The 1,153,433-nt window shown below is 41.4% G+C and overlaps 1 protein-coding gene and 1 long non-coding RNA gene across 8 annotated transcripts; one reads left to right on the top strand and one right to left on the bottom strand.

Annotated features, from left to right (window-relative positions):
- The first annotated feature begins 29,353 nt into the window (after window positions 1-29,353).
- Window positions 29,354-44,367, top strand: LOC123372145. 4 transcript variants are annotated; one of them, XR_006580136.1, is made up of 5 exons: window positions 29,354-29,448; window positions 32,229-33,525; window positions 34,031-34,091; window positions 37,071-37,153; window positions 41,104-44,367. It is a non-coding gene; the product is annotated as an uncharacterized LOC123372145 (long non-coding RNA). The 4 variants fall into 4 exon arrangements; XR_006580135.1 differs by lacking the exon at window positions 29,354-29,448 and having other exon boundaries at window positions 31,603-32,864; window positions 32,983-33,525; XR_006580133.1 differs by lacking the exon at window positions 29,354-29,448 and having other exon boundaries at window positions 31,603-33,525; window positions 41,104-43,105; window positions 43,823-44,367.
- Window positions 44,368-198,004: 153,637 nt separating this feature from the next.
- On the bottom strand, window positions 198,005-980,060 carry DCC (DCC netrin 1 receptor). Of its 4 annotated transcripts, none has more exons than XM_045020222.1 (29): window positions 979,940-980,060; window positions 801,841-802,161; window positions 701,179-701,463; window positions 675,493-675,643; window positions 674,937-675,073; window positions 570,500-570,654; window positions 567,975-568,095; window positions 482,904-483,060; window positions 465,718-465,872; window positions 439,063-439,211; window positions 437,328-437,466; window positions 426,868-426,917; window positions 345,882-346,023; window positions 342,513-342,623; window positions 335,182-335,376; window positions 310,610-310,705; window positions 306,566-306,804; window positions 300,791-300,929; window positions 294,417-294,524; window positions 287,451-287,645; window positions 280,112-280,144; window positions 257,722-257,787; window positions 252,467-252,629; window positions 245,706-245,932; window positions 241,265-241,381; window positions 236,589-236,744; window positions 224,310-224,522; window positions 200,934-201,076; window positions 198,005-198,335 (listed from the first exon to the last, which is right to left on the bottom strand). In XM_045020222.1, exons 1-29 carry the CDS (start codon window positions 980,001-980,003, stop codon window positions 198,246-198,248), a joined length of 4,317 nt encoding a protein of 1,438 aa, XP_044876157.1. In that variant the 5' UTR covers window positions 980,004-980,060; the 3' UTR covers window positions 198,005-198,245. The 4 variants fall into 4 exon arrangements, with proteins under 4 accessions (XP_044876157.1, XP_044876159.1, XP_044876160.1 ...); XM_045020224.1 differs by having other exon boundaries at window positions 306,566-306,744; XM_045020225.1 differs by having other exon boundaries at window positions 306,566-306,708.
- Window positions 980,061-1,153,433: the final 173,373 nt, after the last annotated feature.

Here is a 1,153,433-nt window from a genome sequence, read left to right as displayed (position 1 = left end):
CACTTGCAAGTTAAGCAATCAGAGGAGCTATATATGCAAAGCCCTTACAGCATCAGTTTATTGGGATAAAATAAAAATATATGAAAGACAATAATCATGAACCTTCCACCAAGCCTAGAATCACTTTTTAAAGTGGAGCTATATTTTAGGATTTCCAATATATTTTGCTTGAGCATCATCAACAGCTACCCTGAGTTAGCAGAGGAGTATTATTGATACAATCAAAGACTATGCATGAGGATTTAGTTAACAATTCTCTAGATGTGTGAACCAGAAAAAAGCATGTGAATAACCAGTTAGTTATAATAAAAAGAAGTGTAAAAGTTAAATTGTCCAAGCTCCCATCCCCAGAACGTGCCTGTTTCCTTTTTGCCTGGCATGAATTAGGCCAAACAAGCATTTGCTTTAAGAAATCCCTCGACCTTAAGACTTCCTTTACTGACAATGAAAATGAACACAAGTAAATCTTATGTTTAGAAACAGCTTCTAGTCCACTCTTTTCATACTCTCACCGTTAATTCCTTTGAAGGGGTCACAAACACCCTTTGCCTCCTGGGCCCAGCTCTTGTCCCCCATCTGAGATGAAGTAACCACTCTCTTCTTCAGAGTCATTAGTCAATCAGCTGCTCCCCCAGGAGCATACTCTTTCTCAGTGTGTCTTTCAAATTCCTTGGGAGCTTATTTTATGCTGTTTGAGTAGCCTTTGATTCCCTGCCCAGGGACTACGTTTTCCATAACAGACTTCTTACTCTAGAGCAGGGGTGGGCAAACTTTTTGGGGCGAGGGCCACATCTGGGTGAGGAAATTGTATGCAGGGCCGGGGCAGGGGGAGTGGAGTGCGGGATGTGGAGGAAGGGGCTCAGGACAAGGGATTGGGGCAGAGAAGGGGTGCAGAGTGTAAGAGGGGGCTCAGGGAAGGGGGTTGGGGTACAGGAGGGGTACGGAGTGCAGGATGGGGCTCAGGGCAGGGAGTTGGGGTGCAGGGTGCAGCAGGGAGCTCAGGGCAGGTGGTTGGAATGCACAGGAGTGCAGAAAGGGGCTCAGGGCAGGGAGTTGGGTGCAGGAGGGGTGCGAGGTACAGGCAGAGGGCTTAGGGCAGGAAGTTGGGGGGCGGGGGGCAGGAGGGGTTTGAGCTCCAGCCCGGTGCCGCTTACCTAAAGTGGCTCCGGGGTGGCAGTGGCGCACACCAGGGCCAGGGCAGGCTCCCTGCATGCCTGCCCTGTCCCCACGCCACTCCAGGAAGTGCTGCGGCCCCTGGGTGGGGAGGGGGGCAGAGGGCTCTGCGTGCGCACATGGAGCCCTTTGCCTCCCGGCCCGGGGGCTGCTTCTGAGAGCAGCGCCGGGCCCGCAGCACCACCAGGGGTAATCCCGCGGGCCGGATCCAAAGCCCTGAAGGGCCGAATCCGGCCCGCGGGCCATAGTTTGCCCATCCCTGCTCTAGAGGCATAAACTCATTTCCTTCCTTCCTGGGGAAAAATCCTTTAGTTGGTTCAGAATGCCTTCCTTAGAAGGATCAGATGCTTCACCCCTAATGGCCAACAAACTACCACCTGGAGTTCCCAGTTACACCTTGGGGTAGCTCAGAGAATTTGACTAGCAAGCATGGCCTTTATGCCCATTGGGGAGCCTCTTGCCCCCTGACATAAACCTATTAGTTATCATCCAGCCAAGATAACCGAGCTAAATTGGGATTTTTGTGGAGTCCCTCGGTCCCAGGTTACAAGGCCCATCATGCCTACTTACTTATAATTATTGCACATGCAAACACTAAGTGCATATGCATAGGCCAGTTGTATGCACAACTGACCAGTTGAGCACACACTGTTGCAAAAGACTGTGTCTACAGTACAAGCTGCGTGTGTGTGTACAATCCTTAGCATTCACTAATTTTAAAAGGCTTTGGCAGAGCTTCTGTATTCCTGTGCAAACAAAACCTACAATAAAACAGACCTTTCATGGTTTTTAAAAGTCTCCAAGACCTCCCAACGTCCCACGTCACTTAGTCACATCTAAATACATTTTTGATATTTAAATCTTTTATTTTTTAATTATTATTTTTATCTGACCCAGAAGGCTTAAGAGTGATGGTGTGCAGTGCAATTCATCACAGAAGAGACAAGCTCTGATGATGTATAGTTCTAGGTGCCATCACTCCGGTGATGTATTTTAGTGTAGGAATATAAGAATGAAGCTGAAAAATGAAGGACATATATTATGTATTGTTGAAGGATGCTGATGAAATCCTAGGTAGAATCATTAGTTATCCTCAACATGTGCCAGACTCAGGGAACCGGCCTACTCATAAGAGCCATTTTGTAAATCAAGTGTTGAACTAATGAGAATTTCTGTATGTACTTTATATGGTGAAATTATGCTTATCCTTGTTCACACTCACTTACTTTTATATATTTATTTATAATGTGCCCCTCTTTCCACTTCTAAGCAAGTCTGTGTCATCTTTTAAACATCAAATAGTCAAATTTTTACATCAAAACATCTCAAATTATGAGACTTCCAAAGAAAGGACCTCTGAGCGAAAAAAAAAAGCAAACAAATTATTCAAATCCCTCTTCAAAAATATCCCCCCAGGAAAAAGCCTGAGAAACTAGCAAGGCTTTATAGCATGCCTGACAGGGCAACAAGCTTTGGCTATGAAAGCCCCTTCCTTCAGGAAGCGAGTTCCAGAATTGAGGGCCTTCTGCTGAGAAGCTGCTGTGTCCAAAAAACTAAGACATATAAATGTAGGGCAAATTTTCAAGAGATCCGCACCCATAATTAGTGCTAGATTTTCAAAACAGTTCGGCAAGTTCTTTAAGGCGTCTAGAAAGGCATCGTTGAGCTGTTGAGAGATTTTCAGAAAAAGAAACAGTATAAGTACACCAACTGCTTGGTTGTTTTTTTTAAATTTACACAAACCCCATTCCTAGCCTCATTACCCCCTCTTCTACTGTCGTTTCTTAATCATTCATTTACCTGAGCGCCGTCTTTTCCGTTTGCCTTGTCCACCGGTAACTCCTCCGAGCGACGATCTGGCTAATTCCTACATAGGACACAAATTGACCATTAATCTATTAATATCAACTTGTATTTATTATTCCAAAAATGCTTTATTTCATCATAGTTAATGCACTACAGCACTTAAGACATTTAATTTTGTTATCAATTTTCTTTTTTTAATTGGATGCATCTAAAGCACCTTAACTACTGTTAAATAAAAAACTTACTAAAAATTGCAAATGCCCATGTAAACAATATTTTAAGAAGAGATTCACGGAGAATTTCTTTCCTACAAATATTAACCCAAAATATAGTTTGACATAAAAATGTTGCTTATTTATAGATCGATCATATAAGGATACAATGGATTATCTATCCATCTATCTATCATGCTTCTAATGAGCCTCTTGCTGTAGCATCTAGGTATATTACATTGTTAGCATGTGTGATCAATAAGTCAATAATAAAATAACTGTTTCAAACTGATCTAATGCAGCCTGGAACTGAAAATGTACTGGGAAGATCCAAAAACTGTTAATTTGTACCCATTAAAATATTAGTTTCAAATATTTCTTCTGAGTCTTTCTGATAACATCTTCTGTTACTTAAATGCTATTGCAATCTTATTACATCAAGAGAATACAGTTGTTAGACAACAGAGAAGGCTCTGGGCTATAGTCTCAAAACAGAGATTAAACGGATCCATTCTTGCCTCACAAATGAACCAACCAAATTAGTTTGTCTAAAAGCTCTTGGTCCTGGAAAACTTCCAGAAGATTTTGGAGAGGAAATGCACCACTCCAAAAAAAACAGTTCATTAATGAACTAGTAGCTGAGATATGTGACCAGTTCAAACAAGTTAGTTTGAAAATGATGCCCATCTAACAGCAGCCACAACTCAATCTAGGAAGAACAGAAGTGAGGGGAAACCCCCTTTTCTGCTAACATTAACTTCACTCATCAGTGAAAGCATCAGACTTCAAATCACTAAGGTGGTACCAGCCTCTAGGTCATGCTGGACTGGTCCTGAAGATGAAGATTGGCACAGCAGTGAGGAATATCTTATTCCATCTTTTATTAATCAGCAAATGAACCCTCTCCTCTCAGAAGAAGTCTTAAAGTCCTTAATGACTGAGGCCACTTCCAATCTACAGCATTTAGTATACACCTGATGACCATATGACAAGTCAAACTGATGAAGATATGTCTTTACAACCCCATAAATATGGACCTTGACTTATGTAATTCACATATAGGAGAATGTGGGTCTTTCTGCTCCTCTGGTCTGATTAACGAAGAGATTTATTAGTATAATTGGTATAAGCTTTAATGAGTGTGTGTGTATATATACACACACACACACACTTTCAGAACCAGGAGTTTTGGTAACCATATCGCTATCTAACTATGCATTTAAAATGCATAATTTCAAAATTCATTTTTTAAAAAAAAGTATATTGCATGCATTGATTCTGTTTCATAGTGTATCTTACTAGAATTTGGCATTTGCTGCTCCCTGTTATTAATCTTTAAACATTTTGCAGGGGTAAGATAATTTTCCTTTTATGTATGCTTGAAGAATCTGAAGCACTGAGATGGTAATAGCCAGTATAACTTAATTTCAAAGGTAATTAATGAGGCTGTATTTTAATTAGCTTTTTTATATAGTATTGTGAACTGGGCTGTTTCATGATGCCATTGTTCTCTCACTGCTAGAGGGGAAAAAAGCAGAACTTGGTGAAATTAATCTAAAACAGACGTATTCCCCCCCGTCCCCAAAACAATCCTATGCATCAGTTTGCATTTATTTTTCTTTACAGGTGATTTTTGTAGCAAATTGGCAATTATTTCAAAGTTCTGATGGGAGAGTTGTAGATTCCTGTCATACTCTTATTGTTTATGACCTTTCATTCATTATTTTGTGATTTAATATTCCATTTCCCCCCAGTTTGCAAAGGAATCAAGTCTAAACAGAATCAGTGGTGTCTAAAGGAAGTAAGCAAACCATTTTTTATGGCATAATTTATTTTCTTCATCAAATAATTTCCAAATCGTAGTGTCCTTTAACTCTTGGTTAATAGTTTATGCAGAATTACCAGTATAGTGACAAGGTGTGTGTGGGGGATAGGTTATGCATTCTAACGTTGAAATTTAATGAATACCATTATGAACTGTATCTGTTAATGACTTATACGTGGGTGTAAGCATAACAGAAATATATGCAGAATAATTTAGAGTTGGGAAAATCCAGAACTATTTTGTTTCTAATGTGGGATCTGTTGTTGGCCAGAATGCTCTGCAGCAATCTAGATATGATCCAAAATCAGAACCTCGGCTTCAAACTGGTTTGTATTACAAAAGATTCAGATTCAAAACTCTGGATCCGTACCTGTCTCTATTGCTATGGATGGAACTTAAGACAGAAGGGGCTTATTTTCCAGTTTGGATGCAGCTGGAATGTCATAATGAAGGCCAATCTTGTGACACTTCCATGATCTAGTCTGGTGGAAATCTCCCAACAGCTGCTGAGCTCATAAGATTTCTGCATTTTGGGCCAAAAATATGCAAGAATAACTTGAGAAATTTTGGTGCAGTCAAATCTCATTTTAAACACAACCCCTAGCCCTTGTTTGGCCTTTTATATTAATATATTGGCCTAAACAGTCAAAGGTGCTAATAGGACCTTGTCACGGTCTGATATTAAATTGGTTTAAACAAGGTTTGGGGGTTTGTATAGAGAGACCTCAGCACACTTAATACCATGACAAACACACCATTAAAATTATTTCAAACCTTTTAGTAAAGATTCAGAAAAGAAGGGAAAATGGTTAAAGCATTTTAAATATAAAGCTCTACAACATGTGTGGCAAAGCATCTTCTCAGTCTCCTCAGCTTCCGCGGCTTTTAGCCCTGGCGAGACAGGCTTGGGTAATATGGTCCCCCTTGGGTTACCGGGGGAGTCCATTCCTTCTCTTTACCAGTCCTTTTTAGCTTATTTTTCTGTCTTGTGGGAGGGAATACAGCCTCTCCACCTCAGGAGGCGCTCTCTGTCTTGCTGCTCCTAACCGCCTTGCAGCAGGACAACTTCTCTCCCACTTTCCTTCCTCCCAGGTGAGGGTTTAAAAAGGTCTCAGGCAACCCTTAGTTGGAATCAACTGATTCTAATTAACCTCAGGTAGCTCCCTCTCAGCTGATTCTAATTGATACTTTGGTAACCCCTTCTCAGCAGAACCTGATTGACCTGTAGTTACTCCCCAGTTGATAGGGAAGAGGGCCTTTTAACCCTCTGAGACTGATTTCTACCTGCACCCCCCTTGCAGCTGTCTGTCCTGAGTTTATCAGGCATGTTTTCATTTGAGCAACATCCCTTGTTCCCTTTCCCTTTAGCTGGAGAGAGTTTTTAAGAAGGAAAATTTCCTTTTGTTTGACAGTCTCCATGGTATCAAAAATGATAAATATCCTTTTGTGGGAAAAGAGGAGTTGAGGCAGGCTGGAGCTTTTGTTAGTACCGTTGTTTAATTCTGATCCTGTTTCCTAAGAAGACAAAACAAGACAAACACACAGAAAAGGGGAGCAAAAAGAAAGCAAAGATAAAAATGCAGCTTCCAGCTCTGTTGCTTTCCCTTGCGGCTTCACTGCTGGAGAAACAAAAGTGCAGCACGCGGTCTTATCAGCCACTCCAAGACTTGGCAAACTTGTACCAGCACTGAGCTGTTTAGGGCACTGCCTCTCTGGTCACAGGCTTAAAGCAGTGTTGCAAAGTATGCCGTCTTGGCAGGGGCGGCTCTAGGATTTGCGCTGCTCCAAGCACGGCGGCACGCCGCAGGGGGCGCTCTGGCGGTCGCCGGTCCCGCGGCTCCGGTGGACCTACCGCAGGCATGCCTGCGGATGCTCCACCGGAGCCGCGGGGCCAGCGGACCCTCCACAGGCATACCTGCGGGAGGTCCACCGCAGCCGCCTGCCGCCCTCCCGCGGGACGCCGCCCCAAGCGCGCGCTTGGCGTGCTGGGGTCTGTAGCCGGCCCTGCGTCTTGGCTGGTAAAGCCAGAGTCTTATCAGATAGAAGACAAAAGGGGAGGGATAAGAAAGAGAAGAAATAAAATAGGGAAGGAAAAGGACAACTGGGAGTATAGGGTGAGGTGACCAAGTCTCACATCTCAGGTGATACTTGGGATTTAGCTGAAGCCAAGAGAGTTGATAGTATCATCTGAGGCTCTTTCTCTGGCCCCATCTGGCCAGGACATCTCTCAGGATCAGGATGACGAAGGCCTGGGTCCAAAGAGATGATGGGAGTGGCAGCCATTATGGTGAAGCTCACTCCAGTAACCAATTTTTCCCCCCAAGTGTTTTTCTTTAGGCCCCAAAGGGAGTAATGGGTGGAATAGCCCATCCCCTCATTTTGTCCACCAATTAGACCTAATATCTGACGTATTGATTTTGGTTTATTCATTTTCAGTCCTCCCCTCCTTTTGTTTACCAGGGATGAACTAAGCACAGTCCTTGAGTTATAACGCTGCAGCGGCTGCTGTAGTGCTCCAGTGAAGATGCTGGTACATTGGAGGGAGAGCTTCTCCCGTCAGCGTAGTTAATCCATCTCAGCCAGAGGCAGTAGCTATATTGGTAGTAGAAGCCCTCCCGTTGACATAGCACAGTCTACACAGGGGATTAGGTGGGTATAACTCAGGGTTTTTTCACAACCCTGAGCGACGTAGTTTTACCCATATACGTTTATAGTGTAGACCTGGCCTAGGGCTAGCATCCCTGCTCTCATGTGAGGTAACACATTTTCAGCCCTCATGGATTGATATGGGCAGTTTGGAAGTGCACCTCCAATTTTAAATTGAACAAAACATACAATATGACAACATTTAAAATGTGCTACTAGGATGCAAAAATAAACACTATTATCAAAAATGTGGCTTGATTCTAACACGGCCTCACACATGCATGTACCCAGATGAATGTGCACAAGTAGGCACGTTTAGTATGAGTGCAAAGGCATACCTCTTTGGGCCCTAAAAGTCAAGCACAGAATTTTAAATGATCATGAATAGACATGACCTCAGTTCTACATCTCACAGAGAGCAAAAACCTCCGGCAGCTGTGTATCTGCCAGCACCTGGCTTCAGACAGTTAACAGCTCGTTTGATAAATGCTTCACACTTCTACTAATTTTATTTTTAGCATCTGTGTTTTGTGATTGTCAGAGGCAGAGCTAAATTGTGTGAGATCAAAATTACCATTCTAGCAACATATTAGTGTGTTTAAACAGATTCCTGAATGGAAAATATAGCTTTATAAGAGATATTTTAAAAGAACTTCTTCACAAGACAATTTTTGCCAAATAGTTTTAAAGGTTTTTGAAAAAATAAAGATTTTAAAATACTAATACTGTGTCAATGAAAATTGAGCACAGGTCCTTGTAATATGGAGATTATAGAATCCAATCTGCTACTAATGGGGAAAGCTACTTAAATTCAAACCTAGCAAAGTGACTTTATCTTTGTTCATTACCAGGAATGGGCTCAAACCACATAATTCACATCTGGAGTTTGAACACACCAAGGTGTGAAAGTGTTTGGATGTTCGGATTTGTTTCAACCCATGGGAGGTGGAGAGCAGAGGCTTAGGAAAATTCATATCCACATCTGCCTTCAGATTTCAAACCTGCACAGAGATGGGGATATTGTTTGAGTTAATCTCTAGTAATTACCAGAAATCTGAGATTTTAGGAGCTTTCTTAACTCAATTCAACAAACAAAATGAAACCTTGGTTTGTAAATACATGGAAATGTCTTTTAAAATGACGAAATCCTCCTTTATCACTCATTGCAGGGCTAGCAGACCCTCTCCCAATCTCCTTAGTTATTACTTTCTGTGCTCTGTAGGGAACAAGGCTTCTAGAGCATGTACAATTTGCACACAATATGCAATCATCACATCACAACCCTGGGTAAATGCAGCTGTGGAAGTTAAGAGGGGGTGGAAATTACTCTGGGGTACTTTCCACTCTGTTTCAATATTGTAGCGTTCCAGTTCACTCAATCACATATGTGGCACTCCTTAATTCTAAAAGTAATAGTGATAAATGATATAGGGGTAATGTCTATCCCCCCTATGTAGGTAAAGGGGGGAAGGATTTGCAGAGGTAACACAAGGGAGGTGAGTACACCTCAGATCTTTGGAAGCACTCTGCATGCTGTTCCTCCGAGGGGATGTGGTATGTAGCTATACAACTGTAGGATTTTTTTTCTTGTATATTGCACCTTTACATTTTTACAAATCTTTCTACCTGCTGGAAGTAGCTGCCCTTTTGTACTCTGTTCAGATGCGATCTGTTGCAGAAGAGAGGTACATACTGTGCCATCTCAAGACTGGACGTAGGTTAATTTGTGTGGCCCTGATTATATTAATTTGTGTGGCCCTGATTATATTAATGTGTGGCCCTGATTATATTAAACATTCATTTGGGGTCTTAAATAGTGATCGTAATTATTATTCACAGAAAAAGTAATGCCATGCGATGCTTGAGCCCCAGTCCTACAATTTCTACACACACACACACACACACACACACACACACACACACACACACACACACACCCCACTCTCATAAAAGTCTACGCATTTTCTCAGAACCATTCGTTTTGCATATGCAGCTCCGGGGTACCTTTTTGGAAAATTTTCCTTACTCCTTAAAGAACTCGGTTGGTTAAGGGAGGCATAGATCAAAAAGAGCATTAAGTCAAAATGAGTTTTTGAAGAAAAAAATGCTCCTTGTAAGAGCTCTAGGCGATCTTTGAAAAGGGAGAAAATAACAACCACAACAAAAAATTGCATTTATTTAGCACCCATCACAGCATAGCTATCCCTGGGCACTTGACAAAACTTGCTTGTTTGTATTAAAGAAAAGCTGAGAGATCACTGAATATGAATTTATGTAAATCACAATATAAACTTCCAAACAACTGCTTAGAACAACTGTTTTATTAAGTCACTCTCTCTTTGAGTTTTCTTGAGTTAAGGGGAAGAGGCAGGTCATATTTCAGAGTTTTCTCTCCGCTTTCAAATGTATTTGAGCTCTGTGCCACGAAGTGTATGAGCTTGAAGAATCCAGAGTTGGGAAGGTATTTGGAGAGATCATCTGATTTATAAGAGTGCCTCTGCAAGTCGTCCATAACAGGAACGAGCATGAAGGTTTGTTTATTTTAAGAAGACACAAGTTGCTACTCCTTGTCTTTTTTTAGCTGTATTCTTCAACAAAATATGATCATCATAGTTTTACGGAGATTCATGAAGTTTCCATCTGTACTGCAGCCAGTCAGAACCTGTCAACACAATTTTTGGAAACTGTATGAAAAATATTAGTGGAATTGAATGCAGTCTAAATATATAGTTGGGGAGCATGTGGATATAACAGGATGGCAAACACCTTATTTTTTTTTTAAACAAAGAAAAGGATTTGATATTGTATAGATTTGAATGGCTAGGCAGTGTTGGAGAACATTCTGTGTTGATCACAACATGTAAAAACTACAGCAAACAAAATGAATTAACTCTCCAGTTCTGCCAATATATTCAGAAGTAGCCAAGTCACTCTTGCTATCAGTCTTTCACATTGTTGTGAATTACCGTGCGAATAAAGGGCCAAATTCCTGGTACATAGGGGATTTTGGCCAGTTGACCTGCACTCTTGCAAATCCTCTGACTTCACCCCACAGCTTCCAACTGCCCATTCATTTACCATAGAGGGAACGGCTGCAGAGTGCTGGTCCTTAGCATGCCAAATAGGGGGTACAGGTCAGATTCATCCGTGCTCCAGTGCAGAGCCCGGCACAGATGTAGCAATCTGGTGAGAATGTTACATCATCTCCTTGTGCCCAATTTGCAGAAGACATGAGTCTGTTAGAACCCCTGTGTCTAGAGTGTGGCTCTTAAGCTGAAGCAGCAGAGACTTATCTGTTCAGCTTATGGTTCAGTCCCCTTCTGCCAGTCATCACCTAAGTGAGGCTTGTTCAGTAGTTGAACTGCTGTGGGCCTCAGATGCTTGGAGTTCATAACCCCCAGGTGAGTGTGTGTTAATGTCTGTCTCTGGCCCAATCCACAGAGGCTGTGGGTCTGCTTCAGCTTGAGAGGCTGAATCTCCAGCTCAAGCTGCAGTGATTCATGCCTTTAGCTGAAGAGGTCCCCACTTTAATCCCCAGTGTTGGCCAAGATGGTGGTCATCAAATGGACCAAAGGGATGCAGCTTGCACCTTTCCTATCCTAGGGCTGCCCAAGGGCTGATCCAATTCCCAGTGCAATTAGGGCAGTCTTGAGGGATCCTGTAACTTGAGCCCTGGCTGTCATGGCCTCTATGGGCTTTGTTACAGTCTGATAATCACTGGCTACCACTTCTGTTGCCTGGAATTCATCCTTTCCTGAACCCAACATGTTCCATGGGCTGCTGTGGGGAAGACAGTACAGAGCAGGCTATGTTGGCTCTGTGCATAGTGGAACAGGCCTATTGCACTGGGCCTATTCCCCTGTGGGGAAACAGTTTATAGCTGCTATGGTACTATATGGACCAGCTTATTGGGCATAAAGGGCCCGTAGGACAATGAAGAATTCTGCCCACAGCCACGATTCACACATCCCGGCTCCACCCAGTAGCTTTTTGCTGAATTTAGGATCATGCTCTGATATGGCAGGGAGGCAGCCTTGGGTCCCAAAGTATTTGCTGAATAACCCAAGACCCATTTTGTTCTATGTGCACTAAGTGGAGTGACAGGGATTGTTGATGTATTATGTATGTATTTTGTGCTCATTACAAATAAAATGTCATGACAGGGAAGTGTCACCTGCTAACATCTTCCAGTATAAGACTAGTGATTGAAAGGAAGGGGAATAAATTCCTGTGAGTGATTGTCAGACGAAGGTGAAAGAATTTAACAAGAGGGGGAAGAGGAAGGAGAACATTTAGCATGTGATGGATTTTTGGTGTTTTGATAATAAATATTTAATAAATTCCAGACCCTGCAAGTTATATTTCCCGGCTCAAGGATGTGCAGCTATGGCAGCGTGACTGGTGGGAGGGGCTAAGTGCCCCAAGTATAATCCTGTCCAATACCATAGGTACGTAATCAGGGTGTCCAGCCCTGCCCACCACTTGCACTGCCACAGATACACTGCAGTTTTTAGTGTTGTAGCTCAACCAGAACTAGCGAGGGTATGTCTCCTCAAGCTGGCATTTACACCTTCCAGCTCCCATGTAGACAGCTCCAGTGTAAGAGAAAAATCAGTATGCTTTTGGTGGCGATGGGGTTTCCCAGACATGGCGAGTACAATTTGCACTACAATTACTGCACAACACGGGGTATGGTAGACACTATGTAGCATGCCCTGCACATAAAAATCCATGAAGGGGAAAGGAGATGCTAGAATCACCCTGTGCTTGTGGACTTTCCATCAAATTGTTCCATCAGAGGTTACATTTGCTGTCAAATTGTCAGAATGTTCAGTCCCTGACCCACAGATTTCCCCCAAGCTCTGTGGGAAACTTGGAAGGATCCACACAGAACTTAGGAGAACCACCGAGCTCAAGAGCAGCCACCTGAAGGCTCTTTTCCTTAGTACCATTCTCCTGGCCTCCATGGAAGTACAGTGACAACGTCCCACTGAGCAGCCTTCACCTCTCCTACCCCACCCCTGATGACATGACTACATGAATGAAAAGAAATGAGATTAAGTGGTCCTAGGCACTTAGATACCATGGGGGACAATGCCACAGAGTCAGCATTCCACCCCTTTCCTTTTCTTCTTCCCTCAGCCAGATAGGTCTGTCTGTCTAGGATTTTATACCAGGTTTCTCACTATGATGTCCGAGTGTTTAGCTCCACATGATTTGGTTCCCTTTCACTCAGGAAAGTAGCTGGGACCATCTGGCCTGATATTAGAGTCCAGTTACCATGCAAAAATAACTGAAGTAGTGCCAGTGTAGCTGATAGAAGATTTTGGGATGTACAATAAGCAAATAATAGCTTATTGTTAGAGCTGAAAATGGCATTACAGTGTATAGGGGCTCTGATACTACCATGATGGGCACTAATACCAACCCCAAAGATAGATACTACAGTAAAGGAACAATTTCTACAACTTCTCTATCTTTAGCTGTTTCTACTGGGAAAAAATAAAACCAACAATTTAAGCGTGAGGCTAAAAAAATAACACAAACACCAATCTCTCTCTCTTTCATTTACAGAAATGAAAAGGAAGTCATGCCACGCTGCACAGTGGACCAAATTACAGGGTTATTGAATCAGCAAAGTACAACACTATTTGTAAACAATGCCACACTGGGCTCTGGAGAAATACAGAGGGAGATTTTTTGGCACTATTTGATGGCCTACAAAAAATATTAAATCATTAGTTCAAGCAATCAGACAGGGAAAATAAGTGAACAGACTTTCTGCTAACTGACAGTGATGTTATGTGCTCAGTGTTGATTAGTGTCTTAATTTTAATCAGCTGAGAAATACTGCAGGGGAAATATAAATACAACAATAATTTGTTGTTTTGGAAAGAGTTTTTCTTTGTGGTGTTTCAACAGATGGTTATTTTTGTTTGCTGGAGACAGCACATGTGCAAGCCATTTATGCTTTGATTTAAAGTGGAAGGTTGGTGCTGCATTTCGGAAATTTGCTCCCCACCTCCACCCCTCCAGTATAATTTCTTTGCATTCTGATTTGGGTTCACATCACTGATGCCACAAAGAGAGGAGTAAAATGAATGCAAGCATCTGTGCAGATGCACAGTGCACTTGTGTGCTACGTGTCAATTCTATAAAGAGCTCCATAAACCAAAACAGACTGAATATTACTCGGGCTTATTCTGTAATGTTTGCTGTGCCAAAAATTGATAAATTCACTTGTTATGCACTCATAAATTTCAGCAAATTAGGCTGAGAAACATGCCAAGCGTAATGCCACATGTTCCTACTTCCTACCTCCTCCACTGTCCTCAGACAGGAATAGATAACTCAAGAGAACCTTATCTAAAAACTCTTTTATATTTTGAACAAAGCCTGAGGGTCCTTACTTTTTTTTTATGCAGTTCTCAGGCAAACTTGCACTGAAGTAAAAGTCGAGTGGGGACTTTAGGCCACTGTCAGGGGTCAGCACCACCATGTTGCATGACGGACACTTGACAAAATTACCATACTTAGTGACAGACATTGCAGGGGTTATGTCATTCAGTCATTCAATGTTTCTTGAAAAATTACCATGGACCTCAACTTTTTTACCACAGGCACTTTTGTCTGTGTACAGACACGTTGCTGACCCCTGACCACTGTATCTATACTTTACTGCTGGTAACATTAAGCTAAGCTGGCTGTTCTATGTTGTTTTAATCTGCATACCACATCCAGTGAGAAACAAATGCCCAAGATTTTCAGAAGTCATAAATCGCTTTGAGTGCTCAGTTTAAGATACCTTAAAGAAGCCTGATTTTCAGGAAGTGCTGAGAACCTGCCCTCTGAAAATCTTGATCCTTTGGGGCATCTCAATTTCCTCCCGCTCAACACTCAGAATCAAGACACTGAAACCACTATTTACTTTTGAAAATCATGAACAATAATTGCATTTGGAAAGTGCCCCTATTACTTTATCCTACCCAGGGGTCTGGACCAAAAATGTAAAATAACTTCATCTCATAAAATGAAATATTCCCAATTTCTGGTCCAACTGTGCTCTGTGCAAGACTAGGGGAAGGGTGTGGGAGAGAAAGATCCCATTATGTCACATTTATATTCCCCCAATCCTGGGGCCAGCTGCAGACCATTTCTACTACTGCTGCAAGTGAAGATACATCTTCCCTGCAAAAAAAGGGTGTGTTTTTAATTCGGGTTAAAAATAGCAGTGAAGACTTAGTGGGGAATGTCACAAAAGGAGTTTTAGAATTTTTATCTCTGCAGAACAGTAGAGTTTATCACTATATCCCGAAAGAGATGGAATAAATCCAGGGAAGAATGACAGATATAACTGAAGAGAGGTCCACGGTAGTAGTAGTCTTCTGCCTAATCTCCTTTCTTATCTCTCTCTGTTTTTCTCTGATTTGAGCTTTTTATTGTGACTCTTGACCTGCTCATACAAAATCATAATTCCTCCTGTATTGGGACTTATTCTTTTGGCCTTAAAAAACGTTGTTCATTTCTTAAGAGAGATTTTCTGGGCGTCTATATCTGTAGTTAAGACATACATCATTAGTTTTAGCTTCCTTTCCCTTTGTTAACCTCCTGTTTTGAATGTACATTAGCCAGAAGGGGAATTTCTTTGATTCATTTTGTTAGCCTTTGTAAATAAATCCTTATTGCTTGCCTTGTTGTCTATTTTTCTGTATTAAACAGCTCTACATGTCCTGCAAGACTTTCTAGGGAAAGCTCTGTATCTTTTAGTCTTTATATTGCATATTAAGCTTGTCAGAAGTCCCTTCGTGTTCCAAGGTTCACCAAGTGCTGTTACGTATTGGAATTAAACCACTGTAGTATTTTATCCTTCTTTGTATGGTTGCTTTTGAACTTTTTAATTGTGTCTCTTTATACACATAGGTCAGTGTATGATACCTCCTTTGCATAATAATAATAGTGACATTTCTGTAGTATATTTGTGCTTTGTTCTTACCCTTGTGGGAAAGGTCTATAGCTCCACTGAAGTCAAGGAAGATATGCTGATTTAGCACAACAGAGGATCTGGTCTTGTGGGTTTTAAGAATATTTTCTATGGGAGCTTATTTGATTTCTGAAACATCCTATTGCTCTATCCCTCATTAAAGGGTTTACTCCCCAACTACATTTACAATATTAATGACAGTCCAAGGCAAACTATATAATAATTCTGGGTTTTCACTTGGTGGGGATGGATCCTATCAGCTGTGGGAGATCACCCTCTTTACAGGTGTCAGATTCCACTTCCTTTCAAACAGGATACAGCTTCTATGGCAGAGGACTGCAGACACTAGGTGGGGCCACCTAGCAGACAAAGAAAGGGAAATGTGTAAAAAATAGTGTTTTACTTTTTTCTTCCCAAGTGAAATCTAACAAACTGATTACTTTTCCCAATTTTCTGTTCCTTTAGAAAAAATGATTGAAATGTGATATGACCCAGAAGTTACTTACACACACACACACAGACACACACTTTTTTAGGAAATAAGGGGTCTTCATTAACCAACAAGTTTGGGAAAGTTTGGACCTGTCTGTTGTTCCTTTGTTTAACCTAGCGAACAGTGACCCTAGAGACTTAATGAAATAGGCCCCACCCAGGCAAAATTTCCTTTGTAACTAATGGAAGTTTTGTCAGAATTGGGACTGCAGAGTTGGGCCCTTGGTTATCAGACATATACCAGAAATATTCATTTGAATATCATGAATGATTTAGCTTCCTATGTTTATGACACTGCAGTAATTGGAAAGCCTACTCCTCATAATACAGAATTATTAATTACTATTTTCTTTCCCATCTTACCATAAGTCATTATTCATATCATGCACATTATCACAGCTTTCTTGGTTTTTCTTTTGCTTTCATGGGATTCTCCTTAAGGAATTTAGCTATAATGCAAACTTTGTACATTTTTTAAGTAGCAAAGTATTCTTTAAACATGACTTACAACAAGATACTTGATGCAGAAATCACTGTAATAGGTTTTAAAGGTGGCTACTGGATTTTAATTGCACATTCTATGATAAATCTGTAATCACAACACATCAGCTAAATCACGTGCAATAGATATGGAATAGAATTCAGGGCTATAGTTGGGTGAGGGGTTTAAGATTTGGTGAAATTGTTGATCTACATTTTGGGTTCACATAACTTATTTGAGTTCACAACTCCTTGTAATTTAAACACGAGGCCAGACCCTTAGTTGATTTAAATCAGAGAATGAGCTCAGTGGGGCTATGTCAGATTATACCAGCTGAGGATCTGGCCCATTTTTGTTTTTCAATAGACACTGAGTTTTAAAACAAACCAGCATATTTTTCTAGCTGAGGATAAGCCTGTGCTCTGTATGGTTGTTATTACCTATGCGGTACCAAAGATGTGCCCATTGCTTTACATACTGCAATTTATTCTGTACATTAAAGAGCTTGCAGTTAAGACCCAGATAGTAAAATGGGAATCTGCACATGTGGAAGAGATTGCAAGATCTGCGCCTAAATGAAAACAATACCAATAAGAGTAGACGACACAGCAAGGGATTATGAAAGGAGGAGGCAGCTAGAGTGAATCAATACGTCAAGCAGTATGAGGGCTAGAATGGCCCTCTTCACCCATACACCCTTTAGGCTGTACTGGGTGGGTACTTTGTGTGGCCAACCTTTTGAAAAAGCGACTAGTGATTTTGGATGCCTCAATTTTTAGATGCTCCTTTTGAAACAGCTTACTTGGCCCCGAACATCAGGGGATGGGTGCTGAGCACCTTTTGAAAATCAGGCTCCTATAAGGTGCCTCAGGTTGGACACCCAAAATCATAAGTGACTTTTTGAAAACCTTAAACATTGACATACTCTGTTTAATTATTCTCCTCTTCTCTCTTATATCCACACTTCTTGTATTCGTCGTTTTCCACTCTGCATCCTTTCCTCTATGTTCACAGTCTTTACTTAGCAGAATGTGAATCCAATAATGTGTGAGTCTGAGGCCAGTATTTAAAGCTATGGTGTTTGTAGGGGGTTTGAAATAGGCAGTACAATTTTCCCCACCCCTGCTTGCATTATAGAAATATGATGTTACTCTTACTCTGATGTACAGTGGTCACCATTAAGAAATCATTTGCAATGGTACCTAAGACATCACAGTACTCCCTAGCAGCAAAAATCACTGCAACATCTCAGCTGCTGTGGTGTGGTAGCATTTGCTAAATGTTGACATTTTAATGGCAGGCACCATAAATTCAGGCAGAACAATAATGAAAATAGGAAGGAACTTTGGCCCTGATCATGCACTTTCTTTCATCTATAATGTTTACTTGCTTATAATTTAATTAAAGTACTTTAAAGAAAGTTTAGATTTTATACATCTGACCTTGTGCTCCATACACTCAGTCCTCTATCATGGAACTAAAAGGCAAACTTTATTAGTGGTTGCAAGTCATTATTATTATTAATAGTTTGTTCCACACAAAAGAAATATACAAGGCCTCCTGCCCTGAAGATCTTCCAGTCTCATCTAAAGATTGATTTAATCCACATTTCTAGTTTAAAGATGACACAATGAGGGAAAGAACAAACAAGAGAGGATAAGGGATGGGAAAAAACAGAGGTACATAAAGAGATTTGGTCAGTTTGTGTACATCTAATGACCATAAGCTTTTTTTAAAAAAATCCTCTTGTTTAATTAGTTTACTGTGGCTTTGCAGCAGAAATATTTTTTTAGGAAAGATATGAATTAGCAAAGTATGGATTGGTTTTGGGATGGCAGTCCAAATATAACAGACCGCATGTAAATAGGCAAGGTTTATTGTAAACCCTTTGCAGACTGGCCACTAGAGGGCAGTAATTCACGTACACACATTCATTATAATCAAAGCCGTGAAATTATCATTAACTATTTTCTATTTCCTTAAAGGTATCCTTATCTATACTATACCCTCTTACAGCAAGTATTACATAAGTTCACTTATTATTTGAAAAGGAAATGCAACAATTTAGGTACTTAGCTAATTAGACATTTCTGTCTTTTGCTTTTGACATTTACATCAACTTGAAATTTAGCAGAGTAGATTACTGAAAGAATTTAAATTGAACGTTCTAGTGATTATGCATTTAAAACTGAATACTAATGCATTTCAAAATGGGTTAGAGCCATAATGAATATAACATATTTAGTGTTAAAGTGGACCAATTAACTACTAAGTTTCAAGTGGAACTTATTTACATGTGCATTAAAAAAAATCCCCAATTACAGACCTAAATGTCGCAATACTCCAACAAAAAAACTTCAGAAACAGACCCCAATGAGAAACTGCAGAATTGGAATTAGTTTGCAAACTGGACACCATTAAATTAGGCTTGAATAAAGACTGGGAGTGGATGAGACATTACATAAAGGAGAAACTATTTCCTTCTGCTAATTTTTCCCCTAATGTTACTCACACCTTCTTGTCAACTGTTGGAAATGGGCCATCCTGATTATCACTAAGAACATAACATAAGAATGGCCGTACCGGGTCAGACCAAAGGTCCATCTAGCCCAGTATCGTGTCTACCGACAGTGGCCAATGCCAGGTGCCCCAGAGGGAGTGAACCTAACAGGCAATGATCAAGTGATCTCTCTCCTGCCATCCATCTCCATCCTCTGACGAACAGAGGCTAGGGACACCATTCTTACCCATCCTGGCTAATAGCCATTTATGGACTTAACCACCATGAATTTATCCAGTTCCCTTTTAAACATTGTTATAGTCCTAGCCTTCACAACCTCCTCAGGTCAGGAGTTCCACAAGTTGACTGTGCGCTGCGTGAAGAAGAATTTCCTTTTATTTGTTTTAAACCTGCTGCCTATTAATTTCATTTGGTGACCCCTAGTTCTTGTATTATGGGAATAAGTAAATAACTTTTCCTTATCCACTTTCTCAACAAAAGTTTTTTTTTCTCCTGCTGATAATAGTCCACCTTAATTGATTAGTCTCATTAAAGTTGGTATGGCAACACCCATTTTTTCATGTTGTCTGTGTATATATATCTTCCTACTGTGTTTTCCACTTCATGCATCTGATGAAGTGGGTTTTAGCCCACGAAAGCTTATGCCCAAATAAATGTGTTAGTCTCTAAGGTGCCACAAGTACTCCTGTTCTTTTTGCTGATATAGACTAACACGGCTACCACTCTGGAACCCAATTTTTGAGTGGCTAAAGTTGAAGTTATCAATTTGGCACGTCTATGCTGTTGATGGGAATTTGCTGCTCCTATAATTTCTCCAGATGCCCTGCCACTATCTCTCATCCTTCTGAGGGGTCTTCTCCATCCCCCTGGAGATTCTTTCCAGCTCTCCTGCCCTAAATCAGAAGCTGCTCTAGGAATAGAAGATAGGGAGGTCCATCCAAACATTTCATTAACAGGAAGGCCATAAGGATGGACATTAAGAATACTTACAGATCTCTGTGTGTGTTGGATGAGTTTGAATGACTTGGCTTCCATTAATGATTATGGGGCAGAGGTTGCTGCTGTTCCTTGCATTGAGATTACTACACATGTAGTCCCATGGATTTCAGTGTAGATACTCACGGAGTAAGGGAACCATACAGAGTAAGAAAGGGTGTCAGTTTTTGGCTCTAAGTGAATAGCTTGGATAATCCCCATTTATTGTTTTGAAGATGTGGACATTTTAAACTTATCTACCAATGGAGACTCACTGAAAGCCCACCTGGCCAAAGATCATCTCTTCTCCTGCAAAGCCTTTCTTTGGCCTAGCCTTTACTCTGCACAATTCCTGGAGGCACTGGAAACTTTTGACAAAAGACAGGTGTCTTTTGACAGCAGTATATTCACTCTCAGTAGAGTGCAACTGTGTTAAAACTGGCCTAGTTATTTTTGACCCAGCTGCAGGAAGCCTCATGTTATGTTTCACAGCATATACACGGAGAAGTTATATAAAAACATAAAGTACTATTGCTGGAAGACTGCAACATAGCACGACTTTATTTCTTAGAATTCAGAATTACACGTAAGAACCCAAAAACAGAGAGAGCAAAAGTAAGGTGCTCCCTAAAAACATCAAGGAAACTCCCTGAGAATGTAATGTGATAGATCACAATTTTAAGAGTTTTCAATAAACCATACCTAGGAGAAAGGCATACCTCTTCACCTCTCCCCTCATGGGATAGTGGTAACCTTTATTTTCCTTCTTCTCTGTCTGTACTCAGCTAACACAGAAGAGGAGTAAGAGGTGATATTCCCTTTGGAATACATTTGACACCTATGTGGCATTTTATAATTGTTGAATTCCAAGGGGATTATCACAGTGTTGACCCACTTATCAAGTAAAAATATCAGGTTTAGTTTGCCCCTGGACTAATGCTCTGGATGTAAAAACTTTTACACTAATATCACTAGACAGGTTTCCACAAACATACTTTAATTCCAAGGGAAACAGGGTTTAAAAAAAATAAAATAAACATTCCTCCTGCAGCTTCCATTCATAGAATTTTAGGATGCCAGGAACCACTGTGATCATGCAATCTGACCTGCAAAATACACGCCCAAGGATTTCATCCAGTAATTTCTGCATCTAGCTCAGAACTTGTGTGATCCACACACTGCAGGGTAAACAAGGAGCAGAAACTAACGATGAGTAAGATAGACTTTTACATTTTTTTTGTATTGATAACTAAAGTATGCTTTGTAACACAGCTAAGGAAATGTGGTTAAAAAATACAGAGTGTGATTTTTTAACCTAAAGTCTCTGATTCCAATAGAAGATAATTGAAGCCCCCTGATATGTACTGAAACAATTTAGCATTGGGCATGACTTGGTCCCCCAGTTCCATGCTCCAGCCTTGTTGATTGGCAGGAGATCTCCCTCATTTATTCTCTTGTCTCATCTAGCAGGGCCTCCATCTGCCTCAGCCTTCTCTCTTTTAGTTCATGGCCAATTTGCAGCCCTGACATCTCTCTCCAGCTCTTGCCAGCTGTAACCATGCAATTGCTCAACAGACCTTGGGTTCTGTTCAACTCCAGCCTTCATGTCTGTCGTCACTAGAGCATCTGCCCCTCCCAAACAAATCAGGCATGACAGCTCAAGGTGGGGGCTACAGCATACTTAACAAACGGGCTAGACTAATGAGATGATCTGGAGCACGCAACCCCTGCTGCTGTGGGGTGCAGGTAGCTATGTGAATCTAGGGGAGATGTTGTGATTCTGTATTCTGGGCACTGTCCTGCTAAATGGAAGGAGATTCTTTGCCCCTCTGCTGGGACGATGGAAGAAAGGGATAGTGCCGTGAATCCTGCACTGAGAGAATATCACCCGGTGCACATAATCTCTCACTAGGCTTTTTTCCTAAAATAGGCAACATATTATTATTTGTATTATTGCAGGCCCAGATTCACAAAAGGGCTTAGGTACCTAACTCCTACTTTAGGCACCTACACTGAAAATAGGGGTGTCACTGAGATCCTCCAAACCCCTGCGCCTCTGCTGCTTAATCCTGGATGTGCCTAAACTCACATCGTCGCCATCAAAATCCCCTAGACGTTTACATGTCTGCCCCTGGGCATGTGAGAATGCCTCGCTCTAGGCATCTGGATGCCTGTCCTAAGCCCCAGAGGCTATGTCTCCTTAGTGATAATGAAACCTGTGGTTGGCCTGGGTTAGTTGACTCTGGCTCATGAGACTCAGGCTGCAGAGCTGAAATATTGCTGTGTAAACGCTCGGGTTTGGGCTGGAGCCCAAGCTCTGCAATCTTGCGAGGGTGGGGGTCCCAGACCTCAGGCTCCAGTCCCAGACCAATCATCTACCCGTTACAGTGATGTTTAGTCCCGTTGTGACATTCCCCAGGGTACAATCCGGATTGGTGAACAGCTGTGTCTCCTACATTCTCCAGCCTGGGGTGCCTTTTACACTGCTTTGCTCTGGGAGCAGCCACTCCTCGTCTGCTCATGCCCAGCTTCCAGCATGTAAATTACCCCCAGCTATACAGTCTGAGTGCCAGCTACTCTTCAATGACAAGAGAAATGGGTTTTCTACGAATGAGGAAAGCTGGAGCTTTACTTTAAAGGCTATTGTGTTTTCATGTCCTTACAGATAAAAACTTGACTTTGAAGAGTCAGCTCATAGAAACAAAAGGGGCCTGATTCTTCGGAATGACACTGGTTTTACACTGCCATCACTGCACTATGATAGGGAGACAGCGTGGTCGAGTAGATCTGAGTTTCAGGAAACCTGGGATTTAATCCTGACTCTACCACTGACCTGCTAGGTCATCTTGGACAGTCACAAAATGTCTCTGTAGCTCTGTTTCCCCTCCCCCACTTTGTCTGTCTTGTCTATTTAGAGGGTCACCGATTCAGCGTGCATTGTCTCTTACTGACCACGGTGGAGCCCTGCTCTCAGCTGAGACTTCCAACAGCTTCTGTAATACAAAGGAATAGTAATCAATGGAGCTATTCCTGCTTTAAGCAGAATGGCTGAAGGAAAAATCAAGCCATCTGAGTTGTTTAGATTGATAACTTTTCAAAAGACAAAAAAAACCATGTTAATGCCTTATTCTTCCTTTGGCACGTCACGCATTCTAGAGTGTTGTGAGCACCCGCAGCACTGTATAAACAGTACATCATTTGTATCTTTGATAGAGGAGTATAAGCGTACACACAGTCAGACTGCATTGATCTCTGCCAAATACCAGGCACCTGGCCCAAAGAAATCTAAAGACAAACACAAACACTACTAACCAGAATAGAAGGCACATATTGTGAGACATGACGACTCTAGCTATCACATCTTAATGGAGAGGTGGGGATTGTTTTGAGTAGGGGGGGGGGGAGAGAGGTCTCTTGGTGTATAATAGATAGGAAGCCATTTCTCATGTATGAGAGAAAGCATGGACTAAGGACCTGAAGCAAGGAAACATGCACAGATCATAGGAAGCAGAAGGAAATGCAGGAGGAGATAAAGGCAGAAATATAAGCAGGGTGAAGTAACAGAGAGCTTTGAACATAAAAAGCTTGAACTTCATAAAGAAGGAAAGTGGAAGTTAGTATAGTTTTAGGGCCAATCTAGCAAAACAGACAGGAGTAACTTTATCATCTGAGTAGTTATTTTACCACCAAAGGGTTTGCATAATGGAGGCTTTAGAAAAAAAAGTACAAGAACTGATTTTTCCCCTTCTCTGTCCTATCCTGTTGACATTCCCCTGTATGTGATTCTTATGTCATTTATTTTGACTTGGTGTTATATATACTTTTTCTGGAATTGCTGTATCTCTATATTCTTTTCCATACTCCCTTTTCTATTCCTTTCCCCTCTCTGTTGATTATAAAAAAGCACTGAAAGTTCTAAAGGTGATAAAAATCACAACTTGTTTCTGCCAACTTTATGAGCTTATAATAAGTCTTAATAAAAGTAAACAGAGAAGTTCAAAATACCAGGGAAAGAAAAAAGAAGGTATCAAGAAGGAAAATTTGATTTTAGTTGTGTGGTGAATATTTTCTTAGGGATGCTTTCAGCTCATTCCAAGTAAAGGAACTGGCATTGGAGTGTTCTGCAGATGGATGGCTCTCTGTTGGCTGGCATACACACAGCTGGGCATGTCTAACAAACAGGTGCTTCAGTTTGTAGTTGTTAGCAGGCAGAGTGGTGCCAAAAGTTTTGCGTGCACCCTCACTGTGTTTGCAAAGCGGGTGGTGGGGGGTGGAATTACTGAAGAGACAGCTGGCAGTGTTATTGTTTGGTTGGTTTGTGAAGTTAACTATGAGTGAGTGAGGTGAGAGGTTGGGTAAGTCAGTCATGAGTTGACGGGTTTACAACTGAGGTTCTGGTTTGGGTCATCACTAGTGGAAGGCAGAGACAATGTATTGTTGCTTAGGGTAGGTCTACACTCACAATGCTGCATTGGCTCAGGTGCAAGGCTTAAGTGAAGATGCTCCTATGCCAGCAGGAGAGCTTCTCCCTTCGGCATAGTTAATCCACCTCTGTGAGAGGCAGGAGCTATGTCAATAAGGGTATGTCCAGACTACCCGCCGAATCGGCGGGTAGCGATCGATTTTGCGGGGATCGATATCATCTAGACGCGATATATCGATCCCCGAACGCGCTCCCGTCGACTCCGGAACTCCACCGGAGCGAGTGGCGGTAACGGAGTTGACGGGGGAGCCGTGGACGTCGATCCCGAGTGATGAGGACGGGAGGTAAGTCGGGATAAGATACTTCGACTTCAGCTACGGTATTCCCGTAGCTGAAGTTGCGTATCTTACCTCGACACTGCCCCCCAGTGTGGACCAGGCCTAAGAGAAGCTCTCCTGCCGACAGCACTGTCTACACGGGGACGGGGGGAAAAGTGAGGTTGGTATAGCTACATCACTCAAGAGTGTGTATTTTTCACACCCCTGAGTGACGTGGTTATACTGATATAAGTGTGTTGTTTAGACCTGGCCTCATTAATTTAGGCTTCAGAGACCCCAAGAGTAGCGCTGGCTGGGAATTATTTTTTCCATGGAAAATTTTTGATTTTTTTGTCGAAAGCCCCCAAATCAAAAGCCTTCAGCCAAAACTTAAAAAATCCATTGGGAAAATTGAAATGGAATATTTTGTGTCAGGTTGACCTAAACAGAAATATTTTCATTTATTGACCTGAATTGAATTACTTACTTTTTGGAGTTAGTTTGACATGCTCCCAATTTCTCCTGTATGCCAGGCACCCTGGCCAGATTTTATCTTCCATTGTGCACCACAATCTCAACTCATTGTGACCTGTTGTGGTGTATCATAGGACTCATACGGCTGTGATTCATCACGGAAGATGTAGTCTGGCCAGGGAGCCTGGCCCACAGAACAGAAGGGGGACCTAAGAATCCCAAACTACAGCTCCCATCAGGGACCAGGATTGTTCAGGAGGACACAGTTTAATGTTGAACTGAACTGGAACTAAACATTTCGATTCAGGAACACTGAAATATTTCATTTAGATCAAAATATTTAAACCAAATGCACAGACATTTCTGAACAGAAATTTTGCTTTTTGTTTGAAACACTAAATACATTCTTATAAGACTAATACCTATTTTGAGCAACACTAACACATAAGTAAACTGGTCTGGTCTCCAGCGATGCATCTATCAATTCTTAGCTAATGCCTACAGCCTTGGCAAGAGCTGGCATATGGCCCACCACACTCCTGCAAGAAGAATCACATGATCCTCTACTTAGCTGGGATTGGGAAGCTAATAATGGATGACATCAAGCAGGCTGAGGTATTTAAGGACTATTTTGCTTCAATCTTCACTAAAAAGGTATATTGTGACCAGATACTTAACACAATTAATATTAACAACAAGGAGGAAGGAACACAAGCCAAAACATGGAAAAAGCAGGTTAAAGAATATTTAGATAAATGAGATGTATTCAAATTGGCAGGATCTGATGAAATTCATCCTAGGGAACTTAGGGAACTAGCTGAAACAATCTTGGAACCGTTAGTGGTTATCTTTGAGAACTCATGGAGGACTGGTGAGGTCCCAGAGGACTGGAGAAGGGCAAATATAGTACTGATATTTAAAAAGGGGGGAAAGGAAGACCTGGGAAATTACAGACCAGTCAGCCTAACTTTGATACCTGGAAAGTTACTGGAACAAAATTTTAAACAATGAATTTGTATGCACCTGGAAAATAATAGGGTGATAAGTAATTTGCCAAGAACAAATCATGCCAAACCAACCTAATTTCCTTGCCTGAGAAGGTAACTGGCCTACTAGATAGGGGAGAGCTGTAGGTGTGATATATCTTGATTTTAGTAAGGCATTTGAAAGTCCCATATGGCATTCTCATAAGCAAATTAGGGAAATGCATCTAGAGGAAATTACTATAAGGTGGTGTCAAGGCTGATTCCCCACTCTGGCACTCCGAGTGAAGGAGGTGGGGGCCACAAGGGCTCTAAGAATTAATACTGGCCACTCCAGGCTTGTATTAAACTCCCAAAGTTTCAGCTTTTTCTGACCTTGGATTGGTTAATGCTGCCACCACTCAAGTGCAAAACCGCTCTGAGAACCCAGGAAGGTGAGCTTGGGAATTCCTTCCTGAGGGGTACCCTCAAGCCTTCCCCACTCTCCTCCGGGGAAGAGCTGAGAAAGAAAAACAAAGGAAATCAGCTGTTGCCACCAGCTAATTAAATAACATGCACAAACTTCTTAGGACACAAAAAACCAATCCTGTTCTTAAAAAAGGCAAATTTTATTAAAAGAAAGAAACTACATCTGGAAACTCAGGCTATTGCTAAATTAAAAAAAAAAACCCAATTACAAGGATTAATCATCAAGAATAACTTTCTTGAGGTCCATCTTAAAGGTCACCAGCAAAACAAAAGCATTTGGGGTTAGCACAGAAGAGTCAACAAGCCATAAAGGAATAAAAGGAGATAAACCTGATTGCGTCTTCCTAGACATTTCCTGATCTACTTACATATATAGGGTTTCAAATGAGTAGTTTCTAGGTATGATATTGATGATTTTTCATACCTGGCCCCAAGTTTCTTACAGCATAGTTGCTCTGTGTCTGCTTCTCCCCCAAGAACAACAACAGACAGACAAAAGGGGAGTCTTGTTTCAATTTTTAAAAGTTCTAGCCTTCCCATTGGCTCTTTTGGCCAGGTGCCCAATCACTTCCTTTTACCTAAGTATCTCAGTGACTTTTAACCCTTTACAAGTAAAGCAAGTAGAGAACAGCTATTAAGAGGGATTTTATAGCTAAGTGGCTGGTTGGATCCTTTAAGAGAGCTGCCCCCCCTTCCTTTATCCCAGGTGGTATCATGGTTCAGTTGAAAGACTGTACTCAAAGAGTAGTTATCAATGTTTCACTGTCAAACTGGGGGCACATATGTAGAAGAAATGCTCAGGTCCTGGATCTGGTACTGTTCAATATTCTCATTAATTACTAGGATAATGGAGTGGAGAGTATGCTAATAAAATTGGCAGATGACACCATGCTAGGAGGGGTTATTAGCACTTTGGAAGACAGGAATAGAGTTCAAAACAACCTGGTCTGAAATCAACAAGATTAAATTTAACAAAAACAAGTGCAAAGTAATATACTCAGGAAGAAAAAAAAGTCGAATACACAACTACAAAATGGAGAATAACTGGTTAGGTGGTAGTACTGCTGAAAAGGATCTGGGGGTTATAAAGGATCACAAATAGAACATGAGTCATGAATGTGACACAGTTACAAAAAAGGCTAATATAATTCTGGGGTGTTTTATCAGGAGTGTAATTGACCTGCGCTACATAGCACTGGTGAGGTCTCAGCAGGAATATTGTGTTCGGTTCTTTCAGAAAGATATGGACAAATTGGAAAAAGTCCAGAGGAGGGGGACAAAAATGATAAAATATTTAGACAAACTGACTTATAAGGAAAGGTTAAAAACAACTGGGTATGTTTAGTACTGGGTATTGCAAAAAGAAGATGGGGGGAGGGAGAGGGCTGATAACTGTCTTCAAATATGCTAAGAGCCATTATAAAGAGAACTATGATAAATTTTTCTCCATGTCCACTGAAGGTAGGACAAGAAGTAATCAGCTTAATCTGCAGCAAGAGAGATTTAGGTTAAATATTAAGAAAATCTTACCGACTATGAAGATAGTTAAACACTGGACTAGGCTTCCAATGGAGGTTGTGGGATTTCCATCTGGTGGTAGATATTAAAACACCTACATTTCTTTTATATGTTAACAAAATTCCTATTTATGTTGTGTATCCATAAATTTACTGCCTATACCTATTAAAACTGTGAAGTTCTCCATCCTTCAGCTGAGCCCCTTAGTATGTGAAACATGACTCAGAAATGGAATGTGTGTAATCTTTTACCCTGCTCTTACTTATAGCCCAGATGTTCAGGAAAGGAACCCTTAGTGTTAACGAAGAATGTCTGTCACTGTTATAATAATTGATAAAGGGGTACTTATAATCTAGTTATGTTGTGTGATTTATAAGAGATATTTGTTATCTTCGAAGTTTGCTTCATTTTATGAAATAATGACCCAGTGAAAAATGTTTTTAACTCATTAGGATGTGCTTCTTGCAAGAGGTGTTCTGAATAGTAATAACTGAATTAGAAATCCTATTAGCTTATCAATCATGTAAACTGAGATATCATAAATAAAAACCTCCATAAGTAATGAGGTAAACAGATCTTAAGAACAGAACACATGGTGGGATCAATTGTGGGAAAGTAACTTTTCCCTCCCCAAAAAGGAATTTCTTTGTCTCACACCTTATGAAGGAAAGAGTTTTTGGGGAGATAATTTGGTACTGAATAAGCTGCCATCATTCCACCAGTTACAAATGAAGGGATCAAACTGCCGTCTCATCACAATTTACACAGAGTGGTAAATATACTTTTTTTCTGTATTCTGTGAAGTGCGGTGTTAATCTTTGACTAATCTCTGATTAAACAATTCCAACTGAGCTGATTATTTTGACATCTTTAATTGTTCTTATTAATTATTATTATTATTATTTATTCAGTTCAGTCATTCAACATATCATTGGACGTTTTTATGAACAGGTTGGACAAACGCCAATCAGGGATGGTCTAGGTTTACTTGGTCCTGCCTCAGCACAGGGGCTGACTTATCAAGGTCCCTTCCAGTCTAACATTTCTATGATTCTACGGACAGACTTCTGGGGCTGTGCAGAATTCTGCTAACTTTACCGGGGATCCATGTGAATGCAGGGAACTGCCCAGGAAGTTTTCTTTGCAGGATCAGGTTTTCAGAAATTTGTGTGGTTACCATAGACTGGTAACAAAGCTAAAGAAGGGGGAGGTGTGTGTGGAGGGGGGGAAGGCGTGGGGAACGGGTTTTCAAAAGATTCACTTTCTTGTCATGGGTTCCTCTTGGGAGCAAAATAGTTTTATCTCCATTTTTACTCTAGCAATACAATTTATAAACAATAATAATTTGTCATGATCTAGCTTATTTGAATGTATTATGTCTGATTTAACAATATTGTAGCAGGTCTCACATTTATGAGAGCTCAGTGAATAGATAGAAGAACTTTAAGTGCCCAAATGTCAAAAGCATATATGCATTTGTAGATTAATAAGAACCTCAAAGGTTTTCATGCTAACTAGTTCTTTATGAGCCATTATTAGAGCAGGTCAGTCATTTTTTCATAATGGAGCTAGCTAAATATTATTGCATATGTGATGTATTCACTTAATTTTGCTATTTATTCAATAATTATTTTGCATTATTTGGCCTTCCATTAGCTGATCAAATACTATTCATTAAGTAATTCAGTAAATATTATTAGATTATCTCTAATTATGAATCGTGTTTATTCATATTCATTCACTCTTCTTTTTGGTTAGCAAACTATTTGCAAACTAATCCTTGTTTACTTTGAACACGTTCACTGTTTTAAAGGGTGTATTTAATAGCTTCAACAATTGATTTTTCCATGTATGGGCTATTTGCAAACTGCTCACTTTGACTGTTTTCTATTGGTTATTCTTGTTGTGTGGTTGGTCACTTAAATCACATTATCATTTTTGTTCCCTCTTTGAATGATTGAAACTTTTTAAACATGAAAGCAAGTAACAAATAGCAAATAAGGCACTTCCAGTATGCATTCATGGATGAATATTATTTTGTGCTAAGAATCCAGAGAACCAGGAGTTGTCCAAGTTCTTGTGAATAAGAAATAATGTGACACTATGAATCACAAAAGATTGATTTTTTTTGCTTTTATTTGTGAAAATATTTGCAAATGATTTTTTATTTATTTAGTACTATTTGATCAATTCTAGCTGTTACCAGCTAATAACAGATGGGTTCCATCTTGCACTGGGACCCTTCAGTGGATCATAATGAAAAGCTGTACATATGAGTGCAGATTCAATAGAAAATGGTTGGTTATGGCAGTTCAATTAACACTTTCCCTCAGGGCCACAGGGTACATTTCCTGGTTGGCATGACTGAAGCATGGGAACTAAATCACATTCTCATAATTGAACAAGACAGATCTGTGGATTTACAGCTTTTTCCTATAATTGTAAGGAAACAAAGGTTTAGTTTCAATGCAATGCTCACCATTTCATTTTTAAGACTAGGATTTTTAAAGGAACCTAGAAGAATTAGGCACCCAAAGCACGCTGACTTTCAACAGGAGTTGGGAGTTCAACTCCTTTGAAAATCCCAATCTAAATAATTGTTTCTAAACATACCCCAGTAAAGAGCCTGCACAGTTCCTAAATAATTAGAATAAAAAACCTGGTCAGAGTTTCAGAACCATGGCTGTGATATGGGTTTAAGGAAATAAGGACTTTAGTGAAATTGGTGCTTCAGTTTTTTCTCTCCGATTGTCTTTAGCACATGTCATTTATTGGGATATTGTGTTTCCTAATGATGCATGCCATCTGCTTTACTGTCCTAGACTTTAATTCAGAGGCAGTGATAACTTTTTCAACCTATTCAGCAGAAAAGTGGTCTTACTGCAGGGTCTTCTTAGCCAGTTCTGCCTGAAGGTCACCCTGAATATCATTAAAATATTTCTCCCTCCTCCTTTGTCAAGTTCTTAGGCTATGTCTACACTGGTGCACACACCTGAATACTGGATTGTGTTCATGCTCACAGGTGCTCCCCTTACTTATGCCTTTAATAGGCAGCAGGTTTAAAACAAATAAAAGGAAGTTCTTCTTCATGCAGCGCACAGTCAACTTGTGGAACTCCTTACCTGAGGAGGTTGTGAAGGCTAGGACTATAACAGTGTTTAAAAGGGGACTGGACAAATTCATGGTGGTTAAGTCCATAAATGGCTATTAGCCAGGATGGGTAAAGAATGGTGTCCCTAGCCTCTGTTCGTCAGAGGATGGAGATGGATGGCAGGAGAGAGATCACTTGATCATTGCCTGTTAGGTTCACTCCCTCTGGGGCACCTGGCATTGGCCACTGTCGATAGACAGATACTGGGCTAGATGGACCTTTGGTCTGACCCGGTACTGCTGTTCTTATGTTCCTATGTTCTTATGCCCGAGAACCCACATATGCCATGCTAGACACGGGTACAAAGCCATGTACATGTGTATACCCGCATCCGTGCTGCCTCTGTTGGTACTCAATGTTAGTGCTACCATTTCAGGCCTGGTATCCCAGGATTCTCTGCATCACAGTGAGACACTGAAGGAACAAATCTCTTTGTTGTGCTTTGTTGGTACTATTCCCTGCTTTCACACATTTGCCAATGCTAGTTCCTGATCATGCCTCACGGTTATCCCTGCAAAACTGGATGGAAAACATGGAGCAAATGGGCAAATGATCTGGTTCCAGTTCTGCTCCTGCTCCTTTATACGGGAGAAATGGTTATGCAGTGGTGTAGATGCTTGTCAAGATGTTGGATGAAATTTGGGCAGCATTTTCTGACATGTCAAAGATGGCTGACCTTGAAGTACTTAACAATTCATTCAGCTTACACTGTACAGGTATAGTGAATGCTGGTATTTTCACGGTATTTCATGCCCTTTGGTTGACTGTCACTTCTGGTGTAGGAGAGCCAGCACTGTGGTGGGATCACATTGTTTTGAACACCTGAGATGACCAGCAGTGGCTTCAGAACTTCTGAATGAGGAAACAGACCTTCGTGGAGCATGAACCAATCCTTCAACACCAGAACACTCAGTACAGGGAAGCCATACTGGTGCAGAAGAAAGTGTCTAATGCTCTGTGGAAACTGGCAACACCGGACCGCTATTGATCCATTGCAAACCACTTTGGGGCTAGAAACCCATTGTCTCTGGGGTGCTGCTTCTGACTCTTGGTGGCATGGTTTTGCTCTCAGGAGCCGAAGTTCCTGCCAATGCAAAGAGAAGGAGATCATTATATTTCTGGCCTTTTGAAGAAGCCAAGATATCCTCCAAACAGGGGTGCTGGAACAATTTGTATAGTGGGGGTGCTGAGAGCCATCGAACCAAACTGTAAACCCTGTATATGATGGAAACCACTTAAAGCCAAGGGGTGCACCAGCAGCCCTAGCATCCCTAGTTCCAGCATCTATGCCTCTGTAAGTTGGTTGTGAAAGGCCATAATTCTGATACTTTTCAGCATTCCAGGAATGTAACTGTCCTACTATCCTTGGTTCAAGATAATTTTTGCAACCCATGAGGCATGAGCAGAGGCTGGCAATGGTAAGAAAATTGTATTAGTGTTTTTAGTAATGTAAAATGTTCATACTTACTCAACAGGGATAGGGGGAGATGGGGCAATTCTTTCAAATGTTACCAATTTACAATTTCTTCTCTGAAGGTGGGCCAAAACTTGAAGAACATAGCGGTTTTCAAAGTACCAGAATGGAAAAGAGAAATGGCTGACCATGCCTGCGGAGGAGACCCAGTAATCTGTGCCAGAAAGATGTTTCTGCTAATGGTCACTCCACTGCATGTGGCTGAATGGATTGGTTTGGTCAGCTGTGAAGGTGGACAAGGCAGATTTGCACTGTGGGCAAACCTGAAGAACCAGGTGGAGTTTGCTGCAACAGAAATTTGCTGAAATATGCTTGCATGATTGGAAATTGACTACATTGTCAGCTACCATATGGAAATTTCATGCAGAAGGAGATCTGAACCACCAACCACTACCACCTCTGGGTTTACCAGAAATTCTTGTGCCTGAATATGGACAGGAAAAGAGAGATGCGCTGCAGCTTCATTTGGTTTCCTGAAGATTCAGCTCAGCTTCACAACCCTCACCTTAGACAACTGGAAAGTGACACTGTTTTTATCCTAATGCCAGACTGGATCTTTCTCCCACCCCTGCTACAGCTGGCTTGCATAGCATGGCTCTGTGAAGGTAAAGAGACAGAGAAAGACTTTGTAATCTTCCAAAGGAGAAAAGACTGCTGTAGTTAACTTTCCTTTCAACAATCAATTTGTAGGTTTTCTACAACTGTATTCTGTTCCCTTCCTCATCTGGGACCTTCCCTCTCCCACCCCATCCCCTGTTCTACATGGGTCTTGTTTGGAAGGAGACAGGTAGATCAGGGGTGTGGGAGAAGCCCTGAAACTGTGATCTTTAAAGGGAGAAAAAAGACTGCTGTAGCTAACTTTTCTTTAAAACAACCCACTAAGTTTTCTACAACTATTTTCCCTACCCACACTGGGATCATTCAAAACCCCTACCATCTGTGCGGCCTCAGAATCAACACTACCTGACTGCAAGCCAAAAAATGCACAGACGTGGGCACACTGTTTGTTTTTCTTTTATAAAGTGTTTGGAAAAAATAGCTTTAGTTATGTAATGCTGTGGTTCATCAGAAATAAATAAAGTAATTGATTTATAACTGTTTCCCTTGAAGGACCATTTTGGGGTGGAGCAGTATGGGGGCCAGATGAAGGAAGAAAACCTGCGTGAGTTTGGTAAGAAGATGGAGCTTGACAAAGTACTGGCTTCAGCACTTCATGGCACATTATCCAGGGAGGAAAAGTCAGAATACAGTACTTCAAATACCCTGCATCTTAAGATCAGGAATTTAGCACCAGCTCAAGAGGAGATATTGGTGTGAGGGGAGGTTGGGACATCATTGTAACATACCAGCCTTGAGTTCCTTCTGCAGTGTAGGGTTCTCCTCGGGGGGCTTCTTCAACTTGCTACTCTGGATAAAGGAGTAGAATGACATGCTTCTCCTCCTCCAGGTCTGGGGCACCCTCCATGGTCCCTGCTCCCTCCTTGCCCATGTGCCCTGATCAGTGTCCTGTCGGCCAATGAGGGAGGTGGGGCTGAGGAAGGGGTCATAAGACACTCCAAGTTGTGTATTGGGACCTTGATAGCACCGGTCAAGCTCCTTGAAGAAGGGGCATGCATGATGAGCCCTTCTGGACCAACTGTTGGAATCTTTGACCTTCCTACATAGGTTCAGTGCATTGTGGTGATGGGGATGGAGGACTATTGAAACTTGACAGCTGGTACACTCCTGTTACCCCCATTCACACTGCAGACTGGCATGGGGATGCCATCATGCCACAGCTAAGGCATGGACTTACCCACACCTCTCAGGCATGCTAGCTTACTTGCCCTCTATTCTCCTTGAGACCTGTTTTAGTGGTTTAAGTGTGGATCACAGGAGGGTTCTGGCAGAAGCCCACTCAGGGACATGTGTACAGTTGATAGTGTAGACATACCCTTAGTTTGACTAACTAAAAGGCTCAGTTGCCTGCTCCTGCAATACAACCCAAGGGAGGGGGCTGAAGCAGACAACATCTCTATGTGGGTCTCCTTGTGGAGTTTTCTGCCCACTCGTTCTGGTGCAAGAAGCAGAGTTTACCTCCCTTGGTGCCCTATTGAAATGGTCCTGAGGCCATTCTCCAAACCCCACAATTGGACTATAGGAGATCAGTTGGAGTCTAGGGCCACTCACACTGAGGCCCTGTACTTCCACACTGGCTCCAAGTCTCTGGAAGAGACTTAAGCAGAAACAAAATGTAGCTGTGCTGACATTCCATATAGCCATGCTGACTGTAGCGATCCTGCAGCCAGAGGTTGCCGCAGGCATGCCTTTTAAGGGGACTTGCCAACATGGAAGGGCAGCACAGACTTCTTATTCAACCTATGGCTGTATTTTTTTTTGTCAACAAGGCTGATGAGTGGGAAACAACATGCATTTTTCTCTGTGGTCACCTAGGCTACTCCTGATGCTCCGCGTCCCATCACATGACCCTTAGAACCTACAGAATGGATCCCTCTGGCAAGTCTTAATGGAAAACACTGACATCTCCCTACTCCTCCCCTCCCAAAAGCCAGACACCATCCTTTCTGAATGGGAGCAGTACTGCTAGACAGTATGATCAGGCCCTGAGTAAAGAACAGGTTTTAAGTTGGCAAAACGATGCCCTTTCTAGCTATCTTGAAATTATTGCACTCAGCATTCATAGCTAGTCATATACGTATGATGTCCTGGTCCCCAATATCTATGAATATGAATTGCACCAGTTTCACCAGGACAGTGACTAAAAGCTAACACTGTTTCAGTTCCCTTACTGGTGACCGTGCTATCACATTCATACACCATGTCTCTTTACACTTTATCATGCTGGCTGTCATTTTATGCTAAATCAGAATATTCAAGCAATGGAAGAGGAGGAGAAAAGGGGTTCACAAGTACTTGAGGATATCAAGCAGCCGTTATCACAGAGAGTGGAGAAAGTGTCAGGGATAGGTCCTGTGTTGGACACGTTTGTCAGCAAAAGTTGCAGCATCACAGAAAAGACACAGCATCTGGCTCTCTGTATAAGAATACCAAACTTATACAAGGACATTCCTGAACATGGCTCTAGGGGATAAACTCAAACACTTAGGAATCTAGGTGACAGAAACTGTAATGTGCAATGACATTTTGCTTAACATGTATCTAAAACAGTACGGTTGGGAGAAAGATTAAAAAATATAGTGGAGCATTCTCATCAGGTAAATAGCTTGCGGCAAATAAACCGAACAAGAGTTTGCACCAGTTGTGTTCATTTCCTTTGAATATAGGACACATGAATAAAAGAGAGATTGCCTATGCGGATTCCACTTGTGCTTACCACTTTCCCCAGTGCCCTGACTGAGTGGGGGCATAGTTACAAACAAGAGCCCAGAAGACAGATTGCCTTGCTGCAATCAGGCAATGGGCAAGTGACAAGCTTGTTGAAACTACCGGGCTCCAGAGCTGAAATTGCCGGCAACAACTAGGAGGCTTATGTAGTTATGCTGAACTTCAAGTTGCTCAGTTCACTCTGGACAAGCACCCCAAAATACAGATTCTTATTCAAAACTCTTTGTTCTGGAAATCAGGCTGGAAAGCTTGTGAGAATAGGGTTTCTAGGGAATTGCTAAGCACTTGCTGAATTCATCTGGGCTAATAAAATAGGCTCTGTGACATTATTTTAGTATTTCCTGTCCTGAAAAAGAGGGCACGCAGAGATACATAGAGAGTTGAAAAAAGGATGTGATTTTTTTAAAAGAAAATTTAACCCAGAATCCTTCCTCCACAGCAATTTTGCATATGCAAATATTTGCAAGTGCAAATGAGGGCATCAACTGTAGATCTCTAAGTACCTGATCTGCATGCACAATCAGGTTGTTAGAAGTCTTTTGTGCCTTCATTTGTCTTGGCAAATAGTTGCACTTATCAGATTGATCTGGCCATTTAGGATAAAAATTCTGGGTCTAAAAAGGAAATCCAGTTTTTGAAAACAGAGTCCAAAAATTTGCTAACCTCTTTTTACCTAAAAAAAGGGTGCTTGTTTCACATTAAGGCATAAACTGAGGTTCAGACTTCATTCTTATTTTATTCTAGCAGATTCACACTTCCTTCAACCTGACCAGCATTCCAAACAAAATTATGTTTTCTCTTTAAGGCATAAGGTCTTTCCCCAAAGTGAGGCTGTCACAACTCTTTTGACATGAATTTGGTTCATTCTTCAGAACATCATCCTGGAAGGTTTGTATTGTAATGGGACAGACTGTATGTATTCAAAGGAAGACTGGGATTAGAGGAAAGCACCATAAGTGAAGAGAGATTATTTTATATCTCCTGAATAAGGATTAAGCAGTGAAGTTACAGAAGGTTTTGGTGACTTTGCAGTCAGGGTACTGTAGCTGAATGCAATACCTCTGTATTTAAACATTATTATTGGAATGGAACCAAACTGTTTGACTTTCAACAACAACCATCATCAAAAAATCCATCCTGATTTAAAGTACCTCTTCAATATTTAATCTTTTTCTGGTGCTTTTATTGCACCAGAAAAAGATGATTTCAGTTCCTATTAATTCATTAGCATTAATGGAAATAATCTCTTTAATTTTTAATTATTAATTTTTCATTGGCCAAATTCTGTTTGGGGTTGCAGCAGTGTAAATTGAGAGTAACTGTAAATAATCTAGAATAATCTAGATTTTACCTCAGTGGAGTTATACTAGATTTACACTGGCGTAACTGAGAACAGGATTTGGTCCCATATTTCCAGATCCTTACCAACTACATGATTTTTATTTTTCAGATCTGCCGACCGTATATTTCAAATATAAACCTGGATTATATTAGCACTGCAGACCTAGGCTCAAAGCATATTTCAGTATTTAGTAATACTGGAGCCTTCCATGTAGTTCATTCTTTTTTAGTTCACGTGAGAATTTAGTGCTGAGAAGGAACGAGTATCACTGAACTATCCTCACATGTCTGCCTTTTCATTTCAATTCTGCCCCGCCACACCAATGCTCTTTTAGACCTGGGCTATTCTTGAATTTTTTGACGTCAGATGTTATAAATTCTCTCATCTTTTAAATCTATAAGGGATCCTATACATTTTCATCCTTTTCTTTCTTAGGCTGCTTTTCTACATATGGGTCTCCAAGTCTATTTTGTTTCTTTGTAAGTCACGTACAGTGTGATATTAACAAATAAATATACTCAAAAGTGTTAAAGGTTTTCTCAGGTCAGTCTTGGTAGTTAGATGAGTTACATTTAGAAGGAAAATGATATAGTCTTAACTTATTATTTTTTAATGTGATTACGTAGCACCTAGAGACCTAAATGCGACCACCCCCACTGTACTAGGTGCTGTGCAGACACAAGTAAAAGACAGTCTCTTTCCTGAAAAGATTACAGTCTAACAAGACAAAGGGTGGGAGCGGAAAACAAAGGCACAGAGAAGTTAAATCACTTGCTAAAATACTCATTGTGACCCTTCACCCCATATTCTTCATAGAGTTATTGTTATGATATGAATATGGCATAACTAAGATGTATTGTATGCAAAATGGGTCATGTGAGATATCATTGGAAAGGTTATAATTTACTGAATATCATTATCCTATTTGTATGCATGTATCATTTATGTATCAGAAGTTAGGAATATGGACTATGTATCAATTACAAGAGAATTTGCACCTGGGGAATTCCCATCAGACAAAATGCAATCAGTCTGGCTGGTTAGTCAATACACCACTAGAGAGAACAATAGGATTTTGAAGTTGTGAATCTCCCTCCTTGCTGAGAAGTTTCCTGGGATGCTGCTTTGACACTGCAGGGTCAGGCGATCATGTCACCGGGTACTGGACACCATCTTGGACTTCTAGTGTTTTTCAATTAAGAGTGGGTGAGATCAAACTGGGATTCCCGCCATATGCAAATCCTATTTCAGGCTGGGATGTGAGTTAATCTTGGTTCATTTTTCACTGAATCCCCACCCCGGATGACTGCAGGAAACATCTAAGAAACAAAGATAAAAGAGGTGGGGGGAAGTACTGAACCCAGGCTGGGAATTTTAAACTGTAAGCAAGAGCAGTTTGTGCACAAGAAATTCTACAACCTGCCTAAAACAACAATTAGGGTGATAAATTACTAATTGTAGCCAATTTATTTAGTGTATTAAGCCTAGTTTGTGTGTTTGTTTTATTTGCTCAGTAACTGCTTTAATCTGTTTGCTATCCCTTATAATCGCTTAAAATCTACCTTTTGTAGATGTTAAACTTGTTTTTTGTTAATTCTAAAACCAGTTTGTGTAATTCATAATGGCAGGGGAGGGGGGGAGCTGTGCAAATCTTCCTCTCCATTGATAGAGGGGGTGGATTTCATGAGCTTACGCTGTACAGATCTCTGTGCAGCGCAAGGCAATACAATTTTGGGTTTACACTCCAGAGGGAGTGTGCACTTGAGTGCTGGGCAATCCATGAGCTGAGACATCCCACACAGAGCTGATCTCAGTGTCTGTGTCCTTTTGCAGCTGGGTGTGGCCCTACCTGTGTGTGTGCTGCTTGAGAAGGCTGGTGAGCCTGGCACAGCAGGACAGGGTGAGGGAGCCCAAGCTGGTGGAACGGGCGGGCTCAGTGGGACCCAGTACATCAGGTGGCACCCCAGAATGAGGGAGTAGCGCATCACACCCACCACTAATACCCACACCTTCGTCTTGGTGTGCACTAAGTCTTTATTACACATTTATCTGTCTAAGGTACTTATATGGCTCCCATCACCACAGTATATGAACATCTCACAATCTTAAATGTAATGTTATCACATTACAGATGGGGAACTGAGGCACAGGTAGACTAAGTGATTGGCCAAATGTCTGTCGTGGATCAGGGAATCCAACTCAAGTGTCTCAGGTCCCAAGAAAACACTCTAACCATTGGCTCATCCTTCTTCCCCCTCACTATTTGGTTATTTATATATAAATTGTCCTCTGGGTGCCTGATAATAGATAGCTTTCCTGGTACATGTCCCCTCCCGCTCTCTGGCATACTTTCAAATGGCCTATTTGCAGCCAGCCAATAGGATAACTGAACTGAAAAAAAAATAATTAGCCTGAGCAGACCTACAACTCCTTATATTACTGTGTGCCTCAAGACATGGTAGCCTGGGAAGAAACATTCTTACTGTAACATCATTTGTATGGGAAACTTTAGGCTAAAAAACAGTTGCTAAAAATTGATGGGGTTTAACCGGCTTTACAAAAATGGCCGTGCTTGTTGCATGAAACGGGATCATTTCTTCTACTACTTAATGAGAAAGGTACAATGGGACCTTTTGAAATTATGGGATACTTGTGGAACTGTTACCCTTCCCTATTACACCCATGCAACAACTAAAGTTGATCAACTTTTGTCATGCAGAATAAAGACGACAGTGGGCATATTTTTAGGCTTGTGAGGAGATATTTTTCAAAGCAATCCAGGGGACTTCGAAACATGTAATCCATTAAAACTAATGAGAAGGATGCATCTAAATTCCCTGGACTATTTTGAAAATCTCAGCTGATAGCTGCACAAAAGTTTTCTACAAGAAATAGCCTTGTCAATAGCCCCTGAAAGTTGTTTTTTGTTTTTTTTTAATTTTGAGCTGAGCTGTCAGAGTTCAGAGATCAACTGAATTAAGTCTAAAATAACTCAAAATTTTGAAAATTATCAGCGAGAGCCCAATTTTCCCAATGGTCTGTATTCCTGAAAATCTAAGAATAGCTGTGTAAGACAATTTTCTGCATTGGAAACAGGATTTTAAATAACTCTGCTAATGAACTATCTTTTGTTGCTGCAATAATGAAGCAAATCTTTTGTAGTGTGGTAAAAAAATACCACAAAAACAGTTTGGTTCAATTGCAAAGTAAAATATTTAACTTTGTTGAGCTGGAGTTTGACTCTATAATTCTAATGAAAAATAATTAAATTTGGATATGTAAAAGGCCATTTTCATCAGCATTGTCTTGATAAAATGAAGTGACAGCTGGTAACACTTAGCTATACCTTCAAAATTAATATGCAGCTTTGACAGAAAGTTTGGTTTTGTGATTATAATGTGATCATTAACAACCCTGTCTGCTGTTAACAAAGGACTGAGATTAAAAGAATTCTGGAACAATATTCACTACAGACTGGACTTTTCTTTAATTATAGGACAAGGATCACAGCCAAGATCTTCGTTCAACTCTCCCTAGTTCCCATTAGCTTCAGCCACGTTGACCTGCATCTGCCATTTCAATGGAATACCAGAAATCATTGGGTTAAACAATGTGATCCTATGAAAAGAACAGTTGGAGTAATGGTTGTGACTTTGGTTCAAAGTGTATGGCAGACATTTCTGAGTGAAGGTCATGGTGTTAGCAAAATATAATTGGAACAGGAGAATGGAAAAAGGTCTATCCACTTTAATCATTCACTATTATTCTCCACATTCAGTCTGTATATACAACCCAGGGGCGGCTCTAGACATTTTGCCGCCCCAAGCACGGAGGGTCCACTGGTCCCGGGACCTGCGGACCCTCGGCAGGCAAGCCGCCGAAGGCAGCCTGCCTGCCGCCCTCCCAGCGCCGGCAGAGCACCCCCCGCGGCTTGCCGCCCCAGGCAAGAGACCAAGAGACCCTTGGAGCGCTGGTGCCTGGAGCCGCCCCTGATGCAACCCACCTTTCAGCATTTGTTACACATCCCTATCTGTGCCTGACCCACAGCAGATCTTAGGCTGCTATGCTCTCAGCTAGAGGAATTCGTCCTTTACCTCAAGCTGAAGAAGCTCTATCTCAGGATCAATTCCTAGTGACAACATGGATAAACAGTTAAGGGGTGGACAGGGAGGTATTTTCTCCTCTCCTCTTCATCACAGGCTAACCATGTGTACATATGCACACCATTGCTTTAAACTAGATGGAATAATGATGCAAGGAAGAAAAGGACTGGTGCCTAAATGTAACACACTGACTTCATTGGGATAAAAAGGCTGAAAACCAAGATACCGCAAACTCAGTTTCATCAGAAATTCAGTCAAAATGAATCCTTGTTCAACTATACATAAAATAAATAATGCAGATTTTCTGATTCCCCCCATGCTGCTGACTGTATTTGGACACTCATATGTAGGAATTCTATTGAAGCCTGACAAAAATCTAATTTGTGGTTCAGTTCAATGCCTGTATTTAGCACATGAGTAATACATAGTGTTCCTCTGACCACAAAGCTGAAGAGAAAGAAAGTGTAGCTATATAGTATAGATAGAAAAATATAAGAGTTGAGACTGAGGCCTGGCCTACATTGCAAAGATAGGTTGACATAAGCCTCCTTGAATCAACCTAGTTGTTCATGTGTTGACACTTAGATTTGTCTCCCATTGATGTAAGATCTCCATTACACCAACATGTTAACACCACCTCCCAGAGTGGTGTTGAGCTATGGTTGATGTATTAAGGTCAATGCAGTGCAAATGTGGACATTGCACTACCTATGTCAATCCTAACAGTCCTCCCCCAGCAGCTATCCCATAATTCTTGACACTGACCGCACTGGTCACAATTGTGAATTTTGCAAGTTTTAGAAATGCCTTTTCCTGATTGTCCAGCATGGTGAGCACACCTAACAGTTCTCCATTGCCGTGTGCAACTGCCCAGCTGACCAGGCCAGCTACATGCTCCAGATGTGTTCCAACTTGGAGTTGACAGGAGATATTGGATCTCAGGGGTGTGTGGGGAGAAGATCCTGTGCAAACACTGCTCTGGACTAGCCATGGAAATGTGGACATCTACAAGCAGATTGCATGGGGGATGCATGAGCAGGGGTACAACAGGAATCAGTAGCAGCACCACATGAAGGTGATGGAACTGCAACAGGCATATCACAAGGCCAGGGAGGCCAACAGTTGATATGGGCTTGAACAACAGAACTTTTACAAAGAGCTGCATGCCATACTTGGCAAAGACCCTATCCCATCCCCACAGCACTATGGATATATCTCGAGTCACAGGCCCTAGATGTGAACAGTGAGGAGAAGGAGGAGGTGGAGGAGAATGGGGGACATATGACCAAGAGGTCCAACCATGCTCTGAGCCAGGACCTGTTTGAGACTCCACTACAATATAGTGCGTTCCAGACATCAACCACGAATGAGCCTGATGCATAGAAAGGAACTTGGGTAAGTGTGTAAATTTATTTCCCATTATAGAGATGGCACCCCAAGCTTAGCAGGACACAACTATTGACTTTCCATTAATTTACTCATACTAGAAGAAGTGTCAGTACATTCCCCTGTAGAGTTAGGCAGTGGGGGCATGTGAAGCAGTTTGTTCTTGTACACAGGGATGTCCCTTGAATCCTCCTGAGAGATCTCAGTGAAACTTTCATGGAGATACTGTGCAATCCTCTCCTGATGGTTTCTAGGAATGGCAGCCTTATTTCTTTCACTTATTTCTTCCTTTCACCCTCCCATGCCAGTTGGTGATAATTGCAGCAGTCAGCATTGCAGGAAACAGGCTAGCAGCATACGGGCCAGGGCAATTCAGGACGTCACCAGCAGCTGTGCTCGTTGTACCTTTGTTACCCTCAGGTGTGAGCGGGTAGCTAAAATCACCACCACCTGCATAAAATTATGCCAGTATTCAGTTCCATCACTCAGTACTCATAGTTGCATGCAACCGAGCAATTCCCTCCTCATTTCTTCCTCCCTGGTGGGCCATACTCACTATGATTGAAGCTGTGAGTGATGCTGTAGTGTGCACAAGCACTCCAAAGTGTCAGTAAGCCTGTCTTGTTTAAAACTTTAGGGGAGCACAAGAAGGGAGTTCTGAATCTTAACTTTTGCTTTCCATTGTGAATATACTGACAATGGCACCTCTGTGTGTTTTATCTGTAGCTGCTGCTGTTAAGGCCTCGAGGGATTCCCCATCGACACTCGTGGAATACCTGAGCCAGTTAAGGAGAGTAAAGAAGAGGACTTGGGATGACATGTTCAATGAGATCCTGCAAGCCAGTGCTGCATCAGATGGTGAACAGTGGACTGGAAGGATGACTATTGTATACTGAATGGAGAAGGAAAGAGTGGACAGGAGAAAGGCCCAGGAGTCGGAGTGGGAGATGCACTAGGACATTATGGAGCTTCTCTGGCCTCAAACACAGATACTCCAGACTCTTGCAGACCTCCAGGTACAACAATCCTGGCCTTGCCTCCCTTTGTGGTCCATGGAGAACTTAAATAAGCACTTTCCTGCACCCCGTCAACAATCCATGTGGCATCAAGGGCCACATCCCTACCCCATCACTCCACACCAGGGGACATTAAGGACAGCCACAGCTTCACATACACTGACCTGTGAGCACCACGGTTGATGTATGTATAGCTAAAATGGACATGAATACTCCTTCCCCTTCTTTAAGCTCTGTTCCTTACATTTGTCAAGGATTTAATGTATTTGCTTTTAACTTGCACAGATTTTATTTGAAGTGTTTTTGTTACTCAGTAAAAGTCTATTGTTTGGAAAATAATTTGTCTTTGTTAGTTTTTAACATATGCTACAGAATGCCTAGCAGTAGTGAAAGCACCCACTTAGTTGTTATTGTACATTGTGACACAACTCATAGAATCAGTGACAAACGCAGTGTAATAATCATTAATGTACAGCAAGCACCACAAAATTAATAGTTGCATTGTCAGTGTTATATTCATAGATGTGCACCAAGCACCACACAGTTCCTAACAGGGCTCCAAACTGCAGGGCCAGGTAGAGAATAGTACAACACATTACCATGGCTTATTGTTAAAGTGCTCTTTCAAAGCCTCCCGGAGCCATACAGCTCCACATTGAGCTCTTTTGATAGCCCTTGTGTCTGGCTGTTCAAACTCAGCAGACAGATGCTCCATCTTTGCCCCTCCACCGCGGTGGCAACTTTTCCCTTTGCTTCACAGATATTATGTGGGACACAGCAGGCACCTATAACCATTGGAATATTTTTCTCACTGAGATCCAATCTTGTAAGTAAACAATGTCACCATCCCTTCAATCTACCACAAGCACATTCAAGTGTCATTGTGCACCTGCTGACCCAGTACTTGAATCTTTCCTTGGTGCTGTTGAGGTGGCCGGTGTATGGCTTCATAAGCCAGGGGAGTAAGGGATAGGCTGGTTCCTCAGGTTCACGATTGACACCTCAACAGCGCCAATGGTAATCCACTGGTCAGGTAAGAGAGTCCTGCTTGTAGTTCTCTGAACTGTTCGGTATTCTTAAACATGTGCGCGTCATGCACCTTCCCTAACCAGCCAACACTGATGGTGGTGAAGTGTCCCAGGTGATCCACACCCTCTTGCCTAACCATAGAAAAGTAGCCCTTTCTATTGATGTACTCTGGGGTAAGGTGCTCTGGCACCAAACTATAGATATGTGTGCTCTCCATTGCTCCACCACAGTTCAGGAGCTCCATTGCTGCAAATCCATCCACTATGTCCTGTATGTTGCTGAGAGTCACAAGCCCTGTGTAGCAGGAGACAATTAATGGCCCTGCACACTTGCATGACAACAGCTCCCACAGTGGATTTTCTGATTGCAAAGTGATTTCCCACTGACCAGTAGCAATCTGGCACTGCAAGTTTCCACAGTGTGGTCTCTACTTGCTTCTTCACTGTCAGTGCAGCTCTCATACTGGTGCCCTGCAAGCTCAACACACAGATCCAGGAGTGTGGCCTTTCTTATCCAAAAGTTTTGCAGCCACTGCTCATCATCCCAATCTTGCGTTACAATGCAATCCCAGCAGTCAGTGCTCATTTCTCGGGCCCAGAAACAGCATACCACCATTTGCAACTGCTCTGTGAACAATCCTGAATTCTTCCTTGCTATGGCCACAGCACTCTGACCTCCAGGAAATCATCATGTTGCCCACAGCTTTTCTCGTGGCTTTGAAGATAGCGGAGGATTGTGTGTCCTGTGCATGTGATGCTCCTGACAATAGTGCTGTGCATGCTACATGCTTCTGTCAGAGACGACGGACAGCAAGTGCCTCATGGGTTTGTGGGATTTTCAAAATAGGCACAAACATTATGGGATAGAGATGGCGTTATGCGGTGGAGAATGTCGCATGATGGGAACTTGACCCTGCAGCACCAGTCACCCCTGCACAATTCATTTCTGCACCACCATGCATTGCCAAAACTTCCCAAAAGACAGTGCACTGGACAGTGGTATGTTGCACAGTGGGACACCTACCCATGGTACACTGCATTGTGCATCAAAGCAACCACTCCTGGGGATTGCGTACAGTACTGACGCAAGGAGCTAAGTATGCCCGCGCACAAACTGCAGCAGCTTTATGCCAATGTAATTGTGTCAGCAAAAGTTAGTAGTGTAGACATGCCCAGCGGCAGAATTCAGTAGCATCAAGGTAAGGCATGCATTTTCAATACAGAAAGAGATAAAGACTTAGTTACAGTGCTGTAAAGAGATTCATACAAATTACCAAGGCCTTAAAGAAAGTGTGGTGACAAGTAATAAATGTGTGCTGTGAGGGTGAGCAAACAGCATACAAAACAAGCTTAAGGATATAATTGGATGAAAGATGAGTGTCTGTGATGTGTCATTAAATATAGTGAGATAAAGATCAGAAATGCTGTCTGAAAATAGTATATTGACATGATTTAGTGTGCAGTGTTCTCCACAGAAAGAAGGTGCTACCAGACATATGGAATGAAGCATCTAAAAGGCACTGAGTATAGCCACTGCCACCCATTTAAAAGCTAATACCGGAGTTTTCCCAACAATCAGAAAAGTGTGTTGATAGCAGTGTTGCCAACTCTAGCAATTTGATTGTGAGTCTCGCAAAAGGCTGAAATATTCAGGAATAAGTTAGCTCTCCTGAGACTTTCAGCCCAGCACTTTACAGAGGTTTGCATAAGGTTCAGATGAACATCTGAAATTGTGAGCACTGAACTTCACACCCTATTATGGTTTGCCTTGACCAGAGAGGAAGGGACGAGATTTACCCATCAGTACCTGGGAGAAAGCATAATCTACTAATCAGAGCATGGGGGGATTTGGTTTCAAGAGTTCTAGGTTTAATTCTTGGCTCTGCCATTGATTTGCCAGTGTTGTTGAGTTAATCCATCTGTAAAATGGTTGAAATAGTAATCTCCTACCATATGCTGGATTTGTGAGACCTAGTCAATCAGTGGTTGTTAGAAAGCTTTGAGATCCTTGGATGAAAATTATTATAATTGGGGTTTTCATAATAGATTAGTTATAACCATGAAGAATAGTATTTAATTTAGTGGCAACTAGCCAAAGAACCTTTCAAGAACATTACTAACTTTATTCCACGCTTTTTGGTACATGTTTTCAATGCAAACAATGCAGAGACTGGTTATGGTGATCATAATGGTCCCTTCTGACCTTAAAGTCTATGAGTCTATGTCAGAAAGCCAATAGGTAAAAAGGTTACAAATACGGAGAATCAGTTTTAGCAGTGGGTTAAGATAATGGATTAAATGAAAATGGAGTGCCTAAAATTAGGCACTTAAATCTACATTTAGGCATTTAAATAAGTGACCCGAGTGCCTGCAGCTCCCAATTAATGTCAGCTGTGGTGGTATTTTTGTTATATAGATATGTATCCCCTAGGAGCTAGATTAAGATATCCCAGTTTATTTCCCATTGTCTATGAAAGACCCAAGGTTTGGTCAATGTCAATCCAGTTTAATTTGAACGGGATAGGTAGATGTTATGTCCTATGCCTTATGGACTGAGACCGTTAGATCAAACATCTTATTTCTTCTGAGATGACATTAGCTTTCTGTCTCCAGGTTCCAATTCTTGTGTTGCATCAGTTAGGCCAAGGACATGGACCTTGCAGAGCAGTAAGAATTTGATTGTTTAAACTGAATAGGTTTTACAATATACTTACAGAGGAAAATTATTCCACAAGTTTGATTTTTGTAATGGATTAAATTCTTGGTAGTGATGGGTGAATCTCAAAAATTTTAGAAGTTCGATTCACTTTGGATACACATTCAAACTTCGAAATCTGGAACTAGATTCTCAAATCTAAGAACTACAGAAATATGTCAAAATTAAAAATAAAATAAAGTCTTTACTAATTTTTTTGAACATCTAAAAATTCTGGTTCACTTAAAGTTTTTGGCAAAGTTTGGGCTGATTTTCCATCATTAACTTTAATCTCAAGTGTATTCATATGGTGGTTGAAGAGGTAACTTCAGGGGTATTTCATCTGAAACTCTCTTTAAGTATACAGAGAAGAATTCATAGCTTTACTCTATCCTTGTGTTTAATCAATTCTTTTCAAAACAGAAACATATTAGCAAATCCCTGGAGTAATGGTTCATGTTTGTGTTGGAAGGCAAAATAAACTTGTACATTCAGTGATAATGGTTTAGTTACACGCCAGGTTTTATGAAGGCCGTAATCTCTAATGTATGTCATTCCAAACAAACTAGAATATTCATTTATTTTGAGGGTGATAAATGAGTTCTAGAAGGTGACAAAGATTTGTGTCTTGCTCTGTTGATCTAACAACTCTCTGCATTCTCTGAGCTAAGAAAAAAAAACGGAGTCTTGCCAGTTTGATGGGGGAATAAAAATGCCATGGACTGATGAGTACCAAAATGAACTGAACTGAACTGAATCCAAAGCAGCTCAAATGTCAGGCAGTTTAGACGCAGAGCAGACACTTAAAATTTGCAGTGTGTCATTTGCCAATGTGCCACATTTGGGGCCACACGGGACAATATGATTTTTTGTCACAGAGAAATGTTTACTAATGAAAAAGAGAATTAGTTCTTAGGAAACCATTCCCATACCATTTGGGATTAGCTGGCAAGGAGGATGAAGGTAAAAAGTTCCTGGGGTGGTTCTGTTTAAAATTAATTGATTTTGCTGGACTGTATAGGCTAGTAAAGGCATATGATACAGAATTGAAAATGTGCGATATAGTCACATATGGACAGACGTTTATTAGCTATTGCCAAACATTGTTCTTATATTTTTCTAGATTTGCAAATGCAACTCGATTTGAGAGACACAGATACAAAGAAGGAGATTACTATAAATAGATTATTTTTTTCCACACAGTGGGAAAAAAAAGACCATTGAGGCTGAAATATTCAAAGCCTAATCTTTGTACAAAGATTTTTTCCCCCTTTTTTCAAAAGTCTGAAATCCTTTCAGCTAGTCTTGACTTTATTGGGGGGTAAAAATATACATGTTTCCCATTCCCATATGATCATTTCTTTCCATACAGTGTGAACTCAAAAACAGCTCAACATCAAAATTTGGGGGCAGACTGTGAAATCCTTCCTCACATAGACTAGTATCTTATTCCATGAACAGTCACATTGATATCAGTGAAAATACTCAGTAAAGGGTTCAAAACCTGACCCTTGGAGGGTAAGTAATCCTCTTAAGAAAACATATCCACAGTTTAAGTTTGGAATAATTGGTTGGAGAATAGGGTTGCCAGGTGTCCAGTTTTCGACTGGAAGACCCAAGCAAAAAGGGACCCTGGCGGCTCTGGCAGCACCACTGACCAGGCCATTAAAAGTCTGGTCGGCGGTGCAGTGGGGCTAAGGCAGGCTCCCTGCCTGCCCTGGCTTTGTGCAGGTCCTGGAAGCAGCCGCCAGGTTCCTGTTGCCCCTAGGCGCATGGGTGGCCAGGGAGGCTACGTGCACTGCCTCCATCCTGAGCGCCAGCTCCACAGCTCCCATTGGCCAGGAACCGTGGCCAATGGGAGCTGTAGGAGAGGTGCCTGTAGGCACGGGCAATGCGCACCACGCAGAGTCACCTGGCAACTCCTGTGCCTAGGAGCCAGACATGACAGCTGCTTCCGGGAGTCGAGTGGAGCCAGGGCAGGCAGGGAGCGTGCCTTAGCCCCGCTGTGCAGCCAACCGAGAGCACCTGAGGTAAGTGCCGTCTGGCTGGAGCCCATACTCGAACCCCCTCCCACACCCCAATTCCCCATGCCAGGTCGGAACTCCCTCCCACACTCTAACTTCCTCCCAGACCCTGCACCCCAACCCTTTCCCTAAGCCTTGAGCCCCCTCCTGCACCCCAAACTCCTCATCCCTGGCCCTACCCCAGAGGCCAGACCCCCTCCTGCAGCCCAACCCCCTTCACCAGCCCTGAGCCTGCTCCTGCACTCCAAACCCTTCGACCCGAGCTCAGAGCCCCCTCCTGCACCTCACACCCGTTATGCCCAGGCCACATCCCAGAGCCTGCAATCCGAGCCAGAGCCCTCACCTCCTCCTGCACCCCAACCCCCTGCCCCAGCCTGCAGCCCCCTCCTGCCCCCTGAACCCATCATTTCTGGCCCCACCCTGGAGCCTGCACCCCTGCTAAAGTCTTTACCAAGCCACAACCCTCTGCCCCAGCCCAATGAAAGTGAGTGAGGTTGGGGGAGAACAAGCAATGGAGAGAGGGGGAATGGAGTGACTGGGGGTCGGGGTCTCAGAGAAGGGCTGAGGCAGGGGTGGGGCCTGAGGGAAGGGACATGGCAGGGTGCGGGACAAAGATATTCAGTTTTGTGAGATTAGAAAGTTGGCAACCTTAGAATAAGCAAATGCTAAATAATTGAAAAATCCCTGAGTAGAGCTGAACAAATAAAGGCCACATTTACAGTAGGCCAGGTAGGGGCATTGGGTCCTGGCTTTTAAGGCCCAAATACCGTTGTGGAGGGGCTGCGTCTGCTATTCTAATCTATAGGCTGGGACAACAGCTGTCTGGAAATTGCACAGCAGCTTCACACCCTGGATTTCACCTCTACAAGCATCCAACACTCCACCTACATACAGCTGGATTACTCTAATCCTATGCGTGTGGAGTGAATCTTCTCTCTATGATCCTCCTGCCTATGTCTCATCTGGGAACATTCGCGGATGGGTTTGTTCCACAGTATGAATAGAGAAGCTGAACAAGATATGGTAGACTCTGTTCGCCCTGGGAGGTTGGTAAGATGGAGAATTCAGAAGAGACTTGATCCAGTCTTCCATCTTTGTGTGTGTGTGTGTGTGTGTGTGTGTGTGTGTATATATATATATATATATATATATATGTCCACCCTGCAAAGCTGGAAATCAGAGGGGTTTCTACAGAGTTGGAGGAAAGCAGGTGCATCTCATAAAAACAGCAATGCCCTTTACCTTAATACCATACACACCTGCCAGGATCTGTAGGCACAGGAGCTCTGCTGCTTGTGGATGGGAGTGGAACATGGGGACTTCACCTTTCAGTGCATACTCCAATCATTCAGAGGCAGATTGTTCTTGTGCAAAATTAAATGCTAACTCTAGATGCACGCTTTCCCCTTCCACCAGCATACTATGAGGTGCCTGTGCTGAAACTTTATTATACTAATTCATTTGTGTCAAGCAATATATTACTTAACCTGATTCAAAGACAAGTGGGTGAGGATTCCTAATAACTAACAAAATGCCGTTCCTTTAAAAACGTCATCTTCTTTATTAAACTGAAGGTGGCATTCGCAGACACTGATCCATCTGCAGAGTGCAAATGTCTTTAGTTATTACTGGAATGTGACCAGAGAAGAGAGGGTGTGTGTGTGTGTGTGTGTGTGTGGGAACAATGAGTGATAAATGCTGAATGTTCAGTGAAAGAATAAGCAGCATCTTGGCAAAAGTCAATTATTTATCCAGCCAACAGGAGTGAGATAAGGGGAATCAAATCCTCTTGGTGTAGGCACATAATGCATAAATGGGCCCAGGCCCTTTATTCCTTGCACACAGCACAACTAAAACTCCTTGATCTCTATGGGAGTTTGGGACATGATTAGAATGTACATGGCCTATAGAAGGGAAGCACTTGCTAGCAGGGCTACCCTGTCATATAGTGTCAGACCCCCCTTTTTCATTTCTCCACTCCTAGCACAGTAACAGAATAATTCAGACTCAGGCCCATAAGATCCATGAAGTTCAAAGTTATGAAGACTGTTACCTGTTTGCCAAGGGATTTTCAGGGCCTATGTTTTTTTCCTGCTGGAAGGGAAATCAGTGACACAGTCCAGGTAATTTCTACTGTTATTTGTCTATTTACATTCATCCTTATTCTAGGAACAGAGATGGTTACAAACTGCATATAGGCCAGTCCCTCTTGTAGAAACCTCAGCAACGACACTGCTTTCCTTTAATCGAGAAGCAGTTGTCTTGGGCCTCTATCTCTTTTGGGCCCTGTCTACACTTTGAAAAAAGGTGAGTTTTTACACTGTGAAGCCAACACATTGTAAAATCCTAGTGTAGACAGCAAAGTTGTCATTTTACCTCCACTTTGCTAGGGTGCCCATGGAGGGTCACCTCAACCAGCTAAATTCAAGTAAAATTACAACTTTCCCAGTCTACACTAGGGTTTTACAATATGTTACCTATCATGATATAAAACCAAACCTTTTTCCTTGTGTCTCCATACACCTGGAATCTCACTACTTAACACACACTTTCTTTTTGCCTTCCTCAACCCCTGTGTTTTACAACCTGGAAACAACCCTAACATAAAACCTGCTCATCTGGGATCACGTAATGTCCCAAAGTAGCCAAACTATTTATCTTCCTTTTGTGAAGCTTCTCTGCAACACACAGGGACTTAAGCATGGTTAAATTGCCCCTCAAGAGATGTCTTTTACCACACACTCTTCTTAACACATTTCTGAGTGTGGCTACTGCATGATGACTTTAACTTTTTCTGTGGAAATGTTTCATCCCGAGGGCTTGCACATCAGTGACTCATAACTTGTGTGACCTGTTGTCATGACAATATATTATCAGTGACTATATTAATGAAACTCCATAGTGAGGTTGAATTTAACCATAACCCATACTAGGCTGCAGAGGTGATGTGTGTGTGGAGAGGGCATGTGGGGTCACATGCCCCTCTCTCCCTCCGATTTGCTGCTTGGCTTATACTGAGCATGCTCACACTCTGCCCTCCCCTCCGCCTCCCCATCTGCAGGCAGGGGTTGTCTCCACTGGACTGTCTGTAGAATTACACTGGGATGTGCCCAATTCCCTGCTAATGGTCAGTTCAGATCCTAACTTAACTACACAGAGAAATCTTGAATTCATTTGGACACCTTCATTGATTTCAAAGGAGCTGAACCTTTCATTGGTTAAACTGTAATGAACCAGCAATTACTCTGCAAATACACAAGTCTTACCTGTAAGGTGTTTTTTTTTTTTTTAATAGCAAACGATGCCAAAATAGATCAAGGGCTAAGTACCTGCCAAGATCTGCATCTAAACATCAGCCCATATTAAAATACTAAATATATGAAATTACCACGGAAATTATTTCAAAATATTTTCCTGCTTTCGGACTAAATAAACAAACCTCGCTCATCTTTTTTGTTATTGGAAAGGGGGATGAAATGCTCTCAGAGGATGAAGATTTTTATGGCAAGGGCCAGCCTGAAAGGAACGTTTTACAGCATTATGAACCTTCTGAAAATACATTACTTTCAAACCACTTTGTATTTAATTAGCTGGCCAGGCCACATTTTCCTCTATCACTTTTTCCTTTAAAAGAGGATATTGAGGTTGTAAAAGAGCAGAACATGTATAGTCATCAGATTAAATTGCAGAACACCGAAAAGGTCAAAATCATTGCAGTATAGTATTATCTTTCAGAAACTGTCACCAAAATGGAACGGCCGCATTTGAATGCTTACTCATGCAGAGATTTCAACCAAAAGTTGAAAGGGAATTATGAATCACTTCTCAAGTCTGGACTTGATCGAAGGACTTTACAAGTTGATTGCAAAGAGAATCAGAAATAACAGCAAATGAAGTCCCTTCTCATTCTAGAGTGTAGCCACTCCACATCGGTTATCTTTTCTTTAAGATATGGGCAGATCTCTTCCATTGACTACATAGGAATTATGTTTGTTTACATGAACTGGAGCTCTGCCTCTCTGTTTCTGTGTCCGAATTTAAGAGATCAACCTTATCCCCAGTCATTCACTGAAACAATTTCAATAGCACCCTATGGAATTTACTTGTATCATTTAGTTTCCTCAGTACAGACATAACTCTCAGAATCTTTCTTGTGTGGCAGTTGCACATGTGGCTGGGGAATGATCATTTGCCACAATGGACAGAATCAAAGAACTATAGTTTGTGCATTTGTGAGTTAATATTTTCTCCCTGGCATTCACTTGGATCTGTCTCAGTTGTTGAAAGCTTGAGTTTGTTTATTAGGCCAGCTTCCCTATTTAAATACAATCTGTCACATCTCATCTGCTTCTATCTTGGCTGCTAGTTAGTCATTTGGTCACTTGATTATCAAGGAATGGAAGGGGAAAAGAAACAGATTGGCAAACAAATTGAACTGCTCAACATTTGAAGAAGATCCAAGGGTGAAAAAGACTCAAAATATTCTAAAATCTACTGGCTTCCACAATATCAACAATCTAAACTATGTTAAAGGAAAACCAATGTGTTTTTAAGCATAAAGGGAGAGATGATTAACTGATTTATATGTCTAGATGAAGCAATGACTTATACTGGCATGTTTCAGAACAACTTGATTAATTACACCTAAGAGTATGTCCACACTGCAGCTGGAAACATGCCTCCTATCCCGGATAGACAAACAGATGCTAGCTCCATTTGAACTAGCATGCTAAAAATAGCAGTGTGGATTATACAGCCACGTACACCTAAGATGGGGTCAGGCAGACATGTACTCAGGCAGCTGGCCTGAGCTGCCGCCCATTCCATAACATCCACACTGTTATTTTTAGCGCGCTAGCTCAAGGAGAACTAACATGTGTCTACCTACCCAGGAGAGGAGCCACAATCCTAGCTGCAGTATAAATCTACCCTAAGACAGTTGAGCAACTTCTTTAGTTTAAAAAGAGTTGAATTTCATTGGTTGTTGATTATATTGTGTGTATAAACAGATTATTTCAGAGCTACTGAAAGCTTTATCTTAACAACCAAAGAACCATAGGAGGCAGGGAGGGGAAAAAGCTATTAGCACAGTCAATCCTTCTCTCAGTCTGTCATAAACAGTTAGTTAAGGGTTAAGGTTTTTGTCTACCTGTAAAGGGTTAACAAGCAGTACCTGTGGACACCTGACCAGAGGACCAATGAGGGACAAGATATATTCAAATCCGTGTGGAGGGAAGTTTTTTTTCCCTGTTCTTTGTTTTCTTAGAGAGTCTCTCTTGGGAATTAAGAGAGTCCAGACATCTTAATCAAGTCCTCCCAGGTTTCTGCAATAAATTCTTCTATTCAAGCTAGTGAGTATTAGCAAGGAACTAGTATTCTTATACTTTTATTTCTGTATTTGCAATTCTGTGTTTTGCTATAGAATTTCTTTAAGTCTGTACTGCTATTGCTTTTACTGAGAAAGAAAGGAGGGGGAATTCTCTCCAGAGATTGATAAGTTTAGACCCTGTAGATTGTTCCATCTTGGGGACAGAGACAGTGACTTTCTTTTTTATTCTTTAATAAATTCTTTTCTTTTCTTTGGACTTGGTTAATTTCTTCTCTTGTGGAGATTCAAGGGAAGGGGAGGGGGAGGTGAGTCCCTCTTTGTGTTGGGTCAAGGATTTGACTCGGTGTAATCTCTCCAGAGCAGGCTGGAGAGAGGGAAGGGGGGAGGGGAACTGGCTGTTTCTCTCTCTCTGGTGAGATTCAAGGTGTTTGGATCTGTGTTCCCCAGGGGAAGTTTTTGGGGGAACAGGGAGTGTGTCAGACACTTAAAAACTGACTGGTGGCAGCTTTACCAGATCTAATCTAGGATTTTTAGTTTAGAGGGAAACCAGTGCAGGTCCCCATTTTAGAACCCAACAGCTCTAAGTGGGGGTGAGACCTATGACACAGTCAACGCAGGTTTGTTACATACAGTACATTTTCCAGGGTTTTGTCCAGTGTAGTTTTAAATATCCCAACACAATGAACTTCCGTCACTTTCTTTGCTAGACTATTCTGTAGCCTAATAACTGTTGAAGTAAGGAAGTTTTTCCTGATATTCACCCACAGTTCTCCCTTTCTTAATTTCATCCTGTTACTTTTAGATCCTTGTGTTCTAAATGATCCTTCTCCACCCTTTTATTAACATTCTTCTGGTATTTATAGACTGCTGTTCTCCTTTCTGTGTTGTTCAGAGAAGCTAGACATAGTGAACTCTTATGGTCTTTTCTCATATGTCGCTTCTTCCTCTACAACCTTGATCATCTTGCTGCTCTTCTCTGAACTTTTGCTAGTTTGTCAATAACTTTTTGTTAATGTGGTTAAACTATGGTCCATGGATAATGAATTTGTGTGTATATACAATAGGTATACCAGTGACTTCCTCTGGAAATTCATAAATTCATATATTATAAGGCCAGAATGGACCATTGTGATTATCTAGTCTGACCTCCTGTATAACATAGGCCATAGAACTTCCCCAAAATAATACCTTTTGAATTTGAAAAACATCCTTTCTTGATTTAAAAATGGCCAGTGATAGAGAATCCACCACGACTCCTGGTAACTTCATTTAATGGTCAGTTACCCTCACTGTTAAAAATGTATACCTTATTTCCAGTCTCAATTTGTCGAGCATTATACCTCTCTTCTCGACTGAAAAGCTCATTATCAAATATTTGTTCCCCGCATAGGTACTTATAGACTGCAATCAAGTCACCCCTTAATCTTCTCTTTGTTAAACTAAAGACAGAGGCTCAAGGAGCTCAATCACTATAACGCATTTTTATAATCTTGTAATCATTCTTGTGGCGCTTTTTTGAAACCTCTCCAATTTGTCAACATCCTTCTTGACCTGTGGTCACTAGAACTGGACACAGCATTTCAGCAATGGCTGCACCACTGTGAAGTACAGAAGTAAAATAACCTCTCTACTCTTACTCAAAATCCCCCTGTTTATGCATCCAAGGTTTGCATTAGCCCTTTTGGCCACAGTGTCACACTAGGAGTTCATATTCAACCGATTATCCATTGGGTTTGAGCACCTGTGGTTCTTCCCTTCAGAAGTTTATGACCAGTGGTGTTCAGTAACCAGATTGCCTTCTTAAAATGAAAATGCTGTTTATTTTACAGTAAGAGCAAAGTATTTAGAGAAAAAGCATATTAAAACAACAGTCTACATGCATTTCTGTTTTACCTAAAGACTTACTATCCCATGATGGTAACCTAGACAGGCCTAACTTCTTCAAACACTCCAGTTGGTGACTATGTTCCAGTCTTCTTCCCCTGAGCACCTACCTGCCTCTTGATAGACAGTCCCTTTTAGGCTGATATAGTTCTTTTGTTCTTTTACATCCCCAGGGCTTTGACCGTTCTCATCAAAAGCAGTTTTGTAGGTTGACTGGAGCCAGAGGTAAAATTATCAAAAGCAAACTGATCTGGTGTTTGTCTCTTAACAACTCTTAATGTTTGCTGAGACATGGCTTGTCATGAGCCATTCTTTTTATTTCCTGCTTATTTTTCCTGACAGCCTTCTCTTAAACTAAACCAATATATTCACACCGTAAACATCCCAGCAACCAGGTCGACAAATAATATTAATAAATTCTTACAGAGCAACTCCAAATCCATCACAACAATCGTTTTTTAAATCTAAAGATTTGGTAGGAAAGGAAACTGAAGTTCTCTGGCTCCAGTGGGTACTGGATGGGGCCCTTAAACAGCTTCAGTGTAAATTTCCCAGTGCTTGCTTCTTTCTCTATTGCCTTCATTAGCTTGAACTTTTAGAGATAGTGGTGACAGTTTATTCTCTATATCGTCTTTGTCCTGGGCCTTCCCTGATACTAGTTCTGAATCACACTAGATTATGGTAGTTGTGTTATATGGAATACTTTCTGTTATGAGTCCATGAGACATTGGTCTGAGCCCGATAAAACTCATTTTACATTAGAACTTAGATCACTGTGAAATGCCAGAAGCTCCAGCCTTCCAACGGGAACAATGGGGACAAAAATGTAAATGGCGTCCAGATGGAGCTTGATAAGTTTATGGAGGGGATGGTATTATGAGAGTGCCTACAATGGCTTGTAGCCAATCAGCAGCTGCTAGTAGCAAATATCCCCAATGGCCAGGGATGGGGCACTGGATGGGGAGGGCTATGAGTTACTAAAGAAAATTATTTCCCAGGTGTCTGGCTGTTGGGTCTTGCCGAAATACTCAGGGTTCAACTGACCACTATATTTGGAAAGGAGTTTCCCCTCAGATCAGCATGGCAGAGACACTGTTTGTTTGTTTGTTTTTGTTTTGCCTTTCTCTGAATCCCGGGGTATGAATCATTTGCAGGTTTAAACTACAGTAAATGGTGGATTCTCTGTAACTTGAAATCTGTAAATCAAGATTTGAGGATTTCAGTAAATCAGCATGAGGTTATGGGTCTATTACAGGCGTGGGTGGGTGAGGTTTTGTGGCCTGCAGTGTGCAGGAGGCCAGACTAGATGATCAGGATGGTCTCTCCTGTTCCTGTCTTGCTAGGTTAGACACTCCAGTCAGCTTCAGCACAGACACAGAGGTTGGGCCACACCCGTCTGCAGTTCACTGAAACTGAGATGCACTCAGCTCAGGGGCTTCTTGACTTTCCTAGAGCCCAGTGTTCAGCCTTTCTGGGCAATTGGCAACTTGTATAGTTTAACTTCTTATGATCTTCTTTCTTACTTACTTATTTTGCTTCCTTTTCTGTCCCTACTTCCCTTACCCTAAATAAGCAAACAGAAAATAACAAACCAGTAACCACTTTGTCTGTTCTCCAGCCACCACACTTAAAACTCACTTGAAATTGCTACCAGTACCTCAAAACAATCAGCTGTGCACAGATCCTGCCAACTACACCACTGTGATGGGTTGGATTACAGAAACCCCCTGTGAGCTTTCACCTGATGTGCCAAGACTACCTCTGCTCCTGTTTTCCCTGCCAGCTTAGGACTCCAGCACCCTGTCTTGATGAGCCAGACACTTCCGTTTGCTCTAACAAAGACCCAGGGTCTGAATTACTTGCCCAAAGCTGCAAGTTTACCTGAAAACAGCTCACAGAAGTGTGCTTGTCTTTAGCACTCAGATGCCCAACTCCCAATGGGGTCTAAACCCACATAAATCCATTTTATCCTGTATAAAGCTTATGCAGGGTAAATTCATAAATTGTTCGCCCTCTATAACACTGATAGAGAGATATGCACAGTTGTTTGCTCCCCCAGGTATTAATACATACTCTGAGTTAATTAATAAGTAAAAAGCGATTGTATTAAATACAGAAAGTAGGATTTAAGTGGTTCCAAGTAGTAACAGACCGAACAAAGTAAGTTACCAAGCAAAATAAAATAAAACTCGCACATCTATGTCTAATCAAACTGAATACAGATAATTTCACCCTTAGAGATGCTTCAGTAAGTTTTTTCCTCAGACTGGACACCTTCCAGGCCTGGGCACAATTCTTTCCCCTGGTACAGCTTTTTATCCAGCTTAGATTGTAGCTGGGGGATTCTTCATGATGGTTCCTTTCTCTCTTTGTTCTCTTCCACCCCTTTATATATCTTTTGCATAAGGCGGGAATCCTTTTGTCCCTCTCTGAGTTCCCATCCCCTCCTCAATGAAAAGACACCAGGTTAAAGATGGATTCCAGTTCAGATGACATGATCACATGTCACTGCAAGACTTCATTACCTACTTGCCAGCACACAGGTATACAGGAAGACTTACAGGTAAAACAGCCATTTGCAGACAATGGTCCTAGTTAATGGGAGTCATCACGATTCCAAACCACCATTAATGGCCCACACTTTGTATAATTACAATAGGCCCTCAGATTTATATTTCATATTTCTAGTTTCAGATACAAGAGTGGTACATTTATATAACTAGGATGGTTACACTCAGTAGATTATAAGCTTTGTAATGATACCTTACAAGAGACCTTTTGCATGAAGCATATCTCAGTTACATTATATTCACTTATTATTACATTTTTATAAAACCATATAGACTGCACAACGCCACAGGTCTATCAACTGCTTGCAAAAGGTGAGCACACTGGATCTGATCCTCAGCAGGTGTAAATCAGCATAGTTCCCTTAACTTCAAGGGATTTACATTAGTTTATGACAGCTGAGGAAATGAACCACTATCTTTGAGTCCAAGACTGCAGAAGTAATTATCACTATAGGAATTGGAAAATACATTTCATGTACAGGGAATACATTTCCTATACATTTAAAATCTACTTTGCTATTTTTCATTGCACAGAAACAGACGTAAACAACTATTGTTATTATGAAAGCAATTATAAGATAATAATTGTAGGGGGAAAAATTCCAGCTGTAAATATGTAGTAGACAATGGTACATCATTCTTACCTAAGAAAATTGATCTGTAACTCACCCAGTGAAAAATTACTTCAGCAGTAGTTTACAGACATTGCTTGTGAAAAGTTTTGTAAAGAGCAATGACTTTGGAGTTCTGTTCATATATAAAAAATGAATGGTAAGTATATTTATTTAGTGGAAAATGTTTTGTACATTTTACAAAAAAGTGAAGAAAATGTTAAATTTTTCCTCATTTTTGTTCAATAAAAATGAAAAACAGTGTGAGCCATTTTTTTTGTTTTTTACATTTTTCCCTCCTTGTTCTGTTCCCCTTGTTTTCTCACTGGCAAAATTAAAAAGAAGGCCTAAAAAGGAATAAAAAGGAAAGTGAAAGAGGTAAGGAAAATGGAAAGGGGTGGGGGCGTTGGTTGCTGGCATTTTTGCTGAAAATTCAGAAAACTTTCAAAAGAAAAATCCAAAACTTTGTTACTAAATTTTTAATTTTTAAAAAAAGGCCATTTTTCATTAAAAAAAATTGGAATTGATAAATGTTGTCCAGCTCAATATAACAGTTTTCTCAAATAATAGGGCTACTTCTACATTTAACTGAAGAGAGGCCTGTGCTTCTGAACATGTCCTGGTTCTTCTTTCTGGGAGAACACATCTGCACCACTCTATTTCCTCAGGCTTGGAGCACAGTGGAGGATTTGGGCAAAAGTCAACATCATATACAGGGTGTGCATAAATATGCGGCAGTACATTGCATTCTGGGTAATGTAGTCTTCACTTTTGTTCTCCAAACTGCTCATTTAAATAATGCTTGCTGTCCTCTTTATTCTTCCAACCATTTTCCACCAGCCAGAAAGGGAGGAAAACAGCTGCCTCCACAACTAATGCCAGCATCACTCTCCTGATGCCTGGCAGGTGTTACTTATGCATAAATGGCTGCATTCCCTCCCTCCAGTGAACTGGGTGCCTCACCACTGAATTGCACCTGGCATATATTGGCCCACAGTTGTTCCATCATTAAACCAGTTTGTGTGTAGTTGGTAAGCTTTAGTCTCTGGAGTCCAGTTGCAAGATCATGCCACAGGCATAAGTCTTAAAGCACAGAGATGGAGCTCAGAGTTCTTGCCATCAGAAATCTGATCTCATCTGGAAACATTCTTGATCATTATGTAGTGGTTGCACATAAAGAAAGTTATGCAAGAAAAGATTCTCATGTTGGTACCGCTGGAATAATTTGCTCTGAACTATAACATTAATGACTTTGAAAGAGGCTTATTTGTAACATTGGATGTTTCATAATACTGCGGAACTTAGATCTACTTCGGCTTGTGTCAGCCACTTAACAACCAGCTGGAGTGCTCACTGGCTCCAGTTTTGACTCAGAGATCTTAACTCCTTCAGCCAGCTATGTGCTACTAGATGAAGGACAAGTATCTCAGAAATGTAAAAGAATAAATAAATCATGCAACATGGAATGCACTTCCTTGTAGCTATGAATCAAAATATTTTCAACATTTTAATGTGTACTTATATATTAATAATTTTCCTCTTTGCGAGGATTACCATGATGAAACAAATTCTATCCCTTTGGGCCTGATTTCCTAGACTTCAGAGCCTGAGCTCCAGCCCGAGCCACAACTTCAAAGATTTTTTATATAGATATACCGATATTTTTAGAGCTGTAGTGTGAGATTCTCTGACCTAAGTTTGTTGAAAGAACGAGGAGTACTTGTGGCACCTTAGAGACTAACAAATTAATTTGAGCATAAGCTTTCGTGTGCTACAGCCCACTTCTTCGGATGCATGGAATGGAACATGTATTGAGGATACATTCTTTTTGCGGATACAGACTAACACGGCTGCTACACTGAAACCTAGGTTTGTTGACCGGGGCTTGGAGGCTCACTCTCACAGGCTTCAAAATGCAGTGGTAGACCTATGCTCCATGAACTTAATGGTCTGTCCTGGGCCTTAAAATATATGAGTCCATGTAATCACGTGTTCCTCTCACTATTACCTTTATCTTCCAACCTCACCGACTTGTTGCACCATTCAATTACTACCGGTGGGTCGACTCCTGCATCTATGCAGAACCCCCTTGAAGCCAATGGGACCTGCAAGTACAGCATCTGCCAGTATGCATCTGATTGTAGCATCAGAGCCCTAAACTGTGAGCCAAACCCTGCTGCAATCAAAGGAAAGACTCACTTTGATTTCATTGGGCTTTTGAGTAGGTCCTTAAGAGTATAAGATTTATGAAGTGTAGAATCTCTCTTTCATGGGTTTGCATAGCACCAGACTCAATGGGGCCCTCCTGATTGGGCTCTCTATGTGCCACTGTAATACAAATAATAATAATAGCCACTTGATTAAATGCAAAATGATAACAATCTCTGTTTCAATGTAATAAAGTGCAGTATATTAGGTTCCATTCTCCATAACAGCTATGCGAGTATATGACAATTCCATTGAACTCAGTATGGTTACTTTGAGTCTGCACCAGTGTAACTGACAGCAGAATTTGGCCTAGAATTATTCCTCATCTTATTATTTTGCATCCTCTGGGAAGACTGGAGTGACTTTATTGACATAAATTGTAACCATATAGATCGTTGTTGCAACTGCTGTTACATAGTTGCAGCAAATATTGTACAAAGGTTGTCGTGTGAGGTGTCTATAAAAAGGTTATGAGTTGCTGGTTATAATTATGCTATCTAAATGCATGTATCATTTTGTATTTAAAGTTATAAGTATTGGCTCTATACTGTCAGTATTTCAAACTTGTGCTATGCTTCTGGGTGACACTCCAGACAATTTGACGTCAACACTACCTAGCATGCTTGATGGCCCATTAAGGACCATCAGCTATACAATTGACCCATTGAGAGAAGACAGATACACCTTGTGACTCAGCAAGGCATGCAGGGACATGCCTATGGACAGAACTCTAAGGTTTTTCCAAGCCATGTGCTGAGTAGCTTGTGGTTGGAACAAAGAAAGCAGAAGCCACATGGCAAAAGGACTATAAAAGGCATCATCATCATCTCAATTTTGTCTTCAGTCCTGCTTCTTACTTCCGGAGGAACCTTGTTACAAACTGAAGCTCTGAACAAAGGCCTGAATGACCCATCCCAGCTGTGGATGTGCTCCAGAGACTTGATTTGAACCTGCAGTTTATTCCATAACTGCTACAAGCCTAAACCAAGAACTTTGCCATTACTGTATGTAATTGATTCAATTTAACCAATTTTAGCTCTCATCTACATTTCTTTCTTTTATGAATAAATCTTTAGATTTTAGATTCTAAAGGATTGGCAACAACATGATTTGTAGGTAAGATCTGACTTGTATATTGACGTGGGTCTGGGGTTTGGTTCTTTGGGATCGGGAGAACCTTTTATCTTTTACTGGAGTATTGGTTTTCATAACCATTTGTCCCCATAACAAATGGCACTGGTGTTGATACTGGGAAACTGGAATGTCTAAGGGAATTGCTTGTGTGACTTATGGATAGCCAGTGGGGTAAAACCAAAGTCCTCTCTGTTTGTCTGGTTTGGTTTGCCTTAATAGTAAAGGAACTCCAGCTTTGGGCTGTAACTGCCCTGGTCTAAGCAATTTGTCCTGAATTGATACTCTCAGTTGTGTTCCACCAGAGGCAACATCGTTACAACTGGAGACAGCCACCCCGTTTTTAAATAAAACCCAACACAGTTATTTTTTGTCGACAGGCAGCCTCCTCACTTCATGTGTTGATGTCAGTAGGAAGCAAGGTCACCTCTATGCAGCAAGATTTCTGTAATCACAGAAACTTGAGACTTACAAAAGAGGAGAAAGGTAGCAAAACTATCGTCATCGGAACACAGGACTATAGTAATTGCCATACTGGATTAGATCAATGACCCTTCTAATCCAGTATTCCGTCTGCGACTGTGGTCAGTACCAGCTGCTTCACAGAACAGTGCAAGAAACTCTGCAGCAGGAAGTAATTGGATAGCTTTGCCCTAGGGAAAATTTCCAGCTAACCCTTTGAAATGAAAGATTGTCTATGACAGCGGCTCATTCAACTGCCTTGTAATTTTTGTTTTCTGAAAAACTTTTCCACTCCACATCAATTGCTAAATTTTAGAGGTGAAGACATTTGGAATGACTTGCTCAAAAATGTGTCATTTCAATCTGGGATTTAAGACCCCAAATGTCCATGTTTACCAGGGTTTGTTTTTTGTTTGGTGGGTGTCTGGACTAAGAATAAAAAGTTTGCATATGTATTTTATGTCTTAATTGCCTTGAGAAATTAAGTCATGTTATTAGTGATAGAAAGTCAATTTTCCTTTAATTAATTGTGCTTTATTAGTTCCATGATGTCCTGCTGATTGAATTAAACTTTACATCACAGGAAGAGTTATTATTTTTCACATTATATGCATTCCCACAACCCTCCTCCTCCTGGGAAGCCTGAGGATTTAGGTCCTGTACCTACACAAGTGATCTTGTTAGAGAGAAATGTAATTATTTTTGGCACATAAGTTGGACTTTTTGGGACACTCAATTACAATATATATTAAACACAAATGTTATACTACTGATAATTTACATTTCAATTAGAAACAGCATGACTGTGCTTATTTAAAAAAAAAGCTAATTAAACTCACAAAAAAAGCTAGTCAAGTCAAGTTAAAGGTTGACATTGATGCACAAAAGTCAGGAAATGTGTTACCAGTTTCTTGAACTAAACTGTTGATCCAGTGCCTAGCTTGGTCCAATGGAGGACCCAATTTTTAAAAGTGCACCTAGATGCATCTGCCAAACATGTTAGGTCTGATTCTCCATTGCGCTGTACCTTGTGGAGTCTTTGAAACCTGTGCAAAGTGAGTGTAAAATGCTACCAGATGAGAATATCAACCTTTTAGACCAAATTGGTGGTGGTGTTAGAGTCTACTCAAGGACCAGGGCAATGAATGACAAGAGGCACATGTAGCCCACACAAGCCTAATAGGGAGATAGCTTTTGAAGTCATCTAAAGAGAAGAAGTGTGTGTGTGGGGAGGGGGAGGAATGAGATGTGTCTGAGTCATTGTTGCTCCACAGAGGCAAAATTAGCATTCATGCCCAGAGTTTCTGGGCAGGCTCAATAGATTCCCGGTAGCTGGACTAGTAGACTGTGTTGAGCAAAAGTAGTCAGGGCAGCTGCTTTACGAAAGGACATGATTGTCATGGGTTGGGAGAAGTTCAGCCATAAGAGCACAAAGTGGTCTGTTTTCCCTTAACTTTGAAGCATTCTGCAGCAGATTGGTAATATTGTTAACTTTCCCAAAGGGAAACCTTGTTAGTTATAGAAGGGGAAAATTAGTTGTTTTCATTTTAATTGTATACCTTGGATGTTGTTCGATTTTAGCCAAACTATTTTTATCACTATGGTTCACCAACTATTTTCTTATTTAAATGTGAGATAGGGAAAGAGTCCTTTCTATTTTCCTTTTCTCAGTTCATTATTTTTCTTGTATCAAGGATATTCATTTACACATTTTAATTAATACTGATTATATAATTAGTTAATTAGTTATCTGATTAGCTAATTGAGTGATTCCACAGTCCAGCAAAGGAGGTAAAAGAGTCTGCATGGGTTACAACTGGAAATTTCGGTAAGCAAAAGGAGGGAAGATACCGCTACACTGCTTTTGACTCAGCAGACTGTATCACATTGATGAATAAGGACTCTGAGGCTCAGATGAACTCAACCTGAGCTTTTGGAACCCTGAGCTACTTCTTACTGTATTTCTGCAGGGACTGACCTGTTTAGAGGGTTTCTTTATATATATGTATGTATAACTGTGAATACAATGTATGTGGATTATAAAATAGCCTTGTTTTGTAGTAGAAATTAAGCTGTTTCTTTTTCTCTATAAAATGTTATAAAGTTTACTTAAAAATTAAGTGCATTCACCTTGTTTTTCAGACTTGATTGTGGGCAGGGTGACCCTCTGCAATCCTTGCTGAGAATCCTCAGTGTCTGAATTCTGGGTCTCCATGTGCTTTTCTATCGGAGTTGTGTTGAAACATTAGAAGAGAAGTGGTAAAGTTAACTTAGACCACCCAAAGATTACTCACACAGTCATATAAATGTAACTTGTCATAGGCCCTGCACAGGCTTCCCCTTGGCGATTGGTCTAGATTCTCAGAAAGGCCAGCCCATCATAAACTCATAGGCATGCACAACATTTATAAAAATTTAGATATTTCTCAGTTTTCCACACAAACCACCTGATTTGTTCATGCACATCGGGCATTTGGGGGCTGGTTCTGCTCCCACTGAAATGAATAGGCTGTTTGTGCACCCAGCTGAAGGGTACAGAAAAGAGTGCCCACATTTTTTTGCTGTATATGGGACCAAACACCCTGCATTCTAAATGGAATAGTAAAAGGGAAATAGTAGCTAATCAAAACAGCCAGAACTCAGACTCCCCTGATGTTTCCCAATTATTAGTTAGAAATATTTGGAAACCACAAGTGTTAGATCTACAAGAGGTGAGAATGAAGGGATATTAAATGGGAAGGCTGAGAAAAGATTTATTAGCTAAGGAAAATCAGTATGAGGTAAACAGTATGTGGTAATGAGCTAGAAGAAAGAAGGGGGAGTTTACAAAATTTCCCTGAGAGGGGGCTCTGTTTTCCAATGTGAAGAGAGGAAAAAAACATATTGAGCAGATTGTAGCAGAGAGACTGTGAGCAATATTAAGTGATACAATGTTTCATTGTGAATAATTAGCTACATTGAAAACTTTCTCCATCAGCAGTTCTTCAACTGAACGGTGACTTGGAATTGGGAGCAATGGGCCCCCAACTGCAAGAGTGTTCATAGAATCGGAGAATATCAGGGTTGGAAGGGACCTCAGGAGGTCATCTAGTCCAACCCCCTGCTTAAAGCAGGACCAATCCTCAACTAAATCATCTCAGCCAGGGCTCTGTCAAGCCTGATCTTAAAAACCTCTAAGGAAGGAGATTCCACCACTTCCCTAGGTAACCCATTCCAGTACTTCACCACCCTCCTAGTGAAAACGTTTTTTTTCCTAATATCCAACCTAAACCACCCCCACTGCAACTAGAGACCATTACTCCTTGTTCTGTCATCTGATACCACTGAGAACAGTCTAGATTCATCTTGTTTGGAACCCCCTTTCAGGTAGTTGAAAGCAGCTATCAAATCCCCCCTCATTCTTCTCTTCTGCAGGCTAAACAATCCCAGTTCCCTCACCCTCTCCTCATTAGTCATGTGCTCCAGCCCCCTAATAATTTTTGTTGCCCTCTGCTGGACTCTCCAACTTTTCCACATCCTTCTTGTAGCGTGTGCTCCAGAATTGGACACAGTACTCCAGATGAGGCCTCACCAATGTTAAATAGAGGGGAATGATCACGTCCCTTGATCTGCTGGCAATGCCCCTACTTGTACAGCCCAAAATGCTGTTAGTCTTCTTGGCAACAAGGGCACACTGTTGACTCATATCCAGCTTCTCAGCCACTGTAACCCCTAGGTCCTTTTCTGCAGAACTGCTGCCTAGCCATTCAGTCCCTAGTCTGTAGCAGTGCATGGGATTCTTCCGCCATAAGTGCAGGACTCTGCACTTGTCCTTGTTGAACCTCATCAGATTTCTTTTGGCCCAATCCTCTAATTTGTCTAAGTCCCTCTGTATTCTATCCCTACCCTCCAGCGTATCTACCACTCCTCCCAGTTTAGTGTTATCTGTAAACTTGCTGAGGGTGCAGACCACTCCATCCTCCAGATCATTAATGAAGATATTGAACAAAATCGGCCCCAAGACTGACGTTTGGGGCACTCTGCTTGATACCGGCTGCCAACTAGACATGGAGCCATTGATCACTACCCATTGAGCCTGACAATCTAGCCAGCTTTCTATAGACCTTATAGTCCATTCCTCGAGCCCATACTTCTTTAACTTGCTGGCAAGAATGCTGTGGGAGACAGTATCAAAAGCTTTGCTAAAGTCAAGGAATAACACATCCACTGCTTTCCCCTCATCCACAGACCCAGTTATCTCCTCATAGAAGGCAACTAGGTTAGTCAGGCATGACTTGCCCTTGGTGAATCCATGCTGATTGTTCCTGATCACTTTCCTCTCCTCTAAGTGCTTCAGAATTGATTCCTTGAGGACCTGCTTCATGATTTTTCCAGGGACTGAGGTGAGGCTGACTGGCCTGTAGTTCCCAGATCCTCCTTCTTCCCCTTTTTAAAGATGGGCACTACATTAGCCTTTTTCCAGTCATCCAGGACCTCCCCAATCGCCATGAGTTTTCAAAGATAATGTCCAATGGCTCTGTCCAATCACATCTGCCAACTCCTTTAGCACCCTCGGATGCAGCACATCCGGCCCCATGGACTTGTGCTCATCCAGTTTTTCTAAATAGTCCTGAACCAGCTCTTTCTCCACAGAGGGCTGGTCACTTCCTCCCCATGCTGTGCTGCCCAGTGCAGTAGTCTGGGAACTGACCTTGTTTGTTGAAGACAAAGGCAAAAAAAGCATTGAGTACATTAGCTTTTTCCACATCCTCTGTCACTAGATTGCCTTCCTCATTCAGTAAGGGGCCCACACTTTCCTTGACCTTCTTCTTGTTGCTAACATACCTGAATAAACACTTTTTGTTACTCTTAACATCTCTTGCTAGCTGCAACTCTAAGTGTGATTTGCAATATTTTTATACTCCTCCCTGGTCATTTGTCCAATTTTTCCATTTCTTGTAAGCTTCTTTTTTGCATTTAAGATCAGCAAGGATTTCACTGTTAAGCCAAGCTGGTCATCTGCCATATTTACTATTCTTTCGACACATTGGGATGGTTTTTTTCCTGCAACCTCAATAATGATTCTTTAAAATATAGCCAGCTCTCCTGGACTCCTTTTCCCCTTATGTTATTCTCCCAGCGGATCCTGCCCATCAGTTCCCTGAGGGAGTCAAAGTCTGCTTTTCTGAAGTCCAGGGTCCGTATTCTGCTGCTCTCCTTTCTTCCTTGTGGCAGGATCCTGAACTCAACCATCTCATGGTCACTGCCTCCCAGGTTCCCATTGACTTTTGGTTCCCCTAGTAATTCTTCCCTGTTTGTGAGCAGCAAGTCAAGAAGAGCTCTGCCCCTAGTTGGTTCCTCCAGCACTTGCATCAGGAAATTGTCCCCCACACTTTCCAAAAATGTCCTGGATTGTCTATGCACCACTGTATTGCTCTCCCAGCAGATGTCAGGGTGATTGAAGTCTCCCATGAGAACCAGGTCCTGTGATCTAGTAACTTCTGTTAGTTGCCGGAAGAAAGCCTCGTCAACCTCATCTCCCTGGTCTGGTGGTCTATAGCAGACTCCCACCACAACATCAGGCTTGTTGCTCACACTTCTAAACTTAATCTGGAGACTCTCAGGTTTTTCTGCAGTTTCATACTAGAGCTCTGAGCAGTCATACTGCTCTCTTACATACAATGCAACTCCCCTACCTTTTCTGGCCTGCCTGTCCTTCCTGTCCTTCCATCCATGACAGTACTCCAGTCATGTAAGTTATCCCACCAAGTCTCTGTTATTCCAGTCACATCATAGTTCCTTGACTGTGCCAGGACTTCCAGTTCTCCCTGCTTGTTTCCCAGGCCTCTTGCATTTGTGTATAGGCACTTAAGATAACTCGCTGATCATCCTGCTTTCTCAGTATGAGGCAGGAATCCTCCCCTCTTGCGCTCTCCTGCTCGTGCTTCCTCCTGGCATCCCAAAAGCGAACAATTGTCCCAAAGTATACCTCGTCCCACTGACATGAGACAGAGACCAGGAAAAGGTTTGTGTTACTGCGCCTATCAGTACTGTCTTCACGCTATGGACCCCGAGCTTGAGTGTCTCAATAACTTCCTTCACCTCGGGTAGCTAGGTGCAGCTGCTGCCCTGCATTGTTGCCACCTGTGTTAGACATAATTTTCAGGGTTCTTGTTGGACTTGTCCACCTTTCATAATGCCCAAGGTGATATTTCATACAATGCAACTCCTTCATCATTGATGGCATAGCTCCAATGAGCAATCCCCTACTTCAGATGTTACACCCCTCCACCACAATGAGGTACAGGTCAGACTCGGAGTGGCAGGGGAATCATGAGGCATATTATAACCAAGTGGCAGATTATGTTGAATTTGGCTTAGCCAGGAGAGACTTAAAGCCAGTATTCCGCACGATCCGCAACCTCAGTGGTCAAGACGTAGTCATTATGAACAGCATTCTGAACGACAGACAGGACTGTCCATATAAATCAGATGATAACGTCCTCTCACATTGGGTGGAACATTATCACAGTGTCCTGAACCAACCTCCAGCTGCTGCTTGTTCAGAGCTGGACAATTTGGCAGCCACTATGGTTTCAGACCCTGGCACTTGTACTGATGCACCAATGTTGGATGAAGTGAAGAGTGACATTTGCAAACTGAAAAATGGACATGCACCTGGCGCTGGTGGCATCCCCCCAGAGCTGCTACAATGTGCTATTGACCCTGTAACAAAATCACTTCTGGCCATCTTTCATCTGGTATGGAGAACTGGAACCTTGCCAACCTCCTGGAAGGACAGTTTTGTGATTTCACTTTATAAGGGCAAGTGGTGAATGTAACAGCCACAGGCCAATCACCTTGTTGTCTGTGCCATGGAGGTGTTTGCGCATGTTCTGCTGGCTCATTTGGAACACCTGCTACATTGGAAGCATTGCCCCCAGCAGTCAGGCTTTACAAGGAACAGGTCCATTTTGGCCCTCCGTTTGTTGTCGGAGATACACCGTGAGTTCAAGAAGTCCCTGTATGTAGCATATATTGATTTTAAGGCTGCTTTTGATTCAGTTGATCAAATCACACTATGGGTGGCCTTAAAGGGCATAGGTGTCCCAAACACTGCTGGTCTCGACTAGTGAGTGGCATAATGGAAATCAGATGTCTGGGAAATCAGATGTCAGCATGTTTTAAATCAGTATCTGGTGTCAGGCAGGGCTGCGTCTTGTCCCCTGCACTCTTTTGTCAGGCAATGGATTTCATAATGCATCATTCCGTCAGGTCCATAGGCATTAAGATTGGTGCTCTCTCTCTCTCTCTCTCTCTCAGACCTTGACTATGCTGATGACATTGTTCTTCTGGTACTGAGCCCCGACAGATTTTGGGAGGCACTCCAGCACATGGAGGAGTTGGCCAAGGTTGGCCTCCAAGTTTTGCAGTCAAAAACAAAGCTGCAAAATCTAGAGCCAGGTCCATCTGCGACTCCAATCTCTTTGAATAATGAAACTGTCGAAGCAGTCTCCAGCTTTTGATATTTGGGTTCTATGCTCACCAGTTCCTCCAGCTCTCACATGGAGGTTCTCAGTGGGATTGGCATCACAGCGTCTGCCACGGGTCGTATGTAATGAATATGGAATCAACATCATATCAGCACGCCAACTAAGTTCAGGATCTAGTCGAGCTATATCCTCTCCGTACTGTTGTATGGTTGTGGAACATGGACATTATGCGACTCAGCTGGAGGCTTTCTACACAAAATGCCAATGTTGTATATTGGGCATAAAGTGGAATTACTTCATTTGTAATTCAGATGTTTATGGTCACTCTGATCTACAGACCACTGGGGTCAGTGTCCACAGACGGCATCTTAGGCTTTTCAGATATGGCGCAAGAATGCCACAGGACATTCCAGGGAATGCTGTTCTCTAGGTGGCTTGTAACATCTGGGATAAAATTCCACCAACTGAGGAATGGAGGCCATGGGTTCATCGGGTCTGTTCCATTGCTGGACACTCAGGCCATCACGCTCTTGCAGCCACACAGGAACAGACCAAATGGTGAATGATCGTTACAGGCGATTGTTCGGCTAAGCGTTGAAGAAGAGAAGAACATCTTTTGTGAGGAGTAATCAGGATTAAAAATTCCTTTTCGGTAGGCAGTGTAGTCCTGCAAGAGAGCATAGGACTGGGACTCAGATATGGGTTTTATCCCCAGTTCTGCCATTGACCTGCTGTGTGACCTCAAGCCAAGTCATGTGTCGTACTGGGGACTGAGTAACAGAGAGTCTACCTGGAGCATTGGGAAGTCCTTGAGGTTATGCACATTCAGTTGGAACCAGATACTGGAACCCAATAGGATAAACCAGATCTCTTGCAAGCACCTTAAGCACTGAGACCCTGATAGTCAAAGGTATTTAGGCATATAACTCCCATGGGAGTGAGATGCCTAAATACCTTTGAGGATCTGGGCCTGAGAGATCACTGAACACTGCATCCTGTATCCCCTTTGTACTGTGGTTTACCCGTCTGTAAAATGGAGATGATTTATTTCTTTTTAAGCATTTTACTGTAATGTTACTGTATAACATATAATTCGGTATTCATCCTGAGCTGTGAGTGCTACTTTCATAGGTTAAAACACAAACAATAACATACAATGACTGTCCCCAATGAATATAACCACCCCAACTCCCTCTCTTCTCAGTAGCTTGAGAAAAGATAAGAACTCAAGGATAAAAAGTGCTGCATAAAAGCTGTCATACTGTGTTTTCCCTTTTTTCTTCTTTATTTAATAGACCTCTGATTTGTTTCTTTCACAGCTCTTTAAAACCTGTAGAGGTTTATGTTTCTTTTCAGCCAAGTTACCACAGTGAAAATACTCTGGTAAGCAGAGCCAAAAGCATAAGAAAGTATGTTGAAAGGTTACATACCCAGAGAACATACGAAAGGAAGAATGTTCTTCAAATTTTGTTATTCGGTCTCATTTTGAGGGGGAAAAAAATCCTTTTTCCAGGCTCAGAGCTTAGATTCCCTTGGGGGAACTTCTATAATTTCAAGACTAAAATGTTGGCTCAGATTTCTCAAATGACATCTCTCCTTTTACCAGATTAGCATTTTTTCTCATTACTGAAAGGCTCACAAAGAATGCTTAAATAGGCTCTTCTAAATTTGCACATCCAATAGAAATATGGTTAGAATGTTACAGCATCTTGTGTGCCTGATGATTATTCATATACTTCAGAAAGATGACTATCACATGCATCCTTACTGGTGTTTTTTAAGGAGTCTTTTGCTATTACATATGGTTGAACTCCAGCTAGAAATAGGGGATAAATTAGGAAAAAATATTGATTTCCCATCTGGGCAAAGTCAGTTTCTGAACTGGATGGGCACATACCATATCAGGCAGGAGTCCCCAGTGAAACTGCAGAATTTGGAAACTTCAATCTTGATGAACTTTAACCTTTTTCAAGGTCCCAGTCTTTGCTTTGCAAAGTGTGGACAATAGCTATTAATACCTTGGCCTGACTGAAGTTGTTGGCAAAACTCCCACTGATCTCACTGGGGCCACAATTTCACCCTAAAGGTCCTAAGCTCTGTTAGTATCTGTGGGTAAATATTAATCCTTTTAGTCCTTTTCTGCTTCCAAATCATATTCAAATTCCCTCATTTTCTCCTTCATTTTACTAACCACATTACTTAAAGCCATGCGGGTTACAACAGACATTGGATAGCCTTGCCTTTCAATTTCCTCTTTCCCTTTTTTACCATTTCCCTCTGTCTCTTCTTCAAACAACTTACACACATTTCCAAGGATCACTTTCATTAACTGCTTTTAATGCAAATAAAATGGTTCCTTGTTCAGTAACATAGTTTATTATAAAAGTGTCCAGGGTTTTCCCCTTGTCGGCCAACATTTTTCTTATTTAATCTATTTCAATTTTTTCTTATTATTATTAATCTTACTTTATTCTTTCCTCCCAAGGTACCTTACTGCCAAAGTACTGCAGTGTGCTATGCATGTAGGCTTTAAAACAGTAGAGAAAAACACTCTGTTCCTAAACTTTTCCAGAAAACATAGTTTGCCACTCCAGGTAATCTGGATCCAAATGATACTGTTATTGACATTCACGTTGGGGTCACCAATTTTGTGTGTGTCTGAGTTAATGGCGACTCCAGATAGTCGAATAACAGGGTCAGGTGGAATTATTTAATAAAAAATTATCAGCTGGAGATTAGTACAGTACTCTATAGATTACAGAAAAAAATAAATACATTACCACCCTTTTCTTGTAAAATCAAGAGCTGGGTCTGTGTCTCTTCTTCACTGTAATTGGAGAGATGAGTCAGGTTTCATTCTCCAACTACATTCCAGCACCAGTGTCATTATATAGGGTTCTCAAACAAAGAGACCCACTGTGCTAAAATAAATATATGTTCTGATGTCATTTCTATACATTCTCAGTTTACCTAATTTATGTGTGAAGAAATAATTTTCAGCTGAATCTTTCTTCCCCCGTAATTATTCTTCCCTGTTGATTCCTTAATAGGAAACATCTGCTGTAGCAATTATCCCTTATCAGTTTCCCAGGTTTATATATCCTTATGTAAGGGATGTGTGTGTGTGTGTGTACGTTTATGTGTTAAGGGGCTGGGTTCTCAGTCTATCTGGAGGTTTAGACATAGAGATGCCATAGAATATTCGATACAGTCTAATGCACAGAATTCCTGAATAGGGTTATTTATTGGTCAAGGACCAGTGATCTGGGCCCTAGAATTCAACATACTCTTTGTTAATATCCTACAGATTTTAAAGAATAGTTAATATATAAATTAATCAAATATACAAAAAGGAAAGGACTAAAAAGATTAATATTTACTAATTTACGGTTACTAGCAGATACAACTTATCACTTCCAGAAACCTCCTTTTATTTTCTTATCTCACGCCTCAGTCTTGGTGAGTCACAAAGTAGGTGTTCCCTCACTGATCCGACCTTCCTGATCTCACCGAGTAGCAGAATGCCCATTATAACTTTTAGCCCAGTGCTTAGAACACTCCTCCAGGATGAGGGAGACATAGCTTCAGATTCCCCCTCTGACTGATATGAAGAAAGGATTTGAAGTTGGATCGCCCATCTCAAGAAATTGCCCAAATGACGAGGCTATGGGTAAATCTCCGTATATCTCCTGTTGAAGCTGTTTAACTGTGTATAAATAAATAAATAAGCAGTGGAGTAGAGGATTGGAACCTGGATCTCCCACAGCCGGGATGAGTGACTTAACAATGGGCTACCGGAGTCATTCTGACTCCATCTTCCTTTGGAAGTTTTCAGAGTTTTTTTCCCATGGCCTGTCACTTCCTGGAAGGGCGGCTAGCTAGAGCTCCTTGAATAATAATGGAAGTAATTTGTGGGAATTCACTCCATTGTTAACCATAGAGATATATAATTTGTTTATGATTATTTAGATGCCACTGCTTTATTTATGAACTTATTTACGAATCCTGGAATCCCACAATTTTTAGCACAAATTCACTACATAGAGAGAAGTATTTTCTTGTTCTCCTAGTGGCAGAGATAGTAGCTGCAGGAACTGAGACAATTTAGGTGGGCAAAAAAAATAAGTGTAACCCTGGCCCCATTCAAGTCAATAGATGTTTGCAATTGACTTCAGTAGGGCCAGGATTTCACCCAATACATCTGGCAAAATGAGAGGAGACTGATTTCCCTGCTGTAATGACTTGGAAAGTGTCGCTATGTTATAATTACTGAAAAATCTATTTACTGGGAAGAAGAAACACCTACAATGTTGGGTTAACACTTGAGCATCTCGCTTGACTGCTATTAACTGCAATGCTTTTACTATGGCTGTTTATATATTTATGTACAGAGCCTAGCACTGTAGCGGTTTGATCTCCGTTTGGACTGCTAGACATTACTGTAATGCAGACAATTAATAATAATAATAATACTCAGCAGTAAAGGCCTGGAAGATCAGACCACATATGTTTAATACAAAAGCAGCCGTCCAAGGGATGAAGGGTGGCTTGGCATTGCACAACACACTGAAAAAACTAGATATTTTGATCAACAACACAGGCACTAAACGCTAAACAGATCCCTGATATATATATATATATATATATATATATATATATATATATATATATATATATATATATATATATATATATATTTACGGTCAGAGCACAGAAGACAGGGTGCAAGGGTAAAATTCACCTACATTCAGAGGGACAGCTCAAGGCCTATGTACCACTTAAGCCCTGTTTTTGGGGCTTTGTGCTGGCTGTCTGCATAGAGGTGAATTTCACTTTTCATATCTCATTCAAAACACCTCCTGTACCATGAGTGAAATCCTGGCCCCATTGAAGTCAATGGCAGTTTTGACACTGACTTCAGTGGAGCCAAGATCTTATCCTGAATGCTTCAATCAGACTTACTGAAGGGCTGTGTCAGTCCTGCCAGGACTGGAACCTGCAATTTCAGGGAGTCCTGGTTATTCTTACCTGATACTTAGAGCACTATGTTTCATTCTTCAGAGGTGTATATTATAGGCTGTATATTTTACCTGCTGCTATGTACACTTATGTAGGAAACAGTAAGAAGGGTGTGAAAAGGCAATTTGATACAATTTCCAAAGATTTGAAAAAAAAATCACACTTTAGATTTAGTTTTTATAAAAACAAGACATCGGAAATAAATATAAGATTCGAAAGTTCATTCTGCATGATTAATGCTTTTGACTATTTACATTTAACTTTGCAAGAAATGAGAATCTTTGGTTTCCTGTTAAATTGTTGTTGCACGATAAAAGATTTTGAAATTGGATGTTACAGGTCATGGATTTGTATTTATATATCCATTTCATGCTTCAAAAAATCAGCTTCTTAAAATGTAATACTTGATTACAGAAAAATGCTGCCCATAAGAATAAATAAATAAAATGCTGATAGCTGTTGTTCAGCTGTCTGATAGGAAGGGGAGGAATGTGACAATCTGGGAGATGTATGAAAAGTGTCATCAAAATATCAGCTGATTTAATTAAGTCATTACACTTACCCTTTTTAAAAACAAATAGCAAGTTCTGTTTAAAAAAGAATGAGTCCCAGATAGGTGTTGTGTCTATAATAGCCAGATACACAGGAGGGGCTGTGCATCACTAGAGGTTTTGAAGTGTGTAAGTGGGGGAATTCTGGTGGCTAACTTCATTTTCTCCTCACTTCCTGCCTGCCTCCCCACTAGAGCCAAGTAAACTGTTATGAGACACCTTTCACCTTAGGAGCAATTCTTGCTTCCACAGAAAAGATTTCTCCTCTTTCTGCTCCCTTAAGATAATCCCAGCAACCCCATCCATGACTGGCCCTCCCACCGTGAATGCTGTAAGAGACCTGCTGAAAGGCATATCCTCCCCCTGCCATGAGATGCGTTACTGTTGGGCTCTTCTCACAACAGATTTCCCACAAGATTTTCCCTCTGTAAGACATGGGACTTGCCTCATTGTACCAGAGCTCTAGCCTGCAGCCACCCCATCTTCTCACAGCTAATGAAGAGAAATGGGTGCAGCCCGCTGTGGTCGAATCCGAGCCTCCACTCAAGTAAACCAAAGTTTTCTCCGACCAGAATCATTTCTAAGGCCTCATTTACACTTAAAAAGTTAGACTTTTGTTGACTCAGCTATGTTGCTTGGGGTGTGAAAAATCCGCACCACTGAGCAAAGTAGTTAAGCTGACCTAACCCCTGGCATAGCCAGCACTAGGTCGATGGAACAGTTCTTCCACCAACCCAACCACAGCCTTTTGGCAAAGTGCATTACCTATACTGATAGGAGAACCCCCCTCTCAAGTGCTACAATGGTGCAGCTGCAGGATGTGCCACTGCAATGTTTCAACATCCTCTTCAGCTCATAAAGCTCTTTTGGCCTGCTTTCCCACTGTGCTATGTGAAGAAGCAGCAAGTGTGGATGGCCACTTGTGGGTCAGTCTTTCCCTTCTGTGTACAGAAGGAAACCAGGAAAAAAGTAGCTTTGTGCAGCCCAAGCCTTTCCCTTGGCTTCTTGTAGAAGAAATAAGATGGTGTAGGTGCTTCCCAGAGTCTGAGTCATATATTCTCGCTTGAGGACCTATGGGAAGAGGTGGCTTCATTTAGTCTGATACGCTCCACCCCAAAAGACCTTTTGTAGATGATCCAAACCATTTTGCAGCAAAATCCTAGATGGGAGCAGCCCCACTTGAATTTATCCTCTGGAGTAGGAATGAAAGAACGAAGACCTCTCATCCTAGCCATGGGGCCATCTGCTGCAAGAAAGAGACCTTTTTACTATTATCTGCCTATGTGCCTCATTGTATGCAGTGTTGTTGTAGGCATGGCTGAACCAGGACATTAGAGAGACAAGGTGGGTGAGGTCAGATCTTTTATCGGACCAACTTCTGTTGGTGAGAGAGACAAGCTTTCGAGCTTGCACAGAGCTGAAGAAGACTTTGAAAGAAGTTGATCTAAATATTACCTCACGCACTGTGTCTCTCTATATGCCTATTGTCGGTTGAGCTCTGAACAAGCAATATTTGATGTGGATAAGGACAAGTGAGCAAAAAATATTCAGAAGGTAGTTGCATTTATTTTTAAGAAGGATCTTCTTCACATACATGGCAGAGCAACAATTTAGAAAAGAGTGTTCAACATCAATAGCTTCACCATAGCTGAGTGCTACTCCAAGGGCAAGCTAACAAGAAAGCTGTCTCTCACTCATTTCATTTCCTAGTGCCAGTCACTAAAAAAGTCTTTCAATCTGAGCGTTCTGTTCCTATTAATGACACAGAGAGTAGTGAGGGAGGCTGTGAGTATAGACCTGAGTAAAATTTACCCTATTTTGTCTAGTAAAATTTTATGTTGACATTTTCACTATTGGGAATGATTTTATACCCTTGACATTTCACTTTATGCAAAAATTTCAAGCCATCTGGCTATATTTACATCAAAAGAATGTGATAAAAATGTAAATTTTCCCCTTGAAACTGAGCCTGTTTTCTCTTGAAAACAAGGTTCCATTTCACTGGGGAAAAAAATTAATATTTTTCTAAAAAATATTGTGCATACCTCAGTAAAGCTGCCTGTGGAAATGATCACATTTTGAAGACTTAGAGAGAGATGTTAAAAATAAAGATGAATTTTGCATCTCATTACAAATATTTCACACACCTCTCATGAATATGTGGATAAAGGGTACAATGTGTGAGGAACTGGGCTCATTTGCTTTCCAGGGAGAGGTTGGACCCAGAAGGATCCCTTTCATACCATCATACAGAATTGCTAATGCAATCAGTATATAGCAGCCTCACCTTTCAGCCTGATTCTGGAGGCATAATAAATTCTGAAGCTAAGTTCTACTCTTTTTCCTGTGACAGCAGTTTGAAATAGACCTTCAAAGGAATCACAGCAGCGCTTTTAGCCTCTGGAAATTACATTTTCCTGTGCTTCAAGTATGTCCCATCCTTAACCTCCTCCCGTATCCTTCCTCTGATTTCTTATGCTGGCAAGTGCTAATGCTGACATCATGTGAGTCTTTGATCCAAAGACAAATAGAGACCTTGTTAAAGTCAATGGACACTCTTTCAGACTCAATGGGAGGAGCAATTAGGCCTAGAATCATAGAATCATAGAATCATAGAATCTCAGGGTTGGAAGGGACCTCAGGAGGTCATCTAGTCCAACCCCCTGCTCAAAGCAGGACCAAACCCAACTAAATCATCCCAGCCAGGGCTTTGTCAAGCCTGACCTTAAAAACCTCTAAGGAAGGAGATTCCACTACCTCCCTAGGTAACCCATTCCAGTTCTTCACCACCCTACTAGTGAAAAAGTTTTTCCTAATATCCAACCTAAACCTCCCCCTCTGCAACTTGAGACCATTACTCCTTGTTCTGTCATCTTCTACCACTGAGAACAGTCTAGATCCATCCTCTTTGGAACCCCCTTTCAGGTAGTTGAAAGCAGCTATCAAATCCCCCCTCATTCTTCTCTTCTGCAGACTAAACAATCCCAGTTCCCTCAGCCTCTCCTCATAAGTCATGTGCTCCAGCCCCCTAATCATTTTTGTTGCCCTCCGCTGGACTCTCTCCAATTTATCCACATCCTTCTTGTAGTGTGGGGCCCAAAACTGGACACAGTACTCCAAATGAGGTCTCACCAGTGCTGAGTAGAGGGGGATGATCACATCCCTTGATCTGCTGGAAATGCCCCTACTTATACAACCCAAAATGCCATTAGCCTTCTTGGCAACAAGGGCACACTGTTGACTCATATTCAGCTTTTCGTCCACCGTAACCCCTAGGTCCTTTTCTGCAGAACTGCTACCCAGCCATTCGGTCCCTAGTCTGTAGCAGTGCATGGGATTCTTCCGTCCTAAGTGCAGGACTCTGCACTTGTCCTTGTTGAACCTCATCATATTTCTTTTGGCCCAATCCTCTAATTTGTCTAGGTCCCTCTGTATCCTATCCCTACCCTCCAGCGTATCAACCACTCCTCCCAGTTTAGTGTCATCTGCAAACTTGCTAAGGGTGCAGTCCACACCATCCTCCAGATCGTTAATGAAGATATTGAACAAAACCGGCCCCAGCACCGACCCTTGGGGCACTCCACTTGATACCGGCTGCCATCTAGACATGGAACCATTGATCACTACCCGTTGGGCCCGACCATCTAGCCAGTTTTCTATCCACCTTACCGTCCATTCATCCAGCCCAGACTTCTTTAACTTGCTGGCAAGAATACTGTGGGAGACTGTATCAAAAGCTTTGCTAAAATCCAGAAATAGTACATCCACTGCTTTCCCCTCATCCACAGAGCCGGTTATCTCGTCATAGAAGGCAATTAGGTTAGTCAGGCATGACTTGCCCTTGGTGAATCCATGCTGACTGTTCCTGATCACTTTCCCCTCCTTTAAGTGGTTCAGAATTGATTCCTTGAGGACCTGTTCCATGATTTTTCCAGGGACTGAGGTGAGACTGACTGGCCTGTAGTTCCCTGGATCTTCCTTCTTCCCTTTTTTAAAGATGGAAGAAGCCTGTTTAGGTAGTGAGATAACTGGAAACAATGGAGCTACTGCCCAAGGCCCAAGCAGAGCTAATCCATTTAAATTAACACAGAGTTCCCTGATTGAAAATGCAGGAGGCTCAGAGTTTGAATTTACAAGATATCTGTGGCAAAGGGAGAAATGTGTCTGCTAACAACTGCTTCTCCAGGCTAAAAGGATGCAGAGAGAAACCGATCTCCATGGCACAGAATTCACTGATCAGGCATCCAGGAGATTTCTGAAGAAGGAAACTACCTGCTGTTGTTTGTTTCCATTGTGTTCATGGAAACAGGACATCTTTGTAAATAAACAAGACTGCACCATAAAAATACCTGACTTGTATTATACATTTCTCCTTCTAACAAAAATAACCATTCAGGACTCCCCATAATGGCTAACCACTGAGGCCAGAGAGTTAACAGTATAATTGCAAAACAAAAAATATATTAACTAAATTATGTAACAACCAGGAGACAAATGTACAAAAGTGTTGTATAGCAGAATATATAATAAATATCTCACCAAAATGTTGCTTATTCAGTGTTTAACATTATATGAAATGGAGGTATGGAATTTCAGGCTGCTCCTGGCATCAACTCAACTTCTATTTGTATGAGGTGATGGATTTTAATAGTAATGTTTCTTTGTGGATGTTCCTTTCTCCACTCAAACTTGAAATGCCAGAAGAGGACAATGAAGTTTGTCCAACTTTGATTATATATGTACTTGTATTAGTCAATCTAAATCTCATTGTATAACTCCATAACCATCTAGCCTTTCTCCCAAATAATGACTTATCTTCCTATTTGGATAAATTTCAATGGCTTGTACTGATGAATTGGCAACTAGTTCCATACATCAAATGTCCTTGATATAGTTAATTTATGCTCTTGCTTTTTAACTAGTAACTATAATATGCAGGTGATTTGTATGAATCTGTCCTATCCTTTTAGGATCTTGCAAACCTTTGAAATATCCCCTCTTAATTTCCTTTTGAGGTTTGATCTGCCTAATCTTTCTCCCTGAATCTGTTTGATTGTCTTCCACTGTCCTTTTCAAGCTCAGCAAAGTCCTTGACCAAAACTGTAAACTACAATTCTAATCTAATTTTGGTCTTGCTAGTAGCTTAAACAGTGTCAGCAAAGCTGCTTCCAATTTATAATATGTCTCTATGCATGCATCTCAATATCTCATTTACTGTCGCTAAACATTGTGCAGATGGTTTTAGTGTATTATTGATGATCTGTCGCCAGTCTTTTTCCTGCCCTTTGTAAGTGCTGTGTAGATCTTCAGGGAGACTTTATTCACAAGGGAAAGCATTGAGAAAATGGCTGGAGTGTGGGACTAAAGGTTGCTTACACTCCAATTAAACAAAATCTTAAAGTCAAGGACTGGATTCTGTAAGTAACAAAGCAAGTTCTATTTTTACTACTACCAGCTCAACAGGTAAGAGACAAAACATAACTAATGCGTCATTCATGACCAGCTTAATTATATTTTGTAATGGTATTTTAAAGAATCCTTATTGAGGTTGCAGGAAAAAAACATCCCAATGTGTAGAAAGAATAGTAAATATGGCAGACGACCAGCTTGGCTTAACAGTGAAATCCTTGCTGATCTTAAATGCAAAAAAGAAGCTTACAAGAAGTGGAAGATTGGACAAATGACCAGGAAGGAGTATGGCATGCAGGAGTGAAATCAGGAAGACCAAATCACACTTGCAGTTGCAGCTAGCAAGAGATGTTAAGAGTAACAAGAAGGGTTTCTTCAGGTATGTTAGCAACAAGAAGAAAGTCAAGGAAAGTGTGGGGAGGCAAAGTACTGACAGAGGATGTGGAAAAAGCTCATGTACTCAATGCTTTTTTTGCCTCTGTCTTCACAAACAAGGTCAGCTCCCAGACTGCTGCACTGGGCAGCACAGTATGGGGAGAAGGTGACCAGCCCTCTGTGGAGAAAGAAGTGATTCAGGACTATTTAGAAAAACTGGACGAGTACAAGTCCATGGGGTTGGATGTGCTGCATCTGAGGGTGCTAAAGGAGTTGGCGGATATGATTGCAGAGCCATTGGACATTATCTTTGAAAACTCATGGCGATCGGGGAGGTCCTGGATGACTGGAAAAAGGCTAATGTAGTGCCCATCTTTAAAAAAGGGAAGAAGGAGGATCCGGAGAACTACAGGCCAGTCAGCCTCACCTCAGTCCCTGGAAAAATCATGAAGCAGGTCCTCAAGGAATCAATTCTGAAGCACTTAGAGGAGAGGAAAGTAATCAGGAACAGTCAGCATGGATTCACCAAGGGCAAGTCATACCTGACTAACCTAATTGCCTTCTATGAGGAGATAACTGGCTCTGTGGATGAGGGGAAAGCAGTGGATGTGTTATTCCTTGACTTTAGCAAAGCTTTTGATACCGTCTCCCACAGCATTCTTGCCAGCAAGTTAAAGAAGTATGGGCTGGATGAATGGACTATGAGGTCTATAGAAAGTTTGCTAGATTGTCAGGCTCAATGGGTAGTGATCAACAGCTCGATGTCTAGCTGGCAGCTGGTTTCAAGGGTTGGTCCTGGGGCCTGTTTTGTTCAATATCTTCATTGATGATCTGGAGGATGGCATGGACTGCACTCTCAGCAAGTTTGCAGATGACACTAAAGTGGGAGGAGTGGTAGATACGCTGGAGGGTAGGGATAGGATACAGAGGGACCTAGACAAATTAGAGGATTGGGCCAAAAGAAACCTGATGAGGTTCAACAAGGACAAGTGCAGAGTCCTGCACTTAGGACAGAAGAATCCCATTCACTGTTACAGACTAGGGACCGAATGGCTAGGAAGCAGTTCTGCAGAAAAGGACCTGGGGTTACAGTGGATGAGAATCTGGATATGAGTCGACAGTGTGCCCTGTTGCCAAGAAGGCTAACGGCATTTTGGGCTGTATAATTAGGGGCATTGCCAGCAGATCGAGGGACGTGATCACTCCCCTCTATTCGACATTGGTGAGGCCTCATCTGGAGTACTGTGTCCAGTTTTGGGCCCCACACTACAAGAAGGATGTGGAAAATTTGGAAAGAGTCCAGTGGAGGGCAACAAAAATGATTAGGGGTCTGGAGCACATGCAGGGCTAGCTCCAGGGGTTTTGCTGCCCCAAACAGCAAAAAGGAGGGAGGAAAAAAAACACAATGCGATCGCAATTGGCAGGTGGTCCTTTGCTCTGAGAGAGAGTGAGGGACCCACCGTCGAATTGCTGCTGAAGACCCGGACGTGCCACCCCTCACCGTTGGCCGCCCCAAGCACCTGCTTCCTGGGCTGGTGCCTGGAGCCGGCCCTGAGCACATGATTATGAGGAGAGGTTGAGGGAACTGGGATTGTTTAGTCTGCAAAAGAAAAGAATGAGGGGGGATTTGATAGCTGCTTTCAACTACCTGAAAGAGGGTTCCAAAGAGGATGGAGCTAGACTGTTCTAAGTGGTACCTGATGACAGAACAAGGAGTAATGGTCTCAAGTTGCAGTGGGGGAGGTTTAGGTTGGATATTAGGAAAAACTTTTTCACTAGGAGGGTGGTGAAGTACTGGAATGGGTTATCTAGGGAGGTGGTGGAATCTCCTTCCTTAGAGGTTTTTAAGGTCAGGCTTGACAAAGCCCTGACTGGGATGATTTAGTTGGGACTTGGTCCTGCTTTGAGCAGGGGGTTGGACCTTCTGAGGTCTCTTCCAACCCTGATATTCTATCTTTCTATGATTGCATGCCAAAATAATTACCTGAAGTATGTATCATAGGTTTTATCAGATGCAATAGCACCTTTCACAATAAAATCAAGTGAAGTTTGAGTGATCGATTGAAAACATGCTTGAACACAACTACGAAAATGAAAATAAGTCCGCTGATGATTTGGGGAATATGTCTATGTAGGACTTGTGAATTCCGGTGGAATTTATTAAATTGCTGGATCAATGACTGTTCTCAGCGGATGTGGAGTCAGCCATTTGCTAACAGGGGTTGTGTCATGTCCCTCCCAGATGGGGAACAATGGAGAGTCAATGGAAGATGGTTGGGCTGAAGCCTAGGGTTCAGCCTGGTTGGACTACATTTGTCTACAGTGAGCAGGTTTTGGAGCAGTCCAAACCCACCCCATAACCCCTGAAAGGGGAAACAAAGCAAGAAAGCAGAGATAGGGCTTAAAAACTCAGAGGGATCGACAGCACTAAAATGGAAGCAGGAGCGAGGAACAAAGGGGAACGTTTTTGTAGCAGAAGGTTTCTTTTGACTGTGGGATCAGCTGGGGAAGAAGGAAGCTCTCTGCAGGAGTGAGAGATTTCATAGTTCAGAGTAAAAGCCATATTCAAGAGGGGAACTGAGGTCACTGACGGAGTCCCAAAGAACACTCAGGAGTGGTGAGCAAGCTGAGGCAGGGCAGAGCATGTTGTTTTTACCTAGATCTATCTTTTGTGCAATCTAAAGTAAAGAGTAATAATTGTGTTACAAAACTTTGCAAAGCTTATGTGTTTTGTGCTTCCTCTATCACATCTCCCTGGAGAGGCTGAGTGTAAATATGTGATTGGAGCTCTCGAAAAGACTGTGCTTAAGCAACAGCGGTGGTCTTGAAGGAGAGGGGTCAGCACTGGTCCTGAGGACCTAGGGCAACTGGACTGCAAGGTCTCACTTCTGTGAAGGGATAACAGAGTCTGTTCCCAGGAAGTGGGCCAGAAAGGCCACGGTGGGAGAGAGTGCTACAGCCTACCCAGACCAAGAGAAGCTTAAGAGAGGCCTGTGTGATGGGACCCAAATTCAGCAGCCTGGTGAGTGGCCAGCAGAGGGAGCTCAACCAGGGCTGTGACAAATGCACATCAGCACATAAATTAATCTTAGGTTAAAGTTAAGCAATCTACCGTCTATAGCTATTGCAATATCTTAGTACCTCACTTTGCAGGCAGCCTATTCTTACAAAAAGAAATGGAATTACAGCGATGTCAGTGTGAATATGGTAAAGCTGGCTGAAATTTGCTGACAATCTCGGTAAATTTTGGATTTCTGGGGAAAAGTGGGAGAGAAACACTCTGGAAAAAATGTTCTCAAAATGTTTTCCCCCTTTCAACTAGCTATAATCTTAGGGTCTAGTTGAATAAAAGCTTCCAATAGGAATATCATATATATTGTAGGTATGTGTTTATGGCTCTGTGTGTATCAGAAAACATCTGTGTCCCTTATTTTGCTAGTCTTTATTCCAAGACAGGATTCCAAGGCTGGTGGTCAGCCGAGCTTGTTAGGCCGCTCATGCCTTAGCTCTGGTCACATACATTGTTATCTTCTTGCTTCTTTTTCTGGTCTGGTCAGGAGTTATGTCAGAAACCCACAAACATCCCTCCTCCCGTAATTTCCACTTTCTGGAATCATTTAAAATCCTTCAGGGAAAGGGAGACCTACTGTGGTGCCATTCATTAAAGCTGATTGCAATTGGTAAATAAGATCTGCAATTTTTTCTTAAGTTCTCCATTTCTTTTTGATTAAACTCTATGGCTTTGGTTTTTTCCAGTTTTCATTTTCTTGGTTTTTAGGGACCTTCCCCTTTTTCTCTCCCTTTTGTCCCTTTCAGTGGCAATTTATAGAAAAAAAAAAGCAGGGTGAGGGGGAAGGAAAGTAAAGGGACTAAACGACCTAAGCCAGAAAAGGCTGAGTTTTTACTTTTGTAAACCAAAACATTTTTGATTTTGTTGTTGTTGTTGTTGCTGAAAGATTTCAGTTTGGGGAAACTGGCCATTTTACAGCTAAGAAAAGTTATGACTGGGATGTTTTTAACTGTTGTGCTGTTAAACTATTCTTTAGCTTTCTCTCGAAATTGAGTTCTCAGGACTCAGACAGAGCTGCGTGGGTTAGCAAATAAAAGCTTTTTAGTTTTCTTCTTCTGTTGTAATATTTACCTGCAGCTCTTTCTTGTCTTACTGCATTAAAGTTAACTGTGGCCAATTCCCTTTTTGTTATTTCAGTCTTTACCTCTGACTGTCACACTCTTAAAAATATAAGAATACGAGTATCCAGTAGTGCTTCTGTAACCAAATGAGACATCTACTCTCAGGTTATTACTATATGGGCTGCACAGTATTAGCAAGTTAGGAAAGTGAATAAATAAATATATTTAATATTAACAAATGGAAGGGAAACTTCCTTTGTTTTCAAGCTCTTTCTATAGTGATCCTACAGACGAGTACTTATGAAAGCTGATACTCTGGTGAGGCTTTTGTGATTCACATAAAATAAAGAATAATAGAAAACACCGCAGACATGGAAGCATCAGCCTTGCCTCTCAGTACCGTGAAATATAATTAATAATATTTCTAGCATTTACCTGTCTCTCTTTTGAAAACAATTTGGTAATAATAAATGTGACTCTTTCAGTGGTTCTAAAGAAGAAAACTAAGGGTTAGGAAGTATATGAAAAGGGGGAATCAAATCAAGGAAGCTCTAGAGAACATCAGTAAGGATGAAATGAAGCCGTCACAAAAGGCCCTGAGTTTAGCGCTCAAGCCAGATCCAAATATTTCTAGTCCAAACCTGAACCTGGTGTTAAGGAGCATTACATGCCTCTAGCATCTGTAAATACTTGTAGTCTCCCAGAGAACGGTGTGAAGCATTTCATATCAGTGGGAAAAGTGAAGAAATGTGCCTTTGCTGTTTTCAGTACCTGCAAAAAATATATTTCCATCTGGGTTAGTTTCACCAAGTGTGCCATAAAACAATGTATTTTTCCATCTGAAGACTGCTTTATGCTTCCTGGAATTGTGGTGAGAAATGCACAGCCTGCTTAGAGAAGAAGTTATAAAATACAGCTGGTTGCATCACGCAATCTTGATCAGAATGTCGTTACCTACACCCTCGCTAAAGGCTACTGTTGCAACAGGAAGTCCCCAGCAAGTTAAAAAAAAATATGGATACTTGAAGTTCAGTTTGTTAAAATGGACAAAAAGACTCCTAAAAAAACAACAAAGAGTCCATTGGCACCTTAAAGACTAACAGATTTATTTGGGCATAAGCTTTTGTGGGTAAAAAACCTCACTTCTTCAGATGCATGCAGTGAAAATTACAAATGCAGGCATTATATAATGACACATGAAGAGAAGGAAGTACTTCACAAGGGGAGAACCAGGGCCAATTCAATCAGGGTGGATGTAGTCCACTCCCAATAATAGATGAGGAGGTGTCAATTCCAGGAGAGGCAAAGCTGCTTTTGTAATGAGTCAGCCACCCCCAGTCCCCATTCAAGCCCAAACTAATGGTGTTAAATTTACAAATGAATTTAAGGTCTTTAAGGTGCCACCAGACTCCTTGTTGCTTTTGTGGAGACAGACTAACATGGCTACCCCTGGTACTTAAAAAGTTTCCTAGTTTCTCTAGTGTTCTTGTTATATCCCCAATTGCCGCAGATTAGCAGTAAAAGACTTTGCTGTTGCTGCTGTGGGAAATAAAGGGGGTGCTGTGAAAATGTTAGGAGAGAAATTGGCTATAAGTCAGAAGAGCACTCCAGAAAGTGAGTAAAGAACACACAAAGAATAGAGCCAAGGATCATCAAAATCCTTCCCTCTGATGCAGCATAAATTGATTCTGGTATCTCTGCATGTGCTTCTGAGGACAACATGGGCACTTGGACAATACCAAAGCCCTTACAGGTGTGCAAACAAAATTAAATTTGTCAAAAATCCAGACATTTACAGTTTGTTTAAAATGTCCAAAAATATTCCATTTTGTGAAAACCATGCAACTCATGACTTCGGTGTGTTACTCTGCGATATGAGCCTGCACCTTCTCTAAAAGGGGCTACAAGTTATTTGGTAAATAGACATGGGTAATTCCCTAGCACAGATCTGCTGGCTAGAGTGGAGTTCTTCAGGCCCTTGAAGGTGTGGACATGAAATTTACACTTGATGTGGTGGACTGAGTGGGAGCCAATGGAGGGGTTCAGAGAGATGTTTGATTGTGGTGACGTGGAAAGAGGCTATGCGACTTCATATTGACCACTGGATCCATTTCATATTCCCAACTTACAATTTGGAGAACTATTTTGCTCTACAGCACAACAACTTGGAACTGTTGCCCAACATTTGGAATTCTACAGCTGAGCATCCCACTTAATAAGTATCTTGAATATCGGACTGCTACTCTTTCCTATTTCAGAGGGGTAGCTGTGTTAGTCTGTATCAACAAAAACAACGAGGTGTCCCTGTGGCACCTTAGAGGCTAACACATTTATTTGGGCATAAGCTTTCGTGGGCTAAAACCCACTTCATCAGATGCATGGAGTGGAACATACAGTAGGGAGGTATAAATACGCAGCATATAAAAAGATAGGAGTTGCCTTACCAAGTGGGGAGGTCCGTGCTAACGAGCCAATTCAATTAAGGTGGAAGTGGGCTATTCTCAACAGTTGGCAAGAAGGGATGGAAATTACTTTTGCAGCGCTAATGAGGCCAATGGAAACAAGGTGGTCTATTGCAAACGGTTGACAAGAAAGTGTGAGTATCAGCCGGGGAAAATTAGTTTTTGTAGTGAACCATCTTATTCCATTCGGATATTGTACATCATTGAGTCATTGATTCTTCACTTATCCTAGCGTGGTTTTTTTTCCCTTTTAGTTCAGTTTTATGTTTTTGTTCTGATAAATATAATAAATCTATTGAACAACAATGGAAGTAATGAAAAAAGGCCTAGAAAAAAAATGTGTATGGATGACATTCATCCCTTTGCAGAGAGCCAGCAAAAGGCCTATGCATCATTGAAGTTGTTTGCCTTAGCAGGCCTACAATATTTTAAGCATAGACAATAACTGTACTATCTGTTTGTACCACCTAACATATGGAGCTCTAATCAGGGCCTCTGGGTGCTACTGTAATATAAATATATAACAGTGGTGTTTAGGCTTTGCTCTGGCCCTCTGCACTGGGGTGAGTTTCACCCTGTATGTATTGGCACTGGTGGCATGAGCAAGAGCCATATTGCTGAACATGCCATGGTGGGGATCAATTTTTTCCAGGGAAAAGACACTGCATGCACGGGAAAATCTATGTTGAGAACCTACTTGCCAATGTGTCCTGGGGAAGCAGCTAACTGTGAGGAACAGGTCAGAGTGAGGAAAAATGAGTCACAGAAGCAAGACAGGAGTAAGTTAGAGAAAGGCACCTAACGGCATGTTCTAACCTCTATTATCTTTTTATTGTCATATCTATTTGTCACTGCACTAGATAATAAGGGAAGCTATGTGATCTATGGGACAGTTCCTATAAGTAAGGTGGCACATAGCCACTGTGTCTATCAGATAATACAGCCCATTGCTGAATCAATCAGAAGGATGACACACTTACCCCAAGGAACGTCCTGTCAAAGATGGCTAGATTTCTAGTTCATGACCACTGTCCATCAATAAGTGGCACTTTCTGCTGTTTTGAAAAAGCCCTTGCTGTAGTGAATCTGAAGGAAAAGCTGTTTGACAAGGTTGCCATGTGCACTGCTGGACAGCACATTTGTCATAGTGACAGAAAACTTTCACATAAAAATAAAGAATCAGAGGGGCCTATCCTTCATTGTCTATATGGCTGAAACTCACTTGCAAAGACAGTAGCCAAAGCAACTTGGAACAGCACAGAAAAATTCTTATGTTTAAGGCTTCCAACTTAATATCAGAGAATATTAGTGAGAAATGAAGATGAAGCTCCTTCACTATTAACTAGGGAGCAGATTAATGAAAAAGACCCGAATGGCTGACTACTCCCCGCTCTTATTCATAGACTTCTATACCTTCAACATGCTCTGGGAATGGGAGCTTGGTTTGCAGATGGTGGATGTATAACATGGTTCAAAACTAGATAAAGCACTTAGCAGAGGAAAATAGATCTCCCAGTTCCTTAATCACGAGACTAGGTTCAATTTCTTTTTCTGTCACAGATTCTTTGTATGACCTTGGACAAGCAACCTAGTCTCTCTCCTTCAATTTTCAGTCATCTGCTGGGATGCTGTATCCCTGTCTCCCTTGTAAACATTCCAGGCCAGGGACTGTCTCCCACTAGATTTTTGCCTAGTACAATGGGTCCCTGTGTTAGCCAAAACCTCAATCTGCTACTGTAATGCCAATAATGAATGTTGAAGTTTAGTGGTGGTAGTGGCTCTGTGAGGGCATTATTTCATCTTTCACTGTGTATATATAAAGTCTCTTAGCAAAATAATTTCTTAAAATTGGGTGGTGTATCACTGTTCTGAGAACACACATTTGTATCACTTATGTGTTGGATCCTGAAAATTTGGCTTCAGCTTTGTAAGAATGATGCCATTTATATGCAACACAGCTACCTCACCCTCAACTCTGGGAGAAAAAGAGGACTTGCAGCAGTAGAGAAGATGTCCTGCTTATTAAGAAGGTTGCTTTAGAAGCAGCAAATCAGGCTAAAAATTATGAGGTCATCTGACAGATTTCTGTCCTTCTGTTGTGGTACGGCATCTCCCTGTAAAGGTACAGTCTACCAAGGCTGTGCCTTTATTTAACTGAGGATGATCTCGCAACATCACTTGTGCCCTTGGTGCCCACGAAACTCATTTGTTGTGATTCCCCCTTTTCAGGGCTTCTCATCTTTTTCAGAATGAGCCAGTGTTTTTGTACATTTGCTTGACAGTTATGACATAGTTCTCTCACTCTGTATCCTTTGTCTTGGATGACTATAAAGTGTAATTTTTTTGTTTTTGCTTTTACATTGGCACAGTTGGTTTATAAAGCCCTTGGCTGTATTTGAGGCTGACGCCTAGTACTGATGTGTATCTGTGCTCTAGAGACAGAATTTGGAAATGATCAGCCTCCACATTTGGGGCCAGATTTTTGGAACTGAGCTGTTTAGTAAGTGTCACAGTGGGAGCTGCTGGGTGCTGATCACACATTTATGTGCCTAAATGGAAACTGAGCTCTTTTGTAAATCTGGCCTCAGACACCAAGCACCATTTTAGGTAACTCACCCATACCTTTGGGTGTGGAACTCATTCTCCCTAAATTCTGTTCCCTACTCTTAAATAAAAAAAAAGTCTTGCTTTTCTTTTGTTTGTTCATTTGAAGTTGTTTGTTTTGTTTTTATTATGACTTTTCTTGGTCTGAGAGAAGGTGGGTGAGGTAATATCTTTTACTGGAACAACTTCTGTTGGTGAGCGAGAAATGCTTTTGAGCTATGCAGAGCTCTTCTTCCGGCCCCACATTCATTACTTTTCCCCATCCTGTCTCTCTCCCCATTCTGTTTCTGTCCAAGTGCCTGCTTGATTTGTTTCCCTTTTATAATGTTAAGAGATTAGGGATTTATGTTCGTAATGTATTTTAATCTGGGATTTTGAAAGAAGCAGAGGGGAGTTAGGCATCCATTGACTTTCAATAGGAGTTTCCATAGGAGAGTCTAAAGGTGCTACAGGAGCACTCAATGCAGATAAGGCCAGCACAGAGAAGCTAAATGAATTATTTGCATCCGTCTTCACTGCAGTGGATCTGAGGGAGATTTCCATATCTGAGCCATTCCTTTTAGGTGATAAATCTGAGGAACTATCCCAGATTGAGGGGTCAGTAAAGAGGTTTTGGAACAAATTGATAAATTAAACTGTAAAAAGTCACCAGGATCAAATGATATTCACCCAAGTGTTCTGAAGGAGCTCATATGTGAAATTTGCAGAACTACTAACTGTGGTAGTAACCTGTTACTTAAATCAGCTTCTGTACCAGATAGCTAATGTGACACCAATTTTTAAAACAGGCTCCATAGGTGATGCTGGCAATTACAGGCCAGTAAGTCTAACTTCTGTATCAGGCTATTTGGTTGAAACTATAGTAGAGAACAAAATTATCAGATACATTGATAAACATGATTTGTTGAGGAAGAGTCAGAGTGACTTTTGTAAAGGGAAATCATGCCTCACCAATCTATTAGAATTCTTTGAGTGGGTCAATAAACATGTGGACAAGGGTGATCTAGTAGATATAGTGTACTTGGATTTTCAGAAAGCCTTTGACAAGGTCCCTCACCAAAGGCTCTTAAGCAAAGTAAGCTGTTATGGAAAGTTTCAGAGTAGCAGCTGTGTTAGTCTGTATCCGCAAAAAGAACAGGAGTACTTGTGGCACCTTAGAGACTAACAAATTTATTTCAGCATAAGCTTTCGTGGGCTACAGCTCACTTCTTCAGATGCATAGAATGGAACACACAGACAGGAGATAATTATACATACAGAGAACATGAAAAGGTGGAAGAATTATACCAACTGGAATAGTCCAATCAATTGAGATGAGCTATCGTCAGCAGAAGAAAAAAAACCTTTGAAGTGATAATTGAGATGACCAATAGAAGGTGTGAGGAGAACTTAACATATTAGTGTAATGACCCAGCCATTCCCAGTCTCTGTTTAAACCTAAGTTAATTGTATCTAATTTGCATATTAATTCGAGTTCAGCAGTTTCTCTTTGGAGTCTGTTTTTGAAGTTTTTTTGTTGCAAAATTGCCACCTTCAAGTCTGTCACTGAGTGGTTAGAGAGGTTGAAGTGTTCTCCCACTGGTTTTTGAATGTTATGATTCCTGATGTCAGATTTGTGTCCATTTATTCTTTTGCGTAGAGACTGTCCGGTTTGGCCAATGTGCATGGCAGAGGGGCATTGCTGGCATATGATGGCATATATCACGTTGATACCAACCAAAGGATTGGAAATAAAGGATAGGAATAAATGGTCAGTTTTCAGAATGGAGAGAGGTAAATATGGTGTTGCCCGAGTGGTATGTACTGGGACCAGTACTGTTCAACATATTCATAAATTAACTGGAAAATGGGATAAACAATGAGGTGGTAAAATTTGCAGACAATGCAAAATTACTCAGGATATTTAAGTCCAAAGCAGACTGCAAAGAGTTACAAAGGGATCTCAGAAAACTGGGTGACTGGGTTACAAAATGGCGGATGAAATTCAATGTTGATAAATGCAAAGTAATGCACAGTGGAAAACATAATTCCAACTATACATATAAAAGGATGAGAGCTGTTACCACTCATGAAAGAGATCTTGGAGTTATTGTAGATAGCTCCCTGAAAACATCCACTCAAAGTGCAGTGGGAGTCAAAAAAGCGAACATAATGTTAGGAACCATTAGGAAAGGGAAAAAATAGGACAGTAAATATCATAATACCACTTTATAAATCCATGGTATACCCACACCTTGAATATTGCGGGCAGTTCTGGTTGCCCCATCTCAAAAAAGACCTATTAGAATGGTAAAAGGTACAGAGAAAGGCAACATAAATGATTAAGGGTCTGGAAAAGTTTCCATATGAGGAAAGATTAAATAGACTGGGACTTTTCAGCTTGGAAAAGAGACGACTAAGGGGAATTATGTCGGAGGTCCATAACATTATGAACGGTGTGGAGAAAGTGAATAAGGAAGTGCTATTTATTTCCCTCATCACAGCACAAGAACTAAGGGGCACCCAATGAAATTAATAGGCATCAGGCTTAAAACAAAAGGAAATATTTCTTCATACAACACAGTCAATGTGTGGAACTCATTGACAGGGGATGTTGTGAAGCCCAAAAATATAACAAGGTTCAAAAAAATATAGATAAGTTTAGGTTTAGGAGGATAGGGCTATCAATGGCTATTAGCCAAGATGACCAGGGATTCAACGCCATGCTCTGAGTGTCCCTAAGCTCTGACTGCTGGAAGCTGGGAATGGACAACAGGGGATAGATCACTTGATAATTGCCCTGTTCTGTTCCTTCCCTCTGAATCACTTGACTTTGGCCACTGTTCATAGGTAGTTTACTACAAACTTCAAAGATTAATAAAGACAGTGATTTTACTACACCATGTTTCATCTAAATGTTAATATTCCCTTTTTATCTCTGAATCAATGGAATATAGTAATGGAACATTACAGTCAGGATCTGAAGTTTTAGCATCTACAAGCTAATTAGATCACATTGTTGAACCTCTAGTCTATTTAACATGGCTTTGCTAACTATCTACAAGGAATGGCCCTATTTACCATATCAATACTTTTCTAATATGTCCTTAAATATTGCTTTTAGTTCAACCAGCTTCCTGGTTGCTTAACCCTCACTGGCTCAGCATCACATAAGTATTTCAGACATCTTCACACAGGTGTTTATTAGAAGCATGCTTTCAGTGATTTTGGAGCCAGTGCAACTGATCAGAGGACCTGTTTGTTTACTACTGTTGTCAAACTAGTGACATTCATGAGAATGAGCACTCACCTTTCACCTTTACAAGTTATCATTAGCTAATTTAGTACACCGAGCCAAGCAAAACAGGTAATGACAATGAGGAAAATACAGAAAGGTTATTTTGTCACAAGAACTGCTAATATTGAGATGAGAAGGTTCGTAGGATGCAGAGCTGAACATTATAATCCTCAAATCTGACCTGAGTTAAACGTGGTGTGACTTGCCTTTTACACATGAATGCCCATCAACCCACAGGCAGAAGACATGCATTTGCTTTTAATGCTTCACTGTGTTGTGACTACTATGAAAATTACCATAAATATATTTCAACATCTGGTGATTAAAACACTGTCATCTAAGTGGATGTTTGTTGTCTGAAAAATGCACAGCTCTGTGAGCTTCCACAGCTGGATTGCTATGGTGACATTTCCATTATAGCTACGGTCTTTTGTGACTTTTTAGTTTCACTGTGAACATTTGGCAAAAGCAAAAGCTGCAAGTTTCACATGTCGCTGTTTCTTAGCCCTGATATCTAACACGACTTTACAATGAACTGCACAAGTCATTTCTTATACATGATGGGTCTAATCTTTCCTAATCATTTTGCATTGTTTTCTTTTGCTTCTTTAATTTTTTTGCCTTTTAATATTTGTACTGCCACATCCACCGGTGGGAAAATAGTGGGGCTATTTATCACCCTCCAAATTATATTAACTGCTTGTGGTTATTATGGTTATTCATGAATAACTATTTGTATTGTGGTAGCACCTAGAGCCCCAGTCATGGATTAGGTGCTATATCAATGCATAACAATAAGATGGTCCCTTCCCTGAAGAGCTTGCAGTATATTTGTTACCACAGGCCAAACTCCCCTTTGTGTTCGGAATTAACCCTCAACTAAAGACAGACCTTCAGGAATGCTCAGTACCCACAATCAAAATTGAAGTCAGTGGGAACAGAGGCTATTCCGATGCTATTGTGCTTTTTCTGGGCCAGATCCCAGATCCTATCCTCATGTAGGCCAAAACTCACTGCCACTGTCTGGTGCAAGTTTGCCGGAGTAAGTCAGAACTGAATAATGTCAGTTTTACCAAAAGATTTGCAGTCAGCAGAGAATTCTGAGGTTGCAGGAATGTAGATAGCTAAAGCTTGTGGTCGAGTGAGATGGTGCCTAGAATACTGGGTACAGTTCTAGGGCCTCACTTCAAGAAAGGGATGAATTGGAGTGAATTCAGAGAACAACAAAAACAATTATTAAAGGGCTGGAGGAAGTTACTGATGAGTACATATTGGAGGATAGATATGTGCATAGTACCTTGGTGAAATGGTGTCCAAGGAGGGTAAGAAAAGAAAGATATAGCTATCTATAAGGAATAGGAGGGGTATAGGAATATGCAGGTGATTTTACCTCTGCATTGGAGAGGCTGATAGTGATCCAGTTCTGTACAGTCCAGTTCTGGTGTCCACATTTTAAAAAGAATGTTGAAAAATTGGAGAGCATGCAGAAAAGAGCTACTAAAATGATTTGAGGCTGGAAAAGTTCCTTATAATGAGAGACTTAAAAACTCAGTTCATATAAAGAAGGTGACTTGATTATGGTCTCTGAGTACCTACACAGGGAGTAGTGGGTACTAATGGGCTCTTTAATGTAGTTAAGAAAAGCAAAACAAAAAACAATCATAGGAAGTTAAAGACAGATTCAAATGGGAAATAAGGTGCTTATTTAAACAGTGAAGGTGATTAACCGCTGGAACACACTACAAGAGATGGAGAATACACCATGTCCCCTGAAAGTCTTTAAAAAAATGGATGTCTTTCTAGAAGCTCTGCTTTAGTGACACACAAGTTACTGGGCTCAATAGAAGGGTTACTGGATGGCATTCTCTGGCATTTGTTATACAGGAGGTAAGATTAGATGATCTATGGTCCTTTGAACTATTTTAATCTATAACAATATGATCTGTGTTATTGTTTATGGCAGTCCAAATAGGGGCAGTATAAACTGGAATATTAGGATGAAACTGTTTTAAAGGAAATTTAGATTTAATACTAAGACAAATGGTGAGACCTATTAGATTATAGAATTCTCTTCCACAGGCAGTTATGGAAACTACATGTGATGGGTCATCCACCCCACACTGGCCTATGAGAGGTCCCGGGGGGGACTGCACATAAAGCAGCCAATAGGAGATGGGCTGTGAGGAGCAGCCAATCGGGCCCAGGCAGGCCCATATAAAAAGAGCTGCAGGGCAGAGTAAGTTTAGTTGCTCCTTGGAGCTCAAGGAGAGACGACTGGTTGCCTTGCAGGAGGAATAAAGCTAGTACCCTGGACAGAGCAGTGCTAGACAGGATCAGGGGAGTGAAAGTGAACTCCTGGCTGGCTGCTAAGACTGGCATGCTGAGGCCCCGAGGTAAGGGCAAAGAAGGTGAGGGGAAGTGACCCAGGGAAATAGACTGAAAGGTTTCATGGGATGCAGCATGTGGCTGCCATCTACAGGGTCCCTGGGTCGGGACCCGGAATAGTGGGTGGACCTGGGTCCCCTTGCCCCCATTCGCCATTAAGGAAGTGGCTAGACTGTTGCACTGCGGTACTGTCTCATGGAAGGGTAGGCTCAGAAAGTGGCACAGCTGGAGGGCTGTGTCCTGAAGAGGATTCTGTGGTCCTTGGAGTGACATGGGTCCAGGAACAGAAGTGATGGTGGGCGAGACACCACTGAGAGTCAGTGTACAAACCTGTGGGGTTGATCTGCAAGATGACCAGTAGTAGGAGGTGCTAGTGTTGTGAGTCGCACCCCGTCACATCATGTAAAAAGGACTGATCATTGTGCAGAGTTCTCTTATAGCAGTATTAATTCTGTAGCTGAACAGTTTGCAGTGAATATATTATAACGAATGCAGAAGAAATACAAGGAAAAGATGTATTAAGGAGACTACTCACATACTTAAAGTTACTAACATGTTGAATATAAAGCACATTCATAAGTATTTGTAGGATTAGGGCCAAAGCTCATTTTAACAACTGCTGAAAAGGAAGGAAAATAGAGTAATATAATTAATGGTGCTCCAAAGCATGCAGCTCCAAAGGTGATCTCAAAGCCACAGCATGAACTCAAATCACCAGTTATAATCACCAGACCATCTAAAATGATGAATAAATTTTGAGACTATTGAAATTTGGTTTTGCTATTAAACTGTTATTAACAAAACCCAAAGATCCAGCTGTAATTAGGAACACACCACTCAAAAGGCATATGAGTACTAGGGAACTCTGAGAAAGAAAACAGGTTGGCTGTAATTGTGTGTTTTAATAAGCAAGCCTTCTCTGACATGAGATTTTTCAAGATTTTTAGTTGATAGGCCAGTTTTCCACATGGTAGAAATCAGTGTAACTGAAATGAATTGTCATCAGTAGAGATCTGAGATCTGACCCATATTATAAAAATACTTATTGAACTGTACATTTCTGGAGTGCTTTTCTTTACCTGAGAAAATGTTTTAGCGGTGATAACATTTCTTGTTCACTTTAGAAAGCTGATAAAGATTGCTTTAAATTTTGCTGATGAAATAATGTTAATAGAAAATAATAATAAAATAGATACATTCTCAGTAATCTGGAACTCAATAGTTTGGAAGAAAAGTCAGGCACTCTTCGGGCTACACAGATACTGCTTAATAGTCATGGAATTCTAGAGATAGTTCTAATCATTGGAGAGCCACCGTATTTTTCCAGTCGTGCTAGAAACATAATGAATTCCTTTTAATATAACAGATATTGGTGATGTGGCCGAGGAATCTGGAATGGTCCAGATCTGTAAGCCTGACTTCCTTGTGCACTGCTGAGAGAAGCACAGGTGTGTATCCTGACACATCCTATAATGCTTTCCATTTAAGGAGTATTCATCAGAAAACTCCAATCCAGACGCATGTTCATTCTGGTAGCAGTGAGGCGGTTATGCATTAAAGAGTCATTTCTTCTCAGTCTGCAATCTGAAAGGTCAGCAACCTCTATCTTTTAGGGAGCTGCTTTCTTATCTTATTGGAGAGAGAAGCTTTTTGCTCCAGCTGGTGTTAGCCTCCAATCTGACCCCAGTGGTGTGCCAGGCTTGTAGTTTATTTCTCATACGACAATGATTGCAAGATAAGGAAATGATCTTTTTTTGTTCATTTTTATGAACACCTAATGGGCTGGGCTAAACCCCCCCCCAATAACTCTCTGAATTTTCTGGTATTGGTATACTGCTTTGGAGAATTGCAAGAACTTTCCAAAATCACTGTATTAATAAACCTCCCCTTCAGTCTCAGCTGCATTCAGAACTGTAACATATCTCAGAAATCAACTCGGCTCCCAGGCTTGTCCATGCTCCAGCCCTCCACTTAGGCTCAGGATGGCAATCGGGTGGTTTGCCCATCCACTCCTTTATATTTGCAGCAAAACAAAGGTACAGGTGAAAGTATTAGAGATAACTGAAAAATGGAAGAAAGGGGGAGATCATGAACATTTCATAAAAATCTCTCCCCATCCTTCCATGTTTTTGTCAACAATTCAGCAAAATTTTGTAAAAAAAAAAAAAAAACCCACCTCATTGCTGTCTCTCTCTTTGGGCCATACAGCAGCAGCTGTGGCCAGAAGAGGTGCTCATGCTGGATTTCCGCTTCTTCTAAAAGGGAGGGAGGTTCCTATGAGGTCTCTGGAACTTGCTCCTAGATACTGTCTGAAACAACCCAAATCTGGTGACCTGGTTATGCTGAAAAAGATACCTCTTCAATACAGTTCTTGAAGAGGGCTGAGGGTGTGTTTCTTGGAATGATGAAGGAGTGCAAAGGAACTTTTTGGAAGGAGGTTGGTTGGCAGAGGGCCTGTTTGAATGATTGTTTTAATGATGCTGTGGTTATGCGGTAATATTTACATTAGTGCAAGTAAGGTGAAATGGCCCCATTACAGTCAATGGGAGTTCTGAACCTAGAGCCACAAATAGGCATCTTTTTGATTAATTATATCAACATTTAAAAATATTGACTGTACAAGCAACAGTGTCAGTGACTCTGGATTTTGAACAAGAGGACAAGAATCCTAATGCCATTTTTTGCACCCCTTCTTTTCTCTCCTAATCAAATCTTTATTTTCTGTCCTCTCCTGATTTTATTTTTTCCCTTCTAAACCTTAGTTCTGCTGCCATGCAGTCTGTGATGGGGTGTCCACCCAAGACAAGGTAGAGCAGGTTAAATCAATGTAATAACCTGAAAGGCTGCTCCTAGGAGAGAGCCAGGGATTGAAAGGCTGAATGATGATGGAGCCCAGCTGAGAAAGAAGAAGAGGGACAGGGATGAAGCCAGGAAAGTACTCACCTGGTATGTGGGAAGTACAAGTTCAACATATTTTACAACTGGAAAGACACACGCATTTTAAAGCAAAGCAGGGCCCTTGTTCTAAAATCTGCCAAAGGTTGTATTATTTTGGGGTGTTTTGTTTCTGAAAAAAATAAGGGCAAATAAGTAAAAATTCTACCATTTGGATGATAGATAGATATAGGTAGCAACAACACTTTGCATGAATAAACTTTCATCTCAAAGCATTTGACAACTATATTACTTGTATGTTATATCTGCTTTGGGTTTTTCATGTTTTCATAGTGTTTAGCACAATGGTGCTCTGATCTTGACTGGAACTCTTGGGCCCTAATACAGAAATAAGAAATATAATAATAATAAAAATAACTAAATCTATGAAGGTTTACAACACCCTTGTGAGGTAGGTAACGTATAGGCAGTTCCCTCCACTCATCACTGAAATGCAGCTACCTCTGCAATAGAATACAGCGTCTATTTAATTGCTGCTCACCGCAATATTATACAATAGTTTAGGAGAGAAGGGGTGTGTGTGGAAATAATGTATCTAGCTGAAATTAGAGTAGGTATTTAGGCAAGCACAGTGTAATTACCCAGGGCAGAATTTGGCCCGGATATTGGTGTTAACAGCTCTGCTTTTATGAAGCATGCCGTGGACTTGTTAAAGACCATAAATAGTCAAGATCTCCTGCTTATTGCTCTCTACAATGGATGAGCTCTTTTGAGAGATGTACAAATATTGTACACATTGGATAATATCACATAGTCTAGCACACTGGAGTGGGACCTGATGGTGCAGGCCTATCAGGACTGGAGTAGACCAGCAGAGGAGAGCCAAACCCAAATGCACTTGACTACCACTGAGACTAACGTTACCTGTGAGTGGAGTATTATTTGGATGGGGTTTATGGTGAGAGACAGTTCTGGACCTCCATAGATGGACATGTAGTATTTGGGACTGGGGGATTGACCACATTCCAGATGTATTGATTCGGATTGCTTAAATGCTATTATATATATAATGAGTTTTCATGCTTCTGTTGACTATTTTCTTCTTTTCCCCCAAACAAGAAGATACAATGTTCCCAAGGACTCAGAGTATGTGTGAATGGGGAAAAATTTGCAAATGTGACCAGGTTTTATTTAATGTCCCAGTACCAAGAATAAGACTGAGGCTGTGGGTGAAGGCTTGAACCATAATTTTATTTATTTTAGAAATGGACCACAAGAGATTGTTGTTATATTGGCACCTGGCAGGTGGGTTTCACATCTATATGAGCATGGATGGTAAGAGGGGTATGCAGTGAGAGAGGCTGGCAGTGTGCAGTGAGGGTTCTGAATGCCCTACATTGAGATGGAGGTAATTTGGGCAAATTATTGGAGTGCCAGTTTCCAGAGAGATGACTGCATCTGCAAGGGTATATCTTCAGTCCTATGGCATACCTGTTATGGCACAAGTTCCTAATGTAGACTAGGCCTAGGACTGACCCTCAGGAATAAACATAGGCACTGAACAGCCAATTTTATTATCTCCCTCTCCTTGACATCCCTGTTAACTCCTGCTGCAGTCACACCCAATATCCTCTTCTGCTATTCTTGCAATGATGGCACATAGTTTATTTCACTAGGCACAAAATATTTCAGAAGTATGTTTTGTGTGCTAATGACTCAAACATTTCTTCTTTTCAAAATTCTGAATGTGCCATGGGTATAGTCCTCAATGAGGACAAGTTAATTCCTGGTATAACTAACTCCACTGCTCTTAAGGATGCATTTGTTATCGTAATAAAATGCTCCCCCATGGGGTCCCTGGACGAAAATGCCCCCAGAAGAACCGAGGGCTTAAAACCCTCCCGAGAGCTCAAGCAAGTCAGAGATTTACAGTGGACCCTAGATGACCTTTGCACAGGGCAGACCTCTTGTCTACCCTTCCCCCCTTCTTACGTTACACCCAGGCTTGGCCAGCCTTGTGTTGTGCATGTGTAAGTATGAAAGTGGGTTAGGGCTCGGGCACTAATGCTTTCTTTCTCCCCCTGAGTGATGTGGGGCGCACTCAGCACTCACCGCTGTTATTTGGTTAATAAAGTTTAAACTTATTCACTGGTGTGCTCCTTCATCTCCTCCCCTAAAGATCCTGCAGCCTCAGCCTGATCACCTGAAGCCCCAGGCAGATTGTTAACATAAATCTGTCACATTGTCCCATTTTGATCAGCAGCCACAGTGCTAAATGCACTGAAAAATAATACACTGTATTTGTACAAAAAGGCAAAGTGTCTTGTTTACAACACTCCCACTAATACATCCCAGATGTTTGCTGTTTTTGCAACAGTGTTACACTGTTGACTCATATTTAGCTTGTGATCCACAGTAGCCTGAGATTTCTTTTGGCATTATTCCTTCCTAGGCAGTCATTTCCCATTTTGTATGTGAGCAACTGATTGTTCTTTCCTAAGTGAAGTACTTTGAATTTGTCCTTATTTACTTGAGGCCATTTCTCTACTTTGTCCAGCTCATTTTACATTTTAATCCCATCCTCCAAAGCACTTGAAACCCCTCCCAGCTTGGTATCATCTGCAAACTTTATAAGTGTCCTCTCTATGCCACTGTGTAAATCATTGATGAAGATATTGAACAGAACTGGACCCAGGGCTTACAAAAGTGGCATGTGTTTGTGTGTTGCATTGTACTTGTAATTCAGAGTTGATTCCTTTTTAGATTCAAATTAGAAGATTATTCATGGAAAATATTTTGTATTTAGAGATGAAGATGAAATAAAAGTAATAACAAAATGTATGTGTGGTAAATGTCACATATCTTACAGCCAAAGTGAATTTTCATAAAATAGCCTGAATATTTTCATGAAGAGGAGTTTTCAATGATTGATATTCCCTTTTCATCACAGATGCATTTTCTGTCTAAAATTAATTTTTGATTTACTTGCAATTGATATGATTTGAAATCTGCTTTTTTAAAATAAACCTTGACTTTGTGAAATAAAAGAAAAAGGGAAAATCATCTTGGTCAAATTGGTTTAGTGTTATCTGCTGCTACCTTTGTAATACTATAACCAGTGTCAATACATTTTCACTCACTATCCTTACAGCTTTACCCTTTATCACCCTTACCATTATCCTTAAGGATCGAAACTACCATTGACATCTTTACAAGTGATTGGAAGGTCAGTGGCAATCTTACCTGGTTAAAGACTCCTGGTTGGGGCCCCAAAGTGAAATATAATAATATCCACAGTTCTACTCCCCTTCCATTTGTGCAGTGCATCTTGCTACAAATTTTCCCTGGCATTTAATAGGGGCAAGTACATCCTTAACTCTATCCAGTGACTGCCTGCAGTGTATGCTTTAGTTTTCCATATGGTATAAGGTACACATATGGTGTAGAATTCTTCTCAGTGAAAGTTTACTTCAGCTTACTGCAAGGAAGGATTTAAAATCTTGATTTAAAAGTTGTTAATGATGGAGAATCCACCATGACCCTTGACAAGTTGTTCCAATGGCTAATTACTCTCACTCTTAAAAAATGTACACCACATTTCCTGTCTGAATTCATTTAGCTTCAACATCCACATTTTGGGGCTCCCCTAGTCTCTCCTGTTGAAGCTGTTCTACTTTGGATAAATACATAAAGAGTAATTGGGACACAGAGAGTGTGAGTGGGAATGACACTAATCCAGTGGGTAGGGCACCTATCTGGGGACGGAGGTGCAGGAGCCCCTGCATCAAATCTCCTTACTTCATTCACTATTTTTATTTATCCAAAGTGGACCAGGCTCAACAGGAGAGACTGAGGAAGCTGCACAGCTCAGTGATTTGAGCCCTCCCCTGAGAAATGGGATACCCCCAGTTCAAATCCTTTCCCCTCCTCTGCTAGGGAAGGGGGAGTTGAACTTGTATTTCCCATATACCAGGTGAGTACTCTAACCACTGGACTAATTTATGAGCACTAGCACCACTACCTCCTCCAGCTGTTTGTGTGGAGCGAGGCAGGTGCCTCAGTCATGCCTGCAAGAAATGACATAGGCACCTAAGTCAGGGGAGGAGTTCCTGTTTGTGAATCTTCAGCGGAGCTAGGCACGTCCTTGCATCCTGGATTTAGGCACCTAGGTGCCCAACTCTGGTCTGTGGATTGCAAACTGCACCACAGAGTTGTTCCTTTGATTTTATAACTTTTAGGTACCATGAGAGTCAGTATTGCAATGCCTAAGTCCCTGCATGAATTCTACTCTTACTGGCTGTATTGTGACTGCTCTTATGTATAAAGAGAATTTCTGTTTCCAGGGCTACGGTGCCATCACTTTTCACCATCCCCAACTTCACTAAGAATGAGATATTATAAAATAAATTGAAATACTGCTCATTCTTGCTTTTGCAGGCTTTTTTTTAAGGTTACACCTAATTTGATGCAATTTTGACTGATGTTCGGGCTCCTAACTGCGAGGAAGCCCACTAGCAGTACATCTTTCATAACAGACAAGTTGCTGAGCAACCTAAAACAGTTTAAATAACAGTTGCTATATTTAAAAAGGTGTTTTAGGGCTCTATGCAGAATAAAATGTGTGTTACTGCAGCCTCTGGCTTGCCACAAACTTTAAAATTCAGAAGATCCTGGCTCTGTGGGAAACTAACCTCTCCAGGCAAAAGATTGGCCTAATGCAGAATCCCAGTATAAAATAAAACTAACAGTTTCATGCTGAAAAGTTGCATTGAGATATTGGAAGGTGAATGAACTACTCTCTGCAGGCTAATTTTTGCTTATTCCACTTCACTGCTGACTGGACAGTAAACAAGAATGACAACTGAATTTGATAGTGGAATCTAGTCTTGCAAGACACACAATCTTACATTAACATTTCCCTTGATTCTCCATATTATTCTGTATTAGGGATCACGAGGGACTCTTATGTATCCCCCTCCCTGGGGATGACTGACTATTCTTGAAAGTTATGTCCAGCCTAGCTTTAAATTGTTTGTGTTAATTATCATTATTGAAATGAATTAGGCAATTTTATAAATAGTGTTATCATAAAATATAGCCATAATAAGAATAATGCTAAATTCCTGAGTTTTGCAGCATACATAGCTCATAAAATCTCATATTTTTCTGGTACTTCTAAAATGTACTGGCCCCATGCATGAGTTTAGGACTGAATGACATTTTGAATTATTGGCCATAACTCTGGGAATTTCCTCAGCATTTTTGTAGATCCCACTAAACCTCAGACATTTAACTTTAATATTAGCCACATCGTCAGTTGATGCAAATCTACAGACTCTCATTCAAGTCAATGACCCTATGCTGTTTTACATCAGCTAAGGATCAGCCCCAATATATTTAGTGTTCATGTAAGCCAGATGTCAGTGTATAGAAAATGTCATGTACCCAGCTCACAAATAAAGGACTGGATATGGAAGTTAATGGAAGTTTTGTCTGCATAGTCTTGAGCATTAGTTCCAGCGTAAATTGTCACTGAAGAATTGGCATTTCCCAGCGCTGGTGAAAATGAAGGCAGCAAAACACCCAAATATATTTCTAATTGTGCCATGGCCTTTTTCTCTACAGGTTCTTTCAGCTAGTCCTAAATGAGCCAGGACAAAGCAAGAGGAGTGAAATATTGCTTCCACTGAAATCAGTGAGAATTTTGCCATTGGCTTCAATAGAGTCAAGATTTCATCCCAGATGTACAGGGCTCATCTGAAGCCAATTGGAAGACTTGGGTGGGCTTTAACAGTCTTTGAATCAGGCCCAAATTCAGCAAGCTCTCTGTATGAATGTGTATTTTCATTTTTTTTTACTTGATATTATACAAGAACTATTTTCATTGTTAATTGTGTCTGTTAAGGTTGTGTCTAAAGGCCAGTCAAGAGTGGGGCTGCATTTTGGTAGGCATTGTACAACCACAGAGTATTACAGTAGATAGTCCCTGCCTCAAAGAGCTTATAGCCTAGGTAGAGATGATGGCTACAAGGTGCAAGCAGAGGTATAACAAGCAAACAATGTGATGGCAGCGAACATCATGTTAGAATTCTTGAGATGCAGGCATGGCTTTGTGCAGAGAGAGAACAGGTTTCTCTGGGACAAGTTTGCTTTTAGCAAGCAATATACACAAGCTTCTGCTTTATGTTTCAAGGAAGACATGAGCATACTCAGATCTGATAACTGCCCCCCCGGCCCCTGCTCCATCCCCCATATTTATAGGATATGTTTAAAGTTATGTTCATTGATCAGCTTTCTATTTCTATTGGTACTCTCTCCTTAGCCAGTTTTCTCAGACTTGCTGGAAGCTTAGAATTCATCTTGCTGGATACCGTCTCCCTCACTTGATTTAAATAGAGCTGTAGCTAATTGTTCATCAGCATTGCAACTCACTTGTGGAAGTTCATGAGCTATCTGCCGTTTGTCAGAAGCTTTGGTCTTCATCATCATCATCATCATCATCATCATCATCATCCTGAGTGTGCCCATTTGGCTTAACAAAAAAACCCCAAACCTAAAATTACCATTCAAAATATCATACCACTAAGAATCAGGAAGCTAAGCAAGCTGCTCTGTTGGTTAATGAGAAACAAAAAGAAATTTCCCATAATCAAATAGGTCATCTGATGGGCAAAATAAAGCATTTTATAGATTCCTAGGTAAAAATATGGAGATGGTTCAGCAAGACATATTAAGCCAAATTACATTTTATCAAAGTTAATTGGATAGTTTACAATGAAAGCCATTGCTTGTGATATTCTAACTCCAAAGATGTTCCAAAAAAGCTTTTAAAGTGTTTCTTAACCTAGTTTCTATATATATGACAGTGGTCACAAGTGATGCTTAAGATGGAAATTGTAGGTTTTAAAAACTATAAATGTTTCTAATGGCGCAGGCATGGGATGCAGAGTGAAGACCAGGTTCTATTTGTAGGTGGATATTTCTCTGTGCCTAAGTTGATCGATCTCTAAAATTGGTATGCATCCGTAGTTTGTATTCACTTTTTAAAACTCCATGCATTCTTTGTGCTGTATGTGTTCTCATTCATTTTCATGCAACACTTTTTTCGAAATGTCACCAGTTCCTAATTATTTTGTTGCAAAGGATTATTTTTTTTATTCTAAATGTATTTTATTCATTTTCCAGATGTGCAGAAATAGGGAAAAGTCAGTACTAATGTTGGGAGTGCTGGAAGGGTCTTAGCAAGGCTCTTGCTGGAGGCATGATCCAGGAGCTTCATCTTAATCTATATATCATGGTCGTTTTGTTTTGTTTCACTGAATGATAGAATTGAAAGGTGGGATTTTCAGAAGTGCTAACTATTGGCCTAATTCAGCTCCCAGTAAAGTCCGTGGGAGTTTTTCTCCAAACCCATAATTAAAAGATGCTAAATCTGGAGAAGCAAAACATAATTATTTTTAGTTTTACTTTTAATGGACATCAGGACTTTAATCTAGGGTTTTTTTTCCAGTAAAGTGCAGTTATCTGCACTCTCAGTCAGAGGCTTTTTCTATCCTGAAATAAAACTAACTGGATTATTTCCAAGCAAGACATTCTCTGCACTACCTTCCCAGTGGAAAAGGGAATTAGTATTTCTGCAAAATTTGCTAAACTAGAAGCCAGGAGGGTGGGGGAAATGATGACCGTGCACATTTTAGGTAGTAAAATAAAATTATCTGAAAATCTCTTTGAACGACTCAGGCAATTTCAAAACTAGTGAAGTGCACTGCGGCTGGAGAGTGTCAACTGCAGTACTTAGAAAAAAGAATAAGATCTCAAAAGGTAAAAGTGGCAGGTGTCCCTCTAGGGGAAGAGGTTTGGACTTGTGTTCTTTTATGGCCAGAAGAACTTGAGCTAAAAGTTCTGGATATGGATATGAAGGATGATCTTGCAGAAAGCCTATTGGATTCCAATGTGGGAAGCCTCTAAAACACCCAGGAAGGAAGCCACATTATCATAACTTTGTCTGGTCGCAGGGCTAAAGGCATATTTCTGCATCTTGCACGTACTAATTTTGGGGTGAGTGAGTTTGTTTGGCTGCTTGTGTTTTTCATTTTCATTTCATTTTCATTTTCAGTGATTTAAAACTACAGGGTCAGCTGAGATTGTGAATTTGGGGACTATTAGAGCCTTTGTTCCCTGGATCATCTTTGATCAGCCTTAGTCAGCCTTGTGATCAGCCTCCCCCTGTGTGATTAATGAGAAAGTAGGGCTGACCTAGGAGAGAAGTCCTTAAAAACCAGAGGCTAAGAGACCAGGGGAGCTTGCGATAGGGAGTCATAATATAATCGCTATGGTTAGGAAGGGCCACATCACCATTGCCAGCGCTGCTCCTCTCCTCCACTTGTGCCTGTATGAAGACAGAGAACCTGACCGTGGATATTTCTACCCAAATCCTGGTGTGGATTTGCAGAGACTGTGGCCTGTATTTCCCACTCTTAGAAAGCTGGGGTGGGGGGGAGCGTCCAGTGTGAAAGGTGCCTGCTGGTGGAATCTCTCAGGAAGCAGATGGGAGAGCTATAGGAGGAGGTGCTAGGCTGAGGAGCATCTATGCCCACAAGGAATTCCTCAGGAGTATTCATATGGAAATGTCCAAGTCTGAGGACATAAAAACATAAGAATGGCCATACTGGGTCAGACCAAAGTTCCATCTAGCCCAGTATCCTGTCTACCGACAGTGACCAATGCCAGGTGTCCCAGAGGGAGTGAGCCTAACACATAATGATCAAGCGATCTCTCTCCTGCCATCTATCTCCACCCTCTGACAAACAGAGACTAGGGACACCATTCTTACCCATCCTGGCTAATAGCCATTAATGGACTTAACCTCCATGAATTTATCTAGTTCTCTTTTAAACCCTGTTATAGTCCTAGCCTTCACAACCTTCTCAGGCAAGGGGTTCCATAGATTGACTGGGCACTGTGTGAAGAAGAACTTCCTTTTATTTGTTTTAAACCTGATGCTCATTAATTTCATTTGGTGGCCCCTAATTCTTATATTATGAGAACAAGTAAATAACTTTTCCTTATTCACTTCCTCCACACCACTCATGATTTTATATACCTCCATCATATCCCCCCTTAGTGTCCTCTTTTCCAAGCTGAAAAGTCCTAGCCTCTTTAATCTCTCCTCATATGGGTCCTGTTCCAAACCCCTAATCATTTTAGTTGCCCTTTTCTGAACTTCTTCTAATGCCAGTATATCTTTTTTGAGATGAGGAGACCACATCTGTACATAGTATTCAAGATGTAGATAAACCATGGATTTATATAAGGGCAATAAGATAGTCTCCATCTTATTCTCTATCCCTTTTTTAATGATTCCTAACGTCCTGTTTGCTTTTTTGACTGCTGTTGCACACTGCATGGACATCTTCAGAGAACTATCCACGATGGCTCCAAAATCTTTCCTGATTAGTTGTACCTAATTAATCCCCATCATATTGTATGTATAATTGGCGTTATTTTTTCCAATGTGCATTGCTTTATATTTATCCACGTTAAATTTCCTTTGCCATTTTGTTGCCCAATCACTTAGTTTTGTGAGATCTTTTTGAAGTTCTTCACAGTCTGCTTTGGTCTTAACTATCTTGAGCAGTTTAGTATCTGCAAACTTTGCCACTTCACTGTTTACCCCTTTCTCCAGATCATTTATGAATAAGTTGAATTGGATTGTCCTAGAACTGACCCTTGGGGAACACCAGTAGTTAACCCTCTCAGTTTTGAAAATTTACCATTTCTTTTAAGCAGTTCTCAATCCAGGAAAGGATTTTCCCTCTTATCCCATGACAACAGGACGCTATCCAGCTAGAAAGGACTGCTGTCATGCCACTCGGGGAGGAGGATATGGCTCTGTCACAGGGAGGACACTGGCTGCTCGTTACTTTTGGCAGCCCAGAGCCTTTGTTAGCTAGAAAGATGGGGGGATATTTTACCCTACTTCCCATTGCCAACTCTCTTCCAACTGAAGAGTGGGGATGCCATTCAAAACCACACTACATGTGTTGCAGGAGATGGTATGTTCTGCTGCTGCTGGGACAGCAAGCCCAAGTAGGTGCTCATCTTGTGGATGAGAAGTTGGCTCAGCTTGAATGCTTGATTCCTATGAGCCAGCATGGCATGTAAGAATTGACCACTGTCCAAAGAGAAGGAGGTGCCTTAATCTGGTGATTGATACTAGGGCTGGCAGGAGAAAGGAAAGTATAGCGGAGACCCCGTGTTTTCTAAATTTTGTGTATAGTAATGAGTACTCTACTTTCAGATATTTCTGCACCAGAATTATGTGGTTTCTCCACTGTCATGTATTTATTTTGTTTTTAACTGAATAAAGCATGATTGTTCTATTCAGTAAAAAATACATAACATAAGACTGGCCATACTAGGGCAGATCAGTGATCTTTCTAGTCCAGGTCCTATCTGCCAACAGTGGCCACTGCCAGATGCCTTGAGGGAATGAACAGAACAAGGCAATTATTGAATGATCTAGTCCCTGTCGTCCAGTCCCAGCTTCTGACAGTTGGAGGTTTAGGGACACCCAAAGCATGGGGTTGCTTCCCTGACTATCTTGGCTAATAGCCCTTGATGAACCTCTCCGCCATGAACTTATCTTATTCTTTCTTTTGAACTGAGTTATACTTTTGGCCTTTGCAACATCCCCTGGAAATGACTTTCACAGGCTGCCTGTGTGTTAAGTGAAGTACTTCCTTATGTTAAATTAAAACCTGCTGCCTATCAATTTCATTGAGTGACCCCTGGTTCTTGCATTATGTGAATCAATAGATGGACAGTGGGTGCTATAGTAATACTTACTTATCTCAGTGATGTTGTAAAACTTAGTTAACTAACATTTGTAAATCACCTTACAAATTCTTGAATTGCATGTGCTATGGGAAATCAAAATATTATTGTTCAAGTATCAGTTGGATGGAGACAGTCCCACATAACTGCAGTCTGTATTTTAAGGGAACCTTTTAATAGTCATTATAAAATGGCTCATTTAGTTCTCAAATTTATAGCACCACCTAGCACAGTGTCTGAGAATATCAAGGTACCAGCCAACTCTCAGTTTTAAAAGCAGAGGCTTTCCGTCTGAAAGGAGGAAATGTGTTCTTGATAACTCCATTTTGTCAGAAAAGGGCCATAATTCTCCTAAAAGATACTTATGATACACATTTCTGCCCTCTGTGAAGAGGTACTAGCTATTAGCGAGGATGGGCCAGGATGGTGACCCTAGCCTCTCTTTGCCAGAAGGTGGGATGGATCACTTCATGATTACCTGTATCAGAGGGGTAGCCGTGTTAGTTTGGATCTGTAAAAAGCAACAAAGAGTCCTGTGGCACCTTATAGACTAACAGACATATTGAAGCATAAGCTTTTTTGGGTGAATACCCACTTTGTCAGACGCATGTGGTGGAAATTTCCAGAGGCAGGTATAAATATGGAGGCAAGAATCAGTCTAGAGATAACGAGGTTAGTTCAATCAGGGAGGATGAGGCCCTCTTCTAGCAGTTGAGGTGTGAACACCAAGGGAGGAGAAACTGCTCATCCTCCCTGATTGAACTAACCTGCCTCTGGAAATTTCCACTACATTCAGCTGACAAAGTGGGTATTCACCCATGAAAGTTTATGCTCCAATAGAACTGTTAGTCTATAAGGTGCCACAGGACTCTTAGTTGCTTGATGTTTACCTGTTCTGTTCATTCCCTTTAGGGCACTTGGCATTGGCCACTGTCAGAAGACAGGATTCAGGGCTAGATGGACCTTTGGTCTGACCCAGTATGGCCATTCCTATGTTCTTATGAGTGATTCCCCCAGAGGAAGAGGAGGAATCCAATATGATGAAGTAATATGGTACTGGTGAACAACTATCTGAACAAGTCATATTTTTAGATGGAGGAAAAACGTGAGTTGCTTGAGGAGTTGCTTGAGGGAAAAAAAATTCCAGACACTTTGACTGCCCTTGTTTTCAGTTGGTGCTGGTTGCTGTTCCAGTTCCTAAGAGGAAAATGTCTCCAAGAAGGTTAACAACATTTTGGGCTGTATAAGTAGGAGCATTGCCAGCAGATCGAGGGATGTGATCATTCCCCTGTATCTGACATTGGTGAGGCCTCATCTGGAGTATTGTGTCCAGTTTTGGGCCCCACACTACAAGAAGGATGTGGAAAAATTGGAAGGAGTCCAGCAGAGGGCAACAAAAATGATTAGGGTGCTGGAGTACATGACTTATGAGGAGAGGCTGAGGGAACTGGGATTGTTTAGTCTGTAGAAGAGAAGAATGAGGGGGGATTTGATAGTTGCTTTCAACTACCTGAAAGGGTGTTCCAAAAAGGATGGATCTCAGTGGTAGCAGATGGCAGAACAAGGAGTAATGGTCTCAAATTGCAGTGGGGGAGGTTTAGGTTAGATATTAGGAAAAACTTTTTCACTAGGAGGGTGGTGAAGCACTGAAATGGGTTACCTAGGGAGGTGGTGGAATCTCCTTCCTTAGAGGTTTTTAAGGTCAGGCTTGACAGAGCCCTGGCTGGGATGATTTAGTTGGGAGTTGTTCCTGCTTTGAGCAGGGGGTTGGACTAGATGACCTCCTGAGGTCCCTTCCAACCCTGATATTCTATGATTCTATGATTCTTGTTGGGTGTCCTTATTTGGAAGGAAATGTAGAGAGTCAATGGAGTTGTAATGAAATCAGTGGAGCTGCACCTGCTTACACTCGGGGTGCATTTGGCCTGATGACTGGTGGAGATGTGAAATACATGCCTCATAAATGATATGTCTTGAATGACCTTTTACAAATACAGCAAGATTTTTTTGAATTGAAGAAGTGGATACATTTATGCTAGTGCTTCCCTATGGAAATGATTTGGAAAAAGCATGTAGTGTAATCAGGAAAAAATGAACCAGACTTTAGATTATTTCAGCAAGTCAAGGCTACCCCAAGGTCACTGCCACAGTTAAGAAATTCAAGGAAGAAGCTAAGCACTTCTGATCAGTGAAGGAGTGTGATTAAAATTTACAGAGAACTGGAAAAATAGCTGGTGTTGATCTGATACAACAAATAATTAGGTTCCACAGTAATAATAACTTGCAACTAGTTTCAGAGCTATATAACTTTCAAATGTTGCAATAAAGTGGCTGAACCATTACAATTCACTCAAGGGCATCCTGATTCTCAGGTCGTTCTCATATGATCTGGGGGTTGCATGGTACTGGGGTGCAGATATAAAATAAATTGATTACATATAGGTTTTCTTCTATCTTGGCATTTCGTGCTTGGATGCCCTGCAACTATTATTGATCAGGCATATATGCTTCCTTACTGGTTATATCAATTACTTGGTGCTCTGCAGTTAAATTGGTGTCAGATAATGAGTTATCGATCATTAACTGGACTGAAAGTGAGGGGATGGATGGCCTGGCGGTTTAGCAGGATAACCTCTAACTGCCAAGTTCGCATAGTTATCTGTCATGCTATCATGAAAGCCAGAATTTAAAAAAAACCCTACTAGACCATGCAACTTCACTACCAGAGTTTCCTACAAGAAGAGCTGGTTAAATTTTATTTTTGGAAAGAACATTTTTGCATCAGAAATTTTCTTGTTGTTGAAATAGAAATATTTCATGGGAGCGTGTTGATGTCAATGATTCAAAATTGAAATGGAATGTTTTGTTTCATTCCTACTGCCTTCTTTTATTTCAACATTTACATATTGTATTAATTATATTTTATTATAGTTTTGAATTATTGAAAAGATTTATTTTGATAAAGTTATTGCAATATTTAAATATACCAATATTCCACAATTTCCATTCTAACACTTTTTTGTTCCAATTTGGGCCCAAAACAGATTTTGAAATGTTGTAATTTCCCACGAGACAGAAATTCCATTTTCCAACAACTACCTATATGTTCATTGTCCAGTCTGGTAAGTATCCTGAATAATGAGGCTTCCACCTCTTCTCTAGAGAGATTACTTCACCCTATAATTGTAGTGCTCTTAGAAAAGTTTTCCTAATAATCAACCTAAATTTTCCATTTCTTAATTTCATCCCAAGTGACTTCCACATGTTTTGTTTCTCCTACTGGTTGGAAAGGGCTTAGCTCTTGATTTACACTTCAATAGGATGTATGCACACACTCACCAAACTATGCACAGAACCTTCACTTTGTTGTTGTTCTGACAGTAAGACAAACACTATCTCTTTTAAAAAATTTCCTAGTGGCTGCAATGATCACTTTGAAAAAATGATCATGAGAAAGAGTCCTTCCTGATGGAACTGAAGCCAAGGAAAGGATATTTTTGTCATAGCAGTTCTAACAGTGTCTGAAAACTTAGATCTACAGTGGACCATCTCCTCATGCTCTGTCTTCTGGCCAGCTCACATTTCTAAGGCTATGTCTACACTACTGTGGTAATTCATCCTAAATTACGCAACTCCAGCTATGTGAACGTAGCTTAGGTTGACTTACTGCGGTGTCTGCACCATGCTGGGTTGATGGGAGACATTCTTGTTCCGGGTGGCGTACTGGGGTCAACCGGAGAGCGCTCTGCCATAGATTTAGCTGGTCTTTACTAGCTCCTCTAAATCGAGCCCCAGTGCATTGATCGCCGGCGCATCGATCCAGCAGTAGTGTAGACATAGCCTTAGTAGCTGCTACTCCAGGAGTCTGTGGAGCATGTAAAAATAGAAGGTACATCTTGATTCAGCTGATGAGGCAGAAGATTGCTCTTATATATAATGCAAGTTTTTAAACATTTCATGGATCTTCTACAGCAGAAAAATTCCCGAATATTTTCTCCATTAAATGAAACATGTTTTCTCTGCTCCTTTCATTCTGCAGGAATTTATGTATAGTACATGTCAGTCAACACATGAAGCTGCTCTGCTTAAGTCACACATGTGACATGCTGGCTCTGTTTAGGAGTGGATAAAGCGTGGTGTGTTTTTATTTTTATTTTAAACCTCAGAGGAAAAAGAAACCCAATTTGGAACAAAATACGAGCTGCTGTAGGCTGGTGAAAATATTATTTTAAAACTTTTTAAAAGGATTTATTTGCACTGTCTAATTAAAATACAGAGACATAAAATAGATGTTTAACAGAACTGATACCTTATCCTCATGCACGTTTTTCATTTTGTTTGAATGAAAGACTGATCAAAAGCAGCAATCCTGTGAATTCACTTCAAATCAGAATTACCTCTCAGTAAACTTTTTTCCAAATCAAGCACTGAAATAAAGGATCTTAATGTAATGGTTGTGTGCAGAAATTTCTAAAAGGAGCTGGAGAGTTTGGAAAAGGAGGAAAATGGGCTCAAACTAGCAGATTAAACTCCCTGAATGACAGAAAAACACTTTTTTAAAAAATAAGCGCTCATATTAGCCTGCCTGCAGGCAGCTTTCTCTTGGGTGACTTACTCCCGAGCCCATCTGTACATAAATATGAACTACTCTTGAACAATTTATCTAATGTAGCGCATGAGATAAAAATTTATTTGCCTGAAACCATCGGGCATGAATTTCGTTTCACCATTACTGCTCAACCAACCATATTTATTATGACAAACACTATAAAAACCTCTATACACTCCTAAACGGCTGCAAATTGGCCCTAAGTGCATAAGGTGCTATAATTTACATCAGTGTGAGGATTTGGCACTGCAAGTCTCTTTATATACTATACCGGTAAGACCACAGGTAGAGTATCATATTCTAATCTACCTAGGAAGTAGTAGACAAATTAGAAAGGAATACAGAAAATTAAAAGTAAAATGGACAAGGAGTTGATGGGGGCTGATTCACAAAAAGAATGATAGGGTAGCATTCTGTATGTATTGAACACATGTTCATCCAGTAACTCAGGAGTTAATTACCTACATCTCTTATGGATGTGTTAATTTGTATACCACAAGTTAGATTTTGATATCAATTTAATTTCCAGTGGAAATCAAGAACAATTTGATTGAACTGATTGATACTAAACTTCTCAAGATAGTTAAGACCAAAGCAGATTGTGAAGAACTTCAAAAAGATCTCACAAAACTAAGTGATTGGGAACAAAATGGCAAATGAAATTTAATGTGAATAAATGTAAAGTAATGCACATTGGAAAAAATAACTATACATACAATATGATGGGGGCTAATTTAGCTACAACGAGTCAGGAAAAAGATCTTGGAGTTATCGTGGATAGTTCTCTGAAAATGTCCACGCAGTGTGCAGAGGCGGTCAAAAAAGCAAACAGGATGTTAGAAATCATTAAAAAGGGGATAGAGAATAAGACTGAGAATATATTATTGCCCTTATATAAATCCATGGTACGCCCACATCTCGAATACTGTGTACAGATGTGGTCTCCTCACCTCAAAAAAGATATTCTAGTACTAGAAAAGGTCCAGAAAAGGGCAACTAAAATGATTAGGGGTTTGGAGAGGGTCCCATACGAGGAAAGATTAAAGAGGCTAGGACTCTTCAGCTTGGAAAAGAGAAGACTAAGGGGGGACATGATAGAGGACATGATAGTGATGTTGAGAAAGTGGATAAGAAAAAGTTATTTACTTATTCCCATAATACAAGAACTAGGGGTCACCAAATGAAATTAATAGGCAGCAGGTTTAAAACAAATAAAAGGAAGTTCTTCTTCACGCAGCGCACAGTCAACTTGTGGAACTCCTTACCTGAGGAGGTTGTGAAGGCTAGGACTATAACAATGTTTAAAAGGGAACTGGATAAATTCATGGTGGCTAAGTCCATAAATGGCTATTAGCCCGGATGGGTAAAGAATGGTGTCCCTAGCCTCTGTTCGTCAGAGGATGGAGATGGATGGCAGGAGAGAGATCACATGATCATTGCCTGTTAGGTTCACTCCCTCTGGGGCACCTGGCATTGGCCACTGTCAGTAGACAGAAACTGGGATAGATGGACCTTTGGTCTGACCCGGTACGGCCGTTCTTATATTCTTATGTTCTTATATTAATGGAATTAGGCATGATGTACACCAGTATATTTTAGACCAGCAAGCCCAGATATCTGCTGTGCTTCTGTTGTCTAGAAGTTCCGAGAGACAGTGTAAAGCTTGTGAGAACTGGTTCTTTGCCCCCTGCAGTCTAATTTCAGTCTTCGTCTGGAGAAGTGCTGTGATTTAGCAGTAGAGTGCTGACTTTTAGCAAGGGCTGAGAGGAAGGATGGCATTCTGATTAGGGTGCTGGCCTGGGAGTATCACACTGAGTTCCCTGCTCTGTCACTGTGTAATCCAGGGCAAACCACTTAGGGCTAGATTCACAAAGAAATGGGGTGGTGGTGGTGCTGCTGGCATCACTTTTAAGTGCTAAAGGCTGAGTTTGGTGCTAAGCTCCATGCATGAGGAGAGAGACATGCCTTAGAATGAGATTCACAAAAGCCAGCATGAGAGATGGCTCCCAACCTGAACTAACTAATGGGAAAGACCAACCTGAGGTGTGTGTGCTAAGCCTCACCCCTGTCTTGGAGATAGATGCCTGGGGGCAGGGAGGCACCTCCCTCTGCTTGGGATTCTTAGCTGCGAACCCTCTCATAATGTTAGGTCCTGTGCCATTTTAGCAAGAAGCCAGAGGAGGGTGGGAGGATGAGAGGACTCCCCTCATAACTTTTAGCCCAGGGGCTAGGATACTCAGCTGGGAGGAGGGAAACTGCCAGTTCACATCCCCCTCCTTCACCTGAGGGGAAAAAGGGATTTAAACTGGGCTTTGCCACTTCTCAGGTGAGGCTTTAGCCATGGGACTATGGTATATTTGGATATAGGGCTTTCTGAATCTCTCCTGTTTAAGCTGTTCCACTGTGGGTTAAATAACTTTAGAAAATCATTGGGCCAGAGAATCATTTGGCCAAGGGAAATTTAACTGCAAAAATTGAGTGAGTTTAGACATCTATGGGATTCAGGAAAAACTGATCAGGGGTTTGTGAATCCCAGTGGGGCCTGATAAGGCAGCAGTTAGGCACCTAAGTCCTTTTGGTAATCTAACCCTTAGGCTCTCTGTGCCTCTGTTCCTCAAACAGGGATAATAGCACTTCCCTGCCATGTAGGGGTGTTGTGAGCATAAATTAATTAAATAGTCTGACGTGCTCAGATACTGCAGTAGGAGACCATGTAAGTACTAGAGAGTGCTGTGTTGATTTTTTTTTTATTTAAATCAAAGTTAAGTATTTTTAAGGAGATTCAAGTGGACTCTCAGTCATTGGCTATTCTTCAATGCTAGAAATATACCCAGGTTTACCCAAATGTAGCCAAACTTGAACCACACATCAAAGAGCTTTGGTGAGTCAGAATTTGAATCCAGAACAGAAATATTTTGAAAAGCTAGATTGAGCTGACCACACTTTTCCCGTCTATGGCTTACTCTTGGTTACAGCACAGTCCCTTGAAATAGTTAATATGTTGGTAAAAATATCAAAATTTTATTACCATTTCTGTCTTTCCCCATCCCCCGCTTGCTGTAAAGGGACAAACTTATAATTAATTAGCTGGTTCAGAGCACAAAACATTCTATAAAAAATACATAAAAATCCTGAACTGTGCATGGCCCCATTCACAGGAAATAAAACAAACTTTATAGCCAAGGATTAAAAATGCAGTTTCCAGGAAACTAAGCAGTTGGAACATGTTGAAGGAACTCTGTCCATAGTAGCAAAGCAAATGGCACAACAGAATAAAGGACTCATTGCCTGGAATATTGAACGTCATGTTGTGAACAAATGCTAGAGAGTGTAAAGAATATATGGGCTTGGCTACACTGGAGAGTTGCAGCACTGGTGGTGGGTTTACAGCACTGCAACTTAGTAACTGTCCACATCTGCAAGGCACATCCAGTGCTGCATCTCCCTGGCTGCAGCGCTGGCTGTACACCTGGTCTGCTTGGGGTATAATGAGTGCAGCGCTGGTGATGCAGCGCTGGGGTGCCAGTGTAAACAGTGATTAATCTTACTACGCTGTAACTGACCTCCGGAACCTTCCCAAAATGCTTTAAGTACCAGATAACATTCTTTGTTTTGTTGTGATGCTTCTTTGTTTTGTTGTGAACTCGGGGCTCCGGGAGCTGCTTATCTAAAAAACAAACACAGCTTCTGTTTGCTGGAGCAAAGGCAGGCAGGGGGATGAATGTCTACAGCCTAGTGTTTGCTTGAGGAGAGAAACAGCACGGCAGGGAGGGGAGGGGGAGAAAGGGAGTCCGTCGGAGCAGCTGCTTATCTGGTCTGCAGGCTATTTGCATTTAAGAGTGAATGAGGGGTCGGGGTCGAGGAAATGTTCAGATTTTGCAAGGCAGGGAGCTGACACAGAATTTGCAAGGCAGGCTTTGCAAGGCAGGGAGCTGACACACAGTGTCGGCTCCAAAAATCCACTCTCTCTCTCTCCCCCGCTCCCTGTCACACTCCACCCCACCCCCCTCTTTTGAATAGCACGTTGCAGCCACTTGAACGCTGGGATAGCTGCCCATAATGCACCACTCCCAACAGTGCTGCAAATGCTGCAAATGTGGCCACACTGCAGCGCTGGTAGCTGTCAGTGTGGCCACACACCAGCGCTTTCCCTACACAGCTGTACGAACACAGCTGTAACTCCCAGCGCTGCACATCTGCAAGTGTAGCCATGGCCTATCTGTGTATATATATAACTGTGGAACTGGAACTCACTGAGCAGCGTTTCCTAAGGATAGGAACAGGCACCAGAATGATGGGGGTCTAGTGCTGGCTCTAACTTGACTTATTTTGCTTTAAGTAAATTATTTAAAGTCTGTGTGCTTCCCTTTCCTCATCTGTAAAACAGGGATGCTAACACTTCACCAGGTGTTAACTGTGGAGAAGCTATCATATCTCCATAGTTAAGGGCTAAAGTGTCTGATAAAGAGGAAGCACTTTGTTATGCTGCCCCCGTAGCAGGCTGGGAGTAGATTGCAACTCCAAAAAACCCTCTCTTTCACTATGTGTATTATTTTACCAGAATACAGCCCTGAGCTCAGCTGTAGCCTCTAATGGTATGTTTACACTGCCATGAAAGACCTGAGACACTGAGTCTCACAACCCAGTAGGGTTGCCAACCTTCCAATTGCAGAAAACCAAACGTCCTTGCCCTGCCCTTTGCCCTGCCCCTTCTCTGAGACCCCCACCCCCTTTCATTCCATTCCCCCTCCCTCTGTCGCTCACTATCCCCCATCCTCAGTCACTTTCACCAGGCTGTGACAGAGGGTTGTGGTGTAGGAGGGGCTCTAGGAGGGTCCGAGCCCTTTGTGGAAGGACTTATCCAAAAAGTAGAGATGAGGGAAATTGCTCATTCACCACTGGATCCCCTCACAGAGTCTCACAAAGATCAATTATCTCGCTGGTCCTATATAACATCTACATGCGGCCACCAGGTGAAGTAGTAAGATGATGTGGACTCAAGTGTCAGCAATCCACAGATGAGACTACTTGAGGATCAGGCTAAGACTGTGGAATGACCTCCCATAGGAGTTATCTAATCTCACATGAAAGAGTCTAAAATGCAACTGTATTCTGAGACTCATGCAATATAGAAGCAAGGAAGATTGCATGAGAATAAAGATATAATACATTTATAAGCCTAAGGTGCAATGGTGGGAACTACAAATGGTGGACTACACATGGCTACATGTTGGGAGAATTTCCTAGTTCCACTGTCCTCCCAGCAGGGAGTTTTAGCGCTGAAGCTGAGATCAGGAGGTATGCAGCGAAGCAGCGGCAGGACTGGAATCCTGTCGTGTGTTTTGTTACAGAATAAAAGTAAAACTTTGTTCCTAGTGGTGTGTCTGAGTGGGTCTGGTCTGTGGTGAATACACACTGGCACACAACACAGAGCCCAGTTCCCCAAAGTTGTGTAAAAAAAATCACAAGGCCCGATCTTGAGCAACTCCTACAGGGATGTGTGTGTGTGTGTGTGTGCATTTGTGTGTATGGAGGGGGTTTACACATTGATGATAATATTTGTACATATGTAGCACCTTACATGCAAAGATTTCAACATGCTTTACAAAAACTAAGTTTCACAACACCACTGGGACCTATGTAAGTACAATTGCCATATTACAGATGAGGGGAAATGGGGTGTAGATAGGGGGAAAAGAGGATAAGTGGTCTTCCTAAGGCCACAGACCAAGTGAGTGATAGAGCTGGAAATAGAAGCTAGGAGTCCTAATTCCCAGTCTGCTGTTCCCACCACTAAACAACAATCAAGAATAATTATATGAGGAAACCTCTTACAGCTGGGAATGCTCATACCAAACAGTTAGTTCCACTGCAGCATCGTACTGTGGGCTGACACAGCAGTGGTGCAGAGAGCACACTAGTCTTTCAGCATTAGGAAGGGGTTTGATTTAGCTCTAGCCTAAAAAACCAAAAACAACAGAAGTAAAACACGCAGTTGGCAGTTTCCACGGCAGAGGCCCAAGACTGGAATAGTAGGAGCATTGCAGATCAGGATGCAGGTGGCCAGGTAGAGTCAAGGGGATCTGTCTGTGAAACACTTGCCCCCACACTACTCTGTCTGGTGTTATGCTAGTGGAAGTGGGAAATATGTAACCCACTGGTAATTGTGTGTTATATTACATGTCCCCCTCTGCCACTGATCCACAGAGGATATGGCTCTGCATCAGTTTGATAACCCTGCCCCATGAAATGGCTATTGGTAGGTAATTGCATATTAGTCTATTATGGGGTTTCTTGGACTTTTCTCAGAGATATTTGGGGCTAGCTATTGTTGAAGATAAGATACTGCACTATAATTACCCCGGTCTGATTCCATATGATAATTCCTGTTCTCCATGGAAAAGAGATGACTAAGGGGGCATATGATAGAGGTCTATAAAATTATGGCTGGTGTGGAGAAAGTAAATAAGGAAGTGTTATTTACTCCTCATAAAACAAGATGTAGGGATCACCAAATGAAATTAATAGGCAGCAGGTTTAAAACAAACAAAAGGAAGTATTTTTTCACACAATGCACAGTCAACCTGTAGAACTCCTTGCTGGAGGATGTTGTGAAGGCCAAGACTATAACAGGGCTCAAAAAAGAACTAGATTAAATTAATGGAGAATAGGTCCATCGATGGCTATTAGCCAGGATGGGCAGGGATGGTGTCTCTAGCCTCTAATTGCTGGAGGTTGGGGGTGGGCGATGGGTGATGGATCACTTGATGACTGGCTGTTCTGTTTGTTCCCTCTGGGGCACCTGGCATTGGCCGCTGTCAGAAGACAGGGTGCTGGGCTGGACGGACCTTTGGTCTGGCCCAGTATGGCCATTCTTATGTTCTAAATAAAAGCAACTGTGTGATTTCAGAGAGAGAGAGAGAGAGAGAGAGAGAGAGAGAGAGAGAGATGTTTCTGTAACATCTTCATTCTGATATGGAGTGTGCAAACCAGTCTGTCTCTTTCCTTTTAATACTTCTTCCATCGATAGAATGCAACAGCCTTTATAAAGAATCTGGTATTGGATTCCCAGTTCTCATCTTGTCACAGGGTTTTTAGACCTAGAAACTCCGTGTACTATAATTCTGAAACTTGATTAGATTGATATTATTGGAAAGTGAATTTATGGCTTTCAAGAGTAATAGGATCAATATCCATAGAGTAATGGGTTAGGTAACCATGCCAACATAATTTACCTGCAAGACTTGAGGGCAGGTTACTTTTTAAAACACTGAACATAGAAGTAATTAAGTTTGATCCTGATAAGACATACAAACAAATGAGGATGCACTTCATCTGGAAATCCTTTAGAGGAAGAAATAAGGCTAATACTGAAAACAAAACGAATTCAGTAGGTAGTGTGCTAAACAAAGTTACCCAGCTTGAACAACCAGGAGAAGAGTTTCTTCTTCTTCTGAGCAAATATTTGTCTCATATTGCGATCTCCTTTCAATAGGTACCGGAACTTTCCAGGTGTTGTTTCCCACACAGCAGCACCCATGTGTAATAGTGTAGCTTAGGGTATCCTGTCGCAAGAATAATAGCATGTCAGAAGTGACAAAGAGTCCTGTGGTACCTTATAGACCTACAGACGTATTGGAGTATAAGCTTTTGTGGGTGAATATCCACTTCATCAGATGAATGTAGTGGACATTTCCAGAGGCAGGTATAAATATGCAGGCAAGAATCGGTCTAGAGATAATGAGGTTAGTTCAATCCTCTGGAAATGTCCACTACATTCAGCTGACAAAGTGGGTATTCACCCATGAAAGCTCATGCTCCAATACGTCTGTTAGCCTATAAGGTACCACAGGACTCTTTGTCGCTTTTTACAGATCCAGACTAACATGGCTACCCCTCTGATACTTGACAGTATGTCAGAGATTGAATGATGGGGCTATTTCTTCTTTTGTAGTTTTCTAGAGAGGGAGATCCAGTGCCTGCCAGGGGAATTATCTCAACCTCATTTTTCACCACCCACAATTTCCATTGAAAATCAGGCCACATATGTGAATGTCTTAGCAACAATGAAGCTCAAATTCAGCCTTTGTATAAGCAGAGTCAATGGAGATACACATACTTACACTGCGGCTGTACCTTTACAAAGATGCATGCTGTGATAGGCTCATGTCAGTGTATGGTATGCATCTTTTGATAGAAATGTGAAAATGTATCAGCTGAATGTTCTGTAAAATGCAAGCATCCTGTGAGGGAGTACTCTTTCTAACCAAACTAAGGTTAGTAACAAAGAATCACCTGCTTATTACATTGTTTCCACTGAGAAATGCTGATTTGAAAGGTTGGAGAGTTGCTCTGAAAAGACAGGCACAGCACATTGAGACAATTATTGTTGTTACTTACAATTCACAATACAACAAAAGTCCATATCACTTTACACGCATGGGCCAAATTCAGATGTGGTGTAAGCAGACACAATTTATCCTACTAGGAAAGGCTTTTGGCCAAAGTCCTGGCTATAAGGAACTTAGAAATTGACTCAGACTAATGCAATACTCTGGATAACAACTAGGTAGTGATGGGTGCAGCTGCTGTCAGTGAGAAAGATTATGAAAAGAGGAGCTTAAGGTAAGTGAATAATTAGTTTAGAAGAAGAAAGGTGCATGATACATAAGATGAAGCAGGCAGTTCCAAACACAGCAGACGGTGTGAAAGGAGGTACAGAGGTGAGAGTAGGTGAAGGACATAAAGGAACAGTTAGCAGCCAGGCTTGGGAGGAGGGTAGCGGAAGATAGAGACACCCTGGTGAAATGACAAAGCAGTTGCAATGAAATGATGGTGCTTCATGTAAATCCTCTCTTATTCCACCTTTGTTCCCACCCTCATCTATCCATTTGTCACCACCTTACATATTCACCTTCGGGTTTCTTCTGTTTCCCCTCCTAGCTCGCTTGCAAGGCCTCTCCACATTATTCCCCCCTTCAAGACTAATTTCTGCCATGCTGCTGGCAGTGAATCTAGCTGACTTTTATAGATACTTCCTATTTGATGTTTCCATTCCCCTAGCCTCTGTCTACTGGCTCTGTCCCTAAACTGTGAGCATCCTGTGGCGGGGATCATCCCTTCTTGAATGTCTGCATAGCACCTAGCACACTATGGGAACTATCATAAAATAATAATGGGGATACTGCACATGACACAATTACTGTATAAATTACACATAGTCCATGTGGATGCAAGATGAGCACTCTGGTCCTTCAGTTCCAAAACACAGGATACTAACACTTAAAATAAAGGAAGAACATCTGTAGCAAGTTCCTTACCCTATCTGTGGGCCACCCTCAAGAAGGAAACACGAAAGAAACCTACAAAGCTCTACAGCCAGTGATGCAGTGAGAGACATGTTAGTGAAACAAGGGATGGTATCTTGGCAGGAAAACATTTTTTTGTCAAATGCATTTTATTCTCCAGTTGTGTATAAATTATTGTGTAATGCTTTTGGCCCCAAACCCGTGCTGCAAACATAATGCTAACAGCTGGCAAATCTGTTGTGCCTTGCTTCTGGTTTGCAGTGTTGAATTTTATTTAAGAATAATATCAGCTCGAAGCTGGCAGAGTGAAACAAAGTTATCGTGTTTTATCCTCCATAAAATCACAACCTGGATTAGATCACTGGAGGAGTGCATGCTGACTAATGAAATCACATTTCTTTACAATGGCCGTATGGGCAGAGTTAGAAGATACAACTCTGTGTTAAGGAGGCAACGAGGTAAATTATGAACACATTCTACTTGTCATACTTTGAATAGACATTCCCCTCCACCCCAAAAGGGAGTGTTTTCCACATTTAAGACTCAACCTCGAAGTCCATGTAAAACAAAATTCCCATAAAAGTAAATGAGAGTTTTGCCTGAATAAGGGCTCCAGAATCAAAGTCCATTGCAAGCTGGGGAAGCCTCTTATCTGGGTGATCTCAAGTCAAGATCTAGGCAATTTTTTTTGCCAAAACTTTTTTTCTCTGAAAAATGAAAATTTTGGTTGACAAAAATATTTTGCCATAACTTGTTTTGGTCAAAATATTTTTTAAAAAGGTTTATTTTGACTTTTTAAAATGTTTTTATATTTTTCATTCAAAACCACTTTGTTTCAACTATTACTTTAATTTTATTTTAAAATGTTAAACTCAAAAACAAAATGTTTCATTTTGTGTGGAACAAAAATTATTTTTTTCCCCTGCTTTTTCAGTTCACTGAAGAATTCAACCATTTTTAGTTTTGGGTTGACCCAATTCCCCCTCCACCCATTTTTGGGTTTGGCCAGTGAACTGAATGCCGGAGTCCTTACTTTTTATCTCAGTCCTAACTCAGGGAGATATCAATCGGACTGAATGGGGTTTGGAATTAAGGGCTTGAGGCAATGTCCTTTGAAATCAATGGAAAGACTCCCACTGATTTCAGTGGGACTGGATCAAGCCCCATGACCAGTATTTTATACATGTTAAGGTTACTCCTGCTCATTTGTGACTCCCAAAGAGAAACAATACTCTCCTTTCCCCTTTTAAATGTTTTTGCTGATCTTCACAGCATGTGGAGTAGGCTTAGCCAGTCAAGGAACCTGAACACCATATAACAAGACCAGGTGATGAAAATTATGCAAAGCAGCTTGCAAATCAAAGATGCACCACAAAAGAAGAAATAGTTTCTGCCAATCAGTGAGTGAAAAGCAACATGCAAAACATTTCTCAGGACATACATAGCATTTTCACAGAAGCTCCGCTGAACTTGAAAAGCACATTTTCAAATGTAACCAATAGCTCAGCTCTGGAGCTCATTATTTCCAATCTGGAGCTTTGGAACACTGGACCGAGACCAAACACATTTAACTTGGATCACTGAATATCCACCAGAGGGGGCTTTTTAGTTCAAAGGACTTGATCCCACAATTCGTTATATGACGGCTGACAGCTGCACTCATATGGAACCCCATTGATTTGTTTTATTTTTTTTACTTCTGTGTAGTGCTGCGTGGATACAGCAGCCAGTGTGCATGCAACACATTACAGGATCAGGGCCTACGCATCCTCTGTTCTGATGTTACTGTTTCCTGATCTTTCTCTATTATCTTTACCGTTTTTTGTGGCTTTCTTAATCAACTCTAATTAATTCTCTGAGCAATTTTACCTTGTTTTGTAGTTTTTTCTCTCTGCATTTTAGGAAACTGCTGTCCTCCGAGTCCTTTGTTCTATACTCTTCACAGCTCTCTCATTTACATAACTGCTCACGCTTGGCTTTGTAATTGCCCAATCATGTACACTATCTTTTTTTTTGAGCAGGCTTGAAGTAGAATATAAATAGATGTTTCTTTAGGGTAATTTAATTTTACAAATGCAGCGTGGATATCTGTAACATTGTTTTTCTAAATCCTCAGCTGTACCCAATATAAAACAGAAGTGTGTGTTAATCCCTTCAGTTTCTAACCCACACATTTGTAAGTGGTAACTTTATATTCAGACATATTCCTGCAAACACAGGCGCTGACGTAGTGCATCAGAGTAGTGGGCCATCTAATCCAATATGTTGCCTGCACCAGTGGCCAATAGTAGATGCATCAGAAGAAGGTGCAATATACCTTGCGGTAACCAGTTTTGGAACAACCTGACCACAGGAAAAAAATTCTTCCTAACCTCTATCAGTTAGGAGTTGGTTTGTGCCCTGAAGGAAGAGAGTTCATAGTCCTTTCAAAATTCTTTTTTCCCCTTTAAAAAATAGACTTATTATTCTAGCTTTGCAGCTTCTTCTTATCCATATAAATGTCCCTGGTATCCTTACAGTAGTCTTGGTTAAAAGTAAGAACATTTTTGTTATTATTGGAACTGCTAGCAATTGTACAAGCATGCAGTATTTATGTATACACGTTTTTAACACATTATTATAAATAGTTCATGACTAATAATAATTAATAGGCATTATTAATACTCCTACACTAAAATATTTTATATCAATTTACTATTTACCATCCTAAATGCTCACAAGACATGTAGATTACAGATATTGCTAACCTACCTACATTACATATCTGGAGTAGGCAGAGCAGCCCTACTCTGGTCTCCAACGATTACTCTTCAGTAGAAACCACCAAGCTGTTATGGGTTACTGCTGCTCTTCCTCAAATATCCTCCCTTGTAGGCTCCCATGCGACTCAACACTGTTCTCTCTCCACTTTAGAATCTATATGAAGATTTAAAGATACAGTGAGACATCACGGGATTCACTACCAACAATATGCCAATGATGATACTGAATTGCAGATCTCATTCTCCACTGATGCACCCACCACCTTCACGAAAATGTCACCAGGCCTACAAGAGATTGGCTCCTGGAGGAATAGCAGCTGGCTGTAACTATACCCAAGCAAGACCGAAATGATGCTGGTTACCCAGAGGAATCAATGTTTGCAGGATTAGGGTCTAGAAGAGCAAACCATTAATTATTCTTTTCAAAATTTGCCCCCTAAGAGCTGGATTTTGACATGAACTACTTATAATGCTTGGAGTAAGAGCCCCCACCAACCCTTTAGCTTCCCTAAGCAGGCTACTAGACCTTGGCTCCAGAAGCATAGAAATAAGTAGGTCTAGATGTCCACTTACTCCTGGCTTAGAACACATGGGTTGCCTGTGGCCTGAGCAGATAATGGGTGGAGCCATCGCTCCAAGCCCCAACCTGCTACATAGAGTAGCTAAACCAGCATATTGAAGAGGGCTAGTAATTTACTGCTGGCCTGTACTTCAGAAGGCAAGTGGAAGCTGGGGGGTGCGGAATTTTGACTAAGGGGGCCATCTATGAGGCACACTGTTTCAGCGGCTATGCCTGGGATGGCACAAGCTATGTGTCACCCTTTATTCAGGACTGTGCCTAAAGTCACAATCAAATCCATTGTGCGTGTGTATGCCGGATAATGGGGAGAGATGCAGTTAGCAATGTGCTGTGGTTCTGTGTTGTTTTTTCTTCATCTGGGTAGTTTATTTAGCTGGGCATTTTATGCCTGGGGGATTTTTATTAGTTGTTAGTACCATTTGTGAGAGCTGTTGTTTTTTAAGTCTGTCTAAGAGCAGCTGGCATCTTTGTGGCGCTATCACTGTATGGATGGATTGCTGTGTATCTTACAAACTTCCAAAGCTCTGCGGTGTGATGCTGTTTTTATTTTTTTTTTAAATCACCATCCCTTTGCTGCTGTTTGTTGCAATTAATCATTGGCTGGTTGCTGGTATGTTGGTCTTCTTTGAGTTTTGGTGTCCATAGAGTTGCTGCTCTCGCCCTGGAAATATTTAACCGGTGGTTTACCTGTTGTGCTGAACTCTTTTCTATGGAACATTTGTTTTCTGTATCCTTCGCTCACTTCCCAGTTCTCAGTGGTGCTCGTTGCTAGAGGTAGTGGTGTCGAAAGAGTACAAAAGGACACTGAAGGATATATCTCCAACTAAATTTGGTGGGAGGCAGGATAGCTTGGGCACTTGGGATTGCTTTCAATTCAGAGGTGGTGAAAGTTAATAGTTCTGGACTGTTAATATTAATGGTTACATCTTTATCTGCCTTCCTGATTGACTTTCCCCTCTGCATTTCAGCTCTGGAAATTAAACTATATTAAGCTGACTTTCAAGAACAACAGAAAATGGAAGAGGCTAAAATTAATTATGGGTTCCATGATTTTTATCATATTTTATGGTTCCCTGTTTATTATTCCCCATTTATAATTTCAGCCTCTTTTTTTTCATTGTCTGAGTTATATTAGTAGCCATCGGCCATCGGCTGCTTTGGCTCACTGGTTCTGAACTGACATTCCAAGCTAAAGAAACATGGAGATAAAACTGAGGAAAGCAGAAGAAAAGAAGTGGAAGAGAAATATGAGAGTGGCATGAGAGAAATATAGGCAAAAATGAAAATATAGATGAAGAATGGGAGAAGAGGTATCTTGGTGGATATGTAGCAAACTATATGGCTCATTCTCCCTTTACAATGATGTCTGTGATGGCTTGGTGCTTGTCTCTTCACAGTTTGAACTAAGCAGAAGAGCTAATCAAAGCATTTTCCACCAAAACTTTTTATCTCTGTAAATGGCTTTTTTGATGCTATGCAATTTTTCATATAAATTTCTGGGTTTGCATTTAAAAAAAGCACCTCAAAACTGAAAACGTGGTTCTCATTTGTTAAAACTTGTTTTTCAGAGGGGATTTTTTTGCCCGACAAAAACCTGGAAAATTCAGCAATTTAAAAAAAAATTTTTTTTGGAATTTTTTTGTGGTAAATAAAATCAATTTTTCTGCCAGCTGTACTAAGCAGGAATAGGTAGAAAGAGACAGGAGTAGTTCTTTCTGAGTGAAATCCAGTTTTGGCAAAAGTAGTACATCTTACAACACCTTAGGAGTTTAATTTTAAAACGAAAGGTTTGTTCAGCCACCTAGCTTAAGCATAATGATATTGTATGGAACAAAAGTGTATGTTTCCAGAGAAACATGGACAGTGTCACACTTTTCTGGTTTTATTTCCAGCAGAAGCAGAAGAAAATTCCTGCAATTTAAGGCAAAATGTTCTGTAATTTTTCACTCCCTTGCTGCTTTCACACATTCTGTTCAACCTCCTCTGCCTCTGGATGTTAGGGATTCTATCCTCCCCCCAGTTCACCTCCTACAGCTGGGTCTTTGCTGGGCTCGTGTGAGTGATTACATTTTTTTGCTCTCATTCATCTCTTTCTCTCTGTCTTTTGGTAGTCACTATAGCTTCAAAATCAATTTCCCTGTAGGTTCATACCTACAAAGGGTTATTCACATAAGTAATATAAACAAACTGTGGTCATATGTAGTATCTATAAGCCCCCTTCTTCATCCACTAGAATTGAACCTTGGACTTTCAGCCATGGTAGCATGACCAAGCCCCTGCTCCTTTAGCTAAAGGAGAATTCCTTTAGGAATGAATCCAGAACAAGTTGTCATAGCTGCTTGGAACAGCTAGTAGAACTAAAAGATATGATTACATATGTGAGCTCAGTACAGTAGTTCAATGTACATAAGGACTACTCATGTGAGTTAGGTAGAGAATAAGAGACATCTGTTATACCAGGGCCTGAAAGAAAATGTCTCTATTCTAAAGAAGAGACTTAAGGATAATTGATTTATACAGTGCTTTGAAATTGTAAAGGATAGTGTAAGGGCCAGGAAGTAGTATTAGTGACTGTTGCAATGAATTTCGAGATTTGGATTCTGAAATTCTGAACCTTTGTACCAGACAGTTATGAGCTCCCCAGCAGTGATGAGATGTAGCACTGTGGGGTTTGTGTTAAAAAAAAAAAAGACAGAATTAAATACCACTGACACCGTTTTGTAAAAGCTTGCAAATAATGTAGTGCATATTGAGGCTATCCAACTCCATTTTTTTAGGAGAGACAATGTGACCCTACTTGGAACAGTGGGGTCAGACTCTTTCGCTATCCAGATGGATCTACTAGAGCCTTGCCACAGAAAATTACAACTTAGTGAAAAACAGCTAAACAAACATCTAATCTTTCCTCTGCTTAATAAACTCACCAAGCCAACCCCTCCACACAGAGTCTGACAACTGATTGGGGGTAGGGAAAAGATGGGGCTCCAGCTTTCATTCTGCAGGGAGGCCATGCAGCTGTAACATAGCCTGTTTAAGAGTGGGAATAGTGACTTCTACCTATCTAGCTACTTATCTGACCTCATCTCTCTAGTGTCTGAGCACTTCACCATCACTAATGGATTGTATTCTCACAATAACCATGTGAGGTAGGGAAGTACTTGTCCCAGTTTTTTAAAGATTGGGAATTGAGGCACAAGCTTCATTAAATGACTTGCCAAAGGCCTCATAAAAGGCTCTGAGTGAGCCAGCAATTATATGCAGGTACCAGTACCAGAATACGCCAGACCATCTGTCCTAGCCACAGTCCTTCTGCATCCCCTAGACAAATTGGGATCACTGGATTAACATACATGCTGATTCACTTAGACCAGCTTTGCTAGAATTCACAGTAAGAATCCTATGAAGTATTCATGTCAGTGTTTATACAGCTAATTGTATCGTCACTTTTTTCCAGTATTGCAATAGATTTCTTGTTATGAAAATGGAATAACTAAGTGATATTGTCATTGGAAATGAATGTTGGAACTGAGTAATGATTCCTGCTGCAAGATAATGCCAGGGCATTTGGAGAAAATAAACTTGTGAGAAAGCAGGGAAATGGGTTACTGCACTTTGCAAGTGGCAAAGAAACCTTCAGCTGGGCCCAGACTTCAATTCCAGGAACATTATTGCCAATCTATTGACTGAGTGAAAATAACATACAATAGAACAGTTCTAAAAGACTAACAGAAGAATGAGGTTGCAGCAGGAGTGAAAGCTGCTACCTGTCCCACTGCTTTTAGGGTCTGATCCAAAGTGTGTTTAACCCATATAACAACACAAATTGCCTTAAATGGACTTTGGGTAAAGGCTCCTAGTGGAAAACTCTATTCCAACTGGCTTAGATGGAACCTGATAGACTGGGGCAAATGTCCAGCAGTGCATGAGCACCTGTAAGGACCATAAAATTTGGCATGCAGATCAGTTGGTTAGTATCATCTGGATGCACATGAATTAGCATTATTGAGCATGCACGCATTGCACTGTCATTTGAGAGCTTAGCCTCATTGTATATTTCAGGAATAAAGAAAACAGCTTGCTCATAAAAGTGCACATTACCATGCTGATCTATATTGGCTGTATTCCTCCATTCGTACAGTGCTAGCAGCCTTTCTAATCCCATCGATGTGGCATTTGGGGAAGATAGTTACAGTGACTGAAGCCCTCTGTGTTGCTATTGCCATTACTGAGGTACAGGGTGAATGGGAGAACCTGGAAAGAGGTATTTGCTGCTTTGCATACAGAAGGGAAGATGTTTTTATGTTGGCATGTGTGGTTTTGGCTATAAAGACAATGGAGCATATAATATTGGAGTCTCCATTTCATTGAATGAGACCTCGAAGTCAGTGCACGGAGATGTCTGGAACGTGACTGTGATGCAGCGAATACTTTAACTGACTGAGCAGTACTAACAAATTTTGCATCACAGGAATGCACTGATGATCATGGTAGGGTTACTTCAAGGCTCAGCAAACTATTTAGCAAGGAAATAAACCTTGAAATGTCTTGAAATGTCAAACTTGGGCTACGTCTACACTCAGAGCTAGGGTGTGACTCCCGACTCTCATAGACAAACATGTTAACTCTCATCTGAGCTAGCAAGCAAAAAAATAGTAGTGTAGGTGTTTTAGCACAAGCTAGCTGCCTCAAACACAACCCCACCTGTGCAGGGAGACTTTGGCAAACCAGTAAAGTTCCTAAAACCACTATGGCTTATTGTTAAAAAGCAACCTAGTCAGCAAGCTGTAAATTGATCATTCAGCAATCTCGGCTTGGCCAAGGCAGGAGGAGAGAGGGTTTTGGGTGCCACGGAAAGGGCAGCTTGACCCCGCATCCTTCCTGATAAGAATTGTGTTGAAGTTGCTGATACATGCATTTTTAAAAGAGCAGGAATGTTTATTGGGGTCTCAGAGCTGCAGACTCTGGAAAACCCGCACCTGGTTAATCAATAGTCAGAAGGAACCTCTTGCTTGAAACTGCTTACTTAACAAGGTTTCTTTAAGGGACATGTCATTCTATGACTAATGTACAAATAAGAGGAAAAAGCTTGAGATAGTTGGACTCGTTTGGGGACTCTTTTGGATTCTCCCTCTGGATACATCTTGCGGTCCCCACCAGCAGACGGAAGATTTGGCCACCGGAAGTCTGTTGCTGTGTCACTCGAGAGCCACACTCAGCTTTGGTAATTATCAAGGGTTGGGAGTGTTTTACTAACTTGTTGTGGGATTGTGTAAGTGCTTGAGACTAGTAAAGTTTAGCTTTAAGTGAAAGCACTCTTGTGTTGTCCTGTTTGTGCCAGCCATCTATTGGTCAGACGGCCGTGTCTCCCCTGATTTATTTCCTGACACCTCCTCGCACAGAGTAAAAGTTACCAAGAGCATTGGGTTGAAAGAACCCCGGGTAACACACCCCCAGTCCCATGGATACATCCTCAGGGTGGTTAGCGTGTGTTGCCACTGCCCAAACTACCACAGCTACACACTCTTTATAGCATAATATTTCTAGCATTCTATTTCTAGCATACTGTTTATAGCATTCTAGATGAGAGCTAGCATGAGTATGTGTAGGCAAGCTGGGAATCACACCCCTAGCTCATACTATAGACATAGCTTTGGAGTCTTAAAAGCCCTTGAGTGCATAGGAAGAGGTGAGTCTACTTTCATTGGTTATCTCTCCTAACAATTTCCATAACTGAATCGGATACATAGTCTTAAGGCTAGAATGGACCATTATGATCATCTGCTCTGACCTACATAACACAGGCCAAAGAATCTCATCCAATAATTCCTGCATCAAGCCCCTAACTTCTGTTTGAGCTATAGCATATTTTCCAGAAAGATTCAGGAGACAGGGCTGCTTGCGGTTACTGTGACTTTTCTCATCCATTTCCGCGTCAATAGTTTCCGGAGGGCTGATAGGACTGAACAGTCTCTTCTTAAGATAGATGGAGATCTTAGCTACAATAAAGCATTATCTTCAAGGCGTTTTAGCCCTACAGGTGTCTCCATGAGCAGCGCCTCTGAGGTCACAACGGTTATCGTGTTTTCTATTTTTACAATCTCTTTATTAATTTTTAAACAACTCTACAAAACTGCAGAGCGGAATTGCTAAAAAATCACCACAAGCCCACAGCTAATAGAACCAATAAACGACATCCAAACTGCACTGAGCCAAGACAGCCTGTTCATTTTCTTTCACAGATAACTCGTCACATTGTTTGTCCCCTTTATACTTTCAAAATTTGAATTAGAGAGACTATGAAGCCCTCCCCTGCACGTGTCAGCAGTAGGGAAGTGGTAGCCCTACTCCCCATGGACATTGATGGACTTGGGGACTGTCAGGGAGCAGAGCTGACCCACTGGGGCCCCAATTCTGGATAGCTACAGAGCTAGCAGGCAATCCCACCCATGCTTTTGCTGCCAGCTCCCCTCTTGTTGGAGGCTAGAGATGCCATTTGATGAAAGGTTGCATGGGCTACAGGAGTGATACTGCTGTAAGGAGACAGCAAGCCCAGATCCTGAGCTCAGGGCTGTTGGTCAGGTCTAGGGGGGCACCCTGGGTTCATGGTTAATAGGAACCTGCATTGCACTGTATGCAAGAATCAGGCTGAGCACAAATGTGCCCTGATTGGTGACTAAGGGAGGATTTTGGAGGGACACATGGCCGGTTTGTTTGCTAGCAATGAAGACTGTTTGCTCGCTAATAAGTGTATTGCTGTAATGTCGACAGTTGCGCTAAAGTCCTTCTCCACCTGGAGGGAAAAGATAGGATTGGAACAAACTACCAGAGAGGACAGCTTCCACCACAGACACATGATATAAGCAGATACGCTATTATTAATTAATGTATTGTGAGTATCCAGGAGCTCCACCATGGACCAGAGCCTTTCTGCTAGGTGCTATATAACCCAGAGCAAAAAGACATTCCCAGCCTCTAAAGGGCTTACAATGTTCAGTTACAGTGGCATGGGGGGGGACTTAAGGACCTATACAGACATATAACTTGAAGGGCCAGATTTTCAGAGTTGTGTTCTGTGAACCTAATTTACACCTTTTTTTATCTATATTCCAGTAGTACCTACAGGCCCCATTGTGCGAGGTGTTACACATACACATGCTAAGAGGCAGTCTATGCCTTGAAGAACTTACAGTCCAAATTAACAAGACAAGACAGACAAACAGTGTCAGGGGAATCAAAAGTAGACTGAGTTGCCCAACGTCACACAGCTGGTCAATAGCAGAAGTAGGAATAGAACCCTTGAATCATGATCCATCACCCTACCCAGTGGCCTGTGCAGTCTAGGTAATAGTGTGTGAGAATGAAGAGCTGTTACTACTTATAGAGCACCAAAGATCAATTCCCTGCTCTGAAGAGTTTACAGCCTCTGGCCCCAGTCCTGCAAGGGGATCAATACAAGCAGTCCTTACTCCCACACAGAATAAGTCAACAGGTCCCTGCACAGATCAGATTGCAAGAGGGAGGCCTAAGTGAAGACAAGAGCGAAAGGAGTGATGAAGTCAGGACGGTTTTCCCATACAGTCGCTTGGGTGACCAGTGCTTGCACCTTGTTGGCTACTTTCTTTGAGGCTATAATTTACAAGCCACTATGATAATTTGCAAATGCACTTGTTGCAAACAGACATACAATAGTGGTAACGGTGCCTGGAATTTAAATACAAACACTCAGTTCTTGAAAAGTCTGGCCCTAGAAAGGATGAGTAGAGTTGAACTAGCTGCGCATGCTGATAAGAGATATGAAAGCAAGTTGGAACTGTTAGTCAAGGGGATCACTCTCCTATTTAATACTGTTATTCATCAAGGCTTAGGATCCTACAGCCTATCACAATTGCCTAGGTACATAGTGAGCGAGGCCAAAAGCAAAATGATTTCAACTACTCAAAAAATGCAGATTATTAACAGCTGCACTTTTTTTGGAGCACATTACTGGTTTTATAAGTTGTATTAACTGTTTCTTCTCTCATTTTTGGCTCTTAACCTGTGGTTATTTCAGAAGCTCAGATACCTACAGAGTTGAAATCTAGGACAATCCTTTTCTTTTTAAACACGAACAGGCAAAATACATTTTAAAAATGATTTTTAACAGTCGGAATTTATTCTGCAGGTAGGAAAGGCCTTGTCATGAATATCAGTGTGATCAATAGTGATCCATCACAGCCCAGGCTTTTCTGTTATCTGCATTTATATTGGCATAGCTGCATCTTAAGTAGCCAAAATATATCGTGGACTACATGATTGACTAGAATTGGTGCTAATGGCTATCCACAGTTATTTGGGGGAGAGAGAGACACAGTGGAAAAATTATTGAAACTGAACTCTGGTCACAGCTACTTTTTATTTGTGTTCTTTCACTAGGCTCTAGCAAAGCAGTAGATGCTGCACTAGTTAACAGTTTGCTATACATAGTGGTTTGTTGATGTTCACCTCTGGATGCACCCTGACCTATTCAAGTCTTTACCATGGGGGTAATGATTGCTTCTCGAAGAAATCAAGAAAATGCCACAACTATTACTCACTACTAAAGATTTGTTTTTGATGCAAGTGACTTAGTTCTTCTGATTTTGGAGCCCAAAGTTCTATATCTCACAACACCCATGTAGCATGTGTGAGTTTTAAATGATGTTTGCAAAACTTTTTGAGATCTCAGGTGATAGGTGCTAAAGAAGTGCAAATATCAGCATGATACAGACAGAACACAATTGCAAATAACAGCTGTCTGTTATTGTTAGAGGTGCAAATGTCTGTTATCTACAGCGTATGCTCAATACAACTGTCTATTTTATAGGAGAATTGGCAGGTGATATCCCTGTATGCAAAGCTTGTAATGGTTCTAGATTCCATTATTCTTTCCACTCAGAAACACAAGTCTTGCAAAACATAATTACCGTAAGTTGCACAACTTCCTTTGCTGTAGAAAAAGCCTGTAGCCTACTAAATGCAAAGCTACTGCTGTGAGGTATTGATTATGGCTGTGCTAATTTCAACTGGCATTTTCAGTACTTCTGTATCATCAGTACTGTGCTAATACATTCTGAGCAATTACTTCAGAGCATAACCATCAACCAGTGATGGATGACCTTTGAAAGGGTCACAAAGTCGGTACACATAAAGTAGATCCACAACTTTTTTCATTCATCTCCTTAGGCCTGGAGCAACTTCAGCTCACACTTTCTGCACTGAGGCCCCTTCTTCCAGCAGTCACCTGTACCCTGGGCTTCACTCCAGACACCGTCTCCACCTTTTAATCTGTTCAGTATCAATGAAAGCAAATTAAAAACAACAACGGCAAATAAACCCAATAAGGAACTACCAAAATAGGTATGTAACAATAAACATATCTCGTGAACTTTTAACTATAGAAAAGCTCTCCCTTTCCTTCCTGGTATACATATCGATAGCATACATTTTTTTCCTGAAAGATAAGTTAGTAAGTTATAAACCATTCTACAGTACTTTAAAATTAATTTGTTGCAGGTAATAATCATTGGAACAAATGACCAAGACTAGATGGCTTTCAGGAAATGTGCTTTAGCCACACAAGTTATTGGTCTCAATATGGGAGTAACTCGATGAAATTATGTGGCCTATGATGTACAGGAGGTTAGACCAAATGTTCTGATAGTCCCTTCTGGCCTTAAATATATATGAAAACCTCTCTCTCATGTAACTGATCTTTTATCTACCACCCCACTTCTCCCCACAGCCCAGATTCTCAAAGGTATTTTAAGCATCTAACTCTGATAGAAGTTTGGAGCCTAAGTACCTCTGAGGATCTAGGCCACAGATGCATTTTGTTTTCCCTTTAAATTAATCCGTTAGTGGTTGTGAAAAATGCTGGCCTGACTTGCCTAGAGATGGCTATCTAGACTTTGGCATGAGGGCCTGGCATCAGATTGGAGTTGAGGGTGTTCAGCACCTCGCAAATCAGGAGTAGAACAGGTACATCTTAGGTAGTGGCTACTCAAGCTTTCCTACTTCTTTCTGTCTATGGACTTGTCCTTGCAGGGAGTGCCAACAAAGGTGTCTATTAGTGGCAAGGGTGATGATAGCTTCACTCCACAATGAGCTGAACTGTGACTAATTCACTTTATACAGATCTCTGAAAATCCATTAGAAATTAATGACTTTGAGTCATTACTAACCTGGGTTACTTAGCTGGGTTAGATTTCAAGCAGTCTGCTGGAGGTGAAAGATTCTTTGGCCCGTTACCAATCCCCTGAGCAATCTAGGTCTCCCACACACAGCAGTTTGAATTAAATGAGACATGAACTCATAACACATCAAACTGTCTCAGAACAAAATTGCTTGATTAAACAAGAGTCATGACCTAGTGATCTGAACTCAGGACAGCAAGCCAGGAAGTTGTCCTGAATTTTAAACCTTCTAAACAGTGACTCTGTGGCCGGGGACAAGCAAAGTAGGCCCAGATCCTCAAATGTAATCCAGAGTGTTGGCACAAGAGTTGTGATAGAAAACATCTATGCTTCCAGATAGACTGTGGAAATAATGGATGACTTTAATTATCTAGGCAGTAAATTGTCATCAAATGAGCGCAGCCAGTCAGATATCCTAAGGAGAATTGGTTTAGCAGCGTCTGTTATGAAAGATCTGCAGAGGGTCAGGTGCCAAAAGAAGGCAAAACTATAAACAAAATTATGGATTTACTCAAACCTCTGCTCTTATATGGGTCTGAAACATGGACACTGCTTAGAGAAGACATCAGGAAGCTGGAGGCATTTCATATGCATTGCCAGTGGTGACTACAGGATATAAGCTGGTTTGACTTTATCAGTAGTAGGTATGTATCATTGAGAATGAGTCTTGAGAGGACTGAAGTCATCATTGATCACAGGCTCTTTTTGGTCATGTTGTCTGCCTCAGAGACAAGGTTCATGCACACTGAGCTCTGAAGATCAGACTTGAGGTCAGGACGGGGGGAGAGGGACACTACCTGGTGGCAGTCATGTGGTCACCCAGAATTAACCTGGCTGCATCAGATCTGTAATAATCCTGTGGGGGTAAATAATCCACTGGAATAAAGCCGTAAAGCCTGGTCATGGCCCTTCAGCACAATGGTCCTCTGCTGTCTAACTGTATAGTTGTTGCTAGGTGCCTCTATATCTTTGAGGAGCTGGCCTTTAGTCCTTGATCCTGAAATTCTTACTCATCTGAGCCATTCGTACTCATGAGAATATTCTTATTGAACTCAAACTATTTTTATGTGTAGGAACTGTTCAGGATTTGCAAAGCTGTGCCCTTAACACTCTCTGGCATCTGTAAAATGGGGACATTAATAATTACCTATATATTATACCCCACAGCAGCTTTGCTATATACTTGCTAACTATTCATGTGTTAATTAAATTTTTCTGACGATAACTAATTAAATCATATTCTGTCTTCAGATCCACTGTTTTGATGTGTTTACTCTTTTATATTAACCTTCAGAAATATGAATTGGTGCTCAAAAAGCTAGGTGATGAATCTGATGCAGTCCCTGCAAGTTAAGATGTCAATGTACAATGCTGTTGCTTGCCTAGAAGTTTTCAGGGGCTACTTTGTTTTTTTCCAGCTTCTAAAGAGGAGTTCAACATTATTGCCACTTGAGTTAGCATATGTTGGGTTGACATTTTTAAAAGAGTTCCCCACTGAACTTCCAAGAAGTGTAAAGACACCCAGTTTTCTTTTATGGAGATTTCCAGCCTGGATTCCCATTTGGCCAGAGAGAGTGCTAGCAAATGTAGGATTTGCTTTCACTTTCCTGTATTTGTCAAAAAGGGTGTGGTTTGAAGTTTGAACCTTGCTTCCATGACATCTTCTCACCACACTGAAGCTAAGCTTTTTGATTCCAGCAAAAATTATATTTGAAACTAGAAAAAAAACAGAGAGGGTGGGAGTCATGGTGTTGTTTAGTCAGTCAAAAGGCCTAGTGGTCTGGGCCTCTGATTCAGTCTTTCAGTCAATTCGGGGTGTCCTGGAACTCTGGATGAGGTCCAAGCTCGACTGACCTCTCTGCTGGTAATCCATAGATCTGTCCTCTTTGGGGCCAGGAGTCATAGCTCTAGGATGGGTTGGGGGACCCAGGTCCTCCCTCTCCACTGAGGGCTCTGAAAGTGCCAGCCCATTGCTTACCTTCCCCTAGCCACTTCCTACCACACCCTGTGTCTCGGTTTGGGGTGTGGTCAGAGCTGATTTAACATCTTTACTTCAAACCATCCCTCTCCAATCTAGGGTCGATGCCTGTGGCCCTCTTGTGCACCGTGCCCTATCCCTCCCTCTTAGGAACTGTCTGGGAGGGGAGACTGATAGCCAAATTCCCTCTGTAGAAGCGCCTGCTGTTGCTGCTGCAGAGCAGTGCTCCACAAGGAGATGGCCTCTCTCCTTCTTCCCCAGCCTTGGGCTGCTAAAACTCTCTTTGTACTTGTCTTCTCCCCAGGCACACTTGTGGCAATGCCTAAGGGGTGGGGCCTTCTCTTGCCTGAGCCTTAATGTGGGGTTTGTAAACCCCATCACAGTGGGATTCACAAAGGGAACAGGCAGCTAACTGCCGCTTTGGCACCACAGTCAAAAATTTAGATCTTCCAAACTCCTGATCAGCTGCCACTGAACCCTTTGGGTGCCTGAACTCCTAGTTTCCACAGATAGAGTTTTCCTAGTGCTGAAATTTCCACCCAAAAATCAGTTTGGCTCATGCCTAAGCCCCAGCAGGGTTCACAAACTAGGCGTTCTCCTGTGAGGTCCGATAGCGTAGGTATGTTTAGAGGCCCCCTTAGAGCACATTTGCCAGATTGAGCCCCACACACCACGCAGCCAGAGGTGGGATGGTGGTGCCCCCCACCTCGCCTCTGCCGATTGGTTAGAGAGTTAGTGGACATGGATTCAATTCATAGTTCCACGTCAGGCAGAGTGAGGCTCTAAAGTTAGATCTCACACCTTCCAGGTAAACACCCTGGCTATTGAACATAATGGGGGGAGGACAACATCAGTTCCTCCACATTGTTTTTCTTTCTGGCTTATGTACCTATCTCCAGGCAAGGCTTCATGTCTGTGAATCTTGAGCGGATGGCGGTGCCTAACTTCCTTTGAGGGCTGGGGCTTAGACCACATTCCTCAACTTGGCATTTCCTCATGGCTAACTTAGGCAGCTCACCATGCTGGCTCCTGTGAATCCCTTTTTTAGGCTCCTAACTCTCCTCACACACTGAATAGGGACAACTGGGGATTGTGAATTCTGCTTGGCAGCGGGGGCTTCTAAAGGTTAGGCTAAGAAGTCTTCTTTGTGACTCACACTTAGAGCTGCTACAGGCCACCGTAGTTGTTAGTGCAGGGCCGCCCAGAGGGGAGGCGGGCAAGTGGGGTAATTTGCCCCAGGCCCCGGGCCCCAAAGGGGCCCCACAAGAGTTTTTTGGGACCCCTGGAGCGGGGTCCTTCACTTGCTCCAGGGGCCCCGGAAAACTCTCACGGGGCCGGGGCTCCCGGAGCTTCTTCTGCTCCGGGTCTTTGGTGGTAATTCGGTGGTGGGGGTCCTTCCGCCCCAGAGCCGAAGACTGGTGATTAGAGTGATTCCTCAAATTACAGCTGTTTGAAAGAAGGACAGTCCAGTGATTAGAGTGCTGACTTGGGCTCCAGTCCTTGCTCTGGCACAGACTTCCTGTGTGATACTGAGCAAGTCGGTTAGGCCCACTTTGGAAAGGGGCTGAGGCATTGCTGTGCTAAGGGTATGTCCAGGCCACCCGCCGTATCGGCGAGTAGCGATCTATTTATCGGGGATCGATATATCGCATCTCATCTAGACGCGATATATCGATCCCCGAACGCGCTCCCCATCGACTCCGGAACTCCACCGGAGCGAGCGGCGGTAGTGGAGTCGACGGGGGAGCCACGTACGTTGATCCCGCGGCATGAGGACGGGAGGAAAGTCGGAATAAGATACGTCGACTTCAGCTAAGGTATTCCCGTAGCTGAAGTTGTGTATCTTACATCGACACCCCCCCTAGTGTAGACCAGGCCTAAGTGATGCACCACCTAATTGATTTAGGAGGGTGTTGGGGGAGGAAATACATCAAAGATTGTGAGTGGGAGCATCTAAGTACTTTATAGAAAAATTTGCCTCTAGCCTTTGAGACATCGAGAAATGACGAGCTGGGATTTTTCTAGATAATCATTAGGCACTATTGTTGTTGCACACAAATCCAGCAGATAGTATGTTCAGTGGGCAGTTAAACAGTTACAAACTGTTAAAGAAAGAAGTTTGGAATAAGCCAATAAGGGCTGCAATCTAAATCAAAGCTGAGTGAGACAAAGGTTCATGCTTTCTAGAATACTGCATCTAAACTAGATAAAAAGGTACTGACAAAAGTCTTTAAATTAATATTAAAGTGGAATTACAATCAATGCTGCTTTGATTTTTTCCCTTTTCTTTTTAATGCAAACACTAAAGAAAATAATGCTTCAAATATAGGTATAAATTTTTCTTTCCTAAGCAAATACTGTAGAAGAGTAGCAAAGTTTACAAATTTTTTAAAAAATATGAGCTTCCTAAATAAAACAAAGAATTTCCAAACACCTCCTAATATATTCAGATTTGAAAAAGATTTCAAAATTACAAAGAAGTGATAATCTGGAATGTATTGAGCCTAATTCTAATGTACACAAAGGCCCCTTTTCATCATTTTAGCAAAGTGAAGCATCCAAAATGTATGTGTAAATATAATTGACTTACAGTTTAAGGACTGTTGTATTAATTTAGATGGAATAAAGAGGCCCAAAAAGTCAAAGGAGCTAACATAATCCAGTCACTGAACAGCATTAAACAGTTTTAAATAAGGTTTCTGGTTTGGTATACAGAGACCTCAGATTGCTTAGTACCATGGCAAACACACCATTAAAAATCCTTTTAAATTTTAATTAAAGATACAGAAAAGAAAGAAAAATAGTTAAAGCATTTGAAATGCAAAGTATTAAATAAAGGCTTTCATTGTAACAACATCCCTTGTCCCCCTTCCCTTTAGCTGGAAGGAAAAAGCCTTTCTTTGACAGGCTCTTAGATTTTATTAAAGATAGCAATAACTGTCCTTTTTGGAGAAAAGAGAGGTTAGTTAAGATGGGCTGGAGCAGTTATTGTTGCAGTTGTTAAAGTCCAATCTAGTTTACTAAGAAGACAAAACATGACAAACACATACAAAAGGGAGAGGGAAAAGAAAAGCAAAGATAGAAAATGTAGCTTCTGTCTCTGGTGTTGACTTTCATCATCATGTGCAACCTCACTGCTGGAAAAACACAGACACAGCACACTGTCCTAACAATCACTCCAAGATCTGGCCAACTTATACATTGTCAAGCTGTTTAGGGTATTGCTTTTAGCTGCCTTTTTGCTCACAGGCTTGCAAAATATGCAGTCTTGCCCGGCTAAGTCAGACTTTTTTTAAACAGAAGGAAAAAGGAGAGAGAGAGAGAGAGAGAGAGAGAGAGAATCATCCCAGGTGGTGTTTGAGATTCATACAGAGCTAGTAGAGATGGTGATGTCATCTGGCTTTCTCTCTCTGTCCCAGTCTGGTCAGGACATCTCTCAGGATCAGGATGATGAAGGTCCGGGGTTGCAGCAGATGGCAGGTGGCAGACAGGATAGTGAAACTAGCTTCAGTATCCAGTTTTATTCCTCAAAGTCTCCTGAAGGACACCAAAATGGAGTGATGGGTGAAATACCGTAGCTCATTATTTCCACCAATTAGGCCTAATTTGTGACACGTCAATTTTGGTTTACTGATTTCTGGTTCCACACTTATCTTGTTTACCAAGCATGATCGTAACAGTCCTTGAGTTAAATCCTTTTTCTTTGGACTAATTCGGACTTTCTGTCTTGCTTCTGCACTTTTACTCATCACCATTTATTGTTATAGGTTATTGTGACATCTTATGAATTTACATCGACTTTTCTACAGTGGCGCTGACAATTAGGGTAAATTTGTAGGACCATTTATCACAACAGGACCCTTTGCATTGCCACAGAGAGGTGTGAAGTAGCTTAGGGCTAGATTCACAAAGGGGATATATAGGATCATAGGAGTAGAAGGAACCACAAGGGTCATCTACTCCAGTGGTTCTCAAACTTTTGTACTGATGACCCCTTTCACATAGCAAGCCTCTGAGTGCAACCCCCACCCTATAAATTAAAAAAAACTTTTGTATATATTTAACACCATTATAAATGCTGGATGCAAAGTGGTGTTTGGGGTCAAGGCTGACAGCTCGCGACCCCCCCGCATGTAATATCCCTGTGACCCCCTGAGGGCTCCCGACCCCCATCTTAAGAACCCCTAATCTAGTCTAACCCCATGCCAGGAGGCAGGATTTGTTGTGTCTAAACCATCCAAGAAAGGTGGCTGTGATTGGTTGGATCACAGAAACCCCCTTGGGGCTGCCAATTCATGTGCCAAGACTACTTTTCCCCCTGCCTCCCCTGCCAGCTTGGGACTCCAGCACCCTGCCTGGTTGTGCCAGGCATGCTTGCCGGCTACATACACAGACCCAGCTCTGAACCACGTCCCACAAACTGCAGGCTTAACTGAAAGCAGCTTAAGAAGTGTTCCTATCTCTGACACTCAGATGCCCAACTCCCAGTGAGGTCCAAACCTCAAATAAATCCATTTTACCCTGTATAAAGCTTATACAGGGTAAACTCATAAATTGTTCACCCTCTATAACACTGATAGAGAGAGATGCACAGCTGTTTTCCCCCCGGCCCCCACATATTAATTCGTACTCTGGGTTAATGAATAAGTAAAAAGTGATCGTATTAAATACAAAAAATAGGATTTAAGTGGTTCCAAGTGATGACAGACAGTACAAAGTGAATCACCAAGCAAAATAAAATAGAACACGCAAATCTATGCCTAATACAGTAAGAAAAATGAATACAGATAAAACCTCACCCTCAGAGGTGTTCCAGTAAGCTTCCTTTTACAGACTAGTCTCCTTCTAGTCTGGATCCAGCAATCACTCACTCATACCCCCTGTGGTTACTGTCCTTTGTTCCAGTTTCTTTCAGGTATCCTTTGGGGGTGGAGAGGCTATCTCTTGAGCCAGCTGAAGACAAAATGGAGGGGTCTCCCAGGGGATTAAATAGATTTTCTCTTGTGGGTAGACACCCCCCCTGCCCCTGTGTAGAATCTAGGTACAAAATGAAGCAGCAAAGAATCCTGTGGCACCTTATAGACTAACAGACGTTTTGTTAGTCTATAAGGTGCCACAGGATTCTTTGCTGCTTCTACAGAACCAGACTAACACGGCTACCCCTCTGATAGGTACAAAATGGAGTTTTAGAGTCATATGGGTAAGTCACATGTCCATGCATGACTGAGTTCTTTACCAGCCAAGCCACATTCCTAGGAAAGCTCAGATGTGGATTGGCATCTCCAAGTTCATTGTTGGCTTAAGTATTTCTTGATTGGGCACTTATTGAGAATAGTCTTTTCTCAGGAAACTGGCCAACTGCTTCACTGAAACTATTTAAAATTAAACAAGTACATAGCCAATATTCATAACTTTGAATACAAAAATGATACAGACATACAAATAGGATGAATGTATTCAGTAGATCATAACCTTTGCAGAGATATGTTACATGGCATATGTCGCATAAAACATATTCCAATCATGTCATATTTCCATTCATAAGCATATTTCCATAAAGCATTATGGGGTGCAACATCACAGTGGCTATCCAGCCTGTCCAGTGAAGGAGCTTCTACAACCCCTTAGGCAGTCTGTTCAATTGTCCTACTGTTCTTACAGTTAGGAAGTTTTTCCTGAGATTTAATCTAAATCTACTATGTTGTAGTTTGAACTCATTGCCTCTTGGCCTGCCTTTTGTGACAAAAGAGAAATTTTCTCCAACTTTTTTTATGGCAGCCTTTCAGGTATTTGAAGGCTGCCATTATGTCCCTCCTTAGTCTCCTCTTTTCCAAACTAAACATACCCAGTTTCTTCAGCCTTTACTCGTATAGCTTGCATTTCATCTCTTTGGTCATCTTTGTCACTTGTCTCTGGATCTTTTTCAGTTTCCTCCAAAGTGTCTGCAAATTTGATTACTATGCTCTCTAAAGAGAACTGGATAAATTCATGGAGGTTAAGTCCATAAATGGCTATTAGCCAGGATGGGTAAGGAATGGTGTCCCTAGCCTCTGTTTGTCAGAGGATGGAGATGGATGGCAGGAGAGAGATCACTTGATCATTGCCTGTGAGGTTCACTCTCTCTGGGGCACCTGGCATTGGCCACTGTCGGTAGATAGATACTGGGCTAGATGGACCTTTGGTCTGACCCGGTACGCCCATTCTTATGTTCTTATTCCTATATCCAGGTCATTCATAAAGATGTTAAATAACACCAGACCCAGAACAGATCCCTGTGGAACTCTATTTGAGACCTCCTTTCAATCTAACATAATTCCATTAATAAGTTACTCTTTATTTGTGATTGTTTAACCATGTATCCATTTAATGGTAGTTTCACCAAGCCTGCAATTCTCCAGCTTACTTACCAGAATGTGCCTCGCTGACACTTTAGGCACCTAAATTCAACATTTGGGTGTCACTTGCATTCACAAAACTACTGATCAGCTGCTGCCTAGTCCTATTGGCACTTAACCTTGTAGGTACCTAAGTTTCCTTATGTAAAGTCTCCTACGGGCCTAAGTCCTGACACCACTGAGCTGCGCAACACCTAACTCACACCTACGCCCTGGTAGGATTCTCAAACGAGGCATTCCTCTATCTCATTTTCATGGCCAGATCCAGCAGGCGTACTCCAACATCACCTGTCCTTCACAAAAGACAGCCAGGAGGAGGAGGTAGTGGTGATATGCCCTTTATACCCAGTGCCCCCACCGCTAACCCCGCCTCCTTTGGCAGCTAACCGAGTCCCCTACCCGGGGAGCCACCCGCAGCAGCTACCCCCTCCCTGCAGCTAACCCCGCCCGGGGAGATGACACCCCCCCGCGGCAGCTAACCCTGCCCAGAGAGACCCCCACGGCAGCTAACCCCGCCTGGGGAGCCCACCCCAGCTCACCTCAGCTCCTCCTCTTCCGCTGAGTATGCCGGCGTCACTCTAATTCTCCTCCCCTCCCAGGCTTGCAGCGCTGATTGGAGGAGACTTAGAGTGGGGGCTGTGTGCTCAGCAGAGGAAGCAGAGTGGAGGTGATCTGGGGCGGGGAGCGGTTCCCCTGTGTGCGCCCCCCCCCCGTTACTGCAGGTGGCCCTCCCCGCACCCCCCGCACCAGCTCACCTCCACTCCACCTCCTCGCCTGAGCGGGCTTTTAGGCGCCCCCAACCACTAGGCGCCCTAGGCGGCCGCCTAGTTTGCCTAAATGGTTGCACCGGCCCTGAGTGGCCCAGTGGTTTGGGCACTGAGCTGGGAAGTTAGAGATCTGGGTGTATGTATCTGCTCTAAATCAGATACAGATATTAATCCAGGTCTCCCACATTCTGGGTGAGAGCTCTAACCCCTGGGCCCATTTTCTCTAGTACTTTTGCAATGAAGCAGTATATTTCCTTACACTGTTTAACACTGAATGATGGTCCATGGCATTTGTGTGTGTGAGACAAATCCCTAAGGAACATATTTGGACCATCTGTTATCTGATTGCCTTTAATAATAATAGGCTGATTTAGCTCAGTGATAGATAATTTCAAATTGATCTATCTTCTATATAAGTTACTGGTAGAGCTTCCTTCACTGTAGTATTTGAGCACCTCACAATGCCCTGGTGAGGCAGGGAAGTGGTGTTATCACCACTTCTATATATGGGGAATTGAGATACTAAGGCCCAGCTCCTTGGCTTAAGTGACTTACCCAAAGTTGAATAAGCAATATGTGGTGGATCAGGGAAATGAACCTGTCCTGTGTCCCAGGCTGGCACTCTAATCCAATTACGATGAATGTCAAAACCCTCCTCTCCCCCCCGCCCCCCCCCAAAAAAAACCCTCATCCCACAAGATGGGCCTGACTTTTTCCACAGGTATTTCAAGTTGCATTTTTACTCATAACATTCACCCTCTGCACTAAATAAACGTCTTGTCACAGACTAGCCCCAACACTTACAATCTCTTGTCCTCCTAGCTTTAGTCCATTTTGCTTGATTAAAAATGTCTGTTGGGAGTTTTGACTTTCAATTCATGGTGTCTGTCTTATGTTCCCTCATCAAGACGGAAAAGTCACTTTCTGAAGTCTAAGTTAACTCGGAGGTCATGGTCATGGAAACTCTACTTCAAAGGAAAATAAAGCATAGCTGATATTTGACATTGTGCCCTCTCCTATCCAGCGCTTTCAAAAGATCAACCTTCAGTCTCAAAAAATCTTTTTGGTTTCCTATTGCACCCTCATTTTAGCTTTGCCTGGTTTCACTCTGTACGGCGCACACACAGATTTCACACAACCTTCTTTGTGCACCCTGTGCATGTATCTGAACTACAACAGACCCAAAGGAGGGTAGCTATTGCCAGCCAATTTCATTGCCTTGCATTTTTCATACTCTCTCTGTGTGACCTCTTTTAAATTCCCCTTTGAAGCGAGAGGATCAGATTCTCAAACCCACTAAAGCTTTGATTCTTGAAGACGTCGGCTGCATATACTTAATTTTACACATGAGTAGCTCATTGAATATGAAGTTAACATATGCATCAGTTTTTGCAGGATCAGGGCCTACATTTGATTTGACCTGCTCCATTTGCTAATGGAGGGTTCCATAAATACCACTGAATTTATGTCTCCTATTGAATACATCTGCAAGATATTTTGAATCCCATTCTCTTCCCCTTGAAGTTAATGGGAAAAGTGCCATGAATTGAAGTTCAGTCCAAGAGACTGACTGAAGCAGAAATCTCTCTTTTGGACCAATTTAATTTTCTCATCGAACTGCACATTTAGGCTATTTTATTAGCTATTTAGAGTGGAAATTCATCAACAGCATTTTCCCCCTGAAATAGTGCTTTCCTCAACTGCACTCACCTAATTTAAAAATAAAAATGATTCTGACTGTGGAGTTCTCCAAAGGACACTTTTACCTAGAAGGTTTCTCCTTTCTTTGCTTTGACAAAACACCTGCAACCAAATCATTATTTTGGCTCTTCAAGCTACAAATGCAGGGTTTTTTCCCCCTTCCATTTTTCATCCACAGTGCAATCAAGCATATAGTTCCTAAGCTTATGGAACATTTGAAAATGATGATTCATTGTTAGGAGCACCAAGCTGGTCATTAAAATTTAAAGCGAGGTTATCAGAGTTATTTTAGTTGTGGTCTTTGAGGTAGATTTGAGGAATGACTTGCAGCCAATTACTGCCCTGCCTGACTTGTGCCCCTTCAACTCTTCACCACTCTCATCCCTTTCTTTTTCTTAAATCAAGCTGCTGGGATGACTTTGCCGTCGGACCAATTCTGAAATCTCCATCTGACTATTAGCCAACACCTTTCATGAGCCTATTGTACGATGACAGCTCTTTGTTCGCATTCTAGTATGTTCATTGCTTTTTTTTTGCCCCTGGCAAAAAGCAGAGTCCTCTAGCATCATATTCCCAAATACCAGTAAGAGAGACTAATATAAAGACATTTTCAGTGATCCTTTAAAATCAACCCTAAGTAAATGAAGATTTTTATTCTTCCTAAATTTGCTGCAAATACACTATGGGTTTTTGAATATCCATAATAAAATATTTGTATCCTATGTAAAACACATAAACCTCCCTTCATTCAGAAGGATCCTAAAGTGCTTCACAAACTATGGACTCATGTTTACAATCAGACTCAGTCCATGTACCTTTTCAGCTGCAGGGAGCCACACTAAGTTTAGTGAGGCTCTGCATAGGTGCAGGGGTCCTCAGTAGCAGCTAATACAGGGTGGGGCATGGATGAGGGCAGCACCAGTGAAGATGCTTCTGCCAGCATTGGTGCTGGATAGTGGAAAACTGATTGATGCACAGAACAGTTCCCCCTGGCTGGCTGAGGAAAAATTGCTGGTCAAGCACCCGTACCCTTATTAACAGTGGCGTGGGATCGGTTATGCAGGACACACAGAACCTGTCTTTTTTTAAGGTTTCATTCAAAAATCCAGCACTAGCTTTGAAAGGGAACTAGAGCACAATGGCCACGTCATTACAAGGGAGTGAAAAGTAGTGCCCTGACACGTCTGAATTTTTAACCTTTAAGATCAAAAGCAAAAAAAAACCCACAACGGGGAAAAAAAATCTGGTGAGCGTGTGCGAGTTCCCAGCTCTGTCGTTTCTCCACAAGCCATTCGTCTGCTGAACATTCCAAAATTAAATATTTATGCAAACACCCTCGTGGGTTTCCTTTAAAGGTGATTGTGTTTGCTCGGGAAGAAGCACAGATGGCTCTGTTCACTCAGGCGACATTCTTTGCACATCACCAGTTAATTTGCTTCATTCTCATTCCTCAGCAAGCCTTTCAGCATCTGTAGTTATCTGACCTGCAAGGGTACACCTGTGGCTGGGCACAGCTTGCTTGGTGCTCCAGACTCTCAGGGGAAGGGCTCAGCACTCAGGCAATGGCTGGGGAAGTGGGTTAGTGCATTCCCTGTAACCTGAACTGCATGTCGTGAATTGAAAATGCAGAAAGACAATATTCCCTTGGAGAAAGCTCACACAGCAGGAAGGTGACAGTTTGAGCAACAGCAAATATTTCTAACACAACCCTGAAACAGAGGGGGCAGAGGACGTTGAAAGGAGTATTGGTCCAAGAATTGGGAGGCTTTATGTGTTGATTGTTAGGGGGCTACCTCTCCTGAAGAAGGTGGCCCACAGCTGCACTGCTCCAAAAGCTGAGCACAAGCTGAGACTCATGGTAAATTCCTCTCCTGTGCCCCCTTCATTTCTTTTCATGGAGCATCTTAGTTCCCTGTTGTGCCCAGCCAACCACCTAGGCTGGCCAGGAGAGGGGATGGAACCAGAGCTTCGACTCCTCATCCACTCCCGAGTCCCTACCCACTTGCTTGCAGTGTTTAAATAGCCCTTGCTCTTCCCCTCTCTGGCTGGAATCACAATCTGAGCAGGTCCAAGTAAGGGTGTCGGGGAAACTGTTGTATTCCCCCTTATTCCCCTGCAAAGCTGAGTAAGGCCTGTGACTATCTAGCCATTTCTGGTGCAGCTGCTCTCTAAATGCTGCACTAAATATTGTTTGTCCATGCTTTACCTGAGCAGATATTGGTTGCATTAACCACAAACTGTAAGTCAACTGGTAGTAAGGAGAAGCTACCTGGATTTACAGCCCCTGTTGAGTTGCCAATGTTTTAAGAAGATTTTTCTGCTAGAATGCAACCTCTACTGTTACCAGTGGATTACCTTGCAATCCTGCAGCGAGAACTCAACAAAAGGGATTATCTCCAATGACATTATCCTTGCTATGGATTTGGGAAGAGTATCCTTCCTGCGTGACAGAACAACTTGCTGTACATGAGTAATGGTTTTATGCGATTGAGTTTTTAACAGGGGCTGGAGTTATGTAAAAATAAACCTGTTGATGCACAATTCTCTGCTGGCAATCAATATCTGAACTCTATATCAGGGTAAACCATAGACAAGCAGAGCTGGCGTTGACTTTGAGTATCACTGAGCACCAGCTATTTGAGAAAGGAGCTCAGATAGATCTGAACTCTTTCTAGACCTAAGACTGACAAAGTCATATTGAAATGAATGAATGACCACCACCACATAGTGCCTTCCTCCTGAGAATCTCAATGCGTAAATGTTAGGCTGCCAGAGACTGAATCATTACTCACACTGAGTAGCACCTCACACTGTGAGTATCTATGAAAATTAATCCGCAGAGTGAGGTGCTACTTAATGTAAGGGTGTTCAGAAGGTGGTCCAAACTAAACCCTTCTGCCACTTCTGTGAGAGGTTCTTATTTCCATACAGGCAAATTGAGGCACAGTCAGGATCAAAAGCAAGTTATTATCTGTTATGTGGTAGAGTCCAAAGACCCCAATCAAGAAACAAGATGTGAGAATCAATAGGTGGGAAGAGGGGAGGAATAAGGAGGTTAATAGTAATAAGGTCACATGGTTATGTAGGTTAGCTCTGCAAAATGTAAAGGCTGAGTCAATGGAAGAGTAAGGAAAGAAACACAGGAATTCTGAGTCCCTACTCTAATCACTATATCTCTTTTGACCTACATGTCAGTGGGAGTCTTTTAATGAATACGAGAATTACTCAATACCCCTCTGATACTCAATATCCACACTGCATGTTTTTCAGAGGAATGTGCAGTGTGTCCAACACCGACTGAACGTCAGTGGGATTTGGGAACCTTACTCAGGCTCCTCTAGGTGAAAAAAAAATCACAGTTAATAGTTACTTTAATTTTCTGATCTCCCATGTGTATTCTGGTGGTACGTGTATCCGTAGGTCAGGGTGCATCAGATTATAGTCATCAGAAGTCAAGATGAGAGCCAAAAAAAATTCAGTGGTGTCGCTTCATCAGGGTTTATGGAAATGTTCTCTTTAGTTTTGATCCACATGGTTTTATACCTCCTAAGTTTCACTTTGTGTTTAAATTTGTAGAGATGGTCTAACCTGAAACCCTGGATACAAATATTCCCAAGTTTTGATGGTGATTACTAACCTAATTTAGATTTGGATCAACATTTCCTAAGTGTCCACTTTCTTTATTTTGGACAGGCCCAAAACCCAACTGTAAGAGTGTGAGTCACCAGTCAGCCTGCCCCCCTTGTGGCAGGGTATGGCACATCAGGGTCTCCTACTATTTGGTGTGGCTGTCAGCTGACAGTCACACCAGCTCTGAGGTAGTCTGCTTCTTCTTGAGATTTGGCCTTCCATCCAGGTTACATATAATCCTGCCATTCCGGGATAAACAAACAGTTCAACAATCAATAGTCCATCAACCTCCAATTCCAGGCTCTCTAGTCCTTACCCTTGTATAAGAGAGTTTCAATACCCCTTCCCTCTTGTGTCCAGAGGCTTCCATCCTATATTCCTCAGTAGGTCAGTAGGGAAACCCAGGCCTCAGTCCCTCCTCTGGGCTCCAGTCCGGGGACCCTTTAATATGCAGTCAAGGTCTGGCTACGTGAACTCCTGACTGCCTCCTGAAGCACTCCCTATGATGCCCTATTTTCCAATAGTCTCTCTCTGGGCTTACTGTGCATTTGCATCACTTTCAGTAAACCTCCTCTTCAGGCTCACTGCAGAGCTTCTTAGTGCTTTCAGCCATCCAGCTGGTTCTGTTGCAGGAAACTTTGCTCCACTCAGAGGGGCCAACATTCCACTTTCCCCTGGGGGTGCTGGACCCCTGCTCCACCTCAGGCTCCGCCCCCAGGCCCCACTCCCACTCCATCCCTTCTCACAAGGCCCTGAGGTTAATGAACTGGATGCAGGAATCACGGAGTAAAATTCAAAGGCCTGTGTTATACAGGAGGTCAGACCAGATGATTAAAATAGTCGCTTCTGGCCTTAAAAAATCTATGAAAAGCTCTCCTTGGCTGAAGAGTCCTCTCCAGAAACATGATGGATTTTCTGGCTGATTTACTTGGTAAGAAAATGATGAGTTTTGTAGAAGATCAATTTCTAAGATAAATAAACAAACAAACAAAAACAGACAGCAAATAACACACAGAGAATCAAACCCAACAGATAATACAGTGCAGCCTGATTATACACATTGGAGGCAATTTTCTCCTTTAACAGGCTCATTCCTTTGGCAGATGATATTTATATTCTGTGTATAGGAAAGTTCACAGAACATACAGCAGTGATATTAGTGCAGAGCCGCATAGTGCAGCAGCTGTTCTAATACTCATTTGTGACTCCGCCCAAGCTGCTCCATGCATCTGCAACCATAAATGAGGAATAGGGCCTATTATTAATACATTCCATTGCCAGTGCAGGGAATTCTGGCTGTACCACTGACTTAATCTCTGTGTCTTGGTATAGCTACCAAAAGAATAGGAAGCTTGTTTGCAAATTGCTGAGATCTTTGCTTGACAAGTCCTACTGTCATAAGTGCAAAATATTTGACTTCTAGACTACAGCTCATGATCAAAATGTGCCTCTAACTGGGTTGAAGGTGCAAGTTAGGTAGTTAGAGGAGACAGTGCTAGGGATTAACACCACCGTTCATTCAGTGGGCACATGTTTTAGCTGCAAATTGTTCTCACGAAAGCAAAGGCTGGGCCTCAGCCTGAAGCATTACCTGAAAACATTTGCCTTTCAGCATATCCTGGAAAAGATTCTGAGCTCAGAATTTGTACTGAACAATATTCCCTTACTCATCGCACATCAATCTCTTCTAGTTTGTGCCTTCAGTTAAAGTAGAGAGACAGTTTCCAATAGCTTCTGTTTACCCTGCATTCAAAGACAATCCGAAATCTGTCAAACTTTCAAGATAACCTTAAATCTGGGAGCATGAGGACTTCACAGAAGCTGATGTTTCACAGTTAATAGTTATTAAAATCAGTAATGGCTTATTTCTACCTTGGGAATGAGTCTATTAATATTATATTTTTCAATACCACCTCACTGTCCCTCACATGAAGGACCAGGAAAACCAGTAAGGGGATCTGACACAACTTCCTAGGAAGGGAAAAAAGAAAGGACAGTTAGCAAACCAGTTTCTGATAGCAGTGGGCTGTGGATGTAGACTCAGTGATGGTGTATTGGCTGGCAGTTTTGCTGTGTGCATGTTGAAGCAATTTTCTGGTCTGTCCTCTGCTGGTATAAAAAGCCCTGCCTGCAACTTAAGTAGGACACTAGAGGTGGGTGAAATTTTTTCACTGAAAAGTTCAGATTTGGGCCAACCAAAACATTCCACAAATTCATATTGACTATGCTGAGTTGTTTCAGTCAGAGCCACGTCCCCTCCCAAAATTTCTAACCTCCCCCCCTAAAATGTTTCATTTTGACATTTTTTGTAATGAAATGTTTCTGAATTTGAAAGTTTTTTGTTCCAAATTTTACTTCAGTTTTATTAGGGAAAAAAGGTTTAAAAAGTCTTGAAAACGAAATGTTTCGTTTCCAGTAGAATGAAACATTTTTGTTGCCTGGAAATGACATTTTTCAGTTTGCCAGCAAAACAAAAACAACACTCCTCCCCCCCCACCAAAAACAACCCTGCAACCCACACCAGTTATTCACATAGCTCTCTAGGGTATTCCTTCACTGAAGGAGGGCAGTTCTTAACTGGATGGGGGATATTCACTTCCCAGGTATCCCTTCCATTGGGGAGTGCCCCAGAACATGGCTGAACAGCTCTTACTTTGGAGTAGGGCTAGCATTTCCTGAAAGAGCAGGACCGTACAGGTTGCACTGGCCTATACCGCTAACACTCTTGCTTCTCTTTAAAGTCTTTCTTCAGAGGCTAAAATAGAGAAAGAACAAATTAAAAATTACTTAGACAAGTTAGATGTCTTCAAGATGGCCTGATGAAATATATCCTAGAATATTCAAGGAGCTGACTGAGGCGATAACTGAGCCATTAGCAATTATCTTCATGGAAGATGAGGGAGATTCCAGAGGTCTGGAAAAGGGCAAATATAGCACCAATCTATAAAAAGGGAAATAAGGACAGCCCGGGAATTCAGTCAGCTTAACAGTCAGCTTAACTTCAGTACCTGGAAAGATAATGGAACAAATAATGAAGCAGCAGTTTGCAAACATCTAGAAGATAATAAGGTGATAAGTAACAGTCAGCATGGATTTCCCAAGAACAAATTGTGTCAAACTAACCCAATAGCCTTCTTTGAAAGGATAACAAGCCTTGTGGATGGGGGGGAGCAGTAGATGTGGTACATCTTGACTTTATAAGGCTTTTGATACTGTTTCACATGACCTTCTCATAAACAAACTAGGGGAATACAACCTAGATGGAGATACAGTGGGGTGGCTGCATAACTGATTGGAAAATCATTCCCAGAGAGTACTTATCAGTAGTTCACAATCAAGATGAAAGGGCATATCAAGTGGGGGATCAGTTCTGGGTCTAGTTCAGTTCAATATTTCCATCAGTGATTTAGATAATGGCATAGAGAGTACACATAAAGTTTCTGGATGATACCAAGCTGGGAAGGGTTGCAAGTGCTTTGGAGGATTGGGTTAACATTCAAAATGCTCTGGACAAACTGGAGAAATGGTCTGAAGTAAATAGGCTGAAATTCAATAAAGACAAATGCAAAGTACTCCAATTAGGAAGGAACAACCAGTTGCACATATTCAAAATGGGAAATGACTGCCTAGGAAGGAGTACTGTGGAAAGGGATCTGGGAAGTCATAGTAGATCACAGGCTAAATACAGTAACTCCTCACTTAATGTTGTAGTTATGTTCCTGAAAAATGTGACTTTAAGTGAAATGATGTTAAGTGGATCCAATTTCCCCATAAGAATTAATGTAAATGGGGGGGTTGTTAGGTCCCAGGGAAATTTTTTTTTGCTAGACAAAAGGCATTATATACATTTTAAACAATTTTAAACAAACAATTTAATACAGGTATTAAACAGGCTGGCAGCCCCCCCTATCAATTCCCCTACATCCCCCCCACCCCAGCACCTCCCACCCACCAGTGGACCCCGTGGATCAGCACCTTCCCTCTGCTCCCCCTGCCTCCTGTCCATGGCAATCAGCTGTCTTGCAGCTTCAGGGGGCTGGAGGGAGGACGTGGTGCGCAGCCTCGCCCCTCCCCCCAGCCTCCTGAACGCTGCAAGCCAGCTGATTGTCATGGGCAGAAGGCAGGGGAGGGAGCGGGGAGGCTGCGTGCCGCATCCTTGCTTCTCCTCCCAGCCTCCTGAATGCCACAAGACAGCTGATTGCCATGGGCAGAAGGCAGGGGGTGCTGGGGGAAGGCGCTGATCCACGGGTCCACTGGCAGGTGGGAAGCGCTGGGGGGGTGTAGGGGAGTTGATGGGGGGTTGCCAGCCGTGGACAAAGCAGGCAACCAAACAATGTTATAGAGGAGCATTGCGCAACTTTAAATGAGCTTGTTCTGTAATGGAGCAGGGACGTAACATCGAAACAACGTTAAGAGAGAGGACGTTAAGTGGGGAGTTACTGTATGAGTGGATAGTGTAACACTTGCAAAAAAAGCAAACATCATTTGGGGATGAATTAGCAGGAGTGTTGTAAGCAAGACACGAGAAGTAATCCACACTTATTAGACCTCAACTGGAGTATTGTGTCCAGTTCTGAGAGCTGTTTAGTCTGGAGAAGAGAAGACTGAGTGGGGAGATAACAATTTTCAAATACATAAAAGGTTGTTACAAGGAGGAGGGCAAAAAATTATCTCCATAACCTCTGAGGATAGGAGAAGCAATGGGCTTAAATTGCAGCAAGGGCAGTTTAGGTTGGACATTAGGAAAATTTTTCGAATGATCAAGGTAGTTAAGCACTGGAATAAATTGCCTAGGGACATAGGTGCTGGAACTAGGAGTGTGGGGGGTGCTGAAGCACCCCCTGGCTGGAAGTTGTTTCCATCATATACAGGGTTTACAGTTTGGCTCAATGGCTCTCAGCACCCCCACTATCTAAGTTCCAGCACCCCTGCCTAGGGAGGTTGTGGAATCTCCATCATTGGAGACTTTTAAGATCAGGTTAGACAAACTACTGTCAGGAGTGGTCTAGATCACTGGTTCTCAAACTAGGGCCGCTGCTTGTTCAGGGAAAGCCCCTGGAGGGCTGGGCCAGTTTGTTTACCTGCAGTGTCTGCAGGTTCGGCTGATCGTGGCTCCCACTGGCCATGGTTCACCGCTCCAGGCCAATGGGGGCTGCAGGAAGCGGTGCAGGCTGAGGGATGTGCTGGCCGGCCTTCCTGCAGCCCCCATTGGTGTGGAGCGGCGAACCGCAGCCAGTGGGAGCTGCGATCGGCCGAACCTGCGGATGCGGCAGGTAAACAAACCGGCTCAGCCCACCAGGGGCTTTCCCTGAACAAGCGGTGGCACTAGTTTCAGAACCACTGATCTAGATTATACTTAGCCCTGCCATGAGTGCAGGGGACTAGACTAGAAGACTTCTCAAGGTCCCTTCCAGTCCTAGGATTCTATGGTTTTTGAATAGGCATTGTAATCACAAGACTAAGTCACCACATTGACACCTCAAAAACTCCAACCAGCCATCCCCTGAAATAAATCAAATCCTAAACCTAAACAAAAACCAAAGTAAATTCATGACAGCTCTGCCTCCACTCCCCCGCCCCCCTGCCAAAATGGTGAAGTGTCAGAGATTCTGCTAAATTCTCATGGGAGTTTGCTACAGCTATTGATTTTACATTGAAGATGCTCAGATACTACAGAGATGGGCAGCAGAATAAAAATTCCCTGTATGTTTACATCCAATAGAAATGCATAAGCCTTCTGGGGTATATTCTGTAGGCAGTTTTAGCAGCCTTTTCACATTTATTTGGATAGAGATACAATTTGAATGTGGAGCTCTCAGATCAGGGTATTCTTAATGGCTAGCACATAGTTAAGGCTGACTGTAGCTATATATGTGAAGCATGAGTCACATTATCTATAAAGCTTTATACCCTCTCCCCGCCAGCACTTTTTTGTTGTAACCATTTTGTTGCAGTTGGCTGGGTATTTGTGTGTCTGCCTTTTCAATTTACAGAAATTTAACAGAGAGTATTGCAATAAAAAACGTTTTCAAAATGAATTCATGCTCAAATCTTCCCTTGGGGAATTTGATTATTAGGAAATTGAAAACAAAACCTGACAGGTAAATAACCAGCTTTCACTTGCATATGCAAATACATTGCCTTAATTTAGGCAACAAGGTAGGTATCTGATCATTCTGAACATGCATTTGAGTGTATAAATTGATAGCCTTGTCCCCTCGTTTCATTCCTCCCAGTTAAGCAGTTAATTTTTAATTGTATCTCATTTTGATGTGCACTACTAGATTTTTTTCTCTAAAGTATCACGCTTGAAGATGTTCTAGTACAATGAAAGTAGAGTTAGGCCAAAGGAGAGGGCTTTTTAAAAATGCCACCCTCATTTGAAGTTTAAGGGCTGCAGTGTGGCATGTGTCTTTTGGAAAATGTAGCCACGCGGCATGATTTTTTAAACCTCAGCTTCCACTTTTGCATACACAAATAATCATGGGAATGCAAATGACTAAGCCCACAAATCAGCAAGACTAGAAAATGAAGGTTGTACAATGCGAAACTGCAAGTACACAAAGGGAGGGGAGGGGGTCTATTAAAAAAAAAAAACAGGACCAAAATGTTTAACTGATTAAGTAGTAGGGAGTGTGCTTGTTTTGTTAGAACTTTGAGACATCTGCATTTGCTAAACCTAAGCTACTGTAGAGCTGTTTAGTGACCTTTGTGAAATTAATTGGTTGTCTCAGTATTGCTCCTTGTGGAGAAGTATCAAAAAAATACTCTCCCACTAGGCAGCAGCTGGCACCCTTATTGGTAGTCTTATTAAAGGTAAGGCCTGAACTGACCGTAGAAACTGAACTGTAGCCTCACCAGCAGGTCAAGCTTGAGATACATTGGCAGGTGAAGGAGCTTGCATTGCTTTGCCTGTGCTACTGCCAGTGTGAATAAATAGAGGATTTTATCTCCAAGAGAGTCTTTCTGACTCCCTTCATTCACACAATATTCACTTTAAATCCCCTTATGGTACACTGTGTGGCAATGGAGATAATAGTTTAAAAGAGTACCTAGCTTATAGCGAGCCACTCTGAGTCTGACCCATCCCCTCCACCTGACACCAAGTTCATTCTCTTTGGGAAAGATGCTCAGAATGGTTGCATCTGGAGATATTTTAATTTTTGCCATCTGCTGGATTATAGATGCAACTGCAGCAGCAGGAGTCCATATTCCCCGGGGATACATTGGCAAAGTTGGAAAAAATAAAAAAAGACACAAACTCAAACCAGAACATCAGATCTGAATCCCCTCGAGCTTTGGGGAAGCCAGTTTTAGGCTGAAATTTGTGGGTTGGGTCACCCACCCCAAAAGGTTTATTTAAACCTTTTACATTTTTAACTGCGAGAGAAAGTGTGATACTCCAGCTAGTAGGACCCAAAGCAGAGACAGCTGCACTAGGAGAAAGAGGGTAAAATGGGGCCCATTTAAGGCTACCCCTTCCATTTAAGGCAAGGGAGAACCCTCATTCTGGTGATATTAGGGTCCAGTGGTGCCTCCCCTCTGCCCTACCCTGTGGCCTTCGGGGACAACTGCCGAGAGGAGCCAGCCAGAGACTCCGGCCCTATGAGCAGCAGCCAAAGGTGGAGCCTCTGGGAATTCCAGTTAAAACAGTAGAATGTTCTGAATTTCCCTGCCCTGTGCTGATTGGCTGTTTGCACCAATAATCCCAATATTCTTTTCACCTCAGCTGCACTCCACACCTGCTCCTCCTTCCCTGCCCCATTCCTCTCTTCCACCCTTGCTTCCCTTTTTTCCCCCACTTAGCTGACCCCTAGCTAAGTAAACCCCGTGCCCCACCTCCCCCCAAAAAAGAAACACTCATCCTGGAACTAACATGCTAGTCGTAGTCATCACATTGTTCACTCTGCTTGTGTGTTACAGCAGTGGTTCTCAACCTAAGTGGTCTGCAAATGACTTAGGCTGAAAACTAACTGAACAGAATTCAACTATATATACAAACAGTAGATTTCCAAAGGGATCGACACCTTCATTCAAAATTTTTTAGGAGCACGCAAATGAAAAAAAGTTGGGAACCAATGTGTTATAGCCCTTCCCCATCCTGTGTCTGTCCTGTCTAGTTAGACTGCTAAGCTCTGAGGAAGGGACCATCGTTAGTGTGTTTGTACAGTGCCTACAACAATGGGGTCTTGGTCCATGAGTAGGGCTCCTAGGTGCTGTGGCAATACAAATAATAATCACAACCATAACAACAACAACTTCTCTGCAATGCTTGCCTGCTTTGCTTTTTGTAAGCAGTTAATGCAGAACTATTTGTAATGGAATGTTAAACTGTATTATACTATTCAGCCACAAGGTGAAATAGCAGGGCTCTTATGATGAACATATCTGGTGTGTATAAGCAAGCTCCGTTTGCTAGACTATATCTGGTCCAGGAACACGACATGGTGTCAGGAGTAAACCAGAAACAGAAAGAGCAAAGGTTGCAGACGGAAGGAACAGTACCAAAGGTTGGAGGACATCATTAATACGCCACTCTTCAATGCCCTAGAGAACTTCAGCTTTGACAAACCTTCATAATAGACAGACTGGAAGCAATATTTTGCAAGAATTGGAATTCCAAGCAAACTCCATACAGAAACTGAAAGTATACAGGTATCTTCTTTAATTTATACTATGGGGAAGCAGGCAGAGAATATCTTTAAATACTTTGACTTTACTGAAGACAGTCACAAAGATGATGATGAAAGTGTCCTGGCTAAGTTTGATGCATACTTTATACCCTAGAGAAACATCGTTTACGAAAGAACATGTTTTTACCAGAGAATTCAAGAACCAGGGGGAAATGTTGAATGTTTTATAAGAAGCTCTGCATACATTGGCTGAAAACTGTGATTTTGGGAATGCAATACATGAAACATCAGAGACAGGCTGGTTATTAGGTTAACATATAAAAAATGTTCACAGCAGCCACAGCTGAAGAGAGATTTAACCCTAGCCACAGCTATTCAAATATCAAAGCAATCAGAGCTGGTGAAACAGGAAAATCTAGAACAACGTGACAAATATGAAAAATCTGAAACTAGCCTAGAAGCTATAAACAAAGACTTCTATGTTAAAAATTGTCATCATAAAACCCCTGAGGCAAGGACAGAAGACTCCCAGGGACAAATTCCAGCCTACATGCACAACGTGTGGAAAAAATCATGTCCCTAGAAGTGATGCATGGCCAGCCAGAGGCTCATGGCATAATAATCATTTTAAATATGGAGATTTGGCAGCTGTTTGCTGCACTAAAGTGGTCAGGGAGTTGACATATTACAAACAGACAATCAAGAACCATTGTTCCTGGGGCCTATCACTTGTGATGACATACAACCCGCCTGGAGAGTGAAATTGAATATTCCTAGCAAGGCTATTGACTTTAAAATAGACTCAGAAGCTGATGTCTGTCATCTCAGAAGAGATTTAAAATAATCTTCAGCACCTCCCACAGCTGAAGTAAAATGGCATAGCTCTAAACTAGCCCTGGAGGTATTTTTAACGGCATAGACCAGTTCATAAAGTGTTGATGTAGCTGTGTTGATCCCAGGATATTAGAGAGACAAGGTGAATGAAGTAGTATCTTCTGTTGGAGAGAGAGACAAACTTTTGAGCCAGTTCATCACAGAAGCAACTTAGAAAGATGCAAACTCTGCAACTCAGAGCATATATGATCAAAGGACCACAGATTAACAGTTTTCTCAGCCATGATGGACCTAGTGAGAAAGGTGAAAGAACTCAATGGAATATTTAGTGATATTGGACTTTTGAAAGGAGATCCAGTACAAATAACCTTAAGAGACAATGCTGAACCATACAGTGTATATACACCTCACATAAGAACATAAGAATGGCCCTAATGGGTCATACCAAAGGTCCATCTAGCCCAGTATCCTGTCTTCTGACAGTGGCCAATGCCAGTTGCTTCAGTGGAAATGAACAGAAGAGGTAATCCTCAAGTGATCCATCCCCTGTTGCTCATTCCCAGCTTCTGGCAGGATTCCTTTTCTTTTTGCACATGCACAGAAGCATACAAATGATGTGTGCAGATTGAAAAGAAGTGCCTGGTGAGCATATGGGTATGTGAGAAATTTTACAGCTATTTGTGTGGACTGGAATCGTTTACACAGATAACAGATCATAAACTGCCTGTAACCCTCATTGATGGAAACGACCTGGATCAGGAAGCTGAGATGCCAACATCCATTGCTATGGTTAATGAGATTTAACCTAATTTCTAAATATGTTCCTGGGAAAAATCTGGTAGTAGCAGATGCTCAGTCATGGAGCCCACCATCACACTCAACTACCCATGAGCTCAAAGATGAAGTAAAGGCATATGTGGATGCTGTGAACACAGACCTATGTCCAGCTACCAGAAAGCAACCTCGCCACACAATTCTAAGTTACATTGGGGTGGCTGGCATAAGTATCTAAAAGGTCACTAAGGAAGTAACAAGACTATGTTGTGGTGCGTGGACAATTAAGTGAGTCAAAGGGACTCGTGATTAAAATCAATTGCATCGTATTTCCAAATGAAATGAGAGGTGAAAACATAAAACTCATCCATGAAGCACATCAAGTATTAATGGGCCAGCTAGTCAGTGTGGTGGCTGGGCATCAGCAAGGACATAAAGAATAAGGTGTCTGCATGTGAACATTGCAGAACTAACAGACCAACACAACACAAAGGTGCTTTAACATCATCATCTCTCCCAGACAAACCTTGGAAGAGACTAGCTGCAGATTTATGCAGATTCAGAGGACATTATTACCTGGTGGTCATGGACTATTTTTCCAGGAATATAGAACAAGTGAGTTTGAGACATAATCCATTGCCGTGTTATCAAGAAACTGAAAAGCACTTTTGCTCATTTTGGTATTCCTGAACAACTAGTGACAGACAATGGACCACAATTCACTGCAGCAGCATTTAAGTAATTCCGAATGAAATATGATTTTGATCATATTACTAGCAGTCCACATTACCCACAAATGGAGGGAGAAGCTAAGAGAGCTTTTTGAAAGTCAAGAAAATCCTACAACAGGAAGAACCATTCCTTACTTGTCTGAGTTACAGAAAACCACCAGTAGCAGCTACTGGATATAGTCTAACATAACTCCCGATGGGAAGACAACTCAGACCTACTGTTCTAACTTTTGAAAAGAATCTGTCTCCAAAGTGGCCGCACATGAAGAGAATAGCCAAATCAGCGAAATGATCTTACAAACACTTTTAGAAGAGATGTCACCCGGACAGCTGCTAATTCTAGAACACCGAGACTATGTTCATATCAAGCTGAAGGAAGAAAAAGGATGGACAACTGCAGCTGTTGCAAAGAACTCAGTGCCCAGATCTTGTGTGTTCAAGAGCAAGAGTGGAGAATTAAAGCGAAACCATCAACATCTACAGTTTGTTCCTCAGAAAGAACAACCAACAGAGCAAACTCAAAATGATGGCAGATGCAGACCATGAAGACGACAACTCTTATTCCAAACTGAAGGGTTAAAATCCATGTGCGTTTTATGTAACAACCTGGTATATGGATTGTGCCAGCTCTTTCCCAGACCCAAAGTCCAGAATTTGGTCAAGAGACCAGAGGCCTAGCAAATAGTGATTAGCTAAGAGAAGCAGAATAAACAAAAGATAACCTTGCTTTGCCAAAATAAGCCTAGTCAGCAAATTGCCAGGTGTTGGAGCTGAGAACTAAATAACTGTGTCTTATTCAGAGTTGCAGATTGAACAAAGAAGCCCTGTTTCAGTTATTAGTTTCTTCTGTACGGAGACGTTCTTCCCACAGATCCAACCTTGAGTTTATGAAAGGTTGGCACATGTCAGTATAAGATATGGCATCCACCCACCTCCCTTTCCCAGGGACCAATGCCTGCCTTAAAACACAAAGGAGACAATCTTTATTGCCATATATTCTCACTGTTTCTTTGTTTTAACCCCTAGGAATGTATCTGCTGGACAATCAGAGGAGCTACTTCATTCCTATGGACCCCAAATCAGAATTCAACATATATATTTTATACTAACAACATTTGATCAAAGTATTAATTAAATGTTAACTTACTAACTTGAGACCATGGGTGGAGACATTATGTAACCTGTTAACCATTGGCTAATGTGCTATCTTGGCTTGCGGCTAGACCTTTCCCGGTGTGTGGAACTGTCTACCCTGTCACTTTCTCCCGCCCATGGAAAATCCATATATTCCATTGTAATCAATTGATTGACAGTGTCTCTGAGCCTAATGAGCAAGGTGACACTCCGCCAGCACTGTGTATAATAAACTCCTATGCTTGACCCCTACACAGTATGGATTTATATTCCTTCACATACCAACTGGAGACAGTCATATCTAATGGATAGCCAGATGACCAAGTTGTTATGTGTTCAGGTTGTGTAATAAGAAAAGGAGTACAACTCAGAGATACTTAACAGATTGCTACCTACTGAACTTCAAAGACAGCATGATAGTATAAATATTGTAAATGGTCGGAATGTAGAACTTAAGGGGGAGATGTAATGGAATGCTAAATGTATTATACTATTTACCTGCTAGGTGGCACTGTGTGTGTAGAATACCTTATTTAAATGAACCTCTGTCATACCTGGCAGAGTATTAAAGGATCTTGCTATGAACACATCTGGTGTGTATAAGCAAGCGCTGTAGCCAGTCCATATCTAGTACAGGGATATGACACCATTCAAAAGAAGCCTATTGTCGGAAGCAAGCCAAAAATCAGGATTATTACTGCAAGTTTCCCTTTACTGCCGGGAAGTGTGAACAAGAACAAAGCAGATGCAAACACAGCATGAACAGCAATAAATGAATGTGCAGCTGCTCCCTGTAATGTATGTGCTAGCCAGTCTCACTCCTATCTGTGTTATAGTAGCTGGAGACTGATGGCTCATTAGAACTTGGCAGGGACTTTTTGGAAGGACAATTTGCTGCGGGAATAGTTTAGTGCTAGGAATGATGCCTCATGGAGACATAGATTCAGCGTGTGTGCGCTCCAAGTGGGGCTGTCTCAGCCTCAGCAATGGGTGCCTGTGGTGAAATTCCCAGTCCTGCTGCATGCTACTTGCCTCTCTAATAATATTTATCTGGGGGCTTGGAGGGTGCACTGAAGTGTAAACTTAAAAGAAATAAAGTAACGCATCTGGTTTTTCTCTGCCACAGATACACAGGCGGACATGTGGACTAGCTGGCTGTTCTTGAAGAGAGAGTCATGTAAGACACCAGCAGCCATAATCAATGATATAAAGAAGGGAATAGAATGACATTAAGTTTCTCCCCTCCTCTATGCCCCTCCACCAAGAAGACATCTCAAGGGAGGTGGAGCCTGGCAGGGCTGGCTCCAGGCATCAGTGCAGCAAGCAGGTGCCTGGGGCGGTCAACGGGAAGGAGCAGCACGTCCGGCTCTTCAGCAGCAATTCGGAGGGAAGGACCCGCCACCGAATTGCCACCGAAGAATGAAGCAGCAGCAGTAGAGCCGATAGCGGCTTTTTCTTTTTTTTTCCTTGCTGTTTGGGGGGGCAAAAACTATGGAGCCAGCCCATGAGCCTGGGTACTGTAGTGGGAGGACAAGGGATCTTCTAGACTGAAGAAAATGAGAGGGTAAGTCATTGTTCAAACAGTGATATTTGTGTTCAGAAGTCCCAATATCATAGATTTATATTTAATTCTGGAAGGGAGCATTACATCTGACCTCTTGTATATCACATGCCTTTACATTTCTTCCAGTTACTCCTGTACTGAGCCCAATAACTTGTGTTTGGCTAAAGCTTATCTTCCAGAAAGGCATCCAGTCTTATTTGAAGGTGTTAAGAGATAAAGAATCTACTGCTTCCCTTGGTAATTTGTTCAAATGGTTAATCACCCTCACCGTTAAAATTGTGCCTTATTTCTAATTTGAATTTGCCCATTTGCTATCAGCTATTGGTTCTTGTTATGCCCTTCTCTGCTAGATTAGAACCCATTACTATCTGGTATTCTCTCTCGGTGAAGGTACTTACACACTGTAATCAAGTCACGCCTCAACCTTTTTGATAAGCCAAACAGATGGAGCTCTAAGTCTCACTGTAAGGCATTTTCTCCAGCTCTTGAATCATTTTTGTGGATGTTTTCTGTGCCCTCTCCAAATTTTCCAACATCCTTTTAAAAAACATGAGTGGATGAACCAGTATCGGTCTCACCAATGCCATATACAGAGGTGAAAGTCACCTTCCAACTCCTAGTGCCCGGTTTATACATCCAAGAATCGCATTAGCCTTTTTTGCCACAGTATTGCACTGGGAGTTCATGTTGACTTGCTTATGCACTATAATGATCCTTCAGTATATTAGTATATAGTAGTATTTAACAATCCTTCCTCTGCACTGTATTCAGTACAGCCTAAAATTGCAGTGGATCTGGCCTTCATGACAAATTCAATTGTCCCTCATTGCCTCTTATTTTTATACCCCCACCCCCGTACAACCCTTTACCACATGCAGACTTGTCTCAGACAGAGTCCTTCCTTTCCTCATTGACTCCAACAAAGCTGCCTTGGTAGAAAAACCTGCACACAACCAGCACAGGAGATTACAGATCCCTGACGGCCTTAAAGGGGGTCTCAGAACATTTTAGTAGTATTTTATTTTTACGTCTGTAGAAATTTGCTTTTTCTTCTTTGACCTATATCGGACCAGATTCCTCCACTCTTACCCATGCTGAGCAGTATTTTATTCCATCAGTGAAGTCAATAAGACTCTTTGCAGAGTAAAGTTCTCAATATTACAGCCTTAATGTAAGTGCAATATGATGGCCCTGGATTGTCAGCAGCAGGGATCAGACCCAGAAACCTCTAACTTCACCAACATGAGCTTCTGCTGCCTGAGCCGAAAGACTGCTCTATTAGCCAAGGCTATGACAGCCTCTCCAATCACTATAGCTGGCCCAGGGACAGAGCACCACAGTGAGTGGGAGTGGGTTACACACTTTGCCGGCTGGGGAAGTTCATCTTGGTCTTCAAAGCCCAAAGTCTTCTTGGTCCTGCCCAAATCCCACTGGAAGTGAGGAATCTCAGCTTCTGCTGTGGAGTGATTTCGGCCAAATAAAGCAGGGATTGGCTGCAGGCCACCAGATTGACTCTGGTCCAATCATCTGGCACAAGGGTAGACTGAGTGATGGGAGATACACAGCTAAAGCCGGAACACATTTTGTTTTGCAGCTGCTGGAGGGATCAGACCAAAGTGCAGCCTGTACCTATTGTGAGCAGGCCAGGAACAGCTTAGACCTAGCACGTGTCCTGACCAGCACAATGGCCATGAGACTGGGCACCAGCAGCACAGCAGCATTTCCAACTCTGACAATTTTATCGTGACTCTAGCAATTCTGGGGTGTTTTACCTGTGTCGTGACAACATGATGAAAGGCTGCCAACTGATGAGTTTTCCTCATTGAACATGGCCACCATCCCCTCTTACTGCCAATGGGGTTGGAGCCAGCAAGATGGCCACCATTTCCTTACAGGCTAGCTGTATGTGACTGTAAGACTGCCCTTAAAGTTGGCTGCCACCTCTTGCTGTTTTCAAGGAGATTGAAGGAAGACAACATGGCTGCCACTCTGTGGTTCAGGGGGTTAGACTGGACACAGGGCCTGAGGACCAGAGTAGTCCTTGTGAAAGGTGGCTGGGGAAAGTGAAGGGAGCAGGAGGAAAATTTAAGGGGTGCATGGGAATAGCGTGCAAGGAGGCTGATGGGGGTGCAGGGGGCTAGTGATGGGGATGGGAGACAGAGGGCTCTGATGGCTACTCCTCCAGCCTGGGGTTAGTGGTGAGTAGGGGGAGTCCACTCTGAGCACCCAGGAGAAGGCAATGTTGCAGTGTTACCAACTCTTGAAAGTTGATTGAGAGTCATGGGATTGTAGCACCTGCAGGAGGAGCTGTCATGATGACACAAGAAGCTCCTCCATTGCCACGATTTTCAGAGCTGGGCAGAGTTCTGTGAAAGAGTCTGGGAGTTAAGGACTGAGACACTGAGTCCTGCCGTCAATGTATGGTCTTAGAGCCAGAAGAGGGTTCTGAGGCAGTGGAGAGGGGAGTTAGAGAAAAACTGTATCTGGGGCCCACTTACAAGTGGGTCTACTAGTGCACTCACAAGAACGCATATTTTTATAGTGCTTTGTTGAATCGGTCCCAGAGTATGCAGTATCTTATAGGACCGAGCCCTTGCTGTATAATCTAGTCTCATTTAACAGGATTTTGATTGCTATAAATACCATCTTTGAGTTAACTTTCTACTGGTAGTTTGTAATAAAACCGAGCTCAGATGCATGTTAGTCTATAAGGTGCCACAGGACTCTTTGTCACTTTTTACAGATCCAGACTAACATGGCTACCCCTCTGATACTTGATGCCTTATAGTGAAAGACTCAAGGAGCTTAATCTGCTTTGTTTATTAAAGAGAACATTAATGAGACACTTTGTCATAGTTTGTAGGTACCCACATGGGGAACATACATTTGATAATAGAGGCTCTCTTCACTGTAGCAGACAAAGGTTTATAACCCAATCCAATGGTTAGATGTTAAATCTATACAAGTTGCGACTAGAAATAAAGTTAATATTTTTTTTACAGGGAGAGTAATTAACAATGTACCGAGGTTGTGGTGGATTGTCCAACACTGAAATTTTGAAAGCTACAAGCTGTGCTCTAATTAAAATGAGAATTAAATCCAGGAAGTCCTATGCCTTCTGTTATGCAGGAGATCAGATCAGATGATCACAATGAACCCCGCTGGCCTTATAAAGCATGCATCTATGAGTTAGATATCTATTTTGGACTCACCCCCACATATCTGAGTTCATGGAGGCAAATACCCCTGAGCACTAGTATGTATTTAGCTATTTTAGTGCTAAGCTGGAGATGGGCTAGAGTCACAAGGTTTGAATTTCCATCTGCAATTGAATCAGAATTTCATCACTGTTGGTTTTGCAGGGACTGTTGGTTTTGCAGGGCCAGATAGGAAGTTTGTTTCTATCGGATGAAGCTTGTGCTTGTTTCTAGTGTAAACAAATGAAAGAAACCTACCCTTCCTCTCTACTCCATATACATATCTTCCCTTTCTTTTGATCTTTTCCCACTCCTAATTTCTTTGCACCTACTTACGTGCTGGCCCTTCCTCTTGGGACAATCAGCTGGTCAACTTCTGTTTGCCAATAACTGAGGTTGTCATAATAATGAGGCAGTAGCTCTCCACTTTCTCCTTATGCTGTTGTGTTAGTTACTTATCCTGCTTTACTTATCCTGCTGTAATTATCCTTTTAAGCTGCCTCTAACAGCCTTGTGATTAATCTACACTGTGATTATTCTGTTTCCATCTCACACTAACTCTTCCTTGGTTACTGAAATATTCATGTCTGGACCAGGCTGTTGTGTGGCTGGATAGCACATTGTCATAATAAAGTTATATTGATTTTACATGGGTAGTGCCGTTTTCTCTTCACACATTCCAAACCCTTCCAAACAAAACCCTTCCATGCCAAACAAAATTAAAGAGGAAATGGTATTTTTCCAAATTTTAGAAGATACGTAATTTATTAATCAAAGAGTCTGCTCATTATGTAAATTATTTCCCGTTATCAAGGATAATGTATACACCAGTATGTATCATCATTTATAGGTCTGAACCACAAAGCAAAGTAGAACAGTCCTTTTACCCAACACTAAGAACAAAGCAACTCTGACCTAAATTCATAATCATACCATTACCACCAAGATGCACCAAGTGCTTGGATGAGATCTGCTCTTTAATGAAGAGCAGCAGGCTGAAGCTGAAACTGATCAAGACAGAAGTGAGGCTCATGGGCAGAGGACAATATTTTGAAGAACTTGCAGTCATGGTGTAGTCTCTGTTCATTGAAAATACAAACCCACAATTGGTGATACAGTGTGTAGTCTAGGAGTACTCTGATTCCTTATTCACACTGTGCTCTCACATAGAATTGTAGGACTGGAAGGGATCTTGAGAGGTCATCTTCTCCAGTCCCCTGCACTCATGGCAGGACTAAGTATTATCTAGACCATCCCTGACAGGTGTTTGTCTAACCTGCTCTTAAAAATCTCCAGTGATGGGGATTCCACAACCTTCTTAGGCAATTTATTCCTGTGCTTAACTACCCTGACAGGAAGTTTTTTCTAATGTCCAGCCTAAACCTCCCTTGCTGCAATTTAAGCCCATTGCTTCTTGTCCTATCCTCGGAGGTTAAGGAGAACAATTTTTCTCCCCCTTCCTTGTAACAACCTTTAATGTACTTGAAAATTGTTACCATATCCCCGCTCAGTCTTCTCAACCCCAGACTAAACAAACCCAGTTTTTCAGTCTTCCCTCAAAGATCATGTTTTTGAGACCTTTAAACATTTTTGTTGCTCTTCTCTGGACTTTCTCCCATTTGTCCGCATCTTTCATGAAATGTGGCACCCAGAACTGGACACAATACAGTTGAGGCCTAACCAGTGTGGAGCAGAGCCGAAGAATTAGTTCTTATGTCTTACTTACAACACTCCTGCTAACACATCCCAGAATGATGTTTGCTTTTTTTTGCAACAGTGTTACATTGTTCACTCATATTTAGCCGGAAATATCAGCATCTGTAACACTTTCTACCATATCCGCATGGCAAGGAAACTCCATCCTTTCCTGGTGGACAAAGTTCTGGCCTCAGTTATTCTTGCCTTCATCACCTCTCAGCTGGAGTACAGCAACATAATATTCCTGGGCATGCAGCCTTCAGCATATAAGAAACTCCAATTGGTTCAGAACACTGCACCATGTTTCCTCAGCCACACAGGCAAACCTGTTCTCTACACTGGATTCCTATAGAATTTTGAATCCATTTCAAGGTCTCAGGCCCAGACCATGATGTGCTATCTAGAAGATAATCTAAAACTCTGGGATGAAGACCATGGTGTGCTTATAGCACACTGGAACTCTCAACAATAAGAGTAAAGCTCATCTGTGCAGAGACAGAGCTTTCTCTGGAGGCAACACACAAGAAAGAGTATGTTTATATTTAAAAAAACCTCAAACCCCACATCCTGCTAACAAGACACTTCCCACTGCACATATTTATCTACCTTGGGAGAGGATGAGAAAACCATCAACACATGACACATGTGTAGTCATGTTGCTTAATGCACTACTGGAAGGTGCTCAGATACAACAGTGGTGAGTGAGGTATAAAAACCTATACAGAATAGAATAGAAGGTCTTGTGGTTAAGGCACTGGACTGGGACTGGGGAGATTTAGGCTTAAGTCCTGCCTCAGTCACAGACTTTAATTGACCTTAGGCAAGGCACTTAATGTGGGTTCCACATCTGTAAAATGGAAATAATAGTAGTAGAATTCCGAGATAGGCAAATTTGCCTTTCATGTTATAAATGTGTATGAAAGACCTGATAACACTGATCTGCAGAATAGCATTTGTCTAACTGAATGGCGTTGTCAGGCTCATTTGTATCTAGTAGAGTGGGTTCAGGCTATTTCCAGTCAAACAACTTCCCTGAAGGTTAAGGAAGAGGAAGGTATTCTGCTGGTATTCTGACCAATTTTGCCAGTCCAGAGATGCTTGGATAGAAATGCTTATAAAGCCAAGCCATTTAAGCAAAGCCAATGTATCTCATCCTGGATTAGTGACCCCTTTACCCACCCTACTACATAATATGTGGTAGGAGATCAAGTGAAGCCCACTGGAGCCAGTACACACAATTCTTGTGCTTACTTGAAAGAGAAATATGTACAAGGAGGATTCTTAGATGCTATTCACTTCTCTCTCTCTGTAATATCTTGTTTTGACTCCCCAGACACCGTCCTTTTGTCCACGTCTGTGACTCCTCTGCAAGTGTTATGACCTGCTCTGCTGAGCTGGCCATGGTGAGGATTGACAGGCAGGCACCCACAGGAATCTATGAGTTTCCATGCAGGTGCAGGAGTCTGCTAATTGCAGGACTGGGTAGAGCTGTTAGGAGACTGGAGAAGTAGATCACTTCAGTCCAGGCTTTAATGGAAAAGGTGTTTCCAGAAGCATCGATTTTTCTTCGTATTTCATAATATTGTTAACAAGGATGGAAGGGGAAAGTCATTGAATCGTAGAAGTCCAAAATGGTAAGAGACCTATGCTGACATCCACTCCATCTCCCGGCCAACATGGGATTCACTTTCTATGGTATATCTAGCACTGAGTTCTAGCTTGTTTTAAAATATTTTGAGTGATGGGGCTTCCATCACATCCATTGATATTTCACAATTTGTTCAGATTTCCCTGTTTTGAATTTTGTCCTTATTTTTCCCAGTTTAAGTTGTAATTAATTTCAATATCAACTAAGATCAGTATAGCCAAATGTATCACACTGACATAATTGCTATAGTATCTGTAATAGCCTGGGTCTTGTAAATAGAAGTATTTCTCTTAAACAATATTTCTGAGGTTATTTCACATATTCCTGACTTTCTCCTCCAAAATACGCCAACTAAACTTCTAAGTCATTATTTTAGCACACATTAATAATGAAGACCTTTTCCTCTAAAGAGGGATGGATATATGGCCAATTGAATACTCAATGTTCTGTCCTTGAACAGAGTTCATATCCATAACCATTTATCACATGCAACAACCAAACAATTTCAGTACATTAATTCTGCCCAAATCAGCAAATGATTCATTTCTCTGTTTAGTAGATAGGCTTAAGATGGAAAAATAAATAAAACTTATCGCTATAGCACATCACAGAAATGGCCTTTATCAAGCTAGATTCAGTGAATAAAAGCAGGCATATCAGAGCAAGCATTCTTAGGAGGTATATACAGTGCCATGGGGTGATTGATTTCCTCAGCGGTTGCAGATTGTTAATGTTATTTGTGTTTGAATATTTAAAACTGTTTAGGAATAGAACATTATGAGAAGGAACTGATGATCTCGTCACTCTCTGTAATTCTCCTGGTTAAAAAAAGTGAAGGAAAAACAAAGTTAGGTTTGTGCCCAATTGTACTTATTCTGGTGTCCATAAAAAGGCCATTTCCCCTCTTAAAGTTTGGTTGTTGCTGCTAGAGAGCTCCTTGGAAGACCAGAGCTTTTAGTTGCCATTTGAAGAGGTCAGAGCTCTGAATCCCTCATAAAGAGATGCCCAGTACCAACAGTGTTGCAGTTGTTAACCAAAATAAAGGAAAAGTTTTAAAGCGGGACTGTGAATTCCTTCCCCTCAGTTACTCAGCTTTCCCCTTCTTTGTCTTTGTGAGTCATTGTATGAGTTCTCCCATCATTAACAGGTGGATTAGAGCAAGCTGGCTGTGTGGTCAAAGCACTGGCCTCTGATTCAAAAAATCTATGTCTTGTCCCTGCCACAGACTCTCTCTGTGATCTTAAACTAGTGGCTCATCATAAATCAGGAACAACAACATTGCTCTTTTGTCTAGTTAGACCAGTGATGGGCAACCAGGCGGGCCACCAGACAGTTTGTTTACATTGACTGTCCACAGGCCTGGCTGCCCACAGCTCCCAGTGGCCACGGTTCTCCATTCCTGGCCAATGGGCGCTGTGGAAAGTGGCGGCCAGCACATCTCTATGGCCCACGCCGCTTCCTGCAGTGCCCATTGGCCAGGAACGGTGAACTGGGGCCACTGGGAGCTGTGGGCAGCCGTGCAAATGTAAACAGACTGTCTGGCAGCCTGCCAGTGGATTACCCTGATGGGCCACATGCGGCCTGTGGGCCGAAGGTTACCCACCACTGACTTAGACTGTAAGCTATTTGGGGCAGGAATTCTCACTTCTATACGATTGTACAGGGCTAGCACCGTGGGCATCCTTTGTACACAGCCGGCCAAAGAGGGCACCATTCCCTTTTTCTTTTGTAGGGCACCTTTAAAAAACTTTTGACCTCCCAAACTTTGTTTCTATATCAGAAACTGTTTCAAATGGAGATCCAATCATTCTGCCCTGGCTGCTGAGACGGATAAAATAGTCTGTCAATTTTAATAATCTTCATCTCTTTGTGCCGCAGGTAACTTGCACTGACAGACTTGAATCACTGAGCTTAGGACATCACTACATCTATTAAACTGGCACATGCCAAGTAGCCTCAACCCAACTCTTGTAGAGGCAAATGACTTTTTGACTGTATGTTACCAAGGAACGCTCCAGTAATGGAACAAACAAGCAATGAGAAGATCAGTGTCACTTCCTCAGCCTATCACTACCATGACCCCTTTGCTAGTGCACTTTGTAACTTGAGATTGGAATTTTCCAAAGTTTGCCTATGCCCAAGTGGTCCACTGTGCACTTGAGCTGGGGCTCAGCATATGTATGGGGACTCCAAGCCTTTTTGTAGAAACAGTCTGTTGGTGTACCCAAGTCTCCCGAGAGCACCGAGTGCCGAGTGCTCCAAGAGGCTGTGCCAAACACGGTGTGTGCTCCTGCAACATTCACCCAGTTACTCAGAGAGCCCTATGTGCCCGGTCAGGTGCTTCTGACTTAGTGGTGCCAAAGGCACAACTAAACCTGAAGGTGCATGTTTAGCCACTCAAGCACCAGTCATTTGCTGATTGGTTTCCTGGATCATCCCACCCTGGAGATTCCCAGTACAAACGGATTCAAGACATCCACTGATGTGGGTGGAGGCTGAGAGTATCAGAAAAGTGGCAGGGAACAGGGTATGTGTCAGACAGGGCAGGGGGCCCGAGAAAGGAGTCCTCATAACCACAGAACCTCCCACCACCTCCCTGCAGATACTACTAGTATAAGCTCATCTGCTCCCTCTTTCTAAAATACTTAGTATCATGGCGAGAAGGGCAACACATTATTCCTCCATGGACAGAAATACACAACTATCCAGCATGCAGCCATTCATTTTCTGTCAGTGCTAGACAGGGTGGCTCACAGATCAAATGTGCAACATACAAAAAACACCCATGGGCTCATATGTTATTTCCCATTGTTATCCATATAATTAGCAGATTATCATGCCCAGCAATGTTATTATGATTTAATATTTGTATATTGGTGAGTCTCACAAACCCATTGTGCTAGACACAGTGCAAGATGTGGCCCCAGCACTGATGATCTTCCCAAAAAGTGTTCACTTTATTTTTGTGCAATGCCCTATTCTTACAGTGAACATGTTGTGAGGCACTGTGGTTCCTTCAAACTATGTAACAAATGCAGTGGAGCAGCTCTGTGTTCCCTGTTTGTCCTGGTGGATGACTTAGATGCACACAGGGGCTCACTTGAGGTTCATTTCCTTGGGATGCCCTTAGCTCTGGGAGTTTAAAGCACCGATGCATGATTAATTGCTTAGCTCTCAGTGCACAAAGTAAAGGTTAGTTTTCTCTTGGGAATAGGGGAAAGGGCAGGGGGAGGGAGGGGAAAAAGGGTCTTAAAGGAAAACACTTAGTGTGCCCTGGAGGAATTCCTGAGCCAGCCAGCACTATTGGAATTATAAGGATGCATAGGGCAAACACGGACAGGACAGGAAGTCTGTGCTTGCACCAAGTACTGCAGTGACTCAACATGCATTAGTGACTTCAAAGGATGCAGCACAAATACATATTCAGCAAATGAACTCTGTGCATATAAATAACCTCCTCCTCCTCCTCCCAAATACTAAAGATAAAGGTTTTACATGAAAGCACATTGATGTAACAGTGTCAAGTTTGACTTTAAAAAACAAACAAACCAACACACCCCAAACCATATAGCAACATTTTCTTATTAAACCCTATTGATTTATTTCCCGTACTGTTATTTTGGAATATGAAAATCTCAAATGGATTTAATTTATTAGGCCCAACGGAGGACAGCATCCTTTTGTGCTGGAAATAAAAATATTCCCACTTGGCCAATAAAATACTGCACCATGATCAGTTTATTAGTGTGCCACTATTTTAAATTCAGAGTAAAACCTCACACATACAATTCATCATGGCTTGGTTTACCCTACACCCATATTTCTCTTCCCTTAAATGTGATATAATAGAAAAGGCTTCCATTAATCCCGACTGACAACCCCAAATAGATTTTTTCAAGGACTCTAGCACAAAAATAAAAGCAGTGGTTTAGAACATATCCTCAGGTTTGCACCTGGATCATTGTTTAGAGCTAATGGCTCACCTCTTTCATACACTAGGGCAGAGCGGGAGTAATTCATTGAAATCAAGTTATAACTGTGTGAGAGGAGACTCAGGCCCAGTATCAATGGACAGGAACATAGTCACAGGATAATGGTCTCCTGTTGCTAGGTAAGTGCTGAGGCAGGGAAGAAGAGGTTATGTTTTAGAGGGAAGCATCAAGGCAAAGTAGAGATGTTTATTTTCAAAGCCAGGCACGTTTCTTTTGCTGATAATATTCTACTCCAGGAACTTCCCTGTCTATAGAAAAGATGAGGCTTGACTTTCCCCACCCCTGTACCACATTTACACCAGTGTAACAAAATTGATTTAAATGGCATTGCCATTGTAAAAAGAACAGGAGTACTTGTGGCACCTTAGAGACTAACAAATTTATTTGAGCGTAAGCTTTCGTGGGCTAAAACCCACTTCATCGGATGCGTGGACTGCATAGAATATCTGTAGTATCTGTTGGTGTATCTTAGGTACTTATGTGTCCCCCATCAGCAGAGAATCTGAGCACCTCACAATGCATTTATCCTCACAATATTTCTGTGGGGTAAGGAAGCGCTATTATCCCCACCTTGCAGCTGGCGAACTGAGGCACAGGGAGACTTAGGGCTTGTCTTTGCAGAAACAGTTTGCACCAGTCACTACGCTCCAAGACAAGCCCTAAGTGGTTTGCCCATGATCACATAGGAAGTCTGTGGCTGAGCAGGGAAATGAGCAAGGTCTCCCAAGTACAAGGCTGGCATCCTAAGCACTGGACCAGCCTGTCTGTGAAGACTTACACCCCTGCCACCTCATTGACTTAGAAATGGGTTTAGTTAGCGAGGTCGGAAGGGACAGCTGAGATCATCTAGTCTGACCTCCTATATAATAGACCCCATAGAACCTCCCGCAAAATATTCCCTTTTGCTTTGTGTGGTCCTTTAGTCTCCTGGCTGTCTTACTACACCCAGAGCAAAAGGGAATATTTTGGGGAGGTTCTATGTAGTGTAGTAAGACAGCTCAGAGGGCACGGTCTCATACCATGCTGGAACTACTTTGCCCTGTATGTACTAGCCTCCTCCCTATTTCCCAACAGCAAAGAAGCAGAAAAATGTTAAGACACCTGTCCCTTCGGCAGGTTACACAGTTCATGCTTTCAGTGTGGCCGGGCCTAAAATGTCTGAGCCCACTCACCAACCAACATTTTAAAGAGCAGATGTGGCATGGGAGAGTATATGAAAAAGACAATTTCCCTTTCCCTTGCCTCAGAGGCGACCAGTGAGAATGACCAGAATAGTTCCTAGAGTTATAGTAGGCCAGTTTCCTCTCGTGTTGGCAGTCTCATTTGCTGTGACTCAAGAGCTTATGAGATGAGTCTTCAGTTGGATAATATCTTGGCATTTCCCACCCTTTCTGATCGTTTTTTCCCCCCTCAAGCTGGTGCATGTATGAGCTGGTTTCCAGTTTGCTGCTGGTTATATTCCTCCCTCCTTCTCTCCTGCTTCCCAAACACACAGAAAGGGCAATCCCATGCTTTCACTTGGAATGATTTAGTTTAGATTAAAAGCCAAGTTGCAAACAGGGAGGTGTTTACTGTTGTGTTAGTTTTGGTGGAATAGGTGGGCCCAGAGAGTCGAAGGGTTAAACAGGATCCTGTCACTGTACAAAACAAAACAATTTAAATGGGTTAGGGTTAGGTGGGCCCAAGATACCCCCATATTAACACACCAGTTTGATGCCTTTGTAAGATCTCCCATTTTGATTCTGTTCACATTCCAGATCCCTTGGGGAGAGGCTGAATTTTTGCTATCAAAACTGCAGAATGCTAGCAATGTACGGTGTATTCTAGGGATTATGGATTACTCTACCAGCTGGCTGTTGAACTAAGTAATACAGTACCTTCCACTGGTTAGATCCTTTCCATCCAGCTCAGCACGGGCAGAGTCAGCACGTTTGCTACACTGCGCCACAACAACTCTTTAGTTTATCAGTTAAGTAAAGGGCTAGTCATATTTTGATGGCTGGAATGGAGTTCATTTAACAGATCACCTACATTCCTGGATCCTGTTTGTCTTGTCCTGAAGGTGATTTCCTACCCTGCAGGATAAATTCTGAGTAGTTCCAGTAGAAAAATCTCTTGCAAGACAGGAGGGGCTATAAACCTCTATGGCTGCAGCCCAACCATCTTTAGTACCAGTTGATGCTTCCAGAAGGAAAGTCTAAACTATCACCTACAACCCCTGCACTGACTCCAGTACCATGTGTCCACACACGCATTCCTGGGGCAGTCAGTGGCTTTGGTGAGAGATTGGGAATGGGCAAGGAACTCAGGATCAAGCACAAGGTATATAAGCCCTCATTTTTTACAAATGAACTGCAGTCTTTTGTGCCTCAGAGGCTGTGTCTGTTGGGCTGTGTGTAGGTGGTCAGTTCCAAAAGCTCTTACTCATATAGGTAAATTCTTAATTGGCTAAGCCAGCCTCTTGGCATGTAGCGGAGTCATGGGAATGGGTCTGCTACTGTTAAATCTCAGGTTTGCCTCTCTGCTACTTGGGGATGTGGAGCCTGTTGCTCTAGCAAAAAAATGTGTCCCGGATGTGTCTCCTCTCTGCCCCCGTTTCTTCCAGTGGCTGCTGTAATGATAGGTGCCTCCTTTGTCATTCATGAAATTCTGGTGCAGGCATAAGGGGAGGGTGCAAATAGTCCCCCAACTTGGCTGATTGGTTGGGATGCTGACGTAGGTGATATTAATCTTTGAGTTGAGCTGCTTAGTTTTTCAAGTTACTCTCGCTAGTACAGGGCCCATCATTGCAGTATCTAAGAACCCCCCAAAACTGACATCCAGAATTGACTTGTCACCCAAGGTGCACTATAACTTCTTGGTATGCAAGTCACACACTAGCCAGCTCATGAAAGTTACATGACTGGATGCTGTGTGTGCCTCTTGCTGTCTCCTCTCTGCTGAGGTTGTTTTTGTTCTGTTTTAAATCCAAGGACATTAAGTTCTCCCTTCTGCAAATTCCCTGGTTTGTTGTTTCTCTATATTAACTTTGAAACTTTAAAGTCTCCTACCAATTTGATATTGTAATTTGGCACTGCTTGGTACCTGAAGCGCCTTAGAAATTCTTCTGCAATGATTGACGTGTGTGTGTGTGAGAGAGAGAGAGAGAGTAAGAAGGGCAATGGAGAATGGGCAAAATTACCAATACAACCTAGTTATGGGGTTCACTCACCACTAGGCACCTCCTCCTCACTGTGCTGGAGATTAACTCTTTCCACATATGCCATCCCCTTGCAGTTCTTCACTCCATCACTTTGTCAGGACTCAATTGCTCCCTTTTGTGCTTGGCCCTCCAGCCAGTTCACTGTAGTTTACTCCTTCTGGAGGATGGCTTAGGGGGTTGTGTATCAAAGTCTTTCTGTACCAACCAACCCAGACGGCCTTCCAACTCACTGCCTTTCAATGGTGCCACTTCCCTTGTGGGTGGCGAGGAACCCAGGCCCACTCTCTTTTGCCCAGAGATCCTACAACCAGCAGCTGAGGTCTGAACTGTTCCACACATTGTTGCTTTTCCCCTGGACTACTTCCTACAGTGCTTCTCTCAGGCTCTGTCTCCACACTGCCCAGATAGGCCTGTCCCTCTGGACCAAGCATCCTAACTTCAAAGAGAATGACTACAGAACTCCTCCCTACCACCCTTTTCTGGCTTATACCTGGCTTTACATAAACCCCAGCTGTTCCTGTCCAGGTAAGCTTCCTCCTTTAATTAGTCCTCATTGCTCCTTGACTCCTCCTCCAGGTGCAGTCTAGGCAGTTAATTGGCTCATCCAGACACCTTAGCTTTTTCAGAGGCTGGTTTGGGGTGACAACCTCCATCAAAAACCTTTAACAGGATACATGAACCCTGGGGGATAATATTGTTCCTAGTGATTCTCCATCAAATGTCAGTGAAGAGAACCACAGAGACTCTGAGATGCTTGCAGGTTTTTTTTTAATGGATTTTAATTAGAAGGGGAAATACTAAAGGTTCTACTTGCTAGACAGGAAAAGAAATGCTGACTTTAGATTTATTAGGATTAAAGGAACATGAGAAATGCATTAAAACACTAACACCACCCCAGTGGAAATGGAAAAAAGTGGCTGATGCTCAAGATTATAGAATCTGCAGGAACTGTTGGACTAGAGGAAAGGTTGGAAAGCAAGAAACTTGAGGGATTTTTTCAGGGGTGATTTATTAAATTGCTTGGGCTGGACTGTTTCTTGATAGGTCACAGTAGAAAATTGCTATTCATTGAGCAGGATCATGCCATAGAGAGAGGCTGTGCTGTTCCATATAAATGCTTAAGTATTATTTTTAGAGCAGGGATTTAAGTAAAAGTTTCCAAATATCTGGCCCTTATAGCAGACATTAAGTTTCTTAAACAAGATTTTCAGAATGCAAAAAAAAATAATTGTTTTTTGACGTGTTACACTGGATCACATGGCCTCAGAAATAAATACTTCAGGGAGAAAAAAAGAGCAAATGTTTTGTTCCATTAAAGCACTTCCCCAAATTACCTAGTGAAGACAAACTTGGTGAAAGAGAAGAAACACATTTAGGAATAAAATGCCACTTTTAAACAAGACTGAAGCTGTGCCTGTTGTGTATTTGGTTGTCATGGGTTTTGTTACTATGGCAACTGAGTTAGACTATTAAGGGATAGCTCAGCCGGTTTCAACCGGCTGAGTGAGCTCTCTGTTTCTGTAAATAAAATGGAGGTTTTGGTTAGCTGTCTGCTCTCTGACCTAAAGTGATTGCTTCCTACACCGGCTGCCCCTAGGACATAACACTGGCGACGAGGATGGGATCCTGGTGCTGCTCCAGTAACAGAAGGAAGTAGAAGTCAAAGTAAAGACCAAACAAAGAAAAAAAGCTGCTTGTTTGCACTGACTGTGAAAGTGAAACTAAAAATCATGGCTACTCTGACCAGGCCCCGGAGCCTTTTGATGAGAATACAGAGCAGTGGCATGTGTATACTGAGCGTTTTGAGCTTTTTGGTATTGCAAATGACATTACAGAAGCGAAGAAGGTGCCAATATTCTTAACTGTTGTAGGGGCTAAAACCTACTCTCTGCTACGCAGCTTACTACACCCTGTTAAGCCTGAGACTAAATCTTACAGTGACATTGTGGAAATCCTGGGGTCTCATTTCTCCCCAAAACCACTGGTAATTGTTGAAAGATATAGGTTCCACAAAAGAGACCAAAAGGAAGATGAAACAGTTGTACAATTTGTAGCCATTTTAAAAAAGCTAGCAGAACACTGTGAATTTAAAGAGATGTTAAATGATGCCCTGCGTGACAGGTTAGTGTGTGGCCTCTGCAGTGAAGCTATACAGAAGCGCCTACTGACAGAGGCTCAGCTTACATTACAGAAGGCTGTTGATATTGCTGTCTCCATGGAACTGGCTACAAGGGAGGCACAATACATCGGTGCATCCCCTAGGGTGCAAAAAGTGTCACAAGAACTGACCCACAAAACGGTGCAGAGTTAAGAATCTTACAGCTGTGGTAAGCTGGGTCACCAGGCATCAGAATGCTGGTGTAAGGACCTGGTGTGTCGACACTGTGGCAAAAAGGGACACATTGAGTATGCCTGTAAACAAAAGAAAAAGAGGCCTGTGGTCTGGCCAACAAAAAGAGGAACCTTGCATACCCTAGAGCAGACCCAGGATGATCAAGGTGACACCTCCTCACAAGAGGAAGTGCCACTGCATGTTTTGTCTTTGGCAGCGGGCTCACATGAATACTGGGTAACCCCCTTATTGGAGGGCAAACCTATACGCATGGAACTAGACACCGGTGCAGCTGTCTCGCTGGTTCCTGAGACTGTGTATAAGGAAAAGCTACAGCATCTTCCGCTTAAGGCAACAAAAACTGTTCTGAAGACGTATACAGGTGAAGCTGTGCCCATGTTGGGCACTATTGATGTTAAGGTGGAGCTCAATGGACAGGCGGCTAAATTGCCACTGTTTGTGGTGAGAGGTGACTACCCAGCCTTAATGGGTAGGTCTTGGCTTGGGAAGATTAAGGTGGAGCTCAATGGACAGGCGGCTAAATTGCCACTGTTTGTGGTGAGAGGTGACTACCCAGCCTTAATGGGTAGGTCTTGGCTTGGGAAGATTCAGCTGAACTGGGCAGAAGTGCACCGGATGACTAAAGAAGAAACCAGTCTAACCCCTATACTAAGGAAACATGCTGCTGTTTTTGGAGATGATTTGGGAAGGATGAAGGGAATCACTGTGACATTGAACATTAAACCTGGCAGTCCACCAAAATATCTGAAAGCCCGAACTGTGCCATATGCCATCAGGCCAAAAGTTGAAGCAGACCTGGAGCGCCTGGTCACCAATGGAGTCCTAATACCAGTTACCCATAGCTCATGGGCCACTCCTATCGTTCCAATAGTGAAGAAAGATGGCTCTCTCCGGATTTGCGGTGATTTTAAAGTCACTGTCAACCCAGTGTTGTGTGCAGAGCAATACCCGCTTCCCCGCATCGATGACCTCTTCGCAGGCCTGGCTGGGGGACAAAAGTTCAGTAAGATTGATCTGAGTCAAGCATATTTACAGATGCACGTCGATGAAAAGTCCCAAGAGCTGTTGACTATTGTGACTCATAAGGGGCTTTATCGATACTGTCGCCTACCCTTCGGAATCACATCGGCTCCCGCCCTGTTCCAGAGGGCTATGGACCAGATCTTGTGTGGCTTGTCAGGAATTCAGTGCTATCTGGATGATATCCTGGTCACTGGAAGAAATGAAGAGGATCACTTAAAGAATTTAGAGGCTACCCTACAAAGACTGGAAGAGTATGGCCTACGAGTTCGCAAAGACAAGTGTGAATTCTTCAAGCCCTCTGTTGAATATTTGGGACACATCATCGATTCTGCAGGTCTTCATAAGGCCCCTGCAAAAGTTAAAGCTATTGTGGAGGCACCCCCACCTCGAAATGTAAGCCAGCTACGCTCATTTCTAGTACTACTGAACTATTATGGAAAGTTCATCTCACAGTTAGCCACACTGCTAAAACCACTTCATGAGCTCCTTGGGCAGAACAAGGCCTGGAAATGGACTGAAGCCTGTGATGTTGCATTTAACAAAGCTAAGGATGCATTGTTAAATTCTGAAGTTCTAACGCACTTTGATCCATCCTTACCCCTGCAATTGGCCTGCGATGCTTCCCCTTATGGAGTGGGAGCGGTCGTGTCACACATTATGCCTTCGGGAGAAGAAAGACCTATTGCTTTTGCTTCACGCACTCTAAGCAAAGCAGAAACTAACTACGCCCAAATCGAACGTGAGGCATTAGGAATTGTTTTTGGAATTAGGAAGTTTCATCAGTACCTGTTTGGGCAAAAGTTTACTCTTCTGACAGACCATCGACCTCTGACATCAATTTTTGGACCCTACACAGGCATTCCCCCATTAGCTGCTAGTCGTATGCAACGTTGGGCATTGATACTTTCTGCACACACATATGAAATCAAATATCGGAAATCCACTCTGCATGGCAATGCAGATGGCCTCTCAAGGTTGCCTTTACCGGTCAAACATCAAGATAGTGCCCAAAAGGAAATCTTCTACTTTGAACAGGTAGAGAATACACCCATCACTGCTACTCAGATAAAGAAGGCAACTCGCGTTGACCCAGTATTATCCCAAGTTATGGACCTGGTGATGCATGGAAAAACTCGACAAACCTCTCCGGTCTCACCCGACCTTGTTCCCTACATGTCCAGGCGGACGGAGTTATCGGTCCAATCTGGTTGTTTGTTGTGGGGGAGGCGTGTCATTATTCCACCACCCCTGAGATCACAGATGTTAGAACAGCTACATTCCGGTCACTGTGGAATAGTGCGCATGAAGGAAATTGCACGAAGCTATTTTTGGTGGCCTAGATTGGACAGTGCTATTGAAGAGAAGGCAAAAGCTTGTATGTCATGTCAGAGTGTAAGAAATGCACCCCAGTGGGCACCCCTACACCCATGGGACTGGCCTGAAAACCCGTGGCAACGTATTCACATTGACTTTGCTGGCCCCCTTGAAGGAAGCATGTTCTTGGTGGCAGTAGATGCCCATTCTAAATGGCCAGAAGTCTCTATAATGCAGTCCACTACTGCAGAGAGTACTATCCAAAAACTATGAGGACTCTTTAGTCGTTTTGGTCTGCCAGAACAACTTGTGAGCGACAACGGACCGCAGTTCGTCTCTCAGGAGTTTCAAAATTTTATGAAGGCAAATGGGATACACCACATCACGTCAGCACCATATCATCCGTCCACCAACGGATTAGCTGAAAGATTTGTGCAGACAATGAAAAACGCTTTGAAATCAGCAAAGGGACAACACTCCATTCAAAAGCGTCTGGATACCTTCTTACTTTCCTAAAGAAACACACCTCATGCTACGACCCAGGCTTCCCCAGCCTTTCTAATGATGGGACGACAGCTGCACACTTGCTTTGATCTGCTGAAACCTTCTGAACCCAGACAACTGTGCAACATCAGCAGCAATATCAAGTAATCAGACGGGCACCCAGAGCAAAAGACCAAACCTTTAGCCCAGGGCAGCCAGTTTTGGCTCGGAATTATACTTCCAGAGCTAAATGGGTCCCGGCCACAGTCATCACTCAAACAGGACCTGTTTCCTATACAGTCCGGACTGCAGAGAATCTTACCTGGCGGCGACATGTAGATCAGCTGTTGCCAGGTCATGCCAGTCTTCAGGACCCATCTGCAGTTGAGGGGTCTGACTTCACCCCTCCTGGTGAGACACCGAATCATGAGTCACCTGTTCCTGACTGTTCTCCTCCATTACTGCCGGCAGCTGAGATACCCCTTTGCCCAGCACGAGCTGATACCACCTCCTCACCTATTCGTGCTGCGGACCCTGAGCCCCTAGTACTTTCGGGTGCAACAACACCAGAAGTTCGCCGTAATCCACCTAGAGACAGAAGGCCTCCTCATCGGCTGGATCTTTAGTTAGGGCGAACCCACGGTTATGGGGCAAAATAATCCCCAGGGTTTAGCCGGGAATGGAGGCAGTCTACCCTCCTTCTCTAGTTTAGTGTGTGTTTTATTTAGGGGATGTTCTTATTGGGGGGGAGGAATATGTTGTGTATTTGGTTGTCATGGGTTTTGTTACTATGGCAACTGAGTTAGACTATTAAGGGATAGCTCAGCCGGTTTCAACCGGCTGAGTGAGCTCTCTGTTTCTGTAAATAAAATGGAGGTTTTGGTTAGCTGTCTGCTCTCTGGCCTCAAGTGATTGCTTCCTACACCGGCTGCCCCTAGGACATAACAGTGCCAATGCCTCAGGAAAAAGGAAAAGGGGAAAACATAACAGGAGCTAAGGATAGCAAGTCTAAAATGGCTGCCCCTCTGGTTACTTCCTCCACTTTCTGGAACAAAAAGTTATCCCTGATACATTCCAAGAACTTATTGGCGATTTTGTGTTTTACCGTATTACTTTCTCAACAGATGTCTGGATAGTTAAAGCCCCCCCATTAGTACCAGGTCCTTTGTTTTGGAGATTTACATTGTTTGTTTGTTTATGACATCACTCCTATTTTGTAACTCTTTTAGCCCTGGTCTACACACAGCCCCGGGGTCGAACTAGGGTACGCGAATTCAGCTACGTGAATAACGTAGCTGAATTCGAACTACCCTAGTTCGAATGACTTACCCGTCCAGACGCCGCGGAAGCGAACTCCGCGGCTCCAAGGTCGACTCCGCCAACTCCTCCTGCCGCGGTGGAGTACCGGAGTCGACCGCGGCGCTTCCGGAGTTCGAACTATCGCGTCTAGATCAGACGCGATAGTTCGAACTCCGAGAAGTCGAACTCGCCGCGTCGACCCGCGCGGTAAGTATAAACGTACCCTTAGATTCACCCAGAGACACGCAACTGGTCTGCCTCCCACGGCCTTCTGGCCCTCAGAACAAGAGCATATATCCCTTATGTAGCATGCAACACCTTTTCCCTTTACTCCCTGCCTATTCTTTCTGAACAAGCTTTACCCCATACATAGGTGGTGGATATAAAAGGCCAAGGGAGGCTAAGCCTCCCCAAACAACTGGCCCACTACCTTTGGAGCGTGCCACCGCTGAAAGGTGTCCCAGCCGTGGCCCCAGCCATGCTCTGCCCTGCTCCTCCTCTTCCCCCATGGTTCTGCCTCTTCCCACCTCTAGTCTGCCAGCATGGGACCTCACGTGAAGAGGCACACAAGAGCAGCCATCAGGGGGCCCTGGGAGATGGCAGCAAAGAGGCATGAGTGGCCCCCGGGGGGGGCTTCAGGGAGGAGGCTGAGTGGCACCGGGTGTAGAACATGGGCAAGGCTTTGCGGGGGAGGAGGCTGAGCAGAGGCAGGCCTCGTGGTGGGGCCACAAACCAGGCATGCGCAGCCTCCTCAAATGGAGGAGTCACGCGCTGCCAATGCCCCTCTGTATCAATATTACAGTCATGAGCCTTAGCCTGCCAAGTCTCTGCGATGCCAATTAAATAATAATTGAGTTTATATACTAGGGAAATGTAGTCTAGCTGAAATTACTATAAGGTGGGTGCACAACTGGTTGAAAGACTGCATTCAAAGAGTAGTTATCAATGGTTTGCTGTCACACTCGGAGTCCCCTGTCAAATGGGCATAGCTAGTGGGATCCTGCAGGGTGGTTAGGCCTGGGACTAGTACGATTCAATATTTTCATTAATGACTTGGGTAATGGAGTAGCGAGCATGCTTATAAAATTTGCAGATGACACCAACCTGGGAGTGGTTTGCAAGAGGCTAGGTTTAAAATTCAAAATTCCCTTGACAAATTGGATAATTGGTTTGAATTCAACAAGATGAAATTCAATAAAGACAAGTGCAAAGTAGTACACTTAGGACGGAAAAATCAAATGCACAGCTACAAAATGGGCACTAACTGTGTAGGTGGTAGCACTACTCAAAAGGATCTGGAGATTATAATGGACCACAAACTGAATATGAGTTGTCAATATGCTGCAGGTGCAGAAAAGGCTATTATGATTCTGGGTGTATTAACAGGCATGTTGTATGTAAGACACAGAAGGTAACTGTCCAGCTGTACTTGGCACAGTTGAGACCCCAGCTGAAGTAGTGTGGCCAATTTTGGGCACCACAATTTAGGAAGGTTGTGGACAAATTGGAAAGACTCCAGAGGAGAGCAACAAAAATGATAAAAGGTTTAGAAAACCTGACCTATAAGAAAAGGTTGAAAAAAACTGGGCATGGTTAGTCTTGAGAAGACTCAGGTGATGGTGGGGAACCTGATAGTCTTCCAATCTATTATAAAGAGGATGGTAAACAACTATTCTCCATGTCCACTGAAGGTAGGACAACAAGTAATGGGTCAGAAAGTTTTTCCTATTATGTAACCTAACTATAAGGGCATTAAGCTCTGGAATAGGCTTCCAAGGAAGGGCATGAAGTCCCCATCACTGGAAGTGTTTAAAAAACAAGTTGGACAAACACCTGTCAGAATGGTCTAGGTTTACTTGGTCTTGCCACAGCAGAGGGAGTTGGACTTGATGACTTCTCGAGGGCCCTCCTAGACTGACATTTCTACGATACTTACCAGATGGAAAGGAAGGAGCCTACAGCAAAGAGACCTCCTTACAGGTTATATCTTCTGTTGTCGCTTAAAGGATCAGAACATGCCAGGAAAGTATCTAGTAAAGGCAAAGTTGAGAACTAAATGCTGCCTACAAATGTATTAGAGGGAAAGGACTAAGCTCCTAACTCTAAGGGTTGGGGAATCTGTGCAGAAGATCACCTTCTGAGGTGTTCAGAGGTAAATGGTAGGGCAGGGGTAGGCAACCTATGGCACGCATGCTGAAGGCGGCACGAAAGCTGATTTTCAGTGGCACTCACACTGCCCAGGTCCTGGCCACAGGTCCGGGAGGCTCTGCATTTTAATTTAATTTTAAATGAAGCTTCTTAAACATTTTAAAAAACTTATTTACTTTACGTACAACAATAGTTTAGTTATATATTATAGACTTATAGAAAGAGACCTTCGAAAAATGTTAAAAATGTATAACTGGCACATGAAACCTTAAATTAGAGTGAATAAATGAAGCTTCAGCACACCACATCTGAAAGGTTGCTAACCCCTGTGGTAGGGTGTTTAGAGATATTTCATGTCCTTTCAGTTTCCTATGACATGTTTAGATAATATCAACCTGGATGCCTTTTTGACATCAGTTATGGCCCATGCTTAAGTTTACAACCAGCTCATCATGACTAGTAATAGGAATGAGGCAGATACACTCATTAATTCACGTTCTTTTTAATTTGTGAACCCTTTGGCACTAACCGGGCTGTAACAGTAGTCTCTGTACTCAGTGGATAATGACTCTTCTCATGTCACAAGCCCTGTCACAATATTAGGTATAGACAAATATTATCAATGGGAGATATGTGTTAGGGCCTGATTCAGAGGTGCTGAAACCCACAGCTTCCACTGATTTCCACTTTGGGTGCTCAGCACTTTGAAGATCAGCCCCCTAGATCATTTTCTCTGCCAATACAGTAATATTCCCTATGGCTTTTTTAATAGTGCCTTGTCCATTCTAAGGCCCCCAACCATGCAAACACTTAATTGAGATTACTAATCTAAGTAAGAGTGGGCCCTAATTGTTCCAAGCAACAGGATTTCTACCGCTTCCCAGGGTGGATTCTCACACCACTCCATTGAACTTGCTCACTGTCAAGTAGTGTTCCCTTATATTCAGCATAAATCTTCACTTTTCTTAATTATATTCTATTATTCCTAGTTATACCTACTTTCCCCTAGTTACATTTATTCTTATTTCTACTCCATCCCATTTTTCCAAGTTCTACCTTAAAAGTTCCTCTCTTTCTTTAGCTCTCAATCCCGCAAACCTTTATGCACAAGCTTAATTTTAAGCATGAGTAGTTAGGTTGAGGTCAATAGGATTCTCCGTGTGCTTAAAGAATGTGCCCATGTGTTTTCTATGATCAGGGCCTTAGTGTTCATAATTTTCAAATAGGTCTTGCCTGTTATTTACCCTTTCCCACCCACCCTTTCTCCTCACCAAGCTAATTCTGATTTAGATTGGGCAAACTTTACTTATACTGGTGAACAATCGTTCAAAGGAGGAGCTCAAAGGCCTTCTTGGGTGAGTAACTGCTTGCCAGTGCATCTAGGAGTTGTATAGTCATCCTCACTCAAACTCTTTCATCTTTCTTCACAAATCAGTCTCTAGCCTCCTAATTAATTTTTGTTGCTCTCTGTGAATTCAGCTGGATAAAGCTTACAGACTTTTTACCTTTGCTGTGTTGTAACAAACGAAAATCCTCATGCACAAAGCTGGTGAATGTTTCTGTTTTCACTTAGGGTCACTCAGTGCAAATAAAAAAAGGCCTGGACTTAGTACACCACACCACACAGGAGGACTTTTGTATCAAAACTTTATTTATTAAACAAAAAAATGCACCATTGGAATAACATTTCTATAAAAATGAATATGAGACTGTTCTACAGTGCATTACAAAACCCCCTTTTTCTTCATGTAGTTAGTATACAAGATTGTGTGTAGAAACAGTCATTTATTTTTAAATCGTAAGCAAGTTTCCTTTCGCATAGAACAAGATTTACACTTAAATATTGCAGTCACTAGTCTAATTTGGTTAACAATGCTAGAATTTGACAATTTAAAGAAACTGTTCATAGGCTCAAAATGCCATTTTTAGGCCTTTTGTAACAACAAGATTTTTTTTTTAAACTAAGGCTAGTTAAAGCTGTAGTGTAACCCATTTCGACCAGATTAAGGTATCACTAGTAGGCTAACAATTTGTTTGAATTACCTTGCAAAGCCCTTTAAATGAAGAGTTAGCACTGTTTTCCTCAATGTTGTAACAATTAATTAACAGCTTATGTCAGTGTTTCACAGTCAACATCTTTTGCGTGACCTCAGTGGCAGATACTAGTGAATATTTAGCAAGACAGCTTTGCCAGTTACTCTTGAGTATTCTTATAGTTAGGTCTGAATAATATAGTTTTAAAACACAACACACGGAGACATGGGACACCGCAGCTTTAACAGCCAACTCTAGGTTTCCAACCAGATCTCCCTTTTATCATAAATTATCCAAAAGAAAACACTCTAAATAATAAATTAAATATTACTTATAAAAAGTACACCCCTTCCCCCCAACCCTCCCATCCTACACATGGTGTCAATTCACAAATATAGGAATTGCCAGGTATATTTTACAATAATAAAAACAGCAGTTTTCCCTTCTTCTACCAACACTGCTTTCTTGCACTTCAAAATACATGTACAGCATACAGTGAAAAACTCTGGCCTGTGCCACTTTATGACATATGTACTGTATTGTCATTGTTTTTCTCCAATCAACACATTTCAGAATGAAGATGCTTAAAATGCTGTCTGCTGAGCTCAAAAAAGAAGCCTGAGCAAATTCAATTTGCAATCAGACAGGACACTTGCTGGCCAACAGAGAGACAAGTCAAACAGATAAGAAAAATAATCTCTGATCACTTTCAATCGTTTGTGGCTTCGCTAATAATCGTCTTCCTTTATCCAGTTTCCAGTGCTTCCATTTTTGACAGAATACTGAATGCTTTTCATCTTATCCACCCTTTATGTTACTTATTTATACTGCACAGTGTGTATGTTTGTGACCTGAAATGTTTTTATTTTCCATATCTTTACGTCTATATAGAGATTCAATAACATTTAACACCCTGACCCTGAAAACACATATGCATGTGCTTAACTTTATTACCATGAGTAGGCTCAGCAGTAAAGTTACACATGTGCATAAGTGTTTGCATAGGATTGCCAACTCTCCAGGATTGTCCTGGAATCTCCAGGAATCGAAGATTTACCTTTAATTAAAGATTATGTTATGTGATGAAACCTCCAGGAATACAGCCAACCAAAATTGGCAACCCTACGTTTGCAAGATTGGGGCCTAGCCATTTTAAAAAAAATACAGACTTGGCACGCCTATTAAAGGATTCAGTGAACAGATTTGGCTGTCAAATACAAGGGATAAGGTGCTGCTGGAAACAGGATCAGAATGTTCTAGTGGAAAAAATCATTTCATTCTGAGGTTGAGTCTTGATGCAGTATCAGACATGATTTTCTAAGGCAGTGGTCCCCAACACAGTGCCCGTGGGCGCCATGGCGCCCGCTGGGGCAGCTATGTGCACCCGCATACTGTCCAGCGGACAAGCATCCACCAAAATGCCGCCGAGAAGCAGCGTCATCCAGAGGCGTTGCCGCTGAAATGCCACTGATTTTGGCGGCATTTTGGCGGCAATGCCTCTGGATGATGCTGCTTGTTGGCAGCATTTCGGCGGCGACGCCTGATGTTGCCACTTCTCAGTGGCATTTCAGCAGATGCTCGTCCACCAGCCACGGTCCTTGGTGGCTCGTCGTCCAGCGTTCGCCAGACGAAAAAGGTTGGGGACCACTGTTCTAAGGTATCACAACTGATGCCTTGGTTCTCAACGGTGTTACTCTAGTTTTTGTTGATTCAATTGTGTTGATTGCAGTGGGGCTGCATTAGTGTATAACTAGAGTAACACTGTGGAAAGTCAGACTTGAGAATAATATGGCATTTAAGAGAGGACATTTTTATAACGCAATATAAAACTCAACAGCTCCCACCAGACTCAATGGCAAAACTCCCATTCACTTCACTGCTGAGCAGGACCAGGCCTTTTATCAACATAACATCTCACAAAACCACTCTTACAATAAGGATGTGGGATTAGTAAATTATGATTCTACTCTTCATGTTAAAAACATTCTTAGGGCAAACTTTGAATTGTACGAGTAACTTGGCCATCATATTTCTTCCATTTAAGTCAGAGTGGTGCTATTTATGTTTGTGGTATATTTGTATATTAGTGGGGTGGTTTTCAGATTTTATTTGTTAAACAATACAAAGTTGTGAGACTAACCTGGGAATTGTATGCACAACTGGGGGGATGTGGGGGTGGTAACTGGTTTGGAGAAAATGAGTAACAACTCCTGAACTATCAGTAACATTATTTTGAAACTCCAAAATGGTAAGTTAGGCCCTTGAGCCTGCAATCTGAATCACCTCGGTGGTCCCCTGTATTCATATGGAGCCACAATGATTTCAGTTTGCAATACTTTGCAATTCATGGCTTCTTCTGGTCAGGAATCAGAAATTCCCAAACACCATGGTTTGAGGCAACTTTTGCAGTATTATCCCAACCCAAACCATGAAGTAATGGAGATCATATGGGAGTACATCAATGTTTCTGCTAGTTTACCAATGAAAAGGATAAATGGCCTTAGATAAGTGGCTACATGTTTGGATGGTTTCCTGAACTAACCCTTCGGAAAAAAAAAAACCCACCACCAAAATAACTTTAACAGCCAAGTTCTCAAGCTAGAGGACTCTCAGACAATGAAGTTCCTGGCAGAATTCCACCTGTGAGGTCTTGCTCAGAAAAATGAATATGATACAAGATATACAGCTGCAGAATTCTTGACTACAAATTCCATCTGCTACCTGTAATGGCCGCCCAGGAAACTATTCCCAGGTGTGATTAGCTAGCTACTTCCCCATGGCAACTTTACAAATTTGTTACAAGTTGATTTATCTTTCTTTACATTTACAAGGGTGTTTAGGGTAGAGAATGATTGAATATCAATAATTTTTCAATTTAAATATTCTTGAAGCTTAGGAATCAGACAAAACTGAAATAAATTTTACATCTGAATTCACTGCAAACGCAGCACTATCAAAATATGCCTTTAAAGGTTTTGTGCTGTTACACTCATGTGAGTCTCCCATGTCTGGATGTTTATTTAGAAGGTCAGTATCTTTGTTATTGGACAACTACACTGAAATATAAAGTTAAATAGCTATTTATTTAACAATCCTACTCAGAGTCTCTGGACTTCCTCAGATCAAGTTTCTGAAGGGCATTATTTGTCCAGAGATCCTTCATTTTTCCTGCACACCCAAGTTTATTTTTATTTAGCTTGATGTAAGTCACAGGGCTACAGCTTCTTTTTTAGCTATCAAGTGAAACCTTAAAGGAGTCAGCCTTATGTGCTAAACCGATACACTGAATAAACTGGATTTGCAAGAGAAACAAATGGAGGTAACCTACCAATGTTCATAGCTTAGTACTTGTCTAGAGAATTTGGACTATAGAGAAATTAACAATTAATCCAAAAACTCGGTTACTTTTTTGTACGAAATTTTAAACTCAACTTGCAGCAGAAGCATCTTACTAACTAGAATGAAAGGTGTTAGCATGTCTTGGTATTACCTAATAGAATGAGCTGTTCTTTCCCATCAGGGCCGGCTTCAGGCACCAGCATTCCAAGCAATCTGCAAGGGGCGGCAGTCTATGTGTTTTTGCCCCAAAGCAGTGTGCCGAATTGCCATCCCAGATGGCGGGGGCAGTCGTTAGGGCAGCATGAGCATTTCCGTGGTGGCGGCAGCTTCTATCTTCAGCCTCAAGACAGGAGCTGCGCTGCCGCGGACAGCTGAACACAGAAGCTGCCGCCAAATTGCTGCTGCCGCGGAAATGCGCAAGCTGCCCTGACGGCACACTGACTGCCCCTGCCATCCGGGGTGGCAATTCGGCATGCTGTTTGGGACGGCAAAAACAGTAGAGCCGGCCCTGTTTCCCATAGTTTATTTATTGAATAGAGAGCACAGGAATTTATTTTAGCTTAGATTTTGTCCCCAGTCCTGCAAAGCTGTATTGACTTAGATGACACAACTCACTACTGTAAAGTTAAACACAAGTGTTTGAAGGACTGGCACCTATATTAGGACACAGCTATGGCTGCATATGCCTGCAAACTAGTGATGACTGAATTACTATGTAAAATTTAAGAATCTCCTCTTCCGGACGACTCTCAGATATCAAAAACCAAACTTGTTCTGGATCTTCTGCAGGTTCTGAAATTTTGCATTTCTCTTTTCATTTCCAGTTTCTGGCTGAGTTTAGAGATGGAAATGCTTTAGAATTCACAAGAAAGGCTGCCCTCAAGAGAAATCCAGACTAATTTTGCAGACATTCAAGGGTCTAACATTTAAATCAATGGGAGTTGCATTCACAAAATGGATATGATAATCAATGCCACAGGACAGCCATCACAATAACCAACGTTCAAATAAGCATTTGAATATTTGGTTGCTTATCCAAACAAAATCCAGTTGTCAAAACTTTTGAGGTTTACCTATCATATATTTTAGATATTTTTGTACCATGGATATATTCAGTTTTGGGTTAATGTTCTATGATTAAAAGCCCCTCGTTAAAGTCCTATGAGTCAAATCCTGTTTTCCAGAGTAACTCAGACTTACTCCAGGATAAGAGTGCAGAATTTTGCCCTGTGGACCTATTTCAAAATAACTGACAATCTCTGCTAGCAGGAAAGAGGCTCTTTTTCAGAAAGGTGTATTTAAACCTGCTTTGCAGAAACAAGACAGTAGGCTGGGACATCATGGGATCCAATACCAGGACTATGAATTTGGTTGTCATCATGACAGATTTGCTTGCTTTGTTTTCAGTGGAAGTTCTTAGTTACAGATCTGACAGAACATAAAAACTCAACCTCTCACACAGATATGACTTCCTTAACTCTTAGGAAATATCTGACTAAAATCTTAGTCAATTGAATAAAAATACATTTTGGTAAGAAACATTTTCACAAACACACTGGAGTTCCTAACGAAGCATCTGAATTCCATCCTTCGCATCTGATTTCTTCCCCAATACATGGCTGTAGAAAATAATCTGAATTATTACCTCTGTTACAGTGCCATTTTACTCAAAATATTTTATTCAGGGATTCACATATAATTACCCACCTAATAAAAGGAACTATTAGGTTGTAAAGATCCCAGCCCTTCTGTGCTCTTTTAAAATTATGACCTACTCAAGCTTGAAATCAAAGGCAGAACTGAATGGAGTAATTCATCTGAAACTCTCTTATTGGGTTTTGCAGCCACCTAACTGATAAATATGCAAATCAGTTCCCTTTTGGTGATTCAACTGCATAAACAGGGATTAACTCTGAATGCAGCTGAAAATTCAGCAATAAAAAGTATGCTCACAAAATTTAGTCAATTCAAACAGTTATAGTTATCAATAAACACTGTAATATGAAGCTATACTACTAGAAGAGCGGGGAGAACACTGAAAGGGTTCCTCTAAGTTCACAGCAGTGTCCTGATGCTAAATTGTGGTTGGTTGGTTGTTTTTTAATTATGACTGAACAAGGAATATCCTACTGCAATCAAGCACCTGTAATTTGTTTCCCAATCATGCACCAGCTTCTTAGTTCATGTTCTTGAATTTGTTTCTTGTCTGTAAAAACTGTGCTGTGTCCATCACTGCTAACCGATACGTCTTATCTTCCACTGTGCCTGACCTAGGGTTGCTTTCCAATTTCCGCAGCCTCCACTGAGTTAAGGAGAAGTCATTGGTGACTGAATCACAGAGTTCATGGAACTGAGCAGTCTCAAACAAGAGCTGGAGTAGTAGAGAAAGGGTGGGAGGAACTTCACCCATTTTCCTCTTGCTGCTGTGAAAGGTGGCCCTGGAGGAGCTTTCAGATATCATCACAGTGCAGTATGGCACAAAGACCACCCATATTTAGAAGGTTTCAGAGTAGCAGGTGTGTTAGTCTGTATCCACAAAAAAGAACAAGGAGTACTTGTGGCACCTTAGAGATTAACACATTTATTTGAAGGTGCCACAAGTACTCCTGTTCTTTTTCCATATTTAGTGTTCTAGTCCAAGCTTAAGCACATCATCACTGTGTGTCAGAGAAGATTGCATATCATATCCTCTCTTTGTAAGTATACGGCAGCTGGCAGCATGCCACCAATGCAGATTTTTTTATGTTCCCATTCTCTGTAGCCAGATATAAAATGTTACCTATGGGAGGATTTCCAAAAACTTGCAAAAATGGGTGGACTTTACTGCAACTTGCTAATGCACACTGCTTGGGCAAGATGAGTGATTGAAATTACAAAAGAAATGGGAGTTATTTGTCTTGTTTTGTGCTGTTGGTAACACTTCCAATCCTTTGGTGCTATGTCATGATTATTTGTTACGGGTGCTTTCATATCAAACAAATATAAAAAACAAAAAAACACAAAGAGTGAACTTCCACACTGACAAATTATGGCATGGTATATGTTTAAAAATACATTTAAATGACATAAAACTAGATTTTCACCAAGAACTACACATCTCTATTAAGTAAAATGTGAGATAGTCATGACACCTCAAGTATTACAAAGGCGAGCAGATCAAAATGAGCAATCAAGTGGCATCACCTCGGGCTCTGCTGTCGTTGTTTACTTATTTGCAAGGGCCACACTTTAATTGCTTTAGATGCTTGATCTACAGTAATGTAGCATATTTTTAGTTATTTATTTTTTAGGACTCATCAAGAATCTTCCTTACGTTGAATGAATGGTACTGAAGAAAGGGCGGTTTTATGGGGTTGTGTATGTGTGGTGTATATGAAGTACTTGTATGCTGCAATGTTCCTGGATAATACAATTTATCTATTCATCAACAGCTGTTAGAAGGCTGAGCCTGTAATAGCATTAAGTTGCTTCATTAGCCCCTCCAAACTGGCCATTTGTTCACTCAGATCATCCTGTTCATATACCTGCAAAAAACCCAAATCAATAGTCAATGTGAGCTATAACCAAAAGTCTGTTTTAAAGGACACAGAAATGACAAGCAGGGGTAGAGCCTCTTGAAACAACACATTAAAACAGTTGTTCTCAGATTCATCACTTCACCCAACTGAGACCCAGTCACCTACTTGCTCCTCTTCCACTGCAGTCAGCAACCTCCTCTCCTATATATCTAGGTGAACTCAAGGACCAAACTCTGTGATGAGTCCTAGAGTTCCAGTATATGCCTTCCCACCAGCAATGTTGCTTGCAATACTCCAAATCTTGGATGATTCCAGAATGGCATGAGACTGAATGAATGAATGGGAATGCAGCCTTGGTGCACTGGGATGTACTATAGAGGTTGCTCCTGGGGTTCATAATGAAGGCCCTGATTCTGCAGGGTCTGAGCGCTCCCAACTCCCATTGTAGCCAGTGAGTCTTAACTCTTACCATTGCTGTTAATGGGATTTGAGGGCACTCAGCGCCTTGCAGGAGGTGTTCAGTATTAGGGTCTGTGACAGAAGTGTGTGTGTATGGGGTGGGGTACAGAGGACAGCCAATTGAGTATCTGTCATGAAACCTTAAATGACTGGCAAATGTACCTATCATTGGGAACCACTGACCTAAAACGTTGTGGAGACAAGAGCAAAATGAATGATTCTCTGCTTTGGATTCAAGGAGAGAGAACTCAAACACTAGTTTTTTATGTGGACTTTTCAAAGTAAATGATTTGAAAGCACTGTGGGAAATCTGCAGCCTAAAGGTCTGGACAGAGTTAAGAATCCAATAGCATAATCGTGCCTCTGCAGAAATAAACTTTAAAAACTCCCTCAATTCACCCCTCCGCCCCCAAAACTCTGACTACTTGAAGAGCCTAATAACTCCTATGCCATTATTCCTATAAGTGCTCACACACTTGCTGAGTTTGAAAAGTGTCCCTCTTGGGAAATAAATTGTGCTGCTGTTCTAAGATATTTAGAGCCGAAATAGCATTTCATGTTATCAAATGTTCTGTGCTAAATTACTCTTTATGTCAGTAATTTTACCAAAGAAGTAATTTTCATTTCTCTCCCCCAATACAAGACTCCATGTCCCTTATCTCCTCTATGTGGTAGAGCCAGTAGGACTTGGAAGAAGTTCAAAGAAATAGGCTGCAGTAATCCACAGGACTGCTCTGTGACCACATTGTTCAGTAATGGATTTTACCCACCAGTGCGCTGGCTCAGCACTACACTTCATTCCAAGCACTAGTGGTTTCAGTCCCATTGCTGTTGTAGGGTTAGACTCTAAATCATGGAATCATGTTACACTTGTTGAGTGAAGGTCCAGGTGATTGCCAGAATCAGGAAAAAAAACCCAACACAGCAAGGGGAGTAAATGCCACTTTGAAAAATAACTTCTTTAGTTAGACAAGGATATTTATCTTATCTGCTTTGGAAATAGCTTTGAGATCTGTGGATAAAAGCACCCGGGCATCAATCCTGCAACTAGATATGCATTTATAGGAGTCAGTGCAAAGCATTATCATCATTACAAAGAGCCACTAGTAGCATAAGCATCACTAGAAAAAAAGCTACTGGGTTAGGAAAGGGTCAGGTAATAAAAACCTATTTTTGGGTGATGGCTCCACACTTTGACCGCCTTTGACCGCCTAACATAGTGGGAGAAGAATTCTCTCGTAACAACGCAATAGCACATTGCTTATGATACGCCTAACAATACAAGGGAATTTAACTGTCCTATATTTATATGGGCAGCAGACCAAAAATCTCTCTGTGCACGTAAAAAACAGATTTCTTGCTTTCTCCCTTCCCCAAGGTTTCAAACATAAGAGGATTAGGTAACAAGATGCCAGATGAACCTCTCTCGTGATGCGTAGTAAGCCACTCGCACATGCAAGGAAATGAAAATATTGTACATAACTGTCTGTCTCCCTTATTTTTTTCTTCCTTTTTATTTAGTTTCTTTTGCTCTTTCTCCACCTTTTGTAAAGTACTGTGTCTAAGACTCTTAATAGGAGTTAATGGGATTGTTCTACATTTTCTGATTATTTTTCCAGGCATCTTTTCCCTCTGATCCTTTTTCATCTTACCTATCCCTTGCACATTATTTTTTACTCTCCACTGTCTGGTATTACTTTATCATCTTTAATTCCTTAACTTATTTTTTCTGACATCAGTTTTCTCATTCATTCTCTCTTCCATCAGTCCCTTTCTCCTTCTGGATCCCATGCCTGACAACTAGAATTGTTTTGATCTCTCAATCGGTACAAAAGAGATCATGTAAATAACAATTTGAATTATATATGCACACAACACAGGTTATCTGTCTATCTGTGTCAGGCACAGGCCCAGATCCAAAGGCCACTGAAGTCAGTAGAAATAATCTTACTCACGCTAGCAGGCTTTGGATGAAACCTGTTGTTCCTTAACTGCTACTCACTGGTATAACCTAATACAGCAAGTAGGCAGAGATGAAGCTGTTCAACTAAAGTGATTGGACAGAATATGATTTACAGCTATGACCCTGCACTTAAAGTTAATATGGTTTGCGATGAGACTCTTTTTTTTAAAGATTGTTCTTACGTTAGCTGGATCCTCTGTCTGTTTGTGGCCCTCTTCTGACACTTCTGGGGCTGTTGGCACCGAGACTGGAAGCAGAGGGGATCGTGCTTTTCCAGCTAATCCAAGTGATGCTGTTTTAACCTGAGCCTTGGGAAGATTAGGCCCTGAAAGAGGAAACAAATCACAATAATAATGTATGAATAATACATATAGGGGAAAATGAGGTTAAAGCCTTCTGTGCAAAATGCACTTGATTTAACTGGTTATAATTGGTTTTATATTTTCAATCCTAAATACAGATTATCTTTTCCAAATGTTCTTACATTGCTTCTTCCTGAAGGGAAGCCAGTGCCGATTGGACCACTCTTGTTGAAACTCTGTCAATTAGATTTCACTGTGAGCAAGCTCTGAATCCTCTTGCTGCCACATTCAGATGGTCAAGTATTTTGGGATGTCTTTGTAACTCAGAAGAAGCCATTTTTGCCACTAGGCCAGACCATGGTGGGCCCATCTCCCAAAATAGGACTTAAAATCTGCCCAGTACTAACACTTCAGTACTTGCGGGTGGTGGGAGAAGTAATAGTTGCTACACTTGCCACTCGTCTAATGAGTCACTGTGATGAGGTCCCCGGTGTTTTTTCTGGTGGAAATTAAAGGTCCTGTCGCATGTTTTATCTTTTAAAACAACAGGTAATAAAACCACTGTCCTGGTCAATGTGTCCTCTCAAAATACAATAGCTTCTAATGCTCATGGCTATGTGGAAACTATTGCTGGTGACATAATGGCTGGCTACTGCAAAGAGTATATGACTCTGATTTTAAAGACACTGGAATGGTTTGAAAATGAAACAAAATGTATAGTATTCATTAAAGAAATGGGCACATATCAAAGACTCATACTATTAGAGGTGAGGTTTTCAAAAGTGCTCAGCATTGGCCTAACTCTGCTCCCACTGAAGTCACTGGTAAAAGTCCCACACTACCAGTTGGGTAAAGCCAACACAATCCATTGCATCTACTTTATCCCTTTTCTTGAATATCCCTTAATCTGACTCTCTTCCGCCTTGCCTCTATGGACACTCAACCACTGCAATGCATGTTGGTTCCCTATGGTACATTTTAGGTTGATATCCCCAGGTTATCAGCACTCTCCAGATCGAAATTTGTTTGGCAGAGTACATTGCTTGCTAGGGTTGTGGACTCTCTCAAAGCATGGGTGCTATCAGTTATCAGGCGATCACTGCTAACACAGATGATCCCATTAGGGACAATGCTACATTTTCTACACTGTGCAAGACATTTTTTTATTCAGTTCATTTGTCACCCTGGGAATCGAGTCCAAAAATATATATATGAATGAATGAGCCCGGCCCTCTAGCCTCCCCTCCTTATCTCCCATAATTTTACTAGGAGCAAGGCTTTTAAGATTTCTGTGCTTTTGTCTACCCATGTGTAAAATGGGTATAATAATAATTACTTACCTCACATAGGTGAATTATATCTAGATATGGTCTCAAAACCATCACCATCTCTGCAGTATCGGAGTCATGTTAGGCTTAATTAATGAATGTTTGTAAACTGCTATAAGATCGTTGTATCAAAAATGCTAGGAGAAGGTGCAAGATGTCATTATATAATATTTTCTATGTCTATTATTACATCAGTTTGCTCTCCCTCCTTCATCTATAGACTAAATCATTGGGAGTAAGGTGCCTAAATACTTCTGAGGATCTGGGTTTACCTTACCAGATTGGATTATCGTGCCATCCAGTCTGATATCCTACCTCTAATAGTGGCCTATGTGTGATGCTTAAGAGGAACATGAACATCCCTCCTGGCCAAATAATACACCAATATCACCATCTTCCTGATGTCCTGACTCTGGTGGGAAATATCTGATGCCCTGAAGCATGAAAACTGATTATCCCATCTTAACAAGCAAATATCAGTTTTGGTCATACAAATTATCCAGCTGCTATTTAAATCCAGACTTATAGGGTTTAACTTTAATCATTCATTGCTCTTCTTCTTCCCCAAATAGGTTCCAATCTGATGAGCTCAGTCATTGTAGATCATTAATAGATCATGAAAAGTAATTCTCTGGGGCCATCAGTGGTGCTACCAAGAGGAATAACTCTACTATGGTAGGAAAGGCAGTTGCTGCCGCTGGAGAAGAGAAAGTACTCCCCTCCTCCCAATAAATGATTGCAGTCATGACCGTTTTTAGTATTTTTACAGCTCTGGTGAGTAGCCTGGGGACAAAAGCTGCAGATTAATTTTCCTGCATTTCAAATAATTGTTTTTACATTTTTAATTAGTTTAAAATGTGTATAACAGAGCTAAAACACTCAGGACCCGCAGCAGAGGAAACACAAAAGAGCAAAGAGAGAATGAAATTCCCCCCGCTTTAGAGACCCCCCTAGCACATTAGTTATAAATACAGTAACTTCCAATAAAGAATTATAAGACAAAGACTAAAAGGAAAAGAGACCCATGTATGTACACTCCCCAAGCGTCAGTCTCTTTGATAATACAAGTTTAACTGAAACAACAACAACAAAAAAGGAAAGTCAATACTGACTAAAAGAGATCACTAAAAAGATACAAACCCTTTGCTAGCTCCAGTTTAATAGCTAAAAAGGTTATTTAATAACTGGCGCACCAAACTTCCCAGTACTTGAAAGAAAGACTAGAAGACACAGCTTTCTCCAACAGATACAATCTCTTAAATGTCACAAATTCAAGTAAAAATTTTAAGAAAGAAAATGTGTTTAGCATCCAGTTCCTCAGATAAAAGTGATTTTCAAAGGGGAAGAGGCTTTTTTTTTTCTATTAAAGGATTTCTGCTGATGTGGAAGTGAATGCGTACACTCTTGTTTGCATTGGTGGAAGCATTCTTTAAAATTTGTGTTTGACCAAGCAATTTCTGGACCTGGCTGTGGCATCAGAATCTATTTGATATGATAAGAAATCAGTACATGGTGCAAGGCATGCAGAGGAAGAAAACAAAGATCCGAAGATAAAATGAGAAATCATCCAAAACCGAACTTTTAAATTCTATTTACACCAAGAAAAACATGATGAGTCAGAGGACGTACATGGGCATATCCATATTGATTTAAATGGAATTATGTCCATTTACACCAGCTGAGGATCTGCCTCTATAAATTATTAATACCCTTTTGTTTGTACAGCAGTTTCAAAATGCGCTCTGTATTTATCTGTCTGTATGATGCAGCGGGAGCAGAGACCAGAACTGGCTGAGAAGCCTGCATGACCCAAGCCCACAATACTGGGGGCCTTTCACCTATGGGTCACAGGTGGGAATTTTGCCAATGTTTGTAGTGATCAATGTTCAGTGGTCTACTATATATGAAACAGTAGAGTGGCTTCAGTCCAGTTGTGAAAGGCTGGGCCCCAACTGAGCAAAGCCCTTCCGCACATACTGAACTTTAAACATATGACTAGTGACTTCAATGTGGCATACACACATTCTGAAAGTACATGTTGAAATGCTTTGGTGAATAAGGACTTGGGCCTCCATATCACAAACCCCACAATTATAGTTACCACTCTTGGGCCTGGTCTACACTAGGAGTTTATGTCGAATTTAGCAGCGTTAATTCGATTTAACCGTGCACCCGTCCAAACCAGGAAGCTAATTAGTTCGACCTAGAGGGCTCTTTAGTTTGAATTCGGTACTCCACCCCGACGAGGGGAGTAGCGCTAAATTCGACATGCCTATGTCGAGTTAGCCTATGTGTGGACGGAAATCGACCTTAGTAGCTCCGGGAGCTATCCCACAGTGCACCACTGTGTTGACGCTCTGGACAGCAGTCCGAGCTCAGATGTTCTGATCAGCCATACAGGAAAAGCCCCGGGAAAATTTGAATTCCTTTTCCTGTCTGGCCATTTTGAATCTCAGTTCCTGGTTGGACATCGGGGCGAGCTCAGCAGCACCGGCAGCGATGCAGAGCTCTCCAGCAGAGGGGTCCATGCAATTTCAAAGTAGAAAGAGGGCCCCAGCATGGACTGACCAGGAAGTCTTGGATCTGATCGCTGTGTGGGGCGCTCATGTACCAGCAGAGCGCTCATGTACCAAACAGCTCTCATTCCCTAAAGTATGAGAATTGCTTCCCTTCCTGGCTCACCCGATCCAAAATCCCAGTTTCATCCCCCAACTGTGTAGTTGAGTATTAAAAATAGTTTGCTCTTCATTACTGTTTCCTTCATGTTTCTTTGCAGAAGACTTTGTGTGATGGGGAGATAGGGGAGTGTTAATTGCATAGGACAGCCACCATTACCAGGGTACAGACATGGGGGCAGGATCAACAGCAGGTCACACACAGAGTGCAGTCACTAGGCACCCGGGTCACTCTGCGAGGTGTCTGCTGCCCCAGGTCAGTCTGGGAGGTGTATGCTGCCCCAGGGTCCGAACGCCTGGCATCCACAAATGGCAAGGCAGGGTGCCCTTACCATGCCCTTCCACCCTAGCCATGAACCTCTCCGATGCCCTGAGCCCCAGCCAAAGCCATCATCCCCCTACACCTACTCACCCTTCCCACACACCCCTCACCCCTTCCTGCAAACCCACCCCTTCCTGCACACCCTCCGGTAACCGTCCTCCCCCCAGAGACCGCTGTAGGAGCAGGAGCCTGTCAGTCCTCGAGTGTAGAAGCGGTCTGTACATCACTGCACACCGTACCCACCACAGTCTGCGTCCCTGTTTGAACCCTTTAACGCGAATTCGTTAGTAAAGACAACTTTGTTAATTAAAAATGTTCCAATAACTTTATTTTTAAACGTCTGTTGGAAGGGGGGAAACCTGGTGAACGGGGTATGTAACCGCTGAAAAAAGTCAATAGTAACTGAAACAGGGGCAGGTTCAGCTTCTCTGTAAAGAGACTGGACAGTCATAGGTTACCCTGCTCACTGAGGAACCTAGCTTTCAAAGCCTCCCGGATGCACAGCGCTTCCCACTGGGCTCTTCTAATCGCACGGCTGTCTGGCTGAGCGTAATCAGCAGCCAGGCGATTTGCCTCAACCTCCCATCCCGCCATAAAGGTCTCCCCCTTGCTCTCACAGAGATTGTGGAGCACACAGCAAGCTGCAATAACAATGGGGATATTGGTTTCGCTGAGATCCGAGCGAGTCAGTAAGCTCCTCCATCTCCCCTTGAGACGTCCGAAAGCACACTCCACCACCATTCTGCACTTGCTCAGCCGGTAGTTGAAGAGCTCCTTGTCACTGTCCAGGGCGCCTGTATAGGGCTTCATGAGCCAGGGCATTAGCGGGTAGGCTGGGTCCCCGAGGATCACTGTAGGCATCTCCACATCCCCAACAGTTATTTTGTGTTCCGGGAAGAAACTACCTTCCTGCAGGCGTCTAAACAGACCAGAGTTCCTGAAAACACGCGTGTCATGAGCCTTGCCCGGCCACCCCACGTAGATGTTGGTAAAACGTCCCCTATGGTCCACCAGTGCTTGCAGCACCATTGAAAAGTAGCCCTTTCTGTTAATATACTGGCTGGCCTGGTGGGCTGGTCCCAGGATAGGGATGTGAGTGCCATCTATAGCCCCACCGCAGTTTGGGAATCCCATCGCGGCGAAGCCATCTATGACGACCTGGACGTTTCCCAGGGTCACTACCTTTGAGAGTAGTAGGTCAATGATTGCGTGGGCTACTTGCATCACAGCAACCCCCACGGTAGATTTGCCCACGCCAAAGTGGTTCGCTACTGACCGGTAGCTGTCTGGCGTGGCAAGTTTCCAGAGGGCTATGGCCACTCGCTTCTGCACAGTCAGGGCTGCTCGCATCCGGGTGTCCTGGCGCTTCAGGGCAGGGGCCAGCAAATCACACAGTTCAAGGAAAGTGCCCTTACGCATCCTGAAGTTTCGCAGCCACTGTGATTCATCCCAGACCTGCAGCACTATGCAGTCCCACCAGTCCGTGCTTGTTTCCTGGGCCCAGAATCGTCGTCCCATAGCATGAACGTGACCCATTGCCACCATGATCTCCGCGGCGCGGGATCCTGTGCTTTGTGAGAGGTCTGTGCCACTCTCACACTTCATGTCCTCACCGCGCTGCCGGAGCCTCCTCGCCCGATTTCTCAGCAGCTGACTGTGGAAGAGGTGGACGATAAGGTGCGAGGAGTTGACAACGGCCATAAGTGCAGCGATGATCGCAGCGGGCTCCATGCTCGCAGTGCTGTGGCATCCGCGCTGTCACTGACCAGAAAAGTGCGCAAACAGATTTCCCGCCGGCGCTTTCAGGGAGGGAGGGCGGGAGTGACGGTTGAATGACGACAGTTACCCAAAACCACCCTCGACACATTTTTCCCCCAGCAGGCATTGGTGGCTCTACCCAGCATTCCAATGGGAAGCGGGGACTGCGGGAACTGTGGGATAGCTGCCCAGAATGCACCGCTGCCAATGTCGACGTTTGCCCCGTTAGTGTGGACTCACAAAGTCGAATTAGTGTCCTTAGTGTGGATACACAAATTCGACTTCATAAGGTCGAATCCACAAATTCGACCTAAGTTAAATCGAACTACTCTTGTAGTGTAGACATACCCTTGTTGGAGGTCTCACTGGAGAGACCAATGACTGATTGCAATCACAAAAGTGGTTCCTCTGGGTCCCAGTTGAGACACAGTGAAGGGTCCTTTGCTGTATCTATTGTGGATAAAACAGGATTTCTATCTTCAGTACTATCCAGGCAGCACCTTTTGCAAGCTCTAAATTCAATCAGCATTGTTTTATTTATGCCTGGATACCCATGGCTCCTATAGGCTTTTAAAGGACTCAAGAGACCCTGGTTCAATTCCTAGCCCTGCCACTGGTTTGCTGGGTGACTTGGGTAGGGCATTTCCCTCCCTGTGCCTCAGTTTTGCCATCTGTAAAATGGGAATAATGATACTGACCTCCCTTTGTAAAGTGCTTTGACATCTAGAGATAAAAAGCACTATATAAGTGCTAGGTCCTCCTCCTCCTTCCTCTTCTTCCAACCAGTGTTCATTGGAGTGCAGACACAACTTGAATGGGAACATATGTCCTTGATTCCTCTGATGTGGTACAGAATAAAATAATGCAAGCCTGCTCTCCCAATATATTGTCTATACAATACATAACGTATTGTTGTTACAAGCACTTGCTTGGTGTTTGTGACCATAGCATCTGGGCCTTGACCCATGCATCCACATAGGTTTAGAGCTTACTTCAATTGTTTGCATGCTGATGTGCAATACGGCTGAAATAGAAAGCAGAGTAATGTAAAGTGTTCAGTAATGCCTTCTGAAATAAGACACTGCCTAGAATGTGCATCCGGCAGTCATAGATTATATAACTAATGCGCAAATTAAGCGTTTAATATTTTAAAATATTAAAGAGCAAAAAAAGTAAAAACACAGTTTAGGTGCTGGTGTGCAGAGACCACAGACTATCATGCGGACCGATATTGTCTTATTGTTCACTCATACTCCCCATCTGTCTGTATCCATGTGTTGTGTCTTATCTTATACTTAGCTCGGAAGCTCCCAGGGACAGGGACTGTTTTTTGTTTTGTGTTTGTACAGCACCCAGCACAATGGGCTTCTGGTCTAAGACTGGGGATTCTAGGTGCTACGGATCAAGAATACAATAAACTGTAAGAAGGTATGGGCAGGGACAGATCAAGAATACAATAAACTGTAAGAAGGTATGGGCATGGACCATACCTTCTTATACGTTTTTAAAGCACTAAGAGGACATCTGCATTAACCTGTGAAGAAAAAGAGTGCAACTGTGACCTCTGTAACTGTAGGATTTATTTTTATTTATATTAGCACCCAAAGGGCGCAATAAAATATATATTTATTCAGATTCCTATTGCAGTACAATTTGACTGGAACCTTTGGCTACCACTGTAACATAATGAAGAATAAAACTAAACAATTGCAAGTCAGACTTGCACCATGCTTGTTCCCTGGTTAACACAGATGTACTGTATAATGTTTCTTTCAACGAATGACTTCATCCTGTGACTTGCTTGATCTTCATGGATTTGGGGAGAAAGTAAACATTTTACATGGAGCAGAACGAGTTTATGTGAACTGCAGAAATATTCTGCTATAATATTCCTGCTGCAATGCATATTTGTACCTGTAAATCCCCTGGTAAAAATCCTGTTACTCATATGTAACTCATTATAGTAATTGGCCTTAAAGAGCTGATTTTCTGTACAAAGACAGATGTTCCCTCCTGGATATTGTTAATGAAAAGCCAAAATGACAATTAGCATTTTGTTTCCCCTTCAGCTCACAAAAACAACAGGCAATTTCTAAAGCTTGTAACTAAAATGACAACCAGAAAATGTTACTTAAGTAACCCTGCATTTAAAGTTCCCCAGTAAATGTTTACAGACGATAATCAAAACACCCACAGTATGTAATTTGATTAGTTGTACATACAAGTAAGAAACAAAGAATATTGAAAAGACCAAGCTCACCTTTCAGTAAATACACCGGACACAGAAGGTTGATGAGCTAAGTAAGCTAATGTATGCAAATGAATTACTAATTAAATTAACAACCATTTAGTTTCTAATGCTTCCGAACCCAGCAGGACCCTTAGAAGAAAAATAGGAACCGCTGGCTCATGAAGAGAAAAATGACAGTGCTCCTCAGGTGTAGTTCTAAGTAGCCACAGAATGAATTTACCGTTTTAAAGTTTTATTTCTCAGAAGGGTTATTAATTAAACACTTCATTTGCTCATTAGTTATACAGCATATGGCTGCTAAGTGAAAATTCCAGCTAGTGTCTTATTTCAGAAGGCCTTATTGAGCACATTACGTCACTCTGCATTATATATCAACAGCACTGCACATCAGTGGGCAAACAAGTGTTCTGTAACATCATTAAATGAAGATAACTGTAAATATATGTGTTTGCATGGGTGGTGGCCTAGATGCTGTGATATGGACACCAAGTAACTGTTTGTAACAGCAATATATTATGTACTGTATGGACATTGAGGTTAATAGCAAAACTCGAACTGACTTCCTGGGGCCAGAATTTCACTGGATGTGTTCAGTACTGGTCAGTCTATCTCTCAAAAGGTCTAGAAGTAACAGAATGGTTCCAGAGACAGCCACAAAATATATTAGGCTTGCTTAGTTCAGAGAGGATGTGAATAAAAGGGTGACATGTTAGAGGTATGTAAATCAGGCATGGTGAGCAGGGAGTCAATGGTCCACTTATACTTACCTTCTCTCATAAGGCAAGAAAAGGGAATATCCAATGAAATTTGGACACATCACATTGAAAACTGATTATAGGAGAGATGTTTTTACAGAATTCATAATCAACATAGAATTCACTGGCACAGGAAGTCGCCTGGATTATAAGAACACCCCTAAGTTTCAGTACAAAAGTGCTCAATACCTGAAGCTTCTATTGACATCAGCTGGAGGATGGGAATGTCCCCACACATCTGAAAATGGGTATGGGGGCCGATCCAAGGCCCAGTGAAGACCATGAGAGTCTATTGACTTTATGAGCTTTGAATCAGGTCCAGAATATATAAGAGATATAAACCTTAATGTTTAAACATGAAAGCCAGCCACCAACTACCTGCGTGTAGGATGCAATATCTCCAATGGAAAGATAATTCCATAATTGTCCACTATAGGATTTCTTGCACTTTCTTCTGAAGCATCTGGTTCTAACCACTGTAAGAAAAATGGTCCCTGACTAGATGGACCACTCGGGTGTGATTCAATATGGCAGTTCCTACATCCCTTTCTTATATTCTGTTCTTCCTACAAGTGTGCAGCCATAAACATCAATGCAGGCTGGGCAAGGTATCAGAGAGGCTATGAAAAGAGAATTTTGCTCTAAGAGGTATTGTTTGGGCACACCTTATTGGTTCCAGTTTTTAACTTACTAGTATTGAATCCACTGACTCCATAAAGAGTATTGGAGGATAATAACATGTTGCCAATTTTAATTCTGAATGAATTCCCCACCCCCTTCTCCATTCCAGCTAGTACAGATCATGGAATGTTTAGGGCTTACCCTCAGTAAGTCACGTAGCCAATTCCTCCCCACTCAGCCCCCAGGACTCTAACATGTCACGTGTATAACTAGTACTTTTAGCGTCAATCTCTTTTTTTGAAAATAACTCTTTCATCATTCACAGAGGTGCAGTTATTTAAAGAGTGGTATTTCCCCCCCTTTTACACAGAGAGTTTTTAAAACGTACTTTTAAGGTTTCATCGAACAATACTGAGAATGAGAGGAACTCCTATGTCTAATGAGGTTAACAATTTTATCTATTACTCACATATTGTATTTTCCCAGTTTCACCATAAAGTGGGAATTTGCAAACCGGGAATCATTTTAAAGTCAGAAATTGCTAGGCTCAAAGGGCAGAAGCTGACTGAATGTTTACACACTCTCCAGGGATTTAACAGCTAATTAGGCAGACATTCAAAAGACCACAAGAAAAAGACCAAGTGAGCTCAGGTAAAAGTCAAGCTGTTAACTAATTAACTAGCCTGTTACCATTGCAGGAAGGATCAACACATAGCAGCAGTGATTCATCATATAGAGAGTTTGCCTGTAAAAAGGAAACAGCTCCCAACAGACTCTGCAGAATTTAAGTTAGTCCCCAGTCGTGCAAACATTTATACATGTATTTGATTTCCAAGAGACAACTAATAGTAGTAAAGTTAAGCACATGCATAAACGTTTGTAGGATCAGGGCCTTATTTCCTATATAGGCTCCCAATTTCGCAAAACATTTACACACCTGCTTAACTTGAAGCATAAATAGTTTCAATATAGAATATAAATATATTTAATCTATACTAGATATTATATATCTTGGGGCTGAATTAAGTCTTTAGTTTTGTAAGAACTGGAGCCATTTCCTTGCAGCGTTAACAGAACTGTGAGACACTCTGTAGGATTGGACCATAAATCTCTAGGTAAGGTACTACAGACACACTGGAAGATATTTAAGCATTTCATTTAATACTTTCTTCCTATGTCTCAGATGCTTCTGACTATAAAGAAGGTGACAGACAAAACTTGAATCTTTATTTTTTTAGTTAGCAATAAAGAAATGTGAGGGTTTTATTGTTATGAATTTAATATTTGTGGAGGAGTTTCTGGGGTTATGTATATCGCAATGTGAAGAGGTCTTTTTTTCCCCCTTTCAGTTCCACACAACTACAACAGGAAATCACAAAAGGATCAAAGACGACTAACGGGTTATTTGATACTGACTGTACTAAAGTGTGTATTCTAACAGTTTAAATGTAGTTCTGAGCTTGCTTGTAACTACATGGCAGAATGTCCCCAGTAAGTGAGATGGTGCCTCTCAAGGGAACAGAATGTGAAACCATATGACAAATGTTTGAAGACTAGACTTTTTTACACTATAAGTAAAAAAAATGAAAGAAATAAAAAGATACTTACATCGTCAGTAAAAATGGAGCTTTTAAAAATGACTTTCCCAGATGATAATGAACAGCAGCTTGACTCATTCTATAAGGGAGATGCTTTTTAAAAGAGCCTAAGTTTCATTTGGGTAACTTTGATATTGTGGGGAAATAAATTCAAAAATGAAAACAGAAAAGAGAAAAAGGAAGAGGTCATTTTGTGAATTTCAAATGTACAGTACCAACTATTTCATGGAATTGCCCATTGGGAAGACTTTTGAAGGATGTTGACAAGCTTTTTTTTTGTATGTAATAAGTCTTCATGATAGGTGTAAAAAAATAGTGGATATAGAAAGGACACTTGAAGATGAAAACAATCACAGAGAATGTTAACACCTAGAATATGAAAGTCAAAGCCTTGAAACATAGGAGATGTTTGTTCTGTCCTTTCAGGGCCTCTCCATCAAAATTGCAGCTCTAAACTTTAAGAACATGAAGACATTTACAAACTTCAGTTGGGCATTATGATGTTTTCTTACAATTCCATTATATGAAGTTAATGCATATGTCAGAATTCCATGGAAAATCCGGTGACTGTTACGGTTTTACTTTACAACATCACATTGATCCTCTTTGTCTTTTACTTTTCAAAGACGAAAAAGGCTTTTCATCTCTCCTCAGGAAATATGCAATGAGATCAGTGAGCTATCAGTATAAAATGGATGTTGCTGGTCAGTGATAATGAACACAATCTCAATTGCATATTCATACATCCAAAAAAGGTTTGCTCTTCCACCTGTGTGACACTGAGGGCTTGTCTACACTTACATTTTATAGCCTCTAACTTGCTGGTTCAGGGGTGTGGAAAGCACTAGTGTAAACAGGGTCCGAGTGCTGGGAACATTGTGGAGGTGGATTATCAGGCGCTCTCTCCCAGCGCTTGCACGCGACCACACTCGCACTTCAAAGCGCTGCCTTGGGAGCGTTCCTGCAACAGCGCTTTGAAGTTTCCAGTGTAGCCATGCCCTGAACCAAGCCATATTAGATTGAATAGAGCTTTGAAATGTAGACTTGTTTTCTTAGAAGAATTGGAAGAAGGTAGTGATTGTATTGGTCTGTGTTTACCTATATCTTGTTAGAGCTTAACAACGTAACCAGATGGTTCCTGTCTGTTACTATCCTTTATCTTCAACTCAGCGAGCAGCCCCAGCGGTGCTCCCTGTGCTTATATCTACCACTCTTGGTGCAGCACCCCACACCTCAGAGGGTCTCGCAGAGCCATTAAGGCAGCACCCTGCCAGCCCACCACCTCTCCAACAACCTCGCAGCTTGTCCCCCCAAGGTGCTTTAGCATGGTGGGGGAGCCTTTGCCCACGTGTCTGCTCTGGCGACCTGCGCTCTGTACTGTGAATAGCAGGGAGCTGGCTGCAGAGGGAACCAGACTCAGTCTCCGCTCCCTCCTCAGCTGGATAAAGGTGTGACGCCCTTCAGCCTCGGCACATGGCATTATGGCCAGTGGCTGCCAGGGCAGAGGCCTCTGGGGCTGACTATGATGGTGAGGGAGGGGAGAAGAGGTAGAGAGTGGGAATGGGCCAGAATCACCAGTGGAGTCATTGCTGGAGCCTGGGCTGTGAAGCCTGTGGTCCAGAGAAGGCCAGTGCAGACCCTGAAGCGGGGAGGGTGGGATCAGAAGGTGCACAGATTCAGTGTGTTTCCCAGGGAGACTTCCCCTGCCAGCAGAACGCCTCTGGAGCCCAGAAGGAACTGAAAGCCCTTGGTGAAGGGGGCCTCAGTGCCACTGCCTGGCCTCCCCCCAGTTTGAGGGAGGGTGAGGGGGCTGCTCCAGGACAAAGCAGCAGCACTGGCCAGGGGCCAGAGGGATCAGTTTACAGAGAAAGTTCAAAAGAGACCAAATCTCTAGAGCTGAGTTCAGCAAAGGGTGGATGAGGAGTGGCCATGAGAAGTGACTGCAGGCTCCTGCGGGATGCAAATACCATGGAGCAGGGAGGATAAAAATCAATTATTCTTTTTTTTTTTAAATCAAAATCAGATTGTTTTTTAAAATGTTATATTTAAATTAAGTAGAGGTTCAATTTTTAAAAATAAACCTATTGTAAATTAGGTTTGAAATTTAAGGCCTACATTTATTATAATATATTTAAATCATTTTAATTAAATACAAAAAATAATATTCACCAGTACAGCTTTGCTGCCAAGCTTTAAAGCAAGTCAAACTGCTGAACTGGTGGAAATCACTGACTAGGCACTTGGAACCAGAGTTTGCTGAAGTGGATCACTTGAGGATTACCTGTTTTATTCATTCCCTCTGCAGCACCTGGCATTGGCCTCTGTTGGATACTGGGCTAGATGGCCCTTTGGTCTGACCCAGTATAGCCTTTCTTATGTTATTGATTCAGAGATCAAAAGGGGATATTAACATTAAGATGGAAATTGGGTATAATAATATCACTGTCTATGTTTCTCTTTGAAATCTGTAGTAAACTGTCTATGAATTGCTTAATGGATAAGTACCTTATGCTGATGAATGCAACTAATTACCTTGTATACATAGGAAATAGAACGTTTTACTTCAAAGCCACTATTCTTCACCCAATGAATATCTGCTGTCAAGAGATTATCATAGCCCACCAGAGGTCTATAAACATATTCTAGGGCCCTGATCCTGTATCTGAGATCTGCTTAAGCTTCGTCAGGGACATTTAAGTCTCCTCAAGACTAAGGGCTCCAGCTCCAGTCTGGATCACCCGGATATTGGACATGGTTTGCCTATTTTGGACTATAACCTGATGAACTGATTCTGAAGAGAACTTTTTGCAACTCAATCTCTGCTATGAAAGTGACCTAAGAACTTTACTCATAACTGTATGTGTAATGATCTTTTAACCAATACTCTCTCTCTTTTTCTTTTTTAATACATTTTAGTTCAGTTAATAAGAATCGGCTGTAAGCATGTATTTGGGTAAGATCTGAAATATCCATTGACCTGGTGGGTAATGTGTCCGATCCTTTGGGACTGGTAGAATTTTAGATACGATGAAGAAGATTTTCAGTAATCCTCATCATATTTGACTTGAGTGTCTGGGGTGGAGGCCTAAGGCTGGGCTGCTTTGAGGGAGCTGTGTTTTTGGCTTCTGAGTAACCAGCAAGGTATTGTAGAAGCTGTTTGGTTGCTGGATTGGTGAATCTAATTATTAGAAATAATCACCAGTCCTGGGGCTCACCTACCACCCCATTCTTTGCAGTTTGCTCTGATTAAGCAATCTCAGGGCTAGTCTACACTTACCTGCCGGGTCGACGCAGTGAGTTCGACTTCTCGGAGTTCGAACTATCGCGTCTAATCTGGACGCAATAGTTCGAACTCCCCGCGCGCTCCGGTCGACTCCGGAACTCCACCACCGCGAACGGCAGTGGCGGAGTCAACCTTGGAACCGTGGAATTCGACCCCGCCGCGTCTGGACGGGTAAGTCAGTCGAACTAGGGTACTTCAAGTTCAGCTACGCTATTCGCGTAGCTGAACTTGCGTACCCTAGTTCGACCCCCCCCCCCTTAGTGTAGACCAGACCTCAGTGTGCCCGCCGGACCCTGGTCACAATCTGATAACCAGGTGGTAAATAAGCCATCCATGCAGACTTTTTATGGATTTGTAGTCGACCTTTTGGAAAAACGCCCAACATTTTCAAAAGAGAGTTGTTTAGAGACGATGTAGTGATCCTCCAGAAAACCATTTTAAAAAACAAACAAACTTGACTGCTGCCTCATATTAGGCAAAATGTGTAATCAATCAATTTACTTCTATAGGGGCTTGATCCTGCAAAGCACTTAAGCACATGGTAAATTTTAAAACCTTAAGTAATCCCAGTATAGTCAATAGTGCTATTCAATTGTTAAAATTAAGCATGGCTTAAAGTGTTTTGCTGGACTGTGGCCAGACATCTCATTAACATGCATGATTAAACCCCTGTGATCCTTCATCACCGAAGTATCTGAGTTGAATGGAGGAAGCCTGATTTCATAACATGATATGGGAGCCGAAAAGTTTGAAAGGATTTTTTGGGGGAAGGGAGGGCAGGATATATGGATCTGTGGGGGTGGGAGGGTTGAGAGATATGGGACATAAATGACAACAGTCTTTGACTGCAAAAGTTGTGATTTTTTTAATCTGATGCTAATGTGATTTAATTTAGGATTCCAACACCAAAAGGCTATGAATATGCCATTAGTTTCCCAAAGAAAGATCCTAACATACCTCCTGCTCTACCAATGTTTGCTGCATTCTCAAGACATCTGTTACTCTGTACTCTAGATAATTTATCAAGAGAAGAATCTAAAACTCTCATTTCCAGCCAGCATTAAAAGATGAAGAACTGGAACCAGAAGAACCAGAAATGCTCTCATAGTTTTTATGCAAAGAAACTAATAGTTGAATTGGTGGGAGTTAGAACTATATATAAAACAACAATATGCTTTTATTTACATTTTCCATTAGCAATGGGAAATATTGACTCTGAGGGGTAAATGTCTAAAAGAGCACACACATTTATCTGTACAGTTAATCAATTAGTGTCAGTTGGATTAATGTGAATAAATGCCCCTGTTCCATCACTAGATTATACCTCTCTGCTTTGTTTTTAAGTACAGTTCTGCTCCACAGGGTGTTAGATTTATAGTCTCTCCCAATTACTTCCTGATCAAATATACTTTGCTTATAATTAAAGAGTTGCCCTTGCACTTGGAACACTATTAGGAGTTAACAGCTACTAATGATTATTATTATTAATATCATTCATATTGCAGTAGCGTGAAGGAGGCCTAGTGCTGGACCAGGAATCCCTTGCCCTCGGTGTGGTACAAACCCAGAACAAAATGATAGTCCTTGCCCTGGGAGAATCGAGCTTCCTCTCTCATAGCTTTGTTGGTTCTACAGTGCCAAGAGAAGCAAAACAATAGCAGCCTTTTGTTTGTTTGTTGCTATACTAAGCAGCTATGATTCTAAACACACAGAAGTGTAATGGAATGGTTTTAGCCCACAAAAGCTTATGCTCAAATAAATGTGTTAGTCTCTAAGGTGCCACAAGTACTCCTCCTAATTCTTTTTGCTGATACAGACTAACACGGCTGCTACTTTGAAACCTGTATGATACAGTTCAGCTACTTGGTGGCACTGTGAAAAGCAGATCTTATTGAAGGTAACCTCAGCCTATATTTGTTTTCCCTTTTAGGTGTTTATCATGGTAGGAGGCATTAAATGAATTACATCGGGTCCGTGGAATTGATGATACAGCAGAGAAACGAGGTAGTGACCGCGTGTGACATTGCACTCTATATGATTTTATGAAAGTATGCTGATGAGTATGAATATAATGTAACTTGAATATGCTTCATGCAAAAGGTCTCTTGTAAGTTATCATTACAAAGCTTATAATCTACTGAGCGTGGTCATCCTATTTGTATAAATGTATCACTCTTATATCCGAAACTAGAAATATAAAAGATAACTCTGAGGGTTTATTGTAATTATGCAAAGTGTGGGCCATTAATGGTGGTTTGGAATCTTGATGGCTCCCATTAACCAGGACAATTATCTGTAGATGGCTGTGTTTTACTTGTGAGTCTTCCTGTATACCAGTGTGCTGGCAAGTGGGTAATGAAGTCTTACAGTGACATGTGATCATGTCACCTGAACTGGAATCCATCTTTAACCTGGTGCTTTTCCATTGACAAGGGGTGGATGGGAACCCAGAGGGACAAAGGATTCTTGCCTTATGCAAAAGGTATATAAGTGGGTGGAACAGAGAAAAGGGGGCAGCCATCATGAGAAATCCTCTAGCTACCACCTGAGCTGGAACAAGAGCTGTACCAGGGGAAAGGATTGTGCCCCGGCCTGGAAGGTATCCAGTCTGTGAAAGAAACATATTGAAACATCTCTGAGGATGAGATTTTATACATAAAGAGGCCTTTATGTATGTGCGAGATTACTATGGCACAGGATTAATTAAGTTGTATTCAATCCATTGTTTCATACTGATTTTACCTCTCATTTCTGTGGGTGTGATTTTTGTATTTTTTTTTTCAGTTTTCTCTCTTGTTTTTCTGGTTCTTTCTTTCAAATCTTCATACACAGGAAAAAGTGGCGGACACAGCAACCACCAGACCGAGCTGATTTCCTTAGGCAGGTATGCTGTGGTAACCTCTAATGAAGACACTTAGTGGGAGGCTACAAGCAGGCACTGGTAGGGACTTGTACTAATGTACTGCCATAATTGATTACTTTTTTATATATATAGGCATGCATGCTAGACTACTTCTTGCAAAAAACAAACAAACAAACAAAAGTTATGCCAAGAATACATGATTTCCTGACGAGCCAGAGAACATAAACAAGTCCACATTCTGTGCAACCCTCCCCTACAACTTCCAGATCATATCCAGTTTCGATCACACCTTCCAGTGTATAAGGAAGAAAAAAAAATCAAACTCAGTTTTGCCATACAATGATGTACTGTTTAGTTCTGTCATATCCACTGGCATATTGGTCCATGGAAGATTGAAAAGATGGGAAATTTTACTTCTGTTTGTACATATTATGCAAAAAAAGTAAAGTGCCAATAGAATACAGCACTTTTACAACTGCAGAAAAATACAGGGGCTAAAGTTATAAAACTGGGATACAGTATAAAAGGCTCTTCTTAAGAGGTCACATTTTCTACCCTGCTTACAGCACACTTACAGCTACAGAAGACAAATGGCCTGCTAATCCAGGTTCATTTAAAGTGCAGCGGATCATTTCAACAGTTAAAAGGAATTTCCACTTGTCAGGAATTGAAAAAAAAACACACTCCTTTCCTGGCCATTTGTAGAATTTATGTCAGATCCATAATGCAATAAGCTCAACACTCCATCAAGCATTTTCTATTTAACCTGAAAGGAGACTAAGTCAAATCGCTTAAATGTCTATGTCCATGATTTGCAAGGAGAAATGACCGCAGCCACAGTGGAGTGTAGAAAGGAAAGATTGCGCAGTTACTCTCATGTCTTCAGATTTAGTATTAAGAATCTGAACCACTGTATCATAAAGTGGTGATGAAATGGTGTAATCTACTATAAAATATCTATGAAATGGGCCAGCTTAAAGCAGAGAGAGCAAACTCAATGGACTCAAGTAAAAAGGAGTAAATTTCAGCTTTGGGGTATGTTGAATGTATGACCTGATAAACAGGATTGTGGCCTTTTAAGTTATTTATTAGTTCCCTTATGGTAAAATACTATAGAATTGAATAAAATACGTTAACCTTTCTACAGGTTTGTATGTAGTAGCTTATAGATGTTAATAGCTAATTATAACACTTCTGTATAATTCTATTGGATGCTAAAATACTTGTAGAAAAGATCTTCTATTAGGGCTTGATCCAATGCCCATGGGGGTGCATGTGTGTCAACAAAAAGACTCCCATTGACTTAAACGACCATGACATTTGGCCCTTAAATTCTGTGGCCGCGATTTTCAAAAACAGAGGCTTAAAGTTAGTCTCCTAAATCCTCATTTACACACATGAATAAATGGTCTGATTTTCAAAAGTGCTAAACATACCCAAGCTTCCACTGAGATCAGTTAGATCTGCTGGATAGTAATAATCTTTAAGAATCAGGCTGCTTATTTAGGTGCCTGCATATATTGATATAGGCTCCTACTTTTAGGGATCCACTTTTGAAAAAATCTTTGTCCATACAATTCCTATAGAACCCTGTTATATTTCTATAGAACCCTGTTGGCTTCATCCCAGTTCAATTAAACAGGAAGTTTCCATCACAGTTATTTTTGGAGGGATAAGACACTTGCCCAACACGTGTTTGAGAAATGAGAGAGTAATGTTTTCCATGACACTCGCTTAAAGTAATAAACACTTTGCTTGGTCTAAGTAATGACAAATTTATTACTAATTACATTATTATGTTCTGCAAGTAGAAATTGCTTGAGATCTAAAAAAGCCTAGTGAAAAATTAATTCATTCCATCCATCTGTTTGAGCCAAGAAATTATTTTTCCCAAAAGAGAAATTGCTAGCATTTAAGGGCTGGCATGCCCCCACCTACAGTAAAATCAGAGTGGTTTCAAAGGGGCTATCTCTATGAAGGTGCTCGCATGGAGTTCCTCCCTAATTGTTCTGTCAATGGGGAGGAAGGAGGAATTGCCTGTTCAGAAACCCTGCTGATCCTCTGAGCTCCATGCAATTATCAGGGACTACCCACAAACAAGCCAGTGTGCCTCCACAGTGGCTCTGGTCCATGGCAGCTACCTTCTCTGGAAATGTGGGTCCAGTGGTCACAATTAATGTAACCTTTTGTCTAATTAACAATACAGACTTATACAGCGTAGGGAACACAGCAAGTTCTGAGGTAACATAATTACTCACAAATGGCAATTTTAATGGTGATCACTGAACTTTATATGGGGATGGCTAACATGTCTCTACTTACTCCCCCGCCCCCACCACCAAAGCATGAAGATCAAGTACAAAAATATGATTGCCTTACTTATTCAAGTAGTTCTACTGAAGTAAGTAGGCTTATTCACATAATAAGGTCAGTATGATTTGGCCTTCTGTAAACTTGTGGTATTATGTAAGGATGAATAGACACTATCATATATAAAAACATAATTCAGTTGTGAGAGTTGGGGGTGGAGGGGGAAGACTTTCCAACATTGTAGGGTTTCTCTGCTTCTGTCTGATGTCAAAAAATGAATTACCTAGTGATGGATAGCAGGTGTTCATAATAAAAACATGGTGCTTTTTTTGGTAGTCTTGTAATCACTTACAGTTAGGTAACATATGTTGTGTGGCAAGAACACTATGTTCAGAGAGCAACATCTGAATATAGAACAGAATTCAATAGAGCTGAAATTTCTGAACTGCAGGTAATTCTGCCAAACTGAGCAACCCACCACATTGCATAGTGTGAATTATCAATATTGGGTCCGATCTGCACACTTTATTCACACAAGTAGTCCTTATTTACCAGATAATATTATTGACTTCAAAAGCACAACTCACATAAGAATTATTAATGTAAGGATTCTAGGATTGGGCCCATATATATATATAAAATGTAAGGCTTATGTTATAAAACTTGTCTCATTTTATTGCATTTAATATAATATTGAAGAGGTGTGAAATATCATAGAATCATAGAATCTCAGGGTTGGAAGGGACCTCAGGAGGTCATCTAGTCCAACCCCCTGCTACAGACTAGGGACCAAATGGCTAGGCAGCAGTTCTACAGAATAGGACCTAGGGGTTACAGTGGACGAGAAGCTGGATATGAGTCGACAGTGTGCCCTTGTTGCCAAGAAGGCTAACGGCATTTTGGGCTGTATAAGTAGGAACATTGCCAGCAGATTGAGGGACGTGATCATTCCCCTCTATTCGACATTGGTGAGGCCTCATCTGGAGTACTGTGTCCAGTTTTGGGCCCCATACTACAAGAAGGATGTGGAAAAATTGGAAAGAGTCCAGTGGAGGGCAACAAAAATGATTAGGGGGCTGGAGTACATGACTTATGAGGAGAGGCTGAGGGAACTGGGATTGTTTAGTCTGCAGAAGAATGAGGGGGGATTTGATAGCTGCTTTCAACTACCTGAAAGAGGGTTCCAAAGAGGATGGATCTAGACTGTTCTCAGTGGTAGCAGATGACAGAACAAGGAGTAATAGTCTCAAGTTGCAGTGGGGGAGGTTTAGGTTGAATATTAGGAAAAACTTTTTCACTAGGAGGTGGTGAAGCACTGGAATGGGTTACCTAGGGAGGTAGTGGAATCTCCTTCCTTAGAGGTTTTTAAGGCCAGGCTTGACAAAGCTCTGGCTGCGATGATTTAGTTGGCGATTAGTCCTGCTTTGAGCAAGGGGTTGGACTAGAAGACCTCCTGAGGTACCTTCCAACCCAATGTATTAAGATGAGGCCCTGAAACATAATCCCTGATCAAAGGCCCGGTATGAGGCCTAAGGCCTGAACTAAAGTAATGGTCAAGACTTTGCTAACATAAAGCAAAGTTAAGCTGTGAGCCAGAGGCAGGCCCTGCTCGCAGAAGCTGGCAACGAAAGGGCTGATGTTGCAAAAATACACATACCTAAAAGGTACTGGACATTAGAGATACCAGAACACTCCGATACTTGCACATTCCACACAGATAACAAGGACAGGGGCAAAAGAGGAATATGATGGATAGAGTTGTTTTGTTCGAACCAACATGTACAAGGTGAGAAGCGGCACCTTACTGCGTAGAAAGGAGTGATGTGTAATTTGTTTGTACCTGTGTACAAGAACACACCCCTGAGTGGATATCTTTGTCTGGCCTAGGGGGCAGTGGAAAGTCCCACCACTGTCTGAGCTGGTCCATTGCCAGGGAGCACATATGTACTAGCTAGCAGCACCTTAGCAGCACCTTGGATATCTAATCCGGGGAGCTGGAGACTGTGTTTCTCTTCGACAATAAACCTGGCCCGGGTGCCTTTGTACCTCACAAGAGTCTGTGGTCATTGGGGGTTCTCTTGGGGTCTGCTGGGTCAGCTATCTGCACAGAGCCAGGGCAGCACACTGGGAGAACACAAGCACACAGCTGACTGATATCAACATTGAATAGAGCAGAGCACCACACCGGTAGCGTCTGACCACACCCTGATATTCTATGATTTTATTATTCTAAGTGAGAATTTAATGGTATTTAATGGAGCTTCCCAGTAGAGGATGAGGAATTTGAAATGTAGAGGGTTGCAACTTTTAAGAAAGTCAAAATATAGGTAAGGGTTGACCTTTTAATTCTACAATTCTCACTGGGATGTCACTTAGTTTCAGTTCTACAAACGGCCTCAGTCCGCAGGCACAACCATCACTGATGTCAATGATGTGACTGGGAGTGGTGTGCATAGATAGAAGGCGCAGTACACGGGCATTACGATTTATAGCGAGATTGTGCTTATTAGGGTCTGGCCCAGGTTGCTGGCAGAGAAGAGCTGCTTTGTCCCAGGGGGCAGCTCTGAAAGCCACAGGAGGCCTGATTTGCATTTACACTCAGGCCACTTTATGCCACTTTGGAGCACTTAAGTGGGCATTAAGGACATTTACACTCACTTCAAGGCCCCCTCCAATGGCCAGAATGCTGCAAAGAAACTTTAGTGCAAATGAGTGTGAGGCTCACCCCTTAAGAGTACAGCATGTGCTCCTCTCCACTACTGCTCCTCCCACTCTCCTTTGAGGTGCGTAGCCCTCCAAGGAGTGTTGAGAACAATCTCTGTATTTAGGAGAACACAAGGACTGCAACTGTGGCTGACTTCTATCTGAGGTTCTGCAGCAGAAGGGAAGGTCTTTGTGTCCTTCACTTTCCTTGCACATCCATGCCGGGTCCCGGCGCAATACAAATTAAATGCAAAACGTAAAATGATAGCAGTCAATGGAACATAAGCAGAACAAAAATCAAAGCCCTACTGCAGAAAGAGGAAGGATAATCCAGTGTCTAGGTCTTGGAAGATCTGGGTTCAAATCCCTAATCTGCCCAAGAATTTCCTGCATGGCCTTTGGCAAGTCACTTAGGGCTAGGTCTGTATAGGTATTTAAGCTCCTAAAGATGCAGATAAGTACCAAGTGAGATTTTTCAAAAGCACCTACCTAGGTTCCTGCAGGCTTGTGTTTCTGCATCTTTAGGCACATAAATACCTTTAAATATTTGGCCCTTAGTCTCTCCATGTCTCAGTTCCCCACCATTAAAATGGGGATAACAGCACTTCCCTGCCTCACATGGGTATTGTGAAAATAACTAACTTAAAATTATGAGGTGCTCACATACTATTCTGAGGGCAGAGGGCAGATAAGTACCTTAGACAGATAATCCCTGCATCAAGGCTCAGCTAGAATACTGCACCTTGGTGGCTAATAAATAATATCAGTCATTCTTTCCTGAATTATTACCTGTTTGAGACAAAAGTGGTGTATAAGGGACTTTCGGTTCTATTGCACTCATTGGTGGAGGTAGCAAGGGGTTGGCAAAGCTGCGGAGAGGGTGCGTAGGCCGGACACAGGCTGTGGGAATCGTTCTGCTCGGGGCGTCCTCGTTGCTGGCATGTTCAGGCTGTGTCTGTGGCAGCATGGATGGCTGTTGTGGAACTGGTCCTTCACTCACTGCTGTTAGGGAATAATAAAATGAACTATTATTGAAATATTTTTCCAAATCCTATTTCTTACTTTTGTGCTCATTTCCCAAAGAATGGGAAGTGCCAGCCTTTAACCTTTGAGGAGCTGTAAGAAATATGTAAACATTTTTTTTCAAAAAAGTGCTGCAATAAAGTGTCCTTCAAATAAAGTACAGAAAATGACATTTTTCGCTCCCTCTGTATATTTTATTTGTATACAAACTTCTTAAGTTCCCATCACTAATGGGTCTAGGTGCCTTTAAATTCTAAATATCAACCAAAATCATAAGTATATCATATGGATAGTGACAGAAATCCCAGCTGCTGAAACTCTTTACATTCTGCCCAATATTATTGTTATAGCTACAGCTAATGAGAGTTGAAGACAAAGAAGCGACTTAATTTCTATTTAACCAAATACCAACATCATTTTTTCCTTGAGACAGCAGTAATATTCACTGTGCCAAAGCAGTCAGTTGCTGTTTTATTATCCTATACCCAAAGTCAATTTTTCTGTGATTTAAACATGCCATGTCAACCTTCAAATATAAATCAAGGTTACTCTATGTTCTCGAGTGTTTCTTATAAAAGGCTCTCAAAAATTACCTCTCTCATGAACTTTCTATGCCAAAACAGAGTAACAAACTTGGCTAAAGTAATGTGAAAGAAAAATGAAAGAAAAGGAAAACATTTCAGTGGATGAAATAATTTCTTTTTTTTGTCTGCTTTGTAGCCAGACTGGTAATTTGAGTGTGATTACAACTGTTTAAAGCGACAAAGAGTCCTGTGGCACCTTATAGACTAACAGACGTATTGGAGCATAAGCTTTCGTGGGTGAATACCCACTTCGTCAGACGCATGTAGTTTAAATTTCCAGAGGCAGGTATAAATATGCAGGCAAGAATCAGTCTAGAGATAATGAGGTTAGTTCAATCAGGGAGGATGAGGCCCTCTTCTAGCAGCTGAGGTGTGAACACCAAGGGAGGAGAAACTGCTTTTGTAGTTGCAACAACATGGTCTGTTACTGAGAATATGCACATATTGCAAATGGAACTACAGAGAAGCTGCTCAGTGATATTTTCAAAGAACAGTGTCAGGATAAAAGAGATGCTATGTGACTGACAGTGCCAATGCTTCTAAACATGTTAAGGGCATTTGTATTAATGCTGTAATCCACTTTATTTGCACAGTCATGGGCCATCTGTGAAAGTGATAAATGCTCTGGGTTCTTTTTTTTTTAAACTTAAAAAAAATTCACGTGAGTTGAGTTCTTATGAAAGGTGATGGATTAAGAGTCCTGAAATCTAAAATTGTCACGGAACTTGGAGGGAAGAGCAAAGGTTGCAGGAGGGAAGAGTCAGGAGGAGGCAAAGGAAGTCAGTCCGTGTACACGTAGCTGGAAAGCTAGCTGCAGTTGCAGAACCTCTGTAAATAGTTCTATTAGTAAAGAGCCAGTTTTGTTTTTGAAACATGGAGTTCTCTTATGATTGTACCCAGCATAGGGTACATAAAATGCTATGCACAGAACAGGCATAGGACAAGCAACGGCGTGGTTTAAATTTCCCCATACTGCTCTGTCAGTAGTTTCACTGGACAGCCTGTGGGGCAAATGGTAGTTCAGTTTCCATGCCCATTCATTTCTTGGCTACAGATCTCTTTAGAGCAAGAACTATGTTAAATTATTTCCTTCTCAGATTGAGCCTGCAAGCAGGTCATGTGGTATGGAGGAAAAACATGAAGAAGGTGGGGTCCAGTTGAGCAGGGAGGATAGTGGAAGGGTTGACAGACTGGGGTGATATGGTCAAGTTAACAGACCATAAAGGGATCTTAGTGGTTATGGTTTGTTTGTTTGTTTATCCTAGGGTGACCAGATGTCCCGATTTTATAGGGACTGTCCTGATTTTTGGGTCTTTTTCTTATATAGGCTCCTATTACCTCCCAGCCCCTGTCCCAATCTTTCACACTTGCTGTCTGGTCACCCTAGTTTATCCAGAAGATTAAACCCAGGAGCTGAGCAACTTGGAGGAAGAGGTATCTCGTTGCATCTGTATATGGAGGGATCGAGGCATAGAAAGTAGGAAGGAGGGAGTAAGATCAGATGTCACTTAATCAGTGTGGAGACTGGGTATGAAATCCTGACCCCATTGAAGTCAATGGAAGTTTTGTCATTCACTTCAATGGACCCAGGATTTCACCCTGGGTATCTCACTTTACAAAGTTATCTGCATTCTGTAAAAAGTTTGAGTCCTCCATCTAGTGCTGTCTCTAAGTCACTGAGTGTACTGGTCTTTGCTATTTTATATAGAGACACAATATTGCACCATCAGAAAGCCACTATTGTACTGCAGGACATCCTTCAAGGGTACCACACTGTCCAAATGAAGTTGCTCTTCCAATAGATTCATAAAAAATCTGAGGGTGGAGGGAATAGATTATTTTGTACTTGAGAGAAGAATTTTAGTTTTGAAGTAGTAAAAGTCTCCAAGGAGTAAATCCTAGTCACCTCTATCTACCACGACAGGCCCAACTAGATTTATCCATGGGGGAATAAGACTGTGAGGAAGAAACCTTGGCTGGTTATGGGTATAGTATACTAAACAGAAAGATGGCCAGGAATCCCCTCTCCCCTGTCACAAGTGCTGGCCACTTCTGCACAATGCACAGTCAACCTATGGAACTCTTTGTCAGAGGATGTTGTGAAGTCAAGACTATAACGGTTAAAAAAACAACTACATAAATTCATGGAGGATAGGTCCATCAATGACTATTAGGCAAGATGGGTAGGGATGGTGTCACTAGCCTCTGTTTGCCAGGGTCTGGGAGAGGGCATCAGGGGATGGATCACTTGGTTATTGCCTGTTCTGTTCATTCCCTCTGGGGCATCTGGCATTGGCCACTGTCGGAAGACAGGATACTGGGCTAGATGGACCTTTGGTCTGATCCAGTATGGCCGTTCTTATGTTCTTATGCTCTGCACAGTGTCTCAACACTCCCATTCCACATCCTGCATCCTAGGCAAAGTCATGGAGGCCCTGCAGCCCTGGGCTCTACTGTGTTTCCTGAGGATTTCCAAAATCCTGACCCATAGTGTAGAGGAATCTCACTAGAGCAGGGTTTGCCCATTAGTAAGTAGGCCAAGAGCTTCCCTAAATGACTAAAAATCTTTACCTTACTTGCAAACAGAGCAGTGGAAGGGTGCAAACAAGTTAACAAAGTATAATCAGAGGAGGGACGTATTTATTTTGAGCAAACTGGATTTTACCAGTCTTGAGTCAGGTAAAAACTCCTTAATATCTGTGCCAGCCAGAATGGCTCATAGCTCAACTGTTAATCTTGTGGCTGGAGCCCAGAAAGCAAAAACAAACAATCAATCAAGACCCCAAACAGCTCATCCTTCTACTACAGAAAACAACCTTCCTGACACTTAGATATCTGGCCTACTTGTTATACTGGGAATGAAAATGCTCTAGAGGCTCTGGTTGCTTTCAAAATCCAGAACTCATTGTAGAAATAACATGTAATTACAGATCCAAGACAAAGCTCAAGGCACTTTATAATAATTAATGTCCATGTATATAAGTAATTACAACCTACTAGGTGGCAAAATAATTTTGAAAAATGGAAATGAGGATTTTTGTTCCAGAATCCTTGTATCTGTTCCTGAGGCAATATTGCAGACCTCTCCAGCAATTTGGGATTCCAGGCAGAGGAGACTAATTACAGGATGTGACCAAGGTCACAAATATTTGTAGTTTGTGAAAGTTTACTTGGTTGTAGTGAAGTTTCCTTGTCCTCACTTTCAGTGCTCTCTGCATAATGATGCCACTGACTGGCTCTCCACTCTTCTTTCCGTCCACTCCCTTGCTCTGTGTGCCCCTTCTACTCTTCTTTCTTGACTGTTCTCTTTGGACTAGGCTTTGACTTGGACCACAGGCCAGTGCAGGAGAGTAAAAGCAGCTTTAAATCTCTGACTTGGTGCACAGAGGTAAACTAGTGCTGTGGGAGCAGGTTGGCAAATAGTAGGGATGGAGAATGGTGGAATGTTGGCTCCATCCCTACTACTTGCTGGCCAAGGAGAATCTGGAGAATTGTGACTCAAAGGTGTGTGTCTTAGTGGCAAGGTCTTTGAGGGTGACTCCTTGCTCAGAGCTGTGCTTAAAGAAAAAAAATCCAGCCTTTTGTCTTTTTCTCCTGCTTTTGGCCTCACATTTTCTTTCATGATATTAGGAAGAGCCTACTTCTTCTACTGTGCCCAAGGCTATCACGTCCTTCAAATCCACTTCTTTTGGGAGTCTGCTGACCAACACGCACAGACAAGAGAGAACAGGCATGTATTGCTAACCTCCACTGACCTGCCTGCTATCTTCTGAGTTTATGGTCTCAGAGAGAAAAACTTGATCAGCTGGCACCAGCAGTGCAGAGAGTGATATTCTTAACAGTAATGGGCATTAGATATAGCTCCTGAGAAAGTTTCTGTATAAATCCAAGTGGGCTAGAAATGAAAGATGGTGATGGATATTGGAAGGGAAGCACAGTTGTAAAATCTGAAGACTACAATAACTTTTATTATACAAAAGTATAATACTATACTACTTGATGGGGTTGAGCACTCCATCTACAATTGAAGGCAAGGATTCCATAAAAATTAGAAGGTTTGACTTGGGCTGTAAATATTGAAAGTAAGTTGTCTGAGGAAGATGTCTAGTATGTGAGAAGGGAGTTTTAAAACAATAAAACGTACATGCTTGAAAACCTAATGAGAGCCATCAATTCGCAGTTAGTTCAGGTTCCTGAGCGAATGGAAGATGGAAGCTCTGAAAGTTTATTTAAATAATGGATGAAGAGGAGTCTGTTGCTGGTACCACACAATCCAGTTACCTCAATTTCCCACTTAGAAGCTAGACATTTGCCCTTACGAAACCCAGCACTGATGTCTAATCCCAGAAGAATTCTGATTACTTGAACAGATATTGTAGTTAAAAATAGGATTTTGATGGAAGCTAGGCTCTCAGAGAATCCTGAATATGAAAAACATTGTATTGGGTCCCAACTGTCCTCACTGTTGAAGTTAAGAGCTTTGACAAGGTAAAAAAAAATAATTGCTGTACCTTGGCACCTGATCCAAACCCCAATGAAACCAATAGGAGGACCTTCCACTGATTTCTACAGGCTTTGGATCAGACCCTAACTGGAGGACTTTTATGTCCGGTAAGCTCCATTTACAATGTGGAAGATTTATTTACTTCTTCAAATCCTCTGCTGCTGTCATGTTTTTCTGGATTCCAAAAGGAATGAACTGTCTACTAGAAGAACAAGAGGCAGCTGGTGGACTTAACATAGTCTCAGCATTCTACTGTATACTTTTACTTTTCTCTTGCATTTGCATATAGACTAATAGAATCATAGAAACATAGGCCTGTAAGAGATTTCAAAAGCTTATATAGTCCAGCCCCCTATGCTGAGGCAAGACCAAGTAAACGTAGACCATCCCTAACTGGTGTTTGTCTAACCTATTCTTAAAAACCTCAAATGACAGGAATTCCACAACCTCCCATGGAAGTCTATTCCATTGCTTAACTGACTATCCTTATAGCTTGAAAGTTTGTACTAATAACTAACCTAAATCTCCCTTGATGCAGATTAAGCCCATTATTTCATGTCCTACCTTCAGTGGACATGGAAAACAAATGATCACAATCCTCTTTATAAGCTTAATATATTTTAAGACTATCAGGTCTTCTTTTCTCAAGGCTAAACATGCCATGGGTTTTTTTTAACTTTTCCTTCTATGCCAGGGGTGGCCAAACTTACAGACCCTCCGAGCCACATATGACAATCTAGTGAGATTCCTCTACACAAACTAGAGCAGCTTTAAAGATATTTTTTTTCAGAAATGAATTCTTTGGTCCATCATAAATGACTTCAGAAATATTTCTATTGAATACAGTGAAGCTGGATCTGTCTTATTCTAGCAAATGCAAAAAAAATAAAACCCAAAACCCACAGCACCTTTTCCCCAAGAATATAAATATAAATACCTAAACTTCTCACCTGAGAATAAAACTGGTGTTCTAGCAAATTTATTATTCTTATTTGTATTACAATAAAGCCAGAGGCCCTAACTGAAATGAGGGCCATATTGTGTAGGTGCGATACAAATAACTAGAACCTGTCCCCAGAGAGTTTATAATCTAAATAGAAAAGACAACGCATGGGAGGGGGAACAGAAGCACAGAGAAGTGCAGCCCAGGGTCACACAGAGCTAGTAATAAAACTGACACCTCCTAAATCCCAGTCTGGTACCCTGTCCTCTGGGTCATGATTGCCATTCATGATTAAACATACGCTGATATAGCCCGGGCTTATCTCTGACTTCATGTCAGAGTGGAGCTAACAGCCACATTCAAAGTGGGAGCACTTCTCAAAGATATCACCCAGTAAAAGATATACAATGAACAGTTCATACATCTGATATCATTATACTTCTCAAATATATCAAACCAAGACCTGTGGGGGGAATAGACCAGAACATATGGAAGTACTAGTCCACAAGCTAAATTTTGACTTAATTGGCATCACAGAAACTCAATGGGCTAAATCTCATGACTAGAATATTGGTATAGATGGCATAGAACAGGGGTGGCCAAATCGTGGCTCGCAAGCCACATGTGGCTCTTTTGACAGTTAAAGTGCAGCCCATGGATCCTCCTGCCCCCAAGGCCTCTCCATTCTCTATCAGACAGGGGAGGAGGAACTCAGGGCTTCTGCCCTGCGGCAGGGTGGTGGGTTTAGGGGCTTCTGCCAGAGACAACTGGTGCCTGCTGAGAGCGGGGAGCACAATTTAAAGGTTCATGCCCCACCCAATAGCTTGAGTCATGCGTCCCCAGGCATGCCCTGGCAAAAAACTCCACGCATCGCCTCTAGCTTCTGCCTGGTGGAGAGGGGGTCTCAGGGCTGGAGGCAAAGTGGGGTTAGGGATGGAAGCTGACAGCTCATGATCCCCCACCTAATAACCTCACGACCCCCTGAGGGGTCCCGACCCCAGTTTGAGAACCCCTGTACTAGTCCTTAAAACTGCTTCTTCCTGACCAGTGCCACTTCAGTGTTTTTCCTAGTTAAGGATGAATCATCAGGTCTCATCCAGTTGTTCTTTTCTCTCATATTCTGAGACCTCAAGGGGACAGTCTGTGCTTGATGGGGAGGAGACAAACCTGAGCATCCTCTGCAAGTTTGATGACATTGCCGCCCACGGCATCTCACAATCTTTAACGTGTACCTTAGGATTCTGGGGAAACAGCTCAAAATAGAGACCGGACAGATTCCTTAGGTGAAGGCTAATGGTTAGGAGGAACTGCAGCACAGAGTGAAGCCACCTTAATATGACACAAATATATTTCCTGGCAGCAAGGATAGAAAAGCAAATCTATAATAATTGGTTTATATAAATTTCACTGATAGTGTAAAACAAACAAGCAGATGTATTATTCAAGGAGGTTCTGGTTGATTCTGACTTAGCCCTTCATTTTTTTTTTAAAGTTTTCTTCTCAGTAGAAGATGAACAGTAAAACTTGGCTTAAGGAAGATTTTCAACACTGGAAGCTTTGAGGTCAACCATGAATGGTTTCAGGAACAGAAAGAGGTGTTCAAGCATGGTCCACTTTACAGAATGCACAGCAACACTTTCCCTAATGACATTCCACATGATGTATTCAAAGATTGCTACATCCTGATCAATAGCATGTTCAGCCACGTAGTACAGTAGGTAGAATTCACCGCAAAGGAATTATTACAGTGCATGTATTTCATTTTTTTAAAACTTTACTGCAATGGGGCAAGAATCTCATGGGGTTTTCACTGTGTGGTTCAAATGGATACAAATATACCTTATGCACCTTCCCTAGTATGATTTTCAATTGCCATTCACTGTCAAGAAAACCCTACATGATCAGATTAAGACAAAGAAGTGGATATGACTGAGTCAGAATCCTAGAGTAATTTTGCTGAAACCATTTTCTGCAGGAGAGAAGCCATATGGGAGACCTGGTAAGGTGAGCCAAACATGAAGCAGATTCTCCAGCTGCTTTTTAATGTTGTCTGCTGGCTGAGTGTGTAGGAAGGAAATGTGCAACAAGGAGCGCAGCCATTCTTTCATATTATGTGCTGCTGCCAGTCCCTGTGTTCAGTGGTGGGAGCATTAGTAGAGAGAGCAGGAATGTACATACATACATACACATACATACACACAGACACACACACAAATCTATCTATCTATCTATCTATCTAGCCTCTCCTCCATTCCACTCAGGCAGAAGGCTAACCCACCATGCTGTTACAGAAAGCTAGGAAATTGCTTGGCTGGTTATTTGATAAAACAAACATATATGAAAATAGTTTCTGCCTTATGGATTTTTTTGTGTATGGAGTTTTGTGGTGCTCCTTTTTGTCATATTTTGCAGCTGAGTCTCCTGCATCTCTGATGGATGCTGCAGAAGTAACAATGTCTTCTTTGACTTCGCACCTGGTTTGCTGCATGTGTGGAAATTTATCCACAGATAATTCTCCTCATTTCTACTTTGCTGTGTAAAAGCGAAATATTTAGCCAGAAATTTTCAAGATGTCATTCTGAGAGTAGTACTTCACAATTCCTACTGGAGATCTGCAGAAATATCTACTTTGGATCAATCATGGCTGTTCAGAAATGTTCAGTTGCTCTCACCACCTGCTTCCAGTGATGATTCCAGGGTGGGTAGGTTGGTCAGACTCAGTTCAAACATGCATTTTTTTTCACAAGAAAAGGGTAAGATATTGGTCAGATGACTGAGGTGTGCTATGACATCCTCTGGGGATAAGTCTGGCAATGTAAAATAATTGTTTGTGGATGAAGGCACTTGATAGGGTGAATGCTGTGAGAGGTCACAGGAGAGGTCTGGAGGTATTAGAAAAAAGATGAGGTAATGCCACAAGGAGGACAAGATGATAGCGGCTGACCTAGCAGAGTCCAGAGAGGGGAGCAAAGGGCTTTCTCTCAAAAGGAGGCAGTCATGTTCCAATCCATCCTGTGGGAGGCCATCTACAAGATATGGGGAACAGGACACCAACCTCCTGTCCAGTGCTCTTCAGGGGAGTGGCAAGTTTGTGCATGCCTATACTTTTGACAATTTATTAAATATATAATCCCTTGTGAAATGTATCATGAAACATACTTATGAAATGTACGATCCCTGCTCCACATTGCCCCAGTGAACACTATCAAAGTGCCTATCAAGAGGTGCAATTGCCCATGCATCCACATTTTTTTTTAAAAAACTCTCCAGGATAAAGACCACACATTCCAATCTGCCAATCTTCTCTTCCATCTCCATGGGTAGGCAGAATCCAACATCTTGTAATGGGAAGTTAAAATTCTCCTCCCAAATTTGGTGTCCATACATCACAAAGCTGAAGACCCTGTGTTTCCGCATGTTAACTCTGTGATAATTTGGGGGTGAGGGAGGTCTATACTCTCACATAGAAACATCCAGCCAAGAGTCAGCTGCTCCAGCCAGGCCCTCCAGAGGCAACTACCATTTAGCTTTGTATTGGATCCAGTCATTGTAGGGGAAGAAGGTGACAATGATACTGGGTTCCTGGATAAAACATCTAGGCCCACAGTCTACCAATAAGCCTTCTACTGAAATGTCAATTGCCAGTGTCTCTGGGTCTGACCGTAATGACTGAAAGCAAAAATCAAACAGGAGAAAAACCACTCATGGAATTTATTCTCCATGAACTAGCAGCACAGACTGCCAGCAATATGAAAAATGTGTGTGATAGATTGACATAAATATGTCAGTAATTCATACTGAAGAGTAGAATAACGTTAAGAGGGAATTATAAGACAATATGAGCCCTCGAGCTAGGATAATTAACATGCAAAAGCATGGTCATAGGCTAGAACAGGGGTAGGCAACCTATGGCACACGTGCCGAAGGGGGCAAGTGAGCTGATTTTCAGTGGCACTCACAGTGCCCGGGTCCTGGCCACCAGGCCGGGGGGCTCTGCATTTTAATTTAATTTTAAATGAAGCTTCTTAAACATTTTAAAAACCTTATTTACTTTACATACAACAATAGTTTAGTTATATATTATAGACTTATAGAAAGAGACCTTCTAAAAACTTTAATGTATTACCGGCACACGAAACCTTAAATCAGAGTGAATAAATGAAGACTCGGCACACCACTTCTGAAAGGTTGCTGACCCCTGGGCTAGAACATATGGCCCATGATGTTAGGACTGCATATTTCAAAATAAGGGGTGAAGGTGAGGCTGAGGGACAACTGTTATGTGTGTATGTTTTCCAAAGAGCATTATAAACTGTAAAGTGAGTACAGGAACAAAAGTGCACCAATCTATTTCTCTAAAGAATATAAGTCTGGTAAATCTATGCCACAGCAAGCAGTGTGAGCTAGTGGAGAGTGTAATGGTCTAGAATTCAGGAAACATGGGTTCTATTCCTAGCTCTGCCGTTAGCCTCCTGGACGACTTTGCACAAGTCATTTTACCTCTCTGTGCCCCAGTTTTCCCATCTGTAAAATGGCGATAATGATACTGATCCATTTTGTAAAGTGCTTTAAGATTTACTGATGAAAAATGCTATGTAAGAGATAGGTATTATTATTTCATGCAAGACTGTTATATCCTTCCGGAAGGGTCCATATATGGTAATATCTTTGTGGAAGATGCCATAGGAAGGCAGTTTAAAGTAAACTGAGAGGATGAGGGGGCAAAGGATGATACGAGATGCCTGAGTCTAAGAAATGCTGCCCTGCCAAACTGTCATGGACAAAGGGGCAAGCCGGTAAAAGTATGCATTCTCCAGAAGCATAAACTATTTCTTCCAAGTTTAATGACATGGCTTGGACCTATCTAGATAACTTGGTGCAGAGTTTAAGGCTAGGTACATTATGCAGATTTTTTTTTTATTTTGATCCAATTCTTTCAATTCTTAATAAATCTTGTTTTGGTACAAACCAAGGGGTTTTAAAACTTGGGGGGATTTGACACAGACGACCCTGAAGAGGTGCAACAACTTTCAACCTCTAAGAAGAGGTGTGAAGCAAGGCTTTCTGGTGTCTCCCCTGATCAGTATTCTCAGTCCACCTGGTACAAACTAACGAGCTCTCTACCATAATATTTTGATCCTCCAAATGCACAAGAATGCCTAATTAAACACAGATGAACACCGAGTTTAAGGAGTATATGATGACAATGTTTTATAAGGAACAAATCTGCTGGTAAGAAAATATTAGTGCAATTTTGGCAAACCTGGGTTTAATATAGAGAATGCTGGGTGGGATTTTGAAGACCAATCAACATTGGCCTAATTCTGTTCCCACTGAAATCAATGGAATTTTTCTATTGATGTCAATGTGAATTTTGCCATTGATTTCGAGTTAGGCCAGGATGGAGTGCTTTTTTGAAAATGCAACCCACAATGTATTCTTTTTATATTGTATACTGGTTAACTTTGAGAGGAAGGAATTAACTGCAAAGACTGCATGCATTCTTACTACACTTCAAAATTATACTGTACTACACAACTGCAGATATTTTCCTTTTTATTACTGGCTCATACCAGAAAACACCCAGAGGAACCCAGTCATGAGGTGAGATGTCATTTTGTTCAAATTAATTTGTACACAAACTCTAAGCTAGTTATAAGCCTTCCTTTAAAGTATACTGTCCTCCTGATAAGAAATTAATACTGTGTTTGCTATTTCATAGATTCAGAGATTCCAAGGTCACAAAGGACCCATTGTGATCATCTAGTCTGATCTCCTGCAGGCCATAGAACTTTCACAAAATTATTCCTGTTTGCACTAGAACAGATCTTTTAGAAAAGCATCCAATCTTGATTTAAAATTTGCCAGTGAGGGAAAATCCAACACAACCCCTGTTCCAATGATTAATTACCCTCACTACTAAAAATGTATGCCTTATTTCCAGTCTAAACACCACTTCAAAGCACTTAATCAGAAAACAAACATCAAAATAAAAGGTAAGGCACTGTACTGACTTCTTCCGGTTCCAAAAGTCCGGTCAACAGAGAGTGTTGGGAATGGCACGGGCCGGAGAGTGAACTGCGGATGCGGATATCCACATGTTGGAGATGGCAGAATTCCTGGGTACTGGGCACTTTCTAGTGTTGGCACTGGGATGGCACTGACAACAGCTGAAAAGAGAGAGAAGGAGAGAGAGAATTAAAGATCTCTTAACATTCTGTGGGTATTTGTAGAAGGTTAAAAATAAATGGACGGATCTAGCAGAAGACTACCCATGGCTACATTTCCAAAGCACGGTGCCCAAACTGCAGTCACAAAATATGTATTTTGTATCATGCCTGATACAGTGGGGTCCTGATCCATGACTAGATCCTAAATGCTATGGTAATATAAATAGCAGATAAATAAATAAACAAACAAACAAACAATGCGTGTATGCTCTTTATAGACACACCAACATACATACATATACCACATCTGTATACAGAAATAGGCATGTTTCATGTGACTGAGATATTTTCACATACAAAAAGCCACTTTTATGTATGAAACTATCTGCAAACATAAATGCCTGTTTCAATAGAGCAACTCTGGATTTACACCATTGTAAGTGTAAGCAGAATTTGGCCCACGGATGCAGATTAGGCAGACAAGTTTGAATATTTTCCTGTTAAGTGACAACTATTTGAAAGGAAAATGGATGGATCAAGGCTTTAAGGGCCAGGATATAATCTTAGGTTTCAGAGTAGTGACTCTACTAAAGTTATTCCTGATTTACACCAGTGTAATTGAGACTGGCCCTACTTCCTCACTCAGTGTGTACCTTTAACTCTAATAGTTCTAATGGGAATTACAACCAACAAAGACAGGAAAGAGAAACAATGGGTTATGCACAGATTAGTCACCTGAACATGTAAGACTTCTCCAAAGCATATGAATCATTTTGGTTTGGAAACTGGCTCAAAATCTAATGAAATCAGGATTTCTTGTGCGTGATTTCCAATATGTTCTGGTTTTGAACAATCCAGGAATAAACAACCAATAACAAAAAGAATGGGCCAAATTCTGAATTCCTTTACCAGTTTTTATGCACTTCTTACTCAGGGAAACTCCCACTGACTTTAACAAAAGTTTTGCCCGAGTAAACATTGAGTAGGAACTTCAAGATCTGGCCCAATGATGATTTTTTTTTTTGGCTTATGTACCACTTTTCACACATGAATTGCAAACAATATTATAAATGTTAAAGTAGACATTATTATTACTTCTAGCCTTTATTACATCCACCACACAGAGTCGTAAACTCGGAAATTTGCCCCAGGTCACACAAAGAGTCAGTGGTTGTGCCAAAGCTTATTCCTTCTTACTTCTTTAAGCACTAAACGATACAGTCTTTGTTGGGCATTTCTGTACTTCCAGAGGATAATGGGAAGCGTAGAACCTCACAAAACTTTTATTAAGAAATGATAATCATAGTATTTTGAACATTCAAAATGTCTAGGTTCAATTTACTCATCCTTAGAATAGTAGTCTTACTATTCAAAGATTTAATTTTATCTGTGGAAATCATTTTATTCACACTTTTGAAAGGTTAAATAATAGTCTTCCTGCTTGTAACACTGTTAATGCACTGCAAAAACAATCATTCTGTATTGAGTCATAAAAACCCAACACATTTATTGAAGTCCATCCCTTCATTCTTCTCCAAGGCATAGGTAATAAGAATTTTAAAAAAAATCAAAGTATTCACTGTAATGTTATATTTATGTAGAGAAGCTAAGGGAAAAGATAGCTTCAAGCATTTTCAATAAACCTCTGTAATATGACAAGAAATTTGTTCTGACATAGCCTACCAAGAATTGAATTTGTATTTGATATGGATGCTTTAGGAGTTTGAAAGCAGAAATTCCCTTACCAAATTTTGGATCTTCCTGACCACTGCCCTTCTGCATAAAAAATTTTTCACTTCGCCCTATAAAAATGTAATCTAAGTATGGCTCATTGAGATTATGAAGTAGAAATTCCAAAGCTGTGCTCAATAGCCCAAAGTCCCCAAATATTGCCCAACACAACATCAACATGATCGCCTCCACCCCCAAAACAGGGTTGTTTTGATTTTCCACAACTTCGGAAAAAATACTTAAATAAAAAATCAGTGAAAATAAACCCCCAAAAGTGATTCATTCTATGAGCATATTTCTTCCTCATACAGATGTAAGTTTTATAAGAAATGAATAGATTGGAATTCTGTAGGTAAATCACAAGAACATAATACTAAGTAGTCAAAATTTTTCTACCTCCTTTTTAAAAAATTTGCCCTTATATAATGATACACACTTTTGTCAAGTTATTAGTTGTCAGCACCTACCCTATTATAGGGTGACCAGACAGCAAGTGTGACAAATCGGGATGGGGTGGGGGGTAATAGGAGCCTATATAAGAAAAAGACCCCAAAATTGGGACTGTCCTTATAAAATCGGGACATCTGGTCACCCTACCCTATTAATACGTTTTGAGTAAGCCAATCAGAAAATGAAAACAAATGTTGTGTTGGTGCTGAGAAGGAGCACAGGTCTTTCACCAATAGATAACACTCTGAATTCAACTGTCCTATTTTCCAAGATTTTACTCCATAACTTGTCACCATTTTGATACAACAAATTGTGATATAGCCTCCTTCACAAACAGACTTGGGATCGAAATCCAGATCTTCAATTTTAAATGCTTGGGGAGAAGGAAGGTATTTAGGACTATGTATCATCAGCTGCATTTCAGCCTCTTTTCTGGTTTTCAGCTCAGCTCTCAGCTCTTTGATCTGCGTATTTGAGATCAATTGCGATGGTTATGTGTTGGAAACAATGCTCTGAATTGTTTTTCAGTTTTGTCCTTGTGTGGGTCCAGGTCTTCATTATTAATCAGATTAAGCCAGTTTTCCACTGAGACTGACTTTAGTGTCATTGGACTGTAATCTGCCTAGACCCTATGCAACCCCCTTCAATTGCTTTATCAAGTTTAGTGACTTTTTGTGAAGGAATTTAGAGACTTAAGAGTATCGTCATGGCGACATTTCAATAACGACGATGGCCTCAAACAGTCTCACTTGTAGCATCACGAAACTCACCAACGTTTTGCCCTTTCACGTCAATACAAAACGTTTCATTAAATAGCTCATTTGATCCTGAAGAACCCAAATAAACTGATTTTCTGTGCTTTTTAAGATCAGCTGAAGTTGCATCTATGTTGCCATTTAACAGTGCCAATGTGTTTATTTTACTTCGGAATAATTACCTGTTTTCATTTCTTCAGTCCTTTCTATAGCTTATTTCCTATCACTTTCAATGCTTGGCACATTGAGTCAGAGAAATTAAAAAATATGATCAAGCCCCTTAAAAACATACCACTTTTATTTTATGGAGAAAGAAACAGGTTCATTACAACCCAGGCTAAAAAGTTCACAAATTAGACCTAAATGTGAGATCAATTTTTCCCCCATGTATCATTATATATTATAATCTCTCTATTAGACATATACTAGTGAGAGTAGGATACAGATAGAAAACAGGACCTCACCCTTCTAAAACTATTTGATTTGATCCTAAAAAACCCCAACAGCACGTTTATCCATAGACACTGACCTACTATAAAGTGGACTGATTTTACTTACAGTGGTATTGTACCATTGCAATTACAATGAGTTTGCCTCTGATCTTGCCTACAACACTTCTACATCAGTGTGATTCCACTGCCCTTATTCATCTATACCTTGTATCAGGGTAAATCAGGAGTAATGCTAGTGCAGCTAGTGCAGTTATTGCAGCATAAGTCTAGTGTGAGAGAGGATTATCAGGCCCATCAACATCAGTAATGTGACTTCTGATTTTCTCTGGAGTAAATGAGATCAAAATCAAACCCACTGAATTTTTATCCTGTGCATTCGCCAATATTTTTTATGTTTACAACTCCCCTTAGGGAACAGCATATCAGGCCAGAATGTCAAAGTGTGTATGCAATCATGTTATCTACAAGTGGATACAGCCTAAAAAGGACACAGTTCCCAAGAATGATTTTTGCCTCAGTACATTTAAGTACTTCCTTACCTTAAAGTACAAGTTGTTTCATTGACATCAATGGGACCGCTCATGTGCTTAAAGTTAAGCACCTGTGTAATGGGCTGCTGGATCAGGGCCTTATAGATTACTGGTAATGTAACAAATACCAAATAATGTCCAGATTTAATGTGTGTTCAGCAGTTCATTGAAACCAAGGGATTCTTTCCAGAGAAAAACATCTCCATCCTGTAATCCATGTTGGGAATCACACTGCACAGTAATGCATAAAAGTAAATTTGCTGGCTAAATTTTATAATGAAGAAAAGCAATTATCATAGTAAATATAACTCTTTGTAATATGTTTCCCCAAGTACTGTACACATAGGAAATGTGTGGTCTAATGGTTAGAGCAGTGGACTGGAAGTCAGGACTTTTTGATTCTATTCCCACCTACTGAATTATTGTGAAGCCTTGGGAAGCCATGGTTTACTCCCTTGTAAAATGTGGTTAATGCTACTTACCGTAGTTGTATTATGAGGCTTAATAAATTAATATTTGTAATCCTTTGAGATCCTCAAATGGAAGAGACTCTATTGTTTTCACATAAAATTGTAAGCGGGAGTAAGAGATGCACTACTCACAAGGGTTGCTTGGTTGTGAATCCATCGGAATCATGAGCTTGGCACGTGTGGCTCTGCGGGCAGCAAGCGAGCGCTCTAACGTGGACATACTACTTCCCACATCCTCCGTGTCAGGACCTAGTGAAAAGCAACACAGTGGCTATGTTAATAATGGCTATACACAAAACTGTTTCCCTCTTTACCGTATGTCTTGCAGTAAAGTGAATGGATATTTTTTCAGACATCTATCACTAAAACTGGTCACTTAAATGGCATCATCTCCTAATAGCTCTGCACAGACTACTTCAGACACCATTCCTGAATAAAATGGTTGTTTCTCATTTTCTTACAACTGTCTTTAAATGTAAATTTCTCCCTTTACAATCACATCCTGGTTTATCTCTCCTTTCTCCCTGCTGCTGAAACAAAAATCGCTTCATAAAAATGACACTAACCCTCTGCCTCAACATTACTTATTACCCACTTCCCTTAAAGTTCAAACAAAGTATCATGGCCAGATTTGGGTGCATAAAGTTGGACATCTAAATCCAGAATCTAGTACCTAAATAACTGGCCTTATCTGCAGAGATGCTTTATATGCACCCACTAAGTCCCAGCCAATTCAAATGATTGGCTCAGCAGCTACAAAAAACAGGCGTTTCATTATCATATTATTTATACTGAAATATAGATGTAGGTATCTTCAGGTAGTCAAACTAGAAGTTTTAGTCCACTTAGGGCTAGTCCACACTTACCGTCCGGGTCGACGCAGTGAGTTTGACTTCTTGGAGTTCGAACTATCGCGTCTGATCTAGACGCGATAGTTCGAACTCCGGAAGCGCCGCGGTCGACTCCGGTACTCCACCACTGCAAACGGCGGTGACGGAGTCGACCTTGGAGCCGCGGAGTTCGACCCCGCCGCGTCTGGACGGGTGAGTAGTTCGAATTAGGGTACTTCGAATTCAGCTACACTATTCACGTAGCTGAATTTGCGTACCCTAATTCGAACCCCCTTTTTAGTGTGGACCAGGCCTTACACTCATACAGAGATGTTGGTGTAACCAAAGAAGCTAGGGTAACTATCTCTGGTCATGGAGGTACCTTGTTTTCAGTGGGATGTTTGGTAAAGTAATTCCCAATGAAATAGAAGATATGTTTTCTGATTCTTAGATTGTATCATGTCTGATATGTATATTATATTAATATCACATAAGTAGTTATACCACCATGGGGAAAATGAGTTTATTATTGCCATAACAAAATAAACTGAATTTATTTGGTATCTTTGAGTAGTTCACCTCCATTTTGCCTACTCATCTCCACTGGGGCTATTCCTTTCTAAACCTCTGAGCAGCTCGTGAATTTTTTTTTTAATAAGACTCTCCACAAAACTCTTTCCTTCTTTCCTTCAAATTATCTTGATTTAGTTTTCAGGACTAAAATCTCACTCTTGCACCAGTAACTGTTTTAAGGTCAAAACCCAAGTGATTAAATAGGGCAAAGACAATATGTTTTATTCAATTGGCTATTCTAGGATTCCCAGTACTATAAAAGTATTTGTATCTGGCCTAGTTGTTTGCATGTATTTGTATCTAGCCCTTCTGGTTAGGCAACTGGTGTGCTGTGACCACTGCTTATCTTGGGTCTGATCCAAAGATCATTGAAGTCAATGGAAAAACTCCAGTTGATCTTAATTGGTTTTGGATTATGCCCCACAATCATTTTACTTATGAATAGATTATACAGTCTTTTGGGCAGGGATTATCTTTTTGTTGTATGTTTGTAAAGTGCCTAATGCAATGAAGCTGGGGCCTCTAGGTGCTAATCCAATACAAATTAAAAAAAGACAAACCACTATGTAAGATATCAAACCCTAAAATCCTGACGGCAACCTATGATTTTTAGATCATTCTAGAGGTTTTAAATCCTATTAGGTCTGCCATTTCTTTAACACTAAAGCCTGTACCTCTTATGGTAGGTAAGGAATAGAGATACAAACAATAGTAGCAGCTGAAGAAATCTAAGCATTTACCATCATATATAACACCAAAGAATCTGCATTATTTAAAACCCTATGTGATTTTCCAGACTAACTTGTCTCTGTCACTCATGAGTGATGCAGCCATGCAAACACATGCCAAATATACTTATATTTTGAATCTATATATTGCTTCTTCTTCCCCACCCCATTAAATTTTATTACTGAAAAAAATGTCTCTAATGAAAGGGAATTATGTACTATTTAAGGATAGAAAAGAAAAGCTAGGCTGCCTATATACTACACTTAAATTGCATTTTTTGCATGAGACTTTCTTTCTCTCTGGGCCAAATTCTGGTCTCACTTACGGTGGCAAAACTCTTTTTTACTGTGTTGTCTCTCTGCTCCATTTCATTTGATTTTTTTCCCACTGTGTTCCCCACCCCCACTCTGTCATTCCCATCCTCCTCACCACCACCAATAGAGTCTCCTAAAGTGGAATGCAAACTCAAGGCTTGTCTACACGGAGACTTAGTGCATGGCAAGCCAGTATGCTAGCCTGCCGTGTCCACCATGTGGAGCCTGCAACTGTACATTAAGGTACCATAGGTTTCAGAGTGGTAGCCGTGTTAGTCTGTATCAGCAAAAACAATGGGGAGTCCTTGTGGTACTTTAGAGACTAACAAATTTATTTGGGCATAAGCTTTTGTGGGCTAGAACCCACTTCATCAGATGCATGGAGTGGAAAATACAGGAAATACATGAAAGGATGGGAGTTACCTTACCAAGTGTGAGGTCAGTCTAACGAGACAATTCAATTAACAGCAGGATACCAAGGGAGGAAAAATAACTTTTGAAGTGGTAATGAGAGTGGCCCGAAACCATTTCAGACAGTTGACAAGAAGGTGTGAGTAACAGAAGGGGGAAATTAGTATTGGGGAAATTACCCATCCACTCCCAGTCTTTATTCAGGCCTAATCTGATGGTGTCCAATTTGCAAATTAATTCCAGTTCTGCAGTTTCATGTTGGAGTCTGTTATTGAAGTTTTTTTGTTGTTGAAGAATTGCCACTTTTAGGTCTGTTATTGAGTGGTTACTTTCTTTGTTGGGCCAGTCTTGTAGTAGGTGACTTCTGAGTACCCTTTTGGCTCTGTATTTTCCACTCCATGCATCTAATGAAGTGGGTTCTAGCCCATGAAAGCTTATGCCCAAATAAATTTGTTAGTCTCTAAGGTGCCATAAGGACTCCTCGTTGTTTTTGCTAAAGTACCATAGTACCCTTTGACTAGCTGGGTCATACAGTAGGGTCCACATGACCAGTTCATATGAGCAGGCTCAGACACTGAAGATTTACACCCCGGCTTGCGGTGCACTAATTGACTGTGCAGACAAGCTCTCAATAACATTTGATTTCCAGCTGAAGTTCTGAGCCAATCACAAAAGAATGGAGTAGAAATCAAACCTGATGCATACTCTTCTAATTATTAACCGATGCAAAGTAGCATGTCATTTTGGAAAAATGAAATTTACCTGTTCTGCAGACACTACCTGTTCTGTAGACACTACTGAGTTGCTTAATGTTTGAATTAAAGCAATTGGGAATATTTGATTATGATAAGCTAAAACCTTCTAATATTGTATACAATACACTTTGTTCATCAATTGTGGGTCCAGGTGATTTTTCATTCCCTCAGATCTAAATTTCAGCATATGTATTGCTCCACTTGCATTAGAAGCTACCCATGCAGCTAGTCATGCTATTACATTAGACGAGAAGTATCTGCCACCATGCCCAGTTGCAGTGTTGCCAACTCTCACAATGTTATTATAAGTCTTCTGATAATTGGTGTGTTTGCTAGAGCCCCAGTTGCTGGAATCTGGTTATTATCTTGACAGCATGACTCTAAATACTCCAACACCAGAAGGCAAATAAACAGAGCCTAAATTAATTATTTTTAAATCTTGTGATTTTTAAACCAATCTGTGGATGGCCTGACTTGTGATTTTTGAAAGCCTGGAGCTGGCAATACCACCAGAACTCTATTGGGCGTGTTAATCATGGCTGGCAATGGTGGAGGGGGCCTGCAGCAGGGGAGTCCCTCAGAGGCACATTTTAGAACAACCACTGTAGTACCCTTTACAAATGCACACTGCACATTTCCACCCTGTGTTGGCTTGATTTTGCTGGCTGCTCCCTTTGGTGGGTCTAGACTCCTCGATCCTTATGTCTAGGAGTGCAACAATGGGAGGGTGGCAGGTCCATGTACAAGGAGTATGAGCACCCTTTTCTCTCTCTGACATAACTGCATACAGCTAGGCCAAATCTGGACCATAGCACCCAGGTTTATTGATTTCAGGACTGACTGTGTTATTCTACCCCCCAAAGAGAATATTTTCATATCACTACAGATGCTTGAAGTTAAAAACAGCTCCAGGCAGGTTAGGGCTGGACCATTTCATTGAGGACAATGGCAGTGATATTACCAGACTGGGAGGCACTCTTGCTGCCCAGCTGAGTTTCAGACAGGCTGTGGCTGACTGGCGTGATGTCTTGACAGCTCTGCATCGGCGAGTCTCTTCCTGAGGGGTCAGAACCTGATGGCTTTTCAATATTCTTCATCTCCATCTCTTCATGGTGTATCCAGAGGTCAGGGGGCCTCAAGTCTTTCTGGCTGCCCTTCCTTTTACCAGCACTATGGGTAGCACGCTTTCTGTGGAAAAAGTCCAGATTGAAATCTAAGAAAACATCCCCCAACAACAACAACAACAACAAAAAGCCCGTAAAATATAAGTGATCTCAGGTTACGCAACAAATAAATCCATTTAGGTTTGTCCTACAAGGCTTAGGAACCAGTTATCTTGGCTCTGACGGCTATGCCTTTAGGCCTCTAGAGATAAAGGTATTATAGCCATGATATGTTAAATCCCCAGGGCATGGCGGGTGTGTACCAGGTGTCTCACTGTCTAGCACCAGCTGCTTGCTGATCCATGAAGTGGCACTGGTGTTAGTTCCAGATGAGGCCACTTGCCAATCCCTTAGAGCTAGACATGAAGGTGTCTCACTGACAGCATATGTTTAGGAGATGAATGAAAGGGGCAAGTGAGAGGAAATACTGCTGATTGCTCCAGAGGGTGGGCTTGGGGCTCAGCAGGGTAGGTCATCTGTGCACCAGCTGATGTGCAATTGGAGAAAAAATCCTTCCAGAAACAATAGGGGAATTGTGAAGTTCCTCTTGGGAAGACTATAATTTCTGATTTAACTACATATAGCAACAGCAATTGAATAATGCAGAATATATTCCCGCAGTGTCCTGCAGGTCTCATACGTTCCATAAACAGCTACAGCATACATTATATTTCTTAAAAGTATATTAAAACATGATTTTTATCACACAAAAGCTAAGAAATTCAGAGTGATATACCCCACAGCAACATTAACTTTCCTCCTTATGTATATTCATTACAATATGTTCTATCCTTACAAGACCATACAGTGTGTGTGTATATATACAAAACATGCACGCAAACACATTCAGCGACATATGTGCATCTGCTGTTAAAGAAAACGTATGCAACTTAAATATAAATCAAGAGCTTTCTGTTGCAGCTACCTAAAAAGTCTCATTGGCTATGCATTATTTAAACTCACTTTAAGCAGTCTAAAAATATGGAAAACATGCAGCCGCTCTGTTTTATTTTTAATGGTATTTGTAGAACAATCTGCCTGAGCATTCACATAGCATTTTTCATCTGCAGATCTCAAAGCACTTTACATAAATGGATAAGTATAATCCAGTTTATTGGTGAGGAAAGTGAGATACACCCCGGTGAGGCCAAAATTTTCAAACTTGGGTGCACATTTAGTCATCAGAAAAACAGCAGCTTGATTTTCACAGGTGCTGAGCACTCCCAACTCCTGTTCAAACTTCAAAAACAGACTTCAAAGAGAAACTTCTGAGCTACAATTCATTTGCAAACTTAACACCATCAATTTGGGCTTGAATAGGGACTGGGAGTGGCTCACTACAAAAGCAATTTTTCCTCTCTTGGAATTGACACCTCCTCATCAATTATTGGGAGTGGACCACATGCACCCTAACTAAATTGGCCTTCAACATTGGGTCTCCACTTGTAAGGTAACTCCCTTCTCTTCATTGTGTCAGTATATTTATGCCGGTTTCTGTAATTTTCACTCCATGCATCTGAAGAAGTGGGGTTTTTACCCATGAAAGCTTATGCCCAAATAAATCTCTTAGTCTTTAAAGTGCTACCGGACGCCTCGTTGTTTTTGTGGATACAGACTAACATGGCTACCTCTCTGATACCAACTCCTGATGAACCCCACAAGCTATTCACACCAAAATGCATTTTATACATCTACCAAGTCATCACAGGCCTGATTCAAAGACAATTGAGTCAGGAACTCCTGAGTTCTAATTCTGCTTTGCCATTACTTGATCAAGTTGCAATCAATAAAATGAATAACATTTACTTACTGCAGCAATCTTGCATAGGAGTCATGAACATTCGTTTGTAAAGTGCTTTGAAGATATATGGTGCTGAGTGCAACTACTGTTAAATCTTAAATGTCTTTTTGGTAACTGAATTAAAAATTAAGATGCACTACTCTTTACTCTTTAACTTTGCAATACACACACAGAGAGAGAGTATGGAATTATACAGTACACCTTGTGGAATTCACTAAGACACACTACACATTGAATCTTTTAAGAAAGCTCTTTCCACTTTGCTGAAACATTGCTTCTTGTTATGCAGACACTATCCCAAACAGCTTGGATGAGGCAAATAAGTGAAGACATAGCTGATAACTCATTAGCATCAGACCTTGGAAAGGATGTTTTGTCCCCTGCAGGAGAACAGCTTTTTGTCTCTGATTTAAACCAATTACTGTACCATATCATAAGTCTTCCAGCAGATAGGGATTCTATCTCCCTGCAGCTGTAGACAAATAAATAGAAGAGAAGCTCAACGAAGCCCTTTGTGATTCACCCCATTTGCCCTGACAGCATCATACATATAACAGTTGTCTGCACTTTTGTTTTTGTAACAGGCTGCAGTAAAGGGAACGCAGCTGATATAAAGGTGCAAGTAGGAAAAAAATCTCTTTACAAATGAGAAGTGATTTCACTTTCAGCTCAGTTCACTTTCAGCTCAGTTATTCCTGCAGGTTACTATTAAAGGAGTGGAAATGACACGTCTCCCCCACCACCATTCACACCACCAACAAATGCAACCTAATGCCTTGCAGGCAAGAGTCAAAACCATAAGCTGCAGCTAATGAGCAATGTCAAGGTGGGAGATGCAGAGTGAAACGAAAAAAGAAGACATATCCCAAGGGAAAACTGCAGTGACATACTGAGGATGTCTAGTGGTTGCTGACTTATTTGCCTGAATTTTATTTTGCTTTCCTTTAAGTCTCCACCTAGCTTCTCCTATCTCTGTACACATTTGCTACCATCAGTTATAATAGTTCCTTGCAGGCAATCTTTATTTATTTCTCATACTTTTCCTTTACCCACTTCAGATGCCTAACATCATATTCACTACTTGACAACTTCTGAAGGACAACCTCCTATCATCTAGCTGCTGTGCTCTGGAGTGGCTTAGGAACATAGGATTTACCTAACTGGATCACACTAGAGGTCCACCTATACCAGTACCTTGCTTCTTGCAGTGGCCAGTACCTGAGTTTTCAGAACTTCTCAGGTTTTCATTTACATTGCACATGTGAGATTTCATGGTTTTAGCTTGCTGCAAAGGCCATTAATAAGTGTTATATTATACAATCTAAGCACAATGTCGTTTACCATCCAGTCCTGACAAACTCCTGCAGCAGTGAAGTCCACGAGTTGGCTATATACTGCATAAAGTAGAATCACAGACACATAGGGTTGGAAGGAGCCTCAAGATATCATCATCTATTTCATCCCTCCATGCTGAGGCAGGATTAAGCATATCTAGACAATCACTGCCAAATATTTGTCTAATCTAGTCTTAAAAATATCCCGTGATGGGGATTCCACAACTGGTGCTTAACTATCCTTATTGTTAGAAAGTTTTTCTTAATATGTAACCTAAATCCCTTTAATGCAAACAAAGCTGATTATTTTTTGTCCTACCCTTGATGGACATGGAGAACAATTGATCACTGTCCTCTTTATTACAACCTTTTACATATAATAATAGGCGGTATACCTATCTCCTAGAACTGGAAGGGACCTTGAAAGATCATTGAGTCCAGCCCCCTGCCTTCACTAGCATGACCAAGTACTGATTTTTGCCCCAGCTTCCTAAGTGACCCCCTCAAGGATTGAACTCATAACCTTGGGTTTAGCAGGCCAATGCTCAAACCACTGAACTATCTCTACTCCTGAGTGAAGATTGTTACCATGTCCCCCAACAGCCTTTCCTTGTCCAGTCTAAACATGAACAATTCTTTTAATCTTTAGTCCTAGGTCATATTTTTAATATAATATTTAATTTGGTCTCTATTTACTGCCCTTTACTTTATTGAATTTTGTCTCCTTGTTTACTTGTACTCCTCCATCTGTCTCTCCACCTGTTGTCTCTTGTTTTGTACATAGTTTGTAAGGTCTTTGGGGCAGAGACCATATTTATAGTCTGTGCTTCTCCAGTGCCTAGCACAATGGGGTCATGGCCCATGACAATCAAATAAATAAATGTATACACACACATGTGGACACTAGGGAGACGTGTTACATATAGAAGTTAAATTGCCTGATCTTTTATTAATGAACAGTAAGTCTGCACATGAGGATGGGGCATAGGGCTGCCGCCGGCACTGGCCAATGAGGGCAAACAGATGCAGTTCCCACCTGAGGGAAGTACCAGTGGCCATGTTCCGAGTGCATGCCAGTAAACTTCTAGTACTACAGAGGACATGACTACTGAGATGTTTCAGAATGTGAGACAATTCAACATACTTCAAGAGCTGTAGCACCTGCTGTAGGTACCACAGAATAACATAAACCTGAACACTTAATCATCCCACTTTCCTGCTTTTTATAGACATCTAAATTACTGGAAAGCTAGTATGGCTGATACATTATTTCTCCCTAAAGTCAGAGACAGAAAATATCTATTATGTCTCCTAATCCATCCCTCCATCAGTACAGTGTTTTCCTACAGTATATTTTATAGTGCTTTGCCCACTCATATTTTAAATGCCTCAAGAAGTATAGCCTTCCCTGCTTTTGGGAGATTACTGTATACTACATTATCAAAAACTTTCACCGTTATGAAGGTTTCACTCATATTCAACATGAATCAACCTTTTTCTTGATGTCATCTCATTCACAGGTTTTGAAACTTACTGGTGATTTTAAAATCAGAGGCAAGTCCACATTGGAAGCTGGATCCCAAACCCCTTGTTTCAGCTTAGGTATCTCTTCATAATGGTCTGAACAAGAGGCTCCAACACCGTCAAATTTGAGGAAGTTTGGCTTCGGATTTTTGAATTCTGGAGCTTGAGCCTAAATTTACTTGTTTATTTATTTATTTGTTTGTTTTTATGTAATGACTTTCCCCCTTCTCCCACACTTTCAGTAGAAAAGGTTTAGTTTCGGTTAACTTAATCTCCACATCCTTCAATCTCTTCTACACAGTAGCAATCCAATAAGAGCTTTAGGCTGCATTCAAAGCCCATTGCAGTCAACAGAAAGGCTCCCATTGTCTTGCATGGGCTTCGGGGCCAGACATTTCAAGAGCTCAGAACCCACAATTAAAGCTGATATTCAAAATAGCTCAGCATTCAACACATTGAGCTCTTCTAAAAACCTGGTCACTTATTTTGGTGCCTAAACAGAGACCACATATTTTGAAAATCTAGCCATGTGTGTAGGTACTAAACTCTTTTGGAAATTTGGCTTAGGGTTACAGTTAGGGTTAGGGTTATATTATACTATAACCCTATATATTATACTATACCTGTGACTATATTATAATATAAACTTCCCTGACTCTGAGCTTGACAAGGTCAAAGCTAATTTCAGCAGACGGTGAAACAGTTTAGTCACATAAGAACATAAGAACGTCCATACTGGGTCAGATGGACACCTACCCTGCCCATGACCATCCTTTTGTTGCTCTGCACTCTTTTTCAAACATCAACAAAAATCAATGCAATAGACTTTTGTCTTGCACTTCGACTATTTATCATCCTCATATGCAAAACATGATTAAATTTTATATCAAAAAGTTCATTCTTTCACAATAGTATAATTACTGTACAATTCTGAAGCATTTAACTAGTAAAATCCAGCTCTATGGCAAATTAGGTGACTCCAGTGGAATTTCTTCTTATACCAGGGCCAGATGTCACCTTTAACTTTCTGGAACTGGAGCACCCACGGGAAAAATAGAGCAACCACCGGCAGCCTCCCCAATCAGATCCTCCTCCTCCTCCTCCCAGTGCCTCCTCTCCGTCAGTGGGCCCTGCTGATCAGCTCCTCCTCCTCCCTCCCAGTGCCTCCTGCCCACCGCAACCAGCGGTTCAGTGGCATGCAGGAGGCGCTGGCAGCAGGGATGGAGCGAGTATGGAGTGTGCTGTTTTCTGGCATTTTTTATGAATAACAAGAATAACAAATGTTGACTTTCTTTTGCAGGACAAAAGCCTCACAATAGACTGAAAACTTAGCCTGAACGTCTCAATTTTTCAGCTGTATGGAGAGAAGAAGTCAAGTCAGACAGTCAGGTACCTAGAAGGCATTATTAGCCACACAGACAGATAACATTTTTCCTTAAATCAATGGAATTGATTTTTTCCCCTCTTTGATTGAACAGCGAAAGGGTGGGCCATGAGGGGGCTGTTCTGGCTGTCTGATTCTGAGGATCAGCCCTCGGCCCCAAAAAATGTTTGAGCTACTTTTTAGCATCTCTATCTTTGCTCCACCATGCCCTCTCCCATTCTTCTTGTGCTCCCAATGTGCTCCCTCAAAGATAAGCCATGTGTGGCAAAGGCTCTGGAATAGGAGATTCCCATATGACCGGGAAATTCTCTCCACTGGCCAGTTGCATCCAGTTTCTGGAACGTTTGCACCCTTTAAGTGGCACAATATGGCTGGATCTGATCACATATTTCAGCCAGTGATGCCATATCCTCTCAATGCTCATTTGAGGACCTTGCTCATATCATCTTTGAAACCTAACAACAGAAAAGTGGCCACTTTTTTGTCTATTTGTTCAGGTATTTGCCAGCAACATACTTCCTCTGTTGCGCTGACGAACGCCTGGTGCAGATCACAGCCACGATCACCACCACCACCACCGTAATGACCCCAACGGTGACCACAATGATTACTAGAAGGTTGCTGTTCTTTTGAGGCGTTACGCTGCCGTGCGGAGGGTGCATCTGCCCTATGGGAGGTTCTGAAAAAATATAAATGATGAGATAGTTTCAGCAACAAAATTTAACAAGAGAGTGTAAAAAACAGATGTGATGTATAACAGTTGGCAGAGACTGCTAGATCTGGTATATAGACCTTTTGCCCATCAGATTGCCTGGATAAGTTTTGTCCCTAGTTGAAAGAGACAGGAAAAAAAGATATTTTATGCCACACAAATACTTCTCTGACATAACTGATGAAAGGTCATGGTTTATGAGAAATAGCCTACTTATTTCATGCCCAGGAAGACAAATTGCTTGACACAATGTGATCACAATTTACCCTCCTTCTCCTTCAGAAGCCACCCATAAAAAAAAGTCACAATTTAAAGCCTGTCTGGGGTGTGTGAGTTCTACTTAAAAACAGACAGTTGGTTCAGAATGGTGTCACAAAGCACTGAAATTTATGTTTCACTGTATTTCAGTGGTATAACAAACAGGAAAATATTGAAGCAGTAAGGACTGAAGTGCAAGGTGCTTACTGGAAATTAATGACCAGCAGCTGGGAGTTGATAGCTATCAGCTCACTATTGCTATTAGCAGCTAAAACTGAAAAAAAAAAAGGTGATATGCATTTTTATTCCTTGCATAGCCTCTATTGATATTTACCAGAAAATTAATGTCTTGTGTATTAGCCAATCTGAATGTGTGATTCATCTGTCAAGATTCCATTCAGCCCATAATCAGCCACAGATTATATTGTATTGTATTTATTGATATAGCTCCTCTGATATAAGGTGTTAATCATTCTTCACTTTGAACACAATAGCAGATAGAGAGGTCAATCCTCTGAGAATCCGTGCTGAGAATCCTCATTTTCCATTAACTTCAATGGAAAAACAAGACTGGACCCCAAATGATCAAGTTACAACATTTCTTGTTTCAGATCCCAGTACTACTGACTTCAAAGATTGGGCTCTTGCTCACTAGTTTTTATGGATGCTATTACGTGACGGATGGCACATTTTTCAACTGCGTTGACAGCTTCTTGCATAATTTACATAGAAAAATAATTACTCCCCTTGCATACCATCCAGAGAGGGCCCAATCCTGCAGTCTTTATTCAACAAAATTTCCATTTCGGTCAAAGGAAGTTTTTACCTGAGTAAGGACTGAAGGTTCAGGATCATACATTATAAACACTAGCATAGGACAATATGCAATTTAGTTATTTTGTCTGCTAATGGATCCTATAAAGACTAAGAGCTCAGGAAGAGATGATGACACTTAAGTTTGGAGAACTTGTCAATAACTTCATGAGCAGAGTCTGTCAAGAGTTTTCAAACAGTGTCATCATCCCAAAAGCCCATCTGTAACTTTAAAAAAGTGACCGTGAAGTCACTTTGCCTTCATTAGAACTGAATGAGCACATGACAAAGGTCAAAGCTTTCTAAATTGCCATTTTAGCTAGTGATAAATGTAATTTTATTGTAATTTTCTATCTTCATTCTGTAGTGTAGTGTGATTTCTTTACATAACAAATTAATTTGTTTAAATAAACTGACATTTTCTCATAGTTCTTTTTCAGGCAATAGAACATGACAAGCACTTGTGAGTTTCATGGCTTTTGTCATTAGAATGACCTAGTACAGAAATTCAGTAGTTTTTTCATTTCCATATTGTGTATAAGGAATATGACATGTATAGTAAACACCTGTAAAACAAAATTGGCCTTTCCTCCTTCCCTAGTTCATGCATCCATCCTCTGTTCTCTCCACAAAACTCAATTTTTCCATGAAGCCAACAACTATTAACCCAAATCTTTAAAACTCCTGTCAACCACTTGCTATATCAAGCAAAATAAACAAAGCTGCAAGATAGAACCTTTCTGAAGGCTTTTCAATAAATTTTATCTCAAAAGTCTACTTAGACTATAAGCGTCACAAAGCATGGACTGTGCCTTCTGTGTCTTGTACAGAGCACGTGGTTGATGCTTAAATAATAATTATTATTCCTATAAAAACAGTAAACAAATGGCAGGTCGGGTGTTCCATTCTTAACCACGTGAAGCAGGAGTAAGTCCATGGATGTAACACTAATGTGAAATTGATACAAGATGGAGGAAATTGCTAGAGGCTTATTTAAGTTTTTCTCTTGCAACCCAGGATAGTGATTCATTTAATAAAGTACTGACTGGATTTGTCTGATCATTATTAAGGTTGCAGAATCCATGTTCACACATTTTCCTCCAAACAAGATGTCCTGGACTCCAAACCCTCCTCAACCCCTTTGAAACCGGGAACAGCCAACCAACAGGAATAGACACAGGGAACTTCAAACAAATGCCATTACAACTTAAAGACATATCCAGACAGTAGTAATCATGTAAGCACACAAATTACCTTTAGCATCTGAACATATAAACCACAAATTGATATTTTCTAGAGATAATAGGAAGGGTTTTCCTTTGTTTAAAATTATAGTATCTCTCATGTCTTAATATAACACTTGCTGAAAAAGACTGGAGAAGCTTCCATTAAAAAAACCCACCAGGTTAAATAACAGCTGTCATTCTATCTTTCACACAAAATAATATCCTTTAGAAACATCTATATTTTCTATAGTTTTCTCAGGGATTTAAGACTACATAGTAAATATGAATTATTTGGAATCGAGAAGCTTCAGCTTGATTATTTGGATTGTAAACAGGATTGTTCAGCTTCACAGAAGTGGCATATAGCAGTGCAAATGTAATTAGGTATTTCTGCACTTCTTCCCAAAGGGTGTCCAATGTCCCGCAAACAAGCCATTATTTTACTGTGCAACTTCTTTCTCAATTGTGTGCTATAGAGGAGTTACAAAAGTCTTCATCAGTTCTTGATTTTCGAATGCTTTGTGCCTTTTTTTAATCTGGAGAAACAGCTTTAGAAAAGTTTGTTTATAACTGAACCTACCTCATGTGGTGAGGTTTCTGCTGATAATGTTATAGTTGGCAAAAATGATCTAAAGTCCAGGCCTACCTTGATCTGATAAAAGAAAATTCTTAAGTACAAAACAAAGTCAGGTACTAATTAGATAGCTCTGATTGTGTCTAAGATACCATTACTAAGTTGCTGGTAACAGCAGGAGCTATGTCTAAAATATGAAGCATACATCTGTCAGCTGGCAAAATAGAGCAGGGAAAGGTTACTGAGTTCAGTATTCCCTCCCTGTCTTGTCTGTGGAAAGTAATCAGTCTCACTTAATCAGTTAGGTGCCTTGCAATAATTGTGTATTTTCCAGACTGGCTTTATACAGCACCTCAGGTGCTCTGTTCTTCTCATTTATTCAATAATCTGAAAACTAAAGCTCCATTAGGTAACTGGGGAGGAAAAGGTGTTGATAGCATATCTAAAACTCAGGTGATAGTGGTCAGATTCAGTTAATCTTTAGTAATCCACATCTTTTCCTCTTGTGTCTTGCTATATCAGCTCAGGTTTAATTAAGATTGCATTTGCCAACAGGAGGTTTAACATATTGAAACAAAATACCATGACATACTTTTTATGATGTTTTCCCTTTAAGATCTTTTGGTTCTCTGTTTTATTTCTTATACTTCCTTCTTATCATTTTTCTTATGATGTGAGATATAACTAAAATATCTCCTACAAAGAAAATAGCTAACTGGTTTTACAATAAGCTTCTACTAGGGAAAGAACATATTTTCGACTGGAAATATGACAGGGGATTTATTTATTTTTTACTTTCCTGGGTCAGCTTCAAACAGCCAAAACAGATTTTTTTAAACTTGTCACACACAGAAAAAGAGGGCTACCTTTCCAACATGCTTTTTTAAAAGGAATAATTTCCGCTTTCTGTAGTTTACATTTGCTAAATCTACAATACATATAATAACTATTTAGTCATGGTTAGAAGCTGTCAAGGAATAATTAAATTTTCTCAATTATCTATTTCATTTTACTCTTTAATCTCCCTTAATCTCTTTTCTTTTACAGTCTACTTTGCCCTAGTGCTTACAGAGATACCTCAGTTCGAAATGGAATGTAATACTACTACAGGCTTCCTCACAGCAAAATCTTAACAATGTCAGCCTTGTTTAAATTTCACTTCCTCTCTCAAGTGTACTAAGATCCATTAATGTCTATCTAAACTATAATATCTGAAATATGATTTCAACTCATCAAAACTGTTATTTCTCTTCCTCTCCTGGCCTAGGGCATACAGGGGAAGCAGTAGACAGGATATATCTTGATTTTAGAAAGACTTTTGACACACTCTCATATGACATTCTCATAAGCAAACTAGGGAAACGTGGTCTAGATGAAATTCCTACAAGGTGGGTGCACAGCTGGTTGAAAGACCGTACTCGAAGAGTAGTTATCAATGGTGCGCTGTCAAACTGGGAGAGTGTATTTAGTGGGATCCCACAGAGGTCATTTCCGGGTCCGGTTCTATTCAATATTTTTATTCATACTTGGCTAAGGCAGTGGAGAGTATGCTTATAAAATTTGTGGATAACACCAAGCTGGAAGAGGTTGCAAGCACTTTAGAGGACAGGATTAGAATTCAAAATGACCTTGACAAATTATAGAATTGGTCTGAAATCAGCAAGAAGACTTAGGGGGGACATGATAACAGTCTGCCATTCTCTTAAGGTCTGTTATAATGACGATATTGATCAATTGTTCTTCATGTCCACTGAAGGTAGGACAAGAAGTAATGGGCTTAATCTGTAGCAAGAGAGATTTCAGTTAGGACACTTGTCTAACTATAAGGGTAGTTAAAAGCTCTGAAATAGGCTTCCAAGAGAGATTGTGGCATCCCCATCACTGGAGGTTTTTAAGAAAAGGTTGGACAAACACCTGTCAGTAGTGGGCTAGGTTTACTTGGTTCTGCCTCAGAGCAGGGGCTTGATGACCTCGAGGTCCCCTTTCCAACTCTATATTTCTATGATTCTGTAACACAAACTGAATGGGATTTTGAAAATCTCACCCATATATTAACTGAACAACCTTATAAGTGGTGAAGAAGGTTGTGAGGAGGGAGTAGGAGGGAGAGAGAGGATGGGGTTTACTATTGAAAAAGGGCTTAATAATGAAACTTAATTGGATGGAGTCTAATTTAGTCTATATTTACCATTAAGGCTGCTTCTGTCAATCAAGTTCGTGTCAACTGGCCAATAGGCCCCATCTCCATGACGACCTGTTAACAGAAAAGCATGTGTCAGAAACAGAATGACAGATAAACTGATCTAAGTGCGATCTGCTGCTTGAAACAGAGTCTATCTGACAATATTTAAACCATTAGACAGTGAGGGGAAAAGTAATTCTGTATGTGCATGAGAAAATCTGTCATAAAAGTCGACTTTTAAAACAAGCTGAATTTCAAGCCTTTGAGAAGCTTGCCTCTTTAAATTCTTTCTCCAATAATCCTTGTTAAAGTGACAAAATAAGGTGAGGCAGTTGTATTAGTCAGAACGTTCTTCCTCAAAAGCTGACAGATCTGATGGAAAAGTTAGTTCATAGTTCAGATGACAGACATAATATTGGGCTTCCCTCACATTTCAGTGGCTTATGTTCATTGATGGCTCCCAATTGACATTTCTTTGAGTGCAGGTAAATTGTCATTATTATTCTACAAGGTGACAGTACATCTCATCTAGTGTCTGGGTGTCTAGTATTCCTTCTGTTACTTGCCACAGAAGATAAGTTTAATATTTGATTATATTCTTGTATGGGGGGAATAACCTCTGCATAGTTCAGTTTATGAACTGGCATTCTTGGAGGGGAGTGGGGGGGGTTATACTTAATATTGAATCAAATCAGTCAGAAGAATGTAAGAACACTGTAACATTGTCAAATAGTATTCTACAAGATATGAAGCAAAAAAAATCATTTTATTCCATCCCCAGAAATATTATTTTTCATGGAATTGTCATTTTTTACATTGAAAATGCAGGAATTTCAAAATGGATATGATGTGATTATTCTTCTAAAGAAATTATAAAATCTCCTTCAAAATTAATCTTTGTTGTTGTTTTTTTAAAAGAACATTTGCCCCATTTCACAGGTTTTGCACAAAAGTGGAAAGTAAGGAAAACTTTGACCTCTGAGATGTTCATATTTTGAACTTAATTTGTTGTATGCTTATACCAATAAGCAATTTTAGGCCCAAAATCAAAATGGTGGCTATGGCCATCTTGAGCCACCCAGGTGATGAATCTGTGCTGTTGCCAAGGACTATGCTTATGCCTTCCCCATAAATGGTAGATGGGGCCTGGCAGGGTTGATAGGGGGCGGAGTAGAGCTCTGGTATACTATGCCTATCTTCCACTGGTGTAGGATCAATCAAGGACCATAAACCACTGTTAGAATGTAGTGCAGCTCTGGGGCAGGACAGAATCCGAATACTATACCAGCAACATACTGCTAATATGGATGCAGTTTATACTAGCAAATCTGTGCTCTTGGCAATATTGCTTATTCCACCCCCATCCCTCTCAGCAAAACAACCTGTATCAGTAAAAGTGCAACTTTGCATTTATTATTGTATTTGCATTAGGGTCTTCTGCTGGCACATCTGTGTTTGTCAGGGATTGCACCCTTTCACACCCCTAACCATTACAGCTATACAGCAGACATCTGTAGTGTTTGCATGGCCTGAGTAATGTACTTTCCCAATAGATAATGAGGTGACTAAGTAGATGGTATTCTTCCCTCAGTGTCCTGGCATGGAATCATGGAGCCCTGTTACTTCCATCTTTCATAAAAGACATAAAAATGAGCCGATGACCAATTTTGGACAGTAAAGAACTCATGAGTCTTTTTAGAAAAGTTGTATGGGGACATTTAACCCGAAATGTTCTAATTAAATTCCAGCTCTGGTATCTAGTGTTTAGCTACTTCAAATCCCTTAGTTGTTGCAGCTGGAACATTTTCTTCACTTCCTACCATATTCTATTATTATTGTTGTGCATTGTTAAACAGTTGCTGCATTTCATTCTAGAGGTAGCTGCGTTTTGGGGGAGTATGAAATGATTCCTATGTATAATTTTGTCTATCAATTTATAAAGTGCTTTTCAATGAAAGGAACTATATAAATGTACGATCATTATCATCATAGGTGACTTCAACATAATCATCTTTTCAATCAGCATAATTGCACAGCAAGGTTGTACAATATTTAGCTGTAACAAGTAACAGGCAAAAGTGAGATGAATGTCGGATGCACTGTAATTCTATTTACAAAGACTGCACTATATAGGAGTAATATTCCCGGGTTTGCACTAAAAGCTTTCAATATATGGGGATAAATTGTCAATAGAACTAAGTACATTGGGTTTCTCAGTGGGAGATGCTGGTGAGAACTCATATTTGTTTAAAAAATTGTCCTTACTTAGGCGTCTAAGTGGGAGTTGATCTCTTTTGAAAACCTAGCCCCTACTGTCTGCTTTAACACCTCTCTACAATTTAAGATATTAGAACTCTTCAAGGCATTACATGTCACATTAATTGATGTACAAATATTTTAGAAACTGGAGGCCAATTTAAGGTTTCATGATCCTCATGAAATCATGGATTGAGTAACTGAGCAAAGTACAAACAACATGGTGATTTCAGAGTCCTAAGGTCAGAAGGGACCTTCAGATCATCTAGTCTGACCTCCTGCACATCATAAGCAACAAAACCTACCCAGTCATCCTTGTACTGGGCCCAATAATCTGAATTAGACTACAGTATTTACAGCTCCCAGGAGACTAAACTACTCTGTCCCACAGGCACAGAATAGGAAGGACTGAGGCACCGCAATAGCTAGACCCCTGCAATGGCAGGGAATTGATTTGGTGAGACTTCTTCCATGTTCATCTTCAACTGAATCCCACCGACTGAATTGCCCTACAGGCAAAGCATGGTGAACCTGATTAGAGTAAGAGGAATACCGGGATTCCAAAGATCAAATAACGCTTACTACAGGGCTAGGTTAAAGCACAGGTAATATAGGCTTTTACCTAGAGATCCAGCTCTTGAAGTCGTATGATTATAAATAAAATGAAGTTTCTAGCTGTAATAGTTATTCTTGAAAATGTGACTCAGAGGTAATCAACACAGTGATGTCGATCTGAGTGGGCATGCATTAGGAAAAAATAGCACTGAAAGGAATAAACGGCACTATACATCTTCCTGGGATGTTACCACCAAGAATGCTGCTTTTAAGAACATAAGAATAGCCATACTGGGGGTAGACTAATGGTCCATCTAGCCCAGTATCCTATCTCTGATAGTGGCCAGTGCCAAATACTTCAGAAGGAATGAACATAACAGGGCAATTTTGAGTGACCCATCCCATCTTGTCCAGTCCCAGCTTCTGGCAGTTGGAGATGGGGGTTGTGTCCTTGATCATCTTGGCTGATAGCCATTGATGGACCTATTCCCTATGAGCTGCTTAGGATGGCCCGGAAAACACTCAGTGTATGGCAGGAGGAGAAGAGTGCAGCCATACCCACTTACTTAAGCAAATACACCCCAACTTCTGGGTAAACAATAGCTGCCACTCTTTTCTCTTTTGGGAAGGACCCTGCTTCTGTTCCTGGGAGAAAGAAGGATGCCCCTTGATGCTCTGGTAGGGGAGGGGGACCCCTGACATTGTGCAAGGGGTGGGGGAGGCACAGGCACAAGCAGTGAGGTTAGAGCCATGGGGGATCCTGTGTTGTGATGTCCCCAGATTGCCTTACTCTGCCCCAACCTACCTCTCTAATAAAAGGAAAGCTTATTAAATGCCTTTTTTTGGGGGGAAGGGGGAAATAAGCTTCCTGGTGAAGAAAAATGATCTAGTTTTATGCATGAAAGCTAATGTTTTCAAATGGTCTAACTTTTGATAACTGTTAATTAGACTGATAACAGGGCAGAGAAATAAAGAACACTTAAGCCCAGCACACAATATTTCAACAAAACTGGATGTTACCAGTAGCTAAAATTGTATTTTGGTTTATGGTATTAAGATAAACAAACAAACACAATTGTTCAATATTTTGATTATCTTGCAAACCAACACATTAGGAGGCTATAAAGCTGTAAGGTAAATCCTACATACTTAATCTCATCTACACACAAAAACACGTCCTTTGTGAATCCTTCTGCACTTCCAACATCACCACCTACCTTGCTAATGCTACCTCATATCTCTGTGATTTTTTTTCTGCCACACTTAGAACTGTTGCTATTCCCCTGTACAATCTTCCCCTGGATGAAACCCCACCTTTCTCATTTCTCCTTCTTTAGTGGAGACCTTATATTTTCCCCTCAATATCTGACCTATGCAGTTGGCACAAGGCTGGGCTCTTGATATTCTTCAGTTTTTCTCTGAGTTGTGTAACGGATGGCAGAATTCAAACTAGCAGAAATATGTTCAAGAAGTGCCAACTTTTCACTCAAATTATGCAGAAAGGATGGTTTTAACTTTGGACATCACTTCAGTGTGAATGATTTCTGACCTTTCTATTTCCCATTTGTGCTCTGTCTTCAATTAGCTCCTTCTTATGAATGCTTCTATGACTAAAGTCCTCCACTGGAAAACGTCCTTTCTCCCACAACTATAGGTCAACTAGCATTATTTTCAATACATGTTTTAACTTTGCCTCATCAAGACTACAAAACTTGAAGTTCCCCATGACTACAAATGTTCTTTTTCTTGTCAGTTCTCCAGCATTTGTAAAGCTGGTGTCACTTCTGCTGTAACTCTAGCGGACTTCTTCCTTGTTAGCTCATTTTTTCCTGATTTATGCGTCAGCATTTATATTTTAAATATTGAAAATCCCTTATCTCCAAACTTCAGGTATTCCAGAATGCCCTGGCCAGACTACTCTCACTCCAGGAAATATTGCTTCCATTCTGCTTAATGTTCACTATATTATACATGGGTACTTGCTATGAAGGGTAGTGACTTCATTATAGTATGTCTTGCTCTCCATGAAGGACTCATCATCTAATTCATCTGGCCCAGATATATCCTTTCTCTACCAATGTTTTCAGCCCTATACTCATTTAACCCTGGGAAAACTGGCTAAGAAGTACTCTTATTTCAGTTTACAGAAGCTGTAAGCAATTTTCCTTCCCTCCAGGAGCCATGTTTGAGACATGATGACAACTATAAGCCTTTCGGCGCTGTGCATGGATACCAGCCAATGCGAGGCTGTAATATGACCATCATATTTTACTTCAGCAAAAAGCCATTTTTTTATGGGGCACATGATTTCTCTCTACGGGCACCACAGCTGCCAGAACAAGCTCCAATACACAAAGGGACACTCCTCAGACATAGTATACAATGGGCAAAAGAAAATGTAAGATAGCCCAGCTCTGTCATTTTGCGCTTCATGTTATTCAAAAACATCTTCATTGCCAAGTTTAGGGATTGCCTCCTGGTTGTTCACCCTTGTATTTCCTTAGAGATACTGACAGTTTTCAATCATAAAAAAGAAAATTATATTTAGTCAAGATTGTCTCAATTAAACCACTTCATTGTGCCAACACATGAAAAGCAGTTCTTCTGCCATAGGATTAATGTTAGCACAAACAGCTTTGGGTGTAAGATGCAGCATCACCCCTTCCGGAAGACACTGAACATTCTATTGCCCGCACCCATGGCTGCTAACTTGGCCATGCACTTTGTCTGACTCTGTAGGCCTTATCACGCACAGAAAGGTCAGTCTTATGACTAAGGCACTGGATTGGGACTCAGGAGATCCAGTTTCAATTCCTGGCTCTGCCACGGTGAGTCTGGTCTAGTCACTCAAGGTATGGCTGCACTGCACTTGGGTGTGAGCCTCCCACCTTAAGTACTCACCCTATTCCCTGGGTCTGAGCTCAGGTGGCTAGCCTGAGCCTCCACTGGTGTTGCAACATCCACACAGCTATTTGCAGTGCGCTCGCGCAAGCTCCGCTAACACAAGGCAGCCTACCCAGGATGCAAGGATGACTCCCACCTGCAGCGTAGACGTACCCTTAGGGGCAGCTTTTTCAAAATTGCTCAGCATGGTGGGTGCTCATTTCTTTCGACAATCTGGTCCTTACTGTCAGAATGAGAGCTGCTGGGTGTTAAGTACTATTGACAATTTGGCCCTTATTTAGATGGTTAAATGAAGCTGAACTCTTTGGGAAAATTGGTGCCAGTTGAGGGTGCTCAGCACTTCAAAAGCTTTCCTTGAGATATAAAGCAGCTGCAAGAGAGAAGGTCTGAAACAAACTAAGGCTGGCCTTCTAGCAGCTTTGGAGAGGAAGCTCAAATTGGATTGCCAAGCTGCCACCTGGGAAACTGGCTATAAAAGTCGGCAAGGTGTATATAAAAGCAGAGTAAGAAAGGCTGATGGAGAGGAAGGAGCAACAGGAGCCTGGAATTGACAGACAGGAATTTGCAAGAGGAAGTAGGAATCTGATTACCAGGAAATCCATCCACAGGAAATCTACCCACAAGGGCCTGCAATCGTTTGTTGTAAGCATGACAGACCGAATGTGGGACTGGAAAAGTGACACACAGAAGTAAGAAGAAAGATAAGACTAACTTGCACCATAATTACTACACTGTACAGATCAAGGCTGAAACTCCACTAGCTGCTCTTTGTCAGGATTGCTGCTCCCTTTTAGACTTAGACTGGCAATAATCAGTAGATGGGGAAGATGACTCTGTACGCATCCACTCAGCCAGAAAGAAGGATGCCAGAGTCACTCAATCCAATTCTTGGGTCTGAGACAGCCCCTTTTGCACCACTCCAGTGGCTAACCAGGATTCCTCCAGTTTTGGGAAATTCCTAGCCCTCTTGATACAGTCCTGGTGTAGGGAGCATGGCCAAGATGTTACTGAATTCCATCTATCCTCAGCTGCTTGAATGGCCTCTTAGAGGTGCTGGCACCTGGGCATAAATTAGAGCGGTTCTAGTGGGCCCCAGGATTAGGCAGAGGATGCTGTAAGAGACATAAATCTATCTGTGCCCCCTACGAGGACCTGTACCAAGCAGAGTTCAACCACACCCAAGAATGAGGGTCACAAGAGTGGGAAGTGGGGGAGGAGAAAGGCCACAGGGGAGAATGTTCACAGGGTCTTAAGCTAGCTTTCCTTCAGCCTGTTAGATCCTGATATATTTCCTGGCGGGAAACTGGAGTTTTGAGTAGAGATGAAGTTATCCCTTGACTACATTAGCTATATCACCTCTGGATTTGCTCAACTTTCAGTTTCAAATATTGTATTGTCTCAGCGCAGCAAAAAATAAAACCAATATTCTGTTATATCTGTTTAGTTTCTTTTCCAAGAATGCTAGCTATGCATTGCTCATTAGCAAAGCTTTCAGTGTCTCTAACACTAAGGATGACTTTCTATTGGCTGTTTCATAATATTAGCCATATAACTGAATCCCTGCTGACTTTGGTGGTGGGGAGATGTTCCACAGACAAACATGGCATTTTAATTCTGGTTTTCCTTAATCTCATTGCTTAATATGCATACAGAAACAGAGTATTTCAACCCACAAAATTATTTGTTTAGAAATAAATCAGACATGCTGCCGAAAATGTGGTGCATGTCAAAAGTCATCGGTCTCCCAACACCTGGTAAAGACCCAAACCAGGCATCAAACTACCACCTAATATTGTTGCTTTCTATGTTTATTAAGATTTTAGAGCACCTAATTTTACAGCGAATAACATGAGTCGAGGAAGAAGACTTTCAACAAGATCAAAGCACATGCAAGTACTTGTGCTAACCACATTAATCCAAAATAGTTTTCAAAGAAACCTGAAAACAGGCACTATTTTCTTTGACCTCACTGCAGCATATGAGGTGGTATGGCACATGGGTCTACTTGTTAAAATATTAAGAATCCTTCCACCATGGGTCACTGATGTCATCAAACTGCTACTCCAAGACAGACGGTTCAAGGTGCATGTAGGTGAGAAAACAAGTGCTTGGGAAAAACAGATGAATGGGTTGCCCCAGGGGTCTGTTCTAGCCCCAACCTTATTCAATATATATATCAATGACCTGCCACCAACCCACTCACTGAAGTTCATCTATGCAGAAGACATCTGCTGAGGGCTACAGGCTCCAACTTTCTCTGAGCTGGAGAAGACCCTGGTACCAGCAAGACAATCTCTGGCACATTCCACCTCCACTACACCAATGCTAAGAGGGAACTAAACATCATAATAAGGCCAGAGGCTGAAACATGAAGCATACCCAGTTTACTTAGGTGTGACTCTCGACCAAACACTGACATACAAAAGCCACCTGAGGAAGATAGCAGTGAAGGTCAAGACACGCAACAACCTTCTCAGCAAACTGGCAGGTTCTTTACGGGGCGCGAATTCTCCAACCCTAAGGTCCTCAGCCCTTGCCATCTTGTACTCAATAGCAGAATACCAGACACCAGTATGGAGTCAGTCAGCACACATCAAACTTGCTGACGTACAACTCAACTCAACAACGTGCATCATACCAGGAACTCTCCGACTGGTATGACTCGTGCATCCTAATACTGGTGGGGCACAATCTAAAGGGGAGGGCACATGACTGTCCCATGTGTCTCCTGTGCCCGGGACACCCCAGCCTTGAGCCCAGCCCAGGGCCACTGAGCTCTCCCCACCCCACCAGAGTTACCTGTGTGGAGAGAGGCTCTGTCCTTCTCCTACTGTGTCTCCCCCCGGCACAGCCACTCTCCCTGGCAGCTGGGTCTGAGGGGGGAAGCGGAGGTGGTGGGACAGAGTCACTTCTCACGCTGGCTGAAGGAGGCTGCTCAGGGTCACTGCTCTGTGCAGTGCAGCAGCTGCCTGAGACAGACAGCCCAGTCACCACTGCCACTGCCCCAGCCAGGCTCTCGCAGGCAGCAGCAGTGCTGCACAGTGACCTGAGTGGCCGGCATGAGAAGTGGCTGGTCCCACCACCTCCACTCCCTGCCTGGACCTGGCTGACAGGGATGGGGCAAATGTGCTGGGGGCAAGGCATGGTGGAAGGAGGACAGAGCCCTTCTCCCCCTGGTTGTTTAAGCAGAAATCTTGAGGGGCATTTGACCCGGTATAACCCCCCCACACACACACGTGTTGCCTATGCTTCTGTGGCTCCCAGTGCTGAGTCACAATGCTCCCCCTTACATCAAGAGGGAGACTGCAGCTGGCAAGTTGCTCTAGAAGGTATGTGCCAACCCAAGCTTGCCCTTGTTTAATGACCTTTTTAGTCCACCCGCTATATCTCTTTCATCACAACACCTATTGTGGTTGAGGCTGCCATGCCAGGATGTGACAGCAAAGTGCCTGTGGTGGGAAGACTGGTGCTTAACTTCAAGCACCAGTCAGCTCCTAGTCACAGACCTTACTGCCCGCTCTCCCAGCTTTGACCTGCCAGGTCATCTGTTGGCCCTTCTTAACTGATTCCAGACTGGACAAGGCCTCTGTGCAGCCAACCAGCACCACTGGGGATCTTCAAGACAATGCAAGCTGCAGCTGTGGTCATCTAACAATGATACATATTGTGGAGGAGTATCTGCAAACCAAATTCAGCGGTGGGCTCCAAGAGCTCCACTTGGCCACTAGCAACATTATTGCTTGGCTCGGTGAATATGCAAACAGTAAATAAATAAATACATTTGTTTAGAAAGCAGCTGTTTGAGATGCTCATGAATTACTCATCTTTTTACTATGCTATGTTCACAGCTTCCATGAGAGACATAGGTATAATACCAAAAGCCTGGAGCAAACAGAAGCTTCAGCAAAAGGTAAAGAGGAGAACTAGCTGCCTCCTGCTGTCACAGTATGGGAGCAGGTTGCTGTCTCTAGGCTGACATCAGGCTATAGATGTACTTGCAGTTGTTTTCATACTGGCTGGGTGGAAGCAGTAAGCAGAACAATGAGACAGTTTATAGTTTTCAGATTAATGATATTGAACACTGGATGGTTTATGCTTCAAACAGCCAAACTGCTGTAAGCCAAATATGGCAAAGGTTGAATGACAGTAAGTTAAGTTCCCAGCATGACTAGCTTGCCTTACAAACCCTATTTCCCTGAAAGCTAAAACAATTAGTGCTCTGTTTATTCATGAACTCAAAACCACTGAGGTGTAAAGTGGTTAGGTGCACTGCCAAGTATAATGCATTCATTCCCCATCCAGAAAAGTCAAAATCCTTTGAATTCACAGGGATCTGTTTGGATGCCTTGCTGTATGCCTTTAGAATGACGAAGGCCACCATTTTCTCCAAGGTTTTGAGACACGAGTCTTGGTTTTCACTCTTGAGTGATCTTCCAGCAGTGCTTCTAATGCTAGACCCATCTAAGGAGAACTTCTTTACATCCTGCCAAATATGCTTGTTAAATCGGATACTCAGCAGGTGTAAATTGGCATAGTTCTTCTGATCCATTGTTTTTTAAAGGTTTATAAACTATAGATAATGCAGATGGCACTCCATTGGACCTGTACATTGTGAAATTATTCCTAATGGTAGTACATTTTATACATGCCCCTGTAAATCTATAACCCATGGGCTACCACCAAAAGGGTAATGTCATTTGAAAATCTGATTTCTCTGATTTCTCCTCAATACATAATTCTAATTTGGAATAACACAGATGTCTATTCTGGCAAATTGAACCTAACCAACTCTGGAAAGCTCAAAGGAGTCATTGCATAGATGATACATTTGAAGAAAAAATATCTACTGAACTTCCCCCAGGATAAGGAAAATATCAACTCAAAGACTCACATGTTCCCTTTGACCAAACATTACAAATCAATTATATAACTTACCTAAGTCCAAACATAAAAATCAGCTTGTCACCTGAGAAGACATGATTGCCAAATTTTGAACCAACCTTAATTATGCATGCAACTGCTACTATGTTCTTATTACCTACCTATATACTAATCTGCTCCTATCCAGAGAAAATATGGAATGAAGAACCTGATATTAGCTTATCATATGAAAACTGGGATAGGATAAAACAAAATAAACCAACCTCTTCGTCACCCACTGTCCACTTTATTAAAAAAAACACAACAATCTTAAAGAGAAACTAAAAAGAACAGGAGTACTTGTGGCACCTTAGGCCACGTCTATACTTACCCGCCGGGTCGACGCGGCGAGTTCGACTTCTCAGAGTTCGAACTATCGCGTCTGATCTAGACGCGATAGTTCGAACTCCGGAAGCGCCGCGGTCGACTCCGGTACTCCACCGCGGCAGGAGGAGTTGCCGGAGTCGACCTTGGAGCCGCGGAGTTCGCTTCCGCGGCGTCTGGACGGTAAGTCATTCGAACTAGGGTAGTTCGAATTCAGCTACGTTATTCACGTAGCTGAATTCGCGTACCCTAGTTCGAACCAGGGGGTGTGTGTAGACCAGGGCTTAGAGACTAACAAATTTATTTCAGCATAAGCTTTCATGGGCTACAGCTCACTTCTTTGGATGCACAGAATGGAACACACAGACAGGAGATATTTATACATACAGAGAACATGAAAAGGTGGAAATATGCATACCAACTAGAAGAGTCCAATCAATTGAGATGAGCTTCCAATTGGTATGCATATTTCCACCTTTTCAAGTTCTCTGTATGTATAAATATCTTCTGTCTGTGTGTTCCATTCTATGCAGCTGAAGAAGTGAGCTGTAGCCCATGAAAGCTTATGCTGAAATAAATTTGTTAGTCTCTAAGGTGCCACAAGTACTCCTGTTCTTTTTGCGGATACAGACTAACACGGCTGCTACTCTGAAAAGAGAAACTATTTAGACTTCAACAAGACTTTGCTATTCAGCAACTCTAACAAGCTGTTTGAAAGTGTCTACATACCACAGATCCTCTTTCATATGTACTTTGTGCCTCTGACAAAAATTCCTTCTCATATGACCTGCTCTATAATTTTACTTTTACCTTCATGTTGACAGTTATTACCTTGGAACTTGAGCAGTCCTATAAATCTCACACATTCAGAGTAAATAAGGGGAACCTAAATTCCATTTCCAAATGCAAATAACCCATGTTATGAAGGCTCTCAAGGGATCTGGATACATTTGGAAACTAGATTTTGGCTGCTCAGTGACTTAGGCACTTTTGAAAATTTCACACTCAGTGTACATTGCCTTACATCTCTGTGTATCTCTAACCTCTGCAGAGAGCAATGGGGGGCTCCCTATTCCTGGACATTCAGGGATGGATTTTTAAAGGTATTTAGGTACCTAAAGATACAGATTGATGTCTAATGGGATAAATGTGCCTAGGCACCTAATTCCCAATGAGAAGTCTTTTGAAAATAAGAAGGTTTTTGAAAATCTCACTAGGCACCTATCTGCAGCTTTACAAATCTGGCCCTCGGGCCCTTAGGTCCAATGTAATGGACATTTTTGCTAATAAATCAAGATTAGCTCTTAAAGATGCCAAATACAGTGCTGTAGTATTACAGTTCCACCTATCCTGAATCACATTTCCTACCCTGGAATAACATTTTGTTTTTAAAGCAATTGTCTTTCTGAAGGAAGTGGGAATTTTAAAGTTCAGTCATAAATATGGGAAGACTCTTTGTTCTGAACACAGGACTGGGGACCCAGAATCTAAGTGTTTTCTTAAAGTCATGGCTCCATCCCTGATTTGCAGCATGACCTTGGAAAAGATTCTCACTACAAATGAAAAAGGGTATTATTCTAATCTGTTAAAAAACAACTTCAAATACAAAGAGAATCAGAGGGCAAAGCTTTAGTAAATCAATTAATTACAAGTCTCAGATGCCCCCAACTCTCCCTACCATAAAAAGTGATCCTCAATGCTGAATGACATACTATACTAAGAGCATGTCTACACTACAAAGGTAAGTCGACTTAATGCAAGTCAACATCAGGTCTCCACAGTAATTAAGTTGGTCATGTGTGTCCACACCACGCTCATTGTGTTGGTGGAGTACGTCCTCACTAGTAGCACTTGCGTCAACGCACAGAGCAGTGCAATGTGAGTAGCTATCCCACTGTGCAACTAGCTAAAGGGGGTTTTGGGAAGGTCTTGCAATGCTTCATGGGACCAAAACTTTGTCGCAGGTGGGAATGGGAACATGATGCAATTTCCTCTCTGCCTCTACCTTCTGCTATCAATGGCAAACAACAACCCATGTTTTGTTTTGTTTGTTTGTTTTTGGGGGGGCTTTAACAGGGGAGAGGCTGTTTTCTGTGTACCTGGCTGCTGTGCAGTGGAGTTGAAAATGATCTCCAGAGCATTCACAGTGGAGCATTATGGGACACCTCCTGGAGGCTATTTCAGTCAAATTATACAACTATGCGTCTACACTGCCTTTCTGTCGACCCATCAATATTGAATTAAATGCTACACCTCTCATGGAGGTGAAGTTATTAAGTTGACATTACAGGTGAGTTAGGTCAGCGAAAGGGACCCGGTAGTATAGATGCATACATTATTAGGTTGACTTCGGACGGCTTCCGTCCACCTACGACGGTAGTGTAGACCAGGCCTAAGTAGTCAACAGAAATGTGCTATTTCTGAGTGGCCCAATATATGCTGTCCCCAAAGGTGAAAAAGTCTTAATATTATACATTGATTTAATTTCCATAATTTTGAGAAATTCTAGCTCATTTTGAGAATTATTCCGGCTGAGATTTTACAAGTTACATGTTGCTTCCATTTTCATTCAAACAAAACTAGGATGAACCTTTATTAAGATCAAGCACAGTATTCACTCAGTAAAACAGCTGCCACTCACAAGCGTGATAGAATTAGCTGCAAGGGCTATTATTTTTGACTTTGCAAAATTGGGAAAAATGTGATTTGTCACCAGCTTCAGCGGAAGTGCTAATTTTTGAGTACATCTGGAGATTCAGTTCAAATGAATCCAGGCTATTTTGATTGTATAGAGCAGGGGTCGGCAACCTTTCAGAAGTGGTGTGCCGAGTCTTCATTTATTCACTCTAATTTAAGGTTTCACGTGCCAGTAATACATTTTAACGTTTTTAGAAGGTCTCTTTCTATAAGTCTATAATATATAATTAAACTATTTTTTTATGTAAAGTAAAGAAGGTTTTTAAAATGTTTAAGAAGTGTCTTTTAAAATTAAAATAAAATGCAGAGCCCCCCGGACCGGTGGCCAGGACCCGGGCAGTGTGAGTGCCACTGAAAATTAGTATACTATACCTTTCACAAAAAAAGTGAGGACTGTTTTGGATGAATGGGAGCTGCATAAATATGTGACATAATTCTACTCAAAATGCCTCTCTGCCTCTTCTTCTCCTTCATATAACAGGGTGCTTTTAAGCAGTTCACTGTGCTCTGATTTGTTTTCTTCAACTACTGCGCTTCTTTTCCCTTCTCCTTTGTTGACAAGTCCCTGCCTTGTGCTCTTGGCTCTTTTCCTAGCTTGCTCTTCTGACCTTTCAGATACTGAGCAGCTGACAGCAGGAGTTAGTTGCCTATGCTGAACTAGCAGAGTGGCTTTGACACCACCAATGCTCCCACCTACTTCACTGGGTGCAGCTCTCATGTTATTAGAGCATGTTGTGGTGACATAGCTGTCACTAAGGGTCATGGTTAGGTCCTGCTGAGCCATGTGAGTTTCTCATCCTCCCTCTGTCCCCTCTGTCCCATAAATCTCTTTCTTTGCTCCATCCAAACCATAATACTTGTGGAAGGAGAGGCAGGGGGTTAATGAAACAGCTGCAGCAAAAGAAATGGGAGGGAGCACAGGCAGAAAATTGAAGGAAAAAAAATAATGCATGGGCACATTTCTCAGTAGCTGCTTCGGAACCTGGGGAGAAAATAGGTCTCATTATAGGCATGACAGTCTTTCTAGATGCCAAGGCGGAAAGCTCTGTGGGAGAATCACTGGAGATTATGTTGGCAGGAACAATCCTGCACTAACAGTAGAATGAAGCAGATGCCGTAATAGAGTTAATTTTGTTATTCTATGAGAAGGATATATGTGATGGAATAAGCCCTAAAGGCCTGATCCAACGCTCTCTTAGGTATGTCTAGGGTGATTATCACCTTATAATCTAAACTCAGCTTCAAATTGGATTTTATCTTGGTGTGTGTTTCTATTGGGCCAAATCCGAGATCTTTATTAAGGTTTTACTTGGTGCTTACTTACCTCCACTGAAGCCAATGGCAAAATTACCTTGACTTCAGTGCGGCCAGGACAAACAGTAGTTTGCATAAGAATTGTGTGAAAACTGAGTAAGAACCTCAGGATTTGGTTCATATGCTTTAGAAATTTATTAGATGACTTTAATGTACCTCTTTACTGATTTAGGACCTGATCCACTGCACATTACATACCATAGGAAGGGATCCCTAATGACATACCATACTAAGTAGTGCACAGAAATGTGCTATTTCTGGGTGGCCCAAAAGATGCAAAAGTCTTAATATTATCCCTAGGAGAGATATCATAGATGGATGGGAAATTAAAGCCTGGCTTATATAACACAATCCTAAATAACTCAAAATAGTATGTTAGAACTATTCTGAGAGCATATTTTTATATAGGTAATACTAGAATGTTTCACAACACAGAACATGAATTCAGAATATCCTAATGTCTGTTAAAGTTATAAATGTAGGATGTCGCATGGGAATAATGAGATGCAGACTCTTACATGTAGGCCTTTACAAACTACATTTATCAATAATGTGGCCCAGTCAAAAAACTTCCTAAACAAACTCCAAATCAAAACAAACTAGGATATTCGTAGACTATGTCTGAAATCTCAATATTAACTTAACCACCTGAATGTATTGGTTACACTGGAATCTCAGAATACAGTAGATATAAAAGTCTTTCTGAAACCTATACCCAACCAAATCAAATTTTATTCAAAGTTTATTTCATCATGTATATCACAAACATTCCTCAGATTCTACAGATTGTTCTGGTGACACTATTTTAGCCTTTAGTTACTTTTAAAATTTAATTTTGTATTCATAAAAGTTGCTGGATTGAGAGCATTGAAAGACCTACACAGGACAGTTCCAGTATGGGCAGAATTGGTAAAATCCCGACCAGCTCTAGGATTCAGAGTTTTTCAGTTGTCAGTCCTTGGTCTCCCTTTTGAGACTGAAAACTAGATTGCTGAAATCTGTACTCTAGTAACTGAGCTGAGACCACTAACTCATTTAACCACAGAGCAATCAAGTGATAACACTTTTGTAGCTGCTGATACTGACTTTCAATGTATGGCTTACATGTAAGAGTCTGCATCTCATTATTCCCATGAGACATCCTCAGGTTCTTTTTGTATTTATTTATTTTCTTAATTGTAACTTTTGTGTCATAATGGTGATTAACTATGGCCTGAAGGAGTTTAATTTTCATGTCTCCGTCAATCAAACCTAACTGGTACATTTAAAAGGGGTTTTGATTTTTTAAGAATAAATTTGTGCCTGCGAGTACTACTGGTAATATTCAAGGTGCCTTTCCACTCTATTTGACACAATACAGATTGCCAGGGTTCAGTTCACCAACAATGCATCCAGCAGGAGCCCTATTGCTATGGCTGGCATAGCTCTGGGGCTGTGTTTTAGACTATTTTTCATTTACGGCACACTTTGGTGGAGAGAATCCTCCACAGGAAGTGAGTGGTGATGATGTTTTGGAAGAAAGCCATGAACATGATTTCCATATGGGGTTGAAGGACTGTGCTTGAAAATGGAAGTCAGAAGAAAGATACAGTCTAGTGCAGGGATGGGCAAACTATGGCCCGCGGGCCGGATCCGGCCCTTCAGGGCTTTGGATCCGGCCCGCGGGATTACCCCTGGTGGTGCTGCGGGCCCGGCGCTGCTCTCAGAAGCAGCCCCCAGGCCGGGAGGCAAAGGGCTCCATGTGCGCACGCAGAGCCCTCTGCCCCCCCCGCCCCCCCAGGGGCCACAGCACTTCCTGGAGTGGCGTGGGGACAGGGCAGGCATGCAGGGAGCCTGCCCTGGCCCTGGTGTGCGCCACTGCCACCCCGGAGCCACTTTAGGTAAGCGGCACCGGGCTGGAGCTCAAACCCCTCCTGCCCCCCGCCCCCCAACTTCCTGCCCTAAGCCCTCTGCCTGTACCTCGCACCCCTCCTGCACCCAACTCCCTGCCCTGAGCCCCTTTCTGCACTCCTGTGCATTCCAACCACCTGCCCTGAGCTCCCTGCTGCACCCTGCACCCTAACTCCCTGCTCTGAGCCCCATCCTGCACTCTGCACCCCTCCTGTACCCCAACCCCCTTCCCTGAGCCCCCTCTTACACTCTGCACCCCTTCTCTGCCCCAATCCCTTGTCCTGAGCCCCTTCCTCCACATCCCGCACTCCACCCGCCCTGCCCCGGCCCTGCATACAATTTCCTCACCCAGATGTGGCCCTCGCCCCAAAAAGTTTTCCCACCCCTGGTCTAGTGACACGAGCATGAGAATGGGGACCAGGAGCATCTCAATTCTAAATTTGGCTCATAGAGTGGCAATAACCACCACCACCCCCTCGGCCTCAGGTAAGTCACTTTGGCCAAATCTTCAAATGTGCATGCACCTAAACACGTAGGTCAGCACCCACAACTCCCATGTCACTGTCAGTTTAAGTGCCTAACTTTAACTGCTTGACAGTGAGCCTGACAGTAGGTTAGACATAGAAGTCCCTGCATGAGGATCTCAGAGTCTCAATACGGAGAAAAGACAAAACACCCCTATCTTATTCTGCCTGAAAACTTGAGCTCCTACTACACCTATCCACAAACCTTGCTGTGCTATCTATCCATCCTGTAGTTTTTACAGTATTGTTATACTTTTCTGTATCAACTTCTATGTGTATTATATATGGCTATTAGAAACGAGTTCTCTCTATACGTTATCATGAGTTACAACTGTGTTTAGTCCTATAACAGGACAGAAAGTCCTGCATGCTCAGTTTAGTTCAAAAGGATTATGTTAGTGCTGACAAAACCTTAACTGTAACAACTACACTTGTTCTTTTATCAGTGAATAGGTACCACGTACATTCTCTGCATAAACCGATACCAAGCCTTTCTGAGCAGTAGTTCTGGGCAAATGGAGCTATTTTCCTAGCAAATGTATATAAACAAACTTGAAATAGCCTTGTTCATATCCTGGTATTATATTCACATAGTATTCAGACCTTATTTGAATCTGTAGTAAAATGCATGTTTATTACAGTGGAAAAGGAAGTGCCCTACACAGCAAACACTTTGCTGTAATTAGATCTCTTGGTGATACAAGGAATGTATATTCATATACGATACACAGGCTAGTTCCACCTTCAGCTGACATGCTTATTTAGTTCGCCACATGAATTAAACTACAGCACCGTTTTTCAAAGGGGGTGCAACCAGCCTTCCTGCTGAGGCTCTGATGTTTTTCCAAGAGGGACTCAGGCAAGTCTAGAGAAAATGAAGAGAGACTATACTCCTCCCCCGGCCCCCGCTTATTTATTTTTTAAAAGGGCATAGCCAATGCTGTATCTAGAATATTCAATAAACGTTCCTGTATTTTTGCTGGTTTCTACATGGATACAAGCCGGCAGACAAGAAACAACACCACTGACCCTGACTTCATATTTAAATTATGCACCTTTTTCATGGGCAGTAGCTGTGGGACAAATACAGAAGAATCCTGAACTAGAGGTAAGACAGGCCTGGATAACTAAGCTATAGCAATTTTGTACACCACACATTCAGAAATGTAACCCCAATGCCCTCAGAAAAACTACAGCCCTCATCCTTTAAGTAACTTTAGGTAGGCAAACACGAGCGCCAGTTTTGTTTTCAAGCCTATTTCGTGTTATATTGTTGGATTTTAAATTGTTAATCCAAATTTATCATGTGGGTAGCAAGTTAGCTGAACTGTTACCAAAATGATAACTCAAGTTTCCCTCTATTTGCATTTATTTAAAATCATTCCCAAGGTATCTGAGCAAACTGGCAACTTCTTTACGCTCCCCATTTTCTATTAAGATCAGAATTGACTTGATTACTTGATTGCCTCATTTGTAATCTGGCACCAAAGGTAGAAGGAACATTTTGTAACTGGCACTCCTGGAGTTACAACAGCTGGGGATCTTGCTAAAAATCAAGATGCCCCATTTGTTTTATCAGTTAAGGCAAGTCTAATAAAATATGCTGAGATTTTCACAGTGATCTGATGAAGTTATGTGCCCAATTTATATTGTCTTTAATTAGAAGAAGGGTGCCTAAGTGGTTTAGGCCCCACTAAAAATCATAGCCTATCTACATATTATACTTAACTGTTCATCAGTACTGATAATTGTGACTATTCTTTAATCTAGTTAATTTGTTTTGCATTAATTGCATACATTAACTGTGATTAATTGACAGCCCTAATAATAAAATTAATTACCATTTTAATCACACTGTTATACAATAATAGAATACCAATTTAAATGTATTTTATATTTCTGGATGTTTTTCTACATTTTCAAATATATTGTTTTAAATTACAACACAGAATACAAAGTGTACAGTGCTCACTTTATAGTATTATTTTTATTACAAATATTTGCATCATAAAAATATAAACAAAAGAAAAAGTATTTTTCAATTCACCTTATACAAGTCTACTCAATCCTATTTCTTGTTCAGCCAATCGCTAAGACAAACAAGTTTGTTTACATTTATGGGAGATAACGTTGTCTGCTTCTTAAATTCAATGTCACCTAAAAGTGAGAACAGGCGTTCACATGGGATTGCTGTAGCCGGCGTTGCAAGGTATTTATGAGCCAGATATGCTAAAACATTTGTATGCCTCTTTGTGCTTCAACTTGTAGGCACTAAAGTTTTACACTCTTTTGTTTTTGTGTGCAATTATTTAACCAAAAAAATCCACATTTGTAAGTTGCACTTTCATGATACAGGGATTGCCCTACAGCACTTGTACGAGTTAAATTGAAAAATACTATTTCTTTTGTTTACATTTTTTACCGTGAAAATATTTGTAATCCAAAATAATAAAGTGAGCACTTGTATACTTTGTATTCTGTGTTGTATTTGAAATCAATATATTTGAAAATGTAGAAAAACTTCCAAAAAAATTTATAATAAATGTAAATTGGTACAGGCAGTCCTTGACTTTACAACGTTCAACTTACGATGAGAGGCACTTACAACATTTCTGAATTGATACCCTGATTTGACTTATGACAACTGGTTTTGACTTTAGGACATTCAGTCCCGCAATGGACTGGATTGCGGTTCCGAGTTACGACATTTTGACTTACAACGCAATTTTCAGGAACCAAAACAGTGTTATTAAAACTGTGACCAATCACAACAATTTTTTTAAATCTCATGATTAATTGCGATTATATTTTTAATTGTTTGACAGCACTATTTATTGCTTGTTAGGCCTGTTTGGAAAGAACAATTATTTTAAAAAGGCAAATTTGGAGGAGGGGGGGAGTAATTTGAAACTATTTTGCAGCCTACAAATTTTCACATTTTCCAAAACAAAACAAAATTGGCTTTTCATGTCAAAGCATGATATTTGTGTGTGTTCTGGTGAAAAACCTGATGTTGGGTGAAATCAAATGTCAAGTTTCAAAAAGATAAATGTTGAGATCCCTGTCCCCAAAAATAAAGAACGAAATCCTGAAACCTTAAGGTGGATTTCAAAACTGTCTAAGGACGCATCTTCACTGGGGTGGGAGGTGTGTTCTTATCTTGTGGTAACTGACATGACGTAAAATCCTACTTAATATACAGTTTATGGCTTTCACAGGTACTAGCAGGTTGAGATAAAGCAGGGGCAGGCAAACTTTCTGACCCGAGGGCCGCATCGGGTTTTGTAAATTGTATGAAGGGCCGGTTAGGGGAGGGGGTCGTGGTCCGGCCCCCACCTCCTATCTGCCCTCACTCCAGGACTCCTGCCCAATCCAACCTCCCCTGTTCCCTGACGGCCTCCCCAGGATCCCTTCCCCATCCACACACCCTGCTCCCTGCCCCCTGACCGCCCCCGGACTGCTGCTGCCACCACATCCAACCTGTCCTCTCATTCCTGACACCTCCCCCCGGGACCCCGCCCCATCCAACTACCCCTTCTCCCTGTCCCCTGATTTCCCCCAGAACCCCTGCCCCTGACTGCCCTCTGCCACCCCATCCAATCCCCCCTCTCCTTCCTGACTGCCCCCCAGGACCCCTGCCCCTATTTAACCCCCATTTCCCCCCCCGACCGCCCCAACCTCTATCCACACCCTCCCCCCCTGACCACCAACCCGAACTCCCCTGCCCTCTATCCACCCCCCCTGTTCCATCCCCCCTTACCACGCTGCCTGGCGCACCAGTGGCTGGCAGCGCTACAGCCACGCCACCCAGCTGGAGCTGGGCCATGCCACTGCCACCACCATGCAGCACAGAGACCAGGTCCGGCTCTGCAGCTCCACGGTCCCAGGAGCTCATAGCCCCGCTGCCCAGAGCATTGCGCTGGCGGCGAAGCATGCGAGCTGAGGCTGCAGGGGAGGGGCCAGAGGCTAGCCTCCCGGGCCAGGAGCTCGGGGGCCGGGTAGGACGGTCCCGTGGGCCGGATGTGGCCCATGGGCCATAGTTTGCTCACCTCTGAGATAAAGACTATGGGAGTGTATAGGCTTTACTGTGACCTGCATACATAAATGAAAGCTACAAACTTCCTTGTCTTCACTAGGATTTTACGTCATGTTAGTTAACTTGAGTTAGCGAACACAAGGTAAGACTACACCTTTTCTCCAAGTGAAGAGAAACCTATGGGGTTTGGATACCCTATTTACATTTAAATTAATGTGAAATGGGAGTTCAAATCACCTAAATGTCTTCGTAGCCTTAAACCTTTCAGATATCACTGTGAATATTTCCCTCTCTCAGTGTATTGAATAACATTACTTATATGGAAGATGCTATAGATGCATTGGAAATAGGTGCTTACAATAAATCAGTTTGGAGTAAAAAGAAGATGAAAATTTCCAAGCAACAGACATCATAAATAATAAAAAAAAAACTATAGTAAGTTAACAGCAGAAGAAACATGACTAATTAGACAACATTTCATATTTGGTAAACATAGCAATGATGATGCCTTGAAAAGTTGACTAAACTTTGCTTTTATTAAACAGGGCAGCTGACTTGAGAAAGAAAATGATTCATGATTTTTCACTGCAACACTTCAGAACTTTAATCTATAACCCATGAAAGGGTGCAAGAGCAGTTTGAATATTATGCTGAGCTTAATTATACTTAATGTGAATTATTCAGAAATGCAGCAGAGAGACTAAAAATTTATTTCGTACAAAGAAGCTTGACATTTTAATTGGTCCTTCAGAAAAGAGACAAAACAATTTCCTCTCAAGAAAATTTACATCTTCCCCATCAAAGCAGCAGCCTTAGCGAAGCAGAACTTCATTAACAAGATTAATTATCATGCCAGTGGCTGCCTCATCAGGTGTGCAGCCCAGGTGAAAAACAGAATGCAAAGTGACGAGTAACATCGTTCCTAACGTTCAGCATTGATTCTAAGAGAAAATGTGACAGATTGAGGCCACTGTACCTTGGTCATTAGCCATTTTGTCAGGGTGCTCAACTGCAAGAAAAAGACAATATCATTAGACTGTGACAGCTCCTAGTAGCCAAGCTGACATATCAAATCAACAATTTTGTTAGCAGGTTTTCCTATCAAGTTGCTGCTCTCCTGCACTTTTGGTGGATTGATTGGGACAGAGAGAGATATTTTACCTTTCCCTGTTCAAAGAGATTCTGAAGAACAGAGAAGACAAGTACAAGTCACACTGTGTTTCACATCAAATGTAGTCACAAGTTCTTTAAAAAATAAAGCGGTTAAAAATGTATATTTCCTCAACTTGTTGGTCTCTGAACTTAGAAGCATCATCTGGGAAGTTTAATTAAGCTTGGAAGTAAGTGAAAGAGAGAGACTGTTCCTTGAATAATTGCATACAAATCACCTACGTATTGGAAGCTAGATCTGAATTATAATGTTATTGTTTCAGCTTTTTACAAAAGAGGTTTTAAATTATGTACATGTTTTTTTGTATAATAATTACACAAACGATGGTGTGATTTGAAGCGCACCAGACAAGGCTTCAGAATTCAATAGACACATTGAAAGCTCTTCTGAACTGTTAGCAGCTCTCAGCATTTTATTAAATGATAGATAGTATTAAGCTTCCCTTCAGATTCAGAAATAGCTGCCATTATGGAAAATTATCCAATTTTCTGGTTAATAAAATTTTAAAGGAATTTAAACTACAGGAGATTCAAAAAAAAAAAAAAGAGTTTGACACACCTGAGTTTAAGTAGCTGAGTAAGCAGCCTATAAATGTAGGGTGGTTTTTAAAGGCTGGTCTATTCTCCCTTTGAAGAATACTACATTACTTGGTTACCCACCTTCATTTTATGACCACCATGTTATCCCATGGTTTAGTTTACAAGATGCTGCCATGAACAATAAAGGCCCAAGATGGTGGAAACTTACATGTAGCACAATGACATTAGTGTGTCTATTTCTGATAACAATGTCATCAGCACCTGTTATTATTGTAACTCCCATTAGTACTTATGAAAGTTCCATGCCTGCAGCAAAGGGAAAACAGACCCCCTGAATGATCACCATGCAGTCAACTATTTTAACTATGTTAACAGAGAAAAATGTATAGAGTTGTACATATTCCCTCAAAGTTTCTAGAAATCTTTTGGGGAGAATGGGTTTCCCTGCTGAGTCATATCTGGGATTATGACCTTCCCCAGAGAACAAATTTATTTATAAAAACGTTAAACCCTTGATTGAAACTGCAGTTACCTCATTCCAACTATTTATGACATTTAAAAGCTGACCAACTTTTTCTACCTTCTTCGAGTTATTAAGGAGATGTAACCTCTGTGACATCTACAGTGTCGTGAAATACTGCTGTGGTGGTTCAGTAGGTAACATTTTTCTCTGGCAGGTCATAAAGGTTCACGTTTTGTACAGCTTAGGAGCAAGGATTTGCTTTTTAACCACCACTCCAATACAGCATTAGAGGGCACTCTAATGCTAAAAATGCTGCCCCATATCAGCTTTGACAAACAGAAATGGGACATCAGCAATATGTATTCTTGATGTCCTGCAGCAAGTCCCCAAATAAAGACTTTCCCTGCTTATCTTGGTATAATGGTATTGGTAATATCTGACAAAATTGAAAAGCCAATTCTCTCTCTCTCCTTTATATAAACAACTGACCATCTATTTCATTCAACCTTGAAATAAAGCCTATAGATGTACAGATTTGTACAAAATGTACTATGTGCATTTTCATATTGTTATCTATGCATGCTGGTTTATTTTTGTGTGTGATATTAATAAACAGTTCAAATACTATTATTTTATTTGCTTCCCTGAAAGTTCAGTAGCAAATTATGGGCTGTTTCTAAATTGAAGCTGAAATTTAGAATCAAATTATGTTTCAGTTGAAAAGAGGTTAAGTACAGTTCTGGGATTAATCAGTTTCTGCTGCAGGTGAAAAAAAAAGTTATTAATAAGTTAATTTGAAAGGGGATCTCCTACTGATCGGACACTACTACATTCAGAATTTCTTAGCTAGCCTTTTCATAAGGCAGTCAGAAGTAAATTCCGCACTGGAGTTGCTTCCCTATCTTGCTAAATGGATTCCAGTTACTTTACTTCAGAAATGTACCATTTAATGTTATTAATTTACATACAGTAAATCTTGTGGAACATTGAGATTGAAGTTCTGCTTTCCCACTTGTTACTGCATGCATCTGTAACTTCTAGAGGAATCCATGTCAATAAGCAATTTAATATTTCAACACACACAAATATAATTTACTTCTAATTTTCTTTATATTTTTTTCAGGACATCTAATGAAATCAACTGGAACTTGTTCACATAAGAACTAAATAAAATCTGAACACCTGATTCAGGTTTTGGTCCATAATATATAACAGTAAAAAAGTGACGCATTCCCTAGTAATTAATTATGGAGTAGATGATAACATCTCAGACCCTCATCTCCTCCAGGCACATAAGAACTGCCTGGTAATGCCTGTATCAGAGCAATTATGTCTTAAATTATGAATATGACTAGCCAAAGAGCACGTAGGCTGATCCTCAGCTGGAGTTATGACAATTTAAAACAGCTGAAGACCTCTCCATTGGATTACATTGTTACCAATGGATCTGAGGGGAAAAACCATGAGCACTTTTGCTTATCTGGCAGTGATATTTACAATAAAAGGTATCTGATCTCACACAGATCACTGCATTTTTCATTACTAAAGGCACGTTACTGAGAAAAAAAAATCAGCTGCAGTTTTATACCCGACTAGGGGCTTGGTTTCCTTGAAAGAGCTTTGTGTGCTATAATATCTTAAATAAGGGGTGACATTATAGATCTTTGATGCTTACTTAGTTCCTTGTGGTTTAAAATATCTTGTGATCAAAACATATATTTGCCAACAGAGCATTCATTACCATAAGTCATATGCATATCTCCTGTTAATAATCATTAAGGTCAGGAAACCAACATTTTTGCATAATTCAGAATGTACTCAAGCCTTCAGAAGCTCTTTTCACCTTATATGTAGAGACAGATTTGTCAAAAATCAGCTGAATATTATTGAACATGACATATTTAGGGTGGATAACATTAAATATTCATGTCAGGATATTAAACATAGTCCTTGTAGACTATTACAAGATGTAACAAATGTGTAAATTTATCTTTTTGGTATCTCTTGATGCTCTCTGATATAGAATTCATTTCCCAAATGAATTTTATGGTACTTTGTGTAAACACTACAAAGTAGGTGATATCTAGTCCATTAATCTTTTTGTTTAGTTAGATATCTGAGTCTCTGTATCTTTTGATGTCTCATTACTCTGTCATTATTATATTTTGATTCTTTGACTCACTTTAAATTCTTAACAGAGTTCTTTTACTTGGCACAAATTGGGAGCATGAAATTAAGTTGGCACCCATCTAGTTGATAGAGACTAAGCACTTGCAAAGTGCTTTCTATTCACATTTCATGGTAGTTGAGAATGAATAATCAGGATCCTACAAATAATTAATTCAGAGTGAAACCAGACTCGGACAAGTAAGTCCTGAAAATCTGGATAGACTGTGATAAGCTCTGAACAAATTGATACATCCCCCCCCCCCATTTTTCTGATTCATGTTAATTCACTAAAACTGTTATATGAGGGTTTTCACAGTTAGCCTGAATATTTGGTAACATGCTCTAAATACACATAGATAACGGCTAGCCCTCTGCCAATGCTGCTCAGTGCACTGGCCCATTCATTCTGATGCTTCCTTAATGGTAAATGCTAGGGATTGACTGAAAATGGAATCTCCCTTCCCTCCTTCAAAAGCAGCAGGAGTAGGAAAAATTACATTTCTGTTCCAATATTTGTTAAAGGCTGAACTTGCATAATACCTCTTTCCTACAAGGAAAACAAGGATGAGATGTATGTAGATCTACAAAGTATTGCATATGAATTGTCTTTTTGATCAGTCATTTTTCCTGGGCTTTCATATATATGTTTAAATTAAAGATAGGCCTGAAGCAGAATATTGGATCCAGACGTCCCTCTGACTCCCCACAAATGGAATTGGATCGGAAACCTCTGATCAGAGCTTTTCAGCTCTGGCCCATCTTCATTTTAAGCAGCCTTCTGTCAAGACATTATTTTTTATACTCAAAGCTTTGGAATTTTTGCTCTGGAAAAGCTACAGCTCTACTACACGTGACCCCAGTTTCCTAAAATAGGCACATAGCTTATGTCACTCTATTTGTTTCCTTAATGAATTGCCTTTTAAAAAAGAAGACTTTATACTGTCATGTAACTACATGAGTGACAGTTTTGAACATAAGGCGCACAGTAATATACTCTACCTTGTCATGGCTAATAATGTAGGGGCAGACTGTGACAGATCTTTGCGTGTGTGGATTATCTCTCCACTTCCACTTGCTATGGGGCCAAACATGGTTGCAGTCCAGAGTTCCAGTAAGCACAGGCACTGCTCCTCGTTAATGCATGCTGAGGCACAAGCCATTGAAAAGGTCCCCCTCACATGGGCGCCAACTTATATGGGCTCTTGGAGCTAATGTCCCAGGAATATTCATAATCAGGGGCTCTGCTCCACCAATATTGGAGCTAGGTTTTTCCCCCCCGAAGTTTCCCTGCCTGAATGTAAAGACAGCGCATAGCCAGCGAGTGTCTCTCTCCCTTGCTTTTGCTGCCGTAGCCAAAGGCTACAGCTGCAACATTAGCATAACAACAATGCTAACTAACTGCTGCTGTAGAGGGGGAGGGGAGTGGAGGGGGCCTCTTCTCCCCTCCCCTGCCCCTACCTGGAGGAGACGCGAACGGGACTTCCAGCCAGGAGAGGGACATCGCTCACCTTAGCAGCCTGCTGGGGCTTCCGTGAGTGTTTGACCCTATGATTCCCCCCCAGCCCCAGCCCCAGCTCCAGCCCCGACTCCTACCCCCAGTGAGGCGCAGCAGGCTGCACAGGGGAGGCAGGAAGCCACATGTGAAGGCAATGCCCCCTCCCCCAGCACCCACCAACCCACCCGCCACAGGAGGGATGGGAGAGGGAGGCTTCCTAGACCTGAGCAGCTGGGGCTTGGATGAATTTTATGACACCCTGCTCCCCTGCCCCATAGCCAGCCACCACCCTGCCTACCCCACTTCTGCCCCATGCTGGGCAAGGGGCAGCCCCATCCCCCATCCACAGTGAAGTTATGATGAGGGGCAGCATGGAAGGCCACCTGTGATGGCAACCCCCCCCCCAGTACCCATCATAGGGGAGGGGAGTGAGCTTTCTGGACCTGAGGGGCCCTAGGAGCATGTGCAGTGACTGTGGTGCAGAGTGAGTGTGCTGTGGGGGCAGGGGGGCAGAGGAGGGGTCCCTCCCCTGGAGCTTGCTGCTGCCAGTGGTGGTGATGGGGAGTCCTCTCTGGCCCTAGCCCTGGGGCAGCCTGTCTGCACCCCAAGTTCCTCATCCTCAGCCCTGCCTCACCCCAAAGCCTGCACCCCCAGCACCGAGCACGCTCCTGCACTGTGAACCCCTCATCCCCAGCCCCACCCCAGAACCCTCACCTGAGGGGGAAAACGTGCAACTTAAATTTGGTGGTCAGTTTGGAGTATCATTGTATTTAGCACAATATTTGATTATTTTACACCCTTCAAAGTATGTAACTGGTCATATACAGGTGTTTTCTCTGAATACTGTCTGTGTGCCTCAGTTTCCCCAATGCATTTCTTAAGGCTCTAGATGGTGGGATAAGGGGGTGTGATTGTTGTAAAGCCCTAGAGGGCCAGTGTGATGCTGTCTGCACAGAGAATGGCCGACACCCTGTCTCCAGGCAACTGATGGCCTGGGCCACTCTCCTGCAAGGTGCCAACTGAAGGTGTTGGAGAACAAAGAGATCAGGTGGCCTCCTAATGCCTGGAAAAGAGACAAAGGCCAGAGGAGGGAGTGTCAGTGCCTGTGCGGACTTCCGGGAAGCGCATGGTGTGGAAGGGGATGCTGGGATGCTTTGGAACAACTCCATACAAAGCCAGTCAGGACTCTGGGGGAGCCTCCTGTCTGAGCATACTGTCTCCAGGGCAAGAAGCTTACACCTTCCTGGGTCTGACCTCGGAGCATTCAGCATGCCCTTCCACACCATGCACTTTCCGCAGCGAGTGTGCCCAGGCAGGTCCTGGGGCAACCAGAGGTCCCTGCACCCCAACTCCGCAGTCAGATGTGACTCTCAGCCAGACAGTAAAACAGAAGGTTTATTAGATGACAGGGATACAGTCTAAAACAGAGCGTGTAGGTACAGAAAACAGGACCCCTCAGACAGGTCCATCTTGGGGGGTGGGGAGCCCAGACCCAAATTCTGGGCCTCTCCCGATTTCCCCAGCCAGCTCCAAACTAACACTCCCTCATCTGGCCTTTGTGTCTCTTCCGGACAAGGAGGCCACGTGATCTCTTTGTCCCCAACACCGTCAGTTGGCACTTTGCAGGGGAAACTGAGGCACCCACAGAGTATTCAGAGAAAACATTAAGAACATTCCCACTTTGTCACAACAGATGCAACAAAATTTAATACTGTATATTGAAGCAGGCAAGTGCTGCTTCTGACTTTCCACTTTTAATTGACCCTTGTAATCTTGTGGTGCTGACGCATTGTAGCTTCATTTTATATCAGCTTACAGGGTGAGAGCGGGGGGGGAGGGACCACCATTTTGGGCCCCACCAAAAATTATACGAACCTGCCGCCTATGCCCCCCATCTTGCTTTTCCTTCATGCTGGCCAGCAAGAGAGATATCTGGCACAGGCCTACAAATGGTTTGTTCCAAGTAAGAGAGAAAATTCCATATGTACCCAATTAGACTGTGCCTCCGACAGTGTTGATCTGTTCTTTAATTATTTTGTATTTGTTTGATCAATTAAAAAGAAGGAAATCATAATTTTGTATCCTTATTTTCCAGATATGTGAATGAGTCACTACTAGTTCTTTACAGCCACCAACAGAGATAAAATAAATACCAAAGTGAAACAGTGTCTCACCAGAGAAATTGCAATCATGTGCAATTAGTTTCCTTGCTCACGGGAAGAAGTGGAATGAGGTCGCAGTTTTTTTACCCAATGGTATGCATGTGAATACAGCTGCTGCATTATTGTGGTGTTCATTTTTGTCTACTGTGCTGCTAGCTACAGTCTCTCAATAACAGTTTCAGAGTGCCTTCTAGAACTTTCTTATTAGCATTAGCATAATGGACTCCTAGTGTCACTGAAGTAAACTGCAAGCATTGAAGCCTGAGTATGTTGCACATCTCATTAATATCCAGCTATCTAAGAGAAAAGTTCAAACCTTTCAGAGTCCGGAAAAGAATAGGGTCAGAGAGCGGTCCCACTCCTTTGGCATTGCGAGCTTGGATTCTAAAGTAATACACTGTATCTAGGTTGAGGTCCATGATTTGATGAGTAAGTCGGTCACCACTGATTGACTCCATAACCCAGTCATCAATTGGAGCATTCTTGTCCAAGGTGTAGAACAGAATATAAGCTGCATAAACATTGTCTTGGTTAGTACATATACTGTATTTTACAAACTATATTCAAAATTCAAATTTCAGACATGATAAATGTTTTTTTATTTCACCTACATTAATGACATTAAAATCTATTTTGATGAATGTTACAAGAATTAATGCATAATTTTCCTATTTCAAGATCAGAGTATCAATAGCAGTATTCACTGCAATATAAAATATACGATTAACAATTATGGAAATACCTAGCAAGCTTTATTGTGTTATATTGTGTCAAGTATCAGAAGGGTAGACATGTTAGTCTGGATCTGTAAAAGCAGCATCTGTATTGGAGCAGGACATGCATCTGATGAAGTGGGTATTCACCCATGAAAGCTCATGCTCCAATACATCTGTTAGTCTATAAGGTGCCACAGGACTCTTTGCTGTGTTATATTGGTTACTCGTACATTGCACTTGTCAAATTCAGACTCATTATGCAGTATGATATCAGTCATAAATCATATGAGATAAGTCTTTAGTGTTTCAGGGCTGGAATAAAAGTAAACTAAATAACTAAATAACATGGATGATGAACATCATTTAGTGGGTGCTCATAAGAAACCATGCAATATTTCCTGGTAACTATACGGTAAGTCCATTTGAAAAACCCACGGTAACTCACTGTAATGCTATCACTGTATCTCAAAATCCCCAGGAAAATAAACTGAACCGCCACTGTAGGTAATTTGATTTAGTCCTAAGTGATGCACAGGAGCCTGTCCAAAAGTGAATACAGCTGACCCGCTAAGTAATGATGACCATAATGTAATTAAATTTAACTTCCTGGTAAGGAGGGAAATACCAAAGAAACCCACCACAGTAGCATTTAACTTCAAAAAGAGGAGCTAAACAAAAATGAGAAATTAAAAGGAACAGTTACAAAAGTAAAATGCCTGCAAGCTGCATGGAAACTTTATTAAAAAAAACATAATAGAGGCTCAAACTAAATGTATATCCCAAATAAATGAATAAAAAAACAGTACAAGGACCAAAAATGTCACCATGGCTAAACAACAGAGTAAAAGAGGCAGTAAGAGGTAATATTTAAAAATTAGAAGTGAAATCCTAGTGAGAAAAATAGAAAAGAGCATAAACTCTAGCAAGTTAAGTGTAAATAATTAGGCAGGCCAAAAAAATTTTGACGAACAACCTGCAAAAGATACATACACTAAGAGCAATTTTTTTAAGTACATCAGACACAGGAATCTTCCAAAACAATCAGAGGGGCACTGGAAGACAACGCTGTTGTGGAGAAACTAATTTTTTTTTGCATCAGTCTTCACTTCCAAAGATATGAGGGAGATTCCCATACCCGGGCCATTCTTTTTAGGTGACAAATCTGAGGAACTGTCCCAGACTGAAGTGTCAATAGAGGAGATTTTGGAACAGATTGATAAATTAAACAGTAATAAGTCACCAAAACCAGATGAAAGAACAGGAGTACTTGTGGCACCTTAGAGACTATGGAGTGGAAATCCATCAACTTCATGAAAAAACTCGTATGAAAGCTCATGCTGAAATAAATTTGTTAGTCTCTAAGGTGCCACAAGTACTCCTGTTCTTTTTGCGGATACAGACTAACACGGCTGCTACTCTGAAACCTCTCAAAACCAGATGGTATTCACCCAAGGGTTCTGAAGGAAAATGCAGAAATTGCAAATGTGAAATTGCAGAACAACTAACTGTGGTATGTAATCTACCACTTAAATTAGTCTCTATATCAGATGACTGAAGGATAGCTAATGTAATTCTGATTTTAAAAAAGGATCCAGGTGCAATACCAGCAATTACAGGCCAGTAAACTTAACTTATTATCTAATTTCTTGCCTAACTTACCAGGCTAATTGAATGCAACTATAGTAAAGAACAGAATTATCAGACACATAGATGAATACAACATGTTGGGGAAGAATCAGCACAGCTTATATAAAGGGAAATCAAGCAGTTTATTAGAATTCTTTGAATGTGTCAACAAACATGTGGATAAGTAAAAACAATGAGAAGTCCTTGTGGCACCTTAGAGACTAACAAATTTATTTGGGCATAAGCTTTCATGGGCTATAACGACTTCATCTGATGCATGGAGTGGAAAATACAGTAGGCAGTATATATATGACAGCACATGGAAATATGGGAGTTGCCTTACTGAGTGGGGGGGTCAGCGTTAATGAGGCCAATTCAATTATGGTGGATGTGGCCCATTTCCAACAGTTGACAAGAAGGGGTGAATATCAACTGAGGGTAAATTATTTTTTGTAGTGACCCAGCCACTCACACCTAATTTCATGGTGTCAAGTTTGCAAATTAGTTCCTGTTCTGCAGTTTCTCATTGAAGTGTGTTTTTGAAGTTTTTTGTTGAAGAATGACCACTTTTAAGTCTGTTATTGAGTGTCCAAGGAGACTGAAGTGCTCTCCTACTGGTTTTTGACTGTTACAATTCTTGATGTCTAATTTGTGTCTATTTATTCTTTTGCAAGAGACTGTCCAGTTTGTCCAATGTATATAGCAGAGGGGCATTGCTGGCACATGGAGACATATATCACATTGGTAGATGTGCAGGTGAATGAGCCCCTGATGATGTTGTTGATGTGGTTAGGTACTACGATGATATCCCTTGAATAGATATGCGGACAGCGTTGGCAATGCAGTTTGTTGCAGGGATTGGTTCCTGAGTTAGTGTATCTGTTATGTGGTGTGTAGTTGCTGGTGAGTGTTTGGTTTAGGTTGGGGGGCTGAATGTAAATGAGGACTGGCCTGTCTCCCAAGGTCTGTGAGAGTGAGGGATCATCCTTCAGGATAGGTTGTAGATCCTTGATGATGTGCTGGAGAGGTTTTAGTTGGGGGCTGTAGGTGATGGCTTTCTTTGTTGGGCCTGTCCTGTAGTAGGTGACTTCTGGGTCTATCTGTTTCTTGACTTCCCCAGGTGGGTATTAAGAACCCCAGGTAGTTTTAAGAACGCTTGATTGACAGAGCCAGAAGGGTACCCAGAAGTCACCTACTACAGGAAAGGGAGTGAGAGTGATTGCTGGACCCAGACTAGGAAGGAGTTTAGTCTGTGAAAGAAGTTTATTGGAACATTCTCAGGGTGAGATTTACCTGCATTTAGTTTCCTACTGTATTAGGCTTAGACTTGCAAGGTTTTTGTTTTATTTTGCTTGGTAATTTAATTTATTCTGTCTGTTATTACTTGGAACCACTTAAGACCTACTTTTTATATTTAATAAAATCACTTTGTGCTGATTAATTAACCCAGAGCAAGTAATTAGTTCCTGGGGGAGCAAACAGCTGTGCATATCTATCAGTGTTATAGAAGGTGGACAATTTATAAGTTTACCCTGTATAAGGTTTATACAGAGTAAAACAGATTTATTTGGGGTTTGGATCCCATCTGGATGCTAGAGACAGGAGCACTTCTTGAGCTGTTTTCAGTTAAGTCTGCAGCTTTTGGGGGATGTGGTTCAAACCTGGGTCTGTGTTTGCAGCAGGCTAGTGTGTCTGGCTCAACAAGAGAGGGTACTGAAGTTCCAAGCTGCCATGGAAAACGGGCTCAGAGGTAGTCTCAGCACATCGGGTGGCAGTTCACAAGAGGGTTTCTGTGACCTAACCTGTCACAGAGTCATTTTGGATATTTTTCTGAAACCACCTGCTTAATGTGCAATGGCAGTCAAAAAGGCTAACAGAATGTTAGGAGCCATTAGGAAAGGGATAGATAATAAGACAGAAAATATCATAATGCCACTACATAAATCAATGCTACACTCACATCTTGAATACTGCGTGCAGTTCTGTTTGCCCCATCTCAAAAAAAGATATATTAGAATTGGAAAAAGTTCAGAGAAGGGCAACAAATACAAGTAGGAACGATGGCGTTTTTATAGTGGAGGTGCTGAAAGCCACTGAACAAAACTGCAAACCCCCATATATGATGGAAACCACTTCATTCCAGGGGTTGCTGGAGACAGATTAAAAAGACTGGGGCTATTCATCTTGGAAAAGAGGCAACTAAGGTAGGAATTGATACAGGTCTATAAAATTATGGATGGTGTGGAGAAAAGTGAATAAGGAAGTGTTATTTACCCTTTCACATAACACAAGAAACAGGGATCACCCCATTAAATGAATAGGCAGCAAATTTAAAACAAACATAAGGAAGTACTTTTTCACACAAGACATTGTCAACCTGTTGAACTCATTGTGGGGTATCTGTGAAGGCCAAAAGTATTACTGGATTAAAAAAAAGAATCAGAAAAGTTTATGGAGGATAGGTTCATCAATGACTGTTAGCCAAGATGGTCAGGGATGTAACCCCATGCTCTGGGTGTCCCTAAAGTGGACAACGGAAGCTGAGAGTGGACAACAGGGAGATGGATCAATTGATAATTGCCCTATTCTGTTCATTCCCTCTGAAGAATCTCGCACTGGCCATTGTCAGAAGACAGGATACTGGGCTAGATGGACCACTGGTCTGACCCAGTATGGCCGTTGTTATGTAATTTATAAAATTCCACCATATAAAACAACAGTAATTGTAAAACAAACACACAAAAAATAGAAATTAAGTATTTATATATAAAACCAAAGTGACTAAAACCACAAGAATTGTACTATGAGCAAATTAAGTCCCTGATCCAACAACCAGACCTATGACTGGACCTTCATGCTTTTGTGGACCCTTACATGAGACTCCACATGGGTAAAGATGGGTTTGGTTAGGATTGCAGGATTAAGCCTTATGGTATTATTTTACAACATAAGATGAAAGCCCACAGAAATAGAAATTATAGTAGCCCTTAGAATAACAGAACTAACGTGAAATAATAATTGCCTATAGAAATAATTTCCTTGGCTACTCTAATTCTTGGGCAACTTCTTGTGTCTAAATCTTCAGCTGGTGCAAATCAACGTAAATATCATCATCAATATCCCTCTATTCACTTTAAAATAAAATAATCTTTGCAAGCCCCTGTTTCCAAATGAATTGGTGTATTAATGCATAGAAAAATAATGTCAGAATGAAAGGCCATGATTGTACTTTTAAGATTTTTGGCATTGTATGATAGGGTTATGTTTACAGGATTGTATGCAGTTATTTAGAGGTTGTTCTAACTATGAAAGTTCTTTGTAGTCATGTATCAGTCAGCCCATTTAGGTTAGTCTTTGTGATGATGATATGAGTGTCATGTGTCAGATATTACCTCAACTATGTAACATATTACAAATCATTCAATGGGATTAGTCACATTAATAAAGTTACACACTTGCTTAAGTATTTGCAGATATGGAGTTTTGGTCGTTTTGCCTTTGCTTGACATTTCTAAATAACATTTGGCCACTCCTGGCTGCATTAAAGATTTTCTGTAAGTCTCATTTTTCAAACAATTCCACAATGAAGAATAGTAGTCCATGGATATTTTCAAGCAAAGTCAGCTCTCACTTACAACACTGTAAATAAGAAACTCCATTAAAGTTACTGCCTTTGATTCTTCTCTCACTTACACTTATGGAAATCAGGAGTAATTCTGTTTAAGTCAATGCAGTTATACAGCAGAACATTGGGTTAATATCAGAAAAAACATTTTCTATGAAAATGCTTATCTTTAACATGCCTTTCTTTTGGATGTGGTCATTGAGTGTAAAGTACTGAATATAATGTACAGGGAAATAATGAATGGAGCGTTTCCAATCTGAGGTGTATTATCCCTGGGAAACTTCCTGACAGATCCAAATATACCTTATTTTACTGGTAATACTGGACCAGATTCTCCACTGGTGTAAACCACCCTAGTTCTACCAAAGCCAATGGAAATATGTTGATTTACACAGGTTGAGAATCTGATACAATAGGCTTTGAATTACTCACACAGAATGTATATTTAGAAGTATTCTTGTGCCAACATTTATAGTTCAGGATGCTTGAGCGATATGTGTCAGGAATTATTAGTAGTATGGTGACATACTACAGACTATCTCTGACATACAGAAAATATGCTGCATGACTTCCAAGTGTCTAACCCAATAGTTTGTGTTAATTAAACCATTATGTGCACATTTTTAAGTTGAATGCTATTTGTCATAATAATTATATGTCTCTTAGATGTCTATTAAAATCCTAAAGTGATCATTTAGATGCAAAATCTCTGATAGAGCCTATTATATTTTTCATACTAAATTAACACTATGGGCTTGTAATGAATGTCTTAATTATGCATTGATGTTATCTGCAATATTTTGAACAATAAAATTTGTCTTTGTGAAGCATCCATTAAGTTCAGTCCTTGTCAGTCAATATTAGAGTTTTTCTGATCATCAGTGCTTTAAATTGTTATTATAAAGTTAAACATCTACAACAAATCCTACCATTTATGTGTTGTACTAAGCAACCTATCATTATATACCTTATGTATTACATTATTACCAAACAAGCTACTTCTTATTAGTCATTTCTAATTGCCACCAGAAGACCTTTGCTTGGAATGACTACATTTAGAAAGTATATTAATGCCTTCAGCAATTAAAACTAAAGGATTTATATTCTCTCAATTCTCCATCTCACTGTAACTCTGGCACTGAATTAACAACTAACACAACTCAGTTAGTTGTAACTCTATGCAAAAAAGAAGAAAGTTCAGATGAAATATTATAGTGGAAACAAACAAAGATGTAAGAATAACTGAGGAATGAAACCAGAAAGTGAAGAGAGCTGTAAAATAAAAAGATAGACATGGGATAATAAAAGCATTTACCAGTAATTTTTCCATTGGCTTCTAATGGAGGCTGCCAGCTGACAATGACAGCTCGAGGCTTCCCTTCCCGAGTAATGACTGTCAAATCCTTGGGTGCAGAAGTTGGTGCTTAAAAGAATGGAAATAATAGAACACAAACAATCAGATTCTCAGATATATACTTGTTTTCCTTAAAATGCTGTATCAGTATAAAGTACTCATTTTGCATTTACCTCTTTTCTTAGATCCGCTGATGCATTACAGATGCATTCTCAGGTAATATATGTTGAGAACTAAAATCTAGATTTTTAAGGGAAACTATTGTATGACCCCATTGGTTATGGGTATTTCTGGAAATGTGGATCCTTATTATCCCATTCCATTCCACTTTGGTGCTCCTCTCTCATGCATCAGTGTGGTATTAGGGGTCTCAAGGCATCACCATATTTAATATTAATACCACTGCTACTACCATATTACACAGATGCTTTAGGTGCCTGTCACCATTTATGAAATGAAATGAAAATACACCTAACATGAGACATGGATATAGTACCAATACACGTAACATGGATATGGTAGCAAAGTCCTGGGAGTATTGTGTCCTAAATAGAGTAATATATCCCTTTAAATATAGCAGGCTGGGTCTGTGAGTGTATTGTGCTTTCTTTTTGCTGCATTTCCATTGCATGTTTGCCACAAAATCTTGCAGAGTGGCTTTGGGATGATCATTTTAGGCTTAAGGATGATCATGGGATCTTCTGGTGGTGTACAGACTATCAGCAGAGTGGAGAAAGAGGGGAGTGGTTATTGTTAAAGAACATTATCAGGACTGTACTGAGCTATACTGTTCCCGAGCTTGCTGTTCAGTGTTTGGGGTATAATATAGTAGGTGTTAATTTAGGGCTTGTCTTCACTACCGGGGTAAATTGACCTAAATTACGCTAATCCAGCAACATGAATAACGTGGCTGGAGTCGACGTAGCTTAGGTCAATTTACCCCAGTGTTTTCACTGAGCTGGGTCAATGGGAGATGCTCTCTGGTTGACTTTCCTTACTCCTCTTCAAGAGCTGGAGTACCGGGGTCAACTAGAAAGTGCTGTGCCGTTGATTTAGTGGGTCTTCACTAGACTCGCTAAATCAACCCCTGCTGCACCGATTGCAGCAGCGTTGATCTCTTCATGGTGAAGAGAAGCCCTTAGAGAATGTCTATACTGCAATCTAAGGTGTGATTTCAGCACAGGTAGCTATAACCATGCTAGCTTTACCCATGCAAGCATAACTAAAAATAGCTGTGTAGATGCAGTGACAGGGGCTTTAATGTGGGCTAGCAATGCAAGTAGGTATCCAGGATCCCTGTGTGCTTGTACAGCCATGCTGAAGACTATGCCTCTTTCCTAGATTCATTCATAGATTCATGGATTCTAAGGCCAGAAGGGACCATTGTGATCATGTAGTCTGACTTCCTGTTTAACACAGGCAACAGAACTTCCCCAAAATAACTCCTAAACCATATCATTTGGAAAAAATAAACAATTTTGATTTAAAAACTGTCAGTAATGGAGAATCTACCACCAGTCTTTGGTAAATTGTTCCAATAGTTAATTACCCTCACTGTTAAAAATTATGCCTTATTTCCAGTCTGAATTTGTCTAGTTTCAACTTCCAGCCACTGAACTGGGTAATACCTTTCTCTGCTAGATTGAAGAGCCCATTATAAAATAGTGGGTTCCCTATGTTGACCTTTACAGATTGTAATCACATCACCACTTAACTGCCTCTTTATTGAGTTAAACAGATTGAGCTCTTTGAGTTTATCACTCTAAGGCAAATTTTCTAATCCTTTGATCATTCTGGTAGCTCTTACTTGAACTTTCTTCAATTTATCAACATTCCCCTTGTGTTGTGGGCACAGTATTCCAGCAGCAGAAAAACCAGTGCCAAATATAGAGGTAAAAATACCTGTCTACTCTTTCTCAAGATTCCCCTATATATGCATCCAAGGATCACACTAGCTCTTTTGGCAACACTGTCACACTGGGACCTCATGTACAGGTGATTATCCACCACGAGCATAAAATGTTTTTCAAGGTCACTGTGTCCCCCATCCTGTAAGTATTGCCTATATTCTCTGTTCCTAGATGTATATATTTACCTTTAGACTATTAAAATACATATTGTTTCCGTGCACCCAGTTTACCAAGTGATCCAGATCACTCAGACCCATCCTCTTCCTTGTTTAACATTTGCCCAATTTTTGTGTCATCTGCAAACTTGGTCAGTGATGATTTTATGTTTCCTTATGTTAAACAGTGTTAAGTCTAAGGGTACGTCTTCACTACCCGCCGGATCGGCGGGTAGCAATCGAATTCTCGGAGTTCGATATATCGCGTCTCATCTAGACGTGATATATCGAACTCCGAACGCGCTCCCGTCGACTCCGGAACTCCACCACAGTGAACGGTGGTGGCGGAGTCGACGGGGGAGCCGCGGACGTCGATCCCGCGCCGTGAGGACGGGTAAGTAACTCGAACTAAGGTAGTTTGACTTCAGCTACACTATTCGCGTAGCTGAAGTTGCGTACCTTAGTTCGACCCCCTCCCGAGTGTAGACCAGGCCCAAGAACTGCTACCTGAGGGACCTCACTGGAAATAGACCAACTTAATTATGATTCCCCATCTACAGTTACATTTTCAGACCTACAGTGCTATTTTCAGCTGTGCTATTGCAGGTAAATCTAATACGTGTATGCCTACACATGCTGCAATCATATCTTGGCTTGCAGTACAGACACACCCTTAGAGCAGTCACACAGCTCATTGTGAAAGGCATGTGCAGAATAGAAAAAGAACAGGGCAATGCAGTGTGAGCTCCACAGCTCTAGTCACCATCTCCTACCTGACTTCCACTATGTGAAGTTTTTGAATATTTGAAAATCTGCCTCAAAGTCATTCTTTTTTAAAATATTGTTTCTGAAAATTTGGTAGGGTTGATGTTACATTAGAAAAGAATCTATATTAAACAAAGAGGTTCTAACTGAATGTCTGACCCAAAATGAAAAATATATAATGGTGCTAAACACTAAAACAAATGAACAACCACACACTTAACAAAGAATGGATTATTAGAATACCGAATAGAGGATTCAACAGAGTACTGATCAGCTAATCTTATAATTAATGTGTCAAATGACCATATTAAAAAAAAAGGTCTGAAACAATCAAGAAAGATGTAAAAAGGAAGCCCACATTATAATTAATATTGATACATTGATAAATAGGTGAGACAATCATTCACTGATGTTTTGGTTGAGGCCTAATGGCTATTGGATGCTTACTTTAACTATTCTATTGGGTTTCCTTATAGATGAGCCTGGTCATGTTAAGATTTTTCATTACTCTATTTAGTAGGGCCAAAATATTCAAACAAGGATTTCCAAAATTAGGCACACAATGCACAGTCTTAGTTCTTCAATCTCTTAACCTAGATATATTTACAGTATGACATGCCTGCGCTCTTAACTAGGAAAATTAGTGTAATAACGATAGCCTCTAGTGGGTTGTGCTTCATAAAAAACATTCAACCAATAACCTGTTTATGACATTGGCTCATCAATTTCTGTGGAAGAACTGAAGTTTGGGGTCTGGGATTCAACAGATTGTGAACATAAGGAATTGTGAGTAAAATTAAAAGACCAAATCTTGCTCTCAGCTTTCATTAACTCCCACATGCAGAATGGGTACAAAATAGGCAATAAAGATCAGAAATACAGGATCCCTTTAGTTAATGCAGCTGCATCTCCGGTTTAATTAATTGTATGTCAACCATAAAGGAAAATCTAAAGATACATATATTTCCACTGAGTTTCCCCCTGAGAAAAAACTGATGTGTTCAGCAGTTGCCATTAAAAGGTCAATATTTACCAGCGGACATCTCCACATTTTACATCTGTTGGTAAATGTTGATTTTTAGTTGTAACTATTGTACTTTTGCTGTTTTTGTCAGGCATAGAAAATAATCACACATATTACACAGCCATTCAAGTTTATATATTAGAATCAATAGTCAGTTAAAAAGGAAAATATACACTTTTACTCATACACTTTTTGTTGAGCATGGGAAATACAATAAGGTAACTGAACAGCACAGTATATCTGTAGTCTTATGAGCCACTCAGTTTGTGGAAAATCTACCAGCTCTACAGAAGGCCTACCTACTCAAAAGAAAGACTGGCCTACTCTGGAGGGCAAAACACAAAATGAAACAAAAACAGTGAACAAGAGAGGTCAAGTTTTGTAAGTGTATTTAAGAAACTCCCTGTCTGCTCTTCTCCCTGTTTAGATTATGTGGTTCTCCCTATGCTGAGGCGAGGCAGCTCATTGGCTTGACTCAAAAGCAATTCTTCTGAAGAGCCTCAAGGAGGAAGATGAATAATTTATTCTAAACACATATAGAATTTAATAGAAAATACTAATCATTCTGTAGAGCAGTGATACTCAGACCTCAGTGGTTCAGGAGCCAAATTAGTGATCAACTTTATGCAAAAGAGCTACAATAGTGTGCATTCATTGTTTCATTTATATATTTTATACATATTATTCTCACAGCAAATAAGTGAATAACTGAGTGCAATTTGATACTTAATTGGTTAATAACATAGTAAAAGCATCCTGACTGGTTAATAACTTAAATTGGTTAATAATTAAATCACACAGTGTTTTAATATCATGTACTGCAAAGAACCTCAGGAGACACTTTAAAGAGCCACTTGTGTTTCACAAGCCTCAGTGTGAGTTTCACTGCTGTAGAGCATTGCTTTTATCCATGCAATAGAATTCTATACTTTGGGATACACTTCACCATTGATACCTATATGATAGTTAAAAAACAAAACCCAGAGAAAAGGTATCATTCTCTATTTTTTTAAGGGAGAACAGAGTGGAAGGAAACTAGAGAGGTTGGGACCTGACAAGCTCCTTAGCTTCCTTTTCCTTGCAGACAGAGACCTCCTAACTCTACAGCCCTATTAATAGATGTTCATTCAGCTTCCTGGAGGTGTTATCTTACAATAAATATTACATGACTGCTACCCAAGCAATACTTTTCCTCAGAGTCTGAAGTAGCCATCATAGTTGTATTCCTGAGAGACCCCCACTGAGCATCTGAGGCCAGCAGCTACATAAAATCCTTAATGCCTAATATCTATTCAATGATATAATAATAATTCTAATAAAAGGGGAAGAATAATGGTGACTAGTAGGGGCCTGAATACAGAAGGAGGTATGAAAATAATGAAAGTGTCATCCAGGGCTTAAATTCTCATTCTCATTCTAGGCTCGGGACTGTAGGCTTTTGTCCTTCAGGGGATAAGCGGGGCACTGGGGCTTCAGTACCCATGGTGCATGCTGGGGCTTAAGCCTCCAGCCCCGGTGCTTCCCATGGGACTGAAGCCCTAAGCTCTGGGGCTCCCACATGTTTGAAAATATTTAATAGAGCTCCACTATGGTGGGTTCTGGCTGAATTTAAACCCTGGTGTCATCCAAGGAGCCTCATCCATCCAGGCAGTGAGCCTCTTACATGAGACAAGACGTTCTACAGGTAGAGAGGTTGTATCTGTAAATAACATGTAATTTGAAGAGCCTGCTCAACTTCATTGTACATTTTTTGTTTAATTTTGTAGCTGTACCAGCTGCTGTAACTCCAGTTCAGGATCTTTAATCCATCTATGTAATGTCCACTTACAAACACCTCCAGAGCCCACAGAACTGCACATATACAATATAGTGACTAGAACCGTGGGCCTTTGGCTTCAAAAGCATCTTCACCTCTTCAGCCAAAAAGAACCTCTATTAGCTGGCATCAGTACTTGATCCATTCCCAGAGGCACTAGAGGGGTAGGACAGAATCACACACACTTGAGCCAGTACAAGTAGCCTTTTATAAATTAATAAATGAGAGAGACTAACAAAGCTGCCATCCTAGTCATAGAAGACTATTTCCATCATTGTTCTCATCTGATTTCAGTTTTCTTTGAAAACTGAATACCAACTAGGTCACATCATTAGTGAAAAGGATTTTTGAAGCTCACTATATTTATGATCCATTTACTAAATTCCAACCTCTTGGCTTTGAGTAACTTTAAAGGAGAATTAAATGTCTGCTGTTTTGTTGCCTGTAGAAAAAAGTGAAGAAAAGAAATTTAGCTTTTAATATATACTGATGATTTGTTTCGCTGGCATGAAAGTTGACAATGCTACCAACTATATCAGCAGTAGTTCAGGAATTTCAATATATTTAGTCAGTTCCAGATTTTGAAAATTCCTAAATATTTTTTACTAATATGGGCATCTTGAAACAAAATCACTTTTTAAAGGTATCAAAATATCTAGACATACCTGCTTCATATGTTGTGGCATGTGCAGTCATGCTCCATGTGCTTGACCTTCGACCTTTTGTTACCATGACAGAGAATTCATACATAGTGTTTGGCTTAAGGCCTGTTACACTATGGCTCAAAGCTGTTGTATCTGATGACTACAAAAGGGGGGAAAAGAGGAAAACAAATATACGTTTAAGCAAATAAGACTTGAAAAATGCAATCCTAGAAAACTAACTTTCACACACTTTCTCCATATAACAGAGAAAATGGAGGAGCATAATACAGTAACACTAAATTCCTTTTGTAAGCATACTTTTCTGAGGACAGAAATAGCCTTGACACTGTAGCATGTATTTGAGTGGAACTATTATTAGTACTATAAATAAGATACTAAACTTGCTTTCTATAATTTAGACAGTTAACTAAGGTAGGGAGATGCTCCTCCTCACAACCTGTTTTTCTCACTAGAATGGTTCTAACTAAGGCGCTCTGGTCTTTCTAAGTTTCTTAGATAAATATGCATTTAATTTCTTATAAAAACTAGAACTGTTCAGTCTTGTATTTTTGTTTGTTTAAATATGCATTTTCTTTGTGTTTTATATTTTAAATATGTATTATTTATCTGGTTCACTACAGTATGTTAAGCACAGGTATATAAACTAAAATTGATCTGTATATTACATTTTTATAATGTAGATTTACCTGATCTCAGCCTGTTCTAAGAAATGACTTAAGAGACACAACACATTTTTATCACATGAGTAGAGCCAGAAGAAAATTGCAGGATAAAATGGGTGAAAATTGAATGAAACCCAATCTGTGTTTTCAGAGCATTATGAGCCCCATCATACTGGGCCCAATTTCTGAAGAGTTAGGCACTTCCAGTGAGGTGCTGAGCATCTTCCGTGCCTACTCACAGCAATGAGACTTGAGGGCATGCCACAGCTAGTATAACATGCAATCTCAGCTCATTTAACTGAGCTGTAAATCTTTAACTTGTGCGATATAGCTGATGGCCTAAAATCTACCAAACGATGCCTGAACCACTGGAGTGGGTGAGTGAAATTTATGCCCAATCATGCAAAACTTCTGAATTTCATCATCAGAATGGATCCTTTTTCACTGTTTGGTAGTATGTATTTGGAACTATGCAGCTCTCTGGTATTCACCAATAATGTCACCCTCGTGTTGACATTAATCATCAGCCCTAAAGATGCAAGTTAAATCTTTTAAAATGTTACAATTAGCTTACAAGACAGTGTAGAATACTACTTTGCTTTGCTACTCCACAAGCATTCACACTGAGGCTTTGCACAGCAGTTAAACAAAGAAGCTTCTGTATTCAGAGCCAAATTCCGTCATCTTTATACTCACTGGGAGAAATCCTAGCCTTATACAAGATAATGAGAGATTTGCAGTTGACTTCTTTGAGACTAGGATTTCACCCATTGAGTAGTCTCCCACTCTGTGAGTAATCCTAGTGAAATCAAGATGTCAACTCGTGGAGTAAAAGTGGCAAAATTTGACCATTAGCATGAGGTTTTAAACTATGGGGCAGATTTCACTGTGGTGGGAAGTACTGTTCACCATAAGTAGGCCACTGACTGAAGTGGGACTATTTGTGGAATAAGGTACTATACAGCATGACTGAAGGAAGCTAAATCTTATAGACAGCACTGTAGAAATCAGAGTTATATTGGTAGGATGGCCCTTGCAATGATCGTTGATGGAAGATGACCAAAGGGGAGGCCAAAGACTCAGTATTTGGACTAGATATAAGCTGACCTTATGAAGACCAATTTGCATGACAGCCAGGCATACTATCATGAGTTCTGGAAAAAGGCTATAAAAGCTGCCAACCCCAAATAGGAAAGAAGAAGAGGAAGAGGAAGAAGAGCACTACAGAAATTAAACTTTCTTTTTTTCAAACTTGCTCAGATATTTCACATGCTCAGGATGAAAGGACAGGAACAAAACAAAGGTCAGGTCTCCACTACAGAACTACACTTGCAGAGCTGCGCTCCAGTGGTGCATCTGGTGAAGACACGCTATGCTGATGGGAGAGTGCTCTCCCACTGGCATAATTACTCCACCTTGGCGAGAAGTGGAAGTTATGTCAGCAGTAGAGCATCTCCCGCTGACATGGCGCCAGTGTGGACAGTACAAACCTTGTGTCACTCGGGGTGGGGAAGGGAGAGTCTTTTTCACATCCCCGAGTAACATAAGTTATATTGACTTAGGCTGTAGTGTAGACCTGCCCAAAATGTTTGTAAAACAGGCTGGGGTTGAACATATTCTGGGCAAAATAGGCTTTGAGTGAACATACATTCGTTGTGACTTTTTTATTAAAAGTAATGTTGCGAGATTGCTGCTTCTGGCTGACCTCGGAATAACAAAGGAATAGACTAGTGTGACAGATATTGCAACTGTATGCAACATCTTTGGGGGAAACATTGTATTAACACTGTATACTGGGGGTAGGCAACCTATGGCAGGCGTGCCAAAGGCGGCACGCAAGCTGATTTTCAGTGGCACTCACGCTGCGCAGGTCCTGGCCACCAGTCTGGGGGGCTCTGCATTTTAATTTAATTTTAAATGTAGCTTCTTAAACATTTTAAAAACCTTATTTACTTTACATACAACAATAGTTTAGTTATATATTATAGACCTTATGGAAAGAGACCTTCTAAAAACGTTAAAATGTATTACTGGCACGTGAAACCTTAACTTAGAGTGAATAAATGAAGACTTGGCACACCACTTCTGAAAGGTTGCCGACCCCTGCTGTATACATACAATCCCTGTGGGCCAGGGATTGTATGTCTGACCGTGTTCTGCTCCACAGGGGAGTGTTACCAGAGCTGCTTCAAGTACTACAATAGCGGGGGGTTGGAAGGAGGGGGAACTATTAAGGTGAATCACTCACAAAGTAAACTCCTCCAGAGAGGTACCACTCCCTGGGGAGATTCAGTCTGGATTTTCCAGAGACAAAGAGACAAATACATGGCTTTTCGCATTAAAAAATCTGTGTTTAAATTGACTCAGGGCCTTCATTCTGATCCAGCTAATGGACAGGACTTTCTGTCCAAGGGCCCCAACCTTTGTGGATTGGAAAGACTTTGGCTGTGCTAGGGCCTCAGAAGATTGATGGGAGACTTTTGGTAAGCTTTTTGCATGCGGATAGGAACTTATTGTTTTTTGTATGTTTTCTCTTAATGCTTTTACTGTAAGAATAAATGTGCTTGCCTAGAGAGAGCTGTGTGGTAACTGTAACTGTTAGCAATACACTGTTCATAGCCCTCAGAGAAAAAGCAACACACAGGGGCAGCCTTTAGGCAGAGTGGCTTTCGGGGGTATCAGAGTGTAAGGCAGGGAGCTGTACAGCCTTAAAACCTCCAGGCAGAAGGGAATGGGACAAAGGTCTCTGCCCAGAGACAGGTGAACGCTGGAGACCTTAGGCCTGACTGGTCACTCTAAAGTGGACCATGGAGGAGGGGATACAGATGCAGTTACTTGGAAACTGTGACAACCAGTTCATGACATTTCAGCTACAGATTGGCTAAACTAAAAAAAATAAAGCAGATTTGGAGACTGTCTTGAGTTCTGGATCAACTCTAATTTCCATACTTCTCCTTCCAGCTGGAATCAACATGAGTCAGCTCTTTTGTAGTCCGGTTCATTCAAAATAACCTTATCTGATCACCCCACCTTAAGTTTTTTCATCAGGCTTGGTTGCCCATATAGTTACTTTATCTCAGCCTAAGCCTTTGTTTCCAGACTTGACCATTCCTAGGGTTCCTTCCTATATCAATGTGCTGTAATAACTTAGTTTCTTCAACGAGTTCCAGTCATCCATTTTAACAGTTTCCCAGCAAAAAACAGGGTACTGACAGGGTGGGGTGTCTCAGGCAAACATAGTTAACCTATTAAATTCGTTATACATAAGTATGGTCACCTGGATCTACTGAGATGACACTAACAAAGCTATCTTTATATTTTTTGCTTGGCACCTGCAATTTTCCATTGGGCTGGCACGTGATGAACATTAAGTGACAACGTGGGCAATTTCATAATTGTCTAAAGGTCACAATAAATAATGTTGTGCTCTTTGGATCCTTGCTCTTACTATAGAAACTAAATTAATAAAACTATGGCTCATTCTACTGTATTCCACATTTTACTGGGAATGGGAATAAATCTCACAATGGGTATAATTACATCAAAATACAAAACAACACTATTTCAGAAGCCTTATTTCTTCTACACTGGAGCTTACTACACTGCCAGCAAGTCCCTGGTGTATGCTACATGAGCATATGAGAATTTGGTGATCTTAGGGTTTAACACTGTGGCCCAGAACAGTGCTATCTGAGGTTGAGATAGCTATGATAGTAATTGTGATACCACTCATTCCATGATGCACTTGAAAAGATGTTCAAGATGTACTGTTATATAGTTAAGCATGTTTAACTAGTAACTCTTAAGACATTTAAGATCATCAGCATCTACAGCTAAAAGACAACTGGCCTGATTCTCCGCTCACTTACACTAGTGTAAATCAAAAGCATTGGTTACACCAGTGCAAAACTAGTGTAAGCAACAGGAAAATTAGGACCACTGAATGAAATTCTGGCAGATATGTTATGGTCACTACTAGAAAATCATGTTCAGTAGTTGGAGTGAGAAAAAAGAAGTTTCCATCATTATTTTGTCTTCTTTCAAAATCCACTGACACAGTGATATAGCTCAATCTAAGAACAAGAGCCAGATTTTTAAAGGTATTTAGGCGCCGAAAGATGGAGATAATTCTCTAGTGGGATTTTCAAATGCACCTAGGTCCCTAATTCCATAAATATTTTTAAAAATCCATCCCTAAATCCATGTTTCTAATCACAATTTCATTTACTCACTAATGGCCCTGTGATCATAATAGGAAAATCTGTACTAGAGAGTTATGTCTGGGGTAGTGACCAGTCACTTATTGGTGAACATATTTGCAGTGTATATGTGCAACTATTGGGAACAATTGCATGTTGATCAAGAATATAGCCCTATATGGCAAGAAAAGTTAACCAGTAATTATGACATGGCCCGACAGGAATGGTGAAGTATGTTCACCAGGAGTGATTTGGATATTATAAGATGCAGTATATGAATTGACCATAGTATGTAAATTGATAGAGTTAATTTTTTTCAGTGATTGTCACTTTCTGTGCTGTACAAGTGCCAAGCATTATTAAGTATTAATTATTATTATTATCTCTCCTATCCTATCCCAGATATATATTTTATATTGTTTGGTTGGCATTAGTGTTTGAAAACATCTTTCATTTACAGACAGTAGGATATTCATGCTATTACAGGGTACTTCCAAATTGAGAAGTTTTCTGTTCTTTTCTGTGCTTTTTGAGTGTTTGTTGTTAATATAATAAAGCAGGGATTTCCAGTGGCGTGGTTGATTTGAAATTGGCAACCCAGTTTCATTCTTGGGCATTATGCTGTCCAATCAATGACTTTCTAACTTATATATGATATCTAAAATTAAAGATCAGAATCTTCAACAATTAGATTTTTAGTGTGTCATTTTCAGACCAATAAATACTCTTAAAAAAACTCCAAACTATATATATTTGTGACCCTATTAGATGCTTGCTATTCAGGACAAATCTCCCATTGACTATACTGGGAGTTTTTCCTGAGTGAAGTACAGAATTGGTAGATTCAGGTTATTATCAAATAAAATACGAACGCAAGACATTGCAGATCAATTCATATCCCTTTATAACTTCACCTTGTATTTTGCACTTGTAGAATAGCTGGTTCTCCAACGGACAGTGTAAAAGCGAACCTCAGTAGTCTTTTGATTCTTTGGGACAGAGTTGTCTGCCCAGCTGACTCTCACTGCATCATGGGTAAGTGCAACAGCCTGGACACCTACTGGTGGGAGCATGGGGGTGGAGATATCTGGGACTGAGGTAGGGAAATCATCAAGCAAAGGATAAAAATCAACTTCTAATGGATCAATGGGATCTGGGTCAGAAACCACCAAATGAGCATTAAAAAAATGAATAGCAGTTAAAACAAAAACAAAACAAAACAATCACCAGTGGATACACATCACAATGGGTTAAATGATGAGAGGGGAACAGGAGAAGAACAGAAAGAGAGGCATTAATTGAAAAAGATTATATATATATATATATATACATATAATATTTCACTTACAGTACTGTAAATAAAGCTAACTAGTAATTAATATTATTTTGCATGGCTTGTTCAAATACTTCCAGGTGTGCTTTCTTTTCTTGGCTCCAAAATGAAGTTGAAATGCATTGTTTCTCCTTAAAATGATTTACTTTGCAGTAATAAAATTTAAATACATAAATGATACATTATTAAAAACACGTACAAAATAGTGTCATTTTAAAAGACACTCTGATGTGTGTAGGAGTTACCTATGCTTTTCTCTCTCTCTCTCTCTGCAGCTTCGTTTGTTCTTTTAATGCTATTCAAAGGAGCACTTCTACATCTGCTTAAATATTTGTCAGGCAAAAGAGAACATAATTTTAATGCTAAGATGGAGGGCCACATTTGTTGATTTAATAATGCCAACATGATAAATGTGTGCATCCAGGTATGGATATGCGGATTGTTGTTTTAATCTCTGAGCGTGTTTCCTCGAGACATAAGCACACTTCTTTTATGCATTTTGTGATCATGCTGCCTTCAGACAGATCAATAGACTGAACATAATGGTATGCAATGGTAGGTGAAGTTAGCACAACACACAGAGGCAATCTGTGGTAGGTTTTATTACACAGAAAAGTTTGCTTCCATTTCCAAAAATGCAGTTCCATATCGGAAAGCCATACTTGGCAGTTAGCCAATGCTATCTAGAACATCAAGGGCCTGATTCTCCTCTCACTTCATTATAATTGAATTCACTTCAACAGAATTAACCCTGATTTACAACAGTGTGATAGAAGAATTGGATTGCATGTCTTTTTTTAACCTCTGAGTTTTAGGTAATAACTACTGCCTCTTAATGCAGAAAATGTTGGTCAGAGCAGAGTCATTATGTTAAAATGTTACCTTTTATATAGATATAGATATATGGTAACATTTTAATGTTTGCAATTTAAAAACAAGATTATGATTTTACCAACCAAAAATTTCAGGCTGCAGTAATTATGACACAGTACACACAACCATATTTTTTGAAAAATAACAGACTATGTAATTAATCAAAGCACAAATTAATCTGACATTTTCCAATTGATAATTACTTCAGTTTGTTAGCTCTATATGTATTTCAAACTGCTGACACTCTTTGATCACTTTTTTTTTTGTAATTTTGTAATTAATTATTTAGGACTTCAGGAGGCCACAGACTTTGGAATTAAAAATACAGGAGAAAAGCATGTTTAAAATTTTTGATGAGCAACTAGATGAACCTTTTAATGCTGTTGTTGTTGCTGCTTCATTCATCATCAGCTTCTTTAGAATCTTGAACATAGATGCTTGGGGAAATAGAGAAATCTGGGTGTTCACCTACAGATCCAAAATTAATTTGGACATTCTGCATAGTAGGATGGGTTGAAACTTCTTTGCCTATTCACAAAGAATATTGCTACTCTTAAGATTTCAATTCCAAGTTCTAAACTGAAATTTTCAAGATTTGTCTATAAGATGTGACATAATGAACACTTTTCATTTTTGTTTCTTTTTTGCTTACATAGTTAATGCTGTAAGGTAATATGCATTCGGTATTTTGGCAAATAAAACACTGCATCTTTCTTCTTTCCCCATAGTGACAAACTGAATTCTGAAGGTCTGTTATACAGAGGATTATGAAGAAAGACTAGGTCTAGCAAAATAAATGATTAGATTCAATCAGTCAAGATAATTCAGTTCTTGAAACATGCCATCACTTAGCTGAGAAACAGTAGAATTTCTATAATCCTTTGGTGTCTGAAAATAGGTCCCTGAACACTTCCTCCACTTCTCAAAACAGAGTTATTTGCTGCTGTTCATGTTCGGACATCTGTCATTTAGATATTGCATACCTTTGATAAAAAAGTTTCTGCTTCCTTTAATTCTTATTTTGCTTGTCACATCATTTGAGATTATATGTTATACACACACACAAATTTCTATATCTGTCTCTATATATACAATTCTTATGCACTGAAATAAATACAATAGTTAAATTTTCTTTTTCACTCAGGGCAAGTCAGTTCAACAACCACTCAGGGAGTTCAACTAAAATGTTTCTCACTTTGCTGAACGTAGTTTTTGAAATGCTCTTCCATGAATAACTCAATGGTATTGACTCGCTTCAGAAGCCGCATCCAGAGGGGTAAGAGATTAGATAGGAAGCTCCTTGTTAGAGCTGCTCTTAGAAGTAAAAGAGAAGCTGCAATAGTACTTGTATAGAGTCCTTGGGTCAAGTCACCAAAGTAGAACCCAAGCTTGACATACCTTTTTCACATCAGGATAACATTTCATTTCTGAGAGGTCACATATATACATACATAAAAAAAATTCCCCACAGGCTACACATAGATAATTCTTGATCTAGCATCAACATGGAACAAAAGATAAAAAAACAACAACAAACAAACAACAAACAACATGGATTTTGAACCAAGTTAATCAAATAAAGATTTCAAGACATATACGTAATCTCACGTGCCTAGCAGGAAGAACTGACCCTTGTAGATACCACACCAGAAGTGATATTAACAATGTTGAAGCCACATGCTCACGGCTATGTATTACATCTGGATATGGTTTCTCACAGTTGCCTTTGCTTTTACATTGAATGTTTCTCCCCATCTTTGGGACTTTCCAAGATTTCTTAGAGGAATACTTCACAAACGCATATGGACAATGGATGGTTTTCCATTTGGAGCCAGAGTGCTGCCATTTGATTTAATTATCCTTAATGGTTCACCCTAGTCAATCTGTCTGTCAATGGTCCTTTTGCTCTCAGTGACATAAGCTTCCTCCCTTTGAGGAAGTTCTTAACATAGTGGGTGAAACACAAGGAAACACTACCAAATGATGCTGTTACTCCAGAGGAAAATCATTTTTGTTTTTGTATTTATTCTTTTTGTTATCAGCTCTCTGCAGTTTCAGCCACTCATCCCAAAAACCCATACATGCACAAAGGTCCGATTGGACCAAAGGATCCCTAAACTTAGTGGCACTCTGTTTTTTGTACCAAGAATACATCTATGAAGAAAAATGTTGCATGGTAAATGAGTAGCCTGATTAATACTGGGTATTCTGTTTTGTGTGAGTTTATATCATCATTAATTGTTTGCAATACTTTCCTTCATCTTATCTGAGACCTGGCTACCTGACCCTATCTATGTCTGTGACTGTTCTTGGCTTTAATTAATTACTTTCAACTTAGCAAAAATTATAAGAGATACAGAAAATAATTAAATTCTGTGTTTGATTTGTGACAGCAGCCACAATTTTAACCTGATCTTCAGATATTCAAATTGCTCTGGGATTCATGCTGCTCCCAAGCCAACTCAATCAAACTACTAACGGATGTGCAAGCATTACATTATTTTATATCAGCTAATGAAAATTTACTGCTGTAAAATATATTTCAGGAAAGTGTAATTAATTCATTATCTTACAGCCATGGAGTTCAACCATTTAAAATGGGGTGGAAAAAATAATCTGATTTATTTTAGCAGAAACTTGGATGTTGAAGAGCTCTTTCTTTATTGGCTTCCCAAAACAGTTTGGCTAATATGTACGTAAGGCTAATGATAACTGATATGGAACAAAATCAGAATCAACATTTCCAACTCACCTGTCAATGATCTAGTGGTGGCGCTTTCATAGAGAGGGACTCCTTCACCCACGTTGTTAAAGGCTTTTAAAGAAATTACATAATGGGAACTTGGTTCTGCAGGCAAAAACAAAAAAGGCAAAACACACATTGTTAAAATCAATGTTCTGAATCAGACTGGATTAGCATTTGCATGAAAAATAAATAAAATATGTTAAGTGAACGCCTGTTCAAACTAAACCAACGGCTAGTAGAGCTGCTTAGAAAGCGGTCACGTTTTTGCTTTCATTCCATTCCAGTTTCTAATTTAGGGCCAACCTTATAGTCCTTTCTCAGTCTTTAATCAACGTTCCCATTTAAGTCAATGAATGTTTTGCCTGAGTAAGGACTGCAAGTTCAGCCTTTTCTTCTATAAGAAGTAACTACCGGTGCACAACTCTGCATGGAGATTCATTCAGGAGTTCACACTCCCCCTGCATGTTGTATGGGGTCTTGCTTCATGTCACTGTGCAGCATGGATTTAGCGGTACATCAGGAATTGGCTCCACTGGCCCCTGTATGGAAGGAAAGTTGTCAGTACAGATGCTGTGGTTGCTATTCCATTTCAATAATTGATGAGGTTCCCAGCTCACCACCCAGGTACTCAGGCCGGCTATTTGGGGAAGGATTTGAGGCCAAGATTTTAAGATCACTAACTATATATCTGATTTGTTTTTTGAATGTCAGTGCATTTTAAATGCCTCTCCCCCACTCCACATACACCATTTTGCTGGAGATTTTGTTGTGAACCAAAATTCCAACTCACATACCATTACAATTGCTAGCTTGCTGTTGAGGAGTATATCTCACTCCTTAACTTCTTTGTGACAGAAAATACATTGGTAATAGCTATTTTACTACTGTTGATCTTACTAATATTGAGAATTTATCAAACCTTGAGATATATATGAATAATGCTGGCATCCTGACTTGAAACTCAGCCATTGTATATCACTCTGGTGTGCAGTTAGAGATTTATAATTTACTAACTGTTGTACTAATGAAGACCACTAATCATTCAGGGATATACACCCAAAGCTATTCAGCTATTCTGGCTATGCTGTAAATGTGTGAGATGTGGAGGACAGAAATACGACATACAAGAATTAACTTTTGGCAACATGAATATTCTTGGATACCTTTATGTGTCAAAGATTGTAATAGGAATATTCTAAATATATCCCAGAAAGAAAAGAAAGTAAACAGAGTAGGTCAGTTTCATAATGCTTTTTGCTACTGTTTTCAGAAGAAAATAAAACACTCCATTCTCCTGCATGTTCCCATGTGATATCTTGAGGGCCACATTTGCTTCAGTAGGGAAGTTGGTTGTTATTGTATTGATGTAAATTTTAACCAAGAATGCTGCATGCTCACATAAGGACCAAACACAGGGAACCACTTTCTTGAGATTCTTTATTTCACAGAAACAAATGCTTTAAGTGAGAAGACATTAATTAATGTTACGTTACAAAGGAATTGCTGTGGAATTACATACTTTATCCACATTAATATTAAATGAGTTAGGAATGATAAATGTTATTATACTAAATACTGAATGAAATAATAATAATTATCAATGTATTGTATAGTGTTGCTAGTACCCCTGAATTTTGTAATTAATATTATGTTGAGCAGAAACTGTGACTATTTGTTTAATATTCAGGTAGATGCCCTGTTCGTTTCCAAAAAGAGCTAAATTTTTAAAACTGGCTAATGAATGACTGGAGCATTATCCATTAATAATGCTCTACACTAAGTGTTCCACAGTTATTACTTCAATTGGTATTCACTGTAATATCATTCGTCATGATGAAATTATTTAATATTCATGGAGCCATAATACAGATATTCATGTTATTTCCACGATGCACTTATTATCTTAGATTTCTAATCTTTAGGGGTACCTGACTTTGTTAATCTTTAGGTTCCATATGAAGATATAGTAGTTGTTATAATAAAAAAAAATTGCCTAGTATTCTGCAACTTTTACAGTATGATTCTACAAGTTATTCTCTGAAAAGAAACATGCTATGTGATCTACATGTCTAATCAAAACACATCTTGAACTTCCAATATTGACTACTTGAAATTAACTCCTCACAAATAATCTACTGACCAAAAATTATTCCTAAGAATTATTTGGCAAACAATTTCAAACAAATTCTTTGTAGAAAAATGTGATCTGTTCACAGAAAATCCACAAACAGAGGCTATATTCATCAAACACATTCTTCCTTACAACTCTCTATCGAGCTCTAAATTATTATCCACCATCCCTTCACACACACACACACCATACTTTCCTGCTTTCAGGTTTATAACTAATTTGGGCGAGGATCTCATTAGCAAACACGTTTCAAGAGAACTTGGTTTGAAATGTGGGTGTGAGGAAAAGAATTATGGCTTTGAGTAACAAACAAGAAAAGTTCAGGGGTTTCAATGAACTCTGTTGCTAACTAGGGCAATAAGTAATAGGCTAGGTCTCATTTAAATATATATAAAAAATAAAAAATAACATTCACCATACTTTAAAACAGGTCTTCATCCTCTCTTTTGAGTTTACGCCCAGATGCATTCATAGAGATCAATCATATCCCTTCTTAGCCTTCATTTTGCTATGCTAAACAAGCCAACCTCGTTTAATCTCCTCTCATAAAATAGGATCTACATTCCTCTATTCAACCTAGTAACTCTTCTCTGCAACTATTCCAGTTTGAATGTATTCTTCTTGGTCCCTGGGTGACCAGAAATGTCTTCCAAATGAAGTCTTATCAGTGCCTCTTTTGATGTTTTAATTTATCTCTACTGGAAATAACTTGCATGATAAATCCTAGGATGACAAGGTGGGTGAGGTAATTTCTTTTATTGGACCAACTTCTGTTGGTGAAAGAGGCAAGCTTTTAAGCTACTCAGAGCTCTTTAGTTCTGACCTGCAATGAAAATTAATATATTATGCAAGGTCTGACCTAAAGAAGGTAGCTCAAAAGTTCTGTGTAACTCAAAAACTTGTCTCTTTCACCCACAGAAGTTGGTCCAATAAAAGATATTACCTCACTCACCTTGTCTCTCTAATACCCTGGGACCAACACATCTACTAAACATGGCAAACATCCTAGGATCACATTTGATGTTTTTCAAAGTTGCAGCTGTGTTAGCCTGTATCAGCAAAAAGAACAGGAGTACTTGTGGCACCTTAGAGACTAACAAATTTATCTGCGCATAAGCTTTCATGGGCTACAGCCCACTTCATCGGATGCATGTAGTGGAAAATACAGTAGGAAGATATATATATACACAGAGAACATGAAACAATGGATGTTACCATACACACTATAAGGAGAGTGATCACTTAAGGTGAGCTATTACCAGGAGAAGAGAAAAAGAACTATTTGTAGTGATAATGAAAATGGCCCATTTCCAGCAATTGTCAAGAAGATGTGAGGAACTGGGGGGGCTGAGAGGGGGAGAATGGGGAAATAGTTAAAAGTCATTATGAAATTTACACATCAAACCCACAACCTTGAACTCTGCCTCAGGAGCAAAGCAGATTTCAGAGTATTGGTGTAATGTGCTCTTGACAAGATAGCCTGCTTAACAAGTAGGCTGCCACCTCCTGCTCTAGCTCCTTGTACCAAGTTGGTTTAAGATGTAGTCCTGCGTAGCACTTGTTACAATGTTCTACTCTTGGGAAGACAACGGCCTGGAGGATTGTGGTGAGGTCTGAAGAAAAGGTGGGTAATCTCCAGACCAGATGCAGCTAAAACAAAGCCATCTTGGTTGTGGCTTCCATATGACTATCTAACAAGAAATAGGATTCTAACAAGGCATCCGAACTGCAAATATGATGAGTTGAGAGGGGCTGGCCTGGATGATACTTAGGAGCTGCTTGAGGTAAATTTGAAGCTGTGTCCCTGACATCATGTCCTTAGACCCTCTCACTCTTGAAGGTTTGCTGTAGTGAGCTCTGCTTCACCACAACCACTTACAACTCCCCTCACATCTTCCACCTCTTCTATACTGAGAGTTGGGGTGGAGGTGCAAGGCTCAGCTGCACAGGATGGAGTTCCCCTCCAGAAGAAGAAAGCTATAATGGACAGTCACAGCAGAATTACGGCTCCTTTGAATCATTTGAATGCACAAAGGGGACATAATCTGAGAATCTGGCCCAATCTGTTGTCCATATCTTCCAGTTACCTATCTCAGCCTGCCAACATCACTTCTGTCTTCTCTGGATTGAACCTTATCTGCACCCTTTGGGTCCCATGAAATGGAGAAAGAGCTAAGTGTTGTCAGCACACTGAAAACACTTCAACCCAGGCCTCAGCCTTACTAACAACCCCATATATATTGAACGGGGGGGGGGGGGGGTGATAAAGTGGAATCCTACATGAGTGAGCCTTCAGGGCAGAAAACCAATCACCAAAAATTATTTAAGAGAGAAATGAAAAAGTCATCAAAAAGCAGTCCAATCTGATCTCATTTGGATCTGTGAATCAACCACATGCAATGACTAATAGTATCAATATATGTTGACTAATCTACTGACATCAGCATTACACATTGCCAGAAAGAGATCATTAAGCAATACAAGAAGTGCCAAATGCAGGTTGAAAACCAGATTGACAAAAGCCATGGACGTCTGAGGCATTAAGAGATGTTCAGAGCCCAGGTTAGGAACAAAGTTTCCCAGCACATGCAGCAACTCAGTAAGCTACACCATTGTAATTTGAGCAAAGACGTCTGAGTCACTGCCTACTTCAAGATTTTGCTCTGTGAGATAACTCTGTGTGTATCTGAAGAATGCTCTCTGTAAAATAAGGAGGAATTTCTTCATAATGGGAGGCACTCAGATCTGGCCCTGGAGAAAACTGCTAAGATATATTTCAGAGTAGCAGCCGTGTTAGTCTGTATCCGCAAAAAGAACAGGAATACTTGTGGCACCTTAGAGACATACAAATTTATTTGAGCATAAGCTTTCGTGGGCTACAGCCCACTTCTTCGGATGCATAGAATGGAACATATATTCAGGAGATATATATACACATACAGAGAGCATGACAACTCCCACCTTTTCATGCTCTCTGTATGTGTATATATATCTCCTCAATATATGTTCCATTCTATGCATCTGAAGAAGTGGGCAGTAGCCCACGAAAGCTTATGCTCAAATAAATTTGTTAGTCTCTAAGATGCCACAAGTACTCCTGTTCTTTTTGCTAAGATATAATAAGTTTCCCTATGCACAATACATCTGCTCTTTGAGATTGATATGGTGAAGGCCATGCAGAGCGGGTCAAGCATGCCAAGGGAATTCACTGCACTACCTGTAGAAATATTGTAGCAGATGTGATTCTCTTGAGGGCTGGAAAGCCCAGGGAGGGATTCTGCCTTCTTGAAGTTCCCTCTGAGGCAGCATGGGTCACCACCAACACAAACATGTTGAACTTGACAAATTGGAGATATCAATTAAATGAAATTCAAGAAAGACAACTGAAAGTACTACACTTAGGAGGGAAATATCAAATGCACAAATAGAAAATGGGGAATAACTGGCGAGACAATGGGACAGCTGAAAAGGATCTGGGGATTATAGTGGATCACAGAATGAAAATGAGTCAACAGTGTGATACAGTTGTGAAAAAGGGTAATATAATTCTTGCATATATTATCAAGAGTGTCGTATGTGGCTACGAGAGGTAACTGTCCCACTCTATTCCGCACTGGTGAGGCCTCAGTTGGGGTACTCTGTCCAGGTCTGGGCACTTTAGAAAAAACGCAGACAAACTGGAGAGACCAGAGGAAAGCCGTAAAGAATGATAAAACGTTTAGACAACCTAATCTATGAGAAAAGGTTAAAAAAACCTGGGTATTTTAGTCTTGAGAAAAGACGGGGGGGGGGGAAATAACAGTCTTCAAATATGTTAAGCGATGTAAAGCATACTGTGATCAATTCTTCTCCATGTCTACTGAACGCAAGACAAAAAGTAATCAGCTTATTCTGCAGCAATGGAGAATTAGGTAAGATCAGGCTCTAGACATTTCGCCGCCCCAAGCACGGTGGCATGCCGCAGGGGGCGCTCTGCCGGTCACCGGTCCCGCGGTTTCGGTGGACCTCCCGCAGGCGTGCCTGCAGAGGGTCCGCTGGTCCCACGGCTCCATCGAAGCTGCGGGACCAGCAGACCCTCCGCAGGCACGCCTGCGGGAGATCCACCAGAGCCCTGCCTGCCGCCCTCCCGGCGACCGGCAGAGCGCCCCCTATGGCATGCCGCCCCAAGCAAGCGCTTGGCGTGCTGGGGCCTGGAGCCGCCCCGGGTAAGATACTAGGCAAAACTTTGTAACAATAAGGAGAGTTAAGCACTGGAATAGGCTTCCAAGGGAGGTTATGAAATCCCTGTCACTGGAGGTTTTTAAGAACAGGTTGGACACACACCTATAAGGGATTGTCCAGGCATACTTGATCCTGTCTCAGCACAGGGGGTGGGAGTAGATGACCTTCCAGCCCTACATGTCTATGATTCTATGTGCCTTAATGTCACAATGAAGCCCCGATTCAGCATATTTTCACTGCCATTAGGTGCAGTGAAATTACAAAGAAACAGCAGGATTGATAGGTTCTCCATCTTGGACAATCTTATCCTTTCCCCTGTGAAAAAGACTGAAAAGTAGACCTGAACCCAGTATAAGAAAATTATATCCTATTTAGAAACAATCTTTTAATCCTATTAGCAGTCTTTAATCATATTAGCTGTTCTCTTTATAAAATATTGTATTAGCATAGCATTAACAACGTGTCATGGTAATATTCAAAGAAGTTAATTTCTTCTTACCAAACTTCCCCTGTAGTTACAGCTAGATAAAAGATTTTTTACTTGTTACCTTTAACTTCTGCTATGCATTGTATAAAAACCACCATTCAGAAATGGTTGCATTTCAGGGATGGATAAGATCAACACTATAATATCGGTGGATAAAGTAGGCCAGGTGATTTGGAATTTTTGCTTGGTTGGTAAGGAACACTTAAGTGATAATTGTTATTATTAAGAATGAAATGGAAATACATGCCTTTTGAACATATTTTCAGTAAATTAAAAGAACTACCAATATATTGGCCATTCTGGAATATACTAGAACTTGCATTTGTTTTTTATCTTTCTGTTAAATTGTATGTTGCATTATAGCAGGGAGGAAATTACTGTATTTAAAAAACAGGTTAGTACAATGCAATTTAAACTAGCCTTATAGAGTGCACTTCAAACATCTCTTCTGTATGTCTATAAAATATCGGTCTAGCTCTCCTATTTGTGTAAATGAAAAACCAAGGATTTGTGCACACAACTGTAAGCAATGAGAGCATTTATAAATAGTGAAGGTTGAAGTTCGGCTGCAGATGTAAAAATTCAGCCAATAATATTTTCCTAGGCCAAAAGGTTTAAACTTGGTGCCCAGATTCAACCAGCTAAATACATATTTAGACACCTAAATAAATGGCCTGATTTTCGAGATACTGAAGATATGAGAGTGTGAACCTCCTAAAAAAATCAGGTGGCTTTTGTTTAGGTTCCTAAATATAAACTTAGGCTCCTGAATTAGGCACCCAAGTTTGAATGTTTTGGCCTATCAAAATATGATGGGCTGAACTTTCCAACCTGCTGTAGAAAATAAAGACTGGTCTTACGGGCTCCTGTCCTGACTTTGTCAGACTTCCTGAGAGATTTCATCTTTCCATGCCTTAGTTCCCTGTTTGTAAAATGGTATTAATCATTCTGCCACCTTTTGTCTCCTATCTATTTAGCCTCTCTGCTGCTCAGCTCTTTGTGTAGGGGCTGTCTCTCACTATGTTTGTACAGGGCCCGGTTGTGCTAGGCACTGGTCTCAGCTGGATCGTCCAGACACTATGGTAATACAAATAATAACAACATAATAATATTAAACTCTTGGTTATATTTAAAAAATAGTGTTTACATTTAATTTATAATGGTGTCCAAGGTCTGCAGTGTTACCATGCTGCTGCTGACCAGGAATGCAGGGGGTGGAGAGAGGTCCTGGCTCACCTGGGTTGCAGAAAGGCACAATCCTGCCCTCCATTTTTCATCCAACGCCAGTTATTAACCTAACCCACTCAAATTTGAATGGGGAGTGTTATAGGAGCAAATTCTGCAGTCTTTGCTCAGGCAGGCCTCCTACTAACTTTCCTGGAAATTTGACTGGAGTCAGTACCACAGGATTTGGCCTCTTCTGTGACCAGTATAGTAACATTTCATTTGGATGACTCCTTCAGTACGCTGCTTCCCTGACTTCCAAAGACAGTCAATGAATCATTACAAGAATTAGATGCATGCATATCCATAGGGCCAATGTGTCTCTTCAGGCAACAAACAGTTCTAAGGCACTGAGGTAGTAACACTACTTTCAACTGGCGAGTTTCAGGATATTCAAATGTTTCATTGTGATTGACTGTTAATTGTGTCACAATATACTGGAGACAATTGTGTATCTATATAGATACGTGTACTGCCTCTAGAAATATATTGTTTCTAAAAAATTAGGGAGTTTAATTCTCATTATAAATTCTCTCTTCTCTGTTAAACAATCATCTGCATTATTTTAATGCAGTTCAGGAGATCCCATCAGGAGTAAATCCCATCTATACAGTAGCTTTTAAGATGTCATCTCATCATGCATTATACCTGCTCACTGATTTCTCTTGAGTCATGTCCAATGTGCATCATAACAAAGCGTACAGGCTTTCAAAGAATGACTGTAACTTGAACATGCTTAGAAATAGGTCTCCTCCCCTGTGGAGACATGAACCTTTACAACTCCCACAGTGCATTACAAGCTCAGTGCATACTGTATAAGTTATAAAGCTAAACCAAGTTAAAAAAAAAATAAATGGCATATGTGTTTGGAATTTATGTTACAAACACAGCTGAAATCAGTAAAAGTTAAATAGTGTAGCAGAAACTAAAGCAAAAGACATATGGACAAATTAATTAAAAATGAATAACCATCATCTTACAAGGCATTCTGGCTTCCTAATAAAATGCATTCACTGTGTGAGTAGTGTAAACTCATTTTTGTGCAGGATTTCTTTGGGTACCTTCACAGAAAGTAATATTGAGACTTTTGGAGCAGGAAAAGGCTGTTTGGCTTCACAGAAATGGTACTTCCACTCAGGGAAATGTAAATGTATGTACTTAGCATCTGTTTCACGGTGTTACTCTGCTCTGCATCGGTCTGCTGAGGCAAGGTGAGGCAGATGAAAGCCTGTCTAAGGCAGGGCACACCACTGAATCTGTGCCCTTGTAGAGATAACAAATCTTTGACAAAATTCTCTGTCACTGGATTATTACCATTTGGTAACAACCCTGTCATTTTGCCAATATTTATGAGTAAATATATGTAACAAATTATTCCTTTGTGATATTTGTATCATTTATGAAGGAAGCTGGGCCTAAGGGGTTTATTCTTGGGCATTCTGTGCTGTAGCAAGGAATACTACTACTAAAATCTAGCTCTTATATAAACCTTTTCACCAATAGATATCAAAGTGCTTTACAAAGGAGGTAAATGCCATTCTTTCCATTTTACAGATGGGGAAATGAAGGCAAAGAGAGACGAGTGACTTTCTCAAGGTCACCTAGCAGCCTAATAGCAAAGGCAGGAATAGAACGCAGGTCTTCTGAGTGTCTATCCAGTACACTTGCCACTAGGCTACATTGCAGCATTGTCCTGGTCTCTTGTTGTCCTGCTCAATTTTCATTGTCTTTCTCTTCTCTCACTCTCACTAGGACTCAAACCTTGCACTCCATGAGTGAGGAGGCAGACACAGCAACTGCTGCAGTATTGCGGTGCATGGGGGAGAGCGGCAAACTCTAGTAGCTCATGTGAGAAATATGGGTTTGAGGGAAAGCCTGTGTGTGCTGCAATTTCCATCGTTGGTCTAGAGTCTGCCCATCCATTCAGAAAAAGGACTAATAATACTTGCTTTCTCCCACCTTTGTCTTTCTTGTCCATTTAGACTGCAAATTCTTCAAAGTGGGGCATACCCATTACTATGTGTGTGAACAATGCCCAGCACAATGGGGCCCTGATTTCTATTGAGCCATTATTTCTGTAAAGACACTATTGTAATCATAACAACAATAACAAGCGTGGTAGCAGCTTGAGAGGTGCTTTCTGTGAACTGATATTTGGGCAGGCAGGGAGCAAGGCAGAACTAATGGATCTGCAACAGTGAGGATTCATTGTCTTTTGACCAAGCCATGGAGCAAGCGTGCCAGATTTCCAAAGCCCACTCCTGCCCTGAGACTGTGGCAGTAGAGAGGCTCTGCGGCTATGCTGTGATCTGGTGTGGGAAGATTCCTCTTCTGTGGAATATCCAGCCCCAAGCCTCGTTACACAGGTTGGCTGAAATTCACCCTGCCTGAGGACCAAGACAAAGCCTCTACACCACTCAAGACCAGGACTAAAGCAGCACATAGATCTTGTGTTGACCTTCTGCCCCAGGGTGAGGCCTGGTCTATATCTAAAACAGGATGACCTAGCTACATCACCCAGGGGTGTGAAAAAGTCACACCCCTGAGAGATGTAGTTAAGCCCACCTAAGCCCGAGTGTAGATGCTGCTAGGTCTCTGCACTGAAACCAGGATCTGTAGCCACAATACAGGGAGAAGGAAGGAAAAATCAGTCAGTGTAATGTGTGGCGCGATGAACCATTTTGCAGACATTTCTCAAAGGAAGGAAATAGAATGAACAGTCCCTGGAGTTTTGAAATGCTTTTTCTTGTTGGTGCTGTGGTTTAATTTGATCTTTGAGGGAGGCAGGGGAGTTGCATAAAACATAACATGTTTTTGTTTGATTTCTACTGTTCCATTTTGTTTTTAAAAAATGTAAAGGGAAGAGAAAACCCGAAACCTATAATAAAAAAAGCACTTTCGTTTCCTTTCATGTCTTTGTTGGAATCCACAACTGTCATCTGCAGAGATTAAACAAAATGAAGAGCTCTCTCTCTCTTTGCAGCAAACCAAAATAATTATTTGCTTCATTTATGTATGAGGGTCAAATTTAATCTAATCTGTAGTTAAAAGGAAGGTGAATTCAATGAAGTCCTTGATGCTCCTTATGCTATGTTCATTAAAATATAACTTCAGATCTGAAGTGCTTCATCTGCATTTCTCCTTGTTTGTATTTGTCGATAGTCTCTTTGCTCTCATTCTGTGAGCAATGAAGCAATCTCCAATGTTTGATAGAGTCAGAACTATAGTGCACTACCATAACGGTGCAGAGATAGCTAGGCATCCCATGTGCCTCAGAAAGGGTCTCTGAACTGGCTCCACATAGGCCAGCACTGAGGCATGTGATGGGGAGAATGCTACGGGCTCTAGGTTTACTTTGAACCAGTGGCTTCAACATGCTCTGTGAGCAGGTTGGCATGGGTACAACTGCTCTTGCTACCATGCACCTTAGGCTGGTTGGGAAGTGGATTTTACCTCACCAACTTACCTGCATTTATCTTGCCCAGAACCTGACTGCTCAAGTTCTATTGGTGAGAAGCAAGATTTCAGACAAAATTAATACAATGTAAAATATAATGTAGTGTTGCAACACACTGAAAAGCCACTAAATCAAATTTAACACATCCCAAAATTTTCTTTTACTGTTCTACTCACATATGAGAGATGATTAATGTGAAGAAATTTGAAATAATTCTAATTCACTTTTCACCATTTATTTTTTATACTCTTGTTGCTCTCTCTACTTCATTCAGTGTAGGAAACAAAAACTATCTAGTAAGGTTCACTTTGTTTTTTCTAGTCAATTTCACCTTCCTGCTCCTCACAGTTATTGCAAGGCTGCAACATTTGGTTTGCAAGCATTGTAAGAGAACTAATTCCATTTAACATTCATTTAAGGAGTGATGCTCTGGTTATATATAACCACTAGTTGGTAGTCTTAACAGGGTATATTACCCCTCGGGAAATTTTGCGCCACTACACATGCACAGAATTCATGTCCCCCAGCAGATTTTATTTCCTCTGCAAAAAATACATTCTGCCAGAGAGGCACTAGAGTTCTGCGTTTCACCCACCAGGGGCTGCTGTGGTGCCAGAACAAAGGACAGCCACTCACCAACTGGAACAGCTGATAGAGAGAGAGCAGAGGCTGCATTCCTCAAAGTGTCCTGTCTGCAGGGCCAGAAGAAGAGGCACATATGGGGCGGGGCAGACAGAGTGGGGCACATGGGGCTGCTGCGAGATCACAGACTGGGGTTCAGTGAAGGGGGACAGACTGGTTCAGAGGCTGAATGGGAGTGGGGTGCAGGGCCATATGGGGATGGGGGGAGTGGGTGCATGGGGACAGGAGTACAGGGACACATGGAGGCAGGGGAAGGGAGGGTGCATGGACACCTAGGAGTGGGGCAGAGGTGCCTGACTGAATGAGAGAGGCTAGGGGTCATCCAGGCTCTGTATGGGGGAGGCTTCCCAACTCGCTATCTCTCCCACCCAAAAATGTTCCATACTTCTCCCACCCACACCCAAAAAGCCTCCAGCTTCACTCTCAGTCTCCTTCCCAGAAATTATTTCCCTTTCCCTCAGATCCTCCATTACCCCTGACTCCCCCAAGCCTTTGCACTGCTTCTAAGAAGTGCGGAAAGTATTTCTGTATTGTACTTTAAATGAATTATTACTCTGTATTAATATGCCTAGTAAGGAATCTATTTGTTGGGGAGGGGGTGAGAACATTTCCTGAATCTTTTTCATTGTCTGTATTGCTATAGACATATTGTTGACAGGTATTTTTAAATAAATTACCAAAATAATTGAAACTGGCATGATTATATTGTGTTAGTTTGACAAATAAAATATGCCCAGAATTCTGCAGAATTTAAAAATATTGTGTGCAGAATTTTTTATTTTTTTGGTACAGAATTCCTTCAGGAGTGGTATGTGAAGAGCATAGAACTACAGTGTGTAAGTGCGGTTAAAATGTTTCTCTCTGTGAGCTTTATTTGTAGTACTGATGCTTATTATTTATAGTTTAACCCTTATTTTCCAAACTATTGGTTAACAAAAGGTTGGTTACATTCCCTAGGCTTACACTGTGGAGTTCATTATTTCCATATATGGGCAGCTTCAGCCCCACAGTGCCGTTAAGCTCTATAGGACTTAAGCGAACCAAAAACTTCCATATAGCTGCTCTACTCCACAGCAATGGAGTGCCTCTTCCATCTATCCTCCTAAAAGCAGCACAGGAGCTTAGTTTTCACCCTGCAAAGTTTAGCAGCTCCACATAACTGAAACTCTCACTTTAAGAAGTGTTCACATAGCCCTGAGAAAATTTTAAAATCAGGATTTATCTGTAGATCATGCCAACAATGTACAAGGTATTTTATATGGAAGAATGAAGTCAAAAATAGAAGTCCTTATATGAGGAGTTAAATCAGAAAAAAACAAATACTTTAAGAAGTCCTTATCTAGATTATGTACAATGGCTGTGTTTTAGGAGATTCAGTTCCAGGGGTGGTGAAAAAGCATCAAAGGTCTATATTAAAAGAAGAAGAAGATTTCAAGATGTGTACTCCTGTTACACAAAGAAACCCTTTCATGTGCTTGTAGATCAACTGCTACATTGCCGTCACATTCAAGGAGATTAATTTGATTTCTTTCTTAGGTCAGATGAAGATGCTTAGACATAAAGGTCCATATTTTTAAAAGGTATTTAGCCGTTGCTGCACTCAGAGTTGCAGCACCTAAGTCTCATTTTCAAAAGTGATTTAGGTACTTAAGAGCCTTTGAGATTTTGGCTCCTAAATTATGTTTTCTTCTTCTGTTCATAAACAGGTAAAAAGGGAAAGGCGTACTTTAAACAATGAAATTCCCCTTCCTTTAATTTACTGAAATTCAATACTGTGTTCATCTGATATTTGACTAGTAAGGGTTTTTTTCAACAGTTAAATAGTAGCAGGTAGTTTTTTATAGTACTCTACACACATAGATCTCAGGGTATTTTACAAAGAAAAGGAAACATTATCAGGAAAACTGAGGCAGAGAAAGTTGAAGTATCTTGCTCAAAAGTCACACAGCAGGTCAGCTGCAGAACTGAGACTAGAACCCATATCACTTGGCTCCCAATCTAGTACCCTATCCTTTGGCACACACTGCCTGCCCTTTCATATGCTCACCAAAGTATCGCTTAATATTATTTGCTCTCTCACATATGTTATTAACACAGAAATGAAGCTTTAAAGATCAGAAAATATTTCATTCAGATTATCATAGCAAATCAGTTGTTCCAGTGCCAGTCTTATTCATTTTTCACTTACTCAAAGTTTTTGTTGATAGTTGCACATTTAGTAAACTCTCGTATGCTTCTTTCCTGTTCTTTTTCACTTTTGATTTCATGTGTACGTTTTAACACAAAGCTCCATGGATGTGAACCCAGTCATCTCATTACAAGGTTTAATGCCTTTTGAGTTGGATCAGTACAGAAATCATTATAACTTATGCGTAAATTATTAGAATGGGCATGTGTGAAAGTTCCAGTATTGAGCATTTGTTAAAACATCCATTAATCAGGCAATAACCTTGCTATTTATAATCATAAGAGGGAAAAAGAGCACATTGCAAATGGGCCTTCTTGTTAGAATTATTCATTTGGGAATCAGTCAACCACTGATTCCTTTGACACAGAAGAGGTTGAATGAGAGCAGTGGATGATTGCACCTGAAATTTATGAGACTGACACACATATCTTTCAAACACTGCAAAAGAAAACATAACAAATTCTTCACTGACAAAGCTGAAGTCATTGCAGATTTTTATATACTGACATGCCCTAGAAGAGTATCTCCCAGGCAGTATGACCACTTTCTCATGAGATTAATCACTCTGTTTAATATATTCTGACTTTCAGGTGTTAGTACCATCCAATCATATTCAAAATAATCACTACAAGAAAGAGAGCCCCAAACAGTTATTAAGACAAAGTGAGTGCTGGCCTTTAAGCTTTTGAAGTGATTTATTCAATATTCAAGCTCTACTACTTGGGCAACTTCTGGAGCAGCAGCAGTTGAAGGCTGATTAGGTAATTATGAAGGCTTCTGGGATACTAAAAGTCCATGAAAACCTGAGATGAGGTGCAGGTAGACAGATTAAGATGAGAGAAAAAGAAGAATTTAAGGTATGATGTTTTGTTTGGGAGATCGCATATTATGAAGGAACCACTTATTTTGGTGTGATATTGCCAGTCATTGAGAGAAATAAAGTAATGTATTTATTGGACCTGCTACAATAACCTATTCCAGGAGATTGTGGGTCTTTGGCTCCATCTATGGATAGCCCTTTAAGAGGTTGATGAGTCTGCTACTGCTTCCAGCTGGTGGATTTAGGGCCAGATTTATAAAAGTATTCAGGCACCGAATGCTGCTGATAGAAACCTAGCGGGATTTTGAAAAGCATGGAGGCACCTAACTCCTGTTGAAATTGGCATCTATCTGCATCGTGAACAGAAAGAGGAGGAGAACACTTACTGAGGAGATGCAGGATCCCCCTGCTTTAAAAGTTTCTAGCTACTTATTGGCTAGCTTAGGGAAGAAGGAAGCTGATTGGTTCCTCACCCTCCCTTTTTAAACCCTAGCCGGGGCCATATGGAGCCTCTTTTTGCTCTGTTCCAGCAGCCCCATCCTCTCTGTCCTGAACTGCTACTTCAAAGCTGTGATTTGCAGATGTTGTGGATCTGACCACAAATCTGACTGGTTTTGGAGTCAGGAAGGAATTTTTGATTCCCAGAAGGACCAGACTGGCAGAGGCCTGGACAATTTTTATGCCCTTCTCAGAGCATCCTGGAGACACAGTTATGTTAAATAGGAACAGGATTTAATTATTGATAGTACTCGGTAAGGATGTTAGTTCATTGCAACTTGTGGCCAGATGTAAAAAACCTGAGATTTTACTGATGGGACTTGTGCTCACAGGATACGGATGGTCTTGTGGCCTTCGAGGGCCGAGGTCCCCCCTCCCCCCGCTCTAGTACTCTCTGCCCTGTCATGGAGTGAGTGGGTGGTAGAACTCCGAAAAGCAAGCTAGGTCCTAGAGGTAGACTGAGGAGAGTCTACGCCAAGTTATGGGTTAAATGGTAGAAGCCTTGTAATCCCAGCACTTAAAATGTGTGCTATGTGACAGGGTGGGTGATCCTCTCCCCTGTGTTTAAGTGTAATAAAGTTGTAGCCTGCCTCTTAAAATCCATCCCTGTAGCATCTACATCAATTTCTTCTGCTTACATTTCTAATACTAAGGTCCAGCTCAGATACTTGCTGATTGCCACTCCCCTACCTGACCATCATTAGATTTAGGGTTACAAGATATTGGCCCTTAAGCCTTTAGCTAGTGCACTACTGAATATATTGCCCATTCTGCATCTTGGACCAGGCTAATTGGTGGAAACTTCACACTAGAGGTGAAAAATGCTCAGGAACAAATTCTGACAGGCTGGTTCCTTTTTATTTTTTTTAAATACAAGTAATGGAGCTGCCTAAAAATTTAACATGTCAGAATTAGTGAGCAGAGTGTAGGTGAGGCATTCAAAGGTACATGACAAATCTAATGACAAACCTGGCTCAACCATGCATGACAAATATTATGTTATCACATATTTGTACACCCGGTCCATATCTATGTATTGATTGCAACTGTCTGTCACTCTGAAGTTTAACTTCATGTTTGGACCTAGAGCAGACTGAGGTTCATGGGGCAAGAAGTAAGGAAGTGGGGAGCTGGGGAAGTGGTACTGCTGGGTCCAGACAACTGGGAGGGAAGGTTAATATGTTGTGGTTAAGTGATATGAGCCAAAGCTTTAACACGTAATGGGTCCAGTCCTGTTCAACATATTCATAAATCATCTAAAAAAAGGGGCAAACAGTGAAGTGGCAAAATTTGCAGATGATATAAAACTACTCAAGATAGTTAAGACCCAGGCAGACTGCAAAGAGCTACAAAAGGAGCTCTCAAAACTGGGTGACTGGGCAACAAAATGGCAGGTGAAATTCAATGTTGACAAATGCAAAGTAATGCACACTGGAAAATATAATCCCAACTATACATATAAAATGATGGGGTCTAAATTAGCTGTTACCACTCAAGAAAGAGATCTTGGAGTCATTGTGGGTAGTTCTTTGAAAACATCCACTCAACGTGCAGCGGCAGACAAAAAAGCGAACAGAATGCTCAGAATCATTAAAAAGGGGATAGATAATAAGATTATATAAATCCATGGTACACCCACATCTTGAAAGATAAGCCAAAGGATGGAAAAAGGAAGTGTTATTATTCCTATTTTACAGATGTAAGTGCCTCATGAAAGTAATTCACATGTACTAGGGGAATATGCAGTGCCTAGCTTAATAATAGCAAATTATAACATGCCCACAGCTTTATAGGTAAAAAACAACAGTAAGTTATCCTCATGTTTACGTTTTCATGTGCATCTCATTTTTCATGTCTATCTTTTGACGGTAAGATCTTTGGGGCAAGAACTCTTTCTTGTTGTGTATTGTAGAGTGCCAAACAATAGATATGTTCTTGGAAAGAGGTTTATGTATGCACATATATACTTGTACTTATGCACACATGACTGGTGTGCACAGAAGTGGTAGCAAAATTGCAAAGTCATGTGATAAACTACATTTATTTGACAGCCTCACTTGTACAAGAATATTAATGCATTCCACACACCATTTCTTCTACTCTTTGGTAGCCCTGCTTTATCTTATACCTTGTTATTCTAGCCTAATCTATTCCACTCTGTTCTACTCAGGTTCTTATGTTCCCCTCATTAAAACAGTATCTAAGCAGCTTCCAACAGTACGTTAATGTGTTGGTTACTTTTTCTGCTACAACGCCACTCATCTACCAATTGATACTCATGCCAATTTGCATCAACTCTCAAATGTTTCACTTATGCTTCTATGTTGCCTCTGTAGTGGATCCTACTGGCCTGATTTTCAGACTGGCTGAGCACCTACAATTCCCATGGATTTTAATTGGAATTGCTGATGCTCAACCCCTCTGAAATCAGGCCCCACATGTCTTCCTGCTCCACTCAGAATCCTTCTCTCACTCCCATTTCCAAGCTGTCTGCCATTCTCCCCTAAGATGTCCCTGCTGTCCCAGTTCATGAAGGCAATACATTTTTCTTCATTTAAGAAGTTCATAAAAGCCACTTCCCTGAGGCCCTCAAAAGTGAGTTTATAATGTTATTTCTATTAATTAAATGATCTCCAACCATGGATTTAGGTTGCTAGCTTTAGGTATCCAAGTTTCAAAGCATTTACCACAGATGTGAGTCAGCATGGATTTGCGCAAGGTAAATCATGGCAGGCAAATCTGATTGCTCATTAATGAACTAACCTATTGCTCTGGAATCCTAATTATACTTAATTCAATATTTAGCATATTTCAAAACAACACCCAGAGCATAAGCAAACCAAACACACACTACAGTGCATTTCAATCATAGGGAGGTCAGATAAATATTAAGTTTGAGCCCTTAAACAATGGCTTAGAGTCTCAGTTGCACCTGTTGCCCATTGGGTACAGCTGAAATGGGAGGCCTGAAAGGAGATGGTTGAAACTCCGCTATTCTGGGGCTGGATTTACAGTGGTCCCATCATAGATTAGAGCAGCTTTTGGGCTGCTCTAATCCCACAGTGGCTGGCAATGGCCTATACTAGCTGGGGGCTCCTACACACCTAACAGGAGGAATCCTCTGTTGGGAAGATCCCTGGGCTTCCAGCTTATTTGCATCACACAGAATGGTACAAAAGAGTCAAAATAAATAACAGGATCTGGCCTAAAGAATTAAAAAGAGGATGACAGATGAAATATGTTAATAAATTACCCCTTTAAAAGTCTAATTGAAGTGCTGATATTCATAATTGGGGCCTTGGGAAACAACACTTAAATTAAGCTCATATACATACATACAAATATACACTTGGTCATTAAGATTCTCTGTCCGATATGAATGTGTAAATATGGGTTCTGAACTGACAGCCATTGTGATGCTTTACTAGGTCCTAGACTTATAGAAAATGATTACTAGGTCACCATTGCCATATGCACAATCCTCCAGTGCAGGATCATTCTCTGTTGCACACAAGACAGTATAGGATAGTTTGAAATGTGCCAAGAGATTGGGCTTTCCAACGCTTCCACTGGGAGACATCTCTAATAGTTCTCATATTCAGGAAGCTTTTTCCTGATATTCACCTATTTTCCCCTTTCTGAATTATATTCTATTACCCCAAGTTATGGGATAATTTCCTTTCATTATGCAAAATAATTCCTTTTCCTCCACAAGTAGGGTGACCAGACATCCCAATATTATTGGGACAGTCCCGATTTTAGGGGACTTGTCCTACATCCCGACCTTACATTGGTCGGGACACCCTTTGTCCCGATATTGAGGACTGTCTGGACCACAGCCGCGGCGCCACCGCTCATCGCTTCCTGGGGCAGCTCCCGGCGCCTGCCTGCCGGCAGGAGTGCCATGTGCTGCAGGGGCAGGGCTTGCAGGCACCAGGAGTGGGCAGAGAGCCCTCCACTCCTCCCCTTCCACCCAACCTGACCCAACCCGTGACCCTAGGAGCCAGAGGGACCAGCCTACCGGATGCTTCCCGGGACGGGAGCCGCCCCAAGTGAACACAGCCAGGACTCCCCACCTCCAGCGGTGGCTCTAGGTATTTTGCCACCCCAAGCACGGCAGGCAGGCTGCCTTCAGCGGCTTGCCTGCGGGAGGTCCCCAGTCCCGTGAATTCGGCAGCAGCCTGCGGGAGGTCTGCCGAAGCCGCGGGACCAGCAGACTCTCAGCAGGCGTGCTGCCGAAGGGAACCTGCCTGATGCCCTCGCGGCGACCGCAGAGCCCCCCCGTGGCTTGCCGCCCCAGGCACGTGCTTGGCGTGCTGGTGCCTGGAGCCTCCCCTGCCCACCTCACCCCCTGGCAGGTCCCTCTGGCTCTTAGGGTTGGGAGGCTCTGCATGCTGCCGGTGCCTGCAAGCCCCACTCCATGGCTCTGGCAGCTCCCATTGGCGCTTTTCCCAGCCAATGGGAGCCACAGAGCTCGTGCTTGTAGCGGGCGCAGCATGTGGAAAGTCTGGAGACTCCCCTCGCCGCTCTCACCCTAGGAGCCAGAGACCTCCCAGCAGGCCCAGTGAGTGCGGCCAGGGAAGGGGGGCAGGTTGTGATGGAGTGAGTGTCTGGGAGGTGTGTGTGGGGTGCTGGGCTGTGAGGCTGTGGGCAGGGGGGCGCTGGGCGGGATGTGTGTGCACAGCACTGTGCATGTTGTAGGGGAGCTCTGGGCATAGTGGATCCAGGGGGCACTTGGCAGGGGAGCTGTGTGGCACAGCATGGGCCCACCCCCAACAGGAAGGGGCACGCTGATAGCACAGGGCCAGGCAGGTCAGTGGGCCTCTGGCTCCGGTCGGGGCTGTGCACCTGTGTCTGTCTGTCTGTCTGTGTCTCCCCACACACAGAGACCCTCCTCCCCGCCGCTTGCCCAATGTGTCCTGATCTTTCACTCTTGCGATCTGATCACCCTATCCACAAGGTTTCAACATTTAAGATACCTGTAGACTGTTACTGGTATCATGTTGCCCATTTATTTACTGCTTCGCTAAAATACATAATTATCTCCTTCACTCTTGTCTTGTAAATCCTTCAACACATCTGGGCTACATGATCATTTTTGTTGTCTTTCTCCAATTTATCAGTATCTCTTTGGTAACAAGGTGCCCAGAACTGAATGTGGTATTCCAGGTCCAGAGCTGAATTATCAGGGTCCCTTTCCCTCTCCAGTGATGTACATCTATGTAGATGGAGCTGAAAATAACCTGTAATTGCAACTACCATATTACACTGCAAAATTACGTCTAATGTTGTGCTTGCTAGCACCCTTTGCCAGTATTACTAATTCAATAGGAGTCACACCCTTGAGAATGTCTGGAGGACAGGATGAGCATTTGTGGAACTGGGCAGGAGATGAGGGATGGGAGCAGGAGTCAGAACTGGGCAGTGAGTGGGTGAGAGGTGATGTACCAGCAGAGTGGGAATGCAACAGGTGCTGTGTTTGCAGAATGAGGGGTTGGAGACATCATTTGGGGAAAAGGAGGGATGAAAGACAGTGGAGTACAGGGGAGATGGTCTGTGAACACCAGGGTTGTTGAACGGGGTAGTAGAAATTTGTTCTTTGGAGCATAGAGGGAAGTCTGAAGTTTCACCATTTATTTAGGAATCAGATTTTTATTATCATATTATGTATTGACAATAACAGAGTACCTAGGAACTTAATATGTATGGGTTGTAGAACTTTTTCCAACAGTTGGGATGAGTCCATATAATGTCTCTCTTTTTTCCTTTCTGTCAGTGAGTTTATTTTGATCCATATCTTCTTGAAAACAATATTTGCATTAGAAAAAGAATCCTGTCTAATCATTTTGTAGTAATTTTCTTGTAATGTCTCTAATAGAGTTAGGTGAATAACGTAAGAAATTTTGGCAGACATTTGTTCTAATTTTTAAAAGCATTCTCTGGGCTCTTGGTTGCATTCCTTCAGGGTTCATTTTTTGTGAACATTTGAGCAACTGAATTTAATTAGCACAACTGTTCACCAAAAATGATTTTCAAAGTTATACACGAGAGTATTCATAGAAATTAAGTATAAAAAGTACACATGACAAAATTCACACAATTTTGTCCCTCAACCAATTAGGGAACAAATGGAAAATCACAACTAACTAGCACTGCTTACATTTTGAATATTTGTGATCAACCAGAGTATGAACATCCAAAAAAGCATTTGTCCATTACATTTGAATACTGATGAAATCTTGAGCTGCTGGAGAATGTTCGGAAAGTAAAAAAAAAAAAAAAAGGCTACATTCAGTGACTATGTTATTTATAACTAAATATTTGCTCAGCTTTAAATAGTTTCCTCATATTTTGGTAGAAGTTGTAGAGTTATTTCTGGAACTAAAATAAAGTCCTGTTATGAGGCATTTCTTCAGTTGCTAGTTAGAATATCTCTAGTGAAAGGTGTTCATTAAAACCTTTAAAGAATTTGGTTGTATAACCATCTTCTCCTGGGGCCTTGCCAGAGTCCAGAGAACATACTGACCTATGTAACTCTGTTAATATAATTTCTGTTTCTAATACCTTCAGGTCAGTGGAGGTGAGACACTTCAATTCAATCTCATTAAAGTTATGAAACAATTTAAAGTAGGATGATTAAATTTGGAAGAATATAAATCTATTTTGAAATCTAGAAAAATGTGTATAACTTCACCTGAATCATTAATTGTTAGACCTATACAGTCGTTAGTAATCACTTTTACCCTTATGTTCCACTCACCTTCTTTGATGGCCCATTCAGACCTCTTTCCATTTTGCATAATAACTTTAATCTCCATCAAAACACTTTCAAGTCAGCCTTTATCTACATAACACTTTGAGTCTTTGGACTTTGGTGGAGAAGCTTACATGTAGCTCCCTGCAAGTACCTTCACTGGCACAATTTCGAGAAATTCTGAATATTATAAATTTGAGGGACATGGAATATATTAAATGGATTCAGTGCTGTTCATATGAGTTACTGGGTTGTCCAGAAAAAAATAGCTCTTTTATCATAATGGTGCTGAGAATGGGAAAACTACACCAATATCTAGCACTGCGTATTTTGTGGTTAATTACTTAAGAATTAACCATAGATGAGAATTGCGACAATGTTGTCATCTTCATCAGTCATGTACTACCAACATTTAAGGATTTAAAACATTCTGGAGAGATTTTTGATATATGTTACCTTTTTGCATTACGGCTGGGTTTTTTTTCTAATTTTGCAAATGACTTTGTCAAGCCAATTTAATTAAAAATACAAATGCCCTAATAGCCACACAGAAGCTTGGTGAAGTCACAGTAAGCAATTTCTTCACAGTGCCCTTTATTGTAACTCCTCCCCCCATAAAGTTTTCCTATGTATGAAGAAAGATTTTATCTGTATGAGACTTCTCTTGAGAACAGGGTGACCATCGAGTTGAATCATACCTGGTTTCTTGTGCTACGGAATGCTATTACCAAAACGGTGTATCTACTGATCAGAGAAGATGACTGGAAGACAAGAAGTTCTGTGTTCCATTCCCTGCTGTTACAACAAATATCTGTACAAATTCTAGTGAGTCATTTAACTTTTGTGCCCAGCCCTAACATACAGGTGCATTATGAGACTTAATATTTGTAAAGCATTTGAGCACGCCTAGAGGATCACATACAAATGTTAAATAACAATAATAATAAAGAAAAATAATATCCTTGAAAGAAAAATGCTATAGAAGAAAAACAAAGAAAATTGATTATTACTCATGACTTCATTCAAACTTTGAACCATTTTCCCAATTCTTGAATACCAGTATTTCATCACCAAAGTACCCAGGTCCCTGCGTACCATGCCCAGCATCAAGATGAATCAGAGACACTGTGTAATTAATAATGGGATAAGAATATCTCCTTAAACCTCTTTGACAGATACAAAATATGAGTATTATGAGTGCCATTAAATTCAAACACTTGGGCCAGCTCAGGGAATAGCCTTTCCAGCTCCTGCTCTCTTCAAAATAGGAGGCCACATAGTGAAGTGCTTATTTAGTATTTAGATTTGCTCTGAAGTGTAGGAGCCAAGCTGATATGCCACCAAAGTTCCAACCCAGAAATATAAAATGCTGATTATATTTTGGAGTCTATCTTCAGCTCAATGAGCTTTCCATTGGTTCATCAGTTAAAGGTCAACTACATGACATGCCCACTTGATTAAGAAATCTTGATCTTTCCTGATCTGGCTATTATAGTTTTCGGCATATGATCAAGGACAGAGAATAATTTCAACCAATCGGTTACGAACAAATAAATTCATGATCTCAGTTTAGTAGATTCATTATTTGTTCTAAACTCCCTGGTGACAAACGATTTCCTCTTTTCCCAACACGATCCTTGATGTATCTCATTGTTTTGTAAAGGCCAAGCAAAAGATGAATTAGCAATAATTTCAAGTACATTAAGAGAGTGTATGTGCTGATTAGAATCAAACATTGTAATGCTGTAAGATCTATTATTGATTATTGTTTCCAAAGTTATAAATGTAATGAAACTAAGGTTCCATCTAGACTCTCTAAATACAACTTTATTCTGGTAACCTGGTTATAACACCTTCATTGACATCCATGCTGCAGAATTATAGTGTTACCACCTGGTAACAGGAAGGTAACCAAGTGCCAGTTTTGGTCAACTGCAGGAATGAAACCTCATTAGCCAATGACGTTAGCAGCTGAATAGTAACCATTGTGTGTGTTGGCACAAACCATACTATGGCAAACTCGACCGTTAAGTGGCTACAAATTTGGTTTGTACACAAGATCTTAGTGATAGCCTAGGAAAAGTCTCCAAAATTAATAAACTCCAGAAAAAAAACGTTTTTATTTTAAAATCCCTAAAGAATAAAGAGCTACTTACCCAAGTTTTCAATGGAATAGTAGCGCTGTTTGCTGTCTACTCGCACTGTCTCAGCATATGGACTGCCCACTCCATAGCCAATGATGTAGCCACGTACAACAATGTTTGGATTCAGTGGTGGAGTCCAGCTCATGACGATACTGGTTGTCAATGGCCTGACATGAAGAGAGCTTGGCTGATCAGGAACCTGAGATTCTGGGATACAAAGAAAGGATCCATTAATATCCTGCTCATTGAGTTTTACCATTTACAAAGGCAGAGTTTAGATTAAGAAATATGTTATAAGAAAGCAACCAGGAATCTCACAGCTACATGCATAGTCTACATGCAATTTCCCTTTTGAACATTCAGCCTTGTTTTGAACTACATTCTTCAGCAACAAGCATATTAAGCAGCTTCTTCAACATATAAGGTCCCCTTTCCTCTTAAAAAAAAATAGAATATTCCTCTATTCGTCCCATTTTTAGTGTATGAATACAAGGCAGATCTATAATTATGCAGGAAAGTGGAAAATGGAAATGTTTGGAATTGATAAAAAATTCCCCATAACAAATTTTGAAGTCTTCCTGGTTTATTTGCAAGTCAAATAAGATGCTGAAATCAACTAGATGACTTATCATGGGCCAGTAGTTTAACTACAGTATTTAATGAACTGGTTGACTTTGTGAGTGATATAATAGCATTTATAACAGCAATGACCTATCTCATGCCTGTGAAAACTGTAACGTTAATTACGAGCAAGCAAGCTTGAACTTTCTTGGACATGCCTCTCTTGGCTTGGAGGCTGTTCTGAATAATACAACAGCACTCGGATAATAAAATGAAATAATACAATGATATTTTTATACAGGTTCTCTCAAGGCATATTCATTTCTTATTTAGTACTTAATGACTTGATGAGTAACTAGCACACTTTGTCTTCAGTGAACCCATTTTTACTTTAAAGAATAGATAATAAATGTCTTTTGTTGGAATGTATAGTAGCTACTATATCACAAGTCTCTTTAGAAGAGCAGCACAGTAGCTTGTCTTTTTGAGAGCAGAAAGAGACAAGCTACTATTTTTCCCCAGTGAAGAGGCCTGTAATATAATAGGCAAATGCATGGGGGGAGTAGGGAGTGGTACAAAATGCAGGTGTAAAACTCCAACAAAAGATATTTTGAGATTGTGAAGCATTCCCACTATAAACCTTGGAAAAGACCATAAAAAGATGGAAGTAATACTGTTCAGTCCTATTGTCATATATGGTACAATGATGTCTTTGGTATTTTATGTGCTTTGAAATGAATTCTATTTAACACATTTGAAGAACTACTGAATCTGGTTAGTATAATACCAGTCTGATATACAAGTTTTAAAAGTTTTTTGCACTCAGTTTTCTTAAAGCTGCTATCCATGGTCATACACTTTAAGAATGAAGGAAATGCATTGAAGAATAGCTAATGACAAAACAAAAACCAGATGACACCAGCAGTGCCACCACAAATCATACACAATTGTCATTCATCTCCTTTTGACCTCCAAACTTTGCTTCAATGCAGAATCTAAAGTTACTTGAATCACTGTCTTTGAATACTGATGATTTTCAAAATTACAAAAATGGTTCTTACATGAATCAGACATATAGTAGCAGTTTAGCACCTTGTAATAGGAAGTCGTAGAATGAGGCGATACTGGATTCCTTGCACACGGTAGAAGCAGTAAATCTTAAGCAGTTCATGAAGTCAGAACATTCAAAAAGCTATTGGCATCAAGCAATAATCTTTACATCTCACTTGTATAATACATAGAGATTTTAACACCAGCATAGACATCCTGTTGGGGTCAAACAATTTTATTCTGATATGCTGAACTGTTCATATGAAGGAATTCAAACATATGTATCATACAATTTTAAACATCAGTGCCACTGTTGTCTCATTAGCAAAAACCAAACTATAAAGAATTTACCCTTCTTGTGAAACACAGAGATAAAAATGAACCTAGGGTGAACTCAACCATTTTGGACTATTTGCCCACATAAAAGTTTTATGAACATGGGAACAGAGGGCATTTCAGGGGCAGAATTCATTTGGAGACAGAAGAATTCTATATATAATTCTATCTTAAATCTAGCACCTGTCCTACTCCTTTTACATTGTTACTTAGATGATGTCAGGTCTTGGCATAAAGGTTTAGGAGAACTGCAATGTGGTTAACGGTAATCTTTCTGAATATTGCTAAGTTTTTAGAGTAAACAATCCACTCTTGGAAGAGCTTATTTCCATGAGTCCATGGCAGACTCATGGAAACTAAATGAATTGGTTCCCATTTGAAGGTTTTGTTCACAACCAGAAGGAACAGAATTGTAACATCACTCAGATTCTGCAAAAAACACTGTAAATGCTAAGACTCCATCAAGAAATCTTAATTATATGCCAGACTGTGGAATTTCCATGCACAGGTGCTGGAACTAGGAGTGCTGGGGGTGCTATTGCACCCTGGGCTTGAAGTGGTTTCCATTATATATAGGGTTTACAGTTTGGTTCAATGGCTCTCAGCACCCCCACTATGCAAATTGTTCTACCACCTCTGTTTCCATGGCTGGCACTGGTCTAATTATTATTAGAAATGATACAGAACATAGTCCTTTTGCTTAACCTTATTATCTGATATTTTTCTACCCTCAAGTAAATGAAGCAATCTATCCATACTCCTCATCTATCCAAGTAATTCTGAAATGTATTGCCTTTGTACCATTTCTTTTTGTGATTAGACAATTTCACCACATTGCTAGCCAGTATTTCTTTGGGTCACATATCTAAAATGATCCAAAATATTTCCCCTTACACGATTACAATCTGCTTTGGATATCCAGTAAATTCTTTATCTGCTCAAGAAGCTCATCCCAATACCACACCCATGTCAATTCTGAGTATAAGCTTATTGGATGATAATGCACTGTAAACTTTCTTAAATAAAAACTATATTACTTTAGGTCAGACCCCAAGGTGGTGTAAATTGATGTAGCTCCATTGACTTCCATGGAGCTACGGTGATTTGTGCCAGCTAAGCATCTGGCCCGCTGTGTCCACAGCCACATTCATTCATCAATGAATACTTCCTAGTTTACCACTTTATCTCTTCTACTTTATTTAATGTCTATACCTGTTTACTGAAGCTGGTCAGAAAAATTAAGATGGAACTATTTTCCATAGGAAAATGCAGTTGTTAAAACCAAATGTTTTGTAAAACTGTGTCAATGTTGTAAAAATTTCATTCCAGACAAAAACTGAAAAAAAGGCCCAATGTCTTCATCGTGCATTAAGCGGTGGGGCCCTTTCTCCAGCGGGATGTAGGAGGTAAATTGTCCCCTTCAACTTCAGTAATGGGGCTTGTACAGAGGCTGGTGGAAAGGGGGAATTTTCCCTCATCACCGAATTGGCCTAGGTGAGATGGGTTTATTGCCTTCCCCACAGTGAGTTGCGGACTTAATGGGGTAGAATGTCACAATTCATTGTGTAACAATGTGGCAGATGTCCAGTGCAGGTATTCCATTGGGAATGGATATGGATCAGATAAAAAATGGATGGGTAAAGTTGCTACAGAAGACACACTTTAAATAAGCAGAAAAAGGGGAAGGGATGATAGCTGCCCCAAGAAATGATCATGGAATTACCTGCACTGTACAATTTTATCAGCCAGGTACTCCCAGGTATTTTAAAAATAAATTTGTGGCCTAAATAATACCACATTCAGGATCTCCTCCTCCTAGCATAGATGGGCAATGTTGTAGTGGTACATTTCAGCATCATTTCCAGAATGAAACATTTCAATTTTTTTCATTGTGAAGTGACTTTTCATTTTGATATTTTCTTTTTTATAATATATAATATGAACTTTTTTAAAAAATTCAAAAATGAAGCCACAGTATTTGTGGTGCTTGATTTGAAACGATTTTTTAAATCATTCCTTGAAAAAATGTTAAATGTTGGTTTTGTTCTGATTCAAAACAATGGCAAATTTCAAAATCTGAAATACTTTGTGAAGCAGAATTTACATCCTTCACACAGTTCTACTCTTTACATACCTTTTACATTTAGCCCCTGGTAACTCTCACCTCCCCATCATCTTCCAGCTAAATGCATGTAAACATCTACTTAGACTCAGCATATAGATATACCTCTTACTCTCTTCTTTACTGCACTTTTTGCACTTTTATATTCAATATCCAGTTATGCCTTTGTTTCTAACCTTTTTTCTGTCTACCTGATATTAGACATGGTGCTAGAAACATTTCCAAAAGAAGGAATCTTGAAATTCTGTTTCTATACATAAATCCTCAATCCTGCTTTGAAAGATCTACATTCTACTTTTGTCAACGCTTCTAACATGAATAAAGATTCCACTCTCCTGGCACTCTGCAATTGTGCATGGAGTTTCTCTGACTGTAATTTCCTTCTATGAACGAGTCTCCTGTCCTCGTTCATAGAAGGAAAAATTCGATGTGTACACCAGCTGCTGAAGTCAACCAGAATTGCACACAAGTATCTGAAGGCTGAATCTGGCCCATAGAACTAGTGAGAAACTCTTACTTTTTCTTATGTCTGAGGTTAGGAAACACTCCATGTTACTTTGATTCTGCATTCTTTACCTTCTGCACTATGCACATTTTGAGAATCTTAGGGCTTGTCTACACGGTACCATGTGGTCAAGCTAGATTCTGTAAGAAATGAAACCCTATACCATGCTGTCTTCTTTATTTCATCCTTAATCAATGACTCTTATGTAATGGTCCAAGCACACGTCTTTCATTCAGGGAATGTCGTATGTTTATTGGTCCTTAATTCCTCAGGCTAACTGACAACACTAAGGAAGTTATTTATATTTGGGTCACTTTAGCAATTGTTGTAGAGGGTTCTCTGGAGTTCGTAGTTGTATATTTTACAGATTAAACTAAGGCTATCTGATATTTTCATTTTCTTCCTGTATTCCCACAATTCATTTTCAGAAGAAACTACACTGTAATACAGGTTTAGTTTGTCATGCTCTTAAACACTAATTTAGGGCTGAAGTTAAACTATATCACTAATATGTATAATAGCTTCCATCTGTTCAAGGCAGTAAGCAGAAACTGAAAATCCTAAACCCGTTTTCCTGGAGGATACCTTTGCAAACTTGAGTCTCTTGCATCCTTGCTCAAGCTATTTAAATCAGACCCTATGGGGAAAACTAAATTTCCATTTTTAAAGCACAAAATTTGAGGCTCAAAAATAAATATTTAAAAGCTTCCCAGCTGTCAGTAAGGGCACACAAGCTTTCCAGGGAACCTTGAATAAGCAGTGATGTTTGGCTTTCTAATCACTTTAACAAAACACACTAATTAAAAGGAATATCCATAGGGAGTTAGTGTAGTTCTCCTAGAAACTGTTCATCTTTGTGTTGCTTATGCCAAGCAGACATGCAGTGAAGGCAAGAGAAACTGCATAAACCATAAGAGCAGAAAGGGAATTGCAGTTAACAATCTGTGCAACAGCATTTCAACTATTTAGCTGACAGTTGCAGGACTTTGCATAACTACAGTAATAAGTCGATCCCTCCCCAGAGTTTATCAAAGTATCTCAGTGGTATATATATTATGCAACACAGTGCATGCAGAGTGTCAGATTGCTGCAGCTTCACTACAGATTTTTCATTGGTACTGTAAATGCAAATATGTGTAGACACAATATATGAAAAAAGTCTTTGGTTTAATTTCATTATCAGTGTGTTTTCATTTTCATTGCATGTCCCCTATGATTACGCTGCTAGCATCTTTGCATGCATATACATATATATTGTTGGAGGAAAACAAATATCATAATATTTTGCTGTGGATTAAATGCAAATGAAAACAAATGTGTTCCAAGAAATGCATTGTATTTCATTTTGCAACATAAATAAATAAAGCCAAGGGATGTATTTGCTTTTTTTTAAAAAAAACACGATACTGTATTAAATATTGAGACGTGTTTAGAATATATGTAATTTTACTTACTAAGATCTACCTCCAAATGAGTGGCCAGCTGCTCTCATCTTGAGTAATGTGTCATTTCTGAAAGCGCTATCCACCCAAAATAGTAGTTAGTAGAATGATAGCATACATCACCAGATATCATAGCATATTGTGACCAGTCAGTATGGTCACATCACTTCCAAAAGTGTCATCACCTCTTTAAAATGTTTACTGGAACCCAGTTGCATTGAATACAATATTTTAGGTGCAGCAGTGGCTCCAGGCACCATGTGCCTGGGGCGGCAAGCTGCGGGGGGTGCCCTGCTGGTCCCTGTGAGGGCGGCAGTCAGGCAGCCTTCGGCGGTTTGCCTGCGGGAGGTCCGCCGGTCCCACGGATTCGGCGGTAATTCGGCGGCGGGACAATTCTTGACTATTCTCCTTAGTTTTTTCCCTCAATTTCCATCTGCATCTTTTTTATTCCATTTTACTTGCACTTTTTTTACTTTTGAAAGTAGGCGGCTGTTTCCATTACTTTTCCTTTCTTCTTTTAGTTCTTCAAATGTCTCAGTCAGTGTATCTGTCCCTTTGCTTTCAGTCACATTTTCTTTTATATCAACATCTGTACTCATTTTTACATTCAATATTTTTCAGGTTCCTGTATCCTATCATCTTTCACTTATTATGTGGCTTCATTGCCAACAATTTGAAAATAGATACGTCAAAGACAATAATCCTCAAGACATTTGTAGGCTCATTTTGTTGAGTTACAGGCATCACTATTATTTTAAGTGTTTCTCTGATTGATTATGTTTATTGTTCATGGTGTTATTGATTCACTTCACACTAATTTTCTTTCAAATAGTCATGACACACAGGCATGAAATTCTAATACCTGATAATTACAACAGACTTTTGACTCTTTATTGGTGATCAGACCAGAGCCGTAGCTTAAGAAATATTAGTAGTGAAATCTATGTACACATTATTTGGTTGGTTATTATCCAAGATGGTTATTGTATATTTTTGCAAGTGCAGCAAAAACTGCACACAAAAAAAAGACTGAAAATGAGAGTTCTTAGAGTGCCAGTGTAAATGAGAGAATCAAACTAAGTTGTCTTGTCTTGTCCCTTCCACTTCACTTGTTCAGAAAGCAGCAGACAATCTTAATAATGGGTAATCACTGAGTTCTTCTGCTCAAAAACACGCAGACAACAGCTCCTGCGACTATAATCATTGGAATCTAACGCAAGACCTGCACAGCATCTGGGTAAAGCTCTAGGTAACAATTAGAATGACACCCGACAGATAAAAACCTAGAAGGAATGTGGTGATAATGTCTGAAAAGAAATGTAATTACCATCAAGATCATTCTCTGGAGTTTCTGCTGTATACCAATCTGAGGAGGGTCCTGTCCCATTGACTGTCATGGCAGCTACCTGGAAACTGTACTGACTTCCTTTGTCAAGTCCTGTTAAAAACATAATATAAACCAAACAGAAGGGAAAAAATAGTTTTATCAAGATTCTAAAGTTTGCAACAGAACTAGAGCAAAATTAATACTCTCCAGTAAAATTCCAACTTCCTTGCCACATTTAGTTGTGTAAGTAAACAGGCCTGCACTAATATATTCATTTACACAAACAGCAATAGTGAGTATGTTCCTACAGATATATTTATTTACAACAGAACCACTGGTCACTATAAATTTCTATTACTGTTGCTACTTAGTACCAATTCAGTTTAGCTCATAGACTCAATTCTGGACCCTGTCTAGCTATGGTGAAACAATCTGGCCACCAAACCTCCTGTAAGTGTTTTATCATTTTATTTAGTCCATCCAGACCATGAAGTACAAGAAAAACTGTTATGTTCAATTGCAAACATTCTCTGGGGAAGAATGATCAAAATTAAAAAGAGCAATTTAAATTGATCAGACATTGGAACTTACAATAAAACAGATAGCAGCCTTTTAAAAATCTTTAAAATCTTTGTTTAAGTTACTTTACTATTAGAGGTTTCTATATTATCCTGCAAAAACACCTGCCTAAGAAATAGAGGATTGTAACAAGTATTTACAACTGAATATTTAAGTCATCTATTTAAAACAACTGTACAGTTCAGCTTCTCTAGCAACCATTTTATTAGTAGCAGCAAAGAATCCTGTGGCACCTTATAGACTAACAGACGTTTTGCAGCATGAGCTTTTGTGGGTGAATACCCACTTCTTCGGATGCAAGCTTGCATCCGAAGAAGTGGGTATTCACCCACGAAAGCTCATGCTGCAAAACGTCTGTTAGTCTATAAGGTGCCACAGGATTCTTTGCTGCTTCTACAGAACCAGACTAACACGGCTACCCCTCTGATATATTTTATTAGTTTATTTTTGAATATTTTATTATATTAGAACCTATAATGATGAGATCTGAAGGAAGTTTTGTTTTTAAACCTGCAAATTTAAATATGTATTTCCACTACTTTCCCAAAACAAATACCTAACTTAATATTTTGAAATGCAGAAAATCTTCCATACACTGAGCGTCCCCACAGAGACAACCAGCACCCAGTCTTCTATCCCAGGTGCATGCCAAGATTTGAGTCTCACTTTACAGTTAGAGTCAAAACTTCAAGGACAGTCTTTCTTCCTAAGCAATGTTGAATTTTCCAAGATCAAGGTCGCTCTATTATATTTATTTATTATTACAGTACAGTATGCATGCATGTGTATATTTTGCAGAGGGATATATCATAGACTGTGATGATATCAGTGGAACAAATTATGGAGTCATGTGATAAACTCCCTTCATTATGTACCTTTGACCATATCACCTGCATTATTCCCACTAATCCATCACCACCCAGAACACTTTTAACACTCCAAGTCTCTGAACAGCCACCACTTTTTATTTTGAAATCACCTATCATAGAAATGTTTCATTCTTTCCCAACGAACCTGAAATTTTTATCTCCCCAAAACTACCCTGCTCTGAATCCAATAATCACTAGTCCTACAACCTTTACTCAAGTAGTCCCATTATCTTGGAGACTCATTACATGAGTAAGAACTACTCATGGTTGCATCATTAGATCTTAATTATGTAAAAATTATCTTCTGCTTTTGATTTTCTGTGACTCTAAACAAAGCTGGTGTTTTTTTCAAAATAAATACAATTTTTGTCCCTTAGATATGTACTTTCATGAGACAGAAATATTTTCAACTCTCAAACAATACTATTTTATTGTAAAGTAAATGGAGTGGGGATATTTCAGGGGAAGAGTCAGGGTTTCACCTATGGAACTTAACTTCCTTCACAATAAATACATATTGCAGGTACAATATAAAAATATATGTCATAGTCTGATGATATCCTGGACAAACTTTATGGAATTAAGATAAACTTTACTGAAAACAAGTTAAACGTTACTCATAGACTCAGACTAAGTCTAGAAGGGACCATTAGGATTAATACTTTTGGGGGCCTATTGCTATTAAAAATGAAATGGTGTATGTGTTATTGTGGAACTGATGTCTCTTCTCAAGCAGGGAGGGGGATGCTAATGTATTTCCTCCATTATCAACCCTTTGAAGGCACCTTCCAGGAAAGTTATGCATATACTAGTTCAACCTGGATTCTTCAGGATTTTTGGATAAATAGCCTGGTTTTAAACAGACTCAGGGCCTTCTTTCTGAACCACAAAATAGACAGGATCCTGGTCCCTGGAGGGCCCCAGTCCTTAGGGGAGGGTTGGAAACACTGGGCCTCCTGAGTGCTTGTTCTGAGCTGAAAGAGTGAGGAACTTGTAAGCACAAGGAATCCCCTTGGATGGGGATTTGAAGGACTGCTTCTGCCAGAATCTATGTTAGGGTTGGGGTGAACCCTGGTAAGCTTATTAGCATGTGTGTAGGTTCTTTATTGTTTTAGTATGTTTTCTCTGTAGCGCTTTTACCTTAAGAAAAAAATAGTTTTGTACAGAAAAAAAAAAACTGTGATGTATAACTGTAGCAATTACACCTGTTAACTATCTCTGAAGAGAAAGCGAGCAGGTGTGCTTGGGGAACCTGTCTATGCTGGAAATAACACAGTAAAGGCAGGGAACTGTGCAGCCTGAAAATACCCTAGTCAGAAGGGCATGAGATTCAGGTCTCCACTGAAGAAAGGCAATGGCTAGAGAGCTGGAAGCCTGACAGTGGGTGCCCTGGCTGAGGAGAAATACAGATACATCTGCTCTGTGACAACATCTTGCTCCAGAAATGAAGTTATTCTTTGTTTAATTTAATGTTACCTTTAAAGTATTGATCTGGCTGATTACACTTAGCATGGCAATTATATTTTTAAAATAGTGTCGTGTTGGACCTTTCACACTGCGAAGAGAGATTCCCCCCCATAAAATACAAGACGACGGATGGAGAAAAAAATCCATGTGGTAGATGCCATTGTACTAAGAGAAAGGATGTGTGGTTGACTCAGTGGTCCGAGAAACCAAGCTAGGTTTAAGATGAACAGAGGGAATTTGCTTTCATTAAGGTGATGAAATCCAGGGGACAAAATGTATGAAAAAAAGCATTAAGGAGAAAAAATAAAAAAAATATATAAAGGTTGTTTCTGTACAGCCCAATAAATGTCACTTGCCAGAAAAGAAATCAATGTTTCCTTGAAGTGAAAATATATTTTATTCCCAAAGCATTTAATTCATCAAAACCTTGCAAGGCTACACCATGAACACTAACCTGTGAACAAGTACCAGAGGTTGTTTGGCTCCAGTGTTTCTATCTCACCCCTGCGGGTAGTCTTTCTGTGTCGGATTTTATAGCCGGTAATAAATCCATTTTGTGTGCCTGATGGTGGAGGTAGCCAACTAACTTTGATGCTCTGTAAAAACAGGAGATGTTAATGTTGAAATTTTTGCAAAAGAAGACGAGAAACGGAGTCACAATAAATGGAATCACAAGTAAACAGAAGTGTGTTGGGGGGGTGGCGAGGGAGAAGGGATAGGTGTCAAGGCTGCTTTTTTATAACAACATAGTAGCAATAATTAAAATTAATCAAACTTTAGAACAAACAAATGTAATTTAAACCAGGCATCAAATAGGTTTGAAAAGATTAAAACAATGATATCACTAAAACTACCTATTAATTGGCAAAATTAACTATGTGGAAGGTTGAAGCTTGGGAAATAAATAGCATGGTCCCTTGCTGGAAAACTGTCTCAGTTTCAGGAACATTTCATTTCAACAGGCCAAAGGGATGTCTCAGTTCCTTCATGCACTTCTGTGATATTACAGCCGTCATCTTTATATGTGAACATATACTGTGGCTCATCTCCACTTTCTAGTGAACCTCGAAGTTACAAAACCACCCATGCTTGCTGTACAAATATTTAGAGACAGGTTCTCATCAAGAGCTCTCTACTTCCAGTGACTTCAGTGGATTAATTTCTTACTTATACTAGTCCCCATGAAAAATCAGTCCTTGCCTTTAACCTTATTGCTGATTCTAACACTTTAGAGCATTTTAGCAGAATTGTTCGATGAAGTCAACAGCAATCAGCTTGATCAAAATTTGTGTAAATACCTTGGCTTGCCTTTTCCAAAAAATGACTTTAGTTGTCTCATTTTTGGAGCACCTTAAAAGGAGCCTGATTTTCATAAGTACTGACCACCACACCCTCTGAAAAACAGGTGTCTCAAACTGGGCATTCCCAATACTGAAGTGCACCCAAATCACTGGTCACTTTTGAAATCTGAGGTAGTTGCTTTTGGGATTCTTTATGATAATTCACTTTACTCATGTTATCAACAGATACAATAAAATCCCCAAAGACATGATTCTTATCTGAAAAGTGAAATCTGAGCTACCATTTATCAGGGAGCTTTTGTTGTTCATCAATATCTCTTCCCCGGGGCCACTGTCTGGGAATTAACTCTGTAAGATTCTGGTCATGTGAGTACTGAGTGCCTAACTCCCATTGACATCACTGGACAGTTAGAATGTTCAAAACCTCACAGGATCAGAGCCCTATAAAAGTAACATACCCAGTCTTTAATGGAACCTATGTAACCAGCTTTTGGACAAAAGGAAGAGTAATCTACAGGGCAGTGGATAGGTTTGACCATATACAATCAATTATCATCATTGAATTGCTTAGTCCACGCACAAATAAAAGTTATGGCACATATCAAATTAATTACTGCAATATAAAAATCAATTTTGCACATCTACTGCATAGTGATTTATTGGTCCAAATCAATTAGACATTTCAAAATCAATAGGTGGGGTTTTCAATGCTAAATGATGTAATGTAGCAATATAGTAGAACAAGCTGCATTTTTCAATTTAGGAATGATTGTTTTTTAAAAAATGGAGTTAGCAGCTGTAGCTATAAAAATTGCATTCATGTAATATGTTTATGGGAAAATGCAACTGCTCAGAAAAGAGATGCTATAAACATGGACATAATGGAGAACATAAAAAAAAAGGCTTCTGAATTCTTTTGGGAGGTTAACAGCAATTCTGTTAACATTTGCTTAAATGAGGGATTTTAGCTCGTATAAATCTGAACACTCTGTGGGCCCTAAAAACTGCATGGTACTGTGCCCCTTTGTATGATCCTGTGCATCTTTATCTCCCTTTGAAGTTAATAGTGACGGTAGACCCTTGAATGATTGGCCCCATAGGAGCAATGGGTTTGATCTCACATTCAAGGTGTAATGCATAAAACTACTTTATAGCTAGACAAGTCCCAGTCCCTTACAGCTCTACCCAAAGCTGTCACCGTTATGGCAACAGTTCACTTTCACCTCAACTCAGTCTCCATGGACACTGCAGCAATGCTTTTTATCAATAGTACTTAACATGTGACCCTTGCTTCTCAAAAATCAATGGCTACGGCTCTGAAGTGCCTCTTGTCCTTTACTCAGTTTGAGAGAGAATAGTAATTACTCGTACTTTAATCCTTTATGTTTTATAGAAGGGACAAATTACTGAAGGAAAATATTTCACTTCTATTGTACCAGGATTCCTAAGGAAACCATAAAAAGATTCGGCAATCGTGCTTGTTTTATGAGCCTTCTAGGCATGGCTGCAATGAAATTTTAATAATGCATTGAAAGGATTTTTCACCACCTATGTATTATTGCAATAATTCCACTGTAATCAGACTGTGTCCACCGGCCTGCACTTCTGTAAGGTCATCACCAGCAGCACCGTATGGGTCTCAGCAGCCAAAGATATTGGCTTCATTCAGAGCTGCACTTTTGACAGTCAGACCCTATGCTTATTGTGGCACAGCAATGGACATGGCACTACTCCACTCATAACATGTGGCACAGCTTGCAACTCTCCACCATAACGTTTAGACACATCTTCAAATGTTTTCAAAGGGCCTATTATTTTAGTGATTGCAAACTGCATTGCATGATACACATTAGTGTTAGAAGAAAACGAGCAGGAGGACCCAGAGGCGGATTTAAGTATTGGCTTCTTTATTGCGATACTTGTTCCCCTCGACCCAATTGTCGAGTAAGCACCGGATTAGTTACAGCACACTCTTTTTGTCTAAGTTAGTATGTGTACGCCTACATCCGGTACAACACCTCAAAAACACTTACTGAGTAATAAAAAACACTCATTCTGTTAGTAAACCCACCCTATCTATTGTGCACAGCATTACGCATATCACACAGCACGTCATATCATACAATTGGGTCGAGGGGAACAAGTATCGCAATAAAGAAGCCTGTACTCAAATCCACCTCAGGATCAACCTGCTCTTTTTCTGCTAACAATTAGTTTGACTGAGGTCCAGAAATACATAAATCTGTTCAGAAAGATAGGTATTGGCCGGAACTTTCATCCAACATTCATTGTCCTGTTTTATAAACAATGTATACATGGTGTGTGTATGCTGCAGCTGCTGCTTTTCTTCTTCTTCCTTTTATTTATTTATTTATTTATTTTTGCCATGCTAATGGATAATGAGGACACAATTTTCAAAGAAAAGGTCAACTATACTTTTGCATGCTCATTTACAATTACACCATGTAGATCCACAAATCAGGTAACTGCACCCAGGAAAGGTCAGTTATCCATGTATTTGGGCATTTTTGAGTTCACATATGTACCTGATTTGCACATGCCCTCGTTAGAAAACCTGGCCTTGAAAACTGTCAAAAATGCGGGGAGGGGAAATAGAATTAAAACACGAGGACTCTAGAGTGAATTTGTATAACTGTTCTGTACAATACACAGACACATACAGTTTGTATAAAGTTGAAAAAAAAATAAAAGGAAGAAGATGATAAATTCAAATCATCTACTGTGGCCACATCTGATGACTTCATACAACTAAGAGATGGACTATAGCTCTCTGAACACTCTAGGAGCCAGAAACAACTCAGTTCTAATCCCAAATCTAACTCTGACTTCCTACATGACCTTGGACAATCACTTAACCTATTCTTTGAACAGGGCAGGAAACTTGGGCATCAGGAGACCTAGGTTGTATCTTTGAACCTGGACTCCTAGGCAAGCACTTAACTTTTCTTTGTTTCCCTGGGGATAACATTTACTAATTTTTGTAAAATGACCTGAGATTGTTGCATAAAAGGCTCTATTTTAAGTATTATTTCTGCCTCAGACTAACCATATCTGCCTTTTACCAATATCAAAGGCAATGCTGTGAAGATTATTTAAAGTGTGTAAGGTGTTGTGTATTGTATGCATTAAATATTAATAATAATTTCTGTTCAAATTTTATTCTTTCAAATTGTGTACTGCACATACTTACTGTGCATTGAAAATTCATAGGAATGTTATGTATTGCACTTTGGTACATATTCAATTTAAACAAAACTCCACTCTCCCTCAAAATGAACTCAATTTAGTGAGAGATTTATATTAAATAAGAAAGTAAACCATCATTATGAAAAGTAGAATTTTCTGGAATAGACTTTGAAGCACCAGTCATTCTGGAATTTCTAGCTTAGCGATGATAGTTCCTTCAAAACCAGCATATTCCAAAATTCCAGCAGAGTAATTGCATCCTGTCTACACTGCACAGTACCAGTGGTTCCAGTACTTCTAGGGAATGACATCTAAATGCAGAATACCATTCACAGCAGACACCAGTTACAAGTGGCTCCAGGCACCAGCGCACCAAGCGTGTGCCTGGGGCAGCAAGCCGCGGGGCGGCAGCCTGTTGGTTGCAGTGAGGGCCGCAGGCAGGCGGCTTTCAGCGGCGCGCCTGCGGGAGGTCCGCTGGTCCTGTGGTTTTGGTGGCAATTCGGTGGCGGGTACCCTGAAGGCGCGGGACTGGCGGACCTCTTGCAGGCATGCCACCAAAAGCTGCTTGACTGCCATGCTTGGGGCGGCAAAATGCATAGAACCGCCCCTGCAAATAACTACAACCTCTTAAACACATTTGATGGTTTTAAGATTAGTTTGACCCATCTTCAGTACTTAAGAAGGAACAAAGAAATTGTCTCATAGGATCAGACTAGTAATAGTAGCCCAGCTAGTCCAGTATCCTCTCTCCAACAGCGGCCAATGCCAGCTGCTCTAGAGAAAGGTACAAGATATTTTTCATTAGGCTTCAGGAAAAGTCTGTCTTCAGGAAAAATGTCCTAACCAACTCCCAATATTCAGATGCTGCCTTATGCTGTCAAGCATGAGGGTTCCAATTTCTCTGAAACCCTTTTTTAAAAAAATTGGGCATCAGGAGAATTTTAGAACTCGTGATAGATTTATTACCCATATAAATGTCCAATTGCTTTTTGAATTCTGCTGAGTCCTTGGCTTCCATGATATCCTGTGCCAATGACTTCCACGGGCCAACTGTGCATTGTGTGAAAAAGTGTTTCCTAGTATTTTGAATTTTCCACCATTCCATTTAATAGAATGTCCCCTTGTTTTTGTAATATCAGAAAGGGTGGACAGACTGTACCAATCTACCTTTTTAATTACAATTAATTAATTACAATTAAGTCCAAGTCTCTTGAATAACCCTATTGTTGTTGAGCCAATCAGAGGAGAAAATGTAGACCATTTCCTGAATCTAGTATCTTTTGAAAAACATGTGGAACTTGAGAAGAAACGTAAAGATTATACATGAGAAACAAGTATAGTCTTCAGGTGTATTTTAAGGCAAGTTATTGCTTCAGCTTTCTCAAGTAAATGTTTCCTTTTTGCCTGAGAACATGAAAATCAATATATTATCTGAGCAGTAAGATGTGCTAACGTTGGCATAACTGTAAAGTAATTGATTTTACCAGTAAGTTAACCATCCTGAAGTGAAATGAAGGCAGCTTAATGTACTGACACTTTGCTACATGTGAACTCTCTCACTTATGGGATAAGATCAATTTCCAAGAAATGCCCATTAGGTTTTATGTATGTGTAATTGGCTTCCATGGGACACAGATTAAGATTATATGCAAAATCCAAACTCTCTATTTAGAAACCAAACTATGGTAGTCTCTGGAATTGCTGTATGATGCTTAGTATGAAATAAGTGTGTCTCACTTTGAAAGAGGCCACATGTGCCTCAGTTCTGTGAGAAAACAAATGAAGCCCAAGCATTACAAATGATATCAAGACCCTCAGACTAAATACAGTACTTCAATTGTGCACCCCTGTTATTGGGACCAAAAATCAGCTACTTGTCCACCTACATTTCAGTCCTTATCTATATATATATGCACATAAAAGAGTAACCAAACTACAGAACTCTCAGGTAGGGCCAAATCCTGAATTATTGGCCTGATCAACCAGGCTAGGTCATTGTGAAGGTCCGGGTGGAGGAAGCTTTTCCTGAGGCTGCAAAGCAGCTAAAGAGTTACCCCATGGCCAGTAGTGTAGTCTTCAGATTGAAATAACTCTCATTTCTCTTTCCCTGATCACTCCCCTACCTGTGTCTGTGCACAGAAATTCCCCTGTAGAACTACCTTCTGCACAGCACATTGGGGGTTCATCTCCCCAAACCCATCTCTCTCTCTCTCTCTCTCTCACACACACACACACACACACACACACACAGAGCAGAAGCATGATAGTTTTGCTGCATATGGGAACCACTGACAGCATAAGAGGTGAGGGAGGGCAGAATTCACTCCTTATCCAGTTGCTTTCCATTAAAGCTGGTCAGACAACTTCAGAAGCTGATGGAAAATAGGGATGACATTTTTGTAAACACTGAATCATTTTTCAACCAGTTCTAGCAATCCTGCCTATATATGGAAAGCGATGCAATGGATATAAAAGACCTGAGTTCCATCTGTGCTGCTAAGACATCAGGAAAAAACAATTTAATTCATGATGTTTGATCTCCATAATAAAAATATTTAACCCACAATGACTGTCTTGCATCCTGCATCCCACGACATTCACTTCCTCTTTTGTAGAAGAGGTCTAGCAGTACGGGTTAAAAAAAAAAAAAGGAACAGACCCAAAACTTCACTCTAATCTAAACCCAAACAGAACATTTTTTTAAAGTTCCTAAATTCAGATAACTTGCGTTTTCTTCTCACCCCTGAAATAAGTGCATGTCTTGACTTTGGCTGGGACTGGAAGTGTTAAGCTATCTTGTAAATAGACTGTTCTCATGGTAAGCCTGGAATATAATATACATTCCTTCTCACAGGAGAGCCTGTTTGCTCAAGCTTACAAACCCAATATTTAAGACAATTTTTGGGAGGCAGGTCAGCTAAGCCTTCCTACTTAGAGGGCAGATCAGAATTGAACCTCTGAACGTTCAGAGATTCAATTAGAAATTCAATCACTAGCTAGATGACTCATGTCCCAGGAACACCACTATACATACAGTGCAAGACACTACAAGGGGATGGGGCACAGTTACAGGGGTACCTTACTCCATGATACATTATTGCAAATGCCCTACCTACCTTAACACATTCTTTTGTCCCATTAGTATGTGTATGCACAAGAGGCAGCGGAGGTTTTATGTTTAATGTTAAAGCTGCAATTCCTCAAATATACTTGCTGCTGTCAGATCTATCTCAATCCTCAATCCTCTTCAGCATCATCACCACTCCACACCTGACTTACTCTGCACCGTTAGGGAAGTCTCTATTATACAACTACATGGAAGCTGTAAATTGATTTACAAAACAGGCCTCATGTCAGTGAACAGTTGCTTTGGATTCCAGCAGTTTTGAAATCCCCAATCATGTTGTTTTTATTAAACCACTTTTGCTCCACTGTTCATCATAACAAAAAAAATTATACTAGGGTTTTTACAGCATTCAGACCCTTCCAGTGTGTTTAGGGTATTTCTCTTCTGCAAATATTTCCTCAAAGAGCTCTCCTGTTAAAATTATACTGTCAGATATTCAATACCATCTCAAAACCACAACCTTAAAAAAAAATCAGGAAAAGAGACTGCTATAACACCTATGAATCTCTTCATGGTTCTCCTGAGTGGCCCAGCCTGGAAAGCTGATGGGATTTTCCAAAGTGCAACATTGGCTTAACTTTAATTGTATCTTGATTATGCAGTTACTAAGGGGGGGGACAGGAGACATAACCATATACGTCTGTCTAAAGAGTTTAAACAACAAGTAAAGAGAAGAATTATTTAGGGTGGCACAAGACAGTTTAACTAAGAGTAATGGGATGAAATTAAGTATGGGAAAAAATCATTTCTAATATCCACCCCCTATTTTCTATGCTTCTGTGATACAATTGCAGTTACTGCATTTGCTGTGATATATTGGTCATTCAACTAACTAAATAAAAAAATGACAAATATTGCTCTCATTCTTTATAAACTAGCCTACTTTACTATTGCATTTAAATATGATGTGGATAATAAATATGTACAACTCAGTGAAGTACCCCTTGGAGGTAAAAAACATAGCATTAGAAATACTATCTAGCTGGTTGGGAATTTTTCAACATTTTTCCAATTAAAAAAATGCTGATTTGTTGAAAGCAAAACTTTTAATGGGAAAGGGCCAGTTTTGATTAATTTCCTGTTTAAAAAAAATGAAAAAAAAAGTTTTGAAGTTGTGAAAATGGAATGTTGACATTTTCTAAATGAAAAGTTCCAGGTATTTTTTGGTTCAAAACAACTTTTCATTTAGAAATTTAAGTAAATTTAGTTAAATAAATAATAACAAAGGTCAAAACTGAAGTGAAACATTTCCAAACTGTTGAAGCAAAATGTTTCAATTGACCCAAACCGATTTCCAATTTGCAAAAATTTTCAAGATTTTGACTTTTTGTTCCAATTTGGGATAGGAACATTTTTTGAAAACTCAAAATTTTCCAAAAAGAAAAACCATTTCCTACCCAGTTCTAATACTATATTACAACAGAGGTAAAATATTACTTTTCACTATGAACACCTTCCCTTCTGACTCAGGTCCATTTATTCCAGTGATATTTGCTTTTTCCCCCTCTTGTCAGTATTCTAGCTTCCAAATGGCTATAAACATGCAGACTAATTAACCCCCCATAAAGGCCAATCAGCAAATTGACATTGATACTGACTGCAGTCTCCTGGCAAAATAGGAATTCTATCATTGTTTATTGACTGTCACATTGCATATGTAATGGCCCTGGCATTTGCCAACTCCAGACGTACAGGGACAGCAAAACCATCTGCAGAAAGCTGCTTTTTCTCATGCAAATAAACCTATTAAAATTCAAACACCCATTCAACAGCCAGTCTGATCTACAGTACCCATTTTATTCATATGAACTGGAGTGGGCATGGCCATTGATGCTGATTTTCAGAGCCAATTTTATTCTCCTAAAACTCTAATATTCCACACCTGCAAAATGCTCACGTCAACTTTCAGAATACCAAGAGGCATTTCACTGCTCCAAGGTCCACAGGCAAGTATCAATACTTCAATTACAGATGCAATAATTATGCATTTGATAGATTAACAATTAGCAGCACCTGTAGTTGGCTATCATTTAATTACTGATTACACCAGTGCTGATTACTTAAATGATATCTGCATGAGAGCCCTATAATTAACAGTTTATAAAGCAAAGGGCACAACAACTCCAAAATAATTAGGCTATTAAGATTCAGATTAAAACCAAATCTCTAAATATTTCAAAGAGATTTCCACTTTAAATAATAGTAATGTTCTTTTCCTTAATTATGCAGCACAGATCTGAGGAGCTTCTAGCAATTGCTCTAAGGGAGCTAGTTTCCTGCTTCTCCCTGGCATATGGAAGTTGTCCATCGGAGCAAAAGACAGAACAAAAATAAACAAAAACAATGGACCCCACCCCTTCTAATTTTGTTTATTAAATATTCATACTTCAGCAATGAGAAGTTTGATTTTTTTAAATAATGCATTCGGTCACGCTGGCTGACCAGATGCAAGCTCATGCCAATGTCTCCAAGTCTTAATGGAACACTGAAATCAGTCACACCTGTGTGTGAGTATTGATAAAATAGATTAGAATTATAAAAATGTGTTTAGTGTTTACACTGTACGGAGTGTTTTTAAGTTGCTGCCTGCATTCATCTCACTCGTAACATCTGTATCCCACATTATAAAATAATATCTGAGTGTTTGCATTGTGACCCTCTGTCACTAGACAGGAAAGAGACATTAACTAGCATGAAATGCCAATCTCCAACAGAAGGAAGGCCCATCAACACCAGGCAGACTAGAGTGGAACATTAAAGAGGACAAAAGACTTCGTTGTTTACCCCCATGAAGATGTGTCTTGCAAGTGAATTCCTCCCAGCAGATGAATTTGCAGCTCAGAAGCAGAATGAGGAAGGGAATAAAAAACTCTAACAAGGAGGAACTGTGTCTTATTGCTGTTTGGACTTTTGGGGGGCAAGATTTCTGGGCATAAGGACATATAGAGCTACTAATAGAAGCTTCTATTACCTTCTGAAACTTAAGATTCAAACTCATTTTTGTACGCAGGTTTACCTGCTTTAGCCTTGGAAATAACTCATTTCCATTTCCTATTAATACATCTGTATAGAATTTATTATAAGGTGGCAACAAGCATCTTTTTGGGAGTGAGATCTAAGGTGCAATTGACCTGGGGAAAATGACGGTCTTTTGGGACTAGAAGTAACTTGAATATGGCTGTGATTCACAGTGTAAAGGACCAGCTATCAAAAAGTTGGGCTTACCTCAGTGGCAGATCGGAGAACACATTCACACAGTGCAAACTCTCTGTGACTCCATGTTAAAGTTGTTACAGTGCTTGAGGAGTTTACAGTTGATAATTGTTTGGTGAAATCTAAGTGTAGAACTCACAACCAATCTGGGGTTTGTGCCCTGGTTCTTAACAGTATGCCCTGAGGTTGGGTCTACCTAGGGTGACCAGATGTCCCGAATGTATAGGGACAGTCCCAATTGTGGAGTCTTTTTCTTATATAGGCTCCTATTACCCGCCACCCCCTGTCCTGATTTTTCACATTTGTTGTCTGGTCACCCTAGTTCTACCACTGTTAAGCCACTGCAAAACAGCTTGACATATTCAGTCAGTCATTCCTTTTCCAAAATGCTCTTGAATTCTCTGTCATCACAACAAAAACCAGGTCACTGTGACCACATTAAATGGATGAGAGAGTTCTGCAGAAGTCTACAATTTACTACTTATCTAAGGCCTGATTCTGCACTCTTGCCTTATTCATACTAAGTAGTACCTCTCTGCACAAATAATCCCTGATGAGCGCTACTCAGTGTGAATAAAAGTGCCAGAACTGGCCTCTAAAGGTTATGGCACCAGTCCTGTTCCCACTGAAGTTGAAGTTAAAACTTCCACTGACTACAGCAGTGCAGGACTGAACTTTAAAACTCACAGTTGTACTCTCTCTTTTCACTGCTTTCATTGCTGCTTTGACACTGACTGTGTGTGACTATAGAAAGTCACTTAACCTCTCCTTGTCCCAGTGTAGCTGTGTGCAAAATGGGTATAGTAAGTAATTACATACCCCCATAGGTTGTTGGGAAGCTTATTTAGTGAAGGTTTGTCAAACATGTTGAGAATCTCAGATGTAACATGATACAGAAGTGCAAAGTATGACTATCATTACTATTTACTTATTAAGGCTACGAGTCTGTCATGGGGGTCACAGATTCCATGAGTTTCCGGGATCTCTGTGACTTCTGCAGCGGCCAGTGTGTCTGGCCTAGGGGGCAGCCAAGCATCTCAGGCAGCGCCTGGGTCAACCGCACTGGCTGATGCTAGGGCAGTCTTGGGCCACCACACTCTCCTGCCCCAGCAGCAGCAGGGGTCCCGGGCCACATGCCATCATCCGCGCCCCCTAAGCACCAGCTTGGGGACCCAGGCTGTGTGCCTCTGCCCACCCCCCCACCCAGGGCTGCCAGGGGTGGGCAAGTGGGGCAATCTGCCCCAGGCCCCACAGGGTCCCCCACAAGAATATAGTATTCTATAGTATTGCAACTTTTTTTATGGAAGGGGCCTCTGAAATTGCTTTGCCCCAGGCCCAAGAAATCCTCTGGGCAGCCCTGCCCCCATCCCCGCCCAGCACCAGCACCCCCTGGCAGCTTGACTAGGCCCTTCACTCCTGCCGACACCGGGTGCTGAACCATCCTGGCCCCACACTGAGCTGCCTCAGGAGCTACTTGGAGATGGCCTCCTACACAGGCTGCTTAGTAAAAAAGGCTGGCCACAGGCCACCACTGCCCCCTCCCAAGAACCAGAATCCCAAGAATCTGCATCCCACCTTCCCCCATAGCCCCTTCCCCGCAACCCCGCTCTGCGTTCTCAGCATCCTCCCTCCCCCATGGGCAATATGCAGGGAGTCCTGGAGAGTCAGAGCCTTCTTCACCAGTTGGCAGCAGTAGCAGCCCGAGCTCCTATGCCACTGCCATTCTCTACAGGCAGGGGTAGGAGACCCAGCAGCACGGCACCACACTGCCTCTGAGGCCGCAGCTGTAACAGCACTACCAGCCAAGGGACAAAAGTTTACCAAATGTGTCAGGTGGAAAGCCGAGGGGGTGGGGAGGGGGAAACTTTGCTCATCTCCCTCCCCTCCCCCTGTCTCCGCCTTGTGGTGCCCCTGGAGGTACAGGATTATCCCAATAACAAAATAAAATATGTCTACACCTGGAGCTGTGTGTGTATGTGTGTGTGTGTGATTCCCAGCTCATGCAAACATACTTGTACTGGCTCTCGTTAAGCTAGAGCACTAAAAAAGTAGTGTAGTTGGGATGGCAGGGCAGCAGCAAGAAGGTTAGCTGTGCCGAGAATGTACCCACAGGGCTCAGGCGGCTTTGGACTCAGCCTGGCTCGCCCGTGCTGCTGCTGTTGCCGCTGGTCATGCTACCCCGGCTACACTTCTATTTTTCGGGTGCTGGCTCAATGTGAGCTATCACATGTAAGTCTGTGCAAGCTGGGAATCATACAGATTAATACAGAGTATTTGTAGCCTAAAAAAAAGCAGAATGAGACGCAGCAGTCTGCATGCATGGCAGCTTTGAGCTCTCGAAGGAAAAAAGAAGCCACGTAACTTGCATCAGAGCAGCTGACTGAGGACAATCTATAGTGGCAAGAGAGATGGATGAGGAAGACACTCTGCAGGAGGCTGAACAAGCAGCTAATCAATGAAGAGGAAAAGTTACAGGTGGTGTGTACAACTGCTGCTGAAGTGCTCAAAGATATAAGAACATGAGGCCTAGGAGAAGGTGACCGCATCATCAAGCCTGAGGCAACCAGAAAACATCTTTTGACTGGAAACGGGCAGGAATAATTCCAAACTATTGCAGTTTAACAGCTATTATGAATGTGTGGTTTTGAGAATGCATGTGCAATTACACATTCACACTGTGCAAACGCATAACAAAGTCGGAAATGGATTTCCTACCCAAGAAGACACTTCACATTTCTTTTAAAATTCTCTTAAGAGGTATGCCAGGGTCCAAGAATACCATTAATTCCTACTGCCCTCCATAAGAACTACTGATATCCTCTGGAGAAACAAAGATGGGAAATGACAGGGCCCCAGAAGATAATAATTAAACCTTACAGACACAGGCGCCGACTTTCTCTGGGCCCTGGAGGTGCTCAACCCCCATCCAGTTCTGCCCCCTCCCCCGAGCACTCTCTGTCCCCACTCCTCCCCCTCCACCCAGCGTCTCTTGCACACCGCAGACCAGCTGATCGTGGCAGACAAGAGGCGGCGGGAGGGAGGGAGGAAGGGGGAGGAGTTGACCGGCAGGGCTGCTGGCAGGCAAGAGGCGCTGGAGGAGGTGATGGGGGGAGCTGGCTGCCAATGGGTGCTAAGCACCCACTAATTTTTTTCCGTGGGTGCTCCAGCCCTGAAGCACCCAAGGAGTTGGCACCTATAATTACAGATATTCTTGGGTTAGCATATGAACCAGTTTATTTATTTCTGCTCCAGTCCCTTCCCCTCACAAATAATAACTGACTCCTGTCCACTCTTAACATACCATTGTGCACAAGTTTGGTCTTGAACTTTTTGGGAGGGGCATGGGGGATGAAAGGGTCTGACTGTAGGACAAGTGGAACCTAGGTGTGTGTGCTGGGATCTGCATATCATTTCTGAAATTTAGAAAAGTGTTTCAATGGACAATCCTCAAAACAAGCTGGGTGGTTTGTGTACTAAAATGCACCTGAATGCGCACTTATTAGCACGGTTTTACAAATATTAACTAAACAAACACACAACACCCTTGGGATCGGTATACGAGAACATCCTCCTCTTGTAGAAGGAAAAACTAAGGCAGGAAGTTTTAGTGACTTGACAAAGACACAGATGGAGTCAGTGTCAGAGATGGAATTAGATAGTACTTTCAGAAGACAATGGTTAGTATTTCCATGGAATCATGGATTTTAAGGCCAGTAATAGGTAATAATTGGAGATATACCAATCTCCTAGAACTGGAAGGGACCTTGAAAGGTCATTGAGTCCAGCCCCCTACCTTCACTAGCAGGACCAATTTTTGCCCCAGATCCCTAAGTGGTCTTCTCAAGGATTGAACTCACAACTGTGGGTTTAGCAGGCCAATGCTCAAACCACTGAGCTATCCCTCCCCCAGTAAGCATAATTATAAACCTGTAGTCTGACTTCCTACACAACACTGGCCATAGAATTTCACCAAGTGTTTCCTACATCAAGCCCATAACTTCTGAGCTGCACATGGGTCAAATTCACCCTGCCCAGAATGCTAACACAAGGCATCTGCAAGACTTTTAGACCTCAAAGTAGTGCTTAAGTTGGACTTAAGCTGTGCATAGGCCTTTTGTAGACCCCCTGCTTGAGGGTGAATTCTATCCTATGTGAATAGTTCAAGTGAGCTTAATTTTGAGGTTCTTCAGCTTTTATGAAGTTCTTACTCAAGACTTAAATGTCAAGGGGAATTCTACTTAGCTCGGTCCTTGCTCAAGGTCTTTTGAATTTGGTCCAATTACTTCGGTGGGGTTTCCTGGCATGAGTGTGTAAAACAAAATTCAGCAATGAGCTATGCATGACTTTTTGAAAGGCATAAAACCCCATGCTTTTCAATACAGTGTTTTTTCAGCTTGAAACCCACAGTGACTATGGGAAGAATAAGTCCTCTTTGTTACTGCTATTCTCCGATTGCTCTATCCTGTGTTTTACACAATATTCTTGATATTATGCTACAATATTATAGACATTGGAAATAAAAGATTCTCAGACATAGGTAAAGATACACAGGCAAGGACCAAATCTCAGATACCGTCTAAAATTAAAATGTGAAGTTGGCATTTTGGTGAAAAATGAGGGTGCTCGGCCATTTTCCCTAGAGTAAATCAGAATACATTAATCCATATCAAAGAGCAACTGGCAATCCCACCTTGGGTCTCCTTTCCCCACCACAGTTTTATTATCTTAGCATTCTAAATCCTGCTCACAGTTCACTTCTCATATTTTGCACCCCAAGGCTGATCTTATTCATAAATTCTGATTGAACTGTATCTATTCTTTTGCTCTAAGCTTTTTGAATTCTATAAAACATTGGTTCTTTAAACAAAAGTACTCCAGCTATCACATATCACCTTAAATATCTCTGGCTGCAGCCAGCTATGAAAATACATGATCTTTAATAATTATCTTAGTGCTGATCTCCATATTTTCATCTTTAAATTTTAGGTGCTGGAGGGTCCTGTAATTATCCTGGGCACCAGACACCAAATTCATCTAGAAAAGGTAAATGACTAGAAGTTACTAGACAATGCAACGCATTATATTGATTTTTAGGATTAATGACTAGGGTCATTCAGCACAGGTCTTTAAATTGTGCACCCACTGGCATCTGTTTAATTATTTTTTCCCCTGCTTCTTGTGCACATTCAATAACATTAAGCAGAGTTCTTTTAAAAAAATCAACTTTGCCATAAAAATACATTTTACTTTTTTTCCCCTCGGACTGAATATCTTTTATAGCTGCAGGAAAAAAAATACCTCTTCAGCTGAAAAAATAAAGGGAATATGCCCCAAATACAGACCAATTACACTTATAAAAAAACAAAGTCAGACATTTGAAAATACATTTCACAACGAGAAATGTTTTCGTTTTTAATACTGGTTGAAGAGGAGCAATTTGAGAAGCCAAACAAACTTGTACAGGACTTCTTTAGCTATCAGCTAGATGTTGATGGTATCTTTGCAGACAGTCTTGTATCCATTAAGCAAACACATTCTACATATCTGCAACTGATGTTCATACAAATTGTGAGAACACAACCCTTTCTGTCCATCTGGCTCAGTTCCTTATATGGCACCAATCAATGTAGTATGTATGCAGGAACAATTCTGCTTCCACAGAAGTCAATGGGAGTTTTGCCATTGACATTAACAGGAGCTGGATTTTCAGGGTTGCCAGGTGCCTGGTTTTTGACTCAAAAGTCTGATAAAAAAGGGGACCTGGCAATGTTCGGTCAGACACCAAAAGTCTGGTTACCGTTGGCTGGCGCGGGGGTGGTGGTGGAAGGCACCAGGTCATCAATCTATGCCAGTCTCTGCTCAGCCAGGGGCCACTTCCTACCTGCATCTCGTGGACAGATAGCAGGCTGCAGTTCCCATCCCAGCCCTGGAGCAGAGGGAGCCCAGTTGGGGAGGGCAAGGGAGGTGGAAAGGATCGAGCGACAAGGAAGGGTGGGAGGGGGAAGAGGAGTGAGCAGGGCCTTGTGGAAGAGGCAGACTGGGGGCAGGGTCTGTTTTTCAGCAATTAGAAAGTTGGCAGGCCTAACTGGGCTTTCCTGTAATTACAGAGACTTGGTGGGATACCTCCCATGACTGAAATACAGTATAGAATGTTCATGAAGGACAGCCAGGGGAAAAAGGGAGGAGATGTTGGATTATACAAACTTGTTCAGAGGTCCAGAAAGAAGTGAGAGAAGGGCCAGTTGAAAGTCTCTGGGTGAAGATAAAAGGGTAAAAAACAGGGGCAATGTCATAGTAGGGTTTACTATCATCCACCAAATCAGAAGGAGGAGGCAGCATTTCCAGAACAAACAACAGAAATATCCAACCCACAAAACCTGGTAGTAATGGGATACTTTTTCCAACAAACGTCCGGGTAGTTAAGTAATACAGCAAAATAAAAAATATCCCATAGGTTCTTAGAATTTACCTGGGACAACTTTTTGTTCCAGAGGTGGAGGAAATAACCAGTGGGACAACCATTTTACTCGTGATTCTGACTAGCAGGGAGGAACTGGCTGGAAATCTGAAGGCTGAAGGCAACTTGAGAGAAAGTGACCATGATTCTAAGGAAAGGAGGAAGTAAGAGCAGTAGAATAAGGACAATAGACTTCAACAAACTCAGAACTAGCAAGTAAGGGCCCATCGCAAGAAAATCTAAGGGATAAAAGGAGTTCAGGAGAGCTGGCAGTTTCTCAAAGCGGTGATTTTAAAGGCCTGAAATATTAATGACCTAAAAATCAAAAAGGAATCCTACAAAAAGTCATTTGCTCACTGCATGATCTCTCTCTCTCTCTGAGACTTGGCATGCTCTCTTTCTTTGTGACTCAGCCCTCTGGCTAGATCACAAAGATATAGTCTTATATAGCCTGCCCCTCTTCCGGGATATCAAAGTCCCTCTGGACCAGATGTCTGGTTGGCATCTCCCATAATCCTTTGCCACTTCCTAGTGGCTAATAGGGGGACCTGGACCTATCCACTACTCCAGATTCCAGCCGAGGGACCTTACAATCAGCAGTCACGGTTTGCACAATCTCTGTCTTCTGGTCTTGCTGCTCTTTTGCTCAGCTGTTTCCTACTTCACCTCCCACAGGCTTTCTACTCCCTTCGGGATAAACCCTTCCCTCTGGGCCAGGATCCCAAGGCTTCTCTCATTTCCCCCTCTAAGCCCACATTGTGATTACTGGCTTCAACACCACAGCCCCTTTCTGCTACAAGCTTCCTGGCTTTGTACCTTGGCTAGCTTCTCATCCACCTGGGCTTTATCATCCATTAGCCATTTTCAGTCAAGCTAGATTCTCCACCAGATGCAGCATAGAAGATTAGTTGGGCCATTGTGTGCCACTTAACTCATTCAGGGATGATGTGGGGTTAAAATACGATCCCAGGTGGGTGCAAAACTAGTTGAATGATGGTACGCAAAGGATAATTATCAATAGTTAACTCTCAAACTGGGAGGGCATATCTAGTGGGGTCCTGCCAGGATCATTCCTAGGTCCGATACTATTCAATATTTTCACTGATGACTTGGATAATGGAGTGGAGAGGATGGCATCAAGCAGGGAGGGTTTGCAAGCACTTTGGAGTATAGAATTATAATTTAAAACAATCTTGACAAATTGGAGAATTAGTTTGAAATCACACAATGAAATTCATGTAAAGACAAGTGCGCTATACTTCATTTAGGAAGGAAAAATCAAATGCACAGCTACAAAATGAGAAATTGACTAGGTACTACTACTGATGAAAAGGATCTGGGGGTGACAGTGGATCACAAGTTGAACATGAGTCAACAGTGTGATACAGTTGTGAAAAAAGCTAATATTCTAGGGTGTATTAACAGGACTGTCTTATGTAAGACACAGGCGATAACTCTTCCACTCTACTCAGAATTTGAGGCCTTAGCTGAAATATGGTGTGCATTCTTGGGTGCCACACTTTCAGAAAGATGAGGACAAACTGGAGACAGTCCAGAGGCGAGCTTAGAAAACATGACATATAAGTAAAGGTTAAAAAAAGATTAAGGGCAAAATCTGATAACAGTCTTCAAATATACTAAGGGATTTTATAAAGAGGACTGTGATCAATTATTCCTTCATGTCCAGATTATTTTTCTGGATTACAATTTTGGAAAATAATCCATTATAATAATCAACTCCTTTACGAACCCTGGCTGGATTCCCAGTTGCTGATCACAATTAACTTCCACAACCTGGAAGAATATTTTAGAACAGTGAAGTATCTCAACCTGGCAGAATTATCACTTTTAGCAATTTTAATCCTTATTCTTTGTTAAAAAGTTTTTAATACAACGTCAGTGAAGATGTATTTGAATTCTCACTATCCTCATTCACATGGACATAATGTTCATGTCATTGAGGGTTTAGAACAAGAAATGTTAATATCTTGGAAAGTATAAACTAGTAAGAATTTACCAAATCACCTCATGGTGTTGTGCACAGCACACCAATGAATCAAGCAAATTATGTGTCTGGTTTCAGAACAAGTCCAAGCATTATCACATCAAACAGCCTTATTAAATATTATCAACCTTTCACAAGAGGGGATGCTAGAAGAGACTGTCCTGGAGCTTCCTTCATGACATGTTAGAGGTTAGGTGGTGGCTCTCTACTCCATTACACCAGTTTTACATTGGTGAAACTCCAGTGGAGTTTACTTGAGTTAAACACACCTAAATCCAGAGTGACTCTCAGAATCATAGAATATCAGGGTTGGAAGGGTCGTCAGGAGATCATCTAGTCCCACCCCGTGCTCAAAGCAGGACCAATCCCCAACTAAATCATCTCAGCCAGGGCTTTGTCAAGCCATGCCTTAAAAACCTCTAAGGAAGGAGATTCTACCACCTCTCTAGGTAACCCATTCCAGTGCTTCACCACCGTCCTAGTGAAAAAGTTTTTCCTAATATCCAAAAGCTTTTCCTAATATCCAAGGAAGAATCCAAAGAAGAATCAAGCCCTTACTTATCTTCTGACCAAATAATTATATGCATAACAAAATGCTGCACAGTGAACCATATTCAATGCCTTTATCACTATTCAACAAAGCAAAACCCCAGAAATATTATGGTAATGATAATATATATATCATCCCACACCATGTCCTTCTCAGAGCCTTAGTGGACACATGTCAGGAGCAGTAAATTGCCAGTACATGAGCTATTCTCAGAAATAGTGGTTTTATGAATTTGCAGAGCAAAGCATTGGAGTTATCCTGGATATAAATAAAAGTCAGAGTTGGTGTTGATGTGCTCTGCTGAATTGAGGGACTGCTGATTTTTTTTTAACATAGTGTTTTCATCAAACAAATGACCAAAGATTGCTCAGGCATAGTCCGCTGAAGAAGAGAAAGGTAGATTGTATTCCTCAGAACTTAGTTTGTTCTACCTTTAGCACCAAAACTCTACAGGAAGAAGAAAGCAGCTAAAAAAAAAAATCTTTGAATGTGACAAACCGCTTCCATGATTTTTTTTAGTTTGCTTAGTTTTTACCAGATGTCAACTCTCAGAATATTCAGGTTGTAGATAAGATGACAGTAGAAAGTAGTGTTTAGGTCCCATTTGTATTTGGCATGGAAACCTAGCACGCAGAATAACAAACATACAGAATAAACCGTCATCCAACAGCAAAGAGTGACATTTCCATGAACTTCCTTAAAAGAGACTGGCTTCAATCTTGTCATCTGGGTAAAGGCACTCATATGCATATATGAACCTAGACGGATAGGGTCATAGCAATGGTAATTAGGTCTTATGTAGAATTTTATAAACAGAGATCTCAAAATGATTTACAAAGGAAGGTCATCATAGTATTACTGATAAAGAAACAGACATAGGGAGGTGAAGTGTCTTGTCCAAGGCCACAGAGCCAGGAGAGAGTACACAGAGAATGGGCAAAAGAAACAGTGAGGGCAAAGAATACTGTGGACTCAGCACATTCACATGCAATGAGGGAAGTAGCTAGTTATGGGAGGAGGGCACAAAGAGGTCACTGGATGCCCAGATTTAGTCAACTGGCAGAGTTATCTGAAGAACAGAGATGGTCCAAGCCCCAAATCTGGAACTAATTCAAATTTCCCCAAAACTTTGTTTTGTAACCAGTACTGCTGAAAAGTGCTGATCATGAATAATAATTATCATAAGCACATACAAGGGCAGAGGGATTTTACTACACTTGGTTGCAGTAAGTAGATCTGTTAAAACACTGGCATTGTCCCTTTAATATAACAAATAAAGATGATTGCAACAAGGATGTTGCTGCAGATTCTTCAAAGGTTAAAAAAATACCCAACCCTCTGAATCTGTTCCTCGTGCGGTATTTTTTGAGATACATACAGAATTTCTCTCTTTAAAGTTCTCCTATTATGTGTCAGCACTGCTTATCCAAAACCACATAGATTATCTCCTTGCCTCAGGCATGCCCAGGGCCCCATTGTTTAACAGGGGACCCACATTAGCTTAATCGGAGAAACAGTTATGCAAGGATGTGCAGCATATGTCTCTGGTCCATACAAATGTGGCTCCTCTTGGTGTACGCTGTATGAATTCAGTTTCAACAGCTCATTTGGACAAGAGACGCAAGATGCTGAAGTACTGCTGTGTTTAAATGAAAAGCATCCAGAAGACACCGTAAAAAAAACGCAGGGAGCGATGGAAAGCAAGGAACTCCCTGAGCATTCAGAAAACAAGCGGAGAAAGGAAGAAATGTTAAATAGATTGTCAAGTGAAAAGTGCAGTTTAATAATTCAGTATGAGAAAACATACAGATGTGGAGATATTTAGCTACACACGTGATATTTAATAATAGTTTTTGACTCAAAAAAAGGCAAATAATATATTTCATGATGATTCCAAATCCAGTTCTCCCTAATGACAATGAAAAAACAAAGAGGTCAACAGCATCATTTGGTTTCATTATTTAAGTGATAATATGTTATCAGTCTGGGCAGCTGTCACAGCATCTAAAAATGAGCCGGCTTCATGTGCACCAAACCCCATATATTTTTCACATCCAGATCCAATGCTCACTGAAGTTTATCGGGGTCTGACTTCAATGGGTATTGGATTGGGCCCACAAAATGGGTAATTGTGGACATAAGCAAGTAGTGAAATACACATTTATATACAAAAAATTCAGGTTGTTGCGCATTTGCAAATTGATGCAAACATCAAAACTTCAGGCCTCACTTAGAGGCCAAAAAATCTTTTCTATGATATGTAAGATTACCCACTGCCTGGAAACGTTTGAAATATTGTGCTTACAGTAGGCAAATATGAAGGGAGCACAAGTTAGAATTTAGCTTTAGTTTGGAATTTTCCTACATTAGTTGGTTTAATTAAACTTTTACCCTTATTCAAATGTAATTTTGTGGAGATTAAAACTTCTTTGATGATGATTTAACTATTCTGGAAGAAATGCAGTTGGATAATTAGCTGCATTGCATGCTGTGTAATGAAAAAGAGTTAGAGTTGTGCATAGTTTCTGTAATAAACTCAAAGATGTTGAAGCTACTGCTGGAATGCTTCTCCAGGATAACTGTTGCTGCATGGATAAAAAAGAATAATAGATTAGTAGAGTTGGAAGGCACCTCAGGAGATTCTTTAGTCCAACCCCCTGCTCAAAGCAGGTCCAACCCCAAAATGGCCCTCTCAAGGATTGAACTCACAATCCCTGGGTTTATCAGGCCAATGCTCAAACCACTGAGCTATCCCTCCCCCAACACCAAATACTCTCCTGCCCTTGTCCTCCAAATCCTCTCTTCCCAAAAAAAGAAAAACTCTCAATAATGCTGGAAATTTCACATACTTTCTGAATTCTTCCTGAAAGATAACCGAGTTTGTGAAAGGAGTCAATTATGCTTTACTTTAGGCAAAGTTTTCCCAGCATGAATGATTTCACTGAGTATCATGTAATTTCGGCCTGAAGACAGACTATCTTTAAACCTGCTATGTTTGAGGAGAATGACTTCTGGATTCTCAATTTTCATGTTGGCTTCAGTGGAGCTATGCCATTTGATAAAAAACTAAATTTGATTGAAAAAGTTAGCCTATCCAAACTATCCTCCCCACCACCAGCAACCACCACTGTTTTGGGGGCGTACAAAACCCTGCTGATTCTGCAGCATTAATTAACAAGCAGACATTAATCCCACTGCTGCACTGACATTGGCAGAGAAAAACAGAAGAATTTACGATACAAAATAATTAGTAGTAGTCACAAAAATTGTCAAATGGAAAGAATATTAAAGGCCTGATTCTCATTTACACAAGGCCTCTTCACAACACTTTGGCACTATGAATGAATTGTTCCCACCTTAATGCTTCTTTACACGGCATAAATCTGTCGGACACTTTTTTTATATTTTATTGTTATTTTTCAGGCTTGCAGATCAGGTTGGGTCAATAAGAGGAATGTGGTAGTATCCCCACTTCCTCCTTCGGATGTAAAACTGAGATCCAGACAATCTGTGCTCATGAAAAACAATTTAAAAAAAAAAAACCCACATAACACTGTTTTCAAGAGTACAAGTGTGAACTGACCCTATGATCTAGACCAAATTCTTGCTTGGATGATTAGGTCAACTTAACTCCCACTCCTTCCCATATAGTTTTAACTGGGTAGAGTATTTCCTTCTTTTCAGCCTCCCAAAACTGTTCTCCAGTGTTCTGGAATTATATTTAACAACTGTAGCATTTCATGCCACAGGAAGCTAGATTTCAGCAATAGATTTCAGATTCCTACCATAATGTACACACACACACACGGACTGTGCAACTATGCCTTTGAATGTACATGTTTAGTGAGTGTGTAATCTACACCCACTCAGTGTGGCATCCATGTGTATACACAAATCTACACACAATGTGCATATCAGAAAAATGTAGTCTGTCAGGATGAAAGATGCTATCAACATGTTTGATTCAAGGGCTAACTCTGGCTCTACCTGGTAATTACAAGCAACAAAACGCTGAAAGACAATAAAAGCATTTTAAAGTATTCAGCAGTGTGATGTTTTATATTATTTTAAAAATAAATCCTAACATGATTTTCCCATTTGGGGCACAGTGGTAGGTTCTTAATTTTTTATATGGAAACCAGTATCAATAGGAGGAACAGTGTAACATTATTTTTTCTTTTTAATTTTTCATCCAAGCTGACACCTGTCCCATAGATGACATTTCTGCGCAGACCATCCATTTACGGTCTCAGAACAAGGAGTAATGGTCTCAAGTTGCAGTGGGGGAGGTTTAGGTTGGATATTAGGAAAAACTTTTTCACTCAGAGAGTGGTGAAGCACTGGAATGGGTTACCTAGGGAGGTGGTGGAATCTCCATCCTTAGAGGTTTTTAAGGTCAGGCTTGACAAAGCCCTGGCTGGGATAATTTAGTTGGGAATTGGTCCTGCTTTGAGCAGGGGGTTAGACTAGATGACCTCCTGAGGTCCCTTCCAACCCTGATATTCTATGATTCTATGACTAATGTGCTTTTATTCCAGAAAAATGCATTGCTATTGCAAATGACATGGACCATATTCCATAAATGGAAACTGCCTTTTCTCCCAAAGGTGGTCCTCACAAGCTGGCTTCCTTACTGTTCATCCATCCTCATTTTACACTGATCCTAAACAAACCCAGAGAAACATTTGGCTTTATTCTTGTTCATATAAAGTGAAAAATAATGCTGCTGTTAGAATCACTCAGGATATCATCTGAAAGACTCAGAAATAACACAGTAATCATGGTACATTCTACAACTAATGTGACAGCCTAGGTTTGCCAAGTGGAAGTGCTCCCATTTCCACCAAGCTGTCTTGAGCAAATGCTGTCATTTTTTTACATATAAAGAGAGGGGAGATTGGGAACTTACATCAACCTAGCTACATTGCTCAGGGCTATGAAAAATCCACACCGCTGAGCGTCGTAATTAATCCGGCCTAACTCCCAGTTTTGACAGCACCAGATTGACAGAAGAATACCGCCTCTCAGGGAGATTGGTTACCTGCACCGACAGGAGAACCCCTTCCGTCGGCATGGATAATGTCTACACTGAAGAACTACAGTGGCACCACTACAGTGCTGCAGCTTCGCTGCTGTAGCATTTCAAGTGTAGACAAGCCCTAAAAGTACCGAAGGAAAGACAGAGAAAATATGTGGCCCAACTAATATAAAGCTGATCTTTCTCACTGGAGACATATAGAATATTGTTATGACAAATATATTATTCCTCTCCTTTCCACGGACAAGGATTTAAGTTCAATTTTATTATAAAAAAACAAATAACCTACATTAATGCAATATTAGGTTTACACTGTTAAAATCTCAAAAAGTCAGAAATTGCAAAAATTAAGTTTCCCAGAGCAAAATTCACTCGGCCTTGTTACACAGCAGTGTTCAGTCTGTTTTTCTGACTGAATGTTTATCTTTTTGTGTCATAAAATGCATACCTTAACATATACATTATTTGCAATTTAGCTAACATTTTTGTTGAAACCTTATTATGCATTTCTTCCTTGTGTGTGATTTTGTCTGTGCAATCTTAAAATACAATAACAGTTTTTGGCATTTAATGTCCTTGAATTTTTGAGAAAAAGAAAAATAGATGTTGTTAGCATGCAAGTGGGCCTAATTAGGCTTTGAAATTCACACCACAAGGAAGTGAATATGGTTGTGACAAATGTGAAGGTAGTCTTTAATAATTATACATATTGTATCTGGATCTATCACTACCGTGGCACATCTGTACCAGATATGGGAAGAGATATTTAACCCTAAGGGTTTGACTGGATAGCAGAGCCCTTTTAATAGTCACCGAACCTCTTACACTTAAGTGTCATTACGATGCCAACATGAGTAGCCTTACTAGGTTTAGCCTCTCTCCTTCAGGAGCACCAAAACCAGTTTTCAAAAGGTTGGGTCATCTGAGAGAACCAGTTTAAGAGACACACAGGAGGGCCTGGGTTTGCTAGGACAATGTCAGATGGTTATGCTTTGTTCCTGCAATGGAAGAAGAAAATCTATCTAATTTAGTATGTGTGAAGAGGCAAGATTAGATGAGAGTAAACATGCATGTTGGCTGTTTGTGGTTTTAAATGCCTTTTGCCTCTAGTGTATAGTTCCAACTATTAAATAAAATGATTTTGTTTCAAGATGGATGTTGGTCACTGTAGCACTGGTCACAGGTTCTAGAAGACAGGACAGGCAGGTGCCCAAACCCCAGTCGGAACTGCAGGGTGATAAAAATGGCTGGAATATGCTGCAGGGTGTGCCAAGTTCCTAGTCTTAAAATGGAAACATTGGTATATTTCAACTGAGATACATTAAGATCAAGAGGCCTTACACCTGAGGTGCACTCAGAGAGAACAGAAAGGGGGCTGGGATGCAGTTAGCTCTATACTGTGACCATGGCAGTGCAAGTTCCAATCTTTGTTTTCTGCAAAACTGGGTTAACGGGACAACAGCAATAGGGCAGTTTATACTCTTATGCCCTATCTTTGCAATGGGAGAAGACAAAAATGTGGGGCCTTACCCTAGCACACTTAATTCCTGTAGGAGTCAATGTAATTTGAGGAAACTAAGCACTATATAGGAAATGCTCAGCACCTGTCAGGACTGGGCCTTATGTATTTTGTTTGGTTGTTTAAATGAGAGCCTAGAATATGACAAAATTTGTACCATGTAGCAAAAAATGATAATGGGATTATGGGATTCATGATTTTTTTTCAATGCCAACAATTTTTCTCTTGTCCTTGATATGGATTTTTAAATAAATAAATAAATAAAAAAGAAAGACGTGGGGCCAGATTTTCCCACAGAGTTGGCACCTCAGCTGCTTTTAAAGATTCCACTTGGTGCTTTGCTGCATCTTTCAGTGCCTAAATACCATTAAAAATCTGGCCCTTACGAGCCAAAGTGGCATTGGCACTTGTTCCTAAGTCTCAAGTCTCTTTTGAAAATAGGACACAGGCAATGCTGAAAATTTTACCCCAAGCACAGAAAAGTTCAGCTCAAAATGGGAATATTCCAGAATGTTAAGAGGCCATGAAAAATGGGATTTACGATAGAAACTGATTTGTAATCATGATAGTAGGCACAACTATTGATGCCTATAATAAATTGGATCATGAAATCAGACTGGTAGCTTATTAAATAGTTTTTGTTTTAGGTATTGTTTATTATGTGTGTTATAGTAGTGCCTAAAAATCAGGGCCCGATACAGTGTACAAACACATAGACAGAGCCAATAATTGCTCAAAGAACTTTTATTCTAAACAGATAAGACAGACCAAATGTGGAAGTGATTGGTCTAACCCAGCAGGTCAGTGTAAGAGCCAGGAACAGAATCTAGGTCTCCTGAATCTCAGGCCAGTGCTCTGCCTAGTAGACAAACCTGCTTCTTTAAAGGCAAATATGTTGCAAGATTTCATTTCAAAGTGAAAGTGTGTGTGTGTGTGCACATGCACACACATTTTTAGTACAAGTCAACATAAATTCCTGTGATTTCGACCTCAAACACTCAAAATTCATGAAACTGCAAGACTGGAAAGTGAATTCCTTTCTCGTTCCTCATGCTCCCAAAATAAACCTCTCAAAGAAACCCATAGACAGCTCTTAATATTAATCTTGTTCATGGACAAATTTACTTCAGAGACCTTTTAAATACTCATTCCAGTTGCTTGTGTTCAAGTGGAAATCAAATATTACAGATACGGTGGAAGCTCCCAGCTACACCGAAGCAATAAGTCTGCTGTACAACTTTCTCACAGGGGAATCTTTGAGAGTTTCAAGTGCTTTCTTTTTTATGACTTCAAAACAATTATTTCTGTAGTTAGAACACAAAAGAGCCTTCTATGGATGAAAAACATCTCTTCCAGGTTTATCCTTTATTAGAACATTATACCTTGGAAGAATGCCAATGAGGAATCTAAACATCTCAGCTTCAATTCACCAGATTTGACAAGTCAATGCACATATAGCAACTTTACTTTCATCATCAGTGCTTAAGGTGCATTTAATAAAAAATGCGTGTTTTATAAGGGAATATTCCTTCATAACTGCAGAGTTTGATTTAAGCTAAAAGTCAAGGGGGAAACTAAAACAAACCTCTCAAAATCCTGAGGGTGACAATGTATTTTGGACTAACACATCAGATCCCAGAACACATCATGGGTCATTTTCTACAAGTAGTGACAGCTTATGCCTGTAAACTATGTAACCTACCCTCACCTCCGCAGCAATAAGTTATGCTGCTTTCCTATGAGAGTAAGGAAGCTTTGAGAATACATTTTTTATCCAAGGCATCTGGGCTACCATGACTCAGTAAATTTGGATAATAGAGAACTGTGTACCTCTCTCGCAGAAGTCATTGCTACGGAGTCCATTGTTGGGGGTCATAACTCGGTATTTCTATACGGAGCAGCTTATTCACCCATTTGACTCACAGGAGTCACAATTACAGACAAAAAAATGAAGTCATATTTGTACAATTTGACACAGACCCCTAACCTCTAGGGCAGCATCTCTATCTAGCACTCAGGTGAGTACTTAGAAGGAGGCTTGGGTTCATCATTAGCCACGATTCATGACTCCTAAGGGGCATATAGTCTGTGATTGGGAAACATGGTTTCAAATGTGATTGCTAGGGGCCAACAACACTGTGTACCTGGCAAGGCATTCTGCTACTCCAACCTGAGCCATCTGGCACCATCATGATAGCTTATCTTTGCACAGTCAGTCCCAATCCACTCCCTCTGCTCACTTCTGATGGGCTCAAGATACTCCTTTAGTAATTGCACATCTGTAACAAGATCTTATGTCATACAAGATAAGTAGTGAAATCATATAAATGATGATTTTTCTCACTGGTTGCAGGAATTAGCATGAAGAGTCCTAATATTACATATTAAACAAAACTATGCAGCCAAAACTAGAAGACTGTTTTATATCTAGATAAACAAATGACCAGAAAACTACTGATAAATTTGAGGGAGTACAGAGAATAGCAATTCCAGTGATCAGTGAGTGTAGGGGAATTTAGTTATAAGAAAAAGATTACATGAACATGTTCACAAAAAAATGTGTGCGTATTTTCAGACTCAGTTAATATAATCTTGCAAAGTACCAGTTAGGTATGCAAAGTTGTGTGCACATGCAATTTTCATGAATGTGCATGTCAGAGTAACTGGCCACACAAATGAAGCACACATTTTTTCTGGAAATATATCCCTAAAAGAAATAAACATGTATAGCTTGACTAAGTGAGAACAAATGCAGGAACAAGACAACTGTCGAAAAACATATGAAGGCTATAAATACCAAAGGAGAGGCATAACTTGGAGCAAAAGAATGAAGTTAAAAATGGGAAAATTTAGGCTGAATCAGGAAAGACTGATAGTGAAATATTAGCCACTGGAATAGCCTCCCAAGAGAAGTGACCGATAAGCACTATCACTAGGAACTTCCAAAATTAGATGTTGATAAAGACCAGAAAAATGCACGGTAGGTAACAAAGGGTGAATTAGGCAAAAAGTGGGACCTGATGATGTAATGATTCTTTCCATCTACAATTTCAACCATTCTGTGACAGACTCACATAACCCAGAAGCCTTTATTTGCTGGTTCACCGTGAATGTAAAATACCCTCTTACTCTAGATTAATGAACCTCAGAAATAAAGTTTTCATGAAGCCAAGCTTAGATAGACATGTGCTTCATCAAAGGCATTTATTGCCTAATTTGTTTTAAACTGTCTCATATTTCTTCACTCTCCCATTGCAGTGCTCTTGTAATTAAAAAACTTTTCCTAAAAAAGGCAACACAAAAGAGAAAGATTGCACCCAACATTATGATTTAAAAACCTACAGTACAAATAAATAAATAAAATAAACCCTTATGGTAACAATTCTACAGACCTGCCCAGTCACTTCTGATCCTTTGAGAATGAAGGATTGTCCTATTATGTTCCCGATTTTCACTGTATATTGCACTGTAAATGTTGCATTTCATTTTCTGGCCTGCTAGTATATTGTGAAAAATTATTAGAATTATACAGCTTATGGGGAGAGCTCTCTGACGACTAGTTTATAATTGAACTGGGTCTGGGAGTAGCATACCTCTCTCACCTCACTCAAAGAGATGGATTATCATCATCATCTCTCTTAATTGAATAGAAGCAGCAGAGTCAGGTTCACTATTGACCCCATCCACAAGCCAATGAAAGTACACCATTAATTACAGTTAAACTTTAAACCAAGGGTGGGTAAGTGAATATGTTCACTGAATATATTCTATTGTACAGGCACACTGAAGCTATAACTTTTAATCATCTGCAGAGGAGTCCAGCAGAAGAAGTAGGCATCGACAATGCAAACTACAGCTTGTGCAAGTGTGCACAAGGCACTATCCATAATTACAGACCTTTCACTCTAAGAGAGCAAAATCTTGAAGCAAGCGTTATCAGTGGTACTAGCTGCCTAACGGTGGGTAAAACCAGGGCTATGCCTTCTCTGCCCCAGCCAGTGGAACTGACATGATATGAAAGGAATGCCTGCTGCATTCTTTTGGAGTATACAAGCACCATATTAGTCTGAATTTTCAGAAACATTTTGCCCAGACACAAATGCACACAAAACATACAATATGCAACTGGTCAAGGCTTATCATTATCCACAGTTGTAACAGAAAGGTCCCAGCTCCCAACAACTTGTCTTTAAGGACAACACCAATTCACAAAATAAGCGCTATCAACTTATTTCTTATTGAATTCTCTGTCTGGTTCAGATAAATAATATCTTATATTTATTCAGTGCTTTTATCCCAAATGATTCCAGAACACTTTGCAAACTATGAACCAGTTTCTTTATCCTAATGTAGTTGCATCCATTTTGTACATGGTATAAATTAGAAAGCAAGCTACAAGGCAGTGATGAATCAGTCCCCTATGCACACAGAGTACCACATTTTCAGGAAGTGGTCTTTGGTTATGGACATGTAACTTTATAAGCACAAAACACATGGGCAAATGGATTTTGCACTTGTAAATTCATCTTGGCATGCGGCGGTTAGAATCTACCGACTGTGCACACTGATATTTGTGCTCAAAAATGTGTGTGCAGGTATTTGTACATTACAGATGGAGGCCCCGTGCTCAGCATAAGCATCATGGAACATGCAGCCTGGTGCACACTACATGACAATGAGGAAGGTGGGGAAATTTTTGCTAAGGACACTTTGGCTGTGCCCATTTTCATTAAATCTTCGGGAGCAGATTTTGTAACAGTCCACTGTATAATCTTCTTGTGTGCATGCACACATGCACAAACATTTAGGCATGCAGATGATTGCACAGTAATGTGCAAATCCCAGTTGTGATGACAAATCACACACCAATGTGTGGATATGAATATAAATGGTTACTTATACACAAAAACTGTGCACACACACGATTGTGTGTTGCAAGCTGTGCATGCACAAATGCGGGTCATGTTTTGATAATTTAGCCCTGCATGTCCAAGGACAGACAAGCCGGCAGTTTTAAAGATCTTCTCCACAAGGCCAGCATACAATAAAATCCATCAATCTCTATTTCTTTTCCCTACCTCTGGAATTTGCTTCCTTGGGTTCCAGAGACTAAATTTGGAGACCTTTAGAAGAAAGTTCTCTCATGTATGTCTTTGGAAGGGCTGCTAAGCAGCCTTTATCCGAGGGTTGAGTGAGGGACTGATTGGATAGCTGTGTAATCCCCGCTTGGAGTTGGCCAGCTCCTAGCACTCTGTACTAAGCTTGTAAGGGGTCCTACGAAATAGACTACAACAATAATGACTATCCCCAGAGGCCTCTGACACCATTTACCAGCATGCTCAAGGAGTCGGCGGAAGGAGTTAAGTGGGGACAGAATGGACTTGAAACACCTGCTGAGGACAATAGGGAGGGTTTTGCATGGGGTGATATGCTCAGACAGTTTGCTAGGCCTATAAAGAGCCAGGGCTGCTCAGCCCCTCAGGGTACGTCTACACTACGGGACTATTCCGAATTTGCATAAACCGGTTTTGTAAAACAGATTTTATAAAATCGAGTGCGCGCGGCCACACTAAACACATTAAATCGGTGGTGTGCATCCATGGTCCGAGGCTAGCGTCGATTTCTGGAGCGTTGCACTGTGGGTAGCTATTCCCTAGCTATCCCATAGTTCCTGCAGCCTCCCCCGCCCCTTGGCATTTCCGGGTTGAGATCCCAGTGCCTGATGGGGCAAAAATCATTGTCGCAGGTGGTTCTGGGTACAGCCTCACCCCTCCCTCCCTGAGCAGCAGACAACCGTTTCGCGCCTTTTTTGCTTGGTGAACTGTGCAGACGCCATAGCACAGCAAGCATGGACCCTGCTCAGCTCAATACCGCAATCGTGAATGTTTTAAACACCTCGCGCACTCTCGTGCAGTCTATGGTGAACCAGGACCTTCAATCCGAGGCGAGGAGGAGGCGGATACGGCAGCGCGGCGATGACAGTGATGAGGACGTAGACACAGAATTCTCTCAAACCGCGGGCCCCTGCGCTTTGGAGATCCTGATGGTAATGGGGCAGATTCTATCCATTGAACACCGATTTTGGGCCCGGGAAACAAGCACTGACTGGTGGGACCGCATTGTGTTGCAGGTGTGGGACGATTCCCAGTGGCTGCGAAACTTTCGCATGCGTAAGGGCACTTTCATGGAACTTTGTGACTTGCTTGCCCCTGCCCTGAAATGCCATAATACCAAGATGAGAGCAGCCCTCACAGTAGAGAAGCGAGTGGCGATAGCCCTGTGGAAGCTTGCAACGCCAGACAGCTACCGGTCAGTCGGGAATCAATTTGGAGTTGGAAAATCTACTGTGGGGGCTGCTGTGATGCAAGTAGCCAAAGCAATCACTAAGCTGCTGCTACGAAAGGTTGTGACTCTGGGAAACGTGCAGGCCATAGTGGATGGCTTTGCTGCACTGGGATTCCCTAACTGTGGGGGGGCGATAGATGGAACCCATATCCCTATCTTGGCACCGCAGCGCCAGGGCACCCAGTACGTAAACCGGAAGGGGTACTTTTCAATGGTGCTGCAAGCACTGGTAGATCACAAGGGACGTTTCACAAACATCCACGTGGGATGGCCAGGGAGGGTTCATGACGCTCGCGTCTTCAGAAGCACTACTCTGTTTAAACGGCTGCAGCAAGGGACTTACTTCCCAGACCAGAAAATAACAGTTGGGGATGTTGAAATGCCTGTCGTTATCCTGGGGGACCCAGCCTACCCCTTGATGCCATGGCTCATGAAGCCATACACAGGCAGCCTGGACAGTGGTCAGGATCTGTTCAATTACAGGCTGAGCAAGTGCAGAATGGTGGTGGAATGTGCATTTGGCCGTTTATAGGCGCGCTGGCGGACATTACTGACTCGCTCAGACCTCAGCCAAACCAATGTCCCCTATGTTATTACTGCTTGCTGTATTCTCCACAATCTCTGTGAGAGTAAGGGGGAGACCTTTATGGCGGGGTGGGAGGCTGAGGCAAATCACCTGGCCGCTGATTACGCGCAGCCAGACACCAGGGAGATTAGAAAAGCACACCAGGAAGCGGTGCGCATCAGAGAAGCTTTGAAAATGAGCTTCATCAATGGCCAGGGTACAGTGTGACTGCTGTGTTTGTTGATGAACACCCAACCCCCTTGATTGACTCAGTCCCTGTAAGCAACTCCCCCTCCCCCTTCGAGTACAACTTACTTATGCAAATAAAGTCACTCTCATTTAAAAAGCATGAATTCTTTATTGATACATTATAAAAAGAGGGAGAGAAGTAAGGGTGTGCTTTGGGAGGAGGATAGGAGGGATGGAGAAGGCCATTAAAAAAAATTCACAGTAACGACATCCTTCTGGTTGGGCTGTCCACGGGGGTGGAGTGGGCGGGTGCACGGAGCCTCCCCCCACGCGTTCTTACACGTCTGGGTGAGGAGGATGTGGAACATGGTGAGGGTTGAGGGTGGTTATACAGGGGCTGCAGCGGCACTCTGTGATCCTGCTGCCGTTCCTGAAGCTCCACAAGACGCCGGAGCATGTCAGTTTGATCACGCAGCAGCTCCAGAGTTGCATCACGCCACCGCTGATCTTCCTGCCGCCACCGCTGATTTTCCTGCCGGTCTTCCTGCCGCCACCTCTCATCTCGGTTGTCCCTCCTGTCCTCACGTTCATCCCTCCTGTCCTCACGTTCACTGGCCTCTTTCCTGTAATTTGATACCACGTCCTTCCACTCATTCAGATGAGCTCTTTCATTGTGTGTAACTTCCATAATATCCGAGAACATCTCATCTCGCGTCTTCTTTTTCCTCCGCCTTATCTGTGCTAGCCTTTGGGATGGAGGAGGGATGGTTGAAAAATTTGCAGCTGCATGAGGGAGATAAATATTTAGAAAGATACATTTTACAGAACAATGGTTATACTCTTTCACAGTGAACAGCACTATTCACCTAGCACATGTGATTTCCCTACAAGGTCGCATTTTTCATCTTAATAGTGAGTGCTTGCAGCTCTGGAGTTACAGATCTCACAGACACAGGTCCAGGCATCAGAATTCAGCTTGCATGCGGCCATGGTAAGCCACTGTCTTTCGGCTTCTGTAGTGATTTACCCCTCCCCCCCAACGCATGGCTAATACCACACTAGCTCCCTGCTAATCAACAACCTTCCCACCCCCACACCCACTGCGTGTCTGGTAGCTTGGGGAAGATCGCCGGTGACCAAACACAGAAAAGATCATTGGCATTTCACTCCTCCCCTCCCCCCGCTTCGCTACGTGCAGGAAAGTTTTTTTTTTAAGCTGCTGCAGTCCACGAACCCAGTAGAAAAATGGCCACCCCCCTTACTTAAATTCCTGATTTTTAACCAGGTTATCCTGAACGATATCACTTTGCTGAGGATAACAGAACAAGATAAAGAGCGGATGCTTCTTGAATGCCAGCAGTCACCAGGACCATACGCTGCTATGCTTTGCCACGCAATGATACCTGATTACTTGCTACATGCATGGCGTGGTAAAGTGTCCTACCATGGTGGGCGGAACAAGGCTGCCTTGCCCAGAAACCTTCTGCAAAGGCTTCTGGAGTACCTACAGGAGCGCTTCATCGAGATGTCCCTGGAGGATTTCCTCTCAATCCCCGGACATGTTAACAAACTTTTCTCAGTAACTATACTGTCTGCGAATGCATCCCAAGTCCTCAGGGCAAATCAATCATTAAAAAAGGCTTGCTTAAAAAACAATGTTTGCTATTTGCAAAGGTACACTCACCAGAGCTCCCTTCCATGGCGTCATTGTCTGGGATAGTGGCTTGTGAGGGCTGGGAGGACGGTAATTCCGTCAGGGTGAGAAAAAGCTCCTGGCTGCTGGGGCTCACGGAGTGCTGTGTGCTCTCTGCTAGGTCTTCCTCCTCTTCTTCATCTTCATTTTCCCCGTCTGCATAATCCTCAGCCATGGCAGAGATTACAACCCCCACCTCGGAATCCACGATCAGGGGTGGGGTACTTGTGGCGCAGCCCCCTAAAATTGCATGCAGCTCAGCATAGAAGCGGCATGTTTTTCGACCTGCCCCGGACCTTCCGTTTGCTTCTTTGGTTTTCTGGTAGGCTTGTCTGAGCTCCTTAACTTTCACTCTGCACTGCACTGAGTCCCTGCTGTGGCCTTTATCTGTCATAGCCTTAGAAATTCTTTCAAATACTTTTTCATTTCGTCTTTTGGAACGCAGTTCTGTTAGCACTGAATCCTCTCCCCAGATAGCGATCAGATCCAGTACCTCCCGTGCAGTCCATGCTGGGGCTCTTTTACGATTCTCAGGAGACTGCATTGTTAACTGTGCTGATGAGCTGTGCGTGGTCACCTGTGCTGATGAGATCTCCACGCTGGGGAAGCAGGAAATGAATTTCAAAACTTCGCGGGGCTTTTCCTGTCTACCTGGCCAGTGCATCCGAGTTCAGAATGCTGTACAGAGCGGTCACTGGTGCACTGTGGGATACCGCCCGGAGGCCAATACCGTCGATCAGCGGCCACACTAACCCTAATCCGATATGGTAATACCGATACTAGCATTACTCCTCTCGTTAGAGAGGAGTACAGAAACCGGTTTAAAGAGCCATTAAAATCGATATAAGGTGCCTCCTAGTGTGGACGGTTGTGGCGTTAAATCGGTTTTACGCTCCTAAAACCGATTTAAACGCCTAGTGTAGACCAGGCTTCAGTGAGAGGGGACAGCCTGTCTGAGACAACAATTAGTTTCGAGTTTGAGCTTTCAGTTTGGGAGTTGTGAGACAGAGAAGCAGAAAAGTTCAGGAAATCTCTTATTAACTCTCCTTCCCCACAAAGTCTTTGAACTGCTGTGGGATCTACTGCATGACTCAGGCAGTTCCAGCCCTGCAGAATCCGGAGTGGCAGAGATCAGACCTGGTGCTGGCTATCAAGAACTAGCCGAGATCTCCACAGGACTCCAGAACAGGGAGCCAGGAGAGGACCTTGCCCTGCCTAGGGAAAAAGACATTGTAAAGCCCTCCTCCACCTCCCTTTTTTTGTTGTATTTAGGCTGGCCATCATTCACATCAACACTCATTTCTGGATTCATCCCCAGAGTACTAGCTGCCTGGGAAGGTGATAGGGCGGAATCTGGGGTCTGGGAAGAGCGGTGAATTGGGGAAATAGGCATTTACTGTATTATTCATGTTTCAGCATTTATTTGGTAAACTTAACCCCTTTGTTCTCTTTGTCCAGTCTCAAATAAACTCCCCTTTGCTATAGTGGATTTTTTGGGTGTGGCATTTCATGTGATTGCTTGCATCTACTCCTTGTTAAGAGTGATAGCATTTTCCCAAGGGACGCCATCCCATGCAAAGTGAGCGGGGGGAAGGGTTACGTGGTAATTTCTGCAATATCCTGTACAAATCTGGAATTAAAATAAACCTGAATTAAGTATTCCAAGAGCTCATTGTATGAAAAATGAAAAATTGTGTGTGTTCATGTGGGATTGTAAATAACTTCTCCAGGAGACGTAGCTAATATAAACCTTGAAAAGTGTTATGAGCTTCAAAGGACTCTGAAACAAATGTGCGGGACAAACAAAATTAAGTGAGATTGCTAGGAAATACTTGGGAGGAGGGGAATGCAACTTCTCACCTGTGGACCCATCCTTTTGAAGCTGTGCCCTGAAGAGAAATCATGGTCTACCGATCACTTGTTAGGTGGAGGACAAAATCAGAGGCCCACTCTAGATAAAAGAATGACCCTCAGAATCCTGGGTATGCTTCTGAGCAAAAGTTGTTATGAAGTTGTAACCACAGAAAACCCCTTAGGTGGAGACTGAAGGATCATTCACCTGCCAGAGATCTTGCTGGAGTTGGGGCGATTTCTAATAAGTTTATGCATCTAGGGTCTTTTATTGTTTTGAAGGTTTGCTCTATAATGCCCTGAACTGCGACAGAGGTGTCGGGCATCACAGAAAAGAACCCAGGATCAACCCCTTGCAAGGAGAAGGGGGAAGCCACTTCAATAACAGACACCAGGGAAGAGGCCTGAGCCAAACCTCAGGGGAGGGGCTACAGTGAACCGAGAAAAGCTGTTTTGGGTGTTGGTGATATTACAGAAGGCCTTTGTTCTTTTCTTGTATGATCTCAGACTGGAGGTCTGACCTGGAAAACATTCTATTTCAAATATTATATATAGTTTCGAACAGCAGTAAATCCTGAGATAGGTGCAATGGGTATACTTGATTGAATAAATATCCTTAGAAGGATAAAGGATAATATTGCACAATGCAGCTAGGGATCAGTTCTGTTGAAGACCATCACACAAATGTTACCAAAGAGTGGGTTTTCATTATTCTATGCTATTCCAAGTTGTCACTCTTTCAGCACAGGCAAGTTGTTTATCCCTTTGCAGATAAGTTTGTAAATTGTTCTTTTTACTGTTGAAAGTAGTAATTTCCATTATGGCATTATCTTCAGAGGCAGAACTGCTGCATATTCACTTGTGAACAGGAAAATTTCAGGCCCTGAACTTGCATTCTGCTATAATCTAGCAGCAAAAATAAATTAAATCTCCTCCTGTTGGATATAAAGGATTCAAATTTAATTATAAGAAGGCCAGCATAGCTTAAGCAGGGTATTTGAAAGATTACAGTATCCTGATTCTGATTTGACCAGCCTCCCTGGATCAGTCTAGAAGTCTGGAAATATATATTACCAGATTACTTATTACTTCTTGGTTCTGCTTTCCTGAATGTTTCAGTCACCTCTGTATTCCTTTCAGGATCTCATGGATGTCTGGGTAAAGGAACTTGAACTCAACTAAATATGAAAGACAAACAAATTAGGATTGTTTTTGTTTGTTTATTTTTAAGAAACTTTGCATCTCCCAAGTAGAACCCTTGGCCATTATTTTCATTAGGTTTTGGAGAAGATTCAAATACATCACAGCAACCCGCCAATGCTAAGGGGAGAGGAGAACACCAATCCACCTTGCACTGTGGTGTTGCAATCTTAGACCCTGCAGTAAGGCAGCAGTGAGACTGGACTCCACATTATCCTATCCTGCTGAGACTCCTTCCCTTTATTCTCTAGCTATAGATGCAGAACAAAATAAAGTTTTAAAGATTTTGCACAAACAGTTCCAGGATCCTCTCCTTTCAGATGGAGGCAGTGGGCTACACGGGCTGGAAGTAATTAAAATCCCCTCTGAATTCCTTTAGTTCCTCAGAAGAGGGGGAAAAAAAAAGCACAGGAGCCGATTCAGCCATTGTCATGCTCTTAGTGTAGTCATTTGCACCAGTGGGTGTAAAATGCTACCGGATCAGAACGAGAGGTATTTACACCCATTTGGCACTCCCATAAATAACTACACTAAGTGCAAGGTGAATTGGGTCTACAGTCTTTAACCCAAATTAGGCTCACTCTGAAACTGGCAGTCTCCTCGCCTAGATCTGCCACAGTCCGAGTCACATTGCCAGCAGGCTCTTGGTGGTAGTTTGTACTTCCTTTTCTATGCTTCTGGCAAGGTAATAAGCTCCATGCATATTCTGCCCCATCCATTAAACCTTCCCTCCAGGGAGGAAAAAAAATCAATATGGGACTCCAGGGCTTTCTGAACCCATCAGCCTCTTGCCCATCTTGGGATTCAGGTGGGTACAGACAGTACATTGCATCACACAATAATCTAATTAGGTATCTAGGTTTCTTAGACACCTGCCAAAATTCATAGCTACTCTCTGGATCACTCTGTTTTCCCACACATATCAAATGTACTTGAAAGAGCATGCTCCATACTCAGCATTCCCTAATATTATATGGTACATACCCTTCCTCTGGTGTCATTCAGTGCCTTCTTGATAGATTCACCATTACCTAAAATGCGTTGTTTTACTCTATGTGCACGCGCATGTGCAAGAAAATGTATGTTGCCATCTTCACATAATGGGAAATGAAAAGATCCACATATAAAAAATGGAGACCTCTGATAGTCATCTAGTAGAATACGTAGATTCCAGTGGTATAGATATAAGAACATAAACATAAGAACGGCTGTACCGGGTCAGACCAAAGGTCCATCTAGCCCAGTATCTGTCTACCGACAGTGGCCAATGCCAGGTGCCCCAGAGGGAGTGAACCTAACAGGCAATGATCAAGTGATCTCTCTCCTGCCATCCATCTCCATCCTCTGACGAACAGAGGCTAGGGACACCATTCTTACCCATCCTAGCTAATAGCCATTTATGGACTTAGCCACCATGAATTTATCCAGTCCCCTTTTAAACATTGTTATAGTCCTAGCCTTCACAACCTCCTCAGGTAAGGAGTTCCACAAGTTGACTGTGCGCTGCGTGAAGAAGAACTTCCTTTTATTTGTTTTAAACCTGCTGCCTATTAATTTCATTTGGTGACCCCTAGTTCTTGTATTATGGGAATAAGTAAATAACTTTTCCTTATCCACTTTCTCAACATCACTCATGATTTTATATACCTCTATCATATCCCCCCTTATATTTTACATTCCCTGCTCCTAGGGAAAATAAGGGCAACTAATAGATGAATTTCAACTGTCTCCTATTCTAGGGTTTTGACTTTAATAGCATAGTACAGGAAAATGTACAAGTGATATTATCTATGCAGATTTACTTCATTTTCTCATAGCTTTTATGATTGAAATAACTTTGTTTTCCTCATACAGCAATTTTGAGTACTAGAAACTCAACTGAGCAATTTTCATCCCTGGAAGAAAGGGTACTATACTGAACAGTTACTACATGTACTATGTACATAAAGTGTACTATACTTTTCCAGGAAGTGGACAGGCCTGCATTCGTTTCAAAGGGAATTTGTTCTAAACAATCACAAGATCTGTGATACTGTTTCAGTGAGAAGATTGTAGAAATAATCAACCAAAGTAAAAAAAAAAAAAAGAAGTCATCTCAAGAAGTACAGGTCAGATAAGTAGCAGCACTTTTGAGAGCCTATTAACAACCCTGGCTGTCTGCATCTCCTCCCTTTATATTTGATAGGAAATGTTTCTACCTTTTGATCACCAAAATGCTTGTCTATATAAGGTTTTGGATGCCGAAAAAGTATTTATGTTACATCTGGAATGCCCAGGAGATACAGTTCTTCAGCCACAGCACTTTAGCACTAAACTGGCTTTGAGGGGCATACTGTTATTTTTATTCATCACATATGTTAGAATAAATATTAATCACACTTTAAATTCAGTGGTTTTCTTTTTATGGTATCATAGGGGTTTTTCAGTTTCTCAAGAGTGAAGAGATATAAGCTTTTTATATGCTCCTAACAGAATTTTCTTTATTTTACATAACACATTTTTCCCAAAAACGTGTATTGTTTTTTGACAGCAAAATCAAGCACGGTGCTTACTGAATTCTAATTTTACCAGCAATTAAAGACAATCTCACTAACCCTCATATTATAGACTTCTGAATAAATAAACAAAAAGTAGGGAAAAGTAGAACAAAAGTTAGGTTGACTTCTATTGAATAACACTGAGTGCCTACAATAAAGATACTCCCATTCTGTAGGACAGGTGGGATTTCACAGCTCTGGAAATGAATTGCTAAAACTTGCATATATTGTTTTTACCAGTGATAAAAAATACTGAAAATGTCAAAATCATGTAAATCTATACGCTGCGCCATCCAAATGTAGGAGAGGAATTTTCTTAAATAGCATCAGTTCAATACATCTAAGGACGCTAAAAGAATATATTGTCAATGTATCCATCTGTATAAAAGGCAATTAAAATATAATGTTAAGAAATTTCAGAAAAATGGAAAGAAATACACCACTGTCTTTTTTTAAACTAACTAATACAATAAAAATACAATATCATCAAGAAACTTTGCAAATGCTGCAAAAATCTTATGACTCATTACACGCCACTGGAAATCAGAAGATAGACACCCTGAGTAATTGACAGCCTAAAACAAGTGTATCCAGAGACAGTGGAGGAATGAATTGCCACTGTGTTCCTGATTCAGTAATTCTTTTTATAGTGAGTCACTGTAAACATTTCCAATGGCTCATTTTATTTTCATTGTGTTTGAGCTGAGAAAAAAAAACCCTTATCATAATGAACAAACAGACGTTTATAACAAACACTCACATGGCAGTGTTTAGCAGGTTATTTGAATGGACACATCACTTTAGGATGAGCCTTTACCATCTGTTTCAGTCTCTGATTACCAACACAAAAAAAGAGCAGAATTCACAAGTGCATCATAAAATGAGAGCTAGTGATTGGAATACATGTATGTTATCTCCCAAGCTTTTTTTATGCATCAGAAACAAATCACTAGGAAAATCTGCTCACTCTGCACTGGTATGCAGACTGTTGCATAGGCCACTAGAATTCACTGTAAGGGGACTATAATGTACCTATCAAGAGATGATTTGGGTCCTTTCTAGAATTTATATGGTTGGAAACAATGGGAGTTGGGAGCAGTTGGCAGCTCACAGGCACACTTAGCACTTTTCAGGATCAGGTCCTAAATTAGTAGCAACACTCCCATTGACCTGAACAGGTGCAAGCTCATGTCCTTAATTAGCTTTTAGATAAATCTACATACACAAACTTACAAGTATATTGACCGGGAAACACTACTAAAATGCTCCTTGTCCCAAGTTACCTGTTTAATTGACAAAGACATCGTTTTGGATATCTTATTTGATGATTTCTGTAATCACAGTGGAATAGTCAAAATATCCATCAAGTGAAGACTAGCTAGAAATAGGTAACAGCTACCAAGCAGGTCTCTGCAGTAGAACTTTTAAACCTGTAATACGTTTGACCTACCCAAGGTCATGAGACCTAATTCCATTCAATGTAACTATTATTTAATAGAGATCACCATTATCCAAAACCTGAGATCCAAAAATTCCTGAACTTTGGGGTAATGAGGATCCAGACCCAAACATTGTGGTTTTTGTCCATAGATTTAATGAGAACTGACTGCTGCGACTGGCATGTTCAGCCCTGTACAATACACAAAAGAAGAATCAGCACCTGCCATAAGAAGCTTGTGCTCTAGAAAAGACTTTACTCTATAAAACTGACGACAACATGCTGTAGCAGAGGGATATTAGCCATCAACTGAAAAAGTGAAAGTGAATCACAAGAAAATATGTGCTTCCTTAGCACTTTACACTCTTCCTTACAAGGGGCAAATCTGGTTTGAGTATTCTAATTTCTTATTACTATTGAAATCCACAAGGGAAAAGGTAGGACAAGGATGGAATCCTCCCACCAAGACCAGACCACTGAATGAAAGCTAAGTCTCCGTGCCCATCTCAGGGACATAGAGGAGAAGATCCAAAGGACGTGTGCAGTTGTGTTTCTTCTAGTCTTGCCTCTCTTCCAATGCACCTTTCCTCGTTCTTGTCCCCAAACAGTCCCAGCTTGCTGCCAGGCAGGAAGATCTGTAGGGATGAGCTTCATGCCATATACATGGCATATATCCCCCTTGCCACCCTCAGAATCCTGTTCTCTTGAGCAGAAGGACTCTACCAATTCTGCAGCAGGGAGCCCTCTGCATCCATTCAGATACAGCCAGATAACATCCCTAATGATGGGAGTACCTTCCAAAAATGTTTGCAATGGTTATAAGCTCCTGTTCAAAGGACCATGAAAAACTTGCCTGAGATACTCTCTTCCAATAAAACCAGCTAAAGGCAAACTTCAGTGACCTTGTGCAGATCTGCACAGGGCTGTGCAAAACTACAGTTTCATTCTGTGGAAGTTGCATTCAAACATTCTCCTCTGATTCAATTTGTGTCAATTCCCTCCCACCCAAATTTCGCTGAAGTTCAAAGAATCTCAAAATGTCAAAGCACAAGGTAGTCAAACTACCTAGTTTCACTTGATTTTTTAAATTAAAAAAAATGTCTTGCACATTTGAGATGGAAAAATACAAGCCATCCCAAGTCCACTCAGAAGGTTTCACTGAATAAGTTTTCTATGGTTCTAGTTCTCTACTGAATGTATTTCCTTTAATAGCTGATAAATGAACTCTGCTCTAAACAAAATGGTTCTTAGTGTCATTAAATCATAATATCCTATAAATAACCAAACACTGTCAGCTTCATATACCCTCTTCCTATACACTTGTTGCATTAATATTTTTTAAATAATTTTTTTTTTTAAAAAAAGTCATTAACAAACTGAATAATAACTCAAATAATGTGTTTCACAACAAATCTGGAATAAGACATGTCAGGGAAAATTGCCCATGACTCTTTTTATAAACCCATAATTGTTTGCTTTACTACTGGCAGTAACTAGTTGTGTACCATGCAAAGGTGTGTGTGTGTGCATGCACGCACCTTTTCTTGCTGTAAACATACACAATGTCTTCAGTCTCAGATACTATACTTACTGGATTAGTATCTTTGTGATTGACCTATAAAAAGCATTAGTAATCCACAAACAGCCTACATTATGGTTTCTTTAGCCTTATTAAAACCTTTACAATTGCTAAGAGATTCCTATTAAATCTCTTTCTAATAAGCACTTTCTATATATTAATCCTCCTTGGTCTGCCTGCGGTCTGAGCTGACAGGGAAGGGTATGAGCTCTAGTTGCTTGGTCATGCAAACTTCCAGCTTGTTATTATGTGTCTATATAAACTGTCCACTCTGAAGATGGAAGATCTTAAAATGGGAGGCAAAGTACTGATCAGCAAAATGGCAACTAACAAACTGGATGTCCAAATAGCCCAAGAACCTGTCTGTTTACTTACAAGCAAATAAAACTGATACATTAATGGAAATCCATTTATTCTCATAAGTACCATTTCTGGACGTTTGCATTTCCAGAGATAGTGTCCTTGTGTCAGCCTGATTAGTATCTTTCTGTGCTCCACGTAACATAATTCCAGGAATTTTCAACTTGCAGGAAAGCTCCCACTGACTTCAATGAGTTTTGGATTGAGGGCTGAAAATATCCAACATACTTACAGGCTTTTTGAACACCCTTAGCAATAGAGACTCATACAAACTTGATTGAACCAATTTTACTTATTTCTTTTCTGTCTGCCAGAGAAATATTTTCCCAGTGTCTACGCTATTTGCTGTCTACAGATAATCCTGATTCCTAATTAATTCTGAGATCCTATAAGCTCCACAGACAACTAGCACAAAGACTGTCTGAAAGCATCTAGTGCAGTAACTGGCTTGAAGCAAATCTCACCTCCTGACTTTAAGGTGCTCCAGAGCTCCCAAATGTGGGAGCAACATGGGATGCACACTGAGGCATTGACTTTTCTAACCGTGCAATGTTTTAGCACAGCAAAGCAATAACATAAAGAGAAAATGAGATAAAAATCTTTGCTTGAGCTTAGTTTTCAGACAATATAAATCTATAGTATAAGGGTATTGATAGCCTGATTGAATATGTCAAATAATACTATTTATGATATTACTCGTACAAAGGTCTTTGTACATCACAGAAGCTGCTCTGGCAGACTCCAAATTCCTTCGATTGCTGTTCCCTCAAACCAGAATGGCTTAATATTCCTCTTCATGGCAAGTAAACTGAGCAAATGTTGTGTTGAAACTGGTTCAAAGACATTTTGACTATTCTCACTACACTGAAAGCACAGTTAGGCTCTGTAGTGAGCTGAGGCACATAGGAGATTGTTTAAAAGGCTTGTAATAACTATTTTAACTGTCTGATAGCTTCAGACATTCTTTTTAGTGCTTTGCTCCAGGACCTGAAAAACATTCTGCAATGATCATGCATAAGATGATCATGTAAAAAGAAGCTGCAGTAAACTGCGGAAAGCCAGCTTATGAATATGGACGACCCTTTCACCTGGTTTGTTCCAGAACACAGAGAGAGGGGAGCAGCTATTGTCTGAGAGTGACAGTTAAAGAGACAGAAAGAAAGCAGAAGAAACTTGCAATGCTTTAGATGAAAAGGACTCGGTTTGATAGTAGAATAATTGGAGGAACAAAGTCTCTTTCATGACAAAGGGATGAAATGTGTAGAATAAAGAATCTCTTTCCAAAAAGAGGTAAAACCTGCAGATTTGAATTTTCAGCACAGATGATCTACCGAGGGCTGACTGCACCAGCAGAAAGATGCCTAATGAAGAGGAGTATTTTAGAAATGCCTAAAGTGGTTGTCATTAAAATCTTGATATTTTTGCCTTTTATTATTGTAATAGGGCTGTCAAGCAATTAAAAAAAATAATCACGATTAATCGTGCGATTAAAAAATAATTGTGATTAATGGTGTGATTAATCACACTATTAAACAATAATAGAATATCGTTTAAATATTTTTGATGTTTTCTACATTTTCAAATATATTCATTTCAATTACAACGCAGAATACGAAGTGAGCACTGTACACTTTGTATTTATTTTTATTACAAATATTTGTGCTGTAAAAAACAAAAGTAATAGCATTTTTCAATTCACCTAATACAAGTACTGTAATGCAATCTCTTTATCATGAAAGTTGAACTTACAAATGTAGAATTATGTACAAAAAATAACTGCATTCAAAAATAAAACAATGTAAAATTTTAGAGCCTACAAGTCCATTCAGTACTACTTCTTGTTCAGGCAATTGCTCAGACAAACAAGTTTGTTTACATTTGCAGAAGATAACGCTACCCGCTTCTTGTTTACGTCACCTGAAAGTGAGAACAGACGTTCACGTGGCACTGTTCTAGCCAGCATTGTAAGATATTTACGTGCCAGATGCACTAAAGATTTCTATGTCCCTTCATCTTCAACCAACATTCCAGAGGACATTCATCCATGCTGATGATGGGTTCTGCTCGATAACGATCCAAAGCAGTGCTGACCAACACATGTTCACTTTCATCATCTGAGTCAGATGCCACCAGCAGAAGGTTGATTTCCTTTTTGGTGGTTCGGGTGCTGTAGTTTCCGCATCGGAGTGTTGCTCTTTCTGAAAGCATGCTCTGCATGCTGTCCTGATCAGATTTTGAAAGGCACTTCAGATTCTTAAACCTTGGGTCGAGTGCTGTAGTTATCTTTAGAAATCTCATATTGGTACCTTCTTTGTGTTTTGTCAAATCTTCAGTGAAAGTGTTCTTAAAATGAACAACATGTGCTGGGTCATCATCTGAGACTGCTATAACATGAAATACATGGCAGAATGCAGGTAGAACAGAGCAGGAGACATACTATTCTCCCCCAAGGAGTTCAGTCAAAATTTAATTACACATTATTTTTTTAACTAGTGTCATCAGCATGTAAGTATCTCCTCTGGAATGGTGGCCAAAGCATGAAGGGGCATAAAAATTTTTAGCATATCTGGCACACAAATACCTTGCAATGCTGGCTACAAAAGTGCCATGCAAACGTCTGTTCTCACTTTCAGGTGACATTGTAAATAAGAAGTTGGCAGTATTATCTCCCATAAATGTAAACAAACTTGTTTCTCTTAGCGATTGGCTGCATAAGTAGTAGGACTGAGTGGACTTGTAGGCTCTAAAGATTTATAGTGTTTTGTTTCTGACTGCAGTTATATAACAAAAAAATCTACATTTGTAAGTTGCACTTTCATGATAAAGAGATTGCCTACATTACTTGTATGAGGTGAATTGAAAAATACTGTTTCGTTTGTTTAGCATTTTTACAGTGCAAATATTTGCAATAAAAATAATATAAAGTGAGCACTGTGCACTTGGTATTCTGTGTTGTAATTGAAATCAATATATTTGAAAATGTAGGAAAATATCCAAAAATATTTAATACATTTCAATTGGGATTCTATTTTAACACTTTGATTAAAACTGTGATTAATCATGTTTAATTTTTTAAATCATGATTAATTTGTTTTAGTTAATCACATGAATTAACTGTGATTAATTGACAGCCCTAGTAATAATTCATACATATTATAGGAATGCTACGCTAACAATAACTTTCAAATGACATATGCAAAGATTTTAATTGTGAACCACTGGCGTTTTGTATTATATATATATTATATATATGCATTTCGGCATGGAATAAATAATAATATACACATATACAGTGCATGCAAGCACACCCAAGACAGAGTAAAGCACCTTCAGGAAGAAGCTTAAGAAAGTCAGATCTAGGAAGTATGACCTCATGCCGAACTCTAGTTATGGGAAACTTGGGGTCAGGTTGTAGAGTTTCTTTTAAATGATTTAGCCTATCCAGGATATAGGTTGGTAAATATTGTGGCAGAGCTCCGACCTTGTCTCTGTGGGTCCCACACTTCCAGGCGGTTTATGCTAGCCTCAGTGGCTAACTGCGACCCTCCATGTAGCCCTTCTCTCTCTAGGGCCAGTGTTACAGTCTACTGAGCCCTTTTCATCATATGCCAGCAAGGAGGTTGGTGAGAGAACTCCCACAGTCTCTGTTGTCCCTAGGGACTTATTTCAGAACAGTTTAGCCTCCTGTCCTGACAGGGGCCTGTCTTCCCTTCCCCAGAGGTGTTTCTGTAGTGGCAGGTTGGGGGGGAACCCGGGCCCACCCTCTACTCCGGGTTCCAGCCCAGGTACCCTAATGTTAGCAGCTGTTGGCAGCCAACCTTTCACTGCCCGAGTTGCTTCATTTCCCTGGGACACTTCCCCACAGCTCTCCTGCTTCTCCCTTCTTCACCATTACCTTAGGGATCCCGATGGTTTGAGGGTGTCTTCATTAACCAGCCCTTCAACAGCACTTCCTCTCCTCTGGCTCCCTGGCTCTCCCCTGCCTGACTGGAGTGAGCCCTTTTATAGTATCAAAAGGGCCTTAATTAGAGTCAGGTGGTCACATTACCTTAATGGCCTCACCTGACTCGTTGCAGGTTAATTGGAGTCAGGTCTTCTCATTAGTCTGGAGCAGCCCCTGCTCTGGTCACTCAGGGAACAGAAAACTGCTAATCCAGTGGCCAGTATATCTGCCTCCTACTACTTTGTTGTACCCAACTGGCCTGGGTCTATCACAATATATAGGCCAGATATTAGTAAAAAGAATATTGTCTATTGATAGATATTTAAAATTAAATATAATGCTTAACTGTTGCCTTATTCTTTAATAAAATATATTTTATTTACATAATATTTTTCAAGGTACAGAGGAATTATCATACTGGATCAGAATTATTGGACTATCTAGTCCAGTACCTGATGTGTGATGGTGGCCAGCATCAGAAGAAAGTACAAGAATGCTGAAGAGGGCAATTATGGAAAAACTTCCACATAGAGAAAGTTTCTTCCTATCTCTCCATGGTATTCATATGCCCTCTTCTGTCCCCCCATTACTATATGATCCCCTCACAGTTTTTGAGGTATAATCTTTGCTATACTTCTGTGAGTAGGAAAGTGTTATTGTGCCCATTTTACAGATGGGGAACTGAGGCACAGAGAGTCTAAGGGACTTGCCCAAGGTCACAAAGGAAGTCTGTGGTAGAGCAAATATTTTAACCCAGGTCTCCTAAGTGGTAGGTTAACACCTTACGCACGGCACCATCCTTCCCCTCTAGCTCCTGAGACAGAGGTTAACTTATGGTCCTTAAGCATGAGGTTTCTATCTAGATATCCCCTTCAAACTTTTTTGCCTTGTTTTCTTTCCTTATAAGCAGAGTTCATAGCACCATACTACTAAGGCTGCCCTATACTTCCCATTATAAGACACTACGTTCATTTGCTTGTAACTTTGCCATCTTTAACTGTTCAGGCTGAAATTTTCCATGCTGGGTGAAGTTTTTCATGAGGTTCAATTGTTCTGGAAAATTTTAGCCAAAAGAGGGTAGGGGAAAATACATTGGTTTTGCACATTTTTTTTTAAAATGGCAAGTTTTTATTTCAAAAAGTCTAGTACTCCCATGCTTTGGATAAGGGACTTGATATTTGACAGAGGTTGGACTATAGGTCAAGGATATGATTTTTGCTTTCCCAGTGAAAATCTGCCAATATTTGGCCAAGTTATAAGGCTCTGGGGAAAACAAAACAAAACCATAATTTGCACATGCTTAGTAGAGACTTCTTAGATTTTAACAGCTAAATTTCCACCAGTTAGTTTGCACTGGACAGGCTCAATCCAGAACTGAACAGGACTTTCCCTGAAATTGCAAGTTATGGGCTGCTGGGGCCTGAAGCAGTATGCGGTCCAAGCACCTGAACTTCAACTGAAGAGCTAGTCCCTCCTGTCTCTCCATGACCCCTCTGGCTCAAGCAATACGGAGAAGGAAGCTTCTTGGTTCAGATGAAGAGGGGACAAGAGTTGGAGGAGGGAGAGGGCAGTAAATGGAGACAAGGAAACTCAGCTGGAAGGAGATAGGAGTGGAAGCTGGCATAAGTAGGAGAGAAAGTGTGATAGGGAGTTGGGGTGTAAAGGGAGACAGGGATTGGCAGAGTAGGGTGACTAGGACTGAGAATCACTGAGATGAGGACAAGGAGGTAAGGGGTGACAGATCTGATGATCAGAGGCATGGATGAAGAACTGGAACTGGCTGGACAAAGATCCTGGGAAAACGAGACAGAGCCAGAGGAGAGGGAGGGAAGAAGAAACTGAGGCTATGTCTACACTACCATGGTAAGTCAACCTAAGCTACACAACTCCAGCTATGTGACTAATGTACCTGGAGTTGACATACCTTTGGTCAAGATACTACGGGGTCTACACCACAGCGGGTCGATGGAAGAAACTCTCCCGTCAACTTACCTTACTCTTCTCGTTGGAGGTAGAATACAGGGGTCAACTGGAGCGTGATCTGCTGTCAATTTGCCGGGTATTCACTAGACCTGCTAAATCGACTGTGGGTGGATCGATCTCAGAGCATAGATCCCAGCTGTAGTGTAGCCATAGTCCAGGGAGGAAGATTGTGACTGGAGCAAAACTAAAGCCAGCAGCCTGAGACAGGGTTATCAGGGTTTCTAGACTCCTTGCTGCACAGTGGGGGATGCATTTGACTCCTGAGGACTCCCCAGGAGCAACCTAGGGAGTTTCATTTTGGAAAAATTGAACAGAAATGTTTCAATTTTTTCAAAACCTAAAGAATTTTCAGAACATACTTTCCACTGAAAGTTTTGAAATTTTTAACTTTTATTCTGATTCCAACCCAAAACATATTTGAAACGTTAGCATTTACATTCAGCTCTAATTGGGTCTGGGAGCCAGTGGATATGGGGAATGAGGGTTGTGGATTGGGTGACCGAGGCCAAAGTATGTCGGGGGAGAGGCAGATTAGCTGAGGAGCCAGGAGGGGACAGAAATAGGACTAGCTGAGCAGCAAAACTGGAAGCAAGGAGCTGGGGGGAACTGGGAATGGCTAGATAAGGAGACTCAGCATTGGGGGAACTGATACAGGGAGTCCGGAGGGCTGACATTAGATTTGCTGGGACTGGAATGAAAAACCTGAGGTGTGCAGATTAGGATGAGTTAGGTGAGGACAATGGAACTGGGAGAATGAGCAAGGGTGGGAAAGAGGCAAGTCTGGGACAGGATGGAGGGGAGGAGGAAGAAAAGGTCAGGCTTGGGGAGGAATGCACAGAGAAGTCTGTGCCCTTCAGAGCCTGAATGGAACCCAGGATTCCTCAGTCTCACCATTCCTCTGGAGGCAGCAAATATCAGGAAGAAGAGTACATTGGGGTGGAGAAGTTTTTAATCTCCTGTCATAGCCACCAGATAGCTAGGTTACTCAGCACTCTTTTCAGGCTACTGTGTAATCGGTATTAAATTACACTTCAAAGCAAAACAATTAAAAAAAAACTCTTAAAAGAACATTTGTAAGGTTGCAAAATCAAGCACTCAAAACTTATGAAGTGTCACAATTAAGTCTGCCTGTGCAACCTTAATTCAGCCCACTTGTGTGTAGACGTTATGGTACAATCTTTAATTATATGATCACATGCTATTTTTTCGAGCAGCAGTGTTGTAAACTTTATATCTACCAGTCAGACCTCTGCCACTTGAGTTAACTGAGTAATGAATAGTATCCTCTACATGTACCAGCACTAGAAGGGAATGCATTCGACAAAGTGGGTATTAACCAACGAAAGCTCATGCTCCAATACGTCTGTTAGTCTATAAGGTGCCACAGGACTCTTTGCTGCTTCGAGAGATCCAGACTAACACGGCTACCCCTCTGATACTTCATAAGTTTTGAGTGCTTGATTTTGCAACCTTACAAATGTTCTTTTAAGAGTTTTTTTTAATTGTTTTGCTTTGAAGTGTAATTTAATACAGATTACACAGTAGCCTGAAAAGAGTGCTGAGTAACCTAGCTATCTGGTGGCTATGACAGGAGATTAAAAACTTCTCCACCTCAATGTACTCTTCTTCCTGCCTTATAATCAGAACGTAAGGATTAGTACCTGCAAGTCAACCACCAGCTGACTGGATTCTTTGCCTATGCTGATTACTTCTAAACTGGTAGCCAGGTCTGCATTGAACAAGTAAATAGATGAATTGCTGTAGAGGGGTTCAAAGAGTAGGCAGTATTTTTCAGAAGTTAATTCCTTACTGTGAATGGGGTTATGCTTATTTACCTCATGAGGGTATTGGGAGGATTAATTAGTTATATTTGTGAAGCACTTTAAGAATTGTTATAGCTCAATTATTATTAATCATCAAGCTAGCACACTCTTTTGAAACAGGGTTTTACTTCAACCAACATGCCACTAAGCCTGAGGAGAAATCTAATTTTATACAATGAAAATTATCTTCATTGTCTAATATTTTCAGATAATTGTGCTTTAGAAATATCACTGCAGCCTCCAGATTCCAGAAGTCTGCAACACAATAGCGCTAATATTTTACATAATTTGCCATGTAGTGTCATCATCCAAGTTCTTCTAGTGTCATCCTCCAAATTCTTCTAGTTTACATTCCTGTGATCACTGCAATAACAAAGTGGCAACTTGTGCCAATTTGCTTTACCATACTTGTTATTCCCTCACAGCACCAAAGATATTATGTGTAACCACAGGAGTCAACTGAAAGGATATCCACAGCATGATACTAAGAAAGCCTCAACACCTGATTTACCACAGTTATCGGTCAAATGTCAGACACCGCATATTCACTATGTTTGGATCAATTTGTTTTAGTCTAGTGCCACTCAATTGTGTTTCTCAAGCCACACTGTCAGAGTAAAGTGCAACAGGATTCTCAAAGAATATTGACTATTTCTACTGCAGTCCATTAGTCAGATATTGTCTTCTGGTTCCCTTTGTGTGTGGGGAGGACTCTGACTCATGCAACATTCTTTCAGAGGTTTTCACTGTCCCCTACTAAAATGACAACCAGTTTTGTTGTCAGTGCAGAGGCTTTGATCCAGGAATGCAGAGAAGAGGAATTCACAATTCAGTTTCGCTAGTAATACCACTAGATATAGTAGCATCAGCATCATTGTTTTACATAAATATGCAGCAATTTAATATCTCATAGTCATACTCTAATATAGCACAGAAGACTGTAGCAGGCCACTGAGAGACTGAAACAATTATTTTCCAAGTTGCCATTGACCTGGAATCTTGAATTTTCCTACACCTATCGACTGTGGGCTTCTACGATTCTGACATGAAATCTGACTCTGTCATCAGAGGTCATCAAAAGGTCAACAACTGGTTTTTTTTTTTTAAATCAGCTCTAACCATTTCAGTGTCTTTACATGTGTAGAAGGGGCAACAATTTTAAATGAGTATACTAATTTCTTCCGTAAGCCAGTCATGCTGGATAAAAACTTTCCAATTTGGAGAAATTAAGGTCATTCAGGGCTACCGGTTCTACCTGATGAACTTTAACCAAGAACATCTATACAAGTATCTGGTAGGAGAGTACAGAAAATACATTAATTTCCATGTTCTCCTCTGCAAGGCTGTGGAACAAATTCAAACGTGACATATAAAGATGGTATGCAGTGTAGTTGTAGCCCTGTCGGTCCCAGGATATTGGTGAGACAACAGAAATTGGCCAAATAAAAGATATTATTTCGCCCAGCTTATTTCGCTAATATAAAGATGGTGTCAGTTTGCCACCCTTATCCCTACCATCAAGCTACAAATGTGTGAGCATCTTTAAAATGAGTGTAACTTACCCCGAGGAGTCAGAAGAAAGTGTAGTTAAAATGACCCTACCTATTTTAACCTGTGCCTTTCACCCCACCCTCTAGCTTCTCAGCATGTATCCTTCAACTTAGACCACCTGGCATGTCAAAAGAGAGGTGTAAAAGGTGGTCTTAGAAGTGTAAGGGCATTTTAAGTCTACATTACACCGCCTTGAATGTCTGAATCTGAATTTTGTCCCCATCCATTTGTTCACAGTCAGCTGTTTGTTGAAGTCGTGCATGGCTGAGCAGAGGCTACTATTAAAACATCAATGGCAATATACTGGTGTCAGACTAGTGACTTCTTTATGCACGCATGGCCAATATAGCACTCCTAGCTCTGAATCAGGCACAAGCAATAATGTTTGTGTGAAAAAAACTAGCTGCCTGACAGTTTTATGTTTTAAAAAGTATGAGGAAATTACCATATACAGTATACTCCGACTTATCCCAATAGCATGAAGGACACAGATATTATTCACATAATTGGGAGTTTGGAAAATCAAACGGAGAGGTGCCATTCAGTAGTGGGGTGGCCTCCCCCGTGGGCGGGGGCTTGTCTACCACTTCCTTCTTGTAATTCTGGCTGGAGGTTTCTGCTCTATTATCTGACCTCTGCATTAGCGGAATCCCACCCTTGTCCTCCAGCATAAGATACATGGGGGGCAATAAAGGGATTTGGATAATGCAGATGTTCAGATAATGGGGAGTATACTGTATGCCCCTTATGCAATTTCTGTATCCCCTTTAAAATATGAAAAAAAGTATTACTAGAATGATGAAGATCTACATATATGAAAAAGGGATCAAGTTTAGTGACCACAGGCTACTCTCCTTGTTTCAAATAAAAAGAGCAAACAAAATTGCAACATTTAAAAGTTGGAGCAATGGGTTGCAGCTGCTGACATTGGTTTTTTTTTTTTTTGCATTGATAGCGATCAGTTGCAAGTTTGCAAGACAATTTTCAGCATCTTGACAAAACTGCCATCCACCTCCATTACCTTGTACGTATGTTTGTACAGCAAACAAGCTCATCCTTCCCCCCTCCCCCGCAGCAGTAGGCCACTATTATACTGACATTTCTGTGATGTCTCATGGTAAGACACAGCCAAGCATTCAGTGGAGTCCAAAGTAACATAAAATCCACAGACCAAAAGTATCCTCGTTTGCTCTCAGCGAGTCAATTCAATAGTGTTCTAGCCACATGGGAACACTGACTGCTGCTTGGCTCTCCTGTAATATATTTTTCTATTTGTCTTTGCTTGAGTTATCATCCTCTGTACTTTGTGTCTTTTCAGCTGTAATGGCAGCGTTACTCACACTTACAATTTTGCTGTTCGGTTTAAAAAAAATCTGGTTTTATTGCAAGATGTTTTCTAGTCAAAACAATTACAGAACAGGCATTAGGTGCGGAGGACTAAGTGATAACAAAAACCAAAGAAATCAGTGTGGAATAAAATCCCTGGAAGGATTACAGAATTAAGACAAAATAAATTAGCATTAGAGACGAGCGAATAATTCACAATGAGTAATTTAGCCTCCTTTTCTGCTAAAAAAACATCCACGAGAAACTTGCAATTAGCTCATATTTATTCAAGTAATCTTTGAAAAATGTTACTCTGATTTGAGTATACACACACTGCATCTGAACTGTGTAGACTTGCTGTGACTGGTCCTATATGTCACATGGCATTGTTCCTGTTGCCTGAATGTGTGAGCATACAAACACTCCTGTTGCAAAGACTTGGATGTGCAAGTTTAAAATTTGGTTTCCACAGGTACGGATGTGCTGTCCTCAAAGGCTCACAGAAAAGAAGCACAGCCAGAGTAGATTCAGCTTGAAATGAATACACAAAAACATGTTTTTGCTTTTGTCACCTACCTCTAATTAACACACAGGATAAAGCAATAGGATAACAGGGAGCTGATTCTGCATAGAGAGGAATAGTTGTAACATTTTCAAAAGCAACTAAATGATTAAAGAAGTCTAGGTCCAATTTTCATATATAACTGAATATCAGGGATTGAGGTGCCTAAATCCCATCATTTTTAAAAATAACTTGGGTACTTGGGTTTTCGAAAATTTTACCTAGGTTTTTATTGGGTTTTTTTTTGTTTGTTTGTTTTTTTTAATTGATCATTGTGTCATTAACACTTTCCATATTTAATTAGTGTTCCTGTCCAGTTTTACTGAGGGAGGAGCAACACTGGAGGGATTTTATCCAAACTCATAGCCAATATCTTTACTAGATCTTTAATACTGGCATTCAGCAGCAATATTGATTGATAAAAGCAAATACTATGGGCTGAGGGAGTCAATGCATAACTAAACTATTGTAAATGTATATCTGAGGGTAGGTTCAAACATTTTCACAGTGATCTCAAAACCACTTAACATTACTGAATTAAGCACAACAGGACCATTGTTAAATAATATTTAAGACTGGCTGGAAAAACAAAAATTCTGTTTTGTGAAAAGATTTGAGAGTTTTCAGTATCTGTTTTCATTCTACATTGAAAAAAAAGTCTGTGGGTTTTTTTTAATGAAAAAAAATAAACAACAACACAGGAGACAGACCCATTCCAGAACAGCCAACAGCAACAGGTCAAATTAAGGAGAAATGTGTTTAGAATCTTATTGTTGATTTAGTTCTGAATATATCCTATTTGTTGTCCTCAATAAGCATAAGCACAAAAGGATCAATATCAGTTAAAGTAAATTTTTTTTAATGTAACTCACTGAGCTGTAGAATCCAAACAGTTTTGACAGAGACAAAATAGACATTTTTACAAAAACACGATTTACTAGTTTTTCACCAAAAATAAAAGTTTTGAAATTAGCTATATTTTTAAAGTCAACAACGGGAAAAATAAAGGCAGACTAGAACTGTTTCAGAGGGAAAATAGCTATTTTGAACAGCACAAATCTATTTTCAAAACAGTACCACTGTAAGCAAACTTGTATAAAGCAATCAGAATTAGAGCTGGATGGGAATTTTCCAAAATGCCAAGTCAAACAGTAGATGTTTTCTGGAAACATTTTGGTTTCAACCAACTTTTGTTTGACCAACTAGTTCCTGGCCAACTCATCTTACTGGCTGCTGTGAAGCCTAAACTTCTAGGGTCTGAGACTCTGGCAATCCAGCCACATGGACTGTCCAAGGGTCCATGGTGGAGCTTGGGTTCCCTGGCTCAATTTCATTTTGAAATTTTCAAAAGAAAAATGTTTAATTATATCAAAATTGTTGCTTTTAATTCTGAAACAATATTTTTCATTTGGAATTACCTACAGACCAGAAATTCTGACTTTCAAATGAGCTCTTGTCAGAGCCTCTATTAAGAATTTGACTCCAGATTGATGGGGGAAGTACATACAGCAGATATAAGTCTCTACCAGCAGCACTGGAGTCTAAAGAGATGCTTTGACTAACAAATTAAAACAAAACAAACAAACTTTAACTAATGTATGTAAGATGGAAAAGTGATCACAGAATGCATCCTTGCTTAGAACCCAAAGCAGCGTTATGAGTATAAACACACATCTTTTCTTAAAAGAACAGGAGATGAAATAGTGATAAAAAACTACTTCCTCTATATAGAGCCTAAGTACTCAGCACTAAACACAAGAAGTGTGAAAGCCCTAGGGAAGATCAAATCTCCCTGTTTAGATTCTTAAGTTACATCCATCATTGTAGTATTTGAGTGTCTGGAAATCCACCCCATATGTGGGGCCTAAGCCTGGGGCTGCAGTGCAGTCCTCCATGACTGCTACTTCAGCCTATGGGCTAAATTAGCAGCCATAGTCCCTTTGTAACACACATGGGTGTTGGGACCACATGTGGCCTCCTACTGTCCTGTTCCCTCTAACAGTGCTGGCTTAGGCAAGACTAGCTTGGAGACCATAGGGAATGCCCCACAGCCTATAACCTCCCCATGAAATTCCAGTGTGGAGCATAAGTGTTATATATGACTTTGTAGTACAGGTAAATTTCACTCACAGCGGTCCATCAGTTGGGCAACTCACTGAAGACTGACAGAGAACAGCATTTGGCTCATATTGTATAGGGAAGGATTAAATGCACTGAGCAAAATGATTAGTAGGTTGGATGACTGGAGGGCTCATTGGCTTGGTAATGAGCTACAGAGTTTGTCTTCTATCCCACTCCTCAAATCCAGCTTAATTTGGTAATGTTCAAATGTAACTACTGTCTAACAGCTGATCAGTTGCTCAGATAAAGTGAGTTGGGTGTTTCAATCTGCACCCAATGGACAGGTATCCAGAGCGCACACAAAAAAATACTGCCACAATTAACACCTTTCTGGTAGTCTGAGAGCTCAAGAATGGGATGGGCATGGAGACTAAACTATTCTGTAGGTCCTAGAGGTGGTCACTACCGATCAGGACTGCGGCACTCTGGCAGGATGTGTGAGGAGGCTACTGGCAAGGTGTCTGAGCAAGCTGAAGGACCTTCAATCTGCCTCTTTTCCCCAGTACTAAACAATTGGCTTTTAAAAAGATTCTATAATAAAACTAAAACCATGGCTCAGGGCAAAGAAACATAAGAATAATAAACCCATTTATTTTTTTCAGCTGCAAAATGAAAAGTTTGAAGAACTCTAAATATTGTAATGCCATGGAGAATGGAAATGGATGGGTGATACGTTCTATTTTTCTCATTTGATTTTTATGCATGAAGATTTTTATTTTCTTGCTGAACATATTCTCTCTAATTTATTTCCAGAGACGGGGCTTTTAGCTTTTGTAAATTCAAAGATTTCTTCAGGCTGTTTGAAGACAAGTCTTTTTCCAAGAACTCATCAGGCTTGCTAAATATTGCAGGTCACAGTGTATTCCAACAGTACTTGAGATTAGACTTAAACAAAACAAAATCCTGTTAGTTTCTTGTATAGTTTAGCAGAAAGAATTTGGAAGAAAAATATATTAGCGCTTGCAATAGTTAGCTCACTCTTCTCTCAATTCTGAAGGTAGGGTTTTCCAACCATGACATTTACAAAAAAAACAACAAATAAACATGTTGCAGTTGTTCTCTGCATAACAAGCAGTCTTAGACGATCATATGAATTTTTGTACTGTGTTCCAACAATGTCATTCCAAATGTTTATTCAGCATCAAGTACAGCATGGCCCTGATCCCGATTGAGCTGTCTGTTTACTACTGCAATACAAATAATTCTTTTTTTGGAGGGGAGGGGGCAGGGGAGGAGGGGAAGAAGAGGTTGGAAAATAATTTTATAAGTAGTGAACAAATCTCCAATTAAGATCAGTATCTATTGAAGCATGTTAATAGCCACCAAGGACTCCATAAATATGTACTATTTTCAATTTGATCTCTGGTTGTAATCATACTAATCAAAGAGTTGGCTGACTTTGTATCAGTTGAAAACTCTTTATCTTCTTGTCAATGAGAACATTTTCCTTGTCAATTCAAATTTGATCCTTGGCCACATTTTATAATAACAATGAGCTCAGGCAATTTTTTTTTCAGGCGGTACATTTATTTTTTATTCTTGAAATAGTTGTATAGACATCATCTCCATCATGGTTTCCCAGCTCAAAGACTTCAACTCACTTAAAGTTTTCCTTAGCCACAGCTACTTTTGAGAGGCAAATGATTCCACTTCAGTGTTCGTGTAACTCCTTCACCTCATTTCCAACAGAGCTTCCAAGCAAAGTCTTGTGTCAGAGGACCCAATCCAGCACCCACATAAATTAGTGGGAATATTTCCATTGCCTTTAACAGGAGTTACATCAGGACAATATGAAACTCAGAATTCAACCTATCCCTAAACCAGAAGTGCCTCATCCTCCATAGCACTACACCATTTTTTAATCAATGTGACTGTACCGAATTTCAGAATAACAATCGAGTAACACTGAGGAGTATCAGGCCCCAATGTGGTTCATAGGGTTAAATCCTCTAAAATATAGATTAGCACATGTCATAAACAGTTAGTTAAGGGTTAAGGTTTTTGTCTACCTGTAAAGGGTTAACAAGCAGTACCTGTGGACACCTGACCAGAGGACCAATGAGGGACAAGATATTTTCAAATCCCTGTGGAGGGAAGTTTTTTTTCCTGTTCTTTGTTTTTAGAGAGTCTCTCTTGGGAATAGCTCCAAGTGGGGGTGAGACCTATGACAGCACATATGGCCTGATCTAAAGCCTATTGAAATTAACAGCAAGGCACCCTCTGACTTCAGAGGTCTCCACAGCTTGTTTGTTTGTATCCTGTCTCATACAGAGCCTCTTACAGGGCTCGATCCATAACCCATTGAAATCAGTTTGAGTCTAAATACTTCAGTACATTATTAGATCAAACCCTAATCTTTAATGGTTCATGTGTAACCATAATATAACTGGAAATACTTGGAGAGGTGAGATAGTGACTATAAAGGCCTGCTGAATAATGTCATAATGAATAATTTCCACAGCAGTTAAAGAGTTAATGAATAAAGATACTTTGACAGAAAAGTGATAAGAAGGCAGTTGTAAATTCCTTGAGTGCTGCTGGAGTACATTCAAAAAACTAAGGACCTATAGCACTGCACAAATACTCTATAGAATTCAGAGGTGGAGTAGCAACACACAAGTCCTTCCAAATGGGTAAGAGTGATACTGAGTGTAGCGCCTGTTCATAAATGTAGCAAAGGGGTGACACAATGGTGTAAAAGAGTCAGCAAAATTTAGTGAAAAATATAATACGATGCTTAGAAAGAATCTTTAGAGTAAGCTTGAGGAGTCAGATGACCAAATCCATTAAAAGAGACGGCTACGTTGTCCATAGTGCAGTTAAATGCCTGGGAATGCAAAGCAGGCATTGAGACGGTGGACACCAAAGACTAAAAAGCAAAAAAAACGTACCCTGATGTATGTCTGGGGAGCCTTTAGTGCCTTTAAATGACCAAAATAAATAAGCACAACCTTGAAAAGCCTGCTTAGTAAATAGAAACATAGCATAATTAATATATTTCCTGAAGGAAGATACAAAAATATAGTAAATAATTTATTAAAAGCATATACCTGATTTAATGCACTCCCAGGGGATGTCCCAACTGTGACATGTTTACCCCTGGTGGTACATGACCTTGCTGTTCCAATTCATTCACTTCCCAACAATTTTTAAGAAGGTGATAATTGAAACAATAAAGTGCGGGAACTGCTGAATGGCAGCACAGCAGCTTTCCCTCTGCTAATACTTTAATGGTTTAACTCCCATGTAATCTTATCATTTTCTTCCGTTTTCCCCTTTCCAGACCCATTGTCTTCCAAGCAATAGCTGGCTGAATTATGGAACTTGCCAGTTTTATACACTAGTGCAAAATGGGGAAGGCCCCTGCTCAAGGCTTGAGAGTTTCAGTTACTGTGTGAATTTCAGATTTAGTGGAAAGTGACCACTGACTTGCCCAAGTGTAAGTGGGGGAATGGTCCCGCTATTGTGGGAACTTTCCTGGCTTCTGTGCTACCCTGATGAAGTGGGCTTTCGAACGGATCTGAGTCCTCGCTCCCACTTCCTTTACCCAGAGGCCTCCCTGCCCCTGAGGACTCTCCTGTCTGGCAGAGTCCTCGTAACCCAACAAGGCTGGGCCCCGGATTCCCCAACCCTGCTGTGCTCACCTAGGACAGGGGCTAGGGTATCCCCACTCCAAGGTACCCTCTATGCACTGGGCACCTCCCTGACCCACTGATTATTCCATACAATTTAAAGCAAATACAAGTTGTTTGCTTAACAATTAATTTAAAGAAAAGAATAAGGAAAAATGGGCAAGGTTACAGGAAAACACATCACCCTGCTCTGTGGCAGGGAACATCACAAACGGTGTCTCTGGACATCAAGGCACTTTGCAGTCTGTTCCTTGTAGGTCCCAGGCCTCCTTCTCAGGCCCTGGCTGTGCTGCAGGGATGCTGCGGGTGGGACACTTGCAATGGTGGTGACCACACACCTCCAGGCTTTGGGTGGTGGGACCCTTCTTCCCAGTGCCAGCCCCCCGAGGCCTGCATGGACCTTGGCTGGGGGTGTCTTTCTGTGCTGGGCCCTTTGCCCAAGGTCCCCCGCTTGGCTGGCCCCAGTTGCTCACCACACCTGGCTCTCTGGCTGCAGTTCTGCTCCCAGCACAGGATCTGCTCCCCCGGGCTGTGCCTCTTGCTCTCTGGCTGCAGTTCTGCTCCCAACACAGGATCTGCTCTCCCTGGGCTGTGCCTCTGGCTCTGTGGCTGCAGCTCTGCTCACAGCACAGGATCTGCTCTCCCTGGGCTGTGTCTCTGGCTCTCTGGCTGCAGCTCTGGCCCCTCTGCATCTGGCCTGGCTATGCTCTCCAGCTCAGCTTAGGCCCCTGCTTTCTCCTTAGCTCGGCCCCACTCTTTCTGACCCAGGCAAATTCCAGCTCACATGGAGGACGGGACCCGCCCTGGCCTTCTGTCTCCTTGATTAGCCGGCCCGCCCTGTCAATCAGGCTGACCTGGAGCATTGGCCTCTCGCCATTGTTCCTGGGGACTGCCAGTCTCAGGGTCCTGATTTGCCATCGATCCCTCCCCTTTTAGTGCTGGGAGCTAGCAACCAAAACACCCCCACTGAATGTTAGTAAGGGGATAACAGTCCCCTTACACAAGGAAAATGTGGCAGGTCAAATGCATTTTTTCCCCTTTGCAAAGAATGACAAAAAAGGGAATAGTGGAGTGTAAGAGTAACCCACTGTTCGTTGTGTGTTACATGCCCCACGCACCCGTGCCTAACCCCCAGAGGATATTAGCCTGTTAAAGCTGACAGCTAAGGGACTTGGCTCTTTAGCTCAAACTCATGGCTCATGCTTTTAGCTTTGGAGAGCCTGGTAGTGACCTTACAACAGTGGGGGCTTCTCTGAGGTCTGAGTTTCTGGGGACCTCAGATGGTTGTATCAAGATTCCGCTGTCCAAGAGAAATATGCAAGTTGTTGTTCAGTGGAACTCATCCCTCTCTGTGCTGAGCCACAGAATATATGAATTTAATACAGCGGGGAAAGCCTCACCTTTCGTAGCACACAGTTGCTAATGATCTTCCAAGGGTTCATTAGCTCCAACACTAAGGTTTATGGGACAACTTGTCTCCTAAGCTTATGCAATTGAGTTTCCCAATTCCTGCTGCACTATATGGAACGGGGTAGTCACCTTCAAAGAATGCTCTTTACTGGGAAGGTGATCAGATAAGGGAGAAGTAGCCATGCAGTGTCTTAATCAAGGTTTAGACGATGCAACAGAGGAGTCCACCAGGTACCAAGACTATGGAGTCAGAGGGAGCCAGCTCCCTTGAAAACAAAAATAAGTAAGAAGAAGGATCTTAAGCTTGGGCAGAGGGGCAACTGCAGGAGATAACTATGTCAAGAAGGAGTGGGCGTTCTTCTTAGAAGCACTGCTTCTTTGTAGAAGTCTTGGGCCTAATTCCCCATGGCCCTGCATCTTGTGGAGTAATTTATACCTGTGCAAAGTGTAAAATACTTTTACTAAAACAGTCATTTATCCTGGTTTAAAATACTACCTTCTAAGAGCTTTCCATTTATTTACATCAAAGGCAGCATTCTGAACTGACTTTGCACATTTCTTAAGGACGACGCTACGCTCAAGGCAGTGGAGAATCAGGTTCCCTACATCCAAGAAAATCAACAAGAGGCTGATTTGCTGCCAGATATTGCTAATGGGCCCAAGAGGACTCAGTTCACAGACAACTTAAGAACAGAACCCTCCAAGATTCCAATAGTTCTGTCTGCAACAAGTTAGGAACAGCTGTGGGCTCTGTGCCCATTTCTGGTGCCAGCACATGGAACCTTTGGAACTGGAAATTAGACAATACATCAGCTACATGATTATTCTTTGCTGCTACATAACTGGCACTGAAAAGTATTCTGTGGCTATTTTCCATGGCATAAATGTCTTGACTAACTCGGAGACTGATTTTGATTAAGAGGGTGGTTTATTCTCAGTCTTGACTACAGGTTTATTATCTAAATGAAATATCATTTTTTATCCTTCAGACTTGACCCCCAAGTTGCACCTCTATACAAGACAGAAAAAATGGAGAATATATAATCTCTTGTAATACCCGGTTGCCACAGACTGATTGCTCTGCAGTGCACCATGATTCTCAGCAAAGGAGAGGACAAAAGAGGAAATTAGACAAAATAAAACTACCACTCCATTTCCAAATGTTTGTCCATTTCTAGAACCAAATCTGAATGAAACGTTTTTGAAAGTTCTGAGATATTTTGCTGACTCAGTTTTAATATTTGTTTTCCTTTTTGTGCCTCTGAACTAACTTCTGCTCTGAATGAAAACAGAAAGTAATGGAATGCTCACAAAAAACATCTTTTGGGAAGGTTTGCAGGCAAGTTTTGCAAAGACAAGAAGTTGAACTATCTCCGGCATTCAAATGTTTGCCTCAGATAGAAGGCAGTGTAGTCTGGTGGTTAGTGAAAGGAAGTTGGAGTCAATACCGCAGGGTTGTTTTCCCCCCACTCTGCCTCTTGATCATTGTGTAACCTCAGGGGAACCAAGCAACCCCTGTGCCTCAGTTTACTAATAGTAGTATTCAGCTTTGTAACAATGCTTTGAGATCCTTGGGTTTGATGCATTGTATTACTATTATCCAAACCTAAAGGAGAGCTCCTAATCTTTCATCACTATAATGAATTCCAAAATCCCAGATTATTACATGTAGCTCAAGCAAATAAGTACATCCACTTGGACTGAAACAATCTGTATTTCTTATGTTTAAAGGAGATCCTCTGAACCATCAAACATAGGTGTTACGTTAGATGAGTGACTTACAATAGAGAGATTTTGGCAACCTCTCTGATCACTTCTTTACAAACTACCTTTTCTAAAGCCTGCACAATGTAACAGATGCCTTCAGCATAAAGATATGATTCAAGATATCCAAGAAGAAATTTCAGAGGCTATTGTACAACTATCAACTCAAGATCCATTTAGAAGAGTTAGTATAATCATCATCATCATCTATCTTCTGTTAATGAGATTCTTAGGTATTGATAATTCTTTTAGATGGTACAACGCTTTCTTGATATCATCATTCTTAGTTGGATCTATAAATGCAATATACGGATATAGTGTACTCGCCTTATAAACAACTTGAATCGAAAGGATATTTCTGAAGGATATTCAAAAGCCTATGGGCAAGGAAATACCAAAATAATATTAGACGCCGAACCACATACCTAACAATTCAAAGTCCTTGGGGGACACTGGCAGTTGTCAAAACATTAATTCAATACTTTTTGAATGTTGATGCTGAGTTGCCTAATGATACAGCACTCAGTTATAGTTAGAGGAAGCCATTATCTGATGTGCCTTCCAGATACGAAACACGTATTTAACAGATTTAACATGTATTTTTCCATACTCCCTTTTTGGCACCAGGCCATTGGCAAAACAGTTAGAATTTGGACAAGAGAAATGGTATTTCCAAGCTCAATATATTAAATGTTCTTGTTAAAAATGCTTCAGTCTTCATTCGATGCGTTATATAATTAAACTACTTGGCTTTTTAGTTAAATTGCACCATAACCTTGGAGGACATGTGTGCATGGGTGACAGTGAGGTACTAACTAAATAGATTTAGAAAATACACTTAAAACCTAAAACTAAAGCTGAAAAAACTAAACCCATATAAATAGTTACAAAACCCATTAACAGATTCAGAACAAAATATTTGAAACACAATATAATAATGCCATCCCGCTACTGAAACTTTTTCAGTGGGATAAGCACAAAGAATATTTACCAAGAACATGACCCACAAATGGTTTTAGTTTCAGGGAAAGTGTATAATTAAAAGCGAGAAACAAAAGATATGTTGACTTACAGACTATCAGCAAATTTCTCCTTTTTAAAGGTTAAGCTCAATGTTCATTGCTGTTCTTCCCCATAAGTAATAGGTTTAAAGGTTAAAGAGCTCCTACATTGCAGTCCTCTTCATAAGCAATATATTTAAAGGTTAAACACATATCCTAGAGGTCTCCTCTCTAAATAGTGGTGACAATCATTGTTTTCACTTTTTTGTTTTTTAAAATATTCACTTGACTATTTTACAATACATTTTATATTTGCCCCTGGATCTCATTAAATTTTATTTATGTCATCATGGGTCAAAAGTCTGCTGAATATTTTGAACGTTTGCAAAAACTATTTCTTTTTCTTTAAACCCTCTGATTGTTCTTCATTCTGCAAGACTGAAGAAAACATTTGATCATTCCTCCAGTCTCAGTTTTAAAAAAGCAGCTCACCTTTAGAACTTGTTTCTACTAAGAATATCACTTTGCATTTATGTAACTCTTCCCAACTTGTCAGTGATTTAGAAACATCAGTTAATTAAATGAGTCAGGCACACACCAAAGCAAATACTGTGCTAAGTTCCAGCATACCTACCTATCTATTCTAACATCCCTACATCCTTTGATGTAAAAACACCATATTGTAGAAGCACAGGAGAACATTTTCAGCTGGGGTGACTGAAGCTAATCACTTAAATTGGTGACTTGATTTTCAACAGTAAAGAGCTCCCACAAGTTTCCACTGACTTGAGCCCAGCCTTAGACAAACCCTTCTACTGGAGAAACAGCTCACATAGGCAAAACAGATACCAGTTACAAAATAAGCTATACCGGCAAAGGAACTTCCCTCTTCTCTCCCTCCCCCCACACCACAGAATTATTATATTTACACTGGCACTTTTGCTGGCATAGCTACGTTGGTTAGGAGTGTGATTTTTTTTTTACATTCCTAACCAACGTAGCTGTCCCACCAGACCGCGACTTGCCCATCTGCAAAATGGGGGTTACCGCTCCTTAGGGTAGCTACTTGACAACGGTGATGTGACTGAATTCTAATTAGTTCCTGATCCTAAGCACCCTCCGCTCCCTCTCAAGTCAATGTATGTGAAGGGCAGTCAGCATCTGGCAGGTTCAGGCCTTCATAGCTGGTCAGTGCTTTGTGATCCTCACATGAAATAGGTGTGTAGTGTAAGTGTAAGGAATTATCATAATTGCTTAATGCTCTACTGCAGTGGTCCCCAAACTTTTTCAATCATGCCTCCCCTTATCTGGTCAATGCTCCTCCCCCACCCCCAGGAGCTGGAGCGGGGATGAGGGAGGGGAGTGGAGCAGGACAGGGGAGGGTGAGTCGCACTTGGGACAGGGCAGGGGAGCCACTGGGACCTCTCTCACTGGAGTTGTCCCTGAGTGCTCCTGGAGGGTCCAGCAGCTGCTGCTGCTCTTCTCACCCCCTGGTGGTGGAGGCCGGTTACTGCAGGTAACTGGACTTTTAGTGTGCGAGCAGCTGGGACCGGTGCCGGAGCAGAACTGGGGGCAGAGCAGGGCTGGGTGGCACTCTCTCCCCAACCCCCCCCCCCCCCGGGGGCTGATCTGGGCCCACCATGCTCTCACCAGATGTTCCTCTGGGCCCCCATAAGGGGGCACACCCCACACTTCGGGGACCATTGCTCTACTGGGAAATGTTCAGATACTACAGTGATGAGCTCAGTGTAAGTACCAAAATAGAATATAAAAGAATAGTACAGAACCTGCCCCACTGCCTGGGTTCGGCTATCCTTGTAGACAGCTAGCGGTGGAGGTGCACATGCTACTTCTGGTCCAACATCAGGTCGCAGAATGTATGCAGATGGCCAGAGGGGAGGAACAAGTATGATATATGCAGATTCAGGGCAAGGACATGACACCCCCCACCCCCAATCATGGTAACCAGTAGAATACAATGCTGAACCACCATAAGCAATTCCTTGGTGCTTTAAGTGGAGTTAAAACACGCTGTGTGGCCTAATATGTCAATATTGTAAGAATGGTCTGGGATGTATTTACATGAGATTTTAATACAGATTTCATAGGAAAGTAATTTTAAACAGTTGAACTAAATGTGTTGTGACAGACCCGTTGATCCCTTTACTCTGCTACAGTATATAATTCCCCTTCAGTACAGAGCAGTCGCCAGACCCAGATGCCAAGCAATGAAAAAAATATTTTTTCCACTGGCAACATCTGGCTCCTCTGCCTCTCATGTCTGTCACATTGTATCCCACAGCGTGGCTTCTGATGTCTGTGTCCATCTAAGTAGCAGAAATTAATTCCAGGAGCAAAACCAGAAACAGAGAAAAAGCGCAGTAGCATTTTAGAGATACAGTGTTTAAAAATGGTGACAGCTACAGTTGCATGGAAATGATATGAACAAAGGGAAGGCACTGGCTTGGAGGACAAGAATTCCATGCAAAGTGGGTGGCGTGGAAACAGGCACAGAGACATTTGTGAAAGAAGCAGGTTAATGGTGCATCAAGGCTGGCATCATTGGTGAAGCAACATGAACTTACTGTGCATTAGGACCTGTGAAAGTAGAATGAATTATATTGTAAAAATAAGAATGGATTAAAGAAATGTTGTATGTACCTTTAAGCAGAAATAAGAAATGTTGAAATACAGGTGCCAGGAAAAGAAACATTAGGCATAAACAATGGTGCTAATGGCGAAACGTTAACAGAAAATCGGTAATAGTTAGTAAGGAAATAAGATATGCATGCCTAGCCCAGGTAAAGTTATCTGATTCTGCTTCCTTTGTTATCTTGTTAAGTTCTCACCCTTTTATCTGTATAAATAAGATAGTTTGTGTCTTGCATGGCGCTCACATTATCTGGGTGTTATTAGCAGAGCGCTGTGCTAATAAAACAGAGTGGTCTGACAAACTGTGAGTCCTGAGTCTAACTTTGACAGACCATGGGTCCTATTTCCAGGTTTGTCACTCATTGTGATGATGGGAAAGTCCTCTAACCCTTCTGTAAAATGGGGATACCAATACCACTCACCAATCTCTGAGCAGCGTTGTGAAGCTTAAATTAATATTTGTTATTATTTATACAAAATAACAATGGTGGCCGGTGCTTTACAAAGGAGCTACCCACATGAGTAAATAGCACTCCGGGTTGATACAAGCTGCAGAATTGGCTTTTAAATTAGACAAAGGAGTAGGAAGGGAAAGTTTGGTTCCCAGCCTGATATTTCTGAACTATTTTTGTTTGTTTGTTTGTTTAATAGTGCCCATCACCCTAAGGGCTCTTTTTCATGACAAAATGTTACCAGGATTGAACATGGTTAAGAATCAAGTTAGCAGACATGATGCTGACTACAATTTGTCCTTCCCTAGGTTGAGCAAAATCAAGCTCAACATTGTGCCAGACAACCATGATGGAACCTTTACATCCTCAGGTTTAATCATGATTAGCTGGAACACTGCTGAATGTGATTTGCTCAGGTCTACCCTGACTACAAAGTCATTGTCAAAATCATATTAACTAACTTGATTCTTGATAATTGTGTTCAAACACATGAACATTTTGCACTTTTGACCAGCTCTCAGAGTGGTCGAATGGGAGGCAAATCATGAAGCCACAAATATACGGCTGGTGGTGAAAGTAAAGTAATTTGCTAAAGGCAGTGGACCTGATTCTCCACTATTTTGCTCCTTATGTAACCATTTAAACCTTTGCAAACTAAGGACGAAGTGACTGTAAGATGCTATCACCAGTATATGTAGATATTTCAGATTTGGTAGCATTTCATTTCGACTTTGCCCAAGGTGTAAATGACCACACCAGGCACAAAGCAGGGAAGAGTAGGACTCATTGAGTCTTAAGTGTTATAATTATTCCTACTGTGAAGTAAAAGAGACTATTCAACAGTGTTGCAAATAAAACATTCAAAAGGGTATTCCATTATCATCATCTGTTTTTGCCAGTCATGTTTAGCCATTGTCTCCTTCGGCATGGCTGCAACAAGTATCTTATGCTTGTCTTAATTTAAATTGCTGAGGATGATCATATTGAAGAACATTCTTCTGAACTTTTCATATACAGTTAAACAATGCATATCTTTTCTCATTGTATTAACTGTGAGAGTTTTATTTGGGGTAACATTCTGCAAACAGTACTTGATAGAATACTTATTACCATAGGTAACCCCTGGTGAAGTCACACTATGCCTTGGTGATAAGTCATTGATGGATCATTTGTGGGTCTTACTGTTGTAAATACTTCACCGGAAGCATGGCTGGGTCTGATTCTGCTCTCAGTTACATCAGTATAAAACTGGCATAACATTGACTTCAGTGGAATTTCTTCTGATTTACATCAGAATAAGAGAAGAATCAGACCTGTTACCTTTTATCTCATCTTTGATTAGGAGGAATTATTACATTGCCGGTTCTAAGACCCTTAACTCTATTGTGCAGTGCCTTACTTCACAAGCAGTCCCATTCACTTAGTGCAACAACTTGTGGATGATAATTATTAATAGTAATATTGTAGAGACTAGGAAACCCAGTCACAGGCCAAGACTCCCGCTGTGCTAGGTGCTGTACAACCAGAGAACAAAAAGATAGCCTCTGCCCCAAAGAGCTTACAATCCAAGTAAAAAGCAAGAGACAACAGATGGATACAGACAGACTGGTGGGAGAGTAAAAGGGAAAAATGAGACAATACTGGTGGTGAGCGTAATATGCAGTGGTCTCAGCACACCAGCTTTTTGTCAATTTTTTTGTAGACATCACAGCAAAGGAGAATTTTAAGGAGGGATTTGAAAGAGAAGAATGGAAAACATGCCTCTGTGTTTCCTGTACAAATCCTCGATGTTCCTTTCATACAGGTCTTTTAAAGTACCACACAGAAGTTGTAGACATTGAAATATAATACAACTACTACATACTTTAGTGGCTTTAAAACTGCCAATATACTAACAGGCATCAAAGTTTCTGTGCATCAGAGAAAAATGCAAAGCCTGTACTGTATTAAAAAAGCCCCATTGTAACAAAAATCAAAACAAACAAACTAAAAACAGACCAAAGAATCTCCCCTCACAGAGAAGGGCTCTGATGAGAGTGAAGTCCTTTCCATTTTAAAAACAAAATTGGAAAAATATCAACTTAATGGCTATTGCCTCTCAGCTAAAATAGCAGCTGGTCTGTCAAAGAAATCAGACTGGAATTCTGAAGTGTTTAGATCCAAGACAGGTCTCTTTCTCTCTCCAAAAGAAGAATTTCTTATAGTTTTTACCCAGAGATAGAGTTATATAAAGAATTTCACACATATACTCTCCCACAAGAATAACTAAACACAGTTTTATACGAAGTAACTTGCTTGGCACATGGCACATTTGTGTAGGTGGCTCATCCCAGGGCCGCCCAGAAGATTCAGGGGGCCTGGGGCAAAGCAATTTCAGGGGCCCCTTCCATTAAAAAATTGCAATACTATATTCTTGGGGGGGGGCCTCTGGAGGGCCTGTCGCAAATTGCCCCACTTGCTCTGCACCCACGGGCGGCCCTGGGAAAAATAAACCTTCTGCATCTCGGCACAAACCCAGTTTTGAGAAAACTTCTTGTCAAGGTATCACTGGTTCTCAGCATCAGCTAGTGCTAAAAGGCACTAAAGCTCATTAAAAGGGCTGGACAAATATTTTCTGTCAAAACTTTTTTTGGATCGAAAACTAGGGATTTTTAAAAAGCAGAAAAAAATCACAGACAACGTCTGCTTTCCTTCAAAATGTGTTGTGGTTTTTTTAATTGAAAAGCTGAAATTAGTCTGCCAAAACCTGAATATGGTTTGGGGTTTCAGAAGTGTGTGGCCATATATTTGCTGCTTGCTGTGTCTGATTGTTTAAAGAAACAATAAAAAAATTCTGCTTAAAAAAAATCCAAAACTTTTGAACCACCTCAGCTTGTGACCAAATGCCTCAGCCCTCAGAATCAGATTTTTCCAGGTTTCTGATACTCTGCTGGCTTCCTTGACTCATATCTGTCTCCATAACTTTGGGTTCATTTAGGTTAGAACATAAGAACAGCCATACTGGGTCAAACCAAAGGTCCATCCTGCCCAGTATCCTGTCTACTGACAATGGCCAATGCCAAGTGCCCCAGAGGGAGTAAACCTAACAGATAATGATCAAGTGATCTCTCTCCTGCCATCCATCTCCACCCTCTGACAAACAGAGGCTAAGGACACCATTCCTTACCCATCCTGGCTAATAGCCATTAATGGACTTAACCTCCATGCAGTTATCTGTTTCCTAAAGACTGGCTCCATGGGGTCCCTCACAAACTGGAGACGGTTACTGTGAGTTTGTCTTTAGTATAGCTTATGTACATACTCAACAAACTGAGCATTTGAGCTTGTTCCAGAATCTGGGATGAGCCTATGTTGTGAAAACAGAAATGCTCAAAATAGCACATGCATGTGAATGGAAACAGGGTGCTAAAATTAAATTAACCCTGGGGTTCTCAAACTGGGGGTCAGGACCCCTCAGGAGGTCATGAGGTTATTACTGGGGGTCGCGAGCTGTCAGCCTCCATCTCAAACCCCGCTTTGCCTCCAGCATTTATAATAGTGTTAAATATATAAAAAAGTGTTTTTCATGTATTAGGGGGGGGGATCGCACTCAGAGGTTTGCTATGTGAAAGGGGTCACCAGTATAAAAGTTTGAGTACCACTGAATTAACCCCTCTGGAGCCTCAGGGAATGCAGGAGAGGGGGGTCTCCTTTGGTAGGGTTGGGAAGGATATTGCTCTTCTCATGTGATCCCTCCCCATTGGCTAATTTTCAATGAAGCTACCCTCCCCTGACATGAATCTCCCTATGGCACTGAAATTACATGTAAACTATAATTTGGCATTTGAGAAGTGAAAGGGATGGCAGCCCTAATGGAAAAACTAACAGCTTGGCTCTTCTGCAAGCCTCAAACTGCTGAATGAGCTTTAGGGTAGGGAAGGCTGTGCCTCCCAAACAGCCTGGCCCTGCCTCCTAACTGACCCCCACCCACTTCCTGCCCCCTGACTGCCTCCCCCCTTCAGAATCCCCAACCCACCCTGCTCCTTGTCCCCTCACCGTTCCCCAGAGACCCCCCCCCAACCAACATCCTGGGACCCCACCCCTGCTCCCTGTCCCGACTGCCCCGACCCCTATCCACCCCCCCACTGAGTCCTGACAGACCCCCCCGGGACACCTACAATCCAACCTCCCCATTCCCTGTCCCCTGACTGCCCCCCCCAACCTCTGCCCCTTGACTATCCCCAGGACACCCTGCCCCTTAGCCAACCCCCCAGCCCTGGCCCCTTACCCCCGGCTGCCCCCTCACCCAGAGCCTCAGCCCATCCAACAGCGTCCCTCGACAGCTGCAGCGTGGCTCCATCAGGGCCCCTGAGCTCCGCCCCGCTCAGAGCCACGTGTAAGGGGGCGAGGCTGCGAGCTCCTCACTGAGGGGAGGGAACTCAGGCCCCGCTGGAGCTCGTAGCCCCGCCCCCTTACCACGCGGCTCTGAGCGGGGTGGAGCTCAGGGACCCCGCCGGAGCAACGCTGCAGCGCTGTTCAGGGACTGTCCTGGATGTGCTGAGGCTCCGGGAGAGGGGCAGAGGCGGGGTCGGGGCAGAGGCTGGGAGGGAGCCTCAGCCATTCTCGTGGGGGCCCCTGCGGAGCCCGGGGGTTGGGGCAAATTGCCCCACTTGCCCTCCCCCTCTGGGCAGCCCTCGCTCATCCTGCTGAAGTCGCATTATGAATTCCACAGGTTTTGTTTTCTTCCAAAATTTCCAATTTTGTCAGCAAATATGAAAAAGCAGAGTTGTATATAACTTTATGGTCAAACACTGTTCTAGGATGCATGCTAGCTCCCACTGACTAATGAAAGAGGTGCCATCCCCAGCTCTGAGGGCTGAATTTGAGCCCATGTAGAAGTTAAACTGAATGGAAATACACACACAAATACTAATAATGCTTATTTTTTTGTAACGCTGGGATACCACAATGGAACACTCATTAGTAGAAAAAGAAGATCTGGAACAGTCAAGTATTATGTGTAAAGAAGTTATGAAATAAAATTTCATGATAAGATAGACTTTTGGCCACTTAGAAATACGGGCAGTTGTGATTACTGCTACTGATTGGCTATGAATTGCCACACACAGCCCATCTAGTCTCCGATAAGACATTCAATGATTTTTGTTACTCTGTCTTCCGATAACCCTCAGCCACTTGCTTATCTCACCCCCCTGTAATATTTTGTATTTTCGATTGAAAGCTCTTTAGGGGCAGGAACTGTTTTTTACTGTTCAGTACCTAGCAAAATTGAACCCTGATCTGACTGAGGCCTCTAGGCACAACTACAATATAAACGTTAATAAAAATAATAATACTCCAAAAATCTTCTATGTAATTAAATTCTTACATCTCCCACTACTGAGGAAAAATATTATGAAGCCGGAAATCTTATTAAACTCAACATGAAGTTTAAACAGGTATGGGAAGTGTTGGAGCAGGTTATTGTATTAGACAAGGTTGCATTATGAGGCATAGTTGCCCTGTGCAATATTTAAATACAATTTGGGAACTGTGCTAGAATAAAGTTCAGCTACTTTTTTTTTATTTAATCAATTCGTGAAGTGGAAGTGTTTAACTGAACTAATTCTCAGTGACTACTGTCAGGTTAGAAGAAAAGAAAGAATGATCAGGACAAAAGCAGACAGAGCGTAGACGTGTTATATTTTAGACCATTGCAAAACCGAAGAGATAAGAGAAAAACATTACAAACCTCATGCAGATTTTCACTAGACTGGTAAATAATGTAAAATTCAATGTGAAATTGGGAGTTAAATTATGTCTTGGCAACAAATGCCACAAAAATCGTATTTCTTAGCTATAAACAAAGGCATTTTAAACACAGTCCATGAAGCCAGTTCTTCTGCTTGATTAATTTTCAGAGAGGTAGCCGTGTTAGTCTGGTTCTGTAAAAGCAGCAAAGAATCCTGTGGCACCTTATAGACTAACAGACGTTTTGCGTATTCACCCACGAAAGCTCATGCTGCAAAACGTCTGTTAGCCTATAAGGTGCCACAGGATTCTTTGCTGCTTTTGATTAACTTTGTTTCTCTAGATTTAGTGAATTTACTTTTCTTTTTACTGTATTAAGATTGTTCTTCAAAAAACAACCCACATTTAGAAATCTATTCTAGCTTTTTCAAACAGTGCTCATGTGTAAATATACATATCTACCAATGTACTTTCTATAGGTTGAGGGCTTTAATGATAGACAAACATGAAATGTTTCAGAAATTCACTTTGAGACCAATTCACTTTGGGACCAATAAGCACACTCTTGGAATCAATCTTTTTGAATGGCTTGCTCATGAATGGTGCCATATTGATAGCTCTAGGAAACAGAAATTCCCTATTAACAGAAGAACACTTCAGGGACTATCTATAGAATATTTCCCACACTTCCCTGCCAACGTGCCTCAGCCTTGACATAGTGGGAGGGCAGTTCAGATTCCATATCCAGCATTCAATCCTTTGCCTTCAGTGTCTTCAGATTGCCAAAATGTGTGCACATTACCAACCATTTGGTTCTGTGATATCAAAACTTGGCCACAGTGAAAAGAACTAAAATACATTTGTTTTGCATGGGCTACAGCACAGCAGTCCTGTAGGCCATGATTCAGCAAGGCACATAAGCATGTGCATAAATCCATCCCCATTTAACAGAGCATTTAAATATGTACTTAACTTGAAGTATATTTTAACATCCCATTGAAGCTTTATGCTAAAATGCTTTGTGAATCAGAACTACAGCAGCACCTTTTTATTATGACAGATACAGAAAACCTAGAGATAAAAGGCTCTACCCTTTAGCAATAGAAATATAAATTTTCTATTACAATAAATATAAAATAAATATTATTACTATATGAACAAACAAAAAGAACTTTAAAATGGACAAAAAAAACAGGAGTACTTGTGGCACCTTAAAGACTAACAAATTTATTGTAGCATTTTAAAATGGACGTAATCTGTCCCCATTGCTGTGCAGCATTATTTCCTACAGCATATTTTCCTATTTTTTTAAATGTCTTAACACTGAATGATCACTACATAAGGTCACTTCAGATTACCAGCTGCTCTGTGACATAGGTGTCTTGAGAATAAGTCAAAGATACACACAAAGATTAGGAATGAGATATTTCTATACACCATTGCCCTTGGGTACTACATATAGGAGGGTTTAAAAAGTAGAGGGTAGCACTTTTTTAAAATACACATTTGCATTCAAGAAAACAAGAGATGGAAAATGCAGATCAGCGTGAGTGAAATTTAAGTTCATAATTAACATGAGATTGTAGAAGTGTTTCCAAAGCAATAAATTCATCCTTATTAATGAGCTGTTGATTTAACTTGTGGCTTAAGTGTCAGTGGTGGAAAAGGAAATGTCTGAAGGGCATGTTCCACGAGACCACCTGTAAATACAGATTTCATATATAGACACTTTTTTCACTTTAATTGACAAAGTATGTGTGTACATTTCTTTTAATGCCCTGAAGTGTCAACATGAGGGTCTAAATGGACTTCCTATTGCAATGAGTTACCAAAGAAAAAATTATGTTGCTCCAATAAAACAGGGAAAAAGAACCTCTCAAACACACAGCATAATAAAATAGTACAATGCTAACATAATAAAATGCTAACAGAATTAATACCAAACATATAAAATATCAAATGGAGGAGACAGAATTCACCATCTTCAACAAAGGGTATGATTACACTGCAATCAGAGGCATGGCTGCAGCACACATATATCTGCGCTAGCTTTGATCTAACTTGCTCGAATAACAACCATGTAAGTGAAATCATGGCAACGAGGGGTAGCAGCACAGGCTTTATAAGCCCACAAGGGACCTTGGGTATTAACCCATGTGACCAAAATAGCTTCACTGCTATTTTTAATTGAGCTAGCTAGCTCAAAGTTAGCTCAGGGGCGTCTACACATGCTGCAATCACACCTCTGAGTGAAGTGTAGACAAACCCTAAAGGCTTGTCTACACAGCAAGTTACTGTGTGGCAAGCTGGTGCACAGTAACTGGCCATGTAGACAAGCCCTTAGTGATCTCTTGGATTTAACTGATATTTGTGCCATTGTGAAGGAAAAGATGACAACAAATATATTCATAAAATTAGCAAGATGGAAATAGTCCTACACAGGACATAGAAACAGTGGAAGCCATCTGTGTTGAACATAATTTCCTGGTGAGAGTTTTCCCCAAAGGCAAGTTTGCCTCTCTGTTTTCTAAGTGATTGTTTCCTTTGGTGATCATTTATGATTTGGGATTACCTTTCAATTGTTCACCTCAGCTGCACTGACAGTGCCGTTGGCTGAATCTCAAATGAAAAAAATCACTACTTAAGATGTTTTACAGATCGCTTTCTCCCCTTGCCTCCACCATTTTTTTTCTGCATTGGATTAACTCTGTTGCTCAGTTACAACTTCTCAGTTGACAACCTTAAAATATCTGAACAAGAGCTGGGTTTTGTAAAATTGTTCAGTGATTTTATTCACTTTCTGTGAGTCTGCTTTGTCTTAGTAAACTAGCATGGCTTCTTATTGCGATTTCTATTGGAACATGTACAGTGATTGTTTTTATTAGATAAGAAGTGGTTGGCATCAGCTGGTATTAATGCTTGTGTGAAGATCCAATCATTTCCTGAAGGTTAAATTTAAGTCAGTCTAATATGTGCTAACATCTCATGTCCACATTGAAAGGATAAGATTAAAGAACACCCATTAGGACAGGGGTAGGCAACCTATGGCACGTGTGCCGAAGGCAGCACGCGAGCTGATTTTCAGTGGCACTCACACTGCCCTTGTCCTGGCCACCAGTCCGGGGGGCTCTGCATTTTAAATTAATTTTAAATGAAGCTTCTTAAATATTTGGAAACCTTATTTACTTTACATACAACAATAGTTTAGTTATATATTATATATAATAGGTTAAATATAAAAAGGTTAAAATGTATTACTGGCATGCGAAACCTTAAATTAGAGTGAATATATGAAGACTTGGCACACCACTTCTGAAAGGTTGCCGACCCCTGCATTAGGAGATGGTTGAAATTCTGAATTTCTGTCCTGAAGGAAATTCCATGATTTCAAAATGTGTATCATCTCCAACCACTTAGTAAAGGTGAAATGTCAAAATTTTTCATGGAACAAACTATTCCAAATATTCCAGTATTTCATTTTGACCTTATCCAAACATTTGGATTCAATAAGATGGAAAAGTTCAATTTCCACTTTATTATTTTGACATTTTTGTTATTTTCATATAATATAAAAGTTGAAACAATAAAATCCAAGTCAACCTTACCAAAGCAAAACATTTAGATTTTATTAAAATGAAACATTTGATAATTTCCAGAAAAAAATAGACAAAAATCAATGTTCCCTTTAAATGTTTCAATTTTATCTGATCAGTATTTATTTTTATGCGAAACTGTTCTGCTGGCAAATTTTAAACCAGCTCTGGCTCCTCATGCACAGTGGAATTTCATACTACTAGGACAAAACTCATCTGTTCAGGTGACAGAGTTTTTCTGAAAGGCTGTTTCCAGACTGTGGAACAAACTTTAACAGGAACTTAGAACTATCACAAACATCACACCCCTCTGCTCAAAGTGCAAGACACACTTCTTTGACCTGCTTTTCTAATACAATCACAGAGCAGCAGATAATACATATTTATTAGGGCTATTGATTAATCGCAGTTAATTCACACTATTACCTCAAAAAAATTAATCACAATTAAAAAAAACTAATTGTGATTAATCACAGTTTAAATCACACTGTTAAACAATAGAACACCAATTAAAATCTATTAAATATTTTGGATTTTTTTCTACATTTTCATATTATTCTGTGTTGTAATTGAAATAAAAGTGCATATTAATTTTAATTTGTAATTAATAGTGATTAATTTTTAATTAATTTTTAAATTTTAATTAATTTTGTTAATTGTTTGACAGCCTTAATATTTATTTAAGAGACAAAAACAACTGCCAAAGCACTAGACTACACACACAATTTCCCTGTGGGGGTATGAGAAAGAAATGAACCTCACATGACAGATGTTAGACTCATCACTTACTGCACTAGTGGAAAGTAGAATCATAGAATCATAGAATCTCAGGGTTGGAAGGGACCTGAGGAGGTCATCCAGTCCAACCCCCTGCTCAAAGCAGGACCAAACCCAACTAAATCATCCCAGCCAGGGCTTTGTCAAGCCTGACCTTAAAAACCTCTAAGGAAGGAGATTCCACCACCTCCCTAGGTAACCCATTCCAGTTCTTCACCACCCTACTAGTGAAAAAGTTTTTCCTAATGTCCAACCTAAACCTCCCCCACTGCAACTTGAGACCATTACTCCTTGTTCTGTCATCTGCTACCACTGAGAACAGTCTAGATCCATCCTCTTTGGAACCCCCTTTCAGGTAATTTGAAAGCAACTATCAAATCCCCCCTCATTCTTCTCTTCTGCAGGCTAAACAATCTCAGTTCCCTCAGCCTCTCCTCATAAGTCATGTGCTCCAGCCCCCTAATCATTTTTGTTGCCCTCCGCTGGACTCTCTCCAATTTATCCACATCCTTCTTGTAGTGTGGGGGCCCAAAACTGGACACAGTACTCCAAATGAGGCCTCATCAGTGCTGAATAGAGGGGAATGATCACATCCCTCGATCTGCTGGAAATGCCCCTACTTATACAACCCACAATGCCATTAGCCTTCTTGGCACCAAAGCTACTTAGCTACTATGGTAATGAGGTAGTACAAGAATCTATTCAGAATAGAATGCTTACTTACATTTACAACCAGATATTTGTACTGCACACTGTGACAGCGCTCACCTCCACCGTACGCTCCCTCATGGCCCACCAGGCCCTACTCACAATGCCTCAGGTGCCATCTTTCGTGATGTCCAATGCAGTGGTGTATAGACCCTCTGGCTAATGCATTCTTCTGTCCCCACCTCTTTGAGAGTATTAATATCCACAAATAAAAGACAAACCAAGAAACCAAAACAGGGTCATCCAAAGAGTATTTGGTAGGACCCTACCCTATTTAGGTCCTGTCTTCAAACAACCAGTCCTTTGGTCAGTCTCACAGGTGCCTGGCCATTCCATCCACCAGGAGGCTTGTACTACAACAAGCTGTCTCAGTCTCCTGGTTGTAACCAGGCATCTCTCCTAGAGAGAGAAGCAGAGCTCTGCTCTCCTTCCTGGACAGCCCCCAACTCAACTTGCTCTTCTCATTTTAATTCCTATCTCCACACCTGACATCTGCTGCAGGTGTAGCAGGGCAGGGCTAATTGGGTCCACAGGTCCTCATTAACCTCCTCCTTGCCAGTGTGGGTCATATATGCCTTATCACACACAATGATTTTTTTTAATTGTTTTTATTTCTTTCAGAAGCAATTTCTAGCACATCTGTCCAAAAATCTTTACATTGATTTCCGAAGTTTAGCTGTCTCTGTCACAGAAGCAATCATTCAGATAAACTAGCTAAGCTAAAATTGTTTACTTATGACTGAATTGGAACATATTTCTTCAATCTGCTAATTTTCAAGAACCACTGTCTTATGTACAGAAATATTTGTGCCCAGAAAGTGTGCATGTGTATGTGCACACGGGTAATGGTGCACAAAGGCACTACTACACCAATGAAGTCAACACAAGTTTTTCCATTGACTTCAAGGAGAACAGAATTGAACTCAAAGCATGCATTTTCTTATGAAAAATAAGTCCTTATGAATTCTGGTAGCCCTCATACACAATTACACTATATGGTCCACATTTTCAGCTGGTACAAATTGGTATAGCTCTAATGAAGTCAGAGCTACACTATCTGTTTCCGACTGGCAAAAATCTAGCCCAAATTTGTGAGCACAGGTGTTAAATATGTATGCCCTCTTTGCATCCACACATTCTACTGGCAAACAGATGTACATCACAGAAAAAATTAACCGTGTATTGAAAAGCTAAGGGGACACTAATAAATAGCTATTTACATTTTCATTTTTTTTAAATGGGAGTCAACTATGTGTTTTCGTTGTTGCGAAAGAATGAACAGAGCATAAGACAGGGAATTAGGCAGTTCTGTTGAATGGCCCTTGGCAAATCACTTAACAGTTTCCTTGTCTGTAAACTATTAATAATTACCCTACTTTGTTAAAAGCTTTGAAATTTACAGATAATATTTAGCACTTACAAAGTGCTAACAATGAAGCACATTCTTAAGCACATTAGCTCTAAAGGCAGAAGACTCGATTGTAAAGAAGTCTAGGATTTATTCCCCACTTTGCTACAGATTTATTGGTCATGTCTTCTAGCCTCTCTGTGCCTCAGTTCACCCAGCTGTAAAATGTGAACAACATCTAAGTCACAGGATTGTTGTGAAACCTGTTTTGTGATACAGCGAGTACTATTTGTAAATAAGGCGTTTCATTCTATGCTTTGAGGAGAGAGACTAAGTCACGTTCTTCAGGAGGACAGAACTTTTCATGGCTTCCAGCACAAACTGAACTCCTTTACTAGTGATAGGGAAACTCTTTTGTATGCAGGAGAGTCAGCACTGTGTCATAAACGCCAGACTGCAAAATCAAGTGCTACAAGAATGATGCCTCATTAAAAGCATTGGAAGGAGCAATCCTTTCTTTGTTTGTTAGAATCAACAACAAGATTACAAAGTCTCATTCATCAGCAATTAATACACATTCTCATCTAGACTGTTACTGTAAGAAGGTTGTTGTCTTAATTAAACCAGCTCAGGTAGACACTTTGGCCTGTGGAAAGGAAAGAAATATAATGGCCACCAAAATGACTGTCACAAAAGAGAAACAGGGATTTGAAATGGTCAGTTCAACTAATAAGGAAAGATAAAGAGATGAATAAAACAAAGCATTGTGTGGATTTTAGAACATTTTCTCTTATGTAAAATCTACACATAACTAGGGTGTGTATATACAGGATGTACCAAATATATATATGAACTCTGACAATGAGATGGTGAACATATTGCAGACTTACCCTTGAATTAACCACTTCCAAGGAGACATTCTGAGGCATTGCACTTGGTACTAAAAGGGGAGAAAAAAATGGAAATATGTAATTAGTAGAAGAGTCATAAAAGGCTATGTCAAATCTCCAATTGGTGTGGTGGCTTCTCAATGTGTTGGAAGAACAGGATCGTAGTAGTGAATATAAATGATAGTTCCATGGATTACCCTAAACAGCTTTGGTCATGAAACTAAGAACTTTCAAAAAAATTTGTGAAAACGAGAGAGAGATCCTCTCAGACTAGAGTAGCTAAGAGCCTAGCGGTTAGGACACTCACTAGGGATGTTGGCGACTCCCGTTCAAGTCTCTACTTCAAATCAGGCCCAGCAGGGAACCTGGTTACCTGACATCACAGATGAGTATTACTGTCTATTTTGGGGTGGGTCTCTCACCTAAGGAAAGTTTATTCAGAACAGCTACATTTCTGAAAAAGTTTCAGTTTTGAGAAATCAAAAGAAACATTGAAAAATTTCTGACCAGCTCTAATTGCTATCAAAGTGTACCAAGAAATTCATGTTTTGGATGAATGGTGCAATGAAGTGTTTGACAATGATCTTTGAAACCTTTCCTCAATATATAGCACATCACAGGGGTCTGCTTTGGAAAGGATGATGAGCAATCAAGCATCTGAACATAGCTTTGGGTTTCTTCAAGTGACAACTGAGTCTTTAGACTTTTCCCCAGCGCTGTTGAGGTTTGGTGTGGTCTTAGGAGATACGGTCTCCAGGAAGTGTTTACAACTGAACTGATGTTCTAGATTGTTAATGTCCATTTTATGCCTTTTACATTAGGAGAGGCAGTATGAACCAATGGATAGGGCACTAGAATGCGAATCAAGAGACCTAGATTCTATTTTTAGCTCTGCTACTGACCTGCTGTGTGACCCTGGGTAAGTTACGTCCTGCTCTCTTCTCATCTTTTATCTGTCTTATCCATTTAGATTGTTAAGCTTAATGGGACAGGGACTGTTCCTTACTATGTGTTTCTAGCAGCGCCTAGTACAATGGAGCCGGAGTCTTGATTGGAGCCTTAGGCAGTACCATAATTCAAATAATAATAGCACCAATAATATGTTGGTATACAAGAGTCAATCCAGCTGCTTAATATCTAAGGGAGCTGTGATTGCTCATCAGTTACTCCAGAGATTATATTCATTACTTCAGTTCAACAAATTTAGAGACAGAGAATCTATATCTGCAGGACACTCAATATTTCAAGCCAAAAAGAGAAGTGATTACGGTATTGCTGTGATATTACTGACCTGATCAGAAACAGTGAATAACTGATCTCACACTAGAAAGCCTGTTCTCATGAGCTATTTTACAGAAGCAAGAATTCAGATAACATTTCTATATATAGTATATCAGTATTTGTAATACGATCATCATGATGGTGCGTGAAGGAATTGTACAGTTATAAAAACACCATACTCGCAATCTATACAAAGACCCAATTTTTTTCTTCTCTCCTCCTGCCCAGAAAGAAGCAGGAATGGTGAAGAACAACATCTGGTTTTTTTCCCCTCTCTATCTTATCCTGAGGACAAGTAAGAGTGTTTGTCCGGTTGGTTTTGGCATAGTGCATCTGTGTCTGAGCATTATGGTAAGGCTACAACAAAGAGATGGGTCAATCTTTCACCTTCTCTTGGTGGTGGTGGTCAGTGTTCAAATTTGTGGGTGCTTAGGTAATGGAAAATATTTTGAGGTCCAATCCTCACTAATACTGAGGTGTTTAGAATTGTGGGATTTTAAAAGCTATCTGATAAGCAACTTGTGTCTCCTGAATTAAGGTGGGATGTCACAGCCCATGCAGCTCAAACTTGCATTTTTTAATTACCACATGAAACTTCAATGTCAAATATAATTTGATCTCCATGATCACCTTAGGCCTTTTTTGTCATTATTCCTTTTCTAAGTATTGCTGCTATTGATTGTCTGTTTCAAAGGATTCCTCCCCCAAATGTATTAGCCAGCATTTCTCCAGGTTAACTACAATTGTTTTTCCTGTCCACATTGATAATTTTTTCATTATTTCTCTGTCCTCATTGTGTGTAACACCTCCCAATTTGGTTTCATGTGCAAATTTAATTAATGTGCTGTTTATCCCTTCTTCCAGATCTTCAATCAACATGCTAAATAAATCCAGACCCAGTACCAATCGGAGTCACCTTCATAGGAACATTGCTGATTGTCTTTACCTTTGTGTACTATACTTCAGCCAATGAGACTGTACTCATAACCAAGACAATGTGATTTAATATTTTAGGCAAAACAAAAAATCTGTGGGTCACTGCATCAAATGCTTTACAACTGTCTAGAAAGATTACAATTGCTTTATTTCCTACTTCTACTGGTTTTGGATCTTGATCGATCAAAGCAATTGAATTTGTTCTTTGTAAACAAATGAGACTTATCAAAGGTTCCATTATATTTGATTAATCATTGTTCCATTATAACCTAGGTATTTAGAGACTTCTCTTTGCTCTTGATAAACCAATAACCTAAAGTTTAGTGAAGTCAATGTGAATACATTTCCATTAACGTCAGTGGTCTTTGGATCCAGACCCAAATCCTTACAACAGATTTTGCAACTCTTTCACATTCATACAATTTTAAAAGCACCAAATGTCCTCTCCATAGGCAATTACTCTTTGCTGTGTCATCAAACTAAGCAGGTACACAAGCACAAAAAACTCCAGATTAACTCTTCTTCTATATTGAAAAACAAATGTTGCCAAGTGCAATTACCCCTCACATCATTAAGCGTTGTCTCTTTGCCTTCCTTTGCTGCATCATCGGATTTTTCAAAACATAGTGCATTATATTTATTTTTGATGTGGCCAATCAAAAACAAACTAATATAATTTCAGATTATATGTAGCATGGGGCAGAGGTAGGAGTCATGACAGAGTCACTCTGAATATGAAACTTCTTATCGTTCAGTAAAAGAACACATGTATCTAGAGAGTGGGATTAAGCAGTTTTCTTGTGATCTATTTTTAACTAACTTCCAAATGCAGGGCTAAATTCAGGCCTCATTTACACCTGTGCAATCACATTCAGAAATTTAAAACAATGGGTTGCAGAGTTGTAGGGGAGGCAGAATGTTGCCCAAAAAATCTTCCTTACTAGCATTGGTGCATGCAATTGGTGCATTGGTGCATGAACACATTTTTACTTTCAAATCCCAGGCTATATTTGCAAATCTGGAAGTTACCAAAAAAAAATCATGTTGTACTTGTAAACTGAGAAGATCAGATATGGAATCTTTGAGAGACAATAAACTAGTAACCTGCCCACCATTGCTAGAGTCACTCTTCAGAACTGAACAGAAGCTTGTATTCTTTTTTTGTAGTGCAGACCACACATCCTAATAGACAGATTGCAGTTATTTATTTGTATTTCTAAGTGCTGACAATATGCTTAGGGCTGTGCCAAACAGAAATAAAGCCAGGCCCTGCCCAGAAGAGTTTATACTCTAAAATACAGACAGAGATGAGAGGACAAACTTGGAAATCAAGAGGATAGAATAAGTCTCCACTTTTCAGGAAACAGGCTGGAAAATAATAAGTAGTAGTACTTTCCAAAGTTATCCAGATATCCAAAACTCCACCTACTTGAGATAAAGGAAAAAATACAACTTTTCTGCTGAACAGTATTTTCTGGGTCAGGCAAATCCTTTCCCCTGTGTCGGCTATTGCAGTGTGTAACCACCATGGTTTCGCTGCTCAAAGGATTGGAATATTCACTCACATTTGATGACATTTATAGTAAGCACCTTTTGCACAACATGGAGCTGTTCTGCAGGAGCTCCCTGAGCACCACATTACAGACAGATTGGGCTGGGGGACAAGGTCAGAGAAGCTGCCACTACTGGTGTTAAGTACTTGGCAGGTGCTCAGGCGATTTCATGATGGGCCCATATACCCATTTAGATTACATTAGCTAAATTAAACTAGGCATTACAGACCTTAGAGATTATATAGGCAGGAACTGCAAGAGGAAGGATGGTCTAGTGCTTAGCGGCACTCACCTAAGACCTGGGATACCCGAGTTCAAGTCTCTGACCTGCCACAGAATGTCTGTTTGACTTGAGGGAAATCATTTAGCCCTCTCTGTCTCTCACTTACCCATCTGTAAAATGGGGATATTAGCACTTCCCTACCTCACTGCAAGGTACTTTGATAGTGTGGGAAGTCTATATACGTACCATAGAGAGGCCAGATAATAGTCTCTAGTTGGAGCTAACTATACTCAAGAGAATTGGGGTGTCAGCAGAACCCCAAGGGGTCCTAAATCATTACACCTCTCACAGAGTGTTTGCAGAGGAGAAATCTGCACTCTTGTGAGTTAGAACCACACCGATTCTGGTAATTTTCTACATTAAATATTATAACATCCTGCATTTCCTCTGCCACTGTGACTGCTCCTGCCCCCACTCACACACCTGCAAGTAAACACATGAATAGCTCAGGTTATAGAACCAGCTGTTGATGTCTGAATAACTTTATATGCTCAAGTATCAGGGGTAGCCGTGTTAGTCTGTATCCACAAAAACAATGAGGAGTCTGGTGGCTAACAGATTTATTTGGGCATAAGCTCTCGTGGGTAAAAAACCCACTTCTAATAAATCTGTTAGTCTTTAAGGTGCCAGTGGACTCCTCGTTGTTTTTATATGCTCAGTGTCCTGACTTTGTCAGTCTGATACTCACACCTTAACTTTTTTTTAAAGTGTATTCATATTATCATTATGGATATTATTTTTAATCCAGTATTCAGAAAGAATTAAATAAAACTGTCTGCCAATTTTGGGGTTTAAACACATTTTGACAAATTCATAGGCATGATAGCCCAAAGCATTTCTGGAATGGCAAACAGCCTGACCAAATATTAACTGAGCTGTATATTAAACAGAAAACTAAACATTACAGATCTGGTAAATTCTATAAGTCTGTGATTCTATAGTTCCTGGAATTGAAGAAACTATAATAAATCCTTGTGATTAAAGTATATTTCTTAGACTGTATGTTATATCCCAGAGCTTCATGGATAATTTCTTTCTACAGGCATGCAAGGAAATACTTTGTTAGGCTTATTAATGACACCATCTACTGTATCATATACTGTGAAAGTGCCACAGAGTTTAAGACCAGAAGGGACCACCAGATCATCTAGTCTGACCCAACACTCACCCACTAAGCCCAATAACTTAAATTAAACTGAAGTATTACAGTCCACAGAGAAGGACACACAGAAAAAAGGACACATGAACACAGGAGGTGAGGTGAGGACCTACAGAAGCAATGATACAGTAGTATGCACAGCAACAAAGAAAATCAGGTAGAACAACAGTATCAAGGCTTCTTCATCATTTTAATTTTTTGTCCTGCTTAAAATAAACCCTTGGAAAACTGAAAAGGAAATGTTTCCTTAACAGAATTCCCTGTCTCCTTTTTCAACTGTACACCTACACAAGTTTGTTGTAGTATTCCTCATAAATGATGGGCTACCAGCGCTCTTGGAGAAATAAAATAAGATTACATAGTCTTTGCAAAGAGATCAGAAAAAAATGTTAGTCATTAAGTTTTAGAGAGGAAGGTTGGTCTTGTGGTTAAAACATTAGCCTGGGATTTTGGAGACCTATGTTTACTCCCTTGCGCTACACAGTCTTCCTACTTAATTTTTCTTTGTCTCTGCTCTCTGTCTCCCACCCTTTGTCTGTCTTATCTATTTAGATCATAAGCTCTTTGGGGTGGGAATTTCTATTACTATTTGTTTGTATAGTACATAGCAGAATAAGGCCCTAATCTTGGTTGTAGTGTCTAAATTCTACTGAAATAAAATAATTGTAATAAGCTTTGGCCCTACACATCTTAACTGTATCACTTTCAGCTTCACACTCTTTAATTCCCTACCCTCCTTCGCCATGCATAGTGTTTTTATAGGAACTCAGATCAATGGATGAATGGACAATAAGGTGAATAGAAAGCTGGCTAGATCATCGGGCTCAACGGGTAGTTATCAATGGCTCCATGTCTAGTTGGCAGCCCGTATCAAGCAGAATGCCTCAAGGGTTGGTCCTGGGGCCGGTTTTGTTCAATATCTTCATTAATGATCTGGAGGATGGTGTGGACTGCACCCTCAGCAAGTTTGCAGATTACACTAAACTGGGAAGAGTGGTAGATATGCTGGAGGGTAGGGATAGTATACAGAGGGACCTAGACAAATTAGAGGATTGGGCCAAAAGAAATCTGAAGAGGTTCAACAAGGACAAGTGCAGAGTCTTGCACTTAGGACAGAAGAATCCCATTCACTGTTACAGACTAGGGACCGAATGGCTAGGCAGTAGTTCTGCAGAAAAGGACCTAGGGGTTACAGTGGACGAGAAGCTGGATATGAGTCAACAGTGTGCCCTTGTTGCCAAGAAGGCTAATGGCATTTTGGGCTGTATATGTAGGACCATTGCCAGCAGATCGATGATGTGATCATTCCCCTCTATTCGGCATTGGTGTACTGTGTCCAATTTTGGGCCCCACACTACAAGAAGGATATGAAAAAATTGGAAAGAATCCAGTGGAGGGCAACAAAAATGATTAGGGGGCTGAAGCACATGATTTACGAGGCGAGGCTGAGGGAACTGGGCTTATTTAATCTGCGGAAGAGAAGAATGAGGAGGGATTTGATAGCTGCTTTCAACTACCTGAAAGGGGGTTCCAAAGAGGATGGATCTAGACTGTTCTCAGTGGTACCTGATGACAGAACAAGGAGTAATGGTCTCAAGTTGCAGTGGGGGAGGTTTAGGTTGAATATTAGGAAAAACTTTTTCACTAGGAGGGTGGTGAAGCACCCGAATAGGTTACCTAGAGAGGTGGTGGAATCTCCTTCCTTAGAGATTTTTAAGGCCTGACTTGACAAAGCCCTGGCTGGGATGATTTAGTTGGGGATTGGTCCTGCTTTGAGCAGGGGGTTGGACTAGATGACCTCCTGAGGTCCCTTCCAACCCTGATATTCTATGATTCTATCACTGTATGATATTATATATAGCAGGCCAGATCCCAGGCCCCTCTACCAACCACTTCTAGGCTATTGTGGCAGTGCAAAACAACTGAGAAGGTGTCCTAAAGAGGCAGCCAGAAATTCCAGCACATACATCCCCCCACCCCCATACACACAACTTTGGGAATGTAGTGGGGGGGGCAGGGCCAGAAAGCCCAGGCTCCACCCTTTCTTTGGCCAGAGGAGTGGTCCCAATGGCACCATGGAGGCTGGTATAATTTAGTCCATAGGCTGCTCTAATTTATGTCAAAGTCTTAAATGTCTCCTAGTAGCCCTAGGAGCAGGAAAATGGAAAGATATCATAAAGACACCTTCCTCTCCTCTCCTAACTACACCAAGTCCCCGGTGTTGTAAAAAGCTACAGTTTACACCTCCCTGCAGCACCAGGGGCAGTTTTACGGCTGTGCGTGCTGCAATTGCTGTATTCAGTGGGATGAGTTAAAAGGACAAAATCTAAGTTGACAGGATCAAAATTTGACTGTCCTTGCCACAGAACATTACAATCGTTTTACAAATATCTCCTAGATATTGAAAAATCTGTCAACTCTAAAAGAGAGGAGGAACCTAGGTAAAATTCTTAATTCTCTGCTGGGCAGCTCACCCCCACCAACAAAACCAAAACCAAGAGCGCTAAATAAATTTGGATTCATGATAATTTACACATCATCTATGTCCACTGCCTGCTTGCTCCTTTCCTGTAAACTGAACTAACAAGAAGCTTGCTCTGAAGCAAGAGACTTTTGTAACTTTTAGTCACCTGCTGTTCTTAAAAAATGGAACCCACTTTGGCAGGGGAGGGCAGCATGAAGCAAATCTACACACTTGCATCATGTACACATCTGCAAAACACGCAAAACTGGTACCAACAGATTTCATTTCAGACCAGCACCCCAACTTCTCCCCTTGCTTAACAGCAGAGAAGTTAAATGCTTCTTGGGATGCCATATGCTATTCTCCATTCTTCTGTTTTCTGGAATAGTGTCATGGAAGCCTTCTCTTTAGTGACATTTTGTGCTCCTAAAGAGGTGAAATCTTCTAACAAAATTTGCAGAGGATAATTTTCAGACTCATGAATAACAATCTCTCCCTTTCTCACTTATGATGACATTTAAAACCAAAGTGGAGAACAGAGCCACAGTACTGCACTTCACAGTCTGAATTATATCTACATAAATTATGTAAAATATTCATTTTCACTTGTTTTCCTTTTGTTTTTATAATTATAAGTGTGAAGTAATTTATTCTGGCAAGATCCAATCTGTACTACAAGTGATGACTGAATTAGATGGATAGGCGTAAGTAGTACTTGGAAAAAAATATTGAAGAGGTATCAAATGTAAAATAATTGAAAGTTGAAGTGCCAAATGAGGTGTGGGTATCACAGATGAACCTTATAAAGGATACTACAACGATGGTTTGAAACACTACAACCTACAATAATATTATCATAGTGTTTTTACCAATTCTGTAGGTTAGCAAATATTTGTTTTTTAATAAGGGAAATATTTGTAAATACAACAGAACTCGAGACAAGGGTTCATCCTTATCTATTTAAATCTTTTCTTCCATCATAGGCACTGCCTAGATTAGGAAAAGGAAATGTTTTTAGCAAGTGTGTTAGCTAACAGATCTACAAGCACTACTGGCTGCAAAGTGGTGTTTTAAAATGTGTTAAGTGTTCTGCTAACAAGTTTGCTAAACACTTCTGTTTTCCTAAGCTTTGTCTTCACTGCAAAAAAATGTGTATTTTTGTACATCTAAGTAGCCATGTCTCTGTAAAAATGTAACAGAAACAAGGACAGGTAAGTTTTTCATCTAAATGGAGCTAGTTGGCGTCAACTCTATATCCCCACCTGGGTGTGTGCCTTGTCTCCACTAGGATTTACAACAAGATAGTTACCGAAGTGTAAAAAAACACCTTTTTTGCAGTGAAGAGACAGCCCTGGTTAAAGACAGCACTATTGTGAGCTTAAGTCTAACAGTGATTCAAATACAGGACAGGAGCAGGTTTCAGAGTAGCAGTTGTGTGAGTCTGTATCCACAAAAAGGACAGGAGCAGAGACTGTAATTTGAATACCTAAATTCATAAACATACAGGGAAAAAATATGGTAATCAGATTACATGAAATTGTAAAAATCCCCATCTAAATAGTTCCGCTTGCAACATGTGGAATATATCATTTTTTAAACTCAGACGCAGGTATAGGCTCCCTTGGATGCATATGCAAATCTTTTGGTTTAAGAGCTCTCTGTTCTCTCTGGGTGAGATTCTCAGATGGTGTACATTAGTGTTGCTCCACTGAAGACACTGGAGAAATCTGGTTTTTATACCCACTGAGAAACTGGGCCTCTTTTCTTAAATTCTCATCTACCTTTGTTTTATCTCATGCCCTCCTCCCCCCTCCCCCGGCCCAACACTACCACCACCAATATTAATTACTCCCTTCTAACTGTCAGGGTTCTGATTTCCTCTAAAAAGTTGTAACAAGTTTCTAGCAGTGAAAAAAATCCACCCAGAGAAGTCATCAAGGTGCCACCAGAAGGACAAACAGATCCATTTTTTGTACTCCCAATTATTGGGCTAATTCTCCTATAATTTACACTGGTTTTACACCACTTTAACCAAACTGATCAATGGAGTTACTCCTGATTTACAAGTGTGGGAATCAGGCTCACTGGACTTCACCAGGAGCCACAGCAGCCCTTACACATGAATATCAGGCATTAGATGTTTCCAAGCACAAACTAAACTTCAATACAATACTCCAAGAATGCGGAGACACAAAGCACAGTGCAAGACAAGGGAAGAGAGACTATGCAATCACTGTGACAGAGAAGAAAGTAAAACAGACATTTTCTACTCAGTGTTCCAAATATGAGGAAGTTCTAAAAAGGTGTTTCTTTATATTACCAGATATAATAAAATATTTTCCATTAAAAAGTGGTGAGGACAAACCTGTGTATAACTTCAGGAAACAGAAAGGGAGAGTAGAGACAGCATCATGCTATGTAACAACCTTCTACTAAACTAGGAAAAATGAAAAGGACAAATGATCATGAGGGATACGACCCTAAATATCCTATGAAACGATATAATGGGCAGACAATGAATCTATGATTTCTGCCTCTGAAAAAGACCTGAAAATATTTATTATTTATTATTTTATTTAATAGTTTACATTTACATTGGTCAATTTTCATTTAGTTTGTCATGCCTATCATTGACTTGAACTGAGTATGTAGTATAGGAAATCCTAAATTTGTCCTGGTCCCAGGATAAAACTTTATACATAGCAATCTGTGATGTTAAACCGCAAAGTGCACATTTTTCTTCTCCTTACATTGTCTATCCTGGCATCTGTAGTTCTAACTTACCATCAGAAAGCGTCATGACGGTAAGATCTTCAGTGGACACCCCAGGGCCGTAGCGGTTATAAGCGAGGAACCGTAAGGTGTATTCCGTGAATTTTTTCAGCCCCTCCAGTTTGTATGATAGTCCATCAACCTCTATATTCTGGGCACATAAAAGTAATAATTGTTATTAAGGGGAAATGTTAAAGAAGGTATGACAGTAATGCTGGGGGATGAACAGATTAGACAGTAGGGCTTTTCTATGTCTAATAGGTAATGCTAAATCCTTATTTAAGTTGCTGTAAAAGGTAATTTGTAACATAGCATTGCTTGTTACAGATCAGTTCTCAATAGACTCTCTGATATTAAACTGCCATATTTCAAGTTATAGCTGACTCTGGTGCTTAGACCTTTGGTTTAGTTGTTATTTAAAGCCCAGTAGAAAGTTTCCTTGCTTAAATCAATAACTCCTTCTCCCATAAGAAAGTGATAGGGAAGGAAAAAGGGAAGAGAAAGGAGCAAATAAGGACTATGAGTCATGGGGAAATTCTAGGAGAAAAGGAAAGTGTGAAATAAAGGAAGACAAGAGAAGAGAGAGAAGATTTTGGGGGGTGAAGAACTCAGATAAATCTATGCTGGGATTTATGATGCCTGTGACTCTTACAAGCTACTAATAAATTAAACTGGCTCAGATGGAGAAAAAGGGAGATTCTATTTTACTATACTGTCCTCCTCTAAATCTCTCTTTTTTTTTAAAAAAAAGTCACATTTCATCCACATAGCATCTCTCAATGACCTCTACAGGATCACTAGGCCACCTTAACTTTACATCGGCTACTGATGTACTATGTTAACAGCCTGAATTGTTTAAACTATTTATTTTCTAGAGTGCAGGATCCTTGGAGCTGAGACCATGATCTTATATGTTTCCACATAAAAATACACAGTCATTGCAGAACACCAATAATGATGATGATGGGAATTCCCTTTGTTTATCTCTCTCATTTATAAGAAATACAGATAATGCCTAGACTGAGTTTATATATTTTACACTCCTGGAATGGACTTGGCCTTGAGGAAAGGGAAAATGAGCCACTGAGGAAACAAATTAGATCATATCTACCCCCATTTCCTGTGTAGAACTTCCCTTAACACCAGTAGTGTCTGAAAAATCTAAAGGACTTTTATAAGGGGAGGACCCTTTGCTTCGTTTCTAGATTTTGGATAAGAAAGGTAAACTAAGGGCTTGTTTCTCTCCCGCTTACACCAATTGTATGCTGGTGTGAATCCATATGGCTTGATCCTGCTGCCATTTAAGTAAATCATAAGACTAACGTGGATTTCAATAGGCCGTCCCATTTACTGCCATGGAGGTACTCCTGTCTTGCACCAGTGTAAGTGAAAGAAGAATGAGTTCCTCTATATATTAAAGTACATTGTAATGCACCTGTGTAATATTCAGCTACAGTGGCATGTAAATTCTCACAGTTCAAACCTGCCAGGAGTTATAAAGACTTGATTTTAAAAAATAAATCAATCCCAAGGCACTTAACCTGAAGAGTAACCACTCCAGTCTGTTATGCCATTGAAGCACCAAAATTTCCACTATTAACAGGTTTAAAGCTGCTGAACAGATATTCACGGTCAGTTGGATTGAACGCTTCTTCTCCTTCCTGTCTGATTTTGTCACGTCGTCCAGCAAAAGCCTGCTCTCACAACTAACTGAGAGAAGAGCATACAGCTCCATTAACTTGCTCACCTGTTCTTTTCCAGTAGCAGTCTCTGTGCAGAACAATCTGTAACCTTGGACTGGACCATTTGCATAGGCAGGGGGTTCCCAGGAAAGAAGAATTGAGGTAGGTGAGGTAGATACAGCCCGCAGGTTTTCTACTGGCCCTGGAACTTGCACTGTATGAAGAAAAATTGCCTGAATAAAAGCAGTCATTTATTGCAGCTCAGTTCCTTAATCATTTTGTTATCCTTTTGATTGCTCGGGCATATCCTGACCCAATATGTGTCCCCCAAGAAGCACACTTCTCCTGCTATATACAACTATGCAGAGCTGAATGTTTTTAACATTGGAGTGAAGTGCCTTTCTCTATGAGGAAGTATTTAATAGACTTGCATGGTGTCGGGGCAAGGCATGATTAATCCATACAGAAGCTCTGCAGAGTGATACAACATTGCATCGCAATAACCTTCTAAGTGCAGAGGTGGCTTTGTAAAACACTGCCCTTCATTTAGCATGTTGTTACAAGAAGTATGAGCTATACTTGTGATTCATTTCTAGTGGATGGAAACAAGTTGCTCTCCATTCCCTTCCCTCCCATTGCTTCACCTTTCTGCACTTCTGCTTTTTGTTTTTTTTTTCCTTCATATTCTCTTCTGATTTTTCAAAATCAATCAATCTATCTATCTAATACGAGGTATAGAAAAAAACAGTCCAAATCTGATCAATCCCAAGACTGGTTCAAGAAAAGGAGGGACTTTAGCAGACCCATTACTCTCTACTTATAAAAGAGCTAAACTCAAAGACACACAACCGAAAATATCAACACAAAACCCAGCTTTTCAGAGAAATACAACGTAGCCTCACTGTACTTCTTGTGTGTCTATTCAGGCTCTGTATAGACTGGCTCGACTGCCACTTGTTTAAAACTTGATGTAATGCACCATATAGTGGCTTGGCCTCCTATTACCAATGCAACAATGGGGTTTTAGTATCACTGTGTTATTTCCTATTTACATTGTTTGCTTCATGTCCCTGTTTATTTACTTAACCTTAGGTATATTTTATATGCTTTCCTGTAACTATCTCTTTGGATCACAAATACCTGGTTGCTAAAAATAAGCATCATAATAAAAATAATCTTGGGCATGCACCGAGGGCCAAACTGGGAACTATGAGACACAAGACTTGAAATTAGACGAAGGTTTCTAACCATCAGAGGAGTGAAGTTCTGGAACAGCCTTCCAAGGGGAGTAGTGGGGGCAAAAGACATAACTGGCTTTAAGACTAAGCTTGATAAATTTATGGAGGGGATGGTATGATGGGATAGCCAAATTTTGGCAATTGATCTTTGATTATCAGCAGGTAAGTATGCCCAGTGGTCTGTGATGGGATGTTAGATGGGTTGGGATCTGAGTTACTACAGAGAATTCTTTCCTGGGTGCTGGCTGGTGAGTCTTGCCCACATGCTCAGGGTTTAACTGATAGCTATATTTGGGGTCGGGAAGGAATTTTCCTCCAGGGCAGATTGGCAGAGGCCCTGGAGGTTTTTCGCCTTCCTCTGCAGCATGGGGCACGGGTCACTTTCTGGAGGATTCTCTGCAGCTTGAGGTCTTCAAACCGCAATTTGGGGACTTCGATAACTCAGACATAGGCTAGGGGTTTGTTATAGAAGTGGATGGGTGGGATTCTGTGGCCTGCATTGTGCAGGAAGTCAGACTAGATGATCATAATGGTCCCTTCTGACCTTAAAGTCTATGAGTCTATGAGTCTATTGCCTTCTTGGATTCACAGTTTGGCACTGAACATTGCTAGTGATTTGGTAGGAAGAAATGCAGTTTAGAGTGACTGTGAGACTTAAGTAAAATCTTTCAAACCTGGATGCCTAAAGTTAGGTCCTGAAATCCATATTTAGGCACCTAAAGAACTTTCAGGTTTGACATTTTTGGTGAAAGTTAATTATATGAATTGGTAAGAGAATCTAGCACATCCCCAGTTCTGTTTCATAACAAAACTTTTGTGTTTGTGCAATATCTAGCACTCCGAAGACGTTACTGGAACTCAATACTTATAAAATAAAAGCAACAATAAAAGTGTTAAAAACTGCAACCGTCTGACACAATCTTGCAATTATTGGAGTTAGTGCAACCAGTTGTAACAATACTTTAACCTGGAACAGATTTATTTTCAGGCAAAGGAAAAACTGAGACCAAAAATACAGAAAGCTGAATTATTTTCCATTTTCAGTGTGATTTCATAGAATTTGGGGTAGGAAGTGAAAGGTGAGATTATTTTCTGGCATGAACCAACCCAAAATGAAATTGCCTGTTTTCTTCACAAATTTAATGGAAAAGCCCCCCAGTGTTGCACAGTTCTAGCTATACGAATATGTTTTTCACTCTGAATTCTGAGTGTCACATATTACTAATGTTATGCATTCACTGTTGACTTGAACTAGTTACCAAATAACAAAAGTGCTATACTTGGGAAAGTCCCTTTACCACTAAGTCATTCCATGCATAATCATTTCTCACATGTCAGGCAATGAGAAGGAACCACTATGCTGACTAATACTTTCAAGTCTGTCTCTACAGTTCATCTCTACAGTTCAAGTCTGTCTCTACAGTTCATTGGGCAACAAAATGGCAAATGAAATTTAATGTGGATAAATGTAAAGTAATGCACATTGGAAAAAATAACCCCAACTATACATACAACATGATGGGGGCTAACTTAGCTACAACGAGTCAGGAAAAAGATCTTGGCGTCATCGTGGATAGTTCTCTGAAGATGTCCACGCAGTGTGCAGAGGCGGTCAAAAAAGCAAATAGGATGTTAGGAATCATTAAAAAGGGGATAGAGAATAAGACTGAGAATATATTATTGCCCTTATATAAATCCATGGTACGCCCACATCTCGAATACTGTGTACAGATGTCGTCTCCTCACCTCAAAAAAGATATTCTAGCACTAGAAAAGGTTCAGAAAAGGGCAACTAAAATGATTAGGGGTTTAGAGAGGGTCCCATACGAGGAAAGATTAAAGAGGCTAGGACTCTTCAGCTTGGAAAAGAGAAGACTAAGGGGGGACATGATAGAGGTATATAAAATCATGAGTGATGTTGAGAAAGTGGATAAGGAAAAGTTATTTACTTATTCCCATAATACAAGAACTAGGGGTCACCAAATGAAATTAATAGGCAGCAGGTTTAAAACAAATAAAAGGAAGTTCTTCTTAACGCAGCGCACAGTCAACTTGTGGAACTCCTTACCTGAGGAGGTTGTGAAGGCTAGGACTATAACAATGTTTATAAGGGGACTGGATAAATTCATGGTGGCTAAGTCCATAAATGGCTATTAGCCAGAATGGGTAAGAATGGTGTCCCTAGCCTCTGTTCGTCAGAGGATGGAGATGGATGGCAGGAGAGAGATCACTTGATCATTGCCTGTTAGATTCACTCCCTCTGGGGCACCTGGCATTGGCCACTGTCGGAGACAGATACTGGGCTAGATGGACCTTTGGTCTGACCCGGTACAGCCTCTCTTATGTTCTTATGTCCCTTCAACTGGAACCCAAGAGTAACCGATGATAGTAAATGGAAGAAAATTGGCAGAAAAGTCACAGAACAAGTGAACAATTCTGAAAATGATCTAAACTCTAAAAACTGGTGTGATCAACAGTGTTTAAAATATCTGGGCTGTTGTTGCATGTCAATACCTTTTTCTTGCCTGAATATGAAATGGTCTATTCATATTTTACATATAGAAAATGCCGTCACGCAAAACAAACTTGCCGGTTATTGTGCAGTTGGCAGATAACAGCATTACAATTTCTATAAAAGGCTTTTCACAGTCAAATGCATGTTACCAGACAGTTTCATAGAAGAAAGCTGTTAGGGTAAAACTAACAGGTTTGTGGCAAGTGACAGGGAAAGAACATGACACTTTCTTCAGCTAATACCTGTGTATTTGACAATATGCTAAATGCAAAACGGAGGATATCTAAAAGACTGCCTCCAGCTCCAGGATAAAGACCGTGTTGACAATTTCATTCCTCTGGCCCAAACAGAACTCTCTGCAATAAGGATAAACCATGGGAGACAGAACTTTCTCAGGGGCTAGACTGAGACGTTGAGTGAACTGGTCCCACAGGAACCAAGGACCATCACAAAGCTTGTCACTCTCCACTCCAAGTACAAGGGGCATTTCTTTGACCTCTAACAAATACATAGCAACATGTGTATTAAAAAACCTCAAACCAAACAACTCACTCCAGTGCACACACTGCACCCTCTGGGGAGAGGAGGAAAAAATGAACAACATATGACAGATGTCTGTCATATAGCTGAATGTACTACTGGAAGGCACTCAGATACTGCAGTGATGAGCATGGTAGGAGAACCAAGAGAGAATTTTGTAGAAAGCTAAAAATCAGTGAAAGGCTGCCAGTGACGTATACTTTTAAATGGCATTTAATATTCACTCTAATATAGAATTAATACAGGTTTTTTCCCCCTCTAGCTTTACATTTCATTATATTTCAGTATGTCAGACAGGCCCGCTAATGTGCTTAACTTCTCAACACTTTAGCATGCAGACATTCTTTAGTATCTGCCGATCCCTGCTGACAATAATGTAGGGGGGAAATAGCCTTTTGTTTTGGTTCTTGTTTTCCTGTTACCACCCCCCCCCCTTTTTTTTTTTTTGGTTAATGAGAAGACTTTCGAACTACAGCAAGAGCCATTCAAGCAGCACAAACCACATCTTCCAGAAAAGTCATTCTCTTTAGATCTGTCAATTTCCTGGCCAAAAAGGTACACACCCAAAGATGGGAAAGAGCGAAGATTAAGTGATTCCTCCCCCTCCCTCCGTGGAGTGCGAATAAACTGTGAAGTCATTTTTATATTTGATCATTAATAATCACACAAATAAAACATGCTAAGCCTACCTGCTCCATTGAGCATTTCACTCCTGAAGTTTGTGACACTTTTGTAAAATAAAAGCTACAGTAATTGTCAATGAATTTGATTCTACTCTCACTCATGGCAGTGTTACACCAATGCAGCCCCACTGATTTCAGAGGAGATACTTCTGATTTAGACCATGTAAATGGGAACAGAGTCAAGCCTAAAGCTACAAGTGGCCAAATTCTATTCTATTCTATGATTTTCAGTGCTGGCTTTAGAAATATGGTTCTGTTCAATATCTACACAAATGATATTGATAATAGCATAGAGAGTACACTTATAAAGTGTGTGGACAATATCAAGCTGGGAGGGATTGCAAGCACTTTGGAGGACAGAATTAGAATTCAAAATAGCAAATAACTGAAGGAGTACTGCAGAAAGGGATCTGGGGCTTATAGTGGATCACAAACCAAATATTAGTTAATAACTAGAACAAATTACCTAGGGAGGTCAAGGAATCAGTCACTGGAGGTTTTTAAGAACAAGTTAAACAAACATCTGTCAGAGATGGTTTAGAATACTTAGTCCTGCCTCAGTGCAGGGAACTTGACTAGATAACCTATCGAGTTTCCTTACAGTCCTACATTTCTTTGATCTATAATACCTTTAACTGTCTTAATTTTTCCATAACTGCTGATGGTTCCACAGTCTCTCTCATTGTGCCTGACTGGAGTTAATGGGGCCCCATTTCAGCAAAGCATTTAAGCATGTGTTTTATGTCCATTCCTGTTCAGCCAAGCACTTAAGCACATTGTGGGACTTAAGCAGTTGCTTAAAGTTAGGCACATGCCTCTGGACTTCATTGAATAGGGATAGATTGCTGAACTGGGGTGTGAGAATTTTAACATTGGTTTCAGTGCACACAGGTTTAAACCTAACAAAAGCTGCCTTTTTAATTACTTCCAGCAGATTGTCCACTCTGATGAGGTAGGTCAAGACAAAGGAAATGCAGGTCAGCTTTAGAATGCATAAGGAAGGCAGAAAACATTCAAAGCTGCTGAAATATAACACCGATTTTTTTTAAATGGTCAAAACCAATGTTTTTAGATTAGATGTCAATTTACAAAAACGTTGTGAGCTTAATTTCAATAGGTGTATAGAGGTAGGAGGTCCAGGACCTGTTTTTCAATGCTTAGTAAGTGCTACTGCTTACTTTGGTCATGCATAACCAGATGCATTCCCCCCACCCCTCATTAAACACTATATGTGCACATATGTAGCCAGGCTCCCAAATCCCCTCAGAGCACAATCCTTCTCACAAACCTTCTCAGTTCTTTTGCTCTGCATTTTCACACAGATCTCCTAACTGCTTCCGCTTACCCAAACTTTTGCACATAATTCTTAGCTGTTTGTATTGTGTCTGTCAAATTCCGTACGCTCTTTTTCGGGGCACAGGTCTCGTCTTCTCGAGTGCCCTGAACACCTCTAGTATTACAGAATATGAATAACAAACAATAATCCTTCCCTATGCATCCAAATCCTGACCTGGACCTCCTTTGTCCCACACAGTGTCAAGGTGGCTATTTCTATTCATTATTATTATCATCACGTATTATTCTAGCACTCAGGGGGCCCAGTCACGTTTATGAGTGTTGGTCTTCTTCAGTTACATGCAACACATTTTAAAACATTTTTTTCTTGTGATTCATTCTTCCTTTTGCGATGCAATGATTAAAATTTTATTTTTATTACATTTCACTTTCCCTTCAAACAGCTGGTTCCTATGCTGATTCGCAATGAAAACATTTAAAATGTGACACATTTACGAAGCCACTTGCATTTATTGATAATAGAGTGCATGCTTTGATTGTGTCTTTGATTTTCCCCCCCTCTCCCTGTAGTTAACAGCTTTAATGATATTCCTATAAAATCTGTTTCTGTGCTGTATGGGGAGTTGGGACTCCAAAAAGCCTGCAGGCAATGTAATTATTAGCATAATGAAACCCTTGCTTCCCTGCACTGTATACAGTTGAAAGACATGGCAGCGGTTTGGCAAGAAAGGAAAAAACTACCGTCTGCCTTGGCTGCAGATCCACGGGAGTTCTGCTGGACACTTTTCACTTCTGCTGTGACCGTAGCTGTCACTTAAAGATATTTTCACAATTTGTTCTGCTTTGCATCAGGTTATTCTGTATTTACTTACATGGCGTGCAACTATATTCCACAGTCAAATATATTAACCTACTCTATGGTGTTTCCTTCACATTACTAGCAAACACTATGGGCCAGATCACATATCATCAGATATGCAAGCAGCAGGTCTCTTCCATATGCAGGTCTCCCAATTTCTCTGTAGAAAGTTGGCTTTGAGGGGGGAAGTTGCCTTCCTTACACAAGCCCTCTGTCTATGGGGATGGGGACTAATTTGTATCTAGTTAGGGGGCTTGGGAAAACACCTCTTGATCCACTTAACCGTACTGCAGGGAATCTGATTTAAAAAAAATGGGGAAAAGGGAGGTACAGGAATAAGTGACTTGCTTATTGTCACTGTGAGTTGCAGAACAGGACATAAAAAAGAACAGAGGACAAAGTGTGCTCTTCATTTACACAACTGAGACGCTCATTGCAGTGAATGAGATTAGAATTTGGCCTTGGTCTCAACTCCAAGTCCTGCACAGTAGTCTCAAAATAACAAATGAGACTAACGAAATATAACACAAAACACAAAGGAATACACACACACACACATATATCTCCATGGAAGGGAAGTTATAGAAAGCTCAGAACAAAGGAAAAGACAGTTTAGATGGAAGAACTTCCCTGCTATCTCCTCTACAAATGCATCCTTGATTATAAAGATACAGTGTGTCTACACAGCAAACGTGCAGCTGGCCTGGGTCTGCTGACAAGCTCATAAGAGGGAAGGGTCTCAAAGCCCAGGTTCCAACCTGAGCCTGAACATCTACACTGCAATTTTATACCCCTGCAGCCTGAGCCCAAACCAGCTGACATGGGCCAGCCACAGGTGTTTATCTGCTGTGTAGACATACTCACAGAGCATTGACATCTGAAGGAATCATTACCAGAGCTTTTAAGCTCAAAGGTTCCTACACTGGTCTGTGGAGAGTTGATCTGGGGACAGATTTTCGTTTAAGTACCTAATTAAAGACCAGATTTTTTTTTAAAAGTACTCAGCACCCAGCAGCTCTCCTGGTAACACTGCAGCCAGATTTTCATGCTGAGCTGTTCTAAAAAACTGTGGGAGCTGATCAGTTGAGCATCTTGTTGGCTCTCCTCTAGGGTGACCAGATGTTCCCATTTTATAGGGACAGTCCCTATATTTGGGGCTTTTTCTTATATAGACTCCTATTACCCCCCATCCCCTGTCCCGATTTTTCACACTTGCTATCTGGTCACCCTACTCTCCTCATTGTTTGCAGCTGCTAAGTTGCAGTAAGAGACAGCCAAGCATATATTAAATGATTTATTAGCATTACTTTTCCACAGGAGTAATTGCTGTAGTTGCCAAAGTGAAGCTACATAATTGCAAGTGGAAGGAGAGGTGGTCTATGTAATAGTGTCTGGGGCCAGGAGCCAAGCTCTCTATTAAGATGAAATTATTGTTCGTGGCTCTGTCATAGACTTCCCAAGTGAGCTTGGATAAGTCACAATGTTTTTGTGCTTCAGTTCCCCTACTATAAAATGGGAAGAATACTTTCTTTTGCCCACTCCTAGCTTTATCTATGTAGATTGCAAGCTTTCTGGGACAAAGACTTAGTCTAAATATGTACAGCTCCTAGCACAATGGAGCCTTGATTTCAGGGTCTAGATACCGTAGATACTACAAATACATATTAATTATAGAGGGGACTGCTTTGATAATTATCATCATGGAGTTAAAGGGAGAAAGCTGATCTTATAATGCCTCCATACCAAATATGCGATTCAAGCATGAGAAATAAAACTTGGTTGCAACCATGTCAATTTGAAGCATCAACAAGGCTCTTCTTTCACCGACAACCCACAGTTATGATAAAGTTTTAGTTTAGTGGAAGTATTCAGAAGATAAATTCATTACCACCATAGTGGATGTTGACTGGTTTAGGAAGAACTGTATGAAGATAAATAGATTTCATCAGAATGCCATCCAGAAATCGTTTTGGAATGATTCTGAATAAGCTGAAACTGTTGTGCTCTCATGGTGACAGATAAGATCAATTTTATTTTATAGTAATTGCTAAATCATGTCAGATTATGTCAGACCAATACTAAATTAAAAACATAGGACTGCTACTCAAGCACTACTAAATTGAAATGATTTTTGCTGGACCTGCAGATGAAGGGAAGAAATTGACCATAATCTTTCTTAAATTGCAAAAGTACTTCACATTAAGGAGACATTTTTTTCTAAGTAAACAGAGAGGTTGCAGATCCTATTTAAAAGCTCTAGATGGACTGTGTTCTCTCTTAAGCAGGTTCTGACTATGGAGAAACAGATAGGAATTCTTGATGCTTCAATGGATATTGGTTTTCCCCATCACAACATGTAGGGGGACACGCTTCTGCACAAACACATAATATATTTTGAGGGACCTATGCCAAGGCTTCCTGATTCTGTACTGCAGTTTGGTCTCCGTGTAGCATACCTCTTAAAGTTGAAGGTCCAGAAAGTGGAGATTTTATACAAATAATGTAATGCCTCAATTTGTATGTTTGATAAATATGCAAAATCTCAATTGCATATATATGCATGTATGTATTTAAAACACTACCACAGCAGAAATGGGAATGATTTGTCTGAGCCAAACCAGAAACTGCCATGTTAAGTTCATTGGTGTTTCTGACACCACAGAAGCCCTGGTGGGAAAAGCTCTGAGATCATTCAGGAGAAGATTCCCTCTCTCTTTCTCTCTCTCTCTCTGGGGAGATGTTTCAAATTCATTTTCTCAGTTCCCCACAAGACTCACAGAGCCTAGCTCCAGTCCTAGCCCAGCTGGCTCAGGCTCCCATTGTGAAATCCAACCATCAACATATAGGCACTATATCCCCAATACAGCCCATAAGCACTATGCTCTGAGGTCTTCTGGGAAGTAGCAGTGAGATGCTCTACACTTCTAGGCACTAGCCATGGACTGGAGCAACCTAGCTGAGACCACAAACTAGAAGTGAAATCTTGGCCCTACTAGAGTTAATACTTCCTGGGGCCAGGATTTTACCCACAAAGTGTTTGTGGGTAGAGTCTCACCCTCACTTACTGTTTACATCTAATTTCCCCAGGAGATTCAGACTCTCAGTTGGGAGGCCATGAGAGAAAGAGTACGCTGGATCCATGATTTTTGGCTGCCCTCTGCTTGTGGAAGCAGAGAGAAGTATGGGGCCCTGTGCTGTTACAACAATACACAAAAATACCAATAATCTTAGCATTGTCTAGTGTCCCAGGATTGGGATAAAAAGCATATATCAAAGAGGAATACACATTTCCATTGAAAACGTTATACCTGATAACATACATTATCTTTTATAAGCAAAATGGTATGTCATGTAGAGTGCAAATAACTTGTATTGAGGAGAGGAAAAAATGAACTAAAATCAATAGAAAAAAGCTATTTACTTCAATCTTATTGGAATTCCCTCTGAAAGGACTATAATTGACCCTGATACAGTCCATTCAACCAGCAAGAGACAGATTTCCACACTGGGAAGTTTATGTATACACTGACATCAGCCATAGCTAGACAGGCCCCATCAAAATGGTGCAAAGAGAGAATTATCCATTTCAATTATCACCGCAATGCAGCATCAAAGAACTGGGCAACAAGGGGAATAAGGGCTCATGCCAAGCCAGCGATTTACAACAAGGAACAGGAGCAGATGCATCAATTTTTTTTCAGCCTCTTGCCTGGGCTGCCTCAGTGTAGCATGAGGAAGCCTAGAGTAATTGTTCTCATTGCTACTGTTATAATTATTGATGCTTTTGTGATAACTGATGCTGAAATTATACTTAGATAACAGTTATCCTGGAAAAGGACATCACAAGAGACACTCCAGCTCATTAAAGTTCAGGGCCATTTTTATACCTAACAAAATATAAACAATTTAAAAAAAATTCTGCAATAAATGTAAAAAATGACCTTTGTGCTCAGAGTAGAATCTCCTTCTACTGTAGCGACAACCTCGCTAATCAGGAGCAATCCAATTAAATACCCGTGTGCCTCAAACTGTCACTGATTTAGAGGGCACTTAATCAAATACTATCAGTTCTACCCTAAGTGTGAAGCTAGGGAAATCTCTTTAGAGGATTATTCATAAATTCACTAGTAAAGATGCACTGTATGCTTCTAATGTAAAATGTATTCCTTGGTTTCTCGCACTATGGGACACAGGATGCAAGTCTCAGAAAGGGAATATGGAGTCACTCAAAGTACATTGTAATTACATATTTAATGTATCCATGTGAGTTTCTAACAAGATTGGCACTTTTCAAAGGAACCAGTAGAATGGTTCAAATAAAAGTAGAGAGATGTCTAGTGTATTATGCCAGTTAATTAAGATGAATGGTGAACAGTAAATAACTAGTTGGTGCTTCTTAGAATTAAACAAAAGGCAATTAAAAAAAATAAAATTACTTTTTGGTCTTGATGAGTTCTGTCATCTCTCTCTTATCAGGGAGTAGCCATGTTAGTCTGTATCCACAAAAACAACAAGGAGTCAGGTAACACCTTAAAGACTTACAGATGTATTTGGGCATAAGCTTTCATGGGTAAAAAACCTCACTTCTTCAGATGCATGGAGTGAAAGTTACAGATGCAGGTATTATATAATGACACATGAAGAGAAGGGAGTTACCTCACAAGTGGAGAACCAGTGTTGACAGGGCCAATTCGATCAGGGTGGATGTGGTCCACTCCCAATAATAGATGAGGAGGTGTCAGTTCCAGGAGCTGCTTTAAGTATCAGAGGGGTAGACGTGTTAGTCTGGATCTGTAAAAGCAGCAAAGAATCCTGTGGCACCTTATAGACTAACAGACGTTTTGGAGCATGAGCTTTCGTGGGTGAATACCCACTTCGTCGGATGCAAGTGACGAAGTGGGTATTCACCCACGAAAGCTCATGCTCCAAAACGTCTGTTAGTCTATAAGGTGCCACAGGATTCTTTGCTGCTTTTAAAGCTGCTTTAGTAATGATCCAGCCACTCCCAGTCCCTATTCAAGCCCAAATTAATGGTGTTACATTTGCAAATGAATGTGCCAGCAATGCCCCTCTGCCATGTACATTGGCTAAACTGGACAGTCCCTACATAAAAGAATAAATGGACACAAATCGGACATCGGGAATGGTAATGTACAAAAGCCAGTAGGAGAACACTTCAATTTCCCTGGACATTCTATAACAGATTTAAAAGTAACTATTCTTGAACAAAAAAACTTCAGAAACAGACTTGAAAGAGAAACAGCAGAACTAAAATTCATTTGCAAATGTAACACCATTAATTTGGGCTTGAATAGGGACTGGGAGTGGCTGGCTCATTACAAAAGCAGCTTTGCCTCTCCTGGAATTGACACCTCCTCATCTATTATGGGAGTGGACCACATCCACCCTGATCGAATTGGCCCTGTCAACACTGGTTCTCCACTTGTGAGGTAACTCCCTTCTCTTCATGTGTCGTTATATAATACCTGCATCTGTAACTTTCACTACATACATCTGAAGAAGTGAGGTTTTTTTACTCACAAAAGCTTATGCCCAAATAAATCTGTTAGTCTTTAAGGTGCCACCAGACTCCTTGCTGTTTTTATCTCTCTCTTAGTTTCCCACTGTGTTCAGTGAGGAAATTGCTCCTAATGGGCCAGATTCTGCCATCTTACTCATGATGGTGTGCCTTACTCATAGTGCAATTAATATTTAGTTCTGATTCAGCAGTGTACCGGAAAAGATAATGAAGCAAATAATTAAGCAATTAATTTGCAAACATCTAGAAGATAATAAGGTGACAAGTTACAGTCAACATAGATTTATAAAAACAAATTGGGTCTAACCAACCTGACAGCTTTCTTTGACAGGGTAATAAGCCTTGTGGATGAGGGGAAGTGGTAGTTGTGGTATATCTTGACTTTATTAAAGCTTTTGATACTGTCTCACATGATCTCATAAATAAACGAGGTAAATGCAACCTGCATGAAGCTACCATAAGGTGGGTGCAAAACTGGTTGGAAAACCATTCCCAGAGATTAGTTATCAGTGGTTCACAGTCATACTGGAAGGGCATAATGAGTTGGGTCCCACAGGGGTCAGTTCTGGGTCCGATTCTGTTCAATATCTTCATCAATGATTTAGATAATGGCATGCAGAGTACACTTATAAAGTTTGTGACTGATACCAAGCTGGGAGGGGTTGCAAGTGCTTTGGAGGATAGGATTAAAATTCAAAATGATCTGGACAAACTGGAGAAATTCTCTGAAGTAAATAGGATGAAATTCAATAAGGACAAATGCAAAGTACTCCATTTAGGAAGGAACAAGCAGTTGCATGCATACAAAATGGGAAATGACTGCCTAGGAAGGAGTACTGTGGAAAGGGATCTGGGGGTCATAGTGGACCACAAGCTAAATATGAGTCAACAGTGTAACGCTGTTGCAAAAAAAGGAAACATCCTTCTGGGTTGTATTAGCAGGAGTGTTGTGAGCAGGACACAATAAGTAATTCTTCTGCTCTACTCTGCACTGATTAGGCCTCAACTGTAGTATTGTGTCCAATTCTGGGCAACACATTTCAGGAAGGATGTGGACAAATTGGAGGGAGTCCATAGAAGAGCGACAAAAATGATGAAAGGTCTAGAAAACATGACCTAGAAGGGAAGATTGAAAAAAAAAACCTGGGTTTGTTTAGTCTGGAAAAAAGAAGACTGAGGGAGGACATGATAACAGTTTTCAAAGTTGTTACAAGGAGGAGAGAGAAGAATTGTTCTTCTTAACCTCTAAGGATAGGACAAGAAGCAATGGGCTTAAATTGCAGCAAGGGAAGTGTAAATTGGACATTAGGAAAAACTTCCTAACTGTCAGGGTGGTTAATCACTGGAATAAATTGCCTAGGGAGGTTGTGGATCCTCCACCATTGGATATTTTTAAGAGCAGGTTAGACAAACACCTGTCAGGGATGGTCTAGATAATATTTAGTCCTGCCAAGAGTGCAGGAGACTGGACTAGATGACCTCTCGAGGTCCCTTCCATCCCATGACTCTATGATCATCCATAAATCTCAAAGTGCCTTTACAAAGGAGGGTAGGTGTAATTATCCCCATTTTGTAGATTAAGAAACAGAGGCATAAAGAAATGAAGTGAATTGTGCAGCAGTTTGGTCCTCCCACAGGGCTCTTTTTTCAGAGCTTCACAGTATAGGTCTACTCACCTCTGGCCTGCAGTGCAGTACTCAGTTCTCCCTACAAGCTCCTCCTCCAGCCTGTGCATGCATTGCAGGTGTGGCAGGATGGAGCTGCCTAAGCCCCTTTCTCTCCTGTGTGAGGGTTTGTAAACTCCACCATAGTGGCTTAAGAATTAAGTATTGTCGCTAGCCCTTGCTTGCAGTGTATGGTATTTTGATTGGAAAATGGGTTTCTTTCCTCCTCCATTACTATAAATGTACCAGGGAAGTTGCATAGAATCACAGAATCATAGACTTTAAGGTCAGAAGGGACCATTATGATCATCTAGTCTGACCTCCTGCACAATGCAGGCCACAGAATCTCACCCACCCACTCTTGTATCAAACTCGTGTCTGAGCCATTGAAGAGCCTTTTAATTTTAAATGGATATTTGCATACCACGTTTTAAGCAGCGCAGTGACATTAGAAAATGCAGCAGGTTGGAATGTGACATGCATGTCTGCAGGGAGACTATCACCAAGAAGAGCCCTTCACAAGCAGCAGCAGGAAAGCACTGGGTTTAGATAGTTTCATAGCCAAAGAATCTCACTCTTGTATTTGTACCTGGCTGCAACTCATCCAATGCCGCAAGCTCCGCATTATGCAAAGTAGAACAGAGCAAGTCACACTAACGCTGAGACCTCTGCTGGCTCTCCAGCCATCTGAGTCCTGCTCATCACTTACCAAGCCTCAAATGGCCTGGTGCACAGCTAGAGACAGGTGCTCCAACAGTACCCCTGAGCACTGGATGCTCACTGGGGACCAGGCACCTCCTAAGACTCAGGGCGCAGCTCCAGGGCTGGAGACACGAATCTCTGAACACACAGCAGGTTCTACACCACAACCTACTGGCAGCCTCGCAGCCAGAGGAAAAAGGAAAGCTTCAAACCAAGACTAGCATCCCCCTCCCACAGAGGCCTCCCCCTTTCTTAAGCAGCCTGCAATCCTTGCTGCCAACTAGCACAGACATGACACAATCATCAGGCACTTGAGAGAAACCTAGATTTGTATCTTGGCTTTGGCAGATGACCAGCCTGAGAGAGAGACTGGGTCACATGAGCTCACTGGGGATAGGTTTTACCCCACTATCTCCTAGGCATTTGATATTCAATATCCCTCCCTTCCCTGCAAAGCCCAGAGGGCCCACACCCTGCAGCGAAGCCCAGCTCTCCCTCCTGAAGTTGCCATTCTCGGAACAGCCCACTAGTCTGTTTAGGTCCTTGTACCACTTCCAGGCCCCGGGCATGCTGAGACATCCTATACTGAAAGGACAAGCCACCTGTTAAGGACAGGAGACCACATAAGCCTCTGCCCCCTGGCCTGCCAGAATAATCAAGTTAGTTAATTCCTCTCTCAGCCAGCACACACAGTCTGCTCCTCGCCATAGCCTCTCACAGGTGAGCCGGCTGGATGAGCAGACAGCCCGACTTGTGGTTTCAGATGCAGGATACTTGCCACGTGGCACTTTGGTACATTGCATCCTAAAGCCATGAGGGCTCAAGTAGAGCCAAGTGGGGTTGAAACATCCAACTCTAAAATCGTTTGCTGTACTTCGGAACTGCCTGGGTAAGGCCTAAAGGACCCTTGCACAGGAACAGGAAACAACTCGCGTGTGCCAGATCCTGCACATATGAGGCACCCAAAACGACACATTTGTTATTGTAGGGTCATCTCACAGGCCTCAGCCTTTATTTCAGGAGAACATGCTCTATGGAATCAGGAGAAAAACAGAACTGCAGATAAACAAGCCCCTGGATAAATCCCCCCTTCCCGCCCCCCCAGTCTGGGGCAGGAAGAGAAAGGGTGGTCTAATTCTCAGCTGAGCACTGCACTCTGCCATCTTTGGGCATGGATGACAGCGTGGCAATAAGGAAGGGTACTCAGTCTCCTAGCAGCCAGCAAGTGGAACGAGACCAGCTAATCACAAATCTGACTGTAAAACACGTCAGAGCAGGAACCAGGCTGTTGAGATTCTATGCACTCTGCAGATCCATGCCTGTGTCTGCACATTCCACAGCGGGCACAGTAATGCAGGCCCCATTCTTACTGTTTCAGTATCACTCATTAAACTAAACCTAACACTAAACAAACAGCTCCATCAGATTGTATGGCGAACACAGCTGACACACGGAAGGGCACGTTTACCAGGAAAAATATATCACTTCAAAGTCAGAGAGAGGCTCCTCTCCTGGAGAAGGACTTTTCCTACACAAACCATTCACTGGAAAAGCAGAATTTCACTGTGATCACGTTTACTATAAGTTGTTAAAAAGGAAGTCACTCTACCTGCATTCCTAGAAACCACGTCCAGGCCTTGTGCCCATTCCTTATAGTTAAGGCTGCGAGTCTCTCAAGGAAGTCTTGGATTCTGTGACTTTCCATGACTTCTGCAGTGGCTGGTGCTGGCTCAGGGGATGCCCAGCTTGGGTAGCCCCTGGCCAGCAGCAGCAGTTTGGGTGTATGTGAGAAGGGGCTCAGGGCTAGAGGTTGGGAGATGCAGGGGGCACTTACCATAGGGTGGGGGGCTCCCCGGCTGCCACTGGCATGGCCCTGCAGCTCCTAGGCGGAGGGGCGCGCGGGCACCTGCAGGCCCTGCCCCTGCAGCTCCCATTGGCTGTGGCTCCCAGCCAATGGGAGCTGCGCAGCCGGTGCCTGTGGAGCCCCCTGGCCCCTCCGCCGCTTAGGAGCTGCAGGGACACCCAGAGCCCCTTGTCTGTGGTGCTGATTTGTTTCTCCAATCTCCACCCGATCCTACCAGTGGATGTAATAGCTATAATATCATCACTTCATTAAAGACTGTGTTTAACTCCAACTGAATTAAATTTCAGCACATAATGAAAACATCCAGTTAGCAGAATCTGTGCGGGCAAAGAGCGAATAAAAGTGTGTATTTTATTCATTAGCTTTGACTTTGTGGTTCCCAAATCCAAACCCCTTTCTTTGAAGTTAAAGGAATTGGCCTATAGGGTGTGTATTCATATATGGTATCCCTTATATATAGTGAATGAGGGGGTGCAAAAGCCAAATAGAGGCCAGTTTTTCCACAAAGCTAGATTTTCAAAAGAGTTCAACTACCAGCAGCTCCCGTGGTGACACTTTTCTTTTGAAAATATCAGCCTTGATAATTAAAAATCATCAGTGAGGCCCCCTGGAATCACTAGATTGGCTTACATGTAGTATATTTGAGGTTCTTTTTACTTGCCTCCTGGCTTTTGAGCTCTTAGAGTTTTTGTGCTTTTCTCCACAATTGACAGCTAGGAACTTACTATTATTTTTCTTTTAATGAAACTTGATATTCTTACAAAATTAAGAATACATCTGGAAGTGGAGGGTCAGATTTTTAAAAGTTTTTATGTGTTTGCTTTTTGTTGATGATGTTGTTGTTCATTGAAAGAAATCAGATGCTGTGTTTCAGTATAACTTTTTAAAATGGAATTGAAACAATGGAAGGTAAAATTAAAATGCACAGCATTAAATCTACTGAGCCTCTGCTGCTCAAAACTGTATTTCCCCTACAGGGAAGTAGCATTCAGCACTTAGTCTGAATTAGTTGGGCTAGCTTCACACCATTAAGCAGCTCCTGATTTAACTTTAAACAGCTGAACCTGGCTTGGCTTCCAGTGGGTAGCTGTTGGAAGCAACAGTAGTCAGAGGTGGACATTAGAGTAGAACGGGGTTGAGAAGCAGAAGAGCAAGTTCAGCTCTATGGGGTGCTGTATGCAACTGTACCTTGTCCGATTATGCAAACTCAACCTTTTGAAGCTACACCCTGAGATGGGAACCTTTTACATTTGGGGAAGTCCTATGGTCTGAGTTATACAGGTCAGACTAGATGATCACAGAGGTCCCTTCTGGCCTTGGAATCTATGAAATCTTTGTCCATTGATCACTTGTTCCATGAGGACAAGATCAGAGGCTCAAACTGAATAAAGGAGTGACTCACAGATTCTTGCTCTGAGCAAAAGGTGTTACGGACTTGTAATCACAGAAAACAAAACCTTGGAGGTTGAAGTGCTGATGCCTACCAGAGCCCTTGTTAGAGGTTGGATGATCTCTGGTTATTGGCATGCATGCAGGTTCCTTTATTGGTTTTAATATGTTTTCTCTGTAATGCTTTTGCCTTAAGAATAAACGTGCTTGCTTAGGAAAAGCTGTGTGGTACCTTGTAACTGTGGGCAATTTTGCTGTTTAGAGCCTCTGAGGAGAAAGCAGAGTAGGCTCCGACACCTGGCTCCAAGCATGCCCACTGGCCTCTGGTTCCTGAACTCTGCACTGACCACCAGCCCTGGACACCCACTTCCCACTTGCTGGTACCAGTTTTCCACAGACGCTGACCTAGCATGGGGGAGTTACAGCGTAGCATTTTGGTGCACACACCTCTAGCCTGACCTGTGGGGTAGTGTAGACATGCCCTAAATCTCTCAAATTGGATTGGGTGCCAAGTACTGTCAAATGTCATGCTGTTTGTGGTGATGCACAAGTCTATTAGAAGGAAGCAGGCAAAAGTCACTAGTTCACAAAACATTTTGCAAATGTACATCCAGCAGAAGAGAAGGTTTTGTTCACAGCCAGTCTGAACCAGTGACCTAGAAATGAAAATGTCTGGGAAGAGAAGATTTATAAATTCACTGAATTTTTTGACATCTTTCCAAAAACATCCCATGTCAGTAGTTTCAGCAATGCCCTGAGTAAATTTAGATGATCACAAGACAACAATCTGTTAACAGTCTCACTGTTACATGTTCTGCTTTGATGTGTTGTTAAAGAGCCCACTGCTTATCTCCTTGGCATGCAGCCACAATAGCAGCAGCAGTAGTTGTTTTTGGATCATTCTTTGCCAATAATGATGATGGTTTCTTTAGGCCTTGAAGTCTGAGTATATAATGCTAGTCGGCCCAGGAATACCAGATTCCTGACATTAAGGGGTTAAGTTGCACCTTTCCCAGTAAGCTATAATGAAGAGCTGGCTGGCTGTATAATTTTGTCCTTGACCAAAAGAGTACAAAGATTGTAGAGCATATGTCCTGAGAAACAGACAGATGCTTCATGTCATAAAAATGACAGATGGAGATGTAAAAACTACAAGTCCATTGACCCATCATCTACCTACACTGGACAACATATCGATCTGCACTTTCTGGTAAGATTTTCTAATGTTAGGGGTTAATAATCCATAGACCAACACTCCATGCGTTACACTGAGACTTTCTGAAACCCAGGCTGGCATTGTTTTGTTGGCCAGAAAAAAATATGTCATTACTGTTATTATTACTGTTGAAAGTGTGAGCTAGAAATTCTAAACACTGACACCTTAAATGGTTGAATGGGAAATAACTGTGGTAACAATGTGCTAAGCTATGTTGAACATTTGAAGTGAGGGGCCTGATTCAGCATTGTCATGTGACCCCAGCCAGCCACAGACTAGGAGAGGTACAAACTCAGTCTCTCCATCAGTATCTGCACAGGGATGCCCTTAAATTTGCAAGTTAAAAGGATAAAGGTGTGTGTATTTAACTTGCCAATTCATCTCACTTACACACACACACACACACACACACACACCCCCCTATCACTCAGGAGCTAGTTGTGGCTTGATAGTTGAAATTGGGTTCTGAAATTGGCTTAAAATGGGGCACGCATCCCTCTTTTTCCCAACACCTGATCTTTTCATGTGAAATTTCAAAGTGTTATTTTTTATGCTCTTTGAATTTTCTAAGCCGTTTTGTTTAGATACATTTTTAATAGCAAGTGTTTAAACTTGGTTGTGGCTGAAACTTGTCTGTGTCAATCTGATTATTTTGTTTACAACTATTTAAAAATGTTGCTTATCTACAAAAAAATTGGTTGAGAAAGAAAACTTGAGTAGATCTGGTCAACATTTTTTAAATGCAATATTTAGGGATATTTTAGCCATTATTTGGTTAGTTGCAAATGACAAATAAAATCTTCTCTGTTATAGACATAAAAAGCAATATTTTCAAAAGCGCTTGGGGGCAGATTTACAAAGGCACCTAAAGATGCAGATGGATACCCACTGAGATTTACAAAAGCATCCAAGTGGGCAAGGGGCCTTACTCCTACTGACTTCAATTAGAATCAATGGAACTTGTACATATTTTTTTCAAAAGCATGTAAATGACTTAGGAGCTTAAATCCCACCTACTATCAATGGGACGTAGGCTCCAAAATCACTTGTGGCTTTTGGAAATCCCACCCAAAATCTTCTGTTGGCAGCCACACATTTCTGTCCAGTTTTATTCTCTCACAACTTCTGTACACCGTAGACCAAACACTGCAACCTTAATTCTGTCCCTTATGAATGTCAGTTTTCTAGCAACCTCTTTAACAGACTAAGTCATCCCAATACAATAATCTACCACATACAAATCCACAACTAATAATGCTAGGAGGGGGCAGTTTGGTAGAGCAGTATGTCCAGAATAATGGGTTATGGGGACAGGATTAAGGCCTCAGCAGCCTGAATCTCTGAGGTGCTGTGAACTGACAAATCTCACAGGATATGTGGAGATTCAGCTTCCTCAAAAAAATCAGGGGGCCAGATTGAAGAGCCTAACATAGGCATCCAATTGTGAGAAATTTGGCCTGAGTGTTTGTCTCTTGTTGATAATATGTATGTGTGCTCTGAAATGCTCTCTGAATAATCAAGCCAGTTCTGTGTTGTCACTGATGTCTGACCACATATTTGGCTCATTTCAACAGGTGGATGTTTTCCTGAGGAAAATCAAACAACAGATTAAATACCCACTTAAACGAAAAGCTGGCTTTTTCTTGGCATCCAGGAAAAACCTGAAAGTGGCTACCCCACACTTACTGTTTCTAACATGGAGATAAAGAGGGATTTAGAACTGAATATCACTACCTTGATAATCACAGTATGTTCTGTCACAGCACAGTTATTCATTTGATTATTTTTTATCATAGAAGAAGGCCAGAACATAGAATCAAACATTTCAAGCCAGTTTTTATCTGCTTCCATTACTCCACAACACATTTTTTTTAAATTAATGGAGATTTGCTCATGGCTAGTGTGGAGCAGATTCTGTAAGTGTCAAAATAAATTACTGCAACTCTTTCCATAATAATTTTTTTTAGCCATCATAAATATAGTGATAGTTCATCTTTGATACTGAAAATGCAGCTCTGGATGATGCATTATAACAGGGTGGATTAGCACCTGCTGTTCATGAGTTTCCTCTTGATTTATTAGGGAAGAATGGTTTTGATCATGAGACCAAACCTGAGGCTTTTATTCAGGGTTCGATCCTTCTCCCACTGAAGCCACCGACTTCAGTATGAGAAGGATGTGGCCTCCTGTTTTTTTACTCAGTGGGCCTGATCCTGAAAGCATTGAGGACTTTCAACTCCCCTTGCCCTTGTGGAGAAAAGAAGGTGCCCTGCACCTTGCAGAAGACATTCAGCACCTCGGAGATCGGGTCCACAACCAATAGAACCAGTAAAGATCCTTAATCCTATGATTGCTCATGGAAAATACATTGAAGAAATGCCAGTCCTTCCTCCAGATTACAGTATCTTTCTCCTTTCTCAAGTCTGCCTTGAATAGTGAGAAATTTACTGTTACAATATATTACAGTCAGCCCTGTAGCACTCTCTTCCAGTACTAGGTGACCTCTCAGATAATGGAAATGCCCTGCCTTTCAGCTCTGTCATAACTAGGATGACAATAAACTGCCACAGAAAAATGGTTACACCGCTGAGACCCCTTAAGACCGAGACTCATGGATGTAGAGATTCACATGATTATGTTAAGGAGACCGGATTACCTACAGTCATTCATCTTCCCTGAAAAAACTGGTCTCTAGTCCTGCTGACAAAGACCACATAGCCACTTCTCTTAATTGCACTTCTCATTTCCAATCACAATAGATATGTATTGAGATAATAGCAATCTTCTGCTCTAACCGTAAAACCTTTAGTCTGTTGATCTTTATCACTCCTCAACATACGTTGAAAATTACTGATCGTGACCAGTATTTCACTCTTTCATTTCTCATTTCACACAATTGCATTCTTTAAGATCTGAAGAAGGATCTGAAGCAGCAGAATCAGGCAGTACTACACTTTTTTTCAATAATACATAGTTGATCTGCAAAGTCAGGTCTAGTTAACCATGCCTCTCTGAAATGATACGCTCATCTTACTTAATTTTACAGATGTCAGGCCCTCCGACTTCTAGCAGCAGTGCTCATAGCAACCACTCTACACTGATTTGGCTGCTAGAGGGACTTCCATGGGTACGGAGAGGCTGGATTGGCCCAGGATGTGCAGCAGAGAATTAATCCCATCTCAAGCAGCAATAACTCTTCAGCCTGTGGTTGGTTTGGTTTCTGGAGGAGGAGAAAGCCATGTAATGCAGCCCCTCCTCCCAAACCTTCAGCTCACCCACTTTTCCATTGTCAACAGAGTATGTGGCTATTTTGTGGACGGAGCAAAGTGACTAGGCTCCATGGAGAGGGGCATCCACTTAGCCACTTTTCCTCCCTGTGTGGGATCACTGGCTTTTGGGGGGATTTGCTCCATTCTGCACCATGCAGTGGCGGGGTGGACATATGGATACACAGAGGGGCCTCTGTGCTGCAGTTAAGCAGGTATAATAATACTTCCCTACCTCAGAGGGATGTAGTAAGGCTTAATTAATTAATCTTTATCAAGCTCTTTAAGACTCTTGGATGGAAGGTTAAATATAATTGCAAAGTAAAAGGATTCCATTAGACTGCAGATGATCAAAGGCAATGTTTACAGGCTGCAAATTACACGACAGCTAAGCAGTAAATCAATCAAATTATTTAAGTGTATATTGACACGTCTCCCTATTAATCTTTTCTTTCACCAACCTCTTCCAATACACACATCACAGAGAAACAGGGTTATTAAAAGGAAAGTCTTAATAGCTAAGGGTGGTGAAGATAATGGAATTGCTGCTCCAGCAGGGAGGCTACCTTCAAAAAGCAGATAGAAAAGCTCAACCCGCCAAGCTAGAACTAGACCAATTTCTGTACTCTCTGCTACTCGGCTGCTCTAACAGCATCTTGAAGAGTCAAAATAATAACTCACAAAGTCTCCACATGTGGTATGAAAAGATTAGACAAGTCTTAAGCAGGCAGGGATTTAAATCCTGACTGATAATACAGTGGTGAAATTATACACCATAAAAAGCAGAGGAAAAGGGGTTGGAGTTTAGTCGAAAGGAAGATTTAATCTGGAGACAAAGACCTTGATATAAATCCATCCCATATATTTTGGATGATTATTTCAAAAGCTGGAACTTGTGCTTGTTGATCTCTTAAACTGATTACTGAGAAAATGTATGCACTTTTAGAAATAGTCATTGACGGACATGCATTTCAGATGTCCTTTTTCATTGGTTTTTATTTCTTAACAAAGCTAGATTGCATAATACTTCTGATATTTTCAAATAACACAGATATCTTGAAATTCAATTTGTAGTGCAGCTGTATAATTTATTGTACAATAGCTACATCATGTTCCAGGAGACAGCAACATAGAGACTGACTGAATTCCAGCACAGAAGAGAGTTGTGACAAAATGATAAGATCATTTTGTCAAGGGGGAAAAAATAACGATGGGAAAAGATATTTTCTCCACCATCAAATGTTGATACTTTGGACCAACCTTCATGTTACTGAACAGAAGAGTAATTTTATTAAATAGTGTAGGAGTTCCTATGTCATTTGAGCTTCACATACACTAAAAGCAACACTAGGGAGTGTTGGTGCATGTTTATGCAAGGATCTCTTATAAAAGTGCTTTCATGATGGAGACATTAATGTAATTTTTTAAATTGCAATATATCTATATTATGGTTAAAAGGAACACAGAAATAGCCATACTGGGTCAGACCAATGGTCCATCCAGCCCAGTATCCTGTCTTCTGACAGTGGCTAATACCAGGTGCTTCACAGGGAATTAACAGAACAGGCAATCATCAAGTGAACCGTCCTGTTGGCCACTCCTGGCGAACAGAAGTTAGGGACACTCAGAGTATGGTGTTGCATCCCTGCCCATCCTAGCTAATAGCCATTGATGGACCTATCCTCCATGAACTTATGTAGATATTTTTTCAACCTGTAATCATAGAATATCAGGGTTGGAAGGGACCTCAGGAGGCCATCTAGTCCCACCCCCTGCTCACATCAGGACCAATCCCCAGACAGATTTTTACCCCAGTTCCCTAAATGGTCCCCTCAAGGATTGAACTCACAACCCTGGGTTTAGCAAGTCAATGCTCAAACCACTGAGCAATCCCTCCCCTCCAAAAATATATGGAGATACACCTATCTCATAGAGCTGGAAGGGACTCTGAAAGGTCATTAAGTCAAGCCCCCTGCCTTCACTAGCAGGACCAGGTACTGATTTTGCCCCCGATCCCTAAGTGGCCCCCTCAAGGATTGAACTCACAACTATGGGTTTAGTAGGCCAATGCTCAAACCACTGAGCTATCCCTTCTCTCCTATAGTCTTAGCCTTCACAACATCCCCTTGCAAAGAGTTCCACGGGTTGACAGTGCATTGTGTGAAGAAGTGTTTGTTTTAAACCCGATGCCTATTAATTTCATTGGGTGACCCCTACTCCTTGTGTTATGTGAAGGAGTAAATAATATGATAATAGCTAATGTTTACATAGCATCTTGCATCAAAGGATCTCAAATTGCTTTTCATATTTATAAAGTGATTTTCAACCTGATTTCTCCTCACTCAGGGCTGAAATGTAGCTACCTCTGGTGGACCACAGCAGTCGAATAACAAGACAAAACAGCACTGCAAAAGATTTTCCTGGCAGGAAATGTAGAATACTTTGCCCAAACAAATCTGCAGTACAGGAGAACTTTAGGGAAGCTAAATGTAATTTCCCAAGTTGGCACTGGTCCTGAACTAACATCCCTACTTCTGCTGTGGTGGGGTGGGTTTGTTTGTTTGTTTGTTTGTAATGATCACAAATGACAGTATCTTGGTTTTCTTTCCTGATTAACACACCCAGTATGTACATGTGGTTTACCAGTCCATTCCAAAGACATCCCACACATGTTGTAGTTGGGCGGAAGGTAGCCCTTTCCTGTTAGGGCCGGCTCCAGGCACCAGCTAAAGAAGCAGGTGGTTGGGGCAGCCAATACCAAGGGGCGGCACTTCGGCCTCTATTGAGGTGGCATGTCCGGGTCTTCGGCGGCAATTCAGCGGCAGGTCCCTCAGTCCCTCTTGGAGCGAAGGACCTGCCACCGAATTGCCGCCGAAGAGTGGAGCTGCACGATCGCACTTCTGTGGCTTTTTTTTTTTTTTTTTTGCCGCTTGGGGCAGCAGAAAACCTGGAGCTGGCTCTGTTTCCTGGATTTGATTTAATTCATGAAAGGAACTCAAGATTAAACAGTATAAAATCCAGCTAGGGTGACCAGACAGCAAATGTGAAAAATTGGGAGAGGGGGTGGCGGGTAATAGGAGCCTATATAAGAAAAAGACCCACAAATCAGGACTGTCCCTATAAAATTGGGACATCTGGTCACTCTAAATCAAGCTAAGCCTTCTTGAGAATCTTGACATCTCAAGGGACTTGTCTCCAAGACCTCAGTCTATTTCCCCTCACCAAAGAGAGCCACTCCCGTCTCCTTCACTTAGAGGGGCAACAAGTCACTTGCAACAGTGAATCATTTAACCCTTTCCACTGAGGCAAAATGTCTTACAAACTAAAGGAGATTCCCCTTCTGACAAGAAAGTTGACTGACCAATTGGTTCAGCCTGGGTCTCTTTCTCTGGGACACTGAATAGCTAAGTGGGACAACCCTGACATATTGTAGAATACTCTGAACTAAAGAAAGCTTATCTTCCTTTGGAGGATGGAACATGTGTGCAAGTATTTACAGCTGGAGAAAACAGAGAAGAAAGTGCAAAGGGCCTGCAAAGAAGCTCCAAAATATACTGAACACTAATAAAAATATTTCCAAATAACCATGACTAGATTAAGCATCTAGCAACTGGAATTTTTTCCATGCCCTTCAAGGGGACTAGTATTTGGCCCAGTATGTAAAGTATGAGAAAACTCTGTGTGTGTGTGTGTGTTCAAATCTAATAAACAATTCACTGATCAGATCAAATTTCTGAAAATACATTGTAAGAACATATATTATATTACAATGAAAATAGAGGGAAGATTATTTTGACCATCCATATGGACTCTATTACTAATATTTATAACAAAGAATTATTTGTAAACCTTAAAGAAATTCAGCATGATAAATGCAGAGCTGCTGCAGCAGAAGTAGATCATTACTAACCCTATACAACATGGAAACACCGTTATACTGCATACTTACATTCAGGCTGTGTGACAACCTTGATGGATTGCGAGCTCTCTCCTGGTCCCCATTCATTGTATGCCACCACTCGGAATGTGTAGGTCTCCTCTGGTTTCAGGTTTCCCACTGTAAGCTGAAGTGTCTCAGACTGTGTTGTGTTCTGTGCCCGTTCCCTAAGTAAAAATATTAGCACAGAAAAATAACTTTAAAATTAACATAGCCTTCCAAGCAATACTTATTTAATAATACTTGGCAAGCTAGCAAAGTATTGCTAATTCTTTTAACTCTGACTTTGGGCTATAGAGTTTCCTTTAGGTGCCTGCAGCATTATGTTACAAATTAAGTCATGCAACGGGGCCCAAGATAAATGCTGCAAGGACTACAAGAAAGTCAGAGGCGTTCTATTATAAACACTTAATAAGCAACACAATCTTCTGGTTCCTTCCCTGTCTTAATACAATCGGAAATGGAACTGATGGGAAGCAAATAGCTATTCAATAAGCAGAAACATCTGTGATTTTGACAATGAGATGCATACTGGATCATAAACATTGGGCTAATGACAGAAAAACAGGTTCTGATGGTTCCACAAATCAAGCTTTGTCAGCGCCACTGATGTGCCTTCCTGATGATAATGGGGACAAAAGTACACCACCACCCAGCTAGCAGTGCTGTGTTCAGTGGTGTCAGTTACTGTAGCTAATGCAAAGAGATCACATAGAGATGAAGTGTATCCACTGAGTCCGTCTCCATTACAAAGTTCTGAAAGGAAAGCACATTTGTAAAGTCTGCGCTCTGCCCCACTTAGCTCTTTTAGCATCTTGGCAAAAATAGCACCGTGATTATTAAGGAGTGGTGTTCTCATAGCCTAGGAAGACAAACAGTCTCTGATTCATCTGTGCAACTCCAGTGGCTGTCAACTGCAGTTGAGCACCAAGGGCAATATATTGCAAAAAGTATCTGGGAGTGTGGCCTGTTTACGAACTGAATAAGGATTTTAGCCTTAGTCCCCTAAGATAAGACTATGGTTGGTCTTGTGCAGGTCCCCAAAGCTGGGAGACATACTACAAGGAGTCCTCCTTCCTTCGCACATCTTCTCAGATTCCAGCCATGTTACTGATCCTGGCCTCTAAGCACACAAAGACTAAATGTGTGCCTGTTGGTGGCACTGGACTCCCTAAATAGGACAGGAGGAAGCCATCATTTCATGTCCTTCCCTACTGACCAGTAGACAGAAGCCAGTATCAGGAGAGCATGTTACACCTCGAGAAATGAACTGCTGTGACCACAGCTGGGTGGAAACACCCTGCATTTTCAGAGGCATTGGGAATACTCCAGGTCCAATGCCTCTGAGGGCTGCAACTGGGGCAGCGCTCCTCCATACTTCCCTACATTAGACTGTAGCTTAAAAGCTACAATAGACCCATATGTGTTAAACAGAGGGATAGAATCTTCTGATTTGGAGAAATAGTGAAGGTTTAGTAGGTTCAGACTTGGTGTTTGGGCTCCCTGGAATCTCACCTTCACAGATTCCAAGGCCAGAAGGAACCACAGTGATCATCAAATCTGACACCCTGCATAGGCCAGGCCACAGAACTTACCCAGAATAATTTCTACAGCAGATCTTTTAAGAAAATATCCAATCTTGATTTAAAAAAAGGTCAGTGATGGAGAATCCACCACAACTCTTGCTAAATTGTTCCAATGGCTAATTACCCACACAGTCAAGAATTTACAATCTGGATTTGTCGAACTTCAACCATCAGCCATTGGATTCTGTTATACCTTTCTCTGAAGAGTTCCTTATTAAATATTTGTTCCCCATGTAGATACTTACAGACTGTAATCAAGTGACCCCTTAATCTTCTCTTTGTTATACCAAATAAACTGAGCTCTTTGAGTCTATCATTGTCAGGAAAGCTTTCTAATGCTTTAATCATTCTTACAGGTTTTCTCCAAACCCTCTACAATATATGACTGTCCTTCTTGAATTGTGGGCACCAGAACTGAACAAACTATTGCAGCAAGAGTCACACGAGTGCCAAATACAGAGGTAAAATATCTTCTCTACTCCCACTGAAGATTCCTGTTTATGAATCTCGGAATTGCATTAGCTCTTTTGTCTGCAGCATTACATTGGGAGCTCAAGTTCAGCTGATTATCCACCATGGCCCCCATCTTTTTCAGACTCACTGCTTCCCCCATCCTGAAGGTATGGCCTACATTCTGTGTTCCTAGATGTATACATTTACACTTAGTCATATTAAAACACATATTGCTTGCCTGAGCCCAATTTGTCAAGCGATCCAGACCCCCTGTCATCTGCAAACTTTATCAGTGATGCCTTTTTCTTCTACTTTTTCAGGAGTATGTCAACACTACTTTCCTACCCACCAGGCTATAGTGTCAGTCTCTCTCTCTCTCGATCCGAGCACTTGAGGGGCCACGGTTCAAGTCCTTGCTCTGCTTCATTCAGAAAAAGCACTGGTGGATTAGACAAAGCCCCGGTGAATATATTCTAGGGAGCAAACCAGCAATGTCCTACATAGAAGATAGTGGTGACTTTATAGGTCTCTTCTAATGGTTCAAGTAGATAAAAAACAACAGGCGGATTTCCTGTCACACAGGCAGGGAGCTGGGGAGTAGTGCTGTTCCTCCAAAAATGGGAAGAGGAGAGGAGCTCTCCCTTTGCTTTTAGCAGAGGAAGTAGACCTGTGGTTCACCAACTCAAACTCTCTCAACCTCTGGTCTCTTCCATCTCTAATTTCTATTATTATTATGGTGGATATCAGAACATACCAAGCTACTCCCTCCTTTTGGGAAATGGAATCTGTTGAACTCAAAACCAAAATAAGTCATATTCTAGGCTTATTGACCCTGAGTGCAACTCCGCTGAAGTCAGTGAGGTAGCAAGAGATTCATGTCAATGCAGAATCTAGCCCATAACAACCTTTACATTAATTCATTGCAATGAGGGAATTCACAACAGTAAGAAATAAAAGAAAAAGAAATAACTTCAGTGAGCTGCAGAAAAGGACCTAGGGGTTACGGTGGACGAAAAGCTGAATATGAGTCAACAGTGTGCCCTTGTTGCCAAGAAGGCTAATGGCATTTTGGGTTGTATAAGTAGGGGCATTTCCAGCAGATTGAGGGATATGATCATTCCCCTCTATTCAGCACTGGTGAGGCCTCATTTGGAGTACTGTGTCCAGTTTTGGGCCCCACACTACAAGAAGGATGTGGATAAATTGGGGAGAGTCCAGCGGAGGGCAACAAAAATGATTAGGGGGCTGGAGCACATGACTTATGAGGAGAGGCTGAGGGAACTGGGATTGTTTAGTCTGCAGAAGAGAAGAATGAGGGGGGATTTGATAGCTGCTTTCAACTACCTGAAAGGGGGTTCCAAAGAGGATGGATCTAGACTGTGTTCTCAGTGGTAGAAGATGACAGAACAAGGAGTAACGGTCTCAAGTTGCAGAGGGGGAGGTTTAGGTTGGACATTAGGAAAAACTTTTTCACTAGTAGGGTGGTGAAGAACTGGAATGGGTTACCTAGGGAGGTGGTGGAATCTCCTTCCTTAGAGGTTTTTAAGGTCAGGCTTGACAAAGCCCTGGCTGGGATGATTTAGTTGGGTTTGGTCCTGCTTTGAGCAGGAGGTTGGACTAGATGACCTCCTGAGGTCCCTTCCAACCCTGAGATTCTATGATTCTATGAGCTATGGGATGGTCATACACGTATTGCTATTGTCTATCACAGTGGTTCCCAAACTTTAACAACCTGTGAACCCCTTTCACTAAAATGTCAAGTCTCACAAACCCCCTCCTAAAAATGAATATTTCCAGGGATTTTCTTCTTTACCTGAGTATAAATTCTAAAAAGTAGTGATCTTGGAAATATAAGCATGTCATAAAAACACATCTTATTACACACTATTTATTATTTATTATTATTTATCATTACAGTATTTTTATTACATTATGAAAACGGCAACACTCTTCCAAGATCTCACTTTCATAGTTTGTATCACTTTGAATAAGACTGTTATAAGACAAGGCTCCTATGTTTCATCAAGGAGTATCAGATGTGAAACAGCATAAAGGTATTTAAGAAGCCAGCTCAGGGTTCCTCCTACACAAGCATTCAGTCCAGGCAAACAACACACGTTACAACGAAGCTTAAACTTGTTCTTCATAATAATTTTAAAAACAATACTAGCTGCCTATTTATTTTAAAAACAGCAAAAAATATCCACCTCCCTTTTTATTTCTTTTAAGGAGTTTTGAAGTTTAAATCTCCCCAGTGATATAGATATGCTTGCTTTGATCTGCTTAGCTCTTGGAAGTCCAGAGGCTGTGGGCTGCTTGCCTCATGCTGCCTGGGGTCCCTATGGACAGCTCTGTCCACCATTAGGGATTTTTTTCCCAAGAACCCCCTGTAACGCTTCGTTACACGAACCCCATTTTGGGAACCACTGGTCTATCAGAACCACTTTTTTGTTGAGATAAATAAGTAACAACAGAGGCCCTTCAAAGCACAAAATGGTAGAAAGGAAGTGATAAAAGGAAAACAGAGATGAAGCAAAAAAGGGAAATTCCATTCACCTAAATCTCAAAAAATGAAACTTCTCTTAAGTTCAGCAGCTTCTCTAGAACTTTTGATGTGTGTATTTGCTTTTATATATCTGTTTATCTTCCTCTGTGGCAACACTACCTGCAGTGATGTCCATAGGCACAGCACATTAGGGACGATACACAGCCTACAGCACTTCTGCAGCAAATCTACTCCAAGTAATATGCAAAGGAAATACTTGAATTTTCTTTCCCTGTTATGTAGATCTCCAATCAAGGAACTGAATAGCCTATATTGCCTGCTGAGTACAGTTATTTCCCCTAACTGTATCAAATCTACACTTTAGGCTTAAAGGGCCTGAATTCTACTGCTTTACAAGGTGTGTAGTCTGTGCAAATTGGGTGCAAAATGCTACCAATGGTGTGCGTGAAAATGCTGACCTAGTAGCATTTTGCCCTCTGCAAAATAATGAAGAATCAGGCCCACTGGACACAGACATGGGGGTATTTATAACAATTTTGCTCTGCAGAGCTACATCTCAGGCTACTGCTTACATCTTAATCCATTCAGAATTAGGCTTGTCAGAACAAGGGCTCGATAAGTCGATAGTAAACTTTCAAAAGCACCTCAGAGATTTAGGTACTCATACTGCATTGAATTTCAGTGGTATTTGGGTGTCTAACTCCCTTAGGATCTTTGAAAAACCACAGTCTAAGGTGTTCCCGTCCCTGGCTATCTTGCTCTATACTAACCAATACTTCCCTCTTTATATGCCAGAAAAGATGAACAGTATTATATACTACAGCAGGTTCTATTATTTATCTAACTCCTATTTGGGGTTTTTTCCAGCTTTCATATCAAGGATGTCTTCCAAATAAAGTATTAGAAACCTGACATCTGAGTTTCGAAATGTTCTTTTTGCAACTGCAACACATAATTGTCCTATATGCCTTATATCCCAGATTAATGACCTGAGACTAGCTGACGTATTGTTTTATAAAATCTAAGGAGTTTTTCTATGCTTCCCTCACTTTTTCCCAGTTTCAAAAAATAAGAAATGTACCATAGCAAAAGTAAATTTTCCAAACTTGACTGAGTAAGGACTGAGTAATAACCCAAGCAAGGACCACAGGATTTAACCTGGGGAAAATAACAAAGGAAAAAGGGCTGAGATTCATGAAATCCATTTGGGACTTTATGATTGCTTTCCAGTTCATGTGGGAGGCAACCCAATACTATGGTGATGGGCAGAGGCATAAAGCCATAAGACAGACAGACAGACAGATAAATATTCAAAAATGGGTTTTCTAAATTATGCTTTCAGATCCTAAATTCTTACTTAGGAACCTACATAAGTGATTTGATTTTCATATGAGAAGGAAGAGAATTCGTTAGGGCACTAGGCTAGTACATGGGAGACCTCGGTTCAGGTACCTGCTCTGTGACAGCCTTCCAGTATGACCTTGGGCAAGTCACTTAGTTTTTTCTCTGCCTCAGTTCTCCATATATAAAATGGAGATAATAGCACTACTCTACCTCACAGGATTGTGAGGAGAAATACATTGACAACTGTGAGGTGCTCAGATACTAAGGTAATGTGGGCTATATGAAGTATCACAGATAGTGAGGAGGATCCAGCAGCTCCCACTGAAATCAGGTGCCTTTAACTTTAGACAACCAGTTTTTGAAAATCTAGGCCACAGCATTCATGTGTAAAATAAACGAGTTTCTAATGTGGTTCACCTGTTTATAAGATGGAGCCTACAATACATAATTTGCAAAGGTGAATGTAGATCATCTTACATAAGTGTATCAGGGTGTTAATAATGCAATTACATTGTTCCCATACACCTCTTAGGTGAGCAACAAATGCTGTTACAATGTATCAACCATCTAATTAGTTGTTTCAAGGTGGAAGAGTCATGTTAATGTTCCTTGCTGTGAAATGAATATTATCAATTTAATAAGGTTTTAGCTCCTTAAGTTTTTTTGGTACCTCCCACTAGCTTCACTCCTGTGAAGTAGCAGAAATACCTGGATTATAACAGAAAAACAACAAACATGAACAGTGCCCTCTGGGAATAATTTGTAAACGTTTTAGGATGAAAATCTTTCTGGGAGATATGTGCTAGTCAATACAGGGGTAGCTTAGCGAAATTCTATAGCCTGTATGTAGTGGGGCAGTCATCCCGCTCCGACCCTGAAGGGGTTAAAACAGCCCTGGGAAAGGGCTGCCCCGGGAAGGCAATCATGGGTGGGCTTGAGGCAGCCAATCAGGGCCCAGCTGGGCCAGTATAAGAAGGGCTCCTGGGGAGAAGGCAGGCAGAGATTCTCTCCCTCTCTGGAGAGAGGAGGACCAAGCTGCCTGGAGGAACAAGGGTACGTGAGGCTGAGCAGTGCTGGGGAAGGGCAAAGTTGCTAGGGAGCTCCAGTTTGGCATCTCCCCATGCTGAGGCCTTGGTTAAGGCCTAAGAAGGTACTGGGGCTGTAGAGGGGCAGCCCAGGGTTAGGCAGAGGCAGCTGGTCCAACCCCCTGGGCAGTGATGAATGGCCATTACAGTCTGCCTCTTGAGAAAGGGGCTAGATGATGACTGGCAGCAGCCACTGAGGCAAGGTGGGTGTAGAGGGTTGGGGGTACCCTGGGGAGGGGAAACCCAGCATGTGGGGGTACTGTGGTGGGCAGAACTCCAGGGTAAAAGGGCACAAAGGTCCGGGAGGGACACGGGGACCAGAGGCAGGCAAGACACTGGTCAGCAGAGGGTGCTCTGGAGCTGGAGTTGAACTACTTCTCAAGACGACCAGCAGGAGGCACTGTACTGGTGAGTCTCACTTCACTACACTGAATTACACAGGTCAGACTAGATGATGATCTGATGGCCTTTCTGGCCTTAAGATTCTGCACCTGTTAATTTGTGACCAAAAAGAAAAACAAATGAATGCCTTGGTCCTTTATAATATTAAAGTAGGACCTGATCCTCCATACGTGGACCTTTACATCAAGGGGAGTCCTATTGTCTCCGAAAGGACCAATCTCTTTGCAAAACCAGGGCCTTAATTTCATTTATCAGAGGAAAAAGCTCTGTTTTATTAATAGTAACTAAGAAGAAAGATGGGCACAAACCAAAATACCAGATCCAAATGAATTCAGAATTAGAAAGGTTAGAATCTAAACGTGGACTTTGCTTCTTGGGGCAATGTCTAGCTGAAAATGTTGGACAGGAATATATATATATTACAGTATAAATACAGTAGTCCTCTTTTTATTTTCCACTGAAAAGATTGAATTCCATGAATACTGTGCATGGTTAATTAGACATATTCTGAGGTGATATTTGAACTGAATTTAACTTTTCCTCAAAATAACATGCATTAGATCATGAACAAATTGCCAAAAGTAAACAGTGTCTTTGTGGTGACTAATGTAAAACCACATAAAGATCAAATGCCTGCATGAATCAATGCCCACATTTGTCCAGGGTCAGCCTCCCAAAGACAGAGTTGTGGGGGAAGAAGATTAAAGATGAAAAGAAGAGTGAATGCAAACAAATGACCAGCGAGCAAATCTGCATGTTTAAATTACATCAGGAAAGAGATCTGAATAAAACAAAGTTCAATATGAGGACAGGTTTAAAAATAGTTCAGCCTGAATCATGCCAACAGCCCCAAAATTTGACGGAATATATGAAATCTGAACCAGGATGTGGATCTGAATATTGAATCTATCTCTCTATTATTATGAGTGAATTTTCACAGAAAAAAAAATATGCTACACAGTGCACAGAACAAACAGAAACTTGCTCAAAAGAGCTTGCAATCTATATAATATGCCAGACCTAAAGCCTGTATTCAAATGCCCCGAGCTTTGAGGGAATTAAAAAGCTGGATCTGGATCCAGTTTTTGCATCTTGAGTCCATTACTAATTTAAAAGCCTTTGAGTAAATTTTACAAAAGCACATAAGTGACTTAGAAGTCTAAGGCCTTGTCTACACTACAGGGAAAAGTCGATCTAAGCTATGCAATCTGAATTACATGAATAGCGTAACTCGAGTCAACATAGCTTACATCTACCTACCGCGGGGTCCACACTACGCGATGTTGACGGGAGATGCTCTCCCGTCGACTCCCCTTACTCTTCTCGATCCGGTGGAGTACAGGAGTTGAAGGGAGAGCAATCTGCAGTTGATTTAGCAGATCTTCACTAGACCCACTAAATTGACCATCAATGCATTGATCACCGTGTGTTGATCCCCCGGTAAGAGTAGACAAGCCCTCAGTCCCTTTGATTTTCAGTGAGACATAGTATGAGTAGTATTTATTATTTGTATTATTATAGCACATAGGAGCCCCAGTCACAGACCAGGCACAGTACAAGCTGCTCACAATCTAGGTAGGCTCCGAAGTGACAAAGTCACTTTTGTAAATGGGATATACATGTCTACATGGAAAAGTTTTAGAGGTCACACAGATGCAGCTATCTAAGTATCATTACATTTTTATCAGTCTAAAAGTGCCTCTTTTTTGGTAAGCTTATGTCACTTGGGAAAGGTTTAAACTAGGGCTGTTGATTAACTGCAGTTAACTTACACGATTAACTCAAAACATTAATTGTGTTTAATCACACTGTTAAACAATAGAATATCAATTGAAATTTATTAAATATGTTTGGATGTTTTTCTACATTTTCAAATATATTGATTTCTAGTGCAACACAGAATACAAAGTGTACAGTGCTCACTTTATATTATTATTTTATTACATAATATTTGCACTGTAAAATGCTAAACAAAATAAATCATATTTTTCAATTCACCTCATACAAGTACTGTAGTGCACTCTCTTTATTATGAAAGTGTAACTTACAAATGTAGATTTTTTTTGTTACATAATTGCACTCAAAAACAAAACTGTGGAAAACTTTAGTGCCTACAAGTCCACCCAGTCCTACTTCTTGTTCAGCCAAACGCTAAGACAAACAAGTTTGTTTACATTTATGGGAGATACTGCTGCCTGCTTTTTATGTACAATGTCACATGAAAGTGAGAATGGGCATTCAGATGGTACTTTTGTAGCTGGCATTGCACGGTATTTATGTGCCAGATATGGTAAACATTTGTATGCTCCTTCATGCTTTAGCCACCATTCCAGAGGCCATACTTTAATGCTGATGATGCTCATTTAAAAAATAATGCATTAATTATATTTGGGACTGAACTCGTTGGGGGAGAATTGTATGTCTCCTGATCTGTTTTATATGCATTCTGCCATATATTTCACGTTATAGCAGATGATATAGCAGATGTTGGGTGATGACCCAACACATGTCCGTTTTAAGAACACTTTCACAGCAGATTTGACAAAACGCAAAGAAAGTACCAATGTGAGATTTCTAAAAATAGCTACAGCATTTGACCCAAGGTTTAAGAATCTGAAGTGCCTTCCAAAATCTGAGAGGGACGAGGTAGGGAGCATGCTTTCAAAGCAACACTCAAATGCAGAAACTACAGAACCCAAACACTCCCCTCCACCACACAAAAAAACAAACCACCCTTCTCCTGGTAGGTTAGATAATGAAAATGAACATGTGTTGGTCCACTCTGCTTTGGATCATTATTGAATAGAACCCGTCATCAGCATTCCTCTGGAATGGTGGTTGAAGCATGAAGGGACATATGCATCTTTAACATATCTGGCAAGTAAATATCTTGCGATTCTGGCTACAACAGTGCCATTCGAACGTTTGTTCTCACTTTCAGGTGACCTTGTAAACAAGAAACTGGCATCATTAGCTCCTGCAAATTGTAACCAAACTTGCTTTTCTGAGCAATGGGTTGAAGTAGGACTGTGTGGACTTGTAGGCTCTAAAGTTTTACATTGTTTTCTTTTTGAATGCAGTTATTTTTTGAACATAATTCTACATTTGTAAGTTCAACTTTCATGATGAAGAGATTGCACTCCAGTACTTGTATTCGGTGAATTGAAAAATACTATTTCTTTTGTTTTTTTTACAGCACAAATATTTATAATAAAAAATAAATATAAAGTGAGCCTTGTAAACTTTGTATTCTGTGTTGTAATTGAAATCAATATATTTGAAAATGTAGAGAACATCCAAAAATATTTAAATAAATGGTATTCTATTATTGTTTAACAGCACGATTAATTGTTTTTAAACGCTTGAAAGCCATAGTTTAAACTAAATCATAAAAGCCAGAATATGCCAGAATATATTTGTATAACAATATCCATTTAAATTTACAACCTAGTTTACATTGAACAAAGCTTTCCCATGTAGACAAGGCTTTAGCCTCCCAAGTGACTCTGGCACTGTTGAAAATTTTACCCTTATTTTTAACAGTGTGACATGATAATTTAATGGAGAAGATGAACATTAGCACCCACTAACAGATGTTTATCGTTACTTTTGGCCACCTGTTACTTTGAATCATGTTTATTTTTTCCTTTAAATAACTATCTTTCCTATGTCAGCAGATAGTTTGAAAGCATTATGTCTTTTAAACTAAACTATTTTCTCATGCAGATAGTCCTTTGGATGCAGGTGTTTTCTGCAGTCTTTATTTATTTATTTCCTAATAGATTTAGGTTTGTTTTATCATGCTTATAAGAATTAAAAAAAACCTGCCTTTTACCTTTAAGTGCTTTCCTTATCAGCGAGCAAAACCATTTCAGTGTTTGATCCCCTGAAGCAAGCCTACCCAAGTGTGAAGATTAAAAAGCAGGCCATCAAAAATACACCAAAGGTGAGGGTGTATGATAAATGCCTTCACTCCCAAAGGAGTTTCTCTTTGGAAGTGTTGATTCAGGGGAGCCCACTTGCTCCAATTACAGTCTCACTCAAAACAAACTTCTCCCACTCTCTCCCCTGTGATGTTTTTGGTGTCTGGTAAGGAAAGACATCCTTGAAAGGAGTCCAGCTTGTTTTCAGCAATCCACTGTTCCTGTTAGCTCAAGTTCAAAGAGTCACTTGGCTCTTTGGCATCCAATAACAGCATGTAATGCAAGAGAGCTGATGGGGAAGGTTTAAAATTTACTTACTGGACAGCTGGATTACCAGTGAGGCAATAGCTTCAACCTAGCAAGTGTACAATCTGCGGAGACTTGGTTCTCAATCTGCATCTCAAACCTATGAGATGGATGTCACCCAGTAGTTACAGTACAGCTAAAGATTGGCTCTGAAGATGTTTGATGGTATGGACATATACACATCCCTAGCATTACTGGTACTGTCAATCGTCAAGCAAAATTACTGTTATTCTCAAACTGGGAAGAGCTTCTTACTCTAGAGTTACAGTAATTTGCCTGACAATTTCTTTGCATGCCTGAGGTTAATGTCAGACCCACTATTTTTGTAAAGAGAAAAATAGCTCTTCTGTAAAAATGTATAAACAATAAATGACTCAGTAGCCCATGCAAGTGCTGAAAGGTAAACTATATTCATTTGGTTCAGCCTCACAGGCTGAAAGTTCAGAAGACCAGAGGCACTTCTCGCCATGGCTAAACTGTGAAATGTATTTTTTAAGAAAGTTTTTAATTACAATTGGCATCTTTAAGCTAAGTGCTAGAGGCTGCCATCTTGCTAAAAAGATTTTTTTTTTAAATATTGGAAGCAGGAAAACCCTCTGCAAGGGAATGTTAATAACTTCCATACCAGGGTTAGTGCTAGATTCTGACACCCTCACATTGCATAGTGCCTTACTCTGTGAGTAGTGCTACTGAAATTAAATGGAAGAAAATATTCCACCAGTGTAAGGGAATCAGAGGCTGCCCTTAATATACAGATATAGATGTGGATATAGCTTGCAATCTTAAAAAAACAACAATGGTTCTATATAAATGTTTCATATTTAAATACTGAAGTATTCTTTTGACTGTTAAGCTGTTATTGGTCATTGTTGAAAACAGGATACTGGGCTAGACAGACCACTGGTCTGATTCAGTATGGCAAGTCTTAGACTAGCATTATAGCAGATGAGAAATAACGGTAATAATGCTTTGCATTGTGACAGTAACGCCCCACTTAACGTCCTCTCGCTTAATGTTGTTTCGATCTTACGTACCTGCTCAATTACAGAACATGCTCCATTTAAAGTTGTGCAATGCTTCGCTATAATGTTGTCTGGCTGCCTGCTTTGTCCTATCAGCTCCCAAGTGCCCCTCCCTCCCCCCCCAGTGCCTCCCACCTGCCGGCAGACCCCGCAGATCAACGCCTTCCTCCTCCTCCCCCCGCCTCCTGCCCGTGGCAATCAGCTGGCTTGCAGTGTTCAGGAGGGAGGGGAGAGGAGTGAGGACTCAGTTCCCCCTCCCGCCTGCCTCCCGAATGCCCCAAGCCAGCTGATTGCTGTGGGCTGGAGACAGAGGAGGGAGGGTGGAGTCTGCGCGTGGAGTCCTCACTCCTCTCCCCTCCCTCCTGCCCCCTGAATGTTGCAAGCCAGCTGATTGCCACAGGCAGGAGGCGGGTGAGGGAGAGGGGAGGAGCGAGGACGCAGCATGCAGAGTAAAGGCAGGGGGAAGAAGACGTGGGTTAAGGGTGGGGGCTTGGGGCAAGGGGTGGAGTGGGCAGGCCAAGGGTTGAGCCCCCCGCCCCTGGTGCTTGCAGAGTAGGGGAAGCTGCCGCTGCTGCTGCGCAGCGTGTTTCTCCTAGCCTAAAGCACCTTCAGCGTCCTTGCCGGCCTCATTGTCTCCAGTGCCAGTGGGCTGTGCCTGTGTGGGGTAAGGCGGGCGCACCTCCCAACTATAGTAGTGTACTGTATGGCAAAAAAAATTCCCTGGAACCTAACCCCCCCATTTACATTCATTCTTATGGGGAAATTGGATTTGCTTAACATCATTTCACTTAAAGTCACATTTTTTCAGGAACAAAACTACAACGTTAAGTGAGGAGTTACCGTACCATCCCTTCCATCATCGAATCCCAAAGCATTTTACAACATCAGTTCTGAAAGTTCCCATGTGCAGTATTCTTATCCCTAGTTTATAGTTGAGGAAATTGAAGCACAGATGTTAACATCCATATTTTCAAGAATGTCCATTTATTTGGCAGCAGCAATTGTTTGGTGCCCAAACTGAGATAGCTAATGGATAAGGCTATGATTTAGTCATGGGTATTTTTAGTAAAAGTCATGGAGAGGTCATGGGCAACAAACAAAAATTCATGGCCGTGACCTATCTCATGATTTATACTATAAATACCCCTGACTAAATCAGGGGAGCTGGGTGTGAGGGCACTGCTGCGGGGAGGTGTCTGGGGGGGCGTTGCTGTGGGGAGCAGTGGCTGCTCTGCCCACCCCAGGGACCACTGCATGCTGCAGGGCTGCCAAAGTGACTGGCTGCAGAGCTGCTCCAGTAGCAGATGGTGTGGCAGGCCCCGTGGCCACCTGAGCAGCTAACCCTGGGGCCAGCTTCTTGGGCGGTCCTGGGGTCAGCCACACTGGCCACTGCACAAGTCACGGAGGTCGCAGAAAGTCACAGATTCTGTGACTTCCGCGACCTCCGTGATAGACAAGGAGCCCTACTAATGGATTGATCATTTAACATGCTGAGCATGCACTGATCTAAGTGAGATTTTAAGGCCAGTCAGTTCCTCACACAGTGGTTAACATGATCTAGCTATTGTAGTTACTTGTATATCCCCTATCACTGTAGTATCTGAGAATATCAGAATATTTAATATATAGGGCTGTAAATTAATCTTCTTTAATGCAAGCAATTAATGCAAAACAAATTAACTAGACTTAAAAAAACAGTCGCAATCAATCACAGTTTTAATTGTACTGTTAAACAATAATAGAATACCAATTTAAATTTATTATACATTGTTTTGTTTTTGAGTGCAGTTATGTAAAACTATGTAAAACTTTAGAGCCTACAAGTCCACTCAGTCCTACTTCTTGTTCAGCCAATTGCTAAGACAAACAAGTTTGGTTACATTTAGGGGAGATAATGCTGCCGCTTCTTATTTACCATGTCACCTGAAAGTGAGAACAGGTGCTTGCATGACACTGTTGTAGCCAGCATTGCAAGGTATTTACATGCCAGATATGCTAAACATTTGTATACACATTCATGCTTTCAGTTGTAGGCTCTAAAGGCTCTACTAATAATAATTCTGAATTTGTAAGTTGCACTTTCACAATAAAGAGATTGCACCACAGTACTTGTATGCGTGAAGTGAAAAATACTATTTCTTTGATCTTTTTTACAGTGCAAATATTTGTAATAAAAAATAATAATATAAAGTGAGCACTTCACAATTTGTATTCTGTATTGTAATTGAAATCAATATATTTGAAAATGTAGAAAAACATCCAAAATATGGTTAATTTAAATTGGTATTCTGTTCTTAACACTGTAATTAAAACTGATTAAACCACAATTTTTTAAAATTGTGCAATTAAGTGTGATTGTATTTTTAATTGTTTGGCAGCCCTATTAATATATTATCTTCACTACACAAGGTCACAGAGAAGTCTGTGGCAGACCCATGAATAAAGCCCAACAACCCTGGCTCCTAGGGATGTGCTTTCAACAGAAGCCCATCATTCCTCTTCAACTTTATAGACACTCCACCGGGCTCCCACAAATGACATCATGTTTCAGGAAGATGGCTGCCTCCAGCACTAGCCGCCAAAATGCCAACTTAATTAAAGAGCTTTCTTGAAAAAACTACATTTTCACACTTTAATCATAAAAATATGTGCTGTGGGCATCGCGTACTTGCAGGGTGTTCTGCTGAGCAAAATGGGATCAGTTTTCCATTAAAGAGAATGGTTTGGCTCTTGCTATAAGAATTTCTGTCGTAACTGTAGGTTTCTGTTTGTTCTGTGTAGTGCATAGCACTGTTTTTCTTAAAAATCCCGACATATTATTATAGCATCATCAAATAAAACACATAGTGCCTAACCCTGCAGTTTTTTGCACATGCTAATCGCCAAAAGGGGAGTTTCTCCTTTAGTAAGACTGTATTACAGTAATTATTATTGATTAGTAGTATTTCTGTAGCACCTATGAGCCGCAGTCATGGATCAGGACCGCATTGCGCTACACAGGGGTAGGCAACCTATGGCACGCGTGCCAAAGGCGGCACACGAGCTGATTTTCAGTGGCACTCACACTGCCCGGGTCCTGGCCACCGGTCTGGGGGGCTCTGCATTTTAATTTAATTTTAAATGAAGCTTCTTAAACATTTTAAAAACCTTATTTACTTTACATACAACAATAGTTTAGTTATATATTATAGACTTATAGAAAGAGACCTCCTAAAAAGGTTAAAATGTATTACTGGCATGTGAAACCTTAAATCAGAGTGAATAAAGGAAGACTCGGCACACCACTTCTGAAAGGTTGCTGACCCCTGTGCTACACACCGCACAAACACAGCACACACAGTCCCTGCTCCAAGGGACTTACAATATAAGTATAAGACAAGAGACAACAGATGGATACAGACAGGAGATACAAATAAACAATGAGAGAATGGGACTGGGTCCTCCACAGCTAAGCACATACTTCACTGTGGATACGGCATAGTTCCCAAAACAACAAGGCTAAACCTAAAAATTTCTCTTTGCAGATGCTACTCTACCTCATAAAATGAGATCAAAATGTGGGAAAAGGTTTTTGGGGAAAATGACTATACAAAATGATCCCGGGGTTCCAAGTTCATTAGTTCTCAATGATTTCATTGCAAATCCATTTACTTCTCAAATCAATATAGGTTTCATTCTAATTCACCCTCAGAATCTGTGTTCCTTCTGGCTCCTACAAGAGTACCATTAACCATCACATAGTTGAGGTGTATTACAAGTGCAGTTAAGGTGAAAGTGACATTTAATAAACTCGATCTGGATTACTGACAATGATGTGAAGAAAAGGAAAAATCCAACTTAACTCTCAGATCCCAGGCTGATTTTGCCCATTAGAAAAACAAAGCTAAACTAAAAACATCTTTTTCACATGTATCCTGAGCACATTAGACAGGGAATCATGTGAGCAATAAACAAGACCCCCCACAACATCTTTATTATAGAATAACTTTTCAATGTCCAACTATAAATACTTATGAAACTGAGGCATAGCATAGTGCAATCTCCAAAACATAACTCTGCTATTAACACCTCAGTTCTCACCTGTAATACCTGTACCACTCTTACACACCATTGCTGAATTAGACATTGGCTTTGTGCTGGAGCTATCCTCCTTGATCAATTAAGAAAAGCTCACCAAATTTACTTTCACTTGTGATTTTAACAGAATTTGAACCTGTATCTCCAGAGGGGAATGAAAAGAAAATGTGCTAATCTACTAGCCATATATTAGACAAGTAATTAGGATGATAAAGTTGTTACAAGTAAATTGGGATTGCATAAGCTACAGTCAATATACTACCATTCTAGCCACAAAGGTGCTCTGATATCAAGGTATTAAGCATGATATATGAATTTAGATAAATTACAGTAGACAATCTCTGTCTTCATCCTGGCTATTATTGTGAAGTATTGTATCCAAAAACATAAGAATAGTTTGTGAGACACTATTAAAAACCTGGTGCAGCGTTAGGACCATGAACACCTGATAACAGTAGTGGGCTGCTTACGTTGTCTTAGTGATTGGCACCTACCTGTTGATGCTTTCCCTGGAGAAGTAGACAGTGTATGCCAGGATATTCCCTTTAGTTTCTGCAGGTGGGCGCCAGCTGAGACGGACAAATCGACTGGAGACCAAAACAGGGACCACATCTCGGGGAGCAGAGGGGAGGACACTGGAACTTGGGATAGCTGAAGGGGAAGGAGAGGAATCAGTCAGAGAGGTTGGTGGAACAAGGGTTTCAGGACTGGTGGGAAGTACTGTAGTTGGCACAACTGATGTGTTAGAAAACAAAGGGCCAAGGTGAAATGGAAGTGTGTGAATAAAATGAATGGGAGGGAAAAAAAAGAGAAAACTGACAGTAAAACCACACTTTAAAATACAACATTCTGCGCAAACAACAATCCACAAAGTTCAACAGCAACAAACATACATTAGATGGGTTACTGTCCTGCTAATATTCAGAGCTTCTCTCTTACGTGTATGATCACAAACTCTAAAAATTGCATTGCGCACTCACAGATCTTTAGTTATCTGACAAACAAATAATTTTTAGCAACTCTTAAAAATCTATTTTGTACAAGAACCACGCTTATTGGACTGGGAAAGGCAGAAACTGATAGCTCAGTGGTTTGAGCATTGGCCTGCTAAACCTAGGGTTGTGAGCTCAATCTTTGAGGGAGTGATTTGGGGATTGAGTTGGGGATTGGCCCTGCTTTGAGCAGGGGGTTGGACTAGATGACCTCCTGAGGTCCCTTCCAACCCTAATATTCTATGATTCTAACTCTTCTACAAATTACTTAATGGATGATTGCTCCCAAGTTCAATATGATAAAAAGCAGAACGGAATAATTTTAATTTTGGTGCATTTGGTTTTGAGTTAAAAAAAAAAGTCAAAACACACCAGGTATATAAACAGTAAAACGACTAAATGGCTAACTCAAGGTTCAGGTTGTGAAATTTACAAAAGTATTTGTGTGTGTTGAACACTAAATGTTTGTCTTATAGGTTGCAGTTCCAGTTACATACTGTCTTAGCATGTGAACTCCATAACCAGCATCCACAATCATCTTTCTTCCTTTGTGACCTAATGTGAAGTCCAATGCTTAATCTCACAGGCCCGTTGCTGTTACCACAATCACAACTTCCTTGTCTGTTGTCATGGAGAAACACAGCCATTCATAGAATACCAGCATATTGTTATAACTTTTTGAATGGTCCACTTATCTGGTCAAGTGCCCAAAAGGAGAGATTGTTTATGGAGGATGCAAGCTTACTGGGGAAGTCCCCCTGGTGAGTAATGCTAGGGGTGGAGTTTTCTTCTGGGTGTTTATTATTGGTTTTGGTTTTGTTGTGTTGTTGTTTTAAATAATATCAAATGCCCACAGAGTAGCAGATAGGCACCTTTGATAAGTTTGATAAACTTCAATAAGAAAAAAAAATAAACTGGTTCATCATAGTATTGTACAAAATAAGTAGAATAGAAGCCTGACATAAGCCACTTAAAAAATAAAATGCATCATTTAAAAACAGAAATTTGCCACTGATAGTGCACCTAAAGAAATTACTTTTTTTCATAACTATTCAGCTTTATCGGCCATGAAGCAATAATCTCTATGGTTGTCTGCAACCTCTTTTTAGTTTTTGGTGTGTGCTATGAACAGTGTTATAAACATTAACTTACACTGTGCTCATTAACAGTTCATGAACTGTGTTATCTAAATGGCATATAAAGGACGGCTTGATGTGTTCATCAAAATGCAAAAAAAAAGTAATTTGCATTGAATATTAGATCAACTAATGAACTTATTTTCATGTTCTTGTCCTCAAATTCTAGAACCCTGCTGTTAACGAGATGTGCAAAATATGGCCACATCTTTTGACTATTTTCATGAGCAGAAATACTCCTTTTTATTAAATACAATACTCAGTATGGTGGTGTCCATTAAAAAGTAGTAATGCTTGAAGGATAATTGTCCTCAGTGGAAGAATTGTGAAGCCCACTGAATTTCTCTGTGATATTCCTTATGCACCTATCTGGTGGAAAAGAAAGGCCATAGTCTTGACAGCTCTTGTCACCTGGGGCATATTTATGATCAACTATTATTATTTTATTTGTTTTGTGTAGTTATATTTCCTGGAAGTCCCAGTCCTGTACAGGGCTGATTTGTGCTAGGAGCTGTATAAATGCAGAACAAAAAGTGAAATTTTCCACTCACTTCTTCCAGCGGTGAAACTCCATTTGTTGCAATGGAACAACAACTGATTTGCAATACTAAGAGAGATTCTGACTTTTGGTCTAATTTGTATATCAACACCAATGCCACATGCCTTAATCAGGCCTATTAATGAATGCTAGACTGCATAAGGGCATTATGGAAGCACCAAGAATCTTTGCAAAGTTTTTAGTTGACTGATACGATAGAAATGTTATTAAGTTGACAGATTTTTGTAAGATCAACCCCAACTTTATGCAGGGTAATGAAAGGGCTGAGGGGAAAAGTATCAAGGTTGGGAGCTGGAGGGTCTACCCGCTTCTTATTGCTTTCAGTAAATACTGTAGTACTTGAAATATAGATTTTCTGCTAACTCCAGTAAAAACTATTTCACTTTTATAGTTGTTAGCAGTGAACAGCACATACGCATTTATGCTTACAATACAGAAATAACCTGTTACCTTGCCATTTATCTCAATAAGTAACATCCTAAAATCCTTGAAAGTTTCATATGAATATCCTGGATCAATTCACTTGCATCTGACCAGGGATGAATTTGTCCCATTTGTTCCCACTCTGTAAACAGTGGATATTTCTCTACTGTCTTGGCACCTTGAATAATCATTTACTCCTATGTAAAGTGAGCGTAAAACACTACAGTTCTGAGTCACTTTGCACAGGCATAAATGCCTACACAAGATTCAGTGGAGATCATGGCAACAGATGCACATAGGGCCACATTGTCAAGAGAGCTCAATTCCCATTTAGACACCTAAATAAACATCTAGATTATTAATCTGGCTGAGCTCTTTTGAAACTCTTTTGAAACTTTGAGCTTCTCTGAAAATTCTGGTTGTAGGATCCATCCCTGCAGGACAAAAGTCCTATAGGAAATGAGAGGTGTGTCAGAGTTAGGTGCACAACGCAGCTTTTACACAGGACGTTCTTATGAATAGGGCACAGGCAGCACCAGCTGTACATCACCAAACTATTTTATAGAAATGAAGGGCAACATTTTCTCTGATCTACCCTATGCATTTGATTGTGCCGCACCTTTAAGTGAGGAAGATGTTGTCCGGCTGGCTGAGGGAAAGCGAAGAGTGCTCTATGGGTGTGGAGGGGAGAGCAAGGTCAGAAGGTGCTGCAAAAAGGGGGGAATGGATCAGCATGGCCACACTGACTCATCCCCTGGGACTGGCAGGGTTGAAAGGGGGAAAGCAGGGACAGAGATGTGCGGGGGTGGATTCAAACACTGTGAAGCGCAGATGGAGCGGGATTGTGGGAGTCAGTGGTGAGCCAGAGGTAGGATTCTCACAAGAATGGCAGAGGCCTGGCCCCACAATGAGTTCTGGTGGGGCCCGGGATGGTGTGTTTGATTATCAAAGGCAGCCTCCTAGGCTGATGGCAGGTACGGGGGATCTCCAGGGAAAGCAAACACCCACACAGGTGAGCTGGCTATGTTTTCTGATGAGACAGCCAGCAAGTGGTCAGGCTTTTGCCTCTGAGGTTATTTCTACAGCATTACAGGCCTCCAAAGTATATGGGGTCACCCTGTTTTACTCAGCGGATCGCAGGAGATAAGGGCGACACTGATGGCAGGAGTGCATTTGATCAACAGCAGATGGAGGTTGCTGATTGCAAGGGTGATTTGGATCTGCATTGGGTGGAGGCTGAGGGGACATGTGGTACAGGTTGGCCCCTGCCACACAATGTGGCAATAAGTATCGATGGTGGGGTGCCTTGGTGAGATGCAGGGTCCGTCATTATTTGTTCCTCTGAGGCTTTGTATCTGGGAGATGGGGATGGACCTAGTAGGGTATTAAATGGGCTTAGTTTGAAGGTTTCTGGTGGGGTAGTTGCATACCAATGACCCCAGGAAGGATTCACATCACAGTTAACATGCTCAGGGATCTTGTGCAGATCCTTGGCACCATGTATTGTAGTGGACCGGAGGCAGCGTTGTTCAGAATAGCATTTTTTTTGGTGCTTTCAGGATCAGTGAGCTCGTACCTGGGTCCTGTAGGGCATGGGAAGGGCATTGAAACTTTTTGATGTACACTGGCAGTGGCAAGCAGTGCTACTAAACTTGCGAAAATTGAGGATGGATCAAGGAGGCCAGGGTGAATCTGTTATCCTATGGGAGGGTGGTGATCCTGGGGTCTGCCCCATGGAAGCTTTGAGGGCCCACATGGCAATATGACTGGGGAAGGGGATGGGCCCTTCTTTATGCACGGTGGCAGGAGTCCCCTCACAAAATATCCATTTATTATGGTGTTGAGACAGGGACTGATGAGGTTGGGGCTGCCAGCCCAGGAATTTGGTTCCTGTTCATTCCGAACCATGGCAGCAACAGCAGCCGAACAACTGGGTATGAAGGCAGAGGCAATTCAGGCAATGTGGTATTGGCATTCAGAAGCATACAGAATGTATGCAAGACCCCTAGTGGGAAATCAGCATTAATTTGTTGTAATCTCATTCCAGATGTTGGAAGACCGGCCATGCAGATGGTGGTGTGGATCCACAGGTACAGTCTTGTCTTTTTTGGGAGCATAGGCAGGGGTCCAGGTCGCCTGAGGGTTCGCAGCTGGGGTTCAGCAGAGAAACTTTCCTGAGTTGGCATGGAAAGAGGGCCATGTTAGGGGACCAGTCAACACCACTGCTGAATACTATGGGGACTAGTCAGCAGTCCCCAGATATAATTGTGGTGCATCTTGGGAAAAAAAAATTGGGAATGTGTGAAGGGGTGGAATTAATGCTCAGAGTGAAGAGTGACTTGAAGCTAATTCTTGAACTTTTCCCAGGAGTTAAAATGGTGTGGTCATACATGCTTTAACGCAGGGTCTGGTGGGGAGCTCTGAGGCCACCCCCAGGTAGACGAGATATGTGAACATGGAGGTGGCCAAATCCTTGGGGCCATAGGAGGGACAGAAATTTCACATCCTGGCACAGCATACAGGGTACCAGTTATTTCGGGAGGATGAGGTTCACCTGTCAGACTTGGGTGGAGACATATTTTTGTCAGATATAAAATAGGGCATTAGGAACCCGATTGTGTTCAGGGAAGAGGCAGCCAGGCTAATTGCTGGCACCTCTTTGTGGCGGATGTTCAGTGGAGGCACTCCATAGGGAAGGTATATAGTGACCAGATAATAGGCTTAGTAAGGACTTAAAAAGGAGGTGTATGGAATGGAATGATGGGTTGTTGGAGCTCCTATAAATGGTACGGCAGGAAGCCAACCACCCTTTCTTATAGTCCACCTTACCCCTTCTACAAAGGGGAATGGATTGTAAGGTTCCAGCAATGGATTAACTGGGGGATCTGGATGGAAAAAAGGGGGGGGCTAGCAGTAGCCCCCCAGGTAGTTATTGAATGGACAGAGGGTTACCTTCACTGTACACTTTTATCTGCCTGGTAGTCCCAGACATCTAATAGTAAAGTTGTGGCCTGATTAAAACCATATCAAGTGTCTCCTGTCCTTCTTTTGGTATAGCCAGACAATGTGATTGGCACTAGAATCTCTATTGCATTTTCTGCACTCATCCTGTCCTATTCAAGAGGGGCTCTATATGCAAAACTAGAATACATACATACTTGTAATATTAAGTAATAGGGATATGCAACATGGCTCATAGAGGAAGCTCTGATACCCAAATGACCCTTGTAATTGTAGTTTTAACCCCGTCAAATCTAGGACAGCCAGAATTGAATGTAGAATTGTTGCTTTCTTACAAACCCCCCCCAAAAACAAACAAAAAAAACCCCAGATGAAAATATACACAGGGAGAGGTATTACTCATTTGATCATAACAGCAGCATCTCTCCTCCTTTGAAATAGTGTTATTAAATTCTAATGTTGACATGTTGCATACAGTAAGAAATGTGAAATGAATGCAAGGGGGTGTACAATTCTTCCAAGAAGGTACATTCATAAAAGTATTATCTGTGCAATGGGGAGGCATGGGGAGATGACACAGGTTAATTCATTAGCCTTTCACTGAGAGACCTGTATGCAAATCCTAGTAAAATGTTAAGTCAAAATAAGTCTGGTGATCTCATGCAAGGCCCTAGCAACATTTGTCCATATCATCACCACACAGCTTGGCACAGATCAGCATGATTAGCAGATAAAGATATAGAAGATTTTTAAAAAATCATGGAAAATTGCAAAAAATCATTTTAATTTTCCTCTGGGTTCGCATTATTTATTTTAAAAAATGAAAAGCAATTTTTTTGGTTTTTTCCCTCCCTTGAAGCTCATTTTCCTGTACCCAAAGCATGCATGGAGCTGATCCTGTGTACCTGGGGGGAATGAGATCTTTACTTGAGGACTCCCTTCTTGGATAAGCCGAATCTTTTCCTAGAACCCTGACCCACAGGCTAATGAGAAAGCACTATATAAGATGTTCATTTAACACATCTTGCTCTGTGTTTTCAAAATTAAAAATAAATTATTTGCAAACTCTCCCCAAGGACAAAGCTCCTTCCATCCTAAACCATCATGGCACACAGTCAAAAGCCAGATGTTATGTACAGTTGAGTTTTACTGAATATAAACTTAATTCCCTCCAATCACATAATGTATATGCCCACTGCCACGCATGGCTATCAGTTTTTCTTACATGAGTAATTCTCTTGACTTCAATGGGACTGCTCACATGAGTAAACTTAAACATGCACATACATGTTTGCAGGATCAAATTATTAATTATTATATATATTTTATATATAATATATAGATTGAATAAAAATCTATGTCCCATCCACGGCTCCAACTGCATGCAAACCAACAATAACAACTTTTACAAAACAAAGAATTCCCTTCATCCCAACAGCCTATCAACTGTTATAAATACAATGTTGCTAACTTCCATGAGTACATCCAGAGTCTCACGTTTTTTTCCCTTAAAGCCCCATCTGCCATAATCATACTAATGCATGAGAATTTCATTTGTTTTCTTTTAAAGTATGTTTCTGGCCCTAAAACCTCAGGATTGTAGAGGATAGCTTGAAAATAAGAAACAAGTGCACCCTACGGCTGAAAATCCTAAAGGCAAATAAAAATGATCCAATATTTAATATCTTTTAAAAATATAGCTTGTATTTTAGGCCACTCTCATGAGTTTGGGGGACTGCACTCATGGTTTTTGAATGTTTGGGGCTGACAATACTGTAGATAGCACCCCCTAGAAGACACTCTTCCTAAACTATTCCTTTCTCAAAAGTCTAGTAGAAATACTGTATATAAGCTTTACTGACTGCCTAGAAAATCAGCAGACTCGGGCTCTGTCGAACCAAAGTTCAGTGACAAAACAAGTTGTGAAGCTGAGATTCATTTGTGTAAATGCCCTCCTCAGTCCCTATTAGGCTAAACCAATGCTGTGCCACAGCTGATCTCAGCTGCCATGGAGTCCCACGAGGTGAAAGGCCAATGGTCAAATAAGGCACTTACACCGCTGTCCATTAAAACCAGCAAGTTCATTTGCACCAGAACAAAACCAGCAGCCAGTGAGTAAAGACCTCAAGAGGTCTTCCAGTACCCTGCACTCAAGGCAGGACTAAGTATTATCTAGACCATCCCTGACAAGTGTTTGTCTAAACTGCTCTTAAAAATCTCCAATGATGGAGATTCCACAACCTCCCTAGGCAATTTATTCCAGTGCTTAACCACCATGACAGGAAGTTTTTCCTAATGTCCAACTTAAACTGCCCTTGCTACAATTTAAGCCCATTGCTTCTGGTTCTATCCTCGGAGGTTAAAGAGAACACTTTTTCTCCCTCCTGCTTATAACAATCTTTTATGTACTTGAAAACTGTGACTGTCCTCTGTCAGTCTTCTCTTCTCCAGACTAAACAAACACAGTTTTTTCAATTTTCCCTCATAGGTCATGTTTTCTAGACCTTTAATCATTTTTGTTGCTCTTCTCTGGACTTTCTCCAATTTGTTCACATCATTCCTGAAATGCGGTTGCCTAGATTTGGTCACAATACTCCAACTGAGGTAGAATGATGTTTGCTTGTTTTGCAACAGTGTTACATTGTTGACTTATATTTAGCTTGTGATCCACTATGACCCCCAGATTCCTTTCCACAGTACTCCTTCCTAGGCAGTCATTTCCCATTTGGTATGTGTACAAGTGATTATTCCCTCCTTAGTGGAGTACTTTGCATTTGTCCTTATTGAATTTCATCCTATTTACTTCAGAGAATTTCTCCAGTTTGTCCAGATCATTTTGAATTTTAATCCTATCCTCCAAAGCACTAGCAACCCCTCCCAGCTTGGCATCATCTGCAAACTTTATAAATTTACTTACTATACCATTATCTAAATCACTGATGAAGATATTGAACAGAACTGGACCTAGAACTGATCCCTGTGGTACCCCACTCAATATGCCTTTCCAACTTGCAGATTGGCGGAAGCCCTGGGGTTTTTTCGCCTTCTTCTGCAGCATGGAGCACGGGTCACTTGCTGGAAGATTCTCTGCATCTTGAAGTCTTTAAACCATGATTTGATTACTTCAATGGCTCAGACACAGGTTTGATATAGGAGTGGGTGGGTGAGATTCTGTGGCCTGCATTGTGCAGGAGGTCAGACTAGATGATAATAATGATCCCTTCTGACCTTAAAGTCTATGAGTCTATGTGAACCACTGATAACTACTCTCTGGGAACAATTTTCTAACCAATTATGCACCCACCTTATGGTAGCTCCATCTAGGTTGTATTTCCCTAGTTTGTTTATGAGAACATCATGCGAGACAGTATCAAAAGCTTTACTAAAGTCAAGATAGATCACGTCTACTGCTTCCCCCATCCTCGAGGCTTGTTACCCTATCAAAGAAAGCTATTCGGTTGGTTTGACATGATTTGTTCTTGACAAATCCATGCTGTTACTTATCACCTTATTATCTTCTAGGTGTCTGCAAACTGATTGCTTAATTATTTGCCCCATTATCTTTCTGGGTACTGAAGTTAAATTGACTGGTCTGCAATTCCCTGGGTTGTCCTTATGCCCCATTTTATAGATTGGCACTATATTTGCCCTTTTCCAGTCCTCTGGACTCTCACTTGTCTTCCATGAACACAGAGCAACATGCTCTCTGTGGGAAGCAGCAGTGAGCAAGAAAGCAACCAACTATATTCTGCACGAGCTGAAATTTTCCAAATGGACTTCAGGTGTAGCCCCATGAAGAGAATATTGGGATTTGCGAACTACAGTGAGGTCCTGATCCAGATGGATGAGTTGCATCCATCTAGCCAAACTGTAATTGCTGCGAGCAGTGAAAGTGCTGTAGGAACAACAAATAAAATAAACCACCTGTCCACATTTCCACAGATTTAAAGCACAGACATATCACCTCCCTCCTTCAGACAGCTCCACTAGTTTCACACTCATTTCAGGATGCAATTAAAAATAATCCTCCGTGTTTAAACCTATCCAATGGACAGTCAGCTGTAGCTCCTGGATTTCACTTTTCTACTGTACAAGCACCAATCCATTTCCACAATCTCCCTATGTAAGAGCCACCTTCTTTGTCTTGCCATGTGGAACAGCCTTTTCTGTCTCTCTGTCTCTTCTGCATTTCATTAACGATCTGGAGGATGGTGTGGACTGCACCCTTAGCAAGTTTGCAGATGACACTAAACTGGGAGGAGTGGTTGATACGCTGGAGGGTAGGGCTAGGATACAGAGGGACCTAGACAAATTAGAGGATTGGGCCAAAAGAAATATGATGAGGTTCAACAAGGACAAGTGCAGAGTCCTGCACTTAGGATGGAAGAATCCCATGCACTGCTACAGACTAGGGACCGAATGGCTGGGCAGCAGTTCTGCAGAAAAGGACCTAGGGGTTACAGTGGACGAAAAGCTGAATATGAGTCAAAAGTGTGCCCTTGTTGCCAAGAAGGCTAATGGCATTTTGGGTTGTATAAGTAGGAGCATTTCCAGCAGATCAAGGGATGTGATCATTCCCCTCTACTCAGCACTGGTGAGGCCTCATTTGGAGTACTGTGTCCAGTTTTGGGCCCCACACTACAAGAAGGATGTGGATAAATTGGAGAGAGTCCAGCGGAGGGCAACAAAAATGATTAGGGGGCTGGAGCACATGACTTATGAGGAGAGGCTGAGGGAACTGGGATTGTTTAGTCTGCAGAAGAGAAGAATGAGGGGGGATTTGATAGCTGCTTTCAACTACCTGAAAGGGGGTTCCAAAGAGGATGGATCTAGACTGTTCTCAGTGGTAGAAGATGACAGAACAAGGAGTAATGGTCTCAAGTTGCAGAGGGGGAGGTTTAGGTTGGATATTAGGAAAAACTTTTTCACTAGTAGGGTGGTGAAGAACTGGAATGGGTTACCTAGGGAGGTGGTGGAATCTCCTTCCTTAGAGGTTTTTAAGGTCAGACTTGACAAAGCCCTGGCTGGGATGACTTAGTTGGGTTTGGTCCTGCTTTGAGCAGGGGGTTGGACTGGATGACCTCCTGAGGTCCCTTCCAACCCTGAGATTCTATGATTCTATGATTCATGTATTTTCACCGTCTTCATTTCAAACATCTTCCCACTCCTTTGCCTATATCACTTACTTTGTCTCTCTGCTATTATGTATCATTTAATTCTGGAATGCAGTTTAAGATACAGGTTGTGGGAAACAAATTTATTCAGCACATGTCTATTTCTTCTCCATATAGCACTTTCTCTCCCAATTGTTTCTGCACTGCTCAAACTGAGAGTGGATGCAATATCTACCTTCTGATTAAAACTCCCATTTTGGAATGAAGTATGGTCAGTGGGCTAGCACATTAATTTGTTACCATGCCAACCTGGCTAATCTCATTTTTTTAATGTATTGGAGAGGGGAAATTGATAGTAAAGCTGTAAAGCATAAAAAGGGCTCATTGGCGAGAACGGCTCTTGTACTTAAAACCCATTAAGTAGGCAAATGAAAGGAATAACTACTAGCAATGATTAATTAAGGTAATAAAAACTCATTATGTAATCATAAATCGTGGACATGCATCAACCGCCATCTCATTTACTGTCACTTTAAATAGAAAAATATTAATTTCTGGAGTTTGTGAAATAATGATGTGTTAAATATTTAAAAAAATAACAACAACACTTCTGCTGTGAAAGAATGTTACTGTTCGAAAAAGTTACTGACCAGTGGCAGGAAATGGCATATAATTGCAGATGTTAAAATTACTTGTTAACGAAACACAAAAAGTTCGAAATACAACATACTCAAAGTTCACACAGAGATACATGAGGCAATCACTCATAATTAGGGACAATTACGCCTATTGCAATGTAGTGATGATTTTTCTAGATCAATGGCAACATTCTATATGCCTTTATTACTAATAAAATATATACACACACACACACAAAAACCTCTGTTCAAATGAAATATGAACAGTGGCCAGTAACAGTAAATCCACCCCCCCCCAAAAAATCATGGCCCATGTTTTCAGGCGTGACTAGCAGTTCTGGGTGTCACCTTAACACCATAATGGGGTCAGATTTTCCAAAACTGCTGAGCACTTAGCTTCTGAAAATCAGGCCATTTAGGGTATGTCTACATCGCAATTGGACACGCACAGCTGCCCCATGCCAGCTGACTCAGGCGTGTGGGGTTTCAGATAAGGGGCTGTTTAACTGTGGTGTAGGCATTTGGGTTTGGGACTGTCCCACCCTTCAGGGTCCTAGAGCCCAAGCTCCAGTCTGCACCCGAACATCTACACTACAATTAAACAGTGCAATTAAACAGCTCTACAGCTCTGACTTTTAAAATTTTTTGTTGCAAGTTATTCTGAATATCCACATTCGGGGCAGATCATCAGCTAATATAAATCAACATAGTTCTGTTGATATTTCAGTAATAATAATAGACACATATTTAATGACATTCATCCAAGGATCTCAAAGCTTTTTACAAATATAACGTGTCACCACACCCCTGTGTGGTGGCCCATCATCCTTGAAAAGATTTATTATATTATTTTTTCTGGTGGCTATAGAGAGAGTAACTTTTCTGAGGTCATACTATGTTTGAATGGAAGAGGATGACTTTCAGTGTTACCTAATTAGTAGTGGATTTGAATATTATCAGGGTGTAAATGGAGTGAAATGAAACCCATCCAAAATATTTGTTATAAATGTTTTAAATTTATAAATAGAACTGCTCCAGAATAAAGACATCTACAGCATGCTACCCTCACCCCTACAATATAGCGCAGTAGTGGCTGAAAAGTTTTGAAATTCAAAGTTTTTCAGCAACACAAACAACAATAAATCGATCACATAAAGGTTTATGAAAAAATCATCCTATTTTACAATCAACTCTATGGCTGATATTCTAAACACATCCAACATCCTGATGCAGAAATGTGATATTTCAGGCATGACATAAGAACATCAATCCATTCCTATTTCTGAGGCCTTCATGTTAAAAGGAAATGCTACCTAAGGGGAGTGTTAGCTCCAGGAACATTAAAACACATGATTACCACTTATTGCACAAGAATCACTATACATTCAGGAGACTTTTGTGTACGCTGTGTTTGGAGAAGTACCCAACATTTTCAAAAGTAGTTTGACTGAACATAAGTAAGGCCCAATTGTAATAGATATGGGTGAGGGGAAAAAAGCAAGTTGCAGGAAAAGCCATTAGGTATCTAGAAAGTGAGGCATCTTTCCATAAAAAAAAGTGTTAATATATATAATATCAGCTATCAGTTTTAACCTGCCCTTTCATAGTTTAGAACTTATGTATATTTCAAAGAATTGGTTGTGACTTAGTTTTACAGAATTCCTGTTTATTTTAAATATGAAATGTGTCTTTAAATCCCCAAACTCCAGGCAACTCAGAAAGTTAGAGGATAGCTTCAGTTCTACATCCATCTACATTATCATGCCTGACACAAAGAATTTATAGTCTAATTTGACTTTACAATTGCAATTGTATTAATATGACTTCATTATTTAACAATGCATGCTGTGATCCTAAGATGGAATGAGCTGTATTATTGTTCTCATGCACACAGATCACAAAGCACATTGAATATATCAGTAAGCCACTACTTATATGAGGCAGGTGAATTTCACACATCAGTTAAGAGATGTGTTCAGTGTTGCACAGTAAATCAACAAGAGTAAGAAATGAGAACCAATGATGACTCCCAGTTTTTGGTTAAGACATTAGACAACACAGTCTCACTTTTAGGCTACTGTAGATACATTTTAACCTGGATTCTAATGGCTAGAAAGAAAGCAGACAGGAAAATTCTAATGATTTAGGGTCTCATAAGTATATTAGATTAGCCCTGGAGGATCACTAGTTTTGATTAGCTGAAGTATTACTCTTCTCTGGATATAAAACTCCCATTTATTTTCAGTGGGATAAAAGGTAGCATTTGGCCCTTACATTTTAAAGGAGAAATGTTCATCCAGCCTATGAATTGTGCCCCATATTTTCAAAGGGCTAAGTGCATGCACATGTTTACACTTGCCTAATGTGAGTGCAAAAATGCAATATGCTGCTCCATTTAGGCTGAGTATATGCCACAGTGTAAGTAAATAGCAGCATATCCTTCTTTTAAAATGTTAGCCTGTGGCAATGATGCTAAAGTAAAGTAATGAATATAAGATTGGTTTTGATTGCCACACAAACTTCACCTACTTTTGCACTTGCACGGAAATGCATTATTTCTTGGGTCCATAACGATGTCCTTAGAACTAAGTGGTGCAGTGCTAATTTTTACTATGCCTCCTTTGTGACATTAGGGGACCTGTAATAAATACACTTCTACCCCAATATAATGCGACCCGATATAACATGAATTCGGATGTAACACAGTAAAGCAGCACTCCGAGGGGGTGGGGCTGCGCACTCCGGTGGATCAAAGCAAGTTCGATATAATGCGGTTTCACCTATAACGCGGTAAGATTTTTTGGCTCCTGAGGACAGCGTTATATCGGGGTGGAGGTGTAAATTATTTATAGGCCTGTGCTAATAATGCTTGAAGTTACTAGAAAATGGAAAGACTGAGGAATTCACGCAGCACCTTTCAGGATCAGACCCAAAGCTCTTAAAAAAAATAATAAAAAAATAAAAAGAGGAAAAGGAAGCGGTAAGAGATTTTTGATAGATCTACCTCTGTGCTATAATAACCAGACCAAAATTAAACCATTCATTGCTTTCTCTTTTCCTCCAGCTTCTTTTTCTTAAACACAAGAAACAGAGAAGCACATAAGACTAATAGTTTAATTGCTAAGTTTTGATAGAGTGGAGGAAGGAGGCTAGTTATCTGCTAAGCAGCTGTGCTCTAAAACTAGTAAACAGGGATACCTCTGCAGAGAGCAATCTGTGCATTTGCTCCCACCCTTTAGCACAGATCTTACTGGGATTACATGCAGAGAAATTCTGCTAGTGCTGGGAGGGTACCTATGAAGAGATACCAGATTTGCCCTCTCAGGGTTGTGGAGGCACTGCACCCTTTTGGCATGTTGCTGTGTATGACTCTGCAACGATGCTGAAAAGTCAGCTTCCAGGGAGCAATTGGAGTTAGGCTAAAAATAGGCCTATGCTGGGAGCATGGACTAGCAGTAGCCACTGTTCCAACCCAGAGACCTGAATAATGCATGCATAAAGACAGTACAATGTGCCCAGGGGTTTGCTGATCATGGTGAAGTTAAATTCCATCCCCACCAGTCCCCATTTGGTGACTTGCACAAAGCCAGGTTATTTTGGTTTCTCTTGGGGAGGACAGACTTCCACCCAATGATCGTTTCAGTGCTAGAGTATTAGTCATTCAGGCATCCATTGTTACTTTAGTTACAGCTTAGTAGTCAGCTCTGTTTAAGGAAGCTCATAGTCTCCTTAAATTAGTGTGAGTGTGAGGGCATGCTGAAGATCTGTGGTAAACAGGGACTTCAGTTTTGTCAGACTTCACAATTATGTCAGAGTCAGCAGTCAGTAGATGGGGGAATGAATTGCAAGGAAAATCATACTGTGACGTTGCACTCCATATGTTTTATGAAAATATGCTTTGAATGTGAATATAATGTAACAAATATGCTTTATGCAAAAGATCTCTTGTAAGTGTCAGAGGGGTAGCCGTGTTAGTCTGGATCTGTAAAAAGTAACAGAGTGCTGTGGCACCTTATAGACTAACAGAAGTATTGGAGCATAAGCTTTCGTGGGAGAATACCCACTTCGTCAGACACATGTGGTGGAAATTTCCAGAGGCAGGTATAAATATGCAGGCAAGAATCAGTCTAGAGATAACGAGGTTAGTTCAGTCAGGGAGGATGAGACCCTCTTCTAGCAGTTGAGGTGTGAATACCAAGGGAGGAGAAACTGCTTTTGTAGTTGGCTAGCCATTCACAGTCTTTGTTTAATCCTGAGCTGATGGTGTCAAAGTGCTCAGGATTAAACAAAGACTCCGGACTGATGCTCTGGCCTGCTGCATTCTCCCCAGCGCTGCCTTACTCTGCTCTTGCAGCCCCAGCTCACATGGAGGACAGGCCCTGGGCTTTCAACTCCCTCATTGACTCCTGGGGGAAATCTGTGTCACTGCACATGTGCAGAATTCATGTTCCCCACAGATTTCTTTGCTTCCCTGCAGAAAAATGACTTTCTGACAGGGAAGCTGCAAGAGCAGTCACACACCACTCCCTAACAGTGCAGGTACAATGTTTCAGGCACCCAGAGCAACTGGCAGAGAGGTAAAACACTGTGGAGTTGGGGACACCCCAGCCGATGGCTCCTACCCAGAGCCGGAATCAGTCCTGGCTGGGCTGGAGGCAGGAGAGGGCGGGACTTCCTCTTTCCCTGGAAGGAGTGGCTGGGGCTGTGTTAAACCCACCCCAGAAACCGCCCACAGGTGCAGGAAGCTCAGCATCCTCCCCTGCTTCCTGCCCCATCGCTCCTCAGCTGCGGGGGGAGAGGTCACTGTAGGGGAGCTGCTCCCCCATCTGCCCAACTCCCCATGCATCCTGACCTTCCATGCCCAGACATCCCTGCCAAGCTTCACCCCATGTACCCAGAATCCCCCTAGTCCTCCATACCTGAACCCCACCACACTGAACCTCAATTCCTGCATCTGAAACCCCACCTAGGCCCCCTGCCTCCAGACCCAAACCCCTGCACCCAGACCATCCCCCACTGAGCTCCCTGAGTCCCACCCCTGCATCTTCCTGAGCCCCCATATCCAGAACTCCATGCCACTGACTTCCAATTAGCTGCACCCAGACCCCCACCCCACCAAGCCCCACACCCCATCATCCAGATCCCTCTGCTGAGCCCCATTGCCCCTGGCCCTGGAATCTCTCCAATGAGCCTCTGTGCATTCAGATCTCCCACTCCTAGACCCCCCACTGAGCTGCCTGCATCCAGATTGTCCCATACAGAATCCTTTCACCCCACACCTGGATCACCCCACACTGGGCTCCTTCCCATTTAGATCCTGCCTGGTTGCGTCTGCCTGCCCACACCTGGTGTGTTTGGCGCAGAGGGGCAGGGCCCCAGGGTGTTTTGGGGGAAGGCCCAGGCCTTGTGCTGTGTCAGGGTTGGGTGCAGTCTCACCACTGTGTCCATGTCCTGGGGGAGCGGAGGTGGTGTTGCAGGGTGATCTCCCACCTTCGTGCAGTCAGTGGCCTGTGCTCCCCACTGCCATGCTGGAGCCTCTGCATTTACTTATTGACAAATAAAACTTGCAGATTTTTGCAGAATTTTAAAATATTGTGCATAGAATTTTTAATTTTTGGTGCAGAATGCCCTCAGGAATAACATATGTAATCAATGCAATGTTTCAGAGTAGCAGCCGTGTTAGTCTGTATCCGCAAAAAGAACAGGAGTACTTGTGGCACCTTAAAGCAATGTAATTTTGTCAAGGAAATACTAAGTATGCATATCTCTTTTACAACCATATGTGCACGAAAAAGATTTTTTCTATATTATTTAGAAAATCTAGCAATGCAATATAATATTACAAGACTCTGTAAATTTGAATTAACCCTGGGTGATCATGTTTATTTTGAAAAGCTAAATAAAATGTAGTTAGTGGATGATCAAATTAAGGAAGATATTACATGAATCACAGTTGCTAATTTTCTGCTATACAGGTGGAACAATACTGTGCACAATCACTGCAATCGTGATATGTATTATTTATTTAAATCTGCCATGAGACACAAGCAGAGGGCTGGGACAAGGATCTAAGCAGCAGCACTACAGCAGAGGGGTGGGGGAGAGAAAGCACTCTTATGGATAATATGATTTTCTTTGTTGTAATAAAGTTCCTTGTTCACCGTTAGAAGAAAGTGAGTTTTCTGTGATTCTTTACCATTTTCACCCAACCACAATTCTGTCCAAAACCTAGTCTGCTATTATTCTTTTTAGAAAGATGGCATCTATAGTTAATATTATCTACATTTGTTTATTTTCCTTAAATGCAATACTTTCTTACATGTTTTTATTTACACGTCCAAATCCTTTTTGGACACAGTTGTGAGGAGCTCCTGTTTGGGTCTTCAATTATCAGAACACTAAAGTGGTACAGTTGGGAATGTTAGAATCTTTATCATGTTTTGTTTGAGGTATTTATACATTATATTATATATTTTACTTCTCTTCTACAGCCAGGCAAATTGTTGTTCATATTTGCAGGGTGAAAAAAAAACAACAACAATTGGAAATACGACCATAATGATTGCTTACTTCTATGCAATGACCAGATCTTAGTAATTAACTGACACCACACTGGAAACAAAATCAATGAACAAAAACACCAATAATCAGCTCACCAATTTCAAAAGAAGGACTTTTACGTACACCCTCAATCCTGCAGCATTGGCTTCATAGCTCATGTGACAGTTGTCATAATCAATTGGTCAACAAGAAAAATTGTTGGGGAGAAAATACTGTAGTTTGTTGATTGTAAGAAATTCAATCACTGGCAAATATTCTCTTAGGAAATGCTGGCCAGTTAATCTAGTCAACAATCTTTGACTCATTGAACAATAGCTGCCTTTCACCGTAAAAGCAGAAATAAACAAAAGATTTGTTTCAAGTGGCCAGGGGACTTCCAAATAAATTTCACAGCCAAATATCAACAGTGTTAAGCAGAAAATGTAATTGTTATATGTCTTCAGTTCAGCATAAGTAACTGTGAATGTATTTATTATTTCTACAGGCCATATTCAGCAATGCTTTGCAATGCTCAGGAAGGTGATACTGTGGCTGGAACATCTATCTATCTGTTGCTGCTCCTCATGAGCTTATTATGCGTTGATATATCTTTTTATTGATCACAATCATCATCCTTCCTGTGACTTTGCTCTATGTACAGGTGAGAAGAATCAGTAATGCTGTAGGATCCAGGTGGGAATAGCCTAGGTTGTTTGCTGCTACTAAATATGCTGTCCCGTGGCTCTCACTGACTGATCAAATTGGTGAAAATTATGATGCTTTGTCACCCATCCACAGCCATTCTGTGACTGATGTACAGCCATTGTTTGTAACTTGCATCTCCGTTTACGCATCGCCACTGAATTTAGCCTAGATACTACACTGGGTTTTGTAGCCATATAATTCAGGCTTCATTTTGCTGAAATGGTTCCCCCCCTTCATTGTTTGAACTGTTCTACATACAGTGATATTTCTTTGGCTTAAAATTTAAGCTGCTGGGACCAGGGGACCTTGAAATACTGGTCCCATTGAAGTCTTTGGGAGCTTAACCACTGATTTCAATAGAGCCAGGATTTCAAGTCTTATCTTTTATGTACTCTGTGAAGCATCACATGTACTTCTGATATTCTATAAATAATATATGATAAAATATGTTGTAATCATAGCTGTTTATTATTGGATGAGTGTCTCATACAATTTGCCAGTTTCACTCTCCAAATCTATGAAAAGAATTGGGAGCTGTGTCAAATAGAAAATCACTATTTTCTGCAGAAAATTAAGTCTATTGATCTTCTGGGCTGTGGGAAAAAAACCCAGTGGACTTAATTATAATTAATTATAAGTCAACTAGTCCAAAACACAGACAAATGTACAAAGTCATAAGAACATAAGAACAGCCGTACTGGGTCAGACCAAAGGTCCATCTAGCCCAGTATCCTGTCTACCAACAGTGACCAATGCCAGGTGCCCCAGAGGGAGTGAACCTAACAGGTAATGAACAAGTGATCTCTCTCCTGCCATCCATCTCCACCCTCTGACAAACAGAGGCTAGGGACACCATTCCTTACCCATCCTGGCTAATAGCCATTAATGGACTTAACCTCCATGAATTTATCCAGTTCTCTTTTAAACGCTGTTATACTCAACATAATCTAACATAAAATGATAAATAAAATGAGAAACATAACAAAATCACTATAATTAATATTGATATTCAGGTTTTCATTGAAAAAAAGCACTAATGAAAGGTACCTAGTACCTACACTCTGGTTGAGACATTGTAATACTGGGGCCAGCGAATCTTAGATTGGTACATATGGGCTTCGGACAGAGTTTTCTCAATGGAAGAATTTGCTCAGCCATTTGCTCACAGCTTGAGTTTGGGCACTTTTCAAGACTTCCCCCTTTATTCAGTGTTTTCCATATGAGAAACTGGAGTAGGGTAAGATATGAGGCCTTCTGTATGTTTAGAGTTAGTTGATTCTGACCTGAAATGATGAAAGTAGGTATGTGATTATTATTGTTACGGCTACGTTTTAGTTACAGGTATTTTTAGTAAAAGTCATGGACAGGTCACAGGCAGTAAACAAAAATTCACGGCCCGTGGCCTGTCTGTGACTTTTACTATATACCCCTAACTAAAATTTGGGCTGGGGTGCTCTTGGGGGGCAGTCCAGAACCCCCTCTGGTGCTGTGGGGGAGGCGAGTGGTGACGTGTGGCCTGGGACCCCCACTGGTGCTGGGGGGGGAGGGTTAGCAGGGCTCGCAGGCTCCCTACCCAGCTGTGTGTGTCCCTGCAGCTCCTAGGAGGAGAGGCAGCCAGAGGGGCTCCACGCACTGCTCCCGCTACAAGTGCTGGCTCCACAGCTCCCATTGGCCAGGAACCACAGTCAATGAGAGGTTCTGGGGCAGTGCCTGCGAGTGTGGGCAGCCCGCAGAGCCCCTTGGCCCCTGCTCCTAGGAGCTGCAGAGACATGCCAGTGGGAGCCAGGAAGCCCTGCACACACTAAGGTAAGTGCCCCCTCCCACACACCCAAACTGCTCCTGCTGGCCCAGGAGCTCCCCGGAGCCAGCACCTGCTGCTGCAGAAGTCACAGAGGTCATGGAAAGTCACAGAATCCATGACTTCTGTGAGCTCTGTGACAGTCACACAGCCTTAATTCTTGTACACAAAAATGTTGAGAGGCCACACTAGGTATATTTTTATACTTCAAAAGATTAAGGCATCTCATCTATCTCCCATCATATAGTCATAAATTTCAAGGCCAGAAGGAACTATTGTGACTGTCTACTCTGACCTCCTGTATTACACTGCCCACAGGACTTCCCCAAAATAACTCAGAGAGCATATGTTTTTAAAAAAAAATCCAATCTTGATTTTAAAATTGTTCCAATGGTTAATTACCCTCACTGTTAAAAATGCGCCTCTTATTTCCACTCTGAATTTGTCTAGCTTCAACTTCCAGCCATTGGATCATGTTATACCTTCCTCAGTTAGATTAAAGAGCTCATTATAAAATGCTCAGAAAAAAACAATCAGATCTTAGGCATCTCACACTGGGCCCTCAACATTAGTGAATACTTTGAACCATAATCTCTCTGCACCACAGTTCCCCATCTGTAAAATGGGGTTAATAATTCACCTTAGAGGGTGCTGCAAAAATAAATGCGTTGTGAAGCACTCAGACATTATAGTGATGAGCATCATAGAAAAGCCCATGAGGAAATTAATAATTCTCTCTTTAGAGCAAGGTTTGAACTCATTTCTGTAAATAAGGCATGATGTCACACATTGAACATCAATGAGAATAGCTTTTCATTATGTGAGCACCATCCATCCTGGGCACTGAATGAGGCACTGGCAAAAAAGCTAATTTACAATTGCAGATGCAGTAAACCACTATTAAAGACACCATCTTCCTCCTCAGAGGAAATCAAATCTGTGGTTTGAGGCAGCAGTGAGTGATCAAATTGTAGTTTATTTTATTACAAAATCCAGTCTGGCTTAGTTGACAAACTGAACTATCCCCGTCCTTCCTGACCAAACATATCTGCCTTTGAACTATGTGACTATGGCCTATAGTTTGCAAGCTTTATTCTCGCTCTCAGAATCAAATCAAACTCTCTTACAGCAGTCGCCCTAAATTCACAAGGCTCTAAAAGCTGCTACACAGTCTATTCTGGCTTGGAAGGAAAATTAAACTGTTGCTAGACTATCTGACAACAAGAACTGTCTTTGGACTGCCTGACGGCATATTCAAAGGGAGTCTTTATTTCAAGTATGTTCAGCAGTGCCCTTCTCCTTGGTTCCACCCCTTCTCCCAAGGCATCACTTGCATGGCTGGCATTAAGCCTATCCCCCTCACTTCTGATGGGCAGTTTAATTCTTTTGCTCTGCTCAGCTCCCCCCTTGTGACTGACAGCTCAGTTCTACTGCCCTGCTCAGCCCCACGCCTGAGGCAATTCAGCTTCAGCCATCATCCTCTCAATACTATTGTGCATTATGGTTCTCAGTCAGCTTCCCCTGCTCTCCTTGATTGGCATGCAGGAAATTTGCCACTTCTACTTGTCCCAAGGGGAAATAAGAGTTTTCCTGGCCTGCAGGTTTATGATGATTATTGCATAGTGACCTTACCCTTGCTATGAATCTGTTTTTAATCAATTGCGTAGCACCTAGCTACTATTGTTATAGATTGGAAACAAACCTATAAATAAATTAATCAAATCTCGCACAGCAATTTTCCTTAGGAGGAATTTTTAGTTCCCAAACATTCCTGAGTCTGTGCAAACTTCACTTTGTCATGCTGCAAAGAACTGGCTGTACCACCATTGCTCACAGCAGAAATGAATGTTAATGTTCCACAATGGGTTTTTAGGTCTCTTGGTTAAGTGCAAAATCTGCATGCCATTGTTTGTTTGTTTTTTTAATTGAACATCTACCACATCCTGACTCTGTGAATGCTAGGGGAAAAGCAAATCTGAGCTGATGAGTTGCTTTACTATAATAAAAATTATTTATTAATACTTGCAGATAATTTTACATAAACAAACTGCAGTTTGATCAGAGAAAACAAACAATCATCAAGAGTAGGTGGAAAAGAGGTCATGTGATTAATGCCCTGTGTCTGGCACTCAGCAGAATTGGGTTTGATTCCTGGGTTTGGCGCAGTTTCTCACTTTCTGTGTTTCAGCTGCCTCATTTATAAAATGACCATAATAGTCTGTATTCTTCTTCTGTATGTCTTTTATCATAGCACGTGGCGGTCTCACCATACTAGGTGCTGTCCAAATATATGAGATATTCCCAAAGAGTTGACCATGTTAGGGTATGCTGACACTGCAGCGTGAGGTGTTATTACAGTCCGGGCACCCATTCCGATGCTAGCACCGCTAACAATATTAGTGTATATGCAGAGGCATGGGCCTCCATGCAGACAAGCAACACAAGTCCATACCCAGTGTGCTTGTACAGCCTATTCTGAAGCCCGTTCCGCTACATCTGCACTGCTATTTTCAGCCATGCTGAAATCAAACTGTAGATTGCAATGAAGACATACCCTAAATTCAAGTCGTGATGCAAGAACAGAGTGTTGTGAGGATAAATGTATTAATGTTTGAGAGGCACTCAAAACGTATGGTGATATAAGTACTGACATAGATAGATGAGAATATAAGAGGTCTTTTCCCATTTCTAAATTCCCAGGTGTCATGCTTGCTTTGCTCTTACTATTACCCTTTCCTGACAGAGGAGCTTCATCGATTCAGTCATTCTGCATTTCCTTTTGAACCCATCATTTTATTGTAAACTCCTCTGTGTGCAAACAAGGTGGCTAAAACAAATTTTACCATCTGTGATGGGGTGTACAAATCCCACACTGAGCAACAAGGGTTTAAGGGCTTATTTTGGGCTCAGCCAGCCACACCTGCAGCAAATGCTCCATCTGCTGGAGGAATTAAAAGGCAGCAAATTAGCGCCGTTGGTGAGCAGTGCTGAAGGTGAGCAGCTCTGCAGCGCAGTGCAGAGTAAAACCTAAAGGCTCTGACACAACTTCCCAAAGGGGCCCCCCGTGAGGAAAGGGAGGACCCTCTGCAGAGAGGGAAGTATTCTGTGGCCCTGGACAGTGGTGACCCCCTCTTGCTTCTTTGGGATTTGAATTTTCCCATCAGGAGAAGGCCTTGGACTGAGGTGACCGGGGGGGAAGATGAGAGGAAAAGACCCAGGGAGGACAGCCTTAAGTAGTCTTGGTTGCTAGGTTACTGGTAGCTAAAAGGGCCCTGGGTTGGGGGCTTGTGGAGTGGGAGGGCCTGGGCTCCTCTTCCCAAAACCCCCTTGGCAATCCGGGATTGTGGCTGTGACCAGGAAGCCACGTGTCACGGAGTGTAGGGAAGACAAGCCCCTGCACCCGTGGCTTCCTGCGATTCACCACGACTCTCAGCCAACCAGTAAACCAGAAGGTTTATTTAGACGACAGGAACACAGTCGAAAACAGGTCTTGCCGATGCAGACAACAGGACCCCATTTAGTTAGGTCCATATGGGGGCCCCAGGGAGGCCACAGCCCTGTTGGTTGGGTCACCCCTCTTTATTTCCTAGCCAGCTCCAAACTGTAACTCCCTTCAGCCTCTCACTCAGCCTCCCCCCAGCTCCTCCCCCAGCCTTTGTGTCCTTTGTCCAGTTTCCCAGGCAGAGGTGTTACCTGGCCTCCAATCCCCCTCCTGGTATGCTCAGGTATGGTCCCTTCCCCAATGCAGGAAGTCCCAGCAAAACTCCCCTGCAACCTTCCCAGGTCAATACTCCCCACTCAGTATTCAAAGAACACATCAAGAACATTCCCACCTCATCACACCACGCTTCCCAACGAGACCCTGAGTGGAGACCATTACACCATCTAGCTTCAAAATAAACACATAAAAGAAACAGCTGAAACAGTGAGATTTTTAACAATCTGGCCAGCTCTTCAATGACTTCCTTCACTGCTTGTAATGCACACAACTCTTTTGGTATAACACCTGGCACAAACAGCTGGGATAACAAGGTCACCAATGAAATCAGCAAACAGCTCAGAAAATGTTACCCAAAGAGCAGTTCAGGACGATCTACCTCTTCCAGATGTTCTGGTTGCTTTACAGCCAAGGCACAGCCAAAGGCTGTGTGTACCCAGAGCTGCGCTACCATCCCAGACAACAGTGCATACTGCATCTGTAGTATATGCATGGTGCAGGGATCTTTTGTGTGGTTTAATCCAGCTGAGCACAAAAGTCAGGGAACACAAGAATGAGAGCACGGCAGATAACTGGATGGCAGTCACAGACTGGAAAGATTGCTCACTGAAAGCACAACCACTATGACCCAAAAGCACAGATTATATCAGCATTACTGCACATCAAAGATAGTATGTGCCAGGGTTCTGGGGGCTTAAATGGTATCTGCCAAAAATAAGACGAGAATATGGCTATAAAGCAGCAACTTTAATTGGCTAAGACATGTTTAATGGTAAGGAAAGAATGCCCAGCCAGAATAAAAAGGGTTTTTTTTCCCCCTACATCACAGAAACGACTGCTTTAAAAAAGCCCATGAATCTGTGGCAGAGTAAGCAAAATCATCACAAAACTGGAGGCTTTCCAGATGCCCTGTGCAAAATGGACATTATCCACCAAGGTATCTCGAGAAAAGTGTTTTTAAAGGAGAGAGATTTGCAGTTACTTCGACCTTCAAGACTTTTAAAACTAAACCACATGACTGCACAGAAGGAGAAAAAAGCCTGCCTATGGGTTCTTTGAAGAGGTGTAATGCAATCAGAATGAAGTGTTGTAGTGATCAGCAAGGGACTCGGATGTCAGAGATGTTATCTGCAAGGTGGCAGGTCAGTCTCAACTTGTTGCAGTTAACCTATCTCTGCAACTGTGCTAGGAACCAGGGACGTTCTTCCTCATTCTCAGTCTTCCCAGAAGATGATGTGGATTGGGGCAAATGGCATCACTGAAGCTGTGAGATGGGGACCCTGAAATAACCTCAGGGAGAGGCCATTGGCCTAAAGGCAGGACTGTTTATTTATTCACAAATTTCATTTCTGTATAGACATTTCTACAGGTCTCATCTCCATCACATCCAACTAAATGGACGAGTGGTGCAGCATCGTCAAGAAATTGCTGATGACCTAGGGTGTGCAATGGGTTTGAGGGGAAAGGGAGATGAAGCTGTCATGAGGGCAAAGTTTCTTGGGGGTTCAGATTCTGCAAAACTCCAACCTCCTGCAGGGAATGGATGGTGCCAAGCCCTATGCACCAACACCAAAAGAAATCAGATTTGGTTAGCTCATGCAAACAGAACCCTGCTCATCCCATAATAGGCAGATGTACTACTGCCCCCTAATGACTGGCTTACAGAAAATAAAAGCTCAACTACTGTTAAGAGGTAAAGGAGAATAAGACCATGATCCTGTAAACACTTGTGCTTACACTTGCATATGCTTAACTTCACACACATTGAACTCAATGGACCTACTCACATATGTTGAATTAAGCATATGTCTAATGTTTGAAGGATAGGGACCTAAATGGTTATAGCCTGTATTTCTTGAGCCAAAGTTTAAAGGCATTAAATGAAATCTGTTCACAATCTTCCTTTGTGGCTTCTTTTTTTTTACTCAATCAAAAGATCTGCAAGATGTCTAAGGCAGTTGATTCCCAGATTTCATGTTTTTGTTTTCAAGTATTACTTGCCAAAATAAGTATCTGAGAGGATTCCCAGTGTGAAAGAATTATTGCTTCAAATTTACTACAATTCACCCAAAATCCTAACTGAGAATCAAGGTACAGTTCTCACAAAAGAGAAGTGGCCAGAGATTTGTAAGGTCTTGATACAATGTGAAAAGACATGTAAAAACATTTCTTATTATACCCTGTCCTCTACAATGATACAATTGGTAGCTGCAGGTTCTGTTATCAAAATGACACAATGACAAAATGCATATTTTTAGTTGTGTTTGCTACATGTTTTCCTAAGATAAAATTCTCCTAGAATATTGAATTTTACAGACATAAGAAGGAAACCAGCTGAGCTAATCTATACCTTAATGAAACTCACTGTGTCCCATTAGAAAAGCAGTTTCTTTTAGACAACAGGAAATATATATAGCAGGTTACGACACTAATGGTTTTGTTAACATTATCTACTTTCACATAGATTTAAAAAGAATTATACATTATAATGGTAGTGGCTGCTATCTTTAAAGTTGCTTCTTTTTATAGGATGTGGAACTTGCCAAACCAATTTGCAGCAGCCTCATCAGTGAAGTGCAGACCCCTCACATCTGGTCAGACGGCAGTCATCAGTGATGTGTGACATTGTCTGTCTTTGGCCGTAACCACACGTGGGATCCTCTCACTGACCCCAGGTAGGAAGACTGGCTACGCATTGACTCTAGCCCATTCCAGATCAGTTCGCCAGGGCTCCAGAGTGGTGTTGCAAATCAAAGCTGGGTACATGGGTGATTGGGTCAGTAATAAGAGACTTGTTTCTAACATCAGCCGCAGACCATTCTTCACAGCACGTCGATATCACAGAGAAATTGGAGCAAGGCAAGTGGCCCCACAATGACAGCGTGCTCTTGGATGGTCAAAAAGGTGTGTGTATAGTGAAAGGTCGGTCATCTGCTGTTGTCAAGTCCAGAAACACAAAACCTGCCTTCATGTTTTTCTGAAATCTGTCTTTGACTAATATTGTCAAAGCTAGAATTTGTTTGCAAGTGGTCCGACTTCTCCAAAAGCCTGCTTGCTCAATGCTGAGTATTGACTCCATTTCTGGAGAGATGCACTAAAGAATGAGGTGCTCCAGCACCTTGAATGGCACAGACAGAGATATTTGTTGATAGCTTGCAATATTATGTGGGTCTTTCCCCAGTTTTGGAACAGCAATTACATATTCACCGTGTCTTCAGAAATCAGTGGATCAGTGTTCTTCTCGCACACTCCATGAGTACCTGATTTGTACTGGGGAAATTGATGATCCAACCAGTGGACCACATTTGAAGTCCTTTTTAGGGCTGAAACTTGGTCACTTGCCAACCAAAATTCCTGATGTAATTCTGCCCCGTCCTCTCCCCGCAGTGTTTTAGCTATTAGGCTAAGGGCGGAGAATAGGGATTGTTGACAACCAAATGGAGCATTATCAGCAATTAAAAGTTGCTGAATGGTTTCCATACTAATTTTCTCCTTACAGTCACTCATAACTTTCAAAATGTTAACCTATCAGGTTGCAATTTTCCAGTGTCAGTATCTGCACAGCAGTGATTATTGTTTTAGGAGGAGGAAGAGTAGAGATTGGGGTGGGAGGAAACATTTTCCTCATTATGGAAAAACAGTCTTGTGACCATTTTTTATTGCAATCAGTTTCATCACTAAAATTGGTGGGCCCACAACATTGAAATTTAGCCAGGAAAGAAATGTCACTGATCAGTGACTTTGAACGTTCCAAGAAAAGGGTTTTGATTAGACCAAATTACGAGCCTTTGAAAGTTACACTCCATCAATGTGCAGCACATTTTGACTAGTGGGTGAAAAAAGCTTGTAAAGTGCACAGCGAGGGAAGGCTGTGTGCAGTGATGAGCTGCCAAAATCTTAACAATCGGTTCCCTATAAAAAGTTCTGATTTAACGGGGAAGGGGCGGGGGAGACATACTCGTGGGGCCGGGGGCCCCTGCAGGGCCTGGGAAAAATTGGCCCACTTGCCCCCTCTCCTCCCCTATGGCCAGCCCTGGAGCTTGCAGCAGCCCCACCCCCACCTTGCCGGGCCACTCAAAAGCGGCAGCAGGATGACTCCAGAGCTCAGCTGAGCTGCCCAGCTGGTGCCGGCGGCTGGCCATGCTGCAGCTGGGGGAAAGCGGGGAAGGGGCCCAGGGAGCCTCAGCCTCCCCAGCTGGGAATCCTGGGAGCAACAGGGTGGTCCGGTCCACGGACTGGAGTTCTTTGCCCACCTCCTGGCCCTTTAACAACTGGTTCTCCACTGAGGTCTAATTTTAGCAACTGGTTCTTGGGAACCAGTGGGAACCGGCTCCAGCTCACCACTGGCTGTGTGTACTTGATTAAGAGCTTGTCTACACGATGCAGCAAAGGACACCAGAGGGGCGTGCTTTGTGAAGTGCACTAACATTCCGCACTCTAACGGCCCCATGTAGACCTTACTGGAGTTCTCTAAAAGGTACCTAGTTCGGGTTAACATAGTATTAAACTAGATACCTGTAGTAGGGTGGAGCCCTGCTCCTGGTTTTAAGGGGTGTAAAAGCGGCTTGGCAGGGCTTGAGAGCTGCTGCTGTCAAAGCTGGGCTGATTGGGGAAGTAGCCGCAGCTGGACCACACCCCAATCAGGCCACAGCTGGCCCCTATAAAAGGCTATGAGCCAGGAGCCCAGTCAGTCTCTCTCTGCCTTCAGAGAGAGAAGGGCCTGGCTGCAGGGAATTGAGACAAGGTACCTAGGGTGAAGCAGGGCTGGGGAAAGGCTGAGGAGCTGGGGAAGCTCCAGCCTAGAAAGCCCCAGGCTGCGGCCTCGCATAGGGCAAAAGGTACTGGGGGTTGCAGGGGGCAACCTAGGGGTAGGCCAAGGCAGCAGGTCCAAACCCCCCTTTGCTGATGATGAGTGCTGGCTACTGCAGTCTGCCCCAGTGAACGGGGGCTAGATAGAGACTGGGCAGTAGCCACTACTGAGGTGAAGTGGGGATAGTAGGGTGGGGGTTCCCCTGGGAAGGGGAAACCCAATTAAAGGGGCACCAGGGTCCTGGGAGGGACACGGGGCCAGTACTAAACAGGGGGATCACCGGCCTGCAGAGGGCGCTCCAGGGCTGGAAAGAGCTAATTCCCCAGAGTCACCAGCAGGAGGCGCCGCAGGGGTGAGTCGACCCGTTTACACGTGGTGGAGAATGCGGGCAGGAGCGGTCCGCCCCTGATACAAGGGGCCAATGCAAGGACTGTGGACTATTGCCTGGACTGGAGTGACCCAGGGGATGATGGATCCTGGGTACACGGGGGTCTACTATGCAGAGGCCGCAGATGCAGTCCCTGGTTGGGCCCTGGTGTCAGTGCCCCGGAGAAAGGGGACTGACAACCTGCAGGGGATCCGGGAGGCCCAACAGGACATGTGGGGGGTGCAGGAGGCCCTCCAGGAACAGTTGGGCCAGCTGGTACAGGAACAGCGGGCCCTGGTAAACATCCTCAGGACGGAGTTCCGGAGGCGTGGTGGAGACAGATTGGAGAGGCGGAGAGCTGGGACCAGGAGGCCCGTGGCTGAGCGCCGGACATGTTATGCCTGTTTAAGGCAAGGACATATAAAGAGGGACTGTCCCTACTGGGTTGGGAGCAAGGTGCCTCACCCAGAGAAGGGGCAGCGGCAGGTCCCTCAGGCAGTCTGCCAGGTGATGGAACCCAGGCAGCTGCTGGCGTGTTGGACCTGTGGGCAGACGGGCCACTTCTGGAGGGACTGTCTAGGCCCAGGGAACACGATGCAGGGCAGCCCAGGGAAGGCTAGGCCCATGAAGGGACGGAGAAGGCCCAAGGCAGCGAGGAGGCAAGGAGCCTGCTGGGGCTGCCAGAAGCCGGGCCACATTAGGAGGCACTGCCCCCTCAAGAGAGTTGAGGGTCGGCCGATGGAGGTGTCTGGAGGTCCAGAAGGGGCCACGCTGGATTTGGAGAAGGTGACACCGGCGGAGGTGGCAATCGTGGGGACCCCGCAGGAGGCTGGGACCCAGACCATCACCCCGCCAGTCACGGAGAGAGAGACCCAGACGGAGTGGGCCCAGCAGGAGGCTGGAGCCCACGGGAGACAGGTCCAAGAAACAAAATGGACCCAGGTGGTTGTGGGACAGACCACCACCGGAACCCAGACCCTGAGGGAAGAGGGCCTGGGGGACTCAAATCTACAGGCACGGCTTGAGGCAGCAGTGTGAGCCCTCCGCGAGTCTGAAGCAAGTGGGGTGGAGCTCGCTAAAGACTATGCGGCCATCGTAGAGGAGGAGGTCCGCTTGAGGAAACTGTTGCAGGAATCTGAAAAGAAGCGAGTGGTACTGGAGGCACATGGGCGGCTAAGCCAGGCCAAGAAACCTCCCTATCCCCAGGGGTGGGGGTTTTAAGGGGGGAGGTGTGTAGCAGGGTGGATCCCTGCTCCTGGTTTTAAGGGGTTTAAAAGCGGCTTGGCAGGTCTTGAGAGCTGCTGCTGTCAAAGCTGGGCTGATTGGGGAAGTAGCCGCAGCTGGGCCACACCCCAATCAGGCCACAGCTGGCCCCTATAAAAGGCTATGAGCCAGGAGCCCAGTCAGTCTCTCGCTGCCTTCAGAGAGAGAAGGGCCTGGCTGCAGGGAATTGAGACAAGGTACCTAGGGTGAAGCAGGGCTGGGGAAAGGCTGAGGAGCTGGGGAAGCTCCAGCCTAGAAAGCCCCAGGCTGTGGCCTAGCATAGGGCAAAAGGTACTGGGGGTTGCAGGGGGCAACCTAGGGGTAGGCCAAGGTAGCAGGTCCAAACCCCGCTTTGCTGATGATGAGTGCTGGCTACTGCAGTCTGCCCCAGTGAACGGGGGCTAGATAGAGACTGGGCAGTAGCCACTACTGAGGTGAAGTGGGGATAGTAGGGTGGGGTTCCCCTGGGAAGGGGAAACCCAATTAAAGGTTAAAGGGGCACCGGGGTCCTGGGAGGACACGGGGCCAGTACTATACAGGGGGATCACCGGCCTGCAGAGGGCACTCCAGGGCTGGAAAGAGCTAATTCCCCAGAGTCACCAGCAGGAGGTGCCGCAGGGGTGAGTCGACCCATTTACAATACCTTTTAGATCGTACCAGCAGGTCTACATGGGGCAGTCAGAGTGTAACACACTAGTGTGCTTTACAAGATACACCCCTTTAGTTTGCTTTGCCGGTGCAGTGTAGACAAGCCCTACCCTCCTGAGAAGTGTACATGGGCTGAAGCAAGGGCTTCTGTGCTCCCAGGCTTCCTGAGCCCCCTTCTCATGAGCTCTTCAATCCCCAGGATACTCCTCTTGTCCTGGTTCTCCTAAATGGCTAGGAATCTCCTTAGCTGTAGATTTGCTGAGGCACACAGGAGGGAAGTGCCCATTTTTAAGTTTTGTGGCATCCCACCAGAATGTGAGTAGCGCTGCCATGTTGTGATTTGAGTAATGGAGAGTTTCAACCACAGAGGACCCACTACTGCAAGAAACTTCATCAGCAGAATTCATGTCAAGGGAGATAAATATTATTTTATATATAATTCATATATTAGTGCAATTAATTTTTAAAGAGATGATAACATGATTTATCTCCCCCCCGCATCTCCAACTCCTTTCCTTGGAGGATCATAATCATAGTGCTGTGGTCTGAAGTGCTGGTTTTATTTCTTTTCCGGGATAGTGCTTTCAACTGAAATAGCATTTCCTCACAGAAAAATTGGAGGATTAAACAAAATAATCCTTTCCTTTTTCAATATTCAATGTGATTTTATTTTGAACGGTGGTGTCAAAAAATAAAAGTGTTGATATTTTGGCTGGGGTTACAGTTCCTAATCATCTAAGGAGACAGACTTAAAACAAGTCTATAATTATCACGGAGTCTTAAATAATTGAACAGTGAGACACAGAGACACAGCATGGGGGGATGTTTATTGTGTAATAGCATCCCAAGATTCATTATTTATAATCATTACGATGATTATTAGTTGTGTAAGTTTTACACTATATCACTTGTAATTTACATGACTGATTCTTATAACCAGAGAGGTTAGAACAACACTGAGTTAATTTGCCTTCTATTTATTATAATCCCTCATCTAAAATTCAATATAGGAAGAAATGGTTCTCTAGCATGTGAAAAAGAAGAAAACCCCATTTATTAAAGTGACGACTTCTAGAGCTTGCTTTTAAAAATCATATGTTTAATTATGCCTCTGCTCCTTTTCCCACTGAAGTTAATGGTGGCAAATCTCTCATTGATTTCTAGGGTGCAGGATAGGGCCTATAAATCAGTATGGAATTAGAAACACCACTAAAAAAATGTGATGTATAGGGCTGGACTGTGATACCCTCATGCACATTACATCATGAATAGTTTGAACTCAGTGGTGCTAATTGTGGTATAAGCTACTAACCCTAGGGAAGAGTTGGAGGATCTGGTCCCAAGTATTTAGGTAAAATATACACTATGCTGACATGAACATTGTTAGTCAGACTTGCATGTTAAAAAGGAACAGTTAAATCTATATCACCTGTTGATACAATATACTTATGGGGTGGAAAATGAAACAATGTTCAAGTGGAACATGATTTCATTGGTTAAAGAAAAGGAAATCTTCTCAACTGGGATATGTCAAACTGCAGCTAAAGTGGTAGATGGATAAAACAGCTTTCTTCAAATTTCTTATGAAGCACAGCTCATCACAAATTGCTGGCAGGTGGAAGTGATCACAAATCCTGCCAGTAAAATTATTTTACAGCTATTCACTGATGGGAAAAGGGCACCAGGATTTTACTGCCAGCACTTTTCCACTATTCAGCAGTTAAGGTAATATCTGTAATACCAAGTACCATGGTCTTTGTGATATTGAATTCTCTGTGACCCTCGCAGAAAGTAACTACTCAGTTTACAATACAAGACAGTGGATTAAACAAAAATTATCTGACACCCAGGTATTTCTGAATGTTCGCTCTTAGCCCTGAATATTTGATGTCAACCTGCAACCATGTGTTGTTGGTTTTTTTGCCCCTCCTTCCCCACCCCCAAAAAAAGTTAGAAGTTGTCCTATAACACATGGGAGAAGTTTCAGTTTTCTTTTTTTGAAATGCTTTAAACAAGTCCTTGGCTTTAAGACTCAGACTGGAAGTGTTCTGGGCGGAGTAGTTAAGTCTCCTTGAGATGAAGTTTTCAAATATTTACAATTAAGCAGGGCTTTTTCCTTTTTAAAGTGTGGATAAACTTTTCATTTTTCATTTGTACAAAGATGAAAATAGCTCTGCATTGTTCTTAAAATGTTGGATGAATATTCCGATCCAAAGGGCAATGTAATACTCACACATAGGCTTTTGGCAAGAGAGTGGGAGAAAGTAGGAACATTTTTATAAGGGACCTACATGAACAAGCACGGTATTATAGCTTTAGTTTGAATACAGTAGAATACATAAGACATTTTCCAGTAAATGAGATCTTAAACAGGCAACTGCTAGAAAAATTAAAGTTAATATTTACGCAAACTTTAGAAAAGACAATGCATTTCATTAGCTCCGACTGCCATGCCTGTTGCAAGATGCAAAAAAAAAAAAAGGAATGGAAGCATGGTCTAACAAATAGCACAGAAAAAATCTTCAGGGAGAAAAGGGAAGAACCATTAAAAAAAAAGCCTCTTAAGAGTATGCCAGGTAGAGACATGACAAAGGCCAATACACAACAAATGGAGTTTGCCCAGCTAGTGGAACATGTGCAGGAAATGTAAGAAAAAACAGAACTTGAGAGGTTGTCTGTTGGAGCAAAGGAATTAAGGAGATAGGTAAGTCATACTTATTTCCAGGGATCTGTGTCCAAAGACAGCATTCACTGTTTAACTCAAGATCTAAAATACTATTAAGTTTAGAACTGATTCAGGAGATTAATTCAGGGACACAGATGTTTTGTTAGAGCAGTCCAAGGAAGTGATCAATAGCCTAAAGGGAGAGATAAGGTTGTCTGGGTCAGTTAGAAGACCATACCACCTATGGCAGAAAGGCAAAGAGGATGCATTTGTCACTAATTGAGTCATGGCAAGTATCCTCTTTGACGTGAGCCCCAACCGTTGAGATGGGCCTCATAAAAGAGACTGAAAAAGCAGATATGGTGTTTGGTGAAAAAGTCCTGCTTAAAGGAAGAATCAGGGTGGATTCTATAGAAAGAAAGGGATGTACCCTATTTTCTCAGCACAGTACAGAGGATACTAATTTTGCTGCTTCTAAAGTGAAGGAAGAATTGGAGAAGAAGGAGAATTTAGTAGAGTGCATCATTGAACCAAGAGAATCACTATGGTGCCTATTAAGAGAATGGAAAAAGGCTCACCTGAACTCAGATTGTTTCTCCAGGAAGAGGGTTTTTTTTCCCAAAAAAGGGGGAGTTTTTGTTTGCACCAAGAAGCTAAAACCACCCAATCTATGGGTAAAGTGAGGCACTGTCTGAAGCTCATAATTGGAAAGTAATTCATCCCCTCACAGGGGCTGAGATCTCCCTCAACCATTGTGCTGCACTGTAATTGTGAAATTATGTGAATTGTGAATTATGAAATCGTTAATCCCCAAAGGTCACATTTGTGAATGTGGGGCACAGAGCCTTTTCAGCAACTAGTGCAGGACCATGTATCTGCTTTCTGGCAGACCACAGAGTTCATTGCCTGTAGAACAAAATGCAGGACTTTATTTAGTCTACCCTACCATAAGACTAAGATGATAGGAGAAGAAAGAGGAGACACTCTCGCATGTACATGTTGAAAGGAGAGGTGTGAATAAGAGTAATTCCAGAAACCTCCTAGAGAGGAGGGAGAAATACAATACACATGCAGGGCCCTATCTTGTGTTAGCTCTTTTTCTGAGAGGCACTCAAGTATTAACATGATAGGAGCTTGATTAAAACATAGATCAATTAGAAACTGTAGAGTAGACAGTTATCCTATTTTAGGGGATGCGTTAGTCAAAGAAGAACTTCAGAGAAGTCATGTGCTTCTCCTTTGTTGACTGTTCATGCCTGTCACTTAGAGGGTTGACAATAGAGATTGAGTCCATTGTAATCAAGACTAAACCTCTTCTTTGATAAAGAAGAGGCAAGTAAAGAGACGGCCCTTGGGAATGATTCTGCAATGGGGGAATAGAAAAAAGAACAAAACATAGAATCTCCAGCAAATGGAAATACCCCTCCCTTCTACACAACCCCAACAACTGGAGATGGAGGGGTCTAAGCATGTTTGCTCATTGTTGTTGTTTTGTTCTTGTTTCTTTAAACAGGAACCTGCTTCTATCACAAGGACAGTGCGCCTGGTTATAAATTTGCTAATATTCTTAAATCTCTTCCCTTAAGAAAGTCTGCAAAAATACACACAACATTTGAGGTAAATGAGAACGGTAGAGTTCATTTAAACCAGAGTTTATCATGCAAGCCAGAACCTACAGGGGTTCATGCACTAGTACTGATTGCAGTGGGTGTGAGCTTTCAGAGTTCAAGATTATAATTGGATTTGGACATTTCTTTCATCAGATGTATAACATTTCTTCACGTGTATTCCATTTAGCCCTAAATAAATGAGCTGACTTATTTTGACAAATTTGTGAATCCAACCTAAATGTAATCAAACAGAAAGGTCTGCAGAAATCTATAGCTTTGGCCTGGTCTATTCAGAGTGATTTGAAGGCCTGAATTATTCTATACAGGAGCAACTCAGCACTTTGTGGATGATCTGCATATAAATAATCTACCACCATGGTTTGAAAGAGTGACAGAATGCTGCACTTTTTGCAACCCTGGAGAGCCATTTGTTCTGTCTAAGACTATTGCCACAACACACTCCCTTCTGCCTGCTTTTCAAGGATTGCTTCTTAAGTTTGTACTTTTTCAGCTGATTGTTCTAAAACAAACCTCAAAAGTTCTACCCTGCACTGCATACCAAAGCAGGAGAGCAAACACATTCCAGTCTATTTTATACATAGAATTACCTCTTTATGTGACTGCTGTTAGTTTATGCATGAGCTGATTCTCTGGGGAACACATTATGTCGCTGGCAAACACTGGCTATTCCATGGAGCATTAACCATCTTATATAAATCGAAAAGAACTTAAATATTTCCTGTGTTGTCGGCATCATATCTCATGTGCAGCAATAAATGGGAAAATGTCATTTAAAATGGATATAGTTTTAAATTGAAGCATTGCCAAAATTTGAAACAAATGCTACCAACTGGCACTACTAATGACTATTTGGTAGAAAGTAATTAAATCTATATGAAAATTAATATATTATGTTTTGTTATTATCACAAAGGGACATAAGACAACACTAGCCAGTTAGTTTGGTTCTTTTTTTTTTTAATTTCTTCTTTTAATAACAGATCTAAAGTGTAGCCATGGTTCATAACAAGGGCATCAACAAATTTTAATCCAGGGGGAATTCTGTGCCATTGCATATGCACAGAATTGATGTCCCCTGTAGATTTCTTTGCTTCCCCACTGAAAAATGACTTTCTGACAGGGAAGCAAAGGGAAGGCACAAGAGTGGTCATGCGACCCTCCCCAGCAGTATGTTTCGGGTGCCCAGGGCAGTCGGCAGAGAGGTAAATCACTGTGGGGAAGAGGGAGGGACTGGGGAAGACCCGGATGGTGACTCCTGCCCTGTGCCAGGCTCAACTGCTAGTCCTGGCTGGGCTGGGTAGGATGGGACTTCCTCTTCCCCTACACGACATCGGGGGCTGTGTCAGACCCACCCCCAGATTTCTCCCCCAGCTGTAGAAAGCTCTGCACCCATCGCTCCTCAGCTGTAGGGTGAGGGGGTCACTATATAGGAAGCTGATCCCCCATCCACCCAAACCCGTGTATCCCCAGACCCTCCCACCGAGCCTCCCACACACACACCCAGAACCCCCCTCGATGATCCCCACTTCCCCCTGCACCTGGACCACCCCAACAAGCCACCCACACCCAGATCCCCACCCTACCAAGCCCTAAACCAGCTGCACCTGGATCCCCACACCACCACTGATCCCCACTCCCCCAGTATCTGGACTCTCCACTGAGCCTCCTACACCCAGATATCCCTGCCGAGCTCTATCCCCCCACTCCGAGACCTCCCCTGCTGAGCCCCAACCACCTTCATCGGGACCCCCCTGCAGAGTCCCATTACCATTGCACCCAGAACCCCCCAACAAGCCCCTGTGCATCCAGATCCCCCCCCGACCTGGATCCCCCACTGAGCCACCCACACCCAGATTGCCCCACACAGAACCCTCTCAACCCACACCTGGATCCCCCTCACACTAAGCCCCTTCACACTTGGATCCTACCTTTCTGAGCCTGCCTGCCCACACCTGTTGCACCTGGCTAGGAGAGGCAGGGCCCTGGGGTTTTTCTGGGGCAGGCCCGGTCTTTGAGCTGTCAGAGTTGGGTGCAACCTCACCTTTGAGTCTGTGTCCCAGGAGGGAGCTGCACAGTGATCTCCCATCTCTGTGCATGCCATGCTAGAGCCTCCACATTTATTTGGCAAATAAAATTTGCAGAATTTGCCAAATTTTAAAATATTATGCACATAATTTTTATATCTTTGGCTCAGAATTTTTAATGTTTTGTTGCAGAATGTCCCACAGAGTAAAATTTGAAAAGGCCTGATTCCAATATCACTTAAGCTGGTGTAAATTAGGTAGAACACCACTGAAGTAATCAGAATTTATTGTTGCAAGTGGGATCACGATCAGGTCCTTAGGTATTTCCATGGAGACTATTAACATGGTGTCTCCAATGCAGCAACGAAAGGCAGGAACAATAGGGAAGCTAGCGAGTGTTACTTAGGACAAGGAAAGTAAGATTGCAACCCACATTGGTTGTAGAAAGTGGCCACCAACACAGAATTTAGTGATGCCAAATTAAGCAACATTCTTCAGTAATTCAGTAGAAAGAAATCCAAAGAGATAAGGTTCCTCCTGACTGGTTTATGTCAGCTTAATATGCCTGCATTTAATTGCCCATTGCCAATTAAGTCCAAATGCAATGCAGGTCTCTGATAAAGATAAAAGGACATAAGTTATAACTTTTGGCAAAAGAGTGTATGGAAACTGAAGTAGTCAAGCATCACTGAACTGAGCAAATGACTGGACACATATCCCTAGTTAAGCTACATCTCCGTATGGCTACATTTTGCTTTCCGTGGATACATAAGGCAATTTATTTTTTAGGGGAGAAAACAAAGTTTGTACAGGACAAAATAAATCTGTACAACAATATGGTGTAGGATGTTAAAAAGAGAGCACCATTTTGATGGCTATTTGATAAATAGCGGGCTAGATTCTCGATTGCACCAGTATCTGTTATGTACAGCAGTGTAGAGAGCTAAAAGAGAGACGTTTGCAGCTCCTTGATTCCGGGGCCAGTTCTGTGCAGACCCCAGTATGGTTTCAAGCAGACTCAGAACTAGGCTGTTGACTGTGGTTCCAATCAGCTGGGGATCATTATGCTACAGCCCCATCCCTGCCTCTCTCTGACATGCCCCTGGCATCCCCACTCCATAGAAACATAAGAATTGCCTATTTGGTCAGACCCAGGTTCCATCTAGACCAGTATCCTGTCTCTGAAAGTGGTCAATAATGTAATGGAACAAGAGGAGGTAATATAGATGCTGGCTTTGCCTGCTCTACACCCAGTGGGGACTACTTGTGCTTGGGGAATCCCCAATTGCAGAGATCCAGCTGGCTTCCAGAGGAGTCACAACAAGGGAGAGTATGTGGCCCTCTAACCCAAGAAAATAGTATCAATTCTCTATCTATATTAACATAGACAAATGTATAGTCCAGGTGTGGCCAAACCACAGCTCATGAGACACATGTGGCTCTTTTACAGTTAAAGTGCAGCTTGCGGAGCCCCCACACCCTACCCCATTGTCCACTTACCAGACAGGAGGGGGGAGTTTGGGGTTTCTGCCCTGTGGCAGGGTGGTAGGGCTAGAGGCTTCTGCCATGCAGGGAGGGGGTCTTGGGGCTTTAGCAGGGAGGCATTGGGGCAGAAGCATAACACCCCAGCAGGTGTGGGGCAGGTTGTGTGTGTCTTGCGTCCTCGCACTTCTGAAGTTTATCATATGTGGCTCAGAGGATCAGTAAGCTTAGCCACCCCTGGTATAGTCTCTGGCTGCACATAGTATATCTAGATCAGTTTGTCTGCTCTATAGTCCATTCACAGAAAAGACTCCTGAATGAAATGTTATATCAGTTTTCATCCTGTATATATATATTTTTAAAGATAAAATATACATCAGCTGTTACTCTAGTTCAACTTAGATTTTACATTGTTTCCAAAAGTACATTCAGTGCCTCGTCATTCACTGGATTTCAAATGAATGTCTAAAATACTATTTTTAACATTCCATTTTGAACCTGTGGAATCCTAGGAACCCATTTAATGAAAAACCTCTCATGGCACAAGTGCTGCATTGTATTGATCCTATAAATCAGTCATGAGCTAGAAGCCCAGCAAGAGAAAAATCAGGCTGGGATCAAAAAAAAATTCTTACTTCTTTGATATGCAAGTCAGTATTCCAATCTCATTCTTGAAACCGAGTACAAATGGCACATAAACAGGAACAGACAATATTTGGAAAAGAAATTCAAACACAAAGGGATCAAGCCAGGGGAAAAAGTGTGGCCTTCTATCCAGATACACATTTTTTTTCCTGGATGGTGCTAAAATAAGAACGCACAACCAAATGAGTTTGAGGGGCAGATAGGTCTGATACAAAGGGTCAACACATTTCTATGCCTGAAGGGAGGAGTTTCTCTGTGATTCTTAGAACTGTGAGGAAAAAACGTATTTTTCAGTTAGCTGGCAGTTAGAAAGTAATAATAATAATAATAATAAAAATGGTCCAGGTCAAACAAAACATTCTGTTTTGGGCTTTTTTTTCCCCCAAGCAAAGCCAATGAAGGGCTAGATTCACAAAACTGGTGGTGGTGCCACTCTTATAACCTTTAGCTCAGAGATTGGATGGAGGAGACCTAGATTTGAATCCCTGCTCTTAAGGAGGGACTTGAACCTAGGTCTCCCTCCTTACAGATGAGTGCCCTAGCCACATGGCTATATAGTCATTGTCTTGCTCTGTGGCCCAATGACTACTCAAGTATTTTACACAAAGTGGAACAGCTTCAACAGAATAACCAATGGCCCAGTGGCCAGTGTATTCACCTGGGGGGAGACCTGGTTTCAAGTGTCTGATAGGGTGCTTGATGGACGGGTGGCATAATAGTTAGCACATCTGACTTGCAGCCCCTTGCTTTTTCTGACTGATCAGCAGAGGTCCCTGGTTTCTCATCTTTGGCTGTGAACCTTCTGGCCTCCACTCACTTCTGGGCCTCAGTCCTCAAGAGGGTGTGATAGGGGGACCTGAACTCTCTCCTCCCCTGGGTTCCAGCCCAGGGCCTTGTGTTAAGCAACACTGACAGGGTCCTTCCAGCAGAGGGTCTAAGGCCCCTGGCCATGGCTACTTCCTACCTATGGCCCTTAAGTTTGGGGTGTGGCACCCAAAGTCCAGTCTTGTATACCTTTTGCAGCATCCGGCCATGCCCTCAGGTCCCTCTAGGCCAGGGCAGATGTATGGTTGTAGGGGACCTAGCCCCACAATGTTCTGACAGTCAAACAGTAAAGTTGACTCACAGTTGGGTGCTCCTCAGTCTCCTCAACAGTCTCTCCCTCAGCCAGGGATGCAGGGCTTTTCTCCCAGTGGCTGTCACAGCTGCCAGACTTGTGGTGAAGCTCCCCTCACATACAGAGGCAGAGCTACCTCCATTCAGCCATGAACTGAGCCAGGTTCTCTCCTTTTCTTCCCCCTCCAGGCCTGGCATCGGCTGCAGGTTTAGCAGGACAGGGCTAGCTGGGCCCATAGGCTCTCAGTCTCCCTTGAAACCTTTTTCTGATGGTGTGAGGTTTCTCTGCTCCATCACATGTCACTATTCCAGAGAAAAGATTAAAATAGGGGTCTTCCGCTTCCCCCATGAGCGTTCCAATCACAGGGCTAAATGGCATACGAGGGGCAGTACCACCACCAGCACAATGTCTTCTGCCGAAATCCCCTGGTAACCCCAGACTGAAAATTTGAAATGTTTTGTTTCAGCATTACGGAGTGTTTTTTCTTCTTTTTGTTTGGAGAGAAACAATTTATTGAAATTGACGTGAATTCAGAAAATGTTTCTGTTGACCTGAATTTGCATTTTTTAGCAAAACAATAAACAACCCAACAAGAACCAGTTTTATCCAAAAAATTGTAGCCAGCTCTAGGTATTTATATGGCCTAATTACTGTAAGGTCTGAATGTGTCTCATAATCTATAATGCATTTACCCTCAAAACACCCCTGTGAGCTATGAAAGTGCTGTTATCCGTATTTTATAGATGGGAAACTGAGGCACAGAGTGTCTAAGGGACTTGAAACTGGGTCTTCCAAAATCTAGGCGAGAGTCCTAAATGGCTAACTTCCTCTCACAATACAGCTACTTGGAGGGAGCGGGGGAAAGAAGAAATTTGATTGTCACAGGGAATTAAAAAGGAGAGAGTCCCAGCTTTTCTATGTGACATACAATGCTTGCTTCAAGCCCTAGGCGGTCCCAAGATAGTTGATATATTTAGATATTGAAAAACTATTTAAGGTCAATTTTAGATATATTTAAAATATATTAGTTACCATTTTTTCTCTCTCTAAATTCTATACAATTGGACACATGGTAACTCACTTTGCAATTAAATCAATACAAAAAAATAATCCCAATAAATTAATGTTTAAAACTCACTAAAACATTCCCCAAATCCTTTTTTATAACATATACAGAAAATATGAAAGCGTGATGTGCTGTGATAGTTTTGTCAATACCCGTGAGTTCCCAGCACTCAGATGCCTCAAATGCATGCCAATAAAACCCTTAATAACTATAAAGTGTTCAATATGGCTCCTATCCAGCAAAGCCTTTAAGCGTTGACCTTAACAGGAGTCCTCGCATGTTTAAAATTAAGAATGTGTTGAATGTTTTGCTGGATTGGGATGTATATATATATAAACATAGAAATAGAAGATCTATATAAATATATGAAATAAACACACACACACACCGTGTGTAGAAAGTGGTATTTGACAGTAGCTGTTAAAGAGAGTAACAGCGATCAACAGGGATTACAGCACCAGTCAAATTTCATGGAGGATGTGTTGATGCTGTGTTCATATACTTTACAGTGGGTACCTAACTTAATCCTATGAGGACAAGCTACAATATAAAGCATTTGTTTCGGTTTACTTATGAATGACAAAGGAGGGAACACAAAATTATCCATCATACATAGAACTGGCAGGTTTTCTGCTATGTTTGTTAAATGAAAAGTGAGTGGTTTGATATATATTTACAATTCATATATTCAAATAAAAAGATAAGAATCTCTTAATGCAAAACACTACTTTAAACAGTAGACCATTTTCTACTTTACAGATCGTGCTTTCTTTTTCAGGTCATCAGGGTAATGTAAAAAATGGCAGGCAGACAAACTGCCTCAGGCAAAATTCAAGAGTACACCAAAGAGTACATTCAAACAGTGGTCACACTAGAATAATTCTCCGAGTCTGGTATGATGGCAAAAAGCTGGGGTGTTAGAATACAAATTGTCAGAAACTGATAAGAAAATAATCTATCTGCAGCAAAAATGCATTACATTTTCCAGGCTCCAGAAATTCATGTTGCATTGAAATAAGAACAGGAGGCAATAATGGAACCATATAATTTACCTCAAAGTGCAAAACAATAGTTTTGGTGGCCATTAGGTCCATTTAGATATTGGTTTATTTTATTTTTTTTAATTACAGCTTGTTAAGAGTAACTTTATTGTGATCCAATTGCTACAAATTGTATGTGGGAAAATTCCACCTAATCAAGAAATATCTGATAATTTATGAAATCTGATAAAAAATAATCTGCTTTACGACAGTTAATGCTATTGCTATGCATGATAAAGCTGACAGGTCACAGATGAAAACCACATACATTACTTTTTTTGTTATGCTTTGGGTCAGGGATCTCAATGACAGGTTGTGCATCTGTGGTTTTTGTTTGTTTGTTTGTTTATTTGGCAGCATTTTAGACTGTTTAAGAATTTTAAGCTTAGATCAGGAAAAGCTATACGATCTTTACGATCTAATTTTCATAACTTAAAGGCTAAACTGCAATCACAAAATATTCATACACAACTCTCTGCATCTGCAATCAGCAGAAACAACTACCATTTTATATAAGGGAGTAACTCCAACATCTTTCAGAATGGAGCAGATGCTTATCTTTACTGGTATCAGCCACTAGAGGGAGACACGATCACAGGCACTAATCCAGTGTATGACATGAGCACTGTATCTATTGGCACGCCATGTTACCAGTTCTATGGGCATAAATGCTATCACACAATTTTGAAAATCCAGCCCTTAATGCCAATGCACAGTAAATGTTGCATTGTCAGTCAAAAGCCACAGTTAATTGCCAGGAAAAGGGAACTTGGGCAACTGTTGCAACCATCACCATCTATAATGAAAGCTGTCAGAAGTTAGTACATGTAAAAGGTATTAAACAACTTGGAGGAACACATTCAGGGTTCAAGTCTGAAAGTATCTTTCTCCCCACCACATATTGTCAGTGTGTTGAAAGAGTAGAATGGATTGTAAAATATTCAGGAAAACATCTCTCCAAAATACTGACTACATAGAGTAAAAGTTTCAGGCCACCACTCTAACTTTAAGCAAAATAGTGTTTTATTCTCTAATATGGTCATATTCCCTGTCTATGGGGTTAAAGAAGCTGCCTCTCTCCAGGCAATCAGAGAGAGGCACATGTTGCTGGAAATCCACAAGGGGCCAGAATATTTCATGTTCTACCATCTCCATATGAGCATGACTTTAGGCTAATGAGCTACAAATGGCCTTGTTTTCAGCTCCGTGTTAACTAATTTGTCCTTGTTGTGTCTGCAGCTTATACCATTTGGCTGTTTATCTAGCTGATTATACCTGTACATCAGGTACAGTAGTCCAATATGTAGCTAACATTAATTGCACCTGCAAATGCAGGCAAGAAGGGGAGTCCAGATTTCAAAAACCTAACCCTATCTGTCTTTAGGAAACTCTTATCTTATTGTATTTATACTGCTTTAACCAGTCATTTTGTGTTATGCTCTAATAAAAGGTTGGAGTCTTAAAATTCCACTTAAAATAATAATAGTGAATAATACTACGTAGTTCTGATATAGCTCTTTCAATAGATCTCAAAGCGCTATACAAAGTGAGGGAAGTAGCATTATCCCTTTTTATAGACAGGACAAATAAAAAACAGAGAGATTAAATGCTTCGGCCAAGATCAAAGTGCAGGACAGTAGCTGAGGTGAGAATTGAATCCAGGCCTCCCTTGTCTTAGCTCATTGCTTTATCTGCCTCCCAAGGAGTCAATGGAATTCATTCCATAGGGCAGATGGTATTTTAATGCTACAGTACTGCCTATAGTTTTGATGTATATTTGAGTGGCTTTGCCTTTATTTCTTTTATTGGGGATTATTGCAGTGCTGACATTACAGAGTATGACTGACAGAATAATGTGAGCATGGATTTTATACATAGACGTAGGATTCTTATCATGTGTCCATACAAAGGAACAGTTGTGTGCAAGTCTTATACCACCATAGTATCCAGTGATAAAGGAGAATAGCTATCGTCAATCTACTGTATACGATAGAAACTGGTTAGAATTCTGGAAGAATTGCCTAAATCCACGGTCTGCTAATGTCTGAAAGCTGCCATTTCTAATGCTTTAAAAGCTGCCTCCTTCATAACCTCCACACTTAGGATAATTGCATATGCCCTGGCAATGGGTCAAGAGGGATGCTCATGTCCTATACATGCCAAGATGAGGAAAATTAATTTTAGTGTCCAGAAGGAAGGAACTGCTGGCAACACTGATAATAAACAGAATTGATTCTGTGGCACAAGAGTCTTGCAGGCAAAGCCAACCCTCCCCTTCCCCACCCCCCCCAAGGTTTGGAACTGTCTAATGCATTGCTATCCAGGGCTGGTGAAAAGGGCATAGAAGAAATTCAAAAATCAGTGAAAAGCGGGCTTCAATTTCTTTTCTTTGCTTCACTAGAAAGGTCGCATTCTGCTACCAGATAGACACACTCAGTTCCTTATGAAATTGACGAGAACCACATGTAGGGCAGTATTTGGTCCAACATGTTTAAGGGGAAAGGAACTGCTGGAACAAATATCCATGCATATCTGATGTTGAAGAAAAGTCAGGGTGTGACTAATATACTGGAGAAATTGTTTCCTCTTTATGCAAAGATTGCCCCTGTGATTCTGCCAAGGTTATGAAGACCTTGGGTTATCAGCTCTGAAAATACTATTAGCTCAAGTAACAGCTGTCTGGAGGCAGATCTGCAGATGTAACTTGTTTGTGTAATTTTTCATTTAAACATTTGGTAAGGTTATTTATTATTTTATTTATTTTTACTTCAAAGATCATTGCAACTTGCTTATTTTTTGCCAGCAGCTCCACCATTCCCTCTCACTCTGGCTCCATATGGATTTTACATACACTATTTGCATAATGGAAGAGTTTGCCATAAGACATACACTCTCATGCAAAAAAGGCCAAGCATGTAAATACCAACAGCACATACATTAGATGGGACAATTATGTTCCAGAATTTTGCAATTCTCAGTTACCAGGTGAAGAATTTGATTAGATAGACTACAGTCTCTCATATCTAGCCATCTACAATCTATTAAATCTATCTATGGACAGATCAAATGAATTATATTAAAAGAGAGGTAGCAAATCAAGGGTGGGGGAGGGGTTGTTCACCTTAAGACTTTGGGTTCTCAAAAAATGATATCTTGCGGTCTGGTTAAAATGTATTATATAGAGAGCTGGATGGGAATTTTCTAGCAAATGAATTTCTGACAGAAAATGCAGTTTCTGCAAAATCAAAATTTTATGCAGAAAAATCTAGACTCTACTGAAAAAAAATTGATTAAATTAAACATTTTATTTCTGGTCATTTTGACCTTAATAAGAATATTTAGTTTTTTGAACTGACCCAGAAAGTTTAGTTTTTAATCAGTTCAATAAAACATTAAACTGCATTTTCCTACTGTGGTGCTTTGTCTCATGGAAGTTATAGTTTGAGTCTCCATTCTCTCCTATGGGCTGAGCTCCCTGGAAGACTACATCTGCCATATGCAATGTGGATTTCCTTCTCACCAAGCTCTGTGTGGTGCATCATGGGACACACATGCCTCTAGAGTTTGAATGTAGGATGCTTCCGGAGTATAAGACCAGAAGGGACCATCAGATCATCTAATCTGACCAATAGTTTGTGTTTGATTAAAGCATATCTTCCAGAAAGGCAAACAGTCTTGATTTGAAGACAGAAAAATGGAGAATCCACTACTTCCCTTTTGTGATTAATCACCCTTGTTGCTAAAAAATTGTGTCTATTTTTTTATTTGAATTTGTCTGCCTTCAGTTTTCAACCATTGATTCTTGATCACAGAGTCCAAAGCCAAAAGGAACCATTGTGATTATCTAGCCTGACCTCCTGAATAACACTGGCCAAAGAACTTCTCCAAAATAATTCCTGCAGCATATCTTTTAGAAAAGAATCCAATCTTGTTTTAAAAATCATCAGTGAGCTCATTATTAAATATTTGTTCTCCACTGTAATAAACTTATCATCAACCTTGACTGCAATCAAATTGCCCCTTAACCTTCTCTTTGTTAAGCTATTGATTAATCTATCACTATAAGGCAGGTTTTCTAATCCTTTAATCATTCTCATGGTTCTTCTCTGAACTCTTTCCAATTTGTCAACATCCTTCTTGAACTGTGGGCACCAGAACTAGACACACTATTCCAGCAGCAGTTGCACCAGTTCCAAATACAGAGTTAAAATAATCTCCCTACTCCTACTCAAGATTCCCCTGTTTATATATCTTCTTCCCAGCTGATCTGGCTCACAACTGTTTTCAGCTTTGTGAAATTGGCCCTTTTAAAGCACAGAGGATGGATAGATAGCTAGATAGATCGATCTTGACTTTATTCTATTTGCACATTATAAATGTAATCAAGTCATGATCACTTGTACCTAGTTTACCAGTATTTTTTAGTACTGTGATCAATTGCTCCTTGTCTGTCAAGATGAGGCCTAATACAGAATTCCTGTATGTTGGATGCAACACTTCTTGAGTTAGGAAATTGTCTTCTATAATATTTAGACATTCCAAGGATGTTTTAGTACTAGCGGCATGAGACCTCCAACATATGTTACTCACATTAGAGTCCCCCAGGATCACACAGATTTTTTCCCCACACATTATAGATAGATGTGTAAGGAACAGGTCATCCTGTTCCCTAATGTGATTGGATGGTCTGCAGCACCCCATTTTGTGCTTTATCGGTTAAGACAGTGATTAATATGCAATCAGGATGATTTTCTTCCAAGGGGTCAATGACTTGGAAACAGGTAATGCCTTTCTCCCCTAGATTCAAGAGTGCTTTATTACCTGGTATTTTCTATCCATTAAAGTACTGATATGCTGTAATCAAACCATCTCTGAATCTTCTTTTTGATAAAATAAACAGATTGAGCTCCTTACGTTTTTTATTGCAAGACATTTTTTCAGCCCTCAAATCATTTTTGTGGATGTTTTCAGTGTCCTCTCCAACTTTTTAACATCCTTTTAAAAATGTGTACATCAGATGCTGTATTCCAGCATCAGTCTCGCCAGTACCACATGCAGAGGTAAAATTCTATTTCTACTCAGTACTCCCTTGTTTATACATCCAAGGATTGCCTGGCTTTTTTGGCCCCACTGTCAAATTGGGAGATCATGTTAAGTTGCTTGTCCAGTATGACCCCTAAATCCTTTTCAAAGTCACTGCTTTTCAGCATACAGTCTCCCTTTCTGTAAATATGGCTTGTATTCCTTTGTTCCTAGAGGTATCATTTTGTCTTTGGTTGTATTAAAACCCATTTTGTTAGAATGGGCCCTACTTACCTCGTGATCCAGATAGCTCTGTATGACTGCCCTGCCCTCAGCAGTGTCAGGGTTAGTACTAATCCTCATGGAATCCCACTAGAAATATCCTCATTCAATGATGATCCCACAATGACAACTACTTTTTGAGCACTGCCATTTAGCCAATTCTAATCCAATTAACAATTGCTATATTGATAGCTCTGATTTTTTAATCAGAACATTGGGTGATACTAAGTCAAATGCCTTATAAAACTCTAAGTATATTACCAGACTTGTAATCTCATCAAAGAATGATCTCAGGTTTGGTTGACAAGACTTATTTTTCATAAACCATATAGTATGGAATTAACTGTATCACTATTCTTTATCAATAAGTCCCATATCAGCTTTTTCTTTATTTTGCTGAGGACTAATGTCAGGCAAACTGGCCAATAGTAACTGGTGTCATTCTGCTTACCATTTTTTAATATCGGCACAATATTAGCACTCTTCCAATCTTCAGGGATTTACCCAATATTCCAATATTTATTAAAAATTAACATCAGAGGGCCAGAGATCTCCTCAGCCAACTCTTCTAGGACTCTTGAGTGCAACTTATTCAGGCCTACTGGGAGCATAAGACTCTCTAACGACTTTTCCTGTGAGGCATTGTGACACAATGGAAACCTGCAGTTTAATGTTGAACTGACACAAAATAAGCATTTCTGGGACATTTCAAATAACCAGAATGAAACATTTGATTTCAGGAACATTTAAATATTTTGTTCTGATTGAAATAATGCATTTCAACATTTCTGGAATCAATTTGTTTAGGAATATCTGCAAAAAAATTGAAATTTCAACTTCCAATGTGGGCTGAAAACAAATGTTGAAATTTTGCTCAGCTCTAATTATTTATTTCTTTTAGAGAGGCATCAAATCTTTCCCTTTTCATTTCTATTTTCCTTCCAAAACAAAGTTGAATCCATCCAGAAAAGATTGAAACAACCAGAAATAAAGCCTAGCACTGTTAGATAGTCAAAAGTATATATTACTTTGTTTACATCAATTCAATTCAAAACTAAGGTTGTTGTGTCTGAATTAGCCTAAAGGTCATCTACTGACTGCCAGGTCTAAACTGGAATTTATGAAGCCTTCATGTAGTAACACCAGGCACTTCTTTGATCTTATGCTATTTCTAGCAGACTAGATAAAAATGCATTTAAAGTCAATAAAACAGAGTCTTGCTTTTTTGAAAACACACAGGTAGCTCAGGTACCTTTCCCACTTTTCTGCTTTTAACCTTCGCTAACACTTTAAGCAGCTGCTAAGTTAGTGGATAAAATGTGTGCAACATTTTCTCTTCTGTTTTCTCTCATCCTCCTCCAAGGAACTGTTTTTCATAATGGAAGAATGCATTACATAAATTCTTTGTTTTAAACTGGCACCTTGACTCCTCCTTTAGCTGAGTGCATCTGAGGATAGCAAAGTATTATCCTTATTTTTATAGAGAAAGTACTCAGGCCCCAGGTAAGTTAAGTGACTGGCTCAAAGACACATAGGAAGTTGTGCTTTAACTAGGAATTCAGCACTACTCTCCCAAGTCCCGGTCTGTTGCCCTATCCACTAGGCATTCCTTCCATCTTGTCTAGCATGGCTATTCTTCTTTCCCTTTACCCAGTCACACCATGGCTAATACAAGAGCCTTCTCCTTTGCAGCCTTGCAATTGTCATTTTTCTCTTATCCTCCTTGAAATGCTCTCTCTCCTACTCTTATTTACTCATTTACCTAGTGTAAGAATTTGTAAGGTGGCTGTCACCTTGGTATCTCTTTAAGCATGAATATAAATTAAGATGCAATTAATTTACAACCACATTATGTCCCTTATCTAAGCCCCTTTATTCTGACCCCTTCTGCTCTCTTTCTAATATTGTAATTAAACTTTGAAACTACATTATTTAATTCTGTAAAATATTTTAGGAATAAGGTTTGAGTGACAGAAGCTAGATAAATATAGTATTGCAATGGACAGTCACTAGTAAAGTTTTAGCATAGTTATTTGGTAATAGTATCATGGACAAACACAATAATACAGAATAAACATCTTCATATATTCTGATCATAGCATAAGTAATCACCACCACTACCACCAGTCCAAAACAATCACTGCAGCATTTGGCTGGCATTTAGACATCTACCACACTTTATTGCTATGTCCAATGTAAAGGGCTTAAATATGGCACCTAAAGTGCCAAATTGCGCTCTCTCTCTCTCTCTCTCTCTCTCACACACACACACACACACCAGTGGCACAGACCCAACACACACACACACACAAACCACCCCCAAATGTAATCAATTTTCATCCATTACTCTCCAGCTCTCCCCAGTGGCAGATGGCAGATAGTGATAATCAGTTTGATGAAGCAAAACGTGTCCCTGAAAACCACTCGCACACTGCTGGGTGATGTAACAGTCACTTCAGACATGCATGAGAAACACAAAAATTCTAACCACCATTACAGCTCTACAAACACTGTGGCTACTGGGTTGGATTGCTTTAGAAACCATTTTCAAAGCTCATTGTGAAGTGTCTCTGCTGTCAATTATATCAGCCAGGACACCTGTTTGCTTTGTGACTATTTTAGGCTGCCCAAAAGGAGATAATCAAGGCCCACCAATCCTATGCTTTACTGGGGAGTTGCGTGAGCAACAGGAATTGCTTATCAGAAGTGGGGAATTTATAAATGGCCTTAAAACATCATAACACCTCCGTCAAGATCAAGAATGTTTTAGTCCATTGTGTGAATCAATAGAAGTTATGGGGAGCAAATTCTAGCAGATTGTTCACCTTACGCACTTCTGTGTAATGTGTGCTTCAAAGATTCGAATTTCAGCTAGCAGTGTTTATAGTATGATTTTATAAGTTACAGAACTCTTTACACGTCACTTTAAGTTTAAGGTTAGCTCACTAGTTTGTACCAGCTTTGTCTATGATACTGCCCTATACTCAGGAGTGCTGGCAGCCTTTTTGGCACCCTAGGCGGCGGAAGGTCCCACCCCCGAAATGGCGCCCCCGACGGAGGCAGCAGAAGGTCCCTCCCCGAAATACCGACGATGACCGCGGCGGCCGAACATCCGGCTGCCGCGGTTACCGCCCCCCAAATGTTAGTGCCCTAGGTGACCGCCTAGGTCACCTAATGGGTTGCGCCGGCCCTGCCTATATTTTCCCACATCTCATTTTGAATACTTCGTTCCAAGTGTTGGTAAGCCATGAACGAACTCTCTAGCCGTATATGTTACAAAGTATTTGTGCATCTTTGCTTTGAGAGTCTTCCTATTTTCTAATGCCGAAGCTGACATCAGGTTTGCAGAGTTTTTTAGGATGTCAGGCATGGATGAACAGAATTGTGGGAAGAGCATAATACATTCAGTTAACGTAATTTCCCAACACCCATATATATAATATAGATAGTATTAATACCATGCAGATAATCCGTATAACGTGGTATGCCTAACATATATGTATTAGCTAACACAGGGTTTCCTGACCTAGATGCCAAATGCAATTGCTGTTAGATAACATTTGACCATAGAGCAAGCAGCAACACTAGCACGTGTCTATGATATAAAAAGTCCTTCTGTTCTGTTGGGTTCTTCTGAACTGAAGGAGCTAGCCCAGTGCTGTTGGTTGAAAATAGTGGAATCAACGTTGTATGATTTGTGGGATGTAGCATGATGAGTTAGTAGACATCTATTGAAATTCGTAGATGTGTTCAGTATAATTTTTTTGCAAGCCAGATACACATTCTGCTAATTCTAGCAAACAGTGAGAAAAAAGCCTTTCTTGAGACTTTTGAATTAGTACAGTCCTTCCATTGTAAATGAGCCCTTTGGGAAACCAGAATAGCTGCTATTCAGGGATTAATAATGGTTCAAGGCTAAAGTCAACCCAGGGATAAGGGCTAAAACTTCCTGCTAACATCAGGGCTGTTTTTGGTGAAAAAGCTAGACTTTAACCTGCAAGGGTGAGGGGTTAAAGAAATAGGTTAATCAAGGAATTATGAGGAGGAGGAGGAGGAGGGAGAAGGGAAATGACTGCAGATAGATATCAGTAATGCATCTCCAGAGATTAAGCCTCCCTTATAATGTACAGACTTACATGCATACATTCTTCTCACCTCCTCATACAATAGCTCTGTATAAGTCATTTTATTGCCAAAGTATTCTATTCCTGTTATGTAACCCATATGGAAACTACAAGCCTAAATGCATTGTCCTGTAGCTGAAGGTTTTAGCATGACAATTTACTTATTGACCCATTTCACTATGGGATATTAACATTCTTCATGTTTGTTTGATTGTCTTTAAAATTCTCCCGTTGAAACTCCTCACATTTAGGTTGCAGTGAGCACCAATTTTTTTTAAATGTATTTTTATTCTTAAAATGGGATATGCTCTTATTAGTTATTCTCTTAGGCTGAATTGCTTAGTCCATGTTTCCAAGGCAACAGACAGGAAGCAGGAGTTAAGCAGAATCTTTCATCTGGGGAGGGGATGATGGGAACGGATGAGGGAGTTTGAGCAAGGTCAGGCATTTACCGCTGAATACAAATCTGTCACGCCTAATAGATGAAGCTCTTTAGTTTCTGAGCTACTCAGGCTGCTCCCAGCAGCCAAGGAGAAAATAAAAAGACACTCAAGCATGAATGCCAATCAGCTTGTGCTGGCAACAATGATGTATATACATGTGCCATAGCAGCTGTACCAGAGTTGGCTATGGATGAAAGGAGAAATTAAATAGGTGTCAATAATTATAGAAGGTCAGGATCTAAAGCTCTGAATACTAAATATATTTTAATAATATTGGATGGAGGAACAGGGAATATTAAACCGACAGGCTCAAGAGTCCTGGGCCTAGAATGTGGGGAGATTATGTAGATGTTATATTGGAAAGGCAGCCTGGATGGCAGGTGGGAGTCAAGAAAACAGAGGGACCAGGAGAGGCGACTGACCAGCAAGCACATGTTTAGCAGCTGCAGCTCTTCTGGCTGGCCTACAGGAGGAGCTGCAGCCATGTTGGCTGGATGGAAAGGTGGAACAACATGCTGGTTCTGCTGGTTGCAGAAACTGGTCAAGGAAAGCTGGCTTGTGGAGGGCAAGGAGTGGTAAAAAGAGAGGGAACACAATATGGCGTTCATCTCCGGGCTGCTAAGTGGTAAATCAGAATGAAAGGATTAATGTTGGGGCAAGGTGGCACACAAAATATTAGATATATTAGTGATCCTACCCCAATATAGGGAGCCAGGCAATATACTTTATTAATGATCACACCTGGAAAACTGGGTTCAAAGTCCATCATTGTGACAAAACAAGGGCAATAAGGCTGGCAGCTCTTAAATTCTCCATGACCATTTGTTAGTCAATCGTCACTGCAATGATGTGAAGCTTTTGCTACCTCTGAATCCCCAGAGCAGAGTGCTCACTTAAACTTTCATAAAGAGGTTTTACACGGCTTAATGGCACCTAACATGAACATCACCCAGAGTTTTTAATTCCAGATTATGCTGTCCTTGTTCAGACAAAACTCTCATGGTCTTCAACAGTACATGTACCTATAGATGGCCTACGTAAGGAATGCAGTATTGTGCCCAGAGTAGTGAAAGAAATATATTTGCTTAATTCAATTCAACAGTGTTCACAGAGACTTGTGTATTAGAATTAAAATCACAAGTATCAAAGAATAAGTGGATCAATTTACATTAAAAGTATTTTGCGGTGACTATTTCCCCCTCCCCCCCAACAAATTCTTTTGAGAGGAGCTTGTGAACTGCCCATGGGATGAGATGCTTTAGAACATTGAATCGAAGATGCTACAAACTGCTTAGGGAAATAATATGAAGGCTGCCTGGCTCTTACTTGGGTGCATAGGGTGTGGGGGAGAGATAGTATGCAAGCAGTATTCCTTCCCATCACATCCTGCACAAGTGCTACTCCCAGTTGCAATTCCTGAACTCAGGGGAGTTCAAGGATATTTCCCTCTGTGCACATAGCAGGCTGTGCATTGCCCCAGGGGAAGTAGGGAGAACCTCCCCTGTTCTGCCCACTCTCCACAGTTCTATGCAGAGTTGGCCACAGTCCCACCCCAGAGAGGGTGGACTTCTCCATCTAAAACATGATGCAATTTGCATACTTCCCCTCTGAATCGATCCACTAAGGAAAGGATTCCACCCTCTGCAGCTGATGCAGGCAAGTGGCAAAATGTCACATATAGGCCCTTTATTTGGTAAAAAACTGAATGAAAAACCTATAGAATGGCATCCGACAAAGTGGGTATTCACTCACGAAAGCTCATGCTCCAAAACGTCTGTTAGTCTATAAGGTGCCACAAGACTCTTTGCTGCTTTTATAGAATGGTGGTTAAGCTTTTTTGAGGGAAAAAAATCTCTGAGTATAATCTCCATCCCATACTAATTGTAAGTGATTGCTGATGACATGGCAGAAATGTACTAGTTAAACTGAACCTTCCTGCAGAGAAGGCATTCACAGTACTACTGTACTTTGCTCACCGATTCATTACCAATATAAGGCTGCTTCCTGCATTCTGTAGTCATTTTTTTAATGGGATTTCAAGTAATTGGAAGCCAGCGAATAAAACATTCTATGGTTTATTTTTAGAGGTTTGTAAAGAAGTATGCATAGTTACATAACATAAACAATGTCATATCACATGTAGCTTTACATTTATATGAAATAGTGTGGTTTAAAACAGGGCATTGTTAAGCATGCCTTGAACACTGTGCAAAATAAATATAATAAAAATAATGGATAATAGATTATTTTTGTTTTATATCACTAACTGACATTTACATACAGAGATACATTTCACCAAGTTAGGTGCATCGTAAAGGGTAGGAAAAATACTGACAAGGGGTAATGAAAAAGATCCTGATCTCATTTGCACCAATGTAAATCCAGAGTAACTTTGATTTCAAGGGAGCTCACATCGGAGGAACTCACATCAGAATCTGACCCATTTCTTATTGCTAGACTATGCATGGATGGTGAGTTCAGGGCATAGAGAACTCTAAGAGACACATAGACCAACACTGAGATAAAACTAGGTGAGAAAAGAAATGGTGTACAAGAAAAAGTGCAATGTTCCTCCTCTCTTTACTAGCCATCTTCAAATTCCTCTTTCTCATCCACACCTCTTCTTCAGCTTGACCAAACTGCGGGCAAAAGTGTGGGTATGGCACAGACATCAATACTCTTGGGGAAATGGCCCATGCCAGCTGCCACTGAAGTCAGAGAAGAGTCCTGCTGACTTCAGTGGGAATTGGATCAGGCACTCAAAGTGAACAAAGTTACCAACATATCAGAGTCTCATTATTCATTACATAGCATCAGATTCTGCTCATCTAACTTATACTGAATAGCACTGCTCCATGAGTAGCCTCCTTCATTACAATAGCACTTCTCACATAGTAAAGTGCTACTCATTAAGGCCTGGTCTACACTAGGACTTTAATTCGAATTTAGCAGCGTTAATTCAAACTAACCGCTCAACCGTCCACACCAGGAAGCCATTTAATTCGAACTAGAGGGCTCTTTAGTTCGAATTTGGTACTCCACCCCAACAGGTGGAGTAACGCTAAATTCGACATGGCTAGCTCGAATTAGGCTAGGTGTGGATGCAAATCGAACTTAGTAGCTCCGGGAGCTATCCCACAGTGCACCACTCTGTTGACGCTCTGGACAGCAGTCCGAGCTTCGATGCTCTGAGCAGCCACACAGGAAACGACCCGGGAAAATTTGAATTCCTTTTCCTTTCTGGACAGTTAGAATCTCATTTCGTGGTTGGACATCGGGGCGAGCTCAGCAGCACCGGCAGCGATGCAGAGCTCTCCAGCAGAGGAGTTCATGTAATCTCTGAATAGAAAGAGGGACCCGGCTTAGACTGACCGGGAACTCTTGGATCTGATCGGTGTGTGGGGCGAGGAGTCTGTGCTTTCGGAGCTGCGCTCCAACAAACGAAATGCAAAGACCTACGAGAAGGTCTCCAAAGCCATGATCCAGACAGAGGATACAGCCGTCATGCAACGCATCGCCGCGTGAAAACCAAGGACCCCAGACAAGGCTACCAAAAAATCAAAGCGGCAAATGGACGCTACGGAGCCTGCCACCACTGCCCCACCAGTGACCATGGACTCTGATGATGGGACAGTGTCGACGGACAGTTCCTCGACGATGTTCACGGACGGGGAAGATGAGGAAGTGTTTGTGGAGGACGAGGAAGGCGAGAGCGCTTACAACGCTGGTTTCCCGGACAGCCAGGATCTATTCATCACCGTCACGGAGATCCCCTACCAACCCTCCCCGGCCATGAACCCGGATCCTGAATCAGGGGAAGGAGCAGTCGGTAAGTGCTTTAACCATGTTAACTTTTATTCTTAATATAACAGGAATCTGAAGTGTGTGAGAAGGAGGTCTCTCTATATATGGTGATAGATCAGAAATCCTCCTGGGAGATCTCCACGAAGCTCTACTTCCGTTAATCGATAAGCATCAGCAGGAGGTTCCTGGGGAGAGCTGCCTTATTGGGTGCTCCGTGATAGCACCCTTTTCCGCGCGAGGCTTTCATGCGGTATTCAGGGAGCATTGCCTCCCCGACCACGGCTTCATCGGTCCGTGGTTTGTGATAGATTTCACACAGCATGCGCTCTCTATCTCCTTCAGTGCCCGTCCTCACGGTGATCTCGCTAGGAGACTCATGCATCTAATTAGGGGAATTACTGTAATCTTACGCCTGGTCCAAAGTATTTTTAAAAAACCTCCGGACAGATGGCATAGCAGAGACTCAGCACGCTGCTGCGAGACGAGCGTAACGGAAAGCCAAAGAATCAAATGGACGCTCATGGAGGGAGGGGTGACTGAGGACGCAAGGTATCCCACAGTTCCTGCTGTCTCCGAAAATGATTTGCATTCTTGGCTGAGCTCCAAATGCTTCTAGGGACAAAAACAGTGTCCGCGGTGGGTCAGGGCATAGCTCGGCAATTTACGCACCCCCCCACCCACCCCAGAAGTGAAAGGGAAAACAATCCTCTCTTGACTCTTTTACATGTCACCGTATCTTTACTGAATGCTGCAGATAGAGGCGATGGTGCAGCACTCAACACCAACATCCTTGCTCCCCCCACGCTATGGATGGCTGATGGTACAAAAAGATGGGTATCCGTCCTCAACATCAGCCTATTGGCACATGGGGCAGTGCAAAAGGACTGGTAACCATGCCGACTACTATCTCTCAGGTTCCCCAGTGTCAGGTGAACCTAATTTTTCCTGGTAGATGGTACAATATGGCTGGTAACCATCGTCATCATAGCAACAGGGGGCTGAGCTTCATCAGCCCCCACCCTTCATGTGTAAAGAAAAGATTCAATTGCCCCTGGACTAGCAGCAGGATGCTGGGCTCCTCTCCTCCACACTCCTTAATGTCCTATGTGGACTATCATAGCAACTGGAGGCTGCCTTCCACTCATTTCTCACTAACAAGTCACTGTGTCTTATTCCTGCATTCTTTATTACTTCATCACACAGGTTGGGGGACAATGCTATGGTAGCCCAGGAAGGCTGGGGAAGAATGGAATGAACAGGTGGGGTTGTTGCAGGAGCACCCCCTGTGAATAGCATACAGCTCATAATCTATGCAGGATCTGACACAGAGCAGCTGTGCTCTCTGGTTCTCTGATACAGTTGTTCTCTAGTACACTTGCCTATATTCTAGGCAGGACTGATTCTATTTTTAGATACCAAAAAGGAGGGATTGACTCAGGGAGTCATTCCCAATTTTGGCTTTTGAGCCCCTGGCTGCTCGGCCAGGGGCACTTATGACAGCACCAAATGGTGCAGTGCAAAAGGACAGGTAACCATGCCCATCTTATTACCATCTTATTACCAATTTATGGTATGGTAGATGGTACAATATGGCTGGTAACCATCTCTGCTGTCATGCAAAAGCAAAAGCATGCTGCTGTGTAGCGCTGCTGGACCGCCTCTGTCAGCGGCATCTAGTACACATACGGTGACATACACAAAAGGCAAAACAGTGTCCATGGTTGCCACGCTATGGCGTATGCCAGGGCAATTCTGGGAAAACGGGCTTGAAATGATTGTCTGCCGTTGCTTTCCCGGAGGAAGGAATGACTGGCGACATTTACCCAGAATCCACCGCGAAAATTATTCGTGCCCCAGCAGGCACAGGGGTCTCAACCCAGAATTCACAGAGACAGCCTAGACTCAGTTAATTGTTCACAAAAATGTATCTTTGAAAGGAATTCACTCCCTGTTTCCCATCTCACAGCTTCCACTGTCTCCAGACCTGCCACAGCATCCCCCTCACAGAGGCTGGCAAAGATTAGGCGGAGAAAGAAAAAGACAAGGGAAAAGATGTTCGATGAAAGTATGGGCTGCTACCTAGCCGAGGCGGACCAGCAGAGCCAGTGGAGGGAGACCATCTCTCTGTACCAGCGCTCACACAGCGAACGGGAGGAGAGGTGGCGTGAGGAAGACAAGCAGGCGACTCAAACAATGTTTGCACTAGTGAGGGAGCAAACGGACACGCTCAGGCGCCTTGTGGATGTTCTGCAGGACCGCAGGAGGACAGAGCCCCCCTGCAGTGTATCTGCAACCGCCCTCCCCCGCCACAAAGTCCCATACCCCCCTCACCCAAAATAACCAGAAGGAGGGGCGCCAGAGGCCGTGTACACTGTCACTGCACCCCAGCAGAGTGCTCAAGTACCAAAAAGCTCTCATAGCCTACATTTGCAGAAGTCGTTCCCTTCCGGACTCACGCAAGTCCCAATCCCAGTTCCATCCCCTAAGTGTCTACTTAAGTAATAAAAATACTTTGCTGTTAATTACTGTTTCCGTCATGTTTTTTCAAAGAAGACTGTGTTTGAATGGGGGGCGTGGGGAAGGGGGTGGTTAATTGCATAGGACAGTCACCTTTCCCAGGGTACAGACACGGGGGCAGGATCAGCAGCGGGTCACACACACAGTGCAGTCAGTAGGCACCATGGTCGGTATGGGAGGTGGTTTCCAGGTTCTGTGTGGGCGGGGGGGGATGTGACTTTGTAGCGGGGGAGGGCGGTTACAGATCTTATGCAGCGGTCCTTGTCCTGGACCGCTGAGTCACGCAGCAAAGGAATCTGTATCCGTACTCCTCCGCCACAAGGTCACATATCCCCCTGCACACAGAATTCGAAAAAGAGGGATGGCAGGCTCCGTTGAAAGAAGCATTCCGGCACTGCGGACCGCTCTAGGAGCAGGAGCCTGTCATTCGTTGAGTTTAGAGGCGGTCTTTACATCACCGCACACCCTACCCAGCACAGTCTGCCTCCCAGTTTCAACCCTTTAACGCAAAGTCATGAATAAAGAAACCTTTCTTCAGTAACAATGGGACATGTATTTTATGTTTACACGTGTGTTGGAAGTGGGGGAAACAGGGTGAACGGGGTATGTAACCGAAGAGGAGAGTCAACAGTCAGTGGGTAAAGAAACAGGGGCAGGTTCAGCTTCTCTGTAAGGAAACTGAACAGTCACAGGTCACGCTGCTCGCTGGTATTTGAAGAGTTCCTTGTCGCTGTCCCAGGCGCCTGTATAGGGCTTCATGAGCAAGTGCATTAGCGGGCAGGCTGGGTCCCCGAGGATGACTTTAGGAATCTGCTCATCCACAACAGTTATTTCGTGGTCCGGGAAGAAACTACCTTCCTGCAGGCGTCTGAGCAGCCCACAGTTCCTGAAAACACACGCATCATGAACCTTGCCTGGCCACCCAACGTTGATGTTTTCAAAACGTCCCCTATGGTCCCCCAGTGCTTGCAGCACCATTGAAAAGTAGCCCAATTTCTCATCAGCTGACTGTGGAAGAGGTGGACGATAAAGTGCGTGGAGGAGAAAACGGCGATGATCGCAGCGGGCTCCATGCTTGCAGTGCTGTGGCGTCCGCGCTGTCACTGACCAGAAAAGTGCACGAACAGATTGCCCGCTGGCGCTTTCAAGGAGGGAGGGAGGGAGGTTGTGATTGACGGTTCAATGATGACACTTACCCAAAACCACCCTCGACACATTTCTCCCCCCAGCAGGCATTGGGGGCTCTACCCAGCATTCCAATGGGCAGCGGGGACTGCGGGAACTGTGGGATAGCTTCCCACAGTGCACCGCTTCCAAAGTCGACGCTGGACCCGTGAATGTGGACTCAGAAATTCGAATTAGTGTATTTAGTATGGATACACAAATTCGACTTCATAAGGTCGAATCCACAAATTCGAACTAAGTTGATTCGAAATAGTCTTGTAGTGTAGACAAGGCCTAAGAATAAGGAAGGCAGAATCTGGTCCATCATGATTGGGTTATCTGGTTCTGGTTTATTTAATTTTTGTTTCTTTTGCACAGTTAGCAATTGTGACAAATATTTCAAGGTTCTCATTCCAACTGTTGGATCTATAAAATTTTAGTTACCAAACGTAAACTGCTGGCACAAAGGCTTAATTGACAACAACTGGAAACAGTTGTTGCAGCCTGAAGGATGGCTATAAAGGTTTGGTAAGGAAAATCCTGCTGGTTGTTTCTCTTTAGGGAATCTTTCACATGAGTGACTGACCCAATAATCTACCATACACTGTTAGAACAGACTATAAGACTGCTAATTAAAAGATCTAGATTTTCTTATTCCTGGTTCTAAAAGAAACAACAAATGCTATGCAATACAAAGAAAAACTTTTACAAGCCTTAGTATGTTTTCTTCTACAATAGAATAGTACAGTAGAACTTCAGAGTTATGAACACCAGAGTTACAAACCGACAGGTCAACCACACATCTCATTTGGAACCGGAAGTACGCAATCAGGCAGCATCAGAGACCAAAAAAGCAAATGCAGTACAGTACTGTATTAAATGTAAACTACTAAAAATATAAAGGGAAAGATTAAAAAAAAAGATTTCACAAGGTAAGGAAACTGTTGCTGTGCTTGTTTCATTTAAATTAACATGGTTAAAAGCAGCATTTTCCTTCTACATAGTAAAGTTTCAAAGCTGTATTAAGTCAATGTTCAGCGGCAAACTTTAGCAAGAACCACAACGTTTTGTTCAGAGTTATGAACAACCTCCATTCTTGAAGTGTTCGTAACTCTGAGGTTCTACTGTAGTGCCCTTCAAATATTATATGCTTTGACTCAGAGCTTCTTTGCTGAAACAGAGAATAGGTTGCTAGCTGTGCTTGAAATCCTGTAATACTCATAACAGAACTCTAGATCTAGGATGTAAGCAGACTAGAAGGATTTTCAAAAACTGTGAGAGCCAAAAATATTGTTTTCTACATAGGGCACATTATTTACACTGATGAAGTTATGCTGACATGTAAGCATAAAGGGCCTTATTACCTTTTCATTTATAGCATTGTAACACCAATGATCAGGAGTAATCACACTGAAGCCAACACTGGTATAAATGTGAGAAGAATCAAATCCAAAATTCTTAAGAGTTGATCCAGTAGCAGGGCCGGCTCCAGACCCCAGCGCGCCAAGCACGTGCTTGGGGCGGCATACCGCGAGGGGCGCTCTGACTGATGCCGGGAGGGCGGCAGGTGGCTCCGGTGGACCTCCCGCAGGCGTGCCTGCGGATGCTCCACCGGAGCTGCGGGACCAGCGGACCCTCCGCAGGCACGTCTGCGGGAGGTCCACCGGAGCTGCGGGACCGGAGACCGCCAGAGCACCCCCCGCGGCATGCTGCCCTGCTTGGGGCGGCGAAATTGCTAGAGCCTCCCCTGTCCAGTAGGGATCTTATTTAGTGTCTGGCTCTAAGCCAGGGAGGAAATGACCTTCCAAGTAATTTTTTGTTGCACTTCTATCAAAACCTTCTGGTAGATGCGTGTAAGCCCAATTCTGCTCTCAGTTAAATCAGGAGAAATTCCCTTTAAATCAATGTAGCTATTCCAGAGTTACATCAGTATATGTGAGATGAATTTACATCAAAGAATGTTGCTGACAGCCTGCCGATGGAGCTGTATCCAGCCCTCTTACCATACTGAAAGGGATACCATGGCCCTCTCTCTTTCAAGGGTGGTGGGGAGGAAAGGGAATAACTCAGACACCTCTCAAGGGGGCTTGCAGAACCTCTCAGAAAGAAATGAAGGTCTCCTCAAAGAGGAGTCATCAGAACAAAGGCTTCCTCAGCTGCAGCCACAATGGCACAATGTATCTCAGGAAGAATGTGTTCACAAATGCAGTTTACGTCTCCTTTGCACTGTCCTAGTGCAGACTGGACTGTGAACTGGATCAGTCTCCAGGCTACATTACCACATTTTTTAGCAAAACCAACAAGTGGAAAATACAGGCTACTCTACATTATACTTACAAAAGGCCCTAAGGGCCCTTACAACAGCCAAAGATCACCAGGAGATAAGGAAGGGATAGCCATCCCCAGAGGCCATTAATGGTGAGCACAGCGGTGTGGGAGCTCTAATGCCAGCTCTATACCACTGGAGTTCATCCTCTCACAGATGGCTACATCAGCTTTAGGCTGCCTTGTGCCAGTGTCTGAAACTCAGGAAGAATCTGGGCCAAAAAGTTTAATAATCATTGTAACCTAAGAGAGTTCCTTTTCAGATTTACCAGGAAACCTCCACATTTCAATTCACTAAATGAAACTCTGTCCCCTTCTATACAGGTATTAATAGTAAATGCAGCTACTTATGAGCACTTGACTGAATGAATTCATTTTCCTTCTCACAATGGCAGCTGCAAATAAGTTTTACTCTGAATTTACGTTTCAAAAGATTTTTTAAAATCACATACAGAGGTATCATGGGCCCAGGAGGAGAAGAAAGATTACAGGTAACTAGAAGGAATGTTCTTATTTCTCTCACACATGAGTGCGCACACACAGAGTAGCTGAGGATTCTGGACTAATTTCTCAACTAAGTACTCTTCAGAACAGTGGTAGCTGCAAATATGAGAAAGAGATGATAACCTGTGTCAGTATTTGCAGGAAGTAGACACCAAGGCAGGAGAGAAATTCCTTGATGGGCGTAAGAACAATGGGATGAAATTAAGAAAAGAAAAATATTAAACAGCTTGAAGGGAAAATCCCCAGGTTGTGAGATCTACTAGCTTATGAAAAAGTCTCCCAAAAGGATATGTGAAACAAGTGGATTAGACTGGTTGAAGACCTAGAAAGAAACACACCAAGGGAAACAATCCTGCCATGGCTGAGGACTGACTAATGGGTGCCCAGTTTTACAGCCACGTCTTGCATGTAGTGAACAAAATCAGTGGGCATCCCTCTGCATAATCAAGTCCTAGCAAGTCCTTTTAAGAATTAACGTTTATGATTACATGAATGGTCATAGTAAACTTGGTGACAGATTCTGATCTCAGGTACAATGGTGTAAGCAGGGCCGACTCCAGACCCCAGCACGCCAAGCGTGTGCTTGGGGCGGCATGCCACGGGGGGCACTCTGCCGGTCACTGGGAGGGTGGCAGGTGGCTCCGGCAGACCTCCCGCAGGCGTGCCTGCGGAGGGTCCGCTGGTCCCGCGGCTTCGGTGGAGCATCCGCAGGCACGTCTGTGGGAGGTCCACCGGAGCCGCGGGACCGGCGACCGGCAGAGCGCCCCCCGCTGCGTGCTGCGAGTGGCGAAATCGCTAGAGCCGCCCCCGGGTGTAAGTTTGGCCATTTTAATGGATTTAAATCAGTGCAATTGCAATAAGAAGCAGGTCCTCAGGCTAAAACTGTGATAATTGATGCATCATAAAAAAAAATAATTCAGAACTCAAATATTCCATAGAGTGTGTGGCCAGGGCACAGTTTTAGTTCGCATAACTGATAACCCCTATCTGAGCCTTCCACTAAAATTCCAATTAATATAATTGAAGGGTTCAGCATATTTAATTTTGACAAAAACAGAGTTTAGATTGAGAACCTGTGAGCTATAAATTCTAACCTTTGATAGCTGGTCACCTTGGCCTTCTATACCTTGCAGAATTGGAGTGTATTCTGTGCAAAGAGCGGATTTTACTGCTGCAAAGCCTTCACTCCCCACTCCAGGGGAAGGAATCGAAAGGCGAGAATGTTGCTGAATATAAATAGGAATAAAGCACATTATAATTACAAATCTGGCTATCGGATGTACAGCTCTAAACCCTGAAATGATAGGCTGACACTGTCATCGCAGCCCAGACACCAATTACAATTACATCTAACTGAGGCCACTGAGCCAGACAGAGGAGAGGACTGGATGAAAGAGGCACCTTCTCAGGAATTCATCTCCAAAACTTCCAAGGAATTTCATTCTGCAAATTATCGGTGGATCACCCAAGCTAAATAATTAATGTTTAAATAAGGTGCATGAGATTATTCCTGAGTGGTGGGGAGGGGGAAGTGGGAGGGAAGGATGGAGAAGAAAAAGTGTAAATAGAGGAAGCCTGTTTTATCTGTCACTCAGAGAGAGAAGATATTTGCATTCCTACAAGAAATGTGCCTGTTTCCTCCCTTAGGAGGTTGCACAAGGCTTTTTCTGGTCACTGTTTGATCCTGCAGATGTAAATAAGTAAATAAATAGACAGAAAGGATGGTGATGGGTCACAGTCCACATCAGAAACTAAACAAAGAAAACATCATCTTCACGAACAAGAGCATATTCTGAAATGTCAGAATGCAAGAACGCTGTTTTGATCTTATTAAGAGATTTGCGTGTCCCTAAACTCTAAACTGAGCTTGCACTGCAAAATCAATTTGTGAGCTCATTACGTAAATCCATATTAAACTATTTAGTCTATATTTAACACTATAACAAGGATATTCAGGGTGAATTAAGTAGATTTTATTTCTAGGTGGCAGAGAGCCAAAGCTTGCCCTTCCTCTTTTAATTCTTTTCTAGGCTCTAATATTTCGCAACATTAACCAAAAATCTTTTGCATGTAAAAGGAGACAGACTCACTCTGTCTCTCACACACCCACACACAATGAGAAGAAAAAACTCTGACAGTCTTCTATCATTGGATCTCTAAGTGCTAATCAAATCAATATAGAACAGTTTTCAGGGCGATATTGACAACATACTTTTGTTATCTTATGCTAATGATCCCCATGTTGTCCTGTTACAACAAAGTGCATCATTGATGCAATACACTCCTCAAATACCCTGCAATATTATACCATATATACGGAGAGCATGGGCATTTGTTACATCAGTGGAAGATAAAAAGGCTTTTCAAGCCCATCAAGCCCATTATGGAAGAAGATGTAGCATGCTCATTTTGCAAGGCAGAACTTTGCTGTCAATTATATGTTAGTAATAACTACACACCAATGGGCTCCCATTATAAGTGCTAAGATACCACAAAGAGAGGCAGATCTGTTCTGTTGGCTTACTCTGTGAGTTGGAGTTAGAGTTGGAGTTGGAGTTACTCTGTGAGTTGAAGAAATCTGCTGGGCAAATATTGTGATGGGTTTCCCTTGTTAATCCATCAGTATGTGAGAGAAGGGAATATGACTTTCTGGTTAGGAGGAACTAGGGGCATTTCCTGGGAGGTGCTGAAGGAAAAAGGTAGAATAGAGCTGGGTGAAAATTTTCCAACGATACATTTTTGACAGAAGATTTTGTTTTTAATTAATTGAAAATGTTTACAGAAAGTGTCTGCTTTCTCTGAAAAATTCCAGTTTTTCACTAGAAAACCAAAAGAAAGAAAATTAAATGTTTTTTTACTGTTCAGCAACCCCCAAAAATCAGTTTTGATTTTTCTGACACAAAATTGAAAATTCATGTGGGAATGTTGACGAAGCCAAAAATGTTTTTGTTTTCAATGTAATTTTCCACAGAACAACAACAACAAAAATTCTTGATTAAGGGCAACCAGATCTTGGGAGAAAGCTTAGGCTAAGGTTTATTCTGTATAGTTAGGATGGTCTAACACAGTATTTCTCAGCTAGTTTTCTGGGTTGTCACAGAAGGCAATCAGGTGGGTTGTGGGGCATTGAAAATGTTATTACAATCTAAATCAAAGAAAAATTATTTTTCAAGAATAACTGTGGGGGATCAAATACTTTCAAAGTTTGTGAGGTCACACATAGTAGTTGGAGATGTGCAATCTAGCTATGTCCACAAAGGTGACCTTCTCCCACACAACCTAGCCCTTCAAGGTCAAACCTCTCCACAAATTATATAGGCTTATCTTCATTTTACACTAAATGTAACAAGATTGCAAAAAGATTCAACTTTAAATAAAGAGACACCAAACTAAAAAGTTTGAAAAAAAATGGTCTAGTAGATGGGGCCTTGGAGAGGAAATCAGGAGACTTGGAGTCAATATCTGCCTCAGTAAAAGGTGAACGTGATATACCTTGTCTTTAGCAAAGTTTTTGATACGGGCAAATTGGAGAGAGTCCAATGGAGGGCAACAAAAATGATTAGGGAGCTGGGGCACATGACTTACGAGGTGAGGTGGAGGGAATTGGGCTTATTTAGTCTGCAGAAGAGAAGAGTGAGGGGGATTTGACAGCAGCTTTCAACTACCTGAAGGGGGGTTCCAAAGAGGATGGAACTCGGCTGTCCTCAGTGGTGACAGATGACAGAACAAGGAGCAATGGTCTCAAGTTGCAGTGGGGGAGGTTTAGGTTGGATATTAGGAAAAACTATTTCATTAGAAGGGTGGTGAAGCACTGGAATAGGTTACCTCGGGAAGTGGTGGAATCTCCATTCTTAGAGGTTTTTAAGGCCCAGCTTGACAAAGCCCTGGCTGGGATGATTTAGTTGGGGTTGGTCCTGCTTTGAGCAGGGGGTTAGACTAGATGACCTCCTGAGGTCTCTTCCAACCCTGATATTCTATTATTCTATGGCACAGCCCAGAGTATTGCCACTAGGTGGTACTACCAGGTATGGACACTAAAGCCCCATCTCCCGACACCTTGTGCAAATCATTCAGTCTGTTGTTAGTCCCCCATCTGTAGAATGGCGATAATACTTTTCCATACCTCAAACGGGTGTTGTGAAGATAAAATCAAATTAATGATTGTGAGGCAGCCGGATATGACAATGACATATAAGTACCTTGTTTCAGAGTAACAACCGTGTTAGTCTGTATCTGCAAAAAGAACAGGAGTACTAAGGTGCCATAAGTACTCTGGTTCTATAAGTACCTTGGTATTTTCTCAGTTATGAAAACAGCCAAGCCCCAGGTAAGTTTGACTTTATGTAACATGTGGAGACTTTATTTGGATTGGGATGGAAATTCGACTTGCTCATAGCTCCATTTAAATTAAATTCTATCATGTGTTCTAACCTAGTTAGGTAGTTAGTCTAAGCTTTTACTTCATACAAGGGGCATAGGATCTGCTTGCCTTCACTGGCATCTCTGTAGTTCTCAGGCAACATTATTGCAGCAGGGCTGACAATTATACTCTCACCGATATACATACTGGGCAATCAGAAGTGGAGAGAGAGTACAGACCTCTAGGATTCCCACACCTACTCATGAGGGAAACTTTCGGGCCCTGATCCCTGATCTCCTATGATGGACCCTAATACATAAAGGGCCATTTAGGCTAATTTGCAGAAGGTCCCGACTTCCTTTAATAACTCTGCTAGTCTTGGTTGCAGAGTTACTTCACCGCTGTTCCACATCCCCCTCTAATCTATCTCCATGGCATGGATCCCCTGATTTACCCTAAATTAACATACCTACAAGATGCCCAGGCAAGGTGTGGAATTAGCCAAATGATAATGATCCTGGGCACTTGTGGAATGCATTTCATTCTCAAACATTAATTCACTCTACTGAGGCTAGATGGTTTCTAAACTTCTGAACCAATCTGTAATATTTTCTTTCATTTTATACCCGATCGGATGGAGCTCAGGTACAGACAATCATATGCTGTGAACAAACGCACCACCAGCTCTAGATCAAGCAGCATTGTAAGTGGGCCACTTGTGTGACTGCATGCTCTCTTTTTCTAAATCCTTTAGCGTCAGGGAGCAGAGCCAGCAAGTGAACATTACTGACAAAAAATGCCTAATGATCAGCTTGCTGTTTCCCCACAAACAAAACACGCTCAGATATGTCTAAGCCTTTCTTGCCTTTGAACAAGCAGCAACTCAAAAGAAAGGCTTCCAGCTTTAAATCCTTCCTTCCCTGTTGTGAGGATGACAGGCTAGCGCACTCGTTATAAAACCAGTCAGTACTCGGACGGCTTACAATGAATGTGGTGATCTTATTACAATGGGGCTTAGTACTGCAGCTCCATCTAAGCCTCCATTAGAAACTAATATGTTTAGGAGAAAGTGTAGGGTTAACTCTTGGATTAAATTTCTCTGGGCTGACACATAGCATGTAAAGTCAGAGCCCCAGCACACATAACTCAAGTCAGCAAAATGATGCGGTAAGCACATGTGCCTAGCCTAGAAGGAAAGAAGCAATTTGGAGTAAACAGGTCCATCTATCCCAGGTACTTATGTGACCCACACCTCTATTGCTGGAGTATTTTGAGTACCTCACAATCTTTCTTGTATTTATCCTCATCACTCCTGTGAGGTAAGGAAGTGCTATTATCCCCATTTTACAGTCTGTGGCAGAGCAAAGACTTGAACCCTAATCTCACAAGTCCTATATCAGTGCCCTAACCACTGAGTGATTCTTCCTCTCTAAGGCACTGACTGGGGAATGGAAGAGAATAGCCACATGTGGAGGTGGGAAATCCTCTGGAAAGGCCTGGAACCCATCTTTACAAGGGCCACCAGAGTCCCAGAACCGCAAGAATTCCTGCTTCTGAGCAATTCTTAAACTTGTTTTTAAGCCTAAGGAAATTCCTATGCAAAAAGCTGCATCACTCTGGAGTTAGGGATTAAATAATCTATCACTTCAGCAAATAAACACATCAGAGAACACTAGGTAAAAAAATAAAAAGTCTGGAAATTCCAGATTAAGATTTCTACTTCAGAAACAAAATGCTCAGTTTATGTTAGACAAAACATCTTAAATGCCTAGCATAATGGCAGACATCTTACAATGAATATGGTTGGCAAATAAAATATATTACCTCACCTACCTTGTCTCTCTAATATCCTGGGACCAACACGACTATAACAACACTGCATGTCTCATAATGGCACTTCAACAGCAATCAGAGACAACTTCATCTACCCATCACAAAAGTTGACCCATTTGTGTCCTGGAAAACACTACTTGCAGTATGGTGCTGAAAAGGCAGAGTTAAGGGTGGTTGGATAATCTTTGCACCCTTTCAAACATTTTAACTTGTTTTTTGTAAAGTGTAACTTTATCTTGAAATGCCATGGCTTTCAACTATTTGAGTTTGTTCTGCGAAATCTGCAGTGTTCTCTTATGGAATTCTTTTAGTGAAGTAAGTGATTGAATATGTTAATCTTAACTTAGTGAAGTTACTTTACCTGGAGAGGTTAAAAATGATCCAGACAAAGCTCTTAAAGGTAGATTTGCTGTACTTGCAAGTTGCAAGCAGTTTGAGCTTAGAGTTGCCTCCAATGTGATTTATATGGAAAAGTATATTACCATTTTGCACCTAGATATCCCTGCCTATTAATTTTACAAATTACTGTGTGGAAGTTGCTTATGCTCCCTAGACTCCATATATAATCTTTAAACTATAATGTGGTACAAAGGGAAATGCTAGACTTGTTGACAAATTCCTGTAATTGTGCGTGAATCCTTGTTGAACCTGCACACTGTATTCCTTCCCAACATTACCACTGACATTTCACATTTTTATAGGTGCCTTTTTGTTATTTTCAAGCCTGGGTGCAAATGTCAGGGGACTCAGTTCCACATTTAAGAACTCAAGCTGGCACTAAGGCAAACAAAATGGGTTTCTAGCTACCTATAGTAAATGTTAACATGGGTACCCTAATTCACCCTATTGATCAAGAAATCTTTGTGGAGGATAGTGGAATATAAAGGTTCTAGGAGAACTGTGATTGTCAAGAGGGAATCTTGTGCTTTGTTTTAAATCTCCATTCCCTCCAAAAGGAGCCCAGCTTCCAAACCTGAGTGTGTAAATTGGGGTATTCAAATTAACATTTACTGTAGGTACCCAGACACCCATTTTATGTGCCTTGCTTCCAGTTCGAGGGCTCGAAAGTAGATCTGAGTGCCCTGACATATGCACTTATGCTTGAAAATTGAGATCCAGTTGTGTCACTTCCTACTCTCAAAACAGGTTAACAAGATAACAACAATCTCCATGATGCCTCCTCTGAAACCTGTACTGGAATCACTGTTTGAGTCACATTCACCTCTACTGAATGTCAGTGGAGTTTCACCAGCGATGCATATAAGCCCTTCTCCTTTATCATTTTGTTTTGTTTCTTCTCCTCTTGTTCTTTTTTCCTTTCACTTTACAGTCAGCACCAAATACCCTGCAGAAGCTAACTGTTCTGTTTATGACTAAAATATGCTGATGCAGCTGGGCTTCCTTTAAGCGCTTAATTATTTGATACCTTGAACAAAAGATGCAATGACTATTACATCTTCACTGCGTACTTGATTTCCTTTGTTTATGAGTAAACATATGCGTGCATATATCACATATATAATGATTGTCGCTTTCTTCTTCACCTGTAACTTAATGTAAAACTCAAAAAAATAACCACATAACATTATATATATATATATATATATATAGTTTCATCCTTGGAATTATAAGTCTGCAGTTCACACAATGGGAAATAAAACAAACCCATCAACCTTCTCAGTGCACATTACTTTTGAGTATTGCCACATTCAGAGATGAGTGGAAACAGATGGATAACTGTTAGATGCAGGTAGCAATAAACATCAACAATTTGAATTCCCCAAACTTAACTGACATTATAACCTATTAAGGCTTAGCTAAAACTTGAGTCAGCAAATTCTGGGGATTTTTTTCTACAGCGCTAGATCACTATGTAATGTGCTATATTACTGTAAGTGAAGACATAAAAGCCTGAGGTTGTGCCAAACCTGAATGAGCAACTATTACATGAGCTGTTTGTTAGTATCTGGTCTGTTTGTTAGCCCTGGGATCAAATTTTGGGTTTGACTTTTTGATACTCTTTTACTAATATATGTAAACAAAGGACAAAGACACTGTGATGTTGCTTCTGCCTAGTCAGATGGATTTGTTAGTGCAATGGGAATAGATAAGAGTAATTAAAGTGTTACTCAGAGCACAGTCTAAGATTGCCTCAACCCCTATCTCAAGTCAAAATCAAGCAACCAGTCAGGAGGGGCAAAAGGTCTGGAGGGGAGGGGGGAGTATAAAACCAAAGACCAAAGAAATGCCCGTCCCTGACTGGAGCACAACCTCACTCCTTACCCCTCCCAGGGGGTACAAAAGAGGTGGAATGAAGACCCCAGACCCAAAATGGAACATGCCACTAAGCTGTAAGGGGTGGGACTGTGGATGTGCATTTCAAGTATAATTATGTCTCCTGAGGAGAGGGGGATGAGACACTGGAAAACAAGACTCTGTGGCATCAGAGTTATGGAATACATATTTGCTGGAAATAACCCCAATAAACATCTCATTGTCTACACTTCGGACGTCTGGTCTTCTGCTTTCTGTCCATGTGACAAGAACCAGGGGACAGGGTGAAGGGAAAGCCCTCTAACACCGTTCAAGGAAACATTGGCTTTGCACACAAAAATTCCTCCCTGGGAAATGAGGCTTCCAGGGTTTAACAGTCTAGTCATCCACATAATGCTTGTTAACACCACAACACATTTCTTCTTTTTCTAGGTTGAAATGAAATGAAATGAAAACAAGGCTCTGAATTTATAGTAGGAGTTCCTATATTAAGTGATAATAATTACACTTAATTGTCTGCAAGTAACTAATACGAGACTAGGAAGTAGATCATTTTTCATACTCATGGATAGTCAATTCAGTGCTATTACCTAACAAATTAATTGCTAACTGATCCTGAAGTATTAGGACTAATTGTGCACTTATTCACTCCATCTTGTGATTCTTCTGAAGTTACTATGTAAGGTCAATATACAGTAAGGGATATTGTAATTAGCATCACTTAATTACAATGTGTTAGCAAAATGCCTTCCAGCTTTCCCGTGACTATTATTTATTACTATTATGTATTATTTATTAAGAAAATAAAAAAAACCCATATTCATTAGATTCTGTAGCTGGGTTTAAGAACAAACTATCTATTTAAGAGAAAAACATAACCTTTTTATAGTTATTTTTAAATTAAACTATTTGTATATAATTTAATAAATAATAATGTCCCTGCTAAGCTATAGATAAGAGATTCTCCCTTAAACACTTTACGTTTTTAGAATAAAGTTTGTAAAATTCTATTATATTTCTATTGGGCCTTAATGTTTTCATCTTTGTTATATTCTAAATTTGAATTTTCAAAAGGTGTCTAAATGACTAAGGAGCCTCAGTCCTGTCAACTTTCAACCAGAACAAGGTTCCTAAGTGAATTAAGTACCTTTTGAAAATGTGACCCTAAATTCTATTTTCAGAGGTGACTTAGATGTCCAAGTCTCACTGAGAACCAGTGGAACTTTGGCTCCTAGATATATATTTATATGGGCCTATTACTGTTGTATCTGAGAACTTCACAATCTTTAATAACGCCCCTCTAATGTAAGGATGTGCTAATATTCCCATTTTATCAGATGGGAAATGGAGGCACAGTGACACTAAGTAATTTGCCCACAGTCACAGAGGAAGCCTGTGACACAGCAAGGACTTGACCCAAGGACTCCCAAAAAGCAAGAGGTCCCTGGAGGGCTGCAATAGCCTGTCTCCAGGCTTGTCTCTGTTTACCTGCTTACTGGGCTTGCCTGGGCTCAGGCAGCCCCAGGGCTGCCCAGATGGGAGGGGGGGGGCAAGTGGGGCAATTTGCCCCAGGCCCCCACAAGAACATAGAATTCTATAATACTGCAACTTTTTTTTTGATGGAAGGGGCTCCCAAAATTGCTTTGCCCCAGGCCTCCTAAATCCTCTGGGCGGCCCTGGGCAGCCCGTCCCCCGACAGTTTTAAGGGGGCTGGCTATAGCCTGGGCGGGGCTCAGGCAGCCAGCAAACAACACAGTCTTGAGGGATAGGCTGGGGCCTGGGCTTGCAGAGCTCAGGCAGCCAGCAAACAACACAGTCTTAAGGGGGCTGGGGCCACTTCTCTTCAGAGTGAGAGCCCTTTGCAGATGAAGGAGGGTCAGCCACCCAGGGGGAGGGGCAAGGGGATGTGGGCCCTCCCTACTCCACCGCGTCCCAGCCCAGGGCCCTGGCAGGGGTAGAGTCAGCTGCCCCGGGGTCGGCGGGGATCCAGCCGCAACATGCCGACGCTGGGGGTCTGGGCTTTGCAGCCATTCCTACGGCAGATGCCCCTGGGCCACATCCTGCCTCCCCTGGGGTGGGTACCTCCTGCGTCCAGGCATTGTCCAGCTCCTCCGGGTAAACAGCAGCGGGCACTCCAGGCCAGTCATCGTCCGCGTCTGGAGTGTGGACCAGGATAGGCAGGAGATCTGCCTCGAGCTGCTCTGGAACCAGCGGGACGTCCTTCTCCTCTGCAGGTTTCCCCCCGAATGGGCTGCGAGTCTGGTCTTTTATACTTCCGGCCCTGCCCTTCTCCTTCCAGCAAGGGGGATGGGGAGGCTTAGGCTCCGCCCTCCCAGGGGCGGGTAACGCTCCCTCACTCACCCCGGGGAAGGGAGGCCCATCCGCCTCACTACAGTCGCTTTTGAAAATGGACTCTGGAAATTGCTCCTTGTGATGGCCTGCTACAGCCTGAAATTGGTAGCCTTCAGCAAGGCACCCATCTTCTATCAGGCTTTCAGCTCAGATAGTTTTAGGCTGGGCTCTGTCACAAGGCAACTTAAGTGGAAATGTTTTACGCCAAAAAGTATTTGGCTAACTTGGCATTTTTGCATGGTTTCATTTTATAAATTCACAGTCATGATATTATGGTGAAGGCCGCCATAACATACATAAACAAAATGTATATTTATCATTAATATTACTGCTTATACGGTGCTTTACACTTGAACAGCACACTAGCTATGTATGCATACTAGACAAAGGCAATCAACTCTCTAGTTTCAGGACATAAACAGGTCATGATGGGTTCAGGAAGCCATTCCACATCCCATTTATGACAGTGTACACCTGGCTATATGCTTTATGTTATTAGGGCTTTTTGCTTTCCCCTAAAGCTTCACTTAGTAGCCACTGATGGAAGCAGGATTCCAGGCTTGATAATGACATAGTATATTCTTAATACACCCGCTATTAATTAGTATACGCATTGAGAGAGATGGCCCTAGCTCCCACCTGCCAGAGTTAGACCACTCACTCATACAACTCTGTCAAAAAACACCTCTAGAAAAAGTTTGTATTATCAACATACAAAGAGAAGGCAAGGCGATAAAACGTATTCTTTTCCTGCATGCACTGCAACTTCTGAGAGCTCTCCTGTAATTCCCACTCCTCCTCCTGTACCACTCTACCTCTGGCTAACTTACAGGAAATAGCATTGTAAACTTTTCTAGTCCCTTTGCACATCACAGATGACAAACTCCAGCTCATTCTTCCTTCCTCTGAGGAAAAATGTGAGGGTTTGTCTGTTAAATGTGCTGGCCTTGAGAAAAATATGGGGAAACTTGAATATAAGGCTAAAAACAGTGAGAACAGAGTCAATGTAGCATCACTGAGCCCCGCTGTCCCACCAGCCTGGATTCCCCTTACTCTGTGCTGCTGTGACAGGCTTTCAAGCCCCCTTCCTGCACACACACACTGGTAGACACACATCCAGCTGCAGCTATATTCACATAGATGCTGAGATCAGCTCTAAAGGAATTGCCCAGCATGCAAGTGCACATCTCCTCTGGAGTGTAAACCTAAAACTGTAGCATCTTGCATTGCACAGAGAACCATACAGAGTAAGTTCATAAAATTCACCCTCTCCCTCAATATGGAGAGAGGTATGCAACAGCTTTCTGCCCCAAGTATGAGCTTTAGAGACAAAACAAAATAAATTTATTAACTACAAAAGATAGATTTTAAGTGGTTATAAGTGATAGTAAACAGATCAAAGCAGATGACCTTAGTAAATAAACAAAAACCGCAAAGTGAGCTTAACATACTAGACAGGTAGGACATAAATTAGCAAATTCTCACCCTGAATGATAAAAAGACTGGCAGATTCTTAAGGCCCAAGCTGCCTTGGCTTCTAGCCTGGGACCATTACTTCCCACAGTTCAGTCTTTGTTCCTCGGGTGTTTCCAGGTGTATTGTTGTAGGGAGAGTGAGGTCCCCCCATGATGTCATTTTCCCCCTTTTATATCTTCTCCTCACTTTCTGGAAAGCTCTGGGTCAAACAGTTCCCATTGCATAATGCTATCTCTGAGAGGTTTCTATTGTACACAGTTCCTGGGGTAATCCTTGTGCTTGTGTGCATTTCCTCAATAAACCATTAACATTGTTTGACCTTTTTACTGTCATACCTGAAAGCTAACTTGTGGATGTTTTTATCCTCCCAACATGTTGTATAAGGCATATCCTAATTACAGGGCAGTGGTGAATACTGGGGTGTCAGGATGTCACAGTACCCTATACTAAATTGACAAGGGGGCAACAACCAGCTGCAGCCGCACCCTCTGCCCCAGCACTGCAACACTAAACCTGGCCTAGTTAGGAGGAAGGTCCAGAGAAAGGGGGGAGGGTGGCTTGAGAGTGGCAGCTTCTGCCCCACGGGGCTGGGCGTGGCTTCCCACTCCAGACATTGCAACCTGGCGCATTGGTAGGGTAGGGCCCTACCAATTTAACGGCCATGAAATCTGATCTCCCTTGCTGCTGGGATCCCAGGGCTCCTAGCTGCTAGTCTGGTCATGCTGGGGAGGGACAGGAGTTGTCCTTCCCCTGCACGGCCACTCTTGGTGGGGAGATCAGTCCCACCTCCAGAGGCAGCGCAGAAATGAGGGTGGTATATCCTCCCCGGGGGCTTCCACTCCCAGTGGCTGAAGCTGGGGCACGGGCAGCCCAGGCTCGGGTCTTCTGCCCCCTGCCACTCCAGCTGGGAGCTTATAGCCCAGTGGGCTAGCTTGCCTTTATTATATTCACTACTTTGCATTATATTCTGCTTTGCATTATATTCAGCAATAATGCAAGAAACCTACAGGTCTGTATCCTGTAAGACATTAGCATCAGCAGGTTAGCACAAGGTTTGAGGCCTATGAACTTTGAACAGATAAATGGCCCAGTGAAAAACCCCAAGTATTTGGGGAGCTGAAAATAGAATTTAAAGGGAAGTTCTGTCCTCAGGTACATGAGTCAACTACAGAAGTGTCCTGGCAATGAACTGACGTACACAACAGGTACATGAGATATATCTAAGGCTAGCCTGCTTGCTTGCCTATATATCTTTTCTTATATGTTTCTTATTTTCTTATGAGCTTGATTATTTGTTTTATTATAATAGGTTTATATTAGACTATATTTTGGCTGTAACACAAGGGACTTACAGGCCACATCCTGTAGGTTCAGCTAATGCAAAGTTAGCATACACGTTTGGGACCTTTCACCTAGATAGATGGCGATGAGCTAAAGCATAAGATCCATATATGGCTGCAACCTTTAACATAAAGGATGTGTTGAAGTAGGTTGGCATAGGGGGCTTTCTAAGTTCATACACTATTAAACTTAACAGGTACACCACAATAATATATTGAGATATACCTATCTCATAGAACTGGAAAGGACCCTGAAGGGTCATTGAGTCCAGCCCCTTCCTTCACTAGCAGGACCAAGTACTGATTTTTGCCCCAGATCCCTAAGTGGCCTCCTCAAGGATTGAACTCATAACCCTGGGTTTAGCAGGCCAATGCTCAAACCACTGAGCTATAACATGGAAGTTAGAAATAACTGAAATAACCGTTTGAGACAGAAATAACAAATGTGATACCTAACCACAAAAGGGCCATGGTAACGAATTGCATATACGATAATAAATTGAAATCATTGATATAGTAATCTATAGAAAAAAGACAGTCCAACATTAGTAAGGTGAGGAAATACAAATAAGGAAAAGGGGGAAAATCCCCTACTGAATATGCATAGAACATAGCGGTTTCAGCATAACATATTATAAAAGTGGCATCCCAGCCCAGGGGCGGTCGGATAAGGAGATGTAGCCCTTGGGAGGTGCCAGAATTTTGGCCACTGGTGATGATGGGAAACGTGATGGTGATGAAAAAGACAATGGCTAACATTTCAGGTTGTTCTACAAGGGATGGTGTGAGTATATGGATGTGCAGATGTACATTCTGTATTATCTCTATCTACCTGACTGAGTTGAGGTGTTTGTGACTAAATAAACTATATTTGTAAATATAAAAGAGTTCTGATAGTGTGAGTGTTGCAACTGTGCACATCGGGGTTCCCAACTATATAATAATTAAAATAATACTGGGCCTGACCTTGGGACAAGAACCTGTCAACCCTCAAAGTAATAACTGGGGATTCTTAAGTAATCAACATAATTAATACACAATCTAAAGATCGGGCAACAGACTTCCTCCACTGCTCCATCTGGGGCAGCCCGGGCTCTGGGCTTCCTCCCCCCGTGGAACCTCTTGGTGCTTGGGGTGATCCAGTAGGGGCTTCTGCCCTAGGGCTTCTTCCAGGGCTGGGGCACCCATTTTTCCTGGTGGGGAGGGGCAAATTGGCAGGAGTCCATGCCTTAATCTATCTCTGGCATGGACCAGCAGCTAGGCGCCCTGGCTGGGGCACTCCCAGCAGCATGGGGGAGATCTTATTCTCCTCTGCCTCCAGGAACCTCTTCTAACTGCAGGAAGCTTGGAGGGTGTTGTTTTCAGAGCCCAGCACTGAAGGCAGCACAGAAGTGAGGGTGGCAATCTTGGGACACCCCTACAAGTTTGCAACCCCCCTGCCATCATGATCCCATTTTGGGTCAGGACCCCCATGGTTACAACACCATGACCTTTCACATATAAACATCTGAAATTGTGAAATTGAAGTAAAGCTTGCCAAACATTTTCTTTATAACCCTCAATGCTTCAGAGTCTGTAGTTTGAAACTGCCTCTCCCATTTCCTGTAGCTGTGGATGGACACATAATAACTGATTTTTAAAATATTTCCAATACAGTATATCCCCCCTGTGTAACATAAATAGCCCATATACTTTCCTGTTGTCTAGTTATTTTATATAACAGATGATTTTCTTTATCTTTCTGTTTTCAAGTTAGCTACTTATAATGTCTGGAGCTACCAATGGTAAATAATATTCTCACGCATACATGGTAAAGTATATATCCTTAAGTTAAAATTTGGCTAGCAAGGAATTTATTAAAGAACCATAGTTGACAATTATCCATTTATGTGAGTTCATTATTTCAGGATTATATTGGCTAGTTTCTTTATCTGTTCTTGCACGCTATGGAGTAAATAATTCTCCTCCCACTGCTTCTTTCCCTCCCCCACCAAGCTATTTGAAGAATCGATCTGAGTGAAAGTATGAAAATAATTGTTTGCAAGTTCTTTGGGGAGAATTTTCCTCTGGGATCATGTCCATCATATCTGCAGTTATGCATGTCCATCATGTTTCATTTTTAGATGTACAAATGATGTTTTTTTAAGTTCTAAAAATAAATAATTCACTAACAAAAACTTCACTATTAACCATCCTGTTCTCTTTATGAAGTACATAGAGGGGGCTTTATTCTAGCAAACCTCTAGCAGCAGATCCTACAGATTATAAAAGGTCCATAGGGATGGCTCTTCTTTAGTGGGAGCAGGAACAAAACAGGTTATCCTGGGAGCATAAGGGGAGGCTGAAGAACACAGGGAAGCTGAGCTGCAGAAGATGAGTTAAACATTTTGGAAACAATTTTTTTTTCTAAGGGATGCAAAGGAGATGGTTATAACAGGACAATGATTGCAGCCTTCATTATGGAAAGAAGAGCAATTTCTCCAATATGTATTTCAAAGATGATGAAATGAAAGAAAAAGAACCCTAACCCAAGATTTATTTGCCCAAAGTATCCTATAGTCCAAAGTCCTAGACTTCAATTTGTTGAGTAAACCATGTATTATAAACTATGCATATATCATATTTCTATCTCATATAGTTCATAACATAATGTTAAATACAATGCCTCCATAACTATAATTGCAGCTAAAAGCTATAATTTCAGTTAATTTTCCCAGGAGGCTCTCTTGCTCCCCAATGTCTAACCAATATATATTTAAATAGCATTTAACATCTTATAACCCCATCTGGAATTCTAGACGTAAAAGGTTATAATCTGTGTAAACCCATTAGCTTGCATTACTCATTTCAGTGTTGTCTAGTTTCAACTCAGGATACCATAGTATTTACACTGAACATAATTTATGGGTCTGAATCAGATCTCACACTGGTTTTATAGTTAACATCGGTGGTGTTACTCCTGTAAACCAGGAGTAACTGCTGTTAAATCAGGTCAGAATAAGATGAACAAGCTGCATGTTTGTGTAATGACAACAGCAAGATTTGGTATCAGAGCAGGATCATAGTAACTAGAGACAGAAAAGAATCTTAAGATCTTCCGATTTACCCCCTACCAGATATTATACTGGATATCTCCAATAAACTACGTATCAGCCATTGAATAGATGACACTCCAACTTTTAAATTAATAGGCTGGCCAAGAATATTTGCAACTAACTAAAATGCCAGTACCCCTGATTTTAAGAATCTCATGGAGGATAAATGGTCATCTATTTATTTTCCCCATAATGTTACTTTAGGGAATAAAAAGAGTATTAATTTATCTAAGGGGCTTTTTGATAATCCTGATCCTGGCTATTGGAAAAAGAAAACTCTGTTAGGTCTTTTACATGTCTTGGACACTGTTCCCTCAAAATTAGTGGTTACAAAAAGGGGTATATAACTATTTATAAAAGACTATATTGAAACTTCATTAGGCTCTCGTAAATACTCACCAACAGAGAATACTGGATTTAACAGGTCATTGTCTATGCCTTAGCAAGAAGCAGATTGTCACGGTTGCTAGGGGTAACCCTTAGTTTGAGGCCTGTGGACAGGCCAAAACTGAACAGCTGTGCAGTGCAGAGCTCACACTGAGTGTGAAAGATATGGTGACCATATATTGACTAAATTTAAACAGAGAGGGCGATGTGCTTCCCACCATGGTCGGCCCCAGCACTTAATTTATATTTATAGCTGGCTTCTCTGCCATCTGTGCATGCTGGCCTTCTCCACATCTCAGAGGAATTGGAGTGGCATTGTTTGAAGATCTGATTAAATAGCCAGGAAAAAGTAATCCATCATTTATAAAGGGAAATGGAGACAGTTACAATAGTATCCCGTAGCTCTTTAGGATTTTGCCTTCATTTTCTTTTACTTTCATTCTAATCCAATGCCAAATATAATAAACGCTGACCGAAAGTACAGAATTTACTGACAGCATTTGAACATCTAGGTGGAAACCGTAATGAATTATCCCATTTCCTTTAGACTGGTCCTATTGAGAAATAGAACTACATTTCACTTCACGGTGGCCCCTTTTCTTCAGGGTTGCACCTGTCTAAATATATTCCAGAAGCATGAGCTAAATGCAAGATTCAGCTTTTAAAAAAAATCAAACCCTCCTGCCCCACAAATAACCTCTTTCCCCCCGTTATGATGTTTAATAGGGATTAACTTATTTTTAGGTACCATTATATCATTCTGATCCCAGCTGCCCATCTAAATATCAGTGGGGTTATCATAGAATCATAGAATCATAGAATCTCAGGGTTGGAAGGGACCTCAGGAGGTCATCTAGTCCAACCCCCTGCTCAAAGCAGAACCAAACTCAACTAAATCATCCCAGCCACGGCTTTGTCAAGCCTGACCTTAAAAACCTCTAAGGAAGGAGATTCCACTACCTCCCTAGGTAACCCATTCCAGTTCTTCACCACCCTACTAGTGAAAAAGTTTTTCCTAATATCCAGCCTAAACCTCCCCCTCTGCAACTTGAGACCATTACTCCTTGTTCTGTTATCTGCTACCACTGAGAACAGTCTAGATCCATCCTCTTTGGAACCCCCTTTCAGGTAGTTGAAAGCAGCTATCAAATCCCCCCTCATTCTTCTCTTCTGCAGACTAAACAATCCCAGTTCCCTCAGCCTCTCCTCATAAGTCATGTGCTCCAGCCCCCTAATCATTTTTGTTGCCCTCCGCTGGACTCTCTCCAATTTATCCACATCCTTCTTGTAGTGCGGGGCCCAAAACTGGACACAGTACTCCAAATGAGGCCTCACCAGTGCTGAGTAGAGGGGAATGATCACATCCCTTGATCTGCTGGAAATGCCCCTACTTATACAACCCAAAATGCCATTAGCCTTCTTGGCAACAAGGGCACACTGTTGACTCATATTCAGCTTTTCGTCCACCGTAACCCCTAGGTCCTTTTCTGCAGAACTGCTGCCCAGCCATTCGGTACCTAGTCTGTAGCAGTGCATGGGATTCTTCCGTCCTAAGTGCAGGACTCTGCACTTGTCCTTGTTGAACCTCATCATATTTCTTTTGGCCCAATCCTCTAATTTGTCTAGGTCCCTCTGTATCCTAGCCCTACCCTCCAGCGTATCAACCACTCCTCTCAGTTTAGTGTCATCTGCAAACTTGCTAAGGGTGCAGTCCACACCATCCTCCAGATCGTTAATGAAGATATTGAATAAAACCGGCCCCAGCACCGACCCTTGGGGCACTCCACTTGATACCGGCTGCCAACTAGACATGGAACCATTGATCACTACCCGTTGAGCCTGACCATCTAGCCAGTTTTCTATCCACCTTACCGTCCATTCATCCAGCCCAGACTTCTTTAACTTGCTGGCAAGAATACTGTGGGAGACTGTATCAAAAGCTTTGCTAAAGTCCAGAAATAGCACATCCACTGCTTTCCCCTCATCCACAGAGCCGGTTATCTCGTCATAGAAGGCAATTAGGTTAGTCAGGCAGGACTTGCCCTTGGTGAATCCATGCTGACTGTTCCTGATCACTTTCCCCTCCTTTAAGTGGTTCAGGATTGATTCCTTGAGGACCTGTTCCATGATTTTTCCAGGGACTGAGGTGAGACTGACTGGCCTGTAGTTCCCTGGATCTTCCTTCTTCCCTTTTTTAAAGATGGGCACTACATTAGCTTTTTTCCAGTCATCCAGGACCTCCCCCGATCACCATGATTTTTCAAAGATAATGGCCAATGGCTCTGCAATCTCATCGGCCAACTCCTTTAGCACCCTCGGATGCAGCGCATCCGGCCCCATGGACTTGTGCTCGTCCAGCTTTCCTAAATAGCCCCGAACTACTTCTTTCTCCACAGAGAGCTGGTCACCTACTCCCCATACTGTGCTGCAGAGTGCAGCTGTCTGGGAGCTGACCTTGTCTGTGAAGACAGAGGCAAAAAAAGCATTGAGTACACTAGCTTTCTCCACATCCTCTGTCACTAGGTTCCCTCCCTCATTCAGCAAGGGGCCCACACTTTCCTTGACTTTCTTCCTGTTGCTAACATACCTAAAGAAACCCTGTTATATGCTATGTATAGTTACTGTGCCAAGGTTTTTTCTTTAAGCACCTTCTTATGTTTGTGTTTTCCCCAGAGGAAAGGTAACACCTTTTCTAGCCACTGGTGACTCTGCACAGGAGAGAAATACTCATCTGGCTTGATTCTGCACTGTGCGAGTGTAGAGTGCATAAAGGCCAAGTAAAAAGTGATGAGCCATACAGGGAGCACAAGTGTAGCCTGATCCTGCTGTGCAGACATCCAGTCTACTAATAGCATGAGTCAGGCCTAAGAGGAGAGTTGCATGTGAAGCGTCTCATTAGCACAAGGACAATGAAAATCATGGCGCTGTCCAGGGTTCCCATTAAGCAATGTCAGTGCATAGCTGCATCCCCTGCTAGCAGGCACAGTTCACAGTGGGGGATTATTGCACAAGGAAGCTGGCTCGGGGTGAGGTCTGGGAAGTGATCCATGCCTTCCCCAGGTGCTGCTGGTGTTGCATTTTGGACATGGGTTGGTCGGAGAAACAATGAGTGAATGAAGGAGGGATTGGATAGCAAGGGAGAGGGAATGGGAGTGACAAACTGCTAAGAGGTTTAAAATTTGAGCTCAGGCAGTCATTCATTCTGTACTCAGGAACAAACAGAGAGAAAGGCCCTTGGTCCTGTTCCCTTTTCTGTTTACCGTGTACTTGTTGTAAGGGAATTGTTATGCCAGGGACTGGAGACTTAGAACTACTCAGTGTGGAGCATTGGACCTAGCAGTTAACCTTTGTTGTGCCCAGCTGGAGTCACTACTTGCATTTGCATTGCAGTGCAACTACCTGGCATTCTACTGCCCACAGGACAAAGGCTTGCAGCATCAAAGCCTTTCAGGAAATCGATGGTCTTTAACATCACATTACAATGTTATTAGAGTGTTCCATATTACTGGTCTAAAACACTACAGTGGGTGGGCGTGTTACTGCAGTTATGGGCCATTACTGGAGAACACTGGTTTTTTTTTTCAAATAATGGCAGAGTTTAAGTAAAGCTTTACAATTTTAAAATGATTCTGTGCGCACTTTTCAAAAACAAATTCTATAGCCTGGGCTATAAAACAGGTCAAACAAGATGATCAAAGTGGTCCCTTCTGGTTTTAAAATCTATCAACAACTATGAACTACCAATTTCCTACTTTTTCCAGTCCAGGTCAGGGTGTGAGGCTGCATCGACGCTACAACGCTACAAACGAGGGTGGTGATTCCCAGCTCACAAAGACATACCTGTGCTAGCTCTCATCGAGCCAGCATGCTAAAAATAGTAGCATAGCTATTGCCGCATGGGCACCCACCCCGAATATGTACCTATGGGGTCCAGGTGGGTTTCTACTGGAGGTGTCTAGCCCATGACACTTGTCGTACTACCGCAGCGACACTGCTATTTGTAGCACACTAGCTCAGTGAGGCTAGAGCAAGTATTTCTACTGGGCTGGGAATCACATCCCTAGCTCCAAGTGTACATGTGGCCTATATTTCTGAATATTCCACAATTCTACATAATTAACAAATACAGCAGAATCCACTTCAAGTAAACAACTATCATATAAAACACAGAAAGCACATTAAAGGCATTTAGAAATGTTTTACCTTATCTGGTTTAAAATGAATGCATAGTTTTTATGTATTTACAGTTTAATATTCCATAAAGAAACAAACCCCACCAGTATTGGCACAAGAAAGGACAGTTTATAATTCTTGCGAAACTATTCATTTCTGTGCCACAGAAACACACTTTTGTTCCCTTGATGTATAAGGGACACCAGCCTTTCAGTCAGGACTCTTTGCTACCCCCGCTATCACAGGGCTAAATTTCACTTACCTTTTCCCCTATGACAAATATTCTGTGTGTTCAAAGTGGAACCATACAGTATTTTATTCTCCATTCTGTATGGACTGTTTCTTCCATCTCCCCCCCACCCCCACACTCTCCCCCTGGCCCTTTATAATCCCCAGCCTCTTCTCATATTTCAGCAAGATGAACCCAGTGGTTGAAAGGGAAGACACCGTCTTTGATTTTTCATGCTGAGATTCTGACCTCCAGTGTCACTTCTGGGATGCACCTAGCATCTGTAATTGTCTCAGTGACAGAAAGTCTCAAGGTTACACCAAGACAGACCTGCATCTCCCCTAATGCTAAGAAGAAACACACTGTTACAAGTCAAGCCACCCAGCTAGCTAAATATTTGTTAACATGGCTACGTGAAGTGGTGAAGGCAGCGGGGGGACGACGACATTAGGTGCCCAACTAGGATTTATGCTAATTGTATTAATCACTGATATGATTCTCTGTGTCCTTTGTATCTTACCCGGCTCAGGGATGATTAGCTGTGCACTGGTCTGTGCATTCCCAGCATCATTTTCAGCTACACACTGGTAAAAACCTTCATCTGACTTTACGAGGCCCAGAATCCGCAAGTTGCTGCCACCCTAGAGAGACAAAGAGGGGAGAGAGGAAGGGGAGGGAAATAATTAGACAAAACTGTCAAACTGAATGACACTTGCTAAGGAGCTTCAATAATATTTTGTTTGTGAAACAAGAGCAGAGAGTATTAGGAAACCTCAGCCTCCGTTCATATTGTCTTTGACTCCGGTGGATTGTAATAAAATGCACGTTCATTGGAATCAACTGATTCCTTTTGTTCTCTTTGCACCACTCTGTTACAATGATGGTGCTTGTCCTTATTCACTTTGGTACAGAGAAGGGCCAGCTCAACCCCCTATGCAACAGTTAAACCCCATATTAAAAGCTAGAGAGGGACTTGAGTGGTGAATAGAGCTTTGCGTTGGCTTTTTGCAGCAGGGGAGATATAAAAGAACTTCCAACTTTTGTACCTTGTGTACAAACAGTGTTCTTAAGGTCAGATCCTACATCATGACATGAGACCCAAAGACCCACAGCAACAGAAGAGTTACTCAATGTGTGCTGCTGGTGCGCAGGATTTCAGTTTTAGCTGCTGCTAGCACAAGCAGAATTAAGTGATGTGGCAAATGTTGGCTTCTAAGGGACAATTCTTTACATAAGAAAATGCTGCAAGAGAGATTCCCTTGCTATAAATATTTCTTCAGGAAATAAAAATTGAAAGGATAATTCCCCTCCCCATTATAATAATAATAAAGGGACTTTCCATTCCTTGGCAAGTACACTTATTGCTGTCTGATCCTCCTCATAACAAATAGTGATGCTGTGTAAAGTAGCACGAACTTGTGATTCCATATAACTGAATAAATATTCTCCACAAGAAAAATATGGTAAAAACCAACCTTTCTTCATTGGAAGATGTTTAATTTACAGGAACGTAGTCCATTTTATTGATTAGAATGTGCATTCACTAGGAAATTGGCATTAAATATTGCAATCTGATCTATGTGAATGAGGCATGTTAACCTTCTTATGCCAAAGTCATCAAAAGAACAATATTATCTCATGGCCTGTGGATATTTTTATCATGCTGCAACAAAAGATAGACATATTGGGGACGGGATTTTCTGAAGCACTCTGCAGTGTCTCAACTCTGCTCCCATTGAAATCAATGATAAAACTCTTGTTGACTTTCATGAGAGTATTTAGGCCAATGCTTTTGAAAATTCCACCATTGATGTTTAACTTTTAATGCCTCACATATAATGCTATTTGTGCAATAAAAGATGGGAATGTGACATGATATCACACTATCAATTATATGCTATGGCGACAAAATTGTGTACATGTCAAATGACCATTATCATTATTAATTTAACTGTGGTGAAAATACTTTGCATTTGAAGAAACTGATGGATCGTCACTGAAAGATCAAGTTCTGCAAATATGTTCTAAAACAGATTTGAAAACAATGTAGGGAGGGATACCAGCTGAATGTCATACCTGTGGCAGAAATATCTGTTTCACTTTTAACTCCTGTGGTTCCAAATGAAATTACGCAGGGGAAGAAAATGCTAAGAAGCTGCAAGATCTGCACACTTCTGTGAATTCCAGATGGCATTTGTTAGCTCTCTTCTAAGACATTTACCTTTCTCACTTATGATTACTTAAAATATGTACAGTAGCGTATCCTTAAAACAGAGGCTTGAAGATATTAAGCCCTGTTTCCCCTTTGTCCGAGATTATCCCCACTGCTGCATTGTGGCTCACAGCCCGTTTTCTCTAGCTAGAAAGGCTTTACCCCTTTGCTCATGCCGATGTGTGAAGTATCACTAACCTCCATTGTAATTGTTGATCCACTATCTTCAGATTTAAACATATCTATTTTTAAAAGGACAGACTAAGAAGTTGTGCATTTAACAATAAGCACAGTTGATGATTGACCACTGTTGTATTCTTCATCCTCCCACAGTCACTTCCTTCCCTTTGTTTGTCATCCCTTACTAACTTACATCTGAAAGTGTAATTTCCTCAGCGCGTGGATTCATCATTTTTTGTCTGTAGTAAAGCATCATAGGAGACACTGATGGCACTTTATCAATAACAGGTGATAAATAATAATAATTTAATTGAAAATGTGACATGAAGTTATGGTAAATGTTCTGTGCTTGAGGAGATCCTAAACAAAAATCTAAACTACTGTTGAACGAAAGAGTAAGGGCCTGATCCAAATCCCAGTGAAATCAGTGGGAAGACTTCAATGGGCTTTGGGTCAGACCATAATAGAGCACTCTGGTGCCATATCCCTTTGTCCACCAGGAGGCAAGAGAGATTTAATCTGTTTTGCTTAGATGTTTCCTGCTTCTGCTAAACTAGTTAAAACACTGGTTATGAAAAGAATGAACAAATGAGAAATAAAAACATACTTTAAGTCTAATAGTGAATTTGCAATGACAAAAGTCAGATAATTACCACTATCTGAAAATAATCACTAGGAATGACCACTTCTCCATTCTTGATCCAATCCACGGTAGGGACAGGCTTACCAGAAACAGCACATTCAAACTCAATGTCCATACTTTCATAGGCATAGAGGTTTGAAGGGTGATTTAAAAACCATGGAGGAACTGCAAGGGGAGAGATAAAAAACAAAACAAGTAGTGAGTGGATGTGAATGTAAATTTAGCAACCCAATAATTTCACTAGGCCTGGAAAATATTAGACAGAAATAGAAAACATATCTGCAAATCAAATTATTCCCCTAAACCCTCAGTTGTTTTTTTTTAAATCAAATACTAGGGAAAACATTTATTTTAGTGAATACAGTTGAACAGTCATATGATTTTTGCAAAAAAGGAAGCTTGAGAACCCAGTATGGAGAGTACTTAAGATTTGTGTGAAATATACACAGTAAGCACCTGAGTAACCAGGGGCCTGATCCAAAGCTCATTCAATGGATCAGGTGCCAAAAGCATGCACAAACGTGATGTGCACATTAATATGCAGGTCGGTAGCTTTTAGACAAGTACACTGACTGTCAGTGCAGAATGAAGTATATTTAGGCTTGAGAAAACAGTTTCATATAACCAAGTGGAACTTGTGACTGGATTTACAAAATATGAGGATTTCACTAATAAGAATGAATTTTGTCCATGATGATAGAAAGAAGAAACAATCTGGATTATCTTTGCTGAGGACAAATTCTTATTAAGATAGCAATTATCTGTTGCCTTGTATTACTATAATATATTCCCATTTTTGCAGTATGGTATACGATATGCTAATTTAATTTAATTTCATCATTACCATAATACTGGTATGATGGAGATTTGCAATTTGAGGAAAACTGCTAATAACATCAAATTTCTAATGAGCTCCCTGTCACAGAAAAAACAATTCACATACAGTTCATCAGCTTTCACAGGGGAACAATGTTTACTATTTTGAATATTCATAGTTGCTAGGAAGCCAGATTACATTCATTCCTAGGTAGCATCCATGACTTCTCGTTTGAACAGAAAATGCAATTGTATTTCTCAAGCAACCATTTCCAATGTCTGATTTATAATATATCCAAATCCATTAAAGGGGGGTGGGGGGGGGAGAACAATTGACATGAAAAGTCTGTTCACATTGCAAAATCAAGCACTCAAAAGTTAGAAAAGAACAGAAATAATTTGACTCCTTGTGCTTATACATCATGATTGTGTATTTAATTAAATGACCACAGGTCTCCTGCTTCTTTTAGTGCACAGAATGGATGTGACTCACTTTATTAGCTGTTATTCAATATTTTGTTTTCTCCTCATTGTTCAACATGTGGCCCTGTGCCTTTTTATTATTTATTTGGCATATGCGATCCGGTCAAGCCAAGCCACAGTGTTCTTATCAAGGATGTTCAAGGCACAAAGACTTCAGTTGCAGTTTTCAACAATGTGTGTCATAGCTTGTGGCTGTCCACACTGACACAGTGGATTGTCTCTAAACCACTACCGAAATTCCACTGCAGCCTTATTTACTGCATACTATTCAGACCCCGCTCTGAACACAGAATTACAAATTTCCTCCTGGGCTTTTCTACTGAACTCATCACTATAATTTCTGCACATTTCAAATTAATTAATTAATTTTCATAACATCCCTGTGAGGTCAGGGGTGAGTATCCCTATTTCACAGATGGGGAGCTGCGATACCAAGAAATTAAAGGTCAAAAGTGCCCAATAACTTTGGTTGCCCAACTTGCGATCTGATTTTTTCAGAGTACACAGCACTATATAGCACTTTACATGTTTAAAACTCAGCTCTCATGGATGTCTATTTCAGTTGTGAGTGCTCAGCACTTCTGCAAATTAGACCTCAGGATCTCAAGTTGGCCACCCATAAAATGAATAACACCGTGGCTGCCTGTGAAAAGTTTTGGTTAAGTGACTTATCCAAAATCACATAGGAAATCTGTGGCAAGCAGAGATAGAATCCAATTCTCCAGGGTGGCATTTAATTACCTTAACCATGAGTCCATCCTTACTCTTCCTGCAATCTCCTGCCTCACTCACTACATACCTTCAACTTATGCAACAAAGGAAGTAATGTTGTGACTCAGGAATCCTATGTTCCACTGCAGGTTCCGAGGGAAATATTATCTAGGAGTTATAGACTCTTCTGCCCAGGACCCTTGAAACTCTCAGAACCTCTCAATGCCAGGGTTCACCATTCTATAACAGCAACTCCTATCAGACCTGATAAACTCACTACATCTAACATGACACTTTGATATCATTTATCCACAGATAATGTCATTAAGGCATTAAATGAAAGCCACAGTGACACACTAGTCATCATAAGCATTGTGAGATGTATCTACAGATGGTGTGTAAGTTATAGAGGGGTAGCCATGTTAGTCTGTATCAGCAAAAACAACGAGGAGTTGAAGTGGGTTATAGACCATGAAAGCTTATGCCCAAATAAATGTGTTAGTCTCTAAGGTGCCACAAAGACTCCTCGTTGTTTTTGTGTAAGTTATGTGTACCTACTAAAATATATTTTAAACCATGTAACAGGGCAAAGGTAATAAACAGGTTTTCTGCCAGACAAAAGCATGTCTATTCACTCCTATCTTTGATGTAAATTAAGCACTGTAAGCCAAACACAGTGGGAGCTACATTTGCATTCCAAGTCACCATGAGAATATGATGTCAACACGGGGGTCAGCACATGGAAGAACAAACAACAGAAGGGCTCTTCAAAGGTTTACTGGACTATAACTAGGGGACAAGTAAAGCACTTTGTCATCCAGTCATGGAGGAAATCCCTTGAATGGTGTGGGTTGTTCATGAAAACTTGGATCCTGGTTATGACTGAAAACCAGAAGCTCTGTCAAAGACTGAACTCTTGGGACAAAATCTACTTTATTAAATAGGAGAGGTAACCATTAAATAAGTGTAGACCTAGGATTGCATTTTATGTTTTTCCATTATATGTGTAACCATTTCTGTTTCCACTCATTATCCTTACTCATTATTTCTTAAATCTTAATCTTTGATAATAAATGTAGGATTGTTTCACTATAGCTCTATATATCCATGATCTGGAGTTGTACCAATCAAGCTGAGTGTATGCTGTTCTCTTGGGACTCACACATTACTGTGAGTGTCCAATGGTAGGGGCTGGACATTGCAGACGGATGCTTCAGAGAAGCTTGGAGACTGGGGTACACCAGATGTTAACCTGCAAGGCAAAGTAAGAGCTGGGAGAGCCATGAGGAGATTATTTGGGTGACTAATTGGCTGGTGGTGTCAGAGAGCTGACACCCAGTTTAGCACCAGCAAGTCTCTCTTTCTCTCTCTCTAAGTTGGGGGGTAACATAGTGACTCACTATCCCAGGCACCTTGAGAAGTGTCACACCCCTCTAGCCTGTCCTTGTCCTTTTCCCAGTTTCTTCTCTACCTCCCCCTCAGCTCAGTCAGGGTGCTTAATGATCAGGGATACCTAAAAGAACAAGGCTCGGAACCAGGGTAGCTAACGTAATCCCAATTTTTTAAAAAGGCTCCAGTGCCGATCCTGACAATTACAGTCTGGTAAGCCTAACTTCACTACCAGGCAAATTGATCAAAACTATAGGAAAGAACAGAATGATCTGAGACACAGATAGACATGATATGTTGGGGAAGAGTCAGCATAGCTTTTGTAAGGGCAATCATGCTGCACCAGCTATTAGAATTCTTAGAGGCTGTCAACAAGCATGTGGACACGGGTAATCCAGTGGATATACTGTACTTGGACTTTCAGAAAGCCTTTGACAAGGTCCTTCACCATAAGCTCTTAAACAAACTAAGCAGTCGTGGGATAAGAGGGAAGGCCCTCTCATGGATCAGTAACTGGTTAAAGGATAGATAACAAAGGGTAGGAATAAATGCTCATTTTTCAGATGGAGAGAGGTAAATAGTGTGGCCCCCTAAAGATCTGTACTTGGACCTGTGCTATTCAATATATTCATAAATGATTTAGAAAATGGGGCAAACAGTGAGGTGGCAAAAACTGGAGACGATACAAAATTACTCAAGATTGTTAAGTCTAAAGCTGAATGTGAAGAGTTACAAAGGGATCTCACTAAATGGGGTGACTGGATGACAAAATAGCAGATGAAATTCTATGTTGATATGTGCAAACCAATGCACATTGGGAAAAATAATCCCAACTGTACATACAAAATGGAGTCATTGTGGATATTTCCCTGAAAAGATTTGCTCAATGTGCAGTTGCAGTCAAAAAAGCTAACAGAATGCTAGGAGCCATTAGGAAAGACACAGATACTAAAACACAAAATATTATAATTCCACTATATAAATCCATGGTACGCCCACACCTTGAATACTTTGTTCATCCCATCTCACGAAAGATATATTAAAATTGGGAAAAGTACAGAGAAGGGCAACAAGAAGGTTTAGAAGTTATGGAACAGCTTCCATATGAGGAGGGACTAAAAAACTGGGGCTGTTTGGTTTAGAAAAGAGATGACTAGCGGGGAATATGGTAGAGGACTGTAAAATCATGATGGAGAAAGTGAATAGGGAAGTGTTTTTTACCCCATCATATAACAAGAACTACAGGTCACTCAATGAAATTAATAGGCAGCAAGTTTAAGACAAGCATAAGGAAGTACTTCTTCACACAATGCACAATTAACCTGTGAAACTCATTGCCATGGGATGTTCTGAAAACCAAAAGTATAACTGGGTTCAAAAAGAATTAGATAAGTTCATCAATGGCTATTAGTTAAGATAATCAGGGATGCAACCCCATGCTATGGGTGTTCCTAAACCTCCAACTGCCAGAACCTGGGAGCAGATGACAGGGGATGGATCACTCGAAAGTGCCCTATTTTGTTCATTCCCTCTGAAGCATCTGGCACTGGCCAATGTCAGAAGACAGGATACTGGGCTAGATGTTCTGATCAAGAACCATGGCTCTTCTCTGGTATAAGAGAATACTCTGCTGGAAGAGCAAAGCTCATTTATGCAGGACTCAGATCTTTCTGAGGGGCCATCAAAGGATGGAATGAACTCCTGCAGCATCTCAGAACCATCACACATCTCACCACTTTTCACTCCAAGTGCAAGGCATACTTTAATAAAAACACACAGCAGCAGAAACTTTATTAATCCACAGACTATTTCCTCCTCACGAGAGGGAGAGAGAAAGAAGAACTACATGGGGCAGATGCTTCTTTTTAATAAACTCTTGGTAGGCAATCATACACCCCAGTGAGAGATTAGAATAGGGTTACCATATTTAAACATTCAAAAAAGAGGAGACTCCACGGGGGCCCCCAGCCTGGCCCCAACTCCAACCTTTCCCCGCCCTCATTCCAACCTCTTCCCCAAAGTCCCCACCCCAACTCCGCCCCCTCCATTCCCCATTGGACCCCTTCCCCAAATCCCCTCTCTGGCCCCGCCCCCTCCCCTGAGCATGCTGCATTCTCCCTCCTCCCTCCCAGCCACACGAAACAACTGTTTCGCGGTGCAAGCGCTGGGAGCTAGGGGGGAAAAGCAGGCACTCTCTGGAGTGATCAACATTCACTTTCTTTCTCGAATGATCAACATTCACTCTCTTTCTTGAATGATCCACTCTTCTTTGGGGAAAAATAATAATGGCAAAATCCCGGGTCTTTTTAGATATTTAAAAATTCCTCCCAGACAGCGATTTAAGAACCAAAAAGCTGGACATGTCCGGTAAAATACGGACGTATGGTAACCCTAAATGATTAGAATAGAAAATAGGTTCTTCTCCCCTTCCTTTTTTTCTCCTCTCTCTACCTTTCTTCACTTTTCCTATTTCTTCTGTTCTTTTCAGAAGAAATGAAACAGAATTAATCTCCCAGAACACTAACAGGAGAATGGAAGGGATACAGGTACGTACTGGGCCACATGTAATACTGTAAATTACTTTAATACACAGGATTGTTGAACAGAGAACAGAAATATCATATTTACCAAAGTATAGTATAAAAAGAGCTAAGATAATCCACAATCTTTAATTTTGTGAAAGCTTCTTAGCATCAGTTTCACGTCATGCTTACCAAAATACAGATGTGATATTGTATAGTTGTAGATAAGGTATTTATTTTAATCCTTCACCAATTACGTAGTCATAGTGATAAATTAAACTAAACTGATTCCAAAGCACAGATTCATGGTCAGAAATAAATTAACCCCAAGTCCAGAAAACCTCAATTTCTAATCAGAGCTCCCATTACCTCCAGTGAGAGGCAATAATATTTACTTGCTAAAAATCAGTGACAAATCATTTTTCAATTCACTTTAGGAACACTGAATCAGTGTTTTGAATGAATGAGGAACAAGAATCTTTTTATAACTTCCCAACTCAAATCTGTAGAAGGGGAACAACATGAGGGCGAGCCACGAGACTGCTCTAAAGAATAATTTTGTAGAGCTTTTCTATTTATATGAGCAGATAGACTTGTGCAATGCAGTCAAGACTAGATGTTCACGTGTTTCGCCTACTTGTAAGTAACTAGAAACCATCTTTTAATTCTAGTCTAGGAAGTGGCATCAATGAACCAAAGGCTCCTTTTTTCCACTCCAGCTTCTGTTCTTTAGTCTATGCAAGGTTACGTTTCCATTGCTTTGAAATTCCAAGTTTTTCCACTAGCATTTCAGAATGATCTACTGGAACTTCTCTCCCTAGCACTTCACAGTGTTATATCAAGTACAATAGACAGCCTACAATGTAACATATGTTTTGCTCAATACAGCAGGAACATTCAGCAGCGTGTGGGCAGTTAATATCATAGTGATACAGTGTTGTCCAGTGCAGTGGTTCTCAAACTGTGGTCCGTGAGTTCCATTCAGGTGGTCCATGCAGGGCTGGTGCAACCATTTAGGCGACCGCGCTGGGATTTGGGGGGCGCCATTTTCTTCGGCAGCGACTGCGGCGGCCAGATCTTCGGCCACCCCGGTCACTGCCGGCATTTAGGTGGAGGGATCTGGGGCAGGGAAGTGCGGGGAGGGCTGCCTGCAACAAATAATGGGGGGGGGCGCGGCACGCCACCCCACCCCAGCTCGTCCCCACCCCAGCTCACCCCTGCTCCGCCTCCTCCCCAAGCACACCATGGCTGCTTCACTTCTCCCACCTCCCAGGCTTGTGGCGCCTAAGCTGATTGGCGCCACAAGCCTGGGAGGCGGGAGAAATGAAGCAGCTCAACCCTGCCCCACCTCCTCCCCAAGCACGTCTTGGCCGCTTCTCTTCTCCTGCCTCCCAGGCTTGCGGCTGCCAATCAGCTTAGGCACCGCAAGCCTGGGAGGCGGGAGAAGTGAAGCAGCGACAATGTGCTTGGAGTGCTCATGCGCGGAGCAGTGGTGAGCTGGGGCAGGGGGGTGCCTCAGGGCGGAGGATGGGGGGTGGGGAGCTGCTGCAAGGGGGGCGCCTCAGGGCAGGGGGTGGAGCTGCCGCGGGGGAGGGGGGCGCCTCAGGCCGGGGGCGCGGGAGGGGCGCAAGGTGGAAGTTTCGCCTAGGTCATGAAACATCCTTGCACCCGGCCCTGGGTCCATGGATAGTTCCCTCTAAGGTGCGCGCCTGGGCAGCCGCACATGGGAGGCTGAAGGGCCACCCACCTAATTAGTGAAGCCATGCAGGCGTGGCTCCATTAATTAGGTACCTGGACTCTGGAGAAGACGCACATCTAAGATGAGGTGGTGGCCTTAGGGGGAATAAGGGATAGATGGGAGGGGAGCAGTGGGATGAGAAAGGGGGCGGGGGGAATTTGAGATGTGCAGGGGTATGGCGGCTAGAGAAACAAGTGACTTTCCCCAGCTCCAGGGCTGCAGCTACCAGGGAGAGAAGGCCCTCCTCCTTCCCAGCTTCAGCTCTGTGGCTGCTGTGATGCGGGAGAGAACCCCCTCCTTTCCAGCCCCAGCTCAGGGGCAGCTGCAGTGGGAGAGAGAGGCAGAGACCCACCCCCTCCTTCCCAGTCCAATCTCAGGGGCTGCCATGGCAGGGAAGAAAGGGCACATCCATCATATTAGAAAGATAAGACTACTGATATTAAAATATGTGTTGTGTGTTTTTATTTGTAGAACAAAAAAAACAATTATTATTATATAGCACTTTTATCCAAAATGCTTTACAATAGTTAGCGAACGGTATACACAACATTTGAAAAGATCATTAAGCGGTCCGCCGAGACCCTCAGCAATTTTCAAGTGGTCTGTGAAAAAAAAGTTTGAGAACCACTGGTCTAATGGGTAGGTAAATTGACTGTACTTTTATGATAGTTTGACAGTTGTACTATTGCCTCACTTTGGGCAAGTTGCATAATCTCTCTATTGGTGTTTACCTACATTATACACACACACACACTGGGTGGGGGGGGATATTATTTGCCTACCTAGAGGAGTAGTGCAAACTTTTGTTAATTAAACATATAAAGCATTTTGAGTTTCTAAGATGAAAGATGTTCTTAGTACAATGTTGTTATTATTAGAGCTGTTGATTTTTATCATTGCTTTTGTTCCTAAAAGTCAGTGCACATTTAAAAATACTCCATGCACTATTGTGTGGCTGATTTTGTTTGGTTGTTTTAAGTGTGTGAGAGTAACCTTGCATAGTTCACAATATGGTACATGCACTGTGCGTTTGTGAATAACAAATGACAAAGAGTGGATGGGTTTTCCTGTGTAGTTTGCAATTTCCCAATTTTCAGCCTATGGCAGATATATAAAGAACATATTAATATTCAGAGCCCAGGTCATGTTTGAAGCTTTCAGGATTTCTATTGTGGCTTATAAAAGGAGAGCTAAGGAAAGCGCTAGCCCTTCCCGACTGGTACTTGCCGCTGTCTCTGTGCAGTGGGAGAACATCATAAGGTTGTCTCAGTTAGAATATCAGCAGCTCAAAGGCGCCACACCGGGTCCACAAGGCAGCCCTGCTTTGCCTTATCCAACTCACATATTCAGCAGCACTGAAGCAGTTAACTTATTACTAAAATTAGGAGTTTCAAAATAGTTGCTGTCACTGTTCTTGTCAATCAGAAAATCTGACTGAATTTCCATGCCAACTAAGTCTCACCCAGGACTTTGGGAGACCCTGTGTGGCGATTCTAGACAGCACAGGCTGCATTCAGTGCTAGCCTGGCAGTTAAAAAATGAGAACCACAAGGTCCATATCCAGAGTCCTACATAAAATATCCCCTTCTTTATAGCCATTACAACAGAGCACTGAATCTCCTCAGCCACAAAGGATGCTGCACCTAGCCATGGGTGTTATTTGTGTACTTAACGTAAACTGGTTATTTAAAATGGAAACATCAAAGTTGGTGAAATGGCCCATTCTACAATGAACCCTATTACTTGCCATCATAATGAGTTTGCTAGAGTATATTCCACTTGGAATTGGGAATAGGGTTTTAAATGTAAATACTTATTCACAAATAGTAAGTATTGGATTTCTGGGCCTTGTAAATATCTTAACATGGCATGATGACACTCAAAGAAAAACAGGCCACTTAGTAGTTTGCAGTTGCAGTTTCTATTAGCTGCACGTATAATATTTTATAAAAAACTAACTGCTATTGTATCGATTTATTTTATTTTGTGGTTAACTAAATAATCGGTCATTATTATTCTTTGTATTTTGGTAGCACCTAGTGTCCCTAGTACTATTGTGCTAGGCACTGTACAAACAAAAAATAGAAAGACATCCCTAGCCCAAAGTATAAGAGCCAACAAAAGGATCCAACAACATGAAGGGTGAGGAGAGGGGAGTGCAAGATAATGAAATAAGTTGAATTGACTGTAGAGAGCTGGGAGAGATTTAGACCCACTTATTGTCAAAGGATGTGTCTCCCAACGAAAGCAATCCACTTTTATACTTACCTTTGCAAATTATAAAGATTAAGCTTTTGATCAATGCAGCTATTTTTTAATGGGACAAATTCTGCCTTGATCTCTACTGGGCTGCTGGGGTTTTATGTCAGATTTTGGCCTAATTACTTTACACATAAATAGTTACCCACCTATCACTTTCTGGTATTTTAGCTATTGTAGCAATGATAGTTCAAGGAATGTACAGGAGTTTAACGCTGCAGACCATGCAGTGTGTATATCAGTAACATCCCAAAAGTCATCCCCGTAAGTTATTGGTTTTCACACACAAAGATCATGATTTGACCTTTCCCCGAAACACTGCAGATGCAACTTTCAAGCTGATGCTTTACATTATGTAGGTGATATGTAAGGCATTGTAAAATAGACATTGTTACATTCATATTGACTCAATGGGTCAAATTCAGAAGAGAATGGTGAGAATGTAAATTACAGATTGGTATGTGGGTGAGATACTGAGAAAGCAAGTAAATCAACCAGATTCTAAACTGCTGCAAAACACACCCTGAGGGGATCAGAAGAAGATATAATATACACCAGCTTAGACTCATCTCCAAATTTGGCCTCATGATTGTAGTCACTGTCAGTTTTCAGGGACTTTTCAATGTGAGCAGAACTACAAATGGATGCATCGTCATTTGCAGAAGGCACCCCAGATAGTAAGTGCTACTTTCAAACTTTTTCGCACTGCTTTAAAACTTTACTTAAATTAGGCAGCTGGGGTGCTGAGACCACTTCCTATCCTGTTGACTAAGACTGTCTCATTGTTTCCTTGTGCACCCTTGTCTGTCATATCCACCTGCTGTCTCTTGTCTTTAGTTAGATTGTAGAGAAACAAGGTGGGTGAGGTAATATCTTTTATTGGACCAACTTCTGTTGGTGAGTGGGACAAGCTTTTGAGCTTCAACTGACCTGAAGAAGAGCTCTGTGTAACCTCCAAAGCTTGTCATGCTCACCAACAGAAGTTGGTGCAATAAAAGATACTGCCTCACCCACCTTGTCTCTCTAATATCCTGGGACCAACACAGCTACACCACCACTGTATACATACTTAGACTGTAAGCATTTGGGGAGTGATACCACCTTTTGTTGGGTGTTTGTACATCGCCTGGCACAATGGGGACTTGATCCATGACTGGGGCTCCCAGATGCTACCACGATAGAAAGAACACATAATAATAAAAGAGAAAAAGGAAATGCCTCCTGTGATTTGTTTTTCATATAGACAATCCTTTATGAGGGGAACATTGGTGAGTAAATTCTAATTAAAGCAATTTGTGGGGTTTTTTTGTTTTGTTTTGTTTTGCTTTAACTGGAGTCGAGAGAAAAACACGGAGAGAAAATTTAGTGAATGTAGCTGCCTCCGAAGTCAGAGGGAGCTGTGCTCCCTTATATCAGGGTTGCATCTTGGTCAAGGAAACAGCAAGAAGATACAAGATGTGTAACTGGATGTAAAAGAGTTGAAGGACAAAAATGGGATAAGAGGAAATATATTCATCTATTAATTCTTTTTTCTTATTTGTCTTAGTCTAATACATGCATTAAAGTCAAATAAAAATTGTGTGGCTCGCAAGCCATAAATACATTTCAGACTCTGTCAAAATCATAAACCACTCACTCTTCACTTGTATAGTTTATTATGATTTTACCAGAAACTCTCAATGAATGTATAGACTTGTAATTCATAGATACCCGTGAGTTATTCTGTATATAAACACAACTCAAGGAGTCTGACCTCTACTTGTGTGAGCTGTTCGTTTTCCGCTATAAAACAGAGTTGCTTCCCTCTCCCCCATTTTTCTTTATTGCTGTAGTTTTTCTAGGCTGCAAAAAACATACATCCACGTCATTAGGTCCATGAATGTAACACGAGGCTCATGCTGGGAAGAAGGCAGTTAGGACACCAGTTATAACCATGTCAATCAGAAAGAAATGCCTTGCTATCAGTAAATATAATCTAAGGGAGGTAATTACCAGCCCCGGGGTGCAGTGTATTTATCAGTTCTTGTTTTCCTATAAGCAAACTATGGGCTCTCTACTTTTCTCATGCAAAAAAAGGGTCATAATCCAGATTACATTGTTCCACTTCAGGAGTTTGGACTGGAGTCAGTGAGTGGTTTGTGTGGGGACTGAGACTGGAATATGGCCTGAAGTTTGTAATCCTTCTTCGATACCCTTGTATCTGCTCATCCATTTCCTTCAGCTCAGTGATGATGCCTGGAAAGTACAGCGATTGCTTGATACTGTCTGATATTCTTATTTATGTGTTGAGTTTGATTGTGTGTGTGTGTTTTATTTTGTCTAGGGAGTTTCATTTGTAGCTGGTTGTATATCTGAAGAGGTTTATATACACACACTTTGGGTAATTTATGTATGTCCCAAATTTTAGAGCAGGATTTCTTTTTACTAAAGAAGACACTACTCTTAGTAATATGTATGGTTTCTTTGGCTAATACATTGTATAGCAGTAAACTGAGAAAGACTTAGATACTACAATGAAAAACCTTAAGAATAGGTATGTGCATAGAAAGTTATTGATGGGACCCATGAATAAAACAAAAAATAAAATAGAAGCTAAGAGCATCTGTATTGTTATTTATATTGCAGTAGTTCCCAGGAATAAAACATATCCAAACATTTTCAGCTATTCTCTTTTCTGTTGAAAATCAAAAGATTTATCTGAACTTTTTGTGGGAATGTTTCTCAAGTACAAACTGGAATTTTTGGTCTCAGTCTTGGTCTCTCTTTCATTCATATATGTGCCATAACGACCAAGTTATTCTGTGTGTCTTTCTCTCATATATACACAGAGAATAGCTTGGTGGTTATGGCACATATATGAATGAGAGAGAGAGACCAAGACTGAGACCAATATATAAAACATCTCCTGGGATCTAGAACACCCAGGTTTAAATCCCTGCTCAGAATCAAGGCAGAGCAGGGACTTGAGCCTGTGTCTATTGCATCCCAGGAGAATGCCCTAAAGAAATCTCTTTTTCTCTGTTTTTGCACTGAAACATTTCTGAAGGTCTTTTTCCCCGCATCCACCCACCCCCAATCAGAACTCCAAATTCCAAAAGCTCTTTTTTTTTCACAAAACAGAATTGTTGTTTTCTAGCCAGCTCTGCCTAGGACCCCTCCAAGCATGCTAGAAACTGTACAAACACACAATAATAAATAATAATCTTATAATCTAAGTTGTTTTAGCAATCTAAGGGTACGTCTTCACTACCCGCCGGATCGGCAGGTAGCAATCAATTTCTCGGAGTTCAATATATCGCGTCTCATCCAGATGCGATATATCGAACCCCGAACGCGCTCCCGTCGACTCCGGAACTCCACCGGAGCGAGTGGTGGTAGCGGAGTCGACGGGGGAGCCGCGGACGTCGATCCCGCGCCGTGAGGACGGGTAAGTAATTTGAGCTAAGGTACTTCGACTTCAGCTATGCTATTCACGTAGCTGAAGTTGTGTACCTTAGATCAACCCCCCCACCCCCTAGTGTAGACCAGGCCTAAGAGTTCTTAGGAATAAAGGAAAGAAAATTTTATTCATAGAAATGTAGGGCTGGAAGGGACCTTGAGGTCATCTAGTGCAGCCCAGCCAGTGAGGCAGGACCACATATACCTAGATTAGCGGTTCTCAACCTATTTACCATTGTGGGAGACGTATGCATATATACTACCTGTATGGCCCTGAGGATATCACAGACCACAGCTGTGCGCTGATTGGCCCACAATTAGCGCACAGACTGCAGGCTGAGAACCACTGACCTAAATAATCCCTGACAGGTGTTTGTCTAACATGTTCTTAAAAACCTCCAGTGAAGGGAATTCCACAACCTCCCTTGGAAGCCTATTCCAGCACTTAACTCCCCTATAGTTGGAAAGCTTTTCCCAATATCTAACCTAAATCTGCATTGCTGCAGATTAAGCCCATTACTTCACGTCCTACCCTCAGTGGACATGGATAACAATTAATCACCATCCTCTTTATAACACATCTTAAAAGATTTGAAAACTGTTATCAGGTCCTCTGCTCAGTCTTCTTTCCTCAATATTAAACATGCCCAGTTTATTTGTTTTAATTTCCTCATAGGTTGAGTTTTCTATATCTTTTATCATTCTTGTTGCCCTCCTCTGGACTCTCTCCAGTGTGTCCACATCTTTCTTAAAATGTGGCATTCAGTAATGGACACAGTACTCCAGCTGAGGCCTGACCAGGGATAATTAGCTCCCCCAGATTGTTTTCAGCAGTACTACTGCCTAGCCAGTTATTCCCCATTTTGTAGCCATGCATTTGATTTCTCCTTCCTAAGGGGCCTACTTTGCACTTGTCTTTACTGAATTTCATCTTGTTTGATTTCAGACCAATTCTCCTGGTCAAGGTCATTTTAAACTCTACTCCTGTTCTCCAAAGTGCTAGCAACTCCTCCCAGGTTGGTGTCATCTGTAAATTTTAAGAGCATACTTTCCACTCCTTTATGCAAACCATTAATTAATATATTGAATAGTGCCCAACTCAGTACAGACCCTTGCAGCAAGATAAGGCTCCCCAGTTTGGCAAAGAACCATTGATAACTATTCTTTGAGTATGGTTTTGCACCCACCGTATAGTAATTTAATCTAGACTACATTCTCCTAGTTTGTTTATGAGAATGTCATATGGGATTGTGTCAAAGGTCTTACTAAAACCAAGATATATCATGTCTACTGCTTCCTCCTATCCACTAGGTCAGTAATCTAGGTAATAAGTCTTTGTTCTTGATGTTGACATCGCAGTTGGCCTTTGCAGAGGATCAAAGAAAGAATGAAATGTAGTTTAGCCCAGATTTCTGTGCCAATGTCCTCACTAATAATGCTGTGGAGGACATTCAGCACAAAAATATGAACCCTAATGTGCAGTTATGTTTATTTGCTAATAATCTCATTGATGTAAGTGGGGCCAGTTAAATTAATAATGATTTCAAGATTAGGCCTGTCATCATCTAATTTTTTTAAAACAAATACCATGGTTTCTCATGCAGATATCTGGTGTATGTAACATCATATGCTATGACATCTAGGCACCAGGGATAACCAAGACATTTTATATAGAGAAAAGATTTTTTAAATGGTTAGTTTATACATTTCTATGCTGAGTGCACCTGGCAATCTTGCTGGTGAGGTCACTCAAAGAAAAAAGCTGGGTTTAACTCAACTGTAATGTTTCTTTTGCAGTTCACCACTAAATGTGACACCAAAATTATCACAGGTTGACACTCTGGATCTAAGAGAACAGTACTGTGGCATCTTCCAAAGAGTTTCTTGAAAGGTCAGTCAAAGATGTACCTTTCCTGGGGATTCCACTGTGGCTTAGAATATTGGGTCTCAGTCTGGATACTGACAAATGGGACTTCCTCCTTAAGGTACACAGGAGGATGCATTTACTACAGAAAATGTCAGAGAATCTCTGTAATGAGTCTGCAAAAGAGCTGTAGAGACTAATTGAGTGCTTGCCAGCAGGAACAGCTACTTTAGAGAGCTGCGTGTTGGGATGACCTCAATATTTCTAGAAATACCTTCTGTGAAACGACAGCTGATCTTACGACAAGAGGACACATTTTTAACTCGGAGAAATGGCAGCTTTTCCTAATGCAAAGTGTCTTCTCTTTGTATGTTTGAATAAAGAATGTGTTCCTACTGACCCAAAAAAGATAACAGCTGTCACCAGTTGCCCAACCCCTGTCAACACTGAGACTGGGAAGACTCTCAAGTGCATGTAGTTAAAAGGTGGGCTTGTCATCTCATATATTCAGATCTTTTAAAAACATTTTCCTTGCATTTTTCAGTGTTAACTTGCAAGGCGTGAATTTTTTAAAAAGCTACATTTAAGCAAATGCGCCACAATCTAACTGTCTTAGACTGGGGTAAATTCAGAGTACCCACTGGAATTACTCCATATTTACAATGGTATAACTGAGGGCAGAATTTGAACCCTTTATTTATTGTCTCCTCTGTTTCTTGTCTTCTTAAAGTCTGAATAGCTGCTTTGGACCATCTGTACATAACATCATTTGACAGATCAAATATTCCCAGGTCACGAGAAGCTATACTGGAGTAATTCAGTGAAATTAAAACATAGGACAAAGGAAAGCAATTGTAAGGAAATGCAGGATTTTTAAATTGCTCTGTAGATATCAACTCTCATAATGATCATAACTTCAGCTGGGAGCACACACATCTGACCCTGCTTCCTATCCCTGCCATCTGCATCCATCTCTGCTGCTTGCTCCCAGTCACATAGCTCTTATCCAACCCTATCTGCACTACATCTCTTTCATGACTCTCCAGCAAGGGTGGACTCTTTCGGCAGCCAGCATTCTACACTGGTCTCTTGCAGCAGAATGAGGTCCAGGATCACTTCTGAAATCACTTCAGGATCAGGGTCTGAGGTTATAAAGTGCTTTGAGGTGAAAGGTACTAACTAAAAAGATGAGGCATCTTTTCTCCTTGGCTCTGTCCTCAAAACAGGCTAGGTCACCACAAGATAGCCTAATTCAGGGCACCTTGCAAATAGCTTCCATAGTCAAGGTTCCTATGGATATCTGACTGGAATTTAAAGCAGTCTTTCAGAGAAAGAATGCTTCTCTCCAGATGAACTTTGTTTGTGGGAGTAAAATTGGCCCACTATTTTGTTAAGGTTGCTGTGTTGAAATTGGGCATTAACATGAGACATTTCAAGATAAATACTTGTGAGTACTCATTTACCCCCATCCTGCTGTATATTGCAGGTACACTTAATAAATGAATCATGTTAGTATTACTGCAAGCAGAAGCCTTACCTCTGAAAATAATGTTAAAATACAGATATCAGTGACTGTTTGGGAAGTTCATGAGCTAGCAAACTTTTCTCTTTGACAGGTTAACAAGCCTCGTAGATTTCGTTGACGGAGTGATAACCCTTGTGGATAAGGGGGAAGTGGTAGATGTGGTATATCTTGACTTTAGTAAGCTTTTGATACGGTGTCATGTGACCTTTTCATAAACAAACTAGGAAAATAGAACCTAGATGGAGATACTATAAGGTGACTGTATAACAGGTTGGAAAACCATTCCCAGAGAGTAGTTATCAGTGGTTGATAGTCAAGCTGGAAGGGCATATCCAGTGGGATCCCTTAGGGATCAATTCTGGGTCTGGTTCTATTCAATATCTTCATCAATGATTCAGATAATGGCATAGAGAGTACACTTATAAAGTCTGCAGATGATACAAAGTTGGGGAGGGATTGCAAGTGCTTTGGAGGATAGGATTAAAATTCAAAATGACCTGGACAAATTGGAGAAATGGTCTGAAGTAAATAGGATGAAATTCAATAAGGACAAATGTCCCCTCTCAGTCTTAGAAGGAACAATCAGTTGTATACATACAAAATGGGAAATGACTGCCTAGGAAGCAGTACTGCAGAAAAGGACCTGCGGGTCATAGTGGATCACAAGCTAAATATGAGTCAACAATGTAACACTGTTGCAAAGAAAGCAAAAGTCATTCTGGGATGTCTTAGCAGGAGTGTTGTAAGAAAGACACATGAAGTAATTCTTCCACTTTACTCTGTGCTGATTAGACCTCAACTGGAGTATTGTGACCAAGTCTGGGCACCACATTTCAGGAAGGATGTGGATAAATTGGGGAAAGTCCAGAGAAGAGCAACAAAAATGATTAAAGGTCTAGAAAACATGACCTATGAGGGGAGATTGAAAAAATTGGGTTTGTTTAGTCTGGAGAAGAGAAGACTGAGAGGGGGCATGATAACAGTTTTTAAGTACATAGGAGGTTGCCCCAAGGAGGAGGGAGAAAAAATGTTCTCTTTACCCTCTGAGGATAGGACAGGAAGCAGTGGGCTAAAATTGCAACAAGGCAGTTTAGATTGGACATTAGGAAACATTTCCTAACTATCAGGGAGGTTAAGCACTGGAAGAAATTGCCTTGGGAGGTTATGGAATCTCTGTCATTAGAGATTTTTAAGAGCAGGTTGGACAAACCCCTGTCAGGGATGGTCTACATCAGTGGTAGTCAATTATTTTTTGTCAAGGTCTAAATTTCTGGGTCAAGATATAATCAAGGTCCAGGCTCTGAAGAAAATAATAAAAATACTAACAATAATGATAATAAGTAAATAAAAACGTTTCAGGTCCATTCAAAAGCATCAGGCAGTCTGGATTTGGCCCACATCTCCCTATTGACTACCCTTGGTGTACATAATACTTAGTCCTGCCTGAGTGCAGGGGACTGGAGTAGAAAGCCTCTTGAGGTTCCTTTCAGTCCTACAATTCTATGACTCTATGATATCCCTTTTCCTATGTACATTCAAAGGTCCTAGTTTCAGTGGCATGTATACTTTCCAGTGCTGTGCTCCTAACTGCTTCAGACTGCTCTATTGCTCCCTATTGCTCAGCAACAATTTAAATAGTCTGACCGGCCATGGCCTATCCAAACCGAGACAGTAAATTCTCAATATATCTCCCATCGGACCAGCCTTGGAAACAATAGTGTCTTAAGAAAACTAATACTGATATTCTACATAAAGCCTTGCACTTCAATCACGTAAAGATCCTTCGTGTCTTCTTTGATGCTTTTTGATTAATTTCATGCTTCTGTAGTTTTCAACATGAAGGTCAGTTAGTGCAAAAATTCACAACAGCAGATCTTCATGGCTCTGAAGGGGAACAGACTGGAGCCATCAGAAATGAAAATGAAATATCACTGTACTTATGCATGAAAAGTAGCTGTAGAGGATTTGGAAATATGTCATGTGGTTAGAGTAGGCATGGGTGATCAGAGCATTTTGAGCTTGATCCTCAATTGCAGCTGAGACATGCTTGGTGCAAGTGGGTGCAAAGGTTATTTTTAACCAATTAAAGTCTCCAGTTCTGGAGTCAACCAATGTTCTAGCATAACTTAGAACAGCCTCTGAATTTCTCTATATTGTACCCAACTTTTCATGATCCCAAAAGGTCATTCCAGCAGCCATGGACCACCAAAGCACAGCTGTGCTTAGCCAACACCTTTTCCCCCTCTTAATGCTTCCATTGCTACAATGCAGGGTGATGTGGAGTCAGCTATGGCCCAGCTAGTGGAACTCCACTGCTTGGTAAATCTATCAGAGAGAGAAGAGGATAGGACAAGAAATTATCATCATTCACCCCTTATTTCCTATGAAAAAAGAGTCCAATTGAATGTCACATTGATCAGTTCAGAAGCTGCCAACCTTTTCTACTGTCTTCATTATATACTGATGCAAAAATCATTTTATAGAAGGGATTATTTTCATTGTCTCCATTACAACAATAAAAAAATACCCATATTAATAACAGTGCCAGGACCACACATAAGTATTGAGGGTTTATGCAGGGATCATGCCTAGCCTAGCCTAGCTTGGCTGTAAGGCTCTTCAAGTGTAATCAGTACTTTAGTAGACTTGAAAATATTTTGTTAATTAAGTCTAGACTCTGGACTGTGTGTTATGGTTTTGTTTTATACGTAACCATTTGTTTCCAATACTTCTAATTGTTACTACTTGAATCTCTATGCTTTGTTTAATAAATTTGTACTTGATTTCACTATAAACAAATCTAAGTGTGGTGTATCAGCCAAGGTGAACCTGGTATTCTGGGTTATACTGTTTCTTTGGAAGCTGTGAATTTTACTTCTCCCAGGAGTGCACAGGGTTGTGAGGCATCTTGCTACCACATGCTGTTAGTGTGAGAAAACCTTGTCTGGGCCTGCCACGGGGTGACCAGATAGCAAGTGTGAAAAATCAGGACAGGGGATGAGGGGTAACAGGTCCCTAGACAAGAAAAAGCCTCCAGAATTGGGACTGTCCCCATAAAATCCAGACGTCTGGTCACCCCAGCCACAGGTCAGGTCCCCAACTCCTCTGGGCATGGACAACACAAGCTTTCCCCTCTAGGCCTCGCTGTCCACGCTTTGTCTCTACAGGTTAGTGATTGCCAAACTCTAACCCTTGAGCCCTCTGAGTGTCTCCCTGGAGCATCCAGCCCTTGGTCCACTGGACACTCACAGTATTCACCGACCTGCTGCTTCCAAAGAACCAGTACACTGCGGAGTACCAATTTCTCCTCAGATCACTGCTCCATTCAGCTCACAGCATTTAAATTTTACACTCTTGAATATTACATGCAAGATCCTTGTATCACACATGTGTGAAACTTGTACTTCTCCTCCATGGATGTTTACTCTTGTGGAAAAAAGAGTTTACAACAAAGTGGTGGGTTTGTGGTATAATTGTATATTGTTTAGAGACCTGAATGCAGGTATATTATTAAAAAATGAGAGATGTTCCTGGTAATGTGTGTTAAGAATGATCATATTTTTGCTTAGAGAATAAAATAAAAAGTCTGAGGAGTTATTTTTTAAAACCTAACAAAGAGATAATCTGTATCTAAGAATAAAAATTCTGTTGGCTTTAAGGGGGTTTGCTACCCTGGCCATGTGGCTAGTAGGAACTCAAACTTTACAAGCCTCCTGGTAATTAGTCTCTAATAACTTTGGTAAGGTTAGTAAATCATCTGTTTAAATTACTAGAAGCTCTCTCTGGCTATTGCTAGGTTACTGTAACATCAGCATTTCAGTGCCGATGGGACTGTATACATTCTGCTCTTACAGAAAAGACCTATAGAATTAAATAGGGATGAAGTCAGTTTAATAGGGATCTATAGACTTTTAATTGGATCTACATAGATTACCTTAAAAACACATAGGATATCCTTTCTGTAGATTTTATGAACCATTGCAAAGAATTCTTCAGCACAAATATAATTTTCTGTTAAATTTTAATAGACTTTTTTAAATAGTATGTAAAATGTATCCTCTCAAAGCCCACAGGACTTTTCTATAAGGACTTATAGAACTAATCATAGATGAATTATAAGAGCATTCCCTTCTAATGATCCAAAATATGGTGATGCCATTTTAAGCAATAGCATTCTGGATCATTATTACAGAATAAAGGTGTAAGTTTTGTTGTTGTAATATGGAGAAGCATGGGTGAGGGATTTTGACCCTACATTCTAGGCATACAAGCAGTTAAATCTCACAATATGTTACGAAAAATACTGCTTGTGCTAAGTACAGACTTCAATATGATTCTTGAATGAGGATGCCTGTTTGAAGACCACAGTAGCAGGATGTTAATAAATGTTCTCTCCATGTAATCGACTCCTAATGGGGAAAATAGGGAGAGAAATCAAAGGTCACAGTTATCTGTCACTTCTTAACAGCCTAAAGATTTTATTTTAGTGCTGCCTTTATGACTTACAGTACAGACATCAGTTATTGACCACACACCATCTGCAGTGTGGATAAATGTGCCTTATTTTTTTCACTGTGCACTTTATACCTAACAGTGGACAAATTTTTGCCCTTAGATGCGTGAACATGATTCCCATTGAGCTCAATAGCAGCTAAGCATGTGTCAGACACCAATATGTATGGAAGCTTCTAAGGACTGGGATTTAGTTAAATTGTGACTGGAAAATGTAACATGAAAGAAAGATTTAACTCATAAGAAAAATTACAAGAACAATGGAATTTTCCCAGGCTTCCCCCTCCCTCCCCGCCATATCTTGTCTCTGTACCTAAGGATGGCCAGTGACTACTAAAAAGGAAGACAGCCCAAAAAGGTCATGAATTTTATACTAATAGAGAATAGCTCAGACATTTGCTCCGCAAGAGCACTGCAGCCATCGCCTTTCAGGTCTTTTAAAGAAAATGTTCACGCCTTTTCTAAGAGGACTGAAAATAAACACCTACCTCAGGCCTTTATGCTCTATGGAAGCATAAGCACCCTGGTCCCTGTGGTTTGCCAAAGACCAAGGAGGAACATTTTGTGGGATTCTCTTGTTAAGACACATGCACATACTCTGTGACACTTTCCACTCATGTGCACTAGCACTTTTCACTCAAAGCTCTTTGCAGATGTTGAAAGTCACTAAGTAGTTTGCAGATGGGTGAACTAATACAGAGAGACAGTGTAAATGACTTTCTCAAGGTCGTTCTATGAATCTTGTGCTATGAATCAGTGACAATTATAAAACAGCATAATTAATCTGCATCCCTGTGTGGCAGTCCACACTTCTAAGATCCCTGCCCCTCCCTTTCTGGGCATCTGTAGCCAAAGCTGTAGGTTTTTTTGTGGTGGAGGAGAAGGGGTTACGAAAATCCTGACTGACTGTTTGCCCCAGAATATTCACTGTAAAACCAAGTTGTCACTGTGTCTATTACACAGAGCTGCTTTTATTTCGCTTACATAATCTCGGATTCTTTTTTTTTTCAAATTGAGGTTCACGGGCAGGTGATAACTGGGTTGAGAGTCCTCCCAAGTCACAGGCTCTTATTATAACCATTAGTTCCCACCTGAGAAAGAAAGTGACCTAGTGACTCTCCTCTCTAGTCAGCTCAATAATTGAGCCAGATCTACAGTTTTCTGCTCTTCCCAATACTCTGCATCAAGAGAAGAATATCAACTGGTATTCTCATTTAATGAGAAATTAGAGAGGCTGCAATCAGATGAAAATACTGTACATGTGAGGAGAGGGATGAGAGAGAGAATTTTCCTACCTACCTCTCCCAGTAATACATGTTTTCAGTCTGTTGCGGTCTCTGTAGCAGGCTTTGGTAATTAAAGGGCTTTGTTTGCTCATTATTATACCAATTTTACAACTAGCACCATCACCAGGCTGCAAGTCCTGCGCCTGGGAAATGTTCCTACCTTTTGTGACACCGAACGTTTTGCAGAGTAACAACAGCAATAGAAATTACAACAGCGTGCCCCTCTAACTCAGGATTTGGTTGATATTGCAGAATGTGGCTGACGAGCCTGTGGGAGTAGAAGCCAACAGGGTAGCTGTGGCTATTAACTTTTTTTTTTTTTTAACTTTTTTTCATTATATCTGAGAGCTACATAGCCTGTAGCAACAGGTTGGGGAGAGATGAGATTCCAGTGACATATAAAAACACGCAAGAAAATAGGTAGTGTGACAAATTGTAAAGATAAGGCTGTGTATGTAGCTTGCGATGTAGTGAAATGAAATTTATTGACAGTGCTATGTTCTGCTCTATGTGATAGGGCTATATACATCCCCCTTGTGCACACAGACCTGTATGATTCCATAATTAAGGAGTAGGAGTTGTTTTTAATTTCTATCACAGAAGACGTCTTAAGAAAAATAATAGACAAAGGTCTAAACTCTAGGAGGTCAGGAACAGACTCCAGATCTTCTAACTCCCATTCCTTTGCTGTAACCACAAAATCAATGCTTTGTCTAATCTGCTTTTAAAATGTCCGAAACAATGGGGTATCCTCTATCCACCTCTTCTCTCTTGAGTCTATTTCACAGTGTAACAGAGGAAACTTTTTTTTCCTAGTAGTCACCATACAATTACCCTTTCTTAATGTCATTGTGTTAACCCCATGTCATGGGGTGCACCTCCTCAAGCATGTCCTGCTTGCCAAATGTGGCATTGTAGGTCCTCCCTGCCTCAGTTTACCTTAATGTCATCAATAAGTTTAACAAAGCTTTATATAGGAAACAATGCCCCTTTTGAGGGGTCTAGTGATTAATCAAAGACCAAATGAAAATACAAGAAAGGCTTCACCCTGGATCTTAGCGGAAATAGAATAATTTAGTTTCTCCATCCTCACCTGGGTTCATCACTCCCCTGCAGTAGGGTTCTCTCAGCTCAGGTCCCTTTCCTGGAATCAGGTCTCTTGCTACAACCTGGGAAGAATCCTTCCACAGATCCAGGGGTCTACAGAGATGTGCAGGAAGAGAGGATCCTGGTAGGAAGTCATCCCGGGAGGCAGCTACATAGCACCCTAAGATGCAAGTCTTAGCTGGCTACCATTGGGCCCTGGATTGGAGCCTGGTGGAGAAGGTGGATCATACTCTCCTATCACCCTCTAAGGAGGGGACATTGCCAGAAGTCCATCTCTTGGCAGGGAAGCTAACTGGAGTCCAGATTATGAAGGTGCAAGGGTCCAGATGCTAAAACCCCAACCCAAGGGGAGAAGCCCTGAAGTCCTTACTGACTCCTGTAGATTTCTTCATCATTGGATTCTTCATGTGTACCCCCAAAATAAGTGTCCTGAAACATGTGACTGGGATGCCGGGCTGAGTTACTAAAAGGACAGACCCCCACGCAGCAGATCTATAGTGAGAAAGGGGAATGCCCAGGAGGAAGACAACCTGCCACACCCCAGCCTTCTCCTTTGCAGGAGCCTGTCACAGGTAGGCTGGGCCCTGACTTCCCTTAAAGGTTCAGCCCCCATGACACTCCAATTATATTCCCTCTTATGGGACATCAAAGTCACCAATTTAATTTGGGCACCAGAATACTTGCAAAATAATATAGGCATTAAGGCTGATGAATGGTTGTTGGGGTGTGTGGAAGAGGAGGAGGGGGAGCAAAAACAAAACCAGGAATCCAGTCAAAGCAGCACCATTTGCATTTGCCAAGGAAACACCGAACTGTGCAGGCTGAGTTTGTATTCTGCCATGCTGAGGTATGGTGACAGTCTGTCACAGTGCAAGAGCAGGCCAGGGCAGGAAAGGAACAGCTGTCAATTAAAGGGGCACTATATACATTATATCTAACACTTGTGTTCAGTGTCACAGGTGTATATGATGTTTTACATGGGCCGAATTCTGATACTATTTACTCATGCTAAACACATGAGTAAATAATACCTAACTCTGCCAAAAGTCCTATTCAAACCAACAGGACTATTCATGGAGGGAAGCACTACCCAACTTGAATAAGGGTGGTTGAAATCTGTCCCAGAGGAAGTAAAGTGATGGTCTCTGCCCCACAAAGCTTACAATCTAAGATGAGCAGGTCAGAGACAGAACACAGGACAAATAATCAGTAAGGGAGGAATTAATGGAAAAGTAACAATATTTTGTCCCTTTCCCATTATTTACAAAGCTTGGGGGAGTCATGAGTCTAGACAAAGCACTGGAAAATAATATACTGTAGGAAAGAATATAATATACAGTCTTTTCCAGCTCTAATGTCTATGTCTCCCTGCTTCTACACCAGTGCACATCTCCTTTCAAAATGAACTAATCTTCGTTAGGTGTAGACTCATTTTCAGTTGTGCCCCAGTCAGCAATCAACTTCTAACAAAAACCATCTAAAAACTGCAATTGGATTAAAAAACATGTATTATGCAGGTAACTTGTGAAGTAGGGTTTCTTCGGATAGCAATTCCACCCACTAGCTTAGCCAAGATACAATATGACTAAAATTATAGAAAATGTTAAAAATACTTTAAATGGAGCGAAGGTTGTTGTGGGTTGTTTTCTTCCCTGTTCTGCCATTCGATGCTCTGGGGACACAATAACCTTTGTTCTCAGCATTAAAAGTTAAACGCAGATAGATGAGAGGGAGTCAAACAGGCCCCTCAACTACGGACAGTCCATTGCAATACTACCCTTCTGCTTTGGGTGAGGCAGTTGTATTTTGATCTGATAGAAAGGAATCAACGAACTCTAATTTGAATGTCAACTGCTTTTTAAGTAATCCAAGGTTATTGGGAATAAAAGTGTTTCAGTTTTACATGTGGTGTTCAGTGAAACATAAGTTGACAACAGCCAAGTCATTTACTTCAGGAAACTTAAGTGTAGCCTTTTGTTCAGGAAATGAGCTGTCACACTTTACTGTACCAAAGGAGAAGAGGAACCAAATAGTGACCCCTCCAAGTAATAGAGTGCCTGGTCTGTTCCTGGGGAAATACAACTACACACTGCCTCTTACTGTGGGCAGACAATGGCATTACAATCTAGACGTAAATGACTTGCCCAAACAAAAGGATCAAGTTAATAGAATGGCAGAGCATGGGAAGAAAGTCCTAAGTTCCTGTCTTGTTTCCTCTCGCAGAATAATAAGTGGTATTAAGCTGCATATTTAGAGTATGTATTTAAAAAAAAAATCACTGCCATAAATCACAAAAGAAAGGTCAGATCAATACATGTCTGCCACACAGCCAAACTGCTAAAACAGGAACGGAATAAAATATCATTGGTTTTTACTATACTGCCAATATGTTTTTTGTGGCCAAATGAAATGTCATACTTTTTAGGAGTGAAGTCACACACAATGGTTCAGAAACAGTTTCCAATTATTCTAGTTCCACTGTGCATTTTTTGTTTATTGCCATCTTTTGTATAAAAGTGAAAGCAACTCCACACAAATTTGAAACTACATCACTACTTTCCTGCCAGTTACCAAGCTACTGGTGCTTTTGCAAGCAACCCTAGGTATTGTACAGCACATAGTTAAATATACATATAAGACATAATAATACATTCAGTCATATAGCTTGAAAATCTTTCTATCATACTGTAGCATCTCTACACTGACTGGAAATATGACCACATGCTATCCTTAGATGCAAAATGCTTTAAGCTTGTTATTAGAGACAGAATGTAGGTGAGATAACATCTTCTAATGAAAGTAATGAATTTAAGTTACACTCTCGAATGAGCTCACACAGGAAAATGATAAATGACAAAAACACCCTATTACCTGTGGGTGAACACTTTTCACAATGTGATCACTCTATCTGACTTATCAGTCCTCATCCTCAAAAGAAACCTGCACGACACTTTCAAAAGACAAGCCTAGGAACTTAAATTCATTACTCTGCTAGACACTAAAAATCATGGACTGAACAGAGACACTGGATTTATTGCTTATTACAACAAGCTGTAACCCACTAACCTCCTCTTTTTGTCCTCTGACTGCAGAGGTGTTAGGCCACTCTAACTTGAATGGTCCCTTACAATACTTACTTATGCTAAACAATCTGTTCCACCTTGCATTTTGTTGTGACACTGGGAGTATCTTTCCCAGTCCTGAAGAGCAGTCTGTGTGGCTCGATAGATTGTCTTTCTCACCAAGAGAAGCTGGTTCAATAAAAGATATTACCCCCACACATTTTGTCTCTCTAATATCCTGGGACAGATACGGCTACAATTATACTGATTTAAACCTCTTATTTACTTTATCCTAATAAAACCATTAGCGGCTCCAGAATGCTACTGCATTATGAATTAATTAATATTAATTAATTATATTTTATAATTTGCAGGCATGCAATATTTTACTGTAATTCTTAAAGAGCCCAAATCACTTTAACTGCTATCATGTGTGCAACATGGCAAATTTAAATTTGTTTCACCGTATAGAACTAGGCCACACTTAAGCCTGCTTATAGGCAGGGCCAGCTCCAGCTTTTTTGCCGCCCCAAGAGGCGGGGAGGAAAAAGAAAAAAGAAAAGCCGATCGGTGGCACTTCGGCGGCAGTTGAATTGGTTCACTTCAGTCTTCTGCAGCAATTCAGTGGCGGGTCCGTCACTCTCTCTCTTCCTTTTCGGTGGCACTTCGGCGGCAGCTCAAAGAGGAGGAGAGGGACTGAGGGACCTGCCGCCGAAGACCCAGACAGAGTGCCACCCCTTTCTACTGGCCGCCCTAATTGCTTCCTTAGCTGGTGCCTGGAGCCGTCCTCGCTTATAGGGATGATTAAGGTGATACAACAATCACTCAGGCTAACTCATGCAAACTGAACCCCTTTTGTCTAAATACAAACAAACCACATCTGCGCCTTGGACCATGTACTCATCAGAACAGGACTTTGTTGACTTGTGGATGGGAGACCTTCAAGGAAATCCTATAGTGTCCGTCATTCAGGCCCCACTTCAGCAAAGCATTTAAACACATGTTTAACACTAAACACACACAGTGCAGTTGTTACCAATGGGCATGCACTTATTTATGTAAGTGGCACGACTCACAAGGTTAAAGTTAAGTGTGTGCCCAAGTGCTTTACTGAACTGGGACCATATTACTGAATTTCAGTCTCCACTCATCAGCAACTCTTCTTTGAAAGTGAGCACTAAATCAATGGCCCATCATGGTATTATGCGGCTGGAGGTGCTGTCTCTTTTAATTAAACTGGAAATTGAAGTCCTCACCACTTACTTGTGGTGACTGAATTGCCTAGAGCACCTTTTTCACAAGAAAAGGACAGTGTTAACTCTGGTGTGCTGGCCAAATCTCAATGTAAGGGATTACTTTTTGCCTATGTTCATTTCCCTTATAGTTTCAACTGGCAAAATAGTTACATACATCCGTTCACTGCACAATGTGTGCACCAGTGATATTATTGTTTATACAACCCCAGTGTTCTAGGCACTTGAAGAAAAAACAAAAGATACAACCCCTGGCCCTAGGCTCTGAGGCTCAGCTCCACAAAGAGACTTCATTGACTAAACCCTAGATTTAGAGACTACTGCGATCCACAAAATCCACGCTCAGCTGCCACCTAAACTCACTTGGTACCTTAATGTTTGCTGTAAACGTTCCCTACTTGCCTGTGTTTCAGCCTCTGGGCATGGGCACTGGTGCCTCAAAGAGATGTCCGAGTACCTATCTTATGCCTAAGCACCAGGTAAAGATAGGCAGAGCAACTCTTATCTCATCTGCAGGGCCTGATCCTGTAGGCATGCTCAGAGCCCATCTAACTCCACACAAAATGGCAGGGCAGGAGACCTCCATCATAACCTTTACCCCGGGCCGGCTCCAGACCCCAGCGTGCCAAGCGTGCACTTGGGGCGGCATTCCAGTGGGAGGGCGGCAGGCGCTGGCACCGCGGCTCTGGTAGACCTCCCGCAGACGTGCCTGCGGAGGGGCCGCTGGTCCCGCGGCTCCGATGGACCGGAACCGCGGGGCCAGCGGACCCTACACAGGCACGTCTGCGGGAGGTCCACCGGAGCCGCGGGACCGGCGACTGCTAGAGCGCCCCCCGCAGCATGCCGCCCTGCTTGGGGCGGCCAAAATCTTAGAGCCGCCCCTGCCTTTACCCAGGTGTTAGGGTACTCATCTAGGATGTGAAAGACCTTGGTTCAATTTCCACTTCTTCCTGATGCAGAAAAGGGATTTGAACAGGGGTTCGCCACTTCTCAGATGACTGCTCGAACCACTGGACTATGGGATATTCTGATGTAGGTTCCTCTTAATTTTTCATGTTGAAGCCATTCCACTTTGTATTAAATGGGCCACAGAAAGAATGAGAATTACTCTACAGTCCAGTGGTTAGGGCATTTACATGAAACGTGGGACCCCAATCAAATACCTTCTCCACATTAGGCACAGGAAGAAAACTAAACTGGTGTCTCCCACATCCCAGGTGAGTACCTTAACACTGGAATAAATGTTATAAGGGAGGTGGCTTTCTCCTCCTCAGTTGTGTGTGCTATTAGAATCATAGAAATGTAGGACTGGAAGGGATCTCAGTACATCATCTAAAAAATTACTTCAGGTAGAAAGGAAGTAAGTACTTATTTCAGGTCATAAGTAAGTAAGTAAGTACTTCAGGCAGGCAGGAAGAATATAAATGTAAACAAAGAAAGTTACTGGTTGCCGGGGGATAGGGAGAGGTAGACAGTTTCCTATAAGTAATTCAGGGTTTGCAGTACAGTTTGATTCATCCTTTAAAATGGCCAACTCCATGAGAACAGCCAATTTTCTTTTGTTTCCTTGATTGCTTCAATTACTTGCTTATCATGGGCAGATACTTGTAGTATTGCATCTATCTGCACTTGGCAGAAACCCAAGCCTTCACTCTTTTCATGTTAGCCTTGTGCCTGCTAGGAAAATGAACAGTTACTGAAAATGGTTCTTAGCACAGGTTCCCACAAAAATGTATTGAAAAATGATGTATGTGCTAGTGAAGATCTGACAAAACTATTTTAACATCATTTCAGAAAGCATTACTGAGACTTGGTGGATGCAAGATTTAGAAATGGCTCAATTTCCTAGTATAGACAATCCTACTGAGATTGGATTCTCAATCCAGTTTTGTGAAATGGTATTGAAATCTCTTTTGCCTGATCTACCTTAGCATTTAATCAGTTTTCAATATTAGTTCAGAGAAATCAATGCTGAAAACCATGTTCAGCAAAAGTTCATTTTTCTGGGTGCAAAAAGGGCCTTCTGGCAACACTCAGAGCATCTCATGACAAAAAATATTTCTGAATTTGTATCTTCTCCACTCTACAGTAATAAGTGAGGGGCCTTTCACACTTGGTAGCAAATCTTGTGGCCCTCACTTAGGTCCTCACTGCAGAGTTAAATGATAAAGAAACAAGAAGTTGGCACAAAAAATTCTTTTCCTTTTGTTATTTTACCACAGGAATCCACCTCTAGTTCTGTCTTCATCTCTCTCTCTCTCTAGCTTTAGTTTTCTCTCTTTTGATTAAGGCACAGAGCTCTTTTGAAAGGAGAGAGATACAATGAAAAAATAAGTTGAAGGGGAAAAAACCTTGGGGGGGGGAAAAAGCCACAAGAAACCTTTCACTGAAAATTAAAAACAGAGATGAAAGTAAAAGAAAAATGTCGCGCATTACACAAAGCCTGTACATCTGTCAGAGGGAATTTGTTTTTTCTACAGTAAGTGCTAACTCCACATTATAGAAAGAATAGATGAACAAGTTGGGATAAAACACAAGCTGATATGTACTCACAGCCAAAACTCAAGCTGAACTTCTCTGGTGGTTTGAAAAAGTTCAGGGAACATTTTAAAATCTTTTTTTAATTACATTTTTGTGCACTTCCTGATGAAAGTTAGTACCAAGCCATCCTTCTGCTAACTGAAATCAGGAAAAATATCAAAAATCTTGCAAGAAATCCTGTTCTCACTAAATTTCCAATCCAACAGCTCCTGGCCTGCTTCCACTGAAGTCAATGTAAGCATTTCCTCTGAGTTCAGTAGAAGCAGAATTCAGCCAGTCTGCCAAACCTATATATTTCTCATGGTTCATTACTAAACATTTTGGAGTTTATTGAAACCAAGCAGAGCCCCTAAACCAAAGATATGCTTAAGCCACAAAGTTTGAATCTCCCCCAAATTTGGCAGATGTTTTCACCAGAGGAATTAACTTTTAATTCCAAACTTTCAAGGGAAGCCCATTGTTATTTAGCCATCAAAATGTCATTTATTATTGTACAGACCAGTGGTTCTCAACCTTTCCAGACTACTGTACCCCTTTGAGGAGCCTGACGTGTCTTTGTGGACCCCCAAGTTTCACATCACTTAAAAACTACTTGCTTACAAAATCAGACAAACTTACAAAAGTGTCACAGCACGCTATTACTGAAAAATTGCTTACTTTCACCATTTAAATATAAAATAAATCAATTGGAATATAAATACTGTAGTTACATTTCAGTGTATAGACCAGTATAAACAAGTGTTTGTACTGACTACACTAGTGCTTTTTTATGTACCCTGCTGTAAAACTAGGCAAATATCTAGATGAATTCATGTACCACCCTGGAAGACCTCTGCATACCCCCATGGGTACACGTACCCCTGGTTGAGAACCACTGGTATAGACCCCAGTCAGTTAATATTCTGTCCCAGCAGCATCTTTTTTTTTTTTCGTTTCAGTATGCATTAGTTTTAATCTTCAGAAGGGCCTCAGAACCACTTAATCCCACACTGGGACTGCACAGAGCTGCTCTCAGCAGAGCAAGATGTTCTGAGGTGCCTCTGAACATCCTGCCCCCCACAAGCTGGGTCTCCATCCTAACCTCGCTCAGTCTGTGACAGAGTATAGTGATGGAGGCGGAAAAAGGATGAGTCAACTTGTTGTTTATTAACTCATATAATAAATCCTGGAATATAGGTGGTCGCAAATAGTGTGCAGGCAATCTCCACACCTGCAGAATTCGCCATTCTTTCACCCCAAACACTCATGCCCACATCCAAGGGATCAGTTCTGGCTCATTTAATTGACTCTAGGTAGAGAAATTAAGGCAGTGAGCAAACACCCTCCTTATTTGCCTCAGCTCCAACAAAAACTGCAACAAAACACAGCATTTCTTTCAAGACTAAAACTTGCTCACATACTAAGACAGACTATGCCTAACAGCATCATCTAGTGACCCCAGCCATAATACTCCTTCCTTCCATGCACCATGAAGTCCACTGAACATCAAAGAGTTCGATGCAAAGAAATCACTCCATTTCTGCAAAACTCTAATGATTTATATTCTCTTCTGCTGCTGATGGATCTCAATAACATCTTTTCTATTTTACTTTATCAAAAAGCTAAGATGATGGCCTCAAGGATTTTCCTATTATAGTCGCATGTATTTCCTAGCTTGGTTCATTGCCTCCAGACCTATATCACATTTGTCTATATCACACTATGTTTTCATTCATTTTGCTGAGTCACCACAAAAACTAAGCCCTTCTAAATCTGGCTGCATTATTCCTCATTAAGGACAAAATTGACATTGATCAGAACGCAAGACCTGAACTAGAATGGAGAGCATAATGTGAAACGGAAGTCCTCAGTATAGATTCAAGGTCACAGTTCTACCATATGTCTTCAAATCTGGTATCATCAGCACATCAGAACTGTACCTCTTTCCATCCACCTTATTTCATATCTCTCTGTTTCCTATATGTTATATATATACACACACACAACAAGGAAGTCCCCAACAAATTACCTCTTGGCAGTTTCATGTTCTTTCCAGCTAGAAATAATACTTATGTATTGGCAATTTTCTGAAGTTTGCCAATTTTCTGTCCAACATGCAATTTTACCTCCTATGTAGTACCTAATCTTATCAATAATCTTCAGTGTGAAACCTTATTTACATATTAAACCTTAGTAAATGGCTTTGAAAAAATTAGCGTATAACATCCAATATTATTTCTCTAGTCTACCATTAAAGTAATATCTTCAGAGAAGATCAACAGGTTATTTAAGCAAGACTGTCTTCTCATAAATTCATGTTGGCAGTCTCTATTCAAATTATGCTCTCACATTAAATCCCACAAAATCATTTCTAATATCTTTCTCGCAGCTGATGTTGCCTTCATTTTTTTATAAATACTTCCCAAATCTCCTGGCTAAATGTAATATTTTGATTGTCAATTTCCAGTAATTACATTATTAGTTTGAATATCTTAATTCTGGCAAAACAAACAAACAAACCAACAAACAAAAAAAACCCGATCATAATCACATTTGATTTTCAATGAGAACCTCTCTCTAAAAATCCACTTTATACCACTGTTCCATGTTCTCATTTGGGAGCTTTATTGAAATTAATGAGCTGTGCATCATTGGGAACAGTGTTGGATCCCTCTGTGACTATATGCAACTATATGACCCATTCCCCATTATTCTCCTAAAAAGAATTTAGGAAGCTCTGAAAAATAAAAAGCTACTGGAAATAATCTCTTGAACTCTACCTCTTTTTTCCTCCTATCAACTTAATGTGATGAATGAGGGCTTATTTTTAAGTTTAAACCCCACAAGTAGGGGCCAACCTCCTGGAGAGCTGAGCAAAAACACTTGTCAGAGTCAGATCCCAGCTCCTACTAATGCAACAAGCGAGCCATTAGAACTATTTTATTTCACTATCCATGTGTTCTAAGGAATTGTTAAAGTCTAATATAAAAGACATGGAAACACCAAACAGAAAAGCAGGGTACTAACTTCTTTAATGGCCTTTTTTCCCCTCTAAAAATGTTTTATATTAAAATGTTAGTACATTTTTTATTTGAATAGTATTTTTATGGATTCAGGAAATTAGGTTGAAAAAAAGTTGTAGAGACCATCTTTGATTGACCAAATATTTGTCCAGTTATAAAGGAAACAATCTGCCTTTCAATCTGCAGTCCAGAGTTTGGTTGCACATTCCACGTTTGTTCTGTCTGAGTGGAATTTCTGTTGACATTAGTAGAAGATTTATGTGCGGCATATGCACTAGAGAGCCACACTACACAGAGGAGAATTTTGCATTTCCTGTGTCTTTATATTTTAATGAATATGTGTAATATTTATCTAACACCTTTCATCTGGACAAACTGACAGATTAAGTCACCACTGAAAGAAATCTCTCCTCTGGTCTGCAGGGTGGAAACTAAGTACACTACATTCTGCAGAATGCAAAGGTGGAAACAATTGTGGCCAAGAGTCCTGGGGCAAACACAACATACTATTCAATCTCTAATGTCCACCCTGACCTTCTGTATTAAGACCTCCATCTGAAATGCACACATATGCAGAGAACTGCCTGGTACTCTATTTACTTCCAAAAGATGGAAACACGAAGTCTATACTGCTAGTACTTGAAGTTGTGTTCTAGGGCGTTTTTAACATTCCATGCCTGAAGCCCAGCCTTTAAATTATTCCCTCTTCCAGCTCTCCCCTTTACTATTTGACCTGCGAATTTTCAGATTTGCTATGTCCTTTACACTTGCATACATTCAACTCTGTTGTAAGATTTTCATACAGTAAATGACAGTCTTAAAAGTAAATGCATTGCTATACATCATACCAATAGCAACCAGCATCATTAACTCTCATATCTTACATGTGTGACAGATGTAATACTTTGGAAACATGGAATATTCAAAGACCATTATACGGAGATGTGACAGATGCTCAGGACACATGGAATAATCAACAACTATTATGCAGACTTTATAAATATTATGTGCATCTTCCTGGGAAGGCTAGCGATTGCATTGCTGGCTCAATGGGTGAGCTAATTGATTCTTCGTACAGCAACTAAAGTCATTGTGGGAAGAGGTAGTTAATGCAAATCCTTAATGCAGATAAAAGTCTGTGAAAGTTCCACCTTGGGGGGAAATAGTATAGACTGGTTTGACGTAGTTCAAGGGGCCTTTCAGACAAAGAACTTAAAACTGTACAAAATGGCTGCCCCGACCCATCACTCACACTCGATCCAAGAGAGACAGGACCTGAGCAATGAGCCTGAAGTACTTGAATCTTCTCCTGGTCTTCATGTGGAAGTTGGATGATTGCCTGGAAAGCTACACCGGAGTGATTTATTATTTGTATATGTTTTCTCTCTAATGTTTTTTTTTTGTTTTAAATAAATAGTACTTTGCTTTTTGAGAGTGGGTTGATCACTGGTTAACCCTGTCATTGCCCCAGAGCGAACAGAACTGCAGGTGCTGAACTCAAGTTAGACCTGCTAAGATCATCTCAGTGAATTGCAGCCTAAAGTCACTGGTCTGGAGGGGAAAGATTGTGGGATCCTATCCCAAGATAACTAGAGGTCTGAAATCAAAGTGGGAGTGCCCTCAAGGTGATCATGAATAGGTCAGAGGTGCAGTTACCTAAAGAACTGCAACAACATGGATGCACACACACACACACACAAAAGCCAGCTTTGGCTATATCTTCCTCATGGTAAGGGAAAGAGAATGTATGTAAGCTTCAGGGGTTTGCTCTGCAGGCTTTGTAATTAGTACCAGAGAAAAGAAACTGCAGCAGGTTTATGTGACTCTGGAAGTAATTGTCATCCTGCTACAGATGAAGAGCATGGAACCTTGCTGCAAGTGAATGGAGGAATGTGAAGAAGCATTAATGTGCAAAATCCTTATTGAGTGGGACACAGTAACATCACTCAGCTAACCTGGCAAGGGATATTTTTACTTATCTGTTGAACACACAATTATTACGTATGCTTGTTACCATGTTGCAATATGTTCAGGTTGAATCATGTTTTGATTTCTAAGTTTGAGTTTTATGCTCAGGTCTATGTATCTCTTTATCTAGTGAGCTATTACTATGGACCCCATCATCATAGTGCTTGAGTGCATCCTATAACAACAGCTACCCTGACATTTTTAAAGGGTGCTCAGTTGTATATTTCTTTGTTCTCCTCACATAAATATTGCATAACCACTCAACATAATCTCCTGCATATTGGCAGAAACTACAATGGGGAGCCATGTGAATACCATAGATTAGCTATGGCTTTGAGGCTTTCAAGATATAAGAGACGAGCAAACCATTTATGCCATTCTGCTAGCAGGCAAAAGGTTAGAGATTGGTATTCAATGACCTTTGGAGGTTGGTGTTTTCTTCAAATAAAAACTGCATTTACAGTGACTGTAAGAGCACAGACTACCACCATTCCAATTCACTAATGGTTTGTAAGTTACAAGGAAATGCATAGCTATGACCTGCCAGATTAAAAAACCATGACATGACATTTAACAGCTGGATGGCTCGGATTCATGGACTATGGAGCATCCTTCTTGGCAGATACAACAACAGATCATGAAAATGTTGTGTTTATCTGGAGCTATGGATATTTTGATGTGAGAAAGCTTCAGTTTAATAAGTTTAGCTCCTGAGTGCAAGGTTTACACCCATTCAATCTTAGGAAGGGAATGCATAATTCACCATCTCTAATGGCCTCTTTTGTTTCCAGGATTGATTTTAATGTTTTATTACTCGTGCTAAAGTATGAGGTCCAGAATCTCAGCTAGCATAAACCGGTGTAGTTCCACTTAAGTCAGTTTGCACTAGCTGAGCTGAGCTGAAAGTGTTTGGGCCTCTCTCACTCATTTATGAAAGTAGTAGCTAACATTAACCACCAGTCTGTATGCTGCTTTGTTTACCAGTGCTGGCATTGCACCCTCAGGGAACCAAAACTTTCAGTCACAATGGTCCCATTAGTGAACTCAATTTAATCAGGGGTTCAGAAACAAATTACAGTTTAAATCTTGCCTATGTCAACCTATTTGTTTCAACAAGCTATTTACAATTACTGGGGCATCCATATTTATGCTCTTTTGAACTCCATTTTTATCAGGCGTATGTTATAATAGTTCCTACTTACTGATTATTTATAAAGTGGCTTGAAAATACATGTCCTAGAAGTGCTATAAAATCAGAGTAGGGTGTTGCTCATGTTAATATCTGCAATCTGTGAAAGCAGGCAGAGCACTAATGGTTTGTATTTCAAAATCTTGCTTGTGTTAAATACTGTAAGGCTCAGGAGCTTATAAATATTGTAGAATTAAATGTTTCAAGCCTCAATAGAACCTAATGTAGTGTAATTTTTTTTAAATAATCTTAGTGAATTGTAGATCTCATTGGGAATTTTCCATCAAAATGATTTGCTGATGGAAAACACAAAGGCCAAAAAAATCAGAATTTTCTGTGGGATTTTGCTCAACATTTTCAATTTTCCATTGAAGAAATCAAAATGAAATATTTCATTCTAGGATGGAAGTTTTTTTTGAACTGATGCAAAATGTTTTGTTTCAAATCAATTCCACAAACATTAAACTGCATTTTCCTATCAGTGCGTTGCCTTATGAGATTTGTAGTTTGCTCCCATCCACCCACTGTATCCTAGGGTTGAACCTGGAGGACTACATATCTCATAATGTAATGTAGATTTCCCTCTGGATCAAGCTGTATAGGAGTCACAAGACTCTGGGTGCATTAAGGGAGATGTAGTCTGATCAAGAATCCTGGCCTGTAGGAGAGAAAGGGGGCATAAGGCTCCCAAATTGCAACTATCATGAGGCAAAGTGCCACAATGGGAAAATTGTTTTTAATATTGAACTCACTCAAAATGAAATTTTGAATGTTTTCAAAATATCTGTGCTGCAAAAACATTACCATTTTCAACTTTGTCCTGATTTGGGACAAAAACAAATTTTAAATTGTCAGAATTGGTTTGGGATAGAAATACAAAATTTTGCTCAGCTGTAGTCAGCTGTGATTGTTTTAGAAAATGTCATCTGTTTCCCCCACTTCCTCCCAACATTAGAGCAAAATTAAGAAATGACGTTCGGCTTGTGAGCCATGTTCCTTACCAAAATCAGTGCCAAATCTACATGCCACCTAAATACCTGAATTTAAAAGTTATGGACTATGGAGCTTTTTTATAAAATGATGGTGGGATTTTCAAAAACAAAAGCATTGACCCGACTCTGGCCTCATTGCAGTCAATGGGAGTTTTACCATCGACTTCAACAGACTTAAAACAAGACTGAATACTTTTGAAAAGACCACTCCACTAGTCTAAATGCCACTCAAGTTGGTAGCTAACAGAACTAATCACCAATGAAAGCTATTTGGTTGTTTATATGAGATAGTATTCTGAAGTGTAAATATTCTTAAGGAATCAGGAAAGGCTAGGAATGAGCATATCTAGACATATCTGTAGCTTTTCTTTTCTTTTTTTCTTTTCCTTCTGTTATTTTTGTATGTCAACACCAAAGTCAGTTTTAGGTGTTATGGAGAGAATTGGGGTGTGGCGGGAAGGGGGAGGAAATGAGAGCTAAATCTTTATTGGACTTGTGCCAACTAAAGGGAATCTCTTTAATTATTTTCTCAGTGGCTAATAATATAGCTCGACCCATAGTAACAGTCTGATTATTGTTGGGCCATTTGGAATCTTTTAAATGTAATCAGCTACTTACAGAGTTTGCTTACGCTTTTGAGTAAGATAGGAAACCTACATTCATGCAATATTGTATCTGAAAATTTACACGCAGACATCAGGAATTTCCAAAGTAAGCTTCCCAGACATATTTCAAGTGAGTAAATGCTGCTTTGGGAAATTTAGGATCAAAGCTAAAGATTTAAACAAAACAAAAGAAAAAGAAAATTCAGGATTATTGGAGTTTTGTTTTTATGATAAATTTATGTTTAAATATATGTTTTCTAATACACAGACCCACAAGATACGTGGTCTTGAAGACTGAAAACAAAATCTGAACAATTGGCTAGCTTCTACTTTCAGCTACACCTTTGTGAATCAAAAACTCAATGTCACTGAAATTATTAGATTTACACTGGTATAACTTTATTATATATGTAGCTCTGTAGAGGTGTATGATGCTTCAAAGAACCAGTTAATATGGATTCCCTGATCATAACACTTTTCATTCTAATTGAGAGCAAAGTAAGTGCAAAACTTCTGATCTGTCTTCATGATGGTAGACTTTCCATTACACTCCCACTGTCACAAGAGTTCATTTTATGTCTTGCCTATCTCATCTCTCTGAAAGAAGAGATCTGAAAGCATCTGAATTTCTGATTTAAATAGCTCGTGTGCTTCTGCTATTCATAGGCTTTCCCTCCCCCTCCTCCCTTCCGCGGATAGATTACTTCATTTTACATAATTCATAAACAAAGAATTTATAACAATTTATAACAATTACCTAATCCAGGGGTCCCCAACGCGGTGCCCGCGGGTACCATGGCGCCCGTGGGGGCATCTAAATGCGCCCACATCCTAGCCGGTGGTGGAGCATCCGCCGAAATGGTGCCGAATTTCTGCGGCATTTCGGCGGTGACACCTCTCAATGATGTCACTTGTCAGCGGCAAGTGATGTCATCGAGAGGCATCGCCGCCGAAACGTCGCAGAAATTCGGCGGCGACGCCTCTCGATGACGTCACTTGCCGCCGACAAGTGATGTCATCGAGAGGCGTCGCTGCCGCAATGCCGCAGAAATTCGGTGGCATTTCGGCGGGTGCTCCACCGCCACCACGGTCCTTCGTCTGGCACCCGCCAGACAAAAAGGTTGGGGACTACTGACCTAATCCTTCCACAAGTGCAGTCCCTTTTCTCCAGTACCCCATCCACTAATGGTATCTAAATCAATCATCAATGTGTTAACACTACTGCACATCACAGGAAACAAAGGAGCTTACACACTAAATAATACATATACCTCGAGTTGCTTTTTCAGTGTAATTCAGGCATAGAATAATATATAAAAAGAACAAGAAAAATCAAATTATGTTATTTACAGACAGCACAAGCCTCTCCGGACTCTTGGAATACTCACTATCGATCCAGCATCAAACTGCCACAAGAGAGAAGCTTCTATCAGCTCTTTAAACTGGGTTTCATTGATACTGATGTTGAGCCATCAAACAGAATATAAGGTTTTGAAGAGACCACACCCTAAGGCCCAGAATCTCCTCGTGCTTACACTTAATGAAGTTGCACTGCCAAAGTTAGGACTATTTACCTTAGGAACTCATATAGCCTCCATTTCTAGAGTATCTGAGCAGCTTGCAACATTTAAAGGAGGTATGTACCCTCACAGGATCCATGAGAGGTAGAGAAGTGGTATTAGCCCCATTTCACGGGGAAAGGAAAGTATAAGTGACTTATCCAAGGTAACAGGAGAAGTCTATGCCAAACCAGGGTACTGAACCTCATAAATCCCAGATTAGTATTTCAACCACGCTGCATTCTTCCTCTTGGTTCTGCTCCTCTACTCACATTGAGTAGTATCCTGCTTAACATGTTGTCTCATGCAATGGGGCTACCTCTGATATATGACGTTGTCCAGTTTGACTAAGGGATTTGAAATCTGGCCATTATTTTGTAAGACATTTGCAATTAATTGATTCTAATACTACTTTGCACTTGTATGGCGTTTTCCATTTGTAAATCTCAAAATATTTTACTAAAACTAATCAAGTAAATTTTACTATGTTCCTCTGAGATAGGTACTGTATTATTATCCACAGTATATACAGGAGAAGTGGAACCATGGAGACGTTAAATGAATTAACCAAGGAAGAAGAAGGTGACAGAGCTAGGAATGAAAACCAAGTCTCCTGACTCCTTGTCTTATTTTTTTGTTCTCTTACAGTACCTGTTGCAATGGGGTCCTGGTCCATGATGAGCCTCCTAGGTGCTATGGTATTAAAAATAAACAAACAAACAAGTAATAAATAAATAGACAAATGCTCTTCTCAGAGATAATCGAGATACTTTGGAGAGTGAAATGTTTGAGGAATCATCAATGCAATCCACAATGAAATCAATGGGAGTTTCTACCTATTGACCACAGAAGTGGACCTACGTGGTCAACTTAAGCCTTAAGTACAGCCATGATTGGCAGGTTTTTATATAAAGCTACGGTAATTTTTAGTACATAACCGGTAGCGGAGGACCACCTGATTTAAATAAAGTATACAAATCAGAACGGACTGAAAACTTTGCCCAAAACTTAAATCAAAGCTTTTTAGTGGTTTGAAAATGAGTATATTTGTATATATCTAAACTATGTGTATTGTCTTTTGGCAATGAAAAAAATATATTACAATTAAGAAACAAAAACAGGTTACAAAAAAACAAGTTATCTGAGTGCGAAAACTCTCCTCCAGTCAACAAAGTTAGTGCCTGAAGCATTGATTCTCTCTCACCTCACCATAAGAAGAAACCGTATTTCCTTTAGTAATTTGGGAAATATCCAGCCAAGAAAATCAAACATACACATGAGGATCACTGACTGGATGTTCTTCAGAGTTAGTATTTGAAGGGTGGGATCAATGGTAATAGGATCTTCTAAAATTGTTAGTTTCAGTGTATCAAATTGACATGGTAATAACATTGAGCCAAATTCTATTGTTATTACTGAAGCAAAATTCCACGTCAGTTAGAAGTTTTACCTGTATGGCACTGGCCCACTAATATAGATATGGCCCATTGATTCGGGATATAGAGTAGGCTGAAGACCCTGGCCCTTCAGCATCAACCCCTCTAACAATAACTTCAGAGCATATACAAAGCATTTAACCACTGGCAAAGTTTCTTATACTTATTTCCAAAACAAAAATGTATATTGAACACTGACCATGCATCATCCCATGCTTCTTTATTCTGGACAGTAAATGTCAACAGGAGAAATACAGCAAAAAAGTCTGTTCTGATTTTTGCTCTTTCACTCCCCCTTTCAGCCTTACCGGTTAAAAACGTAGAGCTTTTCACTCATGAGATTCTATGTTCAGCTTTAATACTTGAGAGGGTCAGACAGTTCAGATCAGCATCCAAACTTCTGAAAAAGCTACTACTTTATCAGAATCAGAATCTCCAAGGTTATTGAGGCTTACCTATCATTACTTGAAGGGGGCTGCTGCAACACTGGATAGAAACTTGTCACTAACAGATGACGGTTGCTGCAATGCTGATAGAAACAAGAAGCAAAACCCTGGGTCTAATACTGCACTGTTGTCACCCTATGTAATCTAACTGAAATAAAGGGATTATGCAGGGTGAAGTCATCAGATAATTTGGTCCACTGTAATTATAATGCAAAATAAAATAATAATAATAAAGAGACTACAATGAAGTTTTATAACACAAGCACTTTGATGACCAATGACATGTAAAAGAAGTAATATGTGGGGAATTACTGTAGCTATTGCAAACAGCTCTGTTGAAAATACAATTCTTGTATTATACACATATTAGGATACAGAGGAACAGTAACTAAAGTTTGTTGCTTTACATATGTGATCCCTTGGACAGGTTTGGTCCCCTAAGGCTTTTTAATGGGCTAAAAATTATTACAGTCCACTAGTCCATTTCATGAAGTTACTAGAGCAGCCAGAAATCACTACACATTTGTATTGCCAGAAGTACATAGAGTACTTTCCACAGGAGAGGAATGGTTAACCTCTAGTCTTTCACCTGGAATATCCCACTCAGCCAATCAGCCTACTTTAATAAAAAAGAGACTTCCACCCAATTTTTCTAGAACATGGATAACTCTGGAATGAAACCAACCATACAAAGATATTTCTCCATTTAACTAAAAATGATGCTGAAGCTTCATAATGACAGTGTGCCTTTAAGTCCCTTTACAGCAATAAGTAGGGAACTCAAGCCCTGTTGGTACATGAGCTTTTTTATTTTTTTTGGTGCCTTTTTTTTTTTAATCTCCACAAGACAGTACTTGGAGGAGTAATAAGCCAGAAACCCTCTTGCACTTGAATTTTTTTCTCATCTGATAAATATAGAGATTAGTCTCAATTAGGGCTGTCAAGTGATTAAAAAAATTAATTGCGATTAATCTAACAATTAAAAAATAATTGTGATTAATCGCACTGTTAAATAATAATAGAATACCATTTATTTAAAATATGTTTGGATGTTTTGGATGTTTTCAACATTTTCAAGTACACTGATTTCAGTTACAACACAGAATACAAAGTGTACAGTGCTCACTTTATATTTATTTTTTATTTTAAGTATTTGCACTGTAAAAACCCAAAAGAAATAGTATTTTCCAATTCACCGAATACAAGTACTGTAGTGCAATCTCTTCATCATGAAAGTTGAACTTACAAATGTAGAATTATGTACAAAACACCCTGCATTCAAAAACAAAACAATGTAAAACTGTAGAACCTACAACTCCACTCAGTCCTACTTCTTGTTCAGCCAATCACTCAGACAAACAAGTGTGTTCACTTTTGCAGGAGATAATGCTGCCCACTTCTTGTTTACAATGTCACCTGAAAGTCAGAACAGGCATTCACATGGCACTGTTGTAGCCAGAATCGCAAGATTCATACATCCCTTCATGCTTCAACCACCATTCCAGAGGACTTTCTGATGATGGGTTTTGCTTGATAACATGCTGATGATGGGTTCTGCTTGATAACAATCCAAAGCAGTATGGAGCAATGCATGTTCATTTTCATCCTCTCAGACACATGCCATCAGCAGATGGTTGATTTTTTTTTTTGGTGCATCGGGTTCTGGAGATTCCACATCACACTATTGCTCTTTTAAGACTTCTGAAAGCATGCTCCACGCCTCGTCCCTCTCGGATTTTGGAAAGCACTTCAGATTCTTGAACCTTCTTGGGTCAAGTGCTGTAGCCATCTTTAGAAATCTCACATTGGTACCTTCTTTGTATTTTGTCAAATCTGCAGTGAAAGTGTTCTTAAAACAAACAACATGTGCTGGGTCATCATCTGAGACTGCTATAATATGAAATATATGGCAGAATGTGGGTAAAACAGAGCAGGAGACATACAATTTTCCCCTTAGTCACAAATTTAATTAACACTTTTTTTTAAAATGATCATCATCAGCATGGAGGCATGTCCTCTAGAATGATGGCCGAAGCATGAAGGGACATAAAAATATTTAGCATATCTGGCACATAAGTACCTTGTAATGCCAGCTACAAAAGTGCCATGCGAACACCTGTTCTCACTTTCAGGTGACGTAAATAAGAAGCAGGCAGCAACATCTCCCATAAATGTAAACAAACTTGTTTGTCTTAGTGATTGGCTGAACAAGAAGTAGGACTGAGTGGACTTGTAGGCTCTTCAGTTTTACATTGTTTTCTTTTTGAGTGCAGTTATGTAACAAAAAAAATCTACATTTGTAAGCTGCACTTTCATGAGAAAGAGAATGCACTACAGTACTTGTATGATGTGAAATGAAAAATAATTTCTTTTATCATTGTGCAAATATTTGAAATAAAAAAATTATATAAAGTGAACATTGTACACTTCGTATTCTATGTTGAAACTGAAATCAATATATTTGAAAATGTAGAAAAACATCCAAAATATTTAATAATTTTCAATTGGTATGCTATTGTATGACTGTGTGATTAAAGCTATGATTAATCGTAATTAATTTTTTTAGTTAATTGTGTGAGTTAACTGGGATTAATCGACAGCTCTAGTCCCAATATTTAAAAGACTTAACATCCAAATATGAAGGTACTTAAGCAATACCTGATGATGCCCACAGCATGTGATATATTTAATTTTAAATATACCATTCATTACAAACTTATTTCTACAAATTAGCTTATTAAAAGTACTACATACAAACCAAAAATGCCATACAGCTTGCAGTAATATGCCAGATGTTTGTACTTCATGGCTCAGTTCTCCTCCCAGTTGTGTAAACTAGGCATATAAATCCACACATGTCAAAAGCAATTTCACTAGTATATAACCTGTGTGAATACAGAATCAGACCCCATATGCCCACTACTCTTGAGATGTAGAAAGCATCTGCAGTGCTCCCATTCATACCTTCCCTGCCATGTGTTAGCAAAGCAGTGCAAGCATGTGTGAGCACCTGACTGGTGGGTCATAAGACCAGAGTTCTATTCCTTGGTCAAGCGACTGAATGAAGGAAGGTAAAATGAAATGTACAACTCCAAAATGGAGAATAACTAGCTAGGTGGTAGTACTGCGGAAAAGGACCTAGTGAGGTCATAGCTGGAGTATTGTGTCCAGTTCTGGGCACCGCACTTTAGGAAAGACATGGGCAAATTGCAAAGAGTCCAGAGAAGGGCAACAAAAAATGATAAAAGGTTAAGAAAACCTGACCGGTGAGGAAAAGGTTTAAAAAACTAGTCATGTGTAGACTTGAAAAAAGACTACTGAGGATGGACCTATAATAGTCTTCAAATATGTTGAGGCCTGTCATAAAGAAAACTGTGATCTATTGTTCTCCAGGTCCTCTAGAGGTAGAATATGAAATAATGAGGTTAATCTGTAGCAAGAGAGATTTAGGTTAGATATTAGGGAAAGTTTTTTAGCTATAAGGGTAATTAAGCCCTGAAATAGGCTTCCAAGAAAGGTTGTGGAATCTCATAGCTGGAGGTTCTTAAGAACAGATTGGACAAACACCTGTCAGGGACGGTCTACGTTTTCTTGCGCAGGAGTCTGGACATGGTAACTTTTTGAGGTCCCTTCTAGCCCTACCTTTCTATGAGTGTGGGACAGGCCTCAGCAATATAGGGGTGATCTGAAGAACAATGCGGAAGAGACCAAAGGCACCAATTAGGTAGGGCAGGGGAGGGCTGCCACCCCATCTTCCCTCCTCCCCCGCCCAGTTTCACACAGGGGGGGTGTTTCCAGGTGGAGCTCTTAACTGCTCAGCATGAGTGTGGCATGTGAGTTCTGCAGAGAGGCGCTTCTCCCAGCCTGTGTCCCTGGGGCCCCGAGTCAGTGTTTTGTTTACAAACAGAGGCAGGGTGATTAAGATAAGAAAAAGGCTGGTAATTAAATTAAGGATCTGGAAGTCATTAGATGAACCTGTAAAACAGGAATCCCTCTGTGGGTGGTAGTGGAGGGGAGGGGAGTTGAAGAGGGAACACAGGGGACTCAGAAGAAATACAGCCAAGCCCTTTGTGCCAAGGTTACATTCAGAAAAGAGGAAGATGTGAGGGGCATAAGTGAAAAGAAGGGGCCAAAACCCAGGGAAGGGATAGCAGTGGTATAGAGAAGTTCCTACTCTACCTGTGGTACTTATGTGGCCCCATCACCGTAGTATCTGAGTGCCTCACATCACAGCCCCTGAGTGAGGTAGAGCAGTATTTTCAAAGGTATTTACGCACCTAGTGGGGTTTTCAAAAGCACCTAGCAGGTTAGAAATTATTATCTGACCGGAGCACTGTACCTAAGTTATTTACAAAAAAAAAAAAAGTTTTCAGGTGCCCAAGTAGCCTCTGGAATCACAGTTAAAGTTGCTTCTCCCCCTCCCTCCAAATCTGAAATGGCACCCTGAAAGAGACTCGCGGCATGGCACTGGGCACAGAAAGGAGCTAGGAAAAGTTTTAGTCCAGTTTGAAGACTGAATGCAGGTTTGTGTGGCTCTTATTTTACTCATAAGAGTTTATACATCTTTGCATAGCTTAGATCGGAGACAGGGCTCATCTCTGACATCTGGGACCCAGATCTGAACTTCAGCTAAGTTTGGTTGGTTCCAAACAACTCTCTAGCTCTGATTTAAAGTATAAAATCTTTCAGGAGAGATTTGGCAGTTTGCTCTAACTAAACATCAGCCCTCTTTGGAGGACAAGGACAAAGCCTTTGCTACACTTACACCCTATTTGGAGGACTTAAGTAGTGCATAGACCCTCTGCACAGGAGTGAATTTCATCCTCAGTGAAATATTAAATAACTACCAGTGCCTCATGGACAGCTACGCTAGAAAGAGTTCTGCTTCTATAGTCCATACGTCCCCTACTTCTCATCATTTGTCCTTCCTAACTAATGACTTCTGTCTAAAAATGGGATTTTGGTTGCTAAAATGTATCTCCAACCCCTGGTGGCTCATTTCCCCGCTTGAAGTGGAAATTCTTGAACTATCGGAACCGACCGCTGTGGAAGCAATTATGTCATTGTGAAGACAGAATTATAACGTCAGGTGAGAAATAAGCTGTAGGAGTAGATAAATATGAAAAAAGATCCTGTTTTCATGTAAATAAGTTCAATTATAAAAAAACTAGGAGAAAAATACAGAAAATATAGGACATAAAAAAGAGTTGTTTTTAATAGAATGTTTATTGAAGATTTTCATGACACATAAATAGCTCTTTAAGTGGCAAGTTACTGGTTTCCTGCAGATTATATGCTTTACAATCCAATTGAATTATTGAAATGTCTTCCATCCACCAATTCATTTACCTTAAGTACACTGCTTTATTTTCACACTCTGATAACAGCCTTCACACAGAGTGTTTACAAAATGAGTGTAGGGCAATTTGTTTATAAAAGTGACATTTTCACTTTCACATTTAGTGTATATAGTAAAGCCTTGGAATTCTGTATTTAGTCTTATTTGTTACAATGATTAAACTTTTACTTATTTTATAGCAGTAGAATAAAACCACACCAAAGCAGAAAAACAAAACAAAAACCCCATAAAATGCATTGATATGCTAATAAACATCTTCCTTATTCTCAGACAGAGCAGGGTGGTCTAGCCAAGGGATACGGAGGAGCCTGGAAACGTGGTCCTGATACTACGGCTAATTCCCTATGTGACCCTCGGCAACGTATGTAGGCCTTGTTCTATTCACTTTATGGCCCCTTCACACTGCTATGGGTTTTAAAGTGAGCATAAATTAAAGTTGATCAAAATATTGATGAAAACTTCATTTGCAACATGAATGTTTCAACAAAATTTTTTGTCAAGAAGTTTTGGGCTTTTTAACCAGTGTTGGTATATTATACTTTAAGGCTCCTTTTCATTGGCAGTGGTATAAAGGGGCCCTAGTGTAAATGAAAAGCTGCCCCTCTGTGCCTCGGTCATGCCATCTGTGAAATGGAAGAAAAATGCCCATCTTTATAAAGATATTTAGAGCTCCTTGGATGAAGGTTTATATGTAATTACTCAGTGTTATATTATGAAAGTGCTCTTATTTTTAACATTAAAGGTACACTGATCAGTTTGAGAAAGGGAATCAAATTTGAAAGAATTATGGTCTATATATATGCCTGGTATATTATGACTGACATTTATTACTGTACTTTCCTGAATCATTAAGAACAAATGAGGAAATGTTATAAGCACCCTATGCCAGGTTTTCAGCTGGTATAACTTGGCATAGCTACATTGAAGTCAATTTCAGGGCTCCTCACGCATCTCAGTCCAAGTTTGTGTCACACAATGTGATTAATTACCCCTTGGGCCCCAAGGAGCTACATTTTTAAGGCTGCTGATGGGAAAGGCACAGAGCCAGTTTTGTTTCCCTGCATGTGTTTCTTTCCCATCCGCATGCTGTGCAGTGAGGCACATTATCTGAATTATCGGTCAGTCTACATATAGCCTAGCTAAATTCTTGCTGGTTGTATTCCATCAGGACAAGTTCAATTTTTTTTATATATAGTTAAAAGTAAACTATCTTGGGTATCATAGAGTCTCTATCGGTGTGGGCAGAGGCAGGACAGTTTTGGCCAAGAATCCAATGGGAGGAGGTCACAGATACTCAGATTATAGGATGAGACAGAGAAAGAGTCATTGCCAAAGGACGGGGATATCCACTGGTAAAGATTTCAGTGTTTGCCTGCTAGAAGAGTTCTAAGCAATGCCCTTATTTCACCCAACTAACACAGTCGAGGTGAAATGAAAAGGATCATATTCATGTCAGTAATAATTAAACATCAATCTTACATTCACTCTAATGTATGATGTAAGGGTACATTTGCTCGTTTTGCTAGACGTAAGGATTCTGGTTCATCAAAGCCCATATTGCCTAAGTGCTTATGTCCAAGCAGCGATGCATTATGTGTTGTGAAGTGCCCCTATTCGACATTTAGCAAACTATTACAAGAGAAAAAAAAGTAACATTAAGAACTATATTATGACAAACAATCTTCATAATAATTAGATTAAATACATCAGTCTCCAGAGGACATAATTTTATCACTCTATAACAAAACACCATAAACCTGCTGCTATTCCCAATAAGAATAACAGTTCTGATTAGACCGGATGGGAGAGGCGCTGCACTAGATTTAGACAAACTGATCATGGCATGAAAGCAGCCCAGGGACAAATTAGATTTTTGCTAAGATTAACTGCACCATTAACTAAACAAAACAGAACTGGTATAAGGCAATATCACACAACTGGGCCTAATCACTTTTTAAACAAATATAAAATGGTAATAACACTTGATGTATTTGACTTTAAAAAAGCATTTGTCATATTAATTTTAAAGAGATGCTCCTATGGCTTCACTGCATCTTCTGAGAGGATAAAGTCCCACTCAGGCACAGTGTTGACATGACAACCAATCTCAGTGGCACTGACATTTCAGGTTCTTATTCATTAACAATTGGATAGGAAATAAGCTACTTCCCACCAGGAAATTAAAGATAAAATAAAATATCAGTCACAACAAGGGATCATTTCAGAACTTTTGATACACTGATATTTTCATTCAGTTTAGGGATCGTTTGCATTTCCTACTTACTATATTAAAACATGACAATATTAAAAAAAAAGTTGTCTTTCCCCTGGGTATATAGCTGAATAATTGTGATGGACCAGAACTAGACTGCACTCATCTTCCATCAGATATAGCTATGTTAAAAGAAATATAAGCCACACAGCTGGATGGCCAACTTGTTTTTCTTTTAACTATCTATTCTCTGTATGTACTGTAGCTATAGCCATGTCGGTCCATGGCCACTCTGTCTTGAATGGTCCCAGTGAATATGTGCTAACTGCTTATGCTAAACAATCTGTTGTGCCTTGCATTTAGCTGTGACACTGAGTACTTCTCCCAGACTAGAAGAAGAGCTCAAAAGCTTGTCTCTCTCACCAATAGAAGCTGATCCAATAAAACAGGGGTTCTCAGTCTTTTTTTTCCTGAGGCCCCCCCAACATGCTACAAAAACTCCAAGCCCTACCTGTTCCACAACAACTGTTTTTTCTGCATACAAAAGCCAGGTCCAGCATTATGGGGTAGCAAGCAGGGCAGTTGCCTGGGGCCGTACACCACAAAGGGCACCACAAAGCTAAGTTGCTCAGGCTTTGGTTTCAGATGCAGGCGGTAGGGCTCAGGTCCCTGGGCTGCAGTCCCGCATGGCGGGGGGTTCGGCTTTCTGCCTGGGCCCTAGCGAGTCTAATGCCAACCATGCTCGGCGGATCCCCTGAAACCTGCTTGTGGCCCCCTGGTTGAGAACCACTGCAATAAAAGATATTATCTCACCCACTTTGTCTCGCTATCTATTCTCTGTCCTTTTTCTCTGCTATTAGAGTTTATTATTCCCCCCTCTGGTCTACTTCCTGTAGCTCTATAGCATTGGTGGGAATGGCAAACCATGACCATTGGGAGCTGCGGAGGCCAGGCCTGCAGACGGTCAACGTCAGCAAAATGTCTCACAGCCCGCAATCAGATTACCCTGGTGGGCTGCAGGTTGCCCACCACTGCCCTATAGCCTTTGATGTTAGGAGCTCATGTGACAACATAGGTAGTTCTGTTAGGTTAAAAAAAGGGGGAAAAAAGAAGCCTATTTTAGATGTGCACAGTGGAGAATGGTTAAGCATAATGTTTTATCTAGCCAATTATATATGCATATTGATTACAGTCCTGGCGAACTAGGAGCTCATATGGAAATAGAAATGTGAGGCAATATTTTTACTACAAGAATTACCAGCTCCAAGGTAATTTTGCCCAACAGTGAAAGATAAGAAAATAAACTGAAATATTCCAATAACTCCATGGCCAAACTCATTCTGACACTGTGGTCACCAACTAAGCAAATACATGTGGATTTGATAGTATAATTTAAAGTGCAGTTCTATTGTGAAAAGGAACTCTCATAAAGAACAATATAGGGTTCCATGTTTAATATCTCAGTGATATCCAGATAAAATTTGGTCAGTTCATAAGTAAAATTATTCAGAGAGGGGGGTGAAGGGTTCACACTAGCAGCATTGCAAATTCCCCTGGGATCTAATGTCAACCTTCTTCTTGCACAATTTCACCAGAAATAAAGATTCTTTAGGCCAAATTATGTCCTCAGGTAGACCTTTGGCTGCCTCATTTTCTTCAAGTTATGGTCTAGTCTTCTCCAAGAGGGTTGGAACCCACTTCCACCTGCTCTGTAACAACCTAAGATTGTTAACCTACAGTGCACAGTGGCAGTGCAAAACCCTTCTTTTCTCACTGGTCCATGGGGAACTGGGAGATGGGTAAAGCTATAAGAGTGGTTAGAGGTAAAAAGTCTGGTGATAACTTTGTTAGTGAGTATCAGAGGGGTAGCCGTGTTAAACTTTGTTAGTGAGGTTTATTAAATGTGTGTTAACCTATGTTGCTGCCAAGAAAGCATTATCTGGGAGTAATCATTGGAATCCATTAATTTTATTGTATTCATTTCTAATGTTTGTCAAAGATGTGTAGATGGGCACTCTTGTTCATTTTAGTATAGGCAGGAATAAATAAAATAAATGATGGAGCACAAAATTCATCACTGAAATTAAAACTAAATTAATAATTCTGTTGATGGCAAGTGAAAAAGAAAAGAAACTTCAGTTCATTCTCCTATTGCTGGTCTGGCTACAATTTAACAGGAGTAAAAAGTAAAAATAACAAAACCTCCATCCCTTTTTTTTTGTCACTAAAGTTGATATGGCTCTGAATACACACAAGAAGAAAACCTCTGATCCATTCCTAATTATACCCACAAGAAAGAAACAATAGTGGCACTAACAGGACATTTGTTGTCCTCACCTTGTGTGTTCCACTCTGCCCTTGCCACATGTCTGTCTTGTCTATGTAGAAGGTAAGCGCTTGAGGGCAGGGACTACCTTTTTGCTCTGTGTTTGTACAACACCTAGTACACTAGGGGAGCCTTTGTCCGTGACTAGGGCTCTGAGGTGCTATGGCAATAAATCACCATAGAATCATAGATTATTAGGGTTGGAAGGGACCTCAAGAGATCATCTAGTCCAACCCCCTGCTCAAAGCAGGACCAATCACCAAATGGCCTCCTCCAGGATTGAACTCACAACCCTGGGTTTAGCAGGCCCATGCTCAAACCACTGAGCTATCCCTCCCTCCATCATTGTCATTTTCAGAGTAAAACAGCACTTTAATAACTTCTCAAAAAAACAGGCCTCCATTCACGCTAAGAAGAGCATTCGCTATTGATAGCATGAGCTTTACATCGTCTGAAGGCTGCAGCCACAGTGGAGCAGTACCAGGCTGAACTGGTTTGCCTATCTATAAATGTACACAGTAGTGTGCATCTGTTGTGTCAAAGGCATTGATGTGGCCAGGAAAACAATGAGACACAACACCAGAGTATGGTTAAATAGAGAGGCAGCAACTTCAATTAAAACAATTACCCAGTTGGAGTAACCACCCCCAAACTACCCAGACCTAGCAGGGCTGTTCCAGTATGGACTACAACTGGCATCAATGGGGTATTACACCTTGGGAGGGGGAGATGAAGGTCATGCCCCCTCTACACCCACCAGCTGCCCTGGAACCCGCCCAAGTTGTGGCAATTGTAATTTACGCTCCCAAAACCAGACCTCCAGGATGCCACATGGCAGTTTGCCAATTTGTTACAGGGGAAGAATCCCGTCTAAATCCCCAAACTGGTGATGAACCCAGCCCCTGGCACCAAAGAAGACCCAACATACTAGTGTAAGGGTGGGGTTGAAATAGGGAGCCCCAGAAGGCTACAGATCTATGCAGCAAGCCATAGAAACATCTTTTGTCACCCCTTCTCTATTAAACTCTCTCTGTCTTGATAGATTCCCTCTTCAAATTTTCAGGCCTTACCACCTAGTAACTCTTGAAACAACTGACAGGTGACAGTAAATGAAATGGTAAATTCTGGCTTCTACATATTCAGTTGACTGACATCCGCTTCTGACATTATTGAAGATTTGCTTTTAGATTTTTCAATGTCCATTTTGGCCATTACACTAGCAATCTTAATTATTACATCCAAGTCTAGTTCTCCTCCCGTATCCCAAATTAAAATACAGTCCAATCTTGCTGCCCCATTGCAGATAACCAAGCAAGGTATAAATAGTTTCCTAGACATCTACTTAACAAGTTGTTACACAATGGCACGACTAACCTAAAGTCCTGATGTGACGATGTGCTTGCACTGAAGTATCCCATTACAATTAGTACGTCACACTTATGCACATCACTGGTGATTTGGCACATTGAAGGCTGCTAAATAATTCCTCTGACTCTCCAGGGTCATTATCATTTGTCAGGGCACAGCACAAAACTCCCGAGACCTTGTCATGCCCTGATTGAACTGAACCAGCTGCCACATATTTATTGACAGGGTCCATGACTTAAGCTCTCTTCTCACCAGATCTGACAAGGGCAGAGCAGCTCCGGGATAATATAATGGAGCTGAGTTGAACAGCTACTGTACAATATGGCTTTGACATCAGTCTTTGTTTCTACACTTCTTTCCATGTACTTCATTTAAACTGAAAATATTCATAGTATATAAGAAACTCCCATTGAAAACGTACTGTCTGTGCTATGATTTGCTTCTTCACTTCATATTCTTCAGTCAATTTTTGTGGGCATGGATTATCATCTGGCAACACCTATTTTTTTCATGTTCTCTGTGTGTATATATATCTTCCTACTGTATTTTCCACTGCATGCATCCGATGAAGTGGGTTTTAGCCCACAAAATCTTATGCTCAAATAAATTTGTTAGTCTCTAAGGTGCCACAAGTACTCCTCATTCTTTTGCTGATACAGACTAACACAGCTGCTATTCTGACATCTGTAGAGTAGTTTACTAGGTTTGTTTTCCCTTTCTGGTGATTGCACTGCTTCTTTTCCTAGGCCTCTAAAATGCTTTATTTTACAAGGCAGACCTGCTAACCTTGCACAGGGCTTTTCCGTTCATCCTAGCTCAGCATCGACAGAGAAGGAATAGATTCATACCACTGTTCTTAAGCTAAGCATTTTGACGCTGAGGAGGAAGCACTGTAATTAAATCAAGCAATATACACCTTGAAAAGCGCTAATTCTACACTTTAATCATAACCAAAAGTATATTAGACACCTTTTCCAAATATTAATTTAAAGCACCTTGAAGGCTGCTGCTCTGCAGTTTTAACATGGTGTATGTAACCAGTTTGGACGTTCCAGCTATTTGTTTATATGATCAAAAGGATTTGGGTGTTCAAATAATAGCCAAGAGATAACACGACATAAGAAAGGCCTAGGCAATCATTTTTTTTTAACGATGGCAGAAGGCAAATGTAAACTGGATATGCTAAAGCTCCAGCAAGAGCTACAGAGATAAGCTTGCCTGGGTGCACTTTCATTGACTTCATCATTGTCTCCCACCAGCAAGCTTGGCTTTCGCTTAATAAATGGCAGCCACAGTGGGAGACACCATGAGAATAGTATTGATTTTTTTTCTTCCTTTCTGACATTTAAGGCACGCTGGGCTTTGTTAATGGAAGAAGAAGAAGAACAACAAAAACCCACATGATTAGTGACCTCAGCAGAAAAAGTACTGCATTTCTGCAGGAAACTGACACAAATTAATTCAAATCCAAATCCTTATGGAAAGTGTGAGTAGTTTTACCCAGGGTAGTACACTTTATTGGAATTACCTGAGACAGTATAGATTGCTAATCAAGGGCTTTGGCCCAGAGAGGGGCAGAGCACCTGTGATTATATTGGAGTTGTGGGTTTTTAACATACATCAATATAATGGGGAAAGTTAACCATTAAATACATGAGGATTTCACTGTAAAGCTTTAGGCACAGGAAAATTAACTAAAAGAAACAGATCAGTAGCGATTTTTTCTCCCACATCTGCTCTCTTCCCCCTCCCTGAAATCCTTTTCAGCTGGATGGGAGCTCCAACAGCATGCTTGGTATTCTTCACTTGATGATACCTATAGGAACAGAAGTTAGAGAAATGGGGAAGCAACACAAAAAAAGCACTGAAAGAAGCAGCTTTGAGCCTGAGGCGCAGATCTTGGTGGGAAATACAGTTTCTGATAGCCTGCCCTCAAAATCCTATCACTAGCACATACCACAAAGGTAAATCAAAGGTTCTTCCTACCAAAGTACTGCCAGTGCTTATTACTGAAGGAGAAAAAAGTAGTATTTTGCTTCAGCCAGAAGCATACTGTGCACCAGGAAGGAGAAATGAAAACAGCGTGAACAGCAGTGGCAGCAGCTGTACCAAAACTGTTTCACCGCACTAACTTTTATGTGGTCAATTATGAGGCAGCTAAAAGGCCAGAACAACAGTGTCCATCCTATTAAGCTTATAAAAAGATACTGAGATTGACTGTCATCTTCACGGAGCAAAAAAGAAAGCTGACTGACCAGTGAAGTTAAAACTGTCACAGAGGGCAAGAATCATATTGGATAAAGGATGTCTTGTCTGTTTGCCAGACTAACAGCCCTAAAGACAAAAGTCCTTTAGCAACACTACAAATATAGCATAGGGGCATTGGCAGTGCAAATTTTCCCACGTCTTTCCTTGAGTGCTTCCTCATTCCTGACCTGGACAGACCATATACAAGCTTCATATACAAGATCCATCAGCACAAATTCTCATTCAAACCTTGGCCTCCTGAGTAAGCTAACACTAATGAGTGTCAGTTAATAGGGGGGCTTAAAATAGATTGACACCTCTCCACCGAATCCACCAAACTCACTGCCATATAAGTATTGTGAATAGCCACGAAGCAACTTTAGGCTGCCACTGCTTTGGGCTGGCCTTAGCATATGCTTAAATGCTTTGCTGAATCTGGGCCTTAAACAGGGCAGGTTCCATTAGTGCTCCCTCTGGGCATGTAATCAGCTAACGGAACAAGCTTTCCAAATCATACATGTAGCGGGAATCGGTGTCTGTAGTGCATGATGGTGATAATTTTTCTCATGCTTTTTGAACACTTATTTATCCAATTTGTGATCAGAGCATTACTCAGTCATAGTAGAGCATGGTAGATCATATCCTATATGCTGTCCTATTTGCTCTTGTATTCTTTTCTGACCATCTCACACTTGCCCGTTGGTAGCAGAGCAGAATAAACACCATAGAGGTGTTCCCTACTAGCTATTTTCCTCTCATTTGTACCAGCATGATGGAGAGATGCATATTGTACGGGTACCCCCTCTAAGCCATTATTACTACTACCCTCCAGCATAGCTCTTTCCCTGCAGATTTGCACAAGAAACTAATGGGAGCAGTAAATCATGCTAGCTTTCTCAATTTTAATGACAACGATTATAATTTTTGAATGTTTCTGGAAAATCCAACTTCAACTATCCGGCCTATCTGCTTAAGGAATAGTCTCTATTTGTGAGTCTGGATCCCACACAAACAGGGCCAGTGCAAGGATGTTTCGCGCTCTAGGCGAAACTTCCACCTTGCACCCTCCCCCGTCCCCGAGCCCTGCGGCAGCTCCCCCCCTCCACCCTGAGGCTCTCCCCCTGCGGCAGCTCCCCACCCCCCCTCCACCCTGAAGCACCCCCCTCACCATGGCCGTGCAGCAGCTGCCCGCCCCAGCTCACCCCTACTCTGCCTCCTCCCCGAGCATGCCATGCTTCACTTCTCCCGCCTCCCAGGCTTGTGGCACCAATCAGCTTAAGCGCCGCAAGCCTGGGAGGCGGGAGAAGTGAAGCAGCCATGGCGTGCTCGGAGAGGAGGCGGAGCAGGGGTGAGCTGGGGCTGGGAGTTTCCCTGCGTGCTGCCCCCCCCTTACTTCCCTGCGTGCTGCCCCCCTTCCCCTTGCCCCCCTGCCCCAGCTCCCTCCGCCTAAATGCCGGTGGTGACCGGGGTGGCCGAAGTTCCGGCCGCTGCAGTCGCCACCGAAGAAAATGCCGCCTCCCAAATCCTAGCGCCCTAGGTCGCCTAATAGGTTGCACTGGCCCTGCATGCAAGTTAAAAAGGCAACACTCCCCTGGGAATGAAGAGCAAAGGATTAAGGGTGGTGAAGCACTGGAATGGGTTACCTAGGGAGGTGGTGGAATCTCCTTCCTTAGAGGTTTTTAAGGTCAGGCTTGACAAAGCCCTGGCTGGGATGATTTAGTTGGGTTTGGTCCTGCTTTGAGCAGGGGGTTGGACTAGATGACCTCCTGAGGTCCCTTCCAACCCTGAGATTTTATGATTCTATGTCTTCAAGCCTCTTTCCCACTATTTCCATTCTCAGTTCACCACTGCCGGGTTCCAGGAGAAAGCACATACTAAAACAAACCTCCCTCTTTCAATTTGGTTGGGGCTCAAGCTATCCTGTTCTCTGTATTTTTGGCATTCACATCTTCAGGATCCCTCTACTGGTATGTTTAGCCATGGTAACTTGGAAAATATGCATTCTTCAAATAGTCCTAGGGTTTCTGATGTATCCTTTTTTATTCTTTAAAAAACAAGAACTAACCTCGTTCCTTGCTCCCAAATAACCCAAATGTATTGCTATAATGCTATTTATTCCCCAGAGCCTTTGAAAAAGAGAAAGAAAGGTGAAGTGGAAAGGGTATTTATTTATTTTGTTGGCTAGATATACTTTGTGAGGGGGGTTGAAGTGAAATGACTGGCTCAATAATAATTAAAGATTTACCAAAGGCAGTTAGAACTTGGGATCAGTACCCTTTATTATATTTACAGAAATGAAAGTAAATAAATAGAGATGGGCAAACGGATTTGAATAACATGGGAACCAATGCAAACAGGTTTCTGGGGTCGGTAGAAAGTTAAGCTAACTTTTTGCCTCTTATTTAAAAAAAAATCAAATGCCCCTGTTTGTCCTGTTTTGGGGTTTGTTACATTTTTGGGGGGGAGGGTTGGGAGTGAAAAACACCAAAATACTATGAGAAAGTCTGCTCTTGGTTTGTTTCTGGCCTAGAGCTACTAGAAACTAAATGAAAAGTAAAAAACTGCTGGTAATCATCTGGGAAAGCAGCATCTTGTGAGCTTTTTCACTCAATTTCCAGACCAAAGAATTCAGATAAGTGTTCAAGATCCAATCACTAGAAACTGAAACTAGACCAATTCATACTATAAATAATGTGCAATTTTTTAACAGTGTTGGTTCTTAACCATTCATTGAAACCATTGAACCAATTTACCTAGTGAGGTCTGTGGGGGGTTCTCCAATACCTGAAGTCTTTGATTTAAAGAATGAATGCTGTACCTTTCTAATGGATGTATACTAACTCAACCTGCAGCTATGGATTTGATGTAGGAATCATTTAGGGAAAGTCTACAGCCTGTGTTATGCAAGAGGTCAGACCATCATAATGTTCCCTTCTAGCTTTAATATCTAAGAGGTCTTCGGCTATCCCTTGATGCAAGGATGATGTCTGCCAAGGGGCTTCCATTGATGGGTTTTTAGGTGGCTGAGGATCCCAATTTGTGCCCTGCAGATTTTCCTACAGAGATGACAGGGGTAATTTTGGGGGAGACATAGTTGTTAGCTGGAGTGTTGTGCCCTTTCTTTCCTCCTCTGTTGCTTCTCTGTCTTGTGAGCACGTCTGTTCTCCTCAAAGTGGGCTGTGTCTTGGTGTATGGTGTGGCGCCACTGTGTTCTGTTCCGCGCCAAGTCCTCCCAGTTTGTTGGGTTGATGCCTCCCTTTTTAAGGTGTACTTTCAGTATGTCTTTGAAATGCTTCTGCTGCCCTCCGCGAGCCCTTCTTCTCTGACTTGACTGAGAAGATTATTTGCTTCGGGAGGCGAGTGTAAGGCATACATACACAGTGGTCAGCCCAGCGGAGTTGCTGTTTCATGACCTGCGCTTCTACACTGCTGATGTTGGCTGCAGAGAGAGCGTGGATGTTAGTGTGTAAGTCATCCCAGCTGATCCTGAGAATCCTCCTGAGGTAGCACTGCTGGAACCACTCCAGCCGCTTGAGATGTTGTCTGTAGGTTACCTAGGTCTCACGCCCATAGAGAAGGGTGGGGATGACAACTGCCTTGTAAACCAAGATCTTTGTGCCTGTTTGCAGATCCCTATCACTGAAGACTTGTTTCAGTGGTCTTCCAAAGGATGTGCTTGCACAGCGGATCCTGTATTCGATTTCTGTGTCAATGCTGGCTGCTTGGGAGAGATGGCTGCCAACATATGGAAAATGGTCCACTTTTTCCAGGGGTTTTCCGCTGATGGAGATTTATGGAGTATGAAGAGTAGTTTGTGCAGGTGAGGGCTGGTAGAGTACCTTGATTTTCCCGATGTTGAGAGAGAGATTCAGGCTGTGATAGGAACCTGCACAAAGATTTAGGGTGCTATTTAGGGTGCTTTGCAGGTTGGCCTCTGTGTGTGCGAGGATGACACAGTCATCTGCATACTGAAGGTCAGTGATGCCAATTCTCCTGATCTTAGATTTTGTTTGGAGATGTCGGAGATTGAGGAGTTGGCCATCCATACGATACTCAAGCCTGATTCTGTCAGAAAGGTGGTCACGGATGAGAATCAGGATCACAGCAAGGTAAATTGAGAAGAGTGTTGGAGCTATGACACAGCCCTGCTTGACACCAGTGCGAATGAAGAATGGCTCAGTCTCTGACCTGTTGTACAGAGTGGTGGCAGTCATCCCATCATAGAGTAGTCAGAAAATGGAAATGAATTTCTGTGGACAGCTAAACCTGCACCGCACCTTCCATAGAGCATCACAATTGATAGAGTCAAAGGCCTTGGTGAGATTGATGAATGCCATGAGGAGTTCCTGTTGTTGCTCTCTGCACTTCTTCTGAACCTGTCGTGCCATGAAGACCATGTCGGTTGTGCCTCGGGATGGCCTGAAGCCACACTGTGATTCGGGGAGGAGTTCCTCAGCAACGGGGAGAAGGTGGTTTAATAGGATCCGGGCAAGGATCTTGCCTGCGATGGAGAGGAGGGCAATACCTCTGTAGTTCCCACACAAAATTTTTTCCCCTTTCTTGAATATTGTAACAATGTTGGCATTCTTAAAGTCAGGTGGAATTTCTTCACAGGTCCAGATTTTGTTGAGGAGTTTGCTAAGTTTGTGTAGGAGGTAAGTGTCAGGACTTGGGCTGCTTATCCAAACTGAACTTTTTTTTCAGTATTCATCACAAAGGCGATGTGCAATAGAATTCTTTTTAAAAACAGAGAGACGTAGAAAGCTGAATTTTAATACTATCTCCCCCCTACAGTAAGTGAAAGTCAAAATGGTTTCTATTACAAAGTATGTCTCCTCCCCCAGTCCTGGACTCATTCTGTGTAAAAGGTGAAAAGGCAAACTGATAGTAATCTTGTTATCTTTGTAGTCCATGTGTTAGGTATTACATGATGCTACATAATAATAATATAGATCTCTTTGCTTAGAAACTCTTCATTTAAAAACCTTTTCAATCATTTATTGATGGTTTTCTTTCAATAATCCTTTTAAAAAATATTTTAAAATTTAAGAATTCTTTCCAGCATTTTAAGTACTAAGTAAATGACCATGTAGGGTGTCTCAAGTACCCAAGGAACATTTGAGCTGATGGAAAGCAAACACGCTAGGTAAACTTGCTAGGTAGGACTGGGCTTGCTGGAAATATCTTGTGGAAACACCGATTTAGCATTTTCTAGGTACCTTATAGTGGTTCTGGCCGGGGCCGGCACTGGCATTTTTGCCACCCCAAGCAAAAAAATTCTGCAAGCCGGCCGGAGCAGCGAGGGGGGACAAATAAGCCTGCAGGCCGGCCGGAGCAGCAAAGTGGGGGGGGGGACCAAAAAAACCTGGAGGGCGGCTGGAGCAGCAAAGTGTGGGGGGGACCAAACAAACCTGGAGGGCGGCTGGAGCGCGGGTGCAGGGGGGACCCCCGGCCCTGCAGATGTGCCCCGGGCAGCGGGCGGGGAGGGAGAAGGGGGGCAGCCAGGGCTTTCTTCAGCGGGGTGCTCGCCACGCTGCCTGCCAGGAGGGCTCCGCGCCGCTCGGGTCGGCGGGCAGGGAAGGACGCGGGCTGCCCTGCCGTGCTTGCTACAGACCTGGCACCGCTCCCAGCAGGGCGCGCCTCTCCTCTGCACTGCTGCCCCCTACAGGGCGGCCGGAGCAGCGAACCAAACACAAAAAAGAAAAAAACCTGCGGGGGCGGCCGAAGCAGCAAATGCCACCCCTTGCAATCTGCCGCCCCAAGCACGAGCTTGCTCGGCTGGTGCCTGGAGCCGGCCCTGGCTCTGGCTTCAAGATATTACAAATTCATACTGTGCCCTGTTGCTTCACATGTGTAGGTTTCCTCATACAGACTCCAACTGCAGCATACATACACTTCCAGGGTAGAGCTCTGATACTCTCACCAACAGGTAGCTCAATGATATAGTGACAGTACAATCAGATTTCTGACTGCCTTAAAGAAGCCCCATGCTGGTAGATTATAGAGTCATGTCAGAGGATCTTGTGACCCCCCACCCCACCCACACAAGCACCACGAGCCACAACATGCCTGTGCCAACAACATTTCTAAAATAGACAAATAAAAGTGGAATCCCTTCTCCTTTGGTGAGTTTGAAGGCTATTTGCCACTTCTTTCTTGGGTTAGATGAAGATGGCTTAAAAGTGTTAGAGAGAGAGAGCCCTGTGTAGGAAAGGAACAATGCATGTGCATTGGCAATAAGGGCTTCAGCTTCACTGCTGTACTCTGAGAATTCTGTGCAGCAGTGGGCGCTCTAACCCCTCTCTTGCCATGTAGTGAAGGATATTAAATCATACTGCAGAATAACCACAGGTATTGTAGCATATACACATTGCTGTGAGAAAGATGTTGGCTGTCTTACTGGATCAGCACTACTGGCTATACAGATTCAGAAAATACTATTAGTCTCATTGTTGAAAGGAGCCATATGTCTATCTTCCCAACCAGAGGTAAGGTACCATGACAGCATCAGCTACACAAGCAAAATTGTGCTTCTAAGGTGCAGGGAGGAAGTGCACAGCTTTTTCCTGCATATAAACAGATTAGGACTAAAGTTACTGAACATGCCAGCCTGGACATCAGGAAAAAGAACATGACACATCCAGCAAAGGGTTTATATGAGAAAAACCTGAGATGAGAACACAAATGTGAATTTAGAGTTCCCCTGAAATCACACACTCAGCAAATCAGTATTATTTTTCATAAAAGCAGCTTGATTTTTGTTGTTGTTGTTGTTAATGCTAATTGCTGTTAGTAGTTCCCAAAATATGCTTTCAGATACTCAAACCAGGACATTCCCTGCCCACAAATGTTCAAAATTTAAGGATGGGCAGACAATTACACAGTACTTAGTAGAGAGGAACAACAAATAAGGAAATCTGAATATCAGAAGCTGTCCTTATCTCATTCTGTGGCATCCTCCCATTGCTTATTTACTCTGGAGGAGAAGTTTCATGCTTGCAGCTACTGTCTGTGTGCTGCTTTTTAACATTTGATATTTCAAGCATAATTAAATAGATCACGAAGAAGAAATACAAGTTGGTTAAAGATACCTTCAATGCCTCCAAAGAGTACCATCCACATGGGGAAAATAGTTTCTCGGGAAATACCTGCCTTCTCTGTTCATGTTATTTAATAGGACCTCTGAATCAAAGGCAATCTTGGTGACCATTCTAAGTCAAGGCCCCTCTGGGGTGAGCATGATACCAAGTTGGGAATCTCTGGCACTGCATTCCTTCAGTGCTACACTGCTATCATCCATTGTCACAACAGCTTAACTGATGACTTAATAGGCTATATCCTCTCAACTCCTGCAAAAGTTTAATGGAATACATATTCTAACAAATATGGTCTTTTAACATCAAAGCTTATTATCCTCCTCTTGAGCCACACACTAATGTCAAAAGGAGAGACACATGCAGAACGGAGGGGGAAATAAATCAAGTCATGTATCCCAAATTCATTATGTAACAGAAACAACATTAATCAAAACAAAGGTCACACTTTATATAATTATGTGTGTGTTCCATTTACCAATACTTTATAAATGGTTAATAAATGATAAATGGATGCCATAAGCATGTTACTGACATGATTTATGTGCGCTATAGATAGTTCTAAGCACAGAAGTAGGTGTTATGGATGATTATACAACATAGTTATAAGCAACATATTGACCTTTTAGTCTCAATAACTAATTAACCATTTAATAACATATCTATTAAACAATTATTAACCATCCTTAAACTATAGAAATTGAACCTTATATATAGTGTATATATAAAGTGTGACCAAATTGTGCGGTTCATTTGACTCTGTTGTTTACTTGCATCAGTAGCATGCAAATATTTTATTCAGGCTAGCTTTCAAATTTCACAAGGAATACAAAATCTTTCTGTCATAGTAGACTCTTTGGTATAAACATTCAGAAATGACCTGTAATTTTATACACACAATATTATGTTATACCCACAACATTACACCTAAAAGTTTGGAACCTACAAGTTTGCACTTACAAGAAGCCATGGCCCCAAGTGGTAGCAATTAAACATCCAATTAAATGATTTCGGGAACATATAAGTGGTTAAAGTGTTCACTCATTTTCATTTGTACCTACAATTTGTTGCCAGCACCAAACACTGGGTGAAAAATCAGAAACTGGTTTGAAGTTTGGCCGAAAGTCAGGTCCTGTTTACTTCTGCTTATCTCTGGAGTGGTTTTCTTGCACGTTCACCTTCTGATCTGACTTCTCATGCTTTCTTTGCAGCATTTAATTATGTGACTTTAGCACAAGACTCTGGGTTACTTTGGTTTACTAATATAAATCCACTAAGACAATGGAATTAGCCTCTGAAGCTAGTAGATTTACTTTGGATTCATGTTAGTATAAATGAAATAAGAATCTAGTCCCTGCTCTGGTGGAGTTCTCTATCATTTGAAATCATAGTTCAGGTTGCCTTATTTCTTCTATAGTTCAATTTAAACAAATATTTTATACCTATTTCACAGAAACTTGGTGGAATAAGGATAATCAATGGGACACAGTAATACCAGGGTAAAAATATATTGGAAGCACAGAATAGGTTGTGCTGGTGAGGGAGTGGCACTATATGTGAAAGAAAACGTAGGATCAAATGAAGTAAAAATCTTAAATGAACCAAACTGTACCATAGAATTCCTAAGTGGAGCACAGGATCACGTTCAAGAGGTGATTATAGCTGGACCGCTTGGTAATAGTGACCATAATATAATTAAAATTAACATCCCTGTGGCGGGGAAAACACCACAGCCGCCTAACACTGTAGCATTTAATTTCAGAAAGGGGAACTATACAACAATGAGGTTAGTTAAACAGAAATTAAAAGATACAGCACCAAAAGTAAAATCCCTGCAAGCCACATGGAAACTTTTTAAAGACACCATAATAGAGACTCAACTTCAATGTATACCCCAAATTAAAAAATATAGTAAGCGAATCAAAAAAGAGACAACAGAGTAAAAGACGCAGTGAGAGGCAAAAAGGCACCTTTAAAAAGTGGAAGTTAAATCCTAATGAGGAAAATAGAAAGGGGCATAAACTGGCAAATTAAGTGAAAAAATATAATTAGGAAGGCCAAAAAAGAATCTGAAGAACAGCCAGCCATAGACTCAAAAATTAATAGCAAAAAACTGTTTAAGTACATCAGAAGCAGGAAGCCTGCTAAACAACCAGTGGTGCCACTGGACAATTGAGATGCTAAAGGAGCACTCAAGGATAATAAGGCCATTGTGGAGAAACTACATGAATTCTTTGCATTGGTTTGCACGGTTGAGGATATGAGGTAGATTCCCAAACCTGAGCCATTCTTTTTAGGTGACATTTGAAGAACTGTCCCAGATTGAGGTGTCATTAGAGAAGGTTTTTGGAAAAAAATTGATAAACTAAACAGTAATAAATCACCAAGACCCAAGAGTTCTGAAGGAACTCAATTATGAAATTGCAGGACTACTAACTGTTATCTGTAACCTATCATTTAAATCAGCGTGTGTACCAAATGACTGGAGGATAGCTAATGTGACGCCAATTTTTTTAAAAGGGCTCCAGAGATGTCCCTAGTAATTACAGGCCAGTAAGCCTGACTTCAGTCCCGGGCAAATCGGTTGAAACTACAGTAAAGAACAAAATTGTCAGACACATAGATGAACATAACTTGTTGGGGAATAGTCAATATGGTTTTTGTAAAGGGAAACCATGATTCTCAATCTACTAGAATTCTTGAGGGGATCAAAAAGCATGTGTACAAGGAGGAATCCACTGGATATAGTGTATTTAGATTTTTCAGAAAGCCTTTGACAAGGTCCCTCACCAAAGATTCTTAAGCAAAGTAAGCAGTCATGGGATAAGAGGGAAGGCTCTCTCATTGATTCGTAACTCATTAAAAGATAGGAAACAAAGGGTAGGAATAAATGATCAGTTTTCAGAATGGAGAGAGGTAAATAGTGGTGTTCCTCAGGGGTCCGTAACGGGACCAATCCTATTCAACATATTCATTCATGATCTGAAAACAGTAAGCTGGCAATATTTGCAGATGAAACAAAACTACTCAAGATAGTTAAGTCCCAGGCAAACTGTGAAGAGCTACAAAAGGATCTCAAAACTGGGTGACTGACAAAATGGCAGATAAAATTCAGTGTTGATACATGCAAAGTAATGCACATTGGAAAACATAATCCCAACTATACAAATAAAAGGATAGGGTCTAAATTAGCTGTTACCACTCAAGAAAGAGTTGGAAGATAGGATACTGGGCTAGATGGACCTTTGGTCTAACCCAGTATGGCCATTCTTATATTCTTATGTAAAAAAGGTATTTCCAAACTTACTGAAAGGGTGTAGTAAGTGATAACAGAAAACCTATTCCCAAGATCTTTCCTACCTGAATTCTAGGCTCAATGGCTCTGATTCAGGAAAGCACCTAAGTGTGTGTTTAAGTTCATCCCTATTTAGGAAAGCACGAATGCATGTGCTTGACTTTAAACACACGTTTATGTAACATTGATGGATTTAAGCACGGCTTAAAGTACTTTCCTGAACAAGGACTTTTTATTCAAACAGAACCAGTGAATATCCACATAAGAATGGCCATACTGGGTCAGACCAAAGGTCCATCTAGCCCAGTGTCCTGTCTACCGACAATGGCCAGTGCCAGCTGCTGCAGAGGTAATGAACAGAACAGGTAATCATCAAGTGATCCATCCCTTGTAGCCCATTCCCAGCTTCTGGCAACTTACATTTTTGTAAGTTTATCTGAATCCAATCCCTTGAAGTCTACCCATCACTGCACTAAATTTAAAACATGACTAAGAAGAAAGCAAAACCATGACATGATCTGAAGATATAAAGTTATTTATATTTCCATAAAATGCAGTATTGCATCATTAGCACTATGCCTGGATGAAGTCTTTAATCAGAGTCCCTACACTGACAGAATAAGACTGTCTCCCCTACTCTTCATCATCAAGGAAGACAGAACACTAGCTGTCTTGTCCTACCCAATACTTTCTACGTATCTTAGGGGTTTGTACTACTGCCCACCACTGTAGCATCTGAGCACCTTCCCTATTAATCAGACTGGAATATTAGACCATCCATTGATTTTACAACTATGATATATATTAAATAAGTATTTAAAGTTTGTTTGAGGGTACACATTTTCCTAGCAGGAGTCCTTAGCTTGCTCTCCAGGCACAGTGTGCAATTCTCCCAACTCTTCGCAATCCCCGACGTAAAATAAATTACCTTCGGTTGAGCCTAAGCACTAGCCAGCCCAGCCTCCAGGCTGATTAATGAGCCCAGCTGGGTTGCTGTAGGATCTTCTGATTGGCTAGCCTGCCTGATTGGCTGAAGGGAGCCAGCAGGCCTGCTTTTAAGCCCAACAGCAGCAGCTGGTCACTGGCTGTTCAATGTTTGACCAGCTGCTCAGTGTTTCTGCCTGCAGATGCAATCATTCTTGCCTCTGCCTGCTCCTGCCCTGCTCCAGTCCTGCCCTGGTTCTGCCCCCGCCTTGTTCCTGTCCTGCTGCAGCCCTGTGTTCCCTTCCTGGTTCCTAGCTCCAGCTCCCAGTTCCTGACTTTGGGTTCAACCAATAGTTATGGTTTCTGTCTCTGGCGCTGACCCCGGTTCCTATTCCGGCTCTGCTGCCTGGCTCCGTCTCCAACCCCTGGCTCTGGTTTCCGACTTCGGCTCTGACCCTTTGCCCTCAACTCTAGTTCCTGGCTCCCTCAGCCCAGTTCTAACTATTGAGTTGAACTGCCAATGCCCACTCTGACAACCTATTGGAATGCAGGGGTGAATGTTTGAGCTTCGTAAAAATCAGTGAGTGTCATGGCTTTATAATCTAAAGAGTGTTTTCAGTCAGTAAGGTACTGGTGTAACACCGACAGACCCTGGTCATCCGCGGGCGGGCGGGATCGAACCTGGGATTTCTGAAGCTTAATGCATGAGCGTCTACGGCATGAGCTAAAAGCCACATGGCTCTTGGCTAAGGTGGTGGCAGATTCATTCATCTCTAAGTGGTCTCAGTGCCACTAGAAGGGGACAGAGCATCACACCCAGGAGGTGAGTGGGTTTGGATTTGATGTGAGAAAATGTGAAAATTCTGTTGTTTTTTTTTAAAGTGACTTTACTTGACGTTTTCACATACAAGAATATTGACAAAAAAATTTAAAATAAATCTTTAAACTAGGTTAATAGTTCATCAACTTCTTTTGGTTCCCCTTTAGCAATTGTTATTGATTCTGAAATAATAGTGCTATGCTATTAGTTAAAATAATGGATGGCATTATAGGTCAAATTTCTGCATTCAAAAAAAATCACTCAGTGAAACAACTTGTACATTAGTCACAGAACTATTTAACTGAACAGAAATCCTGATGTAACAATGAAGTTGGCACTAGGGGAAAAAAACAGCTTAAAATGGAAACCTAAGATACTAGTCAGTAAGATGTGTATGATTCTGGGACAGACACAGAATATACATACAAAGTACCTCTCTAGAATGATAGCAAAGAGTCCCTATAGCTTTAATTTAATTAGCATAGGTATTGTAATAATTGGAAGAAATACCTTAAAGAAACATATCAACATCTACTATAAAACTTCAGGTGCTGGACATGATGGACATTTGGTGGTTTCATGCAACAGTATGAGGCCCGGGACACATGATGAGGACAAAGGTCCTATTAGAAATCATAAGCAGACCTACTGTATTAAAGAATAATGCACTAAGATGCATCTAAAAACATATGAAAGTAGAACATCCACATCAGACTACATTAAGATGTGAAGGGAGTGCAACCCTTTTGGGAAAAAATGAATACCTAGAATTTCATTTTGAAATCTGTGTTACTCAAATGTAAGGTGGAATCAGCCTTCGTCAAATGTAATATTAGGTCCATTAGCACCATAAGCTTCAGTAACCATGATGCACATAGGAAGTGAGTCAACCATAATAATTAGTGGGTATATGTACACACATGTGCATGTATAATAAAATACACACACATTCACATACACCCAGCAGAATTATTAAGTGAATGAAACAAATATACTTTCAACTGAGACATCTAAACTAAGTAGATATGTGATATTACTGCTATAACACTATTCTTTATCTCTCCATTGCTTGTTACCCAACTTCTTATACCACATCTAAATAAGGACCCCATCCTGCAGTGTTCCTCCTGGGTGGATTTTTGTGCTTGAACAGGAGTCTTGTATGATCAGGTCCCTAGACTGCATACTCATTGCGGCTCATTGTCCCAGTTCAGATCAGCAGAGCTACACCCGAGCTCACATCATTGCAAGTGCTCACAGCAATGTACATACCCCAGCAGAGCACATAGCACTGTATGTGGTATGAGATTCAGGGCTTCATCCCGTTTCCATTCGAGTCAATGGAAAAAACGCAAGCCATCAGGTCCTAAATTCTTTTTTTTTTTATTACAGAAAGTCCAGCATATTTTTAGACACCGTAATAATTTATATTCGAAAAGCTTATCAAAATGTGGCCATCAGATTGACTTTTGACTGGTGCTGTGTGTATAGCTAAGTTATATCTCCATATAATGTTATGATACTCAAGATATTTTTTTCTTTTTTTGCATAGTTTATTGAAAACAAGAGAATACTGCAAAAAGCAGCAACAGAAAATCCCTATCCACAGAAGATACACTGGAGTAAGACTTCTATTTCTGTAAAATGCCAGAAGTGTCTTATTAACAGTATCTGAATTAAAAAAATACAATATATGGGAAGTTATTCCCCATGAGTAGGCATGATATGCTGTTGTTGCAAGAAATAGCTTAAAATATATTGCTTGTTTCATACCGAGCTCTAAAAAGCCAATATTCAATAAAAAAAAATCTCACCCCATTGAAAAGCATCTTTTAATAATGATACCATTGTACTCACACCTTTAAGGCTACTACATGGATTGTGCATATTTGATGAGAGCAAAATCTTTAAAAGAGTGCTTAAATCATTTAATGGCTGTCATTTCTCCAACTAAACACCCCTTCTCGTACTCATAATATCTGACTGGCTTTGTGACACAAGTCACCACTAATTGCTCCCTTCTGCAGTGCACTGAACCTCTATACTCTTTGGTGCCGTAAGTTCAAGTCCCAAAACTCAAATTCACAATAAGACAGCAGTGGACTTGGGGACTCCATTTCCCTTGACATACAGGTCTTTCCCCTTAGTGAAGAAGAGGGAAGGAAGCAACTGGAACCAGAATTGTCCCAATCAGCTTAAGCTTGCCTCCTCTATGCATCTGAACAAGGAGAAAGTTTTAATAGACATCAGCCAAGACAAAGGCTTCCGGTGTCTCCTACTGATCTCCCCAATGTTAGTTTACAAACGTGATATAAGCATTATAAAAACAAACATTTGAGAGAATATAAGAAGGGACTGAAAACGGCAGTTTGCATCATTTGCTTGCCACATGAATATTTTGGGGCAGTGTGTATTTCTCAAGGGTGCCTGGGAAAGTATGTGAAAGTGTGTGAAAACTGACTATATATTTAGCAAATAAGGACTGCATTTCCTATATATTATTGTATCTCATGAATAGCAAACAGCAGAGACTCATGACAAGCTCAACGTCATCCACACTACCTGCTGGAAGTCAGTGAAAATGCTCCTTATGCAAGAAGATAATGTGGTCCCATTGTTAGAGGCAAGGACTGCATTCAAAACTATTGGACTCTATTCCTGGTTCTTATACTAATGTGTTGTGTAATCTCTCTCTGTGCAGCAATAAAATGTAGCTGTTTGGTTCCCACCTCTGAAACCAGTTTGAGATCTACAAATGCAAACTCGTTATCTAAGGTTGTTGTCAGTGATGGGGAATTTAAGAGAATTTAATGGGAATTTAAATGGGCGTTGGGTACCTCACTTAACTTTGTGCCTTTAAAAATCACCCCCTAAATAGTTAAGTATTATTAGTAAATTAAATGCTTGCTCCAGGGTTTTTGCTGCCCCAAGCAGCAGCAAAAAAAAAAAGCCACGATTGCGATTGGTGGCAGTTCCACCGCACCACTTTCTTCTTCGGCGGAAATTCGACGGCAGGTCCTTCCCTCCGAGAGAGACCAAAGGACCCGCTGCTGAAGACCCGCTCCTTCCCCTTGGCCGCCCCAAGCACCAGCTTGCTGAGCTGGTGCCTGGAGCCGGCCCTGATTATAATGATACAGTGTTCGTTTTAGCAGTGTCATACAAGTTTATATGTGTTAAAGCAGACCCAAAACTGAAGCATAAAGGTCTAATATGCAGTCCCTGAAAGCCAAAGTATCAAATGTAACTCAAGTATTAACAGTAAATTTAAATCACTTCCAAAGGAAAAAGAAGAGATGGGAGATAGAAAGCAGCAGCATCTGATGATAGGAAGAGGGGTAAAGAAGAACAACAGTGGTGATTCCCTCTCCCAGTAGACCTTGCCTTTATAAACACACTAAAATCAACTATATTAAAAATACACATACAGCTTGGATCAGCTGCCTTTTATTCCCAAAACAGATAAGTAACTGTCGGTTGTGAAGAAGCTAGTAATGCATAGCACAGGTTTATAGCATAAACAACATTCCCTGAATTGAAATGTTTTGATTCACAAGTAGACAAGACACTAGAGCTGGGCTCGTGTTGCTGGCACGTAGTTTGCCAGCAGCATGCAGGGAGGCAAGAGAACTGGGCAGCTGATCTTGGAGTGCAGATTCAAATAAATTAACAGTAGAAGTTTTTACAGATCATGGATTGAGTGTATGAGGGGGCTCAGGGCAGGGCTTGGGGGTGCAGGGAGGAGTACAGCAGGGGGCTCGGGGCAGGGCATTGGGGTGCAGGCTGCAGGAGAGTTTCGGGGTGTGGGCTCTGGCCCGGTGCCGCTTACCTGGAGCTTCCGAACTCCTATGAATTCCAGGAAGGATTGCACCTTCCTCAATATCCATGGGGTGATATGACTCTGCATGGTCCCCAAGAGGGGCCAGCTGCAACCTGAAATTATAGTCATAACATTCAAGTGTAATCTTCAAGGGCAACATGCAGTGGTCACCATCTCTGATGACATAATGAGGATTGAACTAAGGACCCTCCAGAGCATGAGTTTCTAAAACTTAAGCTAAAAGGTCAAGGTTTTGTTAGGTAGGATTGTAGCAGACTCATATCCCGTGAAGATTGGGCACAGAGGGTGACGGTAATACTGCGTTCAACATGCACACAGAAAGCACAAGAGAACTACTAAATTCATCATGGTTTATAGCAAATCCTGAACTACTGACCAAAAAGAGAGTTTGGTTCATTTTAATCCAGAGACTGAAATTGTGCCCACTCTAATGAGAAAAATCTAGTACTCCAGCACCTTTCAACAAGTGATCTTCTGTGCTACAATATCTCCCAAAGAAAAAACAAAATGCCTCCAAGAAGAAAAAAAAGTGCATCATATATGCACTGTATTCATAGTTATGTTCTCCATTCAATCTCATGGTTCTGCTTTCTATTATTTTAAACTTTTATGTTCCCCAGTAGATATCACAAAATAATTGCATTTGTCTCCAGGGGATTTTTTTTATTTTATAATCTCTATCTTTACTTAGCCAGCCCACATGAAAAAAGAAACCCATCATTGAGGAAATAAAAAACATTTTGGTTCATTGTATTAACCAAATTTTACATTGTGCTAAGTTTTGAAAATAACATGTATCATGTCGATGGATGAAAATACCCCATGAAAGACACTATAGTACAAATCTGAAAAACTCAAAACTGAGCTCTCTTCAAGGAACTCTTCCCTCGGATACTGAGGAGCAGCTCCTGTTCATTTATTGGTAGCTGTATATGAGTATTAAGAGAAGAATCCAGCCAATAGTTTTCATGATATCCGATTCTTCTCAATTAGACTATATGCACACAATGGCACCAAAAGGGGAAATATATGCCTCTAGAGAAAAGGGAGAATGAAAGCAGTCCACCTTTACCAAAACAATCAAAGTTGTTTGGGGGATAAATGTTGCTAGTGATACTTTCTTGATAAACATGGTCTGAAAGTCATGTGATTATTATTTATTATGCACCAAAAATGTGTGCATAGATTCTGATCCAGTTAAGTCGATAGATAAGATGAGAGAGAGAACTGGGCAAGACTCAATACAGATCCAGGGTCAGATTCACCACCTGGTTAGCCCACTTTTATACTTAAATATATTGCTGTCTTGAGGACTCGTCATTTTTAAAACAGAAAGATCAGACAAGAATGCTTATGACCCAGAGGAAGGTGATGCATAACTAAAATATCTATTTTATTCAAGAAATGGAGTTAGTTATGGCACCACAGGGGATAGCTTCTGTAGGTCTCTCAAGGAAGTGCATTTGCAGGAGGGATTTGAATAAAGGGAGACTAGAATTGTTCTAGAACATGTGTAAAGAACGTGAAAGTTGGAGGATTGAGAAACAAGCCAAGGAGCCTGGAGTCTGTGACAGAGTGAAAAGGAAAATAGGTAGGATGTTTCAAGGAAGACGATCAGAGAGGGAGGCATCATTGTACAGAGCCTTGGAGGCAAAGAAAATAATCTTGACTTTAATATGGAAGATTAAGGGGAACCACTGGAGTGATTTGAGCATGGGAATGATATGGTCCAAATGATGGACCAGGAAGATTGTTTTGGCTGCTGCCTTTAGGACGGACTGGAGGGGAAAATCATGCTCTCCTGATTATGTTAATAGGCATCACTCTCCTGGGGCCTGGGTCATTTCCCAGTAACAACTTCAAAACCCAGCAGGAAGCCAAATTCTGAAATAACATCAAAAATAAATTCTCGTTCGATCAGCTATTTAGATCAAAGACAACGAAGGTCAAAACTCAGGGGATTAAAGAACAAAAATTATTACTTCTTTATCACACAAAGGCTAATCCCTTCAAGACAAATATGTGGGAGATTTTATTCCATATGTTTTTAGAAAAGGAGAAGAAAGATAAACTACAGGGAGGATTACAGAAAAGAATTATCTCTGGGATTGTCAGAGCAAAGATGCTTTTTAGCACTTCCTCTGGTCTGAATGAGTAAGATCTCAGCATTTCTAGGGCAGCCATAAAGATGACTCACATGTTGGAACATATTTGCCAGCTTTCCAGCCCTGTCACTTGATCTCTCTAGTGGCCTAGAAAATGCACATACTGTTTCATGGACATACGTAGTAAAGGACTATTATTTAACACATTTACAAGTTTAATTTGGAATGACAACACCCTTCCATTCACACACTTCCTTTCTCTGCTGGGAAGAAAAAAAAGTCAGTTGAAAATATAGGGTGTTTTTATGTCGGGTTCCTCCAGTCTGTTCATGCTATTTTTTTTTCCAACCTGACCACCAGTTTCTGACATTCAATATCTCAGTGAAGAGACTAACACAGCATTTATTGGGTAGTCTACAGGATGTAGCTCTGTGTTTAGGTGCCATGTTCCTCTACAGGACAATAACGTATGTACAGGGAATAAGAAACTCTCTGGTTTTACTGAGAGTTAACTCCTAATTCTTGAATTGGTGGCCAGGATTTACCTTCCTTGTCCCCTGTGGAAATGACAAAGCATTCATCTCCCAAACTTTGGAGGAGCTGCTGAGGCCACAGCTGTGGGTGCAAAGATCTATCTTCCACCTCCTTAGCAGCACAGTACCAACAGAGCTATTGCTGATCGGGGATCTTCTATTTTAGAGAGGAAACCAGGAATTCCATCCCCAGAGCAAATGGCATTTAATTAAGCATCATTCAATGAGAATATTTTTTGTTCAAATCACAAGACCTTAGTAATTATTTGGATACATATCACTTTAAACAGGAAGCATCAAACACACACTACAGAAATCTTCACCACAGCAGTTGCTACCAGGTGTACCCTATACTATTAGAACCCAAGAACCTAAAATAGTAGATACTGTATTGACAGCTGGTACTAAAACAAGAATTGTTTCAAAGCTGTAAAATACTTATTTTTGAACCCTATTCTAAATGTTTTGTTGTTTGATATTAAAATGATCCTGATGGATCTTTAAGGTCATTGCTCATAATTAGCAATGGGTGAATCATGGGATAAGTATCCAGAAGTTAACTGCTTAAGTGAACTCTCTGTTCTATTATCTGCACGTTTGTACAGCGCTTCACAAAATGGGGCTTTGATCTTGGTTGGGGTCGTAACATGTTGCTGTCATATAAATAGTAATAATCAAAGTAATCCAAAGTCTGGAAGTTGAAGCTAGGAAATTGAGACTGGAAATAATATGTGCACTTTTAACAGTAAGAGTAATTTACCAGTGCAACAATTTACCAAGGACCATGGCGGATTCTCCATCACTGACCATGTTTAAATCAAGACTGGATGTTCTTCTAAAAGATCTGCTCTAGGAATGATGTTGGGTAAATTCTATGGCCTGTGTTACACAGGAGATCAGACTAGATTATCACAATGGTCCCTTCTGGCCTTAGAATCTATGAACACATCCCTCAAAGATCACAATAAAACAACAAAAACACTAAGTCACTCTGGTCATGAGATGAATTATTTTAAATTCAAAGCATCTACTGAGATAAGGCAAGCAGGATTTGACCCTGAGCATGCCAGTCCTTTCCAAAACAATCTGAGCAGTATAGACCCTTACTCCATTCCACATTGAATTATTACTTAAAACATCCTCATCGAAGTTGAAATCCAGAAGTCCTTACTCGGGCAAAACCCGCATTGAAGTCAGAGTGGCTTTTGGTTGGGTAAGAAGGATTTAGCCTATTATACTTGCAGACAGCTGCCCAGATTGTGTGGGTCTGGACAAAATGCTATTTCTAGTAATTTGCTTTCAAATATGGCAGTGCATTACACACACACACACAACTTTTATGTAAAAAGAACAAGAGTACTTGTGGCACCTTAAAGACTAACAAAGTTTTTTGTGAGATCCTTTGTGTTGTTTTTCTCAAAAAACATTCTTATGTGTCTTAAAGCAGATTTTAATTAAACAACCTGCTGAAACACAGTAGCTTTTGGTTGTTGCAATTTGATGGGGAACAAAAAAATTTGCCTAGTACTGCTCATTGCAATGTTAGAAAATAAAGCACAGGAGGCAATGAAAAACGACCAGTCATTTCTTTTCTCCCAGCTAATACATATCTTATTTATTCTTCCTTGTAATGTGTGAATGCTGTGCCATGCCCTATTTTGTCTTCCACCTCAATTAAAATGTAAATTTCTGCAGCCCATCTCTAATTCCAAACTGCTCCAGGCTGGGGAATTTAAACTGCTCTTAATAAAACCAACTACAGATGCTGCAATAAGATTCCTTTCAGACTGTTTGAAATCTATATTTTTAATGGTATTCTGTGTGTTACACAGTTATGTCATTGCTATGAACTTTTCCATAAAAGCAGTATCTGAAGAACTATGCATTGTAGATAAGCACTGGCAGAACGCCATACAAACATGCACACACCACTCCTTCAACAATTACTTATGGCAATTGCTCCTTTTTAGACCTATAAAAGTCATAATGAAATTAACACAGTTAGGGTTGTGCTCTGCATCTTCAACATTCTCAAAACCTTTTTCACGAGCCAGGATCTATAACTAATCTTTATCAAATTAAGTTTTCAACCAGTAATTAACAATCCTGCATTAGCAGGGAAATGGACTCTAACTTTATCGTTTTTTTTCCCCCTCTCTTCTCTGAGTTCTATGATGCTGAGCTAATGACTCAGAAGGTAAATGTCACTCTCACATTTAGAAGTATGTTATATGAAGCAGTCCGGATAGGTGTGTTTTTAATTATAGAGGCTTAAAGGAAATCTACTCAGCTAACTCCAGGAAGGGCTGAAATCCAAAAGTGAGGATTCAGAGTTAACTCCTGTCCACCATACTGCTGTCAGTAAATTATTGTGTGGACAAATCTTGACTCCCCCCCCCCCCCCACAACACACACTTTTGCTGGCACACAAGAAACAACAGAGAAAATACCAAGTTCTCCTGTGCAGAGGGAGAAGGCCATGAACAAGAGATGCAGTGGTCTCCAAAACTCCTGTATACCAAAGAATAGGGCACTCTGTAATAATAGAGTCCCAAGGTGAAGATTAGAATCCACCCATACACAGGATGGGAACTGACTACATGGATGCACTGCACAAAATTCCACTACAGTCCAAGAACGTTCTGATAACTGAACTAATTTGCCATGCAAACTTACACATAATAACCCACGCACCGTACTCTACATTTCAAAGCTCTGCATAACACATGGCAGTTGTAGTGAGCGTGGAGCACCAACGCTAGTATTCCACATCCTGCCAACACTTTGGATAGGGGGGTTTTCATCCCCACAATCCCTGACCAGTTGCATAAAAGAAATCTAAATGAGTATTTGTGGGTCTTGATATACATCGTGAAATGTGAATGTCTCTCCTCTCACTTCCTCTTTCATTCCCCTTTAAAAAAAAACCAACAGATTATTTGTATGACGCTCTGACAGTGCACATCAGCCCTGATATAAAAATGAGTATACTTTTGCAATCCTTTCACTGAATGTTTTAGTGTCCAACACACGGTGACCATTCGACACTGTCAACCTTCCCTACTGACCTAATTCATAGACACTCTGTGAAACAATCATTACATTTGATCACTCTAATGCCTCTTCAAATGTATATTTGTCATCTCCTTTCCATTCCATTAACATTTTGTATGCATTAGCTCCAGCGGATCTCATGCCACTGAATTCTACCATGGACAGGTCTGAGGGCTTGAGAAGTCTTTGGAAGATCTCTGTAGAGTACAGCTGACCTTACAGCATCTACAGATTTTTGGAAGTTTTAAGAAAAGGGAATGGGAAATGTCTGTGTTACAAATATTTATTAATTTCTGCTTTGAATTTGCTTTCACCTACTGTTCTGACAATATCTCAGCACGGAGATAACAAAACCAATCAACCAATTATGTAAGGCACTATGCACGGTCATGTCCAAGTCAAGAAAATCAGGCCACTTTGACTTAGGTGCCTATAGCCAAAATTTAGACATCCAAGTTTAAATATTAAACTCAATGCCCACAGTGTTACCACAGTCCATTCATACAGTTTCCTTTCAATTTATTAGTGAGTCACCTAGACCACAAAGTGATTCTATGGAAGAGGCTGAATTAGAAGCCAGGAGTAATCATCTTCTATTCCCATGTTTAGCCCACTAGACCAAAGTAGTTTGCAAAGGTCCAGTATCTATAGCATAAGAGATAATGGACTCATTGCCTCTTATAAAAATAGCCACTTAAAAACCATGATGCATTTGGTGTGGCTGACAAAGCCCTTGCTGATCTTCCAACCAGGGACACCATGGCAACCGCAGTGGAGATGTTGGTGCCAGCTGGAAACGGAGTGCACAAGTGCAGTGCAGGGTCTTCTCGCTGCTCACTAGAGGGAGAAAGAAACATTAAGTGGACTGGGCTCTTCTTGGAGTTTTCAGGGCTGAAGAAGGAAATTACACTAAGAAGAAAAGTCAATGTGAAGGAGCAGGTATAGACAGAAGGCATGTTCCTACCCGCATTGAGTTTGTCATTGAGTTCAGCATGGGGATGACTGGGTTCAAACTAATTAAAATGAAAAACACATGAAGCAATCATGTAAGGAAAGGCAGAGTAAGGAGATTAATAGATGCAAGAAGCAACACACATACACTGGAGGAAGATCAACATTGTAGATGCAACAGTGTAGATGGAAAGATTTGTCAGAGGAGCCCATCAACCCATTGCTACTTCCTCTGAAATCACACAACTAGAAAAGTGTCCTATTACTTCATTTGAGCAGACAAGTTTGGAAATCATGGTTGGGATTGTAGTTTTGCTGGACACTAAAGCAGCCACCTTTAAAAAAAAATCTGAATTCTGAAGCTGAGGCATATTGATCCCTCTTCTTGACCTGACAAAGCATACCCCGTTCCCACAGTAAGGCCAAAACACCTGTGTAATTCATTAAATGTTTTAGGAAAGAGAATTGTAATAAGGAGCCAGAAGCAAGCAGTTAGATACCACTAAACCCCACCTGCATGCAAAAAGAGAAGATCAACAAGGCACCCAAGATGACAACTATGTAATTATACACAGGGCTTCATGGACACTAAGAAACAATGAGATCCAAATGAGGCAGGAACTCCTCATAGAAACATTAATTTATTTAATCACCATAGAACAGCCTTCATTCTTGCTCTCTCCCTCCACATACAAACACACACATTTGTGGATCATAGCTGAACATACTCATTGACATGAAGTCTATACTATTTATAGGGACTGTAGAAATGTGTTGTCTCAAATAACACTGTAAAATCAAACTGAAAAACTCACAAATGTTTAAAGCTGAAATAATTAAAACCATTTATAAGTTACCACACAGTAGTGTCTGAGATACCAAAGTTTCCCCTATAATTGGAACAGGAGATATCCATTGGTAAAGGTGTAGTAACTGTTAGCCAACACTGAGTTTTTAACAGCAATCAGTGAATTTTATTTTTAAGGAGATGTATGAAAGAGGCTTCGTGGAAGGGGAACATATAGCAGACAGATTAGCTGAGAATATTTAATGACAGAAGAGGATGGTCAACATGGAATTCTAAACAGAGAGGGACTGCTTTGCTTCTCTGGAAGTTGAACTAATCTTACTCAATTCCAAAATCTACAGTCCTGAACCTTTCATTGTTAGTGTAACTACTGTTAAGCTCATGCACCACATTTAATCAATTCACTCCTACTGAAGTCAAAGACAAGGACTTAAGCAAATGCTTAAACTCTTTGCTGAATCCAGGCCAGGGTTAATTATCACCATCTTCTACAAAACCCATTTATTTAAAACTCCAGTTCTGTAGTCTGTATGTGTCGCCCTATATTTGCAGTCAATCATCATAGGAAAACTGAAATAGAACAAAGGGCAGAGATTTGTGGATCAACATTTTCAGTTATTCTTTTTTAAATGCATAGAGCAACATAGTGAGGTGGGTGTTTTGAATTTGTGTTCCCATTGTGTTCATCAATGTGATATCTGAGAATCTGACAAAAGTTAATGAATTAATCCTCAGAACACCCCTGTTGAGACAAGGAAATGTTACTCTTCCCAATGTGTAGTGAAGCTACAGAAGGCTAGATTCTCAGGTGGTATAAAACCAGGGTAGCTTTTGCTGTATTCAGTCAAGCTGCACTGATTTACAGCAGACAATAATTTGGCACACAGAAATTAAGTCTCCTCCCAGAAATCTACAGTAGAGCCAGGCATAGGAATTTTGAGTCCCAGTTTTGTGCCTTAACCAAAAGATCATCACTCTTTGAAAGTGCATGTTCTTTTTTCCCCAAGACACTTATATGGCAAAGGAGCCATTTGTGCATTTCATGTCAATATGGAACTTTTTAATCATTTTCATAGTATTTATTTGCATGTCACCTGCTATAAATATAAGTACTGTTGCTACTCTTGCCCTATCACTAGCTCTTCCCTGGGCTAATGCCAAGAAAAACAACAAAGAACTATAGCCAGCCCAGTCATGCCAGCAGCAGGCTACACTGCCAACTGGGAAACCTGATTTCCACTGGGGATTCAGGCTCTGAAATGCCAAACCAGAGAAAATAGAGTTCATAACTGAGGTGGTACTTTCAGCTCCCATCCATTGGGATGAGGAGCATCTGTAGATCTCCTGGTGCCCCTTCCCAATCATTCTAGAAAGTATTATTAGCAACAAATTTGGAAGGAAATATTCATCTGCGTTCTCAGTCAAGGAACATTCTCAGTACATTAGACATCACCAGCATTCTGTATGTATAAATTAAGAGAGGAAATAATAAAAAAGCAATATATAAATCAGGTTCTCAATCAATCACAAATTGAGAGAGAATTTGTTGAGCATGAATTTGCACAATATTTTTCCATGAAAATAATCTCAACAGTCAAGATGGACCTTTTGAACATGAGCATCAAAAATCCCAAGTATTTTATTTAGAAATTAGTTGTGGGGCTGGTGTTAATAGATCCTTCTACTGCTGAATTTCTTTTGAATTTTGTTCAGCCCTTGAATCACAGTTTGGCATTTTTAAATAGATACATGAAATGGTTTTGTCAGTAGCTTATCACTTTTGAACAACTGTCTTGGTAGTCAAACCAGAGCTAAACGGCTTCAAAACATGGGGCAATGAAGGAACAGACTGAGTTTATAAAGGCATGCCAAAATTTATAAGAGGAACCACACTTGTAACTGTCTGGGGGAGAGGGGGAGAGCACGGGTATGCACATTTGCCACTTTGGCCAGTGGTGAAATTGCAACACCGTGGTTTATTTAAAAACAAATTGTCCTCACAGGGCAGCAAAATGGCAAATACTTCATCCATAAAAACAATTTGTGGTTTGCAGCCTCCTCCACCTGCACATACTATTGATACGCAACAATAAAAAAATTAAACATATTGTGAAAGCAGAAAAAACACAAGCTTTTACCCAAGTGGTGAGGACATTTCTCACCGGTCTATTTGCTTTTCAGGAGTTCATCTTTGATCTGTTTCAGTTTGATTGTGACACACAAGATTTTGAACTTAAGTTTCTTCAAATTATTGATTTTAATTCCTGAAATTCAGTGATTTATTCCCAGTCACTACTAGTTAGGTCAATATATTGGGGAACCAAAATCCAAAGTCTATGGACCTTAAAATGAGAGAAAAATTGATAAACATGACTTCTCAAACAGGTTTTTATTAAGTCTATTCATGCAACACAGGGTGGATAACGTCTGTAAAATTTATGAACCAAGACCACATTCCTATGAACATGCAGCAACTTCAAAAAGATGCCTGTGAGCATACTCCATGTTAATTATCAGGCTTGCCTCATAAATTACTAGAGTTTCCAACATATCTGCTCAAGGACAATCTACTGCAATCTTTAGGTCTCTCCTGTTTGTGTCTTTTTGAAAACCTTCAAGCTTCTTTTCAAATGTTTTAATGTTACCAAACCTACTGCATCTTTTGGCTTGTAAACTGTTTGATGCTCTTTCAGACTTTTTTTTGTTGCTGTGTGTTTATACACTAATTAACACAATGAGGTTCTGTCCTAGGTGTTATCACAATAAAAATATAATCTCAGAAGTTTTCCTAAATCTCTACAATTTACTTAGTTAATTGAGATGATTAGTGAAATTTATGAACACCTGCAATAGATAAGTTATTATATTGTCTACTGGCTCAGCATAATCCTCATTAAGAATAGCCTTTTGTCACAATTTTCTATGACATGACTAATTTCACAGTCTTGGGAACATTTTCTCATGATCTCGTCCCAACTTCTTGTCACTATCTCCAGTTTAAAAAAGAAAAGTGTTGCATGTGTTTAGGGAAATAAGCTAAGACAGAAATAACTTGAGGTTGGACAGCCAAAAAAGCCTCTCTCTCTGAAGGGGAAAAACAAACAGACCATGATACAACAATACTATTTGGATGAATGTCATCCACTGTGACAACTTCCACCAAGTAGGTCTTTTCAGTTAAAAACACCTCCTTCCGAATCTGAAGAAGGGTATTCCGCCCCCCGCCCCACCTCCCTGTTTTGTTTGTTCGGTTAAATTTAAGCCTTTCCCTAATCCTACAAACACCTTTTCAATGCAAGCCCAATGATCACTGTCAATCTCACTTGATTATTTACAGGCTGTTGCTTTCCTAAATGGCATGCTGAGATGGGGCAGCCTTCTGAAAATCAAGCATAGAGTTCTCTGAGACATCTTCAGACAAGCAATATGTGGGACCCAGTCTGTTTTTGAAGTGTGACTGAGAAACGTTTCTGCTCTGCCTTGCACAATCTAGTTTCACTTTGTTGGGGAACTCATGAAAGACGTAGTCAGCTCCACTCAACAAGATGTGCAAGAGTTTAATCTGCCTCTCAATGCAGGTTTATTTGGGTATATGTTTTCATGGTAAAAAACCCACTTATTCAGATGCATGGATCAGGTGCTATTCAGATGCATGGATCTGAAGTGGGTTTTTTTACCAATGAAAGCTTATCCCCAAATAAAACTGTTAGTCTTTAAGGTGCCTCTGGACTCCTCCCATCTTGTTGTCATCTGCAAATTCTATAATTATACTCTCCACTCCAAGTCATTAATGAGCATATTGAATAGCCCCTGATCCAAGACAGACCCCTGCAAGACCCCACTTGCTAAGTCCTTTTTTGACAGCAAACCAAAAATAACTACTCTACACCATCCCTATACCACATCACATTCAAAGGCAGCACTGGCTTTCACATTCAAAGTACTATTTCTTTTTACTGTATTAAGGAAATGCAGACATTAGTATACATTCCTGTAGGTCATAAAGTATTTTCAATTACAGAAAAAAAAATGTGAAATCTCTCTCTGTCTGATATAACCTATAAGGTGCTGATCACTCAGAGCATTTTAAAGATAACTGGCATTCTGCAAGGCCATCTGAGTTCTTTGGGGGAAACCGTATAACAACAGGATAGTAGACAGAGATGAAATGAGGTACCGGCTTCTACTGTGATTTCTCTGATTTGACTGTGGTTGGATTTTGTTTAAAGTAGGGCTTCTGAGTATAGCATTATTTGTGTGTGTGCTTAAGCAATTACAGGGCTCCCAGAATCTTTGTGTGCGCACCTCCTTTTTATCATTTTACAAATCCAAATACATAAAATGTGGTGCCCAATTACTAGGCCAGATGGAAGCTCAAAATGTCTGTGCAGCTGTGCACCTAATTTGTGCACACAATTAAGATCATATAAGCAATTGTACCTAATTAGCCATCAGTTGTGTTGCACGATCTTCCTTTATCTTTATATCTGTTCTCATATAATACATTTTAGATTTCACTCCATGCAGAAGACAAAGTAGAACTTGGATGATACTCACTTTGATAGATGGACATTCAAAGTCAGCTAGTTAGGGCTTCTGCTTTTTGGGGTTTGTTTTTTGCAATATTTGTGTTCTATGTAGATATCCAAAAATCAGGAGACACACACACACATTACTCGTGAGAGTAGTGTATACTGCCTCATACATACCACTTGCAATGGCATTGCATGCTCTAGAATCTCTTATGAATTGAGGAAAAAAAATGAGACAACATTAAAAATATAAACACAGTGTCTGACAAATATCAACGTTCTCCTTCTCATTGAAATACTTCCTGTTTCTCGGGGATGACAATTTAAGACTTCAGTAAGCCTTTTATTTTTTTTAGCTACTATAGCACATAGGGACTTGCAACCTATTTTCCCTCTGCCTCATTATACAAAACAGCTGCCCCGAGTCCTAAACAAAGCAATAAAAAAAGAAGCAGTAGCACCAGGGCCTCATAAAAGCAGGACAGTCCTATTGGTGTGGTAAGAGTCAAGCAATTCTGCATGCATGTCATTGTCGTACTAAATTTTAACACTACACATCACAATCAGAGACCTATTGGCTATCACATAACCCATGCAACTGGTACTTCAGAGTCCTTTCCAAGATATGAGATAAGGTGAAGAAAAAGATCTGCCAAACATTTCTACCCATTAGGCTTCACACAAAAGTGTGATAAAATTCCCCTGAGGAAAGTAAAATAACAACTTTTGTAATTATTTTTATTATAAAAGCATTATTTTCGAGTACTGTAATAAACAAACAAATAATTTGTGTTGCATTATAACTTAAGTATGATATTACAAAATGTCAGTTTTCTTTTTAAAATGTAAAGATCTTGCTGATTAGTTTTAATTTTATTTTAAAGCCTGGAGAATTTGAACCATCTCAAAAGGCAGAGAACACAAAATACTGTGGTAGCTTTTTCAAATTCAGTTTCTGAAAATTCTGACATCATATCTGGTTTCTAAAGATTTTCCGGAGCATTACTAGTGTAAGGGATACATTCTCCCCTCAGTTCTCCTAACGTAAAAATATAGTAATTCCATCAGCTTTGCTGGAGTCACTCCAGATTTACTCTGATGGAATCATGAGCAGAGTTTGATCCAAAGTGTTCATTTCTTCTTGGAAATGAATTAAAACAACTTTGATTTGTAAATTGTGCAACAATTTTTTTGTGTAATAAGCTCTAGGTACAATCTTCAGAATGGTGCAGAACTTAACAGCTCATTCATACAGAGGCATGTGTTCTGCTTAGAAATAAAAATATTTCAAATAAAATGAGAACTGACTGGCGGAAGTCCTTTCTGTTTGTTTCCTGAGGCAACAAAACCATTTCAGTTAGTAGCAATGAAAAGCTGAGACCAACACAGTACAGAGTTGTAAAGGCCTTCCATAGCTCAATATGCCCTTAATTCAAAATATCAAAATATCTCAGAGACATAGCTTCAAATGTAAAATAGGGCTCTCAAGTGATTTAAAATTTTTTTTAATTGTGTGATTAATCACACTATTAAACAACCATAGAATACCATTTATTTAAATATTTGTGGATCTTTTCTACATTTTCCAATATATAGATTTCAATTACAACACAGAATACAAAGTGTACAGTGCTCACTTTTTATTTATTTTTTGATTACAAATATTTGCACTGTTAAAAAAAATTAAAAAATGTATTTTTAATTCACCTAATACAAGTACTGTAGTGCAATCTCTTTATCGTGAAAGTTGAACTTCCAAATGTAGCATTATGTACAAAAACCCCTGCATTCAGAAATAAAACAATTTAAAATTTTAGAGCCAGTCCTACTTCTTGTTCAGCCAATCACTCACACAAACCAGTTTGTTTGCATTTGCAGAATATAACACTGACTGCTTCTTGTTTAGAAGGTCACCGGAAAGTGAGAACAGACATTCTCATAGCACTGTTGTAGCTGGCGTCAAAATATATGTATGTGCCAGATGTGCTAAAGATTCATATGTCCCTTCATGTTTCAACCACCAATGCAGGGGACATGCGTCTATGCTGATGATGGGTTCTGCTCAATAACAGTCAAAAGCAGTGTGGCCCAACGCATGCCAAGCAGCCCACCATGCTGAAGGCAAGAGGGAGGAGAAGGGGGAAGCAGAGGGAGCACATGGATCACTTCTGTAGTTGCTCCTGGAGGTGATCTCATGTCCCCCAACCCTGAGGACGTCTCCACTGCTTCCAGCCCCATAGAACCCTCAGGGTGGGGGGACATAGAGAACTGACACCCACTATTTCAGTGAGAGAGCACTAGCCAATACAGCACCTAGCCTGTAACATTTTAAACCATGTTCCCCCAGTGCTAGATGATTAATATCATGAACTTAAGAAGTATTGAAAATATTGCTGCGAGTGGTAGGATCAGCGGGTATGCACAAGAAAGGTGGACAGCAATTTACCCAAGTGGACAAGTACGATCCAATGCAGTTAACATTGTCCTGATTGAACATCCTTCTATTCCCACTGGCTAAACTATTCCTTTTTTTTTTTAATTATGAATGCAGATGCATTCAACAGTCTGCTGCCCCACATAAAGAAGATATATAGCCAAAGAGAGGTTCAGAATTGTATTCAATGATGCATTTGAAGATAATGTGGTGCAGCAAAGATACAATGCAGACTTAACTACAAACACTGAATAACTATAGTTTCTGCTCTTAACCAGATCTACCAGCACCAGTGACAGATGTAATACTGTCCGTGCTTTAGGAAGAAGGAGAGAGAAAACAGTGATTTAGGAAAAAGGGGCAAAAGGCAACCGAGTGGAAGATTTTGGTCTCCACTGAAGGAGAACTTTATTCTTTTAACCATGATAGCCCTTCCCCAAATGTTATACTATAGTATGTATTTAGGAGTATTAAGAATTTTATATGTGATCTCTTGGAAATAAAGGTTCAATTGCTGTCCTTACTCAAGCAAAATGTCCACGGATTTCAATGGGAGGTCTGATTGCATATGGCAAGCAGAATTTGACCCGAAGCATATGGATGCTCTATTGAAGATGTTCTCCTTGGAATACTATTTTCTACAGTCACAAAAGTCAGTCATACCGCCGTTCGGTAGCCATTCTATTTTACTAGGAATCATGGGAAATTAGACATCACTTGCTAAACAGGCCACAATTCAAATTGTGCTGAGCCAGCTAAATTCCTAAATCCAGTTAATAATTCTCAATTGGTAGCATGGGAGCCACAAACCAGTAAGATTTGATAAGATGACTAATCAGTCAGAATGTGAAAGCTCTTAAATGGAGAACTCTGGGTAAATGAAATAGTGCTTATGAAAATGAAAAGGAAGAATGAAAAAAGACTTGACTCTGCACCACTAATAACCATCAAGTCTCCTTGCAGGAATTTCTTTGGAAAAAAATTAGTGACATGCCACTGACTAAATATATCATCGACAACATATAAAGGTTCAAAATGAGATGTTTTATATACAGATGCTCAAGTCAAGATCCCCTCCAAGTGTGAATTTTAGTGTTTCTAAAAAGGTGCCAGATGAAGTCTTCTATACACAATATACACAGCAATAGTGACTTCCTCATAATATAAAGAGACAATCTGAAAGGGTAGTTCAGTCTCCGTGTGAATTCAGTTCTTGCATTTCTGCTTACATTACTGAAAGAAAAGGAGATCAACGCCAATTGTGGTCGTGAATTTTTGTAATGCAGACTTCTGTCCTCTGCAAAACCACAAAAATCATTTCACATATGGGCACCTGACACTATAGTTAGTAATAATGTTCATTTTCCACTAACCCACTTAATTTTTTAGCTAAGGGAGATCACAGCTGAAGATGAAAGATGAATTGTTCTAGTTCTAATTGTATGAGCCATTCACTTTCTTCTCTCTACTACTGCTAAAGCCACTTGATTTTTGTTTTAGGAAGACTTCTCATGGATTATACTCTAACAAAAAAAATTCTAACTTTCTTGTTGTAAGGACGCTACATCTCTTCATTTTTCAGCTGACATCCAAAACACTTAATATTGTTGATACTAGAGTTGGATAAAAATATCCCATTTTATCTCTGTGAAGAATTTCTAATTTTTTTTTTGCAGAATATTTTGATTTTTGATTAAAATATTTAAAAGGAAAAACACGTGTATTTAATTTCTTATTGATATGTTTGGTTCCCTTTGAATTTTCATTTCATTTTGTTTTTTTGAAAGCCAAAATTAAACAAATGTGTTATTTTGAAGCCTAAACAGTCTTCTGTTTCATTTTGAATTCTCTAGTGTGAAAAAAAAATGTTTGCCTAAATCAACTGTTTTGCGAAACACTTTAATTTTGATGAAACTACAATTTTCACTGAAAAAAATTCAAGTAGAATCACTTTAAATAGCTCTAAGCTGATACCAAATAACTGTAAAACAGAGAATTTGAGGCTGTTTTCCAGCATAGTATTAGTGAGTTATAGCATACCATGAGGAATATACACATTAATGAGACACGAGAATTTCTCCATCCCATTTCCATCTTCTAAATCCATTCATAAATATGTATTGGAAGATCAAGCAAAAATTTACCATATTAATTCAGAGGTCAGGGCAACTTTGCATGATATGATTAATTTATTTACTAAATAGAACAAAATAATTTGCCTTCATATACAGTATATGAAACTCTTGTGCACACTGTGCTGTGTTTTGTAGAGTTTGCACAGGATACAGAAAGTCAAAAGAAGACTTGTATCTTTTCCACTCCCACAAAAAATACCCCACACTCTTTGCATTGGGTACCATCTTTATGAAGCACAAATACTGAATTAGACTTTTTCATGCTACCTTCACAGAGAAATAAATGTCCTTTTAAATATGGGCCCATATAACCAGAGTGAGGGAGCCAGGTTTTAGGATGAAAGAAGATTCTATGTGTGAAATCACTGTATCCAGCATTCACATTTTAAAAAACTTCCCTCTTGTCCTCAGAGGCATGAGGAGAGGACAAGTTCCGGGGCTGTCCAGAGGCGGGGGGGGAGAGAAAATGGGGCAATTTGCCCCAGGCCCTGAGCCCTGCAGGGGCCCCCACGAGAATATAGTATTCTATAGTATTGCAACTTTCTCATGGAAGAAGCCCCCAAAATTGCTTTGCCCCAGGCCCCCTGAATCCTTTGGGCGGCCCTGACAAGTTCCCCCTGTTAAACACTTGTTAATGAGTTACTGGTCAGGGATTGTTTAAATTGTGAATTATCAGGAATATGCTCTTCATTTTAAGAGAAGTTGTATAAAATTGTGCTGGAGTTTTCTGCAGAGGCTGTAACACACTCACATAGGAAAGAACTGCTGCACTGAAGAACAGACCACATTTGTATGGAACATTTCAGATTTACTCCTCTGCCTAAAGGGGTCTTTTTCTTTTCTGCCTCTTTCTACAGACATTATTTATGGGAAATTAGAAAATGATAGAGAACAATGATTTGTGATAAACTTTTTTTTTTGAGTGGTTGGGGGGAGAGAAGGGGTGAGAAAGCTTTTAAATCTGCAGGTTTTGCTACTAGACTGAATTCAAGAACAACTTCTGTTCTCCGCATCCATGGCCATGTGGCACTTAATGCCTATGTGCTGAAATAAGCTACTTGCGATAAGACTCTATATTGGGAAGAAATGTGGGGAGTGAGGTAGATCCAAAAGGCAACCAATCTTAATATTCTGGTGCTTGGAGATTCCTGCCATTAAAAGAGCAGATTTCAAAAGATATTTTTATAGCCTACCCAAAATCTATGAATTGTGCAACATTTCTGGGAAAGCACCAATTTGACAAGAGTTTAATTCCAAGCTTCTATTACACAACCAGAGAGGAATTTCAGCCAGTCACATTACAAGAATTTAACATTAATCCCTCCAGGGCTGGGTCTACCATTTTTGCTGCCCCAACCGAAAAAAAAAAAAGCCACTCGGACTGTGCTACCCCAAGGATGGATGGAATGCCACCCCTTAGCATGTGCTGCCCCAAGCACATGCTTCCTCCGCTGGTGCCTGGAGCCGACCCTGAATCCCTCACAAACAGCACTAAAATCCTCAGAGACAGGTTTCCTACCCTGAGCAGATAGATAGCTTAGTGGTTAGGGTGCTAGTCTCACAAAGGTGTTGTAAGGACAAATTCTTGAATTCTGTCTGGTAGCAAGAACTGCAGATTTAAAAGCTTTCTCCCACTCCCAACCATTCCAAAAAAAAAAAAAAAAGAAAATGATTAGCTACCCATTCAGTTTAAAGTATATATTTACCAATTGCTAGTGTGCTGGCATAAACAGATGACTGAGAAAAACTGCCATGCTGCAAATTATTGTGAATTAAAGACTCTGGCAGCGAGACAAATAATATATTTGTAAGAATGTTAAAAATTAACAAATGAACAAAGATGAATCCCAGCCTCATGAAACAATAAATTCAAAAGCCATTTGAAAAATATTTGAAACTCTAATTCTAAAGGTACTGTATGCAGTTCAACAGCACTTCCCAATCTAGTTTAATTACATGTAACACTTTGCTTTGTAAATATCAAAAATGTATGCACTATCAATAGACATACTTTTAAAATTCAGTGTTTCTAGATAATGGCCAAAATAGATACTTCAATTCACTCCCATGCTAAGTCACTCAAGTAGCAGTCTCAAAGATTGACTCTTTTTGAAACAATATATACATACACACACACACACCCCCCTAAATTAGTAAAATGTTCCCTTGTAACAACTAATGCACTATATATTTGCATCCGAAGAAGTGGGTATTCACCCACGAAAGCTCATGCTGCAAAACGTCTGTTAGTATAAGGTGCCACAGGATTCTTTGCTGCTTTTACAGATCCAGACTAACACGGCTACCCCTCTGATACTATACATTTGTGGACTTTAACCATATTCAGGAAACCCTCACCAAAAGAGAAGCTGCCGCTGCAAAAATAATTAGGGATTTGACCACCAAAGTCATTAAAGAACCCAAGCTTATTTTCAGAAAAATGGACTTTTTGCTCCAACTTGACTAATAACATTTATAGTTTTGTGAAACTCATTAGACAACCCCAAATCACACGAGTTTCTTTACAAATTTGATTCCTAGCCCAATCTCATGACAAACTTTGCAAACAAACGTGAGCTAATTTAATTTCACAACAAAACCAGTGAATTGAGACAGTTTTGACAAGTTTTCTTTGAGTTCATTTGAATCCAAAGTTCAAAGTCAGCAAATCCACACAAACTGTGAACAAAGTTTTTCCTTGCATTGCTGTGCTTAATCTCTTAAATTGCAAACATGAGAAGATATCTAACTTGACTGCTTCTAAAATCCAATAATAAATATATGGGATGAAACAAAGGAAATGAACCATTAGCTCTGAAACTGTTATGAGAAAAATAAGGGTTAGTGACATTAGGATCTTTTGGGTTTGGGGGTGGTTGTTTTTGTTTTCATTAAACCAGATGAAAGAAAGTCCAGCAAACTTCCTTGTCAAGCTGGCTAATAGGTAGCTACTACAAGCCATGAAAAAATGCTTTTACTAAAATTCATGAGCTCAGTATTGCATTCTCTAGAGTTCAAAGCATGCTGTGCATACTTGGGGTGGGTAGAACTCCCATAACTTTGAAGCAAACATTAATGTTGGAACAGAGAGATTCATAGAAGTTTTAGGCACATTGTATGGGGGGGAACTGCAGGGAAGGAAAAAGAGCAGTGAAAAGAGCAGTGAAAAAGAGAGAGGGTTTGGTCAGATGAAAAACAAGTCAAAGAACAGATCCATTAGTATCTTCTGTCTATGGGAAAAGGGAGGGATTGGTTTGGACTGAGCTGGATGATAGGGAGGAGGGGATAGATATGGGGTCAGATAGGGTTAGCAGTTAGAGCAAGGAAGTGAACTAAAGTAAAAAGGAACAGGTGGACTTTGTGGTTATGGGGAGAGGGCTTTTCAAAACCTGAACCAAGATTCACTCTTGGTTAGAAGGATGGTTGAAGGCTCTGAAAGGTTCTTCTTGTGTACAAGCTTGTATGTCTATCCATACTTTATAGAGTTTGTAGTATGATTCTTAAAAAAAACCCTATCAAACAACCCAACTATGGGAGATGCATCCATTATTGCAGGAACACTGATAGTAAATAGGAACATGAAAACCATAAAGTGTATATTGTCAGCACAAAATATACTGCATTTCTGGGACTGTGCACTCTTTTTTCTGGATATTTTAGAATGTTTAGACCTCATACATAGTTGCATAATGTATCTTTTTCCCAGATGGCTCCTTTAGAGAAATGTATCTTGTCGCATATAATTTAGAAATAATCTTCTGTTACTTCCCACCACTTTATCAAGACTATTTCCTCTCCCACTTAAAAAAAAAAAAAAAGAAAGAAAAAAGAAAAAAAAAAGAGTTCATTAAAAATTGCTCCACTCATTCTTCTCATCCTTTCAACCAAACCATCAGTGTAAAAATGATAATATTGGCAAGGGGGGAACCTTACTGTTGAAGGTTAAGATAACAGGAAGCTGCATGTGACTTTCCCTTCTATAGCCTAGCTAAAGTTTAGCGAGAGTAGGCATGCTGCAGTCTGCTGATGCCTTATTCTCTGTTCTAGCTAGAGTTGTCCGACTAGTCTGCTAATTTTCTCACTGAGTTTTAATGTCTATGCATAAACAGCAGCTCTCTCCTTTATCTGAGAAAAAGAGACCTCATTTTATGATTTCTTCTTATAAATAAAAGGTGGTTAAAACACTCTTGCTTAAGTCTAATTGGCCTACAGCTATGGTTTAATTAGATAAACTGAAATAAAACGTTGTTCACAAACCCCTTGCCAGGCTTAACTAATATGCTTATAATAGAGTTAAAAGGGAACCAGAAAGTAAATCCTAACTATATTGGTCTTTCCCAGCTACATTCAACTAAAGATATTTGGAGCATTCTAAAATGCTGCATATTTAAAAATTGGATTCTGACTGATCACACTGTGCTTTTTATTAATGCAGTCAAACTCTCACTTCACTTCGGGATTGTTTTGAGCACTGTGTAGACTAATTTGACAACATTAAAGCATGTATTGCTACTGCTTGTGCCATATGCAGTCTGTGGACTAGATGACCTTCTGAGGTCCCTTCCAACCCTGATATTCTATGATTCTATGAATCTATGATGGAGAATTTCAGGGACTCTAGCAGCTTTCGCAGCTTACACAGACCACTCTTACTAAGAATTTATACTGTGATATGTAATTATGGAAAAAGTCAAAGCAAGGATGGGTTACTGCTGACTGTATAATTATCATACATTTAAATACATTTACTAGGAAGATTTTTACTTTACTTTCCAGCTTCTATTTTAGGTGGGAGAAAAAAGTAGTGCACCTCATCCAAAAATCCACATTTATTTAGCAATCATTTGCAATTCATGTAGATTTACTTATGCAGTTTATATGAACAATGATGTATCCATCACATAGATACAAATCAGTATTCCCTTCAGGCATATCTGAAATGTGTGCCTGAGCGTTTTTTTTAAATTGAAGGTTAGCAGCTGTACCGATTTGTGTTAAACGTGCTCATTTTATGTAGACTACTGTATAATCCATATCTGATTGAGTGGAGATCACCATTCACTTCACTTAGGATCTACTAAAACCATTAATCAAGCTGAGGTTCAATCACTCTTGTCGGAGGTTGAATCAAACTGGAACTTTGAGGCAAAAGGGTAGAGACTGATCCAATGAACATTGTCAGGAATGTCAAGTTATAATAATGGAATATTCAGGTGTTCCACAAAATATTTTAGGTGTCATGCTTCTCGTTTTCTATGAAACTGTACACACCAAATGTGGTGCTTTAGATGGTCCATTTCAGGGACAGAATTCCACGTCCTAAAATTTTCCTCGACCAACAAAAAACATTCGATTTTTTTCAAATGATAATAATGAAACTAGACAACATTTTACAGGTTTATAAATGTACCAGCCTAAGATATTTTTGTCAAGCTCTTTGCTGCCGAAAGTGCTCCTGAGCACTTCAATAAATGTTCACCCAGAACTGTAGTGCAAAACACTTTGACAGAAACAAGAAATCACTTATCCCATTATGGTATATATTTATGCAGTCTTGAACTTATAGCTTAAAAGTTAAAAGTTCATGTTCAGAAGCACTCAGCTACAAGCACTTCTGTCCATGCTGCTAAGTAACAAAACAAGATGGTGAAAATCCAACAGGAAATTTGAACATATTAAGGTCAAGGTATGAATCAGGAAAAAAACTCCAACCAGAAAAATGAGACAGCTCATCAACAGGAAAGCTTTGGACTGAAAGAGGCCTACTTCTCTTAGGACTTCAGCAGTATAATCACTCCTGGTTTTGTTTGTTTTTTTACAAGCTGTTTGGAGTGTCTGTGTGTGTATGTTTGTGTGAGTGTGGCAGGGTGATCTGTCACTTTTACTCCACAAAACCAGTCAGCTCTACAGGGACAGTCCCCTTTCATTTTGTGTTTTCCTAGCTTGACATCTTCTATCTTTGGAATGTGCCTAGCACACCGGCGATGCTACCGCAAATAAATAAATAATATGTTAACATTCATAATATATTAATGACAAGACAGTACTATGACATGGAGGTTTCTAGCTTTATTATCCAACACAGGAGAAGATGCTGGGTGATACAAGCCCAGCACATGCAATGCAATATTTAAGAGCCTTTCGCAGTGTATTTTTGAAATTACCCTTAAGGCTAGAACTCTCAGAAAGGTTCAGTACCCAAATCTCAGTGTCTGAGTTCTTTTGAAAAGCTAGCCCATATTCAGGTGTCTCAAGGGGAATGAACTCTTTCTAAAAATCAGCCCTGATGTGGGTACTGAGCACTTGAAAATATGACCCTAAGCGCTTTTGAAAATCTGGTCCCATTACCTCCTGTGGGGGGCTTGCTGTAACGGGGGTGTGGAATTCACTATAAGCAGAATAAAGATGTTTTCTTTCAAGATTTATTTATTTGTTGGGGGCTTTGTGGGGGGGGGGGTTATTCAGTGAATCAGTTTGGCAGCAGTTGATGCCAGTATCTCTTAAAAAAAAAGCAAAAAGCAAACCCCTGCCAGTGTAAAATGAAAAGTAATTTCAATTTTCCTGAATGGATTTTTTTGGGGGTGGGAACTATATTTAATGACTTTGCCTTTATGCAAAAATAAAAAAAGTTACTTATTTCAGTCACAAATAGGGAATAGCAGCATAGATGTGGCAGGTACTGACTGGGTGTAGAGAGATGTGTAGGGCACATACCCTACGATTCTGACATGTCTTTACTCAAGTCACCTAAGTAGCGTTTCACCATCTACACTGCTATATTATATATACACACACACACACACACCCCTGTGCCGGAGTGCATGCAGAATACGTACTCTACACATTACCATAAGGTTAGACATAGCCTAAATTCCCATAAATTACACTCCTTTCCTGTGGGTTAGGAGAAATTTTAAAGGGCTAGGAGTTTTCGAAGACACCTGTAGTGATTAATCTTCGAAACAATGAGACAGACAGACATTACTCTTCCCATATTAAAGCTGGAGAAAGTTAGGCACTTAGGGTCAGAGTTGTCTTGATTTACATCTGCTGGGAATCTGCCACAGTATTGTTCAGGGACTGATCTCTCAGGCGTGATGAACTGTACATTCTGCTAATTTGCAGTCATTCAGAAAATGTAGGTCTTGCCAGTCCACAGCCTTAACCACAAAATTATCCTTCCACTTTTGAAAGACAATAAGTATTTATAGTCCCACTGTTAAGGTCTTGCCAATAATAATCCACCATAGGAAAACAGAATCTGGTAATTTCCTGTAATTTGCCTCACGAGCAGAGTCTGTTTTGCCAACATGCAATGAATTGCAAGATCCAGGCTCAAATCATGTTTTCTTTTCTGATCTTTTGAAGAATATGGAGGAGTGAGTTATAAATACCAGATTAATTACTGGAGGAAGAAAGAAAATTGGGGTGCCATTAAAACTGATGTTTTCTCCTGCACAATGTAGAATAGTGCTAGGACTGCCAAGAAGGCATAGAATCAACATATATAACACAGTGGTAACAATTAGTTTTAATTTATTAGGTAGTTTGCTAACAACTATACTATGTTCTATTAGAACTTATTACATTTTATTCTCTTTTACCATGGATGTCAACACATGCTTTACCTACTCATAACTATTCTGAGTCAGAAACAGCAACAATAAAACTTAGCAAAATCCATCATGCAGTCACAACCCTAAACTGGAGCAATGTAGAAGATCTTGGAGTTTAATGAATTGACATTTTGGCCTGATTTTCAAAAATGTGTGCTCAACCACAAGCCCTGCATCTGAGAGCAGACAACCATTTGTATGGGCAAATTAGTTATGAAACAGCATACAAACCAGTTTTGAAAATCAGTCTGAGTCAAGATGGTGTAGTTGCTAAGCAACAGCATTAAAAGAATGCATGATTTTTGTTTGTTTGTATGTTCCTTTCTCCTGTTGCTTATTTCTCAGTGGGGGGGAAGGGGGTAGACAAATATTTAAATTGGAATTTAATAACTGTTTTTGCTTTTTAATTACACTACATTGAAAAAATAATGAATAATATTAGTGCTTCTGAAGAATAAGAGATTCAATTAAAAGAGAGCAGTGTACATCTGCATGCATAGTCAGGGACACCAGGGTGGTGAGCATGAGTGGGAGGGACAGCAAATGAAGCTATGTGCCTGCCGTGTTCGTATATGGCCCAATCCTGCCTCTGAAATAGTGGGGAAAGTCCACCTTGACTCCAGTGGTGTCAGAATAAGGCCCTAAATTTTGACCCTCATGAGCCAAACATGAATATACATCTCTACCCCGATATAACGTTGTCCTCGGGAGCCAAAAAAAATCTTACTGCGTTATAGGTGAAACCACGTTATATCAAACTTGCTTTGATCCGCGGGAGCGCGCAGCTCTGCCCCCCTGGAGCACTGTTTTACCGCATTATATCAGAATTTGTATTATATGAGGTCATGTTATATTGGGGTAGAGGTGTAGTACCAAAAAAAAAAAAAAAGTACAGTCTACAGCTTAGTTTTCCAACATGGACCTAAGGCATGGCCTTAAATATTAGATGAAGGTAAAATTTTGAAGAACAAGTAAGTAACTTAAGGGGGAGATTTTCAAAGGCACAAGGAGCAGTTAGACTCCTTTCTCTCACAGAAAGTCATGTGGAGTTAGGCAGCCATTCTCCTTTTGTGCCTTTGAAAATCTCCCACTGTATCATTTTCAAAAGTGTCTTAAGTGCCTAGGAATCTAACACCCATTGACTTTCAATTAGAATAAGATTCCTAAGTGCCCAGAAGCCAGATTTACACAGGTATTTAGGTGCCTAAAGATACAAATAGGTGCCTCATAGGATTTACAGAAGATTAACTTGAAGCCTGTGGGAGTTAGGTGCCTAACCTTTTGAAAATCCCAATAGGTACCTATCTGCATCTTTAAGCACCTTTGTACACCCAGCCCTGAGTCCTTTTTGAAAATGGCCCTTGAGCTCGTAAATCACTTAGTTGGTTCAGAAAATTTTACCCAAAGCCTAAAAAGTGATTATCTTTGACAGTTTCTCGAGCAGAACGCATAGGCAGCTGCACAATACAGATGCCATAAGTGGTTGACTAGAGCAGCAAAGCATCCAGTAACTGTTTGCGTGGGTGACAGCAAGCTGCTGTGGTAGAGCAGTACGAATTGGCATTTGTTGGTTTGCCTATAACAGAAGAATCATTAGCGTAGCCCATAAGGGGGAAGTGTATAGGTGTCACTACAGAACGTTGAGATATAAATAAAAACAGAGCATTCTAGTTACCAGTATAGTTGTTGTTCTGCAGGTTTGAGGACTTATGTGCAGTAGATCATTAAACTATCCATACAGAACAGATTACTACCTGCTAGTGTGATAATCTGTCCTTTATGAAGAATAGATCTCACTTCTTATTATGCAGTACAGTTGAGTCTTTTTATAAGGCACAATCTGAGCAATTTCCATTCTGATTGTTATAGAGTATCTGACTGATCACTACAGCCAGATCTACAAAATGACGTATTTCCTAAATTAGAGAGTTATGCATAGAAGTAACAAAGGCATCATGCCAATACTGATCTTCCTGTGCAGATGGATTTGAACAGGTTTTCCCACGGACTGATGCATTTCCATTGCCACAACAAAGATCTGGGGAAATCATCCTCAAATTCAGTGTCTCCATCAATTTCCCCTAGGTCATTTGAGAGAGCACCAACAACAAATAGCTCCTTCCTACATACATATTCCGCTGTTGGGTTGAACATGAATATGCATATTAGCTGAAACTGGCAACAAGCGGAGTTTTGTTCAAGCCTCTCTCATAAATAAGTAGCACATGAGAGGTGTGGCCTGTACGTCTGTAAGATGCTAGCCGACAGATGTATTGACAAGGACTACATTCTCAGAAGTGTCTGAATGAGTTAGGGGCTCAGCTCTCACTGAAATTCAATGTAAAGTAGGTGCCTATTCTTAGATTACCAAACACCATCCAAGACATTCTTGATCTGGGTTCATTTTCAATTCACTCTTGTGAGAGCCCATTAAAGGCAAAACACTAGCATAATGTTTTCCATCATGCTGCTGCAGACCTAACTGCTCGTATCTGCACCAACAGGTTCAAGAAAGCAAGAAACATAGCAACAAAGGAAATGCTATACTGGATCGAACAGTACTCATCTTAGTCCAGGATCCCATCTCTGACATTGACCAGTTCCAGCAGGTTCAGAGTAAAGCAGAGTAAAGTTATGGAACACCACCTCAAAAGAGAAAGTTTCTTCTGTACCCTTCATTAGTTAGATGTTGACTAATGCATGTAAACATACAGATTTATATCTCTACCAAAACTCTATTTTTTTAAATCCTTGTTTATAACAACTCTGGATGTTTTCATTATCCATATAAAATGTCCATTCTTTTTATAATCCTACTAAACTCTTGGTTTCAATGCTACCTTCAATATCTTCTATATTCTAGAAATAAATTTTTCTTTCCTCGAGGCAAACTTGAACCAGAGACTCTAAGCAGACAGATCTTCATCACACCTCTGATTCCCTCCATTTCTGCTCACATTTCTGCTTTTCTCTCTCTTTTTATTTCCGTTTCTCACCAAAAGCAAAATTCACCTGGGATGTAAATCACAAGAAGGTCTACTCATGATCAGGTACTCAGATTTCTCCACCCTAGGTGATCTGTCTTGCATGCAGGCACCCAACTTATGAGGTAAGGTAAAACTTCCATCTCAGCCTTAATAAAAACAGAGTCAACAAATATAACATTCTGTATGACACAACATCTACAATTTTCAATTACTTAAACAAAATGTTAGCAAAGGACTTCATAAGATTTTAAGATAAATACAGGGTATATCCCCAATAGCATTGCTTTTCATAGCATTTTTAATACCTGCATCTGTATCAACATCATCACAATCCTTCCATTTTTTCCATAAGCATGATGCAACAGTGGATGGAGTGATTCCCAAGGAAACATTACAGCCTCTCAATCAATTGCATAAAACACATTCTGAACATTGTCCAAATGGGTGTTTACTGGATAGAAAATAACTGCTCCTGTGGCGCCCTTAAAATCTATTGATCGCATAATATGTATTTAAAAAAATTTCTAAATAAGAGAAAACAAAGATGAAAGGAACTATTGATCCATCCAGTTCAGCCCCTGTCTTTTGGAAGGACTAGCTGCATTTTATATACCACTGAAGTGCCAGCAGTCCTCATAGATTTATCCATTCTTTTTTATGTTTTCAGCTCTTGCTACTTCTTTGAGCATGGGCAGCCTATCCCATTTCTCAACAGCACAATGCAAAATACGTTCCCAATGCCCAAGCTAAATACATTATTTTTACCTCATGTCAAATCTCAAACATATTTTTGATAGTTAATATTACTGTGAAAACACCTGGAAACAAAAGACGTCAATGTACAGTTTCAAAGTTCCATGGAATTTAACCACATAATTCCCACTAACGCCATCAAGAGAGAAATCCTAAAAAGAATGAGAAGAAAATCGACAACGCAGCATGATGAAACTGACAAATCTCTCAGCAGCACTTTGCCCATTCTTCGGTCTGAAGAGCTGGGGCATGGGGAAGCAAAAGAGGAGGGACTCCAATAACAGTAAGAGGAAATGACAGGGTGGATGAGTTATCCTCTTGTGTCCTTAGTTTGATTCTGCATTCATTTCGGATATATACAGAAGAAATGAAAAAAAACCCTGATATCCTATATTCTATTTTTGGACCTTAACCTTATAGAGATGGTAAAAATGACTTGGAGAGTTTTTACAGCCTTTTTGTGACTTGAGGTATTTTTTGAGTGTGTTTTTGTTTTGTTTTGTTTTTTTAAGAATTGCCTGAGATAAACCATCCTGGAACAATCTTTTGGATTATCTGTTTCCACTTTAGCTTTCCATTGTATATATAAACATACAATGTTCCAGATAGAGTGAGAGATTCAGTTAGAGAATAAGTAAACAGCTTCAACCGTGTTTAATATTCAGAATAAAACAGCTTACCGAACAATCTACTTCAGCTAGCTGCTGTGGGGTTAGCTATTGGCCACACACAGAACATTCAAAGATATTAGCAGAACAGACTGATGTGGGATCCTTAACTCACCCTATCAAGCATAGCTAAAGAAGGACAGATCCTCAACTGGTGTAAATTGTTATCACTCCAGCACCTTCAATGGAATTATTACAATGTCTACCAGTTGAGGATCTACTCCAGAATGTTTGTGTGTCAAGGATTTAATAACAGTGAATGATCTTTTACAATATTTTACCACTGATGTTTAGTAATATGGTATATCCTTGGACATATTTTTCACATCCAAAGTAGACTGAATCAAAATTTGTGCCCAGCAGGGTAAGTTTAAAAGATGCTTCTGAAGCCTTAATATATAATTGTCTGGCTTTTGTTCCTAGGCATGTTTTTTCAACATAGGGCTTTTCCCCTAGCATTTACTCTGTTCCTAAAATTATTCACACCCGGGAACATGCTCCAGGCCTCCATCAGTCAGCATTTTTCATCCATTTGATCTGTGCACACATATTCTGGCAATGGATGTTATGGAATGGAAATAAAACCAAACAAGAAAGTTTGGATTGACCATCCTTTGCAATACTGACTAACTCTTGGTCTTGGCAAACTAAACTAGACTTGTTGGAAACCTGGCTCATAACACCATGGAGGCTTAACTTTCTTGCTGGAAAATAAAACTGATGCAAAAAACAGTTGATCCTAAAAATTCAGGCATAAAAGGTGCTTGTTTCCCTGGCTGCAGTTTGGAAGCATTTTCTAAGTTGTCTCTTTATAGATTACATACAACTTGCTTTGTAAAAGCTAGGAACAATGTTTTTTCTGCCAACACCACCTTTTGGACCCAGTCTTCTGCTTTTGTTGGCAGTCTCTCTCTAGTCAGTGACCTGAAACCATGCAAACCCAGTCTGCTGACCTAGCAGTGCTGTGAAACTAGTCACTTCTGTATTGCTCCTCAAGGGACATTTACAGGATCTTTAAAATCACAGAAACAGAACACAACGATTATGTTATGTACAGTAATCTCAACCCAATTAAAAGTAGCTTTGAGATCCAAGTGCAATTTTATTATGAACCTGAAAATGTGTCACATTTATATGCAATTGTTTATTTGATGAAAAATCTTCTTTATCCTCAAAAGGCCATGTACACCTTCCTGGACTTGACAGGCACAATTCTAACTCTGAAAGATTTCAAATAACGTAGTCACATGATGTTTGTCATTGGAATTGATAGAATTTAGAGATTGTCAGGGATATGCATTCATTACAAACAATGCTTGCAAAAGTCAGTTTTGCAAAATTAAGCTCCAATCCAGCGACTGTATCTGGAAACCCTGACTCTTGCTCCAGCATAACACTGTACTGAAATCAATGGGATTCCATGCAGGAATAAAGATCTTTGCTTGATGAGTGCTATAATCCAGTGCATCTCAGGCCCAGTCTTCCCTACAGAAATGGCAAAAGAGTTTTGTTCAAACTTTAAATTCAACTCCCAAAGACCAAACAGGAAAAATTCCAACCCCAAAAGATGAATGCTTCTGAAAACTTAAGAAGATCTAGAAAGAAGGAGCTATAATGGACACTCATTAGCAAACCTAACGATAGCAGTCATCTTGCCAGTGATTGTCATCATTAAACATTTGTTTTTACTTAGCCTAGTCCTTTAAAATCATTGCCAAGCATGCAGCTGATTTATAAAGCGAGAAGGTAATATTTACTGGACTTTTAAACTTTCTACTGCACAAGGAGACACGACAAACATCCTGCCAAAAAGGATTTTTACATGAAATATTCAAAGTTCAAAATTTAACAAATATTATTTAGCCTTTCCAGCAACTTCTTTCCTCTCCGCATTTTTAGCATTATGGCCACTACAGGTGAGGGGTTGTTTTAAGATCCACAAAAGAAATGATACATAGGATCTTCCCAGTGAAAGACATTCGTTTTCCTGTCAGATAGTCTTTTATCTTTTAAATAATGAAGCTATCGCTATCATGTGATGCAACTAACTTTGATGTAGTATTGGCCCACTCACATAGCCTTCAGGAAAGATTTAATTATTGGAGTGTTTAATTTTTTAGCTGACACGTGTAAAATGCTTTGCCTGCCCTTCTCTCCAGAACATACTCTCACACAAACTGTTTGCATGAAAGCAATTATCTTTCTAATAAACAATGGATGCTTTACAACTAAATATGCATTTGCAATTCACAGTTTTGTTTGATAAATAAAACAATTTTTTTAAAGAAAATATACAGATTTATACCCTACCAATGGGAAATGAATAAAACAATCAAATTATTACATGTCAATAAATTAGGTTAATGGTATGAGCAACTCCAGTAAACTTCTCAGAGAGTTTCCTACTTATGGAGATGAATTTAACAAATATATATGTCCAATTTTTATGAAAATAAGGATATATGAGGATTTCTATTGCCCTCCATTAGTAGGTGTGTAGTTTTTGTTGGATCTTTTACATATTCACTATAGCAATACAAACATAATACCTGTTGCTAAGCAATATGATGCATGGTGTTAATTTAAATCTGCCATGCTACTTGCTTATGAAAATAAATGACCAAACTTTTAAAGGTTATCAAAATTGTACCTCCAAAACTTACACCCATATTTCATTAGCTTATGTGACTAGACACTTATGCAAAAAACCACACCCATTTTACTTTGTATATACAATTGATTTATTTTGCATGCACAATGTTTGTATTATGCATTTTTATTACGTATTTTGCATGCACATGCATGTTTCTTTGTCAGATTTAGATTTCATTTTCATTGTGTCAGTGATTGTGCTATCCTTTATGTTGGTACAGCCCCAATCAATCTGTGATGCTCAATAAGTAACAAGTGCCACCTTTTGAAACCTCTCTTCTACCATTCATATATGACCATTATCACTGAAGTATCTGAATCCAAGTTTATCCCCAAAATTGTATTACACTCCCCGTTACATATTTCTCTCTGTATAAGCATGAAAATAATACAAAATTAATTCTATACAATGCATTTTTAGCGTAACATTATTATAGAGTCATAGTCAAGCCATAGGTAAGTGCATTACAGAGAATAAAGATATGGGGTGGGATTTTCAACACCCTAAAAAATTTGGATGTGAAATTTCTATTAATTTTCATGGAAACTGGATAGCCAAATCCTCTACAGAGCATTGAAATTTCAGCATTGGTCCATGCCACAGAATCCTATAATCTACTATATGCGAGAAAAAAAAATAAGATTCACATAATTGATAGGTGTTTCTCAATCCACAAATAGGTGCAGTTGTGTATAATTTCATGGTTGGTTTCCAATGAGCATCTTTCAGCAAAGCTAAATAAGCATTTTATTCCAGAATTTATCTTCCATTTCTGCATTTGATTCTTTGCAAATTGGAAATGTAGGTTTACAATAAATAGTTAAAGTGAACTTTTGCAATTATAAAGTATTTTTTTTAATTTTCAAAATGTAGCAAATAAAACATTTGTATTGTATTAATGTACCTAAAGCAATAGAATGAAAGTTTCCATCATGTGTAATTACTATAACATTGAATTATGACTTGATAAAAGGATATTGTTATACAAGCATTGAATATCCTATAATCCAACTTGGGGCTCTGTTCTCTAATGCAAGAATTTTTATGCATAAGCTTTAAAACCAGAATGCAAAATGAACAGCACATTGAAATTATGCTATTGTTTGACAAAGTATTATCTATGTAGTTTCTTAAATCTTATTGAATAATGCTAATGTAGCTTGGTATTGTTCTCCGATTAAAAAAAAACACCTCTCAGAATTTAATATAATTATGGTTCTATTAAAATTTGACACAATAGGGGAAAAAAGCCTGTTTCAAAATGTCTAAGACATCTTTCCACATGTTTCTCAGACAACATATTTTGTTAGTTAGCCAGTAAACCTATCATCTGAAACAAAGGAGAAAACATTTTTAATGTAGAAGGTAACACCAGGGTGATCAGATGTCCTGATTTTATAGGGACAGTCCTGATATTCGGGATTTTTTCTTATATTGACCTATTACACCTCACTCTCTATCCTGATTTTTCACACTTTCTATCTGGTCACCCTAGGTAACACAGGAAATCCTCACTGCATCATTGCTTATTCATGGTTTCCACTAAAAGCAAGAACATAGGCACATAATACCTGATGCTAAAGCAAGGCCATGGAGTCGTAAGATAAAGAAAAAGCAGTAAAACAATTTCAGTAAGCAATACTATAGTTATGCAAAACTTGCTAAAATAAGATTGCAGATCACCATTGTATCCATTTGTGATGCCATACACAAGAAAAAACAGTTAACTGAATTGGGCAAATTGGGATTTGACACCAACAAATATTCTACTAGCAATTAGATTATAAGCCAGAAACATTGTAAGAAGTTTTACTCTGCTGTTTGACGTTCTTCCATGAGGTATATTGATTATGTGTGTATACCGCTGTCGGTGAGTGAAAATCCTGTTCAAAGTAAGGTGGGAACCCCACCAGTTTACAGATAAGTACATGGAGACCCGCAGAGGAAAGAGTTATATAAGCACTAATGGTTATCAACACTCTTGGGAAAACAAAGGACTCCTCTTGCACAGAATCCGGAAATCTGTACTCACCCATAACTGTGAGCTCTGCAGAGGCACTGCTGTTCTCATTCTTGTAGCTGACAATGCAAGTGTACGTCCCAGAATCGTCATCAGTCACATTAGAAATAAGTAAGTTACTGCCAGCCAGTAATGAATATTTTTTGGATCTGTAAAATTGACCAAAAAAAACCAAACAAACAAAAAACCATGTTCACATTCATCTCCAATGAAAAGTACTCAAGATCTAAGGTACTCCATAGAACCTTCTCAGCTGGCTAGCTCTGATCTTATAATGTTGTTATTAAATGTGATAATTAACTTTTGGATGCTGCTCTACCTGATTTAAATACCATTTCATAAAAGAAGACATTTATGGCCAAATTCTACCCTCAGATGTGCATGCACAGCTGCAAATGAAGAAAACAGGAGTTTCATGTGCACATCCAGTCTTATTACTTAGAATGAAAGCTTGATCTCCTCAAAGCTGAACCAAACTGACAACACTTAAAATGGTAGTTAATGTTTTACCCGTACTTCACCCTGGGAAACGAACTTTCATTACATAAGAGACACGTGTATGAAATACCTGACAGGAATAATTTCATCTCCTCGCATCCATGTGAAGGTGGGTGTGGGAAACCCAGAAACACAGCACTCAAGAACGGCATCTTTTCCCTCAAGGGCTACCACATTTGACGGTCTCTGCAGGAAAAATTGCTGTCTGTGCAAACCTGGATCTATGAAGGAAAAAGAGAGAGTTATCATAAAATGCTGTTTGTGTTCAGAACATGGAAGCAAAACAGCCTATCAATAACGGACCCAGGGAATTCAGGTCTTTAAGTCTTATCTCTGAAGAGGAAAAAAAAACGTTAATAAAGAATTATAGAAAGGGCTATGGAACAGAGATCTGATGGAGCTGTTTGTGGATGGAAGCCAATGGAGCTGTTTGATTCTGGGGTGATGCTATCTTTTTTAATAGCTGCAGAACCATTCTTTAGAGATTGGAGTCAGAGCTGAGTCTTGGGAAGGCCATAGAAAAAGTTGCACTTGAGGCAAAAAGAGACAAAGGCATGATAAGGATGTCAGAAAAGCTGGGGTCAGGGTAGTCACAGCATTTTGAAAGTGGTGGTAAGCAGATTTACAAATATGAGAGGTGAGAGAGAGGAAAAGGGAAGCTCTAGTAAATCAAGGAAGTCATCAACATTATGAACCATGGAAAGAAATGGAAAGTCTGAGCTGAGAAGGAAGCTAGGAGAAAGAGTGGTGTCCAAAAAGCTCCTTTGGCTCAAATTTGCTGGAGGGATGTTGAGAAACAGCTTCAAATTTAGTTGGTAGTAAGGCAGGCAAAAAATAGACAGAAAGAGTGACCAGGAAAAAGTCAAAGTGAAAAGTTTGGACAAACACAGACAGACTATATAAATAGTAAGCATCAAGAAGTTTAACTAAGATAGCATGTTAGTTTACAGGGCAGATAAAACACTTGAGAACAGAACTGTGGAAATTCCTGATACGCCATGGGGATGAGATGTCTTAAGTCTGTTCCAACTCTATTTAAAATGATTTCTGAAGACACACACACACACACTATAACTACCATTACGTATACTTCCATATCACCTGACAAACACTGACACCTGCAAATCTCACTTAAGTTAGCAGGAAGCCATAGTACTTAGCATCTCTCAGGATCAGGTCCAAAGTAATGGCTCTGTTTTACCAAACATATAGCTAGAAATTTTATTTATTTGTATTGTGACAAAGTTCCTCCTCTACCTTGGTGGATCCTGCGCTTATTGGCAGATTTGCTCACCTCAGTGATCTTCCCCACAGTCTGGGTCAACTCCTCCTGCGTCTGATCAGGAGTTGGGAGATTTGGGGGGAACCCGGGCCCGCCCTCTACTCTGGGTTCCAGCCCAGGGCCCTGTGGACTGCAGCTGTCTATAGTGCCTCCTGTAACAGCTGCATGACAGCTACAACTCCCTGGGCTACTTCCCCATGGCCTCCTCCAAACACCTTCTTTATCCTCACCACAGGACCTTCCTCCTGGTGTCTGATAACACTTGCACTCCTTAATCCTCCAGCAGCACTCTCAGCTCCTCACACGCACACCACAAACTGAAGTGAGCTCCTTTTTAAACCCAGGTGCCCTGATTAGCCTGCCTTGATTGGCTGCAGGTGATCTAATCAGCCTGTCTGCCTTAATTGGTTCTAGCAGGTTCCTGATTACTCTAGTGCAGCCCCGGCTCTGGTCACTCAGGGAACAGAAAACTACTCATCCAGTGACCAGTATATTTGCCCTTGACCAGACTCCTGTACCCCATTGGTCTGGGTCTGTCACAATATGCACTGGATGATCTGTTGCTCCATGCCTACCGTATACCCAGCCTTCCAAGGTACACATGCCATGCCCAACCGCAAGTTAGTAGACACATCATAGGATTTACTTTGTGAAATTCTATGAGCTGAATTTTGCTGGAAGTTGGATTAGATGATCAAAATGGCCTCTACGATCACTACCTTAGAAGGCGTAACAAATATACAGAAGTAAAAATCTACATGCTGCTTTAAAAAGGCCAATTTTCCAAAGCTAAAAACAATTGTGAACAGAATTGAATAAGAGACAATATTTGAACATAAAAATTTGAATGCCAGTTAGGAATTGTGATTGCTTTATTAGATGCTCAGAAAAACCCACTCTTCTGCTACCATAAAAGAAGGTTTCTTTGGTTAAAAAAGTCCTGATTAAGAGGGGAGATAAAGGCAGCAGTAAAAACTAATATGCAGAAAACAAATTAAAAAGCGGGGAAGCTGATAGCAATGAATACAAACTAGGAGTTAGGAAATGCAAAAATGAGACCAAAGGTATCAGTGATTTTTTTTTCCAGCCAGTTAGGTTAAGGGCAATAAGAAATAATTCTTTAAATAGATCAAGAATAAATTAAAGCCTAGCACTATTACAGGTCTGAATTAACACTCAAGGATGATAAAATTATGCATCATGATGCAGAAAAGGCAGAAGTATTCAATACATATTTCTCTGGTATATTTTGAAAGAAGCTGTTTAATATATTCCTATATTAAAGTGATAATTAAATATCTTTTATTCCATCAGAATCTAGGGACAATGTTAAATTTAATAATGGCTATTTAACTTCTTGTTTAGCCATTCTTAAAAAATGTTTCCAGATAACAGCATCCTCCTTTTTCAGATCAAGACATTATTAACTGGAGGTAATCAATGAAGCAGGACATAGTTTTATATATTTAAAAAAAACAGTGAAATTTTATGATCTGTTATTTCTCGGGCTGTCAAGCAATTAAAAAAAAATTGTGATTTATCGCATGATTACTCACGCTGTTAAACAATTATAGAAAACCATTTTTTAAATATTTTTGGATGTTTTCTACATTTTCAAATATTTTTATTTCAATCACAATAGAGATATGAAGTGTAGACTGCTCACTTTATATTTATTTTTTATTACAAATATTTGCATTGTAAAAAAACAAAAGAAATAGTATTTTTCAATTCACATAATACAAATACTGAAGTGCAATCTCTTTAACATGAAAGTTGAACTTACTAATATAGAATTATGTGCAAAAAATAACTTCATTCAAAAATAAAACAATATAAAACCTTAGAGCCTAGAAAATCCACTCAGTTCTACTTCTTGTACAGCCAATCACTCGGACAAACAAGTTTGTTTACATTGCAGGAGATAATGCTGCCCACTTCTTGTTTACAATGTCAACTGAAAGTGAGAACAAGTGTTCATATGGCACTGTTATAGCCAGCATCACTAAAGATGCTAAAGATTCCTATGTCCCTTCATGCTTCAACCACCATTCTAGGAAATACATCCATGCTGATGATGGGTTCTTGTAGATAATGATCCAAAGCAGTGTGGACTGATGCATATTCATTTTTATAGGCGTGCACAGCACATTTCATTAGGGTGTGCACCCAGGGAGCCCCGCCCTAGCCTCACCCCACCCTCCCCTAAGCCCTGTCCCACCCCCATCCACTCCCTCCTACTTCCCACCCCCTGACTGCCCCCCCAGAACCCTCAAACCCCCCACTCCTTGTCCCCTGACTACCCCCTTCTGGGACCCCTGCCCCTAACTGCCCCCCAGGACCTCCCCCCCTATCTAAGCCTCCCTGCTCCTTGTCCCCTGACTGCCCCCCTAGGACCCTACCGCCTACCTGTCCCCTGACTGCCCTGACCCTTATCCACACTCCCGCCCCCAGACAGACCCCTGGGACTCCCATGCCTATCCAACTGCCCCCCACCCCCTGACAGGACCCCCAGAACTCCCAACTCATCCACCCCCCCACAGCTCCTTGTCCCCTGACCACCCACTCCAGAGACCCCCCACACCCTAACTGCCACCCCGGACCCTCCTTACTCCCTGTCCCCTGATTGCCCTGACCCATATCCACCCCCTGCCCCTCGACAGACCCCCGGACTCCCATGCCCAATCCAACCCCCCCTGCTCCCTGACTGCCCCCTCCAGAGACCCTCCGCCCCAACCACCCCCCCGTGATCCCACCCCCTATCCAACCCACCCTGCTGTCTGTCCCCTGACTGCTCCCACCCCTTATCCAACGCCCCCGGTCCCGGATCCCTTACCATGAGGCTCCTAGCAGCATGTTTTGCTTCGCGCAGAGCCAGACACGCTGCCCCGCGGGAGCATGCAGCCCCACCCCTCAGAGCAGCATGGCTCCGGATGAGCAGGGAGTGTGTCTGCCTCCCCACGGAGCCAAACACTGCCCCGCGGGAACGCACAGCCCCGGCCCCCAGAGCGCTGTGTGCGTGGCAGCATGGGTCCAGGGGAGGGAGGAAAGGTGGGGCAGGGGCCGTCGACTTGCTATGCTCAGCCGGGCACTCCAGCCCTGGAGCACAGATCCCACGGCTTGCCACGCCAGGAGAGTGGGGCCATTTTCCCATCCCTGCATTAGGGTGTGCCTGGGCACACCCAGCACACCCATGCACACGCCTATGTTCATTTTCATCATCTGCGTCAGAAGCCACCAGCAGAAGGTTGATTTTCCTTTTTGATGGTTCAGGTTCTGTAGTTTCCGCATCAGAGTGTTATGCTTTTAAGACTTCTGAAAGCATGCTCCACACTTAGTCCCTTTCAAATTTTGGAAGGTACGTCAGATTCTTAAACCTTGGGTCAAGTGCTGTAGCTATTTTTAGAAATATCACATTGGTACCGTCTTTGCATTTTGTCAAATCTGCAGTGAAAGTGTTCTTAAAATGAACAACATGTGCTGGGTCATCATCTGAGATTGTTATAACATGAAATAAGTGGCAGAATGCAGGTAAAACAGCAGGAAACATATAATGCTCCCCCAAGAAGTTCAGTCATAAGTTAATGCATTATTTGCATTATTTTTTTAACAAGCATAGTCAGCATGGAAACATGTCCTCTGGAATGGTGGCTGAAGCATGCAGAGGCATACGAATGTTTAGCATATCTGGCACGTAATGCCAGCTACAAAAGTGCCATGTGAACACCTGTTCTCACTTTCAGGTGATGTAAATAAGAAGCGGGCAACATTATTTCCTGTAAATGTAAACTAACTTGTTTGTTGAGTGATTGGCTGAACAAGAAGTAGGACTAAGTGGACTTGTAGGCTCTAAAGTTGTACGTTATTTTTTTTTTGGATTGCAGTTACGTAACAAAAATATCTACATTTGTAAATTGTACTTTCACAATAAAGAGATTTCACTACAGTACCTGTTATGTGATAAATTGAAAAATACTATTTCTTTTATCATTTTTACAATGCAAATATTTGTAATAAAAATAATATTATAAAGTGAGCATTGTACACTTTGTAGTCTGTGTTGTAATTAAATCAAAATATCTGAAAATGTAGGAAATCATCCAAAAATATTTAATACAGTTCAATTGGTATTTTATTGTTTAACAGTGTGGTTAAAACTGCGATTAATCGCAATTAAAATTTTAAATCACAATTAATTTTTGAGTTAATTGCGTTAGTTAACTGCGATTAATTGACAGCCCTAGTTATTTCATCTGTTTCGCTATTGCTTCAATTTTGCCTGGCCAAATTTTTGATATAGCTGAAGTGTATCAGAAACACATACTTTAATGGAAACCCTACTAAAAATGATACAGATAGATTAATGACTTTTTAAATTTGAGAATGCTTATCTGAATGTGAAATTGCCAAATTTCATCTAAATCTGAAATGTATTCAGCCTTTCTTTGATGATAACTTCAAATCATAGCTTAAACTATTTATATGAAATAATTAAGATAGACACAAAAATCTAAGTTGCAAGGAAACTTTTTTTTTTTCCAAATCTTCCTTAGACCAGAGTTTTAAAGCAGGAGGCTTGATGCTTGAGCACATTTGCCCACCTGCATTAGCACATGTAAACAACATGATTGTGTGGGCAAATGGCAACCAGCACAGGCAATCACGCGGTTTCTCAGTACACATATGTATAATACCATTGCATAATTTCCCTCCAAAATTTGCTCTTTACATTCATCCAAGCCTCATTTGTCTGACTTCCCTCACCCTCTGACCACCTATTTCCTAGCAGGACTGCTTTTTTTTAAATCTTCAGTAGTTTCTAAATTTGCAGTGTGGTGCCTTAGACTCAGCCCAGCTGTCTCTCTCTCTCTCTGTCACCTAGCTGCTTCAACTTATTAATGCACAAATTGCCTGGCACAAGAAAGAGATACTGTGCTGTATGGTAACAAATACCATTTCAATATACTGTCCCATTAAGACCTTACAAGTGCAAGGCCAGACCTCTATCTGAACTTTTCTTTCCTGCTTAGACACAGAAATGCTAGTTGAAAAGGCAGCATTATCTTCACATCCGTATTTCATTTGGAAGTCCACTTCAAAAGCAGATACAAATTATAAATGAGTCATTCTTGAAACATCAGCAGAATTGAATGAAAGCTCTACCTGAGTGAGGGAATGCAGGGCATGGTCAAAGACTGTAGCAGAATGGTACATAAAGATCTTAATAGAAAATCAATTACAAAAAGGAAGGATGAGGAAATCACCTACAATTTTCTGAAAAGCTAAGGGAAGAATAGGATCTTTGGTCTCAGATCCCTGAAATCTACTTAGAAATGGTAGGAACTCCTGCACAAAGTGGGGCAAGATCCTGTAAGGTGCTGAGGACCTCCTGGAAGTTGATGACTGTGCTCTCATCTCCCATATAAATCATTAAGAGTTGAATGTGTTCAATGTTTCCCCAAAGGTGATCAGCACTTCACAGAATCAGGACCTTAGCCCTTCCTTATGCCAACGGTATAAAGGCTATAATAAATTTTAGGATAGGAGGGATACATTTTGTTAATTGCTGAGCAAATCGGACATTTTGGGTATTGAATGCTAGTCCCACCATCAATATTTGGAAACAGGATTTGATCTGCTATCTCAGGGTAGCAAAGAGTCCTGTGGCACCTTATAGATTAACAGACATATTGGAGCATGAGCTTTCGTGGGTGAATACCCACTTCGTTGGATGCCTGTATCTCAGGGTATCAAACCTGACATATAATCCCAAAAACAACTGCCAAAACTCACATATGCTGGTTAACTGGAATGTCAACTTTAACCTAAAAGAATGCAACTACAGGCTTCTGAAAATAACACTCATCAGGGTGTTATACAAACTTTTTCTGTGCCATGAAAAGAAGAACAGCTTTCAGCACGCACTGATTACTTCACAATTAGCATATTTATTACTGTTACTTTTTGGTTTTTATGTTTGATTGGGCAGATCCTCAGCTGATATAAAAGGTCCAATGAAGTCAGAGGAACTATGTCAATTTCACCAGCTTGAGATTATGGTCCAATGTGATTTTATTAGTGATATTTAGTGAAAAAAAATGGATTATGAAAGTTTACTGGGTGATATTTTTCCTTAGCCAGAAGGAGGTAAAATAGCAATACAAATATTACAAATTCATTTTCTGTATTTTTGCCCAAACTGTATGCAATTTGTCACTTGTACTTGCCATATTCACACTCTATACATGAAGGGAGAAGAAAAAAGGTAAGAAGAAGAAAAGAATGAAAAAGAAAAAGAAACAGAAACTAAATACTGTAATAACACTCAAGTATGCCTAAAGGAGAAGGGAAGTGGTCAAAAAATAATTCACCCTGCCCCTTCAGCATCCTTCACAGACATTGTACACAAGGATCATGAGAGCTTAGTACAGACAACCCATAGCCCCGTTCTGCCCCAACCAGTTAGTAGAGCTGGGATAGCATTAAAAGGGGGTCATTCAGGCCCATGCTGTCCCAGTGCACGTGAAGGACTATGCTCCTCTGGAGCATCTGCATGCTCACCCAGTTCAGAGGGAGTGCACAGTGAACCCTGGCAAATATTATGGCAGGGAGCAATTAGGCATGATCTATCAGTGAATCTGGAGGCCCTAGGTTTAAACACCAACAGCTTGATTCTGTCCTTACATAAGAATGGCCATACAGGTCAATGGTCCATCTTGCCCTGTATCCTGTCTTTGACAGAGGTCAATGCCAAATGCTTCAGAGGGAATAAACAGAACAGGGCAATTATTGAGTGATCCATCTTGTCATTCTCTCCCAGCTTCTGGCAGTTGGAGGTTTAGGTATACCCAACGGAGAGGGTAGCATATTCTGTTCATCTATGTGCCTGATAATTCTATTCTTTATAGTTTTATAACCAATTTGCCTAGTACTGAAGATAGGCTTACTGACATGTACTTGCCAGGATCACCTCTGGAGCCTTTTTAAAAAATTCATATTGTATTAGCTACCCTTCAGTCAGCTGGTACAGAAGCTGATTTAAGTGATGTTACATACCACAGCTAGTAGTTTTGGAATTTCATCTTGCAGTTCCTTCAGAAGTCTCGGGTGAAAACCATCTGGTCCTGCTGACTTATTACTGTTTAATTTATCAATTTCTTCTAAAATCCCTACTGACACCTCAGACTGGGACAGTTCCTTAGATATGTCACCTAAAAAGAATGGGTCACGTATAGGAATCTCCCTCACATCCTCTACATTGGAGCTGGATACAAATAATTAATTTAGGAAGTACTTTTATCCCCATTTCACAGATGAGGACCTGAGACCCGGAGAGATTAAGTGATTTACCCAAAGCCAAACAGGAAGTCTGTGGCAGGGAATTAAACTCCGGTCTCCCCACTCTCAGGCTAGTGCCCCTCATCATAATTTATTGTTATTATTCATTATTATTTACTGATTAATCCTTTAATCAAACCAGGGGTACATTTTATGTCTGCATCATATCTTATAAATAAGGGTTGTGATGCATTTAATCTCATAATTCAAATGGCATTCAGCCAAGAATAATTCAAATTCTGTTTAACATCCCACCCCGTGAGCCTCCCCAAGAAGGAATAACAAAGGAAATTGCAGGGAATTTGGCTCACTCAGCCTTAGAGAAATGGAGAGTGCCAGGCAGGAGATAGAGACTGTCACTACTGCATTTGAGCTATGCTGTACATTACTATGAAAATGGAGACTGGTTCCATACAATGACCTATTTTGCTGGCCTGAAATACACAGTCTCTTATTGTACTCAATTACTTTTGCACTACAGTCAATTAGTAAGAGTTGTTCAGCTGAAAGAAAACTATCATATCATATATATATGAATTTTGCTGAACATATTTGCTAATACTGTATATCAGGCCAGTATAATGTTATTTTATTATTGCAGCAGTTTTTCTATTGCAAACTGCGGAACAGATTCCTTTAATATGACATTAATGTCTATAAGTGCTCATAGTCACATTTCTAAATTTGATTAGAGGAGATAAAGATTCATACTTACTAAAACCCAATTTTGCTCTCTCCTGTCACAGAGACAAGGACAAACCAATTCCCTGACCTGATCTTACCATCACGCCTAGAAGCTGCATAGTTAATCCTACCGAAAAAAGCAAAGGTTATGTGTGAAGAACGATAGAGAAATCTGTCATTAAAATGATACTGATCTGTCAATATACAGAATGCATTAAAGTGTATAACCACAATGTAGTAATGTGTTTGGGATTTTGCTTCTCCACCCCCCGAAGGAAATTCAGGCCAGGCTTAGCAGAGCTATAGGACGTCATATGAGCCTATGTGGATAAGCAATAAAGAGGTAAAAAGATCATAACATTTGTACTAACACCCATCAAGGCATTCTTCTTGCTACAATATTTGCAAAATACATTTACAGTTTGCAAAAGAGGCAGTCAACTAATGGCTGGAATATGGGACTAGAAGTCAGCTTTGCGGCTGCCTTGCTGTGTGACCTTGAACCTTCAGTTTTCCTGACTTGTGATGGGAATAAAAATATTTACAAGCCTTTGAAATAACGAACATTTTATTATTGGGGCTATTACTTTTAGCTATTTAGGTGGAGGTTTTTTTTTAATTAAATGTACCAGAATTTTGTCAAGAAAACAGTTGTTTTGGAAAAGCTTCTTCCACTTCCAGGAACTGTAATACAGCTAAATTAGCCCATAACCTTAATAAACTATGAATCCACACAGTCAAGAAAATATGAATGTAACCCTACATATTTCCTTTAACCCCACTCAATATTGCTCTGTTTATACATTCAGGGATTGCACTAGCTCTTTTGGCCTCAGGGCCACACTGGAAGTTCATGATTACCATTACCCCCAAGTCTTTTTCATAGTCACTGCTTCCCAGGAGTCTCCTCATCCTGTAAGAATGGCCTGCATTCTTTGTTCCTAAATGTATGACTCTACATTTGGCCATATTGAAATATGTATTGTTTGCTCACACCCGCCTTACCGAACAATCCAGATCGCTCTGTACTAGTGACCTATCCTCTCCATTCTGTACCACTTCCCCAGTCTTTGGGTCATCTGGAAGCGTTATCAGTAATGATTTTATGTTTTCTTCCATTAATAAAAAATGTTAAATAGCACAGGGCCAAAAACCCATCCCTGCTGGACTCCACTAGAAACACATCTGCTCAGTGAGGATTCCCCATTTACAATTACATTTTGAGACCTATCAGTTAGCCAGTTCTTAATCCATTTAATGTGTGCCATATTGATTTTGTACTGTTCTAGTTTCTTAATCCAAATGTCATGTGGTACCAAATCAAATGGTTTACAGAAGACTAAGTATATTACATCAACACTATTCCCTTGATCAAGCAAAGAAATCACATCAAAAAGATAAAGTTAGTTTGACAAGTTCTGTCTTCTATAAATCCATGTTGATTGGCATTAATAACATTACCCCCCTTTAATTCTTGATTGACCCTTGTATCAACTGTTCCTTATTTTTCCCCAAGATCCATGTCAGGCTGATGGGTCTATAATTACCTACCTAATCCTCTATCTTTTTAAAATACTGACACAACATTAAGAACGAGGAGTACTTGTGGCACCTTAGAGACTAACAAATTTATTTGGGCATAAGCTTTCATGGGCTAAAGCCCACTTCATCAGATGCATGCAGTGGAAAATACAGAAGGAAAAAATATATACACAGAGAACATGAAAAAATGGGTGTTGCCATACCAACTCTAAGGAGAATAATCAATTAACGTGGGCTATTATCAGCAGGAGAAAAAAAACACATTTGTAGTGATAATCAGGATGGCCCATTTCAAACAGTTAATAAGAAGGTGTGAATAACAGTAGGGGAAAATTAGCATGGGGAAATAGTTTTTACTCTGTGTAATGACCCATCCACTCCTAGTCTTTATTCAAGCCTAATTTAATGGTGTCCAGTTTGCAAATTAATTCTAGTTCTGCAGTTTCTCGTCGAAATCTGTTTTTGAAGCTTTTTTGTTTCAGAACTGCAACTTTAAAAAACTTCAAAAACAGACTTTGTCCCCTACTGTTATTCACGCCGTCTTGTCAACTGTTTGAAATGGGCCATCCTGATTATCACTACAAACGTTTTTTTTTCTCCTGATAATAGCCCACCTTCATTGATTAGACTCCTTAGAGTTGGTATGGCAACACCCATCTTTTCATGTTCTCTGTGTAATATATATCTCCTACTGTATTTTCCACTACATGCATCCGATGAAGTGGGCTGTAGCCCAGGAAAGCTTATGGTCAAATAAATTTGTTAGTCTCTAAGGTGCCACAAGTACTCCTGTTCTTTTTGCTGATACAGACTAACACGGCTACCATTCTGACACCTGACACAACATTAGCTTTCTTCCAGTTTTCTGGAACTTCCCCAGTGTTCAGTGATTTATTGAAAATCATTAACAACAGTCCAGAGAGCTCCTTGGCCATCTCTTAATATTGACAGATGCATGTTTTATCTGGACTTACTGATTTTAAAAAGTCTAACTTTTTAACATCCTCCTGAGTTACTGTTGGAATGGAAAGTATTTTATCACCATCATATGATATAAATGCATAATCTGTCTTTTTTCCCAAGCACAGAACAGAAATATTTGTTGAAGACTTCTGCCTTCTCTGCGTTAATATTGACAATTTTACCATTTTTATGTAGCGATGGAAAAGTACTGTTAGGATCCCTTTTGTTCCTAATATACTTGAAACAATCATTGTCCTTAACTCTGCTGGCCACTGGTTTTGTCTTATGCTTCTCTTATCATTTTTCTGCAATTCCTAGCATCTAATTTATATTAATCACTATAAAATGTCCCTTTTTTGTATTCAATATATATATAATACACACACACACACACACACAGTTTCTACTTCCCGTCTCAGCCACACTTGTTTTCTAACCAATGTAATCTCTCTCAATTTTGGCTTTTTGAGCATCTTGTAAAATATATTGAAACTGTTCCCAGTTATCATTTGCATTTTTCTATTTAATTCTTTCATCCAGATGATTTGGCTCACAATTGTTTTCTGTTGCACCTTCCGTAGCTATAGCTGTGTCCACTATGACATTGCCCCTCCACTCCCTGGTCCTGCCCCGTAACAACAAGACTTGTGTAGGGAGCCTTCTAAAACTGCCTATGGCTGTCTTACTCAATTCCTGCACAGGGAGAATTCGCTTCGAGCTGGACCCTGGGTTTTAATGGCACTGCAAAATAAAGAGTCCATAACAGGAGGGAGAGGACATCCTCAGGAACCCTTACACACAGTTCCCTCTTCTAAACATCTGGTAATCCTGCCTAATTCTGGACAATTGCTGGACAGCTATTTGCCCACATTACATGTTGCAGGTAAACACTGTGTGCGCTGCAACACTGACACAACCTAGTCCCGAATCTGGCACAAGTGCCTATGAGTCTTGAACAGCTAAAGTAGCAGCTCCTATACCACTCCTCCTCCCTCCACCTTCAGTGGATGTATGTAAAACAAAGGTGCATGGGTTTCTTTATACCCAGAAGATCCCAGCTGCACAACACACAGCAGGTCCAGGATTGGAGAAGGGTGAAGATGAGCTTTATGCAACCTTTCACATCTCTTTACATGCCTCACCTGTGCACTTCTCAGAATCTAACCCAGTATTTCTAATTTTTCAGCTCTCCTATGACAGAATAATTTTTTTATTTTATTTTTTAGCACCCAACAATTTTCATTATTAAATCTGTAGTGCTATTATGTGGTGTAAAATAGCTTTGCCATGGGAAAATAAAGGCATATTGTCCCAAATTGATTTAAAGTGAAAAGAACTAGTCCACTCTTGTCCTTATCCCCAGATTTGTAAACTAATCTATTCCCCACCTACTGACAATCTTCAATCTAGTTAGATCATCCTCAATCTAGTTAGATCTCATGAAGTTCATCCTGTACAATGGGTCTTCAAATAACAAATTGTATTTCAAATACATTCAGAGGCAAATTACATGATACTATTATTGCCCTTCTTCTGACCTAAGTCTGTGCATCGAATACCTTAAACACAAAAATCAATCCTATCCAAACTGATCACAGGAAACTGAATTTATTTAATAAAGAAGAAAAACCCTAATCTGGCAACAAGCCAAGGAGTTTTGAGCAGACAAGGAAAAGTCAGAAGTTTCTTGGTAGCTATTTGTTATTTTACTTACAGTTCTGTTACTCCTGTTATTTTACTTATACCAGTTCTATGCAAAAAGTGACACATTGACTAGGTATATATGCCTATATCTGTATTTATTTCCCCATCCATCTGTATATATGCTATACACAGTGATATTGGTATGTTACATGTTGTGTAGCCAATAGATTGGCCTATTCTGAACAGCATCCCATTATATTCTCTAAGTATCACACACTAATTTTCTACCTATAAAATTTTATACCGTGTCTGGAAAAATATACATTTATATGAGTGGACCGTTATTTACAGCCAGGACTGAAATTCAGGACACTGTTTTGTTAAAGCTTAGTGTAAAGCTAGCTTTGAAATACAAAACCTTTATATAATTAATGGGTATGTCACATAAAAGATACTTTCATACTTGAAAAAAATGAAACTACATCATGTTAATAATATGGATTTATTGTTCTGTGTTGTGCTTCCATAAATTTCCATTCCACTATGGCTAAATAGCAAGAAAGCCTGTCTCCCCCTGGGATAACAGACAGCCTTTCCTACCTGATCCTTCAGTGAAGTCAAAATCCTGATTTTATTTTTTTATAATTTAAGTATTTAGTCAAATTTTCTACAAGCAACTCTAAAAAAAAAAAAAACATACCAGAACCCTGATGAGGATTCTGTACCCTGCACTCAGATGAGAAACCCCACTGGTCTTGGCTTACTCATATGAGTAAAATTGCTTATTGGGTATGTGAGTTGGAGGATTAGGTTCCAAAATAAGGCACATAAGTAAAGCAGCTACTGTCAGACACCTGTTAAGGTTGAAAACAGTATCTATGATAATTATAATCCTATTTTCACACACACTTAAACCTTTCTGAAACAATCAGCTTTTGAGTTGAAATTATCCCTGTTTGGCCTCTTCCATAAAGGTGAATTTTCCTAGAAAATTTGAGCAAAATTATGACTTATGAGGAGAACATAGGTATTTTTGAAATCTAATACCTCCCCCTAACCAGCTCACCCATATGGCCTAGAAAAATGAGCAACAACTCCAGAATTCTATTCCCACTTTTCCCACTTATTGTCCTTAATAAAACACTTCTCACTTGTCTAGCACATTAAAAACACACACTGAGCTTCACAAAACGTGTGTGAGTTACTGAATTATCACTCCGCACCTTGCAACTTCACCGCTCTTTATTCAAGAAGCTTCTCTTCAACAGTTATCGGCATTCTTGAGCATTCAAATATGTGCAAACCTGTCCTTTCAAGTTCTTATACTGCATTGTTCACCATGGTATACATTGCCTATATACTTAAAATTGTGTGCTATACAGTACATTGTACACAGAGTGTTATTGAGAAGAATTCCTCTTCACTCTGTGTGTTATATTTCCTGCTTAATGTATAATCAAATGTGAATAAAATGTTTAGGGTCAATAATTTTATTTTTAGTATTTGTTTCATTGGGTCTTGCTGCTTTCATTTTTTCTCCCTGAACTAAAATCACAGCTGTCCACTGAACATTTTATTTTATTACTCTATGTAATACCACAATACTTGTAATATTTCTGTATTCTTAATAAAGAGTGCCATGACTGACAAATTACAGTACAAATGATATGACTGCAAACACAGAGTTTAAAAATTATGTGCTAGTGTCACAAATCCACAGGATCAGTGACAGGCCTTAGTTTTGGAACAGTCTCCAGGAGGAACTTTTTCAGTGTTCTAGAACCCCAAGGGGTCTCTCTCTTTCCCCAGGGTAAGCCACATGGCCTCGCCACCTTCTGCTTCACACCTTGAGCACCCCTGCTTCAAACCTTACCCAGCGAGTCCAAATGAGACAGGCTCCTGTACACTCATCAGGGATTAATGCACCTTACCAAGCCTTTTCAATGACACTCAAATAGCATTGTCAAAATTGTAGGATTTATTAGTCAATTGGAACACAACATAGGAAGTCCTAAGGTTAGCATAGAGAACTGAAGGTTAAAGCACATAAACCATTCTGGTTAGTCCAGAGCCCTGCCAGGCTGTAGTGAACCCCCATGTTCAGGATGTCTGTCTGTTTCTCAGTCTGACCTACTTCATCAAATCCCAGGTGAGAGTCCTGACTCCTTCCAGCAGCCAACACTTATCCTCCCTATCTGACACCTCTGTCCTTTGTTCTCTAGCTGGGGGATGTTGCTCAGCCTTCCTGCTAAGAGAGGTGGGGAAATCCATCTCCCTATGGTTGCTTGGCGTCAGTGTCCTGGTGACTGGATTTGTCATTGTTGTCTCAGATTCTCTGTTGCTATTGGGGTCAGTCTCAGCTAGTCTTTTTTCAATGACCCATTCAGGCTCAGACACCAAGGTGGCATTCATACCTGTGTCTCTTGCCTACCCTGAGAGCAAAACAATCTTTCTACCCTCCCCACATCATAGCCTTGCAAAAATTGAGGGAAACTGAGGCACAGATAGGTGTCACTATATTACAGAAAATTCCCACTTCATTACAGCGAGGCCCCCAAAATCATGAGATTAAAAAAAATTGATTATTTTAAGTCAAATAATAAATGTTGGGTTCTTTTTATTTGTTGTCTGGTTTCTGAGCCAGTGAGGTGCACTTAGGCTCCTCAACCAATGAGACTAGACTCTCACCACTTCCTCCAACAGAAACCAACAGTTACTTGAATCCAGAACCTGGGGATTTAAGTAAAACACCAAATATTTCAAACCCAGTAATCAAATTGCAAGACTTGGCTACGCTGGAGTGAACATTAAATATTTATACACAGTAAATTTCAAACACAACATTAGTGACAACTAAGTTAAAAAAGTGCAAAAACCCTCATGTGTAGTGAAGAAAAGAGTTTGACAATTGGACCAGGCCATAAAAAATAAGATTTTTTGTATTTGCAAACTTCACAAACCCCAACATGCTTGGGAGGCAGGGGAGAGTAGAAAATTCTTTTCTAACATTGTATTGAGAGGAAGAGCAATATAGAGACAGTCTGCAGATCAAGGGAACTGATTATTCCCCTCTATTCGGCACTGGTGAGGCCACACTGGAGTATTGCGTCCAGTTTTGGTCCCCCCACTGCAGAAGGGATTTGGACAAATTGGAACAAGTCCAGCAAAGGGCAACAAAAATGATTAGGGGGTTGGGGCACATGACTTACAAGGAGAGGCTGAGGGAACTGGGGTTATTTAGTCTGCAGACGAGAAGAGTGAGGCGGGATTTGATAGCAGCCTTCAAAGGGGGGTTCCAAAGAGGATGGAGCTCGACTGTTCTCAGTGGTGGCAGATGACAGAACAAGAAGCAATGGTCTCAAGTTGCAGTGGGGAAGGTCTAGGTTGAATATTAGGAAACATTATTTCACTAGGAGGGTGGTAAAGCACTGGAATGGGAGGTGGTGGAATCTTCATCCTTAGAGGCTTTTAAGACCCGGCTTGACAAAGCCTTGGCTAAAATAATTTAGTTGGCGTTGGGCCTGCTTTGAGCAGGGGATTGGACTAGATGACCTCCTGAGGTCTCTGCCAACCCTAATATTCTATAATTCTATGCTGAGAATAATTCAGCTGAGTTGACCTAACTGTTCCAGAACAAAATAAATTAATGCTCCGATGATAGGAAAGCTAAGTATAGCATTAAAAAGAAGTCTAAAGCAATAATTTCCATATCAGTATGTTGTTTGGGCTGAGGCTGGCATCTTCCTTATCTTCAGTATTACTCTGAGTCTTTTTTTTTAAGTCCCTCATCCTATTTCTTGGCTCCTAGTTCTATTTAGCAGTATTAAAATACGTGTTGTTCAAGTGATCCCAGACCACTCACCATCATTATTTACCACTCCATCAATTTTTGTGTCATTTGCAAACTTTACCAACAATGATTTTATATTTTCTTCCACATCATTGATAAACATATTGAATAGAACTGGCCAAGAACAGATTCCTGTAGCACCCCAGGGGACCAATTTAGCCTAATAGTGATGACTTTTGTTCAACTGGGACAGTAATTCCACTTTTATGAGAACACCTTCTGCCATTGCTGTGGGGTTAAGTGGTGCTTAAGCAGATGTGAAGTTCTAATCTCTGGTCTTTTAATGCAGAAGTTACTTAACAACCATCAAAGCATATTTTAGCCCTTCATGCAATTCAGAGTGTGTCGTATTACTTCAATAGGAACAGCAACAGCATCTATGGTGCATTCACCCTCCTCCCTCTTCCCTCCAATAAGTCCAAGTGTGCACATGGAGCTGATCACCCAAAGGCAAATTAACTCTATTTTTCATTAAATAAGAACAGGTTGCAAGTTTTTCTTCTTCCTTGGTCAGGGGCGGCTCTATGTTTTTTGCCGTCCCAAGCACGGCAGTCAGGCAGCCTTTGGCGGCATTTCTGCAGGAGGTCCACTGGTCACGTGGATTCGGCAGTGGTTGTGTGGGTGATCTACCGGTCCCATGCCTTCAGCGTACCCACCACCAGGGGACCGGCAGACCTCCCACAGAAACGCCACCAAAGGCTCCCTGACTGCCGCCCTCACGACGACTGACAGGCCACTCACCCCCCTTCCCCCGGCTTGCTGCCCCACGCATGCACTTGCTGCGCTGGTGCCTGGAGCCGCGCCTGTGCTTGGTGGAGCACATTGTGTGTGATTTTTTTGTGGGGAAGTAGGGTGGCAAATTCTGCACTGTAATTCAGCAGAGGTAAGCTGTGTGAGACAAAAGAGAAGACTCCAGAATAGGTAACACTAGACCCATCAATATCATCTGCCCCTAAGGACAATGCAGGGTTATTATTTACAAAAGGAAAATTAATGCTTTTAGACAATGAACTACACAACTTTTGCATTGGGGAAAAAAATCATTGCACTTCAGCAGGGTACAGGCTTCTCAAGAAACCAACCGGACCAATCAATTTACACCAGGGATGAGTTTGGGAGTGATTTTGTATCTTAGGATTCTTTTCTGTGTACAAGAATATTCTTTTCTCTATATTGATTAGAGGAGCGTATGTGGTGATGTGAGCATCTCTCGTTTTCTGCAGTCTTGTAGTGTCTGTCCAAAGTGTCTGGCTGAGGTTATGTTTCTGGAACGTGAAGTAAAGGGGTGCATTTTAATTAAAGGTTAGGTCTGTGCATCAGGAATAAGCATTCTTTGGGGGAAAATGTGTGCTGGCTATTCGTAAAACAAAGGAAGAAGTGAAACAATGAATGGGTGTTAGATTGGTTAAAAAGCCTTTGCTCAGATAAGCATCCAGTAGCTCCAAAGCTCATCCCAAATTTAATCCAGTGATGTGTTGGAGTCTGATAGCAGAGGCTAGTGGCAATTTTTTTGAAATCCTGCCTCCAAGCTGAAGGCAAGTTTGGCTACTACTACACCATCCCATACCTGCCAGAGATGACTTACTCCAGGTTCTCATACAGTACATTGCAAGAGAAAATGTTTTGCCTTTGGAATAAACCAGATTGCACCAACTGGCAAGTATTATCAAAAATATTCTCATGGGAGGATGCTCCCAGACATCCTTATCTATTTGGTATTATAAATAAGAGTTGAATGTGGTGTGTCTGTCTTTGGTCACGATAATGACAGCACATTTTCAGTTTAAATGGGAAAATAAATGAATAGATTCTCCAGTCCCTCAGCTCTCCTCTCTGCCATCATACACACATCAGGTACATGGGATTTACCATAGGCTCAGAGGGATATTTACAGGATTCCCCTGTTAAACCCTGGACAACACAACACTGAATTTATTGATGTTTATCCCAAATTCAGCCATGTTGACCCAGCACTGAAAACACTGAGAACAGGATTTCTTGTGAAATTTCCACTTCTCCTTAGCTTCAGTGAGGTTGGAAATTCCGTGAGAATACCCATTCTCCCAGGATTTTGGCACTACTGCTTCTGGTCCCACACAGAATCAGGAAGTGCAAGAACTCAATGTAAACTGAATTTTCCAGACATCAGAAAAGATCTGGCTTTAGTTTGGGCTTTGGATGATGGCCTGAGACAGCTCGCATTTTATCCAAACTATCCACTTCCCATATTGCTAGTGAGGCTCAGGAATGTTGTTTTAGAAGGTGGAATTCAAATGACTTAGTGTAAAAAAATGCTGTCAAGACCTATCTTTCTCTGGCCAGATACTGCTCTCTGAGTTGTGCCTGTACTGAAATCAATGAGGGCTGGAAGCACATATCTACAGGCTGAATTTGACAGAGAGTATCTCTCGCCAAGTTTTTAGTACTTTCTTAGAAGATTAGCGGAAGACATTTCCAAAACAAAATGTTTCTTCTTTTGAATTCCTCCCTTCCTCCATTCTGATTTTAGAGGAACACGCCTTGCTTCTGCCTATTTTTGTTCAGTAGTGTCTTGTTTATTTAGAGCATTACTGATCATGCCACAAGAAACATTTGAGTTGTAGGTTCAATGATCTAAATAAATTTGTGCTATTTGGTGGATAAATGGATTAAAGGTGTCAAATTTTGTTTTCCTCCCCATCCCCACTTCCAAAGCAAAAGAATAAGAGTATTTATCCGTGCTTAACTAAAAATTCCCTTTCTTCAAGCAATGAGGCTTATAGATCCATTACAATGGGAACCTTCCACCTGCTTGCAGCTTAGGGCCAGCCAGACCTGTCTGTAACTAGCAGCAGGGGAACGACTTTCCCCCTGATGCATCCTCCAGTTGAGAAAGTTTCTACAATAAGAATAATTCAAATACACTTTCTTAAGTTACAGATTTTGTTAAATATACTTTGAGGAAAACCACAAAAATTTCTCCTGCTGCAGAACATGGTAAATTCCACCCACCGACAACTAACCCTAAGCTTTGGATGCCAGTTTTTATCTCTATTCTGCATAATCCACTGGTCTCAAGGGTGGGCCAGATCTGTGGACCTTATTACCTGAAAAAAGGCAATTTTCAGATAGGCATGGATAAGTTTTCCTATTCTTTGAGCCATTAAAATTAATTTTTGTGCCAATGTGCCTCAAGAGTGGGAAGTAAAATCATCCTTTAAATATGGTTACCACACATGGAGAAAAACTCTGCCAAAAGAGGAAAAAAATGACGTTGAAAGGCCTTCTCCAATGGATAGAGAACATTGCCCCTGCAGGGGTTCAACCTAGGTAGTGCTGTAAAGAGCAGAATGAGGTTCCAAGGACATATTCTATTCCCTCGAGCTGGAATAAGGTTGATGACCAAGAAAGCATTTGAGGTTGGCATTTGTATAAAAAACTTCCTTTTCTTGAACATGCTGAGAACTTTATACTATAGAGACTTGATCTTTTCACTTGGACACTGTTATATACCCACCACCGAGCCTTCCTGGGCTATGGCCACTCAAGGATGTGTTTCACTGGCTTAACCAGCCAATAGAATAAGTTCTATATGTTGATTTCTCTGTTGGGCTCTATGAGAGCAATCACCACTTCATGCAAGTATCAATTGTAAACCTCCCTGCTCCTGGGTGGAAGACTGGTTTTGCAATAGCCACACTCTGTAAGACAGAGGCATCTGAAGCTCCAGGGCCAAGCTAATCAAGCCTGAGTGTTATAGTCTCTACATCCAAAAAGGCATATGCTGTATCTCATTCCCATGTTTTGTATTGGCCTGTGGAGCAGTGGAAAAAATTAGAAGATATAGCAGGGACTTTGCCCAGCTTTGCAAGATGCCGTTCACTGCCTAAGATCCTGAGCCCTGACACACAGAAAGGCCACAGGGCACTTTATTTTCTGTTTCTAGTTGCAAAGAAGTTGATCACCAGCCCACCAAATTACTTATGATGAGTGAGATATTTCTGGGTGCAGAAGCCACCCTGTTAATCCAACATGTGCCATGTAGATCTTGATGCTGTTTGCCTCCTGCTTGCACAATGGCTGGGGCAGAGGCAGCTGGACTGGTACACTTCACTGGGCTGAGGTCAAAGGCAAGAGTCAGGAGTGAGATGGGGTGAAGACGAGATCTGTAGCAAGCCAGAGTCTTCATTCCTGCTTGGACAACTCTGCAGGACAATGTTCTAATTTAAATAGTTGGTGTGGACTAATCAGGGGGCTGCAGGATTCTGTCTCTCTGGCCTCTTCAGGTAGTATTTCCTGTGGTGCCTAATATTCCAAGAAATTGTTGGATGCTGCTTTCTTGGTGGCCCAGGACCCTGCAACCCTGATTATAGACTTGCGGATCCTTACACATTGTTGGGCGGTGCACAACTTTGCTCCACCCAAGGCAAGAGAATCTCTCTGGAGTGGAGCTGATTGTGTTCTTTCTACTTATTATGAAAATCCCATCAGACACACGAACTGCTGCAACCACAGCAGGTCTGTTATCCATGGAAGTAGAGTGACCAGATGTCCTGATTTTATAGGGCAGTCCCAATATTCAGGGCTTTTTCTTATATAGGTGCCTATTACCCCCCCAATCCCTGTCCTGATTTTTCACACTTGGTATCTGGTCACTCTACATGGAAGATACAAATGTTGTGAGACCCAATGAATCACTGTGTTTTGGTGGATGTTGTAATCTGTTTCTGGTACACATTCCCTGAACTGAACTGTAAAGATCACTTTTTTTAAAATCTGATTCTCTGCAATCACCTGTCTCAGATTCCAAAGTCAGAAGGGACCATTGTGGTTATCTAGTCTGACCTCCTGTATAACACAGGCCCTGAAAAAATTCCTAGAGTATATCTTTTAGATAAACATCCAATCCTGAATTTAAAATTGCCATTGATGGAGAATCCCCTATGACACTGGATAAGTTGTTACAATGGCTAATTATCCTCACTGTTAAAAATGTAAATCTTATTTCCAGTCCAAAATTGTCTAGCTTTAACTTCCAGCCACTGCATCATGTCATACTTTTCATGGCTAGACTGAAGAGCCCATTATTCTATATTTTCTCCCTATGTGGATACTGATAGACATGAATCACATCACCCCGTAAACGAAATAGATTGAACAAAAAGAAGGCTAACTCTCTGTGTCTATCACAATAAGCCACGTTTTCTAATCTTTTAACTATTCTTGTGGCTCCTCTCTTAACCTTCTCCAATTTATCAACACCCTTCTTGAACTGTGGGCACCAGAACTGGGAAACAGTATTCCAGCAACAGTCACACCAGTGTCAAACACGGAGATAAAATAACCTCCCTACTCCTACTTGAGATTCCCCCGTTTATGCATCCCAGGATTACATTAGCCCTTTTGGCCCCACTGTTGCACTGGGGAGCTCAGGTTCAGCTGCCTATGCACTACCATCTGCAAATCTTTTTCAAACTCACTGCTTCCCAGGACAGAATTCCCCCATCCTGTAAGTAGGGCCAACTTCCTTTGTAGATCTCTACATTTACAATATTAAAATGCATATTGTTTGCTTACACCCCACTTACCATGTACTTCAGATTGCTCTGTATCAGTGACCTGTCCTCTTCATTATTTACCATTGTCCCAATTTTTGAGTCATCTGTTAATTTTATCTGGGATAATCTTATGTTTTCTTCCAGATCTTGATAAAAATAGTAAATAGCATAGGGCCAGGAACACATCCCTGCAGGACCTCAGCAGAAACACACCGGCTCAATGACGATTCCCTATTTACAATTATATTTTGAGACCTATCAGTTAGCCAGTTTTAAATCTATTTAAAGTGTGCCATGTTGATTTTATATCATGCTACTTTTAAAATAAAAATGTTGTGCAGTATCCAAGTCAAATGCCTTAAAGAGGTCTAAATATATTATATCAACACTGTTAACTTATATCAGCCAAAATGGTAATCTAATAACAAAAAGGAAATCAAGTTAGTTTGAGAGGATCTCTTTTCCAAAATCCCATATTGATTGGCATTAATTACTACCCCTGTATTCGTCAGGTTCCATATCAGCCATTCCATTATCTTGCCTGGGATCTATGTCAGACTGACAGGTCTATAATTACCCGGTCACTCTGTTTACCCTTTTTAAATACTGGCACAAAATTAGCTGTTGTAGAAGCAGAGAATATATAACTGGAGCTAGATCTCTGCCAACAGATGAAATTGAGTGAGATGTAGATGATTTCTCTGGAATTACTGAATAGGTATCATATAAAATCTGGATCATTGAATCATGTCTGTGTATGAGTTTAGAATTCTCAATAGGCTCGAGTATGAACTGGATTTCCATCTCAGTGATACCACTTGTATTACATTATGGCCATCTTCATATTTGTGCACATTCTTCTGAGATAAAACCTTATATCAATAGTATTCATTCTCAACTCAGGCCTATAATTGACTTCCCAGGCATCATATGTCTGTGTCTGTTCTAAATCCAAGATATTCCAGGAAATATGTAATTTTGTGTGTTTGCTTCAGCTTTCTCTGTAGAGAACTGTGATCAGAAAAATTGTTCAGAAAGAGGTAAGTAAATTTCCTTCTTCCCTAAGGAAGTATTTTAGATATAGAGTAGAGTATTTTAGATATAGTGTAGAGTATTTTAGATATATTGTAAATATTTGATTATCTAACGCTGATTTTGACCACTGGCCTTCCTGCCCTAAGGAGGAACAATTCTATTTGTGGTGAGGGGCCTGCATGCATGCCTAGAGGAATCAGTATGTTTATGGCCTATTCTTTTCTGTATTGATCCGCCATGCTGCACTCATCTCATGAACCAGGGAACCAGGTGCTGAGGATCAGTTGCCCTGCTGCATTCCAGGGAGGAGAGCAGAGGAAACAGAGCTGATTTTATTATTCAGTTATTTATGGGAGCTTGTCCCCATAATCCTGCTTTAGATGAGGAAATGAAATTGGGTCCAGAGATTGTAAACCACTTTAAATATTTTCAGAGCCATCTCCCTGTCCTAAGAGAGGCTGGAACTATTTGTGTCCCTCTCCCAAATAGGCCCTTTCTAGGTCTCAAGTATGGATCTGGGATTCTGAGTCTCAAGTCCCCAGAATCACAACCCTCTGTTGCATGGGATCCACATGAGCCAAATAGGTCTTTTTCTTTCCTGGAGTTCCTAACCCTGGTATATCAGTAGAGGGCTGAGGGGCGATTACAGAGGTCACAGCAAGGGAAGAGAGCTGGACATGAAGGCTCCTTACTGCCATTTGCAGTGTCCGTACTGTGCCCAGTGCCCTTCATCCACAACTTGTAGGGAAGTGGACGAGAAGGAGGTGGCTGTGCTCCATAGTGTGAAGCATGGCTGGGACCCAGGTGCAACCACATCTGGTGTGCTGCCATTTTGGCTTCACTCCCATTGTGGAGATTGTGGGGCTGCTTGCTCTGGAGTCTGTTCATTTCCAATCCTGCCTGCCTCCTTTCCTGCCAGGGGGAAGGGTATCTAGGTAACCCCACCTCGTCTGAGTTGGGAGAGAGACTGCATTCTGCCCACAGAATTGGCCCAATGTCGCAACAAGATCTCGTTTTGTGCCTTGGCTTTTCTAATTTTGTCCCTACATATTTGTGTTATTTGTTTGTATACATCCTTTATAATTTGACCGAGTTTCCACTTTTTGTATGACTCTTTTTTGAATTTTAGATTGTTGATGATCTCCTGGTTAAGCCAGGGTGGTCTCTTGCCATACTTCCTATCTTTCCTACTGAGTAGGATAGCTTGCTCTTGTGCCCTTAATAATGTCTCTTTGAAAAACTGCCAACTGTCTTCAATTGTTTTTCCCCTTAGACTTGATCATCCAGCAGGAGGGCTTTTTGAGCAGATTCTAAAAATATGATGGTTAATGTCCTTGTAGAATTTCACTGGTGTTTGCCTTTAGAAACACAGGACTAGAAGGCAAGGCATTTCTGCACGGAATCATGCTGCACAGCAATCTTCTGCTGCTCAATTATATTCATGGTAATATTTCTAGAAATAAAGAAGCTGGAGCTAGACGGAAGACTGTTGGAGTGGTGGAAAGCCTGGCAGGCCAAAAGGTACATAGAACGAGATGTGGATACAAGAATGAATATGGATATAGATACAGGAACATAAACCTTTAACTAAAATTGCATCAGCTCTCAAACCGTGGCCTATGGAAATTTGGCTAGTCACATAAGCGCCAGCTACTCACCTTCACACCCAGAAGCTTCTAAATGTCTCCAGGCTCTTCAAAATAAAGAACTCATAAGCCCATACAAGCAACTGGAAAGAAAACTTAACTGCCCCCATCAGGAGCGACAAGGTGGGTGAGGTAATATTTTTTATTGGACCAACTTCAGTTGGTGAAAGACAAGCTTTTGAGCCACATATACTTGGGGAAGCATAAGGACAATGTAAAATCATATGGTTCTTACCTGTCAAAACTCTGACTTCTGCTTCATTTCCAGTTCTGGAACTAGCAGGATTTTTTGCAAGGCATCTATAGATCCCACTGTCTCCTGCTTGGATTCTGCTAATCTGTAAAGCTCCAGAGGGCAAGACAGCCACTCGGGTGTCACTGGGGCTCAGGATCAGGTCCTCCAGGTTTTTTTGCCAGTGTACCATCGGCATAGGCTCTCCAACTACTTCACACTTTAACAAAACTGTGTCTCCTGCAAAAGCTGTGACAGATTCTGTCTGGGAAAGAAACCTCAATGGTCCTGCAAGCACAAGGAAAAGAAGCAATTATATAGTCACTGAAAATATAAATTGCACAATGTGTCTGTGTTGATCTGGATTTGGCTAATCATCCAATCTGAAGAATAAGTGATGTTCAGACAAGTACTTTGAGGCTTCCGTGATTGCTGAATAACTATCAGTATGCCACTAATGAGTGTAATTTAAAGAAGAAAATAATAGATGTGTTATTGACATAAGAGAGTACCAAATAGCAACACGTTACTTACAAACTACTTCAGGAATAACTTTATCAAGGTACAAACACAGTGTTCTGCAATACACACTATTCAGAACAGGATGAAATTCAAAGAAAGATGTACTGAAATTAAGTAGGATTAAGAAACTTTTTGTTATTTTCACATCTTTCCACCTAATGGAATCTTTCTTCCATGCTGCACATCAAACTGTATGACTGACATGTCCTCTGAAAGGATACTATTCATTGTATTGAAACAAGCCAAGTCTATATCCATGTTATTGCAGGCAGAGGTAGCAACTCCTGTCACTTTTTCATTATGAAGGACTATATTTTGAGAGGCTCCAACACAGCTGTTGAATTGCAAAATTCAATAGGGTCCAAGCCTTTGAGCTAGACATGGGTGTTTTACTTGTACCATGAAATTCCATTGGGTTTTGGCTGAGATATAGACTGTTAAAAAAAATCACCATTTCCCCCAAGGAATGCAAATGAAAGATGTAAATATCTTTCAAAGCAACAGTGGCAGCAGCACTGGAAATGCCAGATTTATGGTTGCCAATGAAACAGTAATTCTGCCCCCTCGCACATCTGAGCATGATAATGTCTTTAGTGATACAAACAAACCATTCCCACGCACTCCACGTACACCAGGATACCAAAACTAAAAAGCCAGATCTGTGAAATGTCAAGTAGGTAGAAGCTGCAAGAATTGGACCAGGCCTGAGTGAGTCAAAGATAATGCCCAGATTATAGGCCTCTATGGCGATGTTATCAATGGTAACAGAACACCAAGGGAGAAGGGCAGAGGAAATGCTCAGTTGCCAAATGATGACCAGATGTCGTCAGAGAAACAGGTTGCAGTTAGGGTTTGGATAAAGGGAGACAGGTCTTTAGCAGAGAGATAGATCTGTGAACCATCGGTATAAAGATGGCATTTGAAGCCACTTTTATGGATAAGATCATTTAGAAATAGGAGGTAGAGAGAGAAGAGCAGGTGGACAAGCACAGAGCTTTTTGGAGAGGCCTATCGACAAAGGGAGAGAGTGAAGAAAAGAACCCATCAAAAGAGATTTTGAAAGCAAATAGAAAGAGACCAGTAAGAGGCAAGAGCCTCCAAAGTCAACGAAGTGCAATATTTCAAAAAGTAGGGGAGTGGTCGGTGGTGTCAGAGGCCACCAAGAGTTCGAGAAGAAAGAAAATAAGGGCTCTGGCATTTTGGCCAGTAAAAAGTCAGTCAAAATTTCACTGAGTGGGTAGGGCAGAAACTAGTATAGTCTAATAAATGTATTGTTAGAGTGGGATTCAGGAAACCTGGGTTCAATTCCTGGCTCAACCACATTTCCTGTGTGATTGGGGTCAAGTCACATAATCTACCCATTGTCTCAGCTCACCACCTGAGATACTTCACACAAGGGGGGAGGGCAGGGGTGTGAGGATAAAATCCATTAACAATTGTAAGGTGCTCAGACACTATGGTAGCAAGAACTATATATTATTATTTATATTTCCATAGTGCCTAGGAACCCTAGTCATGGTCTAGGATCCCGCTGTTCTAGTTGCTGTACAAACACACATATAATATACACACATTTAGCTAAACAGTCAAGGATGCAGTTGAAGGAAAGGAACTCATGTCTCCTTTAACTCAATAATGAATTTTAATGACATTAACTGCAACTTATGAAAAGATTCCTGCATGTTAAAAAAAAAAAGTCATACTGCACATTGTCCTACATATTTAGTACTTTGTAATCATAATGATCACCGTTAATACATATTTAAAGAGCACCCTGCTCTGAAAAGAGAAAGAACAACTCAACTCTGCGTGGTAGTTTGGAATTCCACACCACAGGTCCTGCTAGTGAAGGCAGGGGGCTGGACTCGATGACCTTTCAAGGTCCCTTCCAATTCTTGGAGATAGGTATATCTCCAATTATTAATTATTATTATTATTATTATTATAGGTGAACAACCATCAGCTGCACCCTTCCATAATCTACAGAAAGAGCAAAAATGCTACATTTCAAATGAAGCTGTTGGCACAGACACAGGCTGTAACAGCTTTTCTCATGAAGCAGAGCTGATGTAAACTCAAAAGACAGAAGCATTGAACGCTTTTTATTTTAGCTTTGCTTTAAATAAATAATTAAAAAAGTTAAAAGCAACATGCGTGTGGACGGAAAGCTGTTAAAAGCCACCACTGTATTCACATCAGCAGAAAAGAAGATTCACGAAAGTTTAAGGGAGCAAAACAAACAAAAAAAATCCTGTCCGTCAAGATAGCATATGAACAAGGCTTTTGTCACAAACACCTGGTTGTCCTCAAGAGTCCATGCAGCAATTTCAAGAATCTCCATTTTAGGCAAATAAAATAAATAAAAAAACTGCGGGACCAAGACTGATTCTCACAATCACTTAGATCTGGCCACCCTAGGTAGTGACTCCAGAACTCCTTAAGAATTTTAGGTATAGTACAAACCACCATCACACTCCATATGTCACAGATTTCATTTAGGAAAGGGGGAACATGCTTCACTTCACCTGGAACCCTAGTGGCACATGCACCTTTCCCCAGACACCACACAAACCCCTTCATGGGTTCTGTGGGGGAATCCAGACCCACAAGTTTGGGGTGGGGTTAGAGAGAGCGGAGGATTGGAGGTCTTCCTTCCAAGCCCATATGCAAAGCATTGCAAGTCACTGCAGACTTTGCACTCTTGCTATGGAAAAAGCCCTTCTAAACAAGGGTGTACTGGGGACAGTAGTGGTGGTGGCTGAGAGAGATATGCCTATTTCAGTGGTGAATTTGGCTCTACTGTATATAACACACATATTGTTACAACACATGGAAAAGATGGAAAAAGACACTGCAGTTAGGATTTTCAAGAGTGCCTGAGTGATTTAAAAGCACAATACTTTGTGACCCCCCAATGAGACTTGTGCTCCTTAGCTACATAGGCAGTTTTGAAATTCTACCCTGTACACAGCTACAAATTGGTGCAGTGTGGTATAAGGATTTTATCAGTCAGAGATTGGATGGCCATGTTACGTATGCGAGGCTAAGTCACAAGTTATGCACTCAGCCCAAAGCACCACCACTTAACACGACCATACGTTCTATATATGCCACATCTGTTACAGAAAAGACATTTTAGGCATGTTTAGAGAGTTTAAAAACATGATTGGGACTTTGCATTTTTTCTGCATCTGTAAGGTCAGGTACCTTCATTCTCAGTCCAAGCATTCAGAACACAGAGAGAGCCATAAAAAAAAAGTTTAAAAATAATCTACCTATGCTTACTGTATATATATATATATATATATAAATGTCATGGTTTTACTTTCTGATCTCCTGGGTCCTTGCAGGTCTAGAAGCATGTACTGTTCCATTGGAAAGCAGGGATCTTCTCTTTTCCAGTGGTTATGTACAATGCTCCTGTTTATAGGTCTCCAGGATCCCACTATAGCATATCCCAGGGCTGTCACTGGTCCAGGACTATATATTGCCTGGCAAAGGCCTCAAGCCTGTAGTTTTTATGGTGAAATTCCACAACATTTTTAGGCTTTTTTTTTTTTTTTAAAAAGATCTTTCTTTGAAGCTGCTCAGAAGCCTGAAATGTTGTACGCTTGTTTCGGGGAAGAGGACTAATGAGTAGATACGGAGACAGTCAAAACATTTCTCACACGGTCAACAATTTATCACAGAGTTTTCCCCACCACACCTAAAGTATTTTAAATATTAGTAGACCCAGACACAATCCTCATTACAGTATTGACATCTGGTTCAATTGGTTTAGTCTAACAGTCTGACATTGATTCCCTTGCATAGCTATACTAGTTTTAAGATAACCATAAAAATAAACCACTTCACAGTTCAGGTTCACGTCATCCATGGCTTTTCACACACTGGGCTGGCTGCCTTTCACCCACTGTCTCAGAACATTACACCCAGACCTGCTTTTAAATTCTAATCTGAAAATGGCCCACAAGTCTGATTTGCCCTGCAGCCTGGTTGGCAGCTTATCAGGATCCCCATCTTTCCCTACAGAAGGTCTAATTATTAAGTAATTAAAGTTCATTTAATAAAAAGCCTTATCATTTGGGGGACAGACCTTGGGGTCTGGAGCATGATTAGCTATTAAATATTCAGCAATTTAGTAACACTCAGTAAAATCCCCTGAATGAGAGCTGCTTTAAGTGTTTTGTTTGTTTCAAATTAATGTCTGCAAGGTTACATAACATCAAGGCAAGACCTTTTTTCCCCACTTTCAATGCACACAATAGCTGAAGGGCAGGGAACCAAGTTAATGAAAAGGAGCTATATGCTTCTGTTAGGTTCAGGCAGCACCAAAGAAAGAGCAGCAGTGAGTCTGGAAGAGAAAATCTTCCATAAACCTCTTCCTAATTAGCTCTCCCTTATTTATTTTTTTTCATTTTATTTTTTTAATCTTTCCTTTCCCATATTTTTATTCTACTTCATCTTCATTAGAAAAACTCTCTACATTAGTCAGGGGTGGCTCTACGTATTTTGCCACCCCAAGCACGGCAGTCAGGTGGCTTTCGGTGGCTTGCCTGAGGAAGATCCGCTGGTCCCGCGCCTTTGGCGTACCTGCCGCCAAATTGCCGCCGAAGCCGCGGGACCGGTGGACTTCCCGCAGGCATGACGCCGAAGGCTGCCTGACTGCCACCCTCAGGGCGACCGGCAAGCCACTCCTCGCAGCTTGCCGCCCCAGGCACATGCCCCTGATATTAGCTGAGCCAGGGAGTCAACAGCAAAGAAAGGAGGACAAAAGTATCAGCATGTATTCAGGTTTCAGAGGGGTAACTGTGTTAGTCTGTATCAGCAAAAAGAACGAGGAGTACTTGTGGCACCTTAGAGACTAACAAATTTATTTGAGCATAAGTTTTTGTGGGCTAAAACCCACTTCATTAGATGCATGCAGTGGAAAATACAGGAGGAAGATATATATACACGGACATGAAAAAATGGGTGTTGCCATACCAACTATAATGAGAGTAATCAATTAATGTGGGCTATTATCAGCAGGAGAAAAAAACGTTTTGTAGTGATAATCAGGATGGCCCAAGAAGGTGTGAGTAACAGTAGGGGGAAAAATAGCATGGGAAAATAGTTTTACTTTGTGTAATGACCCATCATGTATTCAGTATTCATGGCTTGCAGCCAGACTTGTTTGGGCTATAATACTATATAAATCTCACACACTAAGATGGGTCATGATTGAACAGTACTTGTACAAGCACCTTAAAGGATCACTCATGATAATTCTTGAATTGGTGATATCTGTAAGTGGAACTTTTCCTATTGAGATTGTGCTGAATCAGGGTGACAGAGTAGTGTTTGGTGGCACTGCATTGCTGGAGATGCTGTCTTTTTAGAAGAGATGTAAAAATGAGGTTTTGGTCACTTATGGTCATCACAGAACCAATGACAGGGTTCCCCTTCCATCAATAGTGGGTGTTTTTGGCTCAGATACTAAAGGTAAGGTCCTAATTCCCCTTAGGGCAATTTCTTTCTATCCAATTAAAATACCCTCTCATCTCTGCAGTTTCAAAGCGCTACAGCAGGGGTAGGCAACCTATGGCACACATGCCAAAGGCGGCACGCGAGCTGATTTTCAGTGGCACTCACACTGCCCAGGTCCTGGCCACCGGTCCGGGGGCTCTGCATTTTAATTTAATTTTAAGTGAAGCTTCTTAAACATTTAAAAAAACCTTATTTACTTAACATACAACAATAGTTTAGTTATACATTATAGACCTATAGAAAAATGTTAAAATGTATTACTGGCACACAAAACCTTAAATTAGCATGAATAAATGATGACTCAGCACACCACTTCTGAAAGGTTGCCAACCCCTGGGCTACAGGATTCCTTTTTTCTTCCTCTCCTAAAGGGTTGTGAAGTATTGCTGTGCACCATTAAATAACCGTCATGTTCCTTGCAAAAAGTTGCTGCATTTTAGTGGTTGGGCACCCTAAATGCGTTGGTGGAATTCTAGCTTGGGGTGAATGAATGAAAACATTTGCTGGAGTGGCACTTCAGTTTGCTGAGGCAGTATGCAGAAGAAATGTTAGAACAGAACATGCATTTTAGTATATGGTTAAATAAAGGTATTTTTGGGCAAGGGTTAATTTGTAATTATATCATCTAATGGTTCCTTTCTTGTTACAAATCCCATCTTGGGAAATTGGAGGCAGTAAACCACAGTAGAGGTAATAACATTGATGAAAAGCTTCTGGTAAAGCTATATAATTTAGATTTCTGATTTAGGAGAACCTACTGGGAGAAAATTGAAGTTAATGATATACATTTAAAAATACTTTTATAATGGAAAGCCAACCAGAGAAGATGCCTCAACCTCTACAATAGAGCTATTCTGAGTCCCTTTTGTCAACCTAATTAGAAAGATTCACCAAGCTTTTAAGTTGTTCAACATAATGCATCTTAATAGGATATTTTATGCATATGCAATTACACCTAAAATTTAAACACATATAGTTTTCAAAAAAGAAAACTTGACCAGACAATGACAAAGGGCAATGGATGGGAAAAACAGCAGAGGCTGGAAAGTGAGGGTACAGCTACACTGCAGGTTAAGGTTTAATTGTAGTGCAGATGGGCACACTCATGAACCCTGGGTACGTACTTGGGTTGCTTGTACATACTGAAACCCATGCCATCATGTCTTCACTATTATTGTTAAACATGCGAACTAGATTAAAAATAGTGCAGATGTGCCTACCCCTGCTACAATTATACCTTAACTTGTGGTGCAAATGTACCCTGAATGTCTCAGGAGTGGAGCTGGCCAGGGGACAGGGATAGGAGACACAACGGAAACTGGTGAAACACTCATCTCAGCTCTGTTTAAAACTACACCCCTAGGGGAGGAAAAATGCTCAAGCTTTTGCTTAATGGCATTCAAAGCCTTTCATTCTGACATGTTCCTGATGTTTCAAATAATATGTTTTGAAAGCCCCCTGGAGCAGCCCTTAAAGCTTTCTAAACCAGGTGTGCAAAGCAGAGGAGGTACGATTCTTCAACTAGTTCCACAACCTCACTTCCCAGCTAGCCCCTTTTCTATCATATTCTATTCAGGTCCTTTTATCACCCTCATCAGCATGCTATTCAGGGGATCAAGGAGTATCTTTCCATCTTCTCAGCTAGGCTAGTCCTAAGACCTCAGCCATATTTATAAAACCAAACCAAAATAAAAACTCTACATCAGGGGTAGGCAACCTATGGCACTCGTGCCGAAGGCAGCACGCGAGCTGATTTTCAGTGGCACTCACACTGCCCAGGTCCTGGCGACTGGTCAGGGAGGCTTTGCATCTTAATTTAATTTTAAAAGAAGCTTCTTAAACATTTTAAAAAACATATTTACTTTACATACAACAATAGTTTAGTTATATATTATAGACATAGAGAAAGAGACCTTCTAAAAACGTTAAAATGAATTACTGGCACGCGCAAACTTAAATTACAGTGAATAAATAAAGACTCGGCACACCACTTCTGAAAGGTTGCCGACCCCTGCTCTACATTAATAAAGTGTGTGTGGAATTTCCTAGAGTTAAGATTGGTTAAGTATGTTTCCACGCATTAGCACTAAAACGCATAGAAATCACAAGTTAAGGTACCTTTTTACACCCAACACAATTCTTCCATCTCAAGTCTTTGCATCTACACCAGTGGTTCTCAAACTTTTCTACTGGTAATCCCTTTCACATAGCAAGCCTCCAATTGACACCCCCTTTATGAACTAAAAACACTTGGTTATATATTTAACACCATTATAAATGCTGGAGGTGAAGTGGGGTTTGGGGTGGAGGCTGGCAGCTCACGACCCCCCATGTAATAATCTTGCAATCCCCTGAGGGCTCCCAACACACAGTTTGAGATCTACACGAACAGACTGACATCCTCTCCAACACATAAGAACATAAGAATGGCCATACTGTGTCAGACCAAAGGTCCATCTAGCCCAGTATCCTGTCTACTGACAGTGGCCAATGCCAGGGTGCCCCAAAGGGAATGAACCTAACAGGTAATGATCAAATGGCTCTCCTGCCATCCATCTCCACCCTCTGACAAACAGAGGCTAGGGACACCATTCCTTAGCCATCATGGCTAATAGCCATTAATGGACTTAACCTCAATGAATTTATTCAGTTCTCTTTTAAATGCTGTTATAGTCCTAGCCTTCACAACCTCCTCAGGCAAGGAGATCCACAAGTTGACTGGGCGCGGTTTGAAGAAGAACTTCCTTTTATTTGTTTTAAACCTTCTGCCCATTAATTTAATTTGGTGGCCCCTAGTTCTTGTATTATGGGAATAAGTAAATAACTTTTCCTAATCTACTTTCTCCACATCACTCATGATTTTGTATACCTCTATCATATCCCCCCTTAGTCTCCTCTTTTCCAAGCTGAAAAGTCCTAGATTCTTTAATCTCTCCTCATATGGGACCTGTTCCAAACCCCTAATCATTTTAGTTGCCCTTCTCTGAACCTTTTCTAGTGCCAGTATATCTTTTTTGAGATGAGGAGACCACACCTGTACTCAGTATTCAAGATGTGGGCATACCATTGATTTATATAAGGGCAATAATATATTCTCTATCTTATTCTCTATCCCCTTTTTAATTATTCCTAACATCCTGTTTGCTTTTTTGACCGCCTCTGCACATTGCGTGGACATCTTCAGAGAACTATCCATGATGACCCCAAGATCTTTTTCTTGATTCGTTGTAGCCAAATTAGCCCCCATCATATTGTATGTATAGTTGGGGTTATTTTTTCCAATGTGCATTACTTTACATTTATCCACATTAAATTTCATTTGCCATTTTGTTGCCCAATCACTTAGTTTTGTGAGATCATTTTGAAGTTCTTCACAGTTTGCTTTGGTCTTAACTATCTTGAGCAGTTTAGTATCATCTGCAACTTTGCCACCTTACTTTTTACCCCTTTCTCCGGTTCATTTATGAATAAGTTGAATAGGATTGGTCCGAGGACTGATCCTTGGGGAACACTACTAGTTACCCCTCTCCATTCTGAGAATTTACCATTTATTCCTACTCTTTGTTCCCTGTCTTTTAACCAGTTCTCAATCCATGAAAGGACCTTCCCTTTTATCTCATGACAACTTAATTTACGTAAGAGCCTTTGGTGAGGGACCTTGTCAAAGGCTTTCTGGAAATCTAAGTACACTATGTCCACTGGATCCATCTTGTCCACATGGTTGTTGACCCCTTCAAAGAACTCTAATAGATTAGTAAGACATGATTTCCCTTTACAGAAACCATGTTGACTTTTGCCCAACAATTTATGTTCTTCTATGTGTCTGACAATTTTATTCTTTACTATTGTTTCAACTAATTTGCCCAGTACTGACATTAGACTTACCAGTCTATAATTGCTGGGATCCCTCTAGAGCCCTTTTTAAATATTGGTGTTACATTAGCTATCTTCCAGTCATTGGGTACAGAAGCCGATTTAAAGGACAGGTTACAAACCATGGTTAATAGTTCTGCAACTTCACATTTGAGTTCTTTCAGAACTCTTCGGTGAATGTCATCTGGTCCCAGTGATCTGTTAATGTTAAGTTTATCAATTAATTCCAAAACCTCCTCTAGTGACACTTCAATCTGTGACAGTTCCTCAGATTTGTCACCTACAAAAGCTGGCTCAGGTCTGGGAATCTCCCTAACATCCTCAGCCGTGAAGACTGAAGCAAAGAATCCATTTAGTTTCTCCACAATGACTTTATCATCTTTAAGTGCTCCTTTTGTATCTCAATCACTGGTTGTTTAATGGGCTTCCTGCTTCTGATGTACTTAAACATTTTGTTATTACCTTTTGAGTTTTTGGCTAGCCATTCTTCAAACTCCTCTTTGGCTTTTCTTATTACATTTTTACACTTAATTTGGCAGTGTTTATGCTCCTTTCTATTTACCTCACTAGGATTTGACTTCCACTTTTTAAAAGATGCCTTTTTATCTCTCACTGCTTCTTTTACATGGTTGTTAAGCCACGGTGGCTCTTTTTTAGATCTTTTACTGTGTTTCTTAATTTGGGGTATACATTCAAGTTGGGCCTCTATTATGGTGTCTTTAAAAAGCGTCCATGCAGCTTGCAGGGATTTCACTTTAGTCACTGTACCTTTTAGTTTCTGTTTAACTAACCCCCTCATTTTTGCATAGTTCCCCTTTTTCAAATTAAATGCCACAGTGTTGGGCTGTTGAGATGTGAGGGTGTTCTTTCCACCACAGGGATGTTAAATGTTATTATATTATGGTAACTATTTCCAAGCGGTCCTGTTATAGTTACCTCTTGGGCCAGTTCCTGCGCTCCACTCAGGACTAAATCGAGAGTTGCCTCTCTCCTTGTGGGTTCCTGTACCAGCTGCTCCAAGAGCCAGTCATTTAAAGTATCAAGAAATTTTGTCTCTGCATTTTGTCCTGAGGTGACATGTTCCCAGTCAATATGGGGATAATTGAAATCCCCCACTATTACTGAGTTCTTAATTTTGATAGCCTCTCTAATTTCCCTTAGCATTTCCTCATCACTATCACTGTCCTGGTGAGGTGGTGTTGCGTGGAAGAACATATAAGCAAGCTTAGCTCTAATTTAACAGCATTGTTGGCAAGGGAGCCACAACTTAAGCATGAAGATAAATCAATAGAAGGATCAAAGCCAATACAATACCATGGCCAACTAGCCCAACACATGCCCAGCAAGGTTGCAGATGCTTGCTGTACAGCAAGCTGACTTATAGGACCAAATTTTGAAAGTGATCATAAAACCAGTCTCAATGTTTGCATGTGCAATCAAATGTATGTGCCAATTTCAAGCAGTAACCCATCTAGCTACCTGATTTGTGGGCAAAGTCAAGTAATCAGATGTCTAAATCTAGTATTTGCCTTCACAATTAATTGGACCCAAAACTGTGCCTGCAAAAATGAAAACCATTAAAAATTATGCTCAACTAAAATGAAAAATTACAGCTGATGAGAATTGCAGAGATACTCAGAGGGAGGAGGAAAATGCTTGTACAGAAGCTTCTAAAAGAATTATGATTCACCAACCCTTTTTCTCCCCTGTGCTGTATCTGTGCAGCTCACATAAAAATTATTTCCTAGGGCTGGATTAATTCAGTCTTGGTCCTTATTTTCAAGGCATTCAATGGCCTGGACCCAACATATCTAAAAGATCACCTAAACCAGTATGGCAAGGTCTGTGATCAACAGCTTTTCTCCTATGGCACAATGGAACTCTACAATACATCTTACATCTATGTAGGAGCCAGAGTTTTCTCAGGGGATGGTCCCAGACTGTGGCACAAACTCCCATAACGACCATCACAAACCTCACTTCCTGCCACTCCAAATGCAAGGTACTCTTCTTCAATTGAGTGTTTTCTAACATAAAAACATAACATTTTGTGCATAAAAGAAACAAAAAATACTACATAGGTTGCACACACAATTCTCTCCCTGGGGATAGGATACGAGAGAGAATAAACTACACATGACAGATATCAGCCATGCCATTTAATGTACTAAGGCATCCAGATACTACAATGACGAGAGTGGTACAAGAACCTACATAGTATAGAATTGAAAAGCACTGTCCCCATAGATGGCCGCAGTAGATGAAATGAACCAACTGTTTTAAGAGGCCCACTTTTAAATGCTTCCTTAGCTGAGACAATGTCAGCCATCCTAGGAAGACCCCATCTGCTGCTTTACAGCATCCAGTGACAAACTGGTTTTACCTGAATGTATTTTTCCATGAGCCTGATCGCCTTTTGCCTAGCAGTGGAGTCATAGGTACCACTCAGCCCAACTGCTAAAAATAACCATCTTTGGAATTCCAGAGAGCCTGCTAAGTGGCTATCTTATCATAGAAAGAAGCCAGTCGTAGAGGTGGCTAACAGCAGCCACAGATACTACTACAGGTAGATAGGAGCCTAGACTTCTAAACTCAGAAGTCAGACTGTAAGATGGTGGCAGACTCCAAGGCCATATACATAGGAAATAAGGTTTTTCGAGGCAGTGATTTTAAAATCCTGCATTAGGAATCAAGGTAACTGCTGCTAAAGCCTGCTGGCAGGTGCCTCCATGTAACTCCAGTGAGAATATTGTGATACTCTGTGTCTCAAAGCGATACTCTGCACCTCATATTCACCATGGTGATATAATTATGATATGTTTTGTACAAAGTTTGTGTAACCCACACACCTTCTGAGTGTGGTGTTGTGTCCCACCTAGTGGCACCGAGGGGGGGGGGGAGAGAGAGAGAGACTGCGAGACTGCTCTACAGCCTTAGCTAACAGGCAGTTGACTTTTAGCTCATGCTATAGCAGTTCATGCACAAAGCTCCCAGAGGTCCCCTGTTCGATCCTGCCTGCCAACTCAGGTACCACCAGGGTCTATTGGTGTTACATATGCCTTGTGAGGTAATTTTAAAAAGTCTTGATCGATTGAACATTAATATCCTATTGGATTGTATGTGCTATCATTTTATGTGAAGTCATAAATGCTATGTATGTGTTGCTGAAATATGTCGTGAGGCTGGAAACACCCACAAGCGGCCTTTCAGGTACAACAATAAAAAGGCCAAACAATGTTGATGGCTCATTGAGGAGAATACAAACACTCATGAAGATTACCCCAGAACCTGTGGACAATGGAAACCTCTCAGAGATAGCACATACCCAAAGGAGACTGGTTGACTCAGGTCATAGCAAAAGATGTTTCCAGTAAGTTGGAAGAAGATAGAAAAGGGGGAAGTGACATCCTCGCTTGGCCTCACTCCCCCTAAAACACAGCACCTGAAAACACCTAAGGAATAAAGATTGAATGGGGAAGGGGGTGCCAGGCAGGAAAGAAGAAAGCTTGCCTGCATATGGAAGCTTGGTGGACTGTTTGTACTATCTAACATGGTGAGAAACTGCTTGATTCAAATCCTATCCAGTTTAGAGAACTTAGATTGTGTTTTTGTTTTATTTCTTATTGTAATTGTCTTTGATCTGTACGCTATTACTTATATTCACTTAAAATCTATCTTTCTGTACTTCATAAATTTGTTTTATATTTTTTACCTAAAACAGTGTATTTTGATAGAAGTGCTTAGGGCATCTGCTCAGTAACAACAACTGGTGCATGGTCCTCTCCACTTTGAGGGAGGGGCAGATTGGGTAATAAATTTATACCAGTCAGGCTTTTGACTGGGACAAGATGGTACAGCTCTGGAGTCCTAGGCTGTGGAGCTGGGGAGAAGTCTTCAGGTAACTGCAGCTGAGAGTGTCCCTGCCTGTGTAAAGGTTTGTGTGAGCGCAGGACTGGAAGCGGTCTGCAGCTTGTCACAGAAGCACAGTGTGAGAGGAGGTGCCCAGGCTGGTGAGACAAATGGCTTGGGGTACCCCAGTTCCAGGTTACACCCCAGGGAAGGCGGCATCACAAATGTAACCTACCTATTTTAGATACGTATATAGCATCCAAGTGCTCAGTCTTTAACACATTTATCCTCAAGACATTTCTGAGAAGCAGGCCAGTGTTATTATCTCCATTTTGGGGAACTGAGGCAGAGGGACTAAAGGTAAAAAATTTTAGAGGGAACTTAGGTACTTAGGAGTCCCACTAAGGCCTTTTTTACACTACAGAGTTAAGTAGACATAAGGCAGCTTATGTCGACCTAACTATGGAGGTGTATTTACTGCAATGCTGCTCCCGCCACTTTAACGCTCCTGCTACGCTGACATAATAAAACTATCCCAATGAGAGGCGCAGCGCATAGGGCGACATAGCTAGAGTGACGCAGTGTCAGTGTAAACACTGTGTTGCTTACATGGTCCTCTAGGAGGTGTCCCAAAATGCGCACCGTGACTGCTCTGGTCACCATTTTGAACTCTGCTGCCCTGCAGCCAGGTACACAGGCAGGCACCCCTCCCCTTTTAAAGCCCCAAGGAGTTTTGAAATTGCTCTTCCTGCTTGATTGTCATGGAGAGCTCACATAGCAACTGCCCAGCTGAACATGCCAGCTTCACACAACAAACATGCTCTGGCCTGGAGTACACAGGAGTTGGTGGATCTCCTGGCTCTGAGGGGAGAGGAAGCTAAGGGTCTGTGGGGAGAAATCGCTGTAGGGAAGCGAGGAAGAGAATCACAAGGATTTCCCTACCTCCCCCACCCACTCTCCTCATTACATGCATCTTCAGGGGCCACAGCAGTACCCAAGGCACTCTGCCCCCCGGCAGAGTAAACACAATGACAGCCACACATACACCCAGCTGTGAGAGCCTCGTTGGATATGGGCTTGTGAATTCCCTGTTCCCCGCCCTTTAAAGACACTTTTCCCTGCATGTATGAAATTTACCTCAGCATTACATAGGTATGTTTGCATAGGTCTGGAATAAAAATCTATTTATGGAAATTGAATTGATCTTTGTTATTCTCCATCATGTGATGGCTGCTGCTAAAATTCAAGACAATAGTAATAGGTGCATGTGCATTGTTATAGTCAGGCACACACAACAATCATTACAAGATTCATAGCACGGTGCAAACAAACTATGTGAGACAGCACACTACAGCAACACACATTACTGTGGCTCAGTGTTAACATGCTTCTTTAAGGCCTTCATCAGCCCAATAGGTCCCCTCCTCCTCCCACTGAGCTCCTCTGATAGCCTTGCGTTCAGAATACACAGCACAGTACTGAAGAGCAGTGCAGGATTCATGCTTTCTGACAAGAGCTGGCCAGCTTACGGATTACCAGCGCAGTTGAAAAGCAGCTGGAATGGGACTGAGAAACCTGCATCATGTGATGCTGAACTTGACCCCATAAGGTATTGCAAATCCTTCCCAAGACATCCTGCAGCCAATAGCTACCCATGGTGCACTGCTCTCTGGGTTGATGCAAGAGCTGCTACTGTGGATGCGCTGTGCCGACACAAGAAGTGTAGTGTGAACATGCAAGAGCAATTTAATTATAGCAGTGGCTGTACATCAATGTAGCTTAAGTCAGCTTAATTTTGTAGTGTAGACATAGCCTCCTACATACGTAAGTTTGTTTTAAAAACAGGACTTAGGCTCCTAAGTTATTTAGGTGCTTTTGAAAAATGTATCTTAAATGACTTACCCCAGGTCTCTCTCACAGTTTGTAGCAGAACAGGGACCAAAACTTGGGTTTCCCCAAGACCATCCTTTCTTTTTAGATAAAATAGATGGGAGTGTCTTTTGGCGGGTGCAGAAATCCTGACAGAAACTTTACAGGTGAAAAGGAAGGTTAGGCTCATGTGGTGGTGTTAGTTTTCAGCTATAGACAATAAAATAAAAAAAAGAACCTGGAAGGAGATAAATTTGGACTCCAATTCAGGTCTATGCACTCTGCTGAGAATGGGGTGGGCATTTAACTAGTTCACACAGACCCATGTGGGAAGTTACCTTTTGGCAACAAACCCTGGATCCATCAGTCTATGGACATCAATTACTTTCAGACACTCATTTTTCCCCCCATTTAAAAAAAAAATTTAACAGATGCTCTTTATGTTCAATATTCACCCGCCAAAAAGTCTCCTTTTATTATGCTATTCTGATGTTCCCTTAGCTAGTGCCTCTTTGTTTTGCCATCCCAGAGTGAGTAATATCGCTTTCTGCCAAGAGAGCAAAAGAAGCTTAAATGTTTTGAACCAGATTTATCCCCAAAAAAGCAAAGCATTTGGATTCACTTCAGAGGAATCAAACTGTTTTCAGTCCAGGCATCTGAGGGTAAAGTAAGATGTCATTTCTGCAATTTGCATGTAGCAGTCTATTACTGAATTAGGAGCCTATTACTCCATCTCTGCTATAGTGCCATTAAATCTTTTTTAGTAGATTCTTTCAGTAGAATTTCACCTTAGAGATTTAGGGGTCAAATGCCATAAGGTTTGCATATTATATATCATAAGCCCACATGACATCTCTACAGTTATATTTAATGTAAAATATAATAAAAATATTTTGCATTTTCTTAGCAATGTTAAACTAGCTAAACTACTACTCTACATGCCTGGGGTTGTATTGAAAACATTTTCCTGTATATCATAGTATATTTCTATTAGAATTAGTCTCAATAATATCTGTTATTGTTTTTTTATAAAGTAGAAACAATGTGCCAGATGCTTTACAGACAACTACCCTGTAAAGACCAGAGGGGACATTTTCTAAGTACCTAAGCGAATTAGAAGCCTATATAACCATAACTTTCAGTGAGGTTTAGGCTCCTAAGTCATTTAAGTGCTTTAGGAAATTGTATCCCATGTCCTTTCACTGGAGAAGTTATAATCTGAGCCCTGGTCAATACTGGGGGAGGCGGGAGGAATAACATAGCTGAAGTCGACATACTTAGATTGACTTACCGTGGTGTCTTCACCGCGGTGAGTCGACTGCTGCCGCTCCCCCGTCGACTCTGCCTGTGCCTCTCGTGACGCTGGAGTACAGGAGTCGATGGGAGAGCGCTCAGGGGTCGACTTATCGCATCTAGACTAGATACGATAAATCAATCCCCGCTGGATCGATCGCTGCCCGCCAATCCGGCGGGTAGTGAAGACCTACCCTAAGACTCCAATCAAACTGTGACTACTCACAGGTGTGAATTTAAGCACCTGCATAAACACTTGCAGGATCTAGTCTTAAAACTGTCAATGCAAAACAAATGGGGTGGAGTAGAAACCAAGACAAATCTGTGTGCTCAGACACTACTGTTTAACATAGATCTTCTTAGCTCTACAAATCTGTCCTCTTATTTGGGTGTGGGGAGTATTAATGAGTTGGAGTCTCTGCTGGTGTAAGCTAATGTGTCACTGTAGTCGGTAGCTGATTTACACCAGCTGCGAATCTGGCCTGATGTGTCTAGTTAGTTAAGGCTCCTTTACGGAGAGAGCTAAGGTGAAAAGTTCTCAGGCGGCAAGGGATAGAAACAGCATTATAAAAGCTAAATATATGGATTAAGGATGGACTTGGCGGAGGAGAGGGGAGATGTGTGGTTACTAACATAGGGGGCTGCATAGGAAGGGGCCTGGCACCAAGGATGTGTGACATGAAGAGAACAGTCAATTGCGAGGCTTTGTAAGAGCTGAGGGTGACAGGGAGCCGAAAGAGATCATAATAAAGATAGGTTTTTTTTTAAATGCATAATGATGAAAAAAGTGTTAGCCCCCTGCCCCAATCTGAAGAATTAAGACAATTCTCACAGAAATATTCCCCGCAAAGAAAGTTTTATTGTGATCCATTAAGTCATCTGTAGTCAATGCTCAACAATTATGGTGGGTTTACCCTCTGCCCCCAGTTCCCATTTTCAAATTTGCCTGAAGTGTTATTTTTAAAACCTAGTCATGCAGAAAGTGTATGTACTAGAGATTTTTCAGCCATCACACAGTCTTATATGACCTATATATGACCTAAACAAATAGTCTCAAAGGGACTGTCCAGGTCTGAGGCCAAATACACAGGCTGGTTAATTGTCCCTTTGTGACACACTCAAGTGGCACAATGGAGCCATAACCTAAGTGCAAATGCCCAGCAGAAAGACATCCTGCTGGCACATCCGCATCCTTTTCCAGCACAGGGACAACGCAAAGTTCCACTTCAGCACAACAATCCTTCACTGGCTTAGTCCTATTAAGGAGTCTAAACCAGTCATGCAATTTAAAGTTGCCTGTCAGCAATCAGGTTGAGTCACGGCCGGTACTAGTCAGGGAGCCAGACTTGTCCTACCTGGCACAGGAAACAATCTAGCCCATTATCTCCAAAACGGCTTTCCCCTAACCAGTTGCTGACATTAAGCTCAGCTCACATTATCAACATAAAGAATTTAAAAATCTATTTTCCTTGCCATCCTTTACGCTGATTATTTACTTCTTGAACTTTACTCAGTGTGACCAGTGAAGATTGACTCTATTTTCCCATCTAGATACTAATACTGCAGGAAAATGTTCTGTGAGCGTCAGATGTCTTTATGGTCAGTTACTTTGCCTTAGTGAGTTTTGCTTTCTGATTCAGTGCACTAGCACAGCGTTTCTCAAATGCAGCCAATGTGGCCACATGTGGCCACCAGGGGCTTTTCTTGCAGCCAGTCTCCTGGGCTGGAGGAAGGGCAAAGTAGCAGCCACTCCCCCTCTCTATTGCTTCTGGATGCCCCGCCTTGGTGTTGGTTGCTGGGGCTGCCAGCTTGGGTTGGGCCATGTCCCTCTGGAGACAGCTGGGGCACAATGCTGGAGGAGCAGGCAGCCGGTGAGTTCCCCACCTTCCCAGGGGTGGTGGGGGTTTAGCCCTGGGGGCAGGCTCAGATTGCACAGCAGCAGGCCCCAGGCTCTGGAGGAGGGGCTTCAGGCTCTAGCCTCCCGCGGCCCACCATTCAGGGCTTAATTTGTCCCCAGGCTTGGCAGGGCTGAGTAAGTCTGAGTAAGCAGTTTTGATTTAACTATTTAAATGCAATCCTGACTGTGTTTGTTTATGTAATAGATTTCTGAGAGGTCCAAAGTCCATAACCAGGCTTGAATCTCATCTACCTTAAAAAAAGTCAGAGGTTGCTCAGATCCAGGGCTTTGTTCTTGCCTAGTAGAAATAGATGCATTACATGAAGTTCTGATTCAGATGTCAGCTCCCCTGAAGTTTGTTCAGGTCTGTGGGCTTTGACCTCGTTCCATCTCTAATTCACAGTAAATTTATATATATTCTTTGAAACAACCTAAATTTTGGGCTTAACATGTCTTAGCAATGTCTCTAAATGGAGAAAAAAACCCCACTGAATGTGCAAAGTGATGTAGCATTTAATATTTACTAAGAGTTCCACCTGGGTTTGAATCACTGTGAGTGTAGCCATCTGTCATCCACACCAGCTGAATTGTTAATTTTCAGTGACAATACACCTGTGGGGAAACAGGAAATTCCACCCTTATTTTTTTTTTTTAATCCACTGACAAATCCACATACTGCTTTGTCCCTGCTCAGACAGAAATCAGAGGGTACAAATCTCTTCATCTTCCTTTCAGCACTTCTTGCCAAGGTGCTAGTGGCTTGCAGCCAGTAAATGAAGTAGGCTTCCTGCCAATCACCAATGAAACCATTTCATCTGCTTCTCAAAACAGGAAGTCAGCAAGAAAAAGTAAAAGGCCTTTCACTGCTGTAGGAGCTAGAACAAGCCATATTTCAAAATCCCTAATTAAAAACAATAAAAATGGAGCTTTTGTCATCCACATTCCTTGCATTGGTAGTACACTGGTCATAAACAATATAGTGTATTAATTTCAAAACTCAGCTGTTTGGAGCAGGGACCTTGTTTTTATAAGTGTTTGTACAGTGACCAGCACAATGGAGTGGGATCTCTCAGTGCTATTACAAAAGAAATCATTAATAATGCATATATTTATTCTTCCCCATATTCAAACTATTTAGTTTCTCAATCACTTTGAAGAGACCTTTGGAGAAATTAAAACTCCTTTGGCAAAACCATAAAAGCTTTCTTCTAGATCACCAACATCTTGACCTCCGCTTGAGTTGAATGGCTCACAATTGTCTGCCATGAGGATGCCTGAGAGATTCCTTGAGCAATGCTGAAGGAAATCCCTAATGCTCTGTTATGGAAACAGAGTGATATCATGCTCTGGGTAAAGAGATGGTGTATAATGTCTTGTCCTCTGAGGATGAGCAATTGCTCCTAGACCCTCATAACTATATTCTGCTGCACAGGAGACCTACAGCATTTCCATGAGGCACAAACAAAACCCTGTTGAATCAAGAGTGCAAAGCTTGGGCAACCCACTACCCAGACGGATTCTTCATTGTGAGACAGTGATAGTGAGCCCAGCAAATGGAACAAAGGTCAGTGTGATTTGTGTAAAACTAACACATCTGTATCAGCAAATCCTGTTCATCGTGGCTTATGAATCCAGCTCTGTATTTTGGAGCTGAAGCTTTTAGAAATCTCAACAGCTGTCTAATGTGACATGACCAGTGGGTTTATTCTTAAGTAATATCATGAGGTATTCTCATTATGACAGACCAGTTCTGACATGCTGAAGGTCAAATGGTTCAGTCAGAGGATTGACTGCTGTCATAACTAACATGTTGCGCCTGGACTAGACTACAGGGCAGAAAATGCTTGTGTATGGTCCTTTTCCAACCTCTAGCGTGAAGCAGGGACCATCCATCTTTAGTCTTTGGAAAGTGCTTAGATTCAGAACACTCCAAAAATAAAAAAATTATTGCATGCCGCATATCCTCCACTCTCTACAGTGGCTTTCTATTGAATATTGAATCAAGTTCAAGGCCTCAGCCCTTATTTCAAGCCACATAGGGTTTGTCTAGGCAGCAATTAAACAGCCGCAGCTGGCACGAGTCATCTGGGCTTGCAGGGCTCGGGATACAGGGATGTTTAATTGTAGTGTAGACTTTCAGACTGGATCTGGAGCTCAGGCTCAGGACCTTCAGGATATAGAAATTTCTTAGGGGTTTCTCCCAGATTGTGGAATAAAATTCCACAAGAATTAAGGACCATCTCAAATCTCACCACCTTCCTCTCCCAGTGCAAGATGCACTTCTTTGATCTGCCTTCTCTAATAAACGCAGAGCTGCGGGTACATATTAACACAAAACCAAAAAACACACAACAGCAACAAGAGACCCTTCCAAAACACTCTACACTACATGCGTGATTCTTCTCATGGGGAGAGGATGAGAGAGAAAACAAACTACATGTGACAGATGTCAGCGATGTTGTTTCAACTGCTGGAAGGGTGCTCAGATGCTACAGTGATGAGGGTGGCATAATCAACTATATAAATGAGAAAACACTTTTCCACCAAACTGAGCTGAATTTGAACAAGCGGTGACCGTCATAATTATAATGTTAGTTTAACCAATTACTACCTTCATTTTAAGCCCAATTCTGTGCTGAGCACCGTTACTTACTTCAGTGGGCTCCCATTTACTTCAATGGGCACTAACGTCAATAGACATTAAGGATGGCAATGTTTTGCAGCTTTGGACCCATTGTTTGTTGATTTACAGCAGGGTACAAAGCTTAGTGCTTTTTTCCAAACATTCAAGATGGATAGCTCAGAGCTCACAGTCTAAGCAAACAGACAAGCTGGCAGATATCAGGGTAAAGGGAACAGCCATGGGCAATTTATAGAGGTCTCCGCTTCACAGTAAGCAGCATGACAGAAATGGGTCTTTAAGAGGGACTTAAAGATGGACGGGGTAAAAGCCATGTGGATGAGATCAGGGAGGTGACACCAAGCACAGGGGGCCGTGTGGAAGAAGGTACAGAGATGATTGTGCACGAAACTGACAAACAAGTACATAAGGCTGGGAATATTGATGGAGCAGAGGGGAAAGGAGATGATACAAAGCTTCACAAGTGAGAATTCCTGCCCAGTAATGCCGATTATAATTGAATTACTATCAGGTAATGCTTTTAGCACCTTGGTTCAGCATAGTTCCACTGTTCACATCTGCTGCCTGAGGAAACTCTGCAGGCCACCAAGCCTGTAAATGCTAATTGTGATTCTTCAGGGGTGATGGAATGGTGGTAGAGCCCTGGAGGACAAACCTTCACAGCTCCTTGCCTGGGGCAGGATGTTGTAGAACCCTGAGGCCTCCCAACAGGGGCCTTAAAAGGCCTGGCACTCTCCATCACATTCATCTACTAGTAAAAACCAGAGGGAAGTTTTGAAGAAGCAAATTAGTTGACAGGTTCATTCCGAGGAACTACACAGCCAAGAATTCAAAAATCACAGTTCAGGCCCCAAAAATCATGCTATTGTCTTAAAATCATGAGTTGTTGTGTTGTTTTTGTTTGTTTGGTTTTTTAAAATAATTGTTTGGGGTTCTGTTTAGTTGTGCTTTGCTTATGGCCTTTAGGGTTCAAGTTTATGCTTTTCTCTCCAACCATCAGGGCTAGAGAATTATTTTTTTTTCTATATAAACTGAGATTTTCACATAATCACATGTATCCAAGAGCTAGAACTTTCAGGAAAACACCAAATATCAGGAGGTTTGTGATAAAGACTCAAGAGTTGGCGACACTGTACACTTATGAACCTGTACTGTGAAGGAATAGTGTAACATCACATAATCCATATTATGAATAATGCCAAGTACTATAGAGGCACGAACATACAAGAAACTTAGTATACTAAGCATTGTATCATTATAGACAGAAATATTCTTATAATACAATGAAATTCCTCTTATGCCCACAACATTTCTATATTTCTTTATAAAGATACAGTTAAATGTACTTGCTAACATGGGAAGATTTGGTCAGGAATTTATTACCCTCCCCCCCCCCTTTTTTTTTTTTGGTAAGCCATTCACTAATAAAATTATCCTCCCCCTCAAAAGAAGTTATTGTCTTGCTCATGGACGCAGGTGGAGAGTGATAGGAATTTGGGTCTGGCAGGTTGTGAGGGACCAGGGCATAGGTGGACTGGCCTAGCAGTCACAGCTATACTGGGGTCCATGTCAGAGTCAGTAGTGATGAGCAAGGATTGGGCTCCTGGTGGCACTATGGGAACATCAGATGTCCCAGGTTCTGCAGATTTTAATCCCTGGAACCTTACATCACCCACCACCACTTAGGGGCACCCTTCCTCTGGATAGGTTGCAGACTTGGTTTATCCAAGTGGTATTGATGAAACCTTTTTCCAAGTCAGGGGCATGGACATGGGCAACAGGTTCCAAGGAGCATTCTTCGGGATCATAGCCCTCCCAATTGGTTAGGCAGTATATTATCCTACTCTGCAGTTTAAAGTAAAGGATAGCATGGACTACATATTCCTCAGACCCCTGGATCTGGACTGTCAGAGGTAGCTGTTGGGACTAATCATAGAATCACAGAATATCAGGGTTTATTTATTATCCATAGCTGAGGATGAGTTACATGAAATTGAATAGCCCCAGTGAATTCTTCAGTATTATGTTTTCCGTATACTTACTGCCCTTCCCCCGCCCCCACTGGTTTATGACTGCACAGAGGATATTATGCTCAACGTTTGCATTTCACTGCTCTGTATATCAGGGTTAGATGGGGATATATTGTAGCAGTACTAAATTTGTTCAGTGAAAAATAAAGTTACATTACGGTGCATCTTAGGTGGCCTTGACACTTCATGAAAGCCAGAAAATAATCCAATTGTATGATGCACCTCTCTCCTTCCACTCAGACACCTTCCCCCGCCCTCCATCCCATGCCAGGAGTCTCAATGGGTTTGGAAGCAGCTGCTCATCTCACCCTTTCAGCAGGCAGAAGGATAGTAGGCAGCAATCATCAAGAGCAACAGGGAAAGTAGGATGAGAGCAGATAAAAGTTGGGGTCATCTACTAGCCTCTAATAATCACACAGTCATACTTTTGCACTTACATAATGCTGTTTAACCAGTGAGCTCAACATGAGGTATAAATGTTCATCCACTCACAAAGCCTTTCATTTTTTTGGTCAGGTGAGCAAGCATCATTTTGTCAGAGACACATTTTACTGATGGAAAAACCTACAGAAAGGTAAAATCACTTCCCAAGGCTATAGAGGGAGACAATGGAAAAGCTGGAAGTAGAACACAGGAGTGCCATCTCCCAGGCCTCTGCTCTAACCACAACACAACATTTTAAACGAAAAGGATGCTAGGGGAGGCCATTTCTCCTAGCGGTGAGAGCCTTAAGGCCATAGTTCAATTCCCAGCTCTGCCTCTGGGTGGCCGTGGGCAAGTCATTTCACCTTTCTGTCACTTTCCCCAACTGTAAAATGGGGATCGTGGCACTTATCTCCTTTGTAAATCACTTTGAGATTTAGTGATGAAATCACTATATAAGAGCTAAAAGAACAGGAGTACTTGTGGCACCTTAGAGACTAACACATTTATTGGGCATAAGCTTTCGTGGGCTACAGCCCACTTCACCAGATGCATGCAGTGGAAAATACAGTAGGAAGATATATATACACAGAGAACATGAAAAAATGGGGGTTGCCATACCAGCTGTAATGAGAGTAATCAATGAAGGAGGGCTATTATCAGCAGGAGAAAAAAAAACTTTTGTAGTGATAATCAGGATGACCCATTTCCAACAGTTGACAAGAAGGTGTGAGTAACAGTAGGGGGAAAATTAGCATGGGGAAATAGTTTTTACTTGGTGTAATGACCCATCCACTCCCAGTCTATATTCAAGCCTAATTTAATGGTGTCCAGTTTGCAAATTAATTCCAATTCTGCAGTTTCTCATTGGAGTCTGTTTTTGAAGGTTTTTTTGTTGGAGAATTGTGACTTTTAGGTCTGTAATTGTTGGTCTCTAAGGTGCCACAAGGACTCCTCGTTCTTTTTGCTGATACAGACTAACACGGCTCCCACTCTGAAACCTGTCACTATCTAAGAGCTAAGTATTGTTATTTCTACTTATTATAGGCTCTTATACTGCCATAATCACCGTAGGATCTGAGTGCCCTCCAGTAAAGTGTTAACTGACATGACTAAAATCTGCCATGTGAGGTTTGTTTGCTTTACTATAGTACATTATTGTAACAAAACTGTAGCTACATAGAACTTTATGATAGTTCCTGAGCTGCTCACCACAATCATTTGGAACAGCTGAGCTAGAACTCAGGTTCCCTTGCTCCTAAAATACGGACCCCTTCCATTTGAGGAAATTCTAAGTTTCTGCAATAGAAGGACTGGGAAGTGGAACACGTATCCCTAGGCCTGTTCATTTAACGATTGTTTCTGAAATAAAGGCTTAAGAAGCAAACTTTTCATTTAAGACAATTAATACACTAGGTAGTTTGTTATTAAAACATTGCTAACATGTCACACCTTATTTTCAAATTAAATGGCAAAAATGGTCATTAACACAGAGTTACTGTTGCCCAGTGATAGCTCATGCCCTTACAGAAGGTTGAGTTTTGCAAAACTCAAACTTCTAAAACCCAGGAAGGCCATGCAACCTTAACTCTGCCCTCCTGGAGCTGGCATGAGCCGCTGAGAATTATCTGCACGCACTCAGGTTGTTTTCAGTGTTTTAGGTGTAGCTGTACTGAATGGTGGAGCCAGTAAGTGGGACAAGTTGTTAGAGGTTTGTGATCTGAGAAGATCAGGGGATTAATCTGAGGAGTGTCATTGAGCTGTAATTGTGAAATGAGTAGATTTGGGTCTGCGTCCCCCCCAAGAGCGATCAAAGGAAAGAGATGAATATTGTGTCAGCAGCACAAGAACTGTGGTCTTTTTGCTATTGATATGGTCAGTAATGAGGTGGGATAGGAGAGCGGTCTGTGAATTTAATGGTAGCCAGGGGAAAGCACAGGTTAAAGTGGTATCCTGTGTGCAAGTGTAAAGGGTAGCAAAAGGTTATGAAGCGCTCGTTAAATTTTACGAGTGCGGTATTCTTTCGGGGAATAAGCTCATTGTTTGAATGTAGGGAAAGTGCAGGTAACTCCTGCCCATTGAAGAGAAAGAGCACAGCTCCCACCCCCGCAGATCCCAGCTTACATGGCTGGGGAAGGAGAGGGCCTCAAACCCCCCAAGGGGAGCAGGATCTCCCAGATTCCAGCACACACAGCAGACAGGGTGGGGGCTCAGAGCCCTGCTGTGGGGTAGACTCCCCCAGATCCCAGCACATACACTGAGGGGGAGAATCCATAACTTCATCTGCTATCTTGAGACCTTCCCACTCCTCCTAATTCCCCACCTCTTTACTTGAGCCCCAAGCCCTCTTCCTTCTCCCCAATCCTATAATACCCCATCCCTCACTACAAACACAAACCCCTCTCCCTCATTCCCACCTCCTCTTGTACCCCTAATCATCCCTTCCCAGTGAGCAATCACATATCTCACTTATTTTCTTTTCAAAAACAGTTTGAGCACCTTCTTATTTATCGGCTGTACTCAGATTACAATTCTCCAATATAAAATAACCTTGACAAAGGCAGACTTTTCCCAAAACATTTACAGCTCGTTCTCAGTTCTGCCCAGAGTGGATTTCAAACTTCAAAGTGGCAAAAATCTGTGAACGTAATGAAAATACTGATTCCCCACTACCCAGAGGCTGTACCTTGGGAACTCCTTGCTCAAAGGACCCCACCCTACCCTACACGCTCCTGAAGCATAACGCATTTCACAACAATCAGTTTAAACATGTGGATTTTAGAGCACTTAGAAGAGTCATCCTTTAAACAGAAAGGGCTTCCTAACCTCAGCTAAATCAGAGCTAGCCCTGCACTACAAGACTGTACAAAATCAGAGGGGAAATGGAGGGGCGGGGCTGTACGCATCCATCAGCAACATAGTAAGCTCACAGAGGTGTAATGTGACCCAGTCATCTCAACGAGATGTTCTCATCTGAGAGAGAATGCACAATGGAGACAAATACAGCCTGAAACAATAACTCTGAGAAGGGTGAACTGCTCCATTCATATCACGGGGTGTTGCCATCCCCCGTGTCCAGTGCTGGGGAGATTCTGATATGTGTCAAGTATACCCATTCTCAACTCCTCACTCCTTTTCTCACCTGATAGTTTTGGGTACATGGTCCAAGCATGCCTATTCTAAGCTCCCAACCTGGGGCAGGGCTTCCCAGATCCTGTCTCACATGAGGGTATATGGTGAGGGGCTCAGATGCCCCCAGAAAGGCAAAGTAAGCCTCCTCCAGAACCTGTTTCACATGGGGGGGCAGGCAGGTAGAGGGGGTCAGACCCCCAAAGATGGGTAGCAACCCCTAGATCCTGAAACACACATGGGAGGAAGGGAGAGGGGCTCATGCACCCCTGGGGGCAGGGTCCCTATATCCCAAACCAAATGAGGAAGGGAGGGAGTGGGACTCAGACCCAAACCCAGAAAAATCCCCCCACCCCCAAAACTGTCTCACATAAGGGAGGCAGTCAGGCCCCCTTTAGATGGGCACGGAGGCCCCAGAACCTGGCATACACACACAAAGGGAGAATGTGGGGCTGACAGGTGTCCCTCCACTCACTCTTATGTCCCCTTCCCAAGGTCCTTCCCCATCACCTGAGCCCCACAGCCCCTCTCACCTCCCCTACCACCCATACACATTTATCTCCCTGTGACCGAATGCCTCCCTGTATTCACACCCTACCCGCTATTGTAATAATCTTTGAATAAAATATGCCATGTGAAGTATTATTTGAAAATTAAAAACTCACTGGTCAATAATATTACAGTGAAACATATGGAGCAGTAATATGTGTAAAGTTAGGAAATCCCCCGATGATGTTAAAGGCACATGCTCAAACTCATACAGCCCCAATTAGGTAGAACTGGTCAAGCAGGCCGGTCTTAAACAAGGGCATGTATGTTTGCCTCAATTTGTGAATAAGCTGCAAACAGAGTCCTCAGACAGCAAGAGGGGGAAGACAAAAAGAATCTGCATTTCAGCATATGCAGGTGAAAAGAAACATCATGAAGCCTCCTACATCCACCAGACTATGTCTTCTTACTCTCAGCTGCAAAGAATTTTAACTAGGGGTTACACTGAGGAAAATGTTTTTCAAAGGATGACTGAACTATAAAAATAAAGGGCAAAACCTCCCCAATCTCTCTCTCCATATCCATCCTTCTTTTTCTATCTAACAAGACAAAAGAAACAGCCTATAGACTTCAGGAGCAGATCCTGGCCCGAGAGTTTGGTCAGTATGGTATTGCATATATGGGAAGAACGTCACCTTGAACCAAAGGTAGTTTGTTAAGTTTAGTCTGTTTTATCTGTATTCGTCTTGTAACCATTTCTGATGTTAATGCCTCATTACTTGTGCTCACTTAAAATCTCTTTCTTTGTAGTTAAATAAACTTGGTTTATTCTTTAATTAAATCTAAGCCAGTGCTGTGGATTGTTTGGGTAACTCCATTTAACATAGCAGACTGCTGAATATTGATTCCCTTATGGGGAAATGGACCTAATACATCTGGACGGTCCAGGAGAGGGCTGGACCGTGCAACACACACATTTCTGGGGGAAAATCCGGGACTGGGAGTGTGTTGGGGTCATCCTGCAAGGCTGCTGGAACCAGAGTGTGGCTGGTGTTTGCTGACAGGCTGCTGGAGTTACACCTGCTGAACCAGAGCTGTGGCTATACACAGACACTCAGGGAGTGACCTGCATGCTGTGTGGATGTTTATGAGGAGCCCAGGTTGCCAGCTACGAGGGCAAGTGGTGGCACAGCCTCTCATTGGTCTGGATTACAGCCCAGAATGTCATACCCCCTTCCCTCAATGCAGCCCCAACCCCCAACTACTCCCCACTCCTCCATCCCTAAAATGCCCTTCCCCTGCCAGCAAGCATTTCCCTGTCTAGTTTTAAAAAAATTCCCCTACCTCACAGAGACAGATTTTAGCAATATGTTTTCTGATCTTTTCCAGATTTCTGCCCAAAGGGAACTCAAATTATCCCTGGACGAGGCGGGCTCAGGATCAAGGGCTTAGCCTCTTGAGTTACCTGCCTCTGTCCCATAAAGCGTCCACCTACAAATCCTCTTAGCTAGGCTCTCTACACGTTGTAGCCTGATTTTGGGTGTGTTAGTAATGTGGATTTAATTTATCCACTTAATGTAATTTTATTTAATGAATTTTAATTCATATTATTAATCATTATTATGGGTATTAATTAGTATGGGTTTAGGCTCGCCAATTTGTTTGATCAGAAGATAGAAGTTTGTCCTGAATCAGGCTTCACAGAGTTTATAAAAGGACCTTCGGGGGTATGACAGGAAGCTCACACTGAGACAGATATAGTCGTAAAGACCTTTTATTAAAATCAATTAAATAGTAAGGAAATGGTAAAAGAGTTAGAATTACAGAGTTGCAATTGTACTACTGTTATTCAAGAGATACATATGATAATACAATATTATGGGCTGCAAACTGTGGTTAATACTCACACTCTGTTTTAATAACCTTGTGTTGGAAGATACAGGACCACGCCTCTGGCGGTTCCGGCTTCACACCTCTAGCAGAGGAAGCTAATGCAGACCTGTTAAAGCTGTTTACTCTCTAACTTAACTCAATAAACCTTAAACTGAAATAAAGCACAGGTAAATGAAGCTTAGCCTAGTCCCCTTAAAACTTAAAGTTTGAAAAGAAATAAAGTACGGCCTATTAATAGTTAATAGCCGTCGTAGATGGGTAGCATCGATACGTTATTGAAAATGGAGACAATGAAGAGTAGATAGGTGGGTAGATTGCCTCCCAAATGGCAAGATGAATCGCCTTTTTATAGGGCATTGGTCGGAAATCCTTCCTCTTATGCCCAAATTCCATCCTTCCCCCACAGAAATATTAGGGTACACTTACCCCCATAGGCTAGTATGTATGTGCATATGGATGACAGATATGTTCGCACTTGTGGTGTACTTGTTAAATCTGTGGGTACAACTTTGAAAAATCCCCTTTGCCATCCTTCATTGTTTCTAGACATCTATATACGTCATCTTTACTTTCCTAGGAAAAGGGTCCCAATATAGATATGCTAACTTTGCCTTAGCTCAACATACAGGGTTTTAGCCTATAGGTCTCTTGCATTACAGCCAAACTTATTTTTAATATAAATATATAAACCTATTACATCAAATACTCAAACTTATAAGAAAAAATATATCTATGCAAGCAAGCAGATTAAACCTTAAGGCTACAACGTGCTCTGCGTGATCTGCTAGGTTCTCGAGTAAGGATCAAGCCCCAAACTAGAAAACTAAACTCTTGCTAATAATTTTCTAAATTTTGCTCACCAAAAGGGCTAGTGGGTGCCATGCACTCTCTGAGGATGAGCCTCAAGTCATTGAGACATTTGTACTGAGATCAGATCCTTGGTTTGATCTCTAGGCTGGGGGGTGAAGGGGGATGGTGGAAGGAAGGAAACAAAACATTGCCAGAATATGCCCACCTTTAGAAAAGCTGTTCATTTTGGGGGGCCGTATTTCAGGAACCTCTTGCTCAAATGATTCCACATTTGGTTCACTAACCGCACCCCACACCTACATGAAGCATACCAAATGTTAAGGCAATCTGAGTAACTGTGCAAATTTTACAGCACTTAGAAAAGTAGAACTTTAAATTGAATGGCATTTTTCAAACAACTATATGGGAGCTGGTGCCACCCCTTATTATTAATAATGAATAATCAATCTAAAAGCAAATTGCTTTAGGCCATGACAGTGTTTCTGGTATCAGCAGAGATGCAGAATTCCCCATCTTCCAAGAAAACACTAGCAATGGGCATAGAGAAACAAAAAGGAGGTCTATTTCCAATTTGCTATTAGCAAGAATCTTTTAGTGGAAAGCAGCAGTAGCAAAAGATGGTTCATCTGACCAGCAGTGCTTAAACACAGAGTGATCTGCTGTTTACTAAAGTCTCCCTATCAAACCCATGAGTAAGTCTTAAAGTCTCAAAGACATGCTAGGTCTGTATTGTCCAATGATGACCCTTCACTAGTTTGTACCAAAACCGAAGACTTGCTTCAAATGTTACTATTTTACCTGTCCTGTCTCCAGTAACCAACCTGCCTCTGTCCCACGACCTATCTTCAAATTTTGCTCTCCCCCCCACATTTTTTTTTAAACTATGTCTGCCATCCCATGCAACCTAGGCTCCTTTCAGCCTTGTCCCTGAGGCAGGTATAGCTCTAACAGAGCAGGTCCATTCTTGGAATGGATATGGATTTTCCTTAGACCTATCTGCAGTGGATTCTGAAATATGAAGACTTTCTCTGTTGCACTCTGGGAAGGATTCACCCCTCTCCTGAGAGCCAGGCACCACTTCAGTTTTACTTGAGCCTGAGTATTTAAGTGGTGCATCTTCAAGGCCTCTTCACAGGGGCCTTGATTTACACAGTCTAACACAGCTGATGACTTGCTAGGACAGAACGGCTGAATTTATTTTGCATTAGCCTTCAGGTAATCAAAAATAAATGCACACAACTCAACTTCTGTTAATCACTAGGAACGTGTTTTTTGTCTTCAGCAATAAAAAATCTGCAGTTGATTGGCTTTATCCTCACCTTGCAGGAGCTGTGTTTTATGGCTCTGGGCCACACAACAGGCAATCCTTATCTTAAGTATTCCACCAAGAAACTTCTAAGGTTCTCTTTTTAGAAGCATTCATGCAAAAGAGAAGTACTCTTCCTAGTCCTAGTTAATATGCAACCTAAAAACCTAGTTTGGGCAAACAGAACAAATGGAACACAATACTGTATCGTCCTGATATCTTTATTTGAGGAGTTGTTCTCACCCTATACTTCTTCCTGAGCAGACTTCTTACTTAATCCTTCTCATAAGCAGCAGTAGATATGACAACTGTCTGTCTTCACCTTGGAGGACACTGAGGGCAGGTCCATACTCACCACGCGGGTCGACGCGGTGAGTTCGACTTCTCGGACTTTGAACTATCACGTCTGATCTAGACGCGATAGTTCGAACTCCGGAAGCGCTGCGGTCGACTCTGGAACTCCACCACCGCGAACGGCGGTGGCGGAGTCGACCTTGGAGCCGCGGAGTTCGACCGCGCCGCGTCTGGACGGGTAAGTCAGTCGAACTAGGGTACTTCAAGTTCAACTACGCTATTCGCATAGCTGAACTTGCGTACCCTAGTTCGACCCCCGCCCTTAATGTAGACCAGGCCTGAGTGAAAGTGATTCAATCCCTTCAGTGACTTCTCCTGGCCTTCTGCACCATATTCAAGCTCTTGATTTTCAGGGCTCTGCAGGACTGCCCTCTTGCCCATATCTCATCAGACACCTTCCTAAATCCTTTCTTGCATGATTCATTTTGCCAAAGCCTCTACTTGACTGCTTCCTTCAACCCATTCTCCCATTTGTGCCTTCTCCCCTTATATCTGGAAAGATTTTCCTTGATCTTGTGCACCAAACAACCAGCATTCCACTACTGAAGCCTCTCCTGAAAACCTGTGTTTTCCTCAAAACCACCAAGTCCATTGAAAAATTAATGTATGTACCCAGGCAAATATTTATAGAATAATACAAAGAAGTAACTGTGACGTTGCACTCCATATGTTTTATGGAAATATGCTTATGAGTGTGAATATAATGTAACTGGAATATGCTTCATGCTAAAGGTCTCTTGTAAGGTATCATTACAAAGGTTATAATCTATTGAGTGTTTTCGTCCTATTTGTATGTATGTATCATTCTTGTATCTGAAGCTAGAAATATAAAGTATAACTCTGAGGTACTATTGTAATATGCAAAGTGTGAATCATTGATGATGGTTTAGAATCTTGATGGCTCCCATTGACTAGGACAATTGGTTGTAAATGGCTCTGTTTATTTGCATGCCTTCCTGTGTTCATGAAAGCCAGCCCAGGGAGAATGGAGGCTGGGGGTCTCACAGGACAGGTGACCATATCACATCTTAAATCTGATACATTTCCATTTAGAAGGAGGGGTGGGGACCCAGAGAGACAAATGATTCCCGCCTTGGGCCAAAGCTATAAACAGAACAGAACAAAGAGGGCTGCCAGTCATGAGAAATCCCCTAGTTACCACCTGAGCTGGAACTAACAAGGACTGTACCAGGGGAAAGGATTGGGCCCAGACTAGAAAGGAGTTTAGTTTGAGAAAGAAGTTGGAACATCCCTGAGGGAGAGATTTTACCTGTAAATAGATTCTTAATGTATTAGGCTTAGACTTGCATGTTTTTGCTTTATTTTGCTTGGTGACTTACTTTATTCTGTCTGTTATTACTTGAAACCACTTAAATCCTACTTTTTATACTTAATAAAATCACTTTTGTTTATTAATTAACTCAGAATAAGTGATTAATACTAGGGAGAGCAAACAGCTGTGCATATCTCTCTATCAGTGTCATAGAGGGTGGACACTTTATGAGTTTACTCTGTATAAGCTTTATAGAGACTAAAACAGAGTTATTTGGGGTTTGGATACCATTGGGAGCTGGGTGTCTGGTGCTGGAGATAAGAAACCTGCTGAGCAGTTTTTGGTTAAAGTCTGCAGCTTTGGGGGCATGGACCAGACCTGGGTCAGTGTTGCAGCAGGCTAGCGTGTGTGGCTCAACACGGCAGGGTTCTGGAATCCCAAGCTGGCAGGGAAAATGGGCTCAGAGGTAAAGTCAGCATGTCAGGTGACAGTCCCAAGGTGGTCTCTGTGACCGAACCCATCACAGTAACTACTGGGAAAGTTCACTATGCAACTAGCTTTTACTACCTCTCAATCCTTGTGATGATGTCTCACCTTTTCAGGAAAGAGAAGGCTGGGGTGGAGGAACTTTAATTAAACTGCGGTTACATGTCCACACTAGCTCCTTGTGTCGGCAGAGCCAGGGGCGGCTCCAGGCACCAGTACGCCAAGCGCGTGCCTGGGGCGGCAAGCCACGGGGGGCACTCTGCCGGTTGCCGCGAGGGTGGCAGGCAGATTGCCTTCAGCAGCATGCCTGTGGAGGGTCCCGCAGGTGTGCCGCCGAATCCACGGGACCGGGGACCTCCCGCAGGCAAGCCGCCAAAGGCAGCCTGCCTGCCGTGTTTGGGGCAGCAAAATACCTAGAGCTGCCCCTGAGCAGAGCGCATCCACATTAGCAGCTCTTGCATCGACACAGAGAGCAGTTCACTGTGGTAGCTGTCCCACTGTGCAACTGGCCTCAGGGTGCTTTGGGAAGGGTTTGCAATGCCTCATAGGGCAGGTACAGCATCACATGATGCAGATTTCTCAATCCCACCATTCCAAGGGCATCCTAGTAGATTGTCAGCCACTTTTCAACTGAAATGTGTGAGAGGGGAGAGGAGAGTGGTGTGTGTGTGTGGTGGGGGAGACAGCAGACTGACTGATCTACCCTGAGGCAGGGGGAGGAGGACACCTCTCCCCACATCAGCCCTCGGCTCTGCTCCGTACAGAAGTCTCCCCCTGCTCCCATTCCTGGCAGAAGCAGCCCACTCTGCTTGCCTGCCTGTGGTTCTGTGATTCCATCCGAGTTCTCTCACTTCCTCCTCGGATGTCGGGAGCCACATCCTGAGCAGCTCTGTGAGCTCTCCATGCTGAGGAATGTTAAAGCAGCACAGCAGTTCCTCCCGCACCCGCCTCCCCACCCCACACACACTCTCCGCAGCAGCAGTCTGCCTGTTTCTGTGTTCCTAGTGCAGGGGAGACCAGCAGCAGTCCATGCTAATGATTTGCTCTATGTTTCCCAAAGGGTGCCGCAGGCTCAGCTGCCAGATACTTCCTGGAGCTTTGAAAGAGGAGAGGTGCATGCCTGCAGGGCAGCAGAGATCAAAACAGTCAGCAGAGCAGCCAGGGCAGGCATAGGCACTGACTTCCCCTCTGCCCAGTGGGTGCTCGACCCCACCCCTGTCCCACCTCTTACCACCCTTGCACCGCCCTTGCCCCACCCCAATTCCACCCCTTCCCCAAAATCCCCACACTACCCTGCCCTTTCCCACCCCAGGCCCACCCCTTCCCGCCCCTATTGCCCCCCTTCCCCCAAGTCCCCGCCCCTGCCCTGCCTTTTCTCCACTTCCTCCCCTGAGCCTGCTGCATCCAAACTTCTCCCCATCCCTCCTGGAAAGTACTAAGCACCACCAAACAGCTGTTAGGTGGCGGGAGGGGGCAAGGAACGGGAATGTAGCGCACTTGGGGTGGGAGAAGGAGGTGAGGAGTGGGGAGCTTGGCTACTGGTGGGTGCGGCGCACCCGCAAATTTTTCCCCGGAGCACCCAGAGACTCAGCACCTATGATGGCAGGAAACCAGTTATGTCAACATAACAAACAGAATGTCTATATTCTGATGCTTTGTCTCTTTAACTTTGCTGCAAAAAGCTTTATGCCTGTCATCGAGGTGGTTTTATTGTGTCAGCAAAACAACAGAGCTTTGCCGCCAAAAGTACTTTGTAGTGTGTGCATCTCCACCATTTTGTCAGTCAAAGGCAACTTTAGCCAGCAAAACTATGTAGTGTACATGAGGCCTACAGGACTAGCTTCCAGAAAAGCATGATGAGAAAGGCTTCTATAAACGAGTGAATCTAAGGCCTTGTGTACACTAGAAAATTAGGTTGACATAAATATGTCACCCAAAGGTGTGAAAAATCCACACTCCTGAGTGGTGTAGATAAGCTGACCTAAGTCTCCATGTAGACAGCACTGGGTCAAAGGAAGAATTCTTCCATCAATCTAGCTATACCACTTCTCGAGGAGGTGGATTACCTACACAAACATGAGAATCCCTCCCATCAGGGTAGGTAGTGTCTACACTACAGTGCAACAGCAGCACAGCTGCAGGGGCATAGCTGTGCCGCTGTAGCATTTTAAATTGAGACAAGCTCTCAAAAGGCAATCTGAGAGGGAATAGCTTTTAGGGAAGAAGTTGCATTTCCCCCTTCCTGAGTGACAGGGATCTGTGCAAAAGTCACCCCGACAAAACACTTATATGGTTTTTGTTTTCCTTTGCTACTATAAAGCTTTACTTCAAAACAAAACAAACAAAAAACACAACCTAGGTGAGTTGTGGATATCAGCTATTTCCTGTGCTTAAAGTTTACTAACATTGCACCACAATCCCCTTCCTTTCATTTAACATCGCCTCCCATCACCCTCGGTGTCTCTTGTCCTTTTGTTTTAACCTAATTTTAAACTAACCCCTTCCAAGAATAGCTCTTCCACCACACATCTCTCTGTAAAGCACGTGTGTCTCCAGTACTATAAAAACAATAATTCACATTGCTAGAGAGATTTCTCCAAATCCTGTGGTCAATCCTTGAACAATGACAGGTGCTAGTCCATCCAGAATCAGAGCGGTCTGAAGGCTCTCTCAATTGGTTTTGAATGCTGATTCAGAAAGAGCAGTAGAACCTTCTGTCCAGTGGTTTCAATACAGAGTATGTCTATGTGAAGTTTTAGCTCTGAAGTTACCAGGATGACCACAAATGAAAAATGAACAACATACGCAGTTCAGTAATTCCCAAGACTGGTCAATGAATAGTATCATGGATCCCAACCCTATAGACACATATCAGATGCAATCCTTTTGACTTCAGCAGCACTACAATAAGTTTACAGGACCAGGCCCAAGGTTGATATCTGCATCCTGAATTGCACTAGAAGAAAACTATACTGCATTAACTTTTCCTTTTTGGTTAAAGAAACTAATACTGAAATTCAGACTCTGAAGACTTTTAAAAAAATTATTTCCTCCAAACAGCTATGTCAGGGGATATTTAATTACGAATCCTTTTTAAACAATTACTGAAAAACGATTTAGTTATTTATGGTCAATGTTTAGACTAAAAGAGGAGGCTTTAATTACAAGATTATTATTTTCTCATTGGTAATGATTTGGCTCATTAGAATTCTAATCCCTTTCCTTCATTTTACAGACTGCCGTAACCTTTCTGGTGACTTTGACAGTAAAATTATCCACTTAGGACCTGATCCTGTGAGCTGCTGAGTGTTTCCTTGGGGGGTTCACAGCACCTTCAACATCTGTGGACTTCTAACAATGTCCAGGGCACTCAGCACCTCCTAGAATCAGGTCTTTCTGGAGAATATAACTGCACAGTGAGGCAATGACTAGTGTAACATTCAGCCAAATAAAAACAGTGAGCTAGCAAGAAATTGTTCCTCATATTATGTGCATGCTTAATGCTTGGTGATCACTCAAGACACTTGCACTGTTTCATCTTTGTGGCCTCTTAAGGATGAAATGTTTGATTCTAATTACACAGTATATCACAGAAGTGTCTAGCAAGCAGAATTCAAATAACAACCAGCTCATATTTTCCTAATATTTCCAACCATTTAACCACTGGGACATTTATAAAACTCTGTCTTCATGGTTTGACATTTTAAAAAGGCACATGAATCATGCACAGAAGTCTTAGCAAGATCAGACACTAATGGAACAACTACTTTTCTTTAAAAAAATAGATATGGAAACATAACTACTGAAACAGAGTTACTCTGTGTGTTATCATTTGAATAGCATGGAAAGAAATAACTAAGATTCTAACCCCCTCTCACACACACACCCCCGCCCACAATACAGCTTCCAATTACCACCTCAGTTTACCAATTTTCTGGCCAAAATCTATGCTTATATTTACCCGATAGTCCCAGAGCTATTTTCAGAAGAAAGTGCTTTTCTCATCTTTTCTACCAGATTACAGCAATTAGAATTCACTCTCTAAACTCAATATACACTATATAATCAAATCAATGTTCTTTGCAAGATGACATTTTAAGAATGCAATACATTTCAAAACTCTAAACTCTTTAAGGGTTCAGATTTGGGCACCCTTAATAACAGTGTATCTTAAATCTATGAGTAGCTCTGTTGAAACCTATGAGATTATTCACAGAGCATCAGATTTTGATAGCCTTGTCTTACTCTGAATAGTACCTTACTCCCCAGGTAGCCCCACTGATGAGTAAAGGAGATAGAATCTGGCCCTAAATATGTGTAAAAAACCCCCATAAGTAGCAGTTCTAGAAATGATGGGAAGTGGATGTTAATTTTCCACAAACCAATACAAACTATTTTCAACAATAGAGTACTTGCAGTTGTAAGTATTAGCATAGTACAGATCTATAGATTTGTTTTAAAGTAATAGCTTTATGCCTAGTAGAATATTTCTTTGAAAGGAATGTATGTTGTATAAGTCCCATGGGCCCATTTAATGACCATTGATCAAGGAAGCTTGATTTATAATATATATCCCATCAAACAATGAAAACAGGGTTATTGCATATTGAGAGAGGCTATCTTTTATTTGTCTTATAATGCATTAGTAAATCATAACATATAAGACATCTCTAGAGTGTGGAAAAATAGAGGCATTAAAAAAACCTTGTTAACCAACTATCACCTGCTTTTATCAGCTGGAGAAAAAATACACAATAGAATAAAAGAAATTTCAAAAACATTTAACATTCTCCCATCAGAAGAAACACTCTGAAGAGTTACAAAGATTTAATAGGCACCTACAGGAAGCAAGACTGATCACCACTTTGATTGCTAGGCAGTTTTATAGGATAATTACGTACCGTACCAATGGTGTTAGAGGATATTACAAGACATTTGTTTGCTCCTGCCAACTCACGATCAGTTTTGTCAAAGAAGTGGGCTGTGCCCCTCTAGGGGAGCATACAGGAACTTTCTTGGGGAGGGGTGAGTGGTGATGCAATGCTAGGGTGACCAGATATCCCAATTTTATAAGGACAGTCCCAATATTTGGGGCTTTTTCTTATATAGGCACCTATTACCCCCCCACCTCTCCATCCCCATCCCGATTTTTCACACTTGCTATCTGGTCACCCTATGCAAGGCGCTGGGTGGCAGGATTCAGGTGGCCAGCTTCAGCCCCAGCCCTGGGTGGCACCAGGCTCCAGCAGTGCAGGGCTCGGGCCAGGGGCAATGCCAGGTGGCTCAAGCCAGCCCTGTGTGGCACTGGACTCCAGCAGTGCAGGGCTTGGGCCAGGAGCAATGCCAGGTGGCTCAAGCCAGTGCTGTGTGGCACTGGACTCCAGCAGTGCAGGGCTTGGGCCAGGGGCAATGCCAGGTGGCTCAAGCCAGCCCTCTGTGGTGTCCTGTTTTTACTCTGGGACATATGGTCACCCTATCGCTAGCTACCATCATTGTCCCCAACAGGCTTTGGGGGCATCATCCACATCCCACTGAAGACATTGAGAGTCTTGCCACTGACTTCAACGTCAATAGAAGCAGACCCTTTATTCTGAAATATTTTAAAGGTTTTAAAAGTAACACTTCAGAAAAGATTAAAATCACCTATATTTGTTACAGGTATGAAGACTATTTACTTAAGGAAATAAGATTTTGTTCTTGTTGTTTCTCCCCCTACCCTGCATAAAAGAATTTCACAGTATCTTCATATTCTGTTATCCAAATAAAGCAAATATCGGTAAAAGTGCTCTTATTCCATCTCATAAACGGGGCATATTTACCTCTTTGTATTTCAGTTTAATATATTTAGTACAAAGGAATTATCTTAAATTAGTCCTGAGACTAATAGTCCACTTGCAGCTTTTACATTTTCTCCTTGTCATGGAATTTAACCAGTTATGATTATTTCAGAAAAAGTGACTGCAATATTCGCACCAATAACTCTTCCAAACTAATTAACATGGAAACTCCCTTGCTATCTCCCAAATAATCAAACTGCCAGCCAGTGTCCTTTCAAACTGATCTGCATTATCTCAATGAAGGCAGAGACAAGAGCTTTATCCAAGACAGGCAAAGTTCAATGGAATTTATGTGGAAGGTCCTGGGCAGTGATGAAAGAGAGAGCGGTCTAAAATTCTTCTGTGTTAAATTTACATTATGTACAAACATCTGACATTTGTAGCCAGATTCTCAGCTGTGAACTGGCCTCTTTGTACCTCTAGAGACATACAAAGGAACCAAAGAGTAGGCAGATAATTGCCCCCTGTGGGGTAATGCACACCTGGTGCAGCCATGTCTTCCCTACCCTGTGTATTTCAGAGGTAGGAGTAGATGTGGCTAGCTTGTGGGGGACAGAGATTGTGAGTTTAGTTCCAGCAGCCCAATGGCTGCTCTAAACTGCCAGGACCAGTTTTGAACCAGTCCCAGAATCAGGGAGACATAACTCTGTTCCTCCGTAGCTTGCTCAAACCCCCACTCCAAACTGTGGCTAGTGGACACTGGGCCTTTTAACTGTAACTGTTATTCTGAAAACTTAATCCTTGACCCAGAACCTTGCCTTGTTTTGTTTATATGATCATCCACTAAGGGCTTGTCTACACTGGCAATTTACAGCGCTGCAACTTTCTCGCTCAGGGATGTGAAAAAAACCCACCCCCGAGCGCTGCAAGTTTCAGCGCTGTAAAGCACCACTGTAGACAGTGCACCAGCGCTGGTAGCTACACCCCGGTGGAGGTGGGCTTTTTAGAGCCTCGCTCCTAGCGCTGTGCCGCGACCATACAGTCCATGTCAAAGCGCTGCTGCGACAGCGCTTTAGCGTTGCCAGTGTAGACTAGCCCTAAGCCTCTGACCCAGTAAAATTCCTATGCTGGTTGCATGATGTTCTCCAACAGGGATTTCTCGTAGTACTTTATTTTAGTCCACATTGTCACATCCCATATATACATTCCTAAAGCAATTATATGAGTTTTGCTTTCCTCATTTTCTTACATGGGCAGTACCAACTATTTTCTCTTAATCCTTTAAAGCCAATCCGGACCAACACCAAATTAGAAAGATATTCTGGCATCAAAAGTACATGAATGAAATCATTGTGCAAATCAAGGCACTATTTTCTACCTCTAAATATGTTTATAACCTCATTAAGCCTGGGAGCAAATCTATCTTCTAAAAACACTGCAAGAAGGTTCTGTTGGTCAATACTTTGACTTCTCTGAGAATAGACAGATACTGGCATTTCTGGCTGACATTTTTAGAAGTCACTCAATATCTTCCTACTATATATGTGGAAAAATCACACTGAATCCTCCAATAAAAAGTATTATCTTGAAATTAGTCCTTTGGAAGCCCACAAAGAGAGAAGAAGAAAAAAACATCAATATGAACAATAGCCTTCATCTTGATTTACTTTACTTGAAATTTCAACTGCTAATAAAAAAATAGATATGTTCCATGCAATTTAGAGGCATTTATTCCTGTCATTGCACCTCCATATTTCAGGATATATTAGATTGACTTGCTGTATAGGTTAGTGAATTAAAATAAATATTACAGGCTGCTTAATATTTTCTTGAGCCCCTTCAGAAAGCGAGAGTAGAGAATTCATTATCATCATCAATTAATTTACTAGAGCTGACCTGAGGATGACAACTCTATTTTGAAGCAACTTTCAAAGGTTTCAAAATTTGTTTTCATTCTGTATTGGAACAGAAACAAAACCACATGCGTGTGAGCATCTGTAGTCGGGCGGGAGACCCAGCTTAAGGCCCCAGCTCTCTCTGATTCAGGGCAGAGTTTTTCATCACAGGTTACAGGCCTATAGAGTCCATCTTTATCGCTCTCCCTCCCCATTGAAAACATCGCTGAAACTGACAAGTCTCTGAAAAACATGTTGGCTTCAATGAAACAGCATACATCAGTGACATTTAATTTTGCTAAAAATGTTCTGACCAGCTCTCACTTTTATTCAGAAGAGTGCTAAGTTCTTTACAGAAGAATCATCTTCTTATAGGAGGATATTTTCAGGTTGCTCAATATTATACAAAGATGCATGATAGTGAAGGGATAATTAAACTTGGTCTTCTCAGGAGAAACTCTTGATAACCAAGAGTCTAGTACAGGGGTTGGCAACCTCTGGCACATGTGCTGAAGGCCGCATGCAAGCTGATTTTCAGTGGCACTCTCTCTGCCCGGATCCTGGCCAGCAGTCTGGGGGGATCTGCCTTTTAATTTAATTTTAAATGAAGCTTCTTAAACATTTTAAAAACCTTATTTATTTTACATACATACAATAGTTTAGTTATATATTATAGACTTATAGAAAGACCTTCTAAAAATGTTAAAATGTATTGCTGGCATGCAAAATCTTAAATCAGAGTGAATAAATGAAGACTTGGCACACCACTCCTGAAAGGTTGCCGACCCCTGGTCTAGTATTAAAAACACATTTAGCTAAGGGCCCAATCCAATGCTTATTGAAGTCAGAGAGAGTCTTTCCACAGACTTTAAAAGACATTGGATCAGGCCCTATGTTTATGTAGACATCAACTGGTGCTATGAAGTTTTGGAGATGTATATGTTTTGGAAAGGTTTGCCGTCATTTTCGTGTGGGGTATTTGTTTGTTTTCTGGAGTATGGCAAAGTACACATCATTAGTGTAAGCAGAGTCTGAATGAGCTGTCCCCTGACATCCAGTGATGAGTGTGTGTGTGGGGTGGGGGGGGAAGACTTTAGGAACAGTCCATATTTGTATAAACATACCTACTCTACCTAGGTATTCAGCAGGACTGCTTTGCCAAAATGATCGATATTGGCTGGTGTTGGGTTAAATAAAATAAAAATATCTAGCCCTTTTCTGAAATCTTGCTAGTGGGCTTGAGACATTTCATGAAAAGAGAAGAGGAAAATAAGGGTTTTTCCACCAACGTACTATTAAAATCCAAGATTTCTTGTTGAATAGTTTAATTGTAAATAACCAGCTATAGTATTTTTAGAAATATGTTTTAAAAAACAATTTTTAAAGTTAAAGACTAATTATAGTTCTCTGAAATTTCTTTACAGGAATGGCATGCACCCAGATTAATTAACTTTACTTCCTAAGAACTGGGAGTACTTCCAAATTTTGACTAGTATGATTACTATACTTCCATGCAAAAATGTTACCTAAAACCCTGCCTTGGTTAAATGATGTCAGAAATGCCCTTATGTAATTGAAATTTAAACACAGAAATAAATCTCCAGTATGGATTCATAGAATCCAACACCATGTATCTGTCTGATTAGGGCTCACCAATTGAATGCTATTGGGACTAACCTAACTGGAGTAAAAACACATTGTCAGTAAGATAGTAGTGTCTAGAGGCCACACACAGCATTAGGGCTCCATTGTGCTAAGCACCGTGCGAACACATAGTAAGAGTCCCTATGATAAACAGCTTATATTCTATATAGACAAGGCAGTCCAAGGTGGAAGGGAACAAGACAGAACCTATCGAAGAGTATTGGGATTTCGGGCACAGAGAGATTAAATGACTTGCACAAAGTATCACAGTAAGGCTGGGACAGAGCTGGGATCTGAACTTTGATGTCCTGAGTAGAGCTGGGAGAAGTTTTTCATTCCCAACTCTTTTTTGCTGAAAAATGCAGATTCGTGTGGGCGAAAAATATCATGAATTCACATTGAATTTGTCTAATGGTTTTAGTTGAAACTCCCTTCTCCTCCACCCACCCTCCCCCGGCCGCCCATGCTCTGCAAAAAATTCTAATATTTGTTTTGGCATTTTCAAAATGAAATGTTTCAATGTTTCAATTTGAAACAATTTTCATTTTGAAATTTGCTTCAACTTTAAATTTTAAAGAAACTCAAAAATGAAACTGTCTTATTTCAGGTCTAACAAAATGTTTTGGGTTGACCCAAAATGATTTTTTTTTTTTTTTTGCCAACAAACTGAAAAATCAGTTACTCATGCTCTACCTCGATTCCCTGTCTAGGGCCTAAATTACAAGCCGAACCTTCTACTTGTCTTCGTCTCATTTTAGACACGATCATATTCTGTTTTCTGTGATGTTTATTGTCCATGATTATTCCACAATAGTTTCAGGGGGTTTAAGAAAAGAACAGACAAATGAAGAGCCCATGTTCTCCTTTTGCTTAACTTGAAACAGCTGCTCTACTGTCAGGCATACACCGTGTATTCCACCTTCAGATATAAAATTCTGCAATGAAAGTATTATGCTAGAAATGGGACAGAGAACTTTCCAATAAATAATCAACTTATAATAGCTGTAGTAAGAGGAGGCCCTAAGATATAAACCTTGGTATCAGAGGCCTGGTATGAGGCCTGAGGCCTAAACTAAAGTAATGATCAAGACTTTGCTAACATAAAGCAAAGTTAAGCTGTGAGCCAGAGGCAGGCCCTGCTCACAGAAGCTGGCAAGGAAAGGGCTGATGCTGCAAGAAGATACGTACCTAAAAGGTACTGAACACTAGATATCAGAACATTCACATACTTGCACATTCCACACAGATAACAAAGAACAGGCTGGCCAATCCCAATGACAGGGGCAAAAGGGTAATATGATGGATAGAGATGTTTTGATCGAACCAACATGTACAAGGTGAGAGGCAGCACCTTAATACGTAGAGGGGTTGTACCGTGCTACGTAGAAAGGTTGCACCTCAATACGTCAGGTGTGATGTGTAACTTGTTTGTATCTGTGTATAAGAATGCATCCTTGGGGCGGTGTCTTTGTCCGGCCGTAGGGGGAGTGGAAAGTCCCGCCACTAAGCCGGGTCCTTGCCAAGAGGCACTTTCTCGTAGTATGCCCTGAATTAGGCTAAGAAACCTACAGGGAACTGCCATTGTGTCCGAGATCGCAATAAACCTAGTCGACGTGACTTTGCATCTTACTGGACTCTGTGGTTATTGGGGGTTCTCGTCGGGTCTGCTGTGTCAGCTATCTGCGCAGAGCTGGGGCAGCACACAGAGGGAACTCACGCACGCAGCCGAGTGATATCAACAAGGAGACAGCAGAGCACCACACCGGTACCGCTCTGACAACAATAGCAACACTTATGAGTCAATCCACAAAGGAACACATTGTATTGCCTGTACTGTTTTTGATATTTTGAATGCCGTTCACAGCATTCACCTCATTTATACCTCAGCGTATGTTTTGTTTGATCATTAGGAAATGTTTTGTGCATGCTGCTTGATGCTCATGGTTATTGGATTTAGCATCTGTATCTCAGCTAGCAGCAATGATTAGTTATAATGTTTTCCCTGTAGAGGTAAAGAGAAGGAAGGCAGAACTGGACAATTCAGTAAGACACTAGAATGATTTTGAAAACAAAACTGGCGAGATCTACATTTGTAGTCTGAAGAGTAGGTAGGGAATGTATATGCATAACTGACCTAAAGAGACATGACCTGGGTCAGATGCCAATGGCTGCATGATCAGGAAATATTGCCTAGAATAAATAAGGCTCCCCTGATGAAGAAGAGCAACAGACTATATATTTCAAAAATAACAGAAAAGTTGAAAACAAGGTTTTAAAATATATGGGAATGAAACCACCTGATTATGATTGGAGTCTACTGCATAGATTCCAACATGTACAATTGCCTTCTCCTGGGAGAAAGTGTGACCTAGTGGGAACCTCTGCCATCTCCCAAAGACAGTCAGTGAATGACTGCAGTGGACTTTTTCTTAGGGATGAGTTCCACAACCAAAGTTCCTAAACTAAAAGAAAAGAAAAGACAAGACAGACAGACCTACTCTTGGCCTAATCCAGGTTGAACCAAGAGCAAATTAACCCCAGTTAACCATAACTGCTAGACAAGGAAACAGAACACTACAACCTGAATGATTTAGAAACTTGGCCAGTGAGATTTTTCCTTCACTCCTGCCCATTTTATAAAAAATTATTAGCCCCATTTCTATGCATTATTTGTGCTGTCGCATCCAAGTTCCCCAAACACCTGCCCACAACATTAAAAAAACAACAACACACACTTCTTGTCCATCTCGGAGGAGAGTCCAGGAACTAAATGGGAGTGGAGCTTGAACTATCTTCTAGAGTGGGTTCCTCCTAGGCGGTCTGCTCAGCTTTGGATCATTATCGGGCAAAACCCATCATCAGCATGGATGCATGTCTTCTGGAATGGTGGTTGAAGCATGAAAGGACATATGAATCTTTAGCGCATCTGGCACATAAATATTTTGTGGCACCGGCTACAACATTGCCATGTGAACTCCTGTTCTCACTTTCAGGTGACATTGTAAATAAGAAGTGGGCAACATTATCTCCTGCAAATTGTAACCAAACTTGTTTGTCTGAGCAATTGGCTGAAGTAGGACTGAGTGGACTTGTAGGCACAAAAGTTTTACATTGTTTTATTTTTAATGCGTTTTTTTGTACATAATTCTATGTGCATTTGCACTACAGTACTTGTATTAGATGAATTGAAAAATACTATTTCTTTAGTTTTTTACTGTGAAAATATTTGTAATAAAAAATAAATATAAAGTGAGCACTGTAAACTTTGTATTCTGTGTTGTAATTGAAATCAATATATTTGAAAATGTAGAAAACATCCAAAAATATTTAAATAAATGGTATTTTATTATTAAGAGTCCGATTAATTGCAATTATTTTAATCACTTTAATTTAAATGAAACAGGCACAGAAACAGTTTCCTTACCTTGTCAACTCTTTTTTTTTTAAACTTTCCCTTTAATTTTAGCAATTTACATTAAGGCACTACTGTATTTCAATTTTAACTAACTTCTCTTGCTTCTTTTTTAGTGTTCATTATCCATGAAAAAAATACCAACACAAAAACCCACCAGTTTAAATGTTCATTCAAATAGCACTAAAAGAAAATGCTGCAGCAAAACGTACTGGCACTAGTCTTTATAATGACATTAAAAAAGAAAGAGTATCCAAACTTCATTTTCCTGCTTAAGTACTACAGGATAAACTATATAAACTAGAAAAAAAAATCTCTGATACTCTGCTTGAGACTGCTAACATGCTTCTTTGCTGCCAAAATGCATAACTCTTGAAGCATCAATATGTTCATTGGTGTCACTTCAGGCTATTGTTCAAGCCACTGAAGACAGGTATTGGAAGTGCTCTTCTGCTTGCATGTGTGGGATCTTCTTGACATTCTCTCCTGCTTCACTGGCTCTCTCTCTCCACCTGGACTGGCACCTGGGCTGCCAGTGCTGGTGGGGGGCCTGGGCCAGCTTAATGGGGGAGCCCCAGCTGCTGCCGAGGGGATGCTACATGCCGAGCTCCCGCTCCCCCCATCTCCCTTCCCCACTGCCTCTTCCCCATCCCATCCCCCTTCCTTTCCCCACAGTCCCCTGCCCCATTCCCATATCCCCTTCACTTCCCCCAGCCTATCCTATCCCCCTTCCTTCCCCACTGCCTCTTCTCCCACCTCATTCTCCTACCTCCATTTCTCCTACTACACCCTGAGCCCTTGCCCAACCTCACCGTGGGAACTCACAGTTCTACAGGACACAGTCCAGCAGGTCCCCTAGCACACATCAGAAGGGGAAAACAACTAGCACTAGGACCCAGGAGGTCGCGTCCGGCTGCAGAGCTGTCCCACCCCCTCCTGGGCCTGGCTTGCAGGGAGAGGGGTTGAGGGAGCTGGAAACATGCATGGCGGGGTGGGGACAACATAGGATTGACAGAGCCCTCCTTCCCCTGGCAGGCCGAGCAGAGCAAGCCTGGGCAGCTCGGAGCTTGCACACATAGCGCTGTGCACAGTACCACTTATACAGTTGAAATTTATGTCACTCAGGGGTGTGAAAAAACACACCCCTGAGCGACATACATTTTGCCAACGTACATGGTAGTGTAGACATGGCCTAAGGGTAGACCCAGGTTCATGTTTTATGATTTTGCTTTATATTCTGCTATATATTTATATGCTGCATCCGACGAAGTGGGTATTCACCCACGAAAGCTCATGCTCCAAAACGTCTGTTAGTCTATAAGGTGCCACAGGACTCTTTGCTGCTCTTGCTTTAAATTGTAACCATTTGTTTCCTTCATTCTCTCTGGTTTCTAGTTAAATTTTAATTCTTTCTTAAATAAACCTACTTTTATTTTATTATAAGTGCTCACAGTTGCTATGTGGTTTACAGGAGCAGTGATTTAAGATGAAACTCAAACTGAGGCACACTGCTTCTTTGAGGGCAGAGGATCAGGGATTTCTGTTAGTAGCCAGCATCAGGGGTTGGATATCACAGAGGAACAATTTGTAGGGATTCAGGAGGACCTATTGCTAACCTGTAAGGTGAAGACTGGGATGGTATAGCCAAGAGGAGAATGCTTGAGTGACTGAAAGGAAGGTGATGGTAGGGTGTCGAGACTCAGCCAGAAACAGACAAGACTTCTTCACACTGAAGGCAGCGGGTAACACTAGCCAGTGCATCAAACAGTCCCAACTGTGACAGTATTTCAATCCCTTTTCTTCAGGGTTCTTTCCAAATCAAGACAGTTCAGCATAAATCCAAAAGATAAACCAGGGGTCTCTTGCAAGAGCTTACCTTGTCCCGGCTGATACAACTATCAATGAGCTGTTTGTTGGCCTTTTATCAGAGGACCATGTGGCCTCACAGACTATCAACTGATCCCTGGCCTAAGTCCCATCACTTGAGAGGCAGCTAATCAGTCACTGGTGGAGGTAATTCCAGCTTCTTTATAGGGCCATCCCATCCTCTGACAGATGGTATGTCAGCAATGACAGAGAATGGGGGCAGGGAGAGGGCTGACTTTTCATTTTTATAGTACAAACCTTAGCAGATAATGTTTAAGTGAAATATATTTCACATTGGAATACTTTCCATCTCATCTGGATCACAAAATAAATTACTCAGGCAGTTTAATTTGTTATATTAAAAACGCTTTAATTACATGGTTATATTTTTCACTGTATGGTACATATTCAACGCTTCATGCTATTTTAGTGTATAAACTTGTACCACAGTGATCTTTTCACAAAGTGATGCGTTAGCAGTGGTATATCAGAGTTTGTAATAAGGTTCCATTTATAAATGGTTTATTAAAGGTAATAAAAGATTAAAAGATGTTTTAAGCATATTACAAATATGAAAATCAGATGTTACAGCAGATTCTAAGATCATCATAATAAATAATACCGCCTAGCACTTATATAGCACTTTTCATCACTAGATCTCAAAGCACTTTACAAAGTAGGCCAGTATCATCAGTCAAAGATGTTATAGAAGATAATAAGCAACCAACTGACCTCTTTAGTAATCAATAACAATTGATGCGCTGTTTGTTAAACTGTTAACCAATTATTAACCTTATATGAACTATTTATAAATGAAACCTAAATATAAAATGGCACCCGATTTTTTTCCTTAGTTAGTTACTTTATAGTATGGAACAATTAATTAATTGTATTCTAGGGGTTTTATGCCTTTCTATGATACATGCACCACTGTTGGATATAGTATCAGAAGGGTAGCCATGTTAGTCTGGATCTGTAAAAAGCGACAAAGAGTCCTGTGGCACCTTATAGACTAAAAGACATATTGGAGCATAAGCTTTTGTGGGTGAATACCCACTTTGTCGGCGATAGGATACCTATCTAGATGGACTATTAGTCTGTTCTGGCATGACAGTTCTAATGTACCTATGGTTTACCTGATTTGCTGCACAGAGATAATTACATAGGCATCTATTCCACCCTTGGTGTCAGATGCCAATAACTTGGATTTTCTCAGACTTCAAACAAAAAAAAGTGGCAATACAAGAGACTGTTTCCAAGTAAATGACAAATGTTTATCTCCCCTGGATTTCTGCACATATGCTGGGAAACAGGTCAACAGCAAATGTGTAAAGGCAAATGGAGAGATGGGATGGGTGTGTGGAGAATAAACACAGCCCAAATGGACAATTGATATATATTGACACTTATTTTGGGGTACTGTCATTGGCACATGGGGAATTAACTTGAACAAGTACCATTAGATGCTACCATTAAGCACCCACTTTTCGCTCAACATTTTTGCCCCTGAGGAGCTTAAAACTTTCATCACCAGCACTTAGCATCATGCTAGGTCTCACTGACCTTGGCAGCATTAAAGAGGTCACACGGATGAACAGGTTTTGAACTATTTTTCCACTGTATTAAGCACAGAAGGCTTCCCTCCACCATCCTGCCTATTTTTCTTTTCTCTGCATCTAGCTTTCCTTCAAAACCCGTGATCAGTGCAGGGCAGATTCATACATTCTACCTTAATACTTAAGCCCCACCCTTCTCATCTGGGGTGAAAAAAGACACAGGATCAAGTGTGCTTCTAGATGTCAATATCTCAGAGTTTCCTACAGACATTTTACTTTTTAGGAAGAAGCAAGGGGCTGGACAGAATTACACCCTATTTTGACAGGCAACGATGAAGGACCAAATTCTGCTCTCAGCCTCATTGACTTCAGTATTTCAGGTTTGTGATGGGAAACTCTACTAAAATATCCTGTACCCCTGCTCACAAAGTATCAGGCCTACAAAGGAAAAAGTCTTTGTTTTACACAGTAACATTCACTTCAAATATTAATGTGACTATTGTTTATATTAGAGCAGCTCCTCCAGACCCCAGGCAGGGAGCTGTGACCCTGTTGTGGTAGGTATTGTACACAGTCTCTGCTACAAAGAGATTACAATATAAGTATATGAAAAGGCACAACTGGTGGCATCAACAAACAGACCAGGAAGCATCAGGATAAGTAGCAGTCACAGCTTACCAATTGCCTGGCCATTGTTAAGCGTTGGGTGGGCATAACAGAGGTGAGTCTTAAGGAGGACAACACAGTGGCTTTTTGTTGGGATCCTCCCAATCATAAGGGGCAGCATGGGAATAAGCAGAAAGGTGTTTGGGGGGAAATTGGACAGACGAGTGATAAAAGCTGGCATCTTTGCGAGAGCAGAGGTGGGGATTTGCAGCTAAGTATTTAAACAGATATTGTAGAGGATGGTAATTCCAAAATGTAATTTACCTTCCCCTCCCTGACCCCCAAGAACTGCACAAATAATGAATTTTTCCATTGGCTTGCAATTAAAAAAAAACATTGAGTTTTGGGTTGAACCAGAAATGAAATTCTTCAGTGAATCCTTTTGACCTGACAAATTTCATTTACATTTTGGTCATTTTGACAGAGGCGGCCAAGGAGGACTAGATCCACAAAATACCCAGAGACAGCAGGGGAAGACAACCTCCTTTATAACCTTTAGCCCAATGACTAGGGTACTTTCTTGGGATGTGGGGATACCCAGGTTCAATTCCCACCACTGGGTAATGTGGAAAAAGGATGCGAACTTGGGTCTTATACATTGCAGAAAAGTGCCCTAAGCCACTGAGCTATTGGAGGAGTTCTCAGCCTCTCCTGTGGAAGCTGTTCCACTTTTTCTAGATAATTAAAAACAGTCCTTGGAGCAATTTGGATCTCCCTACATACTTGGTGAGTGCCCTAACCCCCAGGTTATGGGGTTCTCAGGACAAAATTTTTGATGGCCTCAGAATGCAGCCACCAACTTTTGCTGGTGGCCACTCTACGTATTTTTGGAAAAAGCGTGAATTAGCTTTAGGACAAACAAATAAATATGCACACAGACATGTCCAAATCATTGTAATTTATTTACTGCTAGTGAGTAAGTCTCTTGTTAAAAGTGATATTAACAAACATACAAATATCACTTTTCACAGCAGACTTACTCAGCCCTGGCAAACCTGGGGACAAATTAAGCCCTGGATGGGAGATTGTGGGGGAGACAGCAGAAGCCAGGAGTGATGGGGTGCAGTGCTGGGAGGGGTGGGGGACAGAGGCAAAGTCCCATGGTTTGGGGAAGGAGTCCAAAGCTGCATGGACAGAGACTGGGGCCTGCCACCATGCAGCCGAAGCCCAGGGCTGGAGCCTGAAGCCCCATGGCTGGAGCCTGCCACACCACCACCACCCCAGGGATGAAGCCCAAAGCCTGAGCCCCACCGTCCCTGGGAAGGTGGGGAACTCACCGGCTGCCTGCTCGTCCAGTGTTGTGCCCCAGCTGTCTCCAGGGGGGGCGGGGCCTGACCCCTGCTTACAGCCCTAGCAGCCAACATCAAGGCAGAGCATCCAGGAGCAACATGGGGTGGGGGGAGAGGGGAAAAGGGCGCTGCTCCCCCATCACCGCCCAGGAGGCTGTGGCCACAAAAAAAGCCCCCGGTGGCCGCATTTGAGAAACCCTGATTTAGAATCATTCTCACCGTTTTCTCCCAGCATAATGACTGTTCATCGTCACTTTGATTTTTTTTTCGTTCACTTGCAATTAGTTGGCAAACTTGGTCCAAACTGGCAGACAGGTTTTGGTATATATATGTAGTGTAGCTGTAGCCGTGTCCGGCCCATCCACCTTGTCTCTGTAAATAGTTTTGGTGTCGACTGAAACTGCATTTTTCAATGACTATACCATACTACTCGCACTTTTCTATCTGTGTCAACCCCGGAAACCCATGTTATTCTTTTTTTCCAAATGAGTGTTTCAATGCTGTCTTATGACAGTACAAAGTCACCACCTCAGTACTTGCAAATAGAGGGTTAACTCCCCTGCTGTGCTAGCCTGCAAATTTCATTTCAATTTTGGGGGATTTTGACAGAGGCCAAGGAGGACTAGAATCACAAGCTATCCGGAGACACGGGGGGCAGGGTAATCAGGCAGAGCTGAAGGCCCACTAGGGAGCTTAGCACTAACCCACTGAGGCTCACTAAAACCAGTTCCCTGTTAGCTAGAAAGAAGAAAGCCAGAGGGAACTAAGAAGGGAGGTGGAGTTCTGGTACCATCAGCTGAAGTGCTGGAATACCGTCCTTTTAGCTCCTGAGGAGCCTTTTCATTTTGCCTTTTGTTTTTGTTTTTAAAAAGTGTTTCCTTGTTACAACCCAGGAACCTTAAAACCTGTGAATAAAAGGGAAGAAACTTTCTTGGCAAAGAGTTGTTTTCTTGCTATTGAAACAAATTGGGCCACTCCACTAGCGTATGTTATCTCCGCCCCCCGGGCCCCCGCCCATACAAATGAAGAAAATGATGCTAGTAGCAGCCCAGCATGCATAAGCAACCCTACAATAATACACCACAGTGTGAGAAATGGAACAAAACAATTTTAGGAAGGAAACATATTTCAGCTTCATGCATCCAAAGATATATGTATAAACAGCAGCAAGGGAAACAATGTTTTAAAACCCATCAGAAAAGGCTTTCTTGGCATCAGCTAATGGTTGTGTATAAATCTAACTATTTAGAATAAATCTTTAAACAATCATGAACCAAATGAAGAAGCCATACTTGAGCTACTTGAAATATGTATTTGATAATATCAGCTATGTCTTCAGAAGGCAGCGGGACAAGGAGGAGCCACGTCCTTCACCAAACATCAATCAGCTAATCATTCTGCCTGGTTGCACAATCATTTCCTCTAATGAGAGGTTTGTAATTGTCACTCATGATGACTTTACTCCTTGCTGATTAGTACTGGAGAGAAACATCTCTGTAACCTGCTGCTCCCAAAGTTCATCTTCCCTTTGGTTGTGAAAAGTCTTTTGCCTTTCACACGTTCCGACATGTTCTAGCTGTTTGCTATTTATTGCTGGTAAAGTCTAGCACACGCTCCCAAAAAAAATCACCCCCAATTAGGGGATTATTTCTGCTTTAATAAAAAAAGCTCACCCTGTTTTATCTTCCCACATGTACAATGACTGTACATATATGTTTCCACAAAGTAAGCACAGTGACTTCATAACGTGGCCTAAAATTAATCTCTTTATCTGATTTGTTTTGACTTAATCTGGAAAAATTTAAAATGAGAATTTTAAAATAAAGCATGATTTTCTTCTAAAAAGAAGATATAATCACAAAATGCAGGTCATTCCACAGTTCTGACGCAATGGCACTAGTTTGAGAAAACAGCTAATGCTTTTGGATGCATGCTGGATGGATTTTTATCTTTCCTTGCCTACATATCCTCTAAACAATCTATATTGTTGTTTTCAGTTAAAAACAGTCTATGGCTATTTCCAGGTAAAAATGTATGTCCTACTCCATTCACCTACAGGCATAAAGACAGAAAAAATAGACTGTTCACTCTTATACTGCAATATATTACTTGGAGCTCTTTACAATTAGTGTCTGTGTAAGATTTCATTCTTAAATATATTGTTTCAATTTTTTAAAGGAGACAAAAATCACACTGATGTCTGAAAATTCTGAACCTACAGTAATTTTAGGGATCATTTGTAACTAAAAACGTGTTTTATTTTTCAGCTTGTTCACTTTTGCATTTGACAGAGCTTTTGTTACAGTCATTTTCATTATTTTCTTTTTATAGGGCAGTTAGGCTCTGGTTCTCTGAACACTTGCACACATGCTTAACTGTACTTACCTGTGTAAAGTTAAGCATGTTCATTAGTCTTTGCAGGACTGAAATGTTAATTTCTCCTTTTATAAAAAGACCATGATAACAAGGGGAGCAGAAAAGCATTAGAAAATCATTGTTTTTCTTACAAAGCCTTTCTTTTTTTAGATTCGAGACATTATTTAAAGGACATGATTCAAGATGTTATTTTATTTCACATATTATCAATTGCAATTGATTATAATTAGTTCATTTTAAAAAATCAGATTGATAGACTCCCTTTAAATGGTCAGTTCCAAAGCCAGAATTACAGAAGCAAAATGGGATTTTCAAAAAGGTGCCAGCAATTTAAGAGCACAGGTCTTATTGACTTTCAAAGTCACTAAGGCCCACCCATAAAAATAAATCCATCATTTTACATTCAAAATGGTTAGTGAACTGTATTTTTAAGTTGCAGCATTAGAGCTAACCAATGGACAGATGCAACTTTATAGGCTACCTAGTTTGTGAACGAGATAAAAATGTGAGAGAGACCAATATGACAGCATATTGAGAGAAACCTAGCTGTAGGCCAAAATGCTTAGTCCTATACAGCTATTCCTCAGTCCTCCTTGATTTAAATGTGAATTTGCCTGTGGAAGGGCTGCGTTAAAAAAAACCAAGGCCCTGATGCTGCAAGTTATTGCACACAGATTGAACAGATATTGAGACACACTGACATGCAGAGCCATTTGTAGGATCCACGATTGCATAACACTAAAAGAAACATAAATTCATTTTTTTAAATTACTTTAAATTGCAGATTACTCAAATGCGGTTTTAAAGTGTTCTGTATACCATTTCTTAATGCTTCAAATCAGATTTGGGTTTTGTTTGTTTGTTTTGTAGTGGTTTGAATAAGCATATTTTCATTATATTATATATCCCCTTCCCTGGAATTGATTGGAAAAGGACAGTTCTACTCAGATAATTAGTATAGTGATATTGTGCAAAGCACTGCTCCAATTTTATTATATAGATAAACAACTTCAACATTTTAAAACACTTAAATAAGTCATGTTGACTTGGGAGCCACGTGCTCAAAATCAAAATACAGTTGGTTCAGGAAGTGGGGAACTCTTTGTCCCTGTTCAGTTACTAGAATGAGTATTATCCTGCCCTAAGCACTGTGGCCCAGGCCATGCCATGCATTAAAGCAGACATTTGACTTTAAGCATGTAAGCCGTCCCACTGAAGTCAGTGGGAGGGCTAATGTGCTTAAATTGCAGCAAGCGTTCAAATGCTTTTCAGGATAAGGGCCTTAGAGAGGATGTTCTAAACATTCCTTGTAAGCCATATGACTGTGACAGAAGATATGGCATAACTGTGTGAAATCATCAAAAAAGAACATTGAGTTAATTATGTATTAAATTATACTAAGAAGCAGCCAGTTATATAATTGATGTTTTCCAGTGTAGCCATTTTCAAGTTCTGCAGGTCTTGAAAGCCCTTGTGATGTTAGGAAAAGCTTTGGATTATCACAAGTTAGTATCTTAACTAACCATATGGAGGGCCTCATTGCTGCAGGCTTCAGGGGTAAACAAAAAATATTACTCAGATTTTTTTTTTAATTTCTCAGATATCTACTCCTATTCTGTATTCATCCGGAAGTGTTGAACAGGACCATCTAAATTGCCTTTAACAGTTTTTCATTATATAAAATGCATAATGATGGTGCTTCAAATAAAAATAGTTGTCTCTGTCATCTTTACTGTGGCACATTTGCCAGAATAGCAAGACATTTGTACATACTCATATTTACTAGATATGAGCCTCAAGCAAAATCTCAAATACAAACTTTAGATATCTAAATCTACATTTTGCCACCAGCACCTATCTTTATAACATATTGAACCAAACCCCACCAGACGTGAATCTCTCCATAATGACAAAGTGTTCAAAATCTGTGTCTAAATTGATGACTCTGATATAGGGTCATCTCTAGTCTTAACCTTCATATTGAAAATGTACAAAAGGCAGCAGTGTAAAAAAAAAAAGTATAGATTCATTGACTCATAGACCAGGGCCGCCCAGAGGATTCCGGGGGCCCGGGGTCTTCGGCGGCGGGGGGCCCTTCCGTTCCGGGACCCGCCGCCAAAGTGCCCCGAAGACCCGCGGCGGGAGCCCCCCGCCACCGAATTACCGCCGAAGCGGGACCCGCCGCCGAAGCGCAGCCCGGTCTTCGGCGGGAATTCGGTGGCGGGGGGGGGTCCCAGCCCCGGGTGGTCGGGGCCCATCGGCGGCGGGTCCCGGAACAGAAGGGGCCCCCCGCCGCCGAAGACCGGGCTGCGCTGCGGCTGCGGCGGCGGCGGGTCCCGCTTCCTCCCCCCCGCCCTGGCCTCAGCCTCTTACCCGAGCGCGTCTCCGGCGGGGCCTGAGCTCCATCCCGCTCAGAGCCGCGTGGTGAGGGGGCGGGGCTGGGAGCTCCACGCCGAGCGGAGGCAGCTGCCCCGCCCCCTCCCCACGCCGCTCTGAGCGGGGCGGGGCTCAGGGGCTCGGCCGGAGACTCGGCGCTTGATGCGCTGAGGCTCCAGGAGAGGGGCAGAGGCAGGAGCCTCCGCTCTTCTCTTGGGGGCCCCTGCGGAGCCCGGGGCAAATTCCCCCCTTTGCCCCCCCCTCTGGGCGGCCCTGTCATAGACTTTAAGGCCAGAAGGGACCATTATGATCATCTAGTCTGACCTCCTGTACAATCTCACCCATCCACTTCTATAACAAACCCCTAACCTATGTCTGAGTTATTGAAGTCCTCAGATTGTGGTTTGAAGACCTCAAGCTGCAGAGAATCCTCCAGTATGAATGTATTCAGCTACAAACAAGCAGAAAAACCTTCTACAGCGTGCTGTCACAGAGCGCAAGTCATCCATCAAAGGTTCCCTTAAAATGGGAATGTAGTTTCTACATAAAATCTTAACATAAATTAAACTACTGTCCCAATCCTGCATATGCTTAACTTTATGTACATGAGTACAGTAACTCCTCACTTAACGTTGTAGTTATGTTCCTGAAAAATGCAACTTTAAGTGAAACAATGTTAAACGAATCCAATTGTCCCATAAGATTTCATGTAAACGCGGGGGGTTAGGTTCCAAGGAAATTTTGGGGGGGCAGACAAAAGGCATTATACTGTGTACTGTACTGCGGTTGGGAAGTGCCCGTGCCGTACCCCACACAGGCACAGCCCGCTGCAGGCAAGGACGCTAGGAAGCACCTTTGCAACAGCAGTGGCAGCTTCCCCGGAGAACAGGCTCGTATTTTGCCAGGAATGCTCCAGGCCAGCCTCTTCCTATCCCCGCTCCACTCCAGACCCACCTCTTCCCACCCCCACTCCACCTCCTCTCTGGAGCACACCACTTCCCCCAACCCCAAAGTCCTAAGCATCGCCAAACAGCTGTTTAGCGGCGCTTAGGATTTTCTGGGGGGGAGGAGTGGAGACACAGCGCTTCCCCACTCCTGCCTCTCCCTCACAGGAAGTCCTAAGCACCGCCAAACAGCTGTTTAGCGGCGCTTAGGATTTTCTGGGAGGGAGAGGAAGGAGTGGAGACGCGGTGCTTCCCTGCTCCCTCACAGAAAGTCCTGAGCCCCGCCAAACAGCAGTGGGGGAAGCACTGGGAGGGACGGGGAGAAGCGGAACTTGTGCAATGCTCCCTTGTAAAGTTGCTGCTCTTCCACAGAATCTTACAAGCAGGCAGTCAAACGACATTATAAGGGAATTTGCAGTCTAGCTACAGCAAAGGAGCTTACAATAGTGACATGAATATCCACCAACAGGTCTACTGTTGTTATTCATTATTTGTATTACATTATATCATACTTATGTGGCACCCACTCTATGCTAGGCACTGACTTATGAACCATGGCCTTGTCATTCATTTTGATCATGGTTGAAATTGAACCTCATAGCAGAAATACTCTAAAAATCAGTGTTTGGAATATTATCACACCTTGCAAAATTCTATTTACCCTTCATCTGGGGCAACTAATTCTTTTGGGCAGACAAGCAAAATATCCTTTAGCTTTTTTTCCATTCTCATCAATCATCATGGCAAAAAGCAGACAAATAGATTCTGTGGCTGTGACAGATACAGCAATTCCCTTAGAAAACCTTACTGAATTAAGTTTAAATAGCTTTGGAGTCCAATGTATTAGAAATACAAAGTGTATGTATTATTATGGAATTGTATGTAACTTCTATAGCAGGGAGTCATGCCCAGTGTAAACCCTGGGAAGTTATAACCTTCAAAGGACTATTTGAACAATGTGCCAGAAAAGAATGAACCTTTGGGAGAAAGTTAAGTGGATTTCCCAGGTGATCTCCGGGAGGAAATGAATGTGAATGTACCATCTCCAGTTATGCAAAATCTCAGCCTTTTGAAGTTACAGCCTGAGAAGGGGACTTGTCTGTTATACGAGGCCCAGACCAAAGACCTAAGTTGTATAAAGGAAAGAATGAACTATTCACAGTTGTTCTTGTTCTGAGCAAAAGCTGTTATGAACTTGTAACCACAGAAAAATCTGTGTATGGAGTATGAAGGACTGACACCTATCGGAGCCTGAGGTTTGATTTAGGGGTGATCTCTAGTAAACTTCTTAGCATGCATATAGGTTATTTTATTCGTTTTTAAATGTGCTTTCTCTATAATGCTTTCATCTTAAGAACAAATGTTTGCTTTGAAAGGGCTGCATGATACCTTATAACTGTGGACAGTTAAGCTGTTTATAGCCTCCAGAGAGGAAGCAAAGTGCAGTCTGGCTTTCAGGGAGTAATACAGAAGAGTCAGGGAACTGTGCAGCCTGGAAAAATCCTGATCAGGAGGGAGAGAGACGCAGGTCTCCAATCAAGGGAGGTGATTGCTGAGGGGACAAAAGCCTGAAAATGGGTGCCCTTGCTTGACCACAGAAAGGTAATACAGGTGCATTTGCCCTGAACTGTGACAATGACTGGGCTATTAAATGTTCATGCCAACTTTGCAATGCTAAATCAGCAAGATTGCATCAAGTTACCTATCTTCTGTGATATTGTTATCTATGTTTTCAAGATAACACACCATATCAATATACCTTTCAGATTTCCATTGCTAGGGATTACATTCTATAGCAGTAATAGCAAGAATGGGAAAATCACCACAACAATACAACCTTTATCTTAGATTTATATAGGGAAACTACTCATGCTTACTTGATTTCATTCTCATCAAGGACTGTAAATATAAGAGGAGGAGCATATGCCTCTCTTTGTAAAGTAATTCATGCACACAGTCCATGCAGGCTCATAGGCTCTGGCAACTAGAGTATAAAGAATTGCAGTCTGTACACGCTCTCCCTTGAAATACCGTGATGCCCTTGAACCCAGCTGTGCTGTCATATGTCAAGTATGGAACTTGAAAGTGGCTAATCATGGCCATTGCATATATTATATGTACTGCTATTCATTGACAAGAATAGCAAGACATATTGATCCAATAGTTAAACATCGATCAAGGAAAAGATGAGGTCAGTTTCTTTCCTGAAACGACAATAAATCTTGATGTGCACCAAAATATTGAGCCATCATATGAATAGTGTGACACACGCCTCTTTCATCACAACAGGGCTCAGCACTTCTCCCTCTGGCACTGGGGGAGAGGGAGCCGGGGTAAATCAGTCCCAATCCAGAGGTTTCATTCTTCATTGGGATATTTACAATATTTACATGGTAAATCTCAGAGTTGACCCAAGGACACAAAAAAGTACATTTCCTAACCCCCACTGGAGTACTGCTTCTTCTTATGTTGGCTGGGAGCTTCTGGGGCAGCTGGGCTCCCAGCAGGGAGCTGCCAACAGAGTAGAGAGACCGGGATCTCACCTACCCACACTGTCCTGGTGAGGACGCACACCACCGATGCAAGCAGGGCAGTGTGGACATGCAACATTGCAGTAATTACTGCAGTGACTGGAAGTTGACCTAATATATTGCCTAGAGAGGTGGTGGAATCTCCATCGTTGGAGATTTTTAAGAGCAGGTTAGACAAATACCTGTCAGGGATGGTCTAGATAATACTTAGTCCAGTCATGAGTGCAGGGGACTGGACTAGCTGACCTATTGAGGTCCCTTACAGTCCTATGATTCTATGACAGGGGTGGGCAAACTATGGCCTGCGGGCCACATGTGGCCCTTCAGATCTTTTAATCCGGCCCTTGAGCTTCCGCCGGGAGGGGTGGTCGAGGGCTTGCCCTGTTCTGGTACTCCAGCTGGGGAGTGAGGTTGGATGCTTTCCTGGCTCTCCATGGCTCCCAGAAGCAGCAATATTTCTCCCCTCTGGCTCCTACACAGAGGTGCAGTGCTGGCTAAAAGGGCTGATCCCCCTCCCACCTGTCGAACCCCTCTGTCCCAGCTTAGAGCACCCTCCTGCACACCAAACCTCTTATCCCTAGCCCCACCCCAGAGCCCGCCTCCCCCGCTGGAGCCTTCAAGCCCCTCCATACCCCTACCCCCTGCCCCAGCCCAGAATCTCCTGCCACACCCTCAACTCCTAATTTCTGGCCCCAACCCAAAGCCCATACCCCCAGATGGAGCCCTCCACCCCCTCCCACACCCCAACCCCCAGTTTCGTGAGCATTCATGGCCCATCATACAATTTCCATATCGAGATGTGGCCCTCAAGCCAAAAAGTTTGCCCACCCCTGTTCTATGTCTTACATTTCTAGTGTAGACATATCCTCAGACTAGGTTTAGGATGAGGGTTTGGATTTTGAAGCTAAAGTGTGTTAAGTTTTGGGTTGAATGCTGATATCTCATGAGCTGTTTTCATGATATTTTGATCCCAAAGGGTGCACATTTCACAAAAAGTGCTTGTCTTACCATATTTAAGATATCTTGAATTAGGGAAATAGCTACATCAAGTTGTTCTTGTGATGTTTCTGACATGTTAGACTGTACTGAGCCAGATCAGGAAAATAGCTTCCTTTAAAAAATATGATTAGGAATCAACACTATAGGTTTCATCCAGCTGTACTGAGGTTGAAAACTAAACATCAAATCTTTAGGGTAAGGAGATTGGATTTAAGATTTTACTTTAGACCCACTTCTACTTTCCTTTAACTGAGCTATAGCTAATTAGTATGCACTTACGTACATAAATTATCTGATTGATTCACATTTTTCCAGATATCAGCATTATTCACTTCTTTTGCAATAAATAGAAACATACTGAGTTACACATGACTGTGATCAATCAATAGTGCACCAGGATTTTTCTCTATTGTCTGTAACAATAGAATATTGGACACTCTGGTTATCTTCCTCCAGACCTGAGGAAGGGCTCTGTGAAGCTGGAAAGCTTGTCCCTTCCACCAACAGAAGTTGGCCCAATAAAAAGATTTTACCTTACCTAACTTGACTCTCTCATTTTTATTTTGATACATTTAGGATTTTGTAAACCAAACGCCATTCGGATTAATGCCATTGCCATTCTGGCAAGAAAATATATCATAATTTCTTTGGGAGTATTAAGGATCTTCTCATTTAAACAATATCCTGTAGAAAATAGAGAAAATTAATCTTCTAATTTGACCTGGATGAGAATAATGAACATTTTAAAACTTATTGAACATGAGAATTTCACCCTCATGAAAGCACATGCTGCAGTGAGAAAGGAACATTTATCAATGTAAAGGTTTTAAAACATCTTCGACCACTATGTGAAATTATTTCTGAAATAATGATTATATTGATGAGTTTAGTAGAAGATCCACTGTAAAAAAATTAGAATGAAGAAAAGTTGATATAGTATTATATCTCATATCGTAATAATTCTGTTTGTTATCATTAGATGAGAACACTGTACCATTACTTCCTTATGATTTTTCTGTTTAGAGGATTTTTTGTGATCAAGATCCCCCCACCCTCTTCCCATTTTCATAGGTAGAATGATAACTTCTAATTGCTCTGAAGGTAAAACTACACTATTAGTTATGCCTATATGGCAACTATATTAAGTGGAAAAAGCTCCACATTTTTACTTTGAGAAGAAATGGGAGAAAAATTAGTATTCTCAAAGTATCACTCTCATTCACACTTGCAAATTACAGAGTACACCTGAAGACTGTGATCTATGTCCTGCCCACAGGTTGGGTTTCCTTTTATCTTTAACATTTCTCTCCAACAGAGCATTAAAATCAAACCTCGCAGATTCCACTATATGTACTGTTTCAGAGTGGTAGCTGTGTTAGTCTGTATCAGCAAAAAGAATGAGGAGTATTTGTGGCACCTTAGAGACTAACAAATTTATTTGGGCATAAGCTTTCGTGGGCTAAAACCCACTTTCTCTCACTCCAGCAAAGCAGCACGGCTTTGTATTTATACTTTCATCGCTCAGTGAAATCATGGGTGATTGATGATGTCATTTGTCCTTTCTCAAAACTGTTAATCAGGGGAAAAATAAGGATTGCACAGGGCAAATGAAGAAACCAAGTTTTCAGAGATGTTAAACTTATCATGTAAAACAAGTGTCCCTCCTGGACATCAACCATACATGACCATGTCAGTACAATTAATCTCTTTTTAGTTTTTAATATTTTCACAACACACTGTCCACTTTCAATGGTGCATAAAATGTAAGGGAAAACAATATCTTTTTGGAAGTGTTAAGAATAACTAGGTTTCAACAAAAGTTTTCCATCAAAACTGCCTTTTGATGGAAAATTGGATTTTGACTAAAAATGTTTTCATGATAAGTGCCTCCTTTCCACAAAAAAAGTTTTAAATTATGTACTTATGTATTTAGGTTGAAAAGCCAAACACCTGAAAATTGAAATACTTTCTCCAAAGCCCAAAATATTTCAGCTAAAAATCAGAATATTTTTATTTAAATATCCCACCACGGTATGTGACAGGAGTTACATTTCACTTTCTGCACATACACATTCTCCTCAGTTGGCTGGGCTTCCTAGATAGACTACATTCCCCATGATGCGCAATGAGCAGATACTTTCATGACACTGCCCTCAACATAATAGGAGACTGTTCATGAGGGATGTAATCTGACCAGGAAACCCACCCTATGGAGGAAAATGGAAGTACGAGCCACCCAAAATATAACTCAAGGCACCGTGGCAGCATTTCCAAATCAAAATATTTGCATTGTCGGCTGAAATATTTTGGTTTTTCGTTTTTTTCATTGAAAACGTTTGTTGTGGAAAATGTCAAAGAGAATGATTTCTTTCTCTCCCTTAAATTTTCCACTGAAAAAAAGCCGATTGTCCAACCAGCTCTAATTGTATCCAGTGCACAAAGCTGTGTGTTGATGTGAGGGAGGCATACATGCAGTCACAGGCTCAAGTCTGAGCTGCGAAGCAGATTACAACAAGTAGTATATGGGAATGAGCAACGGCAGAATATGACTGTTCATGTTGCCTCATCACTTTGTTTCTTTCTCCCCTTTCAGATTTTTTTTTCTTCATTGCATCAGTCTTGAAAAATACATATGAAATAGGCCTCACTTATGAGCACAAATAGGTTTGGTTGTCACAATCAGGGCTACTTAGGTAAATAGGAAGGTGGGAAAATACAGCCAAAAACTTTGTGTTTGGGCAGTGCTCTTTATTTATAAGAAATGAATCACTGTCTAGGCACCAAATTTATTACTAAGTCTTGCAGGGGAAGATTTTAAAGGAATTTGGATTCCCAGGTCCCATAAAAATAGATGGGAACTGAACATCCAAACCCTCTTCTCAGTTTTGAAGATTTCAGCAGTAATTTCCATGTTAAAATAAATGGCAGTTATACCTTGCTTAGGCCATAGGTGAGTTTAATCCCAGGTGTTTTGGAGGCAAGGAAAGAAGTAGACTTGTAAGTGTTATTAACTACTGTTAATACAGAACCCTGCTAGCTGGTAGCCGGTAATCAAAGTAAAAGAGAACTCCATGGTTAAACGAGCGTTTAGTTCAAAGTGGCTTAGAGTGTTCCACTTACATTTTATTATGGGAACTTTAGTTCAAAAGATCAGTGTTTCCAACTGTAAGGACAGAAGAAGTTTATAGCCCTAACGTCATCTGATCTTAAAAATGTACATGCACACGTTAAAAAAATACATTATGGTTACAAGTCAAGCACTTATACTGTTCATGATTTATTCCCAGAGCAGGTCCATGCTGTGCATTGAATGACGGAGGTGTCCTGTGGGGGAAAAGAGACTATGTGATCATGTAATTAAAGACTATCCAAATGCATGTGCACAAGGAGAATTAAGGCTGCACAGGTAACCTGAATTCTGGAATTTCCCAAGTTGTGAGTGCTTGACTTTGTAATCCTAATAGTGTTCTTTTAATGTAGTTTTTGTGTGTAATTTCACAGGTGTTTAAAGAAAGCGAACTCTGTCATGTAGTATCATATTGATACCCACGTGGGTCATCAGGGTTAGAACCCTTGGATCTATCACACAGAATTCTGCCTTTTGAGGTAACAGAGTAGTAAATAGCGGTAGTAGGCTGTTCTCCTCACTTGTGGACCAGCATTAATGGGGCATAATGTGGGTTTCACAGATATTTGCCAGTGGGTTTCACAGATATTTGCTGACAGCAGAGGAATAGTGAAATACAGGAATCTTGGGTGCCATTCCAGGCTTTGGAGGGCCGTGCGTTCTATTGGTCATAGGCTCTTCTGCATATTCCCTCCAAGCATAACTTCTTCTGCCCCATTGTCTCCAACCAAACCTGTCTCTTCTCTTTCCATGACTCCCTGTCCCATTTTCCTTACTTAGTTCTGGTCTCCACTCTTAAGACTTCTTATTCCACTCCCAATATTCTAGCCCAGTGAGTCCCACTCTCACCCCTCCAAATTGCTCATATAAATCTCAGTATCCACCCCAGTCCCAATTCCCTTGCTCATCCAATCCCCATTCTATCCATGCACCTGCTCCTTGTCAGATCTGTCTCCCTCTTCCTCCTGCCCAAATGGTTCTCAGTTCCAGTTTCCTTGCCAAGTGCACCCCAAGTCCAGACCTACTTTCTGCTTCTCCCACACCCACTGATACAGCTCTTTCCCCCTCTGAATTCAAATCAGGCATCTTCCTGCTCCATGCGACCTGGGCCCAGTGGGACAGGGTGGGAGCACTGACGACATAGGAGATACAGTCTCCCTGTTGTCAGTTCAGGTGCTTGAACCTGGACCTGGCATGACTCACAGCATCCCAGAGCTACCGTTGCAGGGAAAGTCCTGCTCAGTTCTGGGCTAGCCCATGCCCAGTGTGGATGGAATCTTCAGAGAGTTTAGCTGCTAAAATATAATCTACGATGTTGTGATTTTTCAAAAGCTTATAATTTGGTCAATTTTTGATCGATTTTCATGGCAAAAGCAAAAGGCATATCCCTTACACAGAGGTCATTCTCTAGCAAATGCCAAGTCCCTGCTCCAAACCATGGGGTACTTGAGCCTTTCAAAGAAAAGGTTGTCAGAATTTTTTTAAACATAAGCAAAAGCATTCATTTTTCCGTCGTCTCGTCCTTGGAAATGGTGGAACGATTTTGGCTAGAAAATGTCAGCCTCAATGGTTAGACTTTAGCAATTTCACAAGCAACTCAAAACAGGATTTTGTAATGGGAAATATCAGCAACCTTAATAATAAGAGCCCTACTTGAAGTAAGTTCTCCAGCAAGGTGCCTGAAAGTCTAAATGAAGAGACCGTTGAAACACTGTGTTGCCTACTGGTCTCTTAATCTTTCAATCTTTGCATCACTTTTTTCCCTGTTCAAGTGAAACAACAAGCTTTTCCCACCCCCATCCCCACCCCCATTCTCCTAGAAGCTCCTTAATCATAATGATCTTTGATTCTGCATCCAATCCTGCAATCCAATTTCTCATAGTCTTTGGGTCCAAGGTTGGTACCTCTGTGAGGACCTTCCTGCCTACCTGCATGCAGCCACAGTTTGTTACAATATTATCCCAAAGCAACTTCAAATGTGGTGTGAGTTTCAAACATCATATTATACAGAGCTAGAGCAGGGATTTGACCTTCGGTCTTCTACATTCCAGCAGGGGTGTGGAGGGGTGTCATGCCACAGCCACTGAACTAGTAGCTAGTTCCTTTTCTCACTCTCTCCCTCCTGCCTGCCCCCCAAGTTTCAAAAAGTCTCTGTTTCATTCTCATGCAAAACAAAAAACAAATTTCAAAACTTCATTTTTTTTCCTCACAGAATTGAATTCTTGTTTTTCAGCTAGCTCCACGTAGCAGACAGTCCATTTAGAACCACACATTCATCAAACTGATTCCTCTAAAGGTCACAGAAATGAGTGAGACATTAAAAAGTCATAATGGAGGCTCTGATTTCTTCCTGTCACCCACCAGATCTCTCTCACCCTGTCACTGGTCTTTGAAGGAATAACACACTGTGTTTCTTTCCAAACCCAACGGGTTTAGAGGCTGATCCACAGCCAACAGAAGTCAGTGGGAGTCTTCCTATTAATATCAATGGTTTGGCTCAGGCCCTTGGATTGTGCTCCTCAGGAAGCAAAAGACTGGGACCTGGAATAAATTCCTAATAGAATTTTCCAACTCGTACCAGATGGAACTATAACCGAGCACTATAATAAAGTGCTGTCCATGTGCTAAGGTTTAATTATAGACCACCGCCGACTATACAACCCTAACAATTCAGGTAATGAAAAGCTTTTGTCTGTATATCACACCTTTTCATTGGAGCATCTCTAACACATTTTATAAACATTAATTATGCCTCAGTGTGTTCCTGTGAACCAGGCAAATATTATTACTGGTATCTCACAGGTGAGTAAACTCAGTGCAAGGTGGTTAAGTAACATTTTCAAGGTCTTAAGCAAGAAAAAAATTTAGGATTGCATCCTGATTTTCATTCCTCATGTGCTAACCCCTAGACTGCACACTCTAAACAAAAACAACTTAACAGATGTTCCACTTTATAGCCATGTATATTCTGTCAGGTTGGAGGTCTCAGAGACTAAGATACCACTGCCTAAAACACACAAATACAGTCATGTTTTGCTTCTCAATGGCCACAGGCTTGTGCACTGTGACAGATGCATGATCATATCTTTAGCCAAAGATGTTTTCCCCCTCAGTTGTTGTTGTAGTCTTCTGAATTTTAATGAACATTGTCCTACGGTCATGCATGCAGCAGAAGATCAATGCTACGGGGCATAGACTAGTGACATAAATTATTCTATCCATTTAATTAAATTTTCATTTGGGGCACTCTCTAAAATACTAAGTTTAAATATAGAGACTTACTCCATTCGGTTTACTAAAATGAACTGTTTTGTTTTTGTAATTAAAACAGTATAAACTACATTTTTAAAAAGAGAAAAGATGAGCATTTGGATCGTCTGCTTACCATTGTAGTCTCCAATTAAGATTTTCAGCAAAGTCTACAGTGAGGTTCACTACATAGACCTCCATACGGAGTTGCACTCTAAAACCCCAATCCTGCAAACATTGATGCATGTACTTTACTTCACTCATGATAATAGTAGTCTCATGCATTTCAGTGTGACTACTCACATGAGTAAATTTAAGCACTTGCATGTCTGTAGTGTCCAGGACATAGTTGGTTTTACAGTTCACCACTCTGCTATAATTGTAATTAACTTAGTTGTTCAAACGACAACTGCACAAGACATATAATTCTGGTGGAGACTCAGACAGCACTAGAAATGAAATGTTAGAAGGCTGTGGGACTGGACAGTCTGCAAAGTGTGGCATTTCAAGCATTAGGCCATGGGGGAATGGTGATGATAATGAAATTCAACTGAATTCTCCATACCGGAAAAATGCCAGACAAGTGACAAAGATAGGACCAATGTGCTATTCGAGTGTGAAGGGGATGTGCTGGAATGTAGTAATTAGTGACCCATCAAAGCAGCATAGAGTCCTGTGGCACCTTATAGACTAACAGACATATTGGAGCATGAGCTTTTGTGGGTGAAAACCCACTTCGCTGGATGCATGTGGGTATTCACCCACAGAAGCTCATGCTCCAAAACGTCTTTTAGTCTATAAGGAGCCACAGGACTCTTTGCTGCTTTTACAGATCCAGACTAACACGGCTACCCCTCTGCTACTTGACCCATCAAGTTAGTGAGTCACAGGATGAAATGGCTGGAAAGAATTATCAAAAAAGACTTTGTAAGGAACGAAAACATCAAGCAAGGAAGATCAACAGTGGATGCAGTGGTTTCAGCTCAAATATTACAGGAGAAGCAGAGAGAGAAATGCAAAGAATTGCATGTAGTGTTTGTTCACTTTGAGAAGGTTTAGAGTTCCTAGAGAACTGATATGGTGGTGCCTCCAGTCATCTTCTCCCTCAGCCCCAAACTGGAGCACCACCTTCTTCAGTACTACTGGCCACTCACTTTCCCAAAGCAAAGAGGAAATTTGCCACTTTCTTACACATCCCCTACACACTCCCTCACTCTCTCTCTCTCTCTCCTTGATTCTAAATGACAGAACACTTAAGAAGGAGCAGGTTGACCCAGAGGCAGATTTGAGTATGGGCTTCTTTATTGCAATACTTGTTCCCCTCAACCCAATTGTCGAGTAAGCACTGGATTAGCTACAGCACACTCTTTTTATTTAAGTTAGTATGTAAATGCCTACATCCAGTACAACACTCCAAAACCCCTTATTAAGTAATAGAAACACCCATACAATTACTATACCCACCCCTCTCTATTGTTCACAACATTACACGTTATACGGGCATTTTTACCTTGACAATACATTTATTTGCAATAATCTGTTGCTACAAGTTTCCTTAATCAGCAGTTCTCAGGGGAGGGAGGAAGGGGCCATGACTCAGGCTCGCTTATGTAGCTGGGAAAGAAGGGAGGGGGAGATAACACTTTTTTTTTTTACACAAAGGGTATTCTTTAGACAACTACATTTTTTATGCAGCTGCAAGGCTTATTAATTTCTCAACAAGCAACAGGGAAGAGAAAAATATGGCAACTTATTTATTAAACAAAGAAATACTGCCTGTCTGTACCTTTCTTCCCTAATGCCATGTCAGCATACCAGCAGCTTCCCAGGTCTTTACTTACCCTAACATTTCCCAACAAACACCTGTTCCTACCACCAACAAGCCAAGAGATATATGATCTATCTGTCATGCAGACTGTGGGTTCCATCTACATTCTGCTCCCCATTTCTAACATTATGTCTCTTCTTTCCCTGATGCTCAGCCTAACCGGTCTACTTCACTACTCTGCTAGTTCCTAGAATGAGAAACAGGTAGACAACAGGCAAAAAAGACAGGCGAGTCATACTGGGATTGCAAGCTGAGGCAGAGAGAACTTCCCAGGAACTGAGAATGGAGTTGGAAGAAACTAGTTTCTCCCAAGAGTCCTGACCTGGCCCTGCTTTCAGGCAGCCAGAAAACTCTCCTCTTTCCTGATGCCCCTTGGGAGAACCTAGTGGCATCCATCAGGCTATAGTAAAGTTCCTAAGGGTTAACCAGATGCTGAATTCATAGCATTTATTAGGTCAGAAGGGATCATAGATCATCTAGTCCAGTGTTTCTCAATCTTTTTAATACCAAGGACTGGCTTGCTGCCTTTCTAAATTGAGAGAGATCTCAGGGACCAGTGCCGGTTCACTGACCGGTCGCTGAGAAACACTGGCCTTCTGTATATCACAGACCATTAAATTTCACTCTGTTATCCTGGTATTGAGAGCAATAACTTGGGTTTGAGTAAAGCCAAACTTATATTGAGCTAAAAGTGTATCTTCCAAAAGACACATCTGGCCTTGAGTTGAAGACATCAAGAGATGGACAATCTACCACTTCCTTTGGTAGTTTGATCCAATAGTTAATCACTCTCACTGTTAAAAAAAATGTGTGTCTAGTTTCCAAATTGAATTTATCTGACTTCAGCTTTCAGTTATAGGCTCTTGTTACGCTTTTCTCTGCTAGGGTAAAGAACCATTTAGAACCCAGTATTTTCTCTCCGTGAAGGTACTTATTCACTCTAATCATGTTATCTCAGATTTTCTTTTGGATAAGCTAAACAGATTGAGCTCACTAAGTCTCTTGCTGTAAGACATTTTCTCCAGCCCTCAAATAATTTGTATGGCTCTTTTCTACACCCTCTGCAATTTTTCAACTTCTTTTTGAAACGTGGACACCAGAACGGGACACAGCATTCCATTGCCGGTCTCACCAAAGCCACATACAGAGGTAAAATCGCCTTCCTACTCTCTTGTTTACACATCCAAGGATTGCATTAGCCCTTTTTGTCACATCATCCTACTGGGAGTTCAGTTGCTTGTCCACTATGACCCGTACTGTCCTTTTCAGAATCACTGCTTTCCAGGACACAGTCCCCCATTCTATAGGTATGGGCTGAATTCCTTGTTTCTAGACATACAACTTTGCACTTGGCTGTATTAGAACACATTTTTTGGAACTGACCTACTGGAAAGCAGAGAGCATCATGTTTATTCTACTACTTTTATTCAGTAGAACAAGGTACACTATTCTGTGTGTTCTCAGGCTTTTCTTTTGATGAAATATCCTCTTTGCCCATTCACAACGATGGATACACCAGTGGACTATCTCAGTTTAGAGGAGTCTGTTGAATTAGATTAGTACTGCACAGCATGCGTTTTTGTTCTGTAGCAGGTTTCACTTCAAGTCTGTTTCCAGGTATCATACGTTAACCTGAGTAATACTCCAACTTTTCAATCTTCAGATCCTTTTACAGGGTATTATGTTATCAAATCATCTGTGTAACAATTACAATTCTGGACTACTCTCCTTTTAATTAAGTGGTATCATGTGTCCTAATTTCTGTTTATATACTGAACTTCCCCAGCATAACAAAGGAAAGCATGTCACAGTCTAGCAACAATCCAAAGTGTAGGACAGAGTTTTAGCAACACAAAGCATTAGTGGCCATAGCAACCCTAATGCAGTGACCTTCTGGACATTTTATTATGGCATCAATCAATATTACTGCATCAAAGAAAAACTGGGGCAGTCCCACAATGGCCTAGAAGAATCATCTAAGAGTATAATATTTTTCATACTGTCTTAAGGAAGATTAGAAATAGCTGTTATACAACAGGATGAGCCCTGAGCTACTAATGGAAAAATACAAAATCATATTAAAATCTTAAACTTGCACCTATGTTAAAACTGGCAGCGCCTAGCAAGGATGGGCTAAGCACTTGTTTGTGTCGGAGTTTGTAAAATTACACAGTGTTCCAGGATTATTATGGATCTTGTCAAAACTACTCCAGAGGCAGAAGGGGAGGATTATGGTGGAATTGACTTCCTCTGACTGATTTTAATGAAAAGTCAGATTTCTGAGACAACATTATAATAACATTTCCACTTCTCTCCACAGCCTGAAGCACTTTTTTTTTCTGCTGCTTGTCTGTTACTAAGCTGGTATCACACTTTGATGTTCTTTTTTTTTGCCAAAGCATGTTCTCCCTGCACAGCACTTTCTGAAAAACATATGGTTTCCAACACACCAATATAACTGTATTGTGTCAGACACAGATCAAAGCATCATGCTCTCACATCTGTCTGAGAAAAAGAAGCAGTTTGTACTTGATCCATTACATCCTGTAGGACACAGGCTCTTACTGTAAAATTAGCAATGTTGAACACTGTAACCATTAGGTATGTTCTCTGTAGATATCCAGATGAGGAACAAATGTCTAATTATTTTTATGACTCAGTGTAGTTTACACTGTTATATCAAGCAACCTGACTACTAGTAATTGAAACAAACTAAATTCTTTTGTAAAGAAATGAGCTTGTGTTCATAAAAAATACTGACTTTACACCATCATAAAACGTGTTTAAGAGAGTGGAGAATCAGGATCAACATGTAAAATTAGTGAGATTATGCTATATTTATCATTTACTTTAAAAAAAAACAAACCAAAAACCTTTAACTTTGCTACTTGTCAAAGTTGTTTATAAACTGGGCCATCCAGAGGCTGACTTCTTCAAATTAGACACAGTGTGTCAGTTGCAGAAGCTGATTAGAACCCAGAAGTCCTGGGGTGAAATCTTGGCACCACTGAAATCAATGGCACAAGTCCCAGTCACTTAAAAGGAGCCAAGATTTCATTCCTTCTGTATCCAATCCAATCCCTTGATCTAACCCAGGGGTCGGCAACCTTTCGGAAGTGGTCTGCCGAGTCTTCATTTATTCACTCTGATTTAAGGTTTTGCGTGCCAGCAATACATTTTAACGTTTTTAGAAGGTCTCTTTCTATAAGTCTATAATGTATAACTAAACTATTGTTGTGTGTAAAGTAAATAAGGTTTTTAAAATGTTGAAGAAGCTTCATTTAAAATTACATTAAAATGCAGAGCCCCCCGGATCGGTGGCCAGGACCCAGGCAGTGTGAGTGCCACTGAAAGTCAGCTCGCGTGCCGCCTTCAGCACCCGTGCCATAGGTTGCCTACCCCTGATCTAACCATTAACCACAAACTCCTTTATTATTTGTTTATCTTCTCACTTTAATCAAAGAAGCAATAGGTGCTGCAAATCTTGTCTACTTTTATAATATTCTGCCTGCATGGACATCTGCTACGAATTAGGAAACAGACTTTGTCTGAATTCTGAAACCTATATGTCAATTTATTATTAAATATTTTCCTTATAATTTTTAGTTTGTTTCTAGGATGGTGCAAGAAGAGAGGATACCTCTCCTGTATTTATCATTTGTAAATGGTCCTGAACAATAGCTAAAAATCATTATCTCGAGTATATGTACCTTATATGGCAAATGTTCAAATCCTGTGGGGATTGAGTTTTTATGAGAAATTCTTCACATCTTTTCTTCTCTCACTACAAGATGGATCACTACTCAATTATCTATATAAATAAAAAATACTCTGAATTTAATGAGACTATTTTAACAACTTTTTGTTTGAGAAACAAAACATAATATACTGTTCGGTATTGTTTCATTTTCCTGAAATTAAATTTTATATGCGTGTAGATCTCAGCACGTACCAAGGGACACCTTAGAACGTATTGGCTCTACATTCAATTTTCCTGTTTGAGGTGTTCTTTTAAAATGTACTATTACTCTTATTTATTAATTGTAGCACATAGGAAACCCAATCATAGACCATGACCACATTGTGCTAGGTGTTGTACGAACACAGACCAAAAAGATGGTCCTTGTCACACTGAGCATAGGATAATCTATAAACAGAACGAAAGCCACTGGGTGGAAAAAGAGAGACAGAAAGCGGAGTACAAGGAAATAATATTGTAAATATAAATGCATAAATGTAAACCATTTTTCTTTGTCCTTTCACTGGAGTTAATCACAGGATCACTGTCAGACTTTCATAGTCCCAAAATTTAATCTTATTTCAAAGGTACTAACTGACAAGCTATTTGTTTCTGGAGTGTGACTGTATATCTGTTTGTTTTAAACTAGCTAGATTTTTACATGCTATGGGTCACATCTTAAGACAGGGATCCTCCCATGGACCCATCACTTCCTAATTTTGATTCAACACTAATTTTGTCAGCCATACTGTTTAGTTATTAGCAAAAGTAATATCAGGACAAAATGAAACAGATAAGGAAGTGAACTTGCTTTAATGTTATAGGTACAGTTGGTTAGGTTCATCCATTCTGTATCCATTCTCTTTATTTCATTTTCCTGACTTTATATTTATGAGGGACAAATCTCCCTTGATTGCTTCCAACTCTAATCTCTCCAGGTCCCTCTGGAGTTTGGTTCTGTTTTCCTGTGTTAGAACAAAACACCCAACAAAGAAGATTATGACGCAGCCACACAGGGTCTTTGGTTGTTTTCAATTTACTGGGCAAAAGCCTCTGGAAACCCAAAAAAAGAGAATGGTTACAATTAGCAGGAAACACTGCTTGAAGTCTGCTCACTGTGACAGAAGTAGTTCCATTGACCACCGATGGTGCACTTACCAGGTCAAGAGAAAGTGTATTATTGCTATCACGGGGAAATGTTGCAAAAAGAAAAAAAGAGAATGGCACCAACTGAGACTCTCAGAGTAAACGCAGTTTCTCTGTTGTGGTTATCCTTGCTTACAGTGGTGCTCCACAGCCTGTGATCTCCTAAAGTAAGCAAAATATTGGATTTCATATAGCACATTTAGCTTTACAGCAGATGAAAGTTGTACTCACCTGTTTCATGCTGCTATAATGTTACAGCTTATTCAAAAGGTAAAAAGTTAGAGCTAGAAAGTTAAAGATGCTTCAAAAGAGTCCAGAAGTTTTTAAGACATTACCAATATTGAGCAGCACTTCAACTAATAAGTGGTCACATTTGGCCTTTCACAAGTTTGCACTTAAGCATGGTCTTACAAATTCAACTACAAATCAAATTCAATTTCTTAATTTTCAGTTTTGTAACTGTTTGTGAGTGAACAACTTGCACGGTAATGCTCTGGTTACTTATTTAAAAAAAGAAAAAAAGAGGGAGAGAGGGAGACAGAGAGTCTCTTAGTTAGGTCTCAGGCTGGAAAGTCCTGTCTACTCTAGCCCAAAGATGCTCTTCCCTCCCTACCCTTGCATTAGACATCCATGAGCAAGGCCAAATATACCATTTTGTTGGTGCTTTTGAGGTGCATCCTCATTGCTTTGCTTCCCATACATGGTTCAAGACCATAGCTATCCTCCTTTCACACCCTGTGCATACAGAATATGGTTATCAGCTCTGTTCTGTGTCTAAGGTAAAGTATCCCCCAATCTCTATATAGTCTGCCCTCCTGTTCTGTGCTGTATCAACAATCTCCTCCTTCGCATAAAAGTTTGCACACCTTTTCATACCTTCACTTTTGTAAAGGGACCTCTCACGAGGTGCCTGGCTCAGTGTGTCCCTGCAACCCAGCTCTCTGTCTCAGTTTCCCTGTTCCAGTGGTAGCAGTAACTCCACACAAGCTCTCTAAAATACAGATAGCCCTTTGAGAGGTTAATTTATTAGAAAAGTCCCACAACAATCATCCAGATTTCCCTATAGCAGAAGATACATTCCTCTTTCTAGTCCCACTAGTTATGAATACCCAAGTAGAATTATGGCCATATCCCAGTGCTCAGGTACAGCTCTGGCATCTGATCTCTGTTTCATTAGCAACATATCATGCAGAAATCAGGCAGAGTTCTAGCAAAGAGATCTTTATTGAGCATACAGAGAGGCCATGCTAAGAGAGCTGTGTTTGTCCACCACCAGCCTGGCCCAGCTTGCACCATTCTGCTGAAGGTATCACATCAAACTAGGTCTCCTCTTAGAATCCGACCCTCTTTCTCCACTTCCACTCATGCCACAATCTCCAACAATAAAAATTCTCTAGGCCATATTGAATCCTCACTTACACTTGCGACATCCTGCTGTATCCAAATCCTGTCCCTAATGATATTTGTGGAACCTCGTTGCCTTCAGCAGTTCACACAGGTGTAACTGATAGGGACTTAGTAAATGATTCTGTTAAAAGATGCACATGAAGGAAATAAAACCTAGCTCCTGCTCTCTTAGCTCTACACTTTTAGCAAGAGTAAAACGCAGCAAACACTTATCTTTCTCACCAAACTCAGAAGATATGACTCTGAATATATACAAAGAATGGAGCTCTTTATCAAGGAATTTGTGTTCTTAGGGGAAAAAAACACTTTAAGCAGTCTATTCTCTTAACAAGTATTCATAGGAGAAGGTCCCCAAAGTATATTTCTTTTGGTTTGGTGCACAGAAAATGCAATACATGAACAAATCTCTTCCTTTGACAGCTCTCTTTTGCATTGCATTTTGTCTTTTGGAGCTGAAAACGTATCCATTCATCAGATTTATTCCTTTATCAGGTCTTCATCAGAAAGGTTTTCATTATGAGGTGGTTTCTGTGTCTGAGTCAGAATAAAGAAAATGCTTCTTTTAGCAGGTTGGTTCTTATCAGGGATTATTTCATTGGGTCTCTGGCTAGTCTGAAAGAAAGGAAAATTACACCCCGGTAATTCCTTTCATCGGTTTCCTCTTCTCCCATTTTAGGAATGAACATTTCAAACATCTAGGCTCCAGTCCTAGGCAGTGCTCCCCTGGAGCAAAGCCGTCCTGACCCCAAAGGATTTCTCTTTCATAGGGGGCTCCTGAGGAGGCTAGAACCCCTGGAGCAGCTCCTACCCTGTCTACCGTCTTTAGAGCCCGCACAAGAGTGTGATTGAGGAAAATGGGGCATGAGAGCATTTATCCTTTTCCCTTTCACTGGAAAACATCTATAAAAAATGGCAAAAAAACAATGGTAGGAACTACAGTAATACTTGACCTCAGAAATGGTAACAAGTGATTATCTAGCAGGGATTCTTGTTAAAGCAGGTGGTCCCCTGGGAAAAAGGGAAGGGAGAAGTATACACTACTAGGTCTTAACCCCAAAGACATGAATCAGACCAAGGAATTGGAGAAGCTTCAGGGTAGTTTGGCTGCCAGAGTGGTTTTTCTGCAGTGTGTTTGAGAACAAATTCTCTGGTATGAATCATCTTCATCTAACCTTAGATGGAACGGCTTCCGTTCACCCTTACTAGAGTATTCTCATTAGACCCTACACCTGACTGGTTATCTTTGATTGTTAACCCACACATCATCTATTCAGCCTAAAGAGATATTTTGCTGATCCATATTCCAGAAAACAAATTTTACACTGTAAGCCTATTAAACTGCAACACCAATCATTGTGTCATTTCTACCATAAAGTTAAGCAGTCCACTGAGATGGCTTTAATCAGGTTCTCTTAGAAATCAATTGCTCCTCACAATGTACTCTGAGACCTGCTGTTATTATCCTCCTGATATTCATGGTTTACTGGTTGTTTTTAATCGTGGTACAATGAAACCCTGTTGAAAGAATAACTGTGAACATGAAAATGCTAAGCTATGAAGCGTTCAGTACTGCTAGACGTAATTATTTGCCTAAAAGTTCTTCACTGTAATATCTCCTCAATAAATAGAGGATCTCTAATAGCTTGCAAGGGAAACTCAGTGATTGATGAGGACTAAAAAGGTTTATTGAAAAATTCCCATGGGTCCTATTTGATTCCAGAAGATGCTGCTCGAGCCATCCATGTATGATAAAAGCTGCAGAAATATTAAAGGGTTAATAAAGTAGATGCTAAATGTTCAGAGGATTAGATGGGGTATTTCTGCTAGCGAGAGGAGAAAAGGAGACCCAGATAATACCTAATTACTTAAAAAAATTAATATATGACCAGATTCTCAGCTGGTGTGAATAAGCATAGTGATACTGACTCTGCAGAATGCAGGAATCTAGCAGTAGAATTTATGGACTTCAGTGGACCTATGTTGAATTATATCAGTTGAGAATTTTGCCTGTCATGTTTTAGAACATGTAAATAGGTAAGTTTTCAATAACTCGAGCAATATGCAAACCAACTGTATCTTCAAAGAAAAAACCAAAACCAACTGTGTTTCCAATTCTTGGAATTGTACTTCAAGTATCAAGATCTTGCTATAGTTCTTAAAAATGTAACTTCTGAAATCAAGAAGTTAAATCGGAATCTCAGCTGTAATTTAAAAAAAAAGAAAAATAAGTTTCTAGCCCTTATGGTTTGGAGAAAAGCTTGAAAATGTGAAGCCACTTGAAAAGCTTGAAAATGTGCAGCTCCTCAACCCATTTCTTTATTTTTGGATCTGAGTCATGATTTTTGAAAGCCTGAGGTTGGCAATACTGAAGGCCAATGCAATCCGCAGCACGCTAGACCTAAATTCTCTGGCAAGATTCCTGCATTCTGTAGCGCTCTTATGTGGCAGGTTGGAAATTCTGTGGGGGCTTCATTTAAATTTTCAGATTGTGTTTGTTCAGTGAATTCAATGAAGTACTGAATAACACAATCAGTGCCTTAGGTCCTGTGTTATTTTAAAGTATTTTAAATTAAAAGTATTTTCCATCATCCCTACATTTTCAGTTTTCAGAATGCCAATGTTTTTTTGTATTGACAACGCAGAACCACACTGTAGAAATTGCTAAGGGCATGACTACACTAAAAACTTAAGTCGATCTATATATTAGGCCAACTTACAGCCACCGCAGTAATTTGTGGTGGTTCATGTCCACACTACCCTCCTTCAGTTGGGAGCAGGGCAGCCATCCGAGCTCTCAGCAGAGAGTGGGGAGCCAGGAGTATTGGGGACAGCCTGGCTTGGGAGTGGGGAACCTGGGCAGCAGCCCTGCTGGGAGTGGAGAGGACTTTCATGGATCCAGTGTCATGAAACTGACAAAAAAGATAGCCAACAGCCAATGTAAGTAACATAAGCTGCCTTACGTCGACATAACTGTGTAGTGTAGACCAGGGCTAAGAGTGAATATGGAGTTTTTGGCAACTGAATAAGGGGTGGCTAAAGTTTTTTGCACCTTAAGACGATTGGAAGTCAGTCAGAGATTGTGTGATAACCACGTTAGTTTACACATACGGACCCATTTTCTCTGTCTCAAATTTCTGCTTCTTTCACGCCAGATTTCAAGGCTCTCCTTTTCCTACTGTTGTGTCTTTCACTCTTAACTTAACAAAGTATGAGTCCCAAATTACTGTGTTCACTAAATACACACAAACATGCAAGGTGCACTATATGTTCAAGAAGAGAGTTCATAAACTATTGACATGAATACTACCCTATTCTTATGCACTACACTTAGCATAAATCAAAGGTAATAGGAAGGATCGTAGCTTGGTTTTTATCACAATGGTACCAAATGGTGGCATACTAGCAATATAAGAAAATAAGAACAGCCATAGTGGGTCAGGCCAATGTTCCATCTAGCCCAGTATCCTGTCTTCCGACAGAGGCCAATGCCAGGTACTTCAGAGTCAATGAACAGACCAGGCAATAATCAAGTGATCCATCTCCTGTTGTCTACTCCCAGCTTCTGGCAAACAGATGCTAGGGACACTCAGAGGACGATGTTTCATCCCTGCCCATCCTGGCTAACAGCCATTGATGGACCTATCCTCGATGAACTTATCTAGTTCTTTTTTGAACCCTATTATAGTTTTGGCCTTCACAACATCCCCTGGCAAAGAGTTCCACAGGTTAACTCTGCATTATGTGAAGAAATACTTCCTTTGGTTTGTTTTAAACCTGCTGCCTATTAATTTCATTGGGTGACGCCTAATTCTTGTGCTATATGAAGGAGTAAATAACATTTCCTTATTCATTTTCTCCACACCAGTCAAGATTTTATACAGCTCTATCATATCCTCACTTAGTTGTCTCTTTTCCAAGCTGAAAAGTCCCAGTCTTTTAAATCTCTTTTCATATGGAAGCTAGTCCATACCCTAATAACTTTTGTTGCCCTTCTCTGTACCATTTTGAATTCCAATATCTCTTTTTGAGAGATGGGTGCGACCGGATCTGCGTACAGTATTCAAGATGTGGGCATACCAAAGATTTATATAGAGGTATTATGATATTTGCTGTCTTCTTATCTACCCCTTTCCTAACAGTTCCTAACATTGTTAGCTTTTTTGACTGATGCTGCACACTGAGCGAATATTTTCAGAAAGCTATCCACAACGACGCCAAGATCTCTTTCTTCAGTGATATCAGCTAATTTTGACACCAGCATTTTGTATGTATAGTCTCCAATGTGCATTACTTTGCATTTATCAACACTGAATTTCATCTGCCATTTTGTTGCCCTCAGGGCCGGCTCCAGGCACCAGCCAACCAAGCACGTGCTTGGGGCGGCACCTTGGGGCGGGGCGGCGCTCGGGGTTTTTTGTTTTTTTGTTTTTTGGTTCGGCCGGGCGGCGCTGGAGGGTTTTTTTTGTTTGTTTGTTTTTGTTTCGGCCAGGCAGCGCTGGGCGGGGGGGCTTGGGCGGCGCGGCACTTGAGGGGGGGCCTTGGGTGGCACGGCGCTTGGGGGGGGGGACTTGGGCGGTGTGGCGGCACGGCACTCGGGAGGGCAGGGACTTGGGCAGTGCAGCGCTCGGAGGGGCGGGGGGCTTGGTCGATGCGGTGCAGTGCTCGGCAGGGGTGGGGGGCTTTGGCGGCATGGCACTCGGGGGGGGCGGGGGCTTGGGTGGCGCAGTGTGGTGCTCGGGGGGGTGGGGACTTGGGCAGCACGGCGCGGTGCTCAGGGGGGTGAGGACTCAGGTGGCGCGGTGCTCAGGGGAGGCAGGGGCTTGGGTGGCGTGACATGGCGCTTGGGGGGGGTTCAGGGGTGTGGCACTCGCGGGGGGTGTTACGGCGGGGCGGCGCTCTTTTTTTTTGATTGGGGTGGCAAAAAAGTTAGAGCCGGCCCTGGTTGCCCTGTAACCCAGTTTTGTGAGATCCCCTTGTAACTCTTTGTAGCTGCTTTGGACTTATCTATCTTGAGCAATTTTGCATTTTCTTCAAATTTTATCACCTCACTGTTTACCCATTTTTTCAAATCATTTATGAATATGTTTAATAATACTGGTCCCAGTACTGACCACTGGGGGAAACCACTATTTACCTCTATTCTGAAAAGTGACCATTTATTTCTACCCTTTGTTTCCAATCTTTAACTAGTTACTGATCCATGAGAAGACCTTCCCTCTTATCCCATGACTGTTTATTTTACCCTAAGAGCCTTTGGTGAGGGACCTTGTCAAAAGCTTTCTGAAAGTCTAAGCACACTATGTCCATTGGATCACCCTTGTCTACATGTTTATTGACACCCTCAAAGAATTCTAATAGATTGGTGAGGCATGATTTCCCTTTACAAGTGCCATGTTGACTCGTCACTAACAAATCGTGTTCATCTAGGTGTCTGATAATTCTGTTCTTTACTATAGTTTCAACCAATTTGCCTGGTACTGAAATTAGGCTTACTGGCCTGTAATTGCCAGGATCACCTCTGGATAGGCATCACATTAGCTATCCTCCAGTCATCTGGTCTGGATGCTGATTTAAATGATAGTTTACCTACCACAAAACAGTATTTTTATTTGGGAGCAGTAGCATGGCAATGGTAAGGTAGGATTACAGCACCAGCATCACTATATATTCCTGGCAGAAAAATTGACATAGTGGTAGAAGATGTAATGTTCTCCTCTTCCTCCCTGCCACCACTGACCATATGCCATCAGAATGGAAAGCATGGAATTTTGCTGTCAGAGGTAAAAACCATACTCCCAATCACCAGGAAACCATGATGGCATGCCAATGACACAGCACTGGTAAGACAATAGCATCTGTTAAAAAAATCATTGAAATAAATGTCCTCCCTCCCCGTTTGAAGACCCATCTTTCTGCTACAACACACTCTGCTCTCAGGCTTCCCTTTCTTCTCTCCAAACTCCTCGGTCTCCTTCTCTCTACACTCATCCTCCTCTGACTCTACTCCCAATCTCCTTTCTTTGCTCTTCAAACCTCTCTGCCTCAGTCACTTACAAGTCTCTAGCTGGGGATGTCAAACCACATCACAGACTTGAGCTACAATGTGGTGTAAAAGACAAGCACCAGATTAGGAACTGAGGTACCTCAACTCTATCCTTTGCTTTGCTACTGACTTCCTGTGTAACGTTAGCCAAGTAATTTAACCTCTCTGTGCTTGGGTTTCCCCTTCAGTGAAAAGGGGAGAATATTTCTACTTACTAACCTCACAAAAGAGATTTGTGATCACTGGTTGAAAAGTTCTACATAAGTACTCTAGTATTGTCATTATTTAGTAACCAAGGTCCTGCTCATTTTCAGGGCCCTGTTTAATTTAGATATGTCCAAACACATTATTTTCAAAATGTGTGAACTATTTACTCCTGAGCTAAGATCTCATATGCCAGACTTCAGCCTAGGTGAGTTCTTAGAGCAGAGGTATAAATACATAAAAATAGAGTTTATAATGGAATGCTGACAGATTTAACTATAGCTACCCTAATGGGGATCACTGTAATAAAATGAATGCAATCACTCACCTCATTTTACCAGATTTGCTTGCTATGGAGAAGATTAAGAAACTTAACATCTTGCACTCCACTAAATTGCTTTTTTTCCCCCAGACTTTTTGGTCTGCCCTTTGTGATACCACTTACTTGTAAACATCATCATTTTTTGTCTCCATATTCAAACAAATGCATTTAACAGCTTGCATTAGCATTCTCTTCTCTATAGCACTTAATTTCATATCAGGCCAATTTTACTCTGAATCTTATTCAAATTAAAGCAGGGTTATTATGGAAGGTGCAAAGGTTCAATTTAAGTAAAATCAAGACCATTTTCTTTTGTTTGACTGTTTGTTTTGCACTGAAACCATAGCCTAATAAATTTTAATCATTTCAATCTTTTTCAAATTGAAAGCTTTTCAAGAGCACTTTTACACTTAAGAATTTAAGACACGCTTTCTATTTCCATTCTTAAGGCTTGCATAGAATCATAGACATTAGAACTGGAAGAGACCTTTGCGTCATCCAGTCAATCTCCTGTCAATGAAGAATTGTGTCATCTAGAGGTGAATAGGGAATGAGAGGGTTTAAGAATTATACATTTCTCCCTGTAAATCGGTGATCATTCAACATCAATTATGGCATGCAGTGAAATCTGGAGACATAAGTTTCCCCACACCTAGCTTGTCAGTCAAATCCCCAAACTGTAAAGTGCACACTAAATAATTCTATTGTTCAAATGCAGGCAGCAGCTGGGAGTAGAGAAAGCTGCCATGCTTTAATTAATATGCTTTGATATTGTGCTTTCTGAAACTTGGAGATTGACTGAGCTCATTTAAACGTCTCCTTCCTGCGGTGACATTCTGTGGCATCTAAAATGACCTGCTTCTCATTTGCCCACCTGAGGTCACTAAGGACAACTAGAAGGGCTGTAAACAGCTCCCCTCATCTTATTAAACACCACCTTTGAAATGTGTATAGATTTCAAGTACGGGAGGTCATGATACCATTAGAGAGGTCAAACTGGAAACAAGAAAGCATGCAAGGTGGTCACAAGATCATTTCAAGCTACACAATTAAATTAACCTATACAAATCTGTGCAGGTGGCTACATCTATATTACTTATCTGGGACAAGAGAGTGAAATCCAGAAATCGGGGGGCGGGGGAGGAATTGTCAAAAAGGAAACTGACGTCTAGAGATGAACAAATTCCACAAAGCATTGTCTACAATTTAATATTCCTATTTAAAAAAATCAAATTAACTTTAGCTGGGATCGTTCAACCTTTTCTACTCACTTTATGTGAACATTTAGTTTATTGACTTTTACTAGCATGAATGCGTGTGGAAAGCAAATCTCAAAGCTATGTGGAAACTATATTTTAAATCCTTGCTTCACAAAGTATTTATTCCAAATGGCCTGCATGGTCATCCAATTAGGGAATCTGAAAAAAAAATGTAGTGTGAATTATCTGACTAACCAAAACAAAACAACACTGCTCAAATGTCAAATATAAGGATAAAATTCTTGTACTGAACTGTTCACAATTTTGAAAAAGAATATCATATGCTTCAGCAAATATAATTAAAAAACAAATATATCCAAAGAAACCGAGATCTGCTCTTGATAATTTGTATAGTGGTTTTGTCTATTAAATTATTCATTGTGAATTATTTGCTCAGCTATACGTATTTTGTAAGGAAAGCCTTATTATCTACTCTGTGTCACAAATAAGGCTTAAGATTTCAGTATTTTTGCCTCTCTCTGTGCTATAAATTGCATTGCAGATTACAAAATGAATGGGTGAGGAATAATCCCAAAAGGTTTATTATTAATATTTCACATGTGTGTGGAATCCTTCACCCCAAAGGATCTCACCATGCTATGGAAACCATATTAATAAAGCACTTCTGAAATGCAGACACATCCTCTGTGAAAGGTATCAAGCAACCAACACATATAGCGTGCCTCATCTGTAGAAAGATGGAGATGTTTTCCCAAAAATATCAGTGAAAATCCCTACTCTCATGAAAACTCCTTGAGATCTTTATTATGAATGCAGAGCAGATAGGCCTTTAATATCTGGCCTGAAAATCTGCACATGAAGTGGTAATCAGTTTATCTACCTCAGAAAGATGATGGGTTGAGTTGAATCATGGGATTTGAACCTGAGATTCTAGAGGTTTCAGAACAAAAAACTTAGATCACTAAGCTAGTATCACAGAATGACACTGGCCCTCTAAGAGGGATCAGAGTAAGTGAAGCTGTGACTCATCAACTGCCTCCTAATTGGGTTTAAAAGAGGGCACCTGGGCCATAAAGGGGGAGAGACCTGGTGACAGGGGCGGCTCTAGGAATTTGGCCGCCCCAAGCACGGTGGCATGCCGCAGGGGGCGCGCTGCCGGTCGCCGGTCCCGCGGCTCCGGGGGACCTTCCGCAGTCATGCCTGCGGGAGGTCCACCCGAGCCGCGGGACCACCAAACCCTCTGCAGTCATGCCTGCGGGAGGTCTGCTGGTCCCGCGGCTTTGGTGGACCTCCCGCAGGCATGACTGCGGAAGGTCCGCCGGAGCCGCCTGCCGCCCTGCCGGCAAAATGCCGCCCCAAGCGCGCGCTTGGTGCACTGGGGTCTGGAGCCGGCCCTGCCTGGTGAGTAAAGGTTGCCTTAGACCACAGGCTGAGTCAGCACGGAAAAGGGCAAGCAAGAGTTGCCTGAGAATCAGGGACGCATGGAAGGTCCTGGAAGGAAGCTGTAGTTGGTTCCTGGGGAAAGACGGGGAGGTCAGGGAGCAGTAGAGAGAGTTGCCTGCTGACGTCTAAGTTGGAGGGCCAAAGCTGAGGACCAGCAACTGCTGACATAGCTGATTAAAAAAGCTGGGCCAGGGGAACAGTGAGAGGGTAAGGGGGAGCGAGAGCTGCTCTTTTTGGGATGATAATTTCCCAGCAGAGAGACTGGGGGAGGTTCCCACTGAAAAGATTGGGGATATACTCCTGCCGGAAGGGCTGGGGTGGGTGTCCTGCCAGAGGGATAGAAAAGGACAGACACCATCCAGGTGTGATGGAAGATGCTATAATGTATTATGTATCAGAGGGGTAGCCGTGTTAGTCTGGTTCTGTAAAAGCAGCAAAGAATCCTGTGGCACCTTATAGACTAACAGGTGCTGCAAAACGTCTGTTAGTCTATAAGGTGCCACAGGATTCTTTGCCGTAATGTATTATGTCAATGGATATGCTGTCTGGGGATTTTAAGGATTATTTGTACTGGGGTGATAAATGGACTATGTTTTGGGATTTAGAATTTGGACAATTCACACAATGATTTTGTAATAAACTAGCCTCACACAAGGGTCTTACTGAGGTAAGAAAGCATGGCATAGACTTATGGGGGACTCTGAAGGAGGGAAACCTGAGGTAGGTGTGGATGTTGTGTCACAGGAGGATGTTCCAGGCAGGGCTATCCTATGACATATACCCTAGCGGACACTGTAGCATGAACCCAGGGGGGAGGGGAATATAAATAGGTTTCTATTTGATCTGGGCAAATAACTGATTTTGCAGTTCACTGGCAGTTGTTAAAAAAAAACAAAAAAAAAACAGTTTGACCCAAACTGAATCTGAAAAATGAAAGTTTATTTGCTACCCAAACATAAGAATGGCCATACTCGGTCAGACCAATGGTCCATCTAACTCTGTCTCTTACAGTGGCCAGTGTCAGATGCTTCAGAGGGAATGAACAGAACATGGTAATTTTGAGTTGCCCTATCCCAGCTTCTGGTAGCTGGAGATTTAGGGACACCAGGAGCATGGGGTTGCAGCCATGATCATCTTGGCTAATAGCCATTAATGGACCTACCCACCATAAACTTATCTAATTGTTTTCTGAACCCAGTTATTCTTTTGGCCTTCACAATATCCCCCGGTAATGAGTTTCATGTGTTGACTGTGCGTGATGTGAAGAAGTGCTTCCTTTTGTTTGTTTTAGCCCTACTGCTCATTAATTTCCTTGGGTGACCCCTGGTTCTGGTACTGTGAAGAGGTAAATAACACTTCCTTATTTACTTTCTCCACACCATTCATGATTTTATAGACCTCTACCACAGCCCCTTCCCCATCCCCCCGCCCCAGTGATCTCTTTTCTAAGATGAACAGTCCCAATCTTTTTAATCTCTCCTGATATGGAAGCTGTTCCATACTCCTAATCCCTTTTGTTGCCATTTTAATATATATTTTTTGAGATGGGGTGATCTCAGCTGCACTCAGTACTCAAGGTTTGGGCATACTATGGATTTATGTAGCAGCATTATACTATTTTTGTTTTATTATCTATCAATTTCCTAATGGTTCCTAACATTCTGTTAATGTTTTTGACTACTGCTTCACACTGAGTGCATGTTTTCAGAGAACTATCCACAATGACTCCAAGATCTCTTTCTTGAGTGGTAACAGATAATTTAGACCCCAAAATTTAGTATGTATAGTTAGGATTATGTATTCCAAAGTGCATTACTTTGAATTTCATTGGCCATTTTGTTGCCTAGTCACCTATTTTAGTGAGATCCCTTTGTAAAAATTTTCATTCAGCTTTGGACTTAACTATCTTGAATTATTTTGTATAGTCTTCAGTTTTTCCCACCTCACAGTTTACCCCTTTTTCCAGATCATTTATGAATATTATACACACTACAGGTCCCAGGGCAGAGACCTCAAGAGGTCGTCAAGTCCAACCCCCTGCACTGAAGCAAGATGAAGTAAACCTAAACCATCCCTGATTGGTGTTTGTCTAACTCCCTCTTTAAAATCTCCAATGATGGGGATTCCACAATGCCCTTTGGAAACCAATTCCAGAATTTAATTACCCTTAAAGTTAGAAAGGTTTTTCTAATATCTAATCTAAATCTCCCTTGCTGCAGATTAAGCCCATTACTTCTTGTCCTAACTCCAATGGACATGGAGAACAATTGATCACAGTCCTCTTTGTAACTGCCCTTAATATATTAGAAGACTTATGGCCCCCTGTCTTCTTTTCCCAAGACTAAACCATATATTTTAACCTTTCCTCAGAGGTCAGGTTTTCTAAACCTTTTATCATTTTTGTTGGTCTCCTCTGGACTCCAATTTGTCATCTTTCCAAAAATGAGGTGCCCAGAACTGAACACAGTACTCTAGCTGAGGCCTCACCAGTGCCTCATCTCATGTACTAGTACTAGCATCACATATCAACACTGAATGACGATCCAATAAATAGCAGGGCTTACTTTGATACTCCTACTTTTTAATTGTTTGTTACATCACTATTAGGCCCAGAAGGAAAAAAGTCACGGCAAGACTGAAAGTAAGATTAAGAGAAATTATAGACTGCAGAAAAAAGAAAGAACAAATTTATGTGGGTTGCAAAACAAATAATTCTAAAGCTGTTGGGGACTTAGATTACATAACTGGGGTCAAGGACAGCCTTAGGCAAAAGCAACATAAGTGACCAGCTGGCCCCTGTAGTCGTACACTTAGAGTCAGCAATTCTGGCCTCTCGTCCGGAAGATTATAGCTGAACAAGTATAAGACTGACTCTGAGCAGTGAATTTCTTCAGATGAACAGCAAAGGAGAACAAGAAAGGACCAACCCATGAGTAAGAGAAAATGTTCCAAGTAGAAAAGCACCTACAACAGACTGCATGTGAAGCATGACATGCTAGGGACTAAGAGCAGGACCTTTGATGACAAAGATGACAAAGGCCTGGCCTTTTCTTGGTGCCTGAATGACTGGTCAAACTGGAAATAGGGAGGAGATAGGATGGGAAGAACAAAAAACTCCATAATGATTCAAATAGTTTGCTGATAACCATAGGTTTAGGGAAGTTGCCTGAGTCATAAAGAATGTTTCTCACCAAGACAGGTGCATACTAATAGATTCCTTGCTTATTTTACCATGGGAGCACTTGTGGAGATACCCAACTTAGGAAAATGAGACCATTAAATTAATGAATTTTCCTTTGTATCAATTCTAAGCATCATTCACAAATGTTAATTTATGCTTGAAAAGAAAACAGAAGAGTGACATCAGTAATGATCAGTACACCCATTTATTTTCAAGCTTAAAAGCAGTATGACCATAGCACTTATTTAATTTGGTGCAATAAAGGACAAGTGGGATGAAATTAATAAATGGAAAATTGAAGATTAATATCCAGGAAAACTTCCCAAGAGATTTGTACAACAGACTCCCTAGCAGATCACACCACTTTGGACTTTTAAAACCAGAGTGGACATAGCATGAGAAAATGCACTGTAAGGAACACTTCTTCCCTGGTAGGTTGACCGGCTGGCTCATCTAATAACTAGTAGATTATGATTCACCAAATCTGCTAGTTCTCTGGAAACCAATTGGTGCCTGGAAGCAACACTAAATGTAAGTGAGGTATAGAAAATCATCATCAAAGCCTGATTCACGTACTCACGCCTGTTGCTTCACTGAAATGGATCTATATTTTTACACTCAAATTATCAACTAAGGATATAAATTGTACAAGTGAGGAGCATCTTCCCTCATAGTTTAGAAGTCACACACTAAAAAATTAAGTGTCCTCATTATATGCCATTATTCCATTTTGGGTTAAGAGTTTCTCAGATCTCATAAATTGAGCAAGATCAGGCTGGGCCAGTTTTGGATGCAAAACTGGTGAGGAAGTCGGAGTTTCACAGGTGTAGAATTGGGGTAAATGAGAGAAGAATTGGGACCATGATTCATAAAAGTACTTTATGATTATTCAAGACCAAAGGTGTCATGAACAAAAGGCATTTCAGTTTCCCAGTTTCAGTTTGACTATTAGGTAGTCAAATAAATAACAACGGTGCAAATTAAGTGCAAGGAGCATGTAAAACACTACCACATCAGAATGGGAGGGGGTTTTTTGTTTGTTTTTTTACACTTTGCACAGTTGTAAACCTCGAGCTCAAGACTGTGGAGAATCAGGCCCCACATCTGGGTGCAAGTGAACAGTAAAGCATATTATTTGGTTTCCTAATATGTCCTTCTAATTTTCAGATCACGGCATAATTAATTTTTCAGTTTTATTACAACGGTGCTTAATCTGCTTTAACAGTGTATAGAATGGTCATTTGTGTGTGGCTGCGCATGTACATGTAAATCTTACAGTGATAACAATGGGGCAGTAAACAGTAATAGCACAAAGTGTATGCTCAGGAACAGTCCATTTCATTAAGCAAAAACACAATTAAGTAGTGTTGGTCACCAAGTGACATAGGAAGCACTCCCGCATGCACGCACTATTGGGCCATGTAGCTTTAAAAAAGGGGAGGGGGAGAAAAAGAAGAAAAACAAAACTTCAAGATCGTCCTTCAGCACAACAAAATTAACCAATTCCCGAATGATTTCTAAGTGGTCCTACACACCAGTACTCAGTGTGCTGCCTAGGTACAGTGCGCTGCCTAACTTTATCCTTAAATTATTCACAAACTTAATACATAATAGAACCACATCAGCTCCCAAGCCTTTATAACATATTGAATTTGAATAAAAGAATCATCCCTTGAATATAAAAAGAAAAATAGGGAAACATCACTGATAAAGAGTTCATAAAAGTCCAATCACACTACTGAATTTACTATCAGATGATCATATTTTTATCAGTTTTCCAGCAGTGTTGTCTCTTCTACTGAGTTACTAAGATTTAGACCTTTGTAATTTTAGCATTTTTCAAGAAACTCAATTTTTAGAGATCCACGGGGGATTTTTTGGAAATAAATTGGTTTTAGTTTTCTTCAACAAAATTATTTTAAAAAGTTACTACCTAGATTTTATTGTGGCTTATTAATTCCTTTGCAGTATGGCTCACTTTCATTGTTACCCAAATAACACTTTTTAAGACAAAAATGAAATCAGGGTATGGGATTGGCTGCAAGCAAAAAAGATTACTATGTTGGGGATACTATATCAGACAAATAGGATGCCAAAGAAAATAACAACAACAGAGTCAAGGTCAGGCAGGTCTAGAGGACTACCACTGACTAGTTGGCTAGGCATTGTATGCAGGGACATGACCAGTCTGAGATTAAGATAGGAACAGCCATGGGCAGGAGTGAATAGCAATGCTTCATTGTATCTATAAAGATGCTTTGGGATGAGAAGAAGAATGAATAAAATTAATACTTGACAGCTTAGGAGGTGGACATATGTTAAAGGATGCTTGCCTCTTCTATAAAAGTGAGTATCATAGAATCATGGAAATTCAAAAACTAACAGCCTAATGCTCTCTGTTACATTTTCTAGTGCTGTCTCCAGTCTAGCATTTGCTAATATTCAGTTGACATTTACTTTATTTCATCCCATTACCCCCTAGGTAATGGATAGCCCTTGTGACCCTCTAAATAATTCATTTTTAACCTTAGTTTATTAGCACCCTAAAATACTTGCAAATAGTAATGCCCCTTAGTCTTCTGACTTGTTAATTAAACATGCTGTGCCACACATAAACAGTTCTTTTAAAATTATTAGTGGGTTTAAAAGTTTTAAAATTTAGGAAAATTTCTCTCCCTGTTGGAGAGCTTTGAACTGGGATTCAGATTTCTCTTTCTTCACATCTATAAGATTTTCATCTCAGGTTCAGCCATGATCCTATTCACTAGCTTTGTATTATTCTGAATTTGGGAATACTGTTAGAGAAATTACAATGTGGAACAGTTCCCAGGAATGTATGCCCCATAACCACGGACTCTGGGGAGCACTGGGGTCCCAGCTGCCCACCATGAATCCAGGCAGGATTCCCTGGGAACCCTGTCTCGGATTTGCTAAAGTTCATTGAACCAGCAATGTTTTAGGTAAAACACTTTGGACTGCACGAATAGCCCAACTGATTGCAGTTGGGACTGAATGAACGGGAATACAGTAAGATATTACTCAAGGTGAGCGAGGTGGCAGAATGTGTTCAGAAATGATTTTCAACAGTTATCGCTTTAGTCATAATTTGCCACAACGAACAACGTAATCAATTTTTTTGGCATGACAAACACGCAGAGTGCTCAAGAAGCATGAAGCTGAAGTGCAGGAAGTCTGTACAATCTAATCTTTTGGCTTGTCTTTTAACAAAATAAGGATACTGGGGCCAACTAGTTCAGAAACTGTCTAGTTCAGAACCATAGTTTGACCCTCAAATTCCTGCCCTTCCTTCCTCAGTCTAATTAACAAATCTGTATAACCTATCCTACCTTATTTTTCACCATTACAAGAAAAAAGCATGCCCCGTTGTGAGAAGGTGTACGAGGCCTTTGTGGACACTGATGAAAATCCCGGCATCCTAGTACATCCCATTCTGGCAAAGTGACAGGAAAGGAGCAACGAAGGTGGATCCTCCAGGTCTGCCTAGAGAGGCCTCAGGGAGGCAGCCCATCAGAGCCCAGAAGGCTCAGCTAAAAAGAGCTGCAGGGCCTTAGCAGGTCAGTTCTTTGCTGGGACCAGAGGGGCAAGGAAGGATGCTTCTGTCTGGCCAAAGGAGTTTGAGAGATAACAAGAGGGTTTTGTTTTGTTTTTGTTTTTCCTGATTGAATTTTGAATTGCTGGGTTTGGGAGAGAGAGAGATGAAGAACCTTAACCCTGAGGTAAGGGTGATGCTAAAGGGGCTAGAATGGAAGAGGCCCAGAGAAGCAGCAGCAACTAATTGAATCAAGCAGGAGGAGATGGGTGCTGTTTATAGAGTTCTTGGGTTTAACCCAAAGTAGTGGGCTGGCCTGGGTTCCTCTGCCACTGCAGGCAAGTGGCATAAACCCAAAAGGGTGGCAGAGCTTATTTGGAAGCCATAACAAAGAGTTAAATTTAAAGGGCCTAGAGCTGGTCTGAAGACCCTAGCAAGGACAAAGAGACTTTTATTTGCTAGGGTTTTTAATAGCCTGGAAGGGGTTCATTCTGACTTTATAATTTGACCAGAGGCTGAAGCTGCTGAAGACTCATCAAGGTCAGTCAACATCCCACAGGTGGCACCAGGGATGTGTAAAGGGCTGTGGTCCACATCCAGCAGCTTGGAGGTGCTCAGGAGGTGACTGTCCCATTACACCTAAATGGAAAAGTTTACCCCTCTCAGATTAATCTAGTTGGTAGCCTCATTCAAAAGCCAATTGCTGCATTCAGACCAATAGTCTCTTCCCTCAACCCCCCTCAATAAAAGAGCAATGTTTTGGATTGGTTAGGCTAGTGTTAAAGCCAGAGACTTTGGATCACTGACCCAAGAATGGTATATGAATAGAAATCAAATTGCTCAATGTAATGTCTATATCTGAAGACCTACCCATTACTAGAAATACCAATAATCAGTAGCCTGTTAAATTGGGACTTTTAATAAGATGTTAGACTAGAAGGCAGCTCTTAGTTTCTCTTTGCTGCTCTCATTCCCACTTCAGCCAAGAACACTTTTACAATTGGTGAGTGTCAAGGCCTCAAGAGCCCTTGAGAAGTTCCTGGAAAATATGATTTGTGGTACATGGAAGGTTCCATGCATAAAATTCTTGACTGATTACAGACAGCTTTCATTTGACACATTTTTTTCATCAAATAGCACTTTAAGAAGTGAAAATAGAAGGGGGGAAGGGCTTTAAAAGGGCAATATACTTTCAATACTCTTGAGCAGTTTGTTCTCAGCAAAGTTGACTGTTACCTTTTAGTGGTGACTGGTTTACTGACTGTTAATGCTTTAAAAATGAGATGAAATCAGGTGTATAGTCTTTATTGCAAGAAAGATATATACCCCGTGCATAGCAGTGGTTTGGCAATCTTAATCTCCAAAGACATAACGTTGATGTATGTTATGTTGCCAAACAGCACAGTGAGTGTTTAAAATGCTGTGAACAGCCCTATTGCCTCCACATGATACAATCTAAGATTAGATTGTAACTCAGTGACTGAATCCTTTCCCAAGTCCTGCATAGAATATTAAAGCTCAAGCCATTTACTTTAATATCTTGAAGGAATGATTTTTTTTTCTTTTTGCCATAGAAACAAGAAAGCACATATAGTGGGGATATGCACTGTCGGCAACATGAAAGCATATCACCCACATCAGGCAATTCCACTGTAATACGACGTCATCATTTCTATTTTGATGAAAGCTTAAGCCTGTGCAAACGGATCTGTATAGCAACCATGTCTATGGTATCAAAACTGATCACAGAGGTTCAAACCTCAACTGATATATTAACCTAAGGTCTATCCAACGCTTCTCCTGCATCCTTGATATCTGCCGTATTAATTTTGATTGAATTAAATGCACATAGAGGTCGAGGTGTTAATTCAGTCTGTCACCCTTCTGTACTTTTTTCCAAATAATTTTATATAACAATCTGAGTTGATCTTCTGTTACTTTGGTCAGCTTAAAGTACCTTGCACAACACAGCCCTGCAAAAGCAGCTTCATGCCAATGATTTGTGCAACATACTGTAGTGTTAGACCTTTATTTCTCCTCTTACCCTTCTCCCCTACCCTGTCCTATCTTCCATTTGCCTGTGTCTTAAGTCAGCAGCGTGCTGCCAAAATTTTAACAGGGACTTCTTCAAATATTTTCCAGCTCCCTTACGAATTCATCTGACCTTCCGTCACCAAAATACTCTTCCCACACCTCAAATAACCCCACATACTTATCCTCTATCCCACAAAATGTAGCAATCCTACACTTTTCCCCCACCAAACAGCTGCATCAGTGCTTTCACTCTCACCCACATCAATCAGTCCCTTTAACATGCCATGATTCCCTCTCCCCTGCATTTCTTTCTTTCTTTTATAATAGCATCTAGGGACCCCAATCAGGGCTTTGGCCTCATCACTGTACAAACACCACAAGGACAATCCCTGCCCCAGAGATCTCAGAGTCGGGGATTTAGGCGACACACAACCCATGAATACGTTGACAGGGAACAGTAGAGACAGGTGCATTTACTTAAATTAGTAATCAGCAAAAGTCCAACCAAAGCCAAACAGCACCTCAGAGGCTCCCCTCTTAGGCAGCTGTTCCTCAAAACAGAGGTGATTGTAGCAGGCAGCTGTCCTGAAGCCTCTGGCTTGCGGGTGGTTGGTCAGGTAGAGAGTGGGTCCCCTCTGATGGTGGAATGGGTGTTTTCTGGTAGGTTGGGGATGTACGCCCTTGGTTCTTGAGGTGGGAAGTTTTGTCTGACTATGAGGGGTCTATCCCACCTGGTATAGGGATCAAGTAGGGGAAGTACGTCTCCCATTGCTACTAAGGATATTAGGTTGCGGGGGTAGCTCTCCCAGGATGATATGGAGGGCCCAGTAAGTAAACAGGCCTCTGCTGGCTGGTATGAGGAATCAGCAAGAAAGTGGGTTTCTCCAGCTAGTGTGGGCGAGTGAGTCTACACTGACTAGTATAGTGGTCAGGTTGGGGAGTGAGTGTCCCCTAGACCAGTGGCTCTCAACCTTCCAGATTACTGTACCCTTTCAGGAATCTGATTTGTCTTGTGTACACCCAAGTTTCACCTAATTTAAAAATGACTTGCTTACAAAATCAGGCATAAAAATGCAAAATTGCATTACTACTGAAAAATTGCTTACTTTCTCATTTTTACTGTATAATTATAAAATAAATCAATTGGAATATAAATATTGTATTCACATTTTGGTGTATAGTGTATAGAGCAGTATAAACAAGTCATTGTCTGATTTAGTTAGTACTGACTTCAAATTTTAGTTAGTACTGACTTCACTAGTGCTTTTTAGGCAGCCTGTTGTAAAACTAGGCAAATACCTAGATGAACTGATGTACCCCCTTGGAAGACCTCTGCATACCCACTGAGGTACATGTACCCCTGGTTGAGAACCACTGCCCTAGATGGTAGAAGGGGTCATAGGAGTTAAAAGATGAGGAGAAGGTCTCCTGTTGCTGGTGGTATTGAAGTGGGTCTCTATTAACTGGTGGAGAGGGGAAGCAGGCTCCTTTCCATAAGTTGGGAAAAGACTTGAACTTTCCCTGGTCATTGGAGGGACTGGCTGAGGATCGTAAGGTTCCAGGCTCCATCCCACTATTTACTCTTCAGACTCTGGGCTGCCACTGGGCAAGCAGACAAGTGGTGGGGAGAGAGACAGGCCCAAAAGCTTCTGGATTCTCACTCATGTAATAGCTTGGCCCTTCCCCCTTTCCTCCTCTGTTGTTGGTGGAGCTGTCAGGAGGAGAAGTATGTGCAGGAAGAACAGTGCATTGTGTCTCAGGAGGCACTGGGAGGAGAAATTCCCTTTGCATCGGCTGTCACAGAAACAGTAGCCATACCCACAGAGTGGCAGGTGGCTGTGTGAGCTGCAAATAGCCCATTCCCAGACTCAGAGAGGGATGGAAACTTTAACAGGCAAAGTCTACCTTTTCTTCACCACTCCTCGATTCCTGTCGATTGTTATCACACCACTGTGCATATGGCTGGGCTGTGGATTCTCTGGCATACCCCTAAACTTAACTGATTATTTTATAAAGAAGAGGGTGTGCACCTCTTTATTGTGGGGCAGTGCAGGAAGAATAGGTTACTCACCCTTTGCAGTAATTGTGGTTCTTCAAGATGTGTGTCCCTATGGTGCTCCACTCAGGTGTTCACGTGCCTCTCAAGCCTTTGATCAGAGACTTCCCATTAGCAGTGTCTGTTCAGCCTGCACTTGCATCCTATACATCCTTGTGCCAGACATAGAGGTTATATAGGGCTGCACAGCTGGACCACCTTCTCCAGCCAGATGTTCTATAGAGAAAAGTCTGAAGCAGAAGGAAAGGAGGGCAAGTATGGAGCACCAATAGGGCACAAAGTTTCCACACAGTTTCCACACAGTGTGAGTAACCTTTCCTTCTTCTTCAAGTAATATCCCGATGGGTGCTCCACTTCAGGTGACTCCCAAGTAGTATCCCCACAGAGAGAAAGGAGCTTTGGAATTGAGTCCAGAACTGAAGATAGAACCGCATTACCAAGCACCACAGCTGAACTGGAGGCATGGATCAAGGCATAGTGTTTAGAAAATGTATGTCCTGAAGACCATGTACTGGCCTTACACATCTCGGAAACTGGGATGTTTTTGAGTAATGCCATGGACACTGATTTTTATCTGGTAGAATGTGCTATTATCCTTTGGCGGGAGGGTAGAGCACCTGTTGCACTGTAACAAGTAACAATACACCCAGACATCTACCATGACAGTCTCTGGGCAGAGATTGTGGACTCAGTCTAGGTGTCTTCCAAAATTGCATAGTCCTTTCTAGATAGAAGGCAAAACCTCATCTAATACCCAAGGTATGAAAGAAAATTTCCTATTGAGACTTGTGTGATTTTGGGGAAAAAATAGCACAAGTAGATCAACGGACTGGTTAATAAGAAAAGCTAATACTACCTTAGGTAAGAATTTAGGGTGTGGCCATAAAGAGACCTCGTCCTTGAACATTGTAAAGGGTGGATCTGCCATTAAGGCCCCAATTTCTCAGACTGACATCATAGCAACTAAAATTGCCATCTCCATGCATAAGTGAAGCAAAGAACAGGTTGCCATTGGTTCAAATGGAGGTTTTGTGAGACATCTAAGTATGAGGTTGAGGTTTCAAATCTGAGTGGGGTACCTAATTTGGGGGTAGAGTTTCCCCAAGCCTTTAATAAATCTAAAGCAAATATAAAAAATCCTTCTACTGGAGGATGAAAAACTGATATTGTACCGAAGTAAACCTTAATCGGGATAACTGATAAACCCTGGTTTCTTCATGTCCAACAGGTAGTCCAGGATTGCTGACAGCAATGAGGATTCAGACACAAGTTTGTAGAATTGACACCAATGGTTAAATCTCATCCAGTTCTGCAGGTAAGTAATTTGGGTGGACTCCTTTCCACTATTCAATATCACCCGTTCTACTTTCACAGAGCAGATAGATTCTACTCCTGCAAACCATCAAGAAACCATGCACCAGAGGTGGAGGTTCCCTAGGTTGGGGTGAAGTAAATAATCCGCAACTTGGTAGAGGAGAGGAGAAACTATCCTAAGTTTGATGGTCAGGTGAACACATGGGTGAAGCAGGTAAAGATACCAAGCTTGTCTCAGTCAGGTCGCTATTATAAAGATAATCCCAGCCTTGGCATGTGTGATCTCTCAGTATTAGTGGTGTTGGGAGAAATGCATAGACCAGCCCCTTCATCCAAGATCAGAGAAATACATCTTCCAGAGAGATAGCCTAGCCCTCCTCTTGAGCAAAGCAGATGACACTTTTTGTTCCTGGAGGCAATGAAGAGCTCTGCCTCTAGGAGACCTCAATTTTGCAATATATGATGGAGAATTTGAGAGTCCAGTTTCCATTCGTAGTCCTGGGAGAAACACCTGCTGAGGGTATCAGCTGCGATGTTGTGAACCCCAGGGAGGTAAAAAGCTGAAATTTGGATCTGATGCTACATCCCAGTTCCACAATTTCATTGCTTTGGCGCACAGGGAGGGGGATTTTGCTCCCCCTTACTTGTTGATATAGAACATGCAGGCTACATTGTCAGTCATCATTCTGATGGATTTTCCTTTGATGCTGGGTCAGAAATGAAGGCAAGCATTCCTCGCTGCCCTGAGTTTCAACAAGTTAATGTGGAGATTCGTTTCCTGAGGTGACCATCTGCCCTGGGCCATGAAAGTATTGATGTGAGCTCTGCATCCCAAGGGAGAAGCATCTGTTGTCACGGTTACCGTTGGGGTTGGGTAAACAAAAGGAGTCCCTGCACCGATATTGAGTTGATTTTCCACCAGTCTAAGGAGTTCTTTACATGACACTGGACCATACTTGCTTGTCCAAATTGTCTCTAGAGGGTGAATAGACCACTCTGAGCCAGTCCTGGAAGCAATGGGGGCATAGTCTTGCATAATCAGTCACAAAGGTGCAAGTTGCCATATGACCAGGAGCTGTGGATAGTTTCTAACTGAGGTTCATGGATTCCTTTGAATGGTCCTGTCTAGATTTGAGAAAGTTAAGAATCAGTCAATGGAAAGGTCTGCCTGGGCCGTCATTGAACCGAAATACACCCCTATGAACTGTATTCTCTGTACAGGGGGGTCAATGTGGATTTCCTTACAACTGAAGACTCTATTCCTGAAAAAGAGAGTGGGCCAACAGGGTGAATGACAGTTCGGCTTCGTAAGTTCGACTCTTGAGCAGCCCAGTTGTTGAGGTACAGAAAGGCTACAATTGCCTCTAGGACCTTTGAGTACACCCTTTGGACCAATGAAAGGTAGAGGGAAGCCCTCTGTATTAAAAAGTGTCCTGGCCTATAGTAAAGCATGTGAAATGGGTAAGAGTTCTGGGATTTTCCAGACCCACCAGTACTGGAGGAGGAGTCTTTTGCCTCTACACTGCTGAACTGAGAGGTTGAGGCTTCTGATACCATGGACTCAGCAGGGGATGGGGGGGTCTCTTGGGAGCAGGTTCCTTATGATAACAGTCAGCACTTCTCTTTTGGGACCCTTCATTGAGACCTCAAGAGTTTTTCCCCTCTTAGGGGAGATCTGTGCTGAGGTCAAAGGGGAACTTGATCTGCCCAAAGACAGATGTCTGTGGGAAGGTCTTCTGACCTGACTCTGAAGTGGGTCAAAGGGAGCACTCCAGCAGCAGCTTGACCTCACAGTTCTTCCTTGCTCTGGATTTAAGAGCCAGGCAAAAGTTACACTTCTGGGAGACATATGACACTCCCAGGCAGCGGACACACTTATAGTGGCCATCATTGACTGGGATAGGCTTCCGACAAGAGAGGCAATGTTTGAATCCTGGAGAGTTGGGCATGCCCTGCCAGGAGAGAATGATTCTCTCCCTCACTTCAGGGAGCCTAAGTTAATCCTCACACTACTTATCTACTAACTATGTAACTATCTAAAACCAACTAACACTAAAGAAAAAGTTAACTCGGGCACTCTCAAGGCAGACACGCTAGGGCTCTGTCTTAGGCCAAGGTGGTTGAGAGGGAACTGAGGGCAGATCGACCGTGGCAGCCCTATGTAGCCTCAGTGCATGGCACAAGGCTGTATAGGACATATAGGCAGGTGAAACAGACACCACAAACAGGAAATCTCTGATCAAGGACTCAAGATGCACAGGTGTACCTGACGTGGATCACCCATAGGGACATTACTCAATGAGGAATTTTTAGCCCATCTCCCCCAATATGCTGCTGAAGAAATAGATCCCATCTACGTTCAAGTCTAGCAATCAAGTTGCATTTTCTAGGTCTATCTTTGGAACAAGAGTGGCTACAAATTTATTTTTCTTCTTCAAGAAAAGATTCCTTTCACATGGCTCAAAGAATAACTCCGTTAACAAGGGAGCCCTCCAGCTCTTCTGTGCTTCAAGTACCATCAACTCTGATTCTTAGCATAACTGTAAAAAATACTTATCTAGACTCCCAAGGAGATTTAGTCTGTCTGATTAGAGACTTGGCTACTTTCAACCAATGTAAGATCAAGGATCCTGTGCCTGCAAGTCTCCCATAGAAAATAAAGTGGGATAGGGGACTATAGCCCAGGTCTGGATATCTACTTGAAGGAAGTCCAGTTCAAGTTCTGGCCATTCTAGGCAGCCAAAACATTATTTCAGTCAGAGCCAGATATAGTAACACTGCTCCAGATCAAAAGAAAACCTACTGCCCTGTGAAATATTTTAATAATAGTTTACAATGATCCTACAGAAATAGGCTGAAAGCTAGATACCATGGGATACTAAATATAACAACACTTCACTCTTTAACCGTTCATTCAAGGATCTCAAAGCAGTTTGCAATGATTAGCTGATTTAGGCCTCACACCACCCTGTGAAGCAGAGTACAGTTATTCCCATTATACAAATGGGGAAACAGACCTGGAGAGGCCATTGCCTATCCTTTTAAATGCCCACTAACTTGGGGTGATGACATTTTTGACACACATAAAGCATTCACAAAGGCTACCAATCCCTTGTGTCTTCAGCGGGCTTTATGGATGCTCAGCGCTTCTGAAAATCATATCTAGGAGCACTAGCTCAGGCCCCCAAATGGTAAGCACCCAAAATTATTGGCCACCTGTAATAATTTAGGCCTAAATGGCTATCATATAGAAACTCAGTGGTAGAGCCACAACCAAATCCAGGTCTCTTGATGACCAATATCCTGTTCTCACCACCATATTATACTTCCTCCCAGGTATTTCAAAAAAGAGCTACAGACATTAAGGTTACAAAATCCAATACGTTGTATAATGGATTCTTGTCAGTGGGGGAAAAAAAGACCTAAACTGAAAAACAAATTATGCACATTTTACATCCCACAGAGGTTCAGCATTTTATTTTTTCTAAGGCTGAATTAACTCAGAGAGCAGTTAATTTCCAACTTCAAAGATTTGTTCTTGTTTTGAAGACAATAAATATGCAGCAAATATCTCACAGCAACAACGAGCTGATTAGACATATTTAAACAAGAATTGTCGCTTGTCAGAAATAAATTACTGTAGCAGAATGTCATGTCTGGCTTTATTTTATTTATTTTCGGGGGGCGGGAACCAAACCACACATTTCTGCCTGAAGAATGTTTCCCTGTGTTTTAATGCTTCTTTAAAATTGTTCTCACAAGACAATGTTTCCAGCAGTTCAAAGGACAAAAGAGTTATTCCTACCTGCTACAGTGACTTTAGCTGTCCGACTGATGATAGCCCCAATTCCTTCTAAAGAGGCCTCACACTGGTAGAGACCCTCATCTGGCTTATGGTGCCTGGAATGGACTATGCTTTGTATCAAGAGGGAACCATTGGCCATCTGCTGTCTCCTTTCATCCACTGCCAGGTTTAAGAAGACTGCATCTTTCTTCCACTTGATGACAGGAATTCCTTGATCAGACTCCACTGTGCAATTCAGCAGCACATTACTTCCGCGCATGGTGACAGCATCTGAAGGCTCAGTCAGGAACCGCAATGATGTAAAACCCTTAACTTGTGAACCTAAAATAAGAAAAGCAGCGTTATTCATTCACGTACAGGGAGATAGATGCCAGTTCTAGTGCATTAACTCATTGAAGAGCATGAACACAAAATCCCACAAGACACTTTGGGTGCCCGGCAAACATTCTGAGAATTAATTTAATTAAAAATAGCATGTCTCAGCAAATTGACTGAAGGAAAACCAAGATGAATATTTTAGTGCCATCAGTACAAATACAATATTTACAGAAGGGAGACAAATATGTAAACACAGCAAAATACCTCTAACTGTTCCCCCCCATTACTTCAAGAAATAAACTCCAATGTGTTCAATTTTCTCTAGTGCTGTGGATCAGTACAAAGCCTATGCACCACTTCAGTACCATTTTGAGGGTATAAGTGGAATTTACTCTAATTGGCTCATAGGGCTTGTGCTGGACCCCTGCACAGGACTGAATTTCACCATGAGAAGTTTGCAAATAGCACTTGGGTGGCTTTGTATTTATGAGCAACTTTCAGAGGAGATTAGACAAATCCAGGGAGTCTGGCCACCTTTTGGAAGTGCTGCCAAACCTTTGTATATGATGAAGCTTTTCTCTCCTAACTAGAATGACACTCACATCTGTAGTAGGAAGAGAGCCTGAGACATAAGCCCTTATATCAGAGGCCTAATATGAGGCAGGACCTGCTCACAGAATTTGGCAAGAGCAGGGCTGATATTGCAGAAAAAACACATTCTTAACGAGTGCTAGTCACAGAGTGCTCATGCAAACACATGCTGATATCCAGTGGTACCAGAACATCCCGATATCAAGGATGGTACAAAAACATTACCCAAGGATAGCAAGAACACACTGACCCATCCTAAAAGATAAGGTCAGGATGATAGTACGTAATAGAGATGTTTTGATCAAACCAACATGTACAAGATGGGTGATTACTAGCGACGTAAGGGGGCAGTAACTAACTATATCAATGGGGCAGTACTAACTTGTTTTTATTGGGGTATAAAGATATATCTCAGAGGGAGTGTCTTTGTCTGGCCTTAGGGAGGAACAGAAAGTCCCGCCGTTCACTGAGCTGGTCCATTGTTACGGGCATATGTGTACCATGGGATACTAGTACTATGCTTTGTCAACAATACACCTGGCTGGGTGCATTCATCCCTTAATGGATCTTTTGGTCATTGGGTGGTTCGCTCGAGGTCTGCCATGCCAGCTGTCTGCGCAGGGCTGGGGCGGCACACAGAGGGAACACACACACACACACACAGCCAAACAGCTACCAACATCTAACCACAACATCCTCAAAACCACCTCCTCTTAACTTCTTTTCCATTCCTCTGCAATGGAGAGAGCAATGCGGGAGATACTGAAGTCCCTTGGGTGCCAGCTGAGCAGGTGTCACAGCAGCAGCCGTGACAGGCTATTCTTACAGCATAAATGTGTGACATCACAGTAGGGTATCAAGAATGCATGTCAGGGCTGCAAAATGCAGAGTCTAGGTCCCTTTGCAGCCCTGCACAATTAGGAGGCAATGGAGAAGAAGGTGGAGTGAGAAGCTTCCATGGAAGGCCCATGATATGAATATAAACCTTCACTGCTAAAGACTAGAAAACTGTTAAGATGCTTAAGAACTAGTGGATCTTATTACATACTCTAATAACACAATAAAAGGAAAGGAAATGGGCTTGATTCTGACTTTCTATGGGACTCCCCCTTTTCCAGTCATTTACACCTGTGCAAAGTGCATGCAAATTGGATTCTGATTTGGTAGCATTTTATATGCACTTTCCACAAATGTAAATTACTAGACTATGGTCCAGGCTGTGGAGAATCAGGCCCTATAATTTCCATTGATGGCTAAATGGTATCAGAGAGTCAAAACTTACAGGACCTTGCATGCCTTTAAAGCTGCTGTCTGTGAATGTAAAGGAGGCAGATATTTTCTGTTAAGCAAACCTTTTTTCTCAACCTTTCTCCCACGGGTATGCTATATATGGCATTTCTAGCTGTTAATGGTTGGGTTGACAGCATCACCTTAAACTGCTTGCCTCCTGATTGACAAAGCCTCCAGCATATGATATTCCAAGCCCCTTCCCAGCTACCATCTTCCTCTCCACATTACCTTTTCTCTGGCCATGTTCTAAAGGAAGAACAAAATTCATTGACTAGCAAAAGATGTATCCAAGGCCTGATCCTGATCTCACTCACATTGGTTTAATCCCACTTGAAGTCAATGGAGCTACACTGGTTTCAGTAACCTAAGATTGCATACTGGTGGAAGATACACTCTTGTCATGAAACTGCTGTTAATAGCAAACAGACCCGTTTACAATTTAGGCAAGTACCATTATCTTAAAACATTCATTGCTTTTTATTCTTCCATAGGCCTCTGGTGTTTTGTTTTTAAACACAGCTTCTTGCTGGACATTTTTATTTATGCCACCAAAACACAACACATTTTAACACCCAGCTGTTTATGACACTATGTTAATGAATTTATGTGACTATTATCAGAAGTAAATAATCCACTTCTTCTGAAACAGTGGGGTTATGACGGATTTCAATTCAGGGAGTTCATAAATTACAGAAGTTAAAAAAAGATTAACTTTCTTTTCATGCAATTACCCTTGCAGTTCAGTCACAATTTCAGCTATTCATATCCTTTGCAGAAGCCATAGTTATCTTAAATTGCTTTAGTACATGGTACCTAACAGCTTGAATAACCTGTAATGCTTTTGGAATGTGAATACAGTTCAAACCCTTCTCTGAAATATTGCTCCTGGAGGCTGAAGTGGTGAGAGGTTGAAGACGTGATCATATGCTTTCAAAGACGATTTCTTGGAAGTCCAGGAAGGAGGAGGGATTAAGAGACAGGTTTTTAAAGGTATTTAGGTGCCTAATGATACAGATAGCCACCTACTGGGATTTTCAGAACTGCCAAAGCGCCTAATCCCTTTTGAAATCAATGGCAGTTAAGTGCCTAGATGCTTTTGAAAATCCCACTAGGCTTCTATCTGGCTAGATACCTAGGAATTAGCTCAAGCAACCTCAGCTAAAATATCAGATCTTGAATGCCAACCAATCTTTGGGAACATTCCAAATCATGTATCATCATTATTTTAACAAGGTACTTCCACAAACCTTTTCCTTCCTAACCTGTAGTAAACCCTGGGTACCAGAGTGCATGCACCTGCTGACGGGAAGGCTGAGAGATTGAAGATTGTTCAACATATTTATGAAATGTCCAAAGATTACACAGATTTAGTTTTCATTAGATTAACAGGGAACCAGATTCCAGACCAGAGCTGGAAATACAACCGTAGAGCCTGTCAGCTGGAACACCTTGGTACTCAGAAGCCCAATCATGGAAAGTTTTAAGGTGGAAACTCACAATGTAAATTGCACTGAGAAACCAATATGAGAGAAGTGCAGTTTATGAAGCACATATTAAACATGTTCTAAGTAACCAGGCAGCGATATTTTGCACTGCTAAAGTGTTCAAACAGTCAACATGTGTGGCCCTATTTCCAGTGGATTGCAGTAATCCAGTTTTCTTTTTCTTCACACACACTTTTTATAGGTTTCAGAGTGGTAGCCATGTTAGTCTGTATCAGCAAAAAGAATGAGAAGTACTTGTGGCACCTTAGAGACTAACAAATTTATTTGTGAATAAGCTTTTGTGAGCTAAAACCCACTTCATCAGATGCATGCAGTGGAAAATACAGTAGGAAGATTTTATATATACACACACACACACACACAGAACATGAAAAAATGGGGGTTGCCATACCAACTCTAACGAGACTAACCAATTAAGGTGGTCTATTATCAGCAGGAGAAAAAAAACATTTGTAGTGACAATCAGGATGGTCCATTTCCAACAGTTGACAAAAAGGTGCAAGTACTTTGTGTAATGACCCACCCACTCCCAGTCTTTATTCCAGCCTAATTTAATGGTGTCCACTTTGCAAATTAATTCCAGTTCTGCAGTTTCCTATTGGAGTCTGTTTTTGAAGTTTTTTTGTTGAAGAATTGTGACTTTTAGGTCTATAATTGAGTGACCAGGGTGGTTGAAGTGTTCTCCGACTGGTTTTTGAATGTTATAATTCTTGACATGCAATTTGTGTCCATTTATTCTTTTGCATAGAGATTGTCCGGTCTGGCAAATGTACATGGCAGAGGGGCATTGCTGGCATATGATGGCAAATATCACATTGGTAGATGTGCAGGTGAACAAGCCTCCTATAATGGTGTCCCTTGAATAGATATGTGGACAGAGTTGGCAATGGGCTTTGATGCAATGATAGGTTCCTGGGTTAGTGTTTTTGTTGTGTGGTTGCTGGTGAGTATTTGTTTCAGGTTGGGGGGCTGTCTGTAAGTGAGGACTGGCCTGTCTCCCAAGATCTGTGAGAGTGAGGGATCATCCCTCAGGATAGGTTGTAGATCCTTGATGATGTGCTGGAGAGGTTTTTGTTAGGGGCTGAAGGTGACGGCTAGTGGCGTTCTGTTACTTTCTGTGTTGGGCCTGTCCTGTAGTAGGTGACTTCTGGGTACTCTTCTGGCTGTCAGACTCCAGGTTCTCTGGGAGAGAATATAATTTCTTGATGGATAATAATATTTTCCCCTAGTGAGTGATTAATTAGTGCAGAAAGAGTTGAAATCAAAACAGGGAGAAAAGATGAATTTATGAATATATTTTAGAAATTCCAAAATTGAGTTTAGCTTCCCAAATGATGATCTTCAAACCTATTTTTTGCAGAGGCCTAAATAAATTCCACTTAGAAATCATTGTTCTGCACCACTTTCTCACAGCATTGCGACTCATGGTGACCTTCCTTCCAGTGAGCAGAACTGGAAATAGCTACTTAAGGGCACAAGAACGGGTGGGGAAACCCCCACAGTGTTCTCCCTTATTCTGCCAAAAGCTGAAATGCCACCTCTGAAATGTTCCTAATGCCCAGCACAGGGACATCTATTGAAGCCAATGGCAAAATGCCTGCTGGCATCAATGGAAGGAAGAGTGGGCTGTTGGGAACTAGATCTGAAATCAAATCTTTGCATGGCAAAGCGCTGCCCCGAATGCTTATCTCTTCAGCAACAGACAGTGGAGGTTTTTAATCTTGTGCTATTGGAAGACCTGAAAATGCTGTAAAACTTCTTTAGTATTTGTCCTAGTCTTTGAGCAGACTCTTCCCAGCTGTGCTTTACCTTAAATATCTCATGAAATCTAAGACGAGTTAACAATGCAATTGAAGCACCTAAACACAGCACAGTTTACAACAGGCCATTAAGCTCTTCACCCCTAGCATTTTTTTCCCCATCAGAGATGGACAATGGGTTCATTTTATTTCTAAGATCCAGACTGATATTTTCCAACTATTTTTAAACCTCTAGACTACTAAAACTTATGCCAATAGCTCAAATTGAGGGGTGGGGAGCAGGGGTAAACTAAGAAGGTATCTGTAGAGGAAATATGGGAGCTCTTTTAAAGTATACTGCAATACAAAATCTCTCTTCTACAGTTTCAGTGCTTTGTGGTGAGAGGAACCCACTGTCTTTATCTGCCACCTTTGATCACCTTAAATTTTTTCCCCATCTTTCCCATGATATTCCCCTTGCAATCTCTCAGAGTTGCAAAAAGCTAGTTTATGAGTATTAATACTCCCAAGCATTCAACATCAAACCCAATGAAACGGAGTCTTGGGTTTGGTGTGCATCAGTGTGTTATGAAAGTTTGGTGAATATAGACTGAAGTTACTTGCAGAGAGCCTTAATTACTTCTGTGGGATCATCTGCATAGGTAAATTCTAACCAACATGAGTAACATTTGCACAGTTGAGTCCATGCCTGGAAGATGCTGCACTTCTGTCACAAAAGTTTACCACCCTTGTGACTTTTCCCCAGCAAGTGGTTTCAGGTTCTGTGCCCCTCAAAGACATCTACAAACAGAGCACTAGATGTGTGTGCTTTTCTAATTGTTTTAAGTGTTATAACATAGCAAATGCCTGTCCCACCATTAACATGTGCACACACATCTACTGTCTCAGTTTCAGTACTAAGAGGCGGAGACTTCCGGGGGATTGAGTTCTACAACACAGGCTGAAATTGATCAATCCAAACCACATTTTTTTTAATTAGAACATTCACAGAAAGACTATGAATACAGATTTATTAGATCCGTGGCTCAATTACAAACCTGAACTTGAACATAAGTGTTGTAAAGATTAAAGAGCTCCAGTCCCCCCTGTCACCCCCCCCCCACAGGCCCATTTCAGCTATTCTGAGCACACGCCTTGTCATAAACAAAAGACTATGGCACTGCTTCTGTCAAGATCTGAAGCTCTGAGGTGAAGGAGAGAAAGCTCCATGCAACACCCCAAGAGTCATCTAGACAAATAAAGGAACAACAAAAAGATGAAAAACCCAGTCCTTGGTCCCTTGCTGCTTCAGCAACCAAACCATTAACCTATATGATGGCCTGCTGTGTGATGCAGGTTTGGAAGCTCATTAGCTTTCTCCCTGACAGGTAACATCAGAGTGACCTCAGAGTTATCATTCTCCAAGCCACATATGAAATTAACATTTAAAAAAATAAACTTTGATGTGCTCTTAAATCAGACCCCATCACTGAATCCTTCAACTTCCTGTTCTGGCATTGTGAAACGTAATCCGCTCTTTCTGAATGTTCCGCATCAGCTACTTCCATTGCAGAGACAGAAGAGATTTCACAGTTGCAACATTATTTGACCAGGCCACCCTGGGAGCTTTTTTATTTTTCAAACACATATTAAGAAATAAAAAGTTTTGCACACAAATTATTTGAAATTTGCAAATATAAGGGTACCTCCATCTATCTGAAATGTGGTAGCATAGTATACTAGCTGAACTAAATCTGTTATAATAAAATGTATTTATGGAAGCCCTGAGTATTTTTCTCAGAGGCCATTTTGACTTCGTCTACCGACCCTGCATTAAATTAGCTTAGTGCTCAGACTAGTAAACACTTATTTACAATTTCAGGTAGCATACAATACAGCAAAACTTGTCACAATTTTCTATTTGCTGCAAATCAACCAGAACTGAAATGAGGCCTCAAATAGATAAAATGAGGTAGTTCCTTTTAATAATTTTATTATAACTTATGTAGCGCTGATTGTTGGTGCTGAGCACTTTAAATTCTAGCCCCATACACTTTTGAATATCTGGTCGAACATGTGCATTAATATTACATGTTACATGTAGAAAGACAAATCTGCTACCCACAAGGAATTTACAGTCTGATTCAAAGGAGTACAGTACATAGAACAAGTCTTCAGCATTATATACAATTCTGCAGTACTCTATAGTGATGCATCAAATCAACTCATTACATTTTAAAATAGTTCTACTGTAGTGTTTTAGACTGATACTGTAGTAATTTTTATTAGGAAAATTGTGTCACTAACTCCCAAGAATCCTGGTGGTTACTGAGCACATATGAAGAGTAGGTTTTCAGTTTAAACATTTAGTTTTGATGTTCGTAATTCAGATTTTTCATTTATGTATATAGATGAGCTTAGAGCTGGTTGGGAATGTTTTGATGATATTTTGTTTCATTGGAAAATGATGATTTGTTGAAATCAAAATTTCTCATAGGAACATACTGGTTTTAACAAAACATACCCAGATTCAATCCCTGCTCTGCCTGATCCTACCATGAGAAGACAGTTTATCCATGCAGGAAACAGAGCTCTGTAGGGCCAGTCCAAGACTGTGGAGTGAACTCCCATAGGAACCAAGAACCGTCACAAATTTCACAAGCCACAGTTCCCTGTGAAAGCAGCACTTTTTTTAAATCTTGATTTCACTAATAAATACATAGCAGCATGTACGTAAACTAAAATAAAAACCCTACCAAACTAGAACACCCCACTACAGACACAATTCTCCCCTGGGGAGGGAATGAGAGAAGAATAGGCCTCATGCAACAGATGTTAGTCACATCACAGAAGGTGCTCAGATACTATACTGAAGAAGGTGGTACAAGAACCTATACCTAGTGGGAAAGGTTGGAGTCAGCTGCCTTTGCACCCCAGCAGGAGTCACTCAGAAAACTGGCTAGCTGCTCTTGCGGAAGACAGAGATGCCACACTGGCCAGCCTGTTTGAGCCTATTTGAGTTGATGCCATCAATGACATCAGGTGTAGACATGCATCTGACGAAGTGGGTATTCACCCACGAAAGCTCATGCTCCAATACGTTTGTTAGTCTATAAGGTGCCACAGGACTCTTTGTCGCTTTTACAGGTGTAGACTGTTTCCCCTAATATGCACTACTATCTACTTAGGAGAGCAATAGCACAAATCTAATTCTTGTCACTTGACTAATTTTAAGCCAATCTGGTTAACAGAATCCAAGGACTGCTTGCCTATTAAACATGGCATGGCACCTTGCTTTTCAAAGGGAACTGCAAAGTCAACAATGTACAAATTCAGAAGAACAAATCTGTAAGTCAGCACTGACGCTCAGCTGCTCTTATGACAAAATATGGCCACTCTTTAGCAGCCTACAGAAACACCACATGACACATCAGGACAGAATTTGCCACTTGGAAATTCAGAGTGGCAAAGAGCTGGAATCTACTGTGGCCAACACACTAGTGTGAACTACTTTGACAAAAAAATGCCCCTGGACCTTTAATGACCCACCACTAGTTAGGATGGTGTTATATATCATCCAAAAGATATTAACTGTAACAGCACATGATCCCCTGGCACCATAAGGGGGGCATTGCTTCCGCACTGACTCAGAAGGTGCCACATCACTTCATCCAGGGCCTACATTTTCCTTAGGTTTCTCCCATCTTAGAACTGCCCCATCCTGATCCTTCTTATATGTGGCCTAGTGAGGAAGATATAAATTCAATCATAAAGAGTGTTACCATTTCAAAAAGTATGCGAAGCAGAACTCCTCTACGCTTAACAGAAACAGGCTGTCTTATCTTTTAATTAAAAAAATATAAGATTACACACTGTCGAGGTCATGCCACAGACTTGACCAACTTTGTAGGGCTGCTTAATATAGTTCATGAGAAATTAAGTGTTCATCTTTTTGGGATTCAGAAGGAAAATATCAAGGATTAATTCTGTAATAATTTGACAGGTTTGTTGCAAAATCTAGACAAAGTGGTAAAATGTACAGAGCCAGAGTAATTGTAGAGAAGAACTTGCTGCTAGTTCCTTCACTGCTGGATATTTTTTTAGACTTTTTACGGACACTGAATTAAAAAAACCTGACAGTCCTATAACTGGAACACACGCTGCATAATCCTGTCTCTCTGATTTGGTTTTAATGTTTTGCTCATTGTAGGAGTACAAAAGTCAGCTCTTTTCTTATAGACAGTTGTTAAAGTCAGCCACTTCTTTCTGTCTTCTGCAGAAAGCTCAAAGTCAAATCAAGAATAAAGTACTCTCTACTTAAAAGAAACTCTCTTATTAAAGGAATAATATGTCCTGCAATCACTACTAGCAGCTACAGAATCTCAGTCTCCTCACAAACAATGACTGTCCTGTAAGATTCTGTCTTACAGATTTCTTATTCCCCATAGGCTCCCAGCCCTCTGATCCACTGGCCCACTGCCTTTCTTCAGGGCCAGCTCCAGGCACCAGTGAAGGAAGCAGGTGCTTGGGGCGGCCAATAAAAAGGGGCGGCATTCCATCCGGTATCGGGGCAGCACCTCCGGGTCTTTGGCTGGAATTTGGCAGCAGGTCTCTCTCTTCCTCTTTGAGCTGCCACCTAAGTGCCGCCGAAGAGGAAGAGAGGGAGTGAAGGACCCACTGCCGAATTGCCGCCGAAGAATGGAGCAGCCCTATTGAGCTGCCGCCGAAGTGCTGCTGATCAGCTTTTTTTTTTTTTTGCCACTTGGGGCAGCAGGAAAGCTGGACCTGGCCCTGCCTCTGCCTTTCTTGACCCATCTGTGGAGTCCAGCAATTCTATTTGGCTCTCTGCTGGGTCTCTGGGGCCTCTGCATTAAAGTTTTGTGCAGTGTAGGGTTCCAGCTGTGAAAGGGACCCCAAAATACTTTATACACAGGAGGTGAGTGATTTCCAGATAGAGAGGTCCCCAGAGACCAGCAAAGGAGTGACCACAACTTCTGGGCCCTACAACTTTAGCATAAAAGTTACCCTACCAACTGTTTCAAAATTTAATAAATTTTGAGTTAGTCTTAGATGCAGTTAAGTTCAGGCCAGTTCTTATTTCAACTCATCCACTGGCGGCTGTTGAATGTGATTTGTTGGTGCGATTTTGTGTTATCACCTGTTCTCAGGTTGTTGTCAGACTTTTTATGGCATGAGCAAAAAGGATGTTGTTGTTGTTGTTTTTATGATCATATTTAATGCTGTGCACAATAGCTAGCTCATCCAAGCCCCCAGCAATTGCAGGTGAAGTTGGAACACACCAGTTTCCTTATCCCACCTATGTACTATGCATGCTAATTTGCACATAAAAGTTCAGTGGGAAAAAATCCTGCTTTAGGTCTTGTAAAAGTACTGCAACATTTTCGGTCTTCTCCTTTTCAAGGGTCCAGATGTGCTAATTTCATTTGCTTCTCAAGGTTAAAGGGAGTTAGCAGTATAGGCAAAATACTCAGGCCTGGTGAACAGCAGTGCTTTAAGGCGTTTAAAAGCTACACTTCCAATTAAAGAGACACCATCAACATGAAAAAAATAAAATCCCATTTCTGTCTGAAAATGTTGTACCTACTATAATTACAGGTACCATCGAAGATGACTGTCACTGAAAGAAGGAAGGAGAAAGATTTTTTCCCCACTGAGTTTACTCTATTTGACAGCACTCAGCATGCAGTCTCTTTCACTGTTCTCCTGTATAGCCATCTCATTTTCTCCACCAACAGGAAAGCAGAAAAGCCCTTCTCAAAATGTTTTAAAGCATTTTTTTAAAAAAGCTCAGGGCATGCTATTTAAGGTGTTCTCTGTCAGAAACTGCTCTCTTTTCTTTCTCTCTCTTTTTAGTTAGTAATTAAAAAACAACAACAACAAAAAACAAGCTGAGTGTCTCTCTAAGGAGCACTGCTGTGTTGTCAATCCCATCCAGTCTGCTGCATCCAAAAATGTACTGACCATGGCTTGAACCCTCTAGAACAGTGTGATGTCACTGGTAATAAATGTGAGTGAGGAGAATCCCCAAAGAGGGGAAGCACCAATGTATGAAACATTTGGGAGGTATAACAACATGTAAATGGCTCAGAGAGGGGAAACCTGGCCTGCTGTATAAGAGAACAAAGGGGGAATGAAGGGGGATGGGAGAGATGAACTGCTTGTCTGCTAACTATGAAATAATCTAATGATCCTATTTTCAGAGGATGGGTTGGAGAGGATGAGCCACCAGGATTTGTCCACAGTGTGTTGTGGGAGGCACAAGGACCCAGTTCACCAGGCATCCAGCCAGTCTCTGATACTTACTGAACCAGAAAAGGATCCACTGGGATCAAACTCAGAGGGAAAGACAAAGTGGGCTGGAGAGAGCAGCCTGGGAGTTGGGTGCAGAGACAAGGAGACTGGTTTAATTGCCTCTGACTGGGCTAGACTCTGGCATGTTCAGTTGCTTGGGATTTACAGCAGAACCGTTCACTCCTGCATTGCAGGATCAGATTGAGTTTTTCCACCCTCTTATCCTCCTATCAGGGCAAGGCACAAGGACAGATTCAGACTAACAATACCTGTGGGACAAGCTACCCTCAAACTGGCAGGACAAGTTGTCATAGGTCTCACCCCCACTTGGAGCTGTTGGGTTCCAAAATGGGGACCTGCACTGGTTTCCCTCTAAACTAAAAATCCTAGTTTAGATCTGGTAAAAGCTGCCACCACCCAATCAGGTACGTGGATTGGGACACAGTCCTTCCCCAAAATCCTTGCGGATCCCAAGAGCCCCAAATCCATGGAGTTCTTACACCCAGGAGAAATAAACCATTCCCCCCTGCTTCCTCCCCCCTCCCTTTTCCTAGGAGAGATACCGGGATTCACTACAGAGGGATGCTTCCCTCCTCCCCTTTCCCTGAGAATCCACCCAAGGAAAGATCAACCAAGTTCTTAACAGAAAAGATTTATTAAAAAATAAAAAGAAAGTAACTGTCTCTGTAACCAAGATGGAACAATATACAGGGTCTAAACTTATCAATCTCTGGAGAGAATTCCCCCTCCTTTCTTTCTCAGTAAAAGCAAAGTAACAGCAAACAGGAATAAAGAATTTCCTTCAGCAAACACACAATTGCAAATGTAGAAATCAAATTATAAGACTCATCCACCTTTCTAATTAATACTCACTATTGAATAGTAGGAACTACTCCAGGAGAACTTGGAGACATGACTGGCCTCTCTTAGATCCAAAAAGAGAACTCAGAGCCAACAAGGAACACAGACAAAGGCTTCCCTCCACAGAGATTTGAAATTATCTTGTCCCTGATTGGTCCTCTGGTCAGGTGGTCATCAGGTACTGCATGTTAACCCTTTACAGGTAAAAGAGACCTTAACCCTTAACTATCTGTTTATGACACAAGTGCAGGACCTAGCACTGTTATCCTCCCACATTGGCCAGAGGAGCACTCAGCACAGCTGGCACTTTTTCAAAAGGTGGCAGAACTGCCACTTCAAAATCCCTGGAGGAATTCTAGCTGCGTTGGAGTCTGAGGTTCCCACTGCAGCAAGGTCACCAGGAAGTCATGGCTTACAGCAACCAAGACTACCCTCCCCCACATCCCTGCCTTCACACCGCAATCTACTCAGCTATTATACTATGTACTTTTCCTAAAATAGCCGAAAGGTTTAGAAACACAACAAATATTAATCTGATTATCTCTACCACGTGCTTACATGCACACTTCCTGTATGTCCTGGTGCCTCCAGGTAAGAAAGTAGCACAGTTCAAAGCTTTAATGAATTATTACCCATTTAAAAAACTATTAAGACAATAAACAACACCCAATTCTACAATGTAAGGCTATATTTTTATTGACAACAACATAAACCATCAGATCAACACTCAAGTGGTATGAACATGTCAACAGAAAGAAACCAAGGCCAGAAATACAGCTTTATATTGTGTGCAGTTGGGTGTCCTTTGTTGTAAATGATACACAGAGAAACCAAACCAAAACAAAGTCATTTTTCTGTATCAGTCTGCCTGTTCTTTCCTGATAGAGCCACACAATGGAGCTTGTTGCTGGCTTTATGAAGACATCCTCAATGTACCAAAACCTGAATGTTTATGATATTATCTTATTTTGCAATGGGTATTTTGTATGTTGTTGAAGTTTCTCCTACTATGGTTTCTTGGAAACTTCCTTTTGGAGTCAGGAAAACAATAGGGTTGTCTCTGCTGACTCCACTGAGGCATGTGATGACACCATGAGCCATTCACTCTTCTAGTTAACGTAGAACATCGAGATAAAATTCTAGTACAGCCCATTTGTAATTGCAGTTTCATATTTTTAATGTAATCTCATACAGCACATTTATTTGAATACCCCAGCACCCCGCCCCACCCCACTTCCCAGTTCATGGCCTGCATGTGTTGCTACTTCCCTCAAGCTCCTAGTGCTGCCACATAGACGTGATTGCTGAGCCATTGGCCATTATCTCTGAAAACTCATGGCGATCGGGGGAGGTCCCGGATGACTGGAAAAAGGCTAATGTAGTGCCCATCTTTAAAAAAGGAAAGGAGGAGGATCCGGGGAACTACAGGCCAGTCACCCTCACCTCAGTCCCTGGAAAAATCATGGAGCAGGTCCTCAAGGAATCAATTCTGATGCTCTTCGAGGAGAGGAAAGTGATCAGGAACAGTCAGCATGGATTCACCAAGGGCAAGTCATGCCTGACTAACCTAATTGCCTTCTATGAATAGATAACTGGCTCTGTGGATGAGGGGAAAGCAGTGGACATGTTATTCCTTGACTTTATCAAAGCTTTTGATACGGTCTCCAACAGTATTCTTACCGGCAAGTTAAAGAAGTATGGGCGGGATGAATGGACTATAAGGTGGATAGAAAGCTGGCTAGATCAACGGGTAGTGATCAATGGCTCCATGTCTAGTTGGCAGCTGGTATCAAGCAGAGTGCCCCAAGGGTCGGTCCTGAGGGCGGTTTTGTTCAATATCTTCATTAATGATCTGAAGGCTGGCGTGGACAGCACCCTCAGCAAGTTTTCAGATGACACTGAACTGGTCAGTGGTAGATATGCTGGAGGGTAGGGATAGGATACAGAGGGATCTAGACAAATTAGAGGATTGGGCCAAAAGAAATCTGATGAGGTTCAACAAGGACAAGTGCAGAGTCCTGCACTTAGGGCAGAAGAATCCCATGCACTGCTACAGACTAGGCATCGAGTGGCTAGGCAGCAGTTCTGCAGAAAAGTACGTAGGGGTTACAGTGGACGAGAAGCTGGATATGAGTCAACAGTATGCCCTTGTTGCCAAGAAGGCTAATGGCATTTTGGGCTGTATAAGTAGGGGCATTGCCAGCAGATTGAGTAGGATGACCGGATGGCCCGATTTTATAGGTACATTCCCAATTTTGGGGGCTTTTTTCTTATATAGGCACCTATTACCCTCCACCCCCCATCTCAATTTTTTACACTTGCTATCTGGTCACCCTAAGGTCAAGGGATGTGATCATTCCCCTCTATTCGACATTGGTGAGGCCTCATCTGGAGTACTGTGTCCAGTTTTGGGCCCCACACTACAAGAAGGATGTGGAAAAATTGGAAAGAGTCCAGTAGAGGGCAACAAAAATGATTAGGGGGCTGGAGCACATGACTTATGAGGAGAGGCTGAGGGAACTGAGATTGTTTAGCCTGCAGAAGAGAAGAATGAGGGGGGGTTGATAGCTGCTTTCAATTACTTGAAAGAAGGTTCCAAAGAGGATGGATCTAGACTGTTCTCAGTGGTAGAAGATGACAAAACAAGGAGAAATGGTCTCAAGTTGCAGTGGGGGAGTTTTAGTTTGGATATTAGGAAAAACTTTTTCACTAGGAGGGTGGTGAAGCACTGGAATGGGTTACCTAGGGAGATAGTGGAATCTCCTTCCTTAGAGGTTTTTAAGGTCAGGCTTGATGAAGCCCTGGCTGGGATGATTTAGTTGGGGATTGGTCCTGCTTTGAGCAGGGAGTTGGACTAGATGACCTCCTGAGGTCCCTTCCAACCCTGACATTCTATGGAAAAAAAAAACATAAAAAAACCCATAATTGATGTATGAAAAGTCCAGCCCTCCAAAAAGGGACACCAGTGTTGAATAGAAGAGGGAGCGGGGAGCCACTGAGGGAAATGCTGAAAGGGCATTCAAAAACTAGGGAGAAAGCTAATGCAGGACAGAATCAAGGCCAAGGAGGAAAGAGATTCAAGGAGGAGAATTGATGTGAATGTGTCAAAGGCAACAGATGGATCAAAAAGGATGAGGCTAGAAAAGAGGTCCTCATCCCTGGCCAGAAACAGATCATTAGTGAACTCAGTGAGAGTGGTCTTAACGAAAGGGAAAGGACAAAAGTCAGATTGCAGGAGAGAGAGGAGGCAATGGGAACAGACAGAGGCATTGCTGGTGAAAGGGGTGAGGGAAAGCTGGGGACTTTTAGGAGTAGAGACCCGGCATCTTGCTTGAAAACAGAGGGAAAGGTGCCAAATGAGGAAGTGGGATGGAAGGATGGGTAAGAGTGAGAGGTGCCAGGAGGGTAAAGGGTCAAGAGAACACATGAATGGGTTGAAAAAGGAGAGCCCGAGGGAGAACTTGGAGCTGAGAATAGGGTTGAAGGGGCACTCTGAGCATGGAATGTTGGGTGCACACATGTAGAGACAAAGAGACAGAGAATTGTTGTAAAAACCAGCTCCACCAATGAGAAGATCTGTGTAGTAAGAACCAAATCCAGTTTAACATAGAAACACCATAACTCCTATGCAATACTACAGCATAACACCATTCGAACCCACACTGAACTTCCACAGTGAAACCACTTCTCAGAGAGAAAAATATATTTAGACAGTATTTTTTCTTGTTTCCATTTTTGTTCATTCTCTAAATGTGTTCCCTCCTTCCTCTGAGGCCATTTAGTAATGAAATAAATTAATTTGTACTTTAGAGTGAACTCTTTAATCCTTTTTGTTCTCTCCCCTCCCAATCAAATGCGCACTCGTAAATTTGCATACATTAGCATAATGAAACATTAATTACATAGTATTCCGGATAGGACAAGCACAGTGCTTCAATCAATCTCAATAACTTGCATCAGGAAGGTGAAACTGGCCAGTCTTATCAGGACAACATAATAGACACAAACACATCCACAGCGGCTGTTGTGGGTGTGATTTATATGCGCCATTGGAAAACAAAAAGCAGAAAATTACAAAGAGGCTAATAAATATCAATTATCTTAATGATACACAGACAAATTGTATTCTGTTGTTTATGTTAGATTCTAGGGCTGTGTCTGCGTTGGGGGATGACAAGGGATGAGCTGGCACATCCCCAACAGCATAAGGTTTACCTAATTCCCAACACAACACCTGCTTCAGTCACTAACACTAGTTTGGGTATATCCTCCAAAATAAACCTTGATGAGCTCAACTGGAAATGGTTCAGGTTGGAAGGGACCATTATGATCATCTAGTCTGACCATCTGCATAACACAAGCCACAGAATTTTCTGCATTAAGTCCAATAATTTGAGCAGGGAAGAATATGGGCGTCCATCTTCCCCTTGCAGAGGAGAGGATCCAGGTCGTACAGAATCCCCTGGCTCTCCTGCCCACCCATGACAAAGTCCTACTCATCGCTGGCACACTAGAAGCATCCATGGAAGTTAGTGCCCACCTATTTTATGGCTTCATATACATACCAGCCCACTACAAAGTAGAACTGGATTTACCTCTGACACTAGAATTACAAATAAAAATAGCTGTTCCCTCTTTGTGTCTGTGTGTACATTGTCTCCATTCTCCCACTTTATCCGCTCTAAATTTATAAATGGAGAGGGGCAGCAGCTCTCACTTTCATCCCTGAAATTAAAGTGCTCCCATTTTTAGTAAAAGGCTTCTGGGAGAATAGCAAAATGGTCTTCATTAACAAAACAAACTGCGCTGCTACAATAATGAATGGGAGTGCTAAGGAAATAAATGGTGTATTCTCTGCAGATGCAGAGCCTTTCCCTCTTGACACAATGACAGTGCACACTATAAAGCCATGAATGAATTGTTACAGCTTTTGAAAAAACCTCAAAGAAGTTTTTTTTTTGTTTTAAAAAGAGCATAACCTGAACATAATCCAAATTGTAAGACATCCAACAGCAAATGAGATTGCTGGATTGGGGGATAACCAAGTGAATATCAGCAAGCCATTACCTTCATGCTGCCCAGTGCATCGGCCCTTCCAAAAGGGAAAGATTTGGTTTCATAATCAATCATAGCTTCCATGTCTCACTTTCCTTTTAACTCAATTAATTGCACAATTTCAATTTTAAAAAATTATTATAGCCCAGGGAAATACAGCCTAGACGAACCTACTATAAAGTGATTCACAGAACTGGTTTGAAAAGTATGCTCAGTAGTTGTCAGTGGTTCGCAATTAAATGGGAGGGCATATTGATTGGGGTGCCACGAGGATATGTCCTGGGTCCAGTTCTATTCACTATTTCCATAAATGATTTGGATACAGGCATAGAGAGTACACTACCAAGCTGGGAGGGGTTGAGAGCACTTTGCAGGACGGGATTAGAATTCAAAATGATGTTGACAAACTGGAGAAATGGTCTGAAATAAACAGGATTAAATCAAATAAGGACAAATGCAAAGTACTCCACTTATGAAGGAACAATCAGTTGCAGAAGTACAAAATGGGAAATGACTGCCTAGGAAGGAGTACTGCAGAAAAGGATCTGGGGGTTATAGTGGATCACAAACTAAATATGAGTCAATGTAATACTGTTGCAAAAAAAGCAAACATCATTCTGGGATGTATCAGCAGGAATGTTGTAAGCAAGACACGAGAAGTAATTCTGCTCTACTGCACACTGATAAGGCCTCAACTGGAGTACTGTGTCCAATTCTGGGCACTATGCTTTGGGAAAGATATGGCCAAATTGGAGAAAGTCCAAAGGATAGCAACAAAAATGATTAAAGATCTAGAAAACATGACCAATGAGGAAAGATTGAAAAAACTGGGTTTGTTTAGTCCAGAGAAGAGGAAACTGAGAGGGGACACGATAACAGTGTGCAAGTAGGTAAAAGGGTTATTATAAAGTGGAGGGTGATAAATTGTTTTCCTTAGAACTGAGGACAGGACAAGAAATAACGGCTTTAAATTGCAGCAAGGGAGATTTAGGTTAGGCATCAGGAAAAACTTCCTAACTGTAAGTGTAGTTAAGCACTGGAACAAATTACTGGAGCAGGTTGGAGAATCACTGGAATCACTGTCATTGGAGGTTTATAAGAATAGGGTACACAAACACCCGTCAAGGATGTTCTAGGTAACTTAGTCCTGCCTCAGTGTAAGGGAGTGGACTAGATACCTATCAAGGTCCCTTCCAGTCCTACATTTCTACAATTAGAAATATATAAGGAAAACCTGCAATACACAAATTGGAGTAAACCACAATATTAGCATCTTCAGGATTAGGTGATACTACAGAAATAGATTATTTGCTATCCTGAAACATAACAGCACCTTTAATATGTGAATTACTGTAGCACCTAGGAGACCAGGGATGGAGCAAGACCCCGTTGAGCTGTAGAAACACAGATTGTAAACTCTTTGGATCAGAAACCAGCTTTTTGTTCTAAGTATATATACTATATTCTTTGAACCAAAACTAAGGGGCTGATTCTTTCCCCACAGGATCTGTGTAACTCTCATGAATTTCAGTGGGAGTTATTCATGTCTTTCATAGGGAAAACTGAACCCTTGTTGACCCTCTCTCTGACTCACACACACTCACACACACTTGACCAAAACCTAAACTAGGGTCAGAATCAACAACTTTTTCAACTCAAAAAATGTCAGGGAAAAAGTTTTGAAATTGTTAAAAGTAAATGTTTTGACATTTTCAAAACAAAAACAGTCTGGTTTCCCAGTCCAAATGACTTTTCATTTCAAAATGTAAGTTAATTGGACTGAATAAAAAGTTTAAAAGAGGAGGAGGACGTGCCTCATAACTTTTAACCCAGTGGCTAGGGTACTCCCTTGAGATGTGAGAGACCTCTGAGTTCAAGTCCCTCCTCAGCCTGAGGGGGAGAAGGGATTTGAACTGGGCTCTGCCACCTCTCAGGCAAGTGCTCTAATCACGGGGCTGTGGGATATTCTGAGGTGGAGAACCCCATCAAGCTCTCCTGCTGAAGCTGTTTCACCTTGGCTAAATAATGAAAAAGCCACTGGAGCAGAGCAACTAAAATTTGAGTCTCCCACATTCTGGGAGGGTGTACTAACCCCCAAGTGGGCACCCTCGCTCAGTCTGAGTCATATTATGCAAGTTCGCCTCAGGTGAATTCGACAACTGATCCCTTCCCCTGGTTTGTGAATCACTATGAGACTTAGATGGGAGATAGGCGTCCAGACACCCACAGGGGAGCAGAAGTGTGCATTGTCAGAGGCAGAAATATAGGCACCTAAGGAACTTTTACTGCAAAAACTCAGTGTGCTGAGTGAGTTTAGGTGCCTACAGTGTCCATGGGAATTCTGTCCATTGCAGTGGTCCTAAAACTGTGACTTAGGCACTGTTGTATTATTTTAGATGTAATATAGGAGCCTAAAGATGTTAATATAACTCAGAAGCAGCAAAGAATCCTGTGGCACCTTATAGACTAACAGACGTTAGTGGGTGAATACCCACTTCTTCTCTTGCATCCGAAGAAGTGGGTATTCACCCACGAAAGCTCATGCTGCAAAACGTCTGTTAGTCTATAAGGTGCCACAGGATTCTTTGCTGCTTCTACAGAACCAGACTAACACGGCTACCCCTCTGATACTTAATATAACTCAGTTACCGTCTAAAATTAAAACAGGGTTAAACAAGGTTCAGGGTTTTGTTTGCACAGCTCTTAGTCTGCTTAGTACCATGGCAAATAAAATAATGTTTAATAGCGTAGCCTTTTATTAAAAATAAAGGAAAAAGAGTTAAAGCATTTTAAATGTAAAGTATTAACTTTAATTTTAACTATAGCCCTTATTCCCTTTCCTTTTAGCTAGGGAGTTTTTAGAAGGAAAACCCCTTTGTCTGATAGTCTCTTAGATGGTATCAAAGATAGCTCTGGCTGGGGATGCTGGCTCCAGAGTGGGGCAAGAAATGAGGAGTTGAGGGTGTGGGAGGGCGCTTCGGGCTGAGGCAGTAGGATCGGAAGTGTGAGGGGGTGAGGGCTCTGGAGTGGGACCAGGGATGAGGGATTTGGGGTGCAGGAGGGGGCTCTGGACTGGGAGGTTGACCCAAGGGGTTCAGAGTATGGGAGGGGGTTCTGGGTTGAGGCAGAGGGTTGGGGTTTGGGAGGGGATGAGGGCTCTGACTGGGGTGTGTGGTGTTGTGTGGGGCTGAGGCTGAGGGATTTGGGTTGCAGGAGGGGGCTCCAGGCTGGGGCAGGGGTGTGGGGGGGGGATGAGGGCTCCGGCTGGGGGTGTCGGCTCTGGGGTGGTCCTGGGGATGAGGGGCTTGGGATGCAGGAGGGTGCTACAGGCTCAGATTGAGGGGTTTGGAGGATGGGAGGGGGGAATCAGGGTGTGGGAGGGGGTCAAGGTTGCAGGCTCCATGTGGTGCTTGCCTCAAGCAGCTCCCGGAAGCAGCAGCACGTCCCCGCTCTGGCTCCTATGCAGAGGCACAGCCAGGCAGCTCTGCGTGCTAACCCATACACAGGTGCCACCCCCGCAGCTCCCATTGGCTGTGGTTCCTGGCCAATGGGAGTTGCAGAGCCAGCACTTGGGGTGGGGGCAGTGTGCAAAGCCCCCTGGCTGCCCCTACATGTAGGAGCCGGAGGGGGGACGTGCCACTGCTTCCGAGCCGCGCAGAGCCATGGCAGGCAGGAAGCCTGCCTTAGCCCCGCTGCACCACTGACCAGACTTTTAACGGTCCGGTCAGTAAGAGGTGCCAGGGTCCCTTTTCGACCGGGCTTTCTGGTTGAAAACCGGATACCTGGCAACCCTATTGTTAAAGTCTGATTCCATTTAATCTCCGGTGGCATTTTCAATTCCTCTGGAGCTGGTAGGGGTGGCGCTATCATCCGGATCCCTCTCTCTGGCCCGGTCAGGTCAGAATCTCTTTCAGGACCAGGATGATGAAGGCCTGGGGTCCCAGGAAATGGCGGGCAAGGTAGCCATGATAGTGAAACTTGCTCCAGCAGTCTCCAGCTGTTCATCCATATTTTCCCTCTAAGTCTCTTTTTTTAAGGATCCTAAAAGGGCCTAATGGATGGAATAGCCCATCCCCTCATTATTTTGTCCAACAGTTAGGCCTAATATCCAGTACACCAATTTTGGTTCATTAACTTCCGGACCTACATTTCCTCGTTTACCAAGCATGACCTTAACACAGTCCTTGAGTTATAACAGGCGGCCTTTTCTTTTGGACTAATTCAGTCTGTTTCTCTTTCATACCTTTTCCCATCAACATTAGTTATTATAGGTTATTGTGACACTGTATGAACTTTCACATACTTTCTATAATTGAGCTCACAATTAAGGTAAATATGTAGGTCCAATTACCACACCAGCACCTAAACAGAGGTTTAGGCACCTAAACTCCTTTTGTGCATTCAGGTTTTAACTTCTTTGTGCCTCAGTTTACCTACCTGTAAAATTAAGGCCATAATGCCTATACCTACCTCACACAGGTGTAGTGGACAGTTCATTAATGAATGCTTTGTGCTTTTTGAGATCCTTAGATACAAAGGCCATGTATGCCTTATATATTATATGCTGTGGAGTTTTTACTTCTTACTCTGACAAAGCTCCCTACAAAAATAAACAAGTAAATAATACAGCGTATGCAGGAAAAAAAAGAGTCTGCAGTCCATATAAAGAGATGAGGCTAAGCAATGTGAAAAGCTCAGTTGTTAAATGTGTCCTTTGATATTAGACTGTAGAGAAATCTCAGAGGTCAGTTCAAACAATTTAGTCACTCATATTAAAACATTATGCCACAACAATAACTCGCGGTCAGTTTTATGTTTGGAGCAAATAAATCTGAAACCCTGCACAGTCCTATTATGAACTGTATAAGTTTGCTCATAATAAAATTATTTTTAGAAGTTTGCCAGCTTCAAGGGAAAACAGAAGGAACAGTCCTACATTAAATTATCCACTTGAATGAGTTTCCAAATTGAAATCACCAAGATTGCAAGTACAGAGTTGTAACTACACGGGAATCCATTTGAAATAATTTCAGATCTGAATATCGCCATACGGTCCTGTTGATTTCAACAGAGAAAACCTACTCATGTGAATAATACTATGCAGATGGGACAGTGGCTTTGGGGCCTTTTGCCAAGGCCTTGTACGCTCAAGGCTACCCCTGCAGCCAAATGCTTTTTGATTAAAATCCACATGGATCACAAGTCTTATGAAAGAAAAACTGTATAGCAAAATATTTATTATCCCTCAGTGAGGACTAATACTGCTGTTGTAGCCATATGGCTGACCTGCTTCTTGCAGTACTCCACACTACAATGCACTAGACTCAATGCTCTTTGAAAGCGAAACTTCTGGAAAATGTGAAATCCTAATGGTTGTGCAGGTATGAACAGAAGAGGGGTGAAAAACCCACAACCTTGCAGAAATATTCAGCATTCCCCTTGATTCACACAGTGCATGAAATGTATGCCTTAGCGGTTTCCCCCTTCTCCCAAATATACCTAGAATATTATAGATTGTAACCAGTTTGTACATTTGAGCCAAATTTTCAAAGGGGCCAATAACTTGACCTCCATTTGTTTGCATGCCATTTTGCTTGTGCAGTTACTTGCATATATAGTGTTTGATCAAACAAATAATAGAATTTGCAGCTGCAAATGCAGTTAGCAAATGAGTTTTGTGCATATATATTCTATACTCTGTGTGAATAACTCCAGTGGTGGAGCACAAGACTAGGAGTCAGAAAACCTGAGTTCTCTTCCCAAATCTGCCACTGACCTGTTGCATGGCCCTGGGCAAGTCATTTAATCACTTTGTACTTCCATTTCTCCTCTCATAAAATAGCCCCAGCTCTGCCTATTGAGCACTTAGAAGATCAGGACCCTGAATATAATCCAGTATGAAATGGAGAGCAAGGAAAGGCATTAGTGAATCAAAAGATGTGTTGATATCATTCTGGGCTGCTGAGTAGGTGGGCTACTACATGCTGAACCAGCAGAAGCTTTTTCTAATGCCTGCCTGTGTTTTCATTCCTTAAGTCTGTACTTTCCAATAATCCAACCTGGAGGTCATAGAGGCCTGGATCACCATGCCAAAGTTTGCATTATTTTGGCTGAGGAATACTCTGACTACTATGGGGAATTAATTAGCAGCCTTTTAAACTCAGAGTGGCTTAGGTAAAACACTGAAATGAGTTTGATGGTCATAACAGATGACTGTCTAAAGAACAAAACACCATACAGTTTTTCCCGGTATCAGCAGTCTGCAGAAGGTAGGCAGTGCTTGCCCACACGATGTTTGGCTCTAACCACAACTGGGGGGAGGGATAGCTCAGTGGTTTGAGCATTGGCCTGCTAAACCCAGGGTTGTGAGTTCAATCCTTGAGGAGGCCACTTAGGGATCTCAGGCAAAAATTGGTCCTGCTAGTGAAAGCAGCGGGCTGGACTCAATGACCTTTCAAGGTCCCTTCCAGTTCTAGGGGATTGGTATATCTCCAATTATTACCTATTACCTCTACCCCAATATAACGCTGTCCTCGGGAGCCAAAATATCTTACCACGTTATACGTGAAACCACATTATATCGAACTTGCTTTGATCCGCAAGAGCGCACAGTCCCCTCCCCCCCCCGAAGCACTGCTTTACCACGTTATATCCAAATTCACGTTATATCAGGTCGCATTATATTGAGGTAGAGGTGTATCATTTTTTTTCCTTTCACGACTACTGAAATTTCTCAAAATATACCCAAAAGCTAAAAAAATATAATATTGCTTCAAAGAGTACTACAGATGACAAACCTGGCTTTCCATCTTAGTAAGTAGTCCATTTAAAATGTTATATCATAGAATGGTTTCATGCTTAAAATAGAACTATAATTATTTACAGCTACCAAAAGTGTGTCAGGTGTTTCACAGAAGACTGTCAGTCTCTGCCTCACCACCCATTTCGTTTAGTTACATAAAAACTTACACAGACCACTCTGCCCTTGAGGCTATGTAATAGGTTTCTGCACCCTGCTTGTCTATGCAGACAAATCTTGGCCTGATGACAGACACTCATTTTGGCTCATTCTACAGATAACTCCCATAGCGAGCCAAAAAGAGCGGGACTTTATTTAATGCTCTCCACTGCCCCTCAGCATCCCACCTGATTCAGACTGGGCAATGGCTCAATGCAGACAATTTCAGAAAATAGTTAGAACCTAATCTATCTCGGAGCCAGACGAGGGGCAGAACATGAGAGAAGGCGAGCACCTGTGGTAGCAGCTTCCGAGGAAGAGAACAGGTAAGAGCTTAGAGACAGTTAAATAAAAGGAAACTACCAAGACTCCCAGTTCTGAACCCGTTGGTAACAAGGCAGGGCTTGTCATGTGACCCACTGCCATAGCCTGTCATTTGTAGGCAGTTTGATTGTCCCAAACTTCAACGTAACACAAACAAACACACTTCTTCAGCACACCCTAGGCAGCTGGGCTTTGACTCCCAGGGGATCTTCCCCCTCTTTGCCTCTCGGGCTCTCACTGCCGCCTCCTCTCCCAGGGGACTCTGGCAGTGCTGCTATTTCTGCTCCTGATTCCTGCAGCTTCCTAACTCCAACCTGCCAGGTTGGTTACAGACCCACTCACTCACTCCCACTCTTCCCGTGGCACAGGTACCCTCTTTTACAGCCTAATCTGTGTCAGCTGAGGAAGCACAGGTGCTCTGGCCCTGCTCCCTCTTACAGGGCCAGCGTCACCCTGAGACACCATAAAAATGTCTAATGGTTTCTTTTAAATGCAGATTATAAAATCACAGTGCCTATTATTATTTTTTTGTATTACAGTCATGCCAGCTGAAACCAGGGCCCCACTAGGCACTATACTAACTCACAGTGAGAGACAGCCCGTACCCTAAAGATCTTACAATCTACATAAAATAGGCCAAGGGCACCAAAGAGAAGCACAGAGACTGGGCCACTGTCACACTGCAGATGAAAGAGCCAGGACTAGAAGCCAGGTTGCCTGACTCTCTGCTCGGTGCCCAGGACATGAAAACGCACTGCACTGTCAGCACAGTGTGTTGAAACAGTTTGGAGCACAAATCACTATTGGAGCCACCTGTTGTGAACCCAAGCGAGCTTCAATTTTTTTTTTCAGCTCAGAACCCACATGATCACTTTGGAATTAAAGCTCTTACTGAGAACCTGCCAATCTGGTTCCTTGTGTCACCACATATGCATATAATACAACCACCTGCCATGTAGCACAGACTCATGACATCCATGGGAAAAACATATCCTTAGAGATGGGACATTGGAACCTCTAGCTATGGATTCGTCAGCATGGGCAATGATTACAATCATTTTAGATGGGAGTCTGTGCACATTTGATTCACATATGTAATCACATACCTATTCCAGCTCATGCTAATCTATTAAAATATAATTAGTACTTTATATGATCAAAGGACTATCCAAACATCTAGTTAATCCTCAACACCAGAGAGGAAATAGCCCCCATTTAGCAGATGGAGAGAAAGAGTCACATGTAAGTTAAGGCAGTTGGCCCAAATTCACGCACTGAATCAGAGGCAGAGCCAGGATTAGGACCCAACAGTTCCTTGCTCCTCAATCTATTTGATTCAGTAGACTCACTCTCTAGATGTTACTTCCTCTTAATGGTAGCATATTCTTTCCTGAGAAGTTGTTTTGACCTTGGTTCATTGTCTAGCTGCTAGGCAACGAGAGGTTTAGATTGATACTTTTTGGAGTCATGCCATTAACAAATTTTCATGCCCCATCATCCTTTTCCTTTGCTGAATTATTAGTGCTTCCTTCCTCCATGTGGTTGTTCCCTTATAGTGATACATATGTCAAATGAAGAATCACCAAACAGTGGGAGGAAAATAAAGCACAGAGTTCACACAAAGGCATTTCTAGATGCCAGCATGACAGATTGCATACCACATATTCACAAAGAAGCCCATTAAGATCACTTGGGGTGTCAAAATTATGTAACATGAGACGTACAGCCTGCAGGCACTCTACAGGCTAACCGATGTCTGGAAAATTCACCTGGGAAGAAACTGAACCACAAAGGAAAGACTACAGCAGACTGCATATCCTGGATTCTGTGTTAATGTGTGACCAGCTGAATAGTCATGAGCCTGACTGGTCAACCACAGGGTGTACAGTATGTTCATTTGTTCAGTGGGCCCATAGAAAAGAGGAGATTTTGCTCACACTGCGACAGACACCTCTGATTGCACAGACAGCATGGACGTGCATAAGATCAGAAAGCATAGAAAACATAAATCTGTTCTTGCTTACAAGACACTAGCTAGGAGAGCATTCAAAGTTTATGTGGGCTCCAAAGGAACCTCTTACCGCACATTAACACTACAGGGAACCATGGGATTCTTCTTTATGCATATCTGCTTCTCTCTTGCTAACAGGCATCCGGATTAAGGTGGTTGCAGAAACACACTGGGTTAGTCTAATTCTGTCATTGTGCTATCCACGCACACCTATGCGACTCAGGCTGATGTTGTTAACACATGGGCATGTAAAGAGATGCAACTTACGGAGGACAGATCTGGAATGATCAGGGAGATATTGCCCAAGTTGTGAGTCTGAGTGCCACAGAGCTAGTGCCAAGTGGTTCTTGGCTCCTGAATTAGGGTCAGGCAGCATGATGGGAGATGATCATGGAAAATTATAAGGGGTTGCAGCCACCATCAAAATTGGAATGATGGAACGGAGAACTTTGTGAGATGGCAAATTATGGCGCAATAAGGGGTTGGTGCAAAGGGGATTCCATGGAGGCTACAGGGGACAAAGTCTTCTGCACAGACTGACTTGATTCTCCTTATTCTCTTATGTGGAAGAATAAGTGCATTAAAAACATGTTGGAAACTAGAATTTCCGCCTTTTTCCTCTGTGAACCAAGAGACAAGTCAACCCCTTCAATGGGAAAGAGCTTGGTGATTTCATTCCACTCTTTCATTCTGTGATATAGCTTCTCGGTCTCCCAACATATAGCTTGTTTCTAGACTTGAAAAGGGGGCCCTCGAAAATTCTGTTCTCCGTTATATCAGATTAAATCTGCAGTAATTCTATTGCATATAGTGGATTTACATCAGAGTACCTGAGTGCTCAGTTCAGTCATACAACAATCCCATTGAAAGAAGAGACACCGTAGGCCAAATTCTCCTCTCAGTTACACTAGTGTAAATCCACTGAAGTAACTCCAGATATATACCAATGTATATGAGAGTCTGCATGAATCCGTATTCTAGAAAATGGCTAGTCTCATTGGCAGAAATTATGCTATAAAAGTAAACAATTTATTGAGTCAGTCACTCTCCAATTGTTGGCTTTTTCCTGGAGAAAAAGCAGTAATTGTACTGGTGTCTGGTAAGGCTGTGTCAGCCTTTTCTTTAAAATCCCCATTTTTCAAAGGTTTGCAACTCAGCCATAAAAGTTGGCTCCATGTGGAAACTTGGTTGCTACATGAAGTCCCAGCTTTAAAGGCAGATGTTTATGATGGCTGTTATTTGTCCACTAAAGGATGATGGGTGTTACAAGAGAGATGCCAACAGACTCTTAAATACACACAGTTAACCTCTTCACTGCTAGCATCCAGGGTAGTTTCTGTGCAATGGAACAGACTCCACATCACAAATTATTAGTAGGATTTTAATCCAAAACTTTCACTTCCAAAGGAACTGACTTCTGCTACTTGAGTTAAAAAGGTTGCTCCCTTAGCTAGCGGCAGTAGTTAACCCCTAGACTAGCCACCAGAAGGTGGAGGCAAGGTCCATGCTTTACAAGGATGTTACACTATGTTTCCTATACACAAGTAGCAAGACAGGAACTTTCAGTCTAGATGGTTTTTATTTAGGATTAAGGAAAAGAAAGAATGAACAAATATAAAATCCCCAAAGGAGAGAAAGTAGAACATATTTCTCACTCTGTAAAATCCTTTTGTCTTGAAATGCCTCCTAGTCCTGCCCTTTAGCAGACTTGTTGGCAAACACCTTACCTATAAAATATACAACACATAGCTGCACACATAACATTGTGCTCAGGTCTTAGAGTAAACTCTTCAGGACAGAGACCATGTCTTCATATACAGTGCTTTGCATAGTAGGGCCCCTAGATACTACTGTAATGCAAATATTATTTTACATGATGTACTTACAATTTAACATATGATTGTTTTTCCTTTGGAGAGGGAGCAGTTATCTTTAGTCTACATGGTTCTCTAACAAATTCCTAATATTGCAGTATATTTTTTTAATCTTTCACTGTTCTCAGAGACTCTGGGGTTCCATTGTGTCTTGCATAAATATGTAAGCCATTAATAAGCTATAAAGAAGTCATATGCATGTGTAAACACTGAGGGTGCTTCGTTTGCTTGGATCTGTCTTTATCTGTATCTAATGCAATAAGTAAAGGAGATTATATTGGAGAGAAAATAGGAATAAAACACTCAGTGTGAAAAGACTAAAGGTTAGGATTCAAGCATTTCCCTTTAAATTACTGACACTTCTGCAAATAAACAGCATTCGGTAATTTCAGTTAGGTGCTAAAGAGGTTTTAGCTCCCAAATGGCCCATTTCTACCAATTATGCCAATTAATTAGCAAAAAAAGATGGAATAGTGGTGCTTTGGTTTCTCTAGAAACAAAAATAGGAAGAATGGAAAACAAATTTAGATTAATAAGTAGTCATCAAAATACTCTGACTGACAATCAGCGTAATGGTGCATTTACGGCACATATGGTTTATTACTGGTTGCTCATTGTATCTGTTCTGCACACTCTAAAGAAACACGTCTATAAACAGCTCCTCTAAAACATTAAATAATTGTCATTTTCATGTTAAAAAAAATAGAACGTACAAAATGTAGATGTGACTTTTCAAATAGAACATCTATAACCGTTTCCAATTCTAACATTGCCTCCACTGTAAAAACAGTATTCACTGCCAAGGCCAGGAGATACTGTCTCTCATATTTTAACACATTTAATTATAACATCAGGAAGAAACATCTATTATGAACAGATGTTTCTTACTGCATTTAAGGAGAAATCGCCCCTTAAAAATAGCTTTGTGAGTAAATTTAAGATCAGAATTTCTTTTGTGTCATTCCTTAACAATACAATGAACATGCTACCACCAAAACCAATATTTTATCTTTCCCACAGAAGTAGTTCACAAATTATACACATTCAGTAACACCAAATGTAGCCATCTTTGGAGTGGAGGACAGCATGCAGGAAGACCCCAACGGTAGCTCTTGGCGTAACAGAGTGGGGAAAGGAACTTTTGCCCGGGGGTTAAGGGGCAAACTTCTAGGACAAGATTTTCAGACTGGTTTGTAGCACAAAGAAATCATAAGGGCCTAGCAGAGAATTCTCCTTTCATAGAGTAATGTCTTGTTGGTGTGTTTACACTGCAAATGGACTCTGTGCCTTCATTTCCCTCTGCCCGGTCTAGGTGGCATGTTGGGAAAGGGGGATGGCATAATTGAGTTCTGCTCCACTTTTTCTATCCTCAGTGGTTTAGTGTCATTAAGGACCCCATATCAATGGTGCAATACTGTTCAGAGTAGCAATAAGTCTCATTGGGGTCAGGCCTTGGGAATCAAGAGCTATAATTGTCTCTTTGAAACAGAGCTCTGGCATAGAAGAAAATCTGCCCCTACTCTTATGAAAAGTATCATGGGAACTATAGCGTTGAGTTTTTAAAACCAGGCTCATGTAATCATATGGCTTATTTGTGCACGTAATTACAGCAATTTCCATGTGCAAAAACCAACAGTTGCATGCAAAAAAAATCAGGCATACATATTTTACAGTCAATTGGGCATCCCTTTTTTTAAAAAAAAGACGACCTTTTTTAAAGAGAGAGAAGACGACTTTTTTTCAGGTGTCATTTGAAACACCCCCATACAATAAACCACTAATAATTTATTATCTACTTTGCATAGCTAAAGGGACTGAGACATGGTTGCTAGAATTTCAGCATGTAATTCTACACCATCATATTTGGCTTTAAATCCAGTACATAAATACAATATATCAGAATATCTCATTTTAGAGTTTCCATCAACTTGGATAGCAGACTTTACAGTGGTTATATAGAACTGATTTTTGGCCATGCCTCAGCCTGTTACTGACTCCAGTTTTTAATATATAAATAACAGTGTGAGTGCATAGCCTAGTGAAATAAGGTTTGACTTTGCATTTCTGTTTGCCAAATGTTTTTTATTAAAGCGATTAAACAATTATTCCCCCTCCTCATTCAATATCAGGTTTTCCTTCAGCAAAAACTTAACCACTGCTGTGGCTGCATCAAATGCAGTATTTTTTGTAAAGTGATACTAATATAAAAATAAACTACCCATTTATTATCCAATTTTGCTGTATCTTAAAAAATTAAAAGGTTTGCAACTTTTCTTACTTTTATTATTGTGATTTTAGTTCTCATAAAAGACGCCAGATGGAAAATGCTGAAAACTGAAAATATAGGTTTACATTTATGTACTGATTTATTTTTGCGTTCCTCCCAAACACCACATGTGGGCTGCTTTTAGAGGTAGGATACTAAACTAAAAGGTCCAGAGAGTATGTCCGTTTCTATGTAACTAATTGTGTTCCTAACCAGTCCAGCTCTCCCATCTCACTAGTCTAACCAGACCCCAGAAATCATACATTTCAGGCCCTCCCGTTTTAATACAGGTGATTACAATAAGTCGGATACTTCTTCCAGTGAAATCAATAGGAATTTTGCCATTGACCTCAATAGGTGCCAGAGGAGGCTCAATGTAGCTATGTCTGATTCTCTGTTCCTGGAGATTGATGACTGGATCCTGTTCCGTTGGCAGGCTGACCGAGGGAAATCCTCGGATGGTACAAAGCCAGCAGACCTAGCTTCATGGCACCAGTTCTTCACATCCACCATATGTTGGGGGTGGGGAAGAGAAATACAGTGCACAGCATACATCATTTTGCCACCTGGCACAGTGGCTGCCTGCAGCTGGTGTGAGTTAGAGCAGCCCTCAGGGTGCTCTAAGGGCTTGTCTACAAGGGACATTACTGCACAGCAAGCTAAGGTGTGAAGCTACAACACACTAGCTTGCTAGACAGTAACTTCCAATGTGGAACCTGCTGCAGTGCACTAAAAGTTCCATAGTGTGCTTTGATGTACTCCAATTTCAAAGAACTCCAGAACTTTTAGTGCACTGTTCACATGGGACATTACTGAGCAGCCAGCTAGTGCGCTGTAGAATCACACCCTGGCTTGCACACACTAATGGTTCATGTTGATGTGCCCTTGCACCTGGGACTGTTTTGGCCATTTGCTGATATAGGATCAGAAGATCAAAAATGTGGCTGAATGTTATCTTTCTCCCCTGCCCCATAAGTTACTCCAAGTGATTCAGTCCTCAATATTCTCAAAATTTAAAATGTTTATCATTGAAATGTGATGAAATGTGCTGAATTTCTTAGCACAGAAAAGAGTTTCAACTAGAAAAATGAAACTGATGGCAAGAAACCCCATAATGAGATTTTTGTAATTTAATTGTAAAAACAACATTTTAAAATAGCCAACCATCTATCCTATTAGGTAATTTGTTATTATTAGAAATCGTCATGTTTTATTTACCCAAAATATCCCAGAAATTCAATTAGCCTTTGATCAGATCTTATTACAGCTATAATATGCTGCCAGTGATGACATTTACTATTAGTATGTGTTTGTTGCAAAGAGTCCTATATATGTTTAATTATTTAACTTCTATTGGATACCAATATGCAATTACATATGTTTAATACAGTTCAATCAGTGCTGCTTTGACATCTGCATCTTTGAAAATGACCCACTGCCAACACAATATAATTACACTATATTTCATTAAGAGAGACGACATATTTTGAAGACTTTTCTTTTACCAAATCCACTGCAGTTTTGGATGGGAGGAATACTTTAATAATAATTCTAAGAATACAGTGCTCTTAAATATCCTTGACACTGCATTACAATTAATTAATTAATACAAGGGTATATTCTACCAGTCATTTCGGATTTTAAGTAGAAATCTTACCTCCACGTATTCCAATACTCTCATTGATTTTGTGGTTCTACTCAATGTGATTAACAGGGGGCAGAATATGGCACATCCAAGTACTGAAAGAGTTTTATAACTCACCATGTAACTGATGTTCCTTGCCCATTAATCTGACTATGGTCCCCATCTCTCATGTGTACTTCAGCTGACTCCCTCTCGCACACATCATGAAGTGTAAAAATCTTGTGCTCACCTTCTCAGACCTAAACAACTCACTCTGACCTACATCTCAGACTTTTCTCCTATCACATTTCTCCTCAAAAATTCTGCTCTGCTCGTGATGCCATCCTTGATGTCTTATTTGACCAGTTCAGTCACCCCTATCTTCATACCTTTTCCCATGCCGCCTACTATGTCTGCAGTACCTTTGAACACCAAGTCACCAGTGTCTCCTCTCCTTCATACCCCTCCTCCAATCCTCCTCCTTTTATGATGATCCAAAGTTATACATTTATATTTATGGAAAGGATCAAAAACAAATCTGTTATCCCCACCCCTTTAGATTTTACAGTGTATTTTGTCTTTTATCTGTTGACCTGTAAGCTCATTTGGGCAGGCAGTGTCTATTTGTGCTCACTTTACAATGTTTAGCACACTATTTTTGATCTAAAAATGGATAGCAGTAATATGAGCAGACACCGTAGCTCAGTTCAGCAGGCTTACACACTTGAGTCAAAGAAAACATTCAAATCAGGTATAGTAAGGCCACAAAATCAGAGCCCTTGATACCAGTCCTGATCTCACCATTGTTGCTACAATCACTGATTGACGTGCTTCTTACCCAAAACACCACCCAACCTTAGATGAATAGCATGTAGGTATCAGCTTATACATACCATCTCATTGTAGAGCACTGGAATTGTACAAATATCAACTTCTTATAATTCAGTAGGCCCAATTATGATCTCACATCATTTTTTGACTGGTGTAACTCCAACAACTTCACTGGACTTTCTCCTGAATTACAGTGTTGTATGTGATATAAGTAAAAGGACACTTGTGTTTCCCTATATACATTTTGAACCTACACATATTGAGATGGTTCGAAATTGACTCAAACTCTTTCTTCCCATCTTGATTGCAAATTAAGTCTCTTTTAAATATATAGTTAGTTTGCAGTAATTTCAATTGTGTGATCAAACAAAACCAGCCCTGTCCAAAGCACAGCCCGGGGATTTGCACCTCTGAATTAAACGTTTCAATGTGCGGTCATTGAGAAATGGTATAAATAAGTATTGTTCTCTGATCATTGCTGGCCATTTTCCCAAGTCAACTCTTAGGGTACGTCTACACTACAAGACTATTTCGATTCATCTTAATTCGAATTTCTGGAATCGACCTAATGAAGTCGAAGTTGTGTATCCACAATAAATACACTAATTCGACTGTGTGAGTCCACAGTAACGGGCGAAGCGTCGACTTTGGAAGCGGTGCACTGTGGGAAGCTATCCCACAGTTCCCGCACTCCCCGCCGCCCATTGGAATGCTGGGATTTCCCACCAATGCATGCTGGGGGGGGGGGAAATTGTGTGGAGGGTGGTTTTGGGTAACTGTCATCATTGAACCGTCAATCACGCCCAGCATCCCTCCCTGAAAGCGCCAGCTGGCAATCTGTTCGTGCACTTTTCTTCTCAGTGACAGCGCGGGCGCCACAGCACTGCGAGCACGGATCCCGCTGCAGTTGTGGCCGCTGTCAGCTCCTCGCAACTTATCATCCACCTCTTCCGCAGTCAGCTGCTGAGAAATTTGGCTAATTTTCAATGGTGCTGCGAGCAGTGGTGGACCATGGGGGACGTTTTACCAACATCAACGTCGGGTGGCCAGGCAAAGTTCATGACGCGCGTGTTTTCAGGAACTCTGGTCTGCTTAGACGCCTGCAGGAAGGTAGTTTCTTCCCGGACCACAAAATAACGCTTGGGATGTGCAGATGCCCATACTGATCTTAGGGGACCCAGCCTACCCGCTAATGCCCTGGCTCGTCACGCCCTATGCAGGCACCTTGCACAGCGACAAGGAACTCTTCAAGTACCAGCGAGCAGCGAGCAGCATGAACTGTGACTGTTCAGTTTCTTCACAGAGAAGCTGAACCTGCCCCTGTTTCTTTACCAAGTTACTGTTGACTAGCCTCTGCAGTTACATACCCCGTCCACCCCGCTTCCCCAACTTCTAACACACATTTAAAAATTAAAGTACGTGCTCCACTGTAGCTTTACAACGGTGTCTTTATTGATGACTTTGCGTTAAAGGGTTGAAACTGGGACGCACACTGTGCTGGGTAGGGTGTGTGGTCATGTAAAGACCGCCTCTAAAGTCGAGGTTTGACATGCTCCCACTCCCAGACCGGTCAGCAGTGCCGGACTGGTTGTTTCAACGGATCCTGCCATCCCTCCTTTTTTGGACTCTGTGTGTGGGGGCTACGTGGCCTTGTTGCGGGGGAGGACGGATACAGATTCCTCTGCTGCATGGCTCTGCGGTCCATTACAGGGACCGTTGCATGACATCTGTAACCCCCCTCCCCCGCTACAAATGCACGTACCACCCCCAACGACAGAAAACCTGCAAACCACCTCCCATACCAGCTAACCACCTACTGACTGCACTGTGTGTGTGACATGCTGCTGATCCAGCCCCCGTCTCTGTACCCTGCTAAAGGTGACTGTCCTATGCATTACACTACCCCCTCAACCACCCAACGACCCACCCAAGACATCTAACACAGCGTTGTGTAAAAAACCATGACGGAAAAAGTAAGTAACAGAAAACTACTTTTAATAATCAACAACACAGTAAGGGAAGGACTTTTCAAAATGTAGTGACTGATAGCTTTTGGGTAATTTAACACTGTCCTGTGGTGCAGTGACAGTTTTCACGGCCCCTGGTGACCCTCCTTCTTGTTATTTTTGATGAGGGGGGGATTGGAGTTTGAGGCGGGGGTGGGCGGTTGCAGATACAGTGCAGGGGGGCTCTGTCTTCCTGCCTGCGGTCCTGCAGAACATCGACAAGGTGCCTGAGCGTGTCCGTTTGCTCCCTCATTAGTCCAAGCAGCGTTTGAGTCGCCTGCTGGTCCTCGTGACGCCACCTGTCCTCCCGTTCGCAGAGTGAGCGGTGCTGCTGACTGAGGTTCTCCCTCCACTGGCTCTGCTGGTCCGCCTCGGCTCTGGAGCAGCCCATAAGTTCAGCAAACATCTCGTCCCTTGTCTTTTTCTTACGCCTTCTAGTTTGCGCCATCATCTGTGAGGGGCATGGTGCATCAGGTCGTGATACAGTTGCACCTGTGTGATGTCAAAAAGGTAGTGAATTTCTTACAATGATACATTTTTTAAACAAAGAAACATAGTCTACTCTGTGTCTGTGAACAAGAGTATGCACAGCACCTGTCTCATGCGCACTCACTAATGGAAAGTTCGATTTCTCTGAATGCGCTTTCATTGCCTGGGGTATTGGGCTGCAGATCAGAGAACCTTTGCAGGAAAGAAGTATTCGTGTAGCAGCAAGGCATGGTAAGCCAAACACTTTTGGATTCATAGAAGTGAATGTACAGCTCTGTCCTCTTGATGCAGGCAATCCTGAAAGCATAAACTCGGCCCCTGTTGCACCCCCTCGCGGCTGTTCACTGGGAAAGATCCCTGTATGCTGCCACTCTGTAGACTGCAGCACGTGGCTGTTAAGTGAGGCTTCTTGTTATGCAAAGGAACAGTTAAGCGCTCCCATTACTAATAGTACCCCAATTACTCTAATTTCATGCAGGAGTGTGCGAGAGAGATCACCCTGAGGAGAGTCTCACGGGCAGAGAGAGCGCGCATGCTGGAAGAAAGCCACCACAACCCAGGGGCCTACTCTGCCATGCTCGTGAGGGCAATGGTCCCAGAGTTCCAGCTTATAGCATGGAAAGGCAAAGTGTGCTACCTCAGGGCACACGATAAGCTAGCTCTGCCAAGGAACCTCCTGCATAGACTTTCAGATTACCTCCAGGAGAGTTTCCTGGAGATATCTTATGAAGATAAAAGTTCCATCCCCCTGTATGTAGACCTTCTGTTCTCCTAATGTCTCTCCCTGTTTAATTACTAAAAAAATGTTAACTCGTTGGTCTTAGCTGCTTTTAATAAATAAATGTTAACTTGTTTAAAGCACTTACGGACTGATCCTTCTCCTGATTCAGGGTCCGTGGTAACGGCTGGGGAGGGTTGGTAGGGGATCTCAGTGAGGGTGAGGAAGAGATCCTGGCTGTCGGGGAAAGCGCCGTCAACTGCCTCGTCCTCCTCATCTTCCCCGTCCGCGAACATCTCCGAGGAACAGTCCGTCGACACTATCCCATCCTCAGAGTCCACGCACACTGGTGGGGCAGTGGTGGCAGACCCACCGAGAATGGCATGCAGTGCCTCGTAGAAGCAGCATGTCTGGGGCTGGGCTCCGGAGCGTCCGTTTGCCGCTCTGAGTTTCTGGTAGCCTTGTCTCAGCTCCTTGACTTTCACGCGGCACTGCATTGCATCCTGGCTGTATCCTCTGTCTGTCATGGCTTTGGAGACCTTCTCGAAGGTCTTTGCATTCCGTTTGCTGAAGCGCAGCTCCGAAAGCACAGACACATCGCCCCACACAGCAATCAGATCTGAGACTTCCCGGTCAGTCCATGCTGGGGACCTCTTTCTAGTCTGAGATTGCCTGGACTCCTCTGCTGGAGAGCTCTGCATCGTTGCCGGTGCTGCTGAGCTCGCCCTGATGAGCAACCAGGAAATGGGATTCAAACTGTCCAGACAGGAAAAGGAATTCAAATTTTCCCGGGGCATTTCCTGTGTGGCTGGTCAGAGCATCCAAGCTCCGACTGGCGTCCAGAGCGTCAACAGAGTGTTGCACTGTGGGATAGCTCCCGGAGCTACTAAGATCGATTAGCATCCACACCTAGCCTAATTCGACATAGCAATGTCAAATTTAGCGCTACTCCCCTTGTCGAGGTGGAGTACCGAAGTCGAACTAAGGTCGAATTAAATGGCTTCCTGGTGTGGACGGGTGCACGCTTAATTCGATTTAACGCTGCTAAATTCGATTTAAAGAGCTAGTGTGGACCAGCCCTTAGACACTCTTTTAGCACGACATTGTATTGTTCAAAAGGAATAATCATAGTTGGTTGGGTCAAAGAGTCTAGTGCTCTAACTTAAATAAAGTCGAATTGTAAGATTCTCCACTGCTTTGCCACTAACATAGTCAAATACTTCAGAACAAGCAATTTCAAAGTGAGTGTAAAATGTTACCAAATTAGAATGGTAACATGGTCACATATTTATGAAAATGGCATTTCCGAACACTTTATTTAGGATTCAGAAATTATTAATAGGTGTTATAACCATGTTACAGATGTGTAATATACTTTACAGATGGCTATACATATATTGATAGGGGTATTATAAGTGTTATAGGCTGTTATAAGCCATTCTTATATGAAAAATATTGACTTGCTGGACTGTATAACAACTGATTAACATTTCATTAAGATATCTATTATTCAGTTTATTAACACATCATAAACTATTTAGAAATGTACCTTTAATTTAACATATGACCTGTAATGTTTTATGTGCACTTTGCAGTTTTATAAATGACTATGAAAGATCTATTTTACACTGGTAATTTTGTCCCAGTGATGGCAAAATGCTACCATCTGGCAGTGCTTTACAGCCATCTTACACAGGTGGAATTGATTACACAAGGGATGAGAGAGTGGAGAATCACGCTTGATACGTCAGCTACTATTTAGTGAAGCAAACTGTAGAACAATGGTAAAGGAGAATTTATGGCAGAGTTTGAAAAAGGGATGGATCTTAAAAAAAACCAGCTGGCAAAAAGCACATTCAGCAATAGTCTTCAGCACTCAAGAAAGAAAGGCCAATCTACTGTGTTTAAAACCACTCAGATATTACTCAATGTAGGTATTATGCTCTGAGACACACACACTCAAAGTATAGAGATCGAAGTCTGCCACTAGCTATAGAAATAGATTATGACTGCTGTTTCTACAGTATGGAAAGAAACAAAGGCTTTTCAAGATAACGCAATCACTCATTGACAGAGATGACACGATATGAATCTGCTTTTGAGACAAGCTCCAGACGTCACAATCAATTAAGTACTCTGTCAGGTGTGTTGACAAGTGAGCGTCTTGATCTCTCTGATGCTGATATTTTGCTTAAGGAAGATTGAGGAGAGAAACTTGAACCCAAAAGCCCAGTACATTTAGGAAATGACAGATGAAAGAAATCTTTAGAGAAGGAATATAAAATTCAATGCCACAAAAGTTCACTTGACAAATCAGAAGTTGTCAAGTAAAACAATTCTTCAAGATCTTTTAAAGTGAAATATTTTTAAATGAATGATTTGATATCATCATAAAGCGGCACCTTATGAAGACTAGCAACATTTGTAGGCTCACTCACTAGGTTCTTGCATAATCAGCATGCCAAATTTGGCAGGTCTAATTAAAGAGGCCTGCTGAAAAATATCAGATAATATTAGTCCCATTCCATCAGACAAATACTAACACAGTTAACCACTTCCTGCTACCTGAGTTTCAGGATTTTTCTTTTCTCTTGTAAGCAATTAAGAGCAGATAAAATGGAATAACAGATGAAAGATCATGACCATTATTCAATGAATCGGGTTTGTTCAGTAACTCACAGAGGGAAGAAGAGACTCTGAAAGTTTGGAAAGGTAAGATAATATTTTTATTCTACTTTTTCCTTTATGCTGCTTTTCTTGGTGAGGGTGGCGGAAGCAGCATGAAGAGCAGGGAGGACCAGACCTCCTTTTCCTCTGCAACAGGTTCCAGCTCTTCCTGGGGGATCCCCCAGTGTTCCCAGGCCAACTGGGAAATATAATCCCTCCACTGTGTCCTGGGTCGGCCTCAGGGCCTCCGCCCAATGGGACGTGTCTAGTATAGTTCCAACGGAAGCCACCCAAGCGGCATCCTTATCAGGTGCCCGAACCACCTCAACTAGCTCCTCTCGATCGGGAAGAATAGCAGCTCTATTCCGAGGCCTTCCTGAATAGCTAAGCTCCTTACCCTATCTCCTAGAGTAAACTCAGCCACCCTGCAGAGAAACCTCTTTTCCATCACTTGTACCTGCAATCTTGTTCTTTTGGTCATTTTGCAAAGTTCATGACCATAAGTGAGGATGGGGACGTAAAACAACCTGTAAACTGAGAGATTTATCTGAGAACTCAGCTCCCACTTCACCACCACGGATGAGTACAGCACCTGCATCACTGCTGCCACCACACCAGAACAAGACCCCTAGATATTTGAACTCTTCCACTAAGGGCAGCTGCTCCCACCTCACCTGGAGAGAGCAATCCACTTTCTTCCAGGAGAGGACCTCTGATTTGGAGGTGCGAATTCTCATCCCAGCCACTTCATACTTTGCAGTGAAACGTTTGAGTGCACATCGGAGATTGTAGTGTGAAGAAGCAAGGAGGACAACATCATCTACAAACAGCAGAGATGCCACCTCCGAGTCTCCATATTGGATGCACTCAACAGCTCGTCTGTGCCTTGATATCGTGTCCATGATAATCACGAACAGGAGTGGGGACAAGATGTACCTTTGGTGGAGTCCAATACCCACCTTGAATGAACTCGACTTAATGCCAAGAATCCGAAAACAACTCTCACTCTGAGAATAGAGGGACCAGATAGCATGCAAAAGTGGCCTCATACTCCCACAGCACTTCCCACAAGACATCTCGGGGAACATAGTCATATGCCTTCTCCAGCTTTACAAAACAGTTAGACTGGATTAGCAAACTACCACGACTCCTCGAGTATCTGCGAGAGAGCAAAAAACTGGTCCGTTGTTCCATGGCCAGGATGGAATCTGCATTATTCCTCCTGGATCCGAGGTTCAACTAATGGGTGTAACCTCGTCTCCAGCAACCCTGGCATAGGGCCTTGTAATCTAGAGAGAGAGACACTCAAAAATTGATGCAAGCAAAATTATAGGCCACTTATGAACAATTTAAGTTGTGGATGTGCATAAATTATAAAAACAGAAATAGTCTACTATTCCACAGTAATGGCCCAAACATTATAACTCTTACTACACTATTTGAGGCTCATTACTATACAAGACCATGACTACAGAACAATATAATTGTGAGGGGTTTTTTTTGTTTTTGTTTTGTTTTTAAAGAAGAGGTACTTGAAGACCCCTTATTGAACTGTAAGATTGGAAACTATGGCACAAGTCCACCCAATTTAGGCTTAATCATTTGAGCCATTATTTATAATTTTTTAGACACAATCATTGTCACTTATAATTTCTGATCATACATTTATGTCAGAGAACAAACAAATAAGATGGAACAGATAGGGCCCCAAGTTACCATGGTTCTGGGGAACTGGGAAACTCTCCTCCTCCTCATGATGGTTGTCTCAGTCTCTTGTACAGAATTCTCCGACTTGGGCCCTTGTTCATTTGTTTTTTGTATGTTAATTTGTGCATCTATGTCTACATCATGAATCATCTCACATTATATATTCATTTAGTTCTCTTCCAATCAATGTTAATATTGTGTTTTACATAACATATACAATACACATGCACAAGGTTCAATTTACATAATTTTTGCTGTCTGCACTAATTTTCCTGTCATCGTGTCTTCATGTCACCTTACTCCTGTTTTTCCCAATGAAAGGACTTTTTACCATTGCGTTTTGTGTATTTTATTGTAATGATTAATTTAGTCTTATTGATACTCTCCAACAGAATACATTCCATAACAAAACATCACCTTTATCCTGTCAGCTGTGAGCATTACTTAAGCACACCTAGGTAAGAGAGAAATTGTCAAGACAACACTCATATCAAGCAAAGTTATGTCAAAGCCTTGGCATAAGTACTATCCTGGCCTATCCAAACTCATTCCCTGTACATAAGCATAAACTATTAATATTAAATTAAAATTGTAACCCTTCTTTTTACCATTCAGAAATTCTTCATCTTTGAATATTATAATTCAAAGCACATGTATCATCCTAAATTATTCATTAACCTTTAATTTTTTTATTTGAGTAGGAGAGTTATGGAGAACAAGATGACCTTAATGTCAGCATTTTCTTATCTTTTCCAGACATAGGTTTTCAGAAGATTTTTTGCATTAAGTCTAGCACCATGTTTGTAAATCCTGAAAATGCCTTGTCAGTAATTTTGCCTGTTGCACTTTGAAGTGCTTTATTCAATTTTAAGGCCTAGGTATTTAATTGTCCCCAACAGAAACCTAAGCAAAATATAAAGAAAATGTATAGTATACAATAAACGGAGGCAATAACAATATGCCAGAATAAGTCCCCAAACCAGAGCAATGCGTCTAGGAGAGCTATAGGTGTGCAGTATCCACAGCAGACACTAAAATGCTACCTATTTTAGAGGGCAAGTATCTTGGAATACTATTCCCTCCCACCTTCTTAACTCCCATATTTGAGTGAGACATTAAAAGTTATTGCACACTGCTGACTGACAAACACAGCCATATCACATAGACAGCCACAGTTCAACACTCACCTCCAAAAGATTCCAGCTATAAAAAGCTTTTGAGGTACCAAAGTGCCTCATGTTCTCACAATGATTTGGGTCTGCACTATAAATGCTCGCACCTGAGTCCAATAGTAGGAGAGTGGGTGCCTGTTTGGGCGCACATGCTAAAACATTAAGCATTTAAATGATGTGTACTATACTCCCTCCTGAGCTGCAGCCAGCAGCCTTGTTTTAAAGCAATGATCCGATCTATCAGAAACAGCAGTATGGCAAAAAATATGTGGCAGGGAAAGGATAAATTAAAGGCCCTCACCATCTGGCTTTCAGGGTTCTTCCAGATGTTGAGCTCCTTTTCAAAAGAGTGGTTAGCATTCTAAGAGTTCGGATTAGCAGCCATTTTCTTACTACCATGACTAAAACTTTAGCAGATGAGCTCCAATTCGATACACAGACAGCAGCCTTGGAAACCTCAGCATACTCACTGCACAACAGACAGAGAGCCAAATTAATCTTTCCGTTACATGGATGTAAACCCATAAGTGGGTTTGTATTCCTGTGTGACAGAGAAAAATTGAGCCCAAAGCTTTCATTTGGAATATTATATCATAATCTAATCTCCCAGCAGGTGTCACTGTGGCACGAGGAAGCACATCACCATGAAACTGCAGTGATTGACTACTAGCCAAAGTATTCTTGGTGGCGGTGCCTCAAATCCAGCAAGCCCCATTTGTTCCTCCCAATCACTTACCCACCTGATTACTGTAATCACACTTCATAGCCTCAGGGAGCAAAGTCATCCTTCCTTACATTAACTTAAGCAGTAAGCCCATTAAAAAGGTGCATGCAAAGAGTGTGTGGGATGGGGAAACAAATCTCATTTGGTATTGTACTTATTCCTACTTCCACCTCCTAAGAAGGAAGCCATATATGTTTTCTGCAGCATCCCCAGTGTAAATAAAACTCTTTCAAACCTAGGCATAAAATAAATGAATTGCAAAAAAGGCAACACTAGTGGTTCATTTGCTACAAAGCCTACAAAATAAATACATGTGGATTTGTAATATTGCACAACTGGAAAAGTCCTATAGTAATGGATAGGAAACCCTGATCTTTCTGTACATTTTTAGTCATTTCTATGGGAATCACTAGAAAATTATATCCCTACTAGAGAATTTTATAGGATTACCAAAAAAATCTATAAAAAGGCTAGCATTTTCTGTTCAATTCTATAGGGTTTGAGAATAATTTTTATATAAACTTGTTACAAAATCCCATTGGGTTCCATCCTTAGTAAATTCTCTAAGATCTTTAGAATCATATCGGTTAGACACTAATTTTAAAGTGATAGGAATCTATTTTATCTTCTGTAATCAGCATTTTAGCTTTTTGCCATTCAGGAAAGCAACAGGAGGCCTCACTTCTGTCAGAGCTCAGGCTGCATGCAAAAGGAGCAGGATGCAACATTACTTCAGAAAGGCTAATTGCTGCATAGTGTAATGAAAGGATTTAGTTCCTTCTGCTAACACTTCAGATGATCATGGCACTGAATTAAACTATAGCTGATCTTTACCAGGAGGAGAACACAGGACTCAGTTGCTGTGCAAAGGAAATTCTATGTCTGAGGTGGGAATGCCTCAACTATCTGATGGTTAAGAACATTCAAGCAGCACCTACCAGACAGCAAATCCCATAGGTTGGGGTTCATCTTGGAGTGCCCAGTTCAGACTTTGTGAAGTACAGTAGATGTCTGTGATAGAATTTTGGCAGGAATCTGAAGGCTACAGCTAATCTCCATACAAATGTCCATCTTTTTTTAATAAACAAATGAAGAAAGTCATAATGGATGCTTGTACAGTGCTTATCCTGTCCTTGACGCATAGAAATTGCTTACTGTATGAGTTCACCAGCAATACAAAAAAAATTACAACTGATCTCCTTGCCCAGATGGAAACGGCCTACAGAATTTTATAGGTGTGAAAACTAATAAGGTTATAGAAATTATTCTGACGCCTTATAGAATTCAATGGAAACTGAGGTCTTTCCTATAGGCTTGGGTTGGGGGTGTTTTGTTTTGTGCTCTTGTTTTTGAGCCATCCTATAAAAGGTCTATAATAATTACAGTTTATGGGATGAGTAATTGAGACTGAGAGCCTTTCTGTACAGATTTAGATTCTGTAAGATTTCTACCACAAGGATATAATTACAAGGAAAGCTGTGGGCTTGCGTGGCATTTAGTCATTGGGCTACTCTTTGGGCACTCCTGGGCTAGAGCTTGCTCTCTTGCTCAGATAAGTAACCACTTTGGCCTGGTCTATACTAGGGGGGATCAAGCTAAGTTACACAACTTCAGCTACGTGAATAACATAGCTGAAGTCGACGTATTTAGACCTACTTACCACGGTGTCCATTGCGGTAGGTCAACTGATGACGGTCTCCCATCGACTCCACCTATGCTTCACTCCAATGGAGTACGAGTCGACGGGAGAGCGCTCAGCGGTCGATTTATCGCGTCTTCACTAGTCACGATAAATCGACTTCCACTGGATCGATCGCTCCAGAGGTAAGTGTAAACATGCCCTTTGTTACCTAATTTTTTTAAAGACCTACAAAGAAAACAGCCTCCCTGAGTCTCTCTGTGCATAACACTACTTAGGATTTAAACTCCCTTGCTCTCTCTAACCTCCCAACAGGCTCTCTCTCACCACCAGGTAACACATTGTGACTTACTAAACCTGATATGAAGAAACAGCATTGATCAGCTGGCAAGTGTGAACAAGAAAACTCAATGACAAAACATGTTCAAAGAACTTCTTTATAAAACAAAGATATAAGTACCTTTGAAAAGATTCAAGCCAGAGCTGTCCAGCCCATGGGCTGAGGCAGATAGCAGATAATTTAGTTCTGGCACATCTGTACTTTACAAGGGACTTCAGTGAAGTATATAACAGCCTTATATCAAAGGATAACTTTTCAAGAAGCAAACGTTATAGGAAGAATGCACTAAATCTAATTATCAAAGACTCCTGAGGACACAGGGAAAGAAAAGGGTGGATTTTATGGTTTCCTCCATTCCTGTAATGCTGGAAATCATTATTGCCTTACTTGTCAGACAGCGGCTAGGATTCCCCAGTGTTCTGAAGCGCTTGTGTATTGCTAAAACTGTCACTTTATCAGGATCTCAGAATGCCGGGTGATTCCTGATTCCCACATTCCTTCAGAAGTTCAAGGCAATTGTTTGTTTACTACCTTCCATTTAGCACTACCCTGACCTCATTGTTAGTCCAACCAATATTATATATGCACTGTTAGAACCCATGAGAGGGAAATCTGTTCTCACTTACACAGATGCTGCACCAATGACTTCAGGCTGTTGTTCTCATGTAAACAAAGATAAATGTGGGGACTTCAATGGGACTTCTTTTGGCTAAGGACTATTCACATTAGTAAAGTTTGGCAGAATGGAGTTCTTGGTCTGTACTGAGTAAAAAGCAGATGAAATCCTGTTTGTCTTGTCCACCCAACCAAGTAGCCCCACTGACTTAAATGAGACTATTCATGCAAGTAAGGGAAGCAGAGTTTGGCCCAAAGGTAGTAAGGAGATAGGAAACAAAATAAGGACCTAATCTTTACTCCCTGTGCGTCTGAATAAGGCCAGCAGGACTGAGCTTTCAGTTAGCAGTAAAATAGAAAATGTTTTCGATTTGTCTGTTAAATATTCCGTTTCTATTTTCAAAAATCATACCGGAGGGGAACGTACATGATTTTTTTTCATTAGCACTTTAAACAGATACACCCCCTGCATATTTAAGAGACTTCTTTTAAAACAAGTTCTTATCTTAAATTAACATTTTAACCATTGCATTCAACAAGAAAAGTTGGCTCCTCAGGCTCATTCCTTTTTCTCAGAGCTTTAAATCAACATCTACAAGATGGAGGAGCTCGTGGAACAACTGCCAGGGACCCTTGCTTTACTAGTCTTGACTCATGTCAGACAAAACGTCAGAGACTCCAGAACTGCTCTTGGCAATACACCGGATGGAAACAATCCAAATTCAAGCAGCTGAAGGGGCTGCACAATCACTACACAAAGGAACTGATGTGTTGCATACTGAATTCTGACAATGATTACATATAATTGTATCATTACCTAGAGTGAAGTTAATGGACGGAACTATTCTGGAAAATATGAAAGAAATTAGCTTTGAAGTAGCATAATGGAAGATTTTAATTATGGAAGAAATCAGTCACTTTTTTAAATTACTGGTTATGGTGCCATCAAACATACACTATCCAAATATCTTTGTCACTTGGGCTTCCATACTTTTTTTTATCTTAAATCACAGCATTATTTTACAACAGTCAAATGTTTGTAAGAAGCATCTTCGTTCTGATGTTTAAAAAAGTGCATCAAAATTCGTAGTGTGAATTCATATTTGCGGGCGATGGGGAAACTGCATGTTGCCAGATCAATAAGTGAAAGCCAATATTTACTGATTGTTTCAAAATGCAAACATCAGAGCAAGTTCCAGTCAAGCAAGATTCAAACTGCAAAATTTCAAAAGGAATCACATAGCTACAAAGGATTTGGTGTCTCTCAAACAGATCAAAACACACCCAATAATTGGTTGAATAGCAGTTTGCAGCCTGGTGCTGAACGAGAGCATTTCTATGCCCAAGGAAAATAAATAAGATTTATCGTCTGCAACTTGTTACCCTAACTAGCATAGAATAAGGCACAGAAGCTTTTGCAGGGAAGATGTGGCACCAATTATGGGACTCCAAGATGCTCTGACAGTTTTAAACAAATGAACTATTTTTTTTTCTTTTTAACAAATTAAACTCAATTGCACCATTTACTGTTGAGAAGTTCATATTCAAGGTACTGTAATGGACAAAACTCAGGCAGTCAATAAGACATGGAATATGTAGCCCCATTAGTGGCAAGTTGCTCTTTCTGCTTACATACCGTATTTACTAACTGCAAGTTTGGTAGTGTTCCTACAAAGCTAAACATTTCCAGTACAAATTGAGTTACAATTTGCAACAAAGCCTCCAACACAAAACAAGTTGAAAGCATGCTTAATGAACTCCAATCACTAACTGAGAGCAAATGGGGCTGGATGTAGTTTAACTTACGATATAATTGTGTTGGTTTCTAAGAAGGGGAAGGTTCCTAATTAGAAGTACTGAGAAGAGAGTTGTATTGGTGATACAAAGACAGTACTTTACCCTCCTTGCAGTTGTGAATGGAGCACGAAGTCTCCCTTGCATGCTGGCTAATCACATTACGAAATGAGCTGGCTCAAAGAACTGTAACTTCATTCCAAATCAGCAAAGTAGGTTTGCTTGCTTTTGGCCTCTCTGTGGCAGGAAAGCTGGATCAGCAGTAGTACCATAACTGACATAATTGGATTTAAACATAATAAAACAAGGGAAACTGATCTGAAGGGCTTTCCAAAGCACTTCACAGCGGGTCAGTGGGAAATTTCCCTGAGTAAAAACTGTGTACAGCCTTCAAGATCTGGCCCATAATTTATAGAAAAAAAACAAAACAGTGTGAACATATTCATTCCTTTATTCTTGATGACAGCCTGCCGCACTAATGAAACTCCCACAGCCTCAAAGTTGGGCAGGGCCGCCCAGAGGATTCAGGGAGCCTGGGGTCTTCGGCGGCGGGGGGGCCCTGCTTCAGCGGTAATTCAGCGGCAGGGGGTCCTGCTCCGGGACCCGCCGCCGAAGTGCCCTGAAGTGCTCCTCGCCGCCGAATTACCACAGAAGACCCAGCACTTCGGCGGCGGGTCCCGCTTCGGCGGTAATTCAGAAGGACACACCGCCGCCGAAAAAGCTCCAGGGGCCCGGGCCCCGCGAGAGTTTTCCGGGGCCCCCGGAGCGAGTGAAAGACCCTGCTCCAGGGGTCCCAAAAAACTCTTGTGGGGGCCCCTGTGGGGCCCGGGGCAAATTGCCCCACTTGCCCCCCCCGCCGGGCAGTCCTGAAGTTGGGGGCTTTGTCTGGACCGGAGGGGAAAAAAAGAGTAGTGTCTTCTTTAAGGGTCCCCCCCCCCCAGTTTGGGAGTAATGAGGGAGGTTGGGACATGGGGATGGGGTGGGGAGAGGAAGGCAACATGATTAAGGCTAAGATTTAGTCACAGGTATTTTTAGTAAAAGTCATGGAGAGGTCATGGGCAATAAACAAAAAGGTCCAGCCCATGACTAAATTCACAATACCCCTGACTAAAACTTAGCAGTTCCTGGGGTCTCTGGGTGCTGCTCCTCTAGGGGGCTCCGGGGGGGCAATGGCTAGCCTCTGCACTGGCCATGGGGGGGCTGACTGACCCCAACTCCCCGCTGTTCCGAGGTCCCAGGGACCGCTGCGCGGGCACTCCCCAGGGCCACCCGCTGGGACTGCTGCTTGGGCATTCCCCCAGGCCAGCCGCCCAGGGTCGCCTGAGTGGCGGCTGGTGCAGCTAGCTCTGGGGCCGCTCCCAGGACCACTGCTTGGGCACCCCAGGGCCAGCCACACCAGCCACTTAAGCTGCAAAAGTCAGGAAGGTTGTGGAAAGGCACGGAATCCATGATTTCCTGCCACCTCCATGACAGAATCGCAGCCTTAATCATGACATGAGCTGGTGGGCAGGCCACTGGGTCTCAGGTAACCCACTGGCTCCAGCACATCTAGGAAAGAGTATATAAGTCACATTCCTCCTGCCTGAGCCCCTTCTTATGCCCAGATCAGCAGCTCCCTAACCCTCTCATCTCTAGGATTAGTGTAGGATCAGGATTTCACTCTGCTGTGGGCATTGTGGTGGTTACTTTTGGGGTCCCGGAAGGAACTTGTCCCTTAATGCCAGATTGGCTGGGTGGGATGGGTTTTTCACTTTCCCCACAGCAGCTCAGAGACCCAGTGGGGCCGGTCAGGTTCAAGTTGTTACAACTTAGCAGGTGGGAGGTGCCCAGTGAAGTTACTCCATATTCCACAGGAGGTCCAGTTCCCTGATAAGCCAGACATGGAAGAGGACTTAGGGGCAGGCATCTCCTAAAGAAGTTGGGGAGTGGAGTTGGAGCTCTTAATGGCTGGTACAGTGAGGAGACAACCCCTTTCCCCCAGTTCCTTAACATTTACATGAGGGGAGGGCAATGGAGGCCCAGCAACAGGCTGGGGAACAGCGGTGGAGGGGTGGGGTGCCTGAGAGAAGCCCGCTACTGGAGATGATTAAAGAAGGAATCATGACGTGCACTGTACCAATTATTGCCTGGTATTTCCCAGATGAGTTAAGTTAATAAAATTGCCACCTAATTAAACCACATCTCTTGCATCTTGTCTTTTTTTCCCCCTCGTGAGTCCAGGACAATGCTAAAGCTGCAATGCATCCAATATAGTGCAAAGCCAGAGACAGTGAATTACACAACAACTTCCTACTATGATATTACAAGGAAAGGTGACAACTTCTTCTAGGGCAGTATGTACAAGCCGTGTGTAACTTTATCCTGGTTTCATTATATGGGTTGCGATCATCTTGTGCTTTGGATGGCAGCAAACCAAAAAATTTAGGCAAAACTGCAACTTTCACCTGATTTTGATATGAAACCATTAATCAACCCACCTTTGTGACTCTTACTAACCTGGTCATCCTGAGATTAATTTAGGGCTGAGCTAACTTGAGTTTCCAGCTGAGCTGAGTTTTCAAGTGAGCAGATTATTGTTGGTTAAACTGAACTGACTCTTGTAATTATTATTTTATTATTATTTGTACTGTGGTAGCAACGACAAGTCCAAGTCGTAGACCAGGCCCCATTGTGCTAGGTGCTGTACAAACAGAACAAAAGGACTGTCATTCCTAATGAGTTTACAATCTATGTAATGAAACCCCTGAACCACCCAAATTTTGCCTGGCTTCATGTTTCATGGGAAATCCAGCTTTGATATCCAAATGTTTATGTGTTATATTAGAACATCAATCAGATCCATTTGAAGTTCTTTAGTATAGAAATCAGTCTGTAAGTCTCACAACAGTCTCATCTCACAAGATGCTTCCTGATTCCTGTCAGGTCGGAAAGACCATGGCAATCGCGGTCTTCATGGTTTCTCAGCACTTCTGTTTCCAGTGCCGGATACAGAAAGGGCAGAGGCAAGTAAAAATGGCAGGAGAAAATAAACTGAATATTGTTTCAGTCTCAAAAAGTTTTTGGTTTGGACTGAATTTGAGGTTTGAATAAACAGAGATCCTAATAGTGATGCTTTGGCCCATCCCTGTAATTTGAGGATGTACCCACTGTCTAGCTTGCTCAGATCGACTTGATAGGTTTTTGTACCTCCTTTAAACCTATAAACAGACTTATGCTTAAGGTAAGAAGGTAACCAAACCCTCAAAGGTAAAAACAGAGCCTCTGATCATAGTTCCAAAACACGGCTCCACTTACTTACGTGCAGTCTGTCTAACACAGCTGCTCTCATCTCAGAATCCCATAAATAATATTCTTTCAAAGGAAATGATGAAGCCCTGAGGTAAAACTAATATTTTAAAGCTCTATCCCTTGTAGGCTACAAAACTTCCCTGCTGACCCTTCCCCCCGTGGGTCCATATTGATTTTTCAATTAAAAATTTATCAGGACTTGAGAAAGTAATAAAGCCGCCAAGATCAGTAAGATAGGTCCGAGGGACTGGGGGAGGTGGGCCGGTAGGAAAGATGGTTCCTTTGAGGCACTGAAAAGGACCCAAGCTTCGAAGAGCAGTTGATGCATGCAATATCCAAATGTAAGGCTAACATGGGTCCATTACAAAGGGAGTGAGAAACACTGAGCAGGGAGGAAGAAAATGGAGATGATCAATGGAGTTACATTCTAGAGAAAAGGTTAATTAAATCTTTTGCTGGCTTGTACTTTGGGACTCACTTTTCTTAATGTAAATATATAAAGTGCCCTTTTCCAAGCCTCCATTTACACAAATAGTTGGTGCATAGAAAAAAAAGCCCACAATAAATCACTTTACTTTCTGAAAGGTAGAGTGGTGCAAATGTATAGCTGTTGACCTGCAAATAAATCTTACTAGCCAGACATGTCTATTGTTGCCTGGTGCATTAACTACCAGCAGACTTTTTTTTTTCTTTAAACAACCACCACCAGCAGCTCATAGTATAGGAATACACTATTACAATAGACCCGTGCAGACCAGTATGTGCAGGCCAGCATGCATAAATCTGTTTGGCTAGGTCAGGCAAGTCGCTTCTCCAAAGCTTAAGGAACAGAGAATTGTATAAGCAGAAGAAATTGTCACTGAACCTTCACTGTATTTTCATTGAAGGTCACTGGTAACACCACAACAGCAATATTTTTCTCTCACTCTCAACCTCGCTTTGTCACCCTGACTATCATTATAGCTGATGAAAAAAGTTCAAGTTGCTTGAGAATTGTTTAATGCAAGTGCTGGGATGCAGCTAATGTCAAGAATCGATAGAAATAACAGCAGCACCCACAGAAAGCAGCAAAATACTTATTCTTAAATTTTCCCCAGCAGAGAAGCTGGACATTTTTTTTAAACTAAATTTGGACTCCAGTGCATTTTGATGCTACATTCAGTAACACAGACCAACTTACAAAGCTCTTCTTGATTTGTGTGTTTTGAAAATTATAGACTATCCATGTTAACAAAATAATTGCATTTGATAGAGTTGTAGGTGGGAGGGGGGAGGAATTATTGCCATACTTTTTTACCAACATGCCAACATTCATAGATTCTCATATGCTTGAACAGAAACCTCTCATGTGTAAAATCAAAAACCGAGGGATGCAGTTTCTTCTGGGAGCTGATAGTTTTTCTCTTTTTGCCAGAATGCAGACTTATAATACTCTCTACTACAGTATCATAGGGTATTCACACAGACTGCAAGATGATCCACAATGTGACAGTGGTTTCTAAAGAGAGGTCATTTAGTAGCTACAGAGGATTGACCAGAGAAAATTTATTCAAATGAGCAAAGACAACATGAGGCCAAATTTGGGCATTTAGCCCCTGTCCTCTGTTGGAATTGAAGTAGCAATGCCCCCTACCTATGGGAAACTCAGGAAGATGCAACACCTTCTCAAGCAGACCACTGTGAAAGAGGACTGCATGGGCTGCACCAAGTCTGTGGCTGATGCAACCAAGGCCCCCCCTCTCTGGAACACCATGCAGCTAGAGGCTGCAGCATCAGGGCTTCCTGAATGTAATGACAGGCTTTCATGCAGTCCACACGGAGGTGGCCTGATAGGCTCCTTGTGAATTCCCCTCCCTATGTGTCTGCCTAAAGGTATTCCACAATACAGCCCCAAATGTACTTATTCTGCTTTTTAAAATCTGCTCCTATCCAAGGCTCTAGACCTGTCTGCAACTCAGTCCTTAAACATGTCGGGCTGACCATATGCCAGCATTACAACTTTCTCAGAATGCCTAGGCAGTACTTTCATCCCAGCCCCTCGGGAACAGCCTGGGAAAATAGGCTTTGCAGCCTTGCTCTTAAGGTTACCAAATCTGGGCTTTATTGGACCAAGGAAAGGAAAAACCTCCAGATGCTATGAGTGCCTAATCAGGACCTCCTACTCTCATCTCCCAGACAAAAATATCCAGAAACTAAGCTCAAGTGTCCCACTGTATCTCAACTATCAAGGGGGGGGGGAGGAGAAAGGCGTATTTTCCACAGAAGGGAAAATGACAGCCATGAAATATGTGATTATGCATTTTCAAGGTCCAGAATCTGTTGGCTTTATGTTCATGGTAAGAATAGGCAGGGCCGCCCAGAGGATTCCGGGGGCCCGGGGTCTTCGGCGGCGGGGGGCCCTTCCGTTCCGGGACCCGCCGCCAAAGTGCCCCGAAGACCCGCGGCGGGAGCCCCCCGCCACCGAATTACCGCCGAAGCGGGACCCGCCGCCGAAGCGCAGCCTGGTCTTCGGCGGTGATTGGGGGGCCGGGGGGGTCCCCGCCGCGGGCCGTCGGGGCACTTCGGCGGCGGGTCTCGGAACAGAAGGGCCCCCCGCCGCCGAAGACCGGGCTGCGCTTCGGCTTCGGCTTCGGCGCGGCGGCCTCTAACCCCCGCCCCCCCCGGCCCCTTACCTGAGCGCGTCTCCGGCCGAGCCCCTGAGCCCCGCCCCGCTCAGAGCCGCGTGGTGAGGGGGCGGGGCTGTGAGCTCCACGCCCAGCGGAGGCAGCTGCCCCGCCCCCTCCCCACGCCGCTCTGAGCGGGGCGGGGCTCAGGCCCCGTTGGAGCTCCCAGCCCCGCCCCCTCACCACGCGGCTCTGAGCGGGGCGGGGCTCCCGGGCTCGGCCGGAGACTCGGCGTTTGATGCGCCGAGGCTCCAAGAGAGGGGCGGAGGCGGGAGCCTCCGCTCTTCTCTTGGGGGCCCCTGCGGAGCCCGGGGCCCAGGGCAAATTGCCCCCTTTGCCCCCCCCTCTGGGCGGCCCTGAGAATAGGTAAAGTTTCCCAAAGAGCCTCAGATTCAACCAACTGCTTTCTTTATGCATAAAACATCCTATATTTGTAGCTGGTCTAAGTCACCTTTTGGTGTGTCCAGATCAGACCCCAAAATTACAAACACCCTCAAATTTTAGGGTATTCAAATCTAGCCTTTAACCAGGATAAGATTTTGCTGATAACAGGTGTAAACCAAACACCAAAATTTGATGAAGGAGGTAAATTGGTTGAAACTATAATAAAGAACAGCTTTATCTAACACACAGGTGAACACAATATGTTGAGGAAGAGACAACATGGCTTTTGTAGAGCTAAATCATGCCTCACCGATATATTAGAAGTTCTTCAGGGGGCCAACAAACATGTGGACAAGGGTGATCCAGTGGATATAGAATACTTGGACTTTCAGACAGACTTTGACAAGGTCCCTCACCAAAGGCTTTTAAGCAAATTAGGCAACTATGGGATAAAGGGAAAGTCCTTTCAAGGGTCAGTAACTGGTTAAAAGATAGAAAACAAAGTATCAATAAATGGTCAGTTTTCACAGTGGAGAGAGATAAATAGCTGGGTCCCCCAAGGATATGTACTGGGATCAGTGCTGTTCAACATACTTATAAATGACTTGGAAAAGAGGGTAAATAGTGAGGTGGCAAAGTCTGCAGATGATACAAAATGAATCAAGATTGCAGTCTGCTTTGGACTTAACTAAGAGTTACAAAAGGATCTCGCATATTTGGGATATGGGGCAACAAAATGGCAGATGAAATTCAGTGATGATAAAGACAAAGTAATGCACATTGGAAAACATAATCCCAACTATATCTACAAAATGATGGGGCCTGAATTAGCTGGTTAAACTCAAGAAAGAGCTGTTGAAGTCATTGTGGATGAAAATATCTGGTCAATGTGCAGTGGCAGTCAAAAGAACTAACAGACTGTTAGGAACCATTAGGAAAGGGATATATGATAAGAGAAACCTATTATAATGCCACTATATAAATCCATGGTACACCCACACTCTGACTGCATGTGCAGTTCTGATCACCCCATATCAAAAAAGATATTTTAGAATTGGAAAAAGTGCAGAGAAGGGCAATGCGTTTCCATATGAGGAGAGATTAAAAAGACTGGGACTGTTCATTTTAGAAAAGAGACAACTGAGGGGGATACAATAGAGATCTATAAAATTATGAATGGTCTGAGGAAAGTGAATAAGGAAGGATTATGTATCCCTTCACATAACACAAGACCAGGGGTCGCCCCATGAAATTAATAGGCAGCAGGTTTCAAACAAACAAAAATAAAAAGAACAGGAGTACTTGTGGCACCTTAGAGACTAACCACAAGTACTCCTCTTCTTTTTGTGGATACAGACTAACACGGCTGCTACTGTGAAACAAAAGTAAGTACTTCTTCACACAATGCACAACCTGTGGAACTTGTCAGGGAATGTTGTGAAGGCCATAAATATAACTGGGTTCAAAAAAGATTTATGGAGTTTAGGTCTATCAGGGGCTATTAGCCAAGATGGTCAGGGATGAAACCCCACGCTCTGGGTGTCCCTAAACCTCTGACTGCCAGAAGCTTGGACTGGACAACAGATTCCCTTAATAAATGTCTCTGTTCTGTTCATTTCCTCTGAAGCATCTGGCACTGGCCGCTGTCAGAAGACAGTGTACTGGGCTAGATGAACCACTGGTTTTACCCAGTATGTCCATTCTTACGTTCTTATGAGAGGATTAAAAATTGAGATCATGAGCTGGGATCCACCTCACACTGATCTCTTGTTCATCTGTAGTTCTTTTAATGTTGTTGGTTGTTATATGAACACACTGAACAGAGAAGAGACCCTAAAAGGTTATAGAATGTTATTTTAATTGATATCTGCACCCACTGCACAAGCAAAACCTATATAATCCAGCAGAAAACAAAACAGCCAATTGTACATGTGGTCTGTCAGTCATGCAGGCCACTGGCTGTTTTGTTTGTTCAAATATCTGTTTGCTGACAGGTGCATGGTCAAATTTTGAGGGTCTAATACAAGAAGCCAATTTGATGCAGAGAATGTCTTTATTGTACAATTTGGGGGAGGGGAAGAGAAATGTAGGAGAGGAATTTCAGAGCACCTAAGAAGAAAAGTTTAATAAAAAAAATATATTTAGCAATTTAAATAATGATGTAAATGAGCTGAAAATATCTAGTTGTTGGAGTTGTTCATGCCATTATCACAAATTTTAATTCCAGAAACTCAATAGTAAAAAGAGAAAACATGCTGGCACATGGAACCAAATGATGCCATTGTGATGGTAAATCAGATTGAGAGGGAAAATGGCATCATCTGGTCCCTTTGATGTTATTAAAAAAAACATATTGGAAGAAGATCAAAAAGCAGAACTTTGCTTTTCATATGAAACAAGATCACTAATGCAACAGAATGAACTGAGAGGAACAAGCAAAAGGCAACGTTTATGATAAATGTCTTATTTTTAAATTGTTCACAGTTTTAATCACTCATTTCAATCACTCATTCTCCCCAAAGATTAGTGATCAGCTGCCTATGATCAGATTGATAAAAAAATAAACAGTCAGTGTCTGTCCAATTCACCTTGCTTTTCAGAAGTATATAATGCAGCCTGGAGAAGTTTGTTTCTCATAAAATCAAACTGCAGAGATACCTGAATCTGATCATCTTGATCCTCCCCAGCAGGGGTCACTAAATTAATGATAAATATAATATAGGTTCTACAAATGGAAATATATATTTTGCCAACAAAAAAAAATACAGCAGGACTTCTGACTGCAGAGGTTTATTTTGAAATCTAGAAACTCTTTCTCTATAAAATGGTTATGAAGAAAGAAAAACTGATGATTCAGTTTTATGAGGCTCAGTAATAAACAAAGTTAGCATAGCTGCATATTATATATAATCATCTTCAGCCTATGGGCTTCTACTATTATATACTAAATCTATCTTTGACCTTCAGAACAATCTTTCTTAATATTTTATATCTTTAGGATGATACGTAAAAACCCTTGGGCAGAACTTCAGTTGGCGTAAACTGTTGCAGCCGCAGAATCCGGCCTACTCAATTCTGATTTCCACCAGCCAAGGTTCTGGCCCCTCCTCTCAATGATTAATTGCAAAGTTCTCGCATCATTTTTGTCTATAGCACTAAGAATAACTTTAATATTCAAAGACTTAGGAAAATTTCTAGTAAATAACTACATTCTAATAAGATGTTTTCCCTTAACTTTCAAAGAAACACAGACAAGATTAGAAAAACCAACAGCTTTTCTTCCCCCTTATCACCACCTTTTCACAAATTGTACTTTCTTTAATCTTCATTCTGTCTCCTCTTTCCACACACTTCAGTTTACTGACTGGATTAAATTCCTCATTTACTGATCTTTATAAAAAATAAAGAATAGAAGTGTTTGTTTTCCCCTCAGTGGAGCTTCTTTGTTTGTTAATGAAAGTGAAAAATCTTGAAAAAATATGTTGCTCGATGAATATGTTTAAGTGTTGACATGTCTGTTTCTCTTTTTAATTTTTTTAAGCTGGCATATTCTCAAAGTTGCATTGTTCACTTTGAAGTAGTTCCCCATTGTTTCCCCAGCAGCCTTATCAAGGACTTCTGACAGATGACCTGTCAAAGGCTGTTCCTTTGTCTTCCAACCTCCTTATCACCCTTAATTTTTACTGAAAAGGGACAATCTGCTTGGCCTACTGCCTCTTCCTCTAGGAGTAGCAGTTGGTAAGCCAGGAGTCTCCATGTACCCATTGGCTTTTATGCAGAGCATGTCTGCATCCCAATTATCCCAGGAGAAGTTCTGCATAAATTAGCAGATATTGTTACTAAAGCTGTCAGGCATAAATTGTTCTTATTTGCCACAACTGTCAAATGGAGGGAGGGAGTTGCCAGATGAGCTTTGACATAGCACTGCTGCTCAAAGGCAGAGATGAAAATGCCACCTCCTGCCAGGGTGTTGTCCTGACGACTCTAGCCATGCTTGGGAGATTTTTTTTAATTATTATTATTATTATTTTTAAAGCAACAGCCATATTATGAATATCAGGTTTCTGTATATATGCCAGAGTCACTGCCTTCTTGAGTAGGGAAAAGCAACAACAGAACAGGACAGCGCATATCATTACCATTTTCATTCCCAAATTTTGCAGGGATGTCTAAGGGCAGGCCTATAATGGAAACTTATATCAGCATAGCTACGTCTCTCAGGAGTGTGGGGGAAAAAAAAGGTTTAGACAGGACTAGGTCGACCTAGCTACTGCCTCTCGGGAAGGTGGATTAACTACAGTGAAGGGAGAACTCCTGTTGCTGTAGTGAGTGTTGACACTGAAGCTGTGCTGTAGCATCCTAAGTGTAGACTTAAGCCATGTCTATATTGCAGGCCTATATTGGTATAAGTACATCACTCAGGGGTGTGAAAAATCCACACCCCAAGCAACAGTTATACTGACCTAACCGTCCTCCCCTCCCCCGCCTGCATAGACAGTGTTATGTCAATGGGAGACCTTCTCCCACCGACATAGCTATCACCTTAGGATAGGTATCACCAGAGGATAAGGAACTTGGACTGTGCACTCTTCTCACAGATGTGAGACACTGGGCCTGCCAATCCTTTAACTTACACCTGTGTAAACCAGAAGTAACTCCACTACAGTCAAAGGATTTACATAGGCGAAAAACTGCTTTCTCAACCTTCATCCAAATCAACTGAAGAAGGCTTTGTTCTCAGTATATAACGTTTTATGTCTGGTAATACTAGTTGCTTGTGTGGAGCTACTTCTGATTCAGACAAGTGCAAGCAAGGGGTAAAGCAGCTCCAAGGACTTTCCTCTTGTATTATTTTGTGATTTGTGGTAGAACCTGGAGGCCACATTCAGGGATCCAGATTCTATTTTGCTAGGTGCTGCACAGACATCCAATAAAAAAAAGAAAAGACAGTCCCTGTACCAAATAACTTATATTAGCTTTAAATCAGAGACAACAGGTGATGCAACAGATAGACAGGAAGAGAACAAAGTAACAGAACATCAAATAAAGCCAATGTTGGTCACAGGAAATTTTGAAAGCCATTTATTTTTTCTAGAAGTTTCTTGGAAACATATTTCTACATAAAACCAACCTACCCAACTTCTTCAGGTTTCAAAACCCAACAATAGTTTCAGTTTTTATTCCCTCTTTTTTCTTCCTCCTCCACACCCATTTCCAGCAGCAAGCTCAGCATGTTACCACCTTTCTAGCCATTGTCATTATATCTTCCATATGTAGTGAAAGGAACATCTTCCATTAAAATAAATAAATAAATAAACCCACATAGATATAGGTTGGTGTAGGTTTTCAGCCAGACACAAAACTAATAATCAGACAGAAAGGTTGCTAATTCTCTGTTTCTTGCCTACAAAACTAAACAATACCTTATATGATTTTGCTATTAAGCACATTGCAACTGCTCTCAATCAAGAACAAGATGCAAATTGATCCACAGATTGTCTCTGCTTGCATATTCTTATGTAACATTTTAAGGACAAGTGATCACATTCTGGATCTTTCTGATGTGATGGGGTGTCCACCCAATACAAGGCCTGAAGGGGTTAAGGTAGTGAGACAGGCCAATTAACCACGAAGGCCACTCCTAGAGGAGAAGCCAGTGAGCAAGGACTAGTTAGAGATGAAGCTCAGCTGGACAGGAACAGGAGGTGCCTGTATAAAGCCCAGTAGCTGAGAGTAGAAGGCAGGGGTGCAGAGAGAGAAGCTGCAATCACTGTTAGGATGAGAGATGGCAAAGTAGGACGTAGCCTAGGGAGACAGCAGTAAGGGACAGGACTGTGCAGCTCATGACTGCTTGTTATAGGGTCCCTGGGCTGGAATCCAGTGAAGAGGGCAGGTCTGGGTTCCCCTACCAACCACAGGGATAGTAGCACTATAAAAGGCATTGAAAGAGAAGACTGCCTGGAACAGTGGTTCCAGAGAGACTTGGAGTGTGTGTATCCAGGGCTGGCTCCAAGCACCAGCATTCCAAGCTGGTGCTTGGGGCGGCATTCTGCAAGGGGCGGCAGTCCCTGTTGTTTTGCCTCCAAGTAGTGCGCCGAATTGCCGTCGCGGAGGGCGGGGGCAGTCCGTGCGCCGTTAAGGCGGCAGGCGTGTTTCCGCGGTGGCGGCAATTCAGCGGCGGCTTCAGCTAAACATAGAAGCTGCCGCCAAATTGCCGCCATCGCGGAAACGTGCCTGCCGCCCTAAGGGCACATGGACTGCTCCGCCGCCCGCGGCGGCAATTCGGTGCACTGCTTGGGGCGGTGAAAACTGTAGAGCCGGCCCTGTGTGTATCCCCCCCAGAAGGGGAGAACTACAGTGACCTGGCCTGAGGGCCAAGCCGCAAAGCAGGAGCAACTAAGTCCTGAGAGAGCTAGACTGCAAGAGCGATGGAATGAGTAACAGCAGGAAGAGGCATTGGACTGGCAGAGCTAATCCCCAGATGCGGCCAGAAGGAGGCACTCCAGTGGTGAATAGAGCACCCCATGACATTGATAATTTATTACAGTTAAGTATCAGGGCTGATAGGAATGAAGGTGTAATTCCAATACATTAATAAGGTTAATCTACTTCATATTACTAGGTATACCAGTACTGTTTACTCCTTCCAACTACTGTACACACTGGCTATGTATCAAATCTATTATTTATAGCAGCGAAGCCATTTCCGAGAAACATTTTCAGAGACATTTCAATGGAACCCTATGACCTTTGGAATATGTGGGTTCCATCAAAATTCAAATGCTTCATGGAAATGTGTTTCAGAAGAAAACATGGCGGGGGGAGGGGTTCAAACAATGTCAAAACGTCCCATTTCCAAATTTTTGGAACAAAATGTTTTGCTGTTGAATGACTTTTCATTTAGAATTTGTTTAATTGTTCTAATATATAATATAAAAACTACAAAATCAGAACAAAAAGGTATTGATCAACCCCAAACTTTAAAAAACATTTTTTCCATGATAAAGAATTTTGAAATTTTTGATTTTTCAGTTCTAATCAAGAATAAAGCTAAAATTTGAAATTTCAAAATCCTTTACACAATTGAATTTCCATTCTCTACACAGCTCTGCTCAGGAGTTTCAATCCTTTTCCCACTTACATCAAAGGGAGTTTTGCCATTAATTCAAAGGAAACAATATTAGACCCTGCTCCATCTTCCTACGTCACATAGAAAAATTCTCCTTTATGACTTCCAGGACATAGTTACTCATTCTAACTGTCAAGAAGCTTTGGTTGAATTCAGTACAGTGACAACATCTTAAATATAGTCCTAAACAAAAATAAATGTGTTTTTGAAATAGAAGAAGCCCAGAATTCAGATTGTCCACTGTTTCTGGTGAGTAATGACTCAGTTTATGAATGCATCGTAGTAACAATTCAGATACAGAAACATACTGTGTTTTACTGACACTCAGTTGTTGATTTATTATTCATTTTCTTTATCTATTTGGCCTATATGTCTAAATAATTTCAAAGCATTTTGACATAATTGAATTCTGCAGGAAATTAATTTTTTGTTTAAAATGAAAGCTTACCAATTTTCCTGAGGGTTCAAACTTTGAGATTTATTATCTGAATGTAGCTACAATGTCCTTCCTAGAGTTGTTAAATATTCATTATGAATCATATTCATTGCAAATTTTAAGATTTGTTTATAAAATCAGTTGAACTTATCTTCTCCAGAAGAAAGCATTAGGAGATGGGCATTACAAGAACTTGTATTTTTAATACTGAACCAGCTCTACAGACAGCAAATAAACTGCAGCAAATTTTACCGCTCTCATGGAATAATTATTTATTTATACCTTTCTCCATTATTTGACCGGCTGTAGAGAAAGGGATAATTAAAGCTTAGACCTCAAACCTTCAAAATCATCTTGAAGTCAATGGGACTATGTGGAAGTAAGGGTCCAGGCTTTGTAGGATATGAAAGAAGGAAAAAGACCTATTACGGCCTGTCTACTGGAACATTTAGCTCACAGCAAGCTGGGGTGTAAATCTACTCTGCCACGCACTATAAATGGGACTAGATCAAAGCATACTAAGGGACTGTTAGTGCTTGTCACCAATGTCCACAAAGACAGTTAGGGTACAGCAGGCTAGCACACCCCAGCTTGCTGTGAACTAAATGTTCCTGTAAACAAGCCATTAGACTGAGTCAATTTCCTTGCTAAATAAGGGTATATTCTCCTGATAAGGAAGAGTCATTCTGTCTTATTGGGGTGGGGAAAGGATGTTTGGTTGGACTGGCAGGAGAATGACCAATCCTTCGGGTCCTGGTTGGAGTTGGCGAGCCCTCTGGACCAGGTCTCCTTCCTTTCCTCTCTCCCTATCCAGATAGCTTGTGGGTGGATGGAAGCTGAAGGTGGGAAGACAGCAGTGGACCACAGCAATCCTGGAAACCCAGATATAACTATCAAAGCTGGGCTTCCGGGACTGCTGTGTGTCTAAACCAATTTCTTTTGGGGTCAGGAAAGAATTTCCCTTCTGGGCAAGACTGGCAAAGTGAGATTTTTCATGGTCTCCACAGCATCCTGGAGGCCTGGTAAGCAGAGAATAAATATAAGAGTACCTTTAAAAAAAAAAAAAGCAAGAAAGGAGTAATAAATATTGGCACAACTTGTGGCCAGTGGCCAGGCAGTTAGAGACTTCAAGGGGCCAGTTTTGGAGTAAATCTGAGCACAGAACTAAGAGGGATTGATGCCCCCTGTTAGCCTGTGTTGAGAGAAGAGGTCTTAAATCTCAGCTCTCTGCTGTCTGTCCCCTCATTTCCCCTTGTAAGTGGAAGGTGGTGGGACTCAGGTTTGGGTTGAATCAGGAATTGAAGATTGGGGCTTTGGTTAAGGGAGCCAACATTCATTCTTTGGTCATATGACAAGGAGCCATTCAACCCTTCACCGGACTCAATTATTGCCTGGTAATTTGGTGGATGGTGCAGGGGGTGGAAGCTCACCTCTCCTCCCTGCTGTCTCCTCCTTCCCCCTAACCCCGTATTTCATAAACTTGTGTCCTGCCACTTTAAATCCATTCACCTATCTCTTGTCATTTGCCTGAATGTCCTGATCAAGACTTACTGTTTACTAAACTGGCAGCATAGCTAATCTATCTGTATTAGAAGGGTGGCCTATAGTTAAAGTACTAGAATTTGGGCAATCTGGATTCAGTTCCTGGGCCACTGTAGTGTGAGGCCTTGACGAAGGAGCTAGGAGAAAAGTAGTCCTAGTCTTCCTTATATATCTGCATGTGGACTTAGACTCTGATGATAATTACAGAAACACTATCTAACAATTAAACATCATTATGCACAACACTGTTGAATCTCCTATATAGGTATATATGTTTTCCAGCGTTATTGTAAATCAAGATCAGATTATCTAGTTGCAAATTGGCAACTTCTGGATGACTTCCAATCTCTTTCATGCACATCTGCTCTATACACCAACAAAATGTACAGCACCCAGTGCTGCAAAATTCAACATAACAATTTAAATATTTTGTATAATTAATTATATGTAATTAAATGTAATGTAATTACATTTGCGTTGTCTGAGGTAACTACTTTATAATTAGTGTGCCATCAACAAATGACTTTTTTCTTTCAGTTTGAAAAGCAGCTCAGAGAGTGGAGACATCCCGTACATTTGTAATATTTGTGAAATAACCACAACACCAACCACAAAAGAAAGATTCCAACTCATCAACCTCCATTTTCTGATTATGCTCCTTAGTAACACAGGCCTGTCAGAGCTCAGTGACATATCACCACAAATATTAATAACTTTCCGTGCAGCCCTGGCTTCAAGTTCAGAGATCAGACACTCTCCTCCTCTGCTTTTAACTGCAAGAATGGACAGCTTGCCAGGAGATCAACAGAGACAGCAAGCATACCATCCTCACTCTATGATGTGTCCACATGGCCAATAAAGCTATGTCTGTCTACCTGTCACACTTTCATGGGTCAGGAATTTAATTAGACTATGGAGTGTGGAGAAAAGCATCTGTTTAGTTGTTCTCTTCAAATTTATTTATAGTGGCAATTTTGTGGGGGCATTTTAAACTAGATTTCCATGACGTGGACGTGGACAGCGTAACGTCACCAGGCCATTTCAGAAGTCTTACAGTACTTAAAACTAATGGCCCATATCATATACAAACTAATATAGCAATGAAGAGGTTCTATTCCGAACTCTGCATCTGGCCTTCTGGGTGACCTTGGGCAAGCCTCTTCATCTCTCTCTATGTTCCCACCCTTTGTCTTATCTATTAAGATTAGAAACTTCAGGGTAGGATCAGTCTCACACTATGTGTATATACAGTACCTAGCACAATGGGAACCCAGTCTCATCTGGGGTCTTTAAGTTCTATGGTAATACAAGTAATAACCATCAATTCCATATTATAGCCCAGACTTATTTCCTTTCAGAGTAAGTCCTGGGATTTCATGGTAATATGCATCTCTGTTTAGAGCAGCTACCACTTAAAAAACAAAACAAACAAATCAGTATTTATGACATCATCAGATCTGATTCACTGCAGCCTTTCTCTGTACATGGAATGAGAGATAACACTAGCATCTCAGATACTGTGACATAAATGTTGTTTTTCCATAGCAATCCCAATACACTGATATGTTGATATAGACACCTGTTCTCAGTTCACCCAAGCAACTCCACCGATTTCAGTGAGATTGGTCAGATGAAACAAGAGTAGAATTCAGTTCATAATGTGTTTGTTAAGGAAAAATTACTGGCAATGCTGGGGTCTTCATTTTACCTAGATAATTGCAATATTTTTCCAGACTACCCTGAAGGATGACCTGTTGGTTTCTCTGAGACACATTTGCAGTCCATTTTAAAATGAGGCATACACTTCAACTGCAGCACTGGGTACTTGCACAGTTTGATAAATATCAAGGAGAATTTCTTTTGCTAGCTCTGGATTTTGGAGTATAATTTGCCTCATTCTATGGCATGAAATTGGTTGATGTTCTTGCTTGGTCTTTCATTCTGAGTAATCTTTTACTGGGATTCATTTACTAATGTAGTACATCTTGAATCCTTCTTTCCAACAGAATTTAACTTTAGAAAGGAAACCTTACAGCAAAAGTCACACTAGTTTAGTTTTTAGTCTAATTTTGTCCATAACATTGTGTCTATTATCGTACTCTGTTTTTTATTCTTGCAACCACAGCACCCAAATTCAGCCCTATCCCATACAAAGGTCTTAAACTTGATTCTGATCTCACTCTGTTTACTTCAACAGGGTTATTACGGGTTTTACATCAGTTAAAAATCAGATCAGAACCTCTCTCTTTGTCAGCTTTCCTTTATAAAATCTATCACATAGGGGTTATGATTTCAGTGTTTCCAAGCACATCATGCTGAAAAAATCCCCCTCTCTCCAAAATAAAACAAAACAAACAGAATATCAACATTTTGGGGTTTGATCAGTGAATGCTCAGAATTTTGTACGAGTGCTCAGAAGCTTTTAGGAACAAAATCATAGACCCTTTTTTTGGTGCCAAAATAGTTACCAAAAAAACCCCAAAATACCTGTTTTATTGTTAAAAAGATTTGTCCAGATTTAAAAGTTAGGCATATCTGTCTGCATGCTGTGATAATGGCTTTCCTAAAATATGGATTATATGTATCTATTACACACACCAAAAACCCTATATTTAAAAAAAATAAAAAATAATCAGTCTGTGGCAGACAACTAGTTTTAAAAATTTCAACCTGAAAGGATATAGTGTGGCAAAAGTTATAAGCAACTGAAACAGGGTCTTTTAATGGGAAATGTCAGGCAATCTTAATTACAGACTGCACTACCAGCTTCACCTATAATCATAGAATCTAGGAATGTTAGGGTTGGAAGAGGGTTGGAAGTCATCTAGTCCAATCCCCTGCTCAAAGCAGGACCAATCTCCAACTAAATCATCTCAGCCAGGGCTTCGTCAAGCCAGGCCTTAAAAACCTCTAAGGATGGAGATTCCACCACCTCTCTAGGTAACCCTTTCCAGTGCTTCACCACCCTCCTAGTGAAATAGTGTTTCCTAATATCCAACCTAGACCTCCCCCACTGCAACTTGAGACCATTGCTTCTTGTTCTGTCATCTGCCACCACTGAGAACAGCAGAACTCCATCCTCTTTGGAACCCCCCTTCAGGTACTTGAAGGCAGCTATCAAATCCCCCCTCACTCTTCTCTTTTGCAGACCAAATAACGCCAGTTCCCTCAGCCTCTCCTCGTAAATTATGTGCCCCAGCCCCCTAATCATTTTTGTTGCCTTCCACTGGACTCTCTCCAATTTGTCCACATCCCTGCTGTGTGTGTGGGGGGGGGGACTGAAACTGGATGCTGTGCTCCAGGTGTGGCCTAACCAGTGCTGAATAGAGGGGAATAATCACTTCCCTTGATCTGCTGGCAATGCTCCTACTAATACAGCCCAATATGCCATTGACCTTCTTGGCAACAAGGGCACACTGCTGACTCATATACAGCTTCTTGTCCACTGTAATTCCCAGGTCGTTTTATGCAGAGCTGCTGCTTAGCCAGTTGGTCCCCAGCCTGTAGCGGTGCATGAGATTCTTCCTTCCTAAGTGCAGGACTCTGCATTTATCCTTGTTGAACCTCATCAAATTTATTTTGGCCCAATCCTCCAATTTCTCTAGTTCCCTCTGTATCCTATCCCTACCCTCCAGCATATCTACCTCTCCCCTCCATCTTCATGTCATCTGTGAACTTGCTAGGGTGCAGTTCATCCCATCATCAATATCATTAATAAAGATGTTGAACAAAACCGGCCAAAACAAAACAATCTCTGGTACAACAGACAAAGCTATTTTCTGTGCTCTACAGAAGACTAGTTTTCAAACTCAAACAGCTACGTTGCTAACCACAAACCCCTGTTGTCTTTCTGAAGCAGTACCTTTCCTTGCTGGGATCTGATTTACATTAAAATATAGAATGACGGTTTAACGTGACCATGTTTTAACTTTATCTTTCTAAGAAACTGAGGAAATAGCACATACCTTTTGCACAGGCAATCAAATTTAATCAATATTTTCTCAATAGAAGTTTGAGAAACTATCTTGAGAATAAAGATTATTTAAATAATTCTGAACAAAAAGCTTTCCAATTTAGCAAGGGTCATTTGTTGCCAGGATATCATAGCATCAGGAAGGTATTTTCCCCCCCATTTTAAATAAGAAATATTCTGCCATTAACATGCTTAACTGATCATGAACAAAAGTATCAATGTTGTATCAGATACTGAATTCAATATTCAGGGCCAGATCCTCTGGTGATGTAAATCCTAAATCCTAAATTAATAAATTCTAAATTATCTAGCTAAATGTTCAGTAAGTTACATATTGCTCTCTGCACCTGATCTAGAGAATACAGCTGTGCTACAGCTTCCACCTAGTGCAGTGGTGCTCAAACTTTTTCAGTTGTGCTTCCTACGACGCTGTATGATTGAAACATGACCAGTTATATCATTAATATTGCCACTGTCAGACAATTGCAACAAATCTTATACAAAGTATGTCATGTAAGGTATCAATGGAAAAGTCACAATCTATCAAATTTGATTATCCTGTTTGTATGCATGTATAGTTTTTGTATCTGAAGTAATAGACATTGACTATGTACTGGCATCCTACATATGTGCTGTGATCCTGATTAACACCCGTCAGGTAAAATCGACATTGAAGCCAGACTGCACATTGTGAATGGACTATTCACGTTGATGGATCAATCAAAGAATACTTACCTCACAATGAGCCACAATGTCCGCCTTCCTGTGGACGGTCTTAGCCAAAGTATGAGTAATGGCTGCTCCTCTGAGTCATCAGATCATGCAAGGACATGCTTATGTGACCCTGGACTGCATCTTATGCCTGTAACTTTCCTCAAACTAAGACTAAGAATATCCCCTCCACATGGGTGAAGATATAAAAGATCCTGGAAGCATCTCCATTTTGCCTCTTTCCTGCTCTGACCTCTGGACTATGGACTTACCCTAAAAGGAGCATTATAACCAATGAACTGAGGACCTTCCAATCTTTTAGAAGTCACCAGAGACTTCACAAGGCAGCAGTTCGTAACATGACTGCTAAAAACCTGATACATACACTGATTGCAAAGTTCTTGTATTTGATTTCCTTAACTATTTTAACTCACTCCTCCTTTTTTTCTCGTATAAATAAACCGTTAGATATTAGATACTAAAAGATTGGCAACAGCATGATTATTGGGTAAGATCTGAGTTATATATTGACCTGGCTATGTGGCTGATCTCTTGGGATTAGAAGGACCCTTTGATGAAATTGGTTTTAAATAACCACTCATCATAAAGTCCAGTATCTGGATGGTGAAACAAGAGCTTGGATACCTAAGGAGATTGCAGTTTGGACTTCTTGTTAACCAGGGTGGTGAGACAGAAGTTTACTTTTGTTACTGTCTTGGTATATCTTATGGAAGAATAACCACCAGTGTGGGGTGGGTCTGCCCTATTTCTCAGAGGTTTGTCCTGAATCTGGTATCCTCAGCCACTGAGGAACAGTGACACCCCACCTGGACCAATAATGGAATCTATCCGCACCCACCTCCATTACTGTACAGCCAAGCCTTCCTCAGCAGCAGAGTTTAGGCTGAAGGCAGAGATGGGGTGGAACTGGGGATGGGCGAGGAGCTGGGGCTACTTCCTGCGGCTCTCCCCACACCCCCCACTGCCGCAGCTCACCTCCGCTCAGGGCCGGCTCCCGGCTTTTTGCGCCCCAAGCAAAAAAAAAGGAGCCAGAGTGCTGCCCCTTGGAAAGTGCCGTCCCAAGCACATGCTTGGAGTGCTGGTGCCTAGAGCCGGCCCTGCACTGAGTTAAAGGAATTACTCTTTAATGGTAGAAGGTAATGCTTTGATTCTGGAGGTCCCAGGTTCAACTTCAGATGATCGCTAATCTGATAATTTTTCTTACTTCAGTATGTTTTTATAAGGGCAGTAGTTGTGTGGCTGAGGGAGTTTGCATTGCAACTATAATTCTTTTTATATACCTGTATGAGTACTCACGGTGGAGATGTTGCCATGCTGAACAACTCATGATTCGTGCTTTTTTAATTTAAGCTGAGACATGCTAAACCAGTGGTCCTCAAACGTTTTTACAGGTGGCCCCTTTCACACAGCAAGCCTCTGAGTGTGACCTCCCTTATAAATTAAAAACATGTTTTTATATATTTAACACCATTATAAATGCTGGAGGCAAAGCTGGAGGGGTCCTGACCTCCAGTTTGAGAACTCCTGTGCTAAACAGTAGAGAACTCCTCTTTTTTGCTACATACCTTAACAGTTTATAATAAAATCTGAACCTCGCTGAGTCATTTTATGTCTAAAAGCTTCTTTCCAGGAAGAGGGAAAAAAACATTCACATTTTCACCACTTATAACTCTGCTGAATGAGCTCTTTAATTTATAGTGTAGAATACACAGTCCTTCCTCCATATCTAGAGAAAATACCATGGTACTTGTTGAAAGGCAAAAGAAGTACATGGGTTAATGAAAAAAAGGCAAAGGTTCAGCTGCTCAACATGATGTATTCACCCTTTATGAATGCTTCAATTCCACTACACAGCACAGAGAAATTTATTCCTGCAGTCATGCATGGAGGATTTAAGGGTGGCTGGCTTGTATTTATGGCATGTTGCAGATAAACAATACAAGCATTTTCCTGACACAGATGGTGAGAGTGCTTTGTTGGGGAAATTCAGGGTGCCATAAGGAGAGCTGGTCAGGAACTGGAAATTCCAAGTCAGAATGAAAAGCAACATTTGTAAAATTTCCCAGGACTTCTGAAAAATTCAATTTGGGATCTGCAAGCATTTATTTGGATAGTGTCAATTTATTTTGACTCAGCTGGAAACCTCGAGTGAAATCCTGACCCACTGAAATCAATGGCAAAATCCCAGTCACTTCAATGAGACAAGAATTTTACTCCAAATGTCCAGCATGCTCTTCTCTTCCCATTTTTAGCTACATTAGGAATTAACACTGAAAAATACCTAGCAAAAGTCCAGGTATGTTGGTTTATTGGGCTATAGAGGAGAAGGTGGCTTCTTATACTTTTATAAGAAAAGCTGATTAACAGCAGTGAAACATTCATAGATTTTAAGGTCATTTAATCATCTCTAACCTGACCTCCTGTACAGCTGAATTTCATTCAGCTACTCTTGTACTGAGTCTAATAACTTGTGTTTGGCAAGCCCATATCTTACAGAAGGGCATCTAGACTTGATTTCAAGACCTCAAGAGATGAATAATCCACCAGCTCCCTTTGGTCCAACGTTTAATCACCTTCACTGTCAAAAATGTATGCCTTATTTCTCATTTGAATTTGTTTGGCTTCAGCCTCCAGCCATTGGCTCATGTTTGTGATGGCCAGACATAGTAGTCGGAGCCAGAGTCTTCAGTCATGGGACAGGAGTCAAGAGTCAGCTGGATCAGGATAGCAGGAGGTCAGAGGCAGAACCATGAGTCAGGCACTAGAGTCAGGCCAGATCAGGATACCAGAGGCAGGAGACAAAATGGAAATCAGGAACCACAAGTCAGAAGCCAGGAGTCAAACTGGGTCAGGATGCCATGAAATCAAGCTAGGGGAACAAAGGCACACAGGCAGGGCTGGTGCAAGGATGTTTTGCGCCCTAGGCGAAACTTCCACCTTGCGCCCTCCCTCTCCCTTGCGCCCTGCCCTGAGGCGCCTTTCCCCCTCCCCCCCATCTCCGCGGCAGCTCCTCCCCTCCGCCCTGAGGCGCCCCCGCCCCGGCCTCAGCTCATCCCTGCTCTGCCTCCACCCCGAGCACGCTGTCGCTGCTTCACTCCTCCCATCTCCCAGGATTGCGGTGCCAATCAGCTTAGGCGCCGCAAGTCTGGGAGGCGGGAGAAGTGAAGCAGCCACACGTGCTTGGGGTGGAGGCAGAACAGGGGTGAGCTGGGGCAGGGAGTTCCCCTGCGTGCTACCCCCCGAATACTTGCTGCAGGCGGCCCTCCCCACGCTCCCCTGCCCCAGCTCCCTCTGCCTAAATGCCGGCGGCAACCGGGGCGGCCGAAGATCCGGCCGCCGCGGTCACTGCAGAAGAAAATGCCGCCCCTCAAATCCTAGTGCCCTAGGCGACCGCCTAGTTCGCCTCAATGGTTGCACCAGCCCTGCACACAGGCCAGAGGAAGGTGTAGCCCAATTGTTCAGATAGCTTCCTGTTACTGCTGCTGGCTTAAATAGGGCCAGTGGACCAATCAGCCACACTGGGACTCTGCCAGTCAAACCTCAGGAGCAGAGCCTTGCACTCAGGCTGAGCTTCAAGGGTCCCAGGTAAGTTGTTGGCAGAAGGCAGCTGAGTGGAGGGTCTGAGCTTGGCTGCTTCTGTGAACCCTGCAAGCCTGGGTTCAAGAGCCTTTGAGCTGCGAAATCTAGTCACAGAGACATCTGATGTCTTTACTAACCATCTGCTTTCAGTTTTGAAGCACCAGGGCCTAGATGACTGAGCTCAAGAATTCCTGGGTTCTGTCACTGACTTATTGTGTGATTACAACCAAGTCACTCAACCTCTGAGTGTCAATTCCATCATCACTGAAATGGAGAGGATCACTAATAAACCCCTGCAACACTTCTGTGCTTTGAAGATGTAAATGCCACTATGGAGTGCTATGTATTATCATCTAGGGGCCTTTTCCATCATTTTTACCTGCTACCAGGGTCTTTAGGTGCAGTTTCTGAGCTGGATACAGACCCTGCCTCCATTTCCTTAGCACCACTGTGATGACACAAAGGGGACAGAGAGTAGGATAAATCCCAAGTGGCATGGAGTCTAGAGCTGGGCAAATAACAGATTCTTTGGCAATTTAGTAAATCTGGAAAACATAGTCGGAGGTCAGAGCAGAACCAAAAATGTTTTAAATTGTTGATAAATTGAAAAGTTGGAAACAGTTTATTTTGGCTCAAATGAAATGCTTTGTTTGACCTAAACTGAAATGTTTTGTTTTGATTTTGGAATTTTTTTTTAATGTTTTTGATTTTTTTTAAAATGAAAGTAAAGGAAATTTCTGAACAAAAAGTCATTTTCAATGGAAAAATTAGAGCATTTCACTTTGAAAATATCAAAATTAACATTTAGATTTTTTTTTCAATCTTTGGGTTGTTTTTTTTTCCCCCAAAAGTAAACAATTCAGCAAAACCAACACACAATTGGAAAAACATTTTGGTGACACCAAATCTTCATTTTTTGCCCTCACCTCCCCCCCCAAAAAAGATCAAAATATTTCACCCAGCTCTAGCCAGCTCTACACTACATGCTCCTATGCAATCACACGGGGCATTCCTAGATGGACCAGTGATGAACCCTGATGATCCTAGGCTGGCAAAAGTGGTCCCATGTGTGTGCCAGTTAAGCTGCTCTAAGTTACACCAAAAGTCAGTTCAGTCCCTGGTCAGTCACAAAATCAGGGGAGCAGAGAGGTGGCTCAGGGCCAAACTTTCTTTCCCCTGCACTGAACCTAGTTTGTCCAGACTTGAGCATCTGTCCCTATAGTCAAGTCCTACATTTAACTGTTTCACTTCCAGTTGTTGCTATTTGAATGTTACACTAGGAAAAAACGTGATGGTACCTTTCCTGTTTGTTTTTTTTTCTTTTGTCTGTGTCTGCTCTCATCAGGGGGTGGATTCTTGGCCTTTCTAAAGAGACTATTACACAGTTTGCCAATCATATCAAAGAGCCACAATTGCTCAGTATCTTTCTGCTATGATTCCACAATGTCAGTGCCTATTGAGATGAAGAAGAAAAGGAAGAGCATGATAGTAATTTGTTTCCCCTGGCAGCAGTTGGCTGTGTTGGGCATGGATTTCAATGCACTGCTACAGCTCAAGCTGCAGTGACAGCAATGAAGTCACATATTCATAACTCAAAGTACAGATGGCATATTTGTTGTTTTTGTTAAAGTCCTGTCTAGTCACATTGAGTACTTGTTTCATTTCACTAGCACATCACAGGCTGAACTGGGAGCCAAAAAGCCTATAGTCCCTTAAACAAAGTAAACAGGAATAAATAGATTAAATATAAAATTTGTTATTGTTTTTTGAAAGTTCTGTCTAGCTACATTGGACACAAATTTCATTTTCCTCCCAAAGCACAAGCCACACTGACAGCACATAAGTCAAATATCCTTATCTGTCTAAGCACAACGCAGGCATATTTCATTTGCTGGCATCACGACACAGCGAGCTGCTTCAACCATCTCAACAACAAACTCTCAATGCGTCCTTGTCATTGTCATATTTCACACATTCCCTCTATTGCATGGGTGCTCAATATCTCTCAAAGAAACCTATTCTCCTTAATCGACTTCCATTGGCTTTTAATATGGAAGGAAAACTGGGCCCCCATAGTGTCAAATATAATAAAAGAGAAACAAGATCACAGGAGGGGAAGAATTTTCCAAAGCCAGTCTTATAAGTTCTTCTCTCAAAGTCTCTGGATTTTTTCCCCTCGATGCAGCAAGCAAATTTGTTAGAAAAGATTTTCAGCATGCATCTTGCTACCACTACTTTTACTTATTCTCTATATGGATGAAGAATGGTACAAGTTCCATCACTTGAGGTGTTTCATACCAAACAACACATTTCAAAGAACAAAGCACTTGATAACATACCGTAAGGAACAATTCTGCTGTGGCCCACAGATGACAGTTTTTCTTCACTAACTTCTATGATTCTATGACACAGCTCAGCTATTGCGATAATACTAGAATTCCTTCGCCATTCTTCTCTACCCCCAATCTCAGGGGAAAAACAGAGCAAAATCTATTGCTAACGTAACTAGAACCTGTGGGTCTCCCTTTTCCTCTTTTCACAATCTCAACAAAAAATTCTTCAGAAAGAAAAGATGGAGGTAATCGAATCTCATGCTTCATGGTGCAACATTATCATCGCAAGAGTCAGTAAGGAACCCTCTTATCCTTCCATAGAACAATTGTCCAGGTCCATTGTTCAAAAATGTTTTCACCATCCTCTGAAGTTTGGACCACTTGCTAGAGCCAGGCTGCTGATGCAATAGTGGTCTAATCCTGTGAGAAAGTAGCAAGCCAGTGGCATAATCATTAGCCGTAGCTGAAAAATTCTGTTACACCTATGCTTTGTCCTAACAACAGAGAGCAAGTGGCAAGTTTGGAGTTTTTCTTATGTGCATGACAAACTCAACCTTCCTCTTTGTTGGAGGTAGAATATTTTCCCACTAGTGTGTTATACAAATTGATTATGTTAAACTGTGGCTTTTACTGAAATTCCCCACTGTAACATACATTCAACTGTGATAATGCTGATTGCATTGCAACAGACAGTAGCGGCACCAAACTTGGAGCAATAGGCAACAGGCACCTAACTTTTTAAAGGATGAACGTGAAAAGCTTCCCAGGTATATAAAAAGCAACAGAGAGTCCTGTGGCATCTTAAAGACTAAAAGACTTCCCAGGTTTATGTGTCTTTCCTTTTAATGTAGCACAAATTAGATGAAACTGCACAGTGAGAGGAACTGTAGCAAGAGGAATAAATGTATATGTAAAGACTCATGAGTGGATTTCTCTGTCTTTCTCTCACTCCTTGCAAAAACATCTGTGAGTAACTCCCACCTCTGAAAACAATGTCTGATTGCAAATTCAGGATGAAACACCTGGAAGCTGGGTATGCAAAGCTGTCTAAGGCTGATTCCTCTGCAGAGTAAGTCACATTGTTGTTTGATTTATTGTGGGTTGAGAAGTGGTCCTACTAGAACGAGAATAAATCTATAACACCATTCCAGTGACTCATTTTCTTTCCATTTCTTCCCCATTCTCTCTTTCCACTATGCTTCTTTTATTTCTAGTCCATACTATAGCAATGGCATGAAACACGTTATCGGATACAACATAATGGCATTTCAGACAGTCATTTGAATGGTACTGAACACAATCCACATCTTTTGAGGTACCAGATAAGCCCTTTGATATGAGAACATTCAGATATTAATGGGCAGGATTAGCTCAATGTGCTACCATTCTCTGGTCAACAAGCTATAGTCAATGGACAAAATCTAACAACAGGTGTGCCCTTAAAATTCAACAAAAATGAAGTTACCCATTCTTATGTTAATAAAACGATCATATGTGTAGGATTTTTCCAGTCATGCACCAAATTACATTACTGGCATATTATTTCTGTTGCGTTTCTTACATTAAATAGATTTTAAATGTTTAATAAAATGTTTGTAGACAATAGTTAGAGGAGAGTATAAAACTTATACTGAAAAATCTCTTTAAATATAATTTCTTTCTAAGGTATCCTAGTTCAAGACAGTGGATTCCTGGTTTCCTATGAATTATATTAAAAGGCAGACATGTTTCATAGTTAAATTTCTGAATTGTTTTTCCAAGCTTTCAAAAGCTAGTACTATACTTAGCGGTAATTAAAAAAAATGGCTAGCAACATCTACAGAGGAAACTAAATAGTTATGTTAAAAAACTACTGATGTAAGTGTAAACTTAACTGTATGTATATTGTGGCAGAGCTCTGACCTTGCTCCTGTGGGTCCTGTGCTTCTAGGCGGTTTATGCTAGCCTCAGTGGCTCACTGTGACCCTCCACATAGCCCTTCTCTCTCTAGGGCCAGGGTTACAGTCTACTGAGCCCTTTTAATCATAGGCCTTCAAGGAGGTTGGTGAGAGAACTCCCACAGTTTCTGTTCAGCCTCCTGTCCTGACAGGGACCCGACTTCCCCTTCCAGGAGATGTTCCTGTAGTGGTGGGTTGGGGGAACCCGGGCCCGCCCTCTACTCCGGGTTCCAGCCCAGGGCCCTAATGGTAGCAGTTGTTGGCAGCCAACCTTTCACTGCCAGAGTTGCTACATTTCCCTGGGCCACTTCCCCACAGCTCTCCTGCTTCTCCCTTCTTCACCCTTACCTTAGGGCTCCTTTAACGATGTTTTAGGGTGTCTTCAGTAACCAGCCCTTCAGCCGCACTTCCTCTCCTCCGGCTCCCTGATTCCCCTGCCTGACTGGAGTGAGCCCTTTTGATAGTATCAGCAGGGCCTTAATTAGAGTCAGGTAGTCACATTAACTGAATGGCCACACCTGACTCTTTACAGCTTAATTAGAGTCAGGTGTTCTCATTAGCCTGGAGCAGCCCCTGCTCTGGTCAGTCAGGGAACAGAAAACTGTTAATCCAGTGGCCAGTATATCTGCCTTCTGCTATTCTGCTGTACCCAACTGGCCTGGGTCTATCACAATATGCATTAAAATAAGGTTTCTTTGTGCCTTATGTTTTCAGAAATAAGCTACTAGACAAAAATTTGATAATATTCAAATTCCATGATTTTCAGCAGATATGGTGACTTATCTTCTTAAGTGCTTCTGAGTGTATAATGGCAAATTTTGGAACTGACATTGTTTAGCCGACGGCTATATAGTATTCTGTATGTCTTTCTGTTCTTTCCGCTTCGTAGAACCCAGCAGGGACACCTGTAGAAAGAGGTTGCCACTGGCATTTGCCAAATATTCCTTAGCATGGGATTTGGCATTTAGATGGACACCTCAGTTACTTGTATGCAGTGCTGTAGCCATGTCAGTCCCAGGGTATTAGGGAGAGAGAGAAGGTGGGTTAGGTAATAGTACTGCTACCTCACCCAACTCAGTTACTTGGTAGTTTGTTTAATGTTGAGTTGGTCTTATTTTCCAGTGCAAAAGACAAAAGATTGATAACAGGTCTAAGAGTAATGAAGCAAAATAAGATGGAATAAAGAAAATGTGGTAGGTAATGGGAAGTAGAATAGCATTAAATATAAAAATAGATAGTGTTCTATAGGAAGGAGCAGATACTCTTTTCTTTACCTTTGTCATTACCTTTACCCTATAGATTAAGACCAAAGCCGTCTAAATGTGTCAAGTCTCCAATACTGGCTGAATACATTGATTTTCTTCTTCTTTTGAGTGATTTTCCATGTCTCTGAACAAAAGAGAAAATCCTTCATTGCTCAGAGACTGGCAGCTTTCTTGTATGCTTTTTTAGGCTATTAGAAAACACTCTAATTTGAGAGGTTTGAAGGGATTTTTTGTCTTTTGCTCTTTGAGCTCTCTATTCTGAAGCACATCTCTCTTTTTGGGGTATTTTGGACAAACATAATAAGGGTCATGCTTGAAATACAGATTTATTTAAAAATAACTTTGAACAAAGAAATACAAAGATGATAATGTAAAATGCTGCTTAGTTTGAATAATTATAGAATTTCCATAAACATATACAACAGCTACATATAAATAGGACAATGCTACCGCTGCACATTTATGAAGTGTCCATTCCCTAAAAGTATGACTAGAAATATTTTATTTTTATTTGTATTTCTAATCACTATCAAGCCATAAATAATGAAAATGTCATTATTTCTTTGGAGCAAAATTTACCCTAATGTCATTTAAGCCCCAATTAAGCCCTCAGGGTGGGATTTTTGAAAAGTACTCAGCACTGGCCTAACTGAAGTCAATGGGAGTCCTACCACTGATTTCAGTGGGAGTGATGTTAGGCTAACATGGAGTGCTTTTGAAAACAAAGGGTAGGTCCAGACTACCCGCCATATCAGCGGGTAGCGATCGATTTTTCGGGGATTGATATATCGCGTCTCATCTAGACGCGATATATCGATCTCCGAACGTGCTCCCGTCGACTCCGGAACTCCACCGGAGCGAGCAGCGGTAGCGGAGTTGATGTAGCTTTTATTCACGTAGCTGAAGTTGCGTATCTTAGATCGATACCCCCCCCCCAGTATAGACCAGCCCTTAACACGGAGTCAGCTGGTACATAAGGCTTTGCAGCAGCTAGCTGCATCAGGGTGCATTTTACCCTTTGAAAACCTGAATTGGATTTTTGCCACACTTGAGCAGTCTACTGGTCCATCTTCCTCCAGCAGTGTGCAATGACTGATATTTTGAGGGATGGGGAAAACAAACAAATAATCCCCACCAATAATAAACCACCACCAATCTAGCCCAGTGTTGTGCATGGTAGAAAACTATACTTCCTGACCCTTGCAGATAATCATCTTGGATTTTTGCAAAGGATGGTATCTGAATACATGTAACTTGCAAAATGTCCAAGGTTCCCAGTGATGAAAAAGTCAAGTCTGCCACCTCAGGGTGCTGCAGAATTCCTAGCTGCTGCAGAGTACCCAGAGCCTGCCTATTGAAATTCCAATTGCTGCCTTATCCCTCCTCATCCATGCACAACAAAAGCCAGTGGTTTACTTATTATTTACACTTCAATAGCAGTTTGTCTTTCGAGGTGCCCAACATCACTCAAATAAATTGCTGTATCATGTGATCGATATAACCACAGTTGGGCCAAAGCAAAATATGTACAAAAGAAATTAAGCCAATGTGCACTTTAGAAGCCTTTTGTCCTTCCAGTTTAACTGCTGAGGCATAAAGGCAGAATGACCCAAATTGAGATCTGCAGCTTGCCCCAGAACACAGACTGTACTTTTTCATATAGCTCAAAAGTCACTCAGAAGTCCTATATACTCTGTAAAATAAGAGACTGTGATGAGGACCAGGGAGTTCAGGCTTCATTATGTCTCAGTGTAAACATACTAAAAACAAATGACCACACATTAGATGTGCTTTTTTTCCCTCATCCCTCTCCACACCTGCACTGTATAAAGATATGCAAGCAGTAAAACCACATGGAAATAAATTGTCCAGAGATACAAAATAACCCCTCTCCCACCGCAAAACCACAACAACAGAAGAGCCATTACCACTCTCACCAGAAATAGCCTGTGGTGGGGTCTAGCAGACTAACACTGGGCAAAATTGGCAAACAATTTTCACAAAAATTTGTGCATAATTTCCCATTATTGAACATAAAGTTATTTTGCCCCACCCCAAATATCTGATTTTCTATGGGAAAATGGGCATTTCTCCCATTAAATTATGAGAACAATCAAAAAAACAGTTTCTGACCTGAAGTGGAGAAGAAAATTGTCCCTAGAGGCCACATGATCTAATAGACTGGGCATAGGACTGGGAGCTAATAATCTTCCTCTTCTGCCACTGACTATGTTTTGCACTTACATGGCAATTTACGTGGGTTATTGAGTTATGCCGCATAATACCGCTCCAAAACAGGCAAATATTATTGGCCCCTTGAGAGGGGTGCCTTTCCCAAAGTCACACAGAAAATGAGTATCAGACCTTTTCGACTCTTAGTGCCAGCCCCATTCCACTGACCAGTAGTGCACCCCCACATCTCAAATTTCCCTGTATCTCTGTTTTCCCATTTAGGTGGACAGGGACACTTATTTTGCTACATGACAGTGATATTGGGGGGTGATGGGCTAGCCAGGCACAACAACTGTTTTCTCCATATTGATGCAGAAGAGTCTCACATCAGTTCTAAAGCATTTTTATCCCAGAAAATACTAAAACTGTGGCCATTTCTGAACCCCAAAACAGGGACAATAGGTCAAAAACCAACATTTTCAACAAATATTTGTCCCTACAGCAGAGATCATTCATTGCTTCACTCAGAAAAACAGAGGAAATAAAACACTGTCATTTTGCCTTCCTTGCTACAGTGACTCTTTGGAGAAATAGGTGTTGAAAGAAGTAGAAAGCCATTGTTATAGAAGTGCTCCATATATGTAAATAGCTAGTTAGTGGATAACGGGCCCATAGATGGCATTCCAGAATATATAGTATAAGTCCTGGGTTTTGTAGTACCAATAAAACTTCTTCTTGAGTACTACCAACAGCATCCTCTTGCGGCTCTTTACATCACCATTTGCACTTTGAGCATCGGAGCAGCAACTTTATTAGTTCATAAGCTAATACTACATGGAAACTAGACTCAGTTCTCACTGGATGGCAGCAATAATGTGGATGCATAACCTACGAGAATATTTTAATACGGGACAGTTTCTTATTATGTTGAAACAAATACTACAATGCTATTGCCCTGTGCCGTTTGCTGCAGTAGTAACATAGATCTTCCATTTCCAGGTGGAGGCAGATACCTTTGTATCCCAAAGTAGAGAGTGCGTATGTATCCCACTGGTGAGTGTAGGTTGACCAAATGTCCCGATTTTATAAGGACAGTCCCGATTTGGGGGTCTTTTTCTAATATAGGCTCCTATTACCCTCCACCCCCATCCTGATTTTTCACACGTGTTGTCTGGTCACCCTAAGTGACAGCGTGTTAAGAGTTCCCCCTCTGTGCCCAACCCACTGAGTCTGGGAGTCTGTGACAGCCTCAGCTAAAGTGCCAGGGCTCCCTAACTGAGGCTATAACAAACTGAGCCTCCTGGGATGAGGCAGGGGGGACCAGTAACACACACTTTCACCATTGGATTACACAAGTTAATAGTTTCACAGTGCAAGACCAGACGGGACCATTAGATCATCTAGTCTGAACTCCTGAATATCACAAGCCATTAAATCTCACCCAGATACCCCTTCCCTATATTGAGCCTAGTAACTTGTGTTTGATTAAAGGAATTTTGTCTGCAGGAGACTAAACTGTTGTGTGCCACACACAAAGAACAGGAGAGACTCAGAGGCTACCAAAGAGCAGCAAGGATCCTGGAAAAGCACTTGCACTTCAGTAAACAGTGCAGCAGCCTCAGCATAGATAGGGCTAAAGAGTGCTTTTAAAAGAGCCCCTTATCAAGGAGCACACATGCAGCTATGAAGCTGTACAGCCTTCCCTTAAACATTTCTCAAGTCACCAGCAGTGCAGCCGAATTTTCAGAGAGGTAAAATCATGGATTGGAACCACTCGGATTCAACATTAAATCACATAAGGAGTAACACTACTAAAGGCAATGGAGATACACCCTTGCAGAGTGAGAGGAGAATCAGGCCCAGAGACACTCGGTTGCAATGGTATCTTAAGTCAATGGAACAATGCGAAATTACAGTGGTGTAACAGGCAAGAGAACACGACCCTCTCTATGTGAAATTAGAATCTCTCCTATGTTGCTTTTGAAGAATGTGCAGCACAAAAAAGAAACATCCTCAAAAGTATCAGTTGATCTACAGTGATGACTGGTCCCAGGGTTCTGAAAATTAACATCAATTCTTCAAGGAGCCAGGACATAGAATATCATGAATTTTTCATGCCTGCAATATACTTCCTCAATAATTGTCCCTTCTAATACAGTTGCTAATATTGTTTGAAATTCACATTCTGAAATAGGCTATTACCATTTCCCCTACCACAAGCCATAAGCCATGTGCGATATTAATATTCATATTTCCCCTCCTCCGCACACTAATACTTTTCTTACCAAATCCATTAATATGATAATACTTTGGTAATGAATTTGCAAAATGTCCACACAAATACTACATAGGCTAATACAATGAAAAACTGTGGAAACATTATACATAATTCATTAGCTTTTGTGACAAAAGGCTTCCAGAAGCAGTGTTTGGCAAACAGTAATAAATGTGAACCGCAGCTATCTGATTAAAATTTATAGCTGGCGATAGAGCCACAGCAAACACTAAACAATCTATGCTATTCATGCCCTGGCAGACATACCAGTTCACTGACTACGCAGAGTATCTTTCCAGGCTTCAGGAAATCTTTACAACTAAGGATTTAAAATGAAATTATTTGTGCTGTCTATAACTTTTCATGGGAAAAGTTACTTGTCTGAAAGAAGCCCTAGAGGGAAAGAGCGCTGGGAGGCGTTTGTCTTGTTAGCACAGATGAAAGGCCTGTAAATGGTCAAAATGTTGACAGGGAAACTGTAAGTATTCATAAATATACAGGGTATCACACCCAAAGGGGGTGGGAGGTGGGGATGCATTTACAAAGGAGAAAATACTGCAGAAAATATCCTGCTTGTCAATAGCTCATACGGTCAAAGTCTATTCTGGTCTTATAGCTGTGGTAGGAAGTCAGACAAGTATGATTATTATTGAAATATTATTACTTGTATTACAATAGAGACCCCAGCTAAGATTGGGTACCACTGTGCTAGGTGTTGTACGTACACATAGTAATAAGAGTCCTTGACCTAAAGAGTTTTCAATGGAAATAGACAAGAAAAACAAGGATGAGGGGAATGAATATCACTATCCTCGGTTTATAGATGAATCACTGAGGGATGTTACTTTTAAGAAAATAAAAGACTGATACAGTGTAGGAATGGGCATGAATGGCGGGATAAAAAAACCCTGCTTAACCACTTCCCAAACCTTTGCACATTTTGAGAACAAAGCCATTTTTGAGGTTTTGAGATAGATCTATTTAAATTACACACACCCACACCCTTTTCCCCTTCATTTTCACATGACATTTCTGGAAAGGCTATTCCCATAGTATCTATGTCTGGAAATCTCACAAGAATGATTTCCAACCCAATTTTGAATACTTAATGGGATACAGTCTGCTCGAAAACACCCCAGTGTAAATCTAAAGTAATTCCACTGACTTCAGATCAGGGGTAGGCAACCTATGGCACATGTGCCAAAGGCGGCACGCGAGTTGATTTTCAGTGGCACTCACACTGCCCGGGTCCTGGCCACTGGTCGGGGGGGCTCTGCATTTTGATTTAATTTTAAATGAAGCTTCTTAAACATTTTTAAAACCTTATTTACTTTACATACAACAATAGTTTACTTATATATTATAGACTTATAGAAAGAGACCTTCTAAAAACATTAAAATGTATTACTGGCACGTGAAACCTCAAATTAGAGTAAATAAATCAAGACTCGGCACACCACTTCTGAAAGGTTGCTGACCCCTGCTTCAGATAAACTTTGGATAAGCACTCATATCTTATAGATGTTTATATGGAACTCAAATTCCAAATATATGGTGGTTTGGACAGCTCTGCTGTAAGGGATTGATTGTATGGAAAAATCTATGACTTGAAAGTGGAAAATGCTGTATTTAAGAAATCCTTTTGACAAGCACAATGAAAATTCATTGTCGTTAAGCCCAGGAAATGAAAAGGGCAACAGAGACCAGTGTGGTTAAGCAGGGCTATAAAGATTAGTATAATCAATCAGAAGGCTTTTAAAAAAAATATTAACAAGCTTGGTTGTGGGTGGGGCGGAATGGGAGATCTATCAAACAATAAGTAGAAACAAGCTAAAGGATCATTAGCAGAACAAAGAGACACTGACCATAGAACTGCATTGTGCAAAAGAAGAACAATTTTGAAATATGTATTGTAGCAGACATGTATCATCATCATCATCAAATGTATGCAGTGTACTGAGAACGGTTGCGCCACCCAGAGTGATCATGGTATCATACCAGGCATTGTAGAGTGAAGTTCCCAGATCTGGCTCAGTCCTGCGAATACATGAATCTTTGGGGCAGCCCTGCAGATGATGGCAGGTAGGGTCAAAGCATGCACCCCTTGATGTGTCGGAGGAGAGTCTGAGAGGACTCTGTGCTGGGGTGTTTTTGTCCATCCTGGTGAAATGGTCAAAGAGCATGTAACACCACTTTTGAATGTGGTGAGTGAATGGAAGAAGGCTAGATCTCTGTAAGATTATGGCATTTCACAGAAAGTCAAACCACTCTTTGCTCAGGATTTGGCATTGACAGCACATATGGAATGCCTCTAGCCACTCCAAGTCTGCCTGTAAGAGGGTCCAGGTTTGATAGAGGCTGAACTTCATCTCAGCACAGAGATGTTTTCATGTTGTTAAAGGGTGCACTCCACTCCTGTTCTCTTGCCCTGCGGAAACTGTGAAGACTCCCTTAGTTGTACATTCACAGTGCCATTTATTCTGCTGTCCCTCCACCAATACAACTACAGTTCTCATGCAACAATCTATTTACAATATCTTCTGTGCTTTGGCCCTCTCATTAGGACTTGCTGAGAGGAACAGAAGTGTCCTTTCCCTGAGGCCTCTGTGGGTAAGTTTGTCCTGCAATGTAAACCCGTGCTTGAGCCCTGGCTCAAGCCTAACACCCCTTGCGTTTGCATTGCAATTGCACTAACCCAGGGTACCAGGACCCTGCAGGCCTGAAGGGTCTGAGCTCGATTTAAGCATGGTCTGAGCCCTATTATTTTGCAGTGTAGACACAGCCTGTAGCAGGGCACAGCTGGTCCTCCTGGCTTCTACCTCTGCTAGACTCAGATAAAGTCACTCAGAGACCCTTGGGTTCTGAAACCACTGGTGCTTTTATTAACACGTTTGTGCTCCCACGTCCTTTTCACCATACACAGCTCTGGGTTCCTTGTGTCTGAACCCAGGAGGGAAGGGCCTTCTCCCTGCCTGCACTCCCTTGCTCTCCTCCGTCCCACCATGTCCGCTTCCTTCTTCCCAGCCTCTTCTATAGCCCTGGGCTAATTGGGTTGGCAGCTGGCTCTCATTCCCCAATTAGGGCAGGTTCTTTCCAGCCAGCTCCACTTTATTCACTTAAATGTGGCTGGCGTGGCAGGGGGCTGATTCTGCAGTCCTTCTGCTGAGCACCATGTCACACAGCCCCTCTTGACTCAGGTCCTGGAACACACCTGGAAGTATCCCCCAATTCCATAGGACAACTTCCTCAGTTCTCTCTATCCTCACAAACTGAAATTCACTCTATTGAAAATTCTTTGTGAACGGCAGCAGCTGAGGTCAGCGTTAACCCTTTCTCTTGTGATTATCTGTCTGCATGCATACTATCAAAGAGCCTCCTAGGTTTGCAATGGAGAGCGAACTAATCAAGCCTTTTGCAGAAGCCAGAGGGTAAGGACAGTGTCCATTGTCAACCTCCCAGCATTGAAACCCAATTGCTGTGGATGATGTCATCTGTTAAGCAGCAGCTGCATTCTACTAAGCAGAACATGAGCTAAAACTTTTCCAGGGACCAATAGCAATGAGACTGGCCTGTAGTTGTCACACTCAATGTGAATCCTTTACACCTGTACAGAGAACCTATGACGCTGATCTGCTGATACTCTCCCTGATGCCCACTCTTTTAAAACAGCTGAATCAATGCTCACTGGTTCCAAAGAACTGTTGAGCAGCCAGGGTGGAATACCATCAGGTCCAGAAGCACATCCATTGCATTACTTTCGGATGGTACAGTAGAACCTCAGAGTTAGGAATACCTTGGAAATAGAAGTTATTTGTAACTCTGAACAAAATGTTATCATAGACTCATAGACTTTAAGGTCAGAAGGGACCATTATGATCATCTAGTCTGACCTCCTGCACAACACAGGCCACAGAATCTTACCCACCCACTCCTGTATCAAACCCCTAACCTATGTCTGAGCTACTGAAGTCCTCAAATCATGATTTAAAGACTTCAAGGTGCAGAGAATCCTCCAGCAAGTGACCCCTGCCCCATGCTGCAGAGGAAGGCGAAAACCCCCCAGGGCCACTGCCAGTCTTCCCTGGAGGAAATTCCTTCCCGACCCCAGATATGGGTTGAAAGGAATTTTCTGGGCTACAGCAAAACATAACCATGAGATCTACACCAGCTCTCTGGTTGACAAAAACAGAGGACAGTCTAAAGCACAACGATCTATCCTGCCTTCGGGGCTTTTACATAAGTGTCTGTCAGCCATAATTAGCTTTTTAACATTCCCATCATGAAACCAAATGTCTTTCCCTGCTCATCAATGGAGCTGGATTCTTTTCCCATTTCTGCCTTGGACTTCCTGTGTGATCAGGGCAATTAATAGGGCCAGATTTTGAAAGAAGTGGCCAATATGCGCACATACAAAAACAGCTGCAAGTGCAAGACAGTGAGTTGATGAAATGCATGAACTGGACGACACACCTACTTACATCCTGCATTTATAAAACGGGGATTACAAAACTCATTCACCTTTATAGAGCACTATGAGATTTTGGGATGAAAGTGTAAAGTACATTGCACTTATGGACACCCATAGCTTTAATACTGTATGGTGATGTTTAGCATACAAGTAGGTAGTTAGGTAGAACAGTAGTAAACAATGCCAATACAATTAGAGCGAGAGCTAGGTTGTTTTTGTGAAAGTTCTAAAATACAGAACATGGTATTCAGTTAAATATAATAATGCCTCAAAAATCAACACTAAGAGAGAGCATTTTTAAATGGAGCAGGTTTATAAAGCAGTGATCAGGAATAGACTTTAAGAGTTATTGTCAATAAGCTATTTGATATCATCAATCTAGCACTTGATTAAAAAGGCTCCAAAGATACCAGGGTGACCAGTAACAAAATACTAGTGAAATAAAGATGTGATGCAATTATCGTGCAAGGGGCTTCTTTGGTTTGATTTGAATCACTCCCATTTATTCAGTTTTGGTCACTTTCCTTCCCTGGGAAGGTTTTTTATGACCCCGAGGAAGGTTCAATGAAGGATAAGCAGAAAGTTTTGAAGGTTGATTTTTTTTTGCTGTTGTTTTAGATATTTGTTTGTGAGGAAAAATCAAAAGATGCTGTATATTCTCCCTGAAGAAGCAAAGATACAGAGGTCACCTCAGAGAAGTAGTTAAAATTAAGACGGAGTCTTCTAACGTGGGGAACGAGAAATTGTTCATGTGGCCAAGGGCGGAACTCAGAATCCTGGGGAATTATCATTTAATAAATCGGAAATTAAAAGGGAGGAAGGAACTCAAGCTAAATCATATGGGATTAACATGTCAAGGATGATTATAAAAGCATATCAAAGAAAGAGGAGGAGAAAAGGCAACCCCGATTCAGCAAAACACTTAAGCACATGCTTAAGTTAAAGTCAACAGGATTTGAGCATGTGCTTAAACTAAGCATGTGCTCGAGCAGTTTGCCAAAGAGTAACGGTTTGCTGAATTGGTTAAGAGGGAGGTGGGGCGGGGAAGGGTGGGTTACAAAAGATTTAGTTCCAATTGAAAAATCTGAATTTTATCTAGATCTGCTGTTTAATTGTTTAGATGCTTAAGCAGAAAAAGGTTTAAAGCGCTAAAGAAAGGGGAATGAGGGCATAAGTTAAACTCAGAGTTATTGGTCCTCCAGTTTCTAGAAAGGATCAGGACAGGTTGTATGGGAGACTGAATATGGTGATTGACTTCTATGACCAAAAGTACCCCTGTATTCACACCCAACACACTACTGTAATACTCTTTGTACAAAATATGCCTTGTGATCTATCATTTGAAAACTAACAGCTTGTTGGGAAATAATATCATAGTAAAATGTACATAGCAATATTGTATGTAAAATTATCAAATCCCTCCGTATGATGAAATCACATGTTCAAAACCACGCAGCCCTGCCTAGGCAAAAGTTATTAAACGGACCTAACCTAAGCAAAGGAACGTGTGTTTACCTCAATTTACATATAAGTAGTAAGGTGAGCCCTTGAGACAGCAGAGAAGGAGATGGCAAGAAACAGAATTTGGATTTCAGCAAAGACACATAGCGGAAGAAAGAGCATGGAGCCTCTTTCACCACCAGACTTCATGTTGCCTTATTTACTGCTTGAATAAACTTTCCTTTGAAGGATAATCCTCAGAAAAATCCACTTCAAACATTCACCGGATAATAAAAGGGCAAATAACCCCAAGTTCTCTCTCTTCTACTTAAGATGACAAGGGCACCTGCAGCTTTGGCCTCTGTGAAAGAGCCTGATGAAGGAAAGGATCAGTCATCATCTTGTTGGAAGACTGTAGGTGAGAAAGGCCATCTTAAACCAAAACTTGCTAGATTAATTTCTAGACTTTTAGATGCATGTTTTCTCTTTCATTTGCTTGTACTCCTTTCTAACTTTCTATCTTATACGTGAATTCATTTAAAATCCTATTTTCTTTTGTTAATAAATTTTTTTAAATCTAAACCAATCCAGTGCTAGGTTTAAATTGAACTGGTTGGTAATTCCAGTTAAAGTAGCAAAGTGTGCAATATTGACTCCTTATAGGGGCAATGGATCTTAATATCTATACTGCCCAGATGAGGGCATGTTTTTTTGGGGAGACTGGAAGTGACTTGAGGTCACCTTGCAACTAATAACCAAAGCTGGTGGAAGCCAGAGTGTGACTGGTGTGTTGCTGACAGGCTGTTGGGATCAGAGCTGCTGGACCAGGGCTGATGCTATACACAGACAATCAGGGTGTGACTTCCATGCTAGTAGGCTGTTTGTGAGTGGTCCAGGTTGAAAGCTACAAGAGAAAAGCATTGTGAAGCACCACAGGTTGTGGGACAAGTGGTGACACAACCTCACACTGGTCTGGACTGCACCCCAGAGGGAGACAATTTCCCAGTAGGAAGGCATTTTCATGCTCTCTGGAGATGCACAAGTTACTTTCTCATCTCCCACAAAAAAAAAAGAATCTTTGAAGAATCTATTGACAAAGCAAGAAGCTGGGATCAGTTTAAAGAGAGAAAGATTAATTAGGAAACTGGTAACAGAATAGAGAGACCCTTGCACCTTTAAGCTGCTAGGTAGAATGTGTCTGAGGCTGACAGAAGAAGTTTTTTCAACCCTAATGGCTGTTTGGTAGCCTGTGCAACAGGAGTCAGTCTTACTCCTGTTCTTGATGGACACCATAAAAACCCAGCCTATGCTGACTGGCATTCTTATGGAAGTGCCAGCAGAAGAGTCAAGGACACAATGTGTATGGAGAGAAGAGATACCCTTTCACCCTGTGCTTCCCTACAGATCAAGAACGAGACACTCACTTGGCAGCATGGAGACAGCTGATTGAAATCACCTCTTTCCCCAGTATCCAGACAGTCTCTACGGCTGATAATCCATTCAGAAAAAGATACTAAGTTTGTTCCACTAGGTGGATTTTTAATGGGTTCCTCTTGGCTCTGCTTGACACCCTGGCTTTGAATAAGAACAATGGATGAGGTGGACTACTTCTTTTAGGGCTACTAATCTGCCTGTAGAGTCCCACTTTCTGCCAAGCAACCTGTTACCATACAACTATATTCCTTTATGGGCCTGATCCAAAGAGCATTGAAGTCAGCGGAAAGACTCCCATGGACTTCAGTGGGCTGCAGATCAGGCCCTATCTGGAGCAGCGCATTTCAGGGACTCTTTAAAGAGCTGAGGTTCCACTTCCCTTAGAGATTTTCATTTTCATACTTCAACCATCTCCTTTGTTATAAAAACTATTTACATCTCAAGTCACTGCTATCAGGACTGCAAGGTAATAAAGATCTTTTTGTTCCCTCATTCAGAACACGTGAAACAAAGTGAGCCTTCCTCCCCCTCCCCCAAACACACACTTGCATTTTTCCATCTTTAAAAAGATGAGCACATAAAAAGGGAAATAGAAATGTTAATTTATATTTAGGTCTAGAGGAACCAGCACAGTTTTAATTACAGGATGCAAGTCTCAATTGAGAGTCATTTAATTTTTGCCGAGATTTATGAGGAAGCACTCGCTTAACAGAGTTTGCACTGGAGCATTTAAAAATGCTTTATTGAGAGAATTTCATCTTCATAATTTACTGCACAGATTTAGACTTCTTCCCCCCTTCCCCCAGCCCCCACCACTTTCATTGTGGAAGAAATGAATCCCTGCCCTTGAAGTGGAATTCATGGTTGGGGGCTCTGGGAGGATCCAATGCACTTGCCACCCAATCTGAATGAAAAACAGGAAATGCAACTGCAAGGACAGAAAACAGGGTTACTGGAGCAAAGCTGCTTTTTGTTTGTTTATTTGTCAGGAAAAAAAAACTCTTGATATGCCTAGCACACACTTGTGCATCACTGAGTTATTCCACTGTCCTTGCTGACATTATGATAAGCCTGAAAGCGGTCTCGCCATGAAGAGGTGCTGCTTCTTACTGCCAGCAAGCTAAAAAAGAAAAATGTGAAGGTTAGGGAGGTGAGGGAAATAAGAGAGACAGAAACTTGAAAGTGTGAAAGTGAAAGCTTGACTATGGAGGAAGATAAATGTCACCAGAAAAAAAAATTATACAAAGTAGGGTATCCTTGAATAACCTTGTTTAGAAAATTGCATACAATAAGTCAATCTATGTAATCCAGTTACAAACTGTTATCTTATGGGTTTTATTCACAGAGAAACTGTGTAATGAGATTAAGCCACACAAGTAAACATGCCTGGCTGTAGCTTAGTGGATCAGAAGACAAAAATCCAAAATAAAGAAAGCACTAAGAGGACAAATATAATGTGGTCTTTTGGAAAGCAAAACAATTAGGAAGGAAGCTTGTAAGGTAATAAGAATGCAGCCTCACTCCACTGCACATCCCTGTAGAGAATAATTGTACTGGCTTCATTATATCAACATTCATTTCTCAATGTCTTTTATTATATGTAAAAGTTACTTGGTTTTCAAAGAGACACACAAAGACGGCTGATTGTGCCCGATGAATCTTCATGTTTCCTCTGCTGTCAGAGAAGGTTTGAAGCCAAAATACTTTCAGCCTCACTTTTATTGTTTTTGAGCAGAAATGCATTTCCAAATGATTGTTTAAAAATAAAATTGTAGATTTTCCCTTGTTTTCTAGTTGAACAATTGGTATCGGTAAATGTCACACCTCTCCCATGTCCCTTAATTGGAGGGATATTACTCCTTTTAGTACTATAACTACCTATGTTCTACACAAGTGTTGTATTCTTCTGTCTTCTAAAGGAATCAAGAGTGTGCAATTTAACACATTCTTAGTCAAGCATTACAGACTACAGAAACCAGGCCCTGCTGGATGCTGGAGTGTGCCACTGTCCGCTCTGCCTCTTGCAGTCTAGAGCTCCGCCTTCCAAAATGGAGGATGATCGTTGGTCTGCACAACCCCATGTCCTTATCTGAGGACACCTGCACCACACAAATGTGGTGTCCCTCACCTTTATTGTTAAACATTATTTACATCCGAATAAATAACCATGAAATTAAAAATATAGAAAGAGAAACTTGTTCCAAGGGAAGGAATCAAAGAGTGGGTTATGAATGGGACATATCCAAGAGGGCAGAGAATTCCTCCTAATAACTTGATCTTTTGGATCATTGTTTTATGCATTGAATTGACCTGCAAAGGTGTATGTGTGAAATTACACTCAATCTCTTCCTTCCACAATAGTTCGTGTTTCACTCTTCTTACTTGTGAAGTCATAACAACTATGACCTCTTTAGCCATCCAGGGAGTCTTCCTGAAATAACAGGGCAGGGAGACTTGAATTTCTGATTTAAATGTGGGAGGAGCAAGCAGGGCTGGCTTCAGGCTTTCTGCCGCCCCAAGCAGGAAAAAAAAAAAAAAAAGCCGTGGCTGCGCGATCGCACCGCTCCACTCTTTGGCGGCAATTCAGCAGCAGGTCCTTCGTTCTGACAGGGACTAAGGGACCCGCCGCCGAATTGCCGCCAAAGACCTGGACTTGCCGCCCCAGTAGTGGCCGGAGTCCTGCCCCTTGATATTGGCTGCCCCAAGCACCTGCTTCCTTAGCTGGTGCCTGGAGCCAGCCCCAGGAGCAAGGAGCCTTGCTTAAGGGGCTAGACAATTGCAGTTGGACAATGTCCCATTCCCACAGAGTCAGAGCTGCCTCCCTTCTCACCACAAGAGAATGAGACAGCAGGGCCTTGGAGCTCCTATTCAGCACAACGTGGCCCAATGGAAAGGAAAAGGGTAGAAACATCCCCCCCCGCTTTTGCACATCGCTTTCAATGTCTTTGTCCCATACATTACATACCTCTTACCATGACTAGTTCACAGGCACTGTAGGTGCCTGAACCTACTCTCATTGGAGTCAAGGGTAAAACTCCTATAGGATCAAACCCTAGCAGCATCCCCGCTGAACTTCCCCCCACATAGTCCTACTGCTCCCAGGAGATCCAATCTTGCTGTCATACAAGTCAATGGCAAACACTCCTTTTGACTTCAGTAGGAATGGTGGGAGCTTATCAGTCCTTGAAAATCAGGACACTTATTCAAGTGTCTGAACATGGATTTAGCTGTCCAAGGTGAAATGTTTTTAGTCTTAGAGCTGTACGACTATATGAAAAACCTCCTTAGGTAGGAAAGAAATCCCTTCCATCCAAGATGCAGCCAAACAAATTGAGAGGCAGCTGAAAACTCTCCCTTCAATTCATTCGAGGTCATATCACAAGCATTTCATCCCACACCCAGAAGGAAGCAATGCCTGCAAAACAAAGCTAGGAAATGATTCATGTTGCAGTTCTCTGCTCTGCTGCCATCTGTAGCCAGCATTTTGCTTTGGGAGTGTTGCCTGATTTGGGGAGGGTTAGTAGGGACAGTGGAATTTATCCACTTAATTTGGTTGTATGTAATAATTAATTTTCTAATTAATTAGTAATGTTAGTAATAATTAATAAGTATTAATAATATGGGTATGGCTCGCCAATATGTGTGATCAGAAGATAAAAGTTCGTCTTGAATCAGGCTTCACAGAATTTAATACAAGGAGATTGGGGTTTAACAGGAATTAGGACAGAGACAGAGTTTAGTCAAACAAGACCTTTTATTTAAAATCAACAAAACAAGAAGTAAATGTAAAATGTTAAAAGCAGTATGAGATTACAAAGTTACAAAATATCACAGTTCTTTAAGAGATATGATATGATATATGATATCTAATGCACTTTGCAGCAAATAGTACTAGAGTGAATTTCACACCTCTGCTAGAGGAAGTATAGTTATAAAGAAACTGGTTATGAATTAAACCCTTCTTAGCATAGATGCTTTAGAGGTGAAGTAGAAATTAAGAATTATTTCATACTTACAGCTGTGAAAGGACAGAACACTACGACTTATCATTAGTTGACAGCTTTCGTAGGTGTAGGCAGGGTGAGGCGATGAGAATAGAAGGATGGGTGTATCGCCTGCTCTAATGGTGGATTATCACACCTTTTATAGGGAGAACTCCTTCCTCTTACGCCCAAATTTGGCTTTCCCCATGGAAAGGTGAGGGTACCTGTTTTCATAGGCTGACCTTTGTATACGTATTAATGACAACTATCTACGTATCTTGTGGTGTACTTGTTAGGTCCTTTTGCACCTAACTCGGTGAAAGGTTAGCAGATATTCAGAAAGTCCCTAGACGATTTGCGTAGGTTTGTTTCTATTATCACCTTTCTGGGTAAGGGTCTTAAAGGTTGCTTTCAGCGTCACAGAGGAAATAGGCCAGGATGTCTGGTTTAGAAGCTTCTAGGTATCTTGCGTTTACAGCTATTGCAAATTCTATTAATCTATGCAGCCTACACACTTTTATCAAAAAGACATTTTATACAGACCAACAGATTAATCCTCAGGGCTACACGAGTACAACAGCAACCTCTGTCCCTGAGCTAACAGACTGTGTTCTATGCAACTTCCAGTAGCAGATATGATCAGACAGAAGGGATTGTCCCATATGTCCCTTTTGTAATTTCCCTTAGAACTGTGCTTCAGACAGACCTACTCCTAAGTGACTATGCATCCATATCAGACTGCTGTTCTTTCTGTCCTAAGGGACATATAAAAGAAAACATACTTTTGTGGGGAGAGGGAGACATTGAGACAAGTAGAACCTGGAGAAATTTTATCTTTGAGGGGAGTTCAAAGAAACCTCATATTGAGATTTCTCAAACTTCAATAGAAGCCTTAAAACAGCATAATTTATAGTTCTTTTCTTGGACTTCTGTTCTTGGAACAGTGGGATTTAAATGATCCTATAAGACATTTTATTAAGGAAATCACAAACTAGAGGCTTGGAGATTGGTTGCTAATTTGAAGCTCGGCTCATATTCATTAAAAGGTTCACCAAGCTTTTGGTGAACCTGAATTTTGTAGAACATGGTTCAAGTTATATTTTTTCACTGGAAACTATAAGAAATCAGGTGGATTTGCATGGCTTTGAACCTCAAACCGGGAATAATTTGGTTCTTTGGGCTGAGTTTTGAGGTTTGTTCATTACCCATTCAAGATGAATTCAAGCATGAACAATACACATACAACATGAGAAATGACTGCCTAGGAAGGAGTACTGAGGAAAGGAATCTGGGGGTTATAGTGGACCACAAGTTAAATATGAGTCAACAGTGTAACACTGTTTCAAAAAAAAAAAAGTGAACATCATTCTGGGATATATTAGCAGGAGTGTTGTAAGCAAGACACGAGAAGTAATTGTTCTGCTCTACTCTGCACTGATTAGGCCTCAACTGGAGTATTGTGTCCAATCTGGGTGCCACATTTCAGGAAAGATGTGGACAAATTAGAGAAAGTCCAGAGAAGTGCAACAAAAATTATTCAAGGTCTAGAAAACATGACCTATGAGGAAAGATTGAAAAAATTGGATTTGTTTAGTCTGAAAAAGAGAAGACAGAGGGGACATGATAACAGTTTTCAAGTACGTAAAAAACTGTTACAAGGAGGAGGGAGAAAAATTGTTTTTCTTAACCTCTGAGGATAGAACAAGAAGCAATGGGCTTAAATTGTAGCAAGGGAGGCTTAGGTTAGACATTAGGAAAAACTTCCTGTCAGGGTGGTTAAGCACTGGAATAAATTGCCTAGGGAGATTGTGGAATCCCCATTGTCTAACCTGCTCTTAAAAAACTCCAACAAACACCTGTCAGGAATGGTCTAGATAATACTTAGCCCTGCCATGAGTGCAGGAGACTGGACTAGATGACCTCAGAAGGTCCCTTCCAATCCTATGCTATGATTCTATGAAAAAGCAGAAATAAGGATTCACTCAAAAGTTTAGCACTCGTGAATCAACCGGGCTGATTTTCACACTGTGCTATTGATTTCCAAAACAAGTGGTTTCTTTCAGAGATCATCTCCTCCCACAAGTACTAAATAAAAGTTGCACAGTTTAAGAAAACTCTGAGTTGTCCATCCTCAAAAGTAGCAAATTTGAGTACGTAACAGATCCCGACTGTTTGAAGTTTAGAACTGGAATTATGAATAGTGTCCCTTGAATTCCTACACAAAGAAACTATTAGTTTATAAGGGCTATTGTCTTAATAATGTTTATGCTTTATTAAATGCTTTGTTTGACTCAAACTTTGTGCTCTTGTGAAAGAACAGCATTAATCTTTCTATAGCATATATTTGTGTAAAGAAGAATGTGTTTGAAGGGAACACAGATTATAAATTCTCTCTCTTTAAAGGTCAAAACAGCTAGATACAGTTTTACACCTGCAGCCAGGGACAAATGACTTGCACACCAGGATCCAATCACCTTGGCTATCTTGGTTGACTAAAGTGGTATCTGAAATACGATTTTAGAGAGGAGATTGGAGGAAATACCCTTAGAACTAAATGGTGTTGCTGCTAGTAGGTACTGAAGGCAATAGCCGCATCACAGAGGCAATTCCATCCCCCCCAGATAGTGCATGTGATCAGATGTTCCATTGTTGAGAGGCTGATGTTGACCTAGTATGCCTGGTATGTTGATGCACTTAATCTCACCTTCAATATAAAAAATGATCACATGCTACTGGGATCCCAAGGTGCAGAGGAGAAGGGAGGAGGATGACAGCAAGAGACACCTGAGACTACAGCCCATATCCCAGGTATGCAGCACAGCAAAAGAATCAATGATTAGAGGACAAGCTAGGAAGCAAGAGTTGCTTATTTTTTTCCTATAATTAACCCAAAAGAGGACCTCGACCTATGAATACCTAGATACCTTAGGCATTCTTTTCTTTTACCAGGATTTTTGACACTGTGTTCTTGAGAAATCTTATTTTACAACTTCAGTGATCATAGACGATCTGGAAATGTCACTCAAACCTCCCTGAAGAGGTGAAACAACCTCTAAGGAGGGAGAGCAAAGAAACAGTGTCTGGAAACTACCACATTCAGAATTCTCCATCTAAAGGCCACGGGCCTTCAGGAAATCCCTCCTAGAATGTAGGTTGCTTGCAGCACTGTAATCCTCCAGCTACATAGAAAATGCTTCATGACTCCAGATAAAAACAGAGTTTCAAAAGCCTAGAGTAACAATTATGTCAGATTTCTCCTTCATATAGAATTATTAATGTCACAGTACAGTAATACCTAGAAGCTCTGAGTGAATCAGGGCCTCACTATGCTAGACACTGTAAAAATACATAGCAAGAGAGATTCTCTACCATGAACAGCTTACAATCATAGAATCACAAAAACATAGAAGATTAGGGTTGGAAGAGACCTCAGGAGGTCATCTAGTCCAACCCACTACTCAAAGCAGGACCAACCCCACCTAAATTATCCCAACCCGGACTTTGTCAAGCCAGGCCTTAAAAACCTCTAGGGATAGAGATTCCACCACCTCCCTTGGTAACCCTTTCCAGTGCTTCACCACCCTCCTAGTGAAATAGTTTTTCCTAATATCCAACCTAGACCTCCCCCACTGCAATTTGAGACCATTGCTTCTTGTTCTGTCATCTGCCACCACTGACCTCAACCTACCTCCATCCTCTTTGGAACCCCTCTTCAGGTAGTTGAAAGCTGCTATCAAATCCCCCCCACACACACACACACTCTTCTCTTCTGAAGACTAAACAAACCCAGTTTCCTCAGCCTCTCCTTATAAATCTTGTGTCCCAACCCCCTAAGCATTTTCATTGCCCTCTGCTGGCCTCTCTCCAATTTGTTCACATCCTTTTGATAGTGGGGGAAAAGGAGGGCCCAACACTGGATGCAATACTCCAGATGTGGTCTCACCAGTGCCGAATAGAGGGAATAATCACTTCCCGCAATCTGCTGGCAATGTTCCTACTAATGCAGCCCAATATGCCATTAGCCTTCTTGGCAACAAGGGCACACTGTTGACTCATATACAGCTTCTTGTCCACTGTAATTCCCAAGTCCTTTTATGCAAAGCTGCCGCTTAGCCAGTTGGTCCCCAGCCTGTAGCAGTGCATGGGATTCTTCCATCCTAAGTGCAGGACTCTGCACTTGTCCTTGTTGAACCTCATCAGATTTCTTTTGGCCCAATCCTCCAATTTGTCTAGGTCACTCTGGACCCTATCCCTACCCTCCAGCGTATCTACCTTCCCCACATCTTAGCATAATCCACAAACTTGCTGAGGGTGAAATCCATCCCATCATCCACATCATTAATAGATATGTTGAACAAAACAATCTGTATACAGCAAACAGACAAAAGGTGGGAAGGGATGCAGAGGCACAGAGAGGAAATGACTCGTCTAAGATCACACACTAGTCAGCAGCTGATCCTGGAATAGGATCCAGCACCCTCTGAGGTCAAATTGGAATCTTTCCTTTGACTTCAATGGGCATTGGATCAGGTTCCAGATCTCTGGACTCTAGGTTCAGCAACCTATTCCCTTAGGTTATGCAACCTTCCACATTAGCTCAAACTTTTATTCCTATAATCCCTTGCTGACATTCTTGTTTCCTTCTTTTACTACTAAAAATGGTATGGCTCTACACTAGTCTAGAAGGCATTGCTCAAGGCCTGTCTACAAGGCTGAAATACACCACAGCCAGTTCCTAGGATAGAAATATATGAATTGTGGCTAATTTCTGTTTCCCAAGTGAATTTCCTGGCCCAAAAATCTGCTCTCAATGTAGCAACTACTTTTACCATAAAAGCTTAGGTGAAGAACTGATTTACCTTATTAAGACCTTCCAAAGATCTGAAGGGTACCAGGAGATTGGGATAGTCCCCTTACAAAGTGAAGTGTTCACACCAAATATACACTAGGTTCTCCCCGCCCAGCCTTGAAACTGCGACTTGATGTTTCAAAGATGTTTGGGCTACCTTACATTTCCATGAAAGCTGTTGTCATGCAGATGGAGATCTCTGGCACAGTCACTTTATAAAGAGTGATGAGATGGGATATTATCCACAAAATAAGTTTCACAGTCCATGGCCATAATAAGTAGGTAACACTTTCCTCAACATCACAAAGCTGCATCTTTCATGTATTTGTGATATGCCAATAACAAAGTACTATATTAGGGATACCACCCCAAATTTTTCTCCTGGGACATACAATGCAAATAGCTCCAGCAGTGCTGGTCTTCTCCAACAAAATTCCTACCTGGAACAAGGAAATATAATTGAGCAACCCACCGAATCCAATCAATGGGCCCTCAGTAAAACCCTCTCATGTCCACCGTCCATAGGGCTCTCCAGTATCCCATCCCCCCCATGCAGATGCTTACCTCAGTGCCCATTCTTGTTGCAGGTCCTGAAGCTAAGCAAAGGGAACACTGGTTGCTGAAAGAGAGGTGAGACTGGGCAAGTCCCAGGAGGAAGCCCTGGGGCATGAGCTGTCCCAATGCAGCCACAAAAAGGAACAGTGCTGGCCCCTCAGTTTTGGCCCTATGGACCTCTATCATGACAGGAAGTCATCAGGACCAAAACTTAGTGAATAGCATTGTGACCTGTGAACAGGAGTCACAGGGCATCTCTAGTTTGGCCTCTGATGCTGGGGGCAGGGTGGGCCAAACTTGAATGACATTGCAATCTAGCACAGGGGTTTGCAGTCACTCAGATTTGGCCCAGTGGCCCCTCCATCATGACCTGAATGGTGAAGCGACCCCCATGTTCCAGATCACAATGTTACTCATTCACTTTCAGCTCTGCCACTCCCTGTGATGAAGGACCACGGGGCCAAACCTGAGTGGGCAGTGGGGCAGCCAGTGCTGCTGCTCCTTGCCACTGCCATGGTACCAGCTCTGCCCCAACCAGGGATATGCACAATGTGTATATATGTGTATGTTGTTATAAGGAGTATATTTTTAACCGTCCCATGGCCTAGCCTCCTTGTTTTAAGGTGCAATTTACATCTGCCACAAATCTGAACAATTCCACCTATAAAATTCTCTGATTTGCTCTAGCAATCTGATCGTTAGCGGTGCAACTAAGATCTGCTTCCATTTTTAAAATGTGTGCACACATTCTGAGGCCCCGAAATGCCTGTCCTTGCTGAAAATAAATCCTTAATTGTAGGACTATTTTGCTGATTTTCCTACTTTGTTCAAAGGCACATTTTTGAACTTTAACGTCTCATTAGAAAGATAAGACATCGGCTAGTAAATAATAAATAAAAGTAATTATATTTATATCACTCTGGACACCAGATCACAGTAAAAGGCTACCATTTATACAGTAAAAACAGACAGTTGGTAGAGGTGAGGAATATAATTGCTAAGGCATCCATATTTCCTTGCCTAGAAGAATAACCATGAGGTTCAGTTTGAATTTATCTTTGTTCTGTGATAGACATTGTGTTGTATTTTTTCCTCTCCCCATCTAGGGAACCGGAGAATTTTTGATCTTGTCATTGTTCATTTTTCAAGTGTAAATACTTTAGATTTCTTTAAAAAATTTATCTTATAACAGAGACACAAACCATTCCTACAGCTGTTACATTTTTTTCCTGATGAAGAACAAAGTAACTGTTATTTTAAGCACAAGAAAGAAGGGATGTGTCAAGGGTCTCAAAGGGACGGAACAAATGAGACCAGAATGAAGAATTTATTAAACTGGCAGCAGTCCATTCTATCTTGAATAGAGCTGGTCAAAGAATAAGATATAAAAATAATAATTAAAAAAGCCAAAATTATTGAAGCAGCTTAGATCGTAGGTTACAATAGGGAGGGCTGGTAGTGGCCCCTATATTTGTATTGCCTAATTATTTCCCTTAGTAAAGATTCTTGTGACTATTACTAATACCTTTACTGTTTGCAGCAGACATTTGAGTTTCCCCAAGGTAGAGAAGTGCCTTGTCTTTGTCCCATACAATTCCACCTCAGGTTTGGCTGGGTTATAAACTGCTAAAGATTGCCAATTCCCTGCTTTCACTTGGGTGGTGCACATTTTGGCAGGCAGCTAAAATAAATGAACATTCGCATACTAAGGCGGGGCCTGTGCTGAGGGGAAAGTGGCAGCAGCAGTACATGCTGTACAGGGAATGCCTGAGAACTGCATATGCATTATGAGTCAGTCTGTAATTATATACTCATTCACTAGTTTTCCACAAGACCCTTGCATCATTCAGTGCAGAGGCTGGATGCACCAAGGGGCAGAATGTTGCTTGCACGGGCAACTCTAAATCTGACATTTCTGAACTTTTGAGTGCTTAACTCTGCAACAAGCATTCTTCTTTCAATAGAGTTTTTGTAAGTAATATTAAAATAACCATTATTTATACAACTTGTCATGGTTCCAGGGTTAGCTGCATCTTCGTCCCCTTTCTGGGCTCTGAGTCTCTCTCTCTCTTCACGTGTCTGGTCTCATGCCTTTACCTATCTTGGGGTAGAATTTTGTAATTCTCCCTCTTAGACAGGCCCTGAGTTACAGCAACCTGTGCATTGTCCATCCTTAATCTGTCAGATGCAATGAATAGATTCCAAGGCCAGAAGAAATCATTGTGATCATCTAGTCTGACCACATATATAACATTGGCCATCTGGTCTTCCCTTATCTTAATTTAAAATTTGCTAGTGATGGAGAATCCTCCACCAGTCTTGGTACATTGTTCCAGCGGTTAATTACCCTCACTGTTAAAAAATTATTTCCCTATTTATCTAGCTTCAACTTCCAGCCATTGGGATATGTTTCTCTGCTGGATTGAAAAGCCCATTATCAAATATTTGTTCCCCAAGTAGGTAATTTTAGACTGTAATCAAGTCACCCCTTAAACCTCTCTTTATTAAGATAAATAGGTTGAGCTCCTTGAGTTTATTACTATAAAGGCACATTTTTAAATCCTTTAATCATTCTTGTGGCTCTTCTGTGAATCCTCTTCAATTTATGAACATCCTTCTTGCATTGTGGGCATGAGAGCTGGACACAATATTCCAGCAGCAGTCGCACCAGTGCCAGATAGAGAGGCAAAATAACCTCTCAACTCAAGATTCCCCTGTTTACGCATCCCAGATTTCCATTAGCCCTTTTGGTCACACTGGGAGCTCATGTTCAGCTGATTATCAATTGGGTTTGAGCACCTGTGACTTTCGGGAGTCTGTGACCAGCAGTGTGCAGTGACCAGATAGCCTTCTTAAAATGAAAGTACTATTTATTTTAACAGGGAAACAAAGCATTTTGAGAGGGAAAAAGGATATTAAAAATAACAGTCTACATTAATCACTATTATACCTAATGGCTTACTATCCCCGATGGCATCCTAGAGAGGTCTAACTTCTGCAGATACCCCAGTTGGTGTCTATTTTTCAGTCTGGTTTCCCTGAACACCTAGCTGCCTCTTGAGAGAGAGTCCCTTTCAAGTTGCTATATTCTTTTGTTCTTCTACATTCCCAGGCTTTGGCTCCTCTTATCAAAAGCGGTTTTGTAGGTTGGCTCGAGTCAACAGTAAAATCACCAAAGGGAACAGATCTGGCATTATCCCTGAACAACTCTTAATGTTTGCTGATTATCTTCAGCCAGTCTTTTTTCTTCCTGCTTGTTTTTCCTGACAACCAATATATTCCTACAGTAAATATCAAACACCAACACACAATATTAATACTATTACAGAGTATTATAATCCAAATCCATTACAACAACCATGTTTGAAATCTAAGGATCTGGTAGGAATAGAAACTGAAGTTTTCTGAATCCAGTGAACACAATATTGGGCCCTTACATTTCCCAGTGCTTGCTTCATTCTCAATTACCCTCATTAGCTTGAACTTTCGTGAATAGTCATGTGGTGGATAATTTAATCTCTGTATCATTTTAGTCCTGGATCCTCCCTGATACAGGATTTCAATCACACCAGATTGTGTTTTATGATAGTTATGTAATATGGGAGCCTTTCGGTTGTGAGTCTATGAGACTCTGGAGTGAGCCAGATCAAGCTCATTTTATATTAAAACTTAGATCACTGTGAAATTCCAGCAACTGCTGCAAAAGGCCTGACCCTCAGCTGGTACAAATCAGCTGGTACATCCTCAGCTCCCTTGACCTCAATGGATTTGCATCACTTTATGCCAGCTGAGGAGCTGGACCTTGTCTTTTTAACCACTGAAGTCCAAGACCGCGGAAGTAAATATCACTACAGGAATTGTATATACATTCCTATATATTTGAAATCTCCTTTACTATTTTTCATTGCACAAAAACAGAGGCTCAGAGCTATTGATATTCTGAAAGCAGTTGTAATATAGCAATTGTAACGGGGGTGGGAGGGAATTCCAGCTGTAACTATGCAGTAGACATAAGAACGGCCAGATTGGGTCAGATCAAAGGTCCATCTAGCCCAGTATCCTGTCTTCCGACAGTGGCCAGGTGCCCCAGAGGGAATGAACAGAACAGGGAATCATCAAGTGATCCATCCCGTCACCCATTCCCAGCTCCTGGCAAACAGAATCTAGGGACATCATCCCTGCCCATCCTGGCTAATAGTCATTGATGGACCTATCCTCCATGAATTATCTAGTTCTTTTTTGAACCCTGTTATAGTCTTGGCCTTCACAACATCCTCTGGCAAGGAGTTCCACAGGTTGACTGTGCATTGTTGAAAAAATGCTTCCTTTTGTTTGTTTTGGTGGCCCCTACTTCTTGTGTTATGAGAAGGAGTAAATAACACTTATTTACTTTCTTCACAACAGTCATGATTTTATAGACCTCTATCATATCCCCCCTTGGTCGTCTCTTTTCCAAGCTGAAAAGTCCCAGTCTTATCAATTTCTCCTCATACGGCAGCTGTTCCATTCCCCCTAATCATTTTTGTTGCTCTTTTCTGAACCTTTTCCAAGTCCAATATATCTTTTTTGAGATGTGATGTCCACATCTGCACACAGTATTCATGATGTGGGCATACCATGGATTTATACAGAGGCAATATGATATTTTCTGTCTTATTATCTGTCCCTTTCTTAATCATCCCCAACATTCTGTGGGCTTTTGTGACTGCTGCTGCACATTGAGTGGAAGTTTTCAGAGACCTATCCACTGTGACTCCCAAGATCTCTTTCTGGAATGGTAACAGCTAATTTAGACCCCATCATTTTATATTTGTAGTTGGGATTATGTTTTCCAATGTGCATTACTTTGCTTTTATCAACACTGAATTTCATCTGAAATTTTGTTCCCCAGTCACCCAGTTTTGAGAGATCCTTCTGTAGCTCTTTGCAGTCTGCCTGGGACTTAACTATCTTGAGTAGTTTTGTATCATCTGCAAATTATGCCACTTCACTGTTTACCCCTTTTTCCAGATCATGAATGAATATGTTGAATAGGACTGGGCCCAGTACAGACCCCAGGGGGACACTACTGTTTACCTCTCTCCATTCTGAAAACTGACCATTTATTCCTACCCTTTGTTTCCCATCTTTTAACCAATTACCAATCCATGAGAGAACCTTCCTATGACTGCTTACTTTGCCTAAGAACCTTTGTTGAGGGACCTTGTCAAAGGCTCTCTGAAAATATAAATACACTATATCCACTGGATCTCCTTTGTCTGCTTGTTGAGCCCCTCAAAGAATTCTAGTAGATTGGTGAGGCACGATTTCCCTTTACAAAAAAACATGTTGACTATTCCCCAACAAATTATGTTCATCTATGTGTCTGACAATTTTGTACTTTCCTATAATTTCAACCAGATTGACTGGTCCTGAAGTCAGGCTTACTGGCCTGTAACTGCCGGGGTCACCTCTGGATCCCTTTTTAAAAATTGGCATCACATTAGTTATCCTCTAGTCATTTGGTAATAGTGCATCATTCTCACCTAAGCAAAGTAGCCTTTAACCAACTCAATAAAAATTACTTCAACAGTAGTTTAGCAACATTACTTGGAACAATGTTTTGTAAAGAGCTGTGGTTTCGAAAAGTCAAGTTGTGTGGGCACATCTCGTCTGCCCTGCTGTAGCCCCTTAGTCATAGCAGCACAATCGTTTTGCCAACAGTTGCTGAGAAGCTACAATGCTGTGCTGCTTCAGACTGATAATTCAATATTGTGTGAATACTTCACCTGCTGAGTGTTGCCCTCCAACTGCCCTCGCCGTCTCTTTGGAAATTATATGCAAAATAGTCTAAAATATATCATTTTGTACTTAATAAAATACCAGCAGAAAATGTATTCTAGCCAAGCATCCTCAGATTACTTTATTTTTGTTAGGGTAAGAAGTTGGATGGCATAAGCCAGTCTCTGCTTTATTACAGCAGAGGTTAATTTTCCAACAGTACTGGCAGTGGCTCACTTCCATCTACCAACCTTGAAATAGCAAGCAAAGCCAAGTCACTGAGCAAACTAAGCATACACTTCAGCTGCTTGAGGGCCTCTTGTTCAGCTTCCTTCCTCCCACTATCCTCCATACCAAGGCTAATCACAATCTGTAGCCGTGCCAAATTGTCATAATGAAACCCCAGACCAGTCTCTGTTCATTTCAGAGCCAAGTCTTGGGTCAGGTTTACTGAAGCTGTAACCTTTTCACTGAACCTCAGTTCAGTTCAAGGGAACCTGAGCTGGTTTCTGGTTGACATGTGTTCCACACAAAAACTCAGTAAGGAACCCACGTGCTCTCCAATCTGAAACCATTAAGAAAAGACCCTGGTTATGGGGCCACCAGAACCTAAAATTCAAACAAAACTCAGAAGGGGGGGGGGGGAAATAGCAATTCTTATGACCCAGAACTACAAGCAAAAACACATGCCCAAAGTGACCCAACTCTGATCTCATACTATACTGGTGTAAAAACAACATGAGTTCAGAATCAGCCCAAGTTTCATACGAAACTCTACCAAATGAAACAGTCTAGTAACTTATGGGCCAGATTCAGGTGTAAATCCACAATAATTCCAACATGGAAATGGTGCACAGGCAGCATAAAATGCTTATTTGGAGCACAGACGCATCCCGCTGATCAACATTTCTTCACTGCAACCAAAATAATCCTTCACTGGAGCTGCTTATGTGAAATCCACCCTGCTGTTTGGATAGGAGGATTTAGCTTTTAAGGGACTATCCTTCAAGATACTGAACCTTTCTGCCAGGTGCTCCGTGTCCTCAACTCCCAGTTGAGTCAACTAGAAAGGAAGCCACTCAGAACCTTCCACAAACTGGTCAGGATTGCACAGGATCAGGCACTTTAAAACACCAAGACAGGACCCCAGTTGCCTTGAGTTCCTTGGAAAATTAAAAGAATAAAGGTGTCTTAACTTAGCTGAAGCTCCCCAAAGGAAATACTGTTTTGTTCTGAAAATGTTTAAAAAGCCTGTTCCCAACATTATTAAAAACAAACTGTCTGTAATGAAGAATATGGAGTTATTCTAGGTTTACATCAGTGTAAATAAAATCAGAGTCCAACTTTGTATCTTACTGGTGAGGCTGAGCTTTAAATTCTTTACTCTCTCTCTTTTTTTGGCCAATTTTATGTTTTCTGCCCAAGTCCTGATAAACAGTTTCAGCATAAAATCATTATTTCCTTTCAGGAACTTCAGGTAAATTCAGTTGCTCTCAATTATTTTACCCTGGGATTTTCTATTGAACCTAAGGGAGTTAGGCACCCACTGGTTTGTAGTTTGACTGCTCACTTGAATAGGTGCTTAATGTGAGGAAAAGTTGCACAAATGGCCCCATAATGTATGTAAATTGCTTTGAGATACTCAGGGGACACGAGCTTTAAGTTAGGAGTATTAGTATAGTTGTCTACAGTAGTAAAAGATTAGGAAAAACATGAAGCCCATAAATCAAACAGATTTCATGTATATATGATATTGTAGAATTAACTATATAGTTATGATTTATATGTAATCTGTTTGATTTGTGGGCTTAATGTTATATTAAAAACTGATGCATACAAAATATTTCTGTATAGTAGAAACTCGCTTATTAGCACCAAGGACCAAGTCCCATTGCAAATTGCTGAATTTTGCCAGACAGTAAGTGAACAAGCAAACAAGAGAATGGGTCATGTATTACAAAATTGACTTTGTTTGTTAAGGCTGCGATTTGCAAAGGGGGGTTGGGTGCCTAGCCTCGGCCTGAAGGCCTAACCCTGCAAGGTGTCTCCAGTGGGATCTGAGGCTGCTCAGCAGCCTATAGGATTAGGGTGAGATGCCGAACGTTGATTAACTTCAGCGGGAGTTGCAGATGCTCAGCAACTCTCTGGATGAGGCCCGTATTTTTTTCTTGATGCGGTTTGGTTGTGATTATTTGATAATATTTCATCATGGACTTATAGGGCTACAATACAGTGGACACCATTAAACACTCTCCACATTCTTGCCCCAGGTAGTTCCTGTAGCCTCAGTAATTAGAAATTCTTTTGGGCAGGGGTTATCATTCATGTTATGTGTGTTAGCCTAAGGGAGAGAGCACCTGACCAGGAGATGTGGGTTCTATTCCTGCCCCTGTGTGACCTCAGGCAAGTTATTTCATCTCTTTGTGCCTCAGTTTCCCAATCTATAAAACAGAGATACAGATACTCACCTCCTTTGTAAACCCCTTTGAGCCTGTTGATGAAAAACGCTATAAGCTAGGTATTATTATAGCACCGAATACTTTGTTTTAGTTTATCATTTATTAAACACTGACAAACACACTGGTCCAACTTTTTAGAAGCAAACTTGACAATACACAGGTAAAAATACGTGTGTCCTCACAGTGACTGCAAAATTCCACATTTATTCATATAAAATAGCCACCTGCATATGGTAAGTGGCATTCATTGGTGTACATGCAGAATTGAGACAGGTGAAGCATTCTATTGAAGTGTACACCATTTGTGCTCTACTTTAAGAATATGTCCAAAGGGATATTCAGCCATGCATATCTAAGTTGCTGATTCAAATCCATCCCAGTGCAGTAGCAACCTAAATTCGAGTTGGCTCATTCCACTTTCTAATGGAAACCCCAAGAACCACCACCACAACTAATGTTTTCATTGGTGGCAATAGAAAAGAGGCCAAGGACTGAATAGCCATAAAAAACTGAAATGCCATCTCCTTGAGAAAGGTGATCTCATTTGACCAGTTCAGAGGATCACTGGAGGAATAGCATGGAAAGGCTTAGGGCTGGTCTACACTGGGGAGGGAGGGTGGATCGATCTAAGATACGCAACTTCAGCTACATGAATAGGGTAGCTGAAGTTGAAGTATCTTAGATCGAGTTACCTACCGACCTCACAGCACGGAATCGACATCCGCGGCTCCCCCTGTCGACTCCGCTACCGCCGTTCGGGTTGGTGGAGTTCCAGAGTCAACAGAAGCGCGTTCGGGATCGATAGATCACGTCTAGATGAGACGCGATATATCGATCCCCAAAAAATCGATTGCTACCCGCCGATACGGCCGATAGTGAAGACGTACCCTTACACTGCTGCTGTCCATCCTGTACCCAGTCAGTGAATAAACAGAGGAGTAAAGTTTCCAAGGGCTGGCAATCTGGCATTTTTCCTAAGGGATTCCAAAGAAAGGAGGAGAAAATTTGACTCAATGTGTCAAACTATATTTCTGAAATGATGGAGACTGGCCAGTTCAGTATTTGAAATCTGTTTAGCTAGAAGGATTTGAAATATGCAAGTGACATGAATACAATGTGTGCACGGTGCATTGCCATAATTAAATGTTTCATGAGCAGATGACACTCAGACTGTCAACAGCATTAAGCAGGCTTGGAAAAAGGGCTACAGAAAACAAGCTACTGTAAAGAGAACTTATGACACCTATATAAACATAGCTGAATTGATAAAGAAACAAGACAACAAATTCCCCAGTGGTGGGAAAAATGAAGTGAAAAGAAATGGTGGTGGCTGAATTAGTGTCCTGTCAATTTTGTTTTCTTTTGGCAGGGGTGGGGAGAATGTGGTTGACATGAAAGCAGGAAAATATGATTTTAAAGGAGATAAATTGAATATCACTTTTATCTCTCCACTCCCAGACCCAGTCACGGACACACGCACTCCTCTCTTTGCTCTGGACTTCTGTAAGTGAAACAACTGCCAGACAGCTTTGCTATTACTTGAAATAGATATAAACCACTTGGGGCTTTTTAACATTGTGCCTGAAAACCATGTAACACAGATAAAAGCTGCTGAGGAGACTCATAATAATCAATATAAAATACATTTCAGAGGGCATTTTAATTAATTTCCTTCAAACATGACTCATTTATTTTTCCAGTATTAAAAACTGTGACAAACTCTGCTGTATGACTCCCAGATAGCTTGCCTTTCTTTAATTGCTACAAGACAGTAACCCTGATCCCAGCCAGCAACCTATAGCATTACCACAGCGAAGACCTGACCGAATGTATTGATTGGATTGCAGGATGGACTGCTGGATCCAAATGTAACTACTCCCATTATCCTTAATCAGTTACGTCTTTGCTCATGTAATACTCACTGTATGACATTCAAAATCAAGTCCAGACACAATGATGAAAAAGTTGCAGTGAGGCAACAAACTAGAATCTGACAAAGTACAGTCAGATGGCATTTAGTAACAAGAATAGGAATTATGAATAAAGTGTATGTTGCAGAAATGCCAATACATCACTTCAGGCTGCTGGCTCCAGACAATTTTGAATTTGCGGTATGGCATTTTATCCATTCTCTATTGAGTTTGGGTTATGATTACCTGCAATTTACTTGTGTTCTACATTTATTATACAGCACCATTTTTTACGCTGCTCACAGCGGCAATACCTGAACAAGTAGCAGGTTCATCTTAGTAGCTGCATGGCAGCAGATGTAAGAGCCTAACTAATGGAGTACAATAGCTTCTTAGTTATAATTGCTGTTTTTCGCCTAGTTTCAGTTGTTCCCCATTAAAGTAGTGTCATAAATTTAAGATGAAATCTGCCATTGCTTTTACAAATCTGTCATTAATACTAGTTTCACCTCGATGACAATCTGAGATGATGTAATAAACAGCTTAAATTCTGAAACTGATTTTTTTATCAAATAAATTAAACTCATTATTTTGTGGGGAAGAGGGTTTCCATCAGCCTTGTCAGCTGTGTTTGATCATACAAACAGAGCTTTAAACACCACTATATTTCCCTCTTGAGCAGTGACAGGTTAGGCTTCAGTTTAGCTTAGCTGCAAACAGTGGCTGAATTAAAAATTCAACAGAAAACAAGCTTTTCATTCCAGAGAAGATATTCATAACCTGATGGGTAAACATGAAGAATGAGACAAGCGTGTTGTGTAAATCTTACACAGAAAAAATTATTCTGCTTCATGCAAGAGAGTTTAGCTGCTTTATTTTGTATCTTTGCAGTGTTGCTCAATTCAAAGAGAGGTTTTGTGCATACAGATGTTCCTGTCTTTCTCATGCCACATCAAGATGTAGCGCTGTAGGTCTCATGATTCTTAATCAATATGTAATTAACTATTCTGCTTTGAGATCTCGAATGCGCTGCTGACATTGTCTTATTGGCTCAGTTTGGTGAACTGCTGCAGCTGATGGCTGACCTCGCTGGGCAAGACACAGTGTGCATGGCCAGGTTATGAACCCAGATAAAACTAAATCTATGTCAATTACCATCGAGCAGCCTCTAGCTCAGTATTAACCTGTCCAGATGGGCCGCTGACAGTTGCCACCTGCTCAGATGTTTGGAGCAGTGCTGGAGTTTGGTTGATAGATGTGGACACTTATATAGCAGCAGCTGCTGCCATGATTTGAGCCCTTCATAAGCCTCTGTGGGGACATTGTGACATCAAGTTTGCTACAAAGCTGTGGATCTATAGAACCATGGTTATACCAATGCTACTGTATGGCCATGATACATGGGCACTGAGGAAAGCTGAAGAGTAGTGAATTGGTGTTCTGGAATTTAGTAATCTTTAACAGTTATTCCATAGTAAGTGGCAGGACAAGATAAAAAATGAGGATATTTGTAGCCAAACCCAGTAGTTACCTTCATCAGCACTGGTTCAGTTTCAGCAAATTTCTTGGTAGATATATTATTGGGCTGGAAGACCAACGGATTATGAAACATGCTTACCAACGAATGCTGCTACAAGGACAAACTAAATCTATGCTACAAGGCCAAACTAAATTTTATGGTGGCCAAAAGTTTTGGTGTCATGATAGTGGATCACCAGTGACACACAAACTGAGGAGCTAGTCTGAATATGTTAAGGATCTAGGTAGAGAATGATCTGGGTGGCACTCAATCTACAAGGAGGCTAATGCCTTGTCTACACTACAAAATTAAGTTGACTTAAGTAACATTGATGTATAGGCACTATAGTAATTAAATTGCAGTTGCATGTCCACACTACATTCCTTGTGTCACAAACATTGCTACTGTGGACGCACACTGGTATCAACACACAGAGCAATGTACCATAGGTAGCTACCCCACTGTGCAACTTGCCACCAACTAGCGCAGGGTGTTTTAGGATGGGTTTGCAATGCCTCATAGGCACAAACGAATCCCGAAGGGGTGGCTGGGAACATGAGTTCAGCGTCCTATGGTGCAGTTTTCTCAATCCCCCATTCAAAACTCCCATTAATCTGTGCATTTGCCATCTCTGTGAGAAGCATGGATCCTGTACTGCTCTTCAGTATTGCGCCGAGCATTACGAACACAACACACCTGATCCTGCATTATTTCCTGAGCTGAGAGTCTGATGATGCCTTGGTGGATGTGCCATGGAAACAAACAATTCAAGATTGGTGTTGGCATTCATGAGCAGCTGCACACAGTGGACCACTGGTTCTGGGCCCAAGAACAAGCACGGGCTGGTGGATCACATCATTATGCAGGTATGGGATGATGAGCAGTGACTGCAGAACTTTTGGCTACGCAAGTCCACATTCATGGAGGAGCTCGCCCCAGCCCTCCAGCACAGCGACAACAATAGGAGAGTTGCATGCATGGTGGACAAGCAAGTGGTGTTCGCTGTGTGGAAGCTGGCAATGCCGGACTGCTACCAATCAGTCAGGAATCAATTTGGAGTTGGTAAATCCACCGTGCGGGGGTTGCTGTGATGCAAGTGTGCAGGGCCATTAATTGTGTCCTGTTACGAAGGACTGTGACTCTGGGCAATGTGTAAGAAACAGTAGATGGTTTTGCAGCTATGGGGTTCCTAAACTGCAGTGGGTCGATAGAGGGCACATATATCCCTATTTTGGTATCAGATCACCTTACAACAGAGTACATCGATGGAAACGGATACTTTTAAATTTAATATCCCTGTGGCGTGGAAAACACCACAGCAGCCCAACACCATAGAACTTAATTTCAGAAAAAGGGACTAGACAAAAATGAGGAAGTTAGAGAAACAGAAATGAAAAGGTACACGACCAAAAGTGAAATCCCTGCAAGCTGCATGGAAACTTTTCAAAGACATCATAATAGAGGCTTAACTTAAACATATAATCCCAAACTAAAAAAAATAGTAAGAGAACAAAAAAAGTGCCAACGTGGCTAAACAACAAAGTAAAAGAAGCAGTGAGAGACAAACCGGTATCCTTTAAGAAGGTGGAAGTTAAATCCTAATGAGGAAAATAGAAAGGAGCATAAAGTCTGGCAAATGAAGTGTAAAAATATATTTAGGAAGGCCAAACAAGAATTTGAAGAACTAGTGTACTTAGATTTTCAGAAAACCTTTGACTAGGTCCCTCCCCCAAGGCTCTTAAGCAAAGTAAGCAGTCATGGGATAAGAGGGAAGATCCTCTCATGGATTGGTAACTGGTTAAAAGATAGGGAAAAAAGGGTAGGTATAAATGGTCAGTTTTCAGAATGGAGAGAGGTAAACAGTGGTATCCCCCAGGGGTCTGTACTGGGACCAGTCCTATTCAACATATTCTTAAATGATCTGGAAAAAGGGGGTAAACAGTGAGGTGGCATAATTTGCAGATGATACAAAACTACTCAAAATAGTTTAGTCCCAAGCAGATTGTGAAGAGCTACAAAAGGATCTCACAAAACTGAGTGACTGGCCAACAAACATCTCAAAAAAGATATATTGGAATTGGAAAAGGTCCAGAAAAAGGGCAACAAAAATGATTAGGGGTATGGAACGGCTGCCATAGGAGGAGAGATTAATAAGACTGGGACTTTTCAACTTGGAAAAGAGACGACTAAGGGGGGATATGATAGAGGTCTATAAAATTATGACTGGTATGGAGAAAGTAAATAAGGAAGTGTTATTTACTCCTCATAACACAAGAACTAGGAGTCACCAAATGAAATTAATAGGCAGCAGGTTTAAAAACAAACAAAAGGAAGCATTTTTTCACGCAATGCAGTCAACTTGTGGAACTCCTTGCCAGAGGATGTCGTGAAGGCCAAGACTATGAGAGGGTTCAAACAAGAACTAGATAAGTTCAAGGAGGATAGGTTCATCAATGACTATTAACCAGGATGGGCAGGGATGGTGTCCCTAGATTCTGTTTGCCAGAAGCTGGGAATGGACGACGGGATGGATCATTTGATGATTCCCTGTTCTGTTCATTCCCTTTGGAGCACCAGGCATTGTCACTGTCTGAAGATAGGATACTGGGCTAGAAGGACCTTTGGGTCTGACCCAGATGGCCTTTCTTATGTTTTCTATACCGTTGCAAGCTCTGGTGGCTCAACATGGTCATTTCACTGACATCACAAGGGCTGATCAAGGAAAGTGCATGACACATGCATCTTTAGGAACACAGGCCAGTACAGAAAGCTGCAAGCAGGGACTTTCTTTCCAGATCAGAGGATTACCATTGTGGATGTTGAAACGCCAGTAGTGATCCTGGGAGACCCTGCTTACCCCTTATTCTCGTGGCTCATGAAGCCATATACCGGCCACCAACAGCACCAAGGAATGCTTCAACAACAGGCTTAGCAGGTGCAAAATGATTGTTGAATGTGCCTTTGGCCATTTGAAGGGCTGCAGGCATGGTCGACTCATGAGATTAGACCTCAGTGAAGAAAATGCCCCTATGGCATTCATGCCTGCTGTGCACCTCATAATATCTGTGAAGCAAAGGGGGAGAAGTTTCTGCAGGGGCGGATTGGCTGTCTGCTGATTTTGAACAGCCAGATACCAGGACTATAAGAAGAGCTCAACAAGGAGCTATTCAGCTCAGAGAGACTTTGAAGGAGCATTTTAATAGTGAGCCACAGTAATGTGAGTTGATGTAGTGTGCTGTGATTGGTTGGTTGGTTTTTTTTGCACCATGCTATGAACCTTGTAATGAGTGATGTGTGTGCTAATATAACAATGCAAAAACAATTATTGCTGTTATCTTAGAATGGTGGCCACAGCCACCATATGTTAGAGATTAATAAAGATGAATTCAGTTTCCCAAGATAGACTTTTATTCCACACCCTTGCAAACATACCTACTTCAAGCTGAAATAAACTTCTTACATATAGGTGAAAGTATCTTTAAAGGAGAAGGAACAGGGATTTCACAAACATATACACCAACCTAGTCTGTCCGAGCTGGGTGTATGTGCAGCTATCATTATGTGCAGTGTCCTGTGGGGTGGAATGGTTGGTGTACTACTGTGGCCCCAGAAGAAATGTGGACAGTGAGGGGAGTGTAGGGAGGTCCTGCAGTGCAGTTCTCTATGGGATGCAGTGGGAGGTGAGCTCAGATGCGCTCAGCCTGAAGTTCAATTAGGGACTGCAGCATGTCTGTTTGCTCCCTGAGCAGCAGTGTCATCTCTTGCTGCCCATTTCTCCTGTCCTTGCTATCTCTCTGCATTTTGTCATTGATTGTCACCCTCTGCTGCACCAGGCTCGCCAGTACTGGACTGCTGGCAGGGGCTTGACTCCTCAGGAGTCAAAAACAGATCCTGGCTCGCCATGCCACTGAATCCCCTGGTCGCCTGTCCCCCATACTCCTCCCCTTCATCCAGCACCTCATTCTGAGGGTTTACTGTGGTGCCTTGTGATTCCAGCTCTCCTGAAGTATCCCAGGGTGCTTGGTGGTCAAGGTGGGGTCGCCGTCAAGGATGGCATGCAACTCCGCCCCAGAATGACTGTTTGCCTCCCTTGCCTTCTAGTACACCTGCCACAACTCCTTGATTTTTCATGCAGCACTGCTGCATGTACCTGTCCTAACCCTTCTCCCCATACCCCCAATTAGGTCAACATAAGGCAGCTTACGTCAACCTAACTCTGTAGTGTAGACCAGATCTACAGCCCTCTAGAATTTGCCATATGGTGGTGATTGCAACGAATTAGCATATTACTTTTAAAGGCATGATAAGTGTACGGGCTGCGTTGAAGATGACAAAAAATATCAGGGTCTCACCTAAAGGGCTTACAATCAAACAGTTAAATTTCACAGAATTTTTCAGGTGCTAAGAAGTGCAGAGACATTGTTGGAGTATATATCCAGTGTCTAGATACTGTGGTGATGGATACTTTACAAAAGCCATTAGATGATAGTGACAGAGCTTTGCAAAAGAATTGAGGCTTAAGGAAGCATTGGCAATGAAGGCAGTCCTCATGTTGAAAGTCTGCTGCAAGCCGAAGGAGTGGGATGTAAAAGATAAAGTCAATAGTGGATAAGGGAGAGAAAGGGAGTCACAAGGGAAGAGGTTCTGATAATAAAACAAGTGTTACGACAGCAAGAGCTCACTAGCAATTCACAGCACGTATCCCTTCTATGTCAAGAACAGGACCATTTTCCTAACAATGGAAAAGCATTCCATCGGGATCACAAAAGTGGGCTTAATCCCAGGCAATGTCCTTTTCTACACTGGTACCAATGTGTGTCTTAAACAAAACTTATTGGTGAAATACCATCAGCATAAGTGGGTACAACTGCAGTCAAACAGTAAACCTGGCTCTCTATCTTGCACTGTTATTAGTCAATAAAAGCCAGTGTGCTGAAATTTTAAGACAAAAATGAAAGGCAGTGACACGCTCCCTTACAGGATCTTTCCAGTTACTTCCTTTGAGTAGAGTCTAAAGCGGGTTGAAATTTCACCCTTTTTGTGGGAGAGGGTAAAGAAAACCATTTTCCAAAAAAAGTGTGGAAAAAAGTTACCAAAAAGTATCCGTTTTTTTCCTAAATGTTATTTTTATTGGTAACTTATTGAAATATGTTTATGATAATGATTTTAAAATTTTCAGTTGCCACAAACTACATTTTTATGATGATTTCAATATAAATTTAGAGGAAACGTCTATTAAAAGAAAAGTCACAAAAAGTATTAGTACAAAATGAAAGATGGGTCTGTTCTGAATTCTGCAAAATGGAGACCGCTTTTTTTCCATGAAATTGTTTTCCAAATTTTAACTAGCATTATTAAAAATCAGATGTGTCAATTTAACTAGCTACATATATCGTCATCAGCTGTAATTCAGCATACTGCCATTGACTTCAGTCTGCACCTATATCCTTAACAAAATATTATATTGAATAGTAGGGAAAGATCCTGTCTTATAGTTAAGTAGCTCAAATTTGGCTCAGAGATACATCATTGTAGATCTGCAGTAATTCCAAATCAATGGGCCAAATTCTATCCTTTTACTTAAATCACGTGCAGCTCCATTCAAATGGGTAGTAAATGGTGTATGTGAGGGAAAAACGTAACCCAATATACAACATACAACAGAGCAAAATTTGGTCACGTTATAGCTTTACACTTCACAAAAGCCTTCAATGCTATTGCCATGCCCGTTATTTCAGCGGGTCCAGCTTTTTTCCTTATTTTCTCTGTTTTAAAATCTTTGGCCAGGTTTGCCAGCTAGAAGAAAGACTGTAGAGAAAAGAATGAGTAAACATCCTAATTGGTGTGATCGCATATTTTCTGCGTTGTGAAGAGTGGCAGAAGTAATATTGACCGATCACTGCCAGCTGATGGCGAAATGTCAAGACAGGGTTGCAACAATATACTTTGTAATGAACCAATTCTGAATACAAAGTCGAGCACAGAGAGCAGAAATTAAGTGAGAATGAAAAAGTATAAACACTTCTGATTAACAGCCAATAGCACCAGCTGGAACAGACAATACAACAGACCTCCTAGAGCAAAAGGGTCAGCTACGCTGGTGACAGGCTTGGCAATGCAACCTTGTTAATAGCAAGATGAAACCTCATTTGCTCACAATTTCATAGGCTGTTTCGTGGACATCTATTGCAAATTGATGTTAGTAGATGGAATTGTATTTAGCTCTGAATCTCTGGCAAAAAGAAGGATTAAAAAGAGTATTTTAGCAAGATGATCTTTGACCAGCAAAGCAGACGTGAGTTACAGCTGCCCAAACACCTTCAAAACAACAGTAACAAAAAAACCCATACAAGTCTGTAAATCTGGTTTCTGAATGAGTGGCCATGTGTGCTTTTATTAGGCTCTCAGAGTGCCATAGAAGCTGATAAAGATCTTCCACTACAATGAGAAAACAATGCAATTGTTGAATGCTGCATGACATTGTAGCTTGGTTCAAAAATAGTTAGACAACAAAAGGTATTTTCAAACAGGATCTTCAGTAATAAGTAGAGGCTAGTTAAAGAACATTAAAAGGCATTTAAGCTTCATTGTCTAACCTCAGAACTATTACACCTATTCGCATGGCACTTTGAAATTGCTTTATCAAGATTTCATTTTAACCCCCAATATTAAGCTTTGGTTTCTCTTCAACATTCTAGCACTGAAGTTCTGTTTAGTTTCACCACTCCAGAGATAACTGAAAGATTTTGTATATAAATAAATCAAAATACATTTAAGAAAGAAGGCATGTTTCTTTGTAAAGAGGTTATGAAAAATGTGGGAACTAAACAACACCCAGGGGCGGCTCCAGGCCCCAGCACGCCAAGCGCGTGCTTGGGGCGGCATGCCAAGGGGGGTGCTCTGCCGGTCGCCGGGAGGGCGGCATGCAGGCTGCCTTCGGCGGCATGCTTGCGGAGCGTCTGCTGGTCCCGCGGCTTCGGTGGAGCCGCGGGACCAGCGGACCCTCCGTAGGCACGCCTGCGGGAGGTCCACCAGAGCCGCCGACCGGCGCGCGGTATGACGCCGTGCTTGGGGCGGCGAAATGTCTAGAGCGGCCCCTGACAACACCTACCTCCTAGTGCAGGACCAATGTAATATTACATCTGGCTCTACTGAAGAGCAACAGAAGTATAGCCGCTGACTTCAATTAATTCAAAATGTCACTCAAATTGAAATGTCCTGTGTGTTAGCCAAAGGCTACAACATTCACATATTTTCCTATACAAATATTCTAGATCTGATTGTGAGATGCTGACTACCTCTTACCACAGCTTATCATGCTGACCAATGTCTCATTGTACTCCCTCTCTCTCTCTCTATCTAACCATCTTTTGTTTCTTGCCTTAGACTGTATGGTCTTTTTATTCTGTTTGAACTGTACCAAGTACAAATGGTCCGGGTCCATGACTACAGCTCTTAGTCATGGACCAAAATACCACCACCAATTACAAAGTTCTGATTACCTTCAACTAACTTTAATACAGGTTGAGGGTGTTCAGCATGTCACAAGACCAGTTCCAAGGTCCTGACTCTGGAAACACATATGATAATACAATATATTTAATTAGTCCAACTAAACTCACTGAGCCAGATCTTCAGCTGGTGTAAATTAACATGGCTCTATTGATTTCTAGTAATCTATGCTGATTTATACCAGTGGGGGATCTGGCCCAAAAGCAGTACATGTGATTACAGAATCAGGGCCCTACCTCCAAACACTTGCACTTTACCTTAGACTAGCACACGGACAATAAGGTTTCTCAGCCTCTGTGAAAGATAGCTTACATTAGTTGTCTAAGGCAGTGGTTTTCAGATTTTTCTGGGGACTTAGTTGAAGAAAACTGTTGATGCCCGCGACCCAACGGAGCTGGGGATGAAGGGTTTGGGGTGTGAGAGGGGCTCAGGGCTGAGGCAGAGGGTGCAGGGGTGAGGGCAGCGGGATGGGAGTGCAGGCTCTGGGGATAAGGGGTTTGAGTTGCAGGAGAGGGTTCCAGGTTTGGGGAAGTTCATGGCTAGGACAGGAGCGTGGACTTACCTCTGGCTCCCAGTCAGCGGTGCAGCTGGGGTGCAGAGGCAGGCTTCCCGCCTGTCCTGGTGCCACGGGCCACACTATGCCCCGGAAGCAGCCAGCAACAGGTCTGGCTCCTAGGCGTAGGTGCGCGCAAGTAGCTTCATGCGACTCTCACCCGCAGACACCGCCACCACCCCCCCAGCTCCCATTGGCCGGTTTCTGGCCAATGGGAGTGCTGAGCTGGTGCTCGGGGCGGAGGCAGTGCACGGAGCCCAGTGGCCCCCCTGCCTAGAAGCCAGACCCGCTGCTGGCCACTTCCGGGGCGGAGCGCGGTGTCGGAACACGTAGTCACTAGCCTGCCTTAGCTGGGCAGCACTGCCGATGGGACTTTTAATGTCCCGGTCAGCAGTGCTGACCAGAGCAAGGCAACACTGGCCTAACGTATGCCTACTTGGAGTTGTACTGTCCCCATCTAGTGGTGGCTAGGCCACATAGATATTGAGGAGTCTACTACAGTCTTGGATAAGAGAGGTGGGTCTTTCAGTTCAGACGGTAGAAGCTCTTGTATTAAGATACAGAGGAGTGGTTCTCAACCAGGGGTATGTGTACTCCTGGGAGTACACAGTGGTCTTCCGGGGGTGCATCAACTCATCTAGATATTTGACTAGTTTTACAACAGGCTACATAAAAAGTACTAGTGAAGTCAGTACAAACTAAAATTTCAAACAATGATTTGTTTATACTGCTCTATATACTATACACTGAACTGTAAGTACAGTATTTCTATTCCATTTGCTTCATTTTATAATTACATAGTAAAAATGAGAAAGTGAGCAATTTTTCAGTACTAGTGTGCTGTGACACTTTTGTACTTATATATCTGATTTTGTAAGCAAGTCATTTTTAAGTGAGGTGAAACTTGGGGGTATGCAAGACAAATCAGACTCCTGAAAGGGGTACAATAGTCTGGAAAGGTTAAGAGCCAGTCACCTAGAGGTCCCAGGTTCAACCTCCACTAATAGCCCATGAAGTGGCACAGGCATTACTTACATTTTGCAGTTTCTTCTCCTCCGTAAACACACTGATGCTGCAGGAGAGAGAATTATTGTTTATTCTCTCTAAGGCCTTGTCTATACTGGCACTTTACAACACTGCAACTTTCTTGCTCAGGGGTGTGAAAAAACATCTCCCTCCCACCCCACCCCGAGCACTGCAAGTTTCAGCGCTGTGAAGTAGCAGTGTAGACCATGCATCAGCACTGGGAGCCGCGCTTCCAGCCCTGATAGCTACTCCCCTCATGGAGGCAGGGTTTGGGGTTTTTTGGTTTTTAATAGTGCCACCCCTCATGGAGGTGGGTTTTTTATAGTGCCGTCACTACACAGCCACATTAAAGCGCTGCTTAACGTTGCTAGTGAAGACATGTACAAGTATGTCTTTTTCTAAAGTATTGGGGGTGAGGATTACCTAAATTCAGAATATATGGAAGACAATGACTGCTCCAGGGGTGCTATGATCACAGTTTATAATATATCTTAAGAAAGAATTACTGACAGTCTGAGGAGGTAGAAGAACAAAGAACAATGGCCTGGAACTAAGAGTTCAATACCTGAGATCAAAGAAGTTCTTAAAGGCAAAAACAATTACTGGAAAAGACTCCCAAGGAAATGGATGAAGCTACTCTGGCCACTGAGTAGGGGGAGTTTGGAGCCAAGACTCCATCTATTCCCTACTTGTCTGCACAGGGGAGGTAGGTAGGTAGGTGAGTAAGCAGCCTCATTGATGACCACATATCTAAGCCTAAGGTCCAGGTGGCACATATATGCATACACTTTCTCTTACCCACTTGCATGTGTTCTCTAGTCCAAGTTACAATCTAGCCAAATGCATTTACCACAAGGGGTAGTTCAGTTCCCATGTCCATTCAGGCACTGCCCTCTCTGGTGAAGCTGCCAAGAAGGTCGCCAGTTATTGCCAGTTGGGTTGCTGGTTTCTGTGAAGTTTGAACAATCAGTATGGGCCTGATTCTCCACTGCCTTGCACCTTGTATGGTCATGTACACCTACAGAGTGAAGCATTTTTATACCCAACTTTCCCTTCACTTTGCAAAGGTATGGATGATTATACAAGGTGCAAAGAAATAGACAGTTGGAGACTTTTCTATCCCAGGTCACATATTCACCACCTATGCTCTGTGGTAGAAAATACAAAAAACAAACCCATTCTGCCAGCTAATAAACAAAAAAAAAGTGAAACTTTCCATAAAATGTACGTTTTCTCATTAGGTTCTAATGCAGGGGTTCTCAAACTGGGAGTCATGACCCTTAGGGATTACAAGGTGGTTACATGGGGATCATGAGCTGTCAGCTCCCTGGGGCTGACTGCGCCAAGCCCCAATTAAATTAAATTAACTCCCCCTCCTGTTTTTAATTTATAAGGGGAGGGGACGCACACAGAGGCCTGTTGTGTGAAAGGGGTCACCAATACAAACAGTTTGAAAACCACTGCACTAATATGTCTGTCAACCAGAAAGCTTTGTGCCAGGGCTGACTTAGGTCTTGGAATGGATAATGAAGAAGTAGAAGGAGAGAGAGAGAGCACACGCGAGCGAGGAGCACACGCTGGCTTTTCAGTTGGTGAAACAAAAGTCCAGTAATGTATTTTGAGGATTATGGTAAATAACTTTCAGAAATGAACAGCCTAGACAACTGGGTATCCTCTACTTATTACAACATATAATAAACAGCACCAGCAACAATAAAGAGTAACCAGCACAGGTGTCAATAAGAAAACATACAGTTCCAGATGTAATAGTAATAGTCAGCGACTCTAGTGTCCTCCTGAGAGACATGTATCCTGATGTTAGTTTCTGCATAACTATAGTTCTTAATAAAAAACAGACATGCAGCTGCACAAAAACTCTTTAGGAATAAAGCCTGTAGCTCTGTAAAGAAATACATCTCTTGAGAGCAACATCTTAGATCCCAAAGCTGATTTTTACATCCAAATGCTGGCAACTATAAAACTAGAAGCTTGTTTGCTCTTATGAGCCTGTCAAGAGTGTCTGAGAAGGGTAGGAAGATATTCATTTTGTTGTAACAGTTGCAGGAAAAAACATCTGATCAGAGAACAACTTGTAAATGACTCCTTATATAAAATGGTTTCTCTGATTTGTCAGAACAAGTCCTCATATACTACCTTCCATCAGGAAGAATTCTGCTCTGAACATTTCAGGTTTGATTTAAATTACTTGGGTGTAAATTGGGAGTAGCTATTCTGCAGTCAGTAGAGTGACACTGATGTAAACCCTGTGTAAATGACTATAGCATCAGGCCCACGGTAGGTATGCTAGGATCAATTCACCCACCACTGGAATGCAGTTATAGGGAAGACTGGTTTCAGAGGGATAGCCGTGTTAGTCTGTATCAGCAAAAAGAACGAGGAGTACTTGTGGCACTTTAGAGACAAACACATTTATTTGAGCATGAGCTTTCATGGGCTAAAACCCACTTCATCGGATGCATGCAGTGGAAAATATAGTAGGAAGATATATATACACAGAGAACATGAAAAAATGGGTGTTGCCATAACAACTGTAATGAGACTAATCAATTAAGGTGGGCTATTATCAACAGGAGAAAAAAAACTTTTGTATTGATAATCAGGATGGCCCATTTCTAACAGTTGACAAGAAGGTCTGAGTAACAGTAGGGGAAAACTAGCATAGGGAAATGGTCATTACACAAAGTAAAAACTCATCCACTCCCAGTCTTTATTCAAGCCTAATTTAATGGTGTCCAGTTTGCAAATTAATTCCAATTCTGCAGTTTCTCGTTGGAGTCTGTTTTTGAAGTTTTTTTGTTGGAGTATTGAGACTTTGAGCTCTGTAATTGAGTGACCAGGGAGGCTGACGTGTTCTCCGACTGGTTTTTGAATGTTATAATTCTTGATGTCTGATTTGTGTCCATTTATTCTTTTGCGTCGAGACTGTCTGGTTTGGCCAATGTACATGATAGAGGGGTATTGCTGGCACATGATGGCATATATCACATTGGTAGATGTGCAGGTGAACGAGCCCCTGATGGTGTGGCTAATGTGATTAGGTCCTATGATGGTGTCCCTTGAATAGATATGTGGACAGAATTGGCAACGGGCTTTGTTGCAAGGATAGGTTCCTGGGTTAGTGTTTTTGTTGTGTGGTTGATTTACCAGTAACACCACCACTATACAAAAGCTGATAAGAAGTGAAAAATAACCGGCCTGATTCTGATTGTATCAGAATGAAGAATCAGACTCAACCTGCCCAACTGAATTATTGGAGAAATACTGGGTCCACTAGAATGAAATTAAGTGATAAGTACTTTGGTCAAGATGCCAGGATTAACTAATTGGTAGTAAGGATAAGGGAAGAAAAATGTTCACTTAATTTATTAATGGGATGATCTAACGGTTAAGGCACTGGAAAGGGTTTGATTCTCTTCCCACTTAAGTAAAAAACATTTATTCATGACTGAATATAGGTGACATCACAAAAGAATTTTGGAAGCCTTCTTGATCCATTGCTAACTTTGAATATTCATCAGATAACCTTCCAGATATTTGCTGCTCACCATGATAACTTTTCATGATAACTTTTTTGGGTTATTTCCATCTCTATGCCTGATGTGACCAAAGTACATAAATTAACTTCTGCCAGCTGAGTCTGCTTCTCTTCAGTAATATTTCTAGCCTAAGCATTCACCTTTTTTTCTGTCCCGGAGACAGACAAGAGTCCTTGTCAACACCACATCGCCAAGGCTTCAGTTTTCTTCTGGTCACAGTATTAGTTCCCTCAGTCTCTCCTCATAAGTCATGTGCCCCAGCCCTCTAATAATTTTTGTTGCCTTCTGCTGGACTCTCTCCAATTTGTTCACATCCTTTCTGTAGTGGGGGCCCCAAAACTGGATGCAATACTCCAGATGTGGCCTCACCAGTGCCGAATACAGGGGAATAATCACTTCCCTTGATCTGCTGTCAATGTTCCAATGCAGCCCAATATGCTGTTAGCCTTCTTGGCAACAAAGGCACACTGTTGACTCATATCCAACATCTCGTTCATTGTAATCCCCACGTCCTTTTCTGCAGAACTGTCGCTTGGCCAGTCGGTCCCCAGCCTGTAGCAATGCATGGGATTCTTCTGTCCTAAGTGCAGGACTTCACACTTGTCCTTGTTGAACCTCATCAGATTTTGTTTGGCCCAATCCTCTAATTTGTCTAGGTCACTCTGGATCCTATCCCTACCCTCCATTGTATCTAATTCTCCGCCCCCCCCAGCTTAGTGTCATCCATGAACTTGCTGAGGGTGCAATCCATTTGATCATTCCAGATCATTAATGAAGATGTTGAACAAATCCAGCCCCAGGACAGACCCCCGCTTGATACTGGCTGCCAACTAGACATTGAGCCATTGATCACTACCCCTTGAGCCTGATGATCTAGCCAGCTTTCTATCCACCTTATAGTCCATTCATCCAAACAATACTTTTTAAACTTGCTGGCAAGAATACTGTGGGAGACCATATCAAAAGCTTCACTAAAGTCAAGATATATCACATCCACCGCTTTCCCCATATCCACAGAGCCAGTTATCTCATCATAGAAGGCAATCAGGTTGGTCAGGCATGACTTGCTCTTGGTGAATCCATATTGACTGTTTCTGATCACCTTCCTCTCTGCCAAGTGCTTCAAAATGGATTCCTTGGGACTACAGACCTGGTATTTCTGTGAGTGTTCAGTGGGGAAGGGGGCTGGACACAACAGGGGAATGCTTTGAAGAGAACCAGGGACTGGGGTACACAAATTGTTAGCTTGCAAAGCAAAATAATGGCTGGCATAGCCCAGAGACAAGTGATTGCATGTCTAACAGGCAAATGGCATCAGGGAGCTGATACCCAGAAGCATAAACAAGTCTCCCTCATGCTAGAGACAAGGGGGTAACAAGATGACTCTCAGTCCTGGGTACCCCAAGAACCAACACATCTCACCCCTCTCTGAAACCAGTTTGCTGTGGTGGTAGTTCTGCTTCTAAACATTCGCTGCATGAGATCCTGGATTACGTAGAACAGAACTTCGCTTGTGTGCAATATCAGGGAGATAATATGATCGTTACTATACTCTTGTGTCTCCTTTCTTTGATAAAGACAGAAAGATTCTTTTCATCCAGACATCTGGCCAATTTCTAGTCATCCATCCATCACTGCAAATTTTCCACACGAGATCTATACCACAGTCACCAATCACTTTCAGCAGTTCTGCCGGTATGTTATCTGCTCCTGGTGCTTTCCTAGGTCCATTTTCATAATACTTCACACCACTTCCTCTCACGAGATTGATGGCTCCAACTCCATACTGTATTCACCTTTCTATTGTCCAGTATTGTAAGTGGCTCTGATAAGGCATATAGATTTCAGAATCAATTTCTCTATTACTATTTGATATTGTCACCTTGAGTAAGAACTCTGCCATTGTGATCTTTTATTATGCTTGATCATGGGGAAAACTTTTTGTAAGAGGCCAGACCACTGTGAATGTACGTTTTGTATTAGGACTCTTTATAATTCTCAAGTTCCTCTCCTTATGTCCTGATGCATTCACTCTTGCCTCTCTAGTCTGCCTGCTCAGTTCAATGTACCAGCATCTATATTCTTCCATCTCCAAGCCATTTTGCATCTTTTTTTGCCAGTTCAAACACTTTCTTGGCTAACTATGGTGCAGTCCCATGCAGACCTTTCACGATGCGTGCTTTTGAAGTTTAAACATGACAGTTCAATTTTCATTTTATTCCAAAGTTCATTCAGGCTGTTCTCCTCTTTCACCTTGACTTGAACCTTCTTAAACAAATCATTAGAGTAGGAACGTGGACTGGGAAGAGTATGTAAGAAAGGAAGTGTACCATTGTGATCAAAGAATTGGAAATGTGTAGGAGAGAAATATGTGGAATCTCAGAGCTGTGATGGAATGATAAGGGTCATTTCATGATGCTGGATGGATATGCAGTGTACTACTCATGATCCAAGAAAATGAGAAAATATGGGGGATCTAATTTATCTTATCCAAGGAAACATCAAAATGCGTGCTTGGATATAACCCAATCAGCAATGGAACCATAACTATTTGCCTTTCAGCAAAGCCAGTTGATATGTCCATCTTCAGGTTTATGCTCCTACAAAAAGCTGATAGTGATGTGATTGATAAGAAAAAAAGAATGTGCATACTGGGTCAGACCAATGGTCCATCTAACTCACAACACTAGAACCTCAGAGTTATGAGCACCTCGGGAATGGAAGCTGTTCGTAACTCTGAACAAAACATTTTGGTTGTTCTTTCAAAAGTTTACAACTGAACATTGACCTACTATAGCTTTGAAACTTTACTATGCAGAAGAAAAATGCTGATTTTAACCATCTTGATTTAAATGAATCAAGCACAGAAATAGTTTCCTTATGTTGTCAAATTTTTTTAAATGTTCCTTTTTTTTTAGAAGTTTATGTTTAACACAGTACTATATTTGCCTTTTGGGGGGGAGGGGATCTCTGCTGCTGCTTGATTGCATACTTCCGGTTCCAAATGAGGTGTGGGGTTCATTGGTCAGTTCATAATTCTGGTGTTCATAACTCTGAGGTTCTACTGTATCCTGTCTTGTGACAGTGGCCAATGCCAGGTGCTTCAGAGGGAATGAACAGAATGGGCAGAATGAGTGATCCATCCTATCGTCCACTCCTAGTTTCTGGCAGTCAGAGACTAGGGTTCCCCAGAGTATGGGGTTGCATCCCTGACCATCATGGCTAAGAGCCATTGATGGATCTATCTTGCATGAACTTATTTCATTTTTTTTAACCCTGTTATAGTTTTGGCCTCCACAATATCCCCTAGCAATGAGTTCCACAGGTTGACTGTGCATTGTGTGAAGAGTTCTACAAATGGGTTAAAGAGACACTCATTAAATATCGAGCAAAGATATCACTTTGTAATGGGGGACTTGAATGTGAAATTTGGATGTGTATGCCCGTATAAAGTAGTAATCAGAAACAGTGGTTTGGGTTCACATAGTGAGAGAGTCACTTGGTCATTACCAACAGCTTTTTCACCAACGTCCTATGTTTATATACATAGCGATCACACAACGGCATAACAAAGAAAGAAATAGACAATGTAATGATGTAAACTATGTAAAACTGGAGCTTGAGCGTCCAATGAACAAAGACTTTCCCAACTAAAGACTGCACATTAGACAATTAACTGTTAGCCTCAAACATAAAATTAAAACAGTTAAGACATTCAACAGGCCCATTCTGTCTGCGCTTGTCCAGAATCAATTAAACTGACTTCTTCCCACTTTACTCAAGGGTAAATCCTGAATAGATCCATTGGAGTTTCTCTGATGTAAAACTGGAGAACTGGGTTTGAGTCTCAGCTTCGCCACAGATGCACTTAACTGATCTATGCCTCCGCTGCCCTTCTTTATCTATTTAGATTGTAAACTCTTCATAGGAGGGAGTGTCTCTTATGGCATGTTGTATTGCACCTAGCATAATGGACTCTCAATCTCAATTTAAGTCTCTAGGTACTATTATAATGCAAGTAATAATTACTATTAATTATACTATAATAATACACTTCCTTATTTTACAAGGCTATTGTGAGGATTTAACTTTTAGTGTTTGTAAAGAGCTTTGAGATCCTCAGAGGGAAGGACCAACAGGACTGCAAGCTATTATTAATATTGTCATTACATTCTGTGATTTCAGTACAGCAGGGTTAGTGCTGCTCTGTTTTTGCTTTGAGTTGCAGCCTTATGATTAATTTTGGGTGCAAAATGCACTTAGCCACCAAAGAATGAACCTATTATTAGTGACATGAAGCAATTAAATTAAGAAGATGATTGTTGAGACACACAGACTTTATGAGTTTTATTATACTACAATCAATGTAAGCAATATGTCAGACCTAGAAGGGGGTGGGGGGAAGCAGCAGAGCCTACATCACATATACTCATGAATCATGGGACTCTGGGTTCACCTTAAGGTGAGATTAATCATTCAGATAGTCACCATTCTGCTTTCCCAAGATCCTGCCGAGGGTTGGGTTTGAGTCCGTTTTAATGCGCCCGTTCCTTATACCTATGTATTCCCAAGACCATATATGGTTAAGTCTTGGCCTCTGGTTCACGTGTCTCATTCCCACTACCCATTTTGGGGGTTCTGACAACTGTTGTAAGCATTTGCACAGCTAGGAGGTTCTTTGTACAATGTGGTTAAGGAAGTCTGGCTAAATAAAGCCTTTGCAGTCTAGACAGTTTCTCAGAAGATATATATTACTAAATCTTCTAACCCAAGATTACTTAATAACACTAACTTTTAGTAGGCCTAAGGTTGCCTGGTGCTATAACCACCACCACTTGAACTAAATACTAGCCTTCAGGCTAACTGCAAAGCTCATTTTAAACAAAATGTTTAAGCGTCTTTGTTTATTCCTATTTGCATTATAGTTTTAGTTTCATTTGCACTAACTTTACAAGTATCTTCTTAAGTCTAAGATAGAAATGATTGTTTACCTGATCACCTGAGCTCAGGTCATGGGTCAAAGGTCAGAGTTTTGCAGGTTCAATCAAATCCAATATTTCAAAGAGAAACTCAGATGAAACGGCTGAATTTCACCTGAGTTCAGTTTTGAAACCTTTTAAAGACAAGCAGTGCTTGTGATTTTTGAACAAACCACCACGTCAGCTGGGGCTGGTTTGAAGCATGGCACAGGTTTGTCCAAAAGGTTTGTGAGCTTTAAAGAATCTTTTGATTAACTCAGTCTTCACTACCAGTTTGTAACAAAACTAGAGACTGAATCAAGATCATGGAATCAAACCTGTTCACATTTAGGGGGTGTTTGAAACCTGGACCATGTCTCAGAACCAATATGTAATGTCACTGGGTGGTTTTGGTACGTGGCTCTTCTCATTATAAATGAATCATATCACAGGCTCAAGTCTAGATCTCAATATCCCTGAACAATGGACTAGTGAAACTCTAGATCTAAATTTTGAACCCATCTGGAAATGGGGAGCTGAAAGCAGGGAAGTTCGATATCAAAACTGGGCATACTTTTTGCACAGCTCAACTTGACACCCCCCACCTCCCCAATGCAATGAGAACCAGGAAAAGGACTCCAATTTTGGTAACTGAATTGCACTGCCAGGTTGCCAGGGCTTCAATTCCCCCACTAAAAGATTCAGCAGTCTTCTATTTGTCCTTCCATATATGGTGCTATGCAAATATTATGAGAGAGTTTAACTCAACATGTGAGCTCCTAATGCTTTCTCTGTCTTCTCTAAGATAGTCTTTAATTAGTCAATAATTGCTTGAAGGCTCCAATTGATTGGCATTATAAACACAGGAAAATGAAAATGGTCCTTTTATTTCAGAGCTGTATTTAAGGTTTAGTAAAATGTTAGCAGCGTATCATTAAGCAGAACAGAGCAAAGCAGCCTACAAAGCACATTTAAGAAGCATGACTAAACACCACACTATCCTGCTTTACTTTTCAGATTAGGCTAGTGACAAGAAATAAAATGACGATTATGCATGTGCAGTTCTAGAAGACATCAAAATACTATATTCTGCATTGTCTTGCTTAGAAATACCCTCACACATCAGGGGAATTTGACAAACAGCTGCAAAAGCTCAGCAGGTTTCTGATGTCATTTCTGGTGAGATTTATGCTTTCTTTAGCTCCAGAATCCTATGTGTTCATTTTATAAAGGCAGAAATAGGTTTAATCTGTGCTTCTGTGGATTTCATTCATCTGTTGTCAGGGTCTAATGAAATACATTGTAGGCTGGTATTTTTTGAGATGTCAGCCCACATCCATTTCCCAAACCTACGCTCCTTTTTTGCCTACTTTTGAGAAACTGTATGTAGTGTCTGAAAAATCTTAACACTAGTCATTGACAACAAATGTAGCACAACCCCTTTAAACGCTAAGATCATGCTGAACACCAACGCAAGTTAAATATTCATGAGATGGGTGATTCACTGTAAGCAGAAGGAAAGATTTGGATACTTATTTCCCACACCCTGCCTTAATGTTCAGGTCCCAGCCAGCAACTGACGTGTTAAACCCCTGTAGCGCCTTTTAACTGAACCTGCTGGGCTCTGATTGGCTGCTTCTTATGAGGCCAGTCTAGGAAGGTCTGGAGGACCCACCTTTGCTGCTCTTCTCCTGGGGCAGGGTGTAGTAGAGCCTGGGGCCTCCAGCAGGGGAACTCAGAGGACCAAGCATACCCTGTCACAAGGTGGAATACATATGTAAGGTTGATACACCACTAAATAGGTGTAAGTGAGACCTTGTCTCACTTGTCTATGCTTAAAACGTTGCAGCGGCTGCGACGCTGTAGTGCTTCAAGGAAGATATTACCTATGCTAACAGAAGGGCTTCTCCCATCAGCGTAGGTGATCCACCTCCTTGAGAGGCAGTAGCGAGGTCAATGGGAGAATTCTCCCATTAATCTAGTGCTGACTATACTGGAGGCTACTCTAGATGAAACGCGATAAATCGATCCCTGATAGATCGATCGCTACCCACTGATCCGGCGGGTAGTGTGGACGTACCCAAGGTGTGTGTCTATCTCTGTCTGCTATGCTGTCTCCCCTCCCCTCCATTCCTGCTGCCTTGTAGAGTGAGAGAGGCTACATTAACAACGTGTTAACCCTTGAGGGCTCAGCCGAGTGCTAGTCCATCATTCAGCAGCAAGGCATTCCCTGGGAAATAATCCTCCCTCTTCCACCCTCTAAGTTCACCACCTCAACCAAGCTTCACAATCATCATAGCTGTGAACAGTATTAAATTGTTTGTTTAAAACGTATACCGTGTGTGTATATAATATATAGCTTTTTGTCTGGTGAAAAAAATTTCCCTGGAACCTAATCTCTCCTATTTACATTAATTCTTATGGGGAAATTGGATTTGCTTAACATCGTTTCACTTAAAGTCACATTTTTCAGGAACATAACTACAACGTTAAAGAAGGAGTTACTGTATAGGTAATGGGAAAAATGCCTTTTATGGCTATTAATTCAAGTCCAGACCAGGGCAATAATGACCAAAAGACATTTTCACATGATGGCTATTTGGTAGCCTGTTTGAAATGAGTTGGTGCTGGGTGGCACCACAATTCCTAATGGATGGGCATCCCTATAATGAAACCATAAGCCCCTCAGATGGCAATTTGTCAGCAGACAGACCACAGAAAGAATGGGCATGGACACTAATTTACTCTCTCAGTGGTGGTCTCTTCTCCAGGCACAGTGAGGATAAAACTTGTGTTTGCTGCTACCCAGATTGTAGCAGGTCTGTGAATAAGTATAGCACTTTCGTTTCCAAGGCTGTCAGTTGGGACACTGTTCACAAACACTGAAATTCACTCCAAACTAATGATTATCAATATAATAAAATGCCCACTGTTGCTCTGTTTCTGTTAGTATTTCAAAAGTATTAGGGACAGAGGAGTAGCTAGACATTTTTAGAGTAAATCAGAACCCCCACTTTGATATTTTCCTGTGAACTTCTCAGCTGATAAGTGTTTTCTAATTAAATTATTCAAAGCAAACTGGCTCGTAATAACTAAGGTTTTGCTCACTAACATGCCTCATCTGACAGAACCCCAAATAAACTGAAGATTACATTTTTTGGCCAGACCAGCTGGATTCTAAAGTCTTCCCTGACTTAAAAAGCCACAATCAACTCATTTTGTTGACCATCAGAATGCACCCCGGGCTCTTATCTGAACAAAGGAAAACAGCTAGGTAGGTAGGAGTTTTAACTCCCTAGATCTGCTCACCAGATATTCTGAAAACATTTAAAAAGCATCTGGAACTGGAATGAAACTAGAAAGTCCAAAAATACTGCAGAGACATCTATATTTCTGGTGCACACCCATGAATCCTGGATCAGAATCCCCCTGACAGCATTTCTGATACACAGCATATTTCCTGCAAAGAAGAACTGCTACAATCTTAGGTCTGGTCTACACTACGGGGGGGGGGGTGTCGAACTAAGGTACGCGGCTTCAGCTACGCGAATAGCGTAGCTGAAGTCGAACTACCTTAGTTCGACTGACTTACCCGTCCAGACGCGGTGGGGTCAAACTCCGCGGCTCCAAGGTCGACTCCGCCACCGCCGTTTGCGGTGGTGGAGTTCCGGAGTCGACCGGAGCGCGTGGGGAGTTCGAACTATCGCGTCTTGATTAGACGCGATAGTTCGAACTCCGAGAAGTCGAACTCACCGCGTCGACCCGCGCGGTAAGTATGGGCCTACCCTTAGTCTCTACACTGGAACAGAAGACCCATGGAATGGTCATGGCTGGCCTGCGTCAGCTGATGTGGGCTCACACTGAGAGGCTAAAATTTGCTGTGTGGATGTTAGGACTCAGGCTGTAGGCTGGGCTCTGGAACACTCCCCAATGATGGCACTCCCAGAGCTTCAGCCCCAGGTCAAGCTCAGATGTCTATGCAGTAATTTAAAGTGTTTAATTGCTATGTAGATATACCCTATGTCTTAATTCCCCATAGCCACACCAGCTAAGATAAGTTCAAGTTCATTGTTTTAAAGGCATCAATCTTGCATCTGCTGTTACTCCAGCTCTTCTGCCTAGCACTGAACCAACACTTGCAGGAAGTTTACTTTGCTCAAGTACTGATTAGCAAGCAATTAAGCTTCAATCCCAACTCAAACCCATTTATGAATAAGAATGAGTCAAAGAAGAGCTACATTGTTAAAACTGGCTCCTGGTAGTCGCAATGACATATACGGTCACTTTATAGATGGATTAGATAGATTATTCTTGATACATGTATAACCATTTCTAATAGTTCATTTTGTGTGTTTGCTAATGGAACCAAGTAACACCCATGGTTTGACTTCGCTCAACTCAGAAATGTTCTGGTTCTCCCAAGTTTATTATTATACAGTGATCACTATTAAAAGGAGAAACATTTACTAACAGTTCCCATCTTGTGGTGCATTAGAAGCCACAACATTGTATTGTAACTGAAGGAAAATACCGTTATGTCTCATACAAAGCCATATACTAACTGGTCATGGATGCATCTTTAAAAATGGAAACCACAGCTAAAACAAGACTTTTTGGAGCAGCTAATTTAAAAAAAAAATCTTGGCAGCAGTGAGAAGCGTAAAGTATATTAATAAATGTAGACACATCGGGCTAGATCAATAATTAGTGTAAATTGGCATGACTACACTAAATTCAGTGGCTCTACATCACTTAATACTATCTGAGTGTCTTGCTTAACTGATGTTTCTGTGCAGGTTGATCTAATCTATTGAGTTACAGCAGGCATTTTTGGAGCATTGCTTTACTAAAGTAATGAGGAGTAAACTCTACTGAAGATCTGAAGAAACCAGAAAATAAAGTTCGCTAGCTTTCAGATGGCTATATATATATATTGTACACATTCTCTCTCTCTCTCTCACACACACACACAGGGCCAGATTTCCAGAGGATGGAAATCAGCATAGCTCCATTGACTTCACTGACTTCAATAGAGCTACACCCAATTTACAAGAGCAGAGGATCTGACTCGATATTTGTTTAGTTCTCCATTTATTTATTACATATATTCCTAATGGCCCCATCGCTATACAACATGGGCATGCCTCATGTGTTCCACTGTGGTAGATACAGGAACTAAACCTAGATGGACCTTTTAGATTTTTTTGTCTTCAGAAAACAATTGTTCCACTTATTTACTGGCTAATCTCTTTTTCACAGATGCTGGTTAGACAGGAAAAGCATTCCTGTTCTAAGAACTTCATATGCTATCACGTGCTATTTTGATATGTGGATAGCATCACTCAAGGTAACGGCTGGTCCCAGGTCATTGTTTTTCCAGATAATCTCACATAGCATTTATGTTATATTTATACAGTAAAAATGCAAACGAGAACCATCTCAGATATGAAGAAAAGCCTCTTACACTGATTTGAAGCCATGCATGAGAAGGCTGGCTCATGCCAGACATCTAGATGACATGTCAATAATAAATATGGATGCATTAAGTCATTGGTTTTTCAGATATGAATCAGGCTGCTGTAAAACTTTGATGGAATATTTGATAGAAAACCGCTTTGCAAAATTACAGGAGTAATTGTGTCCGGAGATTAAATTGTGAATGTCGTTAAACACAACAAGCTGCCGGTTACTGTGGTTTCCTTAAGCAAGTTAAGTCCAGCCCTCGACTGAGAGATAAGTCCACATTACAGAGAAGCCCCAGAGGGCCTTTTTCAAGGAAATTTCCCTTAATTAGAGGTTTTCCTGTATCGTATGAAAACACAAACAGTATTAATTGTCTAGCATTAAAAATCATTGTTCATTAATCATCTATCTTTGGAGTTTTTCTTTGAGTCATGGTACAGCATGGCATTAGGGAAATTAGGCTGTGGAATTTCAATTACATTTAAAGTATTTAGGATTTAGGAAACAATGACCATGATTGGGTTGTGTTTTTTTTTAAATGGTAAGCTAACAGAACAGGCTAAATTTTGGAGACGGCTCAATCAAATGAATTTTCCTGATATAGAGACAAAATGACATTGTGCTTTGCCCCTAAGAGGCAACTTTGATATCGTAAATACATTTTCATAATTTCTTCCACCTATTGTACCCAAGGAACCATTTTCACAATATGACAGACACTTTCAGATAATGGCAAGCATCTAGATATACCCCCTGTAATGAAGTCATCCCCCAGATAGTTGTAATGATAATGGAGATAAAAAAAAGAATGGAAGGTCAATTTGATAAATACAAAAGGAGGAAAGTGGTGTCACTTCAACTCAAGCTGAAACAGGGCTATTATAGCTAATTGCTTGAAGGCTTTATGATAAAATATGGTCTTGTGGGTAAAACGCAGGACTGGGACTTGGGAGATCTGGATTCTCTTCACAGCTGTGCGTCAGAGTTTCTCTCTAACTCTAGTTAAGTCACTTAGCTGTTCTTTGCCTCAGTTTCCCCAGCTGTAAAATAAGAATATTATTTAATATTTACCTCACAGTGGTGCTTTGATGCTCAATTACAGCTAGATCATGGCATTTTACGACAGGCCTCAATATGCTGTGATAGTAACACCCCCAGTGTGCCTCATGGGCTACAGGAATTGATATAGAAGTGGTTGGGGGTCACAGCACTGCCTTCTTCCTGCCATTTTTGGAAGCTACGTGTCATTCCCAAGGGGCACAAAGCAATCAGTCCTAGTGCACCCCTCACCTCAGGGACTGCGATTGCCCCTGGCTCTTGCACAGATACACAAGGGGATGAGGCTCTTTGTGACCTATAGCCTATGGGGAAAAAGAACGTCAATATAATAATATTTTCCATTTTTGCCTTTCAAGCCAGGTATCAAAATATTTTATAAACATTAACTCATTACCCTTCAAAAGACCCCCATTATAGTACATATAGTGCCTTCTTTTCTATCCAAGGTAATTACGGCTCTCTTTATTGAAGTATCTGAGCACCTCACAATCTATCATTAGTGTATGTATCTTCACAATGCTCTGGGAACTAGGGAAGTAACGATTATCTCCATTTTACAGATGCGCAACTGAGGCACAGAGAGAATAAGGGACTTATCCAAGGTCACACATGGTTACAGAACAAGGAATTGCACTCAGGTTTCCAGCTTGTGCCCTGCCCACTGGGCCATTCTTCCTTCTTTTATCAATAACATTTGTATAAAATATTGTTAAAGCATTTATCCATAGATTTCAAATTGTTCTTCTTTGTCCAGATTTCCGTAAGTGGCCATTTTACTTTTCCTATGTGTCTTTTTAACCATGAGACCTCTTTATTGGTTCTTCATTTTGTTTTTAGCCCATTGCTGTTTTACATCTAGATCCCAAGTCTTGTTCTGATTTCATGTACAGAGAGCACAATGTATTGTTTTTCAAAAGATGATTTCTAGATTATGGAAAACTACAAAAAATATAAAGTCTATGAAACAGCACAAAGCGTGACTCTCTTTTGTTGCAAGCCAGAAGCACCTCTGAGAACAAAATGGCTGCTTAGCTTTGTGCAAAGGAAGAATGTGAATGCTTAGAAACATAAAGGTGTAGAGAACACGAAAAAACAGACATAGTAGTTTAATAGCTATAAACACCATACCTGCAATGTATGTAAATATTATATCCACATCCACTTGAAAGATGAGAACATTGAAACAGAGAGATACTAACTGACTTATGCAATGCCACATGAGGTGTAAGCAGGATAGCCAGGAGCAAAATGTCTTCACTATCAATCCTTATGTTCAGCCGACTAGACCACATTCCTTTTCAAACTTTTACAGCTCTTGGAGGGTCTATATTATCCACACTATATTATTAATTTATTGAGACTAGGAGAGTTTGGTAGACACGCTCTGGCAAGTGATCATTCTCATTTTTATTTTTCAAGGATTTGGCCTTCTGTTTTTACCTGTGCAGGGATAGTCTAAAAATATTATTCCAAGTCACAAACTGTCCCCTGGGAAAACAGCTAGAAGGCAGGCTTATTGCAAGATTCAGGCCTTTTTTCTGGAAGAGAATTTGCACCTCAGGGCAGAGTAAAATTGGCAATATTGTAAAGCTGCAGGAGGAGCCCACAGGTTTCCATTTACATGACAGTTGTGTTCCAACCATCAGGTCAACTGCTGCTCATTACTATAAGGATGACTGCCTCCCCATTACGATGGTTAGCAACACTGTTAGTATCTGCAGATGCTCCGATACTCATTTCTCTTTGTAAAGGAAGTTCCTAATGTAATGCCTGCTGGTAACTTTCCCACAACTGACAGCAAAATTTGTTACAGAGCTAGGCAACCTTCCAATACGGGGGGAAGAAAAAAAAATTTCTGTGCTGAGCCACAGTTCGGTATTCTTGTTTCATTGTTCATACCAAAAATGATTTCTGAGCCACAATTACTGACTTGCTTGTACATCAATAACGACTCTGATAAGTTGTAATTGATTGTCCATACCTGCTTTTGATAGCACAGAACCTGTTCACCACAAAGAAGACTACTGCTGCTGTGTAGTCCTCTTTGAACTGAAGACTATAGGCTCCTTTAAAGGGCTACAAACGGGTTTAGTTTAGACAGTAAACACTAAATAAAAAAGACAGGTCTTTGTAAAGACAAAGACAATGCATGTAAAAGGCAGGAAAACAGACAATCCAACTACCTATGGAAAATGTGAAGCTGTGAAGCTTTACTATAATGTTACCTTGTCAAAGCAGTATCTGCCACTGAACAGATTGTCATTTTCTCTGTCCTTTGTTTTCTCACTGCTTTGAAGACAGAAAGCACTGTGTGAGGAGAACAGAGTGTCGAAGAGATTGTCTTCTGGCTAAGGCACAGGACTGGGAACCTGGATGCCTGAGTTCTATTTCTGATGCTACCATAGACTTCCTCTGTGATCTTGGGCAAGTCACTAAGTTACCTCATTAAATGGGTCACTTTTCCTTACTAATAAAATGGGGATATTTCTCTACAGCAGTGTTCATAAATTAGGTCCGCGGGTTCATTCATTAATGCATATAAAGTAGTCTGTGATGTTAAAGAAAAAAATGCTACAAAAGTACTAACTATATGCTAGGGATTTTAAATAATTCTCTCAGCTAACCTTTGGCTCAGATTGTCTAAAAAAAATTAATTAATATGTGAATGAATATGAAAAAAAAATCACATAAGAAGGATTTTCCCTAACATACTTAGGGTCATGCTACTGAAACACATCCTTCTATTTTGCACCTTTAAAGCTGTGCATCCTAATTTGAGTGCCAACTTCTGTGCAATACACTTTTTGTTTGTCCTAGAAGTCAGTAAGAACACCTGATTAGCATGAATAAAAATCATGGAATTTGCAAATACCGGATAAGCCAAAATTATTGTCTCAAATGTGAGTGTCAGGTTTCAGAGTGGTAGCCGTGTTAGTCTGTATCAGCAAAAAGGAGGAGTCCTTGCGGCACCTTAGAGACTAACAAATTTATTTGGGCATAAGCTTTTGTGCTATTGCGTGCTATGTGGGTGTGCTATTTTGGCCATGCAAATGTAGAGGAAGGTTTTGAAGCTGCTTGCACCCACACTCTTAAATTGAAAAATGCATACCTGTAAGTACAAATTATAACTGCATATGTATAGAGTAACATCTACTGCAGAAGGATGGACCAAAGCCCTCTGCAACACTAAATTCTGTAGCATGGCTGGGAGGCAGACTAGCCACGAAGGCAGCCCTCTGCAACCCCTATACCATCACATAGATGGACTCTGCAACAACATCCAGTAGGCTAAAGCAGAGAACGGATAGAACAATAGATGTTTGTCCAGGGATCAGTTCTGGGTCCAGTTCTGTTCAATATCTTCATCATGATTTAGATAATGGCATAGAGTGTACACTTATATAAAGTTTGTGGGCGATACCAAGCTGGGAGGGGTTGCCTCATGAAGATAGGATTATAATTCAAAATGATCTGGACAAACTGGAGAAATAGTCTGAAGTAAATAGGATGAAATTCAATAAAGACAAATGCAAAGTACTTCACTTAGGAAGGAACAAAATGGGAAATGACTGCCTAGGAAGGAGTACTGCAGAAAGGGATCTGGGGGTCATAGTGGATCACAAGCAAAATATGAGTCACCAGTGTAACACTGTTTCAAAAAAAGTGAACATCATTCTGGGATGTATTAGCAGGAGGGTTGTAAGCAAGACACGAGAAGCAATTCTTCTGTTCTACTCCGCGCTGATTAGGCCTCAACTGGAGTATTGTGTCCAGTTCTGGGTGCCACATTTCAGGAAAGATGTGGACAAATTGGAGAAAGTCTGGAGAAGAGAAACAAAAATGATTAAAGGTCTAGAAAACATGACCTATAAGGGAAGATTGAAAAAATTGGGTTTGTTTAGTCTGGAAAAAACAAGACTCAGAGGGGACATGATAACAATTTTCAAGTACAGAAAAGGTTGTTACAAGGAGCAGGGTGAAAAATTGTTGTTCTTAACCTCTAAGGATAGGACAAGAAACAATGGGCTTCAATTGCAGCAAGGGCGGTTCAGGTTGGACATTAGGAAAAACTTCCTAATTGTCAAGGTGGTTAAGTACTATAATAAATCGCCTAGGGAGGTTGTGGAATCTCCATCATTGGAGATTTTTAAGAGCAGGTTAGATAAGGCCTGTCAGGAATGGTCTAGATCAGTGGTGGGCAACCTGTGGCCCGCGAGACAGTTTCTTTACACTGACCATCCGCACGGCCGCCGGCAGCTGCAATTGGCCGGGAATGGCAAACCACGGCCACTGGGAGCTGCGGGCGGCCATGCCTGCGGACAGTCAATGTAAATAAACTGTCTCGCGGCTCACCAGCAGATTACACTGAGGGGCCGCAGGTTGCTTACCCCTGGTCTAGGTAATACTTAGTCCTGCCATGAGTGCCGGGGATTGGACTAGATGACCTCTTGAAGTCCCTTCCAGTCCTATGATTCTATGTACAACTATATGCATCCTGTAGCTGAGAACACCCTGAGGAGGGCAACAGATACTATTGTAGCCTATGGACTGGAGTAGTTCTTCTCAAGTTGCCTGTTCCCAAAGCTGGGAGGTGGAGTTCATCCTCCCTGCAGTCTCAGTGCAGAATTGTTGAAAAAAAAATTTAAAAAAAGACCAAATACTTGTTTTATTTGGCACTCACAAATTTCACTCACATGTTGTGAGCACAATCACAAACAGACAGGTCTTTGTAAAGAGGAGGTATCTCTTCCAAGCTGTCCAACACCTATGGAAACTCTGAAGCTCTGCTTTAATGTTATCTTATTGAATGGTACCTTTAATGTTACCCTAGGCAGCAGCTATGTTGGAAAGTGTATTCCTTATTGTACAGTACATTATATATAAAGCTGCTGGGGAAAAAAGTTGCTAAGACAATACTGACAGTAACTCTCCAGATCTAGAAGCCACTTGTCTTTTACTGTTCAGAAGATAATGCAAGAAAAATTGTGGAAGTCCTAGCCTTGGTTCAGTGATTGTAATGGGTAATTATTGAGGGCAAAATTACTCACTTAAAATACGTATTGGCATTTCTAAACCACTTTAGAATACTGAAATGGAAAATGAAAAGGAAAACTAGGAGGGGAAATCTAATTTACTTCTCACCACTTTTGTCACCCTCAAACTGGTCAGTAAAATCCTTCATTGTTAGCGTAAGTTTCATTTTCTGATTCTTATGAAAGGTGATTAGTTATTATTGGCTAAGCACCACTAGCATGCTCAGTTCTCCACAAGACAGATAAATAAAGAGAGTGTGAGTGCAGGGAGGACCTAATTCACAAATGGGAATGGAACACCTAACTGCCACGGACATTCAAAGGGAGCTGAATGTGAAAATGGTCTTTGTGCCTTTGAAACTGTATCCCCAGTGAGCTTATAATAAAGGGGTGAAATGGAGAAGTAGGCACCAACTGAGGAGCCCAGGGAAAGGATTAACTTCCGACACTTTTGTTGATCTATTTTAATTTTTATGGCATCGCTATTAACATCTATAAATTTCCCATACATGTATTAACACATCTTAGTCACAAACTGTATTTGTTACCTTTAAAAGATCCATTTGTGTTCAGCCAACCTCTTATCGCTATCTGTGTATTTATTTTGTTCATTTTCCTAAAATGGTAACCATACATATGAGCTCCACATGATCCCAGTATAAAGCTGGTAAGATTTTTTCTATTGAAAGAATTTCCCAAACTTTATTTCTATTCACAACTAATGTTGAGGGAACTGTCCTTTTCCAAAAACAAAACTATAACATATCTGGTTGCTAGGAGTAATTCAATTTTCAATGGGTCCTTCCTTGCATCAATAACTTCCTCTGGACTATAACTCAATAGAATTACAATGGGTCTCATATTTTTAAAGAAAGTCTCACTGTGCATCCCAGAAGGAGCAAGTCTTTAGGAGGAACTTTATGAAGCATTATGAGGCGCTCATACCATGCACCGAGAACTGGTTAGTAATGAACAATGGAACCTCAAGATTGGCGGTGGGTAAGATACAATAAGAGACAAGTTGAAAGAGGTAGGCCAGGGCAGAGCTGTGAGGAGCCCTGACGTTTAACTGTAATGCAAGGGAGAGCATTGGATGGATTCAAAAGAGGGCGGGTGACAAGGTTTTATCAAATACAATGGGACTCTGCAGGAGAGTCCAGGTGAAGGTGTTTGGGGCTCAGTGTGTGTGGGATATTCCTCAGCAGGGAGTATGGGGGGGGGGCTCGGTGGGAGGTCCAGATGCTGGGGGAGAGGGGCTCAGTGGGATGGGGATCTAGATGCAGCTGGTTGGGGATTGGTGGGGTAGGAATCCAGGTGTAGGTGACTTGCCAGGGTAGTCCAAGTGCAGGGGGACTGGGGCTCATTGCGGGGGGGACTTGGTGAGAGGATCTGGGTATGAGAATGTCTGGATGCACAGGGGTTGGGTGGATGGGGGAGCAGCTCCCTGTACAGGGAACCCTCCCCCTGCAGCTGAGGAGCGATAGGTGCAGGAAACAAGGAGGAGGGGGAGTTTTCAGAGCTTCCTGTAGCTAGGGGAGAAATCTGGGGGTGGGTCTGACCCAGTTCTGGATGCTGTGCAGGGGAAGAGGAAGTCCTGTGCTCCCCAGCCCAGTCAGGATTAGCAGCTGAGCCCAGTGCAAGGAGGAACCACCAGCAAGGTCCTCCTCATTCCCGCTTCCTGCCCCACAGTGATTTACCTCTCTGTCGGCTGCCCTGGGCTCCCAAAACATACTGCTGGGGACGGCTGCATGACCGCTCGTGTGTCTCCCTTTGTTTCCCCATCAGAAAGTCATTTTTCTGTGGGCAAGCAAAGAAATCTGCAGGGGACATAAATTCCACGCATGCGCAGTGGTGCAGAATTCCCCCAGGAGTAACCGAATGAAATTTTCCAGCCTTTGTTATGCCTGAGGTCAGACTAGATGATCTAACGGTCCTCTGAATCTATGGTCTGACAGACAGGTCAGGAAAATCATTTTCATCGCTGTTTGCCTTTCTAAGCACTGTGCTAGTGGCCCTAGCTCCCAACAGCAGAAGCCTGGTAGCCTTCCCACAGACAGAATTTGATGGTGGTGGTAGAACCAAAATTACATGAAAGTCTTTTTCCATCGGTTCCATGGACCCCAAGGCCCTACTGATGGTGGATTTTTTGACATATGGACTTGTCAGCATGAAACTGGACTGGAGTTGTGAATTTATGCCATGTAAGCTACTGATCTGGATTATATCTGAAATAGTCTCTTAGCGGTAAAAGTCTCCATCATCCATTCCTGTATCTCTCTGCTTCACTGACTGTCCAGCTTCTATAAATTACATCTGAAATATATCATTCACTATTTTTGTTAGAGCTTTTAATTGATTTTTCTCTTATTTATTGTTTAACTTTGTATGTATATTATTAAACTCTAGAGCATTTGGAGACAGTCTGTATGAATCACAAAACCATGGAAGCAAGAGATAGGGGAAGACCTAACAGGGCATCTAGTTCATTTCCTTGCAACTGCAGAATTATTGCTACTTCTCTCTATATTCTAGGTTTCTTTTTTTTTCCCTCCACACCATAGTTCTAAGTGTCTCATAAAAACTAAGCTTCCTCACTTTCTAGAGAGAGGAATAGATCTTACTGTCAAAGACACTACGAAGAGCAAAACTGCATTGTATACCATTAATAATTTGCTGATACATCCCATCCTGCAATGTAAACAAGGCAAAGAAAAGCATGGGCTACATTGTCAGCAGATATAACTCTAGGCCCGGTATTTATAAGTAAGTCCAGGATTTAATCAAGGGTATTTTAAGTAAAAGTCATGGGCAGGAAACAAAAAATAACAGCTGTGTCCTGTCCACGACTTATACCATAAATACCCCTGATTGAATCTTGGGGGAGGAGTGTGTGGGGGAGCCAGTGGCATCAGCTGTTGGGAAGGGGGAACCCTAGGGGCCCAGGCACCAGGTGGGGAGGGAGCCCCAAGAGGCCCACAGCTCTGTCCCCTGATGGAGAGGGAGCCCCAGGGGCTGCTCCAGCCACCACCGGAGTTGGGGGGGAACTGTGATAGTGGAAAACTCAGAGATAGCAAAGTGACAGAGAATGTACTGTATCAACACAACTATTTGCTGCTACCAAAGGAAGCCCATTACTAGAGTAGAGGGGTTCACCTTGATTTACTCATTGAAAAGTTGGCATATTTGCCAGTAATGCTATTCAAATATGGGAGGTACAGTGTCAGGAGATAGCAGCCCTTCAATGATGTATCGTCTATCCTATTATGAGCTGCATCGTGGAGGAAAAAACGTTAGTCTACCTCCTTGACAGCAAAGGACAAGGTGACTAACTATCGGTTTGGATATTTAAACACCGTGAATCATGACAGAAAAAAAAGCTACAGAGTTGTTTAGGTGAATTCATCCCCTACTCTCAGGCCTTTAGAGTTTTGAAAGTTTTATAGCATTGAAATATTCTAAATCTGAGAAAGCATTGACTTGGTGGACTGAATTTATTTCCAGGAGATTTCTTGTTATACCTAAATCTGTCCAGTTTTATAATTCACTCCCAGAAATTCTTGAACTCTCCTACATTTTGAATCTTAGTAACCACAGCTCTGCCTAACAATTTATGAAGAAGGTTATAGTATTATGTTCAAATGATGTTAAGGGAAAGGAAGTGTAGCTGAAAAGAATTACTAGCTAAAAAAAATGAAGTGACTTGGAAATGTTACAGATGTTATGAATTCTATTGCAGCCAACATGATTTCATTTGAAGGGCTTGATTTTCATCTATGCCTCAATTCAGCCTCGCTTGGTTTTGTGGACACAATTTTGTCCCCACAAATAACTGGACCACAGTTAAGTGCCTGCAGTTAACCATGGACAAAAAGTGCAGTAGTTACATTTGTAGATGCAAATGGATAATTAACATTAGCCTCACACTATAAATAGCAGGCACTAAAATGTGCAGGTAGATGTGAGCATGAAATTACACATGACACACACACACAAATAAGCCTGTAGTGAAAATGAGTCCTTAAATGCCCCAAATTAAAAATACACATTTCTATTTAACATTATATCACACACACACAGAGCTATGGTCTTAACTAGACTGTAGCTTGTGATGGGGTACTAGCAGTAGACTAAGTACATTTTAAAGGCGTCTAATCAGGAACATGTTTTCCTATGGATTTATTAATAGATGGGGTAGACAATGTGCTGGCCAAAACCATGCAGGCATTAAGTGGATCAGTGACATACATTATTAAATTATACCCTGGGGCAAAAGGATTAATCTTTAGATTATGGTATGCAGCGTTCTCCCTATGGGAGCATGACCCTTCACATGCTTTCCTGGAAGAGATCGTACTCCTTCAATTGATCTTCCCTAACTATCTGCTAATTGATAATGCATGCTGTATATATTTAGCCTTTCTGTCATAACCTATAAAGTATAAACAGAGTCATTCCCACTGAAAGAATCCTGCATTTTTGTAACGCCATTTTAACCTATAGTCTTTACTCTTTTCCTACATTTGTATAATGATCACTAGTACCAGGCTAACCAACTTTTGCAGATAATTCATACATTTGAATAACACTTTGCAACTCTACATAACCTTGCATCTTGTATTAATGGCAATGAATTTTGTCTAAACTCACCCCTGTGAGTTAGGAAACTATTAACTCCATATTGCACATTAGAAAATTGAACTGCAGAAAGTTTGAGGTCCAGAAGTTACAAAGGAAGTCTGTTATACAACCAGAACAGAACACAGATTTTGTTTTCGGTTCTCTGCTTTAACCACAGGACTTCACTTATGTTTATTTATAAGCTCTCCCAGGAAGCTGACAATTATTTCTGGACTACTACGCATATACATTATGCGATTTCTGATTGGCAACAACATTAACAGCCTCCAGGCACCAAATTCACTTAGATTAGTCCCAAGTTTTGAAATGTAGCAAAGTTTTCAGGTCCCCAACTGCCAAAAGCTCAGCAACCAGGGTAGGGAAGGGCAGCAGGTGTCCTTATCTTTCCTGTAGTGCCCAGTTATTGTGAACATCTCTTGGAAGAGATGTTTACTGCCCACCTTCCCCACAAGCAGAAAGATGTCTCCAAAAAAAAAAAAACACTTCTCCTAAGCTTCAGAGGAAGTTTTATACTGTGAAAAGCAACATAGGGTAAAGATGAACGTAGAGGGCTACCTTCATCCCTGGAGTAGCACCACTGACTTCAAAACAGCTACAGCAGATATGAATTTGGCCCAGTGTGTCATCTATTTAAAAATAGAGGAGTAAAATGTAGGTCCAGGTCTTCGATAACATCTTTAATGAGCCTTCAAAGATCCACACGAAAAATAACATGAGATCTAGCCAGATGGCAGCCAAATTGGCATTCTGATAGTAACTTCTGCATCATCGTACTGCAAAGAAGCAGTGTACTCAAGGGATATTTTACTCAGAAATACCAAGGGATAAGATTACTTACAGCTTATTTAACATTAGAATCTCATGCAGACGTAACAAACTACGGTAACATTTGAAATCAATTTGACACTTAATGTTGCACTTCTCTTTACCTTTGGTACAATAACGTTCCTATTTTATACCCAAATGGTACTCGGTGCCACCCAACACACTAGAGAGTATGTAAGTACCCTTTTGCACGTCATCAGGACAGGCCATCAGAAAAGAACAGTTAATCTGATAGTTAGGATATATATAATTATGACTCCCTTGAATTACCCAGTATGCTGTTGGAAGTTCAATGCTAGCCAAGAATATTTTATGGACTCAATTATTTAAATAAATGTGCTTGATAAAAAGCAGTAAAATTAGCAATGTCCCAAGGTAGTCCACTGGGCTGAATTTATTTAACCAAAAAAAACCCAAAAACACACACTGCTCAAACTGGTTTAATTGGAAACAACTTTTGAAAGTCATATAACTGGAATTAATTTGCAAACTGGACACCATCAGATTAGGCCTGAATAAAGACTGGGAGTGGTTGGGTCATTACAAAACCTAATTTCCCCAATACTAATTTCCCCCTACTGTTACTCACACCTTCTTGTCTACAGTCTGAAATGGGCCACTCTCATTACCACTTCAAAAGTTATTTTTCCTCCCTTGGTATCCTGCTGTTAATTGAACTGTCTCGTTAGACTGACCTCACACTTGGTAAGGCAAATCACATCTTTTCATGTATTTATACCTGCTCCTGTATTTTCCACTCCATGCATCTTATGAAGTGGGTTCTAGCCCACGAACACTTATGCCTGAATACATTTGTTAGTCTCTAAGGTGCCACAAGGACTCCTCATTGTTTTTGCTGATACAGACTAACATGGCTACCACTCTGAAACCCATAACATTGTCTGATTTTCGCTTGCACCAAGCTATGGCTAATGATAATTGCATGCACACTTCAGTCTTCTTCAACTTTTCAATACATTTTGTAAGATGCGGATATTGGGATCTATTAAGAGACTCTAGCGCACGGTAAACAGCAAGAGGACAACAAAACATCACGCATACACACGTGTAGAGAGGAACTTAATCCAGAACCATTTATATTACTCTCAAACTTCAATCCTACATGGTATTTCGGGACTCAGATTAAATTAGATCTGAACCATCCTTGTTTTTTGTTCTGAAAAACTGAAACCTAACCAACATTTTGCAAAGTAAGGAGTGGGCCACCCTTCATTTTGCCCAACTTTACGGAAAGTATTTGTGTTATAAAAATGCAACTCCATATCAATGAGCCCCATGAACATCCTGCTGAAGTGCATGAGACTGAACCTGTATTGATGTGTCAGGAAAGAACAGCACATTGATAGGGACCTTCACGAGCCCTGTTTGCCTGCTTTAACTTCACAATAACTCTAATTACTTTTCTTAGTTAATAAATACTTCACCTCCCCATTGAGCACTGGTCAGGATCAACTGAAACAATAAGAAAACTTTTGGTGTGAGAAATTCTCACACTATTGGTTTCTGATTAATATTATTATTAGTAATAATAATCATTTGTGTGTGATGGCACCCAGTGTGCCATTTGTGGGGGGAGGGATGGCAGGTGGGGCTTCTTAAGAAACACAGGACACACAGAAAAATGGAAGATTTCAGAGGCATAAATGATCCTTCTGTTTCTATGTTTCTGAGAAATGAATAACCAATAGGTCATCCTCATTTTGGACCACTACCTCTGGAATTATGTTAGATGCTATATTTTGCTTTTATTTGTTGATCATCATAGGTGGTCTTGGGCAATAGCTATTTGGGATGAGTGAGCAAAGAATTGGGGGGGAAAAATCAAAGAATGGAAAGTCCACTAAGTGGAAAAATGTATAGGAAAGAATACAAACTCATTACTTATAAAAAACAACAAGGAGTCCGGTGGCACCTTAAAGACTAACAGATTCATTTGGGCATAAGTGTTTGTGAGTAAAAAACCCACTTCTTCAGATGCATTACTTATAATAATCCCGAATTAAGTATTCAAACTGAACATGACAGAGTTTGACTTGATCTGTTTAATGATGACCATCCTTCTTAAAAAAAAACAGGAGTACTTGTGGCACCTTAAAGACTAAAACTGTGCTAGGAGGCTGTTCATTTGGAAAGCATCAGGAGGCACTCCTAGTATTTCTATCAGAATTCAGTGATCTGAAGCTGTGACGCTGGCATACCAGGTGACAGCTCTTGCCTCAACCAAGCCATGACAAATTCATTGCTGAAAAACAAGTCTCTTTCACCTATGTGTTAGTATGGTTATTGGACTTATAACAATGTGTTTAATGTTTGGACTTTATGAAATGCAAGTTGCTGCTGGGTTAGCTCTTAAAGACTTTCAGACATGACAGATTACTACAACTCTGTCGCCTTTTGAAACCACAGACTAACTCATTTTATGTATATTTGTTTGCCTGCTTTAACTTCACAATAACTCTAATTACTTTTCTTAGTTAATAAATACTTAACAGTTGAATATAGGATTGGCTATAAGCGTTGTCTTTGGTGTGAGATCTAAGGTACAAATTCACCTGCAGTAAGTGACTGGTTTCTTGGAACTGGGAGCAACCTGAGTATTTTGTGATCTTTGGTTTGTAGCTAAGTCCAGCTTGCCTGGATGGCTAGATAGACTGGAATGTCCCAGGGATTCTATGGTAATACCATTAGTGCTTTAGGAGTTCACATTTGTTACTGGTTGGTGAAATCTAATAACAGAACATGTAACAGTTTGGAGTCTCTGCCCTGCCTCTCAACAGTCTGCACTGAAGTTGGCAGTCATGGTTGAAAGCCATTCCAGACAGCGTAACAGAAGTGTTTCTCAAACTTACCAATAGACATTCAGCTTAGAATTATTTCTTTAGCAATCAGTCAAAGCTAAAATGTTGTATTTGTTCTATGGCTTTCATGGGTACATGGTAGTGATATTCCAGCACAATCTGTCTTCAGATTTGAATGAGCAGCAGGAACACTGCACCTTTATCTTCATTGTCAGCTAATTTTTACAGACAGAAAACAAGTTTCCTCATTTATTGATTCTGACAAGTTGAAGGTTTAGGAAGTTTTGCTGCCTTATGATTTCAGCATTAGTGTAGGGAGAAAAATTTGAATGACATGACTATATTGGTTGCCAATATTTTTACTTCAATTAATATTCACTAAATTAGAATTAGAATTCATGGAAATTAGAAATAACAAAAAGACACAAATATACATATTTCCATCTTCTTTTGTCCTTCGACGATCCTCTTAGTTCAAGCTGACTGCGTTGAGGGAAAATGGTGGAAGCCACACATCTGAATTTGTGCACAATGCAACAGTCCCTTTCAATAGCAGGAAAATTATATTTTATTCTAATGCTCATGTCTTAACAGGAATTTATTCTATATTCTTTCTGCGAATACATTTTAATTCTTTCTTTGCATTTGTAGGAATTGTCATTTGGGATTCTACTCCACAGCAGACAACCTCCAATTTTAGCCAATCATCTTGCATAATATGATAAACTAAAACACAGAGAACAAATACTTCCTGGAGGAGTAAAAATTATTCTCAGTGAAAGAGTAATCTTGCTTGCTAAATTTAATTGAGCTCATTATCTTCCCTGCCGATCATCTATAAGAATTCTAGGCATTTATTTTCACCAGCATCTCCCAGAACGGAATGCCCTGGAATTTCTTGCTTCATTCTGGAACTGTTCTATCTTAAATAAGATTGAATGACCACTTCCAAAATACATCGGAACCTCCTATACAAATCTATTCCAATGATTACTTATTTTTAACACTGACCTCAGAATGAACCATTCTTCACATTTTGAAATGTTTGGCTTTGTATTGCATTCTTCCAATCCCTTCTTGGAACAAGACTTGGAAGGGTGACAATGTGAAAGAGCCTGTTCTCACAGCATTTCCAGCTGGGACCAGAAGCAGAGTGCCAGATATTTCATTACAAAACTTGAGTTTGCGAGATTTCCAATCCAGTTTTGCAGATCTTTAAAAGTTACAGATATGATTTCACAGATTCAAGGCCAGAAGGGACCATTGTGATCATCTGGTCTGATCTCCTGTATCACACAGGCCAGAGAACTTCCCCAAAATAATTCCTAGAGCAGATCTTTCAGAACAATCTAAAGCCTTGTCTACACTTGCAAGTTAGAGTGCATTAAATCAGCCCTGGGAGCCATAATTCCTGAAGTGTCCACACTAGCAAGGCACTTAGAGTGCCCGGACCCTACCGCAGGAGTGTGCCTGGTAATCCACCTCCACGAGAAGCACAGAGCTTTCTGTGCCTGGGCTGAAATGCTGGGGTGTCAGTGTGGATGATGTGTTCCATTACTGTGCTGTGATTGGCCTCTAGAAAAATCTCATAATCCCCTGAAGTCAAGTGGCCACGCTGGTCATTGTTTTGAACTCAGCTGCAGGCATGCGGCTATCCCCTTTCAAAGCTCTGTTTCTGACAGCACGCATACTTATCTGCTCTGGGACACAAAGCAAACCATTACTGTGGAATGCTCCTGCTGCAGAATCAGGCTTGTGTGTGTGTGAGCAAGTGTGTGTGGTTGTGAGTGTGAGAGAGGCGGGCAGGGCCATGGGAGCTGAAGTCAGGTTTCCCCCTACCACTGTATGAATGTACAAGTGTGACAAAGTTCTCCTCTACCTTGGTGGGTCCTGCGCTTATTGGTGGATTTGCTCGCCTCACAGATTCACCCTGTGGGTCGGGAAACAGCCCAGAGACCTTCCCCTCTGGTAGAAGCCACAGTTCAGGTCAATTCCTCCTGCATTTGATCAGGAGTTGGGAGGTTTGGGGGGAACCCAGGCCCGCCCTCTATTCTGGGTTCCAGCCCAGGGCCCTGTGGACTGCAGCTGTCTATAGTGCCTCCTGGTACAGTTGCGCGACAGCTACAACTCCCTGGGCTACTTCCCCATGGCCTCCTCCCAACATCTTCTTTGTCCTCACCACCGGACCTTCTTCCTGATGTCTGATAACGCTTGTACTTCTCAGTCCTCCAGCACTCTGCCTACTCACTCTCGGCTTCTTGCACGCCTCTTGCTCCCAATTCCTCACACGCACTTCCTCTCCCCTGGCTCCCTTTCGCCTGACTGGAGTGAGCCCTTTTATAGCATCAGAGGGGCCTTAATTAGAGTCAGGTGCTTAACTGCCTCACCTGACTCTTAGCAGGTTAATTGGAGTCAGGTGTTCTCATTAGCCTGGAGCAGCCCCTGCTCTGGTCACTCAGGGAACAGAAAACTGCTTATCCAGTGGCCAGTATATCTCCCTTCTACTACTCTGCTCTTCACAACTGGCCTGGGTCTATCACACAAGATAGCATGCTGACACACTCTGCCCCACAAAACACACTGTCTCTCCCAACACATACACACAACACACTCCCTGTCACACTCACCACCCACTCCTTTGAAAAGCAGCTGGCAATCTAGTAGGATACCCATGGAACAATGGGATTGGGAACCCTGCATCACGTGGTACTGTGCCTGCCCCATTAGGCATTGCAAACCCTTTCCAAAGCACGCTGCAGCCACTTGCACACTGGGATAGCTACCATAATGCACTGCTCCCTGTGACACTGCAAGAGCTGCTAATATGGACATGCTCCACAGTCACAAGAGAGCCAGCATCAAACCATTCTGGCATGAGGATACCTAACAAGCCCGGACTTGAAGGGATGAACCTATGAGGAGTACCTTGGAGTGACTGCAGTGACCACTGTCACTGCAATGCATCATCAATTAGCATATGCAACATCCTAAAACAGCATATTTGGATGGCCACAAGTTCATGAGTTAGCATAACTTATATGGTCATGGGGTACAACATTGCTCCACAAAAGCATTATAGCATATGTAAATTACATTTATGAAAAAAAGCAAATGTGATTAGTGAGGGAGATGTAGTTATCACTATTACAATACAAGGTACTCTCCCTAGGAGCAAACATGTACATAGAACTGCTAAAAATACAGGGTAACAGTGCAACATGTTTGGAGCACATTGGTAGCCCACATAATTTTTGAAACAGAAAAAAATGTTTTTTTATTCTACATACTTTTTGAGCTCATAGTGTACATGTGGCTAGGTGATGATGTCCTAAAACAGCACAACTGGAAGGCCACTAGTTAATGAGTTATCGTAACATATATGCTCACAGGATACAACATTACCTCACAAACCTGGGTAAGTTAAACAGACTGAGCTCCTGGAGTCCATAACTATATGTTTTCTAATCCTTTAATCATTGCCGTGGCTCTTCTCTGAGCCCTCTCCAATTTATCAACATCCGTCTTGAATTATGGACACCAGAACTGGACGCAGTATTCCAGCAGTGGTCGCACCAGGGCCATATACAGAATATGAATGGGACTTTTTAGATACTGAAGCAGATCAAACTTGAACTCAATCTCTTTTGAGGTTTACTGTGAATAACCACTTGCAAAAACCATGCATAAAAATTGAAAAGGGTGATGCTACAACCATACACAGTTTGGTGACTTGATTTTGCAGAGGTTTGTGCATTTTGGTTAGTTACCATCCACTTGGCACCTTGCACCTAAGGGCTACTCTATACTGACAAGGCTAAAGCATTGCTGTGGCAGTGCTTTAATGTGCTTGTGTGGCCGTGGTGCAGCGCTCTTAAACAAACAAACAAAAAAACCACACCTCCACAACAGAAGTAGCTCCCAGTGGTGGTGTACTGTCTACACTGGCGCTTTACGGCACTGAAACTTGCTGCGCTCAGAAAGTTGCAAAGAGTCCTGTGGCACCTTATAGACTAACAGATATTTTGGAGCATGAGCTTTCGTGGGTGAATACCCACTTCGTCGGATGCATGTCAGAAAGTTGCAGCACTGTAAATTGCCAGTATAGACAAGCCCTACATTTTTATTTCAGATAAGCATTCAAATAATCTCAGAATCTAAGAGAGAGACTCCCTGAAACCTAAGATGAGCTCAGGCAACATTTTGGATTTGATTTTGGATTTTTGAATGCCCAGAAGTTAAAAGATGTTAATCTCCAGAGGTTTCATGTGTGCTCACCTCCAGTTGAAACCACTGAGTGTCACCTAGCTTCACAATGACAATATAAAAACATGATTCTGACACAAACTGTAGTCGTTTCAGATGATGCTAGGTCTTTTATTTCTTTGAAATGTTCACAAACCTCTGTAAGCTTTGTCCGCATTTTTAGTTTGTGATGAACCTCAAAGACATGGGTGAGATTTCCATGTTTTGGGACTTCAGTGCAAACATTTGATGATGCCTGTGGAATACAGAATCTCCCCCAGTATCCTAACATTCACTGTGCTTAGTGTGTTTTCTAATTATTACAGTGCTGCATAAAAAGAATCGCATCTACTGCAAAACTACTGAATCTGCCTTTTGTATTTCTGGGTAGGTGGATTCTTTACTTTGCTGGTTTCTTCCTAAGGGAAATCCTCCTGTCGGAAAAATAAAAACTAGCATATTTTTGGCTTCAATGAAATTCTGAGAGTAGAAAGAGGAGAAGTGTCAGAGTTGAAACAGAGCTTATCACAGTGTGTGTGTGTGTGTATGTGTGTGTGTGTGGGGGGGAATTACGTGTGTGGAGTTGAACATCTTATAATGAGAGAGAAAAAAGGAAGAAAAACGCTAGAGAAATGAATTGGAAGTGGATGAAAACTTGTTAGAGCTTCTTTCTTGCTTCACGCATTGAGATGAACTCACTAACTGTCAGAAAGCTTTCTGTTCTGAGAGAGCCTAGGTGGTCACAAGAGACTCATGGGACAGTAAATGACAGAACCCCCACCCCCACCCCGCGAAGGATGCAAATGAGGACAGAAGCAGGAAAAGAAAGGGCTGAGCCATATGGGTGATAGGCAGTGAATGGTAACAGCAGTCTCCAAAACAAAATGAAAAGAAGAAAAAGAAGGGGTAGAAGAGGAAATACATTATACACCTAGGTACCACAGTCATTGGCACCATACAAAGAGCACAGACAGCATCTCCTTCCTTTGCTGTGAGCCTCATCAGAGAGCTAAATGTCCTCCAGAGGGTTGATTATGTTTGTGGTGCAAGAGTTCACGTTCATTCTCAGCTGTATCTTCTTAGAGGCCACCAAACTACAATGATGTCAGCACACCATGTTCTCAAACTACAGCATAACAGATTTAGATTAAATCTCAGGAAAAACTTCCTAACTGTAAGAACAGTAGGGCCATGGAACAGACTCTTAGATGACCCTCGCAGTCCATTCTACCCAGACAATTCTATTTCTGGAAAAAGAGATCTGTGCCTCTCCTCCAGGCTCTGACACCGTAATAATGCCTGCAGTTTGGGTGTTAGTTGTGTAAGCAGAGTCAGGATGAGCTCTACCTGGACATCTGGTGGTAAATTGTGGAAAAGAACTTCAGGGACTGATCTTGTTTGCATAGACACACCCACCCCGCCTAGCATGAGCCCAAATGGTGACTTTGGCTGCTGTGGGATCCCCAGTTTCTCTGTCATTGGGGCAGGAAGAATAAAGTGTTCTTACCCTGATTATGTGAATCAAGGACAATGAAACCGTTTATGACAGAGGGACTTGCCATCAACTAAGTAGCACTCGCTAGACAAGGGACATGGGTTCCAATTCCGAGTGAATGGAGAGAGGCTGGGGACAGATATTTGTACGTGATGGTATGGGCCCCCTTTGAGGGCCTGACATACCAATTGTACCTTCTCCTCTCTCTCTACTGTTGAATATCAGACATTAGGAGTCTAGTTACAGTCTGCTGAGCTGAATTTACTTTGGGCTAATGGTGCACCAGCACTGAGGCTCCCCTACTACAAGCTGAAGTCACTAAAGAGCTAAAATTACTAAGAGCTGAAATCACTGAGTGCTGTGAGGGGGCCTGAAGATATGTTGCTGAGAAGCTGGTGGAGCAGAGCAGTTTACGGGACAGCTGGTGGAGCGAAGTCGCTGGCGCAGTGGAGCAGTTCACGGAACAGCTGGAGTGGCTCGCGGTGCAGGCTGCAGCAGAACCCCATGGAGAGGTGGGGCAGTTGGCCTCGGACCACGTAAGGTGTCCCTTAACACTGCTGCGCCCCTCCCCCCCCAGGCTGGGAGGTAAAACTCTGCAGGTAAACTTTTGAACTCTGGGGCAGCACTGACCAGGGACAGAGACTTTTGGGTTGTTGGACTTAAGACCCTGAGGGGAAAAGGATACTGCCAAACTTAGTTGGGGCGGGGGGGGGGTGTCTTTTGCCCATAGTTTGTGTTATGAATCCTGTTTGTGGTGTTTCCCCAACATAATGCCACATTGTTTCCCTCCTTTATTAAAAGGATTTTGCTATGCTCAGACTCTGGGCTTGCGAGAGGGGAAGTATTGCCTCTTAGAGGCACCCCTGGGGTGATACGTAATTGTCCCAGGTCACTGGGTGGGGGCTCGAGCCGGTTTTGCATTGTGTTATTGAAACAGAACCCCTAGATACTGAACCTGGCCCTTGTTGCTGCCAACTCAGATGGACAGAAGAGTTACAGTTGTAAACAAAAGAGGAGTACTGTAGCCATCACGTGCTCCTAACTTACACAGCAACAACTATGACTATGACACAGGTTACTGTTTGTAACTCTAGAGAAGTAACCTAACACTTATATAGCACTTTTCATCTGTAGGTCTCAAAGCACTTAGCAAAGGGAAATCGGTATCATCATCCCAATTGTACAGATAGGGAAACTGAGGCAGACAGTTGAAGTGACTTGCCCAAGGTCATCCAGCAGCCCAGTGGCAGGGTCAGGAATATAACACAGGTCTTCTGAGTCCTAGTCCAGTGCTCTAGCCACCAGGTTATGCTGCCTCCTAGCAATATGAATGTTTTTCATAGCAAATACGCTTGAGTTGAAGTGAATTGGAATTCACACGTTTCAATGACCTAGATCCATTTGAGACTTGCGTTCTGTTTGATAATGAATGGGATTTTTCTAGACTGCAATATGGATGAAATTCAGTTTGGGATTTTAGTGCTGCAGAAAGCCCCGAGAACCACACAATGTTTCCACCTTGTGGAAAGATCTGATGGTTAAGGAAGCAGACTAGGACTTAAAAGATCTAGGTTTAATTTCTGACTTTGACGTTGTGCTAATCACTTGATGTCTCTGTGCCCTGGGTTCCCCCGCTGTAAAATGGGTATAATAATTTCTTTGTTTAGATTGTAAACTTTTCAGGACAGGGGTGGTCTCTTACCATGTGCATATACAACATCTAGGAGAAGGGGGGCCCCCAATCTGAATTAAAACCTCTAATTGCTACTATAATAGAAATAGTTAACCCTAATAATACAGTGTGCTGGGGGACAGCGGATGCAAAGTAGGTACCAGGGGAACTCTCCACTCCCTCTGTATCATGGAGCTGGGATTCACTCCTACTCTGGATAGCCAAGTGTGCAGGAGGGTGGGAGTTTCAGCGGACCAAAGGAGAGGCTGTACCTGGTAATTGGATCTGTGATTATGTGGATCCAGTCATTTCTATTGATTCCCAAGCTCCATTTAGTTTTCATTTCTCCTTGTGGCAGATTCAGCTACAGAACCTATTGTTCTGTAATCACCAGTACCGGTAATCAACCCTTAAAATGAAATTTTATTCTAAAGTTGAGGGGCCAGGGGAAGAAACTTGCAGAGTTTGGATTAGTTTTGTCCCTCTGTGGGTTTTAAAATCTGGCCCTTTATTTAGATTTTCCAGAGCATCCCCCTGGCAGTGCAGGATTGTTGGCTAGAATATATTTTCTAGCACTTTGTCCATTCTAGTTCTAAATTACGTTAATGATGATGTTTTGACCTCACTGGAACATTATTCCAGTTTTATAGATCCCTATGATAATATCCCTCCCCTGATGCTATCACTAGGCCTATTGCTTTGATCTACATTTGTCTTTCTGATCTACCTGTTCTGCTGTGTGTATCCTTCTGGAGAGGAGACAGACTCAGGAAAGCTGTAAGAGGATGGAGCCATTGGAGGAGTATTACCAACCAAAAGCACAGCTTGGATCAGACAGAGATGAGGGGCAGGGGTGAATGACACACAACCTAATTCAAAGCACTCCTAAATGATTAATGGTGGGAGGCCTTTTTCTATTTGCTTGCTTTAGGAGGAGTGAGAGGCACTGCGTAGGATGGATGGATGAATGAGTTAAGGAATCCCTGAGCTTACTAATGGGCCCAGAAATTTTTGTGGAGGTCCTGCTACTATCCTTCCCCCTGCTGATTTAATTTTGCTCCCCTGGTGCGCAGTAGCCAGCAATAAACCACATGTGCTCTGTCTCTGAGCTCTGCTTCAGTGCTCAATTCCATGAACTTTCACCTATTGCTCAGTGGGATCCCAGTAATGAAATTTCCATACAGTACCGTCATTTTTGCAAACATGGCCTCTGTTAACATGTGCAAAATGAAACTCTCCTCCTCTAACCCCCCTCTATTACTTCACCCTTCGGGACCTGCCCATGGTCACTCACTTATTACCCAAAGTACTGTAAAATGGAAGGGGGGTTTAAACTGCTGCACTCAGACAAAACATTAGTTGAAAGGTAGGGATTGTTTACAGTCTCCTGTTAAATATAGCAAAACTTCTTTACAAGAAGCCTGTAAACCAAATAGGTTGCAGGACTAACCCTTATAAACAGTTAGGAGACAGTAACCTCATATTTGCCGAGTGATGAGAAGGGCATGTAGGATTTTTGAAAAAATAAATGTGGTCTAGTTGGACTAGCAATTTGGACACCTGGTTCATCTGTCCCCAGTTTGGCCACTAACTCCTGCTTTGACATTGAGCAAATCGATAATGGCTGGTCTACATGGGAAAACTATTCCTAATGTAAAGCACTATGACAATTGGGGAATAATTCCCTGTCTGGTCACTAGAATTATTCTGGAATACCTAGAGGAAAATTTCCTTCTCAGTGCAGGAATATTGTGAGGCTAAATTCTGGGATGTTTGGAAAGTGCTTGGAACCCTTTGGATGGAAGTTGCTAGAGAACTGCAAAATAGTCTTATTTTTCTAAAAATCCCTTGTTTATTTACCAACCTATAGGTGAGGTGGGGAAACAAAACACTTTCATGTCAAGTCCAAGACAGAAGATCAATGAATTATTTTGAACACCAGCGAAAGTTTCCTTGACAACCAGGTGGTGGGGAGAAGGGACAGGCCAGCTAAAAATTCCATGGAGACTTGTGATTGATTGCAGAAATGCGATACTGATTTGATTTCCTTTAAATAGTGATCTGATAGTTTTAATCAAGATCGAATCAAATGGCAAATAATAAATCACAGAGAAGAGTTCACACCTGAATAAATAAACAACAGCTGCTAAGGGTGGAAGGGAGAATAAAAAAGGAAATATTTAAGAAATCTGAAAAGGATTGATGATTGAGGTAAACACCTCAATTTCTTTCCTATTGCATTTTGGTGATAATAAGGACATTGTGATGCAGGATGTTAACATATCATAGCCAGGTGCATAGCTTAAATGAATACTGTATACCTCAGGCCAGCTGAGATTCTGCTGCTAATGGTCTCAAGACCTTATAAATCTTGAATGCGGGATAAAAGGATGTCAATGTACAAAGGGGGTGGGGGGGGAACCAGACTCCTTTGTCAGTGTATATATTCCTATTGCTGTTAGGATACTGGTGATAAACATCAATGATTCTGTCAATGACTCTCCCTCATTATTGCTAATGTGTGACTAGTCTCTCACTGGATTATGAAAACCTGTGCGGCTCGAAAGCCATCACTGCTGCTATCTCAAAAATAAAAGAAAGAATCTTTATAAACAGTTCTGATGCCAGCAATCATTCTTGCGTGCAAGCCAAGAGGACGGGGCAGAGGCTGGCAAATTGCTGCATGTGATTCCTTTCACCCAAGAATCTCAATGTGCATTATGAATATTAATTAATTAAAATCACACATTGCTCTGGTTCAGGTAAGTGTTACGAGGCCAATTGACAAATGAGCACATTGGGGCATAGAAAGATTCAGGCCAAAGAGCCACATTTTTTTATTTGCATGCAGATTTAGTCTCTCTCGAGCACTTCTCTGGCCACCCGCAGGTATTAGCTGAGCAACTCACAATCTTTGATACACTTCGGCTCAGAACTGCCCTGTGAGGTAGGAAGGTGCTGTGGTACCCAAAGCACTTAGGTGAAGAACTCCTATTGATTTAAGTGAGAATTAGGTGGCTAGGCCCTTCTGGAAACCCCAATAGGCACCTATCTGCTTCTTCAGGCACCTAAATCAGTGTTTCTCAAATGCAGCCACTGGGGCTGCAGCCACAGCCTCCTGGGCTGCGATTGGAGGGGAGGCAAAGCAGCAGCCCCTCCCCCTCGCTGTTGCTCCTGGATGCCAGGGCTGCCTGGGGGTTGGGGGAGGGCCAAGTGGGGCAATTTGCCCCAGGCCCCGAGCCCTGCGGGGGCCCCCACAAGAATATAATATTCTATAGTATTGTAACTTTTTTTTATGGAAGGGGCCCCCGAAATTGCTTTGCCCCAGGCCCCCTGAATCCTCTGGGCGGCCCTGCTGGATGCACGGCCTTGGTGTTGGTTGCTGGGACCCACAGCAGGGGTTGGGCACTGCCCCCCTCTGGAGCCCCCCAGGGCAAAACGCTTGAGGAGAATGCTACTGACTCTGGTCACAGGGCTTCAGGGTCCAGCCCCCTGCTGACTCCTTCACTCCCATCTCCCCCAGCCCCCCACTGCCTCCCCTGACCCTCCATCCAGGGCTTAATTTGTCCCCAGGCTTGCCAGGGCTGAGCAAGTCTGCTGTGAAAAGTGATACTTGTATGTTTGTTAATATCACTTTTCACAACAGATTTACTCACTAGCAGTACATAAATTACAATGATTTGGATGTGTATCTGGGCGTATTCAGTTAGTTTTCCTAAAGCTAATTAAGTATTTTAGAAAAAAAAATTGAGAGGGCACCCACAAGAGGTAATAATTGGAGATATACCAATCTCCTAGAACTGGAAGGGACCTTGAAAGGTCATCAAGTCCAGCCCCCTGCCTTCACTAGCAGGACCAATTTTTTGCCCCAGATCCCTAAGTGGCCCCCTCAAGGATTGAACTCACAACCCTGGTTCAGCAGGCCAGTGCTCAAACCACTGAGCTATCCCTCCCCCTTGAGTTAGTGGCTGCACTATGAGGCCACCAAAGAAAATGGTCCCGAGAACCCTGATTCTAAATACTTTTACAATTCTGGCCCTAAATGACATGCCAAGAGTCACATAGGCAGTTTATGGTGAAGCAGGAACTTGAACTTGTGTTTTCCCCGAGGAAAACTAGGGTTGCTAGGTCTCTGGTTTTCGAATGGAATGCCCGATAGAAAAGGGACCTGGTAGAGAAGGTCCGGTCGGCAGCGCACTGGGGCTAAGGCAGGCTCCCTGCCTGCCATGGCTCCCGGAAGTAGCAGCATGTCTCCCCGCCCCCCATCTCCTATGCATAGAAAGGCTCCGTGCACTGTCCCCACCCCAAGCACCAGCTCTGCAGCGCCCATTGGCCAGGAGCCACGGTAAACGCTGCCTGCTAAGCCTGACTTCCTCCCATGCCTCAACCCCCTGCCCCAGCCCTGATCCCCCTCCTGTTCTCCGAATCCCTCAGTCAAAGCCTGAGCACCCCCTACACACTCCCTGTACCCCAAACCCCTCATCCCCAGCTCCACCCCACAGCCCACACCCCCAGCCGGAGCTCTCACCCCTTCTTGCCTCCCAACCCACTGCTTCAGTCCAGAGCCCCCTCCCACATCCTGAACTCCTCATTTCTGGCCCCACCCCCAACCCGCTGACCCAGCTGGTGAAAATGAGCGAGTGAGAGTGGGTGGGTAAAGCGAGCAACAGAGGGAGTGGGAGGATAGAGTAAGAAGAGGGCAGGGCCTCGGAGAAGGGGCAGTGCAAGGATGTTCGGTTTTGTGAAAGTAGAAAGTTGGCAACCCTATTCCTAACCAGTGGATCATCCTCTCTCAGCTTCTGGCCTCTTTGGTTTTATTTCCTGGTTCTGCCACTGATTTGCTGCACAGCTTCAGGCAAATTACTTTTTAGTTGAAAGGTTTTAAATGTCAAAGTCCTCTACATATAGATATAAGATGCTTAAAGTTAGTCACACACAAGTCAGTGGGAAAGCCAGGAATGGAACCCAGGAGGTCCGGACTGCTCCAAACACCACAGACACTTCCCAGATAAAAGGTAGTTTCCTCAGGCTATGTATTGTACAGCTAGTTGTAATTTACAACGACTGTAAGAAGCTACCCTGGTTTTAATCACGGGCCAGTGGCATTGTATCTATCAAACTAGCATCAGCCATATTGCTGGAGGCTACATCTCTCTCACACATGACACAGAACTTCTAATAATTTATAAATAATAATAAAATATATTAGCAGCACACAGCCAGGTAGATATATTGGGTCAAACTATGGGGATATATTGGGACTCTCACCCTATGGCTTCGTAAATCAGTACGAAATGTGGTCCCTCAGCAGTTTTACCCTTTCATCAGACAGTCAAAAGGAACAGGTTTTCCAGTGTGCAGACCTAGTTTATCATAAACTACTCATTATTTTCTTAGACAGTCCTTCCTTCCTTCTCCCCTGTCTTTTTCACTGTTTGTTTTTGGGATGGGACTCTGCAGAAGAGAAACACGGAGAAAGACACAGCAAGAAAACAAGAATGCTCTAGTCTCAAGCATTGCATTATTAGACGCCCCGGAGCTGCAACTCTCAGCAGAAAAGTTTTCTTCTAATCATGCATTTGCCCATAGGCAGCAGACACTACGAACAGCCCTGTTTACCTTATTATAGCATCAGGGAAAGTTTATGTTGAAAAGACTAATTGCAATATATCAGAATCTACCATAGACTCGAATGACCTTAATACAGCATTTTCATGCACATATACCATAAATAGGATCTATATACTGTGGAAAAAAAGATTCTCAGAACAAAAGTCTGCTGCTTCAGAATGGAAAGCTTAAGAAGATGGTCTTGTTTATTCTAAGTACCTTAGCATCAAGTTGTTTTCTCTTATGTGCTGAACATAGTCTAGCTTTACTGTGAAGGACCTCTGATGGATGAAGACCAGGACTGGAGAATCACTGGACAGGACAGAGAACCAACACCATGAAGAGAAAACTCTGTTGTACTGGCAATTATGTAGACTGACGGAGCTTGTGCTGACTGAGTTTATGTTAACTAGGTTCCTGCTAAGCCGGCCAGCCAAAAGCAAAACAAACAAAAAATAAGCACAAGTCTATAACAACATTTGTGAATTATCCCTGAGGAACCAAAATGTGACACTATCATAATCTTTAGCACGTCTATCAAGCTCTCATTTTCAAAGTTCTGTACAGACATTAAGGCAGAAATTTGCAAAGCTTCATAGATTCCGTTAATTCCTACATTCTTAGGGCAGGTCTACACTAAGGGCGGGGGTCGAACTAGGGTACGCAAGTTCAGCTACGTGAATAGCGTAGCTGAACTCGAAGTACCCTAGTTCGAACTACTTACCTGTCCAGACGCCGCGGGATTGAAGTCCGCGGCTCCAAGGTCGACTCCGCCACCGCCTTTTGCAGTGGTGGAGTACCGGAGTCGACCGCGGCGCTTCCGGAGTTCGAACTATCGCGTCTAGATCAGACACGATAGTTCGAACTCCGAGAAGTCAAACTCACCGCGTCGACCTGGACGGTAAGTGTAGACTAGCCCTTAGACATGTTTGAAAATCCCACCGTAATCAAATAATTCTCACAGCACCCTGGTGAGGCAGGTGAAATATTAATCGCCATTTGGCAGATGGAGAAACTTAGGCAGAAGGAATCATGAAAAACTTACTTGGTTCAGCTATTTTGTACCCAGGACAATAGTGAAAATTCCAGATCTTGGAATTTCAGATTAGACAGGAAATATGATATTGTTGGATTGCTCAGGAGTGCCTGTCTTGAAACAGTTCTGACTTGTAATACAAATGGTTTTGTAACAGTAACTACACGTCTACCCCCATATAACGCTGTCCTCGGGAGCCAAAAAAATCTTACCGCGTTATAGGTGAAACCACGTTATATCAAACTTGCTTTGATCCGCTGGAGCGCACAGCCCTCCCTCCCTCCCTCCCCTCCCCCGAGCACTTCTTTACTGCATTATATCCAAATTCATGTTATATCGGGTCACATTATATCGGGGTAGAGGTGTATATGAACTCAGTTATTCCAGTGCAAAACCCTAAGATCAATATACATGGCCAAGTGCCAACTACAAGGTAGAAATAGATCTATATGCATATTTTATAATATATATTACACACACACACAAAAGAGATGATTGTGGGGGCACTGTGAAACCTGTGAGAATGAGATTATGAGACTCTCAGCACTCATTTTTATTTCAAGGTAGTAAGTTTGTTTGCCTCACCCTTTTCCTGGTGAGGCAAACAAAACAGACATTTCTATTTGTCCATCACCATCACAACAAGCACAATTCTGAGAATCTTGAATCAGCAGCTGAAGAGAAACAGAGCATAAGGCATTGTATTTTATAGGATCTACAAAATATGTGGCTATTTTCCTTGAAAACATAAACCGATCACTGATGTAGAAAAGATCTCAAGATCACCACATGTACATGTAGGAGACTCGATTGTGTCGGTGATGTATTATAAAGAATCATCTCATTGTCCCTCCCAGAAATCTTTATGCCTGCTCTGTGAATAGCAATGTAACAACAGCATACAGGAGCCAGGCATGTGGGGGCAGCAAACCATTGTTATTCAGGCTTGCTCAAAAGTGTTAACGCTGGCTTTGACACTTAGTATATTGTTATCCTCCAGCACAATTCAAAGGAAGAGTAAGGCTAGTCCTGATGCACCATATTCAGCTCAATTACTTTGTTGTCATTTACTTAATTGCTGTTCCAAAATTCTGACAAGATTGCCTAAAAGTTTACGACCGCTTTCATTTTCCAAAACACAAAGAACTGCACAGGGAGCTAAATATGCCTTTTAAAAGTGCCTATAATTTTAAACAGCAGAACAGAGTATCCATATTGAAAGGTGATGTATGATTACTGTCACGAATAGTCTGATTGATTATTGATTGCAATCATCTACTACTTTCCATGATGAAATTGGCTATAACTCCTTATGCAGCTACTGATAACGCTGTGTCCCTCCTATTCAAAGGCAACATATGCCTCTGCACATGATAAATTACTCAATGCAGGAAAAAAAGCCACCCACCCATTGTAAGACAGCAACTAAGGTTTATTAGAGGCACAATGATGTAGTACACAAAAGGTCTATGGAATTCAACTGAAAGTCCCTATGGGCTAAATTCTGCTCTCAATATTGAGTCCTGAAGGCATTGCTCCATAGGGAAAGGCTTTCATTTTTCTGTAAAGCATCAGGCACTGTCTTGCACGGTGTAACTCAAGGCAGGATCTGACCCATTGTTTTTAGGAAAACCTGTAAATGGAAGGACAAAATGCTAGCCCTTACTGCAAAATCATCCTTGAAGAATGACTTGCACTGTACAGCATATTCAAAAAGTTATTTCCAGCTTGGTTTCTCAGGCCTCAGTCACTCCATGTAGACCCAGACCTGTGTTGGGGTCACTGTGACCAAAATTCTTCAGTATGGTCCGGGGCTGGAGGAGGCCTCTTGCAGATACACTCTTCTTGGTAGATTTCTCTCAGGGCACGAGATTCACACTGCAAGGTGGAGCAGAAAAGGGGTAGGATCCCCACAAAATGCACTCGAGTGCAGTTCCTGCTTTGTACAACTCCCATCAATTGTGACAGGCCCTTAAGAAGACTACACAAGGTAGGTTGAGGCTCCTTTGTTCTCATCTCCCCACTTTCCCACCCAGTTAAGGAGCAGTCACTAACTGGCTTCAAGGAACCAAATGTTCTACCCATGTGAAAATAGTGACAAAAGATGTTCAGCTATTTCCTAGCCAGATGTGCAGAGGTTATGATGATATGAACACCTCTAAAAACAGATTTCTATTGTGTGTGTTTTTCCTACCTCTTAACTTCTCACTTCTTTGCTGTGCTAAAATTGCTTATAAATAATAATGTTTGCACTTCATTACTACTTCCCATTAGTTGATCTCAAAATGCTTAAGAAACAATTAATTAAATTAACCCTTACAACCCCCTACTCCTCCTCCAGATGATAGGAAAGTACAAAACATTAATACACTCATTTTACAGCTGAGGAAACTGAGACACGGAAGATGAAACTTGGGTGCATGAAAGCACCTGTATGAGTAGACTGGGTTTTAGAAGCTCTGGATGTTCACAATGAGAGTTGGAGGTGCTCATCTCTGCAAATGAGATCACTTATTTAGATATCTCAACAGAGAACATTTTGACGTAACTTGCATGAAATCATCAAGTCAGTAGAAGAGCTGGGGCTAGAACTCAGAAGATTGGTCACATCTAAGTTTAATCTCTTGGACCACAACTGCCTTCATAGGAACTGATGTTAAAAAATATGGGGCTTCACCATCTCAAGTATGCACTTGCAAGGAGTCAGTGTTTTGTCATGCTATGATATTGCATCAGATAGCTCAATGATTAACCTGGTGTAACAAGCACAGAAACATTTTTTTCTACTAAAAAATTAAAGTGCTGTGACTTAAAGACTAGACCAAGTGCTAACAGTTTATATAGCTGCCTCCCTCCAGTTGCAATTGCTCCTGCTGACCAGCAAAGCTGGCAGTCTCTTTCCTGTTTGGGCGTCTAATGCAGACTAGGAGGCTGGTCTGACTCCAGTTAAAAGGAACATGTCTGTTTAAGTAAAATACACAGTGAGGTATTTAGCTGATTCTTGAAGAGGGATCTCAAATTCACTCAGTGCTTTGTATTTCAGAGCTACAAGAGCAACTTTCACCATCAGGCTAACTATAAATACCAAGTGTCAGACATTTCTCTCAGGGATTTCGTAAAACAACTGAAGTTAAGACTGCAATGAAATTTCAGTTATAAACTTTGATTTTCACTGACTAAAGGGCATTTTCACATAGCACTTCTTTTGTCATTCTCTCCGTTCATTGTGATATTCTTCCCAAAGTCTAGACATCATTTTTTCCCCTCTCTCTTCTTATTTTACCATGCATGGAACTGAAATTAACATGGCTGTTTGACTGAACTTCAACTTTTAAAGGTTATTTTGTTATATAGATAAACATCCTTGTCTAGCATATTATCAGCTAGGAATCTTTATTAGCTGACTGCGAGACAACATAGGAGATGCCTACACTGCAGCTGGCAGCATACCTCCCAGCTCACATAGACAGATCACCCGCGCTACTGCCACTTGAGCCAGCACATTAAAAATAGCAGTGTGGATGTTAAAGAACAGGCAACGGATAAGGCTACGTTTATACTACATCTACATCTACACTTGGAGCTCGGGGTGTGATTCTCAGCTCATTGTAGACATACTCACGCTAATGCTCATCGAGCTAGTGCACTAAAAATAATAGTGTTGCCACAGACGCAGGGGCAGCTGTGAGTGGCTGCATGGGCCAAGTATGTATCCACAGGGCACCCAGCCCATGCCATCACCGCTCAGCTATTTTTAGGGTGATATCTCAATGAGAGCTAGCACTAGTATGTCTACTTGAGTTGGGAATTGCAGCCCTAGCTGCAAGTGTAGACACAGCCTACAAGGGCAACTGTGGTTGTACCTTTAATCTAGCTAGAACAGGTAACAATCGTAGTGAAGACATGGCAGCATGGGCTTATCATGAGCTAACAATCCCAGGACAAGCCCACTGGGGAGTCTGGGTATGCACTCAGGTTGCTAGCCTGCATTAAAGCCCAAACCATAGGCCTTCACTACTGTTGTGACCTGTGATAGCTAGACAGAAGCTAGCACAGATAAGCCTACCCATGCTACAGTGACACCTTCACTTGCACTGTAGACATGCCCACAGAGAGCACATGGCATTTTTCTGTAGACCCTAAAAAGGCAATAGTCGCATGGATTTTAGTTTCTAAAAAGTGGCTACGTGATTTAACACCCTGAGCATTATACACAATAAGCCTTTGTGCTGATCCCAGTGTAAAATTTGAATCTGAATGGAGCAAAATGAAGCTTTACAGTGTCTCTTGTTGGGTATCCATCATGTGCCCATATATTTGGTTAGGTTGGCAGAGCACTGCATGCTGGGAATATAGCCTCCATGGAACATACCTCAGTGTTGACTTATTGGCCTTGTCTTCAGTGGGCTCTTGGATCCAGCCCTAAACCATGAGGACAACTGCAGTCTATTCCATTTATGTAAGAAGTGGGCCTTGGGTTACCAACGATTTTTGGTTGAGCATAATTTCTGCAAACACTCACACAGCAAACCCTGGGAAGATGGTACATTTTTGTAAACACTGCTGATACTAATCCGGTTTAGTGATTAAAAATTAATCTCAGGAAAACTGCCTGAGGCAAAATATTTTCCACTTATGTTGACTCAAAATGATCTTAGATAGATAGATGTAAAAATAATCTAAAGCTACATTTCCTGTTCTTTTCTAAACCCAGGATCTCAAAGGCTTGATCTGGGTATCTCTTCACCCATGTGTTGTGTGCATATTAATACATTTAAATTACTACACATGTAAACATTAATATGCTGATTTATCAACTACAGAACTCCAGATTTTCCTATCATTTATTTTCATTCACACTTCTAACAAACTCTGCAACAAACAATAGCATAATACCCCATCAATTAAGTATAATTAAGCTTAATAATTGTTTAAACTTGTCATCCATAAATCATGACCAGCAAACCATTAGGAATGAATTAATCACTTGTGGCATCATTAGATATTTTTATTTAGAGAGTATTTATAAAATACATAGTGATGATATGATACAAAAAAATTAATAAGCATGAGTTTGGGGTGATTATATTACTCACAAGTGGTGAAGCCATGAGTGAGGTCAGACCAGATGAGTACCCATAAAATCTTTATACAACACCACACCATTCTATATTCTGTTTATGCCAAACTCAGGCACCTGTGAAGCAGCACAAGTCTAACTAACTGATCTAGTCAAAGCTGAAGGGAAAAATTGTAACTAATAAATGTTTAGAAACAACAACAACAAAACTCCTAAGATTTAAATTTGATACATATTATTTATTGATGTAATAAATCATATTGTGGAAGTGGGTAGGGGCCCCAGTCATGTCCCAGGACCCCGTTAACTAAGGGCTGTACAAGATGTCCAAAAAGGTGGTTCCTTCCCCCCAAAAAACTTAATGTCACAGTTAAGAGTCTGGGGCTGAGATTTTCAAAAGAGTCTAAGGAAATTAGGTACCCAAATGCCATTGAAAGTGAATGGGATTTGAGCATCTAATTCCTACTTTTGCTCCTTTGAAAATCCTAGCCAGATAGCATTTCAAGGTCTGAGTTAAATATACCATGTTCCCCACTGGAAAATCTCCTTCTGTATTTGGCCTTAAACTTGTTGCTGATCCAGGACTGAGTATTGCTTCATCTCCGACTATAGTTATTTTTTTTTAATAAAAGAAAGAAAGGGTAGTTGTTTGAAGGTACTCAGAGGTTCAGAACACGAGTATTACTCCCAGGTGAGGATGGCTTGGCAGATAAAGTGGTGAAAGGTGTGTGCAGCAATGCAATTGATGACTTCTCAAGTAGACATCTCTGTTCAAAAATTTAAACAGGTTCTGCTTGCACACACACAAAAAAGTTATGAACAGAACAGCAAATCTGTTGATCAACTGGTTCTTGGATACAGGTCTTCTAGTAGAAACCACCAGCCAGTTAAAGGATTCTAATGGCGTCTATATAATTGGTCATTAATATATCTCAGTGGTGTTCATGCCTGTCAATCCTAATTTAACAGGCACATTTATAAATGTGCCTATCACCATAGTATCTAAACTCATTTCATTATAGTGGTAGCTACTGATATTAGATTAACTAAATTATCATCATTATATACAGTATACTCAGTTTATAATAATTATATTCAGCCTTGGGGCCTGAATCTAGCATGTTTTGAGATCAATGGGAGTTTTGTTTGAGAAAGAATTGCAGAACTGGGCCTTGTGAGTTTAATATTTATTCTTTTATTTTACTAGATAATTTGAAGTCTTCTAGCTCTTCTCCATGAAAATGACAAATGCTTTGTTTAATTTGTATATGCTAACAACCAATTATTAGTAAATGTTTCTTACATGGGAGAGAGAGAATTTTTTTTCTAAAAAGGTCAATATCCGCTCCTCATAGTCTGCCAGTTACCTCCAGGATGTGCCATTAACTTACAGTGTAATGATTTTGCACTCTTCAAAGCAATCAATTGTGTGTATGCTGCCCAAAGATGCAGAAATGTAACTGGCCCCGTAGCTAAAGGATGAGACAGAAAAACTCCACACAGGTCAGCTAAATCTCATAAATGCTATATTATCAGGTGTGGTATGTGGGGCTTTAGTTAGAACTCTTGACTACCAAAACTCTATTTATATTGACAGGCACACTTTACTCTTCTTTGATAATGTATACAATATTGGTATTGTTGTTTAACTATGCTAAAATGTCATCTATTACTTGAAATACAAAATGAAGCATTTGCTGTGTGTTAGATCTATAGGAGTTTAATAGTTCAACCAGCAAAGGCTATGGAAACTTCCACAGATTATCACTCTCATTACTCTGGTTTAAAAATATATTATATATGTATTTCTCTCTTATTAAAATGGTTCTCCCAATTCCTTGATATTATCAATAAACAAACTTTTAGAAATATAAACGTTACTGATCCAATGCCAAAAAGTTGTCTGTTGTGTATAAGTTAGCATGAACATATGTTAATACATAATTCACTATTTGCAACATGGCTTTGTTGAAAAATTGATGAAAATTCATGAAAGAAAGCATGTAGCCAGTGGCATTCATAACATAAAGGTAACAGTTTAGAGTTGCCATATGCATATTTTAAATGTGTATGTTAGACTCTCAAACACAGATGATGTATACAATGTATTGTGTATATGTAAATAAGAGGGGTGTGTGTGTATTAAACATTTCTACTGTTTCAAAACATTCTACTGTTTTCAGGGATGTTCTCTATCTCTAATGAGGAATTTTGCTAGAAATGATATAACTTTCAGAACAATAGACTACTTTAAGTGTGCTTACTGTATACAATATGCAAATATTGGGGCTGGAGAGAAATTGTGTGCCTGTACTGTTTTTAAATGGAAATCTGGATTTTTGATGAGATAAATATTTAACAGAAAATGTCTGCTTCCCACAGAAAATGTTGCCTTTGTCAAAAAACTGATGACAAAACAAAACTTTTCAGTGAAAAACAAAAACAAAATTTTTTTTGAAAAACCAAAAAGCCAAATTTTCTGCATGGGGAAAAATCAAATACTGTCAGCTCTAACAAATATATTAGCACACATATGTATGGTTGTGTGTGTGTGTGTGTGTAAATACACGAATGCCAATCCAAATCTCTCAATCTATTCCTTATTCTCCTATGACCACATTATCTAGGTTTTATAAAATATCCGTGGCAGACAGCAAAGCAATGGTCCTCTATCTGTTTGGATTTAATATATTTTGGTGAGAACTCTCTTACACAGATACAGATATAAATACAAACACAACATGCAGCATTTATGCCACACCCAGTGTTCACAAGTGAAAGGTATGTGCAAATGAAGCACGCTATATGCATGCTGGTTAACACTATTTCTTTAAGGGCAGAGAATGAAAACAAAAAGAGGTGTTGTAAAAACAGAACAGCTATTCAAACGTCAACAGAAAAGCTGTCCTTAGGCACCAGTCTTGGAGTTCATTCAACACATTATCGACACATGAGGACACGGATGCCTTTTTTATTTCAAATTTATCATCAGAAAAGGAAAGACTGTCTTTTTTGCATATTCATACAACTGCAAAACTAGTCTAAAAATAGAATAAATTGAACAGCCCTAGAGCAGTCCCCCAGAAAATGGATTGCGCTCAATACATTCCACTAGAAATGCAAGTGTTGTCTAATTTCCAGGATTATGTACTTATTGCAATATCTTAAAGACTCCTTGTAAACTAATTTGAAATAACTTCATTGTTTAGAACTGAAAGTTTTGATTGCATTTGAATTGACCTCACTCAACGATTGATACAAAAGAGAGTTTGGAATCTTTGCAGAAATGATTTACTCATCTCCACTCCAAGCATCCTGTTCACGTTGAAGATTCCCCTCTACATTTTCACTGACATCATGAATATTTGCGCTCATCAACTCTAAATTTGTGCTGTAAATCAAATCAAACGGGATGCATTTAGACAAATTTAATTGTGGCTTTGCAAAACAGAGTCCCTAATAAAACTCCCTTACTGAATTTGGAGCCACAGGTGACTGCAAAGCATCTTTTCATTTTATTTATGGGATAGTGGAGATGGGCTGCATATTTTTAAAGAATGAATATGAATGAAGCCTAGAATGGATGATTATTCAGACTTACGATATAGTAGTACCCACAGGGCCCAATCAGGCCAAAGGCTTACAATGACACAGTCCTTGCCTGGGAGAGCTTAGAGTCTCACAAGACAAGGAGGGAGAGGCAATCAAATAGAAGTTATTGCATTGATAAGCTAGTGAACACAGTTGTCAATTTCCTTTCTATCTGAAGATGTGTGGAAAAAAAAAAAAAAACAAGGTAGGGGCAGGGGGGAGAAAAATCAGCCCCTCGTGGAGAGTACAAGAAAAATAAGCCCTGGGACTTTTCTGAATTTTTCTACCATCAATTACGTACAGATGTTAAGATTAAAATAGACAGCAAACCTGGCTTTATACTGAAATTTAGCTGCAGCAGCTGTGCAAAACTATATCAGAACTGTTAAACAGCATGCACACCTTCCTACCCATACAGCACTTACATTTTATGGGTCGGCGCCACATGATACCAGAGGTGATGGCATTACCACTGAGACCCATTTAGGGATAAAACATGAATTTTCTCTCTCTCACACTGATGGTTTCTGTCCATCACGGTTCACTAGAAGTTCTTCATCTCCAAATCAGGCCCCACTCAGCTGCCAGGCAACCCCCAGCCGGAATGGCAATTAGCCAGATGTCAGCAGTCCTATTATCTCCATTGCTCAGTTCTACATTATTTAGTCACTGCAGGATAACAGCAAGAAAAGAGAGAATTACAGGAGAGTGTCCCACCAGGACTCCACTTTAGAAACCTGCAAGGAACCTGAAGGAGGGCCAGAAGAAATGCCAAAGTGAGGCAAAAGTAGCTAAGCATGCTGTCTCTTTTTCTGTTGTGATTATTGTTGTTTTTCTCACCTTTAACTCTTTGCTGGAAGAAAGAACAGGCCCCTCTGGGCCATGTAGAGTATGACAATATTGCACAGAGTTCTTTTTACTTGGCACGTGTCAGCAAAATTCTGTACATAAAAGTTATCCATTTTCTCCAAAGCACTGGCTTCTAACATCTGAAAATATGGAGGCTGCCGTATACACACACAGCAAAGAAGCAGCTGGAATGTGTCTCGTGTTTTATTTTACGAGAGGGAAAATGTGTCTCTTTGGTGGCAGACTAGAGGAAACTATGTTTTACGTAAAACAAAATATCAATCTTGTTTATTTGCGTCCAACACCCGAAGGGTTATTTTCTTCCATCCCTTTATAATGTAAAGAGGTAATATATCTGCAGGGGGGAGGGGCAGAAATGACACAAAGATATAATAATTGTGAAACCTTGGGAAAACTTATTTTTACCTACCAGTATGCCTTTGCATTAAAAAAAGTGTTTCAAACTGAGGGGCATGCTCATTAGTGTTTCTGGGTAATTATACAGGGTCATCAATTAATCAGCACTTCAGATGCCCAGACAGGCAATTAATCAGTGGCCTGAGAAAAAGATAAACCATGGATGAAAAGCAAACATGACAGCAAGTCTTGGTAAATACTTAAAGTGTGGTTAATGTTTGAAAAGGGACTCTGTAAAAGTGACATTGCAAGGGTCAATATTTATTTTTTGCTTGCATATACATTAGAATCAAAAAATCTTTTTCTAACCACCAATAACTTAAACACTTCCCAGAGGCTGAAAATAAAGATGTCTTCTTTCCACTTTTTGCATTTTTATAACATTTTGCACTTCCGTAGCATCTCCCAGTTGAGGAATTCAAAGTGTTTCAGAAACCTTCATGAACTAAGCCTCACAACGCTCCTGTGAACTAGGTAGGTTTTATTTCTATCCCATTTTACAGATGGAGAAACCAAGGCACAGAGACATTAAATGCTTTGCTGAAACTCAAATATAAGTGGTCCCACTGTGACCAAGGAAGGCAAGGAAGAAGCCAGGAGTAGCTATGCCCTGACTGCTGCAAGAAGAATTTAGAAGTCCTAAACAGAATTGTAAAGGGATGTTGGTTGATGAGACTGAGGGTACACTGCAATAGAACACCCATGACTGGCCCACGTCAGCTGACTTGGGCTCACGCAGCTCAGGGTGAAGAGCTATAAAATTGTAGTGGAGACCTTCAGGCTTGGGCTGAAGCCCAGGTTCTGGGATCCTGCGAGGAAGGAGGCTCCAAGCCCGAGCATCTATACTGCAATTGTATAGCCCTCCAACCTGATCCCAAGTTAGCTGACACAGGCCAAATGGGGTTGTTTTATTGCAGCGTAGGCATGCCTTGAGTGGCTGTCATGTGACCTTGGCACAGGTGTTTTTTTTCTGCTTGGATCTGTGGTAGCTACTGGATGAGTGATGTAGACTTATAGAAAGTATAGATACGTATACTTATGCGTGCCCCCTTTGGGTCAAAAGTTCACTTGACTGTCTCATCTATTTTGAGATTCAGAGGTTCTCTAAGGGAACTATTGGCTCCTGAGGGCAAAGTCAACAGCCGAGTCTACTTTAGACTGAGAATCCCAAGCTTTGTGGTATGTAATATAGGGTCCAATCTGAGGACTTTTAGGAGCTTCTGGACTGGGCTAAACCTTGTGATGGGGTCAGGCATGGCTGCCACTTTGCATTTGGAATAAATGTGACGACAACATTGTATTCAGGTGGCTGAAACAATAGCAGTTAGCACCCAAAAACCAAAGGCACATGGAAAAGCCGAACAGCAGCTGAATCAAGTGGCCCACAGTGTTTCAAATGCAGGGGCTAGGGATTTGATTGGTGGACCTGTTTGTGCGCATGTGAGAGAGAGAGACACACCCCGAACAAGCTGATGCACATCAAGGCAAGGAGAAGCTACACAGAAGCAGAGAAAGAAAGCCAAGAACACATCGCCTGGAAGCAGAGTCAGGTAGTCTTGAGATAAAGCAAGGAGGGAAGAAAAGTGTTTTGAGTACAGAGTGTTGGCTGGGAAAGCAGACTTGGAACACGAACAAAGGAACTGCCTCCTGCTAGTTGAGTCTTCTTATGTTCAGAGAAGCAGGACTTGGTAGGTTCCTTGTGAATAAACAAGAAAGCATCAAAACCAAATATCTGACTCCCTCATCAATTCCTATTCCCAGCTGGAATCCCTGCAGGGCTAGCTACTCAGGTCAATACCATTTCTCTATCAGAGGGGTGGACTAGCAGGGCCTTTTCCAACAGACTCCCTGCAGAAAAAAAAAATCAGGAGGCCCTCTGACCCCAAGGGAAATCTTCAATGGCTGGTCCATGATACTAGATTTGCCCACTTCACGGAGGGAACATATATAAATAAGGGTCTCCAGGCAGATGGGGGTGTGGGGAGTGCGGCGGCAAGGAAGGAGGCTAAGCATTTAGGATCTTGCTCCACAAGGATTACACAAGGAGAGGGCAGTCCCAGACCAAAGCTGGAGGACCTTTGGCAGGGTCCCAAGGCATGGTGCATTCCTCCAGCCTGGCTGAAGCTAAAGCCCAGTGAGCAGCTGCAGAGAACTACAGATCCCACAACAGAGGAGCTGCACACTGCAGTACTCTGAGCGCTCCCCTTATTCCCTGCCTGGGAACTGCTTCGTCTGTAGCTCCTTAGGCTGCTGTTGCTGCTCCAGGCTGATTCTCTCCTGAAGAAAGTCTTAGGCATAAAGAACAGAGGCCTGAGCAAAAGACACGGTGCTTCAGCAAAAGGTGCCAGCTGTTCCTTCCCAGAGAGGCAGGGTACAATTGGGGAGTCTGAGGCATGATTTGAGGAAGGATGTGGGCCTAAAGCCAAAGCTTTGCTCCTGAATGGATGCCACCTGCCTGATGGACAGCCAAGCTGCAGAAACAACAACAACAAGGCTCCTTGCAGGAGGGAAGGCGCCATCATGGAAGGGGACTCAAACCAGCGGACCAGCTGTGGGGTCCCTTCCCAGTGGATGTACTTCATTCATGGAGTTTCATTCCTTACCATCTCTGTGGCCTGCCAATGCCCTCCCCACTGAGAGGATTAGAAGAAGGAAATTTTGTGAATTTAATCTTGTGGAGTTTTATAGGCCAATTGTTTCCTCTTGTGGATGTTTCCATGATTTGGCCCTTGACTTTTTTAAGCCAGCTTCATTATGCCATTATAATTATTATTTTTTTTAAATACACCTCTACCCCAATATAACGCGACCCGATATAACACAAATTCGGATATAACACAGTAAAGCAGTGCCCCGGGGGGGTGGGGCTGCGCACTCCGGTGGATTAAAGCAAGTTCGATATAACGCAGTTTCACCTATAACACGGTAAGATATTTTGGCTCCCGAGGACAGCGTTATATCAAGGTAGAGGTGTATCAAAAAATTGGAGAGTGTATATCTTACAAAATATTAACATGTTTTACATGTTATTAAAAATAAAACATGGCAAATACATTCTGTGTAGACTGCATCTAAAATATACCCAACTTTAGCTGTGATATACATATGTTAAACCTTCCAATACCACATGACACTAGTCAGATATTTTGCATTTGAACCTGCTTTCCACTCTCCCGATAGCACAATATTTACAAATACTACATTAATCTAGGTCAGTGTGTTTTGGAATTTAGACAGTGATTGGAAAATGACACCTCATTTCCTGTGCTCTTGCTTAGTAGATCTGGCATCGTTTGATTAGTTAATTAGTAATTAGTTAAACTTGATTGGTTTGTATTAGAAAGGAAGATAGCTAAACCGTAACTAATGATGTTGTTTTCTCCAGATACCTGAGCCATGGACATTTTTTGGTCAAGCTTTTTCTTATGCTGAGTAAGCAGTGTACTCTTGTGCTTAGATGGAGGAGTAGGCATCAGGCATTCTGGAGTCAGCCACTGACAGATGAAGAGACATGATCAAGGTTATACCATTTTTCTGTCACCTCCATTTATTTATATTGTCTTAATGTTTCTGAAGCAGCTTCAGATCCTGGGGATGAAAAACACTAAAGAAATGCAAACTATTTTTTCACTGCTTCCAAGTACTTAACCTCTAGGCATATATATTGTGTGTGTGTGTCTGTCTGTTATATGAGAATCTGTATTATGCACCTTGCCTAGGCAGCTGGGTTCATAACAGCATTTAAAAACCAGAAGTGATGCTCACAACATGTGACAAGTTAAACTAATCCCACCAGCGGCCACTCTGACTCACTAGGGAACACATTTCACCAACTGCAGCAGCATAGCCAGCAGTCAGGAAAAGCTTAAAATAAAAGTAATAATTTGCACAAAAAAAAATGCCCTGAAGATCACCAAATTACTACTCAGCTAGACTGGGAGAGAGAACAAGCAGACCTGGAGACCTACCACCAGCTCTCATGAGGTCAAACCTTTAGGTCCCCTAGATGGAAAGCCTCTCCTGATATCTGGAATCCAGGTGTGCATGGAGCCCCACAATACATCTGGCTTCTCACCCTTGATCAATACAAACCACTGTGAACCTAAACTTTAAATGCAATGATCTAAAAGATCAATGATTCACCTACAACTGTCATTTTGGATCATCTATCTAGTGTATTGTTAATGATTGTTCTTTAAATATTTCACTGAAATGCAGAGTGGAGGGAAAAGTTATACTGATGGCTAGAAAGAGCAAGACAAGATGACAAATTTGCATAGCCTTTAATTATGGCAGCATCAAGAAGTAGTGCCTAGGTTCTTTCCTGCTGACATTTTTCAAGTGTAAAGGAAAAAGATGGTCTTGTTTGCTCATGAACATATTTACTGAAAATGTGTCAGAGAGACTTACACACGATCAATCCAATCCTGTGCAACCAGACAAAACTCAGGTGCTTAACGGAGAGGGCCTTCTCATAAAGGGAGGAGCAAAGCTGAACTCAGTGGGCCAGGTCTTCCAGTGGAGTGCGGCTGCTTTGCACCATACCACTGGCACAACCTGGCACCAATGCCATCTTAAGTGCCCTGAGGAAGATTATCCACTATATGAGAAATCCTCCAGTAGTGCATAGAAACTCTTAAACCACTCACTCATCATCCTTGCTTGGGGGAAAAGGGGGTCATGAGGCAGGATCCCCTCTACATTGTGGATCCTCAACTGTGTTTTTAGCTTCGATGGTCTCTGCTATACAGCAAATGTTAGTTCAGACCTTAGCCTAATAGAGCACAGCTGAGGAGACAATGTGGTACAGCAGAGAGAACACTGGAATTGGGGTCAGGAGAGCTAGGTTCTATTCCCAGCTTTGCCATTGATTCACCATATGCCCTTGGCCAAGTCACTTAACCACTTTTCCTAGCTAGAGAAAAAAGGCGGTGGGATGATAATATCTAGGGGCTGAGATACTACAGTGATTGGTGGGAGCAGCAGAACCACCAGAATAGGCCTCTGCAAGCCCCTAAGATCAGACAAGTGCACAGGCGAACTTTCAGCCACCACGTTGCCTGCTCACTCCAATTTCCATTCTGTACAGTCTGGCAGCACCCTGGAAGCTGGCCCCTCTCACTCACAATGGTTTTACACTGCACTGACTTCAGTGACTTTACAGTGGTGCAAGTGAGCAGAAAAATCAATCCCAGTACATTTGACACTTTGGGGTAGGCGTTAAGGCAGGATGCAATATAAAAAGGCTGGTCTGTGGTACAAGTTTTTCTGCATGTGATATTTCTGTCCATGTTTGATTTAGGGTGAGTTAAGTCTGTTATTAAGTATTCCATAAGGAAATTATATTAGTCCTAAGAATGCAGAACCCCAGCCTTTGCTGAAAATGTGCTGAGCACACTCAGTGAAATGACGCTTGCTACACATGCTATCTCCAATTTTTTCGGATGCAGAGGACATCACTCACACTGAATTTGGTTTTATATAGGTAGTAGAATCCTCTTCTAGGAACAAATCCTGAATCTCTTTACTTAGCTCTTATTATCAATGGAAATTTTGCTTGAGTAATAACAGAGGATTTGGCCTATGGCATAGCCATGGGGACAAAGCAAATTGAAAGATTTGAGCTGGATGTTGTACAAAAAGAAACAGTGGCCATAGAGAAACTTAACTTACTGAAAGCTGTTGTGATGGCACAATTTTTCAGATCTATTTATCCGTGCCCTTGTAATTCCACCAAACACACCACCTGACTCAAACACGGAGTGGCTATGACTGTTGGCCTCATGTCATCCTATGGGAATATAGGATTGCAAAACACACACAAAAGCCAAGATGCTGTGATCAACATCTATAGTTCTTATAACCCTGGCAGAAGGTGTGAACAGCGACCCTTTACACACACCATTGAATGTATACTCCAGTTCTGTTAAAGAGGTCATTAGCAAGTCATTCAAAAAAAAAAAAAGTATCACAGTTGCTTCACAGAATCTCTCTTGCCTTTTCTTTTTTTTAAACTGGAATGGATGACAATTTGGTATTGTCTCTTACGCCTAAGAGAGTTCACAGATTTCTTGTACGGACCATGCAGTCTTTTCAGATCTTTAAAGAAATAATACAATACCTAGCTCTTATATGGCACTTTTTAAAACACACATCTCAAAACACTTTACAAAGGAGTTCAGTATTATGATCCACATTTTAAAGATAGGGAAACTGAGTCATGGAATAAAAGCAACTTGCCCAAGATCACCCAGTAGGTCAATAGCAGAGCCAAGAACAGAACTCAGATCTCCTGAGTCCCCGCTCAGTGCTCTAGATCAAAAAGAAAGTGTTAGAAAATCTCAGCTTTAGTGAGTCGTGCTAAGTTGCTTAACAAGTTAGGCACCAGACAGGCACCTCATGTCTATTGAATTTCAATAGGAGTTGGGCACTGAGGGCTAGGTTTACAAAAGGACATAAGCAACCAACTGCCACTTTAGGTGCCTAAATCTCAGAATCTGACCCCACTCAGATTCACAAAATTCACACTCAGCTGCCACCAAATCACATAGGTCTCTAAACAGACTCAGCACTTCTATTTTTGCAGTGAAAGTTCCCTTGGTACTTATGTTTCTACCTCTGCACGTGCATCTGGACAGCTATGCCCCAGAACAATGCAGGAACCAAAAGTGTTCCACTGCCTAACTCCCATGTGGGGCCCAATGCAGTAAGTGTGCTCAGAGCTTACCTACCAGATTGGGCCCTGAAAGCAAACTTGTACAAAACAGCTAGGGGGAGGGGTGGAGGAGGAGGACTTCCCTCATAACTTTTAGCCCAGTGGTTAGGGTACTCACCTAGGATGTGGGAGACACCCACTTCAGGTTGGGAAGTGGGGAAAATGGATTTGGACGGGGATCTGCCATCTCTCACGTGAGTGCTCTAGCAACTGGCCTATAAGATATTCTGATACAGAAGTTCCTGCAGTCCCTCCTGTTGAAGATGTTCCACTATGGATAACTAATTTTAAAAGCTATTGGGTCAGAGAGAGGGAGAGCAAGCACAAGAATGGCTGTACCCTGGTGGTTAGAGCACATACCACCCTGGAGACCCAGGCTCCATTCTCCTGAATTTTGACAGCATTACTTAGAAATAAGAGAAAGTTTACTGTACCTGCATGAAGCAGCTCTGGTGAAGAGCACAGAAAAAAGACATTAGTGAAGGAATTCCCTTGCATACAAGCCACCTGTCAGAAGGTAACTGGCCTTCTGAAGGGCTCAAGGGCCCTGCCTATCTCTGGCAGCCTCCACAGGAGGGAATGAGGTAATTCAGATACACCTGGGCTCTTTCATATAGCTAATACTCATGAAGGGCATGATCCACAGCCAACTGAAGGTGATAGAAAGGATCCATTAATGTCTATGGGCTTTGGTTCATAGAATATCAGGGTTGGAAGGGACCACAGGAGGTCATCTAGTCCAACCCCCTGCTCAGGGCAAGACCAATCCCCAGACAGATTTTTTTGCCCCAGATCCCTAAATGCCCCCCTCCCCCAATTGATCTCACAACCCTGGGTTTAGCAGGCCAATGCTCAAACCACTAGAGCTATCCCTCCCCCCCCCTTCAGATACACCTGGGAGTAGTTAGTTCACTGGGTAACTGGGAGGCAGTTAATTAGGCAAGGAAGCACCTGGATGGAAGTTTAAGGACCTCTGTTAGAGAAACTCCTGAGGCGAAAGATAGCTACTAGAGAGACTGAGGGTTTGTAGAGAGGGGAGCCCTCCAGAAGACTGGTGACAAGCGGCTAGGCAAAACCAACACTCGAAAGAGGGAGAAATGGAGGAGGAGGCCAGAGAAAGCCACAGAGATGAGCTCAGGGAACAGGAAAGGGATTGAGAAGGGCTGAGGAGATTTAGGCCTGATTAGCCCCTACTAAAGAGCCACACTCAGCCAGAAGGGAGTAGTTGGGAGGTGACAGTGCCCCTTCTACACCCAGTCTTTGCTCAGATGGTTTCTCTGGCTCTCGGGTACTGATTCTGGGAGGCAGGCAGTATCTCCACCTAACTTAGAAATTACATGGAAAGCAGGATTTACTCAAGTGACAGGTTCTCAACCACAAGGGAATTGCTCAGCACATGCAAAGAGACACTCTACCTGCATGTTGAGGAAATATAATTCTATATTATATTTAATTTAAACATGGATTTATATAATTTAAACATGGATTTTATTCAAGCTTTATTAATAGCAAAGAAATTTTCTTAACAGAAAAAAAAATGAACTACTTTCACCAGTTTCAGGGAAAATGGCAATAACTTAAACTTCCCTGGCTCTGCTTTACACCCAGGGCAAAAGTCATCCGGCTGTACATCCATCCAAGTCAGTGGTCTTATAGTAGGGATGAATTTGGTCCACAGAGATGAAGCCGAACTCTGCTGTATAATGTGGGGAAATATTAATGTTGTGTGTGATAAATTAGGAGCTACAGTGGACCCCTTAGAAGAAAGATAATTTTTTTCAGAGTATGTGGAAGTTTTCCCAGGCTGTGGTTAAAATGGACATCACATTTGGAAGGTGAATCAACTCTTGCTTCAGGGCTTCTGGAGCATCTCAATAAGATTATGTGAGTTATTGAGTTGTGCTGTGTATGCAAAACTTCAGGCAATTCCATGGCAGTGTAATAAAGTATTTGTCAGGTTCCACATTGGAACAATCAATGAACTGACTATTGGCAATGCTTCTACTGCTACAAGCATAATGCACAAATATTTTACTATCCTATAAAATAGGCAGAATGTTCAGTCCTCACTGTACAATGGACTGGTATTCCTCATCACTAAGTGGGAATCATATATTGTGTTAACAGTGCTTAAAATATGATCCTCTGAAGCAGTGGTTTTCAACCTATGGTCTGCAGCCCGCTGGGGGGTCCTCAGACTATGTCTAAGATTTCCAAAGGAGTCCACACCTCCATTTGAAATATTTGTAGGGGTCCACAAATGAAAAAAGGTTGAAAACCACTGCTCTAAAGTAACCACATACAAAGGAAAACATTCCTTTGGGTTTCATATACAGGAACGTGCCCTTAGAAGAGCATTTAACATTTCTGAAGTGCTGAGAACACTTCTGAGAAGTGGGTATTATATGCAGTCAATGTCAGAGGTGGAAGTAAAGTTAATGAATTCTGGATTCCAAGCTCTCTGCTAGAACAGGTGATCTCACCATTTGAGGTAACTTCAGTTAAAAAAAAACACATAAAACAAATATGATTGAAAGTGTCTATTATTTTTTCTCAAGGAGACTTGAGCTTCACCTACTAGCTATTTCATGGCACCAAACATCAATTAAGCATCCTTTCATGCTCGCAGCTCATTTTTCCTTCCTCTCCCTTAGATAGTATTGCTTCATTGCACTAGGGGCATTAAAATCACTGTTCCTTTATGAAAAGTCCAGTAGGAAATGCCATGTTGTTTTAAAAAAGAAAGTAGTAATGCGATGAAGTCCAGAGCGCCATAAGATCCGCTGTGATCCAGATAGATCAGATACTATTGCACTCAGACATTATGGTGGTGGTGACAATATACAATTCTTGCAAACTAGGAATCAGAGACACCTTTGTTTAGCAGTAATTGGATGTGATTAAAGGACATGGTAGGCTGTTCTAGTGGTAAAACAGCTAGGTACCACACAAAGGATCAGGGTTTGGTAGAGGACTGGAGTATTGCATGTGCAACCTGCCTGGTCCCAGGGTGAAAGAACCACCTTATCTTATTTATTTTCATTGTATGAAGAATACGCAGACCAACATTTTTCTCCAGCAAGATTCATTATGGTATCATCTATAATATCTGTAAAACTGTTTCACTTTATTTTACATTAAGGCTTAAGGGCCTGTACTTCCTTCCCAAAATGATAAATCCTACAAATGAATAGCAAGAGGGAAATTCCTATGTAAAAACTACATCCTAAATTCCTAACACATGACTACCAGTCAGAGGTTCTCTGTTCTCAACCATTTGTAATTCATGCATATTTCACATGCACCGCGGAAGGAGCTCTGCACAGCATTGTTTGAAGATTTTTCCCAGACATCACTGCTTTCACAAAGGAGAAAATAAAAGGTGTTTTATCATTCTGCTGAGTTGGAACACCTTCACTCTGTCACCTGTGATGAGACTCTTCAGCATACAGAGATGGGGAAATGAATGGTATTTACATAAGTAGTGTACTCCTGCCATGAGTGAGGGCACACACTATAAGTAGAAGACCTCCTGCTGAAAAGGACCAGAGACTATTGGGAAAATCACCACATGCTATTACGCAATCTGCATCACCTGGATCATCCCTCTGCCAGGGCAGTATTGTTCCCTCCAATATACTCTTCAGATTTTTGTCTAGCTCACTTGTAAATATTTCAAGCTCTGTGGCATTCACCACTTTGCTTGGGAAAGCTAGCATTAAGGAGCTATGGAATGAGTAAAACGGGACTAGAAAGAGACCACCATGAACTATTTTCACTTGTGATTCAAGTTACCATCAGAATTTAGATTTTCAGAGATCAAAGTCTAGCCACTAACTCACAGCATCACTTCAACATCGCTCTCATTTTAGTGAAACATGGAATATATGAACTTAATACTGACCATACTATATCAGGCTAATTGTCCATCTAGTTCGCTATCCTATCTCAAATAGCAGCCAGAAGAAGGTTCAAACTACTCCTTGAGGAATAGTTATAAAATAAGCTGTGCAGGAGAACCTCCCAAATGAGACTGAGAGTCAACCCACTGCCACCTGCTTTCCTTCAGGGCGAATTCCCATTCCAATGTAGGTGTCTCCCTGTGTGTAAAGGGGTTTGCCAGCTGCGCACGCGTGCACACACATAGCCTCTGGCAGTTAATCTGGCCCACAATGTATTGTCTATACGTGTATTCCTTATACCTCTTTGGAAGCTCCATGCACTTTTTCTTCACCTGCAACAAATGATTGTTTTGAGGTTCTTTTGGCTAATAAAAAACCAATAGTGTCTGTAGCTCTGCACTCAGGAGCAGCCCTGCAATAACAAGCCACACTGCATACATGCCATGGAGGAATAAAAAACTAGATCGCTGATTCAAGGGCAGTTGTTACTAACACCATCAAGAGAAGATATTTAAAACTAATTATTAAAATGCCTTGGGGTCAGTCTATCCCAGTCATTGGTGGGCAGGATTGAACTGGGGACCTCTGGAGCTTAGTGAATGAGCCTCTACTGCACAAGCTAAAAATCCCCCTGGCTCTTAGCTAAGACTGTAGAGAAGTCTCATTTTATCTCTCTAAGTCCCCAACGCGGCGCCCGTGAGGGCATCTTAATGCGCTCGCGTACTGGCCCCCAGGAGAGCACCCGTCGAAATGCTGCCGAAGTTCAGCGGCATTTCGGCGGGGACGCCTCTCGATGATGACTTTGTCGCCAAGTGATGCCATCGAGAGGCGTCGCCCCCGAAATTCGTGAGCGACACCTCTCGATGATGCAACTTGTCGACGGCAAGCAGCGTCACTGAGAGGCGTCGCCGCCGAAATTCGGGGGCGACGCCTCTCAATGACGTCGCTTTCTGTCGACGGATGACGTCATCGAGAGGCGTCGCTCCCGAATTTTGGCGGCATTTCAGCGAGTGCTCCACTGCCGCAGTGGTCCTTCCTCTGGCACCCGCCAGAGGAAAAGGTTGGGGACCACTGCTCTAAGTGGTCTCGGCACCACCAGATGGGACAGAACACCACACCCAGGAGGTGTGTGGGTTACACAGAGCTGGCCCACAACATTTTGGCACCTGAGGCGAGGAGCTCAAAATGATGGCCCCGTTCCCCCTCACTTGGGCCAAAACTTTGAAAGGTCTCAATTCTGCCTTCTTCCTGTTCTACTCCTCTCGTGGTTCTGCTCTGCTACCTTCCCTAATAAAGGAGAACTAACAACTTAAAATGCCTTGTTCAAAAATTTTAAGTAACACTTAGCTTTCAAATGCCTGAACAACAAATGTAACTTTTCTTGTCTGCATAGTAAGTGGACCTTGGGAATCAGTGGAGATTACTGGATCCATATAATCCCAGATCCAATTACCAGGTACAGCCTCTCCCTTGGTCTGCTGAAACTCCGACCTCCTGCAAACTAAGCTATCCAGAGTAGGAGTGGATCCCAGCTGCATAGCACAGAGTGAGCGGAGAGTTAGCCTGGAGCCTACTTTGTATCCGCTGTTCTCCCAGCCTGCTGTATTATTAGGGTTAACTATTTTTATTATTGTAGCAATTAGAGGCTTTAATTCAGATTGGGGCCCCCTTCTCCTAGATGTTGTATATGCACATGGTAAAAGACAGCCCCTGTCCTGAAAAGTTTGCAATCTAAACAGACAAAGAAATTATTATACCCATTTTACAGTGGGGGAACCCAGGGCATAGAGACATCAACATCACAGAGTCAGGAATTAAACTGAGATCTTCTAAATCCTAGTCTGCTTCCTTAACCATCAGATCTTTCCACAAGGTGGAAACATTGTGTGGTTCTTGGGGCCTTCTGCAGCACTAAATCCCCACGCTGAATCCCATTCTTATCAAACAGAAAGTAAGTCTCAAATGGATCTAGGTAATTGAAATGTGTGAATTCCAATTCACTTCAACTCACGTGAATTTGCTATAAAAAACATTGCTATTACTAGGAGGCAGTGTAACCTGGTGGCTAGAGCACTGCATTGGGACTCAGAAGACCTGTGTTACATTCTTGGCCCCGCCACTGGGCTGCTGGCTGACCTTGGGCAAGTCACTTCAACTGTCTGCCTCAGTTTCCCTATCTGTAAAATTGGGATAATGATACTGATTTCCCTTGCTAAGTGCTTTGAGAACTACAGATGAAAAGTGCTATATAAGTGTTAGGTTACTTTCTCTAGAGTTACAAACAGTAACCTGTGCCATAGTCATAGTTTTTGCTGTGTAAGTTAGGAGCACGTGATGGCTACAGTACTCCTCTTTTGTTTACAACTAACACCCAAACTACAGGCATTATTAGGATGTCAGAGCCTGGAGAAGGGGCACAGATCTTTTTTTCCAGACATAGAATCATATGATTAAAAGGGACAGCAAGGGTCATCAAGCAGTCTGATCCATGGTCCTACTGTTCTTACAGTTAGGAAGTTTTTCCTGAGTTTTAATCTAAATCTGCTATGGTGTAGTTTGAACCCAAACCCTCAATGGAGGGTTTGAGAGCATGGTGTGCTGAGAGCTTTGTAGCATCTAAGGAGATACAGCTGAGAATGAACATGAACTGTTACACCAAAAACGTAATCAAACCTCTGGAGGACATTTAGCTCTCTGAGGAGGCTGGCATGGGATGGGCTCACAGCAAAGGAAGGAGATGCTGTCTGTGCTCTTTGTATGATGCCAATGACTGTGATATCTAGGTGTGTAATATATTTCCTCTTCTACCCCTTCTTTTTCTTCTTTTCATTTTGTTTTGGAGACTGCTGTTACCATTCACAGCCTATCACCCATATGGCTCAGCCCTTTCTTTTCCTGCTTCTGTCCTCATTTGCATCCTTCGCGGGGGGGTTTCTGTCATTTACTGTCCCATGAGTCTCTTGTGACCACCTAGGTTCTCTCAGAACAGAAAGCTTTCTGACAGTTAGTCTGAGTTCATCTCAATGTGTGAATCAAGAAAGCAGCTCTAACAAGTTTTCACCCACTTCCAATTCATTTCTCTAGCGTTTTTCTTCCTTTTTTCCCTCTTTCATTCTAAGATGTTCACCTCCACACACATAATTTCTCCCCCCACACACACACACACACACACACACACACTGTGATAAGATCTGTTTCAACTCTGACACTTCTCCTCTTTCTACTCTCAGAATTTCATTGAAGCCAAAAATATGCTAGTTTTTATTTTTCTGACAGGAGGATTTCCCTTAGGAAGAAACCAGCAAAGTAAAGAACCCACCTACCCAGAAATACAAAAGGCATATTCAGTAGTTTTGCAGTAGATGCAATTCTTTTTATGCAGCACTGTAATAATTAGAAAACACACTAAGCACAGTGAATGTTAGGATACTGGGGGAGATTCTGTATTCCACAGGCATCATCAAATGTTTGCACTGAAGTCCCAAAACATGGAAATCTCACCCATGTCTTTGAGGTTCATCACAAACTTAAAACTCAGACAAAGCTTACAGAGGTTTTTGAACATTTCAAAGAAATAAAAGACCTAGGATCATCTGAGACCACTACAGTTTGTGTCAGAATCATGCTTTTATATTGTCATTTTGAAGCTAGGTGACACTCAATGGTTTCAACTGGAGGTGAGCACACATGAAACCTCTGGAGATTAACATCTTTCAACTTCTGGGCATTCAAAAATCCAAAATCAAATTGAAAATGTTGCCTGAGCTCATCTTAGGTTTCAGGGAGTCTCTCTCTCAGATTCTGAGATTATTTCAGATTAGCGTTCAAATTAAAACATAGGGCTTGTCTACACTGGCAATTTACAGTGCTGCAACTTTCTCGCTTAGGGGGGTGAAAAAACACCCCCCTGAGCGCAGCAAGTTTCAGTGCTGTGCACCGCCAGTGTAGACAGTGCACCAGCACTGGGAGTTACACCCCTCATGGGTGCGCCACGACCACACAAGGCAGGTTAAAGCACTGCCACAGCAGTACTTTAGCATTGCCAGTATACAGTAGCCCTTAGGGTGTAAGAAGCCAAGTGGATGGTAACTAACCAAAATGTACAACCCTCTGCAAAATCAAGTCACCAAACTGTGTATGGTTGTAGCATCACCCTTTACATTTTTTTGCATGGTTTTGGCTAGTGGTTATTCATAGTAAACCTCAAAAGAGATCGAGTTGAAGTTTGAACTGCTTCAATATCTAAAAAGTCCCATTCGTTATGTATATGTCCCTGGTGTGACCAGTGCTGGAATACTGCGTCCAGTTCTGGTGCCCATAATTCAAGACGGATGTTGATAAATTGGAGAGGGCTCAGAGATTAAAGGATTAGAAAGCATACTTTATAGTTATGGACTCCAGGAGTTCAATCTGTTCAATTTACCCATGTTTGTGAGGTAATGTTGTATCCTGTGAGCATATATGTTATGATAACTCATGAACTAGTGGCCTTCCAGATGTGCTGTTTTAGGACGTTGTCACCTAGCCACATGTACACTTTGAGGTGGAAAACATATTTTAGAATAAAAAAAACATTTTTTTTTCTGTTTCAAAAAGTATGTGGGCTACAAATGTGCTCCAAACATGTTGCACTGTTATCCTGTATTTTTAGCTGGGTTATATCAGCGCTATGTGGAAGCCTGAGCAAGGCTGGTGCAAGGGAGAAGGTTGCTGTCCTTTACACCCCCATAGGCTGCTCTCCCTTCCACCAGGGGTTTGTTTTGGCCCCTACAGCAACCTGGAATCCTAGTCAGGCATATCTGTGCTGTCTGGCTCAGGAGATTCAGCACAGATTCTGGCCCCTTATTGATTGTATATTGATTGACTCTGAAAGTGTGCTGAGCAGCTGGAAACTCAGACTCACTTTCATGGACCCAATCATGGAAGCCTATGGGAACTTTGCTGTTGACTTCAGTGGCAGCAGGATCATGCCCATTGCATACAAGTACTCAACACAGTCTCAGCATCAGCTTCCACCCTCTCATTCCCCTTTTTCTTCTGGCAGAAATTATCTGTCTTCTCTCCTTTTTAATATCAAAATGTCGAAACAATTGCACGCTGGGTTTGGTAAGACGACATTTTCATCATGGAGCTGACATGTACAACCTTAAGAAAAGCCTTTATAGTGAACCATTTGCAAGTAAATATTGGGATTTAAACTGATGAGAAACAGATTGGGTGTTGCCTGTCAAAGCCCCAAAGGCCACATAATAAATGGCTAGGTAACAACAGCTCCAGCTCATTGAAATGCAGACATTATTCACCGAAATTTCATTTGCACGGCTTATTCTCCACTGCCTCCTTAACAGATGTCAATGAATCAGAGATACATGTTCAGTGAAATGAAGTGCAACTACCAGTGAAAATCAAGAGGAAAGCTAGTGGAGGCACAGAAATGCACATCGGTTCATGCCAGTGTGTCTGCTCTGCTACCACAGCCATAAAATTCCCTCTTGAGCGTTTGAGGCACCGGTGAGGAAGAGGCAATTAGCCATGATGGGGCAAAAGAATAGCATCCTGTCTCTCTGTGCCGCTGTGTCATCAGACCCATAGAGAAGTGTACCCATAATGCAACATGAAAAAGTAATGGGCCATTCACAGAATGCTAGAAATTAGATATGGCAAAAGAACTATAAGGTTATTTAGAGCAAAATTTTCAACAGTGAATTAGAAACTTAAGTCTTACTGACTTTCAATGGGCATTAGATTCTTAAATCACCTAGATGCTTTTGAAAATGTTACCCTTACTGTATCCCATCGCCAAAGCATGTTTATTCCTATGCTACAGTTAGTACTTACAGGACTCTTCCTTTCGTGCATGAACTGATACAATATGCACCGATATACAGAAACTGCTCCAATACATTTGAATGTCCACCTTGATTTACATTAGATATAAACTCATAATAAGATGTTTAGAAATGGGACTGTCAGATGTTACAGAGGTTCTATCAATTTCTAGATATGTGTATATGGGACTTAAAATTCTAGGATTATTTTTGCTATGACATCTCAAAAATCAGGAAGCTGTCATTCAATGAGGGATACAAAAAGGATAATTAAGTTGTTCAATTTTGTATCTATCAGAGGGGTAGCTGTGTTAGTCTGGATCTGTAAAAGCAGCAAAGAGTCCTGTGGCATCTTATAGACTAAGATAATACTTAGTCCTGCCATGAGTGCAAGGGACTAGACTAGATGACCTCTCAAGGTCCCTTCCAGTCCTATGATTCTAGGATTAGAGATTCATAGATTTTTGTTTTAAAGACAGAAGGGACATTTATGATCATCTAGTCTGACATCCTGCATATCACAGGCCATAGAATCTTACCACATAATTTCTGCATCAAATCTATGACTTCTTTTTGAGCTATATCCTCTTACCTCAGTGATATCAAAGGTCAATATTAACAAGTCCATAGCGAGCCATCTGAAAAAAATAAGTGGCAGGACACATCTGCAGATCTCTTTGACTTCAACAAGAGCTGTGGATCTTCAGCACTACTTCAGCCATTTATTCAAGTGACTAATTGTTGACTTAGTTGACTGGGGGTACGTCCAGACTACCCACCGTAACGGCGAGTACTGATCGATATATTGCGTCTCATCTAGACACGATATATCGATCCCCGAAAGCGCTCTCATTGACTCCGGAACTCCACCGGAGCGAGTGGCAGTAGCGGTGTCGACAGGGGGAGCTGCAGATGTCGATCCTGCGCCGTGAGGACCTGAGGTAAATTGATCTAAGATACTTCAACTTCAGCTACGCTATTCACGTAGCTGAAGTTGCATATCTTAGATCGATACTCCCCCTCCAGTATAGACCAGCCCTGGTTTAGGTTCCTAAGTCTGACAAAGCATTTTACAAAAATTAAGTAGACTAAGATTCAAACAACACCCATGTGACACACCAACAGACATTCTGATCTCCATACCATAGAAGGGGAAATTTAGACAGAGAAGTTAATTGATTTGCCAAAGGCAAACTGATTTGCCAAAGGTAGAACTGCTCATGGTGCCTACTCCATCCCAAACAGACGTACATTTACATTTATCTCATGATCTCCTTGCATATTGCACAGCCTGTCGAAGACTAGATATGGAACAAAGATTCAAGAGCAACAGACAGAAACAATAAATAGTGCTAGTTCAAGGGATTCTACTGCCGTAGGCAAACGGACGTCTTTTTGAATGTTTGCTTTCCCAGAGGAATCCATGCTCATTTTAACAAAGTCCCTTGTTCTTCTTTTGAAGCAAAGAAAAAGATCTTCTGTTAGTATGAGTCTGGAAATTGGTCAGATCCTGCTGTCAGTTATGCTGGTGTAAATCTGGAGGGGGTGCACTGCAGTCGGAGCAGACACTTCGATTTTCATAGATGTAGCAGAGCAGAATCAGGGCCATTCTTCTTCATTCTTGAACCAAGAGATTTACTTCTTGCCACTATATTCAATGGTCAGAATTGTCAGATATTGGGCTGAGATACTGAACAATCCAAAAGCCGGCGACAATCCCTGATTTCCTTACTATTGCAAAGAGACATCCACTGTACTTCTGAGGAAATCAAGAGGGACTGTCTGAGTTCAAAGTCTTTGAAGGGGCTATTAACGAACAGTTGCGCTTTGAAAAAGTCAACTAAACTTGGATGGTTTCATAAGAGATCACATTCTCAGCTTTAATCATGCCTTCTAGTACGTCCCACACCTCTGTCATTGGACCACAGATAAACATTTTAGAACAAGGAACAGCTTTGCTCTCTACTCTCTTTCCCCCTCCCCTTTTTGTCTCCACTGGACTATGACATGCCATTTTTCAACCTTGTTAAAAGCTGCTGTTATATAAATTGCTAGATCTATTAGTATATCTCAATTACTGCATCTTGTGCTACTCTTAGCCTCTTGTGAGGCACAATTGTCATGATTTATACTATACTAACAATGATATTTTTACATTAGTAAGCAATTAAAGAACTGAACAGCACCCCTGGGAAGTTCAGAAAAGCTTGGAAAATACACCATCATTTTGAGTTATATCTGGTCTAATTGTATTTACAGAAACCTTCCAAAAGAATAAATAACTTGTCAAAATATTTGCAGTGTTCAGAATAAATGTATGTGTAAAGAGCATCATTAATGGCTCAAATTTATTATAGGAGTAAAACAAAGGTAAAGAAAATGGACTCTGATGAGGTTACACGGGGAAATTGATCACTAGATTTTAGGCTTGTCAGACAGAACCATTCAGATGAAAATAAAGCAGATTCAAATACTCTTTTGGTCTTTGCAAACAGTACAAAGATGACAGATATGGTCATTAGAGCACATATTCCTTTAAGTTTAATATTACAAAAGTGACAACTGTGCCATGTTAGAAGTTGCAATGCTCTGACTACAAAATATACTTGCCACCACAGATGCAGTCAAAGCTGGATTTTCCCATCAAGGCACACACCACCATGCAGACATGCTATCTTGTGCAACTGTATGTATCACTCAGTAATTAAAATTAGAAAAGAGAGTGAAAGATACATGACTGAACTTGCTTCATCATCAATGATAAAGTGGTTTCGAATAGCAAGATTTTAGGGGGGAAATGCAGTGGGGAATCCTTGACTAGATTCAATGGTATAAAATAGACTAGTCCTTTCATTCAGCTCCCTAGGGGTCCAGATTCAATCACTGTTGCAAACACTGATAATGCTTTTCTGTACATATAGTCCATTGAGTGGCATGAACAAGTACTGCTCCAATCAAGTGTAGGTGGGAGAATTGGGCTCTATGTAGCAAGAATCCTGTCTATTTGTTTAATTAAAGAAAGGTTTAAGAACAAAGGTACAGAACCCTGAAGACTTTGGGTACCAGTCAGTGAAAGTTTACACTGGCTAGCATAAAAATAGCTTCATTGTCCCTTTAAAAGAATTCCACTAGCCTGATCTTCAGAAGTGCTGAGCACACAGTAGCTTCCGTGGAATCTTTTGGGTGGGTGCTCAGCACTTCTGAAAATCAGCCACAAACAGCTAGTGAAAGGATGCCTGGCTCTGACACAACTTCTCCTTTGTTCACACCTTCTGCTATCAGTGATGTCTCCACCTCACAGCCCTGTCTTCAATAGCCCAGAAGAGAGTTGCAGATTAATCATAGGATGCGGCATAAAATACTCAACACTACTGCCTTCTTCTACTTTCAAGGTGAAGGTGGGAAATAATTTTCAATCTAAAAGCTATCAATATGTCAAGCAGGCGAATATACCTGACTTTATTTCATGGGGAAAGAAATCTGAGAACCTTCTGTCTTTTGAAGTCCTTACTCAGGAAAAATTTCTGTTAAAATCAATGAGAGTCTGAGGGCTTTACCAGAACAAGAGCTGTAGGATCTGTCCCTTGTTATGTCCCCACATGGCCTCACTGGTATGCTGTTTTCACCAAGTCTATTTCTTGTATCCATATGTTGTCTCTCGTATACCTTGACTGTTCTCTCTTTGGGGCAGGGACAATCTTTTTGTTATAAGTGCTTAGCAGAATGAGGCCCTGATCCTTCAGTGGTGTTTTTAGGAGCTATCACACTACCAAAAAAAAACAAACCCTATTATTGTTCTGAAACATCCAGATTGGGTGTCTAAAGTGACTGGAGTGAACATAAATGTGCCCCTTCATATGAGGTTAATGAGGTTATACAAGCACACGGCTCATGTTGCATTCATATAAATGTAAAACAAGCCATTTATATTGATAGTAAAAATATCACCTCTTGCATGAATTATGCTACACACACTCATATGGTATAGCAAGGATAAAACGACTCTTCCACTGCCCACCTTCACAGATAGTCTACACAGATCAGTTCTACTCCCATATCTTCTACAAATAGAAATAACATAGTCAGACTAGAGACCTTGATCCCAGCTTGGATTTTTTCAGTTATATATATCAAGGTCTTCATTTTTACACTTTGTCACCAATTCAGAGTAAATTTTGAATAGACACAGTCCAAAGTTACCTTTTAACTCTCAATTCCTATTAACAAGGCTTTTTCAGATGAATATTCACTAATAGCAATCAAAATAACTGCATACGTGCTATACAACCGCATCAATGCTAGTGCAATTAATTAGTTGCCCTTTCCTTTTTAGCCTTTATTTTATCCTTTCACCCATGTCTATAGCAATACAAAATATGGGCTTTTCCTTTCCCATATTACTATATTTCTATTAGTCAATGGTCTAATATAGCAGTTCTCAAACTGTGGGTCGGGACCCCAAAGTGGGTTACAACCCTATTTGAATGAGGTTGCCAGGGCTGGCGCTAGACTTGCTGGGGCCCACGGTCAAAGCCAAAGACTGAGCCCCACTGCCCGGGGCCGACGCCCAAGGGCTTCAGCCCTGGGTGGCAGGGCTCAGGGTTTGGTTTCAGCCCTGAGCAGCAGGGCTCAGGTTACAGCTGACGCCCTTGGGGTTTGGCTTTGGCCCCCTGGCCCGGGTCAGCGGGGCTCAGAATTCGGTGTCCCCTCCTGGAGTCTTGTAGTAATTTTTGTTGTGGGAAGGGGATTGCGGAGCAATGAAGTTTGAGAACCCCTGGTCTAATGGTCCACAGGAGCTTAGTGATTCAGAATTGTTCTTAATTAGTTTTCTTGCTCCCTCTGCTCTGGAGGTGCTGCTTCAATAAAGCATAGGTTTTAATTATTGAAAATTTCCCCTAGAATTTAATTGGAGTCATAAGTCTGAAATCCTGCATCTCACTCTGCAAAAATTGAAGTTATTGGTTTATTAAAGGAACTGCAGTAAATATCGCAAGGACAAGAAGAAATGTTTTTTATAATTCAATATGCAAGCCAAGGAGAAAAGAAATTGTCCGGGTAGGCACACTCCTCAATCCTAGGTATTCTAAAATGCATATCAGTGCTGAATCTAACCATCAGTGCTCATGCAAAAATATAATGGATGACAGGTAAAGTTACACTGTTACTGGCAGTACCAAGAATCTCACTACAAAACAATAAAGATCTGAAACTCAGTAATCATACTTGTGGAAATGGGAAACAAAGCATCATTATATAATGTGATGATATAGTGCCACAGATTATTCAGGTTGGAAGGGACTTCTAGTGAGCAATAAATCTATCTTCTGCATAATATTCCTAAATTGTCTGAGACACACAGTGTATGAACTTTGCATATCTCAAATTACGTGATTATGTCTTGGCAGTTTGATCCTGGCTTTGTTAGTCTTGGGATTCTAAGGCTACACAAATTCTGAAGAAATAAAATCTTTAAGGCCAACTTTTCAAAAACCAGTGTCTCAAACTGATTTTTCTTTGCACCTAAAACCTTATCTTTCAGTGTACAAATCTCATTTCTGAGCACACGTTTGGTGGTTAGACAACTAAGTGCCTGATCTGCATACATACAATGTCTGCACAGGTAAGTTTGAAATTGTACGTGTGCAAACTGCAACAACATGTGCAAATTGGATATTTGTGCATGTAACTGACTAGTAAAGAGTCTACATTACATTAGTTAACAAATACACAAATAATATGTGCAGTTATGACAAATCCATGCATCGTTAAGTGTGCAATTGTGTGCCTGACTTTTTCTGAATTATATCTTTAGTGTCCAAAAAGTTTGAAAAAAATCAACTATTTTGACTAAACCCATAATACACTTCAATTGGGTCAGAATTATTAGTAATGACACATGAACAGGAAAGACCACTGCTTGACTTTCAGTCTCCAGAGTGTGTTTGTAGAGCAGACTGTTAGAAAAAACAACAACAACATTTTCCTCTCATAAGGAGAGCAAATTTGATCTGGAATCAGTGAGACACAAAAAACATGATTCCAGATTCAATATTCAGAGTAGAACTAATCTTTTAACCTGAAGTCTAATGTCTAGATAATTTATCAGTCAATAATTATAAATAAAAATTGAATGACTTAAGGACACAACTCCACTGCAAATATAGCTTAAAGTGTGTAGTGGTGTAGTCTTGACCCCAAACATGCTATTAACCGATCTAATGCTTTCAATCATGTCCCAGTTACAATATGGCTAAATTCCACCCAGGCTACAAATTTTGAATGTGTTATAACTGGGTGTCCTGCAATAACTTGGTGGTACAGCACAGACAGGCTCTAAAGTGAGGGTACTTAAAAATGTCTTTGGACCTTATTACGGACTCATCTACACAGTGGCAATCTGAATAACTCCGCTAACACTGTGGGGCAATACTGTGCCAAACATGACAAAATGGGAAGTTGTGTGAGGAGTCTAGGTTTTGATGCATGTTTGTTTACTAGGTCAGGCCTATTGTTACCAATTCTCAGTAACACAACAGAATTGGTTTCTAGTAGAGGAGACCAAGAGAAGGTTTAGAACTTACTTTATAAAAACAGTTGAAAGGAGTTATAGAGATTCGTTGATTCATAGCTATATAAAGCCAGAAGGGACTACAGCAGAACTCCGTTTATCCAGTCTAATTGGGACTGGATCCAGATTGGATCATTAACAATTCAGATAATTCAGAAAATGGGAAAATGCGAGGCTGCAGCACCATCTAGCAGCCACAGGAGAGATCACCTGGGTGCTCTGGTTGTTCGGTTAATATAGGCAGGGCCGCCCAGAGGGGGGGGCAAAGGGGGCAATTTGCCCCGGGCCCCGGGCTCCGCAGGGGCCCCCAAGAGAAGAGCGGAGGCTCCCGCCTCCGCCCCTCTCCTGGAGCCTCAGCGTCTCCGGCGGGGCCCCTGAGCCCCGCCCCGCTCAGAGACGGTCCCGGCCCCAGCCTCTTACCGAGCACGTCGCCGGCGGGGCCCCGGGAGCTCCGTCCCGCTCAGAGACGCGTGGTGAGCGGGGCGGGGCTGGGAGCTCCAACGGGGCCTGAGCCCCGCCCCGCTCAGAGCGCCGTGGGGAGGGGGCGGGGCAGCTGCCTCCGCTCGGCGTGGAGCTCACAGCCCCGCCCCCTCACCACGCGGCTCTGAGCGGGACGGAGCTCAGGCCCCGCCGGAGACGTGCTCGGTAAGAGGCTGAGGCCGGGACCGGGGGCGGGGGGGGAGGAGCGGGACCGGGGGCGGGACCCGCCGCCGCCGAAGCGCAGCCCGGTCTTCGGCGGCGGGAGGCCCCTTCTGTTCCGGGACCCGCCGCCTAAGTGCCCGGAAGGCCTGCGGCGGGGACCCCCCCCCGCCACCGAATTACCGCCGAAGACCGGGCTGCGCTTCGGCGGCGGTCCCGCTTCGGCGGTAATTCGGCGGCGGGGGGCTCCCGCCGTGGGTCTTCGGGGCACTCTGGCGGCGGGTCCCGGAACAGAAGGGCCCCCCCGCCGCCGAAGACCCCGGGCCCCCGGAATCCTCTGGGCGGCCCTGAATATAGGGAGCTGTTATGCCACCCAGCTCTGGTTACTACCTCCCCATTCCCCAGCACACCCATGGCTGGGAGCAGGGGGATGACTGCAGTCAGATTGTCTCCCAGCTCCCACAGCCAATGGGAAGACAATAACAAGTGCAAGATAGCATGAGTGACGGACAGGTGGCTGGGCCAATGGGTGGCATTGCAACCTGGTACTGTGAGCTCCTGCTCCTCTTCCCAGCCTCCATTCTGTACCTCCTACAAGTCTCCTCACTCTCAACACTATGCCTGATGCTCAGATTTGGGTGGGCTGTGGACTGGGTGCTAATTGGGTGAGCTGTGGCCAACCCAGATCCACTCATGGTTACGCCCCTACTCAGCCACCTCTCCCCCCCAAAAATAATATTTTCAGCAGCCTTGGGTGGGCCAAATTAAATGGTCAAACCGGCCGCCCATCCCTGCTTTAATCATTCTCATGGCTCTTCTCTGCACTCTCTCCAATTTTTCATCATCCTTCTTGAATTGTGGGCACCGGAATTGAATGCAGTATTCTGGTAGTGGTCACACCAGTGATCAATACAGAAGTAATATGACCTCTCTGCTCTCAGGATTAGTATCCACTTGTTTATACAACCAAGCATCATATTAGCCTTTTGACCACAACACTGCACTGAGAGCTCAGATTCAACTCATTATCTACCAGGACTCCCACGTCTTTTTCAGGGCCCCTGCAGCCCAGGATAGAGTTCCACTTTACTTTTGGCCATACTGAAATGCCTGCTGTACTGATTATAAATAGAGGGCTGTGGCACTGCTGAATAGGAAAAGAAGATTCAGCACAACCCCTTTTTTAAATTCCTGTGTAATCCTGAAATACTAATAACCAGGTAGTGATTTAAGATCCAGGACATTCGGGTCAAGAACTCTTACAAAGTGATCAAGTACAAAATTTTGAAAATGAGAATGATTTTTTTCTGCAGTATTATACACTACGATCTGTATTTAATACAGATTAGAGCTATAGCTGCTAAAGATTCTATATCATGGGTTCAACTGTTATATCCTTTAGAGAATAAATTAGACTTTTTCACCAATTTTCTATTCATTATTATTTTATACCTAACACTGGTATTATGGAATGTTGTCATGTGGGAGCCCATTTCTAACATAAACCTGAGCCTACTTTTTCAGCATAATACATTTCCAATTTCATTAGGTAACTTCTTCATTCTTATCCAGCTGGTTTTCAACTCAGACAAGGCCTGTACTGATGAGAGCATTAAAACTGTGACTGTGCCTACTTTCATCCTCGTACACAGGGAAGTGTATTCTTAGCAAGTATGATATTCATTTGACAAAATATCCATATTTTGAAGAAGTTCAATGCACAATCATCAATGTTTTCAAACTAGAATTCCTTGTTTAGGCTCCTAAACCAGTTGCCTGTTTGCAGGGGTGGTGAGCTCTCACAACTTTATATCTTCACAGTTGGAGGTGCTCAGCATCCGTCAGTATTTTACAGGACTGGGCCCCAGCTGCTAATCACACAAACATTGTGTCTGCTTATCTGAACTACACAAATCTTTAGAGCATGTAAAATTTGGCCAGAAGTCTCACAACAGGTTTCTCAAAAGATATCTTTCTTCCAGTCAGATCAGAAATAATGTGAGAACATTTCTTTTTGTTTTTTTCTTCTTTCTGGCTTGTACAGAAAGTACAAAGGTCAATGGAAAGGGGAAAAAAATAAATGTAATTGATCATTTCAGTACTTTGGGGGTTCTAGGAATGGCCAGAAGTTTTGGATATGGCAGAAGGGAGGATTTTTTTAAACCGGTTTGATCACCCCTACTTACAATCCCTGGTACTTTCTCTGCAGCAACAGAACAAAAAACACCTGTGAAAGGAGTGAATGCCTGAATTTTTGACTTGCAGAAACTCAAGGGATGTTTCCTCTATTTTTCCTTACTGAGATGGATAAGCTGCTGTCTCGTAGGATGGAGAACTAAGTCTTGAAAGCCACTTGATCCTATTTCAGAACTGCACAATAAGAGCTGGTTGGCTGGCTGGGCAACTTCACGGCAAAGTTTGCAATGTCAACACTTATGCAGAGGATTCTGCCGATGTAGCTCATCCTGAGGTGGGCACATTGTATAAGCATCCCTGAAGCCAGCATATCGAACCCCAAGAGGAACATGCCATGCCACGTGTTCTCATTATTGCACATACCATATAATGATCTGTAGCAGGAAGGTCAGATGATAACTTTGCCTAGTGGTCAGCTAATGGCCTTATGGTTTCTGCCAGTGTAGTCATCCCAGAAGGGGCCCCAGCTGTGGCCTCAATCAACCCCTTGTGTGCCAACTACTCCCCCAGAGCTCAGTCACCACAAAGCAGCTGTGGGGAGGGGGCAAGGTAGGGGGGCCTAGGCCCACCTAGTCCATAGGATCCCAACCTAGGGGCTAGAGATTAATCAATGTTTCCAGTCCAGTTACTGAGCTACCCAAAATTATATTTCCCCTGGGTCACTTCCCACCAGTCTGGAGCTCCTCAATTTGGGGCGTAGTCATTGGCTTAGCAGACTCTTCTCAGTCTCTGTGTGTCCTGTTCAGTCAGTCAACCTCTCTTAGGGCTTTCGACTCCAAAAGAAGGGGGTCAGATTCCAGACTGGTGACTTCAGTGGAGTTTCACGCAGTTACTCCAATTTGGTTTTTAAAGCCTTGTACACTGAAGTGCATGTTTATTACAGCAGGAATGAGGATACCAATTGTCCAAAGTCACGTTCTCATTGGCTAGCTACCTGGACCTTTTTCATCATAACTCTCAAAGTTACATGTAGCCCAAACCAAAAAATCCCTATGCCCATTAAGTCCCATTGGCTGGGAATGGCAAAGCGCGAGCACAGGGAGGTGAGGAGCAACATGCATGCAGACGCTCCAGGTAAACAAAACGTCCCGACCCACCAGTGGCTTACACTGACGGTCTGGGAGCCAAAGTTTTCCAACCCCTGAAATATAGGGTCGGCTTATGAAAGGGTCACACAGTTTTTCCTATTTTTACTTATCCATCTTGGGGGGTCGGCTTATAAACGAATGGGCTAACGAACGAGTATATACGGTAGTTTACAATGTGTGAAATTTATCCCGGGGCGGCTCCAGGCAACAGCACGCCAAGCGCGTGCCTGGGGCAGCAAGCCACGGGGGGGGCGCTCTGCTGGTCACCGCGAGGGTGGCAGGCAGGTTGCCTTCGGCGGCATGCCTGCAGGAGGTCCGCTGAAGCCGCGGGACCAGGTACCTCCCGCAGGCATGCCGCCGAAGGCAGCCTGCCTGCCGCACTTGGGGCGGCAAAATACCTAGAGACGCCCCTGAATTTATGAGCTATATTCTAATAGCAATAAGCCACTTCAGAGTATGCACTAGTGGGCAAACTGATTCACCTTTTGGATGGCTGAATGCAAGGCCATCCTACCCCAATAGCTTTGTAATGCATACCCTGTTGTGGCTTATTGCTGTACTAATTTTCATTATAGCATATGCACTTAAAAATATTGAGAGATCAGTCCTTCTTTTGTTGTAAAAAAAAAAAAAAGCTAAATCAGGAATAAGCTCTATTGATACCACTACTCTACCCTATTGGGGAACTCTTACAAAATGTAATGGGGCTGAAGCCAATAGGATTCTATGGAAACTTATCAGATTTCTACAGATGTTATTCTTAAAAAAATCCCTGGAGAATTTAATGTAGAATATCATGTCTATTGCTTTTTGAACAAACATATAGAATTCTATGCCAGAGATTTAATTTTCTATTAAATTCTATAGGACAGCCAAGAAAAGTTACCATTCTCCATTGTATTCTATAGGATTTTTCATAAGACTAACAGACAATAGAATGTATCTCCATGCTATCATGCTGGAATTACCCCAGCTGAATAAATAAATATGATCTTTCTATCCTATGGATTGTATGGCTAAGGAGCTATTATAATATTCTAGAAGAAATATTTCTGTGCCATATAATTGATGGGCAGTTTGGAACTGAAAAGGATTGCAGCTCTATAGCCATTTTGTACAACACTGAAGGTCTCTCTCTCTCTTATTGATTTTATACTGTAGGCATGTTGGTACAGTAAAGATCAAAGTTAAGTTAACAGAGCATGTTGTTGGCAAGAATCCTTGAACTAGAATTTAATGGATTAGTTAAGGGAAAAAAATCTTTGTAAACATAATTTTGGAATTAGCAGCAGGAGGAGAAGTAACAAACTGAAGTGAAATTAAAGGATCATCAAGAAAACTGGATAGAATAGGGCTGCAGTTTTTCTGGGATGGATGCCACAGAGTGTATCTTCTCACTAGCCCTGATCCTTCTTGACCCACAACTTCCACACCATGTGGTATGCCTGTGCATCTTATTCTATGCATCTTACAGAGATGCAGCTCACTCTTCCATGGTCCCAACCCTCACCAGTTCAGCACACAGTATCTATCTATAGATCTTAGAGTGTTATATTGCAATTCATCATCACAGTATCTGAGCACCTACCACACAGGAGGCATCAATGTGGTCAGTGTCATTCTTGCTAAGGTTTCTCAGTGTCTCTTAAAGATGATCAGGTTGGATCTGAATAAACTCCTCTAGAAGTTCATTCCCCCTTGACTGCAAATGCTTTGCCCCCTGCAATTGCATGCTTTGCCCCAGGGCTCCCTTCTGCCTGCGTGCATGGAGGGGAGCATCAGGCACACAGTTACTAACTAGATACACTTTCATACTCTGATTTCCCCATGCTGCAGTCCTTACCCGTAACTTCACTTCCTTCGGTGGGGTTTGCCAAGGGGAGGACTGAAGGATTTGGCCCTGCCGATTGCACAAACCAAAACCTACAGCAGCAATAAAGATGCTTCAAGCCAAAAGTTAATGAGGTTTAACCTGCATTCTCTTTAGCAGTGGTGATGTTGCATGAGAAATAAAGAATCCACTTATAATTTTCAGGGCTGGCAGTTAGGATAAACATAGTTTTGCTTATAAATAAAATACACTTTATGGAATCTATGACAGGCAATAAACATAGAAACGCAAAATGCCAATTTTTCAGTCATTTTTCAGAGTAGACCCACAGTTCAAACAACATATAATTCAAACCAAAAACGTGAGTAAAGAAACACCCATTCTATGAATTTAAAATGCTAAATTTACAACATATTTTAACTTTAAAATAAATTACTTCTGAAAACTCATCTAGGTCCCTTTGTAGTTAACAAACTTGATTTTTAAGTACTTTTACTTGTTCTCCTCTTCCTTCAGGGTGTAGTCTAGTAATGCATTTTGAAGGGCTTTCCAAAGGATATTTATGTCTTTGAAAGTTTTATTGAATTGCAAGTAAATGCATATGTGGATTACTTTGGAGGGGAGAGGAGGAACAGTCTTGACAAAACTATGAAATCCATGAAATTAAAGTCCCTGTAGAACTATTCAAGAATCAAATTGGGATGAGACAGACTCTCTCTTTTACCACTTAAAGGATAAGAACAATGAGGAGTCCTTGTGGCACCTTAGAGACTAACACATTTATTTGGGCATAAGCTTTCGTGGGCTAGAACCCACTTCATCAGATTCATGGAATACAGTAGCAGGTATATATGCATAGTACATGAAAAGATGGGAGTTGCCATCAGTCTAACGAGACAATTCAATTAACAGTAGAATACCAAGGGAGGAAAAATCACTTTTGAAGTGGTAATGAGAGTGGCCCATTTCAAACAGTTGACAAGAAGGTGTGAGTAACAATAAGGGGAAATTAGTATGGGGAAATTAGTTTTTGTAATGACCCATCCACTCCCAGTCTTTATTCAGGCTTAATTTGATGGTGCCCAGTTTGCAAATTAATTCCAGTTCTGCAGTTTCACGTTGGAGTCTGTTATTGACAGGGGCGGCTCTAGGCACCAGCTAAACAAGCAGGTGCCTAGGGCGGCGAAATTTAGGGGGCGGCGAAATGACGGGCATGTATGTGCCCGCTTACCGGCAGAGCGGCGGGAGCTCTTCCCCGGCTGCAGAGGACAGGCCGCTCCTCGGCTTGTCCCCGCGGGTGCACACCAAGAAGCGGTCCCTCCTCTGCAGCCGGGGAAGGGCCGCGCTACCAGCTCCGCCTGGGGTGGGGTGGGGGGGGGTGGGGTGGGGGGGGGAGGGGAGGGGGTTGCTTCCCGCGGAAAGGCGGGAGCCAGTAGCGCACCCCACCCCGGGCTGCAGAGGAGGGGCCGCTTCTCCTCCGCTTGTCCCCGCCGGTGCACTCCGAGAAGCGGCCCCTCCTCTGCAGCCCGGGCAGGGCTGCGCTACCGGCTCCCGCCTTTCCCGGTAAGCAACCCCCCCCCCAGGCGGAGCCGGTAGCGCGGACCTGCCCCAGCTGCAGAGGAGGGGCCGCTCCTCAGCTTGTTCGCGCTGCTCTCCTGCGGGTAGCGGCCACCCCCCACCCTCCAGACAAACCGGTAGCCAGCTGCGGGCCGCCTCCCTGGGGGGGGGGGCTAGGGCGGCGCTGCGCTGCTCGGGGGGGCGGGGGCTCGGGCTGCGGTCGGCGCCGCTCGGGGGGGAGGCGGCGCTCTTCTTTTCTGCCTGGGGCGGCAGAAAAGCTAGAGCCGGCCCTGGTTATTGAAGTTTTTTTGTTGAAGAATTGCCACTTTTAAGTCTGTTATTGAGTGACCAGGGAGATTGAAGTGTTCTCCTACTGGTTTTTGAATGTTATAATTCCTGATGTCAGATTTGTGTCCATTTATTCTTTTGCATAGAAACTGTCCGGTTTGGCCAATGTACATGGCAGAGGTAGCTTTCGCCCATTTCAGGCCTCTGAAACAACTCTACACAAACACAATAACGTCTTATTTATAAATAATGCTCTGTAACAATTTAATCCATCAACTTTCTAGAATTAGAGAGACAATCTGGCTAATTCTCTCTTGTGTTTTTATAGCACCTGATCACCAAGTGTTTTAGGACCATATACACAGGAGATTATAGCTATATACACCATATGGTAGTACAGCATATTCTAAAGTGGAACATAGCAGCAATGTTACACAACATTTTAGGACAGGAAATAAATACTACTATATACAGTTGAAACTTTAAGGGAAATTCAGGGCTAAAAACACCATATTTGGGGGGTAAAGTATCATAGAACCTTTAACAGTCCCATGTCATTAATACCTTGGTTTTAAATCTCACTTGAAAGAGCACACTACCTCCTCACATCAATTCAGTAATAACTCAAGGGGAAAGTACCCCCTACCACACCGCCTCCTTTTGGGTATTCATGGAATATTTTCCATTCCAGCAGTGACCAGGCACAATCATGCTTAGCTTATAAGTAGGATTCCATGTTTGTCACAGAGGTTGCAGAAGTCATGGATTCCATGACTTTCTGAGACCTCCATGACTTCTGCAGCAGCCAGTGTGGCTGACAACACTGCGGCTCCCCTCCTGGTGGCAGCCGGAGCAGCCGCTGGTCCCCTGGGTCTCCTCCCCCACAGCGACGGCTGGAGCAGCCACTGGCCCCCTGAGCCTCCCCACCCCTACAGTGGGCCCCCTTGGGGATTCCCCCTGCAGCTGGTGCTGCAGGCTTCCCCCAAAAAAATTCAATCAGAGGTATTTATGGTATAAGTCATGGACAGGTCACGGCTGTGTTTTTTTCTTTCTTGCTCATGACCTGTCCTTGACTGTTACTAAAAATACCCATGATTAAATCGTAGCCTTACTTATAAGATAAGATCACAGCTCAAAGTGCTATTGTGACAGGAGGTTCACATGAACATGATTAAGTATTTTCTTCCCAGATGGGATATGGAGATTGCAGTTTTTCACCTATTCATAACACCCACTCAATTTCTGTGCAATGCATTGTGGAACTCTTGCTAATGGTAGCAGGACAGTTCCGCACCTGTAACGGGGAGAGTAGAAATGCCATACAATGTGTGATGTCTGTTCTGAAAGTGGAAATGTTTCACAACATGGTCACTGGTGAGGCTTGTCTATTATACCAGTAAGAGGCAGCAAAATTGCTTTATTACTGCACAGAAAACTAAAGGGCTATGAACTAGAAAGCAAGGGAAGGACTGTGCATACTGATAGATGACTATCGGCAAACATCTCTTCTTCAATCTTGTTTTTTAAGTGTTTAAAATTCACATCATGTTTCAACATTAAACAGAAGCCAATAGACACAGAGGCTACAAACAAAGGGAAAACAAATAGATATAGTGCAAAGTTTTTCTGAATTGTAATATCCTGTAGTGTTAAAAATTCCACTTTGGCTGTAGTAGATTTTATGCACTGAGCTCTTGTTAAAAATACATATTCTCTTCTCTCAGGTTAAGTGAAATATTAGGGCACCAGTTCTTGTAGGAGTCATCCTTCTTAATTACAATGTGAAAACAGAGAAAGAATGAATTGGCTTCAAGGTAAGTAACACGAATGAAATATTGGCCCCATTGAGTCAACAGTAAAACTTCCACTAACTTCAAAGGATCCAGTATTTTACCCCAAATTTCTATGCAACCAGAAAAGCATCAATTTATAACTATCCAACTGTGGTATTACACCTCTACCTTGATATAACGCTGTCCTCGGGAGCCAAAAAATCTTACTGTGTTATAGGTGAAACCGCGTTATATCGAACTTGCTTTGATCCACCGGAGTGCGCAGCTCCGCAACCCCCCCTCCTCCCCCGGAGCGCTGCTTTACCACGTTATATCCGAATTTGTGTTAGATCAGGTTGCGTTATATCGGGGTAGAGGTGTACCTAGACACAGTGCTCATAATGAAAAAGTCAACATTTGCCAAAAGCCTCTGAGCCACAAAGCTAGCTGTTTATTTTCCTATTCCAAGTAACCAGAGAAAAACTAATATCTCAGGGATAAAGTGGACACCTTTAAGAACATGCCAGCTGACTTTTAGATATTTAAACAATGTTACCTCAGCAAATGCAGTATTCCCCATAGTAAGTACAGGGGAATATAGGGAATACTGCAAACAGTAAGTTTATATTATCTATACCTAAAAGAACACTGGCCAGTTTTTGTTAGCACCAACTACACTTGTATTCACTTGCATTCAATGCTTTTAAACAATAACCACTGTTCTGTATGGTGCCTTTTATTTTCTGAAACAAGATAAAACCTCCGCTGTTTTTCTATCAATCTAGAAATGCCGTAGTTATTACTAAAACGGTTCATATTTTGTTCTTATTTGCTTTTCAGTTCTCACAAAGGAAAATGCCGTCCAATTTTCTTTTAATTTCTTTAAAAATGACTACATCATCCCAAGCCGTGTGACAAACCGAGTCCTGAGTCTGAATTTAAACTACCCAGTTCAGTACAGAGCTGGTGTGCTGCAGATTAATTAAGGGCAGAGCCATTATTATTTTGCATAACAATTTTTTTTTCACAGACAAATTAAGGGAGCTGAGTCAGGTTATAATGATAGAAGCTGAAACCAATCAATAAGAGCTCTCAGAGCTTTAGAGTTGACAAGCTCGGCAACAAGCCATCTTCCCCCACGCCTCCCCCCCCCAATACCTCCCAGACAGGTTAAATTTTCCACTCATTTTCATTGTCTGAGATTTAATTTGGCTTCTGCCATGTCAGTGAGGGGCAGGAGTTGGTCACAGCCTCGCTGCCTTTCCAGCCACAGCCATGGCACTGACAGCTACCAAGCCAGAGCTACGACAGCTCAGCACCCTGACAGTGAATGAGGCACAGCTAATGCTGTGTGTCAAGAGGCCATGTGGACTGCCATTAAAATTCATTACCGGCACAAGATTGAAGGCCTAAACTGATGCTTTTGACAAGCCTGAAATCAGCAAATGAGGATGGGAAGGAAAAAAAGGCATGAAAACTTGGCTAATTTTACAGCCTGAATTTTCTTTTCTCCCTCTTCCACTTGTTTCATTTTTCTTTTAAACTAATATAACATTAAATTAACTGCTTTTATTTCCCCCTACTAAGCCTGTTAGGATTTAACTATGGAAAGTTTAAGTAATTTTTTTCCTGCTTAAGTTGTCTTGGTAGTGAAAGGCTGGGCTCCAGCTGTCAGGCCCCCCAGAGGTTCAATAAGATTAATCCTAAAAGATCTTAGAGTCATTCCAAAAGCTGTAACAGCCCTGCTTCTTCAGAGAAAACTGTTTTATTGCATCCCGTCAGTCAAGTGTGGGGTCAGAGCTGAATATAGGCAGTTGGGAGACACATGAAGCACTGAAGGCAAGTGAATCCTTCCTGAATGACACACTTCGGCTTTTGCAAAATTGAATCAACTGGCTCTGAATGAGCCCCTCTTTCAACTGGTGCAATTGGTGCTGACTACATTGGACTTACTCCTGAACTATGCTGGCGTAAACAATAGGAGAGTCAGGTCCATGGGGTATAAAGTTACTTCAAAGGTCAGTGAACATGAGGCCCGATTCTGACATCATGCTAGCATAAAGCGGGAGTAATTCCACTGACATCAATGGAATCACGCCATTCTTCTTAGCATATGCATACCTCAGGTAGCACGTGACCAGGGTTCATCACCAAATCTGGTCCACTGGTTAGATCATTGGCTTCCCCGACCCGGGCCAGGTACTGACAGGGAACATGAGGGGAACACAGATTTATAAAGTGCTGACTCTGAATCAAGTCCACCATCTCGCTGTTGACATGTTCTTTATCTTTTAGGAGTTAGTGAATGTGTGCAAGTGGACCAAAAGCCACAGGTTAGACATAATAATTTGCACTTCTATATTACTGTTAATCAAAGGATCTGAAAGTATAATACAAATTTATCTTAAATGCCATATTACCCCGGTGAGGTAGGTAAACATTATTATTCCCATTTTACAGATGAAGGAACCAAGGCAAGGAAAGGTCAAGTATCTTCCCTAAAGTCACAGGAAAAAGTGGCAGAGACAGCACTAGAACTCAGAAGTCCCACACCCATTCTTTGACCATTTACCCTGCCTTGGCTTTCCCATATGCACATAGGATTTGGTTTTCAATCTTGCAATACAAATAAAAGATCCTACCACTCAAGCTCATTAAAAATCGTAAGTTTGGTTACAAAAGAGTGCATATTCCCATATGTTGCTCAGGCATGTCAAAGGGGCTTCTTCAGTTTTAGGCATGATAGCACTGTGCATGTGAACCTGTGTGTAAGGAAGAGGACTGGGACCCCATTCAGTTGACTGTGTCAAGTTACCCAGAGGATTTCCTTTCTCAATCTAAGGAGTTAAACAGCACCATCAAGGAAGCCGCACTTATCTTAGGCAATGAGTGAAGAGAATATAAAGCCTGTTGTACAACTGTATGCATGACTACCTAATCCTGTCTCATTTAATAATAACCACTAAGCCATTTGGTCAGTACTTAGCACTAAAAAAATATATATATTTGACTATTCCCCAGAGCTTCTTTTTCATGTTGTAGAAGCGAACAGAGAGAGACAAGGCACGAGAATGACCTAAAAAGCACCACAGTTCTCCAAAAACACAGTTCTTAAGATCAACAGAAAAAATCAACACATGCTGTGTGCTTAGTTCCTGTTTTACTTCATGAGTAATACACACGCTCTATATTTTCACAAATAACCTAGGAAAACAGTGTCATTTTCAAATATGTCCTTTGTTGTTGGGCCTTTTTTTTCTTCTCTCTCTTCAAAAAAGGTGCTCTCTTTCCTATTAAGCCTGAAACAAGAATGCAAATTAAACCTTTAAAAAAAAAAAAAAAAAAAAAAGCTCTTCTTCAGTATATACTGGAGAAGGATGTTCTTATCTTCTAGTAAGTTGAACACACACACACACACTAAACAGGAGTGATGGAAGGATCTCAGTAAATAAATAAGGCAACAGATCTCGTTCACAAAGGAGCCTGAATGAGTATACCACTTCAAATATGTAGAACAAAAAGTTTCTTTAATAAAGTAATTCAGGAATATGCTAATCTCAATGCTAAATACAAACGAAAGAGTGTGATCAAGGGGACAAGACATGGATGGAAACTCAAGAGACTTGAGTTTTGTTCCTGGCTCTTCCTCTGACCTGCTGTGTGACTTTGAGCACGTCGCTGTGCCTCTGTTTCCCCTTTCTGTGTCAGTCTAAATAGCTGTTGGCTCATCAAGACACAAACTTTCTCTCATTATGAGTTTTTATGATGGGTCCTCTAAGTGCTATTACAACACAAGTAAATAATGGGCATCGAACACTGGTGCACAATGATTTTAAAACACTGATAGTTTCAGGTTTCATACACAACAGAGGAGGCCATTTGAATAGTTGCTGACTTGGGGGAATATTCAAGCTCCATTTTTTTTTCAAACTTTCAGAAAAATACTATGCCCAACCCAAAACCTTATGTGCCAAGAAGGTGCCCAAATAAGGGTTTATCATGTAATCGCAGAGATTATGAGTGAAATCCTGGTCTGTCTGAAGTCAATGGAACAAAATTCCCATTGACTTCAATGGACCTGTTAAATCACTTTTCCCACCCCTAGCCTATGAAGAGCCCTGCATTTTATTTGCCAGTTCTCTATCCAGGCAAGCCACATGCAGCATATGAGAGGCCCACTGAGGTACTAAAGCCTAGTGGTAGGACTTTCAAAAGCACTTAAGAGGGTTAAGCACCCAATTCCCATTGAAAACTAATGGGAGTTAGGTGTATAGTTCCCTTAGATGCTTTTAAATACCCTCCCCATCCACAAGTGTTTAATGCACCAGAGCAGCCATCTCACTAGGAACAATGCATCTTCCATAGATGACATGTTAACTTTTGTTCTCTGCTACCTTATGATCATTTTTCAAAGGAACAAATGGCCATTAGCTGTGTAACTGCTACTGACTTTCACTGGCCATCAGGCTCCGACCTGCCTTTAGTTATTTTTAAGTTCACTCCCTACAAAACGAGTTATTTACTATAGCATTCATTGGTGTGATATTATTTCATTTGTATTGCAAATGTAAATGACTTGAATTATGAAGACATTAACTATTAATAACAACTGAAACTGACCATAGAAAGCAAAGCACTAATACATTACAAGTAAGTGCTTCATATTAACAACCAGGACTTTTGCTTGAAGGCTTCAGTCAAGGCTTCACCAATGAAATTAATTTTTAAAACTAGTACAGAACAAGTTTACTAACCACTGAACAGACTGCAGAGGATTTTCAAGGACCCAGTAAACATCTTTCAGAAGAGGTCAAGCTACCGAGGGGCCAGAGTTTAAGCATTTTATTTTCATTTTCTGGGCAAATCTTCACAGTCTGATATTGAAATGACTAGTAATTATAAAGTACAATGAGGAGGATCTCAGCTCCCTCTTCAGGGAAAGCCAGGACACTTCTTTGTTTAGCTTTGCAGTAAATCCCTATGGCCCATGTATGATATCTAAAGTTGCAGAAGACTTGGCAAGAACTACATGGGATACTTTGGCCCTGATATTGCCCTCTTTCCTCAGGAAAAATCTCTGAATTCAACAGGAATTTTGTCTGTAATTAGTTCAGGATCAAAGTCATTGTCTTCATAAGAAATGTGTTAAATAAAGGTCAGCTGTCTTGTATTACTGTATATTTTACACTCATTAAGAGCAGCCAGTATTCAGGAAGAACAATTTTAATATTGCTGTTGAGACACATATTAAGAAGCAACTATCAGAAATTTTACAGTCTATGTAAAGCTAGAATGTCTAAAGAACTTGGGCCAGACTCTGATCTCACTTGTACTGGAGTAAATCCAAAGTGATTGTAAGATTGCAAGTTAACTATTTAGGGCCAGATCCTGCTCCCACTGATGTCAACGGCAAAGCTTCCACTGAAGTCATGGGCTCGATGTATTGCTCGTAGTAGAGCAATTATGGAATCATTCCAGATTTACACTGTGTAACTGAGATCAGAGTATTGAGATAGAGAGATGAGGTGTTTATCTACTCTAAGGTATTTATATTGTGCTCATGACCCTAATATCTGAGTGCCTTATTACAAATTAGACAGACATCACAGACAGAGACATACAGTTAGGAAATAGAAAATCCATAAAAACAGATTCAGCAAGAGACATATTTGCTAAACAAAGAATCAACTTTATTTGATTTTCCTTTCTCAAAGTGTTACATTTGTACTAAACAATGAAAGTGGCAATTAACAGGACAAGCCTAGCTACAGTGGGCTGAATGGAGCCACTTCAAGCACTAGACCTTAAACAGATGCTTCTTTTGGTAAGATAAAGGGCCCTATGCCTTCTTTAGATAGCTATTGTTGTGCCAAGTTCCCTTGGGGTGGGATCTTTACAAAGTATGTGCTCACATTGACATGATGTGCCCATTGTGTCTTAATAACTGTGCAGTGGAGGCCTCAATGTGGAAATGAGGAGGAAAAAAGCAGCGCACCTGGAGTCCTGCCTTCCTTGCAGCAAGGAATCATGGGGAGGGAGTTTGGTGACCAAATGATTTAGTAACAGATGTCTATTCCCAAGCCGGGAGGCCCTCAGCTTGGTACAACTACACAGAGACGGTTAAGTCCCCTGTTGGAATATAGTTTAGCCCTCCCAACAGACAAATGAATTCCTGGTAATTTATTTTACCTACTGCTGTGGCTTGGGGTTTCTCCTGCCTGCAGGGCATGAATTATAAAAGCACACTGGACAATCTGCTGGGGTTTAACTGATAGCTTTTCGGAAATTAAGAAAATAAACCCATTTCTTAGGACTCATGAAAATGTATTTCTTCATGTTTAAATATAAAAAATGAATCCCCTGAATAAGCAAAGGTGTAAAAATCTTTATTAAACCACAAAAAGTTAAATATCACTTTATTATTTAAATAGAAATGTTCATTATGTAAATAGTAAAATTTGCATAGCTAATAGTCAGCTAACAAAAGCTAATGGTGATGACATAGATAATTCCATATACACAATGCTGTTAATGTGCCACTGCTAAAGTTTGAAAATATCTGTTAATGTTCAGCTTCATAGTAAAATATTATTATATGGGCTTGCAAGTTGACCCATTTTTTTCATGTATATTTTGCTGTAACAGTAGAATTATAAAATGGGTCATTCTGCACCTAATTTTACATATACAATGACTTATCTGTCTTACAGGGCTTTTGATTGAGGGGTTGGAAGGCAAAAGAGAGTGCTGATGTTTAGTTTTGATTTTCAGGGTGGAGTCTTAGTTTTCAGTTAACATTGATTAACACCTTTTGTTTGGCAATAAAACAATGGTATATGCATCAAGAGGCAACTGAAAAGGTTCATTTTATAACCAAAAAATAAAATACATAAATGGAAGCTGTACACAAATTTTGCATGTGCAAGTTGTGCATCTATTTGAACCTGCTAAAGCCACTTTTCTGCATGCAACCCAACAACTGTACATACAAAAGGATAAATGCACATGCAAAACAGACAGTCGCATGTACAAGCACGTGGTTGTGGATGTGCACTCCTCGAGGGGCACTGTTGTGCAGTCTTTGAAGTGTCGGCCTTCAGTCTATAAAGGCTCAGTGCTTACTCAGCCAAAACACTCATTGACAAGGGCAGACATTCTCTTCCAGTACCTTAAAAACTGTATGAAGGCGGGGAGGGGAGAGAAGGGGAGTTAGTATTTTTCACCATCCCTTTGAGCCTACAAAAGTTCCTCTAGGGATCTCTAGGATTAGGGTGCTTTGCCAGACAGAGGAAGGAGAAGGCAAGGTATAGATCCCTGGAAAATCCAGAGCATTTCAGCTGGGAAATACCTGCAAGATTTAATGCTGCTTCTTGCAGCTTTACCTCCAGTTCTGCTCCTTCTTTCCCTCTCAGAGAAGGGCAAAGTGAATAGGTGGTGACCTAATGGTAGAACAATTACTGAGTGAACGAGGGGGCAGAGATACTGAGGCGCAGCATGAAGGAGCTGTCTGTCTGCCAGATGCCCCAAAATACACGGGATTTCCCATTAATCAAAGGACATCTGCCCTCCTACTCCCTCTGCAGACAAACAAACACCGCCCCCTCTCAGAGGGATATTGTGCCCATACATAATTCCTGAATACATTTTACCATCACATGGGAGCTGTTTTAGCCCAGGGAGAAGAATAAGAGCACCAAATTCATTTCCACATCTGCACAGTTCTAATATCACGTCAGTGAGACTGTCTGTGTACTTAAGTGCTTTGCTAGAGTAAAGCCACAGTGCTCTGTTTCCTGCAAGTCTCTAACTCTACAGCTCAAGCCTCCAAAGAAGAATGATTGCAACACTATCATCACAAGTTCTTGTATCCTGCACAGGACACATTCTAACAAACAAGTCAATTGTGTGTTTGTTCCATGCAGAACAATAACCCAGCGGTGGGCACCCTGCGGCCTGTCAGGGTAATCCGCTGGCTGTCCGCGAGATAGTTTGTTTACATTGACCGTCCTCAGGCATGGCCACCTGCAGCTCCCAGTGGCCACAGTTCGCCATTCACGCAGCTCCCATTGGCCGGGTCTGTGGACGGTCAATGTAAACAAACTGTCTCGCAGCCCGTCAGGTTTGGTAAAATTAGTGGAACTCTATAAAAAAAAGTTTTGTTCAGATAGAAATATGTTTTCCAGAAAACCGGACAATTCCTGTTCCTTTATAACCTACCAAAGTGAAAGGCAGATATAAGAACTCCTGTCCAACCTCTCTGTCTCCTCCTGTGGAAGAAATAGGATATAGAAATGGGAGCAGGAATGGAGTTCTGGGACCCTGATGGGACGCATGTGGCCTGTGAGCCCCAGGTTGCCCACCACTGCAATAACCCATTTATTCTTGTAAATTATAAAGTAATGTATTAATAATTGCTCGCCAGAGCTCGATTCCTGCTCCCATTTAGGTCCATAGTAATATTCCAGTTAACATCAATGGGAACAGGATCATACCCCTACTGTTACGCATAGCTAGCGAAGATGTTCATATAAAGAATGGAGGCATGCGAAAAAAGTAGTTGAATAATCTAGGAATAAATTACACATATTAGTTACTTAAATACAATATGTTTCTATATCCTATTTCTTCCACAGGAGGAGACAGAGAGGTTGGACAGGAGTTCTTATATCTGCCTTTCACTTTGGTAGGTTATAAAGGAACAGGAATTGTCCGGTTTTCTGGAAAACATATTTCTATCTGAACAAAACTTTTTTTTATAGAGTTCCACTAATTTTACCAAACCTTACAGTAAAGTTGTATAATACTAGTTCTTCCCCTTAAAAATTATGCTAGTAGGATTTTTATTCTGATAACCTGTATTTGTTTTTAATTACAAGAAATGATCTTGTGATTAAAGTTTAAAACAAGCCAGCTGATTAGAAAAAAACTTAAGGGAACAAAAGATTTCTCATTTTATACTTTTTCTCTCTCTAGCTTTGTTCCTTAATCACTCTGCCAGACAATAGATGTACTGAAGATAGATATTATTCATAAATATTTGTGCAATAGTATCACAATTAAAACCCTCAGCTTAATGGACCAGAATTCCATTTAATAACAATAAAAATGCCTGAATTTTAACAAGCTGATTCTTCTTCACCTTGTAGCACCTTTTGTGTTTACCTAAGCTTGTTAACTATTCTCCTGGAGAAATGTGAGGGTTAGCATATCACATACCAGGAGCCAAATTCACTGATGATGTAATACTGATTAAGTCAATGGAGTTACATGGATGAACTTGATCCAGTGTGTTTAAAGTGAACACAACATTGAGGTGTAAAACCCTGAGCACTGCTCACTTAGTATGGAATTATGAGTGTGATGCATTTATTTATCAACTGCCAGATGAAGCAGGCCCCACAGCTTACTCCTTTAATGTTTGTTCTATAAGCCACACCCTGGGATTCCAATGCTTTCTCATAGACTTTAAGATCAAAAGGGACCATCATGATTGTCTAGTCTGACCTCCTGCACATTGCCGGCCACAGAACCTCACCCACCTACTCCTGTAATCAGTGGTGAGCTCCAGCCGGTTCGCACCGGTTGCACGAACCGGTTGTTAAATTTAGAAGCCTTTTTAGAACTGGTTGTTCCAGGACAACCAGTTCTAAAAAGTTTTTAAATTTAACAAAGGCTCGGGCAGCTGTCCACCCGGCCCCCTGCCCTAGCTCACCTCCCCCTCTCCCCTGAACGCTCCGCCCTCCTTCTCCTCCCCCTCCCCTGCTTCCCGCGAATCAGATGTTCGCGGGAAGCCTAAAACAAGGAGCAGGCAGGCAAGCCAGGCGGGGAGAGGGGGGGGGTACGGCGCGTGTGGCCCAGTCCAACTCCACTTGAGCAGCTCCCCCTGGCCCCGGCCAAGCTCCCCAGCCCGGTCCCGGCCAAGCATCCCCGGCTCGGGCTGGTCCTGACTGAGCGGCTCCGACCCGGTCCAGCTCGGGAACCGCGGCACCGGCTCCCGTGCCGGCCCGGGGAGTCGGGCCCCACGGCTCCAGCCTCGATGCCAGCCGAGCGGCTCCAGCCCGATCCGGCCCGGGGAGTCGGGTCCCGTGGCTCCGGACGAGCAACTCCAGCCCGACCCGGCCGGGGGAGTTGGGCCCCGCGGTTCCGGCCGAGCGGCTCGGCCCTGGTGCCGGCCAGGGGAGTCGGGCCCCACAGCGCCGGCCGAGCGGCTCGGCCCCGGTGCCGGCCCGGGGAGTCGGGCCCCGCGGCGCCGGCCCGGGGAGTCGGAGTCGGGCCCCACAGCGCCGGCCGAGCGGCTCGGCCCCGGTGCCGGCCCGGGGAGTCGGGCCCCGCAGAGCCGGCTGAGCGGCTCGGCCCCGGTGCCGGCCCGGGGAGTCGGGCCCCGCGGCGCCGGTCATGGTCCCGGCGGAGTGGACTTGGTCCCGGCCCCAGGCAGTGTGGTAAGGGGGCAGGGAGGGGGTGTTCGGTGGGTTGTGTGGGGGTGGATAGGGTTCAGGGCAGTCAGAGGGCAGGGAACATGGTGATTGAATGGGGGCAAGGGTCCCGGGGAGCAGTCAGGAAAGAGCAGGGTTGGATGAGGTGGTGGGGGCACTCAGGGACAGAGAGAAGGGATGGTTGGATGGGGTTAGGAGTTCTGGGGGGCCATCGAGAATGAGAGGAGGGGTTGGGTGGGGCAGCAAGGGGCAGTCAGGGGACAGGGAAGGGGGGGATGGGTCAGGGATCCCGGGGGGGGTGTCAAGGAACATGAGGGGTTGGATGGGGCACAACCCCCCCTCGGGGGAGGCACGACCCCCTCATGAGGTGAGGAGGAGGGAACCTGTTGTTAATATTTTGGCAGCTCATCACTGCCTGTAATAGACCCTTAAACTCTGGCTGAATAATTGAAGTCCTCATAGCATGATGTAAAGACTTCAAATTACTGAGAATCCACCATTTACACTAGTTTAAACCTGCAAGTGACCTGTGCCCCCATGCTGCAGACTAAGGTGAATCCCCCACAGGGTCTCTGCCAATCTGACCCAAGGAAAATTTCTTCCTGACCCCAAATATGGCAACCAGTTAGACCCTGAACATGTAGGTAAGACCCACTAGCCAGACACCTGCAAAATAATTCTGTGTAGTAAATCGGAGCCCTCCCCATCTCATGTCTCTCCATTGGAGATATCTGCTGCTAGCAGTAGCAGATTGGCTACATGCCATTGTAGGCAGCCTCATCATACCATACGTGTTCACTCTCCCTGGTATGATTGTGTCCTAGTTATTTTAATTAAACATGATGCCTGTTATGAATTGTAATTCATAACTCAAAATTACTTCTTGAGGTTAGATCTCAATGAAAAGAATACCAGCAACGAAGAGTAAACTTCCTTTTTCATACTGTGCAGGATGTTTCATTTCCATGTAACAGAATGAACTCTGCACACTTTCACATAAATCAAGCACTAAATAAAGGGGAAACATACTGACACATACTTTGAAAAAGTAAAATGCAATATGAATTTTCTGTGGAGGAAACGGTACCAAGGATTCCACTCTGTGTACGCTCTATAAATGATACCAATTTTTTTTTTATCACCAGTCACTCCTGCCACTGGTATCTGCATCCATTTTTCACACAATAGGAAAACATTTGAGTGGGAAGAGGAATTGGCTTATGAAAGTCTATTTCTTGTCATTTTCCTAACAAAGGATGAAAATTATAATGTTTATATGCATATTTCTCATATATAATAAATTGTCTGTCTTGTGTATTTAGATTGTAAGTTCTTTGGAGGAGACACTGTCTCTCATTGTATGTTTGTACAATGCCTAGCACAATGGGCCCCGTCCACAGTCTTGGCACTACCATAATAAGCAAACATAATCTGATAGACACAGCTTGATCCATAAATAAAAGGGTGAAACAAAAATTACCTTTATAGAGAAGGCTTATAGACTTAAAAGGGATGAAACTAATAAGATTCTATAGAAAACACTCTAACCTCCTGTAGAACTGAACAGCGAATGATCTCTTCCACAGGTTTTTTTTGAACAATCCTATAGGCTTGCACAGCAGGAATATAGTTCCCTGTTAAATTGTGTAGGGTGGTTATCTTTTAAAAAATCTTTTGCTATTAAATTCTATAGTACATTTTTAAGTGCTCGAACACTACATTTTTCTGTTTGTGATATGTGCTGTGAGATACTTTGAGAGGACAGAGTCTGATATAACACGCCAGTGTTGCAACGTTGTCACACATATACCTACAACATGAAGAGCCCAGTGTGTGTCTAGGGAATTTATAAGCTTGTTTGGGAGTGTATCTGACATTTTGAACAGTTTGGCTTACAACCCTGCTGCAAACAGGAAGAAAAAAATGGTACTGTCACATAATCTGCATTCTAGGTAATACATTGCATTATTTGGTTCATTTAATTTCAGACATACCAAAGTTACAGTATACTGCACGTAAGCTATTGAAAAGAGAAAAGCTAAAAGCACAGACCTTCTATTAATTGTCTCCATTAAATGAAATCCAAGTGAATTAAATTATAAATAAAATGTTAAGATGCAAAACTGCAGGGTCTATGTATTCAAACGTAATAGGGACTTCTTGCTACCAACTAGGGAAATCAAGTCCTAAAGGTACAATAATATGAAGCAGCCAAAGATTTATCGTTAAACATGTCCAAATGCAAATGTGTGTAAGCCAGTGTTGTGCAGTCCGGAGACTTGAATTCAGTACTTGCTTCTGTTACTGATCTACTGAGTGACCTTGGGCAAGTCCTTTCACCTCCCTGTGCCTCAGTTTGTCCATCTAAACTACTTGCCTTCTGATACTTACTATGCTACGCTTATAAAAGGCTGTGAGAGCTATAGGTGAAAAGCACTATGTTGAGACCTTATTATTATGTAGGGTCTCGTCATAGAGCCAGTGGCCTTCCAGGGAGAATCAGGACCTAGCTGACCCATGATGATCCTGTAAACTACACCCGGGAGCAGGTGGTGGCTCGTTAGCCAATTAGAAAGGGATCCGCTGAGTTCTATAAGACTGCCTGAGCAGTACAAGCAGGAAGCTGCTCAGGTAGGAAGGATGATCCTAGGTGAGAGGAAGAAAAGTTCTCTCCCTGGGGAAGGCCTGAACTGCAGGCTAGGAGGAACCTACAAGAAGCAATACAGGCTCCTGTAAGGGAGGAACTCTGATTTAGGGCTTGGAGGTAACTGGGAGAGCCCCAAAGGAAGACTGATAGAGCCCTGAGGAAGAGAGACCTATGGTTATTAGCTCAGGGAAGAGAGCTGGTGGGTGCCTTTGAAGCGGCCCAGCAGTTAGGCTGTAGCAGGAGAGCTGAGCCACAGGAGTAGCGCTAATTTCTACCGTGAACCCCAGGAGCAAGGGGCCAGGTGTTGAGAGAGGGGGACAGGGAACAGGAAATAGAAGACACTCACAGGGTGCAGGGTAGGCTTCTGAGGGGGAGCCCTGAACTAGCTCTGAAACAGGGGATAGAAGAAAGGCCCGGCAGGGGCAGAGCACTCGTTTATGTTGGATTTGGACTCCCAGGGAAAAGCCTGGGGAGTCACAACTCTGATACGACTGAGAAAGAACTGTGAGTTGAGCTTTAGATCTTTTTTTTTCCCCTTCTATCCTTCTCAGCCCCTCTTTCTCCCAGTGACTGAAGTGATGGCAACCAGAGAGCTCGGAGACTAGGTAACAGGCTCATCCACCCACGTTGTACTGGTTGTAAAGGACAGAATAGTGCACCATCTGGGTTAAACACAGTGCTTTCTCCTCCAGCACCGAGACTCATCTGGGGCTACAACACACTCATATTCTCTGTGGATTGGGCACAGATGGGACCTGTAACACCCACTCAGCAGTGGTTACATTTGTACATTCCCTAGAACAGGAGTCAGCAACCTTTCAGAAGTGCTGTGCCGAGTCTTCATTTATTCACTCTAATTTAAGGTTTCGCGTGCCAGTAATATGTTTTAACGTTTTTTAGAAGGTCTCTTTCTATAAGTCTATAATATATAACTAAACTATTGTTGTTTGTAAAGTAAATAAGATTTTAAAATGTTTAAGAAGCTTCATTTAAAATTAAATTAAAATGCAGAGCCCGCCCCCCCGGACCGATGGCCAGGACCTGGGCAGTGTGAGTGCCACTGAAAATCAGCTTGCATGCCGCCTTCGGCACACATGCCATAGGTTGCCTATCTCTGCCCTAGAACAAACAGCTGCAGATATATGGTGACATTGCTTAATGCAATGCTAGAAGGTGAGCAGATACTACAGCAATGAACACAATATAAGAGCTTCTATAGACTAGAATAGAGCAATGGGGCCCTGATTAGGACCCGTAGGCTTTATTGCAATATAAATTATAAATAAATTATACAGAAATAATAATTGGTCCTCCTGCATGCAATGAGGATAGCAAACACAGGTGGGTTTTGTATGTTCTATCAACTGCACATACACACGGATAATGCTGCAAAATGAATACTGACGCATTTGCATGTCCACAATCTTATGCGCACACACACAGTTGTCAGATGAAGGCCCCTTTTGAAAATTTGGCCTCAAAGAACAGCTCATATCATGTAGAACTTGTCATATTGTATCAACTACAGAATTCCAGGTTGTTCCTCAGATCATTCATGAAATTATCCAGGCAAAGCTCTATTATGTTCAGTGGAACATATTCCTTGCATGTTAGTGCCATGGAATTAATATTAGATAAAGGGATCATTAATAAAACTTGGTGAAGCATCATTGATCTATGAAGGTTTAATGACAACTCGAAATGATATAGCATAGAACATTGATACATCTCTCCATCATTATGCAGGTTTTCACTGTTCATGATGATGGATTCAACTGGAAAGCAAAGTCTTATCTTCATTAATGGCTACATGTAAAAGCTTTTCATTACAAAATAGACTATTATGGCCTTGATTTATTAATTAGGCAAGCATTTTTGTAGCCCTGAATAATTTAACCAAAAGGGCAGTAGCTTTTTACTCCAATCTCTTAATGGGTCAGAGAAAGGGCCCACCTGTCTCTTTGGTACATTGAAAACCTGCAGCCATTTAATTGGAATTGTAGTTAATTACTGCAAGTGAACAAAAACCAACAGTTCAGCTATACTAAGTATTGTGCAGCTAGCCAAACTGCTCTCTCTTCCTTATCAATGACATCTTTCTGGGACTAGTACTAGTACTGCAGAACAACAACAAAGCCTAATCTGAATGCTAGGGGGACAGGTGGCAGTGAAAATCAACAGTTATGTCAATGAGATGAAGTGTTGTACCTCTTGAGGGAAGTTCTGCCTAGAAGCAATGTCGCATCATACCACCTACTGACTTTTAATTTAGCAGTTTTCTAAATGACCTACTTGTCGATACTAGCTCTTTTTCTCCAGCACCTCTTCCCTATGTGGCGAGGGAAAGGGGTTACAACAAAATGTCCACTTAACAATGAAACTTCCATTTATTACAGGCAACTTCAGTGGAATATGTAGCAGGTTTGGGTAGAATCTGTTCAGAGCTCAGAATTTCTCCTGGCTAGGAATTGTTAGGTTGTCAGAATCTCTTAGTTACTCTTTCAAAAAGTGGCAAGCTCTTTGGGGGATGTTAGATGCAGGAGGATGGTTGTATGATGAAAGCACAGGAGTAGGAGTCAGGAAGCCAAGGTTACATTTTCAGCTCTTCTTTCAGCTCAGCTCCTCTTTATGCTGCTCTAAATGACATTAGGACCTGCATAAAATTGGCCTCAGCGTCAAAGAGCTGCAACACTACCTTTGCAGGGCAGGCCTGTAAGCTGAATACAATGAAACTTGGGCACACTGGAGAATCTGACCCTGGTCCTGTGCTTCCTTATCTGTAAGTGGGGACTCCGCCTACTGAAATACGTGTCATGACCAGAGCTGGGTAAATAATTGATGTTTTTATTGTTTTCTGGCAATTCCAAAATAATAATTTTTTAAAAATGTTTCAGGCTGTACCAAAAACAATTCTTTAAAAACAAATGTCAGCTAATTGAAAAGTCAAAAATATTTCAATCTGGGTCAAACCAAAATATTTTGGTTTTTGTCTGTTTTGATTTTAGGCATTTTGGCAAAAGCAAAGAGGACTGGATTCACAAAACACAGGGGAAGGTCTGAGGGGGAGAAGCAGTATAACCCCACCTATAACCCCTTACTCCAGTGGTTAGGGTATCTTGTAAGCTTTTCACCATTGAAGATTGTAGGGAATTCATCACAACTATGGATACTATGAAAGTTTCACTACTTGGAATTGAAAGGCCATTATGTGCCTGATTTGGTTAGAATCCAGAATCCCAACCCTCACTAATCAGGATCTAAATCTGAATTTTGGCTCATCTATATCATGTCTATAATTTTCATTCCTATTTGAATGATTTTGTTGTAGTTAGTTTGAAGGAAAGTTTGAAGAAAGACTATGGAAAGGTTTGCCACAGTCTGCTTACTATATAGAATATTAAGACACAATGAAATAAAATGTCTTTTTATAGACGATCTCCTTCATTCTCAAAAGAATAGAATGCATGCTTGTGTTAATCATTTTACTCTAGCTTTGATTTCACATAATTATTGTTAATCATAGATAGTATCTTTAAACAATGAAGGGATTCTTCTTATATTAGTACAATTTTTTAGAATGTTGCTCATCTTCTTTCATTTTTTTATCCCAACACAAAATTTTCTATGTGACTTAAGTCCTACTCCTTATTAACCAGTTTTAAAGGGTGAGTCCCACCATGAAGTATTGGAATCTTGCAAACATTAGGAACCAAGATTTTCATTATTTTTTATACCAGACATAAATATTTGCCTGGGTAGATTTAAGCCTAACTTGTGCATAATGAGCCAGCCCAGGGGTGTTGTGACCATTTGGAATTTTGCACACTGGCACACTTAGACCTCACTCATCCAGTATGCACACTGAATCAACTTCATCCTAGTGCAGAAGGAACAGCACCAGGCCAATATGTCACTTAAGTGCCACCATTTTGTTTTACTGCTACTTGCTGATTTACTTGTGACTAATACAGTGATATCATACACCTATGTAGACCTAAAATAATATAGTCAGTTCCCTTTGTACATTTTCTTTGCCTTTGTCTCCCAAGTCCAAAGAATTACAGCTTTTTTACATTACACTCTCCTTGATTCTCTCCAGGGACCTCACCTATAACATTAGAGTCAATCTTCTTATCAGAGGCTAAAATAGGGAAAGAACAAATTAAAAATTACTTAGACAAGTCAAGTCACCAGGGCCTGGTGAAATACATCCCGGAATACTCAAGGAACTGACTGATGAAATATCTGAGCCATTAGTGATTATCTTCGAAAAGTCATGGCAAATGGGAGACAGGACTGGAAAAGAGCAAATATAGTGCCAATCTATAAAAAGGGAAATAAGGACAGCCCAGAAATTACAGACCAGTCCGCTTAACTTCAGTACCTGGAAAGAAAATGGAGCAAATAATTAAGCAATCCATTTGCAAACACATAGAAGATAATAAGGTGATGAGTAACAGTCAGCATGGATTTGTCAAGAACAAATAATGTCAAACCAAACTAACAGCTTTGTTTTACAGGATAACCAGCCTCATGGATGGAGGGAAGTAGTAGATGTGGTAAATATTGAATTTAGTAAGGTTTTTGATACTGTCTCGCATGACCTCCTCATAAACAAATAAGGGAAATACAACCTAGATGGAGGTGGGTGCATAACTGGTTGGAAAACCATTCCCAGAGAGTAGTTATCAGTGGTTCACAGTCAAGCTGGAAGGGCATATTGAGTGGAGTCCCGCGGGGATCAGTTTTGGGTCCAGTTCTGTTCAATATCTTCATCAATGATTTAGATAATAGCACAGAGAGTACACTTATAAAGTTTGTGGATGATACCACACTGGGAGGAGTTGCAAGTGCTTTGGACGATAGGATTAACATTTAAAATGATCTGGAAAAAACTGGAGAAATGGCCTGAAGTAAATAAGATGAAATTCAGTAAGGACAAATGCAAAGTACTCCACTTAGGAAGGAACAATCAGTTGCACACATACAAAATGAAATGACTGCCTAGGAAGGAGTACTGCAGAAAGATATCTGGTCATAGTGGATCACAAGCTACATATGAGTCAACAGTGTAACACTGTTGCAAAAATAGAAAACATCATTCTGGGATGTATTAGCCCAAGTGTTGTAAGCAAGACATTAGAAGTAATTCTTCCGCTCTACTCCATGATGGTTAGGCCTCAACTCGAGTATTGTGTCCAGTTCTGGTCGCCACATTTCAGGAAAGGTGTGGACAGATTGGAGAAAGTCCAGAGAAGAGCAACAAAAATGATTAAAGGTCTAGAAAATGTGATCTATGAGGAAAGATTGAAAAAAGTGGGTTTGTTTAGTGTGTGGAAGAGAAGACTGAGGGGCAACATGGTAACAGTTTTCAAGTACATAAAAGGCTGTTACAAGTAGGAGGGAGGAAAATTGTTCTTCTTAACCTCTAACAATAGGACAAGAAGCAATAGGCTTAAATTGCAGCAAGGGAGGTTTAGATTGGACATTAGAAAAAACTGCCTAATTGTCAAGGTGGTTAAGCACTGTCATAAATTTACTAGGGAGGTTGTGGAATCTCCATCATTGGAGATTTTTAAGAATAAGTTAGACAAATGCCTGTCAGGGATGATCTAGACAATACTTAGTCCTGCCATGAGTGCAGGGAACTGGATTAGATGACCTCTCAAGGTTCCTTCTAGTCCTATGATTCTTCTCTCTCTTAAGGCTTTACAAAACTCCACTCCTCCACCATCGGAACTAGTCTCTGAACACATTGACCCAGCCCCTTTGCTAATGGGGCCAGCCTTGATGTTCCATTTGTCTGCTTCTCCCACAGCTGTCTTTATGCCTACTTCTCTGCACTGCCATGCCTGGATCACCCTTAGTGAGCGATTCTACTGATCAACTACCATTTCTCCATTCAAATCTATCCTAAAGACCCACATCTACTGTGATGACTACAAGAAACTGACCGACTGATAATGGCAAAGGATAAAGGCTAAAGGTAACTGGGAACAGTCTGTGTGTATTTTTTAAAGAAAAAGATGAAGTATGTTACCACGACATGACCTATCACCAGCTTCAACACTTCATTTGCATGTGGTACCCCTTAATCCTAACCATTGTATGTATTGTATTTTTAGATTGTAAACTCTGTAGAACAGGGACCATGTTCTCTATAATGTCTGTACAGTCCCTAGCATATCAAGAGCACTGTCAGTAAACAAATAAAATGACCACTATAAAGAATCGAGACTAGGTCATCCTTCCTCGTTGCTACTTCTCACCCAATTCAGCCACAGGCAGAGAGATGTTTTTACTAATTAAAAAACAAAATTGGAATATTTTCTTAAAGGTCTAGTCTTGCAAGGTGTAGATCAGTGGTTCCCAAACGTGTTCCACTGCTTGTGCAGGGAAAGCCCCTGGGGGGCCGGGCCAGTTTGTTTACCTGCCGCGTCCGCAGGTTCGGCCAATCGCGACTCCTGGTTCGCTGCTCCAGACCAATGGGAGCTGCTGGAAACGGCGCAGGCCAAGGGACGTACTGGCTGCCGCTTCCAGCAGCTCCCTTTGGCCTGGAGCAGTGAACCGTGGCCACTGGGAGCCGCGATCAGCCGAACCTGCGGAGGCGGCAGGTAAACAAACTGGCCCGGCCCGCCAGGGGCTTTCCCTGCACAAGCGGTGGAATAAGTTTGGGACCACTGGTGTAGACTGTCTCATGTAACCAACTGAGTACCTTCAACTCTCATTGACTTCCATGGGAGTGGAGAGAATCTCAGCATTTTACAGGATTAGGCCTCCATGAAACAATTCAAATAATTAAATAATAATACAATATATATATTAAGCTATTTTAGCTTTTGGCTGCATCAGCCACGGCAGTGTCCCTTTAACCATGATGCATTATTAATGTCTTTTAAAAGTGTGTTGATTACAAAGGAGAAATGCATTTGCCACAGTGGCTAACAAACAGCTGCATTTGAAGAGCTGATACATGGCATGTGTGTTGTTCCATTGCAAATGCAATCAGAAGTGCAAAAAAGATTATTGCACTCTGGCTCTTCAGAAAGAAGCATGTTTGTACCATGTCATGAGAAGTAAAGAAAACTGTAAAGATTAAACATAATAATCAAGACCATCTATATTTTTCCTACCCTGTGCACTTGTCAAGTCTTCTTTATTCTCTTAACAGTTGATTGGGGGAGAGAGGGGAAAGTCACTTGAAAGGCTCTTATTTATTAAAAATGCCTCCTTTCAAACCAAAAGAAAGAGATTTGTGCTATCTGGAAAAGCAAATGAGCCATTTTTTCCCAGCTTTCATCATCAAAACCTCAGAAGCCTGTGTGCAAGCTACTTTCAGTATCGACTTCCAAAGTTCTATTTGCACAACAAGGAGTCAATTGAGCCAAGTCACTGTAATCCCAGATCTCACCAGCACTTCCTCTGGGCCAAATCCTGCATTCTTTGCTGAAGATTTACTAAGCTAAAGCTCTCACTGATGTTAACGGAAATTCAGCCTGAGTAATTCACCAATAAGGACTCCAGGATTTTGGTTCTATACCACTTTGGTAAACAACTTAAAAGGTATGTGTACAAAATACCCATTGGAGAACATTCCATTTTCCAAAGCTACGTGGCATTACACTGATTTTGGGCACACACATCATAGTGGAACCTGCTATCATTAAGGTTGTTTACAGGTTACAGAGAAACCCATTTCAGTACATTGGCTCTCCTGCAGGCACGTCACCACCGCCAACTTCATTAAATCAACACAGTGCAGTGGAGATTTCATTCATGTTCCAAGTCCCAGCATTTAATTCTAAATTGATAGCTATCATGTCAAAATATGTATACTCCATTGCACCAGGGATTAATCTAAAGCAACATTTTACTTACAGCCTGCCCGTGTTTCCCCGCCATTTAGCTAAATGGTTTCCTCAGTAGGCTTACTGCACTTAAAACAGTATGATTGCTTCAAAAAGTGAAAAGAAATGCTGAGAACATCACACGCTATGGGTTGAAAAAGGAATCACATTAACACTTCTGATCCTCTTCTAAGGACTTTTGAAGGGATCAAGCTGCACTGGGGAAACTGGTGACATAAGTTTCAGCGTGTTAATGTTCTTCAGCTAAAACGTTGGGACTGGTCTATAAAGTAAGTACACTGTCCCCATTTACAGCTCTCCAGCACGTATCTTTCTTCACACCACAAGAAACTAGCTGACTAAGCTGCCTGCGTGTTATTTTCTGAAGAAAAATCCCAACACCTCCTATATTTTCATGTGGTATGCCAGCTTTAGCTTAGGTTCTCCTTAATCTTTGTGATTATGCCCATGTCTTTATCCCAACCCTTACTGTCCTTGTTATCCATGCATTGTTTCTCAGTTTATAAACTCTTCAGGACAGGGATCATATATTATTTGTATAGAGAAACACCTGATTTTCACCTGGATGCTGTTAAAATACTAAATAATAATAATAATGAGGGAATAATATGAAGTGGCTTAGCACTAAGGACCAGATAGTTACAAACAAGTTCTAGGGAATTCTATTGCTCGCCAGGAAATTAACTCACCCATGCCAATGTGGGATCAGTGAAATCCAAGTAGCTTTAGACACTCCAAAAGAAGTCTAATCGTAGGAAGAATTGAAATGTCTCCATTCTGGTAGGGCAGGATTACAAATGATAAAATAGCTTGATATATCCAAAAGCATAAGAATGTGTTAGCTCTGTGATCACGAGAACATTCCATTTAGGGATATACTTTTCTGTATGAACCGCCATCCCTTTCAATATCCCCTTACATTCACAGCGCACAAGCCCTTGTGTGAATCAATCGTAAAATGCAAACATCACCTACTATGCAAAAATACATTGAAGAAGCCAACTAATGCTTTCCGTTTGGCGCTTGAGCAGAAAATACTATTTAAAGACATCTCAGCATCTGAACTTTGTTTCAGGTTTATATTTGCATTGCATAACATACACAAATATACAGAGCTGCTTGGAAATTTTCCAACAGATCATTTTTCTCATCAGAAACTGTCAATTTATCAATATCTTACCGACCTAAGAACCATATCCATTTTGCCAAAATTCTGATGAAAACCAGACAGGACTCCATTCCTGACAACTCACCTGCCCAGCTCCTTAGTACCCTGCCTTGATCCAAGGCTTATGGCTCCTCGGCAGCCTGGGCTTCCAGACTTCCAGCTCGTCTGCAGCCTGGAAGACTTGGCTCCCTGTGCTGTCCAGCTCCCAGAGCTCTCTGGAGAACCTCAGGGACATTTTGAAATTCTCATTTCAAAACTGAATTTGTGTTCTATTTCCGAACAATTTTTTTATTTCTCATAGAATGAGAATTCCAGATTCCAGCCAGCTCTCCAAATATGTACACATCAAGTTTTCTACTGTTGGTTTCTCTCTACTACTGTATTCATTATTTCCCTGTAAAGAGGAAGGAAAGTAAATACATATCGGATGTCAGATTATTCATTGACTAAAATACCTCTCCTTTTATTAGGAAAAAAAATCAAGCTGTTCTAAAAACCTGACATTTTTATATGAATCATCAGAAGAAAAAAAATCTGATGCATTGGTGGGATTAGGCACTAATAGCGTCTAATAACTTTTGATGTCTAATAGTAGGGATTTTTTTTCATACTCCACAGGGCATGGTCTATTTTCTGTCATTTCCGAATGGATGGGGTATGTTGAATAGATTCTACTGTACTATACAGAATGTTGGGAGGTTTTCTGTAGAACTAAAAAAGAAAATGCAGATTTTGTTGGAATTGATCACCATTTAGCTTTCAACTTAACCCACAAATCAAACAAAGCTATCAAATAGTTTTTAATACCCACATAAAAGACAGACCAGGAGTTCAAACTCAAGAGCACGAAGGTCTCTTCAACAGCAATTCTGCAGGATGTCACATACGGATTCCAGGTTTAAGGAACAAGTAAATCATACGAAAAATAAATAATCCACGATTACTATGACACTAGAACAAGTAACAAAATCTTTTAATCTTTGTCTCATGGGGTTAATAAACATTAATTTAGTTGTTCTAATCTCAGAGGTAAAGAAAAATACAAAAAAACCCCAATCAGATTAGCAGGTCTTGGAGAAAGATGGTTCTTTTATCTCATCAATTTTATTTAAGGCAAATAAATGCTACTGACACTGTTTAACAACTATCCAGCTGCCTTTCCTCAGTGTGAGTCAAATGCTCATTATTGCAAAACTAAATTTTGGACAGGTTCCTTTCTTGTTGTGACTTTTAACTTCTGGTCCTTGCAGACTTTAGTTTGCAAAGTGATTTGGCAGTTTCTGAAGAGAGAAGAGTAAGATTTGCCAGTCATTTTGAACAGCTCCCCATGAGGCATCAACTGAAAACTCACCATTGCTAATCCCGTTGGAGGATGCCCTCATTAAAATAAATGTCTGAGATGGATCAAGATTTAGATATTTGAAAAAAGCCTTATTTTTAATGAAATCTAAAAGACCAATATTTCTGTACCTCAACAACAAAACACCCACTCAAGTCAATGGACTAGATTTATATCTCAGCATAAATCTGAAATAATGCCACTCTGTTATACTCTGTATTTATAGCAATGTCAGATCAGACTCTGGCTCTGGTAGAGCATTTTGAAAGAAGCAATATAGGATTGGACTTCTTAGCACTGTCGGAGGGCAGGTGGAAATTCACCTTCTTCTACACTAATGTGGCTCAGGTGCAAAATGATGATTTGACCAGTATAATCTGGGCTCTGCCATATCCTGAGCATACACAGAAGTATTCTCTGTGCTCTGAGTTCTTCTAAACGTGGAAACACTGGCTCATGTTTCATTAATAGCAAAGAGACCATGAACCCTGATTTTAATGCAGCGCCATTTAGTTGCAATGCTTGCCATTTAAAGAATGCCGGAAACATTAATAACTCTTCTTGACAGGCTAAAATCAGGATGAGGTCTCCTTTTATAACTAAGATTATTAGCATTACATCTGACATGTCCATTTTTGCATTATCGGTTAGTCTTCAGAAAGGGCAATGCCATGAATAAATATCACATATTGTTACCGCGTTCTCCTCTTTCCACCCCCCGCCCCACCCAAAGGACAGACTAATACCAAGCTCTAATACTGCTCATTCGATTGACTCTGCCCAAACAGCCTTTTATCAGGCACAAGCTACTTCTTTATGATGGATGGCTACAGTTTATGGCATAACTGTCATTTGCAGGCACCGTTTGGAAATTCTCCTTCATGGGCAGAATTCTGATGAAGCCCACAGCATCATTATCGCATGCTAAACTCATTAGAGTGAACGGAAGGAGACGGTGGGCTGGGATTTCTGAAGTATCCACTAATCTTGTTGTGTCAGAAAATAAATTCAATTTTTCTCTGTGGGACCTGACCCAACTTGAACTTTTGCTTCCTATTAGCCACCAGCTTCACTTAGAGGTTGCAAACCCACAAGGATGTTTGGAGTATTTCATTTTACATTTTTAAGGTTGAGGAAGGACGAGGAAACTCAGACCTGGCTGAGAAATACACACTCAGAAACAAACTTAGCTGCATTGATTATGTCAGTGTAAAGCAGATGAAAAATATTCTGCTAGCAAAAGATATCAGCATCAAGTATACTTGCTTAGGAAAAACAAGATGTAAGCATGCATAGATAATTGGTCCTTGAGATCTCTCTCCCTCTCTCAAATTATGGTAAAACACAAACAACCACAACAATGTGGAGATTTAAGTGTTTCTAATAAACAAGAGGGAATTGTAGCAACAATTAATTGAGCAGAGGGAAGGAGTCAAGATGGGGAAAACTTACACAGCAATGCATTTTGAATTGTTGGATCAATAGAAACATCGCTCAACTCTAATGCGTTTGCTTCATGTCCCATTTTCACAGCCCTCCTACATCATGTCATCCTCATTTTAGATTCCATATCATACTGTAAAGCATTACTGATCCTCTAACAAATGGCCTTGGACAAACATGTGCTTCTCCTGCTCAGTTCCATCAGTTCAAAATTCCAGTGATAAGAGAGAGTGCCTTTAATAGGTCACTGATATAATTAATTGTAAGGAGAAGTTATCAGCTGTTTGCTAAATCAGCAGATCAAGCAAAGCCAAGGTTGGTTAATGCACTAACAAACCTTTCACTAATTTACAAACAACAGCCTCTGAAGTATTTTCTACCTAAAGATACTTTTTTGGTAGTTTGTAATAGCAGCAGCATATTTTAAATTATTTTGTTTCTGCCCTGTGGTCATTCAATACAGAGCATCTGTGAGTTTGGCTCAGAGGGGTTCATGCAACCATTTCTCTGCATTTGAATAAACACAAACATTCAAAACAAAACTCAGCTGAAATCAGAACGTTTTGCCTGGGTTGTCTGAAACTATGCAAAATCACTGAGTATTCTCTAGATTCCACCCAAAACCATACCTCGGCCAGGGGATCTCTGTCCAGAGTCACAGATTCGTGAGCCCTATCAAATTGTTGGTGAACTCAGTTTTTGCGTTTGTAACCAGGTTTCAAGTTTCATTACTCCTGTTTCACCCTACCCAAAATACACACCGTAAATAGAAGCGCCAGTAAAAGTACAGGTGTCATCAAAATCATTCTGTACTACCATCATCACAAATCTATCACGGATTGCCCCAACAGCTAACAAAGCCTGGTTTTCCCAGAAAGCAACGGTGCTTAAGTAAAATGAACACTTCAACCCTGCAATTTCGAATCGTACTAATATATCAGCTATTTTTTTTTAAAAAAGCAAAAATCTCTCTCCATTCTGTGAAACATTAACCATGCACTATCCCTTTCTTCAATCTCTTCTCCCCAATGTGCAGAGAAGCAGCAGCTGGCAGAGGAACTACTGCACCATTAAATGTCAGCACTATAATTCAAATTCAAAATGCAGGCAAAATGCCCCACTTACAGGTCTGCTTAACATGGACACGTATAATGATTATGAATCTTGCCAGTCTCTTGGACTCACCCATTTAAAAAAGCCTCTCGGTGCATCCTATAGTGTTTATAAAATCTGGCACTAGTGACTAATTCATCATGTCTGACAGTTTAGGATGAAATGTCTTTACTATAAGGATGGTAAATCAGGACAAGCCTGAAAATTTAGTTGGCTGCTTTAAGATTTAGGCTGGGATTTTCAAAGGCTCCAGTCCTAAATCACTTAGGAGCACAAGTCCCATTGACGTTCAGTGGGGCTTGTGCTTAGGGTTGCCAACCCTCCAGGATTGTCCCAGAGTGTCCAGGAATGAAAGATTAATTAAGTCTATTACCCTGGCAAGCGAGGACTATGTGAAAACTGAGGGACCGGATCATGTCATCAATCATAGTATGAAATGGCCTTGACTAAAGTGTCTCTGCATTTGAGCCTAACTTATTTGAGCCTAACTCATGATCTGGTCCCTCAGTTTTCACCTGGTCCATGCTTGTCAGGGTAATAGTCCTTATTTTTAAAGTGACCTAGTTCCTGTGTTGCTTTAATCTGAACACCATGTCATTGGAAAGCTCAGTTTTTGTTTATTTCAGCATGAGATTGAAAAAAACCAATCTTTTCTTTAAAGGGATTTATGTGTTGTAGTATATGTTTGACTGCACCATATGACTAAATGTTGCAGATTTCCCAGGTGGAAAGATGCTACATGAGCTAAGTAAGATTGTGTTAATATGCAAAATTAATAAAGTTCTCCTTCATAGGTCCAGAAGGGTGCATAGTACCTAAACTACCCTTTTACAACACCCCATGTAACCCTCGCTAACATCTGTTTGAACATCATATGCATAAGAAATGTTTTAGGGTACTGTTGATTAAAGTCGAGAGATCAAATGGAAGACTAGAATTTCAGGATGATTGCATTAATTTTGCATGCAGTCAAGGTGTGATTGCACCTCATGCACACTGCATTTTGAGCACAGTGGAACAGGAGGCAGTGAAGAAACAGTAGGATTAAGTAAGAGAAAACTAATCCTAAATCCTTCTGTAACTGGGTAATCTTGATGGAAGAAACTGTGCATTTTAATACTCTATTTCATGTGCTAAATTGTCTTCCTGAAAGACATAATTTCTTGCCAGATATAAATGGTAATGTTACCAAAGGAGGTGGAGGTTCTAGGATAGTTAATCTAGCTGGAATCTGTAACAAGGGAAGTGGAAGTGGCAGAAGCCCCATCACTTCGGACACTTAAAACTGAATGAAACAAAGCACTAAAAATGTTCTCTAAGCAGCAACAATCCTGCACTTGTAGGTGGCGTGGATGCCCAAAATATTTTTTGCAGCTCTAATTTATATTGTTCTCTCACTATCAAGAACAGTCCAAAAGATGGGTTTGCTTTGTTGTTGAAAACGGCAAGCACAACTGATTTTTATTATCCCAGTATCTCTTTTTGACAGTGTTCCTTAGATGGTAATGTGAATAGCTTATTGAAAGATACAAGACAAAGGGTGTACTGAGGGCAGGATGGGAATCAAAGGTGGGAAAATGATATTGCTCTCATCTCTAGTGCAGAGAGAGTAACATCCATTTTAGAGACTGTGTCTATAGATGCCAAAATTATCTGGGTCATAGGGAAAGGTACGTATCAATCTAAGCAACAGATACAATGAAAGCATAGCCTAGGAGGAGGAGGTTAGTAAAGTGGATTGCTATCATTATGTTGATGAATGGGAAATTCTCTTCAACTCTACGGGTGGACAGTGGGAATCAGCTCGCTCATTTCTAGCATCCCAGGTAAAGCTTTGCATGGTGCTTAACACTGACAAGTCTGTAAAGATGCTCCAGCCAGTTTCCACGGCCCTATCTAACTGCGGACTTCAACAGAGAGTTGATGTTTAAGTGCTTTCATCATCTTTGCTGCCTGTGAAAAAGACAGCATGGAAACCAAACAAACATTTCAATTGCTGCGTGTGCAATGGATGCTCTTTGGAGAATACAGCAGATGAAGCAGAGGTATTTTTCTTCACACACACACACACACACACACACACACACACACACACACACACACACACACACACACACGTTTCTACTGGCAATCTGGAGTGGCAGTTTCTGCAGGGCCAAGCACAGAAAAGCAATCAGCAGGTGAGTTGAGACAACTGTTGGAGGAACAATGTTATAAATGGGAAAGCCAAGTAGGGTCAACCAGCAACTAGGTTAGCAGATTACAGAAAGGACTGAAAAAAGCATCGTCACTAATATTGAGCCTTGGGTGGTGATAACAATGAAAAAAAGAGCAGGGTAAACACCTATGTGAGAGGAGAAGGAAAGACGAGCTGGTTGTAACCCCTTGTTCACCAAGGAATAGGAAGTAGAACAATTGCACGGGCAGATTCAGATCCTGGGATTCAAATCTGAACCTCTGCACGATCGGAAAGGGTTGGGAGAGGACATTTCAGTTCTGGCCAATCTCTGCTAACTACAAATTGCTGTCAGCATAGATTTAGATTTATACACTAGCTCTGGCTCCCTCCATACCTGCATTTAGAGCCAAATGCTTACACCTTTACTCAGGCAAACCTCCCACTGAAATCAGTGAGAGATCTAAAATCAATGGGAGTAAAGGATGGGGGAAAACAGCATTTGGCCCTTTGCAGAGTGAGATCAAATAGTCCTGTTCTGTACATGTTGTGCTCTGGATCAAGAAAAGAGACAGGGCATCTCACATAAAATTTAAAAAAAAAATGAAATAAAGAATAAAAATAGATTACGACAAAAAGGTCAAGAGGAGACTTTCTCAAGAAATGAACAATCCTCAGGACTTCTTTTTTATTTTTCGCCCTGTGTTCTCCTGTAGTGAAAAAATAATTTATTCCAGTGTCACAAAAGGTGAGACACACAAAGCACTTCCTGTAGATCCTACAGACAATAATATTCTGTCTTTGCAGCATTGCATTCTTGCCTTTGCCAAATTATATCATACACCTTCCAATAAGAGGACAGTTTTATTAATGCCATTAGAGAGCACTTAGATAACATAAATTAGATGCAAGTGGAGGGGAAACGTTTCTTTATTTTGTTCCTCTTTCTACTTCAAAGGAAAATAGCACATACACATCAGAATAATAATGTGCATTGAGTATCTAAAGCCTGCTGATGAACAGCAAATGTGTTAATATATCAAAGGAGTCAGAGCCAATAGAGTAAACCACTGTCTTAGTGTAGCAACACGGACATCTCTATACCAGATCATGAGAGCAAATGCATTATTAAAGAAACAATAACAACAATCATGCAACATGTTGAAGATAAGCGGTGGTCAATGAAATCCTGAGAAGGGTACAAGGATCAGCTAAAAGGAGATACAACGCTTTCAAAGCTCGGACAGCGGTGGAGAAAGCAGCCTGTCAAGTAGAGAAAGATAAAAGTGGTAAACAGAGCAGCAAAGGTGAACCACAGATAAAATAGGGAAAAGGGGAAATCAACAAAGGCAGTTCTGACATTTCTGACGTTCTGCTGCAATGCACTTAGGTTTCCAGGATGTCAGGGGCTGAAGATATTTTCCACAGCAAAGCTTAAAAGGATCATGCCGTGAGAGAAAAAAGGCTGAATTCTAGCTCACCTTCAAATGTTTTGCCAAGTAAAAGATTCATCAAATGATTCCGGATATTCAAATGCATGGCCAGCTGGGAAGGAACTTCAGAGGGAGACGAAATCTGCCCAGTTAAGGTAGAGTCTAAGGCCTTACCCCCTTTTCACTTTTGTATGTTCATATGTCATATGAAAATGCTCTCCATGCATTTAATTAGGGTAATGATGTCCTAAGAACTAAAGCAAACCCTCTCCATGTCATGAAATAGGAGGGTCATAAATGTTACCAAAACAACGATAGACAAGAACATAAAGCACTACAATAACTGATAAACACCATAACAGTCAAATCAGAGCTGCATTGCTAAGAATAGTTCTTTTGCTCTGAAATACTGTAATTCTGAAACTTTTTCCATCTGCTTTACTAACACTAGTTTACATCGAGTCTTTTTAATACAGGACTCAAACCTTGCTCATGTGAGTATTTTTAACAGTACCATTCATGACTAGGCGCGTACCTCTAACCCCTGCAGATTTTACTAGTTTCTAATAGAGGCCCATGGGAGGATCAGGGCAGCCATTGTAAGCCTGAATCAGATACACCAGCATATTTACCTACTGCTGTAAATCAGCCCTTCCTGCAACTTTACATATCACTTTTGCCTACCCATTTCAGTCAACAGTCAACACTGCCATTTTCTCCAATGAGAGTTACACCTCAGTAGGAACTACAGGATTTGGCAAACAAAAAGAGTGTAAAGAAAAGCAAATGTATTCCACCCAACAGTCTCCCTCACGCAATGCCAGCTGTGACCGCAGCATTCTCAGCCACCCCCAACTAAACTAAGATGTTACTTTTGTTATTTCAGATCTAATTAAGTCTTCCGATGTTTAAAAGCCCTTGTGCTACATCCAAAGCCCTCTCTGAAGTAACTGATTAAGACTATAATGGAATGCAGCTTTCTAGTCCTGCAGGATATGATCTGGAGCCTGATTCAAACCAAGAAGGTTGAGAAACGAGACAAGAAACTTTGCCATACCCTTCACTGTGAGTTTGAAAGGCCTTGGGAAGGTCAGAAAGGGCATACATGCAGATGGGAGGTCTGGGATTTATTGAGGACGACCAGCAGTAAATCAGAAAAATCTTCAGCTCTGGAAGATAAGATGAATCAACAGTGTGCCCTTGTTGCCAAGAAGGCAGGAGTGCCGGCCTGGTGCCCGGAGCTTTGCTCTCGGCCCCGCACCTGGGGTCCCAACTCCTGGCTGCAGAACCCATGCCTGGTGCTGTGTTCCCAGCCCTGCACCCAGGGTTCTCCACAGGGTCCCGGCTTCTGCCGGCTCTGTGCCTGGGGCTCTGTTCCTGGCCCCGCATTCGGGTACTGAGCTCCTGGTTGCTGCCAGCCCCGCACCTAGGGCTCTGTTCACGGCCCCGCACCTGGAGTCCACATGTGAGATCCCAGTTGCCGTCGGCCCTGCACCAGGGGCTCTGCTCCTGGCCCCGTACGTGGGGTCCCAGCCTTGGATCCCGTACCCCTGTCCACGTCCCTGCCCCGAGCCATTGCTCCGCTCCTGGCACCAGCTCCAGGAGGTGTGTGGGGGGGGGGAATGGATAGGAGTAAGGGGTGTGAGTTAAAAAGTTTGGGGTGGGGACAACTGGTTTTCAGCACCCCCACTGAAAAAATGTTCCAGCACCACCGGTGTTCAGTTGGGAGCCCTGATGCACATGGTTTGTATTGCCTCACCCTACTAATGTTGGGATGTCCTTCTCCCATAGGTTATTAATCCTTTTCCCTCCAGCTCATTAGCATATACAGGAATTAGTTACCATGGCATTCTTGTGGTCAGACATCTACTGATAGTCCTAACTAAAAATATCCCAAGCTGCTATAAACTAGCATTTTGTGATTAACTACCAGCAATTTAGTCCTTACAATCATTCTGTCCTGTGATAGCTTATGAGCTCGGGTTACTCTTGGTTAGCTACTCCTGCTAAGGCTTTTTGGACCTCATGCTGTAATTAGTTTAACTAAGCTATTGTCTTACAGGCGTTGAGGCTTGCAGGCTCATTGCATTATTGCCTTAACTTATACCTAAGCTTCACCTAGCAAATATACCTATAGGCTACACACCACATTATAGTTGAACATGTTAGTGATTGCTACTGACATCAAAGACATACTATCAAGATTAAAACAGAGACATGCTATAAGTATATTACTTAGAGGAATAAAATAACTAGATTTCCCCAAGCCTGAAGAGCTGTCCTCACCAGATGCACTAGCACCAACAACTTCACATAACAACTCGAGTGCTCTTGAGTATGGAATCACACTGGATTCTGAGATCTGAACCTGGTGCAATACGTGTTGCAGTGGCCCTTAGGCTGCTGATTTATTGTGAACTTAAATCAATCATGGAGGAAAATGAAACTTTTAAAATGGTCTGCTTTAAAGGGCCTGGAGCCACTGCCACGGGGCTCCAGCAGCAGGGCTCGGGGAGCCACTGCGGGGAGCCCCGGGCCCTTTAAAGCGCCACCCGAGCCCTGCTGCCGGAGCCCGGGGGCAGCGGCAGCAGGGCTCGGGCAGGGATTTAAGGGCCCCTGGCCCTTTAAAGTGCTGCCCAAGCGCTATAACGGCAGGAGCCCTGGGCCCTTTAAATCACTGCCGGAGCCCAGGTCGCCACTAGCCCAGGCCGCCACTAGCCCAGGCCACTGCGGGGAGCCCTGGGCCCTTTAAATCACCAGCCGGTCTGGTCCAGCACAGGGTACTGGCTTACTTTCACCTCTGTCCTAAGGAGGCAGCCCCTTTGTGCCATTCTGGCCCTTTTATGCAGTGTAAAGGGGCTGGAGCAATGGGGACTGAAGATCTCACCCAGAACATCTGGAGGCTGGGTCAGAAATAACCATGGCCTCTAATGGGCCAGAGGAGGATTATTTTTAAGTAGGGGTTGTTTCTGGTCTCCTCGCCCCCACCCCTCGACCCTCATCAAGCCACCTCTGCCCTTCAGAATGCCTTAAAGGATCTCTTTTCAGTAACTTCAGAAGGTGCTCACAGACCCTTTTTTAAAGGCAATGCATTAAAGATCTCATCTAATCCATTCTCATTTTTCTGTGTTTTCTACCCTGTACCTTAAAATAAATGTGTGTTTGGTTTTAGCTAATATAGAAGGAATCTATTTGGGGAAACACACCTGTACCATCCTGGAAAAGGGTAGAATTCACCTGCTTTCAATTCCAAAAGAAGGCAATGGAGGTATGTGGGTGGGAGTATGAACAGGTAAGTTGTTGGCTGGAGTAGGAGAAGGGGATGCCGGGTCATTTCACAGAAATTATTCTGGCAGAACCTACTATATGCTCGGCAGGGGACCAAAAGAGATACAGACCAAGAGGGCAAGAGTGGTTAAACCTTTGCAGAGTGATCTTCCCCAGCTGACTCAATGCAACATTCACAGTACTTAGCCTTTGGCTTGGAAGGTGAAATACATGGTATCTCTTGAGACCACAGAATATGGTTGTCACTCCACCTTTTGCGGGGATATTTCAAGCTGCAGATTTTCATACTGGTGTAAAATTCCTAATCCAGCACTAATGCATTGATTTTCAAAATCCTCCCAGGATTGCCATGGTACATCCATCCCATTGGGTATCACCATTAATATTATTAATGTTGGAGATGGGAAAATGACTACCTGGTAAGTTAGATTGTCCTTCATTCCCTTTTTCTCCCCTTCCTGTGATGGAAAAATCCCAGACAACTCCCTGCTGCCAGGAAGCAAGGAGATAAAAGTCAGTGGATCAGTCAGTTTCCTAGCTAACAGCTTACGGCCAAGATGGGATCCTCCACAACATCAATGGGAGAGATGCATGAGGGGAGGCAAGGAGGGAACTCTGACAAATTTAATTACTGCTCAGTATTTTTTCCTTGTTTTCCATTCCCTCTCTCCCTCCTCCCATCAGCTGGAGTGAGAAATCCTGTAGTGGGGAAGCTGATTGGTAAACTCTGTTAGCTATACTTGCCTCTGCCATCTATGTCCACTCAGTAGTGGGTAATGAACACGTGAGTCAAGGACTATGAAGCAGCCATGTGAGTTTCCAGTGCTGTGCTTTCAACCTAGGAAGTGGAAATACTCCAGGTAAACTAGCCCTTCATTAGTGGAGGTGGAATTTTCCCATCTTTTTCCCAGGTCAGGTTCGTGACGGATGTTAGCCAAGAGCTGACTGACTGTGGCAATGAAGTCAAAAACCCTATCTTAGGTCTGAAGGGTATTTTTCCTTCCAAAGAGCTGCATATGATGCAGATAAAACATAATGTCTCCCCTTATACCCAGAAAATACAACCTCTTCTCTAGCGGAGAGGAAGGCAGGCAAGACCATGAGTTGATTGGTAGGGGAAGCAGAAGTGGGTGACAACCTGGGCAGCAGTGACCATGAGATGGTTGAGTTCAGGATCCTGACAAAAGGAAGAAAGGAGAGCAGCAGAATACAGACCCTGGACTTCAGAAAAGCAGACTTTGACTCCCTCGGGGAACTGATGGGCAGGCTCCCATGAGAGGTTAATATGTCCAGAAGAGTTGGCTGTATTTCAAAGAAGCCTTATTGAGGGCGCAGGAACAAACCATCCCAATGTGCAGAAAGAATAGCAAATATGGAAGGAGACCAGCTTGGCTAAACAGAGAAATGTTTGGTGAGCATAAACACAAAAAGGAAGCTTACAAGAAGTGGAAACTTGGCCAGATGAGTAGGGAGGAGTAAAATAATATTGCTCGAACATGCAGGGGTGTAATCAGGAAGGCCAAGGCACAATTGAAGTTTCTGCTAGCAAGGGATGTGAAGGGTAACAAGAAGGGTTTCTACAGGTATATTTAGAAACAAGAAGAAGGTCAGGGAAAGTGTGGGTCCCTTACTGAATGGGGGAGGCAACCTAGTGACAGATGATGTGGAAAAAGCTGAAGTACTCAATCCTTTTTTTTCCTCGGAGCTCCCAGACTGCTGTACTGAGCAGCAGAGTACGGGGAGGAAGTGAGCAGCCCTCAGTGGTGAAGAACAGGTTAAGGACTATTTAGAAAAGCTGTACATACAAAAGTCCATGGGGCCGGATGCAATGCATCCGAGGGTACTGAGGGAGCTGGCTGATGTGACTGCAGAGCCATTGAGCATTAACTTGTGGAGATCAGGAGAGGTCCCGGATGACTGTAAAAAGACACATATAGTGTCCAACTTTTAAAAAGAGAAGAATGAGAATCTGGGGAACTATAGACCAGTCAGCCTCACCTCATTCCCTGGAAAAATCATGGAGCAGGTCCTCAAGGAGTCAATTTTGAAGCATTTGGAGGGGAGAAAGGTGATCAGGAACAGTCAACATGGATTCAACAAGAGCAAGTCATGCCTGACCAACCTGATTGCCTTCTATGATGAAATAACTGGCTCTGGTGATATGGGGAAAGCGGCGGACATGATATATCTTGACTTTAGCAAAGCTTTTGATACGGTCTCCCACAGTATTTTTGCCAGCAAGTTAAAGAAGTATGGACTGGATGAATTGACTATAAGGTGGATAGAAAGCTGGCTAGATCGTTGGGCTCAATGGGTAGTGATCAATGGCTCCATGTCTAGTTGGAAGCCAGTATCAAGCGGAGTGCCACAGGGGTCAGTCCTGAGGCCGGTTTTGCTCAACATCTTCATTAATGATCTGGATGATGGGATGGATTGCATCCTCAGCAAGTTCATGGATGACTGAGGGGGAGAGGTAGATATGTTGGAGGGTAGGATAGGGTCCAGAGTGACCTAGACAAATTGGAGGATTGGGCCAAAAGAAATCTGATGACTTTCAACAAGGACAAGGACAGAGACTTGCACTTAGGATGGAAGAATACCATGTGTGAAAGTAGAATGAATTATATTGTAAAAATAAGAATGGATTTAAAAAATGTATGTACCTTTAAGCAGAAATAAGAAATGTTGAAATACAGGTGCCAGGAAAATAAACATTAGGCATAAACAATGGTGCTAATGGCAAAACATTAACAAAAAGAACAGCAGTACTTGTGGCACCTTAAAGACTAACAAATTTATTTTAGCATGAGCTTTCGTGAGCTACAGCTCACTTCTTCGGATGCATAGAATGGAACACACAGACAGGAGATATTTATACATACAGAGAACATGAAAAGGTGGAAGTATGCATAACATGCTCTCTGTATGTATCTCCTGTAGCTCACAAAAGCTCATGCTAAAATAAATTTGTTAGTCTTTAAGGTGCCACAAGTACTCCTGTTCTTTTTGCGGATACAGACTAACACGGCTGCTACCCAAAAACATTAACAGAAGATCGGTAATAGTTAGTATGAAAATAAGATATGCATGCCTAGCCCAGGTAAACTTATCAGATTCTGCTTCCTTTGTTATCTTGTTAAGTTCTCGCCCTTTTATCTGTCTAAATAAGATAGTTTGTGTCTTGCATGGTGCTCACATTATCTGGGTGTTATTAGCAGAGCGCTGTGCTAATAAAACAGAGTGGTCTGACAAACTGAGTCCTGAGTTTAACTTTGACAATTTGGAGGTTCCACAGAGATGGCAACCGTCTTCACTGGGGCCGTGTGATTCCTGACTGTTTTTGTAGGACAACCGTGGCAGCCGGCACCTGGACATTTGGCCCAAGCGGTCCTCCACCAGAACAGAAAGGTGCACGACCACAGTGAAGTCTATGCCATCGAACCTGTTGGTTCCCACTCTGTTCTGGTAGGGATCCCGGGATCTGACAATCTGGTCAGGTAATTATTTCTGTGTTTTGTCCGGACTGAGGACTGTCCTGTCTCTGTGTCTATCCGTCCTCCTGTGGAGTGTTTGAGTCTGGGTGCCATCTCCGTCCGGGGATCGGCCGACCAAGGGGTTCCTGTCCCCATGGTCTGAGTGAGTGGAATCTGCACAATCGCAGCCGCACCCCACTTTGGGTAAAACCCTTGGTGTGAAAGCAAGGGCGATTGAGGCAGTAGCCTGTGGGCTCCTTTTGTGTGTTGCACCGGGCATCGCTCTGATGAACCCAAATTTCCTTCTTGTGTGATTGGTGTGTGAAGTCCTTCTGTATGGGTAACCAGACGTCTAAGTCGGGACAGTTCCCTAAACAAACGCCGGCTCATTTTATGTATTTAGGATGGGTCCAGACTCCAATAAGAAGGGTCTGGACTCCTGTAAATTTCTGGAAAAATGGTCTAGGCTAACTCAGGGGGATCCCAAAACTCAGTGGCCACTGTTAAAATCTTGGAACAAAGACCAAGTGAATGTCTTAAAGGACAAACTTAGCCAACCTAAAACTAAATTGGCTAAAGGAGAGGTTAATTGTTTCATGCAGTGGTGGGAAGAGGCAAATCATAGGTGGACAAAATCAAAACTCGCCTCCCTCAAATATTGAAATAATAAGTGAAAAGCTTTATTAAAAGCCTCCTCTCCCACCACCAGACCGAGCGCTCCCCTTTACCCCGTTCTCCAAACCCCGGATCCATCCAACCCCCTTAATACTCCCATCTCATTGTAAAAAGGACAAAAAGCCCCTTGTTCTGTTCCTCCTTGTTGTCTGCCTCAAAAACTGATTCTTTAGTTTCCACTACCAATTCAGCAAGGAGGGTGGGCTCCTCAACTAGCCCCCACCTTCCTAGTCCCTTTCCTTAAACATTTCTTTCAAAATTGTGAAATGACCACAATATCACTCACAAACGGTTCATTGGAAAAAGCAGGATCGGGCCCAGACAAGCAGGCAAGCAACAGATAAAGAAACTAAAAAACAGGTTGAAAACCCTAAGGGCATAGTGTCAGGAGTAAGAAAAGCAGTGGCCATGGCTACACTTGCAAATTTGCAGCGCTGCAGCAGGGTGTGAAAACACACCCTCTCCAGGGCTGCAAATTGCGGCGCTGCAAAGCGCCAGTGTGGTCAAAGCCCCAGCGCTGGGAGCACGGCTCCCAGCGCTGTACGTTATTCCCACAGGGAGGTGGAGTACGGACAGCGCTGGGAGAGCTCTCTCCCAGCGCTGGCGCTTTGACTACACTTAGCGCTTCAAAGCGCTGCCGCGGCAGTGCTGCTGCGGCAGCGCTTTGAAGTGCAAGTGTAGCCATAGCCAGTAAGTGCAGGCATGAACCCCTGGAACAATACTTAAAATGGTGAAATCTGAGTTAATAAAGGTGCCATTTGGGGAGATAAACAAGTGATTTAAAAAAAGAGAGTGAAAAGTTAACTCTACAGAGGCCGAAGAGATTTAAGCAGTTAAACTTTGTAAAAATGTTAAAAAGGACCATGTTAAAGAGAGAATTCTTGGTTTCTTTGCAGCCATTCTGAAGGGAAAATGGGCCCTTTTCCAAAAGAATGCCTGTAAATAATCCAAATATATGTACAGCTATGTAAAAACAAAGCAGTGTAAAGAAATGTTAAGGAAAAGAAAATGAGTATGTATCTATTCGTCTGTGAAAATATGTAAAGTTCTAAGAATCTAAACCAGCACATCTGGTTTGTAAAACGCCTGTTTTGTACGTGTAAGATAAATTGGTATTGTTTTTGTTTTAATGCCACTAAAAATTCATTTGACTCTTTAATTCAAAGTTGCAAAACTAATAAACCTTTTTGCAAGACACAGGTAATTAGTGTTGTTTGGCTTTGAGATTTAGCATTTAACCCTTAAGGGGTAACTTGATTCTTTATAAAATTTAAAACGTTTTTAAATAAAAACCAAGTCATGGCTGCAATAGGGCAGTCAAAATCAGAACAGGGAGAGATTCTGGAGTCTTTTTGTCTGTTTGGTTGTTTTTTTGGTAACAATAGCAGATAAAAGCTGTAGTGAAAAAATAAAAAATTAACAGTGCCCCTCTGAAGCAACAGCAGAGGTGAGGTGCACAAAACAAAAAGAAGCAATGTTAAAAACACTGAGCCTTAAAATGGCTCTGTGTAATCAGACTGTCACTTTGATAAGGGTACATAAAAACTCTGTAAGAACAAAAGAAACAGTTACACCTTATGTCAAAATTGATATGGCTAATGTTTTTAAAAAGTTATAGTATAGAAGAAATGTGCATTTTCCCTAGGACATGTGCAGTGTATATTGTAAAAAGAGGTAAAAGAAATGCACATAAAACATGTTGCTACATTAAAATCCTATTAGGGCTCCAAAAAGAGCCACAATAGGCTGTGGGTTTTTTTTTCAGATCTCTGTTTGTTAAGACAGAATCTCTGAGCTCTGCTGATGGCTTTGAATCCAAAAAGCCAAGCCTGTGTTGATGCAAATTACCTAACTGATAAAGAAAGGTAAGAACTGCCAGCACAAAAGAAGCTGCAAATAAGAAACATACCTGATGCTTCTCAGCTATTACCTGTGAATAAACTTAAAGCTTAGCACAGCAGGAAAAACATTACAAACTTGGTCTGCTATATAAGAGGAAAAACTAAATAAGAATGGATTTAAAAAATGTTGTATGTACCTTTAAGCAGAAATAAGAAATGTTGAAATACAGGTGCCAGGAAAATAAACATTAGGCATAAACAATGGTGCTAATGGCAAAACATGAACAAAAAGAACAGCAGTACTTGTGGCACCTTAAAGACTAACAAATTTATTTTAGCATAAGCTTTCGTGAGCTACAGCTCACTTCTTCGGATGCATAGAATGGAACACACAGACAGGAGATATTTATACATACAGAGAACATGAAAAGGTGGAAGTATGCATAACATGTTCTCTGTATGTATCTCCTGTAGCTCACGAAAGCTCATGCTAAAATAAATTTGTTAGTATTTAAGGTGCCACAAGTACTCCTGTTCTTTTTGCGGATACAGACTAACACGGCTGCTACCCAAAAACATTAACAGAAGATCGGTAATAGTTAGTATGAAAATAAGATATGCATGCCTAGCCCAGGTAAACTTATCAGATTCTGCTTCCTTTGTTATCTTGTTAAGTTCTCGCCCTTTTATCTGTCTAAATAAGATAGTTTGTGTCTTGCATGGTGCTCACATTATCTGGGTGTTATTAGCAGAGCGCTGTGCTAATAAAACAGAGTGGTCTGACAAACTGTGAGTCCTGAGTCTAACTTTGACACATGCCCTGCTACAGACTGGTGACTGACCTTTTCTGCAGAAAAGGACCTGAGGATTACAGTGATCAAAAAGCTGGATATGAGTCAACAGTGTGCCCTTGTTGCCAAGGAGGCTAAGAGATTGGGCTACAGTAGTAGGAGCATTGCCAGCAGATCCAGGGAAGTGATTATTCCTCTCTATTCGGCACTGGTGAGGCTGCATCTGGAGTATTGCATCCAGTTTTGCATCAGAAAGGATGTGGACAAATTGGGGAGAGTCCAGTGGAGGGCAATGAAAATTATTAGGGGGCTGTGGCACATGACTTATGAGGAGAGGCTGAGGGAATTGGGCTTATTTAGTCTGCAGAAGAGAAGAGTGAGGGAGGATTTGATAGCAACCTTCAACTACCTTAAGGGGGGTGGTTCCAAAGAGGATGGAGCTCGGCTGTTCTCAGTGGTGGCAGATGACAGAACAAGGAGCAGTGGTCTCAAGTTGCAGTGCAGGGGGTCTAGGTTGGATATTAGGCAAAACTATTTCACCAGGAGGGTGGTGAAGCACTGGAATGGGTTACCTATGGAGGTGGTGGAATCTCCATCCTTAGAGGTTTTTAAGGCCCAGCTTGACAAAGCCCTGGCTGGGATGATTTAGTTGGTCCTACTTTGAGCAGGGTTGGACTAGATGACTCCTGAGGTCTCTTCCAAACCTGATCTTCTATGATTCTATGATAGGTACAAACGTCTAAAACCAGCTGAGGACAACTCCTCTAATCCTAGGAGGAAGGAGTTGAAGGCCAAACAGCAGAATCTGGAGGCCTTCACATAGATCTGGAGTCCAACCAACTCACCACAGGGGTTCCCCACTGGGGGCAGAGAGAGGACATCTTCTAATGTAAGCTGTGTTCCCTCCCCTAGAATAAGGAAATGTAAATCACCCCGGGGGATCCACTTCTGTATATTTTTTTTTCTGTTATGGGAGGGAAGCAGGGAAGGAAGCTAACTGATAAAAAGAAAGTGTAGAAGACTGAGGCATAAGACTGCACTCCATGTTTCTGTGATGAAGGATGTTTCAAATCAGGGCCACTTCAAAAGATTGTGATACCACAACCTGAACACAAACAAATTCTAGTGAATGATTAGTGGGCTCTATCCTTACCTCTTCACAGCAGCAATGGGAGGCCTAGCTCAATAATTAGTGAAGTTCTTTGAAGTTCTAGGATAGAAGCTGCTACATTAACCACAAAATTATTACATGTTGCTGTTGCCATAACAGAGAGAAAAGCAGGTAGCTGTCCAGGACTGAAAAGTCAAGAGTATAGCAGAATTTTACAAATGCAGAATCCAAGAGCTGGACTTGTAACAAATGTAGTGACAGCAGCAATTCTAAGGGTCACTACTGAGATCTCAATAACCTCTTGGAGGGAACATTCACTACCTAACTCAGAAGCAGAGGGGAGCACCATCTTAGAGACTTCAAACCTATTAGCTGCATAGACATGGAACACAGGTTATTAGGGGAGAAGCTTTAGAGAGAAGATGTCTGTCAGCTGGGCCCCATTATTGAGCTGTAACATCCTGTATGGAGTGAAGGTCACGTTGCTGAGTTGAGTCATTCTCTCAAAAATATTCATCCCTGGTTCTCACTGGAATCTACACCCCAAAGGTGGCCAGCGAGCTAAAGATGATATATTCCTGGGGTTCTGCAGAAGAGAAACACATAGGAGAAAAATTGGATGGAAATCTGTCGCTGAGGAGCAGTGTAGTCATTGTTTGATGAGGGAAGGTAGAGACCCGAGTTCCAGTGTCCAGCAATTACAGTTTCCTGAAAATCAGAGTCCAAAGCCAGCACTGCCACCCCTGAGGAGCTAGGGACAGTGAACGCATTCAGCCCTACGAGGTGAGTGCTGGGCTGCATCAGAAGGTTTAACATTCATATTTTGGCCAAACCCCAAAGACCAGAAAATTTTTGGCATCCATCACCACACCCTCCAGAAGAAAACTAATAGTAATATATGAATGCAGAATGTACTAGGTTTACATACATTCCTTTCTCTGCCATTTAAAACTAATTTCAGTGAGTGAGGTTATCCCCTCCCCAAGCACAAGTGGCAGGAGGGCCGGAGGTGGGGGGGGATGAAATGAGATCCCCTCAAAATTTCTATGCCATCATCTCAAAAGGTAAGTGAGTTTTTCTCATCACAGGACAGGCTAATGGAATACCATGCCCCCAAAACTCACTGGGACCAGAGGATTTGCAGAAAGCCAGAGCCATCTGCAGATAGTCCTGTTCATCCACTGAAGATCTCACCCCGCACCGTGTTATGTGCTCCCTACCAGAGACTCCACCTGATCACAACTGCCCTGGGGATATCTTAAAAAGAGGGAGCCTCACTCACTGTAGAGGGGCTCTGCAAGAAAGATAATAGATGCAGATCAGCGGCACTTCCTTGTCTGTAAACTGCAGGAGGCCTATAAGTAGGATGTGCACCCTCATAGCCACACTCCCAATCCACTTATTCTTCCCTCATCCCCTCCACTCCCTGCCCCTCGCTATGCAGGTCTCTAGAATGCCTCAGTGCATGTGAAAGAAAGGGACAGGGCTGATGTTGGGAAGGTGATTGAGGAGAGGCAAGATCTCTGTGTAACCCACACAGGTGTTCTGTCCCATCTAGTGGCACTGAGACCACTTGGAGAGAGATTAATGAGTCTGCTCTACAGTCTTAGCTAAGGGCCATATGGCTTTTAGCTCACGCAGTAGAGGCTCATGCATTTAGTTCCAGAGGTGGGCCCAGGTTCGATCCTGCCCACCAATGACCGGGGTCTGTCAGTGTTACATATGCATGGAGGGTCACATGAAGATCAGTGTGGTGGACATGATGCTGCACACACATACAGTTAGGAAAATGAATTTGACTATAGTACTACCCGCTGACATGTATTCAATATGCCGGATAAAGAGATGTGAACTTACAAATAGCTGCCTGAAGATGGTTTGATTCCTCCAGTCCTGTGCACCCACTTTGGTAAGTACAGTATCCTTCCCCTATACATCTTGTCCATTGAGTATTCCAGTCAAATATTAGTTCTAATCAACAATTCTCTTAGCTTTATTATTTTAAACCCCTTTATTCTAAAAAAACCCCAAAGTATCTTTAGAGTATGCGGGGGGTTATTTTTCAAATGTTTTTTACAAAATAAAAAAGGAATAAGAAGCAAAAACAGTAAGTAGGCAAGCATTATTTAATTAAAGCAATTTCTGCCCAGATGAGACTCACACAATAGCAATTCTCAATAAGGCTCTGGGTGTTATCAGGCAGAAAAATTAGACAGCTAATAACTATGCAGGGAAGTGTGCCAGGTGGTAGTAAAGCTTGTGGAGGGATGATGGTTCATGGATAGAGGACAAAAGATAAGTGAAAGTGGATAAAAAAAGAGATAAGGAAGGTAGCATTTAAAATGCAAGGCCAGGGAAGTAGTAAAGCCGTATGCCAAGACACCAGGAAAGACAATTGAGTCTCAGGGACGTGACAAGAATGAACAGCAGGCAGACTTGTGGAGGGTTTTTCTCCTGGTTCCAGATCAGTAGTGTGAAAGATTAGTCTGTTTGTCTCATAACATGTTAAAGAAATCCTTCAGCCAACTTCTCCTGACAAAAACTATTCATTGAGAAAAGGGGGGTGGGGAAAGACAAGAGGGCTCCTGGACACTAGATGCAGACCAGGAATTAAAACAGCAAGGATATTCAAATATGGGGGAAAGAAGTGATTATTCAACTAAGTGAGTTATCAGTGTCTGCAAATAAGTGGAATTATCCCTCCTTTCACAAGATAAATTATCAACTCAAAGCAGGTAATTGCTTTGAGTCTGATCCATGTCCTTCCTATGCCTACTGTCTTCGATGTGGTATAGTCGTACTGATAATGCAGCCAGATCAGGTTTGCATGCCAGCTGAGGGTTTACATTCAGTTCTTTTTGTGTAACATTAGTGGCTTTGATCTCCCTTTGATCCACATTGGGGAAAAAGCTCTCAGTCAAGGAAAATAGAAGACAACTTGCGTCTAGCTGTGGTGGACGGAAAGAAGGACATGTTAGCAATTGAGCCAAGTTCACGCGCGCACACGCACACACTTTGCAACCTGTTTTCAACTGCAGCGATGATGGTGCTGACACTTTGTTTCAAGTGCCAGTTGACAACTGAAGCAAAATACATAGAAAGTGAAAGCCAGTACTACTTCACAACATCTGGTGCTATAGATCCATCCTTAGCAGAGACAATCGTGTCCTTAAAACAAATGGATAAATGAAGGTCCATATATGGCGCACAAATAGCACAGCTTTCCACTGATGACACATAGTAAATAAAACTCTTAGATCCAAATTTTCTCCTGTTGTGTAAAGGGAAAAAATGGGGATTAGGTTGGAGTAAAAGCTAGACCTCAAACTCTTTCATAATAGAAAAATGTTCATTTTGTCCTGTTCTCTCATCAAAGCAGGGGAGCTTGATATCTGAACAGCAATCAGCAAGGGTAGCAAAGGAATGCGCCATTGTCAGGGAGAAGCAACGTTTACCCCAAATGCATTTGGATTTATGGCACCTGGGACCCAAAACACATCAGATTGCCAGTAACCACAGAAATCAACTCTTCTGTTTGAAATCCCTACTATACTAAACACGGAAGTAGTATAAGGCTCTGCTGGTTTTATTGGCTACAATGGGAAACAGATTGTACTAGCTGAAAAACTAGTTTACAGGGAAATCAATATAATGTATTTACTACTTGTGATAGGGAAATAATTTTACTAGCTATTATACGTTCGCAAGAAACCCATTATACCAATTGCCATGTGGAACAACTTTTCTGTTATAAATACACCTCTACCCCATTATAACACCACCCGATATAACACAAATTGAGATATAACACGGTAAAGCAGCACTTGGGGGGGGAGGGGCTGTGAGCTCCGGCGGATCAAATCAAGTTTGATATAACACAGTTTCACCTATAATGCGGTAAGACTTTTTGGCTCCCGAGGACAGCGTTATATCAGGGTAGAAGTGTACTAGACTAGTTTCCCAATATACAGGTATATCTAATAATGACGAGTTACCATTATAGTTAGTACAGTGGCTTTCCATTAAAGTTTTGCTACTTTTGCCTTTGCAGTTTAGATAATATTACCATTGTATCTGCAGTATTCCTTAAAATATCCCTATTATTGGAACAGGAAATACTACATAGGAATCGACATACAGGATTGGACCTATGGTTCATCTATTCCAGTATCTTGTCTCTAACAGTGGCCAGCACCAGATGCCTCAGAGGAAATTTCAAGTAACTCCACTGAGGTCACGTGAATGCAAGCAGACATATCTCTCAGTGTCCTGCATTGAGGGTACAAGCCTAGTAACTGCATCCCCTGCAGGGTGGGGTAGGAAACACATACCGGCCACTGGGCACACTCAAACGCTGAAGGGGCTGTTGAGAAATCAGAGCATAAGCAATTGCTTAGTCTGCTTTTCTTTCACCGTGGCTCTTTTCCCTTCTCTTTCACTATGTGCTTATATTATTTAGGTAGTTGTTCATATATATTGACCAGACAATGACATGGAATTGGGGAATTGAAAGTACTTATGTGTATGTGTGTATTTATAAATACTATTTCCACAGCAAACGTATATTTCTACTTATAAGTACTTCAGTAATGGTGTGCTTGGCACTTATACGTAAGTCCTTTTTATAACTACTTACATCAACACTGGATCATATCCACATCAAACATATTATGGACACTCTCCCTCCATAGCAATGCAAAACCAAGCGATAGCACATATCCCCAAAGTACATACATTGCACAAGACACATGCTGAGAGATCATTAGGATAACGATGTCACAAACAAGCAAATTTCAATTTTTTACTGGTCCATTAGGCAACTACCCACTGTCCCCACAAAAAGCAATGATCCCCCAACCAACACCAGAACAAGATGTGAGGAACGGAATGGGAGCATGTATGTCTGTCTTGCTTTCAGTGTTTATTTTATTTCTTTCTCACTTTTTGCCTTGATATTGGAGGGGAGTATTTGATCCTGACCCCCTCTTCTTATATAGAAGGGCTACATCAATTTTTTCTGCAGAGAGTCTAAAAAGTGAGCAAGAACAAATCACATGCTCTGCATTACCCTTTCTGTTGCTAAGGTTAGGAGAACAGTGCAGCTTGCTTTGTTGTAACTAATGACCTTTGAGAGAATTGGTTGTAACTAGGGTTGTCAATTAATTGCAGTTAACTCAAGCGATTAACTCAAAACAAATTAAATCCATAAAAAAATTAATTGTGATTAATCACAGTTTTAATTGCACTTTTAAACAATAATGGAATACCCATTTAAATTATTCATAAATATTTTTGAATGTTTTTCCACATTTTCAAATATATATATTGATTTAAATTACAACACAGAATACAAAGTGTACAGTGCTCACTTTATATTATTTTTTATTACAAATATTTGCACTGTAAAAAAGATAAACAAAAGAAATAATATTTTTCAGTTCACCTCATACAAGAACTGTAGCTCAATCTCTTTATCATGAAGTGTGACTTACAAATGTAGATTTTTGTTACATAACTGAACTCCAAAACAAAACAATGTAAAACTTTAGAGCCCTACAAGTCCACTCAGTCCTACTTCTTGTTCAGCCAATCGCTAAAAGAAACAAGTTTGTTTACATTTACTGGAGAAAATACTACCTGCTTATTTATAATGTCACCTGAAAGTGAGAACAGGCATTTGCATGGTACTTTTCTAGCTGGCGTTGCAAGGTATTTACGTGTCAGACATGCTAAACATTCGTATGCCTCTTCATGCTTCACCCACCACTCCAGAACACATGCTTCCATGCTGATGATGCTCATTAAAAAAAAAAGTATTAAGTTTGTGACTGAACTCCTTGGGGAGAATTGGATTTTTGCCCACATTCTGCCATACATTTTGTGTTATGGCAGTGTCGGATGATGACCCAGCATATGTTGTTCGATTTAAGAACACTCTCATTGCAGATTTGACAAAATGCAAGAAGGTACCAATGTGAGATTTCTAAAGATAGCTACAGCACTCAACCCAAGGCTTAAGAATCTGAAGTGCCTTCCAAAATCTGAGAGGGACGAGGTGCGGAACATGCTGTCAGAAGTCTTAAAAGAGCAACGTTCCAATTCGGAAACAACAGAACCCGAACCACCAAAAAAGAAAATCAACCTTCCATCGGTGGCATCTGACTCAGATGATGAAAATGAACATGCATCATTCCACACTGCTTTGGATCATTATCAATCAGAACCCATCATCAGCATAGAAGCATGTCCTCTCGAAAGGTGGTCAAAGCATGAAAGGGCATACAAATGGTTAGCATATCTGGCACATAAATACCTTGCGATGCTGGCTACAACACTTTCAGGTGACATTGTAAATAAGAAACGGGTAGCATTATCTCCCATAAATGTAAACAAATGTTTGCTTGTCTTAGTGATTGGCTGAACAAGAAGTAGGACTGAATAGACTTGTAGGCTCTAAAGTTTTACAGTTATAGTGAGTGCAGTTAAAAAAATCTGCATTTGTTAAGTTTCAGTTTTATGATAAAAGAGATTGCACTACAGTACTTGTGTGAGGTGAATTAAAATTATTAATTCTTTTGTTTATCTTTTTTACTGTACAAGTATTTGTAATAAAAAATAATAATATAGTGAGCACTGTACACTTTGTATTCTATGTTGTAATTGAAATCAATTTATTTGAAAAAAGTAGAAAACATCCAAAATATTTAAATAAAATGGTATTCTATTATTAACAGTGCAATTAAAACTGATTGTGATTTTTTTTTTTAAATCTCATGATTAATCATTAATTTTTTAATAATTTGACAGCCCTGAAATGAACATAACTAAGTAGGTTGGTAGATAGAACATTTGCTCTTTATCTCTGAAATAGATTACCTTTATGTATAACCTTGTGTCATACGGGAAGCAAACTTTTCAGGTCTGAAAGTGTAATGTCTATAAAATCATTCATCTAAGCAACTGTGGAATACAGAAAACCGACACTCCATAAACTGCTTAGCGGATCTTTAGAATACTCAGGGGCTTTCCTGAATTGGTTCAGTTTTATTGATTATAAAAAGATCAATCAATAAGTTACATATGTATACAAACAAAATACAACAAAATATCTTTAGGGAACTGCATTATAAATATAAAAGCAAACACAATGAAATGGATTTTTTTTTTAAAATCCACACATTCAAATGCCCCATCCCAAACAAGATACCGGTATATATGAAATTTCCCATATGCAGGGCCTTCTACAGATGGAGTACCAGCAACAGTTCAGGAGTCTGCAAGTAGGTTACTACGGTGAGTGAATAAGCTCTCTTCACTGACATATTGCTGAGTTCATTGACAAAGCAATGAGGGGAAACCTGCATTGTAGCTCTCTGCAATATGACCGGCCTACAACACTGCAGTTTGCTGTGCTTCCAATTGCTTAGTTTTTACTGCAGAAATAATTCCTTAGAGTCTAAAAAAAAATGGACCACCACCAGGATTAGTTGATTGCTATCCTTCAGACAGACTGTAGGGAAGTTACTGAAAGATATTCGTAACTAAATTCTTGACTTTCAATAGCCCTAATTTTGAACAATAAAAAGTAATATTATCTATATACCGAACTCTCCAGTCCAACGAGAGTTTTGCTTGAGTCAGAAATTCAGGATTTGGTCCTGTACCAAGAATAGGAAAATAAAACTGCAGCCTGAATTGCAAGAATTTCCTTTGAAGATACTGAAAGGTCTGTAGAATGCCGAGAAACTGTAATTTCTAACAAAGTTGTCTGGGGGATCAGGTGGCTAAAGGCCAGTATTGCTATCAGAATATACTGAACAGCCTTTCCCCTTTACGTGGCTGGCTCAAATTCAGTCCTCATTTGTTCTGGCTGAAAGTTATGCGGATACTGTAGATTAAACACATTTGAGGAAAAAAATTGCAAAACAAAACAGAACACCAGATTCTCTCAGTGCACCTCCATAGACTGCAGTGGAGCTTCGATCTTTAGTGAAAGATCTGGGCCTATATTTGCAAAAAAGCCGTTCTAAGTGCCATTGCTTTCTGGGCTAGGGCAACCTTTGTTACTCCTACATATGCTAATATGATTCTAAATTATGTGAAATGAACACAAGGCTCACCAGCCGCCAGAAGCAGCACTGCCACAGTGGGTAATGTAACCCAACCTATAATCTACTGATCTTTGACAGCTCACTCACACAGGCAAACCACAATTGGTCACATTTCTGATCTTGATTATGTGTGCTGCGTTGAGCATTTGGTATTCTATACCATGTTGCTCATAAGATGAGTGTCAACCTTTTTATATTTTTTTTAACTGGCTATCTGCCGCAGCATGCAGCTTAAAATGAAAAGTGAAGGTAACCCACAGAACATGAAATTTACAATGCAGAAACAGTGCGGTTTCCACTAACTATTGTATTTTTCTTCTCATTTCACATCCTACAGTGCTCATATTACACGTAGGTTTGGCTAGACTCAGTACTACAAAGTAGCTGCAGTCATTTTCTCATGTGACGCCTAGAACAAAAAAAAGGACCTTATTAGATCACCTCAGTTGCACAGGAATTAAAAAAAAATGCAAAGAAATTATTTGAATTTATGATAGGATTCAAAGCACATTAGGTTAATTCCAAATTGTTCATTTGTATGTGGTTTTATTTTACCTTTTCTCCCACTAAACATCTTCATGACCTTTCACCTAGGATGTTAATGGTTGCATGACAATTTTACTTTTGTGCATAGAGATAGATTTAATAGTAGCTTTATTATTTGTTTTGTTGTTGGCTGTATGGTCTTAATCTTCATACTTTAAAAAATTACAAACAAAGAAAATGTCCGAATGAGGTCTCATTCTGTGAATACTCAGAGCCTTCAAGATGTGCGTTTGTTTATCTTGTTCTATATTTGCATATCTGACCTTTAATTTGTCATTAATATAATAATGTTTGAAATTATTATTTTAAGAACACAGAAGTGGTGACCATTTTCAGAGGACATGATTTGAAGGAAAAGATTTTATTGGAATGGGTTATGTTCAGTCCACCATTACAATAAGCCACTGCTAAATATAAAATTATATAGGAATTTTCCTTCCAAAGTGTTTTCTCCTTTCACAACTGCTGCTGCCCTCAACATTATTAATATTGCATCCATCCAGTACTTACAGCCCAAAGGAGGCTTCAGTATGATTACCAGTAAGAAGGTTCAGTAATGTTTGAAGGGTTTTTTTTTTCCAAATTGACTTTAACATTTCAAAGAATGACATGTGCGGTGTTGGTTCCCTACACTGTGCATTGTTCTGTCTTTCTAAATCACCATCAGGTTAGTTTACTTTGCATATCATTTTCCCTCTTGGAGTTCCAAAGACATCATCATAGGTGATGGATGTATTCCAAAGTGTCTCACTGCCACGGAAAACAGAGGAACTGCTGCCACATTGAACTCCAAGATTATCTACCCATCATCAATTATAATTGGTAATATTTCAGATGCCTTTTTACAGCAGATGAAATGACATTTGGGGAGGGGAAAAATAAAGACAGCTATGAGTCCAGATGGCTTGAAACTTACAACAAGGATGAAAAACTGACAGAACTGTGGAAAAAGAAAAAAAAGGGGAAGAATGAAAGGAAAAAACAAAGTGCCCCCATCTGAGTGACTATTCCATAGTGTGAAGGAAACCCCCCATCTGTAGCATGTTGAGTAGCAGAATTCCACCTGCCCATACACACTTCTAAACTCACATTTGCAATTTGCTGCTAAAAGTAACAAAAAGGCTAATCTGTTGGTGTTAAAATCTTCTGCAATCTCTGCAAGCCAACTGGTATCCCTGTCTCTTGCAGTGCAAGACCGTGTTTGAGAGAAACATAAACCAATTAAACGTCGGGAGCAATTAACTTCTGCATTTTTCATGCAGCACAGAACGGGAAAATTTTATAGAGCTTCTATAATCAAAGTTAATAAAAATGAATTCACAAAGCCCCAAGGACCTGTAAATCATAGAAGTTTTTCTGATCACAAAATACCAGTATTAGCCACCCTGCACAGTTACTCCAACATCCAATGAAGCATCAGAGAACCTCTTGTTCTATACCTTGCATCTCATGAAGATTTTTGTATTGTGTTGTTTGAGTCACACTGGAAACTGTGTCTGAGTGAAATGCAGCGCAAAAGTAGTTTGCTCTTCATCAGTGAATTACCCTTTATTGGCTCTGTAATTGCAGTGAACCATAGGTGAAAAAACATTATCATGGCTTGTGTTGATAAGCTCAGTAGGTAGATGAATGACAAGGAGCAGGAGACAATAAGAAGGCTGCATTTTGTGGCAAGGTATATGGAGCAAGGCTAGTTTTTGTTCTATGTTCATAGTACATGGACTGGTTCAAGCCAGAACAAGAAGCAATGGTCTCAAGTTGCAGTGCGGGAGGTCTAGGTTGGATATTAGGAAACACTATTTCACTAGGAGGGTGATGAAGCACTGGAATGAGTTACCTAGGGAGGTGGTGGAATCTCCATCCTTAGAGGTTTTTAAGGCCTGGCTTGACAAAGCCCTGGCTGGGATGATTTAGTTGGTGTTGGTCCTGCTTTGAGCAGGGGGTTTGACTAGATGACCTCCTGAGGTCTCTTCCAACTCTAATCTTCTATGATTCTAAGACAGAAGTATGTCCTCATTAGTTGGAGATGAGGCCTCACAGTCAGTCAATCTATCTGGGTTCACTACCCAGTTCTACATATGACACTGACTCACTGTGTGATCCTGGACACATCATTAACCTTTATATACCTCAAATTGATCTCCTTAATATAGGTACACTAATTCACCTGCTCATAGCTGTAAAGCACTTTGAGATCTTTGGAAGTGCAACGTAAGTATATAGTCTTGGTGGAGAAAACATTAGAAATTATATTGCATGGAACAATCCTACATCGCAGGATGGATGGGGGTGCCAGGTAACCCAACATTCAATTCTTAATTCCTCTGATTTATTATTTTTAAAAGCACTCAAACATACACATTATGTATGTATGAATCTTAGAGTTGGGCCTGAATCAAATCCCTATCTCTAATACCCTTTAACTTTGGAAATGTTTGTCCCCACAAACCCAGAGCCAAACACCTCCAAACTCTGGAAAAGTTTGGATCTTGACACAAACTTTACACCTCAGACAACTCTGTAATATACAGGGATAGACAAACGCATACTAAAGAATTGTTATAAATCAGGGAGACCATAATACTCAGAATCCATATGCCAGCTGTAGTAATTCTGCATGTCAAGTAATATTTTTACATTTCAGTGTCCAGACTGTTACAGAGTCTGTGAGTGCTTATGTTGTGGTACATTTCTTCCTCCTCAACATTGTTTTAAGACTTGTTATTCTCAGTGCACAATAATTGCAGGAAAGTCGCATTCTTTCTATTTCCACCAAAAGATGGGAACAATGAAGGAAATGGCCGAAAACTCCACTTGCTAAGCATATTTGCAATGCCATCCATGGCTTTGCTGAGAAAACTCTTGCTCAGCTGAATTATGTCATGTAATCCCACTGAACGAAATTAATCCCTGGAACAGTGGAATTACACCAGGGATTAACCCAACCCACTAACTACCAAATAAGAAATCCATACAACCTCTCTGTTATACTGGGTGCTCACCAGCTTGCCAATTTGAAAACCAGAGCCATTTTGGATATCTGCTGATCACTAGTTTTCACACATGGTGTACAGCCTGTTCTCATTAGGTTAGTAGGTAGAAAAATGTTTATCAAAGTTTAGACAGTTCTCTGGATAAGAACTTTATTAAAAAAAGACAGAAAGATGCAGAGAAATCTATTTTTAGTGTGCTTTGATTATTCATTGGCGATGCAGTCCACATGGAAGCAGTATGCCCTTAAGTAGTATGCCATCAAATGCCATTGGTCCAGACAGCATTACAAGCAACATACATAATGCCACATGGCTTACTGACTCTGCTCCAGCATATTTTAGCAGCAAGAGACATGAGTAAACCAGTTTGCATTGCAACATCTATTATTAATTCCTTTTTGTGTGTGTTTGTTTTAACAATTGTTAATAAAAATACTGAACAGGCGAGAGCTTTCAAAAGGTTTTGAGGACCACAGCCTGCAGCATTCTTGTAAAGGGAAGTTGTTTCATATGAATCTAATTCAGAGATAAAAATCTCAATTGGATTCAAACTTGGCCCTTGAATTACTCATGTTTTGAATAAACACGTTGATGTCACACATTAGCTGGATGGGTTAGCAGGATGGCCAGAAGTAAATTCTACTCTCGTGTGACTTGCAGAGATCAGATCATCCCTGTGGAATAAAACAAGCTGGTTTGGCTTAATCTCATTCACGGGGTGATTACATATAGGGGAAATAATATAAGGCCTGAATCTGATCTCCCTTAGGCTATGTCTACACTATAGAGCTTACAGTGGCACTGTACCGATGCAGCTGCACCGCTGTAAGTTCTCTCATGTGGCCACTCTGTGCTGGTGGAAGACAGATCTGCCATCTACATTATTAAACCACCCCCAATGAGCAGCAGTAGCTATGTCAGCGGGAGAAGCTCTCCCGCCGACATAGCACTGTCCACACTGACTCTTATGTTGGTCTAATGTATGTTGCTTAGGGGTGGCTTTTTTCACACCCCAGAGCGACATAGGTTATACTGTAAAAAGTGACAGAGTCCGGTGACACCTTATAGACTCACAGAAGTATTGGAGCATAAGCTTTCGTGGGTGAATACCCCCTTCGTCAGACGCATGTGGTGGAAATTTCCAGAGGCAGGTATAAATATGCAGGCAAGAATCAGTCTAGAGATAACGAGGTTAATTCAATACTGACATAACTGGTAGTGTAGACAGTCTTACACTGGTTTTACAGTGGCATAACACCAGTGGAGTTACTGCTGCTTTATGCTGGGTGTGAGACTAGAAGCCACAAAGTATATTAGGGCTGAAAATTAGCAGCTACTTCCAAGGACAAAGCTCTGCCGTTTCTCATGCTGCCCTAGGAGAGACAGTATAAACTGGCCTCTTATGGGAGTTGTAGTTATGTAAGAGTACCCATACACTGAAGTGCATCCCAACACTTCTCAATTTACACTTCAACCACTTCTAAAAACCTCTCCTCTATCAGGCAGGTTTTCTTTGCAAGACCAGGCTTGTACCAATTTCTAACTACTGTGCAATTATAATATACTATATATATAAAATGAGAGCCTAGTAATCACACACTGAGCCCTGGTCTACTCTACAAACTTATGTTGGTATAACTACATTGCTCAGAGGTGTTGAAAATCCACACCTCTGAGTGACGCAGTTATGCTGACCTAACTCCCAGTGTAGACAGTGCTGTTGATGGCAGGGCTTCTCCTGTTGATGTAGCTACCAGCTCTCAGGGAGGAGTCCCATGCTGACAGGACAACCTCTCCCCTCGGCGTATGTAGCTTCTTTACCAAGTGCTACCAAGTGCACAGAAGCACCAGGGCAGCTACGCTGCTGCAGTGCTGTAAGTGTAGGCAAACCCTGAGTCAGGGATGGATTAGGTATCCGCTGCCAAGAACAAACTTCAAACCAAAACAGTGTATGCAACAGTACTAAAAATTGTAGTTACTGCAAATCTCATGAACTCTTAGCATCATACAGATATAGAAAAGCAATTGAAATGTTGATGCAAACTAGAATCTCTACAGAAATAGTACATGAAAAACGCTTATTCACGCACTTCCTTTGGAAGACATCGACCTTGCTGTGCTTCAGTTTGTATTTTAATTTTAATAATTTCAAGCCAAAATGTGGATGCATTTTAGTTATTGGACGATACTTTTCTAAACAAATTCCAATGCTCTTTTAATAGTATTACATACCGAGATATACACTGTCCCACAGAATGAGCCATAACAATCTTTCAGGAGTCAACAGGAGAAAAGATCTCCGATCTTTAAAGGAAAAATTTAGCAGAGCACATTTTAAAGTTAATGATTTTAAAATTAAAAAGTGAATCTCTTATGTATTTGGCAAAACCTACTGAATATTCTGAATGAATTATCCCCTGCCTTCTTTTCTCCCCAGGTATCACCTTCTGCCCTGAAGCATGAGATATTATTAGCATTATTTTAACTAAAAAAGTTATTTTATACACAGAACTTTCAAACTGTACTGAATTACATCTTGTGCATTATTATCTTATACAGTTATAGTTCTATTTCTGCTATAGCAAAACTTTCCAGTTCCCTCCTACAGCAAATACTGTTATACTGGAGTTAGATGACTCCCAGAAAAGAAATAATTGCACCCTCAATTTCTCTTCCTAATAGAAACAACCTGCAAGGTCCCAAATATTGGTTGGCTGCTCAGGCTAAAATAGGCAGTGCATGTACAAATTTCCAAAAAAAAAAAAAAAAATTACACTTATACTACACAGTCATTACTTACCAAAAATGATCAAGTCCCACTAATTTCCTTATTAATTACCATTATATGTCTGACAGGTATTATACATCAAGTTTCCTGATACTATATTCCTTATCCATTCAAAACGCCCACTGATTGCCATTGGATGCAGTGGGAAAACGCAAGGACTTTATTTTCCTCAGCACATAAGATTTAAAGTTCAGAAATGCTTAAAATATTTTATTTATTTCAAAATATACTGGATACTTTTTACCACTTTTCATTTTCATGCTCAATGGGCTTTACCTTGAAGCATCAACGTATGTAATTAATCCTAGGCATATCTCTATGGTGTGTAAAATATTATTTTTTACATGTTAAGATACTGAGATAGGGAGGTTAAAGCCAAAATTTTCAGCCTTGGGTGCCAAAAGATAGTTTCAATTAGATTTTTAGAGGAATGAGTTCCTGCAACTCATTCAGCACCTCTGAAAGTCAAACCACTTATTTAAGAGCCTAAATATGGACCTAAATGCCTAATTCTAGGTCCCCTAGTTTGAAATTTCTGCCCTAAATGATTTGCCCAAGGCTACATAAGAAATCCTAAATAATAATCTTGACCAACTTTCAGCAGTGTGGTTAAACCAGTGGATCAGAACTCATTCAAATAAGGTGCCGCAAACTCTCCAGCCAACACTTGCCAGTTCACTAGCGGACATTATTAATTATTATTATTATATATTAAACCTCTACCCCGATATAACGCGACCCAATATAACACAAATTGGGATATAACACGGTAAAGCAGCGCTCCCGGGGGGCGGGGCTGCGCACTCCAGTGGATCAAAGCAAGTTCGATATAATGTGGTTTCACGTATAACGCGGTAAGATTTTTTGACTCCCAAGGACAGCGTTATATCAGAGTAGAGGTGTACTTGTATAACAACAGTGCCCATCTGCCCTGGTAGGGATTGAGGCCCCATTGTGCCAGGCGCTAAACCAATAAATAAAAAGATAAGAGGACAGAGTTGGAAGTATCTGCCACCTGCAATCCCCAGACTCCCCCTCCCCAAAGATATTGCCTGCATATATTTAAAGCATTGGTGTCAATTATTTGTAGGAATGGATCTATAATTTATAAAACAGTTTCATCAATGGAAAACTGGAAGCTAGACAAGTCAAAAATATAGACCATAAAATATACAGTATCTAGTTTATAATCTCTGAAATGTTTAAATCTTAGGTGCATTTGATTCATAACAAGAATATATTCTCTACTCTTCCTCCCCTCCCCCTATTTTCAAGTTCCTGGATTACCAAATTGAAAAACTCATTAATAAAAGCTCTTTGCATCCATAACTCAAAACAGAGAGATTCTTTTCAAACCCGGCAATAAAGCACCATTTACCGTTAGGACTGGTTAGATCAAATACCAACTAATCCAAATGAAAGAAACAACATGGCAAAAGTAATTGCTCATTAGCAACCACCCCCCAGCTGCAGCATTTTATACTGTGCAATGAAGTATGCCATTGAGAAGCACAACTCAATGTCAAAGGACATGCTGACATAGGGAAAAGACCAAGTAAAATCAGAGTCATTGACCCATATTTAGCATGTGTAATCCAGCACTGTAACGAGCGGGGGGGAAATTACAGATATATATGATATGATATACAGGAAGCTCGGACAATTCAACATGATGCAGACTTCTATGAATCAAACTATACAAAGAGTTAATAAAAAGAAAACAATGTTAAAAACCAAACTCAAATTAACATACTCGACCTCCCAGTAACAATCCATCATATATAAATGCATCTGTTCATTTAACACACACATGCGATTAATGATATTTTTGACCACCAAAAGGAAGTTGAGATAAATGTGCTCATAGCTGCAAATCCAAAAAAATACAAAGTGTTGAATTCAAACAAGAGGATATGTATGTACCCAAAATGCCACCGCCTGGAGACTTGTAGGGTGCAGTGGCTACACTTTCCTATCCTGTTTCCCTCCCCTCCTTGCCCAAGACTCACAGAATTTATATTTTGGAGGCTCTCCACTGAGTCCAAGAATTTAGCCAGATTCAGATAGGGACTGGTTATTTACATGGATAATAAGAGTTTTTATAGTTAATGCTAAACAAAAATGGAAGGGATAGGGGGATATAAAACTCATGTTCAGGGTTTAAGGCAATCTCTAACTATTAGGGATTAAGATAAGATTTTCCTGGGGGCACATTTTCCCACACCTGCCTACACTGAGGTTTCTTGTATCTTCCTCTGAAGCATCTGGTGCTGGCCGCTGTCCAAGGCAGGCAACTGAGTAACCCAGATCATGGATGTGACCTAGTATGGCAACTGCTATGTTCCTCCATATGTAAGCCACATGCTGAACTGTAGAGGCATATCTGGGGCCTACATATGACTAACATGATAGGGTATGCAGGGCACTCATTTTAGCATGGACCCCACTGCTTTAGCCACTCCCCCAATGCACTAATTCTGTAGGGATAACTTCTGCATGGGTAGCTATGCAGGAATCATGAGGGAGTCCAGCCCATATTGGCTACAATATATGCACAAAATTGTGTCTAAGGTGCCAAATGCAAAAGAGAGACAGAATTTTGTCCACATTGTTTTCTTTCCCATGTGGTTTGTACAGTGAGTAAAGATATAAATTGCATGAGCTATCGAGCAAAAACAGCGTAGCTATAGCTTCCTTCCCAACACCCACAGTTATGTGAATATCACCTTATAAGTTTACTGTGACACTGCTACCAAGTGTGGCTTTGCTTATTAATACTGCCTTGCTGAGTCATGTTACCAGCAAGAATCTTACTGGCAAAGACAGGCCATCTTTATTTTTTCCCTCCAGTGCCTTTCTAAGTGTTAGGGTCAAAGCGTGTCACCAATTTTTAAGTCCAACTCCTCACTGATTCCAATGGGACGTTTAGAAAAAAAAATGAATGGCACAATATGGGCCCTTAGTTATTACTCCGCTTGTTCTGACGCGCTCTCTTCCCTTGTTTTTCTTTAGGCGCATTCTGAAACCGACAACTAGGCTGCTCCCAGTGAAGAGGCTGGTTGTTTAACGACGCCTGTTTAATTTCAATTCATTACCTCTCTGCAATATGTAATTACTATTCTCCTCTTTTAAATATGAGGAATGATTTTAGTAATCTATACATTCGGGAGAACAAAGTTGCATTTTGCAATGCAATTTATAGACCGCATCTTGGCTCTTAACCAGAGGAAGCACTGCCTTCTACTCCTTAGAGGCTCAGGGAACAATTGCGGTTTCATTCCTTTTCAATCCCTCACACTCTGTTCAAGCATCCTGCCAGCTCTGCCCCTCTTGAAATATACGGCACTTTTGTTCTTAAAGAAAATGACTATTTTTAGCTCATGAAATATGGTATAAATCACAGTGTGGGTCAATGCTTGCTAATTACCCATGACTAAATCCCAGTTTAATGTGTATTGACACAGAGAAAATTCCAAATAATTATGCCTTCTCCCTTGCTGCACTACACAGTCATAAAATATACATTAAAGAGGCCTTCTTTTAGGAGAGCAGGTGCTGAGCCTACATACTGACAAAAAGGCACTTCTGGGGTGTGAAATACATTATTGAATTAGCAGTGAATGCATTAGTTAGGTCTGAGTTATGCTTTGAACATTTAAAATGTACACAGCCACACCATTTCCCTCCCTCCTCCTTTCAGCCCATCATCACCTGCTGAATACAATTTGGGACACACCAGGCAGTAGAGAGGACTCTGAAAAACCAGGGAGAAGAACAATTGAGATCCAGGGTGGTTTGGAGAAAATGGACTAAGAGGAAAGATACATATACAGACAGCATAAAATGAAAGTTATTGCAGGTGGGGTAGGAATGAGGTCAGAAGAGTCTCATTTAAGGGCAAGTCTGAGAGAAAAGAAACCTTGGGTGTGACTTCAGGAAAGTCTCTCATCCTTCAGTGGCAGATTCTCCTTCTCTAAAATTCAGACAAAAGCTCCATTTAAAAAACAAAACAAAAAACCAAACCTGTTAAGGGTACAAAGTGCAGCAATGTACTTGCTTATCACATTATTTAAAAATCCCAAGCACTTAAAGCCAGGGCAATGAATAGTTTATGACACCATAAGTCTTACTCTGCCACATACACGTAAACACATTTTTCTTACCCTGTATGAGGGAATGAACATTTCATCAACCTGACCCATTGATTTCTTTTGTAAAGCATTTTTTTTGCTATTTTGAGGTCAATATCTTAATATTACCTTTTAAGGGACACTGTTAAGAAGGATTTATCAGCTAATATATTTATCAATTGACAGATATTTGGTCAAATACTTACAATTGCTCTTTCTTAAGAATAATGGAGGATATGGAGTCTAATAGGAAGAGTGTATAATATTCTGAATATATGGCAAATTATTCATGTATGTGGACCTGATTTGAAACCCATAGATATATATGGATGCAAGAAAATATGTAATTGCTTTATATTTCTTTTTCAGAAGAACTTTGTTTCCTGCTTCATATTTTGAAACTACTGTTGAATGAAAAGGATTTAATTGGGGTTAGTGGTAAGGACAGTTGTGTTTTGCTGAAATGTGCATGTCTTTGTGTTTTATGAGAAGAATGGGCCACATTTTCCTCTTGTTGTAAATCACTGTGGCTCTGTTATTTAAATGGAGCTGTTGTGCCCATTAGCCCCAGCTGAGGATCTGTCCCAATGCCTTTATTTGCAGTATGTGGACAGGGAAAGATTTATGATGCTCTCACTATTGTTGTGATAGTACCCAAAAGCCCCAAAGTGGATCAGAGCTCCATTGTGCTCAACACTTTACAAACACAGAGTAGCAGAGAATCCCTGCTTTGAAGAAGTTAGCACCTATTCCTCTCATTGCTTTTAAAAAGCTTGGGTGTTTTAGTCAATGTGAAAGCTAACGGCAATAGTTATCACCAAGTAACCACAACCAGTTTAGGAAACAAAGAAGAATTAAGTTTGGGGATTTCCCGGGCTTGGGTGTTTGTTTTGGTGTCTTGTTTTATCTCTCTCACCGCACATCCAGCCCCATGGTTGTCTCTTCAGGCGTCCATGACTCTACCTCCCCCCACTGGAACTTCCCTTTATGTCCTGTGTCTCCAGAGCAGGCCTCCAATCTCCAGTGCTGTTGTGGGGGGAAGAGGGAGGCAGGATGCTGAAGTGTGGTGTGGTAGGCACAGTTGAAGAGCAGAAAGGGGAAGACACACTTGCCATCACTTCCCAGTTTCCTAAAAGAAGCTTCACATTTCTTCCACTCAAGGGGGACTCTGGAAGGCTTAGAAAACAAGATGATGCCTCAGAGAAAGGGTGCCAGTGGCAGCTGCTCCAGCAAGAGTCTGGAGTACGACCAAGAGCACAATGCCTTGCTGTGAGAAGAGGAGGGACTCGGAGTGAACAATTCTGGCTCAGGATTGGTGGCCACATGGCTGCTTGTTAAGTGAGCGGAGATACACCCATCGTGTATATTGGTGGCAAGCGACCACTTTGAAATATTTGACTGTAAATCCCTGTGTACATGCACGGTGTAAGAATAACAATAATTAAGATCGGCCCATAAAAAAGTGCTAGGAAAAGTAGTGCAAAGTGAGGGGAGTGACATTGTTCTCATTAATAAGCCAGAAAACATTAGAGATGAGAGATTGTAAATGAAATAATTGCTAAATTCAGCATAAACAGCAGACAGACATTTAGGCATTTTGGGCTTGTGGCTAAAGTAGCAAAGTAGAAATGAGAGTTTTTGTGATCCTGCTCTCAGCTCCACTACTCATTTGAAAATGATGCGGCGTACACCATTTGGCCTCTCTGTTCTTCAATTTCTTTATCTGCAGAGGGGGAACCATAACATTTACTGACATTTTGAAAGGCACAAATAGCAGTTAGGTGCCTAACTTCCACTGACTCTCATTTGTAACTTTGAAAATCTCCCCTGAAATGTTTTGAATTCATTCAGTGAAAGCTGCTCTAGAAATGCAAAAGCCTTCTGTGAAATGATAGTGGTCTCAGTGTGGTTAGTAGTCTCAGAGAGGCTGAAGGTTTCATATTCAGGGTAACCTGAATTACCTACCTCTGGAGATCAGGATGGGACATATAGGTTGAACTTTGTGTGGGAGTTTTCTGCTATTTCACAGTGAAACAGACTTCAATCCAGCCTGTTTCACAAGCACTGAGCTCACTTTTATTTTTTTTTCTCTTTAAAAAGAATCCTAAAAAAGGCAGATGCCAGAGCCCCTTAACGCCCTAATGATTCTGTAACACACTGTTTTTCAGAAGACTTTTTTAAAATTATGTTTTCGTGGCACTTTGAAGAAATGGTGCTACATGAAACTGCACTACAGCTCACATTATTAAGTTCAGCCCAGTAGGGTTATATGACATGAAGTTCCTTGAATATGCTGGCCTATTGATTAGTTTGTCCAAAATGCAGCCTCATTTATTACCGTTTGATTTAAGCTCACTGGAAAAGTAATTCATTTTATCCATTTCTGGAAAAAAATAAAAATAAAAAATAAAAGCGCTCCCTCTTTCCACTACTACCACTCCAAATCAATGCTGGTTTAGTTTCCCCTTTTGACTCTAGGGCTGATGGTGCTTGTCCTGCACCTAGTTTGAGAAGCATTACACAGAAACTGTTGCAGAGGAAAAAAAGCCTCTCTTGATTCAGCAGCGATATAATCTCCCTGCTACCCACCCCCATTTGCTCACACAAACATTTTCAGCTGTAAAATGAACATATTCAAATGTATATGCCAATAATTACTGAAAACATGGACTAGCATATTTAGGAGACCTGGTCAGCATTTTTTGCATTAAAAGTTAACGCTCTTCCAAAAAGGCCATTACTTTTTTAGAACAAAACTTTTCACGAATAATTGTTGACATCCAAGTTTTCTGCAACATATTTTGCCAAAATCATTGTTGATTTTTTTTGGGGAGGGAGGAGGGGTTACTGAAAACTCCACTTTTAGTAAGTAAAGACAAGTTTTGTTAAGCAGAAAAGTTTGACAACAGTTTTGAGAATAAATACTATGAAAATTTTCACACAGAATGGGTCCGTTTCAAACCCTGTAAACTGGAAATTAGGTTTGAAACTTTTGGGCCTGATTGTTTTCCTGATTTTTGACCAGCTCTAACATTTGATTTTCAACAACAGAAACAGAATTAGATTATATTAATTATCCTATTGCACCACAGCAGCAGCCCATCTAGTCTAGCATCATGGCTCTACCAGTGGGCTTGTCTCCACAAACACTTAGGCTTTGGCTACACTTACACTTCAAAGCGCTGCCGCGGCAGCGCTTTGAAGCGCTAAGTGTAGTCAAAGCACCAGCGCTGGGAGAGAGCTCTCCCAGCGCTGTCCGTACTCCACCTCCCTGTGGGGAATAACGGACAGCGCTGGGACTTTGACCACACTGGCGCTTTGCAGCGCCACAATTTGCAGCGCTGGAGAGGGTGTGTTTTCACACCCTGCTGCAGCGCTGCAAATTTGTAAGTGTAGCCAAGCCCTTAGTTCATGGCAGAAGGGTCCACCTGAACACATAATGCACAGCAGGCTAGTGCGGATGAGATTCACACTCCAGCTTATTGTGAACTAAATGTTCATGTAAACAAGTCCCTAGGTTTCTAAGTGCTCTCTGAGAATGAGACAAAGGTTCTTAAGTAATGTAGAAGCTTTTGAAAATTTTACTACTTCTTGCATTCAGTTTCATGGTTTTGGTTCAGGCCATCTCTATTAATATGTTATACCTCCCAGTTCATAATTTATATACTGGGGGCTCAATTTCCCAAAGTATCTGCCTCAACTACACATGCAAATCCCACATATGCATATTGAAATGGGAACATAGGTACACAAAATACAAGAAACTGCACACAAAAGTTCCACTTGCATTCAGGAAGCCACTTTGGAAAATTGGGCTTTGTTTATACAAGAAACTCAGTAGCCACTAATATGCAGCCACCTCTAGGGTGAGTTTAGGCAGCCATTCTGGCAGCAACACAATACACCACTTACAGGGAGGGGAAGTGAAATGCAACTTAAATCAAAATGCGTCTTGCATGGCTGCTCATATAAGAACACATAAAATGCAAACAAAAGACCGAGCTACAGTTCCAGCCCAAGCTGGTTGTAGCTTCAATGATCACATGCAGAAATTATGACTACAAGCTACTATTACTGATGCCAAAACACACACATACACAGACACCCTGAGTGTTTGAAATAATTGGCTGTTTTTACTATTTTGTGAATCTAGCAGCTGCATGAGTAATGCCGTTACTATAGTCAGATGCGATAAATCTTCCTATCTGAACTGATAGAAGGTCTAAATAAAATGTGTTCTCTGTGCCTCTGACTTGCTCAGAGTTTGAGAGACTCTCCCCTGCTCTAATTGCAGTGTCAGCCCTCATTAAAACTGAGATTGCAACACAGAAAACAAATACAGAGGTTGCAAGACAACACAATTTTATGTGTGTGCTGTCTTGCCCATAGACCACATTATAAAATGCTTTATAGAGCTGCTGTTAAATAATACAATTAGAGAGTTAAATAATAGCAGAGCGACTTTAGGAGGGAGACATGAGGGAGAAGAGATATGTTTTCAGCAGAGTTCTGAAATGAGACAGAGAAACTATGAAGCAGTGATAAATCAAAGGCTACTCTTTCACCAGCAATGGCAAGTCCAGAGAGGCTGTTGCTGGATGAGGGAAAGTAGTCAAGGGTTTAGAGAGCAATAGAGCAGTTTTCCCTGGATTCTGTAATGAGTGGAGAGCCAGTAAAGTGACCCATAGCTCTGAAGGATGCAGTGAGCCAGAGTGGGAAGAGAAGGAGGTCATCATTTGCAGAAAAGGTCATGCATGTGAAGGAGAGCAGATTCTCTTAGAGCCATAGACTTTAAGGCCCGAAGGGACCAGAATGATCATTTAGGCTGAACTGCTGCATGACACAGGCCATAGATCCTCATCCAGTAGTTTCTGAAGCAAGCCCATAACTTCTGTTTGGGATATACCATCTCTTTCGAAAAGACATCCAGTCTTGGTTTAAAAAATTCAAATGATGGCATGAGTGCACTCTTATCAAAATCCATAAAGCCACCATCTTTTCCCCCTTGACTATAAAAGCAGCAAAGAATCCTGTGGCACCTTATAGACTAACAGATGTTTTGGAGCATAAACTTTCGTGGGTGAATACCCACTTTGTCGGATGCACCCGTGAAAGCTCATGCTCCAAAACGTCTGTTAGTCTATAAGGTGCCACAGGATTCTTTGTTGCTTTTACAGATCCAGACTAACACGGCTACCCCTCTGATACTTGATACTTAAGACTGACTTCCGCTGTAATCCCTATGTTTTCTCAGAAAAGTTTCAGCTATAAATCATAAGCCTCTATTGTGGGAATGGAGGGAGAGAGAAAAGATTGAACATCTTTTCTGTAAACTTTGTCATAGTTTCATCAAGCAGTCAGATAACAAGGTGATGGGAACCTCAGAAATACCTAAAACAGACATCAGTGATGGGGAGAGAGACAGGCCAAACAAAAAGCACAATACTTTTGTTGAAATCATTTATGAAATTTTCCATTGATTGAAAAACCAGTTTTCAGTAAGAAAACAGTCTTTGGTAAACAACAAAAAATTCAATAACAATTTTGATTTTATGACTTTTTATAACAATATTGAACAATTTCCATGTTAAATTTCATAAAAAATGCATCAATTTCAAGCCTTGCAAGATGGAAGCCACTTGAAAATGTTCAGTGAATTCCCATTTTTTTGACCATCTCTAGGATTACTGTGTGATATGTGATCAGAGAGACCAGAAATGGCTATTTTGTCTGGCATTTACCATAAATGGAAAGGTTAGGAGTTGTGCCATTACTAACAGGAAAAGTGAGGATCTATGGAAAAGATTTGAAGAAAGAAGAGGACAGTGACAAATTGTAGAGAAAATGTATCAGCAGGAAAACGTTTTTGACAGTGGTGGGAGCACAGATGTGGATAATAGGATCAAAAAAATAAGCGTGGAATGGGGTTTGAGGAAATGGCTGGTTTATTATGTTAGGAAAGTGCCTGAGGGACAAGGGGAAAGTAGTACTCTAATGGACAGGAATGGAGGAATCAGTATCCAAAGTTGGGGCAAGCGCCAATTGATAGAACAAAGCCACTGGGCTGAAGAACGGCATGGAGGAGAAAGTGGAAAAAATGTTTCGTAACAGTTGCTCTTCAAGATGCGCTGCACACGTCCATTCCACTCTTGCTGTGTGTGAGTGCTCCTCACACAGTTGTTGAAAGTTTTTCCCTCAAATTGGGTGCAGCTCGAGCACCCTCTGCTTCCATGTGCCACTGTGTTCAGGTATAAAGAACAGAGCCACTCCTGACTCCCCTCTGTTCCTCCTTGCTGGAAAACTCTGATGCAAAGGGATAAGAGGGCAGGTCATGGAACAGACATGTGCAATACATTTCGAAAAACAACAAATTACAGAACAGGTCAGTAACCATTTTTTCTTCTTTGAGTGATTGCACATGTGCGTTCCACTTGTGGTGATTCACAAGCTGTGATATCAGGAGGTGGAATCATAGTCTATCTGAACAAGGACTGAAGGACAACTGACCCAAATCTGGCATCATCCCTAAAGCGCTGAGTGATGGCATAATGGGATGCAAATGTGTGCACTGAAGACCAAGTTGCTTCCCTACAAATGTCTAGGATAGGTATCTGAGCCAGGAAGGTCACAGAGGCCACCTGCAACCTTGTCAAATGTGCTGTCACTCTGCCTGGCGGGATAACATTAGCCAAGTCATAGCACAAACAAATATAGGAGGCTATCCAAGATGATATTTGTTGAGAAGAGAATTAGAGCCCTTTCATCCTGTCTGCGATAAGCCACACACAGGAAGGCAAATGGGTGAGCAAGAGACAAAGATGTTACCATGGATGATGAGGGTGCTGCTTTGGGCCCAGATTTGAAGGTGCCTGCCCCAGCACCGGCATCAATAGTGCCGCTTTAGCAAATGAGTGCGAGAAGGAGTGCTTTGATTTTGAAACACCCATTGTTTCATGTTCTCTGTGTGTATATATATATATCTTCCTACTGTATTTTCCACTGCATGCATCCAATGAAGTGGGCTATAGCACACGAAAGCTTATGCTCAAATAAATGTGTTAGTCTCTAAGGTGCCACAAGTACTCCTGTTCTTTTTGCTACTAGCAGTCATAGATCAGCAACATGCCATTATGAGGCAGTCTCATCATACCATCCCCTCCATAAACTTATCAAGTCTACTACTAACTGACACTAAAAACTATAGAAATAGGTAACTATATAAAATTATAACATGCTGAAAGAACTTGCAAAAGCAAGACAAACAGGCTCCTATAACTGCCATGGGTGGTGTGATGTTACAGTCTATATGATTTTATAAAAATATGCTAATGAGTGAATATACTGTAACTGGAATATGCTTCATGCAAAAGGTATCTTGTAAGGTATCATTACAAAGCTTATAATTTACTGACTGTGATCATCCTATTTGTATGAGTGTATCACTCTTGTATCTGAAACTAGAAATATGAAATATAACTCTGAGGGCCTACTGTAATTATGCAAAGCGTGGGCCATTAATGGTGGTTGGGAATCTTGATGGCTCCCATTAATCAAGACAATTGACTGAATGGCTCTGTTTGCAGGCAGGCCTCCCTGTGAGTCAGGCTGGGATGAATGAAGGCTTGGGGTCTTACAGTGACATGTGATCATGTCACCTGAACTGGAATCCATCTTTATCCTAGTGCTTTTCCAGTGAGGAGGGCTGGGAACCCAGAGAGACAAAGGATTCCCGCCTTATGCAAAAGATATATAATGGGTGGAACAGAAGAAAGGGAGAAGAGCCATCATGAAGAATCCCCTAGCTACCACCTAAGCTGTAACAGGAGCTGTAACAGGGGAAAGAATTGTGCCCAGGCCTGGAAGGTGTCCAATCTGAGGAAAAAACTTACTGAAGCATCTCTAAGGTGAGAAAGCAGGGAGACAGGCTAGTTTTTGGACAGAGTGAGGCAATGAAGATAGTTGCTCAGACAAAAGCAGGGACGGTTTTGATCCGAATAGAAGAAATAGGAGATGAAATTGATGACAATGGGAAAGAGCAGTGAGGAAGTTGAAAGAATCATGGCCAAGGAGCTTGTGAATATGCTCAAAGCACCAAACTCACCTCCGCTCTAATACTGGGGAAGTCAGGGGAGATGCAGTAGGTATGAATTTGATGGTTTTTTAAGTGAGTGTGTGGCTTTAGAGTCTCTGAGCTGTTGTTGGTATTGGTTTCCATCTCCCCCGACACACACTTTTCACTGTGTTGTTGTTGTTGTTGGAGACTGGTGTTTAGATATCCAGGTTTGGGTGCTGGAAGGAGACTGGCTATTAAATGTGGTAAATCTCAAAAAAAAATGTAAAAAGTCATGGAACCAATAAACCATACACAAGACATAACCATTCATCACACTGCTATTCATTTCATCCCACCTCCTCGTCCTTCATTTGTAAATTGCCAAGCAAAGCCTTGATCCTTCATTCAGATCCATGCGGGCTGTGTGTGGGCACAAGGGCTTGTTCCTGGATCTGATTTTTGGGTCAGGCTGGAGACAGTAAGATTTTTGGGGTAGGGACTTTGTATGTAAAGTGCCTTATTGGCACTATGCAGGTAATAATCATACTAATGATGAGTTTAGATTTGACATGTCACGAGACGCAGCATCTCAGCAGCATTGGGGATGTGTACCAGAGGTTTGCAGAGTAAAATGAATAAGCAAAAAAATCTCAACCTCCTGATCACACTGAACAAATTATGCAGCCCAAAGACCATCTATCACACATTACAACTGCACCTCGCTGTTATCTCAGTAATTCGCATTTTGTTTTATATAAATTTGAATTGGACTTATTTATATTATTCACTCTCCCGCCATTTGTTTCCCTTTATTTTGGCTTGGGTTTTCTTCTTATTGCTTGCTCTCTGTGCTGATACGGGACCTATAGTTATAAATCATTAAAGTTTGACAGCACTGTTAATATTGGTATTCATGCGGAGTTGACACTTTAATAGCATCTGCATGCAGAGATGTGGCATACAGATTTCCTAATGGTTGGAGTTAGCTTTGTTAACATGATTGTGACTCATTTAACTACATACCTTAAGACATTTGCAAGTGTGGAAATGTAGGAGTTCCTGTCATTAGGAAGGGCGATATCACATTTCAATTCTCCAGATTACACATCGGAAGCATTGAGAAATTAACAAATAGATCCCCACCCATCATTACGGAACATGCATTTCCCTGGATCTTTGGAATGGACCCAATTCTGCAGCCTTTATTCCAGGCTCTCTTTAAAGTCATGCCTGCCGTGACATCTACAAAATACTTGACAATGGCTAAACCACCAGCATGATGAGCCTGCTGCGCGGATCCTGTTCATTTCACTGTTGCCTCAACCTCCTCCCCGGCTGTTTGTTGTAGCCATGTCGTCTCCTAATATGTGCTAAGATTGTAAACTCTTGAGGGGCAGGGAGTATCTTTTTGCGTGTACAACATCTAGCAAAATGGAGTTCTGTTTGCTGATTGGGGCATCTATGCACTACCACAATAATGAACAATGATCAGCATTGTCATGACAACCAAACCCAATGAGAGGTTAACCTCAGTACAGATAGTCTTCAGGATTTGGCCACTCAAATGTTTGTACGTACAGGGCCAACGCCCAAAGACCTCACTCAATCCTTGCTCAGGCAGAACTCCCATTGACTGAATAAGGGCTTCAAGATCTGGCCCATGAAAGCATACAGATATTTGGTCCCTGTTCTCAAAGGCTTTGGCTACACTTACACTTCAAAGCGCTGCCGTGGCAGCGCTTTGAAGCGCTAAGTGTAGTCAAAGCGCCAGCGCTGGGAGAAAGCTCTCCCAGCGCTGTCCGTACTCCACCTCCCTGTGGGGAATAACGGACAGCGCTGGGAGCCGCGCTCCCAGCGCTGGGGCTTTGACTACACTGGCGCTTTGCAGCGCCGCAATTTGCAGCGCTGGAGAGGGTGTGTTTTCACACCCTGCTGCAGCGCTGCAAATTTGTAAGTGTAGCCAAGCCCAAAGAGAGTAACTGGACATGCAAAGGAATACAAGCCTTTTCAATTGCCTTCAGAAACTAAATAATGCTACCTCAGAGTTTGCAATAATCCCCAGTTACATCCTAGAGCATAATTTAGATGGTAAACTCTTCAGAGCAGGGGCCATCTTTTTGTTGTGTGTGTGCATACAGCACCTGGCACAGTGGGGTCCTGGGCCATGACTAGGATTCTGAGGTGGTATGATAATAAAAATAATAATAAATATTGAGGTAACTATCAACTGATCTAATACAAAACTCAACCTTGTTAAAGCACTGCCATTACCCAGCCCAGTTTTAAATGACCCAAGCAACTGGTCTTCCACAATGTCTCTCGGACAACGATTCCACAATCCAGTATATCGCACCATGAGAAACTTTCTCCAGAAATTAGCTTAAAATCTCCTTGGTATCCCATCCCAAGTGCTCCCAACCAAGTTTACCATTCCCAATAATTCTTCATTCCTCCTGGATTTTTAAACTTTTCAAATATCATATCCCTCCTTAAACAATAACTTAGTCGAGAGTACCACAGTGCTGTGGCTATAAGCTGTAATGCTGCCATTACATTGAACCTCATTGTCTGCAGTTTTGTGGGAGTTAGGCCCTGGACAAACAGTCTGGAGATGTGGTTCTTAGATAACAGCCGCACAGTGGCCTTAAAATGGATGCATCATTACAAAAGGCACTTTAAAACAGTTATAAACAGCATTTTTTATAGTTCACTACTATAACCGGAGCATAAAAGGGGGTGTGTAGCTGCATGGATTGATGATTAAAGTATTAGGGACACTTTTGAGAGACAATCTTTGCCTGGGTAAAGTACATAACATAGGTCGTTTATCCTATTTGCACAGGCAAGCTCTGCCTGCAAACACAGACTGCCAGACCTCATTGGGACCCCTATCCTAACAACCCTATTGTTTTCTCCATAGGAGTGCATTTAAGCAGCTTTTGTAAGCCTTGGTTTAGGATGGCCATGTATAAGGTCTCATCTTTCACAAATGAATATCTTTTACTTTGAGGGGTCCATTAATCACAGCTGGACTAGTTCTGATTCACAGCATAACTGCTTCTAGTCGAAGACTCAAGACAGTTTTGCAAATATGAAAAAATCAATTTATTACTCCACTACAGTGTTTCCCAAACTTGTTCCAGCGCTTGTGTAGGGAAAGCCCCTGGCAGGCCAGGCCGGTTTGTTTACCTGCCGCGTCCGCAAGTCCATGGTTCGCTGCTCCAGGCCAATGGGAGCTGCTGGAAGCGGCGCGGGCTGAGGGACGTGCTGGCCGCCACCTCCAACAGCTCCCATTGGCCTGGAGCAGCGAACTGCAGCCAATGGGAGCCGCGATCGGCTGGACCTGTGGACACAGCAGGTAAACAAACCGGCCTGGCCCGCCAGGGGCTTTCCCTACACAAGCGGCATCCCAAGTTTGGGAAACACTGCTCTACTATGGTGAATAGCAAGGGCAAGCTTCGAGTCAAGCCAATGGCAAACTCCTATGAGTCCCAATGGGAACAAGTGATTTTCCTGGGCTACACTCTTTAAATGAAGTGTTTGTGATAAATTCCACAGACCACAAATGCAATACTTTCTCCTTAGCTTGACTCTCTGTAAAAGACCAATGATTAGGTCATTCCACTATGGCCAACAGGCCAACATAGATCTGGTGTGCCAACACAGCTTTCCATTGCATTTGTCATTGCGTCTTCCAAATGGGAGACTGGCTTCCTCAATTATTTATTTAGCCACCACAATTTTAGTAAATGGGTTCCATCACTGGACCTCAAAGGATAAAGGACAGGATTGCTGCATAAAGTGATATGTAAATACTTGCTATCCCTCTCCCACCCTGGCAAGCTGTTTTGAAAAAGTGTATTTTATTAAGTACTTTTAATACTGCACAACAAGTTTAAGTAACCTTCATACCAGCCCTAAGAGGTGGACCACTATTATTAACATCACAGATGAACAAAGGAAGAGACGTTAAATGATGTGCCCTTGGCTACAGAGGGGAGACAGTGTCATAGAGTGGAACTCAGGTTCCCTGCTCTTACTGAAATGCTCAGGCTGCTAGTCTACCCCCTTACATAAGTGGGGGCGGGGAGGGGGCGTACATGGAAGCTGAGCACTTTCGAAAATCTGTATATAAATAGCTCAGTATGCTGCATGCTGAAGTCTTGTAAAAATCTGGCTGTGAGTGTCACAATGGGAGCGGGTGGGTACTAAGCACTAGTGAAAATCTGGCCCCCACTATGGGCGCAATTTAAAATCTCACCCCAAATACCGGTAATAAATCAGAATAAAAACAAGATAAAACATCTCTAATCACTCTTAAATGTACTTGTTCCCTTTCTTTCCACCCCTTTTTAACTGTCTACTTATATATATATATGTTGATCATCTTGAGAATTCATCAGGAAAAGTGGAGCATTCTCTAATCCAGAGAAAGCAGAAAGGACCTTTTCTTAATAGCATGTCATCCTCTCAGAACCAAATAAACTAGATCTTGATTATTAAGGACCAACAAAGGTCCCTCACCTGTTGAGGTAGCCTTACTCACTCACCAAAGGTAGCCTTATCTAAAGGCCACAATATCTTCAAATGAATTTCAGACTTTTTTAGCTATAAATAGCAACAGCATGTGTCAGACAGAACTTGTGGAAAAAAAAATCAGGATATGGGTTATAGCATCTGAATGTGAAAATAGGCACAGCACAGTATATTAACCCTGCCATTGTTCATCCCTGTTTCAGGCTGATCTTCCAATCTGAATTTAAGGTGGTTGGAATTTTAGGCTGGATTTTCAAAAGTTTCTGAAAGAGTCAGATGACAAATTTCAGGCAACGAACTCCTAGTCTCCTTCGAATATTCCAGCCTTAATACTGATATTTTTGGGCAGGCCAAAGTCTGACATGCCTACTTTGCAGGCTCAAGTCTGAGTACAAATGCTTCTAACTGCCTTTGTACCCAATATACAGATGGATAAAATGAGGCACACAGAGATGTGAATAATTTGCCCAAGCTCACTGACAAGGGCAGAGTCAGGAATTGAATCTATATCACTCGTTCTAACCTTTAAGGCAAACTGCTGCAGTGGGAGCTGCATATGGATCAAGGAATAGGCTCCAGAGAACTGCATGGTGAACAGGGCAGGCTTGGAAAGGAAAATGTTTAATCACATAACCTCCACAGACTGTCAACTACCATATTGCCATGAGGATCCAATCCCATCTGATGTGATGCATGATAGATGAAGACACTTGAGACCACATTTTCAGTAGTTGATGCCTAACCTGTACCCTCAGAATTTGCATATCTACTTGCAAAACCCACATTTCTGTGCAAAAAGCACATTTTTATGCACAAACCAAATACCCACACGTGGAATTACCCATTTTGCATATACAAATTCTGACGTGCAAATGCAGCTTTCCTGTGTGCAATGGATTTGTCTACTAATTTTTCAGGCCCATCTTGAGAATCAACCATTGAAACTTTGGCCATTGGAATTATTGATTCGTGCTTTTTCATAGCAAACTAAGTGTCAAGTTGAACTTGAGTTTATGGTACTAGTGCTGTATGTTATGACTATTTAAACATCTGCTACTTAAATATATTCATTAATGTTACATCTACCTCTATAAATGAATCCATTTTCTATTATGTTCTGAAGAGACCATTCATTCTCTCTGTTTCCTGTGTTATTCGGTGAAACCGCAACAGACTATAAGGGGGCAGGAGCAGTTGCAGTCAGGATCATCTGAATTTGTATCTAGTTTTGTTGTGAATTTCAAATAATTTGTCCTGTTGGTCTTAGGAAACTTTGCATTGATGCCATAAAACAGCTAAATCAAAATATGTGGGGAAAAAAACCTATCTGACTTTTATATTTTTCTTCTTTAAAGGAATTTTAAGTTTCAGTGCTTCTATAACACAGTCAACTCTCCTTCAGCATAGCAAATACCACCCTGACCTTCATTAATGCTATTAATTCTACAGATTTATTTTTTTCCTGCCATGATTTAATCCCTTGGCCGCTCCTCAGTATTGCTAATGAACGGAGCCTGTGGGAGGAAGCCATACCAAATGAAACATGATACACTTTCATATATCTCTCGAGGTGCATCAGAACAGCCACTGAAAATACGAGCAGGTCTGATGCACAGTACTATTTGTACTGACTAGGAAACGAATATGGAACAAATGACAATGTCTTCAATTTTGGTGACAGATTTAACACAGTCATCAGCTTTGTTTTGTTATGTTTCTTTTCCTAATGCACCGTTACCACAGAATCACAGCCCTTGACGATGGAAAGAACCTATTCAGTCAGTGACTCCATTAATCAGCCCGGGATTGTTCCTTACTATCTAGTACTGAGATTATTTGTATTACATTATCTTCTGGAGACCCAGTCAGCGTAAGGCCTCCATTGTGTTTGGTGCTGTACAAACGCACAGTAAAAGATCAGCATTTCCCTGATACTCAGACTCAAGTATATTTTGCTTAATTTCATCCCACTATGGTTAGCTATGTCCTCATTTACTTACTCCCCCTTATTCAAATTTCTCTTCCCAATGAAGGGGTCCTTGGACTGCATGTCCAGAGTGTAAGAGTTAGTTGGGTTTGATCCTGCTTTGAGCAGGGGGTTGGACTAGATGACCTCCTGAGGTCCCTTCCAACCCTGAGATTCTATGATTCTATGAAGAGGGAATCAGTGTGTCCCTGCACAGACTGGCCACACCTTGGGTTTTGGTGCACAGAATTAATTGGTTATGGTGCATGTGCCACTACCCCACATCCTGAATCAAGGGTACAGGGAGCGTTGGGGAAATGGGTGGGGCCTTGAAGGCTCTGGCCGGCCTCCAGTTGACCTGCCACAAAAGGTGTTGTAATCTGATGCTGGTATAGGCCAGCTGCAAATACCACCTCTCACCCTGTGACAATCAGGGTGCAGACACCCTAAAAGGAGAACAGGGGCTCTGAACTCCAAAGAGTAATCAGTTGAGTCAACTGGTTGTATACATTATTGTATAAAGAAATATGTCCAGTAAGGTCTTTTATGAAGCCTGTTGTGTTCTGAACTTGATGGCCATTATGAGGTATGTATATAGAATGTGGTTATGAATCTATGTATTTATGTATATCGAATACTATGCACATGACCTGTACTACAACATTAAATACACTTCACAGCCAGTTGTTTACACAACACCTAGGGTGACCAGATGTCCTGATTTTACAGGGACAGTTCCGATTTTTGGGTCTTTTTCTTATATAGGCTCCTATTACCCCCCACCCCCGTCCCGATTTTTCACATTTGCTGTCTGGTCAACCTAACACCAGACACAAGCAAAAACCCATGGTACAACCAGGGCCGGTGCAAGGATGTTTCGTGCCCTAGGCAAAACTTCCACCTTGCGCCCTCCCGCACCTCCGCCCTGAGACGCCCCCCCGGCAGCTCCCCACCCCCACCCTCCACCCTGAGGCACCCCCCTCCACCCCAGCTCACCCCTGCTCCATGCACGAGCACAAGCACCCCGAGCACGCCGTCGCTGCTTCATTTCTCCCGCCTCCCAGGCTTGCGGCGCCTAAGTTGATTGGCGCCACAAGCGTGGAAGGTGGAAGAAGTGAAGCAGCTCACCCCTGCCCCGCCTCCTCCCCGAGCACGCCATGGCTGCTGAACTAAATGCCGACGGTGACCGGGGCGGCCGAAGATCCGGCCGCCGTGGTCACTGCCGAAGAAAATGGCGCCCCCCAAATCCCAGCGCCCTAGGCGACTGCCTAGGTCGCCTAAATGGTTGCACCGGCCCTGGGTACAACCCAGGAAAAGACAAACAATGGACCATTACAGTTAAAGGAAGGACACTGACACACCCCAGCTACTAAGCTGAAAGGGAATTTCCCTTGCTCTGAGTAACCTTGGATCATCATAGTCTAAGAAAAAAGGAGGAAAAAATAAAACCCTTAAAAAAGAAAGGGTTTGAATCAGAAACTGAGGGATAGTCTCAAAGGTAGAGGGCTGTCTGTGAATGCTGGCTCCCCCCTTAGAGATAGGGGGCCCGCTGGAAAACTCTTCAGAGTCAATAGGTAACTTACAGTAGACAAGGAAACGTATCTAATACAGACGTGCAAAGCCTGAAGTTGTCTCTTTATGTTAATTTCTGGGTATGCTGTATGTTTTTGCTTTCCCTTACTATTCCATCTCCGAATCTGTGGCTTTTCTATTAAATACATTTTTGTTTAGTTTTACCCCAAGCAGGTCTCTGGTGTGCAAACTGTGCGGGTTTCAAAGTGAACTGGGGGGCTGTTTTCATACCTGGGGGGGGAGTGATGCACTGGAGGGGAAAAGTCCGAGTTTCTGGTAGTTAAGAGATCTAGGTAGACAGATTTGGGAAGACTCAGGCCCGGAAGGGCTTTGAGGTCATCCTGCAAGGAGTAACTAGGCTGGTGGAAGCCTGGGTGGGACCTTAATGCTGGTGGGCTGGCTATTGGGGTCAGGGCTCTGGGGCTCTGAGTCAAGGCACTCAAAGTGACAAGGCCGACAGTGACAGGACCCCTTGTTGGTCTGGGTGATCCCCAAAACATCACATACAGCCTGGGAGCAAAAATGGGGAGGGAATTGTAGCTCCCTGGACCACAATTCCTTCCATAGGATGCGCCTGGGGTCGGGGGCCCAACACCAAGCCCCCACCCACTGAAGTCTGTGTCCGTCTGGCACAACTTAGCCTGTAATGTTTACATCCTTTCAAATACTGCACATGGCTATTATGTGTCCCATTAATCATCATTTGGCCAAGCAATTACAGAGCATAATAGACATTGCTTTCGTGATTGCTGGGGTTCCAGATAGAAGCCTCTCCATCATATAGCACAGCAGTTACAGCATTAAGTCTGACTTTTGTTCTTAAACTGGAACTCTAACTTATGGACTCTACAGCCCTAAAATGGCATTTAAAAATAATTAGGAACCCTTTCTCGCTTGTCTAATTAGTACCCTGTTTTCAGGCATCTGGCAAAGGTTACAATGGCAAGCTGCTCTTTGTGATTTTTTTATTGATCTCAGTATGTTCCCTAATGGTAGGTTTATATCATCAGCTCTGTTCATTTAAGTCTGGGCACACAAAGCCTATCCAATTCTACAGAGGGGAAAAAAAGACTAAAGAAAAATCTTTAATTTCTTTTGGGTTCCTGGGGGAGTTTCAGTGGTACAAAGATCAGGAGAGAAACTTTCTAGGATCGTTGACTTTTAGACCTATTGAACAGAGAACTATTTCAATGGATCTCCAGTTGTTACAAAGTATTTTGGGCTACTTCACTCCAGAGTTTGTGGGACCGTGGCCCGCTAAAGATTTTTGTGGCCTTAGCTCAAGGGTCTCCTGCACCTGGGAAATTATGGTGCCACAGATGATACATTTGGAAGAGACTTCCTGGGTTGTTTATTCAAACCCCTGTATCTCCTCTTTATTTGTACTAATTCATTCCAAAACTAACTTTCAAAGTAGATTCTCTAATTTGCAATAACTGGTCAGTTAATTCAAAAGAAGAATTGAGTCTGGTGGATGTAGGGCATTTTAATTTGAAGAAAAAAACAAACCACAAAAGTTATCGTGAAAAAACCTCCTAGTGTAGACAACCTCTCAACTCTCTTATCCTAGCCAGACTGCCTGCAACAGCAACATTAATTCAGGAATTTTAGGATGTGATATTATTATGGGTCAACTCCTGCTTCCCTTATCACATAAGTAGTCTGACTGAAAACAGAACAAATAGTGTGAACGCATAAATAGTAACAGGCAATATAGGAGCATGACAGAGTATAACTCATCTATCACTTGCTTTTGTTAGTAATGACCATGTACATTTCCATTTGTCCCATTTAATTATGCACTGCAGCTACCTTTCCATATATAGCTCTACCAAACTCAGCCATTCATCATTTCTGTAGTTTACATTCTATTCAGTTTCAGTTCCCCCTTGTTCTTATTAAAGTTTAGTTTGGTTTAATTTTAATGAAGTTTAGCTGAGCTTTTGTTCACAAATCCAGTCTCCTTGCTGTCGTTTACAAAGAGTTCCCGCTTGCCTCGGAAGAGATTTGTATCCTCGCCTATGTCCCATAATAACTAAGCTTACAACCCAGAGGCAGCTGCTATTGAAGTCAGTGGGAATTTTGCCATCGACTTCATATAGAAGCAGGATCCCTGGGAAACAAAACAGATGGGGGAAGTGGGGTTCCCAAGGATTCTGAACCTTAGGAAAGAGCTCTGAATAGGCTGGTGCTTTTAAGAGCTATAAACTGGAGAAGTAAAAGCGGCAACTTAGGACTTCCTGTGGTTTCAAAACTTTTTTATGAAAAGCTGGGAACATTTTTGACAGAGAGGTCTCCCCCCGACCATTCTCCTTTCATTGTGTCTCTCTCAGTCTACCTCCCCCACTCACTCTTTCTTCTTTCTCTGTAGCTGCCCCCTGTCCTCCCCCACATTCTGAGGGGTCTATTCTCCTCTTGGTGTGTAACTCACATTAATGTCAATTGGAGTTATGCACGCGTACGAAGGGGAGAATAGACCCCTTGGAGCAGAGCTAATTAAGCTCTTCTTTAGAAGTCAGAATCTGCAATCTCACAGACATCAGTAGCCTGCTGATGCATTTTCATTTCTGGGTTTCCAAGGGGTACCAATAATTCAGGATGGGGGCCAGGCAATTGCCTACTTCACCTCTTTTGGTACAGCCAGGACAGAGTCTCACTTTTAAATCATTCCCTAAATGGACTTTGGCTATCAAATATGCTGTGTGCATTCATTTTTATGCATACTGCAGGCTAAATATTTCTAAGTTAGACCTGTAAAAGCAGCAAAGCATCTTGTGGCACCTTATAGACTAACAGACATTTTGGAGCATGAGCTTTCGTGGGTGAATACCCACTTCATCAGATGCATCCGACGAAGTGGGTATTCACCCACGAAAGCTCATGCTCCAAAACGTCTGTTAGTCTATAAGGTGCCACAAGACTCTTTGCTGCTTTTACAGATCCAGACTAACATGGCTACCCCTCTGATAAGTTAGACCTGTACAACTCCACTGACATCAGTGAGCTTGCACAGGTCTAAGAGAGCAATATTTGATCCTGTAACTGTAACTCCCTAAAACCTTAATTATGGTTTGTAGACACCATAATATCTGCTTGGGATCGCCCCTGGAGGAACCAATACAAAAATAAATATGAAAGCAAGCAAGCCCATTTCAATATTTATCCTATCAGGTTATGTTCCATTTCTTTCTCCTCCATTCCCCATTCAGCCACCTTCCTGTGAAATTCCATTGCTTCTCGGATCAGCGTGTTAACCTCTTTGGTAGCTCCTTACCCTCACCCTTCTTACCCATTAAAGTCAAGCAGGTTGCAGCTAAGTACCCTACTTACCCAAGTAAAGCCAAGTTGGCATTCAGGTATTATTCTGCCACCTATAGTCACGGTTCTTCACCTGAATATTGTAATGCTTTCTGTCATTCACAACCCAGCAGGCTTTGCACAAGCTGTTAGCTACAACAGTTTTATGTCACCATGGTAAATAAAGGCCTAGGCCCAGATTCAGAAAAGGGCTTAAGTGCTTAACTCACATATTAGGTGTATACGTCCAAAATATAGGTACCACTGAGAGCTTCAAAACCCCTGCTTAGCTGCCACCTAACCCCGAAGGTTACTAAAATCCCTGGGCATCTACATGTCCATGTTAAAGCTCCATAGGTACCCAAGTTTCTGTCTCTGGGCCTGCACACTGCTGCCTCAGTCCTGTCTCACATCTGCAGGGCCCAGTAGTATGTTCAAAGTCCTTCTCCAAAATCACAAAGTAGCCAGAGGAGGGCCCCATATAACCTTTAGTCCAGTGGTCAGGAAACTCACCTAGAATGTAGGCGATCCCAGCTGCATTCTATCCTCTGCCTGATGTGGAGAAGGGATCTGAAAACGGGTTTCACACCTCTCATGTGAGTGGCACAATGACTGGACTATAAAGACTTTCTTAATAGTCCAATATAGTATAACTATAAAAGTGGAACAGCTTTAACGGGGGTAATGGCGAGACCGACGTTAGAATGTCCAGTAGTTAGGGCACTTGTCTGAGAGCTAGAACACCAATGTTCAAATCCCTTCTCCACACCACTCACAGGGAGGAATTGAACCAGGGTCTCCCCCATCCCAGGGGAGTTTTCCTAACCTCTGCGCTAAAGGTTATAAGGGAGGCTAGTATAAAAACAAACTAGCATCTGTAGCCAAGCACTGAAGAACAAGCCAGGACATACAACCCTGAACTCCAGAGCATCTGTACTAAAATATTGTCTTGCTAAACCAAATGCTGTAGTCATATTCAGCCACAAGTTGTTAGGCTAGAACAGTGGTGGGCAAACTTTTTGGCCTGAGGGCCACATCTAGGCATAGAAATTGTATGACGGGCCATGAATGCTCACCAAATTGGGGTTCACAAAGGGGTGAAGGCTCTGGCTAGGGGTGTGGGCTCTGGGGGATGGACAGAAATGAAGAGTTCAGGGTGCAGGAGGGGGCTCTGGGCTGAGGCAGGGAGGGTGAGGTGTGGGGGGCAGGTGAGGGCTCCAGCTAGGAGTGTGTGCTCTGGAGTGGGGCTGGGTATGAGGGGTTTGGGGTGTAGGAGGGTGCTCCGGGCTGTGACCGAGGGGTTTGGAGGAAGAGAGCTGTGGCAGGGGGTTGGGACGCTGGGGGACGTGGCTCAGGGGTGCAGGCTCAGGGCAGCACTTACCTCAAGCAGCTCCCATAAGCAACGGCGTGGGCCTCCTCTGGCTTCTAGGCGGAGGTGCAGCCAGGCAGCTCTGCTGCATGCTGTCCCCTCCGCAGGTCCCGCCCTGCAGCTCCCATTGGCTGCAGTTCCCAACCAATGGAGCTGCGGGGGTGGCACTTGGAGCAGGGCCAGCATGCGGGGTGGAGCCCCCTGGGTGCCCCTGAACATAGGAGCCAGAGGGGGGACATGCCACTGCTTCTGAGAGCAGTCCACCTACCCTGCTCCTCTGCTGGCGCAACGGAGCGGGGCAAGCCCCACACCTCGTTCCCCCGTGGGAGCTCAAGGGCTGGATGAGAACAGCTGGTGGGCTGGATATGGCCCACGAGCCGTAGTTTGCCCACCCCTGGGCTATAACCTGGAGTCACTGGGTGAAACCTATGGCCTGTGTCATACAGGAAGGTAGATGATCACAATGGCTCCTTCTAGCATTGAAAAATCTATAGATCCCGGATACTAAAACAAGTGTGTGCACATATGATGGGAGAAAAGAACATTTTAAAAAAAAGTTTTTGTTTCAAGCTTCTAAGGAGAGCAGGATAAATATTGAGTGATGGAAGGATATTATTTTTAAAAGTTGTAAATCATCTGGTTGGAGGTGACCCCTACAGAATTCGAGACAGATAAACTGTCTGTGGCTCACAGAAAAATGTAAATACTCTGTTTTCAGTTACATACATTTTAGATATAATAAATTAAGCATTTAAATCTCAGCCTGTAAAATGAAAGGCATGAATATTATATGAGTAGGTAAATTCTATATTTCATATACATTTTAATGATAGGTGAATAGCCAAGTTAGCTCCCTAAGGCTTAAAATATAAATACAAGACCTTTAAACATGTAACTACCATTTACAACAATGCCTATATTCTAGCTGTGAAAATACTGCTGCCATCTTCCCCAAGGCTCTTAACTATGTTTCATATTTTACGCACAGGGAATTGTTTTGCTGCATATTGTAATGTGGTGTTTAACAACCATTCCAAGCAATTTAGAATGGAAAAAACTTAATGGTCCAAATTCACTCCAGGTGGAAGTAAAAGCAAATCCACCAAGTACAATGGAGTTAGGCCCATTTACATTGGTTCTGAATTTGACCCATTGAGTAGAAATATGTTTCAGTTTGCAGGTAGTTTGTGCAATTTTTTTAAAAGTTTTTTTTTTTTTTTATTTAATAGGCAGCAGGTTTAAAATAAACAAAAGGAAGTATTTTTTCACACAACACAGTCAACCTATGAAACTACTTGCCAGAGGATGTTGTGAAGGCCACGACTATAACAGGGTTAAAAAAAGACCTAGATAAGTTCGGGGAGGATAGGTCAATCAATGGCTATTAGCCAGGATGGACAGGGATGGTGTCCTTAGTCTCTGTTTGCCAGAAGCTGGGAATGGGCAACAGGGAACGGATCACTTGATGATTACCTGTCCTGTTCATTCCTTCTGAGCACCTGGCCACTGTCAGAAGACAGGATACTGGGCTAGATGGACCTTTGGTCTGACCCAGCATGGCCATTCTTATGTTCTAAAGTATATCAGGTCATATGGGTTTATATATCCTCAGGTGGGGAATGAAGGGATCCAAATTGCAACAAGACATTCAATTAATAATGAACAATTTTGCCTGCTGTTAGCTCAAAACCATTAAAAAAACCATTGAGTTTAACATTGTTTCTGATTGGAATCCTATCACAGCCCAGCTGTGCTAAACTATACCAAAACTGAGCCCAAGGTCTCACAACCCTTGCAGAGAAATCCTACAGAATTGAATACGGAGCTTACTGACATGACTTTGAAAACTATAAAATGTAATAGAGAATGAAGCCTTCCCTTTAGGTTTTTTGATCCATCTCATGGAATTCTATTGAAAGGTTATCATTTGACGCGGTAAGAAAATGGCCTTTTCCCCATTTGAACCCTGATTGGATTCTCTCTCTCATCATGCACCAAGGTCTCTCCTCATGTTGAGGAGGTGGTTGTATCACAGGTATCCCTGGCCCAGGTGCAGCATGGGCAGAGGGAGGGGAAGGCAAATCTGGCTCAGGAACCCTGCCCATAGAGGAGAATGTGAACATGGGGAAACCAAACTCAACTCCCAGGAGAAGCAGTATATTCGAATTGAAATATTTTGGTTTCTGATTGATTATTGTCCATTTGGTTTTTCAACAAGAAATCGAAATGTTCTGGCTAACGCAGAAACTTTTTGGAAAACATTGTAGTTAGTCAAACCCCCCAGTGTTCCCTCAAACCAGTTGTGATGAAAATGTTTTCAACCAGCCCTAAGTTATTTGTTTTCTATTACATTCTGTAGGAATTTGTCACTAGGGAAATCTAGGCCAGGCCTCCCTTAACTCTAGGCACAGCATCCCTCAGAACCTTCTACACGGCATTCAGAATTTGGAGACCAGGGTTTCATTTCTGATTCTGCCACACACACTTCCTGTGTAACCTTACGCAAGTTAAACTCTCCTCTCAAGACTTTCAACAGTGACAAGTGATTTGCAGTGCCCATTTTGTCACCCCACAAAGGGGCTTGCTTGCTTTGGCTGCTCAGCACTTTCTGAAATCAGGCCATCTTATGATGCCTCAAGCTGGGCAACTAAAATCACTGATCACTTTTGAAAATCTTAGTCCTTTATGCCTCCATTTCACCACCTATGCGATGAGAATAATAATATGGCCATTTGCTTACTGTGGTGCTGTGAGGTTAAATTCATTGACATTTATAAATTTAGTTGAGATCCCTGGATGTAAGACACCATAAAAGTGCTTTGCAACATATTCATATTATTTTATCTGCAATATCTGCAATACTTAACAAAAAAGAGGCCTTATTTTAATATTACCCATTAAGCTTCTATTTTCTTGCTGCTGCTGCTTTGTGATTGATTTTTTTTTTAATTTCAGCTGTACGGTACAACATTCATTATACCGGGTTTCCATTCTTTTTTATTGGAATAATTATCATTTTAAATGCACAAAAAATATTCAACAGCTAATTGAGGTTTGCATTTAGAGCAATTAACAAATCCTGGTGTCAAGTACTTGTTTGTAAAAATGTTCCCAAATGACATGGAAACACTGTGAGTCAGTAGTACTAACACATAATTCTTCATCAGTAGGGGAAAAGACAGGTCTCTGGCTCACTGGAGCACCCCTGTTTTGTTCTGCAGGAGACCCAGGTTGAACTACCAGTGCTAATCGTTTGCTGCCTGGACCAAAAGAGACCTATGCTCATCTCCCAGTACCAACATCTGCACAACTAAAAAGCACACCTGATAGACTCTAAAGGGATTGCCATTCAGCACTCACTAAGGCAGAAGAATGGATGAAGCACAACCATAAAGCTAAGCTGTAGTTCAAGTAGGAATTATGTCGCGGAAGTTCTATGGCTTGTGTGAGAGAGTGCAGGAAATCAGACTAGATGATCACAGTTGTCCCTTCTGGCCTTAGACTCTATGAACAGAGCTCTTCAAAAATGTGAAGAGGGAAAATGGAGGGAAATGGAATGGCTTTCTGGGGTAAGTCAGAGATGTGGAGACCAAGTCTGGATGAAAATGGCTACTCCATTCAGCTAACCAAACAGGTAAGTTTGCCTCAGTCTAACCTAAATGATGGGAATATGGTAGGTTAATCACTCTATTAATTACCTAAATTGCACACATAGCTAGCCTATAAAGGCACTCATTCTCATTACTGTAGCCTTCATCAAGTCTCTCTCCCAATTCCTCACTCATTATATCTTGTCTGATGTTGGACTGCAGGCCCAATTCTCTGTGTGTCTGTACAGCATCTAGCACAATGGTGACTTTAGGTTCTCCTGTAATACTTTAATTTCTAGAGATCCAGGAAAGACTTGACTGTTGACTAATGGAAAGCAAATTCTGTTGCCAAGGCATTCTGGAGACATCCAATTTCCCCGTAAGATATAAAACCAAGATTCCGACAAACCAGGGGAAAGTCTGCAACTAAGATATAATGATTGCATTTAGAAGTTGGACATTTACAATAAGTAACCACACTATGGTACGTGAAATGTGAGTGGTTTAGAACAGGATTAACTATGTTATCTCAGATACTGCAGTTTTGCCAACCCTAAGAACTCAAACAATCATGAGTCAGGTCCCAGCAAATCATGAGATTGGCTTAGAAACCATGCAATATTTTTAAAAATAAGTTTTGGATTCTATTATCCTTCTGCTTTCTGAACCTTCAGGGAACATTCAGGTCATATTTTCAAGCTTTTCTCCACAACCATGAGGGCTAGAAACTTTTTTGAAGGAAATCTGAGATTCTCACATAATTACTAGATTGCAGGAGCTGTGGCTTTAAGAAAAACAACAAGTGTCATAAGAATGGCAAGAAAATCTTGAGAATTGGCAAAACTGATATTGCAGCTTAGTGACAGTTGGTAAGTGTTGCATTTTTAATGCTGATTACTGTATTATTGCATCTAGAATCACTGCTGGGCTGGAAGAAAATGGAATAGGATTACAGAAACTCATGGGTTGAGCAATTGCTTTTCTGTGCATGCACTTAACTAAAAGACTCTTGAGCAAGTGTTGTGTTTCCTTCCTCTCTCCCTACCGTACATGACATTGAGAATGGAGACTCATTAGAGATCACACGGCACTTTTTGCCAGAGTAGGAGTTTTGACCCAAGTGTCTTTCCCCATTCCACCTTGGGTAATCACATTATGCTGACCCCAATCCTGTGCAGTGTCTCAGAAAATGCAGTATCTTCATAGGGGAAAACATAAAAGGAGTGTAAAACACTCACTAAATAGAAAAAAAGAGATGGAGGTATTGTGCTGAAACAGCCTGGTGCAAAACAACCATTTTAGAGCTGAAATTGGTTGTTTCTTCCAGATTTAAAAGGCCATCTCCAAGAAAGGTGAAATGGGGAAAAAGTTGCCATAAGAGATTAACCTTTCACAGAGTATAACAAGGTTCAGACAATTACTAATGAAAGTGTTATATCTGCATGCCACTTATCAACACTATATCACACAGATGTACATGTTGTTTTTAAATTTTATACCCTAAATGGTTTGGTAGTGTTCTGTGTTTTTTATCTTCTGTCTTTCACTTTAGAGGTACTTGCATTTCAGGAATAGCCAAAGTGATTCCTGTACAGTTTGTAGAGCTAGGAAGAGAAAAATGATAGATGACGTTACTATTATTAAAAATTGCCTTTGTAAGGAGTTAGACACAACATTTATGCTTGGCAGCAAGTGCTTGCTAAAGTTAATACTTCAAATCTATTTAACGGTAGTTGCACTAAAATTTATTTTGATTTTCATAACCAATCAGAGAGAGAGACATAATCGCTGAACTGTTGCTTGGTGTTAATGCATCATTTTGAAGATAAAATGATATATAAGTAATTAGACTCTACAGTTTGTAAAATGAGCCAATTTCAAGTCCAACATATTTTTGTTTAATTATTGCTGCATCTCATCTTAAAGAAATAAATAGCCTGGAACTCTGGAAACCATTTTAACTAGAGCTGGTTGAAAGAAAAAAAATCACAAAACTTTTATTTTGAAAAACACCATTTTATTGAAATGAATCTCTCTTGACCAAACGTTTGTTGAGCAGGTTTCTCAGGTCCAGAATAGAATTTCAAGTCAAAATGACTCAGGGAGGAACTTGAGTCTCCCACATCCCAGATGACTGCTCTAACCACGAGGCTATTGGCTATTCTTAGGCCTCTCACTCTCAGGTTCTTTATGAAAATTCAGAACGGCCTCATTTTTGTTCTACATCAAAACAAATTTCAAAAGCTCAATTTTTTTCAGAAAATCGAATTGTTGTTTTCTGGACATCCTTTGTTTTAACTTATTTTCATTAGCTTCTGTTTTGTAGTCTGGCCTGTCACATTAAGTGAATTTGGCATATATTCACTCACATCAATTGGACTTTGATACCTGTAGCCCTCTGATATCAACAAATATCTAGATGTATCCATGCACTTTATTTGAATCAAGCACTTATCCCTTGTTAGAGGATTTTTAAGTGTGCAGCCACCAAAAGGACTTTTTTTTATAACCTAATCTTTCATGAAACTAATAACCTAAAAGCCATATGGGTCTCTTTCAACCATTTTTAGACAAATATCAGAATTATAATTCAGAGCATGACCATTTGCAAACAGACACAGTTCTGTTAACTCAGTGAAAAATCAATTTACAAGGGGGAAGGGGGGAAAATAGCCTTCCCCCCCCATCCCACTGTGCTGTGTAAAATTATCATTTTTAGGTAACAAGGCATTTTCCGGATTAATCTTTCCAAACCACATCAAAGAATCAGATCTGACTTCGAACTCTCCAGGGTCAAAAGAAGCCACAGCTGTCGATCGAAACAATTTATTAAAGCTAGCAAAAGATGCCCTTGGGAAGAGTCAAGCTCTAGCCATATTATTGTACTGCCTACCTTCAACTGTAGGTTTTAGGGTGGGGTGGGTTTTTTTTCAATTTTCCCATCTCTGTTTCTTCTCAAAGCTGAATGAAGTGGGTGTGACAAGAACCACTGTATATTTCTCACTTCAAATAGACTAATCGGATGGCTCCATTTCACAGCCTAACCCAATGATTAAGGACTTACCATTTTAGCTAAAGAAATAACTCATGTACCCTGGATGATATTAAGTCCCTTTATTTTCAGTGAGGCCAGCCACTGGGAGACATGTTCATACATGATATGCTGGTGTATTATGCAGTGATTAACAATACATTGGTCCACATGCTTCTTTGGAAATCCTCTTAATTAAGTTACTTACAAAAATTATATAGGCCAAATCCTGACGTTTTTAGTCAGCAAATACTCCCACAGAAGCCAAGTTTATGGGCATTTTGACTGACTCCGTAGTGCAAATTTTGGCTCTGCTAATGAAAACTTGTCTGACTCTATAACCTAGTTATTGGTTTTCAGTCTCTCTATGCTGTGTGTCCATCACAATAATCAAGGCCTGGCACCGGAGAGTGGAATTTATTGCTCAACTCTCACCAAAGAAGTGACCCAAGTTTAGGATCTTCATGTACTCTTCATCATGTACTGTCATTTTGTCCTCACTGGTTTCAACACTATCCTGTGCCATAAACCTCAAAGTCAAGATGTATGCAGTGCTTATTGTTAAAGCTAATGCTGTCACCTGCATAATGCCGGCTAAATTGTTCCTCTGTTTTTTTCATTCCTAGGAAGCTCAATATATAGATTCATATGAGATTATATCATTGTTTATAAAGGGCCATAAATTTGCATGGCACATCACAAGAATAGAAGGAAAATAAATCTGGGCCCAGTCAGTCTTTGCCTAGATGCACTCCACTGGTCCTTGGCTATCATGGAACCCCTTCTCTTCTGGTAATGATACCCCATTGCTCTGCTAAAAGGCCCTGTGGATATTTTAACCCTGACACTCATTAGTGTGCACTGTGAGCTGGATGTTATTGCCTGATTTTGCAAAACAGGAAACACAGGCAATTCTCAGATGTGGAGTGTCAATCTATTTTTCTATGTTCCCACTCTCCCCAGATGCATATAGTAGAAAGCACTAGGTATAAACTGTGGTGGAATACTGCATATTGGTGGCATTTCTGTGTTCTGGGAATCCTGTGTCTCATCCAAGTAATCTAAGACAACTTCATATGTGTGTGCAGCAAATAATGGTATGAAGAGGAGGGTGACAAGCATTACATATATGTATTTATTATTTCTCTTGACTTATTAAAATGCACTCAACCAATGCTCTGGCTATATGTACAATCTCGGTTTTAAAAAAATACACATCGCAATAAACTTGGTTGGAGAGCAATGTACAAGTGCATCTGTCATCTTCCCCCAGAACAGAAAATTCTCCCAGTGAACCTATGCAGCTCACACATACCGAACAGGCTGGGAGAACAGAGAATATTTGCAGCTTCAAGAAGTGCAGGCTCATGCAAACTAACAGGAGAAGCAAATGAAACAGAGCAAGACATGTATCTAGCGAGTTCAGATATAAGATGAACACCACTCACCCTCTTGAAACCCTGAACCTTCGCCTCTCCTTGGAAGCAGGGGCGGCTCCAGGCCCCAGCACGCCAAGCGCGTGCTTGGGGCGGCATGCCGCGGGGGGCGCTCCGCCGGTCGCCGGGAGGGCGGCAGGTGGCTCCGGTGGACCTCCTGCAGACACGCCTGCGGAGGGTCTGCTGGTCCTGCGGCTCTGGTGGAGCATCCGCAGGCACGCCTGCGGGAGGTCCACCGGAGCCGCAGGACCAGCGGGCCCTCCGCAGGCGTGTCTGCGGGAGGTCCACCGGAGCCGCGGGACCAGCGACTGGCAGAGCGCCCCCTGCGGCGTGCCGCCGTGCTTGGGGCGGTGAAATGGCTAGAGCCACCCCTGCTTGGAAGCAACCCCAAAGCAACTTCTTGTTAAAAATTCCAAAAAGTTATTTCATCACTGCAGGGTTATACTCTTAGGTATTTTTTGTACAACTATCTGTCAATGATACTTCTAAGGGACTTCAGTACCTAATTGCCAATTAATAGGGCAGGCACATGTGCTGAAAATATGTTTTTCACATTGGAGAGGTGGGCAAGGGAAGAGCAGAAGAAAGAGAGGGATTATACTGCAGCAGGGAGTGAGGTAAAAAAAAATCACTGCAGCTCCCCCAAGAATGACAGATAATTCAATACCTGGGCTAGTGCCAGTATGAACGGTAAACAAGATACTACTCACTGTCTTGCACTGATGGGGTGCCCTTGGAGCCTGCCCTAACCTGAGAAATGCCCATAAATTTCACAGCATATTTGTTTTAAAGATTTTGGGCCACATTCTACTCTACACTCATTGGCTTCAACAAGGTGCCATGATTATAACTGAGGGCAGAATTCAGTCCTCATTAATTACATCTGCCAAGCCAGCATGGGCTTTTGGGGTTTTTTTAAACTTCAATGCATTGGTGACCTTCCAGAAAACACCATCCTAGCCACCATGGATGTAGAGGCTCTCTACACAAACATCCCACACACTGATGGAATACAAGCTGTCAGGAACAGTATCCCTGATGATGCCACAGCACAACTGGTTGCTGAGCTCTGTGCCTTTATCCTCACACACAACTATTTCAAATTTAATGACAATATATATCTCCAGATCAGTGGCACCGCTATGGGCACCCGCATGGCCCCACAATATGCCAATATTTTTATGGCCGACCTGGAACAACGCTTCCTCAGCTCCCGTCCACTCACGCCCCTTCTCTACCTACGCTACATTGATGACATCTTCATCATCTGGACCCATGGGAAGGAGACTCTGGAAAAATTCCACCATGATTTCAACAGCTTCCACCCCTCCATCAACCTCAGCCTGGACCTATCTACACGGGAGGTCCACTTCCTAAACACCACGGTGCAAATAAGTGGTGGTCACATTAACACCACCCTATACCGAAAACCTACCGACCGCTATGCCTACCTTCATGCCTCCAGCTTCCATCCCGGGCACACCACAAGATCCATTGTCTACAGCCAAGCACTGAGGTACAACCGCATCTGCTCTAACCCCGCAGACAGAGACCAACACCTAGAAAATCTCCACCAACCATTCTCAAGACTACAGTACCCACACGAGGAAATAAGGAAACAGATCAACAGAGCCAGATGTGTACCCAGAAGCCTCCTACTGCAAGACAAACCCAAGAAAGAAACCAACAGGACTCCACTGGCCATCACATACAGTCCCCAGCTCAAACCCCTCCAACGCATCATCGGGGATCTACAACCCATCCTGGACAATGATCCCACACTTTCACAGGCCTTGGGTGGCAGGCCAGTCCTCGCCCACAGACAACCTGCCAACCTGAAGCATATTCTCACCAGCAACTGCACACCACACCATAGTAACTCTAGCTCAGGAACCAACCCATGCAACAAACCTCGATGCCAACTCTGCCCACACATCTACACCAGCAACACCATCACAGGACCTAACCAGATCAGCCACACCATCACCGGTTCATTCACCTGCACGTCCACCAATGTAATATATGCCATCATATGCCAGCAATGCCCCTCTGCTATGTACATCGGCCAAACTGGACAGTCTCTAAGGAAAAGGATAAATGGACACAAATCAGACATTAGGAATGGCAATATACAAAAACCTGTAGGAGAACACTTCAACCTCCCTGGCCACACAATAGCAGATTTTAAGGGGGCCATCCTACAGCAAAAAAACTTTAGGACCAGACTTCAAAGAGAAACTGCTGAGCTCCAGTTCATCTGCAAATTTAACACCATCAGCTCAGGACTAAACAAAGACTGTGAATGGCTTGCCAATTACAGAACCAGTTTCTCCTCCCTTGGTTTTCACACCTCAGCTGCTGGAACAGGGCCTCATCCTCCCTGACTGATCTAACCTCGTTATCTCTAGCTTGCTTCTTGCTTGCTTATATATACACACCTGCCCCTGGAAATTTCCACTGCTTGCATCCGAAGAAGTGGGTATTCACCCACGAAAGCTCATGCTGCAAAATGTCTGTTAGTCTATAAGGTGCCACAGGATTCTTTGCTGCTTCTACAGAACCAGACTAACACGGCTACCCCTCTGATACTTTTAAACTTCTGTTTCCTGACTAGACAAAAAAGCAGTCGCTGTCTTTTCTGAGAGGATTCAAAAGTTAGAACACAGATTATCACACTTCATCTCCTAGTGGTGAGGTCCTCACTTAGTGCCTACCATGTACCACCATATCTAACAAGTGTACTTTCCTGGCCTATCATTCTGACTTCTAGTTCCCGCTGGTTATATGGGAGAGGAATGTTAGGCCCTCTGTTAGTCTCCAGTATTGTTACTGCAGTCTGTGCCTTCCTCTCTCCTACTACCTTCTGGTCAGTTTTTAAACTTGTCAAGAAATTACAGCCTTGCAGTTTTACTGTCTCTGAGAGCACTATAGTTCTGACTGTTGTACCAGTTTCAATACTGGCGAGATTCAGCAGCTGGAGCTATTGGTCTCGCTAGTTCTCTTTATGTGAATTAACAATTCACAGAGGACTGCTTATTGTCAGCTGTGGTTCATTTTTTAAAGATAATCAACATATTTCCAGTAAAGTTTGTTCCCTGTCTGCATCTGTTTCACTCAAAATCACTTTCTTAGGTAGAGATGCTGCCTTTAGGTTATACCCAGTCAAGCAAACAAAAGAAGACGTGGTTTTAAAATGTTTCATTTATGACCCTAATTTTTAAACCATCATCTGCACAGGTACAGTGAATCCATCCCTCCCATCCACACTAAGCCAACACAGCCCATTCTTCACCTTCATTCAGTATCTTAAGCTGCATGATGCATATACTATATCGTTCCTTTTCCATTTTTACTGCACTCTGTCTTCCACATCTTCTCAGAAGGCCTAGAGGGCACAGAGGAGAGTGTTATATTCATCCCTTTGGGCACAGAGGTACTGTAAGTCCACTTCTATTCTCTCTCATCCACAGCCAATTCCTCCCCAGGGACCCTGGTGACAGAAAATCTGCTGCGGGAAGTACAAAGTTGTGGCAGCACAAAACAGAAACTAATTCCCATATGCCAGGGAGCATAAGGGGTCAGTGTGGCCATGAAGCGAGCATGTACAGGGAATCCACTGGTTCTGTATCGCTGCTGACAAAGTGCTGAAAAAACTCTGCTGAGAACGGACGCCGTATCAGAGACCTGGAGGGAAGGCTGAAACAGTGTCTACCCATACAGCCAGCCCTCTCCTAGGATAAATCTCCTTCCATTAAAGTTATTTACACCTTCCTTTGACAAATTTCTGAATCTGGCCCATTGACTGATACTGTACACAATGTACACAGCTGTCTTTCCACTACACAACAAAGAAATCACCTGCATAGTGCCAAAATTCTGCTTTTCTGTTCTACCTTGCACACCTTCCCATCACTAACCGCCAATGATAAGATCACTAAGAAAGATGTCCCAAGTTTCTATTGCAAAATCTGGCACTCCCCTATACTGATTTCTGTGCATGTGTATCAATCATTCTGGCGTTTTCTTTGATTCAAATGGAATAAGGAATCGATCATTAATGCACACTCTGACTTCTCTTTTCTCCTATGGGCTGATGGTCTTTAATGTCATAAATTTATAACTTGTCACTGTTTATTTGGCCTTTGACATTGACTTAGGCACCAGAGGTTTGGATAAACATCTGTTAGGCATTATTTTGGAATCTTAACATAAACACACTTCCCAATTTTCCCATCACTGACATTCACCGGCAGCCCTTGATACATACAGTTAAAGCTGTAAAACAATTTCCATAATAAACCTCTGTCTGAAGCATTTCATATTTTATCTTCATAATTTATCTAAGATGACTGTTTTTTCTAAGCAAAGTTGGAGTAAAATCCCTTCCACCAGTTTGTAGTTATTGGTGCTTGAAAAAAATTACACTTTAAAAAAGTTCCGATCATTTCTTTTCCACTGGGTGACAACTAGGAAAAAAAGGTAGAAGTCAAACTTTGCAAGTAAAAAGCCCTCAGTAAGAGTACAGGCCAAACTTTGCCAATATTTCTTCACCAGAATAAACCCACTGACTTCAATGTAATGTGAGTGAGAACTACCTGTGTGAACAGGTGTTTGCAGGGTTAAGTACCAGAGCCTGTGCTGTAGCAGAGGGGAACTCTGTGTCATCCAGTGGAATTCACTCTACAGCAGAGAATGTTCACAGGTGGAACGTTAAGGCTTCAGGACTGGACTTTGTTTATCGGAAAATAAAGTTCTGAATATTTGAAAATACAGCACTATGTTCAATATGGATATGAGCTACCACAAAGGCGTATTAACCATTTTTATGAATATAAATACACATGTTCACAGATGGCTTATCTCTATTGCGACATTTGTAAGTCACAAATGAGCTCTCCAAGTCAGCTCACAAGCAAAGGTAAGTGTCATAATAGCAATGAGCTGTTATATAGTCTATTGTGTTCTCTAAATGCATATTGCACCCTTTATATCATTCGCTAGGAACGGAAGTGCTTTACATATCAGATAAACAAAACGTCATGTGCTTTTAAAGAGTGGCAATAGAAAGGTTTGAAAAATGTTACAATAATTAATAACTTGTGGGTTTCTTTTGCCAGGTAAATTATCAACAACAGAGTTACATAAGTTATTTTGTCTTGTTCAATACATACATTTTATACGGCGTGGCAAACCCAGGACAAAAGGCTACAAAGGGAGGGGTAGTAATTAGTCCCAGGGGGTTAAAAGGTCTCTCCCTATCCACTGAGGGGAGATAGCTATGGGGAAATAAGGTTCAGCTGGAAAAGGAGTTACCAGGGAACTAATTAGGTTCAGCTGGCCCCAACTGCTGGAGACCTTTTTAAACCCTCCCTGGCATGGAAGCAGGGGACAGCAACAACAACAAAGCTCTGATCTCTTCCAGCAAGGAAGGTTGCTCTCTGTCCACAGAAGGGGAGAAAACCAGCACAAGGGACTGACCGAGGGAAGGATCAGCCAGACCTTGTGCTACCTGGAAGGATTTGCCTTTGCCCAAGCCTGTGTCTCCAAGGCTAAAAAGGACTGAGCCTGCTGAGGAGAAGCAGGTACTTTGTCACAATGGTCATGTGTATATATAGTCCACTTGTGCTCTAGCAATGCTATAATATACACATTCTTTCATCTCGCACATTTACACGGTGCTACCTTCCATACTCATCAGCCACTTCAGGTAGTCCTGACCATGCAAGACCTCTAATTTGGACTTAGCCATTTTGCCTTGTTTCTCAAACCTCCTTCTCTTTTCTCACCTTGCTTGTTTCCTGTTAATAAGTGTTTTCATTATTCACTATTACATTTCATGCTGGCATCCAGTTTTCTTCATTCATTCCCCCCCAATTTCCTGTTTGCTCAATTCTTTCTTCTTCTAACCCAGGTTCATTTTTCTACCACCATTCCCCAGTATCTCTCTTAATGTCAGTCCTTCTGAGATAATTTCCCTGCTCTGTTTTAATAATATTTAACTTTTTATACAGCAATTTTCATCGGTAGATACCAAGATGCTTTACAAAGGATATTAAATATCATGATACCCATTTTACAGATGAGGAAACAGAGGCAAAGGAAAGTCAAGCGGCTTGTGTAAAGTGAATGGCAGACCCAGGAACAGAATCCCTGTCTCCTGACACCTACCCATTGAACTATGCTGCTTCTGTCTGCTATTCTGCCCTATTAGGTTTTTTTGATCTTTAGTAATTTAAAAATCCATCTCAACACAATTTGCTTTCTCTCCTAGAGATGTACCTTCTCTTCCCCAGGAACACCTGTTGCTGTGCCATTTGTGTTGATGGTAATAATCATCATTATCATAGTGCCTGTAGCATCTTACTGAGATGAAGCCTCTAATATGAAAGAAACTATATAAATCCTGAACCACTTAAAGGAAGGGAAAGTGATCAGGAACAGTCAGCATGGATTCACCAAGGGCAAGTCATGCCTGACTAACCTAATTGCCTTCTATGACGAGATAACTGGCTCTGTGGATGAGGGGAAAGCAGTGGATGTACTATTTCTGGACTTTAGCAAAGCTTTTGATACAGTCTCCCACAGTATTCTTGCCAGCAAGTTAAAGAAGTATGGGCTGGATGAATGGACAGTAAGGTGGATAGAAAACTGGCTAGATGGTCGGGCTCAACGGGTAGTGATCAATGGTTCCATGTCTAGTTGGCAGCCGGTATCAAGTGGAGTGCCCCAAGGGTCGGTGCTGGGGCCAGTTTTATTCAATATCTTCATTAACGATCTGGAGGATGGTGTGGACTGCACCCTTAGCAAGTTTGCAGATGACACTAAACTGGGAGGAGTGGTTGATACGCTGGAGGGTAGGGCTAGGATACAGAGGGACCTAGACAAATTAGAGGATTGGGCCAAAAGAAATACGATGAGGTTCAACAAGGACAAGTGCAGAGTCCTGCACTTAGGACGGAAGAATCCCATGCACTGCTACAGACTAGGGACCGAATGGCTGTGCAGCAGTTCTGCAGAAAGGACCTAGGGGTTACGGTGGACGAAAAGCTGAATATGAGTCAACAGTGTGCCCTTGTTGCCAAGAAGGCTAATGGCATTTTGGGTTGTATAAGTAGGGGTATTTCCAGCAGATCGAGGGATGTGATCATTCCCCTCTACTCAGCACTGGTGAGGCCTCATTTGGAGTACTGTGTCCAGTTTTGGGCCCCACACTACAAGAAGGATGTGGATAAATTGGAGAGAGTCCAGCGGAGGGCAACAAAAATGATTAGGGGGCTGGAGCACATGACTTATGAGGAGAGGCTGAGGGAACTGGGATTGTTTAGTCTGCAGAAGAGAAGAATGAGGGGGGATTTGATAGCTGCTTTCAACTACCTGAAAGGGGATTCCAAAGAGGATGGATCTAGACTGTTCTCAGTGGTAGAAGATGACAGAACAAGGAGTAATGGTCTCAAGTTGCAGAGGGGGAGGTTTAGGCTGGATATTAGGAAAAACTTTTTCACCAGTAGGGTGGTGACGAACTGGAATGGGTTACCTAGGGAGGTAGTAGAATCTCCTTCCTTAGAGGTTTTTAAGGTCAGGCTTGACAAAGCCCTGGCTGGGATGATTTAGTTGGGTTTGGTCCTGCTTTGAGCAGGGAGTTGGACTAGATGACCTCCTGAGGTCCCTTCCAACCCTGAGATTCTATATTCAGAACTGAGTTTACAGAACTTCCTATTACCCTCTAGCTGTAGGCTGCCACTAAGCCTGTCCTGTGTGCTGTTGTTGTTTCTGTTACCTAGCATGCAGTGCCTCCCATGAAAACCAAAAGACTGAATCAACAACTGCACGGGAAGCATGGTCTCTCTACACTTTCTGGAGAACTTTCTTTAAAGCACATGCATAAAGATGCCACATCGTACAAACATTAAGAAAAAGATGGATAGTCCCTATTCCAAAGAACTTTCAGTTTATGTCAAGACATAACATAGAGATGAGACATGTAGAAGGAGAGGATGATGGAGTAACATGGACTTAAGACAGGATGTCTTTCAAAAAGATTTGCTATAGCTCAAACAGACATTAGGGGCTTGATGCAGGAATTACTGGGGGAGGTTCTGTGTGGCCTGTGGTATGTAGGAGGTCAGATTAGATGACCATAATGGTTTCTTCTGGCCTTAAAAAAAAGAATTTATGAAACAAGAAGTGTTTTACAGAAATCAGTAATCATATTTATTATTGAACGCTTACTGCTGTGACCCTTTATGTTTTGGAGAAAAAAGGGCTCCATACATTAATAAAATGAAATGTATAGGTAGTTTGTGCATATGGAAGTAAATTTATTTTTCTCCAAACTTGTTAAACTCTTTGAGTACTTGATTTCAGCACATTAGTTTCAAGGATGGGCTTCAGTTTGGTGGTAACTTACCAAAGAGGACAATAAATTTATCTCCAGCCCTTGATAAGGGAGATACATGGAATCCTGACTAGTACAGGTACAATGCTGAAGAAAATGTGGTTGTTCCTGTCAAGAGTAAGTGCTGAAGCCCTGAGTGAAGGCACCATCTAACTACTGAATTACTTTTCAAGTATCAGAGGGGTAGCCATGTTAGTCTGGATCTGTAAAAGCAGCAAAGAGTCCTGTGGCACCTTATAGACTAACAGACATCTTGGAGCATGAGCTTTCGTGGGTGAATACCCACTTTGTTGGATGCAACCGCGAAAGCTCATGCTCCAATACGTCTGTTAGTCTATAAGGTGCCACAGGACTCTTTGCTGAATTACTTTTGCAACTCCCCAGGTAAAATTCTAGGAAAATTCTTGGACTTACATAGGAAAAGAATAACCATGACGGCCCATTCCCTGTTCCTCGTCAGCTATGACAGCTGGATCAGTGCATACCCCTCAGCAGAAAGGCAGACAGAACAAAGACCTTTCAACTATCAAACTTCCTGAATCGCTCAGCAGAATGAGAGGCCTTACCATCACAATACCTGTAATCTTCCTGTGTATTAAGCGATATACTAGAGAAGCCATTGATACGTTTCCATCAAATCTGATTAATCTAAATCAATGTGAACTTCATGCCTATTTGGCTACACGAGACACTGGTATAGTTTATGCACAGGGGACACTCTAACATTGTTTACCATATGGAGCTTTTGGTGACCTAGGCATAGGTGACCAAATGAGACATGGAATAACAAGGTCTGGCTGTATTTAATTTACTACACAAACAGCACAGTAGAATCTGTAGTAAATCCTCTAGCATGAGGGGGTAATTAAGATACCAGTTCCTTCTGATCAGAGAGTGCAAAGGCCGATACATTTTTAACTGTGCTTTGGCACAAGACAATGCATTTTTAAAGGACTCTTGTCAAGGTATTTTCCATAGTTTTTTCTATAATATTGTTTTATAGTGAACATCCTTGGAAGCTTGAATCTGAAACATCTTACTGTTTTTATCCCACTCCTCTTTAATACAAATAAGATGGGTTGTCATTTTGGGTAATGCAGGGCCCCTGTGCGGGGCAAGAGTGGCAAGGATTGACTCCAAGACCTTTGGGTTTTAAAGAATAAGTCTCAACTACCTGAGCTAAAAGAGACTGTTCGGTTAGTCAAGGCTATACTAAGCTCATCAACCTCCCTAGGTGGCCCAGCCTCCACTGGGCGGGACAGAGCACCACATTGAGTGGTATGTTGGTTACACTTGTAGTTTTCCTATCTGTAAGATGTGAATAATAATACTTACCTTCTTTGTAAAGCACTTTGAGAGCTACTGATGAAAAGTGCTATATAAGAGCTAGGCATTATTTTTATTGTAAGGTGGCTCAAGAATGCCCAAATGCTGTTTTAGTTGTTCTTGTTTGTTTGTGTTTTAGAACAGAGGGTGAAGTTTCCCTTTATGCACAGGCATAAATATCACTTAGATCCCACTTACACGCCAGTGCACAGCCCTTCTCTGGCCATCTGCACGGAGATGAGTTTCACCCAAAGAATGCTGAAGCAGGCTGAATTAGGGCCTTACTCACCTTGACAATGTCCTTTTAGGAAGGGCTTTCAAAGAGTTCTGACTGTATTTGGAAGGTTTCTAAATATCTGTATTACTTTGAGTCAAGTAATTGGAGGATGCTTTCCAAACCATTCATCACAACAGATATTTGACTCAAGTCTTCCCACCCTTTGACTTCGTAAAGGAAGAGACTACTACATTTGTTCCCAGGGATCATGAGAGGAAAGGTAATGGGCAGTGGAAAAGGGTGACCTCATGTACCTCTACACTGGTGATGATGGCTCATTTTAAAGTAATGACTAACCTAGAAATAGAAACATAACCAAACAATTATTCTATCTGACACATTAGCTTTGTCTAATTTAACACCAACAAACCCCAGTCGCCGGCAGGCAGGATCAAACCTGGGATTTCTGGAGCCAGGGCCGGCTCTCCAGACACCAGCCTACCAAGCATGTGCTTGGGGCGGCACCTTGAGACGGGGCGGCGCTCGGGGTTTGTTTTTGGTTTTTTTGGTTCGGCCGGGCAGCGCTGGGGGGAGGGGGCGGGACTTGGGCGGCGCAACGTGACGCTCGGGGGGGGCGGGGGCTTGGGCGGCGTGATGTAACGCTCGGGGAACGGGGACTTGGGCAGTGCGATGCGACGCTCGGGTTGGCGGGACTTGGGCAGTGCGATGCGACGCTCGAGGGGGCGGGGGCTTGGGTGGCACGACGCTCGGGGGGCGGGGGCTTGGGTGGCACGACGCTCGGGGGGCGGGGGCTTGGGTGGCACGACGCTCGGGGGGCGGGGGCGTGGGTGGCACGACGCTCGGGGGGCGGGGCCTTGGGTGGCACGACGCTCGGGGGGCGGGGGCGTGGGTGGCACGACGCTCGGGGGGGGGGGGGCGTGGGTGGCACGACGCTCGGGGGGGGGGGGCTTGGGTGGCACGACGCTCGGGGGGGCGGGGGCTTGGGTGGCACGACGCTCGGGGGGGCGGGGACTTGGGTGGCACGACGCTCGGGGGGCGGGGGCTTGGGTGGCACGACGCTCGGGGGGGCGGGGACTTGGGTGGCACGACGCTCGGGGGGGCGGGGGCTTGGGTGGCACGACGCTCGGGGGGGCAGGGACTTGGGTGGCACGACGCTCGGGGGGGCGGGGGCTTGGGCAGCGCGATGCGACGCTCGGGGGGGCGGAGACTTGGGTGACACGACGCTCGGGGAGGCGGGGGCTTGGGCAGCGCTACACGACGCTCGGGGGGGCGGGGACTTGGGTGACACGACGCTCGGGGGGGCGGGGGCTTGGGTGGCACGACGCTCGGGGGGCGGGGGCTTGGGTGGCACGACGCTCGGGGGGGCAGGGACTTGGGTGACACGACGCTCAGGGGGGCGGGGGCTTGGGTGGCACGACGCTCAGGGGGGCGGGGGCTTGAGCGGCGCGACGCGATGCAAGGGAGGGGTGGGGAGCTTGGGCGGCGCGACACTTGGAGAGCGGGGACTTGGGCGGCGCGACGTGATGCTCGGCGGGGCGGGGGCTTGGGTGGCAAGGCGCTCGGGGGGGCAGGGACTTGGGTGGCATGGTGCGGTGCTCAGGAGGGGTGGGGGGCTTAGGCGACGCGGCGCTCGGGGGGGCGGGGACTTGGGTGGCGCGGCGCTCGGGGGGGCGGGGACTTGGGTGGCACGACGCTCGGGGGGGCGGGGACTTGAGCAGCGCGACGCGATGCAAGGGAGGGGTGGGGGGCTTGGGCGGCGCGACAAGTGGAGAGCGGGGACTTGGGCGGCGCGACGTGATCCTCGGCGGGGCGGGGGCTTGGGCGGCAAGGCGCTCAGGGGGGCAGGGACTTGGGTGGTGCGGTGCTCAGGAGGGGTGGGGGGCTTAGGCGACGCGGCGCTCGGGGGGGCGGGGACTTGGGCGGCGCGACGCGGCGCTCGGGGGGGCGGGGACTTGGGCGGCGCGACGCGGCGCGGGGGGGGCGGGGACTTGGGCGGCGCGACGCGGCGCGGCGCTCGGGGGGCGGGGACTTGGGTGGCACGCCGCTCGGGGTGGCGGGGGCTTGGGCGGCGCGACGCGGCGCGGCGCTCGGGGGGCGGGGACTTGGGCGGCGCGACGTGGCGCTCGGGGGGGGCGGGGACTTGGGCGGCGCGACGCGGCACTCGGGGGGGATTCGGCAGCGCTCGCGGGGGCGGGGTGGCGCTCTTTTTGTTTGCTTGGGGCGGCATAAATGTTAGAGCCGGCCCTGTCTGGAGCTAAATGCATGAGCCTCTACTGCATGAGCTAAAAGCCACACGGCCCTTAGCTAAGGCTGTCATGGACTCATTGATCTCTAAGTGGCCTCGGTGCCACTAGATGGGAGAGAACACCACACCCAGCAGGTGTGTGGGTTACATTAAACGTGGCTAAATGCAGAGTTCAACATGAGCTTCCAAATTCCAAGAAGGTACTAAACACAGTGAGGATGTGTCAGTTCCATTGAGCAGCTGCTGGCAGAGTACAGAAAAGCCCTGCATGCAGCAGGACCATGTGTCCCCTGCATGCTGTACAACTGTACTCCTAGCGACACTCTCCACAGCAGTGCAACACGGAGTTGAGGATTGGTGGGACAGACATTCAGGCCCTAATTCAGCAAAAGATTTACTCATGTGCCCAAGCCCATCTGTATCCAACAAAGCACTCGAGCACATCCTTAACTTTAAGCACTTTCTTCAGCCTCCTTGAAGTCAAAGGGTCTTAAATACATGCCTAAAGTTAAGCACGTGCTTAGGGATGGACTGTTGAATCAGGGCCTGATTTCCTCACTACACATGTTCAGCAACCCCACTAGGTAGAGGGATTGCAGCTACTGCCACATCTCCTGTGCTTTAAGCTCTGTGCTCAGGTTCCCTTGAAATAGGCTGTTTATGCAGGCTTTGTGCCTAGGCCCTGGATTTGTCCTGAAGAGAGCAGAACATAAAGCAAGCTTTCAGTCTGATCATGGACTGGGGGGGGGGCGTGTTTTATATTACAAGACCTGTTTTCAGGGTGTTGGGTTTTTTTCCTACAACAGCAAATGAAGCCCCTAACACCTAAGTCAGCACAACCAGATGTAGTCCTGTGTTCCTCACACAACATTAGAAAGCAGCTCAGGGGAATGAGCTCTGCTGTCGACAGGGAAAGGAAGAAATTATATAGTACTGTGGAAAAAGTGAAACGAGGAACTGATTTTATTTTATACATTACTCTGATATCTGAACACCTCGCGATCTTTACTATAGTGATCCTCCCAATACCCCTATGATGGAGAGAAGTTTGGGTCCTTCACAGAGCAACAGAGGAGAGAAACATTTTTAAAACAGGAGAATACACCTGTAACATCAGATAAACGGGCAGGAAGACCCCTTTTTATTTTTGAATGACTCCATTTCAGGTTGAGGATATCCCTTTTTATACTATAGGACAGATTTTCAATAGTGTCCAGTACCCATTCGTGCACAAAAATAATTGGCCAGATTTTCAAAGGCCGTCAAACCCTGGTGGGGTGAACTCTTTGGAAAAACTGCCTGTAAGTGTCATAATGAGAGCTAATGGGTGCTGAGCCCTTTTGAAAAATCTGTCCACAAAAGTGAGTGCTGAGCCCTTGAAAATCTGGCCCAAACGCTTATGATGCTCTGTCCCCACATGTGTGCAAACCTAGATAAAAAGACAATGGAAGTCAGTTGCAACAGCAGCTACTTGCTTACAGCACTTACCGTGAAGGTACAGTGCTTTGGGACTTTCATATTAAATTGATTTTGTTTTCACTGTCGGATACAATTTTAACTAGATTGCTCACATAAATTAAACACCCACTTAAATGAAAGATCACAAATTTCAAACTGGGGAATACTGAAATCCAACTGCCCTTGCAGGGTAAACATTTCCATCAGAACCATCAAAAATATATGTAGGAAACTCAACTTTAATGCATTACAAATCAATATTTCCCCTCTCTGTCTTCACATTTACCATCTCTGCACATATCAAGCCAACTGTTTCACAAAACACAGATATATAAAAATTATTCCAGTTTCCTGAAAAGCTCAGCTGGAAACAAATCCAATCAAATGGAATAAATTCTTGCTAGAGAGAGCTTGATGTCTCTATGGCAGCCTACAGAGCCTTAGGGACAGATTCTGTTCTTAAGTGTTCAACTTAAGCAGAAACCATTGGAGTGACTGCATTTGCATCAGTGTAACTGAATGCAAAATTTAGCCCTCAAGCACCTAACTTTCTTCTGATAACAGTTTTGCATTGTTGCAACTCCATCACCTTCAATTAAGTCACTACTGATTCACACTAGCATGGGAAAAGAATCAGGCCTATAGAATCGAATATCAGTCTACTTTTTCCTACATTTATTTAAAGTCCTCTGAACCATTGGAAACTTTAGAATATAAGAGATCTGTGTAAGCTCAAAAGCTTGTCTTTCTCAGCAAAAGAAGTTGGTTCAGTAAAAGATATTACCTCACCCACCTTGTCTCTCTAATATCCTGGGACTGACACTGCATACAGGCTTTCTTAAGACATTGGCAGTGTTTCCTGGGTTTGGACAGATAGGGAATACCACAAAAACAGCCTTTTCCATGGCTAATAAGCAAGTCAACTTCTGCTGACACCTGGAAGTGCAGATACCCGGAAGAAAATTAAAACAAAGAAAAACAAATCCTAATCCTAATCAAAGTTAATAAGACTTTTTCAAACTTCTAAAGACATTTGGTTAAGTTTGGGGTTTTGCAGAGGCTTTAAAAGTCATACTTCACCAAATTTCAGTGCACAGCAATTTTGATTTACTTCCAATCATTTGTTACAAGCACATTCATTCCTCATGTTAAATTCCCTGTTTGTCTTTTTTGGAGGCAAAAGTGGGAAAATCCAGGATAGTGAGAGTTGGCACTAAATTAAATCCCACTTTTGATATAACCTAGTAAATGCTAGAAATACATGTTCTCTTCAAAACCGTGATCCCAAATAGCATTAACTATTATACTTGATAGAAGGAGTCACTAAATTTCTATTTTAAAAGTGATTATTTAACAAATGGTGCACTGATCACATTTTTTTTTCAATGAAACATCATCTCTTTAAGAGAAAGTGGACATATGGATTAATTACCTATATGTTGCTCAATGCCAATTTAAGCAGAAGTATGGAAACAGTATTGAATGTTCATAATTAAAAAAACAACCCTACAACACTACGCTACATAGTTTCATTATTACAGTCTCTTCTTTTAATGAAGACATAGCACAGCACTTTGCTGGCCTAATTTACACTATAGATCAAAACTATATGAAATTTCCTAATACTATAAGGGGAAGAGAAATTGCTATATACATGACTTACAGTGCACATTATTATTTTAGGTTATGAAAATAGCATCACAACACAGTGGCAAATGATTGCTAGGATGTGCTTAATCTGGCAGCAAATTTCTGGTTCTCAGAAACCCAAATAATATTAAGGCTATTTTGTCCCTACCAATAATAGCTAAATCTGCTGTTAAAGCTAAATCCTTCCAGCTTGTTTGTTCAAATGTTACATATCACTTTAGAAGATGGGAAATAATTACCACTGCGGTGTTTATCTGCATTTTTTCTATCAGAGTTAATTGCATTTCCAGCATTTTAGGTTGCTACTATTGTTTTCCTTACTACCAGTCTACCAAACTCTCTCGCTTTCTGTTAAGCAGTGAATATACATAGGGCTATATTTTACCCTCATTCACACATGTGCAACTCCCACTGAAATCACTAAATATAACAGAAGGCAGAATTTAACCCACAGACTCTAGAGGGATTTGCAGGCCCATACTGAAGGATGCAAATTATAGCATGATTTTCGTCCAGTAAATTAAAGCACTTACTGCCAAGATTCCATGAATCTCACTTACATCAGCATAATACCTGATTAATATAATGTGACTGAAGTCAATGGAGTTATGCCAGATTCAGACTAGTGTAACAGAGAGGAACAGGTCTGACACTATTCTGCTTGGGCTTTAAGTTAAGCAAATTACTGAAATACAGGAAACTATTTTAACAGTAACAGAGGGGTAGCCATGTTAGTCTGGGTCTGTAAAAGCAGCAAAGAGTCCCGTGGCACCTTATAGACTAACAGACGTATTGGAGCATGAGCTTTCATGGGTGAATACCCACTTTGTTGCATGCATCCGACGAAGTGGGTATTCACCCACGAAAGCTCATGCTCCAATATGTCTGTTAGTCTATAAGGTGCCACAGGACTCTCTGCTGCTTTTAACAGCGATATGGGGTTTCAGAGTGTGGGCAATAACCATGCATCTACCTGTGCAGTACGCTAAGGAGCTTTTCGTCTGAGTGAGTGCCAACATCCAAATGTTCATTTGTCCCACAAAGTGACAAAGACAATTAGGTGTTTACTGTGACATTAAAATGCTAAGAGTGGGGAAGGGAGAATCTTTCTTATACCCGTAGCACACTAAGACAAGACAGAGTACCTGTAATATGCTAACTGAATGATGTCACCCTCTAGTGACTGGGACACAGAAAGGATAAGGAACCAGATGCTCTCATACCATTGAGGAGCCCATCAATTTCCTTCCCCAGAGATTAGAGGTGGATTTATTACACATTTGAAGATACACACCAAATTAAACCCCAAGAAACCAAGGACTTGAAATCTGCTCACTTAGTTCAGAACTTATAGTTACTGGGACTGATCCAAAGACCACTGAACTCAATGATCAGTCTTTCATTGACTTCAATGGGCTTTGGATCGGTCTCATTAACTATATCTACTAACATGTTTCTCACCTATTATATTTAAAATATATTTTATTCAATGTTCCATTGTCTCACTCTCCCCACTCCTCTGTTCAAGTGGACTTTCTGCCCCAAGGAGCCTGCAGCTTGAGTTCACAACAATACAACAGAACAAAAAACGCTACAAAGCCATACATTGCAATATCAATACAGAGCAGAATGGGCTGTCTCATTCGTTGTGACCCTTATGTTGCTAAAAGTTGGCAATGAAGCCCTCTGGTGGGAAAAATGTGGACATTCCTGCAATACAGAGTATGGAGTCAAGGTATATATGCCCCTGATTTTCTTATTTACCTTTTGCTTACTGCTGTCATTAATTTTCTGTGTGGGGTTGCTGTGCATCTGCCCAGAAGGTGTATAATGAAGAGAGTGGTGACATTAGAGGTAATGTGGATAAGTCACCTGTGATCGCTCATATGAATACAGAGGGGCGTTCTCCATCTGCTCTTCAGTTCACTAGGGCAGAGAATGTAAAGAAAATTATCTGGAGTGATGACAGAGAGGGGGGGGGGGAAGCTTTTAGCTACAAGGGAGTGTTTTTCCACTTACCATTCAAAGACCAATGGACCGAAAGCAAGAACATTTTTTTCTTCAGCGTAATAGTTTGTGAAAGATGTCTTCAAATGACTTCAGGAGAAGGTTTACCTGTTATTCTTACATAATTTGAAAAGACCAATTACTCCCTCATGGAAGTCACGTTCCTAGGATTTTTGTGGAGGCAATTATCCACTAATATTCTTATGTGCTACATTCCTCCTATTTGTGAAGCAACACATATTCAGGTAATATGAGTAACAAAATCCAGCTAGCTGGGGATAAATGAAGAGAGGATAAATCCTTATTTGTACTTTTGTGGAACTACCTTTTAAGTTTTATTTATTGTTGAGCTAACTCACCTGTTCATTTGGGTTGTATCAGTATTAGTAGGATTAGCTTTTATAATAGTAACACATTACATTTGTATAGCACTTTTCTTCTAAAAGGAAAGTGTTTTACCAATTGAATCCCCGATTCTGTAAAGATTTTCACACTGACTTAACATTAAGCATAGTCTCACCACTGACATCACAGTGGAGTTGTCCCATGACTAAAATGGAGCTGCCTCTGGAGTGGAAGGTAGGAGAAGTGTAACAGCCCACTGCACAGCAGATTAGGAAAGGAAGTGAAAAATAATTTATCTGATTGAAAAAATGAAAGGGAAAATTAGGGAAGCAGAATGCAATTAACCAAGTTGGAATTTGGCCAAGACACAAGTAGTAACACCCCTGCTCATGAAAAGAGACGTGGAATCATTAATAAACCACAAGTGGTTAGGATTTTGGTTTTACGTTTCAGAAACACTGTGGCCCACTGTTGCTTGCCAGGATCATGTGGGTCACTTGCCAGAATCATCTGGGTATATCTCACTTAATTCTCTGCTGCTGCAGGGTTTGGGGCACTAGGTCCCTCCTATTCTCTGCCTGTGGCTCATAATAGTTTAGTTTCCTCAGGGCTATGACATTTTGATCTAATTTTGGTTGTTGGGTTTAGCGTGTGGATGCCTGGTGGTGTTGGTGCACTGTGATACCAGATGATCTGGTGGTTCTTTCTGCCCTTAACCTTTATGTCTCTATGACCTGCAGCATTGATTCAGTTTTATCTTTGAGAAAAATGCCACCAACTGAAACATCAGCCTCACTTCTCACAGCAACTGGGTGTTCTTTGGGAGTTTCTCAGTCAAGCGGTGACCCTGGCCAACCCCACATAAAAGGATACTTACTTCTGACACATCACATTTGCATATCATACAGGAATATACTGATACAGGGCATCGTACAGAGCACAGCACAAAGTAATCCACTGCCATTTTTGACACGAGAGAAGATGTCAGAAATAATCAAAACTAAATAGTGCCTATCAGTTAGTTGGCATATTAATGATCAGACACAGAATTTGTTTACAGAGGCAGACTTTCGCAACGTGAACAAGAAAATACACTAAATACCCATTTGAATTGCACCAAGGTCATTCCACTTATCCACAGTCTGAGAATTCTTTAGTAATATGGGACCAAATCACTCTCGATTTTTTTAAGCAGCATTTCCCATTAAAAACAGTGAGGAGGACTGCTTTAAAAATAATGAATGGTACAACATTGACCATGCTTTTGCTATAACAGACTCCCAGCATTACAACTCTCTAAGTCTCGTAGCTCATAGTGACAGATAATCTTGTTTATCCTGCGTTTTCACGGCAGTATCTTTCCTTTGCACTACTGTTACAGCCGGAAGCCTCTGTGCCACCAGTGCTTGTTGGTGTCCACCTCTGATGAGTAGTGAATGAAATAACCAGCAAAGAATCTATAGCTCTCTTTTTACTTCCCTGAGGGACAATGTTGGATTTCATCAATAAGAACAATATCACTGGCGCAGCACAGACCTGGGAGCAGACCACTATGATCCTTCTATTTTAGATTCCACTCCAGTTTTTCTGTTAGGATTTGAACTTATTATCCCAAGGCTCACAGTTTCAATGCACTTTGTGATGCTAGCTAGTTTTATAGCTATGTTTAATGGCTGCATCTCCCATTCTAAGGATCTACTATGAGAGCTGATGATATAAATAGCTGGACAATGTGACTAAAGCGCTGCATGTTTAACAGACAAGGCTCACCGCACATTGGAATCTACCTTGTCATTCTCAATTCATGGCCTCACTCTGCAATACTTTGAGAATTTGCATTAAATGGAGCTTAAGCTTGAGAAAGAGTATAAAACCCAGCATTATTTCACTGCCTGCTAGAGATTAAAAATATTTCACTCTTGATTCAAAAAGACAATCCAAAACAAAGCAACTGTGCCAAGAGATTGGGGTGGTTCTTTGCCAGCATACACATTTAAGCAGGAAAAAAACTCCATCGGTAGTGGAAAATTTGCTCATTTTAAAACAATCCATGCTTTTGTTTCATGTGAACTGTTGGTAGAGCATTATAAACAACCACAACTGCCCACATCCTGACAGCGGTATCATATGCCATTGATTTTAATTGTGTTTTATTAATATGATACAATTCAATTATGCCCAAATCAAGATATAACTAATACTTTAATAATATAATACCAGGTCCTAACAAATTCCCTGCACAAAGATGAAACCTGATTGCGTTACTGATGCTAGAATAGCCTCAGCAGTGATGTTAATAACACTTTTAATATCAGTACAGCTGTTTTAGCAAAGCCTGATTAGTCTAGAAAGAGTTAATATCTATGTTATGATGTGGAACATGCAAAATCATCATCAGCAAATTGTATTAAAAGGTTATTGTTCCGACAAAAATTAGCTGGTCTAAACTGGTGTAACTCCATTTATGTCAATGAAGATTTACATCAGCTGTGTATCTGGCCCCATATAGTAAGTGAATCATTTTCTCTGTCATTATAACTTCTAGATCATTAACATGGACAGATTTTTTTTAATTAATTTATTCTTTAATACTTAGAGCTTAGGAAAGCGGCTGGAACAGTGTGGAAGTATAACTGTTTTGTTTATCACATTCTCCAACGCTTTTCAGCCTACATGAGAGAGAGAGAATGCATAGAGAGTCAGAAGGTAACATTCTGCATAAGAACTGAAGATACGTCTGAAATGTACCTATCATTCCATGGGACATCACTTGTTTTAGTTCCAAAATTTGGTCTCCCCCTCTCTTTTATTCCCAAAAGTTATTTACATCAGAATGAATCATTAAATTGTGTTTTATAGAAGGAATAATTTGCACTAATGGGATGACTCCTACAGCACTTTAAAGTTTCTCACATGAATGATTTTTGGTCTCCTTCATTTGTAACTCTGTCAAATATTGCTTCCCACATTTGGGCCAGTTGAGGGGTATTTTTGAACTATAAAATAGAAGCTGCCTCATAGTTGTCCCTGTAGCAGGCAAGGAAACTCTCATTTATAGGTGGCCACAAAATGACATCTTTCAATTACTGCAAAAAGCTACATAGACCATACTGTCAATTTTACATTTCACTCATCCTAAGCAGAAAATTGAGACTGATTAGAAACAGAAGTGAAACTAGCCAGTTTCACACTGATATTCTTCTATGATATAATAATCATGTTCATTTTGAGTTTCCAACACTACATTAAAATGTTTCATTTATCCGAAAAAAGTTTTCTTTCACCAAAAATTTCCCCAACCTTCTTTTTCTAAAACAAAGTCTAAAACTTAAGGCCTTAAAATACTTTCAGGTGTCTAACAAGATGTTCTTCACTGATTCAGATGAAGATTTTCAATCTTGTGAGCAGAGAACTGTTTTGGAGGTTTCATTCTTAAAGCAAAAGAGGTGAATCTGCAGTAAATAAGGGATGGAGAGTTAGGGCAGTCTCCTTCCCCAAGTGCTATTTCAGACGCATACACAGTATACAAAAGGAGGTGAGCCAGTATAAACTGATTTTTACTTTGAATAACAGGAATACTGTGTGAAAGATACCGTGAAATTTTCAAATGACTACGAAATTTACAAAATTTGATGAATCAGGGGGAAAAAACCCACACATCCCAGCAAACAAACTACTGAGAAATGTCATATAATTCCAGCCTACTTTCACACACACTACAAAGCCCAAGGGTTTCCTTGGTGAGCTCACACAAACATTTCTCCATGAGACTCGTAATAAATTTTAAAAAAGCTCTTAAAAAAACCTGAGATTAATAGCTGTCCACCAGGAGCTTTACAAAAACGCCTGCCACCAAGATAATGTCAAACAAAACCTCGACCTGTACAAGAGCCCACAGTGCTTGAGTAATACAAAGGTAAAGTTCAGAACCAGGTCACTGCATCAGGGTATCAATCTGAAGATGTTCTGTTGTGTGTCATCAGCTTCGGAGAATCTCAGAGAGGCAAGGAGGGGAAAAGCTGAGGGGGCACTTTTAAGTGCCATTTTTCCTGAGCATTAGAGAGGCAGCAAAGGGCAAAGAGAAAAAGAAGAGTATGTAGACAGAGGCCCAAAGAGTTCTTTAAAATACTCCCCCCCCTCCATGTAATAAAGAGGAAAAGTGTGGATATTCTAGATAGAACCCCCCCAAAGAGTAGTTTTTCAATGCTTTTTAGTCTTCAGCTAGCAAGAGGGAAAGGATCAGAGAGAACCTCAAAGAAGAAAGAGGTCAGCATGTGAATTGAGCACCAAATGAGCACTTTTAAGTAGGCATGGCTGGGGACTAAAGTACCTAACTCCGCTTGGTATGCCTGCAGGTATCCCGCAAGTACCCCACTACTTCCTTAGATGTCTGTTCAACTCATAAGGAAGCAACCTTTTTTTTTAAAAAATTACAGTGCTTTTGGAAATCCTTCCCCTAGAAAGACGTGCTTTATATAATTATATCAATCACCTGGACTGCAACATCTCCTGTAATTACTGCTTTCTGGAGCTGTATAGCCAGGTGGAAATGCCTACCAGTTTAGCTGTCAGTCAGATAGTTAATATAGTCATGGGCCTCCAGACATCCCTAGCAGAGAGATTCCTGAGATTTGCTGAACCAGTTTTGGCTTTCAAATACTTTTCTTTTATCTTACACCTTAAAACATATTCAAAGACGAAAACAACGATGTCAATAGGAAAATGTTGGACTGAGCCCCTGAAAGAATATTTATGGGGCTAATTATTGGCTGTTTTCATGGTCACCCTCCCTTCTGTCTCACACAGAATATTCCTGACAGTAGCAGCATAAATGACATGGAATGGGACAGGTGAGGCTGCATACACAGACTATCAGTGCCTCTATGGTCAATTTGTTTAGCTTACCCAAAAGAACATCGAGAGGTGACTTATCATGGTGTATACCTTCATACGAAGAAAATACCAGGGCTCTTTAATTCAGCAGAGAAAGATGTAACAAGAACCAATGGGTGGAGATACAGTCAAAAAAATTCAGATTAAATATAAGGCCAAAAAAAAAAATCACTAGTGAGAGTGAATAACCATTGGAGCAAACTACCAAGTGGTGGATTCTCCATCTCTTGAGGTTTTCAGATCAAGACTGGATACCTTTTTGGAAGAGATGCTTTAATCAGGCAAGTTACTGGACTCAGTACAGGTGTAACTGGGTGAAATACTATGTCCCACGTTATACAGAAGATCAGACTAAATTACCTAAAGGTCCCTTCTGGCATTAAAATGGATGAATTTCTTCATCTAATTATCTGTAGGTTTGCTGGGAAACCAGAATTGGGCATAGAATTGGACAGATAAATTGTGATTCAGGGTCCCCCTGTTGGCTGCAGCTTTTCAGGCATGAACAAACCGAGCCAGGATTTGGCCCTAAGCATTTTCCCTTGGAGATTTAAGACTCAGCTCTCCTATCCATAACCAGTCAGGGAAAGGAGACAAAACCAACGTATTTTTTTCTTACAGAATGTATCGTCCTCTACTGTATCAAAATACCAGGTAGAGACAGCAAAATTAGCCTCAAACCAATTTACCATGCCACAGCTTCTCTCTGTTCTCCTTGGTCTTTTGTCTAAGAAAATCTCTTTATTCCATCCATCCATTCCATCAAATAGCCACTGTGGTGGTGGTGTAACAAAAGCTAGTGGAGCAGTGGGCAAAACTACTCTGGTGGGGATTAACCCAGAGTTGGAAGGGTAGCTGTAATAGAAGACATCAACAAGTTTGGGAAACAGGAAGCAGCAATGGGAGCTAATGTAGTTTGAGGAGGAGGAAGAGAGAAAAGCAGCAAGCAAGTACTATCTGGAAGCATAGAAATTAGCTACCCAGACATCCCATCCATATATATACATAGATCATACCACCATAGTATCTGAACCCTTCAGGTATTAGCAGGTGTGTACAGGACTATGGAACCATGTATTATGTAAAAATTTTAAAAAAATGAATTGAGACTATATTTCCATTTTAGGACTCTTCTGGTCAGATGAGTTTTACCTTCAGTTCAACTCATTTCCAGAATCCAATGGTAGAATTATAGCCTGACAATTCATAGTGATCTCCTATTTATTCTACAGGGTATATTATTATAATATATATATATATAGTATATTATAGTATAGTATACCCTGACAGCAGCAACTGCACTGTGTAGTCTATATTTTCTGTTTGCAGGGTACCTTGGACTTTGGACATCTTCTATAATTGATGACCAGAAATCCTAGATGACAAGTAATCTTCTTCTGTATTCATATTAAAAACAATTACATTCCTGATTGTATTCATTTGTTACTGGTTACTTTTAATTGTCTGGGAAATTGAGAGCATAAATCAGGAATTTTAGTGATTATAACATTTTGAAGTGTGTTCCCATGTGTTTATTGTACACTTCTCCCCAGCTTCCTCTGTAAGATCATAGTAGAGGATATTGAGAAGTATCTACTTCAATAAGTCCAACTTCCTGGAAGTTCAGCATATAGAACTCCAAGAGAGGATGGAGCAGATGTTAAAGCAATTCATAGATTCTAAGGCCAGAAGGAACCACTGTGATCATCTAGTCTGACCTCCAATATTGCGCTTGGTGTTATCCAAGGCCTCAAGTCCAGCAATACGTTGAGCCAGGAGTCCATCATGAAGCTGAGGAATCAAAAGAAAGAAAGTACAACAGCAATTGGTTCCAATCTCAATAGTCTCATCAGCCAGTGCTCAGTTGATCCAAAAGTCCACTGAAGGCAAAAGGAGTGGTTCCATTGTTCCCAATGGGATTTGGATCAGGTCCTTAGAAAATACGTGATGTTCCTGAAACTTTACACTTAAAAACACACCTTTAGAAAGGGTTACAAGGGTTTTTCTGCTTCCCAGCAGATGTTCACAACGGTCCTCTGTCAGATCCATCCATCTATCTACCTCCTCATTCTCTCTGCATACATGCCCGTTTGCCTGATTATTGCTACCTTTTCAATTTCGGCTTTGGTATTTCTGAACTGGGGTGGTGGGGGGAGAGGAAGGGAGCGAGTACAAAAAACTTCCTAACTGTCAGTGTAGTTAAGCAATTAAACAAATTGCCTAGGGAGGTTGTGGCATCTCCTTTGTTGGATGTTTTTAAGAGCGGGTCAGACAAACACCTGCCAGGAATGGTCTAGTTCAGTGGTCCCCAACCTTTTTCGTCTGGCGGGCGCCAGACAAAGGACTGTGGCAGTGGTCAAGCATCCGCCGAAATGCCACCAAATTTCGGCGGCGCCGCCTCTGGATGACGTCGCTTGTGGGCGGCAAGTGGCGTCATCCAGAGGTGTAGCCGCTGAAATACCGCCGAATTTCTGCGGCATTTCGGCAGATGCTTGGCCAGGGCATGGGTGCACTTAGATGCCCCCGCCGGCGCCATGGCACCACGTTGGGGACCCCATGTCTAGTTATTATGTAGTCCTGCCTTGAGTGCAGGGAACAGGACCTATTGATGTTCCTTCCAGTCCTACACTTCTGCGATTCTATGTGAGCTCCCCCTGCAGGCAGTGTTTGAAAATGAGGTTTCCATACAGTACTAATGCTTGAGACAGGTTGCCAGCAGATCAACAAAACAGTGAAAATGACTATCTACAAAATGTACAATAGTACTGACTGTCATTTCTATGTAGTACCCCACGTAAAGACATGTGATGAAGACAATTTTTCACAAATTGTTTGCTGATGATTGTGCTTTATTGATCCATAAGATCAGGGGCTTTCAGTTGTTTACTGACTGCTTTGCATGTGCAGCAAATCATTTTGGCTTAATGATCAGTCTAAGGAAGACTGAAGTCGTGATCCAGCCTTGGGAAATACTGCAGCTACTCCAGTTGTGTCGATTGATGATGCACCACTCAAGATCATTGACAAATTTTGCTACCTAGGCAGTGTCATTTCATGAGATGCAATGACTGACAACGACAATACAAAGTGCATTGGTGCAGCCAATGATCCCTTTGGAAAACTTTAGCATCATCTCTGGAACAAACACAGTGTTAGACTGCAAACAAAAGCTGATGTTTGGCATGCCATTACCATCACAATACTCTTGTATGGCTGAAATACATGGACTAGTTATCAAAGCCACATAAAACGTATGATGTCTATGGTGGATAGTGGGAATTAAATGGCAAGATTTTATTCCAAACACTGACATCTTTGGGTGCTGCAACATCACATGTAATGATGCTTTTATAGTGAGAGCACGGTTGAGGCGATGTGGCCATGTGGTCTGACAGTAAAATACTGAAAACCATCTTTTGCGGAGAACTTCAGACTGGAACTCATTTTAGAGGCAGACCAAGAAAATGGTTATGAAGACACTTCACCGCAACCTCCAATCTTGCAGTGTTAACCTCAACACCTGGGAGCTCTTAGACCAAGACAAGATCCAAGGGCAGTACCTCTGTCACTTCAGACTGAAAGATTCCAAGAGTTTGCATATAGAGAGTTGTTTGAGGCTTGAATCAGTGCACATTCATCTAAAATTGTCTTCATCTATGGATGGGATGTTAGCCTGAAATTGGTCTTTGATCTCCTCAAATTTGATGGGAAACTCCTTTAGTAAAATGTAGAAAAACAGAGTAGTTTTCCCACTTAATCTCTTTGTTTTCTAAGAGCTTTAGGAGGCTATATTTGTAGCAAGAGTAGGAACCAAATTTTCAGGTGGACGTTTAATTTCCATGGTGATAGTATCTCTTTAAAGGGCTTCTCTGTTTGACAAGTAGTATTTTACCAATTCTTTGGGCAGCCGCTTAACCAGTTTTCAATATAGTTTGAGTATTCATAGCATTTATAAAATTACAGTACGTATTGGTATTACTGCTGCTAAATGATTGCCATCAATGGAGACTGAAACAGATATTTAATTGTGCATTTTTTCATGTCTCTCTGTAACTTTAGTTTCCTTTACCATGAGGATATCTATAAACTACCAAATGAGACATTCTTACATTATCCCAATATAGCTGTAGACTTTCACATCAAATCTGAAATTGACAAACACCGTTTAAAAGAAACAATTTTGAAACATCAGTTATCCATTGTGTTATCTTTGAAGAAAAATATATTCTGCTTTATCAGTGTATTGATTATCAGAAATCACAAACTACTCTATAACTTTCAGCCATTGCCTTTCATAGAATAAAGCTAATTTGATAGCTTTCCTTAAAGGAAAACTCAAAGGAATGAATCTCTTCAATGTTTGAGACGAAGACATTCTACCAACATTAAACTAGGATACACAAGCATCAAGCATTCTGAGCATTAGTTAGCAATTACAGTTGCTTATCATCAGAAAGAGTGCTAAAAAAGACAGCAACCTTTATGGAAAGAAAGGAAGAGAGTGGGTGCATATGCAGTGAACACACTAATTGTTATTTCATGAGGATCAAAACCAATAGTAACTTGGGGACATCTCCACAAATGCTCATAACATTTGAGAAGGAAATCTTTAAGATGGGAGTGAAAAATATTTGACAGGAGGTCTGGTACAAAATAGTACAATCATTCTGCTGCTAAAATCTGCATAACATTATGGCCTCAACTCAGCCTTTAAATTTGCACTCAACATTCTGTCCCCTGGGCTTGAGGAGTAGGGATAATGACACCTCATTTTTGGCACCCAGATTCTCAGACATGCATACACAAATCAAAGAGGTTGCTTGTGCAAATCTGAATTTGGGGTGTGCAAAGCTTCCCAAAATGACAAAGTCAATAATTTACCCATTTTTTTGAGAGTGTAGCAATAAGAGCCCAGACTTCAGAGAGGTGACATGCTTTCTGTCAGGTGCTGACTCAATGAATGTAGAAGGCATTCAACAACTTGCAAGATGGAACCCTACATATGCAGATCTCACACTGGTTCAAATCAGGAGCAACTCCACTGAATTCAGTGAAGATATATTAGTATAATTGTGGTATTGCTGAAATCAGAATTAGGCCTAACATGTTTACCTTGGATTGTAGTAGAGATATAAAATGTAAGTCAATGATTCACCCTAGGGATTATTTTAACAGAACCATGTGAAATTCTGTCTTTAGATAATTAGTCTTGAAGGCCTCTGTGGAATGTTGTCATTATTCATTTTACACAGGCAAAGCCAACATTTTTAGAAATTTACTTCTATTTATACTACAACAAAGAGAGATTGTCTGCATTGGATCCGTCTATAACAATTCTGCATTTCAATCAGAAATGAAGTTATAAACAGGAAAATATAATCTGCATTTGAGGGTCAAATTATCCTACAAGTTTTGCTCTTGTAAATATGGAGTTACTCTGCTGATGTAAATAAAATTACTCCTATTTACACTGGTGTAATTAAGACCAGAACCTGACCCTTAGTTACCAGTGTAAAAAGACAGATTCTCCACTTATTTGCATCATCATAAATCAGGAGTAACTCCACTGAAGCCAACACAGTAACACTGGTTTAAGACTAGTGTAAGAAGAAAATCAGGGACACCTCCGTCTAGCAAGTTTTTGAAGTACTGCGATGGGACAAACTTCTTATGGTATGGTAGTAAATACATTTATTTAGTGATCTCTTCCACAATGATCTCTTCCATTAGAAGTACAGTTGCAAAATCAGTTTAGAAACTGTATCCTTGTAGCTGCATTTGCTGTACAAACAGCCACATAGAAAACTATTTTGATTTTATAACTTCTTTTTTACTAGGCAGAACATAAGAGCCAGAGGTTCAATGGTGGGTCTCTAAAGTACGTGTAGATGAAAGTGAGTGCATTGTGAGACTGTGAGGAGTTACTCTGAAAGATCATCAAAGAGAAAACATTTTATTAAAGGCAGCATTATCATTGAGGGAATTCATGAAATGCCACTTATGCACTATAAGAAAGCAAACTGGGCAGCATAAAGAATACACACACCTGCATATACATATCTTGGAGACTAGGTTAAAGCACAACCCAAGTGACAAGCAATATTGCAAAGTGAAGTCAAAGAGAATACAGTGACATATCACATGCACACTGCACAAATCTAATGCTGATCAATTCATGAGGCAGGACGGGTGATACAAAACTAGATTTCCCCCTAGCAGAGGGAAACGATGCTGGTGTGGTGGCAGAGGGTGGGGTCAGTTACAAATAAAGGACCCAGGGGTGGCTCCAGGCACTGGTGCAGCAAACGCGTGCCTGGGCTGGCAAGCCGCGGGGGGCGGCGTGCCGGTCGTCGTGAGGGCGGCAGCCAGGGAGCCTTTGGCGGCATTTCTGCGGGAGGTCCGCTGGTCCCGCGGCTTTGGTGGTAATTTGGCGGCGGGTATGCCAAAAGCATGGGACCGGTAGATCACCTGCAGAACTGCCGCTGAATCCGTGTGACCGGTGGACCTCCCGCAGAAACGCCACCGAAGGCTGCCTGACTGCCGTGCTTGGGGCGGCAAAAAACATAGAGCCACCCCTGAAAGGACCCATTGGGAAATTCAGACTACTCTGTCAGTGTACTAGCTCTTGTCTTAAACTGATGACCCAATTATGCAGGTCTTACTCAGACAAAACTCCACATGGACCTCAAGTGGGTATTTGGAGTCACTCACTCCAGAAGACTTGGTTTACGTCTGACTAGTATGGCTGTCTATATCGAGGTGGCACTGTCATGGCTTGGATTCCAGAATAGACGGCTGGTGCTGTGTTATGTGCTGGGAAGTACATTGGAGGGGAATTCAGGAATGAGAAATAAACGGAGGATGAAATTCTGACTTCAAATCTGGAGACACTCCATCGAAAGAATTAGTCCAGATTTACACACATGTAACTGAGAGCAAGATTTGGCCTTAATGCTGCACAAACTGGGAGGGGAGGAAAGGAAGTAAAAAGAGAAACAGAAGGCAAATAGTGTTTGCGTACACATAAATCAAGTAATTATGAAAAGACAAAGCTGCAAATATATAGACTGAAATGCTTCCCCTCAATCATAACCATCACAACTTCTAAGAATATGTAACCATATGCCCTAAGCCTAACCTAACACACTCGTATAACCCACGCGTCATAACACAGAGGGCAACTGTGCTGCATGTGAAATGGATGTTGTGACAAGTCACTGTCGATTTATACTGCACCACTCACAGAGAAAGGGATTGCCATATTGCCCAAGCACCGCAAGGCTCTGACATGTTGTACCATGCTAAACAGCATACCCAGATGTGGGAGTAAAGTAATAAATAATCATGTTGGTTTTTGTTTCCCCCTCCAGACAAAAGAGTAGTTTGCATTTACTTAATTATGAGCGGCAAGCAAACTATATAGTATCATGTATGTGATTACTTTCCAGTATTAAGTCCTAAATAGTCAGAGATCTAGTTCTAATTAATAATGTCTTTTCCTGTTCTTTTTCCAAAACAGTGAACATTGCCCATCAATTCTTGGTCAGTAACATATGCCTCTGTGCATTCATATTTTGTGCAGGGAAAAGAACCTTTCTTTCTTGGATTATACTTTTGATCGCCTATCACATAACGTTTTGCATCTTACAGACAATGGAAGTGTGAATGGAAAGGACTTGAATGACTTCATTCAGGCACAAAAGTAGCATATTCCTCCTCATATGTTGACACTGTGCAACGCTGCTCTTTGTTATTAAAGTTTTTAACAAATTCTTACATCTCCAAACCAGCTTTGGGGTTTAGTTAGAAAGTGTGAAAGGACACAGTCCTATTGTGTTGCATCTCTATAAGCCCTTTGTTACTAGTCAACAAAGTCTTTAAATGCCCTGCCGAATGGGAATTGTGCCAAACAGCAAACCAGCTACTTGGCCTTATTAAGGGCACCTCCTACTGGTCCTTTCATAGAGTGAATTATGCTTTCTTCGCTATCAGTCCCCTGCTAGGTTTCTGAACAGAGAAAATAGCTACTAAGAAGAGTAGTGGAAACTCAGAGATTAATGAGCAGAGGCCAAAGCCACTTAACAACTTAAAGACGCAGGATTTCTTTTCTTTTCTTTTGTCAGTTGAATCCAGAGATTGTGAAAAGGGGGCTCAAAACAACAATCTCAGGAAGGATCTGGAGGCTAACCATAGGGAAAACTTTGCACAATTCTAGCTTGCAAAGGACAGATCAGGGAACTTGGTACAACACAGAGATGCATGCCTTTCAAAACGCAATGCAATAAATACACATTATACATAGAGAGTGAAATGCACAACCAAAATGTACAGCTAGGAAACAACCTGCTCCTGTAATGAGTTTTCTGCATAATATCAAACATCATTCCCGCCCCCCCATCATTAAGGCAGTGTGTATCCTCAACTCCCTTCCTCTGTCGCACGCACACACGACCCCAACTCGCCATATGCCCGCAAAGAAGTCTGCAAGTCAATCATCGGTCCAGAAGGAGGATCACTGACATGTCTCCCATCTACTAGCCCTTAAGGTGGAAATTCAAGAGAGACGCCTATTATCCTACTCTGATTGCCCAAATCCCACTTTCCATGCAAGCAATTGCAGAGGACATTGCTGAGGGACACAGACACACACAATGAACCTTCTTGTATTTAACAGAAGCATCTTCCCAATTCACTTACTAGCTCTCCAAAACAAGCCAAACATAACATATATATATATATATATATATTTAAAGGAAGCATCATCTATATGAACAATTTAAGGCATTTTTATTTGCATACAGCTGATATTCTGAATGATACTAGCGTAGGGTAAAGATCTTTTTGCAAAAGCTTTCATATGCAGCACTTTCCCAATCACAAAAAAAGCTGCTTTAGTGGCGTGTGTGTGTGTGTGTGTGGAGGGGGGGTGTTATCGGTTTCTATTGTTCAGCAGCAGCTGGTGTGGAAGCAATTTGTGTGTGTTTATTTTATTTATTTTTGCTTGTCATGCCTCTCTCTTTCTAAGATTGCTCCTAATGAAACACAGCTCATTTTCTTCTGGAGAAAAAACGATCACTGGAGAATAATATTTTCCCACATACATTCTCCACACACACATACACAGAGACACACACACACACAGTCACCTACAAATTGAAGCTGCACTTTCTTAGTTCCTAACACTTCTCGTAATACTCCAATTCCTGATTTATATATTTTTAAATCTCTAATTCCCAGCTTTTCTCTGCCTCCAACACGGACAGCTCCTGAGCATCACAGTATCAATACCCCCTCTTTCCTTCTCTATCCTAATTCAATACACACACCAGTTTTGCCATTTTTAATCAGAAAATGTGCCTGCCAAGTGCAAAGAGAGAGAGGCAGCCCCAAAGAATATCAATCAAATGGAGTTTGGAGACACCCTGCAAATAACTACATTTTCCATCTTGCAAACTAATATTTTGCTTTTCATCATTTACCCTTCCCCTGCCATCTGAAAAATATAAATAAATCTATAGATCCCATCTCAGCCTGAAGATCCAAAAAAAAAAAAGCCACAGGCAAATAAATCCAATTGCAACAGTGGTCAGGTGCAAAAGAAAATACAAACCAGTGTATACACACACACACGCTATCACCACCTCCTCCCACATTTCTCCTTTATTTTTATGGGTTTCTTTCCTTTCAGTTGGTTTTCCTTTTTCAAAGGCTGCTCAGGGTGCTTCTAAACCAGATTTCGTCTCACTCCTTTCCAAATCTCTGTCAACTACCTGCAAAAGCCTACACCGACCCACAACAACAACAAAATCAAAAGAGGGGGGAAGTCTGATAACATATAAGAGACAGGCACATTCCTTAGGGTTTTGCAAAATTCACCCTTCTCCATGGAGTGCGAAAGACAAATAAGGCAGTGATCACTTACCGGTGACTTGAAGATTCAGGCTGATCAGAGAAAATCCGAAGAGTAGAAAAGCCAGCTTTGGTACCCAAACACATCCAAGACTATTCTCCATATTTCAGCACGCACCTACAGAGATTTGGGTCCTGAGCACCAGCAACAATCACACACACAGCCCCTTCTGCCTCCTCCTCTTCTGTTTTTTTTTTCTCCAGTTCCCACTGACAAGGCTCAGCAAAGGGGGAGTTGGGGGATGTGGAGGGAAAAAAGTTATATTCAGTTCAAGAGCCGCCAAGCCTCCAGATGATGTCAGGAAACTAACTCAAGGAAAAGGGGGAAAGGTGGGGAACGGTGCTCCCACTGCTGGAAAACCATACATGGAAAAATACTGCAAAAAAGCGAACCAGGGTGCATCAAAAGATTGGAGGTTGCTCCATTTCCACAGCTGGGCAAAGTACAAAATATATATGTATTTATAAAAAATAAAAAAAAAATCAGAAGAATACAAAAGGGAAAGCTTGTGGGGGTTTTTCCTTCTTGGCAGATGTTGGTGTGGGGGGAAAAGAAGGGGAAAGAAAAGGAGGAGGTAAAGCTCTCACTTGTTACTGGAGCTGTCCACCAGCAGTATGTGAGATGGGAGTTAGAGCTGTAACATCCATTGATCCGAAGAAGCGGAGGGCTGGAAGGGAAAACGTGGAAAGTGGAGAGAAACCAACCGGATCACGGAAAAGATTCCACTGGAAAAAAAAAATACCCTGAGCCCTGCTGCTTCCAGCAGCTGCATTCACTGGGTCTACATATGAATGAGCTGGGACGCCCTCTGTAGGTAAAGCGTGGGAAGTAACTTTTCCTCAATGGAGCTATTTAATACTGTGCATGTCCCTGCTTATGTAGCTAGCTCACCTCCTGTCAGTGTAAAGCTCCCCGGTTTTGGTTTGCATGGGGGTTGATTGGTTTGTTTCATCTGCTCCTAGGAGTCTGGTCTGCAGAGACAGGAGTTTAAACCATTAACAAAAGCATGCTGTTTTTTAAAGCTGATCAGCCTTGATTTGTCCATCTCATAGTACTGCCAGCTCCAAGCATTCAAAAATCAGGAGTTATACCCCAAATAATTACAGTATAAACTTGTCTTTAAAAATGATAGGATTTTTTTTAAAAAATGAGTTATTTTCATTTATCTTCTGAAGTTTGAAATGTTAGGGTCCACGTTGCCTTAGCTACTGTGAGGACAAGAAACTTACTTTTTAAAATGAAAGCTGAGATTTCCACAAAACAACATGACTCTGGGAGCTGGATTTTAAGATAAACACCAAATATCATGAGACATGATAAAATCACAAGAGATGGCAACACGGATTTTATCCTCACCATATTCTTTTATTTTGCAATATTCACCCTGGCATATAGGATGGGTCAAATAACTAATTTGTTCACTCTAGTTCCCAGCATCTCTAGGCTGCCAGTACTTAGTCATCATCTTCTGCTGGTATTGCTCACCGTTCTGTCCTTTCACACGGTAAGGAAAAGGGAGGTTGTAATAATTGAGCATAGAAACTTACCCTAATTGTAAGCTCAATTATAAAAAGGTGAATAAAAGTTTATAAAATGCTCCACTCACATGTAATAATAAATGTTGATGGGAAAAGGTGCAAAAAGAAAACAAAAAGACTAGGGATAGGTCTATACTAGCGCTTAAGTCGATCTAACTTATGTTGCTCAGAGGTGTGACACAAGTTTCCCCCAAGCAACGCAAGTTTTGCACTGTCCACACTAGCGCTATGTCGGCAGCAGATGCTCTCCCACCGACATTGCTTCCGCTTCTTGCCAAGGTGGAGTAATTATGCCACCAGGAGAGCGCTCTGCCGTTGGCATAGCACGTCTTCACCAGACGCGCTACAGCAGCACATTTGCATTGGTGCATCTGTGCCGATGTCGCACTGTAGTGCAGACATGCCCTAAATTAGTCAAAACAAAAAGGCCCACTAATATAATTCAAGAACTGTGCTAAAACCACACTTGGTAACCAAAAGAAATGTGGGGCCAAAATTTGTGTCTCAGGAATTAGGCCTAATTGGAGGATTGACTAATAAGATGGGCTACTGTGCCCCATCACTCCCTTTTGGGGTCCTTAAAAAGAAATTTTGGGATGGAAAACTGGCTACTGTGACACTGGCTGACTGAAAGAAGGGGAATCATGGCTGCCCCCTGCCACCAACAACTATCTCCCTGAGATCCAGCATGACACTCCTGTACCTTCAACATCCTGATCATGAGAGATGTTCTGACTAGACCAGGCCAGAGAGAGGGACCCAGATGACACCACCACCGGGCTCTGGCTAAATGACGAATATCCTCTGGAATGTGAGACTGTGTCACCGCCCCTGTCATCCCCTCTCCCATGCATCCTTTCCCTTCTCCACTTAATTTCTTCTTTTTCCTATCCCTCTCCTTATAGAAATCTGACTTAGCTGACCAAACTGTATATTTTGCAACACTGCTGTAAGCCTGTGAACACAGAGGCAAGTAAAAGCACTGGCCTAAACAACCCCATACAGGTACAAGTTTGCCAGGTCTTGGAGTGACTGATCAGACCATGTGCTGTGCCTGTATTTTTCCAGCAGCAAGGTTGCAACTCAGTATTAACATAAAAGAAGCTGCCTTTTCTCCCTTTACTTTTCTTTTCTACCCTCTTGTGTGTGTTTTCTTCTAGAAAACGAGATCGGACTTTAACAACAACAACAATTCCAGCCCATCTTGTCTCTTATCCCCCAAAGGGACAATTATTACTATGTAAAAGACTGTCAAACAAGTTTTTTTTTCCTTCTCTTTCTCAAGACTTTCTTGAACTCCCAGGAAAAGGAACAAGAGATAGTGTGAAAATAAAAACCTTACTTAATACTTTACCTTCAAATGCTTTCACTGTCTTTCCTTCCTCTTCCGTATCTTTATTAAAAAGTTTAAAAGACTGCTAGTGGTGTGTTTGCCATGGGATTGAACAGGCTAAAGTCTCTTGCTTAAAACTTTTCCACGTTGGACAGTGACAGAGTCATGTCTACTTTTGACTCTTTGGGTCCATATATTCCACCTAAATGAATACAACAGAGCGGAGCAAATGAGCCAGCTATATGATGATATGCACTAATCAGTTGAGATGCTGGGATCCCTAATACTATTAGCAGCCTAGTTCAGCTGGCAGCACTCTCACTACTGGACGATAAGGGCTTGTGCTCGAGACCCACATCAGAATGTGATATGTCCATTACAAGAACTACGATAGACAATGTGCAGCAGCTCAAGGGAGGATGTTACATTGTGAGAGGCATTGTCCTTCAGATGAAACATTACCTACAGTCTGACATTCACACATCCCTTTCTGGTGGCTGTACATTTAAGGGATGGTGATCAGGACAGCACTTCCTGAGAAGAGTAGGGTGTAACTCTTGTGTCCTGCACAACATTTCCAACCTGGGAGTCTTTACCAGAGCAAAATTCCCATGGAAGTCTAAAGTCTCATATGACGGGGCAGAAACTTCAAATTCAACCTTAAACGTCTCCTAGGCACAGCAATGCAAAACTTTGTCAGTGATGGCTTGACTGGGTTGACTTTTGCACAAGCTTTTTCATGGGAGGTATGGTTGGCATGGTTCAGACCTGAGAGTCATGGTTTCAGAACTTAGACCCTAGTTTGAACTATTTATTGGGAAGGTGAAAGGCAATACCAAACTGGTCTTTTTTTTAATCCAGCAATCCATTTCATGATTACCCAATCCAGGCCAGGACAAAGGTAGCCCATGCGTGGTAATATTGTGTAGCCCATGCTGAAGTTCTCAGTCTGCAATCTGGGGAGAGTAGGAGCCATAGGGTTTGTGGGTGTCCAAAAGCCTCAAAAAATAATCCACATACTGTTTGTTACACCTTTGCTCTGCCCTTTATCTGTCACAAGCAATATTACAATATTTAAGCTCTGTGCATTGGATATGGGTGGGAGCTTTGACCCAGAAGACTTCCCATATGACCAACTGATTAAAGTTTTATTATGAATTCCAAACCAATATAAACTGTGGAATTCACCCAAAATTACATCTTGACTTCCTTACGTCCCATTCTACCCTTGACCCTCCCCAGTCACCTTCCACTTTCCACACTATCTACTCCACTGAAACCAAAGTCACTGATGACCTCCTACTAGCCAAGTCAAAGAGGTACGTCTTTCTTCTCTTTCTCCTTTCTCTGCCTGCTGCCTTTGACACTGTTGATCACTAAATTCCTTTTTTATTTTGTCTTTTTCTTGGCTTACATGACCCTACACTCTCTTGGTTCCCCTCCTACCTTACAGACTAGTCATTCCGTGTGTGATAACTTTTCTCTCTCCCTTTACCTGCTGGCATCCTTCAAAACTCCTTCCTTTTTCCCTCCCCTCTTTCTTGGGGACTTCTCCCATTCCCACAACTTCAATTCAATCTTTCTGTGGATGATTCACAAGTCTACCCCTCTCCCCATCTTTCCAGCCTCATTTTCATATAATTATATAGCTTCCCAAATAGCCCCTTGACTATTCCACCACCGTACAGAACAATTAGCAAAACTAAAAGCCAAACTGTGTTTGCACTTCTTCACAAAAACCTATTGGATTAGAACAGAGGACCCCAAACTGTGGAGTATGCCCCACTAGGGGGCATGGAGGAACATTTGAAGGGGCACAGCTGGAGCCCAGGCCATCCCTCCCGGAGGGTTGGAAGTCATGCCACCCAGCTCCATTGCCAGCCCCGCGCCTGCCCACAGCTGTGGTCCCAGCCTCAGCCCTCTTATCCCTGTCCACGTTCCCCTCACCCTCCCAGAGCCACAGCTCTGCTCCCAGTCCTGGCTCGGGGGAGCGGGGAAAGAGGGCAAGGGGAATGTGATGTAAAAAGTTTGTGGACCACTGGATTAGAAGGATGGGACTATTCATAACACTGCCCTGGCCTTATGAAAACTAAATAAGGGACTTTGGGATACAAAATACACCAAGTTCACTTGTTTCTTTCAAAGAAACTGCAAGTGACAATGAGCCTGAGCTTCAGCTGGTATAAATCAGCATAGCTGCACTGGGATCAATGGAGCTATAATAAATTACATCAGCTGAGGATTAGCCCCAGTACCTTCAGAGTAAGAAATCTCAGTTGCTATGGATTTAAAGGGGGCTCACGCAGACTAGATTAAACTTTATGGATGGATGCTAGGCCAGTTGGGAGGTACAATGATGAAAGCTGCTCCAAAAATCCAAAAATTTGGGCTGTATTATTCAGAAGGGCTCAGCTCCTACAACTAGAGCCAGATTTTTGAGAAAGCTCAGCTCCCAGTTAGTCATCCAAACAAATGGTCAGATTTTCAAAAGATATCAGCATTTGGGTTGCACGTTGGGTGCTGAGCACTTTTAAATATCTGGTCCCAATTCTGAGCACTAAGAACTTGAAAATCTGGCCCTGAGGCCTTGCATAGGTGCCGCTGCTAGATGGGTTAGTACGGCTGACGCAAACAGAATTCTCTGCTGCTATATTGCTTATGTGCCTTGATTTGTCATCAAGGGAAGGTAGCGTGAGGCTTGGGCGCCAGCAAAGCAATGGATGATGTTAACAATAGTGGAGCCCTTTCAGCAAGAGTGATGTGAGCCTACCTCTATGATGGCCAGATCTCCACCATTCCACCATCGAAACCTCTCTGAACTTCAGGGAAGTTTGGGCTCAAACTTTGTAGCTTTGGCCATACTATACAAAAGGCAGCAGATCACACTGACTGAAATGTTGTTCTGCTGTGAAACTCTGACTTTCTAATTTCATATCATCTTACATGAGAGTAATTCAAGATAACCAGTAAACCAGCATGCTCTGTCTGTAGTCATTCTTTGGTCTTAAGTAGAGTGTGTTATGGCTTAGGTCAGACTGTGGTCTCTACAGTGGTGAAAACATTATCAGGTGCGGAGAAACCCCAACCATCCCTTGCTGCTTATTTGGCTGCCATCTGCTTGATTTGCCTGGAATGGAACACAAAGACCTGCTACATACATTTCAGCAGATTTTTAGCTGCAGGAAAAGCATGTGTTGGGGAGGGAGCTGAAGGCTGATTACCTAAGACAACTGTATTTGCATGAAACAGTTTATTTTAAATTACTTCTGAATAAACCTCTAGCGGCTGGGCTTAGTTTCAATAGAATGATGATGATCTAAATTATCTGAATGTTTGTGGACACCCTGAAACACCAGGGTCCCAAAGCCCTCTAACTCCCAACACACCCACCACCTTCAGCCACCAGTGGCTCCCTGATACCTGACAGGTGATCTTCTTCTTTACAGTAGAAACCAGACAGTCCACTGCCCTGCTCTGGAATCAGGTATCTTCAGGGAAGAGTTTGGACAGGAGGCCCTTGTTACCCTGTGAAGTATCCCAAGAGTATACATTTCCCTGTAAAGCTTGCTGAAACCAAACTGGAGGACCCTCACCTAAAGAGACAGGCAGGAGAATGTATAGATCTTTTTTTATTTGACTTGAGAAGATGATTTGATGGCTATGAAAGGTACATGTGGCACTGGGTCCCTCACCAAAGTGATTCTTGTGGTGCTACTGTGTTTTCTTCTGTTAGAATCTAATAAGTTCAGCACCAAAGAAAGGCAGCCTTTGCCAGCTACAAGGGGCTTGTTTCTCCTCTCACATACTCTGGTTTTACATTGATGTAATACCAGTCAGTTCACTGGAGTTACTCCTGATTTACACTAGTGTGAGTGAGAGAAAAATCAGGCCCAGAGAAATCAGTGTTTGCTTGTATGGTGGGGAAATCCTAGGCTGGTAATGGGTGGGAACAGGAGATTTGAAAATTTGATATAGACGAGTACAGTTTGGAATAATGTTAGGCCCTGATTCTTCCCAGCGTTACATCAGTTCTGCACTGATGGAATGTAATTGACTTACATGGAGCTACAATGATGTACAACTGTAGTAACACACCAGTGTAGTGGAGAATCCGGCCTCCTTAGTATTCACAGATATAAGATACTATCCCATCTTTTCCTCCAGTTTTCTTATCCTAGGATGCTTTGGGCCTTTTCCTATTGTTCCTGCTACTTCCTGCTTTCACAAACAGCCCCAAAGTGCTTCCAGAGGGTTTTAGTGCATTGAGAGGAATCTTCAGGGCTCGGCATTGGCTTTGTGGGAAGCAACGTTACTGGTCTGCAGCTGAGAAGAGGGTGCTGTTTCTGGCAGGATGGAGATTCTGGAATAGCCTTCCAGTAGGCATGTGGGGGCCTACAACCTAACTAGTTTTAAGATGGAATTTGATAAGTTTATGAATGGGAACACATGAAGGGGTTGCCTGTGGTAGCAGGGGACCTGGCTCAGTGACACAGGAGGACCCTTCCAGTCCTATACCCTGCAACTGACTGATTCTTTGTATCTTCTCTTTTGGTTTTTCTGCTCATTCTTCTGTCATCTGTTTCTTTCTTAATCTTTGCTGTCTCTTTCCTCACATTAGCCCTATGAGCTCTCACCCTTACCTACATTTGAAAATTATACCCAATGTGTTCAACATAGCTCTCAAAGTGACTAATTTCTTCTGGGTGGTAGAATAGTCAACTAGCTGGACTACCATATATGCACAGAGGAGATCTCTATGACCCACCTTCCCTGCTGTCTCTGCCTACGCTCCCTTCTATTTGTAATAACTGCTACGCATTGTGAAATAGCTGCATTAATTTTTGTGTCTGTTCCCACACTAATTAATTCCCCAGAAGACCAACTGCTGTGATTAATAAGAATAGATTGCCGTGGTGTACATTTCTAGTGGATTTTTTTAAAGACTCCCCTTCCCAAAACCCTCCAGGAAGATATTCAGTAAGGACACACTCATGAGAAGCATTACATCCTTAGAGTAACTCTCATTGGCTGATCACATCTTGATGATGTAAATGTTTCCAACAGCTCCTGGAAGCTGCCTTTCCCAAATTAACCTTTTTGTGGGCATGTGCTCCAAATGCGTGAAACAATTCAGTTTTCTGATAAAAGTTCTAACCTTGGGGCTGCTTTGATTTGATGTTTGAAGGCAGTGGAATGGCTAGTTCAAACCCAGTCCTCCAGTTTTAAACAGAAACAAGTCTTTTGCAGTTAGATAGCCAACAGGCCTCTTTATTACTAGAGGGTGCTGAATAATACCTTATCGGATAAGCAGTCCACTGAAGTCAATGAGGCTATTTGTTGGAATAAAGTACTAGTTAGTGTAAGTACGGATATCACCATCTGGCCCTGAATATGTGGCTTAATCAAATGTTATTAGTAGATTCTTTGAAGCCCAAAGACTGTCTCTCAGTCAGGGCTCATGGAGGTATATTTTCTAATCTATACAAAGGCAATCTGAAACATGGGTCAATTATTCTCAAGCTAAAAGAGTAAATATGATGGTGAGTATTGAAGTCAGTGTCATTTTAAAAGTGTTGCTAATAAATTACAGCATAAACCATTTCAAAATATTAGTGAGAGTTCAAATATTTTTGTGTTAGGAGCTGGAGATTTAATATGTTGATTTGGGATTTTAATTTTGTATTTGTTCTAACAGTGGACACATAATAAGTCCTGCTGAGATGCCTATAAAAATAAATATCAAGACTAAGTAAAGACAGAACAATGGAATCAACCCTTCCTTTCCAAAGCTCCTGAATAGAATTATATGGCACTTGAACACCTGGTTCAAATTGTGAGTGAATTTTAGTGGAAAACTAACAGAACTGATGTGAGCAAAGCACAAAATAGAGAGGCGCTGTGCTGTCTCCTGACACAAGATCTCTCTTATTTTTGCCTTGAGCCTCTTTGAGAACCAACTGTCAATTGTGCTGCGCGTTGAAGGTTTATGAGCTGCACAAATGGGTGAACAGGTTTTCACCACCAAACACATCTCTGTTTTCAGACTGAACACAGATCCTGCAGCATGGAAGGCTGGAGCATGCCTCAAAGACCAGACTCAATAGAAACAAATATGTTCTACTTTTCAGAAAGCAAGTATGATGCAAAAATCAAATTTCTGGTTCTCCCTGGTCTCAGGATGGCTAGTGGGACATTGCATGCTGACATGAAGACCCTTTAAATACTGAGATTCACTACAAGATTTCTCTTTAGTGAATCTGACCTTTGAGTCCTTCAGCAAGGAGCACATGGCACAAAAATATCAGTGAATGTGAATCCTTTCGTTTTGCAGACCACACACTTGTGGTTGAATAAGTTGAGTAAGAGGAGCACTCTGTTGTGCCTGGACAACTACATGCAACGAGTGATTGAAATCAGTGGGAGTTATGGGTGCTTCGAAATTCTCTAGATTAGGGAAGTTTAGATATAATCTTCTTAGATTATAGAATAGTCTCACCAAGCAACTGAGTGCTTAAGGGCCCAATCCTGAGATGTGCTGCATGCCCTCAACTCAAGACTGGGTCCTAAAAACAGCAGTAGGCAAAGCCTTGGAGATTAGAAATCAGCCCTGCATCAGCTTCTGGGGAGCATGGATGGATTTAGGGCATGCATGTCTACACTGCAAGTGAAGGTGTGACTGTAGCACAGGTGGTTTTATCTGTGCTAGTTTAACCTAGCTAGCACAGGTAACAATAGTAGTGCTGACATGGCAACATGGAGGCTATTTACCAGAGTACAAGCCCCCTGGGCCCCCTGAGTCTGTATGAAGGTTGCTAGTTCATGCTGCCACGTGTCCATTACTAGTGTTACCCATGCTAGCTAGATTAAAGCTAGCACAGATATGCCTACTGGTACTAAAATAGTACTGTGCTTTTTTGACTTCCATGACATTATTCAATGCTCACTAGACCTTCTTAGTTGGACAATTGCAGCATGCACATAGAAACACTTTACTGCACTTCTCTGAATTCTAATTTCTTTTACCCGAACAGACCTCTAAGAACACGAAGGTTCCTTTCACCCATTTTTACATTCCAATAAAGCATATGTAATACTCCATTATACACCTTAGGATTATGTGCAATTACCTCCTTCTCAAGTAATTTTGTTCTCCAGAATTACCACTCCCCTCTCATTTGTTCCCGGTAATATTTTATGCATCTTCATGAATTCATCCAGCTATGCTGTAGATCAGAACATCTAATTTCACTATACTTCGCTTAAATGTCATTTAAACATAATTAGAAAATTGGGTATGTCAAACTAAGATTCAGTGCAATTCTGGTTTTTTTCCATTGAAGCCAATCTCTCTTTTTTTCCTCACCCACTAACAACTACCTGCTCCCTCTAATATCTTGTCCAGTTCTTTCAGGTCCTGACATCCCATTACTTCTGGTCATAGGGTTTTCTCAAAGGTGGTTTCACTTAGCTCGCTTTCCTAGGCCTGTGTGTGATGACCATCCTCTTGGCTGACACACTAGGGAAGGAACCAGAGAATCTCCAGAGCTGGAAGCATGAGCTGTAACACACACTGACCAGTGGGTTATATTTGCACTCCTGCTTCCATCAAGGTTCTCCCCCTGGCTCCTAATCGCTCCACCATCCCTTCAGCGATCCCTGCAGTCCTGTCATTCTCAGATGAGCAAGTCAAAGTTTTCGAATGTCAAAATGTAAATGAAAAATATTATCCAAATTTTATATTTCAAGGGAAAAATATGGGGGAAAAGGGGAAGTTACACACACACATACACACTAACTATAAAGCTGGTTGGAGTGCAAGGACATTTTTAATTTTGCAGTTTTAAATGTTAACAGACAACAGGAAAACATTTCCAACATTTTTTTCCTGGTTTTTGACCAATTCTCGTTGTTGGATGAGATACCCCGTGTGGTTCCCTAGGATGACACTGGCTTCTTGCCTGGATCGTGCCAGAGGTGCAAGGTTCCACAGCAACTCCACCATTAACTCTGCCCTTCCCTATCAGTCTCACTAACTCAGCCCTCTCTGCCCCTTTCCTCTTCTCTTCCCTCTCTTTTGTCTTTCCCAGTCCCTTGTTCTGAATAATCCATCTCCTCTTGTCTTTCTCCCTCAGCACATTACTCACTGGTTCAAATCCATTTTTGTATAGAAAGGCGCAACACAAACCAAAGCAAAACCAAAGGAGACAAACATTTAAAGGTTATGGCAACAACATGACCTCTGTGAACCATCATAGCACTCACTGTGTGTGTCATGTTTCTTTCTCCCGGGCTCTGTGGGCCTTGTCTACTGAGGCCCTGTGCATGTGTGGACAAACCTACATTGAACCCCACTGACTCCACATTTAAGTCCACAGGACTCTGAACAGTCGCAGCAGTCCATCCACAAGCCACAAAGTTACAGGAGGAGGATGCTGGCCACTGATTCAGGAAAGCATGTGCTTAATTTTAATAGTGCTCACAGTCAAGCATGTACTTAAGTGCTTCGTTGACTTGGGCTTTTGACTGTAAGCTCCTCAGGGCAGGAACTGTCAGGGGTGCTGGAACAATGCTTATAGTGGGGGAGCTGAGAGCATTGAACCAAACTGTAACCCTGTATATGATGGAAACCACTTCAAGCCAGGGGGTGCAGCAGCACCCCTAGCACCTCTAGTTCCAGCAGCTAAGGGAACTGTCTCTACCTATGTGTTTGTACAGTGCCTGTGTTGTTCTTCACATTAATACAAGGAAAGTTTGTGTGTAGTTGTTACTCCGCAGAAACTATAGCCTGATTTCAGCTGCAGCTTGCAGATCTGTCTGCTCAGCATTCACAAAGCCCTGCATTGCAATATGAAAACTGGGAGTTGGAACTCACCAGTGCAGCTCTTGCCACATAATATAATGGGCCCCCAATCTCACGTTACAGATATAATTATATTTCATGTTTTGTGAGTGTAAAGCTTTAGTTACAATACGATCTTCTTTTTGGAGAGGTGATCATAGGTCCTAGCGCTTCCTTGTTAAAGGTGCAACAGTTTCTAGTGATTATCATTATTATATAGAACCAGAATGTGCAAATATGTTTGTTGCAGCACAGTTTGATATTCCTGACCTGACATTCCAGTTATCGATACATGCAGACATTCAGTAAATATCACAAAATCAAATCAAACAAATAAAATAATTAACAATAAAGAGGAAAAAGTCTTACGGTTATTCTGACAACTAACCGAACATGCAGATTGCTCTTAAAAACAAGGCCTGAGGAGTCATCCTCAGAAGCTCTGGGAAACTGTGACTGCCATGTAAAAGCCCCTACTGATTGCTGAGACTGAAAAGGCCCAGGGAAGGGAAATTAATAGGATTGAATTTATGGCAGGGTAGAAGGAGAAGGGAGGAATGGGAAAGGTAAAGAGGACTGAAAGTATTCAGGTTTAGGAAGAATATAGTGAAAGATGGTAAATCCCTCAGATTTTAAACTCAGAAGAAGCCAGTATAATCACGTGTCTGATCCCCTGCATAACACAGGCCATAGATTCCACCAGCTGATTCCTGCATCTAGCCAAACAGCTCATGGTTGAATGAGCGCATCTCTTTTAGAAAGTCCTCCTGTCTTGATTTAAGGACTCCAAGTGATGGCGAATTTACCCCATCCTTTGGTATTCTCCTGGTCTAATTTTGGCTGTTGGGTTTAATGTGCAGATGCTGGGTGTTGTTGCTAGTCTGTGATGGACAGGAAGTCAGACTAGATAATCTGGTAGTCCCTTCTGGCCTTAAACTCTCTGATTTCTTATCATCCTGTCTTGTAATATAAGAAGAGGTCACACTCCCACAATGATATTAATGGCTGGTTAATACAGACAAACAAAACAAAACTCTGCAGAGAGCCAGCCAGTGGAACTTATTGTCACAGGAGTTCATCTATTATAGCTGGAGTCAGAGATAATGGCTACATTTTTTAAAGGGTTAGACATTTTTTATGGCAATTAATGACATTCACTCCTTTGCCCATATTCTGCTCACAGTGACACTGTTGTAAATCTGGAGCAGCTACATTGATTTACACAGAATTACTCCAGGGTTACTCCAGCATAAGTAAGAGCAGAATCTGGTCAACTCACAATAATAATCTTTCACAAAGCATTTTATCTTTTCAAAGCCCTGTACAAACATTAACTAATTAATGCACTAATTAGCTGACTTGTTAGATTAGATAAGACCTGATGCTGCAGGGGGTAAGCTGACTGCTTCAATAGGATAGGCAGCTATTTTACACTGCATAATTTCCAGAGTACATGTTTGGGAGGAGACAGGAGTCTGTGGTTTCACCTTTCTCTGAAACTTCCTCTGTGGCAGGACTGGGCTTGTTGGATTAATGGTGTCAGAAGCAGGATACTGAACTTGATGGGCCTATGGTCTAATATCATATGGCAAATCCTATGTCCCCATAAATCCTAGTGTAAAGACTCTTTCTCCTGCTCGCCCCACACTTCAAATGAGCAAACATTTATAGATTTTGGGTCAAGGTATAGCTGTGAATTTTGTTCCAAGAGTTCTTCTGACAATTCCACAAAACTCCTGAGTGCATGAGCAATCCCATCCCTATTCGTTAAAGCGTGTAGGCATATGCTAAATGCTAAGCATAGGAGTAGTCCCATTGGTTTTACAATGACTTAAAAAGGATTATTCAGATGATTAAAATGAAGTGAGAGTTTAGCTGCTCTGCTGAATCAGGGTCTTCAGTCAATGGCAGATGTAAGAGAATTTCAATACAGCAAATGTTGAGCTATGTGAAAAGTATTTACTATAACTAAAGTTACATTTTACAGATTTTTTTGAAGGAAGTGTCCATGAGCTCCTATGCATTAGAGATAGAAAAGACTTACATTAGATCATGTTGATTTTATTTTATAGTTCACATGACAGAAATCCTTCACTACCAGATCTTTGATGGCCTCAGCATTCATGTATGTGGGCTCACGAGGCCCCAAGACCCATTTGCTCAGCACAGCTACTCATTTCGATGCACAGTTGCGCTTGTTCACATCATAATTCCTGTGGCTCCAGACACAGATTTATGGTACATTAAATCCAGTTCTTTGATATCCAATCTAAGTGAGTAGTGTAATCTGATCAAATTAGTGTGATCACGTTGTCCTTTAATGTCTGGCCTACCAAAAGAATAAAAGCTTTACTATTGTTACTATTTAAGGTCTTCTGTTAGCTCAAATATTAGTGGCCTATGTTCTTAGCTCTCTGTTCAAGGGTTTTCTTCCTGAAGCCACATGTGCATAGTTTAGCTGGTGACCATGGACACTTACTTAAGTCTTGATCCTGCTCCTATGTAAGTCGGGGAAATGTTCCCTTTTAATTCAGTGGGGCAGGATCAGGGCCCTTATTGTGCCAATGGTGAGAGCAAAAAGGAGTTTAGACAGCCAAGACTTGGGCCTGGTCTACACTAGGAAGTTAGGTCTGCCTAACTACATCGCTCAGAGGTGCGAAAAATCCACACCCTTGAGTGACACAGTTAAACTGACCTAGCTCCCAGTGTGGACAGAGCTTCTCAGGGAAGTGGATTAACTATTCTCCCATTGGCATAGGTAATATCTTCACTGAAGCGCCACAGCAGTGCCACCATGGCATTTTAAGGCTAGACAAGCCATTGGTCACCACAGTGGACATCTGGAGGTCATACCTCTGCCTGCTGCAGTGGTTGTGTGTCACTGGGTATTTTACCAGCCTGCTTTAAGAAACCTCTTTGGTAAGCTCTCATGATGCTGTGATTACTGTTGAGACACCAGTACTCTTACAGAGCCTGATGCAAATCCTAGGTGACTGATTTGGGACAGACACAGATACTGGAAGGCAGCACTTGGTCAAAGTTAAGCCAGGGTTGGGGACTAGTTTATTGTAGGGTTGGCTGTCCTTACACCCATTCTGAATGAGCAATACCGGTAGCATCAACTAAGCTCTCTTTCTTGTGTTGCTAGGCATTTATACCACACATCATTAAGGTTCCTGAGCACCTCTGCCCCAATTCCAGCTGAAAGGATTTAGATCACTTACATGAGCAATGAATGACACTGATGTGCAAATTAAATTTCCATCTCACTTACTTCCCCCAGGTGGCTTACTTTACCCATGTCAAACTCATTAGACCATCCTTTTCCCAGCCTCTGAATCAAGTCTGCTTTATCTGCCTCAGAATGATGAAAGGCTGGGTTGACTCTGCAGGGATTTGTACTGGTGCTTTCTAGGAGTTTAGTTATTTCAAACCTGATGCTTAGACCACTATGCCCCTCTGGGAAAGGTGGGAACATCTGGTCATTTTTTCCCCTGTCCTGGATTATCCAGGCGGTCTGAAAGGCAATTTGTTCAAATTTGAGAAATGTTCTCAAGTATTGTGTTCAAGATTAGACAGAATTACATTGAAACCAAAAAAGTAATACTCAGTGGTCTACTTCTCCAGCTGAGCTATGGTTTCCAACTAGAAAGGGAATGAATAGCCGAACCGGACAATCTCTACTCAAAAGAATAAATGGACACAAATCAGACGTCAAGAATCATAACATTCAAAAACCAGTCGGAGAACACTTCAATCTCCCTGGCCACTCGATCACAGACCTAATAGTCGCAATTCTCCAACAAAAAAACTTCAAAAACAGACTCCAACGAGAAACTGCAGAATAAGAATTAATTTGCAAACTGGACACCATTAAATTAGGCTTGAATAAAGACTGGGAGTGGATGGGTCATTATACAAAGTAAAAACTATTTCCCCATGCTAATTTTCCCCCTACTGTTACTCACCCGTTCTTGTCAACTGTTGGAAATGGGCCATCCTGATTATCACTACAAAAGTTTTTTTTTTTCTCCTGTTGATAACAGCCCACCTTCATGGATTACTCTTGTTAGAGTTGGTATGGCAACACCCATTTTTTCATATTCTCTGTGTATATATATCTTCCTACTGTATTTTCCACTGCATGCATCCGATGAAGTGGGCTGTAGCCCACGAAAGCTTATGCCAAAATAAATGTGTTAGTCTCTAAGGGGCCACAAGTACTCCTGTTCTTTTTGCTGAATAGTTTAATGTTAGTTCAAATACTAGTAAGTAGTTGTTTGCCAGTTTACAATCACTTCCATTCACTCCCTGTTGGTTTCAGGACCATGTTTCAGTTTTAAAAGCTTCTGTAGGAGCTGAAATAGCCTTATTGTTAAGTGAAAACTAAATCAATACTTGCAGGTGGACATCATTAAATCATTTAGTCTCACTGGAGTCATTACTGGATTGACAACAAAACATGTTTATTAGCAATCCAGGTGGCCAGAGTTACAACTTCCTCTCCCATGCTTCCAGATCAAATCCAATACTTGTAGTTGTTGGTTACTATGGACTGCCATGATTTTTGATAGTTCTGGATGTGACAACTTAGTGTTGGTCAATCCGCATTGGCAGGAACTGTCATGTTTTTATCCCTAGGTGTAACACGTCTGACAGTCTGTATGACAGCTGTGATTACTGAAACATGTCATGTGCTCCAGACAGCATTTCTCACCCTGAAACTATTCTTGTTTTCACACTTTCTTTTGGAAACTCATTATTGAGACACTGTAGCAAGGGCTTAGGACCAGGAATTGGACAACAGGGCAGAGTCCTGGCTCCACCACTGACTTTCAGTGTGGTTTAAAGAAAGTTAGGTAAGGCAAATTGTTCAAACCAGTGTACCAAGTGTTAGGTGCTTAAATCCTTATTTAAGGACCTAAAGAAATGGCCTGAATTTTAGAGGTACTGAGTATCTTCAGCTCACATCAGAGGTGTGTGTCCTCAGCCCCTCTGAAAATTAAATGATCTTTACTTCGATGTCTCAACATGGATTTAGGTGCCTAGCTTTTAGCACCCAAGTTGCTAAACAATTTGGTCTTCTCCTTGCTCTCTGCTTCCCCTTCTGAAAAATGGGAACAACACTTGTTACAGGAGTCATCACAACATTCCTGTAGGATAAGGGTTAATTAATATTTGTAAAGTGTTTTGAAATGCAACACACTAGACAGTGTAAGTTCTAAGAATTCATATATTTTTACTGGCCTTCTTATCCCTGCTTAGGCAAACCACTGAAGCAAAAGCTCAGCTTTAAGCATGTGCTTAAGTCCCATTGATATCAGTAGATCTTAAACATGTGGTTAAAATTAAGCATGTGCTTAATTGCTTTCATGACTTGAGGCCCTAATTCCCAATCCCAAAATATATCGAGTGCCCTAAACAAACACAGTTCCTTGCAAGTGGGTGCTCATAGAGCCATAGGACAGGAAAGGACCTGGAGATGTTATCTAGTCCAGCCCTCCGTACTGAGACAGGACTGAGGGCTTGTCTTCACTGCCGGGGTAAATCAACCTAAGTTACGCTACTCCAGCTACATTAATAACATAACTGGAGTCAACATAGCTTAGGTTGACTTACCCCAGTGTCCTCATGGCGCTGCATCGATGGGGGACACTTTCCGGTCGCCTTACCTTACTCTTCTCGGGAGGGCTGGAGTACCAGAGTCAACTGGAGAGCGCTCTGCCATTGATTTAGTGGGTCTTCACTAAACCTGCTAAATTGACACCAGCTGCATCGATTGCAGCAGCGTTGATCTCCCAGGTAGTGAAGACAAGCCCTAAGTATACCTAGACCATCCCTGACAGGTGTTTCTCCAACCTGTTCTTCAAAACCTCCAGTGACAGGGATTACACAACCTCCCTTGGTAGCCTATTCCAGTAATGAATTATCCTTATGGTCAGAAATTTTTCCAAACATCTAATCTAAAGTGCCTTCCAAAATCTGAGAGGGATGAGGTGTGGAGCATGCTTTCCGAAGTCTTGAAAGAGCACCACTCCGATATGGAAACTACAGAACCCTAACTACCATTAAGAAAATACAACCTTAACAGAAGTGTCAACTTAACAGACACTCCCCCACTCCCAGCTGGGTGGGAGCCATGGCAGAAGCCTGAGGAGCCGTTCCCCTGCCCTGATGGGAGCCAGGCATCCTTGTCAAATTCACAGCTGGGTGAGCCATGAAATTGACAACACTGCCCAGCTCCCTGTGGGGAGCGGGTGGGAAAACTGAAAAGTCCTGGGCGGCTTAACCCCCGCTCGTGGCAGGAAACGGGAGGTGAGAAGACCGAGGCAGTTTGCCTCCTGCTCCCAGCAGGGGGTGGGGAGGCAAGAAGCCCTGAGAAGCCCCACTTCCAGTGGGGAACGGGGAAGAGGGGGCAAGAAGCCCTGGGTGGCTTTCCCCCAACTCCCAGAAAGGAACTGAAGGTGGGAGGGCGAGAAGCCCCAGGCAGCTTCCTCTCCACTCCTGGCTGGCAATGTGTGTGGGGGGAGGAGGGGGTCTCACCAACTCCTGGTGGGGAATGAGGAGCGGGGAAGGGGCAGCCCACGGGGAGCCTGCGGGGCAGCAGGGAGCTGCCAGCAGAGCTGAAAGACCAGGCTCTCAGCTCCCCACACTGCCCCCTTTAGGACAGTGGAAAGACTCCCGATGAAGACACACACCACCAACCCAAGTAGGGTAAGGTAGACATGCACTTCTGCAGTAATTACTGCTGTGGCTGTAAGTCAGCCTAATATAGGTGGACCTAGGTTTGCTGTGAAGACATACCCTAGGATATTTGGAAATATAACAATACAGTACATATGTTTAGTCAGTTATAGGGCTGTCAATTAATCGCAGTTAACTCGTGTGATTAAGTAAAAAATTAATCGTGATTAATCACACTGTTAAACAATAGAATACCACCGGCAATGTATTAAATGCTTTTGGAAATTTTTCTACATTTTCAAATATATCGATTTCAGTTACGTCACAGAATACAAAGAATACACTTTATATTATTTTTGATTAAATATTTGCACTGTAAAAATGATAAACAAAAGAAATCATATTTTTCAATTCACCACATACAAGTGCAATTTCTTGATCATGAAAGTGCAACTTACAAATGTAGATTCTTTTGTTACATAACTGCACTACAGCAGTCAACCCAAGGTTTAAGAATCTGAAGTGCCTTCCAAAATCTGAGATGGATGAGGTGTGGAGCATGCTTTCAGAAGTCTTGAAAGAGCACCACTCTGATGTGGAAACTACAGAACCCTAACCACCATTAAGAAAATCAACCTTCTGCAGGTGGCATCTGATTCAGATAGTGAAAATGAACATGCGTCGGTCTGCACTGCTTTGCACTGCTGTCATTATTGAGCAGAACCCATCATCAGCATGGACACATGTCTTCTAGAATGGTAGATTAAGAATCAAGGGACATAATCTTTAGCGCATCTGGCATGTAAATATCTTGTGGTGCCGGCTATAATAGTGCCATGCAAATGCCTGTTCTCACTTTCAGGTGACATTGTAAACAAGAAGCAGGCAGCATTATCTTTTTCAAATGTAAACAAACCTGTTTGCCTGAGTGATTGGGTGAACAAGAAGTAGGACTGATTGGACTTGTAGGCTCTAAATTTTGACATTGTAGAAAATGTAGAAAACATCAAAAATATTTAAATAAATGGTATTCTATTATTGTTTAACAGCGTGATTAATCATGAATAATTTTTTAATCACGCAATTAATCATGCTTAATTTTTTTAATCGCTTGACAACCCTAATTAGTTATAATATATTAAAGCTAATCAAAGAAATTCCAGAACGTCTCTGCTTGTATCTCTCAAGGACAAGCAAATATTAAGAATTACAAACCATGTAAAACATTCATGTTTTAGGAAGAGGCCTGATTTTGAAAGGAATGTAGGGTGTATTATCAGAGTGATAAGCCTAGGTAAAGCGGGGCCTACCTACCTCACCCTGTTGCAAGAAAACCTGCTATGTTCTTAAACTTGAGAGGAAAACATATAGTTAAAATGGAAACTTCTCTTTATTTCTTAAATACTGAAATGACAAACCGTCTTTGTGAAATTCATACTTGCAAATATGTTAGCTAAACGCAAAGTTCCTAATATCGCTGCTATGTCAATGGTAAAATTCTTTATGTACCAACAAGGAACTTAATGATCTTACTAGACAAGTGTAAGGGGCAATTTAAGTATACAATATTTATATTAATTGAGGATTGATTAATTAATTACTGGCAGTGCACAAGAAAACCCTCACCCAATTCAGGAAGACAAGAAAAACATTGCTCTGAAAGTTATTGTGTACAGGGGTGGCCGCAGGCACCAGCGCAGCAAGCGTGTGTCTGGGGCGGCAAGCCGTGTTGGGCAGCCTGCCGGTCGCTGTGAGGGTGGCGTGCCTGTGGGAGGTCCGCCGATCCCGCGGCTTCGGCGGCAATTCGGCAGCGAGTACCCTGAAGGCACGGAACCGGCAGATCACCTGCGTGCTTGGGGCGGCAAAAAACATAGAGCCTCCCCTGATTGTGTAGAATCCACAAATTATGCTAAAGACTTTCTAAAAGTTATTCAATTTTGAAAGTCAGTTTTGAGAACGAAAAACTTTTAAGACGACATAGTATTTGCAGGAGGAATAGAAGTACTTGGACTTTTTTAAAACAGGTTTTTATTTCCTATCAAACTCTAATAAAGCTGAAAGAATATCTCAGAGAATAGACTGAATAAAAACAAAGTTAAAAAACTAGCTTTGAAAGTTATCTGATGTTTTCCTGCCACAAGAAGAACAGCGACAAATCAAGAAATGTTGCATATTATTAATAAATTGCAGATGAAGATGCTCCTAAAGACTACCCATGAAGTCATGGAGCCAGCAAAAGAGAGAAAGCCATCAACTTGACTCTAAACAAGCCTGAAAGAAGTATGTTTTCCTACCATTTCATTAAAATAGGAAGGCAAAGGTTATAAATGACTCTAATGTGAGCATCCCACATACACACACCCTCAGATACTCAGCTTAGACAATAAGCACTTCACAACTTGTCCTATCCATCTCTATAAGCAAGCTGCCACAGATAAATAAGCAACCAGCTCAAGGAAAACCTCCCCACAACTTCAACAAGAATTAGTGAGAGGATGTTGCTAAAACACTCCCAATGGATTAGGTTTATACTCTTGTAATGATTTTATTGGGATAGAAAATACTGTCGTAACTTAAATTACCAACTATTGATCTCCAGAAGGTTAACCCATATATTGCTGGACAGGAGACAGGGACTAAACATTGGTAAACAGAGAAATAGTGGGATTTAATGGGATTTAAGATACTTAATATTGGTTAATTGGCCTGTTTTGAGACAGCTTCTTTAATGGCTTCTTCTAAGTAACTAATTTAAATTTTTTTTTCCCAATTGTATAGGCTTTAGTTCAGATTGCTTACTTTCCCTGATTATAAACTGTCTGGTTATTTATTAAAAACTAACATATCCACTTGGCCTTAAACAAATCATTTTGCCCCTACGTACACAGATTAAGCGTCTAATAAGATACTAAACTGAGTTCACAGTAGTTTCAAGAGACAATATACTTTGGTCTTCGCTATCAAAAGCGAAGAACACGCTAGCTGCAGTTTCTCTCCAGGGTGTAAGAGAAGGTTACTCACCCTGTGCAGTAACTGCGGTTCTTCAAGATGTGTCCCCCTATGGATGCTCTATTCTAGGTGCACTGGTGCCTCCTGTACCTCAGATTGGAGCCTGGCCAGTTTAGGGTACTGTTAGTGTCTGCCAAACAAAGATACCCAACTGACAAAGTCCGAGGTTGAACTGAGTTTTGGGGAACTGAGTGGAAGATGGCCCCTGGGGATCCCAACCAGCACCTGTATATGACACCCCTTGGGCCAAATCGTTCAGCTTCTACTCAAGTTTTTTCATGTCTGTGTTTTGTATGCTACTGCTATTGTTTCAGCCACTTATTTACATTTATCCTGAATGTAAGGTAAGAGTTACACCTACCCATAACAACAAGGTTAATACAACCTATAACACTATTTATGTCTGCAGCATCATAGCACTTTACAGAAAATTAAAAGTGACAGGTCCCTTACAATCTAAGTGAGACACAGAATATGAAGGAATGAAAACCAGTATGTCAGGGGTGGGAAATGGTATGGGAAGGACAAGGAAAAGATAATGAGATAACAATATGTGCATATAAAATGGGCTAGCTCCCTTTTTTTCTTTAGCATGTATTTAGAATCACATCCTCAATGGGTGTAAAACAGTGGAGCCCCACTGAGGTCAGCTTACACCAACTGAGATTGTGGCCCATACTTTCTGCATTTTTATGTTGTATTAATATAATAGATTGAGAATGCTAACTCCAGCAAGAAGGTAGAAGTGGTGTAGCAGAGGTGAACGTTCTGCTATAGAAGTGCAAATTATCATCATATCATCATCATCAACTCAATTAAGGTTCTGGTTATGGAAATTGGCTAGTAAAGTGTCGATGAGCATTTTCATTCATGCTACATGGTTATGGGTTTCTTCCATGCCTGCTTGAGAATTCTGTCTTTTCAGTAGCTTGTACATAGCTTCAATTTACAGGCCAATTCTAAGAAACAGGCTTATCATTTCATGATTGCAGGCTTAAACTATTTTCTGTAATGCTCAGAATACATGGCAAATACTTTAATAGGTTTATCAAATGCCCAATAATCAGTTCAGTACAATAATCAATTCTGCAAACCAGGCGCTAAAAAAAACCCCAAAAAACCCCCCACCCCTCTGTGATATCCATCACATGTAAACCATTGGCAAATCCTCTAGATCACAAAGCAGTAACTCTTTCAAGGAAGTTAAAGTGTAAAGTAACAGATTACTTACTGAATATTTGAGCATACCATCTGAGTAACTAAAACCCATGCAGTATAAAATCCATCTTTCATACTGAAATTTGAGAGCGTTTTTTTAAATATCTCAGAAAAGATGTACAGCTATGGTCTGGGAGTAAAGTGAAATAATGGATTAATGTACAAAGGGTTTTTTTAACCTCTGAAGGTCTGGGTCACTATCAAAACACATTCCCTTTGCAACGTCTGTGCAGAACTTTCATAAGTGTTATGCATGTGCTCTGATGCAGAATATACCCTTTAGGATGTAGAAACCAAACCACAACATGGTACATTATTATGTACAGCATCATTCATGCAAGTTCAAACTCCAAACTCTTCAGCCAGTTGCACAGAGACAGGGTCAACATTTTCCAAATTTCAATTTTTGATGCAATTTTTCATCAAAAATTTGATTTGCTAGGGGAAAAAACCCCGAAAAGATTTGATAATTTTTGTCATTGGAAATTGTCAGAATTTTGACTAGTTCTAGTTACAGAGTTCAAACAAAAAATTAATAATGAGGACAATGGTTAAAGATCTAGGCCATGTTGAAGAAAAACTTTCACATAGGATTTGAGAATGGATGGAGCTCAGTAAGGACTGGTACAAGAATAGAGAAGTATTGTCCTGTTATATCCTTGAACAGAGCTTCTCCTGCTATGGCCTTTGAATCTAGAGTCCCTCTCTTCCATGCCCCCTTTAGAGAGGCTGGCATTGTCTGGCAATAACCGGAAGCAGACGGAAGCTTCCCCCGAGCATGGAACTGCAATTATGACTAGTCATTGAATGAGCCTTGGAAGAAATAAGTTTCCTGAGATACAGTATATTCAACCTCAAGCTTCACGGCTTAAGACAATCTCAGTTAGAGATGTCAAGTATCAGAGGGGCAGCCGTGTTAGTCTGGATCTGTAAAAGCAGCAAAGAGTCCTGTGGCACCTTATAGACTAGCAGACGTATTGGAGCATGAGCTTTCATGGGTGAATACCCACTTCGTCAGATGCATGTAGAGATCAGTTAGATCAATTTCAGCCCTATGTGGGGGTCATATTATCCCATAACTGGTTATTGCAGGGTTCTGTTAAATCATCAGTCCTTCCTCTGAAGCATCTGATAACTGGACTAGGGTTGCTACCTGTCCAGGTTCTCCCAGGATTATATCTTTTATTGACGTAACTGTCCTGGGAAAATCTATAAGGGGGTTTCGTATACACTGTTATATGTTCATTTTTATGGGCTCTGTATTATTCCGGATGTCCTTGTGTTTTATACCTCAAAGATGGCAACCCTATACTGGACTTGGGTGATAGAGTGGGGCACAGAAGGGGCACTTCTAAGGAGGAGATATTTAGCTGTAGGAAGTGAAGTTTAAATCACAAGTTTACTTGATTAAGGCAGGCAAAGAGGTGCAACTATCCCCATTAGTAAGAGGGGTGGTACAGGGCTTGATCATCTGAGGAATCATCTTTGTTCAGATGATGCATTGTTGTAAAAGGACACCAACCTCATGCTTGTACTAACTCTGTCACTGAAATTCATTGTTTGGCTAAGTCCCCTAAGGTACAAGGTATGAAAAAAAGTGTGTATTTATATAATACAATGCTAAGTAAACCCTTTATTTCTCAAACTCCTGCCACTATACCATAGTAGTTTTGGTTTAAAATGTCATCTACCCATGTTGCAGCTACTGATAGGTCATCTGCTTCCTTTATTAGAAAAAACAGGCAGCAGCATGCTGATGCGGGAGGAAGAAGATAATCTATAGACAGTTGAAATGAGATATTTGCTTTATTAAAATGTCAGGCTTAAAATCCACTTGGCATACACTCTCCTTTGAAACGATTTGCACTTAAATAGGACCGTGCACAATACTTCTCAGAACAGAGTCCTCTCAAGCCTTGTGGTTTATGTTCGTGTATAGCCCTCTTACAATGCATGTTATCAAGGCTAGTTTTTTTTTTCCCCCAGTCACCCATTGTGGAAAATCATTTAATGTCTCTGTCAAAGCCTGGAGCACTATAATCGCATACAAATCATTCCCCTTAGCAAAAGCTCTTCTCTAACTATGTGGATGTAGATAGAGTTTACAGGCCACAGTGAAAGTTTATAGAGATATAAAAATGATACATAGATGGCCCGTGAAAAAGGTCTTCCCAAATACACATTCACATAACACACACACACACATGCAAAACCATTTACTTTAACATTTCTCATGCCTTAGACAAAGTCTTACTTGTCCTCTGTATATTATGTTCCATTTGCCAGCAACTTGTCAGCTGGTAATTGCAGTAAACATGTATTTAACTCAAGATCTGATCTAACTGTTATGGTGATGCTGGGTTATGAACACAGCTATGCTGCCATGGACCTGAATTACATCAGTAGCCCTGTAGTGTGCAAGTTCTTTTTCTAAGCCAGATATTAGATTGTGACATTGTGCACAGGCAATGCTCAAGCTCCACTCTCTGTTGAAGTGGCAGCCAGTATGTAAAGGCTTTTTGGAGTAGGGTTTAGCAAAGATCATCTATTTGTTGAGGCTGCTAAACCAATAAAGCTTTGCAGAAAGTTGGGATTTATCAGATTAGATAATATGAATCATAGCTTTTATCAGTACTAATGGGAGTAATGCACGCCTATGAAGTGATTGTCTCTGTGTGGGCACACAGGGGTAGAGGAACAAGCAGTGCAAAGAGCCTTCCTCTCTCCCATTGTCCCTCTGGGCAGTGATCAGTCAATCACAGAGTGGAGCACAAACCTTGCTAGCTGTGCCAGGAAGGAGGCAGTTAGTGCTGGGCCAACATTAGAAGAAAGGGGGTCAGGGAAGGCCACACTGATCCCTTTCAGAAGGTAGAGGAGCTCCTTTTCCAGGCTAGGATTTTCAAATGATCTTAAAGGAATTAGGTGCGCAAATCCCATGGATTTAGGAATTGGGGTGGGGCTTTCAAAAGTCTTTACTGTTGACCTAACTCTGCTCCCGCTGAAGTCAATATCAAATGGGACCAGAGTTAGGCCAATGCTGGGCTCTTTGGAAAAATCTCACTCTCTATGCCTAACTCCCTTAGATGCCTTTGAGAGTCCCAGCCCCAGTGCTCCCTACGGACTTTCACACACAGCTCCTCCTCCCCGCAAACTCAGCTACAATCCCACCCATTATGGGCAACGTGTAAACTGTGACACATTATGTACAGTTCACTCATGGACTAAAGAAAAAGATGACATCAGCTTACAGTACAGCACAGGGATAGACAGGCACACGCTATATAAGCTACAAGCTACAGATTTTCATTTCTAGGCAGCAACAATTCTTATTGCAACTGAGAGATTTTATTTCACACTTTATCATGACTGTTATTAATGTGCTGCTAGATATCTCTGTCTAACTGTACCTGCTGTGGTAATAACCCCAGTGTGTAATACCATGCATACCTTGGGGGATTATGGGTATACTACAGGTAGCAAAGGATCAGCCAGTGTGCTACAAATTTACAGTAGCTACATGTATCACCTGTAGCTTCTTGAAACTTCCTCTCTGTGCATATCCTTCATTGCCCTGAAAAGGGACGAGGTGTGTGAGGTAATATCTTTTAGTGGACCAACTTCTGTTGATGAAAGAGAGGAGATTTTGAGCTACACAGAGCTCTTCTTCAGGTCTGCCACACTCAGACTGTCACAGCTAAATGCAAGGTGGAGCAGATAGCTGAAGTAAATAACATGTATTCTAAGCAAAGAGAGCATTCAATATGAAGTGGCCCAACACCATCTCTGCAGTCATAGGACAAAAAAAGGGGGGTTAGTGGGTTACAGGTTCTTATAATAAACCCTAAATCCAGTGCCTTTATTAAGATTCTTAGTGTCTAGCCCTGAAGAGGAAAAGCTCTGTCCAAGGTCCTGGAGTGGATACACAGTCCAGAGATTGCACACATTCCCCTTCCTACCAAATTACTCCTTGGAGAATGCCCCCCCTTACACTTCCAAGGGCATAATGATGGGGTATTAACATTCTTGGATAACTTCTTTTCCAAGGAGGCTTCCTTTGCCCATCATGGATAATATACATTTTTAATTGTGCCAACTCTTTGGGTAGGGGGGAGGCCTTATTTCTATCTTGTAGCTTTTCCGGAAATTAGTGTATCATTTATAATAGACATTTTTCTATTATAATTTGCATATTTTTTATGAATCATCGCTCCAAGTGTGTCATTTACATAGTAGTTTCCCTTGTCTTCCAACTTTCATTTTTTAAATGCAGTTGCGAAAAAAGGCTGATATCATTGGGGGGGTGCACTGACAGAAGTATCGTCCGTAATTGTCTCACTCCACTCGACACTGGTGAGGCCTCCACTGGAGTACTTGTTCCAGATCTCAGTGCCACATACTAAAAAAAGATGTGGATTTACTGGAAAGAATCCAGAAGAGAGCAAGAAAAAATGATTTAAAAATATGACACGTGAGGAAAGCTTAAAAAACGGGGCCTATTTAGTGTTGGGAAAAGTAGGGGCCAGATAACTGTCTACTATGTTAAGGGTAGGGCTGTCAAGCGATTAAAAAAATAATAGAATGCCATTTTGGAATGTTTTCTACATTTTCAAATATTGATTTGAGTGACAACATAGAATACAAAGTGTACAGTGCTCACTTTATATTTATATTTGATTACAAATATTTGCACTGTAAAACACAAAAGAAATAGTATTTTTCAATTCACCTAATACAAGTACTGTAGTACAAGCTCTTTATCATGAAAGTTGAACTTACAAATGTAGAATTATGTACAAAAATAACTGCACTCAAAAATAAAACAATGTAAAACTTTAAAGCTGACAAGTCCACTCAGTCCTACTTCAGCCAATTGTTCAGACAAACAAGTTTGGTTACAATTTGCAGGAGATAATGCTGCCAGCTTGTTGTTTACAATGTCACCTGAATGTGAGAA

The sequence above is a fragment of the Mauremys mutica genome, chromosome 6, assembly GCF_020497125.1.
Source record: "Mauremys mutica isolate MM-2020 ecotype Southern chromosome 6, ASM2049712v1, whole genome shotgun sequence".
Lineage (NCBI taxonomy): Eukaryota > Metazoa > Chordata > Testudines > Geoemydidae > Mauremys > Mauremys mutica.
The sequence above is the reverse complement of the archived record's forward strand: the minus strand, read 5'-3'. Positions and strand labels throughout refer to the sequence as shown.

Bases quoted from the DNA above. Each gene is read 5' to 3' on its own strand.
- DCC (XM_045020222.1), bottom strand. From the start codon at position 980,003: ATGCAAGGGAATTCCTTCACTAATGTCTTTTTTCTGTGCTCTTCACCA. The intron at 294,525-300,790 runs GTATGTCTAGAT...CATTCTTTTAAG, and splicing joins TGCCACAACATATGAAGCAG to CACCAACTTCTGCACCCAAG. The intron at 280,145-287,450 runs GTTTGAACTTTT...TTTTTCTTGCAG, and splicing joins TCTTTTCCGGACTCTGAAAG to TTGAGCACCCTGACAAAATG.